The following is a 1,033,168-nucleotide window of genomic DNA, read 5'->3' as shown; positions in this document are numbered from 1 at the left end:
TAAATTATTATTATTTTACAAATGTGATTAGGTATTTTGGAAGATGATTCCATCAGTAAATTGTAACAAATCTATTAGAATGGGCCTGAAACTACTTGGGGATTAATCTTTTAACCAACAGACAGGCTATGGTTCCCATCTTGTAGCCTAACCAAGGTGGAAAATGGCTGTGTGTAACATTGCAAACTAAGCTCTTCTTATAGATTTGGTCATCATGGCAAATCTGGATATATAGTTACGCTCCATGCACGGCCTTTGAAGAATTCTTGTTATTGTTCTCATCTTTCATTTTGACAGAATAAGGGGGTAGTTTCTCTTAATGGCTCTGTCCTGTATCTTCCTTTGGACAGGAAACCTGGATAGGGTGGACAATAAGGCGAATCACCTTCGGTAGATACTCAGTACCAAGTACCCACTCAGACTGCTCCAAGTGCTGTCAATGAGAGAGAGAAGGGGGAAAATTCTGAGCACATAGAAAACAGGTGAAGTTTCAAGTCCTTTCCTTTGTGTACTTGACATAAAAGAAAAGAAAAGCATTCCCAGTCCTCAGGGAGGCTGAATGGCTTTTCCCAGAACGAGGGACCTCCATTTACATCCCTTATTGCACAGCAGGCGTTTCCATTATCAGTTTCATCTATGTGAATGATTCCAACAGGAGTTGTGTGATGCTGCAGCCCTGATGGTCTTCATGGTTTGATAATTTGGAGTAACTGCTTGATTTTTTTTTTTTTTATTTTGTAAGATAAATTTGTCATATTTTATATTTTAAATAATGAATAAGAATGTTTTACACAGAAGCTAGAGCAATAAACAGTAGCTTAAAGGAAACAAAGTTCAAATCTATAAATTTATTTTTTACTCAGAACTATATTTTGTTGACTCTATTCTTTAAACTGAGAATGACTTTAAGTATAAAAGTTTAATTTATTGCTTTCATGTGCATTGTATGTTTCAAATACAATGATAACACACCATTATCATGCCTCATTCTAAGATTTGGAAAAGATTAAAAAATAAGTTTTGAAGTACTAAATACTAATAGTAATATCAATTCCTTAATTTAGAAGATTTACCCTACAAACCAACTTTTGTCAATTACAGAAACAATGTATACATCACTTAATATTCACTAGCATTGATTAATCTGACACTAGACTATACATGCCAGTACCAATTTACTTAGTCCATCTCCTACAGACAATGAATAAATTTACAATCAAAGCTTAAAATTTTCATAATTGTACCTAAGTAAAAACCGAAAAATAGAAGGTCAACAGTAGTCACTTTTGAGGATACAGGTTATTTCCATAAATTTCTAAGAACAGACCTTTCAGTTGAAGAAAAACGGCAAATATATGCCTCTCTCTAAACAAATTTAAGTAAGCCGTTCATTGCAAATAATTTGTAGAAATCCCAGCAGGGATATGCGGAATGCAGATACATAGTGCTGGATGTATTTGAATTCAACTCAAATACAGAAGTGATTTTTCTCCCTGGCAGTTTTCTGAAATGTACATTACAGCTTTGTTTAGTTAAACCAGTTATGACACTTGTGCCTCTGAAATGCTAATATACCTGCAATGTGCCCTCTGAGCATGTTGATTTTACTTCTTTGATGGAACAAATTTCAATCCCTTTTATGCAGAAGACTAAGATGAGCAGATATTTGTATAATGTATATTTTAATTAACACACTCTGTTCCCTGGGGGCTGGGAGCAAAGCATGTATTATGGCTATTTTAAGGAAGACATTCACTTGTGAAATACAGGAGCAATAGGCAGGATAGTGGATTGCTAGATGTTGTAAAGTGAGTTATAATAACATACTTAAAACCAAAGAAAACCAGGCTGTAAAAATACATTGAATACCTTAATGTAACAGTAATATGGTTTCCATCAAATGTTGTGTCATGCTGATGGTCACCAAGACAGTAAAATGACTTCACCTGGTTGTAGGCTGTCACAGCTCTACTCAGCCAATGGTTGATAGGTTTACATTACCGTAAAGAATTAGCTTTTCCAGGTAAGCTGAAAACTGTCTTCAGACTATCACCATTCTACTCACTAGCAAACCATGGGCCTTCAGATTAAGAGACATAAAGCTAGCGTGTCCCAATGGTGCTATACTTTTGTGCCAGACAAATACACAGGCAAGCAAAGACTGTTGGATAAATAATCTGTCAAAAATGCTCTGGACTCAGGCAGTGATCCCAGAACATACTCACTAGCTTTCTACTTATCCTTTGTTTGGTAAATGATTCAGTTCCTAAATTTTGAGGATTTTTGTTCTTAATTTCAAGAGTTGGTATATGTCACCCAGATATCAATCAAACACTCTAGGTTGGAACTGACAACAAACTAACTCAGTCTTTTTCACGCTGGTGTGACCACACTGGTCCCCTCACAACCAGCATTTAGCTAGCCCATCAAGTCTTTCTTTGAAGAGTGAGGTTTCTGACGTGTGTGTGTCTTAGAAAGAAAACACAGGGGATGCAGCGAAGTTTCAAAGTGACTTACAGTTTTATTTACAGAGTACTGAATGTCCAAATCTTATCTTCAATATGAGATGTAGTGGCTGACCACAAACACATGGAATTTCTTGAGTAATTTCATCAGTTTTACATAGGTCAATGTGTATTGTCATAATTTCAGAAAATACACTTCTACCTGTATTTATTGATTTATTAACTTTAGAAAATACCAATTGATTAAAATATAGAGTATTGAGCTTGCAAATATAATTTTTTCTTCACAATTTTTCACATTTACAGTATTTAGAATATTCTATCATTTATACTTTAATTTCAAAAATATATTCATACCTCTATATATTTAATAATCTTCTGACTACTTCTTTTTTACAATAATAATGTTAACATTTGTCTCCCCTCCCCTCACCCCTATGCTATAGATATTTTTAATGACCAAATAAATATAGCACTCCACTAGTCCAGGTAGCATACTGAAATATAAATTTTCCTCACTGGGCATCCAGTCCAACAGATGCTGTCTCTCTTATCAAGGGCTTAAATTTTCCTGTTTTCCATTTTACTTCCTATCTGGGAAGAATTTTTCTCATCCAATTTTTCCTCTACATATTAGTACCTGTGGTAATTATGTTACTTTTTAAATTCATAAATATAGATTATATACTATAATGCCTTTTTTCTTTTTCTTCAGCTACCCAACTTCCAGTCCTTCATTGTCTCTCTCCAATCCAAACTGGTTATACTTTAGGTTTATTACAGAGATCTCACTCCAGGACTTGCCTTTATTGTTTAGTTGAATGATTCCATTGTTTTTTAGATTCCATGGCTTTCTTGTTCATGGACTACTCCATTATTTTGCTGAAGAACATCCTCAAGTCATTTCCTTAGATGAGATGCATAAGAAACCAATGGTTTGAGTCTTTCCACGTCTGAAGAGACCATATTCCACCTCTGTATAGTTTGATTTTAGGCTGAAAAAAGGAAGGTGGGATAATATAATAATAAAAAGTTATCTTATAATAAACTATAAAAAATTATTAACTAGAATATTTTAATAGAACTTCAAATATGAAATTTAAAAAATGACTGAAGTACCATGAGAATTCACTGACATACTGGATTTTTAACATATCTAAGTAAATGGTCATTTAGATAAAAGATAAAATGTTTAATTAACATTGCAACCAACAACTGAAGAATATACATTAATTTCATACATAGATAAAACAATTGACAACAATTATAAGTAAATTACAAATTACTACAATATCGCATAAAGTTGAAAATTAAAAAAATTTAACAAAGCCTGAGATTGGTTGTTTGAAAATACTGAAAAGCAGATAATCTTCTGGAAATATTAGTCTAAGATAAAAGTTACAAATAAAGAATATCTGGAATGAAAAAAAGGGACATATTGCATGGTATAGAGAATGAAATGTAATGGTAATAACATGATGAGTTTTATGAGAATAAAATTAGTAGCTTACATAAATTCATTGAAAGAAAAACTTTTTAAAAATTGAACTGAATAGACTTCTTAACATTAAAGAAGTTCAATTGATAATTAAATATAGTTATAAGCAAGATACAATTGGCCCAGATGGTTTTGTTTATACATTCCAGCAAACACTCCCAAAGTAATTCTGATTCACTGACTTTTATATGGAATTTGCAAAAGAGCCAACACTTTCCAACTCTGAATTAAGTTAGCATATCCTTGATACCACAAGAAGAAAAGACTGTACAATTTATAAAAATTATTGGCCGATCTCAGTCATGCAATTCTAAAGAAAATATTACCTTAATCTAGCAAAATACACTGTCACAATTTTGGAATATATCCAAGAATACAAGATTGTCTTATCATTAGATAATCAATTAATATAATTAACCACATTAACATATTCAAGCAAGAAAACCTTGTAATCATCTCAATAAATGCACAAAAAGAACTTCATAAAATGGAACAATTTGTGGCAAAGCTCTTAATAAAAAAATATAAAAAGAATAGAAGAAATATACCACCCTGAGATGGTAGTTGGTCTCCAGAATGTCCAACAATAATTCCTACCTCCTGATTATTTTTACCTTCATGTATTTACATAATTTCCTCTATCACAGATCAAAATTTCAAAAAATTAAAGATCGAATTGGATTTTAGTAGTGATTCATAAGTTGAGCAGCATCCCATGTGGGAAATAGAAAGACACTTCTCTGAGTTGAGCAGAGAGAGTGCTCTTAAGAGGCAAGAAAAGACTGAAAAAAAGCAGAAATGATGAACAAAAAGTTGACTGGTTGTTTCAAAGTAACTTCCTTAGAGTTAAAGTGGGAGAGGACTTTCTTTCTGCACTGGTTCACGTTGAAGGGGCCCAATTGGTTGGGTTTCTGTAAATCTCATGTTTTTTGGAAAACTATTTTTCTAAGTTCAGTTTGATTATGTGGAAGGTGGCTTGAGTGACTCTATTCTGTATTAGTCTGGCCTGATTGTGTCTAGTCCAAGAAGTGACCTCCCATAACTTTTTTCTAACTCTTCTCCATGATATTCAGTGAATCTGCATACTCAGATACTGTGGAAATAGCAGTGTGTTACTTTTGGGGTGTCATAAAAATGTTCTGGCTTCCACCTAGCTATCTCTTAGATTGCTCACTCTGAGGGAAGCCAGCTGCTATGTTCTAAGGGCATGTAAGCAGCCTTATAGAGACGTCCATGTGAAACCTATCTAAAGTCTCCATCCAGCAACCAGCATCAACTTGCCAATCACATGAGCAGGCCATTTTGGAAGCCAGTACTCCAATTCCAATGAATCTTTTGATGCCTATACCCTTGGCTGATATTTTGACTACAACTTACTGTCTCCCTGGCTGATATGTTGACTATAGTTTTATGAGGAAACCCCTAGGGCAGAATCATATACCTGAGGTACTCCCATATTCATTACTCACAGATAATATGAGATAACATATGTTTATTGTTGTTTCAGGCCACTAATTTTTAAAGTAACTTGTTAAGCAGCAAAAGACAATAATACATCTGAAAAAATCTTTTTATAAAAAATTTAATAGCATTCTTTGTATGCAATAATAAAATATTCACTTTAAATTAGGAACAAAATAAGGAATTCCAATATTATCACTTTTTTCCGTTATTAGGAAATCCTAGCTAGCCCAGTAAGGTGGAGGGGGAACTTACAAATATTTAAAAATCAGAATAAAAACCTTATTATTTACAAATGAAAAGTTGTCTTAATAGATAATAAAAACTATAAATGAACAATTAAAATTAAGAGTTTATAAATTTTTCAGATAATCAACACATTGATTTTCATTGCAATTATTTACACCAACAGCAAATAGAAATGCAATGAAAATATGCCATTTGAAATATCATCACCCTCCAAAAACACTAGGAATAAATTCAACAAAGCATATGTAAGAATTTTTTGTAGGATAAACTTTATTTAGAGGTTATAAAGAAAACTTAAATAAATGGGAATATGTGCTGGAGGCTTCTTCTTCTTTCCCTCCAGACCCACTTTCAACTTTTCTCCACAAAAACTCTTGCAGACAGAATTTATGGACTACATCAATGAGCGCTCTTGAACCCTGGATTCTGGTAGGCATCATCAGGCAAGAAGCACTGGCATGAGATTAGAGAGCCAAAAGAGAATATTCAGCCAACTGTCTTCCTGCTGGATGGCCAAGGAGTGATTATATTCCTCTAATGAAGGCCACAGCTTCTGTAAAATGAGTGGCTCCCTTCTACAGCTAGAGTCTGCCTCTGGGTTCCAGTAACTACTCCCTCTGCTACTTCAGGCACAAGAGTGATAACCCTTTATGGCTGTTGGTTTCCATTAATCCTGCTCATTCATTTAAAAACACTTTTATTAAACTCAAATCAATCACCTTATTTGAGTAAGCCACTTCTTTCCTGCTTAAATTCTGAGTAATAAGTCTTTTGTACCAAAGTGACCTGAGGAAATGGGACTCTAGCATTGCATTGCTCTTATGTTTAAGAAAGCACAAATTACTTTCTTGCCCTAGAAACGTATGGCATTTAATGTATTCACAGTTACCCAGATTAACACTGGTGGTGATGTGTTATGAATGCAAAGGAGAGCAGGAAATTGAGAGATCACCTATGGCCCCTCATTGCTATGATGACAGAAGTGATTATAATAATGCAGGAGAGCACAAACAAAGAAAAAAATTTAAAATATTTAATGTTAACACAGATTGTGGGATAAAAATTAGAACGACTGTATGACAGCTTTGTGTCTCAGGAAAATTATGGCTGAGATATAAGACCAAGGCTTGACAATAAGTATTACAGGTATCTTACAATGAAATAAAGTCACTGGACTAGAAGTACTGGGAATCTGAGATACAGGCAGGGCAGGGTATTCAAAGAGACATATATCATTCTGTGAACTCTAAACCACCAAATACTCCTGGAGCCGTTTTGCCAACAAAGATATGCTTTTTCCCCTTTTTAAAAAGGACTAGCCTTCTTCTTGCATAAAAACTTCAATGAGTCGCATCACAGGCAGTGCCTTATGACACACCACTACTTACCATTACTTACTTCCTTTAGGCCCAAAAGTATGACATACCATTACTTACTTCCTTTAGGCTCATAAGAAGAGTTTGATCACAACTTGAAGTGTAAGACTCGGTCCAGAAATGAAAGTATTCACCAAATTTGTTTTGGCAGGAATCTGAGAAAGATTCTTATCAGTGGATTTTAGGGTTATTAGATCCAAAATGAAATTTATCTATATATGTATATATATATATATATAGATATATATGTATAGATATATATGTATATATATAGATATATCTCAGATTTAAGATGAGTTTGTTTACATGGAAACAGTCACCTACGATTCATTATTTAATGTTTTAACTTGAACATCTAAGAGTTGCATGAAATCTGTGGTGAATTTAAGCCTACATTTACTGGTGAACTAGATGTGTACTAGAAGATCAAATGTCAAAAAGATGGAGATGTTGGGCTGGACCTACTTTGAAGCTGCTTAGTTGCCCATCAACCTTACCTTCATGGAAGGCCCAGAGGACACTGTCTTCACCAAATCATTAAGAAGTGCATTGGTAAGGCAGCAACAGCTTTCATAAGTTCTGTGGTAGCTGTAAGTCAGAGATGAAGGTAGAAGATGCTTCACTGCAATTGGGATTCTTATTTTTAATAAGAATAATTAATAAGATCCTACATGAGAAAGGCCAGGATGTGAAACTTAAAAATCATCAGCTAAAACTAGGTGTAACTGCCACAAAAATTCACAAGGACAAAGTGGCAATCAGAATATTGACCTGTAGGGAGTTGTGATAGTTAATTAGTCACACCAGGAATGGAAGGTTTATTTTTTACTGATTTACATATACAGGAAAAGAATTCTAGGTCTGGTAGCAGTTGTAGCTCGCTAACATGCAGAATTGTGATCTCTTACATAATGCCTAGGCCAAAGCTAATTTAAGGATCTAGAGTCTTTTGATAGAGAAGAAGACCCTACAATGTGACCAGTGCAGTATACTTTAAGTAATAGCTCAAGCCTTCCCAAGAAATGCTAGTGGCCATTTCCGATGATGTTTTTTCAATCAATAAATGGAAACACACAAATCTTCTGGACATATTTAAGTACCAGAATAACTGATGCTAATCTCTAGGTCTAAAATCTTTAACATGTTGTACAAGTCAAAGAGGGAGACATATGGCAGTCCAGTGATAGATGAACTGCTGACTCCTGTCTGTATCACAACGAGTCCAGCAAAAGCTCAAACTTATCCTACAGTGATTTACCTGGTCCAAGAGTTAAGGCTCAGTATACATATAATAAGTAAATAGAACAGTGGTTTTTAACCCTTAGCTCACACCAGAATCACCTGGAGGGCTAGTTAAAACAAAGATTTCTAAGCACAAGTCTCTGCTTTGGTAGCTCTGGGTAGCTCACAAATTTGTACGACTACATTTCCAAGTGATACTTACCACTTTGAGAACGCTTACCTCTTTCTCTATGGTTTGGGTCACCAAACTAGTTAAGCCCTTCTCAAAATATGATCCTCTTACCCATGGCATGAAAGGCATTCATTCCTTTCTACTTTGATTAGTGCAAAAGCCAGATGTCTTCTGGTACACAATAACCCAAATAATCAGAGAGTGATGTTAATTACAGCTATCTTTTTAGATGTGGTGTTTTTTAGCAAGCAGAACAGCACAGCCCTTGGCACCTAGTATACAGATAATGACTTGACTTTTTTTTTTCCTTATTGCTATCAGCAAAGTTAGTTAGAAGCAATTTGTCTTTATATATTAGGAAAACAGTATACTATTATGCCCTTGTCACTCGTCAGTCCTCCTCTTCTCTGTTCATAATATATTCTTAAGGGAGCTTGATTTTCCTGATGGCCTACAAAGTATTTTGCTAGCTCATTTTATTGATGATATTTTCCTCATTATATCTAATGAGTAAGAAGAAATACATGTATGCCTAAGAGAGGGTCATAAATACCCATAAAATTCAGAGGCCTGCTACATTGGTGAAATTTCTGGACCCTTTGATTTGTGACATGTTAAGATCTCTCTTATAAAGTAAAAATTAACCACTATATTTATCCTTGTTAATTAATAAAATGGATTTATTTAACCTTACTGTTTCAAGGTGTTTACTAAGTTAACTGAAAGTCTCATTGTTTTGAGTAGGACTTTGGAGCAAAAAAGTCTCTGCAGCAAGTATAGGCTGCAGTGCAAGCTGCCCTGTCCCTTGAAACTTAGGACCCACAATCATAACTGTTTTGGAAAGATCTGTAGTAGAGAAGTGCCAGATAAAGCTTTTAGCAAGGCCCAATAAAAGAATTGTAGTGCAGACCCTGAGAGCTTCAGAGTTAGGCCACATTCTCTTTGCCGTTTTTCTCTGACAACTGTATGCCGTGTGAAAAGCAGTCCCTGGTTTGCTACTGGGCTCTATAAATACATAACCATGTGACATCAAGTATCTACACAAAAGAAACTACCTGTTAGGTACTTGACATTATATAATTTACCAAATAATAAAATTGGAACGTTTTCAGCAGCCGTTGCATTGTAAGATGGAAATAGGATGCAACCCAACACTGGCAGGCTCAGAATGCCTGGGTAAACCGCACAGAGTGCTTCAGATTTCAGTGCCTCCTCCCACTGCTGCCTCTTACCCCACTTACAGCCTTATGCAAAGTAGTCTAAAACCAATTAATGAAAACAAAATGGGACTGACCTGGCTGGTAAATAAATCTACACAGTTTTCTGCCATGAGTTAAAATAAAGAAAAGATAAAGACAGTAGTGAAGGGCCAGTGGGTTGGTTGCTTCACTTTACGTAAAACAGAGATGGCCAATGGTAAAGCTTACAGCCAGTGCTACATGCTGGCTGGTTAGTCAGGGATAGGAAAAGAACAAACTGGTAACAACAAAGGCTGAGACTGAAGTAAGGTGATGAATACCTTGGTGCAGCATGTAAAGATCACCATGTGCCACGTAAATGCCCAGCAGAGGGTTTCCACAACCGAGGACCTTCTAAAGAATTAAACAAGATCCTTTCTCTGATGTCAGTCTCTTTCTCCAGCCTCTCTTCTCTTTGCTCAATGGAGTCACGTACAATGAGGCCCTAATGACCTGTGGAGGTTAAACGTAACTCAACAATCACCATTGTTAAGTGCAAAACTGCTAATAGCAAGCACACAAATGGAGCCATAAATGGCACCATTTCCTAAGGAAACCAGCTAGACACCTGATGGTTGATTGCAGACATACACAATCATACATGGAATGAAATTGCTGGTTCATATGGTCAAAGTATTTTAGCTTTATTAGCGATTAGTTGGCAGTTTTGCAATGAGGTAGTACAATTTTAGATTCTCAACATGAGTTCCAATTGCCCTGCACTCTCACCAATCCTTGCTTTTCATATATGAGCTTGTTTGGCATACACAGTTTTTTTTTAATTTTAAAATCTCATTGTCCATGTAATTTGCATTAGCCATGATGAGAACCTTTTTGTATGCTTATTGCCATATGGATATTTCATTTTCTAAGTGTCTGTCCAAATTTTTGGTCAGTTTAGAAAAGTATGTTGCTTGTTATTTTGTTATTGTTGATTTGTAGGGTTTATATGTTCTGGATACATATTCTTTGTCAGCTATATGCTTTTATGAACATTTTTTCTGAATCTATGTATTGTCTTTTTATTTCCTTAAGTTTATCTTTCTGTGAGAAGAATATTTTAAGTCTGACTTTTCAACTTCTTTTTTTTTTTTTTTTTTTTTTTTTTTTTTTTTTTTTTTTTTTTTTTTTTTTTTGTGGGTATATAGTAGGTGCATGTATTTATGGGTTACATGAGATATATTGATCCAGGCATGCAAAGTATAATAATCACATCATGGAAAATGGGGTCATCCATCCCTTCAAGCATTTTATCCTTTGACAATCTAGTTCTCTTAGCCCTTTTCCTTATAAATTAAATTTGGACAAAATGGTTTTAGTAGCCGGAATTTCTTTTTTTTTTTTTTTTTTTTTTTTTTTTCTTATCATTATTATGTTGGAATATTTTCTTTTTTTTTTTTTTTTTTTTTTTTTTTTTTTTTTTCTCTTCTTTTTTTTTTTATTGCATTTTAGGTTTTGGGGTACATGTGATGAACATGCAAGATTGTTGCATAGGTACACACATGGCAGTGTGCTTTGCTGCCTTCCGTCCCCTCACCTGTATCTGTCATTTCTCCCCATGCTATCTCTTCCCACCTCCCCACCCCCCCGCCCCTCCCCCATTTCCCCCCAACAGACCCCAGTGTGTAGTGCTCCCCTCCCTGTGTCCATGTGTTCTCATTGTTCAACACCCGCCTATGAGCGAGAATATACGGTGTTTGATTTTCTGCTCTTGTGTCAGTTTGCTGAGAATGATGGTTTCCAGGTTCATCCATGTCCCTATAAAGGACGTGAACTCATCGTTTTTGATGGCTGCATAATATTCCATGGTGTATATGTACCACATTTTCCCTATCCAGTCTATCATCGTTGGGCATTTGGGTTGGTTCCAGGTCTTTGCTATTGTAAACAGTGCTGCAATGAACATTCGTGTGCACGTGTCCTTGTAGTAGAATGATTTATAATCCTTTGGATATATACCCAGTAATGGGATTGCTGGGTCAAATGGGATTTCTATTTTTAGGTCCTTGAGGAATCGCCACACTGTCTTCCACAATGGTTGAATTAATTTACATTCCCACCAACAGTGTAAAAGTGTTCCTATTTCTCCACATCCTCTCCAGCATCTGTTGTTTCCCGATTTTTTAATGATCGCCATTCTAACTGGTGTGAGATGGTATCTCAATGTGGTTTTGATTTGCATTTCTCTGATGACCAGTGATGATGAGCATTTTTTCATATGTTTGTTGGCCTCCTGTATGTCTTCTTTTGTAAAGTATCTGTTCATATCCTTTGCCCATTTTTGAATGGGCTTGTTTGTTTTTTTCTTGTAGATCTGCTTTAGTTCTTCGTAAATTCTGGATATCAGCCCCTTGTCAGATGGGTAGACTGCAAAAATTTTTTCCCATTCTGTTGGTTGCCGATTCACTCTACTGACTGTTTCTTTTGCTGTGCAGAAGCTGTGGAGTTTGATTAGGTCCCATTTGTCTATTTTGGCTTTTGTTGCCATTGCTTTTGGCGTTTTGGTCATGAAGTCCTTGCCTACACCTATGTCCTGAATGGTTTTGCCTAGATTTTCTTCTAAGGTTTTTATGGTATTAGGTCTGATGTTTAAGTCTTTAATCCATCTGGAGTTAATTTTGGTGTAAGGTGTCAGGAAGGGGTCCTGTTTCTGCTTTCTGCACATGGCTAGCCAGTTTTCCCAACACCATTTATTAAACAGGGAGTCCTTTCCCCATTGCTTGTTTTTGTCAGGTTTGTCGAAGATCAGATGGTTGTGGGTATGTTGTATTTCCTGTGAGGCCTCTGTTCTGTTCCATTGGTCTATATCTCTGTTTTGGTACCAGTACCATGCTGTTTTGATTACTGTAGCCTTGTAGTATAGTTTGAAGTCCGGTAGTGTGATGCCTCCCGCTTTGTTCTTTTTGCTTAGAATTGACTTGGCTATGCGGGCTCTCTTTTGGTTCCATATGAAGTTTAAGGTGTTTTTTTCCAGTTCTGTGAAGAAGGTCATTGGTAGCTTGATGGGAATAGCATTGAATCTGTAAATTACTTTGGGCAGTATGGCCATTTTCACGATGTTGATTCTTCCTAACCATGAACATGGAATGTTTCTCCATCTGTTTGTATCCTCTCTTATTTCGTTGAGCAATGGCTTGTAGTTCTCCTTGAAGAGGTCCTTTACGTTCCTTGCTAGTTGTATTCCTAGGTACTTTATTCTCTTTGTAGCAATTGTGAATGGCAGTTCGTTCTTGATTTGGCTCTCTTGAAGTCTATTACTGGTGTATAGGAATGCTTGTGATTTTTGCACGTTGATTTTGTATCCTGAGACTTTGCTGAAGTTGTTTATCAGTTTCAGGAGATTTTGGGCTGAGATGATGGGGTCTTCCAGATATACAATCATGTCATCTGCAAATAGAGACAATTTGATTTCCTCCTTTCCAATTTGGATACCCTTTATTTCTTTTTCTTGCCTGATTGCTCTGGCTAGAACTTCCAGTACTATATTGAATAGGAGTGGTGAGAGAGGGCATCCTTGTCTAGTGCCAGATTTCAAAGGGAATGCTTCCAGTTTTTGCCCATTCAGTATGATATTGGCTGTTGGTTTGTCGTAAATAGCTTTTATTGTTTTGAGATATGTTCCGTCAATACCTAGTTTATTGAGGGTTTTTAGCATAAAGGGTTGTTGAATTTTGTCAAAAGCCTTCTCTGCATCAATCGAGATAATCATGTGGTTTTTGTCTTTGGTTCTGTTTATGTGGTGAATTACGTTTATGGACTTGCGTATGTTGAACCAGCCTTGCATCCCCGGGATGAATCCTACTTGATCATGGTGGATGAGCTTTTTGATATGCTGTTGCAATCGGTTTGCCAGTATTTTATTGAAGATTTTTGCATCTATGTTCATCATGGATATTGGCCTGAAATTTTCTTTTCTTGTTGAGTCTCTGCCGGGTTTTGGTATCAGGATGATGTTTGTCTCGTAAAATGATTTGGGAAGGATTCCCTCTTTTTGGATTGTCTGGAATAGTTTCAGAAGGAATGGTATCAGCTCCTCCTTGTATGTCTGGTAGAATTCCGCTGTGAACCCATCTGGACCTGGGCTTTTTTTGGGTGGTAGGCTCTTTATTGCTGCCTCGACTTCAGACCATGTTATTGGTCTATTCAGGGTTTCGGCTTCTTCCAGGTTTAGGCTTGGGAGGTTGCAGGTGTCCAGGAATTTATCCATTTCTTCCAGGTTTACTAGTTTATGTGCATAGAGTTGTTTGTAATAATCTCTGATGATGGTTTGGATTTCTGTGGAATCTGTGGTGATATCCCCTTTATCGTTTTTTATTGCATCAATTTGGTTATTCTCTCTTTTCTTTTTTATTAATCTGGCTAGTGGTCTGTCTATTTTGTTGATCTTTTCAAAAAACCAGCTCCTGGATTTATTGATTTTTTGAAGAGTTTTTTGTGTCTCTATTTCCTTCAGTTCTGCTCTGATCTTAGTTATTTCCTGTCTTCTGCTAGGTTTTGAGTTTTTTTGATCTTGCTCCTCTAGCTCTTTCAATTTTGATGATAGGGTGTCAATTTTCGATCTCTCCTTTCTTTTCATGTGGGCACTCATTGCTATATATTTTCCTCTAGAGACTGCTTTAAATGTGTCCCAGAGATTCTGGTATGTTGTGTCTTCGTTCTCATTGGTTTCGAAGAACATCTTTATTTCTGCCTTCATTTCATTGTTTATCCAGTCAACATTCAAGAGCAAGTTGTTCAGTTTCCATGAAGCTGTGCGGTTCTGAGTTAGTTTCTGCATTCTGAGTTCTAACTCAATTGCACTGTGGTCTGAGAGACTGTTTGTTATGATTTCTGTTCTTTTGCATTTGCTGAGGAGTGATTTATTGCCAATTATGTGGTCAATTTTAGAGTAGGTGTGATGTGGTGCTGAGAAGAATGTATATTCTGTGGATTTGGGGTGGAGAGTTCTGTAAATGTCTATTAGGTTTGCTCGTTCCAGGTCTGTGTTCAGGTCCTGGATATCCTTGTTGATTTTCTGTCTGGTTGATCTGTCTAATATTGACAATGGGGTGTTAAAGTCTCCCACTATTATTGTGTGGGAGTCTAAGTCTCTTTGTAAGTCATTAAGAACTTGCCTTATGTATCTGGGTGCTCCTGTATTGGGTGCATATATATTTAGGATCGTTAGCTCTTCTTGTTGCAGTGATCCTTTTACCATTATGTAATGTCCTTCTTTGTCTCTTTTGATCTTTGTTGCTTTAAAGTCTATTTTATCAGAGATGAGAATTGCAACTCCTGCCTTTTTTTGCTCTCCATTTGCTTGGTAGATCTTCCTCCATCCCTTTATTTTGAGCCTTTGTGTATCCTTGCATGTAAGATGGGTTTCCTGGATACAGCACACTGATGGGTTTTGGCTTTTTATCCAATTTGCCAGTCTGTGTCTTTTGATTGGGGCATTTAGTCCATTGACATTTAGGGATACTATTGTTATGTGTGAATTTGATGCTGTCATTTTGATGCTACCTGGCTGTTTTGTTGGTTAGTTGATGCAGATTCTTGATTGTGTTGCTGCTTTTTTACCATTTGGTGTGTTTTTGGAGTGGCTGGTACTGGTTTTTCCTTTATGTGTGTAGAGCCTCTTTCAGGAGTTCTTGTAGAGCAGGTTTGGTGGTGATGAAATCTCTGAGTGCTTGCTTGTTCACAAAGGATTTTATTTTTCCTTCACTTATGAAGCTGAGTTTGGCTGGATAGGAGATTCTGGGTTGAAAGTTCTTTTCTTTAAGGATGTTGAATATTGGCCCCCAATCTCTTCTGGCTTGTAGGGTTTCTGCTGAGAGATCTGCTGTGAGTCTAATGGGCTTCCCTTTGTGGGTAACCCGACCTTTCTCTCTGGCTGCCCTTAGCATTTTCTCTTTCATTTCAACCCTGGTGAATCTGACGATTATGTGCCTTGGGGTTGCTCTTCTTGAGGAATATCTCTGTGGTGTTCTCTGTATTTCCTGGATTTGAATATTGGTCTGCCTTGCTAGGTTGGGGAAGTTTTCCTGGATAATATCCTGAAGAGTATTTTCCAGCTTGGATTCATTCTCTTCCTCACATTCAGGTACACCTATCAGACGTAGATTAGGTCTTTTCACATAGTCCCACATTTCTTGAAGATTTTGTTCATTCCTTTTTGCGCTTTTTTCTCTGTTCTTGCCTTCTCTTTTTATTTCATTGAGTTGGTCTTCGACCTCTGATATCCTTTCTTCTGCTTGGTCAATTCGGCTGTTGAAGCTTGTGCATGCTTCACGAAGTTCTCGTGTTGCGTTTTTCAGCTCCATCAATTCACTTATTCTCCTCTCTATGCTGTCCATTCTCGTCAGCAGTTCGTCCAATCTTTTTTCAAGGTTCCTATTTTCTTTGCGATGGGTTAGAACATGTTCTTTTAGCTCATTGTAGTTTCTTACTACCCATCTTCTGAAGTCTGATTCTGTCATTTCATCACCCTCCTTCTCCATCCGGTCTGGTTCCCTTGCTGGTGAGGAGTTGTGATCACTTTTAGGAGGAGAGGTGTTCTGGTTTCGGGAGTTTTCATCCTTTTTACGCTGGTTTCTACCCATTTTTGTGGGTTTATCCACCTGTTGTCTGTCTCTGTCCCAGGGAGTTGGAGCTTTATGAGTTTCCGTTGCACTACTGCCTTTTTTGATTTTTTTTTTCAGGTCGGACCCGCCCAGCTAGCAGCACGCCTAGCCTCTGCCTGCCTGCAGGGGCTTTGCTGAGCTGCTGTGGGCTCCGCCCAGCTGCCCTGAGCTCTTCCCTGTAGACCTTTTTATATGGTCGTAGTTAGAACTGTCTTGGCAATGGTGGCCCCGCCTCTGTTATGGCGGACTCTCTCTGTTGTGGCAGGTTGCCTCGGCAACGGCGGGTTGCCTCGGCAACGGCAGCCTGCCTCCGTAGCGGTGGAGAGTCTCAGTAATGGCGGAAGCCCCTCCCCCACGGAGCCGGACCGTCCCGGTTCAGCTGTGCTTGGTTTGAAGGGCTCAACCCAGAGGGTTTCCAATTACTGTTTTTGTTTTCGTTGTTGCTGGGGGTGGAGGGGTGGGACCAACCGAGCCTGATCACCTGGCTCCCTGACTCAGAGTCTTTTCTTTTAAGTTGAAGGACTCCGCGTTCCGGTCGCTTGTTGAAAAGGCGCCGGGATCTCCCGTGCTGCGACTCACGGAGTCGGCTCGAACCGCGGCGCCGGCTCCTGGCGGATTTTTTGCCTAGGAATCTCCTGGCCTGGCTCGCTATTTCAGATGAATGGGCTATTCTGCCGTCTCAAGGCTCTGCTCGCCAGCTAAGAGGGCTCCCAGACCAGTGGCTTTTGTGCGGAGAACCGCAGCAACAGGGAGTGGTCACAGCAGCCGCGCGGGCGGAATCAGCCCCGCGGGGGCCAACACAGCCGCACCGGCTGGGACTGCGACGCTGGCGACCCCTCTGCCTGGGTATCTCCTGGTCTGTGGGCAATAAGAGTTCGTCTGGAAATGCGGCGTCCACTCACCCTCTGCACTTTCACTGGGAGCTGAAGTCCTGAGCTGTTCTTAGGCGGCCATCTTGAAAGTCGGATCCGACTTTTCAACTTCTTTTAATGGATAGGCCTTATTTGCCCTAATGAAGCACTTGCTACACCAGGTAATTTGTGTACGTTTCCTTCTAAAAGCTTTAAAGTTTTTAGCTTTGACATTTAGGTTTATGTTTAATAATTTTAGTGTAAGGAATAATGTAGATGGTCAATGTTAACTGATTTTTCAAACCTTTTTTTTTTTTTCCATTTTGGCATCTTTCTTTCTCCAGTCATATTTGTATTTTAAATTGAAGAATACTGTTTGGGCAACACGGTGAGACCTCGTCTCTACAAAAACTAGTTCTAGCTACTCAGGAGTTTGAAGTGGGAGAATCACTTGAGCCCAGGAGTTTGAGGTTAGAATAAGCTATGATCATGCCCCTATACTCCAGCTTGAGCAACAAAGCCAGATCCAATCTCTAAGAGATAGATAAATAGATAAACGATAGATAGATAGATAGATAGATAGATAGATAGATAGATATAGATGATAGATATAGATAGATAGATAGATAGATAGATAGATAGACAGATAGATAGATAGAACTCTCCCTTATCCCACTGAACAGCATTTGTACATTTGTCAAAATCAAGTAATTGTATACTCTCTTTAGTTGTATTGATGTATTGTTCTGTCTGTGGACTAATACTCATTGGTTTAATCAATGTAGTTTTATTCCGCCTAGAAATATGTAAGTCTTCTTCTTCTTTTTTTTTTAAAGAATTGCCTTGACGCTTTTTCTGCATTTTCTAATAAAATACAGAAACAATTTTTCAGTTATGGAATTTAAAAACCTGCTAGACTTTGGAATGATATGGCTATGAATCCATATATTAATATCAGGAGAAATGGCATCTTAACATTTTGACTACAAATTTATGACATTGTTTTCAGTTTGCTTTGTTTTAAAATTGTTTCAATAATTTTCTGTGTATGGGGGGGTCTTACTCATGGTTCTTTAAAATTATTATTTGGTATTTTATGGTTTTGTGGGTTTCTTTTTACCACTATTGTAAGTGGTATTATTTCCTCATTTTATTTTCCAATTTTGCGTTACTATAATGAGACCATTTGATATTTTCCTGCGGGACTCTGATCACCAATTTAAAAATTATTATTTCTTTTTTCTCTCTGTGCTTCAGTTTAAATAATTTCAAATGACCTTATTTGAAGTCAATAACATTTTTTATCCAGTCTGCTTTAAGACAATCATATTAATTATTCACTTCCAACATTATAATTTTCAGTTCTAGAATTTCCTCTTCATTTTCTTTTTTTCTGCTGAAATTCTTCATCTATATACCAGTTTATCCATTTTTTCTCTAAATTTCTTAAGGTTAATTTTTTTCATTTACTAATTCCTGTATTTGTATCATCTATAGTTCTGCTTCTTTTGGTTTTTTAACTTTTTATCAGGAATCACATTGTCTTAACTCTTTTCATGTCTTCTGATTTTCTATTATGTGCCACAATTTAAATACAAAATAACAGCAGACACCCAAGTTGGTAAGTTCTTCCAGCACGGACTTGCTTTGATCCTCTGTTACGGAGCTGGAGTCTTACATCCTCAGTTTAATCAGTTTAGCTGATTTGGGTTCTGTCTTTAGAAGCTTCCAAAGTGGGATCATGCCCTACCCTCCAGCAGGGCTTAGGAAACATATCACATACTGCAGTCTGTCAGGGGGGAGGTAGGGGATAGGGAAGGGACAGCTGGGGGTGGGGAGTTGGGGAGAGATAGCATGGGGAGAGATGCCAGATACAGGTGATGAGGAGGAAGGCAGCAAATCACACTGCCATGTGTGCACCTATGCAACAAACTTGCATGTTCTTCACATGTACCCCAAAACATAAAATGCAATAAATAAATACATGAATAAATACATAAATAAATAAAAACAATAAAGAAAAAAAGAAACTTCTCTCTATTTTCCAACCTGCTTGCCATCAGTTTTTCAGAATCACTGCTTAATCATCCTGATTCTTATATGGAGAATTGCATTAGCAGCTCTATCAGCCAATTTGCACTGGTAAAAATTGCTGCTTGCCTCTTCCTTTGGCATTAATGCTCCTTTGCTTTCAATGGCCTTACTTTTCCATCCAATTATTCCTATAGACTCAACAACTGCATTCAGAAATAAAGGATGTTGCAGTCTCTGCTCATCTCTAAAGGTCACACATATTTCTAAAATTATTTTATTTAGGCCAGGCATGGTGTTGCAGGCCTGCAATCCCAGCAAGTGGGGAGGCCAAGGTGGGTGGATGGCTTGAGCGCAGGGGTTAGAGGCCAGCCTGGACAACATGGCAAAACCCTGTCCCTACAAAAAATACAAAAAATTAGCCAGGTGAGATGGCACACAACTATAGACCCAGCTGCTCAGGAGGCTGTGGTGGGAGAATCTGGGAGGTCGAGGTTGCAGTGAGCCATGATGATACCAGTAAACTCCAGCCTGAGCAGCAGGAGTGAGACGCTGTCTCAAAAAATTTAAAAAAATATATTTTACTTAAATTTCTTTGTTCCCATAGCTTTTTGGTAATTTTAAATACATATGTGTATGTATATGTATATATTTCATGTTATATTCTTTTCTTAATGCTACGAAGTGATCAATTGTATTTTGTGACTATAATTTAACTGAGATCATAACTACAAGAGATACGTTTTGTATTAATCAGTTTTGCTCACACTCGTCTATTTCTCACTTCTGTCTTAAATGAATGACAAAGTGCAGTATTTCAGGAATACAGATGACTGGGCTGGAATGATCTCAGGATGCTATAGTAGTTGTTGGGACTTGACATGGTAATATGTATTTTTAAACAGAACAAAGGGCAAAAGTGAATTTTGAGGAGGAAAAACACTGAATATCTATCATTTGTGCCAGCAGATTAACATTTACATTTCTCTACGATGCTCTGTGCTCCAGACAATGGTTTTTTTATTTCATCAATAAGCTCCCTCAAAGACTTAATGCCAACTATATACAGCCACTTTGCTGATGATTTGGGAGGAGGGCACATCTTAGCCTTCAGGAATGTCTGGAATGTACTATATTTTGATTCCATGGTGGTTACAAAAGTATATACAGATATAAACACTAACTATGCTGAACACTTAGTATATATGCACCTCACTGTATGTAAGTTTTAACTGAATTAAAAATAATATTAAAATATGTTTATAACAGACATTCTATTTAGTAGCAAACTATGAAAACAAGACAAAAGATATTCACTATCACCACCTCTATGCAACATTGTACAACACTGAAAAGTCATTGCTATTGCAATATGACAAGAAAAGGAGAATGCATAAGGTTTGTAATAAATAAAATTTATTATTCGCACATAACGTCATTAGGCATATACAAAATCCAAAAAAACTATGAAAATGGAATTAAAAAGAATTTATTAATAGATTAAAAAGTCAATATGTAAATAAATATTTCTATGCAATAACACATACAATTATGTACAATTATTTTAAGGAATGATAACACAATTAGCATCAAGAACTGTCAAACACAGTAAAATTAAAAGATTTATAAGATATAGGCACAGAAAAGCCAGGAAATATTATTGAGGGAAATTAAAGATGGTCTTCACAAGTAAATGGAGCTTTATGAATTGCAATATTCAAAATTGTGAAGATGCTAATTATCTCCAAATCAATCAACAAATTAAGAAAATCTCAGAATATGTGTATATGTCTAAAATCATAACCAGGATTATTCACAATAGTGAAGGCATGAAATCAAGCTGAGTGCCCACCAATGGTGCATTGTATAAAAATAACATGACACATAAACACCATGAAATACTATGCAGTCATGAAGAATAAAATGATGTTCTTTGCAGAAACACAGATGAAGCTAGATGTCATCATTCTAAGCCAATAACACAAAACAGAAGCCAAATACCACATGTTCTCACTCAAAAGTGGGAGCTAAACATTGACTGTTCATGGACATTGAAATGGCAATAGACACTGGGGAATGCTAAAGGGAGAAGGATGGAAGAGAGGCAAGGGTTGAAAACTGTAGGTACTGTGCTCACTATCTGGGTGACAGAATCAATCATACCCCCAAACATCAGCATAACACAACAGACTCATGTAACACACCTGCACAGATACCCCTGAGTCTAAAATAAAAGTGGAAATTATAAATAAATAAATAAAATCAGAAGCTGATTCTTAAATATATGAGAGACTACAATGGGCCAAGAATAAAAAAGACAAATTTGTGAAAGCAAAACAAAGTTGAAAGAAGTTTATTACCAGGTATGAAAACTTTATATAAACTACACCAATTAAGATCATGTAGTGTTGGGGTAAGATAAATGAATACATCAAGAGAGAATAGAGAATCTAAAAAAGACTGTACACATATATGTTCACTTGATTTATATCATAGGAGAGTCTGTGTTATAGTGTGGAGTGATCTTTTCAATAATCAATGCTGACTCAATTAAATATCTACATAGAAAAATATTTAATTTTGACATTCTTCATGTTATTTGCAAAATGAATTTCAAAACTACTGTAAATACAAATGTGATTTTTAAAAAAGCAATAAGACACCCGCCTATGAGTGAGAACATGCAGTGTTTGATTTTCTGCTCTTGTGTCAGTTTGCTGAGAATGATGGTTTCCAGGTTCATCCATGTCCCTACAAAGGACGCAAACTCATCATTTTTGATAGCTGCATAATATTCCATGGTGCATATGTATCACATTTTCCCTATCTAGTCTATTGTCGATGGGCATTTGGGTTGGTTCCAGGTCTTTGCTATTGTAAACAGTGCTGCAATGAACATTCGTGTGCATGTGTCCTTATAGTAGAATGATTTATAATCCTTTGGATATATACCCAGTAATGGGATTGCTGGGTCAAATGGGATTTCTATTTTTAGGTCATTGAGGAATCGCCACGCTGTCTTCCACAATGGTTGAATTAATTTACACTCCCACCAACAGTGTAAAAGTGTTCCTATTTGTCTACATCCTCTCCAGCATCTGTTGTCTCCAGATTTTTTAATGATCACCATTCTAACTGGTGTGAGATGGTATCTCAGTGTGGTTTTGGGAGGGGAGCACTACACACTGGGGTCCGTTGGGGGGAAATGGGGGAGGGACAGGGGGTGGGGAGGTGGGAAGAGGAGAAATGACAGATACAGGTGAGGGGAAGGAAGGCAGCAAACCACATTGCCATGTGTGTACCTATGCAACAATCTTGCATGTTCTTCACATGTACCCCCAAACCTAAAATGCAATAAAAAAAAAGCAATAAGACTTCTGGAAGAAAATGTATTAGAGTATTTTTATAGTCCTGGAGTTGGCAATGATTTCTTATAATAGACATAAAAATATAAATAATGAAATGAAAAATCGATGGGTAAACTATATTAAAATTTTAAATATCTATTAATTAATTGACACCATTACTGAGTAAAAGGTAAACAAGAAGTAGGAGAAGAATAGAGTTGTATACATATATAATACTGTTCATCTGTGAACAACATATTTAAACTGCACAATTCCACTTATATGCAAATTTTTAAAATAAATATATAAGAAAAATATTTGGAGTTTTGAGACAATTTGAAAAAACATGCAGATGAACCACATAGCTTAGAATTATTTTTAAAAATTAAGAAAAAGGTATGTCATGACTGCATAAAATATATAAAAATCTATTTAGATACTAAGCCATTTTGTCGTCTACCATAAAATATACAGATATATCATAAAAAGTTAAAATGTATCAAAATTTATGCACACAAACACAGACTGTACATGGAATCATTTGTGGTCAAGAGAAATGTAAACAAATGTAAAGATGCAATATTAAATCATGAATGCATAAAATGAACTATAGGACCCACTATTATAATAATTTTGTAGCCACCTCCTATAGCTATTGCAGTTAGCTCAAGTGTATGAGTATCCACTTAAAACACTACATGTTAATCCTTTCTGCATGAGCAGTTTATCTCTCCAGTAAATTGCATGTCACATCAAAAAGTGATCTCTCATGGTTCTCAAGTATTTTTCATTGTGTTTAGTGCAACACCATATACCTTGAATACCACCACAAGACCCATATGAAATGGCTGTAGTGTGCTGGAAGAGTTTCCAAGAAGCAGAGAAGAGACGTGGCATTACAAGAAAAAGTTGACCTTCTTGATATATAGTATAGGTTGAGGTCTGCAGCTGCAATTGCCTGCCATATCAGACAGATGATTTGTCTTTCTCTTCCTTATAATTTTCTTCATAATCTTTTCTTTTTACTTAACTGCAAGAATTTGTTATAAAATACATATGACATAAAAATACATGTTAATTGACTGTTTATGGTGTCAGTAAATCTTCCGGTCTAAAGCAGGCTACTAGTAGTTAAGTTTTTTGGGTATCAGAAGTTATACATGGATTTTACACCGTATGGATGATTGGTGCCTCTAGCCTTCACATTGTTCAAGGGTCAACTATGTATGTGTATATGTGCACATATTTATATGTATGTATAACATGCATCCAGAATATATGAAACACTATTATGAACCAATAAAAGGAAGACAACCAAGAAAGTGGACACATTAAATAGACAATGTATAAAAGAGAACATCCAAATAGCCAATACATGAAAAAAATCCAAATTTTTTAGTCCTTCACACATTGAAATTGTAACCGCAATGAGACCACAACGCATCTGCCAAATGGCCAAAATAAAAATAAAATAAAAACAATAAAAGACAGTATCAAATATTGGTAATACTTTGGCACAATAGAAACCCTCAAGTACTATTATTGAGTGTAAATTTGTACAGAAACTTTAGATAAATTTTGTGGCAGTTTCCACTCAAGTGGAATAAAAGAATAAGCAATGACTCATTGGTTCCATTTCCATGCAATATTAGACTTACGTGCAAAGAAAGACATGTACAAGAATATGCAAAATAGCACTACTAATAATGTCCCTAAACTAGAAACAATCCAAATGTTTAATTGTGGGTTGGTAAAGTGTTATGAATCCATGCAACAGAACATCATACAATGAAAATGATGCAAATATGTTCAGATGCAAGAAGGATTAATGTAACAAGCACATACAGATGATTCTTGACTTTTAATGTTGTGACTTATGAGTTTTTAATTTTATAGTGGTGCCAAAGTGATACACACCAAGTATTCTCCTCAACTTATAATATGTGTGAATAAAGCTATTGTAACTTGAAAACAAATTTCAAGTTACTATTGGTTTACTCAGACATATTTATTTAAAGTTCCTGTACCAATTTATGCTTCTAATACATTGTTTTCAAGTTACAATTGAAGAAACACAATTTCCACCTATAAAATTTTCAATGTGTAATAGATTTATCAGGATGTAACCTCATCATAAGTTAAGAAGGATCTGTGTATATTACTTTCTTACCTATGACTTATTTTGCTTAATACAGATGTTTCTCAACTTACAATGAGGTTATGTCACAATAAGCTGATTTTAAGCTAAAAATATTGTAAGTTAAAAACACATTTAATACATCTAACCTAGCAAACATTATCCCCTAGCCTACCTTAAGTGTACTTAGAACACTTACATTATCCTACAATTGGGCAAAATCACCTAACACAAAGTCTATTCCGTAAAAATGCTGAATATTTTATGTAATTTATTGAATACAATACTGTACTGAAAGTGAAAATCAGATGGCGAGTGGGTATTCAGAGTATGGTTTCTATAGAAAACTTATTGTTTTCACATCATAAAGTAAAAATCTCATAAGCAAAATGATTGTAAATCGGGGACTGTCTGTGTTTTATGACTATATAAAGTTCAACAACAGGGTACTGCCAATCTTTTTCTGTATCTTAAACTATCTGATGTACAATTATGGCTTGTGTAATTTTCTATATTATATATAAAGTTTTACTGAAAAAAACCAAACATACCTTTGCACATCTGCACATACACATTTGCACATACATTTGCACATCCCCAGATATCTGTTTCCTAGGAATCCATATAACAAAATTAAATATTAACACACAAGAACATATGTATGAAGATGTTAATTGCAAACTTTTTCATAATTTTTTAAAAATTAAATGCCCTTCAATAAGGAACTGTTGAATAAATAATAATATGTGCACATAATGATTACTATGCAGTCACTAAAAAGAATTTGACTTGTAAGGATTAAAGGAAATATTATGTGAGTACATCACAGGATCCTTCCAGTGTCGCTTCACCAGCCGGAAACCTTTGTGGCCAGGAGCACCTCAGCTTGAGTTTTGCTTGTGCCCTCTGGGCTCATTCTGCACACTCAGTCTGCCAGGCTGCGCTCAGCTTACACTACCAGCTGGGATCCCATGCCTGCCAAGGGAGAGTCAGGCATGGGGTGGCAAGGGGTGTGTAAGCAAGTGAGTGTGGGGGCCAGGCACTGTACACAGTCAGGCATTCTGGCTCATGTGGTGGGGTGGGAAGCTCCAGGCACTGGCACAGGTGCCGGCTCCATGAGGAAGCTCGACCAGACATAAAGCAGGTAGACTCTGCTGTGGGCACCAGGATCTGGACAAAAGGAATGCAATGATGCCCAAATCTTGAAGACACCACAAACCGCAGAACCCCAGAGAAGATGTTACAACATGTCTGAGCTTTGTCTTGGGAAACCCTGAGGTCTGGAGTTTCAGAAGGGCTGCATCTCTTCTTTTCTTCTTGTTACCTGCAGCACAGCAAGTGGGGTGGTGGTAGGGAGGGGAGGCATGTTTCAGGGGGAGTATTTGAGCCCATTTGTGCTACAGCTCTTTCAGTCTTGCTGCCTTAAGCAAGGCCTCCAGCTCCTGGGCTGGCCCAGCCCTGCCACTGCTTCTTGTCACATGGGGCAGCTGCCCAGTGCTGGCAAAGGGCCAGAGAGATATAGTGGTACAGCAGCTCTGGCTTGGGTGAATCCTGAGGTCTGGGCCCCCAGCAGAGTCACCATCATTCACTCCCACAGTCTGGGAGTGTGTCAATGCCTGCAGCTCAACAAACCATCCAGGAACCTATTATGGCCCTTTAGCCATCCCTGGCTTGAAAGCCACTCACAGCTCTGCAAGCCAGCCAGAAATGTGTTATACCTCCTTTCACTCCTGATGTTTAGCAGGTCCTGAGTTCTTGTCCTGTGTCCAGGAAGAATGAGGTTATGTGGACAACTGGAAAATGAACAAGGCAGAAAGCTTTACTGATAGAACAGCTCTCGGCAGAGAGGAGACCTGAAGTGAGTAGCTCCTATTGGCAAGCAGGTCGTTCCTGATGAGTATCTGAGTCTGACTGAGTCCAGGAGTTTCTATGGGATCAGAAGGAAGGAAGGTCATGCTAATTGGTCCATGAGTGGGAGGAAGGACATGCTGCTTGGTCCATGGGCAGCCATGGACAGCCCTGAAAAAAGCACCGTCTGGACACAAAAGGCATCAAGGGAGTTCTCACTCCAGGTTGTGGACTCCACTGGGAACTGGCAGCCCAGTTCCCAAGCTTCAGGTCATCCCTGGCTTGAAGGTGGGGTTTCACCAGGGAACAGTCCCTTCCTGCCTGGAAACCTGTCTGCCTTCCACTGCCATCAACATATCATCCACAGATCCCAGGCTGTCTGCACCAAAGGGCACCCACAAACCCACACAGAGCCACCCTCAGCCCCCTGGCCTCCCTCCCGTGATCATCAGCACCCAACGTTTTAGCCTCAGAAGCAGTTTTCAGAGGGGGCCAAGGCAGCAGGAGAGTGGCATGTCATTGCCACCCCAAGTCCACACATTCCCGGCTGGGTAGCAAGAGGGCCTGGACTCAGCTATCGGGACATGTCCACAACTTTGCTCTGCTGGAGACTAGCACTGGGAATAGGGAGAGGCCAGGGAGTGGAAGCAGGCACTTCCAAGCCTGCAGGTGCAGGGGCTTCCTGAGTCCCCAGGAGTACAGTGATGCCTGGGCCTAGAGCTGCGACTGGGTGGCTGCGTCTACACCCAGGAGCACAGGCTCCCACCGTGCCAACTAGATAGGGTGTGGGGCTCTCACTGGGCTCCCCTGTTCCCAGCCCCTGCCATGTCCGCTAAGCACACAGTCCTGGTTGTGCCTTCACCATTGCAGCTGATGTTCTTGCAGCAGCCACTCCAAATGGCCACCACTGCCATCAAATAGAGCAAGATGCTGATAAATGAGAAAAGCATATAGACTATCACTCATTATTTTAATAAAAAATTATCAAAGAGTTTCATCTTTAAGTATACATATGACTATCTATTTTATATAATATATATGTTACATACCATTGTGAGATTGTGGAGAATTTTGAATAGTGCCTACATTCCTGGATAGGAGGTGATAATTTATATGTGTGGAAAGATGAATAAAGAAAGAGAATTAGAAAATCTAAATAAAAAATACAACACCTACATAGGACTAAATTAATTTATGTTCTGTCACAGTGAATAAACATAGATAGATAGATAGATAGATAGATAGATATAGATAGATAGATAGATAACAGATAAAATATAAAGATGAAAGTATAAAGAACTTAAAAGAAAGTATGAAAGAAAAAGTAAGTATAGAAAAAAATTACAGGCCAGCCTCACTCTGACCATAGTGGCAAAATATGTTTTAAAATATTAGCAAATGAAATCAATATATGTTTTTAAAAAGTATCATGGCAATATTAAGTTGTACCACTAATGTGAAGACAGTTTATATTTAAAAACAAAGTTAAATATGTAACTTGTTATATTGAGAAATTAAAGAAATAAACCATTATGTCAAATATATGAAAAGCATTTGATTAAATGTAATATTCATTAATGGTAACAATTACTAGCAAACTAATAATAGATAGCAACTCTTTTAGCCTAGTATAAGACGTCTTACTTGAATTATTATTAGTAATGAAAACATATGAGAAGTATTATTGATAATGGAGATGTATGATATAAGCAAGATGGCAGAAGAAGAGTCCCCTGGTATTGCTCAACTCACAAAAGTACAACTAGGAATTATCAGTAGACAAGAATGCCAAAACTCTGGGGAGAAGCAGAAAACCCCTGTGGGTCTGCAAAAATGACAAAAGATGTCATTTTTGTAACTGATAAGGGGAATGATTATTTCAGACTGCACTACCCCTCTCCTAAACTAACATAATGCCACTTACAAAGAATTTCTATCAACCCACAGTTTCTCAGGTGAGAAGAGGGAATCTGAGGGGGATATTTGATCTCCCGACTGGTCCAGGAATCTTCCCAGGAAGGTGGGAAGTGCTTTAGTCTCATCTCCTGGAAACCCTGGAAGTGCCAGTAGGGATCTAGTCCCATCTCATGGAAGTACTGGGAGTGCCCATAGGGCCAAACCACCTGGGGTAAATTAGAGACAAAGATCAGGAGCACTGATTGCAGTGACTGGTGTGCAGATCTTAGTGGCTACTCTGCCACTGATCAATGGGGGTGTCATGTTAATCACCAGCACAATTACAGTGCAGGGAGCATGGTTCATAGGTATTTTATGCCCAAGTTTTTGGCTAGCTTTCACACATAGTTCAGGTCCTCTTGTTGAGTTTTACCCTGACTAGGCAGCAACTAAAACTTCAGTAGTTATTTTTCAATGTTCAGATTAAGTCTTTGCCAGATTTGAAAAAAAAACTTCAAGCCAATGATTTAGTTCTGGTACAGCGTTTGAGGTCTGGTGCTATCACTGCTCCCCAGAACAGAACTTAACTGCAGGCCAACAATTACATTCTGATATTAAATAGTAACAGTCTAATGCCACAAAATAACATCTTCATAAGATAAAAGTGGTGGCTGCCTCCTTAAATGCACAAGCATTAACATAAAGAGACAATGATTGTGAAAAATCAGGAAAATATGATACCACCAAGATAAACTGCTAAAGCTCCATGGTAACCACAAAGAACAAAACCTACCTTTAGTTTAGTAGATAATCTAAAAATAAAAGGCAAGTAATCAAAACAGAATACTAGAGAAAATCACAACCATCAAGGAAGACACTAAGAAGGAGAGTAATAAAGAATCTACAAAATGACTGTAAAATAATGAGCAAAATGGCAGTGGTAGGTTCTTACCTATCAATAATCACACTGAATGCAAATGGATTACATTCTTCAGTTAAGACACAGAATAACTGAATGGATAAAAAATAAAGACCCAACAATATGTTGCTTATAGGAGACTCATTTTACCTGTAAGAAGACTCACAGATTGAAAGTGAAGGGATGGAAAAAAATGTATTTAGTGCAAATGAAAACCAGCAGAGACCTGGGGCAGCTATACTTATATTAGATAAAATATTTTCAGGTAAAAAAACTTGAAATTATCCTTTCCTCTTAAAAAGAGGCAAAGGAAGTCATTATATAATTATAAAGATATCAATTCAGCAAGAATATATAATAATTATAAACACATTTGTACACAGCATAGGAGCACCTAAATATATGGAACAAATATCAATAGACCTAAAGGGACAGAGAGACTGAAATACAGTAATAGTAGGAGACTTCAACACTCCATTCTCAGCAATAGACAGATGATCATTCAGGCAAAATATCAACAAAGAAACATTACATTTAAACTGTATTTTTTTCTTTTATTTTTTATTTTTTTTCTGAACTGAAACAATTTAATATTAGATTTTTAATGCATTTTTCAAACCATGAAAGCTTAGCCTTTCTTTATATGCTTTCCTGACTTTGCTTCTCACTTCAACTACTTCCTAAATGGGAAGTTTCTATGTAGTTATTTTTTTTTAATTGCATTTTAGGTTTTGGGGTACATGTGAAGAACATATAAGATTGCTGCATAGGTATACATGTGGCAGTGTGATTTGCTGCCTTCCTCCCCCTCACCTATATCTGGCATTTCTCCCCATGCCATCCCCCCCCCAACTTCCCACCCCCCACTGTACCTCCCCTATTTCTCCCCAACAGACCCTAGTGTGTAGTGCTCCCCTCCCTGTGTCCATGTGTTCTCATTGTTCAACACCCGCCTATGAGTGTGAACATGCGGTGTTTGATTTTCTCCTCCTGTGTCAGTTTGCTGAGAATGATGGCTTCCAGATTCATCCGTGTCCCTACAAAGGACACAAACTCATGGTTTTTGATGGCTGCATAATATTCCATGGTGTATATGTGCCATATTTTCCCTGTCCAGTCTATCATCGATGGGCATTTGGGTTGGTTCCACGTCTTTGCTATTGTAAACAGTGCTGCAATGAACATTTGTGTGCATGTGTCCTTATAGTAGAATGATTTATAATCCTTTGTATATATACCCAGTAATGGGATTGCTGGGTCAAATGGAATTTCTATTTCTAGGTCCTTGAGGATTTGCCACGCTGTCTTCCACAATGGTTGAACTAATTACACTCCCACCAACAGTGTAAAAGTGTTCCTATTTCTCCACACCCTCTCCAGCATCTGTTGTCTCCAGATTTTTTAATGATCGCCATTCTCACTGGCGTGAGATGGTTGGTATCTCAATGTAGTTTTGATTTGCATTTCTATAATGACCAGTGATGATGAGGATTTTTTCATATGCTTGTTGGCCTCATGTATGTCTTCTTTTGTAAAGTGTCTGTTAAGTGAATCAGCAACCAACAGAATGGTTAAAAAAAATTGCAGTTTACCCATCTGACAAAGGGCTGATATCCAGAATTTACAAAGAACTAAAACAGATTTACAAGAAAAAAACAAGCCCATTCAAAAGTGAGCAAAGGATATAAACTGTTTTTTGGATCAAGTGGACCTATAGAATATTCTATCCAACAGCTACTGAATACACATTCTTCTCAATTTCACACAAAACATTTTCCAAGATGCATTATATGTTAGGCCACAAAACATAGCTTAACAAATTTAAGAAGAATGAAATCACAACAGTTATTATCTTTTTCTAACCACAATGGTATAAAACTAGAAACTGATAATAGGAGAAAATTCAGAAGCTTTAAAAATACGTGAAAATTAAACAATACGCTATTGAATAATTAATGGGTGAATGGAAAAAGTAAAGAAAATTTAGAAATATTTCCCTTAAAATCAGGAATAAGTCAAGAATATGCTTATTGGTAACATACAAAGGGCAAAATCTAAGAGAAAATTATAATTTGAAAACAAAAAGTTTTAATATAAACTTATGTCAAACTATATGTCTTAAAGGTAAAGATTAAAGTTCTATTTCTTATCTTTGAAGGAGCCTTGACTTTAGGAGGATAATAAAATTTCACAAGTCGTTGAAGTCTGGCATGTTTTTGTCTTTTCCAGTTTATTCAGGACATTGCACATTTATAATTGCTAGAATACTAGTATGTACTTACACCTTCTCCACAATAAGTTACGCAATAGGAGTTATTGACACAAAGTGTTACCCTCAAGGAATTTACAATATATTATGGGGAAGATTCATAAGTGGTATAATATAATAAAATGTTTAGGCAGTATTATAAATGTATGTTCACAATACATTGGAGGCATAAAGATGCTAATAAGTTGGCCTGGAATGATTAAGAGATGTCCTTAGAAAGGATTTGGAGCTAAGTTGTGAGACAGATTGGGAAATGGCATTCCAGGCAGAATAAATGCAGGTAGCGTATCATTGAGATATGAGACACCTGAAATATTTCAAAGAAGCATGGGTGTAAGGGGAGTGTGGAAAGTACCACTTGAGACCAAAAAAAAAAAAAAATCTGGATTACACAGAGTCATTCGTAGCATAATAAGCCATATAGATATTGACCAAAGGCACGGAGACCCATTCAATAGGCTTAGGCAGAGTAGATCTCAGATTTGTATTTTAGCAACATAGAGTCAGAGGTAAGGTTAAAAAAAAAAGGCAAGGATGAGATAGCTATAGCAACACAAAGGAACTAAACTGAAAATATATGTGGCTCTGGTTGGGGGACAAAGATGATGAGAAGGGTTAGAGAATCAATTAATCTGATGCACCTGTAGGATCACCAGGCCAAGATCATTAGACCTGCAACACTGGAGAGGAGAAATTCACCTGTAATGCTCTTTTTCCTCTATTTCTAATGCCCACTGGTTTAAAAATCTATTTATGTGCATGTTGACCAAAAATTAGTGTATTTTTCATACTATTTAGTTTTACCCAAGTATTTTAATATACAAAAACATTGTTTTCATTATGGAATTAACTTAATTTTATAATTGAAACATTTATTTACTAATTTGAATAGAAATTTATTTTCAGTTCAGCAACATCTGGTCTGAAATGCTCAGTAAAAGATTACATCAATAAAATTAAATAATAAAATAAATAAATAGAATAATAAAATAAAAGATTAACAACCAACCTTGATTTTATCTTCCTTGGAAATACTTTTATCTTCTTATTTGGCAACTCTTTTTCAACTACATTTGCTATTTGATATGCTTATAAATACATTTACTATTTTTATGTTTATATGAAGGACAATTGGTTCATTTCACCTTTCAGTTTACATAGTAAATACATTTCCTTGCATATTCGTTCAAGACACCAGAGGGCATCATGGTTTTTTCGTGGATGACTCAAATTTGTTAGCTTACTTTTCTTTATCAAGATAATTTACTGCTATTTGTACCAGTTTTAAACTAATTTTATATTTTTAAAATTTAAGCTAATTTTATATATCCTAGTTAATCTTGTGTGTTGTCTTTCATCACAGCGATACTCTGTATTAATTATATTTTGGTATTAAGAGAAGTCGAAACTTATAACTGTTTTTTATTTATTTATTTTTATTTTTATTTTTTATTGCATTTTAGGTTTTGGGGTATATGTGAAGAACATGCAAGATTGTTGCATAGGTACACACATGGCAGTGTGGTTTGCTGAAACTTATAACTGTTGTAAGAAAAAGTATATGGTTAAGATACATTCCAAAGTGCAAAAAAGAAGCATTTATTAAAATGTAAATACTAAAATCTCTATAAATTGTTATTCCGTTTCCTATTCTTTTTGTTAATAAAAATTATAAAATATTGTGGTTCTAATGAGAAAAAATTCAGCATAATAATTATTTTTATTTCAATACTGAGTAATTTTTTTTCTCATCAGGTAGAGCATATCTGCACAAGTGCATCAGAATTAGAACATGTTTAATAAAATAATGTATCTGAGTTCACATACAAATTGCATATTCTAAAATTTAAATTCTCATTTGTAGTTTTCTCAAAAAATTAATCTTCTTCCTCGCAGCTGGATGATTGCATCTTTCTATAGTTAAGACTATTAGAATAGCTTTGGTATATTTTTAGAGTCTTTAGACTCTCCAGCTCACAGTGATCCCCTTTTTTGAGGGAACTTCCCTCTAGTCCACAGGTTTGAGAACCCAGGACTCATATAACATAAAGTTTTTGTTTTAAAGTCAGATGACATAATTTTACATTCAAGCTCTTCTTCTAAAGCATTCTATTTATTTGAGCAAAAATGTTAAGCTCACTGTGGTTTGTTTCCTCATTTCTAAGTTGAGCATAATAATTATACTTCCACATTGAATAATTTGGTGACTTAGTAAATACAATACAGATAACAAAATGCAACTAAATAATACGATACAATACAATACAATCATTGCCTTTAAAATTGTTTTATCTTTTCCATCCAAGATGGTGGAGTAAAAGCATCTAGTGTGTACCACTCTGATAGAAAAGAAAAAAAATGGGGAGTAAATACTGACTCTTCAAATGGATTGTCTAAGAAACCACATTGGGATTCATCAAGAAAGGAAGGAGACCCATGGATAACAAAGAAGAGCAAAGCCAGGAAGTCACCCACCTAGGACTGGTGCAGAGCTGAGAGAAGCTTCCTAACATGGGAGAAGGGTGAGAGAGTAAGTGCCCCCAGGCAATCCACACTTCCCAGAAGGACCTTTGCAATCCTGGGAATAAGAAAACCCTTCTGACCCCTGGACTCCTAGACTGTCATAGAGAGCCTCCTGTAGTTTTTGCAGAGGCACCACTCAAGACCGCAGGTGCCGCACAGAACCTAGATTTCTAAGTAGCCTGGTGCCAGCTGCCATAATGCTGATAGAGGCCATAGTCATGGTGCCAGGGAGTGCTCTGACTGCCCAACTCCTCCTTGGAGACAAGGTTCTGCTTGTTTTCCTATGCAGCAGCTTGCCTCTGCCTGAGCTCTGTGGGTGGGCATAGCACTATGTTGTCCTGGGAGCCATCCAGACTGCACACCGTGTGATCCACACCATTTCCCTGATTGCCCCTAGCTAGTCCAGACTTAACAGCCCGGGCTTCCATCACAGCAGCTCTGCCTCCACCTGAACCATGTGGGAGGTGAGGGCACAACCCAGTGTTACCCTAGGAAACACCTGGATGGCAGATAATGTGTGTCTCCCTGCCTTCACTGATCCTACCAGGCAGGAGTTGTTGGCTTGGTGGCCCCTGAGCAGGGGAGAGGCACCTCAACTCTCACAACATTGAAAGGGGTGAGACACTCAGGTTTGTGGGCAGACACATAAATAAAATGTATCTTCCTCTACAGGGCTGGTCTGGAAAAAGAGTTGCCCAAATGTCAGTTGTGGCCTCTGTCCAAGGGAGCCTTGCAGCCTGGAACACCTACCAGAGGAAATGCAGGCGCAGCCTTAGTGATTGGAAGCTGCTCCTTCAAGGCCAGGAGCAGACCTGTGAGGGGATCATCTATCTCCCCAATTCTAACACAGAACACTACTGTGAATATGCTGACATGCAAAAAGGCTACACAACTGAGTAAGAGCCTGTCTCCTGGCCATCACTCTTAAGCATTGTCTACTGGATTATAGCCTGACATAGTTTGCATATTTGTTTCCTCCAAATCTCATGCGGAAATGTCATCCCTAGTATTGGAGATGTGACCTGGTGGGAAGTATTTGGGTTATGGTTAATCCCTCATGTAGGCTTAGCACCACATCCTTGGCGATGAGTGAGTTCTCTTTTAGTTCACATAAAATCTGGGTTATTAGAAGTGTGTGGCACATTCTCCCCTCTCTCTCTTGCTCCCTCTCTCTCATTGTGATGTGATGCTCCTGCTGCATCTTTCACTAGTAAAAGCTACCTGAGGCCTCACCAGAAGCCATGCAGATGCTTTCTATACAGTTTGCAGAACTGTGAGCAAATTATTCTGTGGATGTCTATTAGGTCCAATGGTCAAGTATTAAGGATAAGTTCAGAATTTCTTTGTTAGTTTTCTATCTCAGTTAGTTTTCTAAGTCCCCCACTATTATCATGTGGCTGTCTAAATTTTTTCATAGATCAAGAACTTGTTTTACAAATCCAGGTGCTCTAATGTTGGGTGTGTTTATATTTCGGTTAGTTCAGTTCAGGTTTGAGTGAGAAATAGGTGAAAGTAAAGTTTTGGCACACTAAGACTTCTTTTACCATAATGTTAAAATCTTTCATGTATGCATAATCAAGTAGCTCACAATAACACGGACTCAAATAAAGTCTGATTTTACCAATTATCTTTACTCTAGGAATCCAATGATTACCTAAGGGTATTCTGATGGCCATGTTTGATTATTTAATTTTCATTTAAAAAGCCATCACTATTTTTCTCATTTAAATAATTTAAACAGCTCTAGGTTAGACAACAGTGTCAGAAATAAATTGTAGACTAAAAGCATTACTGGTACATTTGCATTTAAGATTCATTTGCTGAAATTATCAGGCTGGGTTAAAATGGATTGAGGTGGAGGAACAGGCCGTCAAGAGTCATCAGGGCTACTTTGTACTGGAAATGATTTTTAAAGTAAGCAGGAGTGTTTATCTAATAACAATGTGAATTAAAGATGTACTTTCTTGTTTTGTTGCCCTATCATTCTCAGCTAGTTCCTATATGTAAATCCCTACTAGGACATTTAACACAGCATAGAGAACTACACAATTCTACCTTCATTTTGGAGGTTGGGCACATGGCAGGATAATGGAATTCTGATATGAGGTTTGGCAAATGATGATTCTCAGGAGCTGTAATTCTTTGGACTGACCACTGGGGCTGGAACAAATTAAGAGACCTCATTCTTTCCTGGCAAGTGGAGAAGCCTATTAGAATTTTACATATTTTGAAGACACTCTCTAGCCCCATTCAGATACCTTATGTGCTTTTTTCCTACCAGCATACATTTCAAGCAACAGTTCTAAGACAGTCAGTTTCTGCAACAGCTCTGAAGAAATACTCTCATGTAACCAATTGAATCTATCTCAGTTGACCACTCAGTTACTACCAACACACACATTAAACCATCATTTCAAGGTAATTTGTTTTGTAATTATTTGCTGTAGTTAAATTAATTACCCAGAAGCATTACAAAGTAGATTCTCTTTTTTTTTTTCTTTTTGCCAGACATGAAAAGTGGTTTGCAAGCATTATGTTTCATGTTCTCTCCTCATGTCTTCTACTAGCACATACTCCTTTCATCCTTTTCTCCCACCTGCTCCTCCAACCCCATTGTGTGTGTTCACTGTGGTCTAACATATTGGCATTGTCGCCCAGGTTTTCCAAGATCTGTGCTCCTCAATGTTCTTCACTGGTTGACTGCTCAAGTAGTTGACTTGTACTCGTGATTCTGGCCTCAGACTTAACATTGTTTCTTCAGGAAAATTTTCCCCAACTTCTAAGACTAGGTAAAGCGGCTCAATTACATGAAAATACTCTCATGCTAATGATGCACATTTACTTAATTTTTGCTTTTGTCACTAGATGATAAGGTCTATGTGAATAGGAACTTACCCCTGTTGCTCTGAGATCTATGCCCCAAAACAACTACCATAATGGTGGTGGCAGCAACACCATTCTTTTCTGTAGAATTGACATCTAACATACAATGACAGCACTGAATTTCCTGCCTTCTCCTTTGAGGCAGTAGCAGCTGTGTCAGATTTTATACAACTACTATTATGGAGCAATGACCATGATAGCAGCCCAAACTGTACTGGGCAAGCAACCTTAATAACAAAGATTCTCAGAGTCTTGTGTTGATTGATCTACATGTGTTGACAGACCCACATATGTTGCTGTTATACTGGCAAAGAACAGCAAGTCTTGCTAAATTCTCATTTGTGGATGAAAACATATGCATTCCTAGGGAATTTTAAAGATATTTGTGGAAGCAGAATCTTTCAAAGTCTGCGTGTTCTTATAAGTCTAAGAAGTGGTAGCAGTGAGAAGTTTTGGAAAACTTAGGAAAAGGTAACTTTCTCTAGTATATTTGTTTGCTAGAGCTGCCATAACAAAATATTACAATCACAGATTGGGTAGCCAAAGCAACAGAAATGTATTTTCTCACAGTTCTGGAGGCTGGAAGTCCAAGATCAAGATGTCAGCAGGTTTGGTTTCTCCTGGTGCTCCTCTCCTTGGCTTGCAGATGGCCACCTTTTCACTGTATCCTCACATGACCTTTTTTCTGTGAGTAAATATCACTGGTACATCTTTGCTTTCTTATGAAAAACATTATTCATATTGAATCAGAGCCCCACCCTAAGGACCTCATTTACATTTAATTATCTTTTAAAGGCCCTATTTCCAAATGCAGTCACAGTGAAGGATAGGGATTAACTTATAAAGTTGAAGAAAACGTAATTTACCCCATCATATCTAGTAATTCCTAGGATAATCTGGTTACATGGGTTTCTGCAATTTCAAAACGATGATCTTTAATGTTGCTGCATTTTGTTCTTTTATAAGGTATATATTCATACACATGTAGTATATATGTTTATATAAAACATACACATATTTATGCATGTGTGTGTGTATATATATACATATATACACACACATACACATATGTATGTGCATATATATATATACACACACACACATATATATATACACACACACATATATACTGATAGAGATATATAATGATTCTTATCTGGATCTCAGAATAATGTCTACATTTTGCTGTTGATATACATAGCCAAAACAGAACCCATCTATCTGTTGCTGACAAAAAACATTTCACCTGTTAAGACACATATAGACTGAAATAAAGAGTTGGTGTGTTGATTAATAATGAGTGCTGACTTGATTGGATTAAAGAACACAAAATATTGATCTTGGGTGTGCCTGTGAGGGTGTTGCTAAAGGAGATAAACATTTGAGTAAATGGGCTAGGAAAGGCAGACCCACCCTTAATCTGAGTGAGCACCATCTAATCAACTGTGAGCATGGCCAGAAAATAAAGCAGGCAGAAAAATGTGAAAAGACTAGACTGGCTTAGCTTCCCAGCCTACATTTTTCTCTCATGCTGGATTCTTCCTGCACTCAAACATCTAATTCCAAGTTCTTCAGCTGTGGGACTCAGACTGGTTTCCTTCCTCCTCAGCTTGCAGATGGCCTGTTATGGGACTTTGTGATCATGTTAGTTAATACTCCTTAATAAACTCCCCTTTATATATATATATATATATATATGTCTGTCCTATTAGTTCTGTCTCTCTAGAGAACCCTGACTAATACAGATTTGGGTAACAGAAGAAGGGTTCTAGAGAAACAGAATTACTTCTCTTGGTTTTGGAGTTTCTGGAGTTGTCTGCTTAATGTGATTAGACCCTAAAATGCTAAGGATTCTACTTCTAATGGTATGGAGAACACTAATAGTCCTTGGCATGAACTGTGAAGAGAGTCATGCAAATTAAATGCATTTGACACTCCTAATTCACTACTCATGAGAGGCCAGGAATTTAGTAACTCTATGCATAATACCTTTGACTATATATGGAGAACCAAGAAACATAACGAAGTTTGTTGGTTGCTCCTAAATTCACTGGACAAATGATGAAAGAAAATGAAGAACTCAGGGATTCTAACTCCCAGCTTCAGAAGCAGATACTGAACTCACATCTGCTAAGATTGCCCTGAGTGGGAGTAGAAAGCTGAAATTGCAGAAAACCAGACACAAGCTCTTATCACGTGAGTGACTGACCTGCAATGAAAGGTACAGGCACACCCTCACCAGGTGTTTACTGTTAAAGTGAGGGCATTGATTGGAAAAGAATGGAACCCTGCAACTTGGAATGGGGATGTGTGGAAGGACCCTAATGAAGCTGGGGACATTGAGGTTGTAAACTCCAATGAATCTCTTTTGCCAGAAGAAATAGCTTCCCCATCCACAGTAGTGGCAACATCCCCTCCCTGACCCATGCTGCCATCAGCATTTCCACCTTTGTCTGAGGAGATAAACCCTATGCTGCCTGAGGCAGCAGTGATGTAGTTGCCAGGCAAGACAGTGTTGATTCTCCTCAGCACCTTTCCCAAACACACCTGTTTGCTTTTAGACCTATAACTAGACTAAAGTCCTGATGGGTCCCTAAAGGTGAGGTTCAGAGTATGACACACAGGGAGGTGTACTACACCCGAAAACAATTGCTTGAGTTTTCTAATTTATATAAGCAGAAATCTGGAAACAGGCAAGGGAATAGATATTTTGAAAGTGGGATGATGGTGGAAGGAACACAGATTTGGATCAGGCTGAGTTTATTAATTTGGGCCCACTAGGTAGGGATTATACATTTAATGTTACAGCTCAAGGAGTTAAAAAAAGGTTCTAATACTTTATTTGCTTGCTTATCTGAAATATGGATGGCCCACTGTGAGTGAGCTGGAAATGCCTAATCTTTCTTGGTTTAATGTAGAGGAAGGGATCCAATAGCTTTGGGAGATTGGGATACTGGAGTAGATTAGTCACTTTAAACCTATTCATCCAAGCTGGGAGGGTCCAGAAGATATACCCTTGACCAATGTTTGTAAAGTAGATTTGTGAGGGCAGTACCTGCATCTCTGAAGAGCCTTGTAATTGCTCTTTTCTGTATGTCAGATCTAACTATGCAATGGGAATAACTGGATGCTAATGTGTTGGGGGTAAGTGACAGCACTCAACCGTCAAAGGCAAGGTGAGCATAGCTATTGTAATGAATAGCAGAGGCAAAGCAGCAATCAGACTAGCCTGACACATGTAGAGTTCTGGCACTGGCTAATTAATCACAGTGTTCCTAGAAGCAAAATTGATAAAAAGCCTAATGCATTACTACTTAATTTTCATGAGCAGAAAACTTCCAGATCGAGTGGACAAGACTAATTTGAATTATACAAGCAGAGAATCACCACCCATCAATCAATTTCCAGATTTGAACCAGTTTACTGACCCAGAACCCCTTGAATGAGGAGAGGCCAGGTGCCCTTGAGGAACGACTCCACTACATTGCTAATAATTTATGTTGTTATTATTTCTCCCATCCTTTCCTAAGGAGATGTCCTTTTACCAGGATAACTGTCCAATGGGGAAAGGAAAATGGTCAGACATTTCAGGGACTATTGGACACTCAATCTGAGCTGACCTTGATTCCAAGGGACACAAAACGTCTCTGTGGTCCTCCAGTTACAGTAGGGGCTTATGAAGGTCAGGTAATTAATTGAGTTTTAGCTCAGGTCCAACTTACAGTGCGTCCAGTGGGTCCATGGACTCATCCTGTGGTCATTTCCCCAGTGCCAGAATGCATAATTGTCATAGTAGTTGGCAGAACCTCCACATTTGCTCCCTGACTGGTAGGGTGAGTGCAATTATGATGGGAAAGGCCAAATAAAAACCATTAGAGATGGTTTTACCTAGAAAAATGTAAATCAAAACAATATTGCTTTCCTGAAGGGATTGCAGAGATTAGTGCCACCATCAAGGACTTGAAAGATGCAGGAGTGGTGATTCCCACCATATCCCCATTCACCTCTCCCATTTGGCCTGTGCAGAAGATAGATGGATCTTGGAGAATGACCGTGGATTATCATAAGCTTAACCAAGTGGTGACTCCAATTGCAGATGCTGTACCAGATGTAGTTACATTCCTTGAGCAAATTAACACACCTTCTGGTACCTGGTATGCAGCTATTGATTTGGTAAATGCCTTTTTCTCCACTGCTGTCCATAAGGACCACTGGAAACAATTTGCCTTCATCTATCAAGGCCATCCTACCTCAAGAGTATATCAACTCTCCAGCTTTGTGTCACAGTCTTGTTCAAAGAGAACTTGATCACTTTTTGCTTCCACAAAATATTATGCTGGTCCATTATATTGATGACATTATGCTGATTGGAACCAGTGAGCAAGAAGTAGCAAACACACTGGACTTACTGACATTTGCATGCCAGAGGATATGAAATAAATACAACTTGAATTCAGGAAACTTCTATCTCAGTAAAATGGGCTCCAGTGGTGTGGGGCCTGTCAAGATATTCCTTCTAAGGTAAAGGATAGGTTGCTGCATTTGGTCCCTTCTACAACCAAGAAAGAGGCACAACCCTAATACCGATGGAAAAAGATATTCCATGCCAATGGAAACAAAAAAAAATTATATTAGACCAAGTAGATTTAAAGATGAAAACTATAAGAAGAGACAAAGAAGGTCACTACATAATGATAAAGGGATAAATTCAGAAAGAATACATAACAATTTTAATATATATATACTCAACACCAAACCATCCAAATATGTAAAACAATTATTCGTAGAGCTAAAAAGAGGAATATTCTCCAATATAATAAGAACTGAATATGTTAACACCCAACTTTTAGCATGGGAAAGATCTTCAAGACAGAAAATCAATAAAGGAACATCTGATCTAATCTGCACTATAAGCCAAATTGATCTAATGGATATTTACAGAACATTTATCCAACAGCTACAGAATACACAATATTTTCCTCAGTGCATGGATCCTTCTCAAGAATGGACAATATACCAGGTCACAAATCAAGTTCTTAAACATTGAAAAAATTAAAATAATATCAATCATTTTGTCTGGCCATAATGGAAAAGCTAGAAATCAAAAACAGGAGAAATTTTGGAAACTATAAAAACACATAAAAATTAAACAATATGCTCCTAAGTGATCACTGGGTCAATGAAGAAATTAAGAAAGAAATTGAAACATTTTTTGAAACAAATGACAATAGAAACACAGTTAAAATGACTTTGATAATAACAAATGTTGGTGAGGACATGGAGAAAAGGGAACCCTCATACACTGTTGGTGGAAACATAAATTATTACAACCACTATGCAGAACAGTATGGAGGTTCCTCGAAGACTAAAGAAGTACCACACAATGCAGCTATCCCACTGCTGGGTATATAGCCCTTCAAAAAAAAAATAGGATATTGAAGAGCTATCTGAACACCCATGTTTGTTGCAGCACTATTCACAATAGTCAAGATTTGGAAGCAATCTCAGTGTCAATCAACAGATAAATGTATAAAGAAAATGTGGTACGTATACACAGTAGAGTACTATTCAGCCATAAAAATTAATGATGTTCAGTATTTGCAACAACGTGGATGAAACTGGAGGTCATTATCTTAAGTGACATAACCCAGGCACAGAAAGACAATCATCTTACTTACTTTTGAGATCTAAAAATCGAAATAATTGAACCCATGGAGATAGAGAATAGAAAGAAGGTTACCAGAAGCTGGAAGGGGTTGCAGAGGTGGGTAGAGCAGATGTCTGAATGATTAATGGGTCTGAATATAGTTAGAAAGAATAAATATGACCTAGTATTTGATAGCACAACAAGATGAGTATAGTCAGTAACAACTTAATTGTACATTTAAAAATAACTAAAAGAGTAGAATTGGATTGTATATGCTTGAGGATATAGACACCACATTTTCCATTATGTGATTATTATTCATTGCATGTCTGTATTAAAACATCTCATGTATCCCATAAATATATACACCACAAAAATTAAATCTAAAAAACTATAAAAATATTTTTTAAAAGATTACATAGCCAACTCTCCTTTAACAGATAGCAGTATATATCTGTTTTAGAAAACATCTAAAGGAGAAATAATATTTCTCAGGAAAGAGCCTTAGAGACATAAACATACAGTTAAATTCTGCTCTACATGATCTATTACATTTAAAGAATTTAAAAAGAATTTGTCATCTTTGGCCATAGATAGCCTTTATAATATCTGCATATGAGAATTTAGACCCTTTTGAACCATTGATATTGCTCCTTATTGTGCATTTTAATGTTTACTGAGATGAAAAAATATAAAATTTGTTATTGTTTTGCACAGACTTACCTAAAATTGTTTTAGATACTGACCAGATGGTTTTTCTCTTCTTGTTTTGTCTTAATCTGTGATTTGGGATATTTCTTTAGCCTGTTCCTGATCCAAGGTATTTGCTCTGTATACCATATCGTGAAAACTGTTTTATCCATGGGAAAGTAGAAATGCTAAGCCTGAGTGAACAAATTTCCTGCATGACAAAGCTGTTGTCTTTTGTGACAGGAGAAGCTCCAGTTCCCTGTTTAATGCAATCAGTGGAGGAAGTCTATGAACTATTTGAATTGAAATGAAAAACCATAATGACGACGTTTATAACATCTGTCACATTAGATTTGTTTGGTCTATATTTCTCTCTCTGGAATAATAGTGATTTATGCAAATTGCTTCTCACTGCAATTTATATCAGTGTAAAGATGCCACCAGATATATGGAGAATTTTATTTGCTTCAAACTGACTGCCTATTTAATTGTATTTGCCACTAACTGAAAATACTACCCTCTGGCACATCTGCTTAGATATAATGGTTAATTTATTTTGGAGTTTTATAACTTCAGCCTCTTCCACTTGTTAGATACTTGAAAGCATAACTTTCACTCTTTCGTTTCTTCACAAATATATGTATATGTTTATATATATATATAACATAATGTTTATATATAATGTTTATATATATATATATATATGTTACATATATATATATGTAACATCTTTTTGTCACAAATCTGGTAACTACAGTTTTATTTATCTATGAACTTTACTGCCTAGATATCATTATTCCCTTTGTGGAAGGGGGAAAAAAAAACCCTTCCACTGGCTACACAGTAGTTCCCAATACAGGGAAAGGGGGTAAATTTACTATGCAGGTGGTATTTTGTGGCTGTAAACATTTTTGGCTGTCACAAATGGGAAGGGTTACTATTAGCACCTAGTGAACAGAGGCTAGGGATGCTGTCCAACAACAAAATATTCAGTCCAAAGTGTCAATAGTGCTAAGATTGATAAACCTTGAACTACAGAATGGTTTTCGTAGTACACTGGAGCTGCATTATTAAGACATGTCTACATAAATCCCAACATTTCCATTAAAGGTCAACAACTTCTAAAAATACAGAGGTCAATCGATCTAGCCATACATTACATAGATGAATTTCCAGGAAATCCAATTGCATTTTCGGTTGTAATTTTGGAGTATTTTAGATGGATGCCTGAATTCTTTCTGGCTGCTTCTATTCTGCCCTGTATTGCACCAGGCTTTCCCTGGAGCTAGACAGAGTCCAGAGTGCCCACATCCTTTTTCTACAGACTCCTTTTTCTTTGAAGGAAAAGGAGTGGAAGAGCCCAGGAACTCATCCTCAATCATTATTTTGGCTCTTGGCTGCTCAGCGCTCCTGTGTCTTTCTCAGTATGTCTTCTACTACAATGACCTCTTTTTCTCTGTCCCTTTCACTGATTTTTCTTCTTCATCCCATTCTTCCCGTGTAGCTACCACCCAAGGCTCTGACACAAAATCTCTTTCTTTTCTTCTGAATGTGCTCCTTTGACATTTTCATTTACTTTCTGGTTTCAATAATGATTTATAGAAGATTGTTAAATTTGCAATTTAAGCCTAAGTCTTTTCTCTGAATTACAAATTTAGATTTTTTTCTCTGGGTACCAGGTGCTTTGCCCAACTTTACTGCTTTCCTTAAAGGCATTTTTCCTAATCTCCTCCTTTAAGCTTAGCACCTTCACATAATCGGTGCTAAATCATGCAGATTGTGCCTCATGTAGTTTCTTTCCAGCTAAACTTATTTTCTAGTATTATTTGCCTTCTCTATCTACTCAGTCCTGTATAATATGGCCATAGGAATTTCTTCAAAGCAGAGATTCTTTGTATTAGTACACTGCTAAACTCCTGAGTGCAAGCAAACTCTTCACCATATGCATTAAGTAAAAAGTCCCCATCCTGACTTAAAGATCCTCACTAACATGCTCCAAACTAATATTGCTGCTTCAACAATGTGTGCGCCAAAAGAACTTCCACATTTCAAGCAATAGAACCTGATCCTTCATCATTAATATGCCCTATATTTTCTCGTGTCTTTTCAAGCTTGCTTTGTCTCCTGTAAGCTCTGCACCACATCACTGCAGATCCTTTAGAAGCCTTTGTATGAACCTCCCATGCTCCTTCACCTTCGACATTATTTTTCCTCTTTTGTGAACACCCAGAGTACTTGTTGCCACCATTTCATCAATGCTTACCTAGTGGAATGATCATTTGTGTCCTTGCCCAATTTTCTGTGTTAAATAAACTGCATATTGTTGTTGAAGGGCATGGATTGTGTCTTTCATCTTTTTTCTTCAAAACACTAAACATAAGATGCTGCATACTATTCATTGTTCAGTAAATGTCATACTTAAATCGCAAGCTACCTCTTGCCCTCCATGTTCAACTGCTGACATAATTTATATGTATTTTATTTTTATCTCAAATTCTGCTTATTTCTAAAGCTGGGCTCATCTTCCCTTGATCACAAGATTCTCCATTTACAATTTCATATTTTTGTCAAGGTAGGTCCTTTAACTTATTAGCCAAATTTAAAAAAAAAAAAAAAAAGACCCCAGTCTTTAATTTTATACTTTCTTTTCTTCTTTTCTTTTTAAGGCTTTGGAATCTTTCCTTGAACAATCTACACCTGCATTTCATATTGACCTCTTGACCAATGTTTCTGCACTCACTTTCTTTATTTGAACACTAATAAAAATAACTCACATTGTTTTGAATTCTTTCTCTGTGCTAGGCAGTACTTAAGCACTTCATAATCAGTAATTCTCTTAATGCTAAAAACAATCTTATTATCATGATTCCTGGAGAGATAAAATGACTTTGCCATAGTAACAAAATTATAAAGTGGTGAGCCAAATGCAAACTTAGGCAACCTGGCACCAGGTCTTAAAACACTAGGTATACTGTTCCCCATACTTGAATTCATCTTCAACTACAAGCAATTTAATTAAATCTCTCTCCATAATAAAACATTTTTTCCATTGTCAATAGAAGAGAAAATAGTATTTTTTGGAATTCTAGACCATGTTCAATTTCTCCCAACAATACTGATCCAAACTTGTCTACTGCGAGAGTGTATCTCTCCAGCAGTGGCAGACTCTGGTTGAAGCTTCCTCCCCTGTCTTTCCTGCCTCTACAACTTGCCTGGTGTCCTCCTTCCGCCTTTTCTGCTATCCAGGCCCTCCTTATCCATTAATTCAGACACGAAAATGAATAGACAATGGGTAAGATATGACCTATGCACCACTGGTTTATGATATTTTAAAATAAGATATTACAAATTAGATGTTTTCACAAAAAAATTCAGATTCCTGCTTCTTCAGAAAAATGGAAAGATCCGGCAATGCTAAGCCTGTTTGTTGCCTCACGGTAATCCATCAGAGGTGAAAGGTTGCTCTTTTATTTCAACAGAATGGACCCCACCACTTCCTACTCTCTCCGCAATACTGATGCTAAGGAAACAGTACTATTTAGCTTGTGTTAATTCTAGTTTGTTGATATATTGACTTTAATACCAGAGTTAGAGGAAAATAAAATATGTATTATTGTAACATTTCTATGAAAAGTTGAAAAATAAAAAGTAAAATAAAATAACTTTTGATGATTAAGAAAACCAAAAAGGTATATTACATAAAGCCAATAAAAAACATTATTTTGTGTTTATTAACCAATAATTCAGGTAAAACGAATGAAAATGAACTAATGAGTGTTAGTAGGCAGGGAACTAAATATACTTAACACTAATTCCGTTAAAGGTATTTTGTCCATATGTTACTACATTAAATACTTACCAGATCTCATGGTGCTCTCTCCATTTAAGAAATAAGGCAACTGAAGCTCAGAAAGGATGAAGTTGTCTACAATCATATGAATATGAAGCTGTTTAGTAGTGTGGCCAGGATTTCTCTCTCTCTGACCTGGCTGAAAAGTCTAAGTGCTTCCCACACTGCCTTATTTAAAAAACACGTTGATTAATTATGTCATTTAGTGTGAATGCAGAGCACAGACATTGTTACTAATTCTCAGAGTCAGTGATACACTGGTTCACACTGGCTGATAACAGCTCTTTGTGCACTTGTCTTCCTATCTCCACCTTAATGCCATCACCCAGGTAGCTTGAAATCAGCCTAGGAGGGAGTATTTACACCACAGAAACTGGTAAAAATCCTAAAATTAGGGCTGGTGTTTTGTTTGGTTTGGTTTGTGTGTGTGTAAATAACCTGTTGTTAAACATTTACTAGTACACTCTTAATGAGAAATCTGGTGTTTGCAGGTTTGACCCAAAAGGGTTTTATTTTTCATTTCTTGGGAAAGCATCTCCTAATACTAAAAACCTAATACACTGAATATCAGGATTTGGAGAATCATTGTGGTTGATCAGATCTGATATTGAATCTTTGTCCTACTACTAGTGATATAATCTTGGGCAAGTTTTTTAATGCCTGTAGACTTTAGCTTCTTCACTTATTATTTTTTAAGTACCCTCACCTTCATAGATATGTTACTTACTTTACATACAGTATAGTGGCTGAGTTTCAGAGAATAGAGGCAAGCACCTTGCTCTCATAAAGGCAACTCAGGGATTGCTGGATAGGAAGCATTTTAGCTGTCCAAAAGTATAATAAAACTGTCAAAAGTAGAAAAATCATCTATAAAAATTATGAAACACAGTTGATGAGTTTTTTCTTTAATAATAAAAATATTACACAATTTTTGCCAGCCACAGTGGCTCACACCTGTAATTCCAGCACTTTGGGAGGCCGAGGCGGGCAGACCACCTGAGGTTCAGGAGTTTGAGACCAGCCTGATCAACATGGTGAAACCTCATCTCTACTAAAAATACAAAATTAGCTGAATATGTTGGCAGGCTCCTATAATCCCAGCTACTCAGAAGACTGAGGCAGGAGAATCACTTCAACTCAGGAGGAGGAAGTTGCAGTGAGCTGAGATGGTGCCACTGCACTCCAGCCTGGGTGACAGAAGAGAAACTCTGTCTTAAAAATAAATTTAACAAATAAATAAATAAAAATATTACACCATTTTAATCAGAGTATTCTAGGCCTTTTTCTTCCCCAACCATTTTAGTTATGCTTTACTTTAGTTATCCTAGCTCAAAGGACTATGTAGAAGATGAAATGAAATAATGTCTGTAACAGGCCATGAAATGAAATAGGGTCTGTAATGGGCCAGCACTGTGCTTGGCACACAGAACAGCGCAGTAAATGATAACTATTTCCACTAACTCTGTTGGGAGCACATGATGCTGCTATTGCAAATTTCTGTTTCTAATGTTCATTACAAAAAAAAAAAAAAAAAAATCTGGAAAAACGTGAGCACAAAAGACTACAGAATAGCATTTGCTCAAGGAAGCAACCACAGAGCAAACACTTAGCAGCAGACAAGTTATGCTGGGCCCCATCAGAAAAAAGGTGAGACTTGCTCAAGACTTTTCTCACTAATGATCACAGCAGGCACTGTTAACCAAGCAGAACAAGTCTTTGTTCTCATGGTATTCACATGCTATGTTACACTGATGCTCAGACTCCTAGACCCCAACAACAAGGCTTTATAGGCATTTACACCCTGCTGAGAATCCAGACCTTGTTATGTCTAATAGCAAGTATTTAATAATTGGTCAATATGTTTGAAATTAATTAAGGGACACACGTGGTGTTCATTTGGCAGATCTCTGGGGTTGCTATTGGTGTTGCAGCAATGAGATATGAAAGTTTTGTGAGTCTGAGTGAGGGTTTCGCCCAGCCAGAAGGTTGGAGAAGATTTTGCAGAAGGTGTTGGAAGAGAAAGAGGCTACGAGAGGGAGAAAATCCATGCAGGAAGACTTTATGGTGTACAAATTGGTCATTATCTTCTTCGCTGCATAAAACTTCATGGACATTTTATTACTCAGCAAATCTTTCCAGGTTGGATATTTGGGATATGGATTAAATTTACCAAATGCTAGGTTTAACCTGAAGATGGGGAAAACACAAGAACAGACACAAGGTATAGTAAGTAACTAAATTATATTTTCTTTATTGCTATTGTTCTGATATAAGCCCCACGAATTTGCTCTTTCTAATCATGAATTGGTTTGGGTGACCACTTATTTATTAATTGAAACACACGTGTAAGTGGTAGTAGTTTCAACTTGCTTTGACAGACACTTCTAATTGTCATCCAACATCTAATCTCTACTTCCTCCATAAAAACAAAACAGAATTTTAATTTAGAGTAATGATGTAACTAGTCTTCCACAACTTTTTCAGGCCTTCTTTTCAGCAAGGTATGGGCATGTGAATACTTAATGTCAATAAGACATATGCAGAAGTATTGCATGGGATTTTCATTCTTTGATGATTAGTGGCATTGTGCATCTATTTGTACTCTTATTGGCCATTTGCATGTCTTTCTGAGGAAAGATCTGTTTAAGTCTTTAGCCATTTTACAAATGGGTTTTTAGGGGTATTTTTTCTATTGATTTCTTCTAGGATAAAAGTGAGCTTTTAAATATATTTTACATATTAGTCCCTTATTCAATATATGCTTTGCAAATTATCCAATTCTATAGATTTTTTTTAAATTTACAATGCTGATTATTTTTTTCTGTACAGTTTTTTAGTGTGATGTAGTTATACTTGTCTGATTTTGCTTTTGTTGCCTGTGCTTCTGGTGAAATGATTCTGTGCTTCTATGAAATGATTCCCAAGACTACCATTGTGTAACTTTGCCCCTATGCTTTCTTCTCAAGTTTTGAGATTTTAGTTTGTATATTTAAGCCTTTAATCCATTTCAAATTGATTTTTGTGTATGGTATAAGACAATGCTCCTGTTTTAGTCTTTTGCATGTGCCCAGTTTTCTCAATACCATTTGTTGAAGAAACTCTCTTCCCCATCGTGTATGCTTGGCACCCTTGACCAGTTCACAATATATGCATTTACTTCTGGGCTTTTTACTCTTCCATTGTTCCACATGCCTATCTTTATGCCAGTACCATATTGTGGCTTTGTAATATCCTTTAAAATAAGAAAGTGCAGTGCTGCCAGCTTTGTTCTTCTTTCTCAAGATTGATTTGACTTTTTGGGGTCATTTGTGGTTTCACATGAATTTTAGAATTGTTTTTCTATTTCTGTAAAAAAAAATGCTAGTGGAATTTTGATAGGGATAGTGTTTTCAGTCTGTAGATTAGTATGTGTTGTATGAACATTTTGATGATATTAAGTCTTTCAATCCTTAAACACAGAATGTCTTTCCACATGTCTCTGTCTTCTTTAATTTTTTCATCAGTGTTTTGTCATTTTTAGTGTATGTCTTTCATCTCCTTAGTTAAGTTTACTCCAAAGTTTGTTTTTGTTTTGTTTTGTTTTGTTTTGCTATTGTAAATTGGATTGTTTTTCTAAATTTCTTTTCAGTAGTTCATTCTTAGTGTCTAGAAATCCCAATAATTTTTAAATTGATTTTGTATCCTGCCACTTTACTGAATTCATTTGTTTTAACAGGTTTTGGTGAAGTCTTTAGTGTTCGATTTTAAGAATCCATCCAGCCACTCTATGTGATTGAGGAGTTGAATCCCTCTATATCTAAAGTAATTATTAGCAGGGAAAGATTTACTCTTACCATTTTGTTAATTGTTTCATTTCTCTTGTAGTTCTTTTCCCATCTTTTCCCCTCTTGGTGTTTTCCTTTGAATTTCATTAATTTTTTTATATTGCTATGCTTGGGTTTTCTTCTCTTTTGCTTTTGTGTAATTTCTACAGGTATTTTTTCGGTTACCATGGGATTTATATTAAATATCAATAGTTATGTTTATTTTAAGCTGATAACAACTTAAGTTAAATTGTATACAAGAATTACACTTTTATCCCTGACACATATATTTTATGTTATTGACATCACAATTTACATCTATTTATACTGTGTACCATTAACATATTTTTAAATTACATTTATTTATAATACTTTTAAAACTTTTCTTCTAAGATAAAAGTGACTTGTGCAACAGTTACAATCATAGAGTATTCTGTATTTGTCTATAAATTTATATTTACCAATGATTTTTATACTGGCAAGAGGATGTCTTGGTCTCCCTATCAGTTTCTATGTATCTGATTTTGCATTCACACAAGGAACAGAAGACTTTTAACCAATTTCTAAATTCTCAGAGGAGAAATTTGTACATGAATTATTGTTGATTGGGTTTCTTAATGGGGAGGGGAAAGGATGGTCCAGGACTTTTTTTTTTATTTTGCCATCTTTTTGACTAGCCATCTTCACTTTCTGCCTTTTCCTTCATAAGTCATATTCACTGAAAAATATAATACTTTTATATCATCAGCAAAGCAGTAGTAAGACCAATGTCATCTATTATTGTAACTTTTAAGTTCAATGTATACAATCCAAAAAGAGCTGCCAACCTGGTATTCATTCTCTTCTTTAATGACATCCTAATTTTGTTTGCAGCAACAGAGGGCTCAGACAAAAACAAACAAGCAAACAAGACTGCATTCACTTGGTATCCTTCAAACAGTAAAGAACAATGAGAACATACGGACACAGGGAGGAGAGCATCACACACTGGGGTCTGTTGGTAGGGACTAGAGGAGGGACAGCAGGGGATAGAGAGGTTGGAGAGGGATAGCATGGGGAGAAACACTAGATATAGGTGACAGGGGGATGGAGGCAGCAAACCACATTGCCATGTATGTACCCATGCAACAATCCTGCATAATCTGCACATGTACCCCAGAACCTAAAGTGTAATTATATATATATATATATATATATATATATATATATATATATATGAAAGAAAAAAAAGACCAAGTTTTGCAATGGCCAAGTAAATACAAGTAGAGGGTGGCTGACAGAGCTTTCTGAAAAGCTTATTTAAAGGAGGTGGACTCAGCAGGTTCATATCCTTTTACTTTTCACCATCTCCTTTACTCCTATCTGCTGTGAGTATGAAAGCTGGTAATGGAGCAGCTATTAAGACCATTAATGTAAAGCCAAGAGAGTCACAGAATCCTGGACTCAGATATTTTTCAGCAGCAGGACCAGTGCCTCCCAGTATCTGCCTTTGGATATCTCACTGTGTGATTGGACTCTAAACCCTCAGTTTGTTTATGTTTACAGGCAGTCAGGCAGACAAATTCCATCCCCAATAGTTATATGACTATAAGGCAAAATAAATGCATAAATAAAAAGGAGGTAAAATATCTCTATTTTAGGGGGTGGTTTATAAGAGATGATGGTTTTTCAAAACTATTTTAAAGACTGCCTCCTGAACTTTTAGTTGGAGGTTGGCAAGATTTCATTTTCCCATTATCCCTTCAGTCATGAGAGAAGTACTAGTGATTTCATTCTCTTCTTTTTCTCTGATCTCTAACAAAGATGTTCTTCCCTGGGAAAGCTGTTTCTCTATCTCTTACTCATAAGTAATTGAAAGGTCATGTCTCCTTGTTCTTTCTTTGTTCCTTTCTCTAATATCAACATCCCATTACTTTCCTTCTTTTCTCACTTTCCCCTTTGCTTTTCCCCCCTCATCTTATCTTTTCTCCATCTGTCATTTCCTTTTTCTTTCATCTGTATTTTTATTCAATGCATTTTAAAATACATATTGTAACTGCTAAAAAATTAGCTAATGTTTATTATTTCTCTCAACATCCCAAATGCTTGAGTTACTGAAATTTTGGAAAATACAGAAAAGAGGCATTTTAGCAGTTTAACAGATAAACACAATGACTAAGGACTAAGCGCTATATATATATATATATATACATATATATATATATATACATATATATACATACATATATATATCCCTTGTGTATATTACATAGCTGTTGTGTGCGTGTGTGTGTGTGTGTGTGTGTAGCCCTTGTGTGTGTGTGTGTGTGTGTGATATTGGTCAGCATTTGTTACAAAATGGGAAAATCACATATTATTGGCAAAAAAGAAAAAATTTTTAAAAAGCCATCTTGGTATACGGGGTCACGCAGCAGGTGACAGAGCTGGAATTGAAGCCTATGCTATATGACTGATCCCAATGATTTTCATAGCATGATATGACACTTACTGATATAAAATACTAATGTGTGCTCATATGTATGAATTTAAAAATTTTGTTCTAGGTTGGGCATGGTGGCTCATGCCTGTAATCCTAGCACTTTGGGAGGCTGAGGCTGGCAGATCCCCTGAGGTCAGGACTTCAAGACCAGCCTGGCCAACATGGGGAAACCTTGTCTCTATGAAAAATATAAAAAGTAGCAGGGGGTGGCAGTGCAAGCCTGTAGTTCCAGCTACTTGAGAGGCTGAGGCAGGTGAATTGCTTGAAGCTGGGAAGAGAAGGCTGCAGTAAGCCAAAATTGGGCCACTGCACTCCAGCTTGGGTGACTGAGTGAGACTCTGTCTCAAAAATAAAATACACATAAATAAAAATAAAAATTTTATTCCATACCAAATTTAAAGCAAAATTTTCTGTCTCTACACCTCAATTAGACATGATGCAAACCCTTGAAAGAGTTTAACTAAAATTATTTATTTAATTCTTTAGTGATCTTGATATTGGAGATTTCCCCTGTAATATCCACCTCTAGGTCTCTCCTAATTTGAAAGTAAAGTAAATGAAAATTGAAATAGCCACTCACCATCTTTACAATGATTTGTGTAATAAATGGATCATGCCATAGTGCAGCTTCTTTAGGTAAATCTGGTGGGGGAAATAAGAGTGCCTGCAAACTATTTTATTACTTGTTTGTAACTTCAAAATCTTCTACCAGGTTTTAAAGATAATTTATGGTTTAGTAACTTAGGGTCATTTTATGAGAGCAAATGTGGCTTTCCTGACACAAAACTGCTACACAGTAACTAAATGAATATAAAATCGGTGCCTCACCCAAAGAAACTTGGTTCTGAAAGCCTTGCATTTCCACGGGAAAATAGGCAAGAAAGTAAATTGAACTGACAAGGTGATATAAACTGCAGATGGAAGTCTGTTACTTCATTAACTTAGCCAAATATTTTAACTCCTCACAATACCTGTAACAGGGGCAGCGTGAGCTGCTTGGCCTCTTCACTTCAAAAGTCATTTTCCAGCATATTTCTGGAAACAGCTTAGCACTACCAAGTCATCCTGTTGTGACACCTGGAAGTAGGTAAAAGCAAGCTGTGAAAATGCCAAGAGTGGACATTGAGAATATTTTACTGATTCAGTTAAATATGGAAAGAAAAGCAGACAGAAACAGCAATACTCCCCAGTCCTGTCTGTGTGGCAGACTGTCACTCTTCTCCAAGTCAGCTTCCACATGTTCTGCATTTCCCGGAGGTCTCTTTGTCACATTCCTTCCTGTTATCAGCACCCAATTCCTTATTTTAAAAGGAGCACAAAAAGGGACCACATCATCATACAAATTGTCATTGTCAAGAGGAAGCACAAAATTCTAAAGTCTTTTCATTCAGCAAAAGCACATATCAGGATGTAGGAGCCATGAAAAATCATAGTGAACATGGGTGGATCACTCACTCTGTGTCAAGCACAGGCATAAGTTTTTTATACCCAGTGTCTGTTTTACGCGGTGCAACAACACCAGTACCCTCCTTTAATGGTATGAGTTAATAAGGGCAGAGAAAAGTTAAGTAAGTTACTCGGGGTCATGCAGCAGATGACAGAGCTGGATGACCCCGAGTAACTTACTTAACTTTTCTTATATAGCAAAGAGCTGGAGCCTATGCTATATGACTCCAGAAGTCTCTCCTAATAATGACCATGCTACTTGAAAAAAATAAAAATAAAAGAAAGTTTGAACTATGGCTTCCTAAATGCTGACCTGGAAATTTAGCCTGTCACATGCCCATTTGTTCAGGTCCTCCTCCTCAGTCTCATTAATTCCAGCCCCTAACACTGCAAGGTTGAGAGTTCCTTTAAATGAAAGGGCATGTAGATTTCTAAGCAGCTGGAAAGTCCTGAGGTTTCTGCTTGATATTTTTAGAAGCATATTCCTTATAAAGTATAAAGCTGATCCTTTCTCAGCCCTACAGGACAATTAGAACTTGTCAGTTGAAGACACGGTGCATTATTCTCCCCTTTAACCCTGTCCTATTTGCGTTTCCTTATCACAGTTCACAGGCAGCTACTGATCTGATTATTAAACAGACACTTCACCCCGCTGCTCCTGCCTGCCAGTGCAGGAGCTCTATCTGTTTGGACCAGTTCAGCCCCATCTCTTTTGGGGTGACTCGGGTGATGTGATGCTAAGCTTCCCAGGGCCATTGTGTTCTGTCTTCTGCCTCTGACTTCTTCCCTGCTACCCACGTGAGCTTCCGTCATGCTGTCTTCTTTCCTGTTCAGAAATCGTATAGTAAGATGCTTTTTGGCTCGAGACCCTGAAAGCAGTCTGATGCTGCAGCTCTTTCCTTCCTGTGCCCTACAGGCATTCAGGTCCATTGAGCAAAATGAAAATTTGCAGAAGCAAAACTCTCTAGCTTTCATAGTCCTTGGTGGTCTCTAGATTTGTCAGAGGCTTCCAAAATCACTCTGGAGAGAAGAAAGAGATGCAAGAGCAAAATTAATAATAAAATCACTATGCTTCCTTTCCCACTGGTTGCCTCATCAAATCTAGAAAGTGCTGTAGCAATCTATCCAATTAAGCCATAGAGACTTAGTAGCAGATTCTACAGTACTACAGAGGATCCAGTTTAGTTTATTATTATTTTTGGGTCATTTCTTTTAACTAAGCAGGTTGCTAAGTTCCATCAAATAAAAAAACAACAGGGTAATTCAGTCAAGCATCTGACTGGCCTATTGCTTTTAGCCAATTGGCCTATTACGAGGGAGTTATGAAATCTATTGTTTGAATATTGTTTGACTGAACCTGGGAACCAGGTTGTGAATGGTTTCACTTCAGATTGATTCTGGGTGAAATAGCCCAAATTTTAGCCCAAATAACAAGCTACGAGATTAATTAGGAAGTATATTTTTATTATACTCTTAAAGCTCAGCCTGGAGCTGCAGGTCTCTTGAGAGCCCAGCATGGCTTTACGAGGCAGGAGGAGGGAACCCACTGTTTCCCTGAAAGCACATCCATATTAGACTTGGAAGTCCCCCTAATTCATTGCTGTCCTTTATGGAGTACCAAATTGATAGAGGAGATGCCTTATTGAGATATAGTTTTTGGCTCAAAACTTTTTTTTTTTTTTTTTTTAGATAGATTCTCACTCAGTCGCCCAGGCTGGAGTGCAGTGGCACAATCTCAGCTCACTGCCACCTCTGCCTCCCAGGTTCAAGCGATTCTCCTGCCTCAGCCTCCAGAGTAGCTGGGACTACAGGCATGTGCCACTACGCCCAGCAAATTTTTGTATTTTTAGTAGAGATGGGGTTTCACCATGTTGACCAGAATCGTCGCGATCTCCTGACCTTGTGATCCACCTGTCTCGGCCTCCCAAAGTGCTGGGATTACAGGGATGAGCCACCACACCCAGATGCTTAAAACATATTTTCACCTATTTGGAATGTAAATTGGTTGCCACCTTTCAAGCTGAAGATCAGAACAGTTAGTGAGTGGTTAGTGGTAATCCCACTAAGGGTTTTGATGAGGTCAGGCATCACACTGAAGGTGACTGGCCATGTTTACTTCAAATACAAAACCTGTTACTAAGAGATGAGCCTTTGATTCCTGGATGATCTCATCTATATGCCATATCTTCACAGGAGCAATGAGCACAAGCCCCACGCTCTGTAATATTTTTTAAGTGATGCAAAGACTGAAAAGTGCATTGTTTCTTCCTCAAAAGAATAGGCATAAATATGAAGGAGATTATTTAGGAAATGCATACATTTTAAGGAAAGAGTTGTCCAACTGAGAAGCTGGGATTATATAAAGTGAATATCTGTTTCATGTCTATAAATTTACATATTCGAAATAACTCAGAAACCATAACATTTGCTTCAATGAAAAGTTGCAAGATGCATTTATACTTGGGAAATGAAATGGTATGTCTTCAGGAAAGCTTCTGAGCTGCAGATTCCGAATACAAGACTATAAGTGTGTGTTATAGTAAGACACCTGTCACTAAACGCTCCTAAAATAATTATTGATATTAGGCTGAATCTGAACATTTGGTCTTGTATAAAGTATCAAATGCCATATTTGTTGGCTAGCCCCATAAAAGAGGGAGGCGTGGAATAAAAGAGGGAGGCCTCAGGCTACTGCTGCTGAGGAAAAGCTACTGGCATATGCAGCAAGCGTTTTGCTGTCCATGTACCTGGGACAAGAAGCCTGTTTTGTTGTGTTGTCCGCACTTGATTTTAAAATACCTCAGGACAACACATGTGTGTGTTACTTTAAATCTATAACTGGCCGGGCATGGTGGCTCAAGCCTGTAATCCCAGAACTTTGGGAGGCGGGTGGATCACAAGGTCAAGAGATCGAGACCATCCTGGTCAACATGGTGAAACCCCATCTCTACTAAAAATACAAAAATTAGCTGGGCATGGTGGCACGTGCCTGCAATCCCAGCTACTCAGGAGGCTGAGGCAGGAGAATTGCCTGAACCCAGGAGGCAGAGGTTGCGGTGAGCCGAGATCACGCCATTGCACTCCAGCCTGGGTAACAAGAGCGAAACTCCGTCTCAAAAAAAAAAAAATCTATAACGTAGCAACAATTAGTGAACTTTTCAAATTCCATTACTGAGAATATTCCAGCCTACAACCCTATGAGTCTACAGGTCAGAGGCGTTACCTGTCTTAATCTCCAAACAGCATCATTCTTTAAAAATGAACATAACTGGATGAGAAAGTAGCTTTTCATCATTGAACTGAGTGCTGTTTCAGATGAGTGCTGAGGAGAGTTATTGTTTTTGGCAACATAACCTACTCTAATGCCTTTGTAGAAATAGAGAATAATAATTAGAATCAGCAAACCCAATAGGCTCAATCTTAGAGAACACACTTTCAGGCTTAGACTTCTGAAATTAAACCTATATTTATTTTACCACTGTATTAGTCATGGTCCTCCAGAGAAACAGAATCAATAGCATATGTGTTTGTGTGTATTGAGAGAAAGAAAAAGAGAGGGGGGCGGGGAAGAGAGAGAGTTGCCCTAAGGAACTGACTCATACAGTTACAGAGATGGCACATCCCAAAAGCTACAATCAGCAGGCTTGAGATCCAGGAAGAGCTGAAGCTTTGATACTCCTGTTCAAGTCTCAAGGCAGGACAACCAATAGTCCAGTCCAAAAGCAGTCAGGTAGGAAGAATTACCTCTTATTCAAGGGAAGGTCAGCTTTTGTTGTATTCAGGCCTTCAGCTGAACGGATGTGGCCCACCTACATTCAGGAATACAATCTCCTTTACTCAGTTTATTGATAAAAATACGAAACACATTCAAAACCACCATCAAAGAAACATCCAGAATAATGTTTGATCAAATATCATTGTACTTCATTGCCCAGTCAAGTTGACCTATTAAATTAACTATCATGACCATCTAGCAAAGTTATTTGGTAAGTGCTCCAACTATAATATCAGGTGAATACTGCCTCTAGAATGATGTCACATCTATCTCTAATGATGTGAGGTGGTGTTGGAATGTAGACATGGGCAGAGGCCTAGAATCTCATCAAGATTACTGAAAATGTTTTATGATAACTTTTATGCATGCTTGTTAATAGATGTTGATGTCCAGAACTTGCTTTCATTATAACCCACTCTCTGGTTGTGAGACTGTATGAGAGAATACCCAGTTCTCAGCTATTTCTAAACTACTGGACACTGCCCAGTGTCAACCAAAAAGAATCTCATACTTGTAAATGGCTACATTACATTGGCTTAGGCCAGATTGCAGCACATTTTCTATAAAGCCTCTGGGCAGAAAATATTTTTTTCCATAAAGAGGTTTTGAAATGCCCTTCCTAGCTCAACAGCACCCAGGATAATACAGATCTCACAGAGCAAATGCAGGTGACAGAGAGCACAGCCCCAGGCCTTGGGTGGAGAGTAAAGGCTTGCAGGATCTCACAGCTATTTTTGATAATATACAAAACAGAAAGCTAGCATTGAGCAGAGGTGAGGGAAGTAAAATACAGAGCTTCTGTGGAAAACGGTTGCTACAGGCTGTCTCAGGAGCAAAGAAAGAAACAAAATAAGACTTTGGAACCAAAAGAAAGAAGCAGACATCAGAGCACACACCAACAGAGAACCCAGAGATCAACCCTAGCCCCTCATCACATTGCTCAAAGATTATCATCAGCTCAACAGTAATCAGAGCTGCAAATAAATATAAAAAGGTACTGAATTCCTTTAGAATTTGTTATGTGTGTAAATTAAATGTTATATCATTGTTAATTGTCTTTCTTTTGTCTTCCTATATATTCCCCAATTAAAATACTCTACATGTTTTGTGATGGGATGAATGAAAACCATCTTATAAAGTTAGAGTCAAGATTCTGATGCCCAGAGTGGACTAGATAGATAAGCAGCTGCATGCCCTGATGAATATGTAGTAGAATATGTAACTGAATATAGATCTAATGAGACTTAATTCTGTTCTTTTATATATCACCAAAGTGAAAAACAATAACCAATAAACACAATCAATGACTACTCCAAAGAAATGCGTATTTCACTCGAGGCTCTACTTTTTAACGTTCTGGAAACAAATTTGCTTCTGAAATATTTTATATTTACCATTTAATGTAAAGTCTCTTTGCTTTGGCTGAGGACTCCCAAACAGGATTGAAAAGCAAAGGAAATTGTAGAACTGCTTTATCTGTTGCCCTCTCAACTGGCTATATAATGCAATCTATGTTTTGAGACTTAAGGGAGGTGCTTTTGGAAGATACAGTAACTCTAATCAACCTTGCAGTATTTACTCTAGGAAATTACTACATCGATGTCTAAAATTGCATTCAAATGAAGAATAGTAGGTAGCTTCCTTCCTACAATAGTCTTTTGTGTACTCGATGTCTCTTGTATAATCTATATTCAGCCTTCTCCTCATTTCTTCATATCTTATCTCCTCAGGACAGTGGGGATTTATTTGGATTATTAATGTCTCCTTTTCAGGGATATTTTTCTCCATGAGGCTATTTTGTGTTCCACTATGAGCTCATAAAGCTAATCTAAACATAGGGCACCATTGACATTAAAGGAAAAATTTGTTCAGAAAACATCCCCATGAGACTTGAAAAAAAAAAAAAAATCAACCTTCTAGGCAGATTCACAGAGTGATTTTAGAATGAACATTTTCATTTAATGAAAAAAACCAAGACAGCTTTGATTTTAGGTATCACTTTTTTTCCATAAGTTAGGGATACTAAAGATAAACATGCTTATATTCATGGAATTTGCTCCAGCTTCTGATAAATAATGTGCATATCTCTGTATATTGAGTTGAGATGGCAAACACACTGTGAATTCTTTGTATTATAACTAAATTATGAATCTGGAATTTTACCTCCTCAGCAAGATAAGCTTTTCTATTACATATAAGACCATATGTAAGAATTAGGAAGATTAGGAAGGAGAAAAAGGCATCTGAGCATGTTGATAGTACTGGTTTGGGAAATTTAGCTGAAATATTAAAAAAAAAAAAAAACTTTCTGAACAAGATTGGTAGAAACTCAATTTCACTTCTCCCTTGAGTTTCTTGGGTTCTGGCCATTTCTAACAATTGAAAGCTCTGGATGGGAGCTCTCTGCCCATCCGGGAGCCCATTAAAAAGAAGGAAATCAAATACACGTAACTATATTTACTTCCTTTATGGCAACCACTAAACTCACTGAATAAACAAAAAAGTGTTGCTCAATAAAATGTTAATTTGAAAATGCCACTGTAGTTAAATCCAAAGTCATTTTTCACCCTTACATCCTATCCTATATCCAATTTGTCATTAATTCCAGGGTTTTTTTTTTCTTTAAAATGTCTTTCAAATTGTTTGGTGTTAGGCCTTAAGACTCTACTCTTTTGTTAATAACAAAAACAACAATAATAATTAATTTTAGCATGACTTCCTGCCTGAGTCCATATTCTTTTCCAGGTAAATATTTGCAGATTAAGGCTCAAGTTCAGCTACCTAAGATAGTGTCCCAGTTATTGATGAGAACATCAAGTACAAACTAACTTTATATTTAAGATGTATTGCTTATGAGAAGTAAATAGTTGTGTCTTGCTTTTCATCCAACCTGACAACTTCTTTTAATTGGCTTCTATAGCTCATTTTTATATTAATATAGATGCATTAAGTCTAAGATTTAGTATATGTTTCATATTTGGTGCCTCTGTTTTTTCATTAGTCTGTTTCTCCTTTCCTATGCTACAGATTGTCGTATTAAAGTAAACCCTCTTTGGGGCCACAAACTGAAAATAAATCATGTTGCTAATAGAGCCATCCCGGTTACTCGTGTAGATGTCTATGGTAAGAATCCATTCTCTGATGAGACTGACTGATTGAGCTTATACTGCCCAGCTTGCCATTATTGCTGTCCGTATTCATGATCATACCAGTAAAAGCAGTACATCTACCATCACAGGCAAGGTACAAAATAAAGGGCTCTGTATTTCTGATGCTGATGTTACCATTACCAACACTTGCACAACTTGTGATACATGCCAAAAACTGACCTATTTGTCTTGTGATAAGGAAGATCACCTTGCACAGGGTTCCTTCTCACCCACTCTTGTAGACTGACTAGATTGCACCTTTGCACCCCCTCCAGGCTAACAGCAGTGATTTATCACTCTTTACACTTTCTCTCAGTATGGATATTTTTGCTCCTTAAAGATAAGCTGTATTTGGCCAGAGTTGTGGCCCTTGAAACCATCTGTGTATTTGGTCTTCCAGATCATTTTCAGCCTGATTAGCATTTTTGAATACATGTTACTTATTAATGAGTAATAAGTTACTCATTAATGAGTAATTCATTAATGAGCTGATTATCAAGATATTTGATAGAATTTCCACACACCCTTTTATCTACAGGCATCTAATATTATCGGGCATGCATTGCATCTGCCTTCTCAAAAATTGATTCAAACCATTTCTGACTCTGTGTTTTTCACGTTCTTTTGGCTCACACACAATAGCAAGGAAATTTGGTCACTGAGTACAGCTGCGCCCAGGAAGGAGTCATCTCCCTGTAGCTGCTTTTTGGTTGATAATTAGGACCAAAGACGTGAGAGGTTATTTAAACCTATTTTGAAAATTCAAGATTCATCCTTCATCATTCCTGAGTGATCAAGGGATCAAGCATCTTGCTTTCTCCTAATAATAACCACAGGTGATCTTGATAGGTATGCCCCTTGGATGTTCAAAAGGGGGCCTAAAAACACTTAATTCTTGTTTAGCAACTTGGGTTCTTTTGTTGGATGGATCTGATCTTGGATCATAAGAAACTGATCTCTTGGTTGACCACATTGTTCATTGAGTCCTCCTGCAGTGATCCACTACAAAATTGAACATAATAGATTTCTACAAATGCTATAAAAGTGACCTTGTTTCTCTCATACCTGATCTTTCCAAATGAGAAACTAAATTGTGAGCAAGAGATAATTGTTTTTAAAAATGTTACTGTTACTACATTGGAACGAGGCACATCTGTTTTGTGGTGGCAGAGAACAACATCCTGTCACCTGGGAGAAGAACACTTCAGATATGGAGAGGAAGAGGAGAAAGAGGTATGTTAATCATCTTTGTTTTCTAGAATCAACTCTGGAGACTTCCTTCAGAAAGAAGGCCCTGGTTTTCTCTCCCAAAATAATATGAGAAGCTTTACTTCAGCCGACTGCTCAGTCTACCAAACCCTACAGATATCTGTGAACACAATTTGATCAACATCTCCTGTAACCTTACTGAGAAAATAAGTCAAAACCTATCTTTTGTACCTTTCGTGTGAAACAGCCATCAACACATCTGGAGGTCTTCCCCACCCTCATTCACGTAGGCCTTGCTCAGTCCCTTTAGGCAGACTAATTCCGCCAGACCAGTGGCATAGACAAATGGAATAGGTTAGACTGACTGCCCTCAAGCAGGTCCTCCAGAACAAGCATTTGAATCAATCATTTTAACTGAACTGAGCACTCAAAGGCCTAATGGCCAGACAGGTGATGCTGAAGCTCTGTCAACCTGTGGATCCTGACCCATGTAGGAACTACGTTGAGGACACCAAAAATTGTAACCAATACTTTTATTTCCTAAGATTCTATGTATATTTGCTTCTTATGTGTAAGGCAAGCAGAAACAGACTTCATCCTAAAAACATACTGGCTTGACCTTAAAAGACTTTCAAGAATTTAAGAAAACAAGTACATCATGTAGCTGTCATATGACTATAGAAATCTCTTCAAAATTTGGTCACCCATAATTACTCAGGGAAGATTCCTGGAGGGATCTGTGAGATAAATGACTCATTATTTTAGCACACCCTGTGAGCAGTTAGTTTTACAATGGAAAGCAGCCAATTAGAAATTTGTCCGTACCTTTGTTGAAATGAATAAACATACCACTTCAGCTCTAGAATGCTTTCAGATCAGCCATAACTCAAAGGCCAGAATTGCCCCAGACCTTCACCTTTTGGGTTTAAGCAGTGTGGGGAACATTCCCGTGTGAGACCCCCAAAAGGCGTGAGTCTCACTATACGGTGAGTTTGATCCCAAACACAGTTTCCTACTGGAGGCAGTCGAGCTATCCAGAAAAATAGGAACTTAAAGATGAATGATCAGTTTTTAATATCAACCACAATATCGTTTGGGCCTAAAACTATGCGTTGCTGCTAGTCCGAGTGACCCCCTGCCAGCAACCGGTTCCTGCTTTTAACCTTTTTATGACTCTCTCTTTAAGAATAAGTTTTAACCTTTTCTTTACTTACCTGACTGCCTAATGGTTTAACTGTCGATATTTGCAAAGCAAATGCCACCATAAGGGATGGCTTTGATTTCTGACTCAGAGACTCCTGAATGGGGAAGTTGAGATAAGTTGAGTCAGGAGTAGACAAAGGGGAATCTGGTTAAAAGATATTCTGATGAGCAAAACCAGAAAACCTTTTCACATCTCAGTTCTAAAACAAGATCAAACCAGAGATACCTGCAGCCAAGAGGAATAATGTCTGGATGTAAACAAGATTTGTGATCACAGGAAATTCTGTGACTTTTTACAACCACTGATTGCATATCTGACTTCTCTATTGTATAGGCCATGTGAGGTATACATTTGCATTTCCTCTTGCTATGACGTAAACCAGAGCCAAGAAAGTGTATTTATTCCTGGCCTTTGAAAAATAAAATTTGCTGTTTAGGCACAGCCTATCAGCTCTCCAGACGCCTCGCTTTCTCTCTGTCTTTATTATTTTTCCAGGCGCACTCCCTCTTCCAGGTATTGGGACCCTCTTGCAGGTCGAGAGACCCCGGGCAGACGTGCCTACCCGTCCTGGACGGTCCCCGACAAAGCAGAATCTGTGTATTCAGTGATACATCTTACTGTACCTCAATTAAAGTTTTGGACCAAGTGGAAAGGGAGATGCAGAAATTTATAAAGAAAATTACTTCAATTTCTAAGGTAGACCCTGATAGCTTAAAGGAATTTATTTAGCTGAATTGGGTCCATCTGGGAAGAATGGTCAATACTGAAGATTGGCCTCCTCCTGCTACTTGCAGCTCTGGAGATCGAAGTCTTAATTAAATATGGGAAACAAAGTTACGGATTTAGTCCTAGCCTATCTTATTTAAATCAATGAGACTAGCCAACAGAGTAGCGTACTCATGGGAAAATTCACCAGCAGTCAAGACAGAGTAGTAAAATAAGAAGCAGATACTGTTGCGACATAATTCTCCAAGGCTAGCTCATAATTTTCATGTCTTATAAGGAAGGCAGTTACCATACTTTATTCTGAACTATCTTTTAAAAGATTTTTGTATAGAGAATAGCCTTGGAAGACAGAGATAGAGTTTTCCTCCAGAGCAAAGAGCAGACATGCATACTGTCAAATACAATGATGATAACATCTCTTTCCAGACCAAAGGGCTGGCATGCTTATTACCCATCATGAAATATGATAGTTCCAAGCACAGAATTCCTTTCTGTATTACAGACCACAGCATGTCCTAATGCTTTCTGGCTGAATAGCCCTGTGGAAATTAGGAATTGGAGACAGAGTGCAAAAATTGCCAATACCCTTGCTATTGCCATTATTATTTGTAATTAACTATATAATCTGAACCAGGAAGCTCATATAATTTACCAGAATCCATGAAACTGTGGCAGGCTAACCTGTTAACTTCCCAATAGAGTAAAATCTCAGAGCCTTCAGAGTTGCTGACAATATAACAAGGTGAAACACCACACATAAACTGGGATCATAGTTTCTAATACAATAAATAACTTCAATACTGGAAGTTGTTTGGTATCATTTCCCTCACATATTACAACACTCAGTACAGAGTCAAAGTGCAATATATAGTAACAGAGGGATTGGTCAAACTTTCAATAAGATATCAAAGGAAAATAATTTGCTTTCCATACTGTCACAGAATGATTTCAAAATATTGGGTGGTCAAAATGGAATTAATAGATAGTTCTAGAATCTTTTTAGGGCCATACAGAGCATTAGTTTTCACAAGTTGAATAAATTTTGTTCTTAATTTTCTATCCAGTAGATGTCAGCAGTTTTCTCTATTTCTTTATGAAGTTCTTTCCTAACTTCGGAGGTTCTCATTACAATTAGATTTTTATCATTATGCAAAAATTTTGGTAATATAATAATCAATGTCAGCTAAAGATGGTATTTTGATACAATGACAAAAGGCCAATGCTCAGCTTTATATATCTCGATGCATCAGCCAGACACTTGAAAAAGCTCGTTTATGGAGGATGTACCTGTCATATGATGAAAAGATATCACCAATTTATGTCCTGAGTAATATTTTAGTACTTATTAAACCCATAATGTTCTCTTATTTTATGGAAAAGGAGGGAAGGGTTGAGTTTCTATTAGATTATATTATTACACAAAATATCTTATGCCCTTTCCTGTAGAAAGGTTATAGAGAGACCTCAAAAAGTTTGTAGAAAATGGAATTAAATGATAAAAATAAAAATAAAAATTTCATTTTTCAACATAAGTTCCACTGAGTTCAAGACACTTTTGTAAGTGATAATGCCAGCCATTCAGTCCATCTCTAAAGAATTGAGGAGCTGGAATTTAACTATGTCAATGCAGTCTTTTTTACATTACTAAGTTAAAAAAAAAAAAAAAGTGTGCCCTTTAAAGATTTGTTTAAGGTTAAGAAACAAAAAGAAGTCAGAAAGAGCCATGTGAGGAATGTAAAAATGTGGATGTCTAATGGTTTCCTACTTAAACTCTAATAAAATTGCCTTTGTTTAATGAGATGAATGAGTAGGACCATTGTCATAGTGATGAAGGACTCTCTGCTGAAAATTTCTGGGTGTTTTTCTCCTAACACTTCGGCTAACTTTCTTAAAACCCTCTTGTAATAAGCAGATGTTATCAGTTTTTGGCCCTCCACAAAGACAACAAGCCAATTGTGTTTAGCATCCCCCAAAATTGTTGCCATTACTTTTGCTCTTGACCACTTCACTTTTGCTTTAATTGGACCACTTCCATCCTTGGTACCCATTGTTTTAATTTTGTTTTGCCTTCAAGATTGTACTGGTAAAGCCATGTTTCATCTCCTGTTACAATTCTTCAAATAAATTCTTTAAGATTTTGATCCCTCTTGCGTAAAATCTCCATTGAATGTTCTGCTCATATCTGCAGCTAATCTGGGTGCCATGGCTTTGGCACCCATTGAGTAGAATATTTGCTCAACTTTAATTTTTCAGTCACAATTTTGTAAGCTGAACCAATTAAGATGTCTATGATGTTGGCTATTGTGGGTGCTATTAATCATTGGTCTTTTTCAATTAGGGCATTGTGATAGTGAATATTGAATGTGAACTTGTTCAGATTGAAGGATATAAAGTACTGTTCCTGGGTATGTCTGTGAGAGTATCACCAAAGGAGATTAACATTTGAGTCAGTGGACTGGGAGAGGCAAAACCACCCTCAACCTGGGTGGGCATCATCTAATCAGCTACCAGTGCAGCTAGAATAAAGCAGGTAGCAGACATTGGGAGGACTTGATTAGCTGAGTTTTCCAGGTTTCATCTTTTTCCCATGCTGATGCTTCCTACCTTCAAAACAGTTGAAGAACTCCCAGTCCTTCAAGTTTTGAACTTTGGGTTTACACCAGTGATGTGCCAGGGGCTCTAAGGTCTTTGACCACGGACTGAAGCCTGCACTGTTGGCTTTCCTATTTTGAGGTTTTAGTACTCAAACTGGCTTCCTTGCTCCTCAGCTTGCAGTTTTGGCCTATTGTGGGACTTCACCTTGTGATCATGTGAGTCAATACTCCTTAATAAACTCCCCTTCATAATTACATGTATCCTATTAGTTCCCTCTAGAGAACCCTGGCTAATACAGGCATGAACAAGATTAATTTTTCCTCACAAACTGATGTGGTTAATATGCTGCTGTGGGCTCCATCTTCATCATTGTCAGATTACTATTTAAAATGCGCTATTCATTTGTAAATTGCAAATATCTGTAGGCCATTGTCCTCATAAACTTTTTGAAGAGCATAAATGATTTTACCATTCTTTGATCCAAGCTTCACCATTAATTGAAGGTTTTCTATCAATTTTAGTAGAATTAATGTTGCTCTAATAAAGACTCTGTTCAAACTGATGTTTTATCCTTCTTAGTGCCTCAAACTAGATCCTGTTCATGGCATGTTATAACAAGTTTGTATGACTTTATTTTAGTGCAAAAAACTTTGAAATTCCTGCATAGATATTTCATAATATGCATTTTTGTGAACTTTTAAAATATTTCTCATATGCTTCAATCTATTTATTGATGTCAGGTTTTAAAATGTAAGCAGGAATGATGTGTCTCATTAGTGAGTAGAAGTTTTTGGATTCATCATGTCCTTTATTTATTGTTTGCTTTTTTCTCTACCATGAGACTGAAAATATCCCATACAGGGGTTGTTCATCATGTTTCCTAGAATGAGAACAATGAGTTGCATAATTTAACCCATGATGGATATGTAACAAGAGAAAAAACTTGACTGAAGTTGAAGACACTGAGATTTAGGGGGTTATTAGATAACACAACAGATTTAGCCTGAGCTATCTGATAAAGGGGCAATAGAATAGAATATTTATTACCCTAAGAAGGTTGATAAATGGGTAATATGTAAGAGCATCTTGCTAATTCTAAAGCACAATTTCATACATTTAAAGAAGAATATGGCCAGGTATGGTGGCTCATGCCTATATTCCCAGCACTTTGGGAGGCCAAGGTGGGTGGATCACCTGAGGTCAGGAGTTTGAGACCAGTCTGGCCAACATGGTGAAACCCCATCTCTACTAAAAATACAAAAATTAGCCAGATGTGGTGGCATACACCTGTAGTCCTGGCTACTTGGGTGGCTGAGGCAAGAGAATTGCTTGAACCTGGGAGGGGGAGGTTACAGTATGCTGAGATCACACCACTGTACCCCAGCCTGGGCAACAAAGTGAGACTCTGTCAAAAAAGAAAAAGAAAGGAAAGAAAGAGAGAAAGAGAGAAAGAGAAAAGAAGGAAAGAAAGAAAGAAAGAAAAAGAAAGAAAAAAAGAAAGAAAGAAAGAAAGAAAGAAAGAAAGAAAGAAAGAAAGAAAGAAAGAAAAGAAAGAAAGAAAGGAGGGAAGGAGGGAATGAATGAAGGAAGGAAGGAAGAAGGGAGGGAGGGAGGGAGGAAAGGAAGGAAAGAAGGAAAGAAGGAAGGAAGGAAAATAAGACTTCTGAACATAGAAAGCTGTTAACTTTTCCTCGTATTTATTTGCTTTTTTAAAGATCATCTATTCCATGGCCTCTGTTGGTGTCTCATAATACTGACCATTAAATTCTATTCTATTTTTCTAATTTACTATCCTTCGGCAAAGATTCACCGAGCATCCATTATGTTCAGCCATGTTTCCACATTTCTGTCTTTATTCCTTCATTATGCCTTATGGAGAAAACTTCTTATAAGATATGTAACTATTTATGAAGCAACCTCTGTATATCAGGTTCTGCCTTCATGTTATTATTAATATATTTAATAATAAATCATATGTTAGCATAAATTTTCTTTACAAATAACTTAAATAAGCTTCACAGAGATTAAGAAAATTGAAGACAATTGCACAACTGATAAAAGAGCAAAACCAAGATTTGAATTTAGTTGGCTTAGTTCTAATCTCCCCCTTACTTCCACCACATCATTTGCTTAAATGGCAGCATGAGAAAAATACAGAGTTTATCAAATCAAATTTCTCCATAAAACCCAAAATATATGTAATAAAAATTAACCATATGAAAAACTGATAAATTTCAATTAACATTTGTACTCCTAAACTGTATGTTGGCTCTTCCTTAGTTTAATGTAATCTGAGTATCAATTTCAAAGTGCTTGACAATAATTAAGGTGGAAGAAGATTTTGGACAAATTCAGATACTGGAGATAAATATTAATCAATTGCCCTAAAAACTTTGCTCTTAACTTAATTTCCCATGGCCATTATAACTCTTTTGGGGCTGAAATGGGTTTATTTAAGATAAGCCTAGAACTGATTATTGGTTTAACCATATAAGATTGTAAGAGAAACAAATGAATTTCAAAAGCATTATGTTGAAGAAAAGAAGCCATAAACAAAAGATTGCATACTATATGAATTCATTTTATGGTGTTCTAGGATGGTTCTGCATATAAGATCTATTAATGTAATAGATCATGTCAATAGGAAAGAAAAAGGATAAACAAAATCCACATGATCATTTTAACAGATGTAGATATAGAATCTGACAAATCCCATGTCCTTTCATGATAAAACATACAGCAAAATAGGAATAGAAGGAAGTGTCCTCAACTTGATAAAGGGCATTTATGAAAAACCTATAGCTAATATCATGTTGAATGGTGAAAGACTAGCTTTATTTCCCCCTTAGGCAAAGTCTCAGGATACAAAATCAATGTGCAAAAATCACAAGCATTCCTATACACCAAAAATAGATAAACAGAGAGCCAAATCATGAGCAAACTCCCATTCACAGTTGCTGTAAAGAGAATCAAATACCTACAAATACAACTAACAAGGGATGTGAAGGACCTCTTCAAGGAGAACTACAAACCACTGCTCAAGGAAATAAGACAGGACAGAAGCAGATGGAAAAACATTCCGTGTTCATGGTTAGGAAGAATCAATATCGTAAAAAGGCCATACTGCCCAAGGTAATTTTTAGATTCACTGCTATCCTCATCAAGCTACCATGACTTTCTTCACAGAATTGGAAAACAAAACAAAACAAAACAAAACAAACCCTTAAACTTCACATGGAACCAAAAAAGAGCCCGTATAGCCAAGATAAACCTAAGCAAAGCAAACAAATAAAAAAGATGGAGGCATGATGCTACCTGACTTCAAACTGTACTACAAGACTACAGTAACCAAAACAGCATGGTACTGATACCAAAACAGAGATATAGACCAAAGAAACAGAACAGAGGCCTCAGAAATAATGCCACATATCTACAGTTAACTGATCTTTGACAAACCTGACAGAAACAAGCAATGGGGAAAGGATTCCTTATTTAATAAATGGTATTGGGAAAACAGGCTGACCATATGCAAAAAGCTGAAATTGGATCCCTTCCTTACACCTTATACAAAAATTAACTCCAGATGGATAAAAGATTTAAATGTAAGACCTAACACCACAAAAACCCTAGAAGAAAACCTAGGCAATACCGTTTTGAACATAGACATGGGTAAGGACTTCATGACTAAAACACCAAAAGCAATGGCAACAAAAGCTAAAATAGACAAATGAGATCTAATTAAAACTAAAGAGCTTCTGCACAGCAAAAGAAACTATTGTTAGAGTGAACTGGAAACCAAAAAAATGGGAAAAAAAATTTGCAATCTACCCATCTGACAAAGGGCTAATATCCAGAATCTACAAAAAACCTAAACAAATTTACAGGAAAAAAACCAACCCATCAAAAGATGGGCAAACGATATGAACAGACATTTCTCAAAAAAAGATATTTATGCAGCCAACAAACATATTTTAAAAAGCTCATCATCACTGGTTATTAGAGAAATGCAAATCAAAACCACAATGAGATACCATCTCACACCAGTTAGAAAGGAGATGATTAAAAAATCTGGAGACAACAGATGCTGGAGAGGATGTGGAGAAATAGGAAGACTTTTACACTGTTGGTGGTAGGTAATGTGAATTAGTTCAACCATTGTGGAGGACAGTGTGGCAATTCCTCAAGGATCTAAAACTAGAAATACCATTTGACCCAGCAGTCCCATTAACGGGTATATACCCAAAGGATTATAAATCATTCTATTTTAAAGACACATGCACATGTATGTTTACTGAGACACTGTTTACAATAACAAAGACTTGGAACCAACCCAAATGCCCATCAATGATAAACTGGATATACACTGCCATGAGTGCAAATGCACAATTGGACCCCAGCAGCCCCAACCTTTCACCCCTGCCATGTAATCACTGCAGTCATCACCAACACCTACATGGAATCCAGTAGCCCCGGGCCTGCCAGAAAACTACCTGAGCTGACAAGCAGCCCACCATGCTGCCAGTGCTTCTGGCACATTGAAACAAGCATCAATCCCACTGCTACCACATAATGAAGCACTTTGGCTGGCACCACCTTTTGAAGTGCTGTGACCAGCAGACCAGGAATACTTCCAACACAGCACATACCCAACCTCGAGAGGCCAGAGAACAAAGCCAAGGGACCCGACACCAGCCCCTAGAATTAGTGTGTAGCCCAGGCATGCTTAGCTGAGCCTTGCCCCTCCAAAAGTGTACCAGAAATGAAGCCAGATGACTGAACCCACCTTACAACACAATCAAACCCCAGGGACATCAAAGAAGAAAAAAACACAAACCCATCCAAAGGACAGCAACTTCAAAGGTGGAAGAAACATCAACCTACATAGATTAGAAAGAACTAGCACAAGAACTCTGGCAACTCAAGAAGCCAAAGAGTCTCCTTACTTCCAAACAACCACACACTAGTTCCCCAGCAATGGTTCTTAAGCAGGCTGAAATGGCTGAAAGGACAGACATAGAATTCAGAATATGGTTAGAAACAAAGATCATAGACATTTAGGATAAAGTTGAAACCCAATCCAAAATTTCTAAGGAATACAACAAAAGAATACAAGAGATTAAAGATGAAATGGCAATTTTTAGAAAGAACCAAACAGAGGTGATAGAGCTGAAAAACTCATTTCAAGAATTTCAAACAATTGCAAGCATTAACAGGAGAACTGACCCAGGTAAGAAAACGATTCAGAGCTTGATTACTGGCTCTCTGAAATAACTCAATCATAAAAAAAAATCAATAAAGAAAAATGAACAAAACCTTCAAGAATACAGTATTATGCAAAGGGACCAAATCTCTCACTCAGTGGTATCCCTGAAAGAGAGGGAGCGAAAGCAAGCAACTTGGAAAACATACTTCATGGTATTGTCCATGAAAATTTTCCAAACTTACCTGAGAGGACAACATTCAAATTCAGAAAATGAGAGAACCTTGTGGAACCCTGCTCAAGAAGACCATCCCCAAAACATAGTCATCACATTGTCCAAGGCCAAAAAGAAAAGAAAAAAAAAAAAGGAACAGAATACCAAATATTGCATGTTCTCACTTATAAGTGGTAGCTAAACATTGCATACGTATGGACACAAGGATGGGAACAATATATTAGGGCCTACTTAGGGTGCAAGGTAGGAGAATGGGGATGATGAAAAAAACTATCTTTTGAGTACTATGCTTACTATCTAAGTGATTAAATAATCTGTACACTAAACCCCATGACACACAATTTGCCTATATGATAAACCTGCACATGTACCCCTAAACCCAAAATAAAAGTTAAAAATAACCTTCATTTTTTTGTGTTTACTCAAGTGTTAAATATTGTTAGCAGTAAAGTGTACATACTTAAGAAATAGTTTTATATATGCTTTCAGATACATATGTGATTGTGTATATATATAATTTTATATTATTGTATTCATACTGCATTTTTTTCACAATCAGTTTCATTTACAGATAATAGATCTTGAATAATAATCATAGCTTCCACTTACACATCACTTTTTATGGGCCAGATAACATTCTAGGGCCTCTATGGCTCTTAACGTAATCCTCAAAAAAACCCTGAGATAAGCGGTATTACTGTTCACATTTCAGGATGATGAAACTGAGGTATATGGAGTTAAATAAATTTGACCAAGTTTTCACAGCTTAAAGCTGCTGATCTAACCCTGGAAAAGCTGGAAGAACTTGAAATCTCTCCATATAATAGCATATTTTCCTCCCTCCTCCTCCCCCTCCCCCTTCTTCTCCTCCTTCCTTTTTCTTCCTCCTTCTTCCTCCTTCTCCCCCTCTCCTTCTCCTCCTTTCCTCCTCCTCCTCCTCCTCTTTCCCTTCTTCCCCTCCTTTTCCTCCTTCTCCTTCTCCTCCTCCTCCTTCTCCTCCTCCTGCTCCTTTTTCTTCCTTCTTCTCCTTCTTCTCCTTCTTCTCCTTCCTCTTCTTCTTATTCTTCTTCTTCTTCTTCTAACAGAGTCTTGTTCTGTTGCTCAGGCTGGAGTGCAGTGGTGCAATCTCAGTTCACGCAACCTCCATCTTGTGGGTTCAAGCAATTCTCCTGCTTCAGCCTCCCTAGTGGCTAGGATTACAGGCATGCAACACCATGCCCAGCTATGTTTTGTGCTTTTAATAGAGCTGGGGTTTCTCCACATTGGACAGGCTGGTCTCCAATTTCTGACCTCAGGTGATCCAACCAGCTTGGCCTCCCAAGTTGCTAGGATTACAGGTGTGAGCCATCACACCCTGCCCTTCTTCTTTTTTACTACAGCCCATTTCAGCAACAATTAGCATGTTTTCTACATAACTATTTTTATCAAGAAATGAAGCATAAACATTTAAATTGGGCCTTTTTGCTCTATTTCAAGTAGTGACACATGAACATGAATGAGGTAAAGATCAAACTATGTGCCTTTTATTGATTGCCAGCCAGAATTTTATTTATGATATTTACTTGTTTGTTTGTCTCCCTGTCCATGACATGGTCAGGAACTGTCTTTTAGGTTATGCCTAGCTATGTGACTCTACAGTTGTTCACTAAATGAATGAAGGGATAAATAATCTATCCTTTCAATGAATTATTAGCTTATTGAGGATAAACCAAGTGAGTCACAAAATTGTGAAGCTCAGATGAATAAACTGTAGCACGCTGAGAAATTAAAAGTTTTGTATAGTCTCCCTCTTTGGATTTGATGTGAAATATTTGCACAGGTACTTTAAAGATTCCTGACCACATATTCAAAATCTTAAACATTCTTTGATTTCAAAGTCAATACTTCCCAACTCCTCTAACATGTCTCACACCTTTTTTGGTTTCTCTGATGCTTCATTTTAATAAAATCTTTCCTCTTTTATTAAATTTCATTTGGCCTTTGAAAAGACACTCTAGCTTTTGGACTATGCTTTGCTTTGCATCGTGTCTGCCACTCTGAGTATAAAAGGAGGAAGCACTCCACATCTGATTGGCTGTGGTCCTCTCTCTGGTACTGTGCTGACGAAGCTGACAGCACTGAGATGATTAAAGGATTTCAGGAATCTGTGAAGAACCAAGTACAGATATTTGAATGTGTAACCACTTGTCAAAATTTTACAGTGATTAGGAGCTAAGCAAAGAAAAAAAAGAATGTGGCTGCTCAGAACTTGGTAGAATCTCAATGTGATGAATATTCCTTTTGAAATCTTTAAATGACCTGAATTCACTAAGAAGACACATTAACTTTGCATTCCACTGAAAGGAAAAAATACATGTATTTGCGTAGTATCCTAGATAGTGGCATCCTTGAGAGGTAGGGGGCAGAATTTAGAAGTGGTGTCTTAGATTTGATTGCACTTGAGCAGCTACCGTCTTCCTTCTTTTTCGTAGGAAAGTAGTCTGATTCACCCTTTCATTAATTTCCTCCTTCATTGCATTTACACTGCCAGACACTGTAGTCTGCATGGGGACGAATGGTAAAGAACATAGGCGCTGTACTGGACCTTGTCAACCTGTTTAGGACCTTTTATCACAATTTTCTCTATGCCATCTACAACTACTGTATTTAAACACAATTTTTGAAGCTTTATGATATCTTATCATTGAGAGCTTATTATTTATTTGAGAAGATTAGGGTTGCTTTTAGTTTTTAAATTATAATATCTAATTTCGATAAAAATATTTTTATATTTAAATTTTTATTTACCTTGTCAAAAGAAGAGTTTTGAAGTAAAATTTTTCACTTACCACAGGACTCAATCCAGTTTAACCAAGGCAAAATTTTTTTCACTAGGGAAACCCTACATTATGTGTGTCTTTGTCAAAGGAAATAATTTAAAAGCCCAACTAGAGGGTATGTGATTTAGGAATGACTTTCCCTGTATTAGAGCTTTAAAGTACGTTGGTTTCATCTTATTCACCAGGAGCCGCCTATTTGCTGCCATGTTTGTAGTCAGGGAACGTGGCATGGTGTCTTGGTTTCTTTCATGTGACTGTATGATAATGGATGCTTTTCCTAACATCTGGGGTTCCAAAGAAATTGAGCAACTTGAATGGTTGAGAAAGTTTTACAAATTATGAATTATGATTGTAGAATACTAGAAATCTCTGTGATAGAAAACAGAAAAAAAATGAAGTAGCTAATTGACCTTCTTAGAAAGATGTAAGAATTGGAGGACTATATAGAAACCAGATTTAAAATGATCTAGAGTTCAAGGTATGTTATCCAGGGAATGATGTCTCCCACCTTGGCTAGGTGCAAAGAATCCTAGAACCCCAATTTCTCTGATCTGTCCACATTGGAATCATGTAACCATCTCAATTTAGCCCCAAAAAGAAAGAATAAATGTAATTGCTCTGTTTTTCCTATTACAAAAATCTCCAGACAGAGAACAGATTCCAGCGATTCCAACTAAAAATATACACCCCTTAGCTTAGTTTTATCCATCCTTATGCCATTTCCTCAGGCTGCAGAAAATTGGAAGTGACACAAAGTGCCCAGCTCTCATTATATATCAGAGTGAAAAAGAAAAAGGAAAAAGAAAGAAAAATTACACTAAAAATACATTTGTGGGGAGAGAGTCTAAAGTTAACCACATTCTACCAGACCAAATAGGATGTGTACACAAAGACTCTCTCAAAAAGGAGAAAAATGGAAACTAAAGCAATCTTGGGAACAGGGAAATACGTTAAAGGATTAGTGCTTCATATTGTCAAAAGAAGAAATTACAACAAATTTATTTTTTATACTTATCTGAATATAAAGTTTCAGGTTTTTTATTTTTATTTTTTAATTTTGTCAAGCATAAAGTTTTAACTTATATAGTTTAAAGATTTAATTGGCTTCTATTTGAAATTCTAGATTTGGGCAACACATTCTATAAAATATAATTAGTGGTTTGATGAGCTGAGCAGAGGCTTGGCTTTACAGACAAAAAAGGGTTGAAGAAAGCAGAAACAGGGAATAAGAAACAGGCACGAATCCTATTCATGAGTTCCCTGCTCATTATCTAATCATCTCATAAAGCCAAATCTCCTAATATTATCACATTGGTTGAAAGGTACCAGTTTTTGTTTGTTTATTTGTTTGTTTGGGTTTTTTTTTTTTTTAAAAAAAAAAAACGTATTCATCTACTAAAGGACATTTGACTGCTTCCAAGTATTAGCAATTATGAATAAAGCTGCTATAAACAACTATATGCACATTTTTGTGTCAGCATAAGTTTTCAGTTTCTATAGATAAATACCAAGGAGCATGATTACTGGATTACACAGCATGACTACGTTTGATTTTATAGGAACTTGTTTAATTGTTCTCCAAAGTGGTTGTACAATTTTGGATTCCCACTGGCAATGAATGAGAGTTCCTGTTGTTCCATATTCCTGCCAGCATTTGGTGGTGGCAGTATTCTGGATTTTAACCATGTGAATAGGTAGATAGTGGTATCTTTGTTGTTTTCTTTTACAATTCTTTAAAGACATATCATCTTAAGCATCTTTTCATAAGTTCCTTGTGCTTTTCAATACTTAAAAAATCTATTAAAGCAGTTTTCAATTTTATGAAATCAATTGAGAAATATTAACTTCAAAGAAAAAAAACAAAACCTTGAAGCAAATATATCAAGATTTAACAGTGGTTAATTCAGAATACAAACTATAAATTATCCCAGTTTCTCTTTTGTATTTTAAAAATTCAACAAAGTAAGAAAAATGTGTGAGATAACTTTAATCTACTCATCCAGGCACAGATGAGAACATATATAGGTATGAGCTTAGGGATGTTTTCCTACCTGATCATTTTTGTCCTGGATTTTTTGGCTTTGTCTCCACCCTTGAACATGTCAGAGTTTACAAGGGCTGAGCAGACCCTTTAACGTAGCATTTCAACACTTCTCATACCCCAGAAGGGATGTGAGAATGGTATCCCTCTGGGCCTAGAGGAACTTGGCTTTATTTTATTTGAACCTTAGCAGAGCTGCATTGCAAACCTGCTTATCTTATTTTGATATTTACTATACTTTCCCTTTTCTCTTTCCATTATGAGTCTTGCTGTTTTTGTATATTTCTCAATTGCAAGAAAAATACTAGATTCTGAATTCTAATTTGATTGCACTGTGGTCTGAGAGACTGTTATGATTTCTGTTCTTTTGCATTTGCTGAGGAGTGATTTAGAACAAAGATACAACTTACCAGAATCTCTGGGATGCATTTAAAGCAGTGTCTAGAGGGAAATTTATAGCACTAAATGCCCACATGAGAAGCAAGGAAAGATCTAAAATCGACACCCTAATGTCACAATTAAAAGAACTAGAGGAACAAGATCAAACAAATTCAAAAGCTAGCAGAAGACAAGAAATAACTAAGATCAGAGCAGAAGTGAAGGAGATAGAGATACAAAAAAACCTTTCAAAAAATCAATAAATCCAGGAGCTGATTTTTGAAAAGATCAACAAAATGGTTAGACCACTAGCCAGACTAATAAAAAAGAAAAGAGAGAAAAATCTAATAGATGCAATAATAAATGATAATGAGGATATCACCACTGATTCCACAGATATACAAACTATCATCAGAGTTTACTACAAACATCTCTATGCACATAAACAAGTAAATTTAAAAAAAATAGTTACTCCTGGACTCCTACATCCTCCCAAGACTAAACCAGGAAGAAGTTGAATCCCTGAAAAGATCAATAACAAGGTTTGAAGTTCAGGCAGCAATTAATAGTCTACCAACCAAAAAAAGTACAAGACCAGATGAGTTCACAACCAAATTCTACCAGAGGTACAAAGAGGAGCTGGTACCATTCCTTCGGAAACTATTCCAAACAGCACAAGAAGAGAGAATCCTCCCTAACTCATTTTATGAAACTAACATCATCCTGATACCAAAACCTGGCAGAGATGTGACTAAAAAGGAAAAATTCAGGCCAATCCATGATGAACATTGATGCAAAAATCTTCAGTAAAATACTGGCAAACTGAATCCAATGGCACATCAAAAAGCATATCTATTACAATAAAGTTGGCTTCATCCCTGGGAGGCAAGGCTGGTTTAACAGATGCAAATCTATAAATGTAATCCATCACATAAACAGAACCAAAGACAAAAACCACATGATTCTCTCAATAGATGCAGAGAAGGCCTTCAACAAAATTCAACAGCCCTTTATGCTAAAAACTCTCAATAAACTAGGTATTGATTGAATATATCTCAAAATAGTAAAAGCTGTTTATGACAAACCACAGCTAATATCATACTGAATAGGAAAAAACTGGAAGCATTCACTTTAAAAACTGGCACTAGACAAGGATGCCCTCTCTCATCACTCCTATTCAATATAGTATTGGAAGTTCTAGCCAGAGTAATCAGGCAAGAAAAAAAAAAGTATTCAATTAGGAAAGGAGGAAGTCAAATTGTCTCTATTTGCAGACAACATGATTGTATATTTAGAAGACCCCATTGTCTCAGCCCAAAATCTCCCTAAGCTGATAAGCAACTTGAGCAAAGTCTCAGGATACAAAATGAATGTGCAAAAATCACAAGCATTCCTATTCACCAAAAACAGGCAAATAGAAAGTCAAATCATGAGCAAACTCCCATTCACAATTGCTGTAAAGAGAATCAAATATCTACAAATACAACTAACAAGGGATGTAAAGGACCTCTTCAAGGAGAACTATAAACCACTGCTCAAGGAAATAAGACAGGACAGAAACAGATGGAAAAACATTCCATGCTCATGGTTAGGAAGAATCAATAATGTGAAAATGGTCATACTGCCCAAAGTAATTTATAGATTCACTGCTATCCCCATCAGGCTACCAATGACCTTCTTCACAGAACTGGAAAAAAACACCTTAAACTTTATATGGAATCAAAAAAGAGCCCCCAGAGCCAAGACAATCCTAAGCAAAAAACACAAAGCTGGAGGCATCACGCTACCTGACTTCAAACGGTGCTGCAAGGCTACAGTAACCAAAGCAGAGTGGTACTGATACCAAAACAGAGATATAGACCAAAGAAACAGAACAGAGGCCTCAGAAATAATGCCACATATCTACATTCAACTGATCTTTGACAAACCTGACAAAAACAAGCAATGGGGAAAAGATTCCCTATTTAATAAATGGTGTTGGGAAAACTGGCTAGCCATATGCAGAAAGCAGAAACTGGATCCTTTCCTTATACCTTATACAAAAATTAACTCCAGATGGATTAAAGACTTAAACAGAGAACCTAACACCTTAAAAACCCTACAAGAAAACCTTGGCAATACCATTCAGGACATAGGCATAGGCAAGGACTTCATGACTAAACACCAAAAGCGATGGCAACGAAAGCCAAAATAGACAAATGGGATCTAATTAAAATTAAGAGCTTCTGCACAGCAAAAGAAACTATCGCTAGAGTGAACTGGAAATCAACAGAATGGGAAAAAATTTTTGCAACCTACCCATCCGACAAAAGGCTAATATCCAGAATTTACTAAGAGCTTAAACAAATTTACAAGAAAAAAACAACTCCATCAAAAAGTTGGCAAAGGGTATGAACAGACACTTTTCAAAAGAAGCTATTTATGCAGCCAACAAACATATTAAAAACAGCTCATCACCGGGCGTGGTGGCTCAAGCCTGTAATCCCAGCACTTTGGGAGACTGAGGCGGGTGGATCACGAGGTCAAGAGATCGAGACCATCTTGGTCAACATGGTGAAACCCCGTCTCTACTAAAGATACAAAAAATTAGCTGGGCATGGTGGCACGTGCCTGTAATCCCAGCTACTCAGGAGGCTGAGGCAGGAGAATTGCTTGAACCCAGGAGGCGGAGGTTGCAGTGAGCCGAGATCGTGCCATTGCACTCCAGCCTGGGTAACAAGAGCGAAACTCCGTCTCAAAAATAAATAAATAAAATTAAAAATAAAATAAAATAAAAACAGCTCATCATCACTGGTCATTAGAGAAATACAAATCAAAACCATATTGACATACTATCTCATGCCAGTGAGATTGGAGATCATTAAAAAATCTGGTGACAACAGATGCTGGAGAGGATGTGGAGGAATAGGAATAATTTTACACTGTTGGTGGGAGTGCAAATTAGTTCAACCATTGTGGAAGATGGTGTGGTGATTCCTCAAGGATCTAGAAATAGAAATATTTGACCCAGCCATCCCATTACTGGGTACGTACCCAAAGGATTATAAATCGTTCTACTATAAAGACACATGCACATGTATGTTCATTGTGGCACTGTTTACAATAACAAAGACTTGGAACCAATCCAAATGCCCATCAATGACAGATGGGATAAATAAAGTGTAGCACATATACACCATGGAATACCATGCAGCCATAAAAAGGGTAAATTCATGTTCTTTGCAGGGACATGGATGAAGCTGGAAGCCATCGCTCTCAGTAAAGTAACATGAGAACAGAAAACCAAATACTGCATGTTCTCACTCATAAGACGGTGTTGAACAATGAGAACACAAGGACACAGGGAGGGGAACATCACACATTGGGGCCTGTAGAGGGTTTGGGGAGCTAGGGGAGGGATAGCAGGGAGTGAGGCGATTGGGGAGGCATAACATTTGGAGAAATACCTAATGTAGACGATGGGGGCATGGATGCAACAAACCACCATGGCATGTATAAACCTATGTAAGAATCCTGCATGATCTGCACATGTACTCTAGAACTTAAAATATAATAATAAAAAAAAATACTAGGTTGGTTGTTGGAGGTGAGTCCTTAACAAGCAGCATCCTTATGTTAAGTCTGTACATCAATGCAGAAGAGCCTATTGTCCTGCCTAAACATCTGAGGCCAAAGAGGAGTGTCAGTTCTGATATATTTCCAATTTATCTGCATTAATAGTTTATGAGAAGGCTGGGGTGGGGGTTAGAAAAACTCTGCTTTAAGCTTTAAACACTTGGGATGCAAAAAGCAAGGAAGAGAAGAGAGAGGGGGGAAATAATGCACCCACATGGCAGCTGATAAATGTGGGCTGCTGATAAAGGAAGCTTACCAAGAAGCCGGCTGTCCTTTGATTCACTGAGTCTTGGTGGGACATGGGGGGACTTCTCCTTCCTCGTATTTTGCTAGTTTACCCTAAGATGACACAGCTAGTTTCCCAGTGCTTGTCACTGGCATTCAAGCAGCTTTCTGTTTGATCATTTTGTTTTATATGCTAAGCTGAAGAAATCACCTCAGCAAGATAGAACAACCGTGAGGATTAAAAGGCCCTGGTCCCAGCACCATCAAGAGCCGTGCAGTGTTTGTTGCATGAAAGAGTGCTAACCTCCCAATCAAATGCCCCATCAGAAGGCCCACCTAATCCTAGATCTTCCTAAAATCACATAGCATCTGTCTTCTTAGCTCAGCTTTGGGAGCGGTGGCAACAGGAGGGAGCCTAATCCTCACAGTGGTTAGAAATGTTTTCCTAAGAAAGGAGAACACTGGAAATTACACATTCAATTTGAAGGCTGTGCAGGGCCTAAAGAATTAGATTTCTTCAGAAATGCTATGGAACCAGGCAGATTTGAATCTACCAGAAAGGCAATTCTTTTTTTTTTTTTTTTTTTTTTTTTTATTTCTTAACATACCCAAGGACAGAAACAGGGCAAATTTCTGTGTTAAATAACCAAATAAGTACTTTTTTTTTAAATCTTAGAGATTCATCAAAAATGACAGTAATTTGAAACAAAAAATATAGTACTGTGAAAAAATATAGGGCTGTAGAGTTCATAAGCTGCAACTTACTTCGGAGTGATTTTCACTCCTTATATAACATCTCTGAATTTCAGTTTCCTCATTTGTAAAAGGAGAACATCTAGCCTGCAGTATTTGTATAAGCATTAAAGACAGTGAGTATAAAAAACTGGGTACAATGGCCAGCACACCTTAGACACATCATAATGACGATTTAAGCACTATAGAGTTTTTCCCCAAGAACAACACTAATGATTAGCCATTGTTGGAAAAAAGAGATACAGTTTTAGCCATGTACATCAGTGGGTTTAGGAATATATAAAAACCAGTAATTGAGAAAATATATGTTACAGATATTGGTCCAAATTTGGCTATTATCTTAATAAAGGATAATCATTGTAACAGAAATGAAAAGTCGAACAAACCACTACAAAAAAAGGGAGACAGTATGGCCTGCAAGAGGAGAACTGAAACTGCTCCCTAAATCGGTCAGCTCTAGCCCACAGAGAGGGCATGAGAACGTGACTAAGGCGCAATTTTGCAGCCATTACTTCATAATCACTTTGTCATTCTGAAGCAGTGCTAATGGTATTTAGAAATTTCCTGTAGCACTACAACAGTTCTTCTCTCATATCCTGTTCTCTCATAGCTACAGCAAACTTTGTAAGTATTACAGAGAGTTTTAGGTGCCAAGAAATCATTGCCCAGACACAACGGTAACTGCTTTTAATACCAATGCTCTCTGCTTGGTGCACTGGGTAACATTTCCCCAACACAGGCAAAGAAATCCATGTTGGAGCCAGATCAGAGATTGCACATATGGGACAAAAGCTCAAAATACCTCATTACTCTCTAATTGTCATTGGAGTCCAAAGTCTTCCTGAGAGTGGCTCTGCTTCACTCACCAGAACTCCATGTTATGATGTGCCTCTGGAATGAACAATTAGAATAAAAAATTTAAGATGGAGTCATTTTAGAATAACTCTGCTTATGAAGAATGTGTGCTGTCTCCACTTAATGTGGCATTTGTCCCCTGCAGACATCATATTCTGAGGGAAGAACATTTATTATGTATTTCATTTTTAAAAATTTATGATTTTTTTTCTAAAAGGATATATCCCACATTCCAAATCTTAGTAGTTTATATGACAGGATGGAGAAAAATACACATGGAATAATGTTCCTTGTCATTTTCTTGCTTTTATGGTGTGAAATTTTATGTTCACGTATTTTTTTACTTAGAAATGAAATTAGTTAAAACATGTATTCCCAAAATCTTGTAGTTTTTGTTCAGCCATTCTACAGAGATAATGATAATTTGTAGCACTCTGATTATAAAGGCTGACTGGCTTAGTTAAGTCCTCAACACTAGTCATAGGGGTCTCTAAAAAAAATAAATGATTTAATTTATTTGAAACTTAATGGCCATTTTTCAGTGCCAACACTTTGCCAGCTGGTGAAGACACAGAGGCAAGTCAGAGGGATCCATACTTTCCAGAAGGATACTCTCTATTGGTGATAACAATTTTATAAAGAATAATTATGATAATGCAACCAGTTGTTGATTCTTAGCCCAGGCCTGGCACTGTGCTGAGCTCTTCATTCACATTCATTTATAGAAGCTTTTCATTAACAAGATGACAAAAATAACTATCACTGTGTCAATTTTACAGAAGAAAAAAACGAAGGCTTAGACGAGTTAAACAAATCTCCCAACACATTCTTAAGTGTAGGTTTTGTTATTATTCAGATGTGGTAAGGCTAACAGGTCAGAAGACTGCCATGGAAACGCTAGTTATTACTCGTAGTTCCCAAGAGGAGGGAGAACAACCCACCACCCAGTTCCATGTGACAAAGCATCAGGGTGGATGAGGAGGCAGAGGAAGCAGGAGGAAAATGTTTCAAGAGTTTTGTTTTGGCTTTCATGGGAAGAAATGGGCATTGCACCTACAGGCTGAACATGAGGACTTTACCTGTTAAAGGCTCAGTGCCAACAATCACCCTACTACTTTTGTAGCTATTGAGAAATGCTACAAAAAGAGCAAGACTGGTTCCTTCCGGGTTCACAGTGAAATGCTTTAATATTCCTTCATCCTGTGCATTCTCTGTCAAATTCGCTCCATAAGGAGGCCTCCAATTAGCATAATATGGGATACTACTTTTCCATTCATATCTATGAACAAAGGCAGAATCTGGTTCTTCTGACACAAATTTTGCTGCCTCTGCTGACTAGACTTTTTAACCCTTGATAAATCACAAACCTCACTGAGCTTTTGTCTTTTTACTTACAAAGAGAAAGTAATAATGCTGTTGCCCTAAAGAAAGAAACATAATATGAGTAAAGAGTTTACCTGGGCTAAGGTTGAGGTTTAAAGCACAAGACTCATAGATTCAAGTTGCCCTGAATATGTGCCCCCATTAGCATCAATTACGAGTGAGTTTCTAAAGAAAAAAAAAAATAAGAAGTTAAGGGACAGCTCCTAAGTTGTTTACCCAAAATTTACATTGGTTCATTAAAATAACATAAGCTATCTACTGGCTATACATTGATCTTTGTGTCACAAATTCCACAAACATGAAGATAATGGGCAGGGATCATAGTGTGCACCTTGTGGTAACACTTAGGTAATTTATCTGAAACTTGGAGAAGGAAAGGAAAAACAAAATGCCTTTAAACACCTGTCCATCCCCACCCAAGCATGGCCGCAGGGAACATGACTGAAGTCCCCTGCTGATGTCACCCTAGGCCTGATATGTTTTACATATCTCAATTCCTCAGATTGCCCTGAGCTCTTTTCTTTCTAGATGATTACTTTGAAAGTTCTTTTAGAGATTAGAACAGGTTTTTGCCCAGGCTGGATAGTGTAGTAAGTGCTCAATAAGCACTACATATTTTAAAATTATTTAGGAAGTTTCCTGTCTGTGAAATTCTCACTGGAAGATAAACATTAGCAGATAGTTACTAGCTACTTTCTTTACATTTTGTTTTTATAGACTCAGGAGATGCATATGCAGCTTTGTTATCAGGACATACTGCATAATGATGAAGTTTGGGCTGCTAGTGTGCCCATCACCTGAATAGTAAATGCTGTACGCAGTAGGTCATGTTTCAGCCCTTACTCCTTTCCCACTCTCTCCTCTTTGGCATTCCCCTGTGTCTGTTACTTCTCTCTGTATGTCCATGTGTACCCATTGTTTAGCTTCTACTAATAAGTGAGAAAATACAGTATTCGCTTTTCTGTTTCTGAGTTATTTCACTTAGGATAGTGGCAGAGTTCCATTCATGTTGCTGCAAAAACAACAACAAAACAACAACAACAACAAAAACATTGCTTTATTCTTTTTTATGGTTGTATAATATTTCCATATATATATATATATATATATATATATATATATATATATTTACCAGTCATCCATCAGATTCATCCTTAGGTTAGCTCCATGACTCTGCTATTGTGAGTAGTCCTGTGCTGTGATAAACATTAATATAGGTGTCTTTTTGACAAATTAATTTATTTTTCTTTGAGCAGATACCCAATAATGGGATTACCGGGTAAAACTGTAGTTCTAGTTTTAGTTCTCTGAGAAATCGCCATATGTTTTTCATAGACGTTGTACCAATTTACATCCCTACCTAGAGTATATAAGTGTTCGCTTTTCTCTGCATCCTCACCAATATCTGTTTTTTTAAAAAACCTTTTAATAATGACCATTCTGACTGGTGTGTGATGAGATCTCATTGCAATTTTAATTCCAATGTCTTTTATGATTAGTGATATTGAGCATTTTTTCATGTTTCTTGGCCGCTTGGATGTCCTCTGTTGAGCTATGTCTGTTTTTGTCCTTTGAATGGGGTTGTTTTCTTATTGTGCTGCTTGAGTTTCTTATAAGTTCTAGATATTAGTCCTTTGTCACATGCAGAGTTTGTAAATACTTTCTGCCATCCTTCACATTGTATATTTACTCTGTTGATTATTTATTTTGCTGTGCAGAAGCTAGTTTAATAGAGTGCCGTTTGTCTATTTTTGTTGTTGTTGTTGCATTTGCTTTTGAGGTCTTAGCCATAAATTCTTTGCCTGAGCCAATGTTCAGAAGTTTTGTCTAAGTTTTCCTTTAGGATTTTTATAGTTTCATGTCATAAATTTAATTACTAATTGCTTTTTAATGAGGATAATAGTAGTGATGGTTAGACAAAATGTACTTTGATGCTTCTGGGTAAAGAGCATCTTTTTCTGAATTACACCAAATCATAGAGGCATAGCAATCAGATAAGAGTTCTAGAAATTATTACCATCTAGTAAACAATCCTAAAAGGATTAAATATCTTTAAAAAATTTTGCTTCAACAACTATGTTATAATAAGGCTCTTTATATTCAATTCCTAGTATAGTGCCCTTTCCTTTGTCCAGATTGTCAGAGTTGGCCTTGTATGTATATAAAATGGCATCAAAATATTAGAGTATTATTTGAAGTATGAAATATATAATTTCTCCTCTATAATTCCCTGTGTAGGCCCCAAGGAGTTAACTTCTTCTGAAGTTTCACTGAAAAATCAACTCTCAAAAGGCAGGTTGATTAGAGAAAAGGTATATACATTTATTTAACATGTATATGTGGGAACCTTCAGAATGAAGACCCCAAGATACAGGGGAAATTATTCATTTTTATGCTTATGTTCAGTGGAGTGTAGACAGCCATGTAAAAATCTGATCGGACAAAAGGGGTATGAACTAATGCTAATATAGTGATTGGGAAACCCAGCAAGGCCAGTCTGTCTAGACTCTTCTTGACCTCTTTGTGTATGCATCTTTCCTCTAGATTTTTTTTTACAGTCAAACAAGGTTGGTCAAATAACTTGTGACCAGTTTTCATATAGGACATCTTTCTGTTTTATGGCTGGCATTTAAGCCAAAGGGTTCTGCTTTCTGTGACCTGCCTTGAAGAAGACAGATTATAGTTTCTATGGCTAGCCCTGGGGGAAAATGGGAATGAGAGACAGGAGGGCAAGAGAAGGTCAGAGAAAAACTTTTATTTCTAAGCGGTTTCTGAGGCCTTCATTTTGGGGCATTGTTTTCTGAGCCCCACTTATCAGTTGAGGCTGGGAATGGCAAACATTAGATTCATTCCACTGGGTTAAAAGTGTGTCTCCTTACAATCCTTGTTAAAACGCTCACAACTAATATGAGTATAAAACCATGTATAAAACCAATCAGTCACAAGAGAAGTTAACACAGCGGGTGAAGTCCTCAACTAGGGGACTGTGGTTTGTTGGATTTTTTTTTTCTTTTCATTGTAACCCCACCCTCCCATTGATGTTGGTTACCTGACCAATTCATCCAGGTCACGTAGCCCTAACAGTTGAGGAAGTCAAGATAGCATTTACATTTACCAAAAAGGGGACAGGACTGAGGTGTCAGGCTGGGAACTGCGGCACATCAAGAGTGATGAATACAAGACGCCATGTGAGTTTTATTTCAAAAGTATATGTTTTGGCCGGGGAAGTGGATCATGCCTGTAATTCCAGCATGCTGGGAGTCCGGGGAGGGCGGATCACTTGAGGGGTCAGGAGTTCAAGATCAGCCTGACCAACATGATGAAACCCCATCTCTTCTAAATCCAAAAAATAAGCCAAGTATGGTGGCACATGCCTGTAGTCCCAGCTACTCAGGAGGCTGAGGCAGGAGAACCACTCGAACCCAGGAGGCAGAGGTTGCAGTGAGCTGAGATTGTCCCATTGTACTCTAGTCTGGACAACAAGAGTGAAGCTCTGTCTCAAAAAAAGAGATGTCCTGACATTTTCTTAATCCGGTAGTGAAGAGTAGTGCTTTTTAAAATGGACTTGTCCCTAGATAGTAATGAATGGAAAATAAAAGAAGGCACATCAGAAATGAGAAGTATGGCTGAAAATCTAGGACACAGGCTGTGGGGTTTGATAAGGGCATCTCACTTCCTTCCGCCTGAGCTGTTAGCCAAAAAGAGTCACCCAAGATTCACCATATAATGAGATCTGCAGTGTCCATTTCTGGGGGAATCCTGCTGGGATTTTCAGGTGCTGAACATGAAAGGAAGTCCTACACCAGGCACCTCAGCGGGGGGCTGGAGGGTTGGAGGGAAGATAAGAGCACTGTGTCCAGCAGTTTTGACAGATTACATGAGAGCATATTTAGGTTTGAAGTGATTATTTTCCTGAAAGGAAGCTTAGAGGTCTAGATGAGTAGACAACGTGTCAATGAATATGGTTTCAAACACTTTTAGAGATTTTCTGACCCCACTTTTATATTTATTTCGCAGCCCAGAGAGGCAATATGATGCAGTGGGTAATGGCATGGATTTTGAAACTGAATAGATTTGTGTTAAAAACCCTGTTGGAACCATAGTCTTCTAATCTGTAAAATGTGGGCTAAGACCGGCCTCACATAATTACTGCAGATTTTAAATAAGCTTATACAAGTATTTGGCATAAAGCCTATATAATTGAAAGTGATAAGTAAATATTTTTATGGTTATGATCATTTTCTTACTGGTTATGCCAACTTGTTAATGCTGGATCATTCTGGAATTATGGAAAGAAAGACTAAACAGAATGACCCATTATCTAAGTTCAATTCTTGATTTCATTACTATATCTCACTATTTTGTATGGATAGACTGCTTGTGCTGGTTTCACCTAGACCAAGTGTCCAGAAGTAATACAGGCTAATCCATCCTAATGAGCTAATAAATCAGTTTAAGCAGGCATTCTGCTGGCGCTTCTCTCATCTCCTTTATCAATTTTTTGTACTTTGTCTTCAGAGGGAAGTTTGTAAGCAAAGTGAGAAGATTCGTAATTAAAATAGAAGGTTCATTTAACCCTAATATGCTAATTTGTCTTTGTGAGGAGATAAAAGACATTACGGATACACTATCAGGAAATAAAATTACAACCAGCTGCATTATTTTTCCTGAAATGATAACAAAGAAGATAACACTGGAGCGATAACACTAAGTCTGAAATTGGCATTAGCTTTATGTACTTAACACCAATGAAACAAGATTTCTGTTCTCTTTAGATCCTCTCTGTTGGTTTTTTTAATTTCCTGCTCTTCCACGGAGCCCATGTTTTCAGTCCTTCTTGTCAGTAGGAGCTGTCTGAATCTATGCACTAGCAAGCTTTTTTGTATTTTTTTTTATTGGTAAGCTGAGTGTGATGAAGGTTAATTTCTGTGTAGTCTCCTTGTGTCGCTTTCTGGATCTTCTTTCCACCACCTTGGAATATTCCTCTCAATGATTCAGGTAAACTATCACACAGTGACCATGAAAAAGGTGTGATTTATAGAATCGGCTAATTTGGATTCCTGGAATAATGTGAAACTACAAATATTTGCTGAGTCTACCGAAGTTTATGTTAATGAGTCAGGAAGTCATTTCAATTTGTTGCAGTTGAGCATTACTATGTTTAAGGCAAAGATTAGTTTCTTAGTTTCAAGTGTACATATGAGACCTCTTCAAGGGACCTAGGGCAAGAAAGATAGGTATAGATTAAATGGGGCTTTTACAGTAAGCTATGAATTTATATTAAGATATGTAGTATGTATATGATTTGAGGCTTATTATAAAATGTCTCCAAGCTATGAAATTCTCACGTGAAAAATGTTAATAGGGTCTTTATAGTATACTTCTGTTGATTTTGCTTGTTTGTAGTTACCAAATTTGGCCAACAAAATAAAGGACACGCACTTAAATTTGAATTTAGATCAACAATGAATAATTTTTTAGTATTGTTCCAAATATTGTATAGGACATATTTACACTAAAAGTTATGCAACATTTTGGTGCATAATTATAATGAAAAATTTATTGATCTGAAATTGAAATTTAAGCGGGTGCCCTCTATATAGAATGCTAAGCTTACCTCATCACATTGTTCTCTGATAATCTCTGATCTTTCCCTGGTAAAGCACTCCTCTCCTGATGTAAGCCCATGTGCTTTAAGTAGAGTTTCTCCTGCATGACACTTAGCAAGGTAAAGGGTTGAAGGTTTGACCAACTGAGCATCAAACTGTCTTTGTTTCCATTTCTTGTTCAAAGTTGATTATGAAACCAATGTGGTCCAATTGAACTCAATGATGGGATTCAATGAAGCAACTCTGAAAGATTAATTTACTCTCTCTGGGACTGATGAGTTACAGATGTAAGCCAGCAGTTGCTGGATCTGTTTTGCCAATGTGATTTGAGAGACTGCTGGAGAATTGAGCCAGGAGGGCACAGTGTAGACCTCAGAGGTAAAGAGAGTTAGATTGTGTATTAATGAAAAAACCATCTTTGCAAAGATTATGACAGTGAAATAAATCCAACATGGCTGATTTCCTCTTGCTTCTATCCTCATAGGCTATTTTCTTTCATTTCTGACCACAAGCCAAGCTAACCATGGAAGAAATTTAGTTTATAATTTAACTTGAAAGCACAGATAATAGTCCCTCCCTAAAACTAACCTCCTCCTTGCTCAGAGACTAAAAACTAACAAAGGCCCTTAAGGTTAGGATTATGAGAGGGGTCTGAATTCTGAGATTAGGATTATGGAGAAATAGTTTCTATAGTCTTTTACTACTTAGGAGTCATGTCGTCAGAGGTCACAAGATTTTTGACTTTTCCAATTGCTCTATTTGGATATCTATTTGTTATCCCAATAGAGAATGTTACTGTTATAGAACTTAAGACTGGACTTATGAGACATTTTTCAGACTTGCATTCTGGCAATGGACTGACCTCACTTGAACTCATGACTTATGACTCAAGCAGTCCTATGCTCCCCTGACGAAGAGTTGGACTCAGTGCACAAGGATTGTTTTCCACACCCTTATGATTTCATCCCCAATCAGTTAGCAGCACCCATTCCCTAATTCCCTGTTCATCAAAATATCCTTGAAAAACCTTAACCCGTGAGCCTTCAAGGAGACTGAGTTAAGTGATATCTCCAGTTTTTCCATGTGGCCAACCTTGCATTAATTAAACTCTTTTTTTGTTGTAATATCACAGTCTCAGTAAGTTGTTTTTTTCTCTTTGGTAGGCAGGAAGAACCCATCAGGTGGTTACAAATTTGGAGGCTTATACAGGATCTGCCTTCCTGGGTGCCTGTCCACAGTTTGTTGGGCCCCCAGTGGTATGGGAAACCTAGAGTTGAACCCTGGCAGCTTCTTATTTCTCTTGAGGTGAATGTCATCTCTGGTGTGGTCCCTGCCAAAGAGGTGTTGTTGACTCGTAGTGCCTGTGCCTGATCACAGTGGAGAAACAGTTCCTGGAAGACATTACTAAATTGGTCTGGTAAGTATCCCAGGTGCAACTTATATCCTGTTTCTTCTCCTGATGTGTTGGCTTCTCTAGAGACGCTGTATCCATCACAGAGACTGGCTTTCACTGGATTGTAGGAAAAGTCTCAGTTTGAGGAGATTTCTCTCCAGATGGATGGAGAATACGGGGCTAGTTTTGAAGAATACTCTTCTGGTTTGGAATCTGGCCTGGAAACTTGGTTGGAAGGCCTTCTGCTTATCTTTATACTTCATTGTGTGTTTATTTATGTGAAGGGGATCCCTGAGGGAACTGCTAATAGAAGTCCAGAAGGCCTAATTTAGGAAAACCTCTTTATTTGTCTGGTTACATTTGGTGAGCCCTGAAGGAGACTCAACAGGTCTAACTCAGGGTGACCATTTGCCCTTCCGTCTTACCTGGAGACTGAGTGTTGAAACTCCGGGTTGGAGGTCATCCCTCCTCACCTTGAATAGATCAAAGACAACAGAGGCGAGTGGGTGATGTTTGAGGCTTGCCAGGTTGATACTTGGATGCTCAGTGAGATGACTACTATCTGTGTTTTCAATTCCCTTATACAGCCTGTTGGGCTGCATCTTGCAAGATTAAGAGGCTTTTGTCTATGGTTCCATGAAATAGAAAAGGATGATTTCCTTTTGTATTGCAACTTGTCCCCCACAGATATGGTACAGTGAGTGTTTTCATCAAAAGCTACTCTACTCTTCTGGATGCTAAAGGGAACCAAGAAACTTGGCAAGCTGGCCAAAGGGTAAGAATTTCGGACCAGCTTCTGGCTTCTCTCTGTGTATGCAGAAACCAGTTGAACAAATGGTAAAAATTAATGATTGTCTCTTCTGCAAGGTTTTCATTAATGGGGGAAAGGATTTATGAGACTAATCTAAAGTTTTGGGGGATCTGGTATATGGCATACTTTGGGCTATGAATTTATCTTTCTGTGTCATTCTGTCACAAAGATGCCTACCATAGGACAGAATGTAGCCTAGGACCCCTGTATGCCCACCATTTGAGCAGGCCCTGCAAACTGGTCAGATATAAACTTTGCTGCAGGTCCCTGAAGCAAAAACTAGATGAAGTTTCCCCCTCATTTTGTTTCATGTCCTTGGGAGCTTGACTCTATAACCATGTGGGGATATTCTCTGTTGGTATCTGCCATTCAGAGAGCAGAAATTTTCAGGTTCATATCAGGCAGCTGGTCTGAAAGTCTGGAAGTCCAGGAAACATCAGCACATTCTTCATCCTGAAGGTATTAGGCCCTTAGGTGATTTTTTTCTTAAAAAGACCCATGCCTATGGGGCTTTTGTTGTCTTTTGCTACCTTAATCCCATTTCTGAACGGAATTCTTGGAGATCGTAAGGAAGTCTTTTCTACCCACTCTCTAGAAATACTTCTTACTTGTATGGTGTATTTTTGCACTGCTCTAAAAATACTTGAGAATGGATAATTTATAAAGCAAAGAAGTTTCATTGGCTCATGGTTCCACAGGCTATGCAAGAGGTGTGGCAGCATCTGCTTCTGGGAAGGCTTCAGAGAGCTTTTACTTATGGCAAGAGGCAAAGTCGAGAGAGAGGCTGGGGAGAGGCTACACACTTTTAAACAACCAGATCTCATGAAAACTCTATCTCAAGAAAAAGACTATGGTGTGGTGCTAAACTATTCACAAGCAACCACCCCCATTATCCAATCACCTCCCACCAGACCCCACCTCCAGCATTGGGGATGACATTTCAACATGAGATTTGAGTGGAGCACTGATCCAAACCATACCATATGATGAAAACCTGGAAAATTATCATCTGGGCTTTAAAAAGATTTGGGTTGACTCATTATTGGAACTAAGCACACCATTGAAAGAAAAAAAAAGATTTTAGGCATCTCTTATTCTAAACACTTGAAAAGAGGTTAATAAAAGTGTCATGGTTAGCTTTGAGAATTCTCTTGGGCAGGTTTAAAGTCCTTTGCAAGTTCACAAATGACTTTTCCAACTCCTGGGAAGAGCAATGATAACTGACCCATGCTATAGCTCAGTGGTGTTGGTGGCATGCGTTGAAGTCCTGGCTTGGGGAATAGATCCTCTGTTTTGGCACTTGTGTCACTTTTACCACTTATTGGTCTTTTCCTGTCCATGTACAGCTTTTGTTTTCCTACATTCCATCTGTGTGAGCATGTAGTGTTTTGACACCTTTGTATACAGATGATTAGCTGAGAAACTGAGGCCCTGCAGAATATGACTGGAGAGAAATGTAAGTTGTACCCCATTTGCAGCCAGTGAAACTTTCCTTTCTCTGAACTGCCTGCCTTTGGGGTAGATCTTGTAAAAACTGCTTGCTGCCTCTTTGGCAACACCTTGTGTGTCATAAATCATGGCCTTAGTTGGGGCTTATTGCTTTCACTAGAGAGAATACCTATAGGGAAAAAAAGGCTTAAAAGACAGAGGTGTTGGTGGTTTGTCCTGGCTAGAGTTTGCTAACAAGAGATTTGAAAGGATTTTCTTAAAATAGCTTTATAGTTATAAGCCAGCTTAATTAAAAGTGGATATTCAAGATATATATATGTCTCAACATATGTATATATTCAAGATATATATATCTATATCAAAATGCACATACGTATATATACATTGAGGGTGGCAAAAGGAAGTGACAGACAGAAGTAAATGGAGAAACAGAATTTAGTTGACTGAGAAAAAAAAGAACTTAAAAAAAGATAACAAGAGAGAAAAATCATAAACGCCTTTATATATCCATATATATTAAGATATATCTATATCTTGATCCCTTTATATATCAAAATATATAAATATACATATCAAGATATATGTGTCTTGATATATAACGGCCCTATGATTTTTCTCTTTTTTTAGGTTCTTTTTTTTCTCAGTCAAGTGAATTCTGTTTCTCCATTTATATCTGTCTTTCACTTCCTCTTGCCACCTTCAATGTGAGTTCCCCATATGAGGAAAACTAATTTCTAACAGCTGTGATCCCTTGGGAAAAACAGAGAAAGAATCACAGACTCTGTTTTGGGAAAAACCTGTTTTCCTCATGGATCCCCAAGATTTGTAAACAGACAGATCCCTCTCAAATTCTAAGGCTCTACTCTGTTTTGCATTGTTACCTGAATTTTTTGAATTTTGAAGGCATTAGCAATTATTTTGCATTATGACAGAACATTTAGCATCAGTGTGTAATAGCTAGGTGGGAGATATATTTTTAAGGATGGCTAATGGCAGTTACTTACAGTGAGTGGTTATTACTACAGGGTGATACTCTTTTCTTTGCATGTTTAGATCAGAAAAACATGCTCTTGTGCACCTAGAAGGCATAGAATGTGGGATGGGCTGATTAAGAATTGACTGATGGGTGATGGGTTGCCCAGCAGCTATGGGAAAATGCTTGTACAATGACATATACCATGGAAGCTTGCACTGTCTCATCCCACAACATCTCCCTCTTTTGGGGGACCCTACCTACTAGTCTGTTCTGACGTCACTATAAAAATGTACCTAAGACTTGGTAATTATAAAGAAAACAGGTTTAATTGGCACACAGTTCTGCAGGTTGTATAGGAAGCATGATGCTGTCATCTTCTTGTCTTCTGGGGAGGTCTCAGGAAACTTACAATCATGGCAGAATGTGAAGAGTGGAGCAGGCACATAACATGGTGAAAAAAGGGGCAAATGGAAAAGCTGAGGTGCCACACTTTTCAACAGCCAAATCTCATGAGAACTCACTCACTATCATGGGGACAGTACCAAGGGGGATGGTGCTAAAGCATTCATGAGAAATCTGCCCCCATGATCCAGTCACCTCCCACCAGGCCCCACCTCCAACAATGGGAATTGCATTTCAATGTGAAATTTTCTCAGGGACACACATCCAAACAATATCACCCAGGATTCAGTGTAAAAATTGGATCCTTAATTTTGGGGGCTCTGTTCTGCCTTCCAGCTTTGTCTCCATATTAGACCCTGGAAACTGCATGCTTCCTTGGCCCTGATTCTTAAAAGTCTCCCTCTTAAAGCCAGTAATCCAATATAAAAACTCATACCTTTAAGGAAATCTCCACATGTAAAGGAGTCTGCTTTTCCTGGCCATTTTTAACTGAGCTTTTACCAACATTTTTCTTTGGTTTTAGTAAATATAAATCATCTCTCATGTCTCACTTAGGAGTCATCCCTTTATAAATGCAAATTTAGTTTCCTAGCTAACAATTGTTTAGGGCAGGGAACAGTGAATTGAGAGATTGATGGTCTAAAATAGGAAAAAGAAACTTAAAAACTGGCAAATAAAAAACCATGTAAATCTACCAGATCTGTTTCTTTCAATCTGTCTCTGTATTTATCTTTGTTGTGTGTGTGGTGTTTCACTGCCAGAATATATAACAGCTCTAATTAAGTGGTTGTAGGAAAAAGTAAGTGCTTAAATGAAATATTTTGTCAAGAATAAAATAAATGAAGATAGTTTTTAAGATTATTGGTAAAATTAAAAATATCTTCAGAATTTAGATGCTTGGTCTGAATTAGGCAGATCAATACTATCATTGCTGGATGTGGTAGGGTCACAAATTCCTTCTGTGACATTTTTGTATAATTGTTTGACTTGTCTGTTTTACAGCCATTTAAAATCTAGTAAGGCCTGGTACATGTAGAGTTAGCCAAGTCTCTTGCCTATGCTGGGAAAAGTCAGACATTGTCTGTGATCTGTCCTTTCCCTGGGCTCTGCAACCTGATACATGGTTAAAATTGCTTACTTACCAGGATTTTCACTAAAAGTTGCAAAGAGTTAATATCAGATAAACAGTTTTGTGTGAAAGAGTTATAAAGAAAGTAGAATGTGTTTTTGGTAAAGGGTGATATAAGAAGGCATTGCAATATGATTTTTGTTAAAGGGAAAGTAATTTTGTTTAGCTTAGAGGTTTTTAAGGACTGTCCTAAGTTAAAAAAAAAAAAAAAAAAAAGGACAAAGTTGAACATTTAAACAAGTTGTAAAACATTTGTAAAAGATTGATCTTGTAAAGAAATTTCTGTGTGTGAACAAGTTGTCCAAAATTTGAAGGAGATTATTTAGTTTTTCTCTGAACTGAACATTAATATGAAAATCACATTGATGCAGGTCCAGAATCTGGCCTGCTGTGTCTGAATAACAGAGTATTTTGTGGAGCATTAATCTGCCCTTTAATAAAAAATTGTAAGAGGTAATAAAGGGTCTGTGGAAATCTTACCTTAGAGTTAAAATAATTAAAATTAGATTAATATATTTATAAAATTGTATTTAAAATTACCTTTTGCATTAATAATGCACTAATGCAAAGGTGGAATAATTTTTCTTTTGAACAGTTCCAGGTACTATTTAAAAATAATAATTTTTTTGTCATTTGAGTAAACTGCAGGAAAAAAGGATGGAGACAAAAGGGACAGTCAGTCGGTCTCATGATATCTTTGTTGGATTTTGTTTGAAAAGCTGAATCTCCTCTTTATCAGAGTAAAGGTTTTTGACTTCTTGAAATTCTTTTACTAAATGAATGACCTGTGATTCTACTTTATGGTATCAAGTGCTTTAACCATTTGATGTTTAACAAATCTTCCAAGATCAAAATTTCAAGTTCTAAATTCAATACTTTTTACCTTATTAACATTTTAAGATATTAGTTCCCCTGAAGTCCAAAAGAGTCATTTGGCTTATCGGTCTGTTAAAATCATATGGGAGGTATTTTCAAGTATGAAATGTTGTTTGACTTTCATTGGATGGTATTTGTATGATTGTGTTATTAGTGTGGGTTATAGAATTGCATGAGATTCTTGTATTCTGATATGCCTCAGCATATGTTATAATTAGGATTATTATGTTAAAATTTTTTATATCACTAAAATAAGCACATTTTACCAATTGTATCATTAACCCTGAATGTTCTAAAACTTTTGTCATCCACAAATGTTTCACATTGATCCTCTTGAAAAGGTGATTTTATGATCAGGTAGCTACAAGACTCTGATAGGTGCTCTTGAATGCAAGTTTCTGATAACTTCAGAAATTGTGCCTTTGAAATAGGAAAACTTTCCAGATTGTCATGGAAAGCTGATATATTCATGACATTGGAGCAAAACGGGAGTTATTGGCATGAACTGAACTAATAGAAGACCAAAATAATCTTTTTATGACTTTTTGCTTGAAACAATGCTGATTCTTTTTGTGTTGTCTTCCAGAGTCAAGAACACTTATTTTCTTTTGAGCTATTTACAACTTTTTAACAACTGAGTAGATTATACTCCAGTGAGCAAAATTTGGCATATATATCTTTCTCTCTACCTAATTTCTCCAGAATTTGGAAACTATTTTTGAGTATTTTTAATTTATGGCAATATATTTATTTGCAGTAATATAATAAGAATCTGTTTTCTTTTCTAACAGAACACAATTGGAGACATTGTTTATTTTCCCAAGGCTTTGGTTGGTATGACATGTTTTTAGATTACTTTGAAGAACTGAGGTTGAGCTACAGAGCCAACAAAATTTCCTTGGGAAAATTGGTCTCATACCTTGTCCTTTACAAGTTTCCTAACTTGTGGTAAGTAAGGACTGTCACTTTCTGACAGGCCCAGGACCCCAGGTTATTTTGGAAATATTGAGGTGGAAGAAATTTACTCAATTCACAGAGGCATGTGCAGGTACAAATAAGTCTTTGGCTGGGCTCAAGAGGCTTTTAAAAGGTCTAATCTGAGATTCCTTATTAAAAAGTCCCAGAAAATCCATTAAAAAAAAAAAGATGTATGGCAATTAAGTATTCTCACCTTATTTTATGTATATAATTAAGCCAAGTGTAATAAAACTAAAATTTATTTTGCAAATAAATTGGTCCTACTATGTGTTGTCTTTGGTAGAAATGAAAAACTGAAGACATAAAAGTTATTTAAGAAAATCCGTAGTATGCCTGTTATTAGATTCTATTCTTGCCCATTGTTTTTGAGTCTTCACCACCAACTCAATATCTGACTGGTTTTTGTGGTCATTTATCTGGATCCCTCAAGGCTTCAGGTCAGTTTTAAAGAGACTCCTGAAGCTAAGAATTTTACCCCTCTACATTAGGGCTCATTATTTATCTTATAGGCCACTGTTCTCTAAAGTACTGTACTAAAGCTGTAGATAAGAATATTAGTGTTTTTGTTTTGCAGAACTTGAAACCCCAACTAGGCACCTGTGAATGCATACAGACAGTTGTAAAATGGTTTCACTCCTCTTGCCCTGGGAAACCCCTATCCCAACTATGCCCACTGTCAATAAGAATAAGTTAGAAGAGTCCTCAGTCTTTTTCTATCTCCATAGCTCATGCCTAAGGATTGAACTGAAGGAAGGAACTGAAACAACCTTTGCAAAGATTATGATGGTGAGAGAAATCTAACATGGCTAACTGCATCGTTTTACTAGCCTCACAGACTGGCTGTCTTTACTCCTTTCTGGGCATAGGCTAAAGTAACCATGGGAAGAATTTAGTTTAATTTAACTTGGAGAGAAGTATGATAATGGTCCTTCTCTAAAACTAACTCCCTCTTTGCTCAGGGACTGAAAACTAATGAAGGGCCATGAGATTAGAATTATGGAAGGGTCCTGAACTCTGCTGAGATGCAGGTGTAGTTGTATAATCCTGTATCACTCATGAGTCATGTAGGCAGAGGTCAGAAGATTTGCGACTTCCCCAAGTAATCCTATAAATGACCTCACATTGTAGAACTTGTGTTAGTTCATTTGCTTTGCTATAAAGAAACACCTGAGACTGGGTAATTGATGAAGAATAGAGGTTTGTTTGGCTCATGGTTGTGCAGGTGTATAAGCATGAAACCAACATTTACTTGGCTTCTGGTGAGGTCTTAGGAAGATTTTACTTATGGCAGAAGCTGAAGAGAGAACAAGCACGTCACATAGTGAGAGAAGGAGCCAGAGAGCTCCCAGGCTCTTTTAAACAACCAGCTCTCATGGGAAATGATACAGTGAGAACTCACTCATTACTGTGAAGAAGGCCTCAAGCCATTCATGAGCAGTCCATCTCCATGACCCAAACATCTCCCACTAGCCCCACCTCCAACACTGGGGACCACATTCCAATGTGAGATTTGGAGGGCAAAAACATCCCAACCATATCAGTGTTATTGGTCTTTTGAGATGTTTCCAAGCCTTTGCATTCTGGCAACTGACTGAAGCCACTCAGACTCATGATTAATGATTCAACAAGTCCTATGCCCCCCAAGAGAGAGGTGGGCTCAGCATAAGATGACTGTTTTCCAAATCTCCAATCAGCAGCACCCATTCCCTACTCCCTTGCCCACCAACCTATCCTTGAAAAGCCCTAATTTCCAAGCATTCAGAGAGACTGATTTGAGTGATAACTTTAGTTATCCCATGTGGTCAGTCTTGCACTAATTATTATTATTTTTTTACTGCAATATAACAGTCTCAGTGAACTGGTTTTGTCTGTGCAATGAGCAGGAAGAACTCATCAGGCAATTAATGACATTAAATGAAACTGTGCCTGTGACTATAGCCAGCTTACCCTGCATTTCTGGCAATGTGAGCCTATTTTATAAACCACTTGCTTGCTTCAGCCATTTTTAATTGGGTTTCTGTCACTTGCAACAAGAGAGTTCTGAAAAATACAGAATATAATCAAATTTTGTGAGTACTAAATGAAAAACTATGTAGAGAGCTAAAAGGAGCATATGTTACATAAAAGATATTTACTAAATATCAGTTCTCTGCCTCCCCCCTCCCAATCTCCATAACACCACACATAATTCCTGTGCAAGCACAAACAATAATATATGATTGAGAATGTATAGAGTTTTAAATTTAAATTTATCTCCCATATGAGAAAGAAACAAGTGAGAAAAATAACCTCTTAATAGCTACAGAATCAGGCACATGCTTTCTTAATAGAGCAGACCACTAGTTTTTTACTTAATTTAGACACAAGATATAGCAGCTTTTCTCCAAAAACATAAAAAGCAAATGCTGACTTATTAATAAGTAAGGCTCATAATGCTAAAATATGAGAAACTTTAATCTTAAGCTCATGCAATGTTATCATAATTACTAGTTGGACTGAGATATTTATTTTCCTAAAAGTTTGCAGGGAAGATAATTATTTGCAAGCTTTTGCTAACTAGCAAATATTGGGAGAGATCATTTTTCTTTAATTTTGCATATTGAGATTAAAACACCGTTCTATTTGAATATGTATTTGTGTGTGTGTGTGTGCACGTGTATAGAACACACTGTAGTTTAGTGTTTCTACTGGAAAATCCAATGAGAATACATATAATAAAGAGAACCCAATGATCTGGTCTTAGGGTAAGATGCTTAAATATTACCCAAATTGTAAGGCTAATCATCCTGGCTTTAAAAATTACAATAATTACTTTATTCTTACATTTCACAATCATGTAACATAGCAGTGATTTATATTGAAGGCTGTGGAGTTAGATAAACCTGTAATAAAATCCAGGTCTGAAAACTGTGAATTGCATGGGTATTAGCGATTACCTTATCATTGTGATACTCTGTAATTTCTTTAAAACACATTGCTGTGAGAATTAAAGTATGATTGGTACCTGGAACAAAGTAGATGCTCACAAAATGGTGAGCTACAGAGATAGTTGAATCATGGCTATGTTGGGGTTTTACACATAGTCTCTGAGGAGAGAGTTGCCAGATCCATAAACTGGCAGATTTTCTTCTGTTCTCTTCAATTCCCCTGAAGTTAGAACATGCTACAATCCAGTTTCTTCCAGCTACACTTCAAATGATTGTTGGTCCATAAACTGATGCAAGAGATTTCATAACAACCTAGCTAATATTAAAAGACCTCCTCCAATAGCAATTACTTTCTGGTACTTTTACATGGTCTTCTTTATTTATTTCAATTGCTATGAAGTTGACATTTTAGCTTCCGGTGTAATCATATGTTTTGTTTCTTTGATATATTTCCTATTCCTTATGCACATTTAGTCTGATGTATATAGGTTTAAAATCTTTATAGAACACAAATCAATGATAAGAAAAGAGGCTATATCACGGTAGATGACACAGCACCACTCAGGATAGTGTAGTAGGCCATTTATTGGTAAAGAACATAGAGCATAATTTGTAACTTGAGGCTGGAGCTGCCAGTGACATTGCTAGGCTGGGAAATTTAAGGAGACATTTGCTCTGAGGGTCCCACAAGTGCAGTGTCAGCCCTGAGAGCAAATGCCTCTTAAATTTCGAGTCCCAGGGCCTCACTCCCTTTACCCTAGTCCAGGCTCTGAATTGCAATACTAAGTCACATTGGCTATAAATATAGAATAGCATTCAAAGCTTGGAAAAATAAACATATTAACTGTAACTTACAGTGGATTGTATTAGAAGTCAGCAAAAAAAATTTTACACACACAGGGATATACACATACACACACACACACACACACACACACACACACACACACATATATATATATATATATATATATATATATATATATATATATATATATAAAACATAGCATTTTCTGTTTAGATAATACATTAAAAAGTACCAGGAAAATTTAAACATTTTATGTCTAGGTTTAAAAACATATGAATAATCAAAATACCTGAATAATGTTAGAACCACTAGCATACCTCAACAAACATTGAGCAAACTAAGTGTTTCCACATCTTTATCTTGTCATCAGTTTGGTGACTTGAAATAAGTTTCATTTTAAACACTGTGACCAAATCTAAAAGTTCATCGAAGAAAATTAAGTACTTATGAGTATTTTTTTAAAGTTTTAATAGGGAGTATATTTCTGTATTAATCTATTTTCATACTGTTATGAAGAAATACTTGAGACTGGGTAATTTACAAGGAAAAAGAGGTTTAATGGACTCGCAGTTCCACATGGCTGGGGAGACCTCAGAATTATGGTGGAAGGCAAAAGAAAAGGAAAGGCACATCTTAAATGACGGCGGGCAAGAGAGTTTGTGCAGGGGAACTGCCCTTCATAAAACCATTAGATCTCAGGAGACCTACTCACTATCACAAGAACAGCATGGGAAAAACCAGCACCCATCATTCAATTATCTCCCACCAGATCCCACCCATGACAAGAGGATTAGGGGAGCTACAATTCAAGGTGAGATTTGGATGGGGACACAGACAAACCTTATCATTCTGCCCCTAGCCCCTCTCAAATCTCATGTCCTCAGATTGCAAAATCAATCATGCCTTCCCAATGCTTCCCCAAAGTCTTAACTCATTTCAGTGTTAACTCAAAAATCCACAGTTCAAAGTCTCATCTGAGACTAGGCAAGTCTTTTCCACCTACAAGCCTGTAAAATCAAAAACAAGTTAGTTGCTGGGCGCGGTGGCTCAAGCCTGTAATCCCAGCACTTTGGGAGGCCGAGGCGGGTGGATCATGAGGTCAAGAGATCGAGACCATCCTGGTCAACATGGTGAAACCCCGTTTCTACTAAAAATACAAAAAATTAGCTGGGCATCGTGGCACATGCCTGTAATCCCAGCTACTCAGGAGGCTGAGGCAGGAGAATTGCCTGAACCCAGGAGGCAGAGGTTGCGGTGAGCCGAGATCATGCCATTGCACTCCAGCCTGGGTAACAAGAGCGAAACTCCGTCTCAAAAAAAAAAAAAAAAAAAAAAAGAAGTCCAAACTCCAGTGGGGTAGTAAAATCTTAAAGTTCCAGAATAACCTCCTTTGATTCCATGCCTCACATCCAGGTCACACTGATGAAAGAAGTGGGCTCCTTTGGCCTTGGGCAGCTTTGCCGCTGTGGCTTTGAAGGGTACAGCCCCCTCCTGGCTGCTTTCTTGGGCTGGTATTGAGTGTGCTGGTATTGAGTGTGGCTTTTCCAAGTGCACAGTGGAAGCTGTCTGTGAATCTATCATTCTGGGGTCTGAGGGATGATGACCCTCTTCTCACAGCTCCACTGGGCAGTGCCCCAGTGGGAACTCTGTGTGGAGCCTCCATCTCCACATTTTCCTTCTGCACTACCCTAGCACAGGTTCTCCATGAGGGCTCTGCCCTAGCAGCAAACTTCTGCCTGGAATCAGGTGTTTCTAAACATCCTCTGAAATCTAGGCAGGGGTTTCCAAACCTCAATTATTGACTTCTTGTGCATCCACAGGCCCAGCACCACATGTTAGCTGCCAAGACTTGGGGTCTGCACCCTCTAAAGCAATGACCTGAATACCACCTTGGTCCCTTTTAGCCACAGCTGAGATGTGGAACACCAAGTCCTGAAACTACACACAACAGCAAAGCCCTGGACTTGGCCCACAAAACCATTTTTTCCTTCTAGGCCTCCCAGCTTGTGATAGGAGGGGCTGCTGTAAAGGTCTCTGACATGCCCTGGAGACATTTTCTCCATTGTCGTGGCAATTAACATTTGGCTCCTTGTTACTTATGTCAATTTCTGCAGCCAGCTTGAAGTTTTTCCTCAGAAAATGGGTTTTTCTTTTCTCTCACATGGTCAAGCTGCAAATTTTCTGAACTCTTATGCTCTGCTTCCCTTTTATATATAAGTTCGAATTCCAAGCTTTATTGGAATGAATGAATAAAACTGAATGAATGAAACTGAATGCTTCTACAAGCACCAAAGTCACCTCTTGAATGCTTAGAAATGTCATCCACCAAATGCCCTGTCATCTCTCTCAAGTTCAAAGTCCCACAGATCTCTAGGGAAGGGACAAAGTGCCACCAGTCTCTTTGCTAAAGCATAGCAAGAATCACCTTTGCTCAAGTTCCCAGTAAGTTCCTCATCTCATCTGAGACTTCCTCAGCCTGGACTTTTGGATCAAAACCATTCAACAAGTCTCTAGGAAGCTCCAAACTTTCCCACATCTTTCTGTCTTCTTCTGAGCCCTCCAAAGTGTTCCAACCTCTGTCTGTTACCCAGTTCCAAAGTCGCTTTCACATTTTTGAGTATCTTAATAGTAGTACCCCACACCACTGGTACCAATTTACTGTATTAGTCAATTTTCATACTGCTATGAAGAAATATCTGAGGCTGGGTAATTTATAAAGAAAAAGAGGTTTAATGGACTCACAGTTCCACATTGCTGGGGAGGCCTCACGATCATGGCAGAAGGCAAAGGAAGAACAAGGACACATCTTACATGATAGCAGGCAAGACAGCATATTCGGAGGAACGGCCCTTTATAAAACCATCAGATCTTGGGAAACTTATTTACTGTCATGGGAACAGCACAGGAAAAACCCACCCCCATGATTCAATTACCTCACACCAGGCCCCTCCCATGACATGGGGATTATAGAAGCAACGATTCAAGTTAAGATTTGGGTGGGGACATAGAAAAAACATATAAATCTCTGATCAGGATTACTAAAATGAAGAAAGAAAGAACAACACCAACAAAAAACACTGTATTGTGTTAATTTTCAGAAGCCTGCTTTTCGAAAAACACATTAACATTTCTTTTAGTGGTGTTATGTATGCTTTATTTTGCTTCTATATAAAGTAACTAGAGAGTTTTTATTCTTCCTAATAAGTGTTTAAAATACATTTCTAGGTATTAAGTTTAAATATTAATTTATGACACCCTTAAAAGTCTTTTCTATGGCAGATATACCTGACAGCAATAATTTAATGACCTCATTATCTAAGACAAATGTGTGTTCAGTGGTCCAAACTAAGGAATCTGGAAGCGGTCAACCTGGAGATTCATTCCTTATTGATGAGAAATATCTGAAGCCTTGGCCCATCCTGTGGAATGCAGGCCACACAGGAGATCAAGGCCCTTTGTTTTGGGTTAAGTGAAGGTTGCCATGTGGAAGGTCCTAGGGGAAGGGTGCTAAGAGAAAACGCTATATAAACTGTGTGCTTTCTACAAATGGTAGTGGTTCTGCTACCCAACCCACTACCACTGGACTACACTGTAAGTGTCTTCAATAAACTCTGTCTTGTTTGCTGGTCCCAGGTCTCTTCTCTCGCCTCTTGAACATGGTGTCATCCCCACTGAATAGTCAATAGGGGTCCAGCACAACACCTAAAAGCTTCTAAAAGACAATTTCTAAATATGCACAGATGCTTATACCTTAGTAGCAAATTGTCTTATAATTAATCAGCACCATGTAAAGACATATTTGTTTGCTTTGGTTCTAGAAATCAGTTTAGTTCAGCATAATAAAAAAATCATGGGTATTGAAGAAGCAGTTTGATTCAAAAGCATAAATTGTTTCCTAACTTTTTCTTAGTTGTCATGTAAAGTGTTAATTTTTTTCCTGAGATATTCAAACCTTAAAACCTAGCATTTTCTCTACCATATGAATTGATTTTTTTGCAAATTGATACATATCAGAAATTCAACTTTGTGAGTGCATTTAAAAGAGAGAAATATGAGAGGGTATTGTAAAGCAGTTTGGATAACTTTCTAGCCTAGCAGAAAGAGTAAAAATGCTGGTCTGAAACAAATTTAAAAATCAGAGTTGATTAGCTAGCCTTTAAGTTTGCAAACTGAGGGGTAGTTGGTTGGTCAACTCTTTTCCCTTAAGATTAAGGCTCTGCTATTCTTTGTTCAGGACTCAAAAATATTTATACTGATATGAATTTTAGAGAGCACAGGCTCAAGCCTCATCCTTGCTACATTCAAGAAGCTTCTTTCTCTATGCTCAATTTGCGCTTTCTGTATAAGACTCCTTGGGGTTAATCTGTGCTATCAGGTTTTAAGGAATCGAGTGGTTGTGCATTTTCAGCAGCTCACACCTATGTCTGCATAATGGCAGCTGTCGTTTTTATGTGCGTGAGGTTTGAGGTGGGTGGGGAGTGGGGGCTGCAATATAGCCATTGCAAAAGGAGGACTTATCTATTGCTTTCATTTGCTTTGAGATTTTAGTCTGTCCTTTACCTTTCTTTTCTTGCTATGTGTTCATTTTTCTTTGGAAGAACGTTTGTATGATGCTGGGATAATGCTGAGTGATCTACAGCTGGAAAGAACAGGTAGGTTTTTGATGAAGTCTCAAGTTGTAGCTAGACCTTTTTCACCTGTCACTTGGAACCGAATTTATATACTTCCTACCTACTAGAGAAGACAGAAAGATGGTCTTGCAGTCAGGTAGTGATTTACTTTAAATGATATCAATGTCTTCCTTTTTGCTGATTACTAGAAAGAACCAAAAGCTGAGACATTGGTTAGAAAAAAACAAAGCCCTCTGCTTAGACTAAAACAGGTAAAATGTTCTTTCCAGGGAATCCTTTTAGTTTGCTCTATAAAGATGGCTTACCTTCTAGAAAATGTAATAGGCTCCAATCCTTGTGTTTTGAGGAATGCCCCTAAACATTTAAAGACTTCAAAGTGATTAAATTTGTATCATTACGTGTCAAACCTTGGAGGCTACGTGGTATGAGAGGGAAAAAAACATTAGTTTTGGGTCAGAAATGTTATACCCCAGTTTTGAAACTGTAACTAACTCTTTGAAAGGCACTAGAAAAGTTTGGTGTTTTTTGGGTTTTTGGTTTTTCCCTGGGCGTCAGTCCCTCAATATTGCACATTAAATTAAATCTCTGTTTCAGCTCAAGCATTCTGTGAATCCTTGTTATTCTAGGTTCAACACCACGGTTATAGTACAAAACTATAAATCACAGTCATGACTGGAAGAACCAGCAATCTTGCTGCAGAGATAAGGCTCTCCCTAGGAAATAATAGCATGCACTACAGAACAGACTACATTTTAGTAATAAATTGAGTGGAACAGATCACAAGTGTCAAAACATTTCCAAAGAGCAAGAAAGAGTATGATAGACTCAAATGATAAAGTTCCTTAGAGATGGTAAGAGTTGGGTAGGGCCTTTGAGGCAGGCATTGCATAGATGGATAAAAGAGCAAATATAACAGGTAACAGTAATTCAGCTAATGAGACTGCATGACAGAACCCAGATATGGGAGTGAGCATGGTAATGCCAAGTAAGGAGATAGCTCAATGTATCTTTTGATTCAAAGGGTAAAATTTTGTTATTTTTTACTTGTATGCTTTAGTCAGTTTAGACTGCTATAACAAAAACCATAGACTAGATAGATTAAGCAACACTTACTTATCACAGATTTGAAGGCTGGAAAGTCCAAAATCAAAGTACCGGCAGATTCACTGTCTGATGGCCACTTCCTGACTCATAAATGACCATCTTCTTGCTGTATCCTCTCAGGGTGAATGGGGCAAGGGAGTTCTTTAGGGTCTCTTTTATAAGGGCATTAATCCTATTCATGAGGTGTCAGTCCTCCTGATTTAGCTCCCAAAGGCACCATCTTTTACAATCATCATATTGTTGGTTAGGATTTCAAACTATGAATTTGGGTGGGGGACACATAAACATTCAGTCCAGAATCTTGTAGAACCCCTATTTCCAACTTTCTGCCTAGTTTATATAAGAAGCAAACTCAGGACCTAAAGTATGGACAGATCAACTTATCTTACACAATTGTATCTTACTTCTTAGAAGAACTTCCCTTCTTCTTGCCAAGATTACAGGCAATCTTGCCTTCTTTCCTCTCTGAATGAGTCTTTTCCACCAAAAATTTCCTGAAACTATCCTACCACCACAATTTCAATTGCTAGAACTAAAGAGTTTATTCCATTCTCTTTGAGACTTCCAAACATTTTAGATACAAGGAAAGTTATAGAAAAGTCCAAAGAACAGATCCCCTATTCACTTTTGTAACCCGGAAGACAGCCATTGCATCTCAATTTACTGCCTGATCCCACATGGCCTCATCTTCCATAAGCCCTCTGTCTGTTGAAGTTCCTTGTGCTTTGCCCTTGGTTTCCTGTCTTCAGGAGCATAGGGAACTTCAAAACATCTGTTGTTATTACTATTGTTATTCCTATTTTGAAGTTCTAATATTGGTGATATTCTTTACTTGTGGATTTATACCTGGCCTGCCAAGCAGAAAGCAATGGAGTAACCACCAATTCATTTATTTTTATAATTTAGCCACGTAGGATCATATGAGTTGCTTTCTTCCTTTTCTCACCTGTTTTATAGATTCTCTAAATTATTCCTTCTACCTAGAGAGGGAGAAGAAAAATTTCTTGAAGATATTTGACATAAAGTGAAAGAATCTTTCATTAGAAACAGATGGTATGAGGAAAGTGTTATGTTTCATATCTGGGTATAATAGAAGTCAAGGTGTGCATCCAGTTTCCTCCAAAACATGTAAAAATGAATCTAAGGGCCTACTTTGAACCAAGACTAGGGGAAGTGAAACTTTTCATGCTCTGCCTCATTTAACTCAGAGGAAACACCTCCTGATGGACGTGGCCCTGTTTGTTTCATATTCCATCTGGTGTTCATTAATTACTGATAGCATTAATGATAGCTCGAAAGCCATTTTGCAAAACAGTAAAGTAGAATATGGTCCACAGAATATTTAATGTTCTACATATTTATTTTATTCTGCCAATTTTGAACAGGTGGATCTATTATGTTTTTGGCTATTCGTCTCATATGACTGACTCTCACTCTTACAACTTTCACAGTTTCATGCTAACTGACTAAAAAGGTGCTTAATCAAATGTGTGCTTGGTAATTAGAGAGTTTTCCCAAGCAAGTACAGATGGAGCAAATGTAATTGAATAGAGGAACATAGCAATTCAGTGAACTTTTAAATAGATATGGAATAGTATGAGCAAGAGAGTAGGAGAAGATCTTTGTAGAATTCTAAGAGTAGAAGCTTTCTTATTCCTCCTTAAAAATTTAACAGTTTTGAACCCTTCAGATTTATACTCAATTGAAGAACAGATGTCCTAATACATGTGGCAATTAGTAGGAAGAGCATATGTCCCAGTTTCCCTGGGACCATCTTAGTAAACACCTTATAGCAGGTGTTGTTGGTTTCCACCTGTGATGCATTGGTGTTCACACACAAGACTATGTGTAAGACATCCCAAGCTAAGCACATGTGACTCTCTCTGTAAGGTTTTCTCTAGATTCAAAAGAATGGCAGGCCAGAATTTTGTAGTTGTTTATATTCTTGTGAGTGGCCTTCAGATGATGAAAGATGGAAGTCGAAGGATAAATAACCCAGTTTCTTCTCTCCTTGGGGATAAATCTGGGTTATGTTCTAGATCAATTTTTAGAGTTTTTTTTTTTTTTTTTTTTTTTTTTTTTTTTAAGCAGGAATGAGTTCCTGTTGCCCACAGTGGTGACTGACTTGATATATAGCTATTATTGTTCTCTCTCCTTTTCTTGACTTAGTTCCTCACTCTCATACTGGTGCTTCCTGGGATATTCTCCCCCCCCAAAAAAATGGCTTGTACTCAAAGTCTGCACCTGGGCGAAGGTAGCCCAATGCTTGCCATTGCTGGGTGATTTTGAAGTTTCCTTTGTCTCTCAAAATTTCTCAGCCTAGATGTAAAATAAATAGTCATTTTAGCCAGTACATATCAGGATAAACTCTTGCTAGACTCATCTAAAACTGTAGACAATTTTGTCCTCATTATTTCAAGATTTAGTTTTGAGTCAACAGTTTCAAATAGTTCTTTACTTCCTCTTTTTGCACTGTTCCAGGAGACAGATAATTAGAGTATTCCAATACCGACAGATACCTCCAGGGAATTCAACTTACTTCCCTCTGTGTATTTCCATAACATTTTATTCATATGTCTGTGAATTACAGGCTTAGCAAAATTACAATGGCAATTTGCATAACTGTCTTTTCTACTAGGTTATAGGTTTCTCTAGTTCTGAGGATGTTAGTTTATTTATCTTTTACTTTCCACAGTATAAATAAGTATCTGACATCTTTAAATGATAACCATTTAATGAGTGAATGAGTAAATCGATGAATGAATGAATGAACTGCATGCGTGAGTTCTAGGGTCTATTCCATTTAAAAATTGGTCTGGATTTATGAATTGAGGAAAGGATGTTTACTAGGTGATATGGTTTGGCTCTGTGAACCCACCCAAATCGCTTATAGAATTGAAATCCCCGTGTGTCAGGGGAGGGACTGGGTGGGAGGTGATTGGATCATGGAGGCAGATTTCCCCCTTGCTGTTTTCATGATAATGAGTGAGTTCTCATGAGATCTGATGGTTTAAAAGTGTGCCACTTCCCCTCCCTTACACTCTCTCTCTCCTGACACTTGGTGAAAAAGGTGTTTGCTTTCCCTTTGCCCTCCACCTTGATTGTAAGTTTCCTGAGGCCTCCCAGTCATACTTTCTGTTAAGCATGCAGAACTGAGTCGATTAAACCTCTTTTCTTCATAAATTACTCAATCTTAGGTAGTTATTCACAGCAGTGTGAAAATAAACTAATATAGAAAATTGGTACTGGGAGAGGGAGCAGTGCTATAAAGCTACCTGAAAATGTGGAAATGACTTTAGAACTGGAGATTGGCAGTGGTAGGAACAGTTTGGAGGGCTCAGAAGAAGACAGGAAAATGTGGGAGAGTTTGGACTTACTAGAGATTTGTTGAATGGTTTTGAACAAAATGCTGATAGTAATATGGACAACAAAACTTAGTCTGTGGTGGATAAGATGAGGAACTTACTGGGAACTGGAGTAAAGGTCACACTTGGTATGCTTTTGAAAAGAGACTGGCAGCATTTTGTCCCTGTCTTAGAGATCTGTCAGACTTTGAACTTGAGAGAGATGATTCAGTGTATTTGGTGGAAGAAATTTCTAAGAAGCAAAGCATTCAAGATGTCACCTGGCTGTTACTAACACCATACAGTCATATGCATTCACAAACAGATGGTCTGAAATTGAAATTTATATTAAAAAGGGAAGCAGAACATGACAGTTGGAAAATTTCTAGCCTGATCAGAAAAGAAAAACACATTTTCTGGGGAGAAATTCTAGCCACTGGCTGCAGAAATTTGCGTAAGTAATGAGGAGCCAAATGTTAATAGTCAAGACAATGAAAAAAAAAATGTCTCCAGGGCATTTCAGAGATCTTCACAGTCCCATTACAGGCCTGGAGGCCTAGTCGGGAAAAATGGTTTTGTAGGCCAGGACCAGGGCCCTGTTGCTTTGTGTATCCTCAGGACATGCCACCCTGCATCTCAGCAACTCAAGCTCCAACTGTGGCTAAAAGGAATCAAGGTACAGCTTGGGCCATTGCTCTAGAGGGTGAAAGCCACAAGCCTTGGTGGCTTCCACTAGGTATTGGGTCTGTGGGTGTGCAGAGGCAAGATTTTGGAAACCTCCACCTAGATTTCAGAGGATGTATGGAAATGTCTGGATATCTAGGCAGAAGTCTGCTGCAGGGGCAGAACCTCTGCTAGAGCAACACCAAGGGGAAATTCAGGGCTGGAGCCCCCACACAGAGTCCCCACTAGGGCACTACCTAGTGGATCTGTGATAAGAGGGCCATTGTTCTCTAGATCCCAGAACGGTAGATCCACTGACAACTTATGCTGTTCACATGTAAAAGCTGAGGCACTCAGCAGCAGCCCATGAAAGTAGCCAAAGGGGCTGTACTCTACAGAGCCACAAGAGTTGAGCTGCCCAAGGCCTTGGGAGCCCACCTCTTGTATCAGGATGCCCTGCATGTGAGACATGAAGCCAAAGGAAAGTATTTTGGAGTTCTAAGATTTAATAACTTCCCTTTTAGGTTTTGGACTTGCACCTGTGGCCCCTTTGTTTTGGACAATTTCTCCCATTTGGAAGGGGAGCATTTACCCATGCCTGTACACCCACTGTATCTTGGAAGTAAATAACTTGTTTTTGATTTTACATGTTCATTGGCAAAAGGGATATAGCTTGTCTCAGATGACACTTCAGACTTGAATTTTTGAGTTAACACTGGAATGTGTTAAGACTTTAGGGAACAGTTGAGAAGTGATAATTGAATTTTGCAATGAGAAGAACATGAGATTTGGGAGGGTTCTGGGGCCAGGGGTGGAAGGATATGATTGGGCTCTGTGTCTTCACCCAAATCTCAGACAGAATTGTAATCCCCATGTATCAGAGGAGAGACCTGGTGAGCGGTGATTGGATCATGAGGGCAGATTTCCCCCATGCAGTTTCGTGACAGTGAGTGAGTTCTCAGGAGATCTGAAGGTTTGAAAGTATGGTTCTTTCCCTACTCCCTCCTGCCACCTTGTGGAGAAGGTGCTTGCTTCACCTTCACCTTCTGCAATGATTGTATGTTTCCTGAGTCTTCCCAGTCATGCTTCTTGTTAAGCCTGTGTAACTGTGATTCAATTAAACCTCTTTTCTTCATAAATTACCCAGTCTCTGGTAACTTATGAAGAAAAGAGGTTTAATTGACTTGCAGTTACACAGGTATCAAGTTCTTTATGACAGTGAAAACGCTGGGTAATACACTGGGTAACGAAGCCATGTGTTTCTGTCATAAAGGCATCTTCCATTGTAGGAAAGAAGTTGCAGAAATAACTGTGGCTCATGTATTGAATAATATCAAACTTTTCTCTTTGTTAACTCACTAGGTCAGAGATTAACACTTAAAGAAAAAAGATTCTCTAAAAGCACATAGGAGTCCGGTTTCCCCAAAAATAGCTTGGGGGTAAAATTTTACCCATTAGTGTTGCTTGCCATTTATGTGATGGTTAAAGATTCTGTCAGTTCCACTCTTCTGGAAATGAATTCCTAGGTAAAGAAAGAAGGCAATAAATATACATATAGTGTGACTCTTGAAGAATCCTGATGCATTTCTCCAGTTTCCCATTAGACCTGCCATATATCTCCCATATATCTTGGAAGTACTGGAAGCCTAAAACATTATCTGCATGAAACATTGAAGTGCTTTGCCTCTCTACATTTTTCAGTATCTTTGAAAAAGCAATTTTACCAAATGCAACATTTTATGCCTCTTGCTTGCAATCTTAAAGAACCAAACAAATGCAGATAAATGACTGCATAAATGAGCTGTGGCCAAAGCAAAAGATCATCGTGTAAAAATAAGCAGTGCATAGGAGCAGGAAGATCATCTTCTGCAATAAGTTTTTTCAACCTTTTTTGTTTTCTGACTTTTCATCTGGCTGCTGTGACCTTCAGATTTCAGCTTTTATTACTTGGTATTTGTAGGTGTCTTGGCTCACTTGCTTTAGAAGGAATTGTGGAATAATGAGTGCTAGTCCTAGTCTACTTTGGGATTACAAAACTGCCCTTGCAGAGACAGTGAGAGAAGTCTAGCATGGCTGACCCCATCTTGCTTCGAGCCTCATAGGCTTGTTGTTCTTGCTCATTCCTGGGCATAGGCCAAGCTAACCATGGGATAAATTAAGATTATAGTTTATCTTTGAAGAAAGTATAATAATCACTCTTTAAAACTGACTCCTTCTTGTTCAGGGACTATAACCACTACAAGATCAGGATTATGAAAGGAACCTAAATTCTGCTCAAATGCAGACATATCTTGCCTTTCTTTAATCATTTACTATGCTGGAGGTTACAACTTTGTGATTTCCCCAATTGCTTCTATAGATAACATCACTATTGTAGAACCTAAAATTGGTCTTTTGAGATGTTTTTCAGACTTTTGCATTCTGGAAACTGACTGATTCCATCTACACCCATGATGCATGACTCAACAGGTCCTATGTACCCTACCCAGAGGCAGGCTAAGAGCACAAGGACATTTTCCAAACCCCTAAAATTTCATCTACAATCAGTCAGCAGCACCCATTCGCTAATCCCATGCCCACCAAAGCATCCCTAAAATCCTTAGTCTCTGAGTTCTCAGCTCTTACTCAGCTGACTTTGGCAATAAATTCTGCCTTCTTCTTGGCTAGCCCTGTGTTAATTAAACTCTTTCCTTGCTGCAAATACCTTATGTTCTCAGCGCATTGACTTTTCTAGGCAACAGGGAAGATGAGCCCATCGAGTTATTACAACTATACTAAGGACCCCATGATACAGAGCACCTTTTAACCTCAATACAGGGGGATTTAACAAAGCAGGCATTATGCAGCAGACTATCTAGTCAGAGGCAGGTGGCCAGATCTGCAGCCCTCTCCTGGGACATGAAGAGAGTGATAGTTCTCCAGAGCTGCTGGGGCTTACCAACATCTATGGTGCAACTTTCTGTTTGAACACAGCAGAAATTTTCCTGGTTTGACACTCAACTTTCTCAGATGTAAAATGATCCCAGAAGTCATCTCAGCCAGGCTTTATCTTGGTAAAGAAAAATACAATCAAAAGCTGAAAGTCAACAAAAAAAACTTGGAAAATGTCAGCACCCTAATTACAGTACAGCATTCCAGAAGATTTCAAATAGTTTGTCTCTGTTATCTCATTATATTTTATTATCACAATACATCTATTAGGTGGGAAAGAAAATCCTGAGACACTGGATAGGTAAGCCATTCTGCTAGTTATCACTATACTTAGAGTATATCTGCAGGTATACCCATTGTTGATCTCCCTTGTTCCTCCAGAGAGCATTCCTTCCTTATTCTACTTCCCTGAGGCTATAGGAATGAACACCTACTCCAAGGCTGCGTAATTATCATATCACTCTCACTGAACAAAAGTGATTGGCCCAAGAGGTAGACATTACCTTTTTTGTTTGTTGTCTTTCAGCTTCTGAAAGAAACATAAAATCTTGAGACCCCAAACTCATTATGTCAGAGGGAAAAGTTAAGTTTTGGAACTCAGTCATGCAAACAAAACAAAACAAAACAAAAACTTTGCCTTCTTTTTGTTCCCAAATAGATAGCTATAATTTCATATGCTTACTTTAGTTTATGTAAAAATGTAGATTTACTGAGTACAAGACAGATACATAACTGACATTTTCCCCTACTATGCTCTTTTCACATGTAAAACGTGGATTTCTCATTGCCTACCCTCTCCCTTTTTTTCTTTCCTTCTTCCCATCCTGTTTACTCTTTCCCTTTAAATACTGGAGTCCATGATGAACAGACACTTTTCAAAAGGAAACATACATGCAGCCAAAAGTTATGAACAAATATTCAACATTGCTAATCATTAGAGAAGTGCAAATCAAAACCACAGTTAGATATCATCTCATACCAGTCAGAATGGCTACTATTAAAAGTCAAAGAATAACAGACGTTAGCAAGGTTGTGGAGAAAAAGGAAAACTTATGTACTGCTGGTGGCAATGGAAATTAGTTAAGCCAATGTGAAAAGTGTTTGGACTGTTCTTTTAAAGAACTTTAAACAGAACTACCATTCAACCCAGCAATCCCATAACTGGATATATATACAGAGGAATACAAATTGTTCTGACTTAAAGACATACACATGCCTATGTTTGTTGCAGCACTATTTATGATAACAAAGACATGGTTTCAACTGAAATGCCCATCAATGGTAAACTGGATAAAGAAAATGTGATACATATGCACCATGGAATACCATGCAGCAATAAAAACAAATGAGACTGTGTCCTTTGCAGCAACATGAACAGAGCTGGAGATCATTATCATTAGCAAACTAACTCAGGAACAGAAAACCAAATGGTGCGTGTTCTCACTTATAAGTGGGAGCTAAATAATGAGAACACATAGGCACAAAAAGGGGAACAAGCGACACTGAGGCCTACTTGAAGGTGGAGTATGGGAGGAGGGAGAGGATCAGAAAAAATACCTATTGGGCACTGTGCTTGGTTCTTGTGTGATGAAAGCATCTGTATGTTCATCAAACCTTCACGGCATGAGTTACCTGTATAACAAACCTGCACATGTACTCCTGAACCTAAAATGAAAGTTAAAAGAAAACAAATGAATAAGTACATAAATAAATATTGAAGTCCTCAAAACCATATTTTGCAAAAGAAACACAGGCCACAGATCCTACTATAACTTGTGTTTATTTTTCCCAGGCATGTTTTCAAACTTGGCAAAATAAATCTCTTAATTGATTGAAATTGGTCTCAGACACTTTCTGGTTTACAAATTTATAATTTTTTTACTAGTTTTTTCCTTTCTCTCTTTCTTTTTGCTATGCAGATGTTGAAAGAATGAATTCACTGGGATTGCTAGACTGGTGGTATCAGCCTTGAGCTGTTAAGGTTGTCTGCCAAGCCACTGGAGGAAATATATCGTCAAAGTGAAAATCCATTTTTAAAAGAAGAAAAAGAAAAAAAAAAGAACAAAAATGGGATTTGAATTTCTATGTTAGCCTGTGAAGGATGGCCTTCATTCTTGCATTTTCTGTCTTATTCTGGGTACCTTTTCTCACTTCCTTAACCAATAAATGTTCCCAAGTTTGTCAGTGTGTTTAAGTTTGAGTGGTATTGTTCTCCCTTGCAACCTTTGACCTATTATGAAGATAAATAACAGTTGCTGGCAAGGTTGTGGAGAAGAGGGAACACTTACACACCTGCAGTTAAAACTTAACACTCTTACAGTTAGAGAACAAATATGGCTCAACCACCGCTGAGATTATGAGGCTTAAAAACATTAGATGAATGAATTTAGCTGCAAGATGAAGAAGGCAGACTTGCTAGAGGGGAAGGAAGGGAGTCTCAAAGACACACAGGAGAGGTACAGAGAAAAGGAAGCTGCAGAAGATGGAGCTGGGGTAGAGGCTGAGGAATGTCCTAGCTTCAAAGGTTTTAGACTATATCTCAGGTCAGGAAATAGTCTACTGCACACACCCAACTTGGTCAACTCACTCAGTTCAGCATCTAATGGCTATGCCAGTTCATAAATGCCCAGTAACCAAGGTCTTGCCTCTTTAGCTTGTAATTCTGACTGTTGCTCTGTTAGCCAGCCTCACTGCTGTGTTTGGTTTAATATTGAAATGCTTCTCCTTGGACCGGGTAACAACCTTTCTTTTTCTTTTTTTTTTTTTTTTTTTTTTTGCGAATTTTTTTTTTTTTTTTTTTGCATTTTAGGTTTTGGGGTACATGTGAAGAACATGCAAAATTGTTGCATAGGTACACACATGGCAGTGTGGTTTGCTGCCTTCCGTCCCCTCACCTGTATCTGTCATTTCTCCCCATGCTATCTCTTCCCACCTCCCCACCCCCCGTCCCTCCCCCATTTCCCCCCAACGGACCCCAGTGTGTAGTGCTCCCCTCCCTGTGTCCATGTGTTCTCATTGTTCAACACCCGCCTATGAGTGAGAATATGCGGTGTTTGATTTTCTGCTCTTGTGTCAGTTTGCTACCTTTCTTATTTAACATTGTGATCCTATGTAAAATTCGAGAGCATGCATAAGCCTAATTTCTTAAGCACAAGGCTTATTTAAATCCTATTAAAGAATCCAAGAAATTAAAGACTCAGCAAAATGAGGATTATCACATTTTGTACTCATTTAAGCATTCATAGGTTTAGGGAGGGGTTGAGTGAAGCATAGAAAGTTAGATACCTTGATACAAATCCTGCTTCTGTCACAAAACATTGTGACACATTTTTTTAAAGGCCCATTTTGAAAACATGTCAGTTCTGAAGCTGGTTTGGTAAGTAGAATCTTCATATTAATTATCAATTCAGAGATGGTTGGGCCAGAAAGCCCTGGAGTTGCAATCTGATCTTTGCTACCTTAGAAAACACCAATTTAATCCTACAAGTTGTTTTGGGGTTTTTTTGTTTGTTTGTTTGTTTTTTGTTTTCTTCTTTGCTAGTCACTTTGATAGCTTCTGAAGATACCATGGTGCACAAATCATCATCCACAAATAGGAGGGAAGACAGGCAAGTAATAATGACAATGTGAGGAGACACTAATGATAAGGAGGTTTAGGGAACTAGGTTAAGTTGTAGCAGAAAGTCTGACTAACATATGGGCATAGAAAGCTTTCCTTGCAAATTGATATTTAAGCCAAGACTATAGGGAGAAGTAAGACTAGCTAAGTAAAAGTGGCTGTAGAGCAGGCGTCCCCAGACTTTTTACACAGGGGCCCAGTTCACTGTCCCTCAGACCATTGGAGGGCCTCCACATACTGTGCTCCTCTCACTGACCATCAATGAAAGAGGTGCCCCTTCCTGAAGTGCGGCGGGGGAGGGTGGATAAATGGCCTCAGGGGGCCGCATGTGGCCCGCAGGCCGTAGTTTGGGGACACCTGCTCTAGAGAGTGTTTTAGGCAGCAAGGAAAGTGTGTGAGAAGAGCAAGAAGGGAAGCACTGTCCCTGGTGGAACCACAATATGTCCATTATGGTTTACATCTAATGGTGCCACAAGAGGACACTACAGGGAGATGGAGCTAGCACAGTAACTATCATAAGTAGGTACTAAAAATATTGGAACAGTTAATGTCTAGGATCAGACCAGTGTTCTATTAGGAGAATCAAATTCCAACTTTGAGATTTTCTCACTCAGCAACTCATTAACTGGTTACCAGAAGCCAAAGAGTGGAAGGCCTTGTAAATTGTTTCAAGGAATTTGGATTTTGTGTTTGAAGTTTCTTTGAGATACCTATATGTCCAGCCATCCACGCATTCATCTGCTTATTTAACAAGTTTTTATTAAGTTTCTATTACATGGCAGGCATTGAGGCAGGAATTAACTTTAGATTAGAGAATAAGCTAGACATATTTCCTAACTATGAAATTTATAAGGAAAAGTGGAGAAATGAACAATAAACAAGTAAAGAAACAAACATGTGGTATGACTTACTGGTACAATAAAGAAAACAACTTTCATACAGTGATAGAAGGTAATGGAAATTAACTCACGTACATCATAAGGTGGAGTGAATGGTGTTTCTGGGGAAATACGATTTACGATGATAAATGAAGGATAAGAAGGTAGCAGCCTTGTGAAGAAGATTCTAGGGAAAGCGGCACCTCTGTGAAGACCCAAAGGTGGAAAATATCTTGAGATGTTTGAGGAAATAAATACGGCTACTCTGATGAGATGGATAGGGAACCAGAGAGTGGTTCAAGGTGAAGCTGAAGGTTTACCAAGTTAGACAGGGACTTTTTAGACAATAGCAAGGAGTTTGGATTTTATCTGAACAGCAAGGAAAAACCACTGAAAGTGAACAGAAAGTATGCCCAAGGTGCTATAAAGGTTTGGTTCTGGTGAGGACAGTGTTCCTGGCTGGCTTAAAGGTGGCCATCTTCTCACTGTGTTCTCACATAGTCTTTCCTTGTGCATACAACGAGAGACAGAGAGAGAGAGAGAGAGAGAGAGAGAGAGAGAGAGAGAGAGAGAGCGAGCTCTCCAGTGTCTCTTTCTCTTCTTATAAAAAGATAACATAGTATCCTCAGGAGCTAGCACAGAGACTAGCAAAAAATACCTGATTGGTGTTCTCTAAAGTAGCAAAAATCAGATTGCATTCCTATCAAGAAGAGCCTCATCCTTATGATCTTATTAACCATAACTACCTCCTTAAGGCACTATCTCCAAATATAGTCATACTGAGGATTAGGCCTTCAACATACACACACATTCAAAGCAAATAAAATTCAGTATATAACCAGACTATGGATCAAGACTAGAAATGGAAAGACACAAGCATGCTAGAATCTTGATTGTTCCTTGAAGCAAATAGTGCTCATGCACTGAAGAGAAAAAGTAGGTGAACTCAAAAATATGTTTAAATGTAGAAACATTAGAACTTGCAGATGGTTTGGGTATGGGAAGTAACATCACTACTAAAGTGGAAAAGCCTTGGGGAGGAAAGATTTCTAAGAAGGAAACAAGAGCACAGTGCTGTAATTGTTATATTTGGGAAATCTATGATTCGCCAAAATGAAGATGTTTGTTGACAATTGCATATAATAATCTGGAACTCAGAAGACAGATTTAAAGAAAAGTGAAAATTTTGGAAATCATTGGCATAAATTCTATCACTGATGACATCAGAATGAAGTATCACCAAGAAAGACCATAGATTGAGCGGAGCTGAACGTCCATAGTACATTAACACTTAGAGGATGGGGAAAGAAGAAGTCATCTAAATCGTATTTTCTTTATCCAATCCACTGTTGATTGGCACTTGGGCTAATTTTATGTCTTTGCTACTGTGAATACTGTTGTGATGAACATACAAGTACATATGTCCTTTCCGTAGAACAATTTATTTTCCTTTGGGTATGTACCCAGTAATATGATACTGGGTCAAATGGTAGTTCAACTCTCAGTTCTTTGAGAAATCTTCACATGGCTCTCCATAGTGGCTGGACTAATTTATATTCCCATCAACAGTGCATACATTTCCTCTTTCTCCATAGCCTTGCCAACATTTTTTGGTTTTTGTTTGTTTTTTACTTTTTAACAAAAGTCATTCTGACTGGTGTGAGATGGTATCTCACTGTGGTTTTGATTTGCATTTCCTGATAATTAGTGATGATTCGCATTTTTCATATGTTTGTTGGCCTCTTTTATGTCTTCTTTTAAGAAGTGTTTGTTCATCTCCTTTGCCCACTTTTTAATGGAGTTATTTGGTTTTTGCTTATTGATTTAAATTCCTTATAAATTCTGGGTATTAGACCTTTGTCAGATGTATAGTTTGTGAATATTTTCTCCTGTTATGTAAGTTTTCTGTTTATTACTTTGAATTTTCTCTCATTGTGCAGAAGCTCTTCAGCTTAATTAGGTCCCACTTATCATTTTCTGTTTTTGTTGCAGTTGCTTTTGAGGACTGATGGAGTACTATGCAGCCATGAAAAAGAATGAAATTTTGTCCTTTGCAGAATTATGGGTGCAGCTAGAGGCTATTTTCCTCGGTGAACTAGTGCAGAAACAGAAAACCAAATACTGCATGTTCTCACGTATAAGTGGGAGCTAAACATTGGGAACACATGGACACAAAGATGTGAACAATAGACACTGGAGACGACTAGACCAGGAAGAGAGGAAGTGGGGCAAGGGCCAAAAAGCTGCCCATTGGATACTATGATTGCTAACTGGATAATGGATTCAGTCATTTCTCAAACCTCAGCATCACACAATATACCCAATGTAACAAACCTACATATGTACCCCCTGGTTCTAACTAAAAGTTGAAAAAATAAAATAAACATTTAAGAACAAAACTATAAATAAATAAAGTTTAAAAAAATAATAAAGAGAGACAGAAAGGCAGGAGGAAAACCAGAAAAATGTGTTGCCAGAACTGGAGAGAGTTTCTAAGAGTGAATGTCTGTATTGAGGTCCCCAAGACCACTCTAGGTTCAATAATTCTCTTGGAAGTCTCACAGGACTCAACATAAATCATGCTTACAACTATGATTAATTATATGATAGGAGAGAATATAAAGCAAAATTAGCGAAATTAAAGGCAGAGGGATAAATTCCAGGGGAAAGCAGGTGCAAGCTTCCCAGGCTCCTCTCTCAGGGGAGTCGCACAGAACACAACTAATTTCCCCCAGCAACAAGCTATTATAACAAATATGAAATGCTGCCAACCTAGAAAGCTTGTATGATACTCAGTTCTCAGAGTTTTTATTGGGGGCTTATCATACAGGCAACAAATTCCTGGCATGTATTAAAATTCCAGACTCCCTGAAGGAAATCAGGTGTTCAGTATATACCATACTGTGTGCACAGGCAGTTTATGTACAGTTAGCTACTCTTCAAAAAATAGCTTTACTGAGGTATAACTGACATACAAAAATCTGCACATAATGATTGTTTATAAGTTTGGATATATGCATATATCTGTGAAGCCATCACTACAATCAAGGTAAAAGATATATGTATCATCTCAAAAAATTTTCTCATCCCTTGTGAATTTGTTTGTTTTAGGATTAGAATATTTAATATGAAGTCTGCCCTCTAAATAAACATTTAAGTACATAATACGATATTGTTGACTATAAGCATTATGCTGTACAACAGATCTCTAGACCTAATTCATCTTGAATAACTATAATTTTATACCAACTGAGAAGCAACCCTCTATTTTCTAATCCCCCCTGTTCCTTGGTAATTGCTTTTCTAGCAGTTTGAATATTTTGGTTACCTCATATAAGTGGAATAATGTAATGTCCTTCTATGCCTGGCTTATTTCACCTAGCAGAACGTCCTCCAGGTTTATCCATGTTGTTTCAAATGGCAGGATTTCTCTCTTCTTTAAGGCTGAATAATATTCCATCGTATGTATATGTCACAATTTCTTTACCCACAATTTCTTTCTGTAAACTTTTGGGTTGCTTCCATATCTTGGCTTTGTGAATAATGCTGTAATAAAGATGAGAGAATATATGTAATAAAGATGTGAAGATATCTCTTCACAAATCCTGATTTCAATAATTGCTTCTGGGAATTGTAGGAATTCTTCTCAAATCAAGAATCTCAGATGCCAGCAAAGGACAACATTGTAAGCACAAGCAGTCAGGTCTGCTTTATGTATTTCTACGCAGCACCGAAGTGTCAGATGCTGTTTGGGAGGATTAAAGCTAAAGAGAATCAAAGATTGTCATCGAATTAAGTGACAAGGAAGTTATTCACGGCAGTACAAAAGCAGTTTCCATACAGGGCACAGTAAGGCAATTTTCCAAGGGTTGAGGCATAACGAAGGGATAAAAGACAGAAGAGAGTCAGTGTAGACAACTCTTTCAAGAAGACTTGTTGGAAAGTAAGAGCAGAGAATGTAGTAACTAGAAGTAAAAGCGGAGTAAAGGGTGTAATTTTTGTTTTCGTTTTTTAATGGGGAAGTCTGGAACATACTGAAAAGCTGGTATACACAAGTTGATAGAGAAAGAGAGGTTGAAGGCACCAGGCAGAAAGAAGACAATCAGAAGGGTGAGAGTTCTGAAGAGACAGAGGGAAGGTTGGCTTTAGACTGAAGAAGGGACTTTTCTTTGATTTTGACGGGAAGCCAGGCAGAATGGATACATTCAAGGGCACAAGATTTTCATAGGAAGAAGTTGAAATTTTTTTTGGTAGCATTTGTTTTCTTAAATAAATAGGAAGTTAGATTTCTACTATAAGATCTATGGAGATCTATGGATGTGGGTGTTGGAGGATTAATTAAAATGGGAAAGAGTGGAGTAGAGAAACACAGTAGGACTGACAATCTGCTTAATGTTGGTGACCACCACAAATTTATAACTGCAGTAAATGGCTAGTTGGGTGCTTTCTTCAGAGACAATTCAGTAGGAGAAGGCTGATGTTGGACATAACCAGAAGGACACTATGGTTCAGCTTAGGAAACCATGTGAACATGATGTGGCCTTGATGTGCCCTTTGAAGAGGGCAAAGGGGGGCAGTGGGAGATACATTTTAAAAATTATTCTGGCTTTACTTTCCTGTTTTGTGTCTCAGGGAACAGATGTAGAAATTTGATTCTATTCAACCAGTGTTTATTGAATGCTTTATATTGTGCCACACACATATTCTAGATGATGGAGATAGGGACATAGAGAAAGATTATCTTGCATAGTAAAATAACCAAAAGTCTCACTTACCACAGTATAAAAGAAGTAATTAAAAGAACAAAAGCGAAGGTGATAAAATAATTTTTTATTTGTTCTCCCATGGTAAATCAATGCTTTATATTTGGAGCAAAATCAAAGCTTTATGTTATTTTCCTATATTTTTCTTGTGACTATATACAAAGTATCATGGCATTATATTATTCATGATTTATTTTAAACTTCTTTTTCTTCATTATAATGCATTTTGCTAATTAGTTATTGTCTTTGTCTACAGCCATTCAAGTTTTATTTATTGAATTTGTTGATAAAGATGGTGCACATTATAGAAGCAATGCTGGGAGTTGTTATTTCCTCTAGTTTAATAAACCAAGGCTTTAATGAGGTGTCTGGCTGATCCATAGCCCAGAATTTAGAAGAGAAATCAAGCCTTCATTGGCAAATGAGGATCTAGACTTTGCTAAAAATGCCACAATACTTTGGCAGTCTGGACTGACAAGAGAACAAAAAGTTATTTTTAACACTCATTTTATGGTGCTGTTATTCTTGAATATGTAGGCATATTCTCATGAAAGCATTTCCATGCTGAACTTAGAGAAAATTTTGACTGTAAAAATAAGTTGAGAAAGTACCGTAGCATTTCATTTATATTTCTTATTTAATTCAGCAACCCCAAAAAGGAAAAAATTCTAGAATCAGATATACAAAACTTCATATGGAATAAATAAATACGTCAACAATGATACTGTGTTTATCCATTTTGCTGAGGATATGAAGTATACTATCACAGATTTATTAGGTTGTATTTAACAAATATATTCCTAAATATATAGTTGTTGCAATAAAATATTTATCTTATATATACTAAGAACTATGCTAACATTTATGGAACATGCAAATGAATTGTAGTCTCTGCCTCCTGGATTGTAGAGTCTTAACATAGAAAAAGTAATGTAATGTATCAAACAGTCTAAGATAACATCAGTGATATCTTGAATATGTGGCAAAGAAAAATATGAGTAGGGAGCAATTGCTCTGGACTGTGGGATCCAGTTACTATTTAAAGCAGCAGCAGCTTCAGGATAAAATTCCAGGATAAACTCTGACATGATTGAGCTATTTCCTGTTCTGGATTAATCCTCTCTCACTCTCACATGAAAATACTGGACTTAATGGTACTTAATGCATTAGAAATACTTAATGCTACTCTAAAACCTCATCTAGGTGTGTGTGATGCCTACATGATTTGTATTTTTAACTTCCTCTGCCTGGAAAGTCACACCTAATTCTACAACCTGTTTTTATCACTAATTTTTAGCCTTTCAGTAGCAACTCAAAAATCACTTACTCAGGGGTGCTTCTCAGACCTGGCTTGGCTGACTTAGGAAACATTTTCTCTGTGTTATTAAAATATCTTCATTTACTTCTGCGCTGTAAGTTGCCTCATCACTGAGAGTCTGCAAACTCTTTGAAGGCAGTATATCCCTGGGTATACTGTACAAATGGGTGCCATCACCAGCCCCTAGAATAATACCTGGTACATAATGGTTTCTCTAAAAATTATCTCATGGTTGAATAAAAAGGAACATTTGATATAGAGAATGCTCTAGGTATATGGGACATCAACTTTCAATTGTTCCAAATATATCAAAGCCATAATGGTTAAAAGCACTGTGACTTCCTCTAGGGCCCGTGAGGAGATAAATATGATTGCAATAAAGGAATAAAACCCAGCTCTGAACAAAACAAGATTAATCCCATTAATCGCGAAAAAACTATACACCACAGAATTTTGTGGGTGTGTATCTATCGTGTTCCTATCATTTCTTACTGTTACCACATTTAATCTAAACAATTTTGCCAAATACCTTGTTACGATAACTTATAGGTACTTTCTAATTTAAAATTGTCTAAATTCTATTATCTACTTGTTCTAATTGGATCAATATTTTATTATAAAAACAACATGTGCACATAATGAGCTATTATGCTATTGCCATTTCCAGTTAGCTCATAGGTAACCTCTTTTAACTATTTGTATTTTTCAGTTCTGATGGTTAATAATATCTTAGTACTATGGATATTATTTCACTGCCTGATGTATCAACTTAGAGTAGTTTTATTTAGGTATTAGAGATTAAAAATTCAGCTCACTTATTATTCCATCTGCCAAATCTTTTCCTTCATTCTGAATTTCAAGTATTATATTATCATCTTAGTTATTCTGCAGGTTTTTAAAAATCATGTAAATACAGTATCTGGGCCTACATGTTTGTTCCATCCCTTTAGGCCAGGGATATACTGCCTAAAAAGACAAGGAAATGTACCTCCCTACATTGACCTACTCCACTTACCACTGCCATACCTAGTGTATTATTATTGGAGTATCAAGATTTGTAAAATTGTCTTTCTGATAAAACTGTAATTAATTCAGGTATGTTAATAGTTTGAGATTCTAAAAATCTAAATGCCAATAAATAGTATTAATAATATTTGGTTATCCAAATACTACTTTTTATTTTATTTTATTTTATTTTGAGATGGAGTCTCACTCTGTCACCCAAGCTGGAGTGCAGTGGCACAATCTTGGCTCACTGCAACCTCTGACTCCCTGGTTCAAGAGAGTCTCCTGTCTCAACCTCCTGAGTAGCTGGGATTACAGGCACGTGCCATTATGTCTGGCTAACTTTTGTATTTTTAGTAGAGACAGGGTTTCATCATGTTGGTCAGGCTGGTCTCAAACTCCTAACCTTGTGATCTTCCCATCTCAGCCTCCCAAATTGCTGAGATTACAGGCATGAACCACTATGCTTGGCCCCAAATACTACTTTTTAAAAGAACTAAGAAAGGTGATTTAAAACTGTAAAAAGAAACCCATAGAAAGAAATATAATTTATCATGTAAGACATGCTAATGAGAAGAGAATCAACCAGCATCAATCAAAATAGTTCTCTTTCTAAATTTTCTATCATTCAAACATAACATATTTTTGCTTTGCTTTTTTGAGCATCACCTTTATATATAGCTCTTTGTTTTTCTGAGGGTTTTTATTTATAACTCTATGCTTCCTTTATGATACAACTGATATCTTCCAGCTTTTATGTCATGCAATTCAATGAATAAGGTCACTTTTATCTTTCATTCATTCTTCTTTATGAACTCTTTCCCTCTTCCAGGAGAAGAGCCATGTCCCAGAAAAGGACTTAGATCCTAGGGTGAAGACAAAGTAGAAGAGAGATACAGCCAGCACACAGTGGGCATGTGTCTTAAACACATGGGGTTATTTGCTACATTTCTTACTCTGTTCTGATACAGGCATAATATGTATGGTTGAGAATTTTTTTTTATATAATTTTGAATTACTGTTCTAGCATCTGGTGCCCAACACTATTCACCAGTTACATATGACTATTGTGTCCTTGAAAAGTAGATTTAAATTTAATATCAAATAGATGCATATAGCTATCAAATGCTATACTGTGAAGCTTAAGGGATTACTATGTAGAGTCTTAGCTTATCCAAGTTTACCTTCAAATAACATTACTTTACCTAACCAGGTGTGGTGATGTGTTATTTGGTAGTTCCAGTTATTTGGGGGGATTCTTATTCCAACTGAGGCAGGAGATTTGCCTGAGTCCAGAAATTTGAGGCTGCAGTGAGCTATGATCACACCAGTGTACTCCAGTTCTGCTGGAAGAGTGAGACTTGTCTCTAAAAAAAAGGAAAAGAAATTGCTTTGCTTAGAGTATAAGAATCTTATATCTATGCTATAAGTTTAAGACTAGACTAGTCTAGTTCAATTGTCATTGTACATTTTACTTCTACTTATGTCGTAAGCTCCCATTCTATATTGCCATCATTTTTGGTTTAAGCAATCGTTTTTTAAAGATACTTTTAAATAAAAAGAAGAATCTTATATGTTCCCACATATTTACTCTTTAAAGTATTCTTCATTCTTTTTAAAATTTCTACCTATCTAAAGAACTTGCTCCTTTCTTCCTTTCTTTTTTTAGTGAAGATCTGCAGATAATTAATTCCCTCCTTCTTTGTATGTCTTAAACAGTGTTTATTTCACTTTCACTTTTTAAAGTTGTTTCGACTGTGTATAGAATTCTAGGTTGACACCTTTCATTAAATATTTTAAAGATGTTGCTCCACTCTTTTGTGTTTTGCATTATTCCTGACAAAATGCCTGCTGTCACTTACCTTTGTTCATTTATACAAATGGTCTTTTTTTTTTTCCTGGCTGCTTTGAAGAATTTTTTTTTAATCAGGAGTTTCAGCAATTTGATTATGATGTGCTTTGGTGTGTCTTTCTTCAGTGTCTAATGTTTGAAATTGGTTGAACTTCTTAAATTTGTGGGTTACAGCTTTTATTAAATGTTTATAAATTAAATAGTATTTCTTCAAATATCTTTCTGTCTTTTCCCTATTATTGTTTCTCCCCTTCAGGGATTCTAATTATAGATCTGTGAGGCTGCTCGATGTGAGGCTCCTTGATGCCACAGCTCACTAATACCATTTTCACTTTTAAAAAAGTATTTTGTTCCCTGCATGTTTAGTAAGTTTATCAATATTTTTGTCAGCAGGTCTAAAATGTTGCTAATATCATCTAGGGTTTTTCTGGCTTTTGTCTTAGCTGTTAAATTTTTCATCTCTAGAAGTTCAATTTTGGTCTTTCTTTTACAAATTGTATTTTTCTCTTCAATGTATTTATGCTTTCCTTCATGTTAATGGGCATACGGAAGACATTTATAATAGCTGATTTAGTGTTTCTTTTAAATGAATTCTGTCATCTATGCCTCTTTCTACGTCTATGTCTATTCAATAATTTTTTTCTCTTCATTATGGGCCATATTTTTCTGTTTCTTTGTGCCTTGTAATTTTATATTGGATGCCAGGCATTGTGGATTTTGTATTGGGTGCTGAATATTTTTAAACTACTTTAAATACTTGAAGTTTTTTTCCCTTTTTTCTGGGACGCAGCTAAGTCACTTGTTTTATGCTTCTGAGGCTTGTTTTTTAATTTGCTAGTAAGGGGTAGAACAGCCTTTATTCTAGGTCTAACTTATCCTACTTCTAAGGTAGTATCCTTTTAAAGACTTCTCTTGATGCATATACGTTAAGATATATTTCCATTCTGGCTGATGAAAACAGTAATTATTCCTGGCACTGTGTGAGCTTGGAATATTATTTTTACTGTTTTTTTTCTGATGGTTCTTTGCTTAGTCTTGGTAGTTTGTTCACATGCATGCAGTGATCAGTACACAGCTAAAGGCTTGAGGAAACCCTCTGAAAATCTTTGGAACCCACCTTCTGTTGAGGATCTTTTATCCCTGGTATTCTGCTCCATAAATTTGAGTTGCCTTGGCCTCCTTGAACTCCAGCTTTGTCTCCTCAACTCAAGAAAACAGTAAGCTCCATTTTGCAGAAGCAAAACCTATGTGATGGTTACTTTTTGTGTTAACTTGTCTGTGCTAAGGGATATACAGATAGCTGGTAAACATTATGTATTAGTCCATTCTTATGCTACTAACAAAGACATACTGGAGGCTAGGTAATTTATACAGGAAACAGATTTAATTGACTCAGTTCAGCAAAGCTGGGCAGGCCTCAGGAAGCTTATAATCATGCTAGAAAAGGAAGCAAACATGTCCTTATTTACATGGCAATAGGAAGCAAAGAATGAGAGTCAAGTGAAGGTGGAACCCTTATAAGACCATCAGCTCTCATGGGAACTTATTCATTATCACGAGAATAGTATGGGGAAAACACCCCATGATTCAGTTACCTCCTACCAGTTTCCTCCCACCACACTTGGAAATAATGGGAAATACAATTCCAAATGAGATTTAGGTGGAGACACAGACAAACCATATCACATTATTTCTGAGTGCGTCTGAGAAGTTGTTTTCAGAAGACATTAGCATTTGAATTTGTCAACTGAGTAGAGATCACCCTTACCAACGTGGGTTGACATCTTTCAATCCATTGAGAGCATAACACAGCAAAAATATAGAGGAGGGCAGATACATTCTCTCTTCATGATCTGGGACATCAATCTTTCCCTTATATCAGAGGATCTTAGGTCTTTAGCATCCTATACCAACAACTCTTTAGATTATGACATCAAGAGCCTCCTCCCTGCCCCCGATTACTAGGCCTTCACACTTGGATTGTTTCCCAGCTTGCTGATTGCAGATGATGGGACTTCTAAGCCTCCATAATCACAGAAGCCAATGTCCACAATAAATTAAATCAATCATATTCTCTCCTTATTCCCCTCTTCCTGTTTCCCTTCTCATCCTTTTCTCTTATAGATAGATTATAGATATAGATATAGATATAGATACAGATATAGATATAGATATATTTTACCAGTTCTGTTTCTTTGGAGAATGCTGGCTAATATACGTGTACTACAATCTTGCCTAAAAACCTCTCCAGTCAACACCTCTCCTGTCCGTAGGCTGTGGTTGTCATTGATCTCCTCTTGCTTGTTTTCTTTCTCTCAGCTGTCACTCTTCCTTACTCTCTGCTGTATAATGTTTGAAAACTATTGCTTCAAAATTTTGTCTTGTTTCTTAGTTTAAGAAAGGGGATTAATTCAGTTCCTGTTACTCTTGAGTGGAAGTAGAAACCCGTGATTTTTACTTACTGTTTGTCTGCTTGCATTTGGTAAAAAACAAATAAAAAACAATCTTAGCTCTTAGAATATGGATACAGGCAGCTTTGTTTTTCACTCATTTCTAGTTTACACCACAATAGGTCGATCCAATAATCATAAATTTAAAAATGAAATTTATTTTAAAGGTACTATGCATCTTGAGTGAGAAAAAGGGTAAACATTGGGGGATATGTGACTTATGTCTAATATCTACATTGTTTTGATCCGGAACTTTTACACCTTATTGCCATAACCTTATTTTATATAAGATGAAAGACATTTTATCAGGAAGACTTCTTCTAAAGTATTCACTCACATTTGAGATCTATATGAATACAAAAGACAGTAAAGCAGTGAAATAGGTACTGTGGTCCACATACAGGATTAAGCTGTATTTTTATAAGCATGCTGGCTAAGAAATGAGGCCCTCCAAGCAGCAAAAATTGTTTGAGAGTAATTTAAGTACCAAACACAATCAATAAAAACATTAGGGCTATATATTGTGTGTTGCTAAGAAAGACAACAAATAACTCATTTCAGAGTACTTACCAGCTATTCAGACTTGGAAGACACATCTCCAATGAGTCAGAATGGCAGAGAAAGACTGCAGTTGTCACTGGCATTCAGCAAATCATTGGCTTTTGCAGCCTTTAAAATCTAAGAAAAGCTTTGTGTTCATTTTTAAATAGACTGTCTTTTTCTTTATATATGCTATGAAAACATAAGTTCTATGTTACCACACATTTATTGACCACTTCAAACCCAGTAGTGTGTGCTGAATATTTGATGTATAATGATGAGTAACAGCAGTTTTATTCCTAAATAATTTTATAATTAAGAAGGGGTTAGGAATATGTCCAAATATTCATAACCCAAGTCATTATATGCTAAGTGTCTTAAGGATGGTCTGAAGAAGGGTGTCCAGAGGCAGATATTTTGCCTGAATTGTCTCTAATGGATTCTTTCTCAGAGGAGGTAGCTTTTAGAGTAGATGACAGAGGTGGGCAGGATTTTCACAGGAAGAGGTAGGAATAGATGGTCATTTATTAAGAGCAGAGGCAACAAATCATCAGTTAGTGATTTAAAAAAATAAGTACATAGAAAGTTAAGAGGAGGGACTAATGGAAGAAGACACTGGAGAGGAAAGTTGGAAATAGGATTACGAAGTGCTTTCTATGGTGGGCTGAAAGGTTATTGTGCAAGGTAGGCAGGTCCCTTCTGAGTTTCCGTTACAGTGCATTACAGCACTAGGATTTGCTATTAAATATACAACTTCACATAATATGGATTTTTTTAAAAAAAGGCTTTTTGGAGAAACTTAAATAGGCCAAAATTATGCAAAGAAAAAGATGTCATGATACTCCTTTCACCCCACAGAGAATGTGTGGGGGTCAAGGCAATGCTGAGCCTACAGCATATTCAACTAGTAACACTGTACCTTGTTACTCTCACTTTTTCCAGAGAAAGTATGAGAAATTAGCCTATCAGTGGGTGAATTCACGGATTACTTAGTGATGTGATGTCTGAATTTATAGGAAGTGTCTGGAGAAGCAGGATAGCTGAAACTTAAAGACCTCGGTCCCCTGGATGTTACTGTGTGACCGCTAGGAGGCCACATGGGAAGCTGAATTTGGATCCAGCAACTCATTGGGACATAGTGGTCCTAAGTCCCAACTAACTTCCAAGGTCACTTTTTGGACAATCATGCTCATTAGACCATCAAAAGATTGGAATAAATAAGGTTAATGGAGGTTGCAAATTCAAAAAAATTTCTAAAATCAAACAGAATTTTAAAGAAAAGGGAGGGCAGGGCTTAAGGCATATCGAAAAGATTAACAACATTCAAAGTTAAATTTAGCAAGAACCTGCATAACAAAGGCCAAGATTATCCTTGTTCATCCAACGTTCAGATGAGGAGTGAAAAGGACAATAGAGTCAGGGTGACTCAACCGTGAAAACAGGTGGCTAAGAATGTGCCAGTACATCAGCAGTACTAAGAAACTTGCAAGAGCAAGTTTGGGTGGAAAGGAGGCAGTAAGTCTGGGTTTTAGACAAGTTGGATCAGAGAGGTCAAATAGAATAGCTAGAACACATTTTGTGGGTTTCTTTGTCCAAGACATTTTTGTTTTCTTAAGGCAGGGTCTCACTCTGTTACCCTGGCTGAAGTTGAGTGGCACGATCACAGCTTACGGCAGCCTCCAACTCTTGGGCTCAAGCTATCTTCCTGCTGCAACCTCTCAAGTAGATGGGACTACAGGCACACACTAGACCCAGCTAATTTATTTTGATTTTTCTGTAGAGACAGGGGTCTTGCCATGTCACCCAAGCTAGTCTCCAACTCTTGGTCTCAAGCAATTCTTTTGCCTCAGCCTCTCAAAGTGCTGGAATTACGGGCATGAGCCATCACACTCAGCCCATTTAAGTCTTAAAATTACCCTTTGAAGTGGAAACTATTATTATTACTCCCATTTACTAAGACTTAGAGATATTAAAAAATGATTAATTGTGCCATTCAGCTAGTAAGTGGCAAAGCCCAAATGAAGAGTCTTCTGATGCAAAGCTGATCAATCTCTGAGTCAGTGAACAAATTCCAACCAAAAGATCTATCTGAGAGCAGCCGCAGAGGCTTTGGTTTATCCAGCTAGTCATGGGTGAAGGAGCTACAGGAAGAAAACAAAATTGTTCTAAACGAACACAGATATGTTAAAAGAAAGGCAATCCTGAAGAAAATGTTGAGACAGTCCAATTTGAGTGAGTAGTGGAAGAGAGGAAGAAGTAAGAATAAGGAGAATGGGAGAAATTAGAGAAGACAGGATATGTGTTAGGAAAAACAAGGAACGAAGCTTTAAGAAAAATCCATAATCCACAATGTAAATTGTTGCCAAAGGGGATAACGAATAGAAGGTTATGGGGAACTTTGGGATAATAATGACAGACAACTAAAACATGCTTATATGTGTCAGGCACTGTTTTAAGTACTTTATGCCTATTAATCATGCAATCATCACAGCAAGTTTATTATCCCATTTCACAAATAGAGGCTGATACACAGAGAAGAAATGCCCCACTAAAATAGATGGGAGGAAATTTGACTGAACTGACTCTGACACCCTCGGTTCCGGGGTAAGAAAGCCAAAACCCAATACAGAATTTAAAAGAGAACAAAACTTAAACTCAGCTAATCATGGGTATCCTACTGGGCATTAGGTACTAGCGTCTTGAACTTCCTGCCAAGATATTCTAAATAAGGCATTCCCTCACATTTTAACTAATCGAATAATTTATCTTATTTGCTCCTACATTCTCCCTATAAAAGCTTCCCCTTATGTCCCTTTCTAGTGCTATGAACCACTTCCAGTTTTAAGCTCTCTTGATTCATGAATTGCTGTCGGCTCGAATAAACGCTCTATCTTTTAAGAGCCCACTCAGCTCATAAGCAGCAGAGCTGTGATACAACCCAGTGAGTCTACTCCAAGTATAGACATCCTTCACTGTGCCACAGTTTCAGGAGAATGGCAACCGCACTGACCGGATGCTGACAAATGACTAAATGACACTATTTTCCGTCTTGCTATGTAGCAGTGGTTAATGGGATAACCTGGCTTTGGGATCTTCTTTTCTTGCAGACTCATTTTCTTAAAAAACAAGGATCTAGATTCCAGCAAAGGTGAGCTTAGTTGTGCTGCAATGACCACATTGCAGCTTCTGTGGCTTTGGAGATTGCTGCACTTTTTTGACAAGTGGACCAAGGCCTTAAAGGCCAGGACCAGTGTTTCTCTGGGGGCTGCTTAGCTCCCTCTCCCCTTTCTTCCTGATGTATTTTCCTTCAAAATAGCAGAGAAGCCAAGCAGACCCACATATTTGGTACGGAGAAGAGAGGATACTGGTGAAGAACAGGAGTCTGAGTCAGTGTTAAACAAGAGAGGTCCCAATGTCAATTACAAGAGCCTTTTTCATTATGAGTCAGGCCTTTGCTACTTGATTTGAGGCACAGTGCATAGAGGTTTAGGCTTAATCCTACCTAACCACAGAGAGGCAGCTGCTGGCACCAATGGAGAGGAATGATTGCAAAGGACACTCACCAACCCTTCATCTCCACAAGAAGACCCTTTTAGTCTTTTCTTATTTTTCCTAGTCATTAATTCCTTTGAGAAGGGGCATTGCTTGTGAGCTTTGGTTGAAAAGCTCAGCATTTTTCCTGAGAAGAATTCTACATTATCCCATTAGCTGAAGCAAAGTGGGAGTGAGGTCATCCTGGAAGCCCTAGAAGAGGTCTGCTTCTGGGGAGGAACTGACCATGATTTGAATAACTGCTCTTACCCACTCAGCCCCAAAGCCTCACATTTCTCACCTCTTACGTTGCTGAACTTAAGGCTTCTACAGCCGCCCCCACTTGCTCTCTCCTTAAAAGCCCACATTTTTCTGCCTTCACAATCTTATTGAAGAGCTGTTTGCCAAGATTCCCAATGATGGAATCCAGATACCAAGGGGAGGATGGAAGACCAGGAACGGGAGCCTCAGTCACTGCCCTTCCCTTGTGGGGAGTGGGGTGGGTGTGGACAGACATCGGTCCTTCAAATAAGAGTTGGAAAATTGAAAGCAACTCTGTCTGTATCAGTGGTTCCAAACTTTGCTGCATATGAAATCAGCTGAGGACCTTTGAAATATATGGCTGCCTCATTTCCACTCCCAGACATTTTGATTAAACTAGGATGCGATGGACATTGGAAGTTTTGGAAAGCCACCTAGGTGATTCTAATATGCAGCAAAGTTTGGGATCCACAAGTCTATACTACACTTCCTCCCCTGTCATGGATTCTTGAAGAATATCTTTGAATGTGTGGTCTTGAGTTGGCTTAAGGAAGGCTAGATCCATCAAATATTCAAGTTGGCCTGGTGGGCTTTTTCCATTTGGATCTGGTATGGTGTCATGCTTGTTGGAATGGCCTTCCTGACCCCTTAATCTCTTCATAAAAGTCATCCACAGTTAGGCTTAGTCAACTGGGAATGGTGCTTAAAGGAGACGCAGCAGGTGTCAGAGCTCAAATCTATAAGGTCTAAAGGCTAACAGAAGTCCTCAGAAGCAGGTGGTGAAGAACACTGGAAGAATGGAGGAGACAGATAATATCTATTAATCCAGCAAGTTTTGGTGAATGATAGATACCAGCAGTGATGGGGATACAGCTTGATTCTAGAACAAAGGATGTTCAGATGGAAGGTAATCACAACCATTTGAACAGGACTGGAAGCAGGAGGAGGGAATTTGGTAGCTATGGGAGATCCATTGACACCAAAATTTTCTGGTCTTCATTGTACCCATATTGTGTGAATATGAGTGATCTGTGTCCAGAGATGACAAAACTCAAATGAATATTATTATACAACAACACTGTAAATATGTATTTGGGTAGTGTCGTCTACTGGGTCATACCTAAGGACCTAGCACAGTGGGGAAGACTTTGCAAAAGAAGCTTGTTGTAGTGTTGCGTAAGGGAATGAGCTCTTCAGTGAAACAGACCTGGGAGAGCATGGCCTGAACACTTGCTAATTGTGTGATGCTGGTCAAGTTATGTAAGTTTTCTGAGCCTGACTTTCCTTACCTATAAAGTGAGGATATGGTTTTCTCTCATAAATTTGTTGTTGGATTAAGTAAGATAATGGCATAAACATCTTGCACATTTCTTGGCATATAACACAAATTCGGCAAATGCCAGTGCCTGGCCTTTGAAGGAAGCCAAAATATTCCTCTCTAGAATACTGAGGATGGTTGAGCTGAAGAATGCAGGGGCATCCTGCTCCTCCCTCTGCCTGCATGATGGCAGAACAGCAATTTTCAAAGACAAAAGTCAACTTTCCTTCCTCCACCTTTCGCACCTAAAGATAGGCTGCTTTCCAATGCTTGTTTAACAGCTCAGAGACTGCAGCATCAGAGCATCTAGGAGTAGACTTTACTCTTCCTATAAATTTACACTCCCATATTTTTTAGGAAGGCTAAAGATATTCTTTTCTTTATTTTGTTAATATATAAGATTTATGGCTCTTTGACAAAATACTATGTAAGCAAAGCCCCTAAGCCACTGGCTTGAGAGAGAAAGACTTTGAACTGAGGCTTCTTCCATACGATGGGTACAGCACACGTTAATAAACTTCTGCTGGTTTTTCTCTTGCTAATCTGACTCTTGTTTACAGAAAAATGTCTCAACTAAGAGCCTATGAGGGAAAGATAAGAAATTACATTCTCTCCCCTACACTTTTATCTGTCATCTTGTTCTTTTATCTCTAGAATAGAAATATATTTAAACATTTTTATAATATGCAGCAGGTTTAGTATCACTTAAATTTAAAAATATAGGTGATTAAGCATAATAATATATCTAAAAGTGTTTTGAAAATTATAAAGTACTAAGCGACTCTAAGGTATCATTATTTTAATTACATAATTACACAGGAGCAGCTCCTATCTCATGGTTCTGCCTATTACTGCCTGCTGCTGACTCTCGAATCTGCATTTTCTAGGACAAATCCCTGAAGGCTCCTTCTCCACAGGGGCACTCACAAATCTCCATTTTGCATTTCCATAAACGGACTCATCACCTTCCCTCTGATGTGTTTTCTTCTGTTAGTTGGTGATTTTGTCCATTGCTTTTAATGACAAAACCTGCAATTACGTTTGCACCAACCTAATACTTCTGCTGGCGCTTTGGATGAAGTGATCCTATCTGTATTTGTGTGAAGTATGATCTGTCTGTGAGTTCAGATCAGAGCAGTGGAGTGAGCTGATGAGGATGGCTGGAGAATCAGAAAGTCATAATTTGAAATCTTGGAGGGGTAGCACAGTATATGGAGAAATGATATATTCTAGAATCTAATTGCCTTGGTTCAAATCCCAGCCTCACCTCCTATAAGCTGTGTGACCTCAGATAAGCTTCTAGATTTCCCTGTGCCTCAGTTGCCTCAGCTGTGAAATGGGGATAGTGATAACAGCACTTACCTTACAGGGCTGTAGTGATGATTAAATGGCCTAACACAGTTAATCTACTTACAATACCTTCATTATTTATTAGCTTGATGCTGCCTTTATAGCTACGTAGTCTCTGCAAAAGTAGCTCAACTTGAAGCCTATTAGCTTGTCTATGAAGTAGAATAAAAATGCTTTCCTGTTAGAGACTGTGATGATTAAGTGAGAAAGTAAATTTGCTGCCAAAGAGTTGGAATCATTCTCTAGTTTAGTTGACATCAAGGAAAATGGTGGGTTAAGTTCTGTTGCCTACTGAAGATAGAAAATATAGATGTGCACCCCCTTCCTGCTTCTCCTTTCTGCATCTAGACTGGTCATCTTACCTGGGATTGGCCAGTTACATTGAATTTGGAAGCCCTTACCTTGGATTGGCTAGTTACCCTGCATCTGGCTTCTATTATCTGGGTTTGGCCAGTTTCCCCTGAAACTGTGCATCGCACCTGGGGGCCAGGTGTCCAGGCTCCTGGGCAGGCTGATTCAGTAGAGACACTATGGGCAACACCTTCTCACTTGCTGTCTAGCAGCTGCTCCCATTCCCCCATCATGAGGATTCAGAATTAGACGTAAGGGAAGGGCTTCTCACCTGAGCAAAATAAGTGCCGTACACGATAGTTCTCAGATTACTACAGGATTTGCAGAGAATTCCCACAGTAATCAAGAATAATTTCCCTTCTATTTGCTATGAGTGTATTTACCTAAAGGTTGGTCTAGGTTAAGTTGAGTATTCCTAGACTCTGGCTATCTTGTTTCCATAGGAGGATCCCAATCTGTTCCTGTTTTCTGTGATAAGCACTGAGATTGGTATTCATTCTATTTCCACATGCGATGTGGTCGATCAGGCTGGAAAGGGGGCATTCTTCTCCTCCCTACCTACTTGATATGCTTACCTACTGAAGTCCATGGCCAATATGATGTGGACACGCTTTTTTTCTAGACAGCAGCTATTTTCTTGCTAAAGCCTCTGCTGTACATTCTCTCGAATGTCCCTGTGAATTTGGGCTTCTCTTTCTCTGCCATTGTCCATATCGTGCTGCTCATCTAATAAGTGTTGATCCTCTGATGTCTCTCACTTTTGTGGTGTCTAAATAATGGTCTCTCCACATTCATTTGCTTTGTAGCCATTGAAAAGCTAGATTCAATTTTCTTAAAGCAACAGTTCTGATGCCTCACTGCAATGATTCTCCCATAGTCCACATGCAGAGGTGGATTTGCCATGAAGCTAATGAGGCATAAGGTTGAGGGCTATGCACTGGTATTATGTTTGCATGGTCATATGTTGTTATAAAATAAATAGAAGTAATACATTTAATCCAAATAAATTCATACCTCCATGGCTTTCTGCTTTGGTTTACACACTCCCTTGTGTTAGAAGGTGATGTCATAGTATGGATATTTTAGATTCGTGTAAAAGGAATTTCAGTTGGAGACACACTACAATTCAATTTGGATGCTATATGTCCTTTTTTGACTCACAGCCACGTTGTGCCATTATGCTATTTTCCTGAATTTTGCGACGTTTCCGAAATCTGTCAGCTTAAAAAGAATGTAGCATGTTGTGGCTTATTTCCTTATATAAAATAATGTGTTTATTTTACATTATTTTTATTTTTTAAGACAGAGTTTTGCTGTTGTCACCCAGGCTGGAGTACAGTGATGCAATCTCGGCTCACTGCAACCTCTGTCTCCAGGGTTCAAATGATTCTCCTGCCTCAACCTCCCGAGTAGCTGGGATTACAGATGCCCACCTTCATGCCCAGTGAATGTTTGCATTTTTAGTAAAAACAGAGTTTCTCCATGCTGACCAGGATGGTGTCAAACTTCTGACCTTAGGTGATCTACATGCCTAGGAATCCCAAAATCCTGAGATTACAGGCATGAGCCACTGCACCTGGCTAATAATGTTTATTTTTGTACCTAATTTTGTAAGAAAATTTTTATGATGTTACCCCAAATTATATAAGCTGTAATCACCCAACAACAACAAGAAAGATTCCCCCTTGCTCATATTTTTTAAAGAATATGCTAGTTTGAGATTCCGATCCCTCCTTCTGGGCTCCTCATATATTTTCCAAATTTTTCCAGCCCCCACCACTGTCAGCATGGAACTTCTGCTCCTGTTATTTATCCCTCTTCCCCTCAACATGTCACACATGGATTTCAAGTCCTGTGTGTCTCTAAATTCCACTCACCCCTTTAGGCCCTCGCTGCATTGCATATCAAGTATCAACTGACAAAGTCACAGTTATTGACTATTTCCAATAGGACAGGTGTTGTGTATACATTATCTTTAGTTTTTACAACCACCTAGAGAGGGAGGCATCATTATGATCATTCTGTAGTTGAAGAAAGATAATCTGCAGTTATTTTTCCCACAGTCATGGCATACAAAGGCCAGGAGCCAGCATTTGCTCTTGGCTTGGAGCAGGATCTCTATAGAATGATAACTCCCCAACCCACCATCAGTCCAAAGTTATCTGTGAGCCCTAAAGTATGATGGTCCCCATCTTGTAAACAGCCAATTAGTTACACCATTCTTTAACAATTTTGTAGACACATTTCTTAATTCCTTCTTCTTCCTCCACCCCAAATAGAGCATAATAATCAGGAAAACTTGGAAAAAAATTATGCTTCCATTATATCTCCTGTAGGGCCCATGGTATGCAGACAGGTTAGGGTTTATTAAATCAAGGTACAAATGAATTACTCTATTAGAAAACTAAAATAAAAACAGTTGGAGGAAGCACTCAATTTCAATTCATAAGAGTTAGGAAACTTGAGAATAAGAGTTTCTGTTCTAACATTTTAATCCCAAAATAGAAGACAGAAGTTACATGATGTGTAACAGCAGAAATATATTTGAATCCACAATGTCAAGAAATATTAACTAAAAATATTTTTCACACAAAAAGTAATTCACTTGTGTCTGGATACTGACACTTCAATGTAGGTTATTAAACTGAGAGGAATTCATAGTTTTTAGAATATAGCCGAACAATTATATAGAAATTTTAAAATCAACTTCTGTTCTTCAAACTGAAAAATGCATATTTTCAAAACCCAATAAAATACAACGATAATGAAGATTAACAGATAAGTTGCATATCGGAAAGATGATGATACCATTATAGTTTTCTTTCATATCTCTCTTTTTAACCTAATTGTCCATATGTTGTTTCATGGAATAGTGGGAGTGAAATATACAAGCTTCAAGTTTTCATTTCCTCCACCCCCTCTCTCTCACTCACTATACCTCCCTGCCTCCTCTCTTACTCCTATCACACTTCCTTCCTCTCTATCCTTCTCTCTTTCAAATCATTAATGTATAAAATTGAAAGGAACATTTTGTTTCCATGCACAAGCCATAGGTATTTGCCTCCAAAGAGCATGCTGGGAAAATTTCTTTCATATCCCACTGTTGGTCAGTCACTGGATCACAGAATCTCAGATTTATTATTTTGGTGTCTAATATCTTAGATATTATGTAGCTCAAAGCATTTCATCAAATTAATAAGCGTAGTTGTTTAGTATGTCAAGCACCATATTAAATACAATACATATTTCATTTTTTTCTAAAGAAAATCCATGAGGTACATATTATCTTTAATATAGAGGAAACATAGGTTTAGCTTTTTAAATAATAATTGTTGACATGTGGCCAGGTACAGTGGCTCATGCCTATAATTTCAGTACTTTGGGAGGCTGAGGTGGGCAGATCACCTGAGGTCAGAAGTTCAAGACCAGCCTGACAAACATGGTGAAACCTCACCTCTACTAAAAATACAAAAATTAGCTGGGCATGGTAGTACATGGCTGTAATCTCAGCTACTCGGGAGGCTGAGGCAGGAGAATCACTTCATTCTAGGAGGTGAAGGTTGCAGTGAGCAGAGATGGCGCCACTCCAGCCTGGGTAACCAGCGCTAGACTCTATCTCAAAAAAAAATAAAAAACAAATAGAAAATTGTTAACATTAATTAGATGCTTACTGTATGCCAGGTAGTGTTTTGAGTTTTATGTTTGTTGACTTGTTGAATCCTCACACAATGCTGAGAATAATATTTGCAAGACAGACTAGTACTGTCCACATTTTGTAGATGAGATCATTGAGGCCAGGAGACATTCAATGCCATGCCCAGGTCACACAGCTGGTAAGTGCCCACTAGATTGAAAACCAGGCTATCCAGCTTCAGAAACCACCACTCAGCTCAAAATAATGTATGTATTTAGAGAAAGTCTTTAAACTTGTCTTTTTTTTCCCCAAAGACCATTTTCTTAGTTACACTGTTTGAATCTTTTTTCCAATTATCTTACAAAAGGTTATTAAGCCTTGGCTAGAACCCCTGAATTGCTGGGGGGATTGGCTACTTCTGTTTCTGAAGAAAGTTCATTCTATTTTAGGACAGCTCTCTTAGAAAATTCCTCCTTATACTGAGCTAAAATGTTCCTCCCCATTACCTGTGTGAAGCGAGCAGGTTGGCAGAAAATGTCACTAGATGTGAGGTGCCACAGGAAGGTAAAGGCTGGAGTGTGCAGTGCCTTGAGGTCATGCCAGCCTCTGAAGCTGCTGTGGAGAGTGAGCCCTGAAATGAGTCCTGTGGTAACACACATCTTCCCATGCTGCCCCTGGAGAGCAGGTTTCCACCTTTGGAGCAGGAATCTACTTTCATCTATACCGCATTTAACAGTGTTGCTTTCTGCTCGTCATTCCAATGTAAACATGTTTTGTCTCCCAACTCTGACTTTCAGTATATTACCCACTTTTTTCAGCTTTCTATGTTCATCAGTATTTTTATTCAAGCTACTGATAAGCTTGATATCAATCTTGATACCAAAAAAGATGTTACTGGATGTTGCCTGAAAAATAGACTTGAAATTCTCAATCACCATTAAGTTGTCGTATTCCTGCCAGAGATTTTCTTCTGTTTTTCTCACCAGGCAGTGTCCAGGTGCTTCACCAACTAAGAGGTAACTGGGTGAGAAATAGTAAAAATCATAAAACTTGAACTTCTGTAGCCAGGGAGGATGTTTAATGGTGCTACACAGGAAATAAAATGCTATTTATGTTTCTGCTTAATGGAGAATCAATATGTAACCATGGCCTAATTGGAAAGTTCTTTGAATGACAAAGGGGGAAAAAAACTATGGATCATAAACATCTACTCACTGCCACAGCTTAGAGAAGAACACAAAGGTGACTGGGCAGAACACAGAGCAAATACATGAGGCCAAGACAGGGCAAGGGTACTGACCCAAGAGAGCAGAGTGAAGTGCCTTTGCGGGCCCATTCATAACTCATAACCAGCAGGATGGGTGCTCGCAGGCTGCAGCAGAAAAAGAGCCCCTTCTCAGAAATACCCAGTAAGGACTTTATTAATTAACATCTAAACTTTCAGTGGCTATGCTATAGAGAGGGAAAATTCTCTGTAATTACAATGAAGAGCATGATACCAGAAAGCAATCTTCCTAGCCACCTGAAAAGGGCCCAGAGAAGTATCCATCTCATAAGCACATTAACAAGTTCTGTTCAGAGGAAGAAATAAGACGTTCTGAGCTAAAGTGAAACAAGACCATTTTTATCTGGCCTAGATATTAGTAAAGACAGAATGAAATTTAATACAGTGTGTGCCATTTATACCTTTTAGTTTATTATGCAGTAATTCTCACATTACTGTTTTAATAAACTGCATATAATTTTCATTTTGAAATGGTTCATATGTTTTTCTCAAAGTATTCTATTATGAAAAATTAATAATAACTCTCCATGTACTGTGCCAGAGAGATGACTAGTCTGAGCCAACCCAAACTAAAAATCACATGTAAGACTCACATTTACAACTCTCTAGCCCTAGCCAAAGTGGGCAGACCAGACAAGTAATCTTTTTCAGAACGTTCAAAAGAGCTTATTCCCAACTAGTTGTGCGCCATATTACATTCTACCCATAAGTAGGTATATGGTCATACAAAACACAATTTGGGAGAGCAGAGCTTGCCTCTCTAATTGAGACATCTGATGCTTTTCCCACAAGGTGTCCATTTCAATGTTGTGTCTCATCCCAAGACTCACCCTACCCAGTCCCAGCAATTCCATGTAATACATTGTCAATAACTGTAACAAGCAGAGTTACAATTTATGCTGCACTTAGTATCTAAAGTATGTGTCCTCGCTTAAAGTAATGACTTTGATTTACTGCTTTCTTGATTCTCATAATTATTTGACATATATTTAATCATCCTGGTTTTGTATTTTAAGAAATTTCAGTTCAGGATTTTAAGCGTATTTTCTAAAGTCGAATAGCGAAGAGACGGGGGAGGTGGTATCTGCTGTCTATGACATAGTCATTTCCGTGCTTGGTGTGATGCTTGGGTTTTACTACCAATTCCTTTTCTAAGTTGTTTTGTTTTGTTTTCCTTGTGGGCACCTCCAGCACTGGGATTCTGCTTTTATGACCCGCCTTTTATGGACTGCCGTTCACACATACTCCAGCTTTGCAGTGCTCCTATGGCGTTGTCCATCTCAGAGGCAGGGCCACCCCGTGTTTGGCTGCTCCCAAGGAAAGGATGCAAATGTAAGACCCACATTCCATTTGTCTAAATATTTTAATTTATGAGCCAAGTTAACTAATTGTTTAATAAAATATGTTGAATCCCCCTACCTTGACAAATACACAAAAACTACCAGGAAGGCCACATTTGAGTTCAGAATGATCAAATTCCTCAGCCAGAACCTGGTGGTGCCAGAATAGAAGGGTCCTGGAGCCCAGCAAGTCACCTGTCTCTACCTCTACCTCTACTCTGTGCTGCAAAGGGCCTCACACATTGACCACCCCAACCTTAGGAGTGTGCATAGTGATAGTGCTATCCACCCCAGAGAGGACAGATCTAGAGAAAACGCCTAGAGGCATTGGGGAAGGACTGAAGGGCCATGTGAAGAATTCTGGGATCTGGGTACCACATGCATCACGGGCTGGGAGGGGAAGATGCTAATTCTGGGGGCATGTTTCTCTAGCCCTGTGGGCACATCATCCATGGCAAGGGGCCTCCAGAAATTAGTCCAAAGTGGGGTCTTAGATGGGTCTAAAGGCAGTGCTGCTTGGGGTTTCTCCAAACTTTGGCTTCTTTCATTGAAGATCATTGAAGTCATGAGGAACCTCTGGGTCAAACTCCAGACAAGCTGCCTTGCAGCCAGGCAAGCCGGTCTGCTAGAGCTATTACCCTACAACCCTATAGAATTGTTTCAAGTATCCAGTGCTTTTCTGTAGATATGAGCCACCCATACACAGAGGTTGTGGTGTGAACATTCATTCTCTAAAATAAGACACGTTTCCCAAGACCTCTTTTATTTTAAATGAATCTGCAATTTAAACCAAAGAAATAAATTTGCTAATCATGGAATTTCTAGCACACTGGAAAAATACATGGGGGCAGGAAGTTTCTTGATACAAACCTGTAGTAGTTTGCTAGAGCTACCATTTGAAAAGACCACAAATTTGGTAGTTTAGCATGATAAGAATTGATAATATTCACTCAAAGTTGTGGAGTACAGGATTCTGAAAGAACCACGCATCTCCAACGACTCTAGGGAGGAATCTGCCTGTCTCTTCAGGCCTCTGGGGGCTCAGGTGTTCCTTGGTTTGTGGCCATATCACTAAAATCTCTGCCCCATCTTCAAATGGCCTAATCCTCTCTGTCATGAATCTCCCTGTGCTTTTCTACGGACACTTGCCATTGGATTTAGGGCCCACCTGGATAGTACAAGATGAGCTCATCTCAGGATTCTTAACTTCATTACATCTTCAAAGACCTTTTTTCTCCAAATAAGGTGACATTCACAGGTTCTGGGTAGACATATTTTGGGAGGGCTTCCATTAATTCACTATGAAATTCTCACGCATTCACAAACTAGGAAGAGGCAAATGGTGAGCACTGGGGTCCCTGCTGTGACCTCCTGCCTGTGCAAAGGCCATGAATGTCAGTCCAGCGTTGCACTAACCTCTGGAAAGCTGGCAATGCTCCTCACGGGAGAGGAACTTCATGTGTCAAGGAGAGGTGGATTGGGGAGCAACTGCATTTGGGAAGATGATGAAAAAGTTATGGTAACACTTTGAGGGGAAGTTTTAGCCACACTGAAGCAGAGTAAAGAATAAATCATCTCTCTTACTTTTCAAGGCCCGTTCATTATTTCCTCACAACCATTCCTGGAGATTAGATTAGTTTAGGACCTAAAATCTAAATTCCGTTATTTTTTTCTTACCCAAAGAAGACACAGAGCTATTAATAATTGACTGCTTATTAAATCTTAAGTGTTTTAATGATATTACTCCATTTTACTTCATTTTCCTTTTCATTATGTAATGGGTGTGAAAGATAACATTCACACCCATTATATAAATGTGAACACTGAGGCCTTGAGATGTTAAGCAATTTGCCAGGATCTCATAGCTAGGAACTACGGGCGCTGAGACACATAGTCCACACTCTTTCTGACCCTGAAGTCAGTCTAGAACAGTTCTGGCCCTCTAAGTTGACTGCCTTAATATGACTGAATTTCCTTCTTTTCTCCTCCGATAAAACATCCTTTACCAAGAGCCAGAAGCTTGGGGCTGAAGGAAAAGATTTTCTTTTTGCTTACACCGTACTGCCATCTAGTGGACATATAATTAATTACACCTAATACTGTTTCTGGTATCTTCATTCTTTTGGGGGGTGGTAATTGGTAATTAGTTGATATTTAAATGTTGCTTTTAAAGATTGTGATTCTACAAAAATCCACATCAGCTTCATGTCTTTGCTTCCATATACATGTGCACGGCTCCTCCTGTACACCTCTCCTACATAGGTGCACCCCCTTGGTCATATTTTGTGTAGCAGAGAAGTGAGTTAGGCCTACCTTCAGTGCTCAGAATATGACTTGAAACATTTAAAAATTAAAGTCATATGAAAACACACATGCTTCCCCTTCTCCCTTCTTGTGGGACTGTGCTCTTTTGGCATGATTTAAATAAAGCTTCTCCAACCCACAGCCCACAGGTCATATGCGGCTTAGGACAGCTTTGAATGTGGCCAAATTTATAAAGTTTTTTAAAAAACATTATAAGTAATTTTGAGGGTTTTTTTTGCACATCAGCCATCATTAATGTGAGTGTATTTTATGTGTGGCCCAAGGTAATTCTTCCAATGTGGTCCAGGGAAGCCAAAAGATTGGACAACCCTAGTAAATTGACAAAAATGTTAGGAATAGTTTAGACGAAAGTGACCTATTCACTTGCTTTTGATCATGTTTTTGTATCTGAATACACAACTTTTGTTCTATCAAAGATGACATATACACTAAGCCATGGTAGAACTGCCTCTGGTACTGACTGCCCAGTGCACATGGCAGAGTGAGATCACCCATTCCGGGGTGCGCTCTGTCTCTGTGTGCATGCTGAGTGGAAGGAGGTCTCACAGCCCTATTACAAAATACACATTCTGTGGCTGCAAGACACTACCTAGTGCTAGTACGAATGTGGCTGTTGTAACAAATTACCACAAATTTAGTTGCTTAACACAACACACTTTTATTATCTTAGTATTCCGGAGGTCAGAAATGTAAAATGGGTTTCACTGGGTGAAAACCAAGGTGTCGGCATGCTGGCGTCTTCTGGAGGCTCTAGGGGAGCATCTGTCCCCTCACCCCTTCTGGCCTCTGAAGGTTGTCTGCATTCTTTGGCTTGGGGCCCCTTCTTCCATCTTCAAAACCAGCACCATGGCTCCAGTCCCACTCACACTGCTATCTTTCTGGTTTGTTCTCTTTTGTCTTTCTCTTCTCCACTGAAAAACCTTTGCTGGTTATCTTGAGATCATTACAGTAATCCAGGATAATGTCCCGTCTCCCTATTTTAAGGGTAGCTGATTAACAACCTTAACTCCATCTGTGACCTTAATTCCCCTTTGCCGTGGATTATAACATAAGATCTCAGGGGTTGAGGCTTGGACATCTTTGGTAGTGTGGGTGGGGCATTATTCTGCATACTCAACACACAAGAGGAGCGAAATCTGGACTGAAGTGTTTCTTGCAGGGCCATGGTAGTGATGGGAGAGGCAGATTCCACTCAGAGACCATTCTTTCCCTTCTCACTGCCTCTCTACCTTCACAGACAGCACAGAGCCTTGTAAGAATGAAGACACACCCACCCTTAGCTTTTGCCTGTATTCTTTGGAAGCCACACTTAATAGTAGAAAGGAGCATCAGTTTACACAGATTTCAATTTAAATCCCAGATTCATTCCTAAATGTAAGAACTTGAGTATAACTAAGCTCAGTTTCTTCATTCTTAAAATGGGTGTAATATCTTCCCCTTAGTATTGTTGCAAGGCTTAAATAAAAGAGTCTCCAAAGAGCACTTAGCAGAGGATGTGACAAATATTGGGATCTCAAAAAGAACAGCTTCTGAAAATGAAGGTTTTTTTTTTTTTTTAATTCAATCTTTAAGGAAACATTAAACACCCAACTAAACACTTTGCTTGGTCTTGGGGAACAAGGAAAGGACAGTGTCTATCCTAAGCTAACTCCAAGTGGATGAAATAAGATTTCATGTGTGAAATTAGAGACCAAGTTATAGCCTATGATAGGTATAGAATTTGCCCAATCGCATACCTTTAGGTCCAGGTGCATTTGTAGAGAACATTAAAGAGAAAGATATAGCCATAAAAAGGAATGAAACAATGACCTTTGCAGCAGCTTGGATGGAGTCAGAGGCTATTATTCTAAGTGAAGTAATTCAGCAATAGAAAACTAAATATTGTGTATTCTCACTTATAATTGGGAGCTAAGCTATGAGGATGCAAAGGAATAAGGATGATATAATGGACTATTGGGTCTTGGGGGGAAGGACTGGGGGTGTACACTGCTCGGTGACATGTGCACCGCACAATCTCAGAAATCACCACTAAAGACTTTATCCATGTAATCAAAAACCACCAGTTTCCAAAAAGCTATTGAATCAAAAAATAAAATAAAATAATAAAAATTACGAAAGGAGGAAAACAATCTTTCCTTAATTCTTTCCACTCCTCATTTTCTAGAACAAGCATACCCTTATACCTACCTACATGACGATTTCCATACTGTATAAGAATAATACATGGAAATATGGTCATTTTGACCTGTTTCCTAATGGTGGCTGGGGACATGTATTACTACCACACACACACACACACACACACACAAACACACACACACACACACACACACACGGGTGCACCATCAAGTTATATCAACACCTATTTTAGCCTTAGAAAGAAATAAACAATCGGCAATAAAATAAAAATGTCTTTTAAAGCATCTTATTATACTAAACTTTATTGTCAAATGGAAGTTCTGAAATAACGAGTTAAAAAGTTCATCGATTGATAGACTGGATAAAGAAAATGTGGCACTTATACACCATGGAATACTATGCAGCCATAAAAAATGATGAGTTTATGTTCTTTGCAGAGACATGGATGAAGCTAGAAACCATCATTCTCAGCAAACTAACACAGGAACAGAAAACCAAACACCACATGTTCTCACTCATAAGTGGGGTTGAACAAAGAGAACACATGTACACAGGGAGGAAAACATCACACACCCGGGTCCATCAGGTGTCAAGGGCTAGGGGAGGGATAGCATTAGGATAAATACCTAATGTAGGTGATGGGTTGATGGATGCAGCAAACCACCATGGCATGTGTATACCTATGTAACAAACCTGCACGTGCTGCATATGTACCCCAGAACTTAAAGTGTAATAATAATAATAAAAAGTTCATTGGTTATGAGCTACCCAAAAACAATGTACTTAATTTTTTAAAAATCTATTGCTTTTAGTAGACTATATCTATGTATTCCCTATAGTCTTGTTTCAATAATTTATTTATGAATATGTTCATTAGAGAAGATAATTTTTACAACTATTGTAAATTTTTTTTGAATTTGTAACATCTAACAATATGGTTTGGCTGTGTCCCCACCCAAATCTCATCTCATGTTTCCATGTGTTGTGGGAGGGACCTGCTTGGAGGTAATTGAATCATGGGGACAAGATTTTCCCATGCTGTTCTTGTGATAGTAAATAAGTCTCATGAGATCTGATAATTTTAAAAACAGGCATTCCCCTGCACAGGCTCTGTCATTTCCTGCCTGCTGCCATCCACACAAGATGTGACTTACTCCTCCTTGCCTTCCACCATGATTGTGAGGCTTCCCCAGCCATCTGGAATTGTAAGTCCAGTTAAACCTCTTTCTTTTGTAAATTGCTTAGTCTTGGGTATGCCTTTATTAGCAGTGTGAAAATGGACTTATACATCTAATATATTTGAATGCATATTTTATTTTAGGATTTTATGTAACATTCAGGGTTATAACGCATGAATTCCTTGAATATAGAAACTAAACAGTAAAATGCTATTTTGCACATTAAAATATTAAAAAGACACAGAACCCCAAGTTTTACTTTGGCCCTAATGGTCTTTTTAAATGCCTCAATAGAATCAGAAAACAGAACCCTGTCTCTAAGGCCTATCAGACCTTCCTGGAACAAAGAGAGAACATCTGGCCATAACCAGTTCTGCTTGGGTCTCTGCCAACTCTCACACTTACATGCCAGCATTGAGAAGGGTCACTAGGTTTTTACTGTGGCCTCAGTTCTACTCCCAATCGCTGAAAATCTCAGGAGATGGAGGATTAGTTAAGGACTGGAAAACCTAGTATCAGCAACAAGATCACAGCTCTCTGGTTTCCATTAGCTTAATGTTCATTACATGCCAGGGACTTTGACATGAGGACCTTAAAAGCAGATCGACAAACCCAACCTCTGTCCTGAATTTACATGACTGAGGCTAAGACTGATTTGGTGGGGAGGTGGTCAGAGCTTGGGTAATGAGGCCTTCACAGACTGCATGTGCAACTGTACTTTGGAAAGAGCATTCTGAGGCACTGTTTTGCATACACCCAGGACCTCCTCAGGGAAAGCCATGGAGTTTTGTATTTAGGAATTGTTTAACCCTCAGCTCAATGTACATGCCAAGTCCAGCACGCTAATTCAGTGTGACAAGACTGTCAACCAGTCCACTTAGGCAGTGGCTAAGGCCACATTCCAGAGTAACCTGAGTGATCCCTGCCAGAGGAAGGCTGGAAAGGATAAACTCAGAAACCCATGATATTTTGTTCCTCTGTGCCTCATTGGGAACTTTTTAGAAACTGCAACTGTCCCGCATTTAGTTTTTAGAAAGTAATGGCTAGTTCTTTTCAGTATTTGATAGATAAATTGGACTAGTTGGTTACATTTGCTTAGAACCTAATATATGGCAAGCACTCTACTAAGAAACATATACGCATTATTTATATAAAGTACTCAACCACACTATTAGGTGAGTAGAATTAGTGATTGATGAATCTGAGGCCTGAAGAAGTCAAATGACTTATCCAAGTTCACATAGGGAATAAAGAATAGTATTGGTGTTCCTCTCACAGCTCTAACCCCCTTGAGTTCCACTATTACTTAAGAACACAGAAGCTAATATATATATAAACAAATAAGCAAATAAATCTTAAGCAAACTTAGCTAGACTTTCTATATTTTATTCAACAGATTGGTTTTTCTCAGATGTAGTCTTTGTTCCTCTCCAGACATTGTCACCTCCATATCCTCTACACCAGGATGAGCAATATTGTGACTCTGAGAGGGGTCCCATATGAAGTGCTCATGTGATGGATTCTTATTAAGAGCATTCATTTAAAAAAGAGTATTCATAAAGCATCAGGAGCTATCATTTGTCCTTTGTTCTGGATTAGATCATCCAGGAGATAACAGGTTTATTTAAAAAAATAATAAATGGATAGATGAGCAAATGTGGGCAACAATTGTTAAAAGGAATGAATGGAAGAGATTAGGGGTCAATAGACTCTTTTATACCATCCATTAGATCATAAAAGGGTGTTGGCATGATCAATTCTATTACATGTGAGATACCACTTCTGACCAAACCTCTTAGTTTCCTCCATCAACTCATTGAATTAAAATTCTTTCTACTCTATGATTATTTATTTCTACAATCCACAGAAAGGAATAAATGAGTCTTTGTGTCAAACCTCTGAGAATAAGTTCAGTAAATTAAAAAGATTGTTTTAAAGAGGATTCTTAATGATTTCTCCTTCATTGGCCTAGATTGGAGGTGAAACTCAATTGACCTATTTAGATGTACTTCTCTCTCCAATAATGAGGAGGTGATGATTAGGAGAAATACATTAACACATAACAAGGTCAAATACGTACCATAAAGTATTAGCTAATGGTTTCCTTTTCCTAGTAATAGAGTTTCAGAGGGTTTCCCATCTATTTAAGAAACAGGATATGTTAGTCTTCAGGTCATGTGACTCAACATTTTATCATTTACATAGATTCAGTTCTAAGCTAAGGTGTTTGTTGCTGCTAAAGCTATTACTTTTTTTGGTGATTAAAAACAAGAGCTAAGGATTAACAATAATTAAATATCTCTTAGAAAAGGTTAGTGTTACAAAGAAATGGTTAATTACAATGAGAGAATAATAAGAAGGAATTTGAAGAAAATGTATTTTTTCAACAACAAGCCTGAGCAAAAGCTATTCAAGCAGTGAGATTCACTGATTCATAGCATCTAAGTAGTTAATTAGAAGTCTGTAATTATCTTTTCCACTTAATTAAGAACTCTGTACAGATTTCTCAATATAACTTGTTGGAAACTCTACTTATCTTAGTTATTGGGATTTCATGAGGAAACTGCTTTCGGTGTGTTAGATTGTCTCATTAAAACTTTGCTCAGCCACCCATGGAAGCATGAGTTGGTTCCTAAGAATCTAATAGTTCTGAGTTTGCTAGAGAAGTATGACTGAAAGGGCATAGGGCTGCACAAATAACTTTCTAATCCTCAATTACTAAGGTGGATATTAACCCACTATGCACAGCTATGGCCTTATTGCTTACTTATGCTGGTATTGATTCTTATTGACTGTGGGCATCCATATTGTTTAGTGCCCAGGCTGTGTTAGATCACTGTAAAGCTCACCTGTTTTGAACATGGGTGAGTACTTGGATGGAAAAATAGAACCCAAAACAAGATACTGACTCCAGGTTAACTACTTTAACAATGATAAGCGAGCTCAAACTTACTTCCATCTGTTACAGCCGAAACGCATGAAGACAAGTCTCCAGGAAAGAAGTCAAAATGCAAAACGGCATGGTGACTCTACTTCTCTGTATTTTTTTAATAGACAGATCCTGTGATTATTATTAACATTGTCAATAATCCTTCCATTTATTTGTGTTATCTTCAATTTGTTTCATCAAAGGTTTACAGACCTTTTACTTCCTTGGCTAGATTTAGTCCTAAGTACTTTTTTTTCCCATAGCTTTTGTCAATGAAATTTTTTTCTTGATTTCTTTTTTGGATAGTTAATTATTATTGTATAGAAACACTACTAATTTTTGTACATTGATTTTTGCATCATGCAAGTTTGCTGAATTTATGTATTAATCCCAACAGTCTTTGGTAGAGTCTTTAGAGATTTTTTATATAGAATATCACCAATCACTAGGAAAACACAAATTAAAACCAAAATGAGATATCACTTTACTCCTTTTAGAAGAGCTATTATTAAAAAGATGAAAGGTGAGTGTTGGTGAGGATGTGTAGAAAAGGAAAACTCTTGTACAGTGTTGGTTATTAGGGAAAACTAAGGCAAGTTCTCAAGAAATTAAAAAATAGGACTACCATATGACTCAGCAATCTCATTTCTAGGTATATATGCAAAGAATCTGAAATCAGTGTGTCAAAGAGGTACCTACACTTCCACGTTCATTGCAGCATTATTCACAATATTGAAGATAGGAAATCAATAGATCAATGGATGAATAAAATGTGGCGTATACACACATACACATAAATAGTATTCAGCCTTTTAAAAATGTGCAAAATTGTATCATTTGCAGCACTGTAAATGAACCTGGAGGCTACTGTGCAAAATAAAATAACCAGGCACAAAATGACAAATATTACATGATTTCACTTACATGTTGAAATAAAAAAGTCAGACTCAAAATGAAATAGTCATTATCAGAGGCTGGGTGTAGGGAGAAAAGAATGGAAAGGTGTTTATACAAAGTTCCTGTTAGATTGGAGTTACAGATATTTGAGATTGATTGTATAACATGGTAACTATATAGTTGATAACAACATATTGCATATTTCAAAACCACTAAGAAAGTAAATTTCAAATGTTCTCACTATGAAAAATGATGCGTATGTGAGGTGATGGATATGTTAATTTAACTTGAATTAATCATTGCACATTGTATACATATATCAAATGATCATATTGTACCCCATAACTATATACAATTATAATTTATCTTTTAAAAAAATTGAAAATATGAACAGTAAAATGCTAGCAGCCATAGATTTGTCATTAAGAATCTAAAAGTGGCTTCTTGCTATAAAAAAGAGACATACTTGATACAAATAAGTAGAGCTTTTATTTTATGTGTTAAGAATGTTGGATTAAGTAGGCCGGGCATGGTGGCTCAAGCCTGTAATCCCAGCACTTTGGGAGGCCGAGGCGGGTGGATCACAAGGTCATGAGATCGAGACCATCCTGGTCAACATTGTGAAACCCCGTCTCTACTATAAATACAAAAAATTAGCTGGGCATGGTGGCACGTGCCTGTAATCCCAGCTACTTGGGAGGCTGAGGCAGGAGAATTGCCTGAACCCAGGAGGCGGAGGTTGCGGTGAGCCGAGATCGCGCCATTGCACTCCAGCCTGGGTAACGAGAGCGAAACTCCGACTCAAAAAAAAAAGAAAGAAAAAAAAGAAAAAAGAATGTTGGATTAAACATAATACCTAAAAATTGACAGTTAATACAACTTAAAAATAGTAATAGTTAACATTTTTTACTATTTAGGACCTACTATGTGGTAGGTATTATATGAAGCATTTTACATTTCTTTTCTTATTTAAAATTCCTCCAAACATATATGGTAGGAACTATGATTATATTAACTTTACAAAAGAAATAATAAAGAGGATAAGTAATTTCTTTACTTAATGTAGATATTTAGGGCAAAGCCAGGACTTGAACTTGGTTCTGCCTGGCACCAGAGTATTTGGACTATCTTCCTTCAGGCATGGATACACTCATGACAAACATGATTCATTTATTAAAATAACATTATAAAAGTCCAGGAAAAGGGTGGCTCCAGGGCAAGTGGAAAAGAGGGAAAGACGTTAAGATAAGTTACCAAATTGAATACAAGAGGAGAGATGAGGACCTGATAATAACTTCAAGTGTTTAAACATGAGATAAAGAGAAAGCGGTAGTACCACTAATGGAAATATTAAAAACTAGAGAATAAGGTTGTTTCCTGTAATAAAGTGTTTTGGCTTGACAATGCTAAAAACAGTATGGGTTCATTTTAGACCAAAGTCCAAGTTTTATAATTGTATCCCTTGAGTCCAGCAATTCCCAAAATAATGTCATTTAGGATGAGGTTTTTCCGGGGTCAGCTTGACCACAGTGCCTGTCTTCTCTTCTTCCTAAGATCAGCATACAGAGCAATAACTCAACACACTATTTGGTGAACTAGCTCAACTACTGTAGGCATTAATATCCTGTATCAAGGATATTCAGTTTAAATCATATAGAATTTCCCTGACTAATGACATTACTTCTCTTTAGTTATTCCTGTTATCAATCCTCCTTCATGTAAACCAAAGTCCCTATCAAGTTTCAAATGCCTTGTTCTTAAACATGAATTTTAAAAAACCAAGAAGCTACATGTGCACAAGAAAATTAACATTATAAATGCAAAAGAAAAAGTAAGTTATAAAATAGGAAGAAAGAAAGAAAGGAAGAAAATAAGAAAAAGAGGAAGGAAGGAAGAAAGGAAGAAAGGAAGGAAGTGCAGGTAGGTAGGTCAGAGAAACTGGAGAGCTAAAATAATAGAAAATAGTTTAAAATAATAAGAGAAAATATTGATTACTGTTCTCAGAGACAGTCTTGAAGATATTTAATTTATAAAAAAAAGTGATATGGTCCTTAGAAATCATTACTTCTAATGTCTTTTGTTGATAATGTTTATCAAAAAGAAAAGTATTTGGATGAATGCCCATTGCCTAGGGGCTTTTGCTTGAAAATTGCAATATTAATTGTCAGTACTTCCATAGAAAATATCATTGAATGACTATATCTGTAACACAGAGATGAAGGGAATAGTGACACGAAGATGAAGGAAATAGTTTTAACTTAAAGCATTTTCTTCATCACAAATTACATATCTAGCAGAATTTCACAGCCCTTCAAATAAGGTTTGCAATTACAGGAACCTTAGCTCTACAACCTTCTCGAGAAGCCCTGGATTGGATTTCATGGTTCCAGCAGGTATCTCTTAGAGGAATCACCTCTTGCAAGACCCACTAAAGCTCTTCCTAGGTAATCCATGGAAATACAATGAACTTCATTTTTAGTTTTATTTGTTTATTATACTTTAAGTTCTGGGGTACATGTGCTGATCATGCAGGTTTGTTGCATACGTATACACGTGCCATGGTGGTGGTTCACTGCATCCATCGCCCTGTCATCTACATTAGGTATTTCTCTGAATGTTATTCCTCCCCAATCCCCCCACCCCCTGCTAGTCCTCCCCTAGACCCCCACCCCCCAGGCCCCAGTGTGTGATGTTCCCCTCCTTGTGTCCATGTATTCTCATTGTTCAACGCTGTTGAACACCCACTTATGAGTGAGAACATCTGGTGTTTGGTTTTCTGTTCTTGTGTCAGTTTGCTGAGAATGATGGTTTCCAGTTTCATCCATGTCCTTGCAAAGGACATGAATTCATCCTTTTTACTGCTACCTAGTATTCCATGGTGTATATGTGCCAAATTTTCTTTTTCCAGTAATCCCATTACTGGGTATATACCTAAAGGATAATAAATCATTCTCTTATAAAGACACATGCACACATATATTTATTGCAGCACTGTTCACAATAGGAAAGACTTGGAATAAACCCAAATGCCCATCAATGATAGACTGGATAAAGAAGTACAATGAATTTTAAGTAATATCCTTACAAAACCATCACAGTCCCCTGGAAGTCACTATTATCGGCAACTAATCTACAAAGTAAAATTTTTTATGTCCTCTAAACTCTGCAGCTGTGCTACAAAAATCTAGGTATGGAATTAGGAAATGAGCATTAAAATTATAGCTGTTTACCGTTTGATTTTTTGGTTTTTGTTTGAAAAACATTTTAAAATTTTTCACACAAGGAACATCATATACCATTCTTATTTTAAATAAGTCAATTATCATTCTGAGTTCTGGTTTCTATGTAAGCCATGAATACAGTAATACCATTGTACCTTAAATTGCTAATAGAGTAAATAAATTTAAAACATATAAAGTGCTATCATGATAATTAGCATATAGAAACTTTATTATATGGAAGATCATTTGAATATACCTATTATATTATCCACCCCAAACGGATCTAGCTTTATTTTTTAAAAATCTATGTATACTCCAAACCCTCCCTCTTCTAGGGATAGACATTAATTTTGAGCAGATCACCCCTACTCAAACAAAAACAAATGTAGAACATGAAATACATGGTCCTAATGATAAAATATGAGGTTTCGACAATGTAAAAACCCAATATTAATCTCCAATTCTGTTGTATTTGGAAGCTAATAGCTTTATCTCTTTAAATGTAAGATATAGACATTTGAAGTGATGATTTATAAGATCTATAACACTTTGCACTTAAGCTCTAAATATTTATAATAATCATCCAACCTGGCCATACTGTGAATAAAATTGGTCCAAAATGAATTTAGTTTTTTCTAGATTTCTCTTTATAAATCTGTAATATTTTTATAATAGTAAATTTACCTTTTGAGCAAAATTATAATATCTCTCAATCATGTAGAGAAAATATTTGTGATCTTCATAAAACTTTCCTTCCTTTATAAACTCCATGATACTACAGAAAATGCCACCAATATGATTACAGCTAATTTTTTGTTGAATATACTTGGCAAAGTTCCTCAAAATGCTAAACGTTACAACTACTAAATGACCCAACAATTTCACTCCTATATATCTTAAAGAAGTGAATATATATATATATATATATATATATTCACACAGAAACTTGTACATAAGTGATTATAGCAGCATTATTCATAATAGCCAAGAAGTAGAAACTGTTCAAATATCCATAAACTGATGAACAGTTAAACAACATATGGCATATCCATACAATGGAATATCACTTTGGAATAAAAAGGAATGGAGCACTGACACATGCTACAATGTCACGAACCTTGAAAATATTAGGCTAAGTGAAAGAAGCTGGTTACAAAGGACCAGATATTGTATGATTCCATGCATATGAAATGTCCTGACTAGACAAATCTATAGAGACAGAAAGTAGATTCGCAATTATCTAGGGATGGGGGTGAAAGTGTGTGTGAGGAGGTGGGACAGATGGGGAGTGGCCGCTAATGGGTATGGCAATTTGGCAGTATCTACCCAAATTTTTAAAGAGCATATATATTTTTTAAATCAGCAATCCAATCTCAGAGTCCTATCCCAAAGAAAACATACAATTAAATTTGTATTTAAAAGCTGTTTATTATAGTACTATTTGCAACAGTGAGAAAATGTATTAATTCTGTGGAATATTATGCAGCATTGGCAAATTATAAGAATATGTACAGGCTTTCAAAGAGTCCTAGTGCATTTACAGATAGATTAGACAGATAGATAAATATACCTTTTATATGATAACTTGTATATGACATGTAATGTATGAAGACATGCCTTTATGTTAACATATATAACATGTCATATATGTAACATGTATGCCATGCAATTATACATGGAATATGATTTCATTAGTGTTAAAACAAAAATAAGATATGCATAGAATGTAAGTGGATGGATATGCATGACAGGGAATAGGCAGAGACTGAAAGAGGCCTAGTCAATTGTCAAAGTGCAGTTATTACTGGGACTGAAGTGGTATTGGAAGGTAACGAAGAGGGCCTTTTAGTGTTCTACTCTGTATGCTTGATATCATTTGAATCTTATGAAATAATAATATATTCCCATACTATTCATGTCATTGGAAAGGGAGACTTATGTTTTAAGTAACTATAACTGCCTATTCTGAAGGATAATTTTTAAGTAAATAGATAATCCCAGTATGCTCAAGAATCCAAGCAAGCAGACAAGCTGCCTGGTTTCTCTCAACACATACCAGATTCCACCAAGATTGAGGAGAAAAAAGGGAGAGAGAAATAGACTGAGGCTTGGCCAAACCATGGTCAGCCCCCCAGCCCTCAGAAGAACATGAAGGCCACGTCTACTGAAGAAAGAAAGGGCGAATGAGTTGAATCTCACCTTTATGATGTGAAATGACTGGTCAGTTGGAAAACTATCATTGAGTGTCATCCTGACTATTTTTATTTTAAAAGTTTTGTAGGGCACAGCACATGGTAGATGATATTATAAGCCATGGTATTAGTCATGGTCCTAAACAGCAAATAAATGGCATTGTCACAGGGTAATGCAATGAGTTTAATGAAAGGACTGGTTAAAAGCTGGAGGTAGGGTTAAGGGAACCAAGAGAAGGTGAAACACGGAGGAGTAGGATGGTATGAAGCTTGACCAATTCAAGGCCTGAGGGTAAGCAGGGTAAGTGGTTGGTAGAACCTGTGAGATCTGCCCCTATGAGGGAGCGGCCACCTCATGGGAGCTGTGGCTACTGATGAAGAATCACTGCTATCCAGCCAGAGAAGCAACCTGAGGAGTACAGAACTTTCTCTCCTGCACTCTACTGCCAATCAATGCCCTCTTCTAGCCAAAACTAAAGGGCACATGACACAAGAGCAGAATGAAGAAGGGCTGAGAGGAGCTAATTAATCACCATGGCTATTGCCTATTTTAATCACAAGATAGCTTGTGCCTTTAAAATGAACTGATATTTGGGACATCACTACATTATTCTGGCTGGGTCTTACTTTGCTATTGTCATGTAAATATCATGGGAAATAAAATGCAAAATGAGGTATACTTAACTATTCAAACATAATGGCAATGTGTTTAAAAGATGCAGGCAGAGTCTCTGCAAAAATGAACATATTTCAGAAGAATTCATATGTCTGCCATAGCTTGTATAATTAGAAACCATAAAGTGATTCTCCCATCTTTGTCATCAGGCTGAAACAATTTTCAGCTGTCCCATTATTCCCTGTGATAAAGAAGATAATATGTAAGCCATAGTGTTATTTTGCAGGGGTCTTTTTTTTTTAATAGCAAGACATAACCAGATTTGAAATTCAAATGATTCAAGTGATCAGAATAAGCCAATTGGCACTATTTGGGAATCCTAAATATCAACCAGGACAGTCCTATGTGGATGTAATTTCCTTTGGATATGAGAAAAACAAAATTTTGAAAAACAGTTCATTTTATTTTTTAAAAAAGACCCATCTCATTCTATTATAAATTCAATTATCATCCTACATGACTTTAAAAACCATGTAAAATTTAATAATGAATAATAAGAGATTTATCAAATCTTTTCTCAACTATATACCTATACCAATATGTGTAACCAACATCCTATTGATATTTATATTTTTTTCTAGACTTTTTTTTATAGGTGTGCCTGTGCATTTCTACTTAAATATCTATGGTATAAATGTGTAAAAGAAGAATTGCTGGACCTCAGGGTACATGTGATATGTACTTAGATAGTGACAGAGTATCCTTCAGAAGATTGTTCCAATTTTTCATGTTTATTGTTGAAATCTTCATTGATAGTAAGAATGAACCACCTTGTGGTTTATAAACCACTGTACGAGACAAAGAAATACACAGAAATCTTTAAGTAGGAAGAATGACTTTTCCAATCATACCACATGCTTAGCCAGAAGTGAAGAAAATGACAGTTTGTCATTTGTTAGCTTTCTCGGGAACAGATTTCAGTTTGGGAATTTACTAAACCTGCCCTATAATTTTCCATACGACCAGCAAAATTTTTACTTTTGAATATTAAGGGTATCAAATGCGAACAACATAATTGGATTTCTTCAATGCTTAGAGTTTGAAAAATGGTCTTGATGTAATGTTCTTTATAGCAGAATGTCAATGTACTCAAACTACATTAAGCTCGCTGAACTGAGATGTGGCTGACCTCTAATATTTTTTAGGTTTAAGGAAAATTTGAATACCTGCAAATTTTGGGTTACTGCCTTCTTTCAGGCAAAATATTTAAAATTAATAGTACATGTCCATGTAGTGACAAAGGGAAATTATATGACCACTTTCATTGGATACTCCAATCTCCAAGGAAAATGGCAAGCCATTATAATTGATGAATTCACTCTTTGGCTATATTTCTTAAATCTGGGATATTTAATTTTTGTTGAAAGTATAATATATTGTATTAAATCTTAATTATCTAAATGCCATGGTGACCTTAGAGTAATAGCTGAAGAATCACTAGCCAGTATTTCAAGATATGAGCAGCTTGTAAAATGGTATTGAAGGGTAGACTAAGAAGGATAAAGCATATAATAAATTATCCATTCAACCAAATAGGTTGAAGTTATATAAAATAGCAATTCAACTACAACATCAGAAAATGACTGCAAAGTGAGAATGTTTCCCTGACTAGCATGGCTTACATTTTCTTCTTTTTGTTTTCTCTGACAAGCTGTATAGTGCTGTTTAACACAAGCTAATGGGTCATAACAAGTCAGCTCAAAGAGCATATTATCAACTCTACTGACTTTACCTGAAGTTTGGCCAAGTCATAATAATAGTATCAGATTCCAGCCTGTTAATATCTTTCTAACAATATTTTTGAAAAATCTTAAAGTACTATGGATAATTTAAATATAAAGCTCTGTATATTACCTTGTTATCGTTATCATCATTGTTACTATTAGACTAACATTTATTTAATTCCTGCCAATTCAGAAGTTATCCTAATTAACATAAAACAAACTGAAATAAGTTCCTTGTTAATTTGGAAACTTCATATTAAAAAATTATGCAAAGATGATAGCTTCCTAGCTTTCAATCTTACCACATCATCAAAAAACACATACCAATTAACAATGAAAATAAATAAAATCTCCCAGAATGCATACCCACAGATAACTAAAAGACTGATAATATTACAAACTTTAAGTTATATCTAAGTAAGTACATACATAAGCGAGAACATTAGAGTTATGTATAGAGTTCATGCATTTGTTGCTGGTCATGTGTGGGTTGCATAGAAAAGAGGAGATACATGAGAGTCCCATGGGAAAATACGGATTACATCAACTAGGATTAACCCTTTCAAGTAAAACTGAGATGGGCAAAGAATATGTTTAAAACAGTACTCAGTCCTCTGACATGCCAAGTTTCAAACATATTCTCTACAACACAATATGGAGAATATGTTAGAAACCTGGGGTATCAGAAGACTCACTACCAGGAATAAAAAAAAAAAAAAAAAGGTTGGAATATGTGAATTACCAGAGGAGGCAGCCCTCAGAAATAACTTTCTCTGGGTTTAAGTAATGGGGTGGCTGATGTCCAAATAAGGTTTCCTTAGAATCAAATGATTCTGAAATTGTAAAAAGCAGCTGGTAAATAATAAATAAATAAATAAATAAATAAATAAATAAATAAATAAAATCATCTGAGAAGAAAAGAAGTTACAAGGAGCTCAAGAGAAAATAGACATTGCTGAAAGGTCAATAGGAGAAAAGTTGATAAGAATAAAAAGAGCTAAAAAAAAGTAGATAAAGAAAGAAAGAAAAAAAGAAAGAAAAGAAAAAATCCAAAATAAATTAAAAATGTAAAAAGAGTCCATTGAAAGGGATAAATAGGCAAAGAGTCATTTCCTTTACTTCTGGCTAAGCATGTGGCATGATTGGAAAAGTTATTCTTCCTACTTTAAGATTTCTCTGTATTTCTTTATCTCGTCCAGTGGTTTATAACCACAAGGTCATTCTTACCATCAATGAAGATTTTAACAATAAACATGGAAAGTTGGAACAATCTTTTGGAGAACAATCTGTCACATCTAAATATATATCATGTATACTCTGGCATCCAGCAATTCTACTCTTACCAATTTGTACTAGAGATATTCAAGTAGTAATGCACAGGCATACCTGTAGAAAAATATCTAGAAAAAAAAATATCAATAGGATGTTTATTAAACACATACTGGTATAGATACATAATAAAACATGCAGCTTTTTGAAAGAAATAGAAAAAATAGGATAAAAACTTTTTCAATTTGTTATGTGATAAAACAAGTTGCAAAGCAATATATATGCTGAAATATCACCTATAAAATATATATATATATATAAATATATACACACACTTATAAGCATATATGCACATATATGTAAGACTACATACATATATGCATAAATATATGGAGTATACAAAAATTATTAGTAAGAGAATAGGGGACATATTGTTTATGTTTTTGTTATCAGTATATTATTATATTTTGACAGCTTAAAAAACCTTTCTGGTTGGGGACGGCTGCCCCTCCTGGACTAGCTATTTCTTAGAGATAACAAAGGGCTCAGTAAGGAGCATGTCTTTCACAAGCAAAACAACCAATCAAGAGTAACACCTCCTCTATCTTGCCCTGTTTTTTAAGCCAAACAGTCTGTGGCATTTTGTTGCAGGAGCCTGAGCTTTTCACCACCCTCATTCATTTTCTGAGCACCTACTGTTTGGTGGGAACCAAGCTAGCCCTGGAAATCCAAATGTTGGTCAAAAACAGACATAAACTTGCACACACAAAGTGTATTGCTCAGTTTATACCGCAGCAACAAACCAGCTTCAAAACATCAATGACATACCACAAGAAGCAGTTTCAACAATCTGCTGGGAGCCAGAGTAAAAAGGCAGCAATCTGAGTTCTGCTCTGCTCATGACAGACATTAGACAGATAAGAAAAAACAGACAGAAAGAGGCCAGGCTTCTTGAAGCCTCTGCTGCTTTTCACCTAGAATAAAAACCAAAGTCCTGCCTTTGGCCTACAGGATCCTGCATGATTTGTTCAGCTACCCGCCTACATTTTTATCTGTGTATCTCCCCTGGTTCCCTTGGCTGCAGTCATGCTGGCCTTTCGCTATTCTTCAAACACACCAAGCATGCCCACGTTGCTGTGACTCTCAAATGCCTGGCTGTTTCTTTTTCTTGGGGGCATTCATTTATTATTTGCAAAGGAAACTCGAGTTGAGAGAAGATTCGATGAATCTCTTATTATTCAATATTAAGTTTTACAAAGTTTAAAAAGGGACAAAATGAGTAGTGGCAAGGCAAAAAATCATTGAAACAGAAAAGTTATAAAAAATCATAGGAAAGTACAAAAAAAGTATATTTCTTATTTGTAACACTTTTTTCTCCTATCTGATATAGAAGACAATCACAAAAAGTGTTTATTATAAATGTGACTGGATAGACATACAATGTGTAAGGATGTAAAGCATATGGAAATAATAGCACAAAGGTGAAAGAGGAAAGGTTGCTATATGGAAGCAATTTTCATATAGTATTGCAATTAAGTTGACATTAATCCAAACTATAACTAGAAATTAAGATGTTAATCCCCAAGGCCAGAACTAAGAAAATAAATTTCATTATTTTTATTATATTTATATTTTTTCTGTTTTTTTTTAATTTGTATAAATATATGGGGTACCAGTTCAATTTTATTATATGCATAGATTGCCTAGTAGTCTAGTAGGGCTTTTAGGGTATCCATCGTTCTAATAATGTACATTGTACCCATTAAGTGGGTTGTCATATCTACCCCCACTGCCACGCTTCCTCACTCTTCTGAGTCTTCTTTGTCTATCATCCCACTATCTGTGTCTATGTAAATATATATTTTAGCACCTACTTGTGAGTGAGAATACAATATTTGTCTTTTTGTTTCTGACGTGTTTTACTTAAGATAATAACCCCAGTTTCATTCATATTTCTGTAAAAGATATGATTTCATTTTTCATGGCTGAATATATTCCTTGTGTATGTATACTGCATTTTCTTTATCCAATCATCCACCAGTGGACACAGGTTGTTTGGTATCCACTATTGTGACCAGTGCTGTTATAAACATATGAGTGCAAATATCATTTTGATATACTCTTTTTTTTTTTTTCCTTTATGTAGATACCAAGTAGGATAATCACCAAATTGAATGGTGGTTCCATTTTTAGTTCTTTGAGAAACGACCATACTGTTTGGGGTTGCACTTACTTGCATTCCCACCAATAATGTATTAGTTCCCTTTTCTCTGTATCCTTGCCAGCTTCTGTTATTTTTTTACTTTTTAATAGTAGCCATTCTGACTGGTATAAGATGATATCTCATGGTGGTTTAAATTTGCATTTATTTAATGATTAGTAATGTTGAACATTTCTTCATATACTTGTTGACCCTTTGTACGTTTTCTTTGAAAAAATACCTATTCATGTCTTTTGCTCACTTTTTGATGGGATTTTTTTTTCTTGTTTTTGGTGTTCTTGCTGCTGTTGAGTTGTTTGAGTTCCTTGTATTTTCTGGATATAAGTCTCCTGCTGGAAGCATAGTTAGCAATTTTTTTCCTCATTCTGCAGGTTGTTTGTTCACACTACTGATTTATTTTGCTGTTAGAAACTTTTTAATTTAATTATGTCCCATTTGTCTGTTTTTGTTTGTGTTGCCTGTGCTTTTAAGGTCTTAATCATAAATTATTTGCTGAAAGGGATGTCCAGAAGAGTTTTTGCCAGGTTTTTTTTTTTTTTTTTTTTTTTGAGTTTTTTACTTTTGGGTCTTATGTTTAGGTCTTTAATCCATCTTGAGTTGATTTTTTGTAGATCGTGAGAGACAGGGGTTCAATTTCATTATTCTGCATATGACATTCCAGTATTCCCAGCACCATTTATTGAGGTGTCCTTTATCTGATGTAAGTTCATGTCAGCTTTGCCAAAGGTGAGCCGGCTGTAAATATGTGACTCTATTTCTGTCTTCTCTATTCTGTTCCATTGATCTACGTGTCCATTTTTATACCAGGACCATGCTGTTTGGCATGGTTTATCAGTTCATCAAATGGTTAAACATATATGTATTATATGACCCAGAGCCTTCATAATTAAGTATATATTCAAGGGAAATGAAAACATATAACTACATAGAAACTTGTACATGAATGCTCATGGCATCATTATTTGTAATAGCCAAAATGAATTTGAAAACAACCCAAATTCATCTGTCAGTTGATGTATTAATCGAATGTGACATATCCAGACAAAGGAATACTATTTTGTAATAAAAAAATAATAAATCATTGACATTTGTTATAAAATAGTTGAACTTTGAAAACATGTTACGTGAAAGAAGCCAGTCACAAAAGACATATGATTTTGTAATACGGTATGTTTAGACTAGGCAAATCTATAGAGAAAAAAAAAAAGTACATGAATAGTTGTCTAGGGCTGCTGGGGAGGAGTAAGAGGGATGAAGCATTGTGGGATTAGGACTAGGAAGAGCAGTGTTTCTTTTGGGGACAATGAAAATGCTCTAAGGTTTATTTTGGTGGTAGATAGTCAACTTTGTGAATATACTAAACATCATTGAATTTTACACTTTAAATGTGTGAATTGTCTAGTATGTGAATTGTATCTCTATATAACAGTTAAAAGTTGAGGGAGGGAGTACTCATACACACTGCAGTATGGATGAATCTTGAAAATATTATGCTAAATGAAAGAAGTCAGATGCAAAAAAAAACACATGTTGTATGATTCAATTTATATGAAATGTCCTAAATAGGCAAATCAATAGAGGCTGAAAGTAGATGAACACTTGCAAGGGACTGGGAAAGGAAGGCACGGAGAGTGACTTCTTTTTTTTAACTTTTATTTTAAGTTCAAGGATACCTGTCCAGGTTTGTTACACGGATAATCTTGGGTCATCGGGGTTTGTTATACAGATTATTTTATCACACAGGTATTAAGCCTACCTGGAAGTGACTATTAATGGGCATAAAGTTTGTTTCAGGGAAGATGTAAATATTCTGAAGTTAGATATTAATGATTGTTGCAGAACTAAAAAGCACTGAATTGTACCTTTAAAAAAGTAAATACAATCTTTTAGTTAAATAAATTATCTCTTTTCAGTGTATACTGCTGAAGTTTATGGTAAATGTAACTATCTGACTATATTTACTTATAGTGTCCTAAAGATATTTCAAGTTGTTTCTGAACCAGTTAGGTCCTTCTTTCCAACTAAAGGGCATTAGGCTCAAAGTAAATGTTTAATGATTAACATTTATAGTTTTAAAAGTACTTTCTTAATGAAAAGAATATAGGATTCATGTAACACTACCACTCAGTCACACTGTAATGTTTTTGCCCAAAAGTGCATTAGCTCCAGATTTAAATGCAGAACCTGGTTGAGTCATGAATGGGCATTTATGGGGTCTGATTGAATCCAGTCAAGCCATTAGGAACTTAGATAAGAGCAATTTTTCTACAAAGAATAATGAATTTACCTGTGTTTATATAATAAATCTGATGACAAGATTTCAACAGCCATGATCATGATTAAATTAATTTTAACTGCTATGTGAAAATGCAGATTATATTGACACACTCAGAGTTGTTTCACATAAAATCTCCTAAAGAACAATTTAGGTGAATTTAATCAAATAATCTACATTTTTTTCTTAATCAAGGTCATTAAAAAAGATTTGAATTTTTAATCTTTTCAGCAATTTGTTTTGACATAGTAGACAATGGACATTTACAAGCAGAATCAAAGACAGAAAGATTGATTAAAGTGGCACTTAAGAATGTTTGAAAAATATAAAAACTTCACTGAAGAATTAACATGAGTCAAAATTGTGGAATTTCTGTTTTAGGTTATTGGCCACAATACTGAAAAGGAGAGGATTTCTTTTTCTACTGAGCTTATACTTTAGATAAGGAGTTAAGATATTAAAAAACTTAAACAAATGAATGAATGAATGAACAAATAACTGAAATAGCCTAATATATTTGAGGTGAGAAACTATATAGAAAAAACGAACATGCTAAGTAGAAAGAAGTGTGCAAGGGAAGGGATGGGTATATGCTGCAGTGTTAAATAATGTGAGCAGAATGGGCTTCATTTTGAGATGGGAATTGTATGGAGATTTCTCCAAAAATAATAGAACTACAGTATAATGCAGCAATCCTACTACTGGATATACAACCAAAGGAAATAAAATCCGTGTTCCTATGTTCATTGCAACATCATTCACAAAAGCCAAGATATGAAAGTTGCCTAAGCGCCATAAATGGATAAAAGAATAAAGAAAATCTGGTATATACTATATATACAATGAATTATTATTCATTCTTAAAAGAAGGAAATCCTGTCATTTGTGACAACATGGATGAACCTAGAGGATGTTATGCTAAGTGATATAAGCCAGGCATAGAAAGGCAAGTCAGTACTGCATTATCTTACGTATATGTGGAACCTAAAAATGACCAACCCGTAGAAGTAGAAGGTAGAATGGTGGTTACCAGGGGTTGGCAAAAAGGTGGAGGTTGGGGGGATTGGGAAGACATTGATCAAAAGACACTTTCAGTTAGATAGAATAACTTATTTATTTTAAAATAAGTTCAAAAGATCTGTTGTACAGCATGGTGACTAGAGTTAGTAACAATATATTGCACACTTGAAAATGGCTTAGAAAGTAGATTTTAAGCGTTTCATCACAAGTAAGTGATAAGTACATGATGTAATTCAGATGTTAATTAGCTTTATTTAGTCAGTCCACAATATATACATATACTAAAATATCATAAATATGTATGAGGTTAATGCAAAAGTAATCACGGTTTTTGCTAATATAATTTTTGTCAATTAAAAAATAAATTTAAAAAACTAATGTCTATCAGTGGGTGGCTAATAAACAGGTAAAATGAAAAAGTAAAGACAAAATGAAAGTTAAACAAAGTATTCAAAGTGGTAGTAGGAGAATAGTTCTGAAACAGCTACCAGCAGGAGTGAAATCCCTAATGTGCAGTGGTGTAGGGAAACTGGCTTATAACTGTTCACAAAAGTTCATTGTTAAATTATCAGGAATTGTTTGAACTAGGTGTTAAATATGATCATTATTACATATCATATTACATGCACTTAAAAATAAATAAAATACATTAGAAACAAAAATGTTCATTACTTCTTAATCATTTTACTACATTTTATTGATGACCTTGAAGTTATCTACTCCTATTCTTTCCATATTGTAAATACGATATAATGATGTACTTCTGTGCATTTCTTCCCAATTCTGTGCTCAAACATGTCACAATGGTCATTTGAGATCTCTAAGGGTAAAAGTAGGCAAACAGAAGTAGGCAAACACTACAAATCAGGGCTTTACTTCGTGTTTTATTGATTATCCAGACACAAGAAAGAGATAGAATATAGTAATGCATATCAAACTTAAAAATGTGTTGTATCCTATTATTTCGAAATCTTAGTCAGCTTCATATATTAAGCAAGCCATACTTCTGGGTTAATTTTTCTAGGAAATTGCTGTTGTTTCTTCTTCTTTTGTATATGTGAATGTCTTAGTCAGTTTTGCATTGCTATAAAAGAATACCCAAGACTGAGTAAATTATTGTATAAAAATTTTTATTTAGCTCTAGGTTCTGCAGCCTGTTCAAGAAGCATGACATCAGCATCTGCTTTTGGTGAGAACTTCTGACTACTTCCAATCAGGATGAAGGCAAAGAAGAGCCAGTGTGATCAGAGATCACATGATGAGAGAGGAAGCAAGAAAGAGAGGAGGGAAGCACCAGGCTCTTTTTAACAACTAGCTCTCGCAGAAAATAATAGAGTGAGAACTCACTCATTCCTGCAAGGGTGGCACCAAACCTTTCATGACCATGCCCTACCTCCAACATTAAAATGTCAGCATGAGCGTTGTGAGGGACAGACATCCAGAATATAGCATTGAGTCCCACTTGACTAAGCAGTTTTTCCTGTGCAATGAAGAAAGAGCAGACGTATATAAAATGCTTAATTTTAGGGTGAGAGGATGGAGATAGAACTATAAGCTAAGTGGAATGCATATGCCAGAAAGATTAGAGTGCCAACATCTATCCTATGAATCATAATTCCAAAACAGGTAATTTTATCTCTTTCAAAAAGATCCCTCCCTGTTATTTTTTCCTGGGAGTAAATGCTGCATTGCAAGCATTTGGAAAGGGGATATGGAGAAGAAACTGGGGTATTTGACCTAATAGTAGACTTGTAATTAATTTCCCTGCTTTGATTTCCCTTTGATATGGTTGGGTTGTGTCCCCACCCAAATCTCATGTCAAATTATGATCTCTATAATTCCCACGCATTGAGGGAGGGATCACGTGGGAGGTGATTGGATCATGGGGTGTTTCCCCATGCTCTTCTTACGATATTGAATGAGTTCTCATGAGAGCTTATGATTTTATAAAGTAGTTTTCCCAGCTCTTGCTAGCTCTCTCTTTCCTGCTACCATTTGAAGGTCTTTGCTTCCCCTTTGGCTCCCACCATGATTGTTAAGTTTTCTGAGGCCTCCTTAGCCATGTAGAATTGTGAGTCAACCTCTATGTAAGAAAAGGTGCCCATATAAACCTACACCAAATGGTTAATAGGAGTTCTTTCTGTGTACTAATACTAAGTAACTTAACTTTTTTTCTTTTCTGTATTTCCTAATTTTGAAAATAAACATATTTACTTGCTTAATACAATTTTTTTTAAGGACACGTTACTTCTGACTTTCAGTTTGCAACTGGTAACATTACTGCTGCCTTCACCAGTTGTCTAGAACTAGTTGATTGGTTTATTTATTTATTTATTTGCTATTAATCATGTCACATTATTTTTAGTTACATACAAAGATCTAACAACATGTTACCCAGGGATCATTTCACCCACTGCTCTGTTTGGCCACCAGTCTTTTATCTCTCTCTTCAGCAACAATGAGGCAGATACCCTTTACTCGAGGAAGAGAGATCCATGTTTTCTGGCCCTTGCCAATAACAAAAATGTTGGAAAGTCGAGTGGCAAAGCTGTTGTCATTGGCATCTTTCACACGAACCACATCAAAAGATCCAGGGTGCCTCTCTCCATTGGTGGTCACATCAATTCTTCCCAGGTTAGCTCCTCCAGTCACCATACACAAGTTAGCAGTGTGGAACTTGAAGAAATCAGTAATCTTACTAGCTGAATGGTATCATTCACCTTGATGAGGGGATCAGGGAAGCGGATGGTGAGAGCATCATGAGTAACCAGATGAGGGATTCCTTGTGTGCCCACAAAAATTTTTCTCACTTTGTACAACTTGTACTTGGCCTCCTCAGGTGTAACACGATGTACAGCAAAGCGATCCTTGGTGTCACAGATCAGATGGAAATTCTCTCTCGTCTTGTCAATGCTGATGACATCCACAAATCCAGCAGGGTAAGTTATCTCAGTTCGGACCTTGCCATCAATTTTAATGAACTGCTGAATGCAAATCTTTACTTCATCTCCTGTCAGGGAATACTTAAGTCTGTTCCTTAAGAAAATGATGAGAGAAAGACACTCTCTCAACTTGTGGGGACCAGTGGATGGATGAGGAGCAAACACACCAGCCAATTTATCCAGTATCCAGTGCTTTGGAGCTGCTACCTACTTCAGATGCTTCTTGGGACCACGAGCTATGGCTGCATTAGGCAAGGAAATTGCTGATTCATTATTTTTAACAATAATATTAATCAATACTGTCTCAGAAGATTAATTTGTCTTTCAGAATTGGGGTAGTTTTTCTTTGTTCATGGTACTTCACCTGCAATCAATGAAAGGGAGTTTTTACAAAGAAAATCAGAGCATAGATAAGCTTTCACAGGATATTCTTGTTTTTTGCTTTCATTTTTTTTCCTCAATGGTACCTTAAATGGCATCATACAGATGCATGAAGATCTGTAATGTCAGCGTTGATTTTATGATCCTTCAGTACAAACTCAAATGGGATCTGATGTCTGCCATGGCTTTTTTTTTTTTAATGGAATGAGTATGGTTTAAGAAATGATGGCTTCATTGTTTGCAAGGCAAATATTCCCAACTTTGCTGCATTCCTTGACACTCTGCCTTAAGGAAGAATATATGACTTACTTTTTGCCTAAAAAATTTGTTTGGTGGATTTTTTGATGCAGGTATATATACATACCTATTTATAAAATATATATTAACAAATATTTCTATATAGCCCAAACAATTAAAAATAAATGGTCATATACACCACTATTCTGCAATTCCTTCTGGAGGAGATAGAGGAGTTAGAACAGCAATTTCACTTCTTTGGAGGAATGAAAACCTGGTTATACCAGTAGCTTGACTATAGGGTGTAAGAAAGTAATGTGTTCCAAACTAGGAAATACATAACTGCCTTTGTGATGTTGCAATTAACTCTCGAGTTGGAGACATCTGATTGTGTGGGGTGTGCGAGTGAGCAAAAATGTCTTTTCTAGTTTATTCATAAAATTTTGCATTCAGGGGTCTCAACTAACAACAATTTGTTGATGTCTATATGTATTGTTAGATAAATTTGGGTGTATGGGAATAACTGCCTTAGTCTCAAAGTGAATCATGTTAAAGCAAAATACTGAATAAATGTATTTTGAACTATCTGTATCAAGTAGATAATATGGCCTCCTCAGATTCATTCAAAAGTCATTCTTTAAATATGTATTCGGCGAAGTTGTCAGTCCCACACATTTGTGGCCGGTGAAGAGCAAGAAAAGTATGAAAAGGCTGCCAGAGAGAATAGCATATCACTAACATGACAACAGAGCTGCTGCTAGTGAGACAGATATTAACAGAAAATTCAAGAACCTGAGGTTGAGGGCAAAATTGCATCTGCCAAAATCACCCTTAAAACTTAAACAAGGTTACAGAGCATTGGATTGGGAGACAGAATGCAAAGCCAAATTCCAGGTGAAAAGCATGAAGGCGTAGGTATTATAAGAAAGACTTTGTGAAAATTATTATGGTAGTGTCCTCATTTCAAGCTCAAACTGATAAGCACCATACTAGACTCCCAGATTCTAAACCAGTCGCATCAACCAATCAAGCCATTGTTGAGAAGACTTAAATGAGATTACTTAGTGGAGAACTCCCTGGAGCGGTGGGCTGGCAAGGAAATATGTGTAGATATTACAGTTAATCAAACATAAAGTATTAATATTTTATATTAAATTTGGAATCTGTGTATATGATTTAAAATACTTGTAATAAAAAGAATTTGATATATTAGCTTTGTGGTTTTTAGCTGTGAGAAAATAAAATTTTTTATAAACTGGAATATTTATGGGAACTTAGTTTCTGGCTTGTATTAATTTATTTATTAGATTAATAACATTTCATATCATGTTTAAAAATATATTTATTTAATTTATAAATGTAGTTTAGTATGCTTAAGAGAATGTACTTCACTAAGTTTGTAAGCAAGAACTACTGGTTAGGAAACATTAAGTGCTTAACTTGGATTAAACATTAATTTTAAATAAAATGAAATAGATTCTTCCCATTTTTATCTAAATATTACTTATAAGTTAATAAAACATAGATGAACTAAAAGGTCTAAGGAAAACTAATCTTTTGGTAAAATTGAATATTAATTTGAAACTCTCAAATATTAAAACTCATGTCAGCATGCCACAATTGATAACATAAATTTGTATGTAATACAGTTGATAATGGCCTTCTATTCCTCATCAAGTCTAAGAGAAGTTTATAGTTCTAGGTATTTATGGAGGTGGAAAAGAGTGGACAGAGGGTTCACAGAAATGAAGTCAGAAAGGGAAACATTGAGGGTCAAGGTCTAATCATCCCTATCAGTATTTAACTCAAAGTGGGAAACAGCCACCAGGTGGTGCCAAACTACAGCCCAAACCAGTTAATGGATTTAGCTCACACAGCCAAACCACTGGGCCTCATTCTGACTAAATGCATGGACTTGAACCAATTAATTCATTAACCTAACATTAATTGAATTGCTCATTTTCATAAAATTCAATTTTGCCCTTCAATCACAGTGTAATGTTGGGATTTTACTGTGACTATAAATAGTCATTTTTGATTCTCAAAGTTTTACCTTATTTAAAAAATTTACATTCATAGACATGGTTGCCTTACAGAAGATTAGAATTAAACAATGCTCCCAGCTCTTCTCTGTCTGAAGTTATTTGAACTCAGTATAATTTATCTGGTGTTATTAAGAATGTTAACTTGGTCTACATAATCAATTGCACCTAGAGAATATTCCATAAAAGTATTTTGTAATCCGTTTATACAGTCAGTAAAATAATTTGTTAATACTTCACCCCAAATATTAAATATACTATATAACATTTGTTGCATATTTACACGAAGACAAATATGTTTAAGAAATTATGTATAATATTTACAAGTAACTAATGAAATTGAAACTCTAAGTAATATTCGGTGTCAGTCCATTTGTAGTGTAGTGACGATGATGAGAGTAAATAGGCAAAAGTTTTTATAGTCTTCCTCTTCTTGGACATCAGGCTTTGTCATACGTTAACGTGCAGTAAATGAGTTGTCTCCTGGAAGTAAAGCTGATAAGCAAATTGTAAGAAGTTCCTTTATCTCTTTATTTATTCAGTGTTAAGATCTGTTCATGTCTATGTACTCTATACACAATCAACTTAATTTTTATGTTTTGATATTATCTTTATTTTACTAATTGATTGGTGCTAATCTATGAATTACAGAAATACACACTATCTTGTACGCCATGAAATGCCTGCAAATGTGTGTATCTGTGCTGTATCTATGAGAAAGGCTTATCACCTAGGCCAAACACGAATTTCTCCTCTGGGTTTGTTTTCAATATCTTTTAAAAGATGACCTGTCTTCAAAAGAATCTCTTGCTCTTGGGGCTGAGACTAATCTAACTGACTGAACTAAAACTTCACTATAAAGAGATTTTATGTTCTTTTCATGCTAATTACAGTAGCTCCATGAAAAACTACCTTGAAAATAGGTCCAACAGAAGCATGAAACTATGAAATTCATGTCAATTTATGTCAAACTGTACAATACTAGTTCATCCAACCACTCAACACTCTCTAAAAAGATCCCTTCATATATTAGAATATAGACTGGCTCACAATGAAAACTTATCATTTCTTTTTTAAAAATATATATTTTTAACTTTTTGGGCTTAATTTTATTTTTCAATTGACCATAATGGCCATATTCATACATATTCATGGGGTTCATATTAATGTTTGGATACCCACAATGTATAGTGATTAGATGAGGGTAATTAGCATATCTATTATTTCAAAGCTTTATCATTTATTTGTGTTAGGAACATTCAATATCCTCCTCCTAGCTATTTGAAACTATATGATACACTATGGTTAACTATAGTCACCCTACAGTGGCATAGATTTCATTATTATATAAATTTAGTTGGTGGCAGCTTACCAAGTACATAGGCCAGAGTGGAGATAATCCCTTAATCCATTATATGACCCAGAGAGCAGACTGTGATCACGTAAACAAATTTATAAAATAAGCATAAACCTGACCTTGGAGGCCCTTGTTTGAACATATCTTTACAATTATTTTTTGGCATGCCTCCAAAAAATTCAGCACTATCCAGTTGGTTTTCTTCCGAAGAAGCTAAGAGTAGTAAGCAGTTAGTATTTAAGATGACTGAGAGGATCATGAAGAAGCTTCATGGAATTTTAATGATAACATTTGAGTTGAGGGGATGCACATTTTAAAGTGCTTGCCTTTCTTTCTATGCGACAGTAATTCAAACTATTATTTTTGTAAAATTTACAAGGCTAAAGTGTTCACATATAACATCAAATATATTAGCAAAATGAATCAAATTTTAGAGTCATGAAAGCAATATTAGCCAAGCAGAAAGTAAAAGCATTTCTACTCAAGCGATATAAATTTCTGTATTAGAAAATAGCCCCTGACTTTTTGAGGTGTGGTCCATTTGTCAAGTTATAAGTAGTCAATAACTGTGCATCTCTTGAAAACACAGAGAATAGCTAATGTCTAAATTATATCCCAAGTACCTAATATTGTCCTATGACCTTTTAGATCTTCAATAAAATCTGGTTATTGGCAATGCAAATAGGTCATACTTTTCACAGACTCCGTATCAAGAGCTTTTAGTTTGCTAAGTTTGTTTGGCTTCCTTCCTGCCAAGTTTGCACATAACAAAATGGGATAAGAAAAACAGATCTCTTTTGATCTTTAAAAGTCCAATAAATAATCAATTAGTAGCCACCTTCTGGATATATAAGTATATATTTTAACAAAGTGAATGTTTTAACTAAATGGCATAAAAATGAGAAAGATGCAGTTCCTACCTTCAAGGCACTACAGTCCCTAGGGGAGACAGGTTCATAGTGTTGTAACAGAAGAACAGACATCCGCTTAGCCGTACGCACGTTATAGAAATAAGGTAACACTTTAACGGGCTTTGAAAAGTTAAACCTATTGTTATTTGTAGGGGGAATTGCCTTAAACTGCAGGTAAATAAATTGAAAATAATTTTAATTTTTCTTATACTAGATTCCACATTTCTAATGAATTGCATATTGTATATCCTTCTCGATATCTCTGGAGCTATACAACTTTATTCCAATTGTCTTTCTTTCTATCCAGATTCACTGAGCAGAAAAAACGAAACTTGTTTTTTCAGAATGATGGAGTCCAATAGAAATTTACGATAACATTGGTTAGAGAAACAAATCTACCTGTATTCAAGATGGTCCACTGATACTCTCTGAAACCCAGGTAAATCTCAAATTATGCATTTAATTTGATCAAATATGCTGCAGTTTCAATAAATACATAATTTTATTTCATCTTCGACAATGTGAGTAGAATCAAAGTCCTGGCTTAAACAAATCTATTGACTAATTGGAAAGTTATCTCTGAACTCCGGTGGCATTCATTCATTGGCTTCTGTAATGTGTTTTTATTGAATCCTTACAATGCAACAGGCACTGTACCATGTGGAGGGTATACAGACATCAAGCAGATAAAAATTTGCCTTTATCAAAATGCTTTCTACTGTGAGAGAAAACCCAAACAAGAAAAATATATGAAATATATAGTATTAAGTGCTACAAACAAATAAATCAATAGAGAGCATTGGGAAAGTTTGGTGCGAGGATGTTTGTTATTTATTTAGACAGCTTAGCCATAGAAGGTCTCACTGAGAAAGTGATGTTTTATTAAAGACCTGGAGGGGGGAATTATGTAAACAGATAGAATAATGTCATAAATCCAACTGGTATATGTGCTAGAAATATAATCAATTATAAAACCTTGTCTGTTCAGTAAAGTAAGATTATGAATTCAAATTGTTTTTCCTCTGAATTGGAAGTCTATAGAGTATTTTTAGCAGGTAGTTACTGTGTGGTTTTTTGATCAAAAAAGATCGAGAATCAACAGTTACGGTAGGCACTGTGGGTTTGCAAATCCAACATTTATTCTCAATTCCTCTCTCTTTTGCTCACCTCTGCATTTGGATGCTAGAAAATCTCAATATCTTTCTGCTAGATAAAGTAGCCATACAGGACACTGGCAGTTAAAACAAAAAACACATTTGATTTCCTGAAAGACAGCAGGCTTCCCGACCGGGTCCCCTGTCCTTTTGTTACTGCTTTGAATGCAGATAAGATAACTGGGTGTGGATAGATATCCTGGACCACAGGGCAGTGAGGATGAAGGAAAGGCCCAAGGAATCTCAGAGACATCATCCCTGCTCTCGAGCTCTTAAACCAGCACTAAATCTGCTTTACTCAAGACTTAAAAAAAAAAAAAAAAAAAAGATTTGAGAAAAATACACCCAGATTCATTTGAACTTCTATAACTCAAGTTTTCATTTATTTGTGGCTAAAATCTTTTCTAACATTTATAGGCAGAAAGAGCTAAACCCATGCAATTGTGAGATTAAGCAAAAGCCTATTCCTGTGCCTCAGACTGACAAACCCTCCGTCAGTTCTTGAATTCATTTACTTCTTTGAGTTTTTTAACTGTTGTTGTTTTGTTTGTTTGTGTGTATGTGTGTGTGTGTGTGTGTATGTGTGTGTGTATGACTTATCTCACAGATAATAAGACTTTAAAAACAAGTGTAAAAAGGCCGGGAGCAGTGGCTCAAGCCTGTAATCCCAGCACTTTGGGAGGCCAAGGTGGGTGGATCACGAGGTCAAGAGATCGAGACCATCCCGGTCAACATGGTGAAACCCCGTCTCTACTAAAAATAAAAAAAAATCAGCTGGGCATGGTGGCGTGTGCCTGTAATCCCAGCTACTCAGGAGGCTGAGGCAGGAGAATTGCCTGAATCCAGGAGGCGGAGGTTGCGGTGAGCCGAGATCGCGCCATTGCACTCCAGCCTGGGTAACAAGAGCGAAACTCCGTCTCAAAAAAAAAAAAAAAAAAAAAAAAAAAAAAAAAAAAAACCAAGTGTAAAAAAATGTTCATATTGAAATGTTACAAACATTTGATGTAATAAAACCTTGTTAGCTTGATAAACACATTACTTCCATTACCCCTTTTATTTAGTAACTGTTTTTGATTAAAAAACACTCTAATTTAGAGATAATTTTGATCTCACAAAGGAAGAAGAAAGTTAGAAATTCAGGAACATGTAATCAAATTCTGATATTAGGTGTTAGAAGATTTGCCTTGATATAAGTTGTTCTTTTAGCCACAAAAAAGGGGTTCTATGTTTTGAAAAAATGATATTGATCAAAGTCCAGTGACACCAAATCAATATGTCATTATAAATAAAAATGTCATTTCTATGTGGATGTTGGTCTTTTGTTACCAACAAGAGTGTAAATTGTCATTCACCTGCAAAGTGTTATTTAGTAGGTCATGCATAAAGAAAACAGATCATAACCACAGGATATTTGCTGACTCTTGCTAGGAAAAATAATAAGGCTTATTCTTTTGGTAAAAGTAAACCATGCATATGAACCATGTATGAGATAGTGTGACTTGCATTATGATAGGACAATGATATCATGTATTCTCACATATTTTATTATTATTTCTTTATGAGGGCTCAGAAGTCCTTTGCTCTCCCACCAGAACAAGTTCCACCTTCCTTCTCTACCCAGTTTTATAGGCAGAAACAGAGAAGGAGAAGATGAAATTAGATAAATTTTATTTAATATTTGTTTTAATCACTGAATGATAGTGCTGCTCTCAGGTTTTCTGAAGTTGCTTTAGTTATCACACTTATGTCAATTTCATAGCCATCTGTAAATTGGAATGTACCTGAAAACATAAACTTTAAAGAATCAATGTAGCCATGGACATGTTAAAAGAGTTCTATGATTTGTTTCTCACTGTTGGAACTGGTAAGTCTTTTAAAAACTGTGTGTGTGTGTGTGCACATGCACGCATGGATTTGTATTTTATAAATGTAATAAAACTGAAGTTAACTAGAAATAACAATAATTAAGCCTTCACAATTAAATACAAATTCTGCCTGTTGTTATTAAGCCCTATTTAAGAAAGAAAACCTTAAATGCCTTAATTTCTGGGGTTCTAAGCAGATGTTTCCACAACAGGAGAGCAGTCTATGTAACTATATACAATTTTAAAAAATCTTATTGATGAATTATATTCATTATAGCAAAAGTTTGATGGAGAGCTCTGTACAGATGAATGCCCCAGGTCTCAGAGACTTACTTCTGCCTCTCCTGTCATTGATGAACAAAGTTTCAGAATGTTGTATATTTACTAGATATAACTCTCTCTCCAAATGAGTCAAGATATCATTCTGAGACTATGAAGCCTAACGTACTCTGATGTTTCCTGGTATTTACTTTACAGCTGTCTTTGTAGTTTATTTGCAGTAGGCTCAACTGACTGGGTGAAGCCTGAAGTCCACTGGAACAGTAAAGGTAGAAATCCTCAATACTTCTTCCCAGGGTTATTTATAAAAGTGTCTTTGTTTCTTACAAACATATTTGAAATTGTTCAGATCTAAAACTGGAGGGCTGTGTTTCTAACCATCATATCACTATTATTTGAGCATCAACTAAAATCAGTTTTCTATGATAATTTATCTTTTAAATATGCAAATAGAGAAAGTCCTTTCTAAATGTCTGCTCTATTGTTGGAGCTGCTTGCCCTTTGTGCTGTTTGTTATCACGTTATAGGACTGATTGAAAGGTAGGGAATACCTTTTCTCCGTGCCAAACCAAAGATTCCTTTCCCCTGGCTAACACTCAGCAGAGCGCGAAGGATCAAAGAACTGGGTCTTAGTTCTAAGTCTTCCACTTACTAATTCTATAACTTTGAATCAGTAACTTGGATAAATCTCAGCCTCTTCATACTTAAAAATGAGATCAAGGCAGTAATATACATTGGTGTACTATTAACATGGCATGCTTATTATAAACTGGGTTTATAATTGTTACTCTATTAAGCACTGCATAGTTGCAATGATATATATTTTAAATACTGTACAAATATAAAACTAAAATGATTAATTTGAGGCATGGGAAAAGTTGAACACACATAAGGTTATTAGATACAAAGTTAATCTTCAAATCTTGTATTCAAAGATGGAAACATTGACTATATATTGGAATGGACAGCTCATTTGTCCATGGTATTCCTTCCCAGTAAATTCTCTGAGGGCTGCCACCATATTTATAACGATCACTGTTTCATTCTAGTGACCATGGTACCTAATATGCAGTATGCATTAAACACATGCACACGTATACTTGATGTATACAGCGATCAACTTGTTGGATGACTACATGCCTGAAAAAAAGAAGAAAACATTTCATTTCTCTATGCAGGTATAGGGATGAACAATGAGGCTGTGAATGAGGATATGGGTGAAAAATTAGGACAAATTGGTAGAACCAAGCGGACATTAGTAAACCTAACCTTTAAACAAGTTGTTCCGAAAGAGAAACACCTATGTTGGTTATAGGCCTTTCTTTGTAACAAGATATGTTCAGCTGAGGCCAGACTGTTCCCGGACTAAACCCAGGGTCAGGCTGCTTATTCTCCTGGCCCAGTAACGAGATGCAGATGAACTGGGGAGTTTATTTCTGTAACCGGGTACAGGGAGAAGGCCTGGAAATTATCGCCAGACCAACCCAAAATTACAAAGTTTTCCAGAGCTGTGTACCTTCTAAGCTATAGTTCTACGTGTAAGTGTTCATTCACCTAAAGATGTAAGTGATTAGCTTCTTCTAACCTATGGCTAGAATCTGAGTTTTGAACACCTTCCTCTGGAGCCTTAGTAAGTTTACTTAATCTAAATGGGTCCAGTTGCTGTGGTGATTACCCTTATCTTGTCTTTTGCTAAATCATGGATGTTTGGGGAGTTCCTTCAGGCCTCTAATAAACTATCTGTGGGGTTCTGGGGAGTTTCTTCAGACCCCCAGTAAAACTTGTTTAATCCTAAACGGGTTCTATTAAGAATTCCTTCAATAGCTTGTTATGCTTCAAGGCCCAGGAAAAACCTAGACGAAACTCTTGCTGGGCTTTTGTTATATTCCAGTGTTTGTATAAGGGCACTGGCTCTATCAACTTTTACTGTTTAACTTAACCACTCAGTCAGTGCTGAAACAGTTGTTACAGAGGCCTGTGTTGGTGAGACCTGGCCTGTTGCAAGATGACCCCTTCTACTGGATATTCTAGGATTCACTACACTGGTCTAGTGGATGTTCAAGGTAACACCTGTGATCTCTTTTAGTCAAATGTATTTCAAACCACAATGGAAACAACAAACTTCTTGGATACCAGATTACTAAGACATTTGAATAAATTAGCTGCTCAATTTACTTAATATAATTGATACCATCATCTTGGAAACAAATCCAAGGAATCCAAATCCATTGAATGACTTATAATGGCATGAAGCAATGAATGAACTACTAATTGTTGAGAAAGTGTTAGTATTACTAAGATGGTTTGACTCTCTGTCACCACCCAAATCTTGAACTGTAATAATCCCCATGTGTGTTGGGAGAACCTGGTAGGAGGTAACTGAATCATGGGGGTGAACTTTTCTCATGCTATTCTCGTTATAGTGAATGAAATTTGATGGTTTTCTAAAGGGAGTTCCCCCGCACAAGCTCTCTTGCCTGTCACTATGAAAGACATGACTTTTCTCCTCATTCACCTTCTGCCATGATTGTGAGGCTTCCCTAGCCATCTGGAACTGTGAGTCAATTAAACCTCTTTCCTTTATAAATTACCCAGTCTTGGGTATGTCTTTATAAGCAGCATGAGGACAGACTAATACTACTACCTCCCTTTTTAAAAAGGCAGTATAAAAGGGAGGTAGTTGTTTGCTATTTCCTTAGTGCAAATAGAGCTTCCCCAAAAGCATTTTCCTACTTAACATATGGAATTTGACTAATTTTTTTAAAAAGAATTAACAGGGACAGGGACTTTATGAATGTAACCTGTCTTGATTTTTAATATCTTGTAAAAGATCTCAAAAGATGCCCCTTGCCATTGTCTGTGTTCTGGAAGTGGGAGCTGGCTGGCAACAGGCACAGAGTAACAGTCATTAGTTCTAAATGCCGAGTAATGGAGCACGATATTTTTCATCAAGAGCATCAAGGAGAAATGGTCCTTAAAATATCTACACCATCAAGTACTGTAAGTGGACAATTACCATGTGATAGATAAGTAAACCAGGTACACATAGGTTGTTCGTTATTATTGCAGTTCTCTCAGAATCCAGAGGGAATGACACTCCCTTTTTATTTAGGAACAGTTTTATACATGAGGGTTAACTCCTTAAACAGCAGTGTAATACAGTTCTAGTGAACGACTTCAGTTAATTGCACTGTTAAAAGCCACAGTCTATGAAATTAGAGAAGTGACAAAAACTTTAGAAATCAAACCTTTTTATCTCACAGATTTCATGTGAGAATCTTGGAACCCAGATTAAGTGTTTTGTATAAGGTCATGTAGAAAGTTATTAATAGGTTTGTTTGTCTTTATCTCAGGGCAATACACCTCCAATAATTATATTGCCAATTCATTGAAAGGTTAATATGGTTAATTAAACAGTCTAAATTAACAAAATTACATATTTCAATATAATAGGGGAAGCTGAGCTTGCACATTTAACCTCTTTCCTCACTGTCTTTTCAACTCCATGAAATCCACAGCAAAATATTTATACCACATTGGAAATTGAGGATGGGTACTGGTTACATGCCAGAAATTTTATGGAATCTTTGCAAGATATAGTATAAGTCTGATCAGAATGAGAGGTAGGCTGACCAACAGCTAAGACATCAAGAACAAAGTCAAAGTCTGATAAATATTTGACAGAATCTAGCACCATTGTCAAGTTCAGAAGGAAGTTGTCAGGCACCAGGAGATTAGATGAGAAGTAAACATTAATCTTTCCAGTTCTTAGAGTAGCATTAATGTGCTAGTACACACAGTGTCCCAGGGTACTCATTTTTTGCTTGCGCTTACTGTGGGATAAAGGATTCTGTGTGTATTTGGTGGGAAGGAGAGGGTCAGCCACTGCTATCGAAAGTCTTACAGAAATGAAGCAGCACTCCAGCTAATCTGATTTTTAAAAACCAACATGAATAATATAACTTCAGCACAGTGCATAGTACTTCCCCTAGCCAAGTCTTGCCATTTATGAATCGCAAAAAAAAAAAAAAAAAAAAAAAAAAAAAGGATTTGTCATTTGGCATCATAACAATGTAATTGATCTAAATGTTTCCATTCTTTATTTTCTGGGATGCAAGTGTTTGAATAAAGACTGAGAACGATCTGATAGGAACCATGTTATAACCGTAAAAATGAGAAGTTTGTGTCATTCAAAATAAGAAGCTTGTATTATGTATAGCTATAATCTGTTTTAGAATAATTATAAAATCATAATTATTAGGTTGGTGGAAAAGTAATTGTGGTTTTGCCACTACTTTCAGTGCCAAAGCCAGAATTACTTTTGCACCAACCTAATAAAATAAATCTAAAGAAAAGTCTGTATTTCAAGAGAAAGAACACAAATGACACAGGTTGGAGCAAGTGTGAAGGCAGCCATGGCTAATGGAAATGGAACCAAGCCTTGTAATTCAGGACATTAGTTCTCATAAAGAATAAGACTTTGCAGTCTATCTCAAATGTCTATTTTGTATGGAGTCATAAACTTATAGCATGTTATTGATGTGACTCAAACTTTAACATGATAAAAGAGAAAATTAAATACAAAGTATTAAAAAAAGAGAACTTCAGCCAAAAAGCCTAGAACATTAAATATTCTTTTTTTTGCAGTCATTTGATACAAAACTTGTTATATTGTCTCTCCTAACAGGATACTATTAAGTGTCTTTTCATCCAATTAACTAATTTTACTTGATTCTTTATTTACAATCAAACTTCTCATCATTATAGTATAGCAATGCCTGGAGTGAGAAAAATAGCCCACGTACATCCATGCAAGTGTTTCGTTTTACATATTACTTAAAGCAATTAATTGATCCTCTGATATTCTGGGCTGGTGCAGTATGGGCACTACACGCATTAATAGAGCAAAGGAACAATGATATTAATGTATGATGAAGAGAACTTAAGGCCAATTAATTGGATCTGAAGATTTTTTCATGGACAATTGAATTGTTTGTAAACACTTAGCCATATAATAACATAGTGTTGCAATATGTAAAACAAAATAAAATTTTTAGGAAATGATTTTAACATATATTCTTAAGTCATTTGCAAACAATTTAAACCAAAGGAAAACATGAATATAGCATATTTAAATAATACAATCAATAGCATTCATTTTATGCAAAATCTTATAAAAGATGTAGAAATATTTTTTTCTAATGGAGCTTTGATAGAAATTGACATACTAAACCATACAGAAAAATCCGTCATGAAATGTTAGTGCCAACATTCCCAGGCCACTTTGGAATAAACTGAGAGACAGATAACAAACAGAAAAAAAACAAATCAAAAGTATTTTAGCTCCAAAATATTTCAGTGAAATATTTTTAAAAATTTTAACACATCAAGTAAGAAATAAGGGATGCAATGGCATGCTACTCTAAAAATTAAAATGGTCACAGAATTATTTTTCCCAAAATTTGTAAATAGCCAAATTTTACTCAGAACAATATAACTTTAAATGTCTCTCTTATTTGAAGAAAGACCAAAAAAAAAAAAAAAAAACTCTCTGAGCTGCACAAGACCCAGAATGCTCTACCAAAGGTACATTTAAACATTTACGCAACATACAATGCATAGTCAAGAATTCTAAATGTACAGCTGGATGACTTTTTACTTTTCTCTACCTGTGTGTAAACCCTAGCCAGAACTTCTCAGGGAAAAAAACTATCCTGACTTCTATCATCTTAGATTGCTAACCCTTTTTGAACTCTCCATAAATGGAATTATGCATTAGGAAATCTTTTGTGTCTGGCTTCTTTCTCCCTACATTGTGTCTGTGAGCGTCATGCTGGGGGTTGTGTGGTCAGCAGTGTGTTGTTACAGCTGTACAGATTTCCATGGTGGGAATGTATCACCACTGCTTTATCCATTCCACTAGTGATGGATGGGTGGTTTTCAGGTTTTGACTGTTAGGGATTAAACTGCTTTGAACATATTTGTACGTGTGTTTCTCACAGGCAAAGTGCATGGGAGTGGATTTGCTGGTCACAGGAGGTCACATTGAACATTGGTAATGTAGGGAAAGGCAGTCTCATACCCACCCCTACTCACCTACAGGAGAATGGGCTTGGGCCTGGAACACTTCCTTACCAAGAGATAGTGTCCTCACAGCCTGAGCTGGGCTTGTCACCTTGTGTGGGACTGTCTTTACCTGCTTCAGACTCCGTGTGTGCACGCCTTTGTTCTGATTAAGTGGATGTATCAATGGTTCTCCCCAGCTATTTGTATTTCAGATCCCACAGCTACGGGAGGGAATGAGAAAGGTGAATATTGAGGGGGTCTTCTACAGCAGCATAAAATGGGATGCCTGCAGCCATACTGCCCACCTTGGCTTTCGAGTGGATCTGCTGCCTATGGGGGACTGGAATTTATGTACACACTCTCTCTCATTTTGGTGTAAGTAGATATTGTACCACTCGAGCCTGCTGGGCATGTTGTCTGCTCTGTCACCTCAAATCATGCACTAGTCTCTCCACTAGGTGGCGCTTCTTTGCCTGTTAACCTTGACGGCATCCACGTGATACTCTGTGCTGCAGCACAACCTGACCACCCAGCGAACACTGAAGCAAGTAGATCCTGCGAAACAAATTTCCTAAGTGTGTGTAAAACTTTACAGTGTGGTCAGCAGAGTATGAGGGTTCCAGTTGCTCCACTTCCTCACTTACTAAATTTTATATTGAGTAGTCTAAGTTTGAGTCACTGTGCAGTGGTGTCTCATTGCATTTCCCTAATAAGTAATTAGTATTAGTAATTAGGATGTTGTCATTTTTGTATTGACTGTGCCTGTGTGTATGTGTATGTGTTTAGTTCCTGTTCTAGTCTTTTGACCATTTTACTGAGTTGCTTCTTTTTATATATTCAGAATACGAATCTTTAGTTATATATGTATATATATAGTAATTTTCCCGTGTGTGGCTGGGCTTTTCACTCTCTAAATGGTACCTTTTGATAAACAGAAATTGTTAATTTTATGAATGTTTGTTTTATCAATTATGTTTAGTTATATTTGTGTACAGTTTGGAAAATCATTGCCTAACCCAACATTAGAAAAATAATGTCATGTGTTCTAAGAGCCTACATTATTTTACATTACTCACCAAGGCCTCAGAGACCGTTGATGTGATTTGGCAAATCAAAAACTAGCTTTTGTATAGGATATGAGGAGGGGTCAAAATAAATTTTTCCTCATAGATATACAATTGATCCAGCACCTTTTATTGAAAAGGCCATTCTACACATTAAATTGTAATAGTGCTCTTGTCAAAAATTAGGTGACTATATATAGGAAGGTCTGTTTTCTGTTTTATTATTCTATTTGTCCATACATGTTCTAATACCTTACTGTTTGATTTACTTTAGCTTTATAGTAAGTTTTGATATTTAATCATTTAAATCCTCAAACTTTGTTCTTTTTCAAAGTTATCTTGGCTATTAAACTCTTGGTACTTCAAATATAGTTTTAAAAAGGTGTCAGATAATGTTTTTTCATTACTTAAAGATGAGACACTCAGTACCTGAACATAACAACAAATTCTATGATCTTCTGAAACTAACCTCTGGGTCTGGGAATTTGAAAGTTAGTGGATAAAATGAGTAGCTGTTTTTTCTGCTTGCATCTCACTAAATCTAGTTTATTTAATAATCAGATTGAAATAACATAATAAATTCTATAGTAAGATTGCATATAATTAGCTATATATTGGAAGAGGAGGAAAAAGTTACAGCTGTGAGTGCTGATGAGGCTAACATTTTACCTACATTTTGAAGTGTGAATAAGCATTCAACAGGAAGAAAGGGGAGAAAAAAGCAAAAATGTATTCCCTTCATGGAATACGATGTAAGACATATGAAAGAAAAATATGACTAATGTAATTAGTAATGCTTTAAAAAAATAGGGAGGTCATTAATGTACTGTGGCTCTTACATTGATGTTCAAAATGAGAACTAAAGCTATATTCAACTGTAGCTTCCCACACTTCCATCGTACGTTTCTTATATCTGTACTTTCTAACAGATCACCACAACAAGCATTTCTAACAAATGCCACAAAGCTTAAAGACAATTGTGTTGAGCATAATCTAAGAATTTACAGAGTGTAAAAGCCTATTTTAGAAAAAATATTAAAAGCATAATGTTAAAATTCAACATATATTTTTAGAACCTACTGTATGCCAAGCTCTTTAAAAAAATATTTTGAATACAAGGATGAGCAAAATAGGCAAAATCTCTGCCCCTGTGCAGTGTCCATTTTAATGAAGAAAACAGTAAGCAAGTTAAGAAGCAAATGCATAATACAGTGTTAGCTCGTGGTAAGGGCTATGTGGAAAAATCAAACATGGTTCAATATAGAATAACACAATGTGTGTGTGTAGAGAGTATTGTTGTCAGAGAGAAGGCTCAGAAGTGAAAGAAGTGATGAAAGAACCACACCAATCTCTGGGGCAAGAGGGAATAGCCAATCAGAAGCCTGAAGGCAGCAAGAGCTGGGAAGTTTAATAAACAGCAAGAAAAATAGTGCAAAAGTGATATAGACTGGTAGAGGGAAAAGTTGTACATAACAGACACAAAAGATAAGCAGGACATAGATTCCCTGTGAGCTGGGAGATAATGGTGAAGACTTACGGATTTGTTTCATGTGATGAAAATCTGTTGTAGAATCTGAGCAGGAAATGATGTGACCTGATCTATGTTTTTGAAAGAATTTTCTGGCTTCTTTTTGGAAAATAGCCTGGGATTGGGGTGGTGAAAAAAATAGTAATGGAAGTAGGGGGAACAGTCAGAAGTGACTGCAGTAATTTAGAAGGGAGATAATGGAAGCATGGCCTGGGGTAGTAGCTACAAAAAAGGTGAGAACTTGATTTAGAATGCGTTGTGAAGATAAAGCTGACAGGCTTTGCCCATAGAATGGACGTGGAGTGTGTGAGAAATAGGGAATCCAGGCTGATTTTTTAAATTGAGGGCCTGCGCCGCTGGGTGGTTAGAGATGATATTTCCACTAAGATTGGAAGTGAGGGGAAGCATCATATTTGGGCAGGGAGGGATCAGAGTTTCTATTTGGAGTCGTTAAATTCAGAATGCTTCTCAGATATCCCAGGAGAGGTGTTAATTTGTCAGTCAGATACCCGAATCTGAACACAGAGGGGAGGTCAAGGTTGGATGTGTTAGTTTAGAAATAACCAGCATTTGGGTAAGATTTAAAGCTATGATACAGGATAAAATTATCTAGCGAGAGCATTTACTCAGAGAACTCTCAATATTTAAGAACACAAATCTAACCAGACTGGTTCAGGATAAATAAAGTTTTATGCAGAAGACGAATCGCTGTCCATGTAGAACCAAAGGAAAGGCACAAAAAAATACAAGTCCATCATCTCTCCTGGTTACATGAAACACGAGGCAGTAAAGGATAAGGATTAAGCTCTCAAGATGTGAACGTCTTGAATTCAGATGTCAAGCACAACTGGATTTGAGTCTGTTTCTCACCAGCTAAATGAATGTTTGGTGAAGATGACCATGATGATGATGATGACTTACATTTCTCAATGTCCCCTATGTGTGTTGGACTTTTAAACGTGTTCCAGTACAAGCAAGGAAAGAAAATTCACATTTGTGTGTGTGTGTTATATGTGTATGTATACACATATATATACACTCACTTATGTATGTTTACTACACACACACACACACAGACAGAGAGAGAGAGAGAGAGAGAGAGAGAGAGAGAGAGAGATTGAGAAATAGGGGCCCAGGCTGGTCTCAAACTCCTCAACTCTCAAGTAATCCTCCTGCCTAGGCCTCCCAAAGTGCTGGGATTACAGGCATGATCCACTGTGCCCTGCCCTAAATATATTTTTTATATAGCAGATAATAAAACAAGAACATAAGGATTACAAATTTTAATCACAGAGGGAAAGATTTTGTGAGAATAGCATAATTTCATATTCAGAGGGCAAGTCTTTGGCTAATTCTTTAATTAAAACAGTGACAAAACCATTTTGGAAGAAAAAAATGTTTTGTGGCACCTTTACCTGTGAAGTTTTGAAAGATCTGCACTTGGAAAATTTAGCATCATTTAATTTTTCTTTCCCCTGCGTAATTACAAAGTTCTGGAGGGAGGAAAAAAATGTAATATTCTCCAGGAATGAGAAGGGAAGATAATACTTTGAGCTATACTATGCATAATGATTTTTGTACATGCACTTTCAGAAGAAGTCCCATGCTGTGGACTGAAACTGAAATGAAATACAGTAATTGTCTCTGGCATTAAAGGCCCACAGGCATATTTTTACAAGAACATACATTAGTATATGCATGCTAGATACATAACAATGTGTGAGTGTATTTTGAGAGAATCTTCATGTGACTAACAAATAGCAATCAAATTGTCCGCAATTTCAGGCTCAAAATTGAAAAGAAGAGGAAAAGATTTTACTAAAAACTTATGTCCACAGAGACAGTGATGCAAAGTTGAGCACTAATGCAAATTAGGGTGAAATATGAGCAGTAATCAGTCCCAACCATCTACCTAGCTTCTCCCCACTTCTGCCCTTCCCTAGCAGGGGTGAGCTAAAGTTTTACCTCCCGGGGAGATGGGAAATGACAGAGAGTGAGAGGCCAATGGGAAAGTTGCAGGCACCTCCTTCTCTAAAAGCAGGAGGCTGTAGGGGAGTAGTGCAATTTTGTTTTTCTAATTTGGTCTTGAGGTTTCTCTCTGACAAATGGTTAAGAATTCTAACCCTGCAGTGACAGGGTTCCCGTTATTTGGTCATGGATGTCTATAGTGACTTCTTTATCCTAGTGGATGGCCTAACATGAATGCCGAAGTGTTGCCTAATGACTAAGCATCCAACCCACCACCAGGTGTCCCACTCACCGGAAACATGCGTATACCAGCAGGCACCCTTGCGGCTCTTGTCTGACCTATGTCCAGGTTGTTTCTACCAAGATATTCATTGCCTAGGAGAGTTCTCCCTTGGAAAGGAGTTAGGTTCAGGTGTGTCAGTCAGGTGAGATCCAGAGAAAGCAATGCAGCAAAAACCATACAATAACATGAGGAGCTTATTACTTACAGAGTAGAGAAAAGGGCAGCACTCTTTGCAGGGCCAATGGGAAGGGCGAACCATCCAGACATACATGCCAACCAGAATCAGAAAGTGGAGAACAAAAGAGAGAGTGAGGGACTTGTGTGCTAAAGATTTTATTGCAGTTTAAGGTATTATCTAGGTGGGAAGTTTCCATGGAATTCTAATTTGCGAGTTTAAAATTAGAATTTGCAAGCTGGTGCAAGTTCTATGCGGCCACGCTGTTACCGAGAAGTTGTCGCTGCAACTTATCTGTGCTGTCTATGGAGGATGGAGGAGTCAGTGGGGTAATAGGTGATATCTAGCTGTCGCATAGAGAAGGTGATCAACAGAAGGCAATTGTATAAGACAGATATCTGGATTGACCACATTAAAGAAGTGGGATGAAACAGAAAACTGGAAATTGTGCCAAGGGTGACTAAGCCCTGTTTCTTATATGAGAAAGTCCAACTTATATTCAAAATAAATCCCAAGGCACTATAAAATTACAGGAATTCACTACCATGCATCCCCATGCTCTTGAATTTTCAAGTCCAAACTCCCTATATCTAGCTGATAGTATGGGTGTCAACTAATCTGGAAATTCCTGGAATTTCTGCTGCTAATTGGAAGTCCCAACCCATTTCATGCAAAGTAATCTGTCTTTGGGTCCAAAGTCAGCATTCTACGACACGTAGGTGCTCTCATCAAAAATGAATATATGAAACGGCTTAAGGAGAAAATAGACACAGAACAGCCTGCCTTCGCCCTGTAGATCTCTCCGGTAGGTCCAGTCGAACCTGGGGCTTAGAGTGATTTCAGATAACTCTGAATGCCTCTGGCTCCCAAACTGCCATGGGTTTGCTGGTACACAAAAACAGACCTTGATATCCTTACTGTGAATGATACATATGATTGGCTAACTGAATGCAAAACCATAATAGAACATGACTGCAGACAGGGATGTATTCTCCAGGAGGTCTGTGTTTTGAGGGGCAAACACATCTCACCAGGTGAATGGCCTCAATAGCTGCAGGCAGCACGAATTCTAGATTCTTGGATACTTGGATAATTCATTAGGAAGAACAACAGACAGAGCTGAAGCTCGTCTTTAAGAATATTCCCTACAAGCCAGCACAGACAAAAATCTTTCAGGTATAAAATTCTCTTCTTTCTTACTGTGTCAACAGGGGTACACAGACCAGGGAAAACTTAAGAATGTAAGTTACATCTTAGTGCCTCCATCTGCTTCAGGAGTAAGGTGGAATACGCATGTGTCCAGAGAGCTTTCTTGACTGTATGTGTGCTTACCCTGATCTACTTTCGTCCAGATTCCTTTTTACTAAGCTTTTCATTGCTGCAGTATAGTCTCTAAATATAATTCACTTATGATGATAATTAGTCAACATTACTGAAGAATGCTATATATATAAGGTAACATAAAATATATATTTGAATGTCATATATTGCATAGTAAATAAAATGCATACTAAATCAAAAGTCATATAATAAAAATAAGTATTATAGGCTAAAATATATATGTACACATAAACATTTGGTGTAAATGTTTATATAGAAGAAGAAAAAGGAAATACATCAAAATGATAATACTGTAGACAGGTAGGGGAATTGTGGTGGTCTAAATTTTCACATATTCCAAAATCTTCAATCACTATTTTATAACTTACATACACTGTAGAATAACTTCTCTTGTTTGGCAACAGCATAGAGGGGAGTAAAACTGGCAGAAGTGGGTATGTTTTTGATCAATGCTGATCCTTCAAACTACAGTGATGTACTTCTGAGAAGGAGGAGCTCAAATTTAATGAGGGAGTAAGACAGGCTCTCAGAGAGCACGAGATTCGGCTTCTCCTGCCATGAAGCGGGCTCAGGCTCTGGGCCAAGAAAGCAATGGCCAGCTTTGGAAGCCGTATCTCAGGTCATATTCAAAAGCAAACATTTCCAAGTCTTTCCCCAGTGCTGCTTCTGTCACATTAGAATGAAATTTGTCCTGTGAGTTGAAATATTCTATAAAAAACACAATCTTGCTCAAGTTAAGATTTAAAGTTAGCTCCTCTGACAGCTGCGATGTGAAGAGACAGTGAAAAGCTTCCGACTTTTGGCGTTGTCAGCAGTTTCCCCGAGAGCGGAGCCCCGTCCTCCGGCAGCCTGCAGCTCTGCTCCCGGGCTGTGACTGAGGCAGCAGGATTGTTGGCCAGGGGAGGGCGGCCTCACCCAGGGAGACGGAAATCCAGAAGCGCCCTAAGGCGGCACTAGGAAGGCGGAACGCAATGATCACCCACGCTTGCTCTGCTTTCTGCGGTTTCAGCATTCCACCTTAGAGCATGTCAGGCTTCGCTTTGGAGCTGTTAAATTTCCACGTGTCCATGACACACTACAAGTACTATTTCAGCAGCTTGGAGAAATCCCAAACACAAGTCAGGAAGTTACCTACCTCTGTCAGAGGCTTGCTGCCTCACCCCTGCATGGGTCTCAGAGAAAGCTTCCTTTCCGTAAGACACATTCCGGTCATCACACTGGGGCTGAAAGGCCAAATATAGGAATGACATTTGCCCAGATATAGCAAAGCCGATGTTGGTTTGCCTGGGCAATTTAAGAAATGATGACTGTGTGCAGGTGTTGGCTTAACAGACCGTAGACTACATATTAAGATAACTTACGAGGTCTGCTGGAGAGAATGAGAAAGTGGAAGTGTGTGGATGTTTGGCACAGCTTAGGGTTATGGCTATGAGAACCTGAGTCTAGGATTTGCCGTGGAATATTCTGTGAGCAAAAAAGACACCTACTTCCCAGTTACAGTTCTCATGAGGATTTTTATAACTATTTTTTTAAGCTGTGAAATCCACAGCTGCATAACTCAGAAAAATCAATTAGCCTGTCTGAACCTAGGTTTCCTCAAATATATTCGGTCTTCACTCCCAGGACCTCACTTTAAGAGAAACCTGAATCTCTTGGGCACAAGCTTTTGGATGGGTGTTATTCCCTTCCTGCACACCTGCTGTGCTTCAAAGAGAGAACTTATGTAACCTTTTTCCTCAAGGATCCCTGCTTTGAAATCTATACATTTCTACCTTTTTTCTGCCCCTTTCTGATTTCTTTTATTATTATTTTCAACTTAATCGATTCCTTCAAACTACTTTTCATCCACTAAATACTTCTAATGAGCGCTGTAAATTTTTCTGTACCATTGTGGAGAAAAGTAAAATACTTTTTGTTCTTAACAAAGGACTGCCACACCCATCCAGCACTAAAAGGAAAAGGAAAAGGCCGGGTGCGGTGGCTCAAGCCTGTAATCCCAGCACTTTGGGAGGCCGAGGCGGGTGGATCACCAGGTTGAGAGATTGAGACCATCCTGGTCAACATGGTGAAACCCCGTCTCTACTAAAAATACAAAAAAAAAATTAGCTGGGCATGGTGGCACGTGCCTGTAATCCCAGCTACTCAGAAGGCTGAGGCAGGAGAATTGCCTGAACCCAGGAGGTGGAGGTTGCGGTGAGCTGAGATCGCGCCATTGCACTCCAGCCTTGGTAACAAGAGCGAAACTCCATCTCAAAAAAAAAAAAAAAAAAAAAAAAAAAAAAAAAAAAAATGAAAAGGAAAAAGGTGACACATTAAAAACAATAAGCATTGATTTCTCTGCTCTACCTACAGACCTGTTCCTGTGAGGCCTTTCGTCCATCTTCACTGCCGATTCTCTTGCATTTGTCTTTTAAAGTTTCAGGGGACTCCCACAAGCAGGGTCTTACTCAGGGCCTCCTGCTGCTGCTCTGTGGCATTGCTGAGCCCTTGGGGCTGGTTCCGGTGGCTCCGCATAGCCAGTCATCCACTGCAGGGGCCACTCATCCAAGAAATACCTCTGCTGGGCACTTTCCTCCCACACAATGACACCCTGCTTCCAGGACATGCTGAGTCCTGTCTCAAGGCATTCGTGGTCTTCCCACAATGTTCCAGAGTAATATTGTTTTATCTAAAACATTCCTGTGTTGAAGCTCAGTGACTGTCAGCACAAGTGGGCAAAAGTGTATTGCTTCGGGTAGTGAACTCTGTCCATGCTCTCCCCCGATCCCTTCCTATCCACTTTACCAGCGACTTTCATGCATCCTGCAGCTTCTCTGTGCTTTTTCCAGATGGCCTGCCCCTGCGGCCTTCTTCAGACGCTGACCTTGGGCCAGTCCAACCCTCCCAGAGAGACCCTGGGATGCCTGGTAGCTTAGATCTGTTTTGGGAAGCCAGTAGCCAACGACTGTGCAAGATTCTGAAAGCCCGACTCCCTTTCCTCAAAGTGGGGCAAATTCTGACATAATTTATGATCTAGACCTCCCCAAAAGATCAGGCTAAGGTCAGGGAGTTGGCTAAAATTGTGCCTTTCTCTGTTCTTCATTTCCTTTTCTCTTAAATTTTTCTCCTGGCCCTTAATAAATACCTTGTTCATGATCTGTGTCTCAGAGTTGGCTTCTGGAAGTCCAGCCTTGGATATTTGGTCAGGCGTGCAGAGGTGATTTTTGGAGGCAGATTCTGAGGATGGGATTCTAGAGTTGCCAACGGCTAACTGGCAAGAAATTCCCCATCACAGGGGGTGTATGGAGCCCAGAGGTCCCCTGACACGCTAGAGCATTGCAATTTCTAAAACGTTCACCTGGAGCGAACTAAGATAATGTTATAGGTTGAATTATGTAACCCCAAAATATGTTGAAGTTCACTCCAGTACCTGTGAATGTGATATTACTTGGAAATAAGATATCTGCAGGTGATCAAATTAAAATGAGATCACTAGAGTGGGCCCTAATTTAGTATCACTGTTGCCCTTACAAAAGAGTGAAGTTTGAACACAGAGACAGACATGCTTAGAGGAAAGATGGTGTGAAGACACAGGGCATCTACAAGAACAATTGAGGCCAAGAGGGAGGTCATGGAACAGATTCTTCCCTACGGTCATCAGAACCAACCTGCCAACACCTTGATTTTGGACTTCTCATCTCCAGAACTGCGGGGCAAAAAATTCCTAGTGTTCTATGCCACCCAATTTATTGTATTTTAGTATAGAAGCTCTAGGAAACTAATACAGACGGGATTCTGACAGGAGGGGTGTACTAGATCATGCAGTTTCATTTGGCTTTTGAAGGTACAAGGTAAATGGTCATTATAAAGGTTGTGGATGGGTTCCACGATAAATGGAAAGGAGAAAAGGACAGACTCCAGTTGGACAGCATAAGGCAAAGTGAGAAAGTCAGAAAGCCCCTTGGCAGCTCTTAAACAAACCCTCTTTTTCTACAGCCCAGGGAGACCATGCTGAAGACCAAGCCAGGGCCAACTATAATAAAAGTGGGCCTTAAGGGAAGCCCCGTTTATGTCCTCAGCAGTCTTCCATGCCACAGCCAGGACGTTGCTAAGGAAGTAATGGCATCTTGAGACTTGGAATCAGAAAATGTGAATAGATGCCATTGACAAATGTGAACTTGCAGGTGTCCCTGCATCCTCTGGGTGTGAGGAAGGGCCCACATCTTCTTTCTAGAGGGCAGAGAACTCTCTTGCTTGAAGATTGCAGACAAGTGTACAAATGTAAGCAGAGAAGACTAACAAGAGATTAATTTTATGGCTTATATCCTTTATTAGGCCGTAAGTCCAATATGTTTATTAGAACTTACAGTTCCATCTTTGAGAGGAAAGAGGGATATGTTAAAGTCCTCACTTTATAAGATTCGTAACTATAGGCGAGCTACTCAATGGATTTGAGTCTCAATGTTCTTGTCTGGCAAAAAGTGGTTAATGACACCATAATGTATGCAATGTAAAACGACTTCTCAAAGAGGGTGCTTGGCAATTATAATCTATTAAATTCTTCCCGGCTTCAAATGTCCCTGATTCTAATAATGGATAATATGTCTGCTACCTAGTAAAGAGCCCTGCTGAAAGGTAGCCAGGCAGGGGATATGGAGGGAAGCTTTTCTTTTTATCTTTTTTCTTTTTATTCATTGAGAGGGAGATGAAGTCAACAGCTGTTGAAACAAACAAGCTCACTTAGTGAGTTGAATAATATCAAACTATTGCTCAAATGAAAAGAGCAGCTGGCTTTTTACCAAGGCATCATTGTCAAACACACCCTCACTTTTGGGATCATTAGAAATTTACATGGGGTGAATAGCCTTGGAAAACTATATTTACTTTTTCATAAATCATCAGAAAAATGCTAGCATACTCTCAGTGAGATAAGAGATGAAAAAAGAAACACACACACACACACACACACACACACACACACACAGTAGCAGCAATGGCAGCAGATGTGTATTTTTCATGTGAATGTGAAGAAAACTGCTGGAAATATATTTAAGCTTTCCTAAGACAAAGAAGTGGCAGGCATTCAAAGGAAGATAGATGCTTGAAGGAAAATGGAGAAGTGAAGCAGAGAAAAATGTCATCTATTTAAAAGCATAAATTAGTTCTAATGTTTTAGATAGAACTAATTATTCCTAGGCCTGCTAAGAAGTATGACTTCGGGATGTTAGCATTTCAGACCTAAGAGTATCTAAATGTTTGCCTTCAAATTGTACTAAGTTTACTTTTGCCTGATGGTAAAAATTCAGTACAGAACGCACATAAGATACAAATGACAAGAAAAATTTGTAATCTCACAATCTAGTGAAAATTAAATGACAATGCAATAATTCACTTTTGTATTTTTCATACATTTTGATATAGTGTTTATCAAATAGTACATAAGTTTTAAGTATATCAAATAGTACTATCAAATAGCACAAACCCTGACTTTGTTATTTGATATCTTATGAGGTTTTTCAATGTCACACAAAACACTTCATAGACACTGTTTTTAATGACTGCACGATGTTCCCTGGCATGAATGTTCACAGTCACTAAATTCCCTAAAATTGGACCTTTTGTTTTAAGGGTACAGTATTATAAGTATAAAGTTTTGCAGTAACCAAAATTTAATTTACTTTTTACATTATAAAACTAATATATGTTATGGAAAATTTGGAGAATAAATAAAATTACAGTAAATCAAAAACAAATTTATCTCCATTTCTTACCTTCCTAAGTTAATCACTTGTAACACTTTAGTTTATCTTTTCCAGGTTCCAGAAGTCTTTCTGCCATCATTGGCTCTTTGCAGATCTGTCTTCCCCATGCTCCATTGCCTCGGTTCTCCTAGACGAAACTGCATCTGAAATTCAATAAATTTCTATAATTATATTTCAGGCTTTGCATAAAACCTGTAAAGGATATACTTCATGGCACTGTGTTCCAAATTTATACATAAAACAGATTTCTGCTATTGCATTCCAAATTCAAACATAAAACAGATTTCCAACTTCTTTCACCTGTTGGGCTGGTCCCATGTCATATACTCAATTTGCAGTTCTCACTTCTTTGGGCCTCAGTAACCTGTGAGTAGAAATGGGATCATTGTCATAAATCTACTTGCATTAATTTATGTTCCTTGTCTCATAACAGCCATCTCTCTCCAGACTTACTTGAATATTTCTGAGGGGTAACTAAAGAATATTGGATTGCTGTTGGTTTGAGATGAAATCTGTGCAGAGTCTGTGCCATGAAGGGCTCTGCCTATATTTTGGTTACAAAAGTTATCTTATTTTGGCAGGATGCAGTGGCTTATGCTTGTAATCCCAGCATTTTGAGAGGCAGAGGTGGGAGGATTGCTTTAGCCCAAGAGTTTGAGACAAGCCTGGGTAACATAATGAGATCCCATCTCTACAAAAAAAAAAAAAAAAAGAATAATTTTAAAAATTTTATTGTGAAGTTCTTTGTGTATATATTGTCTTGTGTCATGTTCTTCTCAAGAAGCCCCTGAGATGAGGAGTCATATGGGGGTAATTTATTGAGAAGGTGATCTCAAAGGAAGACAGAGAAGGAGAGGGGAAAGAAAGCTATGGAAGAGAGAGAGAGAAGCGAAGAAAGTATGTGATTTTGTCAAAGTCCAGCCTCAGCCTCATCCAACTTGAGGCCAGGGATCAGACTTTCAGACACTTGGACCAATGAGTCATTGCCTAAGAACTGCTCAGAGGGTTTAAACTCCCCATTCTCCCACTCCCTGAAGAGATCCTCAAAGACAGTCCCAGTTGCAGGCCTTTAGAAGCAAAGCACGAAGCAGCTAGAAGAGGCTTACAGAAAGAGCAAAAGGGATGCAAGGTAACTACGTGTGGTGTCAACAGTGCTCACTATTGCTGTGAACAGAATGTCTGTGTCCCCCCAAAATTCATATATTGAAGCCTAACCCCCAAAGTGATAATATTTGGAGGTGGGGTCTTGGAAAAGTGATTAGGTCATGAGTGTGGAGGCCTCATGGATGGGATTCCTGCCCTTATAAGAAAATCTCTCTCTCTCTCTCTCTCTCTGTCTCTCTCTCTCTCTCTCCACCACCTGAGGATACAAGAAGGCAGCTGTCTGCAAACCAGGAATCAGGTCTTCACCAGTCACAGAGTGTGCTGACACCCTGACCCTGGACTTCCTAGGCTCTAGAACTCCAGAAATAAATCTCTGTTGTTTAAATTACTCAGTCTATGGTATCTTGTTATAGCAGCCCAAATTAACTAAGACAATTATACATGTCAAAATCCTTTCTAATCTGTGGATCTGATTAGATCTTTGTGATTTTGCATGTCTCACAGCCAGCAGAGGATTTTATTATTAATGGTAATGCATGTCAAATTTAATACTATAAGAATTTAGAAATGCCAGATATAGGTGATGGGGAGGAAGGCAGCAAACCACATTGCCATGTATGTACCTATGCAACAATCCTGCATGTTCTCCACATGTACCCCAAATCTAAACAGCAATAAAATATATATATATATATAAAGGAATTTTTCATAAAATCAATTTGTTTTTAACCATTTGACTATCAAACTAGTTGTGATTTGAAATCCAAGACAATTAAATTTTTGTAAAACTTGAGTCTTTGTGTAAGACAACTTTAACTACAAAGAAAATGTAGTATTTTAGAAAGCGTAAGTAAGACATGTAGTTAGCAATGAGACTAGTACATGAGGTCTTATGTCATCTATGTGTAAGGCAATCATCAGTGTTAAATTTCATTAGAAAGACAGCTTTTAGAAAAGAACTAGCCAGCATCACAATGGCGGCAATTCTATAATTTGTTGAGATTTTGGAACAGCAGTGAGCTACATATCTTTTCTTTTATGTTCTAACATATAGAAAACAAACTAGATCTTTGTATATTGCTAACTCAGCAGAAAGGTCTGTGGGAAGTTATGTTGATCTTGAATACACAGTGTACATATATCGGATATTGATGTATAATTTGGGTCTAATTTCTTCTCATATCTAAATACCTGTAAACATTAGAATGGTTTTAATGTTCAGGCTCAGAATTACTTTAATAGGCACTTTTAAATTTATATTTATTCATTCAAATAAGTGCTACCCTCCAAAGAATCCCACAGCATTGCTGTTTGTAACATTATGTTTCTTGCTGATCTCTCAGAATTTTCTTTAGGCCTACCTGTTGGTTCTCTATCTTAAGAGAGTCTGGAGGAGAAGAATAAAAGTCCCTCAACTCAAGCTCTAGCTTATCTAACTCACAGCCAATCAGCAATAAAAGTCCCAGGAAGCTATTAACTACAAATTTCTATTTCAGGGGCCTAGAAGCTTACCCAGAGTCCTACATGCACAGTCAGACTTAAACTCCAACCTAAAGTTACTTTTTCCTCATTTTAATACTAACGTTCATGCCCAGGGTTGGAGATTTCAAATGCTAATGCTACCTGCAATGAGTGAAGAAACATGTTGAGCCATTATGCAGGTGCTAGCAAAACTCCCCCATACATGTCATGATGTAACCCTTCCCTATGGAAAGACCCTATACCTAACTGAACCACACAGTATCCTCGGGGAGCAGCCCACTCCTTTTTCCTCTTTCATGGCTGGCTCCCTGAGAGGTAATAAACTCTCCTTCATTGCTGCATCTGGTAATCTTTCTTGATTTCTATCCTGAGAGATCACAAGATGCCAGGGCACTGGTAACAAGCTTATCACAGATTCTTTGAATTTCTTCAACGCTTCCAAAACGAGAGTTCTCTTGACCTCTCTGCTGGACTTGTAAAGTGGGTGGTTTGTTTATTTGGTCACCATGCTCAATCCCTTATGGAAGAAAGCACCTAAGTTGATGGGTGTGGGAACCAGAGCAAATAAATGCTGGAACTGACTAGTTGCTCCTCTTTGGCTGGAGCAGACTTTCTGTGGGTTCTGCGGCAGTGTCAAAGTGAGTTACAATGCCCTTTTAGCTCTGCTGTCTGGGAGGGACTGTCTGTGACCCCCAGAGCCCCAGTGGGCATGTGTTACAATCAGTGCTCCTCTAACATTTGTTGTCTGTGACTGGCTAAGTGTTAACCAGCTCAGCGGAGAGTCAGCATGACAGACTTTTACACTCTGCCCTCTTGGTACCTGAGTTCTTGTCCAGCATCCAGGAAGAATAAGGTCACATAAATGATTTGAAGGGTGGTGAATGTAGAGCACCTTACTGAGTGGTAAAAGTGGCCCTCAGTGGGAAGGGGAGCAGAAAAGGGGTGGAGTGCGAAGATAATCTTCCCCTGGAGCCCCGATCTCTCCAGCTGAACTCCTCTCTGACCATAGGCCCCGACGTCCAGCTGCTTTTTCTCATCTCAACATCCAGACACTTCTCTCTTCTGTGTGTGTGCCCACCAAGTCTGGGGCTTGGGATTCTTAAGGGCACAGGATAGGGGGTGGGGCAGGGCGGGTCAGAAGGCAACATTCAGGCAGGAAATCAGGGGCAGTTCTCACTTTGGGCCTTGGGTCCAGGCTTGAGGGTGGAGCCCTTGCCAGAGACCCTGCCCTCTTCTACCCAGTATTTCCCTGCCTTCTGTCCCTATCAGTTCAAGATAGTTTGTGCAATTTGGAAGCAGTCAAATCTAAACAGTAAAATCTGGATAGTCAGGCAGAATAAGGTTGGGGAAAAAATGCATAGTTACATAGACTAAAGCTGAAAAAGTTCCCTGAGTAGTACTCTGTGTGTGAACCTACACACACATATAACAAAGTAAAAAATTCTATTTCCTTAGGTGTCTCAAAATGTATCTTGAACATATGACAATATTTTATGTTTTCTGGGTGACTACATTGAAGCCCATCACTCAATGGGACATAAATGTCATTGTTTGGTGTGTGATTATACTTGCTATCTTGTGGTCACAACTTTTAAATACTACATAGAAGCATTAATATTTTTCTTTTTCCTTTTAGATCCTTCACTGAAATCAACCCAATCTGCTCAAAAAATCTGCCAAGGGTATTGCTATCTCCAATTGTAGGATACGTTTTCCGTCACCAACACCCAGGTCCGTGGACACTCCTCAACCCTTTGTCAGTCCTTGTACAGCATTGCCTTTGACACTAAACTCCGGACGGCCCTTCCATGTTCTCTTTTTCTGTAAAAAGGAGACTTTTCACTTCTGGCAGCACTTGCCTCGGAGATAGCAAAGTTAAATGTTGTGTTTCATTACAATCAGTCCTAACTATCTAAAACTAATTAAACACTAGGGATTTTGAGTAACCTACTTACCCTCACGAGACCCTTTCTTGATCATGAAGATGCTCATGATCAAGAAACAAAAGGCTGTTCCAGTTGTCATGTACAAATCTCGGCCTTGTATGAAAGCTAGTTCAGTGCTTAATTAGCACCAGCAGCATGGCCCTTCACTTCCCAGCATTTAAAACCTTGAGTTTTGCCCTTAGGCCCACACATGCAATTGTTCCCTAATAAGCTCTGCTCAGCTCCAGGCCACCCCTGGCTCTGCAGTCTATGGTTTGGGTACTATTCTTTGTCATCTCTAATTAGCCTCTTCTGCTCACCACTACACTACTTAATCATTTATCCTTCTCAGAACTTCTGGAGTGTATTGTACTATATTTTAGTTTTAAAGTATGTTGCCAGTATTCTTAGTTTGTCACTTATATGACATGTTCTGTGACAAAGTACATCCCTAATACAAAGCCTTAAGCAATCTCATTAGGGACAGATCGCTGATATCTAATTTCTTTTCCCATTCCTAGAGGCAGTGGTCTTCTAACTGTGGCCTCCAGACAGCAAAATCAATATCATCTGGGAATTTGCTAACAATGCAAATCCTCAAGCCCCAGCTCAAACTGGATGAATCAGAAACTCTGGGTGTGGAGTCCAGCAGTCCTTCAGGTGTTTCTAACCACATATTCAAATTTGATAATCATTTACTCAGAGTTTTTCCCCTGGTGGTGTCTTAATAAATGCCTGTTAGGTTGACCCTGATAATTCTTTCTCTCAAGCTGTCTTAAAAAGGCGGGTGTTGAACCATGAGAACACATGGACACAGGGAGGGGAGCACTACACACTGGGGTCCATTGGGGGGAAATGGGGGAGGAATGGGGGGGTGGGGAGGTGGGAAGAGACAGCATGGGGAGAAACGACAGATACGGGTGAGGGGAAGGAAGGCAGCAAACCACACTGCCATGTGTGTACCTATGCAACAATCTTGCATGTTCTTCACATGTACCCTCAAACCTAAAAGGCAATAAAAAAAAAGGGATCTAAAAATTCCAGAAAGAAATGGGGAAAAAAGTTACAAAGAATGAAGCAGGGATTTTAGGTTTATGAGCAATTAGAGGGAACTGAGTCTTCACAAAGAAACGTAATACCTTGATTTCCTATCTCATGCTTGATTTTCCTATTGTGTCACCTCGGCTGCATGAGTCCATGTGTCTTGCTAACTCTCCTCGTTGCCTTCTGCAGGGTCACATGTGGATTCTGATAAATTTTTTTTTTCAACTTTCTATCCCTTATTCCCTTTTCAGTCTGTGTCTTCACAGAAAATTGTCACTGCAAAGCTGAGCAGTTTCTGGAGAATCTTGGCTTATTCGTAGAATTCTTCAGCAAGGCCTGGTTCCCTTTGCATATCTTCACTAAACTTGGAGTTTTTTGATGACTCTCATTTTCTATTACCACCATAGTCTTTAGATGTCCAGTGGAGAAGGAAACCTGATGGTTTCCTGCACAGGTTGCTTGGGGCAAAGATGGGAGTTGGAAGTAGGAAAAGCATGGAGTTGGAATTGGATGTTGGATGCTGAAGCAGGAGAGTGCTCAATGTCTCCACCGTTTTCTTTGTGCTGGGCCTTCCCAGATCTTGTGAGCACCTGACAAATGTTCCTTAGATTATGTTGGGTTCTTTGGAGCAGTGGCTCTCAACCTTGATTAGGATGTCAGAATCTTTTGGAAGAATTTTTTAAAAATCTATGGGCATGGAAATCAGCCATCAGTATTTTTTAAAATTTTCCAGGTGGTTTCAATGAGTAGCTAAGGTTGAGAACCATGGTTTTGGATTTCCTAATTGAAGATTGTAAACTATGACATCCCTTTGCCTGTTTTTCTAAGTATTTTTCTTTCTACAGAAAGTCAGCTTTCAAAGGTCAGACTACAATTAGATCAAAGAATTGCACAAGAAAAGGGAAACTGAGCCATCCTTCAGCAACTCCAGGAAAAAATTAAGGTACCAACAATGATGAGGTAGTAAATGTTAACACCATCTATCTCCTTCTCTTGTATTGTCCCTGGTTTTTTTTTTTTTCTTCCCTTTTCCACTCTGGCTTCCTTTTCTGCTGCTGTGGCAAAATATCCACTATCCTTGAAGAAAGCTAACCAGCAACCTGCTAATATTAAGGCTTCCGTGACCCAAAAGGTAACTACACTTTGATGGACATTTGTATTTCCAAAGAAATTATCTGAAGACAAAAATGTCTAACTCAATGGGCTGAAATACAAATTGTTATATTTCAGGATAGAAATATATTTAATCCAAGGAACTCCCTTATCACGCTCTGTGAGACAGTGTGCTCCTTCATGGAAGGCTGTTGTAGATATCCAACTCAACATTGCAAAACAAGGTATAGAAGCATTGGCTTGGAACTAAGAAATAATATTAGGTTGGTGCAAAAGTAATTGCAGTTTTTAACATTGAAAGTGATGGTTAGGCCGGGCGCAGTGGCTCAAGCTTGTAATCCCAGCACTTTGGGAGGCCGAGGTGGGTGGATCACGAGGTCGAGAGATCGAGACCATCCTGGTCAACATGGTGAAAACCCGTCTCTACTAAAAATACAAAAAATTAGCTGGGCATAGTGGCGCGTGCCTGTAATCCCAGCTACTCAGGAGGCTGAGGCAGGAGAATTGCCTGAACCCAGGAGGCGGAGGTTGCGGTGAGCCGAGATCACGCCATTGCACTCCGGCCTGGGTAACAAGAGCGAAACTCCATCTCAAAAAAAAAAAAAAAAAAGAAAGTGATGGTTAAAACTGCAGCGAATTTTGCATCAACCTATAGATTAGTAATTGATACACAAAGACATGGCACATGAGAATACCAAGTGCACTGCTTGGCACATAGTAGACATTCAACAAATGCTTCTCACTGACAGCTTTTGCTTCCCTCCTCAATCATCCACTTTTTAGGATCCTTGAAAATATTTTACAAGTTTTTCAAATATTAAGGAAACTTAAAATTAACATCTGATTTAGAGAAGAAATATTGACTGTAGCCAATTTTTGGACCTATACATTTTTAAAATTATGTGATAGGATTCTCTTCATTTTTTAGAGCAACATGGATGCTTATCAATTACAAATCTTACTAAATCATCCTTTCTATCTCTGAGGCAATAAAATTCATTATCCCAGCTAGTTTGAGGATATACTTAACTCATAAATACCATCAGCAAGTATAGATTCAGACATTTGTATCTATAACTTAGACAATTTAAAATGAAATATTAAATAATCCAAAAATTGTTCAAAGCTTTTCAAAATTGTTCAAAAATTTTCACACATTAATACTTTGATTATCAACTTTCTTTTAAAGAATAAGTAGGAAACGATTAATAAGTAGAAAAGACTAAAAGAGGGCTTTCTTTCACAGTTTGTCAAGACACACATCACTTATTTAAAATCAAACAAAATGCTGTTTGAAAACAAGAAGGAAGGTAAGAGTGAAGTTCCTTCATGCAAGATACCTCTGACTACTCTCTAAAGACAGATACCATGGCATGGTCATAGAATTACTGCAGGAAAAAATTGTCCACTGAGGCCACTTCCTCTAGAGGTAAGATCCAAATCATGGTAACTTGCTAGGGATCAACGGCTCGAAAAGAGGTGTTTGGCTGGCAATTTAAGTGTAAAATTAGATTTCCGGCATAATCAGTCATCTGATAGCACATCCAAATGTATTCCTCATTTGCACATTTAATTAATTATGTCTTAATTGAAAACATTTTGCTCATAATGATCAGTTCTAATTTTATTTCAAATTAAATTAGTAGGGAAGAAATTAAGTTTGGGAATTCATTTATTTATATATATTAAAGAAAAGTAAAAACGATGAATTTATTTTCTTCTTGAAAGAAAATGTCTTTCTGCTCATTTAAGGGTGCAAAGGAAAACATTTAAAACATTCCAGATAAATAAATTGCATTTCACCTGAATGAACATCTAACTTTGGAGATGGCAAGAACATTCTTTTGTATTGTTGTAGATATGCCTATTATAATATTGGTATAATTACTTTTTCAGCTACAACTCAGATTCCTGGGTCAGTGCAAAAGACCTTGTTTATTTAGAAGTGATTCTCTGAGAAAGTGGCTCATTAGTCTTAGAAGCTAGGAATACACAGTCTGGTCTACAAATTAAAATAGCTATTTAAATTCCCTTTATGAAAACTGTGCCTGATAGGGCACTTCCACATGCAGTGAAGTTTGTATTTGCATATCTAGAGTGTCCAGGAAATCAGAGAAGGTGGGTTTTCTGTCTTTAGATATGTTACGGTTGATAAATCCTAAGATTCAGATATTAACTATTGGATAAACTCTTGTTTTTCCCATAACTTTAGCTTTGAAGCCCTCCATTACCTTAATACTAAGGAAAGAATGTCAGAAAATCCAGAGAGAGAATTCTTAGTTACGATTTTCCGACATAATTGGAAAGAAGTCAGATTTGGCTTTTACAATTAATGCCATATAACGTCGCACAAAGTATTTCCTCCAGTATGCTCAAAGAGGTCAATTTGTGATTTACTTGAGTTACAGTCCTAAAATTACCTACTTGTGCGTGTAACAATTTCACTTTAACTTGGATATTTAATTTAGCATTCATCATAGCTCCTCTTCCATGCTGATCCTTGCCCTGAACAAGATGTCATTTCATAAACCCAATTAAACATGGTACTTACTGTGGTTTAAATACCAAGACAGATTAAATGTATTGTCCAATTTCACAGATCAGCAATGCTTTTCTTCCTGTATCACTGGCCCATGATAGTAACATAAGGGACCAGTCTGTGCCAGTGGACAAGCCAGAATTAAAAGAGGATAAATATTGCTATCCTCCCTAAAAGATAACTGGGCACCCAAGATGTCAGAGAGTTGTCTGATATACTGTGAAATGAATGCCCCACATATATAAATTTCAGCCTTTTTGAAATATGGCAGAATTGTTTCTAGAAGATTAAACACTATTCTTTCCAAATTATTGAATTAAAATGTTTAGTCAATAAATAAATCACTGATATTTTCATCAATATTGGAGTTGTTTTTTCAAGTTTATGCATTTTGTCAATTAGAAATAGTCTAATTTGTTTAAATAGTGAGAAGTCAACATTGAACTGTTGTCTACTCAATAGCAACAATTTCTAATTTCTTTTTTACAATGGTCATAGATTCTTTATGTTTGTAACATTGCAACAAGTTCACAGAACATGGATACCTCTCCCAATCTGAGAAGATGAGCCATGCTTGGACTAGGCCATAAATATTGTAGTAGATTGTATTGTATGTTCATAATTCGTTCCCTGGCCTGGGTGTAGTGTCTCACGCCTTTAATCCCAGCACTTCAGGAGACTGAGGTGGGCAAATTGCCTGAGCTCAGGAGTTTAAGACCAGCCTGGGCAACATGGTGAAATTCATGTCTACTAAAAATACAAAAAATTAGCTGAGTGTGGTGGTGCACGCCTGTAATCCCAGCCACTTGGGAGGCTGAGGCATGAGAATCGCTTGAACTCAGAAGGTGAAGGATACAGTGAGCCAAGCTAGTGCCACCGTACTCCAGCCTGGATCTGGATGACAGAGTGAGACTCTGTTTCAGAAAATGAAAAAAAAATTTAAAAAGATAATTCTTGTTCCCTCCCCATCCTTACCATGTTTAATGAGGAAAAAGAATATTTCCCTGTATTATTGACTTTGGGCTTGGCTATATGATTGCTTTACCCAGTAGAATGTGAGTAGGGTAATAGTAATAGAAGGAACTAAGCAGAACTTTAAAGAAGCTTCTCCTCTTCAACTCTTGCTCAGCATTATAAAAATCAAATGCCCTAAGTAGTCTCCATCCTTCAACATGGGTCCAGTAATGAGAGACTCCTGGAGCACACCTGAATCTCTTCTGTAGTCTAATGTAGCACTGCTGCAGCTAATTCACAGAACCCATGAGCAAGGACTAAATGCTTGCTGTTGTAGGTCATTAACTTCTTGTCATGTTTCTTAAGCATTATTGCAGCAAAAGCTAACTAATACAAACGTTAATGTAATTCCCTTTGCTTGTGATTGATTTAGGGATGAACATTTGTACCGTTTCCAGATAATAGAATGTACTTAGGAAGAATGCCAAAGGAGGGAGCTTATTAGTAGGATTTTGACCCCTGAAAATGATGTCCAAATATATGAGCTTTTTTCTTTATTTGGTTTTATTGTTTAAAGACATAATTATTTAAGTTGTGTTAGTTGTGTGTGATCTTACAACTGTGAGGAATTACATAGAATGAAAATGGAATGTTCTGAGGTAGCAGAACAGAAAGAAGTTGGGTGATTGATGTTGCTGAGGGGTTGAAGGAAACCTGGCAGTTTCCATTTCCAGAGGTCTTGTTTTGTAGAAAAATTAAATGACTTTATTGCTTAAGTCACAATAAGAATGTCTTCTGTTACTTGCAACCCAATGCATCCAACTACTGAAGTATGTTTCTAGAAATACACTTGCCTGCACTCTTTTTAAGACACACAGATCACATACACATGGAGAGATATTTGTAAAGGCCTCATATTATATAAATTGTACTATGGGGGTAATATAATATTTTTTACGTTATAGCACCTGTATATTACAAGACTGAAATTTCTCTCATTTTTTTAAAGTAACTGCCTAGTACTTTGTGCATGAATATTCTATGCCTTCAAATTAAATTAGTAATCCAGAAGATCAACCTTAGTTAGACATTTTCATAAAATAAATTTAAAAATATATAAAAAGATGAAAAATGTGAGGGAAACATTGAGATGGAAATTGAATCTGTAAGTTATGATATCCACCTAAAAAGTCACCAAGAGATAAAACATTAAAAAATGAAAAATAAATACAGAAACAATAGAAGAAAATATTAAAAGGTAGAATAAAGAAACACATGTTATAATGTCACTACCCACTCAGTGCTAAGTTAAATGAATTTGTAGAGAAGACTCCAAAAGTAGGTATAAATTTTGAGTCTGTGTGTGCACATGTGTGAGCGTATGTGTGCACCACTATATAAAATGTTTTTAAAAAGCACTTTTATTGAAATATTTCATATGCACATCTAAAAACAAATTTTAAGCTTGATGAATTTTTACATTGTTAATGCAGCTATTGAACTATAAGCCAAGACAGGAAATAAGACATAACCAGCAACTCTCACTTTGTTTCATGTTCACTATCAATCCTTACTCTTTTTATTTATTTGAGACAGAGTCTCACTCTGTTGCTCAGGCTGGAGTGCAGTGGTATGATCTTGGCTCACTGTAACCTCCATATCCTGGATTCAAGCAATTCTCATACCTCAGCCTCCCAAGTAGCTAGGATTACAGGCACCTACCACCATCACCAGCTATTTTTTGTAATTTTAGTAGAGACAGGCTTTGCCACATTGGCCAGGCTGGTCTCGAACTCCTGGCCTCAAGTAAGCCACCTGTCTCAGCCTCTTAAAGTGCTGGGATTATAGGCATGAGTTACCATGCCTAGCCCTTTACTCTTTTTTTTAATACCCCAAAGGCAACTAATATTCTAATTTCTCACACAAGAGATTGGTTTTGCCTGGATGTTGAACTTTATATAAAGGAACTATCGGTACATTATTTGCCATATTGATCTATGTTGTTTTATGTAATAATAATGCACATTAATTCATTGTTCCATAGTATTCCATATACAAATAGATCACAATTTATCTGTCATTTCTTCTCCTAATGGATATATATTTATTAAGCAAATAAATATGATGCTTTAAATATTCTTGGTTTTATTTAAGTAAAAATGTGTGCAGATTTATAGCTGGACAGAAAAAGCTCTGTCTCTTAACCTGGATATCTGGATTTTTTAGTCTAAGTGACGATAACCGCAACGAGATTTATAATATACGATTTAAAGTCAAGATGCCTCCTGGTGACCTGCAGGGTCAGTTTTTTACAATGGGTTACAACTGGCCTAATTGCTTTGACCAACCTAGCTCTTGATTACATGGTCAAGGAGACACAAAAGGTTTGCTGAGAATTTTTCCTCCAAGTCCTTCCATAAGCAAGATTCCCAGGACAGAATCTTGGTGGTTCATGCTGGAGACAGAATGCACACTCTGTGTCTGTGAATACTTGAAGCCCTGGGTAGCTTTCAACATGGGATGTCTTTCAGACCCCAGTCTTTGCCTGCACTCTCTTTCACTTGCTGCACCATATCCTTTTACTTTCAATAAAAGCCCCATGTAAATATGTTCTGTGGTGGTTTGTTTCAAATATCCATACCTTTTCAGTATGTGTACATTTCTACTGAGAATATGCCTAAGAATGAATTTGCTGGTTCACGAAAACATATATATTTATATATTGAGCTTTAGACAAAACTTGCAAGTAAAATACTAAAAAAAACTTCCTGAACCATTAGAGAATAAGTAACTGACCTGACTCCCAATTACCATCAAATATTTTGGGGTTTATTCCATATAAATGGGATTTCTTCTACATGTTCACCCTTCTAGATGCCACCCTTTTGCTCTGATCTACTCCCCAGATTACCACCCATTTCACATAGATATGCTTCTTGTCCTTCCTGGGCTAACCCCACATGGGTGCTCACCCCACTCTGCTCAGTCAGGCTCTGACACTCCAGCCACGCTACGTCACTATGGTGATACCCTTTTCACCTTGCTTGGGTTCTGCCACCACTTCTGCATGGACTCTTTCTCCTGTTCTTTGGTTTCGACACCTGGCATCTTGGAGTCCTCTTATACAATTGCCCCTTTCATTCTACTTAGACAAGAAAATCCCACAATAACCTGCCTCTTCTACATGCAAATCCTTTTTATTCCATTTGGTACCACTGCCTTAAATGAGTGTTCTCTTCCCACTAGCCTGTTGGGTTTAGACACTAGTTGATGAATACTATTTTATCTCGATGCTCCCTCACCTTGTTTTGATTCTGATAACCCATGTGGGTCACCTACATGCATTGAAGCCCTTAATCAGTTGTGGCTTCAATCTACATGAGACCGTCTTCCTCTGTAGACAGGAATTAACCATTTTTCCTTATTCTAAAAATTAATCATTTCCCCAAAGAGCATGAGTTTCTTTCGTGGAGCAGTAGTGTTTGGATACAAAGGTCTAGAGGCTAGGTGTTCTACTGGGGTGTCATTGCTTCTGGGTTCTCTCACTTCACAAAGCTAAGAAATACATATGCATACACCAACCAATTCGTACCATAAGGGTAAAATGATAACTTTTTTGAGTTTGGAGGTTGCTATCTCTCCATCCTCTCTTCCTTAGAGTATTTTTTTTGAAATATTACTAGGTCCAAATAACAGGTTTACCCTTTTGATTTTGCAATGGAAGAATGGGGGCTTTCTGTCCATTGGAATTGTAAACAAATGCCTCCAAAATTTACTTGGGAGTTTTTCACAAGGGGACTATCTTAGGATGTAGCCTTTTGCCTCTTGAGAAGATGAGAAGTTATTCTTCTGCCTTGTTAAAAAATTAGTGAAAGTCTGTCTAGACTTTTTAGTCACTTTTGTAGTATTTACGTGCATAGAAATATGCTTATGTTCACATTGTAATAAACCATGTTCTCTTTTCTATGTTGTTGTAGAGCGGTCTTTGTTGGTGGTATTATTTTGTTTCCAACAAACACACATCCTATATTTCTGTTTCATTACTTTCAAGAGATGGATAACTTTGGATGGTCAAATATTAATGGAAAGGCACTAGTGAAAAGTAATTCAGAAAAAAAAAAGATTTTGTGGAAGGAAATAAAGAAATATTTCATGTTGAGCTCCAATTATCTCTGAAAAGTAGAAGGGAAGTTATTAGTTGAGAGTATACATGGAATTAGATGTGGAAGCTTTGAGAAAAGTGGAGGTTTATAAAATTAAAATAGTTGTTGTCAATAACCTGAAATAGAACTGATTAAAGAACAAAGCAGACATGATTGCCGAGGAGTCTCTCAGATGAGTTCGCATTGATCACTGTAGTCTATTGTTTCATAATAACTCATTCCAAAAGGAGTTGCATATTGGATTCACATGGAGTCTTTTAAGACACATCAAGTCCTGGGTCCCACCTGCAGAGATTCTTTTGTAATCACTCAGGAGTCTGACATCAGCATCCAGATTTCAAAAGTTCCCCAAGTGATTCTCAAGTATCCCGAAGATCAAGAACCATCAACCAAGATAGAATGTTCATCACCTTTATTGTTTTCCACAAAAACCTACCCATGTAAAGCATTTGTGAGGATAGAAAAGTTTATTGAAAATTAGAAATTGAGACTTGAATCGGCAAACAAATTGAGTCAAATTAAATTCTGAGTTTTAAAACTTTCCTACGGCCACCTCAAGGGCTTGGAACTTTCCCTTGGCCTTCACACCATTGTCTCCAAACGCAAATAATTTTACTAACTCCTCTCCACCTCCACAGCCTCTGCTTTCTGCATATCTCTTCCTAGTCTACCTGACGCTGGGAACTATAGGTTAGTGTAAAAGTAATTGCAGTTTTTGCCATTAAAAGTGATGCCAAGAAGTGCAAATTACTTTTGCAACAACCTAATAAAGCTTCTGAATCCATTACACAGAGTGATTCTACTCTCACTAACAACCTGGTGTTCCAACTGCCTTCAGTATGGACTATAGATATTCATACTATGATTATCTATTCATGGTATGCAACGTTCTCGCATATAATCTGGTTTACAGAACCAGGATAAAAGGTCAATGCTGACTCCAAAGTTTCCTAGGCCCAGGAGCTCCTCAGAAATATGTGGCAGATACAGACTTGCAGGGTAAAGACAAGATAGATATTTTTTCTTTTCTCATTCTCTCCAAAGATAGCTAGTAAAGACCTACCATCTCTTAGTTCAATGAAGGAAAAAAGATGAACAAACAGATACAGTACAGCAGGCATCCCCAAACTTTTTACACAGGGGGCCAGTTCACTGTCCCTCAGACCGTTGGAGGGCCGCCACATACTGTGCTCCTCTCACTGACCACCAATGAAACAGGTGCCCCTTCCTGAAGTGCGGAGGGGCGCCAGATAAATGGCCTCGGGGGGCCGCATGCGGCCAGCGGGCCGTAGTTTGGGGACGCCTGCAGTAGAGTGCAGTCCATATAATGGTTTAGTATACATAGGAACTACACAAGTACAGTAACATCTGGACAAACTTGAGGATGGCAGAAAAAGGGAATTGAGAGAGACAGCATTGCAAGAAGTGAAGAACCCAGGGTTTGAGCTAGGCTCCTGAATCCACATGTATAGAGTTGTAGAATTGGAGTATTGCAATTGGATGTTAGAGATCATCTAATCTAAGCACCCTTTTTTACAGATTAGAAAACCGAAGTATCATAGTCTTGGAGTTTCACTGAACTGCAGAAAGTTTCATAACAAGTCAGATGCAGTGCCAGGATTAAATTGGAATCAGGGTTAATTGACGACTGACTCAGTGATACTCCCCCCACAGGTGAGCTTCTAAGGTTCTATGAGCACTGCTACAGGAGGGAGTAGGCCAGCAATAGGGTCGCTGGTGGCAGCAGAGGCCTGAACCTTCATGGTTCATGAACCTCTCTGTCTGCAAAGTGACTGACTCATTTCAGCCCTATCTGTGTACCCTACAGTGCATCTGCTCAGAGGGTACCAATGCGGGAAATGCTAAATAGATAATTTGGCTTGAGCATGGAGCATAAGGGAAGGGCACATACTGAAAATAGGAAGGAGAATGAGAAACCTGAAACAGGAACCAGCCTAACAAATAATGAATGATAAAGCAGGTGTATGGTATGGCTTTAGAAAATTACAAGATAACAACGAAGAGCAAATAGGACTAGAAAACAATGACTTTGGGACCTTGTGTCTGAAATAAGTGGAGAGACACTTTGGGGAGTGGCAGGCGATAAAAACACACCTACCATCTGAGGAGGAGACAGAGAAATTCAAAACACCATTAAAAAAAAGTCTACCTCAAATACATTCAAATGGGGGAGGGTAGATCATTCACTCTCGTTAGAAGCTGGCTGAATTGTATGAAAATGTTTTTGAATAGGGCAGCTCTAGTGCCAGCTATTCTCTCTTTTCCTTTTTACTTACTCAGTACTATAAACTACCATAGAGACATTTTCTACATTCAGTTAGTTAGTTTTATAATTCCCAGTTTCCACATTTGTAATTAAAACCATGGGAACTTCTTTGCTTGGAGAAAGATGTCCTTATATTAAAACATAAAACTTTTCCCAAGCATCCACTAGTTCATCCAGTAAGCAATTTCTTCATTACACACCAGAGGTCAGTATTGGATTATTAATTTACATGAGCTATTAATTTTTATTTTTCTAGTAATAAAAATGAGAAACAAAATACCAAAGATTGTTATTATATTAGAACTTTGGTGTTAGTTCCTTAAGCAACTATCATCTGTGCAAATATGCATAGATCATGAATGACTTAACAAAAATGCAAAAGGAAAAGAGAAAAGCATCACAATGAAGGTGGTCTTTGTTCTTTAGGAAGGTGGCCTTTGTTCTTTAGGAAGACGTTCAAAACTCATTCAAGGCACCTTGATTACACAACTTTTACATGAAAGTTACTCTTATATGTGAGAAATGTTCACAATAGCAGTATTAAGGGACATGCTGGCAGTGAATTGAGAAGATAACGATAGTTTTTAAAGCCTCACTCAAATCTGCATATCTATAATAGCATATCAGTTTGGGGTGGCCAAAGTTACAGATAATTTTGACAAATAAAATAGGGGCCCATCAATAAAATAATGACTGTATTTCCAGAAGCTTTAAGATTAAATGGAAAGAAGAAAAGCCTAAAGGCAGATCATGCTATCATGCTGACTAAAGACATATTAAAGGCTTTCCTCAGAAAGAGAAAATAGATTAGTCTTGTTTTACTCTAGTCAACAAAGGGCAGAATTATAGAAATGGAGATTGCAGTTGCATGTAAGGTAGAATTTTTAAGGCTCATAGCTATTCCAACATCTTTGCTTAGGGTGCCGTAGAGAGTGCCAACAACGAGTATCAGAACAAACTAGATGAATGCCAAAATCTCTTATATTCTAAGTTTATATGAGAAGGTGATTATGATACCAAAGAGCAAATATTCCACAAATTCCAAGTATCTTTCCAGGAATATATACTCAGGTGCCGCCTGCTTTAAGAAGTCTCCCTTAATCTGCCAGAACACAGTTTGCTGGTGCTTCTAGTACTTTGGTGATATACTGCCTTTTGTCATCTTTTGAGCCATATTGTACATTTATGTATTATTTATCTTTGTATTGTTATGTCTTCTCTAAAACCAAGATTCGTCTTTTAGGAATACATGTTATTTTATCCTCTGTGACACCTAGCACAATACAATGGAGTTAGTAGATACTCAGATAATATTTGTAGTCTGAACCTATTTCTTTATCTAAAAAGTAATGAATAAAAACATCTACTTTACCTGCCTCACTGAGCTGTTTTGAAGATCAAATGAAATAATATGCCTGAAAGCACTTTGAAAAGTATAAAGTGTTATATAAATGTAAGGCATTATTATTTCAGAGGGGGTCCTCTCAGTTTTAACCATGTCAGCTTGACTATAACAGCAATAAAGGAACATTTTTAAAAACCTGAAAAAAAAACTTGTCCCTTCTGGGCACAAATTATAAAACTCCCCCCAAAAATGTGTATATATTTTTTTGTTTGTTTCTAAATAGTATAATGAGCTACGGTCATTAGTATAATGCTGCTCTGATAGAAGTAATTCACAATGTAGAAAATTGCCCTTGTGTACTTTCAGGAAAGAATTGCAAACAAATGAGCTATTTTGTCTTCTCAAGCAAAGGGACTTCCCAAGCATGGGTGGCAGCTGTTCACATCCATCTGGTCAAGAATTCAGTAAGATCATAATGTTAAAGTTGCTCAAATGCAGATTTGCATGACAGCCTGCAAATGCTCCTTTGGAGACAAAATGGTTTCTCAGGCCAATAATCTGCATATTTAAAAGTCTCTAAATACAGGTTTATGGAATAATTCATAACAGCTTTAAGGAACTATCATGGTACATTGGGAAAGTCATCCATATTGCAGGATAGATTTCTTTTGTTGGCTAGAGAGCATTTGTGTATAATCTCCCTTAACTGTACAACAATTTTACAAGTAGTTCTTTTATTTTTTTTAAAGTAACATTTTGGGACAAAATATTGTGAACAAATAAGGAATAGGACTATGTCTTTGAAACCCCTTGTTAACTTCCAAGTGATATTTTAAACGTTGACTAAGACATGTATGCTCATAAATGAGGGAGAAGAAATAATTAACTCAATGTTCATTAGAGCTTCTCAGAAAATAAGAAAGAGAAAAGTGACAGAACTATAATCTACAATCTACCCTAGTAGTATATTTCCATCGCTTCTTAAAATTTGTTTAGTATTTCAACTTGCTGTTTCTTATTATATGTGAAGAATGCTGTGAGGTAGCATGTCTATGTTTTGCAGATGAATAAACTGATGTTAAAAGAGGTTAAGTGACTGATTTTTGTGCTTCCATTAACTCAAAAGCACAACTAAAACTGCACTTAGGATTGCCACTCCTGTCTGGGGCCACGGCCTCAGTCCTATTTTCTGCAAGTCTCTGGATGCCCTCTGTCCACCCACTGCCTCTGAGTGCTCCCCTCACCTTGGCCTTCCTCCCTTGTTTTAGTCCAACACCTGTCACCTCTCTTCAGAATCCTCATGAAACTTCAGGAAAATTGACTGGGTACGACTTGTTTCAGAATTATCCTCCATTGTACTAGGGCTGATTTAGAATTCAGAGAAAGAAGCAAAAGTACTTGTCAAGGTGTTTATTCTAGAGGTAATCTCAGAGGCACCATGGCAATCCACACATTTCCCTAGGATGTCTTTAGAAATACCTGATACTGCTATCACAGGCCCAGATATTAACCATCAGCTGAAAGCAATGGGCAGCCTTCACATCTCAAAGTAAAGACTGTTTTAGGAGTCCATGGGCAATCACTAGTCGTGCAGGGAGTTCCAGGGACCTGCCAGTTGTTCCTTTCATGAGTTAGGAGGCATTATGGACATCATGGTGATCTTTTCCACTGGAACCACAAATTTAAGTCCACTCTGATACCCAGCAATTAATGCTGACTTTTGAAAATTATAAAGTGTTTATCACCATGGTCTCCTTCCAGGTCTATCAGTACAGTCAGCTCAGAACATTTTCATTCCTTCAGTATATCCAGCTCCAGCTCATCAGGAAGGGAACAGTGAAAACAGGCCAACGTTTGATTCAGAGGTTCTGGAAAGAAAGTAGACCTGGCAACAAAGTGACCTAATGTCATCAGGGTCCAGGGTAGATCATCTGGGGCTACAGGGGAGAGAGGCCAGTTTCAGAACTTTTCTATTATAAGCAGCTCTGATTAACATCTTAGCACCACAAGACAAATTATCATTGGTATTTGGAGGCAAAAGGTCTTGTATGCTCTGGGCTCTGGGTCTAAATCACAGTTCTAAGAAAGACCCTCTGGTTCCATTCCCAATGTATTAACAAAATGCCTGAAACACAGTGGGGTTTGAACAAATGAGGCTTGAATGAATGTTTATGGAGGGACAATTATCTGACCTCTTCTACTATATCCTATTGAGAAAAGTTCCAGGATTTCATGGTTAAAATATTGTACAGGTTGAGAATTTCAAATCCAAAAATCTGAAATTCACATTTTTTTAATGCTGACATGAGGCTCAAAGGTCACGCTCAAAAGGAAACGCTCATTAAAACTTTTTAGATTTCAGATTTTTGAATTTGCGAGGTCATCCAGTAAGTTTAATGCAAATGTAAATTTTTTAAAAAATCCAAAATCCAAAGCACATCTCGTCCCAAGAATTTTGGATAAGGGATACTCAAGCTTGTTTGTTCTGTCATCAAAAATGAGCCAGTTGCAGTGGCTCATGCCTGTAATCCCAGCACTTTGGGAGGCTGAGGCAGTCGGATCACCTGAGGTCAGGAGTTGGAGACCTGCCTGGCCGACGTGACAAAACCCTGTCACTACTAAAAATAAAAATAAAAATAATTAGTCTGGCATGGTGGTGGGCTAATTTTGTAATCCCAGCTACTCAGGAGGCTGAGGCAGGAGAATAGCTTGAGCCCAGGTGGCAGAGGTTGCAGTGAGCCAGGATTATGCCACTGTACTCCAGTCTGGGTGAGAAAGTGAGACTCTGCAAAAAAAAAAAGAATGAGTTTCTTCAAGAGATAATTAATTGTACCTTGTTCATGTCCATCACTCCCATGGATAATATGGTTCCCTGAAAACTCAGTCCTTATGAAACTCCAAAACTGAGTAAGGACTCAGTTTTTTAAGAATGAACAGACCAAGTAAGACCAATTACTTATTGTCCTGTAGCTCAGGTGAGAAAGGGCTGGGATTTGAGCAAAGGCCCTATTACTGAATAGGATCTGGGTGGATGGATTCCATCACAGATGTAAAGCAAGACTACAGTAGCCTGTCCACTAGGATTGAGTAATAGCAGGTTGTAGTGCAGGTAAGTATTATTTACAAAGGGTTGCAAATGAAGTGTTGGCCTATCCAAACAGATGGATGCAATATGAGACAATTCATCCTTATAAGAAGGATAGCAAATTGCAATTAGGAATATTTGTCATTCAAAGGAGGGTCCAAGACAATGGTCCAGGATCCAGGACTGGCGAACTCCTTCCTGAGGACAATGACAGGTAACAAAAAAGGATCAAGCTGAAGCTCGGGAATAAGACTTGGGTGCCTGGAGAGCAGAACACTAAGGAACAGACTGAGATCCACTTACCAGAACCAGGGTATTGCCTGTATATGAGCTCAGAGACAACGAAAAAATGATGAAACCACAGGGTGTAGACATGTAGCCATGTTAATCTTCTTAGCATCATTTCAGGCTTCATGCTGAAAGTCAGGGCAATGGTAAGGCTGCAGGAGGGCCTTGACATAGGTGGCCACAGCTCAGGAAGGAAGGGCCCTTCAGGGACTAGAAACTAGGCCTGAGCTAAACCATTTGCAATCTTGGATTCGCTTGGGGATGTTCATTCTACTAACAAACAAATACCAATTTAATTTCCTGATGTTTACTTCAGGAGGCTTACAAGAACTAATTTCCTGGGAAGTTATTTTTTTAAACATCTATTATAGAAAATTCCTTTTCTCACTTGTGAACACCTCTGAAAAAGGAGTATTATTTAGAAAAGTTGGTACCTGTTGAACTATTAGAGAGTTTCAGGGAAAAGCCTTCACAGGGTTCACAAAAAAAAGCCTTCTCCAACTATGCCTTACAGATGCATTCTTAAAATAATGACTTGACATATTTATATGTACATCTTTAGTTTAATATCTTACCTAATTGTCCAACAAACTAATTCAATGTTGTTTGCAATGCATTAAATGAACAAAAGATAAACTGGGTAATAGAGAATCCAGAGAGCCTAGTGGCCCATGAAATCACTGGATTTGCAAAATGGTTTTCTCTTCAGCGCTGTGCACTATCTGAGAACAAAATCTGTTGGCAAAGCACTTTAGTGGCAACCAATGGATTAGTATACAGAGACATTAGGAATGCCACATGGGGTCCAACCAATGTTCCACCTAGGCCAGCCTAGTGCAAAGGCAACATGAGAGGATTTTGGAGAATGAGGTTGTCTGATGTGATAATCGGTTTATAATGTTGGAATTGTTAAACGTATCTTTGAATTGTTTAACATATCTTCCCAAAATCATTTTGTGAACATGTAACTCTAATCTATCATTTTATACAAATCCCTTGGTCTTTTCCCTCAGCTCTCCCTCTTTGTGTTAGAATACCATAAATGTAATGCCCAGTACCTGAAGAGAAAATTAACATTCCCCTTTTTCTACTTGCAGACTTCCAAACATTTCAACGTTTTTTGAAACCTTAAACTCTTACTGATTCTTCAAACTATTCCCATTCCACTTTTCTCTGCAGCAAGTAGCTCTCAATGTGTAGTCCTCAGGTGGGCAGCATCAGCTGGAAAACGGCTACAAATACGCATTCTCAGGCCTCACCCAAGACCTGCTGAATCAGAAGCTCTGAGGTGGTACCTAACAACCTGCCTGCATTTTAGCACGCCCTCCAGATGACTCTGAAGCATGCTCAAGACTGAGGACTACTGCTTTATGCTCCATTTACCCACCCACCCTCTGGCAAAAATAATGACTAATTGCATTTACTTTTTAGTTTGATGACTACTTATCTTGGTATCTTTTAATTCACCTGAAGTTTCCATTGGTAACAAAACCAGTAAAAAAAAGTTGTAAATTTAGTACACTGAAATACAAAATAAGAGTGAAGGAGAGAACATTGGTAGTGAAATCAACAACTATAAAGCATTTTGGGGCAATTCAGTTTAGGGATAGGCATTATACCTCAAAAACCCAATGAGCATCACATTGTAAAAGCATAGCTCCAAAGCTGATAATGTCAGGTGAAGACCCTTAAGTCGCAAAAGGAGGATTAGCTCACATTTATTATTTCCAAATTTCTCTCACCAAAGTACAGATTATTAAGGCATTTTGAGACATTTCTATCAAAATAAAAATAAGCGTGTTTCACAAAGAGTGAAGCAAACTGAAATAGATGAAATATTTGCTTGTTTGAATACCTGAAGATACTAGAAATGTGTTCTTAATTTACTCTGTCTTATATGAAATGTAAAACAATACTAGTCATTAGCTTTTAAGCATGTTCCAACTGATGCATGTTCCAAATGCTCTAGCCCTGTTGCATAGGACAAGACTGAAGAAGCTTGTGATTTTCAATCAAATTTTATAAGGACACAATTTAATGTGTTTAATCATCATGGTGGCCACTCTTTATAAATGACTTTTTAAAAACTTAAATGCAAACTTCAGAACCTTTGCCTCATAGTGAATTGTACCTCAGGGTGAGTAGAAGTCTGATTTTCTGTTCGATGAGTGTTTGTTGAAGGAGAATATGTGTGCCTGTGTCCTGCTGGGCATTGCTGACCCTAGGCTAGCTGTGTCACAGACTGGCACAATGGCAGAATGAATATCTCTGAGAATTTACATCCTGGCAGAGGCAAATTTTTCAGTCAACTAAGGAGTAAAACATTGTGAGATTCAATTCGAAAAAAGTTAAAATTTTCTCATCGTCTTTGTCATCTAATATCTGATATGTTTTTATCCATTCAGTTACTCTTCTCTGGATTTCAAATAGAATTTTTAATAATAAATAGGTACCAATTCTTTCATCCAGCTGTTTATGTTCTTTACATTTCTGTTCTTGATAATTATATGCTAGTCTTTGAATATGAAGATAACGCTTCTGATGCAAGATTCACAATGCAGGTGCCTCAAGTTGTTGTGTTTTATAAGAGAAACAAGTTTATATTGATCTGATGCATTCTCTTTCCCAGTCCTCATGTGACCAGTAACACCAACTGCAAAACTGTCTGTCATCTGAGTGTGGCTTGCAACCAAGCACATGTGGGAATTCAGTGAAGGCCCCTGCCTTGGCCTCATTATCAACAGGAACCAGCCAAAGACAGTGGTCACTCTTTATCCATGTAAACAGACACTGTAATTTATTTTCAAAAAAATCCGAAGGACAGCATTTAAAACCATTGTTAATACCAGGAATCTGCTGCTGTGGAACTTGGATGATGACAGCTGATAAACCTGGGAGCTTTACAATGGTTAGATTGTCAGAAGGGATTAAATGCATGTTCCAATAATAAGAAAACAAGAAAAAAGAATGCCTTGGTGATGTATAACTTTAAAATACAGTGGTACATGTTAGGAAAAACAAAAATCAATCCGTGAACTTTGAAACAAAGGGAGATGGTTCTGAGAGAACTAGAGGAACTGGACTTGAGATCCAAGTTTAAAATTTACTCAATTTATTTTTGTATAGCTACTGTAAGTACGGAAAGTTTAATTTTATTATTATAGATAGTAAGGCATAATACAGAATACACCCTTAAATTAAGGTGAGTATAGAGCCTAGTTTTCTTGGCACTCCTATATCATGCTGATGGTTCCTGTGTGAATATTAGCATTTCTCCCTTCATTTTACAAGTGTCTTGCAGTGTGTGTGTGTGTGTGTGTGTGTGTGTGTGTGTGTGTGTAGCTTTTGTTTTTATTCTTCTTTGTTTTGCAAAAATGAAATGATAGCAAACATGTGATCCTGAAATTTATTTCACTGAATATGTATCTTAGAATCTTTATTTTTCTTATTATTTAAAATAATGTCTTTTTAAACCTACTACTTACTCCTCATTAAATATAGTTATTTAATCATCTATTAAAACCATTTAAATTGTTTTAAATTTTGCACTACTGCAAATAATTTTACCATATTCTTTTAATCTGTAACTGCACATATATTTTAGTATTCCTGTAGAGTAAATTTTTTATCAGACCAAAAAAATTACCTTTAAAATTATAATCGACATTCCTGAATATAGACATGTTTTTGAATCTTCAATTTAACCACTATCATAAAATTTCAACTTTCCTTAATAATACTTCTGATTTAAACTAAGGGTCATGAAGATTTCAATACGAGGGAGGACAAAATGTGAAATGTTTTGTTTTGTAATTTGTTTGTTGCAAAAACATCACTGCTGTTTGGAAACTGAGGAAATTGTCCAAACAGGTTCCCCATGGACAACAAATGTCGTGAACTGCCTGTCCACACTGAAGTTTCAGAGCCATGGGAGACTTGAGACATCGTCTAAGACAGTTAAAGGAAGTTTATTTGTCTTTTTATACAATGTAGCAAACCTATATGCTAAATAACGTAAGAACACCAAGTTTTCTTACATATAAAACTAGAATAACCTATCAAACAGAGGTGTTCCATGTAACTAAGAATTCATTAACCCTGAGCTTCTAGGACTTTATGAAGTCGGTGAAACAGCAGGTGATAGTCTCTCATGTGCAACTAGGGCTGCTGATGAAAAGAATGCAATATATCAGATTCACCAGCGATGTGGCTGCACTGTTGGGTGTGAGAAACACGCCAGCTCTGACTCAGAGATGCCCTCTCTTACTTGTCTTCCTGTTGTTCTGGTGCTGAAGCCTGTGTCCACCCATAGCTGCCTGTGACAGAGGGTGTGGTCACAAACGCCTTCCCTTTCTCCCTTTTTCCCTTTATTTGTGTCTCTATCCTTCTTCCTCCCCCTCACAACCCTAACTCTTCCCAGATCACCAACAAATGGCAAGTACAGGCCCTGAGGAAGATACAGATGACTAAGATGGAGCTTCTGCCCTTGACAAGCCCATGATCTAGTCTAGGAGACTGACATATAATCGGAGGATCAGACAGCCCGAAGAACACCTTGATCATGTGCCTGACACCTTAGAATAAAGAAAATGTGGCAACTCATGTTGCTAGGAGGAATCAGGACAGCTTTGCAGAGCACCCAGCGTTTGTGATGTGTTTGGAAGTTCATTGTCTTTGAATGTAGGAGACCACTCTTGGGGCACTTAGACTGGACCCAGGAACCCGGGACCCTGCATCCAAAATAGGCTGCTGAATGGAAGGCAGGTGACATTGTCACTGCCCTCAGTCACTGCTCTGGCTTGCCCAGAAAGCAAGAAATTAATTGCTATGGGTGGTGTGTGCTTGTACCTAAAGATGTCACTGCTAGCTGAAGGAAATAAGCTCCTGAAAATTGTTAGGGCTGTGAAACTATCCTTTATAATACTGTAATGGGAAATACATGACATAATGCATTTAGCAAAGCCTGTGGAACCAAACAACACAGGGACTAAATTCTAATATAAACTCCAGATGTTAGTTAATAATAATGCATAAATATTGGTTCATCAATTGTAACACATGCACCACACCAACACAGAATGTTAACAACAGGAAAAGTCCATAGGCTGGTGGGGGGACAGTATACAGGAGCCCCATATATTTTGCTCCCATTTTCCGTAAACCAAAACTGCTCTAAAAATCAATTTTTTAAAACACCCTGAAACAGTATGGCTACCTTCTCTTAGCTTCCTGCCTTTGTGAAAATAAGAGCGAGATTTTGGTTTTCCTTCTTTAGGACAATTATATTTTTTTTTAAAAAACTCCTCCATTACTTTTGATATATCTAATTATTTCTTTAATAACTGGATCAAACACTTTAATATTAATGAAGGTAGAGCCAACAGGATATCCTGGTAAATTGGAAGTTAGAATGAGAGAGAGAGAGAAACAGAAGCCTAAAGGATGCTGCTGAAGTTTTGGCTTAAGCAAGAAGAAGCCGGGCTGGTACTAGGATGAGTCAAGTGAAATGCTGAGAGGATAAAATTTAAGGAGACCCTTGAAGAGCCATGTAAAAGCAAGGTCAGCCCTTCCTTGATACTCTGAATGCCTTAAATGTTGTGTCCAAGTGGCTGGCTTGCTTCACGCTTGTCCTAGTCCTGATTGAAACAATGGGGTCACCATCCTCTGAGTTAGGGCAGGCTGAGCAGAATCATGTTTGGGGAGGTTGGATTGAATACAGAAGTCTGGTTCTGGACATGTTGGGTTTGAGATGGATATTGAGTGTTCAAGTGGAGACATCAGGTAGTCAGTTGGATCTCTGAGTCTATGTCTCAGGAAAGAGGCTGAGTCTAAAATTATATATTTAGAAGTTATCACAAGACTAGATGAATTCATGAAGAAAGGGAGTGTGAATGGATGGATGGATAGACAGATAGATAGATGATAGATAGATAGATAGAAAGATAAGGAAAGAGTTTCAAGGACTGAACCATGAAATACTTCTATTTGTTAGAAAAGAAAAGAGGAACCAGCAAGGAATCTCAAAAAAAGGGCAGACAGTAAGAGAAGAAACACTGACATTGTAGATTCCTGGAAGACAAGACAATGCTTCAAGGAGCAGAGAGTACTAAATCGTGACTTCATGCTGCTACAGTTGAGTTAGACAAAGTTTGAGGCTAGAACTTCAGTGTTGGTAGCATTGAGTTCATTGACGATATTGACTAAAAACATTTTAAGTGGACAGATGACATCAAAAGCCTGAACAAAGTTCACTGAAGACAGAAGAGGAGAGGAGAGAAATTTGATTCTGCAAATACATACAACTCTTTCAAAGGCTTCTTCTAGAAAGAGGAAGGGAGATAGGAAAGAGAGACAGAGTGAGAGAGATGAGAGAAGAGCCAGAGCGGGAAGAGAGGTCCAGAACTTAGTACTTTCCCAGTTTCTCCAACTTGCATCCCAACCCCTTATCTCTGGGTTTAGCAATGGGTACTTTGAGATTCTAGTATTTCTCTCCTCAGAAGGTGAGATGCAAAAGAGAAGATAGGAAATGGGGATCACAACTACTTTGCTCTGATGGGTGGGAAAGATTCTATATGAGAGTTTTTACCAAGACATATGTGAAAGGAAGTGGCAACATGTGGCAATTCATCTAAGATCAGCAACTTTTTTCTCTGTTTGAATTTGTTGATTTGGAAATTATTTGTCTAGCTCTGCAACTGAATCATCATTTGCTCTACCAGTTTTTTTTTAAATTTCACATGCTGATGCTAGTTAAGAAAGAATACATTTTAGTCTGTCAACTTTTGCTTACCAATGAGGATCTAAAAGTGTGTTCAAAGGTAATTTGAGCAGGCTCTTTCAAGATAGTGCATCTTTTAGTAGATCCGCAGAACAGTAAATATAACTTGATAATCATGCCAAACATTTCTTTGCATTGTAAAATTGAATTGGCAGCTTTGCATAATAAAGGGCTAAAATTATGAACCACACAAGATTTGCCTGAAACTTGATTGTTCAGGCTGAAAATTCTCTACTGAATACTCTTGTGCTTGCTTTTGTATTTATCCATTTTCATGTAACTGCTTACAGCAGACATTTCTTTTTTAATCTTTTTTCATAAAAATAAATTTTAATAAATATGCCAAAGCCACTCCAACAGCATCCATCATATCATATGTATTATATAAGTGCATATTTTACCATTACAATTGACAAACCAGCATTTATGAACTTGGTTCTTTGTGGATGCATTAGGAGCAGTGTTTCTTCATAGGATGTAATATTTCATAATTTCTCATTCTTTATTGCTTGCTGTGCTTTACAAATGTTTATAAAATGGGTTGCTTTTGGGGCGTGAAATGAGTAATCATCAGAGGAAGAGTATTACGGACAAGAAAGTGGAGTGAGGATCATGAAGCATTTGCATTTCTTTCTCAAGGTGGTAGATAAATTTCAGCTCCATGGAAAATCTTAACAAAGAATCCAGCAAGAATGAGATCATGAAATGTTAGCTTTCCCCAAGTAGAAATTCCATAATAGAACTATAAAATTGCTGCTTACAAATTTTATCTTCCAAGTTTTGCTTGAAATTAGGGAATTGAAAGGGCCCGAAGGAACCTTGGAATTCATCTAGTCTGAACTCATTGTGCATAGGGAAAGCTAGGCTGAGGCATTCCGCAAGACATGCTAATGTGACAAAGAAAACAGTAGAACCTAAGGTTCTGCATTACTGTTTGAGGTGTTCGTCTGCTACAACAAATGTTCATTAAGCACCTTGTAGGTATAAGAGATCATTTAAACCCACTCCAAAGGATACACAGTTGAGGAAAACACTCTTTGCCTTTGCAGAAATCACAATCTAATATCACAGGATATGCTAGAAATTTCAATATCTAAAACACAAGATCTAATCTGTTAAGTGTCATGAGAATGATATAAGAGTTTACAAAGGGAGAGACAATGAAGTTTGGGCAAGCCAGTATGTTTCTTGAAGGAATAGTACTAATTTGTGATGCACAGGTGAAATCTCAGTAAAGAAAAATGAGGAAGAAGATGGTAAGCCTGGCAGAAGGAGTATATTAGCAAATGCAGGAAAATATGCTCTAATAAAAAAGAGCAAGTAGCCTAATATGACTGGATTCCAATTTACCTTTACATTTTTCTATCATGTTATTCCATAATCATAAATTATGGCAATAGTCCAAATGAACTTGAATATCAGGCCAAATTGCCTTGTCTTACGTATTAATCCATTCAAGTGTCTAAGCAGAAAATAACCTGACCCCCATTCTCTGAGATTTGAGGGAAAAAAAAAAAAGTTGTGTATTCTCCACTAAATTTGTTACGGAATTTGGAAGGAAAGAGGAAAAGACGACGAATGTGTCCTCACCATGTATATTAATCGTTTGCTCTGAAAGCCATACCCTGCCCCTTTTCCTGCTCTGCTCTGAGTATCAGTCTCACAGTTAGGTTTAGCTAAGTGAAGGTAGAGGAGCAGGTATCCAAAGGGTGGAAGTGAAGGAGAAGTCAGACTATTTCTTCTCACTCTCTGCACTTGAGGTCACATCTCTTCTCTGGTTTTGGTTCCTGTTGTGCAATCTTTGCCACGAGTCCAGCCTGGCAGCCTCAGCATTTCCTCAGAAGCTCCTTCTCCATGACTCCAGGTCCTACTGAGGCCCCAACTCAGATAATTCCATAGGCCACAGCCTCCCTTTGAGCTCCTTTTCTGGTATCATAGAGACCTTCTACTGTTGCTAACCTCTGGGTGCTTCACATTTCCTCATTAACTCTTGCAACTATTCCAATATAGAATATTAAAGAATCATATTACCGAAATGTTAAAAAGCATAACTGCCTTAAGATACAATTAAACAAAGGGCCCTAAACAAAGTCACCGATTGAATCTGCCTCTTTCTCCCCATCCCTGGACTCTTCCATGCTCTTTTTGGATTGTCTTTGCTGTCAGGCCACTTCTTTCTATATAGTTGGAAAGATGACTGTTGTTTGGCCCAAGTCTACGTCCTTATGGCTCATAATCCAGGTGAAAAAGAGATTATCTGTTTTCCAGAAATTGTGTATTAAATCTCAAAGTTGAATTTGATTGATTTGCTAGAGGGTAGGGTGGTGAAGTTCTCTGGTCCTAGTCATTATTGGGGGTAACATGTTATTTCAGCCTCATTCAAGTTTTATGGAGCGAGGCATCATGTTTACTCAAAGGAGGGATACTGGGCAAACAACACCTATCTAATACAGAGAGATGCTGAAAATTCTCCATTTGATCCTCCATATCCACTCTTAACCCTTTTCTAATCTGATTTTGTGCAAAGAAAGGTCACCTCCTTGGCCACTGTTTTCTTTTGCCCTCTGACTTTATTCTAACTTTATGTCAAGTGCAGTCAATGGAGCACACTGCCATGGGATTGGAAGGCAAGAGGAAAGAAACTTGGTGGGATTTATTCCACCCCCACCTGGCCAGGCATTGATGTGGCGGTGGCAGTGGCAGCATCCGTCACTGAAGCAGCTCTTGCTGGGCAGTCTCTCCCACATGCAGGTTCCCCAGTGCTCTGATAAGAGTTACCAGCTGCCCTGTCTCTACAGGCCTGATGGTGGGAATCAATCGCCTTCACCACCACTAGTCCCTGGGTACCTCATACTTCTAGTGGGTTCCTTAGCTTTGTCCATACTGAATGAACTCTTAATTAACCCCACTTCAGTTATTCTTTTTTTAGCATGCCCAGTGACCTAGCGAAGACCTGGTACTTATGGGTTAAATGACTGCTTCCACTTTCTGTCTGACAAAGCCAAATTTGAACATTTTCAGAAACTTACTGAAGACCCCATACTGAGGAGGATCTGGGGTTGGGACTGAAATTTTGGTTTATTTGCCTTCAAAGTCTGGATCCTAAAAGGATAATTTCTCCCCTTTTGACAAACATAAACCCAAGAGGATCCATGCCACTGTGATATGCCTTGTCTCTATATTCTACTGAGGATGATGGGCCAGGCAGTCAGGGCTCTTGGCTTCCTTAGTAAAATTGGATCTTAAGTTAAAAAGAAAAATTAAATAAGATGGAGAATCCCCTCACTTACATTCACAACTTCATGGTTGACTCCAGTTTGCTTTTTGATTAACGTCCACACTCCATTTCTTACAGTCCGTGAGTAAATGGGCCCTTCATAAGCCAATCCAAAGGGTAACTTAAAATTTTCATTCTGTTCCCTCTCCTTGTACTTTTCTTAAAGTGAATTGCTAGTTAATGACCAAGAGTGTAAAATTACTCATCCAATTTTTTAACAAATTGTATAGTTTTACGTGGAGGCAGATAGGAGTCTAGAGGGTACTCAGTCTCAATGAACTTTACTCCTCTGGGAAAGGTTAGCAATGGGGATAGGACTCAGCACAGGTACCCTCATTAGTCACCAGCTCTGACTGTAAACAGTGGGATAACCAGTTTTAATTCTTTACCATAGAACTTTCTCTGACACCAGATTCATGTAAGTATAATTCAGAAATGTAAATGGTTAACAGCTTATTATCCAAGGCTCCCAGGGACCAAAAAAGAAGATGCAGCCGGGCGCGGTGGCTCAAGCTTGTAATCCCAGCACTTTGGGAGGCCGAGGCGGGTGGATCACGAGGTCGAGAGATCGAGACCATCCTGGTCAACATGGTGAAACCCTGCCTCTACTAAAAATACAAAAAAAAATTAGCTGGGCATGGTGGCACGTGCCTGTAATCCCAGCTACTCAGGAGGCTGAGGCAGGAGAACTGCCTGAACCCAGGAGGCGGAGGTTGCGGTGAGCCGAGATTGCGCCATTGCACTCCAGCCTGGGTAACAAGAGCGAAACTCTGTCTCAAAAAAAGAAAAAAAAAAAAAAAGAAGATGCAAAAATAAATGCTTAAAAGTAGCCAAGTAACTCTGACCCGGAGTGCTGAAGTTCATTCCCTTTCTGCATCACTTCCATAATATCTCCATGCCCAAATGATATCCCAAAATACACTAAGGAATCAGGAAGTCTAAGAAGTTAAATGGAAAATAATAAGAGGGGTAAAGCACAATTAATGCTATAGACAGGAAAGGCAAATACACTGATTTAGTTGAGATTTGACACAACGTGGCAAAGCAAGAAGGGACATCTGAAAAGCCATACCTTACTAAGAGCGAAAGTAGCTTTCTGTTCTGAAGGAACTATATATGTGCAGTCATAGAAGGCCCAATCCACAAGAGAAATGAACAGTGCAGTTTATGCAAAGAATCTAATGCAAGAAAGCGTACATGCAGCTAAAGCACTGATCATGAGGGGTCAAGGAAGAGAGATCTCTTATTTAATGACAAGGTAACATAAACAGAAATCATACTTCTAAAATTAATTTTAAAATCTAACTTGTGATGCATACTAATGTCCCAGAATTGTATAGGCTTTTCTCCAGAAGTGCAGATTCACAAAGGGTTATTATTATTATTTTTTATTATACTTTAAGTTCTTTGAAACATGTACAGAACCTGCCCGTTTGTTACATAGGTATACACATATACACGTACCATCATGGTTTGCTGCACCCATCAATCCACCATCTACATTAGGCATTTCTCCTAATGTTCTCCCTCCCCTGGCCCTGCGCCCCCTAGCAGACTCCGGTGTGTGATGTTCCCCTCCCTGTGTCCATGTGTTCTCATGTTCAACTCCCACTTATGAGTGAGAATATGCAGTGTTTGGTTTTCTGTTCCTGTGTTAGTTTGCTGAGAATGATGGTTTCCAGTTTCATCCATGGTTATTTGAGAAAAGTTTAGAGTAAAATGAAGGAGAGACAAAGGCCCTCTGTGGTCAGAGTTTGTGCTTTGAGAGGGGTCCCTTTCTCCATGGTGCGAGGCAGTCACAGTGACGCACAGACAAAATAGCCATGATCTCCTTGTATTCTTCAACAAAGTTCCAATTACGCCCAGCATCTTCATGACGAGAGAGAATGGACCTCTGCTAAGTGCAACACACTTCATGGTTTGTGTTTATTTGTTGTTGTTTTTTTTTTGTTTTTGTTTTTGTTTTTGTTTTTTTTTCTGCAAGGTTGCAGCCTCCTTTGTAGTCTACAAACACCTTGAGAACAGGGATGGTATTTACTCAACATTGTTCTCAGTCCTTAGCTCAAGGCCTGGACACATAGCAGGTATTTAATAAAGTGAGTTCTGTTAACCTAATCTTTAAGGCCGGGCGCGGTGCCTCAAGCTTGTAATCCCAGCACTTTGGGAGGCCGAGGCGGGTGGATCACGAGGTCGAGAGATCGAGACCATCCTGGTCAACATGGTGAAACCCCGTCTCTACTAAAAATACAAAAACATTAGCTGGGCATGGTGGCACGTGCCTGTAATCCCAACTACTCAGGAGGCTGAGGCGGGAGAATTGCCTGAACCCAGGAGGCGGAGGTTGCGGTGAGCCGAGATCACGCCATTGCACTCCAGCCTCGGTAAGAAGAGCGAAACTCCGTCTCAAAAAAAAAAAAAAAAAAAAAACCTAATCTTTAAATGTTGATTTTTTTTTCCAGGAGAAAGACTTATTTAGGTCACACACATACACACACACCACATGCATTCACACTCCAGAAAACTAAATCCGATACCACACGTACACACACAAAAGAACAACTGATGTAAAAATAACAATAGTAAATTGAAGGCAATAAAATGTTTATTTTTATACTGCTTTAAAAAATAAGTTATAAAGAAAGAAAAGTATAGAAGATTGACATATGCAGAAACTACAGGAAAACAGACCTACAAAGCATTATTTCATGTCTCCATGTATTTACTTTTTTTTCTAACATGGAGAATGAGGTAGGATTTATATTGTCCTCACTTTCCAACGGCTGCTGGTGGCTACTTTTCTTTTCTGAGAATCTCACATATTGACCATAGATGTTGTCACTAAATAAGCCACAGGTAACATTAATCAAACAGGAATTAATGAAAAAAGGAAAAAGGTATAGTGGGTTGAATAATTATCCCCTAAATTTATGTGCATCTGTGTCTTAGTTCATTTGAGCTGCTAAAACATAAGTGCCATAGACTAGGTAATTTATAAACAAAAAAAACTTATGGCTCATAATTCTGGAGGCTGAGAAGTGCAAAATCAAGATGGCTTCCTATTCAGTGTTTGGCGGGGTTTACTCACTGCTTCATAGATGGTGCCTTCTTGCTGTGTCCTCACATGCAGAAAGGTTGACTGAGGTCCCTGAAGCCTCTTTTACAAGGCATTAGTCCCATTCAAGAGCAATCTATCCTCAGGACTTCCATCCTTCCAAAAAAGTTGCATCTCTTAATACTTTCATACTGGGGATTAAGTTTGAACATATGTTGGTTCGTGCCTGTAATCCCAGCACTTTGGGAGGCTGAGACAGGCAGATCACCTGAGGTCAGGAATTTGAGACCAGCCTGGACAACATGACAAAACCCCATCTCTACTAAAAATACAAAAATTAGCTGGGCATGGTGGCATGCACCTGTAATCCCAGCTACTAGATAGACTGAGGCAGGAGAACCAATTGAACCTGAGAGACAGGTTGCAGTGAGCCAAGATCATGCCACTACACTCCAGCCTGAGTAACAAAGTAGGACTCTGCCTCAAAAAAAAAAAAAAGAAGTTTGAACTTATGAATTTTGGGGTACACAAACATTCAGACCATTGCAACCTGAAACATCAGAATGTGACCTTGTTTGAAAATAGAATCTTTGAGATATATTTGGGATATAAAAAGGATTCTGGTTTAAAATCACCCTGGATTTTCAGTGCATACAAAAGTCTAATGACCACTGTTTGTATGAGAAGAGGGAAAAATACAGAGACACAGGGAATAAGGTCATTTGTAAACTCAGAGATTGGCCTTATGCTGCCACAGACCAAGAAATGCAAGGACCCACCAGAAGCTGAAAGAGGCAAGGAAGGCTTGCAGACTTCCAAGGAAGGGTGTCCCTGCTAACACCTTGATTTTGGACTTCTGACCTTCACAACAGAGAGAGAATACATTCTTGCTGTTTAAGACACCCAGTTTGTGGTACTTTGTTATGGCGGCCTCAGGAAATTAATACAGGAAGTTTTTTTGTTTAGTATATTACAGGATATTGACTTGAGTAGGAACTCAGTTTCCACAGACAGCTAGTTGGATGAGGTCTATGTATTAACACCACATTGAATATAAACCCTGTAAATGGGAAGTCATTGTTTCCAGGCAGAGCAAATACCACATTCCAACCATATTTATGGTTGTTGAGTTAGGGCTCTCTTAGTCTATGGGATTCCTGTCAAAACTACCTCATCAGCAACTGTCTGACTGAGAGCAAAAATAACCTTTTGCCTCTTTTATGTACAGATTTTATGTAGTTAATTAAATGTTAATTTAAATTTAAAAATCATACTAAAGCCATTTCTAAAAATATATTTATTAGCCCCTTTTTTTTTAGGTCTTCAATAGAATAATGAAATCCATGAAGAATTCTCAGTTCTTCAGGATTTCATCTTGATATCTTATTTTTTTGTCAAACTATGGGCTGAGGGAGAAACATTCTGCAGATTCCCTTAGAAGACCCGCTTTGGATCCACCTTTCCACAGAAGCATTTTTGAGGATTTCTGCGTCTAGATTTCTCCCTGGGAAAACCAGGGATAAAACCATCAGTCCCATTAATTGCAGCCCAGGGAATGTTCAGCTGGCATACATGACTAGACCAGTGGTAGAAGGCATACAGGACTTAGGATGTTATACTTCTTTACATTTGACCTTTACATTTCTTGTTACAGACATAGTTTATTAATGTCATCATCTTACACAGGAAACAAAATGAAAATCAGAATAGTTACATGAATTGCTCAAGATTACACAGCTAGTAAATGGCAGACTGAAGTCCTGAGCCCAGAATAGCCCCCTTAGGGCTGCAGGCCATGTTGCTTTTTTCAAAATGTGCTTAAGCCTATTTGCTTGATCACTCTCCTTCTTGAGCTCTAGAAGGGCAAACACCATCTGTCTGTTGAAAACAAAATGAGAGTGCCTGTTTTTTGCCAGACACTGTAAGAGTAAACAGTGGTTTATAATCCAAGCTCAAACAGTGTATTGGGTGACTAAAATTTAATAATCCTTTTTTTTTTTCTTTGAGACGGAGTTTTCTCTTGTTACCCAGGCAGGAGTGCAAGGGCGCCATCTCGGCTCACTGCAATCTCCTCCTCCCAGGTTCAAGCAATTCTCCTGCCTCAGCCTCCCAAGTAGCTGGGATTATAGGCATGAGCCACCAAGCCTGGCTAATCAGTAAAGACAGGGTTTCTCCATATTGGCCAGGCTGGTCTCAAACTCCCGACCTCAGGTGATCTACCTGTTTTGGCCTCTCAAAATGTTGGGATTATAGATGTAAATTTAATAATTATTTTACTTCATTTAGATGGTCTGGTTGGATGAATGGCAGTAATTTGCCTATGTTTTTCACTCTTTTGAGGAAGAGGCTGGCCTTGGGAGATGGAATGGAGTGAGAAGGAAGAACAGGCAGCATAGTTTTTATAAATATTATCAAGGTCTTATGGACATACCTTTGCAATAGCGTCCCTGGAAGTGATTTAAGTGTTCTGTGTTTCCACATGCCCTTGTTTTAGTAATTTTCCCATGGGAAAACAAACCCATGACTCAATAAAATTTGACAACCTAAATCACCTAAAATTTCACAACAGAACTCCCCCCAAACGGTGGTGGGAAGCCACAGTCAGAAATAAATTTTGGCTTACTATTTTTCAACTAATTTTTAAAACAGTGGTAAAATACACATAACATAAAATTTACCATCTTAGCCATTTTTAAGGGTGCAGTTCAATAGTGTTGAATGTATTTACATTGTTGTGTAATCAATGTCCAGAACTTTTCCATCTATCACAATGGAAACTCAATCTCCATTAAACAACTCCTCATTTTCCCCTCTCTTCAGTTCCTGACAACCATAATGCTACTTTCCATTTCAATAAATTTTATTACTTTAGACACTTTGTATAAGTGGACTCACAGTATTTGTCTATTTGTGACTTGTGTCAGAGTTTCTTTCCCATTTAAGGCTGAATAATATTCCATGATATACATATACAAATTTTCTTTTTTCATTCATCTATAGATGAATACTTGAGTAGTTTCCAATCTTGATGATTGTAAGTAATGCTGTTAGGAACATAGGTGAACACTCTGCCTACTACTTTTAATCACAATTTAAGACCTTCCATTTTGAAAAAAGTTCAAATTAATAGAATATGTTTTATTTAGAAATTTAATCATCATTTTTATTCTCAGATGTAATGAGAACAACACAAAGAAATTATTTTTTCTTTGAAGTACACAAAGTGCCATTGCATCATTTATTTTGACATAAAAATATTTTCTGGGTTGAGCACGGTGGCTCATACTTATAGTGTCCACACTTGGGGAGGCTGAGGTAGGAAGATCACTTGAGGCCAAGAATCTAAGACTAACCTGGGAAAGATAGTGGGCTCCTGTCTTTACAAAAGCTTTAAAAAATTAACCAGGCCCCCTGGAATGGTGGCTCACACCTATAATCCCAGCACTTTGAGAGGCCGAGACGGGTGGATCATGAGGTCAAGAGATCGAGACCATCCTGGTCAACATGGTGAAACCCCATCTCTACTAAAAATACAAAAATCAGCTGGGCATGGTGGCGTGTGCCTGTAGTCCCCGCTACTCGGGAGGCTAAGACAGGAGAATTGCTTGAACCCAGGAGGCAGAGGTTGCGGTGAGCCAAGATCACGCCATTGCACTCCAGCCTGGGTAACAAGAGCAAAACTCTGTCTCCAAAAAAAAAAAAAAAAAAAAAAATTAACCAGGCATGGTGGTGCATGCCTGTAGACCCAGCTACTCAGGAGATAGAGGTGCAAGCATAGTTTGAAGCCAGGGGTTCAAGGCTGCAGTGAGTTATAATCATGCCACTGCACTCCAGCCTGGGCAACAGAGTGAGACCCTGTCTCAAGAAGAAGAAAACGAGAAGGAAGGAAGGAAGAAAGGAGGGATGGAGGGAGGAAGGAGAGGAGAGGGAGGGAGGGGAGAAGGAAGAGGGAGGGAAGAGGGAAGCAGAGGGGAGGAGGAGGGGGAGGGGAGGGGAGAGGAAAGGAGGGAGGGAGGGAAGGAAGGAAGAAAGAGAGAGAGAGAGAAAAAGAAAGAAAAGAAAAGAAAGAAAGAAAGAAAAAGAAAAGGAGAGTGTTAGATGAAATTCAGAGTACATTGCTGCTTTGAATCGAGTTGTGCATTGGAAGCATCAGTCTCCCAGTGAGGGGCAGACAGCTGATAAGGTAGCATGCATTCTCCCAAATCTGTCCTACCCAGAGAATGATGTTCTGGGTTTTTCTGACATGCTTCTGGAGAGTGATAATGCTAAAAGTCCCCCACGGAATCATTTCTCATTACTAAATTTACCTACTTTATTACATCTTAGGAATGAAATTTTTCTATTAAGCCTTCTCCTTGTTTTTGTTGGGTTGTAACTACTTTAGAATGACTGCCCTACTTAGGGATGGTATCTTAGTCCATTTGGGCTGTTACAAAAATACCATAAACTGGGTAGCTTATAAATAACAGATATTTATTTATCACAGTGCTAGAGGCTTGGAAGGCTGGACTTAAGTCACTAACAGCATTGGGATCTGGTGAAGATCAGTTTCCTGGTTCACAAACAACAGCTGTCTTCTCACTGTGTCCTCTCTTGCAATGGATCTCTCTTGCATCTCTTCAATAAGGGCACTAATCTCATTCACTGCTTCACAAATCACCAATCACTTATGAAAGGTCACGTCTCCTAATACCATCATATTGGGAATTAAAATTTCAACAGAGTAATTTTGGGGGGAATATTAGTCTATCATTTGATGGTTTGATGACCTAATTCTCATGGTGGTTTTAACCCATGCTCCTTTGTTCGTTTGTTTGTTTGTTTGAGGTGAAGTTTCACTCTTATTGCTCAGGCTGGAGTGGAGTGGTACAATCTTGGCTCACTGCAACCTCCGCCTTCTGGGTTCAAATGATTCTCCTGCCTCAGCCTCTGAATAGGTGGGATTACAGGAGCCTGCCACCACACCCAGCTAATTTTCGTATTTTTAGTAGAGATGGGGTTTCACCATTTTCGGCAGGCTGGTCTCAAACTCCTGACCTTGTGATTCACCTGCCTTGGCCTGCCAAAGTGCCAGGATTACAGGTGTGAGCCACTGTGCCTGGCCCCATGCTCCATTTTAATAAACATAAAATTTTGCAAAATTATGTATTTTTTCGGATAGAGAGCTTCCTCCACCCATACTTTATCCTCTTTAAAATCACTGATATACTTAGAAGACAGTTTATTTTCTAGACATTTTTGCAAACTGGTTGAGCTTTTATTTTTCTTTGGCCAAATGTATCTATTTTAAAATATATGCCTTCCACTTTGATCCTCCTAATCCTGATCCTCCCTCCATTACCCCTCAAAAACCTTTTAAAGATCATGTCATTTTAATTAGGAAGTTCTTTGGACACATTCAAAATATGATTTTTCCTTATAAATATTGGACTAATTCCAATTTGTGCAGACCACATCTGAAAAATGTTACAAACATGTGTGAACTCCGTAAGCCTCCCAGCCCAACTTTTATTTCTTCATTTTCATCTCTCCCAATTCAGCCTTGTGTTGGAAGATTCTTCAGACTAAGTCAAGTAAACCTTAGGTCTTCATGTTCATATGGGGACCTGAATATTGATATGGTGTTTGGGTACTTCAAAATATTCACACATATGTTAACTTTGTGGTGATTCTCTGAGGCTTGACAGATACTGTTTTCCTTGTTTCATAGAAAAGAAAACTTGAATTATGGAGAGGTAAAGTGATGGCCCTGAAGTCTTCCTCAGCTAGCAAGTTCAGGACAGGCTGAACTGGCCCCGGTTCCCTGGCTTCCAGTCTGGTACTCTTCCTGCGATTCCATGTTGTGTTCTCTGATTGAAAAATAATAAATCTTTGATATTTCTCAGCTTGGTCAAATCTGTTTAAAGATCACTTAGCCCACTTTTGTCTGAGTCCATATGAACCAAGTGATCCTTTAATCTGGCTTACTGAGTAAATGCACCCTTCCTGAATAAGCGAGTGCCCTAAGGAGTTAGGTGCCAAGCTGAGCTGCAGTCCTGCATTATTTATTGACAATGTGACATCACCAACACTCCCTTCTAAGGGTTCCTCTGCCTTTCAGAGAAGTTGGGAGCTATATTTACAGAATGCCCTTCCCCATATGCTTACAGGTTGGTTTACCAAGAAGTCCCGTGCTGAAGATTTAGATGGCTGAAAGGAATGGCAGGCTATCATTTGCCTCGAGGTGAGTATAGGCAAAAATCTGTACAGCCATGAGATTCTAAGAGGCTCCACTGGAAAGCCACTCCCTTCATCACTGCAGACTGTGATAGTTGAAGAGAAATGTCTAGAAGTTCAAGGATAATGGACACTGAACAAGGCACCGTTCCGTTGGGAGCTGAGGCTGAGGTTGTCCACTGTGGCTTTGTTGGCCTCAGCTTTCTCCAGTCTTCCAATGGTTGTGGAGGCTTCTTGACATCTGCATTAAACCTTTTTAATTTGGATTATCTAGAGCAAAACATTTTTCTTGACTAAACCCTGGCTGATATAATCATTCCCATATGAAGTGTTGACATTTTGATTATAACTTTTATTCCTATTGCTAAAGTATAATTTCAAAGTATATAATTAGGATACTGATGCAAATATAATATGAATACATGTCAAAGATTTTGCTCAACTCATTAATTAGGTGGGGGAAACAATTAGATATTTAGAACAGTTCAAAGAATATTTGAGGAGCTAGGTATTTATAGACCATTTAATTTTTAAATGTTAGGATAAGATATTTGGGTTATATATAAAACTTGTTAATATCTTATAGAGCGATACATGATAGCCTTTGGGGTTGTATTTTCCACCAAATTATATGCCTTTCCATGGGTCAAAAATCAACATGGTAAAGTAAAACTTCTGGGACCTTTAACAGATATTTTTTAAGTTAGCATCACCATCATACTAATATGCTATACACTTGATAGGTTATAGACACTACAGTAACATGTTCTCAAACATGTAATGGTCCTTTCAACAATTCTATGAGGTAGATTTTGTCACCTCCATTTTAGAGATTTGGAAACTGAACCCAGTGAACCTGCCTGACCTCCTGAAGGTGATGGACTGAGTTAGAGCTAGGATTTAATCCAGATTTGTCTCACGCCGAGACCTGTGATTTTTCCTAGCTCACTATCACCCATTGAATTCTGACCCTCTCTGATACTCCTGACCCTCTCTGCATTAATTAATAAAATCAGCTTGGAGTATAACAAAGTTGAAAACTAAGCAAAGGAACATAACTGAATACAAAATGTTATTTAAAAAGATTAACTATATTGAAAAGTAAAAACGGTATAAACTAATCCATGTAAACCTTAGGGGAATAAGTGTTTTAGATTATTCAAAAGATAAATATATTTGGGAAAATTATATCAACTGGGATTAACAATTCAAAATTGCCAATAATTTCACCAGATTATTTTTTCATGGTCTGTGCTGTGCCAAGTATAAAGCTTAGGAGTAGCATAAATGCAGGCTCATGCCCTTGAGCAGGCCCCAACCAAGCAGTGTCTCTCAAACTTGAATAGAGCACGGAACTTACTTAGCAGAGGGAGTGAGGGAGAGAGATGTCTTAGACTCTGAGTCTATGCCCTCTCATCTCAAGGTCTAAAGAGCACAGTTTGAGAGATTCGTGGTCAGAATAGGCCTGATCATTTCTGGTGCTAGAATAAGATAAATTGTGTCTTTCAATTAACATTTTTCTATTTGCAAAATTCTTACCTCATCCTCAGCCAGTGTAAAATCAAAGTCATATTGTAGGTGAAAGAAAATAAATAAAAACATGAACAAAAAAGATAAATGAATTAGTATAGGTAGTGGTTAAGAGCATAGACTCTGCAGTCAGAATGTCTGTGTTCAAATCCCGACTCTACCGTGTCCTGTGAAACTTTGGGTTGGTGACTCAGCCTCTCTGTGCCTGAGTGTTGTAAACACATAACAGGTTTACCTTGCCCACTGCTTAGACAGAGCCAATTAATCAAGACACGGAAATTGCAATATAGAAAGAGTAAATTCACACAGAGCCAGCTGTGCAGGAGACTGGAGTCTTATGACTCAAATCCATCTCCCAGAGCATTTAGAATTTTCAAGGATAATTTGGTGAGTAGAGGAAGGCCAGGGAGTCCAGAGTGCTGATTTTTAGGTCAGGGAATCATAGGGAATTGAAGCTCTCCTCTTTCACTGAGTCAGTTCCTGGCGGTGGGGCTGGGGGGGGGGGGGCGGCACAAGATCGGATGAGCCAGTTTATCCATCTGACTGTTTCAATAAACTGGGTGCCAGCTGATTCATCAAGTGCAGGGTCTGCAAAATATCTTAAGCACTGATCCTAGGCATCAAGCGCAGGGTCTGCAAAATATCTCAAGCACTGATCCTTGGAGCAGTTTAGGGAGGGTCAGAATCTTGTAGTCTCCAGCCTCAGGACTCCTAAACTCTAATTTCTAATCTTGTGACTAATCTGTTAGTCTTACAAAAGCAGTCTAGTCCCCAGGCAAGAAGGAGGTTTGTTTTGGAAAAGGGGTGTTAACATCTTCGTTTTACACTATAAAGTAAGTTCCTCCCAAAGTTAGTTCACCCTACACCCAGGAATGAACAAGGACAGCTTGGAGGTTAGAAGCAAGATGAAGTTGATTAGGTCAGATCTCTTTCTCAGTTATAATCTTGCAATAGCTGCTTCAGTATCTTCATCTATAAAACAGGTATAATAAGATGGATGAAGCTAGAAACTATCATTCTCAGCAAACTGACACAAGAACAGAAAACCAAACACTGCATGCTTTCACTTACAAGTGGGTGTTGAACAATGAGAACGCATGGACACAGGGAGGGGAACATCACACATTGGGGCCTGCCAAGGGGTAGGGGGGCTAGGGAAGGGATAGCATTAGGAGAAACACCTAATGTAGATGATGAGTTGATGGGTGCAGCAAACCACCATGGTATGTGTATACCTGTGTAACAAGCTGAACATTCTGCACATGTACCCCAGAACTTAAAGTATAGTAATAATAATGATAACAAAAAAGTCTACCTCATAGATTTCTATGAGAATGAAATGAGCTAAGAGTCATAAAATGTTTGAAAAATTAGCTGGCTTAAATAAATACTCATTTTTAAAGTATCTGTTAATGAAGTGTTAGCTTTTTTCTTTCTTTCTCTCTTTTTGTTTTTGATAATAATCTTGGGTGTTGACCCTAAGGAATCTTTTGCACTAAGGTAAAGTTTGCATATAAAAATCGAGCCTGTACAGTTTGAGAAAAGGGATATCACACACTTGATTAGCTCTGTGCGTCTTTGTATTAGAAATGTAAACACAAGCTGTTGTAAGTGATAAAGCCTGACATCTCGGTGGCTTAACAAAAAAGATGTTTATTTTACATCATGTAAAATTCAATCCGCCACAAGGATTGGGGCGAGAGTGGGATCTAGGGTTGTATTAGTCTGCTCAGGCTGTCATAACAAAATACCATAGACTGTTTGGCTTAAATAACAAAACATTGTAAAATCACAGTCCTGTAGGCTAGAAATCCAAGATTAGGATGCTGTCAGGGTTGGTGTCTAGTGAGGGCTCCTTTCCTCACTCACAGGTGGCCTCCTTCTCATTATGTGCTCACCTCTTCTTTCCTCTGTGCTCTCAATGATGGGCAGGGGTAGAGACAGCATGCTCTGGTCTCTCTTCTACTTATAAGAGAAGAGGAGAGAAGGGTCTACACAGTCTGTCAGAGATCGAGGCAGAAAGAGGATCTACCATCTTCAGCATGGAGCTTCTGGGATCTCCTTAAGTATCAATATGCAGCAGCAAATGAAGAGAAAGAACTATACAGAGGAGGGTAAGTGGCCAAGGTCAGTAATCACTTATTCCAGCGTCCCACTGGCTGAATGCAGTTGCATGCCACCTACCTGCAAGGGAGTTTGGGAAACACTGTCTCTAGTATGGAAGGAAATAAGTTTCATGAATAACTAGCTATTGAATCATCCTACTGAATCGTTCTCACAGTCCTTGGACCTCCTAGACATAAGGGGGAAAGAAATGTACCTTTTCTTGGCTCTTCCAGAGTGTTCTCTAGTTGATGCTGCTTTCATGTTTGCATGTGGGGTTATGTGACTCAGGAAGTTCATAGGCAACATGTTCCTATAAAGAAGGAGTGTAGGGCCACCTGCAGCTTATGTTTTAGCTCTAGAGGATGAGGGAAGAGCTAATGTGTATCAGTTTGAGGATGGATGTACAGTGAGTAGTGAAGGGTTTTTTCCACCTTGAATGCAGGAGAGCTCTTGAGGCTCTCCCATTGCATATTCAGAGTCACCAGATTTGTGCATGATATCTCTGCATATACAAGAAAAGAGTTCCTGTGATTGCTTCCTATTTTCTGTCATGGTAAGAATGAACAGCAAGAGAGCTAGGATAAGGCCCTAGAAAAAGGCAATGACCAAGCAGATATGTACCTTTCATCCCTGCCACTATCTTTCCAGAAAACCCCATGTAAACCTTGAGCACACTGCAAAGTCGTGGTGTGGACAGGTTTCTCTCTCCAGCAAGAAAGCCCCATGCCACTCTGCCAGTTCACTGGGGCCCTTGAAGGCACCATTCTCAGCATGAGCTACTGGTTGGGTCAGTATGTAGGGGACCTGCCAGTGCCACTGAAGTCATGTGATAATTATGGGCTCCTGGTCAGGAAACAGCCCATCTAGCCTGGGGACAGGGCAGGCAGGATGTGCCACTGATTCCTTTGTGAGAAATTCCTAAGAACCTAATCTCCATCTGTAGTTAATTCTCCCGGGAGAATTAAGGAATTATTTTTTCTCTTTTCTCTAAAGGGAATAAACGAAGGCCCAATTATTTTTCCAGCAATCTGAGTTTAAGCGTCTACAAATTATAATTTTTTTTTTGTTTCCTGAAAACAGTAAAATTCCACTGTCATTTATTTTCTTCTCTTACAGTCCCCTTACTGCACTTTAAAAGTAGGCTTTTCTCGTAGCCCTGAAAAGCCTTTATCTTTAGGTTGTCAGTAAAAACAAGTTGGCCTTTTTGACTCAGTTGGTTGAGATATGAGTGCACTGAAATGTGTCCAACAGGCCATTGCCAACGTTGTGGTTTTTCCATTTATGTTTGAGACAAAAGAGTCCAAGGAGAATTTCACTTGTGTAGGCTGCATAAGAGCCGACAAACAAAGCTGAACTGGATAAGAGTATAAAGAAAATAAGAGAAGCAAATGTGTGATGGAGGCCACAGATACTGAGCGAGATGGTGACAAGGTGAAAAGGGGCTGCAAATTTATTAACTGGCTCAGTCCTCGCTGAGAGCTCTGCACCGTATCTCCTCCACACAGGTGCAGATTTTGCTTTTAGTTTTACAAAGATTAGAGCAAGAAAGAAGCTGCTTTTGAAACAAGAAAAAAAAATCAGTTTGAGTGCACTGTCTTGTTTAATATTATACCCTATTGTACTCTGTCGTGGTTTAGGTATCACCAGAGTCTCTCATTGTGTCATGCATATATTAAGAGCAAAATAAATTTCTGTTTCATTGAATAGTTCAGCTCTGCTCTCACCTCTCCTAATTAAACCAACACCACATGCCACTTGCTACCTCCTTAACAACCACTATTTTTGTGTTTCTTTATTTCTCCAACAAACAGCTCCAAATATGCAACATTCAGCTCTAACATTAACCCTGTTGCTTCTAGAGGCTCTGCACCCATCCCCCTGTTATGCCACACTGACATTTAGACCTACAAGAAGACAACTCGTTTCCCTGTATGTCTCCTTACAGGTCCTGATAAAAGTCCCTAAAGACAAAAGGCACATTGCATACCCAACATCGATTACATTCATCTTCCTTCATACACAAACCATTGTCGGTTTTCACATTCAAGAAACAAAGAAACTCATGAGTCATCATGGGAAGATCATGACTTTTGGATTCAGACTGATCTATATTCAAATGTGGAACTGATTCCACATTACATGTCTAGCTGTAAAATTGGGAGTAAAATATCTGACCTTTATGGATCAAGTTTTTTTTTTCATAGAAATAACAGCAATACTTACCTTGCAGGTTTGTTCTGGGAATTCAGTGACATGACACACATGCAGTGTGGTTGCGTATGTACTCATGTTAGAGCCAAATGCAGGAAAAACAGGGCCTTTTAGTGTTCTATATGTAGACTAGTCTTTGCAAACTTGCATCCCATTGATAGTGGAGGCAACTGTGTGATCTTGGTCTGATCTAGTAATTGACATGACATTCAGTTAACACAATCTGTTTTAGATGCTTTTCAGACTTTCAGATTCTCTCTCCTACCCTTGAACTTGCCTGGAATGACACCAAGGTATATGAGGGGTTTTTCCTCTGTCCTTGTGATAATGGGGAGAAAAACATTCAGATCATGTGGAGTCCTCAGATGCGCTCTATGCCCAGCTGCGGTTAGGCTGGTCCACCTCTCCTTGTCTGAGGATTGCTGAGCTATGGCTAGCTCTGCCTGTCCTTTTGGAAAGAAGCTTTGGCTTCCTGGAGTCCAAGGTTTCAGGCATTTGTGTGTATTCAAGTCTACCCTCACTTTATCCTACCCACTCCGACCCCAGGCCTCTGACAGGTTGCCCACTCCTTTCTAAACACTTCCACATCCCTTCTGGAGCATTTCATATCCCTTCTGGAGCATTTGGGAAATCTTAGATTTCTGTCATAACAAATGCAGACAATGGAGAGCCAGGGCTTCATTGTGGACTCATCACCTGAACCCATTCTGCATCTTCCCCTAGAATTGCTCTGGAGCCACAGGGGATCTGACTTCCAGCTGAAGGCATGAGTTGTTCCAGGGGCCTGCAGCCTCTGCCTTGGAAAATAATCTACTCCTTTTATATATGTGTACTGCCCCATACTTAACTTCCATGTTCCTTAAAGACTTTCGCATTTGATGCTTGATTCTTATGTGGGACAGTGGGAATAAGAACCTTTTCACTCTATTTCCTTTTCTTTTTTCTGCCTTCATTATCTGTCAGGATGGGAAAGGGTAAGCTTTTCTTTTACTTTTCCTTCCTGCCTGAATGCAACTGTCCTATATCATTTGCTTCTCATTCCTTTGATATTTTAGTCTCAAAGTTCAGCCCAAATGATGAAATTGGCTGTATCTTAGTTTATTCAGGCTACTACAACAAAATAGCATAAACTGGGTAGCTTATAAAAAAACAGAAATTTATTTCTCACAGTTCTGACATCTGTGAAGTCCAAGATCAAGGAACCAGCAAATTCCATGTCGGCTGAGGGCCTGTTTCCTGGTTCACAGATGATGCCTTCTCACTGTGTTTTCGCATGGCAGAAGAGGTGAGGGCTTTCTCCTGAGTGTCTTATAAGGGCCCTAACCCCATTCATGAGGATCTGCCCCCATGACCTGATCACCTCCCTAAGTCTTCACCTTCTGATACCATCACCTTAGGATTTAAAATTTCAGCATACAAATTCTGAGGAGGCAGAAACATTCAGACCCTAGCAAGATGCAAGGAACAGAATCAGTCCAACCATAAGAAAATTTAGTGAGAAAATACCTCTAAAACTTTATCCCTGTTAAAGATTGAAAACACTTAGTGCAGAGCCTGGAATCTCCTATGAACTTGGATAGGTGAATAACACTGTACTACACAGTGATTTCTGTGAAAGATCCATGTGTACACTTAGAACTGACATATTCAAAACATTTTACAAGACAAGCAGTGGGCTCATTCTGTCTATTCCACAGTCTATAGGCTGAACCCTGCTAAACCTGTCTGACTGAATAAAGACATCCGTAAAAGTCTTTATGATGGTCACACAATAAAGCTCTTTAAGTAACTAACCCTGGTGTTGGCCAGCAATAAATCTTAGAAAAGTTGTTCACATTGACCTGGATTCCAAGTACCTAATGAAAAATAGCAAGTGTCGAACTCAGAGTGTGTGTATCTCTCTTCCTGTTTATTTGTGAATGGCTTTTAGTGATTAGGAAAAGAATCAAAACTATAAATGCAGCTTGTCAACCACGACAATGTGCCTTTTCAACTTTTGGCTGATCAAGGCATGAAAAGGTTATAATTTCACTACTCTTTATATAAACATAACTGCATATTTTCACAGCTTTGCTTTAAGACTTAAGCTCCTCCAGCTGATTGTAAATTGCCAGGAAATGTCTGCCCAGTCTATCACAGTGTCTTAATTAAGCAAAGGCATAGAAATTATATGGGGGCCTAGGCCCATGGGACTCACCAGGTGTAATGAATTCTGAAGAAGCGGTAGTTACAGATTTCCAGTGGTGTGCTAATAATAAATACTAGTTGAAGGAAAACAGAAATAAAAAAGTTTTTTCTCCTTTCTACCAATGTCTTCCTTTTAAAAAAGATAGCAACTGTTAGATCTTTAAGCCTCCATTTTGATGCCATTTCTTTCCAGAGAATTTCTTGGTTTCTCCTTTCCACACTCCATTATAGGCTGTGCTAAGGGACCCTCCTCTGCACTCCCTTTGGTAAATAACATTAGTATTGTACTATTTACACCTGCTATAATTGTCTTGTTATATGTTCGTCTCCCCTAATAAATCTGTGGCCTTGTTTTGCAGATGTTTTATTCATCAAAATATCACTGGAATTATAGAAACTGTGTGATCCTTAGTTATTTCTCAAAAAAAAAAAAAACCAAAACTGGTCAAATAAAACATACGAAAATTACCTTTTTAAGCTCGCAGAGCCCTTTAGTAACCATAGAAGCAGAGAAGTTTCTTATTTTTCATTTTTACTTTTGGCTGTGAACGAGCCTTCAGTGAGTAAACCTTCAGTTAGTTCACTATGTGTTTCCACCAAACTGGGAACTAAAACATTTGCATTGTATTCTCTGTGGATGCTTGTGTTTCCAATAATTCACTCCTCAGAGGGCTTTCCCAGGGGGTTGGGGGTGGAGAGGGGCCCACTGATAAACAGCAGATGCCCAGCAGGCCTGAGGCATGGCTGACGCATGGATGACGAAGGAGATGGGAAAAAAGGAGCAGCAGCTCCTGGGATGACATATTTAAGAGCCTGAGGAGGCGCATTGCTTTAAAACTACTGATCGTAACAAATAGTTCCTGCAAATGGTGTGGGGTATGCGCCCTTCTGTCCATGCCAATTCAGTTGGTAAACACACAGAAACAGAATTCTCCTTGGATACTCGAAGCTCATAGAAATGTCAAAAGTAAAAGGAATGGTGCAGTTGGCATTCCTGTGCAATCTGAAGCTCTAACTTGAAAATGAGAGAGGAACAAGGAGCCAGGAGTGAACAGACCAGGGCATCAAGCAGAAATAATATATGGTTCAATACTTGTCTAAAGTAAGAGAGATGAAATATTCACTGCCTTAGAAAAAGTAAAGTGCTCACCTTTCTGAGGTCAGGGCCTTCCAAAAAGAGATATTTTAGTTGCCATAAATGAGTTCTTTCTACATGAGGTTGAGGGTTTGGTTTCCTTAATCTTGAAAGAGAGAGAGAGAGAGAGAGAGAGCGAAATAAAATGCACCCACTGATGTTCAAAGAGGAAAGTGCAAAAGACTGAACTTGCCACATCAATGATTAACTACAGGGTTATTCACTGGGATAAGATACATAGGATTTGCATCCCAAGAGAGGGCGTTCACCCTGTTTGAGAAAGATCATTTGGTTAAGAATTAGTTTCCTTCCTTTTAAAATCTGAAACAACAAAACCTATTAAGCAAAAAGTGATAAGGGAGCACAAGATGCAAAAGACTTCCTCTGTCCCAAAGGACCTTATAGACCTGTTGAGAAGATTGTGTGAATAGGTGAAAGTCACCAAACAGTGGCATATGTGCTTGGCATAGAGTGGGCAATTGGTTAATATCTGTATAGATTGCTACTTAGCTAATGAAGTCTGTAGTGTATTTACTGGCCTTAAGTTCACAATGTTGACTAAACTATGCTCTGCCAGACAGACAATAAGGCCTGCTCTTGGCCTGTACAATGAGTCCCTGAGCTTGCTGTCCTTAGAAGCCACTCCCCTTTAGTCTCCTGAGGCCTTTCAGACCACAATGCTTCTGCCCTCACCTTCTCACTTAATTGCTGCAATTTTAGTTTATTTACCAACGGAAACTAACCTGTGTGATTGTGAAAGAAAGAAGTGATATGAAGTAATACAAACAAGTGGGATAAAGTATGATGATTTTCTATTTAGGTGAGAAGTTGATCCGCTCAAACACAGAGGGAAGGTACTGCCCTTGGAGTCAGAAGTATAAATTGATGATCCAGGTCTGCCTCTTCTAAGGTGCACCCTTGGGCAACTCACCAATGCACAAAACCCACGTTTCCTCATGTTTGCACAGAAGGGATCTCAACAGCAACACAGGCTCTGTTGGGCCAGTTGGGGGAGCCCAGCCGGAGTGGACAGCCTTGAGTCCATTTTGTATGAACAATGGCTTGTTTGAATAGAAATGGCTGTAGGTCCTTTATTGGTGGTGAGAGAGGGCAATAACAAGTAGAACGTAGGTTATAGTCAATCGATTATTTTAACTCATTGGTGACAGTCATTTGAAAATGCTGGTTACGTACAACAGAGAGGTAATGCAATTTTCCTCATAAGGTTATTATGAGGATTAACCACAAACCACAGTATCCAACAGGGGCTAATGATTTTGCCTGTACATTTGAATCTTCTATTTTGCAACTAAAATTAAGGAAAACTTTTGTTTTTTGTTCTACTTCTTTTTTTTTTTTTCTGCCTCCATTATTGTCAGGAAGGGAAGAGGTAAGCTTTTATTTTACTTTCCCGTCCTGTCTGAATGCAACTGTCGTATATCATTTGCTCCTCATTCCTTTAAGATTTCAGTCTCAAAGTTCAGTTCAAATGATAAAATTGGCTGTATCTTATTAAGAAACATATGTATATTATTAAAGAAAAACTTTTATTTTTCCTTAATAATTTTAGTTGCAAAATAGTAAAAATACAAGGCTTAGAGGGAAGTAAAAATACAGGTAAAAATAGTAAAATATACGGGTTAGAGGGAAGAGAAGTAATTTGGAGTTTGTATTCTTAATTCCATAACGGTGGCTGGACATACTACATTCCTCTAGAGGTCACCCTAGCTGCTAGCTTCCAGCACCTTGAGGCATAGTCTGCATCCTATTTATCTATATGTACTCCACAGAATCTAATAATGTGGCTTATTGCAGTAGAAGCTCAATATGGATATGCCAAATGAAAAATGAATGAAATTATAATTGGAAGTACATACCAGAAAGGAGCAGCAGTACTGTGTTCACTGAGGTCTTATTTAGTAGCTCACAGTTTGGAAATGCTATGCTCATGGGGTGCAACGTTAATTAATGAGCAGCCATGTGCTGAGTTCAGGAACAGCAGAAGACAATTATATCTCTGCTGCTAGTGCAGCACCTCTTTCATCGATGTGTGAGCCCTGCATGAAGCCTTGGAAATTTCCATTCTAATAAAAACAAACTGGAGGATCATAGGAGACAGAAGACTCTGTTCTTTAGCCTTGACAGTGTGGTTGTCTCCTAAAATGAGGTTTTGCCAGCCTGATGCAAAATTCTTGTTGCAAGTTTTGTTTGCATTTACGGGCTACTTCCTAGTGCTCACTAAACGAGATCAGACAGAGGTTGTGGATATAAAACTCCCACCAAGCCTCCTTTCATGCTGATCTGAGTATAATTTGATTTTAGTCTTAGGTCAGAGGAAAATGGGTAATTGGGGCAAACTGGTATTGATCCAGGCACTTTGTTACATGACTTAGATTCTGAACGCAGATGAACTTGACCTTGCCCAAAGATTCCCTGCCTCTTCCAGATGTCTCATATCCCTCCTGTTGTCTCCCCCATTACTAACAGCTCTGAGCACTCAGAATCCCAGTCTGGGATCCCTTAGTCATTATTTACTTCTTGATAAATCCTTTAAACATCTCACCGAAGATCCCAATTTTCAGCAGTTTTTGCATTCCTTTGCAAATCTGAAAGAAAGGATCCTTACTTAATAATTTGTGGATTGGCAGGAACTGAACTCCAGTAGTATAGTCTTTGTAACTGACATCAAGGATCTAGCCAGAGATGAACTGGCTAATTGATAACATTTTTTGTTGTTATTATTTAAAATCTGCACAAAAAGTTAAATCAAGATAATTAAGATTCATGTGTTAAAAAGTCACAGATGTGCATTGAGCCCCAAGGGGGCAGGGTGGGAGGAAGACATAGTACAGACCCTCTTTGTCCATATAATAATGTCAAAGAAGCTCCTGGGGGTTGGGAAATGTTAATGTTCTTGTCAATGCTGTTTTTATTAGGGGCTAATGGTGGGACAACTCCCACCCTACCCTACGGACAGCCAGAGTCGGAGATAACTGATCAGGAGAATCAGGAGCCAGCAAGGAGAAATGACTGGTTTAACTACAGTGAGCAGAGGTGGCTGGGTGCAGAACAGAGACTATGGGAAGGACAGACTCCTGGGGATCAGGGATTAAGGATGAAGGATGCAGGACTAGAGTAAATGTCCTGAAACCACCACTGAAGGTGATAAGTGACAAATGCAATATGGTCCTTTTTAGTTTTCTATGGCTGCTGTAATAAATTACTACAAACTTAGGAACTTAAAACAACCTAACTATAATCTCATAGTTTTAGGATCAGAAGTCTAAAATGCATCTCATTAGGCTAACATCAAGGTGTTGGCAGGGCTATGTTTCTTTCTGGAAGCTCTAGAAGAGAATTAATTTTCTGATTCTAAATCCATCTGCTTTTTTTTTTTTTTTTTTTTTTTAATTTTGGCTTTTTTTGTGGGGGGGGGGCACATTTTTAAAAGATATCCTTAATTTTTTCTCCTAACCCTTTTACTGAATCTATTTTGGCTATTGTATTTAAAATTTTCTTTTTCATAGCACTCTTGTCCTCCAGATATATACCTTTTCTTACCAATTCGAGATTGCTCTCGGTAGTGTTATTTTGCTTTGCAGTCTTTATTTCTTGGACTGCCTCTGTTTCCTCCATGTTCTGCCTACTTAACTTCAGGCTTCTTGGACATCCTCTTTTACCTTGTGTCCAGAACATGGACAGGTGGTCGGGAGCTAAATCCCTGGTAAAGATGGAGGAGTTCTCTGTAAAGAAATTGAAGAGCCCCAGAAACTATGTCCACATGTTGTCAGTGAATGGATTTTCCACAGAAGAGCCAAGCCCTTTGCTATCCTTCATGATGAAATTGAGTTGTTAGGTTTCTGAGCTTTACCACCACCTATGTTTTCTAAGCCCTAAGAAACTGATGAAAAGTTCAGGGTTCATGAATGTTACAAGTATGCAAACTCTTACAGAAACTCTTCATTCATCTCCCATTCCTCATAAGATCATGTTTTCAAGGGCTGTCACATGCTTATTCAATTTCTCCCTAGAAATGTCATCCTGGAGGGTGGGTTAGAGGCATTGTCTGTTCTAGTAACCATCAACTGGAATACAGATTTGAAAGACACCGTGTTTGATCCTGTGAAGGCTAAAGTGCAGTGATACTGTTACACATTTAAACAGATGTTGTACATGCTATGATTAGAATGTTTGTGTCACCCCTAAATTTACATGTTGAAACCTTAGCCCCAAGGTGATAATATTAGGAGGTCATGGCCTTTAAGATGATTAGATCACATGGGGAGATTACTGTTCTTATGAAAGCAACCTTCCTTGCCCCTTCCACCACGCGAAGACATATATAAGCAGCTCCATCTATGAAGTAGTAAATCCTCACCAGACACTGAACCTGCCAATATCCTGATCTTGGACTCTCCACCTTTAGAATTATAAGAAATAAATTTCTGTTGTTTATAAGATACCTAGTTGATAGTATTTTATTACAGGGGCCCAGACAGACTAAGGCAGTACATATTGTTTAGACAGGAATATAATGAGGATTTAGTAAGGCTACAGTAAGGTAAAACAAAATGCAATCAATTGCGGAATAGGGGAGAAATGTTACCTGTGCTTGGAGAGAGTAGTGGAAGGCTTTACAGCAGGGGTAACTTTTGAACTAGGGGTTGCTGAAAGTAATGAGTACAGGGTAGAATTTCCAAGCAACAGGATGCGTTAAGAAAAGCATCAAGAAGTCTTAAAATAGGTTGTTCTTGGCAAATGATATAAAGTTACAGGTGAGGGAATGTTGGTCGTGAGAGGAAGTCTAGTTCTCAGAATCAAAATCGGTAGCAGCTATGAATCCATCTCATAATGTTCTTTTAGAAAAATACAATTGTAAACTTATTCCTTGAACTATTGCAGGCTGCTGGGTTTCTCAATGTGACTGTCTGTCCACCTAGCACTTCCTCTTTCCTTAGCTACTGTGCTTGCCATGTCTTCTATTACTCAGTAACTCAGGAGAGAGAGATGGGCTTAAATTGCCAAGGCCAAATAGGGAGGGAGACATGAGGCTGTTGAATCAAAAAGAAAAAAAAAAAAAAAAAGGAGTAATCCAACGTACATGATGGGATTTGAAGATTTTAATTCATATCAGAATTCTTTCTGGATTCCAGCTTTGGCTGCAAATTTCATAAGAAATCATTAACGTATAGGTATTTATCACTAGAGGATCTCGAAGGACAAGACATATTATGGTCCTTATGCCCTGTGCTTCAGAAACTTGGTGTTCCAGGCCAGTGTTCTTTCTATCCTGCTTTATCTCTGCTTAGGTATGCAAAATCAAGAATAAACAGTTTCTTCTTTCAGTGGAAGCAGCGTCACAAGCCACCAGGTGGCAGTGGTCATTAAAGTGGATACAAGTTACAGGACAAGAATATTCTGTACTCCTTTCTCTTCATTCTGGCCACGTTGGAAAAGTTTTTCATGTTCTAGAATTTTATTAAACATCTCCAGCTGGATCCTACATTTTTTTGGGCAATGCCATTCTTTCAGTTTCTAAAATTTATGTATTTTTTACCTTTCTAATTACTTATTTCTTTAAACCAATTACTCTGCTTCTTACTAACACATTGCTCTTATCACATGAATTTTCTCAAATACTTGCAATGGCTTCTTAGCAAGTACTTTGCTCTTATGAAGTTGCTGTGAAGTTGTTAACAATTACTTTGTAGCTAAATAATTTTCAATCTCTTCAGGCTAATAACCAAAACTCATACAACTTAGACCAATCCACCTTTACATAAAATAAGCACAGAATCACATGGTGTTGTATATTGAAAGTACTTAGTAAAATCAGTAGAAATTACGAATTTACAAATTTGTAGTGAAATAATCAATACACATAAAATAATAAAATACGTAAATATTATTCAAATCTATCAATATATATATTTAAAATCATTGACATGGCATGTAATTGATATTTGTATATAATTATAAATATACAAATTCATACAAATGAAAATATAAGGGTTTTGGCCCTTATGTGTTTTATCACTATTGGATCTCTCCCTGTGCAGCATACTAAAAGCTAGTAAGTCATTTAAAGCTGTTGACTGAAGAGTGAAATAACAGGCACTAAAACTTAGAGAAATTATGGTTAGTTTTATTTTAAGCCAAGCTTGAGGTTTTAAGCCTGGAAGCACGACTCAGTGCAGACTGAGAATGTGTATCTAAAGCAGGTTTCATGAGGTGCAGTATGTAATTTCCTAATAGTGGGATGCAGATGGTACAGAGCCAGGAGAAGCAGGGCCATGAAGCAGCAGTTCCGCTCCTGTGATTCTGACTGGTGCTCAGTGACACCATCCACAGGTGATATGTATACATAAGGTGGATATGCAGTTGAGTGGGTAGGGAGTAACGTTAGGCATCTGAGGGTCTGGTAGAGGATGACTAATTCCATCCTGTCTTTGTTCCATGTCTGATACACATTGATAACCTGTACCCGTCAGTGAAATACTTAACAAATGACAGTTACAACGAGAGGTCAAATTTAGTTTATAGGCCTTGGTTTTATTACCCGTGTGCCTGACTGCAACCATCGTGGCCACTCTTAAAATTCTCTTTTGAATTTTTTTGTTTTCTGACAAAGCCTATAGGCCCTTGATGTTTAAAGATTACACGTTATAAAATTTCAGCCAGGTGCAATGGCTCACGCCCATAATCCCAGACTTTGGGAGGCTGAGGTGGAAGGATGGTGGGAGGCCAGGAGTTCAAGACTAGCCTGGGCAACATAGAGAAACCCCATGTCTAAGAAAATACAATAAAATGAAATATTAGTGTCATATCAGAATTTAACCACAGAGCTGCGGTATAAAAGAGTGCATCCTCCTGTGACAAGAGGTAGTTGCTTTTACATAAGATAAACTAGCTTAATTCATTCACATCCAGGAAGCAAAATCACCAACTGATTTAAGATTTTATGCTGACTATAATACTTGTAATAGTTTCATCTTGCATGTATAGAATAATTTATAAAGGTATAAGGTATGATCCTCACAGGTATCATATGAAGTTGACAGAAGAGTGTTATCCATGTTCTATTTTACAGAGAGGGGAATTTGTGTTCAGTAGAAGAAAGGTATTTGTCCAAGGTCAGATGGCTAAGAAGTAGCAGAAATCAGATCTACACTGGGTCTCCAGGTAACAGATAGAAGCAGGACCAGCTTCTGCTGCTGAGGAGATAGCAGGCAGCTGCTAAGACTACTGACTACTAGATCTTCCATGTCAGCCTAGAAGACTTGGGTCTGGAAGTCTTTATCTTGGTATCCAGATAAAGTCTAGAAAAATTCAAGAAATTTGGTAAAGATAAAATAACTTCTTTCCTGCCACACCTATGTAGTTTCCAAACTTTTTCTGACACAGTAGAAATCCTTTTTCATGAGAAAACTTTAAGATGAGCTGCTCTGGTTGAAGGAGAACCCAGGGAACTCTTGGCTTGGGTTACGCTACCCTCTCCACATGGCTCCTGAGAGACCCACAGGATGCAAAGTGTCCAAGAAATACAGTCAGAAAAATTTTCTTAAGAGACACTTGTAGTATTCAGGACTCCTCTTTATAAGCAATAGAAACAGATGTTAGCCCACCTAGGCAGGGAAGGCACTTATCTGAATCCTCTGAATGTTTTGTTTCACTCACAGCGTCATGGGGTGGCCTGGAGAAGTGGACCTGGTGGCTGCTCGCCAAACAGAAGCCTAAAGCAGCACCCAGAATAGGTATGGTGAGGTGTATCTGCTTCATGTCTTGTGCGCTCTATTGGGCCTTGGTGCTTTCAGCCCATCCATATCTCTCCCCTTAGTTACTGAATAAGAGAGGACATGGCAAGCACAGTAGCTAAGAACAGAGGAAGTAATAGGTGGACAGAGTCACCATGAGAAAGACAGGAAAAATGAGCAGCGTGAAATATTTCAAGGAATAACTTAACATTTGTTTTTTTCTGAAGCAACATGGCAACATAGGTACATAGTGACTATTGACTTTGATTCTGAGAATAAACGTTCCTTTCACAGTCAATATTCCATCGTCTATAACTGCTTATCATTTCCCAAGAACAACAGGCCATTTTAAAATTTTCTTTTTTCCTTTCTCTCCTCTTTCCTTTCTTTCCTTTTCCTTCCCTTTCTTCTCTTTCTTCCCTACTCCTTCCTTCCTTTTTTTCCTTCTTTGTTTCTTCCCTTCCTTCCTTCTCTCTCTCTCTCTTTCTTTCTTTCTTTCTGACAGAGTCTTGCTGTATTGCCCAGGCTGGAGTGCAGTGGCGCAATCTCGGCTTACTGAAATCTCTGCCTCCTAGGTTCAAGCGATTCTCCTGCCTCAGCCTCTCGAGTACCTGGGATTGCAGGTGCATGCCAGCTCACCTGGCTAATTTTTGTATTTTCAGTAGAGACGGGGTTTCACCATATTGGCCAGGCTGGTCTTGAACTTCCCAAAGTGCTGGGATTACAGGAGGGAGCCACTGCATCTGGCATAAGATTTCTTGATGTCTTTATTTTTTAAATGTTTTTAACATTTCAGTAGCTTTTGGGACAAAAGTGGTTTTTGGTTACATGGATGAATTGTATCGTGGTGAAGTCTGAGATTCTAGTGTACCTGTCACCCAAGTTTTAAAAAATTTTAATAATGGCCATTCTTGCAAGAGTAAGAGGTATCTCTTGAAGGCTTTCTTAATGCTTCCTGCTGCTCAGAAATGCAACTCTGCCACCTACACATTTCTTTCAGAAACTTTTAGTTCAGAGGTTACCCATGGTGGAAAGCATGATTATACCTCATTCACATCCTAGTCCTACGACCATTCACAATTCACTCTTCTGGGCCATGATCTCTTCATCTGGAAAATGTGGGCAATGCAGGTTGATGGAGTATTGAAGTTTATTGAAGATGACTATAAACTATAGCACAATTTACAAATATAAGGTATGATTATCATAGTATCCTTCCCTTCTTCCCCCTCTTTAGAATCACAAGGTTCTTGCAAACAATAAAAGCTAATACAAATAAAAGAGTGAAAGCATGCCCCTCTCCTACCCACACGCGCTTTCTCTATGACCCTTTTCCATCAGCACATTCTCCTGACTTTGGGGACATTCCTTCTCAGGTATGAATTCTTTAATCACCATGATTAAAGTTTTTTTTTTTGTTTCTGTTTTGGTTTTGGTGTGCGTGTGTGCCAAGGAAGAGAAATCAAGAAATCCTACCAAAATGTAAGGAAGTGGAAAACTGAGGAGAGGTGGGAAGGAAGGCGGCTTTGATTTAGGGAGGTGGCGAGGAGAGGTTACACATCAAGTCTACTGATGAACATGTCTAACCTAAAGCAAAACTGACACACTTTTTCCAAGTTTCCAAGTTGACAATGTTAATTTGTTAATTTTTAAAAAAATTTACATGCCGTGAAATCCATTCTTTTTGGTGTACAGTTCTAGGAGTTTTGACAAACGCCAACACCACGTTGGGAATGTAGAATGGTGCCATCTCTCCATACAAACTCCCTCTGGCTGCTCCTTTGTAGCTCACCCTCCCACAGCCTTAAACCCTGAAAGCCACTGATCTGCTCTCACTCTTTCTTGGAATTTAAAAATTGGAAATGAAAAATTTTCATCTGAGCTGCAGATGTGGCTTGCCTCTTACCTCAGTATTGCCTGTGGTCTAAATTTTTGTCATAATGTACTTACAGTAATAAAGTTTAGAGAAGAACGATCATCTTCAGAGCATTCCTACCATTGTTTTGGCAAACGCTCTCCTGTCTGGGTGCTAAAGGAAGGTCCTGAGGGCAGGGAGGATATATTGTGTTTGTAAAAATGAACATGATCTCATGGAAAGGCCATTTTCAGCACAGAATTGCAACCCTGGTCTAAAATTAAAATTGCTTCTCCATGAGAAACAGCCTTTATTAAAGTAAGTACAAAATCTTTCAGGAGAATCCCAGGTTTGATATAATTTTTAATTAAGTTTCTTAAAAGCTGGAGCTCATTTATTCTTCCCTCTGTCTGCCACCTAGCAGCAAGTTGCAACACCCTCTATTCATGGAGATCTTGCTTTGAATTCTAATTCCAGGTTGAGTTTTGATACATAATTTTGGCTCATTCTGGGGGCTTTTCTGAAATTATTTTCTTGAATATCATCGATATCTACTTTCGGCCCACATTTTCACTGTAGAAGTCTCCCTGGATATGCCTATTAAGAAGTTTGAGCTGTATCTCCTTTCAATACCTGATTGCAGTTAATATTTTAAAACAAATTAAACAAAATGAATTCCCCAAACAAATTAAATTCCAATGTGCATTAATTTCCTATCCTGACTAGAGATAAAAAGGTGATACAAATGAAAGTTAGAAAAATGATTCGAGCAGAGTATTATGAAAAACAGGAGCTTTTCACTGTTTATCTGACAAGTAAAAGACCAAATATATACTGTGAAAAGTTTAATCAACTTTGACATTTTGTTCCCGGACCAAACTGAGGTTCGGGCTGTTATTCCTTGTGGGCCAATATAACAAGATGCAGATGAACTGGGGAGAAAGAGTTTTTATTTCTGTGATCAGCCACAGGGAGCCTGGATCACCAGACCAAATCAAAATTACAAAGTTTTCCAGAGCTTATATACCTTCTAAGCTATATGTCTACATGTAAGTGTGCATTCATCTAAAGACAGAAGTGGTTAACTTCTTTTAATCTATAACTAAAGCCTGAGTCCTGAAGACCTTCCTCTGGAGCCTCAGTAAATTTACTTCATGTAAATGGGTCCAGATGCTGGGATGATCATCCTTATCTTGTGTCCTGCTAAATCACAGAGGTTTGGGGAGTTCCTTCAGACCCCCAGTAATCTTGTTTGTGAAGGCCTGGGGAACTTCTTTAGACCCAAAATAAAACTTGTTTAAGGCTGGGCATGGTGCCTCATGCCTGTAATCCCAACACTGGGAGGCTGCAGCCAGTGGATCATGAGGTCAGAAGTTCAAGACCAGCCTGGCCAACATGGTGAAACCCTGTCTCTACTAAATATACAAAAATGAACCCGGCATGGTGGGGCATGCATGCTTATAATCCCAGCTACTCAGGAGGTTGAGGCAGAATTGCCTGAACTAGCACCCGGGAAATGGAGGTTGTACCACTGCACTCCAGCCTGGGCAACAGAGCAAGACTCCATCTAAAAAAATAATAATAATGTGTTTAATCCGGAATAGGTTCTGTCAAGAGTTCCTTTGTTATTTTGTCAGGCTTTAAGGCCCAGGAAAGGCCTAAGCAAAACTCTTGTTGGGCTTTTGTTACCTTCCAGCCTTTGCGTAAGGGTGCTGGCTTTTAACATTTACCTTTACCACTCAGTCAGTTCTGAAACAGTTGTTATTGAGGCCTGCATTAGTGAGAACTGGCCTGCCACAATTTCAACCAACATTTCATTAGGAATCATAACTAAAAAACACAGTATAAAGCAGAGCATACATTCCGAGAGGCAAAAATCACTGTACTTTTAAAAATTGTGTTCTTAAAAGTTTTTGTTTTTGTTTTAGTAGTGTGGAGTTTCAGAGACAAGATAATCCACAAGTCAATTCAGAATTACCAAACAGCAAATTTTCAAAAATTATTGAGTTCATCTCCATAGACCTTCACCATCTTTGACTCAGTCTGCATTTCACTGCTGCTAGAACTGCACCAGTGGAAGTATTAATTTGGAATTGTAGAGCAGAGAGGCTTTAAATACACTTTTGGGAACATTATGCCTCTGTTTTTTACCATGTGTTTATTAACTACAAATTTCACTTGATGACACAAAAATGTGTGCAGAATTGATAACTCTGAAATGAAACAGCAATTGTGTTTGCCAGAGATCATCTTTGAGCCACTTGATCTGACTGACACCCCATGACCCCTTGCATAATGTCTGATTATAGAACATTCTGGAAAAGGGGCTACTTCTTATATAGGCATTGACTATATTTAAAAACAACTGCTCTGCTTTGGGAGGCTGATGCAGGAGGATTGCTTGAGGACAGGAGTCCAAGACCAGCCTGTGCAACACAGTGAGACTTCTCAACTCTACAGCAACAATGGCAACAACAACAAAATTTAAAGTAGTCAAGCATGATAGCATGTGCCCGTAGTCCTAGCTACTTGGGAGGCTAGGCAAGGGGATTGCTTGATCCCAGGAGTTCAAGGCTGCAGTGTGTGGTGATTGTGCCACTGTATTCCAGCCTGGGTGACTGAACGAGACCTGTCTCTAAAAACAACAACAACAACAGCTCTTAGAGTCCTATGTAGGAAATAATAAAATACACATTGAATACATATGCCTTTTGTTTTTAATTTGCCATATTGATAAACAGACTTTAATTATTTTCTACTGCCTGAGAACATATGGGAAATTACTTTGATCCCCTTATGTTTTCCAAATTGTTAGTGCATCACAAGGGTATCATCCATGCTTAGAAATGGAAAGTAGCTTTGAATTTGTATTAGGGAAGGAGGAGCACCAAAGAGTCAGAGAAAGAGATCCATCTAGTGCCGAATGTCTGATAAATGGCATCCTAATTCTCGCCTGAAATATGAGCCATGTCTCTGATTAACAGATGTAAACTCAAGCAGTCTTAGAATTTCAGAACTGGAAGTGAATGATGGCATCTAGTTCTCTACATCTGAAGGAATTCAAGCCAATTGAATTAAGTAGTTGCTCAAAGTCACACAGGGAGTTAATAAGCAGAGTAACAAGGAGAAGTAGGCGTGGGAGTCACCCATTCCTCCATCTCCTGACCCCCTGAGAATGCAGGAGGAGAAAGGGACAGGCAGCTCTGTAATTCTCAGATCTGAAGGGAATTATCATCATCATAGGACTCCTAATGACCTCCACCCATCATCGGGTGCCCACTGATGAGTTTCCCAAAACCCTGATAGATTCCCAAATACCCAAATTTCCAAATTTCAGCCAAATACCCTCATAAAACAAAGTCAATCTTCTTAAAGAGTTCATGAGTACCAACCCTCATTGACCTGTAGCTATCATAATAGCCACCTTTTATTTTCACTATTTTATCTGGCTTTCAATGAGTACTTAATACATTCTAGGTATTTTGTTTTATGCTTTCTTTTTTCTTTTTCCACTGCCACAACAAATTAATATAATAGAGTAGGAACTTGTTCTAGTTATTTCCTGTTTAATGGTAGATACATTTCTGGTCCTTCCCATCCTCTACTAAGTACTATGAAAAGTTGAATCCTGCAAATTATAACACCCATGCTTTCTTACCAACCAGTTATAGTAAAGTGGGAAAACTGGTAGAGATGAGAGGTCAGGAAGAGGAGAGACACTGGGTACTTCTGCCCATGCCCTTGTGTTTCAGGCAGCATCCTCAATAGTGCCCGTGTCCCCTCCATTGTTCCACCTCCCACTAGGCAGCTCGGGCTCCAGAGCTTTAGTTACACCTGCTCCTACAGGTGGTACAGGTGGCAAGAGGATCCTGTCCCGAGGGCTTGCTCATCCTCCCTGTTTGCTTTTCAGTTCTTCCAACACTTTTATCATAAGCTACCTGTATTAAAAATTATCTCTGGAACCCTAGACAGAGATTCTGCCATTTGTATTGAAACCTGACTAATATACTATTATTGTGCTCATCCCATAAATGAAGGAACTGAAAGTTAGAGAAGTCAGTCTTACACCAGAGAGTTTATTATATGCCAGGCACTAGGCTGAAAACTTGATACACACTATTTCTTTTAATCCTCACACATTTTTATGAGGTAGGAATTATTATCTCTATTTTACAGGTAAGAAAATAAGGCTCAGGGAACACAAATAACCTGCTCAATGCCATACTAGTAACTGGTAGACCTAGGCACAATGAAAGCTCCATCTCTAGATCATAGCAAGGGTACAATGAATTACTTAAGAGATGCTGAAAGATGGCACCACCCCTTCCGGTGGTTCCCACATACATTCATTAGTCACACTCCTCAGGAATTTCTTGCTAGAGACTGGGGATGGGTGGCCTCTATGGCATTACCACAACTCCGCCAGCTTAAAAGAAGGTTCAAGTTCACCAAAGCTGCTTTGCAAATAATCACAGGACTGAAAGCAATAGTGCACTGCTAGTTGTTTAACAATCTGCTCTCTAAGGAGATTAAAAAAAAAAAAAAAAACCTGATTCATAGGGTTTTCCAATCTTCATGGTGTAAATGTAGCTGGGCAGTGTAACTTCAAAATGCATGTTAACTTCTTTTTTCCTTTGTCTTGGGTTTTAAGGTATAACCTTGCAGCAAACTGCAGAAGCCTTTTTCCTTAGTCTTAAAATCGACTTTATGTCCCTCCTTTTCTCACCATATATTCCCTTCACATTTACCTAACTGTATGCTAGTATCCAATTATGTGCCTTCTTGGAAATCCCAGGGGCTAATTTTGAGACAGAAAAACCATGTCTGAAGACCCAGCTGCAAAATTCTAGAGATATGTAAAGGCCGCCATTGTTGAGAACATGCCAGCCAGAGATCAAGGTGGACTGGGACTCCACATAGCCACTGGAATAAGACACAGAGACACTGTACTCAGCCCAGTTCTTGCCTGCCTTCCTAAGTAAGTTTTCCTTCTTTAAACCCCTGCCTTCCCACAAAAAATCAAAGTGGTTGCTTTGTATGGGAATCTGGCCACTTCCACTTTACTCGTTTTGGTTAATAAAGTCTCTACTTCTTTCTACCAGATGTTGCTTTTGTTACTTGGACTCTGCAAGCAGTGAGCATCTAGATGTGCATTCAGTTACATAAATACTCCCACCACGGCTCATTTCAAGCTACTCATGTGATGTCAACTAGCTCACAAAATTCCTGAAATTCTAACAGTCAGTTCCACCATACCATTGGTTAAAGGTCTAAAAGGACGTCAGTATTTGTTGACTAAAATGTGGACACTGCTACACACCCCCAGAAGGAATAAAGCAAATGTGACTGGCAATACAAAGAATGCCCTATGACATAGAAATTTTACTCATGATAATAGAAATGAGTGCATATGTCCATGAAAGACAGGTGCAGGAATGTTTTTGCCAACTTTATTCCTAGTAGCCCAAACTGGAAGAGAGAGCCCCCAAAGTCCAATTATGTAAAAGAAAATGATTTTTAAAATTATAGAATATTTATACAATAGAATAATGTGTGTTGACAAAACAGAATGAACTGCTGATGCACAAAAAGGTGGGTACATTTCAAAAATATTATGTTGAGCTAAAGAAGGCAGAAACAAAAGACTATTTTGTAAGACCATTTCATATGATGCTCAAGGCAAGCAAAATGTATCCAGAGAAGTTAAAGTCCAAATGATGTTTATCTGGGAGTGGAGAGAATATTGTTGATTGCAGCTAAAAGTTAATAATCTAGGAGGCTAGAAATATTATATATCTAAGTCTGGGCAATGGTTACATGGATATATACATGCATAAAATTTCCTCCACCTGTATGCTTGAGATTTGTATAGTTTATCGTATGTAAATTATGCCTCAGTTTTTTTTAGAAGTCATCTTTGGGCCCCATGGGCATATGTTATCAGATCATGCCCAAGCAAGGTGTATCAGTCCCTTTTCACGCTAGTGATGAAGACATACCCGAGACTGGGAAAAGAAAGTGGTTTAATTGGACTTACAGTTCCACCTTGCTGGGGAGGCCTCACAATCATGACAGAAGGCAAGGAGGAGCAAGTTACATCTTATGTGATGGCAGTAGGCAAAAAGAGAGTTTATGCAGGGCAACTCCTATTTTTAAAACCATCAGATCTCCTGACATCCATTCGCTATTATGAGAACAGCATGGGAAAGACCTGCCCCCATAATTCAGTCACCTCCCACTGGGTTCCTCCCATGATATGTGGAATAGTGGGAGTTACAATCAGAGACGAGATTTGGGTGGGGACCCGGCCAAACCTTATTACAAGGCAACTCAGATAGGAGAATGTTCTAGCCCAGGAGAATGTTCTAGTCCTGGGGTTTGACAGACTATATTTTTTGGTATATTGAGCACTTACTTCTTCACCAAATGCCAGAGTATTTTGCTTACCAATACGCTTCTATTTATAAATCGCTTTTACCTGAAGCTCTTCCCTTCACCAGATCCCCACCTCCACACTAGTGCTGCCCCTTATGGTAGTCACTGAAGTTTGCATCATCTGTGACATGGACAGTAAGGCAAAAGCTTGTTTCATGAATTGTATTATTGTATTTCTGTTTGCTTTTTTGTTTGGATAGCTGTCCAGTTCTTGCTAATTTTCCAGGTTCTAAATACTTACTGTCCTTTGAGAGGAGATCTAATACTTCCTAGGTGACTTAAAAAGTTCTTTCATTATTAAATAGAAAGTTAGTTCACAGACTATTTCTTTTTTATCTTGCATTTTTCTTTGTTCTCATCCTTACATATTTCATGTAAGCTTTATATCTCTATAATTTCACTGATTACTCTTTGTCTTTTAACAGGATTTGTCTGTCCATCCACTCTCTTCCTTCCCAACTAATTACCCTCCAGTATGTCATCTGCATCAGAAGATGGTTTGGTTTGTCCCTGACTGGGTATTTTGGGCCTTTCCTTTCCTGTTTTAATTAAAACAAAACTATTATAAACTACACATTAATAAAGTATAATTAAAACAACTAAGTCATTAGAAGTAACAAGATTCATGGCATATTACCAACTGTGTGACCTTAAGCAATTCACACTGGTAAATTTGCCTAATACCATAAAGTCGAGGGGCTACTGACCCAGAGACTATCTTTAGGTTATCATTTAAGATTTAGTGACAATCTTTAGATACAGTGGCTGTACTAGCTATTAATATATATACAACTACTTTCAGTTTCACAAGCCCACAAAAATTTATATTTTTAAAAGATGGAAGGCATTTAACTAGAACTTCAAGGAAACTTAAAGATCATCTCACCTTCCATCTTTCCACATTTTTTATATATATGGAAAAAAACAGTTTTGAGCAGATTTGCTAGTAGAAGGCTAAGCTTGCGTAGCATTTTGTTTTCTTGCTTCTTAACTTATTTCTATATTTATGAGAAACTTACTCAAGTCTCCTGTGGAATGTAAGATTCCTGATGCCTATTATATCTGCCTGAAATTACCAGTCTAATCAACCTCTAAAATTTTATGTGCTATAATTTCAATCATTCCTTTGAGACTACAGTTGGGTCAAGCTTTGTGAAAAATTTCAAATAAGCTAGCAGAGCAAGTAAATCAATCAATTTGTATAAAATACCACCTTCCTCCAGTCTTGTCAAGTGAGGAGAAAATGGGATTCTTTGTCCTATCTGACTAAGATATTTCAACAATATTGCCATGAACATATACCTATGTATTACGCTACTTAGATGATGGGGCATAAGAATAAGAAGCTAGACCAGTGAGCATAGTGTTCAGGAGACTAAAGACCATGAGGAATAGAAATATCTGAAGAATGCTGATTACAAGAAAATGGGTCCTGAAGATTTTGTTATTGTTTGTTCTTCCCTTTTGTTCACTTATTTTTTGGTATACCACATACAGAGCAAGAAGAACAAACAAGGGAAAGCCTTTGTTTTTTAACCTAGCACAGATAACATTCTATTAAATGGTGATAGAAAGAACACAGAATTATCTCACTTTTTCTTTGCTCCTATCTTCTGTAACATGGAAAATAATCTTCATATTGGAAAGACACAGAGTGGCGAGAGGTAGTATACTGCATTTTTTTTTAAATTTTGGAATCAAACATTAATTTGGATCCAGGCCCTTCTCTTAGGAGTTATGTGATCTGAGTCTCCCTTGATGGTATCAATAGTTCCATCCCAGAGTGCTAGAAATATATAAGGCACTTTGACACAGCAACAGCTTAATAACTGGTAGATAATAGGGGATGGAAGCCCAAAATAGGTAAGAAAATAAATAAGAATTTTGAATTAGACAATAATTTAAGGTCTAAAAAAATTACATTTCAATGTGCTGAAAGAACTTATAAAAGCAATACTGATGTCATTGCTGGTAACTTTTGAAAAGTCATGGCATGATAGTTGCATTAGATTGTTGCTTCAATTTTCCAAAAAAAGGGGGAAAAAATGTTCGAGATTCAGTAATTCCAATGAGCCAGCTAGAAGGAAATTCCAGATGCAGTATGGATTATGAAACAGATACTCTATATGCAATTTTAAAAGGAAGTTGTGATTGCTGAAACCAACATTTAATCAAACACAAATCATGCTGAAAGCAATAAGATTTCCTCTTTTGTTTTTCTTTTGAGGGGGCTGCAAGACTAATCAGAGAAATGCCATTCCCATGATATATTTGCATCTGAAAGGATATGTGACAAAGGTTTTATGAATTTTTGTTGTTGTTGTTGCTGTTGTTGTTGTTTTGAAACAGAGTCTCATTCTGTCACCCAGGCTGCAGTGCAGTGGTGAAATCTTAGCTTACCATGACCTCCGCCTCCTGGGTTCAAGAGATTCTCCTGCTTGAGCCTCCCAAGTAGTGGGATTACAGGTGCGTGCCACCACGCCCTGCTAATTTTTGTATTTTTAGTAGAGACAGGATTTCACCATGTTGGTCGGGCTGGTCTGGAACTCCTGACTTCAGGTGTTCCATTCACCTCGGCCTCCCCAAATTCTAGGATTACAAAGAGCCACCATGTCCAGCTGGTTTTATGAATCTTTAATACACTAATGTGTATTATGAATATCCAGAGGAAACTACTGAATTCAGCAGTTTTTAAATTATTTGACCATGGAATCCTTTTTTTGCAGTGTAAAATCTGAAAGAAGTTGGGTTGGGTGGAATATTGGGAAACACTAGTGTAAGTCTGGAAAATAAATCTACACTTTTTAGGTAGCATTGAGGATACTGCATTTATTTTCAAGCATCATCTTTTTTTTTTTTTTTTTATTTGAGACGGAGTTTCACTCTTGTTACCCAGGCTGGAGTGCAATGGCGTGATCTCGGCTCACCGCAACCTCCGCCTCCTGGGTTCAGGCAATTCTCCTGCCTCAGCCTCCTGAGTAGCTGGGATTACAGGCACACGCCACCATGCCCAGCTAATTTTTTTGTATTTTTGGTAGAGACGGGGTTTCACTATGTTGACCAGTATGGTCTCGATCTCTTGACCTCGTGATCCACCCACCTCAGCCTCCCAAAGTGCTGGGATTACAGGCTTGAGCCACCGCGCCCGGCCAAGCATCATCTTTTAAAGGAACCCAGAAAACTAGAATCTTTCCAATGGAGGGGACCAGAGTAATGAATTATATAATGCTATATTATAGAATACATAATTAGGAACTATGGAAAAGACACCCTGGGGAGTAAGGTTGCCCTAATAGTTGATTGCAAGTTTGATTTAATAGTTGTTATATGGAGAAGGAACTGGATTATTTCTTTTCAGTTTAAGCCACCAGATAGAGTACTATCTAAGAATTCCAGAGCAGCAGGTTTTGGCTGACTATAAAGATTTTTGTGAGAGCACTAGTCCTGGGGTTTGATAGGTACCATTCCTGCAATATTTTGGCTAGGTGGTTTAATCTCTCAGACACTAGGTTTTCTCATCTGTAATAGGGGGAAGCTGATGAAGGTACCATAAAAAGTAAATCCTACATTACATTTGAAAGGATCCACACAATTCTTGGCACAAGAGAACATCTCAAGAGTGGAAATGTTCAAGCATATTCTTAATTATTTTAAAAAGAACTGAAAGCCTACTTTGGGTGACACATCAGGGAAAGTAGCTGTGACTCAGTTCCTGTCGTTATGAGCTAAGTCACATGGGGATAAGCAGGGGAGTTAAGGCAAATATATTAAACAACAATAACACAAGAATGAATGCTTGCAAGAATCTCAGAAATCATGAGCATGAGTGCTGATGATTTTGAGGGAAATACGGAAGGCTATATGAAAGTGGTAGCATATGAAGAATGGAAACAATTTCAATGGGTGGGGTAAGGAAGGAAGCAGCATGTTACAGAAGGGACTATTGTGAGGAGAGGCTGTAGGCAAAAAAGCATAGAAACATATCCAGAGAAGCAGCACAATTTGAAGGGAATATAAAGGCAAAAGTAGAGATAAATGAAACACAATTCTAATTATTCAGAGACTGCAGAATGGGTCTTTTACTTAACTTGTGGTCAGTCTAAACATGAGGGAAAGAAAAGAGTGTATTTATCTAAATTTACTTTTAAAAAAATCATGAAGTTTCAAGAGTTAGAGACCAGCCTGACCAACATGGCGAAACCCTGTCTGTAGTAAAAGAAAATAAAAACATTAGCTGAGCATGGTGGTGGGCACCTGTAATCCCAGCTACTTGGGAAGCTGAGGCAAGAGAATTGCTTGAACCCAGGAGGCGGAAGTTGCAGTGAGCCGAGATTGTGCCATTGTACTCTAGTCTGGGCAATGAGAAAAACTCCATCTCAAAACAAAACAAGGCAAAAAACATGAAGTTGAAGTTGACAGTGGCAATAAAATTGGTTAGGATCTGAGGATCTGTGTGATTCCTAAAGCAGGAAAGCCAAAAAAAAAAAAAAAAAAAAAAAAAAAAAAAAAAAAAAAAAAGCACAATATAGGATAACTGCCAAATGCAGAAGATTGAAACTGGACTTCTTTCTTGCACCATATACAAAAACTAACTCAAGATGGACTAAAGACTGAAATATAAAGCCCAAAACTATAAAAACCCTGGAAGACAACCTAGGCAGTACCATGGTACCATATAGGACATACACAAGGGCAAAGACTTTATGATGAAGACACCAAAAGCAATTGCAACAAAGCAAAAATTGACTAATGAGATCTGATTATACTAAAGAGCCTCTGCACAGCAAAATAAACTATGAACAGAATAAACAGACAACCCACAGAATAGAAGAAAACTTTCGCAAACTATCCACATGACAAAGGTTTAGTATCCATCATCTATAAGGAACTTAAACAAATTTATAAGGAAAAAAAACATTAAAAAGTAGACAAAGGACATGAATAGATACTTACCAAAAGAACACATACATGCAGCCAACAATCATATATATATATATATGTAAAAAAAAAAACCTCAACATCGCTGATTATTAAAGAAATGCAAATCAAAACCGCAATGAGATACTATCTCACACCAGTCAAAGCGGCTACTACGAAAAAGTAAAAAAACAATGGTGCTGGCAAGGTGGTGGAGAAAAGGAAACACTTACACCCTGTTGGTGGGAGTGTAAATTAGTTCAACCATTATAGAAGACAGTGTGGTAATTCCTCAAAGACCTAAAGACAGAAATGCCATTCAATCCACCAATCCCACTACTGGGTATATACCCAAAGGAGTATAAATTGTTCTGTTATAAAGATACATGCACATGAATGTTTATTGCAGCATTATTCACAACAGCAAAGACATGGAATCAATCTAAATGGTCATCAATAACAGACTAGACAAAGAATGTGTTGTATGTGTACCATGGAATACTCTGCAGCCATAAAAAAGAATGAGATCATGCCCTTTGTGGGGACATGGATGGAACTGGAAGCCATTATCCTTAGCAAACTAATGCAGAAACAGAAAACCAAATACTGCATGTTCTCACTTATAAATGGAAGCTAAATAATGAGAAAATTTGGAAACATAGATGGGAACAACACACACTGGGGCCTATTGGAGGTAGAGGGTGGGAAGAGGGAGAGAATCAGGAAAAATAATTGGTGCCAGGCTTAATACCTGGGTGGTGAAATAATCTGTGGGAACAAGCCTCCATGACACATGTTTACCTATGTAACAAATCTGCACATGCAGCCTTGAAATTAAAAATTTTTTGTTTTTCACGTGGACGCAGGGAGGGGAGCACTACACACTGGGGTCCGTTAGGGGGAAATGAGGGAGGGATGGTGGGGTGGGGAGGTGGGAAGAGATAGCATGGGGAGAAATGACAGATACAGGTGAGGGGAAGGAAGGCAGCAAACCACACTGCCATGTGTGTACCTATGCAACAATTTTGCATGTTCTTCACGTTTCCAAAACTTAAAATGCAATAAAAAATTTTTTTTGTTTTTTTAAATAGCACAATAAGTGAAAAATAAAGAGAATCTCAAGTAGGATGGAAACAGTGGGAAGGGAAAGGAAGTCCTCAATGGGATCCACATGAAGAACAGGCTCTGTTGGAGAAGATTTGACAGCAAGCAAGGGAAGTGATGGTCTCAGAAGACCAAATTCCAGTTAAGGGAAGTCTTAGCAACAGCTTTCCAAAAGAAAGTCATGCCAGGAGTACCCCTCAGCAGAATAGCAAAGAGCGACTCTTACTAAACATTTATTCGAATGATGAATACATTATCGGCCATTTCTGGCTTGGGTTAAAATGAAACAAAAAAGATAGATGAACACATGAATGAATGAGTGATTTGGATTGAGCTCTAAAGAGAAATTGAAGATGGTAATAGAAGTATAAGTTTGTGAAAGCCAATTTGAGGAAAGGGAAGGCTGGTTGGATAGAGTGGGAGTAGGGAACTAGCAAAGAAGACCTTATCCAAGGATGAGTGAAGGCCAGAGGAGCTAAATCAGGGTTTGGCCAAATAGGGCCTGTGGACAAACCCAGCTCTACTCACCTGTTTTTGTGCAGCCCATGAGCCAACAATAACTTTTACTTTTTTTTTAATATTTTAATTTTTTTTTCTTTATTGCATTTTAGGTTTGGGGGTACATGTGAAGAACATGCAAAATTGTTGCATAGGTGCACACATGGCAGTGTGATTTGCTGCCTTCGTTCCCCTCACCTATATCTGTCATTTCTCCCCATGTTATCTCTCCCCACCTTCCCACCCCCCGTCCCTCCCCTGTTTCCCCCAACGGACCCCAGTGTGTAGTGCTCCCCTCCCTGTGTCCATGTGTTTTCATTGTTCAACACCCGCCTATGAGTGAGAACATGTGGTGTTTGATTTTCTGCTCTTGGGTCAGTTTGCTGAGAATGATGGTTTCCAGGTTCATCCATGTCCCTACAAAGGACGTGAACTCATCGTTTTTGATGGCTGCGTAATATTCCATGGTGTATATGTACCACATTTTCCCTATCCAGTCTATCATCAATGGGCATTTGGGTTGGTTCCAGGTCTTTGCTATTGTAAACAGTGCTGCAATGAACATTCGTGTGCATGTGTCCTTATAGTAGAAGGATTTATCATCCTTTGGATATATACCCAGTAATGGGATTGCTGGGTCAAATGGGATTTCTATTTTTAGGTAATTGAGGAATGATGGTTGAAGTAAATTCAAAGAGGGGTAATATTTCATGATGTGAAAATGATATGAAACTCAAGTTTCAATGTTCATAAATAAAGCAACAACTATTTTTGTCTTTTTTTTTTTTTTTGCAGAAGAGACTTGCTTGTACTTTTTAAACATTAGTTATATTATTCTCACTATAGCCCTATGAGATAAAATTCATTGTTCCCATTTTACTGATGAGCAAACTGCAGCTTATGTTTCAGCCAGAGTCACACAGTTTGTTAAGGGCAGAGTCATCCATGGCTATCTAGGTGGTCCATTTTCCCCTAGGGTAAAAGCACTGGCTCTAAGAATAGTAAAAACCAAGCATACTTAATAAAAGGGAGTTGGGGAGTGTTTTGAATGCTTAGAGGGCAGTTTGGGAACTGAATGAGAAGAAAGGGATGGTTTAAGCAGACATATTTATAAGAAACTTACATGAGTTAACTCATTTGGTCCTCACAACTCCTCCACGAGTCGGATGCTGTTATTAACAATCCAATATTGGATAAAGGACGGCCTTCTTAAAGACTACTTCCTAGGAAAACGACTGTGTGGGTACTCTCAAACTTTGGGTCTTCTGGTGGGTGACACCACTAGGTTTCCAAAGGCTCATCCAGTCAAGTGAAGTATCTATGACCTTGTGTTCAGAGTGTTTAGGGACAGATTCTATGGGCTGGGCTTTTACCCTGGTGTCCTGCATTCTTGCTCCAAGACTTTTCTCTCACCACTCTCATTTCCCAAAATGTGGCTTTCTGACACCTTCTAGCTGTTAGTTCTTGGGCTCCTCCTTGGTGACTTCCTCTTAAGATGCTTTCTGAGTTACAGCAAATCAGCATTTGAAGAAATACAGCAGATAAGTTTAAAATTCAAGTGTTAAGGGAAGTCAAGGCTCCAAACAATCCTGTAGAAAGCACAGAGGCAGATGACAGTCTTCCGTCAGTGATTTCACCGCTGTGGATTTCTGAGAGTGCTGTGTAGCTGTCCTCTTTATCCTGGTGTTTGCCACTTTAAACAGTCACTTTCCCACTTGGAGCTTACTTGTGGCTTTGCTAACAAAACAGGAAGTGATCTGAATACAGCCTGTCTTTATGACTTTTGAACATCAGGAGTTTGGAAACAAGTTTCAGCAGTGTATTTACTGTCTTGCTTTAGTACTTCTGTTTCTTGGAAAACAATCGTGTAGGGGTTAAAATATCAGTGCAGAGTCCTGTACAAATACTGGCTCAGTAATGAACTCTGCACGACAGCCTTTGTTGCATGTTAAATTCAAAACAAGCTTAGCAGTTTTTTTTTTTTTTTTTTTTTTTTTTGATAGAAACTGGTGGGGGTGGGGAAAGAAAGAGGGAACCGGGAAGAGAAGGAGGGGAAGTTAAACCTTGCTTCCCACTCTGTCTTTTTCAGAAAACCAAATATGGCATCTTCCATGAGGAGCTTGTTTTCTGACCACGGGAGATATGTTGAATCTTTTCGGAGGTTTCTCAACCATTCCACGGAACACCAGTGCATGCTGGAATTCATGGACAAGAAGCTGCCAGGCATAATAGCAAGGTAACAAAAGGGACATTGTTGTCCAAGGGACAAGCCTCAGACTCGCTGTGCGTCAGTGATAGATGGGTCTCGCTCAGCCTCAGAGGCTGGGCACAGGAATAAGGGCGAGTTACTGATAGCAGCTCCCCCTCCTCCCCTTCGGGCTGCCCTGCCCTCCCTTTCTCCTGCAGTGCTTTGGTTCCACGTTTGCTTTAAACACTCAAAAGCCTCCGATTTGTGCTGTATTTCCAGCTGCAGAGATAAGCGTTAACCATTTGAAGGCACAAATCCATGTTCATTTGGGAAAAGATAAGATGCTAATCTTTGAACTCAGATTTTTCAGCCCTCCTCCAAATTTTAAATCCCAAAAAAGTCCCAGAGGGAGTCTGGTTTTTATTAGAATCAAATATAAATAATTGCCAAATACGATTTGCCCCTTAGGATTGAACGCCTCAGTTCTCATAATATCCATTTAAATTCATTTTCCTTACCCATTGTTATAATTCTCTCTTCCCCAAAATTGTCTTTTTCTTTCAACTTAATATTAGCAACATGTTCCTTAAAAAAAGAACATTTTTTCATTATCAGTGAAACTCACTGGTTCCTATCCTTCTTACAGACTTCTTTTTTTTGAGTGATTAATGTGTTCAATTTGTGCCAGAGCTGATAAGCATTATGAGAGTAACAGATTCCACATGCTAAAGATAATCAAATCACCTATCTGGGGGTGATTTGCTGTAACTCACTCTGCTTCAGGAAATAATAATGGGAAACTGGGAAGAAATGACTATGGATCCAATTTGCAAACAGCAAAAGAAACTGGTATTTTGTCTTTTGCTGAATTTCTCTATTGTAGGCCTGAAATTCTTTCACCAGGGCAGTACCTCTGTCTGAACAGAGCAGGCATTTGTTAGATGTATATAAAATTTTATTTCTCTTTCTATTTAATATGATTCAGATTTTAAATGTTAGCTTCCAAAAAATAGAATATTCTATATTAAAAATGAATATGTAATAGGATAAGGATGCAAACATTAAAGCAAATAGCAAATATAGATAACTTCTTACCTAGGAACTAATTATAGTTAACCTCTTTGGGTTTCTTGATTCACATCTGAAGTTAGAGGTAATGAGTTAATCTCTCAATTCTTTTCCAATACTAAAAGTATTTGCTCAAGTCTGTAGCTTACCAGATCCTTGGTTTTCTTTAGCCATACACCATTTGATTTGAAGAGGTACCACAGATGAATGTAATATAATAAATGATGAATGACCCCTTCCTTATCTTCAAAGTTTAAATCTAACTGGAAATATAAAATCTGTGAAAGACTGAAAAATTCTTAAGGGCATACTGTTTGTCTTATAACAGTAGTATATAGTTAGGAATGATCTGACTCAGTGTCATTTATTTACTAAGTAATTTTTTCCTGATGGTAGTGTTTGAAATAAGACATAGTTGAAGGAGCTTTAAAATTGTGGCTTAAAGTTGTCTGTAAGTTACGAATTACCGAGAAGTGATTAGGATCTACTTTGTGCATGTAAGGGCAAGGTTTGTTGAGTTGGTGGGTCGCTGTGCTAATTGAGTGCGGACTGAGCCTATTTAATTTTTATTAAAGCAAGACATGCTCATATTTTAAATATCAAATGGTTCTAAATGCCACCAAATATTTCTAAAGTGGGTGGGGCCCATAACAAACCCCACCCACTCCATTCTTTATTCCCACTCTCCAGAAACAACCACTTTCAGGACTTTGAAATCTTTTTATTATTTATGGAATTTTCTTTTATAATTTAAAATAGCATGCTTTTGTTCTATTCCTTCATTTTGCTGTATTAAAATAGCTAAGTAAACATGCACATTTCCCACTCTAAGTATATCTATATATACTTAGTCAAAATTTTGGTTAAATAATTTGTTTTATGTCATTTTGCCTATGTACACATATTATTAATAATTCAGCAATATATTAGACTATGATTACGTTTCCTTTTATGTACAACTTTTTGTTTTCCCTAGAGTTTACTATTGCCTTGATTTTAGTTTATTTTCTTAGTTCTCTATGTATCTAATACTATTTTGAACCCCAGGCAGATATACAATTCTCCTCTCAATATATGCAAACATATCAAGGAATCTGTTTGTTTTACCGCGAGGGAACAACTTTTCTGGAGCCGAGCCCTCTGTTCCTTTTTTCAGTTTAGGAAGATCTGCTTTGGTCTGTTATACAACTATTGAGGAGGGAGTTTATTTCTCTTTCTTTCTTTCTCCAATATTTGATTTCCTGATTCTGTATCTCATATCTTTCTTTCCTTTGTTTCCTCAGTCCTTTGTTTCCTGAACCAATTTTTAAGAGCTTTAAGAGTGAATGAGAGGTAAACTTTTTGAGACTTTGCATATTTAAAAATCCCTTTGTTCTATGCTCATTGTTAGATAGTTTGATTGGTTATAGAACTCTATGCTGAAAATGATTTTGTATCATAGATCTAAAGGTACTTTTCCATTGTCTTTTAAATACCAGAACTGCTGTTAACAAATCAAGTACTGACCAGGTATGTTGGCTCATGCCTGTAATCCCAGAACTTTGGGAGGCTCAGGCTGGAGCATTACTTGAGCCTAGGGGTTTGAGACAAGCCTGGGCAACATAGCAGGATTCCGTCTCTACAAAATATAAAACAATTAGCTGGGCAAGGTGGCATGCACCTATAGTACCAGCTACACCAGAGGCTGAAGAGGGAAGATCATTTAAGTCCTGGAGATCAAAGCTTCAGTGAGCCATGACTGGGACACTGTACTCAGCCTGGACAACAGAGTGAGACCCTGTCTCAAAAAAGAGAAAAAATGAAAGCACATGCTGCTCAAAATTCTCATCTTTGACATGTGGAATAACCTTTACATTGCTATGTGTTGTGGTTTTGTTTCCTCTACTTTGAAGTTTTTAGACTCTTTTTATCTCTACTATTCTGATATTTTAAAATAGTGAGTTGTGAAATGGTTTCTTTTCACCCATTTTGTCAGTACTCTCCTCGGCTATTTCAATTGACATTCAGATCCTTCGGTTTCAAGGAACCATGGTAATCATTCCTCTCCTCTGTTTTATTTTTCTGGAACTTCTATTCATCAAATACCTCCTGGATTGATTACCTAATTTTCTTACATTTCCAGTTTTCTATAACTTTCTCTTTCAACCCATTTATTAATCTTTTACTATTATATTTTAATGTCCAATAATGTTTTTATAGCATTCTTTTCATCATTCCCAGATGTAATACCTTCTTTTATTTATTATAAAATGTTCCTCTGCTCTCTCTGCCTCTTTCAGTCTGTTTCCTTATGTTAGGCAGCTCCCCAGCCACCTAATGAGCCTTGGATTTCTATTCAATCAAATAATGAGGCACTAAAAAGTAGTCAGATTCTTTTTGTATAAGTCAGGGCAGGGTCTGTTGAGTGAATAGCTCACTGAATAATTGAGTGTGGACTCAGCTCTTTCCTGGGAGATCCTCAGATGTAAAATCATGTTAACTTTATCATTGAGATGATTTGTTTCCCTATAGAGGAATTCTTCAATCCCTTATTTGGGGATAGATGGTGGGGCAGAGGTTGGGGACAGTTATAGCATATAGCTATAAATTGTAAAGTTGGTTATTATTGTTACATATGAAACATTTAAATCCTTGACTGGAAAATAGTAAATTTTCAGTAATTATTTGATATCATTATAATATGTGAAATGGGATGAATAAAAGTATCTAACTCAGAGGAGTTTTGATTCAAAGAGTTAATTTACAGAAATCACTTACTTATGTGTGCCTAGAATTATAATAATTGCTAATACATGTGGAGTGCTTGTCATGTGCAAATACATTTCTAAGAGACTTACATGAATTAAATCATTGAATTCTCACAGCTTCTCCATCAGTTAGAAACAGTTATTAATAATCCCACAAGAGGCCAGGCTCAGTGGCTCACACCTGTGATCCCAGCACTTTGGGAGGCTGAGGTGGGCGGATCACGAGGTCAGGAGACAGAGACCATCCAGGCCAACATGGTGAAGCCCCTCCTCTACTAAAAATACAAAAAATTAGCTGGACCCAATGGTGCCTGCCTGTAATTCCAGCTACTTGGGAGGCTGAGGCCAGAGAATCACTTGTACTCAGGAGGCGGAGGGTGCAGTGGGCCAAGATTGCACCAGTGCACTTCAGCCTTGTGACAGAGCAAGGTTCCATCTCAAATAATAATATAATAATAATAATAATCATCATCATCATCATCATCCTATAAAATAGGTGGTATTATTAACATATTTCACAGAGATGTAAAATAACTTGCTCAAGGTAATGTATCAGTAACCTGGGATTTCAACTTGGGTACTCTGCTTCATAGCCTCCCTATGGTGTCATAGATGCAAGCATTTTAAAGAATTAACAAAAGGTTTAGATAGAAATGGGTGTGTTAGGACTCCTGATTATGAGTTGGAAGATAATTAGAACTGAAGAAGGCAACTCATTTATAGGTGTTCTTGACCGTAAACTTTGCAAAATTCCTTCAGAACGTTATTCCAACCTTTATCCCTATCCTGTGACTGTGCAGGCTCTTGCACTGTAGACAAAACACAGATCGGTTTACCAACCCACAGTACAAAGAAACAAACAGCATCCTTTCCCCTTCATGTTTCTCCTATAGCTGTCATCTCTTTTTCTTCCCTCTTTCATCCGTTTCAACAGACTCTAAATCTGCCTCTTCATTTTTGAGCTCACTTTTAATCCCATTGCCATCTGACTTCAGTACTCACTCTCTTTTTTCAAAACTGCTGTTATTAAAGACACTCATACTACCAAATTCGATGGAGATTTTTCCTTTTCTAAGCAGTATTCTCTGCTGCTTTTGCCATGACAAAGGGCTTCCTCTGCCTCCAATTATCCCAGTACCTCTCTGTTCTTTATTTCTTTTCTTCTCTGTCTCTGCTGTGTATTCTTCACAATCCAGTGATCTTTAGAAGTTGGTATTGCATCACCATCCACTACTACTCTAACTTTGCAGTATCTTTGGATGACGGAATCTGCTCTTCTAGCATTGACCATTACTTTATGATGATAATTCTCCAGAATACATCGTTGGCCCTGATTTCTCTCCTCTCAGCTTAAATCTTGCAAATCCAAACATCTGCTGAATTCATATTTATTTATTTATTTTAAAGCCCTGAGAAAACATAAACTTACTGCCAAACTACATTCTTCAGCTTCCTCTTTGGCATCACCCTTTGCCCAATCATCCAAGCCTGAAACAGGGAAGTCATTGCGCACTCGTATTTTTTTCTGACCTCTTCACATCAATCTAACAGCAAGTCCTACTGGCATATTTCCCAGTATGTCTATTCCACTCTGTTTCTAGTACCTGAGCCACAATTCAGGTCACCCATTTCATTTTGAGAGCAAAATGATAACTACTTTTTAAATTCCTAGGACAGAATACACATAATACATGTTTAATAAACATTTGTTCATTAAAAGGAAGGTTAAAAAATAAAAGGATAAAAGAAGGTAGACATTATAGAGACAGTGGGAACCACCTGAGCCTTTCCTTTATCTACAATGAGTGGCTTGTTATGTGACCAGACTCAAAACTCCACATTTTCTATTCTTGTTCTCCAAACGAATGGCATTTTCCACCCCTGAAATGTTCATACTGCCGTTTCCAAGTCTCCTAGTTCAAGATTGTTAATGAATAAAACCTATATTCTGAAATATACTCTAAAGATTGCAATATAACTGCTGATATAATTGGGACCTTTCATGTTGGCCTAGTTTTCATTCATCGTATTTTTAGTCTGTCTGTTCTCTACAACTAGACTAGATAATCAGATTTCACAAAGCATCTAACACATTTTTCTAAAACTACATAATTTTTTTCTTTCAGGATCGGAGACACAAAATCAGAAATTAAGATTCTAAGCATAGGCGGAGGTGCAGGTATGAATAATATATTTTTAAAGTTTGTATTTCACTTCAAACGTCATGCTGTGTGATGGCAATATTGTTCATTTTATTAAGAAAGCTTTTTTTTTTTTTTTGCTTTTGGAAGAGATCAGCTTATTAAAACTAGAAATATTACTTCAACTAAGATTAATGCCCTCATAGATTTAGAAGGTTTAGGGCATTCACCTTCATTACTATCTCTATTGTGAATAAAAGATGTGACTTATCCTTTTGATAAGTGAAAAATCAAATAGGATAACTTTAAGGATAATTCTTATTCAAAATGATTTAAATATTCACAGAAAAGGAAAATCCCATAAGAAGTTTCTTAAGCTTGTCACTTTAAAGCCTTGTTCATGGATTGATCACTGGTTTCAAATTGGTTTTGGTCCATGTGAAACTATAAATGTGCACTGGAATATAAACTGATGCCCAGCTTTTTTCATTGAGAAATTCTTACCATGGGGAAAAAAGATATGCTCAATGACATAGTTAATTTACATTCCTGTGGCCCCATTCTTTGAGTGGCACGGGACTAAACTGTTCCCTTCCTCTTACTCAGTTCCAAAACTTAGAAGCTTAGAATTACTTCTAGCATTCAGAACACTCCTAAGCACCCTTTTATAGGGTGCTTAGTTATCTTTGTCTTAATATGAGCCACAATTCAACTCATTCATGGGGCACTAGGATGCTTAAGAGATTCAAGGGATTGCCACTTGCATTAAGTTACAAGTGACAATAGCGTCCACTTGATACCAAGTTGTAAGCATTACTGAACTGTCACTCAGACAAAAGAAAAGAGACTAATAAAACACCCTTTTATAATCTCATTACTTTTAGGTCGAGCACTTTTATTCTAGGGGAAAATTGAAAGTCTGGAAAAGTAGATGGACACAGGTAACTCTGCCTCCAATGAACTGTATCATCTTGGCTGAAGCAACAGTAAAATGGAAACAATGAATTTTATCTCATAAGGTTGTAGTGAGAGTGATATAAGTAACATTTTCAAAGTGCTTAGGATATTCTTATTGCACTTGGAGGGTGAAGGCTATTCCCTTCTGCAAAAGTGAAATAGAAAGTTTCATTTCAAGGCTTTTCCTCATATCAACTCCTAAACAGTGTTTGCTTTATTTTTAAGTTGCTAGTCATCTGGAAATTTGGGTTAATGAATATTAATTCATTATATACAAAATATGTAGACATATCATTTATATATTTATCTTTAGTTATATTCTTTTGTCTGAGTGATAATTCAGTAATGGATACAACTTGGTATCAAGTGGACACTATTGTTATATGTAACTTAATGCCAAGTGGTAGCCTCTTGAATCTCTTAAGTGTAAGTGTTCTAGTGCCCCATGAATGAGTTAAGTTGTGGCTCATATTAACAGAAAGTTAATTAAGAGCCCTCTAACGAAATGAGATCACTTGAGTTTTTTGGTTTTGTTTTGTTTTGTTTTGAGACAGTCTTGCCCTGTCACCCAGGCTAAAGTACAGTGGAACAGTCTTGGCTCACTGCAACCTCCGCCTGAGTTCAAGCAATTCTCCCTGTCTCAGCCTCTTGAGTAGCTGCGATTACAGGTCCCCACCACCACGCCTGGCTAACTTGGGTATTTTTGGTAGAGATGAGGTTTCACCATGTTGGCCAGGCTGATCTCAAACTCCTGACCTCAGGTGATTAGGCCTCCCAAAGTGCTGGGATTACAGGCACAAACCACCACATCCGGCCAAGATCAATTATTTTTAATGTCATTATTTGTTCATTTTTCAATAAATACACCGTCATATAGTGTAATAAGAACTAATCCCTAAAATCATTTTACTTTACTGTCATATTTCACCAAGAAAATAGAAACCAACAAAGACAGCTAATGAAGGGGATTGTCATGAACAATATAATAGTGTTTAAGCTAAAATACTGCATTATTGCTTATGGATACTTTAAGTCCCCCAAATTATAATAGTGATGAATTGCCCAAATAATGTCTTATTAATTCATTTAACCAAGACAGTTATTTCCTGTGTGTTTTGCATATGAGTTTCAGGCAACCAACGGGCAATGAGACTATCATTTGATAGTGTCACTTGTGCTTGGACAGGAAGAGAAGCCCTGCAAGAAAAAGTAATTAAAAACAATCTCTATCATGGCCAAGTTAATTGACCTTTTAATATAAAGTTAATTGAATTTCTAATGCAAATTTATCCAGATGCTTATAAGCTATCTGGAGAAAGGAACATTTGGCCTGCACAGTGATTCCTTACATAAAGGTGCACATAGAAGCTAATATAGAGAACTTAACAAAATAAAGGGAGCAACTCTTGGAGTTCTTCTGACAGAACCCTAACATTGTAGCAATAATAAGCTCTGCCTTGGGGAGAATGTGGATGCCCTTTAAGGTCACTTTCCATAAGAAATCAATCAGAAATGTAAGGAAAAACTCCAAGAAAAATTCAAGCTGTGTATACTCAGCTTTCACTACCCAAGTAAGTTATATGAAATCAAAAGCAACGCTAGGTCTAGGGGTCCATTGCTTGAAAAAGCAGTGTTTTGAGGGGAGAGGACATGCTACTTCAGTTAGTTTGAGTGCTCATGTAGCAACTGGGAGATGGTTATCTAATCACCTATTATGGCCTAACTGCAAGCATTATGCAGAACAATACATGACTCTACAGCAAGGAACTTTCTATTCTTGCTTTAGAGAAATGGTGTCCCCACATATTCTATAATCTACAGGGTGCCTGAGAGTTTTATATCATCCCATGGCTTGAGTATCCTTCCAAATCAGTTATTAACTCCAGTCTCTAGCAAATGAGGCCACTGACCTTGTTCAGTCCCTGGTTCTCAGCTCCTGTAATGCATCTCACAGGGGCCCATTTCTGCCTTAGTTTACAGGTTTTACGGCCTCAACTTTCTTTCTTGGTCACACAGGTAGATAGAAGCGTGGCTTTGATGCAAATGTTCTCTCGGCCTTCATAATGGTGCTACCACTTCTCCCACCGTGCTTCAAAACATCCCAAAGCAAACCAGCTAAAACCCTCCCTATATGAAACCGCTACTTTTATACCACTTAATTCTCATGTTTTTTTTTGGGGGGGGAGGGGGGTTATATAATTTTTTTTTCCAGAAACATAAGCAGAGAGGGGGTGCACATAGGCCTTATCGATTAACCTCTCCTTTTGAATCTGGTGTTTGTGTGAAAAGAGTTTTCATAGTTTAAGAAAGAATGTAAGGTTTTTGCAAAACGTGCTTGGCACTTCAGTTTAGAAGCCAAGCAATTGTTAGGGGCCTAAGAAATTCAAAAGAACACATGGCAAATTCTTTAAGTCATTTACCATATCAATAGAGTATAACTGGTAAATAACACTGTTATCCATAGATTATACATTCTAATATTAGGAAAATGAAATAAATATTATATGAATCCAATAGGAAGAAAGACGAAAACAAACCATGAACAGAAAAACAGACTACATAACTTTTACAGAGACCAAACTGGGAAGTATAAAGTTATGCATGTTCATATATATGAGTTTGTGTGTTTAAATGAGGCACAATGAATGGCCAGAATTGCTTTATTCAGGGTCTTGAAGTATTCATGTTGTTAATTTCTGCAATTGTGTTTAGGTTTTGAGAATAATGCATATATTCTGAATCTCATAGAATATGCTTTTGGGTCCATCAGCATTAATGAAATGAAACTTCCGTCAATGAAACCACCTGATAGGGCTTCATTATTATTCAACTTCTAATGAGTGTTGTCTTTATGCTAGATGGTACATGGGAAAAAAGAAACCCATATTCTTTTTGGTAAGAGAGAATTCTATTAATTTACAATGCATATATTTATACCTAAAAAAATGTTCTGGAAAGCAGTCATAGGCAATGTGTTCTCTTTGCTCTGGGCTCTGCTTATAGGATAATCATTTCATCTGTCCTGCTGTTTGGTTCTTATGTTCAAATGCCAGAAAGTTTTTTAAGAGTTAGACAGAACTATAACTCAAATAATCACATTTAATCCAGCTTCCTACTTCTATTTTCATTAACCTTTGTATACTAACTCAACCACTATACCATTGCTATAACCATAATTGTATATATGTTTATAGATAATTTTTTAATTCACTCAAGCAACTCACATATGAAATATGGGTGTTATCAACCCTCATAATATTTTTTGTAATAGTTTTTCTGACATATGTTGAGAGCAGTTTGATGGTTCTTTTGCTCTGCAACATATAGATGCCAGCATTTCTGAAGAGGTTAAAAACTAGAAGAAAATTTAGAGACCATCAATGCTCTCACTTCAGAAACAGGAAAGCTGGGGACCGTCATGGCAGAACAAAATAAACCTAGGTCTCTTGACTTTAGCAGCCCAACAAATTGTACTAAACAGATTTAATAGTGAATTCTTAACTTGGTAAAGGAGAAAGTGTCTGAGACAGCTCTCAATCAATTTAGAGGTTGATTTTGCTAAGGTTTAGGATGCAACTGAGAAAAAGAGACACAGGTTGCAGTAGCATCTGTGATCTGTGCTTTTTCCAAAGAGGTGTTGGAGGACTTCAATATTTTAAGAGGGAAGAGCAGCAGAAGGAGAAGAAGGAAAGGAAAAAATAAGGAGGGTAGGTAAGGAGGTAAGTGGCCACTTCCGTGTAAGGCTTTGATTAGCTCTTACTGATTCCACATGTTATATGTAAAAGGAGGGGGGCCCCTTGGAGAATGGCCTTCTATCATTGCACCTATCTGTTTAGGTACAAAAGGGAAGGCAGTTTTTGCATGACCCAGTTCTCAATTGTAACTTTTCCTTTTAACATAGTGAGTTTGAGGTCAAGATTTTATTTTCCTTTCACAGGAGAGATTAGGTACTTAGCAATGATGGGCTATTTAAAAATCTAACCTTAACATATTGTTAATCTTGTCTCCTTTCCTAAATGACATGTTAAGGTAGCATAGAAGCTTAATACTTTAAGCTGATTGGACAGTAGTAGAATGAATATAATTCAAGTAGGAACTGGAAGATCAAGTGTGTCAGGTTTAGAAACTAGGACGTGGCAGGAAGCAAATGTTAATGTTTACCAATGATTCACAGTAAGCCAACAGTACAGATCAACAGATTTAAAATGCTTGAAAAAATACAGAGAATTGAGGTTTTTTATTTGTTTTATTTTTTTGCCGGGAAAACAGAGTTTGGCTGTGCTTATTGCCATTTTCATATCTTTTCTGATGGGCAAACAATAAAAAATTTGCCTTCAAAGGCCAATGGTTGAAAGCTTCAGAAAGTGATTTCTTGGCTCAGTATAAAAGCGTGTTAATGATCAAACCCGTCCATAGGTAGAAAGTAACTTTCATTCTGTGGCAGATGAGGACTTGTCTGTTGTTCTAGTCGTATCAGCATAGGTTGGAGACATACTTTACAGATAGGTTATGGAAGGGGCTCAGGCACTGATTTCTTGTGTCTTTGGGCCATTAAACGTGTTTAGTCTTGAAAACTTGTTTTATAAATCACCTTGTAGAAAGGAGGTAGGAATTCTTTTCAGAATGATGTAGCTATTACCATGTTTGTTGTATTGAGAAAGTGAAATTCTAATGGGGTTTCTAGACCCGCAGGTAATTTTTGGAATGGATTTTAATTGCTTACAACTAATGAGTAAAAAGTAGTGTACTTACATGCAGCATAATAGCAGTTACTCCTTTATCGGAAGGATACAGATTATACACTAATCTACAGGATTTAGAACCACTTTAGATAAACACAGTTATTGTTTGGGGCATCATTTTATTAAAGGCATTTATAAATATATGATTAAAACATAAGATATTCTTTGTATATAACTTTACCAAAATAGTTTACCCCATTATATTGTGTTGTATTTAAATCTTTCAGTGAACATAGAGGTATCATTAAAGACAGATACATTACAGATTTGAGAGAATGGAACATAGTGTTATCTCATTGGAGTCATTGTCATTAAAAGCAGAGTAAACAAGATTGTTTTGGCTAATTCAATAAGATTTGAAACAGCAAAACAAGGAATACTAAACAGGTGAAGACAAGGCTATCATTGCAAATTAAATGACTGTGTACTTAAAAAAGCAAATAAACTTAGTTGTAAAGCCTTAGAATTAATAACAACGCAGCAATGGACTTGTACAGGTAAAATAGATAAAAAGCAATGTAGTAGGTCCTCATTCTGTTTTATTGTTGTCAACGTTAGAGTGTTTTCCATTTCCAGTTTTGATTATTTACAATCTACATAGAAGTCCACGGCATGTGTTTATCTGTAATTTTGCTGAAGGACAAATTTGTATCTTGCCAGTTTTTGTGCCATTTTTTGGTCTGTAGTCCCTTTATTAGTCAGTAAGTTTCCTCTGGACAGTCACACTGAATAAAATTTTGCAATTTAATATACACCGTCATGAAACTCTGGTGTAGGCAACCTGTTGTTATCTTCATTTTATAAATGGTGAATCTGGTAATATATGACTGAAGGGGACTGAGGGATGACAGGGATTGAGATAAATTGCCTCAGTCTCCTTCAGCTGAATCTCTATTAATAACAATCTGAGAAAAATGACAAAAAATTTTTTGTTAATTAGCTATATTATTCAAAATATTAAAAATGTATTTAAAGAAAAATTCAAATTTTTACTAAGATAATTTAAAAAGGCAATAACATATAATACTGATGAGGTTACAATTACATGGAAGCTTTCATGTGCAAAAGGTAAGGATATGAAATTAAAATTTCCCTGAAAGTAATTTGGCATTGTGTAGCAAGAACAGTTCTGATTTTCATCTCATATGCACTGGCCTGGCCGGGCTGCAGTTACAAATACGGAAATTCTTGATAAACAACTACTCTTCTTCCATACTACCCTAGCCCCAGATATTGCTTCAGCGCTTTCACCTGGACATCCCACCTTGCCTCCCAACCCCCTGTCTCCAGGACTCCAGCAATTGGACTGGTCTTGCCTGTCCAGGAGGGCTGTTAGGACTGTGCTACAGCTCCCCAGCCTGAATCCTTTCTGACCCTCTGCCACCATTGTACTTGGGCTTTTTGTTGTTGTTTATCACTGTTTTTAAAAATATCATCACAGATCAACAGTCTTATTCCAATCATTAATTCCCAGTACAGGAATTAATTTTAAAAGATTAAGAGTTTTGCATAAAAATTTATGGTTCATTTTTAGTATCCTCACAATAGCAAAGTATCTAAAACTATATATGAGACTGACTATAATTTTATGTATATTTATGTGTGTATATTAACTGTACTATAGTTATATAGTATAGGGATTTATATGTGTATATGTTAACTATACTATACTATATAATTATATATAGTATTATATAATTCTATAGTATAAGCTATACTATATATTATATAATTATATAATATAGTCTTATATAAGTATAGTATACTTTATACTATATATTATACTAGATATATACTTAATACTACATATTGTATAATTATAATAGGTAATATGTTTATAACAGGTAATATTTTATATATTATTTAACATGTAATTGGCAATACATTATATAATATATAGTATACTATATAAGCATACTATATTATATAATACAGTATATTGTAGAATATATAGTATAGTTTATATGTTATATAGTATGGTTTATATATATATTATGTGTTATATATAGTATATATTTAATTATATATTATCCTATATAATATATAAAGTACAGTTTATGTATATATGAAACAAACTATATGTAAAATTATATTTTCATGTATAAACATATATCTGTGTATATTCACATATGTAAAGTATATACAAATACAAATATAAATGTATTCTACATAAATACATACTTTTATCTTATTTATATTATATATGAAAGGTTAATAATTATATGAATTATTTCACATGTCTATGTGTGAGAATGTGGTATAGCCACTACAAATAACACATTAAAATAAATGTTGATATATTCATAGTTTAACTCTCAAGTGAGAAAGGCAAAATAATTTAGGTACATAATAATCTCATCTAGATAAACTAAGAAAAAATTTGATTTGATCAATGGAGAAAAATAAAAGTTTAGGAAGAAATACAATAACATGTTCACTTTTACTTTATTGAGCAGTGAGATATTTCTTTTCTATTTTATATCTTTATCTATGTCCCAAGTTTTCTGCAGTATGAATTTTTAGCCAAAGAGAGAAAAAACAAAACTATAATTTTATATACGAGAGATGATGGTAAGGACTAGACCCCCTGGCCTCTCTTGTATCTCCTTCAGCTAAGTAGCTAAAGCCCAAAGCACTGCCCAAACACGTGTGTTTTCCTGAAAGTTTTTCTTCAGAAGACTTTGATTCACCTGTAACAGTTTTACATCTGTGCAATACTTAAAGAGCAATCCCAGCTATGTTGCAGATTAGCAGAGCTTTTCCTTGGAGCCCACAGATTCTCAGTAACTAGCATTGAGTACACTTTAGCTATGAGGAAGGCAAAGATGATGCTGATCAAGAGAATGGTGGCTATCCTCTGTTTCTTGAGGCATTTGATGTATCTTTTCTGAGTTTTCCATCAAATATCTGTGCAAATCAGTCTTCAGCACCCTTTGAAGCATTTTCTCTTAAGTTTGTGTTTTTCAGAACCTTTTGGTTGCATGGCTTTTCTTAGACTTCCTGTAGTTGCAAAGCACTTAGGCAGTAGGTTTCCTGGGCCAAGGGGCAGAAGACACATGAAAACAAATGGTAACGCCCTTTGGACTAAGAATTTATATTTATAATACCCTTCTTGAAACTATAGCTATTTTAATATTTTATACTCATATTTTCATATAGACAGAACTGCTTCAATACTGAGACACTCAGGGGGGTTGGAGAGAGTTAAAGAAAAAGAGAAGTAAAGAGGAAAAAGGATGTTGTCAGGAATCCTCTATCTTTCACACTGCAGTTAATAATCAGATTGTTCTTGCTCTGGCTGCAAACCCATAGCTGAAATTATTTTTCGTCTCCAAGCACTGAGTTATATGAGCAATCGCTCTTCCTAGAAACAATTTTTTTTTCTGCCTGATATTCTAGTAGAGGGAACAAAGAGATAATAATCTTAAAGCAACATGTAATAGAATTAATTTTTTTTGCTGATAATATATATTTTGATATGAGAAATAAAGCAGGAATAGAGGGAAGTCTAATGGCAGGAGATATGGCCACAGTCTTTAATCTCCTATTTTCTTGGCCTGCAGATTTTCTCATTCAGGGATGCTACAGGGTTCTCAAGTGGAATTCGTGTTTCATTTTGTGTAGGATCCCTCAGAAAGACAAGCCAGGCATGAGGATACATGATGGGCGCTCTTCTGAGTTGCCATTTGGAGTTGCCTGTTTGGAGCTGCCCGTTTAGAAAGGCAGATCTTCATTTACCTCATTCCTAATTTCCTTCAGCCTCTTTTAAGTGTCACCTTTTCCATGAAGTTAACTTGACCAGACAGTTAAAAATTGCAAAGCCTTCACACCGCAGCTTCCCCTCTTTCTTTGTTGCTTTGGGTTTCTCTGTGGGACTTCTCACCATTCATAAAAGTTAGATGTTTTTGCCTGTTTTATTCATTACTATGTCTCCAATAGTTAGAACCTGACATTTAGTATGTCCTGAAAATATTTGTTGAACAAATGTATAATAGCTTCACTTTTTTAATTACTATATATCATGAACTGTGGTAAATTATCTCTCCATATAATACCTATAATCTTTATAACGCCTCTAACCCTGTAACATAAGCTATGCATTTTGCACATATGCAATTTAAAGGACAGAGAGACCCACACATTTGCATAGGATAAGTCTGGTGAATGAGAAATTTAAGTCGTTTTGTCTCTCTATAGGCTCATTACTATTATTATTATTACCCTTTTGAGACAGTCTTTCTCTGTCACCCAAGTTGGAGTGCAGTGGTGTTATCCAGGCTCACTGCAACCTCTGTCTCACAAGCTCAAGTGATTTTCGTGCCTCAGCCACCAGAGTAGCTGGGATTACAAGCTCATGCCACCATACACAGATAATTTTGGTATGTTCAGTAGAGACCGAGTTTCACCATGTTGGCCAGGCTGGTCTCAAACTCCTGGCCTCAAGTGATCCACCATCCTGGGCCTCCCAAAGTGCTGGGATTACAGGCAGGAGTCACCGCACCCGGCCTCAATTTTTTCTTTTCACAATTTTTTTCCCATTTTTAATTAAATGTGTTTGGATTTTTTAAAATGCTACATTCCTCTGCTATCTTATTAAACGTATCCTTGAAGTTAAGGGAGTGGAGAATAGTTGGAAAATGAGATACTTCCTTTTCTTTGTTTTTGAACTTGTAAGTTCCACATTCAGATATCTCAATTATATGCCCTTCATTGAATGTAAGTTTGACACATTTAAAATACGGCTTGTGTGAAAGCAGGATATTATAACCACAAAAATATCTGACTTTAAAATTAAGTAAAATACTCAACATAGCCCAGAATGGAGGCATGAAAATTAATTATGTGGTTGTGGCAGATTTGAGGGACAGGATGGTACCAAAAATTGAGATTTGCAGAGAAGGAGATTTTTAACAATTCAGTTTTCATTAACTTCCCAAGTCAAAAAGTCAGCATATTCCATTTGGTAGAAAATTATACAAGAGTGGAAAAAAAAAACACAGAAAAAAATCCACAATTCAGCTGATTAAAAAACAAATTTTCATTAAACTAAAATTTATTAAATTTTGAAGAAATGTATAGCCAACTAGCTTCCAAAAATTTTCTTATCAATATTTTTTAATAAAAATTGTTTTATTTTCCTTCATATGCTATAATAACATAAACTGCCTAAGTACTATCTATTTTAGAAGCAGAATCACAGAGGGGCTAAGTGTTATTGAAGGCTTATTATTTTTTAGACACTCTGCTAGCCACTTGACATATGTAATCACATTTTAATCTCATAGAAACTCTGTGGGGATTTCCTTTAAAAATGAAGGAGCTGGGGTTCAGATATTTCGAGGCTCAGATGGTGTAAGACACATTTCATCAAGTAATAGACAGTGGAGCTAATCTCCAAGCCCAGGTCGGATTTTTCCTGAAGCACGTGATTTTTTCCTATGACCACAAAACATCATCCATAAATATCATGCAGAACCTGTGTAGTTGCTCATAATTACTATAGAGAAAGTTCTAGAGTCTAAAGTTGTCTAATGTAAGTGACCCAAAACCAGGAAGAGAGCTAACAGTAGAATACACAGACTAGCCCAAGGGTTATATCTTCCACATCCTCCACGAAGCGTTTCCTACTCTTCTCCCAGGGCTCAGCCTCCCCTGTCCTCACTATAGTCACTAACTCTGACTTTGTAAATTCACTATTTACTCTGAAGAATTCCACAATAATATTGTTATAATTTATTGCACTTAATGTGTTTTATGTTTCCCATTACCAGTCTGTACATGTTTATTCTCCTATGGTTTATTTTGTATACAATATACATATATTGCATACAATGTATATTGTAGGGAAGGAAAAAATTTCCTCCTCAACCCTCATGAATTCTTAGTTGGGATGTATCTCTGTAACAAAAGATTAATAAGAGGGAAACAATCATGTTTCTTAACGTGTAGCACTCATGTTATGGGATAAACCTCAAGGAAAGGTAACTCGAAGTAGTGGTTTGGGACTTTGGCTTATAAAGCACCTTTAACAATAAAGCATAAATTTGTGGGGAAATGACAGGACAAAGGAAAATGATTTTAGGCTTCCAAGGGTGGGAAACTATGGGACAGTAAATATATGGGTGCAAAATATGAGTAAGATTTGTTTGCAGACTCCTCTGGTACAGTCTTTGGGCCAGTAAGAGTCTAGAGTTGCCTCCAGTACAGGAGAATTTATATCCTGCCTTTAGGCAAAAAGCAGGAGGATAGGGAAAACTTTTCTTCTATTTGCTGCTGCTTAATTGCCTTTAGCGCAAAGATAATTTTCTTGTCAAAGAGGCAGATGTTGAGGTGACCTATTCTCGTTTCCCTCGATATAATACTCTTTCATGCACTGTCACTGAGTACCATACCCTGAAGATTACTTGTATTGCTAAGTATTGGCCTGATCTATGGATTCTGACTGTTACAAAATGCTGAGTATTGTGCATCCACCACAGTTTTTCTGCCTTACGCCTTCCATCCAACCCCTGTCTAGCCACAGCAATGCTGTAGTGAACATGCTTTAATAACTCCTTATCTACCTATGTGAGAATTTCTTTGGATTATGCATTTTTATTACATTCTAAATTCAGACCTTCTGGGTCATAGGTTATGCATATGTTTAAATTGAATAAATGTTACCAAATTAGTCTCCATAGTGGCTGCACCAATCTATATTCTCAGTGACCTGGATGAAATTTCCTCTATCTGACTATCCTTGACATCACTTAGCATTCCTTAGCTTTCTGATGTTTTGCAAGTCCAACAATCGTAAGATGATATTGTATTGCCATTTTAATTTTCAGCTCTTTGATTACTAACGAGTTTGAGCAATGTTAATGTGCCTATTAAGAAATTATCTCTATAATCCTTCGGTGGGCATTTCCTGGTATATAATGGATTCTTAGGAATGTATGATCGAAAAAAAGGCATCGTAGCATGCAAAATTCCCGAACTAGTCTCAGGCTTTGATTTTTGGTACTTGTTGGTTATCTCGAAATCTGAACAATAAGTAAATATTGGAATTAAGTTTTTGAGGTAATTAACTCTACTTAGCAGTTGTCCTGATTTTGCAGTTGAAGATTTTTTATAAGTTTGACATACGGAAATTAAACTTAACAAATTCATAAAAATAACATTTTTTAAAAGTTACCATATGATGTAAGGAGCAACTGTGAGTTGTATTTTCCCATTTTGTAGATGAGCAAATGAGCTCAGGAGAGATTTAAACACCCTAGAAAAGTATGCAGAATTCTGGCAGCAATACAAGGATAAATAAAAAAAGATTGGACAATCCATTTTCAATTTAGAGATCTGATAGTACAGGATATCTGGGTTCCATGCTGGGTGAAGCCCAGGAAGATAGCAAACTTCATGGAAAAATCTTTCTGTCATCACGGGCAGCTGCTACGGAGTAAAACTGTCACTTCTAATATTGCGTAGCCAAGACTGAATGGGAAGGAAGGGGCAGCAGAGGACACTACACCCCAAGATGGCTAGGGCTGGCATGAGTTAATTATGATCATTGTGTGATTAATAAAACATTTGATATACCAGCAATCATGTCATGAAGTTCTGTTCTCTGTCTGTGAATAGTAGCAAACTAGGATTATAATTTTATTATGACCGATCAGTTTAAGAAAGAAGGGACATGACGCGTAAGACTCAGCTTCTCACTATCTGCCTAAAATGTGCGTGGACAAAATTGGTGTGTGCAAAGGCAGTGCCACAGGAATAATAATAATAATAAAAACTTAAAAAGGATTAAGAATGCATACAACCACTACAACTCCATCCCTTGACTGCCTTGGGAACTCAAATAGCAAAAATGTATGTCCATCAACAATGCAAGTAGAAGTTTATGTTCGATTTAAAGCCATGTTCTAAGAACAGGATTCCACACAGTGTGCTAAAGAGTAGAGGGTTGGTAGAGCTTTTGTTAGGGATTTACTTCCAGCCTATCTTCATATCCTACCCTTTAAATGTGCTTTTTAAAATGTCATGGCAGAGCACCTAGAAAACCTATTTTTCCAAGTTGTGACTTCCCTCTTTCCTACATACTTTTATTCTTCTAGTCATCCAAGTAACTATCTTTACTAGTAGCAGTCTGTGAGTCTGTCTATGCATTCATGCACCCATCTAACCAGGGGTCTACCTACTTATCCACATTTTTAAGCAATAAAAATTTCATTTTATAGCCTCTTTTACTAGTACACTTACCCAGAACACAAAGTCTCCCACTCAGAAGAACAGTTCTTTCAGTCACCAGATAAAGTTCACATATAATCTAAATTATAGTCACATCTTCAGTATACGAACATTTACTATAACACAGCCATGCCTTATAAAATCAAATACACACGATTTTATAAAACCAAATGTAAGTCTCCAGTATGTGAGAGAACAATGCACATTATAAAGTATCCCTTCTTTAAATATATTTAATTAGATACTTAGTGGTAAATGTGGTACTAGCGTTAGTGGTAAATACGGTAATTAGCATAGAGAGGTTAAATGACTACAGTAAGCTAAAGATCAAACTGTTGCTAATGTTAGTTGCTTCATATATATTTGTAAATTCCTTTTGGATAATCATTTGCCTATAAAGTAATAACAGAATAAATTTAGACCTGTAGTAATTAGTCAGGGCTCCCTAGAGAAACAGAACCAATAAGATTATACATGTGCATATATAATTATATATATGTATACTTTTATATGTAAAGCAACAAATTAGCTCAGGTGATTGTGAAGGCTGACAGGTCCCAAGATCTGTAGTTGGTAGGTTGGAGACCCAGGAGAGTCCAACTACTACTAAATTGTAGTCTCAAAGCCAGGAGGCTTGAAGGCTTGACACTCAACAACAGCTGATATTTCAGTCTGAGTCTGAAGGCCAGAAATGACCATTTCCAGTTCAAGCTGTTCTCTTCTGGGCTTAGATTGATTGGATGAGGGAGGACAATCTGCTTTACTCAGTCTACCAATTCAAACATTAATCTAATCCAGAAACACATTCATAGACACACCCAGAACCATGTTGAACCTAATATCTGAGCACCCCATGACCCAGTAGAGATGACAAGTAAAAATAATCATTGAAAGTTTTTCAAATTGGGAAATGAAGACTTCGAAAATAATTAATTTGAATAAATTTTTGTAGAAATATTTTAAATTATAGATTTAAAAGAGTTAAAATCATATAAATATATATGTCAAATTAAAATTAGGGGTTATCTAAAGGTGATACAATTTAAAAAGGATAGAATTTTCACCTTTAGATAACCCCAGATTTTAATTTGGTGCATATCTTTATAAACATTATGTATTGAAATGAAGTGCCCTGTATCCCATTGATTTATGCTGATACATACTTGGATTTGTCCAACTTTGCTAAAATTAAATACATGGATCAACTGAGAAAATCAGTTATATCATCATCACAAGCACAGATTGAAAAATCATTAATTTACCTTGCTGTTCACAAAAGAGGAGAAAAGAATAAAGAAAGAAAATACGTATGATATGTTTGAATCAAGGTTAAATTATCAAAATTATTTTGATAATAAAATTATTTCTCTATTTGTCTCAGGAAATGCTGTAGACTTTGTTTCTTTGGAAAGAAACATTTAATGTCATTTCTTAATAGGGCTTTCCTTAACCCAAACAGCTGTTGATGTGTATGTATCTAAAGGCCTTATGAGGTTAGAAATAAGTAGTCCTCGCTGGGTGCGGTGGCTCACGCCTGTAATCCCAGCACTTTGGGAGGCCGAGATGGGTGGATCACAAGGTCAAGAGATCAAGACCATCCTGGTCAACATGGTGAAACCCCATCTCTACTAAAAATACAAAAATTAGCTGGGCATGGTGGCACACGCCTGTAGTCCCAGCTACTCGCGAGGCTGAGGCAGGAGAACTGCTTGAACCCAAGAGGTGGAGGTTGCAGTGAGCTGAGATTGCGCCATTGCACTCCAGCCTGGGTAACAAGAGCGAAACTCCGTCTCAAAAAAAAAAGAAATAAGTAGTCCTCAATTGTCAGAGTTATGACCAAACAATGGTCATGAAGAGTCACATGTGTGAAGAGACTGACTATAAACTGAGCATGTATTGCCCTACTCCCCATAAATACCATTTTCTGGATCTCGAAGTTAAGATTCCCAGAAAGTTTTACAATGTACAATAAAAGTAGAATGTTGCCTTCCATATTTCTTTCACTTATCCCTGAATTTATTGAGACTTTCTGAATTATTTGAACTCATGTCTAGTTTACATTCTGCCATTATTTTGGCACATTTGTTTGGTTTGTGTTCTTTCTGAAAGCATTTGTAGAGTAATTCATACATGATTCTAAAATGTATTCATAACACTGTGTCTCTTTTTCAGAAGAATTCAGTTAGAAAGGACAAACGGCCACCTTCCTTTTATTTTTTATTTGATCGCTTATACTGATGGCTTATGGTTCTATAGGGTATAATAACCCCTCGTATGCTTGCAATGATTAATGATCAAACCAGCTCAGTCATTCAATGCAACATTTAAGAGTCCTTAATTCTTTTTAACAAACTTGTTGGAACCAAGCCTTTGCTAATACATCATATAAATGAAAAAAAGCAATAATTTAGATCAGGAAAGATAAATGTATTTTAGCTGTGTTGTCAACTCCAGTCAACTGATGGGTAGTTAGTGTCTGGAGGATTCTCATGCTGCTTCTGGGCTCTGTGGGAAAGACCAGTAAGATCACTGGTTATGAGTGGTAGAGTTTTAGATGTATAGGAGTTAGCCAGTTGAAGTGAAGAAGTCAGGAAGAGCTTTTTAGGCGGAGGAGAAAGCATGGGAGAGGATGGTATATAAAGGAAAGAGGGTAGAATGAAGGCAATTCAGGGCTCCTGGAGCCAAAAATTTCAGAATATAAAACTGTGAGAAACGAGAATAGGGACCCATGCCAGATATTTAGTGGAGCAGCTTGACCTTGGTCCAATTTATAGTCACTAGAAAATTCTTAAGCACGAAAGTGATGGGTTTGCTTAGCAGGGTTTAAAATGGTTGTCATGGTAAGGGCTTTGAGGAAGACAAGACTGGAAGTAGGCTGACCTTACATTATTGCAGTTTTCCAAAAGATGAGTGATTTGGGCCCGAATAAGTGCATGGCTAATAGGGATAGAATAGAGAAAGTAAACGTCTTGATGACCAGAAAAGAAGATAAAAGGAAAAGAAACTTTGAGTGGTGATGGATCGCAAACAGCATCAGTGAATGTTTCAAGGAAAGATAATACTTAAAACTAAATGTTAAATGGTTAAATTAGACTATAATGTGATAAAGCTGAACTATTGACCACCCACTTTTTTTTTTTTTTTTTTGGTAGGGAAAAGGTTTACATAAATCTTTTTGTTGACTGGGTGTGGTGGCTCACACCTGTAATCCCAGCACTTTGGGAGGCTGAGTTGGGTATATCGCCTGAGGTCAAGAGTTCAAGACCAGCTTGGCCAACATGGTGAAACCCCATCTCTACTAAAAATACAAAAATTAGCTAGATATGGTGACACATGTCTATCATCCCAGCTACTTTGGAGGCTGAGGCAGGAGAATCACTTGAACCTGAGAGGCAGAAGTTGCAGTGAGCCAAAATTGTGCCACTGTACTCCAGCCTGGGCAACAGAGCAAGATTCTGTCTCAAAAAAAAAAAAAAAAAAAAAAATCCTTTTGGTCATCATTGTTTTATTTTAAAGAAAGATTTTTTTAGAGCAGTTTTGAGTTTGCAGGTAAATTGACAGCAAGGTACAGAGATTTCCCATACAACCCCTGCTCTCACACATACATGGTCTCCCCATTATGTATATTCCCTACCAGAATTAACAATTTGCTACAATTGATAAATATACATTGAAACATCAGAATTACTAGAAGCTCATAGTTTACTTTAGGGTTTACATTTGTTGTTATGTTCTATGTGTTTAAACAAATGTATAATGATATCTATTCACCATTATAGTATTACACAGAGTAGTTTCACCACCCCCAAAATCATCTATGCTCCACCCCTTCACCTCCACCCCTCAGTCCCTGGCAACCACTGATCTTTTCATTGTATCCATGATTTTGTCTTTTCCAGAATGTCATCTAGTTGGAATCATATAGCATGTAGCCTTTTCAGGCTCTCTTCACTTAGTAATATGCATTTAAATTTCTTCAATATCTTTTCATGGCTTAGTAACTCATTTCTTTCTAGCACTGAATGATTGTTTACTGTCCGCATGTACCACAGTTTTTTTTTGTTGTCGTTGTTGTTTGTTTGTTCTTTTACTTAATCAGTTTATATGCTGAAAGACACATCTTGGTTACTTCCAAGCGTTGGCACTTGTGGATAAAGCTAATAAACACCTATGTGCAGACTTTTTTGTGACAATAAGTTTTCGATTCCTTTGGGTAGAAACCAAGGAGCTTGATTACTCAATCATATGGTAAGATTATACATAGTTTTTAAAGAAACTGCCAAACTGTACCCCAAAGTGGCCCAAAATTCAGCCTTCCCACCAGCAGTGAATGAGAGTTCCTGTTGCTCCACATCTTTGCCAGCATTTTTTGTCATTAGTGTTCTGGGTTTTGGCCCTTCCAAGTGTGTAGTGGTGTTTTGTTAATGTTTTAATTTGGATTTCATTGATGGTATATGATATGAAACATCTTTTCATGTATTTATTTGTCATCTGTGTATCTTATTTTGTAAGGTTTAGATCTTTGGCCCAATTGTTAATTGGGTTGGTTGTTTTCTTACTGTTGAGTTTTAAGAGTTTTTTGTATATTCTAGATAATAGTTATTTGTCAGATATGTTCTTTTCCATTTTTTTTTCATGCTTGTCATCTCATTCTCTTGACATTATCTTTTGCATAGCAGTAGCTTTTAATATTAATGAATTTAAGTATATTAATTATTTACTTCATAGATTATGCCTTTGGTTTCTGTTTGAAAAGTCATCGCCATTCCAAAGGTCATCTAGGTTTTCCTCTATGTTATATTTTAGGAATTTTATAGTTTCCTGATTTACATATAGTTCTATGATTCATTTTGAGTTAATTTTTGTGAAGGATGTAAGGTTTGTGTCTAGATTTATTTTTTTGCAGGTGGGTATCCAGTTGTTCCAGCACTATTTGTTGAAAAGACTATCTTTGTTCCATTGTATTGCCTTTGCTCCTTTGTCAAAAATCAGTTGACTACATTTATGTAGGTCTGTTTCTGGTCCCTGTGTTCTTTTCCACTGATCTATTTATTTATTCTTTTGCCAATATCAGGCTGTTTTGATTAATATAGCTTTATAGTAAGTCTTGAAGTCAGGTAGTGTCAGTTCTCCAACTTTGTTCTTCTCTTTCAGTATTATGTTGGAGATTATGGGTATAAACCACTTTTTAAAAAATAAATGTCTCCTATTTCTGAGGGATACTGAAAATCAAATCATGTAGAACATAATGCCAAGGAATATTTTATTTTATGATTTTATATCTTACGGATATATCTACATACACACATATATTTATATGTACATACATATGTACATATTCTGAGGGAAAAGCTCAAACTTTTTCCTCTGCTCACACCACAACAATCAGCACAGAAGATTTCTGTGACCAAATGTATGAGTTTTTTTTTTTCTCCCAACACAAAGCAGCAGATACCCCTAGGTGTCTTCTAATTCAATTCAATTCTGATGCTCTCTCCCTTAAAATAATGTCAGATCCCACAGGTTGAGATCCTTCAGTTCCTCAGGCTGCTCCCTTTACAGACACCAGTTACAAGTTTGGGCCTCTAGAAATTCTGAGCAGTCAGCTTCAAGTCGAAGTTTCCACCCCTGCTCTTTGGGTTTGGTTAATTTGCTAAAGTAGTTCACAGAACTCGGGGAAACTGACTCACATTTGCTGGTTTACTATAAAGGATATTACAAAGGCAACAGATGAAGATAGGCATAGAGCGAGATATGAGAGAAGGTAACCAGAGCTTTCATGCTCTGCTTAGATATGCCCCTCACCTGGAACCTACACATGTTCACTAAGTGGAAGCTCTTCAAATCCTATTCTCTTGGGCCTTTTATGAACACTTCATTTGGTAGGCATGACTGAAACACGGACAACCATGTAGTAATGCGATTGGACAAAAAGGTTATAATCTAATGCTGATAGTTTGAGTGGGGAGACCCAGTGAGGCCTGTCTGTTCAGATTCTTAACCTTTCTGTGCAGCATTAATTCCTCTAGGATGTGGGACAGGACCTCCTCTGAAATGAGGTCTTATGACCCTCAATCAGACAGGTGGGAAAATGTTATGGTCCTGCCTTGGGTAGGTAAAAGGTTTTCTGAGGTGTGCTCCTGAGGCCAAAAGCACTATAACGTTATAACAAAAGACTATAAACAAGGGCTATGGGAACCATAAGCCAGGAGCCACAGAAAAAAACTAATATATAATTATAATATCATACCATATCAATAGATGCATATCTATAAATATACCTGTATGTATATAGAGATAAGTATGTAGCTAGATATAGATAATTTTATTATTTCTTACATATATATCACAATAGGAAATACTAATACCTATTACAAAAATAACACAGGGAAGGGTCAAGATGGCCAACTAGAAACAGCAGCATTCAGAGGCTCCCATTGAAGAAACCATAATAAGCTTGTGAATCCTTCCCCAGCAACCAAGGTATACAGATTCTGTCATTAAAACTGACTAGGAGGCTGGCGTGAATCATGGAGAGAAAGAACAGTGTGGTGGTGCGGCAGCCCATCTGACAGCCACATGGAGTCGAGGAGCCCCTGCCTCCAGCCATGGTAGGCGGTGAGTGAGCATGCTACCCAGCCAGGGAAATGAGCTTTCTCCATGGAACTGTGCAACCCACAGATCGGAAGATACCACTCCCAAACCCACACTACCAGGGACTAGCATCCCAACACAGGAATGCACAGACTCGTAGCCTCTCAGTCTGAAGGAATCTGCTTAAGCCTACAGAACTCCTCAGGGGAGGGGTGGCCAGCACTGGCTTTGGGGCTGCCTGCTGTCTAAGCCATTTGAGCTCCTTGTGGAAGGGACAGCAGCCAGCACTCAACTTGCATTTACCAAACACGGGTTAAGCTCTCTGGGCAGGGGAAGGGCAGCATCCATCTCTATAGCCCCAGGCTGTGCTTTTCCTTTGCTGGAGCCAGGGAGGTTGGACGACTTGGTCCCAAGACTCATCCCCCAGTCCAATACACAAGCTGTGGCAGTCTGTGACCAGAGTGCTTCTTCAGGCCTGACTCTGACCCATCCATCCTTCCTCATTAGGTGAGGCTACCCCACAGGAACTCCAGTAACTCCAGCCACAGGCTCAGGGACAGAATCCGGATATCCCTGGACCTGAGACCCTACAGGGAGGGATGGTCTCACTATCTGTGGACCAGCAGACTTAGCCTTTCCTCCTGGTAGTTCTGAGGAATCCGGGCAGCCCAGACAAGTGGATTACTCCTCAGTGAGGCACAACTCCTCCATCAAGGGACAAAGTGTTTGTTAAACAGGTCCTGTCCCCCATGCCACTCACCTGGGTGAGACCTTCCAACAGGGGTTCTCAGACACCCTATACAGCATTCCTACTGGCATCAGGCTGGTGGCCCTCAAGGTCAGAGGTCCCAGAAGAAGAAGCAGGCACACGTCTTTGCTGTTCTCCAGCCTCCTTGAGGGACAGCTCCAGGAGCAGGAGTGAATCAGATGAATAGGTAGATACTGAAGTGAACCCCAGCAAACTGCAGCAGCCACACAGAAAAGTAATCTAAACATTCACAGGAAAACAAATAAGCAGAAAGCAACAACAAGAGCATCCTTATCAACAAAAATAAACAGCCTCCACAAAACCCATCCAAGGGTCATCAGCCTCAAAGACAACAACTAGACAAACTCATGAAGTTGCAAGAGAATCAATGAAACAATGCTGAAAACCCAAAAAGCCAGAACGCCTCTTCTCCAAATGATTGCAACGTCTCTCTACCAAGATCACAGAACTAGAGGGAGAATCAGATGGACAAATTGACAGAAGTAGGCTCAGAAGATGGTTAATTAAAAAACTACACTGAGCTAAAGAAGCATGTTCAAACCCAACGCAAAGAAGCTAAGAACCTTGATAAAAGGTTAGAGGAACTGCTAACTAGAATAACAAGTTTAGAGAGGAACATAAAAGACATGATGGAACTGAAAAACAACACAATAACTTCCTGAAATATACACAAGTATCAGCTACTGAATTGACCAAGAAGAAGAAAGGATATCAAAGTCTGAAGACACCTTGTTGGAATAAGGTATGCAGACAAGACTAGAGGAAAAAAAAAAAAAGAATAAAAAGGAATAAACAAAGCCTTCAAGAAATATGGGACTTCATAAAAATATCAAACCTATGATTGATTGGAGTACAAGGAGCCGGAGAGACTGAAAACAAACTTAAAGATGTTTTCCAGGAGAACTTCCTCAACCTAACAAGACGGCCAACATGCAAATTCAGGAAATACAGAGATCATCATTAACATACACCACAAGAAAATCAATCCCAAGACACATAATCATTAGATTCTCCAAGGTCAATATGAAGGAAAAACTGTTAAAGACAGCCAGAGAGAAAGGCCAGGCCACCTAAAAAGGGAAGCCCATCAGACTAACAGCAGACCTCCAGCAGAAACTCTACAAGCCAGAAGAGATTGGGAGCCAATATTCAACATTCTTAAAGAAAAAAAATCAAACCAGAATATCATATCCAGTCAAACTAGCAAAGGAGAAATAAAATCCTTTCCAGATCAACCACATAATTGGAAGAAAAACACTGAGCAAATGCAAAATAACTAAAATTATAATGAACAGTCTCTCAGACCACAGTGCAATCAAATGAGAACTCATGATTAAGAAACTCACTCAAAACCACACAACTACTTAGAAATTGAATAACCTGCTTCTGAATGACTTCTGGGTAAATAATAAAATTAAGGCAGAAATCAAGAAATTCTTTGAAACCAATGCAAACAAAGAGACAATGTATCAGTACCTCTGGGACACAACTAAAGCAGTGTTAAGAGGGAAATTTATAGCACTGTACGCCCCCATCAGAAAGCTTGAAGACCTCAAATCAACATCCTAACATTACAATGGAAAGAGTTAGAGAGGCAAGAACAAACTAATCCAAAAGCTAACAGAAGACTAGAAATAACTAAGATTAGAGAAGAATTGAAGGAGATAGACACAGAAAACCCTCCAAAAAATTCAATAAGTCCAGGAGCCGTTTTTTTTGAGAAAAATCAACAAACTACACAGACTGCTAACGAGACTAATAAAGAAGAAAAGAGAGAAGAATCAAATAGACACAATAAAAAATGATAAAGGGGATATCACACTGACCCCACAGAAATACAAACTACCATCATAAGATACTATAAATACTTCTACAAAAATAAACTAGAAACTCTAGAAAAAATGGATAAATTCCTGAACACTTACACCCTACCAACACTAGACCAAGAAGAAGTCAAATCACTGAATAGACCAATAACAAGTTCTGAAATGTAGGCAGTAATTAATAGCCTACCAACCAAAAAGAGTCCAGGACCAGATGGATTCACAGCTGAATCCTACCAGAAATACAAAGAGTAGCTGATACCATTCCTTCAGATACTATTGCAAACAATTGAAAAGGAGAGACTCCTCCCTAACACGTTTTATGAAGCCAGCATCATCCTGATACCAAAATTGGGCAGAGACACAAGAAAAAGAGGAAACTTCAGGCCAATATCTCTAATGAACATTGATGGGAAATTCCTCAATAAAATACTGGCAAACCAAATTCAACAGCACATCAAAAAACTTACCACAATAAGTCAGCTATATCCCTGGGATGCAAGAATGGCTCAACATACACAAATCAATAAACATAATCTATCACACAAACAGAATGAAAGACAAAAACCACATGATTATCTCAATAGACACAGAAAAGACCTTGATAAAATTCAATATCTCTTCATGTTCAAAACTCTCGATAAACTAGGTATTGATGAAAGACATCTCAAAATAACAAAAGCTATTTATGACAAACTACTCAGCCAATATCATATTGAAAGGGCAAAAGCTGGAAGTATTCCTGTTGAAAACCAGTACAAGATAAAGATGCCCTCTCTCACCCCTCCTATTCAACATAGTATTGGAAGTTCTGGCCAGGGCAATCAGGGAAGAGAAAGAAATAAAAGATATTCAAATAGGAAGTGAGGAAGTCAAATTGTCTCTGTTTGCAGACAATTTGGCTGTATATTTAGAAAACTCGATTTCAGTATAAAAACTTCTTAAACTGATAAGCAACTTCAGCAAAGTCTCAGTTACAAAATCAATGTGAAAAAAATCACAAGCATTCCTTTACACCAACAATAGACAAACACAGAGCCAAATCCTGAATGAACTCCCATTCACAATTGCTACAAAGATCATAAAACACCTAGGAATGCAGGTAACAAGGGGTGCAAAGGATCTCTTCAAGGAGGACTGCAAAGCATTGCTCAAGGAAATAAGAGAGGATGAAATCAATTGGAAAACCATTCCACCATCTTGGATAAGAAGAATCAATATTGTGAAAATGGCCATACTGTCCAAATTAATTTATAGAATCAATGCTACTCCCATCAAACTTTGAAATTCTTCACAGAATTAGAAAAAAACTATTTTAAATTTCATATGTAATCAAGGAAGACCCCCATATAGCCAAGACAATCCTAAGCAAAAAGAACAAAGCAGAAGGTGTCATGCTACCTGGCTTTAAACTATACTACACATATACAGTAACCAAAACAGCATGGTACTGGTATCAAAACAGATATATAGATCAATGGAAAAGAACAGAGACCTCAAAAATAACACCCTACATTAATAACCATCTTATCTTCAACAAACATGACAAAAGCAAAACATGCAGAAAGGCCCTCCTATTCCATAGATGGTGTTGGGAAAACTGGCTAGCCATATGCAGAAAACTGAAAGTTGGACCCCTTCCTTACACATCATACAAAAATTAACTCAAGATGGATTAAAGACTTAAATTTAAAACCCCAAATCATCAAAACCCCAGAAGAAAACCTAGGCAATATCATTCAGGACATAGGCAAGGGCAAAGACTTCATGACAAAAATGCCAAAAGCAATTGCAATACAAGCCAAAATTGGCAAGTGGGATCTAATCAAACTAAAAAGCTTCTGCACAGCAAAAGAAACTATCATCAGAGGGGGAGATCCAAGATGGCTGATCACTAACAGTTCGGGATTGTAGCTCCCACTGAAAGCGCAAAGAATGAGAGGACGCCACACCTTCACATGAATTCTTGTTGCTCACGCACCAGGAGATTCCCAGCGGAGGAGCCCCACGGGTCGCCAGCGCGACTCTTGTGACCGGCGAGGCGGTTTTGCCGGCGCCTTGGAGCGACGGTTCTTGGTGCAGAGTCGGAAAAGCACCATCAATCTTAATGCCGCTGATTGGGTCGGTGCAGTGGGTTGCTCAGATTTCGGCGCTGAGAATCAGTAAGTTGGACGTCCACTCAGAAACCTAATTACAAAGACGGTGAATTCAAAGACCACAGATGGATAAATTTATAACGAAGGGAGGAAAACGGCCAAAAAAGGCTGAGAATGCCCAAGATCAGAACGCCTCTCCCTCAGCGGGGGATCACAGTTCCTCATCAGCAACGGAACAAGGCTTGATGGAGAACGAGTGTGTTCCAATTACAGAAGCAGGCTTCAAAATGTGGATAATGAGAAACTTCTGTGAATTAAAAGAACTTATTTTAACCCAATCTAAAGCAACTAAGAACTTTGAAAAAAGATTTGACGAAATGTTAATAAGAATACACAATTTAGAGAGGAATATAAGTGAATTGATGGAGCTGAAAAACACAATAGGAGAACTTCGTGAAGTATGCACAAGTTTTAACAGCCGAATTGATCAAGCAGAAGAAAGGATATCAGAGGTCGAAGACCAACTCAATGAAATAAAACAAGAAGACAAGATTAGAGGAAAAAGGATAAAAAGGAACGAGCAAAGTCTCCAAGAAATATGGGACTATGTGAAAAGACCTAATCTACGCTTGATAGGTGTACCTGAATGTGACGAAGAGAATGAATCCAAGCTGGAAAATACGCTTCAGGACATTATTCAGGAAAATTTTCCCAGCCTAGTAAGGCAGGATAATATTCTACTCCAGGTAATACAGCGAACACCACAGAGATATTCCTCAAGAAGAGCAACTCCAAGGCACATAATCGTCAGATTCACCAGGGTTGAAATGAAGGAGAAAATACTAAGGGCAGCCAGAGAGAAAGGTCAGGTTACCCACAAAGGGAAGCCTATCAGACTTACAGCAGATCTCTCAGCAGAAACCCTACAAGCCAGAAGAGAGTGGGGGCCAATATTCAACATCCTTAAAGAAAAGAACTTTCAACCCAGAATTTCACATCCAGCCAAACTAAGCTTCACAAGTGAAGGAAAAATAAAGTTTTTTGTGAATAAGCAAGCACTCAGAGATTTCATCACCACCAGGCCTGCTTTACAAGAGCTTCTGAAAGAACCACTACACATAGAAAGGAACAAACAGTATCAGCCTTTCTAAAAATATTATCAAAAAGAGCATCAATATAATGAAGAATATACATCAACTAATGGACAAAATAGCCAGATAATGGCAGTATTAAACTCACATATATTATTATTAATTCTAAATTTAAATTGACTAAATCCCCCAATCCAAAGACAGGCAATTTGAATAAAAAACTAAGACCCATCAGTATGCTGCATCCAGATCCATCTCACATTCAAGGATACACAAAGACTCCAAACAAGGGATGGAGAAAGATTTACCAACCAAACAGAGAGCTAAAATAAATAAATAAAAAGCAGAAGTTACAATTAAGCAACAAAGATCAAAAGAAGCAAAGAAGGACATTATATAATGATAAAAGGATCAATGCAACAACAAGAAGAGCTAAAGATCCTAAATATATACGCACCCAATACAGGAATACCCAGACATACAAGACATAAAGAGATTTAGACTCCCACACAATAATAGTGGGAGACTTCGACATTAATATTAGACAGATCAATGAGACAGAAAATTAACAACGATATTCAGGACTTGAACTCAGATCTGGAACAAGTAAATGTAATTAACATTTATAGAACTCTCCACTTTAAATATACAAAATATACACTCTTATCAGTACCACATCATATCAACTTAGAAGTTTAAAAGAAATCTTGGTTGGCTCCTTGTTTGCTATTCTCTTCCCTCATTTTCTTTCATGTCTCCATTATTAAGGACAATTATAGGCATACCCATATTTAGACTGCATTCTAGCCCGGGCAATAAAGCAATACCCCCATCCTCTCTCCCTCTTCCTCTTTCTCTTTCTTCCTCTTCTTTATTCTTTAAAAAAAAAAATGTAGCAATCCCATTCCTAGATATACACCCAAAATAATTGAAAACAGGTATTCAAACAAATATTTGTAAAAAAAAAAAAAAAAAACATTCAACAACAATCCTATACATCCTTTCTAAAAAAAAAAAAAAGAAACTATCATCAGAGTGAGCAGGCAACCTATGGAATGGGATAAAATTTCTGCAATCTACCCATCTGACAAAGGTCTAATATCCAGAATTTACAAGTAACTTAAACAAATTTATAAGAAAAAAAAATCAAAAAGTGGGCAAAGGATATGAACAGACACTTCTCAAATGAAGACATTTATGTGGCCAACAAACATATATGAAAAAAGCCCTCAATATCACTGATCATCAGAGAACTGCAAATCAAAACCACAATAAGATACCATCTCACCGCAGTCAGAATGGCAGTTATTAACACATCAGGAAAAAATAGATGCTGAAGAGGCTGTGGAGAAACAGAAACACTTTTACAATGTTGGTGGGAATATAAAGTAATTCAACCATTGTGGAAGACAGTATGACAATTCTTCAAGAATTTAGAATCGGAAATACTATTTGACCTAGCACTCCCATTTCTGAGTATAAATACCCAAAGGAATGTAATGCATTCTACTATAAAGACACATGCACATGTATGTTTATTGCAGCACTATTTACAGTATCAAAGACATGCAAACAACCCAAATGGACATCAGTGATAAACTGGATAAAGAAAATGTGGTTCATATACACCATGGTATACTATGCAGCCATAAAAAGGAATGAGATTACGTCCTTTGCAGGGACATGGATGAAGCTGGAAGCCATCATCCTCAGCAAACTACCAGGAACAGAAAACCAAATACCGCATGTTCACACTCATACATGGGAGCTTAACAATGAGAGCACATGGATACAGAGAGGGCAACAACACACACAAGGGCCTGTTGGTGGGTGGGTGGTGAAAGGAGGGAACATAGAAGACAGATCAATAGGTGCGGCAAACAACCGTGACACACATTACCTATGTAACAAACCTGCATGTTCTGCACATGTATCCCATTCTTTTTTAGAAGAAATTTTTTAAAAAGCACAGACTATAAGTGCCTTATGAGCACAGTGGTATTATTTATTGTCCAATGTAGGATACTTTTGAGAATGAGTTGGAGAGAGTAGGTAAAACAATGAAAATTGCAGTTTTTGAAATTCATACGTATTGAGCAAGTTTCTCACATTAGTAAATTAATGAAATAGTTCTTTTTAAAAACTACTTTCAAAACTAAAATTCTAATGATATTTGATTAAAAATGAACAAGTTAGGACCAAAAAAACCAAAGCAGATGGACAGTAAGGCAACAGGTATAAAATGAAAATGTCCCTGACGAACAAGTATGGTCATTCTATGTATGAGGTCAGAAATAGATTTTACATTCTAATTGACTCTTAAGGAAATAGTTGCATTATTGCCTCTTCTTAAACTTAATTGATTTTTGCTAGGAATCCAGCACACGTGGGCATACATGCTAGAGGCTGTTATGTGATTGTAGCATTGTGTCCTCTATCAGTGCCCCAGGCGGCGGGACTGCCTGGCTCTGAACATGTCCCAGAGTGTGCTAGATACATTGTGCCAGCCAGGCCGACCTGAAATGTCTAGGTCCATCTTTGGAGGAGAGCTCATCAAGCCCTGAGGGGATATAATTGCATTTCAGTTATCTTTTTCAAAATGTTGAATTTGAGGTCCTCATAATTGCTAATTTTTTTCATTTGAAATGTATGGCGAGGCTAATAGGAGGCAAGAACAGAAACTTTTGGTCTCCTGGGGGCAAGCAGGAATCTATTTCCCATTGGCTCACAGCTATTCTTAGCAGCATTTTGTCTTAGTTATATATTTTTTTCCCTGCAAAATCGTTGCTGAACAGAAGAATAAAGGGCTTTTTGTGCCTTTTTAGTATTTGTTATCTTTCTACTTCTTAGTTGAAGTCGTTAGAACAAACATTGTAGATTCAGACAAATGTGCCTTAAACTTCAGGTATATGAATATCCCTTGAATGTCAACATACTCAAGTCAACTAATCAAGTTGGGATATTAATAATATCATGGGACTTGCTGTCAGGATTCATGAGATGTTCCAGGTAAAGAGCCTGGTGTAGTGTTTGGCAAATAGTAAGTGGCCAAAATAAATGGCAGCTGTAGTTATCAGTGAAGAAATACATGATTTCATGTAGGTAGGGCTGGATTTGGAGAAAATTGTCACATAAATGACATACTCTATTTCAGTCTCCTTCCCACTCTCCCTTCTTCCCTCCGCACATACCATGCACCTCATCTCCCATTGCCAGTACTTGGGGGCTCTCATATGACCTGGACTGCTCTCTTTTCCTAGTTTAGCATCTTCTGTTCCTGGTTTATCTCCCACATCTTCTTCCTTCCAGACCTCCCAGTCTTGAGACTTCTGCTTTTGCTGTGTGCCATGTGCAACCTTGGAAAGGCTCTGTTAATGTCATTTATGCCAAATGTTAAAGACGGATATCATTTTCCTATGCTAATCTGCCAGGAGGTATTTCAATTTTAATGAAGGTCAACATCATAAGCTAATTGAATAAAAGTGCAAAACTTAAGTTGGAGGCATCAGCAATAGGGAGAGAAGAGATATTTTCAAAGAGATGGACTCAAGATAACAATAAAAATAATGAACAGCTAACATTTAATCAGTGCCAACTTTATTTTGCACTATACATTATATGTATCACTTCATTTAACCCTCACAATTAATAAATTACTATGATTATTTTTATTTTTCTAATACAAAATATGAAGCTTGCAGAGGTAAAGCAAATTGCCCAAAGTCATATATACCTAGTAAGTGAAGAAGACAGGTTTAAAACTCAAGTCCTTCTGACTTATTGTCATCTTTCTTACACTATTCCTTACAGGCTGCATTTTCACCAGAGAAGGGATCTAGCTGCTCTTCTTATAATCATAATAATCATTCCATAGAGCCTAGTGCAGTGCCTGAATCACGGTAAATAGTCAATTAGCAGTTGGTGAATTAATGAATGAATAAATATCTGCCTTGCTCACAGTCACCTCTCCATATCTTTCTGGAATCACCTCTTGCTTGGAGGTCCTGCCTTGCTCAATATTCTAAGAAATCCAGACTCTAGTAGTTCCGAATACACTCCTCTATTTTCAGTCTGTGTGTCTGTCATCTCGTCTCTAATACCTGAGAATCTTCACTTCCCCACAATTTCTGGGCTAACTCCCACTTACCCTGGAAGAGACAGAGCTCACAAGTGATCTTCCCTGATAAAGCACCATCACTCTGGCCTCATCTCTCATTCTCTACCCACATGTTCTCTTCCCTCTTCTTACCTTGATTCAATTGAACCAGGGATGTTTCAGTGTCTGTGTCACAGATAATAGTGTTTATGAGGGCAGATATCTGACATGTTTTTCTTCTTTATTTTACTTGATATATACTTGTACCCTTTTTTAAATCTGACATTTTTTTTTGTATTCTTCCGGCTTAGCTTACTCTACCAATTCTAACATGCATTTTTTTTTCATATTTTAATACCTCTGATATTGTTATGTTCTTCAGTTGATAAAATCTTAAAATTATAATTGAAAGTTTTTTTTTTCCCTAACTTGGTGAAAGAAAAACACGGGTTAATTTCCTTCTACAATCAATGGCATCTTTGATTTGATGAAATATAGTAATAGATATTAAAGATCATATGAATGAATGAATGGCACTCACAGCCCTCCTTGAGTCACATGACTATGCCTACTTAGAACCTAATGTTTCACATTACAGGCCTCACGGCAGGGAAGCAGTTGGACAATTCTTTAATTATGCTAGGCTTTCCTAGTAAAAGTAGGGCAGATAATAAATCAGCTAGAATTGTTTTTGATTATTTCTTACTGGAGTGATGTGACCTGTCCCATATGTTTATCTTCTAGGTGAAATTGATCTTCAAATTCTCTCCAAAGTTCAGTCTCAATACCCGGGAGTTTGTATCAACAATGAAGTTGTTGAGCCAAGTGCTGAGCAAATTGCCAAGTATAAAGGTATCTTTAACTCCTTGTGTTCTATACCAGATCCTATCTCAAAAGCCTTATCAACTCAAATGACAAATCAACTTAAATGATCAGTAATAGAGTTACTGTGGTATGCTCTACACAAGTTTATTGGGAGAAGAACTGAATTAACTCTTGGCAGGTAAACATCTCAGAATGTGAACAGTGAATAATGAAACTCCTCTTTTCTATTGATGCTTTATCCATTCCCCAGTTGTCATTAACAATAACTTTTTGATCTTTATGCTTAGGTATAGATTCATTAGTTGATTCAGAATTATTTAAATCAATTTTAAGATCTTATGTTTAGTGGGTTACAATAAAAGTTGGCAAACATTTCCTGGTAAAGATCAAATAGTAAATATTTTAGACTCAGAAGGTCAATCCAGTCTCTATCACAATTAATTAACCTGTCATGTTGATTAGTTGGCAGAAAAAAGAAAAAAAAAAGGTAAACTAATGAGCATGGGTGTGTTTCCATAAAACCTTAATTGTAAACACTAAAATTTCAATTTTATATATTTTCACATATGATATAGCATCCTTCTTTTTTTTTTTAACATTCAAAAATATAATGACATGAAATATGAATGGCAGTGACACAAAATCAGGAAGTAGAACAATATATATATTTTAGTTTGCAGTTCATACAAAAATAAGTAGCAGTCTACATATATCTCCTAGACTGTGGTTTGCCTACTCCTGAATTATACAAACATCATCTGTTTCGTATTCACTTTCCACTGGTAAAATTCACCAGTTGATTCTCCATTAACACTAAGACAATATAACCTATGCCTGCCCAGGGTTCTTGTAATTATTTCTTACTGACTCTTTCTTTCACCTCTAATTTCATTAAATACTAGGAAAAAAAAAAAAGCAGTATGAACTCTCTGGTCTCGCAGACATAAAAAAGAAAAATGGGCTTTATATCTGTTATGTATATAACATTGATTGCATTAAAATTCTAAATGGAAATGGGTTCCACATTTGCAATTAAAATTGATGGTGTGTCACCTCTTCTCTGTATTTTAGAGCTTGTAGCCAAGACATCAAACCTCAAGAACATAAAGTTTGCTTGGCATAAGGAGACATCATCTGAATATCAAAGCAGAATATTGGAGAAAAAGGAGCTTCAAAAGTGGGACTTTATTCATATGATTCAGGTAAGAAATATGTATTATAATTTATACTCAGAAAGAAGACTTTTCAGATATATGTATAATGAATGCCTACTATTCTAACTTTTAAAAGAAAAATGAAAATCACCTGATGTCTAATTTTACAAGTGACCATGATATGTCCAAATAAAGTATAAATATGTTTATAATACTAAGATTCTCTTAAACATTCAAAAAACCACTTTTCTGTAATGCCTTTAGAGTTATTCATTTGAAAAAATGCTGGCTTAATTCTTATGTCCTTTTTTGAGATAGGGGTCTCACTGTGTCACCCAGGCTGGAGTGTGGTGGCATGATCATAGCTCACTGTAGCCTCAACTGCTTGAGCTTAAGCCATCCTCCCACTCCAGCTTCCTGGTTAGTTGGGACCACAGGTGTGCACCACCACAGCCAACTAATTTTTTTATTTTTTGTAGAGATAGGGTCTTACTATGTTGCCCAGGCTGATCTTGAAATCCTAGGCTCAAGTGATCTTCCCACATCAACCTCCAAAAGTGTTGGAATTACAGGGGTGAGCCACTGCACCCAGTCTTTATTTTTATACCATTGGATGTTTATATATAGATTTGAGAATGATAGCATCATAACATATTCTGTAGTGGCTCTAATGGTTTGTGTGGACCAATGTCCCAGAGTGTTTCTGTAGTGGACATATGGTCACAGGGGCAGATTAAGTAATGCCTCAGTTTAACAAATTTTTACTTCCATCATCCAGATCCAACAAACTGACTCATACATGTCATAGAAAGGGAGTGACTACTGAGTCGATAGCATGGGGCTGGATTTCCATAGATAATTAATATTTCTGAATAGCATAAGAGATGTATATATGGGTTTTGGAAGTTGGCTATCATCAGGAGATGTGCCTATTTTGAAAATACTACTTGATTGACAATAAAACACTATTTTTCTTCCTGGTCTACAATGATAGTCACCCAAAGGAATAAACTTACAAGAAGTCAAAGGAAGAAATACTCCAATTTCGTCATATGCAGGCAATTTTATGTCTCTGCTCCTTTCGCTGATAAAATCTTTTGTCAGGTAGTACTTCTAACTGTCCAGCAAGCCAACATCTTTCCCTGCTAGACTTGTTTTTGTTCTCACTTCCTCTCATAACTATTTCATAATTCCTCTCTCTCCTTACTACTCCTGCAATCTCTCCCAGACCATTCATTGTGAACGATGACCTCACTTCATAATGTATAGAGAAAACAGAAACTATCAGATGGAAGCTCGTTTTTCACCCGCTAACCTTGCAAACATAACTGCACTTCTGCCATCATCTCCTTCTTCCGTCTTACTGCAAAAATCTCCTCTTATCAAAAACCACTCCCTCTGCTTATCACTGGATCCCATTCTTTGTTATAAATTTGATTTCAGGAATCAGCTTCTCTTTCCTATTTCTCTCAAAACCTCTGTGTTTGTTCCTTCTTTCTTACAGCAAGTCTGTCTCCCTCTGCATCACTATCCTGTTCCTCTCTCTTCATCTCTGCCTATGCCCCACTTTTCTGTGCAGCATCTCTGCCTCTCTATTCCTCATTACAGTCCTCACACTCTCATGATACTTTTACAACCCCACTGTCAATTCTGAAAATTTCACTGTCTTCGAGAAAAATTTAAGGCACCTTCTATAGCGTACTTCTGCATTTCTGGCCAGGTCACATCGTAGATTGTTAGCCATCATATTGCTTCGCTATATTTGGGTACCTGCCCATGGTGCCTCTGGTGGAAAATGTGAAGTGTGGCCCCTAAGGCACCATGAGCCATGTACAAGTCAGGTCCATTTTATTTCATTCATTCTTACGAAAGAGGCATAGCTAAAGTACTTTTCCTTTAGGCAATGAGTTCTGTAAGGATGCGCTATATGGAATATTGAATTCTTGTCCAACTAAGATGAAGATGAGATACAAGAAGTGTTTATGGGGGTGGGGTCCAAAGATGCAAGCTATGGGGGACAATTTCCCCTGCCAATGCATAAGTCTAAGCTCTGTGTGTTGGGTGGAAAGGCCTGTACTTCACTAGGGATTGGTTCAGAATCATTAAAGATGGGTGGACTGACCCCTAAACACCCTGGGTCCAAGAAGATAACCTCATGCTTTATTTAGTCCAGCTTCCTAGAGAATCTGTCATCATCGGAGCCTGTCACATTTTCTGTGATTTTAAAAAAGCATCTGTGAGCATATGGAGAAGCTAGTGCAAAGGGCTTAATTATAAAGCAATATTCCATGAAATGGGGTCTGTTTTTATGGTGCTGGAACCATTTTCTCCCAGAAGAACTGCAATTCCTGTATTATAGAATAGACATAGGATTCATGTCCCCATGTGGAATGGTGACTAAGTGTCTCCAGCTATAAATGTCTGTGTTATGGAAGCCAGAAAGAGTAAATTTAAAACCATTTGACTCTAGTCGAACAAATATCATATTTTTCCCTTTCCCCAAATATTTTCTCACATTATTGTTCTATGTCTCCATGCAATGTCTTTGATCTATAAATTTCTTAAGTGTTTTATTGGGTAAAAATTCACTCAACTAGAAAATCAAATTTTCTAGGAGTATCTAGCCCAAGCAATAAAGACTTCAACATAGAGAAGCATCTCATTTCTCTTTTTCCTCCTTTCTAGATGCTGTATTATGTAAAAGATGTCCCAGCTACCCTGAAATTCTTCCATAGTCTCTTAGGCACCAGTGCTAAGATGCTCATTATTCTTGTGTCAGGTAAGTTATTTTCATTCACCCCGAATTTTAAAACAGCAATAGTACACATATGCATGGATTCCTGTGTTTGAAGGAAGCTTACATATTTTGTCTTCACTATGAAATTCTTGCCTTGGCCTCTAATCATTGCCAGTTAATTTTCACAGTACTAAGGAAGTCATTCAAAACAGTTCTCAATTTAGAATTAAGTAAATATTCTTTCTTTTGGGAAAATATGTCTTTGTCTTCTATATATGAATTCCTTTTTATAGCTTAGAGCAAATTCAACTGACACAAGTTTTTAAATGAGACTAAAAATAGTAAATATTTTACTTTGTCATTTAAATGTCACTTTTCCCTCTGTGATGTTTATTAATATAAAAAGTTTAAATAGTTCAGATGTCATCATATTTGATTAATTCACATTCTTAGAGCCATGATCAACTGCTCACCATAGGTTTTTTTCAAGTGCCTATCATAAACAGTTCATTTGTTTTGTTTTGTTTTGTGTTTTGTCTTGGTATTTTATTTTCCAAGGAGGCATGTGAGCATGTCCAGTTGCTTACAGGGATATAGTAAGTATCACACAGAGAACACAAGTGAACATTTTTAGATAATGAAACATTGACATGGTTGAGGTCAGCATTTATTATCTCTTGTATTCAGCAATCTTTACATCCAGTATTTGGTTTTCTGCTTCTGTATTAGTTTTCTAAAGCCAATAGATTCTGGTTCTATCCATGTTCCCGCAAAAGACATGATCTCATTCTTTGTTATGTCTACATAGTACTCCATGGTGTATAGGTATCACATTTTCTTTATCAAGTCTGTCATTGACGGGTATTTAGGTTGATTCCATGTCTTTGATACTGTGAGTAATCCTGCAATGAACACTATGTGCATGCGTCTTTATGACAGAATGATTAATATTCCTCTGGGTATATACCCAGTAGTGGGATTGCAAACTATACTACAGGGGGGTACAATAACCAAACAGCATGGTACTGTGCAAAATCACGCACAGAGACCAATGGAACAGAATAGAGAGCCTAGAAATAAGGCCACACACCTAGGACCATCTGATCTTTGACAAAGCTGACAAAAACAAGCAATGGGGAAAAGAATCCCTATTGAATAAATGGTGCTGGGATAACCGACTAGCTCTAGTCAGAAGACTGAAGCTGGGCTCCTGTTCTATATACAAAAATTATAAACACTGAAACTATAAACACCCTGGAAGACAAGCTAGGCAATACCATCCTGCACACAGGAACAGGCAAAGATTTCATGACAAAGACACCAAAAGCAATGATAACATTGGCAAATGGGATCTAATTAAACTCACTAGCTTCTGCACAGCAAAAGAAACTATCAACTGAGTAAACAGGCTACAGAATGGGAGAAAATATTTGCAAACTATGCATTTGACAAATCATCTACAAGGAACTTAAACAAATTTACAAGAGAAAAATAAACAACCCCATTAAAAAGTAAGCAAAAGACATGAATAAACACTTCTCAGAAGAAGACATACATGTGACCAACGAGCATTTGAAAAGAAGCTCAGTATCTCTGATCATTAGAGAAATGCAAATTAAAACCACAATGAGATACCATCTCATGTCAGTCAGAATGACAATTATTAAATAGCCAAAAAATAACACATGCGGATGAGGTTGCGGAGAAAAGGAACACTTGTACATTGTTGGTGAGAGTATAAAGTGGTTCAACCATTGTGGAAAGCAGTATGGAAATTTCTCAGAGAGCTAAAAACAGAATTACCAGTTGACCCCGCAACCCTCTTACAGAGCAGTTTAATTCCCTTTTGTTCTGTTTCTATCATCTAGATAAACCTGTGCACCCAGGAACCTGTCTTAACAACAACACATTTCCCTGAGAGAAATTATTTTGCCTCCTTGATATATGAAGGTGACTGTAGGTTTCTATTTTAAAAAATAGCAATAATTGCTTTGTTATATTAACATACCCAATACAAATATGTTGGTCGGCTTTTGGAAAAATAGATCAAGTCTAGTTTCCAACATTGGGAACAAATTTGGTCACAAGAAATTTTCAATTAGGCTTTCTCATATCGATATCAGTGAAGGCAAATAGGAATGATCCACATAATTACTAGTCACTGTTTTCTTTCAATGATGTAACTTCAAATCCCTATCTGCTAGACTAGCCTGTGAATAGAAAACAAGTTTGAGAAACCTCATCAGCCGAGGTGTTCCATCTACATCCATCGTCACCCCTGTTTAGGAACCATTGCCTACCTTGCCTTCTCTGCCAGAACTATAATTCTTGAAATGCCATTTTTCATTTGCTCAACAGATTGAAACGTTTTCTAAAGTTGAATATTGTCTTAGAACTTGGAATACCTACACCACATTCGTTCACACTAGTTTCTGTTTTTATCAAGATTCTTTGGGTCACTTTCTAAATTGAATTTGCCTCATAATTATCTAAAAGAGAAGTATCCTGCACATTTGTTTCGGGGTAATATTGTCCTCCATAACTGCTCTGCAGTGCACAAAACTGAGTACTCATGGTATATAGGGAGGCATATAGGGAGATTCAGAAGAGTTTGTTTAGAGGAGTGTCTCTCATCTCTGTTCCTAGATCTTTGTAAAGATTTTGGCACAAAGGCAATACTCAGTAAATATGTTTTAATTAAGCTGAATAATTGTTTATTATTTCTGCCTTATGATATCAGAACTACAATAAGCTCTGAACATACATCCAAAAAAAGATAATATATTTCAGCTAAAACTGACTTGATGAAATCAGAGAACACAGGAAGTTCTGGATATTTGCAGATGGAGTTTAATAAATAGGAATAAAAAGGTCAATAAAAAAGGCACACACACACACACACACACACACACACACACACACACTGCAAATGGAAGCAGCCAGACAAAAGCAGTGAAGAACAAACAAGTAAAACTTATTAGGGAAAGAAAACGAAATTGAAATCAGAATTAAATGACAACATTTACAGGTCATCCTATTGAAATACATGTTGGTTGACAGAAATCAACCTTTCCTCTGTGTTCCTAAATATCCATTACAGAACTACCTCAACTCAAGAGATAGTCATTTAGTGATAACTAGCAGAAGTTCCTGATAATGGAGATGAAAGACATTTGATTTGGGGATAATAAAGAAGAGACATAAGAACAAGAGAGTTGGATTTCTTAAGTAAACGTGGAATATCCCACACTAAAATGATGTCAAAGAAATGTTTTTTTCTGCAAATGTTGTAGCCTAGCATTGCTGGGAGCATTGCTATTTAAAAGGTGGCCTGTCAGGTTAAGGGAGATGAGCCAGAAGGAGATCGCTAACGCTTTCTGTCTGTCTTCTCCTTACCTGACTAAGGAAGAAGGCAAATCATTGTGTGTTATTTTTAGTGCAGTGAGAAAAAAGAATCTGGTTTATATTATGTTGAAAACAAAAGTAACACCATATGTTGTGCCCACCGAGAGCCATTATGATAATGCATCAGTCAGGGAGTGCGTAATTGCTCAGCTCAGAAATGGCACCGAGTCACAGCACTGACACCAGCAAATTTTCTGCCATTAGTATTTGGTTCCTTTTTCTCTGCTAGGTTAAAAATAATAATGATGATGATAACAGAGCCTCTCTTCAACCACTGAAATGCTTATTTTCTTGTAATGTCTTGTTTGCTGGCAAACTCTTATTTGGGAAGACAATCCACTGTCTTTGGAATGAAAGATTTTTTAATAAATACAACCCTCATTTACTTTCATTGAACAGAGGTTTTATTCTTTCTCTTCATTCCAATTCCACCTTCTCCTAGAGCATATCCTGCAGTTAGCTCTCCCTCTTCTGACATAGTAGTAGCACATCAGCTGTCTTAGGCTATTTATTACTTAGCCTATTATCTGTCTTAGATAATCTCTTGGGTTGAATTAATCTGGGAAATTTAGCTTAATCTGTGGATGAAAGCCAAGGGTCTTTGAGCATTCTATAATCACATTCAGAACTGTGTGGATATGTATTGTGTATTTTTCTGGAGAGTCAGTTACTCTCCTTAGACCATAAAGGGGACTTGGGAACCAGAAAAAACCTCAAGACATTTAATCCTACGAGCACATAGAAAGTATAGGTTGCCTCTTATATTGCTTTTGCCAAGTCCAGTTTAACACTTGAGCAACATTAACTAATGTGTCATGGTTCGAAGGGCCTTTACTTTACTAACTCAATTAATCCTTGTAGCAGTCTATGAATTTATTATATTATCACCCCTGTTTAACAGATGATAAAACTGAGACATGGGTTCATAAAGTTGGTAAGAGGGAAAGCCAGGCTTCATACTCAGGCAGTTGGGTTTTAAAGACCATGCTCTTTATTACTTCCCTCTACTCACTGTGTATATAATATGCATATATTATTAGAAGGCCCATAAGTATAAACTCTCATTTTATATATATATATATATGTATTTTTTTTTTTTTTTTTGAGACAGTTTCATTCTTGTTACCCAGGCTGGAGTGCAATGGCACCATCTCGGCTCACTGCAACCTCCGCCTTCCGGATTCAAGTGATTCTCCTGCCTCAGCCTCCTGAGTAGCTGGGATTACAGGCACGCACCACCATGCCCAGCTAATTTTTTGTATTTTTAGTAGAGATGGTGTTTCACCATGTTGACCAGGATGGTCTCGATCTCTTGACCTCGTGATCCACCCACCTCGGCCTCCCAAAGTGCTGGGATTACAGGCGTGAGCCACCACGCCCGGCCTATTATTATATATTTTTGAATAGCAAGTTTGCTCTTTTAGTCTCAAGATTACAATCAGTGGAAATACACTAGCAAACTAATTCATTTATCTTATAAGCACTTATTACACATCTTTCACGTGCTTACCATTATGCAATAATTCACTTAAATTATCTCGTGTAATGCTTTTGGTTGCATTCAAGATAAGTATGATAATCTCCATTTTACAGATGAGAAAATCGAAGTTCTGAGAGGCTAGACAACAAGTCTCATCTCATTCATAAAGCAGCAGAAGAAGAGTTCAGCTCATGTCTGTCTCCCTCAGATAAGGTTTTTCTTAGCTTCTCTGCAGGGCTAGATTTTCAATTAAATACTACAAACATTGCTAAAATGTCTTCTAAACTTGGGGACAAGATTTATAGAAATCCACCTAGTTATTGTCAGCCCAAAGCAGCATCTCGTTTTATATAGGGATGAGAGTAAAAAATTATCGCTTTGAATAAATCATCATTTACTGTGCTCTTTCTTTCCATTTTAATTTTTACTCTTAAAGACTCTTGCCTGAATTGCAGACTAACAACTACCTTCCTCATATTACCACCTGAATGTCCAGTAGGTATCTCAAATCTATATTCCTGAAACTAGAGGCCTGATGATGCAAAACTGCTCGTCTCTCATTCTTCTCCTCTCCAATAATGGCAATTCTGATTTCTCAGGTGCCCAGGCAGAAATCACTGCAATCATTACTCTGACTCTTTCCTTTTGCCCATAACCTATATCCAAATTGTTGGCAAGCCCTGTTGGATCTAGGAGTATATTACATAAAAACTCTTACCACTTCTCTTTACCTCCCAGCTCACTGGTCTATCATAGCCCCCACCCTGCCCCCATCTGTCCCCAGGTGATTCCAGTAGCCTTCTGGCAGTTCTCCCCACCTCTGCTCTTATGCTCCAGTACTCTCTTCTCATTTGTATGGCCCGGCTGACCTTATTAAATGTGTATTAAGTCACCCTAATGTGCTGTTCCATACAGAAATCACATTTTGGTAGTGAAATTGAAACTGAAGTTAATTAAAATGAAATGAAACTTACAATTTAGGTCTTCAGTCACACTGGAAACTCAGGTCCTAAGACAGCTTTCAAGTGCTCCACAGCAACAACTGGTGAGTGACAATCCCGCTGGACAATGCAGATGTAGAATGTGTCCATTGGTTCAGAAAGTTCTATAAGACAGCACCACAGTGGTCTTCCATTGAGCTTCACGGATCTGGCACCTCATCCACTCCCCATCTCTGACCCCTCCAACCTAATCTCCTTCCCTTCTGCCCTCACTTATTCACTTCCAGTTTCACTGGCTTCCTGGCTAGTTCTTGATTGGCCAAACATATTCCTGCTTCAGGTCCTTTGCAGCTGCTAATCTCTCTCCTGGAGTCATCTTCCCTCTAATATCTACATTGCTTGAAGTTAGGTCTCTGCTGAAATGTCAGGTTATTAGAGAGACTCTGTGATCACCCTAGTTAAAGCAGCAGCGCATCAAGTCTTTAACCCTCTTAGCACTTATTCAGATTAGTTTTTCATTTAGCACTTATCACCAAATATTTACTTATTTAATTTTCTCTTTCCTCCCGTACTCCTTGAAATGTGAGCTCCACATAGAACAAGATTATTATGTTGTTCACCATTCTATCCTAAGCATCTAGTGTACTTCCTGGCAGACTGCAAATGAAAGAAAGAATAATTGAAAGCATGAATTTTGTTCTATTGCACAGGAAGCAGTGGCTGGGCCAAGCTGTGGGAAAAATACGGATCACGCTTACCCAGGGATGACCTCTGCCTGTATATCACATCATCTCATCTCACTCAGATGCTGGACAACCTAGGGCTTAAGTATGAGTGCTATGACTTTTTGTCCACCATGGACATATCTGACTGCTTTATTGATGGGAATGAAAATGGGGAGCTGCTTTGGGATTTTTTGACCGAAACCTGTAACTTTAATGCCACAGCACCACCTGATCTTAAAGCAGAGATTGCAAAAGATCTACAAGAGCCTGAATTTAGTGCTAAGAAAGAGGGTAAGGTTCTTTTTAATAATAGTCTGAGTTTCATAGTGATTGAGGCATAACTATCAATCACAAAAGTATATTTAAATATTACATATTGAACAACTCTGATCACTCATTTATTTCCATATTAAATCACAAATACATTCATTAATGTAAATAAAGCACTGTTTCCATATGAGATGTAGAGAATTCCAAAACATTATTGGACTTCCATGTGGGATACTGCTGGTCTTATCCTGTCCCTCCTCCAGGTGGAGAGATCACATGCAGGCTCAGTATAACATAAACTAGAAAAATTAGGCAACTGAATTTCTATGGCTTGTTGATGACAAGATTCATTCCATTTGCTGATTGTCTAAATTATTCTAGAATACTAATAAAACATATACTATAGATTCTTTGTTAGTGAAGTATCCACTTATCGGTACTTTGAACACAAAGCCTGTGTTGCAACTGAATTTCCATGACTTATTGACAATAAAATTCATTCCATTTGCTGATTGTCTGAATTTTTCTAGAATAACTAATCAAATATATACTATAAATTCTTTATTAGTGACATATGTACTTGTCAATACTTTGAATACAAATCCCATGTTATTTGGCCCTTTTGTGAAGAAGTGTTTGTCTAGATACTATTCTTCTATTGTACTTTCTATCTTATTTTTATTAATTTTTAAGAGTAAGCACTTTACAATATTACAAAATCAATTATTTATCGTGTGTTGTCATTTCTTCCTATTCTTTTCTCTTGTAATTTTGTCCGTGAATAACATTTTGTTTCTCTTTTCGATATACTGAAGTTTTTCTATTATATTTAGCCAAATTTGTTGTTTGTTTTTTAAGTCTGGTCTTCTGACAAATTTTAAAAGACCTTCTAAAACCAAGATTTTAGAACACTAACATATTTTGTTAAAGTAAAATTATAGTTTTGCTTTATTTTTTAAAAAAGAAATCTTTAATATGTTTGAAATTAGGTAGGTATAAACAGTGAGAACAAACTGTTTCCCCTCAAAATAGTAGCCAGATGTATAAACAAAATTTATTGAAGAACACAAAACACAAAAGTAAAAAATTTACTAGTTTGAAATGTACCTTTTACCAGATTTCTAGGAATTTGGTAAATGCAAGATTCTAGAAAACTTTTAATGCGTTTTGTTACTTCATAGTCTCTTATGTCACTCTTAAGACCTCCTATAAGACTAAGAGTTATCTTTGGACTGTAGGATTTTAGGGTTTTTTTGAAAACATATTTGATTTTTTCTTTTATTTCTAATGATAACCCTCTGTCATTTTAGTTGTAAACAGTGCATATATTTAGATAAGTAAATAACTAATTTAATAATTAATACATAAATATTTTAAGTATGTAAATAATTACTACTCCCTATCAGAAACAGAACAAAAGTAGGTTTTACTAAACAGCTCATTGTGCCAGTGAGGAAGCCTTCAACCCAGTCTGATACTCATTCTTTGATGTAATGGCTTCTACTTAATGCTGCAGTATAATCATTTTAAAAAGTTAAATGACCCCTCTCAATCACCTAGTTATCCCCAGGGAATACACTGGCATAGAGAGCCTATTTACACTAATAAATTATCAAGCTTTGTCGTTTATAATAAGTAAAACTTGTATTGCTTTCTTTGTTTGGACAACTTCATCAATGCTTTTTGAATTATAAATTTCAACAAATGAAATGACAGTTATCCAATCAGATTCCTGAATATGAACACTTAACCATTAATCATACTGATATGTACTACTGACAAAGGAAATCTGTGAGGCACACATGACCGATAGGCATGGGGCCATGAAGATCTTGAACAACTTCACCAGAAGGATGGAAATCAAGACTTTACAGAGTCTTTTGTAAAAAGCACATGTGCAAAAACAAAAATAGAACTAACAATGCTACTTAAAGAGACAAAAAAATTGCAGTCCATAGATTGGTGTTTGTAAATATAGCCTTTTTCTCATCCTTATTAAACCCTTAGTATACAGGATAAATAAATTCTCACTTGTTTAATTTTAATGCAATTGAAACACCCACCTTTTTGAAGAGAGAAATTCCCATGTAAACCTACTAGTTAGCAATGAGAAGCTATATAAGTTCAAGGGATGGACTTATCCCTGGTTTCTTCTTGCACTGCATGACATTGCCAAAATTTGGGGCAGTCACGTATTGACTTTCCAGGTTTATTCTTGTGTTTCAGAAAAAAGTGCTCAGTGTGAATTTGGAATGTTGTTTTATGTATCGTCGTGGATCTCTCAGTGTTTAACATGGTGTCTTGTGTATGGTAAATGCTAAGTAAAGGGGGATCAATGAATTCTTTCCTTCTCAAGCATTTATCTTATACCTTGTGCATTCATATTATCTTATACCTTGTGCATCCATATTATAAAGAGAGCTCAAGAACCCAACAAAATTATGTGTTGCCATTAGCATGAGTGTAAACTTTAACTTATTGAGGACTCTTTCAGACACTTTTTTTACATATTATTAGGGCATATTGCCAAAATCCAAAGAGAAAGCATGATGTGGAGCACAGCATTTTAGGGCTTGATATTTGCTTATTATAAAAATTGATGACTTTCTTAATTTAAAAAGCTACCACTTTGGGCCATAAAAATTAAGTAATTTCTAATGCACATCCATAAAAAGAGATGCAAATGCTATAGGGAATACTAGATCTTAAGTCTGTGAAACTGCACAGACCTGAATGTATATTTAATGTATTTTAGATGTTCGTTTAATGAGGATAGCTTGCATGTGATACTACAGTATTGAAATCATATTTATATGTATCACATCATCAGAATATTTCTTCTAAGAAAATGCAAGCTTCTTGCAAAGTCCCACAGTGGAATGAGTGGATTAAAATCACCTTGTTAAATAAAGCTGTAGAGCCAGACTTACTGGGTACAAATTCTGGCTGTATTATTTACTCACCAAGTGACCTGAGGCAACTTATTTTCTCTCTATTCTCATACTTCTTCATCTGCAAAATGAAGTGAATCGTATTATCTACCCTAGAATATGGTTATGAGAAGCCCAGGAGTTAAGTAAACTTCATAAATATGCCCATAAAGTGTTGGACTCATTAGGAATACTCAAAAATATTAACTACCACTGTTATTAGTTACTCATGGAAACTCAATATAAAATGCAGAGTAAATAAAAAGTTTAAGGAAAATTACAATTAAGGCCAGAGAGCTAGTACTTGTAGGAGCTGACCTAGTTTCAACCTTGAGATTTTTAGCCGCAGGAAGATGGAGCTAAGCTGGTCCTCCAAGAGACTCAAGGTGCCATCAGGATTGCACCATCCAAGCCCTACCTTAAAGTATCTGCCTCCCTTAGTGCCCATGCTCTAAGTGCCTGTGCTCAGTACTATGGGAAATGGCTCCATCTCAACTCCACCTGATTAGACCATGGGGTGAGCAGCTGACACATGAATAGAAACTTACTTATAAGCTAGCAGAAATTGATAAAACAGTCTTTCTGAAAATTATGAAATGCATCCATTAAAAATTATCTTAAAAATTTAGAATTACAAATCTTGGGCAATAAGACATTCATTCACTTATTCACAATATATACAATTCATCAATATTTATTTAGTACTTCTTAGGTGGGAGGGAGTTTTCTAAGCAAAGGATATATCACAGTAAAGCAAAAACAACAACAACAAAATTCCAGACCTCATTGACCTGATTTCTAGTGAATGAAATAGACAAAAAATAAATATATGCCAGAGAATAATAGGTAGTACTAAGAAAATAAAAGTAAATAAGGGGAAAAGAGTACCAGATGTTGTAATATTAAGTGGAGTGATCAGGGAAACCCTTTAAAAGGATGAGATTTGAACAGAAATTGAAATGCTGTGAAGGAGGAAGCCAGGCACAAAGAGTTGGGAGCAGAACATTTGAAGAAGTGAAAATGCAAAGGCCCTGATGTGCAAATGAGCATGACATATCTAAAGAACGGTAAGGAGGCAAGGTGGCTTTCTATAGTAGCTGAGCTGAAAGGTCCCAAGACAGATTCAAGTCTAGAGTGACTACTGTGGGCCACATGTGGGAGGACCTCACTGGGATGCCACGGTTTGAAGGAGAGGCATGGAACCAACTTGCAGAGAGAATGAAAGATGCCAAGAGTGTAAGATCACATGGCCTTTGAATGAGAGATGAGCTTTGGCTGTCTCAAGGAAGGGTCTTTGCAATTTCTATTCCTATGTCTAACCTGAAAACAAATACCCTTTTACTCCAGGTATCCTTGTGGCTGTCTGTCTCTTGCCTTCCAAATGTTTTAGGTAGAGCAACATATAAGATCTTATTTGGCTCTTACGTCATGAATTACAAAGATTAGTTATTATTCTCCTTTTTCATAGGTGAGGAAATGGAGCTACTAACACATTGAATAATGTAACCCAGCTCCCAAAGCAAGCTGATAACAAGACATTAGCCAAACCCTGTAGCTACTGATTCACACTGTATGTCTACTTATTGGCCAAGTTAAATTTGTGATCTTCACTCATCTTAGATGCAGAGTATGACTTCATAGAACTAAATCACCATTGTCCCGAAATATCCACTTGTAAAGTGGATATCCGATAGTAAAAGGGAAGAAGAAGCAATAAGAAGATCAAAGAGTAGTATGAAAAAAAATCACCTCCTTGAATAATGAGATAGCACTCTTTCTAAATACTACACTTCATTAACAAGTTCATTTTAAGCTTGTCATAATTATCTGACTTTTCCATCTCGTTGCTTTGACTTCTGCCTGTATTTCTCTGCCTCTATTCCTACCAGGTCCCAGACATCACCAATTTCATGTTTAAATTATCTGTCATTCATATCCTAGCTCCCTTATGATTCATAAACTGTGCAATACATATCCATAGAACACGATCAACTAATGCAAGATAGTTAAAGCGAAGGATCATGTAATCCATTTCTGAATGTGATATACAACATAAAAAGGCAACTGCAGTAAAAGGGGGGTTGATTTAAGAGGCTCCCTGGGTAACGACAGTCACAATTTCTAAACGTGCCAAAAATTAATTAGGGCTCTGAGTCAGATTGCAGTAATCTCTGTGGCAATGGATTAATAAATACAACAAGACACTGTTCTGGAGGCTTCACTGACACATGCAGGTATTCTATATAAGAAATGTCTTTCCATGATCATATTCTTCTCTTGAAGAATTAGCTGTGTTTCCTGATTTGTCTCAATGATACTTGAAGGACTTTGCAAACAACCTGCCTATGAGAGAAAATGTTGAAATAAATCACAGGAGCCAGCAGGTACAGTCCAAGCTTGGTGAGTTCTCCAAAGACATTTGCTACAGAAGATGCAAAAAAGTGTCAGTACCTTTATTTATGTTCTACAGCTAGCTAATTTCATGATAATTTCATTTCTATACTGTGATTACTTTTTCTGCATGTGTTGATACATGGGTTTCATGAGTTATTCTCTGGTTTTCAATGCAGGCAGACTGGACATAAATCCCAGGGTTTGTAGAAGAGGCAGTTGTTCCATGCTACTTATTATCAGCACAAGCATATTGCAGCCTTAGCTTATTTAGCAAGATATTGCTACCATTCTGCACATTTCCCAACAGACTTCATCTACCCCACAATAGCCTTTAATGGAAGGTGCATTACCATCCTTGTGGTTTGTTTATAATTACTTTTATTAGTTTTTTTATTTCTCCAGGACTGATTGGGAGAAGAGTTTGGACTTACTCCTCATTGTGTAAGTTACCCAGGCAAGGAAATTAGCCAGGGCTTACTGCTCCAGAAGAAACCTCATGGGATGGATTTGTTTCGGCAAGGCTGGCAACTCACGAGTTCCCATCTGTGTGTCCTAGGAATGGCCGCGCAAACACTGGCTCCTCAGCTTGGCTGCTTCTCTCTGTTTTCTTTGTCCCCTCTAATTCATAGTTTCCAGCTTAAAAAAAAAGTTAATCATGGCGGAAGATTCTTTGCTAAATAAAACAGACCATAGGGGATTCAAAGGACTCCATTTTAATAATAGTTAACTTTTATTGAGGGCTTACTATGTGTCGTGGTTGTGTTAAGTGTTTGTAGGCATTATGCAATCTAATCCTCATAACAAGCTTATGAGTGAATCAGTTACAATTTCTATTCCAATTTCAGAAAGAAGAAAACTGAGGTTTAAATTGTTTATTAAATTATATAATGTCTGCCTCATTCTCACATCTGGTGCAGCCAGAATTCTAACCCACACGAATTAACCCCAGGGACCATGTTCACAACCACTACATCTTTCCGGCTTTAATGTTGACCTTCATTGATTTTCTGTCCGTTTTCCTCCTCTTTAAGTTTCATAAAGGAATTATTTCCTAGCTTCTTAATTTTCATTCTATTTCCCAGGGACGTATCTCACTTGGTGACTCTAGTATGAAGATAGTACCTGTTTGACTTGATCAACTTTGGCCCCAAATATATTATCTTTAAGAGGTAAAATACATTGTCTTCAAGAGGCAGTTCCTGTATGACTGTGGCTTGGTCTCTTGGGCAAGAGAGGACAATCCCAGTGAACTGATCCAGTATTTTGACCATGTGTAAACATATCCTCAGTTACTGAGTATCTGATGACAAGAGCATTTTTTACAGCAAATACTGAGGCCAGTGTAGCTCCAGCTGGACAGAGTCATGAGGTGAGGTGCAAAGACTAGCCCTTCTCTCTTCCTTCTATGGTAATAGAATGTCTAAATTTTAACTAGGAATAAGCCTGCCCAGATAAAGACTACATTTCTTATACACCCTTGGAGTTTGATATAGCCATATGACTAAGTTCTAGGGAACAGAATGTGAGAAGAAACAACACAGTTTGTGGAACATGATAACAGAGGAAGAGATATATTCTCCTCTTCTACATTTTCACCTTCTGGACAGCTGTAATGTGGCTGTGGTAGTCAGCTATGACAGACCATGCGGACAAGGACAGCAACACCCTAGGAAATGTGGAGAAACAAGGTAGAAGGAGCCGCATCCCTGGACCTGATGGAGCAGAGTTGCCATTTTGGGGTGGACTACCCACCCTAGGAGTGTTATCTGAGAGAGAAAGGGAATCCTACCTTGTACATACAATGTTAACTTTCTTAGAGTAATGAATGTTATAACATATAATGTTTCAATAAATGTTACTTTATACGATGTTACATTGTAACATTGAATGTTATGTTACAATGTACAATGTTAACTTTCTCAGAGCAGCTGAAACCACGCCCAAACTACCATAGGTAGCTTAATTTGACCCACATATTTCCCATCTGTTTCAGAATCTTTTTTTTTAATTGGCAAAGGAAACCAAAAGAAGTATTATGAAAATAGAAAAAAAAAACATGGAAAATACAACATAAGGTATATTGACAGTAGGAAAGCGCATGTCGGTGTTGGAGGAAAAACACTATTTCAAATGGGACCAAAATATCAAGATGAGAAGGGAACTCATCTTATCAGTCACTTGAGTCCTAGATATTTAATCTGAATTATGCCAAACACCCAGAAGATGAGCAGATGACTTAGTCATTCATCATGGTATTTAGTTATATTCAAACATAAAAACATGAACATTAACAGATTCTGTGAATGGTGCCTATGCACTGCTTTTAAAATTTCCTTGGACTGAAGAATGACCTGAGAGGCTTTTTAGACATGTAAATTTTAGTTCCATTCCAAATCTGAACCATGTGTGCAGTTTAGGAATGTCTTTATGAACTGACCGGGTGATTTTCTGGCTCACTAGAGCACCTAAACTTGCAATATATTGAGGCTTGAAAAGAACATTACAACTATAAAAAATAGTAATAATTACAGAAACATTAAAATCATAGACTTGCCTATCTAGATCAGTATTTATCTAATTGCTGCAATTAACAATTATAGTATCTGCTGTGAATTGAGTATTTATATTTGCCAAGGACTATATAAAATTCTTGACATATTATTTTATTTTGTTTTCACAATAAAAAGTCAGTCTTTAAGATTATTAGTTTTCAGATGAAGACCCTTAGGTTTGATAGGTTTAGATAGTCTTGCCCATAGTCTAAGCTAAAAAGCGATAGCATGGAGGCTTTTCTGGATTTTTTTCCCCCCTCCTTAGTCCAGGTGTTTAACTCTTAGACAGGAAGGTCTTTCACAGAATCTGAGAGCTGTTTTCATTAAGAGAAAAAAATCATGGCTCAAAGGTTATTTAAGTAAGCAGTAGTGAGCACATGGGTGTTCAGTAAGTCTGTACCTGCCATTTGGAATATATCATATAAGATCTGTGAAAAGACATGAGTTCAGGGATTAGAAGAAAAGAGAGAACATAAAAACACATTTTCTGGGCCGGGCTTGGTGGCTCACACCTGTAATCCCAGAACTTTGGGAGGCCAAGCTGGGTGGATCATGAGGTCAGGAGTTTGAGACCAGCCTGGCCAAAATGGTGAAATCTTGTCTCTACTAAAAATATAAAAATTAACTGGACTTGGTGACAGCCATCTGTAATCCCAGCTACTCAGGAGGCTGAGGCAGGAGAATCGTTTGAACCCCAGAGGCGGGGGTTGTAGTGAGCTGAGATCATGCCATTGCACTCCAGCATGGGAGACAGGGTGAAACTCCGTATCACACAAAACAAAACAACAACAAAAACAACAACAACAACAAAACATATTTTTTGAGTTTAAAGGCCAAGATTTGTATAAATCATTTTAGCAATTTTAAACACACACACACACACACACACACACACACACACACACACATATTTTAGAGATGTAAAAATGCTTTCAGTGGGTTCCTAAGATTGTGACTGCTCTGGTTTCAGAATTTGAAATTCACAATGATTTAACAAAATCTTGTTGTGAATTGTTTTAATTTTATAGTTTAATTTTGTTGATTTTTTTTTTTTTTTTTTTTTTTTGTCTGCATGTGGCTAAGTTACGGTCAGCATTTTTCAATTTTCTTCTTTTTTTTTTTTTTTGAAATAGAGTCTTGCTCTATAGCCCAGGCTGAATTGAAGAAGTGCAATCTCAGCTCACTGCAACCTTTGCCTCCTGGGTTCAAGAGATTCTTGTGCTTCAGCCTCTCCAGTAGCTGAGACTACAAGCACATACCACCACTCCCAGCTGATATTTTGTATTTTTTGTAGAGTGTTGGCCAGGCCAGTCTTGAACTCTTGACCTTGAGTGATCAGTCTGCCTTAGCCTCCCAAAGTACTGGGATTACAGATATAAGCCACCACACCTGGCCTACACATAATGTGTGTGTGTGTGTGTGTGTGTGTGTGTGTGTGTGTTATACCCAGACATAAAGACGCACACACACAAATTATTTATATATACCCTTCCGCATTTGTATCCCAGCTGTCAATCTCTATGGTGAGAGAAAGCATGATGTGGATTACAAATTTGTCTTAATTTAACATGAATACTTGTGGATTTTCTTAATTTAAAATAATACTTGCATAAGCAAGACAACAGTATATATCAAATTTTAGTGGGGTTCTTAATTAAAGAAGGAAGTTAAACAAAGAAATTAACATACAAGATGTTACATTTAACTCAAAGACATCAATGTATTTCATGCTTTTGTTTTATAATAAAAATTTTTAACAGTACTACTCTGTAGAGGAAAAAAGTTCTTCATTTTCAATAAAAATAAAAATGCTAGAATTAAATAGATTAATATCTAATTTTATACCTTCATTTATATTATGTGCAAAATTATCTTAAATATTTGTTATGGTGAAGTGGCTTTCTACCAAATTGGACCTTTTCACAGTAGAAAATGTTAACACAAATTGTAGCATAAATCATTGCCTCATAGAATACCAGAAGGCGCATATAAAAACCCATATCTTTACTGCACATATTTCCCATTAACCATAATCTATTAGTAATTGAAGTTCATTACAAATTCTTGTAGACTTTATTGCTATCATGCGGCATGACATACCGAACCTGGCTTGCATAACAAGAAGTCCTTGCTGGGAAATATCCTATTAACAATGACAGTGCATTTGTCATTGTGATAATAAACCCAAGAGCTGTCTGTAGACTATAAATTATCAAGGCGCCATTTGTGCTGCCCTGGCTTGAAGATTTGTCAGTGTTTCCATTTTAAACCCCTGATTTTCAGTGAGTTGTAACTCAACTATCGGAATCTGCAGTGAGCTGCAACTTCACATCCAAGGACTCATATTTAAGAATTGAAACAATTCTTAAATATGACTTACATTTTCCAGTCAGGAAGAACAGAGGTCTGCTGGCTTAAGCACAATAATATCAAAGAGATCTGTAAAACATAATCACTTCTTGCCCAGAAAAATATGTTTAGATCTGGTCCAGAATACCTAGGGATATTTAAAGTCAGAGTTTGTAAAAGTTCCTTTTTTATGTCTTCAAAAGACATTATTTATTTTTTAGAAGGGTAACAACTAAAAGCAAACGTCAGGCATTCAAGGTAACTACATATGTCAGGGGATTTTTCCTTTCATACAAGAGCCTCCATTTCCATCCCCTTCAGATTAACACTTTAAAAAATAGAAGAATTTACATGGAGTAGTGAGGCACAGTACTGTCAAGGGGGAGGAAAATTTGAGAAGCAGATGTATGTTTGAAACAGAAATAGTCATGACTGTGCAGATAGATGTGCCTTTGGCTTGGAGGTGAGATTTACCATTCTGTGACATTTCTCAGCCAAATAGCTGGAAGCCAGCAGAACCAGAAAATGCTTTCTGGATACATGCTGGTCTGGTTCCACCATCTACAATCTTTTTCTTACTTCAGATTGGGTTGTAGATAGTATAATAACTTAAAAATTTTCCCTGATTCCCAAATTAAGGTCATTCACTTCTATAGATACAGAGAGAAACCAAAGCTCTCGAGTCTCAAGGTTCTATAGAGGATGATTAATTATCTGAGCATTTGGACACCAGTTGCATACCAGCCTGCAGGCTGGGTACCATGGGAAAGGTGCAAGTGAAGGAAAAGACTGGTTTCAGCTCTCAGAAAGTTTGCTAATTCCTAAGGAAGACTGATAAGTGAGAACACAAATATTATACAAGACAGAGTGAGACGTAAGTACAAAATTGAGCTATCAAAACTACTTGAGGAAAGGTAAATCAATTAATTTTTGCCAGAGGCTTAAAGAAACAGACTTCATGAAGAAAAGACATTTAAGCAGAATCTTCAAGAATTTCATCTTTTTAGAGACCACCATATTCCCCACTTCAACCCCTTGCACCACCGTGTAAAACAATGCTCTTTCCTGGGATGCATTACAATATAAGGAGAATAACAGATTTCCACTGTAGAAATGACCACTAGCTCGGTTGGGGTAGACTAACACGTACTCGCCCAACTTCTAACAATTACAAATACAAACTCATGTCAGAGTATACCAATTGCTTAGAGTGACTGGGAACAACTGAAGTGTAGCCAGCTAGAATAAACCTCATTGCATTTTAGGGAAATCATAATGTCTGGGTCCTTCCAGTCCCCTCTTAATGACACACTGGGCCTTCGCTTTCACTTAATCATTAAGTGAGGGAAAACACAGCAAATATTCATTGTACTGAATTTTATTATGAAACATTTTAAAGAAATATCAAATAATTCAGACAATATTAAATCAATGCTTTGGGTAGATAATTTACTGAGATTACATATAAAATTCCAAATCTGTGTCCGAAACACTATGCTAAATGATTGCAAGTCATGAAATAGGTTTTAGTATTTCCATTTTATAGAATAGGGAACTGATACTTAGGCAAATTGTGAGATCTGAGACAGGTTAAGATTTGACTGATATTAAACAACTATCTGGAGGCATCACAGAAATTTACACTTTGGCTTACTGACTGCATGGCTATACCATGATCTCTAGCCTCCATATACTTCTATTGTTGTCTTTTAATCTCAAATAATAAATTAGAGAGAACATTAAGAATACTAATTCTCACCCTCCAAAACTTAGTTCCTATTACCACTTAACTATATTTTAATTTTTTCCTTTTCTTTCTGATATAATTTGATTAATGCTCTTCAGATATGTGTCATTCTGCTTCAATTTCATCTTCAAGAGCTATTTCAAAACAGTGATTTCATGTGTAAATAAAAGCAAAATAGGCCCGATGCTGTGGTTCATGCCTGCAATCTCAGCCCTTTGGGAGGCAGGTGGATCATGAAGTCAAGAGTTTGAGACCCACCTGACCAACATGGTAAAACCCATCTTTACTAAAATTACAAAAATCAGCTGGGTGTGATGGCATGCACCTGTAATCCCAGCTACTCCGGAGGCTGAGGCAGGAGAATCTCTTGAACTCAGGAGGTGGAGGTTGCAGTGAGCCAAGATCATGCCATTGCATTCCAGCCTGGGCAATGGAGTCCATCTCAAAAAAAAATAGAAAATATTATTTTCTCATAAAGATTATTGATTCTATCAAAATTACATAATATTCTCTTTGACTTATTTAGAACAAAATTCATAATTCAGAATCCAACTCTCATTTGAAAACAGCTCTTGTCTTTGGGACAATCACGCATATAAAGTTTGCTCATACCTAGATAAAAGTTCCACCACTCACTAGACAAGGATGCCCTCTCTCACCGCTCCTATTCAATATAGTACTGGAAGTTCTAGCCAGGGCAATCAGGCAAGAAAAAGAAATAAAGAGTATTCAAATAGGAAAGGAGGAAATCAAATTGTCTCTATTTGCAGATAACATGATTGTATATCTAGAAGACCCCATCGTCTCAGCCCAAAATCTCCTGAAACTGATAAACAACTTCAGCAAAGTCTCAGGATACAAAATCAACGTGCAAAAATCACAAGCATTCCTATACACCAGTAACAGACTTAAAGAGAGCCAAATCAAGAATGAACTGCCATTCACAATTGCTACTAAGAGAATCAAATACTTAGGAATACAACTAACAAGGAACGTAAAGGACCTCTTCAAGGAGAACTACAAGCCACTGCTCAATGAAATAAGAGAGGACACAAACAGATGGAGAAACATCCCATGTTCATGGTTAGGAAGAATCAACATTATGAAAGTGGCCATACTGCCCAAAGCAATTTACAAATTCAACGCTATTCCCATCAAGCTACCAATGACCTTCTTCACAGAACTGGAAAAAACCACCTTAAATTTCATATGGAACCAAAAGAGAGCCCGCATAGCCAAGTCAATTTTAAGCAAAAAGAACAAAGCAGGAGGCATCACACTACCGGACTTCAAACTATACTACAAGGCTACAGTAATCAAAACAGCATGGTACTGGTACCAAAACAGAGATATAGACCAATGGAACAGAACGGAGGCCTCAGAGTAAATACAACATATCTACAACCATCTGATTTTCAACAAACCTGACAAAAACAAGCAATGGGGAAAGGACTCCCTGTTTAATAAATGGTGTTGGGAAAACTGGCTAGCCATATGCAGAAAGCAGAAACAGGACCCCTTCCTGACACCTTACACCAAAATTAACTCCAGATGGATTAAAGACTTAAACATCAGACCTAACACCATAAAAACCCTAGAAGAAAATCTAGGCAAAACCATTCAGGACACAGGCGTAGGCAAGGACTTCATGACCAAAACGCCAAAAGCAATGGCAACAAAAACCAAAATAGACAAATGGGACCTAATCAAACTCCACAGCTTCTGCACAACAAAAGAAACAGTCAGTAGAGTGAATCGGCAACCAACAGAATGGGAAAAAATTTTTGCAGCCTACCCATCTGACAAGGGGCTGATATCCAGAATTTACAAAGAACTAAAGCAGATCTACAAGAAAAAAACAAACAGGCCCATTCAAAAATGGGTGAAGGATATGAACAGACACTTTACAAAATAAGACATACAGGAGGCCAACAAGCATATGAAAAAATGCTCATCATCACTGGTCATCAGAGAAATGCAAATCAAAACCACACTGAGATACCATCTCACACCAGTTAGAATGGCGATCATTAAAAAATCTGGAGACAACAGATGCTGGAGAGGATGTGGAGAAATAGGAACACTTTTACACTGTTGGTGGGAGTGTAAATTAGTTCAACCATTGTAGAAGACAGTGTGGCGATTCCTCAAGGACCTAAAAATAGAAATCCCATTTGACCCAGCAATCCCATTACTGAGTATATATCCAAAAGATTATAAATCATTCTACTATAAAGACACATGCACACGAATGTTCATTGCAGCACTGTTTACAATAGCAAAGACCTGGAACCAACCCACATGCCCATCAATGATAGACTGAATAGAGAAAATGTGGTACATATACACCATGGAATATTATGCAGCCATCAAAAACGATGAGTTCGTGTCCTTTGTAGGGACATGGATGAACCTGGAAACCATCATTCTCAGCAAACTGACACAAGAGCAGAAAATCAAACACTGCATGTTCTCACTCATAGGCGGGTGTTGAACAATGAGAACATATGGACACAGGGAGGGGAGCACTACACACTGGGGTCCGTTGGGGGGAAATGGGGGAGGGATGGGGGTGGGGAGGTGGGAAGAGATAGCACGGGGAGAAATGACAGATACAGGTGAGGGGACGGAAGGCAGCAAACCACACTGCCATGTGTGTACCTATGCAACAATCTTGCATGTTCTTCACAAGTACCCCAAAACCTAAAATGCAATAAAAAAATTTTTTTAATGTTAAAAAAAAAGATATAAAAATAAATGTAGCAGGCATGAAAGTTCACAAATAAATAGAAATAAAAAGTTTGCACATGTATGAAAAAAAGTTTCACCACTTTAATTTCAAATTCCACAATGTTCTTAGACTCTTTTCTTCCCATGTTAGCATCTTTGCCATTTGGATATGGCTATCTGTTAATTCACTTGCTTTCTTTTCAAACTCCTTCCGAGTGCTCCAATAAATCACATATTTTTTTCTGTCAAGTTTAATGTCTTTTCATAGTGGTGAACATGACTTGCAGAGTACACAATGCACTGAAAGATTCTCGGCAAACAGAGTATGGTCATTTTGATTCCAAATGTTTGCTCAGGCAATACTTGGCCATTTGGAACCAACCCGAAAGCCAGCAAAAGCATGATGGGCCATCTGCTCATTCTCTCTTTCTCATTCTCAAGAATTTTAAACAATTATTTCCATTCATATGGTTTTTTCTTTCAAAGCATTTACCAACTGCTGTGCATATAATTTAATTTATTAACTTTAACTTTCCACTAAAATAAAAATAAATAGTTCAGGAGAAAGTGAAAATCTACCATGTGTCTTATCCAGTGCTGCCACCAGTTTTTGTTGTTGTTGTTGTTGTTGTTGTTGTTGTTTTTGTTTTTGTTTTTTTTTCCCTCTCTCTCTCTCTCTCATGTAGAACCAAAGAATAGGAGCATCAAATGCCCCTCAGGGATAAAGCACATGATTTCAGCAAGTAATGTTTTGCTCTCCCTGCCCTGGCCAAGTTCCTCTGCCATATTCCAATTACTCTTCTCCTTATTCTGAGTTTGAACCATAAGCTAACAATTGTTCAAACTCAGAATAAGGAGGAGAGTAATTGGAAAAACAAGAATGTTAAGTGTAAGAGAAAACTTTTCCTTGTTGTTCAGGGTTGGGGAGAGAACACATGCTCAACTTTATGACAAATATGTGCAGTAACAGAAAAATCCATTTTCAATTTAGAGATGTGATAGTACAGGATATCTGGGTTCCATGCTGGGTGAAGCCCAGGAAGACAGCAAACTTTATGGAAAAATCTTTCTGTCATCATGGGCAGCTACTACAGTGAAACTGTCACTTCTAATATTGCGTAGCAAAGCCTGAATGGGAAGGAAGGGGCAACAGAGGACACTACACCCCAAGATGTGTGTTCCTACGGGCTCAAGTGTGTCTGAGCCAGCATTCCAAAGATTTTTCCCTCTGTACCTACTGCCACCAAACGGGTGCTGTGAAAGGTCTGAGAGGCCACTGGTCCTCAGTGGATATCATGTTTATGACAAGGAGATGCAGTCCAAGAGGGCAAGACTGCTAGGGTACTCTAAACCCTCTAAAGTCCTTTCCTGATCACACCTTCTAACTATCCCCACTTCCTAAATCTCTTCCATTGTGAATTTTAGAAGTTATTGGCCGTTATTATTAAAAACATGGGTATTCTCAATCCCTGATGTTCTAGAACCTGGCCTTGTCTTGAGGATACCATTTTCCCCATATCCCTTTCAAATGACAGCTCTTAGCCCATTGCATTCTCATATGCTGGGATTGAAGGAAGGGTGTTGTCCTCTTATCTCCTCATTTTCACTTCCTTCCTATCTTCTTTCTCCATGAAAACAATCAACTTTGAATCTCAGGTCATCAGGCTATTCCAAACACCAGTCCTTCTTGTTACTGTTATTAACTGATACTTGGAGACCGTTTTCTCTTAATTTTTGAGGATTTTTGATCCTAGCTCATTGTCACTATTTTTTATCCACTCCTGATTTTTGGTGATTTCAATTTCCTTCTAACCAAATGTTACCCTTCTAATAATCCTGGCTTCTAGACTACTGACCTCCTCTCTTCCTGTGTTCCTCTCATCTGTGTTTCTCAGATATTTGCTTACATTTGCTCTCTTGTATTATCCTAACCATGTGCCCTCCATATTTTCCATTTCCAGCATCACATTCTGCTATGTTTCCAGCCCACTCCCTCCAGGAAGTCCTCTCCAACCTCCCTTTGACCCCATCGAATCTACAATTTCTCAGTGATATCAACGTTACACTTTTCCTGGTCTGCCCTCATTTCAATCCTTTTAAAACCCAGCTTAAATAATTATAATCCCTCCCTTGCATGTATCCATGGATTTTTTTTTTTGTCACTCTCTTGCTTCTTCATAGGCAAAAACACAGCCCAACATAAATCTATCTCTTTGTCTACCTCACGTCTGCAACTGTGCAATTGAACACGACTGAAGCAAAGCATAAAACCATGATGGATGGCCCCACTTTAAATTCATGACCACTAATCTCAAGTGGGCTCTTAATGTTAACTGGAAAACATATTTCCATAACCATTTCTCTTACACTTTACCAGTGGAGTATTTCATATTTTTAGTTCTTTCCTTAAACTTTTGATACCTCTTCGAAGCCCTAACCTTTTTAGTCGATGATTTGGATCCTTCTCAGCAATATATTTTACAATAAAACAAAAGCAACCAGAAAAAGAACTTCTGCAAATTCCAACCACATCTACTTGCTTGCCTGCACCTGTGCCTGTATGTGCTACTTTCCCTCCTGGTACTGATATGGCTCCAACGACTGGAGAAACACCAGGGTTCTCAGTCTTGTGCTGATTTTGATAAAATGACATGGACATACATGGAGTGGTTTTAAGGAGCAGCGAGTTGAAAAGACAAGAAGGAAGGAAAAAACTCCCCCCATACAGAGACAGAGGAAGGGGAGCTCCAAAGCTGAGAGAGGAAACCCTGGATGCTGCAGAAAAGTGGTTGCTTAAATGAGGAGGCTGGAGGAGGTGGCGTCTGATTTGCAAAGGGCTCAGGGTATTGGTTTGACCAGGCATGTCATTCACATAGCTTGCAAAAATGCTGGCTCTCCCACCCTTGCCTTTTAATATGCAAATGCAGGACATCATGATGTTCTATACACATGGGGGATATGTAGCGGCAGCCATGTTGCCAATCACATGTTGGAGCAAGGGCAAGAAGAAGATGGAAGAATTGCCATGTTGGGATTGACCCGGTTTCTAATGGCCAGGCATGGCCCATTCAAGAGCCAGGGCTTTCCTGCTAGACAAGAATTATTTCTGGCTGCTTTAAAAGAAGCAAAACCTTTCCAAGGAAGCCTTTTCCTCTCTATCTGCCTAAAATAATTTCTTAATAACTCCTACCATAGATACACTGTCCATGCTTCTAGCTGATGGGAGTGCCTCTACTTGTGCTCCAGGTACCAGCTCCTCTGCTCTGCCTGAAGACATCATGGTAGCAATTATCCCCTCATTTTCCCAAACCATGATTTTCTCTTCTCTATTAGGTCTTTCTCACCAACATAGTAACTTGCTCTTTATTCTTCTACCTTAAAAAATTCTTTTTAGCTCTACTTCATTCTCTAGCCATTATTTATTTCTGCTTTTCCCTTTACAGAAACTTTCCTGGAATGTGTTTTCTGTACTTGCTGGCATTCATTTTCTTTCGTAATTCTTCCTTGATCCCATCGCATGTTTTCTCCACATCATTCCATTAATGTTGCTCTTGGCAGCTTCACCAATGACCTCGAATCCACTGGTAAACCCTTAGTGCTCACCTTATTCTATCAACTAACAGTATTTTACATGTTCTATCTTGAAACACATTCTTCAGTTGACTTTCAAGACACCTCCCGCCCTTGAGGTTTTGCCTCACACATCATTTGCCACTACCTCTAAAGCTTCTTTTCAAGTTTCTCCTCATCTCCGTGACCTCTGAATGGTGAAATATCAAGGACTTCATTTTGGATTTTTTATCCTGTTTATGCACATTTTCATTCTTTGGGGCTTTATATACTACTTAAGTACCCTTGATATGCTGACAATTCTAATCTCTCTCTCTCTCTGAATTCTATTCATAGAAGCAACTACCTATGTCACATCCCTGTTAAATGTCTAATAGGCTTACCAAGTTTAACATGTCTGAATGTTAAGTTTCTAATCTTTCTGACCCCAACCGCAAGCAAATATCCTCTATCTCATCTTTACCTCAGTTCAATTAATACCCTCCTTTCAGAGGCTTTGGCCAGAAACCTTGAATTCTTCTTGGAGTCCTTTCTAGTTCTCACATCCTATCCCAAGGTGATGTTAAAGCTTTTCCACCTCTTTGCCTGAATATCCTTTACCCAGAAAACCCATGACTCTCTTCTTCACCTCCATTGGCTCTTTACTTAAATGCCACTCTGAGGCCCTCCCTGACCTTTCTATTTAAAATTTCCACCCCCTGTTCTCAACACTTGCTATTCCCTTCCCTACATTATTTTTCTCTGTAGCATATATCACCATTTTAACAGATGTTATTTTCTCTTTAGAGTATAACACCATTTTGACAGATATTTTTTTTTTATGGTCTGTTTGTCTCTCCCATCTCTCCACTGCCATATTATACACTCTTTGAAGACAGGGCATTTAAAAAATTTGGTCACTGCTCTATCCCCAGTACCTAAAACAACACAACACATGGTAGGCACTCACTAGTAGTTACAGAATGTATTAGGAATACCTCTTTTGAGTAACTATTTTGAAGTTTGCATCCCCATCACCCACCCTGAATATCACAAGGTCTCTTGTCTGCTCCCTGAGTGACAGGATCCCTTTGCTTTCCTGCTGAGTAAAGCAGTTCCTGGAGGGGAAGCCCAGTAATGTACTCTTGCATGAAAGAAAGCCTGTGGTTTTGATGTGTTAAGGCCTTAGATATGATGGTTCTCCAGCATGAAGGTGGTAGTGAATAATTCCGTTCCTTCCTGCAATGCAGCACTTTTGGAGGTAACAACATCTCATTTTCAGTCTGAATGATTCCCATGACGTGCTCATTTCTCACAGCATGCTCATTCTTTTGCACATCATAGTCATAGGTTTTTGTTCTTCTCTGCACTGCCCTACCCTGCCTCACCTACCCACTTTTTCTAAAATCCAGCCTCGATCAGCCAGGGTCCCACTAGAAGAACAGAACCCACTTTGAGGAGTTAAAACAAAGAGAATTGTTTCCACAGCTATATAGAATGCAGGGAGGATGCTGAGAAAGCATACAGTACAGAGGGAGGCAAACCAGAAATGAATGACGGTAGGAAGCTCCTACCCTAAGTCTGAAGGGACAATACGGGAGTGTTGTTACTGGAGCAGTAGGGTGACAGTCATGTAGTAAAAAATGAGATCAGAGCAGGTCATCACAGGCTTCTCTGGAGAACCAGAGGAGAAACAGCAGCTTCTGGGAATCACACCCTAGATGTAGAAGTGGGAATTTCTCCCTTCTTCCCACCAACCTTCAATCTTCCATTAGTACTTTTCTTGGCCAAACCCAATCATAAGCTTGTGACTGTACACATGGCATGGGATCCTGGAAAACAGAGTCTGCAGGGGTCAGCTAGCCTTTTCCCTTCACTGCTTCCCCACCCGTTGTGATGCATAGCAGAGCAGGGGGAAACCCAAGAAACAGGTCTGAAGACAAACAGCTCCATGAACAGGTACACACGTTGGGATTTTGGTCATTTCTAGCAGTCAGAAGTTAATTGCCCTATACGATCTGCAGGTGCCCGTAAGAATCTTCAGGATATGACGTACAATCAAGCTTACTCTTAAGAGCTTGAGGTAAGGTTATGAGGTTCTACTGTGGGGCGGGGGGCTGACAGAAACATAGGATAGTGCAGAAGGGAAGTGAGAGAAGGGCCTCCAGCTTTGAGGCTGTTTCAGTTCCCATCCCTCTCTCACTGAGGGGCCCATTAGGTGGGAGGTCAGGTCTGGAACTTGGGTACCAACACCCAGTTTCCCCCCCACTTTCAGTGTTCATGGTTGTTGGCAGACTTCCTTCCCATTAGTGGGTCTCTGATTTTCAAGAATCCAGAAATTCTCAAAAGGGCTATTATGCTATTAAGCACAGTTCTAAAGGGTCATATTGTGAAAGCTATAATTGCCTACAGTAGGTCCCAAATAGAAAAGTAAATATGGGACTGTCTTCTTCAAGAAGTTAAATGATGGGTAGAACTAAACTGAGCAGAATCCCATGATTTTCCGGATGGAACTGTTCATATATTTTCAACTACCTGCAAAAATAGCATGTAGGCCCATTACATCCCACCTGATAACAGATTATTTCACAGCTACTTTTTATTTAGTTAAATCTCAGTATTGACAGCTGGGTACAGCCAGGAGAGGAACACGAGCTTTAGGGGAATCCTAAAGAAGGTGGTCATGCCCTACTTGTTCAATGCCATTTTACAAGCCCAAGGCAAGTCCAAACTGGGGAAGAGAAAAAGCTTTAAATAGTATAAGTCAAAGATATTAAAAGTGTGGATGTTTCACTGGATTGGAAATTTAATATCTGAGAGAAACTAAAGACGCAATGGGATTATAAAGTAGAGAAGATAAGTCAAGAGATTGAGGCTAATAGAAAATTGTTTTCTGCTTTTATACACCAAATCTAACTCATTCAATAGTTGGGTTTTCAGAGAACAAATAACCTTGTCGATTATGATTACTGCTGTGAAAAAACTGAGATCAGAAGAGGTCTCTTTCAAACAATTGTACTTGAACCTGAGACCTGAGTTGTGAGAACAAACAATACAAACAGAAACTTAGAAAAACCATTCTCAGCCAGACATGGCAGCTCATGCATGTAATTGCAGAACTTTGGGAGGCTGAGGCAGGTGAGTCACCTGAGGTCAGGAGTTCAAGACCAGCCTGGCCAACATGGCAAAACCTTGTCTCTACTAAAATTACCAAAAATTAGCCTGGCATGGTGGCATACACCAGTGATCCCAGGTACTCAAGAGGCTGAGGCAGGAGAATCACTTGAACCCAGGAGGCAGGGGTTGCAGTGAGCTGAGATCACACCACTGCACTCCAGCCTGGGTGACAGAGTGATATTCCATCCCCCCCCCCCCAAAAAAAAAGAGTATAAGAGTATTCTCATCTCATCAGTGGAAATAACATGAATGAAGATCACCAGGCAGAAGCTTCTGTTGATATAGGAATGGACCAAAGCACCAGAAGCATCAGATGCATAGTATACCAGAGGGAGAGGTCACTGGAGAGCACATTGGAGTCAGGAGTCTGATGCCACAGTGGCTCTGAGATCTTGGCCTTGGTTTTTAAATTAGTTATAAAGGCAGTAAGAAGACATTAAAGAATTTGGAACCATGAGATTTGTGTTTAAAAAATAATAGTTCTGGCTTTTCTGAGGTCAATGTATTGCTGGTGAGTAAGGTAGACGTATGTGCCTATATTGGAAGCATTTTACTAGTTGAACTAAGATGTGGTAGTTGCTTGGTCTAGCGATAGCAGCAGAAGGCAGATAGGGGCAGGTCCCCAGTGAAATCCTACCTTCCAGTTGAGACAGTTTAAAGCCTGAAAGCCTAACTACAAGTCAAATCAATGGACTGGAGTGAGAACCTCTCTTTCCATTTGGTAGTTTTTCTCTGATCCTCACCTTTCACCTACTTTATATACACCTACCCTTCTTTAATTGGTTTTCTACACTGTCATGCCCACCTTTGAGTGGTGCCTTTTTAAAAAACTTTTTTGCATACTCACAAAACAGTCAACACATACTTCCCATTCTGAGTTCATAAAAGCCCTGGATCCAGCCCTCCCAGTTGGGAGGGAGACCACCCAACTTGAGTAGGGGCCACCCTTGCATCCCTTCCCCAGTGAGAGCTGTTCCATCAGTCAATAAAATGCTTCTCTGACCTCCTCACCTTTTGATTGTCAACATAACCTCATTCTTCTTGGATGCAGGACAAGAACTTGGGAACTGCCAAACATGGGTACGAGCTGTAACACAAGCAGACTGGGACATGCCCAGCCCAACTGCAGGCTGAGCCCAGAACCTGCGGTAAGTCTGGGATCCAAATCAGGTGCAGCCCAGCAGGCCAAGTGGATGGGGTACCTTCTGCAGCAGACATAGGACTGAGCAAGGCCCAGGCAGGGACGTTGTTGGCTGTGGAGGTCCCTGGCTGGGAAAGTGACTGAGAGAAATCCTGCATCACTAGGTTACTGGGAGAAGAGATAGAGAGATAGTATATGTCAGGGAAAAGTTGGTAGGGAGAACTTTCACCACATAGTGTGGGGTTCATTAAGAAGCTATAGTGGATGTTATTGGTGCCCTGCTCTTGCATTCTCTCTTAGCAGATTTGCCCATTTCCAAGCTGCTGTGAGTATTGGATGCTAGTTGCTCACAGCTGCCACCTTCTCTGGAGCTTTTCCCCAGTAAGATAGTAGCTGCAGTACTGGGGAAGTTAGGTCCTACACCTCTCTCTCCTGAGGAAGCTGGAAACCTGACATGTGGTAACAAAAACAATTTGCATTGCAGAACTTCCCTAAGGGATCATGTTGAAGCTAGACCCACGTCTTTTGCTCAGGCTTCTCCTGTTTTTCTCACCCCCTTTCTGAGAGCACTAATTAAATAAATCACTTGACTATCACTAAATCAATTTCAGTATCATAAATTACTTGAGAATTCTTGTCGAACCTCTGCTTTTAGGGAACCCAACATAAAAGAGAATTTAATTTTGAGCAGGTTACTTTTGACATGACTATGAGGTATCCAAGTAGTGACATTAAATAGGTATATTGACATAGGACTCAACCTTAGAGAGAGTATTCGGACATTAGTAGCATGTGAATAGCAAAAACAGCCAGAAGAATCGGTGGAATTTCCAAGGAGATATGCAACTAGATAAGAGGGCTTAGGGCTGAGCCATGGGATCTCTGATATTTAGAGGTAGGAGTTAAGGATTCAGCAAAAGAGAGAGTATAGTGTCTTGGAACCTAAACAAACTCTGTATCTAGATTTTGAGGTTATAATAGGGTTCTGTCAAGTGAAATTATATTAATTATTAGGCTTCCTAGTGGTCACTGTCTTCTTTAATATACAATATGCAGAAAGTTCAAGAAATGTGATATTCTGTTGAAGAATCTTTTAATCATAGACACCTGCAAACTGATACTTTCAGAGTCTTTATAATTCTAGGTAAAGTTATTTTATGTTAACTGCACAATTAACTCATGTCATCAATGAAGGTTTTTTCATTTGAATTAAGTCCCCAGTCTCTATAAAATGAGAATTTTCCTCATTTGCTGAAGTCTTCCAGTTACTTTCTAAGTTGAATTAGTAGTGCACTAAACTTTTATTTCCGGAGAAACGAGTTCAAGTAGAGGTCATCCATGCAAATTAGTTGAGTGATCTCAAACCAGAATATAAGGGTGTCAGAAAGTTCTATCCATATTGGTTTATTTTTTAAAGGCAGAGGAAAGATTAAAATATGGATTTGATGTATTGATTTAAAGTAAGATTTAAAAATGAGTGTACTTTTGTCTAAATCCCAGCACCCATCCAGTTACTTATCAGGGAGCAAAGTTCATGATAAGCCTGATCATCCCAAAATGATGCAGCAACAAGCCAAAGGCGTGAGGTGAGTATTTGAGGTGTCCTGAGTTAGAGATGCTATGGACAGTGAGCCTATAAATTACCAAAGTTTATACTACAACCAAGTTCTCAATTCTTGTTTAATTTCTGCAATATTTTGAGTTAGAGGATATTTCCTTCAGTTTAATAGTGGTGCAAATGATTTTTTAAAAAACAAAGCAACTGAAAGAAATTATCTCGTGAAAGTTGGCTCATGGTAGTTTCACAATATACTAGTGTGGTGAACTCAGTGGTGCTCCTCAAAACGATATGTTCATGTCTTAATCTCCAGAACCTGTAAATGTGCACTTATTTGGAAAAACAAGCTTTGAGGATGTCATTAAGTAAAGAATTTCAAGATGACATCAGTCTGGGTTATCTGATGCACCTTAAATCCAATGACTAGTGTCCTTAGACAAAACAGGAGAAGACAAACAGAAGAAAGCCATGTGAAGACAAAGACAGAGATTAGAGTTCTGCAGCCACAAGCTGAGGAGTGGATGGAGTGACCAGAAGCTAGAAGAAGCAAGAAAAGGCTCTAGTGAGTCTTCAGAGGGAGCATGACCTGCCAACATCTTAATATCTGACCTCTGGCCTCCAGAGCTATGAGAAAAAAAATTTTGTTACTGTAAGCCACCAAGTTTGTGGTGATTTGTCACAGCAGTCACAGAAAACTAACATAAGTAACAGTATTTCAACTGTATGATAACTATAACACAAATAATAGTAAAACATGAAGCACATACTCTGTGAAAGGGGTTACTGAACACCCACTCACATTCTACCAGCACTCCGTGCTCAGAATTAGAGGTTCTCTTTTCAGCTCGAGCTTATAAAACACTAGGCAAGATTATCCCCATTTTACAGCTCATGAAACTGGGTCTCAAAAAGGTTAAAATATTCTCTAGGAGGCCACTGCAAATAAGTGTAACACAATGGGGATTTGTGTCCAAGTCTGTCTAATCTTAAAACCTTTGCTCTTTCTAATACACCATTCACCTTCATCTCATTTATTTTAGGGGCTCATTTATTTTAGGCCATTTTTAAATTACAGTAAACTGGTCTTGTAGCCAGAATAGTCTAATACAAATATTGGCTGCCAGACAAAGATTTAGTGTCATTAAGGGCACTGTAGTCATCTTTCTGCATGAAAACATTTTTTTCTGACATCTTCATTCTCTTTGTAGAGAAAGGTTACAAGTTAACTATTGCTGAGTCAGACTTGCATCTTCCTTTGCTTAACATTGTCAGAAAGATTTTTAGAAAGCTGAAAACAATTAATGAGACTGACAAGTCAACCGTAAGTAGTCATCAAAAAAATAGGCAAAAGTTATATTTGTTGGGTATGGATTCCTAGTGAAACCTGTTAGACTAAGTTTGGCAAAGTCTGACCTAAACTCTCAGCACATTTTGGGAAGGACTGAAAAAGTTTACCTTTTTATCATCGTCAGAAGAAGCTCATTCCTTGAAGATGCACCATAAAAATACCCTCCTCAAATGATAAGATAGTGTTTATAACCAACCCTCAAAAGCCCTTCCTAAATTGTTAATGCACTCCTGGTTTTCCTCAAACAAAGTGAGCAAACTGCTGAGACGGTGAACATTTGTTATTGTCATAGCAGAAGGTAAACTATTTTCATAAATATGCAAATATCTCCTACTGGGCTTCTATAATATTTCCAGCGACTCTGCTACAGCATGTGTCTATTTCAAATCTGATGATATTAAAAAGGAGGAGAAAGTGCAGAGCACGCAGCTTGGAATTCTTTCTGCCCAGGAAAGCTGGCAATTAGAGCTGGGATAGGCAAGCAGGCCTGGGATAATGGACAGTACCAAGATAACCTGCTTAATTTGATGTTCCTCTCAGCCTGAGATGTTGCAAAGTAAGGGTTTTGTTTAAAAAACAGTGAAACAATAACAATCTTTTTATGATTTCACTGCTGATGTACTGAGAGGTTTGCAGTCTGCAGGAGAACAGCACTATGGAGATCCAAGACAAGAGGCTCTTTGGATTGTATTTGCCTATTTTTTATTTTTTATTTTTGTGATATTGGGGCCTTTCTCTTTACCATTCTGTGAGCTTTTGGAAGTCAGAAATCTTCGAAGGGTACACCCTCAGGATGTCCAGATGCCTAGCCACACTGTGGAAATAGTAAGGAGAAGGCTCTACTAAGTGCCCTAAGTGTAGGTTAAATAAACGAATGAATGAAAGAATAAAGGAGGTATACAGATATAATGGCAACAGTAATTTTATCATTATATGACAAATTACTGGAGTTAAGTCTGAGGTTCAGTCCTGGCTCCACCATTCGCCAGCTACACAAACCTTGGACAAGTGACAAACTCTGTGCCTCAATTTCCTCACCTATGAAAATGTCTGTAACTCACCAGGCACCGGGCCTGACTTATGTCAAGCATTGAATTCATGGAAGCTGTTATTCATTTCTCAAGATGGTGAGCTCCCTGACTGAGCTCGGAAGAGTACACCTAGGAAGAAATTTATTTTTTTGTTTGAAAAGAAAGTTTTGAGCACCTCTGCTGTGACAGCTGCTGCATTCTGGCTCTTGAGAGACACAGAAGGACCCTACTCTACCTAGTAGAGAGATGTGGCCCAAAATAGATAATAATAACATAAAATGTATTATCTATTATGCAAATTATTCTTAGTATTAAATAATGTGATAAATATAACAAAATTATGCATAAGAATCAATGGTAATACAAAAAAAGAATGTCAAGGAAGACAGGAATAGTTTTACAAGGAAAGGGATGGTTGAAATTACAATACAATAATAGGAATTTTTGGAAATAGTCTGAGTTAAGGTTGTGGGGAATTCAGGAATTATAACTATGACTAACCATTGCAAAGATGCCGAAGCAGTTCCCAGGGTTCCTAGGATGGCTGAAAAATCAGCTTGCCCGCAAATCTTTCCCCTGTAGATGATTTCTTTTCTGTTGAGCACAGTTTTGTCCCCTGAAAATCTTCCTGGGAAGATAGAACACCAAAGCTCTGAGGCTCAGAGTATACAGGTATAATAGACACACTCCTCTTTGGAAAAGACTGTTTCCCCAGGGAAGGGTAGCTGAGCATGCAGCAAGGCGAGTGTCCGTTTCCATAAAACGTGCAGTTTTTCATACATTTGTCATGAAGTAGCCCTATTGAATTTCCCATGTTTGAGGGGAATATGTTAATGATTAGCTTCCTACACCATTTCTAGATATCAAAACTTCAGATCCTGAGCTCCCTTAAAGAGTTGCTGCTTCTTCCCTAACTATATCCACATTTGGATTTGGAGGAGGGCTGGGACAGGCCCTGAGATTTCTCAAGGCAGATCTCTATTGCTGTGCATCCCCCAACCCCACTTCCCCCTTCTGATTCTTCAAATATTCAAAAGGCCCCTTTTTACATAGAGATTAGGAACCTCTCACCCTAAAATCATACTTCAGGAATTAGAGAAAATTCAGCAGAAATGGTGGAGGGAAAATGTCTTCTTGTGATGATTCAAAAATTGGAAAAACATTGATCTAGAGCAGTGGTTCTCAAACTTCAGCAGGCATTAGAGTGAACTGAAGAACTTTTTAGAAAGCAAATTGCTAGTCCTACTCCCAGAGATTCTGATTCAGTAGGTCTTGGATGGGGGTTTGAGAGTTTGCATTTCTAGCAAGTTCCAAATGATGCTGATGCTGCTGGTCTGGTGATCAGACTTCGAGAATCAATGGTCTAGCAGGTTATGGTAAAGGAAACAAAACTGGCTGGAGAGGAGGAGGTTCCAGATTCTTAGCTTGAAGATGTCACTAATTAGTGGTAAAAATTCTACTCTCTCACTCTGGGCTTCAGGCTCTACAACTGTAAAACTGGTGAGATTGGGAGCCATATCTTTCCAGACGCTTATGACAGAAAACTGATTCCTATTTGCTCAAAAACAAAATGAAACTGATTGGGTCATGAACTAGAAAAGGCCATGTGTAGATATTTGACTTCATGTGTGCCTGGACTCAGCTCTCAAACAATGTCACTGGGCTTGTTTACCCTTTCGATTCCTCAGCTGGGCTTCATTCTCAGGCAAGTTCTCATCTCGCCTGAGAGTGGTGCCAAGAGGACCACTAAGAGAATGTATCCTACCAGCTTAGCAGCTACAGGGAGGATCTCTCTCTCTCTCTCAATAGCTCCAGGCAAAAGTATTGGGGCTGGAGATCATTTCTTGGAGTGGGTGTTGTCAACCAATCTGGGACCTATTGCCCAGGTCAGGGGCATGTGCCAACTTATGAAACTAAAGGGTAGGATAAATACAGCTTAGGTCATATGAACCAAATGTGGGGGAGAGCTAATTCCACAGTAGCACCAAGATGTTGCTATCAGAGGAAAGAGGAATGGAGAAGCCATGCAGAAGATTGTAACCTGGGGATGGATAAATCAGATCAATTAGGTTTCAACTTTTTTTTTTAATCTGTGGAACATCAGCCACAAAGATTGCTTTAAAAGGGTTCATTCTTTCAAAGTCATCGTAAGTTTCTTTCCTCCTCTTTTGTGATAAAAAATTACGTTGATTACTTTATTTTATTGACTATTTTAATTTTATTTATTCACTTTATTTTATTGGCTATTGACTAATTTATTTACTTTATTGATTATTTACTTTATTTACACTTTTGAAATACCACCCCCTCCCTGGAGATGGGACTCCCTGGATGGGATCAGGACAGATACTGTTGCCAGTGAGGGAGCAGGGATTTTGGAGCTTGTCAGACCTGAGTTTAAATCCCAGCAACACCACTGACTATTTGTGTAACCCTGTACAAACAGCCTTGTCCTTTCAGTTTCTGTAGAATGGGATATCAATACCTATCTTCCAGGGTAATGGTCAGAAACAAATTAGGTGATGTCTGTAAAGCACCTGTCTCAGTACAAAGATTCAAGAGACAAAAACTACTTTTGTTGTTATTGCTAAACTCAGTGAGGTCCATTTGTCAAAATAGTCTTGATTCCAGCTAGAAGTTGGTTATTATTTCAGTCTATGGACACCCAGACACCCAGAGCCAACGGAAATAAAGTCACCAATTTGGCAGACTTGGGTTTATTTTCTTCTCCTCCCAACTCACAGTGAGTACTGATGTCTATTTTAGTAAGGAATCTGGAGCATTTCTGGGAGTTTACAAAACAAGGTAGAAAGTAGCCTGGGTGAGATGCACATAAAAAATAGAGGGAACACAAAGGGAACCTGGAATCAGTGGGAAACTTCATTTTCTTTAATTAGCATATTTAAGTGAAGCTTAGAAGCTGCTCCTTCCCTGAATCATTGCATTTTATTAAAAGCTGTTTAGAGCTCATAACCATTCTGCTGATTTTCTCAAAACACGTTCTCCTTATAGGCCGGTGCTAAACTGTGCATATGAAATGAGCTCAGCTTAATGTTGTGTTAAAAGAATTTGGTCTCCAGAGCTGTCTCTCTTCTTAATAATATGTAATCATACTCCATCTATTTAGTTTTCATTTAACTTGCCCCATGCAGGCAATGAATCCAGTTTAATTAAATGTGCCTTTAAATAGTCGAATGGCACTCATTTGCACCTAGCAAGCCTCCCTTTCATCCTATTAGACCCCCTCAAGATATAAAAATCCAATAAAGAGGCCTTGTAAGATGTGTGTCTGATAATGTGAGGGAAGCCTGACATTTGCTCCATAATTTAGTGAAACCTGCAGCAGCTTTTAGGCACATTGTCACAGTTGAATGGAGCCAGTGTGGGGCCTCTTGGGTTCTGGAGAGCTGTATCTGGATGAATCCTCACAAATAGCACATTTGGAGATGAGCTGGTGATCATCTGGGTTGGAGCCAGCAGCAAAGAAAGTGAGGCCACTGAGACGGCAGACAGATGCCCAGGGAAGCTCTCAGACGGTCTTTTAAAAGGCCTGGCCTGTGCCCCTGGTTATATTCTCTGGGGACAATGCGTGGATGGGGCTGCAGCTTTCCCTATTATAAGATGTGGAAAGAGGGAAGGGAAACCCATCCTGAAAACTGGGAGCAGAAAATTAGGCAATATTTTGTAGTCAAGAGAGGTAACAGTAGAATACAAAATTGTTGCAGTCACTATCCTAATCTCTGAGTCCTCCAGTTAAGGACTGGACTCAGTTCAAGCTATTGGTTCATGATTCATGCAGGTAACACATTATTTCTTTAGCAACTGCCAAGTGCTAGCCCCTGTTACAGACCAGAGACACAACAAACAGATGACAAGCAGATAAATAGATGGTATCAGGTGGTGAGAAGAAAGATAATAGATCAGGTTAAAGGGTATAGAGGTTAATGGAGTGGGCAGTTGAAGTGGGGTGGACATATTGTCAGTGGAGACCTCATTTGTTAGGTACTATTTGGTAAGCTCAGATTTGACACACTTTTGTGGGTTATGTGCTCAGGGCTAAGTTCTAGGGGCTTTTACATTGTATGTCAGAGACTGTCTACAATGTGTCACTCCATTGGTTGACTTAGTTGATTGTGTTGATTGGTTGGGGCCCCCTTTATTTATGTCCTTCCTCAACAGCATGCAAAAGAGGACTTTTTCCAGTTGTTCTCTCGTGGATTTTTAAATGCCACGTTATATTGTTTTCTATGAGTTCTAATGTATGTAAGCCCTGCCTGCCTAGTGAAAAAATAAACTCTTTAATGTTGAGAACTCAGCCTTTTAGTTGTCTATTTCCCACCCAGCAGGAATGCCTCTATAATACAGGTAACGCAAACTTCCAAGTGTAATATGAGTTTAGAATTTATATTTTGGCACCTTAAGCTTTGAAATATTGGCCTATGTATCATCTCAATAACCTGTATGGTGAATAAAATCTGCAATGTCCAGCTATGCGGTTTGGGGCAAATTCATTCACTAATTTATTCATTCATTTAACAAATATGATTTCAATTCCATGACTAATTTCCTTGGAATTCAGTTTTCTCATTTAAAATTTAGGGACATTAATGCTCATTTTGCATAATTTGAAAATGATATAGTAAATAGGTTAAATAACTACCACAATGTACATAGTAGTTGCTCAATAAATAAGAGTTATTTATGATTTCAAACATGTTTAGGATGATGAGTGCGAGCAGGAGATGTGAGATGTCATGCAAAAGAAACAGTTAGAGGCCAGATCATGATGGAATTAGAAACCTAATTACAATGAGGGTCATTTGAAGTGCTTTAAGCAAGAATATAGCATGATCATATGATCATACTGATGACTTCATAGAGAACAGATTAAAAGAAGACAAAAGTAGAAGCAGAAACACCATTTAGATGGGTGTTGCAGTGGTCCAGGTAGGGAATGATGGTAGTTTGGGTGTGATGAAGAAGATGAAGAGAAGGCAGCAGACACACAAGGTACAGTTCAACAGCGGAATGGGCAGGACTTGCTAGTGAATTGAATATGGAAAGTAAGGAAAAGGGAAGAGACTCCCGACTTTCCAAGTTAAGCAATCAAATGTATTCTGAGGGGAGTAACACTCCAGGACAAGTAGGTATGGCACTTTAGTTACCACACATCACACCTAGATTCCTAACAACAGCATTGGCCTAAAGCTCAGAAGATAAGGCTGGGCCAGAAAAAAAGTTTCCTGACTTTAACATCCCATGGTATTTAAAGGCATGGGAGACCATGAGATTACCTGGAGAGAAACTGAAGTGTGAGACGAGAGGAGGACTCTGGTGAGATCTCTGAAGAACTGCACAGCTTCAGGGCTGCATAAAGGAGGAGGAAATGAGGAGACTAAGGGGTGGCCTGTGGCATGGAAGAAAAATCATAGAAGCTAGGAAGAGAGAATAATTCAATAGGAGGGTAGATATTTATTTTGTCAAAACCATCTGAGAGCTAAAGTTGGATGAAGGTTTAGCAAAACAGAGATCACTGTATACCCGGATAAGAGAAAAATTCAGAAGACAAGAAGAAAAATCAATTTGAAATAAATATGAGAATAAAGGAGAAATAACAAAGAAGAACTATTTTTTAGGAAAGAGTTACTGAGACTTACTACATTCCAGGCACTGCTACCAATGCTGGAACTGAGCAGTTACTTCTGTTGTAGAGGGAAAACATACAATATACATATAAAAAATACACAATATGTCAACTGCTAAGTGGATACGGTTGTTGTCTTATCTAGGGAGGTCAGAGAAGTTGGCCAGGGAAGTCCTCTCTTGTGAGGAGGAGTTGGAGCATGGACCAATAGATAATGAGAAAGAGAGAGAGAGAGAGAGAGAGAGAGAGAGAGAGAGAGAGAGAGAGCATGCACCACGAAAATACCAGAAGAAGCAGTACATATTAAAAATCTGAAGCAGCTGCATGAATAGCATTGATAAGAAACAGCAATGAGTAATGCATGAAGTAAAAAGAGGTAGTAGGTGAGGTCAGGGTGGTGAAGGGGTGGTGGTGTAGATCATGTCAGGCTTTGGAAATCTTTTTCCAAAGACAGTCTTTTCCTCTAAGATGCAAGGTAATTGGGAGGTTTTCATCAGAAGCTGCTGCAGGGTGGACAGGGCAACAGGGAGAGCCACTGGGGGCTATTGTTGTGGTCCAGGTAAGAGATAATAGAAATTTGCACCATGGTAGTGGCCGAATGGTTAAAAAGAAAAAAATTCTGGAACTATTTTAAAGCTAAAGGTGACAAAATTTACTAATAAATTCGGTGTTAAGAATGAGCGATGGGATAACTACATAAATGATTTAAAAAGTTGACTGTGAAGAAGGGTTCAGACAATGGCTGGAAGGGACAGGGAACAAGGTAAGTGGTTTAAGAATGTGTTTGCCTGAAAATGAGAGGAATTCTGTATTAGCTAGAGCTGCTGTAACATAATATGGTAATACCACAGACAGGGTAGTTTAAGAACAGCAATTTATTTTCTAACAGTTCTGGAGGCTGCAAGTTCAAGATCAAGATGGCAACAGGGTGGGTTTTGTCTGAGGCCTCTCTCCCCGGCATCCAGATGGCTGTCCTCTTGCTTTCTTTTCACACGGTCATCCCTCTGTGCGTGCACATTCCTGGTGTGTCTGTGTGCTGTATCTCCTTTTCTTCTAAAAACACCAGTCCTATTGGAATAAGGCACACCCTAATGCTCTCATTTTAACTTAATTACCTCTTTAAAGGCCCTATATCCAAATTTAGTCACATTCTGACTTATTCTGGGTTAGAGCTTGAACACCTGGATTTGGGGGAAAAACACTACGAAATGTGTAGCCTTGTTAATTTGGCTTAGTAGCCATAGAAGAAGATGAGGAATGACATGAAAGTGAACCGGTCTCCCTCTTTTCAGATGGTAATATCATCTAAGATCAGGATGTGCAATGACTCATGTGGCAACTGAGGGAGAGGGTGTCTTGCAGCAAGGCTTTTGGATTGTTCTTGGACTAAAAGGGTGAATTATATAAAGAGGAGTTTTGGAAATACTTGCAGGATTGGTATGGAGGCCACATGTCCTTTTTTGGAATTAGGTTCTAGAAATGGAAACCTACAGATTTTGAACTCGCCATCTGTACCACACACATTTTTCTAAACCTAGTCTCAGATTGAGAAAGAGAGACAGAAAGAGAGATCGAAAAATAAAAATAAGAAAGTGAATGAAACTGCAATTTTGACCTAAGGACCTTAAGCAGAACAGCTGGTTACTCGGATACTCCTTATTTAAATAATGAAAATGAAATGAGAGAAAGTAGACAATCATTATTATCACAATTATCACAGCTGTCATCCCCTCACTGATGCCTCATTAAGATGAATTTTAGCAGATCAAAATCTAAGATACTACTATATTGAAGACACTTTGTTGTTGTTGTTTACTGCAAGGATATATTTCACCACCTATCATATTGCTGTCACTTCATGTAAAACAGCATAGAGCCAATTCTGTAAAATGAAGACACTTTTTTTAAAAAGTGGAAATAAATCAATAAAAGGTTAAAAGATTACTGATGAAATTATGGGGTGGATTACTAAGAGTGTAATATTCAGATTATGCTCTTGAGCTGGGCATCTTTAAAAATGTTGTTTTTACCTGTATTCATGTTTCTAGGGTGTCGGCTCTGGCTTTAATCTGTTAAGATTCAAATCCTCACTTGAACACTTACCATGTGACTCTGGACAAGTTATGAACCTAAATTCCAATTTCCTGACCTGTAAAATGGGAATAATGAGAACGCTGATCCCAGAGAGCCACCATGGTGATTCCACAACTGATGTGGGTTAAGTGCTAGGTATGGCGTTTGCATGGAGCAAGTGGTAGATAAACAGTTTTAGAAAACTACTAGCGAAGCAGAGCAAAAGGGAAACTGAGTCATTGAGGCAATGTGTGAGTAGGATGCAAGCCATGACAGAGGTTACAGGGCCATATGTGTGTACAAATGGCCATGCTGAAGTAGGAACTTAGTGATAGATGCCTCATTCTTACTCAGGACAGTGATGAAAACGGGACAGCGTTGTTCAAAACGCTGGACAAGTGTCATTACAGGGGAAAGCATTTACCTCTTTTCCATATACATCATTTGTTCAATCACATGCTTCAAGGTTGAACATTCAAAACACACATTCAAAGATTACAGCTTGTACAGTTTCAAGACAGCAACAGAAGAGCATTCAATCATGTGGGGACCCTTCATAGGCCCTGTTCTCCCTGTTCCACTGTAATTCATAAATGGTTGGAAATGCAGAGCACTGGAGAGTATTAATTAGGACTTTTCAGATCTAATGGAAAGAAGTCAAGGAGTCTAAGTTTCTTTTCTGCTGGATGGATCATCCAGTGGGAGTTTTCTATTTAGTTGAGTAAAGCTCAACTTTTATCAACAGTTTCACTTTCTCTTGTGGTATGTAAACCCTGTGCACACTCAGGGACACCCAGAGAAAACTACATTCTGGGTTATTAGTAAATTTTCTCCAAATGAATCTGCCAAACACAGCAGCTTAAAACTAGATATAGCTTCTCAGGAAGCAGCCCAAGTCCAGGCTCTGCCACTGAGATTGGATTAACAGGAGCTCACAGGGCTCTCTTGGATAAGCCGTATGGACCCATGGTTGTTCATTTGGGAACTTTATTAAATAGTGGATTAGGATTGAAAGGACATGCCTCAAAATGTAAGAAGCCCTAGTTTGTTGAAATGAGAAAACTGATACTGAATGAGGTTATATCTTGAATCTGGGCAGACTTGTTTGGCTACCCCACTGCTCAACTTCTAATTAGCAGGGCAGAGAAAACAAATCCACATAGGCTAAATGGCCAAGAGCAGATGAAAATCAAGCTAATAATATGGTAATTAGGAACGAAGCCAAAGCAGGACCTGCAGATGCTCAAAGTTAAAGAGATGCAAAGAAAAGTGCTGCTATTTGTAAAAAGAAAAAAAAAATGGACTGGTCAGAACAAGTTTTTCAGCAACATATATTTTTAGACTAAGATTGAGGAAGAAGGTAAAAGGAAAATGATTAGTCCCATAGTTAGGATTACTTTCATATAGGAAATATTTGCAAAGCTTCCCTTCTCCTTTCATATCATAATGAACACTGAAATTGTGTTGTTTTCCAACATAGCTGCTAATATTTGCAAAGTAGTAATTCTGCAAAGGAAACAGCTTAAGATAAAGTATGCCTGATGCTTAGGAAGAAAGCAAAGCGTGCTGTCTTTGTGTAGTTACTCTAAGTAGCTTTTGATTAGGACCGACGGGCACAGAAACAGATCTGATTCCAGTCTCACTGGTGCTGCATATTCCATGTGATCATTTTCAGGTCTCACTTCTGCATTGGCTTCAGGGTACTTCTACATCATGTGAAAGTGCTGTACAATTTCCAAGTTCCCTCTAACTCAAACATTCTGATATCCTTCCCTCAAAAAGATTCTTAAAGACAATGGAAGACTAAATAGTAACTAGAACTTTTTCTGAAATATGGCTGACATTATCTGCAAATGGGTTAAATCACTATGCTTATGTTTGATACTGCTATATATTTTCCCATTGCAGCTTCAAAGTCTTCCCCAGACCTTATCTGTGTATATAGACACACCTGCTTAACTGCCTTAACAGTAAAAGCATTGTCAAAAATGTGAAAGTTCAGGATATAAGTTTGATGACACACTTTATTTCCCCAAATTAAAATAAAACTAGATCAATCACTTAGAGGAAGTTTGGAAACGTTTTAGCCATCCCATTCCCTTGATTTCCCTGTCAAAATATGGAGAAGCTGCCTTTCTAATCCTTTTGTTGCAGCTTCTATAGCCAATTGGTTTTTATTACCAAAAAGTGTCGCTGAAGAATCTGGCTGATAATGTCCACGACTGCAGTTTTTCATTAGACCAATAATATGGTTTTACTGTGTCTTCACCCAAATCTCAACCTGTCTTATAACTCCCATAATACCCACATGTCCTAGGAGGTTACTTGGTGGGAGGTAATTGTATCATGGGGCAGGTTTTTCCTCATGCTGTTCTCGTGATGGTGAATAAGTCTCACGAGATCTGATGGCTTTATAAAGGGGAGTTCCCCTACACAAAGCTCTCTTGCCTGCCCCCATGTAAGACATGACTTTGCTCCTCATTCATCTTCAGCTATGATTGTGAGGCCTCCTCACCCGTGTGGAAACGTGAGTCAATTAAACCTCTGTCCTTTATAAATTACCCAGTCTCCAGTATGTCTTTATTAGCAGTGTGAGAACAGATTAATACAACCAGCATCCATCAGTAATCTTTCAAGAGATTGAAAATGACTGCTTTTTCGTGCTGCATTCAACCCAAGTGTAGTATATACCTAAGAAGTTTGCAGTGTGGTTCCAGAAAACTTTTATAAAAATAAATAATGGAATAACTCCCTATTTTATTAAAATCCTTTCACCTCTCTATTTTTAATTAACAAAGGGCAGGAGCATGAAACAAAATAAGAATCACTATTTAGCTCAAACCAATAAATATTTGCTGAAATTCTGCTCCATATAAGCAACGTACTTTTGTGTGGGAAACATGCAGATGAAACCAACTCTGATTTCTAGAAAGAATGTCACAATAGAGGTGGTGGCAGTGTGAACAGTGAACATATGACTGTAATGCAAGCCAGTCTGTGAAACTGTTACTGGTGAAATAAGTGGAAAACAAAGCATCATGGTGTTGAGGGTGGAAGGTGTAGTGGGGAGTTTATTTTTTGTGAACATTTGTATTTCATTTTGACTTGGAGGTTAGGTAGAACTTTAACAGTGAGAGAAGTAAAGGAAAAAGCAAAGATAATAACAATGGCTAATGTTTTATGTGTAATTGCTTGATAATATTACTGTTTTTTTATTTTAGGGAAGAAATCTTGACCAATATATCTTATCTATGACATTGCACAGCTACGACTTGAAAGCATATTTGGTATCAAGACCTTAATTTATAAAACTGAAAGGAACAAATAGAATAATATATTTGGGCAAAGCCTGTAGTGTCCAGTGTGGTTGTGGCATCTGGTGAGAGAGAAAATGTAGCAGAAGATGAAGTGGTAATTTAGTCCAGATTTTAGAAGGCTTTGACTATCAGGCAATATTTGACATCATTTACTGAATAAGAGTCCTTGATACTGTCCATTCCAGAAAAGGAGGGAACCTTTACTGTGGTACATAGTTAAATGTTAATACCAATGGTGCCCCCCAGGTATGCTAATAACTAGATGCATCTTCAAACTTATTTGCTTTTTGGGCTGGGCACGGTGGTTCACACCTGTAATTTCAGCACTTTGGGAAGCTGAGGCAGGCCGATCACTTGACTTGGACATCAGCCTGGCAAACATGGCAAAATCCCATCTCTACTAAAACACAAAAATTACATTTGTCGGTATGGGCCTACAGTCCCAGCTACAAGGGAGGCTGAGGCAGGGGAATTGCTTGAACCCAGGAGGCAGAGGCTGCAGTAGGCCAAGATGGTGCCACTGTACTCCAGCCTGGGTGACAGAGCAAGACTCTCTATCAAAGAAAAAAGAAAAGAAAAGAAAAATAAATTGCTTCTCATATACATTCAGCACTGAAAAGAGAAGCAGAGCACTGTTTGGGGAATAAAGGAATCTCATAGTGGACTTGCATGTTTTTTCTGAGTTCTGGCTCCAAACTTTCATGTAAAATAAAAAAGAAAAACTGTTTTATGTCTTAGTTCATTGGAAATGCTATAACAAAAGGCCATAAACTGGGTGTCTTATGAAAAACAAAAATGTATTTCTCACAGTTCTGAGGGCTGGGAAGTCCAAGATCAAGGAGCCAGCAGATGCAGTGTCTGGTGAGGGTTTGCTTTCTGGTTCATAGATGGCACCTTCTTGCTGTGTTCTCACATGGTGAAAGGGGTAAGGGTGCTCTCTGGAGTGTCTTGTATAGGAGCATTAAGCCCATCACCTAATCTAATCACCTCCCAAGGGCTTCACCTCCTAATATATCATGTTGGTGACGAGGTTTCAGTATGGGAATTTTGGGGGAACACAAACATTCAGATCATAGCAAAACCTCTCTGTTAATTTGAAACAGAAGCACCTTATAAGATATTTTGTGATATCAATTATTATTTAGTCAAGTTTTTAAAGAGTTTTACTCCTCCTCCAATGTTATCATTAGTATATAGACACTTGTCATGTTTTCTGATTGCCTAAGGCTTTCCAAACACCACTTCAAGAAAGAAGCCATAGAAATGGCTTTGCTAGCTTCCTCTCAGCTTGAATTCAGGCATGTTACCTAGACTCCACCAAGTGAATGCATTTTGCAAAATATGATAGAAAGCAAGTTGGTGTGAGGAACAAAGAATTGCACATAATCTATTTTGTTTTGTTGCCAAGATTATCGAAGTATTCAGCATTTGAGGGCTGCAATAGCTGCAGATGTTGAAAAGGTGCTTTCTTATGTCAAAGGGGCACTGTGAAGGAAGCAATAGTGCTTTCAGAAGCAGTGAGTCCTTGATGCACAAGTGGTGGTGGTACAGATTGTATTATCTAGTGAGCGTGCCATTTTCTTACCAGACCAGTTTCACAGTGTGGTTTAAAGGCAATGCTCTGAACACTTAGCCTCCAAATTTCTTTAACAATTCTGTGATTTGCTAAATATGTGTAATAAATTCCCTTTCTGTTTAATTGTCCTAAGCTAGCTTCTGTTCCCTGGATCTGGAAATCTCATCTAGTATACAAGGTCCTTTCCTTTCTGAAAACTTAATTTTTCTCTACCTATTTTCATATCCAGTGATGTTTTCAATCCTCAGCTGATGGTGCGGCAGCTCATATGGATGGGTGCTTCAGGCAGCTGTTGTGCCAACCTGCTATTGAATCTGGAACTAAATATTGGAAGGAGCAACTCTAGGAGGGTGGCCAGCAGGTAGTGAAAGGACATGGGTCACTATGTGACAGATAAATGGTGGGGAGCAGTAATAGGAAGATTCAGCTGTAGGGCTGAAAAATAGTAGGCTCAGATTCACAATTTGTCTTGGACTAGTCTTCTGCACAGCTACAGTAATATCTGAATTGTCAGTTGCTCCCATCTCTAAGTTTCCACAGCATATCACATCTTTGTTATAATACATCACATCATGTACTACAATGATCAGTTTACTCATCTGCCTCTACCATTAGACTGAAGCCAGAATCATAATACTGTTGTGTGTCTGTAACTAGTACTGACTGTTGGACTTCATGGAAGACCCCAATAGCTTCACTCATCACCACTCCCCAAATTTTTAACAAATTGATAGATGAAAGACTAATGGAAAACTTCGATATAGTATTTTTCTAGGCGTTTTCCAGTAACTCATTTAATCTATAACAATCTTGTAAAAGTAGGTACCTGTATTACCTACTTATTTCTCAGCGCATTGCCAAATATAAATCAACAAGAAACTTAAAATTAACACAATAATAAAATTCCAAATAGCTGAATATAAACTTATTTCCAGGATCAAATTCCTTGGGAGAAAATAAAGTCCGTGGATTTGATCCTCTTGAAAATTCAAGTTTAGATACGTCAAAATTCAAAGTAATTGAAGTCCAGAATCAAATATTCTTGTCCTTGGCTATGTAAAGCCAAAGACAGTGAAGTCCTTTTTGTGTTCTACTCCATCTTAGCTTAAGATATTTTCAATGCCTGGCTTCCTGTAAAAACCACAGCCAGTGTTATCCATCATTAGATTACAGGCCATTTCTCTGAACCTCAGGAACTGAATTAGTTTAACACAAAATCTGTCTGTGCCTCACTTTTTAATGTGTCCAAAGATTTTTTTTAAAAAAACACAAGAGATTATTCTAGTACTGCTGCAAACCTTAAACATGTAGAAACAAAGGGAATTCCTACTCCTCCAGACCTCATCTCAGATAAAGAAACTCAGAACTTACAGCTTTCAAAGACTATAGCAAAGATTTGAAGGTATGTGAAAAAATGTGGGTAGATGAAGAAAATTCTGATTTCCATTCCAAATGTACCAATCAGGCCATCTCTGTTTAAGAAGATGATCAACTGTAAATTTAAACTCAGTTAGGAGATCTTTTTTAACAAATGTTAACTTGGACAATGTACATTTATCTTATCTGAGAGGAAATTTCACTTAGGGATTCTGTCTCCCATTCTAGAAAAGGGTCATTTCACATTACATTGAGTCTTCTAGAGTTTAAAAATATGCAGTGGTGGCAGTCCAGTCATCAGGTCTTTCTTGAAGTAACATTCTTTCCCAATAAGTGCATTTAAACCTCCCTAATTTCCACTTTTCCTTTGATCCCTGTGACCTTGTCACTCGTCCTGTATGGAGCATGGGTCTTTCTGGAAGCATATGTTCTAACTCACATGCCGGCTGGCATTCTTACTCCTACGCCTCTTCTGTGTCTATTAACAAAGCTCCTTGCCATGGAATTGATTAGGACTAAAATAGCTGCCTCCTAGAGGAAGTTTCTCCCTTGCCATACCTGACTTTCAGTTGAACCAGTATCTGTGAACAGAAATGGTTTTTGCTGTTTCTGAAACTTGCAATGGGGGCCCTGAGAACCAAAATTTCTAACTTGTGCTCTTCAAATACAATAAAACACAGAAAAAGTTTAGTAATGAATCCAGGATCAATGCGTGTGTGTGTGTGTGTGTGTGTGTGTGTGTGTGTGTAGGAGAAGGGTGATTCCTGAGGCATTTAATAAGCCCTAGGACTAGGGAGTTTTCTCCACATTCCCAAATGTTGAATCGAATTTGGAGTAACAGATCCAATACAATCCAATGCACGTTAATACTAAAACCTTCCCAGAGTTCTGTGTATAGATCCCAGCCACCTTAAGGCTTAAAAGTGACAAATATTCTATCTGCTATATCTAAAATGATCTTCTGATACCCGTTCAAGTTGAATTTGAGTAGTTTTAGATTTATCCATGCAGGTGGTACTGTAAGTACCCTCCATTGGGCTAACAACTTTGGCGATATCCACTACGTATTTTGTGGGGGTTATTGCATAATGGAAATGCGGCCTCCGTCAAGTCGGAGGCCCTATGTGACTGTGTTACTGCACTGCTCCTATGCCCATGACAAGGGTCCTGCACTGTGATAGCCCATATGCTGTTTGTAGACATAGCACCCCTCTGCCTGACTTCAAACCACTTCCTTACCAATCTAACTGATAGGAAACTTCACATAGATGTGAGACAAATTGGGTTTCATGATGTGGAGCCTTCATGTTAGATGGACTGACTGTTCTGATCACAAACAGTGAGGGGAAATCACACACTGACCCCCATTAGAACAGAAAATTTACTGCTCAGCTTAACACATGACCAAGAGCTGAGCAGGCAGGTTCCAAAAAGAAGAAAATGAACAAGGAGAAGAGTTATGCCAAATTTATATTTGAAACTTACTCATGGTAAGTCACTGACACCTCCACTCCCAGCCTGGGAAAATGTGAGTGTGGAGGTTTAGAGATGCCAAGTGTGATATATTTACTGATGTTCCCCTTCTTGTAGAAACAGTTGACATGGAAGGGAGGTACCCATCCTAGTGCCCCATATGCCTAGACAACATTGATGATAATGCCTAGCATACTATAGGGATTTAATAAATGTTTTCTTAAAGAATAAATGTCCCAATGCTAGTATACATAATTTATCCATGACCTTTTGGAATATGAAGAATTATCTTGTCATAGATCATCGTATTAAATCATCTCTCTCTTTTGTTTAATAGAAAGCATTTTTAATATGCCTATGAGGATCTACTTTAAATATTCAGCCTAATATAGAATGCCTGTATGCACATATCTGTTGTTAGGATTGTAGGTAGACCTCTTTATTCTCCACAGAATCAACCTCCTAGCAGCACAGTATTAGACAACATCATTCGCTATATAAGTCATGAATTTCTTCCTCTCATCCTTTTCCTGTCTTGGTTTGCTGGACAACAGTTGCTTCTAAACCCTGCTCTTCATCACTGTGAAGAATAGAGTACTGGACAGAGAATCCAGAAAATTCAGTTTGAGTCTAGGGCAAAGCAAATTATTGCTTTGCCCAATAATTTAAGATAACCTACTCATCTCTTAGCTTAGCCTCCTAGTTCAATGTGAAGAGGTCAAATCATAAACAAAGCTTTCAACATTTCACATTGCCCAGCCATCTCTCAATCTAAAGTCCAGGATCTTAAAGGCAAAAGAAAAGCAGCTCACTTCATCTGCAGAAGATATGTGTATACAGATATTCTATATTAGGTTGGATATTTAAAGTGGAACCTCATAGGCATATTAAAGATGTCTGCCATTAAACAGAAGAGAGAGATGATTTACTGTAATATACAACAAGATAATTCTTTATATTCCAGAAGGTCACGGATAAATTATTCAGTGGTAAGTAATATTTTTAATATATAGCACATTGTATTTCATGGAGATTGACTGAAAACTAGTTTTTTTGTAATTGTTATGAAATCCCACCCATGCCCATAGACAACCTCTGAATCTTGACAGCAGCCACTCACTCCACTGGTGGGGAGTCTGTGAATCAGGTAATGATGGTGCTATGCTTCTATAGTCCTGACTAGTTGAACTGTGATGGAGACAGAGCCACCACCACACTGCTGTTAGGATTTTTCCATAGACTCAGGGCTGGCTCAGGGAACAATTGTGAAATAGATGAGTTTTTATCTTTGGAACCATGTCACATGTCCCATGAACAATTCTGCTTGACCGCCACCCCTACGTCAGTTTAAGAGTGAGAAGCTTCCATAATATCTGAGAGTACTGTCACTACAACAGCATGGCACACTCCAGTGAATGATTTATAGCAAGGAACAGGAAGGCGAACGTAGCATGTTCTTTGGATTTTATATCGTACAGTATGTCCTGTGAACTTTGCCTGCTTTTTACTTTGTAAAACCTGTGGAACAGAAAGGAGACAGCCCACCTCTTACACTCAAATGAGAAATAAAATGATGTATAGTTATTATTTCTGCTAATAGTCTTGAGTATAAGAGAGAATGAGTCCCCTCAAGAAGGAAGAGGCATAAGCAACAGCTTAACAACAGAAAAATATTTTTTGTTTTCTTCTTCTAAAAAAGAACAGATCTTGAATCTATATGCCAATATTAACAAATAAATAAATAAGGCTCAAAAGACTCACTCACAGCAAACTGAGAAATCAGTGTGGGTAATGCCTGATTATTAATGTCATTTTGAGTAGAAAATAAAAGTACTTTAATGAAAACCTGTCTAAAATTTCTCTTAAATGTTCGGAATTATCCTATTGTTTTAAAAAATGAATGAATAAATTTAAACTCTGAGGAAGTGTGAGAGGCTTCCATAATATCTTGATAACAAGTCCCCTAAAACAAATACATACCCCCATCTCTGTCTGGGGTGTTGTTATTGGGCTTATCTCCCACCATCCCACCACTCCCGTATCAGGGTCACACAATAGGCCAAGAGTTTCTATGTCCCAAACATCAAACTTGCTAGACATGGCTACATTAATCATGTTCTTTTACACCAGTTGGTGGGAGCAAAGCTACATTCCAGGTAGCTAGATTCAAGCACTATATGCTCCTCTCTTCATTGCATCTTTCCCTGTCGCCAGGCTGTGCCCTGCCCTCTGGTTACAAATGCCACTCCTTCATTTTTTTCTTCCCCATCTCAGCTTAGGCATTGAGCCTGCCTGCCTGCCTGCCTGCCTTTCCTTCCTTCCCTCCTTCTTTTCTTCCCTCCTTCTTTCCTTCTTTCCTTCCTTCCTTCCTTCATTTCCTTCTTTTTTCTTCATTTCTTTCTTTCCTTCCTTCCTTCCATCTTTCCCTTTTTCTTCCTTTCTTCTCTACCTCTCTTTTTTCTTTCTTTTCTTTCTTTCCTTCCGACTCTCTTTCTTTCTTCCCTTCCTTCCTTCCTCTTTTTTTTTTTTTTTTTTTTTTTTTTTGAGACAGAGTCACCCTCTGTGGCCCACGCTGGAGTGCAGTGGCGGGATCTCAGCTCATTGTAGCTTCCCTCTCCTGGGTTCCAGCAATTTTCCTGCCTCAGCTTCCCAGGTAGCTGGGAATACAGGCACACGCCACCACTCCTGGCTAATTTTTTTGGTATTTTTAGTAGAGATTGGGGTTTCAACATGGTGGCTAAACTAGTCCCAAACTCCTGACCTCAGGTGATCTGCCCACCTTGGCCTCCCAAAGTGCTAGGATTACAGGCATGAGCAATTGCACCTGGCCTCTTCTCTTTCTTTCTCTTGCTCTCCTTTTCTTTATCTCTTTCATTGCTATTCTTGACTAAAAACTTACTTGATTCTCAGCCCTAGCTATCTTGATCTGCTGGATGGATTGGCAACTTTAGCACAGAAAAAGAGTGAAAGTTCTTTGTCTTTGTTTCTTGATGCCTATCTGGAGCATGTTTTGAGAAAGGAAAAAAATGCATTGTCTGATCGTGTCTTTTTGTATGATCCATGGAAAGACGTGACTTATTCTTCTGAGGTATAGGTGATTTCCAGGTAATAACATGAAATTTAATGCTGAAAGTGAGGAGGGAGTACATTAAAAAAAAAAAAAAAAGAGAATGAGTAAATTTATAGTCAGGATAAAATGGACAACAATGTAGACTCCACACATAGGTATATGGGTGGTGACTATGAAAATAGCCTTGGAAACATCTATTTATTTATTTATTTTTATTGTACTTTAGGTTCTGGGGTATGTGTGCAGATCAGGCAGTATTGTTGCATAGGTACATACATGGCAAGGTGGTTTGCTGCCTCCATCCCCACAATTATATTGCAAGAGAATGATGATTAATCTTTCAAAAGTCTGTTGTAGAATTCTGTCATTCTGTTTCACCTGCTCTATGACTAACCCTTAGCTTCCCTCTCTGAGCCTATAGCTACTTGAAAGTGGCACAACTCCAGTGTTTCTATCTTCTTATCCACACTGTCACCAAAAGGTTGTTAACAAACCACAAATGAGGTGCTCTGCTGCTGAACTTCCTCAATAGCCTGTTATTATAGGATTAAGCCCAAAGTCCTTAGGAAGGGCTTGGCTTACCTCATTTTCCAGAAATATCCAACACTTGAACTCTATCAATGTACTTATCTGCCATATGCACACCGCATTATCTTAAACTAACATGTCCTTCTTTTTCCCTTTTTTTTTTTTTTGAGCTAATCTTAGGCTTACAGAAAACTTGAAGAAATATTACAGAGACTGTCCGTATATTCTTCACTCCTCTTCCCCTCCCATCTTACATAACATTAGTTCATTTATCAAGTAAAAGAAATTTACGTGAGGAAACACTATTAACTAAAGACCTTATTCAAATTCTGTCCTTCTTTCCACTAGCTTTTTTCTGGTTTTGTATCATATCCAAATCCCACCTTGCATTTTAGTTGTTATTTCCTCCTAGTCTCCCCCAGTCTGTAAAAGTTCCTTAGTTGTTCCTTCTCTTCCCTGACCTTGACACTCTTGAAGAGTAATGATCAGTTGCTACGCTAAATGTTCCTCAGGTGTGGCGTGTCTCATGTTTTCTTGGGATTAAAGTTTTTAATGTTATGTTTAAACACCACAAAATGATGTTGTGTTTTTCTCCGTGCATCATGTCACAGAGCTCATAATGTTGATATGTCTTATTACTGGCAATGCTAATTTCTATCCAACAGAAGGTTGTTTCTGCCAGATTTTACTTCTGTAAAATTATCTTTGCCTTTGTAGTCAATCACACCTTGGAGGAGATGCTTCAAGGATACGTAAATTTTGTTTTTTTCTTAAGCTTTTATCCAATGAATTTAAGACTTATCAGTGATTTTTATCTGCAATAATTATTACTGATGCATGATCAGTTTCTCATTTTTTTCTCTTTTCCTTAAATGTCTATCTCCATTTTTTCTTCTCATTCTCCGAATTCCTACTCAAGATAGTTTCTTCTCTGGGAAATCTTTTCACGTTATCCTAGGCAGACCAAGACTTCATCTCTCCATTCTTTCTTAGCAGCCTTGCACATGGCCCCACAATAATCACCAAAATGATATTGGTCTTTTTTATTTTCCTAGGAGTTTATCTGTGTGACTGCAAACTCCTTGAGGGAGACAACACTGTCTCAGCACATTTTCTACTAATACATAACATGGGATCTGGTCTATAAGAGACTATCAATATGTCCTTAGAGAATAAATGAATGTATTTATTACATTATTTCCAAAATTCACTTCGAGGTTAAAAAATTTAGAGGTTTTTTTTTTTGTTTGTTTGTTTGTTTTAGTTAGAAGAATAATAATTCAGTTCTAAAACTGGGATTCTGATTTCTTGCCAACATTTTCCCCCTTTGGGAAACTTACTTTATGATGTTTTCTGGAATCAGCCCTATTTAATTCTCCAAAAACCAAGTTAAAATCTTGTTTTGTACTTTTTCCCCCCCTACCTTCCCTCACCATGCAATGGTCTACTCTTTCCCCTCCACTTGTGATTCTGTTTGTATGCACATTTTCAGGAGCAAATGTAAATAAACTACTCTTTCATTCTTTCTGCTAAGCTTCTGGGTGTCTTCTATCCTGGTCCTGACATGAGCTTCTTTAATTCTTGATGATAAATTTCCTCCTGTGTATTTGCTTTATTCTGCAGATTTAAGGGAGGTTTTATAAAACTGCCTTTAATTCCCTGAAGATACAAAACAAACAGTGGAAATTGACTCTTTGCCTAACAGTTATCATCATTATTATTACATAATTACTGGTTTGAGTCATTAATGCAGGAAACTAGGCATGAATGTGGATGAATGGCCTGCCTGGCCATGTGCCCACAGACAGGTCAGCAGTAGCTGATAAAACTATAAATGCTAAAAGGAACTTGTCCTCCTTCATCATCATCATCATTATCATAATCGTCTCATCACCACTGTCTTCATCATGAAAACCTATACCATGTTGTGTGTGGTCTGCACAAAACCATGACTAATACCAAACATGCCTAACCCTTTAACATCACTCCTTTGAACCCTCTTAGCACATTTAACCCTCTTAGCACTTGATTTTGACAGTTCCCTTAGACTGCATTGTAGCCATTTGGTGCTGCGATCTTGTCCTTCTCAACCTACTTTCTCTCTACCTTTACTAGACCAGGAATTTCATAAAGCCTGAGGTAAAAGGTTATACTCCTCATTATCATTAGTACTTATTGCTATATGAGAACATAATGGAAGGTCAATAACTGTTGTGGAATTAAACTGTCTTCCACGTACAGTAAAGCAGAAAAAGAAGTGATAAATTGGGGAAAGGCATGTAAGAAATTAATAAATCCAGAATAAAAACTTACCTTTGCCATTGATAAAATGTTCCTGATAGCACATTTTGTGTACAGTCAAGGCTTCTAGAAGTTCTGAGAAGTTGGAAACACAGATTTTGGAATGAGACCTGGAAATATCAAAGATTCATTTGGACTTGATTTATGTAATACTTTTTTAATAGCAGGAGACATTCAACAAAAGGAATAATCTAAATGTTATTCCTTTTGCATTCACAACAGTATTAATTTTAAGACTCTACCACTTCTTAACTCCTATTTACAGTGTCTTAGTTCTGATCTTCATTATTTTTCACCTGGATAATTGCAATACCTTTGAATGATTTTCCAGCTTCTAATTTCTTCTCCCTACAAGTCATAAGAGATGGCCCCCCCATTGATCATAAGACCAAATTCAATTCCTTTTTATAGCATATTCAATTTCAACCAACAGTGTGTTTTATTGGACTTCTCTGTAATCATGCTTCTTCTAAAAGCTGCACTCCAGTTACCTAGAACTTCAGGAATGCCCAGGAGAAAGTGAATCATGCATTTATTATTTCATGCATTTCTTCATACTGTTTCTATAACCTGAAAGGTGAATCACTTTGATTTGATCTTTCAGGATCCACATAAAAATATGACCCTCTCAGTGAGATGGATATTCTATAAGTTTATAACACAGAATTGTTCTACCTCCATCAATTGCCATATAACTCCATCTATAGCTTTACAACATTTGTCATATTGTGTTAGAATTACAGTTTATCCTTACACAACACAGCTTTGGACAGCACAGGCCACTTATATATGGATGTATTGTCAATAAAATTTACACTCAGTGTTCCTGCCTCTTCTGCCTCACCTTCTACCGCCTTGATCACGTCTGCCTCTGCTACTCCCGAATCGGCAAGACCAATCTCTCCTCTTTCTCTCTCAGCTCACTCAATGTGAAAATGATGAGGATGAAGATCCTTATAATGATCTACTTCCACTTAATAAGTAGTAAACATATATTCTCTTCCTTGTAATTTTCTTAATAAAATTATATTTTCTCTAGCAAGAATACGGTATATACTACACATAGCATGCAAATTATGTATTAATTGACCGTTCACATTATCAGTAAAGGTTCTGGTCAACATTAGGCTACTGGTAGTTAAGTTTTTGGACAGTCAAGAGATATACTCAGATTTTTGACTGTGCAGGGGACCAGTACCACTAACCCTCTCGTTGTTCAAGGATCAACTGCATTTGTTTATCAAACTGAAGTTCCCTAGGCTAACAGCTGTTCATCTCCACACCAACACCTAGAGAAAAATGTAGTAGGCTGAAGTGCTCTAACAAATCCTGAGACTTGTGCTGTCTATCACAATGAGAACTTAATGTTTACTCTTTTAAAATAATTGTGATAGCAGGAGGTGGGTGTGGGGTGGGGTGAAATTTTCTGTTTCACACAGTCACTCAGGGACCCAGACTTCTTATATATTATGACAATTCCATGCTCAAAATGTAGACTCCAGATGTTTCAAGGGGCAGTAAGTGGAAGGTTGTATGTGGAAGATTTTTATGAGTGAGACCTAGAAATGGTATACAATTCTCCATCACATTCCATTGCCGTAGTAGGTGCAATCTAACTTAAAGTATCCTGGGAAATGTAGTTTAGCTGCATGCCCAGAGAACAAAAGAGAGACAAGGATATTGGAAAGCACAGCATCCTCTGCCATCCTGCTCAGTAAATGGGTACAGAATGAATACAATGAAAGGCTCTTTTTAATTTAAAGCCATTGTGGTGAATGGAAGGAACAAAGAAAAAAACAGTTTCTGAATTAAAAAATCTTGGTTTCAGACTACAGCAATGCAAGCCAGTTAGTACCTCTGTGACCATGGCAAGTACCTAAAACTCTCTAAACCTCAAGTTCATCTGCAAATGAAGTTGGTATGGGGTTAACTGAGAAATACATGAAGAGCATCTGGCGCATAGGAGGAGCTATTTAATAATTATCTTAATTTCATTCAAATCAGTATTTTAAGAATCTGCAATGTGCTAGAGTAGTGCACTAAGCGTTAGGAATAGAAAGACCTATTAAAAGCATCACTCACCTTTAGGGAAATCAGAGACCAATTGTTAGGGCATGATTGTAGATAAGAAAATGAACATTTAAAACACACTATAATAAACAGGCTTTTCATTATAGAGGTTAGAAAAATGCCCAATAAACATGAAAAATGACTCAAATAATGAATCACCTTTACATATGTATGGGAACCCATCATGGTTTTAATTTGGGTAAAATTAAAAATATGAACAATGCAAAGTGCTGGCAAGTACATGAAGCAGCTGTGACTTTCTTGCCTAGCTAGAGGAGTGCAAGTTCATCCAATTGCAATGAAAAAATATTTTAAAGTACTTACTAAATCTTAACATACACACATCCTGCAACCTAGCAATCACACTCCTAGACATATGCCCAACAGAAATGAGTGCTTATGTTCACCATAATATACAAAAACAGCCTCTTTACACATAGAAGCTCTAAACTGGAAAGAAACCAAATTATCTGGGAAGAAGCCTGAATGAATTTTCTGGGGTGACAAAAATGTTCTGTGTCTTCATATGGATGCTAGTTACAGCTAAACAATTAAGATCTGTACATTTTAATGTATATAAATGATGGTTTAATAATAACAGTAATAACAATAATGTCAACAATATTGAAAAATACGTTTTAAAATGGGTGCTTCCAAATTGGCAGTTAAAGGGTCTCTTATCACATTTCAGTTGTAGTTTTTGATGATGACTCCTATATCCTAGAATATGCCACAGCTCCCCCTGCATCCAAAGAAAGTTTACCAATGACACAGACCATCTCAATAATTCCCTCTACATTATTAGAATTATTTGTTTTAAAAAATCACCCTCAGTTTTGGCATTAAGGCAATGTAGCTATTTCATGGCTGTTCTGCATACTAACCAAGTTACAGTTCAAGACAGATCATCCAAACGTACCCTCCATTTTGGACAAGAACCCAGACAGCTATTTTGTTTCTCTGCTTGCCCAACAAAATCCACTATATAAATTAACCTTCTTCATTTAAAAAAAATAGATAATCTTCATGTCAATGATAAAACACACCAAGTAGGGAAGAAAATATTCCAAATCTGACTTAAAATAAGAAGTAATAAAACCAATTTATTCTAAGTCCTCTAAAGCACTGTCTTTTAAAGACTATATCTTGTTCCCTAATTATATGATAATTCATTAATATATTAAAAATAATTGAAAATGTAAAATAGAACATACAACATGCATAAAATATATGTTCTCTTTTAAGAGCTATTTAGACTAAAAAATTACAAAGTAAAGAATAAAAATGAGAAAAACATCAAAATCACTCACAATTTCTCTATGCAAATAAAGTAAGCACTATACATATAAATGCCATAGAAGAATTGCTTATTGCTGGGCCAGGCATGATGGGTCATGCCTGTAATCCCAGCACTTTGGTAGGCCAAGATAGGTGGATCACCTGAGGTCAGAAGTTCAAGATCATCCTGACCAACATGGTGAAACCCTGTATCTACTCAAAATACAAAAATTAACTGGGCATGGTGACACATGCCTGTAATTACAGCTACTTGGGAGGCTGAGGCAGGAGAATCACTTGAACCAGGGAGTCAGAGGTTGTGGTGAGCTGAGATTGGGCCAGTGCACTCCAGCCTGGTGACAGAGCCAGACTCCCTCTCAAAAAAAAAAAAAAAAAAAGGAAGAAAGAAAAAAGAATTGCTTATTGCTTTGGTTGTCCAGATCTTAGGTCTCTGCATCTGTGAATAGAAATGGAATATAAATGGAATGGGGAGTGTCTTCCCATCTGGCTCCATTTGCAATATAAATACTATAATTTTTCTTTGATTACATTATTTTCCAATTTTTGTTTATCCTAAATTTACATATTTTACTATTTCTATATCTTCATTTACATATACTTACAATTGTATTTTAATGAGAATTGGAAGAGGCTACTCACCCCTTTAAATCAGAAATCTATTATTTTTAGGATGGGGAATACCAATGAATTGATAGTGAGTAAGATTTACTGCCAAACAGTGTAAGGGTTTCCGTAAAGCGTAGGTTGTTAAGGACACTAGATGCAATTTTTGGCAGAAAAAAGCCAAAGTAAAAATTTTCTAAAAGCAAAGAAAAACATGGAGAAAATTGTTCTATAATCATTACACAATAACAGATTCCTCTGTTGGCCACCTCGCAGATTCCTGTGTGAAGAGAGGTGGTAGAGTTGGCCTGCTCATTCAGTCTCATTAGAATCATTCTTCTTTTCTACTTGGTGACATTTGCTTCAGATCATTAGCAACCAAGAAAACAGTATTTAAGCTGGTGGAGTAATTGAACTGGACACTCTGGTGTGTTGTTTCCCACTAAAGATCAAGGTACAGATACTCAGGGATGTAAAACAGACAAAAAAAAGCAGTCACTTATGGAAAATATCATGTGAACTTTATCCCAATAGTGTAATTTTATTTGATATAGAAATCATTTCCTTCATCTCCAAGAGGGAAGCTTTGAATACCATTTACCTGACTTCTTTGGCTCTTGGTGATAGTTTCTTATGGAGACACTTGTATGTTGGTCTCCACCAAATTTGCCACTTTTATGGAATCAAAAATGGTGCTTTTCTTGAAGAAGAGGACTAATTTAATCAGAAATGGAGTTCTAAACCTCTTAGTATTCTGAAAGGCTCTTATAAAGGTTGACATTGTAAATGTGAAATAGTTCACGGAAAATTTTAAACAAATACTTAGGATTTCAGCTAAGAAATGCAACATCTTTGTACTTGGGAGAGGAAGAAATCTAGCAGTAGAACATTGGACAAAATGCCCTCGCTGCCTCATGCACATCTCGTCTAACTCTGGTTAAATCTAAGTCTCTACCTACTCTACACCTGCTTCCTAGCAAGGTGAGCAGTTGAACTTCCTAAGCAGTTGAACGTGGCTAGAGGAAAAACACACAGCTGTATTAACTGGCATCATTTCATTTTTAGGACTGTCAGTGTGAGGTTGTCCCACTGTTAGGCTATCTTCATGATATCAGTTGACACGTCAAAGTACGAGGCTCTGTTTTGAACTCCCAAGCAACTCTATGGTCTAAGCACTATTATTATCTCAGTTTTACACATCAGGAAACTAAGGCATTTAGCTGGTAAGTAAGTTTCTTGAGGCCATAATCACAAGTGACCCAACCAAGACTGGATCGCAGTCTGACTCCACGGTTCGTGACTAGTAACTAGCACGCTATACTGCCTCTGCCATCTTCTCTCATTTTTCTGGTAAATTTGGTTCTCCACTGTTAGAGAACAATATTTATACGCATATCTTCTCTTAAAACCTACAAGAATCATTCCCTTTTCTTCATTCTTAATTGATGACCTTGGTTTTATTTCCCTGAGAGAATAAATTATTCAGAAGAGGACACATTCATCTTTCCGTTGCCCAGGCTCCATGAATTTGCATCTATATACCCCACTCTCTTTCCTGACACAGTGAGTAAAACATCCTTATTCAGGTAAAGCTGCTGAAAACTGTTCCTCCAAAGTGTACAATTTCCATTGCCTCTGGCCTGCTCTGGAATTTGGCTCTTAAATCAAATTTATTCTTCCTATTGGATAATCCCTATCAGCTTAGTAGTAGAAGCAGTGATGCCACAATAGTTTTCTTTGCTATCCTATGACATTTCCTATGACCTTTGCAGTTAGGCAGGTCATGTGATTAGCTTTGACCAATTAGATGTGCATTATGTGATTGGTTGTGGCCATTCAGATGTGCATCACTTGCAGGCTGAGAGTGAAAATCCCATTCATTCTTTTCTAGTGTTTCTCTTCTGCTGCAACAAAGGGGTGGCTCCATATTTGAGATGGGAGCAGATATACAACAGATATAAAACAACAGAGCATCAAGCAGACTGTGACCCTGAGAAACTAGGGAGCATAGCCTTTAGTCAATCCTCCTTGAATATGTAGCATAAGTGAAAAATAAACCTTTCTTGTAGACCACCAAGATTTAGGGTCCAATTTGTTACTGCAGCAAAATGTAGCCTATCCTGACCACTAAAGCAGGTAAACACATCGCGAAAAAAAATATCTTGACCCTACACCCTCCTTCCAGCTATCTTCAATTTTTTTATGCTATGTGTAGAAAAACAAAACAACAACAACAAGAAAAAAATGAGTGTTATTACCTACATTCAGTCATCACTTTCTCACCTTCCATTGTCTTTTATCTCTATAATCAGGCCTTTTCCCTTACTCATCACTCTTATCAGTGTCGCCAATGCTTTTATTGGGGTAAATTCATCAGTCAGTTCTATGTCCTTGTGTTACTCAAACATTCAGCAAGCTCTGAATACTCTCTTCACTTTAGTCTCCATAAAGTTTATTTTTTCACAGATGGCTCCTCTTCAGTTTTATTTGCTCATTTCTTTTTCTATATCCTTCTCTGAATATTGTCCTGCCCTCATTCTTGGTCCTTCGCCCTGTTCTCCCTCTGCCTCCCTCAGCAATCTACCATTTCAGTGATCTTATATAGCATCTACATGTTGATAATGTCCCAATTTGTATTCCCCATCCAGACCTCTTCCAGGCTCCAGACTCATCTCTAACTTGGTAGTACTAGCAATAGTTCACATGTACTTAAAGCATAACTTGTTCATATCCACATTTTTTTCCACCTCAAATCCCCAAAAGGCCTGCTCCCTAACTATCTTCTTCATCTCAGCCACCAATGTTCTTCTACTTGCTGAAGCTCTATCAGGGCCTGTGCTTAGGGAAGGTAGTACACTGCCCCAGTGTAGATGCCTAGATATTGAAATGATTCATTCCATAATCTCTGATCTTTCTCTCACGTCAAGCAGCCCCATATCCAAGCCACCAGAAAGCCCTATTGGGTTTGCTCTCAAAATATATCCAAGTCCCGTTACTTCTGTTCTCTTCTTCAAATATCACACTTCTCTGAGATACGGTCTCCTTCACAGACTTTAGATATTAGCTCAGAACTGGCTGTGTTGCTTCTGCTCTTGCCACACTACAATTTATTCTCCATGCAGTCACCAGAGAGCACCTTCAAACTGCACCTCAGGTTCTGCCCTTCCCTCGCAACACACTCTACAGCTCCTCATCACGTGGGGAAGGACAGACAGCCCAGCTCCTTGCCATGGGCTCCTTTGGTCTCTGCGGCTCTCCAACCTGACTCCTGCTTTGCTCCTCCTCACTGCCTCCACTTCAACCACACTAACCCCCTTAAGTTTTTACAACACCATGAGGTCATTTTCTGCTCCTAGACCCTTATTTCTGCCATTTCCTCAGTTTTGAACACGACTTAGTCAGAACTTTATACAGCTTGTTTTTTCAAATTTTCATTTCTCTGCTTAAATATCACCTTTCCAGGAAAGCCTCTCCTGACATCTATTCTAAAGTAGTCTTTTCACTTCCTATACTGTACCTCCTTTAATTTCTTGGTAACACCATGATATGAAAGTATATTTTGCGGGGTTTTTTTGAGACAGAGTTTTACTTTGTTGCCCAAGCTTGAGTGCAGTGGTACAATATTGGCTCACTCCAACCTCCACCTCCTGGGTTCAAGCGATTCTCTCACCTCAGCCTCCTAAGTAGCTGGGATTACAGGTGTGTGCCACCACACCCAACAAATTTTTGTATTTTTAGTAGAGACGGGGTTCTGCCATCTCTACTAAAGATGGCCATTTTGGCCAGGCTGGTCTTGAATCTCTGATCTTAAGTGATCTGCCCACCTTAGCATCACAAAGTGCTGGGATTACAGGCGTGAGCCATCAAACCCAGCCTAAAAGCATATTTTTGCATATCCTTCTTTGCCTAACTATTCGCTTTCTTTCTTCCCTGCAGTAACTTAAAAGTAAGGAGTGGTTTTGTCACTGGATTTACAGTGCTCTGAGCAGAACCTAGCATCTAGTAGGTGTCGCATGCCTCTTTGTTGTATTAGTGAATAAATTGATCAGCCACACATCTAACTTTGTATATACTTCCTTTGAAACTGTGTCATTTTTCTTTAGATTTTAATTTCCAAAGAAAGGGATAGATTCAATGAAGCAAAAAAATCTCCCTGATACAGAAAAGATCAGGAGTGATCCCTATCTGAGCAGAGACCGAGTCTACGAATAGTTGACAAATTGTCTGGGTTTTGGTCAATTTGTTTTTTAAAATTATACTTTAAGTTCTGGGATACATGTGCAGAATGTGCAGGTTTGTTACATAAGTATACATGTGCCATGGTGGTTTGCTGCACCCATCAACCCGTCATCTACATTAGGTATTTCTCCTAACGCTATCCCTCCCCTAGTCAACACCCGCTGACAGGCCCTGATGTGTGATGCACCCTCCCTGTGACCAGTGGGGTGTTAAAGTCTTCCACTATTATTGTGTGAGAGTCTCAGTCTCTTTGTAAATCTCTAAGAGCTTACTTGATGAATCTGGGTGCTCCCGTATTGGATGCATATATATTTAGGATACTTAACTCTGCTTGTTGTGTTGATCCCTTTACCATTATGTAATGCTCTTCTTTGTCTCTTTTGATCTTTGTTGGATTAAAGTCTGTTTTATTGGAGACTAGGGTTGTAACCCCTGTTTTTTTTGCTTTCCATTTGCTCGATAAATATTCTGCCATCCCTTTATTTTGAGTCTATGTGTGTCTTTGCATGTGGGATGGGTCTTCTGAATACAGCACACTGATGGATCTTGACTCTTTATCCAATTTGCCAGTCTGTGTCTTTTAACTGGAGCATTTAGTTCATTAATATTTAAGGTTAATATACATATAACATATAAAATATATACATATATATATTATTGTATGTTCTGCACATGTACCACAGAACCTAAAGTGCAATAATATTTATAATATATAATATATTATATATATATTATTGTATATTATATATTAAGTTATATACATATAACATATAATAATATATATTATTATATTCTGCACATGTGCCCCAGAACCTAAAGCACAGTAATATATTATAAAGTGCAATAATATATATTATTTATAATATATATTATATATTTTACATATATTATAAATATATAATATATAATATATATATTATAAAGTGCAATATATATATTATTATATTCTGCACATGTACCCCAGAACCTAAAGTGCAATAATACATAATACATATTATATTATAGATACAAAATATGTATATTATATATAATAATATATATTATAATATTCTGCACATGTGCCCCAGAGCCTAAAGTGCAATTATATACATATTATTATATATAGTTATATATATTATATATAATAGTTATGTATATATATTATATATACTATTATATATATGACTATATATATAATAATATATATATAATTGCACTCTAGGTTCTGGGGCACATGTGCTGAACATGCAGGATTGGTGCATAGGTGCCTACATGGCAATGTGGTTTGCTGCCTCCATCCCCCCGTCACCTATATCTGGCATTTCTCCCCATGTTGTCCCTCCTCAACCTCCCTACCCCCGACTGTCCCTCCCCTATTCTCCCCAACAGAACCCAGTATGTGATGCTCAGGCTGCCCTTAACATTTTTTCCTTCATTTCAACCTTAGTGAATCTGACAATTATTCCAGTTGTCCCAGGGAGATGGGAGTTTTGGGGTTGCTCTTCTCAAGAAGTATCTTTGTGGTGTTCTCTGTATTTCCTGAATTTGAATGTTGGCCTGTCTTGCTATGTTGAGGAAGTCCTCCTGGATAATAACCTGAAGAGTGCTTTCCAACTTGGTGCCATTCTCCCCGTCACTTTTAGGCACACCAATCAAACATAGGTTTGGTTTTTTTCACATTGTGCCATATTTCTTGGAGGTTTTTCATTATTTTTTCTCTAATCTTGTCTTCATGCTTTATTTCATTAAGTTGATCTTCAATTTTTGCTGTCTTTCTTCTGCTTGATTTATTCAGCTACTGATACTTGTTTATGCTTCCTAAGGTTCTTGTGTGGTGTTTTTTAGCTCCATCAGGTCATTTATGTTCTTCTCTAAACTGGTTATTCTACTTAGCAATTCCTTTAACCTCTTTTCAAGGCTCTTAGCTTCCTTGCATTGGGTTAGAATATACTCCTTTAGCTCAGAGGAGTTTGTTATTACCCACTTTCTGAAGCCTACTTCTGTCAATTTGTCAAACTCATTCACCATTCAGTTTTGTTCCCTTGTTGGCAAAGAGTTGTGATCCTTTGGAGGAGAAGATGCCTTCTGGTATTTGGAATTTTTAGCCTTTTTGCACTGTTTTGTCTTCATATTTGTGGATTTATCTACCTTTGGTCTTTGCTGTTGGTGACCTTCATATGGGGTTTTGGTGTGGATGTCCTTTTTATTAATGTTGATGCTATTCTTTTCTGTTTTTTAGTTTTCTTCTAACAGTCAAGCCCCTCTCCTGCAGGTCTGCTGGAATTTGCTGGAGGTTCACTCCAGACCCTGCTTGCCTGGGTATCACCAGTACAGGCTACAAAACAGCAAATATTTCTGCCTATTTCTTCCCCTGGAAGCTTTCTCCCAGAGGGGCACCCACCAAATGCCAGCTGGACCTCTGTTGCATGAGATGTCTGTCGACCCCTGCTGGGAGATGCCTCCTAGTCAGGAAGCATGGGGGTCAGGGATCCACCTGAGAAGGCAGTCTGTCCCTTAACAGAGCTTGAGCAGTGTGCTGGGATATCTGCTTCTCTCTTCAGAGCCAGCAGGCAGGAACGTTTAAGTCTGCTGAACCTGTGCCCACAGGCGCCCTTTCCCCAGGTACTCTGTCCTAGGGAGATGGGAGTTTTATCTATGGCTGCTGCCTCTCTTTCAGATACACCCTACGCAGAGGAGGAATCTAGAGAGGCAGTCTGGCCACAGCAGCTTTGTGATGTTGCTGGACTCCACCCAGTTTGAAATTCCTGGCGGCTTTGTTTACACTGTGAGGGGAAAACTGCTTACTCAAGTCTCAGTAGTGGTGGATGTCCCTCCCCGCACTCAGCTCAAGCATCCCAGGTTGACTTCAGACTGCTGTGCTGGCAGCAAGAATATCAAGCAAGTGGATCTTAGCTTCCTGGGCTTCCGGGATGAGGTGATGCCCCACCCTGCTTTGGCCTGCCCTTCATGGGCTACAACCACTGTCTAACCAGTCCCAATGATATGAGCCGGGTATCTCAGTTGGAAATACATAAATCACTTGCCTTCTGCGTTGATCTCACTGAGAGCTGCAGACCGGAGCTGTTCCTTTTGGCCATCTTGCCAGCCACAGCATCAATTCATTTTTTAAAAGTCACTTCCTGAATGTATAGGCTTTTGTAGTCACTGGATCAGCCATGCAGTCAATCCAACTCAGTCTCAGAAGGAGTTTAGATTAAGTGTTTTTAAACTTTTGTTTTTTTTTACCTTCCCAACATGGGCAGTCTTTGAAAAATTTCCAACACAGAAATGACATTCGTGGAAAGCTTTGCAGGCATTAACCTTGTTTCATCCCCTTTCTTGCTGTATGATTTCCTTTTCACCTTTAAGTACTTAAAAAGCACATTTGCCCTTGTTACTAGAAAAACTAATGTTGGGCAATTGATTGGAATCTTTACTAATCTTCATGTTTCCTGATTCATATTAACAAAAGAGTGAAAAACCAATGGCTTCATTTGAGGTCATTCCAAATAAAGCCTTATCTTCATCTTCCCATTTGAGTACTCAGTTTAAGAGCAAAACTCATCACAGAGCAGAAAAAAGGGCAAGTTTTAGCTGTTAAGCTTCAGGCTGACTTGATCCGAAATAAATGCTTTGTAATCTCTCTTTAAACAAAAGCTTTAGCTTCTGTAATCCTCTCCTTTATCTATTCCTGTGAAGCCTCCTGAGGCTGAAGCTGCTGTTCACGTCATTTTTATAAACAGCCTAGATCTCTGCCCACAAATTGCTTTCCAAGGGTGATGGCAGTGGTGTCAACTTAGCTCAAGTGTCATGAGTCATTTTTCCCTCCCTTTGGAGACACCTGTTCAAGCAAATCCCCAGCATCCTCTGCTTGTTTCTCACTGTACAGACGTCCTGTTACTGAGCATCTATTCAGCCAAGAGCCCCAGCTCATTAAAGTGTGACTAAGAGACTATTGTGTCTGCCTGCACCTTCTGTTCTTGAAAAGCCTTCTGTTTGTTGTGTAAATAATCACTGTGCCACAGTATATCCAGGGCTCCTTCCAAAGTCTGGTGCCTTTGACAGGGTCCTTCAGTGCCTGTAAATTTCCACTGCCTTTTCTAAAGGAAACAGTGTCCATGACACCAAATGAATGGTTTTAGGAACGATGATCTAACCAGAATTGAAATGGCTTACACTGGCTCAGTCACTATGGACTTTCAAACAGGTATCTGAAGGCACATGTTTATAAAAACCTTCCTATGGAGGCAATGAAAAGTTATACTTCAAATAAATGACAAAAAATAAAAATAAAAACATAGCTCTGTGGATAAATATTAGAGAGAACATCCACCATTTGCTGCACCTCTTATATACAGCCACGTGTGCTTCTGCCTGAGTACAACACACATACACCATACACACAAGGACTCTTTCCTAACAGCTAGCCTTCTACCTTCTCACCAGCCCAAGTTCTAGTTATTGTATGAAAAAAACAATCTCTGGATAAATCCTCGTAAGACTGACTTGGATTTAGAACTCAAGTCAGACTCATTGCTAAAATAGAAGCCATAGCTGGGAATAAAATGAGCTCTGGATTCTCAAGTAGTATCTAGTTAATGAAAGTGGCATGGCTATTGATTTAAACAGATCTCAGTTTAAATCCCCCCATATGTTGTTTATTAATTGTGTTATAAGCAAGTACCTTAAACTTTGAGTCTCACTTTCCTCTTATACATAAGGCTTCCTGAAAGCATTAACAGTGATGTATATGAAGTGGCCAATACAAAGTAAGACCTCAAGAAAGGGTGGGCACCTTCTTTTATGTGCCAGCTCTTTTTCTTATTGGACAAGGTATCCGACCTCTTCGGGCCCCAATTTCTTTCTCAAAGAATCAGTTCTGGTGTTCAAAGATTCAGAACTTAGTGCTCACACTTGCAGGAGGAGGACTGATATAAAGAATCAGGATTTTCTGGATAAGTTGGTGAATCTCCTTCCCCTCTTTGGTGTTCCTGAATGAGTGGTAGATGGATAAAAGTCAGGTGTCCACATATGCACAAATGCTAATAAAATGAAGTGGGATGCTGGTACCTTAAAGTAGAAAGTATAAAATCTCCACTCTTGTCTTGGTTTTCTCTTTCCCTTGCTTTATCTCCTTTCTCTCTTTCCCTTTCTCCAAATGTCGAGTGTAATCTCATAAAATTATTAAATTTCATAAAATTATTAACACTTGTAAAATGACATACAAACACAAGTTATTATTGTTAATTATGTAATCATTGTTGCAGACATACTTTTAAGTCAGCGTCTCCAATCTTCCTTGGCTGTAAACCACATTCAACTCTGTATTTTCCTAAAAAGCAGTTAACTGAAGAAACGTTAATGCTCTTAGAGGGCTTTATATAGCAAATACAGGGTAAAGGAATCATGTATTTTTGCATTTGGGGAGTTTTCTGAAAGTTCTCTTTTCCACACCCATACTTGATTTGTATTAGGCAATTTCACCTCTTACTCAGAAGAAAGGCAGGGTTTTCACACTCTGCCCTAATGTAAAAATTTCAAAAAAGCTTTAAAAAATGAGAATGATTTTGTGAAGATTTTCTTGAATGCCATTAGAAAAATTAACTTCCTACAAGGGAAACAAATTCAGCTGTAACTAAAATGGTATCATTTTTAAAACTGTACACATACAGGGACTCTCTTGATACGTTATTAAAGGTAAAGGATAAAAAATTAAAAGAGGATTGATCAGTGTGTATCTGTGTATTCTGTTTTGGGTTTACTAACTGGCATTTTTTTTTTTTTTTTTTTTTTGAGATGGAGTCTCACCCTGTTACCCAGGCTGGAGGGCAATGGCGCAATCTTGGCTCACTGCAACCTCCGCCTCCCGGGTTCAAGCAATTCTCCAGCCTCAGACTCCCAAGTAGCTGGGATTACAGGCATGTGTCATCATGCCCAGCTAATTTTTTGTATCTTTAGTAGAGACGGGGTTTCACCATGTTGGCCAGGCTGGTATCACACTCCCGACCTCATGATCCACCCACCTTGGCCTCCCAAAGTGCTGGGATTACAGGTCTAAGCCACTGTACCCAGCCTTCACTGGCATTTTTCACTTTCTTCCTTAAGGTGATCAAACTTTCCTAAAATTGCCTTTAAAAGACATGGATTAATCTGGCTCAAACATCGGAATTTTCATTCTCTCTCCTACTGATTTTTGTAACTACTGTGACAAACTGATATCCAAGACTGCCTGCGATAACAAACTGATATCCTAGGCTGCCTGCAGTTCCTCACCTTATGGATATTCCCAAAAAGAGTACTAACTTGAGTTAGCAAGGTGCATCTCTAGAGCAAGTCTGATAGCAAGTAATCATGGAGTAATATCCATTAATATTCCATATTCTATTGGTTAGAAGCAAGTCCCAGGCGCTATTCATGCCAGGAGGCAGGGGATATAAGGGTGGACTCCACCTTAGAATCTGTCCACCACAATTAATATAGAAGGCAAAATCTTGGAAGAGGTTAAAGGATCCTTCAGAAGCAAAGCAATCAATACCCTTCAGGAAGGTAAGATTTGAGGTGGTGATAGAGATAATAATGTGGCCAGTCCAGAGATGCTAATACTTGGCACATTATTAAACCCATCTTTAAAAATCTTTGCTCTTTGTTTATTTAGAAAACAAATGAAGACATTTGAGGAGAGAAAAGAAGAAAAAAAACGAATGCTGAAGACAGTAGTCTAGTTTGGACATTCACTTATTTAAATAAATCCTTGCATTTAACTTCCACCTTCTAAAGAAAGTGGTCTAGTGATCATCTGTTGTTACTCAGCTATGTTCTCTGTGGCCTCACCATCCCAACCCAGAAGCTGACTATAACATTATTCTTTCTAACTACAAATAACACTGTTCTAAGAGAAATGTTGGTAAATTTAATTTTCTCTTTTTCCATTTCCAGTGATATTATAACAGTGTCTAATGTATTAGTTTCTAAGTAAAAGACTATATCCTTAATTGGGCTGTGCTTTTATATTCATATAGCAGTCTTCAAGCTCAGCAATGTGAAAAAATTAAGTTGGGTAGTAGCTTTAAATATTATTAGGTTGTTTTTTTTTTTCTTTTTCACCATCAAGGACAGCTTTTAGCTCCATAGGTCTCATAGGTCTAGGCTATATCAGTGACCCAGAAATCATGCCGAAAGAGTATTAGCTTCATTGTTAATATGTTTAACACATTCTCCTACTTGTCTCAAATTTAAAACTACCAAGAATTTCCTTTGGTTACAGAACAAATATCCCCTAATCTAATCGATATGCATAATATTGTAAAATTATAGCATGAGGATGATCAACTTGTCTCTTGGAAATTTATGCCAACCACTTTTTATGGCTCTTTCCTGGGGTTCCCACACAGACTCTGGTTCCTGGATCATTTCTCTCCTCCCACATAACTACCATTCTGTAAAGAGGAGATTATACTTACCTCTCCTTTGACTCCTTACCCTACTGCTTTATGGTATCAGCTTTAGACATTGTTGAAAAATGTTGTGACTTCAATTCCACCATTCTGATAATAACAATTTTGTTAGTCTGCTAAGACTTCCAGAACAATATACCAAGACTGGGTAGCTCAAACAATAGAAATATTTCTCACAGTTCTGGAGGCTGGAAGTCTAGGGTCAAGGTATTAACAAGTTTGGTTTCTCCTGAGGCCACTCTCCTTGGTGAGCAGATGGCCACTTTCTTGCCGTGTCCTCACATGATCTCTCACCTGTATGAGTGCACCTCTAATGTCTTTCTCTCTTCTAATGAGAACACCAGTCCCACTGGATCAGGGCCCCATCCATGTGACCTCATTTAACTTTCATCGTCTCTTTAATGATCCTATCTCCAAATACAGTCATATTGGGCTTCAATATATGAATATAGTGGAAGGGGCGCAGTTCAGCCCATAACAAATTTGATAACAACTATTCAGGGTTTACTTGAATAATGCATTTTATTTCGTACTCTTGACAATCCCCTTCTTAAAAAAAAACTTTTAATCCTCCTCAGTTTCTATAACACTACACTTTCCTGGTTCTGCTTATTTTCTTGGCCACTCCTACTCATTTTCCATCCAAATTTCTCTTCTCACATCCTCACCTAATTGTTGTTCATTTCTATGCTCAGTCCCAAGCCCTGTTCTTATCTCATTTAAAATGATTTCCCCATGGCATATTAATCATGCCACAGCTTCAAACAAGGTCTACTTGCTACAGACACACACTAGTGTAGACCTCCCTTGTTACTAAAATTATATGATTCACTTTGTGTTGAACATCCTGGGACACTCTAGGCACGCTATCTATATTGGTTAAATTCATTCACTTATTTATTCTTTCCAAAATCATTCACTGATCACCTTCTAAATAGAAAGCACTGTTTTAAGTGCTTGAATATGTCATTAAACAGAAGACCCTAAGATTCTTGTCCATAAGGAGCTTCCCATCCTAGAAGAGGGCAAGCAGTGGTCAATAAACATCCTGAATAAGTGAATTACACAACATGACAGAAGGTGTAAAGTGCTATAATTAAAGAAAAAGTAGAGCAAAAAAAAAAAAATAGGAGGATTAAAGACTGGTAGAGGGGAAGTTGAAGCATTAAATTAGATGTTCAGGGGAAGCTCAATGAAAAGGGAATGAACAATGACTTAAAGGAAGTGAGTGAATAAATACAGTTGTAACATAGGCATTTCAAATACAATGGGTCTAAAACCTCCTTTCAACTCATCTCTTCCCTGAGGTTCCCAATGTGATTGCCATTCATTCTTTTACTAAAGTGACCATATAAGTTTGACTGCCAAACTGAAACACGCTGGAAAATAAAAGGATGGTATGACGGGTCATAAACCTGCCCAGCTCCAGGCAAGCTTGAAGATATAGATGCATGGGGACTAGTTGTCACCCAAGGCAGAAACTTGCTAGCCAGCCTTGCTTTTTCTTTCTCCCTCATCTTTCTTTTTTTCCCCAACTTGTCCCGGTAGATCACCAAATTTTTTGATATGACTGCTATAATATCTCTTTTCCATTTCTACTACTGCTGTCTTACTTCAGGATCTTAGGATCTCTGACTAGGACAGACACATGGCCTCAAAAATGTCCCGCTGTCTCTCAGTCTGTTCCCTCTGAAATCACTATCTTCCATGTTACACAGAATCTTCTTAAACACTCATATCATACCTAATCTTGATAAACACTCATATCTAATCTTGACATTCTCATTTAAATCTTCTAGAGAAAGAGGGGAGGGGAGGGTTTGGATAGAGAACATTTGCAGAGGCTGAGAAGAGCAGGCCTTGGCAGCTCCAGGCACCCTCCCTGCTCTGCCAAGGCAGAGGCCAACACAGCCTGTGGGTTCCTGCAATCTAGACGCTGAATACCTTCCCTGAAAGGTAAGAACACAGCGGGAATCAGCCACTTATCTCCAAAATCCACAATTTCCGCAGTTTCAAGTCTAAAGCTCAGTGTCTCACTAAGATTAAACGCCCATTATTGTTCTTAAGATGTGGGAAATTAAAAATATATCAGATCTCTCTATATTTCCTATTTCAGCCCAAATGAATCCAATTAGATTTCACTGCAAACTATAAAATACTCTAGGCCTATTTCCTCTTTAAATTGATTATAAATGTTGATGCTCTTAAGTATAAGTGCAAATTAATCTAGGGAATTCCATGAAATTTTATTTCTTAATTAAGCAATTTAAACTAAATTACTTAACTGAAATGACTACTCTGGCTCCTAAGATTGTTCAAGGTCAGACAAATGTAATCAAATGTAACATAGTGATTTTTCACTTGCCATAACCCTTTTCATCAACTCATTTCACTGCTTTGGATTTGATAGAAAGGAGAATTTGCACTCTTGAGCTCTCTAGACTGGGATCAAGATTATGGGCGGCAAGACAAGGTGATAGTATTCACCTTGGAGAATTTTCTGGAAAACAGAAATGTGGTTTCTATTACACTGAAAAAGGAGACGAGGTGTTAGACTGCCCAGAAATTAAACTTTCTGCTGGTATACATGTGGCATTGCTCCAGTGAGCACAATCCATTTGGCCAGCCAGATGGACCAGTCCTGGCAGCCTTTCAGTCTCATGCACAAAACACCTCAGCCTGAGAAAGAGAAAAATCCACAAACAAAAATACAAATAGAGAAGATTCAGCATTGTGGCAAAACAAGGGGGAAGACTCATCGTCTTACAAATGAGGTTTCTACAACATTGTCTGTGCATTTCGCACATTCTGTTTCTTTTTTTCTTAATTTTTAGTAGCTTATTTATCATAGGTGAAGGATGAGATTACTTATCTGAGGCTCTATGCTTTTGGCAGAAAACCTTTTTAATGCTCAGTTACTCTCACCTGGAAGAAAGAAGGCAATTTCTGGCCTTTTTCTGTGAAATATACTAATAATAGCAACCAAGAACATTGATAATCATCTAAACTGAAAAAGATCATTTGAAGATGCAAACTTTTATACTGTCAAATATCATAGAGACTCAGGCTAAAAGGATTAACTCACCAAAGACATTATTTTTTCTCATTTAGAAAGACTTACCATTTTCTTACTTTCTAACACCATTGAGTTCAATTCAAGTTCTCTGTTAGCTTGAATGATAATAATCTTCTGTCAATCAAGCTCTGCATCTGAGTTGAAGTCCATTGATCATCCTTCAGCTGAACTGCCATGCCTACTCAATAATCATGGACAGTTTCTATTTCTTAAGTCAAATGCTTAGATGGGGGGCATGGCATCACTGTAGTCTAACCATATTTCTTCCTTTCTCACCCAGAGTTTTCTGAGGGAAGGAGAGAGAGAAAGGAATTCATTTTAAACAGTCATCTCAATTTATACTTGTCATAATTATGGACTTTTGAAATTAATCTAAATGTATATACTAACTTACTAATCAATGGTTTACTAGAGACAAGGTTAGATGGTATGAAGTGATGAAATGTCAATGTCTTCTACTTATTGAACATTTTAATCAAACACATTTTATTTAATTTTTTGTCTTTAAGTATATAAATTCATCCAAAGCTTAAAATATGGTCACCTCATTCCTCCTTTTCCTTCCTTCCTTTCTTCTTTTTGTGTTCCCTTTCTTCTTGCAAAGATTTGTTTAGCTCCTATTTTACGCCAGGTAGATACTGGGGAATCTCTGTGACTTATCAATAAAATAAAGCATTTTGGTGAATTTCAGGTATTATACGCAAGCTGCCTACATTGCTATTAGCCAATCTTCAAGTTCCTCCCTATTTGCATATTGATGGGATATCAAGTTTCAGATCAAACATCACAAATAAAATCACCTATGTAGAATAATTATAAATTTTAGATTTTATTTTGTTTTTAGTTATGGTTAGACCATACATACTTAGTCTGGCTTGTTTGGAGGACTAGATTCCTTAACCCAATCTCAACAATTCTTTCAGAAATACTGGAATTTTTCTTTTTTATTTCAGATGAAGAATAATATCATTTTCTGTCTGTAATGTAAAATATATATTTGGCATTCAATCAGCTTTCCTGGCATGCAACTTCTAAAATCCTTAGAAACTCCAAAGTGATGTCTTTTGTTATGCTGTTGATTGGCAGACTGATGACTGGCAGCCCCTAGCAGTTTCAGAATGAGGCTGATCACAGGAAAGACCAAAGCAGGATTAAAGGATTGGAACTTTTAACCCCACCATCAACCACTGGGGAGGAAAGTGGGGTTGAAGGTTAAGTTGATCACCAATGGCCAATAGTTTAATCAATTATGCTTAATAAAGCTTCTATAAAAACTCAAAAGGACTAGGTTCAGCTAAACACATGGATGCTAGCAGGAAGGTGAGCAAGAGCTCAAACATGTGCTGGGAGGATGGAACACCTCAACTCCACAGGGACAGAAGCTTCTGTGCTTGGGACACTTCCAGACTTTGCCATATAAATCTCTTCATATGGCTATCTATTTGTATCCTTTAAAATATCCTTTGTAATAAGCTAGTAAATGAGAGTAAATGTTTCCCTGAGGTTTGTGAGCTACTCCAGTAAAGGTAATCATATCCAAGGAGACAGCTGTGAATTAATAGCTGGTCAGTCAGAAGCACAGGAAAAATAACCTGGGGCTTGTGGTTGGCACTGGAAGTGCCAGTGTTGGGGACTGAGCTCCCACCTTGTGGGATCTGATGCTAGCTCCAGGGTAGATGGTGTTGAAAATTAACTAAGGGCACCCAGCTGGTGTCTGCTGCAGATTAATTTCTTGCTTGTTGGTGGGGAGAAATCCCACACATTTGGTCACAGAAGTCTTCTGTGTTGATTATTGTTACAGTGTGAGGGCAGAGGAAAGAGAGTGTGAGTTTTTTCCCCCATACCTGTCCTTTTGTACCAAATGCCTTTTCAGAAGCCACCCATTCATTCATGTTCTTCTGTCACTTCTGCAACCAGTCCTTTGCCACCATGGGCTTAAGTTCCTGATAAAATCCTCAGAATCCAGTGGCACGTTAAAGTCTCTTTGAGGGGTCATTTCTTTAAATATATTTTCCATCGTAGTATGAGCTCTATGTTTCTCATGTTGCTCTCTTGTAATGCCACTGAAACAAATCTGGAGTGTAAGACTAGAATTCTTCTGGCTTAGTCCTTGACATGCTTATCCCTTGGCAGATAGTTTTCAGAGACATAGAAAGTCTTGTCATTAAACCCTCAGCATGTTTTCAAAGTGAACATAGTTTTACCATATTCCTTTATCTGGTACCTTCCTCTCCCAAGTGCCATTTGGTGGCCAAAGCTTGCCACTTTGATAAATGCTAGATTATTTTAAGAATTGCATGCTTCAAATGATCTCTCCCCAAGTCTCTAGTAACCATTATTATTATTTCTTGTCAATAATAATTACTATTAATCAAAAACAACCATTAAAGAAGCTGATCTCAGCTTTGTAGGAAGAATACAATCTCATTACAGTAACTTATTTTTAAGTTAGAAATGACTGCTAAACATAGTAAATACAAGTTCTTATTGAGTTATATTAAGGTAATGGTAGCTTTACATGAAATCATAAGGAATAATACAGAGAGAGCTCATGTACCATATACCCAGTCTTACCCTTACATTTTGTAATAGCACAATCCACAATCAGAATATTGACAGTGATATAACTCACCAGTCTCATTCAGAGTTCTCTAGTTTTACATGTACACATGTGTATGTGTGTGTATTTACTTCTATACAGTTTTATCACATAGGCAGTACATGTATACAGATTGGAAAAAGAGAATCCCACAAGTTACCCACTGTATAATTCCATTCATATCCCATTCATTAACATTTTTGAAATGACAAGATCATAGAAATGGAGAACAGATAGTGGTTGCTGGGTTTACAGATGGGGAAGGGGAAATGAGGAGGTGTGGCTATCCTTGTGTATCCGTTTTCCATTCTATATAAATTTTTTTTTGAGATTCAGCCAAGTTGTTTATGTCAGTGGTTCAGTGTTTTTTTCTTTTCTGTTTTCTGAATAGTATTCCATAGTATGTTTATACCACAGTTTACTTAACCCCTTACCCACTGAAAAACATCTGGGCAGACTCCAGGTTTTGGCTATTATAAAGTTCCTGTGAACATTTGTGTACAGGTTTTTGTGTAAACAAATGTTCTCATTTCTCTGGAATAAATGCCCAGGAATGTACATGGTGGGTCATATAGCAGCTGCATATTTAGTTTTATAAGAAACCGCCTCTTATCCAGAATGGCTGTGCCATTTCGTACCTATACCAGTAATGTGTAAGCAAATTAGTTAACCTGCATCCTTGTCAGCATGTGGTATCATCACTATTTCTTATTTTAACCATTCTGGTAAGTGGATAATAATATTTCACTGTGGTTTAAATTTGCATTTCCCTAATGACTAACGATGTTGAACATCTTTGTGTGTGCTTATTTGCTATGTCTTTAGTTTCTTCAGTGAAGTCTCTTCATGTTTCTTACTCATTTTCTAATTGGATTTGTTGGATTTTACTGTTGTGTTTTCATGGCTTTTTATATATTCTAAAAACTAGTCCTTTGTCATAATGGATTTTGCAATCGTTTTCCTTAGTCTGTAGCTTGTCTTTTTTGTCTCTTCATATGAGTTTTCACACAGCAAAAATTAATTTTGGTGATGTTCAATAATTTAACAATTATAATTTACCATTTACAAAAAACAATTATCAATGTTTCCTTTCACAAATTTCTGCTTTTTATGTCGAGCTACAAATACTTTAAAGAAGGTATCATTAGTCAAAAGCAACTTTAGGAATTGATAAATTTTAGCATATTCACACTATGGAATATTACAATTGAGCAATGAGAATAATTATTTTTGCAACAGGCAAAAGTATGAATGAGTCTCATAAATACAATGTTGATCAAGGAAACCAGCACAAAAGAGTACATACTAAACAATTCCATTTACATAACATCTTAAAAGTATCAAAATATGGTGCCAACCTTTAGAAGAGAGGTTACCCTTTCGAGGAGAATAATGGGTGCAAAGTAGCATGCGAGGTTGTCTGGAATTCTGAGATTGCTCTATTTTCAACTTGGTTGAAAGTTACATGGGTGTGATCAGTTTATGAAAATTTATCAAGCTATACACTAACGACACATAAACTGTATACAGATTGAACTTCGATTAAAAAAAATAAAACCACACAGAAATTATCTTTTATAAGTAAGGGCAGCGCCATCCCCCACAATTCAAGAAGATTGAGATCCCACACATGACAAACCTGAAATTTTGCCTGCATCACTATTTGTTGAGGAGTATCTCTAGCAAATATGAAACTATTCTACCTAGGCACAAAGAGTTTTAGCTCTAATTTGTGATGAGATTAGGAGAAATCTTAAGGTGGCCTAGCTGGAAGTCCGATACTCTGCAGACACATGCATTGTGTCTTTTGCAAAGCTCTTTGGCCCTTCAAGAGCTAATTTAAACAATCAATTTGATTGATGTATAATTTTCATCTAATTAAATGCATCCATCCATTTTAAGTATATGGTTCAATGCACTTTGACAAATGTGCACAATTGTGTAATCACCACCACCACAATCAAGATACAGAACATTTTCATTATTCTCCCATTACTCTTCAGAAGCTCCTTGTGCCTCTTGAAGTCAATCCACCGTCCACTTCCCCTCCTGACCTCAAGCAACCATTGATATGCTTTCTATTGCTATGGATTAGTTTCAATACAGAACTATAGCTCTAGAATATCATACAAATTAAATCATGCACTGTGTCTTTTTATTTCTGGTTTCTTTCCGTCATCATCTATGTTTTTAATATTCATCCATGTTTGTGCTTTCTTTTATTTTTATTCTATTAAATTTCATTTTATGTACATACCACAATTTTGTATGCATTCACTTGTTGATAGATACATGACTTGTTTCTATTTTTTGTTTTATTATTTAAGTAAATCTTTTATGAGCTAATATGTACAAATCTTTATGTGGATACATCAGGGTTCTTCAGCAAGAAGAAATAGAAAAGGAATATTCCAGGATCATAATTTCAGATGCCAAAGGGCAGGTAACACAAATAAGTGAAGCAGATTCGGTATAAGATAAAAGGTATTAGGACTAGAGCAACTTGCCACAAATCTAGTTTTTAACTCTTAACTTACGGAAATAATGTTAAGAAAGCTGAAGTGATTACACACAACCACCTCAAAATAAAAAGTACTATAGGTCAACTAATTCTTCAGATCAGATAACAAGCAACTCTTTTCATAACTTCTACTTCCCACAGGCTAGCATATAATTAAGAAAGAATAATTAAGAAAATAGGACAGGCGAGGTGGCTCTTACATATAATCCCAACAATGTGAGAGGCTGAAGCAGGAGGATCACTTGAAGAGGCTGAGGAAAGAGGATTATTCGAGGCCAGGAGTCTGAGACCAGCCTGGACAACATAGTGAGACCCTGCCTCTACAAAAAATAAGTGTGTTGATGCATGTCTATAGTACCAGCTACTCCAGCTATTCAGTAGTCTGAGGTGAGAGGATCGCTTGAGCCCAGGAATTAGAGGTTGCAGTGAGCCACAATCACACGACTACACTCTGGCCTGGATGACCATGAGCCTTCTCTCAAAAAAACAAAAAAATAACAAACAAACAAAAAAAAAGATAGAAAGTAAAAGAAACTTGATTTTAGGCAGCTTCAGCTTTGAATTCACAATCTATACCTACTAACTGTGTAAGCATGTTTCTTCACCTTTCTGAACATTTTTTTCTTAACAAAGAAGGAATAATAATATTATTCACTTCATAGCACACAGGTAAAGCAGCATGTCTGGAATTAATCTCAACATTCTAAAGTAACATAAATTATAATTTTATTGCTCATCTTCCACATGCTAGGGCCTGAGTGAAGCCTCTTTATTCTTCTCATCTCATTCTATTAAATCCTCACCCCATTTGCTACACAAGAAACTGAAACCGAGAGAGAGTGAGAGCCCTGTGATGGGAACAGAAAACAAGAAGCACTTGCTCTGGCTGGAGTTTTTCAGGCTTCCTCAAAATATATGAGCCAACAGCATAATAATTTTTTTCTTCAACTTTTAAGTTAATGGATACATGTGTAGGATGTGCAGGTTTGTTACATAGGTAAACGTGTGTCATGGTGGTTTGCTGCACAGATCATCCCACCATCTAGGTATTAATCCCAGCATCCATTAGCTATTTTTCCTGATGCTCTCCCTTCCTGCATCTCCACCTACAGGCCCCGGTGTGTGTTGTTCCCCGCCATGTGTCTATATGTTTTCATCATTCAGCCACCACTTATAAGTGAGAACATGTGGTGTTTGGTTTTCTGTTCCTGCATTAGTTCGCTAAGGATAATGGCTTCCAGCTCCATCCATTTCCCTGCAAAGGACATAAACTTGTTATTTTTTATGGCTGCATAATATTCTATGGTGTATGTGTACCATATTTTCTTTATCTAGTCTATCATTGGTGGCCATTTAGGTTGATTCTGTGTCTTTGCTATTGTGAATAGTGCTGCAATGAACATATGTGTGCATGCATCTTTATAATAGAATGATTTATATTTCTTTGGGTATATACTCAGTAATGGGATTGCTGGGTCAAATGGCATTTCTACCTCTAGGTCTTTGAGGAATTGCCACACTGTCTTCCACAACGGTTGAACTAACTTTTATTCCCACCAACCATGTAAAAGCATTGCTTTTTCTCTGCAACCTCACTAGCATCTGTTGTTTTTTGACTTTTTGATAACAGTCATTCTGACTGGTACAAGATGGTATCTCACTGTGGTTTTGATTTGCATTTCTCTAACAATCAGTAACATTGAGCTTTTTAAAATATGTTTGTTGGCCACACAAACATCTTCTTTGAGAGTGTCTATTCATATCTTTGGTCTGCTTTTTAATAGGGCTGTTTTTTTTTCTTATAAATTTGTTTAAGTTCCTTGTAGACTCTGAATATTAGACCTTCATCAGATGGATAGATTGAAAATATATTCTTCCATTTTATAGGCTGTTTGTTCATTCTGATCATCAGGTTTTTTTCTTTTGTTTTGCTTTTTCTTTTGCTGTACAGAAGCTCTTTAGTTTAATTATACTTCATTTCTCAATTTTAAGCATAATAATTTTTGTTGACCTTACACATATCTCTATGTTTGCCAAGGGGTGGGCACATTTGCCAGCAAGCCCACTTCTTTGCAATGATTTCGGTTTCTGTCACTTGGCTGATATACCATAAAATGCTCCAGCAGGCAGAGCTTTTCTGAAAATTTCTCTTTGGCCAACCTCCTGGGGAAATAGCTTATGGTCCAGTGAAGGAGATTCTATACTGTCAAAAGTGAATCTCCTTCACTGGGCCATAAGCTATTTCCCTAGGAGCTTGTCCAGTGCCTGAAACATAGTAGAAAGACGTCATTTAGGTGCAGTACAATTTGAACATAGTTCTCCTCATATTGAATTCAGCAACCGGAATCCTTAAAGAGAATTTTTCTCTTCTTAATTTCATTTTGTATATTCCTATAATCTTTTTAGTATCTCTAGTAGCTGAAACAATCATTTGGGTGGTTTTAGACGACTTTGTAACATCAACTCACTTATTTTCAAAATGATATTACTAATGCTCATTAGATCTCTGTTATTTATTTGTTTATAAAATGAGGGTGTAGAGATCCTCTGCATCTTAAATTCTCTATAATTCGAATAGTACCCACTGTTTTCTCTCCCAGCTCCGATAATCCTGGAGTAATCTGGCACTTTCTTATTCAGGTTCCCTTAGAGCAATGGACCAGCAACATCAACAGCAATCAGAGACTTGTAAGAAGTACAAATTCTCAGAATTCACCCCATCCCCACAATCTATTCTAAGGAATATTATGTGTGAGAACCAACCCCTGCTTCAAGAGTTGACATCATCCCTCTCGCTTCAGTCTGAGTCCTTTTTTCAAACACCAGCACTGGCTCCAACACTGCAGCAGTTGCCAGCAAACACCTCCTCCCTATGTTCTTCAGAGAGGAGAATACCTGGAGACTTTTAAAAATTCTACTTGTCCTGCCTCTGTGATCCAACACAATGTCTTTGTCAGCCTCATTAAAGAATTATGAGGTTAATTTTACTTCCCCCCAAATATAAGACCTCTTTCCAAAATGGAGTGTCAATTGATAAGCAAAGGCTACTGAATTGAATGGCTTCTGCCTGGCTAAAGAAAAAACAGGGAGAAGGTGTTCATTTATGTGTGTGTGGTGAAGGATCAAATCAGAGACTAAAAGTCAAGCATAGCTACTGTCCGAGCACCATATTCATGAAGAAGCTTAAATTTAGAACTTTGACATAATTTTTGTTTTTCAGACGGAGCCTCGCTCTGTCACCCAGGCTGGAGTGCAATGGTGTGATCTTGGCTCACTGCAACCTCTGCCTCCCTGGGTTCAAGTGATTCTCCTGCCTCAGGCTCCTGAGTAGCTGGAACTGCAGGTGTGGGCCAACATACCCAGCTAATTTTTGTATTTTTAGTAGAGATGGGTTTTCACCATGTTGGTCAGGATGGTCTCAATCTCTTGACCTTGTGATCTGCCTGCCTTGGCCTCCCAAAGTGCTGGGATTACAGGCGTGAGCCACTGTGCCCAGCCTGACGATATTTTTAAATTACTTTGTGTAAACTCACAGAAGTACACTGTCAAAATTGAAAGATGGTCATCATTTCTCTTGTGTCTCATAATGGATCACACTACCTGTGGTGTACTGTGAATTATTTAAAAAATTAAAATTTACCTCATAGACTAAATAATTGTATTGCAGTGGGTTTTCATAAAGGTGTTTAATTTGTTAGTCTATTAAATTCTTGGGATCCATTTTTGCAGTTATTCATGGTAATTGACCTGGAGCCTCAGTATATTGACTTGCCCTGTCCACTCTGAGGGGCTCTGGGGAGATCCTAGGATGCTTTATGTGTAGATGCACAAGCATAAGGGCTCAACATTAGACCCCAAATAGATACAAACCAACCTATGCTAGTAACTTCCTGCTTAAAACTAGACTCCGTGAAGCATTCAAGGTAATTCCTAAGTTTGTGTCCTGTCTAATTCACATCAAAAGTCAACAAACATTCCCAAAATTCTTGCTGTTGCTAGACCATGTGTTAATGCTGAGGAAATGAAAATGACAGACGGTATTTTCAAAATGTTCACAAACTGCCAGGGAAAGACCAATAGGCACAGTTAATTACAGTAAATACTGTAAGGGCAGCATGCACTCAACACAGAAATTCACTTTAATTAGAGGAAGAGAAAGTTTGCTGAAAAAGACACACCCACCCCCCAATAATGGTCTGGGTTTGCCATTACATTTTGCAGCACAGAAACAGTTCTGGCAAAGGCCAGGGTGTCTGAATCAGAGAGCTATTTTAAGGAGCCACAACAAGTAGCTGGGTTTTGCTGTGGGCTAAAGGAGTGAAGGGGGAGTGGTAGCCCACCCCTACCTCATAGGTTTCTTAAATCTCTAAACTGCTCATTCGCTCCAACACCTGTTCTATATTTGTTGAGAGCCTTATGGCCAAGAAAATCCAGGATACTGAACACAGGGACTTGTTGAGCTCCACCCTGCGGGTCTGTGGGGGAGCCCAGAAGCTGGCATCCAGGCTAGTCAACAGCCGGGCAGCTGCAGGCTGACACCAGGCTCCCAGTTCTCCTCCTTGGAAGGTGTAGAAGACGGAAAAATATATATATATATATATATATATATATATATATATATATATATATATATATAAATTGTTCTGTGTTACTGCAAACAGATCCGTATATCAGCAGAGAGTTATCAAGGTTAATGAGAAAAATTATCTCATCAGAACAAACCCCGGTTGGAGGCACAGGCACGGAGCTGCGGCCTCTCTAATCTGGGAGCGCGGGGTCTCCTGTGCAAAGCAATCCATCAAAGTCATTTGCTGGCCTTCCCGCCTTTCCCAGGAGCATGGCTTCCTTCCTCTGGCTGGGAAGGAAAGCAGGCAGCAGTGGGAGGAAGGATCCCTGAAGCGGGAGGAGGGATCCCTGTGGTGGGCAGCAGAGCACAAGGGGACACCAGGTACACAGAGAAGCAGAAAAGGAAACAGTAGCCGCACCCCAAACCTCTTTCTGCCTGTGAAGGAGCCAAGAACTGAGGATGCCCAAATAGGTGCCAGAGGAAGGCACCTTACATACTCTCTCTCTCTCTCTCTCTCTCTCGCTCCAGCACACCACAAATACACACAACGTGGGCATATACTACATACACACTCATCCCCCATCCCACACGCACACACTTTACAGCACACCATGACATAAGTATACACAAACCATGAGCAATACTGTACACCCACACACAGGTGCACGCAGGACACATTTATGCACACAGAGTCATGCTCTGTGTCCTGCTGTCATTTTTTTATTCATCTCTCATCCTTTATGGGAAATACCTCTTTAGCCAGGCACATTTTCATAAACACTTGTCCTTATGGTTCCTTTAGCAAGAGCATGGAATCTCCACCTGCTGCCCAACCTGTAAGAAGAGAATTTTTTTTGTTTGGTGTTGTTGATTTAGCTTTGCTTTGCTCTGGGGAAGGCAGAAGGCAACAAAGAAATAGCGGGGAAGTCATAGCTGTTGCAGAACCATCCAACATGCAGCAGTGTGCCAGACCCGGCCGTTCAAGGTTCCCACCTTCCTCACCGCCCACCTAGGTTCGCGTCCTTGCATTACCTCCTTCTGGGAACCGCAAGCCTATCACCGGCAGGGGCCAAGCCCCCTCCCCGGCACCACCCCGACCCCTTCTAGCCACGCCTCCTGGATTCCAAGTCTCTTCCACTCTTTCTCAAGCCCCACCTCCTGGAGGAAGCTTTTAGCCTTCACTGATCTTCCCCCACTCGGGAGTTGTGTAGGTAAGTTGCAGTAACTTTACTACTCTCCCGTAAAACACAGTTTAGCCTGTATTTTATATCGACTTGGATTCTCACTAGATTTAAAGAATGTCAGGCTTGACGTGTTAAGCCAGTTTGTAAGCAACTGCAGGGTATGATCTGCGTTCCAACGCATTCTGGCATGCTCCTTCAGCTCCTGGTGGAATGGGGAGGCGCTTGGGATTTTAATCTTAAAGCATGGCCAATAGATTTTATTATATATATAAACATATATGTATTTTTTGACAGAGGCTTCGTTTAAGAAGCCACCTGTTTTTCTAACTATTCTGTTTCCATGCATTTGCTAAGAACTTTTGAAGATGGTTTAGACTTACAAATTGTTCTGCAAGCACAGAACATAGTTGTCATAATCTTCAGAGGTGAAGCCATTACGAATGGGAGACAGAAGAAAAGTCTAGAAAGGATGATCCTTCTACCTAAAGCTGAGAGACAAACATTCTCTTCACATGGTTTCTAGGTGACTTGGAGAAATTAAACAACTCCTAAAATTCCTAAGCAAATTAGCTGTCCAATATGATCAAAACATAGTGCAATTTGTCCATTCTTTAGGTATTCATTGATTGCTTGTTACCTATGTTTGGGATGCTAGATTAGGCACTGGACACATAAGTCTGAACAAGACAATTATGGGACTTGCCCTCTAGAATTACAAAAGCTGATCAACACCATGAAGGGATCTCAGCGTTGAGATGACAAGGGGGAGGTGAGCAGGGAATGGGGAAGGTGTGGTGAGAACTGATTTAGACAGTGACTGAAGAAGGTGAGGACATTCAAAGTAAGACCTAAAGAACGAGAAGCAGGCTGACCTCAGAGAGTAGGGAAAGGCCGTTTGTCAAGTGAAGAGTTGTTTTTTTCCGGTCTGTAGCCACTTGTTGTTCAGGGCAGCTGCCTAAGTAATAAGAGTTCTGGGTCACAATCATAACAGCAATCTAGCACTTTTTATTAATCTACAAAATGCCATCCTTACAATATCACTCCAGGCAAGCTTATCACACATGAGGAAATGGAGACTCCTAGAGGTAAAGGGAGGGAGTACAGATTCAGCCTGGGCCTAAATAAAGGCCTCCAGAGCGTGTGCTGCTTGCTCCTTGCTAATCATGCATAGGTAAGAGAGCATGGCTCAGATCCACCTAACTCCAGACTCCGAAACACTGTTCAGTGGGTATGTCTTACTGATGCCATGTCTGCAAATCAGATCTTAAATACATCACAAATATTCTACTTGTAAAAATCAGAGATCGCAACTATTCTACTGATAAAAATCAGACATAAATATATATAGTAACTTTAGGAGTAGGAAAGGGTCTAAGAATTAAGCAAATAATCCAAGAAGTCCAGAATAGCTGCCTTGGAGCTTCCTGCTGTGTATTATTATTAATGTTTCCTGGAACCTATCTGAATAAACAATAGACAGTCATTACTGGTTCTTATCTTTTCTTTCTTCACTTCACAGACATTTTTTGAGAAACTGTTATATGCCAGACACCACGGTAGGAGCTCAGGATGCAGCTAAATACCATGTTAACGTACTAAAATTTACCAACATTATTTTGTTAAACAAAAAGAAGACACAATTATCATGTGGTGTAAGAAAGGCTGAGATAGAAGTCACTGAAGGATTCTGTAGGGTATCCAGGGCAATCTGGGAGGAGGAAGTGTTAGGGAGGGTGTGAATGAAGGCTCCTTGGAGCAGGTGATGTCTGAGCTGAAACTCAGAAGCATCAGTACAAACTAATTAGGCAAGAGCTAGAGGTGAGGAGGATAGCCCAGAAAGAAATAGCATGGAATATTATGGCAATTGCTGGGTGGCCAATATGACTGCCCCTATAATTTGGGACATGAGCATAAACACAACAGCTACAGTTTGAAACCTAACCAAAGACCAGGCCGTGAAAAGCTATCTGTCCTGCTATAATACGGTTGAACTATGCTGAGGACTAAGGAAAATCACTGCAACTAGATAAGCATTGTTTTTACAGGGCTCCCTCTGACAGCTGTGTGAAGAATGAATTTGAGGGAGGCCAGGTTAGAGGCAGGATAGGGATGAGGTGCCTGCCGTGTGCCAGCCACTTTCCTAGCCACAGAACTCTCACTATGAAGAAGACCAAGATGGAGCAAACCAGCTACTTAGAGAGACAAAGTTTCCCTGACAGATCACCTTTGATCTTCATGACCAGGAATGGGCTCTCTGTGATGCCCAGCAATCAGGCTGCATGAACATTCACTTCTCCACCTCCCAGGTATTGTTCACTCCTCTTCTTCTCTCAAACTGCCTCTTCCTCCCCAACCTCATACTTAGTGGTTGAACTTGCTTCCTACTTTACTGAGGAAATGGAAGTAACCAGAGGGAACCTCCACAGACACTCAGCACCACATCTACCCACTTTCAGGGTCTGCATGTCCTGGACCCCCTACCTGACATCAGCAGTGAGCCTCCTGTGCACCTGCCAAAAGCCAGTCTCTCCATCTGGGCACTGGATGACATTCCCTCTCACCTGCTCCAAGCAATTCTCCCTGCCTCTTACATTTTTCTTTTCCCAGGATCATTCCCATCAGCATACAAATATGCTGTCATTCTTCCAATTCTAAAAAATTTTTCACTTGACTCATTTTCCCCACCAGCTACTGCCACGTTTTTCTGTTTCCCTTTGATGCAAATCTCTCAAGAGTTGTCCACACTCACCGCCCCAATTTGTCTTCTCCCATTACTTTCATCATGCTTTAGGCCCCACGGTTCCACAGAAATAATTCATCTAAATTTAATAGACAATTCTTAGTCCTCATTTTAAGAGACCTATTTATTATCAAAAGTAATATAGTTGCACAAATCTTCTTAAATCTTCTTGATCTTGCTTCCAAGGCACACATTTTTTTGTTTTCTCTCTCTCTTACTGGACACCACCTTTTTGTTTTGGGGAGTTTTGGGGGAATTTCACATTTTTTCCACAACTGTGTATGTTAGAAAATCTTGGGGTACCACCCTTGATTCTCTTCTCTCTCTATAGTTATAACGTCTATATGTCAACACTTCAAATGTGTGTGTGTGTGTGTGTGTGTGTGTGTGTGTGTGTATTATTAAAATCTCACCCATTTCACCAAATTCCAGTGTCACATGTGCAACTGCCTCCTTAATGCTGCTTCCACTAGGACATCTAATAGAAACCTCACACTTCACAGGTTCAAAAGTGTACTCCTGGTCTTACTTTACAAAACCTTCTCTATTGGCAGCCTCGTCCATCTCAAGGGAGAGCAACTTCACTGTTTTTAGTTGTTCAGGCCAAACTCTTGGGGACCACCCTAGCCTACCTCTATCTTTTGTGCCTCACATTCAATTCTTATGCAAATCCTATTCTAACTGTCTTAAGGTAGCTAAACTTCTACTTCTGGCCGCCTTCACTGCTGCTACTTGACCGAAGAGCCATCATCACTTATTTCAAAACTTCCTAACAGGTTCCTCTACTTTCATTCTTTTTTTTTTTTATTGCATTTTAGGTTTTGGGGTACATGTGATGAACATGCAAGATTGTTGCATAGGTACACACATAGCAGTGTGGTTTGCTGCCTTCCGTCCCCTCACCTGTATCTGTCATTTCTCCCCATGCTATCTCTTCCCACCTAGCCGCCCCCCCGCCCCTCCCCCATTTCCCCCCAACGGACCCCAGTGTGTAATGCTCCCCTCCCTGTGTCCATGTGTTCTCATTGTTCAACACCCGCCTATGAGTGAGAATATACGGTGTTTGATTTTCTGCTCTTGTGTCAGTTTGCTGAGAATGATGGTTTCCAGGTTCATCCACTTTCATTCTTACTCCCTAAAAATCTGTACTCAGCACTAGAACAATGCTCTTGAGACATGAATATCACTCTTTGCCTTAAAAAAAAAAAAAAAAAACTCTGAGTAACGGCAAAGGTACCTGAAATACCTACCTTGCCTCCCCCATCACTGTTTGAACCTCAATCTCCTTTCTCTCCTTCCCTCACTCTGATTCACCATTCTGGCCTTCTTATTGGTTGGTGGGTCTTAAAACTCTTCAGGTTTACTTTCTCCTTAAGGAGGTTTTTATTGAATGTTTCCGTTATTCCTCTAGATTTCTCCTCTCTATATTCCCTCACCTCATTTAAGTCTTTGCCCAAATGTCACCTTTTATGGGGAAGGCCTTCCTTGAGCATCCTATCTTAAATGACCCCACCAACTTTCTGGGTTCCCCTTACCCTGTTCTATTCCATAGCACTTGCCACATTTTAATCTGCAATATAATAAGGTACTCGCTTACTGTTTTTTTATGTTTGTTATTGCTCTCTGCCAACTAGAATGTAGGCTCCTCAAGAGCAGACATCTGTGTACATTTTGTTCCCCTGTGTGTTTCGTCTACCTAAAACAAAGTCTGCCATATAATAGCATTTAATGAATATTTGCTGCCTGAACAAATTTTAGGCGACAAGTCTTAAGAAGAAACTGACGAACATGGGCTAAATACAAGACAGTGTCAACAGAGAAAAAGGATGAGATATAAGAGATTTAAGAAGATAAAATTAAAAGTTCTGTTTGAGTGGATTCAGTGACAGAAGAGAGGAATAAAGGGTCATTCTAGGGAAGTGGGTCTACTTAGGTCTAGATAAGCAGGGAGGTAACATGGTTTAAGGAAGATGTGGGGAAACTTACACGAGACCAAGAACCCCTTTGACACTGGGGTTTGGGGTACAGCAAGGATGGGAGGCTGCAAAGATAACTTGCTAAGTGTTAAGAACAGAATGGGTAGAGATATTAAAAACAAACAAACAAATCTTTGAGGAAACCCTTAGGCATCCTGTGTTTTCTGTGGCAAAAGAAGAAATGCACTGAAAGGCAATCATTGGATGTGAAGCCGAAGGATGGGCAGAGAGGGGTCTTGAGGAAATTAATAAAGGTGTTGGGGAAGACAAGATGCTGATGGAAAGTTCAGGCTTATGTACAGCATCAGGCACTGAGCAGAGGTTGAGGGTCTTGTATTCGTGATAATTCCTGGGGCACCTGCCAATGGCAGGTTGGGAGAGAAAGTGAGACAGCAAATAGTTGAGCTCTTCCAGCACTGGATTTCTGTAAGGAGAGGACTTCAGAAGGCTAAGGGGCAAAAGAGGTGAAAAGGAGTGGGATGCTTGAATGTAGGTCATGATACGCTGGTTGAATAGGAAAGAACTGATCCTAAACTTTTTAAATTTATTTTTCTTTTTCTTGTAGTCAGTTAAACTTTAGCATATAAACAGCAGTAAGCAAAACACAACAAAGACACAACAGAGAGCCTGGCTTACTTTTTCTGTAGGCATTCAACTTTACCTATCTCAAAATACATAAATAAAAAGCATTTTTAGATGTTTTCTTAACACTGAACTATGAATAGTTATAAAATGTCAGAAATATTCGTTTACATTGCAATCTGCTCACAGAAAAGAGATGAGTTTTAGTTGCAGTAAAATTAAATCGACCAAGCACTAAAATCTAACAGGAATCTTTTGTGCATTTATGTTGCATTGCTAGGGATTCAGGCTCATATTTACTCTTTCACAATAAATATTTCTTTTTTTTTTTTAATTTATGATCTGTCAAGTTGCATTTATTATTGGCCTTACATGACTGATAAGACTGGACAGTATTGTTTATTTGCCTTTTATTGTTAAACTTTCTATTAATTTTAATAACTTGTACAAAGCATGAACAATTTTTGATATTTTTTATTTATATGGGGTGTCAATTTCTGGAACTGTTCCTGAGTTCCTCATTCCATTCAATATAAGGTAGTATGATAAAGGAAAAACTAAGATTCCAAAACTGAGCTTCACAGTGATTATACCTGAACTTTCTTAAAATGTTAGTTAAAACAAAAGTGTTATTGGCAAAAGTTAGTCAGCCTCCCTCCCTATATAATGAATGGAATAACTGAAGGAACAAATGTGTGTTTGTATCACACAGTTACCTTATAAATCTGCTTTATGATCTTGCTTTAGTTGATACTGTAGTCTTCCTTGCCATTCTGTCCACATAAATACTACTTATTTGAGCAACTGGTCAGTTTAAGTTCCACTTCCTCTGATTGCCTTCCAGTAGAATACACACTAATCACATATTATGAGCTATTTTAGACCCACACAACTCTGAATGATCTGAACCAAGCATTCTTCAATTTCATCTCACACTATTCTCTGCCTTACACACCATGGTCCAATCTCACTGGCTTTCTTATTAGCCCTTTCCTGCCTCAGGGCCTTCTTACACACTCTTTCCTTTGATAGAAACTCTCTTTCTCAGATCTTCCCATGGCTACTTTCTTCTCATCATTGAAAACTCTGCTCAAGTGTCACCTCCTGGATGTCTTCCCTGACTACTCCAATAAAGCTCCTGCTCCTGTCACCCCACAAATGCTGATTCTCTAACAAGCCACTCTATTTTCTTCTTAGCACTTATCAAGTCTGAAATTATATTGTTTATTTTTGTATTTGCTTTGGTCTATCTTCTTTGGTCCTTAGTGTTATATTCCAAAAGAAATAAAACCTCTCATTCTTCACCAGAGTATTCTTGTGCCCAGAGAAGACCCTTCCACATATTAGCTACTCAAAAAGTATATTACCTGATATTTAATGGCATGAGGAACTCAGGAACAGTTCCAGAAGATTGACATACCCCATAATTATTTTATGTAGCTCTTTGTGCATGGCAGTAAACTTAGGGAAAAGTTAGAGGCTAGGATGAGAAAATGTCAGCTTTGAATCCATTTCTTTATCAACCGAAGAAGACAAGTAGGTAATGCTTCCCCTTCCTACCAAATAAGGATTAAATGAGTAATGAACAAGGGAGTGCCAGAATATACCAACTGTGATTAAATATGATCATTTGGTGGGTAAACTCTTATTATGCCTTGCTATTCCAATCTTTATTTCCATTTGAGACTTTATGAGCACTTTTGCATATTATTAAACATTCTTTGCAAACTTGATTTAGTGACTATGTAAAATGCTTTAACTGTTTGGATGTATAATTTTAAATATTTCATAATATAATAAATTGAGCATTTATTTGTCTGATTATTGTTTCAGCATGGATCTCCAACAATTAATACATAAAAAGATAAATTCTATGGTATTCAGAATAAAATGGCAGACTGGTAACATCTTCCCAGTATTGAATGATAATTTCTTTTCCCTTAGCACTCTTAAGGGTGAGAAATAATTTTCTATTATTGTTTAATGTGCATTTCTTGGATTATAAATAAACTGAGCATTTTAATATATTTATTGAACATTTGTGTTTCTTTTTCAAAGAATTGCTTTCTATGACATTTTAACCATTTTTCTCTTGGGTTTAATGACTTTTTTCATTTAATCAATTTGTATGAGCATATTATAGATTGATAGTTCCTATCATTTGTCATGAATGTTCCAAATACCTTCCTAATGCATCATTTATCTTTCAATGTTGTGTATGGCACAGAACTTCCAATTTTTAAGCATATTTATTGATGATTTTTCTGGCTGCGAGTCTCTTTGTTGTTGTTATACTTAGACAGTCCTTCCTTATTTTTAGATCAAATAATTATTGATATTCTTTTTTCCCCCAGTTCTGATAGGATTTTATTAATTTTTAATTTTCCTAAATAGTTTTTGGGAGGTAAAGAAGAAGTTTTACTTGTTCTCCACTTCGATATCTAACTAAACATTGTGTGCTTATGTTTGCTTTCATCCTCTATGTACTAAAGGTTCCACAGGCCAGGCTCCTTGTTCTATTCTGATTTATTGGTTGAATCTTGTGCCAACACCATTCTGTCTAAGATTATTAGATAAATTACTACATGGTTTGTCATCAAAGTGAGATCCCATTTTTAAGTGAGCCCTTTTTCTTTTTAAAAACAACATGGGCTAGCTCTACATGTTTACTCATTCAAATAAAATTTAGATTATTTAAGTTATAAAAAGTTAACAATTTTGTATTGAAATTATATGACACCTACAAATTTATTTGGTAGAATTTTATACTTGTACAATTTCAGTTTTATGTTACAAAATCAAGAACCTATGCTTCTCTATTTCAAAAAATAGAGAAAAATGCACACTATTATTATCATCTAGAATCAGATCTTTAAATATTTTAATAGAGAAAGGATCAAGGAATAGACATTCTGTTGATTTAAGGTATGGTATATAGAAAAATCCATTGTAACAATACACACTAACATTATCATCTAATATTATATCATTAAATATTTTAGTAGGTAAAGAATCAAAGAGTTGATAATGAATGAGGAAGATCAGAGCAATAATAATGCAAGTTTGTTAGAGGACAGGGCTCAGGCAAATCTTAACAAACATTATTTCTGTGCTAACCATGGTTCTGAGGTGATGTGGGTCTAAAACATACTAAGCCAAATAGTTGCCAGAAATAGAGGCTAGGGCCCCAGTCAAAGCCAGAAATATAGTCATTAGTCACTGGACAAAAGTGTTGAGCAGAAGCATTATCCAATAAACAAATGAAAGACTCAAAACAAGATATTATGGCAATTTCAAAAGAATTCAAGACAGAGAAAGAAGGCAATAAGGTAGCATAGAAGTTAAGCTTCTATGCTTAACCAGTCAAAACAATTCTAAAAAAGAAAGTGCCATAATGGAAATAACAAAATAGTCTCAGAAAGGAGGACACTACTCGGAGTCCTTGAAATCCTAGCCAAACATCATGAATTTTTCTATGCACTAAATCCAGCCTCAAAAATTAGCCTTTGGCTGCCTAAGTCACCCTCTTCCTCTCACCATTCTGAATACCATGAAAACAGAGCAGGATTATGATTAGGGCTATGGTCCTGGACAGTCAGAGAATATTATGAAGACACTGGGAATCATGTCATAAGCATCAAGAGAGAAAGAGTGGCAAAAACATGAGTTTGAGAGAGTCTACCTATCACAGATTTCACACAGCTTGCAAATTTGTGAATGGTGTTTGAGTGAAATGAGAGATACCATATAACATTCTATTAAAACACTTCTTCAAATTTAAATTGCATGCTATAGTCACAGAGTGTTTCCAAAACCACAAAACCATGATATCCTTAATCCCCTGCAGAATTCTGAGGGTTAATCTAGGAAGTAATAATTAACTCCCATTTTCTCACTAACAAAAACAAGACAGTAATAGGATTAATGACTTATCCAAAGGATCGAAGCTAGTGAGGTGAAGAGATCCTGAATCCAGTTTTCTGCATCGTATATCTAATTCCATCTCCGTGGTGTCTCCATTTCTGTTGCTTTTTCAGCCAAAACCATGGTTCTCAAACTTGTCTACACCTTGAAATCACCTGGAGAGTTTTAATGCTGATGCCCTAAATCTGCTCCTAGAGACTCAGCTTTAAGTGACATGACATGCAACCTAGATTGGATTTTCTGAAAGCTGCAAGATGATTCTAATGGAGCCAAGTTTGACAACCACAGCCACCAAACAAATGTTTCCTTCAAAAAGGTAACTGGGGCTTTAGTAATTGCCATACCAACCCACATATGCCATTCCAAATCATCTGGTGGGGTTGGCAGGGGTGATTGATCTGACTTAGAGAGATAACTTTGTTAAGCAAGAATAGGGTTAGTAAGAGTTAACTGGTAGGTAAAAGCAGATTTATGGAGATTCAGTTTTCAGAGTAAGAATCAGGGTAAAAGAGCTAAAACAATGGAGAGATAAACCAGTAGAAACATATGGATGCATGGTGTGTAGATAGGGCATGGTACTACCTGGGGAAGGGCATTATATAAACTTCCATGTGTCCTCAAAGCCAGTCAGATTAAGTGAACCAACTGTGCATGGATAACAAGGACAGAACCAGAGAAAAATGTCTATAGCATTGGTGACATGTCTTTAGCCAAAGGCAGAACTGGCATTTCCAGGAACTCACATAGTGAAGATTGACCTCTCTGTGAACAGGGAGCCTTCTGCCCTTCTCCTCATTTCTAGCCCTTCTCACTTTTAAAGTGAATCAATATCAGAGAAATCAGATATTTGAATAGATGCATTCAGAAAAGCACTTTTTAGTACTAGATTGGAGCTTGAAATACATTTTTCCCCACATTAAAAAAAAGAATAATATAAACACAGTGCTAGTGAAATAATTGTTGAAATAGCCTTATAGAAATACGTCTCAATTTGATGGATAAAGGAAATGTGGTACATATACACATGGAATACTATGCAGCCAAAAAAAGGGAACAAGATCATGTCCTTTGCAGGGACATTGATGGAGCAGGAAGCCATTGTCCTCAGCGAACTAATTCAGGAACAGAAAATCAAACACTGCATGCTCTCACTTATAAGTGAGATCTTAATGATGAAAACACATGGATACCTGGTGGGGAACAATACACACTGGGACCTGTCAGTGTAGGGTAGAGAGAACAGGAAGAATAGCTAATGGATGCTGGGCTTAATACCTAGGTGGCTCATGCCTTAATCTCAGCACTTTGGAAGGCCAAGGCAGGTGGATCACTTGAGGTCAGGAGTTTGAGACCAGTCTAACCCACACGTCGAAACCCTGTCTCTACTAAGAATACAACAATTAGCTGGGTGTGGTGGTGCACAACTATAATCCCAGCTACTCAAGAGAATTGCTTGAACCCAGGAGGTGGAGGTTGCAGTGAGCTGAGATTGTGCCACTGCACTCCAGCTTGGGCAACTGAGTGAGATGTCATCTCAAAAAGAAAAAGAAAGAAAGAAAAGAAAAAAAAAATACCTAGGTGATGGGATATCTGTGCAGCAAACCCCCATGGCAAATGTTTACTTATGTAGTAAGTAAACATTTACTTACTACATATCCTGCACATGTACTTCAGAACTTAAAATGAAAGTTGAAGATAAAGGAAGAAAATCAAAGAACTATATCTTAGTTTGGTAGGGCTGCTTTATCAAAATATAAGCTGAAGAGGTGGTCCATAAAAAACAGAAAGTTATTATCACAGTTCTGGTGGCTGGGAAGTCCAAGATCAAGGCACCAGCAGATTTGATGTCTGGTGAGGGCCCACTTCCTGATTTATAAAAACAGCACTTTCTAGCTATGTCCTTCCTTTCATGATAGAAGGGGCCTGGTAGCTCTCTGGGATCCCTTTATAAGGGCATTAATCCTATTCATGAGCGCTCATGACCTAACACCTCATGACCTAACACCTCCCAAAGGCCCCACCTCCTACCACCATCACCCTGAAGGTTAGAATTTTAACATTAATTTGAGGGTACACAAACATTTAGACTATAGCAGAATTGTGTTTCAGGAACAAAGGAATTGTGAACTGAAAACCAAATGCCATATTTAACACTAACTCTATGCAGATGGCATTATAAGTTTCAAACTAACTTCCAAATAAACTTTAGGTTCCATTGCAGTGACTTTCTTAAGAATAGGGTCTGTGTCTTCCTCATCATTGCATCACTTGGGCTTGACACAGAGCACACTTTACGTTAGATTGTTTGAAGATGGACTTGTTTGTAATTTGTAACTGCCTCTTCTTAACACAGGAATAAGTAATGCCCTTCTCAAATATTTTCATACACCTTTTCCCCCCTCCTTTACTTTGAAATGAGATAAATTGAAGACCAAGTGTTTTATTCACCAAATATAAATTCTAGGACTGGAAGGAAAGTCTAAAGACCTCTTGCTTTCTTGGCATTATAATTTCTGGATAGCAGGAGGTTTTCAACCATCTTCAATTCAAGGCAACCATAAGCAATATTCCGAGGCTCACCCTTCTATTTAACATATTGGTTCTTGTACTGGTTTTATCTAGGACATAGTGCCCTTCATCCAATTTCTCTCTTTCCTTTTTCCTCACCCTGTTTTATCAAGGTGCAGCCCTTTTTATCTGCTCACAAAAAGGAACTCCTAAGTGCTGGTTTGTGATCAAGAAGCAGCAAAGTTGTCATCTCTCTAAATATATTTTTATATTTTGCTTGGGACTGTCACTATAAATAAGAAAAAGTATTGCTGATAGGGTTTTTCATGTGTGTACTCTCTTTCTCTCTCCATCCTCATTCACTTCATCATCCATAGGCCACCAGAACTATGTCACCACCCTGAAACAAATGGGGAAAGCAACCAATTACATTAAAATGCAATATAAATAGAGGGAACAAGCAATTTGTAATGTGGATTTCCAGAACAACTGGTCACATTCTGGGGGCTGGTCAAGAAAAAGGAACAGATAAGGAAGCCATTGGCTGTCATTTCACTTGAACTATTGTGAGGATCTCAGGGCCAAGGGGAGAATCCTCCCGAGTCTTCTCTTTTTCAGAATAGTTTCATTTTTGTCTCTGTCATTCATTTGCAAGAATAAAGAGACTGATGTAAGGCATCTCTGGAATAATCCTAGGAAAATTATTCTGGGAGTAGGACCAATGAAGAGGGCTGTGAAAATGAACATGGAGACTTGAATTCCTTATGCCTTCTAGGAATGGAAGGACAAAAAATATAGCAATAGTCCTATGCAAAAATTGCCATACACATGCCAACCTCTTAAAGCAGACAATGCCACCAAGTGTCAAGGTGACCTTAGAGCCTAAGAATGTGGAAAGAAGAAGTCACACATTTGGCAGGCTACCCAGACCCATGTGGAGCAGAAGTGGCAAAACTGTCACAGTTTGCAATCTCCCTTGTCATGTCCATGGTAGAAATTGTTAATGAATCACAATCTTCTCTCCTCAGCAGCCCAAATTTAGCTTTAAAATCTGTTTCAACAGTTTGCCAGATACATTGCCTATCAAATGCCACCAGCATTTTATCAGCTATCCATGATCAAAGCTATTGCAAAACTTCTGCCTACTAATTCAGGTCAGAGGAAGTGTAATCTAGCCTTGATTCAAGCCAGCAAGCTACCGGCCTTCTGAATCTGAGCCTTCTGCTCCTGCTCTAAGTAGCCACATTCCTTACCATGATGGCCTATCATGGTTCTTTTCTTTCTCTAACTATTGCATCCTTTTAACTTGCTTTCCACTCTACCCTGTTACTTTCTGCCTCCAGAGCATCTAGACAAGATTCAGGGGTGGCGGGGAACGGGGGATGCTTTATTGAGAAGGAGAATGGAACGGATTTGAAAATGATGTTGAGGGAGAAGTACAGATTTTCTCTTTATCTCTCACTACACCCAAGCGTGCAGGGTGCCTTTAAATGTTCCATTCTCTTAATGCACATATGCAAGGAAGTCCTCAGATACCTTAATTAACATTCTGCTCAGCTGCTATGATATCTATTTCTCATTTTTAGGTTATCTGTGAAATCACAAAACTAATAACAGCCATTCTAATGACGTCTACAAATACTTTGCCCACAAATAATAAACTGCCTGCACTACAAAGATAACAATTGAGTGTCACCATTTCTAGACAAAGCCTGCAAACCTGCCCTGATATTCATTATAACCATAATGCTGACTTATATTTTAGATATGCCTTATGGTGTATTCTACCTCCTCTAACTCAAAGAACTTCATAAAAGTTTGACCACTTTTCATAGAAATTTTATAGACATTTCTATAAACAGTGTCTGAAATCTGATCTCTGGAGGCTAGGTCCAATCAAATTATACTTGTCCACACTAATGCAAATAAATTTTAGCATCAATCATTTAAAATACTTTTAATTATGATAAAAATCTCTCTGAGATATACTTATTTTCATAGTGGATGTTGTATTTATTCAACTACTAAAATAAACTTATTACCCCAATACTCATCCAGACACTGAGGGACAAAGAGTGCTAGCAGTTCACAAGTGCTTGAGAGATGTTTTCTAAAATTTTTGATTTTCATAAGATTCTTTCTTTCAAATGTGATTTTTAAAATAAAGATAATTGAGAGTAGGAGAAATAGAAGAAAGTGGTTCAATATCCAGATCAGGCATATGACTCAGGGTAAGTGGAGTTGGCAACTATTTTCAGCTGTTAGGAGTTCTGAAATTCTTGCCTATTTCAAACCTGCCTCTCAAATTTCCCACTCACTTAAGACAATTCTCTTTTCCAGGAGGAGGCACTCATTAAACAGTCATTGTTTTATTATGTCTCGATGAATGGGAAGGTTGGAGGGAATGGGACTTCTGTCAGGTAAGCCTTGATAAGGGGCAAGCATGAGATACTTGGGCTACGGCCTCTCCTTTAACCAGCTTTGTAGATACTTTAGGGACATCTTGAAGTCATGGAAACCACATTTTTCCTTGCCAAATTTTATGTTGCCAGAACATTTTCACAAGCCAGATTTCTAGCTTAGCCATGTCCTCTGTGGAAGTTCATCTCCTCACCTCATCACTTCCCCACTAATATCCTCTCCCATTCACTAAGTGCTAAGCTAGATCCTACACACAGTCCCCACCACTGCCTAGTTTTACTTGAAGCTACCTTCAGCCATCTCCTTTTTCCTCATGGTCTTCAACAGGCAAATCGTCTTTTCCTATTTCATAATTCCTAATCCCTGCTGCGATGCTCACTACATTGCCATCTCCAGTAAAAGAACATCCTCTCAGCATTCTCCAAGCAATGGTGACTGAAGCCACTTGAAGGCAATGACATGAAGCCCATCAGATTCCAAAATTTTTTATAAAAAAAAAATCTGGTTTCTAGTAGCCTGCAGGAAAGCATTAACAATATAGCTGTGTTTTGAGCTATATGCAACAGGACAGAGACTCCTAGCAGACTGAACTGACTTACAAATACAAATGAAAAACATTTTGAAAGTTCCAGAAACACTGGTGGCATGGAGGGAGTGCAAGAACCTGAAGAGAATATGTTGAGGTTCTGAGGTGTGCAGGTAGGGCTTAATGAACTAGGTAAGGCTTAATGTTCATTTGACCTCACTGGCACTGGGTTACTAATAACTAGGAATCTTGGGTTTACCACAACTACGTGACTTCCCTGGGTGCAGAATCAACTTTTCTTGTTGAAAAATATGGGACTCCTCAGGAGCTCCTGAAATCACTTTAATTTCTGTAGCTGTCCACAAGAAAAGAATATTGACAAAAGGCCTTCTAGGTTTATTTTAGTGAGTGAACGAATTCAATAATTAGTCTCTGAGAACTTCTGTGAGCCTAAATCCTGTTTCTGTTTGGCTTCATAAAAGATCGGTAGATTTCTACATCTGCTTCTGGCCTCAATCTGCTGTAGGTTATTTTACAGAAATATGTGAAGGAAATGTGGCCTCAGACAAATATGTAGATAGAAAAGTACGAAGAATTCTAATAGCCTTTTCAGATGATTGTAGATATTCTTTTTTGATAGTACAGCAAAACTCAACAAGTAGTAGTGTCTTAAAAGTTAGTTGTTTGTGGAGTCTGAAACCATGTCAATAAGCCCTTCTTACTTTGTTATATTACAATGCATTAGGTGATTTTGCACTCTGAATGTATCTTTTAACCAAGCATGATTCCATAAAATCATGGTGTCTTGGAAAACATTGGTTCACTGAATTATGCAGGGTTTTTGAATATTGACACATTTCATTTTATAATATCAAAAATCACATTTATTAATACCACCAATTTAATTAGAAAAACACTTCAAATATTAGGAAGCTCACAAGCTTCTGGTGATGAAAACAAGTTTTCCAAAATTCAAAATTTTCTCTTGAAAATTTGGATTTTACCACGGCAACAAATAGCATCCGTCATTTTCCTAGAAATGAAAGACTGATGTTGTTCATTTCCACGGCATCTCCTAAATGCTTAACTCTTAATTTCTGTAGTTTGTCTCTCCTTTGTACTTTCAAATAAAAATGGCATTTCATAAAAGAAATGAGTAGTTCTGTCTGAAACTCAAATAATTGCACAAGTTTTTTTTTTCTTTTTTTTTTTTTTTTTTTAAGATAATCATCATACTTTGCTATGGAGCAGAAATACAGTTCTTCCTGCTTCCTTCTCATCTTGCCACCCAGAATATTTGTAACAGGTAGTTATATGTGTTTACTTGGAGGGTGTTTTTGGGTGACTCTACTCTCCCTCATCTCTTCTGAAAAATAAAAGGAAGCAGAAATTTCTATAAACCAAGAACTAAATAAGTGAAGTTAAAACTATGCCCTAAGGCAAGCCTTCCCCTCCATGCTTAGAGCTAGCTCAAGGGGTGTGAATGCCTCTCCAGGTCCAGTCTCTTGGTGCCACAGAAGGGTCAGCACTGACTCTTACCCTGCTCAATTTGCTTCAACCGAGTAGGGCCTTGCTAAAAAAGAGCATGTATGCTGTTCCAGACCTCATTTCATGCATAGTTGTCAGTGCATAAGAAACTTTATCAGATTCCAAAATATACTTTTTTAAAGTTGATGAGGCTGAGGTCCTTTATGATTGTTATGGATCCACATCAGGAAGAGAAACCCTTTAAGGAGAAGAATATGATATTTTCATTTGCATAAAGACAATAAAACTCTTTCAGCAGCAATTTCACCTATATAAAAAGTGAGAACACAGCACCTTGGTGACACAGACATCTGTTACTTAAACAGATGCCACCTTCTAAACTCTTTCAAGCAACCCTCTGCTCAACCAGAGACCCCTAAACCAAAATTCAATGCCTGGATAGAGCAGTATGTGCAAAGGGTGCTTTGAATAATGATCGGTTTTACCTCCCAGCATCATTATGAATTTGCTTGACTTTTGTGTGTTGTTACTTTAGCAAAATCTCCTCCATCGTTTCTCTCAGTAATGTCTTTCTTCTAACTTAACTTCCACAATCTGCAAAATCAAATGATTCCAAGATTCACTGCTGATTAGAATTAGCCCTTCAAAGTACAAACCATGGCTTTTGTTTGTTTGTTTCTTTCTTTCTTTCTTTTTGCAGATGCACTTTAATGATTTCACTGGACAAGGCTCTAACGCTATCTAGGAGAGAAATGGAAGCTAGTTCCTTTTTTTTTTTTTTTCCTTCTAAGTAGCACAAAGGGTTCCTGCTGATGTTTTCCAGTGAAGCAATACTTCCCCAGCCTGAGACTGATAAGCGCCTTCAGAAGTTAGGCTTACACTTCTAAATCAGCAGTTCATGAAAGGCATTACGAAAAACTATTATACTGCTATAATGGATGACAGTACAGTTGTATATGTTACACCTTGAAGTAAGCAGTAGGATTTTCCATCACTTGATAACCTTGAAACTGCTAAGGTATCAAATTGCTATCATGAATATTGTGTAGGAGCAGAAATAACTCAGGAAGCTGCCTTTGTGAATAATAATCAGAAAACTGCAACATTTTTACTGAGAAAATGGATTTGAGGCACTGGTGTATTGACAAGCTTTCTAACAGGAAACAAAGGTAGACATTACAAGTACATTTGCATTGAGCTACACATCAATCCATCATCCAGCATTAGATTTGTAAGTTCTAATTGGTTAAAAATATTATTAGCAAAGAATTATGTAGAATGTTAAATTTCTAGGCTAAAGGGTAAGGAGAGCCCATATGTTATTTAGTAGCTGAAAACAATAAATAAAAATATTTGTTTACTGTTTCAACTTCTCAATATACTCTGAAATCTAACTCATTCCAGCAGAGTATAGAGGAGATGAGATTTGGGAAGTGAGAATTTGCTTAATAGCCATTTAAATCAATTGCAGCATGAAGACATGGTAGAAACAGAGATAATATATGTTTATTATATCTCTCTTTTAAAAAAAAAACAGTTGTTTAATTTTGTAAAATCCTGGCTTCGTTCATGAACAGAGCACCTAGTATTGGTCTGTAGCATTTTCAGACGACAAAGTCTACTGAGAACCTCGACAGCTATGTGAAAACTCAATGTCTGGAGTGATTCATCATTATGTCAGACTGGCCAGCACTTTGTCACAGTGACTGACAATGGGAGAAACTTGGAAATAATACAAAGATTCTCTGTTCACTGATAGTGTCTGCACTGTGATTAGAGAAGAAAGCTTTGAGACTGTGAGGAGAATCTTAATTTTCGCAAAAAATTAATTTTGATATTTTACCCTTTGTTTGACAAATCCCACCTAACTTTTTTCATTGTCTTACTCAAAAGTGGCCATTTTCATTTAAAATAGTGTCTGGAGCCTGATTATTGAACATCAATGCACATTCAACAGCTTAGTAGATGGGATGAACAATTTTTCAATAGTGTAAGACCAGCTACACTGGCTTTTTACTGTGCTACTCTATCCAGCTGAAAAATGTAAATGCCCTCCAGTTAATGGTTGCCTGGATGTGACTGATGGTGGTGCCAATACAACCTAAATTAATTCATGCCTAATCCTTTTCTTGGGATCTGGAATCATTTTATACCACTCAATCTGGGAAAATCCTAAAAGGGTAATAATATTAATGCCTTACTTCAGGTAAACTCTTGCTAGATAAAGTAATGCAATGCAAGGGCATTATTTTTAGAGGTGCTGGTAAGCAAATGTAAATGGCTTGATGGAAACCCATCCCCTCCATAGGAAATAAACAAAATAACATCTTCTATAGATAATACATCAATCATATCACCTTCTTATTAAAAAATTTTAAAAGCTAAAATGGATCCCATCCAGAAGAATGTGATTACAAGAGGAGTAAATTATTAGAGGGGATAATAACAAAACCTAGTGTTTGTTGACATCGTGTGTGGGAAATTACACAGATAATATCACACATATTCCCAAGAAACTCTATGAGAGAATTATCATCACCACTGTACAGTTTAGAACATGGAGAATCAGAGAGCAATAAGTATATAATTGATGAATGGTAGAACGTGAATTTAAGTCCAAATATACCTGCTTCCAAAGACAATAACCACCAGAGAAAACAGAACATTTAAAGTGAGATAAATAAAAGATAAAGTCAAGGAATATAAAAAGACATGCAGTCAAATGTCTACAACAGTGATGGTCTCAAGATGCACATCACTTCCCTTCATTACTCTCTCATCTCCCTCTAAATCTCATTGCTTTTAGGTTAAAGCAAAAAGTCCCATGACCAGGGAAGCAATGTGTGATCCAGGTCAGACCTGCCTCTCAAGCCTCATTTTCCAGCACCTTGTCCTTCTCTCCATTGCAGCCTCACTGGCTTATTGGTGGTCTTTTATCTGTCATGCCTTCTTCTGACTTTTGCTGCTTCTAATTACTAAAATTTTCTTTTCTCTTTACCTGGTTAAATTCTTTCCATCCCCATAGCTCAATTAAACAACATCATCAGGAGGTTGGATTCCCCTTCTCATATGAACCACATACCTTTCTTCTACTGCCTTTGTTAGAATTGTAACTTAACATTTGTTAGAATGATTATTTCATTTATGCCTGAACAATTCACTTGACTAGTATCTCCAGTGACGAGCTCTCCCTGCCACGTAAATAGAGGCTCATTAACTCTGAGAGAATGAATGAGTAAATGGATAAATAGTTTTTATCTGTATTCCTTCTTATAGTTTGTATTTAGAGTTTTATTTGATTTTTATTGCAACTGAAGGACAAAACAAATTAGGTATTGCTTTCTCATTTTACTGAAGAAGAAATGAATGCTCAGGGAAGTTTAATACTTACCTAAATGTACATGAGTAGTAGCAGAGACTGCTAAAATCTGAGCCTTCTGATTCTCAGCTCAATGTTAATTATACGAAAGCCTTACTGTGTCATTAGTGGAAATGCAAATTTCTACTATCTACTCATAATAAAACACGGACAATGCAAAAACAACAACAACAACAAAAGGACAAATGAGCACCCCGCTGACCATGGAGAAAGCAGGAATTAGGAAATGCATCTTGAAAATAGCAGCATTGTTTTCCCCTGTGGTCTTCCTGGGCCAGCTCATGCCCCAGTGTAAGCTCAGACTCTGATTCAGGTCCTGGAGGAATAATCTAAGACTTGAGTCAGGAGTGATGTCTCTCAACTCAAGAAACTGATTATAAACTCCAGATGAGTAGCAGTAAAGTGGCCAAGGTTCAAAAACATGGAACACAATTCTGGCCAAGGCTTTGTGGACAGGAAGGTAATATATTCCACAAAATATTATAAAAATGTTCTCTTTGGAGCACAGCAGCCTTCCAGGTCAGGTGGCTGTGATGGGTGCTTTTGAGCCCAAACACACCAAAGGCCCATTGACAGTTTTTTGTTTTCTGAAAACACGCAGTTCAGGCCCAATAATATCTCATGCCATTAACTTGTGGGCTCAGCCAACCCAATTTTTGATCCAGTTTGGACCAATGTGGATAGCATATTGGTAGCTGCAGATACAACATTAAGACAAGTCTGGAATGAGTGGTCCAGGAGCAAGCAAGTCGCAGAGCCCAGGGTTTCTCTAACCACAGCTGCTGATGCTCAGCCTGAATGATTGCACTTGAGCTTAGTTTCCCCGTTGACTTCTCTTAAGAAGACAATGTTGCTAATAACGGTAATGTACTTGGTTGGTTTCCTCTGTCCTTTTTTCCCAGGAGTTGGATCCTTTCCCAGTTCTCTCAGACATGGGTTATGATCTACTTAAATTGAATAGACCCCTCCACCACACAGAACTATGAGCCGATTACCTATCCGATATGGAGAATCACCGTTACTTTGATTCTCTCAATTGCCATGACCTGCGAGGATGCCTGGGTTTGTTCTGCCTCCTGAGCTCTTTTCAATAACGTCTAGTTGTCTCTTGGTCATAATCTCAGGACTGGGTCTAACCCCTAGTTCCAGCCTTGCCTTTCACAAAGGCCAATCTGAGAAAACTCAGATTATCTTTCAGTGGAGCGTTTTCTAATTCTGGTGAATTCCACCTTAGATTTCTACAAGACAGATTTTGCCTAGGGAATATATAGATTGCCCATTGTGACTGTTCAAGACAGCGCCAGTGCTCTGTCCTTACCCAGCAAAGAGGAAACTTCTTGTGCAAGTCTAAGAGTATAAGAAAAGCATCAACCAAGAGAAGGTCTAGTATACTAATAGCATATGCATCGAGACTGGTCACTTTGTTTAATCTGTGCTCACCTATTGACCCTGAACTTCGACACCAGATTCCAGAATTTATCCCCAAAAATCTCCAAATATATCCAAAATATCCCTGTATTGACCTCATTGTGGTTTTCCTGCTCTTGTTGGAACATCCAGAACTTACACGGAATGTCATGTTCCTGGCTACTTTGTTACTGATTGTTTCTTGCCTATCCTAGCCAATTTCTTAACTCTAGAGTCTACCACAGCCTTTCTAAATGTTGCTAGAGATTCAAAAAATTGGTAGCAGTAGTGAGTACCTTATTACCATATAAACTGGTATGGTGTGGGTAATTATACAAGTGATACTGTTGTGTAGTGAAAGTTGGGAGCTACTGATTATGTTCTTAGAATTCAGCTGAATCTGAATTTCAGAGAGAATGGCCGTTGTGAGGGAGAGTGGATTCATGAGGCAGAGGGAATAAGCAAGTGGGAAAGTGATTTTTACAAAGGGATCGTGCCAGTGTGGTGGGGAGGAGATGTAATAAAAAAGAGAAGAGCATGTCCTGGAAGTGTGTCCAGGAATAACAGAAAAAATGTGCTCAGCGGTAGACAGAGGAGTGAATCCAAGCTAGACCCTTAGGTGAAAACCACTGGCATAAGCAGCACACCGGACACAGTGAACTCACTTAGTCAATTTATCTGACTAAAACACCAGCAAGTGCTAGGTTTATACACAACCTTAGAGGACACACATCTGTCTTTCTTTCTCTGCATGGCATCAAGAATCATCAAGAATTACTGCTTAGTCCTAACAACCCACTAGTTGACAAAATCCAGTCTCATATTGATTATCATTTTCTTGGCAATCCTGTGAAGCGGACAGGACAGTTATTATTACTTTTATCTCCATTTTATCGATAAGAATAGTAAAACTTGGAGTGGGAAAATGACTTGCCCAAGGTCACATTGCAGTCAAATTCAAGGCAAGACTAAGATTGGAGTTTAAATCATCCCATTCCAAATCCACAACTTCTTTATTTTACCACTCTGCCTGAAAAGATTGAGAATTATCTCAAAACGGATACCAGTTTACATTATGATATCTGTGTCCTGTAGGCTCTTCAAGGGTTGCTGTCCTTCAGTAGGTAAGGAAGGATATCAAGACCACTGTGTCTGTTTCCTCAACAGTTTCATCACTGATCAACTGATTAAGGAATATGATACTATCCTTTTGGATGCCTTTGGAAATTAACCGGGAGAAGGTTTTTTATTGTCACAATTATGAGAAATCACTACTGGCATTTAGTGAATTGGGACCAGGAAGAGTGGTAAAGCCACAGTGCATATTACATTTTCACACAGTAAAACATTCAGGATGTTGAGTACTCAGTGTACATCATGCAGATAAAAAAAAAAAAAATCTTTTTACAAAGACCTTACTCAAGAACCTAACTCAATTTTACATATAAGCACAAAGTACTTTTGGATGGCTTTAATAGTTACTGAATTTTCAGGAATGCGACTCCCAGGTAGATCTAGGAAAATTTTATATTTTTGTCAAAAAATTAGGAAGTTATTCGCCACCTTAGAAAATTGCAATGCATGTGATTTTACCTTACTTTGCTGGTTGAGTTTATAATCTTGCCCAAGAGTTGTGGATTGAGGGAGGTTTACTGTATAGCTGCCAGAAATCAACTCTCCCTCTTCTTTAACTTGATAATTTCAGATGACTGAGAAACCAAGGGCATAATTATAAGATACTGAACTTCATTCTGAAAAGGCAAATAGTTTAATGACATTGTGTCTTTTATTAATAAAAAGTCTTGATTTTGTCTGAAATGATTGGAGGATGAGTTTGCTTTTCACTGGATTATCCAGAAACTCAGGTGACAAGTTTGAATTTGAAATGGAAATACCTTAATTGAAAAACATTTCACAAAGTAAGCGTGTTTTTCTATCCTTTCTCCAAGAAAAGATGGGAAGTTGCGTCTGGATGAAACATTTTGTCACAGATTCATTTTAGCTTCATGTCATAGCTTGTGTATTATTTAGAGGCAATTTAAGATTCCTATATATGGTAACATATATTGAAATTTTCATTTCATCTACTGCACTCTCTCCCTGCACTTTCGAATTCCAGTCTTTGTTTTGGAATGAAACTATTAAACTGCGATATGAAGTTAAACACACTTGACAGGGAAAGGTGTGTGAGTCAGCAGTTTGTAGCTGCCAAGAAAGGAATGAGAGGGCTTTCAAATTCATGTTATTGATGTGAATTATTTTGAAGATTGTACAGTTGGCAGTTTCAGTGAATTTTGACAGGGATCAGCAATTTACTGATGATGACAACAAACTAACAAACAATACTACATTCTCTAACCAGGCAGCAAAACTGATCATTTGATAATCAAAATAAAGGAGATAGAGCTATAGGTGATCATCTCAGAGTGACCCGTAGAGAGGCCCCTGAAGTCAGCTCATTATCTCAAATGGGCAGATATTATCTTCTCAGTGAATCACAAGTCTGCCAAATATCACATCTGGATTACAATTTTCTTAGAATCTTCAGTTCTTTAGTGGCAACTGCTTTGGAATATTTTCTAAGTATTATGTTCACAATAATTGTGGGAAGATCCAAAGCACCATTCTGGAAAATCTTATCCTGAGCTCTTTTGTATTCAATTGCATTAAAATCTTCTGGAAAGATTTAAAGAACAAAACAAATAAAAAGGTGATTCCGAGGCCTAAATCCCAGCACTCAGGATTTAGTAGCTTTGATGTAAGGCCTGGGAATATTTATATTTAAAAAATTTCCTGGTAATGTCTAAGGAGCCAACAGATGTGGTATCTACTGCTTTGGTAACTTGTCCATTAGGTGACAGAATAAAAAGAACAACATAGAATTTCTCTGGGTTCATTTCAATAATTTGTAGTAAATTCTAATTCTCCTCAATAATTTTACATACTTTATAAGAATATAAAACATTTAATATTGAGGATGTTAAAAATAAAAGTAGTTTACTTATGTGGAGAAGAACACAAAGAGATAGAAAGAGTGTTTATAGCGCACACTTTCTGGCCCAGGGTGAATAATGTATGAACTTCTGGGAACAGTTTCTCAAGGCATAGGTGTACCTTAACAGTGGCACAATGTTAATAGCTACTCCTGGACTATGGCTTAGCTCTTAATGGGCACAATATTTCAGTCATAGGTAAATCTAATGAAGGAAGACTTGGTTTCAGAGCATCAAAGGAGATGGATGTGACACCACACCACTGTCCAGACAGTTTCAGGCTCAGATGAAATATGGAGCCACCAATTCTTCAGCCTGTCAGACCAGGAAGAACCGTTTTATTCAGTAGTTCCTGACAGAGCAGGAGCATTGTCATCTTGGACAAACACTACCATTTTAAGTTCCCCTTGATTAACAACTGCCTAAATCCAGTCCAAAAAACATCAGCCTCCTGGCTAATGTCAGCATGACCATAAACCGCAAGTGAAACCTCCGACCAGAAACATTCCAACCCTTAAATAAACCCCCTCTGACCAGAATCATGCCAACCCCGAGATAACCTCCCCTCCAACCAGAAACATGTCAACCCCAAGATAACCTCCCCTCCAACCAGAGACATTCCAACCCTGTAATAAAACTCTCCTCCACACAGAAACATTCCAAGCCTGCCATATGCTCTCCCTTCCTAAACCCTTAAATGACCTTATTTTGTAAGAGAGAAGGCTCCTGACAGAAATTGGCCAGAAGCCCCTCTCAGATTTCTTCTCCAAAATAAACAGTCTTTGCCTGTTCAGGCACTTTTCATGTTTTTCTTCCTTCTTTAACCCTTAACAGTTCCTTCTCCCTTCTTAAAAAGCAGAGGCCTATAATTTAGTAAGCTTTGGTTAAAATATTATATTATTCACCCAAGAGAGGCAAGGTTAATAATTTAGCATCCTAGCACAAAATTATTTGTTAATTTTACTCATTGAGGCAGTACATATTCTCACAGCTCTGGCTTCAGTCTCTGCTTTTCCAAAGGAAGAAAAACTTTGTGCAGTAGTAAATTCTAAAACCTCAGTGAAATCTGCTTTATCCATTTTATTCCAACACCCAAGTTCTGAAGATCACAAACAATTAGGACACATCATTTATAATTATAGAATCATAAAATATTGAGAAGAGATCTCATATATGATCTGGTCCAACTCTAACTGGGACTCATTTCTGACCGCTCTCTTTCTATTACACATTCCAGATTCATCAAACAAAGAGTTCATCAGCAATTCTCTTGCCTCTACCCTAAAAATATATCCAAAATACGACCATTTCTCATAACCTCCACTGCAGTGAACTTAGCCAGAGAAACCATCAAGTTTCACTTTCATTACAGCAATTCGTAACTGGTGTTCCTACTTCTATCTTTGCCCACTAAAGACTTGCCATATTGTATCATAACAGAAAGATACTTTCAAAATAGAAACCACATCATGTCATTCTTCTAGGCAAAAAGCCAGTCCTTACAATGACTTACAGGATTCTACATGATTTGTTTCTAGTTATTTCTCCAATCCCATTTCCAAACTTTTCACTCCACTGAAGACATACTGGCCTCCCAGCTGTTTGCTGAGCATCTCAAGTATTCTTCAAACTCAAGTCCAGGGTCCTGGTGTTTCTCCTGCTTGGGTTCTCTATAGCCAGTTTCTTCCACTCCTTTAAGTCTTTGCTCAGAGGATACTTTCCTAGTGAGGCCTACCCTGATTACTCAAGTTAAAATTCCACCTCAACTCCCTCTCTGCACTCTATTCTGAAACTCCTTATCCATTTTCCTATTGCTTGTTGAAGGTTTCCATTGGTTGGCTCTCTGTCATCTCACGCTTATCATCACAAGTGGAATTCTTTGCCATTCCTCAAACTTATTAGTTTATTTAATGGCACCCCTTCTATAATGAAATCCTAAAACTAAAATTAGGCACACTACATGTCAGAAGCTTTATGCATTATGTCACTCAATCATTTCTCTAGTCCTGTAAATAGAATGTACTTATTCCGTTTAAAGCAAGACCATTAAGAGTATATAGTGAATGGTAGAGCTGATATTCAAAGTCAGATCCCAGTGATAGCATATACTATTGTCTTCCTTCTGTAGCAGGGGTCAGCAAATATTGATCATAAGCCAAATACAGTTCATCATCTGTTTTTGTAATTTAAGAAAAGTTAATAATAATAATAATTCAGTGACAGGTAAATAAATAATCCGCATTTCATCATGCTACCAAATGCTGGATTTGTTAGTCTGTCTCTCACCTGCCTGAGCATGACTGAGGAAAAAGAGGTTTTCCATTCAGGCTTCTTAATGCAGTGGCCACCTCCTAATTTCAGTGTAATTTCTCAAGGCAGTTCTCCTCTCAGTTCTTCCAGACCTGCACTGTCCAGTGTGGGACCACTAGCCACATATAGTTACTCAGCTCTTGAGATGTGGCTAGTAGGACTGAGAAAGTAAATTTTAAAATTATATTTAATCTTTGTTAATTGAAATTTACCTTTAAAAACTGATAATTGACTCAGCTATTGTAAACATTGTAAGACTATTTGGAGCAAGTTAGGTATGTAAGTCTTCTTTTTGAACTGTAAATTTTATTAGATCTAAGTAAAGGTTCAAATTTAGTCTAAATCTAGATCCAAAGAATGAAAATTTACCCTCTGCATTGTCATGTGCTATAAATGTAAAATACACACTGGATTTTTAACATTTACTGTAAAAAAGAATATAAACTTTTATAAATAATAAGTTGATTGCATGTTACAATAATATTTTGGATTTATGGGGTTACATGAAATATAATATGGAAATCATGTTCACCTCTTTTTAGACTTTTTAGTGGCTACTAGAAACTTTCAAATTGCGTGCGTAGCTTGCATTATACTATGAGACTGTGGCTGCTCCAGGTGTATCTGCTTCGAGGTGCTTCGATACAGCACACCTAGAACTACCCAGCCTTCTTAACCTTTCTGAACAGTTACTGACCTATAAAAGGAAGATGGAACTATTTCCTTTCACTGAAGTCTCCATGATTTCCCCTTTTTTCTTATCAGGTATTTCATATCTTAAAACTTTCTTCATCAAACAAATTTCTTTTTTTTTTTTTTTTTTTTTTTTTTGAGACGGAGTTTCGCTCTTGTTACCCAGGCTGGAGTGCAATGGCACGATCTCGACTCACCACAACCTCTGCCTCCTGGGTTCAGGCAATTCTCCTGCCTCAGCCTCCTGAGTAGCTGGGATTATAGGCATGCGCCACCATGCCCAGCTAATTTTTTGTATTTTTAGTAGAGACGGGGTTTCACCATGTTGACCAGGATGGTCTCGATCTCTTGACCTCATGATCCACCCGCCTCAGCCTCCCAAAGTGCTGGGATTACAGGCTTGAGCCACTGCGCCCGGCCTACAAATTTCTATACACACTTTTTTATGAAATGTTAACCATGAGCTTACTGTTTAAAATTACATAATCTTCAACTATAAACTTTCTATTTGCAATTTAGTGCTGTGTTACAGTTTATCGGACCCTTTTCTGAAAGCAGGTTGTCAATGGAAAACTGAGTGAGAGGATCCAAGTGTAATGCAAGGGCTTTACGAGAATAACAAGATATTGTCTAGCCTTGGTATTGTCAGAACACCTCTGATCCTCAGGTTTACCTTCTACACGGATACACGGCACTACAAATAATTTGTACTTCACTACAAATAGTAATACTTGCTTCACAGATGAGATGTGAAAACGAATAGACATATAAAATAAGTAATTGCCTGGCATAGTGTCTGTGGTCAGAGAGTTTTGGTTTATTTGCTTTTTTAAAAAAATTAGTATATTTTTCAAGTAAAATATTCAGAAAGATGCATAAATCATGAAGGCACAGTTTATGAGCCAGCAAAAAGTGATGCACCTGCCTTTCCACTCCCCAGGCCAAGAAAAAGGTAACCAGCACCTCAGAAGCTCTCTTCAGACACCTCTCAACCACTACTCACAGGATATGTCTGTACTGCTTTCAAACGTTGTATCTATAAAATCATATAGTATACATTATTTTGTGTTTTGCATTTCTATTCCACGTTATATTTGTGAGCTATATCAATGTGATTGCAGGCAATAGCAGTTTGTCCTTTTTTCAATGTTGTATATAGTACTTCATCTTATGCCTATACCATGATTTATCTATTCTTCTCTTGATTAACATAACTTATTTTCAGTTTGGGAACAGTACAGATTATGTTGCTATAAAACATTTTTACATTTTTACATGGCTTCTGGCACTAAGAAGTACTTATTCTTTGTTGACTTTGTAACACAGATTTTAATTTCTGGGTTACAGGGTGTGTGTATGTTTAACTTTAGTTAGTACTGTCAATTCCTTTTCAAAAGTGGTTGTACAGGTACCTTTATTCTCCCAGCAGCCGTTTATGCAGACTTCAGTTGCTCTATATCTTTGCCAACACTTGGTATCTCATCATGGTTTTAATTTCCCTGTCCCTAATCACTAATGAAATTGAGCTCTTTTTAATATCAACGCTACTTTGACAGAATTGACCTTTGTATCATTGACTTATCTTGACCTAGAACTGCTCTTCATGGTAGGCAACTGATTAGTTGATGCCCTTAAATTTTTTCCTTAGAGAGTACAGATTTCTAATCTAAAAATTAGCAAGGAGGTTACATGGACATTTTCTTTGTGTAACAACAGCACACGTAAAATGGAACAATTTTTTAAATATTAATACCACTTTTAAAAGCTATTCTGAAATTCTTTATCCTTATAAGTATTTGATGAAAACGTGAGGTAGTTTTATTGGTACAAATGTGTATGTCATCATTATCAACAAACAAAATGAATTCCAACTGTAATACTGAGATATTTTTTGTATGAAAAGTAACCTGGCATGGCAAATATGATAGTATCTCATATTGTAGGGCATTAAAAATCATTGCCACTTCCACCCACCTCATCACTGAAGAAGGGCAGCAACAGATTCAGCTACATAAAGGTTACAAATGTACAAAGGACAGTCTGTGAGAAGGAACAGGCTTAGATTTTTGGCTTCATTATCAGATTCAGATTTTCTAATTTGAATTACTACTGATTTTGATAACCTTTTTATGTTCTGATTGGGCAGATTAAATATGTCTAATAAAGAATTTTCCAGATACATTATATCACATAAGATCATAACAAAATTATTTAAAGACACAATATGTTTGATTTTTTTTTTTAAGGTTCTGTGTGTCTCTGAGAGAATCTGTTTATATCACTTTACCAGCATGTCGAAGAGTCCCTGGTGAGGATTGTAAATTGAAATCCAGAAACAATGCCAACATTATTGCTATATTTGGAACATTTAATCTTGTCTATTTACTGTTCTTTACAGTAAAGAAAGGTCTGCATCTATTCTCAACAGTCTCCTTTGGAAGAATATTTGTGATGGCTTGGATTACTGTTCAGTAAATACTAATTCCCCTACAACTTCAACTGTGGGCCGAGAAAATTTTGCCTCATTGATATTGGGCTCGGAAAGTTAGCAAATGTAACACAGGCAGAGGCCTTAAACATGTCTGTTGGTTTGGCTTGGCTTTGGGACTCCTGGTACTCATCTTGAGAATAAAATGATGGCCACTGATTTGAGATGGCCAGTGATTCAAAGAGTGTGACAATTATGTGCAGCACACCAGATCCCGGAACCCAGAGCCTGGAGCTGGGCCAGTCTGAACTGCGATCAATCTATAAACCTGTGAATGAGAAATAAGATCTTGGTGTTTTAAGCCACTACATCTTGCTGTGTTTTGTCATGCAGCATTATTGTGGCAAAAGCTGACTGAGATGGCTTCTGAGTCTTTTGGTTAAAAATATTGACATTAAAGTTCTCAAATATAAAATATATTTGGTAAATCAGTCAACAGTACCACTCAATCAAAAGACAGTTTTTGAACACTTACAATGTGCCAGTCACTGTGCCGTATACTAGAGATGGATGGTAAACAAAATAGACATGGGCTAACTTCACAAGTTAATCAAAATACAATGTGACCTGTCCTGATAGGGACAAGCACCAATTATGGGATGATTTGGAAGAGCTACTAGAACTAGTCTTGACAAGGAATTTTTGTCAGAGATGAAGCATGAATAGAGATTATTTACATTACTGTAGAAAGAAGCAATAACATCCTCAAAACCTCAGGAATAAAAAGAGAGTAATTCAGTGGACTACAAGAAATAATGCATGACTAGGAGTGAGTAGAATACATGAAAGGAAGGATGTGTGTACTAGAAAATAGTTTCAAGGGGGCAGAGCAGGTAGGAAGTGTGTCTGGGGCTTCTGGCAGCCATCCCATACCCTCAATGTAAAGAAAGATAAAGCTCAGATGATGTCATTGGTTGCTATGATTCAGCTATGCATGAAACCAAAAGATAAAGACTCAGGGTAACATCTACATGTACTACATTTAGAAAGAGGCAGTAGATTCATTAGTAGATATTTGTTGAGCATTGCAAATGTGATACTAAATGAAAATAATACACTTTCCTCAGAAAGGTTACTATCTGTGTAAATACAGAGAAGTAAAGAGGAAAATTTAACACATATGTTATGATATGATACGAAAAACAGGACAATATGGAAAGAGAGTAAGGGAAATTCCAAAGAGAAAGTAATGCCTAAGCTGAGAACCTAAAGGAGAAAAAGTATTTAATCAATCCAGGCACAGTGGCTTACACCTGCAATCCCAGCAATTTGGGAGGCTGAAGCAGGATTACTTGAGCCCAGAAGTTCTAGACCAGCCTAGGTAACATGATGGGATTCAGTCTCTCTAAACACATTTAAGAACTAGTCAGACACAGTGGTGTGCACCTATGGTCCCAGATACTTGGAAGGCTGAGACAGGACAATTGCTTGAACCTAGGAGGATGAAGCTTCAGTGAGCCATGTTCATGTCACTGCACTCCAGCCTCGGTGACAGAGTGAGAACTTTTCTCAAAAAGGAAAAGAAAGACGACTTACTCAAGTCAAGAATAAGAAAATACCATTCCATTTACAGTAAATGGGAATTTTAAGATTTTCCAGGATGAAAAGAAAGATAGTCCATATAGGGGGTGGTTTCCTTTAAGAGACAAAACGGGAGAGGTAAATAGGACCAGATCACGTGTCATGTTATGGAGTTTGGATATGAATTTGAGAACAAGGGAAAAATCATTAAGGGATTTTAAGGATAACTGAGAAATGCATAGCAGGAAGAATTGGCAGGACGTGACAACTGACTGCATGCCTGCGTTAAAGGAAAGGGAAGACAAGGAGGACACTCAGCAAACTGACTTGGACAAATCAGTAAAGAGTGATGTCCACATCCTCTCCAGCATCTGTTGTCTGCAGATTTTTTAATGATTGCCATTCTAACTGGCGTGAGATGGTATCAGACTGTTGGTGGGAGTATACATTAGTTCAACCATTATGGAAGACAGTGTGGCTATTCCTCAAGGATCTAGAAATAGAAATTCCATTTGACCCAGCAATTCCATTACTGGGTATATACCCAAAGGATTATAAATCGTTCTATCATAACGACATGCACATGTATGTTCATTGCAGCACTATTTACAATAGCAAAGACCTGGAACCAACCCAAATGTCCATCAATAATAGACTGGACAAAAAAAAATGTGGTATGTAGACACCATGGAATATTATGCAGCCATAAAAAACGATGAGTTCATGTCCTTTGTAGAGACATGAATGAACCTAGAAACTCATTCTCAGCAAACTGACATAAGAACAGAAAACCAAACACTGCATGTTTTCACTCATAGGCTGATGAACAATGAGAACACTTGAGCACAGGGAAGGGAACAACACTCACAGGGGTAGGTTTAGGGGTGGAGAGGAGGGAAAAGGAGGGACAGTGAGGTGGGGCAGGGAGGATGGGAAGGGATAACGCTGGGAGAAATGCCTGACGTAGGTGATGCAGGGAGGTGGGGGATGGAGACAGCAAACTACCATGGCATGTATGTACCTATGCAACAATCCTGCAGGATGCAGGATGTGCACATGTACCACAGAGCCCAAAGATAATTAAAAAATAAATAAAATAGAATAAAATAAAATAAAAGAGCAATGTCATTGGAAGCACAGATGTGGCACAGGATGGTAAGGAGGATTTAGTGGTAGCATAAAAAAATTAAAAGAGGTAGACAAACAGCTATTAGGGCAAAGTAAGAGAATCAGTGTAATACTAAGTCACAAATCCAGGAGAAGACTTATTACTAAGAAAGAGGAGCTATTTATCAGGCTGATGTGGCAAATTTGAGGATACCAGTAAGAAAACATTTTCTAATTTGGATATTAGGAGTTTGGGAATGCCTTTTGAGAAAGTAGCTTCAGCACTTTCAGCACTATAGCACTTCAGCGCTATAATCTGGTGTGGAGACCAGATTATAAAAGTCTTAGGGATGAGTGAATGGTGAAGAAATGGGAGAGAAAGCAGAATAAATAGTGGAATGGCAGCCTAAAGAGTAGCTGTGTGGAGAGAAGGGGGTGTTAGGCAAGAAGCCAAGACAGTTTGTGTGCTGAGAGACACGGGAGAGAAAGAGATTTAAGATACAAGTGCGTGTGTGTGGTGGGGTTGAAGGAATTCTAGATCAATATTCCAGAAGAAGCAGAAGGTTTGAGGTCAACCTCAAGGCTGGAAAATACATCTCAGATACGGAGCAGGGACACTTCATTGTCAGGGACAGAGAACAGAAGGCAGGCTAATGAAAATGATAAGAAATTCTGAGGTGATGGAAAGGAAGACTAAAGAGCTGCTGTTCATTAACTTCTACTCTTAAAGGAAGCAGGTTTGGGTATCTGAGTTTGAAAAAAAAAAAACAGAAACATTTATAGTCATGTTTTTAAGGGAGCTGGTAAGGAGATGGTTCTTATCTGCAATTACAGACTGTACCTAGTTAATTTTGTTTGGTAGAGATAAAATTTATTAAGGATATTGAGTAGCTGACAGTGTTATCAGGAGGTCCAAAGAGCCACAGAGAGTCATTGGACGATGCTCAATGCATGAAAATGACCCATAAAAATACCACTTCTGTCAACATGTGTCACCTATATCTGAGCTCATCGAAATGTCACAGCTTAAGTTCGGACATTAAATGCCTCTGAGGAGCCAAGTGCTTGGAAGCACTTGGAACAACTAATTGCTGAAAGAGTCAATGAGTGTCTATGATATCATATTGCTCTCTTCTGAAGGAAAGATGGCTGTTTATATAAAACATACATTCACTCCATCTCCCATTGTAATAAAACATTTAGTTTGTCACATGGCCAGCTGCTCAGAGTAAAAACTACATTTCCTAGTCTCTTTTTAATCACATTGTGACCATGCGATTCAGTTTTGGCCACTGGAAAATGGAAGTATTTTGTGTTAGCTTTTAGGATAGTGAAGATGAGTCACACTCCCTAGGGCTGTGAAATAATCACTTGAAAAGAGGCTGCATCTCTATGGACTTCTGAGAGCAAAGCATGATATCAGCCTAGGGTGATAGATCTTTACTTTTCCATAAGAGCAAGTAAACTTCTATCTTATTTTCCTAACTCGAAAAATCTTTTTATGGGTATGTCTGACAGGTGGCTCAGTTGCCTTGTCTGCACCCAGACAGCCAGGGAGAGTGAGGGAATGAATTCAGCTCTTACCTCTGGAAGCCAGGTTCATAATGTTGAGAATGTCTCCCAAATAGAAGAGCTATTCAAAAGATGTTAGGCAAACACTAACAAAACAGTTGTTTGTTTATAACGGTGGCGGGGGGGAGGAAAGAAGGAAGGGAGGGAGAGGGAAAGAAGAAAATAATAATGAGTAGTAAAAGGCCACAAAAGAGGATGAATTAATCTAGGTCTGATTTTATGTTGGTTGTTGTTTGCTTGTTTTTAAATTCTTAATATCCTGGAATGGGAAAAGAAACTAGTCTTTGCCTAGTGAAAGTGCTATTGAATCGCCACACTTTAAAATTCAGATTTGGTATAGAAACTGAGATGGAAAAGAAGGAAAGGCAGGACAACACTCCTTCCCCTGTACTTCTTCAGCCCCAGTAGGAGAATAAGTACGAGCAGGAGTATTGAGGACTGAGAGGTCTAAAAGCAGGCAGAGGTTTGAAGTCAGAGGTGGATGTGACCCTAACTCTGCCTCACATACTAACTTGAATTGCAAGTTAATTGCCCCTTTGAGCTCATTCTTCACCAGTAAAATGGAAATAATTGCCCTACCAGCCAATAAAAATATAGTACCAGGGTCAGAATTTGCTCAGCTATCAGCTCAGTGCCTACTGCATTGTGTAAACCTTCAAATTCTTAGTAAACACTTTTTAATAAAGCTCAAGTCCTTCTCTTACTTTTCTACTCTCATCTCATGCTATAGGTTTAGGCAAACAAAAATATCTTCTCCTATCTGGAACTGGAAACCACCTCGCATAATTCAAACAATTCTCAGAAGTGGTGTTTGGACAAAGGGGAAAAAAAGTTAGGAGTCACAATTAGAGGATAAAATTCTCAGGAAAAACCAACATTAGCATCTAAACAAGAAAATTAGCTTATTGACATTGAAAAATGTTGCTACACTTTCAATTTCATTAAAGTCTCCAATAGACAAACACATTTATTTCTGTGCTATGTGTCTGATAGCAAGAAGGGGCAAAAACATCAGTCTACAAGCTCTGAGACTCTAGAATGTGACAGCACTGATGAAATATATGTTTCCTGAGAAGACGTACAATCCTGACTATCTGTGACCATCGAAATATTAAGGAAATTACTTATAAAACAGATAAAAATCCATTAACAGAGTATAGCCTAGAAACTGCAGAGGAGGATGGGAAGGACTAATTTCCAATCCTCCTTGAAAATAAAAAAAAAAGAATTTTTCCCCTTGTTATTATCCTCATGAAATTAAATTTCATTGTGCAGTTCTCATCTTCATAATTACCAGGTTGCTTTGAGAATTAGATATAAAAAGCCACCTCATATACAGGTAGCAGCTGATTTTTCTAAATATTATATTTTTTAGATGATAAAAGGGGAAGGAATAACATTTCAAATGATCATTATAATCACCATGCTTGTTCTGTGCCAGCCCACCCACCTGACTCAGTGCATTCATTTATAGGCATTGAGATAGGACACCTACAAGGATGCCCCCCAGACTCTAAAACCATCTGGATCCACACAGGAATACAATCCCCATAAATATGTACTTGAGTTTTAGAAATCCAGAGTTTGGGAGCCTGGAAACCTATAGGTCTTGAGAGGTATAGTAAGCTGAATAATTTCAGCCTAGTGAACCTATAAGTATTTTCCCTTATGTGACAAAAGGGACTCAGCAGATGTGATGAAGCTTATGAACTTTGAGATGGAAAATTGTCCTGGATTATCCAGGTGGGTCAAATCTAATCACATGAGTGTCTAAAAGCAAAGGCCCTTTCCTGCCTCAGGTTAGAGAGAGAAAGATGATAACAATGATGGAAGAGAACCAAAGAGATGGCAACAGGAGAAGGATTCAACCTGATGTTGGTGTTGAGGGCAGAAGGGACATGAGCATAGGAATGCAGGCAGCCTCCAGAAAAAATGAAGATATTCTTTCCTAGAGACTGTGAAATTAATGTGGCCTTGCCTGCACCTTGATTTTAACTGAGTGGGAACTGTGTAAGACTTCTGGCCTACAGAACTGTAAGATAATAAATTTATGTTGTTTTTGCCACTAAGGTTGTGGTAACTTGTTACAGCAGCATAATGAACAAATACAGTGATTCTCGTAACCAATACTTGTGAGAATCCATTAACTAGCCTGACATTTTTCTCCTAATTCTTACTTCATTTGTCTAATCTTACTACACTCTGCTTTTCCTGTCTATCTGCTCCACTTGCAATGTGCACACTGGCCCTGGAGCTCTGCTTCTGTCCTAGCTCTTTAGACCAGGTCCCAACCATATGCCTGCCTCTTACCATCTTTTATTTAGGAACTAGATTCTCTCAGTGAAAGCAGTAGCCAGCTGGTATACTGCTCCAGGTGAAATGAATCACGTTGCTGCACCCAGTCCTGAAGATTCTCGCAGCTTCTGTTCGTTTTTACCTATTTATAAGACCCATGTGAACATCGGTCAAGCATGTCCAGGACCTAGTCTTACTCATAAAACTTTTCTCCTTCTGTCTTCCTCCCTCCCTCCCTCCGTTCCTTCCTCTTTTCCTTCTTTCCTTCCCTTTCTCTTTCCTTTCCTACGTCCTTGTTTTCTTTCATTCCAGTGATGATGCTCTTTACACAAACATCTGAATAAGTACTGCATATAGAGAGAGATACACAAACACACACATACATACATATATATATTAGTGGAAGTGTGACATGCGACATTAAAATTACCCAAAAACGGTGGTTTTAATTTTCACTACAATTCATTAAATTATTGAATTGTAGATCAACACTGAATGAACTTTAATATAGGCCAATTACACTTCAATGACGCTGTTTTTTAGAAAAAGAAGGTTTGTTCTAAAGCTTTTACTTATCAACATCATCACTATCAATTATATACATGTACACAGGAGAAAAAAAGGAAATAGTAAGCAAAGCATAAAATGAAAACTGTACTTACCTGCCTTTTCACCAGTCTTATGCTCAAGATACTAGTGCTTTTATCAAACTCTTGTTTTTTTATTTATATAATTTTTAAATTTTGGAATATATTTACAGAAAAGTTGCAGATAGTATCAAGAGTTCTCATACAATCTTCACTGAGTCTCTCCTAATGTAAAGATCTTACAAAATCACCTCACACTTGTTAAAAAAAAATCTGCTCTTAATTCTACTGGCTATTTATTCCACATTTCTAAACATGCTTATATCTCTATTAACCAATTTATCAAATATAAACCATAACCATTATCCCTGTCATTGCGAAGATGAGGAAACAGCTCACATATTCCTTTGAAGAAGATAACACCCTTTATATTAATGCTTACAGTGAAACTTAGTTTTTCTATGTGTTTAGTATTTGATTGGTTAACTTTTTACTTAAACAGTAAAAAAAAAACACATATAAGAAAAGGTTTTATTTTTAGTCATTATTATACCCAGTTGGCATCCCTCCATTTCCCTCTTTTCTACTCCCTGTTTGGACAACTCAACTTTCATTCATTTATTAAATTGATACTTGTTGAGTATGTGCTATACTCCAGGATTTTTTTAGGCTCTGAGGATACACTCATAAAGACATGACCAAATGACTTCCCTGCTCTCACAAGGCTTGTATTCAAGAATTGGAATAAGACCAAAAAAAGACAACAAAAGCATGTAAAGATAAGAGTCATGCAAATAAACAGACCTCAAGTGATGGAGCAGTTATTGATCTTTAGACCAAATGGTCAGGAAGGACCTCTCAGGATATGAGTTTTCACTTCCGAGAATGGTTAGTGCAATGGCCCTGAGGTGGGATTGAGAAACAAAGGGACAGGCAAGCAGAGAAGAGAGAGTGGCAACAGATGAAGTCAGTTTGGTGGCAGGAGTCAAACAATGATTTTTAAGCAGGGCAAGGAGTTTGAATTTTATTCTATGGGTAATGGGAAGTCTTTGCAGAGGATTAAACATGATGTGCACATGTAGGGACATGGTCTGATTTACCTTCCTGATGTTTACTTTAGCTGATGCGTGGAGAATGGATGTGGGGGCAGGTTTGCAACAGAGAAGATACTTGGGGAGTTACTGCCACAATTCAAGTGAAAGATGGGGATTATTGGACTAATTTGGGATATGATTTTAATGGTAAAGTTCACAAAACTTACAGATGAATTAGATGCTGGATGTGAGTAAATTAATAAAAATAGTACTAGAAGCTAGACAGTGAATGATACTGTTTACTGAGATGGGAAAAGCCCAAGGGAAGCCAGTTTAGGTCAAAGTTTTGAGGTAATCAATGGTTCTGTGGTGTCCACATTAAATTTGAGATGCCCAAAAGATATCTAAGTGGAGATGTTAAACAGACAGTAGGTTATTCTCATTAGGGATTTCAGTAGGGGTCAGACTGGAGATGCATATTTATAAGTTGTTTCTAATAGTTTATATTTATTTATTTATCCTTCATCATACTTTAAGTTCTGGGATACATGTGCAAAATGTGCAGGTTTGTTACATACATATACATGTGCCACAGTGGTTTGCTGCACCCATCAACCTGTCAACTACATTAGATATTTCTTCTAATGCTATCTGTCTCCTTGTCCCTAGTCCCCCAACAGACCCTGGTGTGTGATGTTCCCCTCCCTGTGTCCATGTGTTCTCATTGTTCAACTCCCACTTATGAGTGAGAACATGTGGTGTTTGGTTTTCCATTCTTGTGTTAGTTTGCTGAGAATGATGGTAGCTTCATGCATGTCCCTGCAAAGGACATGAACTCATCCTTTTTTATAGCTGCATAGTATTACGCGGTGTATATGTCCCACATTTTCTTTATCCAGCAATGGGGATTTGGGTCAGTTCCAAGTCTTTGCTATTGTGAATAGTGCTGCAATAAACATACATGTGCATGTGTCTTTATAGTAGAATGATTTATAATCCTTTTGGTATGTATCCAGTAATGGGATTTCTGGGTCAAATGGTATTTCTGGTTCTAGATCCTTCAGGAATTGCCACACTGTCTTCCATAATGGTTGAACTAATTTATACTCCCACCCACAATGTAAAAGCATTCCTATTTCTCTGCAACCACTCCAGCATCTGTTGTTTCCAGACATTTTCATGATCACTATTTATTTTAACTGGCATGAGATTGTATCTCATTGTGGTTTTGATTTGCATTTCTTTAATGACCAGTAATGATGAGGTTTTTTTTTCATATGTTTGTTGGCCACATAAATGTCTTCTTTTGAGAAGTGTGTATTCATATCCTTCACCCACTTTTTGAAGGGGTTGTTTGTCTTTTTCTTGTAAATTTGTTTCAGTTCCTTGTAGATTCTGGATATTAGCCCTTTGTCAGATGGATAGATTGCAAAAATGTTCTCCCATTATGTAGGTTTCCTGTTCACTCTGATGATAGAGTTTCTTTTGCTGTTCAGAAGCTCTTTAGTTTAATTAGATCCTATTTCTCAATTTTGGCTGTTGGTGTTTTAGTCATGAAGTCTTTGCCCATGCCTATGTTCTGAATGGTATTGCCTAGGTTTTCTTCTAGAGTTTTTATGGTTTTAGGTCTTACATTTAAGTGTTTAATCCATCTTGAGTTAATATTTGTATAAGGTGTAACAAAGGGGTCCAGTTTCAGTTTTCTGCATACAGCTAGCTAGTTTTCCCAACACCACTTTCCCTATTGTTTTTTTTTTCATCAGGTTTGTCAAAGATCAGATGGTTGTAGAGGTGTGACATTATTTCGGAGGAATCTGTTCTGTTTCATTGGTCTATATATCTATTTTGGTACCAGTGCCATACTATTTTGGTTACTGTAGACTTAAAGCAATGAGACTGGATGAGGTTATCTAGGGAAGAGGTGGGTAGATAGAGAAGAAAAATAGCTAAGAGGAGCCCTGATGCATTCTTACATTTAGACCTCAAGCAGAAGAGAAGCCAGCAACAGATTCTGAGAATTGACCAATAAAAAGGAAGTAAATCTTTGGGGAGCTGGCAAGCTCTACTTGGTGGGTGACAAGTGGTAAAATTAGTCTTAGTTGCAGTAAGTTATTTCAGTAGCTATAGGTAAGACTGGTTTCAGGTAACAACAGGTGGTTTCAACAGCCTGATTTGTGGAGAATAACATTTCTAGGTCAATGTTATATACCCTGAGTGCTGCTCCCTTGACTGTTTTAGTTTGGTGTCTGATTTAGTTCATTTGGTAAGGTCATGTTTTCCTGGATGGTGTTGATGCTAGTAGTAGTTCTTTGGTGTCTGGGCATTGAAGAATTAAGTATTTATTGTAGTATTCAGTGTCTAGGCTTGTCTGTACCTGTCTTTCTTGGGAAATCTTTCCAGATATTCAAAAGGGTTTGGGTGTTTCTGATCTAAGCTGTATCTGCTTTAGGGGGCACCCCAAGCCCAGTAACTCTGTGGTTCTTGCAGGCTCAGAGGTGCTACCCACTGCTGGTTGGGGGTGGGATGAAAGTAGCATGAGTGATTCAAGACTACTTTTTCTACCCCTCGGTACCTATTTCAGTAATACAAAGTTGAAATCAGGTGCTGAGTGCTCACTTGATTTTTGGTTCTTATGAGGATTTATTGTGTGTGTGTGTGTGTGTGTGTGTGTGTGTGTGTGTGTGTGTGTATAGATAGTTGTTAAATTAGCACCCTTGCAGTGGGGGATTATTGGTAGAACTTCTAGTCCTCCATCTTGCTCCATCTATTTGCTATCTTTTTATAGCAGCCTTTTCTCCTTTTAAATCCATCTCAATTTGCTAGTTTGAAGTTTTTGAAAGTTACCTTTTATTTACCTTTTATTCTTCAAATTATATCTACTTCTTCTGGAGTCAATATCAAGCCTTTTAGTTTGCACTATCAGTTTTCTTCAAATGTCTGCTGAACCTTGGCCATTTAAATATTATTAATGATAATAGTTAAATTATTAATTTGAATAATTAATATTATTATTGGAAACAGGTCTAAATTGCCTTTACCATTGATTGTAAATTTTTCATAATCATTGGGTATTGTTTTGAAGAGGCTGTCACTCTGAATGGGAAGGGTTACCTAGAGCTCTGGTTACTTGGAAACAACATGGTGTTTGGCAGAATTCTCCCTAGAGTACGTAGGCTGGGGAAATGGCAGGTCACATTTCTCTATTTGTACTAGGTCTCTTTTGCTACAGAACAAATTACTACGGAGTTAAAAGCCTAAAACAACACTAATTTATTATCTCAGTTTCTGAGGATCAGGACTCGGTCATGACATGGCTGATTTCTCTGCTCCAGTCCTTACAGGCTGAAATCAAGGAGTCAGCCAGATTGAGTTCTTATGTGGATGCTCTGAAGAAGAATCTGCTTTCAAACTTCCTAGGTTGTTGGCTGAACTCAGTTTTTTGTGGTTGTATGACTGAAGTCCCTGTCTCCTTACACGATGATAGCAGACAGTCACTAAAGGCTGACTGTATCTTTGATATATGTACTCTTCCAGCAATGGAGAATCTTCCTTATGTCAAGTGCCTTTCATACTTTGAACCTTTCTGACTCGGCTCTGACTTTTAAATCCATAATTAAACGGCTCAAGGAGGCCCAGCTACTTGGAAGGCTTGAGGCAGGAGACTGAATTGAGCCCAAGAATTTGAGGCTACAGTGAGCCGCTACAGTCCAGTCTGGGCAACACTGTTAAAATCCCTAGTTTACTCTAAAAATAATAACAATAACAATAACGATAATAAAGTTCAAGCCCACCTAAATAATCGCTTTTTATTGACTCCGAATCAACTGATTAGTGGCCTTAGTTACATCTGCAAAATCTTTTTCCATATAATGTAACTTCATTATGGCACAACACTAGGGGAAGAAGTCATGGGGACAGTCTTACAATTCTGCCTAAGTCTTCCAAAAGAGGCTAGAATATGGGGATCTTATTCTAGGACACTAATATTCCCATTAGAAACCCTAATTATTATTATCATTATTCTTATTATTTTTAGAGTAAACTAGGGATTATAACAGTGTTGTCCAGACTGGAGTGCAGTGGTGCAATCATAGCTCACCGTAGCCTCAAATTATTGGGCTCAATTCAGTCTCCTGCCTCAGCCTTCCAAGTAACTGGGACTACAGGCATGCAATGTATTTCTTAATTGAATACTCTTTTATTTAAATCTCAATATAATTTTAGTGTATTTCTGTTTTTTTTTTTTTTTTTTTTTTTTTGAGACAGAGTTTCGCTCTTGTTACCCAGGCTGGAGTGCAATGGCGCGATCTTGGCTCACCGCAACCTCCGCCTCCTGGGTTCAGGCAATTCTCCTGCCTCAGCCTCCTGAGTAGCTCGGATTACAGGCATATGCCACCATGCCCAGCTACTTTTTTGTATTTTTTTTAGCAGAGACGGGGTTTCACCATGTTGACCAGGATGGTCTCGATCTCTTGACCTCGTGATCCACCCTCCTCGGACTCCCAAAGTGCTGGGATTACAGGCTTGAGCCACCGCGCCTGGCCTTTAGTGTATCTTTTAAAATGTAAAAATATATTAGTATAAAATGTGTAAAATATGTATGCAAGTTTAATATATATGTTAACTTTTACTTTCTGTTTTATAACTGCTAGAGTGCATCATAAAAAATGCTTGGAGATAACTTGTTCTATAAAATTCTGAAGCATGAGTTGGAATAACTTTCTAAATAATGACAACACTACTAAAAATAACAATTACTATAATTTATTGAACACCTTCTACGTGCCATCACTTTGTTATTGAGAATTAACATAATTATAAATCTTTCTTACAATAGTCCTGTGAGTAATTTTGTATTATTGTTTATTATGAATGAAGGAAACAATGCCTATAGAGTTTAATTGATTTGACTAAGATTGTCTTAAATAAGTTGCTCTTTCAGTGGAAAGAGGATGAAAAGGGCTCTTTTCATCCTCTCACTGGGGAGCAGAATGAGAGAAATAAGTTTAGCTAACCATGGATTGATGCTTCATGCTGCTGAACCCCCTGAGTGTCCCATTTCAACCAGTTTGTTTATTTAAAGCCACCCTTCAACCATGATTGCTATAAGAAATTGAACTTAAAAATCACAGACCTGAAGCTAATGACTCTCAATTTCTGGCATCTACGACACTCATTTTTCCTCTCTTGGTTCCATTTCAGTTTGAGGAACTCTTAAAAGTCGTGAGGAGATCTGCTCTGTTTACCTACCTCCCAGTATAAATGAATGAATACAGTAATTCAGTTTAATCCATAAACATGGATAGAAGAGAAAATGAATATGAAATAACAATCTTATGGATTTTATAGACACATCTGGGCTCTTGCTTCAATTCTCTGTAAAACATCTAAGTATTTAGTATTTAGAATTTGGTTTACATAGCACCTCCTCTAAGAAGCCTTTCTGACCTCCCAAGGTGAAGTTGAATTAGTTTGTCCTCTTTTGTGCTTCCATTCCTCCAATCACTCTGTTCACTATAGCTCACACAGCACTGTTATAATCCCTGGTTTACTTGTCTGTTATCATCACTAGACTGTTATTGAATGCAGGGACCAGCTTCTGGCTATATCCTCAAAGTTTTTATACTAGAAGGTTGCAGCTGGTAGCAACATAATAAATTCACAAAATATTATAAAAAAACACATAGATGAACAAAAAATAAATGCAATTTGTTAAATTGACCAACAGATTAAAAGCAGGCAGATTCAACATGGTATAGTAAATCAGAAAATTAGGGCCATCAAATATGTAAGAACAACTTTGCTGCAGTGACCTCTGCCAGAATTTTACATCCAGGAAGATATTGAACGAAACTACTCGATTTTAGCATACATGTAAGTGAGTTGTGGAATAATTTGGTACCGATGATTGCTGTTCACTTATAGGAAGACTGCACAGAAAAGCTTTGTTAGTGCCCTGAAAAGACAGCTGCATGAAGAACTAAGCTCTTCTAATTTCACATAAACCATACTGTGATTTTGGTTCACACAATATTCCATCCTCGTGTTGTGTGTGTTCAATTCAAACATGAAGACCCCAAGACAGGCTGAGGAAAAACAATCAGTTTTTGACACCTTTCTCCTTGAAACTATAAATCATCCACGGTTCAATGGACACTCCAGTCACAGTTATACCTTGTCCTTCCTTTTCTCTAATCCCTGAAAGGTTAAAGGCATCGCTACCAATCTGAAAGTTTTTACTACAACTTTTCAAATCTCTTCCAACTTCAGAATGACTAAGTATAGCTCAGGTACTTGAGGAAAAGCTAAAGAGGTAGTGTCCCAAATTGCTGTTTAGCCTCACCTGGCAGGAGTTACTGAAGACTAGTAGTGAGAAAACAATGAAATGTTTTTGAAACACTCTCATTCTATTCATCTAATAAGTGAGCACAAATATCACAGTTTCATAGCAACAATAATTTTATAAATCTGCTTTCCATTTGTTTGTGTTAGAATCATGTACCCTCCTAGGTCATTTTAACAATTGTTTTTAAGAAGCTGGACAAAAATTGTTTTAAATGAAAAAAGTCAGGTTTCTTGACTCAGCAATCCCTTTACTAGGTATATATCCAAAGGATTATAAATCATTCTACTATAAGGACACATGCACACAAATGTTCATTGTAGCACTGTTTACAATAGCAAAGACCTGGAACCAACCCAAATGCCCATCGATGATAGACTGGACAGGGAAAATGTGGCACATATATACCATGGAATACTATGCAGCCATAAAAAACGATGAGTTTGTGTCCTTTGTAGGGACATGGATTAACCTGGAAACCATCATTCTCAGCAAACTGACACAAGAACAGAAAATCAAACACCACATGTTCTCACTCTTAGGTGGGTGTTGAACAATTAGAACACATGGACACAGGGAGGGGAGCATCACACACTGGGGTCTGTAGGGGGGAAATAAGGGAGGGACAGCAGTGGGTGGGGAGCTGCGGAGGGGTAGCATGGGGAGAAATGCCAGATATAGGTGATGGGGAGGAAGGCAGCACATCACACTGCCATGTGTGTACCTATGCAACAATCTTGCATGTTCTTCACATGTACCCCAAAACATAAAATGCAATTAAAAAAAAATTGAAGAAAGAAAGAAAAAAGAAGTCAGGTTTCATTGTGCTCTAATTGGCCATCATTAGCATGGCCCTCAATAGGGTTTTCACTGCTAGCCATTGACAATCATATTAGGCTGCTTTTCAAAAAGTGCAATGATTTCTGTGTGGTTAAAAACTCTGGAGATCCTCTAGTGACTGATAGAGAAGTCATAATAATGTAAATTCATGTGGTGGTTTCTACTACTGACAAATACCTTTGTCTGTGTTAGATATAGTGATGGTATTTCTTTAACTCTGGGTGTAAACACAGGCTTTCACAAAATACAGACTTTTTTAGGACCACTCTAGAAATGCATAGAAGCAATAGTAAAATTAATAAGCAAAAAGTTAAAGTACTTAAATTCAAAAGCCTTAGCAAAGCAAAAATGGAACTCTGTAATTTAACATTAGATGGGAACAACAAAAATAGAGATTTCAAACCTCTTTGGAGAAAGAAAATGATAAGAACACAAAACACAAATGCATCTTTGTTAACGAAAGAGTGAACTTGGGTGGAAAATAGGAAATAAAATGAATTGAGTGACATTTTCTGCTCTGATGTAAGCAATGTGATGCACTTATCAACAATTGAGCCAAGGTAATGAGAGGCCATTTGAAAGGCTGGTTGAAAGCAGTGTAGGAACACAGCAGAGCAACTCTACTAAATAGAGTGCTAGAGAAGGTTAGAAAGGTAGTTAGTTTTGGTGTTGCCCCAGTGACATTTCCTAACTTGGAGTCCTTGTATGTTTGCAAAGGTTATTCAAATAATTTTACATTTTTTTCAGTTTTTAAATTCTGCTGCCCAAGTGAAGTATATTATTTGGCTGGGTTCTGGAGAATAGCATGCTGTTTAGTAAAAGGAATAATTGAGAATAATCAACAACAATAATAATAACTCAATACTGACTGAGAAAATTCTTGTGTCTGAAACCTTTAGGTACTGCAGGTTTATGCTCTCATTAACCTGCAAAACATCCCAATGACGAATGTACCACAGGGCTAGACAACCTTCTTGGGAATTAGGTCCTAAGGTAACTCCTTAACTATCTACTAAATATTATTATGATAACCAGAAAAAACCCTAGAGACAAATGTGAGATGACTGAATAATTCCAGAGTCCCTGCATTTCTAGAGTTTACTTTTTTCTGTCTCAGTATTTAGCCTCAATAACCTTAATACATGTAATTTAAACTAATTACTTGGTAAAATCCCAGAGGAAGAATTAAAATACTTAGTGGAACCCCAGGGAAAGTCGTATTATAGAAGGAACACACTCATTAAATACATCACAAGATGCAACCTCCCCTGTATTTTACATTAGAGAAAATTCAAGCTAGAGAAGATAAGTACATTTTCCAAGGTCAAGAATGGATCAAGTGGTAGAACTGGGATTTAAGCCAGGGCCCATTTGTATCATCACTGTATAATTCACAATACTAGTGGACACAGCATTGTGTACATATGTCAAATAGATAGAAGCAATTTATTTTGTTAGCCAAGAGTCTGGAAACAGAATTTGTAAAGCAGATAGTTATTTAACATATTTAAGAAAAATCAGGAATACAGAAAAGATTATGAGTAAAAGTAAGGAAGGAATGTTGAAAAATTTATTAATTCTTTGGAAGGATAATTTTGTGGACTTTGATGAATACATAAAACTAGTAACTAATGTCTATGTGCCAAGTTTTAAAAATGCCAAATTTGTGATGTAATTGTGAAAAAGATGATTCAACAACAAATTTCAATAAAGCCTCAAGAAATTGGTATGTGAGACACTGAAGTGTAATTTTCCGATTGATCTTTTCTACTAGTCACGCACACTCCCAATCAAACCAAAGCATTTTTCTGCTCTAAATGAAAATTGGTTTTCAACTTTCTGAAAAATTGAGAGTGGAGTCAACAGCATAAGTCAGCAAGTCTTTGGGTAACTTGACCAAGTTGCATTGCAAATTTCCCCAGAACTGGGACAGGTTCACCTCCCTGCTAGGCCTTTTTTGCATGTGAACTTCATATGCAAGTCATTTTTGTTGATACAACCCACAACTATTTCATTTCCAAAGAATCCATAGGGTGAGTTTTAAGATCCCAGTTGTAGTCTTTGCCTTGATTCCTACTTAAGCCCTGCAAGAAATTCTCCAGGAGTTGGTGTACCAGGTGGCTGGAACTGATCTGCACATGTTTAGCTTTACTTTTGTTTTAGCTTTCTTTGTAATAAAATAAGTCTTAAACATGGACACATATATGTTTGATTTTAAAAGTTAATTATAATTCATTTTTGATTTAGCCTTTTAAAAATTAATTCCTAATTATCATTGCTGCCAACATTTCTGCTTTTAAGTTTTTCAAATGTAGTTAAAAAAAAAATAAATTTTGGCTGGGCATGGCAGCTCACGCCTGTAATCCCAGCACTTTGGGAGGCCAAGGCAGGCAGATCATAAGGTCAGGAGATGGAGACCATTCTGACCAACATGGTGAAACCCCATCTCTACTAAAAATACAGAAATTAGCTGGGTGTGGTGGCACGTGCCTGCAATCCCAGATATTCGGGATACTGAGGCAAGAGAATCTCTTGAACCAAGGAGTCAGAGGTTGCAATGAGCCAAGATTGCACCACTGCACTCCAGCCTGGTGACAGTGTGAGACTCCGTCTCAAAAAACAAAACGAAAAAAGAATAAACTCTGTATCCATAAAAGCAAGAAAATGCTTCCTTTCTGTTTTAAAGATCAAATGTTTCAGCTTGTCTCAAAGACCATCCATCTACTTGTCATGTGGACATTATGGTGATTTGCCAGGACTTTGCTCCTGACATTATGCACTTGTATCATTCTCATCAACGTACAAACAAGTTCTATCAACCATCTTTGAAAAATCCTTTCTTGACACCAAATTTCTCTAGTAGTCCTGCTCCACTTCTCAGCCTCCAAATCACAGAAGAATTGGAAAAGTTCTTGTCAATACTGTCTTCTTCTTTGCCTGTTCTTATTAATTTACAATCTACTATTCTCTTTTTAATTTATTTTGAAGTAAACTTAAACTAAAAGAACATTGTTCATGTCCTTTGCAGGAACCTGGATGAATTGGAAACCATCATTCTCAGTAAACTAACACAAGAACAGAAACCAAACACCACATGTTCTCACTTATAAGTGGGAGTTTAACAATGAGAACACATAGACACAGGGAGGGGAACATCACACACTGGGACTTGTCAGCGGGTGAGGGGCTAGGGGAGAGATAGCATTAGGAAAAATACCTAATGTAGGTGATGGGTTGGTGGGTGCAGCAAACCACCTTGGTACATGTATACCTATGTAACAAACCTGCACGTTCTGCACATGTACCCCAGAACTTGAAGTGTAATTAAAAAATAAAATAAAAAAAGAACATTTGCAAGAACAATACATAGAACTCCTGGATCTCCTTCACCTAGCTTCCCCAATTGTTTATATTTCACCACATTTTCTCCATGTCTCGTTCCTTGTAAATACATACAACACATGATTATCATTCTTATTTTTCTGAATAACTATGGGAACATGACCCTTTCCTCCTTAAATCTACAGTGTTTATTTTCCAAAAACAAGGACAGTTTCCAATGTGACTTCCATGTAATCATTCCAAACAGGAAATCTACACTGATGCATCAAATAACCCAAACCTGAAATTCAGTCACATTTTTCAATGATCTTGATCTCCCTTTCTGGTCAAAGATGCCATTGAAAACCAAGCTTTGTATTTGGTTCTGATGTTGCTTTAGCCTCCTTCAGTCTGGAAAAGTTCTGCAGCTTTTTCCTGCCTTTTATGTCCTTGATGGTTTTAAAGAGTAGAAATCTTTCTCTCTCTCTCTCTTTTTTTTTTCGTATTTATTTATTTATTTTTATTGCATTTTAGGTTTGGGGGTACATGTGAAGAACATGCAAGATTGTTGCATAGGTACACACATGACAGTATGATTTGCTGCCTTCCTCCCCTTCACCTATATCTGGCATTTCTCCCCATGCTATCTGTCTCACAGGCGGCATCCTGAGGTTTCCTCAGGACCAGAAAAATGATGTATTCTTGTCAGGAGTATCACAGAACTGATGCTATAACCTTCTCGGGGCATCAGAATACCCATTGGGTGATCCTTCCCACAAGAGGTGATGTAAACATCAGATTGGTGTCTGCCAGGTTTTTCACCTTAAAGTCACCATTTTCTCCTTTGTATATGATAAGTATTTTGTGGGAAGATACACCACATCTAAACCAATGGTGGCATATGGTGGCTTAGTCATGTGTTAATGTGGCTAGGCTGAACTATGCTTCCCAGAATGTTTCAAGTTAGCTTGGACTACTAAGACCTTCTTGTTGGCAATTAAGAGGGTGGAAGTAAAGCAGCAGTCATTCTGTAACTCTCATGTTGTCACTCACCCACTGGCTTAGCTCCTTGGTGTGCAGGAGCCACAGTGCAACTGCTCACCTTCTCCTGATTTCCTTTTCAGCCTCTCTGACCTCTGAGCCAGGTAGGACGGTCCTGACTTCTGCAGGATGTCCATACTATCAAAGGCAGAAGCAACAAGAACTGACACAGGTTTCAGTTCATCTTCTGATCTGCAGCTTATGCTTGTGGATTTCAGCTTGTTCTGTTTGCCACTCAATTTATGTCTATTTCCCTTTGCCTACTGCCTATACTTTGGACTTTAAAGCTTCAGCATCCCAGAGACAACAGCTTGCTTAAGCTGTTTAACTGACTTGCACAATTGCAGAAGGCTAAGTGTCTGTCAAAAATCATATATATGTCTATGTTTTTATATACAAATATTTTCTATATGTAATCTTTTAGTGATTCTGTTTTCCTGTTTGGACCATGACTGATCTACTGCTTTCTATCAAGTCTCCTCCCCGAAGTCTTAGCATCCATTCATACCTCCCATCTGAACCAATTATGATGATGATGGTTCTCAAATGGTGAGTTTTCCACATTCATAACCCCTTCAAAATATATTGGTATTCTTTTGGAAGAAAGAACCATCACTTTTTCTTAATTTACTTGTCTCTTCATTCATTTATATGAAATATACTCATGAATTGATGTTTAATGGGTCATAAACCACTACTCATTATTGATTTTGGTGCTCAGGTGGTCTTTGAGTTGGCCAGCAGAAGTCCGCTCAAATCTGGTCCAATGTCTTTTTGGATATATCCCCTCATTTTTTGAATACTTCCTTCCTTTGTAACACAAAAAGATGTTTATGGATCTTTTTGTTAACTCCCTAATTTAGCCCCAGAATTGGCTATTTTTTCAAGAAACACTCTTCCTTTTAGTGGAGGATGGTATTTAGAAGCCAAGCCAGGAATTTTAAACTTCCTGTTTTTAATCCTATCTTTGATCTTCTCTGTTACAAACCATGTACTCGTTTTCAATTGCCACACAACAAATTACTGTAAAATTAGCAATTCAAAACAATGCAAATTTATTATCTCTCGGTTTCCACAGATCAAGAGTCAGGGCACTGGTTGGCGCTCAGGGTGTCACAGGCTGCCATCAAAGTGCCCACTGGGCTGCAATCTCAACTGAGGCTTGGGGCCCTCCTCCAATCTCCTTCAGATTGTTGGTAGAATTTGGATCTTTGTGGCTGTAGGGCTAAGGTCCCTGCCAGCTGGGGTTACTCTCAGTACCTAGAGGCCATCCACACTCAGGTCCTGGGCACATGGCCCTGCTACAACATGGCCAGCGGAAAAATTTCTTTTCAGTGTGTTATGAGGAAGTCTTATACAATAAATATACTTTAGTCATAAGAATGAGTATCCCATCATAGTCACAGGTCCTGTTCACACTCAAGGGTAGGAGATTATACAAGGCATGCATACCCCCTCAGGGGCAGGAATCTTAGAGCCCACTGTAGAATTGTGTCTAGCACAAACCATCAGCAATTTCTGGGGGTTCTGCATCTGATACATGCCCAAATCCACACGCTTCTCTGCATTTTCACTGCTAGCTTTCCAGCCCACACTACTTCATCTCTCTTTAATCCAGTGGTTTCCCTCTCTCCCTCCTTCCACTTTTGCCTCCCTATGCCATCATCTAAAACTAACTAGAATGATCTTTTAAAAACTTACCTAAGATGATGTTTAACTTTCTTATAATCTTCAACAATGTCCTATTGAATTCAAAACCAAATCCACAATTTCCACAGCCTCTATATTTTCAGCCCCAATCTGCCTCTTATATCGACTTCCTTTTGCTCCCTGGGCAACAGCCACCATAGCCTATGCATTTTCCTATTTCTCAAATGAGGCAAAGTTGTTCCTTCCCTATACCTTTGTATATCCTCTGAAATACTTGGTCCTTGCACCGAACAGATTTAGTTGGCTATTTGAATTTCAATTCACGTGTAGCTTCTATAGAAAAAGTCTTTCTGATAGTGTAAAGTAACAACATTCACTTAGTCACTCTGAATTACATTAGCCTCTTTATTTTCTTCATAGTGTTTATCAGAAAGTATCTTCTTTATCTGTTTACTTCTATGTTATTTGCCTGCCCCAAGTAGAATGTTTGCTCCATGAGGCCAGAGACTATGCCTATTTTATCCACTGGTGTATTGTCAGTACCTAGTACATTACTGTTTCATGCTAAGCAGATATTTAATAGATAGTGATAGTGAATGGGTCTCATGAGGTTTATGTACTATGCAGAAAAATTAAAATTAGGAAAGATGTTACTTACAAGGACTCAAACTCTGAGGTCATTTTGTAAGTGGAAAATTATACACACATACATATGTTTATACACACATACTTTCTCTAAATTATTTGTCTAAAAGTAGAGTATTTAAAAATAATATAAAATTATCTCACTTGATAATATTAAAATCCCCCTTGGACTCTAGAAGGAAGGCATCAATACAGAAATAAATTTTGTCACCTCTTTTCCTGTTGGTGGCCTGACATTTTTACAATGAACATCTGGCAATCATTTCCTACACTGAATTAATGTTCTGCTTCAGAAATTTAGTTTATCACCATTGGCAACAATAATAAAAATCCTAGCCAGGTGATTGGTCACGTGCCTGTAATCCCAGCTACTCAGGAGGCTGAGGTGGAAGGATCACTTAAGCCCAGGAGGTCGAGGCTATAGTGAACCATAATTGCATCACTGTACTCCAGTCTGGCTGACACAGTGAGACCCCATCTCAAAAAAAAAATAATAATAACAGTAATTGTTTTTTTAGTCTGTATTCCAGAGACTCTGTAGGTTGAAGTCTCTTAACAGCTTTGAATTATTTTGCCATCAACCACAAACACATCAACCCCTTCAGAAGGGATCTCTCTCTATCTTACTGGGAACGTCTCACTAGGGGGGATAGAGTGGGCTCCAGTGTGAGGTTACGGTCACAAGGGCCCTGCACCAAGAGGGCATGTGGTTAATTCACCTTGAATATGATCTTTGAGAGCTATACCTGGGGTGGCTTCTCATGATCCAAATAATTCTACTATCCCCCAGGTATTTCCTTGCAGTCCTTCAGAACCGTCATGATGACATTTTCTGTGCCCTGTTTGCCAACTTAAACTACTATATACAGCTTAAGAAATTTTAGAGCCTCTGGCTAAAAGACTAAAATGTAACGGGAATGCTTAGAAACCGTTTGTATGCTTGATTTGTTTTACAGTGTTTTTGGTCTTTAGTTTTGATTGGATTGTTTTACTGAAACATGAAGGGCATTTAGAAGGTAAGAAAGTGAATAGGATACATTTGCAACAATATGCCCGAAAGCAACATCTTAATGTCAGAAGTAAATTATAACAACTTACATTACTGATGACATACATTATAATTCAAAGCCAGAGGAACTATATCAAGGTTGTTCTCACTATGATATAAAAAGGATTTTCTTTCTATCTTTTGCAGCCAAAGACCTTTATTGATGAAAATGGTATCAACAAAAGGTAATAGAAGAAAATACATATCTTCTATAATGCATGAAACAGTTTTTTTCTGAAGCTTCCCAATGTCTTTGCATCAATTTCACTGAAAAATGTTTTTTATCTCATAGGCAGTTTGGAATGGGTTTCTTCCAATGTTATATTTGTTCCTCCCAAGATGTCAAGAGGAAGTATATCTAGAGTTTGACTTGATCCATTTCTGATGTAAGTATTCAATTGATAATAGCAAAGCAGTGATGACAGAGAATAATGCTTGTGACTATTACAACTATTAGAAGACTATGCTATCTAGATATATTTGTTTACATAGTCTTTAGTTCCTTAAATAAAAAAGAAAAAAATTGCTTATTCTTTCTGGTCATCTTTTTTGTTCATTTGAAGAAAGTAATGCTTGTGCTGACATTTAAAATTTTAAATATCTAATTCAAAGTCTGAGTTAGCTTTCAAAGCATTAACAAAGTAGTTAGAAAATTTATAAAACTTTATTATTACTATAAACATATAACATGCTGTGAGGCCACATGTGCAGACAAAAAACCCTGGAGACATTACAGAATTATTGTTCAATGAAAACAATAGATCACATATTTTTTAGTTATAGAGTATAGCGAGTCTAACAATCATAACTTTGATAGGTATAAGAACCCAATGCGATATTCTACATGATTAAATATATTCGGTAATTGCTAAACTCTGTTACTGAGGGTACTTATTTTTCATCTGTGTGTGCATGTGTGTATGTGCATACATGTTCATGATGCAGCTGAGTGATGCCAGGGTGTCTGGCACACCTAAATTGCTGAGGGTTCATTGAAGCATTTTAGCCAGGACAGATTCAACCATCCTCATGCAGCCTTGCCTTCGACTAAACACTATGACTTGAAAGCTTAAGGGAAATCCATCACTGTCTTTTAATTTGGTTGTACTAACCCAACTGTCTCATCACTTTGCCAACTCCTGCTGGCATTCCCAGGACCCAACATAGAACCCTGGATTTCAGACCAGAAAGAAATCTGGAAACCATCTAGAACATTGGTGGCAGTTACAGTGGTGCATCTTCAGGAGTAAACCAACTAATAATAACTATCTACTCAAATATTATGAATACATGTAATAATGATTGGCTTATGTCTGTAGGTGTGCTAGTATCATTGGTTTTCTCGAAAACCCAGAAGAGAGAATATACTGTTTCTTTGTTTTGTTTTGTTTTGTTTTGTTTTGTTTTCTGCGAATCTAAGGACAGCTTTATTTAAAGACTTCTTACTCTCACAGTGAGGGGATAGGAGAGATGAAGATTGTTTACTTCTGTGATTATATGCCTTTGACCTTAAACTCAGATCCATGGAGGGAAATGATGCAGCAATTACATGACTGTTGGAAAGAAAATGTGTTGGTTGGGGCTTGTAGCTCATCTCATGAAATATCAGGATGAAGCAGCCTCTGAGTTCTTCGAAATGATATTAAGCCGGACAGCATTGTCTAAATTAAAAGGCCAGCTTAGAGTCAGGAGGATGGGGTCTAGCCAAAAGTGTATTAAGACCACCTAATATTTGTGGAACATCATTACCTTCACATATGAACTTATAAGATAGTAAGGGTATTACTTAAGTAACTTATAAGATAGTATTATTAAGCCATCTTTCTAATAAGGAGCCTGAAGCCCATGTTTACTGACTTATGATAATATAGCCAATGAAAATTAACCTTTTTACTTTGCGCGTAGCCTTGCATGTTCTGCAGAAAACACGTACTTCCTAAGCTGGAGACACTTGTGATGTAAGGCAGGGCACAACACTGTCTGTTTGTAAGGGACTATAAAATGATCTGAGCCAATGTGTCCAAGTGATTTATTAATCTACATATAGACATGAGATTTCAGGTTTTTGCAATGTTGTTCTTTACATTGTGTCACAATTGGGTTTGATGTGAACATGCAGTTTGAGTATTAGTATACAGCTGACCAGTATTATGCAATGACAGGGGCCCAGGCCTTTCTGTCCAAAGGTTTGGACATCATTACTGCTTCTTCCTTAAATGCTGTGCTACAGGCAACTACAGTCCTCACTATGATAAAACTTGCCATACTTGATTGTGTAAGTATTTTGCTATGGTTTGAAAGTGCACCCTAAATTACAAGGGTTGAAAACTCATCTCTAATGTGACATTATAAAAAGGTGGAGCCTCTAATAGTTGATTGGATAATGACGGCTCTGTCTCATGAATGGATTAGTGGGTTAGTGAATTAATAGGTTATCCTGGAAATGGAACTGATGGATTTATAAGAAAAGGAAGACTTTAGCAAGCATGCAAGCACGCTCGGCCCTCTCACCATGTGATGCTCTTGCTACCTTGGGACTCTACAGAGAGACTGAACCAGAAAGAAGGCCCTCACCAGATACCAATCCACGCCCTTGGATTTCCCAGCCTCCAGAATGTAAGAAATATAATTCTTTTCTTGATTAATTGCCCAGTTTCAGGTATTATGTTATAAGCAACACAAAATGACTGTTATAAGAATAGTGTTAAATGAGTTCATGGAATTGAAATTGCTTTATTAGTTCTAGTATTCTAGATGGATATTTGTAATTATTGTAATTATTTTAAACTGAAGTCATCAAGAAAAAAAGATAATAATGAAATTCTAAACTAGAATTTTTGGATATTTTAACATTTCTCATCTTGTAATTCCCTGTAATCAATAAAGGAAGTGAGATTGGTCTCTTCATCAGTATTTATGATGAAATTCTGAAAATCCATGTGGAAATACTGATTGTGTGTAAAATAAGAAGAAATACTGTTATTTTTATGTGACATAATATTTCCTATTTGATCTGTTTTTCTCTGTTCATTGAAAGTTTATCTTACTGCCATTAAAATCTGTCACACCCAGACCAAAAGCATGAAAATAAAATTTTAAAATTATTTTACCTATAACAACACTAAATTTCCTCACAATCATTCAAAGAAACTGATCAGATTAGGTTTTATTCAGAATATTGTTATAAAAAATTAAATGGCAGTTAAGAAATTTTGCTTTTCTACAGTAATGAATACAGGATCTAATTATAGGATCTTATTACACTTTAGGTTAAAAAGTTTTTAGGTTGATTCTATAATTAAGCCTTTTTTTAGTCTTATCCAAGAACGAAAAATAATGCGTTTTGTTTGCATAACACCTTACAAAGTGTGATGCAGTTTTATGTTATTTGAGCTCTGCATAATAACACTGGGAAGGTGAAGGACAGGCATAGAAGTGGATGTTTCAGCTACAAAAGCTCAAGAGATTTGCCCCAGGCTGCACTCTTTTCAAACAAGTAACAGGGCTTCTACTTAAGCTAAGTACTTCTGACCTCAAAGTCTATGTTTTTCATCTCATAGCATGATCAATGTCTCTCACACATCATGTTCCTGCCATGGTACCTATGATTTTTCTTGTTTGGAAGACTTCGTCTGGGAATTGGGGTCTTATTACACTGTTTTGAATATACTGTAGGTCACTTGTTCTCTCTGTAATTTCATTGACTCAAATTGTAAAATGTCCGGTGCCTCAGTGGTTTTAGAGATATCAGTAGCCGTTATTACTAAAAACGAGTAAGATAAAAAGATTTTTCTGTTTCAAATACATAAAAAGCAAAGGACAGTCTTCTTGCTGAATAATTGTTGGCTACATGCAATCTAATCATAAAATAACTATACCTTGAATTTAATGAATAACAAATTTTTTAATTCTTCTGGTTTTTTGTTTATAAATGTTAAAACGTAGTGCATGACTATTTATTTTCTGCTAAGCTATTAAGGACTTGGAACTTCTGTTTTCTTTCTATGCTAATATAGACCAACATATTATAATTGATGTCCTTAGCCAGTCATCTGAAAAGGTCATATTTTCACAAGTTCATCTCTAAGTCTTTGATTTCTTTTGCTAGAACTCAAATGCCTTCCTGCCTCCTCAAACCGAAAAACCAAACAAAACATAAAAACAAAAACAAAAAAACACAAAGCAAGCCAGTGAACATTCAGGTATATTCCAGTATATGAAGTTTTGTGTTTTCCCTTCCTAACTCTCATCATTAACTTTTATACCAGTAATAATCAAGTATATTTGTATTCTGGAAACTGTTCCTGTGTATATGCAACAAATTCTGTTGAGAATGAATGAGAGTTAAGTTTAGTAATAAAGATCTTATAAAGTGCTTTATTTCCATCTATCTGGGCATAGCTGCATCTGTGTGTGATGGCTGGGTAAACAGGTGAAAGTGAAGGTTTTTAAAAGGGATCTGATAGAGAATGTGAAGTTGATTCATTTCGCCAGGTTAGAGTCCACCCGTAGCCTTCATCAGCTTTCTGGTAGACATCTCTATGTTCATAGTTCTCATTTTTTGTCCTAATTTCTTTTTCTAAAGACCAATGTAAGTCCATTTAATCCAAAGCAAAGTACCAGTGTATTCTGAAAAATGGTTATGGATAATGAAATATGAAGTTGTATAGGTTTGTACTAATTGGAGGGATGGGCACGGTTTCCTACTCATGACTTTGAAAGGAGCAGAGTCTGTTTCCACATGGCAATAGAGTTGTCGTGTCCAAGTAGTTGATTCTCTATTTTATTTTAAATACTCTTTCTAGGTCTTTCACATGAAGAAAGCTCATTTGACAGAAATACTTAACAAGTTATTTACATTTTTAATAAGTTGCTGATAAATTTTATTATCAAAATCAGATTCAGAAGCAATGCTACAATCAGCAAGATTATGATCAATTTTTATTTAAAGTTACTATAAAGTATATTATTCTGAACATTTATTGCTATATTCCATGGCACAAAGTATAATTAATTAATTGCTACATGTATTGTTTACAAAGAACTTCCTTATACATGTTTCAATTAATAGTCATAAGAAGCCAAGAAAACTTGTGGCACAAAGTTGAATGAACAGTATGATGGGAATATCACCTGAATCCACATTTGCTGTGCTTAGCTGCCCTTATTTACATTTGTCAGCTACTGTGTTATAGATCAGATACTGATCATAGTATGTTTATTCATATATTTCTTCATTTTAAGTGAATATTCGTTATGAAAACAAGATTTTCCCTTCTGAAATCTCTAGTTTGATCTAACACATGTAATGTGATTATGTGGATCTACTCAGGACACATTGATATTCAAAACCAGTGAAATATGAGGAGCCAAATCATCTGATGTATTCAAGGGGACCCTCTTTCACTATAGGAAGACCCTAATCTCCAGTGACTGGCCATTGGAAAAATAAAACACAAAAGCTTTTGGAAAGCTGGTCAAGATTGTAAAAATATACCTGTAAGTTGTGTAAGCTGTACTTGCCCAATTCTACCAACCACTCTCCCTTAAAACCTACCAGTTACAGCAATCTTGAATTTGCAATTGAGTGACAAAAAAAATCTTACAAGGCAAGTAAACATTTTTTCCTCATGAACCTCTACTTTCAGTTGACTTAAAGTGAGCTCTTCTCATTCATTTTTGATTAGGTTGGTGCAAAAGTATTTGCAGTTTTTATCTTTACTTTTAATTACTAATTTCTTATTGAGCTACAAGGGCCAGAAACAAAAGTTAACCTTTGAAATATACATTCTTGTCTACTTTGGGGAAACCATGAGTACATATCAGTGTATATAGTATCTGTGTGCATGTGCTTATTAAAAAGACCTAAAAATGTATTAAATTTTATGAAAGGAATGCATAACTTAATATTCGAAAGGAATTGTATTCTTAGGCTTACATTAAGAGTGAGAAGTATTTTCTTTTTCCCCAGTCCTGCTCCCCAAAGACTGCCATCTTCCCCCCAGGTGTGTTTTCTGCTATTTATATGTTTCTGCTAAAATATAACTGTTAAACTGGAATTCCCTATTTTGTTAATTTTAGACTCTATTTTTGCAGTTTTATTTATTTATTTGAGACAGAATCTCTCTCTCTCTCTCTCTCCCCCCCCCCCCCCCCCCCCCGTTGCACAAGACAGAGTGCAGAAGCACAACCTCGGCTCACTGCAACCTCCGCCTCTGGGTTCAAGTACTTCTCATGCCTCAGCCTCTAGAGTAACTGGGATTAGAGGCATGAGTTACCACGCCTGGCTAATTTTTTTTTTTTTTTGTATTTTTAGTATAAATGGGGTTTTGCCATGTTTGCCAGGCTGGTCTCAAACTCCTGGCTTCGAGTGATCCACCTGCCTCGGCTTCCCACAGGGCTGGTATTATAGGCATAAGCCACCACACCTGGACTATTTTTGCAGCTTTATTAAGGTTTAATTAATATATGATAAGCCACACATATTTAAAGTTTATAATTTTATACATTTTGACGTATATATACATACACACACCCATAAAATAATCACCTCCATCAAAATAATGAACATTCCCATTATCCCCAAAGGCTTTTTCACACCTCTTTGAAAGCCAGTCTTTCTTCCTTACCTCCCTTATTCCCAGACCCATGTAACCATTGGTCTGCTTTCTATCACTAAACATTAGTTTATTCTTCCTAGAGATTTGTATAAATTGAATCATATTGTATGTAAGTTTGTTTAATCTTTTTTTCATTCAATATAATCATTTTGATATCCATGCATGCTGAGCATAAATCAACAATTTATTTTTGTGACTATTATTCTATTATAAGGCTATATCACAATTTAATTTATCCATTCAACTATTTGTTGATGGTCACTTAACTATTTAAAAGTAAGCTAAGGCCATGTGCAGTGGCTCACACCTGCAATCCTGACACTTTGGGAAGCTAAGACAGGAAGATGGTTTGAGGCCAAGAGTTTGAGATGAGCCTGGGTAAGAAAGTGAGATCCTGTCTCTATAAAAAAAAAAAAATTTAAAAAATTTTAAAAAAAATAGCTGGGCATGGGGACATGCACGTGTGGTAGCTGTTCAAGAGACTGAAGTGGGAGGGTCACTTGAGCCCAGGATTTTGAGGCTGTAATGAACTATGGTCAGGCCACTGCACTTCAGCATGAGTAACGGAGTAAGACCCTATCTCAAAAACAAAACAAAATAGAACAAAAACAAACAAACAAAAAAAACAAACAAACAACAAAAAAAAGTAAGCTGCTATGAGCATAGGTTTGATATTATATTTTGACTTCTTACTTGGTAGCTAAGGCTTTAACTCTCTTGCACAGTTATCCTTGTCCATTGTTTTTCCTCCTTAACAAAGTTCAATTATATTTCACATTTTGGAGTTATATGAATATTCAGTATTTGCATTATTTTCACAAAGCAGTATTGTTTATTGCTGAGTTGAATAGTGGGAAATATTCATTTTACTTTCTCATATAACTTTTTAAAATAAGTTGCCTCACTATTCTCCATGTTTTTATTCTTATTTTGACCTATAATTACTTTTGACCATCCATCGGCCACTCAATATCATGTTGCAAATGGTAGAATGTTCAGGATAATCTGTTATTTCTATTTCATTAATGAGTGTACCCTTCTTGGAGCTTTGACTCCCCTGTCCACAGTGAACACCTGCTCTCCTGGGCAGCTGCATAGCTGCATTCCCGTTGCTCTTGTTCAGGGAATTTCCTTCATTTCCCTCCTGCTTGAGGACTCTATATTTTACGTCTTTCTATTTGGTTATACTTTAATGAGACATATCTCCCAGCGTATTCTTGAGATAGTATATGGGGAAGACGGCAAAAAGAAATATGTCTGTGTGCGTGTGTGTGTATGCTTGTATGTATATATGCATACACATATGTATATAGTACATATATGAAAATTCTTTCATCCAGTTTGACTGAGGGAAAAGTGCTGATTAAAAATTACTTTTTTGCCCAACATTGCAAGAGTATCGTCTATTATTTCCTAGTTTCCAGTATTAGTGAGATGATCAACGCCACTTCACATTCTTTATTTTGTGTGTGACCAATTTTTTTCCATCTGGAGTATTTTTGGCATCTATTCCTTATTCTTCATGTCCTAAAATTTTGCAATGATTTACATTGCTCGACTCATCTTTCTGAGCATCCCCTTATTCAACAGAATTATATTCTTTCTGTCTATAAAATTATCTGGTATTATTTCTTTGGTAATTGCTCTGCCCACTCCCCACCCTCAAACTCCCCCGAAAAAACTGTGCTCTTTTTCTTTTTTCTTTCTTTTGGAACTCTATTAGCAGTATATTAGGTATTAATGACCTTGTGAAATTACTGCAATTTCATCATTTGATCTACAAAAATGGTAGTTTCATAAGACCCAACCTAATATATTGGATCATATTTATATTACATATAAATATTTATATATTTATGGCTATGTTTATGATCGAACCTAATATATTGGATCAAAAAAATATATATGGTTATATTTATGGATGTGAATATATGATCTAGGACCGGCGTCCCCAGACTTTACACAGGGGGCCAGTTCACTGTCCCTCAGACCTTTGGAGGACCGCCACATACTGTGCTCCTCTCACTGACCACCAATGAAAGAGGTGCCCCTTCCTGAAGCGCGGCGGGGGGCCGGATAAATGGCCTCAGGGGGCCGCATGTGGCCCACGGGCCGTAGTTTGGGGACGCCTGATCTAGGATATGGATATATGATCTATATCCATAAATAGAGCCATATATATTTTTTTCTTCTCTACATTGTCTCTGTTTTTGCTAAGGTTTCTCTTAGCATTTATTGACTTTCAGCTCTACCTTTGATCCTAGAGTCCCTCCTAAATGACTGATGATCTTAGACTAAATGTCTACATTAAATAACGAAGCATCTACAAACTAAGTGTATGCTCTGTGTGCTTAGGAGTGACTTGTGAATGAGTGAGCTTCCATGTAGGGAGTTGGTATATGGATGCAGCCATTTCATTGGTAAAATTATAAATTTTAGTGTAAGTTAACATTTTCTCTGACACTGTACAAAGAAGGATCTTTTAGTTTCTGCCCTCAATTTATAGGCCTGGTCCTCTGAAAAAGAGGGTGAGATCTTTACATTTTGCATGCACATTTTTGCTCAAGTCCCCTGTTTTAAATCTAGCTCTATTCTTTGTTTTCCATTGTATCCAGTGTTCCTAAATCCAAAGGCTGATTTGTTCAATGTATGCAAAGAGTCAACCCCTAGTCTCCCAGAAAAGGTGGACACTGGGCCATCTGGGAGTAGAACTAGGATCCTGAAGGCCCAACTGTCACCTGTGGGGGCTTTCTCCCCGAGGTGAGCCATGTCTAGGTCTGTTGTAGCTGTTTACTAAACTCGAAAGAGTATCTTGGGAAGCATGTCTTCCTAGGATCCTAGACAAATCTCTGCATGATAACACAATAATAGAGATCTTCTGCTTTGTGGATTTCTTGCACATGAAGCTGTTTTCCCATAATTCCAATGTACCTGTATGGGAGAAATGCAGAGACCCTGACAATGGGGTACTCCCTTGTATCTCTGTTTTGAAATTCACTTGGGAATGATTTGCTAGTACCAATGGGAAAAAACAATCTTGAACCAAGTCTGAGTTGTCATTCTCACAAATCTTCAAGACAGGCTGACCCATCTTTGATCTGATTCTTGATCACTCCATTTTCAGGTCCATACTTCAGTCACTCCATTTTGGAGTACTCGAAACAATTTCTGAGACCTTCTATCATTGTCATTTTCTTAAGACCTGTGGTTGACTACTTATTGGTATCCATCTCTGCAGGTGTGTAGGATTTAGGTTCTTCTCTTCACTTTCAGTCATTCTAAATTTTATTAGTATTTCTCTATAATTAATTGTTTTCTCCACTTCTGGTCACTTTACTGCTATAAATTTATAACCTTTTTTTTCCTTACATTTATTTTGGTTGGATTTTAAGTGGAGGCAAATATAAATGCATGTATTCTCTGCTGTGTTTATTTAGCGTTCTTAGATCTCACATTTTTTAAAATGTTTCTAATTGAAGTGTTATATACATACAATTAAATTCACCAATCCTAAGTGCACATTTTAATAACATCTTAAGACCTTTGATGTTTCAAATATTTTACTCAGTAGTCAAATGCAGACCTGTCATAATTACATATGTCTTTTTCTACCTTAATCTCACACAGATAAACATTCTTATTGGTGAGAGTGGCAGAGGAATTACCTGCCCTTAAAACTCAAGAGAAATCAATTGTAGATATTTTGGGGGGCACAGATCTAAATGAAAACAAGTGACAGATCAATGTACTTGACAATATAGTTAAGTTCGTTGGCCAATATCCGAGCTATTTTTTGTGGATAACCAACCACGGCAAGAAACAGAATAATATACTATAACATACTACTCAATAACTTTTAATTGGCTCCTATAACTTTTCAAAAAGTAAAACACAAGAGGAAAATAAATCTATTAGTTTTCCTGAAGCAAGAGAAGAAGAAAATGAGAAAATTGAGATTTGACCAAGTGATTTCTACCCAAAGTGGTACAAAGGACTGTGTAAAAACATCAGGGGAGAGGCTAAATATTTGTGGCAGATGTTCTTTTAATGGCTGCTGATAAAGCATGACAATCACTTTGAGAGCATCTGATACATTTCTCACAAGTAGCCCACTGTTCTCTTTGTAAATGCTGGGGGAGGAAAGTATACAACGTATCTTGTGCTTTAATATTCTTAATTTTGAGGCATACGGAAATACAAATACCTTGTATTTATCTTCAGTGAATAAGTCTTTATCTCCTAGTTGGAACTACAAACTCAAATTCCTAATGAAGCCAGGCTGGTATATAAACATGGATGTAAGAAAATAGGAAGTGTTGAACTAAAGAATGGCATAGCCTCCTAAAGGCACTCAAATTTAAAATATGTTTAAGAGATATAAATAAAAACAAAAATAAATAAAAATAAATAAGTTTAAAAAGAGAAAATTAAATAAAGTAAATCCAAGTTTTAGGGCCTTGTAATCTACAGGTCACAAGCTTAACTGCTAGTTTAGGAAATGGTGGGCGAGTTCTCAGATGCTCTCAGCTCCAAGGAGTAGCAAATTATGTCCGCCACCTAGTTCTCAACTAAACATTTATTTAACTTTCTTATTTAGGCTGAGTGCAATGGCTTGTACCTGTAATTCCAGCACTTTGGGAGGCTGAGGTGGGAGAATTGCTTGAGACCAGAAATTTGAGACTAGCCTAGGCAACATAATGAGACTCCCATCTCTACAAAAAAAAATTTACAAAAAAGTATCCATGCATAGTGGCACATGCCTGCAATCACAACTGCTCAGGAGGCTGAGGAGTTCAAGGCTCCAGCGAGCTAGGATTGTAGCTCTGTACTCCAGCCAAGATGACAGATCGAGGCTCTGCTTCTCAAAAACAAAACAAACAAACAAAAATCTTCCCATTCAGTCCTAGTCCTGTTTTGATTCCTTGCTCAGAATATGTTTTTTCCCTTTCCCGCTTCTCCAGTGTTCACTCTTATTTCCTCTTTCTCTCTTCTTCCCCTTTACCTTGCCCTTCTTCAACTGAACAGAGTGTGAATGGAATGAAGAGTTTTGTGCATACCTATTCTTACAAGGGTTACATCAAGTTAAATACCCCTAATGGCCTCATCTCCCTAGCTAGAAACCTGTGGAGGGTTCTCCTTATCTGTAGCCCAAAGCCCATACTGCTCAGCCCACGGCTCAAACCCTTCCACTGAACCCAGCTTGCTCTGCCAGCCTTTCCTCCTAGGACAGCAGTTCTTCCAATGTCCCAGATCCACAAGACCACTCGCAGCAGCCAGCACACCATGCAGACTGCTTACTCTCCACCAGCCATTCGTGTTCCTTCACTCTGCCTGGAATGTGTCTTGAATATTGTAGCTACCTAATAAGTATGAGGTGAATTCCAATTTTGTTATCAATTTGAAAGCAAATGAGTTGAATTATTATTATTTCTCAATTTACTATCTTAAAGCCAGTTAAATTAAATCACATTTTGCTTGTGGTTCATTTTTTTTTCCTCCTTAACAATATCAAAATAAAGACTTTAAGTATGAAAGGCAGCCTTGTCTGCATTTCCATGTCCCGTTGCTTTACCAGTCTGATTAGACAGATGGCACTAGGTGCTTGAGTCTGGCATGTGGCTGATGGGCATGGTTAAGGAACAAGAAGTGAGCTAGACTTCCAACTCCAGATATTGTTGACTAGTAGACCATCGTTCACTTTCACTGCTAAGAGCATTTGCTGCCAATGTTTTAATCCTTCTGGGCTCTTCTCCATTACATGAATTTGCTATATAAACTTTTATTTTTTCATTCACATAGTACACCCTTTCTTTGCCCAGTTCTCTGAGTAGAATCTTGCAAAAACAGTAAACAGTCATTTCTTCACCATTTACAAAGGGCTTTTCTTTTGCCCAAGAACTCTGCAATGTAGACACTAATGAAATATGAAATATGTCACATTATACTTCGAAAATGACTTGAGTCAATGTCAAATGTGGTAAATGAGTGTTCAGGGAATTTCCAGGTTCTTATCTAAATTTTATGTCTACTTTATAGAATCTCTTCCTGCACTTATATGTCCTGATGTTTTTACAGACATTAATATCAAAAGAAAAATTTAGATTGTTTAAAAAAATATAAAGTCTGATTTATCTTTGAGACATACTTCACAACACAAACCAATTTTGCTATAGTAATACCATGTCAATATTTTTTGACAGAAGACAAATGTTGTTATTATTTCATTTCTTACCTTTGTAAAAGTTTAGAATTTTACAAAATGACTCTTCTTTACATGTCAAAATAGTAAGTTGATGAAAATAAAAAAAGTTGCAACTTTTGTATCTGGTGGCAATGATAGATAATCTAAGTGTGTTGGGTTGTAAAGGGGGCACAAACCATATTGACATTTTCTAAAAGTAAATACAATTTTAATGGAGAAATGTATCTTTTCACCAAAATCACAGATAATATTGTTTTTAAAAAAGCTTACTTTGACTTGTTTCACTTCTAATTTGATTGGATATTCTCCATGACAGAAGATTGAAATTAGGACTCTCTTAAAGGCATCAGTCTCTAACCAATAGTAGTAGTAGTTCACTGTCTGTAATACAAAATAAATAGCAAGAGGGAATTAGTGCTCAGAAAAACTGTGAAACAGATAAGACTATGCTTCAGGCTGTCTATGCTTCAGGCTGTCTATCTTTCCTTTTCTAAGCTCTTTTCTACAAGTCCTTTTCTATTTTCTACCCCCTAACACTCACACAGAGTTACTCAGTGTTCTTATACTGTTTTAGCTCTTTCATAGAGGAAATCTGATACATTCATTCAGGACAGGTACTTTAAAACTTTATATGCTACAATGATCAGGAGATTATAACTTAATAAAAGGGCCTGAGAGGAAACACAGTGAAGACAATGCATAATTTAGTAATTGTAGAATTCCAACACATAATCTGGGGAGAATCTTCCTAGTACTTTATTCTCATAATATAAATGACAGGTGTTTCATGAAGGTGGTGCTTGTGAACTTTATCAGGGATCAATAGAATTGGGTTTATATTTTATGTGTGATCTGGAGCTAGGGATCAGAAAATGTGGCCCAGCTTTGGTGTCTTTTCATTGGAGTTCCCACAGTATTTATTTCCTTTTTCCAGAAGGATATTATGCCCAGGTCATGAGTTTGGAGCTCCCAGGAATGGGATTAGTGTCCTTGTGAAAGAGACCCCACAGAGCTAGTTAGCCTCTTCTACCATGTGAGGACACAGCAGGAAGGTACCATCTATGAACCAGAAATCAGGCCCTCACCAGACATCAAATCTTGGACTTCCCAACTCCAGAACTGAAAGAATAAATTTCTGTTGTTTATAATGCCAAGTCTATGCTATTTTGTTATAATAGCTTAAAGGATTTTAACCATCTACTACTTCAAACACTTAACTTCTTTTGTTTGATTGTTTTCACATTTATTTTCCAACTAGAATATAAGCTCCACAGGCAAGAAACTTATTTCTTATCCCTAGAAGAAAACCCAAAATATTTATAATATTCAATAGCTGTTTATTGAATCATGATCTCAAATTTTTCTCCACCTTATTGACCTACACTGCCCTTGTTTTCTCTCCCACCTGTCTTTCAGTTCTGATAGGAATCCTCAGATTCCTCTATGGTAAATAAAGACAGTCAGAATTAAAGGCTTTATCCCTCCCCAAGATTATAATTTTGTTATTTACTTCACAAATAACACTGTTAAAACTTCAGGCAAATTAAATCTAGCAGAGTTCAATTGAGTGAAAAAAAGCAATGAAAAAATGATTCATGAATTAGCCTCCAGAATCACAGCAGAATCAGAGAGACCCCGAAGATGCCTCATGGTCAAAATAAATTTATAGGCAAAAAGTGGAAAATGGCATACTGAAGTTGGAGGTGAGGTACAGAAACAGGTTGGTGTTTGCCTTATCTGAATACAGTTTGAACATTCAGCGGTGTTATGAGTGATTGAAGTATGACTTCTGGGATTCACCAAGACTCAGCAATTGTTACAGATGCATATTCCTAACTTTTTGATCTTGTCTACCTATTAGGTTACTGTTGGTTCACAAGGACTCAAATATAGAAGTTTGGAGGCTTTCTCAGACTATATTTAGTTTGCTTTAACAACACTCTGCATGGGGTTAAAAATTATTTTGAGGATCCTTGAATGGAAGATAATGAAAGGGTAAATATGAATATACAACCTCTGCGTTAGGCCAAGTTTCCAGAAGCAGATGCTTAAACAAGGATTTGTATTCAAATGATTTATCTGAAGAATGCTGCTGGGAGAAACAGATAAGGGAGTGGGAGACATTGGATCAGGAGAAGTGCTGCCCTGGCCCCAGTCTGATCTCATGGGGACTCTGGAGATTAAAGACTACAGAGGGCTTCCCTTTCCTCCTTCCCAACAGGGCAATGAATCAGATTTTTGTACCCTGTCTTCTATTAGTCATTAGCTACAGACCTCTCAGGTGCTACGTAAATTCTAAGATGCTTCAAGGAAAGTGGTACCTAAGAGTCCAAGTCCAAGTCCTCTGAAGAATGTTGCTGGAGTAAGCTGTAATAGCTAACACATAGAGGCTGCCGTATGGACACACAAAACCAGCAAGATGGATTCAGAGGAGCTGGCAAAAGCATTAACACCTCTTAATGCCAAAAGCTATACCAAGCAAAAAACTCACTTGTCACCTTCTGGTCCAGTGAAGACAGATACACAGCCATACAGCATTCTTTAGGATTCTACCTGAACCTTTCATTCTTGTGTGGAGTTCTGCCGGTGACTCACACTTACCAAATGCTTTCACTTTGAGCTCTGCCTCTACAGTTTGTTTTATTGTTAGATCACTACCATTATAGGGAAGAATAGTCCGTTGATTACTCTGTACTTTTCTTAGCTTAGGCCAGGGACATTTTTAATGTTTCTAAAATAAGTCCCAAGTGGTTAGGTGTGAAAATTAAAATGACCCATTAACAACTGTAATGTGCTATAAGATTTGGATTCCCACTAATTACTGTAATCTATCTCCCAGCTTCAATGAATACGTAAATGAGAAAAATTATTACTTTTATGTTACTAAAACTGTGACTATTCTCTAACATCTAATATGCAGTTTGAGATTGATTTCTAAAAATGACATAGTAATGATGCCAATCTTAGCATAAGCATACTAACATCTGTCCCACTTGTCTTTAATTCTTTTGACATTCTTATTACTATTTGTAAGAAAGTAATGTTTTTCTTCAGAAATGAAACTTCGTTTAGTTTTATCTTTCATTTAGAAGCAGCAGGCTGGGCGCGGTGGCTCAAGCCTGTAATCCTAGCACTTTGGGAGGCCGAGGCGGGCGGATCACGAGGTCAGGAGATCGAGACCATCCTGGTCAACATGGTGAAACCCTGTCTCTACTAAAAATACAAAAAAATTAGCTAGGCATGGTGGCGCGTGCCTGTAATCCCAGCTACTCAGGAGGCTGAGGCAGGAGAATTGCCTGAACCCAGGAGGCGGAGGTTGCGGTGAGCCGAGATCGCACCATTGCACTCCAGCCTGGGTAACAAGAGTGAAACTCCGTCTCAAAAAAAAAAAAAAAAAAAAAGCAGCAATGGTCATATAATTATCACCTCTTTATACATAATAATATGCATCTATTATATATAATACATACACATAGATAAATAGATATGCCTAGAGGTCAGTTTTGCAGCAAATAATCAAAACACAAACATGCTTTACTAAGAAAAATTGTTTTAAATGTCATACTCTACAATGAAAAAAATCACAAAGCTCATATGCCTTTATTATTCTATTGTCTTTGTATTATAAAATCAAAATCACTTAATTCAATAATCTTAATTACCTTTTTATTAGAAAATTAATATTATTTGCGAAATCCAGAGAGATTGTTAACACATAGGGGATGAGGAGGAGCTTCCAGACACTGACACAGTTACAGACAATAGGTAGGCCACAGAAACACTGACTGGACAGCCTAACAGACACGTGGTCTTGTATATGCAAATATTTTTTAAATGATCATAATAAACTATAACATTGGATTCATGGTAGTTTATTAAAAGTATAATTTTATTAGATTTCCATCAAAATAGTTAAATATTTTGAGTCTTTATTTTGCTAAATATGTTATTTTGCAAATTTCACTCATGTAAAGTATTTTATTCCTGAAAATAGTGGAAAAATTAAATACTGTCATCTGTCTTGAAGTAGCATGAGGTTATGTTTGCGTTAATATGCACACATACTTCAAATAACTAGGATTTTTTTATACATAGATGAATTTTTAACCAACAGGGTAAAGATATAATATGCATGAAAAAGTTTTCGGTTTTGCTAAGCTCCAAATTACTGAATTCAAACAGAAAATGAAGGAATCAAGGTAACCACTGGAGTGAACCCCATAGGTAAAAGCTTTCACTTTGTATATTTCAAAGTGGGCATGTTACCAAAGTGGACATGTACATAACATGCTTCAGAACATTTCAAAACATGGGTTGTGTGATGAGAGAGTAACTTAGGATTATCTCAGGCCAGATGCTCTCCTGAATATGTTTATTAAAGTAGTTAATTCAAATGAAAACACCTGAGGAGGACCTTCACCCTCCTCATATACTATGCAGCATTTACCTTTAATATTGGTTCACTGATGAAATACACACCTCAGGGAGAGAGGAAAGTAAGTTATAAACCTGCTGCAGATTCCCTAGTGAAGAAATTTCTCTCCTAAGTACTCCTAGTTAGACTCTTAACCTTGATGCAAATTCACGTTGGTATGGTTTCTGAGTTAGTGTGATTCTGCTAGACTATGAGTTCCAAAAGAACAAGACCTTGACTTCGTGTTCACTGCATTTATCTAACATTTAAATAAAGGCTGGGAGATACCCATCTTATGGTAACACTGGATGAATAAACAAATTATCTAGTGTCACCCTGAACACATACATCCCTTTCCATGAAATAAGGAAATAGTACTGAATTCAACTCTTAGACAATGGGTCCAAGAATAAACAGGAATGATGATCCATGAAGCTGAAAAATACAGAAAAGCTTGGAGCAGAGGATGTTTATGCTGCAGTATGAACACTACAAGGACCACTACATACAAAAGAATCTTGATATTCAGACTTGATGGTACCTGCTTCATTGGTACCTACTTGATGGTACCTACTTTATCAGTATCTAATTTATTACACATCAGAAAGAGGCTAGTCTTTCTGATGTGTAATAAATTAGATACTAAAAATGTAAATTTACCACTCAATTTGAATTTATTGGGGTAGCATATTTAATCCCTGAAAAGTTCCATAGAACACAAATAAGCAACAGCAGAGAAATATTAGAACTTCGATAAGTGGGCAACATTAGAAGATTGATCAGCTCACCTCTAACATTCCTATGGCAACTTAGGATTTGAACTTTCATGAAAAGTTCTAATGTGTTGGAAAGAATATCATAGCAATATCCTGACTCCTTTTTAGAAACAGCTTTCAATCTCCTCTTCATAACCAGGACAGATAACATACATTTCTAGGGCACATTGTAAAAGGTGTATCTGTGCCATATATAACTGTGTTTAATTATCTAACACTCAAAATTCACATTAAAATTTAAAAAATATAAGTATGACCTTATTTTATGGAAAAGTTTTAATTTATCTTGTTTTTCTTATAATAATAAACTACAAGGAATTCTGTTTTCCACCATGATGGAATAAATATATGTTACTAGAGTCACTCTGTTATTGTGAGTTGCCATACAATTGAACGAAATACATAAGGCAACTGTTTTTAGGTATTTATTAAGTAACAAGCAGAGCAGGACTGTGATTCTTGAGAGAAAGCAAACATATGAGGCTTGCCCCACATTCATTCATGGTTTCTGCCACAATCGAGAAGGCAGAAGCCAAGCAGAGCAGTGGAGTAACTGAATTGAGGGTGCAGAGATGAGAGATCAATGCTGAGGGATTTGGAATTTGTAGGGCATTTCACCACCGAAGAGGAAGCTTGGGAAGGTGAGGGGCAGGAGTGCAAAAGTTATGCGGACATTCAGTGCCATTCTCAATGAAGGGCTGACAGGTGCATGCACAAAGCAAGACTCTAGGATTGCAACACCTGATTTTTTGTGCTCTCCATTTGCTTGGTAAATCTTCCTCCATTCCTTTATTTTGAGCCTATGTGTGTCTTTGCACATGAGATGGGTTTCCTGAATACACAAATTGGATCTAACTAAACTTAAGAGTTTCTGCACAGCAAAATAAACTATCAATAGAGTGAACCGGCATCCAACAGAATGGGAAAAAATGTTTGCAATTTACCCTTCTGACAAAGGACTAATATCCAGAATCTACAGAGAACTTAAACAAATTTACAAGAAAATAAACAAACAACTCCATCAAAAAGTGGGCAAAGGATATGTCTTCAAAAGAAGACATTTATGAGACCAACAAACATATGAAAAAAAGCTCATCATCACTAGTCATTAGAAAAATGCAAATCAAAACCACATTGAGATACCACCTCTTGCCAGTTAGAATGGCGATCAATAGAAAATCAGGAGACAACAGATGCTGGAGAGGATGTGGAGAAAAAGGAACGCTTTTACACTGTTGTTGGGAGTGTAAATTAATTCAACAATTGTGGAAGACAGTGTGGCGATTCCTCAAGGATCTAAAAATAGAAATACCATTTGACCCACCAATCCCATTACTGGGTATATACCCAAAGGATTATAAATCATTCTATTATAAAGACACATGTACAAGTATGTTTATTGTGGCACTAGTCCTAATAGCAAAGACTTGGAACCAATCCAAATGTCCATCAATGATAGACTGGATAAAGAAAATGTGGCACATATACACCACAGAATACTATGCAGCCATAAAAAAGGATGAGTTCATGTCCTTTGCAGAGACATGGATGAAACTGGAAACCATCATTCTCAGCAAACTGACACAGGAACAGAGAACTAAACACTGCATGTTCTCACTCGTAGTGGGTGTTGAACAGTAAGAACACATGGACACAGGGAGGGAAACATCACACACTGGGGACTGTGGGGACGGGGGCTAGAGGAGGAAAAGCAGGAGTTGGGGGGATTGGGAAGAGATAGCATTAGAAGAAATACCTAATGTGAATGTGGGGCAAAGGATGAAGTAAAGCACCATCTTGGCATGTGTATGCCTACATAACAAACCTGCGCGATCTGCACATGTACCCCAGAACTTAAAGTATAATTAAAAAAAAAAAAAGCAAGGCTCTACAAGGCTAAGCACCATAGGACTAAGGGCAAAACCGAAACAGCCTCAGCCTACCAACAGATAGTTCTATGGGGCCGGGGGGGGGGGGGGGGGAGGGGAAGGACAGGAAAAGATAAAACATGCATAATATAAATGATTACATTTTAATTTCTTCTATTAATTTCATTTTATGTAAAGTATTAACTCTAAGCAGACTATAATATATTGTGATACATAATGAACAAAAGCTTAAAAAAAGAAATGAAAATTGAAAACTAAAATACTCATTAAACAAAATATAAGTCAGAAAGGGAAGAACAGAGAAATAAAACCAGATAGGAAAAAGAGAATACAAATACCAAAATGACAGACATAAACAGTTACATGAGAATTGTTTTGAATGTCTATGGACTGAGTACCCCAATTATAAAGCAGATAAAACAAAATGTAAATATTTGCTATCTACAGGATATCATTTTAAATATAAAGATACAGAGAAGAAGAAAATAAAAAGATGGGAGAAAAAGACACACCATGCAAACAGTAAATAAATGTACTAAAGCTAGCAGGAATACATTGATATAAAACGAAGTAGACATTAAGACTAGAAATACCTTACTATTAAAATGAAAGATGGAAAAACTAGGAATATAGTTTTATATTCCTATAAAAGCAGAAATAAGGAAGAATATTTCATAATGTGAAAAGGACTAATTAATCAAAAATGTGTAACAATCATAAATATGTAGATACATAGTAATAGAGTACCAAAATGCATTAAACAAAAACTGACAAAACTAATGATAAAAATAGACAGATTCACCGTTGTAGCTGGAGATGTCAGTACCTTTCTTTTAATTAATTGAAATAGGAATACAGAAGATTTGAACAGCTCTACCAACCAACTTGACCTAATTGACATTTATAAAATATTGCATCTAAGAACTATAGAATAGACCTCCTTTTTATGTCTGCATGGAACAGTATTGAGAAAGACAATATACTGGGCCATAAACCAGTCTCAATGTCTTTTAAAGGATTGAAATTATAGAAAGCTCTGACTATAGCTGAATTAAAGTAGAAATCAATTACAAAAAACACAAAAAATCCTCAAATATTTGGAGATTAAACAATTCTCTTAAGTAATTAATAGGTCAAAGAAGGATCACAGAAAAATAAAAATTTTAAACTGAATGTTAAGAAAAATGAAATATGTCAATATATACCAGATGTTGTTAAAATAGTGCTTGCTTTACATAGTTATATAAAAGGAGGAAAATGGTTTGAAGTCAATGATTTAATTTTCAACCTTATAAGCCTATAAAAAATGGATTAAAAACTAAAGTAAGTACATAAAAAGAAAAATAAATGTAAAAGCAGAAAACAACAGGAAAACAATAAATACAAACAATAAAGCAAAAGTGTCTCTTTTTTTTTGAGGCAGTGTCTTGCACTGTCACCTAGGCTGGAGCGCAGTGGCACCGTCTCGGCTCACTACAAGTTAAAGCCATTCTTCAGCCTCCCAAGTTAAAGCCATTCTTCAGCCTCAGCCTTCCCAGTAGCTGGGATTACAGGTGCCCACCATCATGCCCGGCTAGCAAAAGTGTCCTTTGAAAAGTTCAGTAAAATATAAATTTATAAAAAGAATTCAATTTTAAAATAGAACTCTTCCACCAAGAAAAGCCAGCACAGATAGTTTTATAGGTGAATTCCACCATATTTAAAGGAAATATAAAGCCAGTCTTAGACTGGGTGCTGTGGGTCATGCCTGTAATCCCAGCACTTTGGGAGAATGAGGCATGCGGATCACTTTGAGCTCAGGCGTTCGAAACCAGCCTTGGCAAAAATGGCAAAACCTTGTGTCTATAAAAATACAAAAGTTAGCTGGGCATGGTGGAAAAGGAAAGGTATAGAAAAATCATGCTGATATTTTAGGGAAAGAAAAGGGAAAAAAAATTCTTACTTGAATGAAAATAATTACAAATATTGCAAGTGTCTGCATCTCCAGATGAGAAGGAACCAGCAAAGGACTTCTGGTACCATGAAAAATCTGAATGTAATGACACCATCAAAGGAGTACACTAGCTCCTCAGCAATGGTACCTAACCAAAATGACAGATAACCAGAAATGCCTGATAAAGAATTCAAGCAAGGATTGCAAGGAAGTTCAATGAAACCCAAGACACAGTTGAAAATCAACACACAAAAACTTCTAAAGCAATCCAGAAAATAAAAGAAGAAATAAACATCTTAAAAAGAAATCAATCAGAGCTTCTAGAATTGAATGTAAAATACAATTGAAACACTTAAAAACACACTTAAAATACAATTGAAAGCTTTGCCGGCAGAATGAATCAACCAGAAAAGAGAATTTCAGATCTTGAAGACTGGTCTCTCAAACTAACCCAGTCAAACAAAAATAAAGAAAAATAAATTTAAAAAATGAATAAAGTCTTCAAGAAATATGAAATTACGTGAAGAAACCAAATCTATAAATTATTAGCATTCCTGAGAGAGAAGGAGAAAAAGTAAACAACCTGGAAAATATATTTGAGGGAAATTCAAGAAAATTTCCCCTATCTTGCTAGAGAGATAGACATCTAAATACAAGAAATCCAGAGAACACCTGTGAGATACTATACGAAATGAGTATAACCAAGGCATATAGTCATCATAGTGTCCAAAGTGAACATTAAAGAAAAAAATCTTAAAGGTAGCTGAAGAAAAAAGTCAAATTACATACAAAGGAAATCCTTTCAGGCGAACAGCTGGCTTCTCAGCAGAAACCTCACAAGCCAGAAGAGAATGGGGGCCTATTTTCAGCATTCTTAAAGAAAAGAAATTCCAACCAAGAAATTTATATCTTATAATCCTGCCAAACTAAGCTTCATAAGTGAAGAAGAAAAAATATTTTTCAGATAAACAAGTGCTAAGGGAATTTGTTACAACTAGACCAGAATTACAAGAGATCTTTCAGGTAGTTTTGAACATGAAAATAAAAGAAGAATGCCAACTTCCACAAAAGCACACTTAAGAACATAGCCCACAGACCCTATAAAACAACCACATAGAAGGAACTAGAAAACAAAAAGCTGACAACTTCACAATAGGATCAAAACATCACGTATCAATATTAACCTCAAAATTATTACCTTGAATGGTCTAAATACCCTACTTAAGAGACATAGAGTGACAAGTTGAATTTTAAAAAGACCCATTCAAAAGACTCACCTCACATGAAACTACACCCATGGGTTCTGTGTAAAGAATTGGAGAAAGATCTATCACACAATTGAAAACCAAGAAAAAAAAAAAGCAAGAATCACTATTCTCATATCAGATATAAACAGATTTTAAACCAACAACAGTAAAAGAGTATTACATAATGATAAAGGGTTCAATTTAACAAGAAGGCCTAGCTATCCTAAATATATATACACCCACCACAGGAGCTCCCAAATTCATAAAACAAGTACAAGTACTTCTAGATCTACAAAAAGACTTAAACAGCCACAAAATAATAGTGGGGAATTACAACACTCCACTGACTGCATTAGACAGATAATTGAGGAAGAAAACTGACAAAGAAATTATGGACTTAAATTACACATTTGATGAATCGGAAATGTCTTGTAGGGAAAATTGCACAGCCCAGTACAAAAACATGCTGACAGAAGTGCACACAGCCTTAGAAGCAAACCCAAAAGACCCCACCCAGCATTTTCTATAGTCACATGCCCTGGGAAGGAGTGGAAAGGAAAGGGATAGAAAAAACCATTGTAATATGAAAAGGGGGGGGGGAAATCTTACCTGCATGAAAATAATTACAAATATTAGAAGTGTCTGCATCTCCAGATTTACATGGTTTGGATCTGTGTTCCCAACCAAATCTCATGTCAAATTATAATCATCAGTGTTGGAGGTGAGGCCTGCTGGGTGGTGATTGGATCATTGTGGGGGCTAATTTCCCCACGTGGTGCTGTTCTAATGATAGTGAGTGAGTTCTCATGAGATCTGGTTGTTTAAAAGTGTGTGGCACCTCCCTGCCTCCTTTCTTCCTGCTCTTACCATGTGAAATGCTGATTTCCTCTTTGCCTTCCACCATGATTGTTAAGTTTCCTGAGGCCTTCTCAGAAGCTGAGCAGATGGCAGCACCATGCTTCCTGTACAGCCTATGAAACCATAAGCCAATTAAACCTCTTTTCTTTATAAATTAGCCAGTCTCAAGTATTCATTTATAGAAGTGAGAATAAGCTATCACTGTTCTAGGCTCTGGAGATCCAATTGTAATTCCCCTAACATTATGACACTTAACAGTGTTGTTGGAGAGACAGACATCTACCAAATAATCACAAAAATACATGTGCTAATATGTATGCATACTAATATGCACTAATTAGTACTAAAAGTATTAAATATGAAAAGAGAAATGAAGAAAAGGTACACAGGGCCATACGAGCTTATAACAATGATAGAAATTCCTTATGTTTATTTCTTACAACAACAGTACAAAATAAGTGCAATCATTATTCTTGCCACATAATAGCTGAAGAACTTAAGGCAATGAGAGTATTAACAACTTACTGACGGTTACAGAGCTAGGGGATGCCTGTGCCAGTGTTTTCATTTAGCGCTTTTATCTCCAGATTCTATTGCCTTAACCACAATGATACCATTGCTTATCTACCTGGTCTGGAGATCCAGGAAGATGTTTCTGAAAAATAAACCTATTTAAGCTGAGATGTGAAGGATGGGTAACAATTATGTACAAGGAAGAGAAGAGAGTATGGGTGCAAATCCCCCTGGCATGGCTTGAGCATGAAGTAGTTGATGGATGAGGAAGCTGTGTATATCTGTTAATTTGATGAGAACTAGAGAAGATTCTAAAGATGATTCAACCAGTCAGAAAAAAAATTGACTTTAATATTTGATTAGTTTGCATCTTCCTAAATATTTTTAAAAGACCGTCTATATTAATAGTTAAACCCACATTTTCCACGAGCAGCTGAATCTTGTTGGCGTTGCTTCCTCAGGGAGGATGAAGAATGGACCATCTTTCACTATTTGAGGACGCTTCCAAACTTAGATACCAGCACTTTTCACCGATTATTAGGCACTGTGATTGCAGTATCAATGAAATCTTTAGCCCAATTCTTTTTTCTAATCCAGTTGAGGGAAGTTCTTTTCCCAACAACTATAGCTCCTTGCTCCACAAAGACTCTTCTTTAGGAAACATGAAGTAGTTAATTACCCCTACCAAACAGCAGGAAGGTAATACTTTTTTCAAATATCAAATCAGTCCAATTTCATTTAGACTTAAATGATTTTTCTGGCCCCTCTTCATGTAGACACCTCCGCAGCCAATTAGCATTGTCACTTTTAATCTTCTGTAGTCAGATCCTGGTCATTTCCCATTAGAGTTCTATTAAATAGATTCTTATGGCCTGGCTGAACTGACTGCAGTGCAGTATCTGCAGAAAGCATGCCAGCCATCATTATGCAGCTGGCATTTACTAAAGGTTAGATATTACTGAGAAACTTAATCAGGAATTATGCTACATTGACTGAAAATTCACTCCTGGCTTTCCTTGACACCAAACTCAAATGCTCCTGGTATACTCAGGCTATGCCTGGATGGAAAGGCACCTTGAATTATGCATCTGAACTCAAACCATTTGAAACTCCATGGCCTTTGAGTCAAGATCCAAAGATCATGTAACTGTCAGGGGCAGAAGAGCCTGCATCTAGCTGCAATGCCAGATGCACTCTAACTAAAAAGGAGAGAGGGAACGGTGTCCTCAGGAAAAGAGAACCCTATCTTACTGTGGCTTAGTTGAGTCTTGCAAATAAATGTCACAACAATGCAACCATAGAAAACAAAAGAACAGATAAAACATGTAGAAAATTTACATTTTCTAAGTGGAAATACAGGGTAAATTAAGAGCAACTCAAAACATATGGCAGCCATGAAAAAGCATCCTCTAACAGAAAAAAGAACAAGCCAGGTGTCAGACGACATGGCTTCCAAATACCTAGTGCTAACTACTGGTGTGATCTTCAGAAAAATCACCTGATTCCACTAGGCCACTTGCTCTGAAAGTCCCTGGTTCAACATAAATAGGGTACTGAGAACTGATTGTAGCTGATTAGCATATCTTCTCTTAGTAGCAGAATAGGGACCTGGAAAATGAAACAGAACAGAAGACAGAGAAGACCAGCATGGATGGTCCAACACTCGATAGCTGACAGGTGCTCACTGTGAGTGGATGAGGGCAAACAGGTCTTACTAAGTCCTAGGAACAGAGAGACAGATAAGGCAGCACTGACAGACAGCTATGTCTACTACAAGTTTTTGTTGGCAGCCTGTCCTAGGGGATAGAAACCCTCAAACAGACAGCAGTACAAGCTATCTCATGGACTGTTTTCTCCTTTCTTCATCCATTAAGACCAATTCAATAACTTTCTAAAGCACTTATTAGATAAGGTCTCTGCCCGTTAAGGGCTTACTCTTAATAATAAATAAATAAATAAATAAATAAACAAACAAACAAACAAACCTGACTTTGGATAGATGATCCCAGAGGAAATGATTAAACTCACATCATTAACTTTCTTTTAGACCAAAGTTTTTGATCTCAACGTGAACACTATTCTAAACTGGATTCCCTCAACTTCCCTCTTACAAAGCTCCATCAATTTCCTTCTCAGCTGCTTCAAAGAAATTTTCCAGACATAAATTACAGCAGATGAGACTTGTTGGTAGATAGAAAGATGTGAAGTGTTATTGAATATTTCTAAAGAAATGGAGTGGTTTGGGTTTAGCATATCAGCAACTCACGAAAGACCATAAAAATGGTCCCTCGGAGAGGTGCTGCTGAAACTATTTTAATAAGGGATTTCGGATAATTTCTAATTAGCCTAGTAGTCAATGTTCACTAAAGGTCTTGAGAATTATTTTCTTAAACATTTTTCAGCACAATTTCTGAAAATAGCTCTATCCTATGATCTTTCCATCAACTTAATTTTTTTTTTCATGCAGCCCACATAAATCAGTTGTGATCACTTTAATGTACTAAGGCAGATGGAAGAGGTGAAAAACCAGTATTTTTGGAATTGTCAGAGAAGGTTTCCTAGAGGACACCAAAGTTGGGTGTTAAAGGGTAGAGAAGAGTCAAATTAAATGAAAAAAGAGAGAAAAATTATTACCACGAGGCAGGACCCACTTTAATGACATTGGCCAGAGGTGTGCTGTTTGTTCTGCCTGCTTTTCACAAAGTCCAATGCAGAGACAATAAAAGATCTTTGGTACAACAATTTTCCCTCTATAAAATGAAAATATCTGCCTTGAGTACCAGGGTTATAAAGTCTACTCTTACATAATATTCAATAGAAAAATCTAAATAAATAAAAACAAGTGGCATTGTTTTTAGCTACAATATCAACATCCCAATATGCATATTTTGCATACTTGCAACTTTCTTATGTTTTATCCTTGTGTTGTCTTGGGTCCATCGAGAAGCAGGTGCCAAAATGGGATAAGACGTGCAAGAAATTTATTAGGGCAAATGCCTGAGAGAGAAGATAAAAGGAGCTAAGAAAGGGAGGGAGAGCTGTCAAGCTGTGATACAAACTTGACTCTGAGTGAAGGGGAGGGAGAAGGGAAAGAAGGTTGGGTGGAAGTTTCACAGACTGCCTGCAATTCTAAGGAAAGACCGTCAAGGCCATCAAAGATTCCTCAAGGTTAGGTCAGCCTTCAGAGAAATCCTGTTATCTCCCTGGCATGGGCCTGATTTAGTATCCCCTCTGCCCAATCGTTGTCTGGGAGCAGCACACAGAAAGCATGGCCTCTGTGCAAACACAGCATCAGGCTTCAGGGAACGGCAGCTGAGGCCGTTGTTCAATCATACTCCCTGCAGTTAAAAACCTAAGAGGCACCTTCTCATGTTCACCAAATCCTGAAATTAGACTTCGGACCATAGCACAAATCCTGGATCACACGTAACTTACCCTGAATTCTAATAATTTTGACCCAGTGGGTACATAACACTGGTAAGGTGCTTTGTATACTCATAACATCACCACAAATAAAATATTGCCATGCTTATTTTATAGAGGAACAAACCTTGCTGACGTGCCTCATAGGATAAGAACAGAGAACATCAACCCAGGTCTTTTGGCTCCACACCCCACCTGCTTTTCATGGCACATTAACGTGAGCAGTATACCACCCATTTTCTGGGATAATGAGTACTGTGAATAGTGTATGATTAAAGTAACAATATAAATTATCCAAAAAAAAACCGAGATTTTTATGAAAGAGAAAGGAGCATTATTAATAATTCTATCAGGGCAACAATGCTTTCTTCACTGACATTTTTCTCACTTTAGTCTAAAATCCCACAACTTCCTTTGTGGAAGGTATTTAACATCAATCCTATCCAAACTGCACACAGGCTTAGGTCATGCCTTACCAGAAGAATCGTCTTGAGGCTCAGGGAAGAACTGTCTACAACTCCCTTTTCACTCTTGCTTCTTTTCCCAGGAAACAATTCAGATACTCTGGGCCAATCCTCCAGGCCCATCAAAGCACCTGGAATCTCTGACTCTGTACTTAGAAGATTTGTTTTAGATCATAATTACAGATTAAATTTTACATTTATTTAGCATCTTTCCCATTAACCGTACATTTCATTTGCAAATAGATATTTGCCTACAGTATCTTATTTATTTAATTGATTGCCTGTCTCAGTTTTCAGAGTAATTGTTTATCTCAAGTGGCATAACAGCATGCTCTGTTCCTATGCTCTGCTCTGGAAGACAGTGCTGGCTGCTTGAAATAATTCAATGTCTCATTAAAGTAAAGAGGCTGTAACTTAGCTCCAAAAGCACTCAGCCAAGGTACACGTTCTTGACGGCTTTGCAGATTTCACTTTTCCAGATGAACTTGCACACAGGAAGAATGCTTGCTCAAGTCTAAGTCAATCAAATATTCAGACAAAACATGGACTTCACAGTTCTGTCTCCCAATCTGCTTAGCATCTTTCTTTTTCCTCACACATTATGATTTTTATCTCTTGTTGTTAATGATTTCACAAAGCCTAGGAATTTCTGCTGTATGGCTGCAGGGGATAAGGGGCCCTTTAAATGCAACCATAGATGCATTCTGGCTTCTTTATTATGCTTCTGAATTCGCAGTTGGCTGACCTGAGACAGTAATTTTAAGTATTCACTACATTGATGGCACCAACCAAATCTATGGTCTTTTTAATTATAATTGCAGGCTTATTGCTCCAAAATTTTAGACCATGTATAAGTCATCACCACCTCTTCTATGTTTATGCCTTTCCAATTCACCAGAGCCAAGGATCTTAGAGAAACTGGTGCTACAGTCTATTGAGGGTTATCAACACTGCGTTTCCCACCAATAATAGTCTCCTTTAGGCCATGTGGACATCAAATAATCCCATTTTTAGAATCCTGTCCTGAAAAGCTTCTTGTTATTAATAGAAAATCTGGTCTAAAAACTTCTGGTATAAATTCTTCTACTTCAGATGGTCTCAGAAAAATCTGAGTGCAAATAGAAGTGCAGAGACCACCACTAAGGAGGTGGAAAATGCCACAGGGAAGGAAAGGCAGTCAAAAAGGGGTGTGTTATCAAGCTTGCTATCGCACATGGGATATAGAACCTTAGCCTATAGGAAAACTGGGGGAAAATACAAAACACACCTCAGGATACTGCATGAGTGGCAAGGGACCTGGGACATTTTTATATCAACTTCCAAGAATCATTGATTGAGGGCTCTTCTCAGGGGTGTTAATTCCTGGTGCTTGTGGTTTGCTATACATAAGGGCATCATGGCCTTCTGCACTTCCAGATGTGGGTACCAGCAATTGCAAATCACCCAGAGAATCTTGAAATGGTAGAGTTTAAGGGATATAGATGGGGCATTGACAATATCCACTGTGTTCGCGCTTTGAAGGATAAAAAGGTTAAACAACTTTGATTTAAACTAATATTATAATCCAGTCCTGACTCAAATTCTGTTGCCTTCTCTGAGTAGTGACATTATACACAGTCAGGATTCTCCATAAGTGATTTCTTAGATTGCTGTCTCATTTAATCTGCACTAAATTGTAATGATGAGAAAGAGTCTAAGTTTGGAGTCACTCAGGCTGAGTTTCGAATACAAGCTCTTCTGCCTCTTTCTTGTAGTCTTGGACAAAGTTTTGAGAGTGAGACATCTCAGTTTTTGTGCTTTAGGCTTTTTCGTTTTGTTTTTTGTTTTTTTTTTTTTTTGCCTATAAAATAGGAATAATAGTACCTTCCACATAGCAATTATTGTGATGAAGACATAGTATATTTAGAGTTTGAAAGAGCAAGCCTTCATTAAGTAGCAATCCAAAGGAATTCAGCAGTAATTTAGAATTTGCATTGGTGTAATCCTCATTGATTTCCCTAACTTTGATTGGCCCTGCTGACAATTCACAGATATATGTATCTATTTGCCTAACTAGCTATCTTCTGTTTGCCAGTCTAGATTCACTCTTTGTCTTTCTTCACTCTTCTCTGCACCCTTGGAAGCTGACCTGTGTCTCCTACTTCTGTGCGTTCTCATGCTCCCCGGTTTTCTATAGGGCTAGCCAATAGGATACAAGGGGAGGAAATTAGAGAACAGGAGGAAAGGAGGTTAAGACATCTATTCACCCCATATCCTCCCCTTTGTGTCACAGTATGTTGACTGCACGCCTCTATTAAAGGTCAAAGCTGTTGACAGGTGACTCTCTCCATATAGCCTGTATCTGAATTCCTGTATTTCAGTAACCTCTCAGTTCCCCCTGTTTTTTCAAACTTGTGTTTGATAACAGCTTCTCAGTGTTACTATGCCCTATGGAACTGCACTATACACTCTTGGTTTCCTAACCATATCTTCGTAAATAATCTTTCCCCAATTATTCCCAGTTTGAGTGCAGCATCTTTTTTCCATCAGGATCTTAACAAATGAGGAGATTTCCTCCTACAATCCTCATAGATATAACAGGTCTGCCAGCAGGGAAAGGGACAGAAGTGCATGCATTATGTAGATGTAAATATAGACCAAGACAGCTATCACTAATTCCAGGGCTTTTCAAGACACCATATTTAGTGCATTAGGTACACACATGCACACTCACACACACACACACACACACACACACATAAACGCACACCCAGAATCACGCTGGGAATGAAGAAAGTGTGTAAGATTTCAAGATTAGCAGCGCTCAACTTTTTGCTGCTAAGGGATAGTTGAGTCTCCCATGAGTGATTCTCTCTCACTATGTTCATGATTTTCAAAAGTGGAGTAGTAGTGTTTTAGAATTAATGGATCTTAAAGAAAGATATTCAAAATTTTCCAGGAGATTCTCACATGGCTCTTATTCTGGGAACAGAATAAAAGAAAATGAATAATAGTAAAAATATTTCGGGCTTTGGGGTCTTACATAACTGAACATAAATCCTACATGAGCCACCTTTTTTAGCACTGTTCAGAGTGTTTTTCATCTGTAAAGTTAGAATCTGGAATCATTATTATAAGAATAAAGAGATTTAAGAGGCTTATTTATTTTACACATATGTGTTAACATGCTACATTTAAAATGGGATTTCCTAAATGCTCTCTATATCACTGAAAGGCAGCTCTGAACATTATCAGGTTGTAGAAGCAGCATATGTGCAACAGCGGAGGGTAGAGGGCTCCCTTTCATTCCATTCCAAGAAGCCTAGAATGTGGGGAAATTTGAAGTGAGAGTATGAAAATGAAAACACAGAGGAGAAGGTCTGACATGAAGCAATAGAAGTGATCCTTCCAAACACTGAAAATCTGTTATTAGGGACTTCTGATCCATTATCATTTTCTGCCTTTCTTAGATCAATATTTCCTTTAGACAGTTCTTTTCAGTCACCTCTATTCCTCAACAGCTCCTGGTGATGCCCCTTATCCTGTGTAACCTTTGTGACCTGTTATTGAGTGACACACAGAAAAATCAAGGAGAGACCTTGCTGCTAAAAGTGCCAATAAGTTGAGCAGTCCTATAACCCAGAGCTAAATCTCAGAAGAGGAAATGCAATGCTAAGATGATTTCTACTGAGAAACTGAACACTTCCCACATTCCTGTAGCAAATGCAATCTGTAGCTCCATTGCTCAAAAAAAAATTGACTTTATGGATTTTACAAATATATAATTACATAAAAATAAAAAAAGTCTTCCAGCTTCAATATTCTACAACTCTGTTTAATTAGTTCTTAACCTTCATAGGGCACAAAACGTTTAGAAATATTTAGCATCGAACTCACCCTAATTTGCAGCCCATCGCCTAACAGGCTTAAATTATCTGAATATTTTCAATCTGTTAACACACCAATTAAAAAAAAATTAATTGCTAAGGGCACTTAACTAGATACCTTTAATGTAGAAAATCAACCTCAGACCTAGCCTCTGCTACTTATATTTAATTGAGGCATGACCTGCCATGTATCAAGAAATAGTTAGCGATGCACGTGTGGTTATACACATCCAGATGAGGGAAGTAGCAGAAGGAAAAGTAAATCTCCAAGTAAAAACCTAGTCTCTGACAGTCACTTTTGATATATTACTTTATTACACCCTCATCACAACTTTTGAGGCAGACGTTATTATATCTGCTTTACAGAAGTAAACTGAGGCTAAATAGAGGTAGCATATGACAACTCAGAGAATTCAATTCCAGATATATTAGATTGTAAAGACTTTGTACTTTGAATCAAGCCACACTACATGTTCCGTTAATAAGAGAATAGTTCTTAAAGGAGAGAGTCAAGGCCCTAAAGAATAAAGACAGTGTGCAGATAAATAAAGCATAGCTGTATTAAGTGGAAAGAAGAACTAACAAGTAGAAAATAGCCCCACTCATGTCAAAGTCAAACACGTCTCAAGAAAGGAACTGTGCATCCTTCTATTTTCAAGTTCACAATTAAGCAAGTGCCAGAGTATATGGGAGGTGGAGTTGGTGGTGGTCTAGCACTGCAGACTGGCTGATTCAGAGTCTTCTAAGAGGGAGGGTGATGACAAACGTACACCTGTTCCAAAGAATGTCATCAGCAAACAAAAACCCTGCAGGTTGGTTTAACATGAAGGTGGGATTCTATTAGTGACCAAACGACAAGAATTCCTACAGAGATCCTGGAACAAAAGAGACTTCCAACATTTACCTTGCATCTCAGATTTCTTTTTTCAGAGAGCTCCAGGAAAAAAAAAAAAATGTTTAAATTAAGTTTGTTGCAGCTGCTCTGTCAGGAACTCACCAAGCGCTACAGCCATCGGAGCAATTAAAAAAAATTGCACAGAAGGTAATTAAAAGCTTTACTGGTTCTTGCGATTAGACTGACATTTTAAATGCCTCTGGATGTTTTATTGTGCCAATAACCTATTTCCCTCGTCTCCAAGAGAAATACAACTGACATCAGTAATTTACCCAAATACTCTACAGGTAACGTGTGCCAAATACAAACCTGCACTAAATTAAGGCCAGAATTCTCCTTTGTGCATTCTGCATGATACATCTTAATGGGAAAGCTGCTATTTGCAGAATCCTTCTAAATGTTTGTGGTTTTTGGTCTTCACTATCCTCTTTGCTTGGCTCTGAGAACACAGTCTAAAGATGGTTCCTGGCTGGCATATACCAGACCTATGGGCAGGGCAATCATTTCCAATTTCCACATGGTTATGCAAGAACAAAGTTCTTGCTTGGGAGGACAGGGCCTTATTTTGTCATTATTCTTAACTGGTGATAATTATTGTCAAATGTGAATCCTTTAATAGGCTACTCCTGCCAAAGAAATTCTGCCCTCCTCCAGCCTCAGACCTCAATTCAGGATTAGAACAAGTTTTTTTATTTTTGTAATAATCTAATAAATATTTTGCCATATGATTGAATTTAAAAAGCTACCCTGGCTCAGAGGCTAGGAATTTAAAAATACATCCTAATAGGAAGCTTAGTTCCTCTCAACTTTCTGTTCTTTTTTTGGTGGAAGAATTCCTAGGAGAGTTGTTGGTTCTACCGCATCAGGACAAACACACAGATTGATTTTTCTTGAGAAATGCAAAACCAAAAGACAGACAAACAAATAAAAACAGAAAAGGAGATAGATGGAATTGAAAGTGGCTATATGGTTTCTTCACAATAAAATGTTATGAGAAAATAAGAATTCAAGTTCCCTCAAAACTTCAAAACCAGGAAAAAAAAAAAAAAAAAAAAACTGCTCCAGTTTCTTTTCGGGAGATAATGAAGACTAAGGGTGAAGTAATTTGTAAGCAATTATCTTCTGACTTTCTAGGAAAAACATTTTAATTTGCTCTCTTTATTTCTCCCTATGCGATTTATTTTTTCTAGAATGGTGAGTAATCTGTAACCACTGTAAGTTTTCAGTTCTCCTAAGAACCATTTAAGCAGGCTTTTATACTGGTATGTAGTCATGCAATCTAGCTCTTCTCAGTTCCTTCCAGAGTCCTGTCTCCCTCTGTGTGTGACTGACAGGCACAGCCCATCACGTCTTCAATCCTTAGGACTCACAGATCATGAGGCAGCAAGACTCAAGGTTGTTGAACTTCAAATAAGACTTTGTATAAGGAAGAAATAGATTTCTTAACAGAGTTAAGTAGATTAAATAGCTTTAATTTTTTTTTTTTTTTTTTTTTTTTTTTTTTTTTTTTTTTTTTTTTTTTTTTTTTTGAGACAGAGTCTCGCTCTGTTGCCCAGGCTGGAGTGCAATGGCACGATCTCGGCTCACTGTAACCTCCACCTCCTGGGTTTAAACTTCTGATCCCTCAGCCTCCTAAGTAGCTGAGATTACAGGCACCCATCAATATGTATTGCATTTTTAGCAGAGATGAGATTTTGCCACGTTGGCCTGGATGGTCTAGAACTCTTGACCTCAAGTGATCCAACTGCCTTTAGGCCTCCTAAAATACTGGGATTATAGGCACGAGCTGCCATATCCAGCCAGATTTTTTTTTAAGATTAAAATAAGATGATCAGATTTGATGAACATTCTTTCATACAAAGAAGAAATCGAGAAGGGCAAAGTAAAAGATGCTCCAACCTATCAAACAGGAATGTAGAGGGCACAATGTGAGGATGTCATGGTGGAGAAAAAGATGCAATGGGCAACAGGTACAAATTACTTTGTACTGTTAAATGGAGTCACTGCACAGAGCTATCGACTCCACAGCACTAGGCGGACAGCAACTCTGGCCCTTGGGCCCGCAATGCCAACAGTGATCAAAGTGAGGGGTCCATGAGTCTACTGAGCAAATTCTGTGCCACATACTTGAGTTTTTATTTACATATTATTTTTAACATATTCTTCCAACGGTCCTGGAGGTTCTGGCCATTTACCTGCTTGCCCACCCGGTATATAATACTAGTAACACCTAAAGACCTTCTGAAGGCTCTGGTGAAACAAAGGTCACTTCCCCACAGTTCACTTCCCAGGTGCTCCATGCATCTGCAGGCCCAAGCTCTAGTCTACTCACAGACATCTTGAAATAGCATTGAGAGTATGAGTTCTTCATACAGAAGTTAGTAACAAGGAAAGGTCATAAAATCTACTCCTCTAGAAATTGTTCAAAAGAGGATGAATTCCAATGGACCTGAGACAGAGAGATGAGAGACCTTTCACTAAATAGAGTGGAAAAAAAGAATAAAAATGAGTTTAATTCAGTGAAATATTCTTTGGGAGAAACATTAAGGTATTATGTTAATTTTTTTTTAAAGTTGACCAGTGAAATTTTATTTTTTATTTGCTTAATTTATTGTTGTAAAAATATGACAGTCATATGAGCATTATGCAAGAACAAACTGATTTCTTAAGATACTGGGTGGCCCAAAAGTTACATAATGTCTCCAAAAATGTTAACTGAGCATATTTTCTTATGCAGGCCAATAAGAGAAACTGGTAGTACTTTCTTTATGTCATCTTAAATTTAAATTAGTTTATTAAATTCTTTTTGTTGGGTGTGAAAACAGTCTCATGTAGAACATGTTTAACTTGAAAAAGTAAACCTCACAAATGATAATTTACATCAAAACATCTAAAAGATTTGATTTGCATTATGTATATGGGGATATTAAAAATGTGGTTGATTCCTTTAAATCCACTATAATAACGATGTCCAATATTACATTTTCAAGTATTTAATTTCAGGCATGTAAATTACCTATGAATGCAAGCCTACAAAGCAATAAGCAATTCAATTTTCCCAAAAAATTATTTTTAAAACAATTGCTAATAAGTTTTAACAATGCGTAAGTTATACATGCATAAAATGCAGAATGTACTACAACTAGGGACGGATAGAATTCAACCACACTGAGAAGACGTGTCCTTTTTGCACCCAACCATCTGTATTTCTGAATTGAATTTGAAACTTGCAAATAAATAAATATATCTGTATTAGGGTTCTCCAGAGAAGCAGAACCAATAGAGTGTGTGTATGTGTGTGTGTGTGTTTAATAAAAGGATTTATTACAAAGAATTGGTTTATGTCATATGGAAGCTGACAAGTCCCAGGATCTTCAGTGAGCAAGCTAGAGAACCAGGAGATCCCTAATGATGTAGTTTCAGTCCGAATGGCAGTAGGCTCAAGACTAAGAAAAAAACAATCTTTCAGTTTGAGTTCAAAGGCTGAAAAAAAACCAGTTCAATTCATTCAAGCAAGAGGACTTGCCCTTATGAGTGAGGGATAGAGATGGGTCTTTTTGTTTTATATAGGTCTTCATCTAATTGGATGAGGCTAACCCATATGAAGGAGGGCAATCTGCTTCATTCAGATAGCTGCCAATTCAAACATTAATCTCATCAAAAATGCCATCACAGACACACCCAGAATAAAGTTTGGTCAAATAACTGGGCACCCATGGCCCAGTAAAGTTGACAGATAAAATTAATAATTTCGCTACACTGAGAAAACAAGAAGACATTTAAAAATAAGAGCTATATGTACACACATTTGGAATACTTCCTCACACAATTCAATTATACTAAACTACTTGCCACAAAATATAGGAATAGTAAAATACTCAACAGTTAAATACAAGATAGAGCGTGCTGTATTCATTAGAAATTATGTTTCTTCAAGATCATTTTAAATGTCATAAACACTTTCTTATATAATATTAAGTGAGAAAAGTGGGACATTAAATTTTTAAATGATTTCAAATGTTAAAAATTACCTACCTATAAACTAAAACATTATCAACAGTTTATCTCCCAGTAATAGGATTATGAATGGTGTTTTTTTTTTTTTTTTTTTTCTTTTGAGACAGGATCTAACTCTGTGGCTCAAGCTGAGTGCTGTGGCACAGTCACAGCTTACTACATCCTCGATATTCTGGGCTCAAGCAATTCTCCTGCCTCAGCCTCCCAAGTGGCTAGGACCATAGCATGCTCCACAACATCTGGCTAATTTTTGATTATTTGTAGAGGCAGGGTCTTACTATTTTGCCCAGGCTGGTCATAAACTCCTAGACTCAAGTGATCCTCCCCCCTCAGCCTCCCAAAATGCTGGAATTGTAGGCATGAGCCACTACACCCAGCCACATGAGGGGCTTTTCTGTTTATCTTTGTACTTCATGTATTTCAACTTCTCTATTAACATTTTCCTTTTTCTAACAACAAAAAAAAGTGATTTAAGTATTTTCAATTACATAATCTTTTTTTCTTTTTTTTGAGACAGAGTCTTACTCTGTCCTCCAGGATGGGGTACAGTGGCATGATCCCAGCTCACTGCAGCCTCCGCCTCCCAGGTTCAAGTAATTCTCCTGCCTCAGCCTCCCGAGTAGCTGGGACTACAGGTACATGCCACCACGCCCAGCTAATTTTTCTTTTTTCTTTCTTTTTTTTTTTTTTTTTTTTAGTAGAAACAGGGTTTCACCATGTTGGCCAGGATGGTCTTGATCTCCTGAGCTCGTGATCTGCCCACCTAGGCCTCCCAAAGTGCAGGGATTACAGGCATGAGCCACCAAGCCCGGCCAATTACATGTATCTTAATAGCCATGTTCCCGTTGCTAACTTCCAGGCTAGCCACTTAGATCACTCCATTCCTGGATGCACTTGCTCCCAAAGCATCTTTGAATACACACTTCCTCTCTGCTCTCCATTTCCAAATAGCTAAGTTCTACTGATGCTCAGTGTCTCAGGAACCTTCTCCTCCACCACCTCTGCCACTACATTAGTTCATGCCCTAATTATTTTTCTCTGCTTTTCCTGGACTCTATCCCCACAATGCTCAAATTCTTCCTTCATTCAACTTCACAGTGATCAGCCTAAAACACTACTGCTCAAAAGCTCCAACATGTTCTCATCACCAACTGGGACTGCTTCATAAGACAGAAAGCTCTTTGTAAACATGCTTCTGCCTGCCTCAGCTCCTGCCATTTATCCCTACAGCCTTGCACTTCATAGTAGAACCATTCTGAACTCTGTAATTTCCTCTCACGGTGGCTATTTTTCTCCTTGGCACCTTTGCAAGTTCTGTTCCTTCTGCCTGGAATGTCCTCATTTCCCACACATCTATCTTGTCTGCCTCACTAAATTCTAGCTTATTAGCTGCTTCCTTGTGAGCCTATCTCGGCTACCCCAAAGAAAGGATTAAGTGTGTGTTTCCCCATAATACTTCCCAATCTATACGTAATTTTATCACTGCAGAGGGCAAAATATATTGCATCCATGTATTTACATGTCTTTTTCTCCAAAGAGATGTACATTCTCAGAGAACAGTGACTATGCCTATCCAACAGAATTCATTGTATGCTGATGTGCAGTATATAGGTATTATATTACACATAGCAATAGATGTGATATTTTGTAGATCTTCAAAATAATTCCATCAAATTTGACATGAACATATTCTGTGACATTTGGTTAAAAAAGTGACTATTTATGACAACTTTTTCTTGTTTTCTACTTCCAAATAGTTATTTTTTATAGATTTTTCCTCACTATAATATTGCAATATGAGAAATAGTTGGTCTTTGTCCCTGGTGGTTCCTTATAATTTCCTGTGATGAGGGTAAGAAGAGCACCTTTTGTTATTCATAATAAGACCCTTTAAACAGATATGAGTTCATGCTAATGAGCTGACTCTTTGTGGGCCCCCAGATAGCTTCAGGATGGGAACTGTTTGTCAGCGAAACCAACCGCATGATTAGACAGCTAGCCCTTTCAGCCCCACTTACCTCCAACCTCCAGAGAGGGGTAAGGAGAGAGGAATTGGAGGTTGAGTTAATCACTGATGGGCAATTATTATTTAATCAATACTGCCTATGTAATGGAACCTCCATAAAAACCACTAAATAACCACGTTTGGAGAGCTTCTGGATTAATAACCATATCAAAGCACGTGGAGTGTGGTGTACCCAGGGAGGGCATGAAAGCTCTGCACCTCACAGCTCACTGCCTTGCCATATGCATATCTTCCACCTGCCTGTCCCTGAGTTGTATCTTTTGTAAAAAAAACAGTAATAGTAAAAAAAAAAAAAAAAAAAAGTTTTCTTGAGTTCTGTGAGCCATTCTAGCAAATTATTGAATCTGAGACAGTCAGAGGAACCCCAGTTTACAGCTGGTCAGTCAGAAGTACAGTTGGTCCAAACTTGTGCTAGCGTCTGAACTGGGGGAAATCTTGTTGGACTGAGCCCTTAACCTGTGGGGTCTGTGCTAAATCTAGGTAATTAATGTCTGAATTGAATTTAATAATTGCATAACCAGTTAGTGCCCAGAGAGTTGGAGAATTGGTTGGTATAAGGAGAAAACCCACATATTACGTGAGAAAGCGCAAATCATAACACTACCTACTGAGTAAATTATTAATTTGACTAGAGATGCTAATTTTACCTAGTTGATTTAGTTAATTCAATGAAGAAAAAAAATCCAGTGAACTTGTGGTTTCCAGCGAATGACTTACCAGTCTATTCCAAACAGTTTTACATATAGATGTCCACAGGCCAACTAATCTACCTTACCAACCCAATCTTGGAAATCTTGGTTCTTTCACTACTGTCCTGTTACTACAATAAAACTTTTAGTCCTAATTTGCCCACATTCAAGAAGTAACATAAACCAAGTCCAAGATTAAGCAGCCTTATCCTTGAAATCTTAGCTTACTTTTTCTACTCATCACCAGTGGGCAATTATCAATGATGCCTATGTAGACAACTCTTTGACCTAATCTCTGCCTTTTCTAGCCCCTTCCTGCTTTATTCAACTTGCTTGTACTTAATGTCTTGTCTTTTGGTTTGTTTGTTTGTTTGTTTGTTTTAGTGATATGTTTTGTTAATCTGGACTCTGGTTCTAGTCTTATTTTGCTAGCCTACCCTGGTTACACCCTGCTGTCGTATTACAGAGGAAACAAGAATAGTGTAGAGCAAGTCGGGGTGCGGTGGGGAATTGTTCACAAAATTGTTTTCTCCAGAATTATTCACTGATCAATTGGTTGTGGTATTCTATAATATATGCTGAAAGGGATTCTGAAACTATGCTCAGTGGAAATTATTGATTAGTAATGTTCAAAATGGGGGCAGGGAGAGGAAGATGGGGAGCAGTTCTTTTTAATATAATGGAAAGAATTCAGGGCACCAGAAGGAGACAGACAGGTATGAGCCTGCATTTATAATAACTTGTTGTATAACCTAAACAAGTTCTTTCACCTCTTTTTATGACATTGTTTTTTCATGGAACTTTTAATGAAATAAGGATGAAGAGGCCATACTACAGGCTTGTTTTTTAGATTCAATGAAATACAGTATGGAAAGTGTTTTTCAGAGAACACATAGTAGGTGTTCAATGAATGAAGGGAAGATGCTGACAATGATGATAGTGGACTCCTTTCAAAACTAGTCTGCATCTTTTGCTGTCTTTCTAGAATTATCTACTTGGGTTAAATGAAACTTTCTGTTGAGTTTTAAAGTGTTGCTAACAAAAAAGGTTATCATTTTCTCTGCGAGGCAATAGCCTACAGTGGATGCCTCTTTTTTGTTGTGTTTTTGTCATTTTTTAAAAATTACTTTTTTATTTTACTAGATGTTTCTTGATGGCTGTCTGAGGCTATCTCATGTTCTGAAAAATATGCCTTGGTTATATTTGGGTCTCTTGAACATTTCCCAGATGGTAAGCACAAGGTTTCCATTTTGAAACCTCTCATTAACTCCTGCTTTCCCTCCAGTGGTATTTCACTTGGACTTCTGTTCCATTCCTAGTGCCCTCTTGAGAAGATTCTTCCTTCAGGTGCTCTGACTTGCCCCACTGTGGACTTCTATTCAGAAAACTGACTCCACATTCACACACTGGAGCCCTCTCTACCTCCTGTTGGCTCCAAATTTCTGTTTCACTCTACTCCAGCCTAAGTTTTGGACGGAACTCAATAATGATGCCCTAAATCTTAAACTTTTTTTTTTTTAATTAACTTCCCAGTTCAAAGTACCATGATCATCTTTCACTTGGCACCAAGATATAGCCCCAGAAGTTAAGATTGCACTTTGCTCAGATGATGTAGCCTTGAAGAATTAAGGTGAGTCACAGATGAGCCATAGGTGGCTTTATAACACACAGAAAGGGACAAGATATTTCTGTGAGCTTGACTCAGATCCGAGATGTTTTTCCCAGCATTTGCGGATGGTGTTAAATGAATATCACCTGGGTCTTTTTATCTTCCCTCACTTCTAAATCCATTTCTCACCCTTCTCATTCAAAAATGAAAGTCCTGAGGGCCTGTCATGATAACAGATGTTTCATTCCTTTACATTTTAAAATTAACATAGCACTTGAGTCATAGCCTCTGAGGGCTTTAGGGAAGAAACATGTGCTTAGTACCCATGAAAATAATAAAATTAGATGAAAAATTTTAAAAACACACAACAAATTCATCTGATGCTGTATAAACAAAATAATTACCACCCCCAGCCAGACCTGTCTGAGAAAAGTAGCAGGTAGTGTTTTATGGGTGAAATGGTTGTTCTATGTGATATTACATCCATAAAGTCAGAGGAAATAGTAATATTTTCGTAGAAAGATTAACTGAACTGAGTGAAGGTAAACCTCGATTTTAGATGTAATCTACTTACTTCCAAGATGAGCTTCATTTGGCCATTACTGTTTTCCAAAGTGTATGCAATGAAGAACTAGCCTTTTTGATATTTCCTTTTAAAAAAGGAATCCTGAAAACATTCGTATCTGAGAAATAATATATACTATAACTCTCAGCTTAGAGAGACGTAATTGTTAAAAACATATTTGAAAGAGAGCTGAATGATTTGTTTAACTCAGTGTTGTTTCCAAAATAGTTTTGAGAATGCAGTATTTGTATTTAGTAGTGTTTGATTTATTCCCAGACCTCTATTATTTCTATTTCCTAACCATTTCATCTTGTTTAATTATAGTCCAATAGCATAAATATATTTATCATTTTTAAAAATCAAAGTCACTGTAAATTTAGCTGAATTTTGTTCATTACTCATTGTATTCAGTATTATTATTTTTGTTTTACCTAAATGTACCATTTACAAGGTAATCAATGCCTCAACTGTTCCAGGATTTCATAAACATAAACTTGTTTACTTTATTCATGACATTTATTATGATGATGCTTAGATAAGAAAAGACTTCACCGATTTCATGTTCATCATTATTACTGATGTTCTCATAGCTACCATTTATTAAGCACCCACTATGTGTCAAAGAGCATGCTAAGTATATTTTGTGTATTTCCCACTCCTTACAACCATTATGGCAGGTATGCATTATGATTCCCATTTAATGTGAAAAACGTAAGACACTGAAAGGCTAGGTGGCTTGCTTAAGTAGGTGGTACATGGCAGAACTGAGAATATACTTATGTCTCCCTTTGGTTTCAAAGCCTAAAAGTTTTTTTAAAAAAACTATACTGTTGTCCATGCATGTGACTTAAAGATTTTAATGTGTATCCATATGGAAGCAAGGAAGCCTATCGTTCACCCAACAAAGGAGGTAACATACCTTTAAAACAAACAAATCGGAAAAGCTTCATATCAGCATCTCAAAAGGTTCCTCTTTAGCCCAACACACTGAGACACAAGGGCTTGTGCATCTTTGTGTGTCTTGATTTTATTCCAGAGACATGGTGTAACATTCAGTCCATCCCTAATTTGGCTCTGGAATTTAATTTTGTGTTCTGGCATCTTTATTTCCATGCTCAGCTCTGATTTGATGGTCCTTATATTTGGCCTGTCTTCTGGCATCAGCTTTCCATTCTCCACAAATGGGTCCTTCAGTTTCATCTCTGATTTTATTGGATAGTCTCCAGGATTTTCTTTTGAACCCAGATCCAGCTTTGTCACCTGAACTATTCCCATCCCCGCCTTGCCTTATGGAGATTTTCCAGCGTGGGCTGATTCTGCCAATTCCTGATTGCCAGTGCTGGATGAGTTCAACTCTGTGCATCCTAACTGGACTAATCTTGGGCCTGAGAAGATCCTCCAAACCCCTTTGCCCATTTTTCAGGCTCTTCTTGCAATAGTCTCCAGCTTCATTATGCTTTTATTGAGTGATGAAAACCACATGCACTGTCCCACTGCAGGAACACTAACCATGGTTGTAAGGCAGATAAGGCGCAGAGGTTTTCTCTTTCTTCTAACGTGCCCCTTTACAATATCCCACTGCTTTGTTTACCACTTGAGTTATCCTAACAAATTCAGCTAATTTTATCAAGAGAATCATTCTCCAAGAAGCTCTGTAAATATTTACTTATCAGATTATAAATCAAAATACAATTATCTTTCTGGCTTCCTTTGAGACCTTGAACTAGTAATGAAAATATCTGGGCCCCATTTTTCCTCATCTGTGAAATTAGAGGAGGCCACTTTAGTTGTCTTCTAGGGAGTTCCAAAAGTCCCCATGTTCTGCATTGCATATGGGGGAAACATTAAGCAGGGGGAAAGGTGAGTATTGTGAAGCAAACACAGGCAAAAAAGGTCTGCTCTAATCTGTCTTATAAGTTAAGTTTCTGGACAGCATTTTACTTAGGAAAAAGAATAAACATTTAAAAATAAGCCTGAAAAAACTGAACCTAGCATTGCATTCCCTTCATGGAAAACTGCTCCTTCGTCTCCTGGCCTTTAAGTTGGAGCTCAAATGTCACCTACTTGGAGAAGCCGAACTTTGTTCCCTCAGGCTCCATTTTCTGCATTCCCCGAGCTCTTGATTATTGTTCCTCAAAACACTTGTCACATGATATTGCAAGTTAAATGGCTCTGTCTCTCCCTAGTAAGGCAGCAACTGATGCAGGATTTTTTGCTCCTTAGTTCAGCTAAATCTGGGTTCTTGTCTCATGACCAGAAAAAATTAGGCACACGGACACATTGAAAGGTAAGGAAGGCAGAATGTATTCAGCAAAAGGAAAGCTCTCCACAAAAAGAGGGGTCTTGCACACAAGTTTCCACCTCACAAACAGTACCAGGCCACCACACATGAGCTGACAAGGTGAGGCTCCTCTTCAGCATAAGGCGTGAATTCCTGGTGGCTCCACCCTCTCCTAACATGGGCCCTTAGTCTGAGTTACTCCACATTGATTTATTGCCCTTACTGTGCACGTGCTTAGGAATGAAATTTTTCACTGTGGACATGTTTAAATAAGCCTCCAGTGCACAATGACCTGGCTGGGTCAGAAGTTCTCCAGGGACTCTTCCTTATCTGCCTAGGCATTTGGCTGTCTCCTGCCTCCATCACAACTATGTCCTATGTGTCTTACCGTCCCCAGTGCCCTGCACTGTGCTGTGGGCATAGTATGTGCTCAGCAAATTTTTACATAAAGAATGAATGACTCATCCAATACATAAAGTTTCCATTATTTTCCCAAAATCTAACACACTGCCTTACACTTTCTAAAACTGAAGCTTGGTTACTATTTTTCAGCTTACTCCCACAGTCTCTCAAGATGTCCCTGCAATTTATTCATGTCACCCTGGCATTTCACTATCAGGAAAAACCAGTGTCATCAGCAAATTTGAAGATGTCACTGTGCACTCCATCTTCTAGATCACATCTAAAAATGTTCTCTGAAACTAATCCTCAAAGGACTTCTCAGTTTACACTTCCTGTATCTAGACCCGTTTATTCTTACTCATGGTTTCATGGATAGAAATTCAGTCCCTAAGGATACATGACAATATTTTTTTCCAAGTCTGATGATCATTTAATTTTAGAAACAGCTGTTGCCCTTGATCAAAAGTTTTTGAAGGTCAAATAATTTGCATTCTCTCTGCTCCAAAACATGAAGAGTAGTGGACACATTTCGAGCTTTACTATTAGGTATCGACCTAGATGTTTCTGTGTCGAGTCAAAAACACCAGGTTATTTTGGGAGGTAATGAAGTGATGAATAATCATAGGTGGATATTAACATGATCTTCCTGGAGGTGTTATCTGGCTATATAATCACATGCCAAACTATCCATTCCCCCACTTAGATGTGTATTCAAAACAAAATGTAAAGTTGTATATAGTTCAGTGGATATCTTCTAATAGCTACTTTTTCATCTCCCAGGTGACTGATAATTTTTACATTAAAATCGTATTGTGCAACATAAGATATCAGCTTGCATTAGAATTCATTGTATTTTTTATCTATTCCCCAACAAACATACACACATACATACACACATACACACATACACAGACATAATGATCATAATTTAGGCTTCAGTCACCATACCTGTTTTCTATTAAGACAAATTAACCCAGGCCGGGTGCAGTTGCTCACGCCTGTTAATCACAACACTTTGGGGGGTTGAGACGGCAGATCATGTGAGGTCAGGAGATCAAGACAAGCCAGGCCAACATGGCGAAACCTTTTCTGTACTAAAAGTTCAAAAAAAACTAGCTGAGTGTGGCAGCAGACAACTGTAATCCCAGCTACCCAGGAGGCTGAGGCAGGAGAATCACTTGAACCCAGGAGGCAGAGGTTGCAGAGAGCCAAGATCGAGTCACTGCACTCCAGCCTGGGTGATAAAAGCAAAGCTCCATCTCAAAAAAAAGAAAAAGAAAAATTAACCCTTATTTCATATTCATCTCCTTGAAATTTATACCTGTATTTGAAAATTGACATATCTTCAAAGAAATTGTATTATTTAACCTATGGCCAGTATAGATTGCCAAATGTCAAAATATGAAATGAGAGGCAACAACGCCCCTCATCTGGAACCATAGAATATAGTTTCTGGCTTAAGATTTTTTATTTTTTTTTAATTACCATTGTACTTTGAATAAATACCTCAGACTCTAATAATTCTCAAATTGGCATTGATTGTCTCAGAAATAACTTTCTTTTTTCATTTAGCTTTTATTTTAGGTATTTATCCTAGTGCTCATTATTGTTGATTTACCTGGGTAAAACTGAATTTACTTTTGATGACCTCAATTTAAATCCCCTCAATAGCAACTTCATTGTTTATTTGGGGAAGCATATAATACTATATGCACATCTGTTTCTTTTCTAACATTTTCAAAACTGCCATTAAGACAAGTTACAGCTGAATTTTTAATGTACTTTTCATGGACACAGCTTGCTAACTTCAGGAGGAAACATTTCAAATAATTTTCAGGAGTATCAGTTCAAATTCTCTTTGCACTGTCAACTCAATTAATTCAATAGCTTCATATTTTGAGAGTCCAAATCTATATATATATACAATTTCTACTTTCTTATTAAAGTTAGTACACTATCTAGATGAAATTGTGGCCTATACTATAGAAATTTCTCTAGGAAAAATTTTTGAAAGCTCATATACCTAGTGCACTTATTTCAGAAAATTGTAATATAAAATTCTTGAACAACAAAATGTGACAACTTAGAGTTTTCTTACAGATGAATTGTTATATATACTGTACATATTCATTTCAGGCTATATAATAATTTAGAAATATTGTTTAACTTTTATAATAAATATTAGTCATAAAACACAATCGCCTTTACAATAATCACTAGCCCTAAGCTTTTCCAAAATTAATCCATCTTGACTTCTTTTTTTTTTTTTTTTTTTTTTTTTTTTTTTTTGAGACGGAGTTTCGCTCTGGTTACCCAGGCTGGAGTGCAATGGCGCGATCTCGGCTCACCGCAACCTCCGCCTCCTGGGCTCAGGCAATTCTCCTGCCTCAGCCTCCTGAGTAGCTGGGATTACAGGCACGTGCCACCATGCCCAGCTAGTTTTTTGTATTTTTAGTAGAGACGGGGTTTCACCATGTTGACCAGGATGGTCTACGATCTCTCGACCTCGTGATCCACCCGCTTCGGCCTCCCAAAGTGCTGGGATTACAGGCTTGAGCCACCGCGCCCGGCCCATCTTGACTTCTTTTTAGAGACAGGGTTTCACTCTGTCTCCCAAGCTAGATAGAGTGCAGTGGGGCAATCTCAGCTCACTGCAACCTCCACCTCTCAGGTTCAAGTGATTTTCCTACCTCAGCTTCCCGAGTAGCTCATTAAGTTGATTCTCTCGTTGATTCTCTCGTATGTAAAAAGAGATTGCATAGGGGATGTGTAATTTATGAATTCCAAGATCTCTTCATTAAGATGTTTTAGCCTTGATTGTAGTCCTTACTCTACAAGTTACTATAGAAACTTGGATAAGTCTTTAACTTTTTTGGCCTCAATCTTTTCATCTAAAACAGTAGTCTCTGTGTGTGATACATGAAAACATTCCAGGAGTCACTTGAGTGTGGATAGTTTTAAGCAAAGCAATGTCTGATTCTTAACTTCCTTATGTTTTGGTTTCTGAGGTTGATCTGCCTACGTAGGGGTCTGCTATCAGGGTGTTACACCAATTTTCTTTCCATCTCTCTGCTTTTACAATTGTTTGTTTGTTTGTTTGTTTGTTTCCATTTTGAAAGAAAAAGCAGAAATCTCACCAATCCCCAATCTTGGTATGCTTCATTGCCTTGAGGATTAAAAAATTATCTGAAGTCACCAAAGTTTCAATATGAAATACTAGAATCAGCAAAGTAACATCAACCCAAAATAGACTTCCCATTTTCTCATTTTAAATATTTCATTTAGAGGCAAATGTGGCATTAGAAACATTAGCCTATGTTGGTGTATTTTGAATTCAAGTATACATAGAGTAGGGCTTGGGGTGGGATGTGTAGATATTGGGATTGTTGCCGCTCTTCTTTTAATTACCTCACCTCCTCCCTTATCTATTGTCAAATAATGCATCACATCTGAAGGATGATCTCAGGAGACCAAAGCACAGGACTCTCAGGTAAAAGGCACTAAACGGAGCAGCACTGTGCTTTATTCAAGCAAGAGTCCACAATTCATGTATCCATCTATCAGTCTAGCTATCCATCTAGTTATTGATCAATTGATCTTTCCATCTATATTTAGAATTGGAATATTCAGATTCATAAGTAGCATAGTAAAAAATATCAATCTGCTATGAAATGAGAAATGAGTACTCTCTTCATTTTGATCATTCTTATCAATGCAAAGCTTAGTGAACATTTCTGCCTATATAATTTATCTGACTTAATTTGGCATTATTTCCGAGAAGAGGTTAAAAGTTTGTTTAACTATACTAGATCAACTTTATACCTTTGAATAAAAGGAACTTATATCAAAGCAAATGATTTGTATTTTCCTTAACAAATACTCAGACTTGGAGAAGAATGTTTTTATAGTTCCTCCCTGCAAAGTAATCGAACATTACATCCATGTTTTGTTTGAACTTGGGAACAAGTCTTCTGTTTTCTCTCCTGCACCATCTACTTTTCTGTTTATTCATCTCCTCCATGTACTTATTTGGTTTAGATTAAATTAATGGAGTCACATTGTGAATTCCATGCTAAAAAATACACTAAACAATCACCAATCATGCTTCACCTACAAGCTTGCACTCACTAGTTGCCAAATACCATTCTTTTCTTTTGGCTTGTAATTTCCACAAAATAAATTAACTGTACTCTTTAAAACAGAGTATCGTTTTCTGTATAGATTAAGAACAAATGTTCTCCAATGTTGTTCCTTTATATAAATATATATAATTACACTTTAGGTTCTGGTGTACATGTGCAGAACATGCAGGATTGTTGCATAGATACCTACATGGCAATGTGGTTTGCTGTCTCCATCCCCCTGTCATCTATATCTGGCATTTCTCCCCATGTTATCCCTCCCTGACCTCCCTACCCCCGACTGTCCCTCCCCTATTCCCCCTCAACAGACCCCAATGTGTGATGCTCGTCTCCCTGTGTCCATGTGTTCTCATTGTTCAATACCTGCCTATGAGTGAGACATGTGGTGTTTGATACTGTGTTCTTGTGTCAGTTTGCTGAGAACGATGGTTTCATCCATGTCCCTACAAAGGCCACAACTCATCAAGGTACCAAAAAATTAACCGTGAGAACCAAAATTCATCACAAGGCATAAGTCTTCAGAGCCAACGAAAAACATCTTAAAATGAACAATATTCAATCTATGAGGTGGATTTATATCAATTTCATCAAATTTTAGCCACACGAATAAAATGTCATTACATAAAAAATAGCAAGTTTAATTAATCGTCACTTGTAAGTCCTACAAAACTTTTTTCTTTGTTATAATGCCCAGAATTTAAATAATGATCAATTTAATAAAAGGGCAACAAAGCCTTTTGCAATACAGTTGGTAATTAGCTTCTGGTTATTTACATTTAACAAAATTGAAGAACCTAAGACCTAATATATCATTAAAAATTATTGATTATAAGTGTTTCATTTTTGGTATATGACTCAAAATGACTTGAAATAATTTAAATATATTGATATAATGAAACTCCAATTCTGCTGTATTTATTTGTATGAAAGTTTTATTTATTTATTTGTATAGGAGTTCACCTACATCTATTAAAATGAAAAATAAGAATAAAATGAATATCAAATTCTGTTCAATTCTGGCAATAAGTAATACTTATTGATGAATATATTAACTAATGAAAAATAATACTAAACATTTACACTGAGATGCACTAAGTTTACTTTTTATGCTAAATAAATCTTTTTTTTTTTTTTGAGATAGAGTCACACTTGTCACCCAGACTGGAGTGCAATGTCATGATCTCGGTCACTGCCACCTCTGCCTTCCAGGTTCAAGCAATTCTCCTGCCTCAGCTTCCTAAATAGCTGGGACTATTACAGGCGCGCACCACCACTCCTGGTTTATTTTTTTATGTTTAGTACAGATGAGATTCACCATGTTGGCCAGTGTGGTCTCGAACTACTGACCTCAGGTGATTCATCCACCTCAGTCCCCCAAAGTGCTGTGGTTGGTAACAGGTGTGAGCCACAGCACCTGGCCTTGCTAAGTAATTCTTTATAAAATTATAAATATACTTATTATTTTGATCAACTATGTATCTGTTACAATTGTTACGGTAATTCAATACAGATTGTAAACAATCCAAAACACTCAAGAAACTGTCTTAAATTGTTGTAATTCTAAATTGTTTTAAACTTGAGGATTATAAGAGGCTAATCAATAAACAACGTTCGAGCATAAAATATAGTGTATTCAGATAAAATTATGTAAGGAAAGTTGATCAAAAATATAAGTTGACAATAGTGAAGACTTGAAAACAATTCAAATGCCCATCAATGATAGACTGGATAGAGAAAATGTGGCACATATATGCCACAGAATACTATGCACTACAAAAAAGAATGAATTCATGTCCTTTGCAGGGACATGGATGAAGCTGGAAACCATCATTCTCAGCAAACTAACAGGAACAGAAAACCAAACACCACATGTTCTCACTCATAAATGGGAGTTGAAAAATGAGAAGACATGGACACAGGGAAGGGAACATCACACATCAGAGCCTGTTGGGGAGTGGGGGGCAAAGGAAGGAATAGCATTAAGAGAAATACCTAATGTAGATGACAGGCTGATGGGTGCAGGAAACCACCACGGCACATGAAAAGCTATGTAACAAACCTGCACGTTCTGCACATGTTTCCCAGAACCTAAAATATTTGTGTGTGTGTGTAGAAGGAAAAAAGGAACAATGTTAACATTTCTGCTGTTATAAAAGAGTTTATCTCTTTCAACAGATGATTTGGATATCAAATCACTATTATATTTACACATTTTAAAAATAAGAGTCTTACTTGCATGCATATATTCATTGCAGCAGTATTCACAATAAAAAAGACATGGAATCAAACCAGGTGCCTATAAACAGTGAACTGGATCAAGAAAATGTGATACATATATACCATGGAATACTACACAGCCATAAAAAGGAATGTAATTATGTTCATTGCAGCAACATAGGTGCATCTGAAGGCTACTATCTTAGGCAAACTAACTGAAAAACAGAAAACCAAGCATTGCATGTTCTCAGTTATAAGTGGGAGCTAAACACTGGGTATATATAAACACAAAGATGGGAACAATACACACTGAAGAACACAAGATGGGAGAGGGAGGGGTGTAGGCAAAGGTTGAAAAACTACCTATTAGGTACTATACTCACTACCTGGATGACTGGTTCAATCATATTCCAAACCTCAGCATCATGCAATATAACTTTGTAGCAAACCTGCACGCCCTCTGACTAAAATATAAGCTGAAAAAGAAAAACTTAAACTGAGGCATCATTAGATACAAAAGCAAATAAACTAAAAATAAAAATAAAAGTCTTAAAGTAAAAATTTTGTTTTTAAATTTTATTTTATTATATGTAATAGTCTCCAAAAAATGTTAAAGTCAGAAATGAAAATTTAAAATATTAATTATCTTTAGAATATACAATGGTAGCATGTGTCTTTTCTAATTCTTTTTGGAAAGAAATGAGGAGAAATTTGCACAATAGTAATACAGAAGCTGGGAATAATAACATGATGCCTATCTTCTTCAAATGGCTTCACCAGAGGCGTAATATGTGAAATGAAAGATACTATGTGAGATATTATGATGGCTACAGTATCTCATATTGAGTTTTTTGTTTTAATTTGTGTTATAACTTATATGATATAGAGCAATACTATCTACAGGGAAGTAACAAATTTATTGTGGGTGGCAATAACTAAAACTTGACTCAAATAATGTCGTATTTCAGCTGGTTCTAAACCTGATCTTACTGGAATCAAATTGCCTTCATTTCAAGAAATATTTCATTTATAGCATTTTTTTCTCAGGAAAACTTGGGTTTAAATTACCCTACATTTTTTTCTCCTATACACCAAATTGATGTATCTAGAATTGGTTTTATGTATTAAAAATAGGGGTATTGGACTACATGAAATTTAAAATCAGATTTAATGTCTTCTGAATCAAGAAATGTAAACTTTAAAGTAATTTTAAATAAAACGAGAAAAGATAGAAGACAGATAAAAAACCTCATTTTGAATGAAAATGCAACTTCTCCAAGTCCTAGCTTAGTCATTCACTTCGACAGATTCCTTTACATGAATAAACATTTTTTTGTGCACCAAAAAGTATTCCACATGACAGCAGGTAGCATATTAGACACGACAATTAGACCTTGAATATATGAGGAAAATATTATCAAACTTTTAAACAACATTTGATTTTTTATTTACACCCATTCTGTTGAATCTTTCATGTCACAAATTGGGTCTTAATTTTTATTCTTTGACAATACAGACAGCCATATGTTCATTTGCTTAGATTGTATTAAATTAATACTGCATGATTATAATTCTACCATTACCATCTTTTCAAGACTACAAGATCTCAATCACTGCTATGTTATATATGCCTCAATTTCAATTCCAATTTTAAAATACAACCAATGTGACTGCATCTTTAGGATATGTGTGGAGTAGTATTGGGTTTCAATCCCCTTCTTCAACAAACTATAAAGTGAAATAGTACAACATTATTCCTGCAAACATGTATTCTTCCTTAGTCATTCTGCAGTTCTCAATCTAGTCAATGTCAGAGTATTTAATACGACCCATTTTTCATAGAGAATAGTAGTCCCATTTACACTGTTGAGATTGATAGCACAGTATGCTATCAATCCCAAAAGCTCTGATGCGGGCCATGGACCTCTACCAAAAGATTCCTTTGTGCGCTATCAATCTCACTGCTTCCCACTGTCTCTGAGCCCTAAATCAGACTACTTGATATCTCTGCAGTTTTGTATTCCTGCATCAGCAGTCTGCCTAAGCACAGCCATCACTCACTAGCACTGCTAACTGTACTTGTTACAAACACCAAACCACTTTCTTCATCCTAAGGCCAAGTGTGAAATTCCTGCTACATTACATCACTTATGAATCTCTCAACAAGAAGAAAGAACTCATTTTGTCTCCTGGATTTTGAATAATTGGAAATTAATAGGATTATTATTTTATTATTTATTTTGGTCATGGGACTCTTGAACACAACAGATAGCCCAAGAATGATGAAGTCTCCTTCAAAAAGTAAAATTTAAAAAGATTAATCAGTAAATACGTACTTTGTTCTTATCTAGAAGTACAGTATTTCACTCTATAATTGCTAAGTGTTCTATTGAATGAAACTTTTAAGTCTAATTTAATCATTCTCTTTATAGTAGAAGCCAATGCATTTCCACCAAGGGTCAGCTTTAGGTGAGACAACATCAGAGACAGAGTGGCTAAAAAAGAAAGGCAAGATCTGGTTGTAATAGCTGAAGCATGTTTAATCCCATTTTTTTTTTCTATCTTCACAAATCAATTTTGCCTCGATTCACTTGAGAGTCACTTCTGCTCATGTTTTGTTGGACAAAGCAAGTCCTATGGTCATGTATCGCTTCAAACTGCAATCCACTTATGTACATGAAAGACAAAGGGAACTGGAACCCAAAAATTATCACATAGGTTATTTTGAAAATTTTCTTGAATAAATGTAAAGCAACTAGTACTACTTACGTTATGTAAGAATTGGTCACCCTGTCTCTACAAAATTTTTTTTTTTTTTTTTTTTTTTGAGACGGAGTTTCGCTCTTGTTGCCCAGGCTGGAGTGCAATGGCGCGATCTCGGCTCGCCACAACCTCCGCCTCCTGGGTTCAGGCAATTCTCCTGCCTCAGCCTCCTGAGTAGCTGGGATTACAGGCACACGCCACCATGCCCAGCTAATTTTTAGTATTTTTAGTAGAGATGGGGTTTCACCATGTTGACCAGGATGGTCTCGATCTCTCGACCTCGTGATCCACCCACCTCGGCCTCCCAAAGTGCTGGGATTACAGGCTTGAGCCACCACGCCCAGCCCTCTACAAAAATTTTAACAATTAGCTGGGTCCATGGCTCATCCTTGTAGTCCCAGCTAGTCAGGAGGCTGAGGGTAGAGGATCACTTGATCCTGGGAGGTCGAGCCAGCGGTAAAACGTGATCATGCCACTGCATTCCAGTCTGGGCTATGGAGCAAGATCTCATTTCTGCAAGAAGCATCAGACTCCTATATTATGGGGCCGATTGTTTAAGGTATTTAATTATAACTCATATCATTGTCAGATGCACATATATAAAATCTTCACCATATTGTACCCTAAAAATGTCTAACCTTTTGCTTTTTATAGTAGAAGGTAAATCTGAAGAGGTGTAGCATAAGCTGATTTATGCTAACAGGAATTATTCTTGCATTTACTCCAATGACTAATATGTGTGAAATGGGATATATAGTTCAATTATACATATCTTTATTTTGTTAATTATACCCCATACACACACACATACAATAATGGCCTATAACCTCTAGCACCTTGAAAATCACCCAAGTGGCCATATTTTTTTTAAAAAAAGGTTAATCTCAACTCTTCTTTATCACATACTCTTTATTTCAAATAAAATGATAGCTAACACTCTTTGTAATATTTTCCTCTTTCCCACTCACTTGTCCTAGATTCCATATGTTCAGGTCTTCATTGAGGACTTTTTGCTATGCCTGAGAACTAGGTACTCAACCCATATCAATATCATGACTCTCCTTTGTTATCATAGATTTGCCTTTGTCAGGGGTATTGTGGAAAAGAGCTCCTTAATACAGAGACATGCATGTATAGAATGTGTGCTTAACCAGAATTAGGAATACTTCCCTTATTCATAATGCTTGGGATGAGAAGTCAGATTTCCTTTTTTTAGTTTTCTAATTTTAGAACATTTGCCTATTGTATTAGTCTGTTTTCATGCTGCTCATAAAAACATACCCAAGACTGGGCAATTTACAAAAGAAAGACGTTTATTGGGTTCTACATGTCTGGGGAGGCCTCATAATCATGAGAGAAAGTGAAAGGCACATCTCACATGGTGGCAGACAAAAGAAGAGAGCTTGTGTAGAAAAACTCCCCTTTTAAAAACCATCAGACCTACAGACTTATTTACTATCATGACAACAGAACAGGAAAGACCCACTTCCACAATTCAATCATCTCCTACTGGGTTCCTCCTGTAACACGTGGGAATTGTGTGAGTTATAATTCAAGATGAGATTTGGGTGAGGACACAGCCAAACCATATCATGCTGCCCCAGCCCCTCCCAAATCTCATGTCCTCACATTTCAAAACAAATCATGCCTTCCCAGCAGTCCCCCAAAGTCTTAATTCACTTCAGCATTAACTCAAAATGTTTTATCATAGTCCAATGTTTTATCTGAGACAAGCCAAGTCCCTTCCACCTATGAGTCTGTAAAATTAAAAGCAAGTTAGTTAGTTACTTCCTAGATACAATGGAGGTACAGGCACTGAGTAAATATGTCTGTTCCAAATGGCAGAAATTGGCCAAAACGAAGGTCTACAGGCCTCATGGAAGTCCAAAATCCAGCAGGGCAGTCAAATCTTAAAGGTCCAAAATGGTCTCCTTTGACTCCATGTCTCACATCTGGGTCACCCACAGCCTCAGAGCTGCTGAGGCTGTGAGTGGGCTCCCACAGCCTCAGGTAACTCTCTCCCTTCTGGCTGCTTTTACAAGCTGGCATTGAGTATCTGCAGCTTTTCCAGGTGGATGGTGCAAGCTGTCAGTGGATCTGCCATTCTGAGGTCTGGAGGATGGTGGCCCTCCTCTCATAGCTCTAGTAGTGGTGCCCCAGTAGGCACTCTGTGCGGGAGTTTCAACCCCACATTTCCCTTCCACACTGCCCTAGCAGAGGTTCTCCATGAGGGCCTCACTCCTGCAGCAAACTTCTGCCTGGGCATTTCCATAAATCCTCTGAAATCTAGGCAGAAGTTCCCAAACCTCAATTCTTGACTCTGTGCACTCACAGGCTCAACACCATGTAGAAGTTACCAAGTCTTGGGGCTTCCACCCTCTGAAGCAAAAGCCTGCACTTACTTTACTCCTTTCAGTCACTGCTGGAGTGGCTGAGATGCAGGGAAGCAAGACCCCAGACTGCATACAGCAGAGGGATCCTGGGCCTGGCCCACCAAACCATTTTTTCCTCTGAGAGCTCTGGACCTGTGATGGGAGGGCCTGCCACAAAGGTCTCTGACATGCCCTGAAGACATTTTCTCCATTGTCTTGGGGATTAACATTCATTTCCTTTTTACTTATACAAATTTCTGTAGCCAGCTGGAATTTCTTCTCAGAAAATGGAATTTTCTTTTTTATCATATTGTTAGGTCGCAAATTTTCCAAACTTAATGCTCTGTTTCTCTTTTAATACTGAATGTCTTTAACAGCACCCAAGTCACTTCTTGAATGCTTTGTTCCTTAGAAATTTCTTTCACCAGATATCCTAAATCATCTCTCTCTAGCTCAAAGTTCCACAAATCTCTAGGGAAGGGGCAAAATACTACCAGTCTCTTTGCTAAAATGTAACAAGAGTCACCTTTGCTCCAGTTCCCAACAAGTTCCTAATCTCCATCTGAGACCACATCAGCCTGAACCTTATCGCCCATATTACAGTCAGCATTTTGGACAAAGTCATTCAACAAGTCTCTAGGAAACTCCAAACTTAACCACATTTTCCTGTCTTTTTCTGAGCCCTCCAAACTATTCCAACTGCTGCCTGTCACCCAGTTCCAAAGTCACTTCCACATTTTTTAGTATCTTTTCAGCAGAATCCCCCTCTCAGTACTGTATTAGTCCATTTTCATAATACTGATAAAGACATACCTGACACTGGGCAAGTACAAAAAAAAGAGGCTTATTGGGCTTACAGTTCCACATGGCTGGGGAGGCCTCACAATCAGGGCAGAAGGTTAAAGGCATGTCTCACATGATGGCAGACAAGAGAAGAGAGCTTGTGCAGGAAAACTCCCCTTTTTAAATCTATCAGATCTTGTGAGGCTCCTTTACTATCATAAGAACAACATGGGAAAGACCCATCCCCATAATTCAATCACCTACCACTGAGTTCCTCTCACAACAGGTGGGAACAGTGGGAGTTACTATTCAAGATGAGATTTGGGTAGGGACACAGCCAAACCAGATCACCTGTACATAATGAGATATCTTAAGAATGGGACCCAAGTCTAAACATGAAATTCAGTTATGTTTCATATGCTTCTCATACACATAGCCTGGAAGTAATTTATAGGATATTTTAAATAATTCTGTGTTTGAAAAAAGTTGTAAGGTGCTTTAACTGCAACCCATCACATGAGGCCAGGTGTGGAATTTTCCACTTGTGGCATCACGTCAATGCTCAAAAAATTTTGGATTTTGAAGCATTTCAGATTTCATATTTTCGGAATTAGGGATGCTCAACCTGTACAAGTTTCTGAACTAGATTGTTTCGCCAATATGTCTGTAGCCTTGACAATTTATAACTTCTGGGTGTAAGTTTTATATTCTGAAAAATAAATGAGCAGGTTTCATGGTATTGTCATAACTTCATACATGTTGTGTTCTATTTGTAGGATACTCCTTAACCTCTCCCCATTTTCATATATTTACTGTTGACTTCTATTTTTTAAAGCCACCCCTCAGGTAGTACTTTCTACAAAAGGCCTCCTTACTTCCAACCCAGAAAATACTATATGCCACTTCCTAGGCCTCACATAATGACTATATGGCTGCACCATTGTACTTAAAACATTGTTATTCTTTGTTTTATATTTGCATGTTTACGTATGTAAATGAAATGGAATTCCCACCACCCCACTACAGTGTAAACTCCAGGAGACACAAGTCCATATCTACTTCTTCTTTGAGATGCTTAAAAACAGTTAGGTACTAAGTAAATAAATGTAGAATATACAAATAAACAAGAGAATGAATGAAGTAGTTGTTTTTGCCAAAATTCCTTTTAACTCAAAATGCATATTATATTATCCAAAATAATGTAAATGAAGGACATAGATATTGGAAGAATTTGCTGTGCTGCAAATCACTACAACTGGGAAGCTACACCCAACCTCTTCAGACTCTAATTCCTGAGTTCTCACCGTGCCTGTTCTCTTCTTGCTCCAAGTTGCTATAAAACCAACTGGAGTCTTTGCTATTGCACACAGGGCTGCAATGAACATACGCATGCAGTGGGGAGGGTGGGGAGACATAACAGATATGGAGAGAAATGACAGATATAGTATGCACTTAAAGTAAAATTATATATATATATACATATATATAAACTGGAGTTCTGGAGTTGTGGTGAAACATATGGCTCCTCAATTTCTCATCCACTCTGTGCAGTATTTGAGCAAGAACTCTGCTTACTTTCCTTAATCAGAGAATGTTTCTGCCCATCAGTTAAGCAAACAGACCACAAGACTCTCAGACAAAAGCTGAGAGTTACACTGATGGGGAGGATGGGTCTAGTGGTTATGGGGGAATTCCATTAGGAATCTAATTATTTTATTGTTGCTATCTCAGATAGATATGAGAGAAAAGAGTGTGGGAGGCACATAGGGACTCCCCCATCAAGAATGAATTCATCTTCTATTCATAAAATGTTTTATCTAGGCAAACTTATTGATCTTTCATCACATATACTTCGTTTTCTTATCTCTCATAATTATTCCTCTATCTATTTACTTATTTTAGCTTCACTTTTCTTCATAGCAGGAATCCGGTTTCTCCTGGATCTACCATACATCACTCCAGCAACCATGATGCTACCCTATTCTGAACTCAACCCTACTTACTCATTCATTTGGTACTTAACCCTGTCTTGTGTTGTTATGTAACTTTGCAGGTATTTAAACCTAATCTCTTTCAACAATACTATACCTTTTTAGAGAGAAGTCACTGTATCTTGTACCTACTTGAATCATCCTAACAAGACACTTAATAATTGTTAAATGGTTAATAGTAGATCAATTATTTCAGCCACTAGCATAAGAAAAACCATCTTATTTTTACCATGATCCAAATTTATAAAGTCATATATCCTATATCAATAGCATATGTTAAAATCTTTTAAAAACTCTCACATTTATAATCTAATCTTATTCACATAACCTTTCTCTGAGTTAGACAGCATATAGAAAATTAGTACCTTTCAAATGAAGAATTTGCCCCCTAAAAATTAAGATTCTAGACCTCAGAAGGGCTAGAAGGCCCAAGCTGGATTCAGTCTCCAGCCTACTAGTATTTCATTGCTCTTTCCAGAATAACAGATCAAATTTAGGTTCCCAATATATACTTCCTTGCACACACTTCTACCACATAAAAATGGACTGTTAGCCTGGAATATAAAATAATTCTATAACTTTATAACCTTTTCTGAGCCAGAGTACTAAAAGTCAGAAACTGCCCTCCAAAGGAAAAAAATGAGTACTAATTCTGCAACCCTTCTCTTAGATTGTCAGTTGGGTTATAAGAGGCCTATGACACTGCTTAGTATATTTTGCTATTTGCTTAGAAGCACTGGAAAAAAAAATCATATAAGCTCCAGAGTACATAGTCTTATATTTGGCTCTGGAATATAAACACCAGATTAGAAAATACAAATTCAATTTCATCTCTACCTCTGAAAGATTAAAGCATAAAACAAATCCAAATCCAAAAGATTTTTTTCAATACAACAGAGGCTTCTTAACTGCCTGATCCACATAGATTGAATTTATTTAGCGAATACATGAATTCATCTATCAGAAATGCAATCATTCATTTCTTCAGATAGATATCATTATTCATGCAAAATAAATGGACTCTACTTTAATTGTCTACCAGCAGTGACTATAAAGCAAACTATGTGAGTCTTACAATTGAATCTTTACCACAGGCAGAAGCGACAATATAAACCTCTAAAATACAGTTCACTGGGGTCATTGTTTAAGAGCTCATATCCTGTCCAATACTTCAGAATAAATTACATTATGCATATGATGCTATTAATCACATCATAACTTCTACACATCCAAAAGAAAAATCATTTCTCTTTATCTCTATCTATAATCCTTACTCAATGAAAATTGCTCAATTATTCTCTGTACTGAAGGTAAATTAAAGAAGGAAGTTAATTGCTTATCTACATGATATTTCATTTCTGAAGCCAAAACATTAACATATGCAACAACAATTAAAGAGAAGAACAGTAAATTACATAAATAAAAGCATGTTTCTGTTGATGGGCTATAAAACAAAGTCTGACTTTTAAAAATGTTAATATGTATAAAGTATAGAAAGTTCACAAAAAGTTTAAAAAAACAGTTCTTAGAAGGAAAATAAAACAAAGAATCTTCATCACACTCATGATGATTGGATGTCATTTATCATGAGGCATTTTTTAAAATGTAGTGAGTTTAAAACTTGAAATTCAGCCAAAGAGCTTATGTAAAGTTGACGCTAAATTAACAGAGCCAGTAATCTCTGCTTTCAGAAGTATTTAGGTAAATTTTTGTTTACATTGATTATTAAGATCTAAAATTCATATTTATACATATTTATATAGAGACTTTTTAATTTCCTGGCAAGTGAATGGGCCAAAATTGAACTTGGGAAGATAAAGCTTACATATTTTTTCTGCATTTATTTTTAGAGAACAAAGTGTCTCAAACGTTTTAAAGTAACTCCTGCATATTATCTTGCTTTCTGTATTAAATGTTAACATTTTAAAGAATTTAAATGTAACAAAATCTCACTGTACCAACTCTTATTTTCATGGTATATGTGTGCATGTAGCCTGTTTCCTAAAGAAGACGATCATCACGGAGAAACGCTGAGTTTATGGGTCCAAATGTCTAGATTTTGGCTTGGTTCTCTAACACATCAAACTTTGTACTGGGAAAAATCAATCAATTATAGTTTCTCATTTATGGAATGAGAACAATAATAGCTTCCTTATTTAACTCAGAAATTGTGAGAATCAAATAAATTGTATAACAAATGATATAAGTGTAAGAGATTATCTTTTACAAAATGTAAAATCCATTTATCTATTATTTTAAAATGTCCTTATTAATAATTTACAATGAACAGACTAACCAAAATAGTCCCTGTCTACAAAAAAGATAAATGGCAGGGTCTGGAAAAATCGCTCCATATCTGGACACAGACTAGGCTATTAGCATCCATCTCCTACCACATCTCCCTGAGCTAAACTTACTGTAACATTTCTGTGTGTTTCTCTCTTTTCTGTGGGTCATTTCAGTTTATAAGACTTTGAAGGTTATGACAATAACCTGTCTGCCCCACAACAGCCATTGGACACAAATTAGGAGCACACTCTTGTTTGCTTGGTGACTGTGAGTGGCTGAGAGACACTTGTGAAATGTGTCCAGATGGGTGGAAGTGCACTCTGTTCTCGGCCTGTCCTCATGCATATTTGATATGCAAATCAAATAATGAGTGTTGCCTCGTCCATTGGCCACCTGATTGGCTGTGGGACAGATAAATGAATCTGATTTAACATCCATAGAGAATCACAAAGTCCTGCTATTAATAAAATGTAGTGTTTCCAGGTGACCGCCATTGAACATGTCCTGAAGATCCCCTGCTGTTCTCATAAAAAAAGAGTGCTAAAATGTATTTTTAAATTCCATAATGTAGTGACACAACAGATGAAAATGAGTCACATTCTCTGGAAAGCACATCTTGATATTCCAGAAATAGTTTCATTCTTTGGTATCCAAAAGGTTTCCAATCATTTCAAAGAATAAATCATTGATTCCAGGACTGTGATTTAAAAGGTTAGAGGTATGTATGAGCAGAAGTGAGTTATCAAGGGTATGGGTACAGGCATCCTCTGACAAGTAACCACTGGAATTGAATCCCAGTGACATGTGACTAGCTAAGTGTTGGCAGCCGAAGAAGAGGCAGAAGCAGAATTGGGGGAGGAGGAAAACATAAAAGCTAAAAGGGGACGAGATTTGGATATAATAGAACAAAAGAAAGAAGTACAAACAGAAAAAAAGAAGGAAGGATAGATAGCTGGAAGAGAAAAAAAATGAAGAAAAATAGTAAAAGAAGCCACCAACGAGTACCTGCTTTCCCTTGGCATTATTGAGAAAAATAATTGTCCATCATTCTGATTGGTTTCTGCCTGAAACTACCTTCTCACAAAGAGTCATCCATCTTTTCTGCAAAATGAAAAAACTGTCTATAAAGGTACCTTCCAAAGTTGCTTCCTTTTATTAGACTTAATTTTTTTCCTTGTGCTTTAGGAGACACAATGCAATTAATCACTTCTCTTTACATCAAAAAGCAGTTTCTGGCACCACAAGTGCATGCATGGAATTGACTATGCTTCTCTGGGGGGCCATCTCCATGGCTTTGGAATGCTGCTGGCTCAGGTGCAGACCCCCTTTATTCCACTGGATGAGAGCATAATAAGAGGAACTTAGTTGGATTGCAGTGGGATTATAGTGTGGACACCTGTAATGATCTTCAATTCATTTTTGCCCTGCCAGCCTTTGATGGCTTCCAATAGGATTATGAATACTTCTTTCTGATCACATAAGTATCTGGGGGGGAGTGAGGGGAGTAGGGACCTTGGGCTTCCTGGAAATCACTGTGCACTTCCATATATCATGTAATTTATCCAATGAGAAGTGTCTAATTACTAAAGAGAAATGTGAGCCATGGCAAAACTTATACTTAATGTTGTTTGACAAGGTTATATTTTTAAGATGTTGGCTCAAGTTAGTTTTTCTCCTTTCCTACAGGTGGCTAAAAGGAGAAAGAAAAAGGAAGAATACAGCTTAGTAGTCCCTGCTTTTGCTTTCAAAAGAATATGCGAGTTAAAAGGAGTATGATTATCAGACCTGAGATTTAAAGTTGAGGGAGAGCTTGGTGGGTGAGGAACGTGTGGAGGGAGAGATGAATGCATTTCATGTGATGAATGAGAAATGTCAGTAGGAATGTAAAAGAAGAGGAAAGATAAAATGGGTGGTTTGGCTAGCTCCTTGAAAGAGGCTATGTGCATGAGGGCCATGAGGACAAGAATGAGAAACAACTCAATAAAAGGGCAATGCAGGAGATATTCTTGAAGCCAACTGAAGCTGACTTACCATGCACAGCAGTCCCAGTTTTCATGCAGGTGAATGCTTTCCCTGGCCTGCACTCAGGAGCTGCACCAGCTGTCTTTCCCATTGACCTTCAGTGCAGAGCTTTTTTCTTAGCCCCAAGTAGCCACCCAAGACAAGTGGTGACCACAATGACCATAATTTGTGGCAATTAGTACCCAAGGCTCTCAGAGTTCCATCTGACTTCTTGTAGGCTGCCTTCCTCCAACACCCATATACACATCTACACAAACACAATATTCCATTTGAGCAGTGAGTATAAGAAAGCAAAGGTATGGCCAAGGGCTGTTAATTGGTCGTTGAGAGGAAAGTCCCTACACCTGAATTTGGGAATAGGCAGTTGTTAAATGAAAATCACTAAACAAATTAAATTGAACAGAGTTTAATTGAGCAAAGAACGATGTGCAAATCAGTCAGACCCCAAACCAGAATACATTCAGAGACTCCATTTCTACTGCATGGTGGAAGAAGATTTACAGATGGAAAAAAGAAGATGACATACAGGAAACAGAAGTGAGGTACAGAAACAGCTGGATTGGTGACAGTTTCGTGTTTGCCTTATTTGAACAAAATTTGAACAGCTGACTGCTGTTGATTGGTCAAAGCTTGATGATTGGCACAAAAGTTGGTTACAGTCTGTTTACATATCCACTTCAATTACAGTTCACAATGCATGGAAAAACCTTTAGGCTAAATTTACAATATATAAGGAGGTAACTTTAGGCTAAATATAACACAGTGAATCAAACCAGTTCTCAACTCCCCATTTCCCATTTGGAACACTGGTTACACACTTGCCCAGGATACTATGACCTTTGGACTAAGTTTTTCTCATCTAACTCATAAATTTAACAGCTGAGTAACAATTAAATTCAGGTGAATGGAAGATAGAAGGGACATGGAGGCCCTAGAAGTTCATGTAATATTCTTTAAATATGTGTAATGATTTTTGCATTTTCATTTATATACCTACACAGTTGGGACACACATATATACACACACTTACACTCATACCACTCTAGCCTAGGTAGCCATTGCTTACAGGCATTCTTTGCATTCCATGCAGGTCCTAGTTACATTGAGGGTCTAGGCCCCCATTCAAGACTGTAGGGTCAAACTAACGGCTATTATTTAATTAATTCAATTAGTATTTCATGAGTACGGAAAGCATGAGACCCTATCCTGGCTTTGGGGACAGACAAACTGATGTATTAGAGGTGACCTTTGTTTTTAAGAAGTTTAAAATCTAGTAAAAGCATGAAGTAAGTACAGCACTGGACCTGACATAATGGCTGATTTGCATGCATGAATGAGCACATGCAGCATGGAAACATAAACAAAAATGTAACAGGATGAATTATTGAAACATACATAAAAACTGTGAAAAGAAAGTTATTTTAAAAATAGCTGTCCCTAGCCATATAGGGGGAAAAGAGGGCACTATTTATGCTATCCTTAATTCCCTTCTTCGTGGGAGAAATAAATAGCTTTCTAAGTTCGTGTCTGTTCAGGGAAGAATTGGACTGAATCATCTCAAAGGTGGTTGGGTGGAGCCAAAAGCTTTGAGGAAAAGGAGTCAAAAGATGTGGGAAGAGGTATATGCATTAAAGGTCCCTAAGCACGAAAAAAAAAAAAAAAAAACAGAACCATATTTGAATAGTTTCTGTAACTGGAGAATCCCCTCTATGGGTGATTTCTTCAACACGCCTGTAGAGGCTGTCAGTGAGCATAAAGGTTTTAATAGTAATGACTGAAGCCTCCTGGAATGAGTATGTGGTTAGAAACCGGAACTCTTCAGGAGTTTCCCTAAGTCTGCTCCAAATAGTACAAACAATGGATGATGAAGGATCCATGTTAATAGCAGTGGATCCACAGGAGAGAGAGCTGGTGGTGAGAGCTGGTGGTGAGAATGCCTCAACCATGATCTAAAGACCTGGCTACTTCCTGATTTTCTGTAGTGCAAATCACCCTAAATTCTCAATTATCCCAATGATATGGTAAGTTTTCTGAGTTAAGGACTCAGTTAAGGATATGGTAAGTTTTCTGAGTTAGGTACACTATGGAAGAAATTCCTCCTCTTATCTCTGGGTAGACTTCATAAAGATCCCTTCTATGCCACTGAAGTAAGGTAGAATATGTCAAACTCAACTGAGGTTGAATTTCTCCCCAAGCAAATAGTTGAGGGCTCAGAGACTTACATGATGTAATGAAATTTTAAAATGTGATAGATATTATTCACGTTGACTTTGAAACTAAGTTCTGCAACTAAAAGATAAGGCATTTGTGACAAGGGCTATAAATATAATTCAAAATATAAGAATAATTTAGACTTGATAATAAAAATAAAGAGTAAAGGATTCTTTATATTCTCCATAGACTGAATATCTGATAAAAGTTAAACTAAATCAGTGATACAGGGTTATTTCTATCAAAACTAACAATTATTATTCACTATTCTACCTGAAGCCAGTTCAAGTCTCTTCTCTATGATGAATAAAACCAATGAAAGGAAGATAGAATCTCACAATAATAAGTCTCTAAGCTACAATTTAACACCAATTTAGCACTTCCATTAGAGAGCACATCCAGTTCATTAAAAACAGCAAGCTAACCTGTCTATAAATTGCCTTACCATAATCAAATGTTGGCAAAATAAGCAGATAGGAAATACAGTGCCTGTCTGAAATATTAGCAATTAATCAGAAAATAGCCAGTTGTTTGAAAATGTCATGCATATTACTATATAATAACATTGCTTAAATTAAACTGGAAAAAGTTTCTTTTTTTATTTTTCTTTAACATGTAAGCTCTTCAATCAGTTTTTCAAAAAAATACATTAAAGAGTTAGCTATTTCTACACATGTAGATTCAATCTACATCGAAACTGAATTTATCAGTTAAGCAAAGTCCTTCTAACAAATTTGGATATATAGCTGGACAACCTTTTAGGTATCAAACAGAGCCCTAGATGGTTATTTCCTTCTGTAAACCCAAGCCAGGAGGGGACCTTGATGCAGGCAGTCCAGAGACCAATGTAGGAATCCCTTTCACAGCATCTCTGATTTGGCAGTGTTCCTAAACTCAGGAAATGGCCTATTTCATTGCTAAGCACACATTGCATGATGTTAAAAAGCTCTTTGTCAATTGATTTAAAACCTAGATTTGTATAATTTCCACACATTTGTCCTAGTTTTGCCTTTCAGCCAAACAAAACTCTGCCTCCTCTATCCCAGAACATTATCAACTTGTGAAACCTACCCCATACCTTTTATAAATTCTATTGCCTCCAGTTCCTTTATCCACTTTCCAGCATGACATGGTTTGTAAATACCTTCACCCTTCATTGACAGTGAAAGACTGCAGAGGTATGATTATGGGTAAAATAAAAGTATTTTATAGTTTATATATTAATATTAAAGGAAAAATCAAGGTTATGGAATCCTTCCGGCTATGTTCAAATGTTGTTGCTGACTGGACTATTTTGGGAAAGGTCTCCTTTTTTGAAGTGGAAGGTAGGTCTATTTACTGGAAAGATTAAAAATGTACTAATTGGGACAAGCTTTTATACATGCTGGAAGTAATTAGCAAACTACTTTCTTGTAATTCAGAATTATCTATGTAAACAAATATTTTCACTCTAAATATCTAATGAATTAACAGATTTACCTGAACTTCTTTAAATTCATTCAACAGGTATTGACTATAAACCAGGCATTATGTTAGATGATGTGACAATGAGCAAGAACAGCCTCAGACTTTGACCTTAGACTTGACTGATGAAGGACCCATTGAGTAGCCTTGCACAATATTAACTGTAATAGGTCTTACGAAGAAAATTCTTAAGAAGCTACGAGAGGCACATTTAGTCCAATCTGGGGGCTCAAGAAAGGCTTCTCCAAAGAGGGGGCATTGGAGCTGCAACATAGTGGAAATTAACCAAGCAAAAGCATGGAAGAGAATATTGTGTCTGGAAAGCAACCATGGATTGAGGCTCTGAAGTAAAAGAAAGCAAGGTTTGACTCAGGAGTTAATTTGAACCCATTATGTCTGGGACACTGAGTTGGGACAAGGGAAGGTAATTGTACAAGATGAATTAGAAGAGGCCAAACCATGCAGGGCCTTGTCTTCCTTATCCTTAGAATAATAAGGAATTTCTAATTTTTTTTTTCATCAGATAAGTCTTAGCATTGAAAAGGTCACTTCTGGAAGCACTATGGAGAATGAACCAGAGCAGGGTTCCAGGATATCAGAATAATCCAAGTGAGATGTGAGGGTGAGGGTGCAACAGTGGGGTCTGCAGAGATGAGCAGGGGTGAACAGATTTGAGAAACATTTAGGGGGTTAAATGGAAGGAACTGATGGATGGGATGCAGGGGCTGAAGGAGAGCAACTTGTCAAGGATGATCCCTTGAGTTCTACCTCGTGCAACTGATTGGACAGTGGTGCCCTTGACTGTGACTTGAATACAGAGGGAGGAGTAACTGTAGGAAGAAAGCTAAGGAGTTTGGTTCAGAACATGCTGAGTTTAAATGATATCAAAACATCCTAATAGTCAGGCCTGGGTTTAAGAGTGTTGGGCATGTAGATAATAATTGAAATTAAAATTTCCCCTTTTCTATCCCTTGCACAGGGCATCACTAAGGTTGGCAAAATGTATATATTTGTAGTATACAACCATCCACTGCCCTCCTCACACATATACCATTACCAGTGAGACTAAAGAATAGTTAAACTCTATGGACATTTGGAATATTTATGCATCTGTTCATTCCAAGCAGAGCTACACCCCATAGTAGACTTTATTGAATGTGGAAGTTTCTTCAGCCAACTAGAAAGTACTTAAGGACATTTCCCTATGCAGTTATCTTAAGGTAAATTACCCTTGGCAAGCTGTTCCTTGCAGACTGGAATGTGAATTCACTACTTGCCTTCCCCACTGTTTTGAAATACCACTTCCCAGGATGTCCCTTCTAAGAAATGACTCTAGCAATTTCGTTTGCTATCTCAGATTGGGAACTAAGAAGCAAAAGAACAATTGAAATGACTTGGGTCTTTGAGGTTGTGTGTATTTCACAAGTGAAGAAACAGAGGCTCAGAAAAAGACATATTTACACAATGGTAGAAGAAGTTTCTTCCATTTTAGTGTTTTTTTTTTCTTAATATTTGTAAAATAAGAACAGAATACTCTAGTGTACTGAAGTAGAAGAAATTGTGTTCTTTGTCTCTCTGCCTTCTGTCAGTGCTGCCTGGCAGTTAGTAATAAAATTCTACTCAAGATAGTGTGTTAAGTACTCACTGAAAGTGTCAGACTTTTCACAATGGTGGCTTTCCTAGATTTGTGAGCGAGTAAAGTTGCTGATCCTTTTAAAGAACATCTATTTATTTCCAAATTATAAATAAATATAAATAGTGTCTTGGTTAAACCTCCAACTCAATGGATTATTCTTAGAACATAACTCTCAGGAAGGTCTTTATTCTTATTGTGAACCTAGGCTTAGCAAGGTCTTTGTCATCATTACCATCTTATCCAATGGTAAAGAATAAAATATTATTAATAAAAACAAACTAGTAGCTTGCTTCTGCTTATTCTTTAGGGTTTTACATCAAAATCAATGTGGCTTTTTAAAGTAAACCCCGGGTAGTGTTTAAAATGCTGAATGTGCATGAATTATGCATGTGTGCAAGGCCCACAGCCTCAGGTGTATTGCTAATAAATCAAATGCCACAAATAGAAATCCATTTCAATAGCTTATTTGAGGTGCCCCATGCAACACAATATTAACATGACGGCTAGGAAAACCACTGTTCATACTGAGAGATGTTGGTACGTGTAGGAGTCGAAGGTGGTCCAGTGATAATGCTATTAATAAAAGCTAAAGTAATGATGATTGAGAGCTCTTCTAAGTCATTTAATAATTTGGTCCTATGCTTTTATGCCAACAACATGCAAATTCTCACTTTGGGCCTCACAAATGGAGAAGACTGGATTCTTTTCCTCTAATAAATCACAATCTACCTGGTAATTCACATGTCTAATTACAACGCAAAACAAACAGGGAGCAGTGGGAGAGGTCATATACTCTACTCAAATAGGCCCATTTTATTTTCTTTCAAAGTCCCAGAGAAAATGTTTGTGATGAGGTTGCTATGATATGTGGTGTCTTCCAAATTTATTTGTTTGAGGACTTGCATAAGCATTATACAACAATCAACTGACCAGAACTCTTTTATCACTGAACTTAAGGACTAAAAGTTCATCTAGTCCAAACCAGTCTTTTCAAAGTTGTGAAAACCAAGGCTGAAAGAGTTTGTCATGGGATAATTTTTCATGTTATTAATCCCAAATATATATGTGCATATATATATTCATGCATATTTATATATATAAAATGTAGGATATGTAATATATACAAATACTATATATCATACATATTAGAATCCTATATAATAGTGCAAATTTATGTATCATTTAACATATATGTGTGTATATATATATATATATATATGTATGTGCATTATATATGTAAATGATAGCAAATTATTTCAGAACCATCAGTCAATACTATTATATTACAACCAACTACTTTTGGATTTAAGCCAATCATTTGCCAAAAGAGCTACTTAATTTATTTTCACATTTGTTCTTCCTTGAACTCCATTGAGTAAAATGAATTCTCTTAAGAAGTCTGGGTAAGAATAGCAATGAATAATAACACTCCATAGTCCTCAAAAAGTAGCATCACCTAGGCTAAGTAATATTTATTACAGAGCCATTGCTTCTCTTTTTTCGGAACAACTATCAAAGTAATTAGCCTAAGAGACTGAGCTTTCCTTAATGCAGAGAATCGGCTGATAGAGGGTCTTCATCTTTCATCTCATTCAAAATAGACTCCAAAGAAACAGTGACAAAGGGAAATTTAATTTGTAACTGAGGAGGCAAGATATTAGACAGCCTTGGAGGAATGAGCTTTGAGACTTGTTGGAACTTAAATATGAGTCTTTTATAGCAGGAGTTTATTAAACTCAACCATCTCTGTGGACTATCTCTTTGCCAAGATCAATTCCCATTCTGATATTTCCCCAAGGGCTATGCAAACGATAAGAGAAAAAGCTTTGGTTCTGTCACTGTAAAAACTGTAGGCATGTTTCATATGTTGTTTGTATAGTAAGCTATCCCAGGGGAGACATGAGGCTGTGGGAAAAGACAAAGAATCAAATCGATTTCTTAGACCGGCAACAGGGAGGCCACTTTCAGAGGCATCACAAGGTGAGAACAAAGCACTGACTTGTCCTCATGAAAAACCATGAGGGTGATGGATCCAAAGGAGGCTTGTACATATAGAGCAGGAAGTATAAGGAGAATACTTAGCGAATAAAAAATAATTTTTTAGCGAGTAAAAATAATTACACATTAGGTTATATTTAACAAATTATTTCTTCCCAAAACCTCAAAACATTCTCTTTCTTTCCTCTCATTTTATCAACACTAAATTTTCCTGAGGTAAAAACAGATAAATAAAATATTTCTTTTTTTTATAGATAAGGTAAGAAAAATCAGAAGTAGTGATACGATGTTGCTAAGAAATAAGCCATTGTCTGAGCTCTGAGAGTGATCCACAGCCGGCCAATTGTGGAGTCACATTCTTGGAACCTTGAGCTCAAACTCTGATCTCCTGTCTCCTCCCTTTCTTATACCTCTACTCAGACAACTTCCTTTCTTCGAGAGGCAGCTATTTGAATTTCTGATTATCATCTTCTCTCACATCCACCCAGAAACATCTGAACCAAATTACATTATACGTACTGACCAATTGGCTTCAGCTAATCAAGTGACTATGCTTGTCATATTAATGCACGTGGTAGAATTTCCTGGTAAATAATACATGGCATGTGTCAAAAGTAATTTTGTGCCAAATCTACCACACTTCTTCCCCCTTAACACAGTGCTCAGAGTTGTGTAAACTATGCTTTATTCATACAGATTAAAAGAACCACTTTAAATTTGCAGAGCTAAGATGTTTCTTGTGCTTTTGGTTAACATCCATTTCACTCAAGATCCTCCTCTTTTGAATTCAACTCAAGAAAACAAGTTGTTTACTATGACACTTTCTGTAAGTAGGGTTTCAGATTGCATTCATCAGAGAATCTAAGAAATTTGTCTTGGCATCTTGTTGGTATTCTTTTAGATTTAAGCTCAAAGAAGCTTAAAATCAAGCAAAAGAATAGTTATGGAACTCTAATTTTCTGTGGGACAAAATATCATTGCTGAAAATATATATATATTCATTACATAGATCTATATCTATATATATATATATATAGGCATATACACAGACAGGCACACACATATATATCTATTCGGATGTGATTACCCACAAATTTTAATGTAGCAAGCAATAAAAATCATCCTCAGTTTACCTTTCAACTATATCTACTGCATTGGAATTTAGTTTCTAATTTATTTCATGTAGTGCTTCATCTAACCAACTATGGGCTAGGTCTCATTCCCTTACTTATAGGTAAAATAAGCTTGTTACCATCACTTTCTGGAAGATAGTCTATTTTGTCTGTCTCTCTGAGCACCAAAATCTGGTCACACTCGTTGGTTATATCCATTCTTTCCAGAAAACAGTTATTAGAACAATGGTGAGCACTCTGGTTACTTCCAAGTTAGTACTGTTCTTAGGACTTTCATTTAATTTTGATGAAATTAAAGTCCCATTTCATTTTGATGACAATTCTAAGAGACGCTATTATTAGCCCCATTTTATTTTTAAAGAAACCATGACAAAAACAAGGTAACTGGCACTGAGGCAGGCACATCCAGGTCCTTGTCCTTGGCCTCCAAACTCTATTGTCTTTATCTATTGTTTCTCTGTTGCAACATCAGGCTTGGGTGGCAAGGAACTTACTTCTTTAGAAATAGCCCAGCAGGTGCAGTGGCTCACTCCTGTAATCCCAGCACTTTGGGAGACTGAGGCAGTGGATCATGAGGTCAGGAGTTCGAGACCAGCCTGACCAACACGGTGAAACCTGCCTGAAAAATACAAAAATTAGCCAGGCATCATGGTGTGTGCCTGTAATCCTGATGCTGAAGCAGGAGAATTGCTTGAACCTGGGAGGTGGAGGTTGTAGTGAACTGAGATTGTGTCACTGCATTCCAGCATAAACGACAGAGCAAGACTCTGCCCCCCCAAAAAAAGAAAAAAAGAAGAAAGAAAGAAAAGAAAAGAAAAAGAAATAGCTCAAAAGGATTTATTGAGAATGTGTGTATAAACCCACCCCCAATAAAACTGTATCAATTCATTCCACAGGTATTCTAAACGTTAATGTATATGTGAAATGCAAATATTATTTAGTAGGAAGTACCTTGTCTTTAAAGTTACCAACTCCTCTTCCTAAACATTAATTCCCAACTCTAGGTGCAGTCTGTGTCTACTCTATCCATGGCCTTCTCTGCTCACCTGGCCCTTCCACCCCATCATGAGAAGCCCACAATTGTAATAGTCTCCATACCTTGAACCTGCCCCATAACTACCCTAACAGGTAGCCATTCCACCTGTTGCTTCATGATTTTCTCTGGCTGCCTTTCTCATTCCACCTTCATATCTGCACATTGTATATCTGCTTGTGATTAGCCCTCTCACTTTTCCAACCTTTCAGTCCCTTCCTCTGGTCTATGAACCTTGACATCCATCATCACCTTGCAACTGTGCCCACTCTATAAATCTGAGAAGTCCTTGTAGCTTTGAGAAAGAGATTTCATTCACCTTACTCTTTTAGAACTGCTAAACTCACATCCCGTGCCAGCTTCCCTGCCACAGAGGGTGTCCTTGCACTAGGCTGAAGTTGGTAGCCTATGGTCTGATGGTAACTAGTACATGTTTCTGTAATTTCTCCATAAAATTCATGTTTGTCTTCCATCAGACTGCACAATCTGAGTAGAGAAGCCATCTCCATTTAAGTCACCTGTGCTTAGCACAGTACCTGGCATGTTTCTGATATGCTCTCTGTACTGAAATTTGTTTCTCTGCAAGGTGAGCAAGGGAGAAGATAGTTTAGGGGAGATGAAGACCCAAGAATGAGACTCAGGAATAAACCAAGCAACACATTAAAATGCAAGACTGGAAATTCAGGAAGAATACGGATGGAGAAAGTTCATTACCAGAGATAAGGGAGTATTTAAAAACTGTAATGACACAGCGTAAGTAGAAGACAAACTAATGTTTAGTAGTACAGCTTAACTAAGGGGAACAAAAAGTCATAGGACCATGATCAAAGACATTTGATGCTGATAACAATGTATAATTAATTATGCATCATTTCCTAAGCACCTACTGTGGTCATAGCAGTATGCTACTCACAGAAAATATTGGATGTGTATTTTTAAAAAGTACCCCATAGAAGATTAAAACCCTCCTTGGGAAGATGAAATCAATGCATAAGAGACAATTAGAGAGCCATGAAAAATAGGGCTGGGTGCGGTGGCTTACACCTGTAATCCCAGCACTTTGGGAGACCAAAGTGGGCAGATCAGTAGGTCAGGAGATCAAGACCATCCTGGCTAACATGGTGAAACCCCATCTCTACCAAAAATACAAAAAATTAGCTGGGCGTGGTGTTGTGTGCCTCTAGTCCCAGCTACTCGGGAGGCTGAGGCAGGAGAATTGCTTGTACCTGGGATGTGGAGATTGCAGTGAGCCAAGATTGCGCCACTGCACTCTAGCCTGGGCGACAGAGCAAGACTCCGTCTCAAAAAAAAAAAAAAAAAGCCATGAAAAACAGTATTCGATTCACTATTAAATTATATAGTATGAATTAATTGCTTCATTTATTTATTCATTCAAAAATACCAAGAGAATGCTATGTGTATTTTCCTGAATCAGGTACTCACATAGAAAAAAAAGATTTGGCAAACTCAGGATGAGGGTATAAAGCATTCTCATTTTGATAGTGTTAATACCTGTAAGCTTATTAAAAGGGAACCATAACATGACTACCAAGAAAAAGTCAGACATTGGGTCCAGATGCATTTTGCTGGGTACATGCTAGTATCTGAAGAGTTGAGAAATTGTAAAATATTGAGATTTGATTTTTCTTTGCATCAAGGTTGTCCTAAAGAATTTTAGTGATCCTGTGTATTCATAATAGCTCACAAACTGATGACTCAGCCTCAAAGCAATATCGTAAATCAGTCAATTGTCTTAGAAACCCTGATACCAAACTGTGGCATACAGGATGTTTTCTATAAGGATAATTTGAGATCTGGGCATCAATCTCAATTGAAGAGATTTACTCAGTTCATTTCTGAACTGATTTTCCCTGATGTTTCATTCGGGAAAACTACACATAAATTGTTGTGCTGTGATGAATCTAAATGTATGATCTAATCCAGCTCCAGGGCTGTTTTAAGTCACTGCTCAGCAGGACACTGCACCTGCATGGAATGCCAATATGATGAAACACAGGCGATAGAACATAAATTTTAAAGGCTCTACATTTCTAAATCAGGAGGAGCCACTTTTACTGCTCTGAATGTTCTTCCAAATCACAATCTATGGGATTCCAGAAATGAAATGACAAACAACTCCACTTTGGAATGCTATATATTGAATTATGATTTACAGAACAGTCCATCTCTTTTAAGAGAAGAAAGTAAATTTAGCTTTGTATTTTATTGCCAAAAACTTTTTCTCCCACAGTAATGTAATTGTTGTTTGGTGGAAATCAAGGAGTAAAGGAATAAATTAAACAGGGTCTAGCCATTTATTTTCTCACTGGTTTTACTACAAAAAGTTGGTAAGACTGTTTTGAAGTCTACCCCCATTGCCCCAACCCAGCCCACCCATGTCCAGGAATAGATTTGCTTTGAATCTTCCTAATTTTCCTCTCTAACTCCCCATCAAAGATGCCAGATAAAGGAATTTAGAATTCTTTTTTTTTTTTTTTAAGACAGGTTCTCACTATGTTGCCCAGGCTGGTCTCAAACTCCTGTCCTCGAGCAAACCTCCTGCCTCAGTCTCTCAAAGCACTGGGATTACAGGCATAGCTACCACACCCAGCCAAGAGCATTATCTTGAGACCTGTATGCAGAGCATTTGTAAAGCCAACAGTATTTCCAGATTAAGTTCAACTATTCATTAAAATTTGTTCAACAAAAGAATTATTAAAACATAATTAGAAAGGCCTTGTGAGTCCTGCCATGGCAGTTTTTGAAAATGTCTCAGCAAGTCAACCTAAGAACTTTGCTACAATCCAAAGCCAGCTAATAGAATGTGAAACAAAAAGCAAAGTACTGTCAGGTAAATAAAATAAAATTATTCACAAAAAATATTTGAGCCTTATACTAGCTCTAACATGGCAGTCGAAGCTGATTTTTCTGTTGCACAGGTCTGAGCTCCCTATGAGTCAGAAGAACAGCAGAAAAAAAAAAAAAAAAAAAAAACTTACATTACAACTTTATATCCTGACAGAACACAAATGTCCTTTAAAATCTTTTTTTTAATTAAGGTATAATTCACATACAATAAATGCACAGATTTAATGTGTATAAAGCATAAACTTCAGTTCTTACATTTTGACAATTTTTACACTTATATAACTACCACCCAAATAAAAATATACAACATTTATATCAGTCTAGAAAAGTCCATCATGCCTCTTTTTATGTAATCTTACCCCAAGGCAATCATGAGTGTGTGCGTGTCTGTTTTTATATGTGTGTGTGTGTGTGTGTGTGTGTGTGTATATATACGCATATATATATATATATATATATATATATATATATATATATACACACACACACACAAATGTATACATATGGATATATATCTGCATGCTTCCTAGGTACTATTTAGGAAATCTTTACCTACCACAAGGTCATGAATATCACTTCCTGTGTTTTCTTCTAAATGTCTTACAGTTTTATTTATTTATTTATTTATTTTGAGATGGAGTCTCGTTCTGTTGCCCAGGCTGGAGTGCAGTGGTGGGATCTCGGCTCACTGCAACCTCTGACTCCATGGTTCAAGTGATTCACCTGCCTCATCCTCCTGAGTGGCTGGGATTACAGGCATGCCACCATGCCTAATTTTTTTTTTTCATTTTTAATAGAGATGGGGTTTCACCATATTGGCCAGGATGGTCACGAATAAATCGCCTGATCTCAGGTGATCTGCCTTCGCAGCCTCCCAAAATGCTGGGATTGCTATTACCCTGTTTTATTTGCTTCTTAATAACACATATTTTAGACCAACACTGACGTGACATATTTTTAAATCTGTTATTTTTTTTCCAGTAGAAGGCTCCCATTAAAGTACAACAATGTTTCCTATCACATTTTCTTGTCTTCATCCATTTAAGCAGTCACAAATAAAGAGGTAGCCAAGAGATACAACATGGAGTTTAACAAAGAGTGTTCCTAGAAGAGGAAACATCAAGTGTAGAGGTCCAAAGGTGGAAACGTGCCTGTTGCACTTGAAGGACGGTGTGAGCCAGGGAGAATGGAAATGCAGAAGGCTGGGGGTGAGGGAATCAAGGACCAGAGCTCATGCCAGGGCTTCTCGTGCATGTGCTGGTGCTGGGTATTCAAAGTCATCAGAGTCCATGTCAACACCACTGAGCTCCACACTCATACTAATCCTACAACACAGCGAGCTCTCAAAGTTAACTATTCTGGAAAAGCAATCTGATTTCAAAGATCTATGGTGAGAAGGCATATCAAATATGCAAAATAGTTCAGGGAAACTGATAGAAATGAAAGTACATAGCACGAAAAGAACAAAAACCTAGCCTAGAAGAAAGTAGTCAAAGATACAGAAGAAATTCCTCACATGAACTTTAATCTACAGATCCTCTCAATATAAATATTGATATACTTAAACAGCATGAGATTACTAAGGGGGATTATGCTGGAAAGAACAAGCATTGATATTAAAATAATACATGAATGGAAATAGAAACAAAAGTAATGGAGATAAAACCCCAAACAATGAAGAGAGAATATGAGAAATAATCAGAGCAAATGCAGAGAGAAGAAAGAGGAGAGGGGGAAAAAGGAGCCAATAGAGGGAAGGCAATGGACAGAGAAAGATAAGCCAACAAGTGTCCTTGAAGAAGACAATTTTACAAATGGAACAGGAAAACAGAAACCATTTCCAAAACTTTGAACAGATATTTTTCATTAAATGAAGAAAGAACAGATTTAGCAAATTCAGAAACCATACTAAGTTACAGGAAATTGTGAAAAGTTACTCAGTGTTGAGGTATGCACTGATAAAGTTTTTGAGCATCAACGGTGAAGAAAAAATATTAACTTATCCTGTTACAAAAGACCTTGATGCAGTGGAAAACATTCAGGCTAACACGAGTCTTGGGCTCAGAAACATTTAAGGCAGAAAAAAATAGAATTACACCTCGAAAGTTGTGAAACCATGTCTCCATGTTCTGAGAACAAGGCTGAGATATGACCAGTTGCATATATCTTTTCCCTAAAGTTACTATACATAAAATACTTTGTGGAGGGTGGATAGGGAGGGATCCACTATAGCTCAGCCACCACAGACATGCTTCAGTTCGTAAGTCCGTAGTAAATGCTTCTTTCTGAGAAACTGGAATCAGCCTCTTTCTTCAGCCTCTCAGCTCCCTTGGCCTTTGAGGGTATATTTGCATTTACCTATTCACCTTGAAACATTTCTCTTTTCCTAGACATATACTCTCACATGTTTATTTATTTTGAAGACAGGGGTCTCACTTTGTTGCCCAGGCTGGAGTACAGTGGCAAGATCTTGGCTCACTGCAAACTCTACCACCTAGGTTCAAGCGATTCTCCTGCCTCAGCCTCTTAAGTAGCTGGGATTACAGGTGCCTGCCACTGCGTCTGGCTAATTTTTGTAGTTTTTAGTAGAGGCGGGGTTTCACCATCTTGGCCAGGCTGGTCTTGAACTCCTGACCTTGTGATCCTCCTGCCTCAGCCTCCCAAAGTGCTGGGATTACAGGCGTGAGTCACCAAGCCCAGCCATACCCTCACTTATACGTGAAATCTTAGAAAGTGGAACTCATAAAAGTAGACTAGAATGCTAGTTACTAGGGGTGGGGAGTAGGACATAGAGAGAAGTTAGCTAAAGGTTACAAATCACTCAAGTAGGAGAAATAAATTTAAAAGGTCCACTTTATAACCTGGAAATAACAGTTGGTAACAATTTATTGTATTTTTTAAAATACCTAAGAGAGTGAATTTTAAGTGTTGTCACCTCAAGAAAAAAAAATGATTTGTATATGAGATAATGCCCATGTCACTTAGCTTGATTTAGCCATTCCACAATTTATACATATTTCAAAATGTCAGATATACAACAAATAAGTATATAATTTTATTTATCATTTGATCTTATCCAAAAGGCCAAGAAGCAATTATAATTTTATTTATCAATTTAAATAAATAAATAAAAGAGCTATTACAACTCTTTAGGTGGTAGGTATGACAGGCATTTTAAATCATCACCTGTGATCCTAACAGCAACTTTATCTGATAGGAATTAGTATCTCTATTTTATGAGTATACTGAAGTTCAGGAAGTTAAATAACTGGCTTTCCTTTAGTTGCCACAATATCACTTAACCAGTAAGCTGGGTCAACTATCTCAAAGGATGGTCCCTAAATTGAGGCAGGCACAAACTTTCAGTTGCTGGGCTGTGAGAATGCCTAAGTGTTGGTATCATAAAACACAGAGTAGTCTTGGGTTTCAGGCAACACAAATTTGCCTATATGTTAATCTCTGCAAGTCATACATTTTTGTCTTGTTATTCCACCTCAAGCACAAGTGCAAAAATTTTTCTATGTCAAGACTAGGGTCTGACATTTTGTACCATGACATTTTGTATACCACTGCTATAAAATACAGATTCTTATCCATAATAGAGAACCAATAAATATTTGCCAACTGATCATTAGAGATGAGAAATGTTTACTTACCTCCACAGTATTTATTTCATATATGCATTACCCTTATGTTTGAGAAAAATGGAATTTCCTCATATTGTCTATGTGGGTTGAAATAACTGACCTATATTATCTATTTTGCTTTTACACTAATTTCTACAGAAACAATTAACCTTTAAAGGTAAGGAAAGTTTTTATTTCTTGATGTTTTCTCTGAACAGTTTTTGGCTTTTACCTTTAGAAATGTTCCAATAGAAATATTTGTAACCAATTAAGATGTGGTAACCCAGCATCTTTTTTTACATGATGATTAGTTATGTGACCACAGATTAGTGATACAAATATGCTTATGAGAATAAAGGCCAATTTGTCAATTCATTAAGTTGAATTCAAATCAGTCATATCTGGTGTGATGGCATCTCAATAGGAATGAAGTGTTTATAATAAAATCAGTGACTATGAACTTTTATTTTACAAAATAAAAAGTCCCTAACAATACCCTATTAAGTTGTCATGCTAGCCTATGACCATTGGTTAAGTTATTCTTTATTATAGAAATGAGTAATAAAAAGTCTCTCTCACACACAAAGATGTTCCAGACTTAACACTTTCCTAGCTTTTAATTGTCCCAAGGATTTTTAATTAAAAATTCTTTTTAATTTTTTAAATAGGATTTACAATGCCCTTTGTGATAAGATGTAACATGTCAACTTGACTGGATCACAGGGTGCCCAGATATTTGGCTAAACATTATTTATGGGTGTGTCTGCAAGGGTGTTTTTGGATGAGATTAGCATTTGAATTAGAGGGCTTAGTAAAGCACATTGCTTTCCTCAGTGTAAGCTGTAATCATCCAATCCTTTGAAGGTCTAAATCAAACAAAATGCAGAGGAAAGGAGAATTCACCTCTTTTGCCTGACCGCTTGTGCCAGAAACCTGGTCTTCTCCTCCTGTCAGGCTGAGACTCACGCCATTGGCCATCCTGGGTCTCCAGCTTGCAGACAGCTGATCATTGGAGTTTTCAACATCTGTAGGTGCTTGAGTTTAATTCCTCCTAATAAATCTTCCTCCATCTTATCCTTTAGTTTCTTGACCATCAAAAAACTAAAATGAAAATTCTAAAAACATAAAAAAAAGTCATTTCCTTTCTACTTTATTCAAAAGAAAATTATGAAATTGCTACTCTATACCAGGCACTACTCAGGAATGTGGAGATACTACATTGGTAACCTCATGGAGCTTACATTCTAGATGGAAGAGAAAAACTTCAGTAACAAGTAAATATTGATATATAATACATTAAAGGCTAACCTGTGACAAGAAAAGAAAACAAAGCAAAATAAGAAAGACCAGAAGTGTAGGGGCAAGGGAAGGTATTTTAGATAGACTGGCCAGGGTAGTTGCTGTTGAGATGATATTTTCAGCGAAGACTTGAAGGAGATTGGGAGAGAGCCACAGAGATTCTTGAGAGCAGGGCAGACTTGCATTGCACAGTGGCACAGTGCTTAGGGTCCAGGGTATTTTTAGGAGCATATATTTTACCTTTTTTTTGAGTCAGAAAGGAAAAAATGAACTCTTAGGGCTGGAGATAATATTTAAATGTTTACCCTGGATATATTTAAGTCTTTCTTCTACCAAAACAATCCTTAAATATACATTTTATATATGTTAAATATGTATAGATTATATATTTTTACACACACTTTGTGTGTGTGTGTGTGTGTGTGTAACATATATTTGTTTTTTGATAAAGCACAGGACTACTAGGGCAAGGACCTAAGGCCCAGGAAAGTCACAAAGCACCCCTATTTGAAAACAGGTTTTCTAGTCAACGGTTGCCATTACCATCAGAATGGAATACATTAATGAGATATAATTGGTATAATATCAACTATAAACAGTCTGGAGAAGAATTTGTAGGGCTTTCAGAGACTTACAGAACCAAAAATACTTTATTGTTTAAACCTAATATTATACCTTAAATCCTCAGTTATCTAATTAGACCTCAGTTAATGAGTTATAATGGTTAAACAGCTTTTTTTCAGTTGATAGTCCACAAATTCAATATTATTTCTTGTCAGTTTCCCCAGTATCTCTGATGACAGTTCCTTTTGTGGAAAGCCCTCATATACTTTACACAGATAGTACAGACAGGCTTTAAAAAATAAAAACCCACTCTAATAATAAAAGTAAAAGAGAATTGATGGTAATTTATTTCAATGAGCAAATCATGAAATGGCGATGAGGAGTTAAATCTACCTTATTCAGAATACCCCAAAGTCCAAGAAAAAGTGTATTTAGTTTCCACGGAGAAAAGAAAGAAAGCAAAAAAGAAAGGTGAGAAATTAAAATACTTGGATGGCAAAAGCAAGCAAGGAAAGATAAAGAGCTAGGTAAACACACAAAATATCACCAACTGAATTCAGCAAATGGGCATTTTAAAGTGAGAGATCTGTTATTTTTATGGAGGTTTTGGGGAAATTTAAAATTCCACACAGATTCAACTTTTCTTTTTTTTTTTTTTTTTTTTTCCATTCTCACTTCATTTTCAGTCCCTGTATTCCTCGGGCTCTAAAATATGTTTCTTATCACCTAGTAATTAAGTTCAAATTTTAGAATTAACTCATAAAGAAAACTTTTATTATCAGTTTTTAATAAATGTACTCAGTTCATCTATGTGTGGGGCTGGAGGTATTGTGGTGCTGGTGGTGACTGCAAGGCGGGGGCTGGGGATTAAGACTGACTTGCTGACTGATTGACTGATTAGTTCAGGATATAGCGAAGAAGAGGACTATGGGTAAGTCCTGAAGCACAATTACAAAGAATAGAAATAGGTGGGCTTCCTTTCATATCATTTCTGATATGGATTTTTTTTAACTACTCTTCAATCTTCTTTATTACCGTGTCCTGCATTAATCTCTCCCTGGGTTCCAGCCTCTGTTCTATCACAGGTTTACAGATACAGAACAGTATCGTAAGTATATAACAGCAAGTTTATCATCTTTAATGCTTGTTTAATAAAGCAGAGGGTAGCAATGGGACAAGTGGTGGCTTAGAGGAAATGGAGGAGTCAAGAAAAATAATATGTATTATATAGAACTGTCTTGAGGACTCAAAGTAGTATATATCTACATCTACAAAACTATAACAAACAGTAAGTTAGTAGTTATTTGACATGTTTTTCTTCTTTCATCCTTATTTTGATATCAGAAAAACTTTCAATTAAAAGAATAAGCCAAATGTGCAGGTATTTAGTGGTGGCTACCCATAGTTACCACTAAATAGAAAATAGAACATGAAGAAGCTATTCAGACCCTTTCTTTCCAGTATCCCTTCCTCTATTCTCTCATGTACATTGCCTATACCTCTCTTAGACTTTTCATCATAACAATTACAATATTGTCTCCATCATGACTACAAGTATTTTAATCTTCCCTCTTAATTCTATCTATTTAAAGTCCCCTTCTTATTTACTTTTGTGAACTGCTTGGTTCCAAAACAGCGCCTAGAAAAAGTAAAGGTGCATAGTGAGTATTTGGATAACTGAATTAAATTTGAAGAAATTGATTTATTCCTTTAATATGTTATACTTCAGAGCCTAGGAAATTTATTTCATGGTTATAAGGTATAGCATACATAATTTTATTAAGTGGTAACTCAGAGATAATGAAACATTTCTCAATATATTTACAATTTACTAATTCTTGGAAAATGTATTATTTGTCACACAGAAGCTCAGGAGAAAAAGTTGGTGAAGAGACTTCAAGGAGAAAAGCGTACAGAACTAAAATTGTGGATATTATTGGCATATGGATTTGCACCTCTTCACTGAACTCAAAGGACACTCCATTCTCCTGGAGAGTTATTTGTAACTCTGGATGGCCAGATAATTACCTGTTAAATAGTGAATGAAAATTGTCAGGGGGTGAGAGAAAATGCAAGTCATTTACATTCCTCAGGAGAATTTGCAAACTAGTTCTACAGCTCAAAGCAGTTTAAAGGAAAGTAGGTTGAAGGGTCATTGAAAAGAGATACAACTGATAAAGGTTGATTAGAATTTCTTGTCATATTAGCCAGTTAATGATGTATTTAAATTATCCTGTAGGCTCTTTCATTAAACCTTAATGTTCAGAATTTACCTCTTTTAGTTTAAAAGACCTAGATGGATTTTTTACATTTGAAGATGAATAATTCAAATATAGGACAGAGAGTACTGCTTAGAGCTACATACAAGATGAAAAGCAAAGGGTGATGTGTTGACGACAAGCTGAAGAAGTTAGCAAAGGTAGGCCCTTCCTCCCAACGGCATTTGAGTTCTGCATTGGTACAGTTTTTATGATCACTTTTGGCATTGTTTTTGGAAAACAAGCATCTATATACCCTTTGACACAGCGCTTCTACCTAGAAATCTATTATTAAAAATGCTTAACATGCTCAAAGATAAAAAGTACAGGTATTTTTATTACAGTATTGTCTATAACAGCAAAATACTGAAAACAAAATAGATTCCTAGCAATATAGGGCAAAGTTAAATTGATTATGGTATAGTCCAAGCAACTAGTAGTATACAACATATAGAAAAAAATAAGGTGAAAAACTATGCATAAAATATTAAGTGAATAAAATAAGTCACAGAGTAATATATTTTACATATGTTTTAAAGCTCCTTTGTATGTACATTAAAAAGATATAAAATTGGCAGGCATGGTGGTTGCGCCAGTGGTCCCAGCTACATAGAAGGCTGATATGGTTTGGCTGTGCCCCCATCCATAATCTCATCTTGACTTGTAGCTTCCACAATTCCTAGTGTTGTGGGAGAGACCCAGTGGGAGATAATTGAATTGTGGGGGCGGTTCCCCCATGCTGTTTGTGATAGTGAATAAGTCTCATGAAATCTGATGATTTTATAAAGGGAAACCCCTTTCACTTGGTTCTCATTCTCTCCTGCCTCCTGCAATATAAGATGTGCTTTTGGGGAATGCTGGGAAGATGGCCGCCTAAGAACAGTGCAGGACTTCAGCTCCCAGTGAAGGTGCAGAGGGTGAGTGGACGCCGCATTTACAGACGAACTCTTAATGCCCACAGACCAGGAGATACCCAGGCAGAGGGGTCTCCAGCGTCACAGTCCCAGCCGGTGCGGCTGTTTTGGCCCCTGCAGGGCTGATTCCGCCCGCATAGCTGCTGTGACCACTCCCTGTTGCTGCAGTTCTCCATACAAAAGCCACTGGTCTGGGAGCCCTCTTAGCTGGCGAGCAGAGCCCCGAGAAGGCAGAGATGCCCATTCATCTGAAATAGCGAGTCAGGCCAGGAGATTCCTAGGCAAAAAATCCGCCAGGAGCCGGCGACGCAGTTCGAGCTGACTCCGTGAGTCTCAGCACGGGAGATCCCGGCGCCTTTTCAACAAGCGACTGGAACACGGGGTCTTTCAACTTAAAAGAAAAGACTCTGAGTCAGGGAGTCAGGTGATCAGGCTCGGTTGGTCCCACCCCTCCACCCCCAACAACAACTAAAACAAAAACTGTAATTGGAAACCCTCTGGGTTGAGCCCTTCAAACCAAGCACAGCTGAACCCGGACGGTCCAGCTCCGTGGGGGAGGGGCTTCCGCCATTACTGAGACTCTCCACCGCTATGGAGGCAGGCTGCCGTTGCCGAGGCAACCCGCCGTTGCCGAGGCAACCTGCCACAACAGAGAGAGTCCGCCATAACAGAGGCGGGGCCACCATTGCGGAGACAGTTCTAACTACGCCCATATAAAAAGGACTACAGGGAAGAGCTCAGGGCAGCTGGGCGGAGCCCACAGCAGCCCAGCAAAGTCCCTGCGGGCAGGCAGTGGCTAGCGGTGCTGCTAGCTGGGCGGGTCAGACCTGAAAGAAAAATCAAAAAAGGCAGTAGTGCAACGGAAACTCATAAAGCTCCAACTCCCTGGGACAGAGACAGACAACAGGTGGATAAACCCACAAAAATGGGAAGAAACCAGCGCAAAAAGGACGAAAACTCCCGAAACCAGAACACCTCTCCTCCTAAAAGGGATCACAACTCCTCACCAGCAAGGGAACCAGACTGGATGGAGAAGGAGGGTGATGAAATGACAGAATCAGACTTCAGAAGGTGGGTAGTAAGAAACTACAGTGAGCTAAAAGAACATGTTCTAGCCGAACGTAAAGAAAAGAGGAACCTTGGAAAAAGATTGGACGAACTGCTGACGAGAATGGACAGCATAGAGAGGAGTATAAGTGAATTGATGGAGCTGAAAAACGCAACACGGGAACTTCGTGAAGCATGCACAAGCTTCAACAGCCGAATTGACCAAGCAGAAGAAAGGATATCAGAGGTCGAAGATCAACTCAATGAAATAAAAAGAGAAGGCAAGAACAGAGAAAAAAGTGCAAAAAGGAATGAACAAAATCTTCAAGAAATGTGGGACTATGTGAAAAGACCTAATCTACGTCTGATAGGTGTACCTGAATGTGATGAAGAGAATGAATCCAAGCTGGAAAATACTCTTCAGGATATTATCCAGGAAAACTTCCCCAACATAGCAAGGCAGACCAATATTCAAATCCAGGAAATACAGAGAACACCACAAAGATATTCCTCAAGAAGAGCAACCCCAAGGCACATAATCGTCAGATTCACCAGGGTTGAAATGAAAGAGAAAATGCTAAGGGCAGCCAGAGAGAAAGGTCGGGTTACCCACAAAGGGAATCCCATTAGACTCACAGCAGATCTCTCAGCAGAAACCCTACAAGCCAGAAGAGATTGGGGGCCAATATTCAACATCCTTAAAGAAAAGAACTTTCAACCCAGAATCTCCTATCCAGCCAAATTAAGCTACATAAGTGAAGGAAAAATAAAATCCTTTGTGAACAAGCAAGCACTCAGAGATTTCATCACCACCAAACCTGCCCTACAAGAACTCCTGAAAGAGGCTCTACACATATAAAGGAACAACCAGTACCAGCCACTCCAAAAACACACCAAATGGTAAAAGAGCATCAACACAATCAAGAATCTGCATCAACTAACCAACAAAACAGCCAGGTAGCATCAAAATGACAGTATCAAATTCACACATAACAATACTATCCCTAAATGTCAATGGACTAAATGCCCCAATCAAAAGACACAGACTGGCAAATTGGATAAAAAGCCAAAACCCATCAGTGTGCTGTATCCAGGAAACCCATCTTACATGCAAGGATACACAAAGGCTCAAAATAAAGGGATGGAGGAAGATCTACCAAGCAAATGGAGAGCAAAAAAAGGCAGGAGTTGCAATTCTCATCTCTGATAAAATAGACTTTAAAGCAACAAAGATCAAAAGAGACAAAGAAGGACATTACATAATGGTAAAAGGATCACTGCAACAAGAAGAGCTAAGGATCCTAAATATATACGCACCCAATACAGGAGCACCCAGATACATAAGGCAAGTTCTTTATGACTTACAAAGAGACTTAGACTCCCACACAATAATAGTGGGAGACTTTAACACCCCATTGTCAATATTAGACAGATCAACCAGACAGAAAATCAACAAGGATATCCAGGACCTGAACACAGACCTGGAACGAGCAAACCTAATAGACATTTACAGAACTCTCCACCCCAAATCCACAGAATATACATTCTTCTCAGCACCACATCACACCTACTCTAAAATTGACCACATAATTGGCAATAAATCACTCCTCAGCAAATGCAAAAGAACAGAAATCATAACAAACAGTCTCTCAGACCACAGTGCAATCGAGTTAGAACTCAGAATGCAGAAACTAACTCAGAACCGCACAGCTTCATGGAAACTGAATAACTTGCTCTTGAATATTGACTGGATAAACAATGAAATGAAGGCAGAAATAAAGATGTTCTTCGAAACCAATGAGAACGAAGACACAACATACCAGAATCTCTGGGACACATTTAAAGCAGTCTCTAGAGGAAAATATATAGCAATGAGTGCCCACATGAGAAGAAAGGAGAGATCTAAAATTGACACCCTATCATCAAAATTGAAAGAGCTAGAGAAGCAAGATCAAAAAAACTCAAAACCTAGCAGAAGACAGGAAATAACTAAGATCAGAGCAGAAATGAAGGAAATAGAGACACAAAAAACTCTTCAAAAAATCAATAAATCCAGGAGCTGGTTTTTTGAAAAGATCAACAAAATAGACAGACCACTAGCCAGATTAATAAAAAAGAAAAGAGAGAATAACCAAATTGATGCAATAGAAAACGATAAAGGGGATATCACCACAGATTCCACAGAAATCCAAACCATCATCAGAGATTATTACAAACAACTCTATGCACATAAACTAGTAAACCTGGAAGAAATGGATAAATTCCTGGACACCTGCATCCTCCCAAGCCTAAACCTGGAAGAAGCCAAAACCCTGAATAGACCAATAACATGGTCTGAAGTCGAGGCAGCAATAAAGAGCCTACCACCCAAAAAAAGCCCAGGTCCAGATGGGTTCACAGCTGAATTCTACCAGACATACAAAGAGGAGCTGATACCATTCCTTCTGAAACGATTCCAGACAATCCAAAAAGAGGGAATCCTTCCCAAATCATTTTACGAGACAAACATCATCCTGATACCAAAACCCGGCAGACGCTCAACAAGAAAAGAAAATTTCAGGCCAATATCCATGATGAACATAGATGCAAAAATCTTCAATAAAATACTTGCAAACCGATTGCAACAGCATATCAAAAAGCTCATCCACCATGATCAAGTAGGATTCTTCCCGGGGATGCAAAGCTGGTTCAACATACGCAAGTCCATAAACGTAATTCACCACATAAACAGAACAAAAGACAAAAACCACATGATTATCTCGATTGATGCAGAGAAGGCTTTTGACAAAATTCAACAACCCTTTATGCTAAAAACCCTCAATAAACTAGGTATTGACGGAACATATCTCAAAACAATAAAAGCTATTTACAACAAACCAACAGCCAATATCATACTGAATGGGCAAAAACTGGAAGCATTCCCTTTGAAATCTGGCACTAGACAAGGATGCCCTCTCTCACCACTCCTATTCAATATAGTACTGGAAGTTCTAGCCAGAGCAATCAGGCAAGGAAAAGAAATAAAGGGTATCCAAATTGGAAAGGAGGAAATCAAATTGTCTCTATTTGCAGATGACATGATTGTATATCTGGAAGACCCCATCATCTCAGCCCAAAATCTCCTGAAACTGATAAACAACTTCAGCAAAGTCTCAGGATACAAAATCAACGTGCAAAAATCACAAGCATTCCTATACACCAGTAATAGACTTCAAGAGAGCCAAATCAAGAACGAACTGCCATTCACAATTGCTACAAAGAGAATAAAGTACCTAGGAATACAATTAACAAGGAACGTAAAGAACCTCTTCAAGGAGAACTACAAGCCATTGCTCAACGAAATAAGAGAGGATACAAACAGATGGAGAAACATTCCATGTTCATGGTTAGGAAGAATCAACATCGTGAAAATGGCCATACTGCCCAAAGTAATTTACAGATTCAACGCTATTCCCATCAAGCTACCAATGACCTTCTTCACAGAACTGGAAAAAAACACCTTAAACTTCATATGGAACCAAAAGAGAGCCCGCATAGCCAAGTCAATTCTAAGCAAAAAGAACAAAGCAGGAGGCATCACACTACCGGACTTCAAACTATACTACAAGGCTACAGTAATCAAAACAGCATGGTACTGGTACCAAAACAGAGATATAGACCAATGGAACAGAACAGAGGCCTCAGAGTAAATACAACATACCTACAACCATCTGATCTTCGACAAACCTGACAAAAACAAGCAATGGGGAAAGGACTCCCTGTTCAATAAATGGTGTTGGGAAAACTGGCTAGCCATGTGCAGAAAGCAGAAACAGGACCCCTTCCTGACACCTTACACCAAAATTAACTCCAGATGGATTAAAGACTTAAACATCAGACCTAATACCATAAAAACCTTAGAAGAAAATCTAGGCAAAACCATTCAGGACATAGGCGTAGGCAAGGACTTCATGACCAAAACGCCAAAAGCAATGGCAACAAAAGCCAAAATAGACAAATGGGACCTAATCAAACTCCACAGCTTCTGCACGGCAAAAGAAACAGTCAGTAGATTGAATCGGCAACCAACAGAATGGGAAAAAAATTTTGCAGCCTACCCATCTGACAAGGGGCTGATATCCAGAATTTACAAAGAACTAAAGCAGATCTACAAGAAAAAAACAAATAAGCCCATTCAAAAATGGGCGAAGGATATGAACAGAGACTTTACAAAAGAAGACATACAGGAGGCCAACAAACATATGAAAAAATGCTCATCATCACTGGTCATCAGAGAAATGCAAATCAAAACCAAATTGAGATACCATCTCACACCAGTTAGAATGGCGATCATTAAAAAATCGGGAAACAACAGATGCTGGAGAGGATGTGGAGAAATAGGAACACTTTTACACTGTTGGTGGGAATGTAAATTAATTCAACCATTGTGGAAGACAGTGTGGCGATTCCTCAAGGACCTAAAAATAGAAATCCCATTTGACCCAGCAATCCCATTACTGGGTATATATCCAAAGGATTATAAATCATTCTACTACAAGGACACGTGCACACGAATGTTCATTGCAGCACTGTTTACAATAGCAAAGACCTGGAACCAACCCAAATGCCCAACGATGATAGACTGGATAGGGAAAATGTGGTACATATACACCATGGAATATTACGCAGCCATCAAAAACGATGAGTTCACGTCCTTTGTAGGGACATGGATGAACCTGGAAACCATCATTCTCAGCAAACTGACACAAGAGCAGAAAATCAAACACCGTATATTCTCACTCATAGGCGGGTGTTGAACAATGAGAACATATGGACACAGGGAGGGGAGCACTACACACTGGGGTCCGTTGGGGGGAAATGGGGGAGGGATGGGGGTGGGGAGGTGGGAAGAGATAGCATGGGGAGAAAAGACAGATACAGGTGAGGGGACGGAAGGCAGCAAACCACACTGCTATGTGTGTACCTATGCAACAATCTTGCATGTTCATCACATGTACCCCAAAACCTAAAATGCAATAAAAAAATAAATAAATAAAATAAAATAAAATTAAATTAAAAAAAGACATGCTTTTTGCCTTCTGCTATGATTATGGACTCCCAGCCATGTGGAACTATGAGTCCATTAAAACTCTTTTTCTTTATACCAGTCTCAGGTATGTCTTTATTAGCAGTGTGAAAACAGACTAATACAGAGGCTGAAGTGGGAGGATCACTTGATCCCAGAAGTTCTAGGCTGCGTTGAGCTGAGGTCACATCACTACACTCCAGCCTAGGGACAGAGTGAGACCCAGTCTCAAAATAGGTGTAGAAGTCATATTCTTTCTTTTTTAATTTAACTTTTATTTTAAATTCAGGGGTACACATGGAAGTTTGTTACATAGGTAAACTTGAGTCACAGGAGTTTTTTTGGTACAGATTATTTCATCACCCAAGTATTAAGCCTAGTACCCATTAGTTATTTTTCCTGATTCTCACCTTCCTCCTGTTAGAGTAAGCAACTATACGGACATGGGCAGGGCAGGAGAGCCCCCGACACCACCAGGAATGTCAGGGGATGGTTAAACGTCTCTCAAAAATAATAATTGGTTGCAGCTGGTGCCAGAGAAAGACAGTAGAAGAAACCTGAAACTGCTCATGCCTGTAATCCCAGAACTTTGGGATGCTTGACGCGGGCAGATCACAAGGTTAGGAGTTTGAGACTAGCATGTACAACATGGTGCAACCCCTTCTCTATTACAAAAAATTAGCTGGGCGTGGTGGCACATGCCTGTAATCCCAGCTACTCGGGAGGCTGAGGCAGGAGAATCGCTTGAACCTGGGACGTGGAGGTTGCAGTGAGCTGAGATAGTGCCGTTGTACTCCGGCCTGGGTGACAGGGAGAGACATCATCTCAAAAAAAAGAGAAAAAAACATAAAACTGGTGATTAGTAGCTTTGTAAGATCTCAGGACTTGGGCAAGTGAGCTCAAGTATGCTCGCACTGAGAGGCAAAATGGCGGAGTTTAACTGGTGTATGACCTTCCTCTACGAACACTGAACTGGTAAGGGAAGAATGCCTCAAGTGAGCGTGTGCACAGCTTCAGTGAACACACTGCACATGCAGCTCCTCCCTGGTGCTGGCAGGCTACTGTGCATGTAGATCGCACACCCCAAGGGAAGAATCAGGGAAGAAGGGACATGACCCCTTGGAAGCAGGCCAACGTATAAAACACCAAGTCAAAGGTCAGATTGTGAACTTGTCTTTCAAGTTGCTTGGCTTGGCCTTCTTCCAACTGTATTTCCTTCCTTTTGTTTCTACTCTAGTGCTTTTTAATAAACTTTCACTCATGCTCTAAAACTTGCCTCGGTCTCTCCTTTTCCCTTATGCCCCTCAGTTGAATTGTTTCTTCTGAGAAGGCAAGACTTGTGGTTACTGCAGACCCATACACATTTGCTGCTGCTAACACCCCCACCATCCACTCTCTGATAGGCCCCGGTGTGTGATGGCCTCTGTATGTCCATGTGTTCTCATCATTTAGCTCCCACTTCTAAGTGACAACATGTGATATTTGGTTTTCTGTTCCTGCTTTAGTTTGCTAAGGATAATGGCCTCCAGCTCCATCCATGTTCCTGCAAACAACATGATCTTGTTCTTTTTATGGCTGCATACTTTAAAAGAAATATGTATTATCTTATAATAAAAGTTTCAAAAATAGTTTGTTGATGTTTGTTGTTCCTTAGTAATTCTGGGTTTAGGGTTGTACCCATAAAATTTATGGGTAAGTTTTCCAAAAATTTAACCCTGAGATTGCCCTACAAAATGTAGAGTAAATTCAGATAGGTATTTTTGTTTAACATTCCACGAATATTCAAATGTATACTTCCCATTCTTTATTAATATAATCAGTTACTTAAGAGTCAAGAATGTAAGTCACCAATTTATTTAAAATCATCTTTTAGAGCAACTTTTATATAACCTCTATTATTTTCCTCATTAATCCCTATTTCTGCATTAATAGTGAACTATTTATAATCAAAAATCTCATCCGGTACTTTGTGCATTACATTATTACCAGTTACTCAGCTTTTGATGAGCTATAATAGGCAATATCTCTAAAAAATTGTGTCCGTGACGTGACTATCAAGTTTTCAAGATGTCACTTACACACATCCCCAGAGATTTTCTTTTCTTTCACATAGAGATATTCTTTCCATCCTTGAGGTAAATTGGAAGAGGTAGCAAGGTCTCCACATTAGGAAGTTTACAGTGTGGTTTCTGCATCAGCATCACTTGGGAACGTGTCAGCAGCATCAGTCCTCAGGCCCCACCCAGACCTGCTGGATCTGAAACCTGGAGCGGTGGGATCTGAGGGCCTGGGACTCAGCACTTCATTCTAACAGGCTTTTTTGGTGATTCTGAGCCACAATCAAGTTTCAGAACCTCTTAGATATAGACCATGATGAGATTTTTTTTTTCTTTGTAAAGGAGATGGTGCTTTCCTATTTAGCTTCCTCTTTTGTCAACTAATTATTTCAAAACCTAGAGCTACATGTAAAACTATACTCCTTAAATTGACTCTCCTGTCATCTTCAGCCTCTAAGTACCTCTGTTTTAGAACCTTCAGAGTTGTTTTCTTGAATAGCCTGTACCTCCTAATAAGAATCAGAACATTTTGCACAGTATGAAAACAAAAGATTTGTTTAAAAAACATTTAAGCAGATTTTATTATAATTGCATGGTTAATAGTAATATCTTATTTTCTATACTGAGTAGAAATTAAATTTTTTTTGAAGCTTCACACACACAAAAAAACACTAAGAAGGAAAACACTCCATCTTACTTATGTTACTTGGAAAGACTTTCAGAACCAAAATATCTACTCTAGATTTAAAAAGTTAAAATTAATCCATTATTCTCTCTAAATCCAGAGGTGCTGAATAAAACCAAGTTAAATCTAAATTTCAAAAAGCATGATCAAACAAGATTTTTATAAATAGTACTTTAGAAATAAGTTTTTACTACTACCTGCTCACAGAGTCAGTTTGTAATTGTTTCAAATTTAATGTGTGGCTGGAGGCAATCACTATATTTAATTTTCAAGTAACACATCACTAGAAACTGACCCTGGAAATATCACTTGGTTGGAAGACATGTTTTCTATTTAGGAGCACAGTGGAAATTTAGCACCTACTGAGTGGGAAATACTAATCACTGAATTTTTGTTGTTTTTTCCTCTTCAATTAGAAAGAGTCTAACTTTCTACTCCTTTAGTGCACTGCTTGGAAAGAAAATAGAGACTACAAGAAAACTATAAACTTTTGAGAATAATTTCAGCATCAGAGTCTAAAAGGGCAGCAAGACATAAAATTCCTCACTTGAATTCTTGGGTTTCATGTAAATAAGACTTCAACATTGGACAATATTAAAATTCTGATTCCAAGTCCTACCTCACATTTGAGTTCTCAGTAATTCCAGTTTAGCAGACCTGAATCAGAGCCCGGTAATTTAACTCTTTAATTTAAAAATCTGCATTTTTAACAAATATACTGAGATGATTCTGATAAGATGGTAAAAAGTCCACACCTTGAAAAAACTGGCCATTATTTGATGTCTACTTAGCTCACAAGAATAAGAAACTGTAAGTGTAAGTAGTAGTTGGCAGATTTGAAATGCTAAGCTAGGATTTTCAAAAAAAAATCTTTTTTGGAACAGTCGTTCCAGGATTCATGTGCCAAAAACAGAGTTCTGGGTCAAAAATGTTAAGAAAATGCTTCATTCCAAATATTCCCTTTGGGAATTTGATTCACAAAGTCCACTAACACATGAAAGGCCCTTGAAGAGTACCTCAATTTTTAAAAGGTTTTATATTTTGCTTAATACTTAAATTTCTTTGCAAGAAAAGCTTATTTTTGTCTTTATAAATTCAGTGACTTTTCCCCAGAAGAGTTTTCTTTTTTTTTAAGAATATTTATTTGTAACGGGTTAGGCTAATCTGTAAAATTCATAGAAAGAAAACATGTATTAAGTAGACGGGTGAAAAAAATGGTTTTGGGTGTGAACCCAAATCAGGAAGTTTCTATAATCTCCCCATAAAAAAAAAAAAAAAAAAAAAAAAAAAAAAAAAAAAAAGAGCAGATTGGCCAGACACAGTGGCTCACACCCATAATCCCAGCACTTTGGGAGGCCCAGGAGGGCAGATCACCTGAGGTCAAGAGTTTGAGACCAGCCTGACCAACATAGAGAAACCCTGTCTCTATTAAAAATATAAAATTAGCTGAATGTGGTGGTGCACGCCGGTAATCCCAGCTACTATGGAGGCTGAGGTACGAGAATCACTTGAACCCAGTAGGCGGAGGGGGCAGTGAGCTGAGATCGCGCCACTGCACTCAGCCTGAGCAACAAGAGCAAAACTCCATCTCAAAAAAAAAAAGGCAGGATTTATATTATCTTCATTCCATCTCTGCACACCAGAGAATGCAAAACAGAGCACTCTGGTGAGAGAACAGAGCTGCAGCATCAAGAAATTTGTAGATTAAAAAAAAAGCCTGTTCCTTTTCTGATCACTCTTTCATGATAGAAGTATTTCAGACTTGGTCTTAATTCAGGAATTTAAAACGTCCAGTCCAGTATATTAACAATTTGTATTATACAATATACATTCATGCTACTGTATATTATATACTATATAACAGCATATATAGAATAAAATTATCGTTGTAATAACAGCTTGATCTTCATTCAAAATAAGACTTCACCACAAGCCTGCCTCACCTCCTCATCTATGACTCTTGTCAATGGGAAAAACTGTATGGAAGCTTCCTGTTTTCTCATTTACCTTATCCTTCAGCTGCTCCTGTGGAGCCTTCAGAGGTTGAAGCACCAAGAAGGAGAGAGGCAAGAAGACAAAAAGAAACATACTTTCTTATTTGAGTAATGTACTGTATCTTACTTTCACACTCTGAGCCAGGTGGATGCTTGAAAATGCCTCCTTGTCTTATGGGTATTCCTCTCAATTTCTTGGAGACGCCTGTGCTGTCCCCTCTGAGACTTTCAGGCACTGGGCAATACACTCTCTCACTCTGGTCTTGCTCCTCTTTAGTGCAGATTTTCAGGTGATCTGTTCCCCTAAGACTCACTAATTGGAGTCCCATTGGCCTCCCATATGACTCTCTTGGATAAAAATCAAAATGGCTCTGGTCTTGCTTGTTTCTTTTATTTGGCCTGAATCAGGTTTATAGACTCACCATCCTCTACCTTGGTAAGTCCTGAGAGTGGAGACAGATTTCAAATGATAATGTATTTGCTTCTAAAGCAGCTTGCTGGCCTCTCTTGCCCTCTACATTTTGTAAGCAGTTATCAGAACAGTCCATTGCGTCTGCCATCCACCTAACAAGTTCTCCATTTGCCTATCGGAGAGCCTTTTTAAAATTAGAAATTAAGCAGGCAGCCTCCCACTTCCTTGGGTGGGTAGGTGGCAGAACTTAAAGCACAGGGCATGCTCTATCCCAAGGAAGATTGCCAAATTAACTTCAGGATATCCAGTTGCATTCCAATTTCAGGTAAGCAAATGACTTTTTTTAAACCCAAGTATGCTCTGTGCAGTATTTGGAACATAAGTATACAAAAAAATTATTTGTTGTTTATCTGTGGGGTGTTTTATCTGACATCAACCAATTCTCCAACCCTCCAGGTACCAACAAGGTGCGGCAGAATTCAATTCTGACTGTAAAGTTAGTGCAGACCCCACAGTGAAGCGGCCTCATTGTCTAGGGTAAATACCCAGGGTTTGTCGTCTCACATCAAGATTAAGGACATAGACACACAGAAGGAGTGGGTTTAGGAGTGGAGGCTTAACAGGCGGAAAAAAAAAAAAAAAAAAACAACGAGAGAGAGAGAAGAGAAAAAGAGAACAGGTCTCTCCCTTGTGAGAGAGGGATTTCCCAAAGAAAAATCCAGTGAGCAGTGGACTGTATTAGATTTATAGGCAGTGTCTGATTTACATAGGGCCCAAAGATTGGGCCATCTTGTCTGCTCCTTACTGTACAGGTAACTTGGCAAAGAGAAGGAAAGATGGAGCCGCCATTTTGAACATGCCTACCATGCCTACTCCCAGGTAGTCTTTTCCTGTTGTCGCAACTGCAGCATTCACCCATGCAAGCTTCCAGCTTACTTATCTGTCTGCAGCTCAATTTTACAGGCTGCCCTTTACTAGATAAGAAAATAATTTGGGAGCTGCTTTCTATTAAAAGGAAAACCTTACCAAGAACTTCCTCACTTGCTGCCTAGTAATTTCTCTTTAACTCCTATATCATCAGCATAAGGTCTCAGGACGACAAGACTGCTCCCCACTTCAGATACCAGCTGCAAGTCCCAGGTTTTCTGTACTTCTGACTGAATGACTGTAAATAGGAGGTTCCTATGGCTACCTCCTCAGGTTCAACAATTTGCAAGAAAGAATTCAGGAAAATAGTTGACTTACGTTAAAGAAAAGCCTTAGACAAATAGTAACATACAGAAAACAAAAGTGAGATACAGAAACAGCTAGATTGGTTACGGCTTGGTATATGCTTTATTCGAGCCTAGTTTGAACAGTCAGCCACTCTTGACTGGCTGAAGCTCAGTGATTATCACAGGAGTAGGTTACAGAATGTTTACATATCAGTTAGGTTACAGTTCACGGCACATGGAGAAAACTTTCGGTCAAACTTAAATATGCAAGAAATCAGTTTTAGGCTAAACTTAATTTAATTCTTACTTTTACTAGCTTTTATAAAGGATACATCTCTGGAACTGTGAAATGAAAGAGAGGCATGGGGCAAGGTACTGAGTGAGCTCGGAGGTGCAGAGAGCTTCCATACTTTTGGGGTTTGCAATGCTCAGAGCATCTGGATGTGTTCACAAACCCCAAGGCTAATATCAACTCAAAAGTTTTTGCAGCATTTAATCATCCTTCTCCTACCACTTCCAGGAGGTCTAGGGGTGGGATTCAAAGTTTCAACCTTCGAATCCCTTTATCTTCCTGGTGACCAGCCCTATCTTGAAGCTAATTAGAGACTCCACCTTCATTAATTCTCAAGATGTGATCAGAAGGGACTTTTTCAGAATAACAAAAAACATTCCAATCACTCAGGAAAATTCAAGAGTTTAAGGTACTCTGTGCCAGAAACCAGGGACAAACACTCAATATACTTCTCTCTCTACCATAATCTGAAATTCAAATGTAGCTGTGTAATAACCCAACAGGTTCTTCTTGCCTGATGAATGGATAAAACCAATATACCCTGAAACATGGCAATATGGCAGTAGAGAAAGTGTTTAATTAATACAGGGTTAGGCAAGTAGATTTATTTATTATTCAAATTAGCATCCCTGAGAACTCAGAGGCTAGGGTTTTAATGATAATTTGGGGAAGCGGGGGCTAGGGAATGGGTGCTGCTGATCATTTGGGGATGAAATCACAGGGATGTAAAAAATGGTCCTCGTGCTGATTCAGCCTCTGGATAGGGGCACAGGATCAGCTGAGTCTAGAGTCACAGGTCCAAGTGGAGTCAGTCAGTTGCCTGAATGCAGAAGTCTGAAAAACATCTCAGAGGACTAATCTTAGGTTCTACCCTAAGATGGTAGAACCTCCTATAAATAAGTGGTGTTATATATAGGAGCAATTGGCAAAGACACAAATCCTGTGACCTCAGGCCACATGACTCCTGCGAAGTAGGGGATTATAGAAAAGCAAGCTAGGAAAGAGTGGCTGGTAATCACATAACTATGCCTACATCTTAGCACAATTCAGGCCTCTCCCATAATCCTAGTCTTGTGGACTTCAGTCTAACAAAGGCAGTTTCATTCTCAGAATAAGGAAGGGGTCAGTTTTAGGCAGGAACTATTATTATCCTTGCTTCAAAGTTAAATTATAAACTAAATTCCTCCTATACTTAGCTTAGCCCACACCCAGGAATGAGCAAGGACAGCCAGACTGTGAGGCTAGAAGCAAAGTTGAGTCAGCCATGCTAGACTTCTCTCACTCTCATATTTTTTGCAAAGGAGGTTTCAACCAGACATCCTGTATTTTTATTTGCTAAGTCCAACAACCTTACAACAGATAAATCTCTTCTCAAATATTTTCCTTCCATAGCCACTATTCAAATATTTTATCCTCTGAAAGTGGCTGATGGTTACAAGAGGTGTGAAACCATTTCTCTGGATTTCTTAGCTCACTCTACTTGAGCACCTTACTTTGAAATTTCTAATCTATTGTGTCCTGGAACATTACTGGAAACATAATTTAGCAACCTGTCATGCTAACTATTAGCAGTAGGCACTTTGCAGAACATTGGAGATGGCAAATCTTTATAAGAATACTCTAGTTTTAAGTGAACTTTGAACATTCACACAGAGGCTGTTTGAAATAGTCATAAGGACTCTAACACAAAAAATTAGTGTCCAAGTAACAGTCTAGTATGAGGACAACATAGTACACAAAGAAGTGAATCAGCAGATACTAAAATTTAAAAAAATGGAAATTATAGAGCACACAGAAGCAGTTAGCTAACTCTGTTAGCTATAGCTATAGTTTTCTGTCACTTCCTTAAAGGTAAGAAAATTAAAATTAGTATGAGAACAAACATTCAACATTTACGATTTTTGCATGTTCATGAAGGTAAGTTTATTTTATCTTCATTGTGAATTGTCTGCCATTTCTAATGAATCTTTTTTTGTTTGTTTGTTTTCATAAAGAACCAAATTTTAAAACTGCTTCAGGTATTATTACAGGTATATATCTAGAACTATACATGGCAGTCTAAACCTGCACCCTGTATTATTATCTGGGCTAATTTCAGATGATGAGTTTTTGAAACTGTTTAAGAACCTCAGGTACCAAGTTGAGGTAATACGGTTAAGATAAACTCTCGGAAAAGATCTAAGAATTCTACCTGTTAGAAAACAGGATTCTCTCAGGGATTATGAAAAGATAAAGACCTATACACAGGTTACTTCATATCTTTGCCAAACTTCTTTGGGGATGGTTTTTTAGAAGTGTAACTGCTAGGTCAAAGAGTAAGTGCATGTGAATTTTTACTACTGTCAAATTCTACTCCATAGCTGTAGAAATGTATTGAGTGTCTGTTTACTCAGTCTTATAATAGACCATATGATAAAACTTGGATTTTTGTTAATCTGATAGGTGAGAAATAGTATCACAGGAGAGTATCAATTTGTGTTTCTCTCATTATATGTGAATTTAAGCATCTTTATATGTATTTAAGGGCAATTTACATTTTTTTTCCTTTTAACTAGTTTTTAATCAGGCATAGGCTTTTCTCAATTGTTAGGAGTATTTCTTATATTAGGGTATTAATACTTTGTTTATAAGTAGAAATATTTGCTAGTTTGTCATTTGTCAACAATATCGGATATATTGAGTTACATGCAGAAAAGTTTTTGCTACTTCTGATTTTAAAGAAAATTATCCATATGTGTATATAGTTTTCTTGTTTACGCCAAAGGCTCTGATCCTTAGAAATTATCCTCGTCTATGATGTGAAGAATTGATTGAATCTTTCCAAGTCTTATACTACAGATTTCTACTGAATTAAGATATCTTTTCTTAATTGTTTTCTACTGATTTAAGATATCTTCTTGAACATACATCAATTTTCATATATACCAGGGTCTCTTTCTGGAATTTTCTATTTGGTTCTGGTAAGTATTGGTCTGATAAGTGGCATTCATACTCCAGTACCATATTGTTTTAATTATAGTGATATTATAAAATGTTATAGCATATTAGGGTGAGTACCTCCTCCCCAGAAACACCCGCCACACTTCTGCCACATTTATTTTGTCATTACCAGAATTTAATAGCTAGTTATTTATGCTTATTTCTTCTTGTAAACTATATAATCAACCACTCTAGTTACAGAAAAAAAAATAGTTTAAAAAATGTAATAGCGGCCAGGCGCGGTGGCTCAAGCCTGTAATCCCAGCACTTTGGGGGGCCGAGGTGGGTGGATCACAAGGTCAAGAGATCGAGACCATCCTGGTCAACATGGTGAAACCCCGTCTCTACTAAAAATACAAAAAATTAGCTGGGCATGGTGGTGTGCGCCTGTAATCCCAGCTACTCAGGAGGCTGACGCAGGAGAATTGCCTGAACCCAGGAGGCAGAGGTTGCGGTGAGCCGAGATCGCGCCATTGCACTCCAGCCTGGGTAACAAGAGCGAAACTCTGTCTCAAAAAAAAAAAAAAAAAAAAAAAAAAAAAAAAAAAAAAAAAATGTAATAGCAATAACACCTTGAAATAAATTAGGAAAATGGAATCTCTTTAAAATGATGTTTTGTACTAAAATATATGGCATGCTTTTTTCTTTGTTCAAGCCTATTTTTGTTACCTGAAAAAAAGCCAGGGTTTGTTTACCTGATAAATAACAAATGACTCTTCATGAGAACAGGTGTCGACCAGTAAGAGTTCTATTACTTGACCCAAGTAAGGAAGACACTGGGAGTATTCACCAAAGCACTGTTTTTTATGAGGGAAAGTGACAAGAGGGTATCATGGGGTAATGGATGGGGAGAGGGTGCATCATTGAATACAGAGGAGGGATGTATATATAGTGTACATGCAGTGTGCAATATAGTGTAGATGCAGTGAGTTATCACACCAGCACATAGGTCATATGTTGTGCTAATGAAGCCATTATCTCTTCCCAGGTAGAAACTTTAGCATGGTAATAAGTGAAGTTTACTCAGGCTCATCTTTAAGTTGTTAGGCCTGTCAGAAGCTGGTTCCAGCCAACAAACTGACCACATTTTCTATCAGGTATGGGGAAGAACAGGCTGCAGAGGAGGAGGCGTAAAATAGGCTGATGGCTCAAACTGATTAAATTTTTATAATCCCGGGGGACCTTTCCCATCTGCTTGTGCTTTTGTGTATTTATGCTGAAACAATTATGTTATCCTTTCCTATTTTAAATAGAATCTTCTCTGCTCTTGTATCCTTTAACTTGCTTTATATATATGAAATTTTTAATTTTTGTGTGCGCTTCTGGATAGCAAAGGAAATAACCAACAAAATGAAGAGATAACCCACAGAATGGGAGAGGAAATTTGCAAGCCATCTATCTGATAATGGACTAATAACCAGAATATGTAAAAGATCTAAAAATCGGATTTAAAAGTGGGCAAAGGATCTGAATAGACATTTCTTAAAAGAAGACAAATGGTGGGGGGAGGATCCAAGATGGCCAAATAGGACCAGCTCTAGAGTGCAGTCCCCAGCAAGAACAATGCAGAGGGTGAGTGCCCACCACATTTCCAAACAAATTTTCGCTGCCCACAGACCAGGAGATGCCCGGGATGAAAAGCGCCATGAGTTTTCAGCACGGAGGTTTCAGCCGGTGCTGGGTTGGCACACAGAAACTCACACAAATCAGGGCAGCCATTTCAACTGGTGCCTGGAATGCATGAGAGACAGAGCCACTCATTCAACTGAAAGAGACAAGGAGCCAGGCTATCTGGCTCAGCAGGTACCACCTCCACAAAACAAGCAATCTGAAATGCTCTGGATTGAGTTTCTCAGCAAGGGCAGCTCGACCCGGGATGGTCCAGCTTGGTGGGGGGAAGGGCAACCACCACTACTGAGGCAGTCTGCCACTACCAACGCAGTTCACACAGCAGCTGGGCAGAGCTTGTGGCAGCTCAGCAATGCCTCTGCTGGCAGACTGTGACTAGACTACTCCATGTGGGGCAGGGCATCTATGAAAAAAGGCAGCAGCACATACCAGGAACTTATAAATAAAGCTGACCTTCCTAGGACAGAGCACCTGGGAAAACAGGCAGTTATGAGTTCTGCTACAGCAAACTTAGAACTACCTGCCCAGCATCTCTGCATGGAACAATGGAGCTCCCAGCACAGCACTTAAGCTCCTACAAGGGACAGACTGTCTCCTCAAGCAGCTCCCCAAACCCAGTATACCCAAAGAGTTACCTCATAAAGGAGAGCTCAGGCCAACATCTGGCAGGTACCCTTCTGGGACGAAGATAACAGAAGAAGAAACTGGCAGCAACCCTTACTGTTCTGCAGCCCCTGCAGGTGATCCCAAGGCAAGCAGGGTCTGGAGTGAACCTCCAGGAGTCCTGCAGCAGAGGGACCTGACTGCTAGAAGGAAAACTAAGAAACAGAAAGAAATGACTTCATCGTCAACAAAAAAGACATCCACTCAGAGACATCCTTGGAAAGTCACCAATTACAAAGACCACAGGTAGGTAAAGCCACTAAGATGGGAAGAAACCAATGCAAAAAGGATGAAAACACCGAAAACCAGAATGCCTCTCCTCCTCCAAGGGATCACAGCTCCTCTCCAGCTAGAATGAATCTATTAATTGACAGAAACAGGCTTCAGAAGGTGGGTAATAACAAATTTCTCAGAGCTAAAAGAACATGTACTAACCCAATGCAAAGAAACTAAGAACATAGAAAAAAGGTTAGATGAGACACTAACTAGAATAAACAGTTTAGAGAAGAATATAAATGACTTAATGGAGCTGAAAAACGCAGCATGAGAACTTCGCGAAGCATACACAAGTTTCAATAGCTGAATCGACCAAGCAGAAGAAAGGATATCAGAGGTTGAAGATCAACTCAATGAAATAAAACAAGAAGGCAAGAATAGAGAAAAAAAAAAGAGTGAAAAGAAATGAGGAAAGCATCCAAGAAATATGGGATTATATGAAAAGACCTAATCTATGTTTGATAGGTGTACCTGAATGTGATGGAGAGAATGAATCCAAGCTGGAAAACACTCTTCAGGATATTATCCAGGAGAACTTCCCCAACCTAGCAAGCCGGGACAACATTATAGTCCAGGAAATACAGAGAACCACCACAAAGATATTCCTCAAGAAGAGCAACCCTAAGGCACATGATCATCAGATTCACCAGGGTTGAAATGAAGGAAAAAATGCTAAGGGCAGCCAGAAAGAAAGGTCCAGATACCCACAAAGGAAAGCCCATCAAACTCACAGCAGAACTCTCAGCAGAAACCCTACAGCCAGAGGAGAGTGGGGGCCAATATTCAACATCCTTAAAGAATAGACCTTTCAACCTAGAATTTCATATCTAGCCAAACTAAGCTTCGTAAGCAAAGGAGAAAGAAAATCCTCAAAGGACGAGCAATTGCTGAGAGATTTTGTCACCATCACATGTACAACCATCTGATCTTTGACAAACCTGACAAAAACAATCAATGGAGAAAGGATTCCCTGTTTAATCAATGGTGCTGGGAAACTGGCTAGCAGTGTGCAGAAAGCAGAAATTGGACCCTTTCCTGACACCTTACACTAAAATTAACTCCAGATGGATTAAAGACTTAAACGTAAGACCTAACACCATAAAAAAACCCTAGAAAAAAACCTAGGCAAAACCATTCAGGACATAGGCATAGGCAAGGACTTCATGATTAAAACACCAAAAGCATTGGAACAAAGGCTAAAATAGACAAATGGGACCTAATTAAACTCCAGCGCTTCTGCACAGCAAAAGAAACAATGATTTGAGTGATCCAGCAACCAACAGAATGGGAAAAAATTTTTGCAATCTACCATCTGACAAAGGGCTAATATTCAGAATCTACAAAGAACTAAAACAAGTTTACAAGGAAAAAACAAACAAACCCATCCAAACGTGGGCGAAGGATATGAACAGACACTTTTCAAAAGAAGACATATAACAAAAATATGAAAAAATGCTCATCATCACTGATTATTAGAGAAATGCAAATGAAAACTACATTGAGATACCATCTCATGCCAGTTAGAATGGCATTCATTAAAAAATCTGAAGACAACAGATGCTAGAGAGGATGTGGAGAAATAGGAACATTTTTACACTGTTGGTGGGAGTGTAAACTAGTTCAAAAAACTAGTTCAATCATTGTGGAAGACAGTGTGGCGCTTCCTCAAGGACCTAGAAACAGAAATTCCATTTGACCCAGCAATCCCATTACTGGGAATATACCCAAAGGATTATAAATCATTCTATTATAAAGACACATGCATGTGTATGTGCATAGCAGCACTGTTTACAATACCAAAGACCTGGAACCAACCCAAATGCTCATCAACAATAGACTGAACAAGAAAAACGTGGCACATATACACCATGGAATACTATGCAGCCATAAAAAATTATGAGTTTGTGTCCTTTGTAGGGACATGGATGAATCTGGAAACTGTAATTTTCAGCAAACTGACATAAGAACAGAAAATCAAACACCGAATGTTCTCATAGGCGAGTGATGAACAATGAGAACACATGGGCACAGGGAGGGGAGTATCAGACACTGGGGTCTGTTGCGGGAGCCAAGGGAGGGACAGCAGTGGGGTGAGGAGGTCGAGGAGAGATAACATGAGGAGAAATGCCAGATGTAGGGGGGGATGGAGGCAGCAAACCACATTGCCAGGTGTGTACCTATGCAACAATCCTGCATGATCTGCACATGTAACCCAGATTCTAAAGTACAATAAACAAAATAAAAGAAGACAAATGACAAGCAAGTTTATGAAAAGATACTCAATATCATTGATCATCAGAGAAATGCAAGTCAAAACTACAAGAGGTCTCATCATACTTTGGTTAAAATGGCTTTTATTCAAAAGACAGGCAATAACGAATGCCAGCGTGGCTATGGAGAAAAGGGAACTCATACACTGTTGGTGAGAACATACATACAGTACAACCCTTATGGAGAATGCTTTGGAGGTTCCTCAAAACACTAAAAATAGAGCTACCATATGATCCACAATCCCACTGCTAGGTGTGTACCCCAATAAAAGGAAATTGGTATGTCAAGGAGATATCTGCACTCCCACATTTGTTGTAGCACTGTAAACAACAGCCAAGCTTGGGAAGCAACCTACGTGTCCTCCACTTAGGTACATATACACAGTGGATTACTATTTAGCCACAGTAATATGGTTATATTACAAATGGTATATATACACGATGGATTATTATTCACCCATCAAAAAAAGAATGAGATCCTCTCATTGGCAGCAACATGGCTGGAATTGAAGGACATCATGTTAAGTAAAATAAGTCAGGCACAGAAAGACAAACTTTGCAAGTTCTCTCTTATTTCTGGGAGTTAAAAATTAAAACAATTGACCTCTTGGAGATAGAGAGTAGAACAGTTACCCGAGACAGAGAGGGTAGTGGAATGGTGGGAAATGGTGATGGTTAATGAGTACAAAAATATAGTTAGAATGAATAAGAATTAGTATTTGATAGCACAATAGGGAGACTACAGTAATTGGATTGTTTGTAACACAAAGAAAGGATAAATGTTTGAGGTAATGGATTCCCTATTTATTCTGATGTGATTATTACACATTGTATGCTTTTATCAAAATATCTCATGTATTCCATAAATATATACACCTACTATGTATCCAAAAATATTTTTCTTAAAAATAAAACAGGCCAAATAGGTCTGGCGTGGTGGCTCATGCCTGTAATCCCAGCACTTTGGGAAGCCGAGGTGGGCAGATCACAAGGTCAGGAAATCGAGACCATTCTGGCCAACATAATGAATCCCCCGTCTCTGCTATAAATACAAAAAATTAGCTGGGCATGGTGGTGTGTGCCTGTAATTCCAGGTACTCGAGAGGCTGAGGCACGAGAATCGCTTGAACCAGGGAGTGGCAGGTTGCAATGAGCTGAGATTGCGCCACTGCATTACAGCCTGGTGACAGAGTGCGACTCCATCTCAAAATAAACAGAGAAACAAACTGGTATTTGACCAAACAATTAGATACCATAGCCTAGCCAAGTTTACACACAATTAGTCTGCAGACTTGGATTAAGACATTTTGCTCTAGAGATACTACATTTGCTTCTGACAGTCTCTTGGGGACATTACACTAATCAGAGACCTACTCAAAACCAACTCAATTCTTAAGATTGTCTAGACTAGGCAAGATATTAAACTTCAGGTTGCAATTCCATGACATGCCTTGTGTACTTCTGGTTGACCCTCACTTAGAGCTTGTATTTCTTTAAAATCCCAGCTAACTGGGCATAAAGTTGTCTCTTAAACCTCTTGCTTCGGCTAATCCTGGGCTTTGATTTTTTTCCTCACTTGCCTTCCTAAATTATCAAACCCAACTTAGAGGAAACACAAATGCAGGTCAAAAGAAGTTTTGGTGTTTCTTAAATTCTCTTCAATGTTTTAAAATAATATATTATTCAGATTTTTTGGTAAAGTTTTTGAGGGAGAAATTATTAAAATAATCTAGCTGAACATTGCTTCTAGAAGCTAAACCTAAAATTTTCCATTTTTCCAATGCAACATGGAAGTTCAAACAAAACATCCTTCTTATCAAAATATAATTAAAATATTAAAAACTGAAGGAAATCATTACAATTTTTAAAGCAAGATTCTCCTTAAATTTTGTTTCTACAGAATGACAACATCTGCATAGTGAAAGAAAAAAGGGAAAAGAGTGGTTTGTAGTCAAGTAAATTTGGCAAATGTTGCAATAAACTTTTTTTTTTTCAGATTTCTCTGAACTTTGTATAAATTTCTGCCTATGTAGAGGAGAAGTGCATACTTTGCTGTGCTTTTTGAACTTATTTTACCATGAAATTTCTTTTTTACATGGAGCATCTCCAAGGTGTTACATACCACATACTTAAAGTTGCTTGAAAGTAATAGTAATAGCTGTATTTTTCTCTTGTCCTAAGGTGGAGGTGCCTGCTTTTACCTGTTGGGTTCTGCTCTATCCGGAATGGCGAGTAGAGTGCCATATTTAAGAAGGTGAGAAACATACAAGAGCTAGCAGGAGAGCTGCTCTGCACATGCATAGGAGGAACAGGAGCAGGTTTACACCTAGGGGAAGAACTTTCCCAGGTCCTTGTGCTTCTCTGTCCTACTAGACATCTGGGGCTTTGTGATTCTTGTCAAAATCTGTGAGTCTGCTCACACAGGCCCTGCACACTCTCCTCTGTGAGGGCACAGGGTCTCACACCTACACCAAGGGTCAGATGAAAAGATTGTCTAGGAGCCCCACTCCCAGTGAGCCCAGCTAGATAGCTCACTTTCACAGTACCAAACTTTTCACTGTTGGGTAATTAAGTGAGTTTCTTCAAAGAGTCTCTACAATGCGGTTTTGGAAACTGCTTAATTTTAAGTAATTTAGTTCCTAAATTTCATTTAATAGAGAACATATTTCACTCTTGAATCTAATCTGAATATCAATAAGTCATAGTCTGTTTCCTGCCCACCCCAGCATTTCATTATCTATAAGTTTTATCACTGGGACCATTTCCAAACACAAACCAAAGAGTTTTTATTATTAGTAGGGCTGAGCATCATTTTGTATTTGCTGGTTTTCTTTTTAGTCACTGTGATTCTAAAGCCCATTTTAATCAATTTCTGAAACCCACTTAACCTGGTTCTAATTGATTAAAGCATTTCTTCTCCATGTTTTAAGCATTCTCTTTACTCTTGCCTTTCAGAAAAATAAATGTGTGTGTATGTGTGTGTGTCCAGATACCTTTGAATCATTAATATTACTTGGAAAATGTTAAATTAACTAAAGTGAATGTGTAAAATAAACTGGGTGAAAATGTAACTTCATTGCAATATTGAGATTTTCTTCTTCTTTTTTTTTTTTTTTTGAGGCAGAGTCTCACTGTGCCACCCAGGCTGGAGTGCAGGGCACAATCTTGGCTCACTGCAACCTCCACCTCCCAGGATCAAGCAATTCTCCTGCCTCAGCCTCCTAAGTAGCTGGGATTACAGGTGCATGCCACCACATCTGGATAATTGTTGTATTTTTAGTAGAGACGGGGTTTTACCATATTGTTCAGGTTGGTCTTGAACTCCTTACCTTGCGATCCACCCACCTCAGCATCCCAAAGTGCTGGAATTACAGGCATGAGCCACTGCACCCTGTCTAATATTGAGATTTTTCTCTAGGGATGAGCAGGTCCCTCTGTTCAAGTCTTTAATTTCCCTTTTTACACCTTCATGGTTCCATGCATCTCCTACAAATGGCTTAATTATACGCAGTCTTTTGAACTTCCTGGAGTGATGCTATATTTAGTTGCCAATATTATTTCTGCTTTCTGTTCTCATGGTTTCTCAGTCAGGCAAGCAAATCGTCTGAAAATGTCACTTGGCCTGTTTCTGTATTTTACAATTTTTTCTAAAGATATTGCTTATTTTTCTCTATCAGTCATAAATATTAGTGGGGACAGTGGCTTCCTTGTCTTTTTTCTAATGGCAGTGAGACAAGAGTATACCAGTGCAAGCTGAGGTTCTCCTTTCTCTGAGATCTATCTGATAAATAATGTCACAGAATTATACAAATTCTACCACTTTTTATGAGTCTTGAGTCAATGTAAAATGCTGAATTTTAGAAAATACCTTTTTTTGCATCTTTTCAGATAAGCATGTATTTTTTCCTCTGACATTCTAAATATTACATCTTTATATTCTTGTAAAAGACCACACTCAAGTCATGACCAAGAAAACCATCTAAGTTTTAGACTCCTTCTTTAGGAGACTTGATCAACAGAACCCAGTAGCATTTTAAGAATAACTTAGTTCCTAAATTAAAATTGGTGGAATTTAGAAATGATAGGGCCAACTTCCCAGTGGTATTTCTTCATTGAGTATGAGGTTTCAATAGGTAATGATACATGGCCTTATCAGTGCAAGAAAGTGTTCTTCTATTTGTATTTTGCTGGTTTCTTTTTAAAATCCTGATTGAATGTTGGATTATGTCAAATGCTTTTCTGTATTTATTAAGATGAGCATTATTGTTGTCTTTTTTTCTATCAGCATGATGTTTTTCAATAATTTATTCTTGGATGTTAAACAATCACTGCATTTGTAAAATAATTCCACAAGGTTGCCGTATATAATTCATTTTATATGTTACTTTATTCAGTTTTCTAGTGTTTTTAGAGAATGTCTCTGTCTGCACCCACCAGGAGATAATTGGTCTGTTGTCCTAATTCTTTAAGATACTTTTGTCTGGATTTCGTATCATGCTAATACTGGCCTCATGGAATAAACTGGGAAGTAGTCTCTCTTAATAGTGAAAGACTGAATCGTTAGAAAAGGATTGGTATTAATTCTCCATTAAATACTTGCTCAAATTCACAAGTTTTTAAAAATTAATAAGCACAAATTTTAGAGGACATGACTGTAAAAGTTTGTGATAATTTATTTTCCTAATTTTGTATGCATCTAATTTTGTCAACTTTTAGCTGTTAAATACCTTTTGCTCTTTTTATCTGATCATCGATTGTTATCTTTTTATAAATTAAAAAATACTACTTATTTAAACATTAAAAGGCTGTTAATAACACTTTTCATGCATTATTGATGCTAAATTGATTTTTTTCTTTTCAGATTGATCTTTAAAGACTCTAAGAAGTCTTGATTAGATTGGATTTTAAGGAAAATGTTGGCTCACGACATCTCTTAGTGGTCTACTATGAAGTCCCTATGGAGTCTATCAGGATTCCTATTTTGATATTCACTACTCTCCAAGGCAGTAGTAACACACAAATATGAACTCTGGGTGGAAAAAGTCTGAGGTAGCTTAGTTTAGATACGGTAAATGTGGGGAGACAAAAATTCAATGAGAGTTTTTGCAAGTTGAATCCTAAATAAACTTTGTGAATCATTTGGATTGAAAATGTGGCCTTACTTCACTTTGTAGTTACCAGAATTAGCCCTAAAACAGCTCATTAGCACTACTTGACACTTTGTTAAATATTCAGTATAAATTCCTACTTTCATAGACAGGGTTTTCATTCTAATTAGTTTCCACTAGTGTAGTGTTCTTTCCAGAAGGAATGTCATTGTGGTTTGGATTATGGATTAATTTATCAAGTAATGAAGGTTACTAACAAAAGACCATCCCGGCTTACATAATCTCTCTCCATACTTCCAATTCAGAACATCAAATAAGTTTACCTTCTCCATCTTATTTGCAATTATTTTCTCAAATTGTGTTTTGTCAAAAAAAAAAAAAAAACACTATGTTACTCATACTTTTCTTACCTAACCTTGGATTACATTTCAGAATGATGATAATCAGCAGGCTTTAGAAAACAGTATATTTATAGCAACATGGTAACCAACTTAATTAGGTAATATCAAAGATGAATTGAAATATCTATGTTCTTTCTCTTGATTCAGATAATTTTCTTCATGATCTGATTTACAGATCGAATTACAGAAAGAATTACATGGCTTGATTACTTTTTAAAGTGATTATTGAGCTCTTCAGATATTTATTGGTTCCTCTGGATCAATTATCCACATTTATAAAGTGCTATATCTAATTAACCAATCTATTTCACTTATACTTTTTAAATTGCCCCATTGTTGGTCAAATCATGTTTGATAGCACCAGACTCCATTATACAAAATAATTTTATTTCTAAGTAGGTTTCCTTAAAGCTGTTTCTCTGATTATATATGACAGCTTCAACAGACTAAAGCCACCGTACCAACTGGAGCTGCCATAGTCATTTTCTATATTATGGAACCAGTCTCTATTCTTTATAAATATGGATCATAGCAAAAGTTAAGACTTGCTTTGCTACAGCATGGTTTACATTGTAGGTGAACTCAAGTAAGTAGCAAAACAATAATACTGAGAGTTGAATACATGATGAAAACCTAGAAAATCCAGATTATTTAATAATAGAATCTTAGAATTAAATGAGATAATTTACGTTAGAATTAAATTAGATAATCACATTAGTGATTATCTAGGATAATTTCTAACTAAAGCAGAAATGTCTTCTGGCACATACTTGACAGAGACTATTTTTCATTATTTATTTATTATTTATTGAGACACGGTGTTCCTCTGTCACACAGGCTAGAATGCAGTGCCACCATCATGGCTTACCGCAGCCTTGACCTCCTGGGCTCAAGCAATCCTTCCACCTCAGTTTCTGGAGTAGCTGGTATTACAGCTGGCCAGTTTTTCTATTTTTTGTAGAGACAGGGTCTCACTGTGTTGCCTGGGTTGGTCTCAAACCCCTGGCCTCAAGCTATTCTTCCACCTTGACCTCCCAAAATGCTGGGATTACAGGTGGGAGCTACCACACCTGGACCCATTTTTTATTTAAACAATTTTGATAACATAAAAAAATCACTTGATTATAGGGAATCCCATTGTATCTCAAAGCATCAGAGAGGTATCACATCCTCACAGGTGAGCTGGAGGCTTCAGAGCCTGATTTTGTAGGTTCAAATTCCATTTCTACTCTTTCCTGACTGGAAAGATAGGCACATTTCATAACATTCTGATAATTCAATTTTGTGATGTACAAAGTGGATTTCTATAAACATTAAATTAATGAGAAGTTATTATTAAAACATTATTTTAGGCAGATAGAGAGTTAAAGGGATCCTTGGAAAGTTTTTGTTTCTTTTTAAAGCAGCTTCAGAAACGTTTTTTGTCGGAAAAAAAAAAAAGGGCTGGCTCTTAGGGGTGGCAATCTTTGATATGCAAATGCAAACCATTAGAAACTGGGTCCACCCAACACGGCAATCCCCACCATTGTCCTCTTGCCCTTGCCTCAACATGTGCCTGGCAACATGGCCGCCCCCACATATCCCCACGTGTGTAGAACATCGTGGAGCCCTGCATCTGCATATTAAAAGACTAGGGTGGGAAGGCCAGTTTTTTCCACGGCTGTGCCAATAACATGCCTGGTCAAACCAATCCCCTGAGCCCTAAGCAAATCAGACACTGCCTCCTTCAGCCTCCTAATAAAACTGGCTGGTATCCTTGGCACAGGGGGGTCTCCTTTCTTGGTTTTGGAGTCCTCTCCACCCTCTGTCTCTGTACAGGGAAGCTTCTTTCTTCTTTCTTCTTCCTTCCTTATCTATAAAACTCTCCACTCCTTAAAACCACTCTTAGTGTGTTCATGCCATTTTTATCTAATTAGACTCCCGACGAAAAACCCTGGTGTTCCTCCACTCATCGGAGCAGTATCATTAGCAAATATGAATAAAGACACAGTTAATATTATATAATCACACAGAATACTCTCATGAATACAATGTTATTTGTTACACAATTATTATTATTATTATTATATATAATTTTGAGACAGAGTCTTGCTCTGTCACCAGGCTGGAGTTCGGTGGTGCAATCTCAGCTCACTGCAACCTCCACTTCCCAGGTTTAAGCAATTCTCCTGCCTCAGCCTGCCGAGCAGCTGGGACTACAGGCACGTGCCACCACGCTGGGTTAATTTTTTGGATTTTAGTAGAGACAAGGTTTCACCATGTTGGCCAGGATGGTCTCGATCTCTTGATCTTGTGATCCACCCACCTCAGCCTCCCAAAATACTGAGATTACAGGTATGAGCCACCATGTGCAGCCAGAAAATTATTTTATATGTAAACCCAAATCTGTCTCTCCGTACCTTCCACTCATTCCTTCTAGCTCTGACCCTAAAATCATGCTATGCAAAACATATCCCTCTTCTGTATTTCCAGGCACAGTTTTCTGGGCCTTCTTTAGGCAGAGTGTTACCAAAGGCTAATACACATGAATACTGCCTTAAATTCAGTGGAGTCCTAGGCCAAGATTCACATGTTTCTTGGCGTTTTGGCTGATTCACTGCACTCTACATTTTTTTTTTTTCTTTTCAGTTTTACAGATTTTCAGCACATATCACATTTCTTTACAAACTTTATGTCTTTATTTTAACAAAAGTTTAACCACAAGTTTTAGGGTAAGAAAAGTAGGACACATAAACAATACATATGCACACACGAACACACACACACACATACACATTGTTGCCTGTGTATGCCATAGAGTACACACTTCTGGAGCATCTTTTAGCTACAGCAGCTTTCTATCCCTTAGAAAGAGCAACTAAATCAAAATGAATAGTAAGTAACTTATTATCACTTCACTTTCAGAAAACAGGGTTGTTTGCATTTTTTCAGCACTTCTATGAAGACTTCAAGGGGCCAGAGACACTGATCAGGCAGGAAAATACACAGAGGGAAAATACCATGCATAAATCCTAAGCATGTGGACTGTAAAGCTTTCAATATGAAGGATGAAACCTACTCTCTGTGTCTACAGGTCTTTAGTTTCTGGATACAACCTGCTGCAATATGGCCTGTTTCCATTTGTTTATGCAAGTTAATTCAGATAATCTTGTGTGACTATAAATTTGCTTAGAGTCTTTGTTACTACTCTCCTATTAGCTGTAAGACTGTATGTAACCACCTTTGCAAAAATTGTGACAGAGAAAGAAATATGACCTAACTCCATCTTTCTTCTGACTTCCAAGCTGCCTTTGCTCATTTTTGAGTGCAGGCCAAGCTAGCTATGGGAGGAATTTAGTTTATCACTTAACTTCTAAACAAAGATAATGGCCCCTTCCCAAAAATAACCCCTTCTTGCTTGGAATCAGACTTCCTTTGAAACAACAAATTAGCCACAAGATTAGTAATTATGGCTCAGGAGTAACGCAGCCAGAGACCACAAGATTCTTCACCTCCCCAAATGCTCCCATAGGTAGCATTTCTATTATAAAACCTAGGATTGGTGTTTGAGGTATATTTTCAGAGCCTGTATTGCGATGGACCAGCTGGCACCACCCAGGCTGGTAACCTGGTTTATCTGGTTTTTTGGCTTCAAGCCAGGAACTGACTCAGTACAAGAAGACGAGCTCTGTAACCGCCCAAGAGGTTCACCTTGCCTGCTGCCTAGACAGAGCCAATTTATCAAGACATGTGAACTGCAATAGAGAAAGAGTAATTCATGTAGGGCCAGCTATGCAGGAGACCAGAGTTTTATTATTACTCAAATCAGTCTCCTTGGGCATTCAGGGAGCAGAGTTTTTAAAGACAACTCAGTGGGTGGAGGAAACCCAGTGAGCCAGGGGTGCCGATTGGTCAGGGATGAAATCATAGGGAGTCAAAGGTGTCTTCTTGCGCTTAGTCAGTTCCTGGGTGGGGGCCACAAAATCAGATGAGCCAGTTTATTAATCTGGGTGATGCCAGCTGATCCATCAAGTGCAGGGTCTGCAAAATATCTCAAGCACTGATCTTAGGAGCAGTTTAGGGAAGGTCAGAATCTTGTAGCATCCAGGTGCATGACTCCTGAACCATAATTTCTAATCTCGTGGCTAACTTTAGTCCTACAAAGGCAATCTAGTCCCCAGGCAAGAAGGAGATCCCTGGGAAAGGGCTGTTACTGTCTTTGTCTTAAACTATAAGCTATAAAGCAAGTTTCTCCTAAGGTAAGTTCAGCCTACACCTGGGAATGAACAAGAACAGCTTGGAGGTTAGAAGCAGGATGGAGTCGATTAAGTTAGATCTATTTCTCTGTCTCAGTCATAATTTTGCAAATGCGGTTTCAGCTCTACCTCCCCGTGATTTCATCCCCAACCCAACTAATCAGCATTCCCATTCCCTAGCCCCCTGCACATCAAACACTTAAAAAAACCTAGCCTCCAAATTTTTAGGGAGGTCAATTTAAGCACTAATAAAATGCCTGTCCTTCCACTTAGCCGATTCTGATCTTATTAAACTCTTTCTCTATTGCAAAAAGCTGTTCTTAGTGCATCAGATTTTCTGGGAAGCAGGCTAGATGAACCCATCAGGTGATTATATATACATGTCATTTAACTTCTTGCTGCCACTTCTGACAAATTGTGTTTAGAAACAAGCCTTTTTACCTCACAGAACTTAGGTTATCATATGGCAAAAAAAAAACTTTGAAATTTTAAAATTGTAAGCAGACAGGGAAGGTCTCCAGGGATTACAGGAATTTAATGAACTTTAGCAATCAGCCTATTCTATAGCCTTATGCCCTGCAGTCAGTTTTTTTCCAAATCCAACGTGGAATGCAGTTACCTTGTTGGTTGGAACCACTTCTGACAGACTCCAGCAACTTACAGATGAGCCTGAGTGAACTTCTCTCATTATCCTGCTAAAAAGTCTCCACCTGGGAGGAGCTACAGCTTTATTACCATAACATGTGACCTATGAACTGGCATAATCACTCACTGTGTCTGCAAAACTGGAACCCTTCTTCTACGCACTCTCTCCCTGTATATTGTCCTGTATAATCCTCTTGTCACTTTCCCTCGAGGAGACCGTGCCTGGGGGAATACTCTCAGTGTTCTCGTTACTTGGGCCAAGTAATAAAACTATTGATCAAAACCTGCATTCTTGTGAAGAGTCATTGGTTACCAGGCACATAAATCCTGTTTTTTGAGGAAGTAACAAAATTACTCAAAAACTATAAAGTAAAAAATACAATAAAAAATTATCAAGACAATAGCTGTTAACGATTCTAAGAAGATCTGGGAGATTCAGGGGGTTTTGAACATTTCTTATTATCTAGAATATATGGATATACCTAGTAGTTTATTTGCACAGCAGTCAAACACAGGATCGGGGTAAGTAACTTGTATCAGATTTGTTAAATTTTCTATAGCTCTCGGGGGGCAATACCTAAGCCTTCTCATCAGGGAACCTCCACAATAGTAAATATTTGATCATGATAATTAAGTAAATGTGTAACCCAAGAGTCAAAAAACAGTGAATCATCAGCCTAATAGCTCTGTGCTGCTCCTATGTCTAGTCTGAGAAAATCCACCTTGAAATATTAGTGTGAATACATATTAAGAATTTTATATTACAAAAAGACTAATATTAAACTGTAGGAGCAAAAGGAATTTCCTTCCTTCCCTTTTCTGAAGGTTTGATAACTGGATTCTATAAAACAAACTTAAAATGGATTAACAGGAGAAAGGCATACAAATGTATATGAGATTCAAAGGATAGGACAGATGGCTGAAGTATTTACACCATCCTGAAGTGACAGAAGATGAGGAGCTTGGGGCTTCTGGAGGAAGGAGAAAGTGGAATTCCCAGAGAATGATGGGAGGAAAGCATGGTGTCAAAATAAGTAATTCAGAACCTAAGCTGTAGGAACTTTCAGATATTTTGAGCCTTAAGGGAATGTGATAATGGGACCTGAGTCATGTGACAGACAGCTGTAATCCAGGCAGCTGCAATCTTTGTTCTTTTGGTAATCAATTGGCCTCTTCTTTACCTACAGTGTTTTATAAAATGTTGTAAAGGACTGAAGGGTGCCAGAGAAGACCCCTTCCCTGTTCACTGTTGATCTTCATTATAGATTAACTTTCCTCTTTCCTCTCTTACACAAAGACTTCATTACTAACACATTGTCTAAGATGGAATATTAAATACACTTTTAAATCAGAAAGGAGATGAAAACAAGCTGTAAAAAAACCAGCTGGTTGTAAGTCTTAAATGAGGCTTATAGAAAATGTTATAATCCTACTAAATGTCGTTGTTTTCTACTAATAAGGAAGAACTTAACTTTTAACTTCAGAGCACTGACTCCATTTCTTAAGAGTCCATGTTTCTTGGATAGCTATTCCCAGCTTTTCACTTAAATAAACTTTTAAAAATTGGGTTCTGATCCTGTCAATTATTTCAGGTTGACAAGGGCCAGCAAAGTTTGTCTTATTATGCAGATAAAAGCTCTTGGGTAGCAGCTCGGGATAGATAGGAGCCTGAGGTAAAAGTTTCTCTGTCAGAACTCTAAAAGTATCAGAGTTTTAGTCTCCTTTGTGAGTTAATCTTCTCTAGATCTGGATCAGGTAGTAAGGGGTGGGGAGGGGGGTCTCAGAGAAAGTCTGTTTGCATTCACTGTTTACTTAACTTTACTTATATAGATTTCCTCTAGAGATGCAAATCTTCCTCACAAAAGGACAGCTTGTAAAAGCTCTTCCTATGGTCTGCAGCCTCTCTCAATAGCCATATCAAACTATATTAAAGACATATATTTGGAAGTGGCATATTTTGGTTTCCTTCAGAATCAAAACATATTCATATTTTTAGGATGCAAGAGAATGCCATTATGGAGTAATCCCTATAGTATTTTGACAATGATGGGAATATTATTGCCTGTGATGCTACACCTTACTAATGGTCTCTTTATCTTATGGCACTTGGTGAGCTTTCAGAAGGTTGAGATGAAAAATTGAAAGTAGATGGCCCTTTAAAAGAGACTTTATGTATTAAAGAAATAAATTTATTTATTTAAAATAGACTATTGCTTCTGCTATTTCAAGCCGCCTTGAAGGGAAGCCTGAACAGTCCATCAACCAGTTGATGGAATGTCAATTTCATTAGCATAAAGTAGTGGCTCAGGAAAAAATAATCAGAACTTCCATGAAAGTGCCGCAGATACTCTAGGGTCTACAGTAGCAGAGATCCCTGAACCAGTGTTATTTGTTGTGGCTCACTGGCAAGCATTATCCTTAATGAGCTGGGTGAAGGTTTCCAACGTTCTGTTTTCATTATGAATGAGATAGGGTTTTGCTATCACTTTTTTTTTTTATCCAAAAGAGATTAGTTCATGCTATAAACATATTAGGTAAAGATGATGGAATGGGGAATACATAGGTACAATCTCTCCTCCAGTGAAGTTCATGAAACAATAAAGTGTCAGTTCCTAAAGCTGGGGTTCTGGACCAATAACTGAGAATCTCCTGATAACCTGTTAGAAATGAAATTTCTCAGGCCCTACTCCAGGCCTACTGAATCAGAAACTCTGAGGATGGTGCCCAGCAGTCTTTTGTAAAAAGCTTCCAGGTGTGAAGCAAGGCTTTTTCCTTTCCATCTGGCGGTAGCCATCAGGTGAGCCATTATGGGTGCAAACAAGTACATCCAGGCGCTATGGAGGAATAAGCAGTATGATGTCTTGTGCTTTCTTTTGAGGCCCACTGTTGGCAGTCCTGCCCGATCTCTGCTCTCTACAGGGCTCCCCACCTCACCTAGCCTGATAAAGCACGCCTACTGGGCTACAAGGCCAAGCAAGGTTACATTATATATAGGACTTGTGTTCGCCGTGGTGGCTAAAAACGCCCAGTTCCTAAGGGTGCAACTTATGGCAAGCCTGTCCATCACGGTGTTAACCAGCTGAGGTTTCCTCGAATCTTCAGTCCATTGCAGAGGAGCTAGCTGGACACCACTGTAGGGCTCTAAGAGTCCTGAATTCTTACTGGGTTGGTGAAGATTCCACATACAAATTTTTTGAGGTTATCCTAATTAATCCACTCCATAAAGCTATCAGAAGAAATCCTGACACCCAGTGGATGACCAAACCAGTCCACAAGCACAGGAAGATGCTTGACATCTGCAGGCCCAAAGAGCTGTGGCCTTGGAAAGGGTCGTAAGTTCCACCACACTATTGGTGGCTCTCGTAGGGCAGCTTGGAAAAGGTGCAATACTCTCCAGCTCCACTTTTACTGGTGATATAAGTAAAGTTTGTAAAATTCATACCTAACAAACAATTTAGGACAGTCATGTCTGCTTACAGGTGTTATTTGTCTGTTAAAACTAGTCTGCAGATTGTTTCATGAATGCTTTGCCGAATTATGAAAGTTAAAGTGCAATAATGTTTCAAGACTATCATTGATGGTGTATCTTATTTCTAATAAGATAAACTTTTTTGTTTTTGCTTTATCTTTATTAGGGAGTCATATATGAGTGTTTAAAGGATTCTATGTATTATGATAGGTTTAAAATAAATGACTTAAAAGAGGAGTACAAAAAAAAAAAAAAAGCTTCCAGGTGATCCAAGGCCGGTGCCACTGAAACAGTGAAACTAGATATTGAACAAAAAATTATAATGTTGTGAATGTAATTAGCAAAAAGAGAAACCCCTACATCTAAAACACTGATTTTCAACCATGGCTCTACATAGAAAGATGACTCACAAAGCTTTAAAAGAATACCTAAGCTGAGACTTCAACCCCAGGGTTTCACCTGGTCCGAGAAAGAACTCAGGCATCATTATTTTTAAAAAGATTTCCAGGTGAATCTCATGTGCGTCCAGGCTTGAAAAGCACTCAGCTTTGTAACTCAAACTGTGGTCCATCGTCCAGATGCTTCATGTCATCAGAAAGCTTGTTAGAATAGCAGAATCTTAGGCTCCATCCCAGACCTACTGAACCAGAATTAGCATTTTTAATAAGACCCCCAGGTGACTGCTATATGCATTAAGGCATGAAACACTGGTTTAAAGAGTTTGTGATTAATTCCTCTCTTCTGAGGCATTGGTGCCCCTAGTATGAAGTTAGAGCATACACATTATCTATCACAGCCTGAGTGTGGTGTGATGTGCCCAGGGTATCTGTGGTTTGTCATGAAACATTTTTTGTGGTTAATGCCTGAGAAGAGTTCTTTGGGCATATAAAAAATATTCATAAAGATGTTTCTTTGGTCTAGGGGCATATAGTAATAAGGTCCCATAACCACTTGGGGGTGATTTTAAATAAAAAATTAGAGGGTTTCTTTACAAGCCTTTCATGCAACTTATAAGTCAAGAAGTGCGTCTGGTATTTATCTATATCCGATAGTAGACTCTATTGTGTACTACCCAGTATCAAGGTACTAACTAAGGCTAAGTTGTTGATTTCACTAGCTCTTATAGTCATGCTTATTTTTATAATAACTATGCAAAATATTATTATGCTAATTGTTTCATAAGAAAACTGAGGTCCAGAGGAGTACCTTGCTTAAAGTCATTCAACTAATAGATGGCTAAGCAAAAATCAAACTAAGCCACTGAGACACCAAAGTTCAACATTTTTTCACTATTCCAACTTGATTGCTTTATTCTGAAAGTTTTAGTGAAGCATCACATATATCCTCTTCTTTATACATCCTTTAGAATGTACGAAACACTCCCTCTCTTCCTGTGAATAAATGATAATTGATTGTAACTTTTCCAAATTGTCTCTTGTCATCTGCTGACATGCCAAATACCCTGCACTTGGTCTCAAGGTATCATTCATCTAATTAAAATGCTTATTTTTGGAATAGTCATTTTTGCGTGCTAATATACTATAGACAAATTTGATGAGATATGGCATATTTTGGAACCAGATAAAGAACACTTATATGCCATTTCCAGTTCTTTCCTTAGCTCTACGAAATTAATTCCATTATGAGCCTTGTCTGGCTGCAGAATATTAAACTTTGGTTGTCTGTGTCGGTTTATAAATTTAAAGTGTGACTTTAGAGTTTGCACATTATTCTGGACTTGATGTATATAGGAAGAAAGCAGCAAAATTAAAGTAATAAAGCCTGTCTTAAAACGGCATTTAGTCACTGCAGTTCTCTTTGGTGGAAAATGACCTTGGCTGCCTCTTTCATGCATCCTTGCATTTGGCTTAGGATGCATAATTCATACAGCAATCAATTAGCTGACTGTGGAGCCTGCAACAAGAGGGAATATTTCATATAAATCATTGCTGGCTAAATTGCTGAGACAATTAATAAAGTAGAAAATCTGTGGACATTAATTTGTAGGCAGCACAGGTTCATCAAAAGCAAATCAGTTTCCTATACATCTTGGAAAGAAATTGCACACAAAGAAAACACCAGATATCATTTAGTCACCATTTATTAGGAAGGGTATGATCAAGATAATATCATTTGTTGTTTTTATGAATGTGAACAAGTGCCTAACATAAGTGGCTCATTATGTTAGGTGGCTCATATATTTGTTTGGCTTAGGGCACTCAATGAACAATGCCTTTCTATGAAGTAAAGTACAGCAATCAAATAAGTGTTCCTGCTTGTGAGCATCTGTAATCTAGCACAGGGATCCTGAAAGTTAAATCTCTTGTAGGCCATGAGGGTTCACAGTATAGCCAACACACTTCTCCAAAATGTAAATCATCTCAGCATGCATGATTTGAGCTTCTAATTCTATTTTCATCAATTATTTCTAAGTGAATTCCACGTAATCTCCACAGCTTCAATTTGCCTGTTTTATAGAAAGAAGTTTGCTTTGGATACATATGCTATCCTTTTTTATTTTTAAGATATATTGTTCAAACGTATTTTCAAATCACATTAAGAACACAACAACATCTTTTTAAATGACTGATTGCTCAGAGATGTCACATAGGTGTTATTTTTATTAAATGAGAGACAAATGTAGTGGGCTTCATATATAGATAAATGGTTATAATTTGCTGCACGTCTTCCAGAGTCACTGGAAGAACTTTTAAAACTTAGCTATGGCCAGGCGCGGTGGCTCAAGCCTGTAATCCCAGCACTCTGGGAGGCCGAGGCGGGTGGATCACGAGGTCGAGAGATCGAGACCATCCTGGTCAACATGGAGAAACCCCTACTCTACTAAAAATACAAAAAATTAGCTGGGCATGGTGGCACGTGCCTGTAATCCCAGCTACTCGGGAGGCTGAGGCAGGAGAATTGCCTGAACCCAGGAGGCAGAGGCTGCGGTGAGCCGAGATCGCGCCATTGCACTCCAGCCTGGGTAACAAGAGCGAAACTCCGTCTCAAAAAAAAAAAAAAAAAAAAACTTAGCTATGCCTGAGTCCCATCTCCTGGGGCTATTCATTCAATTAGTCTAGTCTAAGGCCTAGCCATATTTTAACTTCCAAGTTGAGTTGAATGTGCAGGTGAGTTTGGGGGACATATGTATGGATTGCATGATATTGTTTAGTGCAATGTGTCTCAAACTTGAAGCTGCATACAAGTCACCTGCAATATCTTGTTTATTTACAGGTTTTTATTCAGTAGGCTCAGGGCTAGAACTGAATTCACAAGCTCACGGGTCATTCTAATTTTGCAGTAGGTGCTCCTTCTACTACCAGGCTATGCCATGCCTGTCTGCGGCCGCCCTGAAAGGCTGGTGACTGCCTCCTTTTGTTTGGCTCCCTTGTCTTTCATCCCAACAGTATGCACCCCTCACCCACACGGTTTCTCTACTTCCCCTAAGTCAGTGATTGCTGAGGCTGCCAGAAGCACTGGCCCTCATTCACACTGTCTCCTCCCTCCCCAGAAGAGGGCTGGAAGTTTGAGGTTTTTTTCTTTAAACAGATGGCCTCTGGGCTTGGGTAATCATACACACTAAAGTACAATTACTGAGAATGAAGATTAAATGATTCACTTGTACTGAAGGCTGATATTCCCCCAGCATTCCTCTTCCTTCATCAGCTCCTCAAATACTGGCACCCAAGTATTTATCCTGCAGGCAGGATAGTGGATGCATCTTCTCTGGGGACTGCAGCAGCACAAGAGAGAAGACCTAAGGAGACGAATATAAGGGGCTTCCCCAGAAAGCAACTAACCCAGATTTTTCTGCAGTGAATCCACAGTCAACCAGTCCCAGAGCTTTTCCCACTACTCTTAAATCACAAGTTTCAGAATGATGAAGGGAGTCCTCTGATAAGAAAGGTAAAGACTAAAATTTTAAAAACTAAAGTAAAAAAAAAAAAAAAAAAAAAAAAAAAAACTTGGAAGCAATAGACCATGCAAAGAGGAAAGAAAATTAAACAAAATTAAACTATAATCAATATTCGCAGAGATGGATATGACATCAAAAGCACAGAAAAAAAAGCAAAAATGGACAAACGGGACTAGATCAAAACAAAAAAAAATTATAGCAAAAGAAAGAATCAAAGTGAAAAGGCAACCTAGAGAAAATGGAAAAATATTTGCAAACTTTATCTGATAAGGGGTTAACATGTAAAACATATAAAGAACTCCTACAGTCCAATAGCATGAAGAACAAATAACACAACTTTCAAAATGGGCAACAGACTAACTGACTTGTAGAGTCATTTATCCTAAGAAGACATACAAATGGCCAACAAGTCTCTGAAAAGATGCTCAACATCACTAATCATCAGGGAAATATAAATGAAAACCACAGTGAGATATCATCTCACACCTGCTAGGGCAGCTATTATCAGAAAAACAAACTAGCAAATATTGGCAGGGATGTGGCGTAATTAGAATCCTTGTGAACTATTTGCATGAATGTCAAATGGTACAGCCACTGTGAAAAACAATAAAGAATTTCCTCAAAAATTTAAAAATAGAGTAGTCCTATGATCCAGCAATCCCACTTCTGGCGTACCTCCAAATCAACTGTAAACAGAAAATGTGATATATACATACAACAAATTATTATTCATCCTTAACAGTAAAGGAAGTTCTGTTATGGGCTACAACATGGATGATCCTTGAAGACATAATGCTAAGTGAAATGAGCCAGTAGCAGAAGGACAAATACAGCATGATTCTACTTACATGAAGTCTAAAGTATTCAAACTCCTAGAAACAAAAGTCAAATGGTGGTTGCCAGAGGCTGGGAAGAGGGAAAAATGAGGAGATTCCATTTGTAATGGATGATTTTATGTGTCAGCTTGAGTGGGCTACAGAGTGCTCAGATATGTGGACAAATAGGATTGTGTGTGTGTGTGTGTGTGTGTGTGTGTGTGTGTGAGAGACTCTGTGTGTTTTTGTGTGTATGTGTGTATCCTTCTGGATGAGATTAATATTTAAATGGGTGAACTCAGTAAAGCGGATTGCTCTTCCTAATGTGAGAGTCCTTCATACAATCAGTTGAAGGCCTAAATAAAACCAAAAGGCTGATCCTCCCATGAGTAAGAGGAAACTCCTCTTGCCTATTTGAGCTGGGATACTCATCTTTTCCTGCCTTGGACTTGAACTGAAACATCAGCTCTCTTGGATCTTGAGCCTGGCCACTGCCAGACTATAATTTACATCCTCAGTATTCCTGGCTCTCAACCTTGTGGACTGCAGATCTTGAGACCTGTCAGCCTCCATAATCATATGAGCCAATTTCTTTGAATGGATCTCTTTATGTATATCTGTCCTCTGGTGCTGTTTCTCTGGAGAATACCAACTAATACGCTGTTTAATGCATAGAGAGTTTCAGTCATGCAAGATGAAACATTTTTGGAGATCTAGAATGTGCATACAGTTAACACATTACTGTATACTTAAAACTTTGTTAAGAGGGTAGATTCAATGTTATGTGATTTTTCCACAAGAAAAAAAAAACTCAGAAAGATACAAAAAGATGTAGTAATCATGAAATAAAGTAGGTTTTATTTTTTAATGCAGTGCAGAGGTTGGAAAATAAAACCAAGGACATTTCTCAGGAAATACAGCAAAATATAAAGAAGACAAAATAGAAAGGATAAACAAATTAGAGGATCAGTTAGATAAGTCTAATATCTAATTAACTGGCAATCCAGAAGAGAAAACAATTAAAGAAATGATACTATCTAGGAAATAGAAAAAATTTCCAGAACTAACTGACATACGTTTCCAAATTGAAAATATACTCCAAGTGCCCCACTCCTGGTGTTATGAATGAAAATAGGCTCTTGCCAAGAGACACATGAAATTTCAGAACACTGGGCAAAGAGGAGACTCCAAGCTTGCAGAGGATGGTGCAAAGGGGGAAAATGATACATAAATTTTCAGGGCTGGTCACAATGGCTCACACCTGTAATTCTAGCACTTTGGGAGGCCAAGACAGGTAGATCACCTGAGGTCAGGAGTTTTAGACCAGCCTGGGCAACATGGGGAAACTCTGTCTCTACTAAAAGTACAAACATTAGCTGGGTGTGGTGGTGCGTGCCTGTAGTCCCAGCTACTCAGGAGGCTTAGGCAAGAGAATCACTTGAATCCAGAAGGTGGGGGTTGCAGTGAGCTGAGAGCATGCCACTGCACTCTAGCTTGGGCAACAGAGGGAGACTCTATCTTAGAAAAAATGAAATGAATTTCAACTTGAATCAAGAAAGTAGCCATTTCCCTTCCCTCTTGCTAATAAACACACAATTTTTCTATCAAATGATTTTGGATTTCTAAATAGTTTCATTAGAAGCAAGACAACGAAAGAAAAATGATTAAAAATTTCAAAGAAAAATGTTTTCCAGTTGTATTAGTTTCCTGTGGCTGCCACAACAGGAAGTATGCTCAACAAGTTGAGTTTCCCCAATCTAAAAATCTAAAATCCAACATGCTCCAAAATTTGAAACATTTTGAGCACTGATACGATGCTCAAAGGAAATTTTCATTGAAGTATTTCAGATTTTTTTATTTTCAGATTAGGAATATTCAACCAGTATATGTATATTCAAATATATCAAAATTTGAAAAAATATCCCAAATCCAAAACACTTCTGATCTTAGGGATTTCAAATAAGAGAAACTCAACCTATACCACAAACTGGGTGGCTTAAAACACCAGAAATTTATTCTTTCATAGTTCTGGAGCCCAGAGGTCTGAAATAAATTGCAGGGCTATGCTCCCACTGGGAAAATCTGTTTCTTGCTACTTTCAGCTCCTGGTGGCTGCCCACATTCCTTGGTTTGTGGTTACATCCATCTAATCTCTGCCTCTGTGACCACAATGTTTTCTCCTCTTCTGTCTGCATCAAATGTTCCTCTGCCTCTCTCTTAAATGGATTTATGTGATTGCATTTAGGGACCACCATGATAATCCAAGATTATCTCCCCATCCCAAGAGCCTTAATGTAATCACATCTACAAAGACCATTCCCTTATAAGGCAATATCTTCATCTTCTAGGGATTACAGTCTGGTATATTTGGGTGGTCACTAGTCAGTCTACAACACCAGCCAAGCTCTCAATGGAAAAGACAGGAATATTTCTAATCTGCCAGTCTCAAAAATATTTGCCTCCTAATCACTCTCCTCAGGAAATTTATCAAGGATGAGTTCCATTTAGCAAGAAAGAGAAACACAAGTGATACTGAAACAGCAAATGCAACACAAGAGAAAGGTGACAGGATTTCCAGTAGACAGTAAGAGTGAGGGCCAGAATAAGTTTTGAGTACCAGCCAGGAAAACCAGTCCAGATGTTACTCTGGAGAAGGCATCTAAACAAGCTGGAGCTAACAGAAAACAGGAGATTGATGACTAGCAGAGAGTTTGGGGTCTAATCCATATATACATCCAAGTAAAATAACTAATATAAATGGCTATTATCCATAAACATTGGCAAAAATGAATGAAAATTTTCCTACCACAATCCTAAGTAAACGTTCAAAATAAAGCCTAACTTGCCCCCAGCATACCGTATGTTCTTCTTAGTCAAATTTGTAACACTGATCTATCAGAAGTAAACACTGAAATTATCAGCTCCTTCTCCTAGACATAATACAAGATGCATTACTGAGAAAAAGACTATGTAAAAAGTTAATAATCATAGTCTCAGGGTTTTTCTCTTTAATGAAACCAGTAAAAATGGAGAGTAAATTGATATTTCTGGCTTTTTACAAAGTGTGACTATTCTAAGATAGGAAGGTAGACAAAGGAGACAAAAATTGAGATGAACACACAGATAAAGCACGGAAGTCTCTCCTAGTTTGCCACATGTAGGAAATAAATACTGATGTCTTCAATATTTCCTACTGACCCTTGCCTTGCTATGCTCTTTCAAGACTCTCCATAAGGAGCAATGCTCTTTGACAATGGTGGGCGATGAAAGACGTGAAATGGTTAAGGAAAAACTGCCAGTATTCCTGCTGACCCACTCTGCAAAATCCCTGAATTCAGAAAGTACATTCAATCCAGGCCACGATAGCTCATTTCTAATATTTCACTCTCCCTTGACAGAAATGTGTATCAAAAGAAAATGAATCTAGCATTTTGACTAAAGCCACCTTCACTGACACTGAGAGTTTGAACTGCCTCTCTTTTGGTGCCCCAGAGATTTCAATATCTGATGCAGTATTCCACATCAAGAATCAGAATGCATGAGAGGAACATCTTCTTTTATTTGTTTTGTTTTGCTTGTAAAGCAAAAGAAGAGTGATTGTGAAAATGGAAATGGAGAGGAGAAACAGAGGGATGACTCACCTGCAGACATGCTCCTGAGGCAAGTCATCTGTAGAAAAAATTTGTATAGGTGCGGTGGATCTGAAAATGGACTCGTTTAAACTCTCCATGTGCATGGTACACCTTCTTGCACATCCAAGGACACATGCACCTCAATTGGAAGCTTGATGGTTTGGAGAAAGTTCCTGGTTCAACCAAAGTTGGGAAGGGGGAGGTTTCAAGACCTGGAAGTGGAATCTAGACTACAGGGAGCCAGGAGAAAGTAGAAAGAGAAGAAGCTGGGAGTACACAGTTATAGAACCATATCAGTACTCTTAGGCCATACTAAGAATGTTGGTCTTTATCCTAAATCAGTGGGAATCACTTGAAGTAAACAGAGGTAGAACAAGATCAGATTGACTTTTTTTTTTTTTTTTTTTTTTGAGACAGTCTCACTCTGTCACCAAGCTGGAGTGCAGTGGGGCAATCTCAGCTCACTGCAAACTCTACCTTCTGGGTTCAAGCAATTTTCCTGCCTCAGCCTCCCAAGTAGCTGGACTACAGGTGAGTGCCACCATGCCCAGCTAATTTTTGTATTTTTAGTAGAGACAGGGTTTCATCATGTTGGCCAGGATGGTCTAGATCTCTTGACCTTGTGATCCACCCACCTCAGCCTCCCAAAGTGCTCGGATTACAGGAGTGAGATTGACATCTTAAAACACAACAAAATATGGATTTAATTAGGAAGTATAGGTGGGAATAATTAAGAGGCTTTTTATTATGGAAGTCAGTTAAGGGAAGGATAGTGGAAGTGGTAATGGAGAGAATCAGACAGGTTTAATAGATATTTAGAGAATATAATTGATAGAAATGGATGAATTATTAGATATTGGAAAGATGAAGACAAAGGTGTCCAAAAACGATTTCTGGGTTTCCAGTTTGCAGATCTAGAGAATTTTTCACAATATTTTTTTCTTTTTTTCTGAAAAACCTATAATTGATATGATGGGAAATAAAAATAAATGTTTAAAAAGAATGAATAAAAATCTTCAAAAATAATGTCTGTAATTTAATATCATTTTACAATGTGATCATAGATAAGATGATAATTTTTAAATGAGAAGACTGATATTTCATAACCTGCAAAATGTATTTTTAAAAACCAGATGTTGCAATTTAAATATCTTGCTTTTGAAATACAACATTGGCAGGCTCACGCCTGTAATCCCAGTACTTTGGGAAGCTGAGATGGGTGGATCATTTGAGGTCAGGAGTTCAAGACCAGCCTGGCCAACAAGGTGAAACACCATCTCTACTAAAATACAAAAATTAGCTGGTCATGGTGGTAAATGCCAGCTACCCAGGAGGATGAGGCAGAAGAATCGCTTGAACGCAGGAGGTGGAGGTTGCAGTAAGCCAAGATCGCACCACTGCACTCCAGCCTGGGTGACAGAGTAAGACTTCATCTAAAAAATAAAATAAAAATAAAAATAAATATAAATATAACATTGGCTATACCTCCAATGGAACCAATGTCATTATCCTTCCACTACAACCTTCAAAGCAAGACAATTTCTTCAGTGAATAGTAGGCCTCCCAGCATAAGAAATCAGTTCTGAATGAATAGAGAAAGTAACTGAATTCAACATCAGTGTTATTTTTTGACCTATGCATCTTTCGCCATATGAAACTGAAAATAATATGTATTATCAAATTCTCTACTTTCTTGCATAGTTCATCTGATCAAAAGAATCAAATACCACACTGCTGAAAACACACCATCAATTCTTATGTGGTTATTTTACAAATCAGTTTCTTTTTCTCTGCTTTTATATAACACATAAAATTTTCACATAGTTGAAATGAACTGTGCAGAGGAAAAGGTTAATGCCAGCAGGCATCTAAATATTGTAGCATCTGTTATATTTTACACTCTGTAATCACAAATTTTATAAAGCTTCATTGCATTTGAGGCTGGATTCTTCACAATCATTGAAGATTGATAGCTGTAGTAATTGTCATTACTCTTATGGTTTATTATATTGAATTATGTAAACTTTCTTCTACCTTTTTTGTAGTAATATTTTTCTAGATAACAATTCATGTCTGCTTTATATTTTCTTGTAAATGTGTAAAATTTCTGTGATTCAAAATTAGCATCTGCCAATTAGGTATACCAAATTTAGAGGGTGTATGTGTGTGTGCACACATGTGCTAGTATATGTATGCCCAGTTTTGAACATGTGTGTGCATGAGTGCATGTGTGTAGCATTGCTAATTATGAAGAAGCCTTTTCTAGGTAATTTTAAAAAACAATCTTTCTTTTAAGTTTTAGACCTCTAAGTTAACATGTTCTTTTTCTCTCTCTCTTTTTTTCTTTCCTTTTTTTTTTTGAGACAGAGTCTCAGCCTGTCACCCCGGCTGGAGTGCAGTGGCATGATAACAGCCCACTGCAACCTCCACCTCCTGGGTTAAAGCAATTCTCCAGCCTCAGCTTCCCCAGTAGCTGGGATTACAGGCTCCCGCCACTATACCCAGCTATTTTTTTGTATTTTTAGTAGAGACAGCATTTTACCATGTTGGCCAGGCTAGTCTCGATCTCCTGACCTCATGATTCACCTGCCTCGGCCTCCCAAAGTACTAGGATTCCAGGCGTGAGCCACCACACCCGGCTTTTCCTCTCTGTTTAATCCCTTAATAGAGTTCATCTCATCTGCCTACTTTCAAGACTAACCATTCTTAAGCATCACTATGCACTTGATACTATTCTAAGTATTGTTATGGAAATAAATCCTTGTAAAACCTAACTTAACGTACAAAAGAACCATATATAATAGGTAAAATTAACTTCATTTTATAGACAAGGAGAAGTCTCAGAGAATGCTAATAACTTTGCCCAATGCTATTTAATCAGGTCTCTCACGCTGGTCTACCTCAGGACCACTACATATAATCACCCATGTTGTATACTGCACAACTCCAGGAATGCCACTCACAGAGCCTATTATATAAACAGAACCCCTTGGAGCTGTCCAGTGCTACAACCCTTTATGTATTGAAAACCTAATATATTTTACTGCACTATTTTGCCATCTCACTAACTCATTCATATTAAAGTAGGAGGAGTAGACTGTAGTTCGGTAAAGGAAATAACAAGAGTCAAGTTTTACACTGCACTTCTTGAAAACACCACTAATGCTTCTCCATAATTATTTTACATTATTCAATCCTTAAAGCAACAAATCTGTCATATTTCCATTCTTATACAAAAAAGTAATTTATGATCATATGTAAATAACCTAAGTACGAGCTAAACTATCATGGACTGCCTTCATACACTATGTACTGTGCAATATTTTTATCATCACGGCATGAACAAACTAGCCTGAAATGATATTTTAACACTCAGAGTTAATCATATATTGATATGCAGACTGGCACTTATTTAAAGTATGTCTCCTAAGCATTTTGATCAACTTATAAACTTCCACCTTAATTCAAAACTGTACATCTCTGAATGATTATACTGTACATAGAGTATGCTTTCCAAAGAAGAGATATATTAACATAGTGAACATCTGCAGAGACATGGTTAAATAAGCAAAGACAATTTGAAAGCATTTGCTGTCCTAATTCCTAGCAAGTTGACAGACAATGCCCTAAAACTCTCTATCAGATCCAGAATAAACTAATAAGCTAATCAGAGCATAACAAGCCTTTGCTAAGTGACTTCATAAGAGAACTGTAAGTATGTTTAAGCTGCACTCATGGGCATTTCTCACTAAACATGCAAATTCATTCTGAGAAATATTGTTAAATATTGGTTAATACATGGAGTATACTATACTCACTAGTGATTAGGGCTCTAGGTTACAGAGTAAAATGAAGAGATTGATAATTTCCCCTTGTGAACTCACAGATAATGAAGTGGTTACTAAGTGTTTGCTCAAAACTTCTGATCTTTAAGCTGTAGCATTGAGAATCCATTTACCTGGTTATTAATAAGACTTCAGGGAATTCCTATGACCATGAACAATTTGATCATGGTTCTCTTAAATGTTAAAAGTTCTTTTCTCAGGAAAAATGCTTTACTTCAAGATTCTGTTGAATATCAATTTTATGAGGCAAATCTAGAAAACTCTGTAGGAATATTGCAATTGCTAACCAAAGTTATTATGTCATGCTTAAAGGAGACTGTAATTAATGAAGCTGTCAGGATTAATAGCAATTAGTAAACAGAAAATTATTCTAATAAATAAATATTAATAATTAGGAAATACAAAAAGGGGTTTTTACACTATCTAGTGACTGCACAAGGATCTGAGTTACTTTCATCGCCTTTGAGTGTTTTATTTCTCTTATGGGAATTATTAGCTATATCAAGATCATGCCCAAATATAAGAAAATCTTCTAGATCAAATTAACAATAGCAGATATAGTCTATTTCTGTATAGACAAAATAAGAATCACAGTAGAACAATTCTAAGTATGGCTCTCTGAATTCTCTAAATTAATAAAAAGAAAATCTTTTAAAAATTTAGAAAAATCTATCAAGATATTCCTCTCCCCCTCCTCCTTTTGCTTCTTTCAATTTAGTTTTAAATTCAAGTTACAATTTCAGAAGAAATATGCATTAGTCTGTTTTCATGCTGCTGAAAAAGACATAGCTTAGACTGGGTAATTTACAAAAGAAAGATGTTTATGGAACTTAGAGTTCCACATGCCTGGGGAGGCCTCACAATCGTGGCGGAAGGCAAGGAGGGGCAAGTCACATCCAAGTGGATGGCAGAAAGCAAAGAGAGAACTTGCGTAGGAAAACTCCTCCTTATCATAACCATCAGATCTCATGAGACTTACTCATTACCATGAGAACAGCACAGGAAAGACCTGCCCCCATGATTCAATTACCTACCAGCAGGACCCTCTCACACACATGAAAATTTAAGATGAGATTTGGGTGGGGACACAGCCAAAGCATATCAAAACATAAATGTTTTTCCCTCTACAATTACATATAACTTAATTTCATAGGTTTTTTACATTTTAATTATTCAAAACTCAGAATGGTAAAAAGGTATTAAGACTTTTTTTGCTATTAATAAATTAGTGAATATTATAGTTTTCAAACTTTTTCTTTATGTTTATTCTTCCTTATTTAAGGAAAGAGGAAAAAATAGATCATATCATGTAAAAAAAGAAAAAAAAAACAAAACCAAAAAACCAAATCTCTCCCCAAACATGAAAGTTTTCTTTAAAAGATAGAAAACTCTCTTAGAAGTATATTCAAGCAGTCACAGTCAGAGTTGTGTCCACTTGTAACCACTGGTATGTCTTTCTGAATTCTCTAAAATGATTCTAATTTTATTATTGCTCGATGTTCTACCTTTGAATCATCACAGAGGCTTTTCATCTAAACTATTTTATGACCGCAAATATTTAGAGAGTTAATTCATTTCAAGCCCATGGGTATAAGTTTTCATGCTGAAAATCATCCAAGGCATGTCTGAGTTAATTTATTTTCCCATTTTTGACACAAAGTGCCCATCTCTATGAGGAAACCTGGCTAATGACCAATTTACAGAGTTTATGCTGTGAATTGCTCATACTGCCTTTATACTTTGCGTCTTTCCAATAGAAAGAATCTAAAAAAATAACCCATCGTAGAGACAAGCACATTTTACAGAAGAGAGATATACTTCACTGGTATTAAAAATCATGTCTAAAACCTGTAACTTTGTTCCATCTGGTGAAACAACCTTACCTTCTTCTCCACAGGCCAGAAATCACTTTGCTGCAAGCTCAGGAAGGATATTTCTCAGTAATGTGATAAACTTTCTCTTCACTATTGACTATTCTCTCTCTCCCTTATCTGAAAAGACACAGAGAGGCTTCCTTAGCCTATACATACACATAAATGAACATGCACATATGGTTTGCAGAGAGAACTAGGCAATTTAGATACACCTGAAATAACAGACAAATTCAGCATGTCCAATATTCATTCCAATAACGTCATATTCTCATCACTGCACCAACTTCCCTTTATAAAAACACTTTTTCTGGTATCAGTGTTACTATCTTATCAACCAGAGAGTGAGCACCACAGGGAGGAGGTAGCATGTTTACTGTGATCACCACTGGAATCCCAGCACTCAGCACAGAACTCCATTTTCTTATACAGATGACCCTCAACAAAGTATCGAATAGCAGACCAATTTTCTTAGTCACTCAGACTTAAAACATAGCAGTTCATGGTTGATAGCAAGACTATTGACCCTACTGTCAAAAGGCCTTGTTTCTATTTTACAGTCTATCATTATATAAATGTGTGACTTCAGGCAAACTGCTTACCCTCAATAGAGCTGAAAATTTGAGGCATGGAAGAATGGAGGCCGTCAAGCAACTGAATACTTCATTAGGAGAATTAATTCACTGAAATAATCAAATATTCATTGACTCTAAGATTTATTCTCTTCTGAAATGCTCCATATCTAGGCAATAAGTCAATACAGTTTGCCTTCAAAATGTTATTTGTAACTATCTGTTTTTCCCTGTTCCTGTTGCTTCTTTCCTGAGAATTGGCTTGTACCATTTCAGATGTGAATTAACAAGATTTCCATAGCACAGCACAACAGTCTTCCTTAAGCTTCCTTAGGCATGATGATTTTACAATGCTAGCATGCACAAGAACCTAGGATGCTTGTTATAAAGACCCATTCCCAAGACATAGCTCAGAAGACTTTGATGTGGCATGCCCAGGATGTTCCAGCTGCAGCAGATGGTCTGCAGAGGACATCCTTATAAACTTTTTTTTTTTTTTTTGAGACAGAATCTCCCTCTGTCGCCCAGGCCAGAGTGCAGTGGCATGATCTTGGCCCACTGCAACCTCCACCTCCTGGTTTCAAGTAATTCTCCTGCCTCACCTCCCGAATAGCTGGGATTAGAGGCATGTGCCACCACGCCCGGTTAATTTTTGTATTTTTAGTAGAAACGGGATTTCGCTATGTTGGCCAGGCTGGTCTCAAACTCCTGATCTCAGGTGATCCACTGGCCTTGGCCTCCCAAAGTGCATGAGCCAACACACTGGGCCCTGAGAAGTTCTTGACTGCAATAAGTAGTAAATATGCTTAATAAGGCTCTTCAAAATATGAATATTTATAATTGAATTATGTGTATTTGCATATGTGTATGTACATTATGTGATGAAGCCTCTGTTAAAAATTCCTAAACTACTAAATTCAAAGAGCTTCCAGGTTGGTGAACAAAACCCCATGCTGGGATGCACACATTCCAGTGGGCACTGCAACTCCACAGGGACAGAAGCTCCTGAACTTGAGACTCTTCCAGACCTCACACCATGTGTCTCTTCACCTGACTGCTCATCTGTATCCTTTCTCATTTCCTTTATAAAAACTAGTAAACATTAACAAATGTTGAGTTTTGTGAGTCATTTCACTCAATGAATTAATTGAGCTTTGAACTTTGATGGGGGAAAGGTTGTGGGAATTCTTAACTTTATGGTCAAGTTGGACAGGAGTGTGGATACCTGGGAATTTATTATTTGCTACTTGGGTCTGAAGGGCCTTGTAGAACTGAGCCCTTAAACTGGTAGTTAATGTCAGAATTGAATTAAATTACAGAACATCAAATTGACATCCAGAGAGTTGGAAAATAGTTACTATAGGGGGGAGAATCCCTATACATTTCGTGTGAGAGGTGTTGCTGATAAAGAAACAGTTTCCCTTTAATTATATTGCCCCCTACTTCTAGAATAAGTGCTTCTAGAACATACTCTGTGAAAGAATACAAATAAAACATCCAGAACATGTTGGAAAAGTGAGAGTTAGCATGTGACAAGGACAGGAAAGAGGTCTTATGAGAGAAATAACCCACAAGCAATTATTTCTCATGTTCCGAATGACACCTGAAACTCTTGCGAGAAAACCTATTAGGACCTAAAGTGTGTCACTATGTAACAAAGTAGCAGTAACACATAGCACAGGAAATATCCACTCACAGGCAAAACGCAAAATAAGCTGGCAGCAGCATGTAAGCTTGTAAGAATACATATTTGATAAGGATCACAGCGGCTACAGCAATTTGAATACTTTTTAAAAATCACTTAAAGATATTTTAAGGAGCCATATCCTATAGAATCACACTTTTTCAGTTATAATAATCAAAGGAGCAAAATATTATTGGGTGCCTACATAATATCTGTAATGTGATGGGTCAGGCACCATGGAGGAAGAAGCAGCAAACAATCTGCTTTGCAGGAGTTTACTATCTAAGGAAAAATTTAGAGCAGTCAGAATGTTTAAAGAATCTAACAGCAAACTTAATGTAAGCAATATATAAACACACAGCACTGTATAGTGACATACAAAAGCATCTGATTGACTGAAGGATGGATTGAAGTAATTCTTGGTCATTAGTTCACTCTCTCCTCTTCCCACATGAACCCTTGGATACTGATTCATTGTGTTTTACTTGATCAATTTTTAAAATGTAGAGTATGTAAGATTACTCATGCTTTTCAATTCATCATACTTTCATCATCAATATGTAAGAACTGTTTTATCTGATTTTATCTTTATTTTATTATATTCTGCCTTTTATAGTTCTCTCTCCTTTTCACTCTTTCAACCTTCCATCTAAGTGGTTATTTAAACGCATTGGTTCCTTGGAAACTAGAGTATATTTTATATGTGCTTTTAAGTTCCATAAATGATAGTGTTAGTATCCTGTTTCTTGATATTTTCATTCACCACTGTTTTTGAGATTAGACTATTCCATGCTGTCAAATGCATATCTAGCTCATTGCTGCTAATGGATTACAGTATTCCAACATCCTGACATATACGTACACCTCCTTTTACTTGGCCATTCCCTTAGGTTGTTCACAATTTCGTGCTATCACAAGCAACGCTGCTGTGAAAATCCTCCACAAGTCCTGTGGTTTTTCATGAGCTGAGTCATAGCATCAAGACATGCTTATTTTACTAGGTAATTTCAGCTTCTCTCCAGCATCATTGTAGCATTTTAGATGCCTGCTAGCTGTGTATGTGGATCCCCTTTTCTCTCGACATGTTTACCTGCCTTCTAACTTCTGCTAATTTGGTGATTATAAAATAATATTTTATTGTTTTAATTTTTATGTATGTACTCAGCAGTGGGATTGAGAATCGGTCTACATATGTATTACCATTCACATGAATTTCCATTCAAATATTGTACTAATTTTTATAAATTTTCAGTTGTTTTATTTGTTGAATAGCACGTGTTTTTAAATATTAAACAGTTCTCACTGTTGTAAATTCCACATTAAAGCTTCCTATAATATATTTTGTTGGATGTAAAACTTCTTTCGATTGTAGTCAAATTCCCTAATCAAGTTTCTGTTTATTTTTGTTTTTTTTTTCACTATTGTTATTTTTATGCCTGTGCTTTTTAAAGATATCCTTTTCTAGCTCAAGATAGAACATGGCATTCTCCTACATTCCTTTCCTCTTCTTCTTCATTTGTTAAATGTCTGTTTTGCCAAGAAAAGCAACTAAAAATTCAACTTCATCACTCACTGTCATCATTACATAAAATAAATAAATATTTTAAGGCCAAATTATAAGGAGAAAATTTCAAAATAATGATAGTCACTTACATGTGAATAAATTTTATTCTTTGAAAAACTTTCCATATCTACTTTCTTTCTCCTCAGTTCATAGCACACTCATTTATGAACCAACAATTGGGACCCACTGAATTAGGTCATTCTCCACCTTAGAGCAGAGATGTGGGTGAAGGGCCCCTGCCTAAGAATGAATGGATGTCAAACAGCTTGGATCAAGCACATCTCTGGTGCTCTGCTGTACCTCCAGGATTTGGCTCAATGTAAGCTCTAAGTAGCCACTGATGTGCTTTCTAACACCACAAATTAGATCTGTCTCTTCTCGGGTTATACATACATGGAATCATAGTCTATTTACTCTGTGGTGTCTGGCTTTTTCTGCACAGAATAATTTTGAGTCATCTACAGTTTTAGTGTATCAGTAATTTATTGTTTTCATTGCTGAGTAGTATACCACTGAATGAATATACCACACATAATTTATCCATTCACCTGTTGATGAACATTTGGGCTGCTTCCATTTTTGGGGTCATTATAAAAAAAGATACTGTGAGCGGTTTGTACAGGTCTTTGTATAGACTTAGGTTTTCATTTCTCTTGGGTAAAGAGAAGCTGACTTTCTCGGTTGTATCATAAGGGTATGTTTTACCTTTTCTTTTCTTGTGCCTTCTTTGTTGAGTTGGACCAAATATTCATAGTTTTTGTTATTTTTGGAAATATTTTGTTAATCATTATTTTTCATGGTGAGTGATTTTGATTTTGTAAGTTGATTTTGCATCAGCAAATAAATAGACTATTTCATTTGTTATAATAATTTGTCTGCAAGTTTGATTTTGTATTATGCCTAGGAGTTATAGACATAGACTGTTAGTACCACGTGGTACAGATATAATTGGGGGGAAATCTTATTTGTAGAAAAGTAGTAGGACACTCACAATCTTGTGAATTCCCATTATTCCCTAGCTTAGGCAGTGCAAAATTGGACTGTATGGGCCATGACCAGTGTTTCAATAGAAAAAGACCTTGCTCCCTGCAATACTCTACACCTTGATAAAGACAAAGGGCTACGAACCATTATATTATTATATTTAAAAGGAAGTTCTGATAGATGCTCTCATGTTTTCAGAAAGGAGATCTCTGAAAATCAGCAACTGGCTCAGTCTTTTCTTGCATTGAGCTGACTCAGGCCTGCTGTCAGTCAGTTCTCAAAAGGTCAGCTATGCAACCTGCCTCCACAGAGAAGAGTAAATACATACCCAGAGACATCCAGATGTGTACTCTCCAGTTCACCATGAAGTTAATCTGGAAATAACAGTAATTTCAATTCTTTCTCTCTGTTCTTTCAAATCTACTACTTGTTATTCTTGTCTTATGTTTGCTAGTTCCAAAAGTATTATATGAAACATAGCGGTGCTATCATATGTATACAATATTATTTCTAAACTTAAGAAAAATGCATATAAATATACCACATTGTATATTTATTCCACCTTTTTGGGTAATATTTTCTGATATCAGGCTAGGAAAGTTTCCTACCAATCCTACCTTACAAAGAATGTCTTCTAGTATATTTACTGAAATAATTATGAGATTCTTCTTCCACAGGATCATGAATTATCTTGTGCATGTGTCAAAATATTCTTTGATTCCTGGTACAACCCTACTTATCATGATATACTTTAAGCAATTAAATACATTTAAAAAAGGAAGTAAATAAGGAAAAATAAAGTTTTAGATTTGTTAAGCCGAACACTTTTTAAAAATTCTCACAGCTAGGTGTGGTGGCTCACACCTGTATCCTGGCATTTTGAGAGGCTGAGGCAGGCAGATCATGAGGTCAGGCATTTAAGACCAGCCTGGGTAACATAGTGAAACCCCATCTCTACTAAAAATACAAAAATTAGCCAGGCATGGTGGCGGGTGCCTGTAGTCCCAGCTACTTGGGAGGCTGAGGCAGGAGAATCACTTGAACCCGAGAGGTGGAGGTTGCAATGAGCCAAGATAGCACCATTGTACTCCAGCCTGGGTCACACAGCAAGACTCTGTCTCAAAAAAAAAAAAAAAAAAAAAAAAAAAACTCACATTTTTTGTTTACATGTGACATCAGCCTATATTTCTGTATACTCGAACTACATTTTCTGGTTTAAAGACCAGGGTTAGTGAAGGATTAAGTAAAATATAACTATTGTCTCATTGCTGTTTTAAAACAGGTAGACAGATATAAAAAAAAAATCTACCAAAAAAGGCTTTTCTGAGAAATAGAATCAAATTAGAGGACAGTGAAGAACAGGTTAGCTTAACATGGCAACTCTTATTACAAAAGAGAGAGAAAATCTAGCTTTTATACAAGTTCAATTTAAATAACAATAATTATAGTTAATAATACAATGCTTCTACACTCTTGGAAGAAAACCAACTATTATAAAACGTATCTCAAAGAAAGGACTGCTCAGGCACAAAGAGAGCCTAGGCTCCCTAACTTACTCCCATATTACAATGACCTGATAATAGGAAGACTTGGAAGTATTGGCCTAATATGTTCCCAAGGTTGTTGGAGCATTCCAAAGCAGGTTCTTAAAGAAAAACTTGATAGAATAAAAAGAGAGAATAATGTAAACAGGTTTATTTTAAATTTTATATAAAAATTTAAATATTAACCAACATATTTTAAAGCACCTTAAGTATTATACTACATGATAGTTGATCCCTCCACTGACTCTAATCAGTCAGTGAAGGATATTAATCAGGTAATTGCATAGTGTTGCCTTAGCTGTTCCACCAACTAATTGGCCTCCCTGCATGGAAAAGAAAAAAGAGTCTGTGAAGTGAGTTGTGATGGAAGAAATCCAGACAAACTGAAGCTTAGGCTGTTCCTTCTGCTTTTTTTTGTGACACAGGAAAGTTGGCCCTACCTAGAGGCAGTAGGAAAAGAAGTCAAAACTTATACCAGTTTCACCATAAGTTGTCCAGTCTTCCTTTTCTACTTTGTGTTTTGGATTAATTTATTTATGATAGGAAGTTTCTGTGTCTTGAAAATTTCACAGTCTTCCCTTTTAAACTGCGGATCCCCTGTCCTTTTGAGGAAAAGAAGATAAATGAGGAAGCAGGTTTTTAGTAAACATTTTAATTTTCTTTAGTAGTAGTTAAAATATTCAAGTATTGTCATTATTTTCATGCAAAATGTATGCTTTCATAAAGAAATTCCTTAAGATTTTCAAGTTATTTAAGGGGAAGTTAGTGATTATAGCCTTATGATTCTTACTCTTCATTAAACCTGTGCTAAATCCTCTTTCTATATGCATTTTGTAGTATTTACATCTCCCGTTTTTTTTTTTCTTGATCAGGGTTACTAGAAGATACATGTCTTATACTCAAAGAACTGAGTTTTTGTTTTTATTAAGCCTCTTGACTGGATTTGTGTTATTCTCTATTTTTAAAATTTGTACCTATGTAATTATTATTTCTGTCCTTATGTATTTGGCTTTACTTTGATGAACTTTTCTCTACCTTCCTGATTTGAATATTAAACCCCATTTATTTTTTTGTCCTGCTTGTTTTGTGCTGTATTTAAATCTATACACATCTCTTAAAGGAAAACTGGAGATTCATCCTGCAAATATTGGCCTATAGTCAAATAGTATGTACATTAGCTCTTAAGAATTCTGTAATTTCTCTTATGATTTTTAAATAAAAGCCAATTAGCAAAATGTTACTTAGTATTTAGCCATATGGGATGGTTTTAACTTTTCCTTGGATTTATTTCTACTTGTATTGCATTTTAATATGAGTCTACATGGTACTAAAGAATTAGATTATACCGAGGCCTTCCTCTGTGGCCAGTATCTTGTCCATTGGTGTAACTGTTCTTCGTAAAAAGAATGTCTATATTCTGTTTGAGTCTACAAACTTCTATGTACCTATTCATTTAAGCTCAATAATTATGTGTATTTTTGATCTACTTTATTTAACGGTTTCTGAGGTTTATGGGTTAAATTCCCCAATTAGAACTGTTGATTTATCTATTTTTCTCCATAGAGCTACTGTTTATCTACTGTTATCTGTTCTATGGTTATTATATGGTACTAGGTATGTAAATGTTCATGATTATTATGCGTACTATTTCTATTACAAGTGCTCTCATTGCCCTTTATATATTTTTTCTCCTTAAATTCGATATTAGAACCATTAATCTGACTGTTTGGGGGAAAAGGTTGCATTTACCTACTATATCTTAAGCCATGTTTTCATTATTACTTATAATGAAATCTTACAGAATATCTACTTATATTCTGTTGTTTTAAATATCACTTTTAGATAAATATTGCTGTTTTTAATCATACTCAGAGTTCTCTCTTAATTTTTGAGATAATCTTGAGTTAACGAACATTTATTATAACACTAATATCTACATACATATATCTGCATTTTATTTTATATTTACTACTTACTCTTTTATTTTTTCTCATTTCAATTTGCCTCTGATCTTTTCCTTCTCCCTCCCACCATTCATCTCTCTCAGGTTAGTACCATTCTTTATTTTACATGTGGATTGTTCTTTATTTGTGTAGTGGTCATTTCTTATTTAGAAAATAAACCTTACCAACTTATATGTTCCTACCTTCTGTGTTCACCTCTTTTCTTGCTGGATTACCATATTAGTTTAAAATCGTCTGCGTGGAGATATCATAAAACCAATTAATAATGACGTCCATTTATTTTTCTCATCTAAAAAGATGCTTTGATTTAAGAGGCTGCTGGCAATAGCTCATCAGTTTAACAATATCAGGGTCAACATTTATGCTATTCTCTTTTTGCTTCCTCTTTGTTGCAAAGTGGCTTCCATGCCTCTTGCCATCACTTCCACATTCAATTCTTCCCCTTTAACCATTTTACGGTTGAAACTTTCCAAGAAGCTCCACAGCAGGAATATGCTTATATCCCATTAGCTAGGGGTCCCTTGTATTTCTCCCTCTAGCTGCAAGAGAAGTTAGTAAAATGAGTATTTGCTTTGCCAAATTCTATAATGTATATAATTTACTGTCAACAATAGGGAGGAAAAGATATGTTTAGCCCACCAAATTGTCTTCCACAGGTGCTTCCAATATCTCACTACCATATGCTTACATTTGGGTTTGCTTGGTGGCTCTTAATGAGCCCTTTAAATAAGCTCTTAAACCTTTTTGTGATATACAGAAATGTTGAGGCATTATTTCTCTCCTTTCATCTACTTTTTCTTCATCTGTGGCTTTTTAAGGCAGATACTGACACATTAATTTCACTCTCCATATCTTTTAACTTTTCTCTCATCTTTCCAAGTCCTTCTGTTTTACTCTTGTCTTCAGGAGAGTCCCCTAACAAGATATTCCCATTTGCTGCATCATGTTTCAGCTGTATTAATTCTGTGATTCAATTTATCCACTGACTTATGGTGATAAATACAGGTTTTACACCCATTATCTTCTAAGAGTTCTTCTTCATGAATTCTTGTTACTGTTTCTTTTTACCATTAGCCTCAGTTATCTCTCTGGGAGTATCTTGGGTTGTTGTTGTTGTTGTTGTTGTTGTTGTTGTTGTTGTTATTGTTGTGACTTTATCTCTTTAAAGCAGTTTTAAGTTTCTAAGAAATTAAGAGAGAAATTAACTAAGAAATTTCATTTACCTAAAATTCTTCTGTGTTACCTATTCAACCTTCCCTCCAGTCCCTGGCAACCATGATCTTTTTACTGTTTCTATAGTTTTACCTTATTTAGAAGTTTTACCTTTTCCACACAGTTGAATCATACAGTATGTAGCCTTTTCAGACTGGTTCCTCCACTTAGCATTTAATGGTTTCCTTATGTCTTTTTATGACTTAATGGCTCCTTTTCTTGGTGGGGTGAATAATATTCCATTGTTTGGATGTGCCACAGTTTATCTACTAACCTACTGAAGGACAACTTGTTGCTTCCAAGTTTTGGCAATTATAAATAATAAAGCTGCTATAAACATCCATGTGCAAGTTTTGTGTGAATATAGTTTCAAGTCATTTGGATAAATACCAAGAAGTGTGAATGATAAGATTGTACAGTAAGAGTAGTTTCGCTTTATAAGAAACCGCAGACTGTATTTCAAAGTGAGTGTACCATTTTGTATTCCCATCGAGAATAAATGAGATTTTCTGTTGTTCCACATCCTTGCCAGCATTTGGTGTTGCCAGTGTTCTGGATTTTGGCTGTTCTAATAGATATGTAGTGGTATCTCATTATTGCTTCAGTTTGCATTTCCTTGATGACATATGATGTAAGCATCTTTTCACATGCTTATTGTAATCTGTATATCTTCTTTGGTGAGGTGTCTGTTAAGGTCTTTTGCCCATATTTAAAAGTAAATATAACTGTACTGCCTTTAATCCTGATTTCTCTACTCTCAACTGGTGATGTTGGTCTCTTTTCTTACCCTAGTTTCTTTATCTTTACAAATGTCAGTATGCTACCTCTTTTTTGATATTGTGAAACTGAAAGATAATATGTGCGTAAGCATCTGCTACAAAGAAGGAAATTGATACTAGTTTCCCTTTCCTCCATCCAATCAAAATCCTGCCCCAATCAAATATTATTTATTCATTTAAGGCTTTTTCTATCATTGGAATCTTTACTCTCCTCTAATTAGGATCTCTTAGCTATTTCAGAACTCATTTTTATCAAATAAAAATGTGTTACAACTTTAAAGAATCTTAGAAATCTGTTAGACTTTGCTTATTTTAGTAACATGCCTGATCACTGAGAAGGTCAAAAGCAGAATAGAAATAGAACCGAAGTATTAACTAAGTCAACCACACTATGGATAATTCAATAATAAATTTCATTCTTTCTTTTCAAAAGACTGCTGCTTAACGTTATTTGTGTTACCTCCACAACCAATCTGTAAATTCATCAGGATAATGCGTCTGTGGCCAGAGGCCACTCAGAACAGATCAGACATTTTGTAATGATGCCTGAAATAAACACTGACCACCCCGACGAGCAACAGGTTCAACTCCTGGCAGAGATGTGTATCCTTATTAATGAAAATGACAATAAAATTGGGGCTGAGACCAAGAAGAATTGTCATTTGAATGAGAATATTGAGAAAGGATTATTGCATCGAGCTTTTAGTGTCTTCTTATTCAACACTGAAAATAAGCTTCTGCTACAGCAAAGATCAGATGCTAAGATTACCTTTCCAGGTTGTTTTACTAATACTTACTGTAATCATCCATTAAGTAATCCAGGTGAGCTAGAGGAAAATGGTGCCCTTGGAGTGAGGCAAGCAGCACAGAGGTGGCTGAAAGCTGAGCCAGGAATTCCCTTGGCAGAGGTTACTCCAGAAGAAATTAATTATTTAACATGAATTCACTACAAAGTTTAGCAGAATAGTATCTGGGGTGAACATGAAATTGATTATATTTTGTTTGTGAGGAAGAATGTAACTTTGAATCCAGATCCCAATGAGATTAAAAGCTATTGTTTGGTGTCAAAGGAAGAACTAAAAGAACTTCGGGAAAAAAGCAGTTAATGGTGAAATTCAGGTAATGACATAGTTTCAAATTATTGCAGAGACTTTTCTCTTTATATGGTGGGATAACTTAAATCATCTGAATCAGTTTGTTGACCATGAGAAAATATACAGAATGTGAATATGTAGGTGAATGATCACTGAAAAATTTCTCTACTTAACAAACTTAGAATGACTTTTTTAGTTTAAATTTAGTTCACTATCATCAACGTATTATATACACTGATACTTTACAACTTAAGTTAGTTAGTGGAAAAAACTAACTTACAATTTTGGATCACACACCCTGGATATGTGTACTGTTTCTAAACGACATTTGTGAGAGATTATTGTAAAATAAGAAAGAGCAAATAAAACTTAATTTAACCTGTACAGACACACACTTAAGGCAAATTTGAACAAATGAGTGAAGCTCTGTGTTTTTAGTAAGCATGAGAAACACTTAGGGAGCACTTGCAGAGCACTTGCTATTTGCCAGGTGCTTTATGGTATCATTAAATTTTTATCATAGTTCAGAAAAATGTGCAAAGGAAACTATTGCTTAGCTCCTTCAAAACAGTCCTAATTAACTTTCATATTAACAGATTAAAGTAGCAGAGCAGGTTCAAGGGAAATTAAATGATGTGGACCCTAATTTGTATCAGTCTGAGTTGGTTGTGTGGTTTATTCATTCTGGAAATATGTTGAAACTGAAAGTCAGCCATTGCTTTTGATAAGCGATACTGAATAGGCTAAATCTTCTTTTAAATAGTATTTGCCAGTTAGAAAAGTTTGTGTTTTCAGGATTACAGTGGGCACAGAGGTGTTCATAAAATGGGCATTGAGTCCTACTTGACAAGAATTGCTTAACCTTGACACTATTGACATTTGGGCTGGATAAAATCCTTGCAGTAGGGGTCAGTCCTGTGCATTATAGGATGGTGAGCAGCATCCCTGGACTGCACACTGGATGCTGTTAGCATCTCCCTCCCATGACAACCACAATTATATCAGATGTTGGCAGATGCCCCTGGGGGGACAGAGTCAACCCCCAACTGGGAACCACCATCCTACAGAGTCAGGCAATATTGTAGGGAGAAAAAAATAACAATGACTAAGGCCAGTGTCATTTTAAATATATTAAGATTAAGGAATGTGTATATTAATGTTAAAAAGTGTATCTTGGCTGGGCGCGGTGGCTCAAGCCTGTAGTCCCAGCACTTTGGGAGGCCGAGGCGGGTAGATCACCAGGTCAAGAGATCGAGACCATCCTGGTCAACATGGTGAAACCCCGTCTCTACTAAAAAAATACAAAAAAATTAGCTGGGCATGGTTGTAATCCCAGCTACTCAGGAGGCTGAGGTAGGAGAATTGCCTGAACCCAGGAGGCGGAGGTTGCGGTGAGCCGAGATCACGCCATTGCACTCCAGCCTGGGTAACAAGAGTGAAACTCCGTCTCAAAAAAAAAAAAAAAAAAAGTGTATCTTGATCAATATACTTTTGTAAACTTGCCATAGATACCTTAAATTGGAAATCTCAAGACAGCTTTATTATTCTTAAATGCTATATGATAGTGAGGAAAAAATAAAAACATTTCTTATAAAGTTAAAAAATTCAGTATACTCATTCATTCATTCATTGACTAATTTATCTATTGATTATTGATTATGAACATAAACCAGGCATTACTCTGAATGAATATACAAGAATGAAAAACAAATGAGGCAGGTATCAAGTTTTATATATATCAGTTGTAGCATGAATTACACACTGAGGACATTATTACTCAATACATACTTATTTGATTGATCTTTATAGACAATTGCATATAGTGATAACTAAATAAGCAGTAATTTATTATTTGGATTTCAATGTGAAAAAGCTTTCAGATTTTTTCCTCCAATGTCTAGTGCTTTTGTCTCTGGATTAAGCTACTTGTTTTATTTTTTTGTTTTTTCAGGGTAATTTCTCTCCCACAAGGAATCTTCAAGATTTAAGAAAATTCATTGATAATTTCTCCTCAGTAAAACATGTCTAGCCATCTGAATCCCAGAAATTATATAGCTTGAAATGAAGCTTGGAATCCTTGATAAATATGAAAAAAAAAAAAAAACAAAAAACAAAAAAAAAAAACAGAAAAAGTCACTTAAAGGGGCAAGAATATATAAAATGTTTCCATATCTCGTATCATATAAGAAATGTGCTGAAAATGATCAATATTGTTCACTAAAAATGATTGTAATTCAAAATGCTATTAAGGAGGTTAAATGAATCTCTGGTGGATTGGACCAGGAGAGGTAGTAGGAATCTTCTTTATTGTAAAGACCTCAATGAACTTCAAATATGTGAAAAACTGAGGTGGCATAAAAATCTGGTATTTGTGTCCTGCGCAGGTGAAGAGTGCTTGGTAAAAGAAGTACCTATGCACTTTCTAAGAGCAAAGAACAAGATAGGTAAAGGGAAGAATAGTCTCTGTTTATGTATTAGCCTATGCATACATTACAAACACACACACACACACACACACACACACACACACACACACACACACACAGTAGACACCAAGGGCCTGGTATATGGCTCTGCATATTTTCAGTTTTGATCATCCTCCCTGACACTGGTTCTTATTTCAGCTCTCCCCTACTCTCATGCACTCAGTTTCAGGACAATCTGCTGAATCATGAAAACTCTAAAGACAATTTTTTTCTTTTTTAATCCTGAGGGGGGGAAAAGGGAGACAGAGCTGTACAATAGAAAGATTCCAAGATTGAAAACATATAGGCACAGGTGTGCACCCACTGTGTAGTAGGTATCTCCAGAGACTATCTATCTAAATCCTGGTTCTACTTCTGGTACTTAATGTCTTCACCTGTAAACTTTGGTGTCTAGTTCATCATAGAAGCTCAGTAGCCATAGCTACTATTATCATCACCATCATCTTTACCACCACCAAAAGAGAAGATGAAAGAGAGTAAAGTGACGCTATTTAGAATAGTGGCTACATGATTAAAAGTTATCTTGCACAGGTGAAGAGGTATGTATCACTACTTGCCTAAGATATTTTTTAAAGTTATCAATTATCAAAGCCAGAATTCTCAACATCCAAGGTCCATAAACTGGATGCGCTGCTGTGGGTCTTTCCCGGAGCACACAAGATAGGAGTTTTGCCAATGTGTTGGCAAGGGCCTCTGACATTACAGCATCCCACAGTGATATACTGCAGACCAGGCATTTCACTACTTTATGAGCAGAATCTGCTTCAATACAGCAGCAGCTGAATTTGCAACTGTTCACAAAGAAGACTGGAACAAAGATAGCCGGCAATGTTTATTTTATGTTCATATTATTTACCAAGAGAAACCATGCTCAGTTGTCCCAAAATAAGATGACATTGACAAGTTCTTACATTCAGTATTTAATGAGTAAATCCATAGTCTATGTGAATCCCATTGTCTTGAAAGTGAGGGAAATAAAACCACTGAGGGCCTCATTGACTTCAGAATTATGAGAAGTCCCTGACTATATTACAAACTATTTATCCAAATAAATTTCTGATTATTCCACAATATGTCAATTCCAAGTACCTACACACATGCTTCAGTTGCTCCTTGGGGGCCATTTTTCTACATAGAACATGTTTCTAGAAAATAGAGAACGTGATGAGAGAGCCTTGCCAAGCTGAGCAAGATGGGTGTGTGGGTGGGCAGCTATTCTTTAGGCATTCAGGAAATTCTGAACATAGAGCCTGAGCCACTTAAAACCTGTAGACCAATAATGCATGCATGGCTGTCAGTGGAGGCCTGGTATGATAGAATTAAGCAGTAGCACTAAGGAAACAGCAAATGAAATCTGAGCATCTTCATTTGGGCATTTTTGGAAGCATCTTAGACTAAGTGAGTTAAGTGGTGATTATTGCTTTGCTAGGAAATAAATATGAATTGAGCAGCTATATTTTCATTTAACAATGTTTTTATGATAAAGTTCATATGGGTTTATTGTATAAAAACAAATATAAACAAAAACGTTTAAAAATAAAGTCGCTATGATCATTTCAACATATGCATATCCAGATATTTTTTATTTATTCATTTAATCTTTTTTAAATATTACCCATAGGCCAGGTATATCTCTAAGCACTAGAAATGCAGGAATAATGATATTTTTATCCATAGGTGATATGTATACATATTTTTTACAAAAATTGCAATCATAGAGTACATACATTTTAATCTTACTTTTTGTCAGTCAACAATATCATGTAAATTCATGCAAATATATAAACTTTAAAAATGTAATTTCAGTGGCCATGCAATAGCTTATTTACATAAATTGAATGGCCTTGCAATAGCTTATTTAACTTATATTTCTCTTTTTGCATTGGAGCTAGTTTCTAATTTTTTCCCTATTAAAAATATCCTGATAAAAATGTTTATAAAAACTGTCCACATTGCACTGGATAAATAATTAAGTGTAGGTTTTATGGATCAAGAGAATGGGTCAAAAGCATGGCAGTCATGTTTTTAAGGTTTCAGACAGGTTCCAAAATGTCCTCCAAAAATATTTGTCCAAGCTGTATAACTCATAAAAGGATATCCAAGTGCCTATTTCCTCACAACCTTGACAATCTTAATAATTTAATAAAAATTATTTTTATGAAAAGAAAGTATTCTATTCAGTTGTATTTTCCCTCTCTTTGTTTACTAATTGAACAGTTTTTCATAAGCATATTGCTTATTTGTATTTATTATTTTTTTATTTTCTACTGATTTTTAAAGATTTTCTAATATAACTTATTAACAGTCTGTGTGTTTGAGATAAATAATTCATGCTTATTTTCTTTAAGAAATTAATACTTGAGATTGGAAAATAAAATCACTAAAGAATTTAAGAAACAAGCAGACAAAGTAAAGAATCTTCATACCCAAGTTAATATTGTAAAATGTCCAGGACATCAATAAGTTGATGCTGAATTGAAGTCATAGAAGGCTATGGGGCATGGCTTCCCAAGTTTGCGGGGGCTGGGCCACGAATACAGGAAACACCCTGGGACTGGTTGTCCAGCAACCCAGCTCCCCTATGTTCCAGACTTCTTAGCAGAGGTGGCCAATGAAGGTCTCTGGAACTCCATTCTCTCATTAGTAACACAAGGTAGACAAGATGATGCTTTTCCCTCTAAAATTGTAGGTCGCCAGATACAGAAGAGGTGACAAAGAGAAAAGAAAAAAGGGATGCAGCATCAGAGTTGGAGAAACATAGATAACATCGAGAGGGGCATTCCAAATAGAAATACAGCGCACCATCATGTAGAAATGTGGAAGAGTATCGGACACAGCAAAGAGTTGGGTGTGAGCTGAGAGGAGCAGGAGATAAGACTGGAGAAAGGCAGCACCTGATGATGAAGGACCATGGAAGGAAGATGGGAAAATATGGCTTTAAACTTCATTCTGTAGTTAAGAAGGGAATTACTGAAGACTTTTAAGTGAACAAGTCATAGAAACAGATTTAAGGGTTTTATTAAAAAAAAAAAAAAAACACTAACTAAAAAACAAAACAAACTTTGGCAATGATATGAGATCTGATTAGAAGCCTAGAGGAAGAGATCCCAAGTCAGACACTGTCTATGACTATTGCAAGTCAGTAGAGAGACAATGTGGGCTTGAACTAAGGCAGTGGCACGAACTGCAAATTATTCTCAAGACTAAAAATTCCCTCTAAAATTAAAGATTTTCTAGAAAGATAATGCTAATAAAAATAATAGGGAAAAAAGGAATAAAGGAATAGGGCAAAATTTTAATAGCAATATTAATGCCTTAATATTGCCACTGATCAAAATTGACAGAGTGCTCTTATTTCATATTAGTTATATGCTCAACCAATTTTCTTTAAGCTAACCATAGCTGAGATTATCAGTATTTTTAACAGACATATGCTGAGGGCATTTTCACAGTGCATAAAGTGCTAACAGGAGTGCTATAAAACTACTGACTACTGTGAAGTTCTTCTAGCCAAGATCACTGCCTCTGCTTCAAGAAAGAACTGAGTAGTTGGGGAAGATGATTATGACAGGAACCATCTGAGCATTCTTTTAGCCCAAGATCCAAACCCACTGAAATCTTAAGAGAACCATTTACTGGGCCCACCTCCTGCTAACTGATATGGTTCCCTAGAGGCACTGGTGGGTGGAAACTCTTTCTTTACACAGATATCAGGCAAATTCATATGTTTGGGTCCAGACGGTCAACTCTGCTATGACTAGTTTTCTCTGGCCTATTTCCAAAAAGAAGGCCTACTGAGAATCACTCCTGGTGCTGGTTTAGAACTGGCTCAAATCTTCTTCCCTTAATTCTCCACTTCATACCTGCACTCCTGACCAAACTTTCTGCTTAGAATATGCCTACAGAGATATTACTTTAATCCTAGCTTCTTAATCAGATCATCTTTTTCAGATCATCTTAATCAGATCTCATCAGATCACCTTTTTCTTTAAAAGGTCCCAAACAATCTCAATAAGAATAAGCTGTTTATGTGATTGAAATTATTTAGGTATTACTACTACCTGTGAAGTAGGTCCAAATATTATCCTGATTTTACAGATGAAAAACTGAGGTCCAAAGAAGCTAGTGAGATTGATCAAGGTATCATGTCTAGTAAACAATAAAAACTAGGAGGTTTACCCAGTTTGGGCTCCAGGACCTTGGTGGCACTTCCACACTGTGGAACAGAGATGTTGCTCTTTTTTAAATGGTCACCAGACCTAGGGTTCAACTGATAATTTAAAAGCAGGAATTTGCCTAGATGAATTATAATCCTATTTTAGAAGTGGTCACTTGCAGCATCTCAGAATCCTCATGATTCAGATGTCCTCAGGTGCTCAACATATTATAGAGACCTTTTCTGAGTCAAGCAGAATTCAGGGTCACTGGCTTTCAAGAAATGGAGCAATTCTTATCTTTTTAAGAAGATCGTAAATTCAGATATACATGAGATTTTATTCTAAACAGGATAATTACATAATGTCCTAAGATATCAGATTATTTTATTGGTTTAAGCAGGAATTAAATATTTAGGAGATAGTTATTTATTGAGCGCTTTTCAGATGAAAGTCTGTTGCTATTGACATTTCTTTCTAAACATTAATGCAATAGAGCCACAAAACGAGAATTCACAAAACAGTTGAGGGTGGGACACATACTTGGGTAAAGGATCTTTATGATAGGAGGAAGGAAAGTTTATGTACATACACATGTGCTCCTAAGGACTTTTTGGTGAAACATAGTGATCTATCACACACGACAGCTAAGATACACATATGTGCACATATACATTGCTACTAGGATGATGGATTAGTCTGTTTTCACACTGCCAATAAAGGCAAACCCGAGACTGGAAAGAAAAAGAGGTTTAATTGGACTTACAGTTCAAGTGGCTTGGGAAGGTCTCACAATCATGACAGAGGCCTAAAGGTACTTCTTTTGTGCTGACAGCAAGAGGGAATGAGAAAGAAGCAAAAAGCGAAACCCCTGATAAACCCATCAGATCTTGTGAGACTTAATTCACTATCATAAGAATAGCACAGGAAAGATCTGCCCCCATGATTCAATTACCTCCACTGGGTCCTTCCCACAACATGTGGGAATTCTGGGAGATAAAATTCAAGTTGAGATTTGGCTGTGGACACAGCCAAACCATATCATTCTGTCCCAAACCATATCATTATGCCCCTGGCCCCTCCAAATGTCATATCCTCACATTTCGAAGCCAATCATGCCTCCCAAACAGTTCCCTAAAGTCTTAACTCATTTTAGCATTAACCCAAAACTCCATGGTCCAAAGTTTCAGCTGAGACAAGGCAAGTCCCTTCTGCCTATGAGCCTATGAAAAATCAAAAACCAAGCTACTTACTTCCTAGAAACAATGGCAGGTACAGGCATTGGGTAAATACATCCATTCCAAATGGGAGAAATTGGCCAAAACAAAGGGGCCATAGGCCCCATGAAAGTCCAAAATCCAGTGAGGGAGCCAAATTTTAAAGCTACAAAATGATTTCCTTTGACTCCAGGTCTCACATCCAGGTCAGGCTGACGCAAAAAGTGGGTTCCCACGGTCTTGAGAAGATCTGCCCCTCTGGCTTTGCATGTACAGCCTCCCTTGTGGCTGCTTTCATAGGCTGGCATTGAATGTCTGTGACTTTTCCAGGCATATGATAAAAGCTGTCAGTGGATCTACAATTCTGGGGACTAGAGGATGCTGGCCCTCTTCTTACAGCTCCATTAGGCAGTGCCCCAGTAGGGACTCTGGGTAGGGGTTCCAACCCCATATTTCCCTTCCACATCACCCTAGCAGAGTTCTCTATGAGGGCCCTGCCCCTGCAGCAAACTTTTGCCTGGGCATCCGGGCATTTCCATACATCTTCTGAAATCCAGGCAGAGGTTCCCAAACCTCAATTGTTGACATCTGTGCACCCACAGACTCCACACCACATGGAAGCTGCCAAGGTTTGGGGCTTCCACCTTCTGAAGCCACAGTCAAAGCTCTATGTTGCCCCTTTCAGCCACGGCTGCAGTGCCTGGGACACAGGGCATCAGCACCAAGTCCCTAGGCTACACATAGCACGAGGACCCAGGGCCTGGCCCACAAAACCACTTCTTCCTCTTGGGCCTCCAGGCCTGTGATGGGAGGGGCTGCCATGAAAGTGTCTGACATGGCTTGGAGACATTCTCCCCATAGTTTTTAATGGGAATTAACATTAGGTTTCTTGCCACTTATGCAAATTTCTGCAGCCATCTTGAATTTCTCCTCGGAAAATGGGTTTTTCTTTTCTACTGCATTTTCAGGCTATTCATTTCCTGAACTTTTATACTCAGTTTCCCTTTTAAAACTTAATGCTTTTAACAACACCCAAGTCACCTTTTGAATGCTTTGCTGCTTAGAAATTTATTCTGCCAGATACCTAAATCATCTCTCTCAAGTTCAAAGTTCCATAAATCTTTAAGGCAGGGGCAAAATGCCACCAGTTTCTTTGCTAAAACATAACGAGAATCACCTTTGCTCCAGTTTCCAAGTTCCTCATCTCCATCTGAGACCACCTCAGCCTGGACCTTATTGTTCATATAACTATCAGCATTTTTGTCAAAGCCAATCAATAAGTCTCTAGGAGTTTCCAACCTTTTCCACATTTTCCTTTCTTCTTCTGAGCCCTCTAAATTGTTCCAACCTCTGCCTGTTACCCAGTTCCAAAGTTGCTTCCACATTTTTGGGTATCTTTTCAGCAATGTCCCACTCTACTGGTACCAATTTACTGTATTAGTCCGTTTTCATGCTGCTGATAAAGATATACCTGAGACTGGGAAGAAAAAGAGGTTTAATTGGACTTACAGTTCTACATGGATGGGGAGGCCTCAGTCATGGCAAGAGGCAAAAGGCATGTCTTATATGGCAGTAGCAAGAAAAAATGAGGAAGAAGCAAAAGCAGAAACCCCCGATAAACCCATGATATCTCATGAGACTTATTCACTGTCATGAGAATAGCACAGGAAAGATTGGCCCCCATAATTCAATTGCCTCCCCGTGGGTCCCTCCAACAACATGTGGGAATTCTGGGAGATAAAATTCAAGTTGAGATTTGAGTGGGGACACAGCCAACCATATCAGATGACAACCTATTTGCCCATCACCTTAATGGAAATTTAAAGTTTCTACTCTAGTTTATTGTGATAACATATATCTAAAAAATATCCCCAAATACAGAACCTTACATAACATATGGGTTCAATGATTACTGATTTAAATATTTGCTTTGAATTTGAATAAGATTTGGAATCTTTAAAAAATAAAACCACTGAGATTTTAAGAATTATGCTATATGGGATATAAAAAAACAAAAACATTATTTCGATGAATGCTTTCTAGCATACATATACCTTATATCAAGAAGAACTGTTTGCTCAGAAAGTGGTAATTTCCATTTTAAATGAATCTGAGATTTCAACTATTTTTAGTGGTACAAAATTTTTACAACCTTTGACTCAGTACCTCCTACTAAACGCATCCTTTCAAAAGCACGAAATGTTGAAGGTCTGTCTATATTATTCAACCCAGCAATTAGATCCAGATGTTACTGCACTTTATATTTAGATACCACATTTCAATATCTAAAAAAGAAAGAATGCTCATGAAGGACAGAGAGAATAATTTATAAATGCAATTAAAGCATATTGTTTAGACTCCTTCTCACTAATTTACCTGATTGCAAAGTAAAATTAAAAGAATTCATATTTAAATTTAAAATTGGGCCAATGAGTAATGAAATTTTTCCAACTGTGTGTATAAGGAAAAGAACACCAAGTGCACAGTGGTGTGTCACATACAGTCTATCAATTTTATAACTTTGCTATAACATCTTCCATCTTTTCTATAAGGCAGTGATGGATACATTCATATTAATTTTCAAGAAAATATATGGAATGGCTATGAGAGAGCAACTTGAAATTAACTACATGCTGTATACAGTAGCAGAGCTGCCAATAGAGATCTATAAATATTGCTGATATCATATGCTTTCTCTGGTTTGGAATGTTCTTCATTTAGGGAAATGATAGACTGGAAATGCTATGTCCCAGCTAATGCTACTTGAAAACATAGTATATATATGGAAAATGGATTATAGACATATCATACAAAATATAACTCAAGTTTGTATGTCTAAGAAAGAAATAGAATGGCTAGGTACCCCTCCCCCTGAAGTATCAAATCATCTAAGTACTTGTTTAAATTAAGACAATATATTATGGTATTTTTGTGGCCGTGGGTATTTTTAATTATAGCTTTTGCTTTGGCTAACAGTAAGTGGATTGACCTTTTCAAAGGGTATGTCAATGGCTGGTGGCACAGAGGTAGTCTGTCTTACTTTCCACTAGCAGAGGAGCCTGCAGTGGGTTAATAACTGGATCCCATGAGAGCTGCACAGGGTTGAGAACTGGAAATAACAATCAGGTGAGAAGTTGCTAAACTGGTGAGAAGCACATGATCATTAATTCTTGCAGCTCTGTGCCAGAAAGACACGATTGTATCCAGATAATTGCCAGAACACAAGGCTAATAATCTTCTCTGTTCTCTAACTTATTTGTTCATGATTCAAGTGATTAACATATGCTACAATATTCTTTAATGTTACTGTTCAGTTTATTACAGCACAAGACCTTAAGGGTAAACAGGAATAATTCACTCATTCATTCACAATATTAGGTATCCACTTTATACTGGTCACTAGTATGTATGCTGAAAGTTTTGCATTAATTACAATTAGTTTCCTCTGTGATCTCAAAAATATGAAAATAATTATAGCTTAAGTGATAATAACTATTATTTAAATAGGGCTTATGACATGCCAGATACCATCCTAAGGATTTTACATACATTTTCTCATTTAATTCTCACGGCAACTTCATGAGTCAGGCATTATTATTAGCCCATTTCGTAACTGAGTACATAGAGGCACAACTTGTTACTTTGCTCAAGGTCACACAGATAGTAAGAAACAGAGCTGAGACTCAATCAAACTCAATCTGGTTCAGAGTTCATTCTTTAGCATAGTACATATTCTGGCCCATGTATAATTCCAGGTAAGCGGGGTAGGCCAAGCTGATACTGTGAAAACACCAGCCACCAAAGCCAAAGTTTTCATTATGTTGCTATTATGTTATTTCTATATCCTCAAATTTCTAAAATGCAAATTTGTACATCATGTTCCAGAAGGGCTATGTTAACACCAACCATTATCTTTATTCCAGTCAGTAGGAAGAACTATTTTCTTTTAAGAATTCTTCCCAGAAGCTTCCTTCACAAGAAAATTAAGCTTGTGTATGTCGTTGACCAAAACTTTGTCATATGATTGTAAGGGAGTCTGAGATGTGTAGTCTTTGTTCTAGGTGACCCATACCCCGATGTTATTTGATCATCTGATATCGAGGAAAAAGGGAAAAACAGTATTCTTCATCAAAATATTGAAAAACCAGCCCTAAAACAACTGCTCTTTTTGGAATATTTCTATTATTGCCCCTAGTATATTTTTCTTTCTACATCAGATTCATTTTGAATCCAGATGCCTTTGCAGTGATTCTGGTGGCTCTTCTCATGTGATATCTGATAAGCAGACAGCATCTGCCTCTAAGACATGTTAGCAAACTAGAAAACAGTTACACTCCTCACACCACAGATCACCATTAGTTCCCTCTACCTTTTCAGTAAAAAACTGATTAAGTTTTTTCATTAGAATAAAGTAGCTCTATTTATCAGATTGGGAAAAAGAGTTTGTATTATTACAATTATTATATCTGTATACATGTTAATTCTAGGACATTTGCAAAAACCAAAACAAGAAAAAAAATCATTGCTTAGGAATGCAGAAAGACAAGGCACAATGACTAACTTTTGTCATCACAGCACTCTGGGGGGCCAAGGCAGGAGGATCTCTTAAGCCCAGCAGTTCAAGAACAGTCTGGGAAACATAGTGAGACCATGTATCTCCAAAAAAAAATTTAAAGTTATCCAGGCATGGTGGTGTGCACCCATAGTCCCTGCTACTCAGAAGGCTGAAGTGGGAGGATTGCTCGAGCTTAGGAGGTCCAGGCTGCAGTAAGCCATGATTGCACCACTGCATTCCAGCTTAGGCAACAGAGTGAGACCCTGTCTCAAAAAAACAAAAATTCAGAAGGAATATATAGGACAAAATGTTTATCAGAGGCATAGTAAAAGTATCCATGACACCATATCAACACATAAAGGAAATGCTATTAGTTTGGAATGTTATAAAGATTTAGGGTCCTTTCTCCTCCCAAAATGTATTCTCTTCAGTGCTCTGGAGTGCCTTTTCATCAGTCATACCAGGGAGATACCCACTAGTCAATATAATTCCTATTTCATACACTGTGAGACAATTAAGGAAAAGTTCTTGTAATAGGTGCTGTTCTCTGGTTCACAGCTTGTGGTTTGCTTATTAGTTAATGACTGCTCTTTGCACAGCAGACTTATTTTTTCTCTTTTCTGAAGTTTCTAATTATATTCTTTAGAAGTTGAAAGGTGATGAGTAGGAGTTGTTAATAACATAAAATAGGATACCAAAGTCCCAGGATTCCATGTTGCTGGAAATAGTTTAAATTAATAGCAGGAAGCACTATTCCCTCTTCTGTCCAAGAATATTTTTTAAAAAGGTGTTATCCTCAAAGGAGCCAGGGAATATGTGGATTAATTTGTAGCCACCAGATGCTGACCTAGGGACAATATTAACTTTAGGATGTTTATGAAATAGACCGTTTATTTTATGATTCTCTTCTCTTGGATTTCTCAACTCTTCCATATTCTGCTGTCTTCTATCTTCATATTCTCTCACAAGGTCTCTTACGTATACACACTCCTGTTAAAAGAAGTGTTTAATTTTGTGTTTTTGCTAAAGCAAGACCATTAGGAAAGTAGTTTTCAAAGAGAATGATCCAAATGAGTGCCTGTTTCAAAGGAAGCTTTTAGAATTTTCTAGCACTTACATAGGCCAGGCGTAGTAGCTTATGCCTGTAATCCCAGTACTTTGGGAGGCCAAGGCAGGAGGATTGCTTGAGGCCAGGAGTTTGAGAATTCTAACACTTAAAAACAGAGGGAATTCTGAGTGACTATGCACTCCTGGTATCATCTTCAATTTCTTCATGAGCTAAGTGCTCCCATACTTGGCTTCCGTGAGAATCACCTGGCTACAGAGCCAGATTTGAAAACACTGACAGTCTAGCACATATCCCATGAAAGATAAGTCTGACCTTGCTTATAAAATGAATAGAGTTGACAATTTGGATGTTCTTTGAATCTACAAAAGAACATGGCACTGAATTTTTTCATATGAAACTCCATGTGCTAAGTTTCCTATTATTAATTATCCAAAGAATAAGAACACTACAATGAATAGACTTCCTTTGTTCAATACTGTATAATTATCATTGAGGTTCATAATAATAATCTTAAGGTACTATAAGACAGCAGCCCTCAATCTTTTTGGCAGCAGGGTCTAGTTGTATGGAAGACAACTTTTCCACAGACCAGTTTTGGGGGTTTGGTTTCAGGATGATTCAAGTGCATTACAATTATTATGCACTTGATTTCTATTGTTGTTACATTGTAATATATAATGAAATAATTATACAACTTACCATAATGTAGAATCAATCAGTGGGACCCCTGAGCTTGTTTTTCTGCAACTAGACAGTCCCATCTGGGGGTGGTAGGAGATGGTGACGAATCATCAGGTATTACATTCTCATAAGGAGTGTGCCACCTAGATCCTTCACATGCACAGTTCACAATGGCATTTGTGCTCCTATGAGAATCTAATGCTGCCGCTGATCTGACAGGAGGTGGAGTTTAGGCAGTAATGTGAGCCATGGGGAGCAGCTGTGAACACAGATGAAGCTGCTTGCTCACCTGCCACTCACCTCCTGTTGGGCGGCCCAGTTGCTAATAGGCCACAGACTTATACTAGTAATTTTTCATTCAGTAATATTTTATGTAGGTCTTTTAAGTGTTAGGTAGTTCTTTGGAAGTTGGCATTTTACATGTACTGTGGTGACTTCATTTATCAGAATAATAACCTAAATAACTCAGCACCCAATCATGCCAAATAAAGGCAAGTGTGCTGGTTAGGCTAATGCAAATGGCCTGAAAAGGTTGAGCTATACAAAAATGGAAAAGACCACCAAGCACAATAGGAAAGGGTATGGGCTTTGAAATCAGCAGACATGGGTGCAAATCTGTATTCACCAACTCATTAGCCATGTGAAAACAAGCCAGCCTCTTTCCAACCTGACTCCTGTCTGCAGAACATAAATCACCTTTTTCTCAGGGTTAGCCAGCAAATTCAATGAGATAATGTTTGCAGAGTGCCTGATAAAGAGTCAACATTTAATACTATTTTAATAAACATTAATACTATTTTAATAAACATTACTATTTGTGGGGGACTTAAGTAAGAACATCAGAAGCTGCAAGGTACACCTTAGAGACCTAAAAATGGAGGTCATCACTGGGTTTATTAATACCAAGTCTTGGTCTCAGCCTGACAACTCTGAAGGAGATGGGACCTAAAAGCTGAGTATTTAGCAAGCATTTCAGGTGTTTTTGATGGACTTCCACGGCAAACATCACTGAAATTCTCAGCACTTGAGGACTTTGAGCCCAATAGCTAGAGGGTAGCTTTATGGGTTTCCCTTATCCTTCACCTAAACATTCCCCTTTGTGAAGAAAGTCTTCTCTACCTCTTAGCAATTAAGCACCACTACATGTCCTGTGCTTAATCAGAATACCATTGGAAGTTAGCTCAAAGGGCAGTTTGTTCCACTTTAAGCCAATGAGAAAAAGTATCAGCAGACCTATTTTATTTTGAAATATACTTTCCCTCTGGCACATCTTAACCAATTCTGAGGGACCAAATAATGAAGGTATTAATACTTCACAGGAGCCTCAGTTTCCCCATTCATCCAATAAACTTTATAATCCCTACCTGAGAAGACATAAACTTCCAGCATGCATCACTGACTCTAAGTGAGACTGAGAAAAAGGAAGGATGATGTGAGAAAAAGAAGGATGATATCAGAAAATGAAGGAGTCATGGAAACTGTAAATGCAGTTAAATAATTTGTAACAAGATGGTAAATATCACCTCTACAATGTGAAGTCACATTTCCTACCCAACACAAAACACAACCATGACTATGAATGAAAAGAAAAGATCCCCATCTTGCAAATCAAGAAATCAAGGCCAGCTAACATAAATGAACCAGGGAAAAGTTCAGTTCCTCATGGCAGAAGCACCCTGATAAAAACGAAACTGCCCATAGTTCTACAAGTCTTTCCTTTAGCACCTCACATGCAGGGCTGACCTCCAATATACACAAAGCTATAAAGGCTAATGCAGAGATAATAATGAAGGACTTTTATCCAAAATATACAAATGACTATTAATAATCAATAGCAGGAAAAAAAAAGTTTAAAAAATGGGAAAAAGATCTGAAAAGAATTCCCAACAAAAAAATGAAAAGATGTTCCACATCATATGTTATCAGGAAAATACTAATCAAAACAACAATGGTTAAACTACAAAACACACAGGCTAACCAGGAGCAACAGGAATTCTCATTCTTTGTTGGTGTGAGTGCAAAACAGTACAGCCACTTTGAAAGACAGTTTGACAATGTCTTACAAAATTAAACATCTTCTTGCACAAAATCCAGTGATAGCATTCGTTAATATTTACCTTAATCAGTTGAAAACGTATGTACACATAAAAAGCTGTATGTGAATGGTTATACTAGCCTTATTCATAATTGGCAAAACTTGGAAGTCACCAACATATCATTCAGTAGGTGAATGAAAAAATGAATTATGGGTGCAGCCACACAATAGAATATAATTCAACACTAAAAAACAAAAACAACAACAAAAGGGCTATTAAGCCTCTAAAAGCATGGCAGAACCTTAAATGCATATTGCTGAGTAAAAGAAGCCAATCTTAAAAGGTACATACTGTATGATTCTAACTGTATGACATTCTGGTATGGAGACGGTGAAAAGATCAATGTTTCCAGAGGCTGAGTAGGAGGAGACATGAATAGCTGTAGCACAGAGGGGTTTTAGACTAGTGAAAACTACTCTGTATGATACTATAATGACTGATTCATGTTATTGCACAATTGTCAGACCCATATAATGTACAACACCAAGAGTGAACCCTAATGTAAACATGTACTCTGGTTGATAATGATGTGTCAATAGTCAATATTGATTGTAACAAATGTACGACTCAGGTGCCCCAAGTTGATGGTGGGGAAGATTGGGGTGGGGATGAAATGTAGAAACTCTCTTTACTTTCCCTTCAGTTTTTCTATAAACCTAAAAGTTCTGCAAAAAAAAAATTAATTTTTAAAATACGTAAATAAAGCAAAGAAAAAGAAGATGAGAGAGTAGACAGGAGATTTATGGTTTTGTCCATAAAGTCGAATGGAGAGTTAAAGAAGAAAAACTGAAACTGGGAAGAAACCCAGCAGTAAGGAGCATGAGAAGCAAAAAAGAGACTAAAGAGACAGCGATTTCAGATAAGGTCAGTTAGCACAGGTCATTCTTGCAGAAAGCTCCGTGGCACTGCTGCCCATTTCAGGAATGGCAGAGAAGACCTCTGACCTCTGGGAAGAAAACCAGAGTGAGTAGCATTTAAGTAGCAATTGAAAACAAGCTTATATAAATAAGAAGGTATTTATCTGAGCTAATTTGTAGTATTCACTTAAAAATTCTTTTCCAATATGTAAATGTAGGTCATTAGTGGTTAATATGTATCTAGTTTTCTAATAGATGTGATTAAATAATTTTATTAAAGATACTATAATTTCCTTTCTCATGAGGATTGGTTATCTTAACCTCTGTTTATCTCTTAGACTTATGCTAACCTTACAAAGGCCATTTGGGAGAATATTATCAAAATTGCAGGTGAGATTTTGTTTGAGGTGCCCAAACTAGTTTCTTGGAACTAGCCCTAGCATATTTTAATTAAGATTTATTTATTCTATCATTTATCCAACAAAGAAACATTGTGTACCCAGTTTTCTAAGCTCTGAGCTTCACCAGCTATTCTTCTGCCTGTCCTGCCTGCGGCTAACCCTCTCTAGCTTGCCATCTAACAAACGGTCACTTCATTACATTTAAGAAAACCCTGAGATTGGAAATGATGGCTAGTTGAAAGAAGATTTAACTGTTGATCTGAATAGTAATAAGCAAACCTGACATTGAATCCATCTCCTGACTTGCTTAAAGAATAAGATAATAGGTTCTGATGCCGGCAGTATAAGGGTCTCAGTTAAATCTATTCACATTCTGTGGTGTGGGCACATGTGTGCATGCTTGTGTATGTATGTGCGTGAGTTTTCTTTTATTTTCTACAATGAGCACACAAATAGATCAGTCCCTACTGATCTTTATCACAGGCCTGGGAAGGTAAGAAACCAGTCTCATTCTGGTAGGGTAAGTTTGGGTGGTGAAAGCTTCAGAGTGAATCAGGAGCCTTGGTCCCAAAGATCTGGCTAAGAGCTATAATGTGAATGAGAATGGCTAAAAAGAGAGGGAGGGAAGGAGGGAGTGTGAAAATTTAGTACATATAGGAAAGATAATTAGGGGACAACACAGTGTCTAGTTTCATCCAAAATCTCTATGGGATCACAGATCCTATAAAATCTCTCAAAGTAATCAGTAGGAAGTAACACAATATCAGGACCATACTGGCAGTAAGATGTTACATGCGGAGGGAAGATACCATGTAGGAATACAAGCAGATTAGAAAAGAATACTGGCAGATGCCCCACATCGGGGTGGAGGGGTTGCAGGGAAGTATTCGGGGGACCATCCATAGGAGCATTCAGAAGGTGGTGCAAAGTCTTTAAGGAAAACTGGAAGTCTCCGTCTGCTATGTAACATAAATCTGACTTAAAAGAAGTGCTAGGGAAGCTTCTTTGAATGCAAACCTTAGGACAGACTTTTCAGGTCAAAGCTTATGTTTACATAAGGCAATAATGAATGCTGTCTTTTTCTTAAAAAAAAAAAAAGTCTCTCTGTAGGCATATATTTTTATTTCTTTTGCATAAATAGCTAGGAGAGGAAATAATGGATTGCATTGTAAGTGCGTATTTAATTATGCAACAATGCCAAACAGTCGGCTTCAGAAGCAGCAGCATTTTGCACACTTATTAAAAGAGCACAAGGGTTCCAGTTGCTCCATATCCTCACCAAAACCTGCCACTGCCAGTCTTTCCAATTTTAGCCATTCTAGTGGGTGTGAAGAGGCATCTCATTCTAGTTTTAATTTGGATTTCCCTAATAACTAATGATGTTGAGCACCTTTCCCTGTGCTTATTGGCCAGTTGCATTGGGATTCCTCTAATTATAGGAATACCCACCTGTAAGAGATAGACCTCATGTAGGGGGTGAAATCCTATTTATTTTCTTTCCTTTTTTAAGCTTCTTAGAATTTTCTTTTATTTTCTATTTTTCAATTAATTTTTTTTTTTTAATTTCCATAGCTTATTGGGGAACAGGTGGTGTTTGGTTACATAAGTTCTTTAGTGGTGATTTGTGAGATTTTGGTGCACCCATCACTCGAGCAGTATACACTCCACACAATTTTTAGTCTTTATCCCTGACCCCCTTTACCTCTGAGTTCCCAAAATTCACTGTGTGCCTTTGCATTCTCATAGCTTAGCTCTCTCTTATGAGTGAGAACAAACAATGTTTGGTTTTCCATTCCTGAGTTACTTCACTTAAATAACAGAGTCCAGTCTCATCCAAGTCACTGTGAATGCAATTAGTTCATTCCTTTTTAAGGCTGAGTAGTATTCCACCATATATATATATATATATATATATATATATATATATATATATGTCTGTGTGTGTATATATGTATATAATATTTCATGTATGTGTATATATACATATACACATATGTATATATAAAAGGTACCACATTTGGAACTTATATATATATATACATATATATAAGTTTCTCTATCCACTTGTTGATTGATGGGTATTTGGGCTGGTCCACATTTTTGCAATTGTGAATTGTGCTGCTATAAACATGCATGTTAAAGTATATTTTTTGTATAATGACTTTTTTTCCTTTAGGTAGAAACCCAGTAGTGAAATTAGTGCATCGAATGGTAGTCCTACTTTTAGTTCTTTAAGGAATATCTACGCTGTTTTCCATAGTGATTGCACTAGTTTATATTCCCATCAGCAGTATAGAAGTGTTTACTGTTCACCACATCCACACCAACATCTATTATTTTTGATTTTTTATTTATTTTTTGATTACGGTCATGCTTGCAAGAGTAAGGTGGTATTGTATTGTGGTTTGATTTGCATTTCCCTAATCATTAGTGATGTTAAGCTAATACTCCACATCCAAGTATAGGAATCCAACTATAAGAAAGGCCACCTATGTCTCATCAACAGTTACAATATCTTTTGCTTTCTGTATCTCTGCTTTATCTAAAGTCTAAACCCAGGAAGCGTCAGAATTAATTAAAAGCCCAACTATATAAAGAACAATATTTTGACAACTAGCAAGATTTGAATAACATTTATAGATCAGATAATAATACTGTATCAAAGTTAATTTTCCAACTTTAATAAATGCACTGTGGTTATATAAGAGAAAATCTTTGTTTTAAGAGATATGCGCTGAAGTATTTAGGGGTAAAGAGGTAGCACATTTGGAACTTTCAAATGTTTATTAAAAGTATATGAGGTGGGAGAGAGAGAGAAGGAGAATGATGAAACAAATGTGGCAAAATATTAATAGTCAAGGCACCTAGGTAAAGGTTATGCAGAAGTTCCTGTTCCTTGCAACTACTCTAAGTTTTAGGTAATTTTAAAACATAAAGTTATTATAAAAAGGCTTGTCAACAACAAAAAAGATATAAATTAGAGCTATTCTTATTTGTAGAATGGAGGCTTCTTAAGCTTTAGGAGCAAAGCAATGTTGAAAATGTGGCATGCTCGCTGCAAAATACACCCTATTCCCACCCAGCATCCTTAATAGTATGGCTATCATTTCTAGAGGTTGTTGGGTTTTTTTTTGTTTTTTTGTTTTTTTGGTTTTGTTTTTTTTTTTTTTTTTTCTTTTTCAGAAATCTCTGTGAAAAGATGAAAATGTCTTAGTTGGAAGGGACTGCTTTAATTTCTGCTCATTATCTAAGTGAAAGAAAGCAGGACTCAAGAAATTTTTTCTCTCTGGCGTTTGTGAGAATAACCAAACCAAAGCCTTGCTTCTCTATTTCATGAATGTAGATTTTGTTTTCATTAGTTGTGTAAAATAACATTAAACTCCCTCTGGGAGAACAGTAACATTTAATGTCAAAATAATTTCTTTTGATTGATATATCATGTTTCTAGAATAAGGCTCAAAAATCTTGTTTGTGCTTCTTACAGTCAGCAGACAGTAATAGTTATGGTCTGGAGTATTAGTCACAATAATTTTTTGTGCTAAGTCCAGTAGGGATTTGCTGTTGGACTCCTACCTACTTAAGTGAAAATCATGATGCTGATTTTTTGGAATCATTTGCTGTATGTTTCACATTTTAATGTAACACATTTATTGAGACTTTATCCAATGGTAAAACATTCATAGATCAAAAATATTACACATATTGTATAGGTGCTTGCAGAAAGAGCCTTTCATTTTCATTCCAGCATTCCAGTCTGACTCTGGAAAATAAAAACCTCTATCACTCCATAATTTCTACCCACTCTTGAAAGCATGATTGACATCTCATTGGTAGAGCTGAAAAACAGTTGAGCCTGCTCAACTTGGGGCCTTTCTCCTTTCCCTGTTTGGATTAACTAGGATGGGTGCATTCTTCTCTGTTCCTGTTTCAGGGAGCAACCACCCATAGGTCAGGACTTAGATTCACTTGCTAGAGGCAGTTCTGAAGGTCCATTTCATTCCCTGTCTGAAGATTCTGAGATACAAAGCAACAGTCCTCAGTTATCTGCCTGGAGAGACCATTCTAGTTTTCCAATAATAAAAACAATCGTCTATTAACTGCCTTTCTGATTATTTTTTCTATTTACATAAATTTGTTCCAGAGAGGAAGAGTGGTTACTTATTTGTCCCTTAAAATCACAACATTCTTGTAGCTTAGTTTTTCCACTTTCATATTTGTGGTCTTTCTTTTTGTGAATTACCATTGCACTGACTGAGGTTTAAAGGTAACTTAGATTTCTACTAGGAATCGGTAATTAATAAAACTTCTATTTACATTTCAAAACAAAGTGGGTATTCATTGCCTGATGAGTATGTGTTTATTACCAGGCATTAGTGACCATTAGGAAATGCAGTCCTTTCTTTTCATAAGGTTTTGTTTGAGCTTCACAAGTCACATCACAAACTCTGTCAACACCTTCATCTTCCTGACAAAGTAAATAAATAGAGAAGCTGGACTGGGGCAGGACCCAGCCTGGCTTGGAAGGCTGGATGGAAAGTGGAGCAGCCTGGGTCTGGAAGAAACTCAATTACTGCAGAGAGAAGAGCCAGAGGAGCTGACCCAGCAACCAGGACTGTCTCCTTTCAGGAGGCTACTGGCAATTAGGAGAGTTAATTCTTTTTTATTTTGACATTTTTGTTATGATAAAGTGAGACGAAGTCTGAGAATGTTTCCAATATAAAGGGAACAAAATAAACAAGAAGCAAATCCAGTGAACTGAATTCTGGTAACACCATTAGACCTCTAAATCAAGCTGTGATCCTTGGTCTTTTCATCAGGAGAGCCATTAAATACGCTATCTTAAGGAAGTCGTGGTAGGCTTTCTCCAGTTTATGCTTGAATAAATATTAGCTAATCGAGAAAATCTACTTATATTTTTCAGTTTTCTTTATTTTAGGCAGAAGTTAAATGCTGTAATAATATATCATTCGGTGTGAAATAGTAAAATAAAAATTATACTAAGTATTTAAACCAGAAAAAACTTATTACAGGAAATCAGTCCTGCCCACGATGCAAGAGCTGAAAGATGCCCAGGGCCGTGGTAAGGCAACCTACAGATTAGCAGCAGCAGGCGACCTGGAGGAGGCAGGTCACTGAAGTCCAAAGGCCAGGGTTGTCTGACAGAATTTGAAAGACAGTGGCTCCATCTATTAAGAACTAGAGGCATGGAAGAGACCCAGACACTGAGAGAGATGCTGTCTGAGTCACACAGATGGGGGAAAGACCCTGGCTCTTCCCCTTCACACTCCCTCTTATCTTCTGTCTGTGCCTCTCTTTGGCTAAACCCATGTAAAAATCAGCTGATACAGGGGTCGGGGGCAAAAACATAGCCTGAAAGGATTGCTCTTCCTGTAAGCCCTCATCCAGTGATACTAAGTAAAGCAAGAAGTTATCTGGAAAAAAAAAAAAAAGCCAAAACTCTGCACAAGCAGTGTTTGTAAATTAGCAAACACACCATCTCATAAGTATTTAATGTTTATTCCAATGCTTTCTAACTAGAACAATGGAGGACAGAAGAGGCACTTGCTCACCATGACCATTCTGTTCCCCATTGCTTCCTCCCAAACATTAAGGAATAAAGAAAATGGCTGTTTTTCAAGCCCATTCAAAAATGGGTGAAGGATATGAACAGATACTTTACAAAAGAAGACATACAGGAGGCCAACAAACATATGAAAAAATGCTCAACATCACTGGTCATTAGAGAAATGCAAATCAAAACCACATTGAGATACCATCTCACACCAGTTAGAATGGCGATCATTAAAAAATCTGGAAACAACAGATGCTGGAGAGGATGTGGAGAAACAGGAACACTTTTACACTGTTGGTGGGAATGTAAATTAATTCAACCATTGTGGAAGACAGTGTGGCGATTCCTCAAGGACCTAAACATAGAAATCCCATTTGACCCAGCAATCCCATTACTGGGTATATATCCAAAGGATTATAAATCATTCTACTATAAAGATACATGCACTCAAATGTTCATAGCAGCACTGTTTACAATAGCAAAGACCTGGAACCAACCGAAATGCCCAATGATGATAGACTGGATAGGGAAAATGTGGTACATATACACCATGGAATATTACGCAGCCATCAAAAACGATGAGTTCACATCCTTTGTAGGGACATGGATGAACCTGGAAACCATCATTCTCAGCAAACTGACACAAGAGCAGAAAATCAAACACCACATATTCTCGCTCATAGGCGGGTGTTGAACAATGAGAACACATGGACACAGGGAGGGGAGCACTACACACTGGGGTCCGTAGGGGGGAAATGGGGGAGGGATGGGGGGGTGGGGAGGTGGGAAGAGATAGCATGGGGAGAAATGATAGATACAGGCAAGGGGACGGAAGGCAGCAAACCACACTGCCATGTGTGTACCTATGCAACAATCTTGCATGTTCTTCACATGTACCCCAAAACCTAAAATGCGATAAAAAAAAAAGAAAATGGCTGTTTTTTAAAAAAGATTTCCAAATAATCCAGATTACGTTTTTTATCATTCGTCATTCCTTCATCTCCCTTACCTGGAAACGCAGCTCTACCTCAAGTCAAAATTCAAAATGGTATGCTTAAATGATGATATTTAAAAATAATTTTCCTTTCTTTTTTATTTTAAAATTGGGAGGAAAAAAATGACTCTAGCAAATTAACAAGCCACAAAAATTGTTTTCTATTCTAGGAATTCCAAGACCACTAAACCAACATTAATTCTTAGTTACCTCTTCAAATAAGAGAATTTGTAAAACTAAAAGGAGATAAAATTTAAAGAAAACACAGTGGCTTTATGTGACACATCAAAACAAAACCTTTTTAAGTGTGAGTTTTAGGATGATTTAAATTGATTTCTGTTTTAGAAGGCAAAAATGACACTCTGCCTGACCTCTCAGTCCATAATAGGATTCCTCAGCACCATCTATAATGATTTTATACCAACTCTACATATAATACTATAAAGTGGAGGCAGCAGAACCTAGGTCTAAAACTAGGGAATAATTAATTCCATCCATGAGTGGAAATTTTATGAGTTCAGTAAATGAGGAATGTCTGGTTGAGTACTTAGGAGGAAAAGGGGAACTTGGTGTAGTAAAGTCATAATATACTACTTATCGGGAACCTTCTCAGGAATATAAAGGTCATCTGCCTTCCAGTCCCCAAGAAATACAGGCCTGCAGAAACCTCCCGCCCTTTACAACCTGCCTGGTTAAGCTTTCCCTCAGGGCCTGAAGGACTACCCCATCTGCCAGCTCAGGCAGCCAGACTATCCTGAGGCCTTTTCTAAACCCTGATATATGGTCTCAAATGTCCTGCACAGAATATAAGGATAAGATATTATCAGAAAATGTGCCCAGGCTGCAGCAATCAGATTTAGCCCCTGTTCTGGGAGGTGATATTTGGGAAGGTAATTAAGGACTCAGTAATAGGTTTCCTCATATGACCATGAGAGTCACCTCTGTGAGAAGTTAGAAAACTAAAGTCCAGTGTGATGAGTCACAATCAGAGATAGGAGGGAATTTCAGACATAAGTGGCTCTGACAAAGTTTTTCCAACAACCCCTTCCCTATCAACCCAGAAAGTATTCATGGAGATGCCTAAATCTGATGTCAGCTATTTCCTGGGGACATCGGGATGATCTCAGGATGCACTAAGGAATGCGTAGTGAGCAGCAAAAAAACCCTGAAGATCCTTATTTCTTTCTTACAATAGTGTTATCAATCTATTTATTCATTTATTCTTTTGGCACTGCCTTCCCTTTCTCTCCACCCTTCCCTTTCTGTACAAATAGATTTGAACCACAAATGAACAAAATTGAAAAGTACTTTCCAGGTTAACAAAATTCTCTCCCCGTAGAATTTTATACCTTGATGTGCTGCCCTCTGTCAGATGTTTGGCGATTTTCCATAATGATGAAGTCATTTTGCCAAGCAAATTCATTTGATAATCCAGTCAATTATCTTAATTAACTTTTTTAAAATTTTTAAACTTTTTTGTTTTTATGTATTAGTCAACAACTGATTAATAATCGCCACCTTGTTCCACAATTGATTTAATGTGCTTTATAAGGACATGTATATTTTAAGATATAAATTAAATGTATGTGAGAAAAAAAGAAAGCAAAACAAGAATAAGATGTAAAATTAAGCAAGAATTAAAGTGAATACACACACACACACACACACACACACACACACACATAAAGAAACACTGAGATCAAAAAAATCACATTCCAATAGGTGGCTTAGAAGTATATTTGTAAGCTTTAGACAACATAAAATTGAAAACATGGTCAGTTGAACCATTAAAAAAATGTATGTGGTCCATTAGACAAATGCAACCAATCTTGATATAAAACTTAAAATAAAATCCCCTCATGTAATGTAATTAAAACTTTATCAATAACTAGCTTACAGAAAACACAATTATAATATTTTAGGAACATTTTCTATAATATTTGTAAATATAAACCAATGTTATGACGAAGTCCAATTCTACCAGAGAGATATGGCAGGTTCACAGTTACAGGAATTAGCTCTGTGCTGGACTAAATTAATTAAGTAACGAATTGCAGAGCATGTGGTGGTAAAAACGTACTGCTTAAGTACAGTTAAGCAAGTAACAAAACTTCTTTACAGGGTGATTCTTTCAGGTAGGCTTTGACAGCTGTAAGGAGTAAAGAGTTTACTATATGGTCTCTGGACTACTACTCTTTTGTAATTTTAGTTTAAAACCAGCTTGATATTAAAGCTAGGGTTTTATAAGACAGCACTTTTTATAAAAATTTCACCTTACACAAATATTCTCCCTTGGCTCAGAGATTAGCCAAGAATAGGATCAAAGTTTTCTGTACACCTTTATTTGGATCAACTTCAAGATTCAGACTAAAGGAATGGCAAAATCCCAGAGTTCTAGTGTGTTTAATTTTGCTCCAGTAAGATTGGCCTAGAAAAATGTCAGCACGATTAGAAGTAGATTCATACATTCATTCAATGTCTATTGAGCTCTTGCTATGCTTCAGGCCCTCTCTTAGATGTTAGAGAAAGAGCAGTAAACCAGCAATAAACAGACAAAAATTTTGTCCTCAGTGATCTTACATTCTAGTGGATATCTGAGTCGGTTATTAAAAAATTCAATAAAACATTCTTTCAATATCTGCATTTGAGAAAGCCCCTTTCTAAGTGTACTTTCCCCAAAATAATGTTTGAAAAACTAAAACTATTAATACATCTCATTTCCCAATGTATATCTGTTCTTAAATTCAATGACATTTTTGCAATAATTTTGTAGGTCATTTAAAAAATCATCTTTATATCACCTCACAACTTTTGTCATCAATTTTTATAGACACTTCCAACATAAATACAGATGACAAATATAGAAAACGATTTTGCAACATTTCCTAAATGATGGCATTGTATATATTCCTGAAAAAGGAATATCTTACTATTTTCTTGATATTGAAAAATTTAAGGAATTTTTATTAGTTTTTACTAGACTATTCTCAGTCTAGTAAAATATAGTTATCAAATCTGATAGTCTGATAAAGGATATTTTATATTCTATTCTCTGTGTTTAGTCTTTGCAAATGAATGTTAATTTCTATGTTCTGTATATCCGGTGTATACTAAGTGCTTATAAATCAAATACTAGATTCTGTTTAGTGAAGAACTGACACTAATCATATTGTCAAAAGAGTGAAAAACTAGATCACAATTTTATTACTCTCAGTTTTTTAGAAATATCCCTAATTTAAAGAATTACAGTGGGTTATACAATGCAATAATATACAGTCCAGATTTATGAGTTAAATTATACTACTCCTTCAAAGAGAGTTACAAATATTCCAGTTTGCCTATTATTTGGGTCAAGACTATGTCATAATCAATTATATGACTCGAACATCTTGGAAATTATATATTTTTAATGAAATATTTCATATAATAAGTAGTCATGATTGGACATATGTTATTTTAATGAAATGTTCTTTAGGAAAAAGAGGGGTTTTTAGTCATGAATATGAATAAAAATAGAAAGACATACTCATGGGATGCAGAACAATACCCCAATCCAAATTCTGTAAATCTGATTATTTTTTATTTCCTATAGTTATTTGTAATAGTAAATCTTTAGGTATGTTTATTTCTAAAAAGGTAAATAGTTTAAAATAAGATAAAATTAGCAGATATTGAATGGATTTAAAATGCTCAAGGGAGTTTTATTTTAGGCACACTGGTGAATTTATTTTAGGTGAATTTATAAGTAAGAGAACTGGCCCTGTTTTAAGGTAGAATTTTTCCAAAAGCAAAAAATAGAGACAAAAAAGAAGCAATGATTCATTATAGCAATTAATAAATTGAACATATTATATATTTTAAGACAAAAAGTTCTTTAACAAGTGAAATTAGAAGAAAAATATCAATAGCTAACATGTACTGATATATTGAACACTTGATCTCTGTTCCAGTCATTGTATATGTAATCATTTAGTCTTCACAACAACCCTCCTGGATCAGTACTTTTCTACCCCCATTTTGCAGGTAAGTAAACCGAGTCACAAAAACTCAGAAAAACTTGCTCAAGGTCACCCAACTAGTAAGTTGTGAAACTGGGGCTTTAACTTCGGTGCTCTGGCTTCAGAACCCCTATGATATCCCTAAAATTATAACAAGCATAAAAACAATACTTAAAACTATGAGGCCTGGTGTGATGGCTCACTACTGTAATCCCAGCACTTTGGGAGGCCAAAACAGATGGATCACTTGGTCAGGAGTTAGAGACCAGCCTGTGCAACATGGTCAAACCCTGTCTCTACAAAAAAAAATTAAAAATTAGCTGGGTGTGGCAGTGCATGCCTATAGTCCAAGCTACTTAGGAGACTGATGCAGGAGGATCGATTGAGCCTGAGAGGTCAAGGGTGCAGTGAACTGGGTTCGCACCACTGCACTCCAGCCTGGGCAATAGAGTCAGACCCTGCTCCCCAATCCCTTAAAAAATAAAATTAAATTAAAAACTACAGATACATTAAGTAAATTCATTAAAAGACAATAATGTCTATTATATCATTTATCATTTGCAAATGAGAAAAGGAAAGAAGGAGGATAAAGAGAAAAAATAAAGAAAGATAAGAAAAATATTTGAAATAGAGAAAAAATCATATGCTTGTCTGCCTAGGAAAACCTTTGGTGTACAGGTAACCTCAGTAACTGACAATCATTTTAAAATTTCTAATTATACCAGGGTGCCTACACATAGGCAAGAATATATCTTGTAGATGTAATATATTACATATGCATATACATATTTTATATGTAATACATTATACACATATGTGTATATCATATACATGCCATTACATGTGTATATTCATATTATTTATGCATATATCCACACTTGTGTAATAAATGTTCAATAAACATTTGTTGAACAAATTAATGCATATATACATATATACTTTTTGCAAGCTACACATGCACTATTGAAAATGATTATCTTAAATAAGGCCTTTTACTTTTCACCTTATACCTTGTAGTATTTTTTGCATTTTCCATCAGTATTTACAGTGGGGTATACAATGCAATAATATACAGTCCAGATTTAAACACCTTCCTAAGATTTAAACACCACAAAAATTTAACTCTTGGTCATCTCTTTTCTACAGCAAACTGCCTTACTTGCAATTCCCAGCCTCAGGTACTAAAGCCAGAAATCTGACAATCATCCTTCACAAGCTGACTCCTTATTTTTTCATGTCAACTGTAATTATCCAGAAAACAGGATTGTGGGGCTTTTTTGCTCTATACTTACTACATTAAAATATACATAAATATTAAGAAACATAATATTTATTGACTACTTTAAAAATAATGTTAGGAATCTAAGGCAAAACACACATGCATTGAAATTTACCTGAATTGCTTCAGAGCAGTACAATAAATAGGTTACCCAAAAGAATGGGGTTGTTTTCTTTTTGGTCAAAAGTCTCAGCTCATTAATTTCCAACTCTCCAATTTTAAAATAAATGAATGTAAAAGCAGAGGTGACAGCATCACCACATTTAGATGATAAATGCAAGTATCTGTATCTCTTACTTGTAAACCTGTGTTATATTCCATTAAATCGCTTTAATTTATTCTGTAGATCTGTCCTGCTAGCCATGTAGCCATAATTTAAATATTAAAACTAAAATCCTCTTAGAAGTAATCTTACTTCCTACTTTTCTTTTTGCCTTTCAGTAATTATTGTACCTGTGGGCAGGTGGTACAAAGGCTATGAAGTATTTTAATAGATTTTTTAGTTTCGTGATTATCTGATACAAAACTGAAGTGTTACCCTTCTTAAATGTAATCAAGTAAAAATTATAGTTTTGATTAGCCATTGAATAAGTCCAGAAACATAATCAGATACTTGCCCATTTTATCAACCTCTGATTTAGAGTCTTTATTGCAATTGAATGGCCTTATTCTACTAACAAATAAGATATTTGATTTAAGTAGGCAAGGAAAAGATAATTTTTTTTCCATGAAAAGTTTCCTTTTCTCTTATGCAAAGAGATAGACTAAAATCTTCCTAATGGTCTATTAAAACCATTAGGATTTGTTATAGAAGGTAAGATGACTTTCAGTAATCTGATGTAAGTTAGAATTTTTATTTTGTAACCTTCTTCTTAAATTGATCAAAAAGATTTCTTGAACTCTTGGAATATAAGACACCAGGAAAAAGAATCATGATCTCTACTCAGAAATGTTCATCTCACTTAAAAAATAGGATACAAATAAGAAAAAATAAAAAGTTAAGCTTTCTACTAAAGTATAAAATTGTGCCATGCAGACAATAAATCATCATTTTCTCTCTTTTTTGGGGGATCATTCTTGAGATTTTTAAAATCAGTTCCTCTGCTTTCTAATGTTGAATGTCTTTGGGGCTCATTTTTGCACACTCTTCTCTACAGCCTCCTTCAGTAATCTCATCCTTTCCCATAGCTACGAAACAGTACCACTTCTGGTGCTTCCCAAATCTATAGTTTTAATACAGACCTCAGACATGAGAGCCTGCTGTTATTTGGTGAATCTTCTTGGACATCTTCAATCTTCCTAAGATGTAAACACCAAAAAAATTTAACTCTTGATCATCTCTTTTCTACAGCAAACTGCTCTATCTGCAGACTTTCCAGCCACAGCTACTGAAGTCAGAAATCTGATCGTCATCCTTCACAAGCTGACATTTCTCCTTAACTCCTATATCTAATCCAACATGAAGGCCTATCATCTTCCAAAATATGGCCTGACTCCATCCACTTCTCTCTTTGCACTTGTAGCTTACCGAAGCTCCTAACATTTCCTTTTTTTTTGGCCCTACTTTCTCCTCCATTCCACTCTCCATGTAGCAGCTGAAATGACTGTTTTAAAGTAAAAATCTCTCAGGTGACTCCCTTAAAACCCTTCAAAGGCATCTCATTACAATTAAGATAAAATATGAGTACTATTTGATTCATATTCCTTGTGATCTTTATGTCTCAAATCATTTTTTTCACAAAACTTATTATAATTTGTTAATGCATTTTATATGAGTGGTCTTTATTTTTGGTTTAATTTTCCACTTTTCTGTTTATTTAATCATCCTCTAGTAGACTTTAAGCTCCATGTTTAAGAGAGCATGGCTCTTTATACACACAACCTCATTTAACACTCAAAATACCCTGATATGGTTTGGATCTGTGTCTCCACCCAAATCTCACGTTCAACGGTAATTCCCAATGTTGGAGGTGAGGCCTAATGGGACGTGATTGGATCATGGTTGGGGAGATCCTTCACAAATGGTTTAGCATCATCCCTTTGGTACTGTTCTTGTGACAGATTTCTCATGAGATCTGGTTGTTTAAAAGTGTGTGGCATCTTCCTCCCTTCATCTCCTTCTCAGATATGTGAAGTGCTGGCTCCCACTTTGCTTTCCACCCTGATTGTATGTTTCCTGAGGCTTTCACAGAAGCTGAACAGATCCCAGCATCATGTTTTCTGTACAGCCTGTAGGACCATGAATCAATTAAACCCTTTTTCTTTATAAATTACCCAGTTTCAAGTATTTCTTTATAGCAATGTCAGAATTGACTAATACAAATTCTATTTTATTTACTACCCAAGTTTTACAGATAAGGAAAGTATGACTCAGAGAAGATGAGTGAGTTTCCTGAGGACACACATCTAATATAATGAAAAACCAGATTTAAAAAGACCGTTTGGAAGCAGAGAGTTACATGGTTATTTGTGATGTTGTATCATCCCCTACAACCCACTCCTCATTGGAAATGTTCAGAAACCCAGTTATACAAGGGAACTCCCTCTTGTAAATTATTAACAAGCTAAAATCAACATAAAGAAAAGTCTTAAAAATGTAAAGTGTCAAACAAATTTTTAATAGTATGATTATGAGGGAGGTAGGATAAGAAACTGGTTGCTTCACTTTTTTAGGGGATATATTTTCATACACAGAAAATTTAAGCACTAAGAGCTTTCAAGAAAGACAGACCCAAATCCCAGTTCCTCCATTTCAGTTTCCTAATACGTAAATGGCTTTAAAATTTAAAAAATAAATTAGGTAATATGTATGAAGCAGTTTGCATAGTCTTACACTAAAATATTAACATTGTTGTATTAATTAGTCTTTTTTTTTCAGCACACTGCACAATCATCTCTTAGGAGAAGAGAAGTAGCACAATAGAAAGTGTTCTCTGTTTTAAGTCAGGGGGTGCTTATGGTCAGGTAGCAGTGAACATGGTATAACTGCAGTTATGCAAGATGGAACCTCCCAAGGGATTTGGGATGACCCTCCAATTTTCTTCACTTCAGAATTCCCTCCATAATCTATGGGGAACTTTACAAATGAGTTTACTTCATAGATTTTTTTCAAGCCCTGACCTTACCACAATTGTAATTATAGACATCCTTTCTATTCTATTCAATATGCTTGATTCTCTAGTGTCTTTCAAGGACTGGTTCATGCCTTGCTTTTTCCAGCCCTCCTCAGGGACTGTTGTTCTGATACCTAGGTCTTTGATTCTCCTTTGTGGAGGCTGTTCTCCAGGGCTACCTGCTTGGACTGAGACATAACATCTGAGGGAACACAGTATTTGGTTCCCTGTTGCTCTACTCTGTGGTCCTGCTGAGAAAGTCTCCTCCAGTGTAGTGAACATGTTAACAATCAGCAGTTGTCCGAAATCATGTTTTTGGAAACTGTGCTTTGCTGCTTATGCTCCAGGCCACTTCCCACTTCTCTAACCATAAAACAAGAGGTAGGTCCTAATGTCCACCTGTGCACCATATGTGGATGTCGTAACAAGATCCTGTTCAATCCCTTTATTCCATAATACAATGTTGTTATTAACTTCTTTGCTAATTAACCCTTATTAAAGGGTTAAAATTCAGAAGACCCAAGGCATACACAATGGATACTTACAGAAAAAAAAAATGCTTACGGGTAGGAAGAACTTCTAATATCCCTCCAGAATATAGCTAACATATTCAAAAGTAGTTAATTAACGCCAGAGGGTTTTTTTTAAAAACCACAGGGAAACTGTCATTTCTTTAGAACTGATGTTAAGATTAACTAATTAGGAACTGTAGTTATTAAAAATACTTTGGAAAATAATTTTTAAATGCTCATTTGTGTTACTGGCTGTGGGGGGAAATCAAGAAAGGGAATCAAACTCTGGAGCCCTCCCAATTTCTCTGCAACTGGTATTTTCTCATTTCTGGTGACACTGGTCTCACTCCCAAATGCCAACCCTTTCCTTTGTGATGCGTAATCACCACCCAACAGGGATACTTCTCCAACCTGTTGTCTGTATTCATTATGCTTTACTACCCCTGTCACATATCTATCCTCCCCTGGTCAGACCACCTCTTGTGGACCACTCTTGCCTACTCCTTTGCACTAATTCCTCTAGAGTCCTCTTCCTATGTCTAGTGTCACAGGGCACAGAATGGGCTCTGGGCTTAGAGACTCCTCACTCATGAACTTCCACCATGTCCTTTTCCAACATACCCATGTACATTCACTTCAAAGGTAGATGCTGCCAGGTTAGCAACTTGCTTTCTTCTTTGTAACTATTTGTGAAAACAAACGAGTAAGTGACAAGTAAGACTTACGGAGAAAGGAGGATGGAACCTGTAAGTCCATTATCCCTCTCTCTTGATGTTCAAAAATATATTAAAGCAAGTCAATGAACTGGCAAGGGTATGGTCAAAGCAAGAATATAACTAAGAACAACAGGTCCCCTGAGAGATAACTTAATTTTAAGGGCAGAAAGAGTTTGGAAGCATGAGTATGCATTTTTATCAAAGCAATGGGTAATATGAGAGTACTGGTCTCACTCATAGATTTGAAAATTATATTATTACTGCATAATTAAATTTGGTAATGTGAGTGTACTTTATAGATTACAGCAGGGTGGGGGCTCTGAATTGAAAGAGCTTCTACCACTCATGAAGCTATTGTTGCTAGGACAATTCAACCAAGATCCATGACTAGAAGGAATATGGAGCCATCAGTGGTAAATGTCTTGATCCATTGATGATGGCAAATGGGGACTCAGAAAGAGTGGTCATGAAGGTGTTCACCTTTAGAGGGGACATCAATTTCTGTTCCCCCAGGGGGAAGCAGCTGAGAGCAATAGTGGACATGGTTCATGAACATGTATACACTCTCCTGGGGTGTGTCAGAGACATTTAAGAGAGAAACTCCCGGAAATACTAAAAACTTTTTCTAGTAAGGTGGATAGAAGACCAAAATCCTTATAATTTATGATAATAACGTAAAGTGTGTGTGTGTTATGTATGAGCTGGTAAAATTTCCTTATACCTTTACTCTTTTCTCAAACTCAAACTCCTGACCTCAGGTGATCCATCTGCCTCAGCCTCCCAAAGTGCTGGGATTACAGGTGTGAGCCATCACGCCTTAGTCTCTTCTAAGAACACTTGATACTATTGCCCTGGTATGGGAGAAACCATTAGTTGCTGATTATGTTTAACAATAATTGAATTTTTATTGAGTATATGGTTTCCCCAAATAGGTATTACATTTTTCAGTCTTCCTTGCACGTATATATGGCCATCTAATTAACTTCTGACCACATGAGATATAACCAGAATTTTTATGTAGGAAATGACCAAAAGTTTTCAGGAACGTACCCTGAGACGGCTGACATATGCCCTTGTTTCTTCTTCACTATGCCTTCCTCCATCCTCCCGCTATGCCACTATCTCAGACAATGAGGATGACGGCCATGCCTGGAGACAGCAGAGCACTGAGGCAAGAAGGTTGTGTTCATGGAGCAGAGAGTCATCATACCAGCCTGGAAAACAAGAGATGGCAGTTTCAGATATTTTCATATATCTGTCACCTGGACTGGGATGGGTAGAAAAACTGGGGGCTGAATGGGCATTGCTTTGCGACCTTTTCATGAAAGGCGACTTAACCAAATTGTCTTCTGGCTTTTCTTTTCTATTCTGCTAATTACTCCTTCTGCTTCATCTTAAAAGGTCTACTTTCCTCAGCTTTCTGGCCCCTCCCCAAGGATGCCCATTTGATCCTATGCATTTGACTTCTTCCTCTACTCTCTCCCCAGGTAAATTATCTCTGAAGGCTGCAAAGTGACCAAGCTCTGCCTTGAATGACATTAAACACTTTTGCAACATAATTCCAAGCTTTTCTTCCTCCTCTCTTCCCAGAAATCCAACAACACTTTGGAGTAAAAATATACATTGAAATTCCCCAGCTTTACTTAGGCTCCACTTTCTGAAATAACCTGTTTCTCCTTTCAGTCACATTGACCATGTGTGCCCAGTGTTCAACACAATCAGTCCTCAGTGAATATTAGTTTCAAGATAGAAATGAAATTCTTGTCTTTTTGTCTTTGTGAGAATATTCAGGATTCCCAGGAAGAACTAAGCAGCACCTCTTCCTGCCTTCATAGTAATTCCTGGTACTTGAATTTACTGTAACACATATAACATTGGATTAGACTTGGTTGCCTGACAGTCTGTCCCTTGTCCCTTGTCCTTTGAGCAAAGATTAAAAATAGCCATCCTAGGGATCAAATCATGCTGCTGACTGGTTTGGTTATCACAATAGCACCAAACATTAAATTGGAGGAATCTGACTAGTCTTCCTTTTCATATATTCACAAATAAATTCCTGCCCCAACCTCCACTTCCCAGACCCTTAGAGAACAAAGACCACCTTAGTAATCACAGTCCCTATAAATGGGCATTCAATAAGTGCCAAGGGGAAATGAGATAAAATCTTCTTTGCTATTTCTATCCTATCTAGGGCCTAAGCTTAAAAAAAAAAAAAAAGAAAGAATAAAAGGAAGAAAAGAATAAAAGGGGAGAGTGATATAGTGTTCCTGAAGTATTTGCATTTTAACAGATTTCAACACTGCAAAACCTTCAATACTTCATCAACATAAGTATTTAAGAATAGAGCTCTTTTATGATACACCACAACTAGATACAGGTTGAGTATCCCTCATATGAAATGCTAGGGACCAGAAGTGTTTTGGATTTTGGATTTTTTCAGATTTTGAAATATTAGCAAATACATAATATTTTATGTACACCTTACACACATAGCTTTGAAGGAAGTTTTATACATTTTTAATAGTTGTGTGCATGCCACAATGTTTGTGTACAGTGAACCATCAAAAAGCAAAGGTGTCACTATTTCCCACCCATGTGAACCATCTGTGGTTGTTTGTCATCACCATCTTTTCTAACTCTGAATTTATATGCTACCAATAAGCAATCATTTTCTTATGCTTACCCACACACCCATATTTAACAGTAAAAAAAAAATGACACACCACTAATACAGTAGAAAGAAAATGAGTTCAGGAAAACTAAGCAGCACCACAGCATCACTACAATACCTGCATCAGCTGCTAGATAACAGCAAAAACAAACTGCAGGCATTCAGTTTCCACCCATGATGCTGTGTTTCAATTTAAAAGGTTATTGTACATTTTTAATTTTTATTATTTTTTAGGTGAGAAGAAACATCAGAGGCAATTGAGGAACCAGGAAGTGAGTCTTTTAATTTTTATTATTTTTTTAGGTGAAAAGAAACATCAGAGGCAGTTGAGGAACCAGGAAGTGAGTCTTCTAAGGATGAGGAGGTGTTCTGCTGGATGGTTTTTTAAAATATTTTAATATGTGTTCTCCAGAGGCATCTGCTTCATTTGCAATAATTTTTGTCTTAGAAGTCTCTCTTTGATTTTATAAACTGGCATGATTTCTGGTTCTGTTATAAATTCATTCTGTTCTAGTCCTTTAATAAGACCATCACACATTTGCACCATGTCATCTGTAGGCACTTTCTCTGCAGTGAAAATATCTTAATCACTATTACAGTATCATGATTACCTTGATTTAAAACCGTTTCAGCTATTTCACCATCGGTCAATAAAAAAAACAACTGGAGCCTCCTTATCCATGTTAAAAACATTTTTTATATCCATTTCTTCCAGCTTACTGAGAGACTCTGAAGGCATATTTTTTGCATATGTAAGGAGATTTGACTTTTTTTTTTTACTTGAGACGTATGAAATCCTTCAAAGTCACCACCTTATTCATCAACCTCACAGAATATAGTTCACAGTCCAGAGGTTGTGCCAGGCATGCACAACTGTGTCTTCAGTCACTGTGTTCCAAGCATCAGCAATAGCATTAACAGCATCCTTCATGCTAAATTCCTTGTGAAAATTTCCACACACACACCTCTGCTCACAGCTATTAGCATGCTGTTCAAGAAAGTATTTTCAGGCTGGGAGCATTGGCTCACACTTGTGATCCCAAGACTTTGGAAGGCCGAGCTGGCTGGATCGCCTGAAGTCAGGAGTTTTGAGACCAGCCTGGCCAACATGGTGAAACCTCATCTTTATCAAAAATACAAAATATTAGCCAGATATGGTGGCATGTGCCTGTAGTCCCTACTACTTGGGAGGCTGAGGCAGGAGAATTGCTTGAACCCAGAAGGCGGAGGTTACAGTGAGCCACAATCACGCCATTGCACTCTAGCCTGGACAACAAGAGCAGAACTCTGTCTCAAAAAAAAGAAAAAAAGTATTTTTATATTTACTCTTCATTGATCTAAGGATGTCCTGGCAATAGCGCTAAATCAACAAAGTCACATTTGGGTGAAAGTATGTGGTATAAATATTATTTTTGATGAGAATTTCAGCTGGATCATGGTACACAGTTGTCAAAGAATAACAAAATCTTGCAGCCATCATCTAGTCCAGCTTCCTTGCAGTGAGCACAAGCTACTGGTACAAAATATTTGTGAAACCAATCAGAAAAGACATCCTGTGACCTGCCTTTTTGTTGGCCTAACAATGGACTGGTAAGAAATTCCTTTCTGGAAAACAGTGAGGACACAAGCTTTTGCCTGTCACAGCAAGTTTACACTTGTGTGTGCCTGCTGCATTAGCACATCCCAGCACAGTTATTCTGTCCTTGGCATCCTTAACTCCTTTAAGGGCTGTGTCACCTGCTGTAGTCCACGTCTTTTCTGGGATGATCATGCCAAAACTGCGATGAACTGAAAATTGAAGGGAACTATGTATTACAGAATGTTAAAGGAACAAGTCAGTAATAAGACTTGTTCCAGTGTCAGATTTTCATCAGCAATGACCTTGGCAAACTCATCAATGAATTTCCCTTCTGCTATGTGATCAGCAGATGCTTTATTACCACAAATATTTTAAAATGTAATGGCGTGTCTTTAGTTAAGTTTCTGCAACCAGCCTGTTGAATATTCACAGTTCCCTTCAATTTTCAGTGCATCATGATAGATCCTCACTTGTTTCATGATAATTATACCATTCAGCTGCATGTGTTCACTGCTATGCTGATTTATCTCTGTACATTTGAGATCTTCACTTTTAACATTATGCAGTGTATTTCTACTTTTCATGGATTTCTCCTTCACTTGTGGCATCATATCTACACTCAAAAAGTTTTGAATTTTGGAGCATTTCAGATTTCAGATTTTCAAATTAGGTATGCACAAACAAATCAGGTATGCTCAACCTGTACTGAAATAGTCCCAGTGTTCCCTGAGATTTTCATTGTACCTTGACAATACCAGAACAGAATGTGGGAGAACAGGGAGCAGGATTTGATTCTGTCCAGTTTTGTAGAAGGAATAACAATCGCTACTGTATGCCCAGTAAGCAATGGAAACTCTTACTCAAATCATCACCTTCATCTTTCTTTATTCTTTAAAATGGTCACAGGGGTGCTCAGAGGTGTCTCAAAACACAAAATTACTTTTGCTAGCCTTTTTTTTTTCCTGTCTTCACAATCTGTTCCCATGCTAGCCTTTTTAACATTACCATAGAAGATGAGCTTCCTTCCAGCATACATTTGAAAGTGGGGAATTTTATGTAACCCAAATAAACTTGGTGTATCTCATTATATTTAAAAAAGGAGAAAAAAAGAAAGACATACCATCTAGGAACATGAATACATTTTTACAATTGCTTTGAGATTCAGAGCGTGCATTTTTTAATACTTAATATCTTAAGTTGTTTTCTTCATTTCCACAGAAATAACTCTGCAAGTTCAGAGTTTATTTTTTAAACTACTTTTTTTGTAAATCAGTGGGATAAAATTACCATATCCTTCAGCAATATAAAAGAGTTTCATGGTTTAGCACTTGAAAAACAACTCCCATCAATCACTAGCAGTAACCGAGGCACTTCATATACCAAACAACTTAAGCTGAAATTGAAACACCATTGATTGGTGACAAAACAATTTTTGCCTTGTTAGTTTCTGGCATGTCTTCTCATCAATAGGTGTTAAGTCTACAGTAAAGTCCATCTTTGGCCCTATTTAAAATAATTCTAGGGCCTAAGAGGTAGGTGATGAAAAAATCCTGTACACTTATTAAAAACCTATAACTATGGCTGGGCACAGTGACTCATGCCTGTAATTCCAGCACTTTAGGAGGCCAAGACAGGTAGATCACTTGAGCCAGGAGTTTGAGATCATAGTGAAACTCTGACTCTACGAAAACAACAAAAATTAGCTGGGCATGGTGGCATGTGCCTGTAGTCCTACCTACTCAGGAGGCTGAGGCAAAAGAATCACTTAGCCCAGGAGGTGGAGGCTGCAGTGAGTCATGATCATGCCACTGCACTCCAGCCTGGGTGACATACTAAAAAAAAAGTTTAACTGTAAATGTTTTTCTGCAAATACTGCCTGAGGAAAACTCTTAAAGATCATGATGATCTTTCTATCACTTTCACAAGAACTATTTAGTGATTTTATTAAATATAAGTTCAATCTGCTAAGTAATAAAAGCACATGTTGAAAGGAATACAGTTGTTTATTCCTGGCAATTTGGCACTATATTAACATCCAACCCAGTTATCCATGAACCCCAAAAAGAGAAAATTCTTCTGTAATTGGATACTACTTTCTACCAAAGTGTTTATTTCTGTCCAGCAGTTAGAAACAAAGTTATCTTTGCAGGGAAATGTTGCTGAGACAGTTTTCTAGAACTTTATTGTCAGCAGATACCAATCTTTAGTGTAATAAAAACTGAACTCTATAGGAACAAATTTAATTTTTAATCCATATATGTATATATGTATTGTTAATATATATTTGAAAGGAATAAAATAAATCATATTTTAAGTATTTTTCTCAAGTTAATAAATATATATTTTTTCATTTCTTCAAATGGGAGAATAGCCAAGTTTACAGTCAACATCACTAGAGGAAAACCAAGAAAGAGAAAGAAGAGGGCTAAACAGAAGATTTGCTATTAGTTTATTCACTCAATCAACAAATATTTATTAAGCATCTTCTCTGTGCCAGGATATGTGCTGGATGCTGACACATGGTGGTGTCTAAAACTTACAGTCTAAGGAATCGTTTGTGATTCCAGGAAGTTAAATAGTAACTTAAGAAGGCCATTCCCCATATCTCCTCTAAGGTCTAAAAAGAACGATTCTTATACACGTGAAATAAGTCCCACTTCCTCTCTCTTTGCAAACTATTTTTTATTATATATTTACCCATCCTTTTCCAACAAAAAAAGTGAATCACAGAGGTACATTACATTGAAACCATGGTCAAAGTGAAGCATTTCTTGTTCATAGTATTTTTTTAACTAGATTTTGTAATAAATTAAAGAGCTGGTGTTAAAGATTGAACAGTTTATTAATATGAACCCCCATTAGTATATATTAAATATTATTTATTAGAATATTAATAATTTATTAGTGCTTAAATTAATAATCAAATCACTTTACACAATTAAGTCTAACTAATGCAGAGAAATTTCAGAGGGAGGATTTACTAAAATCCTCTTTTTTTAAAAATTAAGGAAACAGCATGACTCCAGGTTGTTACACTGCCCTTAAGCACAGCTCAATTATTGGGCAGAGAGGGAGTTTTGTATAAAAGCATTTTCACTGTTTGGGCACAAGGATTGTTGAGGCACAGGAACCAAAGTGCTTTCAGGGCAATCATGTGTTAAGATGAGAAATTGAAGGGTTCCTTGAGTGGCTGTTAGTTCGGAAGAAGCCCTCACTGGCACTTCTAACGTTCCTTCCTTTCTCTGTACCCAAGAGTTAAAAACTGTTACACTAAACTCCAAACTCCTTGAGGACAGGAATGGTTTCTCATTCATATCTGCATGCTGGTGGCCATAAACTATATCTGACAGCATGATTAACTGTCAGATAGACAAATAATTTCTTCAACAAATCCCAGGCTTTCTTGTTTATTAAAACAGTTTTTGAGTGCCCACTGTGTATCAGATACTTTGACAGTTAAAGTGTTATAAAATGAAAGAGAGCTGCAATTATCTGTTTCTGCAACTAAAAAATGGGAACTCTATGAATATCTTCTAGGGCTATGAGGAATACATGAGATAAAGATACCTTAGTGTAGTGCCTACATATAGGAACCACTCTAAAATTTTAGTTATCATGATGTCTCAGGGTGTTGTATCACAGATGAAAATTATAGATTTTTTCTCTTTCTGATGACAGAGGTGGGAGAAATGTTGCTTACTTCATCTGCCATTTTTCTAGGTATATCCTTTGGATTATCCTGGGGAGTAGAGCTGGGATTAGGAGAATGCAAGAAGAGAACTAGGACCCCAAAAGTAAGGAAGAACCCGTTCCTAAGGTTCTATAAGTGTAACTCTGCACCTCTATGATATGGAGAAGGAGCACCTCCTTAAATTTTATACTCTAGTTGCCTCCTTGACTTCCAACCCTATTGGAGAATCTTTCTTATGTGGATGAGTCACCTTAGAACTACTGAGAGTACATTTCTTCAGGAGTGTGGGAAACTATCCCCGATGTGTGAAAGAAGTGTAATAAGACCATTTGTGTTTTGAGCATTGAGGAGAAAACTGCTTATAATGGGTTAAAGAGTGGCCCCTCAATATTTGTGTCACCTGAAATTCGCAAATGTGGCTTTATTTGGAAATAAGGTCTTTGCAGATGTAATTAAATTAAGATGAAGTCAACATGGATTAGGGTGGGCCCTAAATCTAATATGATTAGAGAGAAAATTTGGACACAGAGACAGATACACAGGGAAAAGGCCATGTGAAGAAAGGGTTAGAGACTGGAGCAATGCATCTGCAAGGCAATGAACACCAAAAATAGCCAACCACCACCAAAGGCTTGAAGAAGCAAGAAATAATTCTTTCCTAGAGCCTGTAAAGGGAACATGGCCCTGCTGACACTTTAATTTTTTGATTTCCAACCTCCAAAACTGTGAAATAATGAATTTCTATTGTTCTAAGCCACCTACTTTGTGCTATGTTATTATGGTAACCCTGGAAAACTAACACACTCTTTAGCCACTAGATGTGAATCCCTAGTGAGAGAAGAGAGTGGTCTGGATCTGTGAAGTGTAGGACAGAAACAACAACAACTTAGCGTTTATGGGGCCTCATATTTCCCTGGGAGGAAGCTATGCATGCAAATGGAAAGACGAGTACTAAGATCTGAAACCCTGGGAGCCCACAGTAAGACAGCTGTGATGGAACTTAGCACTGATCTGGCTAAGTTAAGTCCAAAGATGCATGAATTCCCTGGTAGAATCTTGTCATCAATGTCAAGAGCATGAAAGAGCATCTTCTGACAGCTCAAAAGGGCCTGTTGCTCATCAGAAACAAGTACCAGCAAGGACCTATGGAAACAGCAAGTGTCTCCCTATATGAGTATGAAGCTGGACTGACCACTCTCCCTTCCTTAGGCTAACTATACTCTTGGAGGTTCTAGACAGTTTGAAGATGGATCCTAATTGTACTTTGGTTCTAGTCTCCAAGACAGACTTGAAGTGTGAAAAGGAGGAAGCACAGAAGGCTTTATGGAGAAATGAAACTCACATTGAAATAGGAGTTAGCCAAAAGATGAATGGCTGGAGAAGCATTTCAGGAGGAAATACTGACAAAAGTGAGGGCCTAAACTTGGAAGAAAGATTGTACATTGGACTTCTAAAAAGAATTGAGAAAAACCAGAGCAGAGACTGAAGTGTAGGAGTTTCAAAATATATGATGAGAAGTAAATGGCCTATGTGGCCAGCTAGGGAAGTGGTGGAGTTGGTAGAGATGAAACAAAAATATTGAATCCTAAAACCAGGGCCACAATGGAGGTAACTGAAACTCCAAACACATTTCCAAATCTAAATGGTTTTTGCTTCATTAGTACTATTGTACCACCCTCCAATTGCATTGTGGGTTAAATGGGTATTATTGGGCTAGCCTAGGAATTATAATACATATATTATATATTTTTAGTAATGTTTCTATAGATTATGATCCTCACAAATTCCAACCAACCAACTTACAAAGAAGCTCCACCTATTTTTAAAAGGTGAGCTAGTTAAACTAGTTACCTGCCACATCCTGAAATGGCCTTGAACCTAGAGAGGCGTTGCAATTAGGTATAAATTATCCTCTGCTACCTTTGCATTCTGAATTGCTGAGGAACAAATTCATCACTTTTCTTTAATATTCACATGCTCTTTTTCATTGAGATAATCAGAAATGCCACAATCAATCCTGATAAAACTGATCTGGAGACCAGAACCAAAATAGAATTAGAAACACTCTCTTACCCTCACCCCATCACAAAGCTGTAATAGTGCTGGGCAGGAACTAGATAGACAACGCTTTGCAACTCCTTGACCATGAATTAGTGATCCTTGGAAAACTCCAGGGACAACTATATTTTTATAGGAAAAACCTACCCTTTCAGTTTTAGTATAAAGAAACTACAAGCCTGTATGACTAGATTCACCAATAAAAAGCAATGGAAATCGAATAAGGCTGAGAGTGGCCTTCCTGGAATTCTCTCCCTGTCCATGAATTAAATCCTCATAGAGGTGAGACTCTCCTCACCACACAGCCCCAGGGAAGAACATGACTGATTGAGTTCATATTATAATACCTGAGACTTCTCCTGCCTCTGGGAAAGAAACATAAAATAAAGATGCCTGTACCATGAAATACTCAAATATGTTCTTCAGAATTCAAGGACTTAAATTATTCATTGACTGGGGCATTTCTTTTCCTGATGGAGAATAAAAGGGAAAAAAATACCCCAGTCTTTCTGTCACAAAATAAAATATCAGCCCTAATGTTCAAATTTACCCGCAGAACACAGTATAATCCCATATTATAACCGATTTTGTAAAAATTGAAAGTATATGCAAAATAAGATCAACAAAAGGAAGGGAAAGCAACTGAGTGCAAGAAAATAGCTCACAGCAAATGACATTTAGAATGAAAGACAGAAAACTCACACTATTTTGTTCTATGCTTAAATAGACCAAGAGCAGAAATGCATCAGAGACATTTGATAATCAATATAACATTACCCCAAGGGCACCATATACAACTATAAGTTTAAAAACAAAACTCAAGGAAATGGAACATTTAAATTAGAATAATTTTAAACAACAAAATGACCAAAAAATGGTTTAATGTTCTTTTATATCACGGAATTCTTAAGGATTATTTTTCACAGCCAGCTTTTGCCAAGTAATGAGGGAACAGAAAAAAAAAAAAATCTTAGGTCTTTCCTGTCACTGTAGCCTTCATAATCACCACAATTCAACATGACACCATAACTTGTAAGAAATTCTCCCCGGCATCCATTTAAGTGAACACTAATTGGAAAGTTCAGTGAACAGAAAAAGGCTGTGAACAATATATATTTCAACATGCTGTGCCTGATCCTGACCTTAAATGACAAGGAGGAAAAAAATAGTTCAACACAACCTCTGCATTCAGTCCTGTATTGTGAAATCATGATGTGAATTAGCTCCAGGAAAAATGCCAGGCACATGGTAAAACCTCAATAAAACCTAGAAACTCCATGTGAATCAATCTGCTCCACACACACGGTTTTATAAAACAGCATCTGGATCTCCTGCACTGAAATCAAGAACTCCAAGGTGAGAGGCAATGGTAAGACATTGCTGAAAACATGAGCTCTGAAGCCAGACAAACAAGGGGTTCAACCTTTGCTCTACTGTATTGGGCAAAGAGTTTCACCTCTCAAATTTGCTATCTGTAAAATAGGGATAGTGATAACAATGTCAGGAGCTATTGTAAGAAACAACCTTGATGTAAACATAGCATAGCCCCTGCCACATAGTAAGTTCTGCCTTAATGATAGCTAGCATGTACTGAGGGATTGCAGCATGGCATTGTAAAATTTTGTCTTTGACATGAGCTAAATATTATGATTATCCCCATTTTATGGAGGAAAAGACTGAGGCATAGAAAATATTAAGTAACTTGCCTAAGGTCACATAGCTGTTAGGTGGTAAACTGGCACTTAAACCAAATATTCTGGTTCCACTTTGCACATACTACTTCTCATGTAGTTTTAATGGATAAATAATAGAATAAATGAATACATCATCATTATTACTTTTTTATTCCTGAAAAGTTGATAATCTAATCAGTAAATGATAGGCAGAAACACCATACTCATAAAATAAGATAGGATGTAATTCACAGCTACTTTCAAATCTAAAGCATCAAGCCATACAAACAAGTGAAGACAGAAAGGGTTGTAAAATGCATTAGGAGAGTCTCTGGTCATCATTTATCTATGGGACTGTTCCCTGCACTGGAATATCAACCCTATGGGAGCAGAAATCTGATGTGCTCTGTCTCTGGCAACTCATAAGAAGTGGTGAAAAAGTCAGTTGATGGATGGACGGGTGAGTCAGGCATTGTCAGGGTCCAACACTCCAGAGCTGTTTCCAGAGAGGTGCTCCATGAAGACACACCAGCTCCAAAGCTGGCAAGGTATGAGAAAGCCCACTGGGACTCTGTGCGGACATAGCCAGTCTAGGACTCACAGAGGCAAAACCCCGTCCCATTGAGTGGGAAGATAGTGAGCAGGGATTTTGCCAGCCACTAGGCAGCCTCAGGTAGACATTTACTTGAATAGGCAAGAGGTTCATCATTAATGAAGAGGTTCTTCATTAATGGGTTTCTACACACAGAACCAGAAACAAATCTAGAGTCTTTTTGAGGTTTGTGCAAAGAGCTATATGACGATACAAGAGGTATCGGGATCACCCAGCTTTAAAGCACCATGCAGTTCAACCCTGCCCTTCTAGAGCACATACCACAGGCAAACTGCAGACTTCAGAAGTGAAGAACTACTGAGCAGAAAGTAATTTTCCCCTGCTGGAGGAAAAGAAGCCTTAAGAAGATAAGATGTGGGAAAGACCTCATATATTGGGCAGTGAAAAACGGAAATGAGTTATAGGTTCCTTGGTAGAAAAGAAGAAAGAAGTGAATGAATAACCCCAGAGATTTATTTTCCAAAACTATTTTTTGTGTCACTAATATTCTCAAGAAAATAATTCAATTGAGATTGTATGTGTCTGTTTGTTGTTTAATTTGTTAGGTGTTGTATGACACTCATTTTGAGGAGAATGGGAAAGGTATAAATCCAAACAAATCACAATAGGACACTGGTCCTTTTGAAGGGGTTGCTATAAAAGAGAACAAATTTATTTCATGTTTGAATGTTTAAAAATCTAGATTTGCCACAAATATCCATTGAAACTGCCTCATAAGACATCTTGCAGGGCACCTCCATGGGATTTGAAATTATGGAAGATGAAATCTCCTTGTATAGACCCCATCCTCGAGGTGTTTTGCCCCCCAAAGGAAAGAAAATAAAAACTAACACTTAAGGGGTCCATAATTTGCCAGTTACTGTGTAATGCATTATCTTATTTAACCATGACAAATAATGAGAAAGGCCATAGTATGACACCTGTTTTAGAGAGAAGCTAGGCAACTTGCTAAAGTTCACACAGCTAGGAACAGGGCAGAACTGGGCTTTAAAATAATCCTTACTTTTACCCATTAATTATTTTCCATTCTAGGCTGCCTAGGAAGGGATGTTTGGCAATATTACAAACTAAAGGAATAGCCAAAGAAAGCACAACCTAATTTTACCAAATGTAGCAGTCCATACTGTTTGAAGGATAGGTGTGACTCAAAGGCGACAAGGCTGTTAAGGCTCCTGTGTTTATCTTGTACATGAACCTCATGTTAGCACAAGGGGGAATAAGCCTCCCCTCCCCACAAAACTCACAAATGCTTCATGAGTCTTCTAGACTTCACAGATGGTATTTTGAGGGAGGAGAATGGGTCTCATCACATGTCAGAAGTCTTCAAAACCCAATTTGAGTATTTCTCTTTCCCAAGAAAAAAAATCCTTTCCAGAATGTGCATGTCTATACTCCCTATCTTCTACCTTTCAGCCCCAGCCCTGAGCCCTAGTTTCCTGTTCCATATGCCTCTTAATATTCCCTTACCTAAACAAAACCCTGCTTGCTGGCTGAGCAGAGGAGACTCAATAAGAAAAAAAAAAAAACTGAAAACAAAACAAACAAACAAAATGCCAAAACAACCAGGGGAAAGAGGAGAGCCTTTGATCATCCTTTCAAACAGCAGTGATGAAATGTAATATTTGTAAGCATGCAGTGTGTGCTGGATGTTGCTCTTGGTCTTCAGGATGCAATCATGAACAAGACAGCCTGGAGCTGATAGTCTAGTGGGGAGGATCCAGACACCAAATAAAAAAGCAAATTCATCAACTCCATCATTACAAGTGTTGGTAAGTGGCAGGAGGGACAACAATATAATGCCATGATAACGAGGACTAGAACTGGTGGGGGAGAGTTAGCTTATATTTCTGGCCAGCAAAGGCTTCTTTGAGCAGGGGGATTTTGATCTGAGTCGAACAGGAAGGGCACAACCACGCAAAGATGGGCATTCAAAACAGAGAAATTAGCAAGCATAAAAGCCAAGCGTCTTCCTAAGAAAGAAAGGAAGGCTGGGGTGAAGAAAAGAGAATCAAAGTGTGCAGGCAGGACCCCATGGTCCAGAGGTCTGAATTTCATAAGACACTGGGAGGCCCCTGTTGAATTTGAGCAGGACTATGTAGCATTTTTTTTTTCATTTTTCTTTTAATTTTTAATTTGAATACAGACATCATTGCAAAAGACTAAATAGCATTTTCTTATGGCTACTCTGACCATTGGTTGTGGCATGACTGTGGAGGGCTGTGGGGGAAGGTGGGGGCTGGATGCTCCCACACCCTCACACTCAGGCTGTTTGGCATTGGCTTTCATTTTGCTTAGGTGCCACAGGGCTTAGAGTGATCTACTTCCATGAAAAAGTGGATACATTTGTAATATATGCTCAAAGTAAGGCAACCAAATCTGCCGTGAGGGGCTAGGGCACAGATGACGGATGACTCAAGGTTTTGAGGTGGATCAGTACTGGGAGAGGATTAGGTGGTAGGTAAGAAGAGTGAGAGAGGGGAGTTGAGACCAAAGTTTTAAAAACCCTATTTTCACTACAGAATTTGGACTTTATTTGCTAGGCAGTGAAAGAGCTATCAAAAGATGTTTATTTGTTCTCATAGTTTTTAATAAACTTTTTCTGAAGTAGTATTAACAGGAAGGGCTGGTTTTACGAAATGTTCCCACTCAGAAGACTATGTGCTTGCTTTATTGCTTTGCTGCTGTCTTCTTGAAATTCTTAATCATTTTACCATTGAGGTTTGTTTTATAAGTGAAGTCCAACAGAACAATGAAGTACATGTAAGAGCAGAGGAGACTAACAAAATGTGTGTGTCCACATTTCTTGCCATCCACTTATATATAGCATTCATGATGCCCTGTGAGCTTGAAATTTCAGTGGACCCAGGGTGCATGAGACTTCAGGATGTTGCAAGATGAGTACTAGGTAAGTGTGTGTAGAAATCAAGATTCCAAAGACTGTTGGTAGAATGTGTGTTTCAAAATATGAAATAAAATTTACTTATTATGTTACTATTGATGAACATTGAGATAGCTTCCAGTTTGGGACTATTATTAATAGTGTCACTATGAATATCCTTGTACATATTGTTTAATGCACATATTTAACCATTTCTTTTGGGTATTTATTTACAAATAAAATTACTAGGTCATATAGTCTGCTTTAGTTGATAACACCAAAATAGTTGTTCAGTGAATTATAAAAATTCTGCATTTCTGCCAGGGATTATCCTTGTCCCTGCCAGCACCAATATTGTTCAGGTTTTCAAATGTTAGCCATCCTGGCGGGGGTTTGAGGTTTTAGTGTGTACCTTTTAGTCTCTAAAACAATTTAGCACCTTTTCAGATATTTATTGGCCACACGTAGATCCTCTTTTATAAAGTGTCTGTTATCCATGTTTTTCCACATGGATATCCAATTTTATTAATTACTTATTTTTGAGCCTGAGTTTCACTCTTGTGCTCTTATTGCCCAGGCTGCAGTGCAGTGGCACAATCTCTGCTCACTGCAACCTCTGTTCCTTGGTTCAAGTGATTCTCCTGCCTCGGCCTCCTAAGTAGCTGGGATTACAGGCACACCTTTATGCAGGGCTAATTTTTTGTATTTTTAGTAGAGATAGGATTTTACTATGTTGGCCAGGCTGGTCTTGAACTTATGATTTCAGGTGATCCACCTGCCTTGGCCTCCCAAAGTGCTGGGATTACAGACATGAGCCACCGCATCCCACCAATTACTTGCTATTTCTAACTATTTTGTAGGTGTTTTTTATATATTCTATACTACTCTTCTTTTGTCAGAAAAAAAATGTATTGCAGACATCTTCCTCATTGTAGATTGAATTTTCACTTGTGTCTTAATTTTAATGCAGTTTAATTTATTCATACTTTTTGGTTAATAATTTTTCTGTGTGTTCCTTTGGTTGTTCTTTCACATTTATCTTCATGCCCCATACAGAATTGATTCTTTAAATATTTCATGATAGAGGGAGCACCATTTCTTCTTTTCCACATGGATATTGAACTGGCCTAGCACCACTTGTTGAAAAGACCATTCTTCCCCACTGCACCATGGCATGATCTTTCTCCTAAATAAAGGGACTAAATATCTGGAATCTCTTTATATCTATACCTGTTGAAAGAGTTGTTTTTATCATGCCAACTTCTCATTGTGTTAGCAATTTTGCCAATGATTCTATGTCTATTTATATCCTTTTCAGGTAACACATTGTCTGGATTACACTTGACATCTCAAACTGTATGTTATTTATAAAACGTCATTGATAAAACATTTTGATGTTCATAAATAAAGCTATTTCTTTCATTTATTATTTATAAAACATAGAGATCTAGTATGGTATATGGTATATGATGATATATAATACATGATTTATGTGTGTATATATAATACATGATTATGTGTGTCATATATGATGGTATACAATACATGATTTATAATATATTACATATTATATGATATATGTCAACATCTATTATTCATAAAATATATTGATATCCAGTATGGACTCAACTGTCTTTTTCTTCTCTGATTGGTTTGCTTATCTCTGCCCCTCAACAAAGTTTTTTGATAAGCAGAATAAATGACTATTGTGGCATCTTAGCAATTTTTTAGTATCATAAATATCTCGGCAATGATCTGAAGGATAAATTGGTAGTGACCAGAACACTAAGAAGAGTGATGATAAAAGTGTACTAGGCTCTTGATATTAGAAGTAAAAATTAAAGGATGCAACAAAATATAATCAAGAGGACACATGCATGATTGAATGCAGGAGGAGAGGGAAAGGGAGAAGTAAAGATTAATGCAAGAGCTGAGGCCCAGATTGCTGAAGGATTGGCGAAAATGTTCACTGAAATAGGAAAGAGAAGACAAAGAGTTGGTTTGAGGAATGGAAAAAAGACACCTTTAACAGACAAGCAGAGTCTAAAGGATTTAAAGAATCATAGCTGCAAGTGTCCAGCAGGCAGTTGGAATGGTGAATTGGTGGTTCAGAGATCAGGGCTACACACAGAGAATTGGGATTATGTGCAATTGTATGTTGTAGATTAAATGTGAACTCAAAGGAAGAATACATGGAGAGAGGATAATGGAAGAAGGGATAGAACACAGAGATGATAAAGAGACCAAAAGTAGAAAGGTGAACAGCTGACAGAAGAAAGAGGGAAAGAAAAAGGGAAAGAGCAAGGAGAGAGGAAGAGAAAGAAAAAAATATTTAAATGAGTTAATAAAGAAGGGGCTACCATGTCTTTATTACAATGTCAAATCCATGTTCTGATTCAAGTATTCCACTAGAAAATTATTTTAATGGGACATTCATGTGGCAGAGCCTCTGAAACTCTGCCCACCTTGTGCTGTGCTGTTCTGTGCCTCACTGCCACCCGCTTCCCAGCAGAGGAGCCGTGGGCTGGTATGTTTTGGGTCCCCGTATTTTCTGTCAGTATGTATGCATTTGAAATAACAGCAGATGGGTGAGTACTAATTCCTAACATTATTACAGTGTTCTTCTGAAGAGGAATTAGTGATTAAATAGATGTACTTGAGGATCAGGGTAAAGTATGTCGCACATTGCAGTAAATCATTAAAAAGAATGCCCTGCTTCCTAATTGCTTTCAAAAATTTTTATGCAGTTGCTTATCTTTTTTTATTACATGTAGTCAAATTCTGTAATGTTGATGATTCACAAATAAAAAACATTAAATGTTCCTGATGGCCTGTAGACAAGGTTAATCTGCACCTTAGAAGCCAGATGAGGTGTTAACTATATTCAGGTTGCACTTCAGTGGTTTGAAAGGTAATTGTTTTACATTTCCAGAGCTAAAAAGGGACTTCCAAAAATAGAGTAGACTATCAAACACAAAGAGACAATAAAACACTTGAATTGTTGTTGTCTTAACATTTCTTTCTATTCTGTGATGAACCTAGAACTAGTCAAAGTACTTTTCACCAAATAATAGTGAAAGGTAATATTTTGGATAAAACTTCATCATGATTGATTGGCATTTTATAGCAACAATTTTCTTGAGTCAACAAAATTTAGAAAAAAATAGAAAAAAAAATCCTTTTCCATTTTGGAAAACCCTAGCTATAAATTTAAAGATCTGAACCAGATTTAGCAAATCATGCCCATTCTTCTATGGTCCTTCAGATCCTTTGGGTTCAAGACATGCTACCCCAAAATATGACACCTTGACATTTGAGAAAACAACAGAAGCAGGAAAGTCACTTTCATCTTCCCCTCATCCCTTCTCCTCTGAAGCAGGCTATGAACTTTGCTGATCTTCCCCTAGTATAGGTCATAAAACCTTCACTCCAAAGGTACCCACCATATACTTGGAGGTAAAAAACTTATGTGATCACTGAAGACACCGAAACACAAAGAAGAATCTGAACATATAGGTCTGGCTAAGTCCCCTCCCGTTTATTACCACCGAATCATGCTCCCTTCTGCTGTTCATACTTCTGCATGACTATCCTTCTTCATCAAACTTACCATAAAAATATGCAGGTTTCTCTCTTTCTTTGTGTCTTCATTTCTTAAAGCTCCTAAGTCATGTAAAACTTCTAGTAACTAAATTTGTATGCTTTTCTTTTATTAATTTGTCTTTATTATAGGGATCTTATCCATGAACCTGTGATGGGTGAAGAAAAAAATTGCTTTCTCCCCTATAGGAAAAACAAGCTGAAGGTGAGTAGTGGGAGAGTCTTCTTGAGTGGCTTATTTTAAAAAGGGCATTCCTTAACTTGGACACTGGAGGACATATTTAAGCCAACAAGTAAGACCCTGACTAGCATTTTGCTCCCCTCCCCTTTTTTCTAAGAGCAACCTTGTTAAGAATATAAGTGAGGCTGGATGTGGTAGCTCACACCTGTAATCCCAGTGATTTGGGAGTCTGAGGCTAGAGGATAGCTTGAGCCCAAGAGTTTGAGACCAGCCTGGGCGACACAGCAAGACCCCTCTCTACAAAAAAAAAATACAAAATTTAGCTGTCTGTGTTGGCAAGTACTTGTGGTCCCAGCTATTTGGGAGGCTGAAGCAATAGGATCGCTTGAAACCAGGAGGTCCAGGTTGCAGTGAACTGTGATTGCACCACCACACTCCAGCCTGGGAGACATTAGAGTGAGACCCTGTCTCCAAAAAAAAAAAAAAAACTTAATAATTGAACATATCACATTAACTTTCTGTGACACATACACATTATGCTTTTTCATAGATGCTGTATTATGACTGGTAGCTTGATTACTAGAGCAATTGTCTCATGAGTCAATTATTATGATATCTACTAGCCAAGGTATTTCTACATGGTTTAATAGTTTTCAAGGCCAAAAAATTGGAGTGTAGCAATGAAAGTTATATTACAAAAGCAAAATAATTTGGCTGAAGAATAAACCCAGGATTAGTTTTGCACTAAAATGTTTATCATTCCCTTGTCTTAAGAGAGGTTTTTCACTTATAAAACCTCAAATAACATGTTGTTACCTTTGTGCTTTTGAAACAATAAAAGTGGTAAAGGTTAGGTACACATAGTCTTTACTTGCTTTCACAAAGTTACTTTAAAATGTATCTGTATGAAGGGGAGTGGTACTATGATATGTGATTAATTTATTTTTCTGTAGTCACCTGGGTTAATAAAAGTCAAATATATTCAAGTGAGTCTTTCAGACTTCAATATTAATTTGTTTTAAAAAATAAGAATTAAATTTTTTTCTTTTTTTCTTTTTTTTTATTGCATTTTAGGTTTTGGGGTACATGTGATGAACATGCAAGATTGTTGCATAGGTACACACATGGCAGTGTGCTTTGCTGCCTTCCGTCCCCTCACCTGTATCTGTCATTTCTCCCCATGCTATCTCTTCCCACCTCCCCACCCCCCGCCCCTCCCCCATTTCCCCCCAACAGACCCCAGTGTGTAGTGCTCCCCTCCCTGTGTCCATGTGTTCTCATTGTTCAACACCCGCCTATGAGCGAGAATATACGGTGTTTGATTTTCTGCTCTTGTGTCAGTTTGCTGAGAATGATGGTTTCCAGGTTCATCCATGTCCCTATAAAGGACGTGAACTCATCGTTTTTGATGGCTGCATAATATTCCATGGTGTATATGTACCACATTTTCCCTATCCAGTCTATCATCGTTGGGCATTTGGGTTGGTTCCAGGTCTTTGCTATTGTAAACAGTGCTGCAATGAACATTCGTGTGCACATGTCCTTGTAGTAGAATGATTTATAATCCTTTGGATATATACCCAGTAATGGGATTGCTGGGTCAAATGGGATTTCTATTTTTAGGTCCTTGAGGAATCGCCACACTGTCTTCCACAATGGTTGAATTAATTTACATTCCCACCAACAGTGTAAAAGTGTTCCTATTTCTCCACATCCTCTCCAGCATCTGTTGTTTCCCGATTTTTTAATGATCGCCATTCTAACTGGTGTGAGATGGTATCTCAATGTGGTTTTGATTTGCATTTCTCTGATGACCAGTGATGATGAGCATTTTTTCATATGTTTGTTGGCCTCCTGTATGTCTTCTTTTGTAAAGTATCTGTTCATATCCTTTGCCCATTTTTGAATGGGCTTGTTTGTTTTTTTCTTGTAGATCTGCTTTAGTTCTTTGTAAATTCTGGATATCAGCCCCTTGTCAGATGGGTAGACTGCAAAAATTTTTTCCCATTCTGTTGGTTGCCGATTCACTCTACTGACTGTTTCTTTTGCCGTGCAGAAGCTGTGGAGTTTGATTAGGTCCCATTTGTCTATTTTGGCTTTTGTTGCCATTGCTTTTGGCGTTTTGGTCATGAAGTCCTTGCCTACGCCTATGTCCTGAATGGTTTTGCCTAGATTTTCTTCTAAGGTTTTTATGGTATTAGGTCTGATGTTTAAGTCTTTAATCCATCTGGAGTTAATTTTGGTGTAAGGTGTCAGGAAGGGGTCCTGTTTCTGCTTTCTGCACATGGCTAGCCAGTTTTCCCAACACCATTTATTAAACAGTGAGTCCTTTCCCCATTGCTTGTTTTTGTCAGGTTTGTCGAAGATCAGATGGTTGTGGGTATGTTGTATTTCCTCTGAGGCCTCTGTTCTGTTCCATTGGTCTATATCTCTGTTTTGGTACCAGTACCATGCTGTTTTGATTACTGTAGCCTTGTAGTATAGTTTGAAGTCCGGTAGTGTGATGCCTCCCGCTTTGTTCTTTTTGCTTAGAATTGACTTGGCTATGCGGGCTCTCTTTTGGTTCCATATGAAGTTTAAGGTGTTTTTTTCCAGTTCTGTGAAGAAGGTCATTGGTAGCTTGATGGGAATAGCATTGAATCTGTAAATTACTTTGGGCAGTATGGCCATTTTCACGATGTTGATTCTTCCTAACCATGAACATGGAATGTTTCTCCATCTGTTTGTATCCTCTCTTATTTCGTTGGGCAATGGCTTGTAGTTCTCCTTGAAGAGGTCCTTTACGTTCCTTGTTAGTTGTATTCCTAGGTACTTTATTCTCTTTGTAGCAATTGTGAATGGCAGTTCGTTCTTGATTTGGCTCTCTTGAAGTCTATTACTGGTGTATAGGAATGCTTGTGATTTTTGCACGTTGATTTTGTATCCTGAGACTTTGCTGAAGTTGTTTATCAGTTTCAGGAGATTTTGGGCTGAGATGATGGGGTCTTCCAGATATACAATCATGTCATCTGCAAATAGAGACAATTTGATTTCCTCCTTTCCAATTTGGATACCCTTTATTTCTTTTCCTTGCCTGATTGCTCTGGCTAGAACTTCCAGTACTATATTGAATAGGAGTGGTGAGAGAGGGCATCCTTGTCTAGTGCCAGATTTCAAAGGGAATGCTTCCAGTTTTTGCCCATTCAGTATGATATTGGCTGTTGGTTTGTCATAAATAGCTTTTATTGTTTTGAGATACGTTCCGTCAATACCTAGTTTATTGAGGGTTTTTAGCATAAAGGGTTGTTGAATTTTGTCAAAAGCCTTCTCTGCATCAATCGAGATAATCATGTGGTTTTTGTCTTTGGTTCTGTTTATGTGGTGAATTACGTTTATGGACTTGCGTATGTTGAACCAGCCTTGCATCCCCGGGATGAATCCTACTTGATCATAGTGGATGAGCTTTTTGATATGCTGTTGCAATCGGTTTGCCAGTATTTTATTGAAGATTTTTGCATCTATGTTCATCATGGATATTGGCCTGAAATTTTCTTTTCTTGTTGAGTGTCTGCCGGTTTTTGGTATCAGGATGATGTTTGTCTCATAAAATGATTTTGGAAGGATTCCCTCTTTTTGGATTGTCTGGAATAGTTTCAGAAGGAATGGTATCAGCTCCTCCTTGTATGTCTGGTAGAATTCAGCTGTGAACCCATCTGGACCTGGGCTTTTTTTGGGTGGTAGGCTCTTTATTGCTGCCTCGACTTCAGACCATGTTATTGGTCTATTCAGGGTTTCAGCTTCTTCCGGGTTTAGGCTTGGGAGGTTGCAGGTGTCCAGGAATTTATCCATTTCTTCCAGGTTTACTAGTTTATGTGCATAGAGTTGTTTGTAATAATCTCTGATGATGGTTTGGATTTCTGTGGAATCTGTGGTGATATCCCCTTTATCGTTTTTTATTGCATCAATTTGGTTATTCTCTCTTTTCTTTTTTATTAATCTGGCTAGTGGTCTGTCTATTTTGTTGATCTTTTCAAAAAACCAGCTCCTGGATTTATTGATTTTTTGAAGAGTTTTTTGTGTCTCTATTTCCTTCAGTTCTGCTCTGATCTTAGTTATTTCCTGTCTTCTGCTAGGTTTTGAGTTTTTTTGATCTTGCTCCTCTAGCTCTTTCAATTTTGATGATAGGGTGTCAATTTTAGATCTCTCCTTTCTTCTCATGTGGGCACTCATTGCTATATATTTTCCTCTAGAGACTGCTTTAAATGTGTCCCAGAGATTCTGGTATGTTGTGTCTTCGTTCTCATTGGTTTCGAAGAACATCTTTATTTCTGCCTTCATTTCATTGTTTATCCAGTCAACATTCAAGAGCAAGTTGTTCAGTTTCCATGAAGCTGTGCGGTTCTGAGTTAGTTTCTGCATTCTGAGTTCTAACTCGATTGCACTGTGGTCTGAGAGACTGTTTGTTATGATTTCTGTTCTTTTGCATTTGCTGAGGAGTGATTTATTGCCAATTATGTGGTCAATTTTAGAGTAGGTGTGATGTGGTGCTGAGAAGAATGTATATTCTGTGGATTTGGGGTGGAGAGTTCTGTAAATGTCTATTAGGTTTGCTCGTTCCAGGTCTGTGTTCAGGTCCTGGATATCCTTGTTGATTTTCTGTCTGGTTGATCTGTCTAATATTGACAATGGGGTGTTAAAGTCTCCCACTATTATTGTGTGGGAGTCTAAGTCTCTTTGTAAGTCATTAAGAACTTGCCTTATGTATCTGGGTGCTCCTGTATTGGGTGCATATATATTTAGGATCGTTAGCTCTTCTTGTTGCAGTGATCCTTTTACCATTATGTAATGTCCTTCTTTGTCTCTTTTGATCTTTGTTGCTTTAAAGTCTATTTTATCAGAGATGAGAATTGCAACTCCTGCCTTTTTTTGCTCTCCATTTGCTTGGTAGATCTTCCTCCATCCCTTTATTTTAAGCCTTTGTGTATCCTTGCATGTAAGATGGGTTTCCTGGATACAGCACACTGATGGGTTTTGGCTTTTTATCCAATTTGCCAGTCTGTGTCTTTTGATTGGGGCATTTAGTCCATTGACATTTAGGGATAGTATTGTTATGTGTGAATTTGATGCTGTCATTTTGATGCTACCTGGCTGTTTTGTTGGTTAGTTGATGCAGATTCTTGATTGCGTTGCTGCTTTTTTACCATTTGGTGTGTTTTTGGAGTGGCTGGTACTGGTTGTTCCTTTATATGTGTAGAGCCTCTTTCAGGAGTTCTTGTAGAGCAGGTTTGGTGGTGATGAAATCTCTGAGTGCTTGCTTGTTCACAAAGGATTTTATTTTTCCTTCACTTATGAAGCTGAGTTTGGCTGGATAGGAGATTCTGGGTTGAAAGTTCTTTTCTTTAAGGATGTTGAATATTGGCCCCCAGTCTCTTCTGGCTTGTAGGGTTTCTGCTGAGAGATCTGCTGTGAGTCTAATGGGCTTCCCTTTGTGGATAACCTGACCTTTCTCTCTGGCTGCCCTTAGCATTTTCTCTTTCATTTCAACCCTGGTGAATCTGACGATTATGTGCCTTGGGGTTGCTCTTCTTGAGGAATATCTCTGTGGTGTTCTCTGTATTTCCTGGATTTGAATATTGGTCTGCCTTGCTAGGTTAGGGAAGTTTTCCTGGATAATATCCTGAAGAGTATTTTCCAGCTTGGATTCATTCTCTTCATCACATTCAGGTACACCTATCAGACGTAGATTAGGTCTTTTCACATAGTCCCACATTTCTTGAAGATTTTGTTCATTCCTTTTTGCGCTTTTTTCTCTGTTCTTGCCTTCTCTTTTTATTTCATTGAGTTGGTCTTCGACCTCTGATATCCTTTCTTCTGCTTGGTCAATTCGGCTGTTGAAGCTTGTGCATGCTTCACGAAGTTCTCGTGTTGCGTTTTTCAGCTCCATCAATTCACTTATTCTCCTCTCTATGCTGTCCATTCTCGTCAGCAGTTCGTCCAATCTTTTTTCAAGGTTCCTATTTTCTTTGCGATGGGTTAGAACATGTTCTTTTAGCTCATTGTAGTTTCTTACTACCCATCTTCTGAAGTCTGATTCTGTCATTTCATCACCCTCCTTCTCCATCCGGTCTGGTTCCCTTGCTGGTGAGGAGTTGTGATCACTTTTAGGAGGAGAGGTGTTCTGGTTTCGGGAGTTTTCATCCTTTTTACGCTGGTTTCTACCCATTTTTGTGGGTTTATCCACCTGTTGTCTGTCTCTGTCCCAGGGAGTTGGAGCTTTATGAGTTTCCGTTGCACTACTGCCTTTTTTGATTGTTTTTTTTCAGGTCGGACCCGCCCAGCTAGCAGCAGGCCTAGCCTCTGCCTGCCCGCAGGGGCTTTGCTGAGCTGCTGTGGGCTCCGCCCAGCTGCCCTGAGCTCTTCCCTGTAGTCCTTTTTATATGGGCGTAGTTAGAACTGTCTGGGCAATGGTGGCCCCGCCTCTGTTATGGCAGACTCTCTCTGTTGTGGCAGGTTGCCTCGGCAACGGCAGCCTGCCTCCGGAGCGGTGGAGAGTCTCAGTAATGGCGGAAGCCCCTCCCCCACGGAGCCGGACCGTCCCGGTTCAGCTGTGCTTGGTTTGAAGGGCTCAACCCAGAGGGTTTCCAATTACTGTTTTTGTTTTCGTTGTTGTTGGGGGTGGAGGGGTGGGACCAACCGAGCCTGATCACCTGGCTCCCTGACTCAGAGTCTTTTCTTTTAAGTTGAACGACCCCGCGTTCCGGTCGCTTGTTGAAAAGGCGCCGGGATCTCCCGTGCTGCGACTCACGGAGTCGGCTCGAACCGCGGCGCCGGCTCCTGGCGGATTTTTTGCCTAGGAATCTCCTGGCCTGGCTCGCTATTTCAGATGAATGGGCTATTCTGCCGTCTCAAGGCTCTGCTCGCCAGCTAAGAGGGCTCACAGACCAGTGGCTTTTGTACGGAGAACCGCAGCAACAGGGAGTGGTCACAGCAGCCGCACGGGCGGAATCAGCCCCGCGGGGGCCAAAACAGCCGCACCGGCTGGGACTGCGACGCTGGCGACCCCTCTGCCTGGGTATCTCCTGGTCTGTGGGCAATAAGAGTTCGTCTGGAAATGCGGCGTCCACTCACCCTCTGCACTTTCACTGGGAGCTGAAGTCCTGAGCTGTTCTTAGGCGGCCATCTTGAAAGTCGGATCCCAAGAATTAAATTTTAATAGAGATGCTTGAACACAATCTAAGAGACACTTAGAAAAATATCTCAAAATATTGTTTTTCTAACCAGGAAACTAATGCTGAAAAAACTCATAGCCCAATTAGCATCACTTGTGACTTCATAAAATCTTTCTTCTATGTTTTCAGGAATGCAACAGCTTGAGTTAGATGAAGATTAAAAATCTGGGGTTGAATTTAGCTGTGTACTTGAACACTGTGTAAATTCACTGAGCTCAGGCACACATTTGTATACCTGAGAACTTTTCAATAAAGTCCTTACAATATGCTTATGGCTCCAAATAAGCTGTGAAAACCACAAATTCTAAAACTATGAATATGGTTTTGTGAAGTGGTACACTGAAATTAACACTACACTTTTTGAATAAAAGGCCAAGGTAGAAATGTCTCCAATTTTCTTGGGTAAGGTAACACAGCTGAAGCTTTGTCTATCGTGTTGCTGGGTAGCAATTTCTTAAGGTAGCAAAAGAGTAACTTCCAGTGAAAGACAGGGAAAGTCATTCTACGTTGAGCATGCTGGGAAAAGTCTTCCACTTCATTCTTCCCTTGACTTTAGAAACACCTGGCATTTTCCTAATATTGTCTATCAGACTTTCACCTGCTCTCCCGAAGAACACAAACTACATTTTATTTTCAAATAGAGTATATCCCACTTGAGCTGATTCCAACCCCCATTAGTCTTGTAGAAAGCAGATATGAAAATGAAAGACCTCTTATTTAATGATTATCATAATAATGACTAGCATGCATTAAACACTGACTATGTAAAGCACAGCAGTAGCTCTTATGCCTATATTATTTCATTTAATCCTCACATAATGCAAGAAGTTGATTTCATATTTCATCATATCTAGGAGGTCATGAGTGCATTATAATTTTTTTAAAAACACAAATGAAAAAAGGGGGAAATGCCATAAACTATGATGTAATCTTTTCTTGTCACTTCAAATTTGTATTCTATACTTGTTGAAAGAGTTCTTGTCTCATACCAATCTCTCCTTGCTTTGCAATTTTTCTCATTTACCTCAAGGGAGTTGCAATTTCTCCTGCCTTCAGTTGTATGGCTTGCTGTGATAAGCAATCCTTTTGCTGCGCGTTAGGAAAAAAACATATAATCCAATTTCAGCTACTTGTGGGTATGTTTCTTTCTTAGATGTCATAAAACACTTGATTTTTCTTGACAAGACAATCTGGCATAATGATCATTTTTCTGACGACTATTTGCTTCACGAATATGAAACCTAAACACCACTCCTCTGTTTTTGCATATACATTAACTTTTTGTCTGAAAGCCAAATCTATTATTGAATTTATCTGAAGCAAATTTAAATGGCAAACTAATTCAGCATGTGCAGTAATACCAATGCTCATAACTCAGGTGAGATAACACTGGCCAGTGATGACCAAAAGTGTGTGTGTGATCAGGCAAAGCCAACTACATTTCCACTATCATATGTGCAATAGTGACCACAAATCACCTCTGACTGTATGAGATACGAAAATGTGTAATTTTCTTGGCTTTTATGCAATATGGTATATTCAAAACATTATACAATTGTTAAGAAGCTGAATCAGAAATGTTATACAAGAAATCTGACACTCAATTGCACTCTCTAAATTGCTACATTTACACTAGTTTTAGGAAAATAAAGTTGATAGATCCATTCCCTTATCTTTAACTTTGCTATAATGAACTAAAGTTGAAACTCAATATAACTTTCACTTTAGGTCCATGGATTTAACTTCAAACCTTTGCTACTGCTGCTTCTTGTGCTTTTATTAAATAATGACATCAGTCTTGGTTCTGTGCATAAGAGGTAATGGTTTCAGGCTGGAGAGTTTATGATCTAAATTAGACAGGATAAAACCAGGAAAAGAAATGACAAGAGATTGTGAGGAGCTGGTGTTGGTTTCAATTTATTTCATTTTCACAATGTCAATTTTCTTAATGCTTCCTCAATTCACACTTCCCATCTCTTTTCTCCCAATAATTTCTGAAATGTGTCAAGCAGGTAGTGTGTTCCCTTTATTACAAGTGAAGAAATCTGAGAATTCTACTAACGTTCACCCAGGTAGTAAGAGGAAGAGACACATAGGTCTAGCTCTTAGATTATCCCTGTATTCAGGACTATGTTCAAGAAAATGTAATCTTGTTGTTGTGTTTAATAAATGGATGAATACAATGTATCTGACCACACAAAAAGTCTCCAGTGAGAGAAGAATTTGACCACACACCAAATCACAAACATTTACCTTGAATTTAGTGAAAATGCAGCAAGATGGGAGAGTTGAGGGCATGTGCTCTGGAGTCAGCCTGTCTTGGTCCATATGCTGGCCGTGTCACTAACCAGCTTCACAAGCTTGGTCGTTACTTATCATCTCTGTGCCTCTGTTTTATTATCTGTAAAGTGGAGATAACAATAGCAACATATAAGAGAAAACAAAACACTAAACTTATATCAATTAGATTGTGTGTAGACTCAAAAGAATGGTATTTAAAATAGACAAATTCTGAGAACTACGTTGTTAAGAAAAAAAGAAAACATAAAATAGAAACTTAGAAATGATGAGTAAAACAATTTGGGAGAAAAGAGAAGGTGTTCTTTATTGTGATTTTAAACTTGAATTCACTACCAGTTCACCTTCAATTTTTATGTAAGTTATTATTCACCTATATATCTCTAATCTTTCTAGTAGGCCCTCTAAGGGTTATCACTTCCCAGACACCTTCTTTTGCTCTCTGAATAATTCTTCTGTTTAAGTTTCTGGAAACATATCCACATATCATTTCCATAGTCCCAGTAATATTTGTTTATGTGCCTCAGCAAGTACATCTGATAAACACACTATTTTTTTCCTCCCAAACCAGACTGACTTCTTGATATTTGTGAAAACACTCGGGAGACATACTGAGCAAATGAATGCCCTTTGAATTTCTAGTCTTTTAGTAATGGTGATAGTTACTACTTTTTTTCAGGACTTCTAAAACATGACCACATGAAAGTAGCATATGGAAAAGTAATATCTCATTTGTGATAGTGTTAGAGTGCTCCAAAAGGGTAGTGGTGAAGAATAATTGTACAGCTGGGGTGAAATATCTTAATTCAGCAAGTAGTTTGCTTTCCCAATAGGAAAATCAAGGCTTGTTTTATATCGTATAGGCATATAACTACAGCTACTGAACAACACACTCTTCACAGTAATGCAGGGTGGAAGGGTAGTGAATAATCTCGAGCATTAGGAAATAATAATGCTTTAATTTGTGGCGGACCATGGTAGCACTAGCTTGTCTTTCATATTTCCTTTCTTTAATTAACAGAACATCTTTTCTACACCGCACAATTGAAGGGACTTTTAGTCAGGTAACCCCTCCCGCCAGCCACCATATACACAACGACAGAGGCAGCACATGAACCAGGATCATCCAATCGGAGGGCCCCATCCTCCAGACTGCAGTGGTTCAAGAATAGGCACAGGGCCAGGTCAGGCCAAGCAGAGTCCTTCTTGGGAAATTTCTACTTGAGCTAAAGGAAAGATTTTACTTTCTTTCTGTTACGGTGTTAGAAGGATACAAGCTGAAGCTCCTTGTGGCCATATTAAGGGAGGAAACCTATCTGGTGTAGAAGAAACTAAGGTATACAAAGAGAAGCAAAGTCAAGCAAGGATGAGAACATGTGACATCTCCTAAGGACACCATTAACCTTGTACTCTACCTTGCACCCTTGGCATGCTTTTCCCCTTGAATACCATATGGGCAGTGCTTCCTGGGATAGTCTTAGAGAAGAGGAAAAAGCATCCAGGTCATTTTGAATACCTAGTTCCAGGCTTTTATAAGCACATTTCTTTAGCTTGTCCTTCAGTCCTATAAAATACCCAATATCCTGTCAAGTTTCATCAGCCAATTAATTCCATTTACCTTTTTAGCCATTTGAATTGAACTTCCTTCACTTGCAACTGAAAGGGCACTGAATAATGCAAATATCTATAACTTTACAAAGTACTCTCATACAGATAACTTCATTTCACACACAGAGTTATGGTGCCTGTTTTATGGATGAGAAAACAAAGAGGTTAAGGATTTGTCTGCCAGTACAGTGGTGCAGAATTTTTTAAATAGAAAGAAAAAGAGGGAACAAGGTAAGACATACATCTAGGATATTTTCCATGTAGATTCAATTGAGTTTTCCTCCACAGTATGCTATGCCACATCTTTTGTCTCCAAATTCAGGTCAGATTTAGGAAAACATTCCTGGATCCTCACTAACTCACTGTTGATTCCAGCTAAGTGCTCTTCATTCCTCCTGTCCACACTCTGGCCTGAAGAGAAGCTTACCACTGAACCCCAACTGTATTTACCAATGCTTTTTAATAGTTAATATTTATTAAACACTTACTGTCTTCCAGGCACTGCTTTAAGCACTGAATTTGCATTAACTTACTTAATCCTCAATAAATATTTGTAAGATAGGTATAATAATTATTTCTACTTAATGCATCAGGAAAAAGAGGCACAGAGAGATTTTGTAACTTGCCTAGATCACAATACTAGGTAAGTGGAGCATGGATTGAATGCAGAAAATTACACCTCAGTGAGTGTGCCTTAGCCCATACAGTCATCACATTTTGTTCAGATGGTCTGCTTTAGACTCTTGAATGTATCTTAAATCATCTGCACACCTGGGTACCCTTTCTAATTCCCACTCTCATATTTTGGATATTTTCTATCACATAATTCTTGTAGCCAGAGTACATCTGGGAGCTGTTTGTTCCTCGTCTTTTTTCTTCCTTGGCTCAGTGTTCCTCGGTATATGACCAAAAGTAAATGAATGCTCATTGCATATGCCCAGATATTTGCAGCACTTGGTTCTACAAGCTGACGATAGGAGAAGAGTGGGCCAAATCTGAGCTGACTATGTACTGAACTAACATTGCCTAACAGAGACTACCCAGGGCACCCACAAGTAACAAAATTATTTCTAATATTTACTTCTCCTTTCTTCCTGTTGGCCTTCGATCATATGAAGTACTATCCAAGATAAAACTATTCTCTTTCTGAAAATTGTGAGGCTAGTTATCTGGTTTTGCTCACTGTATTTGGTAAGTTGCATGATATATGAAAATAGTTTAAATATCAAAGACAAATTTAGGCCAACTTAAAAAGCTAATTTACTTGAGTGATAGAAGATACTGACAGAATAAAAGGGAAACTGGAAAAGTAGGCTTTAAAACAGAACGGGAAGGATCACAAACCAAGAGAACTTGATGATCCAACCGTCTGCTGAGTCCAAATGCTATAATTAATAAGTTCCAAATATTTTGTTTTGTGATTCAGTCAGCCCAAGACTCTAGACAAGGCTGGGTGCAGTGGCTCACACCTATAATCCCAGCATTTTGGGAGGCCGAGGAGAGCGGATTGCCTGAAGTCAGGAGTTCAAGATCAGTCTGGCCAACATGGTGAAACCCCATCTCTACTAAAAATATGAAAAAGAATTAGCTGGGTGTGGTGGTGTGCATTTGTAATCCCAGCTACTTGGGAGGCTGAGGCAGGAGAATTGCTTGAACCTGCGAGGTGGAAGTTGCACTCCAACCTGGGCGACACAGTGAGACTCCATCTCAAGAAAAAAAAAAAAAAAGATAATAGGCAAGTTCGATCTACTTACTTGAGTTCTGTACCTGGCTTTTACCCTAAGGCAGGGCAGGACAAATGGCTGACTTTAAAAGTACTCACAAATGAACAAATTCTCCCAAAAGTATCAGTGAAATTCAAAATGGCTGATGGTTGTTAGGTAGCCAAACAATCACAGTAATACTTACTCTACAGTACCAACACTAGCACCACAACCTTAACCATAATTATCAAGTTAGTTATTTTCAGTTTCAGCATTTACATTAAATGGTACCTAGAAGTGGTGCTTTTATTCAGAACCTTATGAAGATGACAAAGGATTTACTGAGATCAAATAACTCAATACTTGGTAATGTTACCAAGATACATGTTAGAATACAACGAAATGGAATGGATATGTAGGAAGTTCTGCCAACCAGAACTTCGTCTCTGTTAGAACTTATGATAAACCTAGAACAAAGAGGTTAAGGGACTGGCCCAGAACAGGATCAGCTTTTCCATGCTGGAATACGTATTTCTGTCTTACGGGCCTCAATCTTTGATCTTGGAGTTATTTAAAATCTCCACTTTTATCCATTAATCATTGTCAAGGTTTGTCTTCTGACAAATACTTTGCTGCACTTTGGCTTTGTAACATGGCAGTTCTTTGCCTCTCCAAAGTGAACTCTAAATCTGTGGCTGTTTTCTTTGATGACTACCTTTTCTTCACAGGTTCAGCAATCTCTATGCTGCAGAGGTATCTTTGAAAAAGGGAATTACTTCTTGATTGGCATAACAACCGAATACTGATTCTCCTTTGCAAGGAAACTTGGATATCATGATAATTTCTGAACAAGACAATTCAAAATCATCAATTTTTGTTCCCTCTAATCCCTTGCAGTGAGACCTCAGGGGTAGTGTACAAGCATTATTTTTGTTGTTATTATTATACTTTAAGATCTGGGGTACATGTACAGAACATGCAGGTTTGTTACATAAGTATACACGTACCATGGCGGTTTGCTGCACCCATCAACCTGTCATCTACATTAGGTATTTCTCCTAATGTTATCCCTCCCCAATCGCCCCATCCCTTGCTATCCTTCCTCTAGTCCCCCAGCCCTCGACAGGCCAAGGTGTGTGTTGTTCCCCTCCCCGTGTCCATGTGTTCTCATTGTTCAATACCCACTTATGAGTGAGAACATGCAGTGACGAACATTAATTTTAAGTAACTTATGGGTTACACTTCCTTTCTGGAAATGATTCTACTAATAAAATCAATGAAACAAATCAAAATTGGCCTTATGGCCTTTCATACTTTATGGTTAACATGGCCTCCCCTGGATGTTCAAAACAGCATTACTTCTCATACCAAATTGTTAGGTCCAATTTGAAAACTCAGCTTCTTTTGATTTTCAGAATTAAAGCTTTCCAGAGTCTTTGCAATGAAAATCGACTAAGACAAATACATATATATAGTATGTTTGTGCATATATATAGATATATACACACAAATACACATATACATATACGTAAAAATAAACACCACCCAAGTGATTTTCATGATTACTCTTATTTATGATACAACGTCTATTCCATTTTTATATTTTTTAAATCAAAATACAAAATGAAGTGAAGAAAGGTTTAAGTGCCTTAGCCAAATCACATCGCCAGCTACTGACAAATAGCCTTCTTGATTCACTGCCCCGGAACTGCTCCCATACTAGGAAGATGGTGAGAAGATTTGAAACTTCAGCTGAACCTTAGATTATGGATAAGTTTTACAGACATGAGGAAATGGTAGGCTATTTCAAGTGATGTTTTTTCCCACCTCTGCTCTTGTTCAACTAGGAACTATAAATGCATATTTATAAAGAAACTAATATATACAAGGCATCTACCTGAACACCCTGGGAGATATGATGGTGAGCAAGCTACCATCCCTAAGGGGAGTTTACCTTTGAAAAGGCCCCTTGTAGCATGGGGATCGCCTGCTAAAAGTTCCTAGGGAACTTTCTGAACATGCAAATTCTTTTTATCTACCTCAGACTACAGAGTCACAATTTCTGGAGGTGAGACACAAAAATATGTATCATTAACATGCTTCTCAGTTGATTCTTACGCACAGTGAATTCTGAGAAATGTAGTAGTAAGGAATAAAGACCAAAAAAGGCACAGATGATGCTATAAATTAATATCAGAGTTTTTCAGCTCAGACATGTTGCTCCTACCTTATTACAAGAACAAAGCTATATGCACAAAGTGCAAATTAATGCATTTCTTCAACTTACTAAAGAAATGATGTTTCAGAGTCACCAAATAACCTGAAGATTGAGAAGACATAGTGCCCTCAGGGAGATACATGACCTGGGCACTTGCTTACCTGAGGCAGACAACATCAGATACCATATTAGCTGGTTAAAAAATATTGGGTAGTCCCAGATACTGGGAAGGCTGAGGCAGAAGAATCCTTTGAGCCCACGAGTTTAAGTCCAGCCTGGACAACACAGTAAGATTCCATCTAGCAAAAAAAATGTAGCTAAAAAATTTTAGTGAGTTTTTACATAGAGGATGATGGTGAGGAAGCATGAGAATGCCAAGCCCCAAAGGACTGCAAGCATAGGAGTATGCTCTTGTAGACTTTGTCTGCATGAATCATGAACCACACCAGGCACTCACAGGGAAGACCAGGGAAAATTCTGACAGCCATGGTTTAAATGTATGTATTCTTCCAAAATTCATGTGTTGGAACTTAGGCCCCGAAGTGATGGTATTAAGAGATGGGGTTCTTCAGGGGTGATTAGGCCATAAGGGTTCCACCCTCATGAATGGGATGAACGTCTTTATAAAAGAGGCTTCAGATAACTGCCTCCTCCTTCTGCTCTTCTACTACTTGGGAGCAGAACATTAATCCCATCAAGATGATACAGAAACGGTGTGCCATCTTGGAAGCAGAGGGTAAGCCTCTTCAAGACGCCAAATCTGCCAATGCCTTGACCTTAGACTTTCCAGCCTACAGAATTAGGAGAAATAAATTACTATTATTTATAAATTATCCAGTATATAATGATTTACAGCAAAAGGAATGGACTAAGACACTGACAAAAATTATCTTAAGGTGTTAGTGGAAGAAGGAAGTAGTTGCTTCCAAGACTCTGGCTCAACCCATTACCTCTATTTCCCCTACAAAACAAAAGTCTTAATCTACAGAAGGAAAAGCAGCAAAAACTGTGATCTTAGGGCATTGTTATAAATCCACTGTGGCTGGAGGACAGAACAGAAAACAAAAGCAAGTAATACCAATCGGAGAGAAGCAGGAACGTATACCAGGGACCCAGGGACACAGTGTCTAAGCCTGATGCTTAACCATAATGGAGACACAATGACTAATTACAATGTAGTATCCTGGATTGTATCCTTGAACAACAACAATAAAAATTACATTAGTAGGAAAACAGGAAATGAAAGTAAACAGTAATTTAGGTAATACTATTGACAAATGTTAATTTCTTAATGTTGCCCATGTGATTAAGTGTACGTAATATATTAACTTTAGGGGAAGCAAGAAGAAGTGTACATGGGAAACCTTCAAACAATCTCTGCAACCCTTTTGTAAACTTAAAATTATTTCAAAGGTAAAAGTTAAAAATTATCAAGATAGGGTAAAGTATGTGCTATAAAAGAAACACGAGTTCTGGCAGAAGACTTGGAGAATTTCCTGGGAGATATTAACATCTGAGATGGTCAAGGTTTTGGAGATGCGATTGCAGAAAGAACATTTCTAAAGCATTTTCATTCTACTGACAAACACAGCTCTTTTCTCTCTCATCTGTTCTGTCTTCCTTCTTGCTTTCTTTAGTCTCCTTCCCAATTATGTTTCAGATCAGAGAATTCTGTCTTCCTTGTACTGAGTTTATGCCACCAGGTTAAAAAATCACAAAAGATTTCTGGGAAGAGGTAAACCTCAAAAGAATGTACCTATCTACATTACTGAATTCCAAGACCACTTTACATTATGAAGATGAAACTTTTGATAACAGACTTACTGTGATAACCATGAAGGTAATTGGCTATGATATTATTTCTGATAATGTACATATATGTGGCAATGCCATTTCTTTTTAGGTAGGAGACAAAAATCCCTCTGGTGATTTTTTCAAATAATGGAAGTGGTGTATTTTGAATATGTGTTTCTGGAAAACTAAGGATCTACTTTTGGATGTAAATTCTCAAGAGAGCATAGGTAAGGATTGACTTCACAAAAAAAGTAACTTTTTAAATTCTGTGTTCTCAATCAATGTTCATTTAGTATTCATTTAATTAGTCATTCAACATTCTTTGAGACCTTGTTGTATGCCAGATCAGGAGATACAAATGTGATTATCCTGACCATCCCTGAAGCCATTAGTCTAGTAGAGTTCAAAAACACAGTTCAGAATCCAGATAATTTACTGATCTACCTTCTTAACTCTTATAATGGCCCCTTAAAAGGATTATTGCAAATTATCTTATGTGACTATAAAATCCATAACAATTTTAAAAATATTTAATTGTTGGAAGTAGAATGTAGAAGTAGTAGGGTCAAAGGCTATGTCTTATCTTGAGTAAAATTGAAATCACCACATCTAACATAAAACCAGAACAGATGTATTTTGTTCTATTCCCAAATCAAATTTTAATTTGATTAAAATTAAATTTTAATTTTTTAAAAATCAGGTGCTTCATTTGTGTTTGATACATTTTGAGTTTTTGTCCATCCCTGGTAAGAGTAATAAGGTTGTTGAAAGATCTAGGTGTCTATTTGTGGCCTCTGAAAGGCATCATCATATCCATTTACTTTACTTTTTTTTTTTTTTTTTTTTTTTTTTTGAGACGGAGTTTCGCCCTTGTTACCCAGGCTGGAGTGCAATGGCGCGATCTTGGCTCACCGCAACCTCCGCCTCCTGGGCTCAGGCAATTCTCCTGCCTCAGCCTCCTGAGTAGCTGGGATTACAGGCACGTGCCACCATGCCCAGCTAATTTTTTGCACTTTTAGTAGAGACGGGGTTTCACCATGTTGACCAGGATGGTCTCGATCTCTTGACCTCGTGATCCACCCGCCTCGGCCTCCCAAAGTGCTGGGATTACAGGCTTGAGCCACCGCACCCGGCTACTTTACTTTTTTAATATCCAAAAGTTTATTCACAAAGTTGAAGGAATTCAAAGTTAATGTGGATAACTTTCTTCTGATCCAAAATTTAGTTCTGAATATGAGGTGAGTTACCTAATCTAACAAATTCAAAGAAATTTTGGGCACAGACATAAATGATATATTATCCCAGACATTCTATTGGACCCACTAGTAAAATTTATTGGATTATTTCTTCTTAATATATGAAATTTTCCGAATGGCATAATCCTGTACTTCCCTCAACTAAGACTTGTCTAATGATCTCAAGGAAACTCTTGCCTAGACTCTTGCTTTAGATTTAGATCTATTTCCACTGGTAAACCTTCTTGATCTTCTAAACAAGGGTACTTAATAGTTTTAAATTATTTTCCACTAACTGAAAAAAGTAACTTCTAAAAGAGATTCTTCTGCATTACTAAGGAAATATGTTCATTTTCTAAGAATCTATTTACAAGCAGATGTTTCTTATTTTAAAAAGACAAATTGTACACGCCAGATACAGTGACTATAAAGCTCACTGATTTACCATTAATGACTTTCATCTGCAATTTACCATCTCTGAGATGTTACACGTGTCCTAAGTATAATTAAATGAGTAATGTATGCAGAAGCACCATAACTTTAAAACATCATAGAAAATGATAATTTTGTATTATTAATACACATATTATTAGCATTCATTCATTCAACAAATATTTTATTTAAAGCTCTTATTTAGAAACTAGGCATTATTTTCTTCAAGTGGCTTTTCCTAACCTTTTCCTGCCAACCTCCCCAGACTGAATCTGGTTCGTCTTTATAATGCCATTATTTAGCTCATGATCTGAAATATTGCATATACTCAATAAATATTTATTAAATAATTTCAGGCATTCTTAGTCTCTACTCTACTTCTGACAGTATTTTCTAAATTAGGTTCTGTTAAAGTTACCTGGTAGCTGCCAGTTTCATTCCATATGACCTGTAGTCTTGAACATTTTCATTCTGAATAAGTTTAAACTTGGCAGCGTTATTAAGGTAATTAATGCACATTTATACTTTGAGTTTTACATCTTCATTCAAACTCCATCTATTTTTAAAAATTTAATTATGAAAGGCCCACCATATGTTTAAAAGTCATTATGATTGTTTAGATAGGGAGAGACTGGTGCTCCCTCTGCTGGTTCTGAAGAGAAAGAAGATAACTAGAAAACCCTTGCAGAGTTAGACTGACATTGTGGCCAAGGCTTGCCCATCGAAGGACGATTTTAGAACTTTTGAGATGTTTTACATAACCTGAACTAAATTAAAACACCACCCTAACACTTATGCTTGTCAGATGTGAAAGAAATTATCGAAAACAATATGTTAAATTCAAGGTTAGACAAGCTTTTATTGAAAATAAAGCTATACTCTAAAAGCCCTAATTTGATTATACAATTTATGGATGCAACAAAATTGTACTTGTACCCTGTAAATTTCTATAAATAAAGAATAAATAAACCAAGAAGAATAAAACACTTAAAAGCACAAAATAAAACATGACAGATGGTCTTAAAACGATGAGTGTATAAAATAACAATGACAATTTTTTCTGGGTATGAATAGCTGTTAACTTTGCAACTCCAACATATTATGTGTGTAGAGTATTTTGCAGTTGTGACATAGATTAATGAGCATTATCCCAGTTGATCTACACAAATAAATGCTTGAAGTTAATAGGTCAATAATACTTCACTGTTGTCCCCTCCATTTTAAAGAGAGAAATACCACCAGTGATGTATAGCTCTTCTACTGGACTGGCAAAACAATCCCATGACCACTTCAGATACTAATGATAGCTAAACTCTAATAAATGTTTACTACAGCCAGACACTGTAACAAAGAGTTTATAAGCAATGCCTTCTTTAATTCTCACGACAACCCTATAAAGGAGGCACGATTATCATTTCCATTTTACAGATAAGTAAATTAAGCCACAGTCACTTTCCAGGCCAAAATTCAAGATGATGCCCCAACATGCAAGATAAATCATGTGAAAACTCACAGTAGTCAACTCAAATGCAGGTGGAAAGTTGCATGGAAATCACATACACTGGAGTACCATGAAATATTGATATACTAGAGCCTATTTTATAGACTAGAAACAAAATTTTTAGTGGTTTTACTAGAAAATATATATATGGGTACCAAGGTATGTTTGTATTGCATATGTTTAAATATAAAAATAAAATATACATAGACTCCAGATTTGAAGGAGGATCTTACGTTTCAGAATGTCTTCAGCTCTAATAAACACAGACACCCTATGCCTTGCAAAATTATTATTCACTTACTAAATTTTTCAAATCAGTCCTGGAAGCCTCCCCATCTCCTTTTACAAGATAAAAATTGGCATGAATTAAAATCTATTGAAACCTCCCCTCACCATTGGGTACAAGCTTTGTATTTAGGCTCAACATGTTTTCTCTTTAGGTCTTCAAATAGACTTTTCTGATATCTTGGCTTTTCAAATGACTTGAAATATCATAAGCCATGACAGTAAAAATTTACATGGTAACAGAAACAACATGAGACTGAAATCAAAGACCTCTTTCTGATCTTAATTCTGGGCCACATCATCCCTTTTGCTTTGTAGGATTTATCCACAAGACTCCTCAGAGTTTCTGTAGGAAATGCTAATTTTTTTGGCATCTCTAAAATGATACAGATTTCCACATTTTCAGAATACACAGAAATTTTCAGGAAAGGATATTTTACAAAATTAAAACTATCTAACATGAACCCAATTACCTTATGAGGTGGTGAAAGAGCTTCACTAGCTATCCAGTTTGCCATTTTTGTGCTCATTGTTTATCTAGCTGCATACAACACTGAGCAAACAATGAGCAGCAGTTATCAAACTATTAAAATAATAGCAAATTATGAGGCAAAAACTTCAAATTCAGAAAATTCTACCCATAAACTTAGGATTTTCTGAGATTTTGGGAAGATATCAACTTGGTTAAACTTTTTAGCAATACCCCAGTATTCTAGGGGAGGCTCATTTGAAAACCATGTTGCATGTTCTTCACATGTACCCCAAAACCTAAAATGCAATGAAAAAATAAAATAAAATAAAATAAAAAATAAATGTTAATTTTGCACAAAAAAAAAGAAAAAAGAAAGAAAGAAAAAGAAAACCATGTCTCATGGGATTCAGACTTTGATCCTCCACCATCAGCTTTGCTTCCATTGCTTCTCCCAGGAATTTTCATTACAAGAAAAAAAAAAAATACCACGTTGAATTGCTTTTAATTTTATCTTGTATTTCAAGAAAACTGAATTAAATCAAGCACCAGTGGATTGGCTCAGAAACAGCAGAGCATGGGAGAGAAAGGCACTGGCTGCCATACAGTTGGCTGAGAAAGAACCAGCTGAACCTTAAAGGACTGGTGGAGGTTGAGTGCAGGTGGGTGTGACAGTGTAGAATCCCTGGCTGCCACAGACACAGGAGGAGTTGCTGCTCCCTCCCAGGCTCATCTCCATGCACCTCCATGAGGTGCTCATAAGGGGGCACAGTGGGCAACTGGGGAGAGTCCCTCTTAGATAATACAGACCAGGAGAAGGGGAATAGCAGCCACTATGGGGAAAGCATGAACCCCAGCCACCCTGCCCAGACCATCCTCTCCGAAAGAACAAAAGTCTCACGCCTCTGTGACAGAGGCAGAAAACCTTGTCACTGCCAGTCACAGGTTAAAAACCTATTGTTGATGACAGAATAAAAAAGAAAAATTATCTACCCCTGGAAGAGGGCCAGGAAATAGTCTTGGGCCGAGCCTCAGGATCTTGTATTTATACCATTAGAGGTGTGCTGTCACCACTGGGGAAGGCCAAGAAACTCTCTCCTACACAAGGACATCAGAGAATGCACTCCTCCCCTTCCACTACCGTCCCACAACCATACTACCGACATACAATTATCATACAAGACAGCAATTTTATTCCTATGTCTTTACCCAAGATGAAGGAAAATATAAGTGCCCACTAAACATGTACACAAATGTTTAGAGCAGTTTTATTTATAATTGCTGAAAAGAACCTAAATGGAAACAACCTAAACTTCCATCAGCTGGTGAATGGATAACAAACTGTGTTTTGGCCATTTGGTGGAATACTACACACCAGTAAAAAGAAATGAATTATTGTTATATGTAACAATGTGGAGGAAGCTCAAGTGCTTTATGTTAAGTGAAAGAAGGCAGATACAAAAGACAATATCATATATGCTTCCCTTCTTACAATATTTTAGAAAGGCAATACTATAATGACAAAGAATTCAATGGTTGCTGGGAGGCAGAAGAGAAAGAAATTGACTATAAAGAGGAACAAAATAACTTTTGGAGAGGATGTGAATATTTTATATCTTAATTGTGGCAATGGTTATATGCCTATATACACTTGTCAAGTCCATAAACAAGGTGAATTTAATATTTATTTATTTATTTATTTATTTTGAGACAAGGTGTCACTCTGTTGTCTAGGCTGGAGTTCAGTGTCATGACCATGGGTCACTGCAGCTTGACCTCCTGGGCTCAAGCTATCTTCCCACCTCAGCCACCTAAGTAGGTAGGACTACAGGCACACACCACCATGTCTGGCGAAGTTTTTAATTTTTTTTTTTTTTTTTTTTTTTTTTTAGAGATGAGGTCTCACCATGTTGCCCAGGCTGATCTCAAATTCCTGGGCTCCAGCAATCCTCCTGCTTCAGGCTCCCCAAAACACTGGAATGAGCCACCACTCTTGGCCTAATTTTATTGTATTTAAATTTTCTCTCAATAAACCTGACTAAACATATCAAGAGATACAGATCTAGCCTCATTTCTGTCATAGTCTCAGTGATGTTGAAAAAAGTTTAGTTCACTTCAACAAGCTTTTTAAAATTATTATTATTTTAAGTTCAGGGATACATGTGCAGAATGTGCATGTTTGTTGCACAGGTATACATGTGCCATGGTGGTTTGCTGCACCTATCAGCCCATCACCTAGGTTTTAAGCCCTGAATGCACTAGGTATTTGTCCTAACGCTCTCCCTTTCCTTGTCCCCAACCTCCCAACAAGCCTGATGTGTGATGTTCCCCTCCCTGTGTCCATGTGTTTCCTTTGTTCAACTCCCACTTATGCATGCGAACATGTGGTGTTTGCTTTTCTGTTCCTGTGTTAGTTTGCTGAGAATAATGGTTTCATGAAGTACCTACTATATACCATGCCAGCTTATTTCAAAGAGATAAGCTAGCTGTGTCCCTCTAGGAACACAGAGTAATAAAATACTTCTTAAAATATTGTCAGCAATTTACAGATTAAACATGAAATCCTACGCAAAATAAAAATATTAGGAGTACCTGGTAATGAATTACATCATTCGAGAACTTGTGAGCTGTAACTCAAAAGGCTTTCAGAGAAAAATTTATAACCTAAAAGGCATTTATTGAAAAACAATGAAGATTGAAAATATATGTAAGAAATACTTAAGAAGCAAAATGAAAAGAAACAAAAAAAAACCCTCACATAAATAAAATGAAAGATACGAGCAAAACAAAAGAAACTATGCATTAAATTATACTTAATGAATTAACTTTATAGATTGCTTCATGCACAAACATCCCAGAGTCTTCAGTACATAACATACATTGTTAATCACCAACAACTTATAGTATTCATCCTTTCCTAAATTAATTTGACTACTAAACTGTGTGTGTGTGTGTGTGTGTGTGTGTGTGAGAGAGAGAGAGAGAGAGAGAGAGAGACAGAGACAGAGAGAGTAAAATACCTTCCTTATACCTACTGATTCGTAGATGAAAATTCAGAAAACATTGGTCTAATGGCTTCATTAAATCATGTAACTTTACCAAGTTCCAATTTACTGCTCTAGAAAAAAAAAACATTACCAAGAGGGAAATCCAAGATGGCCAAATAGGAACAGCTCCAGAATGCAGTTCCCAGTGAGAACAACGCAGAGGGTGAGTGATAACCGCATTTCCAAACCAGTTTTTACTGCTCACAGACCAATAGATTCTTGGGCAGAAAAGTGTCATGAGTTTCCAGCACAGCTGTTTCAGCCAGTGCTGCAGGTCTCCACACAAAAACACAAATCCAGGCAGCCATTTCAACAGGTACCTGGAATGCCTGGGGATGAAAGGCTGGTTCAACATATGCAAGTCTATAAACATAATCCACCACATAAATAGAACCAAAGACAAAAACCAGATATCTACCTATGGTCTTTGTAGTTGGTGACTTTCGGATGGTGTCTCTGAGTGGACAACCTTTTTGTTGATGTTAAAGCTATTTATTTCTGCTTCTTCATTTTACTTCTAAGAGTCAGGTCCCTCTGCTGCAGGACCACTGGAGGTCCACTCCAGACCCCACTCACCTGGGGACTGCCTGAGGGGGCTGCAGAACAGCAAGGTTTACTGCCAATTTCTTCCTCTGCTACCCTCGTCCCAGAAGGGTACCCACCAGATGTCAGCCTGAGCTCTCCTTTATGAGGTGTCTCTTTGGGTATACGGGGGTCAGGGAGTTGCTTGAGGAGACTGTCCCTTACAGGAGCTCAAGTGCTGTGCTGGGAGCTCCATTGTTCCTTGCAGAGCTGCTGGACAGGTACCTTTAAGTCTTCTGTTTCAGCTGAACTCATAACCGCCTCTTTTTCCAGGTGCTCTTCCTAGGAAGGTTGGCTTTATTTATAAGTTCCTGTCATGCTGTTGCCTTTTTCCATAGATGCCCTGCCCTGTATGGAGTAGTCTATTCACACTGCACAGTCTGCCAGCAGAGGTGTTGCTGAGCTGCTGCAGGCTCTGCCCAGCTGCTGTGTGAACTGCCTCGGTAGTGGCAGACTGCCTCAGTAGTGGGAGATGCCCTTCCTCCTATTGAGCTGGATGGTCCTGGGTCCAGCTGTGCTTGCTGTGAAACTCTCAATCCAGAGCATTTCAGATTGCTTGTTTCATGAGGGTGGTACCTGCCGAGCCAGATCGCCTGGCTCCCTATCTCAGCCCCTTCCCTTTCAGCTGAATGGGCGGCTATGTCTCCCAGGCATTCCAGGCGCCAGTCGAAAAGGCCACCCAGACTTGTGTGAGTTTCTGTGCGCCTATGCGGCACCAGCTGAAACTGATGAGCTGACAACTCTTGGCGCTTTTCAGCCCAGGAATCTCCTGGTCTGTGGGCAGTGAAAACTTGTTTGGAAATGTGGTGAGCACTCACCCTCTGTGCTGTTCTCACTGTGAACTGTACTCTGGAGCTGTTCCTATTTGGCCATCTTGGATCTCCCCCCATTTATTGATTTTTTTTAAAGGAGAGAAAGGTAGTGCTGGTACCCTCCAATTCACTCAAATCAGAAACCCTCATCAAGCACCTAAGAACCACTACATGTCAAATGGGCTAAATTTGGTCTGTTTCCCTAATCACAACTTTACCAATTTGTGAATCAACTTTATTGTTGCAGTCCCTCAACAATAAGGGTCAAGCTACCATTACTGTTTTTTAAACAAGTTTTTTTCTCATACTTTTGTTAGTAAGACACCAGGTGAATTGAGCAGTGCCATTTTAGCTAAACTAGTTCTACATATTTAGGAAATTAACCTAAAAATCAATTTTTAACCCAACACTAATTGAAATATTTAATGGATGCTGCTGCCTCTAAGAAAAAAAATAATTCATAGTTAGGTAATAAAGTCATATTTAATGTGACTCTGACGTGCTAAAAAAGAAAAAATAGAAAAACTATTCACTCTCTAATGAAAATGGCTTCATAAAACTAAAAAGATTTGGTAATATTGAGCAACAGTCCATAAGAAACTGGTTATTATCAGCAGTCAGTGTCTAGTTTGCTAGTTAATGAGGTGAGAAAAAAACCGAGAGTGGTTAATAATCCCACAAACTGATCATAATCAAATCATTACAATGTTAATTATGGAAGTAAGAGGATTGTACCATGAAAATAAGAATAAATATACAAATCACTGCTTTTGTCCCACATGTGTTATAATAAAGCTGATTTTTCTTAACTAGATAGGGCTCAAAAAATGACACTTTCTTCTGTAGAGTTTCATTTAAGAAAAAAAAAAACTCAGGTTGAGTGAGTTTATTGATAGTTCCTAAAAATATTTCCTTAGTTTTCTACCTAAGAAATAAATTTTTGAACAATTTTTTGAGATATTTTGTTTCCTAGACATCATATATATATATATATATATATATATATATATATATATATATTCACAGGGCAAATCATTAGTAAAACAAACTATTCTCCAATTAAGTTGGAAATTTAATTTTCTTTATTGGATTTATAAGTTGGTTCTTATTCTCTGACTTATATTTTCAACAGATAAATCAAATGATTTCATTCTACAATGTTGACAGAGATATTCTTGTTTGTTCATATGGCCCCTATGGATTTGTCTAATTACGCATTTTAATAATAACCTAATCTCAGAACAACTGCCTTTTTTGTCAATCTTCAGAGCATTTTTTTTTTTTTTTTTTTTTTGGTGAACAGATTATGCTACTAAGACTTAAATAAAGGTAATATATTTCCCACTATGTCCTGAGAAGATAAAAAGCTCCACAAAATTTTAAGTTCAAATTTACTTTTTTCTGAACATAAGTCAATTCATTCTTGTTTGAAAAATGTTTAAAGCCCCCAAAAGTATAAAGATTATAAAAAGGATGATTATCATGGTCCCACAAATCAGAGGCAGGTACTATTAACCTTTATTTCTTCCCATTCTTTATATTTATCTTCTTTAAACAGTTAAAATTATAGAAATATTTTAACTTGTTTTTACAATTTTTATTTAAAATGATTTAAGAGCAAGCATTTTCTGTACCATCTCTGGCTGCATGGTATTATGTGAAGTGTATCAACTATAGTTTATTTCACTATTACATTATTAACAGATTTTAAAAGTATTTCTAAATTTTTCTTTTCTTTTCCTTTTTTTTTTTTTTTGAGATGGGGTTTTGCTTTTGTCACCCAGGCTGGAATGCAATGGTACAATCTTGGCTCACTGCAACCTCCCCATCCTGGGTTCAAGCAATTCTCCTGCCTCAGCCTCCTGAGTAGCTGGGATTATAGGCTTGCATGACCACACCCAGCTAATTTCTGTATTTTTAGTACAAATGGGGTTTCACCATGTTGGCCAGGCTGGTCTCAAAACTGCTGACATCACAGTGCTGGCATTACAGGCATTAAACACCCTGCATGGCCAATTTTCACTATTACATTATGTAAGATATCTTGAGTGGAATAAAATTGTAACAAAGAGCCCAGGCAGAATCTGAAACAGATTCAACTCCTCACTCAGCCACTTACAATCTTTCTGTTTTGTTGAAAAGTGAAAGTAAGGTAAGTAAAGTGTGCCATGTGCTAGACAATAAATGAATTAAGGCTACTGTTACAATGAAGCTTTTATAAATTTTATAATATTTTGCTATCATAGATGACCTGAAATTGGATTTCTAAGTTTACTAATATAGGCATTTTTAAGAATTTTCCTACATATTGCAAAACTGCCTTTCAAAATGCCATCCACTTTAAACTCTCACCAGTATTATATGAGATGTGCATGAAGCCTGAGCCTTAGCAACACTGGGCTATTCTCTCATTTTCTAATTCAATAGGTGTAAATCCTATCTCATTTCAGCTTTTATCTTTTTGAGTTCTTATTAATATATGCTTTTGGTCTTGATGACATCCAGAAGTCTCCGGCTCATAATACCAGTGGCCCCTGCCACTTCAAATCCCATTTCTTCATTCCTTGCTTGACATTTCTGACTTATGCACTCCTACTGATTTCTTACTCATCTCATTCTTCCTCTCTGCCAGCACTTTCCCCTCTATTTTGTATGCTGATGGAAATGTCATTTACATTGTCATTTGGTGGAGATGAAACTCATGATTCCTTGTCAGAGTGGGAGGGTGTGTGTGTACACATGTAAATGTTATATATAAGACTGGACATATGGACTCTTGTTGTAATTCACATAATATAATGGATCCATCTCATCATATGAGGTGGGTACAATTCTCAGTCCAAAACTTATGTTTTGCAAGAATTGTAACATATGTCTTTTTCTACGACTCAGCTTAATTTCTATTTTGAGTTCCCATTCTGCTGCAGTGGTAGAAACTCAATATTAACCAGTTTGTTCCCACACATTTCTCTTTCTCTAGGATTATGCCAAAGTTGTAGAGGCTTGTACAGTGCCAAGAAATTAGGAGTGAGGCTCTTCAAAATCTTCCATTTTTCTACTGCAGGTCCATACAAGATCCCTCCACACCAGTCGCTGCTCTGGAGTCTGAGCTAAATAGATCACATTCATAGGGTTCCCTTCCCTGTGGCTCCTGGATAGATTCAGCCTTCTCTACCTAATTATTTCTTTTTCTAATTTCCAAAATCACACCCTCCTCTCCTCATTTCTGGCCTAGCAGTGGCAACAGCTCTGAGGCTATAAGCCCCAGATTCCTGAACTCGACACTTGTCTACACCTTGTAATCAGTCTCCTTTGTAAATAACTTCTCCTCAAATTATCCAGCTATGAGGGCAGCAGCTATTTCCTGCTGGGACCTTGACTGATTCAATTCTAGATGTTCATTGTCCACATAAATTCACAGATATATTTTATTCTGTCTGGTACCTGGCTGTCAGACCTCAAGATTTACAACATCCCTTGTGTTTGTCTGCTTCCCCATGCAGGCCTTGTCAATCCCCTGCTGCTATGTCCATGCCACACTTCGAATCAGAAATATCTGTTGGATTGTCAAGGCTCTATCTGCCTGGACCTGTGTTACTCTCTCCCTCTTTACATCCAAGGTTGCAAAATAGAGAAAGCCCCCTGTCTCTAGGAACAATCCATGTCTGCCCACTTCCCACCCCTGCCCTGTCTGCCTTATGCAACCCATTCGAGGGAGCAGGTTGGACTGGTGGGAGATGGGGAGAGAAATGAGGTGCATAAAATACTGGGAGAGGAAATATATATGTCATAACATATAGAACTTGTCAATATAGGTATTTACACATCACCACCTTGTAAAAAATCCGTGAAACAGAACATTTACATAGCCACTAGTATCATCCAGCTTGTGGGTTCTGAGAATAAGAACGTAAACAGTTCTTCTGCCAAATGCCAGGCTTTTCATTCATATAGCAAATTATACTTTGAAAAGCACATTGCAAATAAAAACTTATTGAATCCTCAGACAACCCTAAGAGGGCTATAAAGTGTACTTCATTCTATAGATCAGAAACTGAAGTTTAGAGAGGTTAGATGGCCTGCCAAAAACTCACAGTTTTACAGTAAATTTTTTACAGTGAGTTATTACAATTGTAATCCCAGTACTCGAAGTCAAGCTGCCTCCCACCCTATATTACGGCTCTCATGAGATGACTGCGAGTGCTCTGAAGCTGCACAATATTATTGTCATATGAGAATATTCATGAGAATGTGTGTATAAACTTCTTCAGAGTCAAGCAATGCATCTGTGGGCTTAGGCCACCAGGTTGTGGCTGCCTCCAGGCTGTTTCCAGACTCCCCACTTCCCTCCCTCCCTCCATTCCATCTGCTGCTTTTCCACCCCTTTCACACTCACTGTCAATTTCCTGAATCACAGGTCCATCCAGAACACTGTACAAAGAGGGAAAGAGGTGAGTTAGGGGCCCTCAAGCAGCAAGTGAACTGCACTGAAATACTATGAGGAACATAAAGGAGAGGACACTATTGCGGGCTTTGAATTCCCAAAATGGAGCCAGGCCGAAGAAAAAAAAGGGACAGCAAAAACAAAAGGAATTTCAATTTAATTCTGAGTCTAAGCCCAGGAACTTGAGCCTGTGGGCTGCAATAGGGTGGATGGGCTAGATGGAAATAAGAAGCCCTGGGTTTATTAGGCTCCTTATAAGAAGGCTAAACCCATCTGGGAGCAACAGGGAAAGGAACCCCATGGATGTGATGTGATTTGCTAGGCTTCTTATAAGAAGTCTAATAAATTAGATCTGTGGCTTGCTTGTAAGGAGCTTTGGGCAAATTAATTATTGGGCCTAAATTTCCTTAGGAGTGAATCACTAGGTTATATTTGAGGTTTCTTCAAATTCCAATATGTGGTAAGATGTTTACCTGATACTGTAATTTTGTGTTTTTCATTGAAGCATAAAATTGCATCATATGGTTCGGCTGCCATTTGAACTTCAATGTCAAGTTTTGATGCTCTTGGGAGTAGGTTTTTAAAAAATGTTAACAATTTTAACTGTAAAGGTATTACTTTGAAGTTAGTCTTACTCCAATTTCAATATGAGGAAAAAATTGACTTATTTAATTGTAATCACAACAAATATTTCATTCATTTCCTCATTCATTTAGCCAACATTGAAGGAACACTTACTGTGGGCCGAGTCCTCACTGTGCTTATCTTTAGGCAATCAGTGTTTTTAGTTGGGAGACAGAGACAATATGGAGTGGATACGTCTGTGGGTCATTTTAGAATACAGGTAAACCTCGAATGGCATGGCAGATATAAAAGAGCAAAAAGGGCAACCAACCCAACATTCCCATGAAGAATGAATAGGAGCCCATCTGAGACAAATAGAATGATTTGTACCGTGTCCCAGGGAGGGCTGGATATAGTCAAGGAATCAACAGGAAATAGGAACAGTCTATCAAAAGGGCTGGATATGTTGATGACTAAATCATGAAAGTCTCTCATCCACTGCCTGTAATCGAGCTTAAACAATTCCTTTGCTATTTGTTACCCTTGTGAAGTTTCCCAATGATGTAAATCTTATGGCAGTGCCTAGTGCTTGTTATATCCTGACTTGTTCTTAGAAACAAAGATGCCTAAAGTCACAGAAAATTAGATATGAAAAGGATCTAATAAATCAACTATTCCAATCCATTCACTCAGACAGATAAACAAGTTGCTACTAGACTTCACAGAAGCAGAGCCAAATCTAGTTTCCAGATATCTGGGCCCCTATTTCAATGATTTTGTATTTTTTCTACTGAACCTCTCTGCATATCCTGCCAACCTTTATGTAGAAATTCAAGGGAAGGAAGTCAAATATTCTCCATCATTCTGTGAATCAGCTACCAATCACTTAGGAAGTATGCCAGACCATAGAATCAATCATGACTGTATTTCAGTTGTGCTGCCATATACAAAGTTGTGTGCCATATAATTGATATTTTGGTCAATGATGGAAACATGTGCAATGGCAATCCCACAGGATAAAAATGGAGCTGAAAAATTCTCATTGCCCAATGACATCATAGCACAATGCATTGCTCACGTGTTTGTGGTGATGCTGGTGAAAACAAGCACACTGTGATGCAAATCGTGTAAAAGTATAGCAAATACAATAACATATAGTACATTAAACTTAATAAATGACTGTTACTGGCTTATGTATTTACTATGCTATACTTTTTCATCATTATTTTAGAATATATTCCTCCTTCTACTTACAAAAAATGTTAACGGTCAAATAGTCTCAGGTAGGTCTCTCAGGTGGTATTCCAGAAGAAGGCATTGCTATCATAGGAGATGGCAACACTATGCATGTTTCTGCCCCTGAAGACCTTCTAGCAAGACAAGTTAAGGAGGTAAAAAACAGTGATACTAATGTTCCTGACCCTATGTAGGCCTAGGCTAATGTGTGTGTTTGTGACTTTTTAACAAAAGAGTTTTAAAAGTTAAAAAAAAAATTAAAAAGTTAAAAATAGAAAACAACTTATAGAATAAGAATATGAAGAAAGATAATATTTTGAACAGCTGTAACAATAGGCTCATATTTTAAGCTAAGTGCTATTGCAAAAAAGTTTGAAGGTTAAAAAAATTAAAAGCTTGTTAATTTTTAATTATTTTAATTAACTTTGTAATTTTCTAAAAGGTTACATGAAGCTAAAGTTATTACTTAAGAAAAAAATTGTTTTTATAAATTTGGTATAGCCTAAATGTGCAATGTTTATAATAAAGTCTACGGCAGTGCACAGTAATGTCCTAGGCCTTCACATTCACTCACACTTGCTCACTGACACCCACAGCAACTTCTAGTCCTGCAAGTTCCATTCATGGTAAGTGCCCTATACAGGTGTACCATTTTTATACTATATTTTATACTATATTTTTACTGTGCTTTTTCTGTGTTTAGAGAGGTTAGATATACAAATACTTACCATTGTGTTACAGTTGCCTACAGTATTCAGTACAGTCACATGCTATACAGGTTTGTAGCCTAAAAGCAACAGACTATACCATATAGCCTAGGTGTGAAGTAGGCTACACCATCTAGGTTTGTATAAGTACACTCTTATGTTTGCACAGTGATGAAATCACCTAATGATGCACATCTCAGACCATATCTCCATCATTACATGACTGTATTTATATGTTTAATATTTTGAAATTTTTTATTTTAAAACAGTCTTAGTTGGAAAGACTTATAAATGGAGACGGTGAATGAATATTGCTGAAATTTCATCAGAGCTGACTAAAAAAGTAATGTGGCAAATAATACTGAACTCAGATTCCCTGTTCATTTGGCAAACATTTAATGAGCACCTAATATGTGCCATGCAGTGTTCTAAGAAGTGAGAAGCGCCAGTGGAAAAAATGGAGCAACTGTAATAAGGCAGTTTCCTGAGCCACATAGTGCTTATCTACTGAGTGAGACAAAGCATAAGCAATGAAATGCACATTATTATAAGGTTGAACAATCACAAGAATATGACAAAGATTCAAAATACAGAAAGTGAAGAATTTTTTCTTCAGATCCTAAAGGAACAAAAAGTGCAATAAGAAGAAACTGTATTGACTCTTACTTCCAGAAAAGACACTTGAACACATTGAAGGCTTTCATGTTCACCTTCCTCTGTCACAAAGTCATTCTTAGAAACATAGTGGGAAGAGGTAGGAGGCACTTTCAAATTTCTTCTGGAGTGACAAGAACCACCCTCCTATCTCTTATCAGATTGGTTTTCAGAGACATCAAGCCTCATCAGTTTCTCCTCTAAATACAAGGGAGACCTTGTGTTTATATTATTTGGGCAATGGTTCTTCTTTGCAATACCTGTACTGCAGTTTCTTCAGGAACAGGAAACAGAAGAAAACAGTCTAGCTGTTTTTTATGGGATATATTTGAAGTGGAGGGGCCCCTTCTTTAACCATTTGATCCTCATGACACATTGCTAGGGCATTTTCCATACCTGTAGGGGATCCTGAAGCTTTTAAGTACATTGAGGTTGATGACTGCACATGGGCTTCCTTCTTTACCCAAAACACCCAGGTTACAAACTGTTGCATTAAATTTCAGGAATCTCATTGAAGACCATCGGTAATCATCTTCCTGAAGACTCTTTCAAAACATGATCATATTTCTCTGTATTATGGAGAATGAGTTTGTTTTTTGTTTTTGTTTTGAGACAGAGTCTTGTTCTATCACCCAGGCTGGAGTGCAGTGGCATGATCTCAGCTCACCGCAACCTCTGCCTCCCAGATTCAAGTGATTCTCCTGCCTCAGCCTCCTGAGTGGCTGGGAATACAGGTGCATGTCACCATGCCTGGCTAATTTTTTGTATTTTTAGTAGAGACAGGGTTTTGTTGTGTTAGCCAGGATGGTCTCGATTTCCTGACCTCATGATCTACCCACCCTGGCCTCCCAAAGTACTGGGATTACAGGCGTAACCCACCATGTTCGGCCAAGAATGAATTCTAACTGGTTTAGGAAGGGGGGATTGCAATCCAATAATGCACATGTTCAGAGACCTCTTGGCAAAATGGCTTTCGGCCACCAGTCTGCACTGTTCAGGGAGCAAAATTCACAGGGATAACCAGTAGTACTGTTAACTGCTGCTACTAAAGACAGAAGAGGATAACAATTTTCTTAATTTTTAAAATATATATGTAAAATGGTTGCTCCTGAAATTCATAAAATAGAATCCTTAAAATATTAATTTGTAACTCTACCCACATATTAGAATTATAAAACTCTACAAATGAAATTAAGAAATTAAATAAAGACATATTCTATGTCTGTGGATGTAAAGACTCAAATACTGTTAACATATTAGTTATTCCTAACTTGATCTGTAAATCAATGTAATTCTAATCAAAATTCCAGCAAGTTGTTTTGTGGATAAGTACAAACTAATTCTAAAGTTTATATGGATAGGCAAAAGACCCAGAATAGCCAACACAATGTTAATGGTAAGGAACAATGTTGGAGGCTTGACATTACCCAACTTCAAGAATTACTATAAAGTTACAGTAAACAAGACAGTGTGATATTATCAAGACAACAGACCAAACAGGGCAGAGAGTCCAGAAATAGATCCACATGAATATAGTCAATGGAAATTTGACAAAGGAACAAAGACATTTAAAGAGAAGAGACAGTCTTTTTCAATAAATGGTACTGGAGCAGCTGGAAATCCACATGCAAGAAAAAAAAAATGAAACTGTATACAAATCTTACATCCTATACAAAAATTAACTCAGAATCAATCATAGACCTAAATGTAAAATGCAAAACCATAAAATCCTTAGAAGATAACAAAGGAGAAAAAATAGATGACCTAGAATTTGGCAATGACTTTTTATATATAACAACAAAGACACAATCTAGGAAGGAAATAACTAGACTTTATTAAAATTAAAAATTTATGCTCTGGAGAAAGGAGATGGAGCAATATGGCCTGACCATATATAAGCTTCCACTGATCATTGCCCCCTACAGGAACACCAAATTTAACGACGATCTTCACAAAAAAATCACCTTCATATGAACCAAAAATTAGGTGAGTAATCACAGTACCTGGTTTTAACTTTCTATCACTGAAAGAGGCACTGAAGAGGGTAGGAAAGACAGTCTTGGATCATCAATGCAAATTCTCTCCGATCCCCTGGCATAGAGAGAAACTATGTGTTTGGGGGAGAGAGACTGCAGTGACTATGGGACTTTGCATTGGACCTTAGTACTGCCCTGTCACAACAAAAAGCAAAACTGGGCTGAACTCAGGTGGTATCCATGGAGGGAGGGTTTAGACAAGCGCCAGCCAGAAAGGAATTGCCCATCCCAAAGGCTGTAATTTGAGTTTCAGCAAGCTTAGCCACCACAGGGTAAAGTGCTCTGGAGTCCTAAATAAACTTGAAAGGCAGTCTAGGCCATAAGGACTGCAACTCCAAGGAAATCTTAACCCTGTGTTGGACTCAGAGCCAAAGGACTTGGGCATGTGACCTAGTGAGACACCAGCCATGGCAGCCAAGGGAATGCTTTTGCCACACCTTCCCAACCCCAGGCAGTGCAGTTTGTAACAACAAAAGTGACTCATTTATTCTATTTGATGAAAGGAGAGAGAAAAGTAAAGAGGATTTTGTCTTGCAACTTGGATGCCAGCTCAGCCACAGTAGGATAGGGCAGCAGGAAGAGTCATGGAGCCATTACAATGGAACCTACCTCCTGCTAGATACACCCTGAGCCAGAAGGGAACCTTCTGCCTTGAAGGAAAGCACCTAATCATAGCAGGATTTATTCTCTGCTGACTAAAGAGCCCTTGGCCCCTGAATAATCATCAGTGATATCCAGGTAGTAAGCGATGGTCTTTGAGTGGGAGTTTGAGATATGCTGGTTTCAAGTGTGACACAGCACATTTCAAGCTGTGGCGGCTGTGGTCATAGACTCCTACTGCTTGAGAAAAGCAGAAGGAAGAGTAAAAGGACTTTGTCTTGAACCTTAGGTACCAGGTAACACCAAGTAGGCTCTTCAGGTCTCTGATCCCAAACCTAGGCTCTTGGATGGCATTTATAGACCTGCTCTAGGCCAGAGGGAAGCCCACTACCCTGAAGGGTGAGTCCTAGGCTTGGCAGCATTCACCACAAGCTGACTGAAGAGCCCTTGGGCCTTACAGGAACATAAAAGGTAGTCTGGCAGTACTCCTCATGGACCTGAGGTGGTGGTAGCCATGGAGTGAGGTTTCTCTACCTGTGGAAAGGGGACAAAAGAGTAGAAAGAACTGAGTCTCATGATTTCCGTGCCAGCTCAGCTGCAGTACAATAGAACACCCGGTAGGAGTCTAAGGCTTTTGACTGCAGTCTCTGGTTCCTGTGAATGCACCTGGGGCCTGGAGGAGCTCATCTCCCTGAAAAAAGAAACAGAAGCACAGCTGGCTTCACCACTTGCCGATTGTAGAGCCTAGGACCTTGAGCGAACATAAGCAGTAGCCAGGTAGGGGTTACAGCAGACCTTGAGTGAGACCCAGTGCTGTGCTTGCTTAAAGTCTAACGCAGCACAGTCCCAGTGATGGTGGCCACAGTGGTGCTGTGTCACTCCACCCCCAACTCCAAGCACAGAGAGACACTCCATTTGTTTGGGAGAAAGTAAAGAGAGAAAAAAAGTTTCTGAAAATCCAGAGAATTCTTCCAGATCTTATCTAACACCACCAAGGTGATAACCTCTATGAGTCTGAAAGAACCACAGCATTACTGGGCTTGGGATGCCCCCAACGCAGATACAGTTTAGATCACAACCCCCAAATCTCTTCAAATACTTGAAAAGCCTTCCTAAGAAGAATGGGTACAAACAAGGCTAGGCCACAACAAACTATAATAAACATTATACGTAAGTCTTTAATGTCAAGCACCCATAAACATCTATAAGCATCAAGACCATTCAGCAAAACATTACCTCATCAAACAAACTAAATAATGCATCAGGGACCAACCCTGGAAAACAAAAGATATATGATCTTTCACACAGAGAATTTAAAACAGCTGTTTCAAGGAAACTGAAAGAATTCAAGATAACATAAGAAAGGAATTCAGAATTCTACCAAATAAATTCAACAAAACTATTGAAATAATTTAAATGAATCAGACAGAAATTCTGGAGCTAAAAAATGCAAATGGCACACTGAAGAATGCATCAGAGTCTTTTGCTAGCAGAATTGATCAAGCAGAAAGCAGAATTAATAAGCCTGAAGACAGGCTGAAAATACACCGTCAGAGGAGACAAAAGAAAAAAGAAAACAAAAACAATGAAGTATGCCTAAAGAATCTAGAAAATAGCCTCAAAAAGCAAATCTAGAAGTTATTGGCCTTAAAGAGGAGATAGAGAGAGAGGAGTATAAAGTTTATTCAAAGGGATAATAACAGAGAACTTCCCAAATATAAAGAAAGATATCAATATTCAAGTATAAGAAGTATATGAAAACTAAGCAGATTTAACTCAAAGAAGACTACTTCAAGGCATTTAATAATGAAACTCCTAAAGGTCAAGGATAAATAAAGAGTCTTAAAAGCAGCAAGAGAAAAGAAACAAATAACATAGAACTTCAAGATGTTTGGCAGCAGACTTTTCAGTAAAAATCTTATAGGCACAAGGAGAGTGGCATGACATATTTAAAGTGCTGAAGGAAAAAAAAATTTAATCTAGAATAGTGTATCTAGCAAAAATATCCTTCAAACCTGAAACAGAGATAACAGACCTACAGACAAACAAAATCTGAGGGATTTAATCAACACAAGACCTACCCTGCGAGAAATGCTAAAGGAAGTTCTTTATTCAGAAAGGAAAGGATGTTAATGATATCACCTGAAGGTCCAAACTCACTGAGAGTAGTAAATACAGAGAAAACACAGAATATTATGTAAGTGTTGTATATGGAACTACTCTTATCTCAAGTAGAAAGACTATAAGATGAACCAATAAAAAATAATAACTACAACAACTTTTCATGACACAGTAAAATGAGATATAAATAGAAATAACAAAAGTTAAAAAGTGAGGGGATTTAAAGTTACGAGTTTTTATGAGTTTTCTTTCTGCTTATTTGTTAGTTTGTTTATAAAATCAGTACTAAGTTGTTATCAGATTAAAATAATGGTTTACAAAATCGTATTTACAAACCTCATGGTAATATTAAACCAAAAAACATACATCAGATTATGTAAAAAATAAAAAGCAAGGAATAAAAACATACCATCAGAGAAAATCACCTTCACCAAAAGAAAGACAGGAAGGGAAGAAAGAAGGAAGAGAAGTCTACAAAACAACCAAAAAAACAAATAACAAAATAGCAGAAGTAAATCCTTATCAAAAATAATATTGAATGCAAATGGACTAAACTCTTCAAACAAAAGACACCGAGTGGCTGAATGAATTTGTTTTAAGAAATAAGACTTAATAACCTATTGCCTATAAGAAACACATTTCACCTATAAAGACACAGATAGACACAGAAAACAAAGGATGAAAAAAGATGTCCTATGCCAATGGAAAACAAAAAGTAGCTGCAACAGCTATATTTACATCAGACACAATAGATTTCAAGACAAAAACTATTTAAAAAAAAACATGATGAAGGTCATTACATAATAATAAAGGGGTCAATTCAACAAGAAGACATTACAATTGTAAATACATATGCATCTAACATTGGAGAACCCAGATATATAAAGCAATATTATCAGAGCTAAAGAGAGACATAGATCCTAACACTATTACAGCTGGAGACTTCAACACCCCCATTTCAACATGGGACAGATATTCCAAACAGAAAATCAAGAAAGAAACATGAGACATAACCTGCATTATAGACCAAATACATCTAATAGCTTTTTACAGAACATTTCATTCAACAGTTGGAGAACACTCATTCTTCTCCTCAGCACATAAATCACTCTCAAGGATACACTGTATGTTAGATCACAAAATGAGTCTTGCAAAATTCAAACAAACTGAAATAATATCAAACTTCTTCTCTGACCCCAATTAAAGTAGAAATCAGTAACAAGAGGAATTTTGGAAATTATACAAACACATGGCAATTAAACAATATGTTCCTCTATGACCAGTGAATCAATGAAGAAATCAAGAAGGAAACTGAAAAATGTCTTGAAATAAGTGATACTGGACACACAACATTCCAAAACCTATGAGATACAGCAAAAGCCATACTAAGAGGGAAGTTTATAGCTCTAAGTTCTTACCTCAAAAAAGGGAAAAAACTTCAAATAAACAATCTAACAATGTATTTTAAAGATCTAGAAAAGCAAGAGCAAACCAAACCCAAAATTAGTAGAAGAAAAGAAATAATAAAGATCAGAGCAGAAATAAATGAAACTGAAATGAAAAAAAAGATGCAAACACCAATTTTAAAAAAGGATTTTTTTTTAAGAGAAACAAATTGACAAACCTTTAGCTAGACTAAGAAAAAACAGAGAAGATCCACATAAATAAAATCAGAAATGAAAAAGGAGACATTTCAACTGATATGGCAGAAATGACAAGGATCATCAGTGCCTACTATGAGCAACTATATGCCAATAAACAGGCAAATCTAGAAGAAATGAACAAATTCCTAGACACCAAGATTGGACCAGGAAGAAATCCAAAACATCAACAGACCAATAACAAGTAATGAGATAGATGCTGTAATAAAAAGTCTCCCAGTAAAGCAAAGTCCAGAAACTAACGGCTTTATTGCTGAATTCTACCAAAAATTTAAAGAACTAATTCCAATCCTACTGAAACTATTCCAAAACATCGAGGAGGGAATACTTCCAAACTGATTCTACAAGGCCAGTATTACCCTACTATCAAAACTAGCCAAAGATGCATCATAAAAAGAAAACTACAGGCCAATGTATCTGATGAATACTGATATAAAATTCCTGAATGAAATTCTAGCAAACTGAATTCAACAAGATATTAAAAAGATTATTCATCATGAACAAGTGGGATTTATACCTGGAATGCAAAGGCAGTTCAACATATACCAATCAATCAATATGATACAGCATATCAGCAAAATGAAGGACAAAAACCATATGATCCTTCCAACTGATGCTAAAAAAGCACTTGATAAAATTCAACATCCTTAATTTTTAAAAAATACTCAAAAAATGAAAATAAAGGAAATGTACCTCAACATAATAAAAGCCACGTCCAACAGACGCATAGCTAGTATCCTACTAAATAGGGAAAAACAGAATGTCTTTCCCCTAAGATCTGAAAAATGATGGACACTCACTTTCACCACTGTTTTTCAACATAGTGCCAGAAGTCCTGGCTAGAACAATCAGACAAGAGAAAGAAATAAAGGACATTCAAACTGGAAAGGAAAAAGTTGAAATAGCCTTGTTTGCAGATGCTATAATATTATACTTGAAAAAACCTAAAGACTACACCAAAAAACTATTAGAACTGAAAAACAAGTTCTGCCGAGTTGCAGGATAAAAAATCAGATTTTTATATACCAACTGCAAACAATCTGAAAAAGAAATTAAAAAGTAATCCCACTTACAAAAGCCACAGATAAAATTTAATACCTAGAAATTAATTTAACCAAATAAGTGAAAATCCTCTACAATGAAAACTATAAATCGTTGATGCAAGAAATTTAAGAGGACACAAAAAAAGGAAAGAGATTACATATTCCTGGATTAAAAGAATCAATATTGTTAAAATGTCCATACTACCCTAAGCAATCTAAAAATTAAATGCAATCCCTATCAAAATACCCATGACATTCTTCACTGAAATAGAAAAAAAAAATCCAAAAACTGATATGGAATCACAAAAGATCTAGAATAACAAAAGCTATCCTGAACAAAAAGAACAAAACTGGGGGAATCGTATTACCTGACTTCAAATTATACTACAGAGCTATAGTAAACAAAATAGTATAGGACTGGCATAAAAACAGACTCATAGACCAATGGAACAAAATAGAGAACCCAGAAAAAAAATCCATACATTTACAGAAACTTATTTTCTTTTTTTTTTTAATTGCATTTTAGGTTTTGGGGTACATTTGAAGAACATGCATAGTTGCATAGGTACACACATGGCAGTGTGATTTGCTGCCTTCCTCCCCTTCATCTATATCTGGCATTTCTCCCCATGCTATCTCTCCCCAACTCCCCACCTCCCACTGTCCCTCTCCTATTTCCCCCCAACAGACCCCAGTGTGTAGTGCTCCCCTCCCTGTGTCCATGTGTTCTCATTGTTCAACGTCCGACTATGAGTGAGAACATGTGGTGCTTGATTTTTAACAAAGGTACTGAGGACATACATTGGGAAAGTACAGACTTTTCAATAACTGGTCCTGAAAAAAACTGGATATCCATAGGCAGAAGAAGAAAACCAGACCCCTATCTCTCACTATATACAAAACTCAAGCCAAAATAGATTAAAGACTTAAATCTAAAACTCAAACTATGAAACTACTAAAATAAAACATTGAGGAAACTCCCTAGGACATTGCAGTGGTCAAAAATTTGAGTAATACCCTACAAGCATAGGCAACCAAAGCACAAAGGACAAATGGGATCACAGCAAGTTAAAAAGCTTCTACATAGCAAAGGAAACAATCAACAAGGTGAAGTGATAACCCACAGAATGTGAGAAAATATTTTCAAACTACCCATATGACAAGAGATTAATAACCAGATGATATAAGAAGTTGAAACAACTTTATAGGAAAAAACCTTGTAATTGGATTTTAAAAATAGGCAGAATATCTGATACATGAATGGCAGATATAAAAATGTGCTCAACATCATTGATCATCAGAGAAATGCAAATCAAAACAGAGATATTATCTCCCTTAATGTATACTTTCTGTACATTGTGAAAAAGTAGAGAAAGAGACTGTATTTCCCCAATGACTTTTATCCAAAAATCAGGCAATAAAAAATGCTGGCAAGAATGCAGAGAAAAGGAAACCCTCCTGCTCTGTTGGTGGGAATGTAAACAAGTAAAGTCATTATAGCTGAAGTTTACTCAAAATAATGAAAAACAGAGCTACCATGTGATTCATCAGTCCTATTGCTAGGTACTCAAAATAAAGGAAATGAGTATATCAAAGAGATATCTGCATTTCCATGTTTATTGCAGCACTACTCCCAACCACCAAGATTTGGAAGCAATCCAGAGCTGTCCATCAACCAGTGAATGGATAAAGAAAATATGGTACATATACACAGTGGATGATTATATACACATTTCAGCCATAAAAAAGAATGAGATCCTGCCATGTGCAACAACATGGATGGAACTGGAAGTCATTATGTCAAGTAAAATAAGCCAGGCACAGAAGGACAAACTTCACATGTTCGCACTCATTTTGGAAGCTAAATTTAAAACAACTGGACCAATGAAGATAGAGAGAAGAATAATGGTAATCAGGGGCTGGGAAGGGTAGTGAGAGTGGGGGCAAGTGGAAATGGTTAATAGGTACAATAAATAGAACGAATAAGATCTAGTATCTGGTACCACAGCAGGGTGATTATAGTCAATAATAATGTAATTGTACATTTAAAAATGACTAAAAGAGTATAATTGGATTGTTTGTAACACAACGGATAAATGCTTGATATGACGAATACCACAATTACCCTGATGTGATTATTACACATTGCATACCTGTATCAAAATATCTCATGTATCCCATAAATATACATACCTACTGTGCACTCACAAAAATTAAAAATTAAAAAAACTGCTCTGTTATAAACATTGTCAGTAGAATAAAAATAGAAGCCTAAAACCAAGAGGAAGTATTTGCAAATGACATATCTCATGAAAGACTCTTACCAAAAATCTTTCATCCAAACACATAAAACTCAACAATAAGAAAAGAAATATTTAAAATGAGCCAAAGACCTTAACAGACACATCACAAATGAAGATATACAGGGAGCAAATAAGCAATGTCATCATCAAGGAAATGTATTAAAACAAATAAGATAGCACTACACACCTATTAGAATGGCCAAAATCCAGAACACCAAATGCTGGAGAGGATGTAGAGCCATGGAAACTCTCATTCGTTGTTGGTGGCAATGCAAAATAATACAGCCTCTTTAGAAGACAGTTTGTCAGTTTCCTACAAGCTAAATAAACTCTTACTATATAATCCAGCAATTGCCCTCCTTGGTATCTATTCAAAGGAGCTGAAAACTTACTTCCACACAAAAACCTATACATGGATGTTTATTGCAGCTTTATTCATAATTGCCAAAACTTGGAAGCAACCAAGATGTCCTTCAGTAGGTGAATGGATAAATGATGGTATGCCCGGACACAATGAAATGCTATTTAACATCAAAAAGAAATAAATTATCAGGCCAGGAAAAGACATGGGGGAAATACAAACACATATTACTAAGCGAAAGAAGCCAACCTGAAAAAGCTACATACTGTATGTTTCCAACAATATGACATTCTGGAAAAAGTAAAACTATGAAGATAGTAAAAAGATCAGTGGTTTCCAAGAGTCAGGGGGTTAGTACAGTGTCATACTATAGTATCATACTCTGTATGGTGAGTATGTATCATTATAAGTTTGTCCAAGCTCATAGGATGAACATAGGACATAGGATAACATGAAGAGTAAACCCTAATTTAAACTATGGATTTTGGGTGATGATGATGTGTCAGTGCAACCTCATCAATTGCAGCAAATGTGCCACTCAGTGGAGGATATCAGTAACGGAGAAGCCACACAAGTGCAGAGATAGAAGAAATATGAAATATCTCTATACCTTCTGCTCAGTTTTGCTGTGAATCTAAAACTGCTGTAAAAAATAGTCAATTTCTTAAAAAGAAAATAAGTACTAATGCTATAATGCATATGAATCTTGAAATATTATGCCAAGTAAAAAGTTAATCACAAAATATCATACATTATGTGATTTCATTTATTCAAAATGTCCTGAAATGGCAAATCTATAGAGACATATTTAGATTAGTGGCTGCCATAGCCTGGGGTTAACGAGTAAGGAAAAGAGAAAGCTAATGGCTAAGGGGTTTGGTGAGGAAGGAAGATTAAAATGCCAGAAATTAGTGTTGATGGTTGCAAAGCACTGTGAATATACTAAGAAGCACTTAACTGTACGGTCTAAAAGGGTAGGTTTTATAAGATGTAAGTTGTATGTCGATGAAGCTGTATTTTTAAAAAGATAAGCTCTAAAAGTATCTTCAGCAAGGATAGTTCTATTAAGTGTATAGTCAACAATAAGCAACACTTAAGTATGATGTTTAGGTAACTTTTTCAATCCATGGGCTGCACCCATTTCTTTTTTTAAACGACTTTATTGGGGATTATTAGCATACAAGAAATTGTACATAGTTAATGTACATGACTTGATGAGTTTAGAGATAAGTGTATAATCATGAAAGCATCATCACAACCAAGGCTATAAACTTATCACTTCTCAACATTTCCCCCTGCCATCTTTATTATTTTTATTTTTATTCATTTATAAGCTCTTTCTTTTGTAGTAAGAGAACTTACTTAAAAAAATTTTAAGTATACTATACATTATTGTTAACTATGGGCCCTGTGTTGTTGTACAGTAGGACTCCAGAACTTACTTATTTTGCATAACTAAAATTTTGTACTCTTTGAATGACAGCTCTTCCTTTCCCTCCCCTCAGGCTCAGATGACCATTATTCTACTGTCTGGTTCTATGAGTTTGACTATTTTACATTCCTCATAGAGGTGGTTTTATGCAGTATTTGCCCTCCTGTGCCTGCTTATTTTGCTTAGCAAAATGTCTTTTAGATCCATTCATGTTATCACAATGGCAAAATTTCCTTCATGTGTAATCATGTTCCATTATATGGATATACCATATTTTCTTTATCCATCCGTTTGTCTATAGGGTATTTCCATATCTTGGCTATTGTGAGTAATGCTGCAATGAGCATGACAGTGCAGATATATTTTTGAGATCCAGATTTCTATTTATTTGAATAAATATTCAGAAGTGGGAATGCTGAATCATGGTAATTATGTGTTTAATTTTGTAGGAAACTTCATATTGTTTTCATTAGTGGCTGTACCAACTTATTACATTAATAACACATTACTACATTCCCACCAGCAGTGTACGGGGTTCCCTTTTCCCCACATCCTTGACAAAACTTGCTATCTTTTGAGTTTTTTTAAATAAGAGCCTTTTTAACTGGTTTGAGGTGATATATTATTGTTTTGATTTGTATTTCTCTGACGATTAGTGATGTTGAGTAACTTTGCATATACTTGTTGGCTATTTATAGGTCTTCTTCGGTAAAATGTCCACTTGAGTACTTTGTCCATTTTCCAATCAAATTATTTGTTTGTTTGTTTTCTATTGAGTTGTGTTTCTTACATATTTTGGATATTAGCCTTTTATCAAATGGATGGTTTGCAAATACTTTCTCCTATTCAGTAAGTTGTCTTTTCTTTTTATTGAGTGTTTTCTTCGCTGTGAACAAGCTTCTTAGTTTGATGTAATTCCACTTGTCCATGTTTGCTTTTGCTACCTATGCTTTTGATGTCATATCCAAGAAATCATTGTCAACTTTAATGTCTGGAAGCTTTTACTTTGTTTTCCTCTAAGAGTTTTGCTTCAGGTTTTGCACTTAAGCCTTTAAATCATTTTGTGTTGATTTTAGTATATGGTATTATATAAGAATCCAAAGCCATTTTTTTTCCTGTGGGTATCCAGTTTTCTCAATACCATTTATTGAAGAGACTCTTTTCTTCATTATGTATTCTTGATACCATCACAAAAGATGAGTTGACTGTATGTGTATGGTTTTGTTTCTGGGCCTCTATTCTGTTTCATTTGTCCATATGGCTGCATTTAAATAAGTATCATAGTGTATTTAATTCTGTAGCTTATTATATATTATAAAATCAGAGCGTATGAACAGCTTTGTTCTTTATTCTCAAAATCACACTGTCTACTCAGGGTCTTTTGTGGTTCCAAATAAACTCGATCTCCTGACCTCATGATCAGCCCCTCTCAGCCTCCCAAAGTGTTGGGATTACAGGAGTGAGCCACTGCACCTGGCCATTATATTTAATATTCTATTGTTCCATTTTCTGAACCTTTGGCTTGTAATTTTTCTCAACTTACATTACATTAAAAAATTATTAATGCGCTTTCATCAATAGTACCACATGAAAATATAAACCTTGTTCTTCCATATCTTCTACACAGGAGGAGTGAATGAATAGTGCCATAAATATCCTGCAAGGTGATTTTGTGGACTTGACAAAAGATTAGAGAAAACTAATCCACTTCGATACCTTGAGCAGTCATTAATTAGTCTTCAATCTAATCTTCCCAAATAGCTCCATTAACATCCACAGCATGAAATGGCCAGTTAAAACATGGTAGCCAGGCGCGGTGGCTCACACCTGTAATCCCAGCACTTTGGGAGGCCGAGGCGGGTGGATCACGAGGTCAAGAGATCGAGACCATCCTGGTCAACATGGTGAAACCCCGTCTCTACTAAAAATACAAAACATTAGCTGGGCATGGTGGCACATGCCTGTAATCCCGGCTACTCAGGAGGCTGAGGTAGGAGAATTGCCTGAACCCAGGAGGCGGAGGTTGTGGTGAGCCGAGATCACGCCATCGCACTCCAGCCTGGGTAACAAGAGTGAAACTCCGTCTCAAAAAAAAAAAAAAAGAAAAAACCATGGTAAAGCAGGATCATTGAAATGTTTGTAAGAGTCTGTTCTAGAGAGGGAACCCATACAAATCCAACAGAAATACTGCATACAGAAGTGCATGTCATTTTGTTACATCCATCTAATTTCTCTATGGGAGTTCCACAATATGGGCAGCTCTTTGAGTTCTTATCTATCCCCTCCTTACTTTCCCTATCTTCCAGTGCCTTCTGAATCACCCTCTTATGATACCTCTATTACAAAAACCTTTTATTGGCCTCATTTGCTTTCAGGGATTTATTTCATAAGTCATTTCATGAAGAGATCTAGAATCCAAAGAGCAAAAAAGATCTCTGGCATGCTGTTCTTTCTTTCCTATATTCTTCTTTAAATCAAACAATTCAAAGATGTCTAAATGTCAAGGCTCCAGGTAAATAGCAAATGCTCCAGGACCCTTGTTCCCACCTCGATCCAGATATCAAGCTGTGTTGTTATATACTCTCAGCATCAGTGCAAGGCCATTGGAATTGCCCTTAGACCCATCAATGTAGCTGCCAGTAGCCCAAATACAACTCAAAGCAACACCAATTCCTCCAGCAGATTTAGAAATCAACGCACATTGCTTTAGAGTGTCATAAATGCCTTCAATGCTGTCGTCTTTCATGCTCAGAAGAAAACAGCTAGAAAGTTGTGGGTGGTTGGTACCAGCACTGAAGAAAGTTGGTGAAGCATGAGTAAACCACCTCTCAGGAAGAAGACTGTCTGCTGTTTCAATTGCTACATCAATATCTTCTTTGTTGATCCCAACAGATACTCTCATCAACATATACTGTGGTATTTCAGCCACTTTTCCATTGATCTTCAACAAATAAGACAACTGTAGCATCTTAAAACCAAAGTAATTGTAAGAGAAATCTTAGCCACAGATAATAGCAGAATTCAAGTGATCTTTATTGGCCAAAACAATATCCAGTGCTGACTTGGCCACCATGGGAGAGCGTTTGTCATGATGTGGACTTACGCAGTTATAGAGGTCTTCCATCACATCACTGAACACTTCATTTGTTTCTTTGTGCAAGTTAGAGACAGCAGTCCTAGCTGCCAGGATAGCATAGACAGGGTGCTTAGTAGTCAAGGCTGCCGCCAAAAATATCTAGTTCCATCATAGTGACCCCACTGTACAAGCATTGGATTACTTTCATGGTGATCTGAGCGGGATCAACAAAATCCACAATGAGGCCATAACAAAGCTTCTGGATTCGAGATTTAATTTTGTCAAATATGACTCGCTTTTGGTGGCCATCTTGCTTGATCACACACATCTTAGCTGGTGGCTGAGGCTCTGAAGGAACCGAGATGGGGCTGCAGCTCTAAAGCAGTAGGATCAAGAAGGTGACAGAGTGGGAAAGGTTGGGTTCCAGATGCTGCACAGGAGCAGGAACTGGAGTTGGGACCAGAGAGCACTTTCTTAACCAGAGCAGAAGCGTGACGATCCAAATAAAAAAAATACATTAAGTTTTCTCACACATACTTCTAAAAATATATTGGAGAGTATCTTCACTGCCCTGGGTTTGGCAAATATTTCTTAAGCAGAACACAAAAAATAACTAATAAAAGTGAACACACTACATTATATTAAAATTAAGAATTTCTGTTTGTCAAAAAATATAATCTAAAGAGGCCATTAAGATGGGAGAAAATATTTGTAATATATATAAATGACTAAAACCCAGATATTTTAAAATGTACAAATCAATGTTTTTTAAAAAAGAACACATTCTAATAGAAAAATGCACAAAGACGTGAAAAAGTACTTCACAGAAGGGATATCCAGATGGCCATTAAACTTATGAAAATGTGTGTGACATCTGTAGTCATCAGAGAAATCATGCCTATTAAAGCCACAATGAGATACCACTTCACACCTGCCAGAAGAGCTGAAATGAAAAAGATGGAAAAAAACAAGTGTTGGCAAAGTGGGTTAGGAAGTAAACCAGGAGGCATTGCTACTGAGTATTAGCTGACACAATTATTTTAGAAACTAGTTTGGCATGATGAACTAAAGCTGAACACAGGCATAATTTATGACCCAGTAGCTCACACCAATGCACGGATACATGTGTATATCAATAGACAAGTATAAGAATGTTCATGGCACCATTATTCATAATAGCCAGAACCTGGAAACAAATGTCTGTCAACAGAAAAATGGATACAAACACTATGCCATATTCATAAAGAGGCACATTAAATAGCAAAGAGAATGAACAAATGATCGTTAAACTCAAAAAATATGGAGGATATATGATGATATGATAAACATGATAGTGAGTGGTTTTTTAAAGCAGGAACAAAGGTTTTTCTACTGTGGGGTTCAACTTATGTAAAGTTCAATATTATGCAAAACTAATCAATGATGTTATAAGTCAGATTGTGGTTATCTTTTTTCAGGTTCTAGTGACTGGGGTGCTTGTATAGTCTATTTCTTAGTCCAGAGACTGACTATACAGGTGTATTCACTTTGCAAAAAAACAGCAAGTTGTAAATTTATAATTTGTACACATTTATTTATGACGGCTATGCCTCAATAAAATACTTTTTAATAAAAGGTTTTTAGACATTATTTGCAGCAACAATTTCACTGCCTTAGGCACCATGCCAAAGAGTTGTGTATGTATGAATTACATTTCCTTTTAGTGGCACAAAAACTATTAAAATCAATATTTTTATATTACACCTTTAAGAATTAAGAGGTAAAATTACACAGTGATTTATTCAGCAGTACAAATAGAAACAATAATAAGTGTTTATTGATCTTGAAATTATGGAGGCCTGAGAATTTAAATCAGTTTCAGTATGCTGAAGCAATTCATTTGTTCAAATCACCTTGGCATTTACTGTTAGCTGGAATTTGATTAATTAGGGGTATATGTCATCATCTTGCAGTGTGAAAGCATCTCCCAAGTCTCTTTTCTTTTCCTTTGGTGTATTTGCCCTGGGGTGTTCTGGGACTGTCCTTAACATTATAAGCTCACTTGGAAAGGCAGATAATGCTTAATCTAGCCAAGTGGATTATGGCTCCATTAAAACTATCAGAAGGATAAGCAGAATTAAGTAATAAGAATCTATCTAGGCCAAGAAATAAAATCCACTGTATGCTGTGGAAATCTTCTCCAGAAGAAAGGTGCTTCTTTCTCACCTCCAATCCACAACGAACTTAATCCCTAAGACTTCAAGGTCTAGTACAAAATATTTTGTTAGGTTTTCTGGGTTTCAGTGATTTTACTCAGTAATTAGATTTAAGTTCAAATAGACATTGGTTAGCCTGGAAAAATCAAAGAAGGCACTACAAGGCATAAAGCAACATGGAACTGTATGCCTCAGAGTAGGAGTGGTTGTTAGTTAAGGAAAAAAAAATGGGTATACCTTGGAATTGTATAAATTTTTTGAAACTCAAATATGTAAGTGATGGTTCAGGCCAGTTAACCCTGACATGCTAAACATTTCTTAGTCCAACTCATCATCTTGTTCCATCAAAATGGGCACTGATGTTATCAACAATCTTGCTATTTCACATACAGCCTCAAAGAGTTCAAGCTTCTTTCTGGGTTTCATACTTCAGAGGGCTTCACAAATTCCTCTCTCTCATGCACACACACACACACACACACACACACACACACACACCCCTATTAAAAAGCACACATATGCCTCTACCGATTAAGACCCTGTCCTTGACACTGATATTGTGTCACTGGAACTCTGTACTGTTGAGTCCCTAGGCAACTGATATTCCACACCTCTTGACCTACAGACTCAACTGTGCCCTTACAGAGTGAATGTATGAGGACTCTGCTAATTCCAGTATCAGAGTCAGAAGCTGCCTCCCAGTTGCTGTAGGTTGAATGTGTTCCTCCAAAGTTCATGTATTGGAAACAATCCCCAAAGCAAAAGTATTGGGAAATAGGGCTCTTTGGAATGTGAATTGATTAGTGCCACTATAAAAAGGACTTGAAGAAGTGGGTTCACTTTCTTCTGCTCATCTGTCATGTGGGGACACAGCAAGAAAGTCCTAACAAGATGCTAGCATGTTGATCTTAGACTTCCCAGGCTCCAGAACTGTGAGAGTATAAATTTCTCTTCTTCATTAAATAAAGTACCCTGTATGTAATATTCTGTTGTAGCATCACAAAACAAAGACACCAGTGCAGTCAGGAATTTAGTGGCAGAAATACTTAGATAACAGACAAATTAATTTACTTGCTAAAATATTCTCAGCATAAATGCAATAGATTCCTGCACAAAACATTATTTCCCAGTAAATTTTTCTTTTTTTTTTTTTTTTTTTTTATTGGAGGAAGGAGTTTATTCAGCCGGGAGCCAGGTGGCATATTTGCCCAATATCCAAGCTCGCCTAACAAAAGAAGGTTCCTTCTTTATATAGGCTTATACTTCAGATGTTGCCCGTGGAAGAATCTTAGGTTCATAGCTTAACATATGAAAAGGGTCTCAGTTTACAGTCTTAGGAAAAGGGAAGATTGTAGTCTTAGGAATTACATATGAAAAAGGGGTTTCAGTTTACAGTCTGAGGAATGAGAAGCATTTCAGTTTACCATCTTAGGAATGAAAAGGAAAAAAGGGAAGTTGATCTGAGACGCCTGAGTCTCCCTCTTCACTCCCCACTTTGAGACCCTCACCACCTTATGATATTAGTGAGAGGTCTCACTTCCATTCTCACTCTCCAGATTTTCTGAAGAAACACACTGATAATGCTGCATATAATACACTTGTGATGTCACTTTTTGGCTAACTACAGTAGGGATGAATCCCCTAATCATCTGAAGGAACGGGGGAGTAGACAAGGGAGCAGCAAAAAAACACCTATTATTATTAGAACACTCCATCTCATGGAGTACATATCTTATACTGAGTACCATTATAGAAACAGGGTCCCGTCTGTGTCTCCTTACATTTATAAGAACTTCAGGACAAAAGAGTAACTTTTCTGTCCTACCTGGTGTACATACTGAGGGCATTCTTCAAAATTAATGTTCCTACTGTGCAAGTCCAAATATTAAGAACAAGTCCAACAGTGAATCTCCCCACGCTTCGGCCGTGCGTGGACCAGCCGGCTTCCGATGTGGCTGGAGCAAGGCTTGTTGTCCTTCTGAAAGTCATTCTGCAGTCCTGGCCTTGGTCTAAGTCCCAGCTGCTGCTGGTTTTTACACGGCTGTGGTGGGTTCAGGCTGGGATTCCCACGACCTTCACAGCTGTGGGATTGGTCAGGCTCAGGTCTGAGGTCCTTTCCATTGTGGCTTTAGAGGGGCTGGACTCCCGTCCTTTATCCACACAGGATCATCTGGCATGTTTTCCGGACTAAATCTGCGACAAATGCTGGTCCACTCTCTGCTCCGATGTGCAGTGGCAGTCCAAACCTAGGGGTAAAATCTCGAAGCAGCACACAGGTTACTTGATGGGCTCTTTCAGTCCCATCCAGAGTATGTGCCCACCAGGACCAACAAATACTTATGTCTCCACACTTGGATATTTCAATAAAGTCTACCTGGAGATCTTCAAATGGAGCTGCTCCATAAGCTTGAATTCCAGGGGGAACAGTTGGACCCTGCCTTGCGTTGTGTTGCCAACGTGTAATGCATCGCTGTGCCACAGTTTTGGTCAAGGCTGCTAAGCGTGAGATGTAAAATTACCCGCCCAGCATCTTTTCAAGCGACTCTAGACCTAAATGAGTGATCTCACATGCGGCTTAAACAACTGCGGCCCCAGCCGCTGCGGTGCTGCTGTTCTTCCAACTGGCCATGGATCCATCCTTCCTTAATCAGTTGCCCCCCTTCTATCTGGGAAAGTCTCTTTCCTCCTTAGAGTAAGTAGGTATTAGATCAGAGATCTGGGGAATCGGCGGGGCTGTAACTGCTATTTGGTAGGGGGCAGATGCTGCCCTACCTACGAGCTGCTGAATCCGCTCGGGAATTTCCCAGGGCCACGGAGGTGCGGGCCCTCTGATGTCCTCGGCAATGCACGACCACCACTCTCCAGACCATTTGTAGGAGCTGCAAGATGTCATGCTGATTCTTTCTTTTCCCCCTGAAGTTAACAGGCCTCTCTTTTTGGACAATGCTCCAGGTACTTGGAGAATCGGGAAGGCATCGATGTTTACCAACTTATCTTTACTCGGTTCCAGGGCTTGAGTTAAACAATGAGTTCAGCCTTTTGAGCCAAGGTGCCCTGAGGCAGGGATTTGGCCTTGCTTACGGTGTCCAGAGTTACCACGGCGTAGCCTGCACATCTGTCCCCTCATGATTTGACACAGCTGCTCCTATCTCCATACAACTCCCAGTCTGCTACTGTCCATGGCTGATCCCAAGGATCAGGACTGCTGGAATAGACTGTGTCCAGGACTTCAACACAGTTGTGTTCAACAGGACCCTCTGACATTGGGAGCAAAGTGGCGGGGTTTAAGGTGTTGCAGACTTCAGTGGTGATGCGGGGGATTTTCACATAGCAGGCCCTAGTGTTTGGTCAGGCTAACATCTGATAACCAGCGGTGCCCTCTGGTATTCACTGGAGTCACTACTGCTTGAGGTGCCTTGATATTCAGGTTCTGTCTCAGAGTTCGCTTATCTGCTTCTTGTGCCAGCAGAGCAGTTGCTGCCAGGGCCCTTAAGCACGGGGCCATCCTTTGGAAACTCCCTCCAGCTGCCTGGAGAGGTAGCTACAGGCCTGGGCCAAGGTCCTGCTGTCTGAACTAGGACCCCAACGGCCACTTTTTCTCTTTCTGCCACATATCATGTGAAGGGCTTTGTTAAATCAGGCAGTCCCAAAGCTGGAGCTGACCTTAGTTTCATTTTCAGTTCCTGATAGGCCTGACGCTGCTGGGATCCCCATTCAAAGGGCTCCTTGTCTTCCCCTTTGTCACATCATAGAGTGGTTTGGCTAGTACCGCGAAGCTTGGAGTCCACAGTCTACAGAAGCTCACGGCTCCCAGGAACTCCCACACCTGCCTTCTAGTCTTGGGTTCCGGCAGGTTGCAAATTACTTGCTTCCTTTCTGTTCCTAGGCTGCGTTCCCCCTTCCAGATGTTAAACCCCTGATACTTCACTTGCTGTCGGTGAATCTGGGCTTTCTTTTTAGACACTTTATACCCACAGTCCTCCAGGTGCCGAAGTAAAACATCAGTTCCTTTTGTGCACCCGACTGCCGTGGGGTGTCCCAAAAATAGATCATCAGCATATTGAAGGAGGACGCAGCCTAAGACTTTAGCAGGAAACTTTTGGAGGTCACGGGCCAGGGCCTCCCTAAAGATGGTGGGAGAGTTCTTGAACCCTTGGGGGAGCCGGGTGCAGGTGTGCTGTGTGGTCCCACCTGTTTCTGGATTCTCCCATTGAAAGGCAAACAGCTTCTGACTCTCAAAAGCCAGTCTGATGCTAAAGAAAGCATCCTTTAAGTCCAAGCAGGTGAACCAACCATCCTCTGCTGGCAATAATCCCAGCAGCGTGTATGGATTAGGCACAGTTGGGTGCAAAGTCACTGGGGCCGGATTGACCAGGCGCAAGTCTTGTGCTGGCCTGTAGTCTTTGGTGCCTGGTTTAGGGACAGGCAAGAGGGGGCTGTTCCATGGGGACTGGCAAGGAACTATAATTCCACAGTCCTTTAAGCACTTTAGATGGACCTGAACGCCTGCCTTCTAGTACCTCTCGAGGAACTGGATACTGCTTTTGTCCAACGGGTTGAGCCCCAGGCTTGACTTCAATGAGCACAGGGGCCGGGTTAATTGCCAGCCCAGGTGGATCGTCCTTTGCCCAGACCTTAGGCCATCGTTTTGCTAACTCAGGCTCTATTTCCTGGTCTGGTTTGGTCAAGAAGAGTCTCCACTCTTCCTCACGAGGCACCCTGAGGGCCATTATGACCCCATTTTTAGGCAATGCCAACCGCAAGTTGCCATTCTCTGTGCAGGTCAGGGTTGCCCGTAGCTTACTGAGCAGGTCCCTTCCTAGCAGGGGCAAAGGGCAACCAGGCATGCATAGGCACTGGTGAATCACCTCGTGTCCCCCCAGCTCACAAGTCCGAGGCAAACAAAAAGATTGTTTTTCTGACACCCCAGTAGCTCCAACAATACCGGTTGTCTTTTTCGATAGGGGGGCCACAGGGGTGGTCACCACCAAATATTCAGCACCTGTGTTGACAAGGAAGTCAATGGCCTTGCCCCCTACTGTCATCCTGACCATGGGCTCCTTGGGGGCAATGGAGCCTGGTCCCCTTCAGTCCAGTGGCCCTTCCACTAGATTGAACAGAGCCCCCTGGCTTTTGTCTGAAGCCTCGTGTTCAGGGTCTCCCTGTTTTCCCATCAACCGTGGGCATTTTTTCCTTCCAATGTCCTATTTCCCGACAAAAAGCGCACTGGTCTCATGGCAGGCGCGGGCGTGCAGACTGGGAGGCCTTCCAGGAACCCCCCTTCTCCCGCCCTCTTGGGGACACTCCTTTAATAGCGGCAGCTATCAAGTCAGCATTCCGCAGAGCCTGGCACTCCCTTTCTTTACGACTTTCCCTCTGGTTCACCATTTCTCGGTTTACAAACACCTGGTTACCTATTTCCAATAACTGTGAGGTATTCATGCATGCAAATCCTGCCTGGTTTTTCAATTTTCGTCTAATATCTTCTGCACACTGACTGACTAAAGCCATATTTATCATATGATGGTTTTCGGGACCCTCAGGATCAAACGGAGTGTACATGCGATAAACTTCACACAGTCTTTCATAGAATTGGGTAGGGCTTTCCTCTTTTCCTTGACGAACCTCAGAGACTTTATGAATGTTTGTAACTCTCTGGGCCCCTTTTTTTAATCCTTCCAGCAAGGCTTCTCTATAGAGGATGAGCCTTTGCATGCCCTCCAGGGTGTTTGGATCCCACTGGGGGTCAGTTCCCGGTAACTGGACTCTGACATACTCTTGGGGGTTCTGGTAATCTGCAGGAACATGCTCCTCCAGCCAATTAGAAGCGGCTTGGAGTATTCTCCGCCTCCAGCCAACTAGAAGCGGCCTGGAGTATTCTCCGCCTTTCGTCTGTGTTAAAAAGATGCATACGCAGCTGATGGCAATCAGCCCAAATGGGGTTATGAGTCTGAATAATAGTTTGCAGCAGATCAATGAGAGCTTGGGGTTTCTCAGTATAAGAGGGATTGTTATTTTTTCAATTGATGAGATCAGCCAAGGTGAACAGCAGGTACGTGAAAACAAGCTTTTCTACCATGTGGCCATCCTCATCCACTCGTGTACCTCTGCTCTCTTAAAGGCATCTGCACCCCGGCCTTGGGTCGCAGACGGGCTGCCAGAGGGGGAGTTCCCTCTGGGAAGCGGGCTGCAATGGGCGGAGTTTTTCCACATTCTCTTTTGTCTCCTCTGGGGGATTTAGGGGTGCACAGCTCTGGTGGGGATGCCGAGGCTTCCGGCCCTGGGGCAGGGAGTCCTCGAGGAGGAGGCATTATCGAGAAAAACTCTTCTGCCGCTGAGTCGACCAAAACCTTGGGAGTTGTTCCTGCTGCTGAATCTGCCCGGGCCTTAGGAGTCCGCATCTCTCGCCGGCGAGGGGGATGGTGGCTTCTAGCAGTCTGTCCCTTGTTGCTACCTGCTCTCTTAGCCACTTCGGAGGGTTCAAAACTAACTTCAACCACGAGTCTATGTACGGAAAGTGATCAAGGTGTTCTAGTTCGCCGTATATAATCTCATGCCTTACTTTGGAGACAAGGGGCCTGTCTAGGGTCCCCTCTGGGGGCCAACCGACCCCAAATGCTGGCCAGTCTTCCCTACATAAAACCCTCAATTTCTCGGGTGTCATAGTTACTTTATAATCTCCACTAAATCCCTTCTTGAAATTTTTCACCATGATTTCTAAAGGAGTAGGCTTGCTTTGGGAGTGACCCATATTAACAATTCAAAGAAACAATTCCCACAGTTAGGGGAGTGTCAGTTCACCCACAGCAGTCCCCCGAACACTCTCCAATTTACATTAACTTCAGCCCCTTTACAATGCACAGAGGCTTTTTCACTCAGCCTCATGTGGCTGTCTCTAATTCTTACAAGTAGCTCAATAACACAGACACACATCCACGACACAGACACACATCGGAATGCTCTCCTTCCAATCCAACAGAGAGCTACCTTCCAATGTGCCGATCTGGCACCCGTGGGTGGTCAGGCCACGCTTCCACCCAATGGGGTGGGCTACTTTCCCAGGTACAATCTTACCAAATTCAGTGTGCCGGACTTCGCCAACTGCTCATTCCTCCTCGGTGTTCAGCCGCTGGGTGGATCCGGACTGCAGGGCCTCCCTGCTCCGTTCTGGTGAGGCTTTTCCACCGGGCAAATACCTGCCCAGGAGCGCTCTCAGAATGCGTCACCCCAGGGAGCCGGAGTCCCCCCGCAGGGATGCTCCACAGGGCTAGGCAAACCACCTAAGAGACTTTTCCCCGCCGTCTGCTATCCGAGACTCGCTTCCCGGCCAACACACCAAAATGTTGCAGGAGCGGCCGTGGGAAACAGATCTCTCGGACACCGAATATTGGAGGAAGGACTTTATTCGGCCGGGAGCCAGGTGGCATATTTGCCCAATATCCAAGCTCCTTCCAGTAAATTTTTCTTCCTATTCATTCCATGAATCTAGTGGTGCTCATGGTTTGCATAAAAATTTATAAAAATCACACACACTGTAGATGAGAAACATGTTGAAATATATATATATATATGTTGGTCAAGATACAACTTCATATTGGCAATTAAATAACATTGAGTGTTATATTTGCAAATAATTTTATTTTTATAAAATTTTTTAAATTTTCAAAAATTAATCATCAATCTTAATTTTAGTTGATATTTTGATTTCCTTACTTTTAATTTACCTTCTGCTTTTTAGTTTTAGTAAATATCCTGAATATTTTAAAAGCTTTTGAAAACATGAGAATAATTTTATTTCATATTTTTATATTTAACTTAATATACATTTTCAAACAAAAACATATTTAAATTTCATATTCTTTGAGTAGTTTTTTTTTAAAATTCCTTTAGGCCATTATGTGATATCCTTGATTATGCAAAAATTTCATCATGACAATATATTTTGCTGAAATGGAGAAAATAAACATAAATTTTATGTGAGAAATATATAAGATTTATGTTTATCTGCATTTTATTACTTTTTAAACCAAAACAAGATTCAGATATTTTGATAATTAAATTCAGATGTCTTTGTTACTTTACCAATTTTTAGTTATGTAAAAACCATACATGTAATTTACATATCTTTTAATTTAAGTTTATATATGCTATAAAAGTTATATTAGAAACAACTGGAAGATAAAATATATGTTATGTAACAGCTTTTAGGATGATTTATCACATTTAAATAATAGACACATGGTATATAGGCCTCCATTTTTTCATCTTGCCGCAGACTTCACAAATGTAAAAAGCAGGTCGGCAATAAGTCAGGTAAAACTCTATCACCTCTTTAATACCATTTCTAGTTTTTAGTCTTCATATGCATTCTCTGATGTCAAGGTTACTTTTTAACAAGTAAAAACAAATTTAAAAAATTATTAGGAATTTCAGCACCACAGCCTAATGTAATATTATACTAGTAACTTTTTTATCTTCCCAAGTCTTTTAATAATCAGAAGTGTTTTTTTCTGCTTTCAACTGTTAGAAACTGATTAATCTTTTAATCAAACATTAGTTTATTCATAACCATCTGCATTTTTATTTTTTATTTACAAGATACTTTATGTGCATACTATTTCCCAAATCTGCCTAATCCTATAAAGTCACATGGGCCACTTCCTAACACACACAAATTTCTACACCCCAACCCATATCCATATTTCCTGTATCAAAATATCTAGGAGAGAGAGGTTTGTGTATCACTTTTTCCCCTTTTTTCCCCTCTTCTCCCTTCCCATTTTAAACAAACACCTGAAAGGATTCTCATCAAATAAGTCTGAGTAACACTGTCTTCTAAGGAAGCATTTTTCAGTGACAGATCACAGATTATTATTTCAACCTCTCCCGGCTGTTTAGACCAAATGACAAATGTAAGCCATCTCTTTTATGACCTAGAGTTGGATCATAATCTCTCTCTCTTTTACTCTCTCTCTCTCTCTTATCCTCCTTTAAGCCCAATATCTTTTAATAATATCGTACAGTTATTCAAAGCGCTTTCACATCTTTAATGTTGTCTTCATTGATTCTCAAAACCAGGCTATGATACAGGTGTTATTATCCTCAAGTAGTAGATTGACAGGCTGGACACAGAAAAGCTGAGAATTCTGTCGACATCATCAGGTATCTGGTAAGTAGGCAGAGATGGGACTAAACTAGGTCTCCAGTTCCAGTATCAGTTAGTTCTTCCAGTATGACACACAACTACAAAAACTCAGTGTCATTCAACAAAGAGCATATATGTTGGGTTCAAGTGCCTGAGACTGGGCTGGGGTGGGTCCTCTTGTGCATCTCATACTAGAACTCATGCTAGAGGCACCTGGGGCATAATCTCCTGGCACTGCAGAAGCACAGTGCAGAGGGAAGTAAGCCAAATCACTCATAAAAAATTTCAAACCTCTGCTTACATCATATTTACTAATTTCCCTTTGGCTAAAGGAAGACATGTGGCCAAACCCAAGTCAAGGAGGCAGGAAGCACACTCTGGCTAAAATGAGGCCATAGCAAAGGAAGGAACAGATTATTTTACCAGAGCTAAGGAAAATTTTGCATTAGTTATTCAATCTACTTCACTCAAAGGCACAGTTCTTTCTACTAGATCATACTACTTTGACCTTGAAACTTTGACAGAGTCTTATTTCCATGGCTTACCCTGGTTATTTTAAAATTTGCTACTTAGGAAAAGACTAATTTTCCAAACAATGTATAAATAAAAGCTTATCACAAATTTGAATGTTACCTTATACAAAAATTATAAATACCAAACAAATGTTTCAGTAGATAAGAGAATAAATATATTAATAGTTCAGCTCGCTGAGTCTACCATAAAGTAATATTTCATGCTAAAAGCTGTCTGTTGTTTGGCTAAACACTAAAGAGCTTTCTTTTAAGCAAATCCACAAGTAATAGTAGAATAGCTAAGAATTTGTACAATTATGAAATTATAAGCTTAGAGACTGAAGAAAACATTTTTAAATGTTAAATTTCTAAGCCCGCATCTTCAGGCAATTTCACATCTTGAATTTTGAAATTTTCTTTTTCAAATAATTACTAGGAAATTTGTTTTAAAAAAATCAGTTTCCTGTTTATTCTGTAGATAAATATTTTTCAGAAAAAATTAATACTAACATTTTAAATTAATCACTAAGAAGGGGTTATTGGTAATGGAATTTCTTAAATGAACTTATTTTCAAAAGACACACACATATATATATTTTCAATTTAATTCATATTGAATCATGGGAAGCATTTTTTAATTGGACAAAAGATAGACTCTGGCATCATGGAATTTCGGTTCCAGTAGGTCATTTAAAATATAGGTAGAGCACAAGCATAAAACTGATTCTGATACCAAGTTGCTTGTGAAACATGTTAAAATAAAATTGAATATATTGATAGTCAAAATATTATCTGCCCCTACATTTAAGAGGTTACACTTTCACCTTATGAAGCATCAGGCATAGTTATTTGACCAGTAGTGACCTCCCTGTGGATGCATTATACAACCCCGCCCTGCTGACTTCAGACATATATATCTTGAGGTATACCTCCGATTGCGTGTCCCTGTTTTGGTGAACCCAGCACTTTTTTAACCAATGAAATTTACTTGTAAATGATCTGGGCCATGGCAAGAATATTTAGATACAACTGTATGGTTATGCCACGCTCTGTTCTCTCTCTATCATGAGGCTATACACATTTCCCATTGATACTGCTTCCTCTGCCTTGATTACAAGCAGAGATGTAGAGCAAAGTTTCAGCTGACCTTTGATAAGCCAGCTGCAATGTGAGTGAGAAATGAATCCTTGTCTTTCTAAGCAACTAATATTTGGCATAACATAGCCAAACAATTACACTATACAGCCTAAACTCACTGGTATGAAAACTGATCCCCAAAGTGAGTGTCATCATAACACAAAACCTGAAACACATGGCATTAGCTTCACTGCTGGACAGTGGATGACCAGGAAACTTGTTCACAGTGAAAAGACATAACCCTTACCATGTAGTGGCAAATTGAAATAGCCAGGAAGAAAGATAATGTACCAAATGAGCTTGTGGCTTTAAGTGGAGAGGTTGGGAAACATAATGTTAGGATCAGGTTTTGGTTGCTATTGGCTGCATTTGGGGTACTGCAAAGAAATGAACTCAGAAAAGAACTGATGGCTTGTAAACAAGAGTCAAAGGAAATAAGGAGATCACAGAAATTCATGAGGCTTTCGGTTTTGAAGGATGCAATATTTCCCATCTCCAACCGGTAAAACTTTAAAGAGAAAACTTTGGGTGACAAAGGCTAATTTGAAAAGAGGTTTCATGGGAAAGACAAAAATCAAGTATGTGACCATAAAACCCATTGTGAAACTTCTGAATCAATTAAGAAGTCAAAAATCCTTTCAGTTAGACAAGTGGCAGAGGGAGAACATATTAAGGATGTGCCTCCTGTGAATATCTCATCAGCTTACAATGTCCAGAATTAATGTTAGGAAAAGGAGCACTTAATTAAGAAAAATTGTTGATGTAGGTATTGGTACAGGAACTAAATAAAATAGACAAAAGAAAAGTTTTTGAGACAGTTGTACTCAAAAGATCATCCAGTCTGGACTAAACAAGAATGACTCAGACATAAAGTAAGTCTTGGTCCTGAATTTTCTGTGAGCAGTATATCAGTAGAAGTTAAGTCAGGAAACCAGAGCCACTATATGTATTACAAGGAATGAGGAATGCATCCACTGAAGTAAAGAGAAACAACAACAACAAAAAGAAAATAAGAGTAATAGGGAATTTAACATGGGAATTAGAGTTCATACAAATGTGAGTGGAGCTGGGAAAGTAAAGAGATTGTATGTAGAAGTTGAGAAATTGTCACTAATGATTTTATCTTGACACACTAGCATGGGAGCACTTGCAGGAAAATACAAGTAAGCTGTGTGTGTCACTGCCAAAGAGAAACTGGAGAATCTGGCAAGGAAGGAACTCAGAAAGAGTCTTGTGTAACCCTCTGTGGGTCCACAAGCCAAGCTCAGGTGGGCTTGAGGCAGCTGTTGGTCAGCATGGCCAGCCAAGACGAGCTGGAGCAGTAGAGTGATAACCAGAGACTCACCAGGCACCTCTGCAGATGATGTCTGATGACCATAACCTCCCAGCAATGATGTCCTCTACTCTTGCCTTCCAATCAAACAAAATTTCTTTTAATAGACCAACTGCATCTCATAACCATGTAGAAAAGATTCTGAAAAATGTAGTTCCTACCTTAGACAGGAGCCCAGGTGCTAAGTCAACAATAGGCAATTCAGCACAGAAAAGAAGTAGGCTCAGAAACTGCTGGGGGTGAGGGGAGGGCAAGGAGAGCATTTTCAGATGTGGCCAAAGATGAGCATGAAAAATGTAGGAACTCCCAGAAGAAGGGACTAAAAGTCATAGGTTACAAAATCTACTTACATGAACAGAGACTAAGCTGTGAACATGAAACAATTCCCACTCCTGAGTAGAAGAATCTTGTTTAATAGGATTTCAGAATTTCTATGGACTAGTAACTGCTCTGTGCATCTCATTGTTCTCTTTTTCCAAATAGAAGAGTTAACTCTCATTATCCTGTCGCTGTTCTTCCATCCAATCAATGTTCAACTCATCTTACGTACTTTTTAAATACAGTTTGACAGGTATTTGCAAACTGTAACCTTCAGGCCAAATCTGACCATCGCCCATTTCTGTTAAGTACAGATGTCTTGGAATGAAGTTCTTTCAGCTATCTATACTGTGTATGGCTGTTTTTGAATTACAAGGGCAGAGATGAGTAGTTCTGACAGAAACTGTATGACCAACCCACAAAGCCTAAAATATTTACCAATCTGGATCTTTGCACAAAAAATTTGTCAACTCACAAATAAGATCTATACAATGCAATGGGTGGCTATATCTCTCAAGTCTCTCCTTTATTAGTTCCAGAGATGACTTCATAGTAATATATAATAATCTTTCTAATTTCTCTTTACCACTGCATATTACCCCCTTATGTGGATGTGACACAGCATTCAACCAGTCCTCTTATGATGGGCATTTGGGATTTTCCCAGCCTTTTGCTGCAATGAGTAGCCTGTGCAAATGTCATCTTGCTTTTCCCCTCCATTTTATTCAAAATAAGTTCCTAAAGGTAAGATTTTTATGCCAATTAATAGATATTGCCCAAGTGCTCCCTGCTTTAAATTGTAGATTTCTTCATTCCAACCAGCAATGTATGAGCATGCCTCATCCAGCTAGCAAGGATGCTGTCAAGGTTTTGGATTTTAGCCAATCTCCTGACTGGGAAAAGGGATCTCAGTGTAGCATTAAATTGTTGAAACCTTTACCAATGAGACTGAACACCTTTGAAAATAGTTAAGGGTCGGCCGGGCGCGGTGGCTCAAGCCTGTAATCCCAGCACTTTGGGAGGCCGAGGCGGGTGGATCACGAGGTCAAGAGATCGAGACCATCCTGGTGAACATGGTGAAACCCCGTCTCTACTAAAAATACAAAAATTAGCTGGGCATGGTGGCGCACGCCTGTAATCCCAGCTACTCAGGAGGCTGAGGCAGGAGAATTGCCTGAACCCAGGAGGCGGAGGTTGCGGTGAGCCGAGATCGCGCCATTGCACTCCAGCCTGGGTAACAAGAGAGAAACTCCGTCTCAAAAAAAAAAAAAAAAAAAAAAAAAAAAAAAGAAAATAGTTAAGGGTCATTTTTATTTCTTTTCCTATCTTTATTTAAATCTCTTGTCGTTTTTCTATAGGATTTATAGAATGTTCTTCTTCTCTATTGTTATATACTCTTTGTATATTCATACTCTTAAACTTTGTCTTTGATATAATTTGCAAATACTTTCATCATTTCGTCATTTTCACTTTCCTCATGGTGGTTTTCCTTTGTTTCCTTGTTTTTGTCATGAAAAGGTTTCGATGTTATTTTTCATTTTTATAATGTCAAGTTATTAATATTTTTCCTTACTGCTTCTGTATTTTGAGTTATAGTTACGAGAGCTTCTCTTATGCCTAGGATATAGGGTTTCACCTAGGATTTGCTTCAATACTTGTATTATTTAACTCTCTGCCACATTTGGAATTTGTCCTAGTATGCAGTAAGGAGAATGAGACCCATTTTCTCTCTCTCTCTACTGCCATCCACTTATGCCAACACTAATTTATTTAAATATGTTCTTCTCCCACTAAGATTATTTTACACTATATTTGCATATGTATTTGCATCTATTTTTTCTTTCAACTCTTGCTATAATGCTATACTATTTTAATTTGAGGTTTTGTTGTATGTTTTAATATATTTCAGGATTACTCTAGTCGTTTTGCTTTTTTTTAAAAGGTTCTTTTGTCTCTTCTTGCTTTTTTTTCCTCCAAATCAACTTTATAGACAACTTTTCTAGTGCCAGGGGAAAAACAAACAAACAAACAAACAAAAACTAGTGTCATTTTATTGGGATTGTATTAAATTTATTAATTAACTTAGAAATAACTGATATCTATATTATGTCAAATTTTACTGTTCAAAACATATCTTTTCTGGTTGTTCAACTTTACCTTTGACTCTTTCAATAGTGCATTATAGTTTTCTTTACAAAGGCTATAGACATTTCATGTTGAGCTTATGTATAGGTGTGTCTGTGTGTTTGTTTTTAAGCATAAATTGGGTCCTCAATTTTATTATTATTTCAAATAATCTCTCTCTACATACATGTTTTTTCAATTTTGTACGTCAGTTTTAACTCTGCAATTTTATTACACTATTGATTATAGGAATTTTTACATAGATTATTGGTTTTGTGGTCACATAATCATGCCATCTGGAAATGGAGATAATTTAACTTAACACTTTAACTTATTCTTTAAATTATCAACTCTTAATTATTGATTTTTAAATTACATTACCCAGAAATGAAGAGATCTGTTGTTACCTTTCAGAAAACTACATAAAAATCTGAGATGACATATTGGCCTTATTTACTTCCTTTGTTGCATTAATTAAATAAGTCAAATGCTAATTGAGTGGCAATATATAAAACAATTTTACAGTGAAATCTGTAAAATATTTTAAAAGGGATCAAGTTTAAAAAAATATGTAACCTCAAGTTTGCAGGTTTTATCTATTACTTATTTGGGAAAGTTACAAATACAAAACAGGATTGGCTCTAGGCATAACTATCAAATCGTTCAAGTTTAAAGTTTTCTCTCACAATTTGTGACCCTTTCTTAAATGTCTATTTCCCCCAAGGATGTTTGGTTATCATATTTGCCTCTTATACCCTAAGAACACTTAAAAAGAAAGCCACCCAATCTTGGATATCCTCTTTATTCCTGTCCTTCCTGGCTCCCATCTAATGTAGCAGAGGATGAACTGATGTCAAAGGAAGAACTTTACCTAAGTACTATAAGCATAACCTGACTGTTTCATCTTGCATGTAAATACAGTTCCCAAAAGGAACCAAAAAACACACAAACCAAAGCAAATGATTTGGTTTGGCTCTTGTATCCCTACTCAAATCTCATCTCGAATTGTGATCTCCACGTGTAGCAGGAGGTAATTGGATCACAGAGGTGATTTCCCCCACACTATTCTTGTGATAATGAATAAGTTCTCACAAGGTCTGATTGTTCTATTAGACAATTTTCCCTACTCTTGCTGGCTCTCTCTTACCTGCCACCATGTAAGACATGCTGGCTTTCTCTTCCACCATGATCATGTTTCCTGAGGCCTCCCCAGCCACGCAGAACTGGGAGTCAATTAAACCTCTTTGCTTTATAAATTACCCACTCCTGGGGATGTCTTTATAGTAGTGTGAAAACAGACAAATATAGCAAACAAACAAAAGCTAATGTGAATGAAGCACTGATGACTAAGTAAACTCAGAATGACTTTTCAGACTTTCAACAAAAATGGTATTTCTTTTTCTTTAGCTAGCACTCTTTTAACCCGTCATAATGAGGGTCATAGAGTTTCAGGTATAAAAAATATCCTAGCCTCGTTTGACTCACCTCCACTCCTTTCCCTTTATAGGCTTAAAATTTCCAACCAACAGCCCAACAACTGACAACAAAAATGATTGGCTGGACTTAGGACAGAAGATGTGTTCTGTGACTTCTTCCTATCTCCTTAGTTCTAACTGACAATTTGAAAATGAGAACCTTTCAGTTTAAACGGGACCCAGCTAGAACATGTGCAAAAATCAGTACAAAAACAATCTTGTGACTTCTGAAACATAGCAGATATTATGTGTTATCTATTGCATGAACATGTTGATGTTTATGTCAACAATATCATATTTGACTATGAAATATATTATATTTTATTAAATATTCAGACATTACCAAGGGGACTTTATGATCGATATCAAACTCTACAGTAAGCTTTGTACATTCATTTTCTCTGGTATGCAGATATAGTTACAAGTAAAGGTTTTCTCCAACTTTGGGTAGAATTACTTTAAAAATTCAGAGTCAATAAATAAACTTAGAGAGTCTCATATGTATTATCAGTAAATGTTTTGATAATCAATAAATGTTTTGATGAGTTGGAATTTCTAGAACCCAAGAAATGAAAATGGAAGTGTAAAATGGCACTCAGAAGGGAAAACATCAAACCAATTTCTCTTTGCCATGTGTTTTAGCAAGTTTTAGATTTCAATTAGGGTCTGACTTTGGATTAAAGTTAGAAGTCATAGTTTCAATGACTGAATCTCAAATTGCCTCTGAATTATAGTGAAGGGCCCACCAAATTATGAAAGCACTTTCAATCACAAGGAAATCTTCCTTTAGATTTCCTTCTCTGACCACTCCTTAATGTTTAGCAAATATACATGGTATTAGTGTTGATATAACATTTAAATATGTGTTGGTTAATGTACTTTTTTTTTTTTTTTTTTTGAGATGGAGTTTTTCCTCTTGTTACCCAGGCTGGAGTGCAATGGCGCGATCTCGGCTCACCGCAACCTCCGCCTCCTGGGTTCAGGCAATTCTCCTGCCTCAGCCTCCTGAGTAGCTGGGATTACAGGCATGTGCCACCATGCCCAGCTAATTTTTTTGTATTTTTAGTAGAGACGGGGTTTCACCATGTTGACCAGGATGGTTTCGATCTCTTAACCTCGTGATCCACCCGCCTCAGCCTCCCAAAGTGCTGGGATTATAGGCTTGAGCCACCGCGCCCGGCCTAATGTACTCAGTTCTTTAACTTCAGGGTCTATTGTACTTCCCTTGCACTATCTACTAAACCTAATAAAGGTTAGAGAGAACAATGTGATGTTCAATATATGTAATGATAGATTTAGATCAGTAAGTCTTGCAAAATATTCAAATTCTAGATGACCCAGAATGTAATCTAAAAACAGAGATTCAAAGGATTTTTAATAGACTTTTCTTGATGCTAGGAATTCTCGCTTTTTCTCAGACACCTGTAACGTTTGCAAGTTAACTCCACACATCTGGTAGCTGATAAGTTTTAACTGACACTTTGTAAAAATGCTTGAATCACCAATATCCCTTTAAAAATCCAAATGGAGGGTTTAAATAGTGGACTTTAAGCACTAAATTAACATATGGTTCTAGTGTGTGGTGTATACACACAGGTGAGAATGTCAGCTTGAGGTTCTGTCTCCAAACCTTACAACAGCCTGATGAGGTAGATACTATTCTCCCCTTTTCAAGATGAAAACACTGAGACTCTGAACCATGTTTCTCAAAGTGTGGCCCTGGATTGATAGCATTAGCATCACCTGGAAACTTGTCAGGCAGATGCTTGGGCCCATTTCAGACCTATTGATTCAGAGACTCTGAGGTGGAGCCCAGCACATCGTGTTTCAGCAAGAAGCCGGGGTGATTCTGGTGCATACTGAAGTGTTAGAATCACTGCATTAGATAGCTTAAATGATTTGATTTTTCCCAGGGTCCCACACAGATGGAAAAGGCAGAGCTGGTAACTGAATCTAGGCATCTAATGTCAATATATCACTCTATTTCAGCCCATTTCCTCATGTTGGAGAGTCAGTCACCCTCCACTCTCTCAAAAGGCCAATCCTGTGCTAGAGCTGAAATTCAATAAGGAAAAAGATGAAGCCAGTTCCTAGGAGAGCCTCACAACTTCAGAATGTTAAAGACTCTTAAAAATCAGTTTACATACAAAATCCAAATAAGTCAGTATATAATATTCCTGATTAAAATAGAACACATATAATGGTTTTTGCTATGAAAATAAAGAGATCAGGAAGGACTAAGTAGAGCCATATCGCTCTTTTCAGTCAGTACTTTCTCTAAAGTTGTTCTTTATAGATCTTAAAAATGACTTTCTTCTCTTTATCTGATCTGATCCTGACAATTAGTACATGTTTAAAAGAGGTAAAGTAGTTCATAGTGGGATACATGTAATTTGGGATACATTTTTCCTTTCTTTACCTGAGCTGACCTGTGAAATTTTCTAAAAAGAGACAAAAAAGTAAAAAAAAAAAAAAAAAAAAAGTCTGAAATGACTTTATTGGAAGTAGCATAGTACATTGATTAAGAATCTAGGTTTTGGGCTGGGCACGATGGCTCATGCCTGTAAGTCCAGCACTTTGAAAGGCGGGTAGATTCCCCTGAGATCAGGAGTTTGAGACCAGTCAGGCCAACATGGTGAAACCCCATCTCTACTAAAATAAAATAATTAGCTGGGCATTGTGGAGAGTACCTGTAATCCCAGCTACTTAGGAGGCTGAGCCAGGAGAATTGCTTGAACTCGGGAGGTGGAGGTTGCAGTGAGGGGAGATCACGCCACTGCACTCCACTCCAGCCTGGGTAACAGAGCAAGCCTCTGTCTCAAAAAAATAAAAATAAAAATTAGGTTTTTGAATTAGAATCACCTGTATTTGATCCAATTCTGACAACTTACTATGTCAAATGGTTTATTTAGATTTCTCATGCCTCAGTTTTACCACCTAAAATGAAGATAAAAACCATACTTAACTTCATAGAGTAGTTACAAGAATTTTATGTATATAATAAAGCACTTAGCACAGTTTTGGCACAGAACAGATGCTTAATAAATGCTGGCCTATTGCTATTAGTGTTACTACTCTCATTAGCCATGTAAAAATGCTACAGCTGAGCTCCAGGTTTGTCGTTTGTGCATATAGTTATTCATTCAACACATTCCTCCCCTTTATGTCATTCCTCAAGATGTTTTGTAGGGTGCCTTTAATTTTCAGTAGGTATTTCTTCTGCCTGTGTTTCATCTACTCCAGGACACAAACCCACACATTCACACGCCCACTCATTCTCATGACTCAGGTTGTCACACTCACAGCCCAGAGTCTGGGCCTTTCTACCAAAGCTGATTACAGGAGTGAAGATAACTGCAGAAGGTCTTTTCCCTGTAAGTGTCCTTGCCATCAATCATTTTTGCCTGCCATTTTTAGTGATTCTTTGGTGTTTAGATGAAATTTTTCCTCACCATTTATTCCCTTTCAAACAAAAATGCTACTGAAAATGGGTGACTTACTAAATCATCAGTGTAAATAAATTATCAGATTGAACGAAAGAAAAATGTAGATCTTGAGTGTGTTGGAAGAGGAGAGGAAGTAAAAGTTCTCCAGTGAGTGACTGGAGGTGTCAAACGCAAGCCTGTGCATTAGACATTAGTCTGTAAAAGCTAACAAAGGCTTTTTGCCTTTGAAATCAATACAAAGTTGCAGAAATGTCTTTCTATATACACATTTTCATCTGAAAAAAATATTAGCTCTGTGATCGGAAAATATTGAGCACAAATATCTATAATCATATGCACAGCAGTGTCATATGGGTAACCTGTAACTAGCCTAGGCAAACCAGATAAATAGGATAATAAAAAAGAGAGAATATATAATTTCACATACATGTACCTCCGTGAAATCTTTAAACAGAACCAAATACACAGACTCCAAAAATTTATATAAAGACAGTGACAATCTTTCCACCTACACCTATTAACCCAGAAACATTGGTCTAATTCATACCATAAAAGTACCCAATCTAGGTAAATTCAATGCTAACATTAAAGAAACAAACAATGGTGGTGGTTAATTTTATGAGAGTCTCTTTTGACAGTAAGGAGTCCAGGTCCTCATTAAATTAGCTGACTTGAGATTCCCAAAGTTGCAAAATTAGCATCTCCACCCTCCCAAAGCCATCACCATGCAGCATGGCCAATTACACTCAACAAGCATCAGCATGTTTGGGCTTTAAAAGCTGCAGTCAGTTGCTGTAGATGAGTTGGGCATGTTTCCAATGCCCTCCTAAGTATGAAAATAAACATATATTCAATAATGACCTAATGGGAAATGTTCAGTGAAGCATCTGACAACCAGTTCAGACTGGCACCTTTATCCCTTTCAGTTTCATCTGTCCCTCCCTGAGTCAGTCAAATGACTAGGCATCAGTAGCGTTGTGGTGGGGAGGGGGTTGGTGGGCCTTGCAGAAGTCCAGGTGATTTGCCTAAACATTGGTTATGACAATGGTATCCAACAGTGGTAGGCATTCTATCTGCAAAAGCCTGATAACTTTATCAGACTCTGCTCAACCAAGCGACTCCAGAGGCCCCCTTTTCATCTTCAGCTTGAGGCAGATCTCAATGGGCTGAGGAATATGAGAAACCAAGATAAGTGCAGGCTACAATTACAGAGATACGTTTGTGCTGCTGCAATTAGAGTTGTGTCAGTGCTTCTATTAACCTTTGCATTGCCAGCATTTTCCCATTTGGAATTCCAAGTGAGTAATAGCATTTAAACCAAGAAGGAACACAAGCCACTGCCTGAGTTACAGACCCGTGAAAGAGGTGAAAATGGACAGCAGCGATAGGACAGCATCTATTGAGCTGCTAAACAAGCTGAGCAGGGATTGGGAAAGTTTATGAGAGTGGCTCCCACACCACTGTTCTTTTGTACTGTGATGTTGAAACAACTTCTGGGGATAGGGTGGACTATTACTGTGTCACTGAGAGAGCTGGGCACTGGTAGGATCTCAATAATTTTTTAGGCCTTTTCCTTGCCTGAATTAGATTCCCTAACCAAATACTCCTTTTAAACAGTTTAGAATAATGATTTTCAGACCATTTTGAAATGAAGTATACAGAATTTCTGATTATCCAATGAGTTTAATACCTCTTTGTATTTATGCCTATTACAGCATTCAAGCCTCACAATAATCCGTATGATACATGGAATATGTGTTATGTCCCATTGATTGTTTGCTAAGAACAGTGTCAAGGAAAACCTAGCTGCCCCACCTCCCGCAAGTAGAAAACTGCTTGGGGCATTCTAAAGTAGCAAAACAGTAAATGTATATTATACACCAGTTAAAACAATTCTTTAAGCACGGGAAATGTGACCCTGACCCCATGGCTCCCTCGTGGAGAATACTTTCTAATCTGTCCTTGATCAGTGATAAGCAGGCACCAGCTACCTACCTAGTTTATCTTGGTTCTATGAGAAAACACAGAACACCTGGTTGTTAATTATAATCACCTGTTCAGAGAGAATAAATACGTGGGTCAGAATCTGCTGGAGGCCCTCAGCCCGGAATGCTGTCAGCCTACTGAGGATCTCAGCCTGGAAGGCTGTTGGCACCCAGATAGTCCCAATTTGCTCTTCTATCTAGCTGTCTGCTTCTTAATGCCTTCAGTGCCGCCTGGGTGGGAGTCTCTACGGCCAAGCTGGTCTCGGTAGATTACATTAGTTTTCATTGCTAAGGACTAGAAAGCTAAAGTATCTTTTCTTCTCTGTACCACAAGCCAGCCTTCAGTTGCTTCATCCAAAAAAACAAAGGAAAGAAAAAGAAAAGCTCTGGTTTCAAGAAAAGTTTATCATAATCTCCATTAAGAAATCTTTATCAATTATTTTATACATGACAAAGGATTTTTTTACTATCCTTCTCAAGTACCTAAATTCGTTTTCACTAAAATTCTCTGTCACCCCTCTGTTACTCAGCTCTTAAATCTGTTAAAACTGAAAACCAGCAATGATCTTCTCCTAGAAACCAGATTCCATCTATCCTCCATATCTGATTTGCTTCAAGTATTCAAGCATAAAATTTAAATGAATGATACTGCTACTGTCTTTTTACTTATCCCATCAGATTGTCTTGCCTCAAAAGTTTGGTCTTAGGAATGTAGAAATGGAACAAATTTGAGTTTGGTTGTTTTTTATTTTTTTATTAATAGGATTAAATATTAATTATGTTAAATTGTGTTTACAAATCTAGTTTGGAGTGCTGTTTTCCCATCAAAAGTTAAGGGCAATTTCAAGTACATCTGGCCCAGTGATCTGACTGACATTTCCAGCTGTGTGTCAAAGCAGTTTGGATTGTGCAGGCATGAGTTGATTATCAAGAAATCTAAGGCTAAATTTCAAATAGCTTTGGGCTAACTTAGTGATTTCCAAACTTGCTAATGATAAAAATAACCTAAAGCTATTGTTAAAAATAAACTCCCAGACTTTTCTGGAATCTACAGTTTTAAGATGTGCCCCTGGTTATTACTTCTCTCAGCTATATTTGGGAAACATTGTGTTAAATGTTCATTTTAAGTGGAAACCAAAAATAAAGCAGGGATTTTCATTGGCTTTTAAAAGTTCTTAGAGGCTCTTCTTAAGAAATTGATCTTCAAATATTGGTCAAGAAAACTTGGGAAAATAAAAACACTATCAAACATGGTTATCACCTACTATATTCAAGTATTTCAAGTTTTTGTTACAATCTTTCCGTAGGCATCAATTCTTTCCAAAATTTGTATCACCAGCAGTTAAGTCAGGTCTACACACTGAACTTAATAAATATTTCATTAAAGAATGAATAAAAAAATGACTCAAGTTCCCACCTCTTCAAGAAGTTCACACCCATCTTTCTAACCACCTGTGATATCTTACCTCTCTCTCTCATATGCATGTTATAAATACAGCCTACTCCACCCCGCAATGCACTTGATCCCATTGTATTCAATTGTTCCTCTAAGGCAGCATATTGTGGTAACAAGAAATATGACTTCTGGTTGAGGTACCCATGGAGAAATTTCTTAACCTTTAATCAACATATGAATATGATAAATATTTTACAGGGTTGGTGAGAGGATTCAATGAGTAATGTCCACCAAGTATAATGTATAACCTCTTTAAAACTATCTAAGTCTTCTCATACTCAATACAATGGCAAGGTCACTGCAAGAGCCTGGTTTATTCTATTTTCCTTCCATCCTTCCTTCTTTAAGTAACCTACAAATCCTTCAACATCAGCAACAAAGTCTGACACTTCTTTATATTCCTTCACCTCTATCCTTTTTCAGTTATTCTGAGCATAGATGTCCAAATAATTGTGAATTTAGAAAGATCAAAAAGAAATGGCACAGGAAAATTACAGAAATAAAGAAGAGCACTGAAAGAAAAAAATACTTAAAAAAATTAAATGCTGGAATGACTTGTCTTTTCAATAATTATTCCAGGCATTATGGAACTAGTCCTCAGTGCAGAATTGGAGCTGACATCCTAAGACTGCCTGGCAGGAATTGTTTCTCACAGCAGTAATTGTTTGCAGTTTTGTTCACTTCCAGTAACTTAGATTTCAGAACCAAGAGTAAATGTTTGATTTTTACCTATACTACACAGTATTCTCTCTGCAATATAGTGTATATTTGCTGAGGCTTTTCTGCTTATCTGCAAAGCTCAAGATTTCTTTCAAATGTAATTGATGGAATTTTTAATCTTTAAAGTCAAATGGAGAGGAAAAGTAGTACTATATGCTATGTGTAGCCCAGAATTCTCCACATTCCTAGCTTCAAATAAAAACTAAAACAAATGGGTAGACAGGTTTTTGATAAATTTTTAATTTTTTTTTTTTTTTGAGACAGGGGCTCTATCACTCAGGATGGAGTGTAGTAATGAAATCATGGCTCACTGTAGCCTCAACCTCCTGGGCTCAATTGATCCTCCTGCCTCAGCCTCCTGAGTAGCTGGGACCACATGTACCAAATGGAAAAATTGTTTCTCAGGTTGCTTTCATTAATTAACTCAAGTCATTTAGGCTAAAATCCCATCAGAAGTAATGGACAGTGGCCTCATCTTTTTACAGATGAGTTCCAAACCGAGACCTAAAGAAGGTAAATGAACCACCTAAGAACAAATCATCACAATTCCAACCAGGATGAATAATTAATATTTTAAGAAATTTATAAAATCATTACATTTTAGATCTACAAGCGATCTTAGAAATACTCAAGTCTAAAATATCACTCCCAAATAGAAATACCCAACACAACACTTCTGATGGTGCTGCCTGAATATGACCTCTGAGAGTTAATCACTTGTCACAGTTAGACAGCCCATTCAACTTATGAGATATTTTATTTTCATATCTAGCCATAATATATTTTCTTCTATTCTTCATTCCTGGTTCTGATAGTTGAGAAATTGATTAATTCTGCTTCCATTCCTCTTTAATATTTTCACATTTCTTTTAGGCATTATACTCCAGATATTTTTAATAGTTAAATAATTGTATTTCATTATTTTTTAACTTATTTTAAGTTCGGGGTACATGTGCAGGTTTGTTACATAGTTAAACTTGTGTCATGGGGGTTTGTTGTACAGATTATTTCATCACCTAGGTATTAAACCAAATTCATTAGTTATTTTTCCTGATGCTCTACCTCCTCCCACCTTCCACCCTCCAATAGGGCCCAGTGTGTTGTTCTCTGCCATGTGTCCATGTGCTCTCATCTTTTAGCTCTCACCTATAATTGAGAACATGCAATATTTGGTTTTCTGTTTCTACATTAGTTTGCTAAAGATAATAGACTCCAGCTCCATTCATGTCCCTGAAAAGAACATGATCTTGTTCTTTTTTATGGCTACACAGTATTCCATAGTATGTATGTACCACATTTTCTTTATCCAGCGTGTCACTGATGGGCATTTGATTGATTTCATATCTTTGCTGTTGTGAACAGTGTTGCAATCAACATACAGTGCATGTGTCTTCATAATAAAATGATTTATATTCCTTTGGGTATATACACAGTAATGGTGTCGCTGGGTTCAAGGATATTTCTATCTTTCAGTCTTTGCAGAATTGCCACACTGTCTTCCACAATGGTTGAACTAATTTACACTCCCACCAATAGTGTATAAACATTTCTTTTTCTCTGCAACCTTGCCAGCATCTGTTATTTATTGACTTTAATAACTGCCATTCTGACTGGTGTGATACTATCTCACTGAGGTTTTGATCTGCATTTCTCTCATGATCAGTGATTTTACTATAAATTTTTAAATATCTCATGATCTTGGTCCCCTCTCAATATTCTGTAATTAGTATTGATGAAGATAACAATAGAGAAAAAATAATCATGAGAACAACCTATACTTATTGAGTGTTTTCTGTGATTAGGCATTGTGACAAATTATTAGCATTTACTACCTGTTTTGTCCAGTGCTCTATTCACAGCACCAAAAACAGTGCCTGGAATACATTAGGCATATGATGAATATTGGTTGATTGAAGCCACCTTCATCAAACTCTTCAAAGTAGGCATAATTACTTCTACCAAATAGCCAATATATATCACAGTTGAAATTTGAAGAAAATCCTTTATGGACAAGCAATTGCTGAGAGATTTGGTCACCACCAGGCCTGCCTAACAGGAGCTCCTAAAAGAAGCACTAAACAAGGAAAGGAACAATCAGTACCAGCCATTCCAAAAATGCACCAAAAGGTAGAGACCATCGACACAATGAAGAAAATGTGTCAACAGGCAAAACATCCAGCTAGCATCAAAATGGCAGGATCAAATTCACATAACAATATTAACCTTAAATGTAAATGAACTAAATGCCCCAATCAAAAGACACAAACTGGTAAATTGGATAAAAAGTCAAAACCCATCAGTGTGCTGTATTCAGGAAACCCATCTCACATGCAAGGACACACATAGGCTCAAAATAAAGGGATGGAGGAAGATTTATCAAGCAAATGGAGAGCAAAAAAAAAGCAGGAGTTGCAATCCTAGTCTCTGATAAAATGGACTTTAAACCAACAAAGATCAAAAGAGACAAAGAAGGTTATTACATAACAATAAAAGGATCAATGCATCGAGAAGAACTAATGATCCTAAACATAAATGCACCCAATACAGGAGCACCCAGGTACATAAAGCAAGTTCTTAATGACCTACAAAGAGACTTAGACTCCCACATAATAATAGTGGGAAACTTTAACACTCCACTGTCAATACTGAACAGATCAACAAGTTGCAAAATTAAGAAGAATATCCAGGACTTGAACTCAGATCTGAGTTAAGTGGACCTAATAGACATCTACAGAAATCTCAACCCCAAATCCACAGAATATATATTCTTCTCAGCAACACATGGAACCTACTCTAAAATTGACCACATAATTGGAAGTAAATCACTCCTCAGCAAATGCAAAAGAATGGAAATCATAACAAACAGTCTCTCAGACCACAGTGCAATCAAATTAAAACTCAGAATTAAGAAACTAACTCAGAACTGCACAACGTCATGGAAACTGAACAACTGGCTCCTCAATGTCAACTGGATAAACAATGAAATGAAGGCAGACTCAGCAAAAAAAGAAAACTTCAGGCCAATATCCATGATGAACATAGATGCAAAAATCTTCAATAAAATACTGGCAAACTGATGGCAACACCATATCAAAAAGCTTATCCATCACAATGAAGAAGGCTTCATTCCAGGGATGCAAGATTGGTTCAACATGCACAAGTCTGTAAAGGTAATCCACCACATAAACAGAACCAAAGACAAAAACCACATGATTATCTCAATAGATGAAGAGAAGGCCTTCGACAAAATTCAACAGCACTTTATGCTAAGAACTCTCAATAAAATAGGTATTAATGGAACATATCTCAAAATAATAAAAGCTATTTATGACAAACCTACAGCCAATATCATACTGAATGGGCAAAAACTGGAAGCATTCACTTTGAAATCCAGCACTAGACAAGGATGCCCTATGTCACCACTCCTATTCAATATAGTATTGGAAGTTCTAGCCAGAGCAATTAGGCAAGAAAAAAAAAAAGGGTATTCAATTAAGAAAAGAGGAAGTCAAACTGTCTCTATTTGCAGACAACATAATTGTATATTTAGAAGACCCTATCAACTCAGCCCAAAATCTCCTTAAACTGATAAGCAACTTTAGCAAAGTCTCAGGATACAAAATCAATGTGCAGAAATCACAAGCATTTCTATACACCAATAACAAACTAACAGAGAGCCAAATCATGAGCAAACTCCCATTCACAATTTCTACAAAGAGAATAAAATACCTAGGAATACAAGTAACAAAGGATGTAAAGGATCTCTTCAAGGAGAACTACAAACCACTGCTCAAGGAAATAAGAGAGGACACAAACAAATGAGAAACATTCCATGCTCATGGTTAGGAAGAATCAATATCGTGAAAATGGCCATACAATCCAAAGTAATTTATAGATTCAATGCAATCTCCATCAAGCTACCAATAACCTTCTTCACAGAACTGGAAAAAAACCACCTTAAACTTCATATGGAACCAAAAGAGAACCCACATAGTGAAGACAATCCTAAGCAAAAAGAACAAAGCTGGAGGCATCACACTACCTGATTTGAAACCATACTACAAAGCTACAGTAATCAAAACAGCATGGTACTGATACCAAAACAGAGATATAGACCAATGGAGCAGAACAGAGGCCTTGGAGGCAATGTCACACATCTACAACCATCTGATCTTTGACAAACTTGACAAAAACAAGCAATGGGAAAGGATTCCCTGTTTAACAAATGATGTTGGGAAAACTGGCTAGCAGTGTGCAGAAAGCAGAAACTGGACCCCTTCCTGATACATTACACTGAAATGAATTCCAAATGGATTAAAGACTTAAACATAAGACCTAAAACCATAAAAACCCTAGAAGAAAATCTAGGCAAAACCATTCAGGACATAGGCATAGGCAAGGACTTCATGACTAAAACACCAAAAGTGTTGGCAACAAAAGCCAAAATAGACAAATGAGATCTAATTAAACTCCAGAGCTTCTGTACAACAAAACAAACAATCATTAGAGTGAACCAGCAACCAACAGAATGGGAAAAGATTTTTGCCATCTACCCACCTGACAAAGAGCTAATATCCAGAATCTACAAAGAACTAAAACAGATTTACAAGAAAAAAACAAACAAACCCATCCAAAAATGGGAGAAGGATATGAACAGATACTTTTCGAAAGAAGACATATATGAGGCCAACAAACGTATGAAAAAATGCTCATCATCACTGATTATTAGAGAAATGCAAATCAAAACCACATTGAGATAGCACCTTACACCAGTTAGAATGGCTATCATTAAAAAATCTAGAGACAACAGATGCTAGAGAGGATGTGGAGAAATAGGAACACTTTTACACTGTTGGTGGGAATGTAAACTAGTTCAACCATTGTGGAAGACAGTGTGGCACTTCCTCAAGGATCTATAAATAGAAATTCCATTTGACCCAGCAATCCCATTACTGGGTATATACCCAAAGGATTATAAATCATTCTATTATAAAGACCCATGCACATGTATGTTCATAGCAGCACTGTTTACAATAGCAAAGACCTGGAACCAACCCAAATGCCCATCAACGAGAGACTGGACGAGGAAAATATGGCACATATACACCATGGAATACTATGCAGCCATAAAAAGTGATGAGTTCGTGTCCTTTGTAGGGACATGGATGAATCTGGAAACCATCATTCTCAGAAAACTGACACAAGAACAGAAAACCAAACACTACATGTTCTCACTCATAATCGGCTGTTGAACAATGAGAACACATGGACACAGGGAGGGGAACATCACACACTGGGTTCTGTTGTCGGGGGCAAGGGAGGGACAGTGGGAGGGTGCAGAGGTTAGATGTAGGTGATGGGGGGAGATGGAGGCAGCAAACTACATTGCCATGTGTATACCTACACAACAATCCTGTATGTTCTGCACAAGTACCTCAGAACCTAAAGTACAATAAAAAAAAGAAAATTAAATTAAAATTAAAAATATATACATATCTGATCATGTCACCCTTCCACTCAAAACCTTGCAATGGATCTCCACTTCACTCAGAGTTAAGAGCCAAGTCCTTAACTGGCTTTTCATGTTCTGCCGGATTCATTTCTCTGTTACATTAAACATCATTCTCATTAGCTCACTTAATCCTTGCAAAAACCTTATGACAGTTTGTTATGTCTATGTTGTAGATAAGAAAGATTGAGGCTCTAAAAAGTGTTTTTTTGGTTTTTTTTGTTTTGTTTTTTTTTTCAGACAAAGTCTCACTCTGTTGCTCAGGCTGTAGTTCAGTGGCATGACTGTGGCCACCAGGAGTTGTTCGGATCTCTGCAACCTCCTCCTCCCAAGTTCAAGAGATTCTCCTATCGCACACTCCCAAGTAGCTGGGATTACAGGCACATGCTACCATGCCAGTCTAATTTTTATATTTTTAGTATAGATGGGGTTTCACCATGTTGACCAGGCTGGTCTCAAACTCCTAGCCTCAAGACTCACCTACATTTTCCCAAAGTGATGGGATTACAGGCATGAGTCACTGGGCTGGCCAGAAGTTAAGTATTAGATCTAAGATTAAAATACTAGTGAATGATATAACCAATATGTGAACTTGAGTAGTAGTACCCTTTATCATCCCATTCAACCAACCAAGAAGAACTGACGTTCATTGCAAAACCCCAAGGAGGCACAGAAACAAGTGGTACCTGGTATCCCTAAAAATGAGAAGTCAGTGTAGGACTGAAAACAGATAGAATCAGTGAAAATCTGATTAAAATTCCAATCTTCACTTTGCATAGACAGGCAATGGATTCCCCCACAACCTTGGAAGAGGAATTGAGGCTTACATGATGGTAAGGGAGGGCCAGAGAGATACAAGACTGGAGAATACTGGACAAAAAGAACCAAATTATTCCCTAGTCTAAAACAAAAAAATATTTTTCCCTATATTTCCCATAACTTTTTCCATGAACATTTCAAAATCAATTTTTAGAACATTAGCATGGAGCAGTATAGACCTGGCTAAACAGCTTAGCCCAAAATTAATGAAAATGACAAGTCGGCATTCAAAGACAAACTACTTAATGAGTAATTTTTTTAATTGGTTCTAGGCTGAGACCTTTGTATAACAAGTTTCAGCCTAGAGAAAAAATTTTATGCTGCTGTTATGAACTGCTGATAATAGAAGATTTAATGGAATTTCAAATAGGCCATTAATTGTAACATGCCAATATAATAAGAGGAAGATTAAAATATGACTAAACTAAACAAGTTCAATACAGCTTAAGGACTTTGTTTGAAATTAAACTTTCCCAAGTATATATTTTGATATCAAATCTTGAAAAGTTAAATACCGAAACAGATAGCAAAAGGTTTTTGCAGCAAATTTCCATAAAATATTCCTGAATAGCTTACTCTAACAACTTGGCAACCATATGAATTAGAAATTAGATCAAGCATAAAATAAATTGGAATAAGGCACTTGTGGTATATGTGTGTATTTATAATTTCTTATCCTTTTGGAAAGAAAATTTTGTGAAATGTGATTCTTCAGGGTAAATTTTGAGATGTTTGTGATTTTTAATTTCTTTCCCACAATATGGGGTTACAAAACAGTAAAAAAGGATTAGATGGAGTATTGTTGTTGAGTATATTGGGTATAAACCTTTGAAAAGACTGATGATGTATAGGGAGATTTCATTCTATTTGGGAAGAACAAAGAAAAAGATATGGATGGTGATCGCTACTGTGTTGTTTTTCTTAAGATGGTGCAGTGTTGGAGAGAATTATATAGATTCCAGCTGTATTTTGTATTATCATGTGTATATAAAAAAGACTTGCTAGCAGGGTGGATGTGAGAGGCAAAGAGAGGAAAAAATTTAAGATAATGAACAAGGCCAGGCACAGTGGCTTAACCTTATAATTCTAGCACTTTGGGAGGCTGAGGCAGGCAGATAACCTGAAGTCAGGAGTTCAAGACCAGCCTGGCCAACATGGTGAAACCCTGCCTCTACTAAAAATACAAAATTAGCTGGGCATGGTGGCGTGTACCTCTAGTCCCAGCTACTCAGGAGGCTGAGGCAGGAGAATTGCTTGAACACAGGAAGTGGAGGTTGCAGTGAGCTGAGATCGCATCATTGTACTGCAGCCTGGGTGACAAGAGTGAAATGCCATCTTAAAAAAAAAAATTGATTAACAAGTTTCTGGCTTGAGGCACTGACAAAATGATGATGTCATTTACTGAAAGAAGATGAGAGTAGGGCAAACAGGTTCGTGGGGTGTGGAATCACAGGTTCTGTTTGGGACTTCTAAAGTTAATGATGCTCATGAGTCATTCAACAGGTGAAATCAAGTAGGATGCTGGATATCTTAAGTCTGGAGTCATCTCCACTAAACTAAGGACGTCAGCAACAGTGAACACAAAGTTGATCAGATTCAATATTATATAAGCACATGGTAGGTGGTCGCCTTGAAAATGCTATGCCATAGTAGCAAAAGTCTAGCACGAAAGTGAGGAAATCTAGATTCTTTTTTTCTCCTCATTCCACTAATTAGCTGTGGGATTCATTCTAACTTTCCAGAAATCACAATAGTGCAATTATTTATAATATACACTCCCAGTTCAGAAAACTGGGACCAAAGTCTAGCTGTGTCTCTTACAAGCTGCATAACTTCAGAATAGATAAAGTATTTGTGCTTTAGTTTCCTCATCTATCAAAGGGGGATATCATTATCCCCCTTTTCATAAGTTTGTCATAAGAATTAAATTACCATGTGTATTTATGCCCACATAGACACACAGAACATAATTTAAGGTTATTTCTGAAACATAATAAGCTCTAATTGTTATTATTATTAGAAAATAGATTATATCTTTTAGACTTTATTAATAAGATCCTTTCTTCTAAGCAATATTATGTAGAAACTCAATATATATATATAAGAAATAAAGAGGGAATGGCTATGGCTGGAATGTAGAACCCATATCCCAACCGGTTTAATAGTTTCCCCTCCCTTTTCCTTGTCAGTAGCCTCGGAGGAAGATCTAGGAAACTTCTGAGACTCTTTTCTGAAAACCACCAGATTAGGTAATTTTTCCAAAGTAAAAGAGAAATTAAGATGTTTTCAGACACAAAAGCAATAAAGAGTCTAAAAAGAGATCCTCACTAAAAGAACTCAGAGTATTGGCAATAACAGTAGTGAAGCTGGAGGTTCAGTCCGTCTTACTGGAAGGATGTTTCTTCTCTACTTCTATGTTCCCTTCCATATGGCGGGTCTTCCACTTGCATCACAGTTCCGGCCTTCCTCTCCCCACCACACCCCCAACTCACTAGTCCTCCTCTGAGAAAAGTATGTTAATATGATGGGAAATTTTGAAAGGAGAGACTGGGTGTAAGCAGAGCAGCCACTTCCTCTCTCCTTCTGCTTGGGACCCAGTTGTCTATAAGGAAGAACCTTATGCTGTGCTGCTTCCATATGGTACTATCTGGGTACATTGGCACCTACTGTCAGGGGGCTTTTGCCATCATCCAGAACTGCCTATGACTTGGTTTGTATAACCATCTAATTCTGGGGACTGGTATTAGAAAGCCCACTTGTCCACCAGTAGGTAATTTTTCTAATATCAGCTCTATCGGTAAAAAATATCACATTTGGGTTCCCATATGCCTTACACTTTTGTCTTATTTTTAATGGATTCAGAACTTGGATGACAAGATGTATATTATTTAGAAGATCCCCTTGACCTCCATCAGTGTGGGGCAAAAACAAAAAGAAACAAAAAACAGTGAACTCATAAATAGATCAAGTTATGTTGGCAAATTCCTGAGATAAGAAGGTTCTGGATCGAAAAAACAAAATTTGTTTATCATACTAAAGAGGCTGGATTTTATCCTGTAAAGAGTGAGAAAGAGGTCATAAGAACACCTTAAAGAAAAAATAAATAGCCAGGTTGGTATGTTTGAATAAATAAATATTTAATGCAAAGTAAAAAGACCCAACTTAGAAGAAAGTATAGCTTAAGAATGAGATGGAAATACCTCACAACTGCTTTAAGCTATGGATGAATTGAATAAGAATATAAATTCAAGGATTTTTTTTAAATGAGCCGAAAATGAGTTGATTAAACATGTTTGAGATCAAAAGGAGTTTTTCAGTTTGAGAAAAAACAATTAAGGATGGATAACATTGTTCTCTGGCCATAAAATTATTTGGCTCTTCTCTCTTCTTTCAAATAAAATAGGGCTTATGAACACAGGAAATAAAGCAGACTCATTGTTTGACGAGATTCCCTAAGATACCACCTGTTTCCTGCTTTAAGGATAATACACCTTCTCTTCAAATTAGGAAAGGTCAAGGCTTCATGAGTACATTGGCGGAAACTTGGCAAATGCACATGTGTGCATGCACACACTCACCAGTGGAAAGGAGTAAATGTTTGAGACCTACTAAGAGTTAAAGTCTTCGTGTTCTTTCAGAAACATAACATAAAACGACAAGTATGTGCTGATCACTCTCACTGATCAACCCTTCAATATCATTGCCACCACTACCATTCTCTGAACTTCTCTGATATGCTGTGGTCCAGGGAAAGTTGAACCCTGAGGACTCATCACCCTTGGTCCTTTGTCCTTGCGTTTCCAGTTGGGCAGGATATCAAAAGGTAGGAGGAGGGAGAGGCCAAGACGTTTTTTCTCCAATTTTTCCCTGCTGCTTTGTAGGTCTCTGGCAGTAGTTATAACACTCCACACCCCACTGGCATAAGAGGGGATCCTCTTCTGTGTCGATTGTCAGTTGACTCCAGGAATGCTACTCCCTCCCCTTGCACCTGCAGCAGCTGCAAGCAGTTGTTAGTCTCTGGAATCTCACTACTGCTTATCTTTTTCTCTTAACTTCATTCCAACCCCAGCAGTACTTCTTTTCTTAATATGTCTAAATTTTAAGCAAATAAGGTAAATTCTGATTCCTCACAGGATCCAAACTGAGTTGTAAACACAGAAACTGACTTTGGTCAAATTGACAAAAATGAATAATTTCCAAGGAGCAAAGAAAATAAAAAAGGTTCTGCTAAATACAGAATTGTTCTCATACAGAAATGGCTAAAGATAATAATAGTGAATATAAAAAAGAAAAGAAGAAAGAAGAAAAGGAGGCAAGATCTAAGAGATTGGGGGAGACTAATAAGAGAGTCAGATAAAAAGGATCTAATGTAAAGACACTGGGTTATAAAGAACCAAACAAATACAAAAAGTCATTTAAAATACGAAAAAGAATAATTTTCCTGAAGTGAAGCAAGTGCTGTAGACCGAAAGAACACACGGAGTTTGAAATAAACTTGATGCAGAGCAGTCAATGCCAATTCATATTCTAGTTCAGTTATTCTCCTTATGCTAGTTGTGCTGCTATCAAGCATTAAGGAAAATAATGCAAAAAAAAAAAAAAAAAAAAAAAAAAAAAAGACCATAAGACCACTATCACTGGGGAAGAAATCACACTGGCCTCAGACTCCTTGACAATGGAGATTGGTTGTACCAATGGGTCTGGGGAAAAATCATACTTATAGTACATGAGTCCTATTTTGTAAAAAATAATGTTTAATAAAACCTGGAAGGTAGATAAAGTGAGATGACAGAATGTAGACTACTGTTAATATCCTCATCATTTATAGCAGGGAAACACTATTAAAACTGGAACCTTAAAAAAAAATACAAAACCAAAACTCCAATCTCCTAATATTTGTGTTTTTTCAAAATCTCTGTCACAATCTTAGAAGCATCTTTTACGTTAAAAGAAAAAAAAAATTATTTGAAGCTCACACTTCCATCAGGGTGTTTGAGAATTTTTGTTTGGTGTGTATGTGTGCATATATGTGTGTGTTTGGATTATAAAGACATGTTCTTGTTTCTTTTTCACACCTGTAATCCCAGCACTTTGGAAAGCTGATGCAGGCCTCCCTTGACGGAGGATCACCTGAAGTCAAGAGTTCAACACCAGCCTGGCTAAGAGGGCGAAACCCCATCTCTACTAAACATACAAAAATTAGCAGGGCAGGGTGGCATGCATCTGTAGTCCCAGCTACTAAGGAGGCCGAGGCAGGAGAATGGCTTGAACCTGGAAGGCAGAAGTTGCAGTGAGCCGAGATCATGCCACTGCACTCCAGCGTAGGTGACTGAGCATGACTCTGTCTCAAAAAACAAACCAACAATAACATCTATAATAAGCCAGGCACAGTAGCTCATGCTTGTAATCCTAGCACTCTGGTAGGCCAAGGCAGGTGAATTGCTTGATTCCAGGAGTTCAAGACCAGCATGGGCAGCATAACTAAACTCCATCTCTATAAAATATTTAAAAAGTTACCTGGGCATAATAACATGCAACTGTAGTTCCAGCTACCCCAGAGGCTGAGTCCAGAGGTCCCTTGAGCCCAGGAGTTCAAGGCAGTAGTAATCTATGATCATGAAACTGCACCTCAGCCTGAGCTACAAAGTGAGACCCTAACTCTTTAAAAAAAAAAATCATCTATCTATAATATAATCATATTTAAAAGCATTTTCTTCCTGTCTAGCTGTCTATCTTTTTTTTTTTTTCTTTTTTTTTTTGAGACGGAGTTTCGCTCTTGTTGCCCAGGCTGGAGTGCAATGGCGTGATCTAGGCTCACCGCAACCTCCGCCTCCTGGGTTCAGGCAATTCTCCTGCCTCAGCCTCCCGAGTAGCTGGGATTACAGGCACGCACCACCATGCTCAGCTAATTTTTTGTATTTTTAGTAGAGACGGGGTTTCACCATGTTGACCAGGATGGTCTCGATCTCTTGACCTCGTGATTCACCCACCTCGGCCTCCCAAAGTGCTGGGATTACAGGCTTGAGCCACCGCGCCCAGCCCCTCTGTCCATCTTTTAAAGAAACATGCCTGGATAAAGTTCATCTAATATTAACCATGTTTCTTCCTATGTGGTAAGATTTAACTGATTTTTAAATCACCATGTTTGTACTTTTTGCAGTGTTTGAATTCTTTCTTATAAATACAGTTAGTATTTACAAGATAGAATAATTTATTTTATCAAAAATAAGACTGTAAACAAGCCAAAATGTTAATCAACAACTACTAATCTGGTATAAAGGGATATGAATCATTTTAGTGTTCTTTTACTTTTTTAATTGACAAATAATAATTCTATATATTTATGGGGTAGAATGTGATTTTTCAATACATGTATACATTGTGAGATGATCAAATCAGGGTAATTATCATATCGGTCACCCCAAATGCTTATCATTTTTTTGTTGTGAGAACATTTAAAAACTTCTCTTTTAATTATTTTGAAATATCTAATACATTAACTCTAGTTACCTTGCTGTGCAATAGAGCAGCCAGAACTTATTCCTCCTAACTGTAACTTTGTGCCTGTTGACGAAATGACTCTCCTTTTGTCCATCAACTTCCCCCAACCCAAGGCCCTGGTAACCATCATTCTGCTCCCTACTTCTATGTTTTTTTCTTTTTTGTTATTCCCTTTTTAACTTTAGTATCAGAATTACTTGCAAATCTGCTATTTCTATGAGCTTTTCTTCTTTAGATTTCACTACACATGAGATCACATGGTGTTTTTCTCACTGTGCCTGACTTATTTCACTTAACACAATATCCTCTAAGTTCATCCACGTTGTTGAAAATGACAGAATTTTGTTGTTGTTGTTGTTTTAAGGATGAATAGTATTCCATTATGTATATATACCACAATTAAAAAATACATTCATCCCTTGATGGAAAGTTAGTTTGTTTCCATTTTATCTTGGCTATTGTGAATAATGCTGCAATGAACACAAAAGTGCAGTCTCTTTGGCATACTGATTTTAATTCCTGTGAATATATACATAATACTGAGATTGCTGGATCATATGGTAATTCTATTTTTACTTTTTTAAGAAACCTTCATACTATTTTCAAAATTACTACTAATTTACAGTACCACCAACAGTGTAAAGGGTTGTCTTTTCTCTACATCCTCACCAACACTTACTATCTTTTATATGTTTTTGATAATAGTCAATCTACAATTGTGAGATGATATCTCACTGTGGTTTGAATTTGCATTTTTCTGATAATTAAATATGTTGAGCATTTTTTTCATTTATCTGTTGGCCATTTGTAGGTCTTCTTTGAAGAAGTGTCTATTCAAGCCTTTTGCCCATTTTTAAATAGAGTTGTTTTCTTGTTATTGAGTAGTCTGGGTTATTTGTATATTTTGGATATCAGCTCCTTACATGTGATTTGTAAATATTTTCTCCAAATCTGTGGATTATCTCTTCTATTAAGTGTCTTTTACTTTTTAATAAAAGTTTGTTTTTACAAGTCTTCTCAAAACAAGGTTCTAGACTTCATTTGAGACTACACAGGAAAGTTCAATAATTTGAGACAGCATATTGCAGGGTAAGGAGTACTCAAGCATTTTTTTTTTTTTTTTTTTTTGAGATGGAGTTTCGCTCTTGTTACCCAGGCTGGAGTGCAATGGCGCGATCTCGGCTCACCGCAACCTCCGCCTCCTGGGTTCAGGCAATTCTCCTGCCTCAGCCTCCTGAGTAGCTGGGATTACAGGCATGCACCACCATGCCCAGCTAATTTTTTGTATTTTTTTTTTAGTAGAGATGGGGTTTCACCATGTTGACCAGGATGGTCTCGATCTCTTGACCTCGTGATCCACCTGCCTTGGCCTCCCAAAGTGCTGGGATTATAGGCTTGAGCCGCCGCGCCCGGCCAAGAGTACTCAAGCTTTAGACTGAACCTAAGTTAAATATCAATTATCTATTGTTATATAGTAAATCACTCCAAACTTAGGTGGCATAAAATGACTACTATTTTATATACTTACGACTTTGTGGGTCAGGTAGTTAGGCAACGGACAAACTCATTTCTTATCTCTGATGTCTGGGACCTCACCTGAGGTTACTTAAATATGCAGGAGCTGGCTGGAATGGCTCAATGGAGGCTGTACATATGGAGTCTTAGTTCTGACTTTTAGCTTGGTCTCCTTATATCATGGTAGTCTCAGCCTTCCAAGAGGAAGCATTACAAAGAAGATAAACTCCCTAAGTCCAAGTGCTTAGTAAGCCTCTGTTAATGTCATGCTTGCTAATGTCCCATTGGCAAAAGCAAGTCACAAAGTCACACCTAGGCTCAATGTTGCAAGGGCATACACAAGAAATTTGGATCTTGGCTCTATCATTTTTTACCTTGACAAGTAATTTTAATTCTCTGAGTCTCAAAAGAGTTTTTGCTTTTGTAAAATGAAAATAACAATACCTAATTTTCTTGGTTTAAAGGATTAAATGAGACAAAAGTATAGTTAACAGAGAACCTAAGAAATAGCACGTTTAATAGATATTAATTTCCATAATACTTATACAAACATAAAGGGTACTTTTGTTTAAAAATGGTCGCACACCTCATAAACTTGTCTTTTGAATAAGTTGTATACAGTTTTGATTGGCACTGTTTTAAATCTGTTTTTCATTGTTTTTATTTATTTTGGGTCCCCCACACAAATTCTATTAAGTCCTTCTATGCAATGGTTACATTATTTTCTATTTCCTTTGTTTCTCATCTTAGCTTTTATTTTTATAGGCGTCTAATCAAAAGTACATTTTCCATTAAACTACTTGGAGGATATCCTGTTTGATCTTCACACAACCTTATGATATAAATAAAGAAGTTACCATCTTCACTTCACAGTTGGGAAAATTATGGCTGAGAAGGGTTAAATTAATATCTAAGGTCATTCATTAGCATTGGCAAGACTATGTCCAAAGTCTCAGTCTTCCCAAGGCTTCAAAACTGTAGACCATAATATATCTTTCTAAATTCTCATGAGCCTCTTAAGAAATCTATGTGGACATTCCAGAAAAGTTATTGCAATGTTTCTACAGTCTTTTCATATGTTGATTTACTGTCTAGTAATAGAAACAGAATTCACCATAGTTAAGAGAACTTAACTTACTTTCTCTAGATATCATAAGCAAACCTGTTATGGGATTATTATGTATTTAACACTGTAAGACTATGTAGAAAAGTTTTGGCTATAAAAGGGCTCGTTTCTTTTTATTCAAATAAAACAGGACTTACAAACTCTTTTTATAAAAGTTTTTACTTTTTTATAAAAGTTTGTTACCTGAAAGCTGACCCCTGAGGATTCATCATCCTTGGTCCTTTGTCCTTGGGTTTCCAGTTGGGCAGAATATCAAAAGGTAGGAGGAGGGAGAGGCCTATACTGGAAAGTGTTGAAGGGAGACTCCTTAGAAGATACCTGTTTCTGTTTTGTTTCCTTTAATTAGGAAAGATCAAGGTCTCATAAAGATGCCAGTGGAGGTTGGACGCCGTAGCTCATGCCTGTAATCTCAGCACTTTGGGAGGCCAAGACAGGTGGATCGCCTGAGGTCTGGAGTTTGAGACCAGCCTGGCTAATACAGTTAAATCCTGTCTCTACTAAAAATATGAAAATTAGCTGAGCGTGGTGGTGCAAACCTGTAATCCCAGCTACTTGGTTGGGAAGCAGAGGTTGAAATGAGCTGAGATTTCACCATTGTACTCCAGCCTGGTTTATGAGAAACTCTGTCTCAAAAAAAAAAAAAAAGAGGCCAGTAGAACCTTGATATTTGCAAATGAGTTTCATATACCAACACACATTCATTCATACAAGCATGTACACACACATACATATCAGTGGAAAGGGGTAAATGTCTGATATCTGTATACTGATATAAAATGTTAAATTCTGTAAAATCTTTTACAAAGGTAACACAAAGATTGGGGAGGAGTACAAGATTTTGTGTACCAATTAGAGATCTTCAATTGCAACAAAAAAGGCTAGCACTGGAAAATTTGAAAAATAAAAAAGGACTTACAAGAAGGATATGGGAGGCTCACAGAAGCAAATTAATAAATGCTAAAATGTGCTCAGCAAAGAACGCAGGGGTACAAGTAGCAAGAGCCAAGTGGCAGAAACTACTCTATGGTTTTATTAGGTCACCTAATATGAAAATTAATCCTAATATGTAAGGATGAATTAGCTCTATCTTTCCTATCTTTATATCACTCTTCTTAAAAGTTAAATCTTGAGCAAAAATGTTTGGTTAGTCCTTGTACTCACCCCTTGGCCAGGTGAGAACAGGGGACTTTGACTGACAGTTAACAAGACTGCAAACATTGGACAAAAGGTAACTCAAGAAAGGAAATCATGGTATTATCTCAAAAAGAAAGAAAAGAATGCTGGACCACTAAAAATTAAATTATACACCAAAATGTCTGGTTCAGATTTAACACATTTTAATAGAAGGCGGTATTTGCCTCAGATAAACACACTAGCTGATTTAAGATTATCCCATTTTACTCTCTGAACAGGTGACAAATATATATATATATATATATATAAAATCCCATTTAATAATTACAGAGACTTGCTTTAGAAAGTTTTCAGCATGTCAGGTTAATTTTATATTATTCTCTTAGTATGTTACTTACAGTTATCTGTTTTATTATTATTAAACCTATCATTTAAAAACATAAGCAGCACAATATAGTTCATTCCAAACTATACTTTCTTTCATCACATAATTACATTGGAAATCACAAAGCCTTCTGCTACAATGAGATAATACAATTCCTAGTATTCAAAGACACATGGCAAACAATGCCTAAAAAGAAATGTTATCTTACAGTTAAATATGCCTACCTCTGAGGGTTTTGTTTTACCACTGCTAATGTGCTTTTAGAATTCTGAAAGAGATGTACTATAAGAATGTCATTGATTGGCAAATCATTACATACCAAATACCTAGAGAAAAATGATAGCAAGAATTCAAAACAAGATAGTGAGTATATTAAAATGAATTTTGAAAAACATACATGGAAATTAAAGCCTTTATTGTAAACTGCCATAACTGTTTTTCTTGATTATAATGAGACATTGGCAGAATTAAGTATTTGATATCTATAAATCATTTACAAGATGAAAAAATGGTGGATAGAAGGCAGGACTAACTTGCAGTTCCACCTCAGATGGACGGAACAGCATATGGAGACTCATTTTGTAAATTTTGCTCTAAAAACTACCATAGGAACATACCAGAAAAACCAAAAGAATATAAGAGACCCTTTAAAAGAAGCAGGTTGCTGCTGCAAACTCCTTGAGACAGCCAAAAAACTATGAGCGCCCAAAGTGTAAGAGGGGGAAAGTCTACCCTCTAATACACACCCTTACTGGGGAACCTGTCAATCCAGATCACAGGAGAAACATCTAACCTTACCTAGATCTGAAACAAATTTAGAGAGCCAATGGGCTGTAGTAAAAAAGAAGAAGGGCAGGGTGTGATGGCTCACACCTGTAATCCCAGCACTTTGGGAGGCTGAGCTGGGTGGATCACCTGAGGTCAGGAATTGGAGACCAGCCTGTCCAACGTGGTGAAACCCCAGCTCTATTAAAAGCACAAAACATAGCTGGGCATGGTGTTGCATGCCTGTAATCCTAGCCACTAGGGAGGCTGAAGCAGGAGAATTGCTTGAACCCACAAGATGGAGGTTGCGTGAACTGAGATTGCACCACTGCACTCCAGCCTGAGCAACAGAACAAGACTCAGAAGAAGACTCAGAAGAAGAAGACTCAGAAGAAGGCTCAGAAGAAGAAGAAGACTCAGAAGAAGAAGACTCAGAAGACGGTGGAGGAGGAGGAGGAGGAGGAGGAGGAGGAGGAGGAGGAGGAGGAGGAGACGAAGAAGAAGGAGAAGGAGAAGGAAGAAGAAGAAGAGGAAGAGGAATAGGAAGAGGAAGAGGAAGAAGAAGAAGACCAGGATCAGAGCAGAATTAAATGAAATTGAATCAAAAAAATCCATAAGACAAATAAAACAAAAAAACTTTCTTTCTATTTGGTTTGAGCTGGAGTCTCACTCTGTCGCCCAGGCTGGAGTGTGGTGGCATGATGTCGGCTCACTACAATCTCTGCCTCCTAGGCTCAAGCAATCATCCCTGCCTCAGCATCCTGAATAACTAGGATTACTGGCATCTTCCACCACCTCTGGCTAATTTATGTATTTTTTTTTTAAGTAGAAATGGGTATTCGCCATGTTGGCCAAGCTGATCTCGAACTTCTGACCTCAGATGATCTGCCCACCTCAGCCTCCCAAAGTGCTGGGATTACAGGTGTGAGCTACCATGCCCAGCCAACAAAACTGGTTTCTGAAAAGATAAACAAAATTGATAGACCATTAGTGCGATTAACCAAGAAAAGAAAACAGAAGATCTAAATCAGCTAAATTAGAAATGAAATGGGAGATATTACAACTCATACCACAGAAATACAAAAGATTATTCACGTCTACTATGAATGCCTGTACACACAAACAAGGAAATCTAGAGGAGGTGGATACATTCCTGGAAAGACACAATTTTCCTAAACCAGGAAGAAATAGAAACTCTGAGCAAACCAATAACAAGTAGCAAGATAGAAACGGTAATTTTAAAAATCAACAAAAAAAAAAGACCAGAACCAAATGGATTCATAGCTAAATTCTATGAGACATTCAAAGAAGAATAAGTACCAATCTTATTGACACTATTCCAAAAGATAAAGAGGGAATTTTCCCTAAATCATTCTATGAACCCCGTATCACACCAATACCAAAACCAGGAAAGGACATAACAAGAAAAGAAAACTACATACCAATATCCCTGATGAATACAGATGCAAAATTCCTCAACAAAATACTAACTAAGCAAATATAACAGCATATCAAAAACATAACTCATCATGATAAAGAGGGTTTTATACCAGGGATGCAGGTATAATTTAACATATACAAGTCAATAAATGTGATATACCACACAAACATAATTAAAAACAAAAATCACATGATCATCTCAATAGATGCAAAAAAATCATTTGAAAAAAATCCAGCATCCACTTATGATTTAAACTCTCAGCAAAATTTGCATAGAAGAGACATTCCTTAAGGTAATCAAAGCCATATATGACAAACCCACAGCCAACATTATACTGAATGAGGAAAAATTGAAAGCATTTCCCCTGAGAACTGGAACAAGACAAAGATGCCCAGTTTTACCATTTCTATTCAACATATTACTGGAAATCCTAGCCAGAGCAGACAGAGAAGAGAAAGAAAAGGCATTCACATCAGTAAAGAGGAAGTCAAACCATCACAGTTCACTGATGAGATAACTGTATACTTGGAAAACCATAAAGATATGTCCAAAAAGCTCCTAGATCTGATAAATGAATTCATTAAAGTTTCAGAATACAAAATAAATGTAAACAAATCAGTAGCACTGCTATATACCAACAGTGGCCAAACCGAGAATCAAGTCAAGAACTCAATGCCTTTTACAATAGATGCAAAAAACAAACAAAAAACCCAATACCTATATTGGTCCATTTTCATACTGCTAAAAAGAACTGTCCAAGACTGGGTAATTTACAAAGGAAAAAAGGTTTAATTGACTCACAGCTCAGTATGGCTGGGGAGACCTCAGGAAACTTACAATCATGGCAGAAGGTGACAAGGAAACAAAGCACTTTCTTCACAAGGTGGCAGGAAGAACTGCTGAGTGAAGAGGGGAAGGGGCCGTTATAAAACCACCACTTCTTGTAAGAACTCACTATCATGAGGTCAGCATGGGGGAACTGTCCCCAAGATTAAATTATCTCCACCTGGTCTCTCCCTTGACATGTGGGGATTATGAGGATTACAATTCAATATGAGATTTGGGTAGGGGCACAAAACCTAACCATATCATTCTGCCCCTGACCCCTTCCAAACCTCATGTCTCTTTTACATTTCAAAATCAATCATGCCTTCCCAATCATCCCCCAAAGCATTATATATACATGCACACACTTTAAGTTCTGGGATACATGTGCAGAATGTGCAGGTTTGTTACATAGGTATACACATGCCATGGTGGTTTGCTGCACCCACCAACCCATCATCTACATTAGGTATTTCTTCTATGGCTATCCCTCCCCTAGCCTCCCATGCCCTGAGAGGCTCCAGTGTGTGATGTTCCCCTCCCTGTGTCCATGTGTTCTACTTTTTCATATGTTTTTTGGCCACATAAATGTCTTCTTTTGAGAAGTGTCTGTTCATATCCTTTGCCCACTTTTTGATGGGGTTGTTTTTTTCTTGTAAATATTTTTAAGTTCTTTGTAGATTCTGAATAGTGGCCCTTTGTCAGATGGATAGATTGCAATAATTTTCTCCCATCCTATAGTTTTCCTGTTTACTCCAATGATAGTTTCTTTTGCTGTGCAGAAGCTTCATTCTAGCACTAACCCAAAAGTCCAAGCAAAAGTCTCATCTGAGACAAGGCAAGTCTCTCCCACCTATGAGCCTGTAAGATCAAAAGCAAGTTAGTTACTTCCTAGATACAATGGGAGTAAAGGAATTGGGTAAATATACCTGTTCCAAATGGGAGAAATTGGAGAAGTTAGCCAAAATGAAGGGGCTACAGGTCTGTGATAGTCTGAAATCCAGTGAGGCAGTCAAATCTTAAAGCTCTGAAATGATCTCCTTTGTCTCTATGTCTTACATCTAGGTCATGCCGATGCAAGAGGTGGGCTCCAGTGGCCTTAGGCAATACCTAACCAGAAAGTTGAAAGACCTCTACTATAAAAACTATAAAACATTGCTGAAAGAAATCATAGATGACACAAACAAATAAAAATACATCCCATGCTCATGGATGGGTAGAACCTATAATGTCAAAACGACAATGCTGCCAAAGCAATCTACAAATTTAATGCAATTCCCATGAAAATACTACTATAATTCTTCATTCAACTAGAAAAAAACAGTACTAAAATTCATATGGAGCAACAACAAAAAAAGAACCTGCATAGCCAAAGCAAGACTAAGCAGCAAAAGAATAAATCGGAAGGCATCACATAGGCTATAATCACCAAAACAGCATGGTACTGATACAAAATAGATGTAGCCCAATGGAAAAGAATAGAGAACCCGGAAATAAAGCCAAATACTTAAAGCCAACTGGTCTTCAACAAAGCAAACAAAAACAAAGTGGAGAAAGTACATCCTGTTTAACAAATGGTGCTGGGATAATTGGCAAGCCACATGTAGGAGAATGAAAACAAATCCTCATCTCTCACCTTATACAACAATTAATTCAAGATGGATCAAAGATTTAAATCTGAGACCTGAAACCATAAAAATTCTAGAAGGTAACATAAAAAAAAACCCTTCTAAACATTGGCTTAGGCAAAGACTTCATGACCAAGAACCGAAAAGCAAATATAATAAAAAACAAAGATTTAAAAAGTAGAACTTAATTAAACTAAAACGTTTCTACACAGCAAAATAAATAATCAGCAGAGTAAACAGACAACCCTCAGAGTGGGAGAAAATCTTCACAAACTAAGCATTCAACAAAGGAATAATATCCAGAATCTACAAGGCAATCAAACAAATCACAAGAAAAAATACAAATACAAAAATCCCATTAAAAAGTGGGCTAAGGCCATAGATAATTCTCAGAAGAAGATATACACATGGCCAAGAAATATATTTTTAAATGCCAATATCACTAATTATCAGGGATATGCAAATAAAAAATATAATGCAATACTACCTTACTTCTGCAAGAATGGTCATAATTTAAAAACCAAAAAATAATAGATGTTGGCATGGCTATGGTGAAAAGGGAACACTTCTACACTGCTGGTGGGAATGTAAACTTGTATAATCACTATGGAAAACAACATGGAGATTCCCCCAAGAAATAAAAGTAGATCTACCATTTGATCTAGCAATCCCACTACTGGATATCTATCCTGAGGAAAGGAAGTCATAATATAAAAAAGACACTTGCACATACAATTGTAAAAATACAGAACCAGCCCAGATGCCCATCAGTCAAGGAATGAATAAAGAAAATGTGGTATATATGCATACACCAGGTAATATACTCAGCCATAAAAGAGAATAAAATAATGGAATTTGAAGCAACCTGTATGGATCTGAAGACCATTATTCTAAGTGAAGTAACACGGGAATGGAAAACGTTCATTGTATGTTCTCACTCGTAAGAGGGAGCTAAGCTCTAAGGATATAAAGACATAAAAATAATACAACAGACTCTGGGGATTCAGGGGGAATGGTGGAGGGGAGTGAGGGATAAAAGACCATATATTGGATACAGTGTACAGTACTTGGGTGATGGGTGTACCAAAATCTCAGAAATCACCGCTAAAGAACTTATCAATGTAACCTAACACCACCTGTTCCCCCAAAACCTACTGAAATTTAAAAAAAAAATCATTTAAAACATGGAATAAGGAGCTGGGTTTATTAGAGTCATCTCTCTACCTCATTCCCTGACTTTGTTCAGGGAATGAGATAGAGAGATAAGATTCTGTGAGTTCTCTGGCAGTTTTTTATAAGGGTGTATAAAAACTCAGGTGAACACACAGAGTTTTAGAACTTAGAGAAGTTCTAAAACTTTACCTAGAAGTAAAGAGATCTTAGAAATCATCCAGGCCAAACTCTTCATATAACACTTTCTGTCTTGTCATTCATGTGGTTTATATGTCTTATCCAAAGATAGTAGCAATCCTAGTCATTCCAATTCTAATTCATTAGTCACCCACAGTAGAGTGGAAACTTTTACCAAAATATTTGGAAACAGTTTTAAATTGTTTTTCTCTACCAGGATATCTCCATGTTGAAGGAAGTAAGCAAAAACTAAGATAAAAATATGAGCCAGTCCTTTGTCTTTTTAATGTTTTAAAAATACTCAAAGAATCTGTGAGCTGGTAGGAACCCAAAAGGCTATTTCTTTATACATTGTTTTGTTCTAAAAAATGATTTATGGAAGCTTTAGAAGTCAACTAGTAAAAACGTATTTTCCACAGAGGAATGAATCTCCTCTGTGACATCTCAAATTGATATTTTCTTTTATTCTTCAAAGATGAAACACATTCACAAGTAGCTTTCCCTTGATAAAAGTGATTAGGGAAAAAATCTCCCCTATATGGACTTGCACACTCTTTACTAGAATGTACACTTTATTTAATACAGTCCACTTTTAGGACTTCTTTTAAGATCATAATCTGTCCACAATCCTCCAAGAAATCCTAGAAATTGTTCTTCCTCTATCAAAGAAATTGCATAACAGAATCACTTGTCCACTGCCAAAAGTAAGTTGCCTCTTCTGATTCTGAATCAGCATCAGAATCACTTGCTGTACCAATTCATAGGCTCTACTCCAGATCTAAAGAATCTGTATCTCTAAAAATAAGACTGGAGAATCTACAACTATTACATATCAATAAAAAAGTTAAAAATAGAAATTTTTTTAAATTACACTTTAAAAAGATCAGAAAATCTGCATTTTTGATTCTTGCATACACTTAAATCCCTGAACTAGTGCCTAAATCATAGGGTTAAAACGCTAATATGGATTCGACCATCTTAAACTAACTCCTAGAAAAATGTTTTTATTCTACAAGGAAAAAAAGAGCATCATTATCTGAAAGTTCCATAGTCCCCAAAACGATACATTGACATAGCTGTAGAAATCCAGTGCTTGGCTAATACTTAGTCTGTTGGGGACAAATTGTCCAAGGGGTTGCAGTGTTCACAGAGAATGTACACAGAAACAATGAAGAACAAACTAGCACCAGACCCAAAAGGTTGGGGGTGAGGGCAATCCTATGAAATGTTGCTCTATAAAAATGAACAATACTTAACATACTTGACATTTAAGAAAAGCTTGTTTTATAATAAACTTTGGATTATTGAGAGGCTTTTATGAAATTTTGTCTTTAGGAGCACAAAGTAGAGTTAATCCAATTCTATGAGCGTTTAGCCAATATTCTAGTACGCACTTTATTAGGAACGTATGATAGAGTTGTAGACTAAAATGCCAAATGTATCCCAGGGTTTAATCTTTAGATGGTTCTTCTTTTCTCTATGTATACTCACTCTTTTGGTATTCTCATGGCTTTCAATATCACCTGTATTCTGATGACAGCAAAATTCTCTAGTTCGATTCTACTACCCGAACTCTAAACTCATACTCAATTGACTATTTGACATCACTGATTGGACATCCAATATACATCTCAAACTAAATATTTCTAAAACTGAATGGGTCATCTCTTTCCAAACCTGGTCCTTTTGAAAGCTGTGCCATCTTAGTTAACTGCAAATCTATCTTTTCAATTGCTATAAACTTCAAGTCATCTTTAATTTCTCCCTTTCTTTTTCACCCCAAATTTGATCTTTCAACAAATCCTCTTGGCTCCTCCTTCAAAATACATCTATAATCTGACCTCTTCTCACCATTTCATCCTCTAGCACTTGATCTGAGCCACCATCTTCTCTTGCCTGGATTATCGTAACAGATTTTTAACTGGTTTCCCTAGTTCTACACTGTCCTTACTCTAATTCATGCTTGACCCCCAAACCTAGAATAATCCATTTAAAACTAAGCTCAAGAATATCATTCCAATGCTCAAAATTCCTCAGTGTTTCCTCATCTCACTCACTCAGGTTAAAAACTAACATCTTTACTATAGTCTATAAGACCCTACATAAATCTGGCTCCTCATGACCTCTAAGATTTCATATCAAACTATTCTGCATCTGGCTCATGCTGCCCCAGTCTTCCTAGCTCTGGTCTCCCAATGAAGTCATCATGTTCCTGCCTTTGGGGCTTTGCACAGGCTTTCCTCAGTTATTCTCATTGCTCACTTTTTCCCGTTTAAATTATTGCTCAAAAATGTCACTTTCTCAGTTGATAATTCCCTGACTACCCTGTTAAAATGTACTTAGTGCCCAGAGCTACTTACCATTTTTTCTGTTTTTTCTTTCATGTAATGTCACCTTTTAATATACTCTATAATTGACCTTTATTTTTGAGACAACATCTTGCCCTGTTGCCCAGGATGGAGTGCAGTGGCACAATCTCAGCCCTCTGCAACCTCCACCTCGCACACTCAAGCCATCCTCCCACCTTATAATTTACTTTTTCACTTTTATTTATTATCTATCTACCTTATTCCAGTGAAATACATAAACTCCATCAAAGCATTAATTTTTGTTTTCTTTTTTTCCCTCTGTCTCCACTGTTGTATTTCCAGTACCCAGTATAGTTCCTAGAACAAAATAGGTTTTTAAATAAATGTTTTTTGAGTGACTCGGTTAAGAAATAAAGAAGTTTAACTGGCTCTGTGGCCCTGATAGAACAGGTCACTTAACCTTACATCCTGTGTATCCTCATTTGTAAAATGTGATTCATGATCCTTATTAAGGTTTCTTCCACACTGAAATTAAAGTGATGCTCACAGATCCATAGTTATGGAAGGAAGCCCAGTGAAGTTCTGGGGCACAACCTGGCTGTTTTTTACCATGCTGTCGTGGCCATGAGAAAGGCACCCAGGGATTCCTGCAATAAAGACTTAGTTTCAACACAACTTGGTGTCAAGGTGAATCTGAGGTTGCACTACCCTCTCTAAAATATCATATATACAATCTGTCTGATGGTTTCATCTTTGTATCTTTTTTTCTGCTTTGGGCAACCCAAGCAGTGTTCACTGTCTGTACCCAGCATGATTTTGTAAATACTAGCCACACTACAGAGGTTTCATCTTTGTATCTTTTTTTCTGCTTTGGGCAACCCAAGCAGTGTTCACTGTCTGTACCCAGCATGATTTTGTAAATACTAGCCACACTACAGAGTTTAAAGGTATGAAATATCTAATTAAAATGACACTTCTGGTGGGAATAACTTTAAAGAGTAGTAATACGACTAGACAATATTTAACAAAAAAAAAAAAAAAAGTCTGAGTCTAGGAGTCAAGGGAACTGGATCCTAAATCTGGTTCTATCACTGTGTGACTTCAGAGAAGTCACTTAGCCTTTATGGCTCAGTTTTCTTTGTCAAATTGGGATTTGCCATCCCTCAGAGGATAATTGTAGGGACTGCATAAAATAACAGATATAAAAGTACTTTTAAAGTTTATAAATGCCCTACACGTTTCATCCTTTTAAAGCACTAACAATGTGTTATGTTCTGAAAATGACAGAGAATTAAATGTGATCTTTGCTCATAAAACTAGGAGATACAGTCCTTCCTATAGGTTCACAATTTACCTAACAGGATATGACATGATCACTGGGAGATACTCCACAGAAGAGGCTGTTGACAGAGTGGAAAGTCAGGCATATGCAATTACAATGTTGAATCCAATCATTGTCATGAGCTCAGAGTAGATATTTATGGATCATCATGGGGACCAGGAGGAACCTGACATTCTGAGTGGGTGGCAGGAGAAGATTTTCTCTGGAAAGGCAAAGTTGTCAAAGACAAAGTTACTTCCAACTTAAGAACTGGATATTTTACGAGCTGTACAGTTCATCTATTTAACAGGCCCTAGCATTTGTTGCATAGAGAAATTAAGTTTGGTTGCCATGAGAGCATAGCAGATATTCTGAGTACCACATTTGGTACCATCACAGCTGTAATCAGGACAGATTGTAATCAGAATACTTTTTTTTGGCTCCACAGATACTGACAAAATCCATGTTTTCTTTTTTCAGGGCCTAGCTCAAAAATCAAGGCTGATCAAATAAAGCACACATTCCCTCTGGCACTAAATTTGACTCGGCAGCATCTGTACAGGGATCCTGGCAAGTAAGAGAATCATTTTTCTAAGCCATGGCCAGTCCCTGGAAGCGAATCTAATCATAGTATGGTGTTCCAAGAGGGGAAGTGAGAAATTTTCAGAGATGGGCAGAAGGGAAGATATAAGAATAATCATAACAAGATCCTTAGCAAGGAAAGCCATACTGAATGAAACTTTAGATGATCTACAGCAGCTCTGCAGTGCCCAAATAAGTGCCTATAAAAATCTAAATACATGTGTTAATTAATGAAAGAATGAAACCTAGTCAGGTTTGGCTAAGTATCTATAATTGTATTTATTTGGTTGCAGAACCAGAACATTCAGCTTTTAGAATCACTGGGGATTGGCTCACCGCTATGTGGAAGCACAACTGTTATTTCCGAATGCCATCCACGTGGCGCAGCCACTGAGATGAAGCACCATTCAGAAGCAGCAAATGTGTGTTCAATGTTTCACCCAGTCTAATTTGGCCAAGATCACACAGATAGGTTCTACAAAGAAAGCATTATTATCATTATCATTGAAATACAAACCTACTTTTGGAAGACAAGTGCCTTATAAATATACCAATTGAAAAATAAGCAAAGTGAATTTAAGCTATGCAAGTATGAAGAGATTTTTTAACAGAAATGCCCTCTTATTTCTCTGCCAAATCTTCCTTCTACATTTAAAGTTCTCAAAACCTTTTTGTTTCATGTCCTTGATTCTGGTCCCATTAATGACTTTAGCTACACTTTAGTACTTATACAGAGAAACCTCTCTTATGTGATACTGTCAGGGAATGCAATACCCAAGCTCTACAATATTCTGGCTACTGGAAAGATATGCTTTTCACACACCATATAAAATTTCCAAAAGGTTTTCAACAATAGTAATACATGATATTATATTACATCATATTATATTAAATCATATTATAATCATATATGGGTACTTCTGGTGAATGTAGTATAATCTCCTCCTGATGACTCATAAAGTACTGTAGGATTGTGGTTTGTCTCAGTTTTATTGATGCTCACAAAAGCAAAACAACTATGCAAAAGTGCTGGTGAGTGAAGCACTATATGTAACAGATTGCTGCTAAACACAAGAATATCTTTGCCCTGAAACTATCTGGTCTCTAGATAGTTTTTGGTAACCCTAGGCACTTGCTATCAACATAACAAGATCAGTCCTAGTTTCCCAGATCAAACAATATAGTTGTATTTGGTGTATTTTTAATGTCTTCCTGTGATTATATTCATTTATGTTTCAAGTTTTTTTTTTTTTTTCATAACAAGACTCCTTCTTTCGTTTTCATTTCAGATTGTCTCCAGGCTCCAAGATTTTATTTTTCCATAGCAATTTCTTCCCCTCGATGTCTACTTTAATGCTATGTACAATGAGTTCTTCAAAAACTAGCCACTAATTGGTAATTACTGGTTACGTTTTGTAAAACAAAAATTATGGGAGGCTGTTGTTTTAGGACTGAGCTCCTGCACTAGTCCCTAACAAATTAGACCAAATCAAAATGGGGCAACCCATGCTAAATGGCACATAATCAAACTAAAGCTTTAAGGAATCAGACAGATCCCAAATGGACCAACTTTTCATGAAAACAGGAGAATCCAGTCTACCTGACTCAGAGTAACAAGGAAGTCCTCTCTGCTTGAACCTGCACAAAAAAGTACCTGATGTTGCAGTATCAGTTACTTTTTATTCTTTTATTTTAGGTGGGGTCTCACTCTGTCACCCAAGCTGGGGTGCAGAAGTGCAATCATGGCAGCCTAGAAATACTAGGTTCAAGAAATCCTCTCCCCTCACCCTCCCGAGTAGCTAGGACTTACTACAGGCACAGACTACCATGCCCAGCTAATTTTTTATTTTATTTTTTGTAGAGATGCGGTCTTGCTTTGTTACACAGGCTGCTCTCAAACTCTGGACATCAAGCAATTCTCCTGCCTCATCCTCCTAAGGTGCTAGATTTATAGGTATGAGCTGCTGGGCCTAGTCCCAACTCAGTTATTTTTCTATTGCTCTTTTCCTTGTCCCCACTTTGCAAAATCCACTGTTCTGCCATTGCCCAGTGGGAGCTTTTTTCTATTTTGAAGAATGGAAGCTGCTCCAATTCATGAGTCACAGATAAAAGCCAATTCCATCTATAACTAAATTTGTTGCAATTTTATATTTTGACAATTTTATATGGCGAAAATAGTCACTGTTAAGTGAATAACCAAAATGCTCTTGTAAATAACTTAGATTTATGATTTCCTAGTATGTTCTGCAGAACTCTGGGATTCTCTAGATGTGGTTCACTGACTATTGCGCTATGAAGAGGAGGCTAAATTCACGACTCTCTACGTATCCCATATCCCTCAAGCTGAGCAACTCCATCCTTATTGCTTTTATTTATTTATTGAGACAAGGTCTCACTCTGTCTTCCAGACAGAATGCTCCATCATGGCTCACTACAGCCTCGACTTCCTGGGACCAAACAATCCTCCTGCCTTAGCCTCCTGAGCAGCTGGGACTATAGGTGTATATCACCATACGCAGGTAATTTTTGTACTTTTTAGAGGTGGGGTCTCCCTATGTTGTCCAGGCTAGTCTCAAACTTCTAATTTCAAGTACTCCTCCTGCCTCAGCCTCCCAAAGTGCTGGGATTATGGGCAAGAGCCAGTGTACCTGGTCCTTGTCTGTTTTATATAGTGGGCTTCTATATAAGACTGTGTGTAAATATGTTTTATAGCATAAAAATAGTTCGACAATAAGTAATGTTGACCCAACTGCTAATTGACAGTAAATATTTCCCTTTGGTGACTCTACTTGCTTGCTGACAAAGCTACTATTGATTAGTGGCACTGATATTGTCAAGTCCTTTTTTTTTTTTTTTTTTTTTTTTGGTGTACAAATATTTTTAAATGCTTACCAATGGTTCAATACTGAATAAAGCCTTTGTACTCCTAATGATTACTGTCCAAATTAGCACTATGCAGAGCACTTAACTGACCTTCCACCCTATGATTCTAAAAGCTAAGCAAAAATGCTTGTCACTATTTTGAAGATATGGGTTATAATTATTGGAGAAGCACATTCACATGCAGTTTGACTCTTCTCCACATTGGAGTAATTACCCTGCATTGTAGCTGGACTCAGGGGATTTTGAATGTAGTAATGAACTGCTGCAAACCTTCCAAGAAGTACAGAACCATATGTCTCGGGAAATGGGTTGGAGGCTGCAGCTATAGATAAGAATGTGGGAAGGGAATGCTAGCACTTCTAAAGCCAACTGTGTAAGGTTATGAATTGAAATTCATTGCTAATGTGGATGAAGCTGGAATGTATTTTTCCCATGCTGTTTAGCATGGAATTTGTCATAGTAGCAGGAAATTGGATGTTAAACTTTTTAAGTTGCTTTCCAGTAATTAAAGAACAGAATATCCAGATTCTTAGAATCTTCATACTAGAAGTTCAAATTTATATGTAGCTTATATTATCTGGATGGCTACAATTAGAAACTCTTAGAAGCTTAGGCCAGATCGTAAAAAGGCCAAAACATGAGAATGAAACCACTGAGAATTGAAATATAGAAGCTGAAAGTTGTCAACTGTAGAAGTTTCATATTCAAGAGATGTTTTCTTTTTCCTGAGGGTATATTTTCTTTTTCCTGAGGACATATTTTATTTTTCCTGAGAAGATCTAAATCCAGTCAAACAATCAAATGTAAATAAGAAAAATATAACTTAATCAAATCCATCTGTAGAAAGAATAGGATGTATTTACAGAAGCCCAGTAATTCAAACTGAGGCTAGAAAAGGTGATATCAAAAATAAGTATTTATAAAAATTTACACTATCCAAGAAGAAGAGAGACTATATCTAGGTCACCTGAGGTAAATTCTATCAATAAATAAGGGTGGCTCACCAAGCTTACAGCCTGGTGAGACAATATTCTAGATCTCAAGCTTTCTTTCAGACTGGAGACAATCTTTCATATCTCAAGAAAGAAATAATAGATAAAATAGACACCTACAGTCAGTTGACTTTAAGCAAAAGAGATAATCCTAAATCATCTGAGTAGCCCTAATTTCATCAGTTGAAAAGCTAATCCCCAATGATGGCAACTGACTAAAAATCCCTGGGACAACACTTGTGAACTGTATTCAATAGGATGTCTAACATCCATAAGGGAAACAGGAAGGGATACTTACAAGGTGAAGTTTACTCACACATGACAGATGAGTGGAAGTCAGTAGATGAGTGGAAGTCAGTAACTTGAGAGAAAGAAAAAAGTCAAGAAGATTTAAAAACAATATTGACAGTTTTTTGTGTTTTTTTTGAGACGGAGTCTCACTCAGTTGCCTAGGCTGGAATGCCGTGGCACGATCACTGCCACCTCCGCCTCCTGGGTACAAGTGATTCTCCTACTTCAGCTTCCCAGTAGCTGGGATTATAGGAGCCTGCCACCATGCCCAGCTAATTGTTTTTGAATTTTTAGTAAGGATGGAGTTTCATCATGTTGACCAAGCTAGTCTCAAACCCCTGATCTCAAATGATTTGCTCACCTCAGCCTCCCAAAGAGCTGGGATTACAGGCGTGAGCCACCATGTCTGGCCTATTGACAGTAATTCTTAGTGACTAAGACAAAAGTTGTCCAGCAGTTTATTGGTGGAACCACATAATTCCGCATGGAGTTCACTGTAAGCCCAGGAAGCAGGGACATCAATGAAACTGTTTTGGAGCCTTGCATGAGCCACAATTATGCTTTTGCTGAGATTACTATTAATAAAAACTTCAAGTTGCAAAGAAGAATCTAATTTCCATTGCAAAAGCCAAGGTAAAGAAAGTCTGAGCAAGGAATGTTTCACCATGGTTTGTTGTGTTAGAGAAAATGAAGGTTTCTGAATAGGATTTTAAAAATGATCAAGGAAATGTGCCAGGAAGGAAAAGGTTTCCAGGAGGCAAAGGGGAATTAAAACATGTGTTGACAGAAAAATGCATTTAGTTGATGGAAAAAAATTCAGAACTATTAAGCTTATGCTGTGGGGAATAAAGCTTTAGTACCAGAGTGACAACTTTGATATCTCTCAACTACCAGAATCTATAAAATAAAATCACATTATTTAGATATCAGCATCGCGTTTTTTGCTCAACTTAGTCAAAGACTAAATTTAATGGAATTTTAGATATAAATTATATTGCTAGGGAAAGGAATGCCTTCTGAAGTTCTGGATAGTCCAGAAACCATCAAGTAATGAAATTAAGCAAGGAATTACGAGCAGTGCATTCTATTTAGACCTCAGGTAAGTTTATGAAATTTGATATAGGTGAGTCATAGATCCAGAAGTACCTGAGCAAGTTATAGATAGTAGTTATGGTTCTCAAGTATCAAACAAGCAGTGGCGTCAGGGCCTTCACGATATTTCTTCCAAATCATGATCTGAGGTTTCTAAGGAAAGTTGGAGATACAATGCCCTATTCTTTAGTGTATTTCATCTTACAGTAATAAAAACAAGTGCATTTATATGTGTATATAGGGATAAGCACCATAGTATTACAAATTAGGCAGACTGAGGCATGAGGCATGGCGGTATCTTGTTGATACAAATTGCTAAGGTACCAGTTGGTACCAGTTGGTACCTTAGCAATTTGTAGCAACAAGAAAGGAGAAGCTGGGACTTTAAAGAACATAAGACCAGCCAATCTTGAATAGCTAGCTTCTAGGGGACTAGCCAGGAAATCCAATGACCAAAAGTCAAAATATATGAAAATCCCAAGGCTAAGTAACTAAGGGTCCCCATCAGTCAGGTAGGGAAAGCATCAGAAATCCATCTGATGTTGCTTATAAAATAGCAAGCTTCTTGCCAGGAGCCAGGATCCACAAGAGAGAGGATTGGTACAAGCCATATAGGAAGTTGGAATCACAGCCAAGGGAGTGGCAGCTTGAGGAATATCTCAAACCCAGCAAGGAAAGTGTAGCAAATTGATGATCTGAATTAATACGGTGGATAACAGGAGAAACAAAAACCCTGCAACAAAAAGTTCATATGCTCCAGAAGCTTGGCAGGGCCATGCCAATTACAAATCAGGAAGAAGAGTTCTAGACTCTATCTATAGGTGGTGCTAAGAAAACTGCTTTTACCACCTGACTTGGTTAGGCTCCACTAGAAAACTGGAATCACTGGGGGCAGCTTGAGAGGGGCATTTTTGACTTCAGCGAGGTGGACCTGAACAATACAAAAGTAAAGAAAATGAGATCACTAAGGACAACAAGTACATATCTGTAACTACATAAAAAGAAGCAACTCGAGTCCTATTTTAAAGCTATTATATATGCTGAGTCCAAGGAACCCTTGAATCAGAGTTTTTAATGGGTTATGGGAGTTCTATGCTATACATTTCCAGGAACTGTGCTCCTGAGTAGGTAAATGAAAAGAAACTTCTACGCATTTACTCAGGTAGATCTTTGTTCAGCATGGTAACAGTAATTGTTATGTTTTGATCTCAGTAACAGTTCATGAAGCCTACTGGACAGTCATGGAAGTGATGAACAAAGCAAGGATATAAATAATCTATACTCTTTACCATAGCATGTAAAAATAATCTTTTATGCCCACCTTTCATTAGTCTTTGAAAAAACTTGGGAAATAAAAGCAAATGTCTGAAGAAGTCATCAGGAAAAGCAACTAGTCAAAAAGATATTTTAAATAGATACATCTTTAACAAACTGGCTGAAGGTGTTTTTGCTGTTTTGTTTTTTCCTATTTCATCCCAACTGATCCCACAGTGATGGTGGCAGGATGCTGAATGGCAGGATATCAATCAGCACTTTTCCAAAACTGAGTGGGCTGTCATTTTACTTTCTTTGGTAATAAAAGACTCAAAGTGGATGGAAGCACGCCTTGGCCTACCAAAACAGCTTTATTCAGCAACCCAATCCAACTACTTTCCCCTTAGCCCACAGATACAGCAAATCTGGCCCTGGAAAACTTGGAATACATCTTCATCTGTCCCTCTGTTACACTTGCAAGGGAAAAATTATGAAGTCATCCCTTACAAAAGCTGTCCTGATCCACAAAACATTCATTCAGTGGCTTTTCTTTATTTCATTTCTCAGAGTTCTACTATTTAACAGCAAAAATTAAAATTAAAATATCCTTTAGTAGTTGGGATACTTTGTTTTTTTTAAGAGGATAGATAACTTTTTCTATCTAATTAATGGTTTGGGGATAGTTAGGCACATCATTTCCGGATAAGTAGATCTCCTCCAAAGAGTCAAGTAATTTCTGCAACTTTCGATTTCTAATTTAACCCTAATATAACAGACAATGCTTTTAGTGTTACAAGAGGTCTAAAAAGATTACCTGGCCCTATCACCTATATTCCAACTCATACAAGATAAGTAGACACATGCCTTCATTTTATGGAGTTCAATGCTATTCTCAGGTTTCACAGCCAATAAGAGAGTTGAGAATCCAGGACATCTATACCTCTTGTGGAGAGCCTTGATCTAACACACCATGCTGCTTCTCTTTTAGAACTGTGGCTGATTTAAGCTATATTATTATAAACCAGGCCATAGACATTAACTCAGTAATTGAGTTCTATGAAATTTCCAAGCTAGATGAAGATGATTAAAGAGTGTCTTTTCAAAAACAACTTTATTATTAAAATTTAAATAGGCCTTGTAGAGTAAGTGTAGGTAATAACACACATTTTTCTTCTTAATAAAGCAGTAAATAATAGGAATCATTGTTTATAATTTCTAATAGTCTCATACCAATGTGTATAATTACACAATTCTTTCATATCACAGTGAATATATGCTGTTTGGGGATAAAATTCAAGACTGTAATCAAAGAAACAAAAAACTGAAATCACTATACAGAAAGACATGGTAGCACATGCTACTGAAGTGTGGTCAAAAACTTGCATGTGTTCCCTGTGCCCTTTGGTGGATAAGACTACAAGACACAATAAAAAAAGGATATAGGAAATCTAAAATGGGATATTTCCAAATTGGAATAATGGGCTTTACACTGTGCTACCCTTATTCCAGAGAAAGCCATCATTCTCCACCAAGCATAGCTAACCCAAAACCCTGTTTTTCCGAGGTAGCAGATTACCACTCAGTATACACTAAGAAGTGAGAAGTGGTGCTTCTACAGATAGTCTCAAGAAGACTGGGTGGCAACTCAAGCCAGCCTTTGAGAAATCCTTATTTCCAATGGGGGAAAAAATGGGGATATAGAAAATATAGTTTGTTATCAAAAATACATTGTTATAGGCTGGGCGCGGTGGCTCATACCTGCAATAGAATACTTTGGGAGGCCAAGGTGGGTGGATAACTTGAGGTCAGGAGTTTGAGACCAGCCTGGCCAGTATGGTGAAACACCATCTCTACTAAAAATACAAAACTTAGGCAGGCATGGTGGCATGTGACTGTAGTCCTAGCTACTTGGGAGGCTGAGGCACAAGAATCACTGGAACCTAGGAAGCAGAGGTTGCAATGAGTCAAGATCATGCTACTGCACTCCAGCCTGGGCATCACAGTGAGACTCTGTCTCAAACAAACAAACAAAATACCTCTTATTATGAAATGTTATTAAAGTTATTGAAGCATATATTTCTATGACATGTTCATGAAACTAGAGATTTGATTCTTTATGTTAACAGTGTAGATAAAGACCTCCAGCTGGTAAATTATCATTTCTAATTCCAAGTGCATGTGACCATGGATATTCTTTTTTTTTTTTTTGAGACAGAGTTTTGCTGTTGTTACCCAGGCTGGAGTGCAATGGCGCCATCTTGGCTCACTGCAACCTCTGCCTCCTGGGTTCAGGCAATTCTCCTGCCTCAGCCTCCTGAGTAGCTGAGATTACAGGCACGCGCCACCATGCCCAGCTAATTTTATTCTACATCACTGGCTACTTTGTCACAACCTACTTTGCTAGTTTTGCCACATCTCTGATTCTAACTATTGAAGGGCCCCCAGGGCTGAGCCCATGAACTTTGCTCTATCTATGTTGCTTATATTGTGATTTTGCTAATTTTTGCAGCTTTCAATGTCACATAGAAACTGAAAACTCTAGAATTTATTTATCCAGCTTGATCTCACCTCTGAATTCCAGACTTATATATTCACTATCCTTTTTGATAGCTCTATTTGGTACCTGATAAAATAGTTCTAACTAGAAATTTTAAAAACCAAATTTATATCCTCCTATCCAAACACACTCACTCAATGATCTTCTACTTAGGAAATGGCATACTCATCAGTCCATTTGCTCAGACCAAAGTTCTGGCATCATTTAATTTCTCTTTCTCTCACAATCCACATCTACTTTATCAGCAAATCTTTTTGGCTCTATATTAAAAGTATAAATAAAACTCAATCACCACATGAACCTCCATTGCCCCCAGCGTTCTAGTCCAAACCATAATCCTTTCTTAAATTTCAATAGCCTCCTGATTGGGTTCCCTATTTTCATTTCTCCCCCTGCAGTCTAATTTCACTACAGAAGTCAGAGTGATCCTTTTAAGACTTGAGTCAGATCATGTTATTACTTTGATAAAAACCCTGTATGTCATTTGGAATAAAGATGAATGCACATACAATGGCTCATAAGACCAGACAGAATCTAATCCCTTAGGCACCATTCCACTTCTCCTCTTTACCCTCTGAATAAATAACTGGAGAAAGGAGACAGGTTCCACATAGAGTTCTGGAGGTAGAAATATTAAGACCTACCAGTGGGTTCAATGTGGTAGAATTAGGGAAAGAGAGCAATCAAATATGGTAAACAACTGCATAGTTTTTGGTCTGAGCATTTAAGTAAATAACTGTGTGTTAACTCTCATGGGAAAGATTAGGAGAAGAGGAGGTATAGGCCTACCTAATGTGTATTTGTAGCATGTGGTTATAGCAAGTAGATAAAAATTCTGTCATATACATGTTAGGTTTTTGGTATCTAATGGACATTTAAGTGAAGACTATGAGTACATAGCTGACTGTAAAGTTTGGTAAGAGAAAACTAAGCAAGTGTATTTCATTAAATCTATAGAAGATGGTGCTGTACTAAAAGGATGTAATGGTGAGAGATTTTGATGCTGCTGAAAGACTGAGGAAAAATTGAGCAAAGGTTGACAATGAATTAGATACATTCAAGTCATTGGTGATCTTGTGAAACCACATTAGTGGAAAGGTAGATGGGTTAGAGACAGAATGGGAGGAGTGAAATGGAAGAGAGTTTATACAACTAATATGGTAGTAGAAAGAACTGATTTTATCTATTTTTAACCATCTTTATTGTGATATAATTAACATACCATAAATTTACTCATGTAAATTATACAATTCAGTGGTATTCGGTATATTCAAAAGATTGTACAACCATCACCACTATCTAATTCCAGAACATTATCAATATTTCCCAAAGAAACCTCACATTTATTAGCAGTCATTTTCCAATCTCCCAATCCCTGTCAACCACTATCTTCTTTCTGTCTCTATGAATTTGTCTATTCTGGACACTTTATGAAAGTGAAATCATACAACACATGGCCCTTTGTGTCTTGTTCTTGCACTTCACATGTTTACAAGATTCATCCATGTTGTAGTGTGTGTCTATGCTTTATTCCTTTCTATGGCTAAATATATTCAATTATTTTATGGATATACCGTATTTTGTTTATCTGTTCATTAAATGATAGACATTTGGGTTGTTTCCACCTTTTGGCTATTAAAAATAAGGCTGCTATAAACATTCATGTATGAGTTTTTGTGTGAAAATATTTCCATTTCTCTTGGGTATATCCTAGGAGTAGAATTGCTATGTCATGTAGTAACTATATGTTTAGCAATCTGAGGAACTGCCAGACTTTCCTAGAGTGACTGCACCATTTTATATTCCAACCAGAAATTCCAACCAGATTTGTGTCTTTTAAAAATATATTCCATCTCTACTTAACTTCTCGAACATTTGGAATATAGTCACGATAATTGTTTTAGTATCTGTCTCTGCTAATTATATCATCTGTGCCAATTTTGGGTCCATTTTGATTGATTGGTTGCTCTCTCCATTATGAGTGATGTTTTTCTGTTTCTTTGTATGCCTGGTAATCTTTCATTGCATGCATACTTTGTGAATTTTACTTTGTTGGGTGCTGGATACTTTTAAATTCTCATAAATTTGAGATTTGTTTTGAGAATGATGAAGTTACTTGGAAACAGTCTGATCTTTTCAAATCTTGCTTTTATGATTCATATGGCAGGTTGAGAGCAGTTCTCAGGCTAGGGCTAATTATTTCCCACCACTGAGGCAAGACCTTCTTGAGTACTTTATCCAATGCCTATGAATTATGAGTTTTTCCAATCTGGCGGTAATGGGAACAGATATTATTTCTGGCCCTCCTAGCCCTATGTATTTTATGGGCACAGGTTCTCTCTATTTCTTCCAGATGGTCCTTTTCTAGGCCTCATGATCAAAACTTGGCTGGGCTCAATGGCAATTACATGCCTGGAATCCCAGCACTTTGGAAGGCTGAGGCGGGAAGATCACCTGAGATTGGGAGTTCGAGACCAGCCTGACCAACATGGAGAAACCCCATCTTGACTAAAAATACAAAATTAGCTGAGCATGGTGGCACATGCCTGTAATCCCAGCTACTCAGGAGGCTGAGACAGGAGAATCGCTTCAACACAGGAGGCGGAAGTTGTGGTGAGCCGAGTGTGCGATTGCACTCCAGCCTGGGCAACAAGAGTGAAAGTCCATCTCCAAAAACAAAACAAAACAAAACTCTTCTGAATATTTGACAGAGATCCCTCTGCAGACCCCAGCTTCACTCTGCGCATCTTTCTCTCCTCTTTGTCACTCTCTCCTAAGAAATCTCACTGCCTTAATCTTCCTGGACTCTCAGCAATGTTGCCTCAATTCAGAATCATAACTGGGTTCTACCTTTGTTCCCCTACCACGTCATGACCTGAAAATTTTCTTAAGTGAGTAAGGTTGGGCAATAGTAAGTCTCATCTTTTTTATTTCCTGTCTTTCAAGAATCACCGTCCTCCATTGCTTGCTATCTAGTGTCAAAACCATTGTTTCATATATTTTGTTGGTTTTGGTGTTTAACTGTTACAGGTAGGGGGTTAAATCTAGTACTATTACTCTATCTTAACCATATATTTTTTCTAAATCAGAGACAGCAGGAAGGACTCTGAAATGGGCCATGGTCAATACCTTTCCTTCCTTATTTATGAGAATGAGGGCTTTGACTAAAATCATTTATATGTACATTTACATAGTTGTTTCTCAGAGCTTACAAAAACAGATGGGGCAACCATTGATACCTCAAATAGATTTCTTTTTTGGAAACAAAATATTCCACTGGGGAATAGTCATTTATAGTATGGGATGCTAGCCCAAGCTTTGTCCTGGCAGAGTTTACAGATCCAAATGTCTGCACAGAGGCTTGAAAGATGTGAAGTGTAGGCCAGATGTAATATGTGATGAACTGAGAACTTGACAGTAAACTGTAGAGGGAGGCATGGTCCAAGTCCTTCATATTCAAAAGCATGATATCAAATAAAAGTGCCCTAACTTTCTGACCGAACTTAATCCCACTATCTGCATTCAAAAATCTGACCACCTGCCTCAGTTATAAGATAGTTTTTATTTATTTTTCACCAACCACAATAAGCAGCACTGAATAAGATTGTTATTAAAATATCTTGTACAAAAATATCTTTAAAAGAAGAACAATACATATTATTCATTTTTGCATAATGATGTTATTATTAATGCCCATAAATCCTTCAAAGGAGGCTCATTGTCCCCAAAAAGAGGATTAACTGGAAGAATGCAAAATCATAGATGAGGAAATAAGTGTAATTTTCCTAAAGCAGTAAGTATTTTACCAATCTCAGAATATGTGTCCACAAAGCTTAGCAATACAGTCATGTCAAGGACAGTAGTTACATCTCTTTTATCTTCTCAGCAAAAAGTAACTCTTTTACTACAACCAGTTTCACCTGTTTTGCAACTTGCTTTGGTCAATACTTTCTTAAGCTGGGACACAGTGGAGATGGAAAACTGGTCTGAGAAACCTATTGATATAAGCTAGAAGAGACATGTTTGTAGAGCGGGAATCAATATTTTAAATACAATCATTTCTAGACTCTAAATAGTTATGCTTTGGTTTCCAGTTTTCTAGAAATTCAATGGTAGCTAATAATAAAATATTAGGAATTGAAATAATGTGAATGATTCTACAGATTATGACTTAGCTGTGATGCTCATAAAATTCTAAGTCCTGCAGCTACTCAAGGTAGTCCACATAAGTACAGACCCAGTATATCTGAGTCATGTTATGAGTGATATATATGTTCCTACTAATATTCAATCTGAGTTACCTTGACTTTTAAAGAACATCAAAGGATTTCAACATAGAGTAGTCAGATATAAAGTGTTAGTGTGGTTTTTTTAATACCTAATAAAAATAACAATGGGGTTGATTGTATGAAGAAGAAAGGCCATCTTGGTTAGGTAGTCCAACCACAATACGTAACAGGAAGATTAGCTTCTCCAACATAAATACTTAGTAACACACACTACTGCTGTGACAATAATCACTGACTTTCACTGGTTTATGGATGTTTAAGGTTATATTTCATGACTGAACTGCATTTTAAAAAGTCTTTTCCCAAATCATCTATGAAAAGTCAGACTTCTTTTAATTATTGTTTAACAACTTAAAAAGAAGAAACATTTTTCCAAGTAGGTTTTGTTAGATCAATGGTTTTCAATTAGGGTGCTTTTGTCTCTCTTTTTTTTTCCCCCCATGGGACATCTGGCAATGTTGAAAGATGTTTTGATTGTTATAACTAGAGAGGTGGGTGCTACTGGTAAGGATGCCACTAAACATCTTACAATGCACAAGACAGCTCTCAAAAATAAAGAATTATCCAACCTCAAATGTCAATAGAACTGAGACTGAGAAATCATTTGTTAGATGAAGACTTTGTGATGTTGTTAAGCTTCTATATAAATTCTAGTTGGGAAATACCTTTGTGGTAACTTTTAAAATTACAATTGTTTCCAGAGAAACAACTAATTTAGGCTTATTTACTGTTTCAAAATAATAACTTATTTGCTTAGCATTTTATCTTTAAAAAAAAAAAAACAACTTTTTTTTCAAATAGAGACATGGCCTCCTTATGCTGCCCAGGCTGGTCTTGAACTCCTGGGCTCAAGTGATCCTCCTGCTTTGGGCTCCCATAGCGCTAGGATTACAGGCATGAACCACCATACCTGGCCCTTTCTTTTTCTTTTCTTTTAGTCTTTTATCTTTTGCACAACCCTTTCATAAGTTTCCTCTCATTTTCTCCTCATAGCTCTGTCGTGAAGTTATCTTTTTTCCTATTCTGCTATCAAGGGCACTATTGTGCAGGAAGAGGCTATGGGATTCATACAAGCCACACTGATTCACACTCTGAATGAAAAACCCAGTACTCTTTTGCCATCCTATACTACAAAGGTGACATTCTTGTTAAAGACATTATATCAAAATAAATTTAAAAATAAACAGAAACAAATCATTGTGTACCTCTGTGGATGTGACCCCAGAAGATAGGTGTCATAAGCTCTAAGAATGGAGAAAGCAGGAGAGACATGGGTCGGGTATGAGAGTTGAGGAACAAGTATGGGGAGTAAGAGGCGGAGAAAACAATGTCATTAGTAAAGCCATCTGGAGAAGCACAGACAGATTCCTAAATTCAATGTGACTGCCTTCCTGTGAAAATCATTCCTTCTCCTATAAGCAGGGTAAGACCCTTATGAAAACACGAAATGGATAAATCTGCTGAATTCAACTAGAAAAACAGAAACCACACTTATTTCTTCAAACAAAGAATGTGATACAAGGACTCTGTTGCACAGGTGATAGAAAAACTGAGAAGAATCCAGGGGAAATTCTTCCCTGCAGAAGCAAACACAGGAAACGATTACACTTTTAAGTGACAGGAGGAGGTGGTATTGTCAGATCTCAGGGCTGTTGTCATGGTAGGACCGTCCAGCAAGAGATGGAGCCTCTAGGGAGACAGCTGCTGCAGAAGATGGTGCCTAAGGCAGAAAGAGATGGGGAGATACACTGGTTTCTCCCACCCCCCAGTCACCTGGCAGTGCTTCCTGTTGGCCTAGACCAGTAGGAAGCCAGCTGACACAGGGGTCTGGGAAACAGCCTGCAAAAGTCAGCTGAGATAAAGAGCAGAGAAGGGCAGGGGAGGAGTATCTTCCAAGACTAGCAGGCTAGTAATCACATGTCTGGAGGAAGAATGCCAATGGAGGAACACAATGGATTGGTTCGAGGTATTAAGTAAATATTCCAGGACTTTAATCATGTTCCTTTAAAAATAAGATATTTTAAGTCTATCCTGGACCAAACAAACAGCTAAAATAAAATCAAACTAAGAAGAAAAAGAGAGTTTGAAAAATGAAGCATGGTAATTTTTTGTATAAACATCCAGTCTTTTAGGGTTAAGTGATTACAACGGAGATAATTTTTTTTGATGAGATTAAAAAAACAAGCAACTCTAATAGGTAGGATTTTTTTTTTTTTTTTTTTTTTTTTTTTTTTTTTGAGACGGAGTTTCGCCCTTGTTACCCAGGCTGGAGTGCAATGGCACGATCTCGGCTCACCGCAACCTCCGCCTCCTGGGCTCAGGCAATTCTCCTGCCTCAGCCTCCTGAGTAGCTGGGATTACAGGCACGTGCCACCATGCCCAGCTAATTTTTTGCACTTTTTAGTAGAGACGGGGTTTCACCATGTTGACCAGGATGGTCTCGATCTCTCGACCTCGTGATCCACCCGCCTCGGCCTCCCAAAGTGCTGGGATTACAGGCTTGAGCCACCACGCCCGGCTAGGTAGGATTTTTGTCACAATTGTTTTGCACACAGTAGGCGCCACAGTCAAAATAGAGGTAAATTTTTGCTGAGCTTTTGACAACATGAAAATAAAGCCATTCATCACCTTTCCTCTCAAAATTGCAGACTGTAGCAGAATACCATTTTTAAAAGGCTAGTCAAATTTCCTAAGGAAAAAAATGAAAAATGAGACTAAAGAGACAAAAATATGTATTTGTAGACTCTCCCTCTTAACTGGATCACTGTGTACAGAAAATATGTGTATACAAAATTCAATTTTAAGAAATACATTAAAATCGCAAAATCACTAGTATAGAGACCTCAGAAATCCTGGAACATAAAAGCCAAACTATTAATGGCTGTTTCAACTGAGTAATGGTTAACATTTAGAAGAGATGTAATCTGGGGTAATTCCTGAGAATATTTTGGCTTTCCTGTACAGGCTCTTAATCTGCATAAATAAATGATCAGAAAAGCTGCAGAGAAGTGTAGCAGGGATGCCATATGTAACTGAGTCATAAAAGGCTCCTTTAGAGAAGGAGACAAAGCACAGGGAACTGTGAGCAGGCACCTTAAGCAGGAAAATTTGAAGTGTGATTTCTGGTAGCCATCGTGCTTGGGACACAAGTGGCCCTTGCTGGTCAGTCCCAGCAGGCAGGGCAAGACTGAAGCACCCAGTATGCAGTCCCAAAACAAGCCCTTGAAGGGGCTGGGGTTCCAGAGAGCCAGATGAAGCTGCAGCCTTAGAGAGTCCAGTCATCATTTCTACAGGGTCAAGCAAACAAATGCTATAGTCCAAAGGGGCAGTCACCTGGGGGCAGGGTCCTCAGAGATGGAACAAGAGCTTGAAAGGGAATCTAGGGGCTGGTAAAATTCTTGTAATCCAGGCAGGCCAGCTGGCTTTGGGAATAAGGGGAGTGTTTGTCTGAGAGCTGCTGGCAGAAGGTAAGAAGGATCAGGTAAAGAAGCCCATTAGGATATAGAAACTGAGCAAGATAGATATTTAAGTGATGATGGGGGTGAGATGCCTGAACTGCATCATAGAGTTATGTGTAAGTGTTTGCTTCCCTTCCAGAGGCATTTTTCTAATCCTTTAAGTCTCAAGTTCTCACTGTAGGTGCAGTGCCCAGAGCTCGTAAGCATTTCCCAGTCCTATCAAATCATTTGAGAGCTGGACACGAAAATGTCCTGGCTCTAAAATAAAAAGCAAACTGTAAAATGAAATTAATATTCCAAGAGGAAAATTATATAAATTAATTTAATTTTTTTCATAACAAAACACTGTGCTTTTACTGTGGGATAGGGCTACATTTTCCAGTGTTTGATAGGATGTGGGATGAGGCCTCTAAAAGATAATCAAGGGTTTATGTAACTCTTGAACTGGCCCTTCTTCTGCTTGGCATAGTTCAGGCAGGGAAGATCCAGTGTGTTAAGACTTCAGCAAGGTTGGGCAGGCAGAGTGGAAGGCAAAAGCCCAAGTCACCATAGCCAGAAATGTGGGGGAGGGGAGGAGGAGAGACTGGAGGGAAGGGTGTCTGCGACAGTTGCAGAGGTTGGCTTGACTAAGTGCTGAGAGATGCAGGCACAGAGCCCCTGGAGATGGTGCAGACCGGTTTCTAATTTTGGAAGTGGTCATACCAGGGTTTCCAATTCAGCAGGCAGGCTAGCAGTGAAAGACTGAAATGTAGGAGAACCATCTGGAGGCCGGTGGCCATTCAGTGTTGTGTAGGGGGATAAACACAGAATTGACAAAAGCAAGACAGCAGGGCTTAGTTTCTAAAGTGTGGAAGCAACAGGGAAGTGAGGACAGAACAGGAGAATCTGGTTCTTCTGACGCACCAGAGCAGTGGAAAATCAGTGAGTCAAGGAACACTGAGGCTCAGAAGTTCCAAGCCTCCTGAGTTTACCTAGTATCTGATTGGCCACAAGGCAATTTCAGGAACACCACAGAAGGTCAACCAATGAGACTGGACTTCTAGATTGCTTGTCTGGGAGCAGAGCCTAATTCTATTCTACATAGATCCTCCTTGGGAGGAGGAGCACCTGAGTCTAGTGAACCAGGGTGTGATCTAATCTAAGATTAATCTGGAGACAGGACCCGTTTGTGTGTCCAGAGAAATAGGCATGGAATTGCCATTTCTTGAGTCAGGTTCCAAGGTGAGTGGGGTGAAGTGGCTCCAATTTAGGAAAAGGACACAAAGACAGGAAAATGCCCAATGTGTACTGCAGGGGCAGATCTTTAAACAAACTCCTCTAGCCAGGTACTGCCTGATAGGGAGGAGGGTGTGTCTCTGAGGAGACCACAGACCCTGACCTGGAGACATTGTGATGACTGAGCAGAGATAAAAGAGGAGGAGACTGAACAGTTGTACCTTTAGAGCCAATTAGGGCTGGTGCAGAGGCTGGTGACCTCTGGCTGAAGAACAGAGTGGAGAGCTTTAGACTTTCCCTGGGTCTGTATCCAGGGTCCAGGGCCAACCAAAACTTCTCTGGTTACCTGAGAGCAGAAAAGGAGCAGGGCCAGTGCACCAGCAGGAGAGAGCTTAGCCAGCCGAGCTGAGGAGAGAGGTCATTAGGGACTAGATCATGGTAGCAGTGACCGCCTGGATTCTGGCAGAGTAAAAGAATTCCAGCAACAGTAAGTAACTTTGGAAAAAAGCCCTCAGCTGATGCCTGAAGGGATGCTGTAGGGGCTTTGAATAATCTTGTAAAAGAGATCATTTTTATTGTTTTTCTTTTATTACACTATGAATAGAGGACCTGCAGTTAGGGTGGTCAAGACTTTTCCCAGATGATATATTCCCCAGCAGAAGTACTGCTATTTCTAATGCATGAGGCACTTAATGATACAGAATCTATGGATTACTAGCATTTCAAGAGCCTCAACCACGTTTTAAACCTAGTTAAAATGAATAGATGTAGCAGTATACCAACTATTCAAATTATTCTTCACATTTTTCACACGAAAAACAACAAAAATTATCTCTCCTATAGTAGACCTGGCAGATTATCCAAAGAACCAAAGCAGTAAATATAGGAATGTGTATTTAATTTGAAACAAAGAAGCATTCTGAAATATTTGACGTAATGTGATTGGGGACATAAAGGTAAGGGTGTCAGCTGGGCACTGGGTCTCACGCCTATAATCTTAGCACTTTGGGAGGCCAACTCCTCACTTGAAGCCAGGAGTTCCAGACCAGCCTAGGCAACATGGTGAAACCCTGTCTCTACAAAAAATAAAATGAAAAAAAAAAAAAAAAAAGCTAGATTTGATAGTGCATGTCTATAGTCCTAGCTACTCAGGAGGCTGAGATGGGAGGATTGCTTGGGCCCAGGAGGTTAAGACTGCACTGAGCTATGATTGCATCACTGCCCTCCAGACTGGGTAATAGAACAAGACACTGTCTCAGAAAAAAAATAAAATAAAATAAAGTAAGAGAAAGGAAGGGTGTCAATGAAGGAATTAAAGGACTTAAAAATGGTCCTGTTCTCAGAACTCAGGGTAGGCCCTGTTCTGAGTTTCCCGAGAATTCTCTGGGAATGATTTTTGAGTGATAAGTTCATAAAATGTACAGGTTCTTTTCTGTCATAGGCATCACTAGACAAGGGTTACTGGTGTAATTGCTTAAGCTCTGAAGTATTTTGTATACTTAAGGAGCCAGTATTGTATGATATAAAAGTACTACAAAACTAAGAATTCACAAGCAAGGTGAAAAGCCAGAGGCAGAAAAAGAAATGGAGATGTGGGAAGAGAGAATGAAATTAATGTACAATAATTTATAAGTTATTAATATTAAACAAGGCTTTTGGTGTTTCCTTACAGATAAAAGGCCTAATATTTATTACAGTGAAAAATAATTGGCAAATGAGCTGTCTTTTCTTTCCACAATGATTCCAGTAGCTAAATGTCATTTTAATTGTATAAGTGTTAGCTTATGGAAGTTAGGACTGAGTCTGGTTTCCTGGAAGAAAATTTAGGAAAGGAGGGGCTAATGATTAGAAAAATATATGTGATGCCAGGAATGGTGGTACACATCTGTAGTCCCAGCTACTCAGGAGGCTGAGACAGGAAGATCGCTTAAGTCCAGGAGTCTGAAGCTGTAGTGAGCCATCATCATGCCTGTGAATAATCACTGTGCTCCAGCCTGAACAACAAAGGGAGACCCTGTCTGTTAAAAAAAAAGAAAGAAAGAAAAAGGAAACATTTTAAAAGTGTGGAAACCAGCTTACTAGCAAAGAGCTTGATGGACTGCATTAAAATGTGTAGGGGCATTAGCAAAATATCCAGAAGCAGCAAGCCCAAAAAGTTATATCACTGAGGATTCATAAAGTATTGCATGTTTGCTAACAAGCATATTCCTTGCTTTTTTTTTTTTTTAATCTCTACATGGAAGATAATAAAGGATTGTGAGTTTTGTACAGCACAGTTTTTGACAACCAGAATTGGAAAATTATTGTATAAACTAGGTAGTGGTACGGAAAGCAGTGGTGAGTCCATTGTGCCTATCCAGCCATGAAATGGGAGCATCTAAGGTGTTTAAGTTAGGAGAATAAGATGCCACAGTCACTAAAATATCAAAGTGGGAAGCTTGATTGGTTCTTCAGGCAGAGCCTCATAGGGTTCACGGAGATCCAGAGGCTGAGGCTCATCTGTGTTTATTAAACTCAGAGAACGACTGTTCTAATCTTCATCTTCACTAACTGCTGACATAATTACAAGAAGTAGAACTTCCAAGCTGACTATATACACTGAGGAGCATACATAGTTTCCTATAGAAAATCAACGATAAGTAACAAAATAAATATGCAAAAGGGTGATCCTAACAGTTAATGCCTTAAATGAAGCAAGCTCAATACTGGCCTAGCAGAGGCATACTCTGCTCTACACTAATGATAAAGCCGTTACTTTTCTATTTTAAAAACTGTACTTATGGCAGCAATAAAGAAAAGCCTTTCATAATTCTCCAGTTTTCCAGTAGGTATGCAGCAATTAGGAAATCAAATTAAGAAGGTAGTTGTTTAGCATACTGGTAATGTAGCATCAAGCTTTAGTAAGCTTTCATCCAAGCTTACTGACCATAAAACAATTTTTTACTTTGCTAAGCCATCAGTTTTGTTAGCATTACTTGTAAGCCATATTCACCCTTACTATTTACTATCACTTTATTAGTGGGTAAAGTCACTGAATACTGCAAGCAAGAAAGGCATGATGTGTCCTGACACTTAGGGTAAAGAGATTAAGCCTAGGGAAAAGACTCTGAGAATACCCTGAGGAGCAATTTGACATCCTTGTGGTGGAAGTTTATTGAATCAGTTCCCAATTTCAACCCAGTCAACTATGAAGGGTTAGCATCACTCTTAACTTCCAATTGGAAATGTACTTGATGCACTTATAATTTAATTCTTTGAGTATATTACATTTATTAGGTGTCTTACAATTTTTAATTAGTGGAAGACAGGAGGTGACATACTACGAAGGGGTTGAAAGAGCTAAAAGGCTTAGTCAAAAATTACGTGTAATTTTTACTATATGTCACATACCATAAAGTTAACACGGGTGCACAGTGAGATTAGCAAATAGTTTTAACTGTTCTTTGCTGGTCTTTGAAGATGGTGAAATATTTGCACTAATATTTCCTCTCTCCACCAACTCTTCCCCTACTCCCTATGCTCACTTTCAGTTCTGTTTTTTAACTTTCAGAGATCCTTGATCTACATAAACATTCTACCAACTCAGCCCAAGACAACTTTGAATTTAATGGTTATGCTGCTAATTTTATCTTTATCTGAAAACTTTTGGCACAGATTGTATCCCAAGCACAGTTTGTCTTAAATAAGTCAATAAGATTGCTAATGTCAGGCCAGGTGCAGTGGCTCACACCTGTAATCCCAGCACTTTGGGAGGCAGAGGTGGGTGGATCACTTGAGGCCAGGAGTTTCAGTCCAGTTTGGGCAACATGGTGAGACTCCATCTCTATTAAAAACGCAAAAATCAGCTGGGCTCACGCTTGTGGTTCCAGCTACTCAGTGGCTGAGGCGCAGAACTGCTTGAATCTGGGAGGTGGAGGTTGCAGTAAGCCAAGATCACGCCACTGCACTCTAGCCTGGGCTACTGAGTGAGACGGTCTCAAACAAATAAAAAGAAAAAAGAAATAAAATAGATTGCTAATGTAGTTTTAATTTGAAATGAGGGGGCTCTGCCTGTCCAGTATTCATAATCCCAGTAATCAATGGATTAATTACTTGCCCTTTCTAGTTCTTCTTAAGATGGGAATAATTTCTACCTTGAAATTTTAGAGGGGTTGTTGGGAGAATAAAGAGAGATGATACAAGTCTATGCTTAGAATACTCATCACATAGCAAAATAATAAATATTTTTCCTCCCCGCTCTCTCTTTTCTTGGAAAGCCAGGTAAGTAAGGAGTTGACTTATGGCCGGGTGTGGTGATTCACGCTTGTAAATCCCAGCACTTTGGGAGACCAAGGTGGGAGGATCCCTTGAGCTCAGGAGTTCAAGATCTGCTTGGGCAATATTGCAGGACCTCGTCTCCACAAAAGATTAAGATTACCCGGGCGTGGCGCATACCTGTAGTCCCAGCTACTTGGAAGGCTGAATGGGAAGATCACTTGAGCCCAGGAGGTCGAAAGGTTGAGGATGCAGTGAACTGTGATGGCACCACTGCACTCCAGCCTGAATGACAGAGAGAGCCCTGTTTCACAAAAAAAAAAAAAAAAAAAAAAAAAAAAAAAAAATGCTGTCATATGCACAAAGTAAAAAGAGTTGGGATCCTTGAATGACATTTTCGCCTGCTCTGTCAAAGCCTGAACTGTTGGTCCCCCGAACTTCTTTAAAGAAGTTTACTCCTGGTAGCTCGATTAAGTATCTTTGTCCCATGGTTGTAAGGAATAAAGAGCTCAGTTGTCACCCCATTTTTAGACTAAATGTCTGAAGAGACGAGGTAGTCACCTCCTCTCTTCACACATTTGTGCAGTTCCAGGAGACCACCTGCTCCCCTGGAGTGACCCACTTCCTAGGCTTCCCGGGCTGCCCTTCGGGAGCCTCATCCCCTCAACCAGAAAGCTGGCTCCAGGGGGCACTTTATCTACCTGGAAAGTTCTCAATTTCCAGTTGGAGCCTGTATACTGCCGGTTGTGTCTCAGCAGTTTTTACAGATCTGGGCTCACAACCAGAGGTTAGCAAAAGTTCTACCCTGGCTTCCGAGACTGCTACAGCCCCAAGAAAGTCCTGTGCGCACAAAGGGCCGTCGCCTTTGGCACCTTCCGCGGATGAGACCAGTTAGGAGGTCTCAGCGGGCTTGAGTCAGGCCAAGCAAGGCGCCTCCGTGCCCCTAGCCAGAGCGCTGCGGGCTGCGGAGCCTACCCAGCCGGGAGCCCAGGGCAAGGCGGCAGCGGCTTCCCTAGCGCGGCGGCAGATCCGGGCCCGCCCGGAAGTGCCGGGCGCTGGAGGAGGGAGCAACGGCCCGCGAGCCGCCGCCGCCGCCGCCGCCGCCGCCGCCGCCGCGCGCACGCGCCCTCGCGGGCTGGGGACGGTACTGGATCGTACCTCGGAAGCCGGAGCCCAGACTGGCCCGCGGCGGGGGGGTGGGGGGTGGGGGCTGCGCGGGGGCGGGAGCGGTGGAGGTGGCCGCCCCTGGCGGCGGGTTTGTTTATCCCGGGGAAGAAGTTTGGAAGCGGGAGATAGGGAAGGAGGGCGGGCCGGGGAGGAGGGATGCGGTTCGGCGGAGGCGGCCGCCACAGGGACTTGCCGCCATCACCCCTGCAGCCGCCGCCGCAGCCTCGGGCTCCCAGGGTCGACTGGGCCGCCGCCTCCGCGGGAGAGGAGCCTCCGCCGGGACCGCCAGCTGCCGCCCCGCGCGTCCAGGTAGGCTCCCCGCCCCCCTCCCCGGTCCCCGCGGCAGCCTCGGGCGCTCGCTCCCCTCCCCAGGCCCGCCGGAGCCCGGCGGCCTTCTGCTCGCGCGTCCCTGCGCCCTCTTCCCTCTAGGTCCCGGACCCCCGACTCGGGCGGCACGTCCCGGCCTGCTTTGGGGGATACCTCTGCGCCCCCGGACCGCCCTTCCCTCGCGCAGCGGCGCCACTTCCCCTGGGGATGCCCCCAAGCTCCCTTGATTTCCCAGCCCCCGCCTTCCAGGATCCCCTGTAGTTGTACCACCGGGCCTCGCCCCTTCTTTTCCTCTGGCCTCCCTCCTCCCCTATACCTGTGTGCCTCCGTGTCTGCCCCTTTTCACCTGAGTGCTGCCCAAAGCCAGAAGCTGCCTCCTCTTCCACCACGCAGCGTCCGAGTTCCTACCTCCTCCTCATCCCAAATACAGACACTTGAAACTCTCATGCCTGTGAGCCCATTTTAGGCAGAGTTCTCAGCTTTGCAGACCGCTCAGTGCCTCCACTCCGGTGGTCATGTCCTGAACCTACCCACCTGCAAGCACACACTTGCTTTCTCGTACATTTTTGCTCACTTACACCAGAGTACAGCAAGCTAACCGCGCGGTTCAGAGTCCAAGTCTTGAAAAGCCCAGTTGTATCCCTGCTGCTCTCCTTTTTCCTAATTCTTTTTGAGTCGCTGTATTTGTATACTGACTCAACATAAAAGTAAAGGGATGGTAGCATTTTCTCTCTCAAAGCAGGCACACAACCCAGCAGAAATAAGATTCACCATCTGCTTATCCTGACTTTTGCTTCTCCTTCCTGACTGAACTCTGTCATTCAGTGAATCTTTCCAGACTTCTGATGCTTCGTCTGTATTTGAATAATCTTGGGCCTAGTTTGACCCATTGTAGTACTCACTTTCCCACTTGAATCCACTGTTTCTTGGACTGAAAACTGACGAGGTAAAAGGTTCATACCTTGGAAAATTACATTTCTCCTGCCACAGTGGGATTAGTGGAATATTTCGAATGACCATTTCTTCCTTCTTGTGAGAAATGTTGCCTAGTGGTTAAGAACTCTTCTCTAGAGCTCAGGCTAGTGTAGTTGCCAGGGTGTAAACCCTTGTTCTGCCATCTACCAGCATTGGCTTTGGGCAAGTTATTTGATATCTCTGGGCCTCAGTAGTCTCACAGCTGTAAAATGGGGTTATAATATTACCTCATAGGCTGGTGCTGGTGATTGCACAAGTAAATACAAGTAAAGCACTTATAACACTGCCTGGCACAGGGCAAATATCTGATAAATGTTCTCTTTATCATCAGTTCTTGGTTTGACTTGATCTGCCTTGTGAGTAGGTTAATTCGAAGAGAAGGTGGGAATGGAAAGCTGCCCTCTTATTCTATGGTATTTAACATCCTTTTTGATGTAAATAGCATTTATAATTTGTTGTATAAATTACTTCCTTCTGATTTGAAAACTACAGGGTTTTAGCCCACTATTTTCAAGTCAGCCAAGTACCGACTGCAGATAGGTCAGTCCTTTCAGATGCCTATTTGGAACTTCTACAATTTACCTTTGTTTTGAGAATAAACAAAGTGAAAGTACTGTGTGTAACAGATTCATCATAATGGAAAATGAGGTTTTACAGATAAAAATTGTAGTACTGTAAGTTAAATACTCAAAACTGGTGGTAATCTTCATACTCATCTGACCTTTATCTTGAATCACTACTCGAGGTAGAGCTTTGGCTTGGCTTCATTCAGAAGATTGGTGACCGTTTTCTCTTAATATGCTATGTTCATTCATATTCACATGTCTTCTTTGCTTGTTTACTGAATTGTAGTCACTTTTAGAAATGCTGACAGTTTTTGCTATATTTGCTTACCTCTTGTGCACTATTGCTTACTTAATACATTTTTAAAGGACTCACATTAAAAGGCCTGAACAGATATTACTTTACTGTTGTTTTAAAATAGTAAAAATTTGAAATCACTATTTGCTGTCCTAATTACATGTAAAAATATGTACATATGTAACTATCAAAACAAAAATGTTTCTCCTTTTATAGTCTAAAATAATTCTTGTGCCACTATGGCACATGTTTTGTACTTTGGGTGACATTGCTTTTGGTAATGCTGTTCCCTGACCTAGAATAACCTTTACTCTTTCTCCTGCATATCCAGATTCTACCTATATTCCACCACTCACTGCTTCCACATAGTTCCTTCCAAAATTTAGTTTCTTGGTTTTCCTAATGTCTATATCTGCATTTTTGGCTGTGAATTTGTATAAGCACTGCAGGTTGAAGAAAAATAACTTCCCTAGAATCAGACTTTTAAAGCTTATAGACACTTTGAAAGGTTGGGATAAAATTGACATTTAGCATCTACTCTATGCCAGCACTGTATCTTTGGTTTTGTAAATAGTCTTTCCAAAAATATTTAATGAGCATCTACCATGTGCCAGGCACTGGGGATACATGAGAGTGGTCCTTCTCAACCATGTTTTGGTGAAAATCAAACCCTAATGCTCTGAGGCATCTAAAGCATGTAAAGAAGTACCTCATCTCCTGTTCACCTAGAATGGTACTAGCTATGTATCATTCTTGAGAGAACTGAGGAAGTAGTTACTCCAGTCAGTTTTTGTAGGGCTTAATTTCTGCAGAGCTCTACCTGTAGAGAGAAGAGTAATATGCAGTCTCCGCTTTTTTTGTAATTTATATTCTAATGTGCCACTGACAGGCAGTTTATGTATATTAACTTACTTAAACCCCATAGTAATTCTTTAAGAAGGCGTTTTTAACCCCATTTTACAAATGGGGAACTTAAGAAACAGATTACTTCTGCAAAATCAGGCAGTTGAGAAAGTATTGCAGCCAGGCAATTATAGTTCTAATCTATTACTCTTTTGCCTCTCACACCTTTCACTTCCTTGTTGATTTACTTTAGAGAAGACTCACTTCCTTGTTGATTAGAGGAAATTCTCTGCCTTTCTGAATATCTTATTTATTTATTTTTATAAATTTAAGCTTGACAGCAGAATTTCCTTCTTTTTATGTTGTTTAGCAAAGAAAGTAAAGGTGATTAAACTCTTGTATTGAACCTGGTCAGAAGTCTTATGTCAAGCCTTATATATAACTAGATATTGAAGCCCTTTACATTTCGTGGTCATGCTCATTGTCTTGTTTCCTTACTTGCATTTGTTCGCTTAACAAAAGTTTATTAACAACTCATCTGTGCCAGGCACTATCTCTGATGACACATGGTAATAGAGAGAGATTACTTGTACTCATGGAGGCAGAAGTCTGTTTGAGGAATAAAGAAACTAAAGGCTCATGCCTGTAACCCCAGCACTTTGGGAGGCCAAGGCGGGCTTATCATTTAAGATCAGGAGTTTGAGACCAGCCTGGCTAACATGGTGAAACCCCTCTCTACTAAAAATACAACAGTTAGCTGGGTGTGGTGGCACACTGTAGTCCCAGTTACTTGGGAGGCTGAGGCAGGTGAATCACTTGAACCCCGGAGACAGAGGTTGCAGTGATCTGAGATCCAGCCTGAGCAACAGAGTGATACTCCATCTAAAAAAAAAGAAAAAAGAAAAAAATTATAAAAAATCGTTACTGTAACTACTACAAAGGAAAATCATCGTAAAGAATGAAGGTACACCACTCCATCAGGGAATACTGCTCTGAAGAAATGACTTTCAGACAGAAACCTAAAGGATGAACTGCGGTGACCCAAGTGATGTTGGCAGTTTCAGCTTTCTAGAACTGAAAGGTCTAGTAAGAACTGGACCTTAGCACATGAGGTTGGTTGATGGAGAATAGACTGGAGCAGATCACAATGGCTAAATCCATGCTAAGCATTTTGTAGTTAATCCTAAGAGCAATAGGAAGCCACCAGAGAATGTTAAACCGCTGAATAAGTTATCCAAATTTTTGCTTAAAAAAAAATCAGTTGGCTGCTCTGTAGAGGACAGGTTGGAAAGAGGCAAATGTAAATACAGGGAGGCTAGTTAAGTCATTGCTTCTCAAACTTAGCTGTGTTGACAGTCCAATTTTGTTTTAATTTTAAATTCATACTGATATTTAGTAACACACAATAAAATGTATGTTGTAGCAGTGTCAAATTGCTGTAGAAGTTTCTAAAATTGCTGTAAAAGTTCCAAGAGGACCGCTTTCTCTCAATTTCTATATTTATTTTATTTCAGACCAGTAACCAAAGTTTGTGGACCAGTGCTGGTGCACACAGATCATACTTTGAATAGCATTGAGATTAGCTGTTAGAATATTGTAGTCAAGAGTTGATGGAACCTTTGTTCAGGATGGCAGTGACAGAGAGAAACTAGCCCGATTTGACAAATATTGGAGAGGTAAAATTGATAGGATTTAGAGGTGAATGAGATTTGGAGGTTCTAGGGAGAGCAAAAGGCTGACTTTCAGGGCCAGTAGTTCTTGTGCCTAAGGTGGGAGTACTGGAAGAAGAGCAGTTTTTTATTTTGTAGTTTCAGGAATGAGGCAGTATTGATCATTTTTCAGTTTGAGACTTCTTAAACTTGAGACTGAGGCATACAAGTAGAGGTGTCTAGTAGCAATTGGATAGATCTGGAGCTCAGCAAAGAGGTTTGGACTGGAAATAAGTTTGGGAGTAGCATAGAGTTTGTAATTGATGTCTTGGAGTGCAGGATGAGATTGCTTAAGGAGAGATTATAGAGAAGATAAAGGGGCTTACGAGTAAGCCCTGTGAATCTTTCGCATTTGAACTTTGGTAGAAAGAAATGGAAGAAAAGAGGCTGAGAAGGAAGAAGCTAGAGGTTGGAGGAAAATTTTGTTGGTATCACTGAAGCCAAGGCAATAGACTGAAGAAGGGAATGGCCAGTTGAGTATTTTGAATGCAACTGGGAAATCAATCAAGTGGCAAACTAAAGAGCATACACCAAATTCAGCAACATGACGAAAATTTTATATTTCTGGTAGTAAATCCACCCATAAACTGTTTGATGGTAAATTTTGTATTAATCTGCCAAAGCCACAATCCTAAATAAAAATAAAATTATTAAATCTATAACATGAGCCATATCTGTCTTCCTGAGTTCAGACATATTTTATCATCTGGCTTTTCTATAAGTATCCAAAACTTGTCACAGCTTATTAATTTATAGTATATATATTTTAAATACTATTTAACGGACACTGAATACTAAACTTCTAGGTATGGGATTAGAATTCAGAGACTAGAGCCATGGATGATTAAACAATATTTGTTTTTCTAATATGATCAGTGCTGTCATAGCAGTTTATTCAGGTTGTCTTGGAAGCACAGAGCAGGGGCATCAGGAGGCTTCCTAGGGAAAATGATGCTTGAGCAAAGTGTTTCTGACAGTCAAGTTACATAGGTGGAGAGAGTGAGTTAAACATGGGTGGTAGAGGAGTTTAAAGAAATGACACTTTAAGTAATTTGAAAGCCTGCAAAGGCGGAAATTGGGGCTAGAGTACATGGATAGTAGATTGGAGAGGCTGGCAATGCCATTTAAGCATTTCTCACTTGAACTTGTATCTTTCTGGGATTTATTTTTTTGATTAATATTCTTAACACCCATATAGTCACTAAATGTGGAAGTATCTTTTTTAATATCTTTAAAAGGTAAAGATTTCTGTGTTTTAGTATTTATTGCCTAAGGTAGTGTTTTATTTTTTGCTAGTCGGCTTTACATTATGTATATTAAACCTATACTTACAAACTCATTCAATAACTGATAGCATACTTAAATATTTTAGTTACATTCCAGTGACTTACTATGGAAGAAATTTTATACATGTAACTTTTTCTCAACTTTAGGGAGTTTAAAAGGAAAGCCTTGCTAAGGATTGGTGAAGATATACTACTAAACCTTGGGTATATGGTTTTGGGCTCAGTAGAATGATAGCGGTCTCTTGATAGCTTAAATGTTATTTTAAGTGATCGTATTACATCAAAGAGTCTACAAATCCCTGGACTTTTCTCTTGGAGCATAGGTAGAATACAATTTATCTATAGACATGGATAAACTTTTTGAAGAATGTTGTAGTTGGCAGAACCTTATTTGGGAAGGACAAACTCTCATAGAAAATAATAGGATAGAAAGGAAAATTATGTTAAAATAAATTTTAGGTTTTATTTTATTTTATTTTGAGACAGAGTCTTGCTCTATCACCCAGGCTGGAGTGGGGTGACACGATCTTGGCTTACTGCGGCCTCTGTCTCCTGGGTTCAATCGATTCTGCCTCTGCCTTCTGAGTGGCTGGGACTATAGGCACAGCCACCATGCCCAGCTAACTTTTGTGCTTTTAGTGGAGATGGCATTTCATCATGTTGACCAAGCTGGTATGGAACTCCTGACCTCGAGTAATCCACCCACCTCGGCCTCCCACCTTGGCTCATGCCTATAATCCTGTAACCCAAAGTGCTGAGATTATAGGCATGAGCTACCACACCTGGCCAAAATGAATTTTATGAACACAGTAAATGAAGAGTTCTAGAAAACATCGATTTTATTTTATTTTATTTTATTTTTTTGGCAGAGACGGGGCTCACTATCTTGCCTAGGCTTGTCTCCAACTCCTGGCCTCAAACGATCCTCCCACCTTGGCTTCCCAAAGTGTTGGATTACAGGTGTGAGCTACCCAACCCAGCCATAGAAGGAATATACTTTAAAACAGGGTCACTTCTATCAAAACTTGTTTCTGAAATAACTTCTTAAGTTACTGTAAAAACATCATTGTGTTACTTTGTTCCACTAAGGTGGTCTTCCTGAAATTTTGTGTTAGGAAAATTGTAATTTTAAAAATTTCTTTTTACTAGTTCTTACTGGCTTTAAAATCTTTTCCTCTTACCTTCTCCTTGGTTTTAAGTTTTGTATGTCTTGTGTAACAACTGTATGCTTTTCAAGTATTTATTATGGCTCCTAGAGGTACCTTTTTTGAGGCCTTTTATCTTTATGTTGAATATTACTATAGCTCCTGTTTGGTATTCTTTATACCTGCTTGTACGCTCTAAAGGAGGTCAGAATAATTATGAGCATTATATTCTGAATTGTGTAATATATGAGACTAAACTTTACATAGGTAAAAGCTAGCAGATTAAAACAATTTTTTGTCTTCAAGTATAAAACCATGGTTGGGACAGATTAGTAGATATATATATATATATATATATATATCTGAAGTGAAAGTATGATGAAAATACTCATCTCTGTGATATGAATGTATTTAGAAAATGCTCCCCTTCCCTTAACACACGCACTTCTTTGGAGTTGGTTTGTTTGCTTTCGTCGTATATTAGCTAAATAAATAAAAATGTTTAGGGTTAACAATTGAAAATAAAGAGATGTTTTTACTTTCTTTATAACTAATGCAGATCTGAAGGTTAATAGTATACCTAAAAAGTAGTATCATGCTTTTGAAATATTATTTTATAGGTATAAGCTGAGAATAAATTAAAAAAACAAAAATAACAAAATATTATATTTATTGACAAAATAACATTGTTTTCTGTTTGGGTATGTTTTCTGAAGCAAATTTAACAATGTTTTCCTTGTGTAAACTGCATTTGTAATTACACTCCCTGAGCCCCACTTCAAGTAGTTGAGTGATTTGTTTTTAAATAGATTTTATTTTTTTGAAGTTGTTTTAGGTTCACTGAAGAAGTTGAGCAGACTCTACAAAGATTTTCCATATACCCCCTGCACCCGTATAGACATAGCCTCCCTCCCCGTACCCACCCTTCAAGTAGTTAAGTGATATTTTAAAGTAGATTTTTTTTTTTTTTGAAGCTGTTTTAGGTTCACTGAAGAAGTTGAGCAGAATCTACAAAGATTTTCCATATGCCCCCTGCACCCATACAGACATAGCCTCCTCCTTATCACCATCCCCACCACAGTGGCCCATTTTTTAAACTGATGAATCTACATTGACCCATCATTATCACCCAGAGTGCATTATTTACATTAGATTCATGGTTGGTATTGTATAGTATTTTCTATGGATTTGGACAATTTTTATGACATGTGTCTGCCATTACGATGTCTTTTACAGGGTACTTTCACAGCCCTAAAAATCCTCTGACCTAGGCCTATTCAGTCTTCCTACCTGCAGCCCCTGACAACCATTCATCTTTTCACTGTTTTGCCATGTGCAAAATGTGTAGCCTTTTCAGATGAGTTTCTTTCGCTTAGTATTATACATTTTAAGTTTCCTCTGTGTCTTTTCATGGCTCAATACCTCATTTCTTTTTAATGCTAAATAATATTTTATTATCTGGATGTACTACAGTTTATCCATTGACCTACTAAAGGTTATCTTTGTTATTTACAAGTTTTGCAGATTACAAATAAAGCTGTTATGAAAAACCTTGTGCAGGTTTTTGTGTAGACATAAGTTTTTCAGCTCTTCTTGGTAAATATCAAGGACCATGATTGATGGATAGGATGGTAAGAATATGTTTAGTTTTAGGAAACCACCAACTGTCTTTCCAAGTGACCATACCATATTGCATTCACACCAGCAATGAGTGAGAGTTGCTGTTGTTTCACATCCTTGTCAGTATTTTGTATTATGCTGCTGTTGGTTGAAGTAGTCTATAGATGTCCATTATGTCCAGTTGATTGATAGTGTTGTTGAGTTCAAATTTGTCCTTACTGATTTCCTGCCTGCTGGATCTGCCCATTTCTGTTAGAGCGTGTTGAAGTGCCCAACTATGATAGTGGATTCATCTGTTTCTCCTTGCAAATCAGATTTTGCCTTACATTTTTTGACACTGTTGTTAGGTACGTACAAATTATGGAGACTTTACCTCTTTATCACTTTATAACGACCCTCTTTATTCCTGATAACTTTCCTCACATTAAAATATAATTAAGTGATTTTTAAGGTAAAGATTTCAATAGTCTCAGGGTGTTTTTTCGGCTCTCATTTGGATATATTTTTTAATGTTTTAATGGTAAATTCCTCTGTAAATAGTTTTTATAATATAAGACCAAAAAATGAAATAAAATAACAGTGAGTGTAAATTTGTTCTGAGATTGCCAAGGCAAGTACAAATACTGGAAGCTATCAAATACCTAAATGAATTGAATTTCATTTAATTTTTTTTTTTTTTTTTTTTGTGGCAACACTTCAGATCATTTTAAATCTTTATTAACTATTTAGGAATTAAGTCAAGTTTTGGTAGAAAAGCTCAAGTGGGGCATGGGCACACACTAAGCAGTTTTAGTCATTTCTGATTGCATTTAAGGTGCATCTTTATTCTGCATGTATAATTTAAAAATTTAAAAAGTACATCTTTTAAAACATGAAAATACTCTTTCCTGTAAGCATTTTATCAATGGTGTTTGAGAACCGGCTTAAATGGTGGAGTATTTTGGTTTATGCGTTAACATTGTTGATGATTTTATTTTTCTCAGGTGTCTGATTTATTTTTACTGTTGTCTGTCTGCCTCTCCGTACCCCAAGGCTTTTATCCACAAAAATTTCATCTTTAAGTTGTATAATGAAATGTGTATTTTCTCTCTGAGAGTATAACAGGTGTGTTCACACTTGGGCCTGAGAAACTGACAGCCTTCTACGGTGTAAAGATAACCTTTATACCAAATTTCGTCATAGATTATTTTAGTTAAAAGAGAAGAAGTATGCTTTGTGAAGCACTTGTGCCAGACAGACACTGTGTCAAGTACTTTAGACATTTTATTTCATTTACTTCTTATCACTTACCCATGAGGTATAGATAATATCATAATTTTTTGAATCACAGTTGCTGTCAATTACCAGATGCATTATTATTTTATGTACCTCAGAGAGAGAGCAATGCAGATTAGAATTGTAAGTTGCTGTCAATCTCAGAAATGTTCAAATGTGACAAAAATAGCTGTCGTAGAATTAGTGCTACGTTGTTTTGTGGTTATCACTCAGGGTTCTCAAGACAACTCATCTCCCAAAATGAAGTGAACTCAGGACAAATGTAAGCCTGCTTTACTCCAGAGCTCTTCAGGCATCATAGCATAGAGACTAAGAGCATACAGCCACCCTGCCATTTAATAGCTGTATTACTTTAGGGAAGTTACTCAAAGTAAGTCTCAGTTTTCTCTTAGGTAAAATGGAAGTAGGAATGATAATGGTACCACCATACAGTTGTTATAAGAATGAAATGAGTTCTATATACATTTATAATGTGCTTTCCATGGGGTTAAATGCTTTGCATATATATTGATTAATTAAAACAATATTACTGTTTCTCATCTAAGTAAATCCTTGCTTAAAGGAAAGGGGAAAAGAGGCTTATCAAATGGTTCATTGATACTTTGTGCACACAATAAATATTAAAGTATTTTGTTGATTTGTCTTTTAAAACTAATATAAGATAGCAGTCTTGACAATTTTGACATCAAAATTACTTTTTATTTTTATAAAAATAATACTATGTAAAGGTTTAGCTGAAATCTGCTTTCCTTTCATCTCTGTTATGACATATTTAGTCAGAATATTGATGTGCTATGATGGATATCTTGAAAATAACCTGCAATGTAGTTGGGATTTCTGTCAACCTCATAAGGAATTGATTCAGAAATTTTTTAAAGGGTTTCAGTATTACTGACACGTTTTAATTTCAGTTAAAATATACTGCTTTTTCATTGCACAATATATAGAGGAAAGATAATACTGAGACAGTTTTTATTGTAATGGCTTTATATGTACATGATTTTGTTGGTTCACCTTGAGATTTAAAATCTTGTCATCTTTCTGAACCACAGTTCTATAAAAATAAAATAAAATATTGTCATATACCCTGACAACAAAAATGGATTAAGACCTTCCTTTGAACTTCTTGCTTTTTCCCTCATTCCCACTTTGGCTTTGTTTTCATTGTTTGTTTGTTTTTTAATTTTGGACTCAAATCATTCATTTACTTCACAAATAATTACTGACTGACTTAAATACCAGGTTCTGTGTTTACAGTGATAAATTGAAAATGGCCCTTGACCTGGCAGAACTTACTCTTTGGGATTTATTAAGTTTCTAGTCATTGAGTACTTAGGCATGATGCCAAGGACTTTATATATGCATCTTTTGATTTAATCCCCGTGACTACTCTGCAAAGGTAAGTCAGTGCTTCTCAAATGTTTCTATTAAATAGATGGCAGAGAAGAGGGAACTCTTGGGAACTGAAAGGGATATAACAATCTGAGTATGGTAAGGGTGGTGGTGACGAGGGAGAGCTTTGATATTAAAATTATTTTCGGTCAGGGGCGGTGGCTCACGCCTGTAATTCCAGCACTTCGGGAGGCTGAGGCGGGCACATCACGAGGTCAAGAGATTGAGACCATCCTGGCCAACGTGGTGAAACCCCATCTCTGCTAAAAAATACAAAAATTAGCTGGGTGTGGTGGTGCGCGCCTGTAGTCCCAGCTACTCAGGAGGCTGAGACAGGAGAATTGCTTGAACCTGGGAGGTGGAGGTTGAAGTGAGCCAAGATTGTGCCACTGCACTCCAGCCTGGCACCTGGTGACAGAGCGAGACTGTCTCAAAAAAAAAAAAAATTATTTTCAAGTTAGTGTTTTCTCTTAAAAATGATTTGAGGACATGGTGGCTCAAACTTGTAATCCCAACACTTTGGGAGGCCAAGACAGGAGGATTGCTCAAGGCCAGTTCTAGACTAGCCTGGACAACATAGCAAGACATTGTCTCTATAAAAAATTTAAAAATTAGGCCACGCACAGTGGCTCATGCCTATAATCTCAGCACTTTGGGAGGCTGAGGCGGGTGGATAACCTGAGGTCAGGAGTTCAAAACCAGCCTGGCCAACATGGTGAAACCCCATTTCTACTAAAAAATACAAAAATCAGCTGGGCATGGTGCCATGCACCTGTAATCCCAGCTGCTGGGGAGGCTGAGGCAGGATAATTGCTGAACCTGGGAGGCAGAGGTTGCAGTAAGCCAAAATCGTGCCACTGCACTCCAGCCTGGGCAACAGAATGAGACTCTATCTCAAAAAAAAAAATAAATAAAAAAAATTAAAAACTTAGTCATGTGTTGGTGGTGGTGGTGTGCACACCTGTGGTCCCAGCTACTCAGGAGGCCTAGGCAGGAAGATTACTTGAGTCCAGGAGTTTGAGGATGCAGTGAGCTATGGCCTTGTCACTGCACTCCAGCCTAGGAAAATAGAGCTAGACTCTATCTCAAAAAAGAAAAAAAATAAATAATAATTGGCTTTTGCATTCTGTTAACATACCTTTCTTAGTTTTGATATAAACAAATTTTTAATGTAAAAAGTGTTTAATTAGCATGAAGGTTAAAAGTATCCTGTCCCAATTTTAGGGTGTAGAAAATATGTTACTAGGAGCAGGATTTTATGAACTTCAGGGCATCAAGGCTGCTTATTTATTTGTTAGTATTGTTTTTAGGTGTTTTTTGTTTTTTGTTTTTTGTTTTTTTTGCTTTTTTATTTTAAGGAAACTTTTGAAGTGTAACATGCAAAGGCATACACATATCATAATACAGCATGTATGGTCTTTCATCTGGCTTCTTACCCTAAACATACATATATGGTTATGTGATATGTGAGTACCAAATATCTGAGACAGGTCTCAGTTAATTTAGGAAGTTTATTTTGCCAAGGTTGAGGACCTGTGTGGGGGTAAACGGCCTCAGGAGGTCCTGACGACATGTGCCCAAGGCAGTCAGAGCATGATTTGGTTTTATAAATTTTAAGGAGACAAGAGACATCAATCAGCATATGTAAGATAAACATTAGTTTGGTCCAGAAAGGCAGGCGAACTCAGAGCTGGGAGACGGCTTCCAGGTCAGAGGTAGATAGAGACAAATGGTTGCATTCCTTTGAGTTTCTGATTAGCGTCTCCAAAGGAGGCAGTCAGATACGCATTTATCTCAGTGAGCAGAGGGGTGACGGAGTAGAATGGAAAGCAGGTTTGCCCTGAGCAGTTCCAGCTTGACTTTTCCCTTTAGTTTTTCCCTTTGTGTCCCCAAGGTTTTTTTCTTTCCACAGATCCAATTATGTTGTCTGCAGCAGTTTATTCTCACTGCTTCATAGTATTCCACTGTATGACTCTATATCATGATTTATCTGTTTTACTGTTAATGGCCCAGGAAATGTAGCTCGTAATATAATCGTTGGGTCATATGTGTGCTTTGTTCAGTTTTAGTATAATCCAGTGATTTCCAAACTGGTGGTGCCAAAGTATAACCTTATCAGTAGTAGATGAGAGTTTTAGTTGTCTCACATACTTTGCAACATTGGCTTGATATTCTGTCTCATATATTTAGCCATTCTGGTGGGTGTAACATGGTATTACAGGGTGGATCGGCCATTTTGTTAAAATAAACACAATTTCTTTACCAACTCCTACCATTGGTCCCCTTCTTTGTGCACATCAGAACCATGAAAGTGGAACAGAGGTATTTTCATAAGACCCATCAGATGATTCTGGTTGCCTTGCCAATTGATAAGGTACAAAGTATGCAACAACAAATTTAAGTATAATTTAAGGAAAATGAGACTGTCATGAAAATTACAGCTCCACAATGTAGTTTATTGACTTTCTAACAAATAGTGCACTTCTGTGTTGCTAAACATGGATGAGTTTTACAATTTTGCAAGCTGGTGAAAAACTGTGCAGGCTTTTTTATTTTATTGAGTCTACAACATTGGCCCACAGCTTCAATTACACAATGCTGGAATGTGCTTGTTTTTACTTGACCATCTACCCAGATTGCGAGTTGTGTTCATTTATTATTCTGTGGGGTTTTGCTACAGTTTAAAGAAGGGAAATACTATATAAACAGATCCTTCTCAATTTTCAGAACTTGAAAAAAGTTGAGAAAATAAATTTTACCATTTCCTCACAGCATGATGTGTGTTGTTTTGTATTTAATTTCTTGTTATTTGTGGAGTTTTTGTTTCAAGTTTCCCAGAAGTGTCGCTAAGCTGTATTTTTTGTCATTTTGTAGTGAAAACCCAAGAGTGCAAAAAATATTTTTCCCTTGGATCCTTTTCAGTGTTAGGATTGTAGTTTTTCTCATTCCTTAATTATTGTAGATTATGTTAGAATTTTATGTAGAGAAGTGTCATTCCTGCACCTTTTGGGGATAATATTTGTTGATTTCTTCTGTTAAGATATGCACGTAGAGTCTTCACTCCAGATAAGCCCATAGTTTTCCCTTTCTAACATTTTTTACAGCTTTTATTTTTATATCTGACTTCATTTCTTACTACGCAAAGTACTGTTTTAAAGTAGAGCAGCCATTTGATAAATAATTGTGCTCTACATATTCAAAAGTATTTACTGATTATTGCTGGTCACAGGAATCTTGGAATTATTGCTCATCATTAGAAGAGATAAGATGTCATTATTTGTAAGACTTTTACTTTGAAATAAACCTGTTTGACAGCAATTAGCTAAGAAACCAAAGTACATGTTTAATTAAAGCATACACTCATGAAGCTACTATTCTGCTTCTTTTTAAGATTTTCTACAGCATTTTTCATCAGCTCAAAAAAGCAGACAGTGGGTGGTTAGACTGATATGGAGTGGAGGGTTTACAGGATGGTGTGGTAAAGAACAAAGTGAAGTGTTAATCGTGTTTGCTGGACGGTGTTTGAAGTGATGCATTGTAGGCTTGAGGTTTGATAAGGAAGGAAGTGAAGCCATAATGAGAATAATGACTCTAAAAAATGGGAAGGGGCTAAGGAAGTATTAGTAATCAGAAATATTGAGGGATTAAATTACTGACAGAACAGGAATAAGATCTGTTGTAAAAGATACAGTGAGGTTTGTTTTCAGAGTTGGTCAAGCTATTTATTCTAGGTAATAAGTTTGTTTGGAAAAGATTGCTATAATGTTATGTGGGTCAGATCATTCAGGAATGTCAAGGAATTTGATCCTGGTAGGTTAAAAGTCCACAGGGTGCACTCATCCGAGGTGATGATAGAAATAGTGAAGAAAACTGTGGAGGGAGACAAGTGCTGAAGTCCTCAATAAGGGAACCTAACTATTAACAGAAAAGGTGAACCCATGATAGCCAGGGAGAAGTTGGGAATAGGGTATAGCATTTGACTCATGGAGTTGCCAGTTTTGGAATAAGGCCGGAAAAGTGGTCTGGAAAAAACATCAGGGAGTTGAAAGAACTTTAATTGCTCCATACTCCTTTTTTCTAGATCCTTCACAGGTGTAAGAAAAGAGTATTATTTGTGCAGTTCTGGTTTATGTACTTTAATTAGGTATTTACCTCTTTGACCTTATCTTCATAATCTGTATTTCACTAGTGCCTGGCCTATTTAGGTACTTAATAAATGTTCAGTAAATGCTAGACAGATGTGAAATTGTTCCAGTGTCCTGGAAATCTAAAACAAAGAGCATTAGTTAGACGTTTTAAACAGTGATTTGAAAACTAGTGAAAGGAACTGTTACTTTAACACAATTGTATTTTTGCAGTATGGAATTAAGTACCCTAACTATAATGAGACATATTTGTGTTTACAGGCATAATACAGGAAATAAATTACGTAATTTTTTTTACATGAATAGGTGGATGACAGTTTCTTGATGGATTTTAAGGGTAGTTAGGATGTTTGGGAGTACATTCTTGATTTTAGAGGTTGGATGGAGGATACTGTGGAATTGATGCATATCTTTTAGAGTTTTCAGCAATTATTACACTCTGATCTCTGACTGCTAGTTACTTTGTTGTTTCCTTTCATTGGTGTGTTAGGCTTTCGAGGAATGAATTGTAGCAGATTAATTTTGGAGCAAGATGGGTAAAGAAATCTTCATAATTTTTTTTTTTTTTTTGAGATGGAGTCTCTGGAGTGCAATGGCACAATCTTGGCTCACTGCAACCTCCACCTCCTGGTTGAAGTGATTCTGCCTCTCAGCCTCCTGAGTTGCTGGGACTACAAGAGTTCACTACCACACCCAGCTAATTTTTTGTATCTTTAGTAGAGATGGGGTTTCACCATGTTGGTCAAGCTGTTCTGGAACTCCTGACCTTGTGATCTGCCTGCCTCGGCCTACCAAAGTACTAGGATTACAGGCGTGAGCCACTGCTCTGGCCGTCTTCAGTAATTTAAAAGTTTAAAATTTCTGACCTAGGCTGGGCACGATGGCTGACATCAGTAAATCCCAGCACTTTGGCAGGCCAAGGCTAGCAGATCACCTGAGGTCAGGAGCTCGAGACCAGCCCCGCCATCATGGTGAAACCCCTCTCTACTAAAAATACAAAAATTAGCTGGACGTGGTGGCACATGCCTGTAATCCCGGCTACTTGGAGGGCTGAGGTAGGAGAATCACTTGAACCCGGGAGGTAGAGGTTGCAGGGAGCCGAGATCATGCCACTGCACTCCAGCCAGGGCAATAAGAACAATACTCTGTCTTAAAAAAAAAAAAAAAAAAAAAAGTCTCTGACTTGAAGGGAAAGGGAGAGAACCTCTCTTTTATTATAGATGAATGTTTTAGAACTCAAGTAAATTTGAAAAATGCCTATGGTTAACATTAGTAGATCCAGAATTGGCGACTAACTGTGCAGGAACTACCCTCTGTACTTTATAGACCTGTCTCCTATAATGCGTAATATGATCTTTCTGTGAGTGAGGATTATTCCCTTTCTGAAAATGAGAAAGCTAAGGGCCAGAAAAGGAAAGTAACTTGTTCAAGAGTATAAAACCTAAGTTTCTTTAATTTACAAAGTTTTATACACAGACTTTACAGATACATTTCATTGAGTTTCGAAGGAAGTATTCACCAGTGTAACAACAGCCAAATCAAGATATAGATCATTTCCATTACTCCAGAAAGTTCCCTCAAAGGTTACACAATTCCTAAGAGACATGTTAGACATCAGTCTTTTAGCAACTGCACCTCCATATTGCTTGTATCGAAATGCAGATGGGAGCTGCTAGAGATAAGCAGTGTGAGAAGAGCCGAGTGAATAGCTGGTGTGTGCCTGATGGAGAGCCAAGCAATAAAAGTTTAAAAAGCAAGAATAAAACCTAAAAAACTGTATTTGGACAAATTTAACTTTCATAGTTTCCAAGATTATTACTATTCTGTAAACAAGTTCTGTCTTTGAGTTTCATATTGATACTCATACAAATAATTTATCGAGTCCTTTCTATCTACCAGACACTGTACTAAGTGTCTTCTGTACATCCCCATTCAATATACCAGCCATTTGAGATAATTACCATTTATTATTCCCATATTATAGACAAGAAAACTGAGACCCAGAGACATTATACTGCTTTGGTATTGAACCCAAGTCTGATATCAGAAACTAAACTCTTAACTGTGATGGTGTTCTCTGAATCATTCTGTAATATTAAATTATTTTTGGCACTTTGTTTTAGAAGGCATTAAATTATGTACTGTTTTATAAACATGTAATTCTTTACTAGTGGTTGACTTCTTATCCATATCTTTGCTTACTCTCTGTCGCATTCTATACTCGGCAGTAGGGTTACATAAAGACGGAAATATAATAATCTCAAGGATCTTAGCATATTTGATGAATTGGAAAAATCATAATGTTTTCTCTTAAAAATTCTGGATTCAATTTCTGATTTGTTTGGCTTAAAAAAAAAACCTCTGTGAGCTTTAATAGAATAGCTTTTCTGTGTTTCAGTTTCTCTATGTGTAGAATAGAAGTAAATACTTAACAGGTTTGTTTAGAGGATCAATTGAAATAATATGTGTGAAGAGTAAAGTTTAGGTGGGAGGATCAGTCGAGCCCAGGAGTTCAAGATTAGCCTAGGCAACATAGCTTGACCACATCTGAAAAAAGACATAAAATTACACAGGTGTGGGCATACTCCTGTATTCCCAGCTGCTTGGGAGGCTGAGGCGAGAGTATTGCTCACCTGGAAGGTCAAGGCTGAAGTGAACCATGATCATACCTCTGCACTCCAGCATGAGTGACAGAGTGAGACCCTGTGAGAAAAATAAAAAATAAATTTTTTAAAAAGTTTTAAGGTGTAAAACAAACTGCAACCGATTGTACTGTTAACTACATTTCATTAATTCTGTGCAGATGGCATTTTTTGTGAAAATCCCAGGTAGTTAGGGAGTAATTTTTACCTAGGAAAATGGTATAGAAATAAAAGGGTAGTTAGTAAAAGTTTATAGAAGAGGTGACATTTAAGATTAAAATGAAATGTTGGTGCTTAAAGAAGAGATAAGGTTAAATTATCTGTCATTTGTTAGTTGAAATAACTCCTCTGTGAGCTGAATAAAAGAAGGATGCTACTATAGTTTATAAACTAAACTAGAACTTGGATTAAATGTTGTTATAACAAAAATGTATATTTTGTATTCCATAATGTTTTTATAAAAAACTGACTATGAATAGGTAATTTCTGATTCCTTCTGTCTTTTCAGAGCTTTTTTTTTTTTTTGAGACAGAGTTTCGCTCTTATTACCCAGGCTGGAGTGCCGTGGCGCGATCTCGGCTCACCGCAACCTCCGCCTCCCGGGTTCAAGCAATGCTCCTGCCTCAGCCTCCCGAGTAGCTGGGACTACAGGTGTGCACCACAATGCCCAGCTAATTTTTTGTATTTTTAGTAGAGACGAGGGTTCGCCATGTTGACCAGGATGGTCTCGATCTCTTGACCTCGTGATCCACTCATCTTGGCCTCCCGAAGTGCTGGGATTGATGAAATTTGCTAAACTTCGTAGGCCAGTGCTCAAGTAAATTTGTTTTTAGAGACTATAGTGAACTGGAAGGTACTGTTTTGGCATTCAGAGTAAGGATGATCCTGTCCCTTTTATCATATTTGTGCTGCTTAAAAATACATATGTACATACATATATACATGTACACAGATACACATTTGAGTCCCAACATTTGGTTTCAGCTGTTAGTAATTTTTACCAAAAAAGGTATGGTCAGGTTTTGCTGGTTTTCTTTATTCTTTTCAGCACATTTGAATTTGTAGAAGATTTTATCTAGAGGACCTCTGAGAGCTAGTTCAAATTATGAGATCAGGAGCTGTCTTTGTGTTGCCCTTCCTTGTTTCCACAGGACCTGCATTAGTGTAGGTTCCCCCAAAATACCCAAATGAGTCAGTGAATAAGAGAGAGAGTGAACAGATGAATAAATGATGTTTTAACAAAGAAGAGGCCATGTAACTTTCCATTGTGAGTAGTCACCCTACTGCTAGGCTGGCCCATTGTAGTTTATTACCCTGTTTATATATTACTATAATGTAAAATCTTACCTCATGAGGTTCAATAACTGTAGTTGTAAACTATGATGCTAATTCAATAAAGCTGATTTTTTAAAATCCTAATACTGTATAAGGCTATTAACACAGGTACACTGGGCTTCCTCTTTTCTTATATGCCTTGATTATACATTATTAATACATAATATAAAAAATTGGACTTGTCACAACTAGCATGCCATATAAATGTAGTTGTTTGCAAACAGTGATTTTAAAAAGTGGTTGCCAGAGATCCAGAATATCTTTAATACATTATGCTCTAGGAAAAGTAATCAGGTTCTGCAATGACCTGTAGTTTGTTTTTTAAAAGAGGGTAATTGCAGTGTGAGGAAGTTATTGGTGATGTTCAGTAAATTTTACACTACAGTTTATGAATCTGTATTAACTTATGGTAGAACTGGACAGAACTTAGTCTTGCCTCCAGTTCTGTGCGTAATCAGAAGGTCAGTGATGCGCCCAAGAGTACATCGCCTGAAACATGAAATGGCTAGAAATAGAATCTGGGTATCTCAGCACACGGACCCCAGAGCTTCCCCCCCTCCCCATTTTTACTATTGCCATGGAAATGACATCGTGCCTATATCTAGAAATATTGTTAGATGTTTTCTTTTAATCTTTTCTTTGAAAATACATTAAAGTAACAGAAATGCAGAGCATTTGTGGGGTTATATCGTAGTACACAGGGTTTCCCTCTTAGTTTAATTTTTAGTTATTTTTTGACGGAGACCCTGGCAGTAAGTGACAAGGCAGCAGTAAATAGAGGCTTTAAATCTCTGCTTTTATAACAGCATATGTTAATAGCTTTTAGGAATTATCAAGTAGAAAAAGAGTTGTTCCAAAAATATCTGGAAGTCTTTCCTACCCTTGTAAACTGTCCGTATATGTGTAAAATGTAATTAAAACTACCTCCTTGCTTTTAGTGTTGGAAGATGTTACGGATTTCAAAAGAGATTCCCTAACATTAGAATAAGATCCCCCGCCACAAAAAAAAAAAAAAAGTTGATAGTCCAATTCCTCAGGATAGTACCCAAGTAAAATGGAAGACTTATTCAGAGATGGAGGACAAATGAAGAACAGCTGGGGGGCATGATGATAAAGTTTTTTTATTAGTGCTGTTGATAGCTTCCTGGTTCAGCCTGCAGACTAGAACAGAAGTTCTTAGTGTGAGATCCCAGGACCACCTGAGACTTCATTAGAAATGCAAATTTGGGAACCTGACTCAGACCCACTGAATCCTTAACTCCAGGATTGAAGCCCAGTATTTTGTTTAAACAAGCCCTCCAAGGTGATTCTAATACACACTTAGCTTTGAGATTTACTGCCCTAGAAAAACATAAAGCCTTAAGATCTACTATTGTAATCACTTAAGAGGGTGGGAGTGTTGGTTTAGGACCACATGAAATTACCAGTATTATGCTTTTGACCTAAAAAATGTCGGTATCATGTAATTCAACCTGATAAAATTGATTGAACAAAACCTGTCAGACTTTATTGGCATGAAAACAGCCCAATATACACCCCCAATAACCTCCTTCATTTATTGTCTTTTCTAGATAGTTGCCTTTTGCTTTGGCAGAGAGCTCACACTGTAGAATAGCTATTTTATCTTTTTTGTTTGTTTGTTTTTTATTCTTAGAATAGCTGTTTTACTTATGCCTCAAGGACCCAGGTGAGTAGACTAAAGGAAATGAAGGTATTTGTTCACTCCCCTGCCCTTTTTTTAAAACTGGGGCCCTGTATAAATATATTTCCAACACCAATGACTTCAGTGTACCCATCCTCTCCTTCCTTTTCCCCAGCTCTATTGGCTTTCCCCTTAAATAGAAATATATATAGCTAAGAAGAAGGAATATTTTGTAGCTGTCCTTAGCCATTTTTTTTTTCTTGAGGGTTCAGCTGTTGCCATTGCTGCATCTTTTACCACCCGCTCTTCTTGCCCCTCCAACATTCTTTTCCGTAGCAGTGGTGTCCCACTCTACCACTTAGTCTAATCAGTCCGCTGAAGGACACAGCTGTTTCTATTTCAGAGCGGAGCCTCTTCCATTTAGTACACAGTTTAGTCATCTTTAAGTAAACTGGTTTTGAATAATTAAAACTATAAGATGGACTTAACTGTTTTCATGTGTAGGTCAAAATTAGCTAGTCCATTAATTCCCTCAAAACAAAACTAGCCCCCTTCCTTTTTCATTTTATTTTTAAACAAACACTGAGTGTTATGCCAGGCTTTGACTTATAGAAATGAATAAAATATAGAGATTATACATAGGTAATAACACAGCCATGCAAATAAACTATATAGTAAAAGACAATAAACGAAGTAGATTATTGGGGGTGTATATTAGGCTGTTTTCACACCAATAAAGACATACCCAAGACTGGGCAATTGACAAAAGAAAGGTTTAATGAGACTTACAGTTCCATGTGGCTGGGGAAGCCTCACAGTTATGGCAGAAGGCACATCTCACAGCAGACAAGAGATATTTTGCAGGGAAATTCCTATTTTTAAAACCATCAGATCTCGTGAGACTTACTCACTGTCATAAGAACAGCATGAGAAACACCCTCCCCCATGATTCAGTCATCTCCCACCAGGTCCTTTCCACAACATGTGGGAATTATGTGAGTTACAAGATGAGATTTGTGTGTGGACGCAGAGCCAAACCATATTATTCTATCCCTGACCCCTCCCAAATCTCATATCTTCACATTTCAAAACTAATCATGCCTTTCCAACAGTCCACCAGAGTCTCAACTCAAAAGTCCACAGTCCTAAGTCTCATCTGAGACAATTCCCTTCTGTCTCTGAGCCTGTAAAATCAAAAGCACATTAGTTACCTCCTAGATACAATGAGAGTACAAGCATCGGGTAAATATAGCTGTTCCAAATGGGAGAAATTGGCTAAAACAAAGGGGCTACAGGCCCCCATGCAAGTCAAATCCAGCAGGGCAGTCAAATCTTAAAGCTTCAAAATGATCTTTGACTCCATGTCTTGCATCTGGGTCACGCTGATGCAACAGGTAGGTTCCTATGGTCTCGAGCAGCTCCACCCTTGTGGCTTTGCAGCGTACAGCCTCCCTCCCGGCTACTGTCACAGGCTGGTGTTGAGTGTCTGCGGCTTTTCCAGGCACGCAGTAGAAGCTGTCAGTGGATCTACCATTCTGGGGTCTGGAGGATGGTGGCCCTCTTCTCATAGCTGGACTAGGAGGTGCCTCAGTAGAATTCTGTGGGTGGGGAGATTCTGACCCCACATTTCCCTTCTACACTACCCTAGCAGAGGTTCTTCATGAGAGCCCCGCCCTGCAGCAGACTTTTTTTGCCTGGGCATTCAAGCATTTCTATACATCTGAAATCTAGGCAGAGGTTCCCAAACCAATTCTTGACTTCTGTGCACCTGCAGGCCCAACACCAGGTGGAAGCTGTCAAGACCTGGGGCTTCCACCCTCTGAAGCAAAAGCCCAAACTGTACCTTGACCCCCTTTAGTCACAGCTGGAGTGGCTGGGATGCAGTGCACCAAGTCCCTAGACTGCACATGGCAGAGGGACCCTAGGCCCAGCCCATGAAACCATTTTTTCCTTCTAAACCTCCAGACGCCCGATAGGAAGGCCTGCCACAAAGATCTCTGACATGCCCTGGAGACATTTTTCCCATTGTTTTGGAATTCACATTTGACTCCTCATTACTTACGCAAATTTCTGCAGCTGGTTTGAACTTCTCTTCAGAAAATGGGATTTTCTTTTCTATAACATTGTTAGGCTACAAATTTTCCAAACATGTGTGCTGTTTCTCTTATGAAACTGAATGCCTTTAACGTCACCCAGGTCACCTCTTGAATGCTTTGCTGCTTAGAAATTTCTTTTGCCAGATACCCTAAATCATCTCTCTCAACTTCAAAGTTCCACAAATCTCTAGGGCAGGGACAAAATGCCACCAGTCTCTTTGCTAAAACATAACAAGAACCACCTTTGCTCTAGTTTCTAACAAGTTCCTCATCTCCCTGTGAGACCACCTTGGTCTGGATTTCATTGTCCATATCATTATTAGCATTTTGCTTAAGCCATTCAACAAGTCTCTCCAAAGTTCCAAACTTTCCCCTATTTTCCTGTCTTCTTCTTAGCCCTCCAGACTATTCCTGTCTCTGTCTGCTACCCAGTTCCAAAGTCGCTTCTACATTTTTTGGTTATCTTTTCAGCATCACCCCAGTCTGCTGGTACCAATTTACTATATTAGTTCATTTTCACGCTGCTGGTAAAGACATACCTGAGACTGGGCAATTTACAAAAGAAAGGTTTAGTTGGACTTACAGTTCCACATGGCTGGGGAAGCCTCACAGTCATGGCAGAAAGTGAAACGCATGTTTCATATGGTGGCAGACAAGAGAAGAGAGCTTGTGCAGGGAAATTCGTGTTTTTAAAACCATCAGCTCTCATGAGAACAGCATGGGAAAGACCCGCCCCCATGACTCAGTCATCTCCCACCATGTTCCTCCCATAACACACAGGAATTTTGGGAGCTACAAGATGAGATTTGGGTGGACATAGGGCCAAATAGTATCAGGGTGGTAGAAATGTTTCACGTGAGCTGACTATGGCAGTCAGTAACTGATTTCAGTTTTCCAGATAATTGACATACTGTATTATATACTGCTTTTTTCCCTACTTTATAGTGCTTTTCTAAAAATAGAAGTTGTGGCAGGGCATAGTGGCCCATGCCTGTAATCCAAGCACTTTGTGAGGCAGGATGATTGCTCAGGGCCAGGACTTTGAAACCAGCCTGAGTAACAGCAAGACCTGCATCAGTACAAACATTTTTTAAAAAGCAATTAGCAAAGAACGGTGGCACATGCCCGTAGTCTGAGCTACTCAGGAGGCTGAGGGAGGAGGATCACTTGAGCCTGGGAGGTTGAGGCTGCAGTGAGCCTTGATTGTGTCACTGCATTCCAGCCTAAGTTAAAATGAGAACGTGTCTGGGGAAAAAAAAAAAAAAAGTTGTATCCATATTTGCATTATGTAAGAGAGTAAAGAGATAGGAAATCACCCATTCTCAGCTTCATTCCCAGTTTTTATTGTGCTTGCTTTCCCTTTTGTTAGTGAAATGTTTATATAATGTTTCTGTAATGTTATATGAATTCTTTATTAGCTCTAGATAGTACCATGTTTCTGAATCATAGTCTTGTTCCTTTCCTTACTCCTTCAGTCTCCCAATTTTAATTAGTTGTTAATTTTGCATCATCAAGGTATTTGCATTTTGTTCTGACTATAACTTTTTTTACTTTTTTAGCCAATTCTAAAGATTTTTAATCTAGAAATAGGTGATTATATGTATACCTACTATAGAACAAAGTGGAATGGCCCAACACAAAGTAATCCTATGTACATGAAAATTTTCCAAGTGGAAAATTCTAGTAGATTCTCATTTGATAGTTGTTATTGTTTCCTACTCTTCCTCTGAGGTAATTCAGCTCTATTGTATCTTTACTTCTGTGTTTTCTTTTTCATTTGGTTAGAGCTGTAGTCTTTAAAATGAAACATTCATGTGAAAGGAGGCACACAAAATAATTTGGGGAAATATCAGAATTTATTAGAAACTATGTGTTAATTTTTATCTGTAATTTTTACATATTAATATAGTAGTGTATATATTTTATAACATCATACTGGAGTATATTCAGATTTTTTTTTAACTCATAAGGGTGTACCATACAAAAAAATTTAGACGTTAATTGGATTCAAAATACATTTTCAATATGGGATGTCAAATTTTTAAGTTTGTGTTGCCTGAAACTATCCTTTATTTGGTCCTCATTCTTGAATAAATTTGAGTATGGAATTTTTTTTTTTTTTTTTTTTTTTGAGATGGAGTCTAGCTCTGTCACCCAGGCTGGAGTGCAGTGGTACAATCTTGGCTCACTGCAACCTCAGCCTCCTGGATTCAAGCAATTCTTGTGTCTGAGCCTCCCAAGTAGCTGGGACTACAGCACCTGCCACCACACCAAAAATGAGGACAAAAATATTGATTTTTGTATTTTTAGTAGAGACAGCATTTCACCATGTTGGCCAGGCTGATTTTAAACTCCTAAACTTAAGTGATGGGCCTGCCTTGATTTCCCAAAGTGCAGGGATTACAGGCAGCAGCCACTGAGCCCAGCCTGAATATGGTATTCTAAGTCGAACTTATTTTTCTTAATAGCATTTATCACTTGCCTTAATACAGCATGCAGATTTTAGTCTGACTTGTTCCTTTGTAGATAACATGGAAGTTTTAGGATTTTCTTTTTTAAATGGAATTTTGAAGTTTAATCCGGATGTGTGTAGGTATAGATCTTTTTTGAGTTATCATTCTTGGCAGTTTGTGAGGCCTGTCTATGAACTTGTGTCTCCCTTCAGATTATGGAAATAATCTTGTTTTTTTTTTCTGTATGTATCTCTGTTGTTGCTAGTCTTACCTTCTCTAAGAGTACCTGTTAGATCGGTATTGGACCTCCTTAATCTGACTTGCAGGTCTCTGATTTCTCATATTTCCTATATTTATGTTTTTAGTCTGTATCCTGAAAAGTCGTCTTTTTCTTTTATTTTCTACTCATGCTTCAGTTATGATCATATTATTATCTTGCGCATTGAACGTATTTTGTCATTTACTTTTAATCAAGAAGTCTTTTTTGTTTCTGATCACTGTTTCAAAGCAGCTTGTTCTTGTTTTATTCAATTGTACTTTATGAAACTTTTTTTTTAAAGTATACCATTCTGTCCCCTGGTTTCTATGACAGTCCTTTGTTAATTTTGTCTTCCCATTTTGGACCTTCTCTTTTACCTGTTAGTTTCCCCTAAATGTCTGTTGTCCTTGGCTTTCCGTTCGTATGTTATGAGGGACTGTGTTGCTAAGAAATGGTATCTGGGTGTCATGGTCTTCAGTGCAGTTGTGTAGATGTGTTTCCCTGGCATCCTCTTCCTTGAATGGGAAGGTTATGGACACATTCAGTATAAGTGGGCAGGGTGTCTCAACATGATAACTTCTGTGACATTGCATGTGTGAGTTGGAAACCGCCACACATGTCAAAATAGGAGGGCTTTATTTTGTGTGGGAGAGTGCTTTAATACTATTTAATTTCTGTTAAAAGTTATCTTTTCTCCTTCTTTTTCTTTTCTTCCCATCTCATTCCTAATGTCTGCTGTGATATTCAGTTAGTCCAACCTGCATCCTGTTTGTCTCCCAGGAATTGGCCCTTTCACAAGAAACATACCCAGACAGGTGGCCCTCTTCCTTTAGAGGGCAATTGTTGGGCTTTGGCATGATGGTAGAAGCTATAACTGCCTCCCTTGGGAAAGGGTAGAGCCCTAGCTGTCTCATTTAGCCTAAATACTGTTTCAGAAATAATTACCCTGAGACTTGCCACTTGGCTATTTCCTGCTCTTTGTATTTGATGAAAGTTTAATTTTTCTTTAGGCCTCCTTGAACAACCATGGATACTTACCATACCCTGGATTATTATTTCCCTTTATGTCGCTGCTAATTTATTGCCATCTATCTGCCTTGAATTTTTAAAAATGTCTGATCACAATATCACACCCTTTCTTATTTCTAGCCTTGTTATCACTTTATTTTTTTTGTAAAAATTTGTTGTCATCTCATTGGGTGTGTTGGGAAATAAAAGAGATGGATAAATGTGTTCATTTCACTGCCTTGAACCATATTTGTTTTTCTCAATGTTCCTTCGTGGCTGCAATATATGACTCAGGTATCTAGAAATCAGAAAATTGATAGAAAACTATATACTTTTGTCACATATGAATTGACAAGACAGTATGACTCCCTTTTGCTCTGGGTTTTTTTTTTTTTTTTTTGAGACGGAGTTTCACTCTTGTTACCCAGGCTGGAGTGCAATGGCACGATCTCGGCTCACCGCAACCTCCACCTCCTGGGTTCAGGCAATTCTCCTCCCTCAGCCTCCTGAGTAGGTTGGATTACAGGCATGTGCCACCATGCCCAGCTACTTTTTTTTTGTATTTTTAGTAAGGATGGGGTTTCACCATGTTGACCAGGATGATCTCGATCTCTTGACCCTGTGATCCACCCGCCTCAGCCTCCCAAAGTGCTGGGATTACAGGCTTGAGCCACCACGCCCGGCCTGCTCTGGGTTTTTTAAACCAAACATTGGCTGTTACTTAAATGCTGGAAAGGACATGTCTTAAAGAATTCAGTGTAAGCTTGGACTCAGATCCAGTCAAGTGCTGCCAAATTTTAGTGCTGGCACTTTGGGTAGGTTACTTTGCTTTTTTGCAACTTAGTTTACTCATCTACAATATTGGCAGAGGCAGTTATTATCTTCCTCTTAGAGTTAATTTGAGAATCAATTAGATAAATACTTAAGCCTGGTATATTGAAAACCTTTAGAAAAAAATCTGTTCTCACTGTTTTTAAATTGCCTCTCTTCAGGAAAATGTTATTTATACATTTTAGATAGCCCCTTCCTTACAGGATAGATAAGTTTAGCAAAGTTGGCTATGAAGCAAATTATTATAAAACAAATTTCAAAGTACTTCTTTTTGTGATATTTGCAGAGAAAAATCATGACTTGAAAACTCTTGGTGAAGAAGTTTGTTAGTGACTTGCTGGAATGAGTAGCAAGTATACTTGCAGTAGCAAGTATACTTAGAAAGCACCTGCTTTCTAAGAGGGACAACCATTTCTAGTAGCTAAGTGCTCTCTCTAAGTAGTAGAGGTCTTTGCAATTGAGCTCATAGGAAGCCAGTAAGTAATACCCCATCTGATTGTATCATTTTTCTGTGTGTACTTCTATAAAGCTATACAGAATATGATGTATATCTTTATGGCTCTTTTAAATATGTTTTTGAACCTACCCCCTTTCCAGACTGTACTTCATTGTTACCTTTGTCATAAATGAACTGTGTGTGTAGGGGTGTGTGTGTGTGTGTGTGTATGTATATGTTCCTGGACTCTTGTTTCTTATTAGTCAGCTTCTCTATTTTTACAGCAGTACTACTCCATCTTAATTGCAGCTGCTGTACTTTAGGTTTATGTTTTCTACTTCTACATTCTTCAGCTTTGTTGTTCTTCATGATTTCTTTGGTATTCTTGACCCATTTGTATTTCCATGTAAGTTTTATAATCAACTTATCAGTTTCCACCAAAAGCAGCACTGAGATTTTTATTGTCCTTACATTGCGTTTATATGTCACTCTGAAAATAGTACACTTTTTTTTTTTAACTTTTAAGTTCAGGGATACATGTGCAGGTTTGTTATACAGGTAAACTCCCATCATGAGAGTTTGTTGTACAGATTATTTCATTACCCAGGTATTAAACCTAGTACCCATTATTTTTCCTAATCCTCTCGCTCCTCCCACCCTCTAACCTCTAGTAGGCCCCAATGTATGTTGTTCCCCACTATGTGTCCACGTGTTCCATCTTTTAGCTCCCACTTGTAACTGAGAACCTGCAGTATTTGGTTTTCTGTTCCTGTGTTAGTTTGCTAAGGATAATGGCCTCCAGCTCCATCCATGTTCCTGCAAAGGATATGATCTCGTTCTTTTATATGACTGCATAGTATTCTGTGTTGTATATGTACCATATTTTTTTAATCCAGTCTACAGCTGAAGACCTTTGGGTTGATTCTATGTCTTTATTGTGAATAGTGCTGCAGTGAATGTATGTGTACATGTGTCTTTATGATAGAATGATTTATATTCATTTGGCTATGTATCCAGTAATGGGATTGCTGTGTCGAATGGTAGTTCTCTTTTTAGGTCTTTGAGGAATCACCACACTGTTTTCCACAATGGCTGAAGTCAGTCCGAGTATATTAAAATTGATGTCTTTACAATAATGAATTTTCCAATTCATGAACACCATATATCCTTTCATTAATTTAGCTTATCTATACTTTCTCTTAATATCATTTTGTAGTTTTTAGTGTAAAGATTTAATCCTTCATTAGAATTATTTGTAGGAAGTAGACTTTTAAATTATACTTTGATATCTTTTAAAATTTTTGTTTACTGATTATTGCTAACATAAAAATACAATGGATTTTTATATGCTGACTGTGTATACAGCAACCTTGACAACTTCATTAATGGTTATTTCTTGTTAGTTTGTCTAACTCAATCCTGTTATCTGTGAATGGTGACCATTTTCTTTATTCTTTTCCAATTCTTATGCTTTTCATTTATTTATTTTTGCCTTAAGGTAAAATTGGACCTTCAGTACATGTTGAATGGAAATAATAATAGTGGCCTTCTTGTCTCATTCCCATTTCTCAGGGAAATCTTACTCTGTGTGTGTGTGTGTGTGTGTGTGTGTGTGTGTGTGTGTTTGTGTGTGTTAAGGCACTAAGAATTTATTCCCAGTTCGTAGCGTTTTCATCCTGAATGGGTATTGAATTTTATCAGATCCTTTTTTTGCAACTATCAGAGTGATCTTTTTCCTCTTTTTGCTGTTAATGGGATACATTACATTAATAAATTCTGATTCTAAATTCTAACAATTGGAGTATTTTGGCTGTTTGCATATAAATGTAATTATAAATAATATACAGTCTTTTTTCTCTTTTTAAAAATCTGTTATATTTTTAGTTATGCTGTCCTTTCTCATAGTGGTTACTCTAGAGATTACAGTATACTTCATGGAGTTACTTTAGCTACTACCAATCATTATTTTTACCTCACTTCCCCAAGGATGCTAAAACCTTAGAACATCTTTTTCCATGAAGAACACTTTTTACTACATTTGTCCCTCATGCTTTTTACATTACTGTTGTCATGCATTTTAATTCTACTTATATTTCAGCCCCAAGGAATTACAATTTTTTTGTCAGACAGTTTTGGAAAATTCTTATCTCTTCAAATATTGCTTCTTTCTTTTTCTTCTGTGACTCCACTAAATAGATGTTAGACTCTTGCACTGTGTCTCACATTTGCCTTAGGCTCTTTGTAATATATATATTTTTTTCCCTGCTTTAGTGAAAATGCCTTTCATTGATCTTTTAAAAAGTTTTTTCGTCTTGTCTTTAGCTGTTTAGTCTGTTCAACTTACATTAAGTAGTTAATTTCAGTTATTTTCCAGTTCTAGAATTTCCATTTGATTATTTTTAAATTATTGGTAAAACTCTGTTGCCTGTTTTGGTTTTTTTTTATTCTGGTTTTTATTCATAAGCTTCTGTTTTTTGGCAGCCTGATAGTTTTTGATTGAATAACAGTTATTGTAAAAATTATAAAGGCTCCAGATGATAATCTTCTTTTAGACAGGATTTATTCTTTCTTTTCTTAGACATGTTAGTGTGGGAGCTGATAACTTTTATCCAGTCAGGGACCAAAGTGATTCAAAACTGTTTTAAGGCAATTTGTACATTTGATTTGACTTCATACAGTCTAGCTTTCAAGGCCTTTCAATTTAGAGTCTTAAATTCTTGGGTCCCTCTTTGGCAAATCCTGAACTCGAATCCTTGTCTCGTTTGCAGTACAAAATGTCTGAAAAGGTTGCTTCTTGGTTTTCTACTACATGCAAAGTCAGCATTTGGCAGAAGTCTTAAAGAGCACCTCACTAGGATCTTAGCCCCTCGGGGGTATCTTGTGTTATCTCCAGCCCTAAGAGCCCAGCAGAATCTTTGCTGATAGTTTTACCACATGGCAGTGATTCTCTCTGGGTAAAGTATGATTCTTGGTCTTGCATTCCGGTTAGAAGCCACACATATTCTTGGGGAGAAAAGTGGCTGTAGTATGTCAGCCCAATTTATTTATTTGTTTTTCTTTGCTTTATTTTTGTTTTTTACTTCCGTAATGCCTTGTAATGTCAGCCTACCTTTAGATTGTTCTCCCTTCTCTGGAATCTTGTGACATTTTGTCCTGATTGTTTGTGCAGCTCTAGATATTTTTTAACATATTTATTTTTATTCAAGTTTGTCTACTTCTCAGCAGAATTTAATCTGCCAGTTATTCCATTATCCCTTTAAGCAGAACATCCCATGATAGCCTGGAAGTACTTTTTACATATGTTAGTTGTTTTGATCACTACCAGCCTTATCTCCCTTGCGCATCTTTACCATCAGTTGTCACCAGTAAAGTTTTATTTGCTATGTCTATTCCAGTACTCACTTTATGCTAAGAAGGTGTAGATGTATAAAATTTCATATTATCCACTCAGCAACGATAGGGCAATGAGGTGCTATAATAATTTAAAAACAAAGGAAAGGTCCCGTATCTATCCGATCACAGAATTAATGGCAAAGTACTGATTCACATTGCTCTCTGCATATAACCCTTGCTGTTAAAATCTATGCTGTTGTTTGTGTGTGGTCGTCCTATAATCTTGTTTGCTTCATGTAGAATACAGCTCAGGGAATATCTTCAGGACATTCTTTCTGTCCTGAAAGTGCTTCTATATCACTCTGTACAGTCCTCTCTCTCATATTGTCGTATTCAAAATATCTCAGTGTCTATATCCTCTACTGTGTTAAAGTTTTTGCCAAGAGTAGGGAATGTGTTTTATTTATATTTGTACCCCAGGGTTCCTTAGAGTGCATGGTATATCTAAGCATATAATAAACGTGCTTAGATATGTGTATTTCCCCTAAAGGGGGAAATACAATACTTAATTTGAATAGATTTAAGAAATTTATATGTGTATTACAGTTTTTATCTCCTTTATATTAGAATCTAATTATTCTCCCTGGTACTGTCTTAGCAAAACTGTTGAACATTATATGTTAAGTTACATATTAATTCTTTTTAATCGTATGTGTAAAATTGTTTTTTTTTTTAAATATGGAATGCTTCACGAATTTGCGTGTCATCCTTGCACAGGGGCCATGCTAATCCTCTCTGTATCATTCCAATTTTAGTATATGTGCTGCCGAAGCGAGCACCGTATATGTAAAATTGTTTTGACCTCAGGCAGTATTTTGTTAATAACATCCTGAAGCAGTTCAGAGAACTTTTAGCATAAATATGGTAGTATTTCACAATTGTAAAATAATGTATCATTTGTTAATTGTATAATTAATAAACAAAAGTTATATATGTATAATTAAATCACGATTGATTAAGCTATCTCCTAGAAGATGAGCTGATTGCAGATGACAATTAAAGAGATAGCTCATAAACATAAGTCTCATTTTATAACTGGATAAAATTTTGATAGTGCTCTTTACAAAGCATGAGTTTTTTTAACCCTACGTTGCTGGGTAATTTATATATTTTATTGATCTAGAAGCTTGATAGCTAACACACTAGATATACTGCACAATTGAAGACGTTTCTTAACGTCTTAACTTAGTAGTTTTTCCTTTGGGTAATTAAAAATAACGATTAGAACTTTATTCTCTAATAGTGGCTAATTTGGACTCAGTAGTTATTGGAGACATTTGATAGAGTTGACCCTCTGTATCTATGGATTCCACATCTGAGGATTCAACCAACTGTGGATCAAAAGTATTTGGGGAAAAAAAAATTAACAACACAATAATTTAAAAAAATACAAGTAAAACAGCACAGTATAGCAACTATTTACATAGCATTTACATTGTATCAGGTGTTAAGTAATCTAGAGATGATTTAAAGATACCAGAGGATATGTGTACATCATATTTAAATATGCCATTTTATAGAAGGGACTTTGAACATCTGTGAATTTTGGTATCCATGGGAGTCCTGGAATCAATCTCCCATGGAAGCAAAGGGACAACTTTGTTTACCTTTTATGTTACTTTTTAATCATGAAATAAATGTGTATATATGTGAATATGGACATGTATGTGCAGGTACTTTTTAAAAACGAGGTAAAGTTCATATAACAGAATATATCATTTTTACTTTTTAAAAAATTACAGTTCAGTAATGGCTTAGCACATCAACACTGTTGTGCAACTGGCACCTCTGTCTAGTTCCAGAACACATTTATCAGTCCCAGAGGAAACTCCATAACCAGTTACTTGCTATTTCCCCCTCCCCATAGACTCTGGCAACTGCTAATCTGCTTTTTGTATGTATGGATCTGCCCAGTATTTAATATAAGTGAAGTGATATAGCATGGTCTTTTGTGTCTGTCTTCTTTCACTTAGCTTATTATTTTCAAGGTTCATTCCTGTTGTAGCATGCATCCATACTTTATTTCCTTTTATGACTACATATTATTTCACTGTGTGACCAGGCTTAATGGCTCACACCTGTGTCACTTGGGAGACTAAGGCGGGAGGATTGCTTGGCCCAGGAGGTCAAGGCTGCAATGAGCTGTGATTGCGTCACTGTATTTCAGCCTGAGTGGCAGAGCAAGACCCTGTTTAAAAAAGGAAATTTCATGCTCGCTTCAGCAGCACACACACTAAAATTGGAATGATATAGAGAAGATTAGCATGGCCCCTGCACAGAGATGACACGCAAATTCATGAAGTATTCCATATTTTTATTCTGTATCAAATAAAGTCCAGTTGGATCCCAAAAAAAGGGAAATTTCACTGGACACGGTGGCTCATGCCTGTAATCCCAACACTTTGGGAAGCTGAGGCGAGCAGATCACTTGAGGTCTGGAGTTCAAGACCAGCCTGGCCAACGTGGTAAAACCTTGTTTGTACTAAAAATACAAAAGTTAGTCGGGCATGGTGGCATGTGCCTGTAATCCCAGCTACTCAGAAGGCTAAGGCAGGATAATCGCATGAACCCAGGAGGTAGAGGTTGCAGTGAGCCAAGATCACACTTTGGCACTCCAGCTTAGGTGACAGAATGAGACTCTGCCTCAAAAAAAAAACAAAAAAATAAAAAGGAAAATTAATTGTGCACATGTACCACATTTTCAAAATTCATTTATTCCTTATTTTACATTTGTATTGTCCATCAGTGGATGGTTTATTAGCTAGTAACCTTTGGCTATTGTGAATAATGCTGCAATGAACATTTGTGTCTCAGTCATTTGAACACTTGTTTCCAATTCTTTTGGATACATGCCTAGGGGTAGAATTGCTGGAAAATATAGGAATTCTATGTTTAATTTTTTGAGGAACCTTTAAACTGTTTTTACAGCAGTTAAACCATTATGCATCTCCACCAGCAATGTCCAGGGATTCCAGTTTCTCTAAATCCTTGTCAGTGCTAGTAATTCCTTCCTCCTTTTTCTTTTCTTTTTTTTTTTTTTTTAAATTATAGCCATTCTGGTGGCTTTTTTTTTTTTCTTTTTCAACATTTTTACTGTGATCCATGTGTTTGTGGATTTCTTTGCATTTAACCTACTTGGAGTTCATTGAACTCCTTAAATGTATTTGTTATTGCTTTTCAATAAACTTGGGAAGTTTTCAGCCATTATTTCTTTAGTTATTTTTTTCTACTTCTTTTGTGTTTCCTCTTTTTCTGGTACTCCCGTTATGTATATGTCAGTGTGCTTAAAATAATGTCCTACAATTCTCTGAAGCTGTTCATTGTTCTTTATATTTTTCTATCTGGATTATATAGTCCCTATTGATTTGTCTGTAAGTTCACTAATTCTTCTATTAGTTCATATCGACTGTTGACCTCCTCTAGTGAATTTTCATTTCAGTTATATTGTTCAGCTCCAGAATTTTGATTTGGTTCTTTATTTTAAAAATAAATTTTACCTTTTTTTGATACCGTTTTGTTTTTTTTTTTTTTTTTTTTTTTTTTGACATTGTCATCATACCTTCCTCTACCTTAATCCTTTAGTTTTTAAACATACGTATTAATGGCTATTTTGAAGGTTTTGTCTGTTAGATCCAACATGTAAGTGTTGTTTCTGTTATCTGCTTTTTCCCCCCGGTATATGGATTATACTTTCTGTTTTTTTATGCCTTGTAATTTTCTATTAAAAGCTGGAAATTGTATGTAGTATACTGAGAAATTCTTGGAGCTGGTTTCTTCCTTCCAGTGCAAACTGTTGCTTCTTGCTTATTTTGTTTATGGACTGTTTTAGTGGAGTCTATTTAGTGCCCACCCACAGCCTGCCTCAACTTGTCTCTCTCACACACACACACACACACACACACACACAAGTGTGGAGCCTCTAATGTTGCAACTTAGAGGAAGCCGCCTTGGGTATTTCCACAGTTACCATGGGTGACAGTGTTTGGGCAGGGCTCTCTTTTTGCCTGCTGACACATACATCTGTTAAAGTCCATTAATCTAGTGCTAATTGCGCTTTTGTTTTCAGCAGTGCCCTGGGGCATATGTTGTTCTACAGCCTAATCAAATTTGTTCTACAGACTAATCAAACTTGGTTTCCTTTGAAGAAATAGTTCCCTAAGTCAGTGCTTGAAATTTCTTCTGACCCCATGTGGGCTCCTCCCGGCTGTCTCCTTTCCTGGTTTTCTGTAGAAAACCAACTGTCCTGTAATTTAGCCTTTATATCTATTGACTCCTCCAATCTCTTCTCATTTGCCTCTCACAGCTTCTACTATTTTTCAGGTCATGCTTGTGTGTTTCTTTACAAATGAACTTGGTTTCTCTGGGAAGAGATTAAAAGCATTCTGCTTTATGGTTCACTTCTCTCCACAGGAAAAAGATCTCCAAGCCCAGGCTCTGGAGCAGGCGTCCCCAGACTTTTTACACAGGGGTCCAGTTCACTGTCCCTCAGACCGTTGGAGGGCCACCACATATTGTGCTTCTCTCATTGACGACCAATGAAAGAGGTACCCCTTCCTGAAGTGCGATGGGGGGCCGGATAAATGGCCTCAGGGGGCCGCATGCAGCCCGCGGGCCGTAGTTTGGGGACGCCTGCTCTGGAGTAAGGAGTAAGGGAAAATGGTGCATTTCTTACCCAGTAATATCTCTACTGTAGGAGCTGAGCTGGAGGGAGGCAGTAACCTCAATTCAGTTTATCTTCAAACTCCCAGTGTAGAACCCACAGCTTATGAGCCAAGTGATTGGTACTGCCAACAGCATTATGCCCAAAGTAGAGCCTCCACCCTTCCAGCAGGGACTTTCCTTTTGGCTACATTCACTCAGAATATCAGCATTAGGTAGCTAGAGGCAGGATTAGAAATGTTGACCCCCTTCCCGCTCCAGGAAGACTTTGACTGGACCTGTTGGAAGAGGGAACCCACTGCTTGTGGCTACACCAGTCTAGAATGGAGTTTCTGACTCCTTGAGTTGGAACAGAGCAGGTCCTGATTCAGAGACCACAGACTCTCACATTTCTTATAGTCTCTACTAAATTTTCTTGAATAAATGTTTCTTCATTTGTTCTGTGCTTCCAGCACCGTTTTTATATTTTTCACTAAGTTTGCTGGGGACTGTGTCCATGGAGCTCTTCAAGTTGTTATGATGAAAGTTTTTTTCATTAGTGGTTCAGTCTCTACTGGTTATAGAACTGTTCCCGTTTTCTGTTTCTTCTTGAGTCAGTTTTGGTAGTTCCACATTTGTGAATTTTAAATGTTTTCTTCTGTTTCTGATTTATAGTTTCATTCCACTTCAGTCAGAGAAGGCACTTTGTGTAATTTAAAATACGTTGAGACTTGTTTTGTGGCCTAGATAGCATATGGTCTATCCTTGAGAACGTTCCATATGCACTTGAAAAGAAGGTGTGTTCTACTGTTGATGGGTGAAATGGCTATTAGGTCTAGTTGTTTTATACTGCTGTACAAGTCTTCTGTCTCTTTCTTGATCTTCCTGGTTCTTCTATGCATTATTGAATGTTGGGTATAGCTGTCTCCAGCTAGTATTGTAGAATTGTTTATTCTGTCTTCAATTCTGTTAGTTTTTGCTTGCTATAGTTTGGGGCTCTATTATTTGCTGTATATGTATTTGTAGCTGTCATACCTTCTTGATGAATTGACCCTTTTGTCAATATATAATATCCTTTGTCTCTCATAGCAATTTTTCACTTAAAGTTTGTTTTGTCTTATGGTAGCATATCTACCCAGATCTCTTCTGCATGGAATATCTTTCTTCATCCTTTTACTTTCTTTTTTTTTTTCTTTTTCTTTTTTCCACCACCTGTCAGCAGGAACATCCTTTTACTTTCAACCTATTTTTTATTTTCATAAGAACCCTTAAAAATACTCTTCCAGTCTTTGCAGATTGCCTGTTTATTGGATCACTTCTTCAGTGTTTAGCCAGTCCATTTACAGCTCTGCCTTAGTCTTCATTTCCTGTTGGCTCAGCGCTGTCAGCCAGCTTAGGACCCTCTTACCTCTTTTCAAGCATGTGTTTACCCCTGGGCATACCCTTGGCTTTCTAGATTTCCTGGTGTATGTGGGAGCTTTTCAAAGCTTTTATTCCCCAGCTTCTTCCTTCCCACGCTTTTTTGCCTGGCTGTTGCTTGTGCCAACTCTCCTTGCTCTAGGTGACTGTAACTAATATATTTGCCTCTTAATGCTTTTGGTAAATGCCAGATCCCAGGATGCTATCCCCTACCTTGGGAAAGCTCCAAGGCAAGTGAAACTGGCCCCTAATTCAGAGAATTGCCAGACTGGTCAGAGTACATAATGGCAATATTTTTCAGAATAAGGTCCATATTGCTTCCCTTGGTACCAGCACCCTATACGAGGAATAAGGTCAGCTGACTTTATACCAGCATCCTATGTCAGGAATGAGGACTGATGACTTGAGCAGACCAAACTCGGGGAGGGGGCCATAGTAAGCAGGTGTGTTAAAATGCCACAGCCCTTTCTCACTGAAATTCAGTAACTTCTTTCTTCATCGCACATTCCCTTGCCTGTTAAGTTTTTTATGCAGTTCCCGAGTTTCATACAAGTTGATTCTGATTGTTTCACCAGCTATTAATTGCTTTCGTAGAGGGCTGGAGTTTTGGAGCTCTCTACCGTTTTGTGACATCATTATGTATATATGTTATCACATATCTATGAATTTCTACCTATATAGTTTAGGGATTCGTAGATACTTTTAAAGAATGTCAAGAAATTTATTGGTATGGTAATCAGCAATTCAGATTATAGGTTACTTGTGGTAAAGAGAGGAAATGTGGTGGTGGTAGGGATGCAACAGGATGGTGGGTACATGATTGTTTGATGTGTGATTCTTTTTATGTTTTCTGAATATTTGAAATTTTTATATAAAGTCAGGTAGTTTTGTGTATCTGTATGACATATATATAACATTGTGACACTGAAGCATTTTGCTGAAGTTCTTGTATATGTTTATTCCAATAACAGATCTTGCTTTCCCTTTAATAAGTAGGCAATATTGCACTTGAAATGCTTAAGACAAGTTCATAAAATAGAATAAGGAAGAATCTTTTACTTATTTCTTGATGTATATAGATTGATTGTCTTGTGTTATTCTCTGGATCTTACTTTTGTTGTACACGCTGTCTGCAAACTTGTAAGCTTTCTCTGTAAGAACAAGAAGTGGAAGACCTGAATGTTAGTAGTTAGTTGATAGTCTACTGTTTTTATTTGTATTTTTCTTTTTATGAAGAGGAGGAAATTAATAGAATCCTGGAAATAGCACTAAAGTGGACTTTGGGAGATCTTTGTCTTTGTTCTAATATTCATCTAACAGTGTAAATTTAGACAGTTCTCATTTTCTGTGCTAGTTAATTTCTTTATCTTGGTGTCCTCATCTGTAAAATAAGAATTGGACCAGATAGGTAAGGCCTATTTCAGCTTTGTGAAATCTGGAAGGACATCATGAGCTATGGAAAGAGAATTGACTTTGGAGCCAGGCAAATTTGTGTTCAACCACTCTCTAATTACTTGAAGTCTAAAGTCAGCTTTTCAAACTATTTTCTCATCGTTAAGATGGGGTATTAACACCCATCTAACAGAGTTACTGAAGAATAAACAACATATATAATATCTTCTAAAGTGCTCACGTATGTAATAGTCTGTTCACTCAGATTCTCCATACCCTTATCTTGTAACTACATCCTTTGAAGGAGTAACTGAAGAGGAAAAAAAAAAAGCAATTCTTATAAATGTTTATGTGACTTTTTTTTTTTTTTTGAGACGAAGTCTCGCTCTGTCGCCCAGGCTGGAGTGCTGTGGTGCAATCTTCTTGGTTCGTTGCAACCTCCACCTCCCAGGTTCAAACAATTCTCTTGCCTCAGCCTCCCACGTAGCTGGGATTATAGGCACCCACCGCAATGCCCAGCTCATTTTTGTATTTTTAGTAGAGACAGGGTTTCACCATGTTTGCCAGGCTGATCTGAACTCCTGGGCTCAAGTGATCCACCACACCTGGCTGTAGTTTGCTTGTATATATGAATTATATTTGAAGTATATAGAAGTATATACTTCAAAGATCATAACTCTTCTAGAGATATTGAAGAACTTTGTCTTTACCCTTCAGGGTTTTTAAAACTTTTTTATTTATGTATTATGTTAGTATTAAATTATAATAGTATCTTTTTATAAAAGCTTAAAGATTCAGGTTAACGTTTTCTTTCATTTACCCTCTCTTTTTACATTCTACCCTAGTATCTATTTCTTAAATAGTAACATACATACAAGATATTACATATTTTCTGTGGTCCAGATGAGTTTGAAAATAACCATGTTTTCCAGTACTTGTTAAAATAATTTGTATTTCTATATTAATTAAAATGCATTTATAAAATAAATAAAAATAAGAAAAAAACATGTCACCCAGAGATAGCCTTTTAATATTTAGATGTATTTAACATTTTCACTGAAATGCCAAAGTGCAACTCAGTGCCTCCACCTGCCAGTCTGTTTTTCTCTATGCAACAGTACCTCTGTATACTATTTATATTTATAAAAGCAATGTCCTGTTAGGCATATACAACATATCCTGAACACTTTTCCTTGTCATTAAGAAAATTTAATACAATCTTAATCGTTGCACGTTTTCCCTGTATAAATATTACAAAAATATACTGTGCTCAAAAATTACCTTTTTCACAGTTGTAATCATTTCCCTAGGATGTATTTATAGGATGAATCTAACAGAATTTCTTTTGATATTAATTATAAGATTGATCTATAGCAAAGCCTTATCTCCAGTATAGTGATGTCTGCTTCTCTGCAATTTGGCTGGCTGTAGGCTTTGACAGTTTAAAATAATCTCTGACAATGCAATAGGTGGAAAATGTTATGGATTCTTTCTGTATTTCATTGATTATAAGTGAGGGTAAACTTTTTGGGGGGAGTAATTCTTCTGTGAAATGCTTCTTCATCTCATCATATTTTTTTTCCTTTTTTTTTGGTGAATGTTTTTGAAATCACTGCAAGTTGCCAGAAACCATATGAATGCTTTCATGGACATCAAATAATACCATCTGCATTTTATGCTTTCAGAAATTGGTAGCTTATATTTCAGCATCATTTCCTTCTTGCCAGAAATGTCACCATGAAATAATAAGGGAGATTGTTAAACTATTTATATCCCCGCAAGAAATACATCACAGTGCCTCTCTTTACATTCTGACTCATCTTTTGGATTGTTCCTAGTTTGATAGGGAAAAAGTGGTATTTTAATTTCATTTACATTTTTATTTTTTTAATTATATGTTTCTTTCCTGTGAATTATTTGCTTAATTTTTTCTTATTTGTAGAAATTTTATATATATTAGTGAAATTAGTTTTACATGCTATATGTAATTCAGATATTTTCCTTGACTTATGGTTTTTGAAATTGGTCATAATGATTTATCAGATTTCTGTATAGTCACTGGCAAAAGTATTGACCAGAATGTAGCCCTCTCATACAGTGCTAGAGATTTTTCTAACAGATAAGTCAGTAACATTACTCTTTCAGTGTATTTATTTAATTAACTATGAATTTGCCTAAAATAAATACTCAACTTTTATTTTTATTCCTGTTTCTACTCCCAACTCTGTAGAAAACAAAAGTGGTGTGTCTTGGAGAATGTTCCACACGTACTTGAAAAGAATGTTGTGTTCTACAGTTGATGGGTGAAATGGCTAGTAGGTCTAGTTGGTTTATACTGCTATTCAAGTCTTCTATTTCTTTTTTGATCTACCTATTCTATGCATTATTGAATGCTGGGTATTGCTGTCTCCAGCTGTTGTAGAATTGTCTATTCTCTCTTCAATTCTGTTAATTTTTACTTGCTATAGTTTGGGGCTCTATTATTTAGTGTATACATGTTTGTAGTTGTCATACCTTCTTGATGAATTGACCCTTTTATCAATATATAATATCCTTTGTCTCTCATACAATTTTTGACTTAAAGTCTGTTTCGTCTGTGGTAGCATAGAGTTCTCCAGACTTCAGTACATATATCGTCATGTAATCTTGAAACCCTCTTGCACCTCCAGAGTGCACTACTTGTGTAGCTTATTCTGATTGTTCTTTCTTTTAGTAAGTTACAAAGCAGCAGCTTCTGGTCATTAATATCCTGGTTAGATTATGAAGAGGTACTTATGCATCCCATTGGATTTAGTACAAGAACAGCTAACTGGGAGGAAATTCTGTGACATAGTATTTCTCAGTAAGAAGCACTCTGTTAGGGATGAAGTCTCATCAGAAAAACTGCTCGTCTGAGATAGACATAGACTTTTGTGGAAAGTCTGTATTTCTTCTTACAGAGCATTACCTGTTATGTCTCATTCTATGTTTTACTTGATGAAAACTTCTGGAGTCTGACAGATGAGTTATTAGCATTTATAGTTATAACTTTGCAGACATTTTGGTTTTCATGAATATGTCAAAGGAAAGATGAAGGAAGATGAACCAGATATTAACTGATGTCATTATGTTTCCATAATATTTTGTGATTGTATATGTATGTTCTTAGTCATAAACTATGTTATTTTAAAATTTGTGATTTCTTGATTTTTTAAGAGAGCATGCCTTCATAAAATAATCTTATCTGTAAATATTTGTTTAGATTTCAAGCGTTATATGTTACAAAGACTTATGCTTTTATTTGTTAAAAATCATTCAATTTGTTTAAAATTTTCACATGTTCCTTTATAACCTAGTTTGGTATAGTAATTGTTTCATGATGTTTTTATGTCTTATTTGTCTTCCTTCTTAATTCTTTCATCTAAACTTCATAATCAGTACATCAAACTTTTCTTTGTAGATAAGGTACTCAACTGTGTGCGACACTACATAAATCCTAAAAGACTGCAATAAAGTGGCAATGTCTCGGGAACCCACCCCACCTCTACCTGGAGATATGTCTACTGGTCCCATAGCAGAAAGCTGGTGTTACACACAGGTACATGCTCTTAAAAATCCCTCACTTTATGTCACTTAATAAATTTTACAGTATTTTGAGAATATTATTGTAAAATGCTTTTTCATCGTTATTAGAAGTGTTAGAAGACTAACACATCATAGGATGTTGAATATGTAGCAAATTAAAAATATTTTATAATGTCATCATTATAAAAGTGGTTTTCTGAATCTCTTAGGTTAAAGTAGTAAAATTTTCCTACATGTGGACCATTAATAACTTCAGTTTTTGTCGAGAGGAAATGGGTGAAGTGTTAAAAAGTTCAACATTTTCATCTGGCCCAAGTGACAAAATGAAATGGTAAGATTTTTGTTTGCTTTGGATGTTTGTTTGTTTTTGATGTAATCATCAGCTGATCATGATTTTGTTGTTATTGTTCCTGAATAAGTATTAATATAATTTCATATTAGATTGGTAATATGTTTCTAATATTGCGGAAAATTATAAAGAACTGTGAGGATGTTGACAGGGGTGCTGTTTTTGACATTAATAAATGATTTCAGTATTATCCTTCCCCCCCGCTTTCTCTCTCTCTCTCTCTCTCTCTCTCAATGCTTTTCAAGTATTATATTCCTCCATGTGAGCTTATTGTTTTATTTTAGGTGCCTGAGGGTAAACCCAAAGGGATTAGATGATGAAAGTAAAGACTACTTGTCCTTATATTTGCTTTTAGTCAGCTGCCCCAAAAGTGAAGTTCGAGCAAAATTCAAATTTTCCCTTCTGAATGCTAAAAGGGAAGAAACAAAAGCAATGGGTAAGTGATTTGCAAACTGATTGAAGACATTTTTGTATAACTACATATTATGACTTCTTTTGCACCTTTACCTAGAAAAGTTTTGGACCTTTTCCACTAAAATCTGCTTAACCTGAAACTTTTAATTTGACCATTATTTAAATCCAGCATAGAGCTATAATTATTTTACTGAGTCTTAAACTTAATAAAACATGTAAAAGTAGTTAATAATATTAAAATTTAGCTTTTTCATGTCCTAAAATGACATCCACTTGTCACTTAGAAAAATAGCAGCTGTTAGGGCAAGTTGTCTGGTTCTTCAATGCTTGGCATATATAATAGGTACTCAGGAAACATTTCTCTCTTGCCTTTTTTGCCAGGTAATAAAATCTGAAGAACAATGAGAAAGAGATAGAGTGCCCTGATATTTTGTCACTAGAATTTTTTTATCAGTAGACTGAACACTGACTGAAACAACCGTTTTTCTTAGTTTCAGGCCCTATTAATTTCAGTCCGAAATTCACATACATAGTCAGCTGAAATGCAGTAGCCTTGAGCTTCATAATAGAAGAGTGATGTAGGAGATGTACATTGTATATGGTAGGAGAATGTCTTATGAACTGCCACGTTAAATTTTAAATATTTTCTAGAAATGAATCATAAAATCAAGTAACGTTATTATGAAAAATTCCCATTCGTATGCATTTTTTTTTTTTTTTTTTTTTTTGAGACGGAGTTTTGCTCTTGTTACCCAGGCTGGAGTGCAATGGCGCGATCTCGGCTCACCGCAACCTCCGCCTCCTGGGTTCAGGCAATTCTCCTGCCTCAGCCTCCTGAGTAGCTCGGATTACAGGCATGTGCCACCATGCCCAGCTACTTTTTTGTATTTTTAGTAGAGACGGGGTTTCACCATATTGACCAGGATGATCTCGATTTCTTGACCTCGTGATCCACCCGCCTCGGCCTCCCAAAGTGCTGGGATTACAGGCTTGAGCCACCACGCCCGGCCTCATATGCATTTTTAAATAATGTATTGCTAAAATAATATATATTTTCACATTGTCTCACCTTAAGATAGCAGAGTGTTTCAGGTAGATTTATTACTAATTTTCCACTTTCATTTTATTATTTGTATAATAAATGATTAATTCTTTCTGCAGAGGATCTTGTTTACTTCCTAGTATATAGTTGTTACAGAGTACCTTAGGCATTTGAAGTACTTCAGATATTTATTAACTCTATTACAAATCACACGAAAAGCATTTTTGGACTATTATGAAAAATTCCTTTTAGGGGAGAGGAGGTTACGTCTAGAGACTTAGAATGATAAATGATAAAGGGCTTTATTTAGTTTTTTCTTAGGTTCATGGATTTTTCTGTAGTTGAGTAAAACATATCAGTTGGATGAATGTGCCAGGAAAGCTTAAACATGCCTTGATATTTAGAACTTTTTATTTTTGAAGTGGAGGCTTACTCCATTGCCCAGGCTGGAGTGCAATGACATACTCTCAGCTAACTGCAACCTCCGCCTCCTGAGTTCAAACGATTCTCCTGCCTCAGCATCCCAAGTAGCTGGGATTACAGGCACCCACCACCACGCCCAGCTAATTTTTGTATTTTTTTAGTAGAAGCGGGTTTTCACCATGTTGGCCAGGCTAGTCTCAAACTCCTGACCTCATGATTCACCCACCTCGGCTTCCCAAAGTGCTGGGATTACAGTTGTGAGCCACCGCGCCCAGCCTAGAACATCCACTTTTAAAGGGAGAAGCAAGAAATAAGATGTGTGTTGCTTACCAGATTCTATTATTAGATGATGAGTAGTATGACTATACCAACATATTTTGGTCCTATTTCATTGTCTTTTAGGGCCTAGATTGTTAAAAAGATCTCTTCCTTCTTCGTGCGATTTAATCTAACTTCTCTATTTGAGATCCAGAAGTCTGAAATTGTGCTCATTGACGATGGCCAAAATTGAGTAGCCATATAGAGTGATCTGTTTCTACCTGACTTAAACTCTTATGATGTTTGATTTATAAACACAAATATCTATAATTTTTATGATGGATGTATTGGCAAGTCCTATTTTCATACATTTAACTGTTACTATTTTTTAAAAGTCTGTGGATGTTTGTTTTATTTAAATTCTATTTTGTTTTCCACCAGAAAGCCAAAGAGCATATCGATTTGTTCAAGGGAAGGACTGGGGTTTTAAAAAATTCATTAGAAGGGACTTTTTGCTTGATGAAGCTAATGGTCTTTTACCAGATGACAAGCTTACATTATTTTGTGAGGTGGGTACATTTTTTATTCTAAGGAACCCCATGGTTTAGTGATATGGTTAAAGTATAAACTGGATTAATACTTAAAATATTAAGTAATTGGTATAGTTCATCAAGTTTCATTTGTAACTTTTTAGCTAGAAAAAGCTGTAGAAAATTCTTAACTACAAATCAATGTAATGACCCAGTCTGGAAACATTTTGTCATGCTTCTAGCTATAATTTGTGTGTGCACTTATGCAACATACTACATTCTTCTTCTTGAAAAGACTGTGCATGTGAATATGTGAACATTACTAAATATTTCTTCATTCTGAGTAACTGACATAGATTTTCAATTTTTAAAAAAATTTCAGATCGATTGTATTAAAGGTTATTACTGAGAGTTTTTCAGTTTTAACCCAGATGTACCTGGAATACAATGGGAAGCTTTCTGTTTGTTCAGGCAGTTGGATTAATCTAATCAAATAGCATTCTAAGAAGTAGTTTTATGTCCAAGTCTATTGATAAACTCACAAAGTATAACTATATACATAGAATGGCATATTTTGAAAGTTACTAGTATTGTCTCTGCCAATAATATACATTTATGATTTGTCCTAATTTGAGGTTTGGATTTGCTTTTGTCCTGTTATCATTAGGTAGTTTTATCTGTATGAATTTTTGAGATTCATCTTTGGACTGAATTCAAAGATTATGTTGTTAACCAGTATAATTTATAGAGAATATCCATGAGTAACAATTTTATCAGAATGTTTAAGGCAGTTGATAGTTTTCATAAGAAAGCTAGTTGAAAAGATTTTTGTCAAATACTCAAGATTAAATATATTTCAACAGATTATCGTGGACAGATGAGTGTCCTAGGAGCATAATAACTTCTTTAACTGTAACTTAAGTTAGTGATAACCTTTTTATTAGTAAATGTGTAAGATTTCTTGGCAAGTTTACAAACTAATTATATGACATTATATTATCTCAGAAGAGTAATTGAAATATGGCCCCAGAGACTATATAAGTGCATCTTACGATTTTACTTAGACAAGTTAAATGAACTATATGATACATTTGTTATGAATATAAGTATTTGGTTGACAAAGCACATAGCACAAGTCTTACCATTAAATAATTGGGAAGAAAACAAGTATTTGTTGCTAATCAGCAGATATTCTACGTAGTATTCTAAATAAATATAGGTTATGCTCTATAAAACTTTTAGTGCACTTAATGTGGAGTCTTCCAGAATTTTAGTATTTATCCTAAATTTTAACATGTAAATTTTTTAAATGTTAGTTTAGAACAGAAAGGATCTTAAAGCTTATTTAATCCCATTTTAACAAAAACAAAAAATGGCCAGCTAAAATCATTTTGGGAATGAACCTTTTTAGAAGATAGCTTTTTTTTTTTTAGAATTGAAATAATGTTTACAGATATTTTCCTCAGTATACTGTACTGGAACCTAGACAACTAAGAAATTCAGAAATAAGGCTGAAATTAAGTTTAATAATTTTTTGTATGTTTGGTATGCATATGCATATGCTACATTTTATATGCTAGTGACCTCAAGAAATAAGACCCAACATGATATGTATTTTGAAGTTGGCACTGATCAGGTTCGTTTTTGGATCCTGAAATATATATCTTTTTGCTGATTTAGACATTTATACCCTGGGCATCGTATTTAGCATAGGGGGGCAAAAGGTACTTTTAACTGACATTCTTCATGCCCTCCATTGTTTCTTCCACCCCGCTCACGGATGCCCTTCCTTCTACAGAATCTCCAGCACTGCTTGCAGAAGAGGAGGAAGCATTGCGCTACCCTTCCTAAAGAACTGCCTCCTCCCCCTCCCCTGCAAGTGGTGCTGTAGACAGGTAAGGCAGTTGGGTGCTACCATTTTGCGCAAAACATAACTTAATCTTACAAGTTTCCTGTAATGGTTAAAGTGGCCAGAGATAAAGATTGGTAGCAGTGTAAGCAGCTCTGCCCTCTTTCCCAAAGTGACACAGAAAACAGGAATTGAGAAATAAGTAACAAAACTAAAAAACTGTTTAGTTCAATTTATCTTTTGAAGTCCAGCAGATTTTAAATACTCTAATAGACCTGTGCTATTTCATGATATATAGGAAAAATATATATATAGATAAAATATATATAAATGAGTACTTCATTAGGTTTAACTAGCTCATTTTTAAGGACACATCTTTTTCCCCCACCCTGTTTGTCTTTTGCTAAGAAGGTGTCTTAGTCCATTTTGTGTTGCCATTAACAGAATACCTGAGACTAGGTAGTTTTAAGAGAACAGAATTTTTACTGGCTCATGGTTCTGGAGGCTGGGAAGTCCAAGATTGAGGCTACTTCTGGTGCAGTCCTTTTTCTCACATCATAACGTGGTGGAAGTCATCACATGGTGAGAAAGAGAAGAGGTAGGGGGAAGAGTGAGGGTAGTTGGAAGGTAGGAGGAAATATGTGCATGTAGGAGCATGCTGGACTGGCCTTTATAAACCCACTCTCTCAATAAACACATTAATCTATTCATGAGGTTCAAGTCCTTATGACCTAGTTACCTCTGAAAGGTCTCACCTCTCAACATTGTTGCATTGGGTATTCAATTTCCAATATGAACTTTGTGGAATACATTCAAATCATAGCAGATAGCCTTTCTATTTTAAAATAATTTTGATAGTGGGTGGAAGTTGGGCTTTGTTTTCTAAAAAGCCCTTTCTTGGCAAAATGAAGTTGACTACCCTATTTCTGTTACCAGATTTTTTAAAAAATTACACCAATCTTGAAAGTCAAAGAGTCTAAAACCTGCTATTCTGGAAGATATTCATGTGAAATTCAACTGTTAAAAGTTTCTCACTTTGGAACTGGTGTAGTGGGTGGTTGGCTAGTTGATTAAAATGGCAAAATTGTAGTACTTTGCAGTATTGGAAATTCCTGGCTTTTAAAATTAGTTGGAAAATTCAGGTTTCAAAAGCTGGAACCGATAATTACTTAGTTCCACACTAGAAGAGACCCAAATTTTTCAGGATAGTCACAGATTAGATCCCTCAAATGTTCTTGTCAGTCTAAATTATATTCTCTGGGCGGAGCCAAAAGCAGATTTGAAAAAGCACTATCAAATGAGTTTGAGGTTTTGCTTTGCAATATTTAACAATTTTGAGATTGCACATTTGCCTCTTTTTAAAAAAAAATTTGAAAGAAGCATAAATTTGACCTCAGGAGAGAATCTCAGCCTTTTTTCTGAATTTTTTTATTCCAGGTTCCATTCAGTAAAAGTATTCATTATCTGCATTTGAGTATGTAATAGATAAAACTAAATTTTTATCATTTTCTTAATTAGGTATCAAGAAAATCATCAGAATCCATTGCATAGGTCAATTTTAATTAGATCATTAATTCTCCTTTATAAGTAATCTCTTGAATACTCTTTGGAATACGAAATGTTAATTGTGTGTCTTAGTTAAACTTTGTGGTTGCTGTGATAATACTATGTAGATAGGTATGTCAATAATACAAGTCTTCTGAATTGTTTTTGCTTGTACAATATAGAAATATAATATCAGTATCTGTGTCTGATAATATCATCTTTATTTTTTGATCCTTTTATTTTTATTACCTGATTTTTTTGCCACATTTTTACATTAAATACATTATTTTGAATTAGGTTAAGATACAGTAAGTAGAATTATTTCTGAAATTAAGTACATCATCACATTTTGTAACTCCGCTGTATATATATCATGCAAGTCATTAAACTTATCTAATTTTTTTCTGTCCAGTAATTTCAAGAGCAGTACTTGATATGAACAAATAAATTCTATTAGGGTCTAAGGAGCTGATCCATTATTAAACCTTGAATATTAGTACCAACGTTTTTTATCTATATCAGGTTGTTATGTGTAGTGGAACAGGGCAGTTGGGTAAGGATTAGTGAAACTTTTTTTCTGTTTTATAGTTATTAAAATTTTAGACATAATTTGAGTGATTAAAAACTTGGTAATATAGGAGAACCTTTATTGGTAGATATATTTATTTACACAGTATCTTGATGGCTCCCATACTTAGAGAAACATCTCACAAGATTGTTGTAATAAATGTAATAAATTACATTATTTGTAATAAATGTAATAAAACACAATTTTATCATAATTTTGTTAATGTTACTAATTTTAAAATATATTTTTAAAAATAGGTACAAAGAGCTGTAAAGAAAGGAGTCTGGAGATTTAGGTCTAGTCTTCGTCTAGTATTAGCCAGCACAATGTATTTTGGAACACTTTGTTTACTTTGTCTTTATCTTGTTATCTCGGTTTGAAATCCCTTTATAAAATAAGGTGAATAGATGATTTCTATGATACATATGATTTCAAAAGGTTAATATATAAGTTGAGGGGGAAAAGTGGTTACCAAAAATATCCTTGGAAAAATAAGGATTTTCTAATTTTTCTTGGAATGTGTATTCATTCACTTAAGATAAATGTTTTTATGTCTGGATGTATTGGAACTTCTGAGACTTAATCTTTTCCAAACATTTTACATTGGACCATTATTAAATTTTATGTGTCTGTTAGCATGTTGGTAGTTTAGTAAATATATTTTTTTCTGATTCTGTTTTCTGCATAGTTTACTATATGTATGTGTGTCCTTATTTATACTTTTATTTAATAAAAGCCTTATGAAATATTGTTAAATGAATGCAGCTATCTATTGCTGCATAACAAATGATTCCAAAACTTAGCAGTTGAAAACAGCAATAGACAAGTAATGTAGCACTTTTTGTTTAAAATAAAAAGTCATTTACTCTGAAAAATTTACTTTACTAGTTAAGGTAGTATTTTCTTTAAATGTATTTTTTAATGTATTAAATGTAATGTAAAAATTTTTAATAGTGTAGTAGAATCCTTTTTTTTTTTTTTTTTTTTTTGAGACGAAGTCTTACTTTTTTGCCCAGGCTAGAGTGCAGTGGCACGATCTTGGCTCACTGCAACCTCTGCCTCCCAGGTTCAGGCAATTCTCCTGCCTCAGCCTCCTGAGTAGCTGGGATTACAGGCATGTGCCACCACACCCAGCTAATTTTTGTATTTTTAGTAGAGACAAGGTTTCACCATGTTGGTCAGGCTGGTCTCAAACTCCTGACCTCGTGATCCACTCACCTCAGCCTTCCAAAGGGCTGGGATTACAGGCATGAGCCACCGTGCCCAGCCAAATCTATTTTTTTTTTTAAGTGGTGTGTGGCCAGGTGTGGTGGCTCATGCCTGTAATCCCAACACTTTTGGAGGTCAAGGGAGGTGGATCACTTGCTCAGGAGTTGAAAGACCAGCTTGACCAACATGGTGAAACCCCTTCTCTACTAAAAAATACAAATATTAGCCAGATGTGATGGTGCATGCCTGTAATCCCAGCTACTCAGGAGGTTGAGGCAGGAGAATCACTTGAACCCAGGAGGCAGAAGTTGCAGTGAGCTGAGATCACACTGCTGCACTCCAGCCTGGGCAACAGAGCCAGACTTTGTCTCAAAAATCAAAAATAGATAAAAAATAAAAGTGGTATGCCAGACCCAGTCAGTAGTGTTTTCGGATATTGTTCAGTATGTAGTCATCCTCGATGGGAAATAATCCATGTTATATTAGAAATAATACTGTAATTATACCTATTTTTATTCATAAGTAATAAAAGGAATGCAAATCAAACTAAATTATATTGCTCTTGCTGTTGATCTTCCATGAAAGATTTCCATGAACTTTAATAATTAAATTGCTGTCATTTAGAGTTGCTTTTGTGGAAGTTTTTGTACTTTAAAATTTAAATCAGTTTAATATGTATTTAAATTAGTTTTACTCCAAGTGAAACATTAGGAATAAAACTTTAAAAAACTTCTCAATTTGCATATCATGGACTAATTTTATCACCTTTTTTATACTGTAAAAAGTCATTTTGACTTTTATGCAAAATGTTATGTTTATTGTACATATAGTAAAATTTAAATGTAAGGTAGATTTGAAGTGTGAGGAAATATGAAAATTTCTCCACCTCACAATATTTATTTTTGTTTGAGTTTGTATCATATTGTGGCTTTTCTATTGAGAAATATTTTTGTAATTAATAATCAAGCAGTCTAACCAATCGATAAGCCATTTATTAACATAAAATATATTGAAAAAGATCTATATTATTTCTAATGTTTTCATTTCTCTTCTTGTAATTGTGTTTTTAATTTTGGTTTCTGGGTATTAGAATTTTTGATGGAGTACATTGAATTACCCAAATGATCTTAAACATAAAAAGTTGAAGTATAGACTTAGGCTAATTATTGATATTATTTTGTGAAAATGTTTTTCTTGCTGCCCTTTTTTATTAGGTGAGTGTGGTACAAGATTCAGTAAACATATCAGGACATACTAATACAAATACTTTGAAGGTGCCTGAGTGTCGACTAGCAGAAGATTTAGGTAATCTCTGGGAAAACACAAGATTTACAGACTGCAGTTTTTTTGTGAGAGGACAAGAATTTAAAGCTCATAAATCTGTGCTTGCAGGTACTTTTTACTTATGGGGTCATATAGTTCATTTAAAAAATACATTTATGCGTAAAAATAATCATGTGTAATCTTGTTACAGCTCGATCCCCAGTTTTTAATGCCATGTTTGAACATGAAATGGAAGAAAGCAAAAAGGTAAACATGTCTTGAAGGCTAATGTTTAATTGATATAAATATAAAGTAGTTGGGTGTATGTTTTAAAGTAGTTGGGTGTATGTTTTAAAAGTTTACATGTTCTCATTGTCATACTGTGATAAGTAGGGAAACTTTTTAGAAACAAATTGGAAAAAAAAATGTGTTTTGTAATAAAACAATAGATGTAGCTCCAAGTGGATGTGCCGTGATTATTCCAAGGAACAGCTATTTTTTATGCCCATCTGGGTAGTTGTTATCCAAAAGGGTCATAGCTATTTGAGAAGTCTCTGTTCAAGGTATAAATATTCTCCCCTTGTACTTTATGGATTGAATTTTGGAATCTGTTTCTAGCAACAAAAATAACATAGATTATGTCAATATTAGTGTATACCAACTGTAATCAAGGTGTTAACCTACTTCACTCCCCAGAGTGTCTCCTCTTTCACTTGTCATCATGAAACGTAGTTATGTTAGAGATCAGAGCTTGATTCTTTGCTGTTTGCATAACATGTGAACCATAGGGTTCCAACTGGACAACTCCAGAGTTTATTCATGTGGTTCAGTTTTATTCTTTCTGCAGAACTAGAGACTGCAATAAAATAACTGCTTTCTTTCTCCAAATTTTGGTTTGGGGAGATACTATGATCAGCCTTCTGATTGCTTCTAAGTGGGAAGACATCAATGATGTCGTATACTGTTGACATCAAGGGGTCAGAAAAGTTTGCTGTCATTTAGAGTTAGTTAGTTAGCTTTATTGAGCTCAGCAAAGAAACTAAATACAAAAACATAGCAGTACAAAAGCGCTAGTCCTCTTTGGACTTGACTATTTTTCAGTAAGCAAGGAAGTGCCAGTATGATAATGCATGCCACTTTTGTAAATGGGAGAATTCTGAGGCTTTATTATCACCTCTGATACCTTGCCCTACTTTTGCTTAATTCTGGGAATAGAACTGTTTGTTACAGGGTCTTAGGTGTTGTATTAGGACCTAAGGGATTCAACAAAGAAAGGGTTAATAGCCAGTATCTTTTAGAATTGTTGTCAGAAACTTAACACAGATGTCTTTTATCTGATTTATAGTTTTCATTTTGCTTGCTTTTTTTTTTTTTTTAACCTGTTATTAATTGAAAAATTGGGAATCCTTTTTTTATATGGTGGTTCTTAGCTTGGCCTGACTATCAGGGTCTGGGCTCTCCAGCTCGTCATGATTCCCACCTCTCCCACAGTTTATGCTTTTCCTCTTGGACTTGTCCACTTCTTTTGGCCTAAGTACTTAATGAAGATTTACCTACCTCAATTTTAAAGTGGAATTTAGAAATATCTGTATATGTGTATTTGAGTTATATATTATTTTAATGTAGATTTAGGGCTTTTAAGTTACTGTCAAAGATTCACTTTGGTTCATGTTTGCCTGTTTTTTTTTTCTTTTTTGTGTTGTTTTTCGATATCAGAATCGAGTGGAAATAAATGATTTAGACCCTGAAGTTTTTAAAGAAATGATGAGATTCATTTACACAGGGAGAGCACCGAACCTTGACAAAATGGCTGACAACTTGTTGGCAGCTGCAGACAAAGTAAGTAATTAGGTCTTAAGGAATCAAAATATATCCTTAAGCTTGATTTATACAGAAAGCAGTCATCAAATGAAAACTCCAGATAACTTGTATTATTTGTAGACAGCTCTTGAGAGCTTTATGAAATAGCATACAGTGGGGTAATCTGGAAATGAAATTTTTTTTAAAAGTCATGATGTGAAAATATCTTGAGCCAGAAAGAAGTTTTTTTCATGGGAGAGTAAGCTGTAAATGTGATTGTTTTGAGTGTATATGGATGTCCTTTTAAAAGAGCACACACAATGGCACATATATAATTATAATTTTCAGATATTCTTAGTCTTGAGATGTAGTATATGACCTTTTTTTTAAAAAAAGGAGAAAATATTGGATATTATGTATAACTTAATTCTCTACATGTATAGATTGGTTTTTTAATATGACAGCATAGAAAGAGAAAAACCAATATTAAAAATTTTATAATACTCTTGTAATGGTGATTTCTTGAAGGTAGAGAAACTGCAAAAACATCAGAAAAATCTGTAAGCCAGTGGTTCTCAAAGCACATTCAGTATACAAGTGCACATATGCATAAATGTCTGGATATATGTATATTTGCATATGCATATATTGATGGATGGTATGTGTGTATATATACACATCATGTGAAAAATGTTACCATTGGGTAAACTGGACCAAGTGTATATGGAATCTGTTCTTTTCTGACAACTGCACATGAATTGACTATCTCAATAAAAACTTAAAAATACCATTTAAAATAGCAGCAGCATCAGTATTAAATACACAGATTCATCTGAAAAAAGATGTTTCAAGCCTGCACGTAGAAAATTACAAAAGTATATTGCGTGATGCTGAGGTCTGGGGTATGATTGATCCCCTCATTCAGGTAATGATCATAGTACCCAATAGGTAAGTTTTCAGCCCTTGCCCCCCTCCCTGTCCACCCCATCTAGGAGTCCTCAGTGTCTGTTGTTTCCATCCTTATATCCATGGCATCACAAAATATACCTTTATAACAAGCCTGCACATGTATCTCCCTGATTCTAAAACAAATATTGAAAAGAAAAAAAGAAACTCAAGAAGACTTAAATAAGTACGTAACTCTTGTCCATGGACTGAAAGTCTCAATATTGTTAAAATATCAGTTGTCTTTAAGATTGGTAGTATAGTCAAGATCCTAGCAGTCTATTTTCTTTTTCTTTTTCTTTTTTTTTTAAGAAGTTGACAAACTGATTTAAAATTTCATGTGTAATAACTTGGGGGAAAAAAGAGAATAAAGTAGAGGACTAATGCTGCTTGATATCGTGACTTATTATAAAGCTTTAGAAATTAAGACAGTGTTTGTATTCATTTCAAGATGGACAGATAATGGAACAGAATAAGGAATATGAATATGAAAATAGACCATCACATTATAAATATTTAATTTTTGACAAAAGTACAAAGACAGTTTGGTAGAAAAAGGATAATCTTTAAACAAGTGGTGCAGCAGCAATCGAATACCCACATGTGTACCTCAAACCATATATAAAAAGTAATATAGACCTCACACTGTGGCTCACATCTGTAATCCCAACACTTTGGAGGCCAACATGAACAGATCACTTGAGGTCAGGAGTTCGAGACTAGCCTGGCCAACATGGTGAAATCCTGCCTCTACTAAAATACAAAAAGTGAAACCCTGCCTCTACTAAAGATATAAAAATTAGCTAGGCATGGTGGTGGGTACCTGTAATCCCAATTTTTTGGGAGGCTGAGGCAGGACAGTCACTTGAACCCAGGAGGCAGAGGTTGCTGTGAGCTGAGATTATGCCACTGCACACCAGCCTGGGCAACAGAGCAATCAGAAAAATAAAGTAATTCAAAATGGATCATAATCCTATAAGTCTAAAACTCCTAAAAGAAAACATAGGAGAAAGTCTTCGTGATGTTAGGTTAGGCAGAGATTTCTTAGCTCTGATACCAGAAAATCCATAAAAGAACAAAATGATAAAATAGACTTCAATAAAATTTTAACTTCTTTTCATCAAAAGACAGAATAAAAAGATTAGCTACAAACTGTGAGAAAATATTTGCACAGCAGGTATCTGATGAACAACTTTTATTCAAAATATATCTGACTTTTGTATTCAGACTATATAAAGAATTCTCAAAACTCAGTTATAAGAAAACAGTGTTATTTCTAAAAGTAGACAAAATGTTTGAGCAGACATTTTCTGAAATAATGTCTGAAATATATGAAAAGATACTCTAGCCAAGCGTGGTGGCTCACACCTATAATCCCAACACTTTAGGTGGCCTAGCCTGGAGGATGACGTGAGCCCAGGAGTTTGAAACCAGCCTATGCGATGTAGTAAGACCCAATCTCTATAACTTTTTTTTTTTTAAAGTTAGCCTGGCATGGTGGTAGTAGTCAGCTACTTAGGAGGCTAAGATGGGAGGATTGCTTGAGCCCAGGAGGTTGAGGCTGCAGTGAGCCCTGATTGTGCTACTGCACTCTAGCCTGGGCAACAGAGCAAGACCCTGTCTCAAAAATAAAAGATACTCAACATCATTAGATCGTTAGGGAAATGTAAATTCAAACCATCATGAGATACCCCCTACATATGATTATAATGGCTAAAAGTACAAAGACCATACTAAGTGTTGTCAAGATGTGGAAGAATAGCATTCTCATATGTTAAAAACATGGAAAGATTAGGGCTCTCATACTGCTGATGGAAATGTAAAATGGTACAACCACTTGGAAAAGTGTTTGATAGTTTCTCAGAAAGTTAAACATACACTTACACTGTGATCCAGTGAGTCCAATTTTAGGTTTTTACTTAAGAGGAAAGAAAGCATATGCCCATACGGACACTTGTATATGACTGACAGCTTCATTTGTAGCAGCCAGGAACTGGTAACAACACAAATATTCATCAACAGGTGAATGTGTAAAACAAATGGTTGTATATCTATATATGATGGAATAAAAAGTATTGAACTATTGATACAGAGGCAGTAACAGTCATGATTCTCAAAATAATTATACTGAATGAAGGTGAATGAAGGAGTCAGACAAAACTGAATATGTATTATATGATTTCCTTTGTAAAAAACTCCAGAAAATGCAAACTACTTTATAGTGATAGAAGGCATATCAGAGATATTACCTAGGGTAGGGCGAGAGAGAAAGATTACAAAGAGGTAGGGAGAAACTTTGGGGGATGATTGATATATTTGCTATAGAGTTAATGATGGTTTTATGGCTGTATAAACTTAAGAGTGTGAACCTTATGTGTACTTTATTGTGTGTCAGTTACACTGTAGTAAATCTGCTCAGCATGTTTTATAACATACACTAATAACTGCAAGAATTTTTAGTGGTTATAAATATGATTTATTTAACGTTATAATGAATTCATTCTTCAGGACTGAGTGGTGGCGACATGCAGTATACTTGGTGATACACTTTAGTGTTTGAAGTAGTAGAGAACTATGTTAAGAATATTTGGTAATAAGGTAGCTTTTACCTTATTTTAGGATAAACCCTACTTTCAAAATATGCTTATGCAAATTGCAGCTTCCTAAATAAAATTAGTCTTTCTTCTGAGTGCATTCCTTTATATTTTGTTCACATTAGGTTAAAACAATATAACTTAAAGAATTTTAGGCCGGGCGCTGTGGCTCAAGCTTGTAATCCCAGCACTTTGGGAGGCCGAGGCGGGTGGATCACGAGGTCGAGAGATCGAGACCATCCTGGTCAACATGGTGAAACCCCGTCTCTACTAAAAATACAAAAAATTAGCTGGGCATGGTGGCACGTGCCTGTAATCCCAGCTACTCAGGAGGCTGAGGCAGGAGAATTGCCTGAACCCAGGAGGTGGAGGTTGCGGTGAGCCGAGATCGTGCCACTGCACTCCAGCCTGGGTAACAAGAGCGAAACTCCGTCTCAAAAAAAAAAAAAAAAAAAAAAAAAGAATTTTAAAATAACCATAAAAAATAAAAAATAATCTAACTTTATTTTCCAACTTACAAATGTATTATGTATTCAGGAACTTAGTTGGAGTAAATGTTTAATGGTTATGTTTTCATTTTGGATAGTATGCACTGGAACGGCTGAAGGTCATGTGCGAAGAAGCTTTGTGTAGTAACCTCTCAGTAGAGAATGTTGCAGATACCCTTGTCCTTGCAGATTTGCACAGTGCAGAACAGTTGAAAGCACAAGCCATAGACTTTATTAACAGGTAAGCTATGCTTGTATTTCAGTGGGCATGACACCTTCAATATTTTTTCACCGGACTTTTTTTTAAGTATGTTTAAATCTTCAATGCAGGTGCAGTGTACTTCGACAGCTTGGGTGTAAAGATGGGAAAAACTGGAACAGCAAGTAAGATGACATCAGTTTCTGACTTAAAGTTGGTCTCCATAAGTGAAATTAAGTGTTTGCATAGCCTTTTGTTCAGCTACAATAAGTATGAATTCAGATGTTATATGATGCAAACTGCCAGTTATTAAAAACAAACAAAGACTATTCAGTGGATTCCTGAGGCTATGCTCCCTTGTAGATAAGCTTCTAGTGCAACCTGGGATGGATGCTGTAATTTCTTAAGTGTATAATGCCGTGTGGTATATACCTAAGTCCCAAGTATTGCTAAAGATCTGATCCCTGCCCCTCCAGAAAGCATTTCAAAAAGTGTGGGAAATAATTCACTTACTGTTACCCTACAGATTTGCTTAGAAAACTTTTAAAAGTACCTTGAGTAATATGCTGCGTTAGGCTAGCTTCTTAATATTCCAAAAATGTTAGCAATATTCCCTTTTCCTAGTGAATGTATAAAGGTTTGGACAGTTGCTATACTTTCTAAAACTGGATCTTGGAAATATGAACATACTATTCTACTTTTTTCCCTTCTCTAATTTTCCTGACTTTTCTATTCTTTGTAACTATTTGAAATCAAAATGGGGAAAGAGTCAGTAGGTTGAAGTTTTTGCAACTGCTGTTGATTAGTTTTGCCTATAAGCTCTTAAATTTCATTTCCTCAAATTATCCAAAATTGATGTAAGAAAGTGGGCAAAAAGGAAATTTTCAAAGGGTGAAATAATTTGTTGACTTAATTATTTCTCATTGCTTCAATCTGTTTTGATTTATGTGAAGTTGTTTAACTGAGTCCATCCTATTAGTTTGTGGATTAATGTGTTTTCTGAAAGTAAAAAGTAGGGACTACTTTAAAACTATTGGTTGTCTTGTATAATATGTTGACCAGTGTGTGCTAATGATATCATCATAATACTTAATCTTAGAGAAAACTTGTTTTGAATTTAAAGTATACTATATTATCATCAAGTGGCAATTTATGATCCTTTGCTAAAAGCTCTAGTTTTACTCTAAGGAAATACTTTACATTTTATAACTTGTTCAGTGTCAAAAATTAGCTTGTTTTGTACCTTTTGGAGATGCTACATTGTATTCATATTCATCAATAGATATTTATTGAATTAATAAATGAAAAAGTCAGGTATAATAGGTAGGTGTCTATATGGTTCTAAACAACTAATTGAAATTTTAAGCACAATGACACACTGGTATTAGGCTGATGGAAAAGTAATTGCAGTTTTTGCCATTATGGATTTTGCTATTACTTTTAATGGCAAAACAATTACTTTTGCACCAACCTAATTTTTTGATGTTTGCCAACTTAAAAAATTGTTTTGTTGGTATCAGCTATTTAGTTCAGCAAACATTATTCTAGTATCTTCTGTGTTTCAAGCACAATACTAGGGTGCTGCATGTAAAAAGAATTTCAAGGGAAAATTCTTGGTCTTGAGAAAGTTATCTAATAGATGTATAAATACATCATTTCATTATAGTTGTGGTAAGTAATATAATAGAAGAGGATATGTACAAGCACTTGACTAACCCTGGAAATTTAGAAATGGCTTCCTGGAGATAACTGAGTCTTAAAACACAAATAGGAGTTAGCAGAACTAAAAAGGAAGTAGCAGGCATTGCAGACAGAAAGGACAGCATGAACCGAAGTATGAAGTGTGAAGTAATAGTTAATCATTCATTTGAGAGAACATACTTATCTTTTATTATCCAGTAAATTCCCAAGGCACGGTACTCAGTATAGATAATACAGTGGTGAGCATGACATATATTTTCCCTGCCTTCATGGAGTTTATGGTCTAGGAGCAGATTGATTAAACTGGTCATTGCAGAATATGTAGCATACCCATAGGAGCATATAGCAGGGACCTAACCTAATTGTTATAAAACTAAGTACTTGAAATATTGGTGAAGAAGAGGGAAGAGAGGAAGAAAAGTACACCCCAGAAAAAGGAAATGAGATGCACAAAGTTTTAATGATGACAGAGAGCAGTATAGAGTGTCTTTGTGTGTCTGTGTATTGTGGTGGGGAGGTAGGTAATGAGAAGAAGCTGGAGAATATAGGCAGAGATCAGATCCTGAAAGGCCATGTAAAATAATATTAGAATTTTTAAATATTATTCAGAGTAGTGGGTATCCAGGAAAGGATTTTCACACAGGGTGGGACCTGATTAGTTTTGCATTTTTAACAATCTATGCATGCAGGTGGAGAATGGATTGTGGGGAGATTAGGGAGGTGATAGTAGTTGAGGAACCAGATTGAATACAGGTAGACCAGTTGGAAAGTAACTGGAGTAGTTCAGGCAAGAGATGAACAGTGGAAATTGGACTTTATTCGTGACAGTGGGGCTAGAGAAAAAAGAAAGTAAGAAATATTTTGAAGGGAGAATCTATAATATTTAGATATTATTTAGATGGTTGGGATAAAGGAGAGACAGGAGGCAAGGAAGGTTAAGTAGGTTTGTTGCTTGAGCATTTACTGTTATTTTTTGGTGAGAGCATAGTGTACACAGAGTACCCAATAAGCAGTTCAATAGAGTATAAAATGGCAGATCGTGGAAGTTGGAGGTAGGAATTGGGGAGTAATACAGGAAACCAAACATAATGCCATATTTGTCTAAAGAACTTGGATATGGGCAGTGGAGAACAATGAAGAGGGCCTCATATAGTCATATTTGTGTTACCAAGGTAACATTATGAAAGCTTGGTTTGAGAGGAAGGAGCAGGAGGCTAGAAGACCGCTTAGGTGTCTGTTGTCATAATCCAAACATGAGATGATATGGGCCTTAAACTGGGATTCAAGACATCTTTGAAGCCTTTCAAACTTAAAATAAGGTTTTGATGATTGGAGAGGAGAGTCTAGGGAGACTCCCAGATTTCTGGCTTGCATCACTGGATGATGGTAGAAGGGTTAGCTGACTGGAAAGGTGGAAGGAAGAATATGGGGCTTCAGGAGAGGTATGATGAGTTCTCATCTGACAGTCCTGAATTTACGGGTCTTGAGGCACATCCAAGTGAAAAGAGCAAGTGATTGGGAATGAATCTTGTGTGGAGCCCTAGAATTTAGCATATTGGTAGTTAACATCATTGAATTTCATAGTTAAAATTGTGAAGACTGGATGAGATAGAATGAATAATGCATGTTACAGGAGAAGAGTAGAGTGCAGTATTTGTAACTTGAGAGAAAATCTGCCTTACAAGAGGCATGTAAAAGAATAGAAAGGGGCTCCTGAAAGAGCTGGTACAGAAACGGTAACAATGAGAGTTGAAGTATGAAGACCCATGTCGCATACTTTAAGGAAGTAGAAGTTCCAGAAAAATTTAATAGTTTCAGTTGCCACAGAAAATACCAGTAAGTTAAAGATATTTTAATAAAAGCAGTTGATTTGAATGCATAGGTAAAAAAGTATTCAGATATTTTGAAATTTGCAAGTTTTTAAAAAATTGACAGTGCAACAGTGCATTTTGAAAAGTATTCTTCAGTAAACATCTTTTAATTCTACTTTTCAGCCAAGCAACCGACATAATGGAAACATCGGGGTGGAAGTCCATGATTCAGTCTCACCCTCATTTAGTAGCAGAAGCCTTTCGAGCACTAGCATCTGCACAGTGTCCACAGTTTGGCATTCCACGCAAACGGCTAAAACAGTCCTGAAATCTTCCATGAACAGTTGAAAAATGGAAGTGACTTTTACTCCTCCAGGTCCAGAAGGATTCTAATACACAAACCATAAGCAAGAATTGTTTCTGTTATTTTGTCCACAGAACAGAAGCTGAAAAAGCATATTGCTTGCATTTCAGGTGGATAATTTATGGTTTATTCTTCAGCTTTAAATTAGACTGATTAATTCACTTCAAGGCCTTAAATTATCTTCAATGACTTCTCTTGTTCATATACTTTAATTTTTTTTATTGTGCCTTGTCATTTTGACCAAGGCTATGCAGGATTGCACTAGCTCCATAATGCAGTAATATTGATAACTGAAGATACTAAGTTTCAAAAGGATCTTCCATTATTTTGCAAAAAGAAAGTGAGTTTTATAGGTTTTGTCCTATGCTATCTCAAAGTTTAAAACTAAGTTCTCTGTAAAAGCACTTGTATTGGAGATTACCAGTAATTTCTCCAATCTAAGTTCTATAAATATAGGAGAACCCACTTACCTTCAAGGTAAGTTATGGCAATACACTGCTTCAATTCTAATTTATTTTTCATTTCAGGGGGCAAATATGCAATGAATTGGCCCAGATTTTTAGTAACATTTGTGATGTTTGTCTTGTATGTTAACTGTCCAATAGTTGTGGGTTTATTCTAAGTTTACAATGATTGAGAACTGATTGAGGTTAAGGTTTCATGAAGAAAGCATGTATTGTGTGGAAGTAATTTTTTTTATACTGACCTACATTTATATGAAGAGTTCTGTACATGTTAAAAGTAAGGATGACCAAATGTAAATTTAATGAGTGGGCCAATTAAGACAGACATATATGCACTTTTACTGTGTAACTTTTGTATGCTGAATGGTACATATTTTTTTTGCTTGTGAGGAAATTAATAAGGTGTAATTAATTGTCTCAACTTTTGAAAGAAATTTTTAGATGGAGGCAACTGGGATGTTTGTGATAATAGATAAGAAAGATATCCTTGATTGTAGTTAAATTGGCTTGGATTACAGATATTTGTTATTGAATTGACTCCTGTTTTCTCACACTTTGGAAAAGACACCTGAACAATAAATTAATCCTGGCTAGTCTACTCTCCTCCAAACAGTGGACTGATACTTGCCTGTGGGAGATACATACAAAAGGAGAAAACCCTTAGACTATGTCAGGTCACACTATGAACCTCCCCCCACTTCCCATTTTTCTTCATTGTGTTTCAGTTACTGTACTAACATTGTGGATGATACTGAAATTCTGCATAATGTGAAGAGGATAGATAAACTATTTATAAACTGCTTTTCATGGGCCAGTTCTTTATTATAAGTGAATTTTAGCTTTAAATACATATAAACATTCAGTATTTGTTAGTTGTGTTCCTAAGGGAGGTTTGTTCTGGTGCATTGTCCTGGAGAAGCGGAAGCAGTCAATGTCAGGGCACCACGTCGTCTCACTTACTGTGGTGGTGACAATGTGCTTCTTAGGCAAGATTTATATTTGACCACAAGGGAAAAAGTGTGTCACTGGAAAAAAATGCATATACCTATGTTTGCAAACATAACTTTATTCTTCAGATGAAAATTTGTATAATTTGTTTATTTAATGTTTGAATTCAGGACAAAAGGAAAAATGAAGCTTGAGGTTTTCAAATAGACTTTATTTTTGCTATCTCTTTGTTAGGTGTTACCTGAAGCAATTCTAATATATACAGATTTATATTTACATTGAAAAAACTCAAATAAGCATTTATTATTCACAGCAACCTGGAGTTTAAAAAGATCATATTTTCACCTGTCTTCATTACTTTCTATATAATTTCATTATTTGTCATGGTAACTTAAATTTGAAATTGGAAGAATCTCTTGGGATAGAAGAAAGATTCTTAACCTGGTTGATGGACTTCATCCTTCATCCTGTGTATGGATATTATGGGATGTAGAAATTCACTCCTTAAATCCATCGTAAGATTGAGCCTGTTAAGTTTGCAATATACAATTTTTAAAATACACGTACACACATACATATGTATACATTTTCAATTTAAGATTTTGCCAGGGTCTTATACGAAAATTCCCTCAGGCTATAGAGTTATGTTGTCATATATCAGAAAAGTACTGATGTATCCATTTATATCCAATGCACACCACACCGGCACATTGTGAATTAATTCACTGCTTGAATCTATATTTCTAACCACAGTGACTTCAGTAAAAATGCCATATAATAAACATTTCAGCTTGTTCTTACTCGAGAGTTTATTGCAAATATTAAGGATTTTATTATGAATTTTTTTTTTTAGTTTGGTAGCACATTTTGTATCAAAAATGTCAAACACTGTGCTGTAAGAATATCCATGTTTGTAGAAATGTCCACTTTTCAGATAATATAATGCCTACCATTATACTAACAGAATCATATGGTAATTGATTTATTTTTTTATTTATTATGTATATTTTTGGTATTGTGGGTTCTTGAGGCAATGATAAAAACACTTAATGTATTCTGACATGAGTGGTCTAATAGCCACCTTCCCCTCATTTTTAAACTGCATACATTACTTTCAAAATAGGCATAGATATTCTCTCCAGCCTTTTGAACTATTAGCCTATTCCTTTTTCCCTTTGTCACCTAAACAGGGCTTTTTCTGAGAAAGTAGGGAATGGTTTGAAATGTTATATACTATAAAAATAATCATTGGATATCTGTTGTTTAGACCAACACTTAGAAATGCTATATTTGTGCCTTTTTCATTTTTTAATTTTAATGTATGTTGATATTTGGAGCACAAATAATGAAGGTGCCATAATATGGCTTGCCAATGTTACCTCTTTGAATAGTCATGTGTCATTGTCTTGAAATGGTAATTGGAAAACTTTGCATGAAATACGTGATCATGCGTGTGTGTGTGTGTGTGTGTGTGCGCGCGCATGTGTGTGTCTCTGTGTGTGTACATACCTGTATTTGCTGGGCCTTGTGTGTGATGTTAAAATGAGTGAATTTCTGGAAATAGAAATCAGTTAAATGTTGAAAGTTCAGGTTAGCTGAAATATTTCATTTAAATGTGCTTTATTTTGGAGGACAATTGATTAACAAAAGATAATTTTCAAAAATATGATCAATTTACTGCATGATGAAATGTGAAAACAGTGCCTTTTTAGGACATCAATTATAAAATTGTTTTAAAATATTAACAAAGATCTCAAAAAGTTGTCGTGAACATTATTGGTTTATTTTTAAACTGGATCTAAGTAAGAGCTTGGATGGCCAAAAGTAGAATTAATAATGTATTTACCCGTTTAAATTTTGTGCATAAGTTTAAAATCTTAATCAGAATTCTTTATTAAATGTGGATCATAGATATGACCCAGTGTTACTAAAATAGAACAGGGATTGTGAAAATCCAGTTCAACATACTTAAGTATATTTGACTTAGAGCCAAGTATACTTGAAGAGGTGAATTATTCTGACTTGGACATGGATGCTCTTTGATGGATAAGATAAAAATATTCAATGTATTCTTTAAAAAGAAGATGGGTAGGTGAGTGGGTTTGTTTTAGTGTTCTCAGATTATAAAGACAGCACTTTCCGCACACATAAGTGTATTTTACAAACCTTTTTTATACAAAGTAATGAGTTCTCCTTCATTTAACTGTTCATGGAATGATGTAAATTTTCGGTCCAGTTGAGCAAATATTGAGTGCCTACCATATGCAAGACTTCCTCCTTACTAAGAATGAAATCACACAGTGTCTTCTGTTTGCAGTATGTGAACTTTATGTTTGAAAAGAAATTCTTATATTTAAATTTTTCTGTTGTCAGAGTTTATCATTGTATACTGTAACCCAGTAAATTTTGCATTATTTTAAAATATGAAGATATAACTTAACGTGAGTCTCATTTTTTGAAAATGAAGTTCTGCAAAAATTATTTAAAAATTAGTTCTTGGGGAAATTGATTTTCAAGATTCAAATGTATAAAAACTTATATTGAACTTTGCAGCCTCGTTTTTAATTAGCTGATGTTAATGATAAGATACATAATACTTGTATCTTGTTGCTGAAAATATTTTTTGCATTTCAATACATTGAGTTAAAATAAAGTTGTTACTACTTATTCAGAATTAATTGGCTTATCTTGTGTTTGTTTGAAAAATACATATTCTTTTTTTAAGATTGGTGTAATGCTTTGCAAAAGAGCCATGTATTTTATATAATAAATCATGCATAGTAATAGTCTTTTCTACGTTGGGAAGCTCTTATTTTTGAGGACCTACTAAATACATTCTTAACTGTGAAATGTTAATAATGCATTTATTTTAATATGTATGAACTATCAATATTGAATGACTTACTCTAATGCTACATGCCATCAGTGTAACACTTAGAGATCACCTTTTCCCTGTCATTCCTATCCCGTCCTAATTTTCAGTTATCCCAGATGATTTAATCATTTGATGCCATCAAAAAGCAGATTGGGGCAGGATATTCTTGAACAAGTTTAATAGTAACACAATTAGTCCTTTAAAATTATGACCAATGTGGTGGTAGAAAGGCACAGTGAAAAACCTTCCATGTACCGCAGACATACTTATATGCACAAGATTTGCCTTAATAGAATAAAAGAGGGTTGAAAAATTTAGAACATTTTCTATGCAAGTATAGTAAAATAGGGTAAGTGATTAATAATATTCTAAATTTTACTAGTAAACTCTATATAGCCTTTTGCTTCCTAGGTTGCTGCGGGCAGCCCCCTTAAATACTTTGAGAACATTGGGGTGGGATATCTTCGTCTATCACCTCCGAATCATTTGTTCCTAAGACAAGGCCAAAAGTGGCATTTGTTTGATCACTTTTTAAATAGAAGACACATTGGTAGAAATATTTCACATAATATGTTGTTGCTTTTGGGGAGTGTTGGGGAGTATCATAGAGGTGGCATGCATCTGCAATATACAGTGGCAAACAAAAGCTTTGTCCTTCCTGTTGTGCTTCCTTTCCACCTCTCCCTCACTGTTTCCCCACCCCCTTGTTCATTTTGTAAAGGATGCAGGTGTAGTCTTGTGCCAGTCTGGGCCATAACAGCTGAACGGTTCCTATGATATCCTACCCATTTGCTCATATTCAAACCTGGCCTTAAATAGATAACAACCCAAGAGAAAAAAAATGTGGGATCTGTAAATAACAATTGCAATAGCAACAAAAAAGTGCACCGAAGACTCTGCTTTTCACTTTGCTCTAAAATAGATGTATTATCATAAGCAGAGGTTTTTAGACTGTATTTCATAAAGTCCTAAAAAATTGTGATGGTCGTTATGAAAACTGAACAGGCAAAGATGAAAAATGAGAATGGTATGCAGTTGAAAAAGGCTAGTAAAGTTAGATGCATTAAATTTGATAAACACCAGAAATGATAAAGCAAACGTGAATCAGTAGAAGACAAGGTTGACAAATATTCCCAGATAATAAGGACAGGAATAGAGAGATGAAGAAAAAGACAATTTAGTTTATATTAGCAGTTAATTAAATGGAGTGCCTAGCACTGTGTGGAGCTATTTACAGTGATAAAGTAGAAATAATCTGTGTCTTCATATTTTCTTGAAGAAAAGGCAATTATAAAATAGCATGTGATAATTGTGATAGGAATACAAGAGGAGTCCCTAGACAGGTGAGGGTGGAAGTCCAGATAGCCTTTCTGAGGAAGCAGTGTCTAAATTGAGATTCAGTGGGAATTAAGCAGCTTAGTGAGTGTCATCCAGCCAACTATTTGAAGTCTTAGAGGCTGACCAAGGTTCATATAGAACATGGATAGAAATGAAAATCAACATGGCTATATCCTACTGAGTAAAGGGAAGAAAAGACTAACATAAACCCATAAGGCGGGATTACAGTTTATCATAGGATTTATTAAAGGAACTTGACTTAACCTGGGAGGACTGAAAGATTTCAAATTGGGGTATGTCATGTTCATCAACAGTCTATCAATGTTTACGTAGTTTGGAGGGGGCTTTTTCCATTAGGGGGAGATTTGAGAGGAAACATTGAAACACAACTTGAAAATAAATTGCATATGTATGATAGAAGGGAGAAAGAGGAGCTAAGAGTGGCTTCCAGGTTCCAGGTTTTGCATTTGGATAACTGGGTAGAGGGTAGCTCTGTTTACTGATAGAGTAATGGGAAATGGATTTAGAAGAAAAAAAAATTCCATTTGGAGACTGTTGAACTTAAGGTTCCTATGGTGCATTCTGGTTGGATGTGTGAATCATAAGAGTGATCTCAGTTACAAAAGAAGTAATCATCAATACACAATTGATAATCTGCATATGTAGTCTGAAGAGAAGGCAGCTCAGGACAGAAACAGATAAAATTGTGTCATTATGCCGAAGAGTAGGCATAATAAGATTAAATCAGGAAAATGTCCCTCCAGGAAGTTAGAGGAGAATGTTTCAAGAGACGAAATGGCTAACAGTGTCACATACTGCTGTGTGGCCAAATAGGAAGTTAAAGTATAAATGAGATTTTTCAAAGAGGAAATGAAAGGAATCTTTGAAAAAAGAAGTAGAATCAAAGTGAGTGAGAAGATGGATGTTCCAAGTATTGGAAAAAGTAGGCCTATATTTGGAAACTATATACAATTGTCTTCCTAGGAGACTCAAATTTAGAATTTCATGCCAGCTTGGTAAAATGACTTGGAAAATCTAGAGATAATTCACAAGATATATGTACTGGCGGAAGCCATCGACAGGAAATGAAATCCTAGTCACAGTGGCAGAAAATAAAATGGAAAATATCTAGGAATTATCTTGAGACCTATGGACTCTACAAGGAAGAAAATATCCCACAAAGGTTTACTGGAAGATAAGGAAAAAATTGAATACTACATAAAGTAGAAAAATTACAAGCTATACTATTATGTACCAATATTTTTCCAGATGACATGATTGTATATTTTGAAAACCCCAGTATCTCAGCCCAAAATCTCTTTAAGCTGATAGGCAACTTCAGCAAAGTCTCAGGATACAAAATCAGTGTGCAAAAATCACAGACATTCCAACAGAGAGCCAAATCATGAGTGAACTCTCATTCACAATTGCTACAAAGAGAATAAAATACCTAGGAATACAATTTACTAGAGATGTGAAGGACCTCTTCAAGAAGAACTACAAACCACTGCTCAAGGAAATAAAAGAGGACAAAAAAAAATGGAAAAACATTCCATGCTCATGGATAGGAAGAAGCAATATCATCAAAATGGCCATACTGTCCCAAGTAATTTATAGATTTAATGCTATTTCCATCAAGCTACCATTGACTTTCTTCACAGAATTGGGAAAAACTATTTTAAATTTAATATAGAACCATAAAAGAGCCTATATAGACAAGACAATCCTAAGCAAAAAGAAAAAAGCTGGTGCATCACACTACCTAACTTCAAACTGTACTACAAGGCTACAGTAACCAAAACAGCATGGTACTGGTACCAAAACAGAGATATAGACCAATAGAACAGACAGAATAGAGGCCTCCGAAATAATGCCACACATTTCCTACCATCTGATCTTTGACAAACCTGACAAAAACAAAAAAGGATTCCCTATTTAATAAATGGTATTGGGAAAACTGACTAGCCATATGCAGAAAACTGAAACTGGACCCTTTCCTTATACCTTATACCTTATAGAAAAATTAACACAAGATAGATTAAAGATGTAAACAGGAGACCTAAAACCATAAAAATCCTAGAAGAAACCTAGGAAGAACCTTCAGGACATAGGGATGGGCAAAGACTTCGTGACTAAAACACCAAAAGCGATGGCAACCAAAGCCAAAATTGGCCAATGGGATGTAGTTAAACTAAAGAGCTTCTGCACAGCAAAAGAAACTATCATCAGAGTGAATAGGCAAACAAGAAAATGGGAGAAAAATTTTGCAGTCCATCCATCTGACAAAGGGCTAATATCCAGAAACTACAAGTAACTTAAACAAATTTACAAGAAAAAAAAAAATCAAAAAGTGGACAAAGGATATGAACAGTTCTCAAAAGACGACATTTATGCCGCCAACAAATATAAAAAAAAGCTCATCATCAATAGTCAGTAGAGAAATGCAAGGATCAAAACCGCAATGAGATACTATCTCATGCCAGTTAAAAGGGAGATCATGAAAAAGTCAGAAAACAACAGTTGCTGGAGAGGATGTGGAGAAATAGGAATGCCTTTATATGGTTGGTGGGAGTGTAAATTAGTTCAAGCATTGTGGAAGACGGTGTGGCAATTCCTCATGGATCTAGAACTTAATTCTCTGGCAGCCAGAGGATATACTCTAGCCATTGATATTTACTGATGCTTGTTTCAGTACTCAGCATGTAGTTTAACTTGGTAACGTTAAACAATAATTAATATTTATAATTATATATTCATATATATTAATATAATTAATTAATGTAATATTAAAACAATAATAAAAATCAATAAAACAAAGATTAAAAACAACTTTTCTTTGCTTTTTAAATGTTATTTTTTTAATGGACAAATAATAATTCTATGTATTTCTGGGGTACGTGGTGATGTTTCAATACATGTAATGTGGAGTAATCAGAACAGGGTTAATTAATTAGCATATTCATCATCTCAAACATTTATCATTTCTTTATGTTGGGAATATTTAATATTTTCCTTCTAGCTATTCAAAACTATAATTTTTAACTGTAGTTATCCTATAGTACTATAGAACACTTGAACTTATTTCTCCTTTCTGGCTATAATTTTGTATCCTTTAACAGATCTCTCTTTCAAAATAAAAGTTAATCAATGACAAGTGTTTGATAATGGTGCTAACATGGCGGACAGGTGCACAAACCAAAAACTTGCTCCAAATCTATTCTTGCATTTGGTACCCTTTTGTATAATTCTTTTGTGCTATTACTAGTAGGCATGGCCTTTACTGTGTCCTTATCCATGACATTATTGGGAATAATATCTAGATTATAGGTAATCTCTTCTGGTTCTTTTAAAATATGAAATGTTTTGATTAAACCTTAGAGCATCTCTTGGACACATAAAGAAGTATAAGTTGCAGTGAGAGAGTTAAGCAAAAGATGCTCAAAGAGAAAACTGTGGTCATCACAGAAAATCAAACTAATTTATAATTAGTATAAATTTATAATTAGTATAGTTTATCCTCAGTTATTTGGTATAAATGGATGGATGCTATTAATAATGCTAGAAAAAGTTTACAAAACCCTAAACAAATCCAGTCTTGTTTTATTTTTAAAAGATTTAACACACCCATATTATATGTATGTAACATATCATAGTATTTTAATTATAAAATGTATTTTTATAAGTAATAGAAACTACATATGAGGTATACAACAAAAATGGCATGTCAATAAAATATAAGAAAATTAGAAGTTGGAAACAAAAATGACCTTAAGGAGAAACAAATAATATGGGCAAATAATCCTGAAAATAATTTTTAAGAAGCCAGTTTTTCTAGCTTGCATAGATTAAGATATAGTCCTGATTAAAAAGAGATTTAAACAAATCTTATAACATACTACTCTTTCAGTTTTTTTAGTAATCATCCCAGTATTGAAATATTTGAAATAAGAACTTTAGAAAGGTGAAATGGCTTTTTATACCCCTTTATATAATGTTAAAACTGTGACATAAGTGACAGCAATTTTTATGATGAAATTAAATGTATTATAGCTCTTTCTGTGATGATGATAAATTTTCACATATCAATGAATTATAATGTTTGAACATGATCTATAAAACTCATCATTCATATGTGAATCTAGTTATTGCTTTAAGCATTTTGATGAAAATACCAGTTGCTTTTGCCTCAGCAAAGCAAAATTTCTCAAGATTAAAGTTTGTAAAAACTACCTAACAACAAAAGGCATTCAAAGAATTTGGTCTAATTTGGCAACACTGTCAATAAAATACAAATTATGTGAAAAGCTTGATAACAGCATTTTTTTTTTAGACAGTGTTCTGCTCTTGTTGCCCAGGCTGGAGTGCAATGGGGCAATCTTAGCTCACTACAACCTCCACCTCCCAGGTTCAAGTGATTCTCATGCCTCAGCCTGCCAAGTAGCTGAAACTACAGGTATGTGCCACCATGCCCAGCTAATTTTTTGTATTTTTAGTAGAGATGGGGTTTCACCATCTTGGCCATGCTGGTCTTGAACTCCTGACCTCAGGTGATCTACCTGCCTCAGCCTCCCAAAGTGCTGGGATTACAAGTGTGAGCCACTGCACCAGGCAACAACAACAAAATTAGTACATTTTCTGCAATAAAGGCAAGACAGTAAATTCTGTGAAATAAATATATAATTTATGAATTTGATCTTTATTACTCATTGTAATATCACCAGCCCTTCAACAGACTACCCAGACAGATCATCTGATATTTTGCCGACTTTCAGTTAAATAAAAACCACAGCTTTCCAATTCCTATAAAAATTTTGTAGTAATGAGGGTGTATTTGTCAAAATAGGAAAACAGAACATATTTTGCTTAACAATTTGTGACATGAAGTATAACTTGGAAATAATTAGACATATGTTATGTGGGTCTCCATTTGTGTTCTTATCCTGAGCCCTGCAAATTTTAGGGGTGGGCTGCTGTGTAACAATTACACTAGTGACCCCTCTACCCATACAATGAGCAAATAATCCTAAGTGTTGCTGGTCTTCCCACAGGGGAAGTAAGGCATCCTGCAGGAGTGAGGAGTGAGGTGAAGAACCCAGAACATGTCATTGCTGGTTTTCTACAGAAGCACCAGGTGTTTCAGGTCCTTGGGCTTGATTCATGACATTCTTTCCATCTAAGCAAATACAGAAAATACCCTCTCCCCTACATTCATCTAGACACTTCCTATTCCTTCTTCATGTGCCAGTGTTGTGGTATAAACTGCGTTCCCTAAAATTATGTGTTAAAGTCTTAACTCCCCATGCCAGTAAATGTGACCATATTTGGAGATAAAAACTTTGCAGACCTTATCAAGTGAAGATGAGATCGTACTGGAGTGGGATGGTTCCAAAATCCAGTAACTGCTGGCATCATAAGAAGACTATGGGAAACACACAGAGATCCAGGGAAGAGGCCATGTGAATAAAGATGGAGGCAGAGACTGAATTTAGGCTCCCACAAACCAAGGAATGCCAGAAACCACCAGAAGGTGGAAGAGGCAAAGGAGGCTTTTTGCTTATAGACTTCAGAGAGAGCATAGCCCTGAAAACACATTGATTTCAGACTTTCAGCTTCCAGAACCATGAGAGAAAAAAATGTCTGTTAAGTCACAGTAGCCGTAAGAAACGAGTACAAGTATCATAGTGTTTTAAGCCTGTGGGCCTGACTCATGAGCGACTATCAGAAATGCCCTCTCCTCTATATTCACTTAGATGTTTCATATTTCTCATTTGCATGCTATTCATGACTTCCAGGGAGACTTTGTTGGCAGCCCAGGGCAGGTCCGGCTTTATGCTATCAGAGGGAGTGGGCTACATGTATAATGAGACCAGGCTGATGGTGACGTTGCTTCTTCTAGCCTGGCATCCTAATTGGTTTTCCTCTGCAGTTGAGAAGAGTCATGTGCAAGCTTGTAGCAGCAGCAAGTCCTTCTAATACGCCCCTGGTGTCAAACTAACTCATTAGACTGTGGTAGCCGTGCTTGACTCCTGGTTTCTCACAGCTCCACCCTTTTGGCAGGTGGCAACCCTGGCCAGCAGCTGCTCGTGGTCTAGGAAGGACAGCTGTCTTAACACGCATTAATCTGCAGAGAGCAGCCTTTTGGCTCAATGGATGGCTCCACCAGATGCTCAGCTTCTTTTGAATTCTGGAGTCTGAAATCTCCAGTGCCATCTACCTGGCATCTATCTCAGGTGCAGCATTTTAAAAGGCCCATGATGTCAGCAGCTGCTCGTGTGGATAACACTAGGTATAATCATCCACTTATGTGCTCAGATTAAGAGTTGATTGGGCCAATTGTATCCAGATCATTTTCCCTGATGAACAATGGCAGCTGCATGGGACATTTTTCAAAAATTTAGTCTAAAATACATGAAAAATATACTGTTTTCTTTCCTCTTGGAAATGGGAAAATAGATTTAGACTTAGTTCCTGAATTTTATTTTCTCTCTCCCTGGGTTTCAATAGTAAGCCTAATGTAACAGTGTGTAAAAAGAAGTATTTTAACCTGGAGGGAAGGAGTTTGCCCTCACAACAAAGCAATATTCTTTTCTCCATAAAACACTTGAGCTTGAATATGCAAATGATCCCCATGTAGGCATAAGCATTAGTCATTCTTTCATAATGAAATAATTGATGAACGTTGTGGTATGTGACAGACGGCATTAAGATTCATCAAGGTTCTTTTGGATCTCTCAGCTTGTCAAAAAGCAGATGTTGATTTTCTGGCCTTGCTGGTGAAACATTGGACTCTTTCTCCTGGTGCACAATTTAGTCACCTCCTATAATTTGCTTTGAAATGAACAAGATCTGGCATAATATATCTTCTATTTAATGAACAATATTACAAACAAGATTAAAAGAAATGGCTATGAAGCTATTGTCTTTGCAAATTGAATTTGGCAAGAGGCTACTACAGACAAGTAATGAACTTACTAGATACATCACGGGGACAGAGCATCATACTCCGGAATGGCACAGTTTTCTTTACAAACTTTAGTAAATGTATGGGAGAGCTTGTCATTCAAATACTAACAATTACAGATATTCTAGGATGAATTCCAATAAGCTCATGCAGTTTAATGTTAGATGCAAATAGAAATCATTATTCACATAATTCTTGTTGTTAACTAACCTTTTGGAGTAAAGTTGACATAGAGTTGGAAAATCTGTACGGTTAGAAAGTGTTACTGTTTATGATTACTGCGTTAGTCTGTTTGGACTGCTATAATAAAAATATCCTGGATGGGGTGACTTTAACAGCAAACATTTATTTTTCACAGTTCTGGAGGCTGGGAGGTCCAAGATCAAGGTGCCTGCAGATTCTGTGTATAGTGAGGGCCTGATTTCCAGTTCACAGACAGCCATCTTCTTACTGTGTTCTCACAATGGTGAAGGGCGAGGGGCCTCCTGAGAGTCTCTTTTTATAAACTGTGCTAATCCCATTTATGAGGGCGCCACCTTTATGACCTAATCACTTCCCAAAGCCCTACCTCTAAATACCATCACATTGGGGATTAGGTTTCAACATCAATTTTGGGGGGCCATAGAGATTCAGTACATAGCAATTACTAATGTTAATAATAGCACTTACCATTTACTGAATGGTTATATATTGTAGCCACCGTATTTAGGGCTTTCCATTTAATCCTCACTGCCACAGAAAAGAGATAAGTAACATTGTTATTCCCATTTTCAAATGAGCAATGTGAGTGTTTTAAGTATAAATGTTTCCAAGACTAACAGAAAAAAGTAGGTCTCTTGTCTGATCCTTTCATTTGAGCTAGGTTCCTTAGCTTCTGCTACATAGCAAATAACTTCAGAAGCTTAGTGCTTTATGACAATGTTCATAGGTCTGCAAATCAGCTAGGCAAGGCACTGCTCAACCGGATTTGGCCAGGCTGAAGCTCTGGGTTGCATTGGGTCAACTCCATGTTGTAATTCTAAGGGATAGGCTAGAGGGGCAGTGGCTTGCTAAAGCACGCTCTCCTGAAAGATCATAAGAGGACAAGCCAAACATGAGAGCATGTTAAAAGCCTCTATTTGTATCTTGGCTACTAATCTTCTACTGACCAAAGTTAAGTTTCAGGGCCAAATTTAAAATCAATGGGTGGGGAAATACACTCCTCCCACTAGTAAGAGGCACTGCAAAGTTACATGGCAAAGAGTGTGAGTGTGAAATTCTATTGCAAGTGACGGAAGAATTGGAAACAAAAACCCAACCTGCCACAGAGCTCTAGCCCCATCTATCCAGGTGCCTAGTAGAGATAAATGCATTTGGGTACCTCTAAGTCACTTTAAATTCAACATGAGCAAAACTAAACTTATGATCCATCTCCTCCTCACTCCATACATGCACACACAGCCCATTCCTCCTTCAGCTTCTCCTGTCTTGGTGGATGGCACCACCATCTATCCACTTACCTGGATACGCCAAACCCCAGAATCATCCTTGACATCCCTCTCTCCATCATCCTTTCTTGACTAATCAATCGCCAAGTCTTAGTGATTTATTTCCTAAATATCCCTTGAGTCCATCCATCTTTCTCCATTTCTAATACCACTATCCTTTGCTCAGGCTGCTGTCTGCCTTTGTCTGGATTCCTGCAGTACCTCCGGTCCAGTTTCTTTACATCCATTCTCACCCACCCGTATCACAGCCTTTGCACTGTAGACAGTGATCGTTTTAACAATGCACATTCTTGGCCGGGCTCAGTGGCTCACGCCTGTAATCCCAGGACTTTGGGAGGCCAAGGCGCGTGGATCACGAGGTCAAGAGATCGAGACCATCCTGGTCAACATGGTGAAACCCCGTCTCTACTAAAAATACAAAAAAAATTAGTTGGGCATGGTGGTGCATGCCTCTAATCCCAGCTACTCAGGAGGCTGAGGCAGGAGAATTGCCTGAACCCAGGAGGCGGAGGTTGCGGTGAGCCGAGATCGCACCATTGCACTCCAGCCTCGGTAACAAGAGCAAAACTCCGCCTCAAAAAAAAAAAAAAAAATGCACATTCTTCTGTTTAAAGCTATCTAGATGCTAACCATCCTCCTCATGATAGCTATCAGTCTTAAACACAGGCTATAGGACCTGCCTGATCCAGCCTCTTCCTAACTGCCACCCCATTCCATAACCCCCTCTCTCCTTGCCCCCGGGCAGCCTGGTAACACTACTCTTATTTCAGTTACTACTTGGCTCTAAGCTCTTCTGACGCAGGGCCTTTGCCTGCGCCGTTCTCTCTTCTAGGAAGCTTTAACCACATTCTTTGCCTATGTGACTTTGATTCATTCCTCCTATCTGAGCTCAAATGCCTCTTTCTCAGAGAAGCTTTGTTCACCATAAAGACTGTGACAGGTCTTTGATTGTCCTCTCTTCACAACATACTTTTCCTTTTCGGCCCTCAACACAGGTTTTATTATTATGTGATTGGCCAGGAAGGAAATCCATGAAGGAATTGGCTATAGAGGTGCTGGGCATCGGGGAAACACCTTATGGAAGACCCTGGCATCCCTGACACTGGAAGGGACAAAGGGAGAGGTGGTTCATCAGCGCCCAAGAGCTGGAGAAAGCCTGGCGGGTGACGGGAGGTGAAGTAGTGATGGGAAAAACATCCCTTGGCTTTTCCCTTCCTCCTCCCCTCCAATCTCCTGCCAGGTCTTCTGTTGACTGAACCTACCAGAAAGACAGAAGGCAAAGGGAATACAGCAGAGCAGGGGAAGAGCAGAAAATAGCTCTGAGAACAAACAAGCATAGGCCCATGACTGCAGGTTACATATTTGTTTGTGTGGTTATTTGCACACTATCTGTCTCCCATGCTAGACTGCGCCCAGGCTGTGTTAATGTTATTGATTCCTCACTGCTTTTCACAGGGATTAACATTGGTCCTTAATATTTGTTGAATGAATGAGTGAATGGCAGATCTCTAAGAATGAAAAAATATATATCTATTAAAATTCTGGTGGGCACTATCTTGAGAACAAACCTACTTTCTCCCTCTACCTCTCTTTGTCTCTATCCCCTTTCTTTTCCAGAGGTTTCCAGTTAGGACTGACCATCCACGGTTTTGTTGTTGGTGAAATGACAAAAGTAATGAAATTGTGAAGCTAGTTGTCCATATTCACACACACACACCCTCCACAGAGTTTCTTTCTCTTCTCTTAACCACAAGGGCAAGGCCCTGCGGAGGGTCTTTTGTAGTTTGCAGAACCTGTTTGTGACAGCGAAGAATCAGTGGGAAACCACGTGCCCGGCTCTTGTTTTCCAAGGGGAATATTAAACAGTGGCTATCAGTCTGTCCTCTGACTTTGAACACATTTTTTAATAAATCAAAGTGTTTATAACCATGTCACCAAGTGATCAAACCAGGTTATTTGCAGATGTGTGTATTTATTTATTTATTTATTTTTGAGATGGTGTCTCGCTCTGTTGCCCAGGCCAGAGTGCAGTGTTGTGATCTCTGCTCACTGCAACCTCTGCCTCCCGGGTTCAAGTGGTTCTCCTGCCTCAGCCTCTTGGATAGCTAGGACTACAGGCGTGCACCACCACATCTAGCTATTTTTTAAATACTTTTTAGTAGAGATGGAGTTTCACCATGTTGGCCAGGCTGATCTCAAACTCCTGACCTCAAGTGATACCCCCACCGTAGCCTCCCAAAGTGATGGGATTACAGGAGTGAGTCACCGCACCTGGCCCAAAAGTATTTTGGCTCTATTTTAAGAACCTGTCATGAAAGCCTTTTAGACTGTGTTGGGGAAGCATTGATATTTGGGGTAAGCTGTCATTTGGAAATTACAACTTCAAGGAGAGATTATTATAACCATAGCCACAGATGGGGTGGCAGGTGGTAGCCAGAATCTGAGAGACAGTGAGACAAGCCTCCAGGTGTTATTGCCAACTGATTCTACCTGCTACGTAAAACTGTAAGAACCTCCCAGGATCCCTGTCTTGGTGTTGGTAGGAGATAAGGCTGACAAACACAAGGTTCACAGACCCATGAACACTTCTCTGCTTTTAGTGACTGATGTGGGAAAGGCAGTGGTGTTCTTCAAACATCCCGATTGCTTCCTCACATTTTTCAGCACCTGCACAGGTAGGCAGGGTTACAAGACTCATTCTGGCTCAGGGACTGTGACTGGAGATGATGTGTGTCATTGCCAGTCCAAAGCTGAGACAAGCCACCATGACACCTGAAATGGACTTGTTCTAATATGCACAGCTTGCGTGGCTGAGTAATACTGGAGGTAAGTGGTTCTAGAGAGTTATTTGGACCCACAGCAGACTTTGTATGAGCAAGAAACCTTGTCAGAATACTGAGATGTTGAGAGTATTTGTTACCATAGCATAAGCTGGCCTAATCTTACCTATTCTGACCAATAATGTGTGGATACAGTAAAAGAAGGGAAACTTCTAAAGCTTTTGTCTGGTTGTATTGTTCTGCCTTTTCTTCTGTCTATTCTCTTTCCTTTGAGAGTGTAAGGAGTACATTGTGGCGTGGGAAATGTTATTTTATATATACATAAATATTGGTTTCCATGCTTCCGGGCTCATAACTCCCATAGCCCTTGTTACAGGCTTTTCTTATAACGTTGGGGTAATTTGAGTCTCAGAAACGGGCCTCAGAAAACAGAAGCTTTCTTTCTGACCTTCTGCCTTTGTTTTACCTGCTCCTTTGTTTTCCTCCAGTGCAGGACTCTAATCTTCCTTCACCTTTCCAAACAGAGATTTTCTTTTTTTTTTTTTTCTTTTTTCTTTTTCTTTCTTTTTTTTTTTTTTTGAGATGGAGTTTCGCTCTTGTTACCCAGGCTAGAGTGCAATGGCGCGATCTCGGCTCACCACAACCTCCGCCTCCTGGGTTCAGGCAATTCTCCTGCCTCAGCCTCCTGAGTAGCTGGGATTACAGGCACGCGCCACCATGCCCAGCTAATTTTTTGTATTTTTAGTAGAGACGGGGTTTCACCATGTTGACCGGGATGGTCTCGATCTATTGACCTCGTGATCCACCCGCCTTGGCCTCCCAAAGTGCTGGGATTACAGGCTTGAGCCACCGCGCCCGGCCTCAGAAAGAGATTTTCTGACTTGGCTTGTCTGATTGCAGATCTTAAGACCCCCATTTCAGAAGGAGCCCTGCTCTATACCTGGGAAAAAACAATGCTTCATAGAAAGGTCAAGAAGATTCTGAACAGACAGGCCTTGCTGGGTTCCTCACTCAGCCTATTAGTATACTTAATAACTAGTATACTTAATATGAATAGGCTGAATGAGGAACCCAGCAAGGCCTGTTAGTATACCCTTTTTATCAGTTCTCATTTCTGCACTGTTGTCAACCATGCCTATCCAATGAAGTCTCCATAAAAGGCCCAAGAAGACAGGGAGCTTTCAGATAGCTGAACACATGGAGGTTCCCGGACGGTGGTAAGCCCTGGAATTTCCACAACTGTCCCCATACCTTACCCTGTGTAACTCTTCATCTGTATCCTTTCTAATATCCTTTATAATAAAGTAAGTGTGTTTCCCTGAGTTCTGTGAGCTGTTCTCACAAATTATTCAAATCCAAGGCAGGGGATCATGAGATCTCTAATTCATAGACAGTCGGTCAGAAGCACAAGTATAACAACCTGGGGCTAGCAACTGGCATCAGAAGTGGGCGTTGGGGGGCAGTCTTAGGGACCGAGCCCTCACTCTGTGGGATCTGACACTATTTTCATGTAGGTAGTGTCAGAATTTAATTGAATTAGATGGCACCCAGTGGTGTCCGCTGTAGATTGCTTGCTTTTTGGTGGGGAAAACCCCCAACATATTTGGTCGCAGAAATCTTCTGTGTTGATTTATTGTTATTGTGGTTGAGAGCAGAAGAAAATCAGTTTTAGTTTTTCCACTCAAAGAGTGAAAAATAAGTCTCAGAATTTAGTTAATTTGGAGTTTGGTTGTGACAGTCTTTATTTCCAATATATTGAATCTAGGTCTATTAATAAAAAACAGAACTCTTGCTGAAAGTGGACAGGCCAAATTCTTCCAAAGCCATTGAACTTCTGCTATAGGATGCCGCCAACAGAACGTTCCTGGGGAGGATCTCCAGGCATCATCTTCTTATGCTTCAGATTACATCCTACCATTGCTCAAGAAGATGCGTTTGTTGGACTAACAATATTTTGTCTCTGTTAACATTCAATACTTAAATGAGTACTTAGGAACACATTGAAGATGCAAGAATGAAAAACCTCTTGAGGCCCTAAAGGAGTTCACAGGGTATTACTCCTTCCCCCCCACCCCCCACAAGGTTTCACTTCTATCACCCAGGCTGGAGTGCAGTGGCGTGATCTTGGCTCACTGCAGCCTAAACCTCCCAAGCTCAGGTGAACCTCCCACCTCAACCTCCAAAATAGCTGGAACTATAGGAGTATGCCACTATGCCTACTGATTTTTTTTTTGTATTTTTAGAATAAATTAGATTTTGCCATGTTGCCCAGGTTGGTTTCCAACTCCTGGGCTCATGATCAGCCTCCTCAGCCTCCCGAAGTGCCAAAATTACAGGCGTGAGCCATCATTCCCAGCTAGTAATGTTCTTATAGTCATACCAAGACATTAAAACCAGCGTCAGTCATGAATAAATAAATCAGGGTTAGATTTTCAGGCTGTACAAGACTGAATCTATTTAATTATGCTGTTTTATTTCTCTTGAATCCTTTATCACAATCTGAACTTTTAAAAAATTAGCTGACCAGCCTATTATCTGCTCCCGCCATTAGAGTGTGGCACCACAAGGGCTAGAAGTTGCCTGTTCATCACTGTATTCCACAGCATAAGAGGGTGCCTGGCACAAAGTAGATGCTTGATAATGTATTTGATAAATGAATTAATAAGTGAATAAATGAAATAAACGAATGACAGGATGGAAGTGCTACTGTCTGCACATATGGACTCACTCTCTGGGGAAGTCGAGGCTGGATGGAGATCAAGCTTGCCCACAGAGCAGGATGAGAATTTTGGGAGTCCAGGGGCCTGGCTGCTGGGGAAGGTGAGAGAACGGTTCTTAAAAAAAAAAATTGATAGTGGAAAAGGAAAGGCCACCCTCATGGTTTTGCCTTATAACCAGTGTTAGACGTTTGGCTTGGTTACATAATTAACCCTAACGACATACCTAGACCCACCTCCTTAGTGCCGTCTGCAAGGTCACATTTTCCACTGAGGGCACAGAAAACCTCTGGCTGTAGAGTATCAAGCAGGGAAAATTTATTTTTTAGGGGTGACAGGAAAAGCATTCCATGACACACTGTAATATTTCTGACACTATGCATTTTTTTGAATGTCTTATGTACATAGACCACGTAGGAATTCCTAGGTGAGTCATTCTGATAAACTGCCCAATGACTGTCTTATGAAGAATAATAGAGAAATATGAATACGTATGGGCTACATCTTGGCAAAGGAAAGTAATCCCAAAGTAAGTTCTGAGGATGCTCTGAACTGACGCCTCCTCAGCACCACCAAATGTCCTCGTGGCTTCACCTCCCACTGGGGCTTTTTGGCTTTCGTTTGGCCCCAGTGGCTGCTACAGAGGCTCAGTGCAGAATTCTGTCTGCAATCACACTGGGGCAACATGATGGTGCTCAGCCCTGGCCAAAGTGTCCTTGCTGAAGAGTTGAGAGATGCTTGGACTATTCAGATAGATGACAAGTACAGGGCAGTCAACACGAACCAGAGAGGCAAACTTTTGGCCAGTGAGACATGGGAAGGGAGAAGAAATACACTCTTCTTTCTCCCAATCTGAGCCCCAGTCACCTGGAAAGCCCCTTGGACAAGCGTCTGTTGAGATCCAGCACATAGCAGCCAGTGTGCTGATGGTTCCTTCCTGCCTCACTCACTCCTCCTTATTTCTGCCTCCGTGGAACTGTATTCTCTAATCAATATTAACACACACATAGTGCCTCAGACTGCACTTCCTAGGAACCCAGGATAAAGCACTCTCTAAATATTTTGTCTTTGAAATTGTAATAAACATCAAAAGAAAAATACAACTTGAAAGTTAAATATTTATTGTGTGCACTTTTTTTTTTCATGTTTACACCAAATTAGATAAAGAAAGGTCAGCGACTTTCAGGACTCTGTGAAGGTTTCATTGAAATAAAGTCCACATTCCTGCCAATAGAAGTGTTCCAACAGCTGGATATGGTGGCTCATACCTTTAATCCCAGCATTCTGGGAGGTTGAGATGGGCGGATTGCTTGAGTCCAGGAGTTTGAAACCAGCCTGGGCAACATGGGGAAATCCTGTCTCTACTAAAAATACAAAAAATTAGCCAGCCGGGTGGCGGGCGCCTATAATTCCAGCTACTCGAAAAGCTGAGGTGAGAGGCTTGCTTGAGCTTGGGAGATGGAAGTTACAGTGAGCCTAGATAGTGCTATTGCCCTCTACTTTGGGTGACAGAGTGAGCGCCCATCAAAAAAAAGAAAGAAAGAGAGAGAGAGGGACAGAGAAAGAAAGAAAGAAAGAAAGAAAGAAAGAAAGAAAGAAAGAAAGAAAGAAAGAAAGAAAGAAAGAAAGAAAGAAAGAAAGAAAGGAAAGAAAGAAAGAAAGAAAGAAAGAAAGAAAGAAAGAAAGAAAGAGAAAGAAAGAAAGAAAGAAAGAAAGAAAAGAATAAAGGAAGGAGTAAAGAAGGAAGGAAGGAAGTGTTCCCATGGATTGTAGCAAGCAGTAAAAGACCATAGGAAGAGAGTCAGAATCTTTCATTTTCATTATCAAGCACTTAACAATGTTGATGCTCTTTCACCTTACATCATTTTTTTCTTATACCATTATAATAATAATACTTTTACATAGAGGGAAATTAAAAATAGGAGGTTTAACTGATGTGTTCAATGTCAAACATTAAAAAGGCACCAGAATGGGGTCTAAAGTCCACGCTTTCTGATCCCCAATCAAAGTGTCTTATATCATACTTCCCTGCTTGATTCTCCAGATCTCACCCTGTTGAAAAGCACATGGGGAGACGCACATGAGTACTTGGGAAAAGCAAGCACATTTGCTAAAATGGTAGAAAACTCAAATAATTTTTAACTTAGTAATTTTAGTTTGAATAAACCTCAAATTTCAGACATGATGGAAAGCTGCTGACTGGAAGATGACTTCAGTGTTTCATTTGAGCTGCTTTTGTTCTGGATGCTGTGTCTCATGACTCAATGTTAATAGTCTGGCTTGAAACTGAGAGGTATCACACAGCAGGTCAGGTACTTTGTGACAAAGTATTGAATGCAAAGTATTCTCATACTTTGAGAACCAGGAAAATGAGCAATAACTTAGAATGGTAAGAGAACGAAGAACTAGTAAAAAAATCTCAAGTTCTTTCAAGATGAGGAGTCAGGACTCTACAACTTTATTTTGCCATTTAAAATGTTTAGGACCAGGTACAGTGGTTCATGCATGTAATCCCCGCACTTTGGGAGGCTGAGGCCAGTGGATTGCTTGAGGCTGGGAGTTTGAGACCAGCCTGGGTGACATAGTGAGACCCCATTTCTACAAAATAATAATAATAAGAAGAAAATTAGCCAGGCATGGTAGCACACACCTGTGGTTCCAGGTACTTGGGAGGCTGAAGCAGGAGATTCACTTAAGCCTGGGAGGCAGAGACTGAAGTGAGCCATTATTATGCCACTGCACTCCAGTCTGGGCAACAGAGTGATACTTTGTCTATAAATAAATAAATAAAGTTGTTCAAAAGATCACCTTTTCAAGTACATTCCTTTATGGGGGTGTTTCATTAACATTCACTGTGAAAAAGAAGGTGTGGATTAGGGATTGTTGGGGATAGAGTGGATGAGCTGAGCTGAAGGATGCCTCTTGGGGCACTGAAGATCTCAACTCAGAGTCTTTTTCATGTCCTTAGATAGAGAGGACAAGATGGAGACATAGAGGGAGTTTATTGACTGCTTTCCTGATGTGAAATAAAAGGGCCCCAGAGGCCATCACTGGACAAGATTAGGGATAGGGTTTCCTCCCACCAAAAAAAGCCAGGCTGCCACTAGCCCCAAGTAGAGTGAGCCTTTGCACAAATTGAAAAATGGCCCAACCCCTCTCGTGGACCGCTGTTGCTGCTTCCCTCAGGGGATGGCTAATCTGCTGGTCACATCTGTTCTCTGATGGGGACTGCTCCTAAAATCCCACAAGTTTTAGGGAGACAAACAGCGCTCTTGGCAACACTCCCAGCACAACTGAGATGCACCATGATGTGACTTTTAAATGGACCTGACTATAAACTTGGGGAGAGCAGAAGTACAACACATACTGAAACTTACAACTGCTACCAGGAGGAACAATCTCACTTGGGCTAACTGCAATGTCTTTTGAGGGGGCCCTTATCATCTAGGTACTGACCTGTAGCCATGTGATAGGGATGACTCAAAACGCCTGCCTTTCTTGAGCTTTCCCAGGCTTGTTCATTCAGCTGTGCAGCAGCTCACATGGAAACCACAAATCCTATCCCCAGAGCAAGGTGCCAAAGAGTGGTCTTGCTCTCATTGTCTTTGGTCTTCCAGTGCAGAGGTCTTCTGGGGCAGAGAACAAGCGGAGAGAATTCATTTGCTTCTCTCAATCACCACTCACAATTTTCAAGCACAGGACAAGCTAACCCTGTTATAGGATGAAGAATTTATTTAATACTTCAGAGACATACTTGTCTGAAATATTCAACTTACTTTGCTATACAGTTTCCTGAATATTTGAGTCTTAAGTGGTTATATTTGCTGCATGCAAAGCTTCCCTAAGGGCAGCATTTGGGTTCTTACCTCACATGTAAATGACTGAAAAGCGTTCTTTCCAGAACATGGAGATGTTAGGGCACAAAGAAAAATTAGGGACTCTGGATCAGAACACCAGAAACTGCATAGAGCCATAACATCAGATGCCCAACTTAGTAAATCTGAGCCCTCAGTCCCTTCTAGGAGTAACCCAGATTCATTCTAATGAGGACAGTGGGGAAAGCCATCATCAAAGGTGGCTTGATGGGATTGTTCCCTTTCCAATCTGTCAGACCCCAGTTCTGGCTCTACATTTGATGATTATATTTGGTACCCAAACTGGGTTATATTTCATACTTTTATGCATGCCAGTATTTACTTCCTTATAACAGGACTAGTCTGCTATATGTAGAGAATATCTGTCTAGCTCTGACACTAAGTACAGAGTATGTGTCAGTTCTGTATGTCTTCCTACTTATGGCTGCTCCTCTTAGCTACAGTAAGATCCATGCAATTATAAAACATAAAGAGATTTACTCTCTTCTAATCCATACTCAGCAAAAGGTCTGATCCAGCTGCCTGTTACTGGATAAGTTTTGAAAAAAGAGTAACTTCCAAATTGAGCATCACCTGAAAAATGGCCCCCAGTCTCATAAAGCAACAATCCACCACGCTATTCCCTAATTTGTACGATTGGATATTTTTCTCTGGTTGCAGAACTTCAGAATTGGCAATTTGGCCATTTTAAGCAAATCTATGCATGGATACAGTCTTTCCTACTTCATATCAATAAAAAGTCTACAAAGCCATGGTTCCCTGTCTTCCTATTTCTCGCTTTCCTTTCCTGGGCTTCAAACTGGTTTTGCCAAAATTTATCTGGTTGCCTCAAAAGTATTTCAAAACCATTTTCACTGTCTTCCATTGTAAATAGGCTTCTTCTGAATAACTTATATTAAGTAAAGGTTAGTTAAACTAGTCACTCATTTGCCAAGTTTCCTAACTCAGCTTAGACATGTGTCTCTCACTACTCTCTTCTATTCTGTAATCAAGCCCAGGCATTTCTCCTTGCTAACTATTACTATCTCTTGACACTTTTTCCTCTGCAATGCTGTGCCACAGTCTTTGTCATGCCTCCTGAGGACTATTCAGCTTAGTGATGATTTACCACGAAGATTTAGTACATGAAGCTTAGAAGTCACACTGCCCGGGTTCAGATCGGACCTGCCACATTCTGTCTTGTCTTGGTCAAGCTATTTTATGTCTCTAGGCCTTGGTTTACGAAGCTATAAACTAGAGTTCATGTTAGTACAATGGTTAAATGAGATGATGCATGTAAATGTATTTAGAATAGTGTGTGCTACATAATAAGTATTATTCTAAAACTCCATAAAGCCAAAGGGCTTGTTTGCTTTATTCACCACTCCTTCCCTGGTGCTGAGCACAGCAGAATGTACAATATATAGCTAGTGCTCAGTATTGTGGAATGAATGAATAAGACTTCGTGATACCCCTCCAATCTATTCTCCACAACCCTTCCAGAGTATGGCAAACTGTATTGTTCAAAACTGTTTCTGCTCACCCTTCTGGGGGGGATATTCTACTCTGCTCTAGTGTCAGGCTTGGCTGTGTGAATTGCTTTGGTCAATGCAGTGGGAATGGTGTGTCCTGGGACGTATTTAAACAAAAGCTATAAGCACCTGCATGTAGTCTTCTAGGTTCTCTTTCCCCTCTGCCATGAGACCGGCAATATTTCCAGAAGAAGTTGTTCTATCAGTGGGTCCTGGAGTAAAGTCAAGTGAAACTGAGCCAAGATCTAATAGTATCAGACATGCAGAATGAGCAAGAAATAACCCATCACCATTATAAGCCACTAAGATTCTGGGCTTGTTCGCTCTTCCTAACTTATCCTGGCTGATCATTCTGAAACACACTTAGGAATGTGTTCTCTCTAGTAGCTACAAAGTAAGAGTATAATATGTCCACTGTGACACACATGATCCTTTGTCATTTGTCCACAGATCATCTCCTCAATCTACTCTTACCCATCTGTTCTGAGACACTGTGTTCCAACGACATATATATATATATATATATATTTTTTTTTTCTTAAATAGGGTCTTGTTCTGTTGCCAAGGCTAGAGTACAGTGGCACGATCACAGCTCACTGCAGCCTTGACCTCCTGGGCTCAAGTCATCCCACTCACCTCAGCCTCCCAAGTAGCTTGGTCTACAGGCATGAGCCACCACACCTGGCTAATTTTTAAATTTTTGGTAGAGATGGACTCTCCTTGTGTTGCACAGGCTGGTTTTGAACTTCTGGACTCAAGCAATCCTCCCGCCTCTGCTTCCCAAAGTGCTGGGATTACAGGCATGAGCCACCATGCCTGGCCTCACACAGAAGTTTCTTTTTTTTTTTTAATTGCATTTTAGGCTTTGGGGTACACGTGAAGAACACAGAAGTTGTTAACATTTCCTAAACATTGGTCTGAAGCCATGTTTCCACCTCTGTCTGAAATCATCTCTCTCTTTGATGCTTGCACTTAAGAAAAACAGAACAGTCTTTACCTCTAGTTAGCTTAAGGCAGGCTATGTAGCAGAATATTAAACAATTGACAGAATTGTTTGAAAGACTAAGGGAACAACTGTATGCTGAGCTTCCAGTAATGATTCTCAACACTCTACCAAGAGCCAGGCTGACAAGGGAGCTGCTGCTTCAACCATAGTCACAAAACTGCCTTCTGAGTCTAGAGGCTGCCTCCATTGCTGCCAGCTGCTGAACGGTACCAGTTCTGTTATGATTGGCACCAGCAAAACTAGTCAATTAATCCAATTTTATACTCAACTCTCTCATAAATGTGTGTAATTGGCAAAATCCAAGTCACACCCAGACTGCCAAGTTGCAAGGTTGAAAAATGTTTTTAACTTTCTAGGCTCTGCAACACAGAAAGTCATCCTCGAAAGAAGCTGTAATAAATGCTGAGCAGATTTTTCCGTGCTCTCCAACACAGTTTCTTAATTTTTATAGTGCTGTACCCTCAAACAACGCTTATGAACCTTGTCTCGTGAAGACCCCTTGAGATTTGTAGAACAAAGATTATCGTGCCCATCTCTAAAATTAGAAATCTGAGACTCAGCAAAGTAGTATGGTCAAGCCAAGACTAGATTTAGTTCCCCTGAATCCTAATCCAGTTCGCCTCCCAAGACACTCTGGAATCTACATTTCAAGAAAGCCTTAGGCTCTGAGCACTTGAACATTCAGAGTGACAGCTGCTGCCCTTTTGCTGCTCAAGGAGGCCTCATCAGCAAGAAAGGAGAGCTCCCAGAGGAAAACCCGCCTCAGACGGGGTGGGGAGAGTCAGCTCCAGGGAAAATAATTAATCCTTCAGCCCTCTGATTCCTATTAGGATAGCGCCTCTCTCATTTGTTATCGTTAAATGCAGTGAAGTGGGCGCTGTCAGAAAAGTGGTGCTTCCTCCTTGACTTGTTGTGAAGCCAGTGGGCAGGGGCAGCAAAAATATTTTTCACATTTTTATTTTCATTGGAAACTTTCACTGCAGAGATAAGGTCTTTGTGGACCAATCATACTCCTGGTGAATCCTGTTTGCTGTTGTAAAAAAATCTGACTAGAAAACAAAATTATTGATTTCACTGAGAAATAATGAAAAGCCATTAATGCAGGCTTGCCTGCATGCATTAAGAGTTCTTGTATGAGAACATTACTATAATATTTTAGATGGGCACTTATAGAAAAAGATTCAGTTCCCAGCCAAAGAAGAAATAAATTTTAAATTTCAAGGGTCTGAGATAATGATTTTATAGCTCCAAATCTAGAAATTATTTAATCCTAAGAGTGTTTCAGCTAGCAGAAATCTCCAAAATTATCTGTCCGGTGGATTCTGACCAAATTTAGAGCAAGAAAACCCTTATTTCAAATAAGATGTTATGGGGAAACCTCAACCAGAAAAAAAAAAAAAAAAAAAAAAAAAAAAAAAAAAAAAAAACTGTTCTGAATGAAAAGAGGCAAGAGGGCCAAACCTTACATAAGTCACTTTCTTGCAATGATCCTAACCGCCAGGTCTCCATGGAACCAAGTCTTCAAAAACAGCAGTTCAAAAGCCACAAAAATTGTCCAACTGAAGGCCAATTCAATGCAATGGAAATTGCTACGAGGCAAAAAGTGTTTTCCCAGACAAGGCTTTATTGGAGCTTATGCCCTGGAATAATCAAGGCAGCACAAGAGAGGGAATTTTCTGGCTGACTCCCCAAAAAGATCCAGTAGAAATTTTTGTATTAGGCAAAGTGTAGGAATTGATATTGTAAACCAAAAATAAAACTCTAAGGTCCCCAAACCATCTGAATGGGTCCCTCCTCTTGCCAAGAGCATTCCAAAATTAATCTAAAAAACTAGTTGCAGGCCGTGATGGGAACGAGGAGCCAGACATGACTCATTATACTCTCCTCCCTTTTGGAATGACTCTTTCAGTCTGATAAGAAGCATTCACAAGCTATTCTCTCAGAAGCCTGCTACCTGGAGGCTTCATCTGCCTAATAAAATCTTGGTCTCCCCAATCCCTTATTGTAACCCAGATACTCCTTTCTATTAATAATAACTCTTTCAACCAATTGCCAATCAGAAAAATCTTTGAATCTGCCTCTTCCAGTTGTCCTTCTTTTGGGACCAAATCAATGAACAACTTACATGTATCAATTAATGTCTCCTGCCTCCCTAAAATGTATAAAACCAAGCTATACTCTGATCACCTTAGACACATGTCCTCAGAATCTCCTGAGGGCAATGTCATGAGCCATTGGTCACTCATATTTGGCTCAGAATAAATCTCTCCCATTATTTTACAGACTTTGACTTTTTTTGTCAACAGTATCAGGGATAGGGGATGCAGGGTGGGCTGAGCAAAGCATCTGAGGGGTAGGGTATGAAGTTCAGCATATCTGGTTGCCATGGTTATCTTGAATAATGGGCCATCTGGTGGTATGGCCAGCAGTAATAAGACTGTAAATCAATTGTTTAGCATTCCTGCCCACGTTGAACACTCTACAAACTTGGTTCACAACTGCAGTTCCATCTTGGTCTTCTAGGGCCAGTTTCTGAAATTCCTTAAGTAACAAGCATGGTTACACATTATGAGAGCACAGAAGAACAACACAGACTGGCTATTTTCTTTTTATGACTATTGAGGAGTGTATTAGTTTGTTCTCACCCTGCTGTAAATAACTACTTGCTCTGGGTAATTTATGAAGAAAAGAGGTTTAATTGACTCACAGTCCCACAAGCTATACAGGAAACATGGTTAAGAGGCCTCAGGAAACTTATAATCATGGCGGAAAGACGAAGGGGAAGCAAGCATGTCTTACCATGGTGGAGCAGGAGAGTGAGGAGATAAGCATCACACTTTTATGTTTGTTTCTTTTTGAGATGGAGTCGCACGCTGTCACCCAGTCTGGAGTGCAGTGGTGTGATCTCGGCTCACTGAAACCATCATCTCCCTGATTCAAGTGATTCTCCTGCCTCAGCCTCCTGAATAGCTGGGACTGCAGTGGAATGCCACCATGTCTGGCTAATTTTTGTTTTTAGCAGAGCTGGGTTTCACCATGTTGGCCAGGCTGGTCTCAAACTCCTCACCACAGGTGATCCATCTACCTTGACCTCCCAAAATGCTGGGATTACAAGCCTCAGCCACCATGCCTGGCCAGTGTTACACACTTTTAAACCCATCAGATCTTGTGAGAAGTCACTATCATGAGCAAGGGGAAAATCTGGTCCCGTGATTCAATCACCTTCTACCAGGTTCCCTCCCCGACATTGGGAATCACAATTCAACACGAGATTTGGGTGAGAACACACAGCCAAGCCATATCAACGGGTATGGCGTCAATGAGGAAGTGGTATGGGGTTTCGACCAGTGGGAACGCCTGAAAAAAATGCTTAAATGGGGGTAAGCTGAAGCCAAGCCCTACCTCTACTCAGTCTCATGACCAGCATTAGGATTTGAACCCAGGTCTTCTTATTTCCATTGTTTTCCCTTGAAAAATTCTTAGGGAAAAATTCTTAGACAAAGTTCCTGTTGGTTACTTCTGCATCTCTCTCTTTGCGTCATCCCAGAACTCACACTTGCTTCTCACAGCAACTTAAGGGTCAGCTGGGATTATTCTGTTCATGTGGGTCTTGCCTCCAGGCTCAGCCACCTTGCTAGGCACTAGAGACACACTGAAGAAAGTACGTTATCTTTAACCTTAAGGAAAAACAGTGTAGGTGGGTTGTTAAATGGGTGTTAAATCAAGCTTAGCCTAAAGCTACCTCCTTACGTAGTTTAAGTTTGCTCTAAAAATGTCTACGAACATCGTGAACTATAACCTGAATGGAATTGTTTAAGACTGCTTACTCTTGTGCCAATCACTGAATTTTGGCCAAAGGTGGTCAACTGTTCAAACTTTGTTCAAAAATGGCAGACACCAAGCTATAACCAATCTAGCTGTTTCTGTGCCTCACTTCCTTTGTATGTTATTTTCTTTTTTCTGTCCATAAATCTTCTTCCACCACGACTGCATTGGAGTCTCTGAGCCTACTCTGGCTCAGGAGGCTGCCTGATTTGCAAATCTTTCTTTGCTCAATTAAACTCTGTTAAACTTTTTTTTTTTTTTTTTTTTTTTTTTTTTTTTTCAGACGGAGTTTTGCGCGATCTCGGCTCACTGCAACCTCCGCCTCCTGGGTTCAGGCAATTCTCCTGCCTCAACCTCCTGAGTAGCTGGGATTACAAGCATGTGCCACCATGCCCAGCTAATGTTTTGTATTTTTAGTAGAGACGGGGTTTCACCATGTTGACCAGGATGGTCTCGATCTCTTGACCTCGTGATCCACCCGCCTCGGCCTCCCAAAGTGCTGGGATTACAGGCGTGAGCCACCGTGCCCGGCCTAACTCTGTTAAACTTAATTCAGCTAAAGTTTTTCTTTTAACAAGGGAGGACCACAGATAGCCAGGGAAATGAAAAAAAGTAAAGAGATGGATTTTACAGCAAATTCTAATTAATCTGGTACATTGTTTGGGTCACGAATTTTGTACCTTGCTTCCAGGGTCTGGATGTTTAGAGGGACAGAGCCAGGATGAGCTATCCTTTTTCTATTCTGCCCCTCTCTGTCTATACTCAACAACAGCTTTGAATCTCTCAAGGCAGTGCTTCTCAAACTAGTTCCAAGTTTGAATTCTAGCAGTGGCAGGCATTTGCATAAAAATTAATTTATAGAATTTTCACATACTGAAGTTTACCTCCCAAAGTGTTTTTTAACCTTTGATGTCTACCATTGCTTGTCTGTCACTGAGAGCTAACAGATGGCAAACATAATGAATACACAGCAAAGGAATATTTATGCAAAACCTAGAAGCAACTGATCCTATTCAGGTTTGCAGCTTGTTTCTTTGTGGCCCTGTGAGCTCACAGCTTTACGTTGCATCCTTCCAGTGCAGCCTGTTATAATTTGTGTAATAATAAAAAGAATAGCAATGGTTATGTTTATATGTATTTAGAATATCTCTGCATTATTGCTAAGAAGCTTGTAATAGTGGTAGTGTCTGGGAAAGATAAAATGTCTTGGAGTAAGAAGTGGGAGAGAAACTAACTTTTTGTTGCATATCTGTGTTTCTGTGTTGACATTTTTATCATATGTATCTTTTCAGTTTTCAAAGAAATTAAAATTGAAATACATGTGCTTTAAACATCTCAGTACTGATATCTCACTCCACAGATTCTGATTTAATTTGGTCTGGGTGTGAGCTGGGGATTGGGGTTTTAAACAGCTCTTTAAACATTCAGTGGCTCATGCCTGTAATCCCAGCATTTTGGGAGGCTGAGACAGAGGGATCACTTCTGCTCAGGAGTTTGAGACCAGTCTGGACAAAAAATACCCATCTCTACAAAAAATGCAAAAATTAGCCAAGTGCATTGATGTGTGCCTATAGTCTCAGCTACTTGGGGGCTGAGGTAGGAAAATTGCTTGAGTACTGGAGATGGAGGTGGCAGTGAGCTGAGATCATGCCACTACACTCCAGCCTGGGCAACACAGTGAGACCCTGTCTTAAAACAAACAAAACAACTATTTAGGAAATTAGAATGTGCAGTCAAGACTAAGAATCATTGCTTCAAGCTATAATCAGAAAGTATTCGCTCTCATATATTGATAATTGTAAATTGTTTATGGCAGGCATTCCTAGTTTTTTTGACAAGGGCCTCTTAAATGTCAAAAACATTAGCAGTACCTTGCACCAAAGCTAACACATATTTAGTGTGTGTTGATTGAGAAAATATCAAATGTCAGAAAGTTACTATGAATTAATCTCAGCAAAATTAATACATTTGGAAAATTATCGCATGTGTACACATATAGGTGGGAACCAATACCAATGCTCTCTATAGGTAATTCTTATTCTTCTCTTATAAGATTTGTACAAGGGTTTCTCATAGAATCTTTGGTTTCCTAGAAGTTCACAGCCCACAAGGTAGGAACCACTGAATTTAAGAATTGCTTTTCCTGGACAAGACTGTAGAGAGTGTTATAATGAACCCCAAGTTTCTCTTCAAAGAATCAGTATGTCAGTATGTTCAGCTCTCTTAGTCTTTAAACCTCTAAAGTTTAACTTCCTTGTAATTCTGGTAAACCATCTTCTCCACTGATTCATCAGTAGTTCACATCTGCTGCCTGCCCTCTCATCCTGACTCATCCTAGTCACATGATCATCCCTGGCTACCTGCTCTGACAGGCCCCTAAACCTCCTTTTACCCAAAACACCCAACCTGCCACTCCAGCTCGAACCTCTGCTCTTTTTAAAATAGCCAATCAGGATTAGTCTAGTTTGTGCGGTCTAACCCTAGCCAATAGGGGACAACCGCCCCATCAGGCATAAGTACCCCTTCCCCTCTTGTCCAAGCGGGCAGCAGCCATCGCTGCTCCCTCTTGCACCCCTTACCCTTCTATAGAAGTAAACTGCCTTGCTGAGAGGACATATTCTCCAGTACTATTTCTTTTGCGGCATCGAAATTTTACTTATAACAAGAGACATTTTGACCTTCTGGGCAGTAGACAGCAAATAGTAAGCATCTTCTTAGTGTAGACTTAAGATCTGCTTGTTTTTATTTTTTTGTTTGTTATTATTTTGTTTCCATTTCTACTCATGTACCAATATCCCCCAGAACACAAACCCTACCACTTACCAATCTTATTGCAATACATGACTGAATATGCAGCAGGCTTTTCTCTCTTGGTGACTTTGCTGGGACTATTGGCTTTGCTTGGAATCATAGCAGAGAATATTCTGACCTAAGCCTCCCACATCATGATGACACCTCACTCAAACTAGTTTCAGTGGAAATCTTCTTTGCACCCTTTGTTCACATCGAGAGGTAACTAACCCTTTAAGTATTAGAAGCCAGCCTGACTTTTCTCTTTGAAGGCAAAGATCAGGAAGCCTCTCGGTTCCCTGGTGTTGGAGGTCAGTGGATAGGTACTTAGTGGAGAGGCACTATGGAGAGCTTTTGAACTTCTTTTGTAAAATAGCAGTGTGAACATTGGACTCTCATCAGCAGATCATTAAAGACAGGAAAATTGCCAATCTTGAATGCTCCAAGTTTTGGCATCCCAAATTTTTTGCAGTCATGAATTACATTTACTCTTTTTTTTTTTTTCTTTTTAACCTCCAACCAATGATCAAGTTCCACTCAACCAAAGTCTAAAGAGAACTATTAAGTATACTGTATTTGGCTTAGACATATCACCATGCCATAGTACTTGGCATGGTCTTTACTAAGCTATACACATTTTTCTGTCAGTTCTGAACACTATGGATTTTTGTCCGCCCTTGTGAATACCTGACTCTACCTTAAAGTGAAACAGAACTAAGAAACAGAAACACATTTCACTCTTTGAATATGTAATAAATATAGAGTTCAAGTTCTACCCATTTTGTAAGCAAGTAAGGTTCCAGCCATCAATCAACCTGTAGTAACTTTTATTTAATTGTATTTTAAAGGTATATAAGGTGATGATAGCAGCAGAAGAAAAGCTGGTCTCATCTAAATGGACACATCATAGTTACTAATAATGCCAAAAGATTCACCAGAATTTGCTTCTAAGTCCTCAAGAAAGATGACTTGGTCTTTCACAGAATTTCTTCTTTGGTTGTTTCTTAGCCATGCCTGTGAAATTTTGTCTATATAATAATGTTTTCTCTGCTTTATTTTTATATTTTTTAAAACCATGATCGTAAAAGTAATATATGGTTATTACAGAGCATTTTGGAAGAAAAGTATATGTTAAAATACCTTAAAATCACCTACACAACTCAGAGAAAACCACTCAATATTTGGTTGAATTTCCCTTCCTCTTTTCTCTATGTAAAGTATGTGTGTATTTACACAAATTTATACATGAATTTATAAACAAAATAGGAACATACTGTAAAAATCTACGTTTTGGTATTGTGCCTTTTTCTCTTAAAATCTATTATCAGCATTGGTTTCCCCATTCCACATGCCCCTCTCCTCCGTTGTTACATTCAGTGCCCCAATTTCAGATCTCATTTCCTCTTTTCTGGCTTATTACAGCAGCCTCCCTACTGGTAGTTTTTTTAGTCCTCACTGAGAAATCCATCGTCAATGGCTGCTGTCAGAAGCATGATTCTACAATATGGCACTGATCACACCACTCTCCTATTTTAAAAGCCTTTGACATGTTGCTTCTTCCCACAAAGTAAATCCAAGCTCCCCTGTGTTTCCTCATGACCTCCCCATGCCTACTCGGGCCTCTCTGTCACACCCGGTTGTGCTCTTCTCCCTCCACGTATTTTATGCTATTGCAGTGTTTCTCAAAGTGTGGCTCACACCTGCTTCAGAACCACAGGAGCACTTTGAATAATGCAGAGTCTTAGGTCACATGCCAGGCACCCTGAATCAAAAACTCTAGGCGTGGTCCCCAGACTCTGTATTTTCTTTTCTTTTGAGACAGAGTCTTGCTCTGTCACCCAGGCTGGAGTGCAGTGCTGCCATCCTTCCTCCCCACAACCTCTGCCTCCCAGGTTCAACCAATTCTCCTGCCTCAGCCCCCTGAGTAGCTGGGGCCACAAGCTAACACTAGCATATCTGGCTAATTTTTGTATTTTTAATAGAGATGGGATTTCACCACGCTGGTCAGGCTGGTCTCGAGCTCCTGACCTCAAGTGAGCCACCTACCTTAGCCTCCCAAAAAGCTGGGATTATAGGCATGAGCCACGGTGCTTGGCCAACTCTGTTCTTAATAAGCTCTCCAAGTACTTTTTGAATACCCTAAAGCAGGCGTCCCCAAACTACTGCCCGCGGGCCGCATGCGGCCCCCTGAGGCCATTTATCCGGCCCCCCGCCGCACTTCAGGAAGGGGCACCTCTTTCATTGGTGGTCAGTGAGAGGAGCACAGTATGTGGCGGCCCTCCAACGGTCTGAGGGACAGTGAACTGGCCCCCTGTGTAAAAAGTTTGGGGACGCCTGCCCTAAAGCCTGGAAACTTCTTTTCTAAGGCTAATAGAAAACATTAAAATTGACTGTTTAAAGGCATTTCCCATCAAAAATTATATACTTCTTTGATCCTCCCAGCATTGCTCTGATGTTGGTTGTATCATTATTCTACTCATTAAACAGATGAAAAAGCATGCAGGTGATCAAAAGACAGTAAGAGATTTGTCCCATCCACACAACCAATAAGGTCTGTAGATAAGATTCAAGTCTGCTTCTTCCAAATCCGAATTCTCTGAGCTTTCACTTCTACAGTAACCAGCTTCCCACTTTGCACTGTAAAGAGTGTGCTATGTCCCTTCTGGAAACATTTGATCATCTTTTAAGGTAGACATCACAGGTGCTCTTACCATACATATTTCCCCACCACGCACCTTTCCAGTGCATGTGGTTTGTGAGCTTAACCTGAGGTGCTTATCCTAACGTTCTCTGCCTAACATCTTTCTCTTGGCTTGAGCAAGGAGCAGACTAGAGGTTCCAGGGAGTTGGTGACTGGAGACAATGACAAATAGGAGCTGGAGGATGAATACTCTAGCCTCCTTGCCTAGCGTGAAGTGAGAGGGCTCTGAGATTTGTACTACATTGTCTCCCTAAGTTCACAGAAGAGATCACAGTGAGGTATTGCTTGATAAAACTTCCATTTATCTTCTTCTTTCTTCCCCGTCACATATTCCCACTTTCCTCCCAAACTTCCTGGGATCACCTTCCGGGTAAACCACTTGAACTTACCCTAAACTCAAGGTCTGCCTCAGGGAGCTCAGTTTAAGACCAAGACCCAGCTTAAGCAAGGATTTTGAATTTCGAGGGACAGAACCACAAATCACAATGATAACGACGACAACAAAACAACAACATAAATATTAGTGTTCCCAGAGGTGAGAAGCCCAGGTATAGGCTTGGCTTCTGATAGGTCACTGCGTGCATAGGAAGAATATCAGCTTGCTCTCTCTCTCTCTCTCTCTCTCTCTCTCTCTCTCTCTCTCTCTGTCTCTGTCTCTGTCTCTGTCTCTGTCTCTCTCTATCTCTTCTTCCACTGAGAGGCTCTTGCTCTCTCTCACTGCCCTTCCTTCGTCTCTCTTTTGTTTTTCTTTGTAAAGATTTATTCTCAGAAACTGGTATTATGCTAAGCCTTGCTGGAGCCTGAAGTGAAAGGAAAAATGATTCCTCATATACACCTTTTTATGCATTTTTAACAGTTACATTTTTCCAGGACTAGATTTTTAAAATATTATTGATGAGCTTGCTTTAATTAATATCGAATGATGATAAATGCTGTTTTTAGTATAAAATATTTATACTTAAAATATTACTACAAGTTTTAAAACACTTTTATGGTTTTTTAACATTTTAAAAACTACTTTAATATTCTGGAAAACTAATCATTGAGAAATATAGAAAAACATGCATGTAAAAGATTAATTTTTCCTTTAGCCTCAAGCTCCAGTGTGGCTTAGTGTGATATTGTTTTTATTTAAAATTTCAATATTTTGTTCATTATAGGTTATTTTCACTACTTTTTTAATGTCGATTTAAGCTATTGTCTATCTTTAGTTGAGGATTTTTATTTTTCAATTGGTACACTCTTAAGTTTCGTGCCCAAGGCCAAGGCCTCCCTTGCCTCAACTTATTCCCAAGCTACGTGTCAGGTTAGAACTGAGGGTGGCACCCTTCTCCAGCCCTCATTTACTATTGCTGTTGTTAAATATCGTGGAGGGACTCTGGCTCTGCTTGGGTTCCATTTCTTGTCTTTCACCCAATAACTGCTGTCAAGTAGATGAAACACCATGATTTACTGGTACCTGATATGGAGAAGAAGCCATGATTGACAATCCCTCTGGCACCACAGGGAATGAGGATGTAGCAGTTTTGTAAAGAAATAGAAAAACCATATGTTCACCACATGAAACCTTTCCAAATGATCCTTCTCATTTGGCTTCCAGTGAAATTTTATGCATTCTTAATTACTGTTACATCACATTGTATTATATTTAGTTATTTATTTTTCCCTCTGCATTGTTAGGCTGTGAACTCCTCAAGGGTCACATTTGAGGGGATGTGTTCAGGAGACTAAATGGAATAAGGTGAGTAGAGTGCTTTGCAGAGTACCTGACATGGAATGTATGCTTAATAAACATAAGCATTGCTATTACTCTTTTATTCTTTAATTCTTGGCCCTTTGGCATTATTTGTTGAATAAACAAATTGTTTTCATAAAATATGTTTTTATCTGTGCAAGTTACAAGTCCCAGGCCTGGTGGCACATTTAAAAAAATTAAGTAATTACTCCTTGCTCATTACTGGTTCAACAGAACCACCCACATCCCTCTGATGGCAAAATCTCACCTAATTACCCTTTTCTCACACTACTGTAAAGAACTTCCTGAGACTAAGTAATTTATAGAGAAAAGGTTTAATTGACTCACAGGTTTGCATAGCTGGAGAGACCTCACAAAACTTACAATCATGGCGCAGGGGAAGCAGGTGCATTTTACATGGCAGCAGGTGAGAGAGTGTGTGAAGGAGGAACTGTTAAACACTTATAAAACCATCAGATCTCGTGAAAACTCACTATCACGAGAACAGCATTGGAGAAACTGCCCCCATGATATAATCACCTCCCACTAGATCTCTTCCTCTACAAGTGGGGATTATAGGGATTACAATTTGAGATGAGATTTGGGTGGAGACATAGAGCCAAATCATATCACTCTCCAGTGGTTGGATTCTACTGCTAGATTGGCCACTGTCTGTCTATCATTGGTTAGCAGCTTAGTCTTCTGCTGATAAGGCTGTTGTACCCTCCCTGTAAGACTGTTGCTCTCAAAGTCTCCTTCATAACATTTTGACACCCACAGCTTAATTGGCTTTAGGTAACTAAGGAGCTGAGCTCCCTCCCTGTCAAATGATGTTTAAATCTTTTTGCATAGAGCTGGTTATTCCAATAAAAATTTTTATCCCAGGAGTCCTTTTTTTATGGGGGGGGTCTTACTCTGTCACCCAGACTGGAGTGCAATGGTGCAATCTCTGCTCACCTGCAACCTCTGCCTGCCAGGTTTAAAGCATCCTCATGCCTCAATCCCCTAAGTAGCTGGGACTACAGGCATGTACCACCATGCCTGGCTAATTTTGTGTGTGTGTGTGTGTGTGTGTGTGTGTGTGTGTGTGTGTGTGTGTGTCTGTATGTGTATATAAATATATATATATATATACACATATATATATATATGTATATATATATATATATATATACTATTTTTTTTTTTTGTAGAAATAGGGTTTTACTATGTTCCCCAGGCTGGTCTCATACTCCTGGACTCAAACCATCCATCCACTTCAGCCTCCCAAAGTGCTGGGATTACAGGTGTGAACCACCATATCTGGCTGGATTCCCTTGTCTTGAGGTGCAGATTTACTTACATGAGGACCAGAATTATTCAGATGGTATTGTCCCCTCATGACCTAGGTGCCCATTTATTCTCTTCCTTTTGAACACTGCATTTAGCCCAAGAGTCCTCAGAATACTCAGCAGTGGATCCATTAACAGAGGTGATGACTAGCACATTGCACTAAGCCAATTTTCCGGGTGGAATTAGGCATGCTTTATCCATAGGATTACACTCTACAGATCCAGGGCCACCAGTCAGTCCAGTACGTGAGACTACTTTCCTAGGGCGCAAGTGAGATGAAGACAGTCTGAGTCTGCCTTTGAGAAAGGCAGGTTGCATGCCATGACAAGGCCTGCTAACCATCTTCTCCCTCAAAGGCAGCTGTACTTTCTAGCATTTGCCATCCCTGGGGAACTCCCTTTAGTTTTCTTAGATGTATGATAACTGAGGATCTTTTAAAAATCACTTGTACTTCCATATGCTAAAAGTCAGCAATTAAAGCTTGAATTGAAAAAAAGATATACTGCTTAAGGTATAATAAAATGGGAAAATATAAAATCTTTAGGGATACCTCAGATCAATGATGGATGATAACAATATATTGAAAATTAAACATTGCTAAAATAAAAAGGAAGACATAAATACATGGAGATGTGTGCTGTATTTATGGACCAGAAGAGTCATTATTGTTGATAAGTCACTTCTTGCTAAATTGATCTATAGATTCAACACAATACCTTTCAAAATTCCAGTAAGCTTGTGTTTAGACATTTAAAAGCTGATTCTAAAGTTCACATTGAAAGGCAACAGAGCTAGAATCACTGAAAGAATTTTGAGTTCTCAAACTCTGCAATTACAAAAGTTATTTTAAAGCTACAGTAATTGAGACAGTATGTGGTATTGGCACTATGATAGACAAATTAATCAATGGAACAAAACAGAGAGCAAAGGAATATATCTACACACATATGATCAACTGAATTTCAATGATGTCAAAGACAATTAAGTGAGAAAAGATATTCTATTCAACAAAGGTTGTTGAAACAGTAAGATATTATATGCAAAAAGAAAAACTCATGCATTTCTCATACTACATATAAAAATTAGCTAACAATGCATCACAGACCAAAATGTAGACCCTACAACTATAACATATCTAGAAGAAGACACAGGTGATAATCTTTGTGAACTTGAATTGGAAAAGATTTCTTAGATATACCACTAAAGAAATGATCCATAAATAAAAAATAATAAGTTAAACTTTATCAAAATTAAAAACTTTTAATCTTTGGAAGACACAATTAGGAGAACAAAAAGCTAAATCACACACTGAAAGAAAAGAGTTGCATTTGAAAAGTACATATCTGGCTGGGTGCGATGGCTCATGCCGGTAATCCTAGCACTTTGGTAGGCCAAGGTGGGTTAATCCCTGGAGCCCAGGAGTTCAAGACCAGCCTGAGTGACATGGTGAAACCTCATCTGTACAAAAAATACAAAAATTAGCCAGGCACAGTGGTGCATGCCTGTAGTCCCAGCTAGTCAAGAGGCTGAAGCAGGAGGATCATTTGAGTCTGGGAGGCAGAAGTTGCAGTGAGCTGAGATGGTGCCACTACACTCCAGCCTGGGGATCAGAGTGAAATCCTGTCAAAAACAAACAAAAAGAACTAATAAAGAACTTGAATTCAGATATTCTCTATACTGCTGGTTCTTATTATTTGTGGTAGTTACGTTCTATAAAGTCACCCCAAACACTGAATTAATGAATAAAGAAACATTGCTGCCAGGAGAAATACATGACATGATTATGTTTCTGAGACCCTCTGGTCACAACTTTCATCACTGAATCAAAACATAGCTTTGTTTTATATGCGTTTTTGTTTAAATAAATATTTCTATTTAATACATATTGCTGATTCATTAACACTAAAGTCACTGCTAACATCACTGTAACTTATGCCTGAATGAAGCTTATAGAAAACATGTATTTTCTCCATAAGGCACAGCACAGCCTTCTTGTGCTTAGGAACACTAGAGAGGACTTCAACACTAGGGTTGGAGGCCATTTAAAACAGTGACAACACACACAGAAACCACAAACATGCAAAAGACATAGTGCAAGATAGTCTGTGAAAAGGACACTTACTTAGAGAGTACATGAGCTTAAATTAGAAGGCAGAGCACTGCCTTGTTCACCCTCAGCTGGGAGAGGACATATGCCCAAGCCACTCAAATTCTTTACCAGTATATGCACGTCCATGAATGACTATGACTGTGCTATAAGTACTGATTTTGAATTTACAAATACATCTTAGCATGTAGGAAAATTTGCAGATACAGAATCCATGCATAAGAAACATGTATTTATATTTAATAATAAAAAACAACCAAATTTAAAAAAAGATGGCAAAATGTTTGAACAGACACCTCATTAAAGAAGATATATGGATGGCAAATAAGCACATGGTTATCTAATGTAAGGCATTAGAAAAATATAAATTGAAACCAAAACTTTATATCACTACATGTGTATTAGAAGAGTTAAAATTAAAAGGACTGACCAGCTCATCAAGAAAGTGAAAAGACAACCTACAGAATAGGAGAAAAACTTACAAATTGTATGTCTGAGAGAGCCCAGCATCTAGAATATATAAAAATGATTAAAAGTAAACCACAGAAAGTTTTTAAAAGCCAAACTAAAAATGGGTAATGATTTGAATAGACATTTCTCCAAAGAAGATACACAAATGGTTAACAAGCACATGAGAAAATGTTCAACATCATTATCCATTAGAAAGATGCAAATCAAAATCACAGTGAGTTATGACTTCACATCGACAGAATGACTATATTTTTTAATGAAAAATAAGTGTTGGCAAGAATGATGAGAAATTGGAATCCTTGTGTGTTGCTAGTGGGAATGGAAAATGGTTCAGCCTCTGTGGAAAACAATTTGACATCTCCTAAAAAGTCAAATAGAATTACCACATGACCCAATAATTCTACTTACCAAAAAAAATACTAAAAAAAAAAAAATTGAGAACAACCATTTAAACAAATGCTTGTAAATGAATCATTTATAGTAGCACTATTTCACAATAGCCAAATGTTCACTAATGGATGAATGAACAAAATGTGGTATATCCATATAACGGAATATTACTAAGCTGTAAAAGGAATGAAGGACTAATCCATGCTACGGGTATGGATGAACTTTAAAAACATTATGCTAGGTGATAGAAACCAGACACAAAAAGTCACATATTATATGATTATATTTCTATCAAACAATTAAAACAGGTAAATCCCTAGAGTGACTTCCTCATGGTCATCATGTTCCTGTTGCAGGTGATAAAAATGTTTTGGAACCTAATAGGATTGGTAATTGTGCAACATTGTGAATGTACTGAATGGTAGTGTACTGTTCACTTTAAAATATTTATGTTACTTTATGGGAATTTTATTTGAAGTAAAAAAGAAGAGATTGATCATACCAAGTATTGGTGAGAACATGGAATAAGTGGAACTTGAACAAAGCTAGTAGAAATGTAAAATGGTTCAACCACTTTGGAAATTTTGGCATTTTTTGAAAAAGTTAAATATTTATCTACCATATGATCCACTGGTTTCACTCCCAGATTTTTACTCAAGAAAAAATAAAGCTATGTTCATACCAAGGCTTATACCTAAATGTTCATGACGAGTTTACTTTAAATAACCCCAAATTGGAAGCAACCGAAGTATCCATCATCATGTGAATGGATAGACAAATTGTTTTATATCCATACAATGGAATATTACTCAGTATTCAAAAAGCACGAACTGTCAAAATATGCAGTAACACAGATAAATCTCAAAATAGTTATACTGAAGAAAGAAGCCAGATAAAAAAGAGAACATTTTTTATTCCAATTTTGTAAGTGTCTAGAAAATGCATATCAATCTATAGTATTGAAAACAGAAACCATGGTTATGGGTTTGAGAGATGGAGATGAAAGACAGGAAATGGAGGAAAGATTAAAGGAGGAATAAAGAAAATTTGGGGGATGATGAGTGTGTTCATTTTTCCTCCCTAATCCGATGCCCACTCATTTAGCAACATTTACAGGGTGCATATACATACAACATGGCATAAACCATATTAGGCATAAGAAATATAATTTTAAATGTATACAATATCATTAAAACAAACTCAATGATTGGAATTTCCCTTATGTCAAATATTGTTGCTGGCACTTTATATGCATTATGCCATATAATTCTCACAATAACCTTATGAGGGAAGTACAATTATTCTACTCATCTTATAGATGTAAAAAGTGAGGATAGCGGAAATTAAGTATTTTGCCTCTAAATTTACTCACTCAAAAGTGGTAAGGCAGGAATATGGACCTATATGTCCTAGAGCCTAGTCTGTGCTTTTGATATGCTATTTGATTGTGGAGATGGTTTCACCAGTGTATACATATGTTATAAGTCCTATTATGCACTTTAAACATATGCAGTTTATTTTATGCCAAGTTAACCTCAACAAAACTTTTTAAACCAACAAACAATAAAACACACAGCATCTATCTTAGGATATTATAAACCAGACTTCTCTCTGATTTTTAAAGGTTTTGATATTTCATATATACTACTCACATACTAATAAATTCACTCAGTTCATTTATAGCATGGCTCAACACAAACTATGTTATTCTTGAATATGTGTCCCAGGAGATCTCAGAGAGGAAACTAACTTGAAACTGGGAATCACTGTCATTCTTCCTTGAATCGTAAGAAAAGCCAAGTGCCACTGCTGCCCCCTTCTCTCTCTCTCTCTCTCTCTCTCTCTCTCTCTCTCTCTCTCTCTCTCTCTTTTTTTTTTTTTTAGACAGAGTCTCGCTCTATTGCCCAACCTGAAGTCAGCGGCGTGATCTCTGCTCACAGCCACTTCTGCCTCTCGGGTTCAAGCGATTCTCCTGCCTCAGCCTCCATGCCCGGCTAATTGTGTATTTTTAGTAGAGACGGGGTTTCTCCATTTTGGTCAGGCTGGTCTTGACCTCCCGACCTCAGGTGATCCGCCCACCTCAGCCTCACAAAGTGTTGGGATTACAGGTTTGAGCCACCACACCTGGCTGTCTCCTTCTCTAAGAAGTAGTATCTTATATTGATAGAGTGCTTTTCACTTTTTCTTCAAATTCTTTAAAAACATATTAAAGTCAGTAGTTCTCACAACTCTGAGGAAGTCTAAAGCAGTACCCCTTAAGTGTGGTCTGCAGACATTTATCAATCCACAAGGTAGGTATAAAAACTGAGAATGAGGGTATAGAACTGTTAAAACGGCAATCTGAAAGGCCATTTTAAATCTATTAAATTTAATAATAAAAATTAAGGCTTCATTTGATATGTTATTTTAATTTTACTTTTTCTACTCTTTTCTCAAGTTATAAATTATTTTAATGAGAAGTATATTACCTTCTATTTTGCAGGATAATTGAATTGAATATTGACACAGAAAAACATGTATTGCTCCAAAATGAAAATATTCTCTCTCTGTTTCTCCTCTCTCTCTTCAGCATACAAATCTTCTGAACTCCATATAGAAAAAATGTTTACTGATCCAGAAAGGAGTAGTTGCAGTTTAATATAAAAGGTCAACAGTGCTGCCTCTGACATCAGGCTATTGTGATTTAATTTCTGTCTCTCCTACTTGCTAACTATGATTTTGGTGAACTATCTACTTGGGTTTTTTTTTAAATTAACTGTTTAATAACAATAAAATCTTCATCACACCTCTCTAATAGGATTTCCATGAGTGTATAAAAATTGCCTACAAGAGGACCTCACACATAGTAGGTACCCAACATTAATTAATAATTTTAAAAACAATTAGTCAAATCAGGAGTGCAATAAAACAAACCACATTTTCTTATGTTAAAATGTTCCATGTATTTATGATTATTAGTTTGAAAATGATCTTCTCAACAGCAGGGCTGTGCCGTATCTCAATGTGAGACTGTGCTCTATCACTCTTTGCAACCCTTGAATCTATGCTAGTACCTGACATGTTGTTGGCACTTGATAAATATGCCTGGAGCACCCCTTCCCAGGACCTGGCATGCCTGGCTGTTCTTACTGCCCAGCCATCCAGTCTCAACTTTCAAAGTCCTAGCCTCAGAAACTCGTTCAGGCACCAGCCAGTTAAAAAGCAGCTCATTGGCTGGGCACTTTGGAAGGCTGAGGTGGGCGGATCACGAGGTCAGGAGTTTGAGACCAGCCTGGCCAACATGGTGAAACTCCATCTCTACAAAAAATACAAAAACTAGCTGGGCATGGTGGTGAGCACCTGTAATCCCAGCTACTCAGGAGGCTGAGGCAGGAGAATTGTTTGAACCCGGGAGGCGGATGTTGCAGTGAGCTGAGATTGTGCTACTGTACTCCAACCTGGGTGACAGGGTGAGACTCCATCTCAAAAAAAAAAAAAAAAGCAACTCATCATTCTTTGTCACTGTCTGGCTCATTACCTGATTTATTTTCCTCACATCTCTCATTGCCACCTCAAATTATGTTTTCTGTTATTCGTTTACTTATTTGCTACTTTCTTCCTTCTTGCTAGAATATAAGAGTAATAGACTCAGAAAACCTGCTTGTGTATTTATTTGTTGGATCATCACCTCAGGGCCCAGTATAGTGTCAGGACACAGTCCTGTAGTTTTTGTTTATTTTTAATTGTATTTTAAGAAAATCTCAATTTACAACTTAAAATTGAAATTTTAAAAGAATAAACACAAAGTGGTCCTTTAATACGGATAGTTTGACAGATGCTGGTTTCATGGGCTTATTCACTATTTCCAAAGATATATAAACTGAGCTGCAGGGACGTTCAGAAACATATCCAATGGCTGACAGAGGTTAACATCATAGAACCTGAATAAAACCCAGGGCCATGGACTCCTGGGCTACTGTTCCGTGCTCTCCTCCTGCTGCTAAATCCCTTGCCTTTAGCAGGATAATACATTGAGCCTCTCAGACTGTATAGATATGTGAGTTATTAAATTTTTTTATTGCAGGTGGCCAGCAATGCCCCCCTATTCTGAATGTTTCCTGATACCAGCTGACACCCGCGAAGTTGCATTGAAACAGTGGGGGTTCTATCCCTGACTCTCTTGAACCAGGTCAGGATTTTCATTAGTACTGGATTTGCCTTGCTAAGTAAACATGCTTATTTGGTTTTAATATATTAGGCTTTGCTATTCAGAAATAGATTAAATTGTCAATCATCTCCCCCATATTTTATATTGTTTCCTCTGGGCAGGGGTATGTGTGATGTTACACATGTCTTGCCAATAAAACAGCCCTCTGGATTGAAATCTGTTCAGGACATATAGCAAGATGTCAAATTAATTGTACCGAAATAATGAGTTAGCACCAAATGCTAATTAAATATTGATGAAAGTCATACTTTCAATTATCTTCATTATGGCCCCATGGCTTATGTTGGCATTAAGTGCTTGCAGTATGGGTACGTCTGGTAATTAGTCGTGCACTATAAAAAAAAAACAACAACCCAAGTTATCGCTCTCCATATTAAAAGCACTTGGAAACCACTTGGAAAATGGAAACTCTGAAAAGAGGCAATACTTTTTTTCTGAAATTGTTTGAAATTCTATGAAGTCAGTATTTCCTATTTGTACTGGGTACACATTTCCTAAAGTAGTAAATAGTTTCTTTCTTTCTTTCTTTCTTTCTTTCTTTCTTTCTTTCTTTCTTTCTTTCTTTTTCTTTCTTTCTTTCTTTTCTTTCTTAAATTGGGTGCCTTAGAAGTCAGAGAGCCACTGAGGTTCTGGGATGAACTCTGATGATTCATGTTTTTTTTCTACTCAGGTTAACTTTTGACATTTTCTTAAACACTTGTACTGTCTTTTACTTTTCTCCTGCCTGTAGACCAAATGGCTGCTTCTGGCAAATATGATTATTATTATCATCGAGTGAATTGTGACTATTAAGCTTCTCACAGCACAGTCCCTGCACCACCAGCATTAGAATCATCAGAGTTACTAGTTAATATGCAGATTCCTGGGCCCCCACTGGTGAACCAACAAAGGAGAAATTCAGGGATGTGGACAATAAAGTTTGACTAGCAATTTATAACTCAGGATCTTTAATCCTGGCTGAATATTGGAATAGACCTGGGGTCCTTTAAGACATTCTGATTTAATCGGTCTTAAGTGATGCTAGAGTATATATGTGTATGTGTGGAACATGTGCACACACAAAGACACACATGCATGCATGAACCCTCTTTGGTGATTCTTCTGGCTTGGTTGGGGAACCACCATGACAGGTTCTTTAGCAATATGTGCAGGAATATTATTCAGCTTTAAAAGGAAAGGACATTCTGACACATAAAATATGGGTGAAACTTGAGAACATTATGCTAAGTAAAATAAGCCAGTCACAAAAGATAAACACTGTACAATTCCACTTACATGAGGCAACCAGAGTCATCAAAGTTATAGAGGCAGCAGAATGGTGGTTGCCAGGGGTTGGGGCCAGAGGGAAATGGGGATTTTTTGTTTAATGGGTACAGAACTTCAGTTTTATGGGAAGAGTTGTCAATATCAATGGGAAGTGATGGTTGTGCAATATTGTGAACATATTTAACACCACTGAACTATACATTTTAAAATGATTAATATGATACATATGCATTGTGTATTATGCAAACATAAAAGAAACTGGGAAAAATGAAAACAAAAACAGTATGTGCACTCTGCTATGCTGTCTGCTTGGAAGGAGGTTCTTTCTTGAGAGAGGCACATGGCTTATCCCTTCAGCTCCTTCAGATCTCAGCTCCAACGAAATCATCTCAGAGAGGCCTTCCCCGACTTCCCTACAGAAAAACGGCAGCACCCTCCACCTGACTCTGGGACTCCCTATGCTTCTTCCATGTTATAGATTTCTTCTTAGCTGTTATGACCACCTCAACTGTGACTAAAATAAACCCCATTACATAACAAGAACAAAATAACTATTTCTTGAATGAATAAATAAATCATTTCATTTCACAATAGTTCTGCAAGGTATGTATTATTATCATGACTATATAAATAACCTCAAAACATTTAACTACAATCATGTCGTAGAGTGTGGACTTAAACTCAAGTGTGTGTCTGGCTCCAAATCTATGCTTTCTTTACTCGTAATGCTCCTTCTTTGGTCTTCTAATTGCATCTTCCTTTGGCTGACACCCAGATTCCCAGAGAAAGAGAGTTAGCTGACCAACCATGTGGTGCAGTCTGAGGGATCCCTAAAGGTAAATATGACCACCACCAACTCTTTCACCTGTATGCTTTCAATGTTCAAATGCTTTTCACTTCAAATAGGCACAGATACCTTCTATTACAAGAGCAAAGCTACGGAAATGAACTCGATTTGCAGAATTTGGCATATAGAGATGAGAAAAGAGGCAGGATTTGCTATCAGTGAGAACTGTTGACTGAAGAACAAGGTAATGTCAACTCTTCTGAGGGTTGTTCATCTAGATTGCATTCTGATTGAAAGCAGGGAATGGACTAGAAGATTTCTGCCATGAAAATTTGAGATGGCTGCATGTGTGGCTGTGAGTTGATTTCCAGTACATGCTAAATGAAGGTGCTTGCTTTACAGAGTCCAAGTTTTCCCGATGTTGGGAAATTGTATCAGGATGCAAAAGCAAATGGATCTGGATGTGAAAAACTGTTTCATTAAGAAGACTTCAGCTGAGACAGGTGGATCAGGAGGTCAGAAGTTTGAGACCAGCCTGGCCAACATGGCGAAATCCCATCTCTACTAAAAATACAAAAAATCAGCCAGGCATGGTGGTGCACACCTGTAATCCCAGCTACTCAGTGGGACTGAGGCAGGAGAATTGCTTGAACCTGGGAGACAGAGGTTGCAGTGAGCCAAGATCGCACCACTGCACTCCAGCCTGGGAGACAGAGCAAGACTCCATCTCAAGAAAAAAAAAAATACTTCTCCAAATAAGCCACCTAGAGAGGAATGTGATCAGCAATTATGCTGCAGAAAGGCGAGTTGTGGATCAATTCACAAGTTTGGGGAATCTGGCCAGTGAACAAGAGGTCTTTGCAATTCAAGTGTCCAAATTTCTTCCACCCTTTATCATTGCAAGGTAGAAACTCCACTCTGGGTGTTTGCTCTTCTAGGTTAAGTGACACTCTCAAAGTCTCTACTTTAAAACTGTTTGCCTGTGTGATGGCAGGAACACTATGGGATGATGAAAACGGTGTCAGACTGGAGTGAGAATGGCTGAGTGACCTTTAACAAGGTACTTAGAGGTTTTATGTGTACTTTGGTTTATTTATTCATAAAAATGAAAACCAAAACATTTGAATGATGTAAGTTAGGGATGGTGTATAAAAAGTGGCTGGCACACCAGACCTGTGGTTGATGTACATTTGACAGTAGCTGCTTCTGTCACTGTTATACCAAGAGATGTCAGGGTATTTGGAGTTAGGAGGATAAAAAATAAGGACAAAGTGTCATGCAGGGGAGTTGAGACTCATGGAATTTTTCTCCGTTGAAGTGATATATTCTGATAAATGATTGATGCCTGGAAAATTAGACCTCTTGGAGGTGTGTCATGCAATTCTAAAAAGCAACCCTCAGCTGGCCCAGCACACAGGTGGTGACCCATGCAATGTGAAAAATTCCTGTCAGAAGAGTTCTCTGCCCTCAAACCCCACCCCTCTATTCATTGTTAGCGATGAACTTTATTTTTCTGAGTGGCAGTTAACATGCATCCTTCTGAAAAACATGAATACACTTATGTGCTGGGCATTTCCCTGCTTGTTTTCAGATGCATTCCTTTCAATATAAAACAAGCTCAGGGGAGAATCAGGTGCTGTTGGGACAACTTGGAATGTTGCCATGGAACAATATGGACTCAGAGTCTGGAAGTCCTGGGCACATATGGTGAATCCTAGCTGTCAGTTATTGGCTGTGTGACTTCACACAAGTTACCTAACTTCTCTGAGCCTCAGTTTCCTCATCTGTAAAATGGAAGTAATGAAATCCCCTTCCTAGGTTGTCATGAGCACTAAATAAAATAACATACGAACACAGTAATACTGGCTGGTCTCCAGCAAAGGCTCATGTAAGGAGGCTGCTATTAGAATCACTTGCAACATGTGAAAGGGCCTGGCAGAGACTCATAGTAAATGTTCCATAAATCTTATTAAAAAATTAATTTGATTCTATAGCTGTTTTATATTTATTCATTGAGTTGAAACAGAAATAGGAGAAAAAGCATTAGAGAGAGTTGGTTCTGTCAATGAAGACTTCTGGCTTCAGACATAGACAAAAATATTCTGTATTTTGGTTATGGCTCTTGTTATTTCTGGACTCAAGCCTTGAGTGGCTTCTCTTACTCAGAGGTAAGCCAAAGTCCTCACCTTGGTCTGCAAGTCCATGCATGATTTAGAGCAGGCTATTTCCTCAGCATCAACCCTTGCCCCATTCCCCTTGCTCAATGTATTCCAGCCACATCAGCCTTTGTGCTATTCCTAGAACAGACCAAGCAATTGCAACATAGGTTCTTTACAATTTTCAGTTCCCTCTGTCTGGACTACTCTTCTTCATCCTCAACTTTATGGCTAGATTCCTCTCTTCACTTGGGTGTGTACTAAAACATCACCTCCACAGAGAGGCCTTCCTTGACCACTATGCATAAAACAGCACTCTCTTTGCAGCACTTTCTCATCTCCTCTCTCTGCTCAATTTATCCTCCTAGGCTTTAGCTACAGCATATGTCTGCTTATTTTATTACCTGCCTACTCTCATTAGAAAGTCAGCTCCATGAGAGCAGGGACTTTATGAGTTCACTCTCATCTTTAGAAGAGTACTGACACTTAGGAAACGATCCTTTAATATGTGTTAAGTGAATTGATAAATAAGAACAAGGGGTGAGAAGGGAAAGGGAATTGACATTGTTGAGCCCTTGTCCTTTGCTGGGTGATGCGCCAGGCTTCTGAACCACTCTGTAGGATAGTCATGTTCTCACCTTTACACACATGGGCTTAAGACTCAGAAAATAAGTAGCTGCCACTGCAAAGTCAGAATGTCCAACATCACAGTCATGATCTTCCCTTCAACCTGTCTTGCTTCCAGCATAGCCTAACTCAGTGAATTGCAGTGTCTTCTAACCGGTCACTCAGATCAGAAACCTAGGCATCTTCCCCTGTGCACTCCCCTCCCTCATTACCTATAGCTAATCCATCATGAAGTCTTATTGATTTTACCTCCTAAATGCTTCTCAAGTCCATCTGCTTCTTTCCTTGTTTACGGTTAACACTCTTAAGTCAAGGAATCATTATTTTTCACTTGGATCTTGCAACAGCTTTTTAATTGACTACTTTTTGCCATGGTTGCCCCCTAATAATTCATTCTTTTCATAGAAACCTGAGAAGTCATTGCAAAATGCAGAACTGATTGCACCCTGCCCTCTTCTCTTGCTTAGATATTTCAATGATTTCTCATGTTCTTAGTATAACACCAATGTCTTAGATTTGGTCCATCAGGCTCTGAACCATTTTCCTTTTCCTCCTTTCTACCAATTTCTACTCTGCTCACTAGGTACTGGCCATGCTGATCCTATGATGTGTTTTAATTTAGTTTAATTTTTAATTTTAATTTTTAGTAGAGACAGTCTTACTGTGTTGTCTAGGCTGGTGTGGAGCTCCTGGCCTCAAGTGTTCCTCCAGTCTCAGCCTCTGAAAGCATTGGGATTACAGATGTGCGCCATCTAGCCTGGCCCTTGTGCCATGTTTCTAAATATTCCAGACACCTCCTCAGTTCACCCAGCAGATTCGCATCACCCTCAATTCTTGTCCAGCTTTGGCGAGTTAATTTCTTATCCTTTAGGTTTCAGATCAATTATATGTTGTAAGTGTTTCCTGATCCCACAGTCTAGACTGATGTGAACCATCATGGAACAAGTGGCTTCTCCTTCAGGAAGTTTATCACAATTGTAACCAAGGAATTGTGAAATTTTGCCTGTCTTTCCTTCTACACTATAAGCTCCTTGCAATGGTGTCTTCTACATTTATCTTTAGGCTGTTTTTCCAGCACTTAGTGTGGTGTTGCACAAAGAAAGCCCTTGATAAATAATGTTGAATTAATGAATGTGGTCCCATTTTGAATAATGGACCCAATAAGGCTATACCCTGGCTTTGCACCTAAGGCTGCCTGACTCCTTGCTATACCAGGATTCTTTGCAAAGGTACCGAGGAGAAAGGGCTGCCAAGGGATGATAGCACAGTGGAGGGGGTAAGTCCCAGCAACCTGCAAAGTTCTGCCTGAAAGCAGGATCTAGGATGCACCTACGTGTGGGTCCAGTCCCAGACCAGGTGAATGCAGGTGCTGTGTTCTCTCCTCATCACCTGGCTCCTCGGCTGGTTTAGATTCTAAATCTAAACAATTACTGGAGTTCACTTTTGTTTTTTAACTTCTCTCTAGTTTTGGAGCCTTGACAGAATATCACCTTTTAGGAGATGTGCTGCCTCATTTGGAGTTGCTAAGATAAGGGATGTGAAAGCTTAATTGATGGGGAGTGAGGAGATAGGTGCTGCTGTACATCTGAAAATGAGGTGTGTGAGAGGAAATTGGATTTGTGGTGATGGCAACAGCTGAAACAGGGCCTGGCTGTTCAAGGATAGCTAGAATTCATTCATTCATTCATTCAAGTGTTGATAGAGCTCCTACTGTGTCACTAGGCACTGATCTAATGTGAAGTGTACAAGTAAAAAAAAGAAAGAAACATGTCACTGTTTTCATCTTATGTGTTAGTGTGAGAGAGACAATAAACAAATAATTAAACATATAGTAACATTAGGTGATGGTAAACACTTCAAGGAAAATAGATGAGAGGGATTGAAGAAGAGCTAGATTCTTCTGGACAAGTCATCAGAAAAGGCCTCCTGAGGAGATGACATTTAAGTAAAGATTTCATGAAATAGGCCATATGAATACAGAAAGATTTCAAGCAGAGGAAATAAGTGCCATGGAAAGGAGTTTGGCTTATGCTTTAGTTAGAGGAGGCTAAATGCTTTAACAAATACCACCTACCCCACTGCCAAAACTCAGCAGCTTGATACAAAAGGAGTTTGTTCCTTGCTCACAGCAGGGACTAGTGTGGCTTAGTGGGTGTCTGTCCATGCATTCCTCCAAACATCCAGATCGCTCTACGACCCTCTAGGGAGGTCCTGAGTCCTCTGCCAGATCTTCTGCATCTCATTGGCTGATGAGGGAAATGGATCACGTGGCAGTTACTACCTATTAGGTCTGGAAATGCTATGTGGCACTTTTGTTCTTAATCCAGTGGCCAGAACTCAGTCACATGCTACCCCTAATGGCAAGGAAGGCTAGGATATGCAACCCGGCTGTGTGTTCAGGAGAAAGAGGATACAGACTTGGTAAACACCTACTCAATCTCTCCAAGAAATATGAAAAATATGCAAAAGGCAAGAATTACTAACTGTTACTGAGTGAATAAAAAATGAATTCGAGAGATGGACAAGTGCTAGGGAAGGTAAGGTCTGAAGTTCATGCTGGGGACTTTGTATTGTTTTCCTAAGTAAATTGGGATGCTACTGGAGGACTTTAAATAACATGATACGCTTAGATTTAAATATTTTAAAAACACCTTGAAATCTCTTTGGAGACTATCTAGAGGGAGTAAGAAAAGCTATGGCAATTATTCACAGGAGAAATGATAACCCTGAGCAGATCATGCCTGTGGTGAAGTGCTGAGAAACTGTCTGATTTGGAAGATATTTTTGAGGGAAAAGCCAATACAGGTTCTGTCAAATTAAACGTGAAGAGTGAAAGAAAGAATCAGTGAAGTGTGGTGTTCGTTGCAGAACCTAGGTAAATGGTTGTGTCATTTACAGAGATGGGGAAGAATAGAGAGGGTATGGAGACAGACATGAAGGAGTCTCTTCTAGTCATTGAGTTTTTAAAGCCCATGAAGTAGCCAACTGAAGATATCAAGTGGGCAATTGGAGATGGGGAGCTCATGGTGGGAGAAAAGGGAGACAGGGCCTGGAGCTATAAAGCGCATAGTTATCAGTGTGTTGGTATATGAAACCAATACTAAGTGACCACTGTTGGTAGAGAAGAGAAGAATTCTGAGGACCATGCCTAGGAGTATTCCAACATTTAAAGCTCAAGTCATAGACTTAAGGACTCAGAAACAAAAAGGCTCTAAGAGGTTATTAGGTCTAACCCCTCTTTTTTTTTTCAGTGAAGAAGTGAAAGCCCGAATGGTTAAACTGCTCATACAAGGTCAATTTGTGCTGCAGAATCAGGCAATAATCCAGACCCCTGGGCTACATGCGTGTTGCTTCTTAGTCTATCTCATAATCAAAATAATAATTCCTGGGATGAAGGGTAAGAGAGGGAGGGGATCAGTGGGATAAAAGGAAAAGAGAGGAAAACAAACCGCTGGACCATCTGTTTGCCCTTCATCCTTGTAGCAGGTGCAGAACACATACTATGTGAAGCTCAGGGTTTTAGGTGACTTTTGTATTATTTCAACTACAAGGCGGAAGGAAGAGTACTAAACAGCAGCCAGTACTGCAAGAATATTGCAGAAAACCCATTTCAGATTAAACGGGGGGAGAATATGATGAGTTCCTGAAAGACAAAGAAAACTCTCCATTGCCTTCATATTATAAAGCAGAAATTACTCTGTGTCTATGCTTGTCTGAAGGCTCTGCATTTAGGGGATAGTTGGGGATGAGGGGGTGAGGGCATGGCAAGAACATAAAGGAAGCCATAGAGGAAGTGAAAATAGGGAGTATTGCCTTGAGGGTGGGTCCCACCTAAACCAAACTGGGAGCAGGTTAAATTTGGAAACTAAAGTATAACTACAGATAGTGATAAGATCAACAGTAGTACCAAGAAAATGTTCAGGATGATAAATAAAGTGCAAGTAGTGAAGAGAAAAATGAACTTCCCCAGGGAGGAGAGGGAGAATATTCCTATCTGCTGCCTCTGATTATTTCAGTGGGTGAACCAGGCAATGGCAAATAATTTAACTCCAGCATTCCTTCTGGATTGTGAATTGGCAATCTACTGCTGGGTGGAGCTTTCTCTTCCCCTTCATTTTTTTATTCATTTGTATCAGCATGTACTTAAGGGTTCTTATTTTGCTTCAGGGGTTACAATATGTTACAGTCATTATTTAACACTCCAATCGCCCTGGACTTTGCCAAGGAGAACCTCTTTAAGCTGTTCCTGTGCCCCTTTGATCTCCCCATTATTAATCTCTGGCACAAAATGTTTTCATTTCATTATGAATTTTTCTTGCCCTAACCCCAAGAAGCCTAGGTTTCTTTTAATGGAGAAAGATAAAGAAACAAGATGCGACCTCTAGTGTTGTTGCTTCTAGAGTCTCTCATAGGGCAGTGCTAGGAAATCTATGTAACTATTCTCATATATACGCCTTTATCTATCTATCTCTCTATCTCTCTCTCTATCTATCATCTATCTATCATCTATATCTACCTGAAGCCAATTTGTAATTCTACTACAAGCCAATTTGGTCCAGCGCTGTAAGGTTTATTAGCATTCTGTTTTTCTTAATTGTAATTCCCTGATCTGACAATGAAAAACTGGATTCCCATTATTCTCAAAATATTTATTCATTTGTCCAATCTCCTGGCCACAGCAGCTGAAAATAGGGTCCTGGATATGCTGGGTGCCTCCCATCACAATTTCAGCCCCACTGATTACAGGTCCACTGAGTATATGTTGAACCCCATGAAGGGGAAGGGGAAAGAAAAAGCCCCTTATTATTTTGGGGGAGTGTCATTGAAGGAGTTTCTCACATGTGCTCCAGCTATAGCCTCCTTGCTTGTCCTTTCTGGTTTCTCCTCTAGTGTCCACTTCCATGGCTTGCAAGGCCATTTGTTGAGACCTCACTGTTACAATCGCCACAGGGTGAACACGGCTTTGCTCTCAGGAGCCAGTGTTTCTCAACAGCCCTGCAGCCCCATGACACAGCGCTCCATGCTCGCTGCTCTGCCCTCTTTCCACCGCTCACCCCGAGGCCGCTCAACCTAAGCTCAGAAGGGCCGGGATCCATCAGCTTCTGGCTCTCACCTTGCCCTGATGTCTCTCCATTACTTTCATTAAATAACAAGGAAACACACCAACAAAAACAATTTTATTTGTTTCTCGGTCTTGTCTTATAATTGTAACTGTAATAGGTTCATTGTCCGATGCACACAGCAAGTCAATATGTGCAGACACCGGGTTGCAGTAAAGAGATTTACTCACAGGGCCACTGCATGAGGAGCAGGGAGGAAACCTCAAATCCATCTCTCTCAGGAATTTTGAGTTAGGAATTTAAGGGCTTTGGAGAGGACCCAGCGTGGAGGTCCTTGATAATTTGAAGAGTGCAAGGTAAAGTCCTGGGACAGGGAGATGGAGCAGCTGCATTCTCATGCTGATCCCTTCCCCTGGCGGGGTCTTCAAACTGGTTGCTGGAATTTAGGGCCTGAAATAACATCTTAAACCACCCTTTAATAAAAACCCTTCTGATTCTAACCAGAGATCCTGTCTATAGGAGCAATGGCAATGCAAATGGTCTTGTTTTTCAAATCCTCCCCAACCCCCTCCCCCTCAGCACTACACCTGGCTAATTTTTAGTATTTGATAGAGACAGGATTTCACCATATTGCTTAGGCTGGTCTCAAACTCCTGAGCTTAAGCAATTCACCCTCCTTGGCCTCTCAAAGTACTGGGATTACAGGTGTAAGCTGCCGTGCCTGGTCACTATCTGACTTTTAGCAACAAGGAGGTGGGCCAGGTGCAGCCTGATTAGTGCTTCATTATAACGATATTTCTGTCCAGAACCTGGCATTCAATTCTTCTCAGCCCTGTGGGGACACTTTCACAATTCCAGTCATAAAGAATCAAGCCTACTCTATTGACTGAGTAGGCAGGGAGGTCTGTCTGCTCTTAGTTCTTAGCTACCCACTCAGGGTTTCCTCATTCACTCCCACTCCTCTCTGATAGCATCCTCCTCCCCTCCGCTCCCCTTCCCTCTCCTCTCAATAGCAAAGCACACGCCAAGCAAACTAACGAATATAAACAGATCCTGGAGGAAAGATGGTAGAGCGAAGTCTTGTCTTGAACTCAGCCAACCCCAAGTCCCTATCTTGCTGATCTGATGTTGTTTTGCTACTTTTAGCAACACCTGAAGAATAGATTGGGTAACATTCCATAGCCAGCAATGCCTCATGGTTCTCTGGAGAAAAGCACTCCCTCTGCTCCAGAGCTGGGCGAGACACCAAGTGATTCATGCAGAGCCAGGCTGAATGGAGCGACAATGCTGTGGACTCAGGGGACTTCTTGGATTGTACCATGAAGTGCTGAGCTTCCATATCTCTTTAATTTATAGCACAGTTTTGAGTAATTCCTGTGTTTCAGACACAGTGCCAAATAGTGAGATTGAAGGACGAGTAGTATTAATCTTAACATTAGCAATAATAATAAATAGTCTATTTCCTCAATTTACTACCTAGTGTAAGAGACAGACAAAGGAATAAATGATTGCAACGTATTATATTTTTGGGGATGCCAGAGTTATGATGGAAACACGGAACAAAGGGAACCTGGCAGAGACAGTGAGGAAATGCTTTCAAGACAAGGTCATGGACATTGGAAGGGGAGTAGAAATTAGCCAGGCTGAGTATATAACAGAAACAAAGGCATACAGGGGACAAAAACTCAACACTTGGCGGGGAGGCTTGTGTCAATTAGCAAAATGTCAAGAAACCAGCAGAATCGTGCACTGAGGGTCGGCCTGTACAGTACAAATTGGTACAATCCTTCTCGAGGACAATTTACGTGTCAGTAGTCTTGGTCTTTGACCTGTTAATTCTACCTTTATAAATTTATGCTGAGGCAATAGTCAGAGAGGTAGAAAAAAAACTTATGCACAGAAACTGTTTATCTCAGTATTATTTATAATAGCAACACATTAGGAATAACTTCTTTGCCTAAGAAAATTAGGGTGGCATAATCATGGAGTGGAACACTACATGTAGACTTTAAATGTAGTGTTTTAGCTCATGATTAGATGGGAAGTGTTCATATTTTGTTATTGTACACAGTTGGTTGCTTTCCCAGCATTCAAGTCTCTGCTCCTTCTGCCAAAGTGGCCTCATCTTCCATTTCAGAAATGCAGTTCTTCCCTTGGTGAGGCAGCCATGGAATCTGGGAATAATAGACTCCACTTCTCCCATTCCTCAGCTGCCAACTCTAGGGTAAGCTCTGCTGGATTTAAGCTCACTAGTTCGCCCACTTCCTCACTGAGAGAAGCACTTCTCCTGAGTGAGCCCGTGAGAATGAAACTAAGGGCTTCTGTTTCATGATTTAGGGAGGTATTCTCTTGATTCTCTTCTGGATGAAGTGGCATATAGATACTATATCTATCTATCTATCTATCTATCTATATATAGACATTTACAGATATACATATAAATATATATAGTCTATAGTTATACTAAATGCATATAGAGTCTAAATTAAGTTTAGCCTAAAGCTGGCTCCTTACATACGTTAAGTTTGGCCTAAAGGTTTCTCTGTGCTTAGTGAATTGTGACCTAACTGGATGCTTAAACCGACTGAAACCTACTCTTGTGTCAATCTCCAAGTTTCGGCCAATCAAAAAAGGTCAACCGTTCAAACTGTGTTCTAATTAAGCAAACATCAACTGTAACCAAGTTGGGTTGTTTTTTCTGTACCTCGCTTTCCTTTTTCTGCATAAATCTTTGACCATGTGGTTGCACTGGAGCCTCTCTGACCTATTCTGATCTGGGGCAGCTTGATTCTTGAATTGTTCTTTGCTCAATTAAACTCTGTTAAATTTAATTTGTCTAAGGCTTTTCTTTCAAAACTGACAAGACTATTTTTTGCTTCTACAAATAATGAAGTGAGCCTGAGAATGAAGCCAACCCATGGGAAGGGCAACGGTGACAGAATTGCAAAAAAATTTAGCTGGATTCTTAAAACAGCCCTATTTCAGGGATTTTGTATTATGTGAATTAAGAGATTTATTTGATGGTTTAAGTCAGTCTGATTTGGAATTTGGGTTACTTACCTATGAGAACATCTTAGGTGATACAGTTAAGTGAAAATAGCAGTAAATTGCAGTAAATAAAACTGCAAGCACACATAGATAATTCCCTACTTTTGTACACAATTTATTCCTCCAAATGTTTTTAGAAGTCAAATAATAGAGGGAGGTGACAATTAGGTTGAAGTGGGAAGGTTTACTGTGAGTTGATGAAGGAATGTGCAGAGCAGTGTGAGGACAGAGGCAGGAAGGAGCTTGATGAGTACAAGAAACTCAAAGACAACCTAGGGTGACAGAAGGGACTGAAGATGGGGAGTTGGGGCCAACTGAACCTGAGAAAGTTGGGAGGAGCAGACCAGGAACACCTTGTCTTTTAAGTTAATTAAAGAGAGGTGTCTTCATTCTAAGAGCAACGGCAAGTAAATAAACGTTTTAAATAAGGAGTTGGGGTACCCAAAACTGGGACAGTATGAGGAGAGGATCAGCTTTCCATTTTGAAAGAGAAGGATCATTCCAGCTGCAGAGTAGAGAATGAATTCAAGGTGGGGGATCAAGTGGGAATGAGGCAGACATGTAGGCTTATGTCTCTGCATACAGGATGGGTAATGATCAGAGCACACGTGGTTAGTGGAGAGGGAGAGGTGTGGGTGACTGGAAAGCAAAATCGTTAAGACTGCCTGATGGACAGGATATAGGGGATGAGGGAGACTCCTCTCTCTGGGGTCTATAAGATTTAGAACTTACTATCAATACAGAGAAAAGATATGAAATTTTATATGGTGGGATATTTTGACAAAATTCATGTGGAAATCATAGACCACAGTCACACTGCAGTGGGCAGGTGGTGTGGGACATAGTATAGGCCACAATGACCAGCGGAAATTCAGGGAGGAGTGGGGCCTTGAAGGACTGGTGGAGTTTAGACAGGTGATGAAATTACATGAATAAAATATTGTTTTGCTATCTTAAGGTAAGGAGAAACTATTTATTATCTGAGAGTGACTGGAAAAGCCCAAGTTTCCTCCAAAAGAGAAAAAAGAAAACGTGGTTCATAGATCACACAGGAGGGCAGTGAGAGCAAGAATTGAATTGGTTTCTGCTTGCATCCTATTGAGTCCATTTCACTGAAAAATGGATTGCAGCTGGGCACAGTGGCTTAGACCTATAATACAACATGTTGGGATGCTGAGGCGGGTGGATCACTTGAGCCCAGGAATTTGAGACCAGCATGGCAAAACCCCATCTCGACAAAAAAATACAAAAATTAGGTGGACATGGCGATGTGTGCCTGTAGTCCTAGCAACTTGGGAGGCTGAGGGGGAAGGATCACCCAAGCCTGGGAATTTAAGGCTGCAGTGAGCTGAGATTGTGCTACTGCACTCCAGCCTGGGCAACAGAGTAAGACCCTATCTTAAAAAAAATTGAATTGCATACACATCTTTTGGCAGAGCTAGTTATTTGTGGGACTCTATACCCCAGGATTAGCAGCAAGCGTGTTGGAATTTCATCTAGAGCAGGGGTTGGCAAATGAAGGCCCAAGGGTAAAACTCAGTCACAAAAGAGGGCTTTGGGGAAGCCCTCTTTCGTGACTGAGTTTTGCTAGACCACAGTTCCATCCACTCTTGAGTATTGCCTACAGCTGCTTTAGCTACAGTGGTAGACTTGAGTTGTGACAGAGACTCTTTGGTGTGCAACGTGAAAAATATTTACTATCTTGTCCTTTGAGAGGGAAATTTGCTGATCCTTGACTTAGAGATACTGAGATACTAGAAGTTTGCTTCCTAGTGGAACACAATTTTAAAGAAAGATACACTAATTTAAATTTAAAAAAAAAACAAATTTTATCACATAATATTTGAGGAGTCAAATAACAGGTATAGGAAAAAAGAAAAAAAAGAAAAACTAATGAATATTTTACTCATACTCCTATGGCATTTAGCTACTATTCATTCAATCTCTCATTCATCCAGTAATTATTTACTGAGTGTGCCAGGCACACGACTAGATGTAGGTGATTAGCTAGGAAGACAAAACAAACTACTTTCCCTGTGGGTCTTTATTCTTGAGGGTAGGGAAGAGAAGTAAGAAAAATGAATGTGAAAATATGCAAAGTGTAGATGGTGCTACAAGCTATGGGAAAAATAGAAGCAGGAAAGGAGGAGAGAATGGGATGGTGTATTAGGCCATTCTTACATTGCTATAAAGAAATACCCGAGACTGGGTAATTTATAATGAAAAGAGGTTTAATTGACTCATGGCTCTGCAGGCTGTATAGGAAGCATGGCTTTTCAGGAGGCTTTGGAAAGCTTTTACTCATGGTGGAGGGCAAAGCAGAAGCTTGCATGTTACATGGTAAAAACAGGAGCAAGGGACTGGTGGGGTGGGGGTGAGGGGATGTGCCACACCTTTAAATAACCATATCTCATGAGAAATCACTATTGCAAACACAGTACCAGTCCATGAGGAATCCACCCCCTTGACCCAAACACCTTGGATTACAATTCAACATGAGATTTGAGCGGGGACATTATCCGAACTATATCAGATGGCTAGGGGTGGCCTCACTTGGTAAGAGAACATTAGAGCAGAGATTCAAGGAGGTAAAGCAGAGAGCCATGTGATTCCAGGGTAGAAGCCTTCCACAGAGAGAACAGGAGAGGAAATGTCCCAAGGCAGGGACATTCCTGCTGGGATTGCAGAAGAGGAGGTGAGTGGGGCTGCAGTGGAATTCAAGGAAATGAGATTAGAGAAGCAGAGGGGTCACATGGTGGGGGTGACCGTAGGCATGTGGGCTTTTCCTCTAAATGAGAAAGTAGTCTTGCGACATTGTTGACAGTGGAGGGACATGATCTGCCTTACATTCTGAAGGATCACTGCCTGCTGCTTGAGAATGGACTGTCAGAGGCCTGGCTAGAGAAGGAGAGCCAGCTAGGAGGCAATTATCCAGGCCAGAGGCGATGTGGTTTGGAACACAGCAGTACAGTACAAATGGCAGTCCCGAATTGGATACGAGATGTGAGAAAAAGAGCAGTTGAGTATGATTCAAAGATTTGGGGGCTGAGCAAATGGAAAGATGACAGAGGCTGGTATGGGAGCAGACTTTGGGTGGAGGATTAGGAGTTTGAACTTGGAGCTGCTCAGTTTGAAATGCTTACTGTGAATCTACATGGAGATGATGAATAGACAATGGGATGTGTGGGTCTGGAGTTCAGGGGAGAGATCCTCTTTGTATTAACCCTGGACATAGCTGTTCAAGAAATCTGGGGAAACTAGAAGCCTTGGAAGGTTAAGATACTGTCAGGGCCCAGCGCGGTGGCTCAAGCCTGTAATCCCAGCACTTTGGGAGGCCGAGGCAGGTGGATCATGAGGTCAAGAGATCGAGACCATCCTGGTCAACATGGTGAAACCCCGTCTCTACTAAAAATAAAAAAAAATTAGCTGGGCGTGGTGGTGCGTGCCTGTAATCCCAGATACTCAGGAGGCTGAGGCAGGAGAATTGCCTGAACCCAGGAGGCAGAGGTTGCGGTGAGCGGAGATCACGCCATTGCACTGCAGCCTGGGTAACAAGAGCGAAACTCCATCTCAAAAAAAAAAAAAAAAAAAGAAGAAGGTTAAGATACTGTTAACCATGATGCACTTGAAGGCCTGCAGACTTAAGGACTACATAAAACTTTAAGCACCTAAAGGCACAGACTTCCTTTCTTTTAATGAAACTGAATTTTGAAAATAGCTTAAAACTAGTTTTACCTAATTAATAAAAGTGACTCAACAAATATGACATGGATATTCTATTGCCTGATTTTCTGGGGAAGGCCTTCTAGCTGCCAAGTTACTGCAAAAACAAAAATAATCAAAACAACAACAAATTACAGCATATAAAAGTATAGAGGTTATTATAAAATGTAAAGCATGTTATAAAATTTTCTACAGAAAACTGGAATAATACCTTGTGGAGAACATGAACGTGGCAGCTCTTGTTTGTTTGTTTGTTTTGATGGAGTCTCCCTCTGTCGCCAGGCTGGAGGGCAGTGGGGCGATCTTGGCTCACTGCAACGTCTGCCTCCTGGGTTCAAGAGATTCTCCTGCCTTTATTGAAATGAGGGAAGAGTGAATGGTTAGCAAAGACACAGCCCTGGTGAGTAAGGTTTAGATAGCCACTCCCCGGTTGACACCTGAGAGGCACATTCTTCCATACCTACAAATCTGGATTTTCTGTTCATTTTATTTTTCAGTTGAATCCCAACAATGGCGCCTCACACTCTGAATACGCCTCAAGGGAGACTATTTTCTTCCGGCCTGGTTTTCTCCATTTGCTGCTACCTCCCTCGAACCCATCCAAACTCTGCCTTACTTGCCTTGTTTTATGAGAGTCTTTTTTTGAGATGAAGTCTTGCTTTGTTGCCCAGGCTGAAGTATGGTGGCACAATCTTGGCTCACTGCAACCTCCTCCTCATGGGTTCACGCCATTCTCCTGCCTCAGCCTCCCAAGTAGCTGGGATTACAGGTGTATGTGCCACCACACCTGGCTATTTTAATTTTTAGTAGAGACAAGTTTTCTCCATATTGGCCAGGCTGGTCTCGAACTTCTGACCTCAGGTGATCCACCCACCTTTGTCTCCCAAAGTGCTGGGATAACAGGTGTGAGCCACTGCACCCAGCCTTGTCCCATGAGATTCTGACCTCTACGTATTACACCTTGTGGTGTCTGTTGCTTATTGGCTCATGGTTGGGTCAATGAGTGGAAGACACTAACAGATTAGAAAGCAGGAGGAGAGAAAAGTAGGTGTTTCTTCCTCTCTTTTCTCCTTGCTCCAGTTAAGGTTCTTGAAGTGCGGGATCTGTTTGAAATCCTTAATGGCTGCAGCTCTTGTCTGTCATCCTGTCTCCCATAGTTTTAGCTCACTGAGCTTTTGTAACACTGTTTCCTTCCCTTCTCCTTTAGGCCTGGGGTAGTGCAGACTTCCTAAGAATGCCTTCCCTGGAAGTCTCAACCTCTCTTGGTAGTTCTCCCACTCTTACAATTACTCTGTAAATAGTCCCTTTACTAAATTTCCTTCAAAATACCTCTTCAGGGTATCATCTGTTCCCACTGGAATACTGATCAGTCCACCAGCTAAGTTTTTAAAGAACCATTTGACAGGTGAACTCATTAATTCTACGACTGTGGTGCTGAATGGATGCACCCAGAACGTAGTGTCTCTACTGAACTAAACTAAACATATATTATTGTGCACACTGGGGGGCACTTTACTTAGTACTAGGGAGAAACAATGAACAAAAGCAATGGAGGGCCTGGCAGTGCTGGCTTATGCCTGCAGAGCCAACATTTTGGGAGGTCAAGGTGGGTAGATCACTTGAGATAAGGAGTTCAAGGTCACCCTGGCCAACATAGTGAAACCCTGTCTCAACTAAAAATATAAAAAATTAGCTGGGTGTGGTGGCACATGCTTATACTCCTAGCTACTCAAGAGGCTGAGGCAGGAGAATAATTCGAGGCTGGGAGGCAGAGGTTGCAGTGAGCCAAGATCGTGCCACTGCATTCCGGCCTGAGCAGCAGAGTAAGACTGTGTCTCTAAATAAATAAATAAATAAAACAAAAACAGTGAAGAACAGTTCCACAGTCTGAGGAAGCTGGCAGTCTAGCTAAAAGCACAGCCCTTTGCTTATACAATTTATGTACCCATTATTCATTATTGCATCAACACTGGTCAGATATCTTGTAACTAAGGTTGTATGTAGCATGTGGTCTTCAGACACAGCTATTATGCCATGCTATATTCATTACAATCTTATAAGAAAGCCAAGTAAAAATAATATTCAGTTATAATTATTTTTTGTTTCATTGACGTGTCCTTGGACAAAGGTGCTAACACTCAGCATGGAACCTCCTTTGTTGATACTCAGACAGAATCGGTATGAGAGTCAGTCTGAGAAGGTGTGGGGATAAAAGAGTTAAGAATTTCCAAATGGGTAACACCAGGATGTGTTTTGAAATGTTTCCCTTCACTTGTTTCTTACATAATTATGTTATTTGTGAGTAAGTTAACAGCTTGATCTCCCTCCGTCCCTCACTACTGTGAACAGGCAGTTAACCATTTTGTATTTGTAATTGATAGGGTTTTATTATATTGAATTAGAAAAGATCTGAACAAGCACCACCTTCCTGATTTTTGCCAAAAAGAAAGGCTGCCGTTTATTTCTTAACTACAGTTGTTATTTTTGGTAAATGTCCTCAATGAATAATCATGCTTTATTGCAAAATAACTTTATTTATTTCCCTTGGCATACATTTTGGAAACACTTTCTTTTGTAGAATACATCAGAAAATAGCCTTGCTGAAAGCTGGGCAATTAATGGTTTCTTTGTGGACAGTTTGTTTGGGGAAGGGTAGCTGTCTAGTTTCCTCTGCCTTAGGATGATTTTCAAGTCCGAACTATTCCAACTATCTTTTGTGCAATAACATTTTGAGGACCCCAGTGCTCATTATTCTATGTGTTGGAGTGAATTAAAAAATAACCTCTGTTAAGTGTTACTCACCTACCTCTGATAGACTTGTCTCAACAGAATTTTCTTTCACATCATCATTTTATATGACTGTGAAAATTCTGTTGTGTAGAAGTGCCTCGATATGTTTTAGCAATTCTCCTATCTGAAAACTTCAGTTGTTTCTAATATATCTGTGTTAATACTGATGCTCCAGTGAGTATCCTCATCACTTAATCTTTACCCTTATCTATAACTGGCTCCTTAGCAGTGCAGCAGATGGGCAATAAGCAAAGCCTATAAGGTTTTTTAAAATATTGCCAAATTGTCTTTGAGAAAGCAGACTATGAAAAAGTTTGCTTTCCTCCATACCTTTCAACCTGGTCAATATTTTTTTTAATTTTCAATTTGTTAGGTGAAAAACAAACCTTCATTTGCATTAATTTGACAATAGTGAGGGTAAAAACTTTTCACTTATTTACTAACCACTTTTCTTTCTCACCCTTCCTTCCATCCTCCCTCTCGAGCTCTCTCCGTTCCTGCTCCCGCCATCCCAAAATTTCTCCCTCCTTGCCTTCCTCTCACCATCCATTCCTTCTTTCCTTTCTTCTTCCTTTGAATGACAGGCTCATGCTTGTGGCTCAACTGTAACTTGCTTCCCCAATATCCATTCCCCCACCACTTTTTGTAGTGAAAATACTTCATCTTATTTAGGGCTGTCATTTGTCAAATTAAATGACAAGAACAACTGAATTTCTCAGCCTAGCTTGCAGCTAGGATTGGCCATACGACACAGTTCTGGCTAATGAGAACTGGAAGTTGCTAAGAGGAACTTTGGGGAAAGCCCTTTAAAATGAGCGTGGATATGCCAGCTTATTTAATTTTGCTTTTGCCTTGTGTCTCTTTCTACTGCCTGATATAAGACTGCATTTTTGCTGCAGGTTGTCACCATTGAGTGAGAAGGGCATAAAAGCCACCTGCTAAGGATGGCACAGAAGGAAAAGCCTAGTCCCTATTAGCAAGATTACATCACGATGCTTCCATAACAACTCCAGACAGCTTACCTCCAGATTTATTTTACATGTAAAAACCAAAAACTTTGTTAGCTTAAATCATCCTAAGTTGGGTTTTCTATTAGGTGCATCTGATATAATGCTCTCTGTCTATATTATTGTGCAGAATATATTTTGGTTATTGGTCTGGAAGAGGTCTTTAGACTTGAAGGGTATTAACACTTTATTTAATGAGTGTTGCCAAACACTTTTCAGTTTTTCTTTTCTATTTACCTTTTGTTTTTGGCCAGTTCTGATATTTAAAAAATTTAGTTGTCAAATTTATCAGTCTTTTGTTTTATGGCTGCTTTAGTAGTGATGTATCTGGAAACACCCCCTCCCCGTATTTTTTGAGATGGAGTCTTGCTCTGTCACCCAGGCTGGAGTTCAGTGGTGCGATCTTGGTTCCCTGCAACATCTACCTCCTGAGTTGAAGCAATTCTCCTGCCTCAGTCTCCCAAAGTGCTGAGATCACAGGCGCCCACCACCATGCTGGGCTAATTTTTCTATTTTTAGTAGAGACAGCGTTTCACCATGTTGGTCAAGCTGGTCTCAAACTCCTGACCTCGTGATCAGCCCACCTCGGCCTCCCAAAGTGCTGGGATTACAGATGTGAGCCACCATGCTCAGCTGGAAAGGTCTTTTATAAATTTACATGATTATTCATTTTTACTTTCACATGATTATGTTAAACAATTTAGTTATCAAATATACTAGTCTTTTGTTTTATGGCTCCCACAAATAAATTTACATGAATTGTTCATTTATAGTTTTACGTGATTATTCACTTACATTTTCCTTAAAAAATTGGTTTTATTTTTTACATGTACTAAACTAGAATGGCATGTGCACTGTCTCCCCCTTCCACACTCGCGGCAGACTCTGCTAATCGATTATGACACTCATTCTTAGTGAACATCCATGTAGGCTACAAATCTATTTTTATAAGCCACTTAAAGTACTTTCTTAGACAAGATGGAGTGTAAGTAAATAAGCAGATATAGACAAATCTACTGTTACCTTAAATAATATTGTAAAGAACCACTGGGGTCAAACAACCTACTAATATTTCACAGACTGGAAAAGAAGCTGAAAGGAAACCTTTTATGTTTTCTTTGATTGTGTAGCTTCCAGTCTAAACAGAAAGTCAGCACAATTCAAATGATGATATCCTTCAAATGACAAAATGACTGATAGACCTAAAGGAATTAGCAACAATTATTTAGACAGACACTCCTTACTTTTATAATATAGGATGGTGTTGGGTACTCTTAGTGTTTATGGAGGATTGCTGCTTGCAGTGTTTAATTTAATTGGAAGAGCTTAGGGAAGAGATGACCTTCTTTGCAAAACAGCTCAGAAATCGAAAGTAGTAGTTATTCAGGAGTTAAAACAATACAAGTATTCAGGGAACAAAATATTCTTCACAAGGATGTGAGGAGCTGAAAGAGTAGAACCCGGAATTAAATCATCAAGGGCATGGCATTTGGGAGTGCTGCAGATTTTTCCTTGACTCCATTTGGCCCATTCCCTTCGTTCTGCCTCTTGTAACCCGCTGGCCTTCTACTTAACATACCATATGCTGATGCCTATTATGACTTTTCCTCTCAGTCTTCATTTAAAATGGCAAACAAAGGGGCAGCATAGCTGCACATACAATTTAAAGGAAATAATTTTTTAAAATACATATTCCATAGTTGCTTCCAAGGCTTAATTTATATTATTGGGTCCTGAAAGGAAATGCTTAGGCAACCTCTAAAAGCTTCCTTCTAGTCTGCCACTTTGCTACTAACTAAAGATGAGTGGCTGGCTGCTCTGATGTTATCGATGGTGATACCACAGCACAAAGTAGGAAGAAATAAATGGGACTGGGCTTCACTGGTTTAACCTCCAGAAGAATCATGGAGCTAAGAAGAGAGGCTGTGGGAGGGGATCAATAGTTGACAAATGAAAAGAGTCTCAGTCAGTTGGAAAGGGCATTTGTTTTCCCGTGACGTAGCAGAATAAATCACTTGTAGAATCCAACAACTCAGGATTGTCTTTTGCAAAATAACACTTTGTTTTACGTTACCTAAAATCTTTGAGAACTATAGTGCAAAGTATTTTTCTACATTATATGACTGGGAAAGTAGAAGTGCAACTATCAAAATTGTTGCTAAAAGAGATGCAAATTTCATATCAGCATCATTATCCTGATCAAGAACTTATTGTAACACATAAAATTCATGAAACAATGCTAAGTAACATGGAATCTCTTTAGTAAAATGTGATTCCTGTTCTAACTGGGGGGACTCATTCAAGTAAAGAAACTTTTAGCTTACTGGTAACATATGATCTCTCTGCTCATTTTGAGAAATTTTTCTGAAATGATTATGTTTCTGTAATTCTTCATGCAAATTAAATTTATCTTTGGCATTAGGAGGACTCTTGATTGGCTGCATGTAACATAAGCCAATCTGCACTGTTGTTTGAATTATTCTACATTTTCCCTTCTTCCCCGAGTTTCCATCCATTCTCTGCTATGTGGGCTAGTGGTTGGTGTGTGGTGTGTGTCTGCCACTCTGTTGCTCTATGTTCTGGGATGCTGAGCCATGTGGACTCAGTCTCCTGGGTCATCATGTTGGTTAATTTCTGGATGGGCTTGGCAATGGGAGGCACTGTCAAAGTTGAGAGTCAGAGGAAAGAGAGAACTGGACATTTCCGTCTGTGCTCTCATTTAAGCAGTAGCTGTACTCCTTGATCATAGCTCCCACCAGGCTAGAAAGCCTTTTTTCCTTGTTGTTTTATTCTTTTTTTTTTTTTTTCTTTCAGACGGGGTTTCACCATGTTGGTCAGGCTGGTCTTGAACACCTGACCTCAGGTGTTCCGCCCGCCTTGGCCTCCAAAGTGCTTGGATTACAGGCGTGAGCCACCACGCCCAGCCAGAAAGCCTCTTTTTTTTTTTTTTTTTTTTTTTTTTTTTTTTTTTTTTTAACACTCCAGCTCTCACTGGCTCTCAGATTACATTTTCTTCTCTTCTCTTTGATCTAATACTAGTAATGGTCTCCAGCTGTTGCCAATCTATGGGCCCTTCACTGTATTTTTCAGCTGTTATTGTGGCAACAAACAACTCCAACATTTTGGTAGTTTAAAATAATAGGCATTAGTATTTTTCTCATGAAACATGAGAATTTTGTAACACACAAAATGGATTTGGCTGTGACCCAGGTTCAAGTGTCTTCTCATTCTGGATCCCAGGCTGAAGGGATATGACATTCTCTTGTATAGGCAAAAACACAAAACAGAGCTGAACCTAAACACTACAGTCGCATGTAAACCTTCTACCAGGACAGGGAAAATGTCAAGTTTACTTACATACAAGTGGCCAAAGCATGTACTGTGGTCAAATCCAAAGTCAAACAAGTGAGGATGTATACTTCTCCCACAAGAGTATTAGACCATTTGAGTGACCTTTGTTTTCTGCTGGGACTCTGACTAATATAGTAATCTATAGAAAAAATATTTTTAAGGAAAGTGTATTACAATAATACATAGAGCTGCCTCGCTGGACCCAAACGCAGACATTGCAGCCAGCCTTCAGGAATGAACCGGAATGAGAGACTGGAGTACTTCCAGGACTTGCCTTTTCTCCTCTCCGTTCCTTTCTGACTGTTTGCTTCTATTTTTCTCTTTCTGCAGGACTGTTTCACTTGCTTCTCTTACTACATTTTGGAAAGCATTATGGCCAATGTCTCCTAAGTGTAATGTTCCAAGATGAACTGTCTGTTGGTCTTACCTCTAAATTCACAGAGAAGGCTTCTGCCTGGCCCAGTGTGGGTCAGATGCTTATTCCCAGTGCTACAGTCAAGGCACAATGGGCAAGGCCACACTGTACAAAGCAGCTGCTGGGACCCTGCAGAGTAACATTGATTGTGCTGATATAAAATTAACAGTAAAGAGCAACATGGTTCACCAGGTGCCCACCATGTCCAGTCTTCTTTTTTGCTGTAAGTTTTCCTTTGGTGATGGCTGTTTTGTTAAGCGGCATCTACTTAGTAAAATTGGTGTTTTTTGTTTTGCTTTTTTGTTTAGTGCAGTATTTATTTTCTACTTAAAATAAATCTGGACTTTGTAATATGAAGTCCCTTGTGTTTTAAATCTTTGATATTTCTCTGTGCAATACATTAGGTCTAAATTTTCAATTTCTTTCAAATACAGATAGAAAAAAAAATTCTTAAGTAGACATCTCTCTGAAGACAAGTGAGAAGTCTACCTACAAATAAGGATTTGAGCCTAGTAATGAAGATATTTGCAATGATACATCAGGTAATTTTGGAGGGAGAGATTTTGAATAAAAATAATGACATCTAATTATTTACACCAACTTTGATATGTCTGTACAATATAAAAGTAATTGGGAGCAAAAAAAAAAAAAAATACCAGGAGTATTGTACTTTAAAGTTCTTATCCTCTCCTACTGCTGATAATCTGTTTGATATAAACAACATTGTGAGACATATATTATAACTCCATTTTGCACATATGTAAACCGAAACTTGAAGAGGATGAGTAACTGGCTTAACTTCATAGCACTATTAAATGGCAGATTCAAGACATAAATCCAGGTTGGACTAACTCCAAAGTCTGTGCTTGTTTGTAAATTATCTAGGATAGTGGCAGACCAGGGTATAGGCATCAATAAATATTAGCTTCTCTTCTCTGTAAAGGTTCTTTCGCTTATATAATGCTGTAATTTGCATGGTTCCTTTATAAAGTGAGTGGAGGGGGATTATGACAATGATAGGTTCCATTCGACACAATGGATGTCACAGGGGTTCTGAGAATGAGTTGACTTCCCAGATTCTACTGGGAGTAGGATCTGAGCTTAATCCTCTTAAAATGGATTTGTAATTGAAAATTTTTTTTTTAAATTTTCTCAGAGAAAGGGTCTTTCCCTGTCACTCAGGCTGGGGTGCAGTGGTGAATCAGAACCCAGTGCAGCCTTGAACTCCTGGGTTCAAGTGATCTTCCCATCTCGTCTTCTGAGTAGCTAGGACTACAGGTGTGCACCACCATACACAGCTAATTTGTTAATTTTTTTTTTTTTTTTTTTTTTTTTTTTTTTTTTTTTTTTTTTTAGAGGTCTCACTGTGTTGCTCAGGCTGGGCTGGAACTCCTAACTTCCATTAATCGTTTTCCCTTGGTCTCCCAAAGTGCTGCGATTACAGGCATAAACAACCGCCCCCAGCTTGTAATTTCTGTTTTGACCCACCAAGTTTGGCAAGATTATGTTTCAGGGACTACAATAATTATATTGGACTTCTCTTTGGCTGAGGGTGGATGACAAGAAAGAAGGTAGAGGGCATCCCATTACTCATGTAATCCTGGGGGTATTGCATTCATGACTTCATATCTAGCCATGTACTATTTTCCACATGGTTTTCTCAGGAAGTGTTCTTAGTGTCTTTTATTCCAGTCAAAAGTTTTGTATATCAGATATAATGGTATATTTATTATGTTGCCACACAGTACATGATTGCAACTCCATAAAAACTTATATTTATATATATACACACATATACAAAACTACACAGATATATGCACACACATATATACACACAAACACATCCATACATATAGACAAAAGTGAGAAGAAAAACACAGAACAAATATATTTAATTTATTAGTAATGGGATTATAGGTAGTATTTTTAAATCAAAATTTTCTTTTTTTAACATTTAGAAGCGACTTATTTAAAGGAAACAATAACAAATTGGTGCATCATGATGCTTCAACTAACCAAAATACACACAAAATTGAGCATCCCAGACAACAGCAGGAAACATTCATAATCATTTAAAATACTTCAAAAACCCACGCCCATAATCCCAGCTACTCGGGAGGCTGAGGCAGGAGAATCGCTTGAACCTGGGAGACAGAGGTTACCGTGAGCTGAGACTATACCACTGCACTCCAGCCTGAGTGATAGAGTAAGACTTCATCTCAAAATAAATAAATAAATCAATAAAAATAAAATACTTCAAAAACCTACTAATTTAAAAAATACATTTTTTATTGATACCTGATTTCTGTACATATTTATGGGGTACATGTGGTATTTTGTTACATGGATAGAATATATTAAGATCAAGTCAGGGTATTTAGGGTATCCATCACTCCAAATATTTACCATTTCATTGTGTTGGGAATGTTTCAAGTCCTCTCTTCTAGCTGTTCTGAAATATGTAACACACTGTTTTAAACTATAGTCACCCAATCCTGCTTTAGAACATTTAAACTTATTTCTTCTCTGTAACTGTACGTGCCCATTAACCAACCCCTCTCACCACCCCCAACACCTTTTCCAGCCTGATAACTATCAGACTACCTCTCTACCTCCATAAATTTTTATCAGTTTTTTTTTTTTTAGCTCCCACTTATGAGCAAGAACAAAAAGCATACTAATTTGTCTCTGCCAGGATGATAGATAAGAAATGTACACTCTGGCCTGCCTCTGGAGAAAGGCACAAGGTAGCTATGGGAAGGAAGTAGGAGGGAGATCTTCCACTGTATACCATTTTGGTAGCTTTTGAATTAGAAATTCATGTAGTACATTACCAAGAAAAAGAAACACAGAAAAAAATGTATACTCATCTTCCTTGCCTCAGTATGGGAAGTAGGATTACCATGATTCTTGAATTTTTGTTTCCTTATCTTAAAAATTCTCCACCTCACTGTCTTCCACAATGGTTGAATTAATTTGCATTCGCACCAACAGTGTAAAAATTACGCAGCCATCAAAAACGATGAGTTCACGTCCTTTGTAGGGACATGGATGAACCTGGAAACCATCATTCTCAGCAAACTGACACAAGAGCAGAAAATCAAACACCGTATATTCTCACTCATAGGTGGGTGTTGAACAACGAGAACACATGGACACAGGGAGGGGAGCACTACACACTGGGGTCCGTTGGGGGGAAATGGGGGAGGGGCAGGGGGTGGGGAGGTGGGAAGAGATAGCATGGGGAGAAATGACAGATACAGGTGAGGGGACGGAAGGCAGCAAACCACACTGCCATGTGTGTACCTATGCAACAATCTTGCATGTTCATCACATGTACCCCAAAACCTAAAATGCAATTAAAAAAAAAAATTCTCCACCTCTATTTTATATGGATCATTCGCAAAACACAGGTATTTAAGTAAACAACTTCCCTAAATTATCTTTCAATGCAGTTTACTATCACATATATGACAATTTTTAAGATAATAGCTTTATCTGGGCATTGTAAAATGTTCAAGAAAGTAAAAAATATGGAGAACCTATTTTTTTTGGATGATGGAAAATATAAAGAAGTATGTAATAGGGCAAACACAAAGTTGTGCACATGAAATTATTACTGCAATGCCTAGCATAGACACAAATAAACAATTCAACTAGACAAAGATCAGAGTGTGCTGGAATATAGAAGTAGAGAAGATTTTATGCAATATTGTTATTAGTTAGGTCATATCAAGCTGCAGTAACACATTCATCCTAATGTTTTTAATGATTAAACAACAGTGTATTTGTTTATCTCTCATATAGCAGTCCAGGTTTGGTTTGGGGTTAGTTAAGTGACTGTTTTCCATAATCAGAAAAGAATTCAGACTGGAGGTTGCTTTGTCTCTATTAATGTGACCTCAGGGCATCTAACCCAGTTAGCCGAAGGGAAAAGAACACATAGAAGCATGGGAACACTCTTGTGTGAGTCCACTCCTAGAAGTGCAAACACCCTTTCCTCTCACACTCCACTAGCTGTGGCTCAGCAACAAGGCCACACCACACTACATGAGATGCAGGTCTAGCCACACAGTTGACCCTTCCATTGCAACAGAGAAGTAGAATGGATTTTGATGGACAGCTGGGAGTTTCTATCACAGATACGAAACATCAATGATTGGGAGGAATAAAGAAGTCCAGAAATGGCTTTGCCCAAGCAGGAAAAACAATCAGTATAACCAGGCTGTTAAACCTAGTTAGGCCTCCATTTCTTCAGCTGATAAACAAAACTTATTCTAGATGTTTCCTAAAATTGTTTCTAGCTTCTAAGTTTCTGTGCTTCTGAGAGCTAACATTCTGTGGGTATTATGTTCAGCTGAAGCAAGGTGCTCATATTTGAATGGTGCATGATAACTCTTATGATGTAGGTAGAGTGGGTCTTGAATAATCACAGTATTGCACTTGAGATTTTTAAAAAAAATCACGCAACAGATATTGATCAAGTATCTAGTTGTGATGGTTAATTTTAAATGTTAACTTGACTGGGTGAAAGGATACCCATCTAGCTGGTAAAACATTATTTTTAGGGGTGTGAGGGTGTTTCTGGAAGAGATTAGCATTCAAATCAGTAGACTGAGTAAAGAAGATCCACACTTAGCAATATGAGTAGGGACGATCCTATCTATTGAGGGCCTGGATAGAACACAAAGGTGAAGGAATGGTGAGTCTACTCTTACTCTCTTTCTGAGCTGGGACACCCACATTCTCCTGACCTTGGACATTGGAACTCCTAGGCTCGGGCCTTTGACCTTGAACCATGAGCTTTCCTGATTCTCCAGCTTGCAGAGGGCATATGATGGGACTTCTTAGCCTCCATAATTATGTGGGCCAATTTTCTCCACATATAAGGATAATACATCTTTTCATACATTTTTCTACACATCATATTGGTTCCATTTCTCTGGAGAACCCTGACAAACATACTATTCCATACCATACACTTTACCAGGTGCTGTGGAGGCCACAAAAAGTTAATCCATTATTTTAGAGAATAGATTAAGTACTACTGATGCCTTCAACTTATCACAGGGTTAGGTCCTGATAAACCCATTGTAAGTTGAAAATCATAAACTGAAAATGCGTTTAATACACCTCATCTACCAATCATCATAGCTCACCCTAGCCTACTTTTAATGTGCTCAGACACTTACATTAAGACTGTAATTGGGTAAAATAATGTAACTCAAAGCCTATTTTATAATAAGTGGTGAATGTTTCATGTAATTTATTGAATACTTTTCTGAAAGTGAAAAATAGAATGGTTGTACGGGCACTCAAAATGCTGTTTCCACTGAATGCTTATGGCTTTTGCACCATTGCAAAGTTGAAAAATCTTAAGTTGAACCATTGTATATCAGGGGCTGTCTGCATTTATGGGACAGCTGAGTTGAATGAAGAAAGGGGAAGTTTAAAAATAAAGCAGAACAGGATGTGTTCCCAGGGTTCCAGACCTCCCAATATGGTGTAGGAGACTGGGGTGAATATGAAATGATCTTTGAGTATCATCTACAAAACTTTTCTGGAGAAAAAAGAATCTCTAATATGAGCTTTCCTGATTTGTCTCTTGCAATTGGCAATGTTAAATTATCATTCACTGAGAGTTCTGATTAATCAACATTGAGTTAACTTTAGTTTCACTGCAAGTAAGAATGCACAACTCCATCCTCTATATTCTACAGGCCAGTTAATTAATTTAAAATTCTTTATGAGGTGAAATCAAACCTTTAGGCAATCAAGGCATTCCCCAAAACATACCAATTTCTATGGAAATATATTCTCAGGTGCCATAATCACCTGAAAACTGCCCAGTGTAGTGTTCTACCGCTGTTAATTATTAGCCAGTCATATTGCTAAGGTATTCCAGGGCTCTTGTCTTTGGGATATAAGGATTTAACCTGACTTACTTTGGGTTGATCTTGACTTACTTTTCTGTAGTTTCAGTTTTTTAAAATGTTGTGCCATAGAGACATTATGATCCTAAATATTTTAGGGGGGGAATATTTCCACCATTTTCAGGTTTAGTTTTGGCTACTGGGTCCTCTCTTATCAACTCATTGCAATTATTTTTGTTGTCTTGAATACCTGCTCCAATTTATATTTCTTATGTAACACGGGACCTGGGACTAGGAGTCAGGAAAAATGCATTTCAGTTGGGTTTGCCGTTTACTGGTGGGCACATCATTACCCTCATGGGGACTTATTTGTCTGTCAAATAAGGGGATTAAGTAGGTATTAAAGGTTGCACTCTCTTTGAAATATTACTCTTCCATATGTTAATATGTCTATATGTTTAGATATTCCGTTGCTTTAATTTTTAAACGGTTTGTGACTGGGTGCAAAATTAGCTTTCATGAATGTCTCTTTCCTCAACAGCAGTACTAAAAGGCAAAAATCGGTTTTGTGGAAATGTGTGTATTTGTATGCTTAAGTGGGCTCTGATTTATATTGTGACAAGTCCCATTACTGACAGCTGTGTATACTTTGAAATGAAATTATAACTTAGGAATATATGTGGCATATATTCTACTCCAATTTAAAAAAAAGCTTATGGTAAACTTTAAAAAAATTTCACAAACCTGCTAACATCTAAGAATTATATAAATTGATTTACAGGTTCTTTTTTTCTAGCATAGAAATAATGTTCACATCTCTTAACTTTTGAACATCAGATAATTTTAAACCTCATTATTTCATGTGAAAACAATAATAGTCATAATGGCAGCTCTCAAGTAGAGAGTTCTTTCTTACTAGATACCATGCTATGTACAAAATGTTTTATGTGAGTTATCTTTTCACCCTACTTTAAAATCTCCACAGCCAAGCTGCCTATTTAATATATATCTAAGAGAAACCTTCGTGTTCAGTTGGGATCACACACAGACACATACACACAAGCACAGAACAAGTCCTTATGAGGAAAAGAAACAAGAACAGAGTCTTTAAAAAATAACCACCCAGGAGTCATGTGACAGATCTAGCAAATTCTTTTTATTTACATAGAAATGTGTACACATACTTTCTCTGTACACAGAAAATTCTAAGTATATATATATACATATATGGTTCCCACATATTTTACAATAAATAATATTTTATTCTTGTTTCTAGGTGAAAATAAAAAGATATCTCAAAATATTACTCACCAACCACAAAATTACAAAAACACTTGGTGAACTCAGAGCAAGAATTTCAAGCCTGTACTACCACACACTAAGCTTAGTACAATTTTTACAAAAGACAAAAATTGAACACTGAAGATATTACCAGTAAAAGGAAAGGAATGAAGATGTAAAATAGAGAGCAGAGCTCTTGGTTTTTTGAACAGTGTGGTAAGAGTATTTTTTTGTTGTTTAGGACTTATCTTCCTTTAGTCCTCAATTTAGTGTTTTACTTCAATTAATATTTTACAGAGAAGAAGGGAGAAAGAAGTTAACATCTATTGTAAAAAGAGTGACAATTCCAAGAGTGTCCTGAGTTCTAGAAGTCTTTTTCCTGGCCAGCCAGACCCTCTTTCTGTTCTAATTTAATGATTATCCAGTTCTACCATATAGGATTGCTATTCACTCCCTCAGAGAAGATGAGAAGGGCACCAATTGTGAAGTGACATTAATTTGGAAGTCATTTCAAAAGTCTGATAAGCCAGGTACCTTGGTTGTCAGCACCTAATAATTAGAAATGCTTAAATATAACTCTCTCTTTCCGCATAGAGTTTGATCCCTCATTCAAACATTAACTAAATGCAAGGAGAACTTAATCCGGGAGGCTAGAAATAATGAATACATAATCCTGGAATTTCCTCCCTCCACTTAACACTTTTTTTTTTGCTGTTCTAGTCTAGGAAACAAGCACTTTCTCTCAACTTCAGAGTTGTCCCACCCATGTGTAAAAATCACACTATCAAATGAATAAGGCTCTAAGCTATAGGATGCATACAAATTGTGTCAGTTTTTGATTAACGCCACAGCATTTGAATTTGTCAGAAGAGTCTAAAAGCATCATGCTCTTTGTTACTGTTGAACTGACTTATTCTCAGATTTGCTTTCCCAATACATCAGTATTCAAACTCAGAGGGGAACCATACGGATGGTGACCAACACAAGGCTAGGCATAAGTCACATTCCACCCAACTCTAGCTCAGGTGATAATGAACTTGGTTCCACTGTGGCACTGTAACTTCACACACGAGTTTTGAAACAAATTTTATCCTTTTATCTCTCATATCAATAACAGCACAGATGGGTGGGGGAAAGACAGAAATAAGAAAAGAAGTTCCAATGTCAGAAAGACAATTCATCTATCAAATACAATCTTTTCCTTTACTGCATCTGCTATTTTTGCGGTAACCTTCCAAAACATATTTCAAAGGCAGGCTCATTTCAAGAGCAATGTTTATCACATGCATAATTTGGTTCCTTCTTGTCACACATTCCTGCCACTGATGTTTCTTTCAGAGAAACAATAAGATTTCTAGAAGTTAGTCATCTTGCATGAAAGGGATGGTTTCATAAACAGTTTAACTTTTTAGATAAAGGTACTTACAATAGAAACAAACAAATTTCACATTTAAAGATGTCTCTTTTTCTTTTTTTAAATTTGAAAACCTGATAGGGAACTGCTGTTCACTGCCAGAAACAAAAAGGGATCCTTTACCATAAAAAGCTGGGCTTGTTTCTTGGTCATTCTAATTAAATGTATGTATATATATGTCCCTCATTTCCACCACTGCAGGAAGATCAGCCAGAAGATAAGTATGGGGTCTCACTATGGTAATTGTAGTCAGGGCACACCTTTTGCACGAGTTTATAATCAACACTGTAAAAGGCAATGTAAATGCAAATGACCTTGAAGGGCTTGGAGCACAACCAAGACACATGACTCTGAGTCTGCTCCTGGTAGCAGATCTTGGATGGGTCGAAGTTGCACAGGGCAGTCTTTTTCGCCCGATCTGTTTTTTCATACTCAATGCGACAATTGAAAGATTTGGATTCCTTGGTCTCCAAGGTAGACTGGGGGGAGACTTCAAATTCCACCACCTTGGAGGGTGGTACCAAGCTCACTGAAACATTGCCCAGGCCTGTTGAATTATGTCGGAAATACACACTGAAGGTTCCATTTCCATGGTCAACAATTTTCCCTGTGATGAGGAGATTGAGTTTGACAGTTTTAATGTTGGAATGAAAGTCACCCCATCCAAACATTTTCTTAAATTTTCCTGTTTTTACTATTGGCCTCCGTTTAGTTCTTGCCAATGGCTCCTGAACCTCCGTGATGTTGGCCAGCCAATCCCAAAAGTTTTCCATGCTGTCTGCATACGCCATGGGGTCGGGCTTGGGCACGGGAGACTGTTTAACAAACAGGCGCAGGGGGCTGATGATCCTCGAGTGCACCACGTTGCCCACCAACGTCCCTGGAGCATCTTTGTCTTCCCAATCCAGCCCCTCCGTGGCATGCACCACTTCCTTACTGTCACAAAATAGCTGTTTAAAAAGAAGGAAGAGAAATAAACTAGGTTAGTGCCGTGACTGCGCACGCAAACTGAAGTCAAAGCAGAAAGGAAATTCTTTCAATATTATTTAGATTCTCGCTCAACAGCATTTCACACACACAGCCCGGCTCAACAGTGTAACAAGATGAGCATTTAATTCAAGCAATATAAAACTGTGAGCATGAAAATTAACATGGCGAGGTTAAGAACAAAATGTTCCATTTTAATGGGTTGATGTGGTTTTAGTCTCTGTTTCCTGATTGATCTTCACAATTCTGTTTTTTTCCAGATTGGGGGAAGTAGTATATTTTGACCTCTCATTTGATATAATCATTAAATTTGTCAACTCTTTTCTTTCGTGTGGAAGACAAACATAGAATGCTGAAGGTATCTATCAAGGAGCTAGAAACTGTCTATGATATTTATAAGTCTTTTAAGTATATTTGGAAATATTAAGGGGATTATTACATTCGAAGGTTTATACCATGTAATTTTATAGCTTTTTATATAATTCCGTCTCAAACTCTGTAATAAAAAAGGCCTGTGATGAGGATTAGAAAGTTCTACAAAAAGTTTTAGCTGAAAAAATGTAAGTTAAAATTTAGTTGCCTTTATAAAAACAGAAAGTAAGGTAGAGAGACATATTTTGAATTAATAGGTCACATATGAGTTAATGCATTTTATTACAACTGTATTATATCCTAAAACAATTGCTAAGAAAATATAATGGGCATGTGTTTTATGAGTTCCTCAGTATTTTGGTTCAAATCATAGCCACTGAAAAGTAAGACTTCATTTGCATTTGATTTTCCTTTTTGTTCTTAGTACATGAGTTCCCATGTTTACCAAAAATAATTTAGTTAAGTAGATATGGATTTTGAGGGACAGAACCATTATATATGATGCTGTTGCATGACGTGAATATTTATAGATGATTTATTAAAAGTCTGGGAAATAGAGGTTTCTAGTGGAAACACAGCCTCTTATCTCTAATGGCACAAACCGCTCTTGTAATGATTATACAGAAAACTGTCAGCATGATGAAATGGATGCGGAAAGTAGTGAGGCTGCGTTTATGTACTTTCTCTAGCCCTTTCAAACCAGACAAAGCACTTGGTAACAATGGTTTCAGATTATTCCCAAAATCATTGCAATCCAAAATCATTTCAATCCAATTTTGAAAATAAATGAAAGACGTAGCTGGATTATAAATGCTGCACTTAACTAGATGGTATAGTCTGACAACACGAGGCTATCTTTTGTATGTTCATAAAAGTTTAGAAGCTCATATCCTAACAGGAATTTGTAAAAAGCATTTTCACCTATGTCTTGTCCTCAAATGACTTTAGGAATCCAAGGACTCAACATGTGTAGATAGGTTTCTTTAAAATTATTTTTTTGCTTTGGTAAGGATGGGAGGGTGCTACAAAATATACTCCTCTCTTTGATTAATTTCCTGAAAGCTTTCCTTCCTCATTTCTGGAGTTTAAAAAATTTCAGAACAAATTGGTATGATATATGTTCTTACATTTTGAGAACCTAAATCCATATGGCCTCTTCTTGGGAGCTAATACACCCTGAATTCATACTTCTTTCTCTCTCCTGGTGTTGAAAGGCTGGCATACTCCCCAGGGAAAAAGGGATCATTACTCTGGATTTCTGGCTTAAAGTATTTCTGATACTGTGACTACAGTTTTCTGATTTCGAACACTTTTTTCTCTTTTGTTGATATATAATATTTTACATATTTATGGGGGTACATGTGAGTATTTGATACATGCATAAAATGTATAATGATTAAGTCAGAGTATTTAGGGTATACGTCATCTCGGGTATTTACCACTACCATGTATTGGGAACATTTCAAGTCCTCCCTTCTAGCTGCTTTAAAATATACAATATATTGTTGTTAATTATAGTATAGTCACCCCAGACTGCTGTTGAATATCAGAACTTGGTTTATTTTATTTTAAAAAATTGTATTAATTTTTTTTTTTTGTAGAGATGGGGTCTCAGTTTGATGCCCAGGCTGGTCCTAAGCTGCTGGCCTCAAGTGATTCTCCTGCCTCGACCTCCCTAAGTGTTGGGATTACAGATGTGAGCTGCTGTGGCTGGCCTATAACTTGTTTATTCTATCTAACTGTGTTTGTACTCATTCATCAGTCTCTCTTCATTTCTCCCGCTCTACCTTCAAATGCTTCCCAGCCTCTGGTACCATAATTCTATTGTCTCTTTCTATGAGATTAAGTTTTTAGCTCCTACATAAGGGTGAGAATATGTGCCTAGCTTATTTCACTTAACATAATGGCTTCCAGTTCTTTTAATACTATTTATTTTTTTATTTTATATATTTTTTTATTTATTGAGACAGGGACTCACTCTGTCACCCAGGCTGGAGTACAGTGGCATAGCTCACTGCAACCTCAAACTCCTGGGCTCAAGTGATCCTCCCTTCTCAACCTCTAGAATAGCTAGAAATACAGGTGCACATCAGCATGCCTGTTTAATTTTTTTTTTTTTTAAGACAGTCTTGCTCTACTACCCAGGCTGGAGTGGAGTGGTGCAATCTCAGCTTACTACAACCTCCGCCTCCCAAGTTTAAGCATTCTTGCGCATCAACCTCCTAAGTAGCTGGGATTACAGGCATGCACCGTCATGTATGGCTGGTTTTTGTATTTTTAGTAGGGAAAGGGTCTCACCATGTTGGCCAGTCTGGTATCAGACTCCTGGCCTCAAGTGATCTGCCTGACTCAGCCTCCCAAAGTGTCAGGATTACAGGTGTGAGCCACTGAACTCGGCTTAATTTTTTATTTTTATAGAGATGAGGTCTTGCTATGTTGCTCAGGCTGGTCTTGAACTCCAGCCTCAAGTGATCTTCCTACTTTGGTCTCTCAAAGTGTTGGGATTACAGGAGTGAACCACCATGTTCAGTCTTTTGAACACTCTAACTCTTGATGGGCACAAACCTCATTTCAATCATTTGGTAATAGCCCATGGAGCTCACCATCCTGTGTCTGCTTCTGACTTGAGTTTCCTGAGAATGGAGATAGGCTCTCTCCAGAGAGGGGGCCAAGGACACATGGGTTGATAAGAAGGTCTTGCTGATCAGGATCTCTTCTGTGATCATGATTCTTGCTGCCGATAGTTTACTACCTATTTTTCACCTGTTTCCAGTATTTCATGAGACTTACCCTGCTTGGTAAATGCTTACAGACACACCTACCATTTGCTGAACACCTGGTTTACAAGAAGAGCTCCCTTACTTCCTAATCCCTACTCCCTGATTCGGTATAGCTTCTGAACTTCTTCCCCTACTCCCAACTTCCTTCCTCAGTTTCATGGGACAGATCCCTTTTGACATTTTCCCCTTTAAGCTTGCTTTTTAAAATATGTCTTGATTCTTACCTTTATATATCATAATATCAATTACTTTATTACTTATACTGTGATACTTTATTAGCAGAACTAAAATACATTTTCCATTCAAAAATATTTTTTTCAACTACAAGTATAAAAATGCTCTTTTATCAGCAGCAACATGCCCTTTTTTTTTCCTTTAAAGTACTTGTTTTATGTTACATGTTTCCCTAAGTTTTTTTCTGCCCGGATCATTTTTCTTGATTTAGTGCTTTACCCAATTTCCTCCTCACTTTTCCATTGCTGAAAAGCCCATAAGAATTGAGCCCATCATTCAACAACCAGTACGTTTTGCAGTCATTTAGTCTTAGCTGATCTTGGTGCACTTTCAAATACATGATAGACACCAGTACCTTAGGAGATCCTTCTCTTATCTCTACGACTTCCATTGTGATGGTTCTGAGATTGCTCAGTAATAATAACAACAATAATAATTCTAATAATAATAATAGGCCATTACTGAGACATTTTTAAAGATCTGAAGACTTTCCTGGTAGCAGTTTGTGTTGTAAGAGAACTTGACCCAAATATATGTGACTCTCTTAAAAAAAAAAGTAAAAAACATTCTAAGCTTAAGAAACAGATAAAACAAGTATCATTATTTACTTTTATAAAGGCTGTTTCGTTCTTTGGAAAAGGTTCTCTATATGAGAATTAGAAATGAAATTAGATTTCTAAAAAAAAAATCATTCTAACACATTGCTCTTCAGATCCAAACCTGCTCAAAGATCCCTTGATTTTAAGATTAGTCTGTATAATAAAAAATAATAGAAATTAGCTAATAGCAAAATATAAATTGTTTTTCTCTTACAGGGACAGCATTCATTGGCAGTATCTTGGATTATATATATATATACACACACACACATATATATATATATATATATATATATATACACACACACACACATATATATATATATATATGCACTAATTCTTTTTAAATTTGGCTTTCTTTAGAACATCATATTCCTAGCTTGTTTTGACAACAACATTAGCCAAGTTGGAAAAACTGTGTACAGCCTCATCTGTTTATTACTTTGAAATACACAGACAATTCTCACAAGTGCTGACTTCCAAGTCTAAAACCAAATCTCAAAAAGCTATCTGATAGTGATTTACTGGTAGAAGAACATAATTTAAAGGGCAAATATATTTCTCTGTGTCTTTTAAAAGCTGACAATTTTGTCTCCCTTCCCAATTTTCAGCCTTGGTATAACTTGTTCATCCTTCCTGTTGTTATAAATCATCACTTTATAACATCACTGCTGAGAGATCAAGCACCCTTTTCTACACCAGGTTTGCATAGATGGTTATATGACCTAAGTCCCTAGTGCACATGTTCAACATGAAGACCTCATCAGAGAAGGTTGGGGGCTGTTGAGCCACAACCCTGCCCAGCTCCCCACTGCCTAACTCACATATTCCCAATAGGGAAGCAACCTGATATGATGGAAGAGCACAGATTGATTGCTTAATGCCATTATCATTACTTGCTCAATTGCGTGACCTGAGTCCCAGTTTTCTCACCTATATCTCCTTAGCTGGTTGGCTGTAAGGACTGAAAGAATGGACAGAAATTACTGAGCCTATTCCTTGGCAAGAGGCATTCAATGACTGATGGCTCTTCCATAGTCCGATGGAATCTTGTGCCTCCTACTCAAGAAGTGTCTCCAAAGGTTTCTATGAATTCTCAAGCCTCCAGGAAACTGATTAATGGTTAATTGAGCAACTTGTTCAGTGCCATGTGATAAATTAATGACCAAGTAGAAATCAACCCTCTCAACGCCAGAACATCAATCAAATGTTTCCCTATGTTTCCAGTCTTACAGTCATCTGAGTCATAGCCAAATCCCAGGTGAGCTCTCTTTGCCAACAAAATGTGTTTGTGGATCTTTGATTCCAACCTACTACATGAATCAGCAAAGGGAGCTGAGAACACAAAGTGCCTGACAGGTGCCCTCATTCCTGAACAGACAATTTCTGTGATACAACATGCTGGGAGAAGACTGTAGGTGGTTCTGAATCTATTGGCAAACCACTCTGTCCAAGGCAAGATTGTTAGATATCACCTACAAAACACGTAGCTGTATACTCCTGGTTACTTTTGTATTTGCTGGGGCTCTTCGTGCTAATTTCAGTATCCCTGCTGTCTTTTTTCCTATCATATTATAGTAATGATGTAAAAACATTTAACCTCAGGCATAAAATGGAGTTTTAAAAAGGGGAAAAAAGAAAAATTGCTGTGGTTTATCTGTTTGAACATTCCTTGATTTCAACACATTTATCAAAGCTTAAGTAATTTATGTCTTGGCAGGGTGTATCAATTTCACAAAGCACACACATTAGCTAGATACAATGATATCATATTAGCTTTTTCTGCATCTTACAGAAGAGCTCAAAAAGATTAATAAATACTCAAGCCTTCATCAATTAAATGAAGCAGGTGGAAGGAAGGGAGTAGAGGAATAAGACTGTATTTCATTTTGGTTCTTTTGTTTTTAGCGGGGAAAGCTGACAGGTTCAAATCATTCATCATAACAAGCTAAAGTTGAATTTCACTGATAATTAAATGCATTTTTCCCCAAGAGGCAGAGAAGCCGCAATGAATTTTATAGTAGCAGATGTGAGAACTGTCACAAATTATGGAAATAATTTATAAAGTAAAAAACATCTTCCCCTGTTAACATTACATCAGAAGAGACTTTTTCAACTGTATTCGCTGTGTATTTTTTAATAAATATTTTTATTTTGGAATAATTTTAGTTTGCAGAAAAGCTGCATAATACAGAGTTCCCGTAGACTCTGCACCCAGACACTGCACTCAGTAGCCCCTGTCGTTAACATCTAACACTATAGTATATTTGCCACAACTATTGAACCAATATTGATGCATTATTACTAACTAAAGTCCATACTTTAATTGGCTCTCCTTAGTTTTTCTTTAATGCCTTTTATTTGTTCCAGCATCCCATGCAGGTTCCCATATTAAATTTGGTCATCATCAATCCTTAGGTTACAAAGATTCTTGATCTCTCTTGGTTACAAGTTTCTCAGACTTTCCCTGTTTTGGATGAACTTAAATGTTTTCTGAAGTACTCGGCAGATATTTTGTAGAATACCCTTCCATTTGGCTTTATTCTGTATTTTTCTCATGATTACACTAGGGTTAAGGGTTTGGGGGAGGAAATACACAGAAGTAAAATGCCACTTTCATCACTTCCTTTGGAGGGTACATGCTAGGCAACTTGTCACTGTGATTTGTCACTGTGATGCTAATCTTGATCTGGCTGAGGTAGAGAAAATGTATTTTTTTAAAGTTTTGCCTTCAGAATTCTCATAAAGCTTGCAGATTGTTGTTATCATAACCTTAGTTGAATTTCCCTTTAATTCAGTAGCACTTAGTTTAGGATTTTTTTTTTTTTAAGTCAGAAACTCAAACATTTCCATTTATAACTCTTTACAGTATAACTGAATTATCTAAAATAACCTCAGAGTTGTTTAGGAATTTAGACTATTTCTAAATTATTCTGGGAATTTTACATGCTACTAATGTGTCTGTCTTCACCATTCATATTGCTATATTTTAATTAATTGATTAGTTAATTAATTAATTAATTTTTGAGATGGAGTCTCACTCTGTTGCCCAGGCTAGAGTGCAGTGGCACCATCCTGGCTCACTGCAATCTCCATCTCCTGGGTTCAAGAGATTCTCCTGCCTCAGCCTCCTGAGTAGCTAGGACTGCAGGTGCACATCAGTACACCTAACTAATTTTTTTTTATTTTTAGTAGAGATGGGGTTTCACCATGTTGATCAGGCTGGTCTCAAACTCCTGACCTTGTGATCTGCCCACCTAGACCTCCCAAAGTGCTGGGATTACAGGTGTGAGTCACTGCACCTGGCCTTTTATTTTTATTTAATATTATTTCCTCAAAAATTGTACCCAATAGTCGATAGCTCTATTAAAAAGAGTTTATTCTATGAATATCTTACATAGAATCAGAATTACTTGCTAACTATATTAGAATCAAATATCCCTTCTGAGTTTAGGAGCCTGTCCATTTTACTTTGTTCTGCACATCCAGTAAGAAAAGATCAGTCTTTAGGTGCAGCTTTCTTTGTGGTTCAACTTGTTTACCAAAGGGAAGGGAGCTAATGAAGGAAACCATCACAAAGGATGCTTCTATATGTGGTGCTCTGAGTGATGTAGGGACACAAATGCTACATTTATAGGATAACCCTTTCCTATAGTTTCATCACCTTGATAGTTTCGCTTCTTCTCTGGAACTGTATGTTGCACTGAATCCTGAATTTCAAGAGGAAAAGATTTCTCCATACCCAGTGAATAATAAAAACTAAGCAAAAAACATCTAAAACTTTGAGCTTCTTGGGTTCAAATTCCATTTAATATAAATCATGCCTTTATCAGAACAGTCCTAATAGATGGTACTTTTCTTACTTACAGAGACACCAAGGGAAGAAATATTGCCACCATCCTCGCTGTCCTAGGCCAGGGCTTAACAAGTCTGAATGACATGTTTATTAGCACATATTGACTCTTTACTGACGTGGCACCAGGGAAGTAGGAGAGGCCTGAATTTTCTAAGTAATTCAAACCGAGCCCTTTAAGCCCACTGCCTCAAATATGCCCTTCCTGACTCAGCAAAAAGAGACTAGGTGACCTTAACACACCCTATGGAAAGCGTAAATCAGTTTAGAATTATTTCCACAAAAATACTATTTTATTTTTGCAGGATCAAGTTTATTGCTTTACTGACTTTTGCCTATACCTGCAATCACAGGAATGCTGCTACACTGGACTGAGAGGAAAAAGTGAAATGTCCCAATCAAATCTGTGCCTTGCAGAAAAAAATCTGTCACTGCATCCTTCAGTGGCTGAATTTGTCCAATTGTCCCAAGAGCAAAGGAATGAATGAAAAAAGAGGAGCAATGAAGTCAATCAGAATAGGCAGGAAGAGCAAGACAGGAATAGGAGTGCTCTGATTTATTAGAAGGACTTGGTGTCAGGAACATAAAAATGGATATTGGATGCTGTAACTTAACTATCCCAGCACATTCTGCAAGCCACATTCCCTCTTGAGCTTGGTTTTCTTAACAGTAAAATAGTGAAAAGCACAAGATAGGGTTGCAATTCAAAGAGAAGAAGGAGGCTGCAAACTGGCAAGTGAATTTGAGTGAGGCTGGTCAATAGGCAGGAATACTTGTAAAGAGGTGAATGCTTTATCACAGAGTAGTGAGGAGACCCTCAACCAGGTTTGCAAATGCATGTATTCATTTTTAAACACATATTTGACACATACTTTTCAAATATATTTCAGGAGCCCATGTCTGTGCTGTAGGCACAGAGAGGACACTGCTGAGCCGAACAGACACGGGTCCTATCTTCACACAATTTGCAGATCGCAGTGAAGTAATTAATTCACCTATTCATAGTTGTTATAAGGTCCCATCTTTCGTTCTTTCTCTCTCTCTCTCTCTCTCTCTCTCTCTATATATATATATATATATATATAATATATATGTATATATATATACACAAACATCTCAGTATATCAGAAGGTGGAAATGCTTATTCTAATTAAGGGAACAGGGTAAGCAACAGGGCAGGGAGTAAACAGAATTAAGCAATTAATATCTTTATTTGGATGAGTGAAATAAAATCCAGGATTTACTGGTTGATAGTTGATAAAGAATGAATCTGTGGCAAGAAAACAAATTGATCTTGGTATTTATATTCCTTTATCTCTGGTCCCAAATTGTATATTGCTTTGTTTATAATTACTAATGAGAGTGTGATAACATTGTAAGACAATAGTTATATTTTTTTCTAATGAAAGGCTAACTTGATGACTTTCTCCACAACCATAAATGGGCTCCGATGTTCAGACAATGCTGAATTCCTCACTTGCAGCTACCAGCTATAGTGCTTGAACGTGATGACCTCAGCAGGCCTGGCCTTTCACCCTTTTACCTCCAAAGAACTTTTGAAGGTGTATAAGACACAGTCTTGGGTTCTGGAACAGTTAGCCCTTTGTCATGATTATGCTATAGCCCTCTTTTTATATAATCAATATAATATATATTAGTGCTACTTGATAATTAGGTAAGTATGCTCTGGATTAAAAAGAACATTCTGAAACCATATAGATTTGTCTTTATGTTTATAGGTGTGTTAAATACTAACAGAAAGTAAATGTAGGTAACATCCATGGTTTTCACAGGGATTACTGATTGTTCTAAATGAATGGCAAGGCAAAACAACGTAATTTCCCCCCATAATCATAAAATTGAAAAGGCATCTATACTTTAAGAGGATGTTTTTGGATTTCTGTGTTTATACTCAATATAAAATCCTTATGTCCATACTGATCTGTGAAACACTTGCTATAACATATATAATACACAATGCATAGATTGCATAGATCACCCACCACTAAGAGGGAATGCTGTAACTATTTTATAGTACACCAAAAACACGTAGTTCTCTACTTATCAGAGAAGAAAATTTTGACTTCCCAGGACTAAGCTGAATGAGCTGAAGACTCCAAATGTGTGGATTTGCAACAAGCTGGGAGAGCTGACTTCTTCTTGATACCAGGACTGGCATATGCTACAAGAGAAAATTGGATACGGATCTGTACAAATATTTTTTTAAAGGCAGCTGGCTCATCGGTCTTGGATACCCTGTAAGTATTTATCATTGTTGTTTCAGAAGGATGACCATTGCTAAGTGCAAGTTTGGTAGAATAAGTGGTTTTCTTACTGGATTCGTTCATAGTGTTGTTAAGGATGGGCTCTATACAGGTGGTCATTAATGATTTCACTGGGGTTATCAGTGTAAGCCAAGAACCCCAAAGCCTCCACTGTTATAAAATCTAGAGGTGGCTTACCGATCACTTTACAGCTGAAGAATTATAGAACCAATAATAAAAGGTGGTTCAAAGCCTCATTTGGGTTGCTTACATATAGCGCATGCAGTTGGATTGCTTTGACAATTTTGTCCTATATCTTGCAGCTAAAACTGAAATGACAAGCTGCTCAGCAGAAAAAAAGAACAACAAAAGATCTCAAACCTGCCATGATCAATTTCATCGGCAACTCATTTCAATATGAAAAAGAAAATATATAATTAATGATAAAATTCAGCATACCATTAAATGTATTGCTCATAAACAAATCTTGCAAAGCATTTCTTTGGGTAGAAATTTTGCGGAATATCATTCCTGCTGACAAAACAGGAACACGCATCTGCTGGACAGCATACAATGCTGTATTGATGATTACTAGTATGGCTTGCCCTGGAGTCATATTTCTGGTGCTCCATTACAGAACTGTCACAGTAGATTAAAAGAAGAATGACAAAAAAAGGAATGAAAAATGATAGAATCAAACATATATCAAGGTACTAATTGTACCTATTAATATGTTGTGGCATAATGTGGCATTGTTCCAAAATTCATTTTGCAAGTTGAAAAACAAATGATTGCTTATGAGAAGAAAGCTAAACAGTGGACATCCTTTCTGCTGAGAGTGGCAAATTCATTTTACCTTCCAGATATCTTTTAATAGCTACCCTTTACATTTTTCTAAATTGATACAGGAACTAACAGGAAACATAAATGTGAAGACAGAAATCTTAGCAGTAAGAGCCAAAAAAACTAGATTGCAATGCTTGGCAGTGGTTTTATTGCTAAGGTTAAATATGGCAATTCTTATTTTATCTTGATGACAGTAATCTGAAAAATCAATGACACAAGCCTCTGCAAAATTTCAGTACACACACACACACACACACACACACACACATGCACACATGCATACATACACTAGACACAGAAATATCATGGGCATGTGCATACCCTAGTTTTCTGTAAACATTTAGGAAGATAGTATCAAAAAAACAGATTTTATTTTATATTAGAAAGCTGAATTAAAAGAGCTCTTTAACAAATTATGAACGGCTGGACACAAATGTTAGATGCCTTGTTGGAGGGGGCTGCTAAATATGATACGGCCGTGTTTCCTGAGTTAAAAAGGGCCAGATCACAGTCTCAGTACAAGTTTCGCAAAGTCAAACAAGATATTCTTTTGATAATCCAGTAGATTGAAGCACTCCTTTTGCTGCTAAGGAGTAAGTGACTCAGCATGGCAAGTGGCACTGTCCACTTTCATCACTCAAATTTTCAATGAGAGAGATGAGGTTCACGTGATGGGAACACATAAATATTTCTGAAATATAATGGCCTGGGAGAGACAACATGCATCTGTGTCTTGACCGCTGCAAGTTGGCATTTAAAAAGGAAAGTTGCAACAGAGGGAAGAACAGTCAAATGAGGAGTAGTAATGCCAGATTATTCGATATCTGTGCCAGTTTGGGCAGAGTTTCAATGAGAGCTGAGGAGATGTATACAGGGGAGGAGGAAGACACAGGCAGTGGGGGTTTGGAAAAGCGACTTTGGGAATACTTTGTATTTTGCTATCAAATCCGTTTAATATTTCAGTCTTCAAATACCATTAATTTGGCAATTAGTACATACTCACTGTGATACCCGCTTGGCTAGGCTATAGTATCCAGTTAACCGAACACTAATCTAGGTGTTGCCATGAGAAGATTTTGTAGATGTGATTTATATCTACAGTCTACTTTTTGTTATGTTTGTTCATGATATTAGCATTTATTGGTTACATTCCTTCACCAAACACATTTGTTAATTTAAAATAAATTTTCAAACTGCCTTAGACACATAATACAGTATCTCACTTAAATATAAACATTCACAGTGTATTAGAGATTTTTACAAGATCCTACTAAATATGCAACTTTATTATGATCCAATATAACTATGTTTAAGTTCAGTGACAGTTTATAAATTATAAAATATGTATCTACTAAAAATATAAATGCCTATTACTTGTACATATGAAACTGAATTGTGTTAAAAGTATATTTGCAATAATCATTCCTGATTTCTAATGAGAATTACAGAGCCTTCAAAATAATGTCATTTGATTCTTACTCTACTTTGTGAGGTATATAGGGCAGGAAATAGCCTTAGAAAGGTTGAGTAGCTTGTGCAAACTCCAAGTATTGAGAGGCAGCAATAAATCTAGATATTGGGTCTTTGTGTAGGCCATTGTGCTTTCTATACTAATACTCTAATGGACCCAACACTAAAAACAGACAAAACAAAACAAAATGTCAAACAACAAAAAAGACTGATGAATGTATTTGCCTCATAAATAAAAACCAATCTTTCTCATTATAACGTAAAAATGTTTATTCTAGAAAATGAAACTGAGAAAACAAAGTCTGATAACAACTCTTAACATTTTAATATTTAATTCATATTTTCTCTCTGTGTAATGTAAATGATCCATATTTTATATATAATCTTTATTTTTAAGGACAAAATACTGTAGTTGAAAAATAATTCAAATGATCTGGAAAAAAAAATCTTGCTATCACTACAAGTAAAATCTAAATCCAAATGAAGGTCAGTTTTATCTAGACTTCCTCCCTAAATCCTGGATGACACTTTCCTGTTTCAGCATTTGTCATCAAAGCCCAGATCAGAGGGAACCGGGACTGTTCCAGGCAAGGGCAAGCTCATTGTCTTCTGGGTCTGCTGGGGTGGCTGCCTGAGCTCTTAGCCCTTGAGTCCCCTTCACATCCATGGCTCTGCCCTCAGAGTCATGCTTCCTTCATTTATTCCCTTCTCTGTCCCTATCAGTCCAGGTTGGCAATATTACTGGCAATATAAAATTCTCAAAACATTTTCAGCCTCCTGTGAAATTCTTGGGAGTTCAACCCACCATCAAGAGAGCCCTCCACACATCTTTACTGGATACCTGCATCTCTCTTCCTGGGTTCTGTTGAGATGACAGGTTGCATCCATGTGGCTTTGGTGAAAGCTGCCCAGTCACATCTTTGATGTCTTCTCCAGATCAGTTGATTTTAAGTAAAAAAGATTATTCTTGATTATGGGGGCTGTCCTCATCCAATCAGCTGGAATGTCTTAAAAGCAAAACTAAGGTTTCCCTGAAGATGATGAAATTCTGCCTCAAGATGGCAGCATCAGCTTCTGCCCAATAATTCCCAGCTTGCTGATCTGTCTATGGATTTTGACCTTTCCAGCCCCCATAACCATGTGAGCCAATTCCTTGAAATACAGCTCTTTAGATATCTACCTCTCTATCTTACTGGTTCTGTATCTCTGGAGAGCCTATTTGATTTTAATAGTTATGCTCATGTGTAAATAACTTATTTTCTTTCTTTTTTTTTTTTTTTTTTTTGAGATGGAGTTTCGCTCTTGTTACCCAGGCTGGAGTGCAATGGCACGATCTTGGCTCACCGCAACCTCCGCCTCCTGGGTTCAGGCAATTCTCCTGCCTCAGCCTCCTGAATAGCTGGGATTACAGGCACACGCCACCATGCCCAGCTAATTTTTTGTATTTTTAGTAGAGACAGGGTTTCACCATGTTGACCAGGATGGTCTCGATCTCTTGACCTCGTGATCCACCCGCCTCGGCCTCCCAAAGTGCTGGGATTACAGGCTTGAGCCACCGTGCCTGGCCCAAATAACTTATTTTCATAATTCAATTATGCCTCTTGATTTCTTGTATCCTTCACAGAACCTAGTTATAGATTGTCCTTAACTTACCATGGGGTTATGTCCCAATAAACCCAATTTAAGTTGAAACTATCATAAATTGAAAATGCATTTAATACACCCATCCTACTAATCATCATAGCTTAGCCTAGCCTATCTTAAATGTGCTTAGAACATTTATTTTAGTTGGGCAACTATTGTTGGACAAAATCATCTCACACAAAGCCTATTTTATAATAAAGTGTTGAATATCTTATGTAATTGATGTTCTACTGAATGATTATTGCTTTCACACCACTATAAAGTTGAAAAATCTTACATTGAACCATGGTAAGCTGGAGACAATCTGTACAGGGTTACTTGATGGTGACTTAATCACAGGTTCAGACTTAGGACCAAATGTCTCTCCATGCTCCCAGAGTAAACCATCAAACTATGGGTCACCATACTTGCCACATTGTTTATTATTATCATTTTTTGTTTGTGACTTGGTTCTTCGTCTTGTAAACTCCTGAGGGCCGCTACTGGATCTTCTTCATCGTATGTCTCTAGACCCTTTTATGATCTTTGATTCATAATAAGTACCTAATAAAAATTTAAAAAAAAATCTGGCTGGCAATGCATCACTTCCTGGGCCTCTCACAACTTTTTATTTCCTTAGACTTTACTCTTAGACCACTTTGGGAAACGTTTTAAATTCGAATTAAAATTTAGTCAATAAAGCAGTCAACCAGGAAAAATAAGGGAAATGAGGGGGCGTTTTTCCTGGCATCTGCCATTATTTGTAGAGGAGATAAAATTCAAAATCTCTTCTGCCTCTCTGGTGATCTCCTAGTGGTCTTCTTTCCCTTCTCTCTCTCCAGCACCCTCTTCCCATACCTGTTTCAGAAGTCCTAGAGAAGGTTCAACAGGACTGTCCTGGAATTAGGAGATGGTCCAGGCCACAGGAAGGGGCACAGTCTCTCTCTTGCCATCATTTCATGTCGAGCTACAACCATCGGAATTGGCCCAGTAAATTTTCTAAAATGCAAATTTAGCCATCTTTTTAAAAAGTCTTTACCTAGCTCCCTGTTACCTAGAGCAGTGGTTACATACTCAGCAGTGGGACACTTTCTCCACTAAAGTAAGCTTTTGTGGAATTCCATTATATAAAGATACTAATACCATTTATTAAAACATGATCGATGAGTTCAGATGTGTAACAATTATCATTGAAAGCTTCATGAATGACAGCTTACTACAAAAATGAAACTTGAAATCAGAAGTTACAGATGATTATTGTAGTCATATCAGCGTCAAAACAGTTCATGGCAGCGTTTCATCCATAAAATGTCTCTTGACAACCTGATAGACTTGGTCACCACCCCACCCCGGCCACCATTATACTCCTACAGTAGCACCTGAGCTGGTTTGTGTCCTTTCACTAGGATGAACTTAAAGATAGGAACATTTTTTTATTCTTTGTTGTGTTTCCAATGCCTTGTACAATAAAGCACACATGATTAATAAATATAAGTTTCTGAAAATGTGTAAGCCTCGCCACTAAGCTCCATTGCCATTTCAATACTAACTTGATGACTTGGTTAATTTTTCTCCCTGAAACTTCCCTGAAGCTTTTATGAATTGGAAAATTATTATTTGCATGTACCAAATTGGGGATCAAATCCATAATGTTTAATTGACTATAATTTTGTAGGGAAGCTGAAGAGAAGAGCCATGCTTGAAGAATGAGCAAAGTGAGAAGCTACAAGCCATTCCTGATGGGGTCCTAGTTGATCTGGCCCTTGGAGACTAAATGTAATTCCAGGTTGCTGGCCCCATAGGAGGAGGGTGGTTGGGTTTGTTGGAGGGGCGTGGTCAGATTCAAGAAGGGTTCTGTAAAACAGAGGCTGTGGTTTACCCACATCAGCAGGGTAGGGGAGGGAAAGACTACTGGGAGGAGTGTCCTCCAGTGTTCAGGAGACAATTAGCACAGCATCCACTAGATTGTCATGGAGAGAGCAAGCTTTTCCTGCAGTGCCCATGTTAAGGTAAAGTACCAAGGAAGAAGTTATTCGGATCAATCCTAGTATTGTAGGGAGATCTGATTATTTCAGACTATAAGTGTTCTGGACTTAAATCACATAGGTAAGTGCTTCATTTCTCACTGTACTTCATTTGGCTTTTATAGGCAAATTTTGCAGTCTGTTAAATAAGCTGGAATACTTAATATGTAGTGGAACAGCCCCAATGTGTTATTAGGAAGGGAGGAGCAGCAAGTGATTCACTAGGTCTTTAGGTACAGAGACATATCAAGACATGAACTAATTGACTTGCTGATTAAACTCAGTTTACGTTGATGCTCTCTCAACAATTATGATGTACAGATCGCACGGGTAACAGCTCCTCAAAGGTAGAACTTGTGGTGGAACGAATGGGCTTGTACATGCAGGAAGTAGCTTGAAGGAGTGGCGGAGGGAGGAAGTGGTCAGAAAGTAGAGTCACCCAGAAACTTAGAGACAATCTTGAAATGTAAACTTCCCCTTCACAATGTCTGTCCCTCACTTGATAATAAGGTAATTTGCACTTATTTCCTTTCTGATTTCCCTCCTGCAAACATTTCCTCCTTCCTTGCACCTGCCTCATCCTTCCCACTTAGTGCGTCTCTACCCCATTCCCCATTAGCTCAACCCAGAGCCTCAAGTACTTCTTGATACCTCCCTTGTTTTCACTCTTAAATTCACCACTAATTTGTATTTTCTATCTCCAAATCCATTTTTTTTTTTTTTTTGAGACGGAGTTTCGCTCTTGTTACCCAGGCTGGAGTGCAATGGCGCGATCTCGGCTCACCGCAACCTCCGCCTCCTGGGTTCAGGCAATTCTCCTGCCTCAGCCTCCTGAGTAGCTGGGATTACAGGCACGCGCCACCATGCCCAGCTAATTTTTTGTATTTTTAGTAGAGACGGGGTTTCACCATGTTGACCAGGATGGTCTCGATCTCTTGACCTCGTGATCCACCCGCCTCGGCCTCCCAAAGTGCTGGGATTATAGGCATGAGCCACCGAGCCCAGCCAAAATCCACTTTATATTTGTCTACCTCTGTTCCTCCATTGTCAACATGATCTCTCTCCCGGGTGCCTTCAAAAATGCTCATGTCCCATCTTGCCCTTTCAAACTGTTTCACATGCAACATGTGGAGTGACCTTTATACACTCAGCCCACGTCCTTCCACAGTTCATACTCCTCAGTGCATTTCACTGTAGTGATAATAGGATTTAGACTCATTAAATGGTTAAGAAGGTGCCTCCAGAGATGGCTCCCTCTTCCTTTCCAATGCACAATCCACTTACTGCTATGTAGTCACCGTGTTTGCCTCCCCTTGAAAACCCTCAGACAACTTTGCTCATGGCTCTCTTAAGACACATTAATATTTTGCCTTGTTTCACCATCTCTCACTAGGCTGCAAGGTTCTCACGGTGTCCTGTAACATCCATTTCACACATATTTTAGGGGAACCCGCATTTTTCAGGCACTATGTTGGGCACAATTAAATAACAGTTCCTACTCTATGAAGTATAGTGTCTAGAGGAGACCAACAGAAACCTGGTAAACAAACGCATTCACAAAATAAATAGAAACCGTGGAAAGTGCAGAGAAGAAACTCAGTATGAGATGGACCAGAGAATAGGGTGGGATCCTTTAGATTGGGTGGCCAAAGAAGACTGTCTTGAGAAAGTGGCATTTCAGCTTACACAGGGAAAGTGAGTAGGAGCTCTCCATCAAAACAGGAGAGGAGTGTTGTGGGTAGAGAGGCAGTAGTGAGAAGCCTTCTAGTCAGGGAAAGTGTGGTAAATTCTGAGAATTAGATGAAGGTAGTTAGTGTAGAGGAGGGGCACGGGTGATTTTGGAGAAGTGGGTAGGGGTCAGAACATTTGGATATCAAGGTGAGTGTCTCACTTGAAGGAAATAATTTATAGATATTCGTTGGGTTTCCAGGAGGTGATTCTATTCCAATTGTAAAATTATTCAACCTACAAAATCGAAGCCCTTAAAATTAAGAGAAAGTCTAGAATTGAAGTCTCCACATTCTCAGTTGAGTGTTCCTCCTAGTATCACTATAGGGTGTTAAGTACAAATGATTCCATAGCATCTGAAAGTGACTGATGACTGGTACATCTTCTATCATGCACAGGTTGAATATGAGGGATGTACGTTAACTGATAGTCTTATCAGCATGTGTGAATGCTTCTGTTAGTTTTCATGAGTCTATCTTCATTCTAAAAGCAAATATTTCTCTGTGCTTGAAATTGGCCTCTTTCCTAATCTCCTTTTGCCTAATTAGCCCCTTATGTTTTCTGCATCAGGGAAGCTATTCCTCACCATTGGAAGAAAATTATAATTTTCTGGTACATGTACTCTTAGAACTTGAGCAACAAGGTAAGAAGTCTAATCATTTTGCTGGAAAGACCACACGTGGAGGCCCTGAAATACATGAAGATGGTAAGGGGCCCAGATGAGTACAAACTGTCAGCCATCCCTTCCAAGGGCCCAAGTATGTGATCAAAACCATCCTGAGCCCTCCTGGTCAGTTCAGCTGTCAGGTGAGTACCACTGAGCAATCCCAGTTAACACCCTATCCAAAAACGGAAGCAGAAGAACCTGCCAACTAAGCCTTATTCAAAATTCAGACGCATAACATAAGATGTAATAAAACGGTTGCTGCTTTAAGACATAAAATTTTATGGCTAACAAAATAACCAAAATATGGAGGGTGTGTGCAGCTCTATGAGGTAAGGTGATAGAGTAGTAGCCACAATGTACAGGTGCTAAAGTGGTAATCAGAACTTTGCCCTGTATATGAAGTTGTTTCAATGTGGAATGAACTGCAGAATTAGCCTCCAGAGTTCAGCTCTGAGTCATTCTGATTTAAAGGGCTAACATAAAGTCTGGAATCTGCCTAAATTCTGCCTCCAAGATTTCATGGTTCCTGTTGAGGCAGATTCTTGAAAAATCCAGACTCAATCCCTAGGCTTTCCTGAACACCGTCACACTGTCACTCAGCAGTGAATTCTACAAGACACGAAGGTCATCACATTTATACCACCAAAACATCAATTCTTGTTTATCATCAGCCACTGCCGTTTTGTATATTTCAGTGATAGTCAACATGTGTGTAAAGGAAGCTTTGAAACAAGCCCCAAGTGATAAGCAACCGTCTCTCTGTTTTGTTTTGCCTAAAAATTCTTATCTGTCTTGGGTCTTCACCAGGTACCTTTTTGCCATGAAGAGAATTCTTGAAGACTAACCCTGAACGTCCACCAAAAAGATGAAAATGATAGAGCAAGTATTGTTAACCTGGGCCAAGAGAAAGCAGATGAAATTAATAATTGTTAGTTTTAATTTATGTAATGAGTTCACAGCAGGCATAATTCTTATGCATAGCATATTTGGTCTTTAGATATCGCTTCTCATCTGGCTATGACCTAATTTAAAAATATGTGTGCTTCAAAATACCTGGAGATTTCTAATATTTATAAAGAAATCACATAAATAGCAGAAGATAGCAGAAGAGAAAGCAGTTAAAAGAGGCCTGGCTGTCCTCTGTCCTCAATTCATCACTAATTCTTATATTCTGTCTCCAAAGTAAGAGCTCAGTCAGTTGTCGGAATCTCAAGAAAGCCTTTCTTGCATGTAAATTAAACTTTTTTCATTCCTTTTTACAATGCATGTAAGTTATAGTTCCATTTCATGAATATTCTTCTTTTAAATGAAGATTCAAACAAGCAATTAATGGCTTTCTAACCTTTAAAACACCTGCTTTCCTCTTTTCCATATTATTTCTTTCTTAATGCCTTTGCTTGACTTTCCTTCATGGTTTGCTCTGTGAATGTGCTGTGCTTCTCATGCTTTACCTCTTAAGATAACCAAACAATTAGGAGTGGCCATCTGTTCTAGCCATCATAGTCAATTACAAGAAGGTGAAAGAATGTAACTGCTGATCCCCCATTTCCTTACCCACCACACACTTATAAGAGGGAACTCACTGTTGCAAAAGCATGGGAATCCCTCCATCAACTGCCTTTGGTCAGACTGAAAACATAGACTTACGTCTGGGCATAGGCTGGGTTGGGTATGGAAAAGATCAACTCACAGGCTCTGCCATGTGAGCCACCAGAATTAGTGATTAACTTCTGAGGCGGATGATGAAAATTAAGAACAGGACATTCAGAATCCACGCGTCTGATTGCCTAGTTTTATTGTGTGCATTTCTTCAGTATCCTCCATGAATTACTGGTATAAGGTTGCCATATAAATTATAGATTCTTGATTGTAACCATGTCTTATTATTTTTTCATCAAAGATGTGACTATCTCAAAGCAGTAAACTATAAGAGAGCTGCAGAGGCCTGTCCCACAGTAGCCAGGTGAGATTCACAGTGGTTCACCCTAGGTCTGAGGATGGAGACAGTAGGCAGGCAAACCGTGGCTTGGGAAAAGGATGAGATTTCTAACCGTGAAGACCGCCCATCAACAGAGCAACCTGCCCCAGCCAGCTCCTCCTATGACAGTGTTATGGGTTGAATTGTGTCCTAAGAAAGATATGTTGAAGTCTATTAAAGCAAAGTTAAAATGAAAACTGGGCCTGAAAAATTCCTGGGCAAACAAAACCAGGTAGGTTTTAAATAGCCTTCATCTTGCTTAAGTTGCAAACACGAGTGAAACTTGGGTGATTTCTGACAGATGCTGTGTTAAAGAAAAACAAAACTTAACCTGAAACTTCACCTCAGCCAATCAAAAGCAGCCAACTAAAATATAATTATGTGATGAAGGACTTTCCATCAAGGTAAAACAAAAAAGGCTATTTTTTAAAACTGTAAACAGCCAGATAATTGCTTTGTCTTATTTCCATATTCGCCTGATAAATATTTTCCTTGAATGCTTCCTCAGTGGAGCACTACACCTCTTTGGTTTGGTGCCTCCCAACTGAGGAATTGTTGTTCACACAAATTAACTCTAAATTATTATTTTGCCTCAGATTTTTCTTTTAACAAATTCTAACTCTGGGTACCTGTGATTGTGAACTTATTTGGAAACAAGATCTTTGCAAATGTAATCAAGATAAAGTCATTAGGGTCAACCTTAATCCAATTTGACTGGTGTCTTTATAAGAAGAGGAGAGAAGCACAAGGGTAGACACCATGTGAAGACAGAGACAGTTTCTGAAGATGGAGTCAGAGATTGGAGTTATGCTGCCACAAACCAAGGAACATTTGGGGCTACCAGAAGCTGGAAGAGGCGAGGAAGAACCCTGCCCTAGAGGCTTCAGAGAAGTTATGGCCCTGCCAACGCCTGGATCAGACTTACGGCTTGCAGCCGGTGAGAGAATTTGTTGTTTTAAGGCACCTGGCTTGTGGTTTGCAGCACAGATGGTCTCTGACTTATGATGGTTCAATTTACAATTTTATGATTTTCTGACTTTATGATGATGTGAAAGTGAGACACATTCAATAGAATATCAATAAATTATACAAGGTGTTCAACTAGTCAGCCATACAATCACAAAGATAAGCAACAGATATTCTAGAATGCAGTGCTGGCAGATGATTTTGCCCAGTTGTAGGCTAAGGCAAGTGTCCTGAGCAGCTGTGAAAATCATAGAGTGTACTACATATACCTAGATGTTATCTCCTACTACACACCCAGGCTATGTGGTATGTAGTTACTGTTACTGTACTGAATACGGCAGGCAATTGCAATATAATGGTAAGGATTCATGAATCTAAACATGTCTCAACATAGAAAAGAGATGGTAAAAATATGGTATTATAATCTTATAGGACAACCATCACATATGCAGTTCACTGTTGACTAAAATGGTATTATGTGGTACATGACTATATCATTACCTGCTGAGGAAAAAAAGTTGTATAAATAGGAAATATAAGAATACCAAGAGAAACAAATTCCAAGTCGATATTAGTGACTAGATGAAAGACTCATAAACAAAAACAGTTTTCTAAATTTTAGCAGTGTTAAATGTAGTTTGAAAAAGATACTGCTCATAGTAGCAACATAAATTTTAACATATGAAGGAATAGACTTAGCAAGAAAATTTAGCATTTCTATGAGTAAATTTATAAAACTCTGCCGAGAAAAATACAGGTCTACACTAAATGAAGACACCATGTGCTTGCTTGGGAAGAACAAATAATGTGATGATACTACTTCTGCCCAAATAAATGTATATTTTTCATGTATTTTGATTCAAAAATCCTAAAAAGTTTTTGAGAAGTGTAAAAATGATTTTTATTCAGAAATAAAAATAATATTAAATATCTCTTGAAACAGGAATCTGACTAGTAAAGTTAAAATTCAAACAATAAACTGATAGACTATTTGATATAAACACGATAGAAAAAAGCTTCATTCCCTTCTCAGATAAAGAGATTTTACATATCATCAAGAAAAGATGTAAAAATCAAAATGGAAACATAAACAAAGGAAAAAAAACACACAATCCATAGAAAATATACACAAATAGCCGATGAATACTGTGATAAGCAGGTAAGTATCCATTTAAAAATAATGACAAGGCCAGGCATAGTGGCTCACACTTATAGTCCTCCATTTGAGAAGTTGAGGTGGGAGCATCCCTTGAGGACTGGAGGTCAAGGCTGCAGTGAGCTATGACTGCACCACTGCACTCCAGCTTGAGCAACAGAGCAAGTCCCTATCTCTAAAAATAAATGAATGAATGAATAAATAAATAAATAAATAAATAAATATTTTCTGACCAGTTGATGTAGATTTTATTTTTTTTAAAGTAAAACAGTCAGTGTTGAAGGTTGGGAAAGTGCCTGGAAGAATAAACAAGCACAGTCTTTCCAGAGAAAAATTAGGCACAGGAACCAGTATCTTTAAAAAGTATGATACCCTTGAACCCAGTATACCATGTCTAGGAATTTATGCTAAGGGAAAAATGATGCCTAAAGGTTCTGGTATATGGAAAGACATGTAATTCAATGGAATAGAATAGAGAATCCAGAAATAAACCCACATATCTCCATAATTTTTTAAAAATTTTTCAAAGGTCTTGTATGTAAATTATAATAAAGAAGTTATCAAACTCATTAATAAGAAGACAAACAATCCAGTGTCAAAAACAGAGAAAATAATTGAGCCAAAGAAGATGCATTTCACTAAAAATATACATGTGGCCCATATGCTCATTATAAAGTGCTCCATCTCATTAGTCATCAGGGAAATGAGACTTAAAACCACATGAGCTAGCACTCCATACCCACTAAAAGGGCTAAAATTAAAAAGACTGGCAGTATCAAATGGTGGTAAAGACATAGATTAACTAAAGTTCCTATACATTGTTAGTGGGAAAATAAAATGTAAAAAGCAACTTTGGAAAACAATCTGGCAGTTTTGTATAAACTTAAAACTATATCTCTACTAAGACCTAGCAATTTTACTTCTAGGTATTTACCCAAGAGAAATAAGTATATATGTCTAAACAAAGACTTTTACACAAATATTTATAGCAGCTTTATTTGTAATAGTTCCAAATTGAAACACCCAAATGTCCAAAAAATGAACCATCAAATATAGATAATTAAATAATGGATACTCAAATAGAAACTAATGGATAATGAAATTGAAAATAAATGCACTAAAACTATTAGATAAAAAAGTAATTATAGAAAAAATATGAGTAGGTAATTTCATATAATGAAATAGTACTCAGAATAAAGATTAAAAACTACTGATAACATGCAACAAGGGAATGATTCTCAAAAAAGAAAAAGAGTATATGTTGCATAATTCCATTTGTATAAAACTCTAGAATAGGCAAAACTCAACTATAGGCATATCAGTGGTTGCCTTTGGTCAAGGGGTTGGTGGTGTTGACTGCAAAGGAACTTAACAGAACTTCTTGAGGACATGAAAAAGTTCTAAACTTTGATTCAGGTGGTGGTTATACATGTGTATACATTTGTCAAAACTTTCAGAAATGATTTACATAATAAACCAAAATGGTTTATTATAGTATGTAAATTATACCTTTTAGAAGCTTATTACAAATTTATAATAAATGATGTCCACAATTTATGTATTAGTCTGTTAATCACAGCATTATTCATAATGGTAAGAATGTACATTTAATGGAAGTAATAAAATATAATTTATATGGGTATCCATTAAAATAAGTAAACAATGTTTAATAATATGAAAAATAAAATACTGTAAGTGGGAAAAAGTGATACACTTTTATAAAAAATAGTTTATATACAGATTTAAAATTATTGGCAGGAAATATACAGTGCACTAATTGGTTATCTCAGGACAATAAATTCTTGGTTTTCTTATTTTCTTTTTTGTACTTATCTCTGTTTCATTTTCGTCATTAAACATACTTTTTTTTAAAAAATTTGGAAACATAATGCAATATGCTTGAGAAAAACAAAATAGAAACAATAAACTAATAAAGTAATTATCTCTAGAGAAAATATAAATGAATATTAACATTTAATATAAAGTTCAACATTACTAACTAAGCAAAGAAGTACATAAACAACAGATACTTTTGTGATTAACAAATTAGCAAATATGAAATATATGAAAACAACAAACTTTTTTTAGAATAAAATACTGCTTGAAAGGCTATTTTATTTTGCTATGACAATATAAATTAGTAAAGCATTTCTGGAAAGCAATTTATAATATGCACAAAAACTTTAAAGTTCTTCATTCTTTTATGTAATAATTGCACTTCTGAGTATCCTTAGGAAATTCTTCCTTAATACCAATGGTGATGTATGCACATGATGTTCACTGCAATGTTATTTATACTTTGATAAACTGCAAACAACCAAAAATCTCTCAAATTTGAAGAAAAAATTTAAGTGACTTTAATACACTTACTTAAGAACTTATTATCCAGTATTTTTAAATGATATGGGCTTTAATAATATGGGGAATACTTGTTTCTATAATGTTAAATTAAAATAGTTACAAAATTGTATATAAGGTACTATTTCAGGTATACTGTTTATCAAAATGAACTGAAAAAGTTAGAATGAATATCCTGAAGTACTTACAGGTTGTGACTGAGCAGAAAGGTCTCTCATAATTTCCTCTTTATTTTTAATGCATTTCTCTATTTTGAAAATAGTCAACAATAAGCAGGTATAAATTTAATAACGTCTTCCAGTAAGACTCAAGAACTAAAATATTCCTAGATCATGGTGAACAGATTCAGGTTACTTTCTTTATAATGTAGAATCAGGGCCAGGTGTGGTGACTCAGGCCTGTAATTTCAGTACTTTGGGAGGCCAAGGAGGGAGGATTCTTTGAGCCCAGTTGTTCAAAATTAGCCTGGCAAAACTCATCTTTACAAAAAATTAACAAATTAACTGGGTGTGGTTGGTGCGTGCCTGTGGCTCCAGCTACTTGGGAGATGGAGGCAGGAGGATTGCTTGAGCCCAGGAATTAGAAGGGGCAGTAAGCTATGATTACGCTACTGTACTCTATCCTGAGAGACAGAGATCATATCTCTAAAGTAAATAAATAAATAAAATAGAATTATTTAGTCTTCTAGTTTCTGGTGAAATTGAAAAGGGTAATGAATTTTGGGACTCAAAGTACTTTGATGCCTGGACAGTAAATAATTAGGCATTTAACAAATTTATCTTTGTATATTGGATGCCTCGAACACCTGGGACATGATGGTTAATAAATGCTCATCACACTAAACAGAAATGAAAAAATTATTGAAAATGTATATAATTGTATGTATGTGCATAAACATATATACAAACATACACAATATAAAGCAATCTGCCCACTTGATCTATAATGTAATATGTAACAAAGTTTCAACCATATATGTAGAGAAAATTGCAATAAATATGAACCCATTTTGCAGTTGTCAATAAAGTACAAATCTTAATCTTTGGGGAGCAGAAGGAATTTAAGTGTCTACAGAAATGAAAGTGCTGACCTGTAGCCCAGGGAGAAAAGAACAAAGAGGAAGGCTTTTTTCCTCCCTTATCCAATCACAGCTGACCCCAGGGTAGAGCTGTAAAATAGGGAAAGTAAAGAAACAATGCAATCTAGATTACCAGTCTATGCCTTGTGAATAATTCATTAAGAATCATCCCTAACAGAGTAGGGGGTGAAGGCAAGACATTTCCGTCTGGCTTCCTGTGCTGTTCTCTGCAAAAGCAGCATCCAGCACACGGGATAGCAGAGATGGCCTAGGGGAAGCGGTGAGATCAGATGAATGGGGTTAAAGAAGCAAGTAGATTAATGCAGGTAGCCTAAGGCAGACATGGGAGTGAGATCAGGCCTTGCTGAGCCACGCCTCTGAGAAGAAGGGATGCTAGCACAATGGGTGCATTTTCTGCAAGGATTAGGCTGAGTCAGAGCCTTTGGGTGAGAACTTTCCTACTTGATCCCAGCCAGTTTCCTGCTAGGGTGCAAAGCATCAGCTGTGAAAATATATTCATGCATATTTTCTTGTTAATAGCAATCTTTAATTCAAAAGATCAAAAGTAAATCTGTTTTGACTGCAGGACACCAAAATAGATGAGGATGTAAGTCGAGGCTCAAGTTAATATGCTTTCCTCAATGCACATTCAATGTAATAATATAACATTGTTCCATTCAGGTGCTGAATACATCCTTGTGCTGGGCTGTGCTATTTGAGGGAGTCACCAAATTCTGTTTCCCTACTCACCAGTAAGCCATGTAAGGCAAGTGAAAATATCCTCATTTTGCAGGTAAGAGATCAGGGCACAGAGAGTTTAAGCAACTAATCCAAGTTCCCTGAGCAAGTGAACCCTGGAAAATAAACAGAGCCCAAGTCTCTTTATTACCCCTACAGGGATGCATCAAATAACCCATTTTAATCCAGCATTCAAACCACTTTTAATATTATCTATGGCTTTTCCTTTAATTGGATAGGCTGCATAATAACCAAGCCTTTAGGAAAATGCGTGTTTAGCACTATAAACATTTGGAAAACAAACCTTAACAATTCAACAATCTTTTCACCTGTCCACATCTGGTTTTGAAAATTTCTACTGTGCTGAAACAGTTTACGATAGTGCTAATGATTACTGCTGGGTATCAGGCCACATAAATATTTAATGATACCACTAATTTCTGAAAGGAAAAAAGAGAATTTTGACATTAGGCTTAAATGGATATGGAATTTATTTCCCTGTATTTTGCACTGATATTTAATTTGAGATTCTTGAATTGAGGTGATTGATGAGAATTTGTCGTGGCTCTTAAGACTTTTCTGTTCACCTTTAAATATGGGCTTCCCTCCCCCTTGTGCGAGACATAAAATGGGAATGTCCAACTTTGTCGGACCAACACCTGCTGATCATCCGTCTGTTGGACTTCTTAGTTAATGTCCTCCCTCCTGCTTGTTTCTTGGATGCCTGAGAGATTTCATTTTACATTTGCGAAGACTGGCTCATTAAAATACCAATTTTAACTGTAATTATCTATTGGTTCATATCAGTGCTTGAACCACAGTGGCGCTGATGTCTTCTAACTGCAGGAGAATTTCACATCTGTTCTCATCCCCTGGGGTCTTGAGCAAGACGTGGTGCTAAAAAGGAGGCAGTTTGAAAGAGATGTAGAGAACAGCGTTTTAAGAAAAGTGACAAAGGCAGGCAGGAAGAATTATAAATATGGTAAATAGACTCAACTGTAAAACTATTCATGGTAATTCCTTCTAGGGAAAAAAGCAAAAGCAATCAAATAGGAAGCATGCCAGGTGATAGTGCTGTTGTCAGTTTGGGAGGATCTTAACCCTGCAGTAGCTAATCTAATTCTAGGAACCTTTGCAATCTGCTGGCCCAAGCGGGTGGGAAGTGGGGTGAGGTGGATTATTCCTTGTTTCATGATAAAGGTCAAGGATGTCTTTAGCCTGGAGTGGTATCAGCCAGCCTAGGGAATGCCCATTGGTTGGCAGAACTGAGTACAATTCTCAGATGTAAGCCGTAAACAAGTGAGAGAAAAATCAGAAAGCAAACTGAGAGAAATAGAATGGGTTTTAAAAAGGGAATAGGAATAAAATGATGAATAGGAAGGAAGAAGGAAGCAAGAAAATACACACCTCAGGGAGAAGCAGCCGTATTTTTTAAGCAGCAACTGTACACAAGGTACAGTAGAAGGAAGGATAAAAAGAAGGGCCATTCACTGAAGGTTTATTGTATGCTTAGTGATTTGCATCTTTGAGTCAGGTGGTATCATCTGCAGCGTGCAGATGAGGAGATTGCAGCTTGGAGGGATCAGATTCTGAGCTTGAGACCCTGGTTGTCTAATTACTTGCTCTATGTCTTTTTCATTATATGATGTTGCTTTTCAATATTTCAGAGAGATTCAGAGATGAGTAAGACACACATCCTTCCTTCAAAGAGCTCAAGGTCTTTAGCACAAATCACAAAGCAGTGTAACCCATATGCTACAGAAACTTGCCTCATTCAGCAGGGGCTCTGGCCTGCATACAGAATCTGAGCTTTGGTAACTGGGGAGACTCTCCAGATAACATTTTATTTCTAGGTGAACACCACCCTCATAGGCAACTGGCTTTCACAAGGAGCAGGCCCTGCCACTGCCTATCATGGGAGAGGTCTATTACTCTGGTTTAAGGCAAAGCTAGTGTGGAGGAATATTGGGAGAATTCTCTGCGACACAGAGGGCACTTTATCATTTCCCAGAGACAGTTTCTTTTTATTTCCTTCCCCTTCCTTTCTTTTCTTATTTCTTTCTCTTTCCTTCTTTCTTTCTTACAGGGTCTCTCTGTCTCCCAGGTTGGAGTCCAGTGGCACAATCATAGCTCACTGTAATCTCAAACTCTTGGGTGCAGGTGTGCCTCCTGCCTCAGCCTTCTGAGTAGCTGGGTCTGCAGGTGCATGCCACCACACCTAGCTAAATATTTAAATTTTTTTGTAGAGACAGAGAGTCTTGCTATGTTGCCCAGGATAGTCTTGAATTCTTGGCCTCACGTGATCCTCTCACCTTGGCCTTCCAAAGTGCTAAAGTACTGGGATTTCAGGCGTAAGCAAAAGTGCCTGGCCTATTTCTTTATCTGTGAGTATATTTCATACTTAGGTCATGACTTGAATAAAACTATAATTTGTCCCATAGCCTCCTCTCACCTCATGACTTCCATTCCTACCCATCCACTACCAGACGAAACTACAAAAGATTCAAAATTTTTCTTGAGTTACCTTCCCAGTCTCCCAACCCCCGCAACAATATGCTGCATAAATTAAGTTGAAGAGAAAAAATAATGATAGAAGCACAGTAACAAATAAAGCCAGAGGACAGACTATTTCTTTAACAGAGAATGTTCAATGCTTCAAACACAGTACAAAATGCTGCTGCCTCTACGCTGGATGTGAGAACTCAATTGCCAGGTACTAAGAACAACAGCAACAACGACAGTGAGAGATTTTTAAATCTTTGAGCAGACAAATAAGCTTTAACAATGTCCACAGCAAAGAGAAGATAGGGAAGTTTAGGAAGAAGGAACGGCAAAAGAACTTCTCTATTCTGAGTGTAGAAGCAGGTAAAGCGAATGAATGCTAAATCAAAGTTAATGAGAACTAAATCGAGGGATGTTCTATTGACAAATTAATTTAGAAATCATTTAAGAAAAATTGTGCTTTGGTTTTAATTTATGTCTGCTGGAGTGAATGGGCCATGTTCTCTTCCATGTTTTAAATAGCAAGTATTTAACCCAGGAACTTAAAGTCCATTTTTCTTTTATATTGTCAGGACCCAGTGACTGAACTGTTAATAATTTAGCTAATTGAGTAAAACCTAATGCTTCGAGTGTTGAAGCAGGGAAATAAAAATTCAAGATTTCCTGTAGATATGGGATGCATAATATTTAATGCTTCAGAGATCATCAGTAAAAGAAAATATTAAAGCCATACATACCCTCCGAGAGTCTAACTAATGAACATCTCCCAGCTGCTGTTGAAAAATCAGCAGCAGCATCAGTACCAATTTCAAGACAAAGCACAGCTGACAGATGTTTGAAGGGATAAATCAGGCCATACAAGGATTAAAATAACAAGTCTCCAGGGCCTTCTAAAGGCAGAGGTGCCACAGTAAACTGTTTCCAGCCACTTGAGTACAAGCGAAAGATGCATCGTGGGGGTCATTATCTAGCAACCCAGAAGGCATTGGAGAGGTTGGTGTATTACTAAAACCTAGCACAGGTTCTAACCACACTGAGCTTTAAGTAAGGACAGCTTTTACATTACTTCTCTATTTAAAGAGAGTTTCCAGGATTCTTTTTTTTTTTTTTTTTACTTTAGGTGTATACTACATCCAGCATTTCTACCCATGTTACCCTCCCCATCCTTCCTACCCTCCCCACAACCCGCTGTCCCTCCCCTACCCCACAACTGCCCCGCAGTGTGCGATGTTCCTCTCACTCAGTCCACGTGTTCTCATTGTTCAATACCCACCTATGAGTGAGAGCATGCAGTGTTTGGTTTTCTGCTCGTGTCAGTTTGCTTAGAATGATGGCTTTCGGATTCATCCAAGTCCCTACAAAGGTCATGAACTCATCGTTTTTTATGGCTTCTAAGTATTTCATGGTGTATATGTACCACATTTTCTTCGTCCAGGCTATCATTGATGGGCATATGGGTTGGTTCCAGGTCTTTGCTATTGTACACAGGGCTGCAATAAACATGCATGTGCATGTGTCTTTAGAGTAGAACAGGTGCATGTGTCTGGGTATATACCCATTTGGGACTGCTGGGTCAAATGGAATGTCTATAGGATTGTAATTCAGTTACAATGTTTGTGACATAATGTGACTAAATGTGAATTTGGCCAATAAAATGAAACATAACAACAGTGATTCTGTACATACATGTTAACCTGTGCTCAGCATGTGATACAGCTATTACTAAAATGTATGATAAATAACCTTCTATTTGAGAAACATGCACTTATTGAGAACCCATTATGGGTCCACTCCTGTTTATCCCTTAGCAAGGCAGGTTGGGGGGAATCTTATTTAAAACATAAGAGGTTAGACCTCATTCCAAACTTACACAACCCCTGACATTCACAGGCCTTTCCTACACCACCACCCTGGAAATGACTTTCTTACATCACTTGCTAAATCACATTGTAATGGTTTGAATGCATGTGAGTTGCATTCGCTCGCCCATACCCGAATGTGAATCTGCTGAGGGCAAAACTCAGATCTGAGTCAGCTTTTGTCTCACAGACCATTGACAATGCCTGGGATACAGGACATTTGATAAAGGTCTAGCATTTTCCTATGTGCTTTGGGAGCACCCAAACTACAGGCCAGTGTTGCCAACTGAAATGTGTCCTCAGGCTATTAGAGTATAAAATACATGTAGATATGTAAGAAGTTCCATGGAAGGTCACGACTGACAGATAACCCAGGCTCTATAAGCCAGGGGCTCGTCACTCCAGCTCTGTGATAGAATCACTGCCCCTTAAAGAAGTACAATCAACAAACTGTCAGTAGTTTAAGATAGATCCTTCTGTGTTTGGAAACTTTTATAGCAATTTGATATTAGAACACTATTTAATAATGGATTGTGCATGTTATAAAAGCATCAGATTGGCACCTAAAAACAACAACTGGTTATTTATATAGACAGTTTCGGAAACACAGTCCTAGAAAGCTTATGCCATCTCAGATCGACTAAATCAGAAGGAGGGGAACTGGGAGCCTCCACATCTTCAAGGTATTTAGCTCCTTTAGAAGATTCTACTGTAGTGATATTTTAGGGGTTTCTTTTTGGTTGCTTTTAGAGACAGGGTCTTGCTCTCTCACCAAGGCTGGAGGGCAGTGGCACACTCATGTCTCATTGCAGCCTGAACTCCTCAGCTCAAGTGATCTTCCCGTTTTAGCTTCTCAGGTAGCTTGGACTATAGGCGTGCACCACCACACCCAGATAATTTTTTTTTCTTTTTTTTTTTTTGAGATGGAGTCTCACTCTGTTGCCCAGGCTGGTGTGCAGTGGCACGATTTTGGCTCACTGCAACCCTTGCCTCCTGGCTTCAAGCACTTCTCCTGCCTCAGGCTCCCAAGTAGCTGGGACTACAGTAGCCACGCCTGGCTAATTTTTGCATTTTTAGTAGAGATGGGGTTTCACCGTGTTGCGCCAGGATGGTCTCAATCTCCTGACCTCATGATTCGCCTGCCTTGGCCTCCCAATGTATTGAGATTACAGGTGTGAACCACTGTGCCCCATCTTTTTTTTTTTTTTTTTTTTTTTTTTGAGACAGAGTTTCACTCTTATTGCCCTTGCTGGAGTGCAATGGCACAATCTTGGCTCGCTGCAATCTCTGCCTCCTGGGTTCAAGCGATTCTCCTGCCTTAGCCTCCCAAGTGGCTGAGATTACAAGTGCCCTTCACCATGCCTGAACTAATTTTTGTATTTTTTTTTTAGTAGCGACAGGGTTTCACCCTGTTGGCCAGGCTGGTCTTGAACTCCTGACCTCAGGTGATCTGCCTGCCTTGGTCTCCCATAGTGCTGGGATAACAGGTATGAGCCACTGCACCCAGCCGTTTAAAAAAATTTTCTGTAGAGATGGAGTCCCTATGTTGCTCAGGCTGGCCTCCAAGCAGTCCTGGCCTCAAGCAGTCTTCCCATTTCGGCCTCTCAAAGTGTTGAGACAGGCACGAGCCACTGTGCCTGGCCAATAATATTATTAACAATAACATTTAAAAGATCATTTTTTTCCTTCTTGATTTGAGATAAAGGAATTCTCATGTTAAACGTATGTATATTTTAAGTCATGTCTGAGATAGTTTGACACACTAAATATTCTTTTAAAAAGAAAGGTTTAGGCCGGGCCTGGTGGCTCAAGCCTGTAATCCCAGCACTTTGGGAGGCTGAGGCGGGTGGATCACGATGTCGAGAGATCGAGACCATCCTGGTCAACGTGGTGAAACCCCGTCTCTACTAAAAATAAAAAAAAAAAATTAGCTGGGCATGGTGGCGCGTGCCTGTAGTCCCAGCTACTCAGGAGGCTGAGGCAGGAGAATTGCTTGAACCCAGGAGACGGAGGTTGCGGTGAGCCGAGATCGTGCCATTGCACTCCAGCCTGGGTAACAAGAGCGACACTCTGTCTCAAAAAAAAAAAAAAAATGAAAGTTTTTACAGTGAAGATGAAATGATAACAAGTAGTAGTACACTAATTGTGGCAGTCAAGACCCAGACTGTCTTCTGTCTAATCCCTCTTAGTAGATTTTGCTCAATAACTGATTTTGGTGCTGCCATTACAATTTGAGGAAAGTTCCCATCTTTCCTCAAATTTGAAAGACTTGAATTTATGCTATACTATCACTACCAAGTTGGTTATCCTGCCTGTCTTTGAATGTGATGTGACAGGGAGCCATCTCCCAGTGGAACCTACGCCATCTTTAAATTCTCTATTAAAGTTCTTGCTACTACTGAGCTGAAATCTGTCTGCCTAGAACTTATTCCACAGTCCTAGTTCTCTCTCTCTTTCTAGAGTACTACAGAAGCAGCTCTGTGATTCTTCCATAAAATCAGCATTTATATAGCTGAGGATGTTTGTATCACTGAGTAAGCCCCTCTTCAGACCAAATGCCTCCACTTTTTAACCAAAAACTATCCTTCAATTCTTATAACCATCCTGGTGACTTCACTCTGCTCATGATCCTGCGCCTTTATATTCCCCATAAAAACATAATGACATCAATTAATTCCGGAAGCATTTTTTAAAACCTTACAATGTGAGGATATGAAGTTGAAAACCAGAATTTCTTCCTCTATATGCATTTACAGTTTTATGTATCAGAGTATTTTAAAGGAAAACAATCTATTCCTGTGGTCTGACCATTATAGAACATACAGAGTCTATTAATAAAAAAAAAATTACTGAGAATTTTCTCTGTGCCATAGACCCTGTTATCTCATTTAGACCTCACAGCAACCCTGAGAGGCAGGTATTATTCTACTATCCTTACTTTACAGATGAGGGAACTGATGCTTAAGGGACTAAGTTGGCAGTGTGAGCAAGAAAGTAGCAGAGCTCCTGTAGTCTGTATTCAATGACATGCTCTAGAAAAGTTAAGAAGTTGTTTAAGGATGTTAACCAATTGACCAGATTAACCAGCGTTCTCCACTGGATCTCGCTGATGCTCACGTATCCTGAATGCACACAGCTGGTGGGCTTTTCTCTGGGATCTACCCAATTCTTTTGAATTTTATGTGTGACAGCTGTTTATCCTCATCCTGTTTATGCCAGTTATATTGGTCATTTTAATTATGTAATTTAATAAAGTATTAGATAAGCTGATGAATATGAGTTAGAAAAAAGTTGTCATTTATATGAAAAGTAAGGCCAGGTATGGTGATTCACGCCTGTAATCCCAGCACTTTTGGAGGCCAAAGCAGGAAGACTGCTTGAATTCAGGAATTTGAGACCAGTCTGGGCAACACAGCAAGACGTCATTTATCTTAAAAAAAAAAAAAAAGTTCAAAAATATGGCCAGGTGTGGTAGCATGCACCTGTAGTCCCAGCTACTCAGGAGGCTGAGGCTGGAGGATCACTTGAGGCCAGGTGGTTGAGGTTATAGTGAGCTATGATTGCACCGTTACGTTCCAGCCTAGGTGACACAGTGAGACCCTGTCTCTAAAATAAAATAAAGAAAACACAGTTAAGGTGAATGCTTAGAGAAACCTGTTGCAGGTGAGTCTTTAAAAAAAAACAAAAACAAAAACCAAAAAACTCCTGTTCAATAAGTGAGAGTAAGAAAACTATTAAAGGATAAAAGGAAAAATATAAAAATTCTAGAAATATTTAGATTAATTGAAGGACGTCTTTAAGTGCTTGCTCCACGACAAAAAAAGAACAAGGAGAAGAAGCGACAGCTAGAAATCTTAGATGATTCACTACGGGTGAGGTTTATTTAAATGAAAAACTTCAGTCAGGGGATTCACATTCTGAAGGATGATTCTCCACATATTGTTATAACCAATCAGAATACACATCAGACAACTGAGAACAAAGGCCAGCCACAAGCCCCAGACGTGGCCATACCAATGTGTACTTGATATTCCCTCAAAGGAAAAGGTTTGATCCTACATCAAATGATTTGTGAAAGAATGAACCTCCAGCATTTCAGTTTGAAAGTTTCATGTATGTTGGATATTTTTATGAATCACTTGTGGCCTGATCTGAGGGAGAAAAGCTTCTACTACACTATGAGTTGGAGCTGGGATCTAAAACTGGGTTGTCTGACCCCAAAGAGCATTTGCTTGACATCTGTGTGTACTGCCTCCAAATGCTTTATGCTATCACTTTCCTCTTACCAAATACCACAGTCTATTAATACAGTCTAGGGTTGCATAAGCATTCTGGGAAGCTTATGCACATTTGGAAAGCTTTTGCCGTATTGATGACTCACAACTTTAATTTATTTTCAACTAAAACTTTTCCATACTTGCTAACCATATATCCTTTATCCTCTGGTGGTGGTGTTCTTTTTGTATCCAAGTGCCAGGTCTTAAAATTATCCCTTGTGACTTTCTTCTTTGAGGATTTTGCCCGTCATTCTAGCCTGCTGAGATCCTTTTGAATCCTGCCAGCCAACAGGTCCCTCTCTCTCTAAGCCTCATGTCATTAGGTAATTTAATAAGTAAGATTTGTGTCTGCTCTTTTAAAATCTGACCTTGTCAAAAGACTCCCTGGACAGTCAAGCTGATTACTACAGATACTCCCTCCATTTCTCTCTTCCTGAAATAATCTGTGATGGCAGTCACAAATCTGACTGTCCCAAGATGCCAGGGCTGTCTCTTCTCAAAGAGCCTCGTGTGTGGCACTGTGCTTGTCTTCTCCATAAATGCACTTACCCTACAACACAGGGCATTTAATAAATGTGTTTAAATCACAGAATTCCATTGTTTTTCTGGCATGGGACAACAGGAAAGCCTATCTGGAAAACATTAATAATGGCAACAAGACAGCTACTACTTTCCCCAGCCATCACACATGCTACTGACTTCATGACTATTGCCCGGGCCATGAACTTGAACTTGAGAGAAAAATGAGCATCAATGAATTCAGATGTTTTAGAAAGTATCTGAACATACAATTAAGCCTGCACTATTTCTTACATCAGGATTTGAATATTGCAAAAGACTGTATTGATTGCCTAAATCTAAAAATAATTTCATTAATGGAAGAAGATGTAATGTGATTTAATATGCAAATTAATGCTGCATTCACTGAAAACTATTAAACCAGCTCATTTAGCAATCTGAATGAACATTGCTAATACATTTCCAGAGTTTTCTTTTTCCTCTACAATCATACTGAAAACTCTTGAAAGACAACAAATGTCTTTTAGTTCTGAATACGCTATCTAGCAGTCTAGAAATAGGCCAAGCTAATGTGCAGTATAGTGCTTATTATTCTTTGAATGTTGTTCTAAATTAAGGAGACAAGTTGCAGAAAAGTTAACTACTGTGAACTGGAAAACCTCCAATTAAGTAGTTGGATTCCAACCTCTCCTTGACTCACAGGCTGGAGGACATTTACATTTATCAAAGCGTAAGGACATTGGGACTGAAAACGAGGACTGATTTAGACAACAAAAAACTCTGATTCACTCTCTCCGTGTTGACAAAATATACTCTATACTCACAAACTTAAGCTCTGTCCATGCACACACAAACCAATCTAAAACAAAAACAAGTGAACATTTAAATTTAGACCAATTATGACAGCAAAAGCTGTGTTCTTTGGCATTCCACCAAACAAAAAGCTTCAGAAACCAGCACTTCAAATATTCCCATGGTCCACACATGTATTCTAGCAGCAGGGACTGGCAGTGGAGCTAATTCCAATCAACAAGGAAGCTATTTAGGTCCCACAAGACTGACTCCGAGAGTCGCTGGGGGATGCTGGGGTGATGGCTCCACTCGAGTTGGTACAACAGCTCCTCTATCCTCTTAGGGAAACAGGGGCAGCTGCCCTGGGGAGGCTCACACTGCACTTTCTCTCTCATCCTAAATCCTTCGCAGTTTCTCTTTTTATAATTTTATTTTATTGTGGTAAAATAGAGATAACAAAATTTGTCATTGTAACTATCATTAACAGACTTTATTTTTTAGAGAATTTTTGAGTTCACATCAAAATTAAGCAGCCAAGTACAGACATTTCCCATATACCCTTCCACCACCCCACCCACATCTGCCCCATTACCACCATTCCCCCACCAGTGTGGTACATTTGTTACAATCGATCCTATGTTGGCACACAACTATTGCCCAAAGTCCATGTTTATATTAGGGTTCACTCTTGCTGAACCCTATGAGTTTTGACAAATACGTAATGACATGTGCCCACCATTATCGTAGCATACAGAATAGTTTCACTATCCTAAAAATTCTCTGTGCTTTGCCTATTCATCCTGCCCCCTCCCCAACCCACGATCCTTTTACCGTCTCCCTAGTTTTACTTTGCCCAGAATATCATCTAATTGAAAACAGTAAATAGCCTTTTCAGGTCAGTATCTTAGTATTGCACTTAGTATTATACATTCAAAGTTTCTCTATGTCTTTTCATGGCTTGATAGATCATTTCTTTTACCTGCTGAATAACATTCTATTGCCTGGATTTACCACAACTTATTTATCCAGTCATCTACTGAAGGATACCTTGCTTGCTTCCAAATTTTAACCCTTTGTATGTGTACAATTCAGTGGCATTAGCTGCATTCACAATATTGTGCAACTATCACAACTACCTATTGCTCAAACCTGTCCATCACTCCAAAAAGGAACTCCGTTAACCATTAAGCAGTAACTCCCATTCCTCCCAGCCCCTGGTGACCTACTTTCTGTCTCTATGAATTTACTTATTATTTATATTTAATATTAGTGATATCATACAATATTTGTCCTTTGTGTCTGGCTTGTATCACTTACTATAATGCTTTCGGGTTGCTCCATGCTGTAAATATATCAGAATTTACATCCCTTTTTATGGCTAAATAACATTTAATTGGATGTATGTACCATGTTTTTTTCATCCGTTCATCTCTGGATGAATACTTGGGTTGTTTCCATCTTTGGCAATTGTGAATAATGCTACAATGAAGACTTACCAGTATAAAAGTATTTGCCTGAGTCCCTGTTTTCAGTTCTTTTGGGTACATATCCAGGAGAGGAATTGTTGAGTTATATGGTAATTCTCTGTTTAGCCTTTAGAGAAACTGCCAAACTTTTTTTTCAGCAACTCCACGATTTTACATTCCCACCAACAACACACAAGGGTTCCAATTTGCAGCTTCTCTTAAACCCAAGCAGAATAGTTAGATCAAATGAGGGTTATCTTGAAGTTACCTGCCTTACTGATTAGCTGGCATCCTTCCTCCACCACAGACTCTATGAGCAGAGCTATTATAATTTACCACCCTCAGGCCTACAGTTCTCTGTTAGTTTCCCTCACTAAGAGTTCTGTTTCTCTTCCCTGGGCCTCATCACTCTCCTAACATAACCTTGATTCACTCGCCCTCTGTTTTCCACCCTGCTGAAGCAGTCCAACACACCTCTGACTCCCTGACTCATCTAAACCACCCACGCCAAACAGTTACCCAATCTGGCTTCCCCAACTTCCTCAGTCTCTGCCTGACCTTCCTTGGGCCACTCAGCATCTGTTGCTGATGTCCTCCCTGCTCCTTGGCTCACAGTCATCTTGCTGCCATCTTCCTGGGGCCAGATCCCCACTTAAAATGAGATGAGATTCTCCTTTTGACTCTCATATTGCAAAATGTTACAACTGCACAATTCTATTAAAAAATCTTACCCAGAGAAGAAAAGCTGACTAATTATTGGACACTTTAATAGAATTTCTTTCCCTTTTTGTTGCTTCTATAACTTCCTTTCATTCATCCATTTGCCTCCATCCTACTTGGCTATCTCATGACAACAGCTTGCAAACCTGTGTCTGCTTCTAAATTGTACTTGAATCCATCTTTGGTTGCAATATCATATATAGTGCAGATTCTTTTACTCAAACCTATCAATTGTTCTTTAGTACCTACTCAATGATTTGAAAGGCTGATTCCAGCAATTCAAGTCCTCCCACAAAAGCCCAGTCCACCTTTTCCATGATATCTCCTTATAGACATCTCCCCTCCAGCTCCTGCCTGCCATGCTGGGCACATGCCTTTGTGTCTGGCTTATGACTTGGCCTTTGTGGTTCCCATTTGCATAGGTCTTTGCTTAATGAATTTCTATATTTTGTTCAAGGATAGTGTTTCCATGATCATGACAGCTAGAAGTAAAGTGAACCACCTCTGTTGGTCTGGCATAGTTTATGCCATTTGGCTTATGTTTAGTTTGATCTGAAGACCATCCAGTTAGCTTGGGGTGTCACTAGAAAAGAGCAGATGGCTGCCTAATGGTCTCATATCAGGGCACCTTGTGACATTCAACTTGGCCAGTGCCTGATCTTCAGTTGAGTAGGCTGGGGCACTTGATTTGGAACAGCACATCCTGGGCAGAATTGCCTCTTAGAAATAGATACACATCGGCTGGGCGTGGTGGCTCAAGCCTGTAATCCCAGCACTTTGGGAAGCCGAGGCAGGTGGATCACGAGGTCGAGAGATCGAGACCATCCTGTTCAACACGGTGAAACCCCGTCTCTACTAAAAATACAAAAAATTAGCTGGGCATGGTGGTGTGTGCCTGTAATCCCAGCTACTCAGGAGGCTGAGGCAGGAGAATTGCTTGAACCCAGGAGGCGGAGGTTGCGGTGAGCCGAGATCGCACCATTGCACTCCAGCCTGGGTAACAAGAGCAAAACTCCGTCACAGAAAAAAAAAAAAAAAAAGAAATAGATGCACATCACATCAGCTCATGGAACTAAGTGTGTATGCACATACATTGTAGAATTATTTAATTTACAGTGAATTAATTAATTTACATGAATGGAAGTCTGTGTGTCTCATGAGTAAAAGAGCCTCTCCCCAGTGGATAGGCCTAAACAAGGCACTAATTTATAATCAGAATTTTTAGTGAGTGTGGAGTCACAAAAAGCTGCTGGCTCAATGAGTCAAAACAGGGATTTCTCTGTCACAGAGGCTGAACTGTTCATAACCTTAGCCAAAGATCATTTCCTGTTTCTGGACTTTGGAGTTCTTCCCTCTCTGGGCTGACCACATTTGTTGACTCAGTTTTACTCAGAATGGCCAACGTTACAAATCATCACAACATTGCCCTCCACCTTGAGATACTAAGGAACCTTCAAGTGCAGTTTTGCTTTCCCCAGATTCTGTGGCAGCACAGTATCTTCGGTTTATCCCCTGACCAAGTTCAACTGCTGTAAGTATGTCTAAGTATATCCTCTTGATTTAACTCCCAGAAGGCAATGCTTCCCCTCACTCCCTTCCTATATTTTTGGGAGTTACTTCACTGTTTCACCATGATTGGCTACTGTGCCTCTGACCACAAACTCCACTGTGCTATAAACACTTGGGTTCAGCTCTTATCTCTCCGTGTGAAATGGAAACTCCATGAAGATTAGACCAAGGCCTTATACGATGGTCTATGCCACACATGGCCTAGCATACAGCAGGTGTTCAGCCAATATTATTGAGAAAAGCAGCAAACAGGGGCTGTATTAGTAAATACTTGTGATAAATTCCTTTCAATTCTTCCTTCTCTCAGCTATATTTAACACTGGTGATAGTCTTTACACAATTTTAAGTGTTGGTTATTCAAGAAAATCTGAATGAAGAAACAAACTAAATTAATTTTCCAAAGCTTCCAGGTCTTTAGTAATTGACTATAGAGAAATAGTCCTTGCTAAGTCTCAAGGGGCCTCCTTCTGAGAGGCCATTCAGAACCTGCTTCCCCCCTGCCGGGGGCTCTTCTGACGTGGAGCTGTGACTGGGCTCCTGCCAGCTGTCCTTGGATTTGGGTCTGACCTCCCTTGATTTAAGCACTGAGCTTCAGCAGTCACAGGACAGCATGCTGAATTTTCTGGGAGGATTTGCTGTTGACCCAAATGGTCTGAAGAGGGACCTTTGTACATTGGGAGTGACAGATTATTTGTTCCCCTTGCCATCTTTAGCAGCTTCCAAAGGAAGAGAGACAAGATGAAAGAACAGTGAACTTGGCTCACGAATTTGCTGCATGGTACTGGGTTGTCCAGTGTGCCCAGGATTCATCTCCTGATATCAGTGAGGGAAATAAAATGAATATAGGAAAATAAAACATGATAAATATAAATTTTTTTATTTTTTATTTTTTGAGATAGAGTCTCTCTTTGTCGCCTAGGCTGGAACACTGCAACCTCTGCCTCCTGGGTTCAAGATATTCTTCTGTCTCAGACTCCTGAGAGTAGCTGGGACTACAGGCACATGCCACCACGCCTGGCATTTTTCTTTTCTTTTTAAGTAGAAACAAGGTTTCACCATATTGGCCAGGTTGGTTTCAAACTCCTGACCTTGTGATCTGCCCTCCTCAACCTCCCAAAGTGCTAGGATTACAGACATGAAGCACTGCTCCTGGCCATATAAAACCCTTTTAAAGATTTGCTTTAACAGCACTTAAAGTCAACTGTAGAAAATGTGTGTGTGTGTTTTTTAATTGCAAACTGGTGTGCAAAATCTCCATGTGCTCAAAATCTTCAGAGACTGCATACTGATGTGTGTTCTATGATGAGGCCATTGGACCAGAGAGTAGAACTGAGACAGGAGAGCAGGAACACAGGGGAGCTTCTCCAGCCTTCTGCTTTGCACCAAGTTGCAGTGTACTCAGGGGAATCCAATGTGTTTCTTATCAAACCTTTCTATTTTCAGTGTAAATTACTGAAGAATTCTCCAGATACTGATTTTTATCTCCTTACCAGATAAATATTAGTTTCTATCGGCACATTCCTATTCAGTGCATTACTCGCAAGTTATGTAAGCAAACAAACAAATCAAAAGAGAAAAAAAAAGATACAACTAATGAAACAAAAAAGGCCAAAAAAAATCAGCAAGAAGAGCTTATTTCTTTTTTTTTTACTGTCATAAAAGTGTAGCAGCTTAAATATATGTTTTAATTCAGTAGATCACTATTTGTACTGTTATTATTGGTTATTTCAAGTCTCAAAATTCATACTAGAATAAATTAAATTTATTTTCTATCTCTGCTTCTCTCTTGCTGTAGGTATGTGTGTGCATAGGCGCAGAGGGCATGCTAAGTAAAAGTGCAAATAGAATCTCAGCATAAGATCCCTGCAAGTAGGTGTATTTTTGTATTATTGGCTCCCTATTTAAAAATATTTATTCATTTTTCATTAATTACACAACTATTTATTAAGTTCCTGTCCTATATCCCACTTGATGATGGTTATATCTTTTTTAGCTATATTTTATATCCTGAATACTTTTGAATTACTAGAAATGGGGTAACTTTTCTCATTAATTAGGAGACTTCCCAATTTCCATATCTTAGGAAGAAACTTAAAGTCTTTTTGAAGATTATATACAAAGAGTGACTGCTAGACTGGTCTGTCCAACACAGAGGTAGGAAGCAGGCTGAGTTCACTTCCCCACAAATTGGAAATAACACACATTTCTGTTACTGGTCTGTTAAAAAACAAAGAAAGAAAGAAAGAAAGAAACAAGATACTGAACATCCAAGTCCTTCTAGAATAATGGTGTTAATTCCATTGAATTACCTTGCTCCACTATGTCCTTATACCAAATTATCTAATTATTTTCAATAGATTAATACAAAAGAACACAAAAACAAAAGTCTAGTGCCTGAAATAAATTAGACTACATACTTAAACAACTTGACTTCATGTCAAATAATATAATATCTAAAGGCATAATATGTGTATGTGTATTTTCCAGAACTGATATATGACATTAAGGTACAGATAATAATTCAGCAGGAATGACTAAAAGAATTTCATGAGTAGACACATTATAGTAAAATTCCTGAACATCAATGGCAAAGAGGAAAAATAAAACCTAGAAGTGAAATTTATAGCAAAATATGGGTTAATCATCAGTGATGGATGATTAACCATCACTGTCAACTCTAGGCACTCTCATCCAAGCATGCTGAAAAGAACTCTATTTCATTGTAGATTCACTACAGTCACTTTGTTTTTTACTGGAATCCCTGGATATTTACTATAATTGCCTATAAGCTAATAGTGCTCTTGGCTTAACATTTATTATCTATTAAGTGAGTTTAGAATTTGATTTTTTACTATCATCTCAATATTTAAAAAGCAGAGATTATTTTACACTGGACACATAAAATTATTTAGTTCAGTTATTTAAAGTTTCTCAACCGTGGCTGCAACTTACAATTATTTGGGGGGAATTTTTATAAATTATCAATGCTTAAGTCCTTCCTCCAGAGATTTAATTGGTCACAATGTGGGTCCATACGCCAGATTTCGAAATGAATGTATTGAATATAACAAGCATCATATTGCAATAGCAGGATGAATTACAACAAAGTGAGCACAACCCTGCTTACCAGGGTAAATAAGCCAGGGTTTGTTTACCAAGGGCTTTCTCCTCTGAATCGGAGGGCAGAACACCTCCGTGTCACTGGTTGAGCATGTAGACAGATGGGTTTCCCGGTGTGTCTTCCAGTCGGGCACACTGACTGGAAGCAGACAGGAAGCTGGGAATCTCTACAATGGCCAAAGAAGGAGATCTTCATTCTGGAGGTAGAGGGCTTTTCTGTTTCTCCTTCTGGACAAGATGGTTTTCTTTATATTTTCCCTCTACAGGTCTAGTGTCACCTAAATTTTCAGTTTTTTTTCCCTCCCAGGTCCAGCTTTTACTAGAATCCCTTTCATCAGCCACCTGCTCAACAGAGAACAGGTTTTGAATTGTATACCAAGGCAGGAACTCTCCATGCCAGCTATGCAGTAGCCTCTGTGTCCTGGGGTGGGGTGAGGACTAGGGAAATAGCTGGACTGGCTATTCTGAAGTTAGTTCTTACATATCTTCACACTTGCCTGATGATCTACTTTTGTCTTTGTCCTCGTTGACTTTGTACCTGGAGTTTCTTTGTAAGCCTCTTTGGAAGTTGAGAAAAACTGCTATTATCCCTGGTGTTTCTGGTTGTAGTTTTTCTTATTCTGATTTCTCTCTCCAAAATTTCCTTACACTTCATGGCACACCTAACTCCAATTTTTAAATAGCAACATTATGTTGCATTGTTTTTATATGAATATATCTTTTTATTATTTCAATAAAACCATGATGGATGGGAGGCAGGTAGGTGTTACGGTCTGGATGTTTATATGCCCCTAAAATGGATGGTAGTAGGAGAAGGGGCCTCAGGGAGGTAACTAAGTTTATATGAGGGCATGAAGGTGGAGTACTAAGGGTGAAACTAGTGCTCTTATAAAAGGAGAAAGACTAAAGCACCTCTCTCTGCAATGTGAGGATTCATTGAGAACATGGCCATCTGCAAAGCAGGATGAAAACTCTCACCAGACATTGAATCTGCTGGCACCTTGAACTCGAACTTCCCAATCTCCAGAACTGTGAACAATGAACATCTGTTGTTTAAGCTGCCCAGTGTGTGCTATTGTTGTTACAGCAGCCTGAGATGACTTAAGGCAACAGGTGTTCCATACTTTTCTAGATACCTATCCATGTTATCCTGAATAGCTCCTTATGATCAGTTCCACCAAATTGACTGACAGCCATTGTGTCTGCTCGTAAAGCACAGTGAAAAGCAGTGTGACCCAGTGAAAAAGTACTAGGTTTAAAGTTTTGAGGTGATGGTTCTAGTTCCTACAATGGAATAAACTTTTTAAGAAACTGTGATCAAATCACTTTGTTTTTCTGGGGCTCCTTCCTCCTGTTTAAAATGGAAGGGCAATTGGTTGATATTTACCAAAATTAATAACACTCTTAACTTTTGAGCCAGCAATTCCTCTCTCAAGAATTTATCTTGCAGGTATAACCTTACACGTTTGAAATGACAGACAGATAAGTTTATCCACTACACAATTAAAGGAAAGAATATCTTGGTGTGATATTTGGAACTCACATGTTTCAAATCAACAGAGAAATAGTGCAATGACAATGATTCATCACACAAGAGAGTGCTATGAAGCTGTAAAAAAGAAGGAAGGAGCTTTTTATATACTGATAAGGAAAAAATATACAGGATATGTCATTAAATGACCAAAGACAAAGTGAAGAAGAATGTATATAATCATACATCCACCCTATGAACCAGTAGCAACATTCCTAGGGCTTTATCCCACATGAGAATCACCTGGAAAACATTTAACAGTATTGACAATATGGCATCTCAAGGCAACTGTCTTAGTCCATTTTGGCTATAACAAAATATATACTGGGTAACTTATAAACAACAGAAACATCTCACAGTTCTGGAAGCTGGGAAATCCATGATCAAAGTGCCAGCTGATTTGGTATCTAGTGAGTGCATGCTTTCTGGTTCACAGATGGAGCATTCTTGCTCTGTCCTCACATGGTGGAAAGTGAAAAGGTCCTCTCTTGGGAAAAGGTCACTAAACCTTTTGTGATGGTTCTAAACAGCTCCCAAAAACTCCTCCTGCTAATGCCATCAGCTTGGGAGTTAGAATTTCAACGTATGAATGTTGGGGAGAAAGAAACATTCAGACCACAGCAGCAACCTTATATGATTTACAAATATGAACAAAAAGATCAAAGGAAATTTGAGGAATTAAATGGATCCCAAATAACACTAAAAATTCTAAATATTATCAACAGAAATGTGAGGAATCAAATGGATCAAAAATAACCCTAAAAATTCTAAATAATATTCTTAGAAAGATTAGGAAGCCTATTGTACCTGAAACAGGCCAAGAAAGAGATTGTTTGAAATTAAAATATGATTGCTGAAATCAAAGTCAATAGACCTCTCAAACATTACAAAGAGTTGAAAATCAAGTTATTGATCTAGAAGCTCAAGCAAAGAAATTTCCAACGATCAAAATCAAAAGGCCATAAGAAATAAAAGAGAAAGTAAAAACATAAAGAATGGGTTAGGGGAGTTACATAATTGATAAAAAGAAGTTCCAAGAGATGAGAACAGGTAGGAAAGCGGACAGAGGAGAGGATAATAATAAAAAATGATGAAATGAAAATATTCTAGGTCTAAGAAAAATTAGATCATTCATATTGAAGTCCTCATCAAGGCTAACTGAGTTTGATGGAGAAAAAAACAAATACTTAAACTTTACATTCTGTTGAAATTAGTGAAAAGACAATTTAAAAAATTTCTAATGAGAGAGAAAAAAATGAAGCTACCTATAAAGGAAGGAGATTTAAACAACAGATTTCCCTTCAGCAACAGTGGACACCTAAAACTCAAAGAAGAAAAGATTGCCAAAAACAAAAAACAAAAAACAAACAAACAAAAAACCCCACAAAACTATCTGGGATAATGACTATGAGTTTAGAATTTTATATTGAAACTTCTATTTTATGTAACATTTTAAATCATACAAGTTTCAGAAAGCTTGTTGCCCTCACAAGCTCTCCAAAAACATTACTCAAAAAGGCTCTCCAGCAGAACAAACGAAAAAGAAATATATGAAAAAAGAGTATGTGAGTCAGAAAGGTAGCAGCTGAATATGGCTTGAAAAGGGAGAAAACTAAGAGGAAATGAAAAGAGAAGCCGCTGGACCTTGATGCTTGGGGCATTATCTTTTGCTCAGCTAAAGATAAGTATCTTAACATTATATTTAATTCCTTATAAATCCAACAGCGTAACTTGGTTCTGTAGTAAATATTTATAAGAGTATAATCCCATTAATGCTTTTAAAGTTGGTTCAAAAGCTTTGAATTAACACATGGAATACATAATTATAGTCCCAGAAAAAAGCAGATAAAAGGAAGTCGAGGAGGTGGGAGACATAATCTCACTAGAGTATAGTTTTGTTTCTAAATCGAGAAGTCAATAGCTACTCTCTAAAGTTGGCAGGGAGAGGAGGGGGAAGAAGAAAATGTAGTTTAAATTGTAATGATAACCCTAGAAAAACGACAACACAAAAACACTTTTGTATGTTTATTCCCGGGGAGAGAATTGGAGACACACTAAGAAAGACAGCTTAACTTTTCATTTTTGATTAACGAGCTCCTTTAATAGTTAAGAATTACTTAAATAATTCGAAATAGACCTATATAGTGGAATACTGTGTGGTCTTTGGAAAGGATGAGATATGTCTATACATATTTTTGTGGAAAATTATCCACAATTATATATATACTTAATGTAAAAAATAGAATTTGCAAAATATAGTATCATTCCTATTAAGGTAAGAAAATTCTTTGTATGTCTGTGTGCGTGTATATATGCAATGCATTAAAAAATATCAAAGGAGAAGCTATAGACTGAGGATACAGGGAAAGAAAGTCTTTCAGAATTTACTTTTTAAGCTTCTGAATTGTTTTACTGTTTGTAATACGTAAATATAATAAGTAATGTGTAAATATTACTTTTAAATAATTTTTATACTTTATAATTATAAAAGTAATTCTCTTAAAAATTAAAAAAGGCAAGTATATGGATGTATAGTATTACTTTCTTCATTTAAAACGTTGAACAGGCTGGGCGCTATGGCTCATACCTGTAATCTAGCACTCTGGAAGGCTGAAGTGGGAAGATTGCTTGAGCCCAGGAGTTCAAGACCAGTCTGGAGTCTGGATAACATAGCAAGACCCCATCCCCTCAAAACTCACAAAACTTTTAATGTTTAAATATATTATTAAAATTAGTCTTTATTTTTTGATTGCCAAATATGCCAGTATTATTTATTAAACAATTTCCCGTGGAATAGACACACTCTCATTTTCATATTGTAACATCCCACATGTACTTATATACGTTTTTGGTTTGACTCTACTGCTCTATTTGCTCTTCCTTGTACAAATAGGTTTTGCTTTTTTAAAAAAATTATTATTACATTAATGTTAAAGCAAATTCCAATATCTGGTCCTACATGGACCACCTCATTATTTGTTTTCACTCACACATTCTTGGGAATTCTTGTATTTATTTTTCCATATGAACTTTCAAATCATTTAATCCAGTATCAAAAATAAATCTATTGAAATGTTTTGGGATTACATGAAACGTGCATTTTTTACGGTAAAATATTTAAAAAATAACAGAGGCTGTATGATTAGATCAGCAGAGGTCAATCACCACTGCTGGGAGGACAATGCAAAGCAGTTCTCTTCCTGATGGCAAGAAGAACAAGAGCACCAACGCCTGGTAGAGAGTCTTGTCTTCCTACGCACAATTCTCAGTAACAGAAGATAAGTGTGCTTGTAAACTTTCTCACAGGCAGACCATGATGAAACATGATTATTCACAGACAGCAATGTTCACCGACCAGGGTCATCATAAAGTGAACAAACTTCAGAGAAGTGCAGGCGTTTCTTCAGCAGCTCTGAAGGGATGGTGAGAGGCAAGGCCATACAGTCAAAAGCGAGGGCAGACTGCCCCAAGACTGTTGGTGTGAAAAGGTAATTGACAGTCATGAATTAAATCTATTTATGTAACTGCAAAATGGATGCCCGGGTCACTGAGGCACTGCAGCTACAAAGAGAGAGAAAAGGCTCTGACAAGAGCGTGCAGTTCTTTGGAGGAACTGTAATCCTAGGTGCACAGGGGGCTGACTACATATACAGGCGCTGTGGCAAGAAAATAACGATTTAGAACTCTGTTCTCCCATTTTCTAGTTATAAGATCTTGGGCTCTCGGATCTTCAATTCCTTTCTCTGTAAAACATAGATAAATGCTTCTGAGTAGAGATGTTGGGAATATTAAACCAGATACAAAGCCCCTTGGACAAAGCTTGACATATTAGAGTCTCTCAAGAGATGCTGGTTATTAATCATAGTCCAAAATGCAAAACAGATGGAAATAGGGCAGAGAAGGTAGTATTTAAGAGTGTCCGAAGTACAAGAAAGTGTGTAAATGTGAAACTCAAGGACGCATGTAGGGCATTATTAAACACTTTTGAATTGTGAAATTAAAAGTTGCCAGAGGGGCTGGGCACCATGGCTCACTCCTGTAATCCCAGCACTTTGGGAGGCCGATGTGGGTGGATCACAAGGTCAGGAGTTTGAGACCACCCTGACCAACATGGCGAAACCCCGTCTCTACTAAAAATACAAAAATTAGCCGGGCTTGGTGGCATGTGCCTGTAATCCCAGCTTCTCAGGAGGCTGAGGCAGGAGAATCACTTGAACCTGGGAGGCGGAGGTTGCGGTGAGCTGAGATCAAGTCACTGTACTCCAGTCTGGGTAACAGAGCGAGACTCCATCTCAAAAAAAAAACCAGCCTTCTGGTTCAGGGGAAACCTGAACCAGAAGGCTGAAAGGAGGACAAGAATTCAGTTAGAAAGCATCTATAGCCGGGCGCGGTGGCTCAAGCCTGTAATCCCAGCACTTTGGGAGGCCGAGGCGGGTGGATCACGAGGTCGAGAGATCGAGACCATCCTGGTCAACATGGTGAAACCCCGTCTCTACTAAAAGTGCAAAAAATTAGCTGGGCATGGTGGCACGTGCCTGTAATCCCAGCTACTCAGGAGGCTGAGGCAGGAGAATTGCCTGAACCCAGGAGGCGGAGGTTGCGGTGAGCCGAGATCGCGCCATTGCACTCCAGCCTGGGTAACAATGGCGAAACTCCGTCTCAAAAAAAAAAAAAAAAAGAAAGAAAGAAAAAAAAAGCATCTATAAAGAGTCTATATGCTATATTATAGAAGTTACTCTTAATGGAGCAAAATAATAAGATTCATGTCTTATAAAGACCCTCCAGACAACAATGTGGAGGATGTACTAGAGGAATTTGGAGGTAGGGCTGTGTGGTAAAACTGTAGGCAGGAGGATCATTTTATTTTTTAAGCCACAATGGAAGAGGTATAATGTGTGAGGAAAAAAACTAATTTAGAAAAAAGAACATGTTTAATAGCTACAGAGGTGACAGAAACTATGGGAGTTAAAGAATCGCCCTTGCTAGGCTCAGCCTCGCTTTCTTACCTTTCTTCTCTCTCAGCAAACCTAAAACTGATAAAGCTTTAAACTTTCCCAGGCTGAGTAACCTTGTTAGCAAGTGGGATAATGTCTGTAAGTTTGCAGGATTTAGATGCAGCAGCTAGATATGAAAGTGCTGTATGCTTTGAGTATTCTGTCTTTATTGAATTTGCAGACCTACAATAGCAATGGATGGGGCATGGCTATTTTTGCTTCAAAGTCAGCTGCTTGATTCAGTAGAAAGAGCACAGGCTACAGACAGTCAGACTGGGGGTTGAATGCTAGCTGCTCCACTTACGCTATCGGTAGGTAAATTAATTTCTCTCAGAAAGTCAGTCTCATCTGTTAGTGTCTCTCTCATGAAATTCACTAGCAGAAGTAGACAGGACATCGATAAACAAATACATATTAAAGAATGCTACTGGTAGTAAAGACCAAAGTGAGCAAGAGGCTAGAGAGTAGCTGAGAACTGCTTTTTATTTAAGGTAGTCGCGAAAGGCATCCATGAGAAGGTCATCTTTAAACACACTTGGCAGAAAGTGAGAAAATAAATTTTGAAAACGTTTTGAAAAAAGAGAATTCAAAGCCTAGAAAACAGCAAATGCAAATGCCCCAAGACAGAATAAAGCTGGGCTTGGGGAAAGAAAAAGCAAGGAAATATGTATGTTTGGAGTTGAGCCTGGGCAGGGCAGCATGAAGACTCACCCAGTAAGCATGGGCACGCCTCCAGGCCAGGATCTCCTCCAACTGACCAGAGGAACAGCAAGCTGTCCTGGCAGAACAGAGGCAACATCTAACCTGCTTGAGGATCCCCAGGACTGCAGTGTTGAGTGCAGACTGTAGGAGACAGTGGGAGAAGAAATCCTCCAATAGTTAAGGAGTTCCTGCGATGATTCCGGCTGAACAATGAAGGCCTAGTCTAGGCTAGCAGGTGGCAGTGTTCTGCGGTGGTTATATTCTAGATAACGTTTAGAAGGTGGCGCTGATAGCACGTGCTGATGGATTGCCAAGATGTGATCTTTGGCTCAAGAGTTTTGGCTGGTTTTGTAAGAATAAAACAAAGTAAATAAAGTGCCTACAATTACTCAAAAACATCAGTTCTTTCCGCCCTACTTTGATGTTCTTCGGCCTCTGCAGCTCAGGTCTCGGCAAGTGGCTGGCATATGCAGAACCTGGTCAAGAGTGGCACTGGGTGATTTTTAGCCATTACCTATTGCCTCCTGTGTCCTTGTCTACTTGTTTTCTGGGTGAACAAAAACAAAAAGGTTAAGTACTACATTATTTTATATCTATCACTAGGGCAAGCAAAGGCAAAAACTGCTTGCGACAAGAAATTTTCTTTCCCACAACAAGACTGAGGAGATTTATAGTAGGGTTTCACATTAAAGCAGAGCTAAGCAGCACAGACAGGCAAGCAAGCCAGCAGACAAATAAACCGGGTGCATTTCTCAAAGCTCAAAGCCCTCATCCAGGGAACTTTGATGAAGCCTTGAAAAGCAAACAGCAGTGGCAGAGGATTTAGTTCCAGGAGGGAGAAATTAAAAAAAAAAAAATTAATTGAAGATTACACGTACTGGAAAATGAATGAAAAATTATGTTTAAGTGTGTTTAGCAGCATACTTGGCATTGGAGGGGGGAAAAATCAGCTCATTTGGCTCAAACCTATCCCTGAAATCTAGTTTTCAGTGATTACGCCATGAGGCTGCTCTTCTCTGAGTGAGGTCTTCATGTTAAGCCAACTGTGAGGGGAGCAGCCTTGGTTCCTCCTAATGCTCTGCTTTCCCAAGCTCTATCTCCATGAGGAACACTGGTCTTTGTCCTTTCTAGGTTGGACATCTCACAGCCCCCCGGCTTTACTGCATAAAGGGAAACTGACATGTGTTGAGCCCTGCCTCCCGTCAGGACCCTGGTACTCAATGGAATTGTCACCGCACCACTCTAGGTTGAGTATCATTATTTCCGCTTCTCAGAGGTGGTGCTGGGGAGAAGCTGGGCCACTCGCCCACACCTCACAGCTGTTCTTCATGACGCCAGGGTGCAGCTGAGCTGAGACGGATCCCAGGCTTTCTGGCCTTCCCTAGCCTTCCTCCTAGCACATTCTCCATTGCTGACTGGTATTTTACACTGACTCCCCCGGATTATTGCACCATTGCTCCTAAACCGTTCATGTCATAATTTTTTTTAACTTTTATTTTAAGTTCAGAGGTACATGTGCAAGTTTGTTACACAGATACACCAGTGTCATGGGGGTTTATTGTACAGATTATTTCATCACTCAAGTATTAAGCCTAGTACCCGTCAGTTATTTTTCCTGATCCTCTTCCTCCTCCCATCCTCCACTCTCTGAAAGACCCCAGTGTGTGTTGTTTCCCTCCATGTGTCCAACATATTCTCAACATTTACCTCCCACTTATAAGTGAGAGCATCCAGTATTTGGTTTTCTGTTCCTGTGTTAGTTTGCTAAGGATAATGGCCTCCAGTTCTATTCATGTCTTTGCAAAGGCATGTCATAGTTTCTCAATATTTTTATCAGGAACAGTTGTAGGCAGAACATTCTATCAACTTTAGGGAGTGTTGCCTCCATTTAGCATGGCTCTGTTTTCCACCAATCACTATCATGTCTTCAGAGTCTGCAGCATGTGATGAGGCTATGGGTAGTAATGAACTCAGGTCTGATCACCAAGCCACTGCTGTTGAACAGGGTGATCGTGTGTATGTGTGCATGCTTGTGTGCTTACAAATGTTGCAAGTAGCCTAATCCCTTTGTGGGGAGAGCTCAGCAGTTCATTGTTCACTGCTGGATGCCTGTGCTTTCCTTCCTAACTACTTTTCCCCTGGAACGATTTATTATTTCTTCCTTTAAAAAGTATAGCCTCACAGGGTGGTGATGACGCTGAGTAGCTCATAATATATGACTGCTTCAGTGCAAAGGAGGTGTGGTGAAATGGGGAAACTCCACTTCTCATAATTGTGTGTATATGTGTGTGTCTTCTTGTCCAAATTAGTCTGTTAGTAACTCGAGAAGATAAATGTTATTAATCAGTTAGTTAATTAAACAAACAGCAACAGAGTGCTTATTCTGCAACATGCTTTATGCTCCATGCTCTCTTTGAAACTAGGCACTCGCACACAATAAATAGCATTACGCAGAGTTGAAAATCTGTCTGTGGGTGGAAGATGCTATGCCAATGGCGGCATTTGCTGTGTGCTGTGATTGCTGCTATTACTGAGCTCTCCCTTGTTCTGGTGCTCCGCAATCATGGACAACTCAGTATTTTCTGCATTAACAAATGGGAACAGTGAGGAAGATGAATCAAAACATAGAAAGATTAAAACAAATCTATATTTGTTTTAAAATGTGGTCTCAAATATAAACAAAGATTGTTTACTTCATAGAAGAGTTGGGAGGCCAGTTATTGCAATACTTTATCCTCTTACTTTAATCCTCTGTGCATTTTAAAATGTGCAGTTATTGAAGTAATTCACTATAAATATTTACAAAGTGGTTGATGTTTAACTTTTTTAGCTGGTGCTTTATGTTAAATGGACACTGAGCTTGCACTCCAAAATAGATAAGACAAACTCATACACTTACGTACCCTCTGAACCCAGATCTTCCCTTACGTTGCATTTTACTCATATCTATCCCAATCTGGAATAGATGTGAGCTTCTTGGGGAAGGATTGAAAAATGAAGTGAATCCAGAGAGTTTAGGATACCTCATATGAGTGTTGGATTCCGTAAATAATTGTTGGCTTAAAGGCAAGGAATTCATTAACAGAAGCTAAAATCATGATTTTTTGTTTCATGAACAAAACCATTTTCTTCACAGTTTTAATTCAAGGTTGAGACAAAAAGATATTGTAGACTTATGTTACAGAATATTTCACATTGTAGATGTACTCCTTTTTATTCTGAAGTTTATCCCTTATTCTACCCACCAAGCTATGTATATAATTGTTCGTTGTATTTCAAAATCGTCTTCTGACAATGAATTTTGTTTTCCAGCTTCAGTAATCAGTGGCTTTCTCTGCCAGCCTGTCTGTGCTTTTTCTCCTGCATAAAAATCCCACTTACTGTGTGTAAAGAATTTTCAAATGCACAGGTAAGAAGTATTATCATTGTTCCAGTAATGTCATTCACTTTATCTCCATTTATATTCTTGTTTCAGGATGTAAGAATTTGTCTTTGTGTTCCAATTCCTTTACTATATCTGGATATGTTAGGTTTTTGCATATTGACTTTTTCTCTTCAGCATTCATAACACCTCCCAAAGTGTGGTCAACTTAGAGGTATTTTGTTTTGTTTTGTTTTTGTTTTTGTTTTTGAGATGGAGTCCTGCTTTATTGCCCAGGCTGGAGTGCAGTGGCACAATCTCAGCTCACTGCAACCTCCACGTCCCAGCTTCAAGCAATTTGCCTGCCTTGGCCTCCTGAGTAGCTGGGATTACAGGAGTGCACCACCATGCCTGACTCATTTTTTTGTTTGTTTTGTTTTTAGCAGAGATGTGGTTTTACCACATTGGCCAGGCTAGTCTCGAACTCCTCATCTCAAGTGATCCACCTGCCTTGGCCTCCCGAAGTGCTGGGATTACAGGCATGAACCACAGTGTCCAGTCTGCCAACTTAGAGTTTGATTAAGATGCAGATACCGTGTTACTATACTTTCCTTAGGATTTCTAGATATTAAAAATATTCAATCTATAGTGAACTAAATTGCTTAATTTGCATCTTTTTGGAATAAAAAGAGAAATACATATACACACACACAGCACCAAAGGCCAAATTTTATCAGTTGAGTCAATGAGGGGTGTGTGTGTGTGTGTGTGTGTGTGTGTGTGTGTGTGTGTGTGTGTTTAAATAGACTTTATTATATGGAGCAGTTTTGAGTTTACAGCAAAATTGAGCAGCAAGCACAGAGGTTTCTCCTACACATGCACAGTCTCCTCACTGTCAGCATGCTGCGCCACAGTGGCACATTTGTCACACTAGATGACCCTACATTGACACATTATTATCACCTGAGGTTCACAGTGTTTATTAGAGTGAACATTAGGGTTTACTTCTGGTATCGCACTTTCTATGAGTTTGAACAAACGTATAGTGATAGGTAACCACCATTATAGTATCACACAGAATAGTTTCACTGTCCTAAAATATCCTCTGTCCTCTGTCAATTCATCCCTCCCTCCCCACTCACTCCTGGCAGCCACTGATCTTTTCACATGCATTTTTTAGATGCCATATAATTGGAATCATATAGTGGAATGTAGCCTTTTCAGATTGGCTCTTTCACTTAGTAATATGCATTTAAGGTTCTTCCAAGTCATTTCATAACTTGATGGTTCATTTTTTTAAAGCACTGAATAATATTCCATTATCTGGATGTACTACAGTTTATTTATCCACCCACCCACCCAAGGACATCTGGGTTGCTTCTGAGTTTGGGCAATTATGGATAAAGCTGCATCTATGTTCAGGTTTTTGTGTGCACTAAAGTTTTCAAATCATCTGGATAAACATCAAGGAGCATGGTTGCCCCAGAGTGTCTTTAAAGCAGCTATACCATATTGCATTCCCACCAGCAATGAATGAAAATTCTTAGTGTTCAACATCCTTGCCAGGATTTGGTGTCAGTATTTTGGATTTTGGCCATTCTAATAGGTGTGTAGTGGTATCTCACTTTTTTTTTTTTTTTTGCAATTTCCTAATGACATATGGTGTGGGGCATCTTTTCATATTTATTTACCATCTGCATACCTTCTTTGGTAAGATATCTGTTAAGGTCTTTGGCACTCTTTAAAATCTGATTGTTTGTTTTCCTATTGTTGAAATTTATATATTCTTTGTATATTCTGGGTAACAGTCCTTTATCAGGGGAGAGTTTTGCAAACATTTTCTCCCAGTCTGTGGCTTGTCTTCTCTTTTTCATGACATTGTGTTTTACAAAGCATTTTAAATTTAATAAAATCCAGCTTAATGAGACTTCTTTTCACATTTTTTGGCCAAAGTAAATGTGTTCCCACTTTATTAACTCTTATTTGTGTGTGTGTTTATACCTTGCCAAGCTTTCAGAAGACAAAGGCAGACATTTCTCCATGAATGAAAATATAAAGTAGTTGGAGGGTCGAGGTTTCAACATCACGCTGCCAGGATCCCAATCCTGGCTCCCATATTTCCTCAGTATGTGCCCTTGGGTAAGTTCCATAATATCTCTGCTATGGACTATATTGTGTTCCTTCCAAATTCATATGTTGAAGCCCTAGCCCTCAGTGTGACTGTGTTTGAAGATAGGGCCCTTAAGGAAGTAATTAAGAGGTTAAATGAGGTCTTAAGAGTGAGACCCTGAGCCAATAGGACTTGTGTCCTTATAAGAGAAGATATCAGAGAGAGTGTGCGCTCTCTCTCTCTCTGTCTCTCTCCTTTTGCCTCTCTTCTCTCTCTCTCTCTCTCTCTCTCTCTCTCTCTCTCTCTCTCTCTCTTTCTCTTTCTCCCTGAGCATGCAGAAGATCATATGAAGACATGGGGAGAAGATGGCCACTTGTGAGCCAAAGAAAGAGGCTTCAACAGAAGTCAACCCTACCAGGACTCTGATTTTGGACTTTCAGTATCCAGAATGATGAAAAAATCCTTTTTTGTTGTTGTTTAAGCCACTTAGTATGTGGGTTTTCTATGGCAGCCCTACAAGACTAATATAATCTTTAAAACTGAGTTTTCCATCTTCCATGCGTAAAAAAAACATGTATCTGATAAGAACTATTTGGATTAAGAAGAATGGCACTTAAATGACTTGGCATAGAACTTGACATATAGAAAGATCTCGATAAATGTTAGCTATTATTTTCTTAATAAGAGGTTGCTTAATCTACTGGCAGTCAAACAGAAGCTTTTTTACCTAAAACACGTTCTTCCTTAAGACATAAATTATGCTTACAAATGTGCCCTGTAGTTTTCTCAATTCCTATATGAAAATACTGCCAGAACATCAACATAGATGCATTGATTCTCTGATGAAAATGTATGACATTATGTAGACAGCAAGCTATGCATAATAAATAAAGCAAAAATTATAGATTAAAATGGCACACATCAGTAAAACATCCAGATGTGCCCTTACAAAGCATTTTCATGACTTCTGTTTTCATTGTTTAGTCTAAATGTTGGGAATCATGCAAACACAGTCAGAGTTTTGCAAAGGGCTTACACTACTTCCTGGTACATTATAGCCTTATACTTTAGTAAGGTCTGTTAGGAATCTAATTAATTTTCTAAGGTCAGTAGACTAGGACTTTGCTTCTATATCTTTTCATGCATATTAGCCCAATTATTAAACACATTTTTTGGAAAAAGCCACAGATTACAATGTATGGTTCCATTCTCCCAAGCTATTGAAAATTTTCCTGAAGTTTTGCCAATTATTTCATTAGAGAATAAATTATTCTTATCTTAAAAATCAAATGTATTTCCTTGTATAAAAATGAGATTGATATTGAATTCTACTTATAGTTCTACTCTTTTCTAGAAGTATACAGAGTTCTAATATCTCTCCAAGTATTTTCTTGGACAAATTGGATTTACTTGTTCCTTAAAAAATGGGACATTTCTTCTTGTATAAAATGAGATCAGTAGTCGAACAGGTCTATCTTTTCCTTTTTTCATTAGAAGCATGGTTTCCATACTAGGTCTATACCTTTAAACGAGGGGAAAAATAGAGGGCTTAAAAGACTTGGAGGTAAGTTTCTTTTGCCTTTGATGTGTCCAGATAATTTACTTTGACTTTGCTTTCCCTAATGGAAAAAATGTGAATGATAATGAAGGGAACTTTACCACCTCTGGATTAGAATTTGAGGGAAGATTTGCTCAACTCCATTTGAGGAAAGTTCAAAAGTTCTTACCTTTCCAAAAAAAACTTTTGATCTACATTCCTCTTCCTAGCCAAATCTGTATTTTCTCGAGCTTTTCTCACCCCAGTAAATAAAACCATTAGTTTCTCAAGCCAGAAACCCTGTGGTGACCCTTCTTCATACATTTAGTTCCCTTCATACTCACATTCAGTTCTTCATCAAGTCTTGTCAATTTTACCTTCAACCCCTAGTTTGACGACCACCTATGACTATTTTCATTGCCACTGCCTTTAGCCAAGCCAATGGCTTTGTTCACCTGAGTTGCTCAGTTAGCCACCCAAGTATCCACTTGACTTCCCACTGGCTCCTTCCCCTGCACAGCTTTAGTGCCTGATATGGTTTGGCTGTGTCCTCACCCAAATCTCATGTTGAATTGTAGTTCCCGTAATCCCCACATGTCATGGGAGGGACTCAATAGGAGGTAATTGAATTATGGGGGTGATTTCCCTCATGCTATTCTCATGATAGTGAGAAAATTCTCATGAGATCTGATGATTTTATAAGGGGCATCTCCCTTTACTAGGCTCTAATTCTTCTCTCTCCCGTCACTTTGTGAAGAAGGATGTGTTTGCTTCCCCTTCAGCCATGATTGTAAGTTTCCTGAGGCCTCCCCAGCCCTATGAAACTGTGAGTCAATTAAACCTCTTTCCTTTATAAATTACCCAGTCTTGGGTATATCCTAATAGCAGCATGAGAATAGGCTAATAAAGTGCTTTTAAAAAAATAGAAATCAAAATGTTGCTCTCCTATTTAACCTTCTAAAATCTTCCTGCTATGTTTAGAACACAATCTGAACTTTTTGCTATGGCCAAAATGTTCTCAAATCATGAATCTCTGCCTACCCTCTTAACATTTCTTCTTTCCACAGCAGCACACACTTTCCATGGAGGCTCACCATGTCTGAGCTACGTTGGCCTTTTAGTTTCTCAAGCTGCCAAGCTCCTTCCAACATACTGCAGTTTTCAAACATTGCCTTTTGACACTCCTCTCTTGAAAGGCTTATGACTCCCTTGTTTCAATCTGTGTGGGTTTATGGCTTCTTTGGTCAATAGCATGCTTCTGAAGTGATGTGAGATGGATGTATTTGTCTGCTTGAGCTGCTATAACAAATACCATAGACTGGGAGGCTTCAACACAGACATTTATTATCTCACAGTCCTAGAGGTTAAAAGTCCAAGATCAATGTGTCAGTAGGTTTGATGTCTTCTGAGGCCTCTTTTCTTGGCTTGCAGATGGCTATCATTTTGCTGTGTCCTCAGTATGGTCATTTCTTGGTCTGTATTGTCTGTGTCTTAATTGCTTTCTCTTACAAGAACAGCAGTCATATTGGACTAGGGCCTACCCATGTGACATATGACTTTTTAAACCTAACTTCCCCCTCCTTTTTTTCTTTAAACAGAGACAAAGTTTCCTCTGTCACCTAGGCTGGAATGCAGTGGTGCAATCATAGTTCACTGCAGCCTTGAAATCCTCGCCTCAAGTAATCCTCCAGTCATGGCCTCCCAAATCACTGGAATTACAGGTGTGAGCCTTTGCACCTGACCCTGAATTCCCTTTTTAAAGGCTCTATCTCCAAATGCAGCCAAATTTTGAGGTACTGGAGGTTACGACTTCAACATATGAATTTTGGAGGCACAATTCAGCCCATAGCACTTCTGAGGCAAGGTTAAAAATAGCCAGGCATCATATCTCGTTTACTCTCGAAGCTCTGTGCTGCTTGGTAAGAAATATAACTACCCTGAGACACCATGCTATGAGGCAGCCCAGGGCAGAGATCATTTGTATAGATGGTCAGGTTGATGGCCCCAACTGAGCCTCACCTTCAAGTCATGCTAGCACAAGAGCCAGATGTGAGCAAAGTTCTAATAACTCTAGATGATTTCAGTCCCTTGCCTTCACAGTTACACAGATGTTGAGAGTCTGTCTTCTTGGTGGATGCTCTATACAATGTGAAACAGAGAAAAACCATTTCTCCTGCATTCTGCCCCAATTCCTGACCACAAAACCAATGAGCACAACAAATTGGTTGCTGTTTTATGCCACTGGATCTGGAGTGGCTTGTAATGCAGCGATAGCTGACTATAACACCATCTTGGGTCTTCACGGAGGCTTTTTTTCTCTCCCTGGCATCCTCTTCCCATGCTCTTTGATGTCATTCTTCACATCTTGCCTTAAACAGCACCTCCGTAGACAGGCCTCCTCTGAATGCCAGTGTAAAGTGTGCCCTTTCATTGTCTTACAGGTCCCTGTTCCTCTCCTGCAGAGCTTCCCTAAACATTTATCATTATTTATTTCTTTTTATTTATTCAGTTTCTGCCTCCTCCATTGTGCTGCTTGCTTTTTTAGAGCAAGAACCACTTTTTTTTTGTTCACCCTGCATAGGATATGCTCTACGTGCTCATAATAAAAGGCTGTGGAATATACGTTGAATAAATAAAAGACTATGAGTTCAGTATTTCTGTATTCTTTTTGGAAAAAAAATCACTGAAAGCAAACTGATAGGATTTAGGAAAAGTCAGTCAAATGTAAGCAGTATGTTTTTATTGTGTGCTTGCTCTTGCCAGCTGTAATCTAGTAGCTGACAATGCAATGATGACCAAGGAAACCCAAATGTATAAATAGATCTTCTAGAGGAGAACACAATGGCAGCTCACAAATAATTCTCTGTTTGACATTGTCTCCCCGGGCTTTGACGATTTCAGGTAAGAGTCATGATTAATATAGTGATTTGGCTAAAAATGCTACTCACTTGTTAGATAGGGCTGAGTTTCCAAGTTTACCAGGAAATACACTAGAGATGATCAATTTTCGAAAGCTTGGTAGATCTTCTAAAGAATGGGGAGGTCAACCTGCAGAGAGGACTGGAGGTCCCAAAGACAGGACTGGGGACCCAGGACCTGAGGTCAGCATTCATTTATAGAGCAAGTAGGGCCATTGGACCAGCACAAGCAGGAGACAAGGAGACAGTAGCATGGCCCTCATCAAGTCCAGCTTCACAATTCCTAAGAGTAACCTTCTTTTGAAATAATACGTTTTTGGGTCCAATAGTTTTGTAGTGGTTTCTAGCAGATTCTGTCATTATTCACAAGATATACATTGCCTCAACCTTTGATCCATATGCATGTGCCTCTGCCAAAATCTGAAAATTTTCTCTGCATTGGCGTCTATAGGTGGGCAGGTTAGAATGGATAAATGGATTAAGAGGAAACAGAAATAAGAAAACAGTGACTAATTTGGCAATGTAGGTTAAGGAACCAGCTTACTGCTCCAAGATACCTTGATTCAAATCCAGAGTGTGTCAAGTTGAAAATAGGAAACAATGGACAACATTGCGTTTCAAGTTTGCTGATCTCATACACAGTGTGTCAAAAGGAGGGCTCTGTGATTAAGGATGTAATCGTCCTGGGCTATCAAAGATGGTTTTTGAATTGTGTAGGGAAAATTGGCCTATGGAAAGTCACAGAGAAGAGGAGAAGATTGGGAAGCTCTCCTGGTGACTGGTCACACATCCAGCACTGGAAGAGCATGCAAGATGCATCTGGGCCTTTTAAAAGGCACTAGCATGGTTAGGTAAGGAGGACAAGTAGAAACACTGATGTTTGAGATTGAGAAGGAGGGGGTTCCTTTCAGAAGATGATCTCCTCGTAAATCTGTCAATGTCAGCCTCAGGCTGTGCACTTCTTTCCCAGTGCGGTGAGATTTCAGGCTCTCTCACGCATGTTGGCCGAGGTCTCATGCCTGTGCCTCAAAGCTTTGCTGTGCTGGACCTGCACTTCTCTGACTTGTCACCTTGGCCTTACCAGCCATGCTAAGGTGTTTTTTTTTTTTCCTTTCTTCTTCTTCTTTTCCTTCTTTGTCTAGGGTCTTTTAAATGTTCCTCCTGCCAATATTCTGATTCTAATATGTGGCTTTGACCTGTTATTCTGAAGTCCTAATAACTGGCTCTTAGTAATTCTTAGTACTGTGGCTCTTCCTGGTTCCATTCCTTATTCTTTTATTCTACTTCTAGAGGTCTGCTGACCAGTGTTGATTAAGCACGTTATGGCACATTTGACTTAAAGCCAAAACCTCTAGATTAAAAGAAAAAATTCAGAGGCAAATCACAAGTAGTTGGCATTCTATAAAATAAACTTCTAAGCAATTGAATATATTTTCCACGTTTTCATGTAGCTTCTGTGACTTCTTCTTCTTAAATCATCTCTTGTTCTGTTTGACGTGCACAAATCTTTCAAATGCCTTATATGGTTATTTTATTCTGAACACTTGAGAAAAGTGAACTTACTGAAGTAATTTGTGTTGTGTGTTTTTTCTTGCATATCTATCCCATATCTACATAGTCTATAATGAAATGGCTTTAAGGAGAAACTCCTTTAAATCTGTTCTTTCTATTGAATTAAAAAGTTTCTGAGATTCCCTAGTATGAGTGGTTTAGTGATAAGAGTATTTAAAGAAATCAAGATAAACAAAAGGTCACTTTGTTAACTGGTGGTAACTCAGAAAGAACAGATGCAAAGTTACACATATCGAGAAGAAACATCTGAATTTAAACATGGGCTGAATGAAGATCTAATATTTTATTTCTGTGTAATCCTAGAGGAAAGCCATGAATCAAGTCTTTAAGTGACTCAAAACTGGACGAGATAGTTAATATTTCAGGTGACAACCAATAGTCAAAAGGGTCTTGAAAGGCAAGAAGAAAAGAGTTGGAATAAATGGAGAAACATGTGAAGTCCTGCACTTAAACTTAGAGAAAAATTATTTAAAGATTGTCATTTTATGTGAAAATATATCTGTATGTTGAATTGTCCCCTAGCTACAATTATTAATAACAAGGGATATGACATCTAAGAAAGCTCTCATAATGTTCGGTTGCATTGTAACTACAGACTATATGGGACCCTCAAGGGAGGCTACTGTACCCATGGAGCTCAGACTGCATCCTGATATTCAGACTTGATTCTAAAGAGAGTATCAAGTAATACATTGTTTCCTATAGATTGTGACCAGCATCAGGAAGTATCCTGAAAATAGGAATAGTGGAAACATTTGCTACTATACATCAGGAAAGGAGAAAACATAGGGAAAAATATGAATGTTTATTGTAAATACTTGAAGAAATGTGAAGCAAAAGAAGAATGAGGCTGGGCACAGTGGATCACACCTCTAATCCCGGCACTTTGGGAGGCCGAGGAAGATGGATCACCTGAGGTTAGGAGTTCGAGACCAGTCTGGCCAACATGGTGAAATCCTGTCTCTACGAAAAATGCAAAAAATTAGCCAGGTTTGGTGGTGGGTGCCTGTAATCTCGGCTACTCAAGAGGTTGAGGCAGGAGAATTGTTTGAACCTGGTAGGAGGAGGTTGCAGTGAGCTGAGATCCCACCACTGCACTCTGGCCTGGGTGATAGAGCAAGACTCTGTCTCAGAACAAGAAGAATGAGGTATTCTAGGTAGTTGTAAAGGGCAGGTCTAGAATGAATGGAAGTCACTGAGAAGCAGAATTTAGGTTGGAGATATTCAATTCAATGAGTCTGACCATTTGTCATATTCTGAACATTGGGGATACAAAGATAAATAGGGCTGAATTTTCGTTGTCTCATTCATAATTTAGAGAGGAAGGCAATGAGGTAAACACAGTAACTATTCAATGTGACAGGTGGTAGAAAGGAGGAGATGGTCAAACCAGGGAAAGCTTTAGGGAGAAGGGCATACTTGAGCTGAATTTTAAAAATGAGTACCTCCTTGTAGAAAGATGGAATGTGAACCTGTAAAATCAAAAGCAACTTAGTTACTTCCTATATACAATGAGGGTGCAGGCATTGGGAAGATACAGCCATTCCAAATGGGAGCAATGGATCAAAACAAAGGGGCTACCAGTCCCATGCAAGTCTGAAATCCAGCAGGGCAGTCAAATATCAAAGTTCCAAATGATCTTTGACTCTGTGTTTCACCTCCAATTCACACTGATGCAAGAGGTAGGTTCCCATTGTCTTGGGCAGTTCTGCCCCTGTGGCTTTGCAGGGTACTGCCTCCCTCCCAGCTCCTTTCATGGGCAGGTGTTGAATGTCTGTAGCATTTCCAGGTGCACAGTGCAAGCTGCCAGTGGATCTATCATTTTGGGGTCTCGAGGAGAGTGGCCCTCTTCTCACAGCTACACTAGGTGGTACCCCAGTTGGGACTTTATATGTGGGCTCCAACCCCACACATCCCTTTTGTACTTCACTGGCAGAGGTTCTCCATGAGGGCCCCAGCCCTGCAGCAAACGTCTGCCTGGGCATCCAGGCGTTTCCATATATCCTGTGAAATATAGGCAGAGGTTTCCAAACCCCAATTCTTGACTTCTGTGTACTTGTACACTCAACACCACATGGAAGCTGCCCAGTCTTGGGGCTTGCACCCTCTGAAGCCATGGTCCATGCTCTACGTTTGCCGCTTTCAGCCACAGCTGGAGTGGCTGGAATGCAAGGTACCAAGTTGTTAGGCTGCACACAGCATAAGGTCCCAGGGCCTGGGCAACAAAACCATTTTTTCCTCCAAGGTCTCCAGGGGTCTGATGGTAGGGGCTGCCATGAAGACCTCTGACATTCCCTAGAGACATTTTCCCCATTGTCTTGGGAATTAACATTTGGCTCCTGGTTGCTTATGCAAATTTCTACTGCCAGTTTGAGTCACTCTTCAGAAAATGGGATTTCTTTTCTATTACATTGTCAGGCTGCAAATTTTCCAAACTTTTATGCTCCATTTTCCTTTTAAAATGGAATACCTTTAGCAGCACCCAAGTCACATCTTGAATGCTTTGCTGCTTAGAAATTTCTTCTGCCAGATACCCTAAATCATCTCTCAGGTTCAAATTTTCACAAATCTCTAGAGCAGGGGCAAAATGCCACTAGCCTCTTCACTAAAACATAACAAGAATTTTTTGGATATATACCCAGTAATGGGATTGGGTATATATCCAAAGGATTATAAATCATTCTACTATAAGGACACATGCACACAAATGTTCATTGCAGCACTGTTTACAATAGCAAAGACCTGGAACCAACCCAAATGTCCATCGACGATAGACTGGATAGGGAAAATGTGGTACATATACACCGTGGAATATTACGCAGCCATCAAAAACGATAAGTTTGCGTCCTTTGTAGGGACATAGATGAACCTGGAAACCATCATTCTCAGCAAACTGACACAAGAGCAGAAAATCAAACACCGCATGTTCTCACTCATAGGCGGGTGTTGAACAATGAGAACACATGGACACAGGGAGGGGAGCACTACACACCGGGGTCCATTGGGGGGAAATGGGGGAGGGATGGGGAGGTGGGGAGGTGGGAAGAGATAGCATGGGGAGAAATGACAGATACAGGTGAAGGGAAGGAAGGCAGCAAACCACACTGCCATGTGTGTATCTATGCAACAATCTTGCATGTTCTTCACATGTACCCCCAAACCTAAATGCAATTAAAAAAAATTAAAACCTAAAAAAAACAAAAAACAAAAAAACAAAAAAACATAACAAGAACTGCCTTTGCTCCAGTTCTCAACAAGTTCCTCATTTCTCTCTGAGACCACTTCAGATCACTTTGTCATCCATATTGCTATCAGTACTTGGGGCAAAACTATTCAACCAGTCTTTAGGAAGTTCTAACTTTCCCACATTTTCCTGTCTTCTTCTGAGCCCTCCAAGCTGTTTCAATCTCTCCCTGTTACCTAGTTCCAAAGTTGCTTCCACATTTTCAGGTATCTTTTTAGCAGCACCCTACACCTGGTATCAATTTACGGTATTAGTTTGTTTTCATGCTGCCTATAAAGACATACCCAAGACTAGAAAGAAAAAGAAGATTAATAAACTCACAGTTCCACATGGCTGGAGAGGCCTCACAATCATGGTGGAAGGCAAGGAGGAGCAAGTCACATCTTACATGGATGGCAGCAGGCAAAAAGAGAGTGAAAGTCAAGCAAAAGGGTTTTCCCCTTATAAACCATCAGATCTTGTGAGACTTATTCACTACCATGAGAACAGTACAAAAGAAACTGCTCCCATGATTCAATTATCTCCCTCTGGGTTCTTCCTACAACACAAGGGAATTATGGGAGCTACAATTTGAGATGAGATTTGGGTGGGAACACAGCCTAATCATATCAGGTATCCTTGATTTTCACTTCCCCATGTCTCCAGTACCCACACATTTTAATATTTATTTCAGAGTCAGTGCATTTCTGGAATGTCTCAGCCTCTCTGGGTCATTCTCTCCCAGGTCAAGAGCAGCATCTTTGGATTATTCAGAGGTGAGTGCTCCCTACAGCTCCTGAAATTGCTGGTATTCTCATCAGTATCTATAAAATACATGATTTGTAGGCAACTAACAAGTGGAGAGTGTCTGAATCACTACATTGCCATTCTTTGGGAGACACTGCCAGTCTTAATATGTGGTAAATAAGCCAGCGATTAATGCAAAAGAGTTGACTCATTGCCTTGTTAAACAAAACACCTTCATTTTCATATGTAGAGACAGTTCAGTGCAATAGAAAAAAAGCAGAGTTTAGGATTGGGTTCCACTCTCACTTTATTACTTTCTAAAACTTATTTTCTTCATCTGTAAAATGGGAATAATATGCAGCTCATGGATATGTACTAGTAATGAAATAAAATGATGAAGAAAGAAAACACTTGGAAAAATGCATAAAACTTAGTGGACTCAGCCCCCAAATGGAAATTACTATTTATGATTTTATTTTGGAAAACACTTTCATCTCCCCTCATTGTGTGCAAAAATCTTTAGCCTTTAGAGATATACCTAGTACATCAATCCACTAGGATAAAAGATTTAAAGCAAAAAACATTGGAGTGATTCAAAGGATTTTCATGGCACTGATAAATGGGTCTTTTGTCCAATATAGATTTCCTCAATCACTTCAATGCTCATTATAGAAACACCTCTGTTCTATTCTCTCTTTTACAGTTTTGTTCCTACAACAAAGGAAATCAACGCACCCACGTTCAATGTGATGCAGTGCAACTCTGATCTAACTACACTTCAACAAAGAGTCAGTGCCAAGGGGACTGTCTGAACTTGATCCCCTTGCTTCGCCTGGTTAATGCCACGTGCAGAAAATATGTTATCGCTCACACCACATGTGCTGCAGCATCAAAGGGCACAAAATAGGATGATTCGGGACTTTGTCTCTCATCAGCTTCTTTGGAGGTGGACAGATCTATAAGATCTTGTCTGCATGCAACTCACAGAGACTCAATTGACTGCACAATGGAAGTTAACAAGCCCTGAAAGAAATATTGGCTCCAATAATTAACTAAGTTCTGGGAAACAGAGCTATTTGTTTTGAGAAGGGAAACTTCTAAACACAATGGGTTAAAACCCAGCATGGATGTAGGATGGTGAACGAATGTGCATATTATTTCTTCCATGGGCAGTGTTTTACTGCCTGAAGAGCAGAAATTGTAAAGCATTGATTGCATCAATAATAAAAAATAAAATAACAGCCTTCAACAACACTACAATAATAATAATGATAATATGCTTTCATTCAACCAAGTAATCACATTAGATTAATATACTAGGAGGCTCCTGGAAGAGAAGCAGAATGAGGGCCCATCCCCAGTGTGAGCGAAACCATTAGACATATACAAACAAACACAGGATTTAAAACCAAAATTATAAATGCAAACACACATTCAGAAGAGGTAGAGAGAGTTATTGGTTGGGATGACCAGGAAAGGCTTCATATGAGAAGCAGCAATGAAATGCAGTGAGGAGCCATTTTGGAAATAGAATATGGAATGAGCTAAGGTGTGGAGGGCTTAGAACAGGAGGATGGAAATGGGGGAGGGAGTAAATACCCCGCATGCCTGGCACATGGGTACCCACAGGGGGATCATGGGAGGCAAGGCTGGTGGAACATGATGGGGGCAGGTTACTGAGGAACTTGGATGCCAGGTTGTGGACGTGTGACTTTCCTCTGTAGTTTAGTTGATGCAAGCCATCGGCTCTCAAGCAAGGAAATAACATCTGATCAATGGAGCTGTGCAAGCGTAACTCAGCAATAGTGAAGCTATCTCAGGTTAAGTTTTTGGACTGAAGCAAGCTCTGTATGGTTTATTTAATGAAATAAACATAAACATAAACAAGCCACAAGATAGTGGCATTGTAGAGAATGAACTAGAAAGAGAAGAGGGAGAAAAAAAGAAAACAGAAGCAGGGAGACCTTATAGAAAGCAGGTGGGAGGATACAGTTCTTGACCCTAGAATTGCTTGGGTATACAGACTTTGAATTGTTTCTATAATAGCTGTGGTAATTTTGCCCCCATCCATCTATCTCTGCTCTCTATAATCCTCTTGAGCACAATGGTCCCAGTTTTCACAATGGTGTTCCATATCCCCAGAAAAGACACACACAGACTGGCCCATGCTGGGCTCAAGATTATGTTGAAATGTTAGGGACCCAAGGCCACCAATGACCTCGCCACAGGAGATCCTGACTATGATGATGGAATAGAAAAGGGTGGGGCTAGTGTAGAGTTTAGTAACTGGATCTTAGGTAACTTAGGAAGAGAGGGCCGTAGAACTGTTTTTGTCTGTCCTTTAAAAAAAAAAAAAGTTAACAGCATGAAGTAAAGTATCATTTTTCAGCTTTATGGCTGGAGGTGCTCTGCTTTTTCTGTTTCCTCTCTTAATACGCCACACAGGTGTCCACTGGTTCTTGAACTGTGCTTGTTTGCTTGCATACCTTTTCAGAAGTTTATCAAAATGTGATGAGGGGTTCTAGTCACCCTGAAATGAATCTGCTAATTAAATTAATTTTATCTAAGGTATATTGCTTAGTCCAATTAAGTTACTAAGCCAAATCACATCAGAATAAATCAACCATATTGTTACATAATTCTTTTTAATAAACAGAGTTATAATTATATGAAGGCAATTCTGAGGATACCATATGCTACAACACAGGGAACCTAATTTATTTCATTGATTTGGAGAGACAAACTCACTCATGTGTAATAACTTTTATCATCCAAGATTTTAATTCTTACTGCGTTGTAAAGTTTAAAGTCTCCTGCTTGCTTTATAGATCACAGTAAGAATTAGTCTGCAATGGAGCTTGTTGGGGGAAAGGAGGGTATGTATTAGGTATGAAATGTAAGCATGAAGCTATGCTGTAAACTCTGCTACAGAGATATGGGAAAAAGTGCCGATTCTTCCTGCACTTTTGAACAGCCAATATAGTAGAGATATGGGGGAGGGGGTGGGAAAAATATATCTTGAAATAGATGCTTGAAGTGGAGAACCATACTGGGACAATCCCCTTGCTTTCCACCTCCCTCTACATTTTCCTGGCAAGTAATAGGTGCTATATAAACTCCTGGTGAAAATGACTTATTTTAAAATATAACAGAAATTCAACTTAACAGATCCAAGACAGAGAATGAAAACACCTTTGTCGGACAACTTGGCCTGATTCTCCACAAATGCTGTTGACTTTTCAGCTTTGTTGAGGATGGGACCAGGGAAGCATGCAGGGGCATTAGTCCATGGCAGCATAATGTTCAGTTACTGTCTCTGGCCAAGCGATTGCTGGCAGAGCTGTGGGCATCACTGGCCCAAGAGACTCACACACACTCATTCATTCAGCCAGGCAGAGCTCAGAAATGCTGGTGGAAGAATGTCCTTGAGACCTCCTGTGGCTTACCTTCTCTTTGACGTGATTTTAGAGAATGCTAGAAAAACAGGAAATCATCCTCCACATTTTCCCCCTCATATTTCTTACTAGTGAGTTCTCAAATTGTTTAGTCCAAAAATCCCAGTGATTTGGGGGAAAGCTGCACAAGCTGATATCTCATTTAGGGATGTAATTTCTTATAATTTCCCTATCTGCAGAAGTAGTTCTACTCATAAATCCTAATTTGAAATAACCTAGATGCAAATATTACTTAAACAAAATAATGTACATTAAAGCAGCAAAAGTAGCAGAAATTGAAGTGAAAGCAAAGTACTTAGTAGATTACATACTTTCTGCGGTGGTTATAACTAATTCTATTCTGGGTTGCTGCTTGAAATAACTGGATATCACCTACGTTTGCTTTTATTTCCTTCCTGCCCTTACATAATTAATTAGATGCCAAATTGACAGAAGTAGAGAATCTCCAAAGCAGAGAAATACCTGTACTGCATTCATTTGGGGACATTAATGGGGAAAATGTTATTAATAGCATGGTAAAATGCACTATTGCTAATTGACAGTTACAACTTCCACAAAACTGAGCATATTGCTCTCTATTTAGTGGGCTTGCAAAGTCAATCCCATGCCATCATTACCTCACGATTCTAGCCAGCTGTCAGCATTCCAAATGAAAGCGATCAACACAAAATTTGGCCCAGATTGAATGAATTCACTACCAGGGTATTAATCCCAGGAATAATGAGTCTTGGGCTCAGATACAGATTGTTTTATTGATTGTCCACAGCTCCATGTCTGGGATGTCCGACAGCCTCATCATGTGATACACGTCGGAGCTAACTCCTAACTCTATCTTCAGGGTGCTTTACCGTTATGAGGGGCTGGAGCTGCAAAGGAGTATGGGTTTATTCTGGAATCTACATTGAGCTCAACTACTCAGGAATCCTGAAATAAAGCGAGGGCCTTTTTAACAAAACATATTGGAAAATATGCCCTGGAACGATTGGGAAATAATGGAGCATATTTAGAAAAAATAGGTTGCTTTTGACTAATGAAGAGATGAATATGGGTCTTATGGGGATGTATCAGAATGTATTTCTGACAGGAATTATCTCACTAATATTTCTGTGAAACGTTCATTTCAAAAACCCTGGTCTGACTGTGGAATCAGAGAAGAGGAGAAGAGTGTCCAGTAACAGCAGTGGATCCCATGATGTACGGAAGTGACAGGTGTATAGGACACCAGCAGGGCAAAAGAACGAGCAAGCAAGTCTCCTGCCTGACTGAAACCGTATCCACTCCTAGCAAGCAGGCATCTGTACTTGCTGTTGGGCCCAGAGCAAGTCAGCTTCATTTGATGAACCCAAATAAAAAGAAATATTGACCTAATTTAAATCCTAACTGTAGTTTTGTAAAGTCAACAAAGTATTTTCGAAGCGCAGCTTCCAAAGGTATCCAGGAGGTCTAGAGACTGACCTTGAAAACAATGGATTACATCACAATAGAGGTATGGTCGTGATCAAAAATAACAACAAATATTGATTGGTCTCGGATGTGGCAACCACAAACAGCAACAACATTTTTATTCTGCATTTTCACTTCTAAATCCATGTGTACTGGTATAATTTAGTGAGATCATTTCTTATGTACAGTACTATTCCTTCTGATAAACAGTTGTAACTCACATTTCAAAGGAAAAAACCTAGCCAAAGCAATCACAAATGTATTTCAAGAGAGCTATGCTAGTGTCAAAGTAGTTATTTTGATTGCTTGTAACAAAGGCAGTTAGCCTGCATTAGTTACATACAAAAAGAAATGGATTTACATATACCACAAGATATTTCTTGGAAGTTATGGTCACCTGTGAGGGATCCACCTTAGTCCAAAAAGACTGCAATTAATGTCCATTCACTGGCGAATGGATAAATAAAATGTGGTACATCCATACAATGAAATGTTATTCAGTTATTTTTAAAATGAAGTACTGATACCTGCTACAATACAAATGAACCTTGAAAACATTATGGTAAGTGAAAGAAAGAAGCTGGTTAATACAACCACATATTGTATCATTCCATTTACATGAAGTGTCCAGAATAGAGAAAACCATAAAGAAGTAAATCAGGAGTTGCCTAGGACTGAGGAGACAGCAGAGAGGAGATAAAGAGTGACTGCTAATGGGCATGAGGTTTCTTTTTGGGAGATGAGATGCTTTAAGACTAGATAGCAGTGATGATGACACAACTGTGAAGGTACTGAAACCCACAGAATAAGACACTTTGAAAGAGTGAATTTTATGGCTTGTAAATTATATCTGAATGAAAATGTGATAAAAATGACAGAACTGTCCAGGCACAGTGGCTCATGCCTGTAATCCCAGCACTTTGGGAGTCCAAGGTGGGCGGATCACCTGAGGTCAGGAGTTCAAGACCAGCCTGGCCAAATTGGTGAAACCTTGTCTCTACTGAAAATTTAAAAATTAGCCAGGAGTGGTGGCATGTACCTAAAGTCCCAGCTACTCGGGAGGCTGAGGCAGGAGGATTGCTTGAACCCAGAAGGTGCAGGTTGCAGTGAGACAAGATTGCACCATTGCACTCCAGCCTGGGTGATAGAGCAAGACTCCATCTCAAAAAAAAATAAATAAATAAAAAAAAGGAAGGGGGGAATCTATCTTGTTATTTTCATTAATTTATTATTTTACTTTGTCTTTAATTATCTTGCTCTCTTTAAAAACATTACTCCATCCTCATTATTAGTAGAGGGGTGATTTGCCCAGAAAAAAATTATATATGTTTTTAGTGGGTATAATATTATATAGATTCATTGTGTCTATTACACTGTATTTTCCTTTTTAAGAATGTTGTCTCCATAAATAAAATAGGTGACAGTATTTTTTCTCTAACAAGTACAGATAAATAGTCTGCGAAACTGATGATTGGCTTCATAACGGATATATTTTCTGTCAAAATAAATAAAAGTGAAAACAAAAAAGACAAGGCTTTTCCAGAGGGAAAGAATGAGAGAATAGTACTGCATTGCTATCTTTAGTTCTGGTCTGACTACTTCACATTATTCCTTAAAGACTATAAACTGACAGTTCCATTAGTATCAAAAGATACCTTTTGGACCAATATTTTCTTTGATCAGCTCAATGTTTTGACACTGGGTAGGTGTCCATCTGATCGTAGCCTCCCATAGTTACTGATGAATTTAATCTGTTATTTAATCTGTTACTTTCCCTATGTCTCCCTCCTCCAGGTGCTCCAAGCCTTCTTCCTCTTCTTGAGCTTCTCTTACTTTATGGACCTGCTTGAACATGCTTCCCAGGCACTCTCTCTCGGACACTGGTCCTTAAGGTCTGGTTTCTCCCACTGTGTGACAAATAGAGCTTTTTCCTGGCTCTAGCCCCATCTTGTAAGGACCGCAAATCAAGCTTACTTCTCTGCTTGGGCAAAGGATCTCTGAGTGTAGACAGTTGCTTCCAGAGGGCTTTTCCCATCTCCATGCTGTGGAAGATGATGTGGGGAATGTTTCTGGAGAGTACAGGACTCTTAGCCATGCAGGCGTTAGATGCAAGAGAAGAAATGTGTGCCCAGCTGTCAGCTCTCCATGTGTGTTTGGCAAAGCAAGGGCAACAGCTACAGCTGCTGCAATGATGAAAACGTGACCCGATTTCCAGAACCCCTCTGTGACTGCTGCCCCTAAGACTCACCCTCTCAGGCTGCCCTGCTCGTTGTCTTGGTTGCAGCTGTAGCTGGGCATGCCAGGCACCCAGGTTTCTGGGAAAACTGAATGCATAATGCTTTTTGTCTTAATGCTACAAGGGAGAAGTACAGTAAAGGGCCATTGTCTCATACAGGACTAATAGATTGTAGGGTTTGCACCAGATACTAACAAATTGCTTTCTTAAGTAGTTTTACCAATTTGCACTCACCAGCAGTGCATACGAGTGTCAACTTGCCTACCTTCTCCCAAACACATACATGGATATGGAATAGAACCTTTTTGCTAGTGACTATAAGCGAGGTTAAGCAAGCTAATTGTGTTTTGGCCACTTATGTTTCCATTTTGGCACGATGCCTATGCACATCTTTTTCTTTCTTTTCTTTTTAATTGGGTTGTTTGCATGTTTTTCTTTATGAATCTGAAGTCTTATGCAAAGTTAATTGTATAATACTTTCTAATAACAGAAAAAATAGAGGAACATGAAAGAACATCAAGAAAAGAACCATAAATTGTGGCATATTTATAGAGTGGTACATATTATAGCAATAAAAATAAAAGACATTACATTTCAAAATGGAAAAATCTTGGAAACATAATGTTGGGTTAAATAGACGTTTGCAAATGCCAAGCAAATCTACCCAACAATTTCAAGACAGCTATTATCTTTGGAGTGAGAAAGAGAGGAATTCAATTATTGGGTGGGGGGAAGCAGCAGGAGGTGCTTTAATTATATCTCTAATGTTTTATTTAGGAAATTTGATATAGTCCATAAGTACAAAATGATTAAAGAGTCGTAACTTCACTGGGTGACAGCGTGGCTGCTGGCCTAGTCCACCAAGAAATGGTCAAAATAGCCATCTACAGACTGAAATTCTAGTGGTAGTGCTGATGACAGTCATGGGGACAGGAGACAAGGAAGGTGGCAGCACATAGGGGGATTCATCCTCCTGTGTGGTTGTCTGAATGGACAGGTTGGCCCCTTGAACCGATTTTAGGAAGGCTACACATTGAGCCTGCAGTAGCAGCCAAGCACACCAAATTCTCAATTTTCAATTTTACGTAATAGAGATACCCCTGAGTACCTATGGAGACTTCTTCATGGACCCCATCAATTTCTGTTATCTGCCTGTGCTTGTCCCCCACTGAGACCTCAGGAAAAGACAAGCTATTTGATAGAGGTGAAACTCATGTTCTGTGAAGGGGCAGTTCACATTGCCTCCAGGCACATAGGGACATGATTCTGCAACTGGGAAGCTCCCTTGGGGAAGAACTGGCCAAGGCTTTCCATGCTCCCTCATTGTGCCTGGCTCCAGCCAGACAGAGGATGAGAGGTGACCTGTATCTGACTTTAGGGTTAGTTTGTGACAGACCTCAGGGCAATAGAAAGCTTTGGTGGGCAAGCCCTTCTTGGTAGGCCTAGCTTCTCCAAACTGCCCCAGTGGATGAGGATATTGCCAGCCCTCAGGAAGCTAATATTTTCTTGTAAATGAAATGTTGAATTGAGCACATGGGAAGGCACCCAAAAGAATACTGCTCTCTGTTGCTCATTACCTACTCATCCTGGACTCTCTTATTCAAAGCTCCAAGACGACACAATCACTGAACAAATTCCTACTATCAATTTCACATTAGAATTTTTCTGTTGGTGTTGTCTACCCCACAAGAGGTCCCTCTGCTACCACTGCCTTTCATTTTCTTTTTCTCAAATAAATTTCCTACAAAGAAAGGGTTTTGAAGCAGAAGACAGCAAAAGACAAGTGACTGATAAACACAGGCCCTGGCCCTGATCCTGAAAAGTGGGTACTTTTTTCTTTTTTCTTTTTTTTTTTCTAAATCTTGCAAGAAGCTCCATTTTTTTTTTTTTTTTTTTTTTTTTGAGACGGAATTTCGCTCTTGTTACCCAGGCTGGAGTGCAATGGCACGATCTCGGCTCACGGCAACCTCCGCCTCCTGGGTTCAGGCAATTCTCCTGTCTCAGCCTCCTGAGTAGCTGGGATTACAGGCACGTGCTACCATGCCCAGCTAATTTTTGGATTTTTAGTAGAGACGGGGTTTCATCATGTTGACCAGGATGGTCTCGATCTTTTGACCTTGTGATCTACCCGCCTCGGCCTCCCAAAGTGCTGGGATTACAGGCTTGAGCCACCGCGCCCGGCAAGAAGCTTCTTTTTAATGTAGATAACAACCCAAATCAAGGTTTCATCAAATACATTATATTTCCCTCCCACCTAAAGTTAAATACTCTACTCTCAGGATAAATCTCAAGCTATTTGAACATTCTCCTACTGATGGACGTTTAGGGCATTCCTAATTATTTGCTATCATACATAGTGCTTTGATGAACATTCGTGCACATTTATCATGCATCCTGAGGCTTGACAAAGTTGACAGTTCAGTTCCTATTAAGCTTAAAGGAGATCACTCAGGGAAAGAAAATTGATGCCCTTGCCCAGTAAACCTCACTGGGTGTCAGGTGTTCTGGGGCTGGTGGTTGCTGGGCACATTGCTTAAAGAGGGGCTGGATATTAGGATAAAAAGTCAGAGAGGTACCTGCCCTCATTCTGGGGCTGTGCTTTGACGCTAACTGGATGGACCACTGAAGGTCCAACGGAAAAGCTGAATGTTATCCCAGAGGCTGCGAAGGGCCCGGTGTGGTACCCTTGGCCCCTGATTGTGATCTGTCTCTTCCCATGGCTGTGAGACCACCACCATGGTATTAATGGACATCTCTGGAAAATGGCACTCTTGCAACATTGGAGGCTCTGCTATGCCCTGGCTGGATATAGGATAAGTGAGTGTCAAAAAGGTGGCCATAAGTCTCACCATGCACACGTGGTAATGTGCTTTAGGAACTTTTATCTGAACTTAGTCCTTCTGGCTGGGCATATCCTTCCTGTTACAGAGGCCTGAGAAGGACGGGGGGAGTCCTCTCTCTTTTTGAGGTCCACTAGTCTGACCACAGAAGATGTTTCCCAAGGACTCATAAAACCCATTGAGGGATGTCAACTGTCTCTCCAGAACTTGTCTACATTGCCTCCCTTCTCTCCAGCTTCCGTTTACTGCCTCCATCTACGCTGCCTTGGCTCTATTTTCTCCTCCACACCTCCCCGAGAGGCTCTTACCTTCTGGATCTCTTTGCTCTGATCACTATTTCTGGACTTAATTCTCTAGGATGATTTTAACATCTTCCCTCTGACATGACTTTTGATGCTAGGTGAGTGGGTCTGGAGTTCAGCTATGGGTTCCTTTACCAGCTTTGCTATTTACCAGGATAAATCATTTCATGTATTCATTTATCCAGTGTTTCACGGATGCTGTCATGTGGGAGGCACTGTGCTAGATGCAGGTAACACTGCCATGTGTCATGAAGGAAAAAGGACAATGAGCAAGTAAAGCTTGCTTAAGCTCTCTAGCCTCAGTTTCTAATCTGAAACACGAGAATAAAACAGTTATGACTATCTCAGTGGACTTGGTGAGGACTGCTGTAAGGCTTTCAGTAGTGTTTGAGAATGAAAGCTCATTAGATGTTCACTCGATATCATTTGTATCTTCTGAAGGCCAGCATTGCAATGAGGCATCCTGTTGCCCAACAAGGCCACTTTCTAGGGTTTCCCCATCATGGTCCAATCTGGGACAATTCTAGGATAAGAATAGAGTAGAAATTTAAAAATGGTGTGCAAAAAATGTGGTAGTGCCTGGAACAACTTATTACTGAAATGACTAGAAATAAATTCAAAATAAGGAATGCCTGCATCTGAGATTCTCTCTCTTTCCTCCTCTCTCTCTCTCTCTCACACACACACAAACACACACACACACACACACACACACACACACACACACACAGAGTAATATACCATGGAAACTCTACTTATTATTAGAGGAAGAAGAAATTTTCGTATTTAAACTGTAAAAGAAGACACTTCTTACTATTGGATTAATTCTTAAAAATCAAAGATGGCATGTTATTGCAAAGCTAAGAATAAGGTAATCATTGTACAAAGCAGAGTACCTGAAGTTAGACTAAGAATGGCATTTTTTAAAAAAAGAAAATTATACACTATGATCAGCAAGCTTAAGGGATGCCCTAATTATATAATAAAAAGAATCAAAGAAAAGCAGTATTGCATTTTTGCTTTTTCACTACTGCTTTTACAAAAAGAACACAATTTCTTATTACTTTAGTTAATCCAGTCCTAAAGGTTTAGGTTTCATTATGGCTTTTATTTCATTAGTGATATGGTTAGGCAAATCTCATCTTGAATTTTAATCCTCAGGTGTTGAGGGAGGAACCTGGTGGGAGGTGATTCGATGATGGGGGCGGTTTCCCCCATGCCATTATTGTGATATTGAGTGAGTTCTCCAGAGATCTAATGGTTTTGTAAGTGTTTGCCAAATTCCTCCTTCACTCACTCTTCACTCTCCTGCTGCCTTGCTTTCCTTTCCAACATGATTGTAAGTTTCCTGAGGCCTCCCTAGCCACGTGGAACTTTCAGTCAATTAAATCTCTTTCCTTTATACATTACCCAGTCTTGGGTAGTATCTTTACGGCAGTGTGAGAATAGACCAATACAACTAGTACGGTTATTATTAATGATAATATCTTACATTAATGATATACCTTTATGTTTATAAAGTATATAAAATTCCTTTTATATACTTTATGTTTGATTATTGATATGTTTGAAACATTTTCTAATAATGAATCCTGAATATACAAAATGTTCAATGTAAATTTTATTTAAAAAATAATTTAACACAAGTTCAAGAATTAAGAGGTTTTCTTTATGCTTTATCTTTCATCTGTCTTTTTATCCCAAGCAGAATTGTTAGTTTAAATAAAAAACAAAAATATTCAAGGTTTTGAAGATAGTTGCAGAGAAAGTAATTTTAAATTGCAAATAGTTAATAATACAATTTATAATGTCAGAACAAAATAATAAATTTCACTGACATAAAACATTTATAGAAATACCACAACCTAGATTTTGTTCTTTGTAAGGGATAAAATTTAAATAAGCAAATATTCCTCTACAAACTGAAGACCAATGCAAGCACTTCCTGGTATCTAAATAACACAGAGTGCGCTGCTTATAAAAAAGGGGATGTTTTGTTTCTCATTTCAAATGATGCTTAGAAGTCAGGTTGAAGCTAGGAACCTAGGGCCACAGCTGTTCAGTCTCAAGACAAAGAGAAAAAGCATAGCAGGCATTTCACTGATTAGAAGACATTTCAATTTAAACATCTTTTCTTCTCAGTCTTAACAGAAAATGCACAAGTGATACACACACAATGATGTTCAGGGTGACAGGAAGCTTCTACAGGATGAAAATAATAATGCCTTTTTTTAAAGTTTCAAAATACAAGTCTTCTTACTTTATTCTTTTCCATGACGAAGATTGAAATGATGCTTCTTTTATAGCCCACCGTATACTATGTTCAAAGAAGCATTTTTGTAAATGTAAAAATTGTATTCTGGTTTTATTATCTTTCACGAAGTAAACAGAGTAAATAACCTGGAATATATGCAAATAATTTAATTCTAAACATTAATTCATAGTCCAAATATATACTGTGGCATAAGCAAATGAATGATTAAATAATTTATTATTATGGGGTGCTAAAATAAAAAAGACTTCATGAAATTTTAAAATAAGTATTTATCTAGTAAATAGCTAAATTATAGAGTTATAAACATCATCAACAAGTAGAGCTATAAATGTAAACCAGTAGAATGAAGTCTCATTCATTTGTCTAATCATTCAGTCATTTACTCATTAATTCAGCAAATATTTATTGAGTGCTGCTACAGGCCAGGAACTATGCCTCAGTATCAGAGACAAAGGTGAATAAGACCCAGTCGCTACCAGTGAAGGCCTTGCAGGTAAGTAAATGATGACAAAAATATCACTTTAAAAATTAAGTTACAAATAAAAAGAGATGTAAAGGCAGTCTCAGTAACTTCAAGACAACAATAACAACAACCATAAAAATCTAAATATTACAGGCTTGATATGGGTAGGATCTCTGTCCCCACCAAATCTCATATTAAATTGTAATCGTCACTGTTGGAGGTGGGACCTGGCAGGAGGTAATTGGATCTTCTTCAGATATTCCCATGTCTGGCTTCTTCACTTCGTTCTGGCCTCCGATCAAATGCCAAGTCAGCTAGGCCTTCTCTTGGCACCCTCTACAAAGCTGTGCTCTCCTGCTCAACTCCATGTCCTCGCCCCTCCCCCACCCCCACCCCCATCTCTTTCCCAGTACCTTGTGTTTCCTGCAGAGTATCCTTTACTGCCCAACAGTCTCCTGATGAATTACTGCTATTTTTCCTCTCTCTGCTAGAATATATGCTCAGGAGAGCAAGTAACTAGTTGTCAAATGAACCAGAATATCTTGGGACACAGAAGGTACTTGGCAAAAATATTTGTGCATGGCATCAGTGAGTAGTACATATCATACCTTAGACCATGCACTCTCTGTGATCCAGCTACCCACAGAAACCCAGATAAGAAAGATAATATTTAGGGAAGATAATTTTAAGAACAAGATAACTGTGTAATTCTCTCAGTTGTCTAACATATCCTCAAAGCAAATTAAAATTTGGAATGTACTCCAAAAATACATGAACTACATTATAACATCATCTCAAATAACTATGTGCATTGAACTGCTTTTTATTATTATGGCTTCAATCTGTTAGTCAGATTTTATGAGAAATAACAATATAAATTTTATTTCCATATTGGCTGTGAAACTATTGTGAACAATTCTTTCCTTTTACCTACTTAAAATATCCTAATAAATTCATTCAGAACTTGTGACAAGGAACAGTTTTGCCTCTCTGAGAAACTGGTATGTTCCCTCTTCAAAGGAGACATATAATATAATCATATTTCCTTATTTTTCTTGGCCACAAGATAAAATAGTGTCAGCTTTCATGATGAACCATAATAACTGTATTAACCTTTATGATTAAAGTATTTGTTTATTCCCTCATAATTCTGTTGAGAATTTTTAAAATTAATTTTATTATTTTTTTCCAGGATGTCTTCAATTCTTATTTGAAAGGTTGTAGGTAATTCTGAATTTAAATTATAGTACTAAATCCTAAATATAATAATGGAAGTGCTCAGTACTGAACTGAGTAACAGACATTGCTGAAATTGTGGGGAGATAATCCTAGGAATATTTGAGATGCTTAAATTACTTTGAGTTTGGTCTCAAAGATACATTAAACTATAAAATAGAGGCCAAAAAGGATAGGAAATAAATTTTGAGAATAAAGCAATAAAGAATGATTTAATTTTAGCTAACAACATGCTATTAAAGGCCTCATGTATCTCACATTGCGATAAGGTAACATAAAGAGAGAAAATCCACATATGATTTCTTTTACACTCAAATCTTATTTACTAGGCACAGGTTTCTGACAAATCCCTCATTTTCTCTCAGCTTCATACTCCTTATCCATAGATTGAAAGAAAAACACAGTCCCAGTGGGGTCGTGATGGGGACTGAATGAGAAAATAAAAGTCAGGCATCCAGTAGAGTTCCTGGCACAGAATTAATGACAGAGATTTCAGGAGAGGGCATCTTATCTGATGCCTTTAGGTCTGGCACTGGTCCAGTTCAAAAGAGACATCTACATCTGAGACATATACAACCTTATACATCATGCATAGTCCTTACACATTTTAAACATATTTTTAATGTCAGAACAGTTTTAAGTTAGCATAAAATTGTCAAGATAGCAGATTTCCCATACACTCCACACCTAATTTCCCTAGCTTCAACATCGTATGTCAGTATATACATTTTATTTATTTATTTATTTATTTATTTATTTATTGAGATGGAATTTCACTCTGTCACCAGGGCAGAGTGCAATGGCACGATCTCGGCTCACTGCAACCTCTGCCTCCTGGGTTCAAGCAATTCTCCTGCCTCAGCCTCCTGAATAGCTGGGACTACAGGGTGTGCCACCATGTCCAGCTAAGTTTTGTACTTTTAGTAGAGTCGGGTTTCTCCATGTTGGCCAGGATGTTCTCTGTCTATTGACCTCATGATCCACCCTCCTCGGCCTCCCAAAGTGCTTGGATTACAGGCATGAGCCACCATGCCCAGCCCATTTGATATTATTAATAAACCACTATTGAGATGCTATTTTGAACTGAAGCGCATACTTTGTTCAGATTTCCTTAGTTCTTTCCTAAGGTCCTTTCCCTGTTCCAGGATCCCATCCAGGTATGCATTTCGTTTAGCTCTCATGTCTCCTTGGCTCCACTTGGCTGTGGCAGTTTCTCAGACTTTCTGTTTCTGATGACCTTAGCAGTTTTGAGGAGTACTCGTCAGGTTTTGAAAAATGTTTGTATCATATTTTTCTCATAATCAGACTGGGATTACCTGTTTGGGGGAGGAATAGTATATAGATAATGTGCTGTTTTCATCCACAATATTAAGGACGTATAAAATCAACATGGCATCACTGTTAATTTTAATCCTGATCATCTGGATGAGGTATGGCTGTCAGCTTTCTCCATTATAAATTTGTTTCCCCTCTTCATACAGTAATTTGGAAGGAAGTTACTATGCACAGCCAATGCTTAAGTTATGTTTCCCCTCCTTGAGGGTGAAGGATCTATATAAATCACTTGGAATCCTTCTGCATGGGAGATTTGTGTATTCTTCCTATTCGTTCATTCAATAATTTATATCAGTAAGGACACATGGTTATTAATTTTATACTTTGGGTTATAATCTAATATTAATTTATTCTATTGTTCACATTGCCCCAGATTTGACTACCGAAGGTTCTTCCAGTTGGCTCCTGTGTCCTAGTGACATTAAGGATTTGTTTGCAGTTTGTGTATTTGTTTTTGAGCATTTCCTTACTTCTTAGCACTACAAGACTAGACCATGTGGTATATTTTCTGTCCAGGCTCTAGAATCAGTCACTTCTTCAAGAAGCCTTAATTCTTTTCTTGTATGGAAAATGGTATTAGACACCAAAATCTGGTTTCTGAGCATGCTCATTGCTACTGGAGTGTTGTTGTTTTTAGGCCCTCTCTGCTGGTAAGAGCAAGAAAATATATATGTGTACTAACTTGTAAGTATATACATATATCTATAAATATTTTTATGTGCAACCATGTATATCTATATTAAACTAAATCTGAGTTTCTACTGATGTCTCCAACTCTAATTCATCATCAAATAGATCCCTATAGCCTCCTCCCCTTTATATCTGTAAATTCCAGCTTCATAATGAGAAAACCAGTTCCCATTGTACACTGTACATTTACTTAATTGATCTATTTCAGTATTCACGTATTCTGATACAAAAATTGTTAACCTATAACATTATGGACAATAACTTTGTTAACTAGAGTACAGTGCTTATATACAGTGTCTTGCCTTTAGTTTTACAGGCTCCACTCATCATTCATGTATACAATTACTTAGATCTGGAAACAACATCCCCTCCCTGTGGTCTTCAGTGAGGTGATTTCAATTTTTTTTGTTTGTTTGTTTTGAGATGAGAACTTGCTATGTTGCCAGTCTGGACTCACACTCCTGGGCTCTAGTGATCCCCTCCCATCCCAGCCTCCCAAATACCTGGAACTACAGTTTCAAATAATTTTAACACAATTAGGCTTTTTGTCATATTTGTATTCCATCCTGAAAAACCCCAGCCTCTTTATTGACTTTTTAAATTTTACATATGTAAGGTTTCAGTGGCCATGCTGCAAAAATTGTATAGACTTTAACAAATGTGTAGGATCACGTATCTACCATTAGAGTATCATATAGAATGGTTCCACCAAACTAAAATACATCCTGCCCTTCACTATCAAACCTTCCCCCATCCTCTGAACCTTTGGCAACCACTGATCCAGAAATAACACTTAGCAAATTTCCACTTTTGGTACCACCAGCCATACCTGTCTTATTAATCATTCTGGAATTTTACAAAAGACAAAGTGGGTATGGATTGAGATTGTGACAACCAGCTGTCAGTGTCTGCCACAGACTCCTATGTCACCCTTTTTCTATAAAGTGTTTAAGAATCATTCTGAATAAGGCTTTAAACTCAAAACCTACTTCCAGAATTTTTATTTTAAATTAAAAAAACTTATTAAATTTGTTCATTCCTAAAGAAGTGGGAAAAATAACAAACTCAACTCTACATCAGACAAACACCCATATATCTAGGGTGACATAACATTAAGATAAATAGGTTACCTCCTCCCCAACTACTAGTGAATGATAAGACACTCATCTGCAGACCATCTCCCTTATTCCCTGTTGCATACTGAGTCTGTCCCCATCTCAATGCTTAACTTTTGAGATCTCTCAGCCTTACCCTTTGAAACAAACAAAGAAACAAGTCTACATGTTAGGAACAAGTTTCCTAACAGCAAAATTCTGAGAAGATATATATAGAACAGAGAAAACCATACCTCATCCACTGCACAGAAGTCCCTGCTTTGGAGGGAAAATGCTGTCAGGGTCCTGAAGAAATCATCTATCATCAAAAATCATGTGTCTATAGGATTTTCTAAAAGTTAGTAGAACTAGCTCCCTTCAGGTTAGTGTTCTGAAAGCGTCATCTCATCTCAAAAACTACATTAAAAGTCCTTAGATGATAGTTAAAAATTAAAATAAGGTTCCTGGCACCACCTTAAACCCATGGTATCTATCTCTCAGGCAGAAACCTAAGAACCTGCATTTTCGGCAACTATCCCAGATCATTGCATATTAAAAGTTGTGAACCGCTTTCTTAGATTAAAACACCAGACTATTGGATGGAGTGGACAGGCTGGCAGATTTCCCAGTCAAGCCAGGTGTAGACTTTCTGTCTGAAGCCAAATGCTGGTGGGAGAACAATCATTTCAACTCCAGACAGAAAGTGAGCTCAGAGAAGGCTTGAGCTCCTTTGGCTAAGCAAACCACGGCAAGAGCAGGCACCTGATTAAATCCAGGCTCTGCACGTACACTCTTCTAATAACTCTGCCAGGTAAATATCTATCCTGAAAGGATTTTCAGGGTGCCAGAGTTCGCTCTACCTGAAGCTAACTAAGTCATAAATATCCAAAGATTTTGTCCAAACCTATTGCCAGCATCTGCCCCAACCCTCATCTCCATTTGAGCATATCCAGTTTACCTCCAGTCTCCCCTGCCTAACTCCAACTAATTCTTTCACCAATGCATTCTCCGAAGGGTCCCATTGCTACCCCTACATCAAATGTTTCATCTGATCTGTCATCTGATCTCACGAATCACCAATGGCTATCAACTACTCTAGCAATGGGGCAAACCTGCTGACCATTTCCCTGGCCAGGTCTCCAGTAGTCAGGGACCAGGACACACTTGCAGGCACATTTATGCATCAGAACTTTTCAGTGTCATTTGGCTACATTTCTTTATGGGTCTGAAATTTCTTTGACTTAGGAATACATCTGCTGTGCCTCCTGTTGGTTTCAAGCAAGAAACTAAAGTATATTCTGTCGCACGGAAAGGAGTGCTATTCTGAGCGAGGATGTAGAAAATCCAAGGGGGTTTCCTGTGCCACTTGAAGTTAAGAAAAAAAAGATCCTGGTTTGGGCTTAGTACCCAAGTACATCTTCTCCTACCCCCAAAGTTCACTAAAAAAGTTGGGAAAGTGGTTTTGTAGCCTCTTGCATATATAAGAATATTTAACTTTCAAAGATTCTGGTGGAAGTACATATCTAAAGCAAAACATGTTTTATCTTATGCAGCCAAATGGCAGGTGTCCAAAGCTAACCATTTAAAGTACTGATCAGTGTTCAGGGAGGATGTCAAGGAAGTAATGCTAAACATGCGAAAACAACATATTTCACAGAGTATAGAGTCACGAAGGCAGGAATCTTAGATTAGGCTGGTTAAAATCAAGTAGCATAAGCACGACTGAAACTTAGATAAGCTTGTGAGTCCTTAGAGAAAGAGCTTAGCAGGAATTTCTGTTGGAAAATTCACTAAGCAGATTCAGAACTGAATGTGAGTGAGGGAGAAAGGAGCAGGTGGGAGGACAAAAATCACAGGTTTTGTTTCTGTGATGACACTTCCAGCTTGTCTCTGATATATCTAGAGAAGAGAGGTCAAAACATACTTTACTACATGATCAATAATGGTCAACTTGAAGTCATAAAGGTCCACATTTGTTCTTTCTCCAGATTGTGCCCCTATCCTAGCACATCACTTTCCATTGTTCAGACATTAACCAGAAGCTTCTAGAATCCAAAAATACTTAATGAAAGTAGTCAAAGCTCTCATTAATAGCATTCAAAGATCACAGCCTCTGCCCACTACAGGCACGAATAAAACACTGCTTTTCCATTGCAGACATTTCTTTTGATAATATCTTGGGTACAGTTGCTTTGGTTCCGCCTCATTTCAATATAAATCCAAAGACAAAATAAAATATTATGGAAGGAAGTTGCTTAATGATTTGGTCACATGCCTTCATCATATCAATTCTGGTCTACTAACTAAAGGTGGTAAGAAAGATGAGAAGGGTTTATTATTACAGCCTAATGTTTTTCTTGTTCAGAACCCAGAAGTCAAGTCGTTCCTAGATGAAAATGCAAGTCCCTTCTCTGAGTGCCCTAAGATGGAATGCTGTGGCTGACGGTCTAAGATGAGATGCCTTCATTAAATGGAGACTGTGAGCTGTGTCTGGCTTAATCCAGAACAGTCTGCAGATGACACTCTTCAACTGAAAGTAGATATGCCCCCTTTATCTACTGGAAACAAGCTTGCTTAGTATAATGAGAAGAGGAGCTATTCCATACAGACCAAGCTTGACTCCTTATGCCAGACCATATCTATGTATTAATATATCTATAATTATGTTGCATTGTATCTATTTTCATATAAAGGAGAGCCTATTACAAATAAGTTACAGTGCTTATTGGTAGGTGAAGTGATAACTGCTAGAACCTTATCTGGTCTTTCAAAAATTTTAAAGTTTAAATCATGAAATAATCACTTTAATTAAGACTAAAATAAAAATCTGATACATGATGAATAGAATTTGAAAAGACAGTAAATTAAGCTATAAAGACAGTAAACTAAGCTATATTAAGAAAGTGTCCTGGCTCAAGCCTGTAATCCCAGCACTTTGGGAGGCCGAGGCGGGTGGATCACGAGGTCGAGAGTTCGAGACCATCCTGGTCGACATGGTGAAACCCCGTCTCTACTAAAAATACAAAAAATCAACTGGGCATGGTGGCGTGTGCCTGTAATCCCAGCTACTCAGGAGGCTGAGGCAGGAGAATTGCCTGAACCCAGGAGGCGGAGGTTGCGGTGAGCCGAGATCATGCCATTGCACTCCAGCCTGGGTAACAAGAGCGAAACTGCGTCTCAAAAAAAAAAAAAGAAAGAAAGAAAGTGTCCTTAGCATATAAATATTAGCAAATTAAATCTATTACCTCACCAGAAAAATCATGAATCAATGAAGTAAGGAGATCAATGCAGGAAAGCACTAAAATATCAGAATAAACACAAAATCAGAAATTTTGATCATAAATTTTAAATTATTGACTATGTAATCTTTATTTTCATAATATTTTTCTATTAAAGAATTTAATCTAAACTTTAGAAATAGTATTTTCCCTATATTAATTAATGATTCCTCTAATTATCCCAGCACTTTGGGAGGCCGAGGCGGGTGGATCCCAAGGTCAAGAGATCGAGACCATCCTGGTCAACAGGTGAAACCCAGTCTCTACTAAAAATACAAAAAATTAGCTAAGCATGGTGGCACATGCCTGTAATCCCAGCTACTCAGGAGGCTGAGGCAGGAGAATTGCCTGAACCCAGGAGGCGGAGGTTGCGGTGAGCCGAGATCGCGCCATTGCACTCCAGCCTGGGTAACAAGAGCGAAACTCTGTCTCAAAAAAATAAAATAAAATAAAATAAAAATATTGCATAGCATATTGCATGTAGTAGAAAAAAGTGAGTCAATAATAAGTATTATAAAGTCTTACAATGTGGATATCGTTGACTGAATATTAAACTTTTGTGGCTACATGTATTTACTTCCAAAAGGTCAAACAGTGGAATCAAGCGGTTCTCTGGCTACTGAGAATATCCTTTCTTTGTCCTAGTAGAGAAAACAGTTAAGCTTGAGAAAATCATGTAGAGCAAGTAACAATCTATTTTAGTACAGTGCTTTAACCTAAGTGTAGAAGTCTTGGCCCAAAGGATCTCTATATTCATACTGTAAGGAAAGGAAATAAACTCAGAGCTTCAAAATAAAGGGTTTTGGGCATGCTTTGAAGAAAATCAGTGACACTGAACCAGCAGACTAAGGAATTAGATAGAATATGCCATATGCCACCCAATATTTTTCCCTGCAATCTGTTACAGGTAGTTTTCTAGGGGCTCTGAAGCATAACCTGTCAAGGGAGTTACTGAGTGATTTCTCTCAATAGTTCATTCATTAATCCATTCAAGCATTTATCTGATGCTTACTATGAGGTCGGCTGTGATATTGTAGAGACTGACAACCACATTCTCTGTGTTCATAGATTTCACTTGAGCTAAGTGGAATATACAAAGATATGGACCCACAATTACAATACCATGAGATAAATGCTACAACAGAGGTGTGCACATAGTGTACAACAGACCACAGAGAAGCACTTAACATATCTTTGAGGGAGAGGTCTGCGAATGCTGGAAAACCCTCTCATGACCGAAGGCATTCCCCTTCCTGAGTCACTGGCAGTCTTTCCCTTTGTGCTGACTTGCATTCCACCCACCGAAAGCCAGGGCCCCAAAAGCATATGATACATATGACATAGCATATAGATACATATGACACATATGTATCTATATATGTGTATATGTGTCAGCAAAATGCTGACACCCCCTCCTAACATGATATATGTATCATGATACAGATATATAATAAAAATATGAATGCACATATTACCAAAAAATGTTTTTCTATGGTCATTTCCTACATTAATCTTTAATAGAAGCTAAGAATACATTGATAAAGAAGGGCTTGATTTATTGAGGGATGTATACAGAGAATAGTAGCAGCATAATGAGGCCTATAACTTTCAAGGCAAAGACAAGCAAATGAAAAATACAGCCTTTTGTGTCGTGAGAAAGTTCAGTAAGAGAGTGTTATTTGTGTGCCTGCATATGTATATGTATAAAGGCAAGGGCAGGAATGTGCTGGCCTGTGCAGGGTGTCCTGATCCACTCACTGTGAAGGTTACGAAGCCTATGTGCAGATTCATTCTCCATATATACAAAAGGATGGAGCAGCGGCCCGGCTGTGGTCCACTGTGGTTCTCAGACCTCATCACAATAAATAAGGTCAACATTTACACATAGTGTAAAATTTTGGGAAAATATATTTCAAATTTTAACACCACCAGGGATTCCGTTTGCTTTTCTATTATCATGTTCATCTCTGGAGGTTAACACGCAACCCTCAGAGGATGTCTTCATAGATAAGTTTTTTAAAAATGAAGAATTGCCTTAAAGGAAAAACTTAATTAAAAATATATTCCAATATAGAAGAAAATGATTCATGCCATCTATAAAAATAGAGTAACTCACAGTTTACATTTCAGTAAACTTGAAAGTCTCCAATTTTTCAATAAAAAGGAAATGTACCCTAGCTCCTGGGAATGAAATATAATAGTAAGCTGCTTTCTAACAGCTCAAAAACAATGAATCAGATTTTACACTCAGAACCACTGCCCTTGTTTTCATACCAAAAATATATTCTGAGTTTGTGATAAACTCTTTGAAGAGAGGAATCCCACTATATTTTAATGGTAACAGATTTGAATGTCAAGTGTGACATGCAAATTTCAAGTTCACGTTTTTATTAACCAACCAATATTTATGATTGCCAATTTCAGTTGTATTTACTGTCTTCTACAAAGTAATTTTTCTCTCGTTACTTCATTTTAAAATATGGGAATTAGAAGACTGTATTAAAACTTTCAGAGCCAGCCCTAACAATTGGTAATATCTGTACCTGAGGCAAAATGAAATGTGTGACAGTGTCTAGTATGAAAGGAAATCTTGTCCAGGCAAAAAATATCAGGGGGAACGTTTATCATTTATTACTCTCAAAAAGGAAAATTTGTCCAACAGAGATGTGTGCATTGGGCACAGGGCCTGACAGAGTTGGCACTCAAAGATATTGGCTGAATTGAACTGAACCAAGGGAAATTTGTCTGAATTGGAAAAACTAAAATGTTAAGAAAGAAACTAGGTCTAAGCAAAATGCTGACCCCCTTCCTAACAGACCAAAGGCAAAGTCCTTAGCTGAGAGAGGCTGAAGCGGTCACTTCGTTCAGTTTCTCACATAGCCAGAAATCACCTATGGCAGCTTTCTCCAATGGGGTTGTTTTTGCTCCCCAGGGACATTTGTCCCTGTCTGGAGACTTTTTAGGATCGTACAAGTGGGAGAAGTTGTTACTGGCATCTGGGTAGAAGCCAGATGTGTTATTAAACATCCTACAATGCACAGGATGGCTCCCAACAACAAGAAATTATTTGGCTCAAAACAACAGTGCTGAGGTTGTCACACCCTGTCCTATGGCATGATCCGGCAGATGGCCTCTGCTTTCCCACTTCCAGAAGTCAACTCATGGCTACAGGAGCATGACTTTGCCACTGCTGGATGGCTCTCCCTGCTGAAAAAAACACCTTCATTTTGAAATTTACAGAGTAATAAACATTTATCAAAAGCACTACAGAAAAAGGAGCGTATTTTGAGGTCAAATACAAAACACAAAGCATACATTAAGGGCAAAATGCTTTTTCCACATGCTAATTTTAAATTTATTTTCTAATTTATTTAAATTATAGAAAAAAATGAAATCACAAAATAAACACAGGTGCTTACTGGATTTTTGTTGATTGTATTATTTTTAATTCTTCCAGTATTTGGTAACTTTTAAGACTTTATGTCTATTTCTTAATTTATTAACATCAGACAGCTTCTATTAACTTCTTAATATGTAAGATAAGGAATGTGGCATGTTCGCCCACGTTTCCCTCTTGTTTTCCCTTCACTTCTAAATCTTTATTATTTCAGTTCATCAATATTTATTATATTATACTCTGTTCTTAAGCAATATCTAAATCACTTAGGCTTTGAATATAAATCCATTTCAAAAACAGCTAACTAGTAAATAGCACTTATAAAACTGATATAACTCCAGTGGAACTCCCCTAGAGTCACAGTGTGGTCTGACCATAGAAGGAAATAGAACCCTATGCTTTCCCAGGGCCAGAGGCTGACACTCAGACTTAGGTGCAACTGAGTGCCTCGTCATCCCTTTGCTCTATCTCTCTTGTTTTCAAGCAACTCTTTGAAGATTCTCCCAAATGGAGAGAGCAGTAACTCCCCTGAGACCCTTGCATGCCCCAAATATTATTTTTTTAATTTTTATTTTGAGTGCTGAGATACACGTGCAGAATGTGCAGGCTTGTTTCATAGGTGTGCATGTGCCGTGGTGGTTTGCTACACCTAATCATTTTTACCTTCTCCGACTTTTTCCTCTTCGGTCCTTCATATTTGATGGACAATTTGGCTATTGATTAAATATTTCCTATCCCAAGAACTTCAAAGATATTATTTTGTTGTTAATAAGATATAACTTTTTTCGTAAATAACCTATCTTGTTTTTCTGAAAGCTTTTAGAATTTTCAGTTTTTTTCATTTCAGTGTAGAAATTTCACCGGTTTTTAAAATTTTTAAGTCAGGCTATTCAACATTGTGTCTTTGACCATGTCCTTCCTCTCATCGCCTCTATCCTCCATTTCTGGAGCTCTCCATTGGATTTATCCTCTGCGTCTCTTCACACTTCCCTCATATTTTCCAGTTTGGTCTTCTTGCTCTCTTCCATAGGAAATTTCCATGACTGTACCTTATCGTTCACCAGCATGGGCTTTATTATCTCTATTCTTTTCCAGCCTTCTCCTTAACTTTTTATGTTGTCAGTTATAAATTTCATTTCTAATAATTGTTTTTTGTTCCCCAATTGATCTTCCTTCATAGAAACCTGTTATTATTTTCAAGATACAATATCTTTTTGACTCTCTGAGAATACGGATTGGACAGTTTCAAAATTATAATTGGTTTCTTGCATTATTGCTTGCTTCCAATGTAAGTTGTTCTGTTTTCTCTGTTCTTTTTTTTTTTTCCTGACGATTTCTCTTATAAGTCTGGTGATCTCTGGTTATCTGTGCCTATTTATGAGTAGAGAACATGTGGATTAATGTGAACAGCTGGACTGGGTCTTCTCTGTAGTTGTCTGGATCTCTTTCTCTAACAGAGCTCCTTCTTTAGTGAGAGTGCTGATCACAGGTTTTCTAGGGGGAACATCTAATATGTATTTCCTAAGATACGAAGAACTGTTCATCAAAGTGCCCCACCCTTCTCAAGCTAAGGTGTATGACCCAAGCCAACCAGACTTTCTCAACTGGGACATGACATCTTAAATGAAGTGAAGCAAGGATAGGAGAAACAGGGGAAAAATGATTGGCATTTATTCATTATCTTGGCAAACTGACAATTTCCTGACACACAAAGCCTGGATTCCAAGATATGCTTGGTTCATACCCTTTCTGTAAGCTGCCCCATTTTGATAATTTCTTCTCTGCTTAAGTTAATCAGAATCAGTTTACATTGCTTGTGCACAAAGATCCTAAGCTGATACAGGTGGAAAGGAAAACTGACATTTGTCAAGCTTATGTTATGGGCCAGGCATTTTATATTTTTGTAAGTAGTCAGCATAATTCTCTGAGATAGCTATGACTAACATCATTTTATAAGGAAAGAAGCTGAGATTCAGTAGATTTATTAGCTATCCAAGATGCCCGAGGAAGCACCAGAATCCAAGTCAGTCTGGCATCAAAACCTATGCTTTTCCCTCCACCCTGAAATTCATGGAGCATTGAAGATACCGACCCCGCCACAGTTAATAGTATGTGATAAATATTGGAGGAGAGATTTAAGGTGGGGAAAGCCAGGAAGAAGAATTTAGACTCACTGTGTTCAGAAAAAGAGAATCGCAATCTCACTCTTAATAGCGTAGTGGTATAGTAAATCAAAGGAGAATTTAAGAAAGATGATTCTGCGGTATGTGGGATGAATTCAGAAGGCTTATGTTGGAATAAGATACACCAGTGAGGAGGCTGTGGTAGTGATGAAGTCGCTGGGATGGAGAGGAAGAGAGAGTTTACAGTGGGATTTGGAAGGAAATTTCATAGGATTTTGTGACTGAATGGTTATTATAGGAGGATGAGGAAAGATGAGCCAAAATGACTACAAGATTTCCAGTTGCCATGAAGAAAGCTGAAAGAAGGCATGCACTCGCCTCCAACCAAAAATCCCAATGAAATGATCTAGAAATGCAAAAACAAGAATGAATGCATAAAGGTGCTGGAAAGAGAAAAGGATGCCAAAAGAGTCCATAAAATTAGAATCCCCAGAAGACACAAAGGAGAGTAAATCAAAATGATGGAAAAGCCAAGCATGCTGAGCAGCCTGTAACCAAACAAAGGCAAAGGAGAACCACATCTGGGCAGGAAACTGAGGTTTATCCCCATGTGCACCCAATTCTCACCACCCAGGTTAGTGCAGCAGGACTTGGGTGTGAAGCAGGCATCAAGGCAGCTACCAGGAGGTTCCCCTAGTAGGCACAAAGCTGGTGGGGATTTGGATGCTCACCCCTTACCCTGAGGCTCCATTCAGCTTGGACCTCTTCGTAACTTATCTATGAAATTTGCCCCAGAAGTCTTCTATTTACGCTGTTAGACATAGAAAGAAAATTAAGACACTCTCCTAACTACCATTCTTCCAAAACAATTAATATAATACAAGCTTGAGGGCAAAACAAGGTGCAAATTCACATTGTGGAGTAAGTTTTTAAAAATTAAGGTATTAGTATACATAATTTTATGTGAAACAAATTTAAGGATCCACAAACATGCATAATTTTACAGTTAATAAAAGGGATTCAATAAGGTTGGTTGAGGAAAAAACCTGAGTGGTAAGTAATCATAAAGGAAAAGTCTATAAAAGACTGCTTTCCCAAAACAAAAAGGTCCAAATGGATTAGAATGGTTCCCAACAAACTACCAAAAAAAAAAAAAAATTAAAAAAAGCAATTCTCAAATATTTTAACTTTTCCTAGAAGTGAGGGGGAAGGAAAATACAGAAGTCTTTCTAATTCTAATCCTAGCATAATCTTTATACTAAAATCTGGCATATATCACTTTAGTTATATTTCATTTATGAATATAGCCAGTGTTTCTAAATAGTATACTAAAAACACATATATAAAATAAAAATAATAAATAATAAACTTCATACTCAGTAAAGTATATGTTAAAGTTGGAAACATAAGAGATGCTTAATTTCAGTTTTATTCAACAATATTTTGAAGGTTCTATCCAGTTTACTAGGAGAATAATTTTTAATGTGAGACATAATGTTCAATAAAAAGAGTCAAATATAAGATTATTTGCAGATGATATGATTGTCTAGACATAAAATCCAGGGGAATCAAATAAAAAAATATTACAACTAATAATGGAGTTCAGAAATAGAACAGACGCAAACATAAATACACAAAAATAAACAGTTTTCTTTACATGCAGGCAAAAACCAATTTTAAAATGTCAGGCATAAAAAAGATATCCATAGCAACCCCATAATGTACAAAATATTCAGGAGTAATAAAGAACAATTGTGTGTGAGCAATATTAAAAAGAAAGTATAAAATTTAAAGGCTGTAAAAAACTGAAACAGGAAATTATTTACAAAGGCAATTCACAAAATAAGAAATAAAAATGGTTATTAAATATGAAAACATGTTTTACATTCCTAATAAATAAAACAGTATACAACCCACATTAAAAACAATGAAGTATTTTCCTTTAATAGGTTGCCAAATTTTTTTTTAATACCATAATTCAGGTAGTGTGATACAGGCATGCACATAGTGTTATACCTTATGCTAGTGCAGTCATTTAGGAAAACATTTATAATGATCAAAGTTCAATTGAACCAAGATTTTCAAATCTAGGAATCTGTGTTACAGGTGTACTTGCAAATATATTAAAGAATTCAAAACAATTGAAATATTAATTAGAAACTGATTAAATATATTATGGCATATCGATGCCATGAAATACTATCAATCCTTAAAAATATAAGTTGCTCTGTCAAAGTAGCCAAATATATTATTGCATTAAAAAAGTTTTTTACAGAACATGGTACTGTGGATGATATAATTATGATAAAAGCATACATATCCATAATAACTGGAAAGACATACACCAAACTATTAATAATGCCCTGAGGGTAACGTATGAGGTAGCAGAAAGCGGGCAGGGGCTAGGAGGGCTACTGAAAAAATTTCAGAGAATTATTTTAAAAAATTACACAGAAATCTTAGGTTAAGTTCCCCAGAAGAACACACTGAAGCAAGTATTTGAAGGCTGTTGATTTAAAACAGAAGCACTTCCGGGGAAGCCTGGTAAGGGAGCAGGGCAGCTGGTGAGAGAATGGGAGAAAGTCTTGGAAGCGTGTGATCTCAGGCAAAGTCCTGCAGAGAGTAGCTTTAGCCTGCTTGTGAAGGGACACCACAGAGTATTTCTTTCACCTCTGTTACACCTGGGAGCTGTCCAGAGTGGCAGCAAGGGAGCCCAGCTTTCTCACTCTGACATCTGTCAGTCATTGGTCAAGAGTTTTCCAGAGGAAGTGAATGGCACCTGTGGCACTTAGTGCATTCTGGCAAAGTGCCTCCCCAAAAGAAATCTGGGCAGAGAACCAACAACATCACTACAATATTACCTTTATAATAAAATAGGTATTTTCACTAAAAGAAAGAAAAAGAGGGCAAGAGCTATGTGCTACTAGTAAAGCAAAATCATATAGTAATGCTCTCAAATTCTTCACAAGTCTGGACACCTACTAGACAGTTCCCACACCCACCTGCTCCTTCTCGTATTCCTATTCGTCCACTAGAAAAGCCAGGATTTAGCAACCCATGAACCCACTTTCTCCTTTTTATCTTTTCCATCTGGGATGGTATAGGTGAGATCCTGAGAAATTAGAGGAACTCTCAAAACCTCTGCTGATCCTAACTGGAGCCACAGTACTCGGCTACCAACTTAACATGAAAACACCACTTAACGCTGGGACCCTTGACAACTAGGCTCCATGAGGTTAAATTCTACATAGAACTCCAGATTAAAGAAATGCTCCATGAATTCATTTATTCTATTCAACTTGTTTGACTTTACGGCAAAGCTTATTTTTAAAATCCTAAAATGAATGAGTTGAGGTTTCTAGCTCAGTAGTCACTGAGCAGAATGGGATGTTTCCTACGTCCCTCAAGTCCATCATTCTGGGTGTCAGTGATGACTACCTAGAAAGACAGCAGTCATCATCAAAGTGGATGGTTCAGGTTTACAATTTGTGCGGTCTACAGTCTGCCTCTGAAACCTGAGGTGATTTTGTTGCTTCACTTGTAAAATGGATGCAATAACTATTGCTCTACTTACTCTTCAGAGTTGATATAAAGATTAACCATGAAAGAATTTTGCAAACCATCTAGTGCTTGACATCATGTCACTTGTCTTAGTACAAACGTTCCAAACATTAAAAATGGGATGGTGCTGACTTCAAGATCCAAATCCATGAACGTTAGAAGGCATTTGTTCAGGACAGATGTGTGTGATTTTGCACAGGTTGAGTGTGAGTTGACAGCAAAATATTCAAGTAAAATGGAACAGTAAATTATGGAGACATGGGCTTGGAGCCTGAGAAATAGGGTAGGAACTGAGATACAAATTTGAGAGTCAGCAACACAGAGGCAACAGGTAAATTTAAGACTGTGGAAAACACGCTTTTGAAAACTTCATCTTTCTTTCCATTTCCATAGACACATTCTTCAAGCCAATCCGAATCGTCTCCTGTTTGACCTATCCAAGTGCAAAACTTTATTAATATATATTCCTGTTATATTTACTGCAAAACGTTAAATGATACTTTATGGTCCCTATTCATTTATTGTATGCCTTATCTATTGAAAAGATCATGCAGATTTTCATACTAACCAACTACTTTCAGTAGTTGTCTACACACACAAATGAGGAATGGAATTTGGGAGTAGAATTTGGGAGCAGCCATACTACAAATGTGTTCTTTCCCTTTGAATAATATACACTACTTCTTAAATTTACTGTTTTGGGTGACTAAATATACACGCTATATAACTTAAATTGATGAGATTTAAAAATTATCATTATATATGAGTATGCTTGAAAACCATAATCTTGCATATTCTTGCATAATGAAACTTACATAATTTATGTAAATTTTGTTTTTATGACCTTAGAATCACTTTATGTGGCCAAAACCCAGCAATATCTCAAAGTCAAGTTTCATTTGTAGAGACATGTATGGTCTTTACAGTTGGATTGAATCCCAGGACTAGTTAGTCTTTCTGTTTCACTTGGATTTTCTCCTAGGGTTAGGACCATTGGTGATTTTCTTCATCTTTTGTAGGCCTCACATGCGAGCTTTTTGCTTGTTTTATTTTTAAAATTTTGTAACATTTACATGTGAACTCCTGAAACCATTAGAATTAGTTAAAAAGTATTTTTGATTTAAAGAGACTGTATTCTACTCAAGCATACAAAAGTCACTTGCTAGTTTTCTGGATGAAGAACAGTATTAATCTGTAATGTTGTTTATCTTAATAATTAGAATTTAACTGAGAGTCAATTTGCCTTTTATTTAAATTGATGCAATGACTAGATGTTAGGAGTTTACAATTTAAAATGGTAACCGGGAGGAAATCCCTGAATGCACCATTTTCATTTAAATTTTTATTGATTTTGCTGATTATATGTTAACTAAGTGCTCATCAATTCTCTGCCTAGTTTTACTAAGTTTTCCTTTTCCATAAGCACAGATATAGTAATCAGTGTTGTGGTGTTTTAAATCTACTTCTAAGTGTATACAATACTTGTGATGTGGTTAACAGCATAAAATATTGTAAAATTTATGTTTCAAACAATTATGTTTATGTGTAACACATATGTAGAGTAACTAAAGATGTAAATCATATGAAGAAAAATTCAGAATCCCTTTATAATATATTTAAAAAGGAGAGATGTTAGAAACAATTTTTATCTACTTTGTCATTAATGACTTCATTTTATAGATGAAAGGTCTCAGACTATTAAACGAACTGCCCAAGACACAAACTCTCACATGTGCGCACATACACACATACACATACACACATGCACTTGGACCAGTTCTGTTTTGTTGACTGTTATGTTCTCACTGCTTGCTGTAGCCTCAGTGTAAAGTCTGGATCAAGACAGATAGTGAACAAATATTTATTGAATGTTCAACTTATTCAGAAATAGACCTCAAGACTTTCAACATGAAATTCATTGTTCTTTCTAAATCATGAATGGAAATATTTAAAATATCCTTCTCTGTCTTCTAGTCTTACTGGGAGAAAAAAATGTGATAAATTACATGAAAGAAACTTAAAATTATGTAAGTGTTTGGAAATCTAAGTCAGTATTATTATTATTATAGTTTAAGTTTATAAAATGTCTTACTTCTGTTACCATTTAAGAAAGGAAAAATTGGCCGGGCGCGGTGGCTCAAGCCTGCAATCCCAGCACTTTGGGAGGCCGAGGCGGATGGATCACGAGGTCGAGAGATCGAGACCATCCTGGTCAACATGGTGAAACCCCGTCTCTACTAAAAATACAAAAAAATGAGCTGGGCATGGTGGCGCGTGCCTGTAATCCCAGCTACTCAGGAGGCTGAGGCAGGAGAATTGCCTGAACCCAGGAGGCGGAGGTTGCGGTGAGCCGAGATCGCGCCATTGCACTCCAGCCTGGGTAACAAGAGCAAAACTCCGTCTCAAAAAAAAAAAGAAAGAAAGGAAAAATTAACTTGAATGGCAATTTTAGTGTATGTGCTGCTGAAGCACACACAAGAATGGTGATTTTAAAACCAACTATTTGAACATTGTGAATTATCTGACTAAGAAAAAGAAAAATATTTCCTACAGTATTTGGATTTAAATAATGAAAATTTCATTTTTAAAGGTAATTCTATAAGGAAAGAGGATTCCTTATTATATACTAATCTTACAGCATAATGAACTAAACACTTGTTTGAGAGTTTTAATCTAGATTTTCATAAATTAAAAAATAACAGAAGTTTTCAGTCAATCACATCTTAAGATTCTTTTTGTAATATGAAAATCTGTACCACAACTTATACTTAAAATTGCTTTAGATCCCTTTTTTATTTAGCAGGATTTTGAAATAAAGAATGGAGTTGTCATCAATACTATTAATCAAATCAAAATGAAAAAATTACATTATTAAATAAAGACATATAAAAGGGCACCTGTTTTGGTATAATTTAAAATACTTACGATGAAATAGTGTTAAACATGTTAACTGGGAAAAGTTTATCTAAAATCATTTAAATGTATCCCAACTTAAATTATAACCATTGTACAAGTCAAAACCACAGGATTGTGCCTGTTAATTTAGTCACCAAGTCAATAATAAAGAAATTCGTTTGTTAAATCACCATCCTGCATACTATAAGGATACCTGGAGAGTAACCTCATATTGGGAGCACTCAAAATCATTTGGACCAATTTTTTTAAAGCATTTTTGAAATAATTTACTCCCAAATCAAGATATTAAATGCCAGCTTCTAACCGGCAATAATGCTTATGGCTAAGATAGAAATGAGATTCTTTACAGAAACGCTGACACAGCCTTAACTGTAAGCATTTGAGTGTTCGGCTATAATTCTTTTTTTTCAAACCTTTTCCAGCAAAGCTTCAGGTGAGAGTCCGCAGAATATGTAAACAGTAAGAGACAGCCTAGAGCTTTTACAAAATCACAAACCTGTGACACATTTATATTCATCTTTGATTGCTACCACTAAATGACGAAATCATTCAAGATGTATTGATTAGCTCTTTAATAGGTAAAAAGTGGGCAATGTATTATAAAGACCAACATTTCTTTATACATTTGATTTGCAATAACTACAGAGTTTAAGCTGCCAATGTAAACCTCTAAAAGATTTTTCAAAAAGCCATCTGCCTTATTTAGCATTCCAATTATTTTAAAAAAAAAAACAATAAAAAAGAAAAATTATGAAAAAATATAGAACACAGATTAAGAAAGCTTTCCTTTTCTATTCGGAAACTAAACAATAAAATAATTTCCCCAGGAGTCAGTTTTTTGTATGGAAGGCATTTAACACGGAAAGCATTTAAATCTGGACCAGACAACATATTATCACAATAAACCAAGGGAATACAACTTTTACTGGGAGGTGGGTAGCTGGAACCAAGGATTTAATTATCTAATCTTAATTTTAAATTTTTTCACTTTTTTAATGTCTAAAATAATCATACTTATAATGAGGAGTTAATTTTACTGCCCAGCCAACTCTAAGTCATAACAATAATATAGTGGTGTGTTTTTTCCCCCTCCACATTGTCATATAGCCAACAGAAGACTGTTGATCCAGTACTGCAAAATACTATTTTGATGTTTATTGATTAAGGCTGTATAAGGAAAATTGTGATTTTTTTGAATGGAAGATAGTAAAAAGTTATCAATTCTTATAAATACAGAACAGGAAATAAATAGGATCATCAGACTAAACAAGTATTAAAATTATTAATTTGTTTTAACGTAGATTCATGAAGATAAATTACCCTCAGTAAATTATGTGACACTATAAGGATTAACCTAAAATTTTACTATTGTTCATCACAAGGATCTGATTTTATAGGATTCTAAAAATTTCCCAACTTACATCTCTTTTAACTGATATTTTGTTTTGTAAACTCAGCATTGTATCACAGAAAAACAAGTTGGAATCTGTAAGAAACTGATTATTTAAATCAGCACTAAATTTTTTCTTAAACACTAGCTAATCATTCATTTAAATTAAAATTTAATCTTTTTATAAGCTTCATTTTACTTGAAGGCAAAATATCACACTTATTACCAGTTACAAATCATCATGCAGATCTGTAAACAGTTGACATCTGGTGAAGTCTTTACCTTGTATCATGATGAAACAACACTCATTTTGTTATAATATTCACTTCAAATGCTAATTTTTTCTTCATTAGATAGCAGAAAAGAAATATCATGCTCTTAATATTCTTTACAACAGTATGTTGCTGAATAAGAATTTAAAAAAAAAAAGAATACGTTCAAGATGAATACGTAAATTTTGCAAATGCCGAGTAATCCCATTAATTCACTATAGCAACCTGTCTGTTAAAAACAGTATACACAGGCAGGAAAATTGGGCAAGAATGGGTAACAGACACACGTTCTTCCTAGGCTACCTGCAGTACTTATCAATTCCACTTATTGTTTTCTTAGAAGTTTTCAATATCTCATAAACAGGTAAAATAGTTCTAGTTGTTGTGACTGTATTTATATATATATATATATATATATATATATATATATATAATATATGTTATATATGACTATAGTTAGTGAATTATTTGGGGTCAGCTCCCTGTGACTGCTTTAAAAAAAACAGGTAATTTTCATATCACTAAATGTTCAATATGCCCATATGAATCTATTACTCATTTAAAATATTTAATATTTTTTAAAGTATGTTCTTCAGGCTGGCAGTGCGGATGGAAAAGTAAAATCCAATTTCAACAAGAAGGTAACTTTCCTCCTCCATCACCAAAAAATTTTAAAGAAAAAGCCTTATGTCAGCAAAGCGCAGATTTTTTTGAGTAGATATGGTTCCTAGAAAAGTAAAAGACTAGTTTCATATCTGGAAACTATTTTATCCCCTTGCTGTCAGGGTTTAACAAAGAAGTTCAGTATCCGCTGAAAAAGGTAGAACAAAACCATGAACCATTCAAAGGAGCAAATTATGATCTTTCCCTTTTGAGACCTACTGGAGTGGGGTATGTAGTGGGATTGGGGAATGTTGCAATTTACATCTGCTCTGCCACTCTATTTTCCTTTCACATTCTAACCCCCTTGTGTTATAAGGCTGGCAACTGCTCTAAGAATGTGGAGAATGTACACAGCCTTTTATTGTCGAAAAGGATGGCAGTGTAAGGAATGTGTGCTTATCACAGAGCTGCAGCTCCCCACCTCACTGACCACCATCAAGTGCTCCAGGAGAAAAACATTACAACCCAAGCACAATCCCAAAATGGATTAGCATTTGACATAAGCTTTCTTAAAAACTAATCAATCAATCCATGCTGTAATATTAGAATCTAGCTCTTAAGGAGGGCATATAATCCCTTCAAGATGTGTTTCCTATTCCTTATTGACTATGGCAGTGCAGAAAAAAATAAAATAAAATAAAATAACATTTCCAGTATAGTATCTGGGAGGAGAACTTTTCCCTGACGCATGCCCAAATACATTTTCTCATCTTTAAGAACCTATCACGGTGCTTGCGGAGCAGATACACAGTTCATGATCATTAAACGCAAAATGAATGAACTAAGATTCATAAAGATATTTTGAAGACCCCACATAAATACTTAATTTCCCCAGGCGTTTCTTTACATGCACCGTATAAATGCTGCTTTGTTAGATCACCTTTTATTAGAATCCAGACTAAAAATTTTAAAGCAAGGGATACTAAAGATTAATGTGGCATATATTTTGGATTCATAATGCCTAATATGTAAAGTGTGTTTTAATATGCAGTATTGTACATAGTAGGTGCTAGCTCATTCAAGGACATTTGGGCATATCATTGGATTTTCTTCTTGATGCCATTGAAAAATTTCTGAGTTAACGCTGTGCAGGTGAAGCTAATCTCCACTGTAACAGGCATGGACCACCGGCACCTCAGTGGCCTCTCCACCTTTTAGAGTTTCTTCCTTCCACCCTCAGAACTTTCAAAGTATCATACGTAACATAGAGAAACTTTCAAAGTTACTTGATTTTACCTCTAATAGGAAAAGAGAGAAAGAGAACGAGAGAGAGAGAGAGAGAGAGAGAGAGAGAGAGAGAGAGAGAGAGAGGCTGTCATCTTCTAAGTGCTTGGTTAAAGACTTAAGTATGAGGATCAAAGAAACTGTGGCATCAGGAGAAAGCCCTCTTAATAGCACCATGTCAAGGCAAGTGCTAAGTGACCAGAAGAAATCCATCACAGAGGCGGACCCAGCCAAAGCACTCCCTTTCTATAATTTTACTTTAAAAGTTTCTTCTCGAAGGTCTTGCTTTGGTTTTCCCTTAAATATGATTAACTGGCCATGCATACAGAATATAAGCATCAGGAGGAGGAGAGCGTGGCGCCTCTCGGGAAGAGTGAAGAGATTGACAACGCGAACCCCAAACCGCATTTTAATACCTTTCTTATTCCTTAGCGCCCCCGAGCCGCCCAGACGGGTCGGGGCGATCTTCCAGAAAAGACAGCTTAGAGATGCCGGAGAGGGGGGCCCCGGCGCGGAGCGGGGCGTAAAAGTTACATCCTGCGTCCCCAGCTGGCAGAAAACCCCATCCCAGTCCCCAGCGCCAGACGGAATACGCAGAGAAATCCAAGCTGTCCCCAAATCTGTATTTTGCCTAAGTTTTCCCCCAGCAAGGAGCCACTACCTGGCTCTGAGAACGAGGATGCACGAAGCCCTGCTTTGGAAGAAGTGTCTGTGTGCATCGGGGCAAAACACCACGTGAAAAATAAACACCACCAAGCCTCTCAAACTGTGAACTGGAGGAAGGTCTTTCTGCCCCTTCTCATCCTATCCATCTACCTCCCATCCTTTCCCTAACCGCTGCACCAACAAACCTCTTCCTTCTCCCGGACCTTCTTCCGGGCCACCTGCGGTCACTTTACCCCAGCGCTCAAGTCCCAACCCGTGCTAAGCCCCTCAGTCGCCTCTAGATACCCTCTATTCCGTTCTGCAATTCTTCCCTTTCAAGCTCTAGGCAACCCAAAACTCCTTGCCCTCCGCGCGCCCCCAGCCCCACTTCCTAAGCAGGCCCAGGCTGGGCTCCGAGTCAGCCTCCGGCGCGATTTTCCCGCCGAAACTCGTCCCATGTAGGGCGGCGCGCGGGCTGGACACTCACCAGCTGCAGCAAGCCGGGGACCACGACGAGGGGCAGCGGCCGCAGGCGCATGGTGCCGGCTGGCGCGGCTTCTCACGAGCTGCGCGCCCTCGCCTGCCTCTCGCGCATCTCCACTTCGCGGGGCAGGACTGAGGACGCCAGGGACACAGCACGGCGCTTCCCTCCCGGAATCCGAGCGCTGCGCCGCCCCGCGCGGCTCTGGCCGGGTGGGCGGGCGGGGAAGGGGGAGGGTGGGCAGACGGGAGGTGCCTCTCTGGGCCCCCGCGCGCGCCTCCTCGGAGGGCGCCGGCAAAAAGCGTGCGGGGCAGCTGGAGCTTTGGCAAGCGGCGGCGGGCTCCAGCCGCGCCCGGTACTCTCCGGCTTGGCCTGGCTCGAGGGTAGCGCTGCGGGCGCCCGCGGGAGGGAGGCGGTGGCTCCGGCGCTTAGGTGATGGGTTCAAGCGCGAGGCTGCTCTCCAGATCCCATCCTGCCGAGCGGAAGCCTGGCAGAGCTGAGCTCCCCTAGCCAGTAGGCACCCCCGATCCCAGAGAGGATGGGTGCCTCCTCCCAACCCCGCCCAGCAGAAGGCCGGTCCGAGAGGCTCCACTCTGCCAGGCGCCCTGCCCACTGACTGGCTCTCGCTTTGGCTGGGGAGGCTGAGGATGGGGAGAAGAAAAGGTTCTCCCTGGATGGCTGCAAGAAGGAGTGCGTCCGCCGGGAGAGCGCCCAGAGAGTTTAGGAGGGGAAAGCGATTGCAGAGTCCTGGGGCGGGGCGTGGGGGCTGCGAACGCGAAAGACTGGGGCGGGAGGTGGGTCGGGAGCCCGGGACGCCCTGGGAGATCGCCTTACTCCGCAGCAGCGCCAAGCTCGCAGAGCCGCGGGTAAGGGGTGCAAAATGTGCCTGGTGCGGCTGGAAGGATTTCTGGGGTTGGGAAGTAATGGGGACCTCGAGGGACTAGCGGCAGAACTGTGAGAAACGGAGCTAGGTGAAGTCGAGTTTACTCCGGTTTGGGGATGGTATAGACAGGTGTCCTGAAGACAGAGGGAGTTGCTCCTAGACCTTCTGCCCGGACTTTGGAGAAGCAGCATAAAGACAGGATACCCCACCACAGCCTCCGACTTCAGAAATGATGGAAGGAGGTATCTTTGAGGCTGGGCGAAGCTGCAAACCTGATGCCAGTGAGCCTCGACCTCCATGTTAACAACTCTCCATTGGAAAGAGCCTTAACCTTTAACTATCTTTGTGCTGGGCACTAGAGTGGAAAACTCAAAGGCAATGGGGCTCGCAAACCTGCACTGTTTTACAGTAGATGAGAGTTTAGGCGTCAGTCTTCACCCCTTTATTGAATAGGTGGGAAACCAAAGGTCCAGAGAGATACATTCACTTCTCCAAGGATGAGACTAGGCAGCTGCTCCAACAAAATACGCAAGGCGAGACTGCTTGTTACATCCAGAAACGCAAAGCTCTTAGGGAAGAAAACCATGCTGAGGCAAAGGAGTAGAATTGCAATTGATTTCCAGGCTTTAAAGAATAAAACACAACTAAAAGCACAGATTGGGTTGTAATTTTTGCACCAAAAAAATGTTTCCTTCTCCTCTGCTTATCACCCCAACCCCAAAATAGAAATGAAGGAGGGTTGTTAAATCTTAGTGATCCAGGACCGCAGCGCCAAGGTGCAGGACCCGTAAGATTTAACAACCTGAAGCACAGCAGCCTTCGGCCTAGGTTTCAAAGGCAGGAGGATTGATCTGACCAGGGCAAAGTCCTACTCTTCCTTTCACTGAGTGTGCCAAGATTGTGCAGATGGGGAGGGAGGTTATTCCAGAGTATTCTGGAACCCCAGTGTGAATTTGAGAGTGTGTTGTCCTTGAGGCTGCAGGTAGGGTGTCCTTCCAGTACAATTCCATTTCCTGTAGGGAGAAGGAGTGGCAAGCAGGGGTCATGCATCCTTCCTAACCCCACGCCAAGCCTGACTGGCGATTCCATGGCAAAGGATGCAGCAGCTCTATCCCATTTCTGCTTGATCTCAGAGTCTTCTTTAGCCTTGCAACAGATTCAAAAACCAAACCACGATGTGGATATTCGAAACTGTATCTCTTCCATTCTGCTCTTCATCCCCACAAAAATTCTCTTTACCAAGGCTTAGAGCCCAGTTCTAGAAAATTATTCTGTCCTAAAAGCATAAATAAGATTTCAAAAACGGGAAGGATCTCTATTGGTTGATCTCGCCCAACTTTGGGTCCCTAGATAGGGCTGCATCTTATTTACAGACAACCTTTTCGAAACAAAAAAGAAGTAATAGGAAGAGTTTTGCAGAAGCAGAGGAACGTCTTTCTGAAGAGGTACAGCTGGAAGGGGAGAGAGGCTAAGTGCTTTGCAAGAGGCACTACCTCATTTACACTTCGTGTCTCTGCCTGGGCTCAGCTAACTCATCCGTAGAGCCAGAAGGTCAGGTCCTGTCTCCAGTCGGTAGTTTGGTACTATAAACTCTCCAAATGAGGCAGGCATGATTTAACACATGATTAAAATAAATAACAAAGTTGTCTAATTACTGGGATAGTTCAATGTTTTCCTTCAATTTGTTCATATTTCTTAGATCATTTCTGTTCTTTTGAGAAACTACATAAAGTTTAGAAGTAGAATCTAAACTCAGACATGTGCCCTAGTAACACTATTTTTACAAAGAAACATACTGAGGGGTGTTGACTTCCAAATTAAAAGCTAAAAAACACTAGTGAACTTTCATGGCCCAGTGATGAGGCCAGGTAAAAGAGATGCACTAAGAGCCCCACTAACCTAAGCCTGGCATTACTGTGTTTGTTTATAAAATAACTACTGCTTTTTCTGGATCCCCTCGCCCCCCACATTTTGCTGTACAGACTACAGTAAAGAGAAAAAACAACGGGGCCGGGCGCGGTGGCTCAAGCCTGTAATCCCAGCACTTTGGGAGGCCGAGGCGGGTGGATCACTAGGTCAAGAGATCGAGACCAACCTGGTCAACATGGTGAAACCCCGTCTCTACTAAAAATACAAAAAAATTAGCTGGGCGTGGTGGCGCGTGCCTGTAATCCCAGCTACTCAGGAGGCTGAGGCAGGAGAATTGCCTGAACCCAGGAGGCGGAGGTTGTGGTGAGCCGAGATCGCGCCATTGCACTCCAGCCTGGGTAACAAGAGCGAAACTCCGACTCAAAAAGAGAGAGAGAGAGAGAGAGAGAGAGAGAGAGAGAGAGAGAGAGAGAGAGAGAAAACAACGGAAAGAAGAAAGGGAGAGAGGGCGAAGAAAAGGATGAAGAGAGGCAGAAAATAGAAGTATTTACGACATTGTCCTCCAGCAGCATGCAGTCTGAGAAACATGCAATAAACAAAACACAGTAGACAACACAGCAAAATGTAAGTTCTGTCCTGTGTAGTTGGAGAAAGGAAAGATCATTGCAGGCCAGCATGAATGCTTCTTGGAAGAGGTGGAACATGAGTTTGCTCAGCTGCCCAGAATGGCCAGGATTAGTCCACTCAGGGGAAAGTGGAGGAGGTCATTCTCTCTGGGAGAAACAGCATGAGCGAAGGCAGAGTGGAGCGTGTTTATAGGGTGGAATGAAGGATAAACAACTGGCTGGAGGAAATGTACTGAGGAAAAGTGAGAAGAAAGTTAGGTTATGGGCTGCACTGTCGAGAACTTGGAATGCCAAGGTAAACAGCTTAGATGTAATCTGCAGGAAATGATGCAGTGGTAAACCTTTTTTGGAGTAGACAAGTCATAGAAGAAGAGGCATGAAGATATGTAGGAGGAATGAAGAGATGTTCACGGTAGCTGGAAAGAAAGGAATGGAGAAATGTGGAGATGTGGGTACAAGGGCAGCAATGAGCAGCAAACTGGAAACAGGAACTCAACTTGGGGTTTGAATATTTTTAGACTTTTCTGGCATAGTAGAGAAGTCTTTTGGTTTTTGTTTTTTTAATCACTGCTTTTTCTCTTTTCCAGTCTATTTAACAACTAGAGAATCAAATCAGTGCTTTCGCATTTTGCAAGGTAGTCTTCACAGTGTGAGGAGAAAGAGAATGTTTCTTTTCACATATAAACCCATAGCAGAAAGTGGAACCTACCAAATTTTACTGCCACATGGTCCAGCTGCAGTCTTTTAAAAGCAAAGAACATATCTAGGGATATGGTCAGTGCTTTGAGATCTAATTGTCAACCTATGGTTCATCCAGCCCATTAGTTTTTTCTGGTGCTTCTCCTCTGTACTTAACTTTCTTATTCTTTACTCTTCATTAGTACTATTACTATAAAGTGGAGAAGGAAATCGTATGCATTTTAGAGTTGCAAGTGGATACTGGATAGTATTCCACTTTCTTACTTTACAGTTAAGGAAACGGGCCTGAAAGATTGTGTGACTTGTTTCAAGTCACCTAGAGGTGCATGGGCAGATCCGTAACTTGATTCAAAGGCCCGAGATTCTCAGTGCACTGCTTGTTCCAATTCGTGACTCTACCTCAGGCATTTTCCAATTGGCCAGCAGTTATAAAAGTTTTGATGTAGTCAACAAATGAACCTCTAGCTAATAATAGAGGTGAGAATGATTTATGAAAGCTAAAAGCCTCAGGGTCTATCTTATGATCAGGAAAAGAGGTTTGACTATATGGAGCCTGAACCATTGATCTGGCAATAATTTAGAAAGGGTATAAGGGAAAGGAAATTATATGGCGTAAGGCTACTGTGCAGCCCTCAGACTCAGGATTCCAGAACACGGTAGCATTTACCCCAAGGATAGGGGAAATTCTCAGGACGTTTTTAGCTTCTTAGACCTCTTCAATAAGAAGCTGGTGGGGCTTTTTGGTAACAATTCTTAACAACTATTATAAAATCCCTTTGACTGGCCAGTCTTCTTTGGTAATTGAATATACCTGAGTCACTTATGTAATAAAATATGATGCTGTATTGTATTGAATCTCAACACTGATTGCATAGTAGAATCACGTGGAACTTTAAACATCGCTGAGGGTGGGCTTGAACAGTGATAGTTTTCACCCAGGACATTTCAACATACAGCCATGGTTAGGCACTACTAGTCTACCAGGAACTTGGGATGCTTTTCTCCACCCTCCCTCTATCTTCTCTTCCATCCCTCCCTCCCTCCCTTCTTTCCTTCCTTCCTTCCTTCCTTCCTTCCTTCCTTCCATCCATCCTTCCTTCCTTCCTTCCTTCCTTCCTTCCTTCCTTCCTCCCTCCTTCCTTCCTTCCTTCCTTCCATCCTTCCTTCCTTCCTTCCATCCTCTACAGAACTGTAGCCCTAATCGTTGGAATACACTGAGGCTTTAATGACTATCATTAGGATCTATTTACATTCGTAATTCTATAGGCCCTTCTCAGGTGAGAACTGGACATTTTCTTTGTAAATATTTGGCACGATTGGAGGATTTACGAAGTTTCATTGCATAAATGTATCATTTGTTCCAGGTTTAAACACAATTCACTGGTCTGTAGTTAAAGTGCTTTTCTCCCAACCATTGGTGGCTATAATACTACCTCTTCATTATCTCTTCACTTGGATGCTGGAAAGAGGTAACAGGAGTGTGTTGGTGGTTGATGCAACTATCGGTAGTCAAGAGGAGAGGCTAGAAGGGCAGAGAGGCAGGCAGGATCCCAGCAGGCCCTGTGATGATAAAGTACGTGGTCAAGAGAACATCACTCAAGAGTGAGAAGACAATAAAGAGTTTCTTCCTGGGTGCCAATGGTACATCTCTGCCAAATCAGACTGATTTGGTAAATGACAGATGAACCTGTCATTATCTTTCCACGAGTAGATAGAGATAAACTGTCATTATCTTTCCATGTGTGTTCCCATGCATTGTCCATGAATGCATGCTTATTTAACTGAATAATCACCTTGTCTACTTGTAATCAAATAGGAGAACTTTCATTACAAGGGAATCATTTAACCTGCCTCAAATGTTGCTTCATATATGGAGAGAAGGCAGAACACAGCCATGGAAGGTTGGAATTGGAACATCTTGTTCAACCTCCTTAATTTGTAAGAAACTGAGGCCCAGAGATAGAAAGTGATATCCCCAAAGTCACAGAGCCAGGCTGTGGCAGATCAAGACTAGGACCCAGGACCAGTGCCTCTTTGGACTATGGTAAGCTTACTCTGTGGGGTAGCGCGGAGCTGCGGGGCACCTATTTCCTGTACCAAGATGATTATGAAAGGATAATGAGGGGAAAACACATTTACAAAATACCATCTTAGCTAACCAAATGCAAATCTCCCAATTTGAGAATGCCTAGAGTTTCTAAGAGCGGGGAGACAGAGACCTGGGATGAAAAGAGACTGGAGTGAATGCCACCCCCCTCTGACCCCCACAACTTCTCATCATGAATCAATAATGCACTGTTGGTTGCAAGTGCCCGAATACAGCTCAAACAAGTCAAACAACTACAACAGAGGAAATTTCACAGCTTACGTGAATAGGAAGTTCAGTGGCTGAAAGTAGTTTTAGGCAATGTAAACCAAATTTTAAAATTCTTGAGCAGAATACTGGGTCAACCATTCTGAGTTTGTGTTTAAGTCCCTTAAAGTGGACTGGGTGTAGCAGCTGCAGAAGGCTTGATGTTAGACCCTGGAGAGCAGAGAATAAAAACCTATGTCCTAGAAACTAATTTGTGTCAAAGCCTGAAACCCCATCGCCAACTGGTTCAGGTGCCTATAGTTTTTCTTTGATAGGTCTCTGACTGAATGACTCTCATCTTCTAATTTCTTATCCCAGCTTTCTGTACTTACCTGGTTCCTTAATACTCATCACCTTATTAAACATAGAGCCAACCATGCTGTAGCAGATGAACTGAGGTTGGAACACGTGGATGATGGTATCATATATCACATAAGCAGCTCTCTGTACTATTCTTACGTTGCTCCCTGTGCAACAACGATGTCGTCACTTGTCAAAACACAGCAGCAGGTTTAACATCAGGTTAAACTCATACCAGCAGGTTTAACAACACCAAGGCACTATCCACCAGCTTTAGGTAATTATGATTCATTTTTGTTTGTTTATAGCCAGGTTCTTAGTAATTTAAACGTATTCTGAAATGCATGTGACTTTTTCACTGTGCCCTTTAGCAGGATCAATGTGTATTACACAGTGTTCATTCTTTTTGTGAAATGCAGTGGCATGCTGTTCTTCCTGGTCTCCCCGGACCTCAGCATTACTGTTCAAGTGCTGCTTTCATGTGTTATTTAAATCTGTCAAATGTGTGGTACCTTCCCACATTCAAACAGAAGTTGTGTTAGGAAACAAGTCAGCTAATTTTCCCACTCTGGTAAAGTATGGGTTTACATTAAGAGGCTACTAAGATTTGGTTGGAAAAAAAAAAAAAATCCCAATTTCTAAGCACTAGGAACTTCTATTTTCCTCCTCAGCTGATCTGAAATGAACTTGTCTGCCGTTTCCCTGGCAAGGTAATAATCACACTAAGATTTTTTTCACTGTATTTATTGGAATATCTTGGGTGCTATCTACTGGTGAAATGTGGCATTGCCTCATAAAGGGTGAACAGGCACATTGCCATGGCTCTTTTAAAGATAACTTTGTGTGGGGGCTGAATAGATGCCATAAGTTTTAGCACACCTGGGACCTGCCTTCTTGGACAATATCACTTCCAGACATCACTCTTGGCCTTTGAGATTGGGGGATCCCTTGATCAGGAGTCACACAAGTTGTCGTATAAGTGAAATATAATGGGTAGGCAGGTTCCTGCCAGTCCTTCCTTGAAACGGTTGACTACAAATAGCTTAAATCTAATTTGCACTTTGCTGAGTAATGTGAATGGATAAAAATGCCATTAATTTCAAATGAGCATAACTATATGGAGTCGATCAATAATCCTGTGTCTTCATGATTACATAAAGGAAAACAGGAAGTTAAAAAGATTCTTTATAGTTATTTTGCCCTTTATATTAGGTAGAATGTATATGCCAATTGATAGTACTGGTTAAAATACTTAAAAATAAACAGATGAACAATATTAAGTATCAGTTAAATTCATCCAATTTGTGCTAACCAAAATCCTATTCTTTTCCCATGATTTTTTTCTTTTTAATCATCTTGTAATTTATCCAGAGGAGTACATTATACTTTAATCAGATTAACAGAAAGGGACATATCAGGAGAAAACACAAAACAGTGAGCAACTGACAGTCAGTGCCAAGGGAGATAGGAGACACAGTCAAAGAGCAGAGGGATCTTACTTACCATAGCAAAATGAGCAGTTGTCTGATTCAGGACAAATAGCTGTAAAGAAAAAGCCAAGGACAGGAGAGCAATATTGATCATTGGGAGGCAAGGAAGAGAAAACCCCAATATGTCTACATTAACTTAGGTAAAAATCTAGATGATAAGATTGTGCTCAACAGGAACTTAATGCAGGATAGAGATTTAACAATATACCAGAAAATAAAATGTCCTATCTTAATTTCTAAAGTTATTAGGATTCAACTTATGGCTTTAACTCAATTATTTTAAATTGTTTATTTAGTCATTTGGTGTTATTTATGCCAGATCATACTTACTTCAGGTTGTATTGTATTTCAGATTGTAATTTTCAAAATTGAATACCTTGATTCTGGGACCAAATATTTAACTTATTCAGATTTTTATATGTTATTAAATAATGATAGATGTAAACATTTTGATTGAAATGGGAAAGACTGTAAATTAAAATACTCACCTATCATTTTAAACCATTCTGTTTTGGCAGTGGAATATTTTTAAAAGTTATGTTTGTAGGTGCAAGTAGGAATTTTACTTACACGTATTTTTGTTTTAAATTGTTTTCTTTAACTTTCATTTTAAATACAGAGGTACATGTGCAGGATCTGCAGGTTTGTTACGTAGGTAATCATGTCCTGTGGTGGTTTGCTGCACCTATCAATCCGTCACCTAGGTAATAAGCCTAGCATCTATTAGCTACTTTTCCTGATGTTCTTCCTCCCTCCATTCCCACCACTGGCAGGCCCCATTGTGTGTTGTTCCCCTCCATGTGTCCATGTGTTCTCATCATTCAGCTCTTACTTGTAGTTGAGAACACACAGTGTTTGGTGTTCTGTTCCTGCATTAGTTTGCTGAAGATAATGGCTTCCAGCTCCATTTATGTCCCTGCAAAGGATATGATCTTGCTCCTTTTTATAGCTGAATAGTATTCCACAGTGTAAATGTACCACATTTTCTTTATCTAGTCTATCATTGATGGGCATTTGGGTTGATTCTGTGTCTTTACTATTGTGAATAGTGCTGCAATGAACATATGTGTGCCTGCATCTTTATAATAGAACAATATATAATCTTTTGGGAATATATCCAGTAATGGAATCGCTTGGTCAAATGATATTTCTGTCACTAGGTCTTTGAGGAATCCCCACGCTGTCTTCTTCCACAATAGTTGAACTAATTTACACTCCCACTGAGTGTAAAAGCATTCCTTTTTCTCTGAAACTTCACCAGCATCTGTTGATTTTTTTTTTTTTCTTTTTTTTGAGACAGAGTTTCGCTCTTGTTACCCAGGCTGGAGTGCAATGGCGCGATCTCGGCTCACCGCAACCTCTGCCTCCTGGGTTCAGGCAATTCTCCTGCCTCAGCCTCCTGAGTAGCTGGGATTACAGGCATGCACCACCATGCCCGGCTAATTTTTTGTATTTTTAGTAGAGATGGGGTTTCGCCATGTTGACCAGGATGATCTCATTCTCTTGACCTCGTGATCCACCCAGCTTGGCCTCCCAAAGTGCTGGGATTACAGGCTTGAACCACCACGCCCAGCCCACATCTGCTGATTTTTAACTTTGATAAATGCCATACTAACTGGTGTGAGATGATATCTCATTTTGGTTTTGATTTGCATTTTTCTAATGATCAGTGATATTGAGCTTTTTTGTGTATGTTTGTTGGCTGCATGTATGTCTTCTTTTGAAAAGTGTCTGTTCATGTTCTTTGCCAACTTTTTAATGGACAATGTTTATTGTTTGTTTGTTTGTTTTCCTGTAAATTTGTTTAAGTTCCTTGTAGACTCTGGATATTAGCCACCATGCCCAGTCTACATTTAAGTCTATTTCTGCCAATTCAGCCATTTCAGCCTCAGCCCAGTTCTGTGCCCTTTCTGCAAAGGTGTTGCAGTCATTTGGAGGAGAAGAGGGACTCTGGCTTTTTGAGTTTGCAGCATTTTTGCATTGATTCTTTCTCATGTTTTGGGTTTATCTACATTTAATTTTTGAGGTTGCTTCTCTTTGAATGGTGTCTTTGTGGGGTCTTTTGTTGTTGCTGTTATTTTCTCTTTGTTCGTTTTTCTTTTAATCTTCAGGCCACTCTTCATAGGGCTGCTGCAGTTTGCTGGGGTCTATTTCAGACCCTAGTTGCCTTAGTTTGTTCCATACTTGGGGGTATCACTAGTGAAGCCTGCAAAATAGCAAAGATGGCATCCTGTTCCTTCCTCTGGAAGCTCCATTCCAGGGAGGTAGTGACTTGTTTCTGAACCAATGTGCCTGTAGGAAGTGGCTGGAGATCCCTGTTGGGAGGTCTTACCCTGGCAGGAGAAACAGAATCAGGGACCTTCTTAAAGAAGCAGTCTGGCTGCTTTTTGATAGAGTAGGTGTGCCACGTTAGTGGGGACCCTTCCTTGTCCAGACCATTCGTATTCTCCAAAGCTGGCAGGCTGGAATGGTTGAGTCTACCAAACCACAGAGATAGTGGCTACCCCTCCCTCCCTTTGGGAGATCTGTCCTGGGATAGGTCAGGACTCTGTCCACAGAACTCTGGCTGGAGTGGCTGAAGGCCCCGAGGGGAGGTTCCACCCACAGCCTCACTCTGTTGGGGCTCCACACAGCTCTGTGCATTGGACCCAAGACCCTGGTGGCATGGGTTCCTAAGGGGATCTCCTGATTTACAAGTTGCAAAGATCTATGGGAAAAGCATTGTTTCTGGGGTGGGGTTACATAATCACTCACTACTTCCCTTGGCTGGAGGTGGAGTTTCTTTAGCTTAGTGTTGCTCCTGGGTTGACTGACACCACACCCCTCGCCCCCTGCTTTTTTATGTTCTCCTTGAGTCGAGTTATTTGCCTAGTCAGTCCCAGTGTGAGAACCTGCATATTTCAGTTGAAGATGATGAATTCACTCACCACTTTCATTCGCTCTCTGAGAGCTGTGGACTGCAGCTGCTTCTAACTGGCCATCTTAAACTATTATTTTATTGTTCCTAAATTGAACTCTTTATTTTTTTACACCTCAGGTGCTGTACATATACTATCACATATAATCAATACAACCATCTTATAAGGTAGGTGTTAGCTGAAATTTACAATGAAAAAGCTAAAGAATAGAGAAATGGAGAAGGGGCAAGATGGCCAAATAGGAACAGCTCTGGTCTGCAGCTTCCAGGGAGATCAACACGGAAGGAGGGTGATTTCTGCATTTGCAACAGAGGCACCTGGTTCATTTCACTGGGGCTGGTTAGACAGTGGGTGCAGTCCACATGGGGTAAGCAGAAACAGGGTGGGGCATCACCTCACCTGAGAAGCACAGGGGTTGGAGAACTCATTCCTCTAGCCAAGGGAAGCTGTGAGAGATGGTGCTATCCAACCTGGATAATATATTTCTAGTCTTCACAACCCACAGACAAGGAGATTCCCTCGGGTGCCTACACCACAAGGTCCCTGGGTTTCAAGCATAAAACTATAAAACTGAGAGACCACTTGGGCAGACACCAAGCTAGCTGAAGTGTTTTCTTTGTACCCCAGTAGCACTTGGAACACCAGTGAGACAAACTGTTCATTCCCCTGGGAAGGGGGCTGAAGGCGGGGAGCTGAGGGGTCTTGCTCAATGGATCCCAACCCCAGGGAGCCCAACAAGCTAAGATCCACTGGCTTGAAATTCTTGCTGCCAGCACAACAGTCTAAAGTCAGTCTGGGATGCTCGAGCCTGGTAGTGGGAGGGCATCCTTTATTACTGCGGCTTGAATAGGCAGTTTGCCCCTTACAGTGTAAACAAAGCGGCAGGAAAGTTGGGACTGGGCAGAGCCCACCTCAGCCCAGCAAAGCTGCTGTAGCCAGACTGCCTCTCTAGGGTTCTCTGGGCAGGGTATCTCTGAAAAAAGTCAGCAGCCCCAGTCAGGCACTCATAGGTAAAACTCCCATCTCCCTGGGACAGAGCATCTGGGGGATGGGGTGGTAGTGGGCACAGCTTCAGCAGACTTAAACATTCTTGCCTATGGGCTCTGAAGGGAACAGCAGATCTCCCAGCGCAGTGCTCAAGCTCTGCTAGGGAGAGACTGCCTCCTCAAGTGGGTCCCTGACCCCATGCCTCCTGATGGGGAGAAACCTCCCAGTAGGGATTGACAGACACTTCATACAGGAGAGCTCTGGCCAGCATCTGGTGGGTGCCCCTCTGGGACAAAGCTTCCAGAAGAAGGAGCAGACAGCAAATTTGCTGTTCTGCAGCCTCTGCTGGTGATACCTGGGCAAACAGAGTCTGGAGTGGACCTCCAGAAAACTCCAGCAGCCCTGCAGAAGAGGGGCCTGACTGTTAGAAGACAAACTAACAAACAGAAAGAAATAGCATAAGAATCCAAAAAAAAAAAAAAAAAAAAAAGAATGACCATGCAAAAACCCCATCTGAAGTCTACTAACATCAAAGACCAAAGGTAGATAAATCTGCAAAGAGGAGATAAAACCAGCATAAAAATGCTGAAAATTCCAGAAACCAGAATGCTTCTCCTCCAAAGAATCACAACTCCTCACCATCAAGGAAACAAAACTAGATGGATAATGAGTTTGACAAAATGACAGAAGTAGACTTCAGACAGTGAGCAATAATAAACTCCTCTTAGCTAAAGGAGCACATTCTAACCCAATGCAAGGAAGCTAAGAACTTTCATAAAATGTTGCAGGAAGTGCTAATGAGAATAAACAGTTCAGAGAAGAACATAAATGACCTGATGGAGCTGAAAAACACAGCATAAGAACTTCGTGAAGCATACACAAGTACCAACAGCCAAATCAATCAAGCAGAATAAAGGATATCAGAGATTGAAGATCAACTTAATAAAAAAAGGGTGAAGACAAGATCGGAGAAAAAAGAATGGAAAGGAACCAACAAAGACAGTTGCAGTTGCTCCACATCCTCATTCACATTTTATATTGTCAGATTTTTAAAATTCTAAACCATTTATCTCTCGTAGAGTAGATGTTGTATTCTCACCACAAAAATAATAACTTCGTAATTTTACTTATTATATGCATATGTTGATTAGCTTGTTTGAGCCATTCCACAAGATATACATGGTTCAAAATATTATGTTGTACACAATAAATGTATACAATTTTTATTTGTCAATTAAAGAATGAAACAAAGATTAAAATATTTTTAAATGTGTGTAATGGTATGTCATTGTGTATTTAATTTGAATTTCCCTAAATACTAATGATGCTGAGTATATATGTGTGCACATATTTGCCATCCTTATTTTTATATGTATTTATAGTTTTTGAGACAAGGTCTTACTCTGCTGCCCAGGATGAAGTTCAGTGGTGTGATCATGGCTCACTTCAGACCCAACCTTCTAGGCTCAATTGATTCTCCACTTCAGCCTCCTGAGTATCTGGGACTACAGGTGCATGCCACCACACCTGGCTAACTTTCATATTTCTTGTGGAGAGGGGGTCTCACTATGTTGTTCAGGCTGGTCTGCATCTCCTGGGATCAAGCAACTGAGACCACCCATCTCGGTCCCCCAAAGTGTTGGGATTACAGGTGTAAGTCACCACACCCACCTGCCATCCATAGATCTTCTTTGGTAAAGTGTCTGTTCAAATGTTTCACCTATTTTTTAATTGTGGTGAATGCTTTTTTAAAATTATTAAGTTTGAGAGTATTTATACTCTTCGTACATGTCTTTTATCAGATATGTGATTTACATATTTTCTCCTACTCTGTGAGTTGTCTGTTAATTCTCTCAACAGTGTCTTTCATGGAGCTAGAGCTTAAAACTTTGGTAGAGTCCAGTTAATCAATATTTTCTTTAATGGTGTGTGCTTTTGGTATTATATCTAAAAATATGTTGACAAGCCCTGTTCAACACAGATATCTCCTAGAAGATACCGCCTGTACTTTTACACGATACCTTTAGTTCTATAGTCATTTGGAGACTTTTTTGTTTTTTTCTTCTTTTTCCCATATGGATGTCCAATTATTCAAGCACCATTTGCTGAAAAGCTTTCCTCCACTGACTTGCCTTTGAATCTTTATCAAAAATCAGTTAACTGTATTTGTGTAGGTCTATTTCTGGGCTTTCTATTCTGCTTGATTGATCTGTATGTCTATTCTTTTGACAATACCAAATTGACTTGATTACTGTAGCTTTGTAAGTCTTACAATCGGGTAATGTGAGGCTTCTGACTTTGTTCTTATCTTTTTCAGAATTTCGGAATTGCCTATTTTAGTTCCCTTGCCTTTCCATGCAAAATTTGGAATAAGCACGTCAATATCTACAAAAAAATCTCCCTTTTATCTATAGTTGGATTGCATTTTGAATCTATAGCTCAAACTATGTAGAAATGATGGGGAATGAAATTTTATGGAGTTCTGATAATAATTCTTAGACTAAAACAACAGAGAAACAAAAACCTAAACCTTAATGGCTCCTTCCTATTAGAAGATAAATTTCAGACTCCCCGGACTGTCAGTCAAAGTTTTCTATTATTTAGCAACATCCTTTTTTTCCCAATCTTATCTTTTGTAATTTCTAAACCTAGATTGGCACATCCAGTGAAAGTAAATCATTGTTCTCCCAACATACCTTCTCATGCCCATAAATTCACCCCTTTGCCTCCCCCACAATCCTGTTTCTCCCTTTTTTCTAGTCAAATTCATTTTCTTTTTTAATTTTAAAATAGTAACTGGCAAATATTGCATATATTCAACATATGCAATGTGATAATATGATATATATGTGTGTATACATGTATACATTGTGTAATGGTTACCACAATAAAATTAACACATCCATAACCATCCATACTGTACTGTACATCCCCAGAACTAGTTTATATTATAATGGAAAATTTGTACCCTTTGACTGACATCTTCTCATTTTCCCCACCCTCCAGCCACTGGCACCCATCATTCTCCTCTCTGCTTCTGTGAATTTGAATTAAATCCATATTCAAGGCTTGACTCAACTGAAACTTTCCCTGATTTATCCAACCGACTGTTGTCTCCTGCTGTCTGAATTCCTTCCATAGATAATTGTGAGGACCACTCATTAGATTCTTCTCAAACATTTCAGTGTGTTGTTAGTATCATCTTTGTCTGAAAAATGTCTTAACAGAAGCATCATCTGGTAAACCTCAAGACAGAGGCTGTATTCATGTTCTTTTTCAACTGTATGGGACATAGAGTATGCAATGCACATAACTGACATCCTTAAGAATTAGTTAATTAGAATGAATTAACTTTCAATGTTTGAAATATTAATAATAAAATATTAAGATTTCCAGTATAATCACAAATTTAAATATTCGACCTGGGAAGTATTTGAATGTGGCTAGGACCCTTTATGCAGTTGATCTCTATAGTTCTCAATTCCCTTTCATTTCCTCCTCACTCCTCTTCATTGTCCTCATTCCCTTGGCATCTGGGTGGGCTCACGTGTATTCATCTGGTATTTGGGGGTCCCCTGTGTGAGATCCTCTATGCATGCCAAATTTCTTGGGGCTTTGCTTACTTCGTTCTTCTGATCAAATATTTTCTCTCAGCCGTACCATGTACTCAAAGGATTCTTTCTTGCTAAATGACGTGTGGAGATCAGAAAGAGAAAAGAGATTTTGATCTGATGGATTAATCTTTGATGATACACTAACAGAATTCAGGTTAAGAACTTTTAGTGAAAAGTGCATGGTTTTTGAAGTAAGATAGGTCTATATTCAAATCGTCTACCATATACCATCTTTGTGACCTTGGGTGAATTGCAAAGTTTAAATAAGAGCACATCTGGCATTTTTAGAACGTGGAACGGAGCAGCAGGTAGCACAACACACTTTAGTTCCTTTGCCCCTGTCTTCCTATGATCCTTCTCTAAAAATACAGTAGGAGCTATCATTTATTTAACGTTTTCTGTATGCCAGACACAGTGCTAAGTGATTTACACACATTTTCTCATAATCCTTACGGCAATTTAACTTTTTAGTATTACTGTACCATTTTTCACAAGAACAAGCAAAGACTTAGTTTAAAGAGTACTTTGTAAAGTCATAAAATGAGAAAATAGTGAAGCTGGTATGTGACCTGCAGTCTAATTACTTCTAAAACCTTGGCTCTTAGTTACTATACCATGCCTTGCTAATTATATATGCTGAATCTTCTTAGAAATTTCATGGTGTGGGGTCAAAAAAGAGGAACATTCAACATCTATAAAACTTTGGGAGATATACTTTAAGTTGCATGGATTTTTCATATGGTCCTTCAGACCCTGCTGCAAGACACAGCTACTTATAACCCCACTTGTAATTTATTAAATATATCTTATTTGGGCAAAATATATTTATGTACTCACAGCACTCTGTTGGACTTTTTCCACTGAACTCCGTATAGCCAATTAACCAAGATGCACTGTAAAGTCGTTCATAACACTGTTGACGGTGTTAATTCCACTGACTCTTTAAATAATGACTTGATTAGTAAGGCATCTATTCTTCTTTCTAGGTCCTGAGTCATTCTCTGTGGGGTTCATTCTCTGTGGAGTTGAAAGTGGTAGAAAGGACTTGGCTGTTGACAGTTGGAGCTGCTGTGTCAACATCTGCAGCTGTCCTTTTCTGGGTTCTGTTGCCTTCAGTGATGATTGCTGCTGTACTTTCCAGAGGATTCTTCCCTTGCAGCAGCTAAGTGATCAGCCTTCTCTGAAGGGTCAGCCTCTAGTGCCTGGCTCCTTCTACTGCCAGGAGAATGAAGTTTGCTTCTTGTGACCAATTTTCACTGGAGATTTTCAGAGAAATCCAGTGTGGGCTCTGATGACGTGGCTTTGTCCTTCTTTTCCTCTTTCTTGTCCTTTTGCTCATACATCTTTTCAAATTTAGTTTTATTTTCCTCAAAGAT

General features: G+C 37.9%; 3 protein-coding genes, 1 long non-coding RNA gene, 2 other non-coding genes and 5 pseudogenes across 8 annotated transcripts; 5 read left to right on the top strand and 6 right to left on the bottom strand.

The window, feature by feature from the left end:
• Positions 1-168,567: 168,567 nt before the first annotated feature.
• On the bottom strand, positions 168,568-194,783 carry LOC101031837 (small ribosomal subunit protein eS4, X isoform-like; annotated as a pseudogene).
• Positions 194,784-198,317: 3,534 nt separating this feature from the next.
• LOC141584616 (uncharacterized) lies at positions 198,318-770,938 on the bottom strand. The gene is made up of 10 exons (XR_012517775.1): positions 770,673-770,938; positions 770,152-770,275; positions 656,662-656,809; positions 629,307-629,470; positions 583,172-583,279; positions 463,460-463,570; positions 387,103-387,343; positions 368,350-368,447; positions 319,511-319,641; positions 198,318-198,374 (listed from the first exon to the last, which is right to left on the bottom strand). It is a non-coding gene; the product is annotated as an uncharacterized LOC141584616 (long non-coding RNA).
• HNMT (histamine N-methyltransferase) lies at positions 272,071-321,187 on the top strand. Of its 2 annotated transcripts, XM_010330496.3 has the most exons (7): positions 272,071-272,213; positions 272,484-272,630; positions 278,524-278,576; positions 309,680-309,787; positions 310,832-310,962; positions 313,600-313,693; positions 320,188-321,187. In XM_010330496.3, the coding sequence occupies exons 2-7, from the start codon at positions 272,494-272,496 to the stop codon at positions 320,541-320,543; spliced, it is 879 nt and encodes a 292-aa protein (XP_010328798.1). In that variant the 5' UTR covers positions 272,071-272,213; positions 272,484-272,493; the 3' UTR covers positions 320,544-321,187. The 2 variants fall into 2 exon arrangements, with proteins under 2 accessions (XP_010328798.1, XP_074255839.1); XM_074399738.1 differs by lacking the exons at positions 272,071-272,213; positions 313,600-313,693; positions 320,188-321,187 and adding an exon at positions 311,051-311,397 and having other exon boundaries at positions 272,393-272,630.
• On the top strand, positions 568,419-569,031 carry LOC101041283 (large ribosomal subunit protein eL15-like; annotated as a pseudogene).
• On the top strand, positions 593,987-594,706 carry LOC101031529 (isopentenyl-diphosphate Delta-isomerase 1-like; annotated as a pseudogene).
• Positions 693,287-693,941, bottom strand: LOC104650164 (E3 ubiquitin-protein ligase RNF14 pseudogene; annotated as a pseudogene).
• Positions 693,946-694,958, bottom strand: LOC101040726 (ribonucleoside-diphosphate reductase large subunit pseudogene; annotated as a pseudogene).
• A 153-nt stretch (positions 770,939-771,091) lies between the features above and the next one.
• SPOPL (speckle type BTB/POZ protein like) lies at positions 771,092-835,966 on the top strand. 2 transcript variants are annotated; one of them, XM_039470122.2, is made up of 11 exons: positions 771,092-771,447; positions 813,700-813,837; positions 814,034-814,155; positions 814,458-814,609; positions 816,752-816,879; positions 823,226-823,403; positions 823,486-823,541; positions 824,991-825,113; positions 829,200-829,342; positions 829,432-829,485; positions 832,996-835,966. In XM_039470122.2, the coding sequence occupies exons 2-11, from the start codon at positions 813,760-813,762 to the stop codon at positions 833,138-833,140; spliced, it is 1,179 nt and encodes a 392-aa protein (XP_039326056.1). In that variant the 5' UTR covers positions 771,092-771,447; positions 813,700-813,759; the 3' UTR covers positions 833,141-835,966. The 2 variants fall into 2 exon arrangements, with proteins under 2 accessions (XP_039326056.1, XP_039326059.2); XM_039470125.2 differs by lacking the exons at positions 771,092-771,447; positions 813,700-813,837 and adding an exon at positions 818,639-818,735 and having other exon boundaries at positions 814,065-814,155; positions 814,529-814,609.
• Positions 803,484-803,590, bottom strand: LOC120364384 (U6 spliceosomal RNA). Its single transcript, XR_005579646.1, has one exon. It is a non-coding gene; the product is annotated as a U6 spliceosomal RNA (small nuclear RNA).
• On the top strand, positions 805,021-805,127 carry LOC120364396 (U6 spliceosomal RNA). Its single transcript, XR_005579658.1, has one exon. It is a non-coding gene; the product is annotated as a U6 spliceosomal RNA (small nuclear RNA).
• A 73,969-nt stretch (positions 835,967-909,935) lies between the features above and the next one.
• NXPH2 (neurexophilin 2) lies at positions 909,936-1,016,653 on the bottom strand. The gene is made up of 2 exons (XM_010330443.3): positions 1,016,060-1,016,653; positions 909,936-912,444 (listed from the first exon to the last, which is right to left on the bottom strand). The coding sequence occupies exons 1-2, from the start codon at positions 1,016,108-1,016,110 to the stop codon at positions 911,701-911,703; spliced, it is 795 nt and encodes a 264-aa protein (XP_010328745.2). The 5' UTR covers positions 1,016,111-1,016,653; the 3' UTR covers positions 909,936-911,700.
• Between the last annotated feature and the right edge of the window lie 16,515 nt (positions 1,016,654-1,033,168).

This window comes from Saimiri boliviensis, chromosome 5 (assembly GCF_048565385.1).
Source record: "Saimiri boliviensis isolate mSaiBol1 chromosome 5, mSaiBol1.pri, whole genome shotgun sequence".
Taxonomy (NCBI): domain Eukaryota; kingdom Metazoa; phylum Chordata; class Mammalia; order Primates; family Cebidae; genus Saimiri; species Saimiri boliviensis.
The sequence above is the reverse complement of the archived record's forward strand: the minus strand, read 5'-3'. Positions and strand labels throughout refer to the sequence as shown.

Bases quoted from the DNA above. Each gene is read 5' to 3' on its own strand.
- HNMT (XM_010330496.3), top strand. From the start codon at position 272,494: ATGGCATCTTCCATGAGGAGCTTGTTTTCTGACCACGGGAGATATGTT. The intron at 309,788-310,831 runs GTATCTTTAACT...TCTGTATTTTAG, and splicing joins GCAAATTGCCAAGTATAAAG to AGCTTGTAGCCAAGACATCA. The intron at 310,963-313,599 runs GTAAGAAATATG...CCTCCTTTCTAG, and splicing joins ACTTTATTCATATGATTCAG to ATGCTGTATTATGTAAAAGA.
- SPOPL (XM_039470122.2), top strand. From the start codon at position 813,760: ATGTCTCGGGAACCCACCCCACCTCTACCTGGAGATATGTCTACTGGT. The intron at 813,838-814,033 runs GTACATGCTCTT...TGAATCTCTTAG, and splicing joins AAAGCTGGTGTTACACACAG to GTTAAAGTAGTAAAATTTTC. The intron at 823,542-824,990 runs GTAAACATGTCT...TTTCGATATCAG, and splicing joins AAATGGAAGAAAGCAAAAAG to AATCGAGTGGAAATAAATGA.
- NXPH2 (XM_010330443.3), bottom strand. From the start codon at position 1,016,110: ATGCGCCTGCGGCCGCTGCCCCTCGTCGTGGTCCCCGGCTTGCTGCAG. The intron at 912,445-1,016,059 runs GTGAGTGTCCAG...CTTTTTAAACAG, and splicing joins TCCCCGGCTTGCTGCAGCTG to CTATTTTGTGACAGTAAGGA.